The sequence below is a fragment of the Martes martes genome (assembly GCF_963455335.1).
Source record: "Martes martes genome assembly, chromosome: 18".
In the NCBI taxonomy this organism is placed as follows: domain Eukaryota; kingdom Metazoa; phylum Chordata; class Mammalia; order Carnivora; family Mustelidae; genus Martes; species Martes martes.
This window is the reverse complement of record NC_137906.1, coordinates 12,338,743-13,432,761: the sequence shown is the minus strand read 5'-3', so window position 1 is coordinate 13,432,761 and position 1,094,019 is coordinate 12,338,743. Positions and strand designations below refer to the sequence as shown.

The following is a 1,094,019-nucleotide window of genomic DNA, read 5'->3' as shown; positions in this document are numbered from 1 at the left end:
CCCGCACAGAGAGAAAGTTCCCCCAAATAAATAGCAGCGAGGCCCAGAGGACTCGCCGGGGGCGGGATCTCCCTTGCACTCTGAGACCTTCACATCAGGCAGCGTCGTTTTCAAGAAGTCTGGCTTCCTTTATGCACAGTGTAGTCTGGCTTCCTTTAGGCACGGTGTGAAGGGTCAGCCTGCCTTAAAACAACGAAACCGATTAGGGAGCTAATGCACACAGCCAAGTGCAAATTTCTGCAAAAAGCTTGGTGAGTTGTCACAAGGCAAACACAACACCCCTGTAGCCCGCACACATAATCAGAAATAGGACTTCATCTGTGCCTCAGAACGCTGTGCCGCCTTTCAGGCACCCTCCCCACCACAGCTAACCACCTTCCGACCCTTGACAGCATAGATAACTGTGCCTGACCTCTGACCTATGCAGCCCCAAAACTGTGTGAATGGAACCACACCTAGATCCCCTCTGGAGTCTGGTTTCTTACACTCAACACTGTAATTTTGAGATTTAGCAGTGAGATTACATGTAGGTACAGCTCGTTGAAGACGTGCATATCTCTTTTCCTCCCCAACACCTTAGAATTTTTAAGCATTCAGACAAGTTAGAAAAAACTGTAGAGCTAACACCCATATATCCCACCCACCTGATTCTACAATGAGCATTCTGCTTAATTTGATTTATTACATATATATCCATCTAGGTATCCCTTAGCCATCAATCCTTATTTCCGATGACACATTTCCAAGTAAGTTGAAAACATCAGCAGACTTCACCTTTCAATACTGCATTAGGCATCTCATTAACTAGTGGTGGGTTTTGGGATAAAATTTACATACATGCATATCATTAAATGGAGGTTGGCTTGGCCTTTTTTTTTTTAGGTAAAATTTATAGATCTTAACTATGTCATGAGATAAGCTTTGACAAATGCACACACCGTGGAACTTGAGCCCCTATGAAGACAGAACTGTATCTTAATCTACTTTTTCAACCGTAAATTTTACAAAATCTAAGAAGAGGTCAAGTATTTTCAAGAAAAATTTAGCATCTGAGTTCAGGTGCTATATGTGTAAGAGACACCTGGATTTGGAAGACAGTCTATAAAAAAAGAATACAAAATATCTCATTCATATTTTTGGTATTGCTCACGTGTTGAAATAACAGTATTCTAGATAAGTTCAATTAAATAAAAGATATATTAAAATTAATCTCACCTGCTTTTTTAACGTTGCTACTAGGAAATTTAAAATTTAAGGCCAAAAAAGTATTTCTTTTTTTTTTTTAAAGATTTTATTTATTTATTTGACAGAGAGAAATCGTAAGTAGGCAGAGGTAGGCAGAGAGAGAGAGGAGGAAGCAGGCTCCCCTCTGAGCAGAGAGCCCGACGTGGGGCTCGATCCCAGGACCCTGGGATCATGACCTGAGCCGAAGGCAGAGGCCTTAACCCACTGAGCCACCCAGGCGCCCCCAAAGAAGTATTTCTAAGGAAACCTGCTCTGAGTGTCCAGGGCTCTTGGAATGGGGACACTGGCCCAAGGGCCCCTCCCTATGTGACATTTACTAGAGGGACAACCTACCTAGACCTCCCCTGACCTGAGCCCCCCAAAGCTCAAGTGTCTTCTGAACTACTGATAGGAGAAGACATTCCCCGACCCTCTACCTTTTCAAAAAAAGCTTCTCATCTCTTTTGGACTGGTACTTTTATAAAATATAATAAAAGGAATTACTAGCAAATGACAGTAAATAAAAAAGACACTCAAGATACAAACTTGCCGTTCATGCTCGGGTATCGCGGCAAGGTCGAAATGGTATAAAAGAGTTTCTAAACACTCAGTTTCGATTTCTGTTGCACACAAGGACTGGGGCTCACGAGCCAGATTTTGTACAGCGCTGCCCTAGAGAAAAGTCAACCTGGCACACCACGTCTGCCCCACAGAGCCCCGCCAGCCTCATAAGGAGGTCGGAAAACATTTGTCAACCCCCGGTCTTTGGAAATGTGGGCATAAAGCAGCAGCTTGAAAGAGGGGACTTTCTGAGCAAATAGGACAACCATCTCCCATGGGTGGAGAGGGTAACACAGGGAAGGGAAGGAAGCATAATGATCCAAAAAAACCTCTAATGAGTATCCTCTAAGAGATTCCAGCAGAAATCACACCCGAAAAATAAGAACAGATTGCTATGGAATGGGCTGCCTGAACAGAGGGAAAGTTTATGTAAGTACGAAGAGTGACTGTCAAAATACAAGATGAGGGAAATACGGTACAATAGCGGGGCGGGGAGATGCCCACCAGTGGGATCCCCTAGGCTGGAGAATAAACCAAATGAAACCCACAGAGAGAGGAAGAGTGTTGGGCCCCCGGGTGGCTCAGTCGTTAAGCGTCTGCCTTCAGCTCAGGTCATGGGATCCCAGGGTCCTGGGATCGAGTCCCGCATGGGGGTGGGTGTCCCTGTTCCGTGGGGAGTCTGCTTCTCCCTCTGTCTCTGCCCCACCCCTGCAGGTCCTCTTGCGTTCATGCTCTCTCAAATGAATAAATAAGATCTTTTAAAAAAATAAAATTAAAATTAAACCAAACTATAAAAGAAATGAAAAGTGTGAGAGACGAGTTGAGATGTTACGTGATCAAGTTAAAAAGACCGAGGCCTGGGGAAGGAGCGTTCCAGGCAGGGAAAGAGAGAAAGAAAGAGCTAATCACAAAACGGTATCAGGCGTGTGTGTCAGAGCTGAGGAGGGGAGATCTCCACAGTGAGGGGGTCCGGCGAGAGCCCCCATGGAAGGTGAAGAAATATCGGCATCTGGATTCTGTCTCATGACATTTCAGGGAAGAAAAGAAAAAAGCCGATAATGAGAAGATTCTAAAATCTTCTAGAAAGCGGGGGTGGGGGTGGGGGTGTGATGCATGGCAATACCAAGGATCAGGTGGGACTCTGGGTTCTCATCAGCAGCACTGGATTATCTTCTAGCAACAAGATAATGAAGTAATGCTCCAGCGTTCTCGGGGAGATTTACTTTAAATGTGGAGTTCTGTATTCAACCAAATAATCAATCAAATGTGCGAACAAAATAAACACATTCTTAGACATGCGGGGATTTTGGAAATTTACTTCGCAAGCACTTCTCAGGGAAAAAAAAAATGACTTGAGAATGAGCCACAGCAAAATGAAAAGGCAGTTCCCGAGACAGGAAGCCACGCGCTCTGCGAGCGAGTGAAGCAAGTCCGTGAGAACAGTAAGACAGGCAGTCGCCAAGCAGCCAACCTCAGAAAAAAGTCAGGGTGTGTCTGACCTCTCCGTACAGACCCCAGCTACCAACACATGAAAAATCGTGCGGTTTCTGGATTGGATTAGGTTTGATGGCACCTCAAGCTGAAAGCCTGATTTGGTCCAAAACGATCACCCCCTAAGGTGTCGAGCTAGGAAAAGAGTGAACAGGGCCAAACGGGGAGGTTTTGCTTTTCCCCGGTTGCCCTTCTCCCCTGGAAAATGCGCATTTCCATATTCACGTGATACTTTCATCATAAAATACATCCGCAAGGAGCTGGGGAGGGGAGACCCTGAAGAGCAAAACCCAGTGAGAAGACTGGTTGGGGAGTCACTGCACCCCTGCCCTCAAGTTGGTGTGACCTGCGCATGTGGGGCCACGGGATCACTGATGTCACCCACCGTGTGTTCAGAGAGAACCGCTCTTTTTTTTTTTTTTAAAGATTTTATTTATTTATTGGACAGAGAGAGATAGATCACAAGTAGGCAGAGAGGCAGGCAGGAGAGAGGAGGAAGCGGGCTCCCCACTGAGCAGAGAGCCCGATGTGGGGCTAGATCCCTGGACCCTGAGATCATGACCTGAGCTGAAGGCAGAGGCTTAACCCGCTGAGCCACCCAGGCGCCCCGAGAACCGCTCTTTTAGCTGGAAGTCATCTTGTCTTCCTCCTGGGCCTCTCCTCTGTATCAGCAGGCCCAATCCCAGTTTTAGCTCTCTCTGCCTTAAAATGCCCGAGACCCAGGTCTGTCTCCTCCGTCCAGGTGTTGAGAGAACTTCAGGGGACCCCGTCTTCCTAAAGCTGGGGCGACTGAGAAAGGGAAGGGGCATCTCACCTTAGTGTGCACAGCTGCCCGTGCTCCTTCCCCATCTGAGCAGAGGTGGGATTGCTGGGGGTGATTCCAGGAGGGGGGTGCTTTCAGAGAGCAGGGGGTAAATGCTAAATGGGAGGGGCGGTGGGGGGACTCCAGCTGGAGCCACAGGTGCCCCCAGAGTGCGCTCCCCTGGAGGCTGGAGGCTGCCTGGGGTGGGTGTGCACCACAGAGTTTCCCTTGATGGGGTCACCCCAAACTGACATCCCAGGAACAGGCCGTAAACAACGGGGTCCCCTGCCGTCGCTACACTGTGGATGCGGTTCGTTAAATTCATCCCATTCCCCTAATTGTCCGCTCTGTCTGCTACGCCCCCCCTTTCTCAGCATCTTCCCCAGTAGGTCTCAATCTGTCCACCAACACTCCCACCTTCGATCCTCCTCCCCGCCGAACAATTTAGCCATCTACAGCAGGTTAAGAGCCGCCAGGAGATCAGGAGGGAACACGGGAGGCTGGTGTTACCTAGAGCCTCGGACCGGTCACAGTGCTGTGTTCTGAGACATTTCTGTATTGCACCGAGCACAAAATGGAATGAGAGCAGGAACCCAGGGGATGGTGAGGGCCTCACTCTTAAACGACCCCTCCCTGGCTGGTGCTCCCCCCCTTCCCTCCACCTCTCCCCCACCCCAGAGAGCAATCTCATCGAGCAGTGACTGTCTTCAACTCCAAGAAAATCACGCCTTATCGCTGAAACAGTCGCACGCTTGGGACAGCAAAAAGGCATTTCACAAACTATTGATCTGAGAATTAATATATTGCTTTTCTCCCAGATGCCACACCTCACTGCCGTTGTATATATTAACACCCCCCAGAACAGCATCGAGAGCAAACCACCTTCCAGGCCTTTAATTACGTTTTACGTATTTAGTACTTTTATGCTGTGCTTGCTCTCTGCTCCTCTGAGCTCATTCCTCTTCATTTCAGACTGCTCCCGTGCTATCTCCCTGCGCAGACATGAATCAGATCTGTGGGTCCACACTGCCCCACACCGATGGAAAAACAACCCACTGAGAGATCCATTTACTTTCCCGTATGCCGAACCCCTTCAATGACCCTTGACTTGTTTTTGTTGTTGTTTTAATTCCAGCATGGGTTAAATCCAGGAGGAAAATGTTCCCGTCTGGAGGCCAGTAATACACATGCAACAGTTTCCAATTGTTGGAGCTGTGAAATACGGTGATAGCTGTCTGTGTATCTCATGGGGGAAAAGATACCTTGAAATTCGCTCTGCCACAGTATTGATGGGGAGGCATGACTGCAAAAAAAAGGGAGGGCGGCAAAATGACAGTGGGCTCGTGATTGTACCAGATCTGCGGCGAAAGTAGGACTCTCTAAGCCCAGAAGGGTGGCCTCGTGATGGGCCACGAAGTGCCATGTTGTGCAGTAGGCAAATGTTGGGAAAACGAAGACTCAGCCCCGTCACCACAGACCACCAGGCTTTGTCCATTTTTTTCCTTTTCCGGGGGGGACAGACAATACTCTCGGAAACTTGACCATTTTCTTTCTCAGTTAACCAACATTAGGGTAATTGGCACATCACATCCATTCTACAGTGTAGCGTGTGTGCTTGTGGCCCCGCATAAATAATGAGTAATCGTGGTAATGACCAGAAACGCATGTGAGCTATCGCAGCGCCCGGGTAATGGATGCTTTGTTTGTCTTCGGGGACTGAATTACCAGCATGTAACTGATTAGGCTCTAAAACGCTCTGGGTTACCTGAGGCTTGAAAGGTGCTTCATCAAGTGGAGTCCGTTCCCCTCCACGTGGACCGTAAGAGGGGCCCGGTATTTGCTTTCGGTCCCCCCTGTTTAAAAATGGAAAATATGTAGCCCTGCTCATCCATCACCCTGCCTGCCAGTGGCTTTTCCCCCTCCCTCTGCTTTTATAGAAAGCAACTGGAAACACCCAAGTAATACAAATGGCTGAGTTATGTCTGTTTTTAGCACACTATGTTTGAGCACCAAAGTCAGGGCTCATTAAAAATACGAATGCAGTGGCTTATAGAATTGCCCACTTTAAACACAGTCGTCTACACACCAGTGGTTCTCAAACTGCTTTATAGTAGGTCTGGGTTTTTATGAGGCATCTCGCAGTATCTGTGTGCATAACACACTTCAGTATATCTCCCCAAGGTTCGGCTGAGCACAGCATTCGCCAGGTCGCTCCAGCCGATGAAGAGGTAAGCAGCCCCCCATGACTGATGTGAAAAGCACCTGTCGCTTTGTCAATGTCGATGCCCGCGTGTGACCGTTATGGGGTGACTAGTTGGAAGAATCAGGTGTCTTTCTAGGCAGGTGCTTCTTTAATCCTTTCAAGCTTAAGCCTGCGAGTATTTTACGTTCTTGAAAATTAAGTGAATTGTTATCTACCTTGAACTCAAACGTGGGCAGAGCGGAAGATTTGGGTGTCTGACCTTTCATTTTCTTAATCAAAGACTTGCGTCCGTTGGAAACGTTTGCATTGAAATGGGTGAGTTCAGGGTGTCAGAACACAGAGAAACTTGGCGACTTCAAATCCAGGATTGGTGCGGGAAACAAGTCAGAGAGAAGGGAACTTTCCAGGGAGCAAGGAAGGGAGCGGGGGAATGAACAACATGGTTCAAAACGCTGAGCCGAGAGATAAACACACCAGACTATGACACGAGACACCGTCGAGGTAGAAAGGTTTCACTGGGCTTATTGTTTGAGACACCCACGTGGGTGTTGCCAAGAGGGATCACACACACCCCAAAATCAAACCAAGCCAAACAAGAACCACCAAACAACTAAACGCACCCTTGTGTGTGTACACGTGCACACACACACACACACACACGTGCCTGTTATGTATTCCATATTTACGCTACTCTTTTCCAGCACTGACTTTCATTTTAGGGGATGCCAAGATTAAACTGTAATGTGCTACTGGTCCACCCAGTAGTAATGGACTTGACCAATGCATGAAATGTATCAATATCCTACTAGTAACTATGGAGATTGATCGGGCCTGCCTAGGTTACTGAGGGTCCAGCTGGTTCATTTAGAGCGTGATATTCCAGCCCTTCAGGACACGTCCCTCCCACCCCAGCAGCAGCACCGGCATATGTGATGATCAGAGGAGATTATCTGTAAACACTATCCTCTAGACTACAAAACTAGTTTCAGCTACAATTATATCACAATCAGTAACAATCATTATTTGCTCGGTGTTTGGTTTTAAAACTGTGACCTGTTATAGAAAGAATGAATTTCAATTTTAAAGGTATTATTCAATTTCGGGAAAATATTTCACACGTGAACGAAAATGTGTAGATAATGAGATGATATTACGGCTCGTGACTCGTCCCATTTCCCTGTTTTAAATTTTAACCATAAATGACAACTCTGAGCGGCTGCAGAATGGCAGAAATGAAGTAATTCAAGTTGTTTGGTTCTTTATAATCACTGTACTGTTGTTGTTCATTAGAAATCTGCTGTTTCAAGATGAGAGTGTGCAGCGCCTGGGGGGTTGGAGACAGGAACCCGTCTCAAATGAGCGTCTAACAATTCTGAACCCTTAAGAACTTCTAAATTTTAAATAGCTTTATTGAGATATAGTTTGTGAACCATAAAGTTCACCTATTTAAAGGGTACAATTCCATGGTTTTTGGTATTGGTCTCTAAAGAGTTGTGTGGTCATACCGTAGCCTAATTTGACAACTTTCTTAGCCACCCCAAACCCTGTACCCACTGGCAGTCATTCTCACCACTCCCCTCCCCCCCAACCATTAATCTATTTCTATAGATTGAACTATTCTGAACATTTTCTACAAGCAGAATTATGCACTACGCGGACTTTCGTATCTGGCTTTTTTCATTCAGCAAAAGGTTTCCAAGGTTCCTTCATGACGTGGCAGGAATCAGTATTTTATTCTTCATGCTGCCAAGTAACACTCACTTCTCTAAATGCACCCCATTTTGTTGGTATCTTTATCAGCTGACGGACATAGAGGTGGTTTCCACTTTCAGGCAACTACAAGTAAGGCTATGAACATTTACGTACAAATTTTTGTGTTCACATCCACTTCCTCTCCCTTGAGTAGGCCCCCAAGAGTAGGACTTCAGGGTCACACTGAACTAGAACACACTGAGGAAACGCCAAAGTGTTTCCCAAAGCAGCTGCACCATTTACATCCCCGCCAACAGTGTATGCGCATTCTGATTTTTCCTTTTCTTGCCAACACTTGTCTGTCTCCTCTATTACAACCATTCTAATGGGTGTGAAGCGGCATCTCATTGTGGGTCTTATCTTATTGTGCGTTTCCCTAATGACTAAGGATAATTTTTATTTTGATTTAATTTATAATGACTTTGAGGTGTTTATTGGCCATTTTGCATATCTTCTTTAGAGATGCATCTGTTCAAATTCTTCAACCATTGAAAACATGGGGTTGACTTTTTTATTATTGAGTTTAAGTGTTCTTTATGTACTGTGGATTCAAGTCCCTTATCAGACTTGTGACTTTTAAAATACTCTCCCTCATCCTGTGGGTTCTTTTCACTTTCCTGATGATATTGTTTGCAGGAATAATTTTAATTTGGATGTGGTCCACTTGCCACTTTGTGCATTGATGAAATATGAAAAAATAAGTGACTAACCCAAATTACTCCTATGTTTTCTTCTAAGACGGTCATAATTTCAGTCCTTACATTTAGGTCTGTGATCCACTTTGATGTAATATTTGTGTATGGAGTGAGGTAGGGGGTCTAAATTCATTTTTATGCAGGTGAACTTCTATTTGTCCCAGCACCCTCACTGAAAATACAGTCCTTTCCTCACTGACTTGTCTTGACCCCTTTATTGAGAATCAATCGTCTGTAAGTGAGGATTTATCCTTGAAGTCTCAATTTTATTCCATTATGTATATGTCCATCCTTAAGCTAGTACCACCTTATCTTGATTACTGTAGCTTTGTAGTAAGCTTTGAAATCAGGTGGTGTGGGTACTTCAGCTTTGTTCTTCATTTTCAAGATTGTCTTGGCTATTCTCGGCCCCTTAAATTTCCGTATGCATTTTAGAGTCGGCTTGTCGATTTTTGCACAACAGCCAGAGGAGTTTTTGATAGAATTGTGTTAGATCTATAGATCAATTTGAGGCGGATGAACATGGGATGTCTTCCCACTTATTTAGATCTTTAATTTCTTTCACTGATATTTTTCCAAACACACCCCCCACCAAGTGTGGAGCCCAACTCGGGGCTCGATCCCAGGACCCTGAGATCACGACCTGAGCTGAAGTCAAGCGTCGGCCGTCTTATTGACTGAGCTGTCCAGGTGTCCCTGTTAAATTTATTCTTAAGTATTTTATTGCTTTTGATGTCATTGTAAGTGAATAGTTTTCTTAATTTTTTCCCTAATATTGTACATGGTTTTCTTAATTTTGTTTTCATATTATTTTAAGTGGATAGAAATACGATCGATCTCTGTACATTGATCTTGTATCTCTCCATCTTGCTGCAATTGTTTATTAGCATTAATAGTGCTTTAGTGAATTCCTTGGGATTTTCCATATACAGGATCATGCCACCTGCAAACAGAGATTGTTTTACTACTACTACTACTACTACTACTACTTCTTTTTTTTAAGATTTTATTTATTTATTTGATAGACAGAGATCACAAGTAGGCAGAGAGGCAGGCAGAGAGAGAGGAGGAAACAGGCTCCCCGCTGAGCAGAGAGCCCGATGCGGATCTCAATCCCAGGACCCTGGGATCACGACCTGGGCCGAAGGCAGAGGCTTCAACCCACTGAGCCACCCAGGCGCCCTACTACTACTTCTTTCTTCTTCTTCCTTCTCCGAATCTGAATGCCTTTTCTTTTTCTTGTCCAATTGCCTTGGCCAAGTGTTCCAGCAGAAGTGCTGAAACAAGCATCTTTGTCTTGTTCCCATGCCAACATACTCTCGAACGGAGCACACTGTGTAGCTGAGCTGGCATGGGTTGGGGGTGGACTGTAGAACCGAATTAACTCCCCTGTAAATTTCAAGCAGCAAGAATGTGCTGATCTGAGGCTCACCTATACACATGGTTATGAAAACCCAACAGTGACCACATCAACTGTTCAGCACTTAGACCCATCGAAGATGGTTTTCAAGGAGTAATTTATCACTGGCATCATTGTGTAAAGTTGCTGGAGCAATTAGCGGGTCTTATTATTATTTTAAAATTCTCTGCAGACAGTATTTTTTTTGCTACTTGCACCCAAGGCAGAGGACTCCCACTACCTCCGCCCCTGGTGCACTGACGCCTACCCTACTTTCCTGGCGGTCTCTGAGCCCTCCGTTGACGCAGACTCTGAGGCTCACGCCACATCAACCAGGGGCGTGGACCACAGCGCCCACTGCTGCCTCCCTCCCCACCCTGTGCCCAGAAGTCCCTTCGCACACGCCTGCAGATGGGACCGAGAGGGTCTGGGACACACCGAGTGGCACTCTCTGCTCTTCAACGCTGCTGTTGGGGCCACAGTCAGGGAGGAGAGGGCAGGGTGACGATGCCACAGATGCTGTGGGGTTGAGTGCCGCACACCCTGGGGTGGAGCAAGGGCGTGTGACCATGACAGGGCTCTGCTGTGACGCATCACGTGACTCCAGGCCCATGCCGGCCTCTCTTTCAGTTTCTGTTCCATTAAAAGGAATAGTGGTGCAGGTTTGACTTGCCACCACCTCGGCCTGCTCAGAGTGGAAAGTTTTGTTAATGTGGCTTTGTTACGGAGCCTTTGGGAGGAATGGGGTGCTATGAATAAGAAAGGGGGAGAAATGGCTTGCTGATTTCATTCCTGCCTTCTAGGGGCTTGCTTTCAAGGGCTTGTCAAAAAAATGTATGTAAACTGTGTCTTTTTTTTACATGGACGGGGGAAACATGGAGAGAGCATGGCTTCTCTACATGCACTCACTAATTGAGATTAGGTTTTCTAATAGACGTGCATGCTCCCTAAAGACCCTATAAAGGGGGAGGAGGCTGCGGGTGCCCCACTCCAGTCCCCTGATGCTTGCCACTTCTGGCGACAAAGGCCCCACCCTCGCCAGCTGCAGCCACCTGGCATCCCCACCTGGAGGCCTTCTGTGGCTCACACGAGCAGCTTTCAGCACATGGCAGGTGCGGTCGGGGGATGATCGCCCCAAAGTCACACACCTGTGTAGCAGCGTAACTCTGAGGTGTGCTACACTTGTCTCCCGGGGCTCCCCCGCAGGACCAGCTCCAGCCAGGGTCCAACTGCCCACCACGGTAACTGGATCAATGGAAAGTCTTTGCTCAATGCCTTCATTCCCTGTCCCACCTCCTTATTCTCTCACCTGGGTGTTCTGGGACCACCGCTCACGTAAGCCACTTACCCTCCAATCTTGTTTCAGGGTCTGCTTCTGCCGTCTCCCACCCCAGACAGAATAAAAGGTACAGGAGAGGGCTGAGAGACGGTCTCTGGGGAATCAGGAGTGGCCAGGGCCACCTCTCTTTTTTATTTTTCTTGACAGCGGATCATCTAGCCTAGTTAAGGGTCAGCAGACCACAGCCTGGGGGGCGAAATCCGACCCACAGTCTGTTTTCGTGCAGCCTGGAGCTCCAAATGTTGTTACTTTGTTTTGTTTTGTTACATCTCATGACATAGGGATGTTTACTCTCAGAGAATCTCAGTTCCTTCGTTTTCCCCTCCAGGGTTGAGATAGAATTGCCATGTAACACTGTGTTACTTGTAGGTACATAACACCATGATTTGGTGTACATACATGTTGTGAAATGCTCCCCATGTAAGTTTGGTTAACATCCATCACTACTCATAGCTAACAAGTCTTTGTTCCTGATGAGGCCTCCGAAGATTGATTTTCTTAACAATGTTTGAATATACAACACAGTATTTTTAGATCTCCGTTGTCAGGGTTCCCACCATTCTTAACATGTGACAACCTGCCAAAAATTGCCACGAAATTGTGTATTTTAAAATATATTCCTGAAAGAAATGAACTCTTTTAACGCACGGTGTAATACAATCGTGCCTTTCCCACGTTTGATTAGAAGGCTTACTTGAAAAAGATGTTGATTCGTTACGCAGGAAGGCGGTGTGTGTCAATGGGCAGCAGTAGGTGGAAATCGTCCTCCTTCTAACAGGTCGTGGGTTTCATCTGGAGGTGTCCCAAGTCCGCATGGGAAGCCTTTTGGGAATGTGCAGTCTGGGTCATGGGACCTTGAACTGAGAAACTGGTAGGTTTGTTTCTGGGAAGCTCCTTTCGGTATCTGCAAACTGGGGCTAATAATTCCTACCTCGCTGGTTTGTTGTGAGAAGCCTGGGAGGTTGGTGAGTAAATATGTGATCGGATCTGCTTCCTCTCCTGCCCCCCACGCTTGCCTTTAAGAGGAGGGTGGAGCCAGGGAGAGCTTTGTGTGGCTTTTTTAAAGTTTCCAGCGTCTTTGGTGAGTGTCAGACAAGTGTCAGATGAAAGGCAGTCTAGAGATACAAAGTGTTGCTCTGATTACAATAACGCTTTGTGCTCGAAGTGATATCAGTAACAGGAATAACAATGATGTGAGGGAGAAAAGTATTGTAGCCCAGGTGAAGGGGTCTACCTGTGCTGCCAGAATTGTGGGCTCAGGGACCAGAAAAACAGAGCTGCACAAGGCTGGGGGACCATGGGCATCGACTCCGAGAAATTAAGTCTACCCCCCCTTAGGAATGGGGGATTTAGAAGGGTAATGATCTCTGTTCTCCTTGGATGGGTGACTTGCCTAACCCTTCACCTACTCTTCTGCCTCCCCTTCCTCCCACCAAAGAGGTGGCAGTCTTTCCTCCTGCCTGGGCGCCATCCTACCGTCAGCTCCCTTCCACCTGGACCCCTCCCAACCCTCTCCAAGGCCCAACTCCCCTGCACATCCAGCTCATCCAAGGGTCAGGATTGCATCTGACAGCGAATGCACTTTGCCGTGTGCCCTCCCCATGCCGAGCACTTTGACATAGGACCTCGACCTCACGATAACTTCATATCGTGGTTTGGGTTTCCCTGGCAGCCGGCATCGAGACAAGGATCTTGGTGCAAGTGGTTTATGATGGAGGTAATCCCAGGGAACATGGTAGGGCAAGGGGAAACAAGGCTGGGAGGCTGAGAGCACAGGCAGCTTGGTGAACAAGTCACCCCGGGAGACAGAAGAGCCCTGCCCCCCTCCCCTGGGGGGTCCTGGGTACCACTTGGAATAGCACCGGCGTGATCACACCTGGGAGCACAGGAGCCATTCTTTATCTACCAGCTCTTTTGAGTATCTGGAAAACACCTCCTAGGCACAAAAATGCAGATACAGCAAAGGAGAACCAGTGGGTGCTCGCTAAAATAGGTTCCAAAGGAGGATGTTGGCTGTGCCAACACGCTTGGAGTATGCCAGTGCCTATTTTGAAGATGAGGATTATGATGCTGACTGAAGCATTTCCGGCGTTAGCCCCTGGCCCGACTCAGGGCGGAACTGGAGATTCCCACTGTCCCGTTGAGGTGTCTCCCCTCCTCACCCCATGCCCAGCACCAAGAGGAATCCAGTTGTGCTGAAAAGAGCATGGATTACATTCACGACCCAACCACCCACCCTTGGGCCCCAGGGCCTTTGCACTTCCATCCTTGGACTCCCGCCAGACCCAGCACAGGCCTTCCCTGTTTTCAGTTGAGCTGGAAGCACATTCACGTGAACTGGCTCCCACTTGCGATGTGCGGGTGGCGAGTAAGGAAGGAAAAGAAGGTCCAGATATGGATGAAGTCCCGATGCCTCCCAGCGGAAGGGTCCCTGAGCCTCCGTATCTGAGGGAGAAGGTATATCAAAGGTCAAAAGCTGACATGAATTTCATTCCTAAGTCCACACATATCATGGGGTGTCTAACTTTTTTTTTTTTAAGATTATTTATTTATTTGACAGACAGAGATCACAAGCAGGCAGAGAGGCAGGCAGAGAGAGAGGAAGGGAAGCAGGCTCCCTGCTGAGCAGAGAGCCCGATGCAGGGCTCGATCCCAGGACCCTGGGATCATGACCTGAGCCAGAGGCAGAGGCTTTAACCCACTGAGCCACCCAGGCACCCTGGGGTGTCCAACTTAACCCCCTCACGTGCACTTCTTAAAGCCCCCTCCCTCCCGTCCCCAGGGCCCAGCTGTTCCTGAGGCCCTAATGGGCCAAACTCACCCTGCGCCCCAACTCCTTCCCAAGCCCTGGCTCTCAGGCCCCTTTCCCACCCTTCCAGCCTGTCCTGTAAGTCAGAGCCCAGCAAGCAAGAATCCCTTCTCTTTAGGACCTGGAAAACAGACACAGTGACAAAAGATTTTTATCAGCGGGAGAGGAGAGAGAACACTTCTTAAAGTCTGGGTCCCCTCAGTTGTATGTGTTGATATCAACGCATCTGGCTGACCTTCATCTCTGGTTCCTGGGAGGGGTGGCGGAACTCTCACGATTTCCCAATCAGACAGAGGAGTGTCTGTCATTCATGGCGGGGGGGGGGGGGCTCTCGGACCACACCTGAGTTTATGCTAATAAGCTGGTGTAGACGGGGGCCCAGGCACACAAGAAGGACTAACTGACATGGGCCCCCTGACTTGGAGCCCCAACCCTGGTGGCATCAGCCCCAATCTCTGGGCTGGGTTGAGTTCAGTCACGTGACCAGTGATTTAATCAACCGTGCCTGCATAATGAAACCCCAGTAAAAACTCCAGACACCAAAACTCAGCAGGCTTCGGGTTGATAATCAGACATCTGTGTGTGGGGAACGGGAAGCATCTGAGGACACAGACGCTTGCCTTTTGGGATCTTCTTCCCTGTCCTTGCCCGACGGGTCTCTTTGTTCAGCCGGCCCTAATTTGTAATCTTCACAAAGAACAGTAGAAGTCAGCACAGTGCTTTCTTGAGTCCTAGGAGCTGTTCTTATGAATTATGGAACCTGAGGGAGCAGCCGGGGGCTGTGAATCCGTAGCCAGATGGTCAGGAGTGCAGGTGGCCTGGGGACTTCCGAGCTTTGCATCGAGCGTCTGAAGTGAGGACCGTCTTCGCTGTGAAATCTGACCTAACTCCTCGCCATTGGCGTCAGCATCTCATGGCAGTGAAGATAATATAATATAGATGAAAATTTGTCATTCTGTTTGGAGGACAGTCACTTTTCAGGTTTAACTAATTCATTGCGCTGGGACCTAGATGTCCCCCCACCCCCTTAGAGCTTAGAATTCTGTCCTTGTGTTTTGCGTTCCATGTTTTTGACCAAAGATGAGGATAAGGGTGAAAAATTGTCATCTGGGCGTAGAAAAACCAGGGCACGATGAACTGGCAGGTCTGGAATGTAAAGTCCTGTCTAGGTTCCCTTTGAAGAGGATATGCGCAGTCAGGGTCAGAGGCCACGTTCATGAAGAATCCCAGCCTCCCTCCACAGTTCGTGCGACTTCGAGGCTCTGCATAGGCACTTCCACAAGAGCCAACAAATTAATGACTCATAAGACCCTTTTATGGCCTTGGAAGTGGCAAAGAACCGAAAGAGAAGACCCAGTTTGTTGGATTCAGAGTTACTGGGATCAAGCTGGATTTGGTGTCTGTTGTTTACTCATTTGTTTCCAAAAATAAATTTCGGGAGGACAGACAATTAACAATAAAAGATGCTCCAGTGTACTTGAAACTGTTGGAGAACCAGGTAAAAAGGCCATAAAATATAAAATTGATTGTGGCGGAGGGTTTTTCTAATGCCAAGGACAACAGCAGTAGAGAGAAGCACCACCTGTGCACCATTGATCTTGGCTGGCTCATGCCTCCCCTCCAGTTTTCCAGGGCAAAAGTCCCCCAACAGGTAGTCATGAAAGAGAAATGCTCAATTTGCATCTATAGCCTGGAATTTGAGGTCTTTGGGAGAATAGTCCCTTGAGTCACACAATCCAAATATATATTGAGCATGAGTTGTGTCTGGCCCACCTTGAGCCACTTTTGCTGGGAGCCTTTTCTCCGAGGCTTCAAGTGCTTCACAGCCCCTCCAGCAGATCTGCGGAGTCTGAGCACCGTGATGTCCTATAAACCAGGGGCGAAGCCGTCCGTCTTCCACCCACCACCCCCGTGATCTTGGGCAGCTCAGTTCTCTCATTTCTAAAAATGCAGATACGAATAACTACTTATGGTAGGTCAAATAGTATCCTCAACCCCACCCCCCACCCCCGAATTCAGGTCCACCGGAACCTCAGAATGTGGCCTTATTTGGAAGCAGGGTCTTTGCAGATGTCATCAGTTAAGGGTGTTGAGATGAGATCATCCTGGATTTGGGGTGGGCCCTAAATGATGGGCGATCTTCTAAGAAGAGGAGAGCACACCCAGAGGTCACACGACAATGGAAACGGAAATTGCAGTGATGTGTCTAGAAGCCAGGGAGCATCAAGAATTTCTGGCACCCACCAGGAGCGAAGGGAGAAGGGCATGGAGTAGATTGAACAGAACCTGTGGAAGGAACCAAGCCCACCAACACCTTGATCTCCGGCTCATGGCCACCAGAACTGGGAGAGAACCTGTTCTGTTGTTTTCAGCCCCGTCCGCACTTGAGGTCATCTGTTACAGCAGCCAGATGTTGTTGGTTGTTGCTGGCTGGCACTCAGCAACATATCAGCCTCCCGATTTACCCACGGAGAGCCAACATCTTCGTGTAGGCGCTCCCTTGGAGCCCTAGTTTGGGTCTTCTCCTTTGAGTTTCTCATTTATTTTGTATGTACTGCAGACATTGTTGGTTTCCTGCCCGTGTGCCCTTGGCACACTGACTCACCCCTGGTTTATAAGCGCGGCAACCATAACTCTTTCGGAGAGCTCTCTCTGGCTTTGGGGACCTGCTTGGTTTGCGTGTGGGACAGAGAGCAAGCTCCCCGGGGATGCCCTTCAACCAGTGATGGATGAGAGTCGGTGAACAAATCCCCAGCTCCTCACGCCCGAGCTGGGGTGGCTGTGAGGTGTGAGCCACAGTCTCCTACCACCCCTAGCAGGACGGAGCCTGCTGGGGTGGCCACGTCAGTGAGCTGCTCGGTGACACGCACAGCACTGGCCTTCTTCCTGGATTGGTTTCCTGTGGCTTCTAGAACAAATGACCACAAGCTGTGTGGCTTAAAACAACAGACGCCATTCCCTCGAAGTTCTGGAGGCCAGATGTCGGAAACCAGTAACCTGGGCTGAAATCAAGAGTCAGTGGGGCCATGTTCCCTCCAGAGGCTCTAGGGGAGAAATCTGTTTCTGGCCTTTAACAGAGCCTGGTGGTTGTAGGCAATCCTTGGCATTCCTTGGCTTATGGGCACATCACTCTGAATTTTGTGTCACTACACGGTCTTCTACTGTGTAGTCAAATCTCCCTTGGCCTCCTTCATATACATGGGACTGTACTGAGGGCCCAGCCAATCCAGAACAGTCTCCCTACCTCAAGATCCTTAGCTGAAACACGTCTGCAGAAAGTCCCTTTTTGCCATCAAGGTAACAGCCACAGGTTTCAGGGATTAGAATTTGGAGATCTTTCGTGGGGGTGAACATTACTGAGCTCACACCACCTCCCTTCCCAGAATCAATCTCCTCATAAACTTCTCACACTCACCTCCTAATCTTAGGGTCTAACACTATTATTTCATAAGGAATGAGACTCACTCTTTCAAGGGATGATTTACAAATGTGATGGACTCACATTTCACTAACAGTGACACTGGCAGGAGTCTGAACAATGTTCTTAAGTTCTTTGAAGGTTGTTTATTCACTCAGAACCATAATCCCAAGGTGGAGGGAATGCTTGGCTCAAACAGGCTTTTGGGGAACTATAATCCCAGAAAAGGAAATCAGGAAGTCTCATGGAGAGACTCTCACTGCCACTTAAAACATTCTTTAGCTTCTGTCTCTGTGGTTTGTAATGTGATGTATGTCACGGGAGAGAAGTTTGGGTGGGAAGGTCATAGGCCAGAGAGAGCCCAAACCCTCAGCTGTACATCATCCCCTGCAGCGCACTGTGGAGAGTAAGAAGGAGGAATGGTGAGCTCCTCTTGCCGGACCCTGGCTCATGGGGCGGAGGGGGCGAGGTTGAGAACACCCCCAACTCCCCATGGCTCTTTCCTCTACGCAGACATTGAGATCAAGGCTCTGTGGTTGACGTTGTCAACTTCCATTGGCGGGACTGAAAGTCACTGTACTGTTTCTGGAGATACCTGTTTTTTTGTTCACTCAACTGTTCGTTCGTTCGTCCGTTCATTCATTTTCTCTTCTGTTGGGCAAATATCCAGCGGCTGCCTGTTACGTACCAGGCAGTAGAAGGGCTCCTTCCGGTCAGCAGGAGGGAGACTTAGGGATGACTTTCCCGAGGAAGTGATACTTCATTGGAGACTCCGAGGACGAGGAGGAATGAGCCGGCTCGACAAAGCAGAGACAAGAGTCTCCTGATGGAAGGAGAAAGGAGCAGAGAAGACCCAGCACCTCAAGGGGGGGACACAGGGTACAGGTGTCTGGAGGGGAATGACCGGAGATCGGACATGGAGAGAGGCAGGGGTCCGGCACGGGGCCCTGCTGAAGAGAGCTTGTATTCACTCAAAACACAGTGGAATGCCATCGAAGGCCCGGAGGCAATGTTGGGAACTGAGAGGTGTTTTTAACGACGTCGCTTGCTCTGGCTACTGTGTACAGAAGGTACCAGAAAGCGGGGAGGGTGGAAACAAGGAGGCAGGTTAGGCTGCTCCAGAGACCGGGGCGGGCTGGGGTGGGGCCTGGATGGAGGGCACTCTGCCTCCACGCTCTTCTGCGGGCGGAACCGGGTCACTCGCAAATTCAGGTGCTCGAAGTCCTGGCCCCAGCACCTCTGCGGGTGACTGCATTTGGAGATGGGGTCTATGGAGAGGTGGTTAAGGTAAAATGAGGTCACAAGCGTGGGCCCCAATCCGCTCTGATTGGAGGAGGAGGTCAGGACGCTGACAGGCATGGGGGACCACCAGGCGGGGACACAGGAGAAGACGGCCGTCTGCACACCAAGGAGAGAGGCCTCAGAAAGAAACCAACCTGCCAACAATACGTGGATCTCAGGCCTCAGCCTCCAGAACTGTGAGAAAATAAATTTCTGTTGCTTCAGCTGCTGGTCTGTGTTACTTTGTTAAGGTGACTCCCCAAACTCACACATGCCATTAAGCTAAAACCCAACGGCCAAGGGGTCCAGGCTGTCTTCCCCGTCCGCCTTCTCCAAATGCCTTTGCCTCCCCTCTGTGCACAGCTGTCTCCCGGGTGTGTGGCTGCAGTTCCCACGGGCTGCCCACTCATCCACATACAAATGTCATCTCCTGGGGGGCCCCACCTGTTGGTCTTCTGTCCTTTGCAGAATGGATCCCAGAGTTTTATGCATCAATTAGGTAACTCACTCCAAAATTCTGAACTGTCCCTTTGGCTGCCCCAAGCCTCTTACACTTTTATAGCAATGCTCCAACCAAATGAATGTCACTTCTACATTACAGAGACAGACCAAATTAGCATTTAGCAGAGAAAGGGGTTTCTTTTTCTTCTTCTTCTTCTTCTTCTTCTTTTTTTTTTTTTGCAAATCATATAACTCTAAATTACCTTCAATTTCCTAAATGGAATCTGGCTCGTGATTCACTCTGGTATGGAGTAGTCTGTAATGAGATTATATTATGTTTGGGGGAAAACATTCAAATGACCAAGATAATTAATTTTGCATAACAACCAACATATAGCAAGATCCAAAGCCGTAACTCAAAGCCTGCAACCTGCTAGGGCCCCTCGGGGTGAAAATGTTTCTTTCAAAATACAGCAACAAAGACACTTCCTGGGACCCGTGAAATGCAGAGCGTTTAAAGCTGGAAATGTTGGGTTCTTTCTGTTCCGGCCACAATGCTCGTATTTTCTCAGTAGCTGTCATTTACCGTGGATCTCTCCTGGGCTTTGGGAAGATGAAAGAAGTCCTCGTGCCCAAAAGAGTATCTTGGAGGCGTTTTGCTGGGAAGGATCTTTTGAGAACCGATTCCAAGCATTCAAAATGTTTGGTGGTGTTTCAGGGCCCAGCTTATGGTAGGCAGGAGTGGGTGTGTGTGTGCGCGCATGTGTGTGCACACGCATATATGTGTACACACACAGCCCGCTCATCTTGTAAATAAAAGAATAAGATCAAACCCTCTTCAGTTCTTTGAATCCTCATTGCCAGGTGGCATTATCTGTATGATATTAGGCTTGTCTGAACATCTGGGAAGGCTTTGACTCCGAAGCAGTTTTCCGATCCTAATTCATTGTTAAAATCACCTTAGAAAGAGCCAGGACCTGGCAGGCTGGCCCCCTCCATCCTCGTATCTCTTGGCTGCATCTGATTCTTTTTTTTTTTTTTTTAAGATTTTATTTATTTATTCGACAGACAGAGATCACAAGTAGGCAGAGAGGCAAGCAGAGAGAGGAAGGGAAGCAGGCTCCCTGCTGAGCAGAAAGCCTGATGCAGGGTCCCAGGACCCTGGGATCATGACCTAGGCTGAAGGCAGAGGCTTTAACCGACTGAGCCACCCAGGCACCCCGAGAACCTACATCCTTGCTCAAGATCTGCTTCTGACAGCCTGCATGGTCTCAGTAATAAATTCCTGCCCTCAAATGCTTGCATATAAACGTGCACAGTGACACCATCCACGGCAGCCAAGAGAGGGGAACACCACCAATGTCCATCAGTGGGTGAGCGGACAACGTGGCATATGTCCACGCAGCGGAACACTACTTAGCCATAAAAAGAGAAGGAAGCCCTGAAAACAGGAAGCTAACTGACAGGAGCCGGACACAAAAAGTCACATGCTGTAGGATTCCTTTTACATGAAATATTCAGCCTAGGTAAATCCAAAGGGTCAGAACGCAGATGGGTGGACACCCAGGATGGCAGAAAGAGGGAATGGGGAATGACTGCTTAACGGGACAGGATTTCCTTTCGGGGTAAGAAAAAGGTTTAGGTACCAGGTAGATGTGGTGGTTTCATGCCATCGTGAATTCACTCATGCCATCGTGAGCTGTACTCTTTAAAATGTTAGCTTCACATTCCAAGAATTTCACCTCAGTTTTAAAAAATGAGATGTCCCTGCTATCACCATCCTCCCTCCCCAGTTCCAGATCTTGGGGTCTTTATCTGCGAAAATTAGGACGTTGGACCCCAAACAGAGACTACGTGGGCTGGCCCTGGGTTTGGCTCTGACCAAGATGCAACAGAGGGGATACTATGTAACTTCTGTCACTGCTAGATCCGAGGACATCTGCAGCTTTCATGGAACCCTCCCGCTCAGAATACAGACACCACACGGTGAGGAAGCCCAGGCTACGTGAGGGGCTGTGGCAGAGCTCGGCGACACTGACTGCTGGCCGTGAGAGGGAGCAATCTTGCTGTTTCAACCCAGTCGTGCCTTCGGATGAGGCAGCCCTGGCTAACCTCACATAGAGGTTTTGTTTGGATACAGGGACAGCTACAGCTGTGGATACGGGCACACAGAGAAACATCTGCAGCCACCTGTATCTACAGCTTTCTCTGCATCTAGCTAGGTAGTTCTATGGACGTCTATTTCTATTATCTATAGATTTATGAATGGACTCACACAACCGTGGAGGCAGGCCAGCAGACTTCCATCCCAGGGAAAATATTATAGCTCCAGTCCTGAGAAAATTGACTGGCAGAGCTCTCTAATCTTCAGTCTTTTGTCCGGGTAGCCTTCAGCTGATTAGGTGAGGCCCAACCACACCACGGAGGGTCATCTGTTTTACTCAAAGGCTACTGCTTTAAATGTGAATCTCATCTAAAAGAGTACCTTCACAGCAACATTTGGACCGGTGTTTGACCACATACCTAGATATCGGGACCTAGCCGGGTTGACACATAAAGGTAACCCACCCAGGGGGTGCAGTGAACTGACAGTGGGAGAGTCCCTTCTAGCATTCAGTCTCAAATTTCCCTTCCATCCAGGCTCTGCCCTTTGGTCCCCTTCCATTTCCAGAGTTGCAAGCCTGAGGCACAGGAACTGGAGTGTCTAGCGTCTGGTGGTGCCTGGTCCCCAGAATGGCCCTCGCCCCTTGAGGACAGGAGCGGGAAGCCCAGCCCCTCTCCTCGGGCTGAGACAACCCAGAGGCCTGATTGAGTCTCTGGTACTCCCCATGGGGTCAGGCAGAAAAGCCCTGCGTGACACTTCTCCCACCATCTCAGCCTTGCTGCGTTCCCCTTGCTCTCCAGCCATCCCTCCTCCTCCCTGAGCTGAGGGCTCGAATACCCATCTTAGGATCTGCTTCTGGGAAACCCAACTTAAGAGAGACTGCTGTGTGAGGGGGCAGCCAGGCTGGATGCAGTTGCGTGCATTTGTTGAAGCAAACGTTTACTGAGCACCTGCTTTGTGCAAGCATTATTTTTAGACACCAGAGACAGAACGATACAGCGGATGGACAGAAATTCCTCTACTGGATGGTTGGGGGCGGGAGGGAGGTGACCGTGGGGCTGACATCCTTCCACCTGGCCAGAACAAGGAGGTTTTCATCGCTCCTACTTTGTCATTGCCAGTCCCATCTTCTACCCACAAGGCCTTGGTAGACGCTGGAGAACCTCAGCTTCACTCTGATTTGTGCAAAGTATCTCCCCATTGCCACTGGTCTCTTGTCCTTATAAGCAGAATAATGTACTTGTCTCCTGCAACCACCAGCACGATGCAGGCCTCATCCTTTACAGAGTAGGACAGAGCCACAAACCCCCCAGCTCCTCACACCTCTCCAGAGGGCGGAGCTGTGGCCTCCCGGTGGGCCCACGACTGTCTTCCCCCCATCACACCTTCTTCCTGCCGCCTCCGCCCCTGCCCCAGCCAAGCCACAGCAGGATCAAACCACAGACGGCTTCCCCCGACGTGAGCCATGCCACCGCCCCCTCCCACCCCACTGCCCCACTCGGCGACTGCCGGCTTCACAGACTCCCCGTAAAGGTGCGCTGGTGTTTGGTGACGGATATGGAAATTCAATAAAAGGCAAGTTAATTAAAACAGAACAAGCTGTTGCCTGGGGCAGCAAAATGTAACTGCTTATTATGTGAATGAATGTGAAGATACAGGGGAGTATAATTTTCTGTCTCCCCCTGTGTTTCTTGGAGCCTGTTTGGCAAAGACAGAGCATGAGTCTGCCAGCTGGGGACGGATGGTTCCAGCCTCAGATGTGTGTCAGATGTGGGGGTGTGGGTGTGTGTGCGTGCGCACATGTATGTGGTTGGCCCTGGGTACGGGGTTTGCATAGGACGGGAACTCACAGACAGTGAGCTCCCGGGCAAGGCATCAATCGCGTCTGGAGCTTGGTGGTAACCCCAAGGCACAAGCAGCACCTCTCGCTCCCTAAGGGCACCTGTTGCTAATTGTTGCAACAGTTCTCAGAAATAGGTGTCCTGTTATGGCCTGATTGTGTCTCCCTCCCAGGAGCCTGCCTCCCCCCCTCCCCCATGCAGCCCCCAATTCATATGCTGGAGTCCCAACCCCCAGGACCTCAGCCTGGGCCATATTTGGAGACCAGGGCTTTAAAGAGGTAATCAGGTTAAAATGAGGGCCTGTGGTGGGGCCCTCGTCCAATCTCACCAGCATCCTTGGGCGTGGACTCACGCGGAGGAAAGAACAAATAAGGACAGAGGGAGGTAGAGGCCATCTATAATCCGGCCAGAGGGACCTCGGAAGAAACCAACCCTGCAGACACCCAAATCTCGGACTCCCAGCCCTCAGAACTTGGAGAAAATAAATTTCCGTTGTCTACGCCACTGAGTCTGCAGTATCTGGGTACAACACGTCTAGCAAAATTAGGTACACCTGACCACCTGTTATCGCTCGGGGGTCTTCAGGTGGGCTGAGCTCACCTGTGTCAGGGGCTGGCTGGCAGCGGGTCCTCGGTGGCTTCGGCTGGGGCGGCAGTCATGTCACTGTGCTCCTCCTCATCTGGTAAGGTCCTGCAGGGAGCCTAGGCTTGCTGTCGTGGCGTTGTCCGGGGGTGGGGGTGGTGGTTGGGAGGTGCTGGAGAGAGAGACAGGGAGAGACGGAGAGAAGGAACAGGTCTCTCCAGGGCCAGGCTCCCTACCTGCCTCCCGTCTCTTCTGCTGCATGCTGTAGGCCAAAGAAAACCACGTGATCCGCGTTGCACCAAGGTTGGGGGGAGGTGAGGGAGCGAGAAACAGCCCAGACCTCTCCGAAGGGGGTGGCATGCATTCTGGGAGGGGTGAAGGAATGGGGTCATCTGTGCCGCCCACCCAGGGAATTCCCAAATGTTTTATTTTGAATGTCAAAATCTGCACTTCAAGCCTGGGGAATTGGGAGGAGGTTAAGAGGGACAGAAAAACACTCAGAAATAAAGACATAGGGGGCGCCTGGGCCACTCAGTGGGTTAAGCCTCTGCCTTCTGCTCAGGTCATGATCTCTGGGTTCTGGGATGGAGCCCCGTGTGGGGCTCTCTGCTCAGCAGGGAGCCTGCTTTCCCCTCTCTCTCTGCCTGCCTCTCTGCCTACTTGTGATCTCTCTCTCTCTCTGTCAAATAAATAAATAAATAAAATCTTTTTTAAAAAAAAGGAAAGAAAGAAAGACTAGGAATCCCTGCCCGCAGCTATCAATCAAGGAAGATAAGGCTCTCTGACATTAAGTCCAGTGGAAAAATCAGAAGCAATCCACAAAACTGGAGTGACACGATGTTTAAGGTTTAGGCTACACCTTTTACACACACGGTAACTGACAAAGCTGGTGGGCATCCCTGATCTGAGTCTCACAGAAGAACCCCTCAATCTCCGCTGCGGGAGTCAAGAGATCAGGCCCCTGTTCAGAAAGCCCTCTTCTGGGTACCCAGCCTGCTACTGTTTCTGAAGGACTCCTGACGTCCCCGCCCCCTTTGCCCTTCCCACTCTAGCCACTGTGTTTGGCTCTGGGGACTTCATTGTTTGCTAGAATCCACACTGCCTGAGGGCAGGGGGCTTGCTTCCCCAGATGCCACCAAGTCTCCCCCCTCCCCCAGCACACACCCCAGGGGCCTCTCCTAGGAAAAGGGGGAGAATAAGAAATATTTGGGGCAGCCTCCGAAATAAATGGGAGATTTATTTACAAGGAAATAAAAAGGTTTGCATTTCTAATAGGCTAGGAACCATTAAGCTGCTGCCATCGCCAGCTTGCTTGCCAGTGATGTGAGAGAGACAGATGGTAAAACTGTGACCAGCTTTTGCAACTAAAACAAACACCCTCCCCACCTCCCCCATCCCCAAGCCCTTTGTGGCACCAAGGGACTTGGTCTCTCTCTAGGGGGTCCTAAAGCTAACAATGGTTTGGTTTATGGCTTTGTTTGAACCCGGCTTTGTCCAGCAGGATGTTTCGCAACAGCTCAGAAATATGTGAGTACATTCCTTGAACACGTATAATTTAGTTCCAATTGCTGCTTGCTGGTGCAAACTGCAAATGAGGATAAACAAGATTCATACTTAGTTTCAAGCACGTTGCAATATGAGCAAAATTAACATTAGTAAATAAGACCCTTCTGAAAAAGGACGGGCTTGGTAGGAACTGCTCTGTACCCTGAAAAAACTAATTCTGAGGCTGAAAAGACCCAGTCATCAAGACGAGAAGAGCAATTTTCGGGACGTGGATGTGGCAGGGAGTCGGGGCCGGGGGCCGGGGCCGTGCTCGCTCACGAGTCAGATACAATGCAATGCAATTTATTTTTCTCCAGCATCTTCACACGCAAGTTTAGCAAAATGCTCTACAGCTAATTACCGACTTTCTATGCAAATACGAGCAGAGTATGTGGCACACAATTCATCAAACGGAGGCTCTCAGAAGGCACCAGAGGAAGAGCCAGCGAGGATGGGGAGCTGCACGCAGGCCAGGGGGAGGTGGGCGGTGAGACTAACGGGGAGTGGGGAGTGGAGAGGTCGCGGGAAGGAGGGCGTTGTGCCTGGAGCATTCCTGGGGTCTGGCGACAAACAGGCCCGAGTGACCCGAGGGGGGGACCAGGAATCAGGCCTTGGAGGAGCATAGGGGATTGGTAGGGAGGGAGAAAGGGATGTTGGTCCAGTTTGGGGATGGGTGGGTCGCTCGGGCAGCTCTGGGGCAGGAGGGTAGGTGTTTCACTCGAGATTGCGAGGTAGACAATAAGCCATAAAGGTTGGTGGTGGCAGTCAGCGGTACATGCGTGTGTCACGCTGAAGACGGGAGGTGGGTGGGTGTGGGTGTCCTGCGGGGTGACCAGCATTGAGGGTGTTACAGGGAAAGAGGATGACGGCATGCCGCAGAGGCCTCCTGGAGGGGTCAGATAGTCGGGGTTCCGGGACGAGTTTCGAGGGACGCCCAAGAGTCAAACCCACACCTCCTCTTCATGCTCCAGAGATCAGAGGAGGAGGAGGAAGGCTGAGATGTGGACTTACAGCCGATAATGTTCAAAGCATCCATCAAGGGGACACGGTGGGATCCCGAAGTCACCCCGTGCTGGGTGAGGACAGCACATGGAGCTCGGCCCTTTAGGAAGGGTCATGCACCCTGGAGAGGTAGGCCAGTGGGGTCCCTGCATGGACCACCACAGAGCCGCCCCGGGAAGAGGGGTTCCTGCTTCAAACCCCAAGCTTCTCACAATGAAAGCAGCGTCCAGCGTCCAGAGCAAGCCTGAACCATGGCCCCTGAAGTGAACTCACTGAAAACAAAAGTAGAAGTTAAGGTGTAAAACCCCAATGTGCGGGGCACCTGGGTGGCTCAGTGGGTTAAAGCCTCTGCCTTCAGCTCGGGTCATGGTCCCAGGGTCCTGGGATCGAGCCCTGCATTGGGCTCTCTGCCCAGCAGGGAGCCTGCTTCCTCCTCTTTCTGCCTGCCTCTCTGCCTACTTGTGATCTCTGTCTGTCAAATAAATAAATAAAATCTTTAAAAAAAACAAAAACAAAAACAAAAACAAAATAAACCCCAATGTGCCCAGAGCATTCTGGAAATAACAGATCAGTCAGATCAGCTGTTGGCATCTGATAGATCAAAAATTTGAAAAAAAAAAAAAAAAAAGAAAGAAAAGAAAAAGAAAACAAATCAAACAAAAACCCAATGAACTGACATATTTTCCCTAAGCATCTTCCGTTTTTTTGGGTTTTTTTGTTGTTTTTTGTTTTTTTGTTTTTAAGATTCCATGGTCAGGCCCACACAGTTCCGACTTCTGTAATCTTAGCCCATTTTCATTCTGGAAAATATGAAGAGGCTTGGAGATTCACAATGCAAGCCCAGGGGGTGTCGTTTGCTGACTGGTGGATTGGCAGCCCCCCCCACCCCCACCAGGACAGCCATATCAAAGGCCCTGGATTCTGAGATGGCCGAGAGCCCGCCGAGCCAGAGCCCCTCGAGAGTCAAGGCCAGACTTAGATAACCTCCTCGGGGTAATGCTTTTCACCTTCATAAGGAGAAGAATTACGATGCTTTTCCCCCGTGTCCTCAGCTGATGGCCGGAGAAGAGAGATAATATTTACTATTTTGTCCTTACAAAACGCAGACAGTGGTGCCGACCATATATTTGAAAAGCAGAGACTTGGTATCTTGAGCCGGGGAGAGGGGGTGGGGAGGGGGGGTGGGGGTTGGGGATGATGTCGTCGGGCCAGGAAAAGTGGGAGATAGCACTTTACTTATTTACCTCCGACACTGGAAACTTCTCCTGGAAGAACTCAGTGTCAGGGACACACGACGACGGGCAGGGACCACGCCGTTGCTCGCTCTGCGGAGAAGCACTCCGATGTACTGAAGAGGCGTAAGTCGGGAGAGCTGGAAGCTAAGGACGAGCCATCAGCCCCCATTGTTTCTCTGCTGAGTTGAGTCCGAAATGACAGCTTTGTCTGCAGGCTACAAAGCGGGCGTTCAGAGAGACTCAGAAGTGGTCTTTCTTTCCTACGTCGCTGAGCTGAAGACTGTCACTTCTCATTTGGTGTTCCGAGAGCTCGCCTCCCCTCCTCCTCGTTAGCCGAGGCTGCCCCTCTCCCCAAGGAAAGGAGTGCCCAGATTGCAAGGCGGAGGGGTTCTTCCTAACTGGGGGAGGGGGCCTTTGGGCAATGGGACCATCACACCTGCCGGTGTGGCTGGAGACAAGGTGACCGGAGCACGCCGGAGTGAGCAGCCTTTCCTTCTCCGGAAAAACCCCTTGACCTTTTCATCCTAATGCAACGGCATGAAAATCCCTGAAGCCGCCAAGAAGAACCAGGAGGCCCGTCTGCTCTCACCACTTCAGGTCACCCCTGGGGTAATAAAGATGCTTCCGTTTCCATTGCGAGGAAGAGTGGCTCAGACCCAGCCCTTCTGTCCTCCGAGGAATTCTCTGGGCTGATCCCTGGCAGGGCCCCTCTGGAACAGGTGTATGCTTTCAGCAGCAGCGTTTTGCTGGGAGCTCAGGAAACCTGCATCCCACTTACTGGCATTGATGGATAACCCTATCGGTTGGGGGAAAGTGCTCTGGTCATGCTCTGCTGATGTGTTAGGAAAGAATTGACTGCATAACATTTACTTTCCAGAGCAGGACTGGGAGCAGAGAAGGTCCCAGGGTGTTGGGCGGCGGGGCACCAAGGGGCGTTTCTTCTCCTGGTCTCGTGGTTCCCAGCTTGACTTGCCATTTAGGGCCTGGACATCAGGAAAACACTCAGGGGGTCCAGAGGGATTTCTCCGTGTGGGTAGCTATGCCAGGGCCAGGAACCGGGGCGAGGTCGTCAGGCTGGGGTAGTCTTAGCGGCTTCCCGTAGAGGCAGCGGTCCTCAGGGCCGGATCCACTAGGATCTCTTGGAATCTCATCTCCTAGGCTTTCCGGCCCTCCCACTCTGCACAGAGATGGGCTACCATGAGCCAGTTCGAGGCCTGGGGAAGGCAGTGACCATCAGTGGCTGCAGACCGCATGCTTGAAACACAGAAGGCCCACCTGTCTGATGCCCTGAGACCCCTCCCTGAGCTTTCTGGTCTCCACCTGCTCTGAGCCTCAGCAGCGTCCACCCCAGGCAGCGAGTCCCCAGGGGAGACATGGGAGCCTGCAGGCTGGTGGGGTTCAAGCTCCGGCAAGCCGCTTAGCCCCGGTCTCTGCCTCTGTGCAGTGGGAGTGCCCTCGGGAGCTTGGTGCTGGTGCCCAGGAGACTTCGCAGGAGCCGGGAGTCCGGGGGAAATTTTGGGGACCTGGAGGAAGAAGGAGTGATGGGAGCTGATGATGCCTGTCCTCTCCCCTTCTAGCTCTTGAGCTAGGAGCCCAGGATGTCCATGGTGGGGATGGAAGCATGTTGGAAGAGTTCCAGGAGGCTGCCAGTGCATGGCCAGGGTCTGTGCTCCCCGCCTGCATCACGAGACCCCTTGGAGGCGGCCGGGTCAGGCCCAATTCAGGAAAGCCCATGCTTTCTGGGTCCACCAGAGGGCCATTTACTAAATCCCTGCGACCGGCAAATTGTGTCCTTGCTTGGAAAAATGGCTCCCTGGTGTCTTTCGGGGCCCACCGCTGTTTATTAACCTGTTGGAGGGCCAATCAGTCATAGCTTTCAGGAACAGAAATACAGCCCGTTTTGGCTTTTCTTGTCTATTGTCTTAGACAAGAACATGGGAATGAGTCGCAGATCTCCTGTGACCTCCCCCATTGTGGGAGTTATTGATTGATGAATGGATGTATATAGTCACTCGTTTATTCATGTGATTATAATATGAACATTTCCACATAGTTACAATGCCTGTTATTAATATGTGTAAATGAATTGCTTCATTCTTTCAAGAAGTTTTTTATTGAGTACGTACTATGTGCCCGGCCTGTGTGAGGCTCTGGGAGAATGGTGGTGAAGGAAAACCTGACATGGCCCCAAGTTCACAGCACTTACAATCCAGTGGGACACTAGATGAGAGTCAAATAATCATCAGAAATGAATGTAGAATTGCAAATTGTGTTCGAGGGAAGTCACACACCACTCTCATAGCCTGGTGTCAGAGGATTTGACTTGGTCAAGGAGCTGTGGTGGCTTTTTGAGGAACTGACCCTTGAAGGATGAGATGGGGTCAGTTAGGTAGGTGAAAAGGGGGGAAGAGTGATTTGGGCAGAGAAGACAGCATTTGCAAAGGCCCTGTGGCAGGAGGACATGGGGCAAACATGAGGTCAGAGTGAAGAGGGATGGGGCTACACAGGCGTGAAAGGGCCAAGTGGAGAAGTTTATCTCTATCCCAAGAGCGCTGGGGACCAGTGGGATATAAAGAAGGATATAAAGGGGTAATGCAGTCAGATTTGCCTTTTAGAACCATCCCTCTGGCTAGCCGTGGTGGGCTCTGTAATGTGCTGTCCCTTTCAATCTGCAGAGATAAAGGCCTGCTCCACCGTGTGCCAGGAGGGCCGCTGGCAGAACACCCTCAGCATGTGGCCCCTTCATGGATGATGTCTACAGGAGAGGGCACTGGCCCCAGTCACAGCCCTTCCCAGGAGGGCCAGCGTCTGGTGCCAGGTCAACCCCAGGACAGCTCCAAGAGGTCGTCTCATCTCCAGAGTTCCCACTGGGGCTGTCAGAGGCCCTTCTTGAGGCTGGATTGGAGCTCAATAGCACCCCCTCCCTAATCCTGCAGCCCCCTCCCCTGCCACGGGTGACGTCTCTAACCCCACACCCAGCTGGTGCTCCAGCAGGTGCGTGACCCTCTCTGAGCCTGCGTCCTGGGGCACCCAGGATCATCGGTGACAGACTGGGTAAGCCGTGTGCATCTCATCATCGCTCAGCTCCAACGATACACTCAAATGTTCCAAAAGAAGCCCACACTTAAAATATTGGTAAGGATATTTTAGAAAGTGAAGCTTTAAAAAAAAAATCTGTTGCTGCAAAAGGAAGAAGGGTAGGGCTCCCCACCTCCACGGGGCTGAGGAAGGGAGGCCTGTCATGTGGCTGCTGGGCCTCACTTCCTGCACCCTGCTGGGCTTCTGTGCACCACAGCTCAGGAGTTTGCTCGCCCCTGGAGTGCCAGGCTTCCTGCAGGAAGCCCGCTGGGGTGCACTGCCTGCTGCCCGCCATGCCCACTGTGCCGCTGTTCCCCGACTCTGGTTGTCCACCTGCAGCCCAGCTGCCCTGCCTCCCAGAGCCCCCAGAATGGGAAGTAAGGGGGCAACCGGAGCATGCTTCTGTTAATCTCCTATTTCCATAACCTTCACACTGTGTGCAAGACGGGGATCGTTGCAAATAAAACATGAGAGAATGAACACTGTTCCAAGCTGGGTACCCACATACATTTTTTGGTCCCAAAAGCCCAAGGACAGACTCGTGTGCGTGTGTGTGTAACTGTCACTAAACGTACATTATCTCCCTGTTGGAAGAATTCAGAATTCTACTAGAACATTTGGAAGATAAAGGCCAAAAAAAAGAAAAAAGAAAAAGAAAGAAAAAGAGAAAAATCCAAAAAAAACACCACCGAAAAAACCAGACATCCAACCACAACCAACTCTTATCTTTGGAACAGAATAAGGTTAAAAAAAGATTAAAATAATCACAAAGGTATGATTTAATCTTTACAGTCTTATAAATATTAATATGAAAAAGACTTTATATTGGGAAATGTTATTATACAGCATAATGTTAATTTTATGAAAATCAATTCATTCAGCACTCATACATTTTTTACTTCTCTCCTTGGCTTTTGCTGACGATTTGAGTATCACCGTCCTGCTGAATGTTTCCGACTTCGACAATGAGCGCCTGGCAATGGGGCGTAGCACGGGATTTTGACACCACAATTATCTCTCCGATAATACCCTGTGATTCCGGCACAGGTAGAAATCGGATGGAACCGAGGCGGGACGAGCGCCGCTGAGCAGCAAGCTGGATGTTTTTAATTAGAACCGAGATCTGATTTCTATCACAGCCTTCGGAAACGCAAAGGCCTCAGCCCCCGAGCCGAGGGGGAGAACGCCCCCCAGTGTGAAGGGCCTGGAGGGCGGCAGGGATGGTGGTCGGCGGGGGTCTGCTCCGGGCAGGTACAGTGTCCGCCCCGGTGTTTCTCATCCCCTCGAATCCCCCCAGCAACCCTGGACGGCAGGCTTGCGATTGCCCCCATTGCACAGATCAGAGAGACTGGGGCCCTCGAGGGTGATTAAGGCACCTCACTAGGGAGTGGCTGGTGTGAGCTGCAGACCCAGGTCCCCTTCGCTGCACGCCGGCTCCCCGCGGACCAGGACCTCAGTTACGATTCTTGATGCACCAGACAACATGACATCCTGTTCCAATTTCCACGAGATGGGTGACCAAGTGAAGTTCTTTGGGAAAAAAAAAGTAGCCCCATGACAGCATCGAGGGAATGGGGGTGAAATCAAACCTGAGGTCACATTTGGAAACAATCTCAGCTCGTGGGGACGCGGCCAGACGCCTGGCGGCGGGGCTGACGGGCAATCCTGCGGGAGCGGGCCAGGAGGTAGCTGCCGGGGCCATCCCGCCTTTTTCTAATTTGTGAGCCGAGAGCCGGCAGCGCAGCCTTGTTAGAGAGCTCACACGGGATGGAAATGGGACAAGTCGGTGTCTGAGTCGACGCCAGCTCCTCTGTAAAGGTCTCAAGAACAATCAAGCTGAATTAATTTCCAAGAGACCCCGTGACAGATTCTTGATTATGAGCCCCAATTAAGGAAACCTTGGTTTCCTCTTTGTTTAATGTCAGGGAGTGAGGAGACCGTCGGGCAGATGGCTCCCGGGTGCCGAGGGGGAAGCGTTGCGGCCTCGTTTGAACGGCGCACCCGCGCCGCGGCAGACCCTTTCATGCTCTCCAAAGAGGAAGCCGAGAAATCCGTGCCTCTCCGTCGATGCCCAAGGAGGGAAACTCGGTAATGGCCAGATGAAGGGCTTCTGCTCATCCCCGGAGCCCACAGAGGCGGAAAGCAGGGAATTGAAAGATTCTGTCTTGGGCTAGATAAATGTGTCCCAGGGGGAAACGGGCCAGCAGAACCAGAAAATCCAGAGAAAGGGCTTCCCTTGGGCCCGAAACAGGTGTTTCCGGGGTGATGGGGCTGGGACGACACTTGCACTGTGAGAAGGGGAATCGGTGTTCGAGGGGCCTGTAAGATTGGAGGAAGGGGAATGAGATGGGTAGAATGGCGGGGCTGGGCCTGGATGGGGTGCCCGTGTGCGTGGGAACCGGGGAGGAGTCCGGCTGCAAGTGTAGGTGCTGGGGCGACAGTCCAGGCACAGAACCCAGATTCCCAAGGGTAGAGGCCCATCTGCAAGACTGGGCTGGAGACACTGATGTGGGGCAGGGAGGGTCGGAAACCTGACCGGGGGTGCAGCCTGTCAGCACAGGGCACTCAGTCTAATGGGAGGGGGAGGTGTCCCAGCTAGCATGCTGAGGCCTGGGGCCCTAAGGCCTAGGGAGGGACAGGTGGGGTTCTGAACCCAGGACACCTGGGGGTCTTTGCAGTGAGGGCATTCCTGTTGACAGCCCATCCCGGGTACAGACGTTCTTCTGGGATGAGGAGAATGTTCGGAAGCTGGAGAGAGGTGGTGATTGCCCACCATCGTGGAGGCATGGAATGCCGCCAAATTGTACACTTAAAATGGTTAATCATATGTCAAGTGGATTTCACCTCGATGGAAATAATAATAAACCCGGGATGCAGAATTCTCCCAGGTATAGAGCCAGACAAAGATGCCGGATCTTTCGGGTGTTTCGTGTCCAGATACCCTAGCTTCTCTGCCTCCCCGAACCATAACGTCTGACCTTTGTAGGACTCACCTGGTCCCTCCTCCCTTTGGGAATAAAGAATATTTATAGATTTGTGATATTGCTCCTAGGCAAGGCTTGCCAAAGTTCACCCCATTCTCTTCTATACTGTTTGCAAAGTAGGCAGAGAGCAGGCCTTTGTATAGTAGGGGTCTTGGAGCCCAACAGTCTGTGTTTAGAGGACCTGGTTGGGGTCCATCAAGGCTTCCTGGATTGCACTCCAGAAAGTCAATGAGGAAATGTCATCGGGAAGACAGAAGCTCTGTCCACCCAAGTTTTAAAACGGGGTCAGCATGCCCACTGTGGTTACCGGATCAGAAAGGCCCGAGTGGTCCCTGCAGAGGCCAACACGCAGGTGCAGTGACCACGGGCTGGGGCCTGGGACCTAGGACCCGGAATCAACAGCAGCTCCACCGTTTGCCTCCAAGCAGAGGACACAACCACAACAGAGCCCAGACCCTCCCCTTATTCTGGACATTGCATCCAGTGGGGATCAAATAAGGAGGAAGAGATTTTTTAACCACTTTCCAGCTCTTGGGGTCTCACTGCAATGAAATCATCAAAGCCTGGTTTAGATAGAGGGTCACCTCCATGTGGGACAGATCGCAAAATAAAGTCCAAAACGTGGGTGTCCCTGAAAGACCTGGCTAGGTCCGCAGATCACCATATCTAAGGACTAACCTCGGGAGTAGAAAGTCACCCCCATTTCACTACAAAAGGCCAATCCCTCAGAAGATCTGTCCTTTCACCTGGGTGGCTCAGTGGGTTAAGCCTCTGCCTTCGGCTCAGGTCATGATCTCAGGATCCTGGGATCAAGCCCCGCATCAGGATCCTGGGATCAAGCCCCACATCGGGCTCTCTGCTCAGCAGGGAGCCTGCTTCCCTCCCCTCTCTCTGCCTGCCTCTCTGCCTACTTGTGCTCTCTCTGGCAAATCAATCAATAAATAAAATCTTAAAAAAAAAAAAAAAAAGATCTGCCCTTTCCTCCCCCCGCCCCACACCTCCAAGGAGAAAACAATCATAACATAGTCTTTCTAACTGTGTTGTGAAAAAGAGAGAAAAAGAGTTCCTAGCCAAGGCGGGAAAGTCTTACAAAAGAGAAAAGCGAATTGCTCTCCACGCAAAGTTCTCACCGCAGGACAGACATTAATTAGGTGTCTGAATGGGACAAGGTCAGTCTTTGGTTTCCCAAATCCAAGATGCTCTCTTTGCCAGAAGCGGTTTTTCCGGAGTGTTTTCAGTTCTCTGGCCTGAAGCCCCTGCACTGCTCCTGCAGGTTCCAGGGTGCATGCCAGGCTGGGGTCCCAGGCTGGAAACCCTCCTGAGCACCCCATAGGAGTGGAGGGACCTGGGGAGACAGTAGGCCAATGACCTGTGGGTCTCAGTACCTGAGAGCATCACACTGAGGCTTCCTTTGGCCTCAAGATCTCAGCAAGGAAGTAGGAGGAACATCATTGTGCCCCTTCAGCAGAGGGAAGCACGAGGAACTCTGCAAAGCTCTGGGGTGGTTGAAACCTTGCATTCTGGGGCCAGAGTTCTGCCCAAAAGCACCTTCGGACTTTATAATCCATAAACACCTTCCAGCAGGCTTTGTAACTATTGTAACATGAAAATGCTACATTAGTTTCTGAGGCAAAATGATTTGCTCATAGAGTTCATACACACCTGAACTTTGCCTTCCCGTGTCATTAAACCCAAAACACTCTTCTGGAAGGATGTGGAAACGGGGGAGGTGAAGTGGGGGGCTGTCAGGTCCTTCGGTCATGAAAGGTTGGAGGCCCAGCCTGTGGGCGGGCGAGGGTCGGCTGGCCATGCTTGTGACTCCAGAATTTTCTGTGACCGCCTGGATCACAGCTGTAATTGAATGCACAGATTGTAAGCACACCTCTTCTGCCTGCCTTCCCTGAAGAAGGCACAATCTCTGAGGGTAGGGGTTGTGTTCCCTTGGATCTTCCCAGTACTGGTTGTGGTGCTGGGCACAGGGTAGGTATAAGATACGTATTTATGGATTGAAAGACAGAGGTCAGTTTGAGGCTAGATAATAAGCTTTCCTTTTCGAGAGTCACAAAACAGCACTCGTTAAGACAAGAGATAAGGTACAGTGTTCGTTTCTGCTTTTTGCTGTTTGTATTGCAGGACTTCTCAGAACCTTTGATATGCGGATGTGCTTTGTGACTCTCCACGTGTTGGCTGTATTGTGTTGTGCTCCCCAAGAGGCAGCAGCAGCGTTCCCTCAAAGCCCCTGGCTTGTGGAATCACTTTCTGCGATGTTCATTAACATCCCGATGGACCAGCATTCCAGGGGACGCACTTTGCATTGGACGGTGGTCAGCAATCAGCAGGGAGACACCCCAGTTGTACTAAGAGGACATGGAGGAGGTGGGAGGGGTGCTTGGAGGGTGCTGCCCACGGGACCCTGAATTCCAGGTGATATCTGAGTCAGCTCCAGACAGGGCACGCTGCCAGGAGGGGACACCAGACCCAGGCGACCTCCCCGGGCAAACCCGTCCTGGGAAACCCGTCCCTCCTCCATTTCACCCATAGACGTCTCTGTTTTGAACGCAGAATCAATTCATCTCCAATCACAAAAATAACAAGCGGAAGCTCCCTGAGAGGAGGGCCCGTCCCTGTGTCTGTCCTCAGACGTCCTCTCCTGAGTTCGACAAGAATTTGTTGGCAAATGACGTGATAAATTGTTATTGCAAAGACAGTACGTGTCACTGTTACACCACTTCTGGGCCTTCTCTTCTGGGACTGGTCAGTGTGAATAAAAATGTCTTGTGGGAACTCTTGAAAAAGAAGACCTGGTTTCCAGGTTCCCAGGCCTCACTGCATGACAGCCTCCCAGATGGGGGTGCTGGAGGAGCCCCGGGTCCAAGAGCCTGAGAGCTCTGAGTTCAAGACCAAGCTCTGGTGTTTATCAGGATGGGGGCTGGGACGGGGAGACCTTGGTTGGGCTCTCGGGGAGAAAGGGGAGCTGAGACGCACAGAACGGGAGGAGCCAACCTAGGGAAGGTTGGGGGTATCTTAGTTTGGCTTCCCCTATCAGCAGAACATGAGACAGAGATTAAGGGACCAGAAGTTTTTTTGGGAGGGGGTCCTGGGGAAGCGAGACAGGGAAGGGGAGCCAAGGAAATGAGGGTCACATCCAGATTTATGCCCAACCTGGAGGATCGTGGAGCTGGGTTGTTTGACCGCCAACCTCTCCTCGTCTGCATTTAGGGTTTGGTGGGGGTGATCTTAGTGGCCAGCCCTCAGGCCTTCCACGTTGGCAGCACATGGTGACCAGAGCAGAGCCTTGGGATAGATGGGTCCTGGCAGCTGGAGGTGGGGAGCCCGTGTGCACCGGTGAGGAAAGAACAAGGGGATTTAAGTAGGGGGGTGATAGCATCTGCCACGGGAGGCAAGAGTGCTCCGTGCCACAGTGCCTGCCGAAGCAAAAGCCCTAAAGGAAAGCGCTCCCCGTGTTCCAGGTGAGTGTGGCCGGAACACCATGACGGGTGGGGAGGCGGGGAGGAGGTAAGGCAGTGTAAATGTTTTCATCTGGCTCTAAAAACCAACAGTCCAACTAACAAAACCCCCTGAAGTCTTGACCTGTGGTGTTCGCCAATTCCCATGGTGCAAACAGTCACACCATGGCTGTGACTTCACCTCCCAAGGTGAACCCCACATGCAGAGTTGGAAACAGAGGCACGTGTTTGATTCTCCCAAGCCCACCGAAGCCAGCTCGAGAGCACGAAGTACGGAGGAGAGATAAGGAGGTTGGACAGGATGATGGAAAGTCATCTGAGGGGCTTTAGGCAGAGGACAGAAAAGATGATCTAATTTATGTCTGTCAATGAGCCGTGAGGCTGGGAAGGTGACCTGAACCGCAGCATGAAGACCGGTCCGCTTAGGACCTTGGCGGTGGGCGTCTGCGCACACCCTGGTTCCGAGAATCTCGGTTGCCGAGAGAAGATATGGAAAAATCCATCGTCAGACCTTCTCATGCTGGGCTGAGACCTGTTCTTGCATTTAGATAACATTAAAGGTCTTCCATAAATTAGCAAAACACAAGGGACTGCGGAAAAGCTGGTGCGCCCTATCCCCAAGGGCAGCGTGCTCCTTTCCCAAAGGGTCCCCCTCACCCCAGGAAGTAGAAGGCTTAACGCAAGCTTTGCTGACTTTTGTCAGTTTCAGTTAGACCTTTAATACTCCTTGAATATATTTTTCTGTAAGTAAGAGAATCATGGCAGAGAAATGAAGCTATCTGTCACATAAACGCCCGCCTAGAAGGAGTGGGAGTGTAATAATGGGGGGGGGGGCGGTTGTCAGGCTACAAGAATACCTGTACAAATGAAAATTGATTTTCTTGAGAATTCTTCGCCTGGTGAAATAAATTAAATCTGCATTTACTTCTATTTGTTTAAAAACCTCTTTGTTAAAATAAGTGCAGCAGTATAGAGACATAATCTAATAAATTAAAGGAGGATAAATTTTACCTAATAACGTTCTGCCCAGAGAATATGTACAGAGGGAACCCACCAGAGGAAGGCTCACGGAAGCCACTTAAATGTCTGGGCTAATTCTATTTGTAATGGTAAAACTGACAAACAGATATGTTCGGGCCTCTTCAAGCTTGTTTTATTTTACTTTTTTCCAAATCAGGTTTATTATTATTTTAATTGGGGAAAAAATAATCTACTGAGTTTCCACTTAGCCTGGAGAAATACAGATTTAACTAGGTCTTAAAATTTAATGGAGCACCACGAGGAACAATCTTTAATGAGAGGAAAGTACATTATCAGCATCACATGAAAACACATGGGATGAAGCCCCATCCTCCACCCCAAGCACATCATCCTGCCTCTCGGATTTTCTCTGTCTCTCCCAATGTAAGGGAAATTTAAAAAGCAGTGAGTGTTTCTGGAATGTCACCAAGGACCTAGTGCTTGCTGCTGAGTATACCCTGGGGGTCTGGGGGGAATGATCAGGCAGCGTCGCTAACAGGCAGCACTTATGAACACTCTAGTGTCCTTGTTGGGAACACTTGAGGGACATGTTGGGAAAATGAAGTTGTTGTCCCTGTAGCTACTTGAAGCTATTTGGGAATAAAGGACAACCCATGAAGGGCAGTCAACTCTGCGTTCAGAATTCTTTTCTTAAAGTCGATGTTTGTCACTACGAACTTCCCTCTTAGAACAGCTTTTCCTGCATCCCCTACATTTTGATATGTTGTATTTCCACTTTCATTTGTCTCAAGATGCTTTTAAATTTCCCTTTCTAGTCTTCTTTGACCCATTGGTTGTTCGGGGGCATGTCATTTGATTTCCACGTACTGGTGAGTTTTCTGATTTTCTTCTTGTACTTGATTACTAGTTTCATTATCATTGTGGTTAGAAAAGATGTTTGATATGACTTCAGTCTTCTTTTTTTTTAAAGTTTTTATTTATTTATTAGAGAGTGTGAGTGAGCAAGAGAGCATAAGCAGGGGGAGAAGAAGAGGGAGAGGGAGATACAGACTCCCTGCTGAGCAGGGAGCCTGATGTGGGGCTGGGTCCCCAGACTCTGGAATCATGACCTGAGCTGAAGGCAGATGCTTAACCGACTGAGCCACCCAGGTGCCCCATGACTTCAGTCTTCTTTATTGTGTTAAGATTTCTTCTGTGGCCTGATGTGATCTTTCCTGGAGACTGCTCCATGTACACTTGAGAAGAATGTTACTCTGCTCAGCTGGATGGAATGTTCTATCCATGTCTGTTAGGTCCATCTGGCCTGACATATCATGGAAGTCCGATGTTTCCTTACCGATTTTCTGCCTGGGTGATCTATTCATTGTTGAATGTGGAGTATTGAAGCCCCCTGTTACTGTCTTGCTGAATATTTCTTCCGTCGGGTCTGTTAATATTTGCTTAATATATTTAGGTGTTCCAATGCTCAGTGCATATGTATTCAAACTTTTGACTAAGTGCACCAAAGAGGGGGAATTATACTTGGATGCTACTGTAATGCCAGGCCCTGGGCATATACTTCATCGAATCCTTAAACAAGGATGCTCCCATTTTCCAAAGAGAAAACTGAGGCTTAGAACAGAAAATCATGACCAGCAAACGTGACTCCAAAGACCATGTTCCCATGTGACGTTTTCATCTCATTGTTGGAAGAGTCCGCTGAAGAAAGCCATGTGTCTCTTTTTCCACCCATAGGGTTTTTTGGTTGTTGTTTTAAAAGACGATGAAACTGAACAGTTCTGTTTCCACCAACCAGGGGTGGTTACTTCCCAATCCCGATTTTTAACTTCCACTTTTCTGGATTCCCTTTGAGCCGTGAATAGATATGGGAAGTCTATGTGCTCTTGACTTTCAAATCAAGCCACAGTCAGACTGTTGAGCTAGAAACTTACCGCTGCCTAGTAGCTTCAGAGGGACTTGAAGTTCTCGACTTTTTGAAACTGAGAACTGACGATGACCCATGTGGAGCTGATGGCCTCCTGCAGAGGAAACCAAGTGGCTTAGATGCAGCAGGGGTCCTCCTTCCTCTGGCTCTGCTTCTTGCACGTCTCCTGTGACCCCCTGTGTCTTCCCTGCTCCCAGGACTGACCACATTGATTCGACTTTCCAAACCCTTGCTGAGTGCCTACCCCAGTCTGGGGCTCAGCCATACAGCAGTGAGGGCGAGACCAGAAGCCCACTACCAAGAGCTGCAATTCAGAGGGGCTGGTCGAGAAAAACCACAGCGTGTGGTGACATGAGACGGATACCCCAGGACCAGAGGAAGTGGCTTCAGAAAGGGGTGAGGTGATCGGGAGGCACTCGGGACAGCTAGGCCAGCAGGAGGGCAAAGGCACAGATTTGAGGAGCTGAGTGGTCTCGTTCTGTTGTTCCGTGGGGCTGGAGGCATGGGAGGGAAGGCATCAGCGGAACCGCAGACACGTTTTCTAGGCCAGTCTCAGGAAATTGGTTAATCTTCAGCCAGAGGTTGAAGCAGACTGGCTAAGAATGTCAAGCTTCGGAGAACCTTGCTTGGGTTCGCATTTTATTTTATTTTATTTTTTACAGATTTTATTTGTTTGTCAGAGAGAGCACAAGCAGGGCGAGCAGCAGGCAGAGGGAAAAGCAGACTTCCCGCTGAGCAGAGAGCCCGATGAGGGACTCTGATCCCAGGACACCAGGATCATGACCTGAGCCGAAGGCGGACGCTTCACCGACTGAGCCACCTGGGCATCTCTGGGTTTGCGTTTTGGAGAGACTTTACCAAAGTGCCTCTTTCCAAACAGGGGTCACTTATTAAGGAGCAAGCCTGTGGGGCACCTGGCAGGGGCTCCAGGTGCGCAAGCTCAGAACACGTTCCTTCCTCTCTGTCCCTCACCTCTGCAACCACCAGTCAGTGAATGAGGAATCCGGCAACTTCCATCGGAAACAAATCCCAGTCCACACCTGCTTCTCTCCATCCCAATCTCCACCCCTGCCAAGTCTGAACCTCTAGTCATCTCTGGCGGCATCCTCCTCCTCCTGGTCTACCGGGCTTCAGGTTCCCCCATCCATTTCCTCCAGTGCAGCCTATGAACCTCCTCATAGGCAACCCTGTCACTTTGCTCCCTGTGGACAATCCTACGTGACCTCCTGCTGCTCTGAGGACACAGCCCAAGCCCTTTCCCTGGCGCACAGGGTCCCATGTGTTCTGGCTTCTGTCCTCCTTGCCGCCTGTGTTTGCCCTGTCCCTCCTCCAAGCCCTCCCATCTGGCCATACTGGAGGCCTTCACTCCCCCAGGGGCTGTGGTTCTGGCTGCCTTGCCTGTGCTGCCCTCTGCCTGGGGCGCTCTGTCCCCAGCCACCCTCCACACCGCCCTCTTTCACCTGGCCGTCTTCTCTCTGTCCTCTGATTTTCAGTGTGGATTAGGCTCCCTCTCGCAAGGCCAGACTGGCTCGCAACCAGCTAGGATGCGGGAAGGGGGTGCTGCATGACGCCAAGGCACGGTCGGACGAGGTCATGCAGGCCTCCGTCCTGGAACGCTCACTGTTTGGACGCACGTCCCAGATGCTCCCTAGGGGGAACTCAAGGGCTGTGTTGTCAGGAAGCCCGAGCTGCAAGGAGAGCCCAGCCTTCAAGACATTCCAGCCCATGGGCCAGACATAATGAAAGAAGCCTCCAGATGTTCAGGCCCTCAGCCATCTGAGTCGCCTGTCACCTTCCCAGAGATGGGCCATCCCTGCTGTACCCTGTCCAGTTTCCATGACCCACAGAGCGTGCAAAATGATGGTTGTGCTATGTCCTTATGTTTGGGGTGGTTTGTTAACACAGCAATAAATAAATACCTCGAACAATTGGCTACCACATACCCGTTCACCGTCTCCTCTTCCTTGCTGGAAGAATCCTGGTTTTGTTTGGAGTGGCTGTGTGCCCACCTAAGTACTGGCTCTTGCAGCCTGTCTTGTGGCTGGGGTGGCCATGTGATACCGTCGAGTGTTCTGAGAAAGCTTTTTCCTTTCCTGCTCAGAAGGAACAACGTGGCCTGTGCTCCCATTCTCTCCCTTTCCTGCCTAGATAGAGAGCGAGATGGCTGGAGCTACAGCAGTCATTTTGTGATCCTGGGGGAAAGGCCAAGAGATTTACCGAGATGTGGGTTTTGACATTGTTGAGCAGCTGAACCAACACTGACAGCCACCTCCCTGGGCCTTCTTGTTAGACGGGAAAAAGGACCTCACTTTGGTTTGAGTCTCTCTAGCCAGGATTTCTCTCCTGGCGGTGGAGGCTTTCCTGACTGGTTCCGTGCTCCTCATCTGTGCTAAGACTCTTCTACCCTCAGAGCTCATCTCCCCAATGGATGTAAGCTCTGAGCAGGCAGGGATCACCTCTGTCCCCTTCGCCATCGTGTCCACCAAGCCCCACATCTGGCACGTTGGAGGAGGTGCTTATATGTGTGTCGAATGACGTTGACTCGACGCAGGACTGATAATTCCGAGAGGGTTAGAAGCAGAGCCTCAGAGACGTTTTCAGCCTGACAATTTCATGGGTGAGGGAGGGCTGGGGCAGGGTCTCTGACCCCCACTCCGGGACCTCCTGTTCCAAGGTCGCAGGAAGCCTCACTCAGGTCAGTTGGAGGAAAGGCTCCTCGCTGCAGACCTGTGCTGGAAGCTTCCTCTCCGCACTTCTTCCCTCTGGTATTAACAAATGTTAATTTGCTGCAATGATCATTGGCCTTTCCAGTGCCCTTTACACTGCTATAATTTTGTGACTTCACTGAAAACACCAACCTTGTAATTTTACTTGACCTTACAGAAAAATCCTTGGAGGATATGTTCTAAGTCAGGGGAATGTCCAGATATATATAGATATATCTACATATATCTATATCTATATATTTTTTTGCTGGTGGGGTTTATTCCACTTTACATAAAGATTTAGGTCATGTGTGTGAAAACTCATACTTATTTTAAAGTGGGATAAACGTGCCACTGGTTTTCGTATCTGTCTCGCCCCACTGCCCCTTTTTCCGATGCTTTCTGCTCACAAATGGCCAGCTACACCATTGGCCATGCATTTAGGCTAAGTGACCTTTTGTGTAGTTTTGATTCTAAAACATCCAGCAAAAATCTGCTCTTTGAGTTCTTTTGAACACGTGGGGAATCCTCTAAAATGTGCCCAAGCTCACTTACAGGCTTTCTCCAGTCCTGGACGGTGACGCAGGCTGTGCCCATGTTCTTCCTGCCAGTTTTCCAGAAGGACACCTCATTCCCACTTGGGACCAACGGTTGCCTGAGATGCGAAGGAACTTGGTCTTTGGGACTCGCTTGCCCGACTATGGAGTCCAGCTCTGCCCCTCACGGCAGGGCAGTTTTCCGAGCCTTTCCATGCCTCGTTAGTTCCATCGGGAACCCGGGGGTCTAGACCGTCTGGAGGATTAGCTTCGCTGGGACAGGAGGGCTTCAATGAGAGGCACCTGTCGCACCCTGGGTGTGGGGCACAGGGGGTGAGGGCTGTCCCTTCCTGCTCCCGCCTGGCCGATGGCTATGTCTGGAGCAAACCCAGAGTGGGGAGTACAGGTAGTCAGGGTCATGAACTGTCACAGGTGTCTTGGGGTGGGGGCACAGCAGGAGCCGCAGGTGTGGGCGTGGGTGCCGGGCTTCTGTCCAAGACTGGATTCAAGGAGGCAGCAGAACCACCCATCCTGGCCTCCCATAAAAGATAACAAGAAGGAGACAGAGCACGGGATGCAGGAGAAGCAACACAAACAAAGCCAGTTAATATATCCTGGCTTAAAGCCCTTCCCCGAATGCTGGAGTTGAATTTCATCTCACAACGCTGTGCCTAACAAGCATTTTGAGGTCAGGCAGCCCCTGAGAGCTGCAGAACTTTTCAGACACAGGCAGCTCGGTCTGTGTGGTTGCGAGGAGGGATGAGCCTTTGAATTCCATTCTCCGAGCCGGACGACGTTGACCAGCTGGAAACAGGTGTGTGCCAATCAGCGGCTTTTTCAAGACTTCCCACTTCTGTCCTCTGTGGCCTCGTGATCCAGGGCCACATGCTGGGCTGAGGGGTCGAGCAGACTGCTGAGTGCCTGGGGCCCCAGCTGCCATGGAGCCGGGCGCCCCCGACAGGTGACAGGATCCCTCTCTGGGGAGGAATGTTGGCCTTCGGGGAGGAAGAGTGGGCAAGTGTGCATAGAGGCCTGCAATTTTAATAGAAAAATCCCAGACTTGAGTTGGTTTGTGTAATCTGGAAAAAGCCACAAGAATTGAAAAACAGGCCAATTCTGAAGTCAGCACCTTTGGCCCTGAAGAGGCTGGGATGAGACCCTCCACTCCAGTCCTCAGCCCAAACCAGACGCAGGCCCCAGGAGAGGCCGCAGTGTCTCTTTCCAGCCGGGGGTTGGCGTGGAGGCTTTTTGCTACACTCCAGAAGCATGGGCAGCATCCTCGTGTCTCACTATCAGCCACACGACTCAAATCCTCATTTAAAGAAACCTGTTTGAATGAAACTTAACCGCTGTCTCACTCTAACCACAAAACCCAGAGCCACAGAAGCTTCTAGAACAGATATTTAAAAAATATATATATATGTATACACACACACACACACACACATATATATATATATATATATAAAATTTATTTATTTATTTATTTGAGAGAGGGAACACAAGCAGGGGGAGGGGGGCAGAAGGAGAAGCAGGCTCCCCGCTGAGAAGAGAGCCCAATGTGGGACTCGATCCCAGGACCTGAGATCATAACCTGAGCCAAAGGCAGACACTTAACAGACTAAGCCACCTAGGCCTCCCAACGTGGTTGTGTTCTGATAAAGCTTTACTTACGGATATTGGAGTCTGGATTTCATATATTTTTCACATGTAACATATCAGTCTGCTTCTGATTTTCCCTCCAGCCATTTAAAAATGCAAAACCGGGGCGCCTGGGTGGCTCAGTGGGTTAAAGCCTCTGCCTTTGGCTCAGGTCATGATCTCAGGGTCCTGGGATTGAGCCCCTCATCAGGCTCTCTGCCGAGCGGGGAGCCTGCTTCCCTCCCTCTCTCTGCCTGCCTCTCTGCCTACTTGTGATCTCTCTCTCTGTCAAATAAATAAAATCTTTAAAATAAATAAATAAATAATTAAAAAATTTTTAAAAATGCAAAACCATGCTTAGCTCATCAGCTACAGAAACACAGGTGGCAGGCTGGATCTGGTCTGAGAGCTACAGTTTTGCCAGCCTCCATTCTAATAGTTAACATGGGTGAAAATCTTAGGATCTTGACAAAGATTTTCTCGTCAGGATGCGAAATGCACTCACCGCAGAAGTAAGAACTGTGTAAATTGGACTTCACCAAAATTAAAAGTTTCTGCTCGTTACAAGACAGCGTGAAGATCGTGCATCATTAAAAGACATCATTTAGATCAGGCACAGACTGGAAAAAATATTGCCAGCGCATCTATCTGGCAAAAGATTTGTACCTGAAACGTGTAGAGGAATCCTACAAGTTAACAAAAAAGAGCCCGATTTTAAAAACGAACAAAAGACTTGCTTGGTCCCCCCACAAAAAAAGATCGAGGAATGGGGGGTAAATATATCAGAGCTTCTCAGGATTTTCGTTCATCGGGGAAATGCACATCACGGTCACAGTGGGCAGGACGGCACAGACACAAGACGGGACCCGTCCCGAATGTTGGCAGAGAAAAGAAGATGGGGGTCCCCAGTGTTGCTGGTTGAAAGCGAAATGCCACAACCCTTTTGCAGAACCATTTATTAGAAATTCCATCACCTACCTACCATGGGACTCAGCACTTCCTCTGCGGTGTTTACCCACGAGAAATGAAGATGTCTGTCTGTCAAACGACGTGACCAAGAATGTGTAGAGCAGCCTTATTCGTAATAGCCCAGAGCTGACAACAGCCAGAATGGACATCAGTAGGAGAACGGATAAACGGTGGGATAGTTATGCCACAGAACACTAGGCAGGAGCAAAGAAACACGTACCACTAAAGTGTGCCACATCGTGGCTGATTTTGTTTTGTTAAAGTCTTAATTTTTGAGAGCAGTTTGAGGTCCAATTTTTTAAAAGATTTTATTTATTTATTCGAGAGGGAGAGAGGGCACACATAATTTGGGGGAGTGACAGAGGGAGAAGCAGACCCCCCGGCTGAGCTGGGAGCTTCATGCGGGGCTTGATCCTGAGACCCTGAGATCATGACCTGAGCCAAAGGCAGACATTTAACCGACTGAGCTACCCAGGCACCCCAGATTGGCACTTTTTTCTTTTTTTAAAGCAAGGACACACCTGCACTGACATCTAATCACCTTGGGGTTCACTTTCCATGTTGTACATTCTATGGGCTCGGACAAATGTATAAGGACAAGCATCCACCATGATAATATTGTATACAGTAGGTTCACTGCCCTAAATAAAGATCCTTCATGCTTCTTCTATTCATTCATTCTTTCCCCCAACCCTTGGCAACCCCCAACCTTTTTACCAACTCCATAGTTTTGTCTTTTCCAGAAGGTCATAGAATCGGAACCCTGAGTATGGAGGCTTGCATGTCAGTTTCCTCCACGTCTTTCCATGGCTTCATAGCTCGTTTTTTCTTGAAGATGAGTAATACCTCATGGTCTGGACAGACCACTGTTCATTTACCCAGTCACCCACTGAAGGACATCTTGATTCCTTCCAGGTTTTGGCGATGTGAATAAAACTGCTATAAATTCACTGTGCACCTTTCGTGAGGACCTAAGTTTCCAGCTCCTTTGGGTAAATACCAAGGAGTGTCATTCCCGGTTGGTACGTTAAGAGCATGTTTCGTTTCATAAACAACCGCCAAACTGCCTTCTAAAGTGACTGCTCTATTTTACATTTACCCCAGCGGAGAACGGCAGTCCCTGGACAGTTCCAACCGCATCCTTGTCAGATGTCGGCCATGCATCGTGGTTTTGGATGATTCTTGAAAACAATTACACTGAGCAGAATAAGCAGGACACAAAAAGGTATATACTATGTAAGCCCATCGATGGGAAACCCAAGGACAAAGGACATCATCTATGATGACAGAAACCGGAGAAGCCTTGCCTGGGTGCCAAGGGAGGAGAGTGACAGGAAAGGGGATAGGAGGGAACACGCCAAGCTGATGGAAATACCCTCAACTTCGCTGTCATTGCAGCGACCGCTAGCCACAGGACACTGACTTGAGTTGTGGCTAGTGCCACTGAGGGACCGAATTTCTTGTTTTATTTCATTTTAAATTAATTTGAATTTAAAAACGGAAGCAGTACAAGACATTCTTCTCTTAAATACAACTCTATTGCTTCGTAGGTCATCATTTCACATCCCCTGTTAAAAAGTTAGCATTCGAATTGAGATGGGCTGAAAGCATAAAATACACAAGTTTTGAAGATTTGTTACCCCCCAAATTATAATTTTAATCTTAATTATCATTCTTTTGGCTTAGACCCCCCCAAAATTATTGATAATAAATGACAATTTTTAAAAAGCACTGGGCTGAAATTACAGTATTAAAATTATTTTCACTTGTTTCTTTGTACTTTTCCTAATGTGATGACTAGAAAATTTGAAATTGCACGTGTAATTGCTGCTGGAGGGAGCTGGTCTCTTTCTCATTTTGGGTGGTGGTTCACTGAGTGTAAGCAATTGACAAAACTCGTTGAACTGAGCACCTAAGTTCTGTGCATTTAATTGTGTGTTAATTATAGTTCAATTAAAAAATGACACCACATGACCTGTACTCGACTAATTTATGGCATTAGAAATCAGGTGAGTGGAAGGCTGGTAATGGGAGGGAAATGAGGAGATTTCTAAGGGGCGGGAATGTTCTTTTTCTTGGTGAGGACACTGATTATACAGGTAAGCCCAGTTTGTGAAAATTCACTGAACTTCATGTCTGAAGACAGAAAATCTATCTTTAATACACAGTTTTTAAAAACCCTGTTTGATACTTAAGTCTTAAGTCTTTAAAATTGAGCTCAGCTCTACGGTATGCCCAAGGAGTTTGGTCTTTGGATTTTAAAAGGCAAACTCATGCAGGACAAGTGGCTAATTAGTTCCCGGCGGTCCTGGGAGACACGGTGTTTTACAACCAGGAAGGTTTCCTGGTCCCAGGACTGGTGTCCCTAAGCTCTCATCTCTCCCGGTGGAAGACTTGCCCTATTTGAAAGAGAGAAGACTACGACCACACTACTTGCAGAGCAAATGTTGCCTGAGAACAGCTCCCTGCATTGCGTGCACCCAACCTTCTACCAGACTTCGCCTTCAAAGAAAACTCCAGCACCAGAAGAACCCATTCTATCTGCTGCAGGCAGGCCTGGAGCCTGGTGGACCCGAGGGACATGGACCCCCCAAAGGTGATGGGGTGGAGATGGCATGTGACTGAGGGTAGAATTTAATCACTTCCACTGTGTGTCCTCTCCAGAGTGACCATAGTGCTGGGCTGCCTCAGGCAGGAAGGCCAGACACCCGCTGGGGCTCTTGGCACAGGGGTGCACACACAGCTCGCCCAGAGTGGCAACAGGGGAGTGGACTCATATCTCAGGGTGTGGGAGTGGCCAACTCCAGCCCTGTCCCTGTCTTTGGGAGGGCCAGAGCTGCAGACACAGTGGTAGCAGGTGGAGGGAATGGATGTGACTTTGGACCTGTGGCCACGGGCACCATGACTGGCTTTGCCGCTACCCATGCAAATCTGTGCAGGCTACTCAATTTCTCTCAATCTCCACTTTCTCTCCTGATGAAGGAAATCATAATGGCCACTTGCAGGATTATTCAGGAGTAAAGTTAAACGGGTAAGGTATGCCAAGTGCTTGGTGAAGGGTATAGTTGGTTTTGGGGTGCAGTTGTCTTCAGCAGGACCCCAGCCAGTGAGTGGACAAAGAACAGAACTGAGCCTCCAACCAGCTGGTCAAGGCCACAGCCAAGGAGGACACAACCCACAGAATCACAGCCAGGCTTTAAAACCAGCAGAAAGCCAGGGGGCTCATCAGAAAATGGGGCAGAGTCAACTGTTGATGGGGCCTGGCTTAGGTTGTGTTCTCCAGAAGCTGATCCTTGGGGGAGATTCACGTGAAAGTGAGGATCTTCTGATGCAAAGTGATTCCAGAAAAAACCGATAGGAGAGTAGGATGTGGGACCAGCAAGGCAAGGAGGCCAATGAGGGTAAAAAGACAAACACCATCTCACAGAGAAGCACTGTGGCAGCCAAGACCATGTCCAAGGATCCTCCCTTCTTGTGTATGTGGCCCCTTGGTAATCCCAGCGACCTGGACTAGAACAGACCTGTCTGACAGTAGGATATTGTGGAGAAGACCCAGTGTGACTCCTGAGGCTAGGTCATAGGAGACACTGTGTTTCTCTCTTGCTCTCTGGTATCGCTGCTCTGGGGGAGGCCAGCCGCCATGCTGTGAGGACACCCGAGCCATCTGTGGGGAAGCCCACGTGGAGGAACTGAGGCCACCAACCACCAGCCAGCACCAACTTGCTGGCCATGTGAGGGCACCATCTTAGAAGCAGAGTCTCCGGCCCCACTCGAGCCCCCAGATGAACGTCTGGACAATGTCTCAATTGTGACCTCCCAAGAGACTGAGGAGGAGCGCCCAGCGAAGCCACATCCCATCCTGTGACTCACAGACACCGAGATAAAGAAATGTTAGTTGTTAGTTTAAGTCACAAAACTCACGAGTTAATCTGTTTACACAGCAATAAAGACCTGATAAATTCATTTTGCCTCGGCGGCACAGGGGATCTCTGGAGACAGCCATATTTCCCAACCCATCAGTCGCTGGAGAAGAGATTCTGGGGGTGCGTTGAAGACAAAAGACCCCGAGGCACAGCTGGGTCCCTGTGCGGGCAGGGGAGTGGGCTCCAGCACCCAGAAGGCGGTCTCCCACAAAGATATCCATTTGCTGGCTGTTGGGGTTGAAAGCAGGCTAGAGGGTTGTGTGCGTATCAGGGCTAAGGGATCTGAGGGAACGTGAGTGGAGCCCCAACAGCGTTGGCCCCAGGGGCAAATCTAGCAGGTTTGTGGGTGTGGGCGTGGGGAGGGTGCCCATGATTAGGACCCTGATCTCGCTGACTGGGGGGTAGGTGGCACCAAGCTCAGTGGTTAAGAACCTGGGTTTGAACCTGGGCACATGGATCTCTCTGAGCCTCCAACAGCTCATCCATAACGTGGGGGCAATAACACATCCTCGTTCACAGGGTTGTGTGATGATTTAGTGGGGTCCCTCGGGCTTCTTGTTAGCCCACAGTAAGCACTTGGGATGTTAGCGATTACAGGGTATGATGACAATTCCTATGAAGGCAACGAATGAGCAAGCAAGAGGCATGGGTACCATTGAGGGGTCAACAACCTGGAGCAGAGCCGGGGACGCCTGTACCCCCAGAAAACAATACCTTAATCCAGTTATTGGGGAGTCTGCAGAAGAGCGGGGTTTTACCTGCCTCTCTTGCTCCTGGCTCCCACTGAAAGTCTCCCACCCAACTCTCATGGGGACAAGGCAGGGCTGGGACCAGCAAATGAGGAATGGGAAAAGGGGAGAAAGTCTCCCCAGCTGGTGTTTCATTACTGCCCGGGTACCTTGGGAGCCCGTTTCCAAGCCTCTGCACTTGCCGCTTCTTACACTTGACCCAGTGGTTTCCCTCCAGCCTGCTGCTACAGACGGGGCATGCAGGACTGTCTGCCAGGCATTACTGTCACCAGTAAATACCATGGAGGTGCTGGTTCTTGCCGAAATCTGCCTAACTGGGGAGACTAGAACCAGAGACTAGAATCTTCCATTTGCTCAACGCCTTGGGACACCCCTGATTTCACATCCTCCCTGGTCGCCCTCTTGGTGGCATTGATTTCCAAAGTATGTGCATACATTTCTAGAACCGTGGTTCTTGGGAGCTGGAATGGACTCGGGAGCCCAGACGTAACACATCACCTTCTGTCAGAGACCCGTGTCGTGACTGCCTCCACGGAACATACTCTATGGATCTCCATCTAATAGTGACTGATGCAGCTTCTGGGTCTTTCTCTGATGAGTCCAAGCTGTCTGCCAAGGGGGAGAGACAGGACAGGAGGGAAGCATTATTATTCCAAAGCACAGTCATTAGATTAATAGTAAGCTCAAAGCAACACTGTCAGCGTGGGGAGAATCAATAAAGGAACAGGGGTAAGGCTGTCTTCAGATAAGAGAGCTGCTTCTCAGACAGGTGTCCTATTTACCGATCACGTGTGTTCAGTCCATCCCTCGTCGCTTCTCCCCTTGAGCTCTCCTGGGCGAGCCGATTATCATCTTTAAGACTACGTGTCGGCAACATAAACCACCACCACCATCATTCTTTATCTCTGCCTCATCTTCCTCAACGTGCCCACCAGGAAAATTAGACCAAAAACCCCTGTTGCTTTGTGCCGGAGCAAAGACATTTTTTTCATGACTTTTCTGAAAGAAATTTGTATCTTGACACCATTGATCTTTCCCTGTAATTTGAGAAAGTAGAACCTTGAAGGCCATAAGTAGACAGCAAACTTTAGAAATAATTTCCCCAGATGGATTTCCCCTGTGCCCTTCTACCCACAAACATTTAGTTTTCCCAAGTCATAGCTTCTCAGCAAGTGACTTTATTTTGATGGCTTTAATTTTTATGTTCCAGATTTATTATTCAGAATGGGAGGAGGGGGAGAGGAGAGGACGGCCGATTTTCTCTGGAGGGTATCTCTTTTGAAATGGAAGGAAATGCTTGCCTCGTTCTGGATCAGCCAGAGCTAAGGGTGGGGGTGACAGGGATGTGGGCAGGGCGGTGGCTGACAGCTGGAGGAACGGACCGTGGTATGACATTGGGGCCGGACAAGGGAAGAAGATTGATGGATGCAGTGTCCAGGGTCGAAGTGCCACATGACAGGTGGCCAGCCTTGCAAGACACTTTCAGCCTTCACACCCACCCCTGCATCCTAGACCACACCCTCTCCGTTTAGAAGGAGCTCCAGAATTCTCCCCCTGCTCCCTGACCACCGGCTCTCAACCACATACTTCACCCTGCCCACCATCTTGTTTTGAATTCTCCCAGCATCTGAGCTCATTGATCATCTATGGCTTATTTTTCTGTTTCTGACCTCACCTCACCCTTTGGACTTGACGCTTTGATAGAGTGGCGCTTTTTGTCTTAAGCCATTATTGACTGAGATCAACTTCCCTCCTGGTTCACTTGAGCCACTGCTCTCGCTCTCCTCCCCCATGGGATTCTCCTGCTTTTCCTTGTACCAAGAATGGGACTTAAATGGAGAAGCCCCAGCGGGATTTTGGAATAGACTACCACCACTCTAGAACGTTCTGTCTCCTCTCCTGTCTCTTGATAATTTCACGTTTGCAAATGTAGCACTTGGGAAACCATTTTCCCCACACCCCTTTGGTGTATTGGGAGTAGTTCCTGTTCAGACAGTTTGAGACCTGCCCTCCCTCCCTATTTTTTTGGAAAGTTCCAGAGCAGAACTCTGCACTTTCCATGAAAAGCCTATTAAAATGTATTTGTTGATGAGAACTGTAAGGCCCATCACCAAACATGCCGAGTCAAGATCATACGTAAAACTTAGGTTCATAGCTCATCAATTTGTAGCTATTTCTCTTCCCTTTAAAACATTAAGATCGAATTCCTTATAATACTGGGTATCATCTAAATGCTCAACCGTAGAGGATTGGGAAGATATGCCCCAGTCCTGCTAACCAACTCTGTTTGCAACGACTATTTAGTGACTCAAAGAAAGGATGCTGAGGGAAAAAGGTGGGGTGAAGACATGTCTTCCCTGTAAAGCCCCTTCCACTGTGTCCAGCAGCCTCAGGGCTGGGGACATCGATCTGGTCCTGCTGGGCAGTGTCCAACAGTGCAGCAGGAAATCACCTGAGGGGCAGGGATCACACAGGGAAAGGCTGCTCCTTTGAGCCAAGGGCTTAAGGTGGGAAAAATCCTGCGTGCGCATGGATGGGGGTGGGGAGGAGGATGGGGGAGGACAGAGGGGTGGGGGAGGACGGCAGTCTTACCATCACTGCACTGAGATGCAGCCACGGTAAATCTCTTCAGGAGATGGTGTTCAAGGCTTATCTCTATTCTTTCGTACCTATCTCGATTTTTTTAAAATGTGATTTATACTGAGGGACAGAATAAATTGAATCACGGCATGCTTACAATTTACAAGGCTGATTTTGCGAACAGTTCAGTCGCACATTCTCCCATGTTCGAAGCACGTGCGTGCGTGCATACACACACACACACACACTTACCCCCATAGACATTCGGGGAGCTGCCCTGGACTGACGGTTGCCAGATTAAATTGAAGGGTTCAGATAAACAACAATTTTTTCTGGGTATAAATATTCTTATTTGTTCTATCTGGCAACTCTGCCTCGACCCCTGATTTATGAGAAGAAAGGCTTACATTAGGATTTACTACTTCCCAGGAGAGAGGGAGAGGGAGAGGGAGAGATGGAGAGAGACGGAGGGAGAGAGAGGGAGAGAGTGGGAGAGATTATCGCTTCCTCTCTCCCCTGAGCACAAAGCCCTGCAGCCCTGCCTTTCTCCGATCATAAAGTTTCTCAGCCAATTTGCTTTCCCACCTCTCCGGAATTTTTCCCTTTTTGAGGGAACTCACTCTCACTGTCTCCTATTTGCCTGGATTTACATATAATGAACCTCCTCGCTGTCTCCCTAGCAACGGGGCCTCTCACCAGCAACTTCCCCAAACAGCCTCAGACAGAAACCCCACAGAACACTGTTCTAGAAGCGGCTGGCACCGCTTCCCACCCAACACCTTTCAAACAACATTTAAACAAGGTTTTAGAAACTTGTGTTTTTCCATCGCGTATGAACTCCTTTTTCATTTTCGGGGGGGGGGTGGGGAAGGCCCATGGACGTTTTTCTTGTACTGAGTAGGAGGCTGCTTTTCATTCACCTCTGGGTCTCAGTGACCTGCGATGGAGAGAAGTTTCCAGACTGTGCTGAATAGTCACACAAGCCTGGAGCTAAGGAGGACTGAGGGATTCTGGGAGTGATGACGTCCACATGTAGGGACCAGGAAGACAAAGACCCCTTTGTTGAGTTCCTCATACATCTTGTACTTTGAAATATTTTTGTTTACTAAGTTGCATGTATTAAGAAATTATGAAGTCATTGAATATATTATTATTGTTAATCAAAGACATACAACAAGCAACGGGCATTTCCACTCTTCCAAGCCAACCAGTGTTTCCCAGGGAGTGGAGAGGACTCCGTTCGAGGGCAAAGATGCACTGTATTTTCTTTAAGCTCAGTGGTCCGTGCTCGGTAAATGTGCGGGTGACGGTCATGGAAATACAGAAGCAAAACTAAACACTCCCTTACTGCCTGCACGAATGGAGGGCAGAGCCGAAGGCGGGGCGGAAGACGTCAGTGATTCAACAAGAGAGAGGCTCTGGAAGAGGGACGGGGTCATCTGGGGGGACTTGAAACAATTCCACTGACCAGCACACAATTTTGGGACAATGGAGCCATTATGTTCTCAGTCCTGACGTCCAACAGCCTGCGGGCAAATATCAGCTCTGCTGCTGCTTAAGTGTGTAGTCCTGACCTCGACAAGCCTCAGTTTCCCCACCTGGGAAATGGGGCCGATGACAGTAACAACTTGCACCATTTGGGATGTGTGTGGAAGGGAAGAATGCAAAGTTCAACTCCCACTGAGACAGAATCTTGTTCATCTCCATTCCTGGGCAGTGTGGGCTTCAGCATAACCCAACAACAACATGGCTGTCAAGCAGCCCTGGAACTAGAAATGTCCGCAGGGAGAGGCCAGGGTCCCCTCCAGATACCCTCACGGAAGAGTGAGTGGGCTTTTTTCATGGAGCCCCTCAGGGTTCATGGACAGATTTGGATGATGTGACCACAGGTGAGCCCCTCTGGGGCCAGGATGTGAATCCATTGGTCAGACAGGGCTGGAGGCATCCACCCCCTTCCCCGGAGCAGAAATGGGGTTATCCCCAAGGAACACGTCGGCACGGAGATCAGGATCCTCGTGGGAGAGCCGTGAGGATTCAAGCAGGTAGAACCCGCACAGTGGCAGGTACACAGTGGGTGCTCAGTAATTGTTAGCTATTTGTGGGCTGCTTTTCTTTTCCCGATGGAATCAGGGTAACCAGCAGCCTTGCCAAAAAAAAAAAAAAAAAAGTATTCCACTGGAAATGTTTATGTGCATATTCCTTTACCATCAGTATCGCCATCAACACCCTCATCTGCTGAGTGCCTACTGTGTGCGGACACTGTTGCAGATGCTTTCGGTACCGAGATCTAATCCCAGCAACAAGCTGAGACTTGACCTACTTCAAGGGCATCCTCCCCCTCGTGCCTTCCTGTGCGTAACCCTGATTTTGCTCCGTGGCAAGGCACTGCATTTCTAAAACAACTAATAACCTTCATGAAAACAGACCAAACCCACTTCTCGTTTGAGGTGTGATCATCTAAAACTGCGAGGCAGTTGAAAATGGGAGAACTACGTCCTGCAGACTGAGATGACACATATAGGCAATGCCCCTGAGGTTGCTCCTTCCCCTGCCTCCAGGACGGGTCACGTGACACACTCCGGCCAATGAGGTGGGAGGAGACACCTGCCGAGACTTCCACGGGTGTGGGGGGCGGGTTGAGGGGGACATTGCCTTCTTGGCACAGGTGCCACCTGTTCTTCCTGGCGTTTCCCTCTCCTTCGTCCTGCTGCCCCCGGAACAGAAGGCTGTGGGGGAGCAACCACCTTGTGGTTGTGGGGGTGGAAATCCCCCACTAAGAATGATGGAGCAGCCGCAAGGGCTGACTAGTCCTGGCCCACCTCCTGCTCCAAGACGTCTTATCCTCTGTTGAGGGGGAGGGAAAGGCACTCTCTTTGCTGACCTTGGGTTTCTGCTGCAAGCGAACACAGCTGCTCACAACTAATCCCTAGATAATAATTATCTAGGGATATTAATAATAAGAGATATTAATAATAACTCACTTTACAGATGAAGAAACCTAGGGAGGTGAGCACTTTAAATCAAGTCTGGAATTCAAACAGGCTCCCCAACCAGTGCTCCCACCTTGAAAAGGGAGGAAATTCTGGCACGTGCAACATTATGGATGAACCTTGCGGACGTGACGCTCAGTGACATAAGGCAGACACAGAAGGACAGATACTGTAGGATCCCACGTCCATGGGGTCCCTGGAGTCGTCCCATTCCTAGAGACAGTGCATGGTGGGAGCCAGGGGTGAGGGGAGGGCGTGTGGGGAGTGGGGGTTTGGGGACAGAGTCTCAGTTTGGAGAAGCTGAGAAACTTCCAGAGATGGATGGTGGGGACGGCTGCCTAGCAGTGTGAATACACTTTATGCCCATGAACAGGACATTTAAAAATGGCAACATGGTAAAATGTATGCCATGTATATTTCACCACAACAGAAAAAAATTCCATGTGGGAAAATCTTACTAAAACAAAACAAACAGAAATACAAAACAAAACAACAAAACAACCAATGCTCCCTCCGACACCTGCCTTTTAAAAACTACTAGCATTTTGGGTCGCTTGGGTGGCTCAGTCGGTTAATTGTCTCCCATCAGGTCAGGTCATGATCTCAGGGTCCTGGGATCGAGTCCTGCATCACGGTCCCCGCCTGCTTCTCCCTCTGTCTGCTGTTCCCCCTGCTTGTATGCTGTATTTCTCTCTGACAAATAAAATCTCTTAAGAAAAGTATGAGCATTTTGTGCTTCTTTCCAGAGATTCTGAGCTCCTGTACCCCCCTACACCTCCGCCCCAGGTCCTTTGGGTTCTGGTGGGCATCCAGGATGATGAAATGGCTTCTGCGGTTGGGACTGACACCACTCTGCCTATAGCAAGGATGAGGGACAGGCAAGACCCATGCTCACAACCCTGGAGACAGAGGCTGAATTTCCAGTGTCTCTGGAGGTGAGACAAACCTCAGCGAAGGAGACACGCGGCCATGTCAGACCGAGAGGACCAGGGATAACATTTCTCCAGGAAGGAAACATTTCCAGAGTGCATACATTAACATTCAAGGCTCTCTGAGAATATTCAAAGTGTCACGGAGGTCCTGATTTGGGGAGAGGCTCTCCCTTTCCCTAAGTGAAAATGTCACTGCTCTGCTTCCGGAACAAGGCTCTCAGCTCTCAGCTCCTCTACCCCAGAATCACTGAGGCATCCTAATTAGTTTAAAGGGTTTATACATCTTTCCTTCCCGATATTTATTCACCGTCTCTCTGGATATTTCAGTGTGTGAAAGTTTAAGCTGTGAGTCACTGATTTCCTTCCTGGGGGGCACATACAGAAGAGTTAAAAAATGTCCATCCTGCCTTCCGGTGCTTAAAGCAAATCTCTCAAGCCCGAGGGCATGTAGGGAAAGAGATCAGGGTGCATTCAGGCCAGCGGTTCCCAGTCCTGGCAGCCCCTTAAGATATCTTGGGGACCTCTGACACATGAAGCTGTCCGGCCACACCCCAGATGGATGAAATGAGCAGCTGTCAGGTGGGAGCTGGGCCACGGCATTTTTTTCAGTTGCCCCGCTGATTCCAATGTGCAGCCAACTATGAAAAACCGTGCTTTGGGATCCTTGCTGCCCCATGTGGGGTCCGTGGACCGGCAGCGTCAGCATCCCACGGGAGCTCGCTGGAAGAACGATCTCAGGGACCCCCTCCAGGCATCCTGAATCACCCACCGGGATCACCCAAATCAGAATCTACAAGTTAATCAAGTCCTCAGTTGACCCACGTGCCCACTCCTTTGGGAAGATTCAGGAGGAATGCCCTCGGGGGAATCTTGATTATGGCTGCCGATTTCAAGCCTCATTGCCCTCAACTCTAGTTAACTGCTCCCCGACGTCTCCCACCTTTGGGGAGACGTGGGCCATGATACCGGCCATCCCAGGGGTAGGGTGGTGCCTGAGTGTCCACTCTGACTTCCTCACCATGGCATGACCCAGAAGGGTCCATCGCATACAGAGCTGTGTGAGCCTTCTAGTACCAAGTGCTGCCTCTAGGGCAAGCTAATGCCAAGATAATAATGATTAGGAATAACAGCTCCATATATTGGGGACCTACTCCGTGGTGCTTCATTCGATCCCGCTGGCAATCTTCACTCTATATGGAAGTCGATATTATTGTTTTGACTTATAGATGGGGTAACGGAAGCTCAGGGAAGAAAGACGCCTGTGCAACAAGTTCATGCCACTGGGATTGCAGTGGGTGGTAACTGGCAAGTTCCCCGTCTCCCCACTGTGCTTAGGAGCCTAATGGTAGGAGGTGGGAATGAACGAGGGAAGGCAATGGCCAAGGACGCGAAGGGAGGAAGGAGGAGCAGGGACAGCACAGAGCAGCGAACCCAGATGAAGTAGAAAAAACTGTTTGTCTGGACTCCCGGGACTCCCGTTACAAGGAACTAGAAACCTAATACCACCGACAGAATTGCAAAGAAGGATTTGTTGACTCACCTGAAATGTCTAGGAGCAGCAGGGGGGACTCAAGACATGGCATCTTTCGGGGCACCTGGGTGGCTCAGTGGGTTAAAGCCTCTGCCTTCGGCTCAGGTCATGATCCCAGGGTCCTGGGATCGAGCCCCGCATCGGGCTCTCTACTCAGCAGGGAGCCTGCTTCCCTTCCTCTCTCTCTGCCTGCCTCTCTGCCTAATTGTGATCTCTGTCTGTTAAATAAATATACAAAATCTTAAAAAAAAAAAAAAAGACACGGCATCTTTCTCTCTTTCTCTCCATCTCTCAGATCTGCTTTCCTCTGCACCACGTTGCTCCCAGGTAGGCTCTGCCTTGTGGAAAAAGTGTTGTCTAGCACTGTCCGTCCTGCACTTAACTGCTTTGCCACTTGCGACTTAACTTCCCAATCACTACCTAGACCCTTAGGATTGACACTGTTGGCTGGACCCTGGTGATCTGCCCCTCCCTGCAGACAGCCGGTGAGAGCTGCGGGACGGTTCTCCCAAGGAGATCAGAGCACTGTTGCTGGAAGTGGGGAGAGAGCAGGGCCCGCGGGAATCACTAGCTCCTCTGGATATCCATATCTGCCCCTCTAGCTCTGTCCTCCACCTTCCTCTCTGCTCCGAGGCTGATTTCTTTTTTTTTTTTTTTTAAGATTTTATTTATTTGACAGAGAGAAATCAGAGCTAGGCAGAGAGGCAGGCAGAGAGAGAGGAAGAAGCAGGCTCCCCACTGAGCAGAGCGCCCGATGCGGGGCTCAATCCCAGGACCCTGAGATCATGACCCGAGCCGAAGGCAGAGGCTTAAACCACTGAGCCACCCAGGCACCCCTGATTTCTATGGGCTATATTGCCAGGTCTCCCTTCTCCTCTGCTCTCTCTCTCTCTCTCTTTTTAATGGCTTTCTTAATGTATAATTTGCATGCCCCAAACTCCATCCGTTGCAGGTGTACAAATTCAATGATTCTTAGTAAATTTATAGCATCATGAAACCATCACCACCCAATCCTGTTTCAGAACATTTCCACAATACCCCCCAAATTTACTCCAGCCTGTTTGCTGTGGCTCCAGGAAAAACCCAGAATTTGCCTTTTCCGGAGATTTCATATAATGGAATCATACAATATATAGCCTTCTAGGTCTGGCATCTTTTGTGTGATATTTTTGAGGTTTATCGCTGTTGCAGCATATGTCTGTATCTTGTTCCTTTTTATGCCGCGTGGTAGTCCGTTGGGTAGATACGCTGCATTTGGTCCGTCTGTCCACCAGTTGGTGGACAATTTGGGCTATGAGCCGTTTGGACTATTTATGAATAAAGCCGTCGTGAACATTCGTGTACAAGTCTTTGTGTGGACATGTGTTCTCAGTTCTCTTGGGCAGATTCTGAGAAGAGGGATTGCCGCCTCCTACAGTAAGTTTATGTTAAAATTTTTAAGTAAGTGTCAAACTGTTTTCCAAAGCTACTGTATCATTTTACATTTTCACTGGTGGCAAATGAACGGAAGTTTCAATTTTTCTACACCTTTGCCTCTACTTGGGATTGTCTGATTTAAAACAAAAAAATTGTAGCTACTTATTAGGTATAAATAGTGGTATCTCATTATGGTTTTAATTTGGGTTTCCCTAGCGACTAATAATGTCGAGTGCCTTTTCATGCGCTTATTAATCATTTGTATGTCACCTTTGGTGAAATGTCATTTAAGTCTCCTGCTCATTTTTAATTTGGTTAAATTGTCTTCTTATTATTGAGTTGCAAGTGTTCTTTGTATTTTCTGAATATAGTTTTTCTTCATCAGATATATGATTGGCAAATATTTTCTCCCAGACAGTGGCTTGTCTTTCATTTTCTTAACGGTGTCCTTTGAAGTGCAAGGGTTTTTAATTTTAATGATGTCCCATTTATCAATTGGCTCATGCTTTTGGTGTCTTGTCTCAGAACTCTCTGTCTGACACAAAGTCTTAAAGATTCTCTCCTAGGAGTTCTAGAAGTTTTTTAATTGTAATTCTCACATTTAGGTCTATGGTCCATTTTGAGTTCATTTTTAGATATAACGTAAGGGCCCAAGCTCTTTTATTTTTACTTTATTTGATTATTTATTTGTTGTTGGATATGAATGTCCAATCACTACAACACCATTTTTGAAGAGACTATCCTTTTCCCTACTGAATTGTCTTGGCATCTTTGCAAAAAAAAACAGTTGACCGTAAATGGAAGGGTTTATTTCTGAAGTATCATTTCTGTTCCATTGGTCAACATCCCAACAATTCTTCCAATACCACATTGTCTTGATGACTGTAGCTTTGAAATTGGGTCGTGTAAGCACCCTGGCTTGGTTTTTCTTTTTGCAAAATTGTTTCGGCAATTGTAGGTCTTTGGGGTTTCCATGTACATTTTAGGATCAGCTTGTCAGCCTCTGCTGGGATTTTAACTGGCACTGCTCTGAATCCACAGATCAACTCGGGAAGATTGACATCCTAACTGTGATAAATCTTCCATTCCAAGGCCAGCACACGGGTCTCCATTTATTCACATCTCGGTAAGGCTTTATAGTTTTTAGTGTACAGATCTTACATTTTTTTTGTTGTTAGATTCATTCCAAGCTATTTTATTCCTTTTGATGCTATTGCAAATGAACTTCAGAAAAATTTCATTCTGGAATTATTCATTGCTGGGATAGAAAGATACAATCTATTTTTGTAAGTGGATCTTTTACCCTGAAAAATGTTACATTTACTCTTCTTAGGAGGATTTGTGTGTGTGTATATGTGTGGATTCCTTAGGATTTTCTCCATATAGAATGATGCCATCTGTGAATGGAAAGTTTTTCTTCTTCTTCTTCTTCTTTTGTAATCTGAGTGTTCTCAATGTTTCTTTCTTTTGACTCCTTTCACTGGCTAGAATCTTTGGTTTTATGCCGAACACAAGTAGGGAGAATGGACATCTTTGCCTCATTTCTGGTCAGTGCAGAAAGCATTCTAGTCTTTCACCAGACGGTGTGATGGTAATGGTGATTTTTTTATGCTTCAACAGGTTGAGGGGATTCCCTAACATTCGTATTTTGTTGATGGTTTTCTCGTGAATGGGTGTTAGATTTCGTCAACTGCTTTCTCTGTGTCTATTGGGATGATATGCCATCTGAGTGTGCCATCTGTTTCCTGCTAGGACCTTGCCTGATAAAAATGCTTACAGCAAGATGAAATGTGAATGATGAAGTTCCCTATCCCTCCGTCAATGGATCATCAAGCTGAATTGGGGCCTCTTCTCCCAGCCTTTGGGCTTCAACAGATCTGAGTTTAAAATATGTCCACAAATTATTCAATACTCCCGGTGTCGAAGATGAAGCCTATTCCCCCTCCTTGGGCACGGACTGGACTTAGTGACTCCCTTCTGATTAATAGAATATGGGAGAAGTGCTGGTGCATTGTTTCTGATTCTACTTCATAAAGGGCATTGTGACCTCTGCATTGTTCCCTCTCCTGGCTCAGTCCCTCCAGAGGATGTCGGCTGCTGTGTTGTCAGAGCACTCAAGCAGCCCTACGGAGCTGAGGGGTGGGGACTTTGGGAAGGGGAGCCTCAAACCTTCAGATGACTGAAGCCCCAACCAACAACACCTGACCGCAAACTCATGAGACACCCGGAACCCGAACTACCTAGCTAAGTCCCTTGCAAATTCCTGAGCCACCGGAACGGAAAGGCAATAAATTATTATTATTTTTACCTACAGGGTGCTGGGGTGATTTGCTCTGTAGCAATTGAAAGTATAAGAGACATTTCCACCTTCTCTCAGGTTACATTAAACTCTATAATGATGAATAATGGGCTGAAGGAAAAAGGTCTCTAGACCTGGGGTCTGTGTAGGTGTTAGGTCCCATAAGGGTTAGGAATCCCTCTGAGAAGGGCTTGGGTGAGCAATATACGTGAAAATGTCTTAGAGGTGGTGTTAGGGTCCATGATCAAAGGAGCGAGACTGATACAAAGCGAAGGTCAAGCAAAGCTTTATTTTGCACCAGGCATCAAGAATCAAACCGACCGGTCTGGGCCACCTCTTACAGACTAACTTTTATAGGGCAAAGGCCATGTGGTTGAGCCTGGACACACACAGGTGGCCAATGAGATTGTAACACACAGAGAAAGTTGCATAGACATGCTAGGTCACACGCAAGGGTGGCCAATTGAATTACAATTTACCCTATAGTAGTTATTCGAACTAGCCTATCTACCTTGGTCAGAATTGGTGCCCAAAAGGTGCCCAAAAGACAGGGCCCATATTCTTTAGGGAGATAGTGATTGGATGTCTCCACCTGGCCTGACCTGCCCTTGTATTTGGGCTCTGTTATGTGGGACTGGTCGACCATATTTTGCTAGTTTTCCGGACTTGCTTTTAAGTAAGTCCTGGGGGCGGGGCAGGGTCAGTTTAAGTTTTACTGCATAAACAACAAAATCACTGTTTAACCGAGATGAAATTGCTCTGGCTAAATAGGCCCTTACAGTAGCAAATACGGCGTAGAATGTTAGTCCTAGGAGTCTCATGGTGATTTCCGAAATTCCACTCAGTGTCCTCTAGCGTCCTGTCCATCCTGCATGTCAGGTCTTTGATCATTTGTGTTCTTCTAGGAAAGGGACACAAGGTCATGGCCTCTCGGGGCTGCCATGCTGACCAGGGACCTGATGCTGACACACGAGCCCGCCCACATTCAGCTCCCACCCATTGCTCTTTCCACAGTGCCAGATAGGAGGGACCCACACACTCTGAATTTTGATCATCTGTGGGTGGGTGATCCGTTTTCTAATTACATTCTCCACCCGGCCCCTTCTGCTGGAAGTTTCACCCAGGAGGGAAGATCTAAAACACTGTGTCAGAGGTTATAAAAGCATTTACACAGCAAGTGAGGTCTTGCTTAATAATCGGCAATAAAAAAAAAAAAGAAGAAGAAAAAGAAAAAGGAGACAAAGAAGGAGACAAGGAATTATCTGCCTCAGGCTGTGATCCTGCACTGTAGCCATTTGTGTAAAGTGAAACGTGAGCCCTTGTTTTCTGATGAGCAGAAGGTCACCATTCATCTCCATTTGCACAACTGAGGACTTTCTCAGCTTCCTTCCAAGTGGGAGGAAAAGTTGGTTTTCTGTCCTGAGAGACAAGACACTCTTCTCAAGCAGCCTTGTGCCTTTGTCAGAATGTTCTGGATGTAAGCGACAGAACCCAGAACCCAACCCTAAGTAGCTTGAGCAAAACGGGTAACTTTCTTATCCAACTGAGCCAGAAAAGCAGGCAAGAATGTAGCTGAGGACGCGGAATCGAATGCCATCTTTTTTTGTTTCCTTTTTTCTTAAATTAATGGCCTTTACTCTCTCCTGACAAACCTATGGCCAGCAGCTGTCCCCAAACCTGACCTCCTGTTGTAAGGACCTATTTAGCCAGAGCGCTTCCATCAGTTAAATGATAACTTTGTTGTCAAAGCCTTAAACTGTCCCTGCCCTCCTTCCCCCAGGGGACTTACTTAAAAACAAGTCCCAGAAACCAGTCCCAGGTAACAAAGCCCGGAATACAAGGGTGGATCAGGCCAGGTGGAGACATCCCATCAGTGGGGGGATGCATACTGTCTCCCTAGTTACCAAGGAGTATGCGCCCCGCCCTTTGGGCACCTTTTGGGCGCCAATTCTGACCAAGGTGATAGGCTGGTTCAAATGTCTACTATAGGGTAAATTGTAATTCAATTGGTCACTTATGTGTGACCTAGCAGGACTGTGCAGCTTTCTCTGTGTGTTACAATCTCATTGGCCACCTGTGCGTGGCCAGGCCCAACCACGTGGCCTTTGCCCTTAAAAGTTAGCCTGTGGAACAGAGAGAGGTCGCCCTCTCTGTAAGAGGCGCGGCCCTGGCCAGTCAGTTTGATTCTTGATGGTCGGTGCGAAATAAAGCTTTGCTGGACCTTCGCTTTGGATCAGTCTCGCTCCTTTAATCACGGACCCATTATTGGGGGACCTAACGCTGTCTCGTACTTCCAGCTCCGTGCCTCATGTCACCATTGAGAATTGTGTCAGGGCTCACACACTAAGTGTGGAACCACTTTCCTCTTCGCTCTCCAGCCATTCTGTTCCTTCCCACCCCATGGCCTTTGCCCACATTGTGTCCACTGGGCAGATGTTCCTTCCTCTTTCTTGGTTCTCGTCCACGCTTAAGAGCTAGTGTGCAGGTTTTCAAATAAGCTCACAGATTCTTTAACATTCCTCCTTCCCAAATGGAGCCCAATTTTCCCTCGTTTTAATGAATATGGGAGAAGGGGCATTGTTGTCTCTTGGGTTGCCTGCTCTGGGAGAAGCCAGATGGCATGTTGTGAGGACACCCTCACGCAGCCTCTGCTTGAGTCTACACAGTGAGGAATGGAGGCTGCTGGTTAACAGCCAACAAGTGAGTTTGGAAGCGGATCCCATGCCCCGGCTGAGCCCTCAGGTGATGTCACCCCAACCAATCGCTTGTCTACAACCTCACGAGAGACTCAGCCAGAGTCACCCCAGCGAAGCCACGCATGAATCCCTGATCCACAGAAATGGAGAAGATTAAACATTTATTGTTCTGAAGCACAAGGTTCCATGCTAATTTGTTTCATAGCAACTGCCAACTGATATGGTCATTCCTACATTATTCTCTTTCATAACCCCTCTGACATTTACATTTAGATAATTAGCTGGGGAACTCACTGTTTAAAAATGCCTATTGTGGTCCTTGCCGTGACCTTGGAGCCTGAAGCCGGGTAAGTGCCGATGGGGGTCACAGCTTGCATCCAGCTGGTGGTAGTTCAAGTCTGCTGGGGGGCATCAGTGGGCCAAGCAAAACAGACAGCCAAGGTCCATCGTTTTCAATAACCCCTCCTTTATGAGACAAAATTATTCCCTGTAATAATCACACAACAACTATTATTTTCTGGAATCCTTCTTTAGTTTTCAGACAAACAGTAACAACTGAAAACACATTTTTATTTTCAAGATATTGTTGGAATTCAGTGAAATGAATGTGCTGTTGAAACACAGGAATGCCCAATGCCTTGGGGCTGGAGACTTGAATCGTTTCTTGAGCAAGTCCCAACCATCTCGGGCCTTGGCAAATTTCCTCTTTAAATGAGTCTGTGCTGCTGTGTTCCCGAGTGTCGGGGCCAACCGTGTAACCGGGAACTTTCCATATCACCCTCCACGTGCACCGTGATGCTGATTCTAGGACAAGTAAGTCACAAATGTGCCCATCTGAAGCTAGACTGTTCCATGGGAACAGCAGTAAATGTCTAGAAAGAGGCCGATGGGAGGATTTGGGGAGGCCACAGGCAGAACTGTCAACACAGGGTGATAATAAAAATCACATGGACTTTTAGTTGGTTTTAGTATAGTTTTAAATTCTCTACAGACAGTGTGCTTTTGTTGAAGACTCCTGGGATGGGTGGCTCCCACCCTTGGTAGGGCGCTCCTGCAAGGACCAAGGAAGGACTTATCCGGCGATGAGCTAGGAGCAAGATGCCATGTGGGGCAAGTTTTTCCAAACATATAGGGGACCGGCGTTGGCGACCTAGGTCATCGTTGCTGTCCATGCTCCAAGGACTGTGTCCTGGGTGGTGATAGCTTCCTCGAGGGTGCTGGCCCATCACGGTCTTCAGCTGCTGACCTTTCTGCAAATGCATTGCCGTGACTGGGTGCGGGGATCCTCCAGCACAGCCCCTCCCAGAGTAGAGTGCAGACTTACGAACAACGCTTTGGGTGTTACCAGGTTATAGCTCCATTTCCCATACAGAGTCTTTAAAACACATTTAAATATTTCAAATCGTTTCTAAATTTTTTAGAATTCATAAATTTGGAACAGTAACAAGATCATAAAAGAAAAAGCCTTCTACCGACCAGTAGGAAACAGAACTGACTTATTTATATGTTTATCATTTATTTTCATTTCCCACCTGGATAGTCCCTGGAGATTTGATTTCTCGTTTCCTGCAGAATCTAAAGACAGAAAGCAGAAGTCGGTGTTAAATAATCTTTACCTCTACACCTGTTCGAACTACCTGCAAGACACTAGTCATTTGTCCTTATGCACAAACATCAATCCAGGGAACATGAAATTTTAACTATCAATAAATATTCCAACATCCGCACACACAGAGCATCTAATTCCAGCATCAAAATGCAGATAGGCATGAATAGATATTTGGATTTATGACGAAAAGGAATCTTGTCTGGAAGCCCCTCCCGGGTAGATCTGGGACTGGTGTAAAATATCTGGGATGATGTCTGTTTCTCTCTATTTCCATCAAGTTGGTCCTGTAATCCTGTTTAATTAATAATAAACATTGCACACCCCCCCCTTCCATTTAAATTATGTTTGGAATGAGATGGCAGGGTGCTTCTTACAAAAATGCCTTGAAAAATAAACCGTGTCAGACATGAGTGATTTATTATCACTCAGAATGCTGGCAGGGGAAGTCTCGGAAGAGGACAAAATTGACGCTGCTTCCTGCCCGCATTTCTCCGATGGGGGCGGTCCAGTGTGGTTTCCTCCTGGGTCCACGCATGCGTGGTGAAGGAGCTCCCACACACGCTGCTCCCCTCCACTGTCCCATGCGTCCTCGCTCCCCTCTGCCCAAAATCTTTCAGGCCTTTGGAGGCCAGACCCGCCATTATGCCCCAGAACAGCTGGGTCCTCGGGGCACACTCCCCGCTGTGCCCACCAGCCACCATCCAGTTGCCAGAATCAACCCTCAGGAGAACAGAGATCTCATTGTCTGCAAGACCGTCGATGAGTCCCATTACACTGTGAGGTGTTCACTGTTTGGTGATCCTCCAAAGCATGGTTCTTGGACAAGATTCTGCCCAAATCACAGGGTAGCTGTGCTCTCGATAACTTGCTCTGTTAGGAGTATGGGCAATTATTTATTGAGCACATACTAAGTCCATCCCAAGAATGACCTCACTTTGTCTTCATGACTGGTATTCACAGCATACCCATTTTACAGGTAAGAAAACCAAGATGCCTGGCAAGCAAGCAGCTGAGCTTGGAGAGACCCCGAGATGATGCCCCCAGAGTCCAGACTCAACCCTTTCAAGGTATTATTGATTATGAATAATAATAGCTAGGGTTCTATGAACACTGAATGCCAAGAGATGTGCTGAGCCCTCCGTAAATACTGCTTCCTTAATTGTTTCCCACTTTCGACGGTTGAGGGAACTGATGTTCGGAGAGTGAAGTCGGTTGTCTTAAGTAAGTCCTAGCGCTGCCAGGGGCACTCCCATCTTCCCAGCTCTAGCCCCTTGTGTTGTTCTGCTTTATGGAAATAGAGGATGGGGACAGTGTGGGATCGGTCCCAGGCAGGAGGTCCCCCAAGAGCCACCCTTGGGAACTGGGTTTCAGTTTTCTTAAATCTGGTTCCTGCTCCCTTTGCTGGGCTGTAGCTCCTCCAACTGAAAGAGCCAAATAACGAAGTGAGAACATTCCTGAGGCACTGCGGCCTTCCCCCGCCCACCAGATTGTTTAAAATGAGGAAGAAAAGCGAGGCTCTATTAGATGTCGGAGAGAATGTGGGGGTGGGGTGGGGGGAAGAAACTCCCATACCCTGTTGGTTGAGGCTAGTCGATCCGGCCTTTCTGGGAGCAGCTTGGACGTCTGCAGTAGTGTTGACGGTGCATGGAATCACCAGCCAGAAATTCCTCTCTCGTGTGTGCACCCCAGGAGGCGTGAGAAGGAAGCTTGTCATTTGTAAAAAGGAAACAGCCTATATGCCCACAACAAGGGAAAGATGAATGGAAAGGGAAAGATGAGGGATTTGTACACTGGACTCCTATAAGCGAGAGTAATGAGTGAACTAGGTGCTTATATAGATCACCGTGAATAATCATCAGAAACACAATGTTGAGTGACGGACAAGCAAGTTGGGGGAACTGTGAGCAGCCCAAAGAACAGAATTGCACACTATTCACGGATAGGTGTACATGATGGCCCGGAGCCCCCCGTGCCCTGTTCAACAGAGATGAAGAGGCAGTGGGGTTGGACACCCTGAACTCGATCTATAATGTTTTGTTCATTTCATATATTTTCAAAGCCCCGAAAGACAGAAAATGTTGGCATTTCTTGGTTGAGGTGGTGGACGCCTGGGAAGTCCTTTTGTTAGTCTCTGAGCTCTTCTGCGTTTCAACCCTTGAAAAAAATGAAAGATCAACATGGAAGTGTGTACCAGATCCGTATGAACCCCTTCTTCCACCAATAGGGGAATGTGTTGTGGTGGGTCCGGTGCCAGAGACTGAGCCACTCTCCCAAAACAAGTACATTTCTTGCTGACGTGCCCTCCCCAGGAACAGTGAGCACAGAAAACAGAGAGCTGGTTGGCTTTACAGTTACAGCCAGGAGATCTTAAAAAAAAAAAAAAAAGTCTGGACATGGTAGATGATATTGATTCATACATACGCAGAGACCCAAATCGGGATGGGAGGGTAAAAAGCAAATCAATCAATACATGCATTTCTTCTGCTCCCGACCTTAGATAATGTGTGCTGATTGAAGGCCTTGTCACTTATTCATAAAACCCAGTGTTAAATATTAATAATTTGTCAGATGGCTTGGCCCTCTCCCCCAGGGCACTCTGGGGACTCCCCAGCCCCACTCTGCGCCCCTCCTCCACCTCCTTGGGACACGCGAACAGATTTAGATAAGAAGTCATCAGGACCCGCGCTCTCTCCGCCAGCATGATTGTGGACAGGACAATTACGGAAACAGAATTCATTGTTCGAACAGGCTGAGCTCATAATATCAGTGTGGACTTAGAAAAATCATTTCTTGGCCAAGAATTAAAAATAGCTTCCTCCCACCGCCCCCCCAACCCCCACTTCTCTCTTTCTCTCTCTTGCCAGATTTAGAATCTGAGAAACCTTGATAGGTCACCTCCTAGTTAGAATTCCTCTGGTACCTCCTATTTGCAACACGCTTGAAAATCATTTTCTTTTAAAACACCCATTCTTTATACCATTCCTGCGAGAGAGTTCTAAGTTATTAGCTTAGTTTTCAATGCAAGGGGGTGGAAGCCAAGAGGCAAGGGACCCACCCGCCCGAGGAGCCTCAGGGACTAATTTGGTGATTCCACAACTCAGGACTTTGTCCCCAAATTTGAGCACTCAGTGGGAGAGGAATCCCAGCTGTTTCTCCTCAGCGGCCTCCTTTCGTCTGTCCTCGAAGGGTTCTCCGCCATCTTGGAATTAAAGAAGAAAAAATTCAACAAGGACCCTCGTGGCAGCTTTTTCTGACAGATGTGGAAACTGGAGCCCATGGAGGGTGCCCAGTGGGGAGCAGAAGTTGGGCGCCCCCACCCCCTGCCTGGTGTCCTTGCCACTCTGTCGCCTGCATCACCCCACCCCAACCGAACAGGTTGACAAGTGCTCCCCCCCACATTCATGTCCACCCAGGACCCCAGAAGGTCATCTTATTTGGAAATAGGGTCTTTGCGGATGTGATTATTTAAGACGCAGTCACATTGGGTTAGGGTGAGCCCTAAACCCATCGACTAGGGTCCGTGAGAACAAAGAAGGAAGGCCATGTGCGAGGTTGGGGGGGGCAGAGATCGGAGTGACCTGTCCTCAAGCCAGGCAACGCCCACAATGGGCAGGAACCACCAGGAGCTGGCAAAGGCAGGAAGGGCCCTCCCCCAGAAGCTGTTGAGGACGTGTCCCCACCCACACCCCGGTTTCAGACATCTGGCCTCTAGAACTACGACCGAATACGTTTCTGGGGTTTCAAGCCCCCCCAGTTTGTGGTGCTCTGTTCTGGAAGCCCCAGGACCTTTATCCACTTGGATCCGACTCTCCCTCCATGGACCTCTGTCTCCCAGGGGACTTTTTGTCCTTAGCTCTGCTGTCGGCACAGGTGAGCAAACCCACATCAGTCTCTTCCCTTGGAAAAGCATATTTACCAAGTCCGGGGCTACCTGGCGCCCATTCGCTATTTTAAAAAATAAAAATTCTCAGCAACAAATACTTCTTCCTGAGCAGGGACTAGAGCTGGAATGAATGTGTCCCCAAAATAAAAAGTTGGTTTTTTTTTGTTTTGTTTTGTTTTTTACTTTGCCTTTTTTTCTTTCTGCCTGCCTACCTGACGTCCTTCTTCTCTTTCTCCCTCCCCTCCCCTCCTTTCTTTCTTCTTCTTTCTCTCTCTCTGCCTCCTCTTTTCCCTCCTTGAACACCATCTCCAACCTGCAGGAGCTATGTGATTCTGGAAACCAAGCCGGCCGGGTTTGGGAAAGCTACCCGAGTACTTCTTCCAAGCCCACATATATCTCCCCGGGGCGGGGGAGGGGGGGCGGGGATCATTCCTGACATCCTACTGATTCAAAATCTCTGAGGGACAAAATTATACTTAATTGAAACTTTCCAAATATTAAGAGACCACACACTCTGAGTGGCCAGAGTTTCTGCTATCCTCTTTGCCTCTGTCCCCAGACTGAGTCCCCGGCTCGCCTCTCTCAAGCCCACAGGCTACTAACACCACCTTATGGCCTCAGAGCAAAGTACATATGGGTGACTTGGGATGAAGGCAACAACACGTTTAGGCACAGCGAGGTCAAGCTCTTTTCTTGTTCTGTCTTTTTATCTCCCTCTGCACTTGGGAGCTTTGAAACGGCATTCGTGGTACAGAGGGAAGCATGTGCCAAAAGAATTCTCTAGTGCCCCCTCAGACCTTTTGAGAAACAAGCATTTTGAATGTAATAATAATGTCACTGCCATAAAGAATTATATTACAATTAAGCTGATATGAGCGGCCCCAGACCTCAATGATCACACTGCCTTTGTTTGGAACTACAGCTAAAGGAATACATTGGCATTTTTCTTCCAAGACAGTGCTTGTCCTGCTCAGCTAATCAGCACTATTTGCCTCATTCCTGTAAGATTGTTCTAGAAGTCTGTGCAATTTCACCGATGTCATTCCTCTTGCTTGAAGCATTACTACCGGGGTGCCGTGGAAATCCTTACGCCCATTAGGAGCAATGGATGAGGCAATCGTACAACTCAGAAATCATAAGAGCAAATAATAATTACAGCAGGGAAGAAATATCATACCCACCTATACTAATGCGCGTAACTGTCAAACAGAGATCTTTAAGATGAGGAACCACACGGCCCCTGGGAGGAAAGTGAGAAAGAAAATGCCAGTACAATTTATTCTGAGAACGATCTCTCACGGGAGGGACCCCATTCCACTTGGTAATCCTTTCCTAAGAAAGTTGTTGCAAACCGAGGGGGAAGGATCTGGGCTAACTCCGCGTGAGGTCAGGTGGCAGTGGCCACTGGGGTTAGGGTTCCAACACGGGAGTCCCGGTGCACACCCGCTGTGCAGCAGAGTCAGGGGACGGGGATAGAGAAAGTGAAAGGAGATGCCTGGTCCGGGAAGGGGCTGAATGTTTCGTGCCACCAAGGGTAGAAATCAGAGCTGGCTTGAGAAGGAAAAGAATACTAATGCTCAGAGACTGATTTCAGTGGGAGAGCCGGGACTGTATATTTGAGCTGAGGAAACAGACCCAGAGGACGCACTGTCCTTCTGAGGTCACTCAGCTCCCCCTGGCAGCCTTCTCGTGTGGGCTCCTGTATTCACCATCTCATCCCGGGGTGGGTTGGGTGCCTGAGGCAATCTGAACAATTAAGGCAAAAACTAAGTATTTTCTCAAATGAATTTTATGTCACCTAGAATTATTGCTGGGTCTTCTTTAACGCTGTACAGAGGCTGCCCAGTAACCCGATGCTAAAAATGTGTTTTAGGGAGGAGGGAAGTGAGAATGAAAAGAGGGAGGGGCAGGGAACAGGAGCGGGGACCCGGGGGGGCGAGGTTGGCTCACATCAGGGAGCACCCAGCATAGCACTTTTGAACAAACTTCCACTTGACTCCGTTCGACGCCTTTTTCTTACAGGGGAGTATTTATTCCCCAAACCCAGTGCATTCTTGAGGTTCTGTTCCTCTTAAATACCCCAACACCTACCCCACCTGCAAGGGGGACCAGGGCATCTCCTCGCTGGCCTCCCTCTGCCTACCCTCCACTCCACACTGTGAACACATCAGCGACCAAGCCCTTGTGGGGCAACCTGACACCTCCAGACTGCCTGCCTCACTTTACCCCCGCCGCGGCAGCTCCCAGCTGCTTCTGAGCATTGACTCAGTTGACAGCAACCAAGCCAGTATTGACTCTCCCACCATCCACCCTCCAGCCACAAAGAATTGTCTGAGGCTGGCACCAACCCCGTGTACCTCTCCCTGGCCACTCCCTTCGCCATCCGAGGAGCCCCCCTTAGGATCCCTACAAGCCAGAGCCTTGTCCTGACAGTCTTTTCTCTAACTTCCAGACCCGACCATGCCTGGTCTCACAGCCTCGATGCCCCCCTGCCCAAGTCATGCCCTTGTCAGACGTCTGTCCATCCCTCAGGATGCACCCCCCGCACCCCTCCTCTGCAAGGCCCTCCACCCCTCTGAGACCTGCAGCCGGGGGCTGGGCCTCTAGGCTCCTAGGGCTCCTGGGATCCAGCTAGCTGAGTAGCACCAGGCTCTTCTGAGGGGCCGTTCTAGCTCCAGAGCTCCCTGCAGGGAGAATGAGGTGGGGGGAGGGGGGCTCGTTACAGCTCAACTTTCCCCTTTGCCCGCTCCCCTTCTTTTGCTGCCCCCCCACAGTACCCCTCAGTGGGCATCCTGCTGCCGAAGCTGGGCCCGCCTCTCTCGGAAATGTCATGGGCTGCAGTTGAGGCCACTGTCGCAGTTGCAGGGCGGGGGAGGGGCAGCAGGTGCAAGCTGGCGAAGGGTTGACAGCACCAGTAACCGACCGAGGAACAGAGCGCAGAACCCACGTCCAACCCGAGGCCCGAGCACCGTCTTCCCTGCTGCCAGGGAGATGCAAGCCGCCCTCTGGGGCTGTGGATGGAGCCCCGGGATGGCGACAGGACCGTGTTCGCTGCTTGTCTTCCCTGAGCAATTATGCAGTTCCTGTGAACTTGATTCACTCCTTCCCCTTACAGCTGCTCTAACCGTGCCTTTCATTCTCTGCGTTCTGATGCTTTGGCGTCTTGGGGCCTTGACCCGGAGAGACTGCCCCTCCCAGGGCTATCGAGTTCCTAATTCCTAGCGATAACACACCACTCGCCCAAGAGCACACCTTTTGAACGCAAGCTGTCGGGCCCAGAGCCCCTGCTCCAACCCTCTCCTCTATGGGGCTCTCACACTCTGGGCCACTATACTCCTGCTCCTATCACCAGAGCTGGGTACCAGCCACCTGGGGACAGCCCCTATGCCGCAGAACCCACTGGCATTATTCAGACTTGCCAGTCCTCAGCCTGGTCATCCTGCTGATCCTCAAGGGGTGAGCAGACGTCTGACTGTGCCCATTAGACCAGGCAGGCGATGACTTGCACAGATCAGCTGTCCCAGGAAGGCATGCGGCCTGGGGCACAGATTTCTTCAGAAGAAGCAGTCCCTGGCCGGCCTCAGCCCTGGCAGCAGCGGGAGCGATGGGTTCCTCCCTGAACCTGGCAGGGCACAAGGCGGGGCACACAGCGGGGCACGGAATCTGTCCCAGCCCCCACCTCCTCCTCACTGAGACCGCTCTCCAATCCGTAAACCACCATGATTAAAACGTTTCCGGGTTTATTTTGTTTTACTAAGTCTTGTTTGTATTCATTGTGTATCCTCAACGTATTATTTCCCCACTTGCTGATATTATGGGGTGTATTAATTGCAGTCGAGAAGGAAAACATTAGTGTGGAGGGTGCACACACACACACGCTCGAGTGAGCCCACTTAGTGTCAAAAGATCAGGTTATTGGTGTTTTCAATGCTTGGTGTTATGCAAAAACACTTGCTGGATTGTTCTACGGGTGGTGGAGTTTTAGTAATCTTTTTTTTTTTTTTAAGATTTTTATTTATTTATTTGACAGACAGAGATCACAAGCAGGCAGAGAGGCAGGCAGACAGAGAGGGGGAAGCAGGCTCCCCGCTGAGCGGAGAGCCCCATGCGGGTCTTGATCCTAGGACCACAATCTGAGCCAAAGGCACAGGTTTTAACCCGCTGAGCCACGCAGGCACCTGGAGAGTTTTAGTAATCTTTGGGAATTGCTTGGCGTTTTTAAACAGCCTGGAATGCATTATGATATCTTCCCGTTTAAAACAATGGAATAGGGGCGCCTGGGTGGCTCAGTGGGTTAAAGCCTCTGCCTTTGGCTCCGGTCATGATCCCAGGGTCCTGGGATGGAGCCCCGCATCGGGCTCTCTGCTCAGCAAGGAGCCTGCTTCCTCCTCTCTCTCTCTGCCTGCCCCTCTGCCTACTTGGGATCTCTATCTGTCAAATAAATAAATAAAATCTTAAAAAAAAATAATGGAATACAGTCTCTCATTATCCAAAACACTGCTCTGTGACCTTTGAAGGGGTGATTGGTTTTTCACTCAGCAATCGGGCATGTAGAGCTTGACTCCATCCTCTTGAACGGCTGCATCATATTCCATAATAAGGTATTCAAAATGTCCCCAGCTACTCTCTATTGAAGAAAACTTTGTTTCCATTTCCCCCATTAGAAACAGCCCTGTAACATTCTGGAGTGGTTGCACCCCGCCCCCCCCCCCCAAACAATGCTGTAGGCATCCTTCATTTTCCCTACATCCTTGTACATGTCTGTCATGCATGGTTGGTTTTACTTGTGTAGGATAAACTCCCAAAAGTGAGGTTGCTTGCTCCACGGTCATGCAGTTAAAATTTTAATAGATAGGGTAAGGTTAATTCCTATAAAGCTTACAGAAATGCACGCTTCTGCACAAGGTACCAGAGCACCAGACTTCCCATGTTCTTGCAAGCTTTGGAAACTAGTGCACTTTTAATCATGTATTAATCGAATCACTGCAAAATGTTATCTCGTGATCAATTTAATTTGCATTTCTTTAATGGGTTGTAAGTTTGAGTGATTTTTCTCAAGCTAGATGGACAATTTTGATTGCCTCTTCAGTGAATTGTCTGTTTCTGGATGACTTTTCTCTCAAGTCTTAGTTTCCTCACGGTAAAATGGGGGAAACAATGATATCTGTTTCCTGGAAGCTGTGAAGGCTTACTGAGTTTATAATGCACGTGAAGAGCTTGAGAAGATGTCTTGCAACAGGGAAAGTACCGTTGTTATCATTGTCCCCACCCCCACCCCCGGCCCCCTTCACGCGGGGTGCCAAGCCCCAGGGGCTGTTTGCACTATTTTGCTCTGTACACACTGGGTCGGGTCTGGGAAGGAAGGAGGCCAGGTTAAGACAAGAGTTTAGCCATATCATGGACTGATCAAAGCAGCAGTGGGACCTAGAATAGACAATGGAAATGCCAGGAGCTAAGCTTGGAGAACTGAAACCGGGAGCAACACCGGCAGGGGACTTTTGGGGGTAAAGAAAAATGGGGCTGATCGTGAGCAGTGAGCATGGGAATAAAACACATGAAGCAGCTGCCATGTTCCAAGTACTCTGCCTCCACAACATCTGAGTGAGATAGGACCAACTGATTATCCCCAACCTGAGATTCAGAGGGGTTGAGTGACTTGCCCAAGGTCACACAGCATGTGAATGGCAAGGCAGACACATGAACCCAAGATTGTCTGACCCCTGGGTCCTGAATTCTCCTCCATCCCAAGTTAAGAGACAGAACCGACAGGTTTCTAAGAGACCCCGCCTGTAGGTAGAGGGACCCCTAGCCACAGGGGTCTCCCCCGCCAAAACCTAAACCATTGCCTTTTCTTGATTTCTTTGCTAGAATGTTAGGAAGGAAATCGAAAGCTCCCCAAGTCATTGTGCAGTTTTGGCATTTCTAGATCAAGCCGGAGATGCATTTGTTACCACACTAATTAGAGCAGAAATTAACTGAAATGCTGAGTTTTAGTAGAGAGCGATGCGGCTGCAGGTGTCAGTAATTAGCGAAGAATAAGCCATTTGATGTTTGTAGACACAGCCTTACCAACTTTCCATTCAAAATAAACTTTGTGGGCATATTGTTTTGAACAGCTTTTGCTAATGCATGTGTCTATCTCGACGTCGTAATTCAGCATAAATATTTTAAATAAATCAATAACGTCGTCCTCCTGTGGCAGTGCACAAATGAAATTTCCAAAAACGAAGGAAGAATAAAATATTTTGTAGTGAGAGAGGCAGAAACGTGCAAGACAGCCACACAGAAATTACAGTTTTCTTGCTTTCTTCTTCTTTTTTTTTTTCTTCCTCTTTCTTTTAGTTTCTTGGGGTATAAATAATTCACTTTCAATATCCTGTCCTGAGCAGGGATGGAGCAAATAAAATAAATAGAATGCCAGTGGATATCTGCGGGCTTTGGAAATGGCATTAGAAATCCCACTTAAACCAGACTTTCACCAGTTAGTCCGGAATTTCACTGCTCAGCGACAACCTGAGTTCCTAGCGGGGAAGGGTTGAAGAGGCAGCGTCTGTAGAGACAGAGGTAGCTTTCCCTTAGAAAGTGGAATCTATCCCTTTATCATGCCAGACGAGTTGGCCAGCTAGGACCTGTGAGACTGTGTTTTCGGCAGGTGGGAACAGGAGCCTGGAAATTCTTTTCCTTGTGAACAATAGGCATCGACCTTAGTCCAACATGGCACACACCTCCCCATGGGAAATTGGGTCCAGGTTTCTCACTCTTGCCCAGGGATGATGCCTGGCTTTTCCCAACACTTGGCTGGGTTCTAGAACATTCTCTGCTTGTAGCTCCTCTGTCTATGAATCATGCATCTGCGTATACACAGATCTTGAATTAGCCAGGTGGGATTCTCCAACTGTGGCAAGATGAGGGGGCCCTGTCTTTCCCCAGCCAGCCTGATGGGCCTTGTTCCAGAAGCTCCCCAGACCACCTGGGGAAGTGGTCCAACAGATATCCTCTGACAAGTAAGCATCCTTAAGAATAATAGTACAGTGGGTCCAAACATATCAAATATGATTAAATCCACAAATTCCAGGTACTTAAAAAAAGAAAACATCCTTTGTTGACCACCTTCGAGGGATGCTAGGCTACCAAGTCATTATTTTGGAAATTGATCCATAAAAGAAGAAAAAAAAATCAAACATTTATCCTGACTTTTCTCTAGCAACTACATCTCAGGCCAGGTGACCAAATGGTGGGTGAAGGAAGGGTTCTCACTGTTCTAGCTGATTAATGAAAAGGAATGTAGAATTCACCTAGAACCATTTGGCAGCCTGTAACATGTTCATGGAACTAAGCAACGACCATTAAAAGCCATAAAGGCATCCCTCCCTGCAAAACGCAAATCAAGCATTCTGTGCCCCCACTGGAAGGACGCAACACTGTGTAATGAAACATTCCTCCCCAAAAAACAAAACCTGAAACTCATCAAGACTCTAGACCCAAACACTAATTTGCAGAAGATATAGGGGACAAAGGAACGTGTTAAATGACACCACAGAGATGCAACCCTCGAAATCTAGACAGAGGGCAAACTCCATTGGACAGATGATCCCATTTCTTCATCAAATAATGAGATTAAGGAATTATTTAACTACATAATAGCAAGGAAAGGGAGGAGTTAGATTAAAGGCTATATAAGGGAGGGCAACTGGCCACACTATGGGTCTTCCTTAGCTCCCGAATCACATTTAAACACGGCAAAAGGAAAAAAAAATCCACAAGACAGAGAACCTTGATCGTTGGCTGGGATTTGGTGGTATTAAGGAATAATTGTGACTCCTTTTAGCTATTGTGACTACTTGTAGCTGTGATAATGGCCTCATGCTTATGTTTTTGAAGATGCATACTGAACTGTTTACAGATTCAATGACAGAATGTCTGGGATTTGCCTCCAAAGAACCCAGGACCCACCGGGAATGGGTAGAGGAGTGCACGCAACAGAACCGGCCTTGGATTGAAACCCACTCCACTTCCTGGGTTGGTGGACCTGTTCTTTCTGTGTCGTGCAATATGGCGGCCACCAGCCCCCTGTGGTTACCAAGTGCTTTAGATGCGCCTAACACCTGCTCGGGTTCATTTAAAAGTGCCTTTCTCAGCACTGTAGTGTGAAGGAGCCTGAACTCAAGGACTACCAAATAATGAGGTGAGAGATCTGAGCGAGGTCCTAACCACACTTCCCAGGCTGCAGGACTTTGGGAAAGTTGCAGGATCTTCTCTGTCTCCCGTCTGTCCACTGATACACCGGGACCTTCACTCCAAGCTCCTGCTACTATGTCTCACCCACTCACCTGGGGCTGCCCACGAGAACACAGGAGACAGGGTAAGTAGAGGCCTTTTGAGAACACCAAAACATCCATGAGTCTGAGGATGTTACACATTCATTTATCCAACCCACTGTAGAAAGGTGACATGCTCGGTGTGAAAGACTGGTGGGGGCCAGGGAGAGCTGGGCGATTCATCATTTCATCAACCACCGCCCCCCCCCCCAAGGGTAAATCTCTTTCTCAGTGAATTTCCCAGGGAGAGTTCAGGGCTGTGGTCCAGCTGCAAATCCATTCCTTTGCTTTGACTCTGGACCAGTTTCTGGGTTGGCATCAAATTCAGTCTCCCAGACTTCATCCTGGGCGTCCCCCCAATCTTCCTTCTCTTGCCAACAGGAAACTGGGATCACCCAGGGATGCATCTAGCCTGCCTGTGTCTTGGGAGCTGCCAGGCCCAAGGGGTGCCGGTGGGCATCTCCATGGACACGGCTGGGCACGTCGCTGTCGCTGGCTACCTGGCATCTCACCCTGGAAGCCGTACCCAGTGAGCTGTGACACCACCTCAGACCGGAGAGCAGGTCGGCTTAGAAACACATCATGAGCAGGTCACACACCGGAGAAGCAGTGGGTGGACACAGGGCTCCCCAGGTCCGGCGCTAGAGGGAACGGCTTCTAGAACTCTCCTGGAACACTCAGGCTACTGTTACTGCTGATCCTCGCCCCCCTCAACATACTTAAAAAAAAAAAAGATTTTATTTATTTGACAGACAGAGATCACAAGCAGGCAGAGAGGCAGACAGAGAGAGGGGGGAAGCAGGCTCCCCGCTGAGCAGAGAGCCCCATGCGGGCCTTGATCCCAGGACCCTGAGATCATGACCTGAGCCGAAGGCAGAGGCTTAACCCACTGAGCCACCCAGGCGCCCCATACACACTTAAAAAAAATTTTGTTTAAGGTCCATTTCCAGAAATACAAGATTGTTTGTGGGACACATCTCTCGTTACACAAAGTTTATTTTTAAAAATGATTATTATTAGAGATCGAAATACTTGTGTTTGTTACTTTACCCAACCTAATCCCTTACAGCTCAACACAGAAGGATTTTTGTTTATTTTAAACCAGCTAACACACACACACACACACACACACACACCCCGCTTAACCCACCACATGAAGCTCCTGCTGGAGTCAAATCCACAGAGACGCAAAGTAGCAAATGGGCCCCGGGGACTGGGCAAGGCGGGTGTGGGGGTGAGTGTTTAATGCGTGTGGAGTTTCGGGTCTGGATGATGAAAAAGCCCAAAGATGGATGGCAGGATGGGTGCACAGCCACAGGAAGGCACTTAATGCCACAAAACGGTACACTTAGAAATGATTAAGACAGCAGAGCTTGGCCACACGTGCTGAGTTTGACTGCAAGGGGACTGGGCGAAGTTGTGACAAATGCAGACGTTGCGATGGCTGAGGGGAAGAGAAACATCCCCCGGGGGACTGTGCAAGTGAACTGGGCTAGTCTATAAAGACCCTAGAATGTGCCCAGCACCGAGTCGTTCTCAGGAAATGTGGGCTATTCGTACTGAAGGCGATCTTATTGAAATCACCCACGGGGACCTGCTTGGACTCTGCTGCCCCCTGCCAGCTGCATGTCCCATGGAGTCGGGTGGGGGGGGGGCGACAGTTCTAGCCTTCCCAGATTGGGGGAGGGGGACGGTACGGACCCGGATGGAGGGAGCCTTTCCTTTTCTCTTGTGTTCTCAGCACTCTTGGTTGCTCTTGGGGTGGGGAGGTCAGCATCTCCTCCCACGGTTTCTGTTACCCTCAAGAAGCCCAGCTCAAAAGACAGCTCTTTGCTATGTGCCAGGGCCACAGGGGGCGGTGGTTAATAGGTAATGAAATAGCACAGACCTGAAACTATAAACAACAAGCTTTCGTTTCTCACATTTCTGGAAGTCCCCGATCAGGGTGCCAGCAGGTCTGGTGTCTGGTGAGGGCCTGTTCCCCAGTTCCTAGCTGGCCGTGCTGGCTGTGACCTCCTTGGTAGAAGGGACCAGGCAGCTCTCTGGGGTCCTGTCCCTAAAGGCACCGATCCCATTCCTGAGAGCTCCCCCCATGACATACCCACCTTCCCAAGGCCCCACCCCCTAATGTCCTCTCCCTGAGCGTTGGGCTCCCAACAGAGGAATTTGGGGAGGACACCAACATTTGGGAGTAACGTTCACCTCTACAATGGGGTCTTCCCTTTCTGGACTGTTCCTTCAGATCCCGTAGATCTGGAGACTTCCTCCTTTCTTCTGCCCTTCAGGGGGGGTGTTAGCATACCCCATCACCTCGGGGAAGCGAGGGTCCAACTGCGATGTGTGCACAAAGCCCCTGAACATCCGTGCAAAACGATTGGCTCAGCAGGTGTGGTTTTCTAGAAAGTTCCAGCTAATGCTGTTGGGGCTTGGATGGCCCTTCAAGCAGCAAGTCCGAGAATCTTCAAACGCCCCTGGCAAGGACCTGGGGACTCGTGCTTGCTGGGGAAGAGACAAAGGTGGGCTCTGAGCCCCGACACTGCCCAAATGCTGGTCACTGCTACTGGTCAGCGGAGAGGCCTCACCAGCCATGGGAGCGCCAGACAGAGCTCACTTTCCAGCAAGAGCGGATGTCGTTCTCCAGCCGAGTGGTTCAGGAAGAGGCAGGACCAGTGAGGGGCTCTCCTCAGATCCCACCCAACCCGGACTGCCTAGGGCATCAATAGAGCTCCAGGGAGTGCCCGGGTCAGCGGAAAGTTCCAGATGCATCTCAACAAAGACCTGCGTGCTTGCTCTGGGGAATGTTCCCTCCTGACAAGGTAGAAACACGACTTGACCTCCCTCTGCTCCCCTAAGAATCTAACTAGAACTCCTTGGGGCTCCCATGGGCATGCTTGCACACACACACACACACACACACACACACTCCCACACACACCCCCCTTGCTCCCAGGAGGCTGGGGTGAGTTATTTGCTGAGGTGATTGTGCCCCTATGCTTTCCTGCTGGCCAACATTTCGTGCCCCTTTCCGCATACTCACCCCCGGGCCCTCTGAAGAATTCTCTGGAATTCGCCTGAGCATTAGGCCAGGGCTCCATCTGTCCCCGGAGCAGAGATCCTGCTTCTCTGACATGGAGGGCAGACTCCCCAGAAAGTGGCCGTGGAGCAGACACCCCCCTGTACCCCCTCATGTCCCCCCCCACCACCACAGCCCAGAGCCTGTTCCAGAACAAAGGGTTACCTTGCCAAGTAGTTAGTGGAAATTAAAGAACTGTGCGCTCTTGTGATCTCATCACAGACAGGCCAGGTTCAGAGCTGTCCCTGATATGTGCAGTCGTGGGTCCTTATGTTTCGTGAACGCCGACACCTGTGTGTGTTCTCTTCCACGGTGCATGTACTTAATGGCATAATGGTGGTTCAGTACCAGAAGTTTCCTTAGGTGTTTTCCATAGTCTTTCCTGCCCGTGGCCTCAAAGGACTTTAAGGATGACTGTGTTTCATGGGAAATCTGTCCCTGTTGTGATACCCTCCTGGAGGACACGGGGATACACCGGCTCCCCTGGGGGATTGGCTGCATCCCAGCGAGGCAGCTGTGGACTCGGTTATCCGTGGAAAGCCCGCCAAGCCATCTGAAGACCCTGTCCACTTGACTCCAGTGGGCGGGAAACAAGGGCGGTGCCTGGCTCTCAGAGGTCGCCCCTCTGCTTTCCTCCAGCCTCGTCTCTCTGGCTGGCATCCAGAGCCCCAGCCTGAGCAGGACAGAGGTGAGGACTGGGGGCATCGAGAAGGCACATCAGGCCCCAGCCTTCTGGACAAGACCTAAGTAAAGCTGGGCACTTTGCTGCGGCTCCCGGGCTCTGGACACAAAGGAGGGTCTGATCCCCACCTCTTCAGGCCACAGCCGAGAGAGCATCGCTTGACCCCACACATCGTCCTGCCAGGATTCCACGGCCCATGGGGCCAGGCGGGAGCAAGGCTTGCAGGGGATCTGGAGGGAGTAGGCATCCCCGCCAGAAAGAAATCCCCCCAGAAAGCTTGCTCGTGGAGATTTACTCATCATGCAATAAGCCCTGAAATCCCACGAAACAAGTGACAGACAAGGTGGCCGCATCTGCAGGAGAAGAGCCTGAGGCTGCTGGCTCCAGGTTCCTGCTGTGCCTGGCCCGGATGGCTCTGGGCCCACCGGAGCCAGTCAGGGACACTCGGAGGGGAAGGAGGGCGGGAGACCCTGCACATAGGGCCCAGAGACCTCCTTAGGCCACACAGCCATTAGGGGCCTGGTGCTGAGGTCAGATCTGGATGGTAAATCCAGCCACCACTCTTCCCTGTGACAGGCGAGAGTCCTACCCCAGGTCCTGTGGCTGTGACCTTATTTGGAGACAGAGTGATGGCAGAGGTGATCAGGTGAAGATGTGGTCATTAGGCAGCCCCGGATCCAGCAGGACCTAAAAGGGAAATCTGGACTCACACAGAGGGGAGGCAGCACCAAAAGGCAGGGGGGATGCTGTGTGAAGGTCAGATCCACAAGCCAAAGGACATTTGCAGCTGCCCAAGGCTGGGAGGGGCCTGCAAGGCTCCCCTCCACAGGTTTCGGCCGGGGGCGGGTGGTGGAGCGTGGCCCTGCCCACATCGGGATCCTGGACTTCCGGTCTCCAGCATGCTGTCCTAAGCCACTGAGTTTGCAATACTTCGTGTCAGGGTGTCCACGGAAAACCGGGACCGTGGTAAGGAGAGGATAACGCCGACTCCGAAGTTGCAAGCCGTTGGGGGTGGGGGATGGGCTTAGCCCCGGCAGTTCTGTTTCCCTGGGGCTCAGGGGGGCCCTTCTCCAAACCAGATGAATACGAGCTTGACCTTAGCGCGGCACTGCTTCGATTTTATTTCATGATATTTTATTTTGCTGGCTGGGAGTGGGAGAAGGGCAGGGAGCTCAGAAACCCTGAATGTAAATGTATGTAAAATTTGAAATGCAATTTACACTGTTGAGCCAAGAGCCCCGGAATGTTCAACCTCGTCCTCTCTCTCTCTCTCTCTCTCACACACACACACACACACACACAGCACACAGGGATTGCACCACTGCAGAAGAACTTGGCTGTGGCTGCCAGCCCACGCTCCGGAGGAAGGTAGGGGGCAGGACCAGGCAGGTGGCTCTGACTGCTCTCAGAGCTCTTATCAAAGGCAGGACGGGGCTGCAGACCCACTCTCTCTCTTTTCCCGAGTTTGCGTTCCCTCTCCGAGCTCATGCACCCCCTCACCCCTCCCCACTTCCTAACAGACCCAACTTGCAGAAATTCCTGGCTCCCGTATATACCTCCAGCAGCATACTAATTAAATGTTTCAAATGGTTCTTATCCATGGTTAAGTGAAGATAAAATTTTAATGATTTAATTAGCAAGCTCAAGGAAAAAAAAATCATAATGAAGAAAGGTGTTTGCAACTGTCCTGGGCTTTGAGCATTTCTCATAATGCTGTGTTTGAGTTGAGGGAGGCTGGGCCTGGTATGTTCATTGCTGACTGCCCTGGAGCGGAGGCCCCACTTCTCCCCCACGGCTCTAGGGAGCAGGGCTGGCTTTCATCTGTGTCTGAGGGGCTGCGCCCAGGGGACCTGGGAAGGGGCGCCCTGGAACGGTTTGCTAGTCAGGCTCCCTGGGCCATCCAGTGGAGGCAACTGATGCCACTTTCCAAAAGCTACTCTAGAACCTGGTCGCTTTTCACACATTTCTTGTGACTTCTTTTCCATTCTCCTTTCGGCAAGCAGCTCTCTTAGTTCCAGTGTGGGGAACTGATTTACTTCCAGCCACATGAATGATCAGAGTTTGCTAAAGGAAACCTCGCCTTGCGTTGGGATAGGATGGGTTTGGATGGAAAAATTAACTGCCTCGTTTTACGATTTTTAGTGTTCCCACTTCGGTGGCTCCCATCTTTCAAGGTGGGATACTTTTCTTTATGCAAAGAAGCCAGCAGTGAGAGCCCCCACCGGAGAAGGACCTCGTTCCAGGAGGCGCCACCCTGCCCTGCCCACTCCAGCTCCCACCAGGCGTATCCTTTCTACTCCCGTGTGGGCTCCACAGATGGCCTGAATGTCTCTGTAGCGTTCACGGAGCAGAGGCATCGTGTCCCAAAAAGCCAGCAGACGACATCTCCCTGGCCGGCTCTGGCAGAGGAAACAGGGGGTGCCCAGCTGCTTCCGGAACTTTCTGGAAATGGAGCACCTGGAGCTCACTGCTGGCACTGACTAGATAAGGAACAAGTGTGCCCTGTCCTTCCTTGATCAGATGATGGCTGCATGTGTTGGGGCTCCTGTTCCACCTGCCCTAAGTTGAAGTCCCACTGTTCATGTCATGTGCATGGGGAAGGCAGGGACCCGGTGCTTCCAGGAACTCCCCTGGTCTGGGCCGAGGTCTTTATAGGGAGGAGATTCGCCTGACAGGTTCACCTGAAATGGCTATGTAATCCAGCCTCTTTCAATCTGCACTTTTCCTCCCTGACCTCACCATTGGTATTAATCATGGCTTTTTTTTTTTTTTCCAATTTTCTGTGTTCTGCTGCTTTGAGATCTTGGGGTCTTGCTGACCCTCCAGGGACTGTCCCTCCAACTAGCTAATTCCTAGAGATAACAAAAAGCTCCCCTGTGAATATATATGTCTTTCAAATGCAGACCAACCAACCCAGAGGCCTGCACCCCAACCCCCTCCTCCATAGGGCTCTCATGCTCCAGGCCACTGTCCCCCTGTCCTAATCCTCCAGGGCCAGAGAGACCAGACAACGAGGGACAGTGCCTATACCTGGAGTCCACTGATACGATTCAAACTAGCTTGTTCGAAACCTGCCCACCCTTCCTTGCTCGTTCCTCCCACAGAAGCCACAGCAAAGGATTTGACCATGTTTTCCTCCTGCTCCCTCTGCCTCTGGACAGATCCTGGTGCTCCCTGGTGTGTCCTTGAGTGACATGCAGCCTCTTGTTTCTGTATATATGAGAATAAAGACGTCTTCCCTCATGGGGGTCCTTTCCATGTCTGTGTCTCCCCACAGCGATGACAACAGATCCCAAGAACTTCGAATCCGGACCTCCTCCTAGCATCAGACTTTGGGAAGCCCAGCCCCGAATCGGTTTAGAGCGGCAAATGGCCACACCCAGAAACATCCAGACCCTCTTCCACTCTTCTTCCCACAAGGCTGATCTGTAGGGGCGACATCATTGGACGAAGCTGTCTTTGGCTTTCCGTTGGGCTCAACCTGGCAGGGTAGGGGGGTGGTGGCCCAGAAGGAGTTCAGAGAGACAGAAGGGGTCATGGCCCGTGTCTGTTGTTGATTTCCCCTGGCTTGCCCCTTGCGTGGTGGCCGGGGGCTAGTGGTGTCCCTCGAGAGAAGTTACAGGTCATCTAAAAGTGGTGCTCTCCATGGGGCTGTCTCCTCCGTGCCCTGTTGGGGCTGGATGTGGGGGCAGCTGACTGTCACTAGCCCTGAGACACCTCATTCCCCAGTGGGCCCCCAGCAACTCCTCACGGTTTCGTTGACGGTCTTTCCAAAACCCTCCCTGAGTCATCTTGACTCAAGGGTGCCATCTTTGCTGGGAAGGTCCCTGTTACCCCGTTCCTCACAACCAGGTGCAAGACTTTGGGGTTCCACAGACGGACAAGGAGGGCGTGCACCTTCTTTTGTGTGTGCTTCCCCCCCCCACCCCCACTGCCCCCTTCCTTCCTTTCGGAGAGGAGGGCCCAGGGATGCAATATTTCTGCCAAAAACTCTTTCCCTGTCATGAATATGTTAACAAATGCTGTCAAATAATGGTTGCGGCCGATGAAATTCGCTGCTGGCACAGGCTGTCCGCTGCCAGACAAGGCTGCGTCTACTGCACAGGAACCCAGCCAAGAGATCCTGGCATAGGAGGTCACCAAGGCCTGCTGCAGGGCCTTCCCACCCCAACAGCAGTGACAACGCCTCCTGTGTAAACAACCCCTTCACAGACCGCTTCTAAATTCCTTCTTGCAAAGGAGGCAGCAGAGATGCCAAGGGGGACAGTAGGCATTTGCCCGGGGCTCTGAGGCAAGGGGAGATGGGGAGCAGAGGGAGGAGGGCTGGGTAGGGCAGCCAGGTGCAGGGAGAGGGGAGGAGGCAGGACAAGCTTGAAGCACGTGCAAGAGAAGCTGTGGACCCCAGAACCATCCAGAGGAAGCAGAACCATCAACTCGAGGGAAATAGTGGGCTCAAGGCCAGGGGCGGTGCTGAAGGGTCTCGGGGGCTCTGTGCTATCACCTGCATGTAGAGATGCGACTGGTGTGGCTGCTGTGTGCGGTGTAGACGAGCCAGAACACGTGCACCGGGGAGCACTGAGCCAGTCACGGGAAGGGAGTGTATCAGTCAGCTCTAGCAGAGAGAAGCTGCATAACAAACCAGCCCAAAACTCAGTGGCTTAAAACAGCAATTCATTATGCTCACGGCCCCGAAGGTCAGCAGAGGGTTGGAGGACCTAGACTGGCCTTGGCTGGAGGGGCTCTGATCCGCACCTCTCATCATCCCTCTGAGACAGTGGTCAAGCAGGGATTTTTCTTTTTGTGACAATGGCTGAAGGTAACAGAGCAGATGCAGATATACTCTCTCTCTCTCTTTTTTAAAATTTTATTTATTTATTTGACAGAGAGAGACATGGCAAGAGAGGGAACACAAGCAGGGGAGTGGGAGAGAGAGAGAAGCAGGCCTCCCACGGAGCAGGGAGCCCAATGCGGGGCTCGATTCCAGGACCCAGAGATCATGACCTGAGCCGGAGGAAGATGCTTAACCAGTGAGCCACCCGGGCACCCCAGACACACATCTCTTGAAGCCCACTCTGGGAGCTGCACACCTCACACCTTCCTGTTGCTTCTTGCACCAAGCAAATCCCACAGGGGAACCTGCAGTCAGCATCTGGGAAATTCTCTCCTTGAATGGAAAGAACAGCCAAGTCATGAGGCAAGGGGACTGGATATGCAGGGAGGGGAGGGGCTGGGCCAGTGGTGGCCACATGGGAGAGAGGTGGCTGCAAAGTAGGAGTCTTGGTGTCTCTGGAATTTAGGAGGTGGGGGAAAACTTCATATCTAAACCTTCAGACTTTTCTAGAAGAGGTTTGGTTTTTTTTTTTTAAGATTTTATTTATTTATTTGACAGACAGAGATCACAAGTAGGCAGAGAGGCCGGCAGAGAGAGAGAGAGGAAGAAGCAGGCTCCCTGCTGAGCAGAGAGCCCGATGCGGGACTCGATCCCACAACCCTGGGCCATGACCTGAGCTGAAGGCAGAGGCTTTAACCCACTGAGCCACCCAGGCGCCCTAGAAGAGGTTTTTAAATCCTCGTCAAGTTTAGTAAACTTTCATAGGACTCCGAGTGTCCACCTAAAATAGCTTGTACCCCCAGTGGGCATTTTCCCAGAAAGCAAGTTCTCTTTCTCAGCATTGTCTCTGCAATGTCTGTCCGACCTTGCAGGTGTTTTCCAAACACTGGAGTGGCTTGGGTCATCCATAAGTCCAAAAGCCAGGAGGTCACAGTGAAACTCTTCGCCCAGCCCCATGCTGGGGACAACACAATCATGCCAGAATCCTGATGTATCCCCCAAAATGCAACCCTAGTAGTCCCCCATGTCCCCATGGCTGTGTCCAGTAGCGTCACATAGATGAAAACAAGTCATCGGATAACTGACTAAAAAGAATTCCAATATCGGATCTTTTTTCTCTTTGAACATTAAAGTAGATACCAGTAACACCCTTCTTACAAAAAGAAACACTGAAAAAAATCAATAGACAAGTTTCCTAATGGGAAACTTCCAGCAAATAAAATTCCTCCTCTTGTTCCATTTATCAGGCGTAGAGAGGGCTTCCTGGGTGTGTTCGGAGCTCACGATCAGCCGCACACGCCCTGCAGTAAGTTGTGCCGAGGGGTGTTCTCCAGACGTCTCAGGGAGCAGGCACCGGATTCAAGAGATGACCTCCTGTTTTCTGAGCAGCATTTGGAGGATTTTCACATGGCTTCCAGCCCCACGGTCAGAAATGGAGTGGGAGAAATGAGTCAATAAATCAAGAGTCATGCACAACATTTTAGTCCACTCCCCTTCAACCTGTGTGTGCACACCCCGTTCGGACACAGAGACAGGTCCTTAAACACCACTTCCACGGGGCAAAACACTTAGGATCCTCCTCTTGAGAAAGGATGATTGGATGGAGCAGACCGGAAGTTTCTCAGGGCAAACCTCCTTGGGCCATTAAGTGCTTCATCCATGGGACCCAGGGGTTCCCTGCATCTCTGCGGGAGCCCCACCTTTCTCCTTTCCATGTCAGAGCCATCGTACCCCTGGATGGGCAGGCAGGTGGAGCCGCGGGGGGTTCCCAGCAGCCGAGATGCCTCGTCAGCCCTTCGTGTGACACAGTGACACAGTCTTGTCGCCAGGGCTGCTGGCCCGCTGACACAAAATGGCAAGGGGGCTGCTGAGAGAGTGGGAGATGTCCTCTGCATTCCTGGAGCTTTGCCTCCAGACCGTTCATCCTGTGGACAGACCCCAGCGAGGGATGCCTTGGGCTGAGCCTGCGTTCCAGGTCCTGTGAATGGCAGGTTTGCTGAAGGCAAGAGGGGAGCAGACTTCTGTGTTTCCTCTTGCGATGCAACCCCTGGCCAGGAGGCTCCTTCCCTGAGCAAAGTGGAAATGTGTCCCGTGGCCCTGTCACACACACGGGAGGACACCGAGAAAGCCCACCCCGTACTGTGGCTCCCATGGACGCCATGGTCAAAATGCAGGGACAAACAAAAGAAGGACCTTTTCAAGCATAACGTTGGCTAGAGGTGATTTTTAGCTCACAGGACCTTGGAATTTACTCCCCAGTTAACGCAACTCTACAGCACCAGGCAAAGACCTCTCCGGTGATACCAGGTCTAGGGAGTGTGGGGCCACCTTGTGACACCAATGTCCACACCCCACTGCTCCCACCTCCCTACCCCCAGCCCCACCTGTGGACGAGCACTGGAGGGTCTCTGAGAAGAACACGCAAAGACCTCAGGTGTCAGCAGTGGCTGCCGAGGTAGCCAGAGGGTTTGGTGGGACAGCGACTTGGTGGGATTTCCACCATTAGCCTGACTCAACTCTCCTATAAGTACCTGGGGCCCCTCACAGAGATAAGGAGAAAAGCATTTGATGATACCTCTGCTGTGGGTCAAATCACACCCTCCAGGAAAGGAAAGTTGAAGTGGTGACCCCCAGTACCTGTGAACATGACCTTAGCTCCATGAAGATGGACATTTGGTTCTCTTGTTCTTTTTTGCAGGGCTAACCCCTACAGTAAGGGTCCTCAGTGAACGTTTGCAGAGTGCATAAGAGAATCTGGATGTGGCCCCCACAGGGACTGTAGAGAAGGGTCGTGGGGCTTCTCAGTATGTCTGGGCGCCATGGGGACAATGAGTCCCTACCTGGTTGATGACAGTCACGGCTTCCCCCAATTCCTTCCAGAACAGTGTGTGAGGACCTGCCTCTGACCCTGCCTCTGCTGTGATGACTGCATCTTTCTGCTCCCTCCCCGCACGGAGCTCTCCCACCAGATGGACCGCTTACCTTTTCAGCGCTTCAGAGGTGAAACTGACGACGGCTGCCACATACGGAACAGGTGCGTCCCCATCCCCCTGTCGGATTCCAGCGGGCCCTCTGCAGGCTCCAGTCTGCTCGGCTCCGGCCCTGGAGACATCCGCCTGCCCCCTCTGAGCTGGGAATCCACCACATCGTGTGAAGTCGAGACAGCAGGGACGGTGTGGGTCGCACTCTGCCTGACTCTGGATGGCATGCCTCCGTTTATTTTCTGTGCCTGGTGCCAAAATGCGAGACATGTGCCATATGCCCACCGATTTCCAAAGACTGTGGGATTCTAGATGCATCGGCGGCATTCACACACTCGGCGAGGTGTGAGCTTTGCCGCCACACGGTGCACACTGGTGTCTGCGCCAGGAGGCTCGGCGCTCCTTCCCGGACACATCAAACACGCGCATATGGTGCTGGAGGTGTCATAATTCCAGACACATAGCATATGTCCTTGGAGCAGACAAGGCACTAAATTAATTCTAAACACCGGTTGTAAGTTTCTTACCGAAATGCTCCCTTCACCGTATAAATAGCTTTTGTGTTCCACATTTCCTACGGCGGGCTCCATGGAAGCCCAGACATGCGATTCTGGCTTTATTTTTACAGGCTGAGCGGTCTTCAAATAGCCCCATCTGCATAAAGGGAAATTGGGGGGAAATGATGAAGTGCAAAGCAAAGAAACGAGGAGTTCTCTTCTCTTGTCTCAGTAGGAGGACTTAGGGTCTCTGAAGGATGCTGGTCCGAATCCTCCAAGGAGGGACCTTGTCCTGGTTCTTACATTCTCTTCTCCAGGATAGGCCATGTTCCCTCTGACACCTGGAGTCTGGGCTTCTTGGCCCCAGTCCTACCTCTGCTTCTCTGCTGAACTGAAGGTTTACTCCAAATCAAGAATGACCCCTAGGTAACCTCGGGAGCCCCAAACAAACTAGAATCCTGGCCAGAGGCCAAAATGACATGGAAATTACTTTCTGGGTGAGTAAGTTTGGGGAGCTGGGGACCACAGAGGAACAAGGGCTCAGTCTGAGTCTTGAGCCTTGACCCTCCTTGGCCCTCCTTGCTCTTGCCCTGCACTCCCATCCCTTCCTTCCCTCCCATCCCCTTTCCTCTTCTCCCCTCTCCCCACCTCCTGTTCCAGCTTCTAGTTCTGTTCCCCTTCCCCAAGATAAGACCAGTCAGGGCCATAGCCGGTCCATGTGATTATTTTATGGATGTTAGAAAAGTGTGCTCTCCTGAGTGTACACAACTCTGTGGGCACTCCCCTTTGTAAGTGGACAATGCCCTTTGCAAAGGAAAAGTCTCCCCTTCCTCTAAGCAGGTACAGCTTTGTGATGAGCATAGAGCTCAATGAATGGAGGACAGGATGAATTTTGGCTCCCACTTTCCTTCTCGGCTGGGTGCCTTTGTACAGTGCACAACCTATACAACAGTCCCAGGCAGCCTGGGGAACATACTCCTACCTCCTCTGTCTGGAATAGATACTTCCTACTTGCTACTGGCCTTTGTGGCCTTTGTCTCAAAAAACAAACACACACAAAAAAGTCAGCAACAGTATCTCCCATTTCACACAATCTTCTTACAATGACAGTTCTTTCATCTATAGTGGGTCTATCCCCTTGAATGTAGGTGGTTATGACTGTGGCAGAGTGATGCTATGTGACTTCCAAGGCCAGGTTATAAAAGATGATAAAGTTTCCACTTGGTTCTCTTGGGATGCTTCCAGGCCACAAGGAAGCCAACCCGCTCGTGCTGAGAGAACACAGGGAGAAGCCCCAGGTCTGCATTCCATCTGACAGTGTAGCTGAGTTCCCAGCCAACAGCCAGCACCATCTGCCAGAAGGGAGGGAAGGTGCCTCCAGGTGATCCCAATCCCAGCTGTGCCCAGACTTCTAGCCTCCCAAAAGTTGGGGTGTTTTTATTACACAGTAGTCGTAACTGGGACAACCTTCTAAACTCAGCTCTCTGCTCCCTCCTTCAAGAAGCCCTCCAGGATGCCTAGTTGGGTGAAATCCTCTAGCTTCTACACCCTGGTCCCTTGCCTCAGGCTACTCGATCTCAGCCCTTACACCGTGGATCAGTGGATCTGTTCACTTAGTCCCCCTCCCCTCTGTGAGCCACGTGTTCCATTCCCATGTCACAGGCAAGGATATCAAAGCTTTCAAGGCCAAGGGACACTGCTCAGGTCAATAGCTGAAGTGGCTGTGAAAAATGTAGAAATGCATGAAAGAAAATACACGAGTGTTTCTCCAGGTGCCAGGCTCCTGGGCGCTCCAACTTGGACCAGTGAGACTCTTCACAAGGATGCCTGACAGGTGAATGAAGCCCGCGGCACTTCCTGAGCTCAGCATCCCTCACGTGAGGTCAACTGTCATCCCCCAGAACTGTCGGGGACCCCCGAAAACAAAAGAGCAAGAACAAAGGTTTCCAGCCAAGCAGCAGCACATCGGTCACGTGGCTCAGACGCGTGGTTGCGGTGGCCGGAATGTTCAGAGTTCTTGGGGCAGCTGGCTCCGAGTTGAGACCAGAACTCTGTGGGCAGCACCAGGTAGGAAGCAACGGGGAGGTGCGTGTGACCAATGTTTTTGCTGGTGGAGACCTGCGGGGTCCCGTGAGCCAGCACTCTGTTTCCAGGTTCCCCTGGGTCCCAGGCTGAGAAATTGGGGGCAATGACCTCACTTGGCGGCCTGGGAGCTGGTGCAGTTTCCTCACTGGCCAGATGTAGAGCTGGTCTCGGAGGAGTAGGGCCGGGCAGAACCACCCCTCGTACAATGAAACCTTTTTTTCCCATAACACATCCCTTTTATACATTGACTTTGAACATCACGAGTGGCTTGCATTTTTAAGAAACCACACAATACAGTAATACACTGTAAAAACTTGTTTCAAACAGAACATAGAATACAAAGTTAAAGAAGTGCTCTCTTCATTCCCCCCTCCCCACTTTCTCTCTACAGAGGAACCTCTGTTAATACTTAACCCTCTTCCCTTCTAGTCTCTTGTGCATGGATTTGCATATGGAAACACACAGCCTGACTGTATACATTCTGATACAAGGGTTTTCGTAAGTGCAATTGCACGGTTTGAGTTATACTGTGACTTGCTTTGCACTGAATTTTCTACTCATTGTCTTGTTTTTGTGTATGTGTTTTTTTGTGTTTTTTTGTTTTTTTTCCCCCATGTCTGCTCACTTAGCTAGAATGCTCCTTCTTCTCGCAGCTGCCTGGCTTTCCAGAGTGCCACTGTGTCATGGTTTATTTACCCAAGTCCTCCTTGGAAGCAATTTGGACTGCTTCCTGTTTTCACTATTACTCGTGCTCCAAATCAACATCTTTCCGGTTACTTACTCCTTGGTATATTTGCGCAAATGCTTCTAGCAAACAGGTTGAATTGACATTGTTAAGTTAAAGTTTGTGTGCATGTAAATGTTCCACGATACCGTCAAAGGGCCCTCCTCGAGTGCTGTGCTAACACTTCCTCCCGGAGCGGCCGGGAGCGGCGGGGGTACACAGCCTCACCAGCCTTACCTGCTATCAAACCTCTTACTCTTTGCCAATGTAATAGGCACAAATTATATCACCGTGACTGCAATTTGCATTTCCCTATTTAACTCCTTAGGCTGAGCATATTTTCATATGTTTATCGGCCAATCATGTCTCATCTATAAAAGTGCCTATTCATATCTGTATTATTTAGGATGCTTTGGGGAGCAAGGAACAGAAAAACATGACTCGACTGGCTTGGCCAATAAGGAATTTATCTCCTTGTGTTGAAGAACCGCAGATGGGGGCGCTGGGGTCTCCGTCGGTGAAGCGTCTGCCTTCCGCTCAGGTCATGATCCCGGGATCCTGGGATCGAGTCCGGTGTTGGGCTCCCTGCTCAGCGGGGAGCCTGCTTCTCCCTCTGCCTCTGCCCCGCCCCCACCCCTGCTCATATTCTCTCACTCGCTCTCTCTCTTTCTCAAATAAATAAATAAAATCTTTTAAAAAAAGAAGTTGAGGACAAGTACCATGGTGCAGCTGTTGTGGAAAAACAGTGTCTGCTCCTTAAAAAGAGAAACAGGATGGCCAGATGACTCAGCGATGCCACTTATGGGTATTTACCCAAAAGAATCAAAAGCAAGGACTCAGAGAATTAATTGCACACCCACGTCAATAGCGACAGTAACCCTAAGAGCCAAAAGATGGAAGCGACCCAAGCGTCCATTAGAGGATGAACAAATGAAGATAATGTTGTCCATCCACACGACGGAATATCACTCAGCCCGAAAAAGGAAGTCGTGACACCTGCTAGCACATGGATGAATCTTGAAAACGTGGTCCAACAAGCCGGTCACAAAAAGATAAGTATTGGAGACAGAGAGGAGACGGTGAGGGAAGGGGGAGCTGGGGAGCGAGTGGGGGTCAGTGTGTAACGGGGACAGAATCTCCATGCGGGGAGATGGAAATATTCTGGAGACGGACACCGGGGATGGTGGCACACCAGTGTGAAGGTATTTAACTCAACTGCCACTGAACTACACACTTAAAATGGCCACTAGGGTAAATTTTAGGTTACATGCACTTAACCGCAATTAAAACCAATTTTTCACGTTAAAAAAAGAGGGCAGATTATAAGTAGCTCCAAGGTTGGTGAACTGAGCAGCACAGTCGTATCAAGGAGGGGCTAGTTCTCTCCATTTCTCTGCTCTGCTATCTTCAGGGAAATCCCATCCTCGGCCAGCTCCCCTCCAGGTCCCAGTCATCTACAGTGGCCTCAGGCCTCGCATGTCCGCCTCAATGCCCCAGAGCAGGAAAGGGGGGCTTCTGTTTCAGTGTCTCTTTTTAAGGTTGAGGAAAACCTTTCCTAGAAGCTGCATTCCCACCCCTCCCAGCAGGTGGGACTGATGGCATCATTGCCCATGACCCGTTCTATCTGCGGGCCATGGGCAAGGAGAATGACCAACTGTGATGGGCCTTGAGGAGTCCAGGGCATTGGGCAGGTTGAGGTGGCCCAGAGCATCTCGGGACCCCCTAGGGAGGGGGAGAGAGGACTGGTTGCCACAGCAGGCAACCAACACAGTTCGTGACAATGTTTGCTGCTTGTTATTCCAGTGGGTCGTTTGTTCTTTTTGATTTGTAGGAGCTCTTTATATATTATGGAAAGTAATCTTTTAACATAACTGTTTACATTTTTCCTAGTCCATTGCTTTTCTGAGTGTCTTTTATTTACATTAAGGCCAGAATTCAGCTGGAAGTATGCTTTTTCTCCCTCTCTCTTCTTGACTTCATAAATAATACAGATGCTTTTCTCTTGCCGAGAAACAAAACTGGAGGCAGCTGAAGGTGAGTGAAGTCATCCTTATTGGCTTGCAGGCTTTAAAGGCAAAGGATGTCTCCAACTGGAGGCAGCTTCCTGGCAGTCATCTGGGAGGCTGCAGGTGGCGTGGTGCTCCGTGTCACCTGCTGCCACGAGAGAATAGTGAAGTGACCCAGCCATTGCAGACACACGAGGAGGGGTGGCCCAGGAAAAGCAACGGCCCCATCTGACATCCACATGCGTCTGAGATTGTGTTTCCACGGGGGATCCACTTGGGGGGTTCTGTTGATGGGGCTCATCGGAAGACAAAGTTGATGCCTGGAGTGGTGGTCACAAGCATGCATAAGCATCTCAAACCATAGGTGTTTCCAGGAGCCATGCGGGGCTGGGGCTGGCATGAAGGGCACAGATAATGCCTTTACAGTGACCACAATGCCTGACTATCCCCCTTCCTGGGGCTCCCAGACTCCGCACACCCAGGGGGAGCAGAGAAATATACCTGACAGGTGCATGGAGAATGAGGGGGGTGCTTCCATCTATCATAGGTCTCACCCAATTTGTTGAGAGCTCAGGGGAGCAAGGAGGGGCAGTATTTGACGGGGATTCCCTCTGCAACCCCAGAACCCCCTCATCGGCTATCTGTGGACATGCAGGCTAGAGTGACTACCAAGAGCTCATGTGTGTGTCATGATTCCCATGTTCCAGATCCTGTTCTCCAGGCTTTGCAGGGGTAATGACCCTATGAAGTTAGAATGACCATTGTCCACACTGTACAGGTGAGGAAACTGAGGTGGAGGAGGCTAAGTAGCCACCAAGGCAATGCTGTTGCTTTCGCCCCAAGCCCCAGCATTCTCTGCCCATTTGTGGAAATCAGAGCCCTTTTGCCAAAACCCAAGTCAGGTCTTTAGTGTCCTGGCCCCTCCTGACTGGCCATTTATCTTCTTCAGGTCAGGTCAGAGCATCTGTTTACTGAAGTGAGGACGGTGACAACCAGCCTTTGAAAGGGAAGGTCCCAAGAGAAGGGGTGTAGAAAAAGGAGAGAAGGGACAATGCTCTGTGGGAGCTCAGGTCAGCTCCGAGGCTGAGAGGTGATGCTCAGAGTCACAGAGGACGAAGAATGGGCAAGCCTGGGGAGGGAGCAGAGATGGGCATGGGGGGGCAGTAGGATGCCTTCATCTTGAGGTCAGAGAGCTGCAGGAAGGGGCCCCCACGGGGAGAGCAGCAGAGGGCCACTGAGATCCTGTGCGGTTCCAGGCCAATCTCCCACCCTCTCTGGGTCCCACAGCCTCGTCTGTAAAAATGAGAGGTTCCTTCCAGGCTGGGTGTGAGGAGTACATGAGAGGATGTGCTTAAAGCTCCCAGCCCTGGTCTGAGCACCTGCCTGCAGGAAATGTCCTCTCCTCTCCCCGAGCCCGTGCATCTGGTCCACGTCTTCGGTCTTCTTCTTCCTTCCCAGTCCACCCCACCCTCTGTCTGATATCACTGCTGGTCCCACGTCCAGCAGCAGGGGAGGAGGAAGGGGTGAACGTGTTGTTAATTCTATAATCTTCAAGGAGCCATAGCTCATGTTTGGTGAGAAAGAAGCAGGAATTATCGGCTCACTCGGGTCTGTGCTTCCAAATGTTCCTGATGCTTCTCTCTTCCGCTGACCCCTCCCTGATCATGAATAATCGAGAGCCTGATCATGGTCAAATTGCCTAATGCAGTCACTAAACACAAACATCTGGCCCCATTAAAAGCAAAAGCGGTTCCCAGAGGCACCACGCCCAAGGAGGATATTACCAAGGGAGGGTGGCAGCCGACACAGATTTCCTCTGCAGCCACATCCCAGCTTACACCAGTCATCCCCAAATGGCCCAGGAGGGGAGAGCAGAGGAGCTTATGGGGCCTCAGGCCATTAATCTCACTCAGGACCCTAATGCTGGAGCACATTTATGGCCCAATCAGTCCTTGTGCCTTGTCTCCTTGGCGTCTCTGCTTTGTTAACACTCAGCGTCCATATTTCCTGGTGACAAACTAGGTCATATCTATGGCAAAGGGTACTCTGAAATCATACTGTGTCATGCTTATGAAATGAAACATACAGTGACCTTAGACTGGGGATCCGTTCTTAATTCAGATGGAAAGGTCAAGAGCAGAGGAGGGGACAGTGAAAGTCCCCACCCCCAGATTTCCCGGACATACTTCCTGAGCCTACGCGGTGCCCTGGGACCGGCCAGGGCCCGTGGTCAGAGCTGGGCTGGCATGGGTCGCCTCCAGGCAGGAGCGTTTCAGAGCTGGTGCAAGTTGTGCTCGCTCTCTCCTCTGTGCTGTGGAACTGGTGGGGGGCGGGGAGCCGCGTGTTGGTGGTCAAGGCACGCAGGAGAGCAGCCGGTGTGACCAAGGCACTGAGTGGAAGTCTGGTTTAAAATATAGTGTTTTAATAGACAATTTGAGGCACAGCAGGACCAGGAGACCAGGAGATGACTGCCATTGGAAATATAGTCTTACTCACAGCTCCAGGAGGAGGGGGTCTGGGGTGCCACGCAGGGAAGCAGCAGGGCCAGTGGCACCGTGGGCGAGAGCCCTCCCGTGGTTTCCCCAGGAAAGAGCGGGCAAGGGGGTGAGCAGGCTCAGGGCTGGCTAGTCTGAGTAATTCTAGCAGCTCTAGGAATTGGGGGCTGTTCTGGTTGTCTGGTCCCCAAGCGATTAGGGCAAGGGGACAGTGGCCCAGAGCAGGAGAGCCCCGTGGAGGAGGGGGTTGGGGTGCAGGCTCTGGGTCGGTTGGTCTGCCCTGGAGACCTGTGCTCCTGGGTGAGTGGTTTAGGACCCTCGGGAACGAGCTCGCCTTGGGAGGGGCAGTCCCTCCAGGGTGGGCGAGGGCCCAGGTGTGAAAGCATCAGAAGACAGGAGAAAAAGGGCATGGTTGATACAAAGACAGCCAGTCAGGAGGTGGGGGAACTCACTCTGGGCTTTGTGGAAGGGAAATTAACCTTTGTTATGTGAAGCCGTAGAGATCTGGATTGATTTACTAAGGCAGCACACTGCTGTAGGAACACAAGGAACGGCTTGGGCACATGGATGTTGAGCTGAGTCTCAGCACCAATATGGCATCTGTAAAGTCCATCCATCCATCCATCCGTCCATCTGTCCATGTATCAACCAGTGATCTTTGCACACCAGCTGTGGGTTGGGCCCAGTGCACTCATGGATCTCTTGCTCTTACAAACAAGTGAGACACGTCCAAAGTAAGGGCAGTAGCAGGTAAGACTGCCATGCAGAGGCCAGATCTGCTGTGGGTAAAGAGAGGAGGGAGCAAGACCCTACCAGAGGAATCAGGGAGGGCTTCCCAGAAGAAGTGACATTTGAGTCAGGTCTCGTTGGAGTTATGTAAGAGTTCCCCTGCAGAGACGACGGTCATGGATGTTCTAGGTGGTCTAGGAAGGGCACAGAAAAAGGTATATCCAAGCTTTGCAATGAGTACAGTGAGGCAAAACCAAACCAAACCAAAACAAAGGACAACAACAATAACCCCCCCCCCCCATAAAACCCAAAACTGAATAACTAAAGTTTTAAAAAATGGGCAAAGTTCCTGAATGGCTATTTTTCCAACAGAGACATACGAATGGCCAACAGGTGTATGAAACGGTGCTTGACATCACGAGTCACCAGGAAAATGCAAATCAAAACCATGATGAGAGACCCCCTCATACCTTAGGAGGGTTGTTCCCCAAAACACAAGCAGTAACTAGTGCTGGGGAGGGTGTGAAGGAGAGGGAAACCCTCATGCTCTGCTAATGAAAATGTACAGCCGTACAGTCATTATGAAAAATGGTCTGGAGCTTCCTTGAAAAACTAAAAATAGAACTACTGTAGGATCTAGCAATCCCGCTTCCGGGTGGATATCCAAGAGGAAATGGAATCAGTATCTTAAAGAGACGCCTGCACCCCCACGTTCAGGGCAGCCAAGATATGGAGAGAATGTGTCCAGCGACAGATAAATGGATAATGAAGACGTAACACAGGCACACGCACACACACACACACACACACACACACAGTGCATTATCATTCAGCCTTGATGAAGAACGAAATCCTGCCATTTATAACAACACGGATGAACTTGGAGGACATCAGCCTGAGTGAAATAAGCTAGTATAGGATGATGGTTACCAGGGGCTCAGGGAGGGGAGGAATGGACAGAAGTTGGGCAAAGGGTACAAACTTTCAGGGGTGTGGTGAATAAATTCTGGACCGTAACAGACAGCACGGGGGCTGCAGCCAAGAGCGTGGCATTGCCTACTTGCAAGTTGCTAAGAGCGTGGACCTTATCCTTGCTTCTTGGCCTTTTGGCTACAATCAGGTGCAGAGAGTGGATCTCACGGGTTCTCACCGCACAGAAGAAATGTAATCCATGTGAGGCGGCAGATGTGTTAAGGTGATTGTGCTGATCCTTTCACAAGGTGTACATTAAGTCATCGCATGGTACACCTTAAAAAAAATCACACGGCACAACCTAATATATACAATTTCTGTTTGCTGTCACACCTCAACACAGCTGGAAAAGAACAGCTCGGAGGGGCGGGAACAGACAGGCTTTGGGAGTGTGGTCAGAGACTCGGCGGGAAGGCCTGGTGAGTAGCCATCAGAGTGTCTCTGTGCTTCCTGCAGCAAAGTCCTCTGAGCCTGGACAGCGGACACCGGGAGCCCCCATGATGAGATGGGCTGTCATGGCCCTTAGTTCTTGGCTCCCTCCTTCAGTGGCCCCTCCGTGAGATCTGCAAGGTTCGCCCAGCCCCCGTTGTCACAGCAGGGGTGGGGGGGGACTCTCTTAAGCTCTTCTGCTCTAAGGCAGGGAAAGTCAATACTTTCTTCCCCTCTGCAGTCATGGCAGACATCACTAAGCAAGTGACAGGCTTTGCATCAGAAGCCAGATTGAACCTCGGAGGTCTTCTTAACATAGAGCTTCAGGCAGCTGCTATCCATGGGTCTAGATTGGCACGCATGTCAAATTGTGTGTCATTTCTATTTTAAGGGGTTAGGGATGTTCTCTTTCTGGAAGTATTTTTATTTAAAGAAGAAGAAGGAGAAGGAGAGGAAGTGGAAAAGGAGGAGGAGGAGGAGGAAGAGGAGGAAGAAGAAGGAGGAAGAGGGAGGAGGAGGAGGGGAGGGGAGAAGAGGCACCTGGGTGGCTCAGTCAGTTAAGGCTCTGCCTTCGGCTCAGGTCATGATCCTGGAGTCCTGGGATCCAGCCCCGCTTCAGGCTCTCTGCTCCGTGGGGAGTCTGCTTCTCCCTCTCCCTCTGCCCCTCTCCCCTCCACTCATGTTCTCTCTCACTCTTTCTCTCAAATAAATAAGTAAAATCTTTAAAAAAGAAGAAGAAGGAGAAGAAGGAGGGATGGGGAGGAGGAAGGGGAGGGGGAAAACTGGCAGTGGGGAAGGCAAAGTGGGTAACCAAAGGAATGAATAGCTAATGGTGGAATTTTAGTCAGCAGAAGTTTTGAGGAAGAGAAGGGAGGTCTGCATGATCCCCTCAAGTCAGACTTGCCCCAACCACTCAGAAGAGTGCTCTGGGTGGGAAACCGAGGACACTGTCTAAGTTCTCACTTCCTTGACTCTGTTGTCACCCAAAATGTTTCCGTCTTCAGTTTTCCAGGCCAAGGTAAACACCACAGAGCCGACAGGAGGCACTTTTGTGGAAATCTCCTCCCACGTTGTCTCCCTTCATGTCCCTCACAATGGCCACCATCGTGCAGGCAAAGAGAAGATGCTCAATAAATGTTAACTGAGTGAATCTAAGTTGTATTGCTACCTACCACCCTCTAGGAAGCCAGAGGCAACGAGGTTCATCCCCATAAAACCCTGACGGGCACGGCCGGCCGGCAACTGATGTTGACTGATGCATGTTTTCCAAAAAGCCACATGGACCATGATTCACGCATCCCCTTGGCCCCTGGGGGACTCCCTCTTGGTCGTGGGCTCTTCCACGTTTGCTCCGAGGGGACAGGCACGGTGGTTTTCGCTGTTCCTCATCCTACTCTTGAACCGGACACACAGAAAGCTCTCCATCCACACTTGTGGGTGAAGGACCAAACTCTTACCAGCACAGTGACCCTGTGCTAGGACTGACCCTGGTCAGGATGCTACGCAGAAACGGCAGCCAAGATCTGGGGTGGGGGGAGTGGGGCTCCATGCCTCCTGTGCAAGGTGTGGATGGATGATCTAGGTAGCTGGGGTCAGTTGGGGGCTCGTGCAGAGGTCAGAGGGCATGCTGCAAGAGCGTGGGGGGGGGGGTTGGGAGGCGCCTGAGTCCCCTTCCCAGAAATGCCTTTGCAGAGTTGTGTTTCGCACAGTACCATTGCTAAATCTCTCCCAGAGAACCAAAGGCTTTCTCAATTGACAACCTCCTTCCTGGGTTGTGAGGACCAGCCCCCGGTCCCTGGGTCAAACCCACACGGTCTAATTTTATCAGAAGCAGCTGGCACCATTGTCATCCTACGCCAGCTTGGGTGATCTGCGCTCACCCTTTCTCTGGAGACTGCACAGATGAAGTCAGAGGTCCCAAATGTTTCCACTGATCCAGGGCAGGGAGGTGGATCACGAAAACATGAGCTCACAGACATTGACCCTGTTGCCACTGATCTGACAGGCAGAGCGCAGTGGCTCTCACTGAATAGTGGGGCTGGGGGCAGGGGTGCAGGGAGCGAGCCCGGGGATCCTCAACTTGGAAAGAGCAGGGTTGGGGGCGCGGCGCCCTCCCTCCCACTTCCATGTGCACACACCCTACCTGCCCGGTCCAGGTGGGCTCAGGGTGAGGGGCTGCAGGGTAAGCGGGCTCAGAGAACCGCTCCTAGTTGAGTCTGGGGGACAAATCCAAAGGGACCGGCATGTGCAGAGGCCTCAGGGTGAGTGAGGGCAGGGCAGCACTGTCTTACCTGAGGTCCCCCCTAAGCAAACCCTGCACCAGAGATTCTGGCAGTGGGGCGGGGTGGGGGTGGCTGTGGTGGTAAGGGTGGACAGAGACACGGCAGTAGAAGGCAACCCTCAAAGTGTGACTTAGGAAGCCAGAGACCACAGAGGCAATGGGAGTGGGACCCCACGGGGAAGTTCTGGGAAATGGTGCCAAGCACCTGCCTCAGATGATCCTGGGCATGGAGTGAGGGGCTGGGGTATTTATACCTCCACGCGGGTAAGAAAGTTGCCTCTGGGGGCAAGGGGAGGTGTTATTGAATCCCAGGTAATCCTGGTCCGCCCTTTCCCAATAGCCCCGGACAGCTCTCTGACAGCAGTGAAATTCTGGCCTTTGGCAATCAGACTGATGTGCCTGGGACAGATGTGGGAGGTCCTGGGCCATGGGGGAGGGGGTCACAGAGAGCCACCCCAAGGGGATCAGGACAGTTGGGGAAGATTTTGGCAGCAGGTGGGGGAGGCCAGCAGGGCCCAGACTATGGAGGTGTGGACAGGAGACTTGGCCTCAGGACTTCATGCTGTGGGCCCGAGGAGCGGTGGAAAAGTCACCCGTCTGAAAGCTCTAATGTCTAACCACGGTGCCGAGAAGGGACTGGAGGGAGCAGGGGAAGTTTGCAGTCGCGGTCAGGGGAGACTTCGTGGCCAGTTGTCATCACCCCCCCACTGGGCTAAGTCTCCAGTTCTGAGCCTGGTGTGACCTCAGACCTTTCTCCTTGTGTGTCTCACAGCAGCTCTGGTCTCCACTGCTGACCCTGGGGGCTGGCCAAGCAAGACATTTCTGGAAACAATTTGCTTGCAAAATTGTATCCACACTTCTTTGCAATGTGCCTTCGTGACTTTGAGGGTCTGACCATCCACAGGTGGGCTGTTTCCCCGCCCCCAAACCCCAGACTTGCTACAGTCAGTACAATGTGGTGGGAGTGACACCGTGTGGACTCTGAGCCAAGACCCCATGAGGGTTTGCATGCCTCTGCTCTCTCTTTTGAAATTCTGCAACCAGCACACCAATGAGCCTGTGATGACTCATTGGATAATGAGAGACATCACCTCTGTATCAGGCATCACTTGCTGCCTAACAAATTACCCCAAACCTAAGCAGCATAAAACAACACACATTTATTACCTCCTGGTTTTCCATGGATCAGGAATCAGGGCTTGGGTGGTGGTGTCTCTGAAGGCCGCACTCATCAGGTCAGCTGGGGCCAAGGTCATAACAAAGTCCTCCTAGGGCCGAATCCACTTCCAGGCTCCACGACCAGGTATCGGTAGGCTTTAGCTCACCCAGGGCTGCCGGCCAGAGGCAGGCCCCACATCCTTGCCGCATGACTTCCCCAGAGGGCATTTTATAGCATTGCTGAGTGCCAAAACGAGAAACAGAGAACAATCAAGATAGAAGTCATAGATTTTTACGACCTCATCTCACAAGGGACATCCTATCACTTTCACTGTATTCTGTTCCGTGGAAGTGCGTCAGTAGGTCAAGCTGAGAACTCCGTCCTCCACGGAGCGTCCTTGGACCTCCCCGTCTTACGGACCTCCTTTTGTCTGACCTCAACCCATCTGGTGCCTATGCTGGCCACCTGGCATTGATCACGTCCCTCGAAGAGCAACTGGCTCTATATTTGGCATGGCCTGGTCTGCCACGCTGGTCTTGGTGGCTCCTTCCTTTCCTTGGGAGATCTTCCCTATGGGGCAATCCAGCTCCCTGTGCCCCATGATGGACACGAGTTCTGCATCCCCCAGATCCCCCAGAATCGTGCCTTCCGTTTTGCAGGAACTTCAGCTTGAGTCGGCTCTCCATTATTACACAGGTGTGAGCTTTTAAAAACTTGAGGATCATAGCAAATACACAGATCGAAAGAAACAATGCAGAGGGATCCTAGATACCGTTCACCTACTTTTCCCCAACGGTATGAACTTGCATAACTATAGGACCATATCACCCCTGGAAATTCACATTGATGTCATCTACCCACTTAATGCAGAGTTCACCAGGTTCACATGCATCTGTTTGTGTGTGTGTGTCTATGCAGGTATTTCGTTCCATACAATTTTATAGTGTGCAGATTGTGTGACCACTGCTGATCACAGTAAACACACAACTGTTCCAACAAAAGGATCTCTTGTGGGGCACCTGGGTGACTCAGTCAGTTAAGCGTCTGCCTTCGGCTCAGGTCATGATCCCAGGATCCCGGGATCGAGTCCCCACATCGGGCTCCCTCCACAGCAGAGAGCCTGCTTCTCCCTCTCCCGCTGCCTGCTGCTCTGCCTACTTGTGCTCTCTCTCTGTCAAATAAATAAATAAAATCTTTTAAAAAACCTCCAAAAAGCCTCAAAACGGATCCCTTATGCTGCCATTTTATATCCAGAGCCCCCTCTCCTTGTCGCCTCCTACCTCCCCCTAAGAACCTCTGGCCACAACTAACTTGTACCCCATCTCTAATTTTATCATTTCAAGAGGGCTATATATTTTTTAAATTATTTTGATTAACAAATAATGTATTATTTTCCCCAGGGGTACAGGTATGTGAATCATCAGGCTTACACATTTCACAGCACTCACCATAGCACATACCCTCCCCAATGTCCATAACTCAACCACTCTCTCCCTACCCCCCCAAACCCCCAGCAACTCTCAGTCTGTTTTGTGAGATTAAGAGTCTCTCATGGGGGCACCTGGGTGGCTCAGTGGGTTAAAGCCTCTGCCTTCGGCTCAGGTCATGGTCTCAGGGTCCTGGGATCGAGCCCCGCATTGGACTTTCTGCTCAGCGGGGAGCCTGCTTCTTCCTCTCTCCCTGCCTGCCTCTCTGACTACTTGTAATCTCTGTCTATCAAATAAATAAATTAAATCTTAAAAAAAAAAGCATCTCTTATGGTTTGTCTCCCTCCTGATCCCATCTTGTTTCATTTTTTTTTTCATTTCCCTACCCTGCCCTGCCTCTCAAATTTGTCATATCAGAGAGATCATATGGTAATTGTCTTTCTCTAACTAACTTATTTTGCTCAGCATAATACCCTCTAGTTCCATCCATATCATTGCAAATGGCAAAATTTTGTTTCTTTTTATGACTGCAAAGTATTCCACTGTGTGTGTGTGTGTATGTGTGTGTATAACATCTTTATCCATTCATCTGTTGACAGACATCTGGTTTTTTCCCATAGTTTGGCTATTGCGGACATTGCTGCTATGAACATTGGGGTGCATGTTCCCCTTCGGATCATTGCATTTGTATCTTTAGGGTAAATACCCAGTAGTGCAATTGCTGGGTTGCAGGGTAGCTCTATTTTCAACTTTTTGAGGAAACTCCATGCTGTTTTCCAGAGTGGCTGCACCAGTTTGCCTGTCGTTTCCTAACTGGTTAATTTTGGCCATTCTGACGGGTGTGAGGTGCTATCTCACTGCAGTTTTGATTTGTATTTCCCTGATGCTGAGTGATGTGGAGCCCTTTTTCATGTGTCTGTTGGCCATCTGGATGTCTTCCTTGCAGAAATGTCTGTTCATGTCTTCTGCCCATTTCTTGATTGGATTATTTGTTCTTTGGGTGTTGAGTTGGATAAGTTCTTTATAGATTTTTGGATACTAGCCCTTTATCCGATATGTCATTTGTGAATATCTTCACCCATTCTGTCAGTTGTCTTTGGTTTTGTTGACTGTTTCCTTTGCTCTGCAAAAGCTTTTAATCTTGATGAAATCCCATAGTTCATTTTTGCCCTTGCTTCCCTTGCCTTTGGCAATGTTTCTAGGAAGAAGCTGTTGAGGCTGAGGTCGAAGAGGTTGCTGCCTGTGTTCTCCTCAAGGATTTTGATGGATTCCTGTCTCACATTGAGGTCTTTTATCCATTTTGAGTCTATTTTTGTGTGTGGTGTAAGGAAATGGCCCAGTTTTGTTTTTCTGCATGTGGCTGTCCAATTTTCCCAACACTATTTGTTGAAGAGACTGTCTATTTTCCGCTGGACATTCTTTCCTGCTTTGTCGAAGATTAGTTGACCATAGAGTTGAGGGTCTATTTCTGGGCTTTCTATTCTGTTCCATTGATCTATGTGTCTGTTTTTGTGCCAGTACCATACTGTCTTGATGATGACAGCTTTGTAATACAGCTTGAAGTCTGGAATTGTGATGCTACCAACTTTGGCTTTCTTTTTCAACATTCCTCTGGCTATTCAGGGTCTTTTTTGGTTCCATATAAATTTTAGGATTATTTGTTCCATTTCTTTGAATAAAATGGATGGTATTTTGATAGGGATTGCATTAAATGTGTAGATTGCTTTAGGTAGCATAGACATTTTCACAATATTTGTTCTTCCAATCCATGAGCATGGAACGTTTTTCCTTTTCTTTGTGTCTTCCTCAATTTCTTTCATGAGTACTTCATAGTTTTCTGAGTACTGATTCTTTGCCTCTTTGGTTAGGTTTATTCCTAGGTATCTTATGGTTTTGGGAACAATTGTAAATGGGATCGACTATTTAATTTCTCTTTCTTCCGTCTTGTTGTTGGTATTTAGTAATGCAACTAATTTCTGTGCATTGATTTTATATCCTGACACTTTACTGAATTCCTGTATGAGTTCCAGCAGTTTGGAGTGGAGTCTTTTGGGTTTTCCACATAAAGTGTCATATCATCTGCAAAGAGTGAGAATTTGACTTCTTTGCAATTTGGATGCCTTTTATTTCTTTTTGTTGTCTGATTGCTGAGGCTAGGACTTCTAGTATTATGTTGAATAGCAGTGGTTATAGTGGTCATCTCTGCCATGTTCCTGACCTTAGGGGAAAAGCTCTCAGGTTTTCCCCTTTAACAATGATATTTGGGGGCACCTGGGTGGCTCAGTGGGTTAAAGCCTCTGCTTTCGGCTCATGTCATGATCTCAGGGTCCTGGGATTGAGCCCCGCCTCACATTGGGCTCTCTGCTCAGCAGAGAACCTGCTTCCCCCCGCCCCCCCTCCCCGTCTACCTCTCTGCCTACTTGTGATCTCTGTGAAATAAATAAATAAAACCTTAAAAAAAAGAATGATATTTGCTGTGGGTTTTTCATAGATGGCTTTTATGATATTAAGATATGTACCATCTATCCCTACCCTGTGGAGAGTTTTGATCAAGAAAGGATGCTGTACTTTGTCAAATACTTTTTCAGCATCTATTGAGAGTATCATATGGTTCTTGTCCTTTCTTTTATTAATGTATTGTATCACATTGGTTGATTTGCAGATGTTGAACCAACCTTGCAGGCCAGGAATAAGTCCCACTTGGTCGTGGTGAATAATCCTTTTTTTTTTTTTTAAAGATTTTATTTATTTATTTGAGAGAGTGGGAGAGAGAGAGCATGAGAAGGGGGAGGGCCATGAATTCTATGCGTTGCTCTGGAGTTCTGCTGTTCTCATTGATCTGTGAACTTGGTCATGGCTGGCTGTTCTTGCTAATCTTCTGGGGGAGGGGCTTGTTGCCGTGACTCTCAAACGTCTTTGCCCAAGGCGGAATTGCACTGCCCTTGCCAGAGGCCAGTGTAAGTAATCTGCTCGGGTTTGCTTTTGGGAGCTTTTGTTCCCTGAGCGCTTTCGGTACTGCTTTGGAGGACAGGAATGAAGACAGCGGCCTCCTAGTCTCCGGCCACATAGGAGCCGAGAGCTCAGCGCCCCACTCCTCAGTGCACCCTCGGAGAGAAGCACTCAGTCCCTTCCATCTCCCTGGTCCCCAGGTGTGCTCAGAGCTCCCCCGGCCGGTGACAGAGCATTTCTATCTCTGGTGCGGTCCCGTTTGGAGTCTCCAAACCCAGCAGATTCCTGCCTCCAGAGGAGGAAGGTGAGTCTCCTTAAATCTGCCACTTGTGGGGTCCCTGCTCTTAGAACACTAGCCCGACTGTGCTGTGGGTCACAGTTTAAGGTAACTCTGAACTGAGAACCCTCTGCTCAGTTCCATCTCTGCCACCACTTTCCCTGCACCCATACCTGGCAGCTCTGCCCCACTCAGACACCCCCATCTTTCTGTGACCCTGTGGGGACCCTGAGGCCCCCAACCCCCACCCCCACCCCTGCTTAGCCTCTGGAGCGAGGTCCCTCAGTGGAGCGGACTTCTACAAGTTCTGACTTTGTGCTCTGCTGCATTGCCGCTTGCTGGGAGCCAGCCCCTCCCCACAAGGTCTATCTTCCCGTCACTTCGGATTCACTTCTCCGCACATCCTACCTCTCGGAAAGTGGTCAGTTTTCTGTTCCTAGAATTGCTGCTCTTCTTCTCTTCTATCTGCTGTTGAGTTTGTAGGTGTTTGGGATGGTTTGATAACTATCTAGCTGAACTCCTGGAACCTGACGCTGTTTCCGTCCGCTACTCCTCCGCCATCTTGCTTCCTCTCTCAAGAGGGCTATATGAACGGAATTGTGTGCCATGTAATCTCTCGATGTTTGGCTTTTATTACTCAGCATCACTCCCTGGAGATCCATCCAAGTTATTGTACGTAGCCAGCATTTGTTCTTTTTTATTGCCAAGTAATATTCCAAGGTAGGAACTTACTATCATTTGTTTAAACAGTCACACTTTGAAGGACATTTGGGTTGTTTCTGGTTTGGGGCTATTATGAATAACTCTGCTATGAACATTCCTGTGTATAGATTTTAGACTGGACTTACTTTTTTTTTTAATATTTTATTTATTTATTTGACAGAGAGCAATCAGAAGTAGGCAGAGAGGCAGGGAGAGAGAGAGGGGGAAACAGGCTCCCTGCTGAGCAGAGACCCCAATGCGGGGCTCAATCCCAGTACCCTGGAATCATGACCTGAGCCAACAGCAGAGATTTAACCCACTGAGCCACTCAGGTGCCACTGAGCCTATGTTTTAATTTCTCTGGGATATATGCTGGGGAGTTGCAGTTGCAGTTGCTGGGTCAAATAGTATGCCTATGTTTATTTTTTTATTTCTTATTTTATAAGAAACTGCTGTACTCTTGTCCAGAGGGGTGCTTGGGCAATTCACTTCCCCACCAGCACAGGAGGAATGGTTGGGTTTCTCCACATCTCCACCAGCAGTGTGTGCTATCCCTGGTTTTTGTGTGAGCCATCTGATGGGTGTGTAGCAATAGGTCCCTGTGGCTTTAATTTGGGATTCCCTCCTGGCTAGTGATGTTGGTTATTTGTTTTGTTTTGTTTTGTTTTTTAATGTTTGTTCATGTCTTTTGCCAATCTTCTAACTGGATTGTTTGATTTTTTTTTTAACTGTCCACTGTTGAGCATATGAATATATGCTAAGTATGCTAGAAATTTATATTTCTAGGTATGAGTCCTCTGTCAGTTTTGTGGTTTGCAAATATTTAATCCCCATCCATATTTCGCCTTTTTGTCCTCTTAACAGGATCTTTCACAGAGTAGAGTTTTTAATTTTGATGAGCTCCACATAACCAAGTTTTCATTTTATTCAACGTGCTTTCCATAAACTCTTTGTCTAGCCCTGTATCCGATTTTCTCCTATTTTTTTTCTAAAAATTGTATCATTGTATTTTCACATTGAAGTGCATGATTTGTTTTGAGATACTTTTTGTATGAAATGTGACACTTAGAGGTTCATTTTGTTGGTGGTGTTATTTATAAGTGTGCCATTATTTCAGCAGTATTTGTTGACTAGGTCACCCCTCCTCCATTGAATCGCTTTCCTATTTTTTTGAAAATCCATCTGGCAATTGTGTGAGTCTATCTCTGGGTTCCCTATTTGTTTTCAGATCCATGGGTTTATTCCCTCTGCCAAAACTACCCTGTTTTGATGACTGTACCTATATAGTAAACATTAATATTGAATAGAGAAAGTTCTCCCAATTTAATGTTTCTTCAAGAACATTTTTAGCTATTGTAGGTCCTATGCTTTTCCAAAGAAATTTCAGAATAAGTTTGTCTGTGAACAATCTTGCTCAGATTTTGAAAGTCATGAGATCAATTCTGGGAGAACTGACATCTTCTACTATGCTGAATCTTTCAATCCATGAGCATGGTACATTTCTCCATTTATTTAGGTCTTTTTCTATTCATTTTATAATATGCAAGATACAGATCCTGTACATGTTTTGTTAGATTTATTCCAAAGTAGGTACCAAAGCTGGTCATCTACTTCGGAGCAATTGTGTTTCTAATTTCGCTTTTCACACATCCATTGTTAATATGCTGGAATGTGATTGATTTTTGTGAGTTATTGTTCTATCAGGTGATTACTGGACTCACTTATTCATTCTAGAAGTTGATTGGAGGCTCCTTAGAATTCTCTATATACACAGTCATATCATTTCTAAAATTTTATTTCTTTTCTCCCAACCTGTGTGTCTTTTATTTCTTTTTCTTTTCTTTTCTGTTTGGGGTTTTTTTTTTTTTTCCTTATTCTACTGGTTAAAACCTCTAGGCACAAAAGTTGTGCTTTCTGTTTCCAATCCTGTGGAGAAAACATTTAGCGCATACTTACTTTCATAAGCATGATGTTAGCTGAAGGTTTTTGGTAGATGCTCTCTATCAAGTTGAGGAACTTTCCCCTGTAGCCCTAATTTTCTGAGAGTTTTTATAACGAACGGGTGTCAGATTTTGCCCTATGTGCTGGGGTCTTATTTTGCATAAATTGGTAAGATCATATGATTTATCTTCCTGAGCCTGTTAATATGGTAGATTACATTAATTTTTGAATATTGACCCAGTCTTGCATCCCAGGAATAAATTCCATTTTGTCATTGTATAATTCTTTCTTTTATATATTATCAGATTCAATTTGCCAAAATTCGTGTTGAGGATTTTTGCATCTAAATTCATGAGAGATATTGGCTTATATATATTTTCTTCTTTCTTGACACTATCTTTTTCTGCTTTTGGGGTCAAGGTGATATTAGCCTCCTAAAATGAGCTGGAAGGTGTTACTTTCTCTTCTATTTCCTAGGAGACACTGCGTAATATTATTGGTTGCTGTAGGGATTCCAATACGTACACAATTTATTACGGCTTGCTGGTGTTGAAACTTTAGCACTTGAGTAAAGTGTAAAAAGCCTTATTTCCACTTAGGTCTTTTTAATCTCCTCATTAATATATGTGTATTATATGTATGTTAATACATCTATCAATATGTGTAAAGCATATATGTTAATACCCACATTAGCAGGTATTGACATGTATGTATTGTGTTAACATGTTACATAACATATATATTAACATATAGCACAAGTATGTGCATGCACACACACGTACAACAAATATGTCAGTCCTATTCTTTCTTCTCCTTTAAGACTCAGAAGATACAAATGTTAATTGTTTTCGTATTGTCTCAAGCTCTCTGAGAATCTGGGATTTTTTGTTCTTCTTGTTTTTTTTCCTCCAGCTTATTCTCTCTGCTGGTGAGGATGCGAAGTCCTAGTGATCTGACCTCAAATTTGCTGATTCTCTTCTCTGTCATCTCCACTCTACTGTTGAAGCCATCCAGGGAGCACTGTTCTTCTTTTCCTGGTTATTGTGTTTTTCACTTTTTAAATTTCCATTTGGTTCTTCCCCCCACCCCCCCATACCTTCTATCTCTTTACTAGGAGTTTCTATTTTTCATTTGTTTCACAAGAATTCGTAATTGCTTTTTTGAAGCCTTTTTATGATGGCTGCTTTTAAATCCTTGGTAATTCCAATCTCTGATTTATCTCTGTTTGGGTGACTGCTGCTTGTCTTTTTCCACCCAGGTAGTGATTTTCCTGGTTCTTGACAAGGAGTGATTTTCTATTCTCTCCTGGGTATTTGGGGTATTAACACTGTGAGACTCTGGATTGTGTTCTATTTTCTTTCTTGAGCAGGCAGTCTCTCTGGGAAGACGTGGAGTGAGGGCTGAATGGGTTGTGTGTTCAGCTTCCCACTGAGCCCCGCGGACACCATCCTGGCAAACGTGGGGAGCTGACCCTCTGCCTCCTTGCAGTTGGGTAAGATGATTCCCTTTGGCTCTGCGGACATCTTCCCGGTGAAACTGGAGAGCAAACCTGCCCCATCTGATTGTCTCTGAGCTCCCTGGCCTGGTTTCACAGATGCAGGGATGGGAAAAGTGGACAGCTGACTCCCACTGCTTCATCGTAACAGGGCAGGGGCAGAAGCCTCCCCGACTCCAGGGGAGGGGAGAGGAGAACTCTTCCTATGCTTCTTTTTTGTGTCATGTCCAGGAGCTTTTAATTGTAAGTGGGAGGAACTGGGAGGGATGGGGAGACTATCTTGTCCAGAGCTAGAAGTTCAGGTATGGCACGATCTGTCTATTCCCTCTCTGTCTGTTTCTTATCTGTACATAGGGGCATAATAATACCCATTCCACCTGCACTACAGAGCTGTTTTTAAGAATTAACTAAGATGCTTATGCAAATGAAAGTACAGGGGGAAAATCTTAGGCTGGTAGGAACTTTCTTTTTATAATGATGGTTATTTCTGAAGCTGGGTCTGGCAATATGGATCTTGAGAAGAGACAGGATAAGGGGTAGGGCTCCTCCCTCTTCATCTATCAATTTAATGTTGGTGAAAACAAACTGGGCAGCCGGAAGCCAGCCTTCTATTGCCTATACCCTGTTTCTTTTGAGTCCGTGGTGACCTTTCTCTTGACAAGCAATAACCCTGGAGAAAGCTAGAGGAAAAACGAAGATTAAGGTCACGGCAAGGATAAAGTAGTAAAGTAGCTTTAAAGAGCCTAATAAACCAGGATAATTGAATGTAGTAAGGATTGTGACTGGGACAAAGAGGGGTGTCTGCAGCACCATTTCCAGGAAAACAATCGTAAAAGGGAAAAATAATGCTGAACTCGGGCGGGGAGAAACAAGCCATAAAAGGGACCAGGGGCAGATAGGGATGGCCCCTCAGAATGGTTAGTAATGGCCTTGCCTTACTTAGGGACACGAGATGGGACCTCCAGTTGGAATGTTGTATTATGAATCAGGAAGGCCTGGGTCTCAGTAGTCATTGGCCCCCATTCCAGGGAGGCAAAACCTTCTGAACTTCCTGCCTTGGAGTCTCGGTTCTGCCACCTTGTGTCTGTGTGACCTTGGGGAAGCTTTTTAACCCTTCCATAAAATGAAACTGGTAAAGGTGCCAACTCCACCAAGTTGTTTGAGGGTCAAAAGTGACAGGGTAGGAATTGTCCAAACTGCCCATCACAGGTGATCGGTGTATAGGGCCGTTCCCTTCCCAACTCCAAGGCCAGCGGTTTGACTTCAGGCTCCAGCTCTTGGAGGCATCTCTTTCAAAACTTATGTGTTCTGCCATCATTTCCTCCATGGAGTGGCTCAGCGTTGGGAAGGGCAGGTCAAGGTGACCTTGCCCTAATCTCCTCTCCAGAATACTCTCCGTCCCTTCTCCTCGCTCCTCTTTCTCCTGTGTCCCTGGGGGTCTCCCCTGAGCTTACCGTGCAGGGGGCTTTGGAGGCCCAGTCCTTGGTTTACCCCTAAAGAAGGGTGTATTCCTAGATCAGAGTGGGGGCTGGGGCCAACCGAGAGCCAGTTCCATCTTCCACCCTCCTGCCCTTATGTCTAGCAGATGCTGGGTTTGATGGAGCTCAAAGTGCCCCAATAAACTAACTCACTGCGCTCAGAAGATGGGTGCTATGTCTGCCCTGTGCAAGGTTGAAGCCCCCACCCAGGGCTACATTGGATCCAGCTCCTACCAGCTGAGAAGAGCCAACTGTTAGATTTCAGGAGTTTTGGAAGCAGGTTGTTAAACACAGACATTATTAAAAATTAGTTTGTAAAAACTTTAAATACATGATATTGAACACAAAGATAATGAATACTCAAAAGTCCTCACTCTTTAATTATTGTGGTGTTTGCTCTGGGGGTTGTTCATGTCTGTCGTATGTTTAGGACATACTGTATAGAAATGCAGTGGCTAAAAAAAAAAAAATGTGGTGGCTTGACATTGGCCATTGGCCATGGTGGGAGTAGAAACACCACAGGAATCAGCAAACACAACAGATCAGAGCTGGATTTATTGCTTGGTTGATTGTTTACATTTAACACAGTGATGGAGAAGAGGTTCACAGTGTAGGTAAAAGTGAAGAGCATGCTGTGCTAAATTAGGAAAAGCACGAAGAGTTAAAGCAATGTTCTGCCTGTATCTGGGGACTCTTTCCGTATTCAGCAAAGATGTCACTCGGGTCATGGATGAAGAAGTGAAGTCTGAGCAGACACCTTTGGTTGTTTTACCTCCGTCTTAACCAAAGTGCAAACGTGCACCACGACCCATGATGGAATTCCTCTCACCGAGCCGGTGGTTAAACGTTAACTGAATGCCGCCGGGTCTAGAACAGCGCCTCACGGAAAGGGCATGTCCAAGAAATACTTTCTGGGTGACTGAAATCAGTGAAAACAAGCCACGAAGGATGCGCGGAGCCATCTCACCCATTTGGGATGCCTTGGTGGTGGTGGCCCTGTGCGTTTTGGGTGCTGTCTCCATCCCTGTCCTCACTCTGTCCCACTTCTGCCCGCGTTCAGCTGTGCTCTGTCCTCCAGAGCTCCTCCAGTGGTGACAGGCTTGCGAATCACCTGCTGGTCCCATGCACAGGCAGGTTCAGCGGTGAGGTTCTAGCCACATCCAGCTACATGGAGCTTTACATGGAAGGTCATGGCCGCCATCTTTGAACTTGTCACGTCCTTTTCCTGCAGTGCTGGTTGCCCTGATGCTCACAGGACTGGCCTCTGTGCATCTTTTGGGTCTCTGCCCAGGACTGAGAACTGTCCACAGAATGAAAGAGCCCTTCCCCGGCACGTCGGTTCCCTGTACAACATCCGTTGTCATCAACCCCTCCTCCAAGAATGTAAGTGCCCATGGGAGTTCTCCTGTCCACCCTGGGCACTTTGTAATAGCAGGTACACAATACATCTTTCTGGGATGATGGTAGTGATGTCGCTGCTACTCAGGGGGTTCGAGTCAGAGCGCTGGATGCTGTTCCAGGAAGGTGCGCGGTGGGGGTGTTTGTCCCTCACCTACCTGGAAGGGAGGACTTTTCTTACACGATGGGCAGTAGAGCCCTCTCTCATCATTTTGGTTCCTCTAGCATCATGACCCCCCACCAAGAGTGCAAGCCTCCAGCCCCAGCAATCACCCCATTTGCTTCCCCCCACCCCTGGTCAGCTCTTCCTGGAGCACAGGGATGGCCATGCAGCGGGCCCCAGGGGAGGCCCTGGGTAAGGGCTGGCTGGCCAGCTGCTGCTTTCTGCACAGTTTCTGTAGAGTTTTGCTTAAACAAGGGGCAAGGGGACGCCACACAGGTAGCATCTGGAGGTACATTCAGGCCAGCCTGGTGCCCCTGGCACTTTTCTCAATTGCCGACGCTCTCTAGAGCTAACCTGGGCTGTGGATTGTGTCACCGACTCAGCCAAGAGATGCCTGGAGTCCTTCAGTTTGGGGGCAGGGGGAGACGAAGTCTCTGGAGTGTCTGGAATTGAGCTCCCTTGTGACTATTCTTTTTAATAAAATTCTATTTAAATTCAATTAATTAACATAGAGTGTATTATTAGTTTCAGAGGTAGAGGTCAGTGATTCATCAGTCTTATCTAACACCCAGTGCTCATTCCATCATGTGTCCTCCTTAATGTCATCACCCAGTGACCCCATCCCCCCACCCCTCTTACTTCCAGCAACCCTCAGTTGGTTTCCTATGATTAAGAGTCTCTTATGGTTTGTCTCCCTCTCTGATTTCATTCTGTTTTATTTTTTCCTCTCTTCCTTTATGTTTCTTAGATTCCACATATAAGTGAAATGAGAAGATAATTGTCTTTCTCTGACTGACTTATTTCGCTTAGCATAATACCCTCTAGTTCCATCCACGTCATTGCAAATGGCAAGATTTCGTTTCTTTGATGGCTGAGGAATATTCGTGTGTGTGTGTGTGTGTGTGTATTTATATATTTATATACACTCCCTTGTGACTACTCTTAACACTAAATCAACACATGGAGTGTCTTTTATTATTTTTACCTTCTACACCCAGAATTTTTATAATATCAGCACACACACCACACAGCTGAGTAGGACATCCCTCCTTGTGTGCCGGGTATCCTTTGAATTCATTTAACCACTCTGACAATCCCACAGAACAGAGTCTCCTCCTGTCCCAACTTGGAGACGAGGCACTCGAGGCACAGAGACGGTAAGTCCCCTGCCCCAGGTTAAACAGCGAACTGGGAGAGTTGTGATCCGGAGGACCAGAAACTCAGCTGCCTAGACAAGAGGTGAGCGCATGATGTCTGTTAAGGACCAGATCATACAGACTTCAGGCCTTGCGGGCCAGGCAGGCTCCGTGCAATCCCTCACTTCTGCCACCAAAGTGTGAAAGCAACCCGGGGACAGTCTGTAAATAATGGAGCATTGTGGCATCATGGTGTTCAGGAAAACAGTACTCAGCTCTCCCCACCCCCAGACATGCGGCCAGTGTGGCCAGTGTTCAAGAGAAGCCACAGGTGTGGATGTGAGGGGTATGTGTGTGTGTGTGTGTGTGCCTGCACGTCTACTATCTCCTCTTTCAAATGTTGGCTCGGATTACTAAAATAAAATCAAAAGTCCTGTGCAGACCAAGGAGAAGGTGTTCAAGGACTGACTCTGCCCCACGGGCTGCTGGTTTACAACCTCTCGGCTCTGGAAACCTACCAAACAACGCCGCATTTATTAAGTAATAATTCATCTGTTTTCCCATATTTTATTTATCAAAGACCTCGGGAACCGTCAAGCCGAACTCCTTATCAGCAGGAACTGACCAGCGGACAAGTGTTACCTCCCAGGGGTGGACGATAAATCCTGGCAAACCAGGAAACCCTGACATTTTAATTAGCTGGGACATTCTTATCAGCAGTGAATCCTGACCATGCCATCTCACATTGTTTGTGAACCCCTAATTGGGAATCTCTGATTTGGTCCCTCGAGGGCCACCTCACGCACACGGGCGGGCTCATCCTCATTATTCTACGGTGGAGGCCGCCTTTGTATTATTCAACAGACCCCACCAGCTCAGCAGGGCATCTTGAGTGGCTGAATCAAAAAGTAAAAACGGGGGTTCTGTTTGCCGCCGCAGCAGAAAAAAAAACCCACATATTTTTTTGGGGGGTGAGAGGCACAGAACAAAGAACTGTTCCAGACCCAAGCAAAGCAGTAGACAGATTTCCTCCTCTCAGGCTCCTGGAGAAACTGGAATGCAGTGGGGACAGGACCACACAGAAGCTTTGTTCCTCTCAAGCACCAGTAACCCCCTGAAAGGCCCCGGCTTACCTGCCGTCTCCATGGAGACTTGGCGGAGGGGTGGGGAAGGGAGGTATCTCTGTTTCTTACAGATTTAGAAAACCCAAGCCTTCAAGAGAACCACAACTTTGATGGGATCCCATGCAAGAATGTCCCCCTGCCCCCGCCCCATCAAATAAAAGCAAATCCAAATTTAGTAAGGGGGGACCTCATTTGAAAGGGTCATTAGTGGAGAAAATGGTGGGCAGGGAACTGTGGCAATGTGGGGAGAGCTCAGGTCTTGGTCTGTAGGCTTTGTGGGATTAGGCAAAAGGGTTTTCTTTCATGGGGAGGAGTGAGCAAGGGTAGGAAGAAGGAGCATGGGCTGGAGATGGCCGGGGTGTGGGTCGGAGAATTCTCACCTGAGACAGGCCTGTTTTGGGGGGGTGGCTGCCGGCAATCCCTGAGGGTGGGCCAAAGGTCAGGCACCCACAGGGCAGAGAGGCTGAACCCAAGTTTGGTTAGCCAGCATTTGCCGCGGTTGACCAGTGGGGACTAATCATTGGTGAAACAAAGAATGGGAATTTGAGGGTCTGTGTCTGGCCTTGACTGAGATAAATAAGGCAGCAGCATCTCGAGTCTTATCTGGGTCATGTGGCGAAGGGTATTTGTTCACTACAAGCTGTCTCCAGACCACAGAATGGGGAGGGACTTCCTAACCCTGGTGTTTTCCAGGAGCGTAGGGCTGAGGTAAAATTCAAGGCCCCCCTTGCCCCCAGCCCCAGCCATGACAGACAGTGGTCTATGGCTTATGGAAATTTTTTGAATTCTACTACCTTTGCCTAGAGCCATCGAACGAATTTTCGGGGCCTCTCCCTTCTGGAAACTTCCCTTCCATCTCCCCCAAAGGAGTGGGTCCCTCAACTCTGGAAGGGTCTGCAGAAGGAAGCAGGGCTGACGCTGAGTGAGGGGCTTATCTCAGGTTCCCCTGGAATTTGGAGGAGGCCCTTCCCAAGGTCCACCCATCCCTGATGCCGTAAAGGGGTTCCGGGGGTATCCTGGACCCGAGGCCTTCACCCCTTTCCGAATCCCTTTTCACCCTTAATTCCAAGCCAGCTCTTTCCCCAGCTGCAGACTCTGACCCTACTTACCAGGTTCTTTTGCTAAACCTGAGAGCTTTTTGATGATCCTAAAAGGCCTGTAAAATATTGCCAAGAGCTGGGTTGCCACAGATATGGAAAGTTCAAACTACTTATCTACAACACTAAAAATAACACTCATTGGCATCATTGTAACCACTAACGGCGCTGTGGGCATGGCTGCATGCCAGGCCCTGTGGGAAGCGCATCGCTACTGTGAACAGACCCTCGGATCCAGGCAGCAACCCCGTGGAGCCAGTCTTACTATTCCCATCGTACAGATGACAGGACTGAGGTTCCGAGGGCCCTAACGGGTCGCAGAGCTGGGATTTCAACCCTGGGCAGCCTGGCCCCAAGGCTGGACTTTCCCAACCAACTCCACGGCCCCAGGGTCTACAGGAAGCACCATCTTGTTTCCCAGAAATGATTATTTTCTACTGGTTGGCAGGTGGAGTGGAGGCGGGACACCTGCTGGGACCTTGGTGAGAGTCTCTGTTGCAGAGGCAAGTGGGTATGTCTGTTTTAGGGAAAACTGGCTGCTGACAGAGGCTGCCGTTACCTCCAAGGCACACTTTCTAGCCCCATGTTGGGAACTGAGGTGCTTTTCCTTTTAAGAGGCTCTCAGAGTAAATGAACTTGAGATTTCATTAAGATAGCTATTGTGTGAGAAAACTGGGCAATCTGGCTGAACAGGTTTTGGGTTGGTTTTGTTTTTCAAAAGAAGTATCTACTTTAAAATGAGAGTAGTATTGGTTACCTCTCTCTCCTAAATGTGGCAGGTGGAGGCAGAGGGTGGGAGGTTGGGGTGGGGGAGGGGAAGCGAGGAAGGGGTAGAGGAGGGGAAGCAGGTGGCTGACCCCTGCGGTGCCGGTGATCTGGGAGTCCGCCCAGGAGACAGAGAAGGGCCAGTGTGGGAACAGAACGCTAGCAGCCTCACCCCCCCTTCCCCCCCCCCGCCCCCGGCCGCCAATTTGGGTTAAATCTCTGTTCCGCCTCCTAATGAGCCTTCAGGGGGCTGTGGTCCCCGTGTGAGTGTTGGTGTCCTCAGATAAAGGCAGGCATCCTAATCGCGTCTGCCCAACGGGCTCTATGAGGATGAATGAAATCATCCACATAAATACATCCTGTCTATAAAGTGATGACTAAGTCAATATTCTTTTTAAAGGAGGCATAATTATCCTCACTGTATGCAGAGGAAACCAGTTGGAATGACCAGACCCACATCCTAAGGCTAGTAAGCAGTGGACTTGCAGTCAGCAGATCTGGACCCAGATTCCAGCAGGCAGGAAGTAATTAGGAACCAGGAGGTAGTATTAATGGTAATGGTGAGTATCGGTGTTGTTACAGGCTGGTGGCTTGGGGTCTGGGACCGGGGCTGACACCTCATTGTGACCGCCCAGCAGTAACAGCTACTAATGAGGACGGGGCTCACAGGATGATTATCGGGAACAATTTGCTCAGAGACCTTGGCCTTGCTGGCTTTATAGTCTGGTGAGGCAGAGGGAGGCAGAGAGCTCTTCCGAGCCCGCAGAATTCCTCTTCAGAGGTGACGTGACACTGTCACCTCAGCCTGAAATTTAACCCCACTGCCCCATGCGCAGGGATACCCAAAAGGAATTGAAAAGATTTTCCAGGGATGCTGTGGGATCACTTCTCTGGATAATGATTACAGGGATTACAGAGAGGCAGTGGGGGCAGTGGCTGCAAGGGAAACTGGCGAGTCAGTCCCTGTCCTTGGCTCGCTGTGCAACTTTGGGCATGTACCTTAGCTTCTCTGAGCGCTGCTCTATTCCTTTTATAAAATGGAGGCGATGATAACCTGCTGCAAAGAGCTGGGGTAAAGATGGAGTGAGATCCTTGTAAGGTACCTGGCACCTAATAAAACCCAGGATAAAATTTAGCCATTATTTGGAAAGATGAGTCCCTCTTGTCTCCCAGGGAGGCTGGAGTCACATCTGTCAGGGGCGGGTGGACTGATTCTGAGGCACTGCAGTCATGTTGTCTTCTCTTCGCACACCATGTGGTGGCCACCTTGAGCCCACTCCTGACCTCTCAGAAGGAAGTGAATAAGGACCTTGCAGGTCTCACCACCCTGGCAGTGCCCCCCACTCTTTACCTGCCCTCGAGGACCCCCCAGACCCTTCCCTTCAGTGTGTCTGAGTTCTATTCTGTCCTGTGGAGGAAACCAAGTTCTTAGCCATGACACTGGCCTTTTCCTTTTCATTAAAAAAAAAAAAAAAATGGTGAGAAATGTTCCCTTCTTGCCTTCCTGCACCGTCTCCTCTTTCTCTCCCTCAATTTCTTAGGAATGAAATCACCCAAGATATAAATAAAATGTTCTAAGTAAAGCTCTCCTCAACTGCAGCATAAGACATATCTGCGTATGTATGTGACTGTCAGCCAAAATAAATTAACCTCCAATGGAAGTCATTCTCATGTAATTAATTATTCTTGTATCAGCTGAAAGAGACAGGTGCACCATTGACGTGCCTTACCCGAATTTCTCAATGAACATCTTAAGAAGGCTGCACTTAAAACACACAAAATGACTAGGACACAGCTATCGCTTTTGTCCTGATACTGTTTCTTGACTTAGAACCTTTATTTCTCAATTACTACAAACGGAAAGCAAAAGAACTCACATGAAAGGCATTTGGAAGTACAGGAGGTGTGTGACGTGCTAATTAAGCCGCAGGAAAGCAGCCTCTGTGTGTCAGCTGATGTTTTCCTTCTCCACCTCAAGAAAGGGGTTTAGGTTGCTTGGGGATTTACAGCAAAACGACCTGTGATGGGGCACGTCTGTTATTGGCGAGAGTTCTTCCTGCATCTTGGAGGTCAAAGCCCTGGCATGTTAAAATATTTGTAGAAGATGAGAAAATAGGATGTACGAGGAGATGGCCAGGTGAATTTGCAACCTGTTGAGTGAAATCATCCAAAGAACGACTGTTAGGGAGTTGGAGTCTGTAGTGGAGTGCCTTCGAGCTCTTTCCTTAGCCTTGTTTTGAACCGTCAAAGGGGGACATGACATGAATCTGAGGATTCTGACTATACTGGGAGACAGAATCAGACCAACCAACTCCAACAGACGAAATGAGGGGCTGATTGAACAAGCCGTTTTCTAAAATAAATGCAAATTCTTACACTGGCGGTTAGAAAAAACACAGGGTACAAAGAATTAACTTAAAAGCAAGCTTCTGATCATAACCCTTTCTGAGTTGTCTGGTTTTAAGGGTGCCTCTTATTTATGAACAGCAAATAACTGTATTTTAAATCCAATTAGATATTTAATAGGTGAGCTTAACCCAATTACATTTATTGTGATGCCTGATATACTGGGGTTTAATTGTGTCATCTCATTTTGTATTTTTCTATTTACCACATTCCCCCCCTTCCCCTTACTTTCTTTTATGGATCAATAAAGTTTTCTTCTTTCCTTTCCTTCTATTGTGTTGGAAATGATAGCTTATGCTTCTGTTTTTTGTTTGTTTGTTTGTTTGTTTTTGCTACCCATACATTTTTTTTGAACAAATATATTTTATATTTTTCTTAAAGCCTAAAATTACATAGTATCTCTGTCCTTCCCTCAGGTGAGAAAAGGGCCTTTCCCCTCCCATTTTCCATGTTACTTCCCTATAGAAGTGCACATCTATCTTTTGTAAACACAAACTAGTCCTGCTAAGATCAGTGGTTAGTAAAATCTATCAAATTACTCAATGATGTCTTTACTCACTCTTGCTGCTTGTGGCCCACTTCTCCACCAGAGTGCACTTTTCTTTTTGCTGAAGTGCATCCATTAGTAGCTTTCTTGTGGAAGGATGGGGCCATCTGTGCGAGTAAACTCTTCCCATCCTTTTATGCATGAAAGTATCTTTGTTCTCACTCTTGTGCAATATCTTCCCGGGGTATATAATTCTAGATTGACAGTTATGCTTCCTCAGCTGTTTTATGTTTGAGAGCATCTAATGCTGCTGATGAGATGTCTGGATTGTCTTTGCTTTATGGGGAGATCAACGTCTTCTCTCCAATAGTGATGAATCTTTTCTATCTTTAAAACTCTGCAGTCACTGAAGTTGTCTGTGTGTCAGTTTGTGTTTATCCTACTTAGCGCAAGATGCGAAATTTCTAATTAAGGATCCAATATCTTCCCACAAAAACAAATTCAGCAAATAGAAAAGCCACCTCTTATTCCTGAACAAGATGGTTCAGCATCATAAAGATATCAAAAATCCCCATAAAAATGTCAGGTTGTCACCCCCCACCCTGTGTTCCCCCAGAGCCAAACAAGATGATTTGAATGTTTAAATGCAGGGAAACCACAAAAAAGGGAAATAAAGGCTAACTACTGTAAACATATTATACGGCTTCTTTGAGTAAGAATGTGGTTATGCTAGGGCATAAGTAGATGGAAAGATCAACACAAGAAAGATCAACACAAAAGCCAGAAACAGACCCAAGGACATAAGAAAACTTAGTCTGTATTAAATGTGAGGTCTCAAATCATTGGGGGAAAAGATAGACTTTTTTTTTTTTTAAAGATTTTATCTATTTATTTATTTGTCAGATTGAAAGAGAGAACACAGGCAGAGAGAGAAGAAGGCTCCCTGTGGAGCAAGGAGCCTGATGCGGAACTCAATCCCAGGACCCTGGGATCATGGCCTGAGCCAAAGGCAGCAGCTTAACCGACTGAGTCCCCAGGCATCCCAAAGATAGACTTTTTAATAAATGGTTTTGTAGTAGGTATTTATACTTGGACAAAATTGAATTCACTCCTCACACCATAAACTAGAATGAATTCAAAATGGATTAGAAAGCTAATGTAAACTGTTTTAAAAAAATTATGGATGAATTCCTTTACAACATGAATATGGAGAAATTCTTTCTAAATGTGATGAAAAACCCAGATGCAATCAATAAAAAGACTGATCATTTGGTTGCATAAAAATATACCCTTGTATGATTAAAAAAGTCAACGCAAGCAAAGTAAAAAACACACACTAAATGAGAAACCATGGAATATAAGTATAATATGTATAAAATATATTATAGACAAATATATGTCCCTGATACTATAAATTCTAATATATGTTGTAATAATATCCCTAATATATAAAATCCTTTTAAAAAGGAGGAGTGAAAGACCACAAACTTGATTGAAAACTGAGCAAAAGGCATAATCAGATAGTTCATAAAAATCAACGTACAAATAGCATTAAAACATGAAACACACAAACATATGAAAAGATACTCGCTTCTTAACGAGAGGAATAGAAATTAAAACTACACCCAGGTGACATCTCTTACCTTTTGTTCTTGGAGAAATTATAGACCTGAATGACACTTTTTCTTGAAGAAGACACAGTGGGATGCAAAATGGCTAACCCTTCCAGAAGAAAATATGGCGCTATCCAACCAACTACAAAGCACTTACCCTTTGACATTCTGATCCCATTCCTAGGGATTTACTCTGAAGACACCTCTGCAAATATGAAACAGCACATGAACAGGCCAGGTATTACAGCCTTGTTTCTCATAGCAAGATATTGGAAACAACCCAAACACCATTCCTAGGAGACTCATTGAAAAAAATATGGTACACCCATGCAGTCAACTGCTGTGAAACAGAGAAAGCAATGCGGAAGATTCTTAAGAACTGATAGAGTATTTTCCAGGATATGTTGTTAAGAGAAAAGAGAAAATTGCAAAAGAGAATTGGGATATGCTAAGGGTGTGTGTGTGTGTGTGTGTACGTGTGTCTGTGTGTGATTTTTTTTTTTTTTCCTGGAAAGGAACACAAGAAAGATAAACAAGTTAAGAGCTTCTAACATTTCTTACAAGGTAGGTCTACAGGAGACAGATTCCTCACTTTGTGTTTGAAAACATATTTCTTCCTGACTTTTGAAGGACAGCTTTCCTGGCTCCGTTTTCTAGGCTAAAGGTCTTTTTCTTTTTATGACACATTAAATATTCCACTCCATTTTCTTCTTGCTTGTGTGGTTTGCGAAGAGAACTCTGATGTGATTTCAATCCTCGTTCTCTGTACATAAGGTGTTTTCTTCCTCTGGCTTCTTTGAAGATTTTCCATTTGTCTTTGATTTTCTGCAGTTTGAATGATAGGCTGAGGTATAGATTTTTTGGTGTTTATCCTTCCCAATGTCTTCTGAGATTCCTGTAAATGTAGTTTTGTGTCTGCTGTTAGTTGTTAAAAACTCTCGGTCATTATTATTTCAAATATTTCTTCTGTTCCTTTCTCCGCCTCTTCTCCTTCTAGTATCCCCCTTACACACATGTTGTACATTTTGTAATTGTCCCACCGGTTTGGGTATTTGTGTCCTCCTCTCCCCACTTTCTTTTCATTCTTCTTTCTATTTGCATCTCAGTTTGGGAAGTTTCTACTGACATTTTTCAAGCTCACTGGTTCTTTCCTCGACCATTGTCCAATCGACCAGCTTGCCCATCAAAAACGTTCATTTCCGTCACAGAGTTTTTGATGTCTAACATTTCCTTCTGATTCCCTATTTGCAATTCTCTCTCTCTGCTTACCCATCTGTTCTGGCATCTTGTCCACTTTTTCCATTAGATCCCTTAGCATATGAGTCATAGTTGTTTTAAATTCCCAGCCTGATAATGTCAACATCTGGGTCATATCCAAGTCTGGTTCTGGTGCTTGGTTTGTGTCTTCAGGCTCTGTTTCCTCTCGCTTTATCGTGTGCCTGTAATATTTGTTGAAAGTCAGCAGGTAACAGGAGCTGAAGTAAGGAGACCTCAGTCGAGCTCTCTGGGATTCTTATATTGGTGGCCCGTGGTTCTTGTCCCTTAGGGACATTGACAGGGTGTTATTGGACAGCAGGTCCTTTCGGTAGGTGCCTCTGCTCATTCCTGCCCCCTCAGGCAATCACCTGGGGCCACTGTTTCTGTATTTCAGCCCACATTCATGAGTAGAGAAGTCCTCCCCAGATGACCCAGGCCTCAGATACATAGAGTCAACTCTCTGTTTGCTTTACCCTGCAAGATTTGACTCCCAAAGAATCTGGGTGTTTTTCAAGGGCGGTTAAGTCTTAAAACATATTTTTATACTTATTATAATTTCATAGAAATCATTATTTCTATGATTTTGGAGATGGAAGGAAGGAAGCATTGTGTGAACTCGTGTTGCCATTTTTATGGAAAGTAACCTCCTCTTCCAGCCTATGGCTTTGAAAAAAACAGCCCATTTCAGAGAGCATGGATTTCCCTGGCTTTCGATTGCTATCTTAATTAGCTTGTAGACAGACATTTGCTTGACTTGCTTGGATAATGATAACAATCCTTTTGGAAGATTATCGACTGTTACTTTAGATTTTTCAATCAAAAACCTTAAATTGCAAAATTACATATTTCAGGCATGTATTAACTTCAGTAACAAAAGTAAAGAGGCCACATAGAATCTTTGAACGTCATTGAACTTCCTGCTCTGATGCACAATTACAGTATTTTTGTGAAATTACAAAGAAAGTAAGAGGACGTGATCTTTCCACTCTTAAAGGCAATTTCTTTTCTTTTCTTTTTTTTTTTTTTCCTCCCCAGCCCAAATTCAGGCGTATAATCCGTGAAGCCACGCAGGGTTTCTGCTACCTGCTCTTCCCAATTGTTGTTCACACTCGGTGCAGGTGATCAGCCAAAATGCGTTTGGGCGAAAATAGCAATTTTGCCCACCCCCAGTCCGCTTTCTTTTCTGTCCCCCATCACCACTCCAATTTGGCCATAATTGTACCGTTCCCATAACAACAGCGAAATAGCTAGAGCTTTGCGGAGGGCTTATAACAGGGTTGTCCACAAAGCCGCTGGCAATGCTGAGCAGACCCTGCGTATCAGCATCTCACAAAAGAGACAGCTATCGGGGTGAACGTTCTTGGCAGCTCCAGACCTAACTTGCTAACTTGCTGCTGATTACCGCCTCTGCGTTCCCGAACCGAGGCCCGCATTTCTCTTCTGTTCCTTACATGCGCTCAGCCCTCCGATTGTCGTTCCCTCGTGGCCTGCCTGGGACATTAAAAGAGGCACACACGCACAGAGAGAGAAACACAACGAAAAACTCCCTCTCAGCATATATGCCAAATGGCAGCAAAAAGCAAAGAATTACATTCTTGAGATCTCAGGGTGTATATGAAATTACATGGTAACAATGCCAGCACCAAGCATGAAAACACCTTTACGGGGATTGCGCTCTTGCTCTCTCTCTCTCTCTCTCTCTCTCTCTATTTTTTTCCTTTCCCTTTTGCTGAGCCTCTGTATGATCTTTAGGGAGCAAATTTGTTGATAAGGATACAAGAGCTGGCCGGATGAGAAGTTCCTTTGTTACGGACTGCAAGGTGTGTCAAGCTAAGTTAGAGGAGTTCTTACCAACAGCTATTTTGATCCCTCAGTAATGAATGAGACAGCTGTTGTGGGGGAACCCGGCGTCGAATCCCGTTTTCTGTCTGAACTGAGGACTGGTACTTTGCAAAAAGACAGTTCCTCTACACTTCCTTTGTAAGTGTGCTGCTAACACGCAGACTGACGTGGGGCAAAATCTGGGGTGTAGGGAGGACGAGAGACGAGGACAGTGGAATAAGAGGTTGTGATTCACATTCATCTGCGGACCCAGACTTAGGGATTGCTCGAGTGACTGTGCCGCACCTGTGGCTGCAGGTGTGAAAGCCACTGGTAAGGACTGCAGGCAGAGCCAAGGGGCTCCCTCTGACAGAAAGAGATCATGGGTTCACCTCCTCTGTTGTCCCTGGGACCTGGGGTGGGCTGGGTGGGTTCTGGGGTAATGTGATACCTAGAAGCCAGAGACCTCCAGGTTGGACCCATCAGAAATGAGTTTTTCAAATGCGTCGCTTGGGAGGAAATTTTCATTTTTACCCTGTCCGGGGACAATGCCAATATTTTGCATTTGCAAGAGCTATTGTCTAATTTTCCAAGCAATTTCTTGTGTTATACTAATGATTTGATTGATCCCACGTGCATTGAAATCTGCTCTGATGTTTGACTTTGTAAAGTGTGGATCACAGACCAGCCGCATTGCCTCCCCTGAGCCAGTGAGAAATGTAGACTCCTGATCCCACCCCAGATGCCTTGGATCCGAATCTGCATTTTAACAAGACACTCAGGTGGTTTAGTGCACATGAGGCATTGGAAACACTGTCCTGGGTTCAGCCTATGCAAGTCTGTTCAGGGTGCTCTCGTATTTGTATTTGCTTGGGAAGGATGAATTTGTCATTTTTAAAGATTTATTTATTTATGGACGCCTTGGTGGTTGGTTAAGCATCTGCCTTTGGCTCAGGTCATGATCCCAGAGTCCTGGGATGGAGTCCCGCATCAGCAGGGAGTCGACTTCTCTCTCTGCCTGCTGCTCTCCCTGCTGGTGCACTCTCTGTCTCTCTCTCTCTGACAAATAAATAAATTCTTTTTAAAAAAGATTTATTTATTTATTTATGCGGGAGAGAAAGAGCAGAAAGAGGGGCAGAGGGAGAAAGAGAGAATTTCTAGCACACTCCCTGCAGAGCATGGAACCCAATGGGGGACTTGATCTCATGACCCTGAGATCATGCCCATCATCGAGCCAGACTTTGGAATTTTTTTTTCATTAACATATAATGTATTATTTTCCCCAGGGGTACAGGTATGTGAATCATCAGGCTTACACATTTCACAGCACTCACCATAGCACATACCCTCCCCAATGTCCATAACCCAACAACATTATCCCAACCCCCTCATCCCCCACCAAGCCTCAGTTGGTTTCATGAGATTGAGTCTCTTATGATTTATCTCCCTCCTGATCCCATCTTATTTCATTTTTTTCCCTTTCTACCCCCACTACCCCCTGCCCTGCCTCTCAAATTCCTCATATCAGAGAGATCATATGATAATGGTATTTCTCTGATTGACTTATTTCGCTTAGCATAATACCCTCTAGTTCCATCCATGTTGTTGCAAATGACAAGAATTCCTTTTTTTTTTTTGATGGCTGCACAGTATTCCATTGTATACATATACCACATATATATACCACATCTTTATCCATTCATCTGTTGATGGACATCTGGTTCTTTCCATAGTATGGGTATTGTGGACATTGCTGCTATAAACATTCGGGTGCACGTACCCTTTTGGATCACTACGTTTGTATCTTTAAGGTAAATACCCAGTAGTGCAATTGCGGGGCCATAGGGTAGCTCTATTTTCAACTTTTCGGGGAACCTCTGTACTGTATTCCAGAGTGTCTGCACCAGTTTGCATTCCCACCAACAGTGTAGGTGGTTTCCCCTTTCTCCGCCAATATCTTTTGTTTCCTGACTTGTTAATTTTAGCCATTCTGACCGGTGTGAGGTGGTATCTCACTGTGGTTTTGATTTGTATTTCCCTGATGCTGAGTGATGTGAAGCACTTTTTCATGTGTCTGTTGGCCATCTGGATGTCTTCTTTGCAGAAATGTCTGTTCATGTCCTCTGCCCATTTCTTGTAAGTATAAGTATACTTACTTTCTGTATAAGTATGGATTATTTGTTCTTTGGGTGTTGAATTGGATAAGTTCTCCGTGGATTTCAGATACTAGCCCTTTATCTGATATGTCATTTGCAAATATCTTCTCCCATTCTGTCAGTTGTCTTTTGGTTTTGTTGCCTGTTTCCTTTGTTGTGCAAAAGCTTTTGATCTTGATGAAGTCCCAATAGCTCGTTTTTTGCCCTTGCTTCCTTTGCCTTTGGCGATGTTCCTAGGAAGAAGTTGCTGTGGCTGAGGTCGAAGAGGTTGCTGCCTGCGTTCTCCTCAAAGATTTTGATGGATTCCTGTCTCACATTGAGGTCTTTTATCCATTTTGAGTCTATTTTTGTGTGTGGTATAAAGAAATGGTCCAGTTTCATTCTTCTGCATGTGGCTGTCCAATTTTCCCAACACTATTTGTTGAAGAGACTATTTTCCATTGGACATTCTTTCCTGCTTTGTCGAAGATTAGTTGACCATAGAGTTGAGGGTCTATTTCTGGGCTTTCTATTCTGTTCCATTGATCTATGTGTCTGTTTTTGTGCCAGTAGCATGCTGTCTTGATGATGACAGCTTTGTAATACAGCTTGAAGTCTGGAATTGCGATGCCACCAACTTTGGCTTTCTTTTTCAACATTCCCCTGGCTATTCAGGGTCTTTTTTGGTTCCATATAAATTTTAGGATTATTTGTTCCATTTCTTTGAATAAAATGGATGGTATTTTGATAGGGATTGCATTAAATGTGTAGATTGCTTTAGGTAGCATAGACATTTTCACAATATTTGTTCTTCCAATCCATGAGCATGGAACATTTTTCTTTGTGTCTTCCTCAATTTCTTTCATGAGTACTTCATAGTTTTCTGAGTACTGATTCTTTGCCTCTTTGGTTAGGTTTATTCCTAGGTATCTTATGGTTTTGGGAGCAATTGTAAATGGGATCAACTATTTAATTTCTCTTTCTTCCATCTTGCTGTTGGTATATAGAAATGCAACTGATTTCTGTGCATTGATTTTATATCCTGACACTTTATTGAATTCCTGTATGAGTTCTAGCAGTTTGGAGTGGAGTCTTTTGGGTTTTCCACATAAAGTGTCATATCATCTGCAAAGAGTGAGAATTTGACTTGTTTGCAATTTGGATGCCTTTTATTTCTTTTTGTTGTCTGATTGCTGAGGCTAGGACTTCTAGTACTATGTTGAATAGCAGTGGTGAAGGTGGACATCCTTGTCATGTTCCTGACCTTAGGGGAAAAGCTCTCAGTTTTTCCCCTTTGAGAATGATATTTGCCATGGGTTTTTCATAGATGGCTTTGATGATATTGAGGTATGTACTGTCTATCCATACACTGTGAAGAGTTTTGATCAAGAAAGGATGTTGTACTTTGTCAAATGCTTTTCAGCATCTATTGAGAGTATCATATGGTTCTTGTTCTTTCTTTTATTAATGTGTTATATCACATTGATTGATTTGCAGATGTTGAAGGAACCTTGTAACCCAGGACTAAATCCCACTTGGTCGTGGTAAATTATCCTTTTAACATACTGTTGGATCCTATTGGCTAGTATTTTGGTGAGAACATTTGCATCAGTGTTCATCAAGGATGTTGGTCTGTAATTATCCTTTTTGGTGGGGTCTTTGTCTGGTTTTGGGATCAAGGTAATGCTGGCCACATAAAATGAGTTTGGAAGTTTTCCTTCCATTTCTATTTTTTGGGACAGTTTCAGAAGAATAGGTATTAATTCTTCTTTAAATGTTTGGTGGAATTCCCCTGGGAAGCCGTCTGGCCAGAGCTCTTGTTTGTTGGGAGATTTTTAATGACTACTTCAATCTCCTTATTGGTTGTGGGTCTGTTCAGGTTTTCTATTTCTTCCTGGTTCAGTTTTGGTAGTCTATAAGTTTCTATGAATGCATCCATTTCTTCCAGATTGTCGGATTTGCTGCCATATAGTTGCTCATAATATGTTCTTATAATTTTTTGTATTTCTTTGGTGTTGGTTGTGATCTCTCTTCTTTCATTCATGATTTTATTAATTTGGGTCCTTTCTCTTTTCTTTTTGATAAGTCTGGCCAGGGATTTATCAATCTTATTAATTCTTTCAAAAAACCAGCTCCTACTTTTGTTGATTTGTTCTACTATTCTTTTGGTTTGTGTTTCATTGATTTCTGCTCTGATCTTTATTATTTCTCTTCTCCTGCTGGGTTTAGTCTTTCTTTGCTGTTCTTTCTCCAGCTCCTGTAGGTGTAGGGTTAGGTTGTGTACTTGAGACCTTTCTTGTTTTTTTAATAAGGCTTGTATTGCTATATAGTTACAAGCTTTGTATCAAGGTATAGTGGTATAGTTACAAGGCTTGTATCACTATATAATTACACACCTTTGCTGTGTCCCACAGATTTTGAACAGTTGTGTTTCCATTTTCATTTGTTTCCAGGAATTTTAAAAATTCTTCTTTAATTTCCTGGTTGACCCATTCATTCTTTAGTAGGATGCTCTTTAGCCTCCATGTATTTGAGTTCCTTCCAACTTTCCTCTTGTAATTGAGTTCTAGCTTCAGAGCATTGTGGTCTGAAAATATGCAGGGAATGATCCCAGTCTTTTGGTACCAGTTGAGACCTGATTTGTGACACAGAATGTGATCTATTCTGGAGAATGTCCCATGTGTGCTAGAGAAGAATGTGCATTCTGTTGTTTTGGAATGAAATGTTCTAAATATATCTGGATGTCCCTCTGGTCCAATGTATCATTTAAAGCCTTTATTTCATTGTTGATCTTTTGCTTGGATGATCTGTCCATTTCAGTGGGGGAGGGGGGTATTAAAGTCCCCTACTATTATTGTATTATTGTTAATGTGTTTCTTTGATTTTGTTATTAATATATATATATATATATATATATATATATATATAATTGGCTGCTCCCATGTTGGGGGCATAGATATTTAAAATTGTTAGCTCCTCCTGTTGGACAGACTCTTTAAGTATGGCATAGTGTCCTTCCTCATCTCTTTTTGATAGTTTTTGGCTTAAAATCTAATTTATCTGATATAAGGATTGCCACTCCAGCTTTCTTTTGATGTCCTTTAACATGGTAAATTGTTTTCTGCCCCCTCACTTTAAATCTGGAGGTGTCTTTGGGTCTAAAATGAGTTTCTTGTGGTGCCTGGGTGGCTCAGGTGGTCATGATGCTGGGGTCCTGGGATTGAGCCTGCATCAGGCTCCCACTCAATGGGAAGCCTGCTTCTCACTCTCCCACTCCCCGGCTTTGTGATCACTGTGTCTCTCTCTGTCAAATAAATAAAATCTTAAGAAATAAATAAATAAAATTAGTTTCTTGTAGACAGCATATCAATGGGTCTTGGTTTTTTTAAATCCATTCTGACACCTGTGTCTTTTAATTGGGGCATTTAGCCCATTTACATCCAGGGTAACTATTGAAAGATGTGAATTTAGTGCCATTGTATTGCCTGTAATGTGACTGTTATTGTATATTATCTCTATTCCTTTCTGGTCTGTTACTTATAGGATCTCTCTTTGCTTAGAGGACTCCTTTCAATATTTCCTGTAGGGCTGGTTTGGTGTTTGCAAATTCTTTTAGTTTTTGTTTGTCCTGGAAGCTTTTTATCTCTCCTTCTATTTTTAATGACAGTCTAGCTGGATATAGTATTCTTGGCTGCATATTTTTCTTGTTTAGTGCTCTGAATATATCCTGCCAGTCCTTTCTGGCCTGCCAGTCTCTGTGGATAGGTCTCCTGCCAATGTAATATTTCTAGCATTGTATGTTATAGACCTCCTGTCCTGAGCTGCCTTCAGGATTTTCTCTTTCTCACTGAGACTTGTAAGTTTTACTATTAAATGATGGGGTGTGGACTTATTTTTATATAAGGGGGTTCTCTGTGCCTCCTGGATTTTGATGCTTGTTCCCTTCACCAAATAGGGAAATTCTCAGCTATAATTTGCTCCAATATACCTTCTGCCCCTCTCTCTCTTTCTTCTTCTTCTGGGATCCCAATTATTCTAATATTGTTTCGTTTTATGGTATCACTTATCTCTCAAATTCTCCCCTTGTAGTCCAGTAGTTGTTTGTCTCTCTTTTGCTCAGCTTCTTTATTTTGCATCTTTTGGTCTTCTATATCACTCATTCTCTCTTCTGCCTCATTTATCCTAGTGGTAAGAGCCTCCATTTTTTATTGCATCTTATTAATAACTTTTTTGATTTCAACTTGATTAGATTTTAATTCTTTTATTTCTCCAGAAGGGGATTTTATTTTTCTAAAGAGTGATTCTCTAATATCTTCCATGCTTTATTCAATCCCAGGTAGCTCCTTGATAATCATCATTCTGAACTTTAGTTCTGAATATTACTGATGTCCATATAGATTAGGTCCCTAGCCATTGGTACTGCCTCTTGTTCTTCTTTTTTGTGGTGAGTTTTTCTGTCTTTTCATTTTATCTAGATAAGAAAAAATGAATGAGAGAACAAAATACTAAAAGGGTAGCAATGACCCCAGAAAAATATACACTAACCAAATCAGAAGAGACCGGAAACCAGGGGGAGAATACAGGGGGAAAAAATAAAAAGATATATATATATATATATAATTTTTTTTTTAGAAATTGTGATTTTTTTATTCAATTTGGGATCCTGATTAGGATAAGAACAGTGCAAATTATGCCTTACAACCATTGCATTAAGTACTATATCATTGTGATATGGCTTCAAATTGATTGTATATAGAGAAAAAAATAACATTGGAATTAAGGCAGTAACCACATGTGCAAACCAAGCACAATACCCTGACACTGTCCTTAGTAAAAAGCTCTTTTGGTTAGGTGATGGTTGATATTGCTGCATGCAGGTCAATCACTGAAGGATATGCTTCATTTATTTAAAAAAAAAAAAAATCCCTCCTATTGGCCCACAATGGCCAGAAGAAGCTTTCAGTAATCTCCACTTGTGTCACTCGCAATCATTGTGCCCAGGGTCTTCTGATACATCTGACTGAAGGTCTGTTTTATTTATTTATTATATATATATATATATATATATATAAATATATATAAAATATTATATTTTATATATATATATTTGTGTGTGTGTGTGTATATATATATATATATATATTAGACTGGTGAATAGAGCAGAGCCACCTGTTTGATTCTGGGTGTATTCTGGTCTCTTAGAAGAAACTACCTCCCAAAATTTTAAGGAAAGAAAAAAAATATGTATACACACACACATACACAAAAATAAGGGTAAACACGATGCAGGGATGGAATATGACTGTAAGGATGAAAATTTAAAAAGACTCTAAAAAAGGAATTGATAAGATAAGTTGGTTGAAAAAAGAAAAAAAAAGAGGAAAGAGTGTGATCAAGCTGGAGACTAGAACAAAGCAAAGCACTAGCTTTAAGGTATATTTTGATCTATTAGAATAAATTGTATCCCAAAATTTTAAAGAAAAAAAAATCCCTATGTATACAAAAAATAAGGTTAAATACAATGAAGGGATAAAATATGACTATAACAATGATAATTTTAAAAAGATTTTTAAAACGATATTGATAGGATAAAATAGTTAAGAAACATTAAAATAGGAAAGAGGAAAAAATTTAAAAATAGAATAAGAAGGGGCGCCTGGGTGGCTCAGTGGGTTAAAGCTTCTGCCTATGGCTCAGGTCATGATCTCAAGGTCTTGGGATCGAGCACTGTGTCAGGCTCTCTGCTCAGCAGGAAGCCTGCTTCCCTTCCTCTCTCTCTGCCTGCCTCTCCACCTGCTTGTGATCTCCATCTGTCAAATGAATAAATAAAAAAAAAACTTAAAAAAATAGAATAAGAAAAAAGTAAAATTTAAAAAATTTAACTTTGAAAGACTAAAGGATCATGGGGAAAAACCTACGAATTCTATGTGATGCTTTCCCCTAGCTCTGGAGTTCTGCAGTTCTCGATCAGTGAGCTTGATCTTGGCTGGATGTTCCTGATGATCTTCTGGGGGAGGGGCCTGTTGCTTTGATTCTCGAATGTCTTTGCCCAAGGCAGAATTGCACTGCCTTCCCAGGGCCCAGTGTAAGTAATCTGCTCAGATTCATTCTCGGGAGCTTTTGTTCCCTGAATGCTTTCTGTAGAGCTTTGGAAGACGGGAGTGAAAATGGCGGCCTCCCGATCTCTGGCCCGTAGGAGCCGAGAGCTTGGGCCCCACTCCTCAGTTTGCCCTCAGAGAAAAGCAGTCAGTTGCTCCCGTCTCCCTGGTCTCTGGCTGCCCTCCATGCTCACCTGGCCTGTGACTGAACGTTTCTATCTCTAGTGCACAGCCCCATTTGGAATCTTCAAACCCAGCAGATTCCTGCTGCGTGTTCCTGTGCCACTCCTCCCAGGGCAGGAAGGTGAGTCTCCCCAGATTTGTCTCTTGTGGGGTCCCTGCTTGAAGAGCAGTGTCCCAATTGCCTCGGATCATGGTGTAAGGTTAGCCCGAGCTGAGGGTCCTGCCTCGGCTCCGTCTCTATAATCGGCTTCCCTGCTCCGATACCTGGGGGCTCTGATATACTCAGACTCTACTGGTCTTTCTGTGACCCCACGAGTCCTGAGACCACACTGCCCCATGAGAGCTGCACCCCCACTTAGCCTCTGGAGCATTGTCCCTCAGTGAAGTGGACTTCTAAAAGTTCCAATTTTGTGCTCTGCTGTTCCACCGCTTGCCCGGAGCTGGCCCCTCCCCCCGCAGTCTATCTTCCCGTCCGTTGCCTCAGATTCAGTCCTCCACACGTCCTACCTTTGAGAAAGTGGTTGATTTTCTGTTCCTAGAATTGCTCTTCTTCTTCTCTTCTATCTGTTGAGTTTGTAGGTGTTCAGAATGGTTTGATAACTATCTAGCTGAACCCCTGGGACCTGATGATATTTAGGTCTCCTACTCTTCCGCCATCTTGCTCCTCCCTCTAGACTTTGGAATTTTAATTTGAAAGCTCATCTTGACTAAGTGTGTGTACGGGTATGTATGTGCACATGTGTGTGTATGCATGTGTGTGTTCTGTTTTCCCTTGAGGCCCTGGTGAGCCCAGCTGGGAAGAACATGAGATTCTGTTGAACATGCCTGAATGGTGCTCGTGACTCAGAACTGACCAGTTGTGGGGCCCCTCACAGACTCTCTCATCTCTTTGAAGCTCAGTTTGTTCAACTCTTCAGTGAGGATAATATCAACCTCACCTAGTCTTTATGAGGATAAAAATAATATATGTAAATCCCCTAGCCCAGTGCCTGGTACATAGTGGGTGTTTAATAAATTGTCATATCATTATCGTTGTCTTCAGTTATGAAGGTGTAACCTAGTACAGTAAAGTGCACAAAGCCTAAGTTTTGGGCTTGGTGAGTGTTTGCACAGGTATCCTGATCAAGGTACAGAGTATCTCTAGCCCACCAGAAAGCCCTGTCCTGTCCTTGTTCTTTCAGAGAAATAAAACATCCAGTCTTTGTCCTTGGGAGTCTTTACCATCTCTTTGGGACAAGAAATCTAAACTATGTGAAACCGTTAGTGAGCAATCATTAGCAAATATATATTTAATACTGTGTTTTGGGCTGGTGTCTTAGTTCATCTGGGCTGTTAGAGCACAAATATCATAGACAGGGCAGCTTAAACCACAAACATTTATTTCTCACAATTCTGGGACTGGGAAGTCCAAGGTCAGGGCATTGGCACTTTCCATGTGTGGTGAGGGCCTGATTCCTGGTTCACAGATGGCCATCTGGCCATGTCCTCCCATGATGGAAAGGGGAAAGGAGCATGTTGGGGCCTCTTTTATAAAGGCATGAGTCCCACATCATGCCACAAAAGTGCTCCCTCTTAATACCGTAACGTTGGGAGCTAAGATTTCAACCTATGGGTTTGGGGGGTGGGGTATCAACATTTAGTTCATTGTGTCTGGGGACTTATAATAAAGGAAAAGGGGTTCTGAGAACCCAGAACTCAGGAAGCTTTGAGGAAGGCTGTGTGAGGTGAGAAAATCTGAACTCTGCCCTCTCAAGATGACTCAGAAATTCTTTCCCTTCGCAAGTGAGGATCCTGAGTGTTAAGTTAGTGAAAGACCTGAGATTAGATTTTTCATCTTGCAGAGTTCTTTTTTTTCTTTTCCTTTTAAATTTATTTTTTATTTTTTTTTAAAGATTTTATTTATTTATTTGACAGAGAGAGCATGAGAGGGGAGAAGGTCGGAGGGAGAAGCGGACTCTTTGCTGAGCAGGGACCCCAATGCGGGACTTGATCCTGTGACTTCGGGAGCATGACCTGAGCCAAGGGCAGTTGCTTAACCAACTGAGCCACCCAGATGCCATCTTTTCCTTAAAAAAAAAAAAAAAAAGATTTTATTTATTCATTTGACAGAGGGAGAGAAAGCACAAGCAGGGGGAGCAGCAAAGGGAGAGGGAGAAGCAGACGCCCTGCTGAATGTTCTGAGCTCAGGGGGTGTGGGACTCGATCCCAGGACTCCGGGATCATGACTTGAGCCAAAGGAAAATGCTTAACTGACTTAAGCCACCCATGTGCCCTTCATCTTGCAGAGTTCTTGTTCCCCACCTTTATTCTCTGTCTGATTTAGGGTGAGGTTGTCTCTAGGCATAGAGGACCATTCTGATTTTTATGACTGCTCTTTGAAGGTCCTTTGTAGGGTTGTCATGAACTCGAGGGGGAGGTAACCTCACAAATGAGTTCAGAGAAAGAGAGTGTGCATTGGACATGCTTCTCAAAGGATGAGAGAACAAAAGGAGACATGGGAACAGAAGAGTGTCCTGGTTCCATCATGCCCAGTCCTGGTGGATCTAGATCTCTATGTATATACAAGTTATGGAACATAATACATTTAGACAACTTGAAATCTTGGTCACCATTAGATGGGACTTGAGTCTTGTGAATTTGTTAAGCCCCAAAGCAGTGTGTGCTGACAAGATAGCATGCCAGACTCTCCAGCATGGCCAACTCCTGACAAAGAGATGATGGCTCAGCTCATGGGGTGATTAGTACAACTTGCCCATGCCCTTCTGGCACAGCATTGCTATTCCTGGGCTGGGCCAGTCAGAGATGCAGAAACTATGGGAACAGGGACATCTGTCTGGAGGAAGAGGAGGAACTGCCCGTTCCTCCAAGCTTCTCAAAGCCAACAAAGACTGATGTTCTGCTGACAGGATGCATTCTGAAGAAATGGCAGCCAATGTTTAGCAAAACATGTGGGTTGAGAAAATATTTCAAAAACAAAAAATGGAAAGGATTGGCTTGGAGCAAAGGTAACAAAGGAGAACCTGATGTGAGATGAAACTAGAGAGGTAGAGGGGCTTGTTCCCCATAAAAAATAATTTTGTTGTTATCTTAAGAATGCTGGGAAGCCATTGGAGAGTTATGAGCAGGTGGTGACATGACCAGGCTTTGGGACAATCACTCTGCAGTGGGACAACTGGACTGAGAGAAGTCAGGATGGTACAGCTAAATAGGAGGCTACTGAAGTGGAATGGAGGTGGCTTAGATGAATATCATGGGGGTGGTAGTAATGGTGGGGGTGCTGGGGGTGGTGATGGTGATAGCAACGGTGATGGTGGAGGTAGTACTGATGGTGACAGTGGTAGAGGTGGTGATGATAATGATCGTGGTGGTGGTAGTGGTGGTGGTGGTGATGGTTGTGATGATGGTGGTGATGGTGATTGTGGTGATGATTGTGATGACAGTGTTGATGCAGTGGTGGTTGTGGTAGTGACAGTGATGACAATGGACGTGATGGTGGTGGTGGTGGTGGTGGAGATGATTATGGAGATGGTGGTGGTGGAAATGATTATGGAGGTGGTGGTAGTGATGATGGTGGTGGTGGTGGTGGTGGTAGCGGTGGAGATGATTATGGAGGTGGTAGTAGTGATGATGGTGGTGGTGGTAGTGGTGATGGTGGTGATGTTGGTGGTGGTGGTGATGGAGATGATTATGGAGGTGGTGGTGGTGAAGAGGATGATGGTGGAAATGGAGAGAAGTGGAAATATGCATAATATTTAGAAAGCAAAATGGACTAGATTTAGTGATTCTTGGAAATCACTTAGATTTGGAGGATGAGGAAAAGGAATAAATCAAATTTATTTTGTAAAGATTCTAGAAATGACCTTAAGCTGCTCTTTGCTTGGTTGAACATGTGTATTTGTTAACCTCCTTTCTCTAGTATGGTTTAACAACGGGCCTCAGATGGTAACAGTCTCCGAAGCAAGTCTCCTTCCCTGACGTGCATGTGTTTGTGATTGCAGTGGGGAACCTGAGGGGGCTGCACATTTTGACAATCCTTTCATCAGGAGGCGGGGCTTGTTTCCCTTCCCCTGTGATGTGGGCTGGCCTAGGACGGCTTCAGCAAACTTGTAGGAGAAGTGATGTGCATAACCTCCCCCCACAGCACCTTGTCTCTTTGCCTAAGGAGTCAAGACCCTGGTAATGGATGCTCCATCTGATGGCCTGGTCCCTGAGGGGTACCATGATGCATTGCCGATTTAAATTATGGGGGACGTAAATCACTCAATTTGAACACTCTTCCCCATGGAAGAGATTAAATCCCAGCTCACGGAGAGATGCATGAGAAGCAAGGGGCAAGAATCTGTCAAGCGCGATCCCTCATCCAAACTCAGCTCCCTGGAACAGAGACTCCTAAGTGACTGTTCAGGATGTGAAAGCATATGCAATCTTAGGAGTGTGTAAAATGAGGAAAATAAATTGGCGATTTCACGTGGTAACTCTTAAAAGGTCTATCTGGTCCAGTTAGGTTGTTTTTGTTAACATTTTCATTATAAAATGGCATTTCTTCCCAGGATCAAAGCTCATTGAAATGATGCCTCCCTAGGAGCAGAGGCACCAACTTTGCATTCTGCTAATTGTGTAACTGATTAAAGCTTGAATGCATCAAAACATCTTTTGGAATCATCAGAGAGGTTTCACCGATAGGGGCTCAAAGCTGAATGTGTCCAAACACGTCTGAAGTCAGGGGAGACAGAGCTGGGGAAATTAACATGGCGTTATGTCATTTCACAGTAATTTAAAAGAATGCAGAATTTGGCTTTCAAAGGATATGCTTTTTCATTTAGGGTAAAATAAGGTGCACTCTCCAGTCAAAATAAGTGGCCCATTCGTGTAAAGTTAATGTATGAAGTACAATTTATCTCCAGGTTGTTGAAGGGAAAGCAATCATTTAAGGGGCACTGCTGTTCCCTGGGAAGGGAGCCTCCAAGACAGTTTTGATCCATTGATGAGCGCTGTCTAATACGCTCCCCAAGGTACAGTTTCCCTAAATCTATTAGACTTTTACAGTCTTCCAGGATGTGCAGTCTGGAGATGCTTCATCACACTGTATTAACTTGACAACGTAATGTACTGCCATCTTTTATTTTCATAGGAAGTACTAGGTTTGACCTTGAAACTCTTAACCACACTTTATAATCTTCGGCCCATCCTGGCATAGAGGGCCCCCTAAGAAAAACACCCTGGCAAGATTTGAGTACATAAAACCTTGGGTTGGAATGACCGAAATGGGGGAGGTTGGAGAGGAGGGGTCCTGGCAGATCTGCCTGGATCCACAGGGGCAAGAGAAATGGGGACTTGAGGAATCATGAAAATTATTAACAGCTACAGTTTACTGGAGTTCTCACCTTGTGGCAGGCACTACACCTCACAGGATCAGCCTCCTTACCCCTTGTGAGATTGGACAGAGGCTCAGAGAGGTTAAGTAACTTACCCACAGTCACCCAGCTAGTAAGTGGCAGAGCATGGAACAAAGTCAGGTCTTTTTTTTTTTTTTACTCAAAAGCAAGAGTCCTAAGCATGATGCAGTGATGCCTCACCCTAAAATAAAATCTCTGCTTTTGAGAAAAGTTAAGTCATCTCAGGATGTATTTGTCCGTTTTTGCCTTTTGCGTGTCATGTCTAACCCTTCCCTTCACTTGTCATAAGCTGATGGCTGGGCATTTCCTTCCTGGGTCCTTCCCTAGGAAGACAAGAGTCCTTCCTGGGGGCCCAGGATGCCTAGGGATGTTAGGTGCATGAGTTTCCAGAAGAGGCAGTTGAAAGGGGCTGGCACAGTAGCTCCAAGCAAACCTCCTAGATGCTGAGCCCATTCACTGAGACCATCGTTCGGTGTCCCTGGACCAGTTGGTCCACATGCAGATGTCAGAGGACGGCTGGAAGTGACTGATCTCTGCAGATATCTAGTAGAATAGCTTAGGATGGCTGAACTGAGGTCCCAGAGGCCAAGTCAGAGGTGAACAGTTCATCAGCCAACGGTGGATGCAGACATTGATCGGCTGGGAGGAGCACTGCCCGGATCTGTGGTGGTTACTCACCTACTCGCAAATTTGCTTCTTCCTGCAAGCCATAAAGGCTTTTAATTATTGAAGAATGATCCCTGCGTCTGGCCAATTTATCAGCCTCTGGCAAGAGTAAAGAGTCAACCGGCTATGAATCCTATATGATTACTAATAAGAACGACATAAAATGACACCAGTGCTGAGGAATGTTCTTGGTTGGGCTCCAGCCGAGGCAGTCCTGGGTTGGATGACCCCAGGTTAAGATAGCTACTGCTTCCTTGGTGGTTCTAAGTGGATGCAGGAGGCAAATTCTCCCAAAAGGAAGGTACTCACGGGGTCGTAGCGGGATTGGGAAGTAGGTTTCTAGTAGGAAGTAGGAAGATGGTTTCTAGTAGGTCCCCAGGTGACCCCCTCTCTATCCCAGGATCATGACCACTCTCTCCATGGAACCAGGCGACCACCAGAGCCTCCTCTATGTACTTCTTCACTCTGGGGCCCAGGCCCAAGCATTCTGCAGAGATCCCCAGTGGGAACTTGGAGCCAGCACGCCTGGGCTCAAGTTACAAGTTACGACAGCTCAAAGATCCATCGGCAAATGAATGGGCAGGCTGACTAGGGGACAGCCATAGAATATGAAAGTATTCATCCATAAAAAAGAACGAAATTCTGATAGATGATGCAAGGGGGTTGGACCTCAGAACGATGCTGAATGAGGCAGATGCCCGAGGTCCCATGTGGTAGGATTCCATGTACAGGAAGTACGCAGAATCGGTAAAGCTCCAGAGACAGAAAGCAGATGGATGGTTACCAAAGGCAGCAGGTGGGAGCAATGAGGAGAAACTGCTTACCGAGGGCTGAGTCTTTTTCCTGGGTGATGAAGATGCTTTGGAGCTAGGTAAAGATGGAATTGTCCCAACCTAGTGAACACACTAAATGCCGCTGAATTATTTATTTTAATATGGTTACTTTATGTCCCGTGAATATCACTCCAATAAAAAAATAATAATAAATGCAAAAACAAATCAGATCACCTTGCAACCCAGAAGAGGCCAGTGAGATCCCCTTGGTTCACGTCCATGGCTGGGCTGAGTTCTAGGAGAGCCACTGCATTTCCACGAGAAGTTCAGAGAGCCGGCTTGCCTCGCTCGGATGCCTAATTCTCCCTCTCTTGAACACAGATGTGTCATCTAGAACCCCAGAGCCGTCCTGTGGTGATGGGGCTTCCAGCGGGAGGGAAAAACCTCAGGACCGTGGAAAGGCTGACCCTGTCTCCCCATGGCAGCTGCCAAGTCCACCCTTGTAACAGCCCACCTCTCACCTTTTTGTCATTGAGAAGAATCAATTCTTATTTGCTCAAATCATCCTAAGAAACAACAGAAGCCCTCATCTGTGCAGAGATCACTGTGGGACCTTCAAGAGGCTGGAAACGAGGCGGGAGATGGATCTATGCGCAAATAATCCAGCATTGCATGGTGACCACCACGTGTGAGCAAGGTCAGAGATGCAGAAAAGGCACCTGCACCAGTCCTCCAGGTAACATGGTTGTTCAGGCAGGGGAGGGGCTGGGGGTCCTGTCTGGGCACAGCCAGTCTCGAGAGAAAAGACCTGGTAAGGCCCGTGTAGGAAGCTAATCCCCAGCTCAGTTTTGCTACAGTGCAACATGAATCTGATAAAGGGAAAAAAAATGGTAACGGACATATCTGCAATCTTCCAACCACCCTCCATGCTGGCCTTGCCATGCTATCCAGGGCGGGGAAGGGACAGGACTGGGACAGAAGGCCGGAGAAGCCGCTTTGCTCCCCTTGAGGAAAGACGGGGGTGGGTTGCGTGAGAAGGGAACAAGGGAGAGGCATTAAGGAATTAATGAAGGAGAGAAGAAAATGAGATAAGCAGCTCCCATAAGAACCAGAGCATTGAGGGGAGAGGTATGGAAAGTGGGTTTTTAGGACATCCCTCTGTGTGTGAAGGCCTTCCGTGAGAAATTGTCAGTAAAGGCTATCATTAACGTTCAGTGCTTTTGGGGGTTGGGTTTTCTGTTGGTCGCAATGCCAGCTGTGGGAGTTTCAGTCTCCTCTAAGGCAGGAAAAAGAACACTGGGTTTCCTTTGGGCGACAGTGAGGAATAAGGTACACCTGGGGATGGAAGAGACATGTAGATGGCTGGACAGAGGGTCTCTGCATGGAAAATCCCTGGGCTCTGGGACTTTACCCTGAAGGCAGGGGGAGGTTTTGGATGGGCAAATTATGTGGCTTCCCTAAAGCTCAATTACATCTATGAAGTGGAAATCATGGTGATACCCGTCCTGTACATCTGTGTCGTGGATATCACACAAAACCACACACAGGAATAGACTAACAGATTTCCTGACACAGAGTAGCCTCCTCATTCACCATCACTGAATCTGGATCTTCCTTTATGCCCCCAGACTGATCTGCCCCATGTCCCATTCAAGGACCAACCGTCTCTCTAGAGCTGTTCTAAACTTTGCACCAGAGCACTGCAGCGAGGTGAGCTTTGTGATAATTTCATGGTTCGTAGCGAACTTCACTCCTTGATCCAGAGGAGAGGGCGAGGTGCGTGTTTCTGTGGACAGAAGAGAAATCCACACGCTGTCTGCTTCATTATGAAGCTCTGGTCCTTGAGCTGGCCTTAATCTTCACTACAGCCCTATCACATAGCTCCTTTATACCTGCTCTTTATGGATGAAGAAACAGCCCAGAGAGGCAAAGTGCTCTGCCTGAGGCCACACAGCTAGGAAGCAGGAGGTCCAAGACTTGAACCCAGACCATTTGCCACTAGTCTGAGCTCTTGAATCCAAAGACATGTGTCTTTCTCAGGAAAGCCAAGAAATCCTGGTGGAGGAGTGAAAATCCAAAGTTGGTTAAACATAGCCATAAACCTACCTTAAAAGGCCAGATGACTAAAGTCTCTGTGGTTAGCATTAAAAAAAAAGTGGGGGGAGAATTTGTAAGTTTCTCACCCTCATAACCCATTCTGTTCCAATAAATTAACTGTACTCAGGTTTGCTGAGAGGCGGGGAGCTGCCCCAGATCAGAAGGCTCCATGCACACACTCTTTCTCTTGCAGAATCATTCCTAGAGGGGATTCCTGCAGCTAAAGGACACCAAGTGTGACCACTGCAAAGTACAAACAGGATTAAAAGGAAAACATCTGTGTTTTGCAAGGCTGCACTAACTCAAGGCAAACAAGCTGTGCATATGCCCAAATGCTCAGTGACTTTTGCTGTGGAGAGGGCTGGTGACCCTCTGGGCTGGGCGTTGATTAGAAGAGATGCCACAATACGCAGGCATCCCCGTACCTGAGTTCTTTGGGTGGCCTGGGGCACAAAGCCACATGTGTGATCCCATCATGTCAGAGTGACTTGGAGACCCTCCTTTTGTGGTGGTGTTATTGTTCTAGTCAGTGCGTCATTATACACATCCCTCCTGGGAATGAAGTCTTCGGAGTTTCAGAATAACTCCACATATGTGCTACTATTTTATTAATGCTTCTCAGATGCCATGCAGGGCTCTGAACTTCAAACACAGCTAGCCAGGATTTGATCCTCAAAAGAGACGAGGAGTCTCCATCAAGATGCCCACATGCCTAAAGCTATTTGCTGGATCCAAAAAAAAAAAAAAAAAAAATCTCATTGGCGGGGGTGGGAAGGAAGAAAACTTAATTACCAGTGAATGAAGCAACTCTCAGAACATATGGTTTCAGGTTGTGCCAAGATTTGGGGCCAATTTATTACTTTATTATTATTGTTGTTGTTAATCTTGACTTGAAAGATGTATAAAGCCACTCAGTAAGTCCCATTCTCGAAGACATGGAAGCTGGAGAGTCCCTGAAAGGCAGAGCTGAACGGCAGATCACAGATCAGAGCAAAAGCATTTTTGTCATACATCAGCATTAAAGGGTAAAGGATGTTCCATAATGGCTCCCCCCCCCCCAACAAAGAAACAGCACTTTCCTTTGTTTGGGAAACCCACTTTGATGTCCGCAAGAATAATTTGCTTTTTTGCTTCTGATTTTGTTCTTCTCCTTTGGCAACTGTACTCAGCCCACATCTGAACCAATATTTGGAAGGGATGTTGCTCTCTGTTTATACTTCCATGTTTCAGGGAAGACGTCATGGCTGAAGGAGATGCAGTTTGAGAAAAGGTCTGTTCTCTGTTCTCCGCAAGCCAAGGAAAACATGTTTTTAAAATCTTGCTAACACGTTCGCCTTGGCATCTTTAAAACTCATTTTTCTCCACTTTTTTGTGTCTCTCCAGCTTGGCTGTCGGTGAGCTGTGTGGTCTGATGGGTGACCAGAGGCAGAGATAAGCATGGTGGCCTCATCACCAACTGGCAGAGGACGTCAGTTACAAGATCACTGCCCTCCTCCAAAGGAAGGAGGCGGCTTGAGTGGGACAAGGTGCCATCTGTGTCTGTGGACACTGTCTCGAGATGGACTACATGTGAGATCAGACATTCAACTGCAAATTGTTAGAATTGACCAGAAAGTAGAGAAACACAGCAGTGCGTCCCCCACCACCCCCGCCAACCCACCCCAGGCCTGGTGGGCTGAGTTTCAGGGCTGACGAATGGACTCAGGGCTTTATGAATGACCCTCTTCCTTGGTCAACACACAGGTGACCCCTGTGTCCTCTAAATGGTGCAGGCCAGACATTGTTTCCACGTCCTAATAGTTCCTTCCCTTTTATAAATGGCCAAATCGAAGCACATTAGTGCTCCCAGGGGGCCAACTCTTTCAAAGCCTCCTGTACAATGGGCCTTGAGGCCCCTGCCTCTTTCCTAAATGGGCCTCACTGCAAATCCCAGGGCACTTCCTCATCCTTAGGCATCTGGGGGCTCTGCCACACATCCTTGCTAAGGCCACCGCAGAACAGCTGAATATCTTATTAGTCACTGTGCCTGTCCGTGCAGTCTGCACCTGACTGTCATCTTTCCTGTTGTGATACCCTTTTCCCTTAAAGGAGCCATCAGTGATGGTGCATTCTAGTCTGTTCAAAAACAAGGTCTCAGGCAGGGTCCCTGTTAAGCTGGAGAACGTTATCCCTTTTGGGAACAGGTCTTTGAAAGTTTGTGCAGATTTGGTAAAAGGCAAACAATCCAAGGAAGGCCTTGCTTTTGTGAAAGCCCCTTCTCTATCCCCAACTCCCTTGCAGCTAACCCCAGGGAAGATATCTTAAAAAGAAAATGTGGGCCTACCTGTCTCCAAAGGTTGCTTTTTCATATGGCACTATTTTCTAAGAGTACGATTCTTAGTCTTTGGTTTTAGAACTTGGATGAATTCATTTATTCCTTCAGCAGATGTTCATTTAATTCCTACCATGTCAGGCACTAGGCAAGTCACTGGATTCAGCTCTGAGCAGTGAGACACCCACCTTGTCCTTGGAGAACAAAAACCTAGTGAGGGGTTCATTCATTCATTCATTCATTCAGTATTGTTTATAGGTGCCTATTTTGTGCCTGGCGTTGTTCTAGACACTGGGATACACAGCAGTGGACAAAACAAAGGAAAACCATCCTGGTGGGAGATGGACATTTTTCAAATAATCACATAATGTATGTAATTATAAAATACAATGAGCACGGCAAAAAAGTCTTCTTAAAAACACCATCCCTGGGATTCTATACCCAGCTAAACTATCATTCAGCAGTCAAGGCAAAACAGGTATTTTTCAGATGTACAACAAATAGAAGACTTTACTATCAATAGATACTCAATGTCAGTGGGAAGTGGACAAGGAAGAAAGGCCTGAGAAATGAGAAACAGACAGCACAAAAATTCATTAAATTCACTGGCAAATGCAATGAACTAGTAGTGCTTATGTTAAAAATGCTACTTTTTGTTTTAAGAGTAAAAAAAATACAATCAATGAAAATGAGCAATATAGAAAACCAAGTTAAAGGAGGAATAATATTACAAAGTAACAGAAACAGGCTTTTTAATCAAACAACTAAAACAGACAAGCCTCTAGCAAGATTTTAAAACAGAGTCTTTCCACATTACTCAGAGAGAGGTCCATACAGTGTTGTTCTATGTTCCTGTCGTAACTTAAAAGGAAACTTTCACAATGTTCCTTGCAGCAGAAACCTACCTAGGTGGCACCAACCTTGACTTCCAAAGGGAACAGTCCATCTACAAAAGGAAAAGTGACAGCATCTCTGTCATGAATCTGATGAGAAGCTGAGAGAAGCTTCTGCTGGCAGCTCGCGCCGTTGTTGCCATTGAAAACCCAGCTGATGTCAGGGTCATGTGGTCCAGGAACCCTGGCCAGCAAGCTGTGCTGAAATTTGCTGCTCCTCCTGGAGCCACTCCCGTTGCTGGCCACTTCACTCCTGGAACATTCACTAACCAAATCCAGGCAGCCTTCTAGGAGCCCAGCCTTCTGGTGGTTGCAGATCCCGGGGCTGACCACCAGCCTCTCACAGAGATGTGTTATGTTAACGTGGCCACTGTTGCTCTGCGTAACACAGACTCTCCCCTGTGCTGTGGGGACATCGCCATCCCTTGTAACAACAAGAGAGCTCACTCAGCGGGTCTGATGTGGTGGGCGCTGACCCCGGGGAAGTTCTGAGCATGCGAGGCACCATTTCCTGGGAATACCCATGGGAGGTCGTGCCTGATCTCTACTTCTAGAGAGATCCTAAAGAGATAGAAAAGGGAAAGCTGGCCGCTGCTGAAAAGGCTGTGATCAAGGAGGAGTTTCAGGGTGAGTGGACTGCCCCAGGTCCTGCGTTCACTGCCACTGAACCTGAAGTTGCAGACTTGTCTGAGGGTGTGCAGGTGTGCTCTGTGCCTATTCAGCGGCTCCCCACTGAAGACTGGAGCCCTCAGCCTGCTGCTGGAGATGGGTCGGCGGCTCCCACTGCTCAGGCCACTGAGTGGGTAGGAGAACCACTGAGTTGTCCTGAGCTGTTCTTCCACAAAGGCAAACAAGATGCAAAGAAAGCTGATGGAAAAGAAACAGTTTCTTAAAAAGGGGACGGAAAAAAAATAACAGTGATAGGAATAGAAACAAACATACAGTTGAGGTATGTTTTAATGAGGGAAATAAAATAATAAAATAAAATAAAATAAAATAAAATAAAATAAAATAAAATAAAATTTGGGCACTTGGGTGCTCAGTCAGCTAAGCATCTGACTCTTGATCTCAGCTCAGGTCTTGATCTCAGGGTTGTGAGTCCAAACCTCAAATACTACAAGTATTTAGACCAATTGGGAACATATCAAACATGAGAAAACTTGATGGAGAAAAGTACAAAGCATGGCCAGAGGTGGGTTTTGTTTTGTATTAATGCAAGGGTAAATCATATACAAGCTTAGGAACGTTCAGTGTAATAAAGATACTGGTTCTCCTTCAATTAATTCATAAACTGAATTTCATCCCAACAGGGTTTCTCAAGGAAATTTCCAAGTGGTGGTTTCAGATGGGGACTGGAGCTCCAGCTGTCAAACCCACATTGGAAGCAAAAAGAAGAGGAAAGACATGGAACGGAAGGGCATGTCCCAGTCTGATGCTCTTTAGTCCCACTTAGGGGGAAAATACAGACATGGCCCCATCTGGGAATAAGACAGCTGAGTACATGTATCCTTTCATGTTTTCTGCATAAGGTGGGGTCTGTTACTGAGGAGGGAGGAAGGGCATTTGTGAAGCAACCAACAGGCTTTGCCGCGCAACGTAAATGTCTATCTTTAGGAAAATGGATAAGTTGCAATTATGTTGACAATGGAGTACTACATAGTGGTTAAAATGAAGCAAGGATCAGATGGCTGAGCTTCAACCCAAAAATCTCTTACCTGAAAAAGAAAGTTGCAAAGTGACTCAAACTATATGATACCATTTATATAAAGTTTAAAAGGCTGCAAAACAACACTGTGTATCTTTTATGGCTCCATGAGATACTTATGTTGGGAAGATATAGAAATAGGAATGGGAATGAAAAACACTAAATTCAGGGTGGTGGTTACCTCTGGAGAGGGAGGGTGGGCCATGGGGTCGGAGACAGATACGACAAGAATTTCAGTTCCACCTATGATGTTTTATTTCTTCAAAACTGAGGGAAAAAAGATTTGAAGCAAAATACTGTTAAAGTTAAATCATCAGTACATAGAATGTAAGTTATCATTCCCTGTACAGTTCTGTATGTTTGACATTTTTCATAGTTTATGAGCTAGAAGGAGAGAGGGCAGAAAGAAAGTTATATGAAGATGTAACTAATGAGGTGTAACTTACATACAGTGAATTCACACATCTCAAGTGTACAACTTGATAAATCTTTACAAAGCAAATAAATCCAGAGCATGATCTGGAAGCCAGTGCTGAAGAAAGTTCTCTTAAGTCCCCTCTCAATGATCGCCCCATAAATTGCGTTTGTTTTTGACTTTCGGATGAAGGAATCATGCAACATCCCACAGCGTATTCTCTTTAATGGCTGGCTTCATTGTCTCAGCGTGACGTCTGGGAGGATCATCCAGAGGGGCTGTCTTCTAAATGGCCTTAGTGCCGATCCAGGTGGAAGGCAGGAGCTCCACGCTCCATGTGAGGAAGAACATCTCTCACTTCCTGAGCCCTGCAAAGCAGTGGTGAGGGAGATCTAAATTCTGGATCCTGGACCCACGCCTGTTGAGGGAGCTGGTGTCCTGCTGACAGCTGTAGGTGGATTTGACAGTGCTCCCAAACTCCCTCCTGACCCTCAGTTTCCCATTTCCCTCGTCTGATGTCTGCTTTAAATAGGGTAACAACCAAGTGTCAGGGACTGTGGAGGAGCTTGGGACAGCCTGCGCATCTCAGCCCTCAGGCAGTTCACCAGGGGTGCAAAATAATTAAACCTGTAAAGGGAGAATGTGGGCATTATTTTTAGCCATATGTCCAAGGTTCGCCTTTCTTCGGTGCCCCTGTTCCAGTCCCTCACTTGCTGCCAGTGTTTTAAAAAGTTAACTCCTCCACATTGTATGTGTGAAAAACGTTAACTTACGGAGGAAGACGCCAAGGTATGCTATGCTGGAGGTGCGTGCTGGTGGGTCCTGCAGCTCGTGCTCTGCAGTTTCTTGACACACGCTCTGTTTCCTGGGTGTTGAGAGTGTTGGCAAGCTGAGCCCCCTCTCCCTGCTCCCTGGTGTGTGGGAGGCTGCAAGGTGGACCGCTGTTCCGGGGGCAGCCTGCCTGCCCGCCCAGTGCTCCTCCTGACTGCTCACAATTCCCTGGAATCCATCACTGAAAGTGACGGACCAATGGAAGTCTCAAGCTCAAACTACCAAAAACAAAACAAAACAAAACAAACAAACAAACAAAAAAACCCAACCCCATAACTAACAAACAAACAAAAACAAAGCAGAAAAAACGAAGGGTGGTGTGAAACGTGCACACACCTTACGCAGACCACAGGTGAATTTGACGTCTATTTTAAACGAGTCATTCTCACTTCCCTATTACCACTTTGTTTTGTCTGCAGCAGGGAGGCTCATCAGAATTATGTATACTCTCCATGGTCTCCCTGGAAAGATGGATTGCCGAAGATGGCAGTCTGAATTTGACTGCCGGACCCACTGCCCACGCGCAAAGACCCCATTCCCAACCGACCTAAAGAACCTACATCATAACGGTTTTGTTTTGGGGCAAACAAGAGGACAGCACTAATTATCCAGGTAAAACAAGACATGTGGAACTCAGAAAACGCTCCTGGAGATGAGGCCATTAATAGTCACGCCTGAGAGTGGGAAACGCAGAACCGTGAGGTTGACCTGAAGGAAAAGGGCAGTTGGGTTGCCTTAGTGAAGTTGATTCACTAGCCGGGCAAGGGCGATACCAAGGATCTTTCCACAAAGAAGCAAAAACGTGGTAGAGTTCAATCCCTGTTCAGTTTCACCCGAACTGGACGGTGTCTCTGGGCTTGTGATTCCCCTTTTGACTTGAGAAGGAAGAAAGAATCATGACTCTGGAGAAAGGAAGGAAGGAAGAGCAGCAAGGTGGTGATGAGATGCCAACTGAATTATAGAGAGTCTGTCCAGAAAGGCAGGGAGGCGGTGTACTTGAGAATTCAGCCAAGGAGAACAGTGGAAACCAATAAATTATTTTGGCTGCCGAGAATAAAAACCTGTTGGTGGAAAAGGCGAGGAACCAGTCACTGGGAAGGAAAGGAAGGGAGTGTCGAGTGAGATTTCGATTTGGTGCCAGCTCCTCTGAAGTTGTAAGAGACAGCTGGTACAGTGGCTGCTGTCCTCTGCCTCCATCAGCAGCTCCCTGGGGCCGCGCCGTGCAACGCAGCGTCTCCCTTTTGCCACTAGGAGCGAGAGGAGAAATGTTCCTCTTTAAAACCCGAGCCACTTGTACATTTATCAAATCTCGCATCTTCCTATGTGTGCCCACACCAGGGATCAGCAAACAACAAAATGCCATAAATACCTTAAGAAAAAGAAAACCCAAACCAAAAAGCACCTCCGAGGGATATAAGCACTCTTGCAGAGTCCTCTCTGAGCCCAAGTCCACGGACTTTCAATCTTGTCGAAATCACTGCTAATTAATACCTTTTCACTTCCTGCTGAAAGAAAAACAATTTACAATTAAGTCAGGCAGCCCACGCAAAATCACTCTCACACCTTCTATGTATGTTTTGAAACGTGCTCTCACATTTCATGATCCGTTTACTTTACAAGATGGGTAAACGGCACACAATTATGGCGATAATGTGGCTGAGGTGTTTGATTTTTATCTCTTCGCAGTAAATTGTGGTTGTTCAAGCCTTCACGGTAATGTTTGCATCCCTCTCTCAATTTCTTCCAATCACTTGACAATAAATATGAGGGTGTTTTTTTTTTTTAAGAATGTTGGCTTATTATAATCGTATCACCTATTCAAATAGCACCATAATTTAAGAATTTCTTGGTAGGCACGACTCAACTAAATTAATTACACTAACAAAGATATTCTGGGGTCTCTGCGTCTGAAAATATAGTATTAAGTATGTTAGCTCTGTTGTGTGTCGTTTTTCTCTGCATAGGCAAAAAGACTCTGTCTGGATAATTGAGCAGGCAATTTTGCTTTTGAACGATACTATCAAAGGACACAAGGATTTAATTTCAGATTTTTTTTTTTTTTATTAGAAGACTACATTCCACATGTAATTCTCAGCACTGGATCGGGGCTGGCTGGCTTCAGAAATTCATGAGCAGCTAGAAGGAACGTCCCAAATTAAAGCCAGGGCTATGGGGAGAGCTGGGTCATGGAGGGCTTCAGGTATCTTAGACCTGGCCTCTTTATCGCTCATTCCCTCTGAAATATCCTTAGTCTACCTTTGCCAGAGGCATTCTCAGACGTGAGTAAAGGGAGCCCGATAGGTTGTTTGTAGAGGTCCAAAAGGATTAAGATTTGAAGGTGATAGCCCTGTTAGGATAATCTCCCTCAACACTCACTCAACAGTTGAGGGTCATATCCTTATTAAATACCTTTTGCCTGTTGGCTCTCTCCTGGGGGCAGTCTCAAACCGTTCTTGAAAATGGTGTCTTAAGAAACTAGGTAATCTTACCTTTGTAGAGTGCAGTAGGAAACCATGGTAATGTCACAGTGAGCCTTCCACTACAGTGACATGGGTGGCCTCCCATTAATTAGGTTAGGGAAATGCAGAATTAAATTGCCATCTGGGAGAGTAAAATGACATACCCACCCTTTTTCTTTCATGCCTCCTGAATTTTCAATGCACTGAACATGGTCACAGCCAAAGCCATCCTTCAAGATTCTCTGACATTTTAAGATGTATGGGGTTGATTTTAATCTAAAGCCCTTCTCCCCAGTCCCCACACCAGCACACCAAGTCTACTGAGAGACGCAAACCTAAATGGTCATTTATATGACAATAATGACAACTAAACTCTGCCAATTCCACTCTGCATTTTACAAAGTGGCTTTGCAAATATCAGCCCATTTGTTTGTGAACTCAAGATTCCTTGCACTTGGCAGTGGTGGTGGTGGGTGGGTGGAACCATGTGGGGTTTGATTTTTTTTTTTTTAATTGTAATAGGAATCAAAGCAAAGGGAGATGTGATCATTCTGCTCTGTAGCTCTCCCTCTGCCCATCTCTCTCCGTCTCCATGAACTCCAGATCTGTGCTGAGCTCCGTGGACCCTCATTACATTTTACTTGGGTGCTATTCTTTAAGGGCCGTCCATGGCCGTTCATAAGGCCCCCCTAGAATGGCAGGAGGTGACCATTTCCTGCTTCTCTGGGGATCACCCATTCTGAAATGTGACTCTTCCCTTCTTCTCTAATCTTTAGGACTGATGGGGGAGCAGGTTTGTGCTGCAAAGCCAGCACAGCTGTTTTGTGACTCATGGGAATATCATATTTAGCATGTTTTCCCCAGTGAAATGTATTTATTTAGATGACACATAATACTGTTTAAAAGCCAACGCTCCTTTGCTCTTACACTCAGCCTTATGGAAGAAAACAGAGGAGTGAAAGAGGCAGAATGAGCTCATTTGAGAGAGCCAGCTGGTCAGAGAGTTCTCTTGGGCCGTTCATGCAATGAGCTCACACTGGAAATCTAAACAACAGGGAAATTGACACTGGGCACTGAACTACAGGGCACAAGAAATAGGAAGTAGCTTTGTAGCCAGCTCAGCCTAAGTATCTGTGGTTCACAAATCTTGCCACTGGGGCTGGAAGATCACTGATTGCGCACAAGCATTCTGGAGAGAAAAACACAGCCATCTACCACTTGAGTTGATAGGGCATCTCGGGAAGTGATGGCAGCATTATGGCTTTTATCCTCTCTGTAGGTCAGCCTCTGGAAGGTAACAAGACCATTAGCACTTGAACAAGCCAGATGGCCCACTCAGCAGATAACAGGCTCCCCGCCCCGTCCCCCCCCCCCGCCCCCAACTAGCTTTGACCCAGTCCCCTAGTTCAGCTGTTTCCAGACTTGGCAACACTGTGCCTTACTCAGCTAGAGCTCAGAACCTCCCCCAAATATAAGGAATGGGGGGCAGAATGTAGAAATGACATTAATGTGTAAGTGGCAGACAGCCTTCCTTTCCCCTTTTTTTTTTTTTTTTTTTTTTTTTTAAAGATTTTATTTATTTATTTGTCAGAGAGAGTGAGCACAGGCAGACAGAGAGGCAGGCAGAGGCAGAGGGAGAAGCAGGCTCCCTGCTGAGCAAGGAGCCCGATGTGGGACTCGATCCCAGGACACTGGGATCATGACCTGAGCCGAAGGCAGCCGCTCAACCAACTGAGCCACCCAGGCGTCCCTCCTTTCCCCTTTTTTATTGTTCTTGATGATGTCTGGAGCACAGTGATTTTGCTGAAGCAGTATGCTGAGGGCACTCTCCAAGGGCTCCCATTTTATTAAGTATATCACCTTGAACTTGCTCACATTTGATCTCATTTCCTTCCTGCCTGCCCACCTGTATGGTCTTAAGATCTTCCTGTTTCTCTGTCAACAATTTCCCATCCCTTGTCCTTTTATCTGTTAACCCTGAGCTTTCTCTGTGCCCACCCCCCACCTCCTTCAGCTCTTGCAAAAGAATATTAAATGAAACTGGCTGGCACTGATCTTTCAGGAGTATTGCTCTTTGCACCTCCCTTTGGAGGAAAGTCTGTGTCCCCTCATTACTACCATTTGCTCCTTGATCCCTATCATTCCCCACCTGTGTCAAAACAGTCCTCATCTCAATTGGTCAGTGGCTCAATTATTTCAAAAGGTCTTTAGTGAGTAAAATTCTTTGAAGTCTTGAAAGTTTAAGCACATGTTTTTCAAACCTTTTGTAGGAGTGAACCCCTTAGTTACCCACTGTTGTCCACCGCTAGACACACAGAAGGGTATGAATGTGTAGATCAAGACCAGAGAAGGTACCCAATCAACAAATACCTGGTTATGAATAACAATAAGGAACCCAGGGAACACTGCAACACAGAAAACATCTCTTTCCTGCCTGGCTCGTCTGTCAGTCCTTACAGAATCGGTCTCGGATAAAGGCTAAATGCCTTTAGGCATTTAGGCTAAAAGTCTCCCCTTCCAACTCAGTCCCCAATGCAGGTCCCAGTTTCCAGCTTCTGGCTTCCTGCACAGTCAAAACCAGGGAAACTACTATTCTTTGTTCTGTGTTGGAGGGCAGGGGAGAGGATCACAGTTTTCTGTGGATACAATGATAAAGATGGTGATGACAGTGATGAAGATGATGGTGGTGACGGTGATGGTGGTAGTGATAATGATGATGAAGATAATGATGATGGTGGTGATGGTGATGATGTGATAATTGTGGTGGTGATGGTGGTGATGGTGGTGATGATGGTGCAGGGGGTGATGGTGGTGATGGTGGTGGTGATGATGGTGATGGTGGTAGTGATGGTGGTGATAATGACAATGAAGATGATGATGGTAGTGATGGTGGTAATGATGGTGATAATAGTGGTAGTGATGGTGATGATGGTGATGGTGATGGTGGTGGTGATGGTGGTGATGATGGTGGAGGTGGTGATGGTGATAACAGTAGCCGTTGATAGCACCAACGCACCATCCTAGCAGTTTGCATGTGTTAACTCATTCAATCCTCAGGACATCCTGATGAGTATAATGAGTATTATTATCATAATCAATCTCATTTTACAGAGGAAGAAACTGGGGCCCAGAGCCATTGAATAACTTGCTTGAGGCAACATAGTGAGTAAAGTCAGAGCTAAGATTTAGACCCAGACCGTCTGCCTGAAAAGCTCATGCCCTCAGCCACTGCACCGAAGGTCCAGATGCTTTAGAGTTTTTGAGGCAGTAAATCTAGAAGCAAATGAACTTGCATCACTATTATATAGAACTATCATTAATTATGCTCGGCAACCCCTTAAGCAGTGAGGAAGGGATGGGACATGAGGGGGTCAGAGAACCCCACCATACCACACCTTTTCTCAAAAGGAATCTTATGTAGAAAATAAATACAAGCAGAGCTGTTTTGGGAAAACAGGGGAGGGGGCCTGGAGTCTTAATTCCTGACCTCTTTGAAGACCCTCCAAAGTGGCCCTAGGGTGCTGTGGAACTCAGTTGGACAGTTCTTTGGTTCCAGGAATGATGCATAATACCGGTCACCATTTATTACCTACCTGCTTGCTACCTGCCAGGTGCTTTCCTTATCAGTTTTAATCCCCAACACTGCCTTAAAAGTGAGGAGTGATTATCCTCATTTTACAGGCTCAGGCAAGTTTTCAAGCAGTCCAAGTTTCCTTAGGCTAGTTGGGGGCAGAATGCTGGGGTTGGAGCCAGGACAGCATGGCTGGGAAAACCTCCTCTCTCCCAGATAGATGGGCTGGCTGCTTGCTCAGTGTTATGCAGTGAATGAGAGCCATCCGTTTCCCTTGGTGCCCATGCTGACTCAACTTCTCGGGCCTTGGAGGACTCCAGGGCAGCCGTCTGGTGTGATGGCTCTGGGCGGTACCTACGTGGTTGCTTCTGCTCCCTTTCCTTCCTTGCCCTGTCCACGGGTTCCTCTTCTCTCTCTTCTTTCTTTCAGCTGGGTCCAGGCTGAGAGCTGACTCATCTGTGCTGTAATTCCTCAGGCCCCGGTGGGGCGCTCTTACGGACAGGGTCACATCTGTGAGCCGGCATCCTCTCCAGCACGGCAGCCATTTGCACTGACAGGTCCCACACTCCTGCCAACCGACCATCCCGATTTCATCCTTGAGCTCCCACAGCTCTGTCAGGCGGATGCCATCTGTCTGCAGCGATTTATCTGCCCTCGCTTCTTTCCAGTCTGGCTTAGAACATCTCCGTATTGACCATGGTTTGATCTAGTACCTGTCTGCGGTAGAAGCCATTCGAACCGCCTCTGTAGACCGAGGCTAGAAGTCCATTCAATCTGTTAACTGATTTCTTTTCATCCTTTCCCCCGTAGAGAACATCTATGAGTCCTACCATCCTTTTTCAAACGTGGAGTGAGCCACTGGGTTGGTGGCTTGCGCTCTCCTGGCAGGATGCTGACCTTGTCTTTGATCAGGGAGTTGTGTTGCTTAGTGACTGAAGTATCAGCTTCAGAGCCAGACTGACCTGTGAGAACGCCCTGTTTCCACCAGTGCCCATCTGGGGAGCTGGCTGGACCACTACCACTTTCTCATCCTTTAGGCGACTGCTCCCCCCACGCTTCATTCTGGTGCATGTGCCAGGGTCGCCGATCGCAGGACACTATTCCCTTGGCCACAGTGATTGGTCCAGCGATGGGTCAGCCAGAATCCTTTCCTGAAATTTTTCTAAGAGAGCCTGGGAGGAGGTATTTCTACTCAGACAGACAATCCAGATCTATTAAGGCCCTTCCTCCCTTCTCCAGTAGAAAAAAATCTACTTGAAGCAGGTGAGAGAGACGGCAATAAGCACAGAGAACGAGAGTCAAGGGGTGGGGAGGAATCAGGAAAGATGGCAGAAATAGGAGGTTGGCACCCCTAGAAACCAGTTTCTGTGGTCTTCAGAGCTAGAGTGGCACCATGCCTTTCCAGTTACGGGACAAGGAGTCCTTTATCCCTTGAGCTAATGTGTTGGAGTCCTGTTAATTATAACCAACGTGTCCAGATTAATCTAGCTCCCCAAATGAGTTTCCTACGAATCTCTGGAAATCTTCTTCTTTAATATCATCAAAAGCCTCTTTTCAAGGGATTGCTTTGAAAGTCTTTTGCAAACTACATAACAAAATCTGGGGGGCCAAATTGTGTCTGGCTCTGTTCAGAGGATTCTCTATTGCTGTTCGGAAGCTCCTCCTCCTCTCCTTCTCTTTCTCCTCCCCCTCCCTCTCCCCTCCCCCTCCCCTCCTCCTCCACCTCCTCCTCCCCCTTCTTCTCCTTCTCCTTCTCTTTCTTCCTTTCAGTGATCAAAACTTCTTACAGAGCACTTTTGTACCTCATCAAATGCCGTCAGCCACTTTTTGAGATAAGAATCTATTCATTCCGTCCACGAACCTACTATGCGCCCATCTCTGTTCTTGGCACTGGGAATACACTGGGGGAAAAGACAAAGCCCCCACCTTCATGAACTTATATTCCAGTGGGAGAGACAAACAAACAAGTGAGTAAATACACAATATAATTTCAGGTGGAAGTAAGTTCTAAGAAGAACAAAGTAGATCAACCCAAAGAGTGGCGGGGGGGGGGTGGGTCAGGTGCCACTTTAGACAAGGTGTTGCTATGTGATCATAGAAGGCCTTTCTGCAGAGCTGACATTAAGCCAGCAACCTTAAATCAACTCATGGAATAAGCCAATGGGAATAGCATTCCAGGGCAAGTCCAAAGACCCTGAAGCAGGAATAAAACTGGCATAATGTAAGAGAGCAAGGCCAACTGGATAGCATGAAAGTGAGGGGCAGGTCTGGGCATCTATTAGCTCAGACAGTATCTTTGTGTTAATTAGAAAAAGGTATGTCTTCTAGGTAGACTAATTACCACCAGCCATCATTGTTCAGGCCACAACCTGGACAACTGTACCTGGGAGTCCTGAAGAAAGTCTTAGGAGATAAGGTCAGAGAGAAACTGGAACCGGCTCATGTAAGAAGAACATTGATTGGATTTTACTCCAGTGAGAAATATTACATGAGCCACATATGTAATTTAAAATTTTCCAACAGGCACATTTTAAAAAGTAAGAGAAACAGGTGGAATTATTTTAATAATATGTTATTTAACCAATATATTCAGAATATTAACATGTGAACATGCAATCAATATAAAAATTAATGAGATGTTTGTCGTTAGTTTTATCATACTATTTTTTCCCCAAAGTCTGGTATATATCTTACATTATAGCACAACTAAGGTGCCGAGTTTTTATCTGAAATACTTGATCAGTATTTGGATTTCATAAGTTTACAGTGGAAGAAGTAGATTTACATATCCAGGTTGTCCAAACATACTTAGAAGTTTTCTAATAATTGAATTTGGCATCAGCCTTTAAATTAAATTTTTAAATTTAAATGAAATCAAATTAGAATGGATTTCCTCAGTTCAGGAACCACATTGCAAATGCTCAACAGCCACATGGGCTCACAGCTCCTGAATTAGACAGGGCAGGGCTAAGTGTTGTGGGAGTGACTGTAGGGCTGAGAGCACAGATTAGTCCACAGATCTTTAAGAAGGAGAGTTCTGGAAGCTGTGTGGAGAGTAGACTGGTAAAGGGGAGGCCATTCTAATAGTTCAGGCGGGAAATGATAGTGACGTGTAGGGATGCTAGGATGGCAAGACAGGGCTGATCGGGAGCTGTTCCAAGCTGTAGACTCCCAGACTTTGTGGGAAGAAAACAAGAATGACTCCAGAGCCCAGGGAGACTTTCGGGGACACTAATGGTGCTTAAACTTCAAGACTCCAACGTGGGCTCCTCTCCAAGGCTTGGATTTTTGTGATGTGTGTGATATTTGTCAATTTTTTCAAATGTGTTAATTTGTGGTGAGTTTTTACTCATTCTAAATAAATATTCACTTTCATTCTTTCTCCTTTTTAAATGTTTTATTTATTTATTGACAGAAAGAGAGAGCATACAAGCAGGGGGAGCAGGAGAGGGAGAAGCAGGCTCCCGGCTGCTACCTCCATGTTTCTCTGTAATGCTGCACTTTTCATCCGGTAAGCTTTGTTAAGACAGTGCTCTGGTTTTCATAGACTTACTGATTCTTTTTCATGCTACCTTCATGTTTGCTAGAGCACACTTTTGACCATATTGTCCTTCTAGAGGGAGCAGATAAGCAGATGAGCTAATTCTTGGGTATGTGCTTTTCCCCCCAAACCCAGCAGACAATGAATTTGTGGTCTCTCCCTGATAGCTAAAATGTCGATTTGCAGCCAGATGCCTTGGCTCAGTCATGATTTTGCCTAACTCACTGTGTGACTCTGGGCACATCGCTAACCCTCTCTGAGTCTCATCAGTTCAACATGGACCATCACACCTACTACAGGGTAGTTACGAGGATTAAATGAGACACTCCATGGAAAAATATCAGCCATTTGCCTCATGGACAGTAAGTGTTCAGTCATTAATTGCTATTATTATTATTTTGTCTATTTCTTTTGGTGCCTTTCCTCCATGACTTCCTGCTCCATTGTCTGTTAGTCAAGGCCAGGGTCCTAATGCACCTGCAACAGGAAAGAGTCAGTCAGCCCATCACCCTCTGCAAGGATTTGGTCATTGCAGCAGGTTAACCAAGCAGTCAAAGTTCACGTCCTCAGCAGTGGGCCCACTTGATGCTGTGTGTCCTGACACAAGGCACCAACAAAGCCCTATCAGCCTCATTCTTGTCCAAGGGCTGAACATGAATGTGAGCAGGAGGAAACACTCAGCAGATGCACAAACTGAGGCATTGGAAAGGACCATTGGCCTGGACTCTTGCAAAACATTCAGTGTCATGAAAATCAAGCCAGCAAAACAAGGCGGGGCACACTCTGAGTGGAGCACTGAGGGACAGAGCAAACACACAGCTCAGGCTTGCCGTGATGTGTCCCAGGGCAGGTAAGAGAAAACAAAACAAAGCGGCTGCAAAACCCATTCAGGGAACAGGTAGGGAAGTGTATCGACACCGGAGGTCATGTGAATTCTCCTGGGTGGGAGGTCGGCATCAGAATCCTTGTCAGTGCAACACGGACATGGATACCTCTTGTATGCACCACTCTGAATGGTGAGGATTCGGTGAGAGGTTCTATGTAAACAAAAAAAATAGGAGAATGTCCTTATTTTGAGGAGAGGCCTGAGGAATGAATCCAAGGTGACGGGGATGTTCAGAGAGGAGAAAGAGAAGGAGAAGGGGGAGAGAAAGAGACAGGGAATAGCACACCGTTCATCCTGGTAAATCTAGCGGAAAGGTACGTGCGTGTTCATTGTACCATTCCTTCAACTTTTCCGTAAGTTTCAAATTAAAAAAAAAAAATGACACTGACCTTCAAAGCCACTTGACCTTTACGTTCTGTTCCATAAGACGTTGGGCCCACTTGTGCCTGGCAATGAAAGGTTTCCATCAAGTGTGGATTAAATTTGGCTCATTGTAAATGCTGGGTGATGTTTCTCTCCAAACATTGTTGTCTCCAGCCAGGGCACGGCCGGGTGGGTGGTGAGTGCAGCAAAGCGGTCTTGTCACGTGGGATGGAGTTGCCACACGCCGGGATTCCCAGGCATGTCCTTCCTCGGAGAAGTGTCTATGCACCACTGCTGCGTTCCTCTCTCTCTCCAGGCAGCTTTGCTTCCTCCATCCGCCCTCCCCCTCCCTCTGGCATAGATTTTGGCCGAAAAGCCCGTCTCATCGATTGTCCACCTGCCACCAGTTCTCCCAGATGCCAGCTATGTTAAGATCTACACTCACTGCCAAGGATCCAGACGAGCCATCTTCTTATTTAGGCTCCTGGCATTGGGATATATAATCTGGCTTTGTCTGTCTCAGCCGACCTAACCTCTCATTCGATCGGTCAGGTTCTGCCTACTTCATTTATTTTATTTTATTTTTTAAAAGATTTATTTGAGAGAGTGTGCATGCACATAGCACCCAGGGGCAGGAAGGACAGGGGGAGAGAATGAATCCCACGCAAACTGCACTCAGCACAGAGCCCGACGTGGGGCTTGATCCTGGGACCCTGAGATCCCCAAGACCCTGAGATCATGACCTGAGCTGAAATCAAGAGTTGGACGCTTAATCAACTGAGCCACCCAGCTTCCCCTATTCCATTTATTTATTTATTATTTTAAAGAAGGCTACAGGCTTTCCTCTTGGCCTGCACCACGGAAGCCTCATCAATATCACTTGCTGGCTTTCTCGAATTTTACGTTTGGAAAATCTAGTGAAACAAATGGCAGACCTTGGTAAACTCCCATAAAGGAACCAGTTGTAGTTGAGCTGTGATAGCAGAAGAGTCCTTCGTATTAGAATTCATTGTGTGTCTTCTATGCTAGGCTGTAAGTTCGTTGAGGACAGGGACTGTGTCCTGTTCTCTGGGCCTCCAACTGTGTCTGTGTTTAGTGGGAACTCAACACATGTGTCAGGTAAAAGAAACATTCCTACCGCTTTGATCACTCAGAAGCAACAAGCCAGTCACCCTTCGACAGCAGAACGTTAACAACTTGTGAAGGCCTCCCTCCCCTTTTATGTCTTCAATGTCATTGTCATGCAATGAAAGTGTTTGCAGGGGATTCCCTGGGCTTAAGGGAAAGGAGGGAAGGTTCAGTACAACCTATATTTATTGACCGGTAGTCAAGCCCTCTTGCTTTCATTCAACGAACTCTATTGGGAGCTGCGTTCCCAAAGCAGCACTGGGCACCAAGGATAAAAGACCGAAGGACCACTGGTTGTCCTTAAGGAACCCCCAGTATCTTAGGGGAGGATGACAAAATACACAGGTCCCAATCAGATGAAGCAGAGAAAAGTAATTGTCTCGGAAAGAAACAGGAAGATATTTCTCCAGAGTCCCACTTTGAAATGATCAGGAAAGCTCTCCGGATAAGAAATTTGCAAAGTGGGGCACCTGGGTGGCTCAGTCGTTAAGCGGTCTGCCTTTGGCTCAGGTCATGATCCCAGCATCCTGGGATGGAGCCCCGTATCATCGCATCATCGGGCTCCCTGCACAGCAGGAAGCCTGCTTCTCCCTCTCCCACTCCCCCCCTGCTGTGTTCCCTTTTTCACTGTGTCTCTATCAAACAAATAAATAAAATCTTTAAGAAAAAAGAAGAAATTTGCAAAGTAAGAGGAACAGCAATATGTGTAGAGCTTGCTCGAATCACCGAACATTTTAGTTGTAGGTTCTCACCTATATGAAACATGCTCCTTTTTTCCTAGAAGAGGAAACTCAGGCTCCAGGAGGGAAAGTGGCCTGGCTTGGATCCTGCAGCGGGCGGGGGTGGGTGGGGAGGCCAAGCCAGGACCTTCAGGCCCTGCTTTTCCTCTGAGGAATGGGTGTGAGACGCTGGCTGCACAGAGGGCTCATCTGTTCACCTGCACGCAGACTCCACGGGCCTGGGGTCACTCTGTTTCTAAAGCTCCTTTGGTGATACTAAAGAGGACAACTGTGTATTCATCATACCTTTTATTCTGTGTTTCTGATGCTTCACCGTCTTGGGGTCTTGCTGGCCCTGGAGGAGCTGGCCTCCCAAGGTTAACCAATCCTTAGAGAAGTGCCCCTTTCATGTGCAAACCAATCAGCCCAGAGCCCACTCCCTAATCCTCTCCTCCATGGCCTGGGGCGGGGGGACAGCTAAGGATACCCGTTATGTCCCCCAAGCACAATGAAATTATTCAAACTAGCCATACTAAGCCTGATGCCCCTGCCTTGACCATTCCTTCTTGAGAAAACAATAGTGAAGGCCTTTGGGCACATTTCTCCTTCCAGCCGCTGCCTCCTGGCAGACCCTGGGGCTCGCCATCGTGACCTGTGTGGCAGGGAGGGTGCCCCTCCTTGTGGAACTGTGAGTAGCAAACTATCTTTTCAATGCCAATCATCTCTTGATCTGTTGGCCTTCTGTACCTAAATTATAATAAAACCTATATTTAAAAACAATGACCTTGGGGCGCCTGGGTAGCTCAGTGGGTTAAAGCCTCTGCCTTCAGCTCAGGTCATGATCCCAGGGTCCTGGGATAGAGCCCTGCATCGGGCTCTCTGCTCAGCAGGGAGCCTGCTTCCCTTCCTCCCTCTCTGCCTGACTCTCTTTCTACTTGTGATCTCTGTCTGATAACTAAATAAATAAAATCTTAAAAAAAATAAATAAAAACAGTGACCTTAGCGATGAAACCAATGAGGACTTTGCAGATCTCCAGGAATTTGGGATCACCCCCATTGAGAGGTCTGTTTTTTCTTTTCCCCTTAAACAGAGTGGTTTCCCTATTATCTGGTTTACATAATGGGACTTTTTTTTTTAAAGATTTTATTTATTTATTTGACAGAGAGAGAGCAAGCAGGTGGAGTGGCAGGCAGAGAGAGAGAGGGAGAAGCAGGCTTCTCTCTAAACAGCAATCCTCACATGGGGTTCGACCCCAGGATCCCGGGATCATGACCTGAGCCAAAGGCAGACACTCGATAAATTGAGCCACCCAGAGCCCCCATAATGGACCTTTTAAACATAATTCAGATGATGGCACTCTCTGGGTTAGAACATGGCTATGACTGCCCAAACCTGAAGTTCCTATCATGGCCTTGAAGGCCCTCCTCCCACTCCCGGCTGACCGCACCTCTACCACACTGGCCTCTTTGCTACTCAGGAACCCTGCGGGGTTTTTCCAGCTGCCTGCAACACTTTTCCCTAGATAATCCCCACGCTCAACCCCTCCTTCCCTTCCCCCTCCCTCCTTGTCTTAGGTCTTTGCCGAAATGTCACCTTCTCCATGGGGATATACTGCCTTCTCTGTTCTGTCTTTTCTTTTTCCCATCGCACTTTTTATCCTTGAATATGTGGTGTAATTATTTATTGTGCTTATTGTCTTGTCTCTTCTCTCCTCCCCTCCCCACCCTACTGTGTATCAGCTCCACAAGTAAGGAACTTTGGTTCGCTGATGTATTCCAAGGACCCAGAAAAGCGCACGGCACAGAGAAGGCATTAAATTATTATTTGTTGAGTGGATAAATCTCCTCTCCAGAATTGTTAGACAAAATTTCCTAAAAAAGAGGTTGGGGACTGCTCAGTAGCTCAGCGGGTTAAGTGCCTGCCTTGGGCTCAGGTCATGATCCCAGGATCCTGGGATTGAGTCCCACATTTGGCTCCCTGCTCAGTGGGGAGCCTGCTTCTCCCCCTGCCTGCTGCTCCCCCTGCTTGTGCGCTCTCTCTCTCTGGCAAATAAATGAATAAAATATATTTTTTAAAAAAAAGAGTTTGCGGGGTGCTTGGCTGACTCCAGTCAGGAGAGCATGTAACTCCTGATCTCAGGATCGTGAGTTCAAGCCCACATTGAGGGTAGAGCCTACTTTAAAAAAAGAGAGGAGTTTGCAAGTGGCTTGCCTAAATCTCTTTGACCATTTTCATGTCAAGGGTGGGTGGGGTCTTCAGGATGTCCGCCGTAAAATTGTCAAGGAGGGGTCTCCCAGCAAGACCGTGAGAATGGTCAAGTGAATGTCACTTCTGGGCGAAATGGTGAATTACGGTAAGTAGTGTGGTCATCCAGCACCAAAGGAAAGGAAAGATTCTGGGAGAAAACATCATTATTTTGATACAGAAACAGAGCTTGATGACATCTCTTTTAGGGAGTCAACACAAACAAAAGGAAACACATGGAAATAATATTTCAGGTTTTCAAAGAGCCCTGGATGAGACTCTGCACCAAAATCTATTTTTAAACCTTCAGCTGGCACAGTGTGGAGTGGGCAGGGAGGGGGTTCCTTAATGGATGAGACTATGTCTTCGGGGCAGAGGAAGAAAGAGCAGAGATGAACAGACAGCTGTGGCCCGAACAGTGTCAACCATAGGGACCCTGGCAAGGAGCCCCGGAAATGGTCCCTTGTGGTGTTTTTGCAAACGATGTGACAGAAAATGTGCCCAGTGAAACCAGGGACTCAGCACGTGACCTTGGACCTTCCTGGGTGTTGAGACGCCAGGCCAATGGAGACAAACGGAAGGAGGTCTTCAGGGCTGAGTGCGTGGGCAGGCCAGTGGCATGCTAGCCTCGCTGGGGCTGTCTCTGGTCATGCACCCAGGGAAAAAGAACTTGGAGCTGTCGGCCGCCACCCAAGAAGAGGGCCGAAGAGGCACCATGCCCTAGTTCTGGAACACGTCAGCCAAGATGAGGACGGAGTACTGGATCCTATGGGGTCATGAAAGATAGTTTATCATCCCACCACATTAGGAAATTCCTCATCCTCCAGTGTTCTCTCCCCACGCCCTCCACCCTGGCCAGGGCTGGTCCTCCCTCTTAACCTTCCCTGCTCTCCCTTTGTGATTCCTTGCCTCTGAAAAGGGTGTTGCCCTCTGCAGAGAGGGCCCAGGATCCTGTAAGTTCTTAATACCTTTTCAATTTCAACTCAAACTCCTCCCTCGCGATGGAACCTCCAGGGACAGAAGGGGCTCTGCCATCGCTGCTCAGACTTAAAAGCTCCTTCTCTGAAATGTGTTGAGGTCATCTGCTTAAAGCTGGCCTCCTGTACCGTGAGTTCCTCAAAAATGAGAAGTGGGCCATATACAGTAGGTGCTCAGTAACTATTTATGCGATGCACGAGTGGAGAGATACTGTGTGTATCTCAAGACAGATGCATGGAGAGGAGGAATGTCCCGAGCCACGCTGGCCCCAGGGGAGGGAAGAGCATGGTGGGGAGGCAGCTCCCCAGCATGGAAAAGGGACAGCTCCCAAGGATGCAAGTACCACCTAGAAACCCTTGAAAGTTGTCAAGGCAGTGAACAGGGTCACAGAATACTGGACCATGAGGACACCGGGGAGAGGAGGCAACCCTCCATGTTTCAGAAACACTTTGAAACATTTATTTCTCACAAAAAAAGGGAAGCAGCCTTATATCTTTCTGTTAACAAAGCATTGCATTTAAAAAATATATAAAATCAACTTTGTTTTGGGGGACATTTACATACAATTAAACACTGTGACTGCATAGTTCCAGGAGCTTTGACAAATGTACATGCCCCCTAACTATCCTCACTGTCATGATGTGGAATGTGTCTGTCGCACCAGAAAAGCTCCCATGTGCCCCTTTGGAGTCCATCACTCCCATCCCCCACCCCAGGCAACAAATCTGCTTTCTTTTGCTGTAGATTGGTTTGCTTGTTCTAGAGCCTCTCAGGGACATGGCCGTGTCTGGCTTCTTTCTCTCATCATCGTGTTTTTGAGATCCATCCCCGCTGTTGCAGGTGTCAGTAGCGGGGTCATTTTTTTTTCCGTCAATTCATAGTATTTCACTGTGGGACTGTGGTACAGTTTATTTATTTACCTACTGAGAATATTCTTCCAGTTTGTTGCTTCCAGTTTGGGTCTGTTGTGGATAAAATCGCCATAAACATTTAAGTAGAAGTCTTTTTGCAGGTAAGGCACAGTGCAGACAGAGTGGTTACCAAATAAAATAGAAGGGACAGAATCTCAGATTTGGAAGGGTAGTTGATAGGAGTCTTAATTGTTACTGAGTCCAGCCCTCTGTCTGCTGCTTTCTCTCCTGCATCACATCCCTGAAACCTGGCTGCTTGGTCTTTACTTACCCCCACGGACAGGGAACTCACTCCCTATCAAATAAGCTTATTTAGTGGGGGTAAGCTCAAAATTCTAGAAAGTTCTCTCTTCACTGAATTTCTCCTGACCACTGAATAGGGCCCACCCACCCGCCCCAGTGCCAAAATGCAGTCTACTAACATGTGCGCAGAGTCAGGTGTGTAAAAATAGCCACCACTTCACCTGAAATGTTTCCCATTTTAGTCTACAGATCCTTGGTTGTGCCAACGATTTCACTAGATTTATGGCTCTAGCTTGTGGCTGTCACTCTTAACCTGGGCCACTCATTACTGAACACATCACTCCCACTGTGTTCAAGTCAGCCCAACACTGGCCAGCTCATCCTGCTCTCTGTACAACCATGTTGACCCTGCCTTAGCCTGGGACCCCAAGCACACGTGGCTGACTCCCACAGAGTGACAGGCAGCCAGAGAGCAGCCTGGAGCCTTTTCTCACATGTGTTCCTATTAAACCATCCCCCCCACCCCCCGCCCCGATCCTGTGCCTCCCACAGTGGGTAGCAGATTTATGGAAATAGTACAGACTTGAAAATACAAATAGTTTCAAAAATGATTCAGACAACTTCATGGTTGAGAGACCCATAATGGCTTATTATGGCAAACTGGGATGTTCTGTTGCTTATCTCTTGCTTTTCCAGCCGACATCAGGACACATAATGGAACTGGACTGGATGGTTTCTGAGGCCTCTTCTAGTTCTCAAATTCTGTGATTCTTTGTCCTCCCACCAAATGGCCTTTGGTGCCACTGGTGGTCCCAGAATGAAATCAATGGGGCCAAGAGGATGGCTCCATTGTATGTTTTCTGAGAAAAGAAGGTAAACAAAAGAGAAAGAAAGGCGAGAATGTAGGGAGAAGCAGAAATTCTAAAAATTCCCAACGTCGCTGAGTGTGAGTTTGTGGAAAGGCTGCTCGTTCCTCGTGTGGGAGGGAGAGAGCTGCTCGTCCTGCCTCCGTGTTAAAGCACAGCTTATTTTATTTTGTTTATTTTTGAAGATTGTATTTATTTATTTGACAGAGAGAGACACAGCGAGAGAAGGAACACAAGCAGGCAGGGGCAGAGGGAGAGGGAGAAGCAGGCTTCCCGCCGAGCGGGGAGCCTGATGCGGGGCTCGATCCCAGGACCCCGGGATCATGACCCAAGCCGAAGGCAGATGCTTAATGACTGAACCACCCAGGTGCCCCAAAGCACAACTTATTTTAATTTACCTCTTGTTTCTTCTAAAATGATATGTATTCATCTTAGACTTCTTAGAAGCTAAGGAAAAATTTAATGAAAAAAACACCAATGACCGTCTAAAGAATGAACAAATACCCTTAATATTTTGGTGCATTTTCTTCCAGTTCTCTTTTTAATGTTTGTTTAGCTATCTTTCTGTCCATCCCTCCAGTATATACCCGTGTATTCCAGATTTTGTAAAATAAAAATGGCACAGATAATTTTCCCTATTTAACGTGGTCTCGACCATTTTCCTATGTCATTGTTCTTTGAAAAATATAAGTTTCATGATTTCGAGTATTCCACAAAGTAGATAAGCCATAATGTACAATAATTCTTACTCTTAGACATTTGAATTCTGTCTGATTTTTTCCTATTACAAACAATGCAGAGATAAGCATTCTGGCACACAAAGCTTCCCATTTTCTGTCATTTTAAAGATATTTCTACTGGAGTATAATCTGGGAGCAAAGCATACGAACTTTCTTAAGGTTCTTCATATATGAGAATCACCAAGTTACTTCCCACAATCCCTACGTGATTCTGAAGTCATGCTCATCTCTCAGCCAAGAACTTTTCAGAATGACAGAGCAGATAAAATCAGTTTCACTTCCGAATGGAATATACTCAGAAGAGTCAAAGATAAAAGCTATACAGAAAACCCCAAATTTCCCACTAAGGATCCTAAGCCTCATAAGAGAGGAATTCTTTCCTCTCTCTCTCTGTCTCTCTCTCTCTTTTTTTTTTTTTTTGCACAGAACTCCTTGGGTGAGGAACACAGCCACCGCTGGGCCCCAGGAGCCCAGGGACAGAGGGGAAGAGGGACAGTGGGCTCCCTGGGAGGAAGGGCAGGGGCTGGCAGTCCCCAAAGTTTCCTCCTTTAAACACCTGTGTCTGGAAACACCTTCTGGGCACAGAGCACAGAGCGCAGTTGGCCGGCCCAACCCCTTTTCAGACAATGACATACATCCCCATCCCCGTAGGAAGGGGAGGAGCTTGATCTCCACACCACGTGGTTACTCAAAGGCCCTGTGAAAGATTTCCATTTGGCATCTGTGTAGCAGCATCCTTTTAACAAGAGCAAGGACCGGGAGGTGGGTGGTGGTGCTCTGGAGGCAGGGGCACTGGGCTGGGGAGGCCAGGCTGGGACGCTTAACCAGCAGGAATTCCAGGACTAGAGGCTGGAAGTCCAAATTATGGTGTTGGCAAGCAGGTTCCTTCTGCAGCCCCTCTCCCTGGCTAGCAGGTGGTCAACCTCTTGCTGTCCCTTCGCATGGTGGTCCTTCTTCGTGTGCACCCCTGGTGTCTCTTCATGCTTCCAAATTCCCATTTCTTACCATGACACTGGTCAGATTGGGTTAAGGCTTACCCTAATGACCTCATTTTAACGGAATTACCTTTTTAAATACAATCCCATTCTGAGGTACTGTTAGGACTTTGACAAATGAATTTGACGGAGGAATGTAATTCCATCCATAATGTGCCCCTAGTTGAAGGAATGGTTCATGGGGAGGGCTCTGTATTTGTAATCTGATTCCAGAGGCTCCCAAGGCAGGTCTAGGAGAAAAGTACCTGCAAAATCCCCTTCCTCCAAGAATCTCATGGAGCCCCCAGGAATGATCTCTGGCAGACTGTGTTTTCCAAAATGTCTACAACAATACCTGTTTTGCGTGCTTTTCTACAATGGGAACTTGCTTCCTCTGCATCAAGAGGTAGAGTCTGCTTACGCCTCTCAAATCTCGGCTGGCCTTAGGGACTTGCTTTCCACCAACAGACTGCGCTGCAAGTGATGACTTCCAAGGCTACCGCAGAAGGGGCCATACAGCTTCACAAAAACTGTCTTTCAGACACTCCTTTGGGGAACCCAGCCGCCATGTTGGGAGGAAGCCCAAACCACATGTGTGCAGTCTGGCTAATAGTCCCAGTCTGGACAGCCTGCAAGCAATCCCAGCTCAGGGGCCAGACCTTGAGTGGAAAGTTCTAGGGGATCCCAGTCCTTAGCCATTTCCCTGCCGTGCCCTCACTGAATTCCTGACCCTCCAGTGAGCAAAGTGATTGTTTCACATCCCATTTTGGGGTGAAACTGAGCCAAAAGAGAGACTGTGGCTTATTCAAACATATTCAGCTGATGGATGGTAGAACTAGATTAAAATCCAGCCCTCACTGTGTTCCATCCAGAGCTCCTTCAACCATGTACCCTGCTCATACGTGTTAATTGTCTGTTGTGCACCACAACTCTGTTGGGCCCTGAGGAGACACCGGGGACAACTGCATACGGCTCCAGAGTGCAGAATGAGGGTGGGTGGAGGACATTGCAGAAAGGCTGGCTATAATTTTGTGCAAGCGAAACAGTGGGAACTAGAGCTTGCCCCATGTGGAATGATCCCGAAGATGGACACCAAGGGGCTGAGTGTCTCAGGCGGATGATGGGACTGAAGGGGTGTTCATATCAGCCCCGAATCATCCGTTCAACTTCCTGCCTTGTTCCCAAAGGGATGTAGGATCTTTCTTTCACTTGACTTAGAACTTCCTCTTTTAAACAAAACGCTCTTTAAGATCCTGTTCTCGTGGTGCTGACTATACAGTATTTATCTTGCTTACTCCAAGGGCAGGAGACCGTGTCAGGAGACACGGGTTCAAATCCCAGCTCTACCTGTTTGTTACGGGTTGGATAGCCCCAGGGAAGTGATTTAAGCTTCCTGAGCCTTAGTGAAGTGCACAAACATAGCTCCTGTCTCACAGGGGTTGTTGTGAGGATTAAATAAAGTACTTACGTGAAAACCAGGTGTAGAGATGTCTATTGAATCTGTTGCTAAAGTCTGTCCCTTTCTCCAAAGTAATATATGTAACCGTCCGCCCTCTGCTCTCAAAGGCTGCCAGTTCTCTTCCTCTCTCTATCCCTAAAATAGCCAGGTCCTCTTTGAGGAGAGTGATAGGAGAGAGAGAAAGAAGAAAGTATGAGCTACATCTTCCCATCTTTGCCTCACCACTCACCAATGAAGCTGTACCCCTCGCCCAACCCCGTGACCTCCCTTGGCAGAGGACTGGAGAGCCCTGCCCTCTCCAAGGCCAAGGCTTCCCTTCACAAGATGTCCCCAGGGGTCTCTTCCACTAATTCTGTTCCTCCGTCAGTGTTCACTTGCTTAAGAAACCAAATGGTCATTTTTCTGGCTGCCCGAGCAGGAAAACAGGTGTCATTATCCTCCACACTCTCCTCTCTTTTCTATGGACCCCACTTCCTAAATAGCTCCTTATTCTGCCTCTTCTCTCCCATTCAACCGTCCCCGTCATTCCCTATCTAAATGGTCACAAAGGTCTCCTCTCAGGGCTCCTGGCTTCTGACTGCCCAGGCTTAATCCAGTCCATCGCCTGAATAATGTTGCTAAATCACATCTGATTATGAAACTCCACTGTTTAAAAACCTTCAGCGGGACTCCGTCATTCTCATGTTCAAGTTCCCACTCTGAGCTTCCTCACATGGCGTTCCCTCTGCTTGGAAGCCTGCCTTCTCCTCCAGGCTGTTGATTCAACTCCTGTTTATCCTTTGGAATTTTTGTTTAGATTTTACTTCCCTGGAAAACTTTCCCCGATTCCCCACGGCTGTGAGATCCTTCTCACAAGTTCCCTCACGTGCTTTTCTTATCATCCGATTACTGGAGTTGTTTATTTCCCTCTTGCCTAGCTAGCCCTGGGGCTGGCACAAATCAGGACATTAATAAATAGTTGTTGAAGCTTAAGAAGGGAAAGAATTACTTTCCACCCATTGTTCTCAAATGTTCTCAGCAAGCATGAGAGTCACCTGGTGGGCTTCTTAAACTGGCGTGCTAGTCTCTGCTCCCAAGAGATTCTGTTGGGAGTTTCTGCTTCTTTCTGTCTTTTGGGGTGATGTCCCAGAATTTGGACTTTTAACCAGGTGCTGCTGCTGCTGCTGCTGGTCTGGGACACACAGGATGAACTTGGGCTTTGTACACTTGAAAGCAGTCTGCAAAGTGAGGGATGATTATTTTTAGAGAGGGCTGGCAGAAGTTTTTGGAGGCTTGGTACATTTCTGGTACCTCTCTTCTTCATGGCTTCCTTAAGATGAACATTTCACGAGAGTTTTGCTTCTTAAAAAGTTCTCAGAAAGCAGAGTGGGCTCTAAGGTAGCCAAAGCCCACGCCCCATGAGGGATCAAAAGCTGCACCTGGTGGCTCCTTAGTCTGTTGCCAAGCGACAGAACAAAGGTGAGGGTGGGATGGGATTAGCAGCTGGCAGAGAGTTTAGAATGAGTTACCAAGGCATGAAGAGAGGGTAGACCTCCCATCAGGAGAAGACTGTGGAAACCAGATGCAAGGAATCCCCACGACCCTTGCCTTGATTTGCACGTGGAAGGGCACGCCATCCCCTTGGGGACAAGTTCATGCTGCAACTTGTCCTCTAATAGGACTGGGGAATATTTTTCTCAGAAGAACTACTGAGAATCAGTAAGGGACATTTCTTAATGAGTTATGGGTAAAGAAATGACTTAGGCTTATCACCATTTGATTTTTAAAAAGAAGCTCTATTTGTTTTTGATCATAAAATACAAGGCACATTTGAAAATTTAAGAGGTACAGAGAAGCATGCAATTCCATATCCCCTGAAGGGCATTAAAGTTTGGCAGGCATCCTTGCAGAAAAAAATAAAATTAACATAAAGGGGAATTATTCTATGTATACTTCTCTATAATTTTATAAGAAAAAACGTAACTGAATACAGTAGACATTTCTGGATCCATACTTCTAACTCTACTTCATTAACACTCATAGGAGGTTTTATTGTGCGGATGTACCATATTGTACTTAACCTTCCTGGATGGGCATTTAGATTGCTTTCTGTTTCCTGCTGTTACTGGCAATCCTGCAATGGACAACCTCGGACCTACACCTCTGTGCGTTTGTGAGACAGAATGGCTAGATCAAAGACAATGTGTATTTAAAGTTTAGCTATGAATTGCAGGTTTCTCTTCAGAAAGGTTGTGAATGTGTATTTCCACCAATAGTATGACTGTCCATTTCCACATGCCCTCACCAACACTTGCACTCATTAGTGCTTTAACATTTTTTATAAGCTCTGTTACTTTAATTTTTCATTTGTTGGATCAATTTCTTTGGGCACTCCTCAAACACATTTTTTTTTCCCCGACTTGCCTGTTTAGTTCTTTGGCCCTCTCTCTGTAGGGATTATTCATCTATTTTTCTTATTGATTTACAAAAGCTATTTATATGTAGATAGATTAATACTTTCTCCAGTTTGTTGCTTGTTTCTCTTAAAAAAATTTTTTTACAGTGCTATATGGATGTTCTTGGTTTTTAGTTTATATACAGTTGAGTCTGTTGGTCTTCTATGAAGTTGCATATTTTCCTTTTCAAATAAAAAATAAAATCAAAATTCTGTCTTTTTTTCTCTAAGGAAAAAAGAGACAGAATGAAACAAAAGAAAAGACAGAGAGGAAGAGAACAGGAAAGAGAGCTGTTTTTAGGAGATATGGAGTAATTCTCAAATTGTAATTTACTTGGAGAACTCATTAAAATGTAGATTCTGATTCAGCAGGTCCTGCAAGGGCCTGAGATGTTGTGTTTTGAATCAGCTCCCAGGTAAGGCTGATGGCCAGTGGACCACACCTAGAGTAGCAAGGCTTTAGGTTATGGCAATGGGGAAGACACTGGTGACTTCAGTTACAGTTCCAACTCCACTAAAATGATCATGTGTTTGAAAACTCCTTTCTTTCTCTCTCTTTAATTAAACAGGGGAAATCCTAACTTTTTGCTCTGGAAAGCAGGAGATACCTGCAACTCATTTTTAAAAAGAAAAGTAAGTCAGCTCTTAAGGAGTAAAATCCCTCCATCTCTTGGTCTTTTAGAATATGTGGCTAAAGATTTTAATTTTATTAATTTTTTAATATTTGTGTCTATAGATTTTTAAAGGTAAGTATACAAGGATGAAGTGTTTTCTTCTTCTTCTTCTTCTTCTTCTTCTTCTTCTTCTTCTTCTTCTTCTTTTAAAGATTTTATTTATTTATTTAACAGACAGAGATCACAAGTAGGCAGAGAGGCAGGCAGAAAGAGAGGGGGAAGCAGGCTCCCTGCCGAGCAGAGAGCCTGGTGAGGGGCTCGATCCCAGGACCCTGGGATCATGACCTGAGCTGAAGGCAGAGGCTTAACCCACTGAGCAACCCAGGCACCCCTGAAGTGTTCTCTTCTTGAGACCTTTTTGGGCTGGATGAAATTAAATGGGGAGATTAATTGGCTGTTTTAGGCAGAAATATTCCAGCTCTGTGCTGACTAGTCCTCTTCTGAGCATTATAAAGGGGTTTCTGTGTATTACTTTTTTTCAGAAAGAATAGCCACAGTCTAAACACATCCCTGAAGACAGTAATCTAATGAGTCATTTAAAAGTCATGTAATAGTCTGGTGGGGGAAAAAAAAAATCTTAGACTAGCACTCAGGAGAGCTAGATTCCTACTCTGGCTCTAACATGGTTACTTTGTGTATGTTAAACTTCTGTAGCTTTCGAGCCTTCAGCTGTAAAATGAGGCAAAGTTAGAGCCTCACTGACCCAGGATGATACTGAAATAAAAAATCGGAGGACCTTTTGGAGTAGCAGAGAAATCAATATTCCTCTTACTACCTATGGTATACTGGCTTAGGCTTTCCAATTTCCAAACAAGTTTCCACAAAACTGTCTCTGAACTGCAAAGTAAATTGCAGCAAAAGAGGCTCTGGATATTTTTTGAGTGTCCTGAACTCAAGAAGTTGCCTGTGCCATATTCATGCCTATGCTGTAAGGGCATATGGGCACGGCTTGCTACTTACAAGGAAAATAATGGGCATATGTTTCTATTTGAAAGGAAAAGGTTAAATATGGACCAGACTTCACTGGTGGGCAGAACAAGGGTAGTTTGGGACAGCACTGCCAAGTTGGTAGGAGGAACAGGAAACTAGCATTTATTGAGTGTGAATTATCTCATTCCCTTGCGACAACCCTGTGAGATGGGAATTATTTCTAACTTTTTACGGGAACTTAGAGTTAGCCATTTGCCCAGATTTCACAACTAGAAAGACTAGGACCTCAAAGCCCTCAGCTCCACTCATAACCCTCCCCCTCCCCCACCCCATTTCTGAGCAAAACAGCTTCACCTCTTTTAGCCTTAGTGTCCCCAGCTGTACTAGGGACAGCACCTCTCACACGGGGGTGGGGGGTAGGATTAGTGTCATGATGTTCTCGCCCAGGGATGGCCCACAGTACGGGCTCAGCGCCCAGTAGGTATTATTTCTCTGGTAGGCTCTCATACAGGCCCTGAGGTTAGAAAGGATCCAGGGCTGTTGCAATGGAAAATAAAAGTGGACACGCCCCCCCCCTCCCAGTCTCATCCACCTGTCCTCAGGGACGACATGCCCCAAGGCGTATCTGTGCTGTATCTGGCAGTGCCCACTAGTGCTTCCTTACGTTCTCAGAGAACAGCCACCTTTTGGGCTGCTTCTCACTTTTCTGGCCCTCCTTGCATGGCTTGGGAAGGCGCAAAGCCCTGGGAACGGATCTTGGTCAGAATCCACCTCCACTAGTTGGCTATGGTTCTCAAGCCTCAGTTTCCCCATCTTTCCTTCACATGGTCATTGCTGAGACTTAATAAGGGTTGGGTAGTGCTCGATAGGTGCTCTGGCAGCGGGAGCTAGTTCCCTCACATGAACCTGGAAGACAGAGACCCGGCTTTTCTCTCCCTCGACTGGGGCAATGAACGGACAATCACAGGGAACCTGCACCCAGTGCTTCTTGGAGATCCAGCACCAAGCCATGCGCACGCCCTGTCCCGCTGCCATCACCACTTACATGATCTCAATCATCACATGCCCCCAGGCTCCTCCAGGCCAACTGCCAACAGCATCAGACTGTGTGTCACCTTCCAGGCCTCCTCCCACAAAAACACTGGCCTCCCAGCCTCCGCAGCTCATAGTTCACCCCATAAACCCTGCTAATGCTTACCACATGCGGCTGAGCTTGAGCGCCCCGCCCCACGCCTCTACTCGGGGCTCCCCTGGCCTGGCGCTAGGAGACCCTTGCTCCCAAGGCGCCCTTCCCCGCTAGAAGAACTTCACCCGAGGGCACCCTTCCCGCTAGCAGACCTTGCCCCTAAGGGACCCTTTCCCTAAGACACCCTCTCCCTAAGAGATCCTTCCTCCAAGGGCCCCTTCCCCTAGGAGACGCTTCCCAGAGACCGCCCCCCCCCCTTGGCGGGAAGCGGCCGGCGCTGTGGTCCCCGCAGGCCACACATGACCTTGGACGCCTCTCCAAAGCCAGCGTCCACTGCTGGCAACAGGCGGCGGGTCTACACCCAGTGGTGCCTTTTGTTGCTAAGAATTGGAAACCCGATCGCGCTTGTTTCTCCTTTGCAATCCCAGTAACTTGGCGCTTAACCGCTCGAACACCCACCCTCTGGCCGGAGCGGACGGATCCCGGGGCAGGGGCGGGGAGAGGAGGGCCGGCTAGAGGAGGACCGGCTGGAGGCTCCGGGAGGGGCGCGCCCACCTGCACCCGCCAGAGGCTCCGCGGCCCGGCCCACCTGCTCCTCTGCCGCACGTGCGCCAGCCCTCCTGCGAGACCGCACGCCCGGAGTCGGGCAGGGCCCGCGCTGCCCCCGCCCCCGCCCCCACCCGTGCGGCCCGCGCAGCCCCCGCCGGAGCTGTCCGCCCAGCGCGTGCCGAGACGGCGCCGGCCTGCAGTACGCTCCGCGCGTCCCTAGGGGGCGCAGCCGGCGCGGAAAGCCGCCGAGGCGAGCCCGAGGCCCGGCGCGAAATTCCAGGCGGGCGGGCGCGGCGAGTTTGAAAACAGGCGAGGGCGTGGAGGCGGGGCGCGAGGCCCGCGAGCCGCCTCCCTGCGGCCAATCAGCGGCGGCGGCGGGCGCGGGCGGGCGGCGCGTGCGGCCGGGCTGTGAATGGGGCGCGGCGGCGGCGGAGGGCGAGCGCCGGCGCGCGGGCGGGCGCACTTTCTCCTCAGCGCCGGGCGGGGGCGGCGGCGGCGGCGACGTCTCCTCCTCCTCAGCGCCCGCCGGACCCTCCGGGAGACGCGGTGCGGCCCGGGCGCTCCGGCTGCGGGGGCGCTGGAGCGGCGTGACAAGAATTTCGCCCGCTGACAACTTCTCCTCCGCCGCGCCCCTCCGCCGCCCCCCGGCCCCCGCACCTGGCCGCTCAGCCGGCGGCCACCGCCCGCCCGTCCCGCTCGCGGGGCCCGAGGCCGGGCGCGGGCGGCGGCGGCGGCGGCTCCTCCTCAGCATGGCCCGGGGCGGCGGCGGCGCGGCGGGCCCGGGGCGGCCGCGGGGGTCCTCGCCCGGCCCCGAGCGGCGGCAGCGGCCCCGGGGAGCCCGCGCGGCGCCCGAGAGCCCCGGCCGGGACGCGGGGGAGCGCGGCGGGCGGCCGGCGACAAAGTTGAGCGCGGGCCGGAGGCGTGGATGGTGGGCGCTCCTGGCGCTGCAGCTGCACTTGCTCCGGGCGCTGGCTCAAGGTAGGCGCGGGGTCGGGGCGCGGGGCCGGAGCCGGGGTCGGGGCAGGGGCGCGGGGCCGGGGAGAGCCAGAGCCGTCGGGGCCGCGAGGCGGGCGGCGGAGCTTGACGCAGCGGGCCGGGCGGCTGCGGGAGCGCTCGCCCGCCAGACGCTCCCTGCGGGGCTCTGTCGCCGGCGGGAGCGGAGCCGTGCGGCCCCAGCCGCCCAAGTTGGGAGCCGGCCACTGGTCGGAGCCCGGCGCCCCCCCGCGGGCGGCGGGCCGGCATCTCCGCGGGACCTGGGGGCGCGTGGTGGGAGCCTCCGTGCGGTCCTGCCCAGGTCACGATCCCGCACGACCGGCTGCCCGAGCCCGGGACGGGGGAGAGGGGTGCAGACAGCCGCGAGCAAAACTTTGGGTGCGGGTGGCTTTGCCCCCTTTCTTGGCTGTCGGCGAGAGCGCAGCGGGGCGGGGCGGGGGTCTCTAACCCGGAGCCTAGCTCGCGGCGGCGCCGCCGAGGACCGCTGCACGGGGAGCTTCCCCCCTCGGCCCGGGTCCTGTTAAAAACCCGTTGGCGGGTAGCATCCTTCTCCGCTTAAGTTGGCTGGTCTGGAAAGGGTGAAGCTGGAAGCAGATAACAAAAATGCAGGCAGGAGTAGGTTCCTCCTCCGAGGAAGGTCTTTAACTCGGGTTAGCGTACCCCTGCTGTTGCTGGCAGCTGGAGCAAAGCTGGCTTGGGTGTTCCTTAGCGGCGTGGGTGGTGGTGGGGGATACTGCTGTCCCTGGAAGGAGCCGGCGCTCTAAACTTCAATTAGCTGTGCGCGGTGTCCAGTGGCGGCGAGGGACGTGAAGGGACGTGTAACAGTTGGGATGTGTTCACGTCTGCAAGGTAGGAACTCACAACTGGCCCCGGGTAGTGCAAACACTCACTCACGGGTCTCTTGTTCTTGCTGACCTAACGTTATCTCAACCCGGCTCTTCCCCGCCCCCTCCCCGAGGCTCTCCTAACACCTGCTTTCAGGTTTTGCAGCGTGAAAACAAATCGCCGTATTTCTGGTTAACTCTTCCATTACTAGGAAAATTTTCATTTCTCTCTCTCTCTCTCTCTCTCTCTCTGTGTCTGTGTGTGTGTGTGTGAGTGTATGTGCGCGCACACTTCTTTTTGCCTAATGATTGACTTCGGTAGAAAAGCGTTTATTAAGTCATTTTGTAAAATGGGATCTGTAGATTGCTAAAGAAGCCAGGTTCAGATGAAGAAATCTAAATCACTTAGGGCTGACTTTTAAAATGCAGATGGTGTTTATTATTTTCCCTTTTTTAATGCAGTGACTTGCACTTTGCAATAAGCCCTGCACATTCGTACATTTGGTGATTTGTGCCCAAGTTCACATGGGGGTCGTGGTGGGGGGGGGGCAAATCTGGTGGCCTTGTTTTAAAGTATATTACAAGGATTTCAAGTTATTGGTTGCACTCTGAAGGCTGTATAATGTGTCGCATTTTTACAGCTGTAATGCTGATGAAAATACGTAATTAAAATGCACTAAGGCAACAGTTAAACTTTGTTAGGAAGGAATATTTTATTCCTTGTTACAAGTGAAAACATTGGTACCTGTTTTACATTTATATGGTTTATGAAAGTGTACAGGTCTTTTAGTGTAAAATTTCAAATGGGTTGTCACAAATTTTAAATTCATTGACAGGCTTCTGTTCTCTGTGCTCTGTGAAATGTGTAATATATCCATCATTTTTTATATCATATTGAAAATTCATATTACTGGAGAGATGTCACCATTTGACAAAAGCTCATGTATCTTGAAAATGAAAATTCTGGTGCTGCTATAGAGATTTCTGATGGGATGATGAGTTGGTCATATGCAAGGGAATATATTCTCTTGAATCTTATCAGATAAAATGTAACATTCTAAATGGAATGCTTAACACCAAGCTGGAACTAGTCATAAGTACTGTATCATTGTGTCGCTAGGTGAAGCATTTCCTAATTTTTCCTTGTTTTTCTTCTAATGGTATTTCATGTGGTTAGGCTTAGTCATGATATTTTGGGAGAAAAGTGCAACATTGAGTAGTAAAAGTTACATATACTTACCTCTCTTAAGTTACCCATTTGGCCATTATGAGAAATAACAAGGTTCAGATCTTCCAAATATAACTTAAGTATGCCTTGGGGTTTCTTTCTACATGTAATGAGAATTTCCGAGTTATACTCTGCTTATTGGTGTGTGTGTGTGTCTGTCTGTGTCTGTAACGCTTCTAGACTCTTAAAGACTTAAGTCTTTAATTCTGAAAGGCAGGTGGCAATGCATGCTTTCTTATATTGTCCACCAAGGAGCCAGATCTGAGTTTATTTAAGTAAGTCCCAACATGGGGCTTGAACTCATGACCCTGACGTCAAGAGTTGCATGAACCATAGACTGAGCCAGCCAGGTGTCCCCAGACCTGAATGTTTTGGGAGATGCCTTCTGAAGTGAAGGATGGCTGGGTCATAAGTATCATATATGTTTAGTCTGTGGTGCTCTAGTTGTTGTTGTTGTTGTTTAGATTTTATTTACTTATTTCAGAGAGAGAGAAGATGAGAGAGAGCGTGAGAGGGAGGTAGGGTCAGAGGAAGAAAAACGGACTCCTTGCAGAGCAGGGAGCCTGATGAGGAACTCTATCCTGGGACTCCAGGATCATGACCTGAGCCGAAGGCAGTGGCCCAACCAACTGAACCACCCAGGTGCACGTGTGGTGCCCTAGTTTTACTGCTATATCTTTGACTGGCTTATTGATTCTGGTAATGTTTAGTATGGCCTCCTATGTTCATTATAGCCTCTTCAGGCTGAGAGGGGTAGAAATGCTCTTCTTAGTTATTGCTTTGGGGTTGCTCATCGTTCTTAGTTTCTCTTTTGGAGTTATTGCCAGTCACTTAGATTGATGGTTCTCGAACTTTTGTGTGTATCAGAGTTTCCTGGGGAATTTGATGATCCTGTAGAACACAGCTTGCTTTCCAGTTGATTTTGATACATACTAGGGTTTGAGAGCACTGAGTTAGATTGCTTTATGTCTTTCCTCATTCCAGTAGCCTGCTGCTTTCCTGGAGCCTCTCTAGCGCATGTTTCTCTACCTTGGGTACGCATTGGCGTCATGGGGTTGCTTTAAACCATACTGAAGCCTGGATCTCATTTCCAGAATTTGAGGTTTGACCTAGGTGTCAGATTTTAAGAACTCCTTAGGGGATCCCAATGTTCAGGCAGGTTTGAAAACCATTGTTTTAACCCTTTAAGTGAGAAATTGCATGTGATGCAATTTCCCCTTTAACCTTGTTGCTGGCCTTGTCATTTTGTAGCACTCCACTGCCCCCCAAATTCCAGTGACCTTTATGCACCTTGAACTTTTCACTTAAACTTGTTTCATGTCTGTGATCTCAAACTTTGAAGTTTCTCCCTGATTTACTCAGCTTTTAATCACTTATTCTGTTTATTCCACTGTTGGGCTCCTACTTTGTGCTAGTGTGAGGGATGCATCAGAAGCACCAGTGAACTTGAAAAATAGAATCATCTGGGCTCCACCTCTGATCTAGAGGGTCTCTGGAACATGAATTTGTGCATTTACAAAAGCTCCCCAGGTGATGCTTCTATGTTTGTGCTCTGGTTTTATCCTTGTTGGTCAATCCTGTAATCTCCCTCAGTTCTCTGTCATTGTGTTAGTCTGACTTTACGTGGTCTGGATGCTTACCCGGACTCCTACCTGGACTACTTACTTTCCTCAGGTCAGTTCCCAGCCTTGGGTAAGCTCTGCTAATTAGGCTTCTCTGCCACTGGTTTGGTGAAGAAGTCACAAAACTGTGCTAATTGGGTTTACTGCAAATCTAGCTTCCTCTTGGGGCCCTATGCTTTTATTACCCCAGAAACATTTGGTTTCACCTTTTACTCTTGGACCCGCTTTCTCACTGCTTTGTGGTTTGAGTTTCATCTGAAACTTGAGTTCCAGACTACCTGCTCTACTGGAGAGTCTTCACAGAGAGTGCTACCCTAAGTGCTCAGGTACTCACTGATTACATTTTATTAGGCCACTGTATGTTTAACAGATGGCAACTGGCCACTCGGTTGGTAACTGTCTTGTAAATCCAGTAATAAGCAATTATCACCCTCTATGAAGCCTTATGTATAGCCACCTGTAGCTAACCTTTATTAGGCCTTCTTATGTGCCAAACACTAAGTGCTTTATAAGTAGGCTCATTTATTCTTCACAACAACCCCTGAGAGGTAGGTAGCATTTTGTACTCATTTTACCTGTGGGGAAACTGAGGCACTGAGATGGTAACTAATTGGCCTGAGGTCCCGAGACTAGTAGTGATGGAGCCAAAATGGAAAACAGGGCTTAATCCACAGTCTGTTTGTAGCCAGTAGGCTGGAGTGCCTTCCGTGTAGCCCGGAGCTTTCTATGGGGAGGGAGAGCAATCAGATCAGTACCAAGGGAATTGGTGGTTGGTGTTTTCTAAATACTGTATTGTTGTTACTGGACCCCAAATTTCAGGTTCCCATATTTATTGTTGTCATTATTAAATTCTTTTGGATAATTTGGAAGAGAGAAGAGGAAATATGCATAGCCCCTTCCATATACCCATTCCTCTCCCATAATAAAATGACTATTGCCATTTTGGAGTTTTTCTTCACAAAGAATTTTTTTTTTCATACTGTAATTTTCAAATTCCAACTGAGAATAGGTTATGGCAGTCTGTTGGCAGATATGAATGCCACAGAATTGACCACTGGGAGTGTACCAACCATTTCTTTGAGGAACAGTTGGAAAATTCTTTTATCTGCATTCAAGTACATGCATTTAAGTCCTTTAAATGCAAATAAAGAGGTGGGGTTTGTAAGGTACAGAATTTTTGTTAGTTTGCTTCAGCATGCCTTTTATCTAATATGGTTAAGTTTAGCTATATACTGGGATTATACCTAACTAGGAAGTTTCCCTTAAATGTTCCCTACCTCTTAAATATTGGGCAAAACAAAAGGGAACTCTGATAAGTTAGATGGGTAATTAAGTGGAATCTAGTAAGATGTCTTTAAATTCTACCTACCAGTTGCCTTTATATTCTACTCTTTAGTGCCCTTTCGTGTTTTCTGTTTCAAAACATGAACTTGGGGCCATCCTCTAGGTGTCCCCTAGATCAGAGGTCAGTAATGTTAGTTGACTAAATCTACAGAGTAGAACAGACCCACAGTGAGTAGGGAAACAGAGAAACTGGTTTTGACTAGGTCACAACTTAAATTTCCGCAAGAAATAATAAAAGGTGCATTTTTTAAAGAAAATTTTTATTTTAAAGTAATTTCTATACCCAGTATTGGACTTGAACTTACAACCTCGAGATAAAGAGTTGCATGGTCTTCCAAATGAGTCAGCCAGGTGTCCCTAAAAGCTGTAGTTTTAAGAGTAGACCCTTGAAGTCCAAATCCATGGAAGATGAGTAAAGCTGAGGGTAAGGAATAAAAATGAGGTTGAAAGGTATAATATAAGGAGGAGTTAAAGTAGAATTTTTTTTTAAAAAGTGAAGATGTTTCACTTTTTATTTGGTTAAATATTTTTGCTGAGTGATGATACATTTCTGCCTAATGTAACTGAGCATTTTAATTTGTATATTTGTATATTTTTTACTATAATTAGGCTCCAACATACCTATAAGTTATTTTCCTAAATTTTCCCCTATATTTGTAAATCTCTTAATAAAAAAGGCATAAACATTTGTACCCATGATCCTGACCAATATATTTTGTCAACTGGGACAGAGAATATGGTACCTCCTGCCATCTTTTTGTATTAGCATATAGAAATTAGTCCCAAGTTTTTCAGTGAATCTCTGAAATGCAAAAATCTGTCAGAGTTGGACATGTACTTTCCTGCCACTTATTGATCCCATATCTGAGACTGGTTCTGGAGATATATATTTTTAGTCTTAGAGATTCATTGTATTAACACTATTCTTGCTATATCCAAATATAAAAGTGAATAAACGATATTACGGGAGCACTGCTTTAGGAAGCACTTGTTATTTATATATTTGCTATTCTGGTATTTAGGTGGTCTGGCCTCTTGACAGGCAGCTCTAAAGCCTTAGCCTGCCCCCTGCCCCCACAGTCTTTTGTGGGAATGAGAATACTTTTGCAAAGCTTTCCTAGAAACATGGATGTGGTGAATGGAAAAGGTGATGGGCTAAGTGTCAGTAGACTTGGTTTTTATTTCACTCTAACTAACTTGCAATATGAACAAATCTTTTAGCTTCTCTGGGTCTGTTTTCTCACCTGTGAAAGGAAGGGGTTAGACTAGATCATTAAAATTGTTCTGCTCTGATTCTCTGACTTTCTGTATGTTGTCATATCCTTTCTGCCCTTTACTTGACTCTAGCGTGTGTCCTATCTGGGGATTCTGTAACTCCATATGTCTTAGCTCTTGGAACCTAATTCTCTTCATTTCACTTTTTCCAGGGTATTTACAATATCAAAGACAACTAAGATGCAGTAGAGAATTTCTTTGCTGTCTAGCACATGATGTATTTACTCTAGCCTGAAAATGGTTCATGTTCAAAACTTTAGGTTCTGTAAAATGAATTAGTGCCATAATTTATCAGTGTAAGCCCACAGTTTGGAGAAATAAATTTCCTTAAAAATATGAAATGCTTATTTATTTAAATGGCTGGAAGAAGAAAGGGCAAGAGTAATTGAAATCTACTGGAGGTAATTAATGCAGAGAGAAGTTTAAAAAGATATGAAATAGTGATGGGTGTGAGAATGTTTATATTTATAGGACAGTGACCATCAGTAATTTAAAGAGGTTGGTAGATGGTGTTTGTTGATGTTTCTGTGCTCAACCTAATGTTATGTTGGTTAATTGTATTCCTTAGGGACTTAGAGTAAATCAAAAGGCCCTCAAAATTAACACAAGAACTATTTTTCACTCTAACAGGCTTAGAGGCACTCTGTTGATATACAATGTCTAGTGAAGATAAGAGCTATCAGTTAAATAATCCAATTTCTTGACAACACGTGTCAGTCAAGTAAATCTATTAATTTACTGATCTTTGGAGATTAGCTTGTGGAACATGGGCAAGACTATAGTTTCTGCACTGTTTTTGGCTTTGCTAGGTATCCATTTAACAGACAAGGCCAGCCTTTAGAAATATGGGCTGTAGAGAATGGGCTAGACTGGTGGGCCCATATTATTACGTAGATAAAATTAACATTTGGTGCAATGTTCTGTTGCCTCTTCTCTCTTTCAGAACTCTCCTCTGTATTCTAGACATGATTCCTTATCATGAGAGGTTTGGAAGCTGTCAGATACATAAGCCTGATTTTTACAAAGATGAATGATCTTTCCAAGAAAAAAAACATTATAGGGAGGCAACCAAAGAATGGCTGTGTCTACTTAAAGAGGAGTGCCAGTAGTTGCCTTTATGTATTTGTGTATGTATTTGTTTATATAATGCACAGTGGTGGGGAAGTAGAGAGACGGGGGAGAGAGAATCTTAAACAGAGGTTCTTCATCTAGTGCGGAGCCCAGCGTGGGCTCCAACTCACAACCCTGATGTCATGACCTGAGCCGAAATCAGGAGTTGGATGCTCAACCAACTGAACCACCCTGGTGCCCCAGTAACTACTGGCCTTTATTAAGAGTAATCAGTGGTGGGAATTTTAGCAACTCAAGTAGACGACTAGTAAGGAAAAAGAATTCGGGTAAGGAGGGAGTTTTACAGCTTTTATCGCATAGGTATAACCTATCCTACTTAGGTAAGGGTGATCATCTCCAGAAGTTGTAGTTTCTGTGGGTTCTTTGGTGCGACTCTTAATTTATTTAGTGTATTTGTGGTTTATTCATGAAAGAGGGACTATTTCCAAAGTGAAGGTCGGTTCTGTTTGCCTTCTCCCTATGTGTTACATGGAGTGGAAAAAAGAATAGGAGATTTTCATTTTGTGGACCAAGCCCTTATATACAATGAGTGTCAGTGTTGATTTAATACATGAACCACCAGATGGCAACAGAAAAAGTGTTTATAGAGGATATAATCTGTAGTTTTCACAGCTAATTTTTTTCCTTCTATGGTTACAGTACTTGTAAGTATACTTATGTAATACATAAAATATTTGACTATGAGCAAGATGAGTTTATAGTACCTGACAATGCAAATCACAACCAGCAGATAGAATATTGGTAAAGTATTACTAGAAAAAGACAATTTCTTTATACAAACACATGTATAAACTGTTGCCAGAGAGAGTGGGTTTCCAAATATACAACTTCATGATTTATATCATTGTGCAGTTATGCTTTTACTTCTAATTTTTTTGTTCAGTAGTTAGATTTATGGTAAGCTGTGATGATTTGCAGATCATAAAAGGAAACATGGCTCTTACCCTATAGCATTTTATGTAACACCTTTTAAAGGAGATACATGAGTTTACAAATATTGAACATATTTATGTATTATCTGGCCAAAGGCATTTTTACTTTATGTCAAATTTGTTTTATTTTTGCCTTGTAGGCATTCCCCCATTTCTAAGTGTGTCTTCTTGGCTCTTCTAAGGTTTTTTTCTTCCCTTTTTCTTAGCTAACACTCTTGGCTGCAAGCTAGAAACTCAGTCTGAACTACTTAAGAAAAAAAAGGATTTCATTGGAGGCATCCTGGGGTATCACAGTGTAACAAGAAGAATACCTTGAAACTTGGCAAATTTAGGATTCAGCTCTATCTTAGGAAAAACTAGAGCCAAGTGTTCAAAACCTCTCAGGTATTGTCCTCTCTGTCATCCTCTCTCAGGTTGCTTCTATTACTGTGGTGTCATTCTTGACTGTCACTGAAAATTGGCTTTATCTCTGTGACTCAAACCCAGCTATCATCAATCTTTACATTTCTAATGCTTCAGAACCTGAAGTAAAAGATTGGCCTAAAGATTTGGTCTGGAGTCCAAAATCTGTGAAAGGGTCAGATGGCTGTTTTAAAAGCATAATCTCAACAAGGGGAGAAAGCATTTTGGTTGCAAAACTGAGAGTAGATTAGGAAAAACCAGAATGCATGACTCTAGGTAAGTTAGGTGAGGTGAGGTGAGAGAAGGTAGTAGTTTGGACTGGGCTAGGTTGGTAGTGTTGGAGATGGACAGATGTAGATGTTGTGGAGACAGATTTAGGACGCCCCTCCCTCCCCCAAAAAAGACAGGATTTGGTAAGGTAATAGTTTGGATATGGAAGGAGGATGAGAATATGTCATGCGTGATGTTCAGGTTTCTGACTTGCATGACGAGTTGGTTAGTGCTATCATTTGCTGAGGTTGGACCACTTCAGTTTGGGCAGTATGGTTGTGATTTTTTCGGTTTTTGATATGTTAATGTGAGGTACTTTGGGGCATCCAAACAGCTGTTAGGAAGTATCAGATACCCATTTTTCAGTCAAAGGTGAGGTCTGGGCTTTTGCTATAAATATTTGTGGAGAAGGTATAGTCTATCGTTTAAGAGGATGGGATTGGCCTAAAATGGCCTGAGTCATTTGCTAGCTGTGCTCCCTGAGGTTGGCTTAGTCATCTTTTAGTATTTCTCATCCGTGAAGTAGGTATAGTATTTGCACCTGTGTCATAGAGCTGCTGTGAGGATCAGTTGGTATGGTTGCAGGTAAGGTGTTTAGCACCTTAGCAAGTACATAGCATACATCCTGTCTGTGTTAGGTGGTGGTCTTATTCTTTATGCTTTTGTGGACAGGAATTGTGCCTCGTTCACCTATTCTTTTCCCATAGTACCAGATAGTAGTGAGCCACTGTAGGGCAGAGTGGGGAGTGTGAACAGTTGACATGACTGGAGCATAGTGCTGTTAATCTGGCTGTGACTTGATAAACTGAAGGAGGAAGAGATTGGAGTGATGGGAGTGAGGTAGATAAAGATGGTGGTAATACTGGAGTAAGTATTTTAACTGGGGTGATAGTAGGGTGGCAAAATTGCAATAGTCAGTATCGCTGCGGGGAGGTGAGTAAGATGAGAACAAAGAAGGGACCATTGGATTTGTTGATTAGGTGGGAAATGTTTACCTTTTTGAGTATAATTCCAAAAGAGTTCTAGGACTATAAAGCAGATTGAAGTTGGTTATAGAATGAATGAGTAGTGAGAAAATGGAGTCAACAGGTGTGGTTTTTGTTGAAATTATCAAGGAAAAAGAACTATGAAGGCATTTGAAATGTATAGTGACAAAATGATCTTAAAATGCCTTGGGAATATTTTTTTTTTTTTTAAAGATTTTATTTATTTGACAGAGAGAAATCAGAGCTAGGCAGACAGAGAGAAGGGGAAGCAGGCTCCTGCTGAGCAGAGAGCCCGATGCGGGGCTCGATCCCAGGACCCTGAGATCATGACCAGAGCTGAAGGCAGAGGCTTAAACCCCTGAGCCACCCAGGCGCCCCTGCCTTGGGAATATTTATACCAATTTGGAAACTATTCTCAAGGTTGAAAAAACAGTTGGCTGTTGTCATCTGGCAAAATGGTAAGTAATCATCACAATTCCCTGAAGTGATCATTTTAGTTTCATATTTTGTGACTGTTGCAGGTTTCTAGTAACATTGCCACCAGAGCTGATACAGAGGACTTCTACCTGCTACAAACACTTGGAAACTGTGGAAAATTATGGTTTTTAAAAGTAAACTCAGTAGCTCTTTGAAAAAGAGCATCAGTGCATGGGGTGGAGGGAGAGGGCTCTCAGGTAGAAGGAGAGGGAGAAGCAGACTCCCTGCTGAGCTGGGAGCCAGATGTGGGGCTTGATCCCAGGACCCTGAGATTATGACCTGGCTAAAGGCAGACACTTAACCAACTGAGCCACCCAGGTGCCGCCAAATTACTGATTCTTAAGGTCTGAAGAAATTGCTTGGAATGAAGTTCTGAAGGGTGAAGAGACAGAAAATGAGTCCTTGAGACTCATTCATGACCTGTAGTATGAAAGTCTAGTACTACCTTCTGTGAGCTTCTAGGAAGAGGAAATAGTTGGAGTGGTGGAGGGCACTATCTGAAGATATAATGGCTGAAAATTTTCCATAATAAATGCAGGGCCTAAGTTCTGAGTTCCAAGAAGTGCAGTAGACCCCATGCAGGCTAAATAAAAATAAATTAGACACACTGTAGTTGAAATATTAGAAACAAGACAAAAGCAACCTGAGGGAAGCTGTTGTCCAGACTGGCAGGGATTTTGTTTGAGTCCATATAAGGTAATGTTCAGGAGTAAGTGAAATAAAGCCTTTGTAGATAAAGACAAAGATCCCTCATAGACTTGCTGGAGGAACTATTAAAAGGTGTTCTTCAAGAAGAAAGAAACTGAAACCAGAGGAAGGAGTGAGATGCAAATAGCAAAGTGTGAAGTGTTTGGAAGCAGTTTCTCAAATTTACTCCCATGAAAAGCCTTGTGGTTTGGGAAAAGTGAGCATTAGCAGTTTCCACTGATGTGGGGTGGACAGATCAGCTTAAGAGAGAGGGACACGAGGGCACCTGGGTGGCTCAGTGGGTTAAAGCCTCTGCTTTCGGCTCAGGTCATGATCCCAGGGTCCTGGGATCGAGCCCTGCATCGGGCTCTCTGCTCAGCGGGGAGCCTGCTTCCCTTCCCCTCTCTCTGCCTGCCTCTCTGCCTACTTGTGATCTCTGTCTGTCAAATAAATAAATAAAATCTTTAAAAAAAAAAAAAGAGAGGGACGCGGAGTTCGTTCATTTAGTGCTTACTGAGGGCTTTCAGGGAGCAAGGCACTGTGTAAAGCAATAAAGGTACTGCTTTAACCTTTGGTAAAACATGATCAAATGATAGTGGTATCATTTGATAAAATGATATCAGTGATACATCATTTGATAAAATCAAATGATAAAAAATGTATCATTTATAAATGATAAAACATAGTTCCTTCTCATGGAGCTTATTGCTTATTAAGGTGGAGACACACTGACAAAATAAAATATAGTTGATTGTGAAGAGCCTTTCAGCTGGACAGATGATTCGGAACCTGAGAGATGAGCTTCAACAGGATCTTAGCAGGGGTACAAGTAGGCAGGCCATGTTAGAGTCTAGGGATTCAGAAACCCGAGCGAGGAATTTAGTGTCTAGATAATGACAGAATTTTGCCAGACAGAAGGACCAACATCAAGACTTTTGTGTTTAGCCAACATATTCCAAAATGGCGTTCCTTACATTCCAAATGGGGATCTTAGCTGTGAAAAAAATTGGACTTGGATCTTAGCTGGGAGCTAGATTAAATGAACAAAGATAAACTCCTTTTTTTTTTCCTTAAAGATTTTGAGAGGAGGAGAGAGAGAGCCCGTGAGTGCGCATGCACACAAGCAGAGAGAGTGAGAGAGGGAGAAGTAGGCTCCCTGCTGCTGTGGGGCTCTATCCTAGGTTCCTGGTATCATGACCTGAGCTGAAGGCAGCCCTTTAACCAACTGAGCCACCCGGGTGCCCCAAGGATAAAGTACTTTTAATAACATTTGAAGAAGAGCATACATATGGAGGAACATTGTTAAGATATAAAGAAGTTCAGTGGATCAGAATTAATTGCAGGTGAGAATGTAGACATTTGTGATTTGTGGCAAGATGTTATTATTGGCTGATTGTTTTAAATAAACTCCTGGACTTTGAAAACGACTTAAATCTAGTATCACAGAATATTATAGTTGGAAAGGCAGAGGTCATCTGTTTCTCTCACTACTGTTCTCTGTGGTATCAAAAATGAAACCTAAGTTGTGGTGTGCTTCTGTGTTGATGGAGATGTAGTGAGTGAAAATTTATAATTTAGCATTTCATTACCTTCAAACGCAGCTTAAGGTTTTTTTTTTCTTTTTTTAAACTGCAATTTCTTTGTTTTAAAAGTTGTTCTTTCTTGGGTAAATAAACTGAATTTCATCATAGATGATATTGACAATAAATATGTTTGTAAAAAAAATAATAATACAAAACCAAGCCAAAACAAACAAAACCCCAGCCAAACCTCATATTCCCCGTGACTTCTCCCTAATCAGCTAGTAAGGAAACATCAGAGAACTGTTCTCTCGCTCCCCAACTTCAGGGAACAGGTTGGCTTGGTTGGAGTCCTCTGCCTGTATGTGTTAGCAGCGGGTGACCCTGACCAAAATGATGAGGATCTGATTTTTCTGTCCTCTTTTCTAGTGACTGATGCAGTGTAGGAGGAAAAACTGTATTGTGTTGGTTTTAAGTATGTTGTAGAAGTGGATCTAATTGACGTGGAAAAATGTTCAGAATACATTAGGTGAAAAATGAAAATATAGCATGCTTTGTACAGTGTAATAGCTTGTCTTTACCGAGCGCTTCTCATGTACGGGGCCCTGTGATAGTACCTTTTTCTGCAGGACCTTCTAACCTTGTTATAGCCCTATTCTGTAGATGAAGAAACTGGTGTGCAGACAGGTTAAGGTCACTACTTAGTAAGTGGTAGAACTGAGTTTTGAATGCAGCTTTGGCTGACCGCGGAGCCCCTGCTCTTAGTCCTTGTACTGTGCTGCCCCTCTGCATGTGACCTGAACACATATGGGAAGTTTCCCTGATACGGGGCTGTTTGTACATACATGAACAGGAAAGGGGCTGGCAGCACACTGAGATGTGAATATTAATAGCAGCTGTCTCTTGGTTTTCTTTGTTTCTTTGTTTTATTTTTCTCTATCTTCTGACTGTCAATAAGGGGGCTTAGATTGCTTGAAATAATATGAAATCTTACAGAAAAGTATAATAGGTTTAAAAAGTAATGGGGATGTAATATCAAGGCAGAAACAGGCAACTGTTTTATAATCTGTGCAGCCAGTATGAATGGATAGACCAAACTTTCTAGAAAGTGTTTATCTCTGTGTTATGGGAAAATTTTCTGAATGTTCTGATTTTCAAAACTAAGCATTTATAACTTTTTAAAAAATTATAAAAACAATTATTATTTACCATAATGTGGTATTAGTGGATTTTAGGAGGACTATAGTATTAAAGTAGTTTAGTGGTTCATGCTGAGTTTCAATTAATGGGGATCTGAGATTTTGGCATGTTGAACTTAAATTACAGTTTTGGGCCCTATTTTGTTCATTTATTTGAAAACATATGCAGTATCTTAAATTACAGACTCCCTGGAAGAACAGAAACTTCTTTGAAAGATGGATGGATAAACACATTTGTACCATCGATTTCTGGTTAGTGCTGCTCAATCTTTGTTTTATGACTCTGGTGTCAAATTCTCCCAATAACAACTGCAATATCAAATCAATAAATTGAAGTTTTTATGGTATTATGCACAAAAAACTTGAAGCATCTAATTGTAAATGAAAATTAGAAGTAATTTTAAATTGAAATATTTTACATAAATTAAGAACTTAATATGTTCATGTTAGATACACAGTAAATGGTAAATGAGAGTGTTAGGTATGAGTGTGGTGTGGCAGGCAACATTTAGGGTGACACCTGGCTTACAAAAATGTGCCATTTTCTGGGAATGGTCCTGGTCCACAGCGGGGGCCTCTGTTGGCCATTTCTTTGCTGTGTCATCTCTCGAATTGTTTTCATGATGCTCTGTGAATGTCTGCAGCCTCAGAGCTGCTCTGGTTCTTGTCTGTCCTGAAGTGTGGACATTCTGCTTTTCTTCATGTTTCTCAGTATATCCTCCTTTTTTGCTTAAGCTACTCAGAGTTGCTTTTCTGGGGCAGGGGTGCTTAATAATAAGCGTTGCCAATAATTTTGTATCACATAAATATAAAATTATAGCGGTCCTAAAAGTAAATGCTTGAAGGCAAGCAAAGGAATATACATTGATTCTGAATTAGGCATATTTCTACCTGAATTTCAACCAATTCCGGTCTTCATGTGTTTTGACTTTGTTTTCATCTTTCTTATTTTCAGACTAATTAGGGAGTGGAAATTCTTTTTCCTAACTTTGCTTTAGATGCTTCTGTGCTTCATTTTCCTTCCACATTTCTGCAGCTCTGCTTGATTCTGTAGCTGTGTTCCCTGGACCTGCCAGGAGTGGGCTTGCCTCCGCTCATTCCTTTCTGTCTGAGGGTTTTCGAGCAGCCTGTTTCTTCCGTGTCTCACCAAGGTTTCCTACCCGCAGTCTCTCCTCCCATGTTCACAGGAGTTGGTTTCTTCTTTCTGTGTGTGCCAGCAGGTTTGGTCCATGTTTAGGATGTGAGCAGTGGTAATACGTACTCTTCATAGGTGAAAACATCTAGAAAGCATGCATGACTAAAATAGGTGTGCCTTTGTTGTCTGTACGTCTTTTAATTTTATTCAGCCTTGGAAGGCAGGGAGAGGTGTAAGGTATCTTCCATTATAGGATTTTAGCTTTTACAATTATTGTATTATGTGGTGCTTATTTCTTGTGAAAAATTACATGAGTGGGTTAAAAAGTTACACCATGCCAAAGTATATGTACTGAGAAGGCTCTTTTCTGATCCTCAGCCTCCTGCTCCCCTCTGCTTGAGACCATCAATGTTCCCAGTTTGAATATTCTTTCAATGATATTTTTTGTATGTGCAACCATGTGTATCTTTTCTCCCAGCCCTTGACTTGATGCAAAAGGGAGCATACTATATTACTTTGGAGACCAGCCTCAGCACACTTGTCTTTTTTCACTTAACATTGTATCTTAGGGATACAATTTCATATTAGCACACGTAGCTATCTCATTTTTAAATACATAGAGAATGTGCTTTTAAGCCATTGGCTACGGTGTATTGGCATTTCAACATGATAGTGTCATGAGTTTAAGAGCTGGGTTAAAATCCTGACTCTGCCATTTATGAGCTGTGTGACCTTGCACAAGTTACATAACCTGTCTGTGTTTCATTTGCTCCTTTATAAAGTGAAAAGTTAGTATCTCTTCACAAGGTTTTTGTAAGGATTAGAAGAGATAATGTATGTAAAGCATTTAGCACAGTGTCTTGCTTAACAAATCATAGCTATTATTGTGCTCATTAACTTATCAACTGAGATGAACCCCTAGTGTGTTTCTCCTTCCTCAACTAAAATAAAATATACAGAAGGCATTACATATTTCTTGACATTTTAACTTACCTTGTTGTCCATCCTTTTCTTCCAATCCATTGTATTTTTTCCCTCTTCCCTCTCCAACCTTTCCTCAACAAATAATGTTGTGTATTTCTTTTAGTTTTTGCGGTATCTTAGTTTGTTGATGACTTTACTGACCTATCATATTATCTCTGTCATTGCATTAGGTACCATCAGTTGTGGTTTATTATAAAACCTCACAGAGAAGGAATATTTTTGTTGATGATACTCCAGAGTGAATTTAATGTCAGCAATCGAAATTTTTCAAGTCACTAGGCAGAATGATTCTTTTTGTGACTGGGATTTCAGCTGGTATAGAACTGAGATTTGGATACAGATGGCAACTGGCAGAGAGTAATAAATGTAGGGCTGAGAGGCCACAGAAGCACTTCAATGGTGTGGGCCTGTCTGCGGTTGGACCTAGGAGGCCAGTCCTGAGTGGGGGGAGAGTGTGCATGGGGAGGGTGGGAATACAGCAACCCCATTGTTCACTAAAAACTGTCAGGATAATGATAAGTCAGAGGCAGTGGGGCCTCATGGGGAAAGCTATGCAGGGTGTAGTGTGTACAAAATAGAAAAATACGGTGTCTGTAAACTAGATGAGCTGCCTTACTGAGCTATTTTAATGTTCTGCTCCAGGGTACAAGAAGTCAAACTGGGAATCCCCCCACCCTTTTCACAGGGGTTGCATGCATCTCACTTGACAGGGGTCTGTCAAGCTGTCATGCTTGGAGGAGTCAGGATTGCTCACCTAGAAATATGCGTAGGGCCCTTCTAAGGGAGTTGAGTGTCTGTAAGAGCATCTTGGGGTTTAGATCTAGTGAGCTGAAGGTATTCACATCAGTGTGATTCCATCTATACCCACCAGCTGGTGTGATCTAAGCAAGCCAGCTTATATTTTAGAGGTTTCTTTTGTGCCCTCTTCAAGAGTGGTTTTTGGCTTCTTGGCCCTGATACATTTTCACTATGTGGATGATGCGTATTTGTACTGTTTGATATTCTTAATGTTCTTGTTCCTTTTGAGTGTCTGTCATTGTATGCCACAGTGATGAGCAAGGATTGGTTATATTCCCAGGTAATGGCCTGCATGTCCCTAGTCTGCCTGTTGCCAACTCAAATCTCCTTTTTGCTGTAGAACTGTAATCATTGAAGGAAATACATAGAAATGAAGCACTAAAATACATTTGAAATATTCTGTTCAAGAATTTCACTTTTTGGGTACTGTTTCTTTATATTAAAAATCTGATTTTCTCTTCCATTTGCCTAAATCTAACATATTCTTAATAATCATTTCTTCCCCCATTTACTTTTGTGAAAATTTGAACATTTAAAAAGATGATGGTTTGACTGTGTACCAAAGGCTTTCTGAGAAAGGGAGAAAATGAATTTCTCTTTGCTTCATAGAATTGCCCAGAAGTGGTGGGAGGATTATGGTGTGGCAGAATCGTAATTCTTCAGCCCTTTTGAAACAGTTCTTCCAGACTCCTTTCTCCTTTCCCCATTCTGTTCTGATGTGTGGGGTTTAAGACTCCAGGTGATTCTGCTTTGCACACAAGTTCCCCCCCTTCCTCCCCAGCCCCCTTACATGTGTGTACACACCCAAAGAGTGAGACATTCTAGACACCTGATTCTAATTTCCAAATGTTTGCCCTCCTTTGCGGTTTTAACCTTCTTCTGTTCCCCCCCCCCCCAATCCCTTGTTATTATTTTACACATAATACCTTGAAGTCTGGAGAAAGCTACAAGTAAACTAAAAATGTTTTTATATTATATAGAATAAGAACTCCTGTTCCTGTAAATCACTGCATAGAGTTCAGAATTGTATATTTCAGCGTCACAGTTCTTCCTTTAAAAAAGTAGTTTCATTTAACATTGGTTGATTTTTCTCTTGGTTGGTATACGAAAACCCTGAAGATAGAGGACCCATTTTGACCCATTTTTGTTCTTTACAAGTAAGTCGTCAGAAATCAGATCTGTGGTGCCAGTTCAGTCTTTGTAGATTTTAGTCAAATATCTTGTATATCTTGAGCAGTTGCTCTGTTTAAACAGTAATTGTTACAGCCATCTCAGAATAAGTCCAGTTTGAGGTACGGAATTTGTTCAGTTTCTCATCTGTGTGAAGAAAGGAAGTAGGACCTTTTGTATATCTTTTGCTGCTTATAAAATAAGACCAAACTGTGTATATAATATTAAACTTGACAAAAATTGTTTGAAGTGATTTTGCTAGATCTCAGGAATCAGAGAAATGAGTATGTTTGTACTATCAAGGAAGGTGTGGCTTAAAAATATCAGCTAAGGCTAAGCAGTCTTTAAACCTGTACTTGATAAAAATTGAATGTAGCCTGTAGACTCTGACAGAGGATCATGAAATTCTTGAAGTACTGTATTTTTCTTCTGAAATTTAACCTTTGCTAATGTAATACAGAATTAAGTGATACCTTGCCATTTAAAAACTTTATATTTTAGGGCATGTGAACTGAAGGCTCTTGAAATGAAAACCTAGTGTATTTAAGTCTGTTTATTGTATGTGAAAAGAAAATCTTTTTTGAAACTTATTCTTTAAAAAAATCCAGAATGATGTTACTATGAATTAGTTTGAAGGTTTGTTTTTTTTTTTAAAGAAGTCTCAAAATCAAAGTAAAGAGGAATTAGAAAGTCATTGATTTTCCTGGATCACTTAATGTGAGTTTATTTCAGAGTACGCAAGGTTTCTTGGAGTGCAGTAATGATGAGGAACTCCTGGGTGGCCAGGCCTGTGGGCAGTGAGCTTTAGCCTGTCCTGCCACCTCTGGTTCTGGGGGTTCAGCCAAGGAGTGTGATTGAGGTGTGTCTATCAGAACCTGCAAGAAGAACTCAAGGCATTTACGTGATTGATACTGAATAGTATAATGGTCAATTCACATGAAAAACAAGCCATGGCTTTTCTTTTTTTCTCAGTGTTATTGAGAAATAATTGACATCACTGTGTAAATTAAGGATGTGTAGCATGATGGTTTGATTGACATATATGTGCAATGACTGTGCCAGTAGGTTCAGCCAACATCCATCATCTCATAGAGATATGATACAAAGAAAGAAGAAACAAAATTTTTTCTTCTTGAAAAATGTAAACTCTTAGGATTTGCTCTTAATGATTGTCCTGTATCACAGAGCAGTGTTAACTACAGTCATCACATTGTATGTTACATCTCAGGTACCTATTTATCTTTTTCTTTCTTTTTAAAGATTTTATTTATTTATTTGACAGAGAGAGAGATCACAAGTAGGCAGGGAGGCAGGCAGAGAGAAGCGGGGGAAGCAGGCTCCCTGCAGAGCAGAGAGCCTGATGCGGGGCTCAATCCCAGGACCCTAAGATAATGACCTGAGCCGAAGGCAGAGGCTTTAACCCACTGAGCCACCCAGGTGCCCCTATCTTTTTTAATGATATATAATTAGACACTGCACATTACAGAGAATCATCACGAGAGTCCATTTTCCGTCCATCACTATACAGTTGACCTCCTTCACCATTTCACCCAACCTCCTTCCCCTCTAGTAACTGCTAGTCTGTTCTTTATATCTATGACTTTATTTTGTTTGTGCTTTTTTTTTTAAGATTCCACATACAACTAAAATCATATGGTATATGTCTTTCTCTGACTTATTTTGCTTAGCATCATCTCTTCAGTTCATCTGTGTTGTTGTAGATGGCAATATTTCATTCTTCTATGGCTGTAGTCAGCGGACATTTAGGTTTTTCCCGTATTCTGGGTGTTGTAAATAATGATGCAATAAACATAGGGGTCCCTGTGTGTTTTTGAAGTAACATTTTTGTATTGGAAGTAAATGCCCAGAATTGGAATAGCTGGGTCATGTTCCATTCTTGAGGACTTTCTATAATGTTTTCCATAGTGGCTGTGCCAATTCTCAATCCCACCAACAATGTGTTAGGGTCTCCTTTTCTCTACATCCTCTCCAACACTTGTTATTTCTTGTCTTTTTGATGATAGCCAGTCTCACAGGTCAAGTTGATATCTCATTGTGATTTTGATTTGCATTTCCCCGGTAATTAGTGATGTTGAACATCTTTTCATGTGCCTGTTGGCCATCTTGGTGTTCTTTGGAAAAATGTCGATTCAGGTCCTTGGCCCATCTTTTAATGGTAGCTTTTGTTGTTGTTGAATTGTAGGAGTTCTTTATATTTTTTTAATATTATCCTCTTATCAGTGATATGGTTTGCAAGTATCTTCTCTCAGTAGATTACATTTTTGTTACGATGATAGTTTTCTTTGCTGCACAGAAGCTTTTTAGGTTGATGTAGTCCTGTTTATTTTTGTGTTTCCCTGTGTAGTCAGATCCACAAAGATGTCAGTTAGAATGATGTTAAGAAGATTACTGCCTGTGTTTTCTTCTGGGAGTTTTACAGTTTCAGGTCTTACATCCATTTTGAGTTAATATGTACATGGTACAAGATAGTGGTCCTGTTTCATTTTTTACATGTGGCTGTCCAATGTTCCCAGCACTATTTATTGAAGGAATCTGTCTTTTCTCTATTGTATGTTCTTGTTTCCTTTGTGGTAGATTAATTGTCCATATATGTGTGGATTTATTTCTGGACTCTCAATTCTGTTACATTGATCTATGTGTGTGCTTCCTCCGCCCCCCTCCCCCAATACCATACTTTTGAAATTACTATAGCTTTGTAATATGGTTTGAAATCAGGGAGCACAGTACTTCTTCAGCTTTGTTTTTCTTTCTCAAGGTTGCTTTGGCTGTTCAGGATCTTTTGTGGTTTTGTACAAATTTTAGAGTTATTTGTCCTAGTTGTAGGAAGTGTGCCATTAGAATTTTGATAGGGATTGTATTGAATCTGTAGATTGCTTTGGTAGTATGGACATTTTAACAATATTCTTTCAAACCATGATCATGGTATATCTTTCCATTTATTTTTGTCTTGTTCAATTTCTGTCAGTGTCTTAAAGTTTTTAGTGTACAGGTCTTTCACCTTCTTGGTTATAAATGTTTGTTGGTGTTTTGTTCTTTTTGATGCAGTTGTAAATGGGATTGTTTTCTCGATTTGTTCTTCTGATGCTTTTGTTACTAGTGTATAGAAACACTGCAGATTTCTGTATATTGGACTTGTTTCCTGCAAATTTACTGAATTCATTTGTTCTAACAGGTGTGTGTGTGTGTGTGTGTGTGTGTGTGTGTGTGTGTGGTTTCTTTAAGGTTTTCTATATGTAGTATTATGTCAGTTGCAAATAATGACAGTATTACTTCTTCCTTTTCAATTTGAATACCTTTTATTTCTTTTTCTAGCCTAATTGTTGAGGCTAGGTCTTCCAGTACTGTGTTGAATAAAACTGCCTTGTCCGGTTCTTGTTCTTACAGGAAAAGCTGTTAGCTTTTAACTACTGAGGCTGATGTGAGCTGTAGGATTGTCCTGTATGGCCTTTATTATGTTGAGGTACATGCCCTCTGTACCCAGTTTGTTGAGAGTTTTTATCCTAAATGGATGTTGCATTTTGTGTAGTGCTTTTTTTCTTCTTCTGCGTCTATTGAGATGATCATATGATTTACCTTTCATTTTGTTACTGTATCCTGTTGATTGACTTGTGGTTGTTGAACCATCCTTGCATCCCTTAAATCTCACTGGATTGTGGTGTATGATCCTGTTAATGTATTAATGTTTGGTGTGTATATGTTCATGGGAGCCTCTTACAATTGTATTTCTATGGTATCATTTGTAATGTCTTCTTTTTCATTTATAGTTTTGTTCATTTGGGTCCTCTCTTTTCTTGGTTAGTCTAGCTAAGGATTTGTCAATTTTGTTATCTTTTTCAAGGAACCAGTAATTTGGTTCATTTTTTTCCCCTCCTTTATTTCTGCTATAATCTTTATTTCCTTTCTTCCAACTTTGGGTTTAATTTGTTCTTTTGTTTTTCAGGCATACAGTTAGATTGTTTTTTTTGAGGTATTTCTTTTTAATGTAGGCACTTAATTGCTCTGAATTTCCCCCTTAGAACAGCTTTTGCTACATCCTGTATGCTCTGGTATGTTTCTTTTTCTTTTTCTTTTTTTTTTAAGATTTTATTTATTTATTTGACAGAGATTACAAGTAGGCAGAGAGGCAGGCTGAGAGAGAGAGAGGTGGGGGGGGGGGAAGCAGGCTCCCCGCTGAGCAGATAGCCCGATGTGGGGCTCGATCCTAGGACCCTGGGATCATGACCTGAGCCGAATGCAGAGGCTTTAACCCACTGAGCCACCCAGGTGCCCCTCCTTTTTGATTTGTTTCAAACTTTATTTCCCTTTTTAATTTTTCCTTTGATCCACTGATTGTTTGGAGAGTATTGTTTAATTTCTGCATGTTCTTAAATTTACAGTTTTTCTCTTGTTAATGATTTTTAGTTTTATGCCATTGTGGTCAGAGTAGATACTTGGTGTGATTTAAGTGTTCTTGAATTTGCTGGGAGCTGCATTGTGGCCTAACATATGGTCTGTCCTAGAAAATGTGTTTCATGTTTGCTTGAGAAGAATGTGTATTCTGCTTCTGTTGGATAGAATATTCTGTAAATGTCTGTTATGTCTATTTGGTCTGTAGTGTTCAAATCTGCTGTCCCCTCATTGATTCCCTAGATGATATATCCATTGTTGAGACTGGGGTATTAAAACCCTCAACTATTACTGTGTTACTATTTATTCTTTTAGCTCTGTTAGGTTTTGCTTTATATATTTAGGTGCTCTGATGTTGGGCACAAATACTTAAAATTAATATATCTTGATAGATCCTTTTATCATTATGCATTCACCTTCTTTGTTTTTACCGGTTTTAAAGTGTATTTTGTCTGATATAAATATGTGTACTTTCTTGCTTTTATTGGATTACTATTTGCTTGAATCGAGTTCTTCCATTCCTTCACTCTGTGTGTGTCTTTAAGGCTTAAGTGAGTCTCTTGTAGCCAACATATCATTGACTCTTAATTTATTTAGCCATTCTGTGTCATTTGCTTGGAGAATTTAATTGTTGTTTAGAGTAATTATTGATAGGTAATGACTTACTATTGCTATTTATTCACTGTTTTCTGGTAGTTTTGTAGATCCATTGTTCCTTGTTTCTTCAACTGCTTTTTTATGTTTTGATTTCTTCTGATATCACTATGCTTTGACTTATTATATTCTGTTGTATAATTGCTATAGATTTTTCTCTTGTGGTTACCGTGAGGTTTACATAAAATATCCTCTAATTATAACCTCTTTCAAGCTGATGACAACTTCAGTAATATTTCAAAACTATACTTTTACTTCTCCCTTTCATATTTTAGGTTATTACTGTTAGATCTTACATATTTTTATCCTGTGTAAGTATTAACACATTGCTGTAATTATGGTAAGTTTTGCTACATTCATTTTAATTTTTAAATTAGAGTTGTAAGTGAATTATGCACAATCATTGCCAAATTGCACATTCTAACTTTGACTATATATTTATCATTACCAGTGAGTTTTACACTACTTTTTTTTTTTTATGTTCTTATGATGTTGGTTAGCATCCTTTTTCTTCCACCCAACTCCTTTTAGCATTTCTTGTAAGAGATATCTAGTGGCAGTGAACTCCCTTAGTTTGTATTTGTTTGGGAAAGTCTTTATCCCTCCTTTTTTGAAGGACAGTTTTCCCAGGTATAATACACTTGGTTCATAGTTACTTTCTTTCATATTTTGAATATGTCATCCTATTTTCTCTTGACCTAATATTTCTTTCTTTCTTTTTTTTTGTTTGCAAGTACATTATTATTATTATTATTTATTTCTTTTCAGCATAACAGAATATTTCTGTTGAGAAATCTGCCAAATGACTTATGGGGGTGGGGGGCCTTTTGTATCTAACTTCTTTACTTATGCTACTTTTAAAATTCTTTAATTTGACTTTTAAAAATTGTATGTCTATGTAGCTCTTTTTGGGCTCAACCTCTTTGGGTTCCTTTGGACCCCATGGATCTGGGTGTCTTTTTCTCACTAGGTTCAGGAAGTTTTCAGCCACTATCACTTTAAAAATACTGTCTATGCTTTTCTTTTTTCCTTTTGGAATTTCCATAATGTGAATATTGTTTATTTTCATTGTGTCTCATTCTTTTCATTCTTTTTAATTCTAAGTCTCAGGGTTTCTTCACTCCTTTTCATTCTTTTTGCCTTTTTTTCTTCTCTAAGTAGGTAATTTCTAATGTTCTAGCTTCCAGGTCACCGATTTTTTTCTTCAGTATGTTTAATCTGCTTTTGAAACCCTCTGTTGAATTACTCATTTGTACTATATTTTTTCACCTCTAGGTTTACTCTTCCATGTTTTTTTTTTTTTTGATGGTGCCTATTGCTTTATTATTTTGTTCGTTTTCCTGACTTCCTCTAGTTGTTTCTGTGTTCCTTTAGTTTATTAAACTTTTTTAAAAAAGGATTTTATTTATTCTTTTGTCAGAGAGCAAGAGAGCACAAGCATGGGGAGTGGCAGGCACAGGGAGAAGCAGGCTCCCCACTGAGCAAGGAGCCCCATTTGGGACTCAACCCCAGGACCCTGGGATCATGATGTGAGCTGAAGGTAGATGCTTAACCAACTGAGCCTTCCAGGCATCCCTTCATTAAACTTTTTAAAGCGGGTTATTTTGAATTCTTTTTCTGATAGTTCATAGGTTTCCATTTTTTTAAATGTTACTAGAGCTTATGTTATTGGAGCTTGTTGTGTCATATTTACTTGGTACTTCCTGATCCTTGATTCCTTATGTTGGTATCTGCTCGTTTGAATAATCAGGTTGCTTTTCCAGTCTTTACAGGTTTGCTTAGGCAGAGACTGATCTTCATCAGTCAGCTCAGTTTGGGTTTCTGCACCTCTTGGTAATGTCCTTTTGCAGGTGGGGTCTGCTATTGTCTATTTTTGAGTGACGACTTGAGGTTGGAGATAGGTTTTGTACCCTTTTCTGAGAACAGCTAGATAGGACTGCTGGCTTGAACACTACTAAAGTGATACTTGAAGATGGGTCCTGTGGCTGCCTGGATTCTCTGGTCAGGCATACTGAGAAGGTTAAGGATGATACTATATTCACTCATAGTTTGGGCTATGGGAAGCAGGACAGGACCCAGAGCATATATGACTTGTTGCTTGGAGACCTGAATCTGGCCAGAGTGTACACTAAATTCCCTGGACATGTGAGGCCATCAGAGGGGAGAAAGCCACAGGCAGTGCTCTTTGTGCAAGTGCCACTATAAGCAGGGCTTTTGGATGGGCTGTGTAGTTTCCCATGCACCCTGGTTATGTTTGCTGGTGGGCAGGCTGGAGGCTATATTCAAAAATGATTGAGGTTATGAATTAGTTTTCCTGTCTGGGCACAGTAGGAGAAGCAGCTCTGAAGCCAGCAAAGCTCTTTGTTGTCTCAACTCAAGCTGACCCACACCCTAAGTTTCCTGGCTGAACAGGCCCACTGGTTTTGCTCTGCAGACTATCAGCTCTACCTGCTCTTCTCTTGACTTGAGTGCCACTGGTCTGCATGACTTTCGGGTGTTCCCACAAGTCCATCTTGTCAGATATGGCCAGGAGACACTCTCAGCTGTGGATGGGACTATGACTCAGCTCCTTATTTGGCTGGTGGCAGACTGGGGCAGACTGGCTCTAGGGCTGGCCAAACTCCTTGTTTGAGGATCTGAATCAAGCCAGTCTGTATACCCTGCAGAGTTCCCTGGGCAGTTCCACTGACATAATTCTACAGATGAACAAAGCCTGCTGGTTGGGATTACTTTTCTTAGGTACTGTGGGTATGGACTCGGTCCGCCAAGATCCATGTGTTGATTGTTGCTTTTCCTTTCCCACCCCTCTTTTTACTGTCTCTTTTCCAGTGGCTGAGCCCTGCAGATTCCCTTGCAGTCCCCATTGAGGTCAGACTAGTGGCTTCAGCATAGCTACTCACACTGCTTGGGGGGGGGGACGTGACAGGTTCTGTGCCCTCCCCACCATTATCTTTTCCCATTGGAGGATCTAGAGGCTCAGGGCAGACCTCTTTGGAGGCCTGGTGCTTTGCTGGCTTGGGGATGGGCAATGTGGTCAGTTTATAGCTGTTTCTCTTACTCTTCTGGTGCAGTCTGCTGTCTACTCTCTGCTGCAGGGGCGTGCTTCACATTAACCCTGGTGTTCTAGGATTTCTAATTGCTGTTCTCATTCTTGAATAGTTGTTCTTGTTGTGAGAGGGAGTGAAGTCAGGAACAACCCATGTTGCCATGTGGGTCTCATCAACTTCCCTCCCTACCTCCCTCTGTCTCTTTCTTAAAATGTAAACATATTGTAAAGATCTTATGGTATTTGAAGTTGCTTTCCAAAAAAATACTCACTGGGGTGCATGGGTGGCTCAGTCAGTTAAGCGTCTGCTTTCAGCTCAGGTCATGATCCCGGAGTCCCGGGATGGAGCCCATGTCAGGTTCCCTGCTCAGCAGAAGGACTGCTTCTTTCCCTCTCCCTCTGTTCCTCCCCCTGCTTGGGCTTTCTTGCTTACTTGCTTACTTGCTCACTCACTCTCTCAAATAAATAAAATCTAAAAAAAAAAAAAAGATTTTATATATAAAAAAATGCTTCTCTTTTTCTTTTAGTCATGTTGTGACTACAGTTATTGTTTAGGCTAAGACTAATAAAATAAATGTGGAGTTGTTTTTGCAGACTTTGTAAACATATCTACAGGTCAAGCTATATAAGAATACATAGGGGGAGGTCTTGCTGACACCCTTATCCCTCCAGCCTTTTTGTCCCGTCCCCTGTCTCAGGTGAACATTTTTATTAGCTTCTCTCTTTTTAAAAATTTAACTGAGGCAAATTTCACATACTGTAAAAATAGCCATTTTATTTATTTTTTTCAAAGATTTTATTTATTTGACAGTGAGAGAGTGCGTGCAGAACAGCAGGCAGAGGGAGAGGAGAAGCAGAAGGAGGCTTCCTGCTGAGCAGAGAGCTGGATGTGGAGCTCAGTCCCATGGACCCTGAGATCATGACCTGAGCAGAAGGCAGTTGCTTAACCAACTGAGCCACCGCAGTGCCCCGAAGATAGCCATTTTAAAGTGAACCGTTCAGTGGCATTCAGTACATTTTTTCAGTGTTACACAATGATTGCTTCTATGCAGTTCCAAAACATTTTTATTACCTCCAAAGGAAACCCTGTACCCATTAAGTGCTCATGCTTTCTTCTCCCCTTCCCCTTCTAGTTCCAGGCAACCACCAGTCAGCATTCTGTTTGTATGGATTTGCCTGTTGTGGATAGTTCATTGAAATAGAATTATAGGGGCACCTAGGTGGCTCAGTAGTTAAGTGTCTGAATTTGCTTCAGGTCATGATCCCAGGGTCCTGGGATCCAGGCCTTTGTTGGGCTTCCTGCTCAGTGGGGAGTCTGCTTCTCCCTCTCCCTCTGCATGCCACTCCCCTGCTTGTGCTCTCTCTCTGTCGAATAAATAAATAACATCTTAAAAAAAGAAATAGAATCATACAATAGGAGAATAGGAGACCTTTTGTGTTTGGCTTATTCCACTTAATGATGTTTTTTAGGTCCATCCATGTCCTGTGTATCAGCACTTCATTTTTTTTAATGGCTAAATATTCCATTATATAAATATACCGCAGTTCTTTTTATCCACTCTTCCATTGATGGGTATTTGCATTGTTTCTACCTCTTGGTTATTGCAAACACTGCAGATGTGAAAATGTGTGTATGTATTTGTATGAGTACTTGTGTTCATTTATTTGGGAATATGTGCCTAGGAGTAGAATTACTGGATCACATAAATATATGTTAAAATTTTGAGTATTTGCCAAACTTTTCTACAGTGGGTGATCCATTTTACTTTCCCACCAGCAATGTATAAGGATTTTAATTTTTTTGAGAAATTTAATTTTTTTATATCCTTGTCAACACCTGTTATTTTCCTTTTTTAAAAAATTAGTTTTAGGGCGCCTGGGTGGCTCAGTTGGTTGGGCAGCTCCTTCAGCTCAGGTCATGATCCTGGAGTCCTGGGGTCAAATCCTACATTGGGCTCCCAGCTCTGTGGGGAATCTACTTCTACCTCTGACCTTCTCCCCTCTCATGCTCTCTCTCACTGTCTCTCTCAAATAAATAAAATCTTAAAAAAAATAAAAAAATTAATTTTAGTCATACTAAGATACGAAGTAATAAAAATAAAAAATTAATTTTAGTCCTACTAGGATACAAAGTAGTATATTTTTTAAAAAAGATTTTATTTATTTATTTGGCAGAGTTCACAAGTAGGCAGAGAGGCAGGTAGAGAGAGAGAGGGAGAAGCGGCTCCCTGCTGAGCTGGGAGCCTGATGTGAGGCTCGATCCCAGGACCCTAAGATTATGACCTGAGCCTAAGGCAGAGGCTTAACCCACTGAGACACCCAGGGGCCCCTACGAGGTAGTATTTTATTGTGGTTTTGATTTGCATTTTCCTAATGGATAATGATGTTGCACACCTTTTCATATGATCATTGGGCATTTGTGTATCTTTGGAGAAATGTCTCTTCTTACTTCATCCATCCCTAAATTGCACTGTCTTTTTGTTGATTTGTAAGAATTCTTTATGTATTTTGGATACTAAGGCCTTTTCAGATACGTGGTTTGAATATTGTTTTTTCCATTCTGTTGTTTGTTTATTTACTTTTCCTGTATTGTTTTTGCAAAAAAGCGAGTATACAAATATATTTTCATTTTCTCTGTCATGTACAAAAGGCAGCATATTATACAGTTTCCTGTAATTTGATTTTTTCCAACCCAATAATATAATTTGGAAGTCTCTTCATATTGGTTCATAGGGATTCCCTTCCTCCCATCCTCCTTCCCCTTTGTTTGCACGGTACAGCTATACCGAGTTCATTCAACCAACCTCCAGGTTATTTGGGTTATTTTTAGTCTTTTACTATTACAGATAGTCCATATTGAATAATCTTACATTGTGGGTATTTTCACACTTGTGTTGGTTTATCTGTGTGATAGATTTTTCGAAGTGAGATTACTGCAGCAAACGCCTATAATCTTAAATATGATCTCTTTCAAAGTAGAAACTCACTTATTCTTACCTGGACTACTTCTTTTGTGCTACCATTACATTTTAACTTCCTTTATTCCTGTAAGAGCTGCTGTATAGTGTCAGAGTTATGGTTCCCCAAGAGCAGAGGCTGCCCCAGAGATGGGTCCTCATGAGTGTTTTGCAGGAGATGATTGTTATACTTCATATAAATCGATCTATTATTTTCAAGTGAAAGTCTAAACATTTAAGTGAATATCCACTTTGGGTTTTGATCCTTGGTCATAGAACACATTAAGAAGCACTTGCACCAAACTGAGGAAGGTGTCTCTCTTCCTTGCCACAACCAACTCTCTCAGCAACACTCAACTTGTTCTTATGCTTTCCTTTTATAAATGAGAGTAGTTGCAAAGATTGACTCCAAATGCATGTGAAAGTCCACCATTGTTATTGTTTATAATTTCCCTTTATTCTGTTACCTTATTGTCTGTGTTTACATTCCTTTCCCTCTTTGAACAGTCAACTCTGATGCATTTTTCTTCATGAAATCTTCCCTAATTCACCCAAACTATAATAGGGCCCCCATCTCTCATACCATTTGCTTGCAACTTCACTACAGTACTCACAGGTTTCACATAGTGTTGTTATTATGTGTACATAGACTCTTCTAGTGTACTGTACAGACCCCTTGAAACCAGGGAGTATTTTTCGCAGAGCCTTGAACTTATTTCATGCTCAGTTAGTTATAGCTGAATGTTTTGTGTCAATTAAGGTGTAAGGTTTTGTGCTGTTTCTTGCTCTTTCTTGTCACCCTGTAAGTGTAGATGTTCTTCAGGGTTTTCTCTCTGGCCTTTTCTTCCTTGTGATTTCATCTACTCTCTGTCAGCAGTCATTCCTAAACAGATGACTTCATCTGTATCTCTTCACTCCAGTCCCTGCTCTGAGCTTGGGGTGTGATTCATCCTACCAGCACCCCAAATACAGTGTCCCTCAAGTCAGAATTGTCATTGCATCATTCAGTGCTCTATCTGGCCTGTAGTAAATAAGCATTTGTATTCATGGAATAAGTGTATACATGAAAACATTTTTCTTTTCCTCACTACTGAAAAACGTTACTCAGACCCTGCTTTGCCTACCTGTCTCATTACTTGCTTGGCCCCATTGTTTCTGTACGGAAATTTTGCATATATATCCCCTGTTTTTCTTCTGTATCCACCTGAGTGTGTCCTCCCCCCATTACTGTGTGAACTACCGCACGAACTATATAGCTTCTATGGGAGCTACAATGACGAACAGGTTTTTCAATGGATATCTGAGGTCTACCCTTAGAAATCTTACTTAGCTCTCTAAAGCCGAGCAAGTTGAGCCTAACATTAAAAGCTCTCCAGCCTCTTGACATCTCTGAACACCTTTCCAGCCTGTTTCCAAGTCTTCTGTAACCTAGTCTGGTTTCAGCCAGTACTTTCCATCTCTTGGTGTCCCCATCATCTACTGAGTCACTTGAGCTGGAAATCTGAGACTGTTACTTCCTTGACTCCTTTCCCTTCTCCTGCCACAGACAGTTAGTCAGATTGCAATCCTCTGGATTTTACTCCTTTAAATATTTTTCAAATCTGTTCTCATTCTAACTGAACTTTGTGCCCATATTTTTGGTCACATCCATCCCCTGTACAGCTTCCAAAACCTTAATCTCACCATGAATCTCTGCTAATAATGGCTCTTCCTGCAGCATTCAGGGATCTTCTCATAAACTGAGCCTTGTTTCCCTCTACAGTGCAGTCTCTTCTTGGGTTTCACTTGGCACTCCTGAAGTACTACTGACTTGCTGGTAGTTCCATTTTGTTGCTCCCTTCTCCAGAACACACTATACTGTTTTTGCCTCCTTGCCTTTGTTTTGCAGGTTCCTTTCGCCCTGAATACTGCTGTCTAGCCTCTTTCCTGTCCCACCTTTGGCCAGGCAAACTTCAGGTCGTTTGTTGACTCTCACCTCAGACATCGCTGCCTTTTTGTAGCCTTTTCTGATTTCTCTGTCCTCCACACTGTTTCCATAGTACCCTGTGCATCTCCCTATCTTTGTAACTTCCTCATTATAGTTGATTATAATAGTGTCTTAAGCTAGTCTGAGAACTTCAAAGATTATTTTATACATTGATAAAATCCTTGCACCTGGCACAGTGCCCAGTACATAACAGGAACCCAATAAATGCTTGTGGAATGAATGAGTACATTGTATAATTCTTCTTTCTCATTTATGCCTGTGCTTATTGAATTTCCAGAGCTTGCTGTAAAATATAGGAAGAAAATATATGGTAAATATGGTCTAGCATTTGGGTGGATCATAATATATCCAGAGACTTTAGAGAAAAATCCACTTCCAAGCTCATTTAGACTGTTGATCAAGTTCACTTTCTTGCGTTTGCAGAACTGATGTCCCATTTCCTTGTTGGCTGCAGCTGGGGCTACTCTGCTTCTAGAGGCCAGTTGCCTTCCTTCTTATGTAGCCCCTCTACAAACCAACGGCACATCAGGTTCTTTTCATACTTGGAAAATCTCTGACTGCTTGTGCTGTCAGTCAGAGAAACTATGTGCTTATAAGGGCTGGTGTGTCTAGATCAGGCCCATCAGGATAATAACCCTATCTGAAGGTCACATGTGCTATAAGATGCAACATGACCACAGGAGTGATGTCATTATATCCACAGGTTCTAGAGCTTGGGGTGGGACACTTAAAATTCTGCCCACTGCTGTGTTCACAGTTGAGTGATGTTTTGACAGGTTTGGTAAGGTTTCTGCTTTAGCCAGTAAGGTATCTCTTTCTTTACCTTTAAGGTCAGGGTTTATGCGATCTGTTTCCATTTCTTCAAGTCCCTTGGTCTCTTATTCCTGTACATATGACAAGGATTTTAATCATGTTATGTATCTCGTAATGTAGAAATAAGCTTGAAAGAAATGAGTTTGTGGGTTGTTAGTCCTCATAATGAAATCTGGTATGTATTGTTCTAGGGAAACATGATTCATTTGAAATCACTGAGCAGATTGTTTTGATTGTAAGCAGAACTTTTTTAAAGTAAACTTTTTATCAAAACACATACAGAAAGTACATAAATATTATATATTTGATACATTTTCACAAATGGAACATCATGCATGCAATTAATAGAAAAACCTATTAGAATGATTACCAGTACCCCAGAAGCCTTATTCTGTGGCTCCTTTGAAATCAGAGTTTTGTTTGCCCATTACTTTCATAAACTTTTAGTCTATTTAATCCTTTTTAAAAAAATGCTTTTATTTTAATTTAAGATGCAGGTAGTCCTTAAAATTTTTGGAGCATCTGATAAGAGTAGTTAGGAGGTAGCTCTTAGGGTTTGCTGCAGAGGATGAGATATAGTGATCAAAGGTGTTGCAGGGCTAGATTCTTTATCTTCTCAGTAATAGGAAATAAACTCCCAATTTTCTAACCTTTAGTTAGAAAAATGTTTTTTTGCTCTCAAAGCAGTAATAAGCTCTTTTGTTGTTAAACAGAAACTAGAAAACTCTTCTTTAGGAAAGTCATCCTAATGGGGTCAGTTTGAGGTGGTTGTTGGTTTTTATATTTTAAGACCAGAATTTCTAGTTGTGCTCTTGTATAATTTTATTAAACCTGTGTCAGAAAAAAGGAAAGGACAATATTTCAGAGTTGATATGTTTGAAATTTCTTATGGTTGAACATTAGAAAGGAAATTTTTTGCAGGCTTAATTTTTCTGTTTTAAACAGAGGGCAAGGTTTCCATGTTGAACTTAACCTTTTTTTTTTTTAAGATTTTATTTACTCATTTACTTATTTATTTAGTTATTTATTTGATTTTAGTTGGGGGGAGAGAGAGCACCTGAGTATGCAGGTGTGAGCAGGGGGAAGGGTGGTGGGGGGAAAGAGAATCTCAAGCAGATTCTGCACTGAGCCAGTGAGGGTCTGATCTCATGATCCTAATTTAATGATTTGAGCTGGAACCAAGAGTTGGACACTAAGCCACGTAGGCACTCTCAAACTTTCCTTTTTTAACAGAGAACAAGCTTTAGGACACTGTTCCACTCACACGTAATATGGTAGACTCTGCTGGAATACCTGTTTGTTATGTGTCTCTGGAACTGTGTTTATCACCATCGTTACCATAAAAAAAAAAAAAAAGCCTAGACTGTTGGTCTGGATGGTTTCTTAAATTTCTCTACCCTATTACTTTTTGGAGTAATGTGATACCTGAGTTTCACAGGCCCATTTTAAAACACAGATTCTGGGGGTGCCTGGGTGCCTTAGTGGGTTAAAGGTCTGCTTTCAGTTCAGGTCATGATCCCAGGGTCCTGGGGTCAAGCCCTGCATCAGGCTCCCTGCTCAGTGGCAGGGAGTCTGCCTTTCCCTCTCCCCCCAGCTCATGCTCTATCCTTGATTCACTCGCTTATAAAAAAATCTTAAAAATAACCCCACAGATTCTGACATAGTGCTCTAATGGATGAGTTGTAGACCTTCAAGCAATAGGCCATATCCTAAACATTGATATGCAAGGATTCATGATCTGAACATCTGTAGCCTATTTTTTCTAATTACATGTATTACAGTAATCCTGATCTTTTTATATAGTGTCCTAATTTTTATATGTAGCCTCTTAACTTATTACTCTGTGTTTCTTTAGCCTCGTGGATTATTGCATACATTCATACAAGACATAAGTAATTTTACTTTTTATTTTCATTGATATTCAAGAAATAACTTTTAAAGAAGAATATGGGTACATTGTAAAATGAGAATTTAGGCATTGTGCTTAGAAATTTTATTTTATTTTTTTTTTTGTAGTAGGCATGTGAAGAAGCTTTTTAGATGTAGTCTTGGTTCCCATGAACCAAAGTGGTTTTAATTATAGATGATAGAATATAAAAGTAACTCCATCATAGAAACTGTCCTAAGGGATTCGAGTGTATATCTACAAAATAAACCAGCTTCTTGTGAAAAATTAATGTTGCTAAATCAGGTAGTTTTATATCTGCAAAAAAGGACTTAGAACAATTGGTGAATAATGTTCTTATAAATAATCCTTAGACCCTTTATTTTCTCTATGAACTTTTGCTCAACTAATTTTTCATGAACAGGAAAATCTTAAGGTTGTTATAATCAAAGCACCAGGCTTTGTGAAACCATGACATAGGTGCATGGAGCAAATCTCCATTTACAAGACCTAAGAAAGAGCATGTCACTTGGCTTTGCCCATATACACTCTCATGGGGGAATGAGCCAATCAGAGAAAAAGGTAGAATTCTACTAGGGGGGAGTGGGGGTGGTGTGTGTGTGTGTGTGTGTGTGTGTGTGTGTGTGTATGGTGTAGAATATCTCTTTAATAAGGTGGTTTGTGTTTTTTACATCCTAATGGCTTTGGTTTTACAAAAATTGTACTTTTTCATTAAAAATTGTATAGAAAAGCATAAAGTATAAATCAACAGAGATCTTCCTCCCCAGATGTAACCATTGTTAACCTTTTGATGGACTAGTTTACAGAAATCTCTGTGCCTGTGTTATGTATGTGGAAGGGTACACACTGATTAAGGTGGGATCAAATTGTATGCTGTTTTGTAATCGTTCACTCAACCATCTGTCAGTTTTCAAATCTGTAAATATAGACTTGTACTATTTTCAATGGATATTTACTCTTCTACTGTTAGTCATATTTTCCTTAACTCTTATAGATGTGGGAGTCATTTTAGTTCTTCATTTTAGATGATGATATGATGAATATGGTTAAGGATACATGTTTTCCTGTTTGTCTGATAGTCCCCTCAGTTAGCATAAATACCTTGGAGTAGGATTGCCGGTCACAGAGTACATCTGTTTTGTTTCATATCACAGGTGGTGTTAACTGTACCTTTGCTAGGTCCTCAGTCTGTACCTTCTCCCCAGCACTGCTGTCAGTTTTTTTTATTATTATTGCATATCAGAAATATTCAAACTGATAGCCTTCCCCCCCACTTTATCTTTCCTTCATTCATTTTTTATTGCTTTAATTTATTGTGATAAAACATAAGCAATGGTAGATGGTGCATCCGTCACTCAGGTTCAGTAATTTCAACTCATGGTTAATCTTGTTTGATGTACATTGTACCTATTTCCCTTCCTCCCATTTATTGTGAAGCAAATTCCAGACATATTCTCATTTAATCTGTGTTAAGTTATTTAGTATCTCATTTTATTTATATCTCTTCACTTATTACTGACAGTGAGTATCCTTCTATGGAAGTGGTTATACATCTTAATTCAGTAGTGAATTAGTTGGTTTTCTTTCTCTGGTTTTATACCAATTACATTGTGTGGTTTAGCACTTAGGTTTGATAATCTTAAGATAGAGATGTAAAGATAAGGTTCAGTTCCAAGAAAGTAACTAGAGTTTGTGCTGGTCATACAACATCTGCAGCATTTGGTTCTGGGTGTGACGTTGACAAATGAGGATATCCTGAAGAGTGACCAGTGTGGTGAAATTAGGGAATAGTGTCATACAGGGAATGGTTGAAGGAGCTGGGTGGGGATCTTTAGTTTGGAGAAAACAAAACAGAGAAGAGAGTGGTGAAGGGTGACAACTGTATATATGAAGATGTGTCATGTGGGGGAGCTTCGGGGATAAAAAAGAAGCTGCTAATTAGGTAGCAATAAATTATATCTCCTCTCTGGCTCCTCATACTTTTCCTGATTTTGTTTATATACTGCTGATGAAAGCAAGTGATTTGTTATGTGGTGCGAATGATGCTTTTGGGTTTCTGGGAAACCCTGAGATGATCTGTGTCGGGTTTTGCTCCACACATCCATTTCTTCAAACTAGGACTTAACTTTGATATTTAAATTGATTTTGCTGTATAAGAAAATACTCTTCAGTTAAAAAAATATGTTTTTCTAGCTAGAAAGCTGCTCAGTATAGGCCCACAATCCCATTCCCATAGTTTCAAAATAAAAAAAAAAGTTCGGAAATATTTTTCATAACTCATTTGGAGGCAAAACTTGACCTGAACAGATGTCTTTATTTATTCCACTTGGTGTGAATATTCATACAATTCTTTGCAGAAATAGTAATGTGTTTGATTACAGTGTGTTTTCCCATACCCCAGGGGATGTTATGTAATGTTGTATTATTACCCTTCTAAAATCCAAAGAAGTCTGAATTTTAAAAAGCTTCTAGCCCAAAGGGTTTTTGTACCTATAATTATTTTTTTCTATGTTGAATGATACACTGTGTATTTTGATACCTGATGAGTATGCATATGTAAAAAGAGGACAGTAGTTTACACTTGTTTGTTCTTTTGGAGATTGTGAAATTAGGTTAATATGTAGAACATATTCAAATTAGGGTTGTCCCCAAATAGCATGTTATTAGCATGGTATTATTTCATACAGGTTTAACATTCTTCTGAAAATGGGAAGAACAATGTGGCAATACAGAGTTGAAATACTATGACTGTTGAATAGAGATGCCTTCTAGAGGCAAATGGCAAGATATATTTAAATTTTTTCACTTCATCCAATCTTATTAGTGCATTATGGTGTTACATTGAGTAATTTGAAATGAAGTAATATATCATGAAACAGAATTAGGCCTGTTTTAAGTCTACATTTATGACCTTTTTGAATTTGCTTTTAGGCATAGATATCGAAGTTGCTTATAAACAGTGGTGATGATTTCATTTTAGATCATGCTGACATCTTCGTTCAAGTGATCTAAATTGCTGGTGTTGTAAGCCATGCCCCAAACTTTACATAGAAGGGTAGCATGGTTTAATAACATATTTATAGAAAGAAAAAAACTTGGTTTAAGAACAGCAGGAAAGTATATTATGTGAAAGTCTCCTTCCCTCGCAATCATTCTACCCAAAGATAACTATTAAATTTTTTGTGTATTTTTCTAATAATTTAATTCATATCAGTAATATACACATTTAAAAAAAATTGTACTAATAGGAACATACCCTCTCTCGTCTATTGCTTTTTCTTGTATGTGTCTTAGAGGTCTTTCTGTAAGTGTTACGCAGAGTTCTGCTTTCTTTTTGGTCACTATGTAGTATTCCATATATACCATAACTTTCATAACCAATCCTTGATTATATTATAGGCTGTTTTTCTTTTTGGTTATTAAAAATGATCATGCAGGGCGCCTGGTTGACTCAGTTGGATAAGCCACTGCCTTCTGCTCAGGTCATGATTCCAGGGTCCTGTGATTGAGTCCTACATTGGGCTCCCTGCTTGTTGGAGAGCCTGCTTCTCCCTCTCCCTCTGCCTGCCTCTCTGCCTACTTGTACTCTCTCTCTATCTCTCTGTCAAATAAATAAATAAAATCTTAAAAAAAAAAACAAACCTCGGGGTGCCTGGGTGGCTCAGTGGGTTAAAAGCCTCTGCCTTCAGCTCAGATCATGGTCTCAGGGTCCTGGGATCGATCCCCACATTGGACTCTCTGCTTAGCAGGGAGCCTGCTTCCTCCTCTCTCTGCCTGCCTTTCTGCCTACTTGTGATCTCTGTCAAATAAATAAATAAAATCTTTAAAAAAAAAAACACCTCAAAAATGATCATGCAGTAGACATTTTTGTATGTGTAGCTTGACATATTCTTTTTTTTTTTTTTTTAAGATTTTATTTATTTACTTGACAGACAAGCAAGGGGAGTGTGAGAGGGAGAAGCAGGCTCCCCGCTGAGCAGGAAACCCGATGCGGGGCTTGATTCCAGGACCCTGGGATCATGACCTGAGCCGAAGGCAGACACTTAACGGCTGAGCCACCCAGGCGCCCCAGCTTGACATATTCTTGCGTGAAAATCCTACAGGTGGATTTCTAGCCTGGTGATGCTGGATTTGCACAGCTAACCACTGTTGATGGTGTTGAATTACCCACACAAAAGGTCTTACCAGTGTTATCTTGTTACTGACTGTGTTTATGAATGCTGTTTATTCCCTCTCTTGCTGATGCTTGGCATTAAAGTAGGTATGTTTTTAAATACAATGAACATTAAGGTTTTTTTTTTTTAAATGTAAAGTCTTGTTTTGTTAATGATAAATTTAAATTTGAAAAATAATTTGTCTATGAGCCATATTTCATTTTGTAGGCAGTGGTTGGTATTCCTATAGGCTCAGGTTCTCTGCTCCCACACTTTTGGCATCCCCTTCATGAGGTACTCTTCTTGTGACTTTGAGGAGGAACAGATTATTTCCCTTTTCATTTTGATCTCCTTGGGAGGAAAAGAAACCCTTATTTATATACTTTTTTATTGAACAGGTATGTTGAGATATAATTCATTTATTAAAAATGTAAAATTCAAATACTTTTGGTATATTCAGAGTTATGCAACCATTAACATAATGAATTTTAGAACATTTTCATTACCCCCAAAAGAAATCTCACAGTCCTTAGCTATAGTTCCTCCATCAGTTTAACCCCTAATCTAATCTAATTAGTGGTTTATTAGATTAGCCATTAATCTACTTTCTGTCTCTATAGGTTTGCTTATTCTGGGCATTTCATATAAATGGATTTCTACCATTTGTGGTCCTTTTGCATGTGGCGTCTTTCACTTAGCATCATGTGTTTAAGTTTATCCACCTTGTAGCATGAATCAGTCCTTCATTCTTTTTTTATGGTTGTATTGTATTTCTTTGTAAGGATATATCACATTTGTGTTTGTTTATTCTTTTTGGTGGTTACGAATAATGTGGTTGTATACAACTTTTTATATGAATGTAGGTTATTATTTCTCTTTGGTATATACATGGAGGTGGAATTGTTGGGTCATATGAGAACTCTGTTTTCAAAGTGGCTGCATCATTTTATATTCCCACCAACAGTTTATAGTGAGAGTACAAATTTCTCCACGTCTTTGCCAACACTTGTTTTCTTTTAAAAAATTAAAAATTATAGCCATCCTAATAGCTGTGAAGTAGTATCTCATTATAGTTTTGACTTGCATTTCCTTGATTGCTAATAACATTGAGCATCTTTCTATGTGTGCATTGGCATTTTGCATATCTTTGGGAAAATATTTATTCAGATCCTTTCCCATTTTTATTTTTAAAGTGTAATAGTTTTTTATATATACTAGATATAACTGTCTTATCAGGTATGTAATTTCTGGATATTTTCTCTTGTTCTGTGGGTTAGTTTTACACTTTCTTGTTGCTGTTCTTTGAAGTACAAACGTTTTTAATTTTGATGAACCCTAGTTTTTCTTTCTTGCTTGCTTGAACTTTTGGTGTCCTGTCTGAACATACTTTTAGGTGACAGATTTGCCTGATCCATTAGATTGGCTATAGGCAACAAGTTTACCATCTCAACCACTTATTCCTTGAAGGTGATCTCAGGTGCAGCTTATTTACCAACAAACTTTTAGATATTTTACTTGGAAATATGTTTAAAGGTATTGTCATAAAATCTAGTTTTTAAAATAAAATACGACTTTGCAACATGTTTTTGCATATTTATTGTAAAACACTTGTTATTACTCACATTTTAGGTACTAAAAATATACTTTCAAAATTTCAGAATATAGCTTTCTTGTGCCTTATTTTGAAGTAACAATACACTGATTTTTTACACTAAGAAGATGATTAATTTATTACAGGCTAAAAAATGCTTTATCCAAACTATTACTATATTAAAAGTTAACATCTCAAAAATTTTTGCTACTAACTGATAACTGAGTTGTTTTTTTTTTTAACTGAGTTTTTTTTGAGATTTAAACTGATTTATTTTTGGTCATACACGGTTAAATATTTCTTTATTATTGTAGTTTTAAATCTCTTCAATTTATGGCTTACTGATAAGTATGACTAGAGCTGTACAAATTAATCCTAGCAGGGCTCCATCCTTTAATGTCAGTGCTGTAAATTGTTCTCACATTATTCCTGTTATTCTCATGTTATATCTTATGTAGATATAAATTTTTACTTTGTGGGTGGTTCAGTAGGATTCAAGAACTTAAAAATTGCCCTCCTTCACATTTCTAATAAGTGAAGTCAGAGTAATTATAAAGGAATGATAATGGAATCTGTTATCTGTTTAGAAAAACAAATTTTATTGCCATTTATAATACATGTAAATGACTGCTGTTTATTTTAGAAAGAATTATTATATTTCTAGGCCCTAGAAAGACTGTGCATTTTGTAATTAAATTAATGTTAGTAGAGGTTGGAACAGTTTCTAGGAATGTCATAATGTGCTGTAGGGGACAGTAGTACTTTTAAAGGTTCTGACATGCAGCCAGTAAGGTGTTTCTATTAACTCCCCCCACCCCGAGAGTAGATACAAGAAGTATTTTTGGTAAATCTGCCAAGTTTTTTTTTTAAATTTTTTATTTATTTTCAGCATAACAGTATTCATTGTTTTTTCACCACACCCAGTGCTCCATGCAATCCGTGCCCTCCCTAATACCCACCACCTGGTTCGCCCAACCTCCCACCCCCCGCCCCTTCAAAACCCTCAGGTTGTTTTTCAGAGTCCGTAGTCTCTCATGTTTCACCTCCCCTTCCAATTTCCCTCAACTCCCTTCTCCTCTCCATCTACCCTTGTCCTCTATATTATTTGTTATGCTCCACCAATAAGTGAAACCATATGATACTTGACTCTCTCTGTTTGACTTATTTCACTCAGCATAATCTCTTCCAGTTGCGTCCATGTTGCTACAAAAGTTGGGTATTCGTCCTTTCTGATGGAGGCATAATACTCCATAGTGTATATGGACCACATCTTCCTTATCCATTCATCCGTCGAAGGGCATCTTGGTTCTTTCCACAGTTTGGCGACCGTGGCCATTGCTGCTATAAACATTGGGGTACAGATGGCCCTTCTTTTCACTACATCTGTATCTTTGGGGTAAATACCCAGCAGTGCAATTGCAGGGTCATAGGGAAGCTCTATTTTTAATTTCCTGAGGAATCTCCACACTGTTCAGAATCCTGGAGGAGAACATAGGCAGTAACCTCTTTGACATCAGCCACAGCAACTTCTTTCAAGATATGTCTCCAAAGGCGAAGGAAACAAAAGCGAAAATGAACTTTTGGGACTTCATCAAGATCAAAAGCTTCTGCACAGCAAAAGAAACAGTCAACAAAACAAAGAGGCAACCCACAGAATGGGAGAAGGTATTTGCAAATGACAGCACAGACAAAAGGTTGATATCCAGGATCTATAAAGAACTCCTCAAACTCAACACACACAAAACAGACAATCATATTAAAAAATGGGCAGAAGATATGAACAGACACATCTCCAATGAAGACATACAAATGGCTACCAGACACATGAAAAAATGTTCATCATCACTAGCCATCAGGGAGATTCAAATCAAAACCACATTGAAATACCACCTTACACCAGTTAGAATGGCTAAAATTAGCAAGACAGGAAACAACGTGTGTTGGAGAGGATGTGGAGAAAGGGGAACCCTCTTACACTGTTGGTGGGAATGCAAACTGGTGCAGCCACTTTGGAGAACAGTGTGGAGATTCCTCAGGAAATCTGCCAAGTTTTTTTATATGATTCTCATTATATCACTGAAGGTACCTAAGTAATATCAGCATTCTAAGTTAAATAGTTACTCAGCTTACTACTTTGACATTACCACTGATGAGAATTGAAAGCTAAGTCGAGCCTGGGGAATGGGTTTCATTGTCTGGAAAAGGCTCTTAGATTTCTCCTTTTTAGTATACTACAATCTTTTGTTAGGGTATTGCCAAGAAAGGAGGAGACTGCTTACTTCAGGCTGTGTCTTTGACTTTGGAATTCTCACAGGTACATTGTGAATGAGTTCAGATCTCTTATTTTTTATTTTTCAAAAAGATTTTATTTATCTATTAGAGGGAGAGAGATAGTGTGAGATAGCAAGAGAGCACGCAAGCAGGGAGAAGAGGGAGAAGCTGGCTCCCCACTGGATAGGGAGCCCAATGTGGGGCTTGATTCTAGGACCCTGGGATCATGATATGAACCGAAGGCAGAAGCTTAACCGACTGAGCCACCAGGCACCCTAGATCTCTTAATAAATTGGAAACTAGTATGTTTCCTGTGGTTCTGTTGCTCTGGAGGTTCCCGATTCCTATTGCAGGCCAGAATACACAGAGCTGATGGGACCAGTTATTGACAAAATTATGATGTTCAAAAACCTACTTGTTCGGATATCTGGAATTTCTTACTTCTAGGGAGTCAACTGGCTTCTGGAGAGTTGTATGAAAGGAACATTTCACTTTCTGAGAAGATGTTCGTTACAGTTCATAATTGTATGTTACCCTTTAATGAGGTCAAAGAAACATCTTTGCTGCAACTATGGAATGCTTAGTTTTGTTCCACCTGCCTCTGGTTGGGCTCCTACATGTTTTCGTGTGTTTCATTATCTCTGATTTCTGGTTAGGTGGTGACTATTTCCTTCCATACTCTGCCTGGATTCCAGGGTCATCTCTAGCTCTTAAACCGGAACTTCGTCATGTTAATGAACACCTTTGTTTCTGTTACTTAATCTGTCCTGCCTATCCCTAATGCCTCATCTGCTCTTGTGGCCACATTGCTCAGTACTTTTGTGTGAATTAGAACAACTTTGAAGACTGTTATTTGTATCGGTCAGGGTTCAGTTCTGTAGAAAACAGTATCTAATTCTTCCTACTTTAAACAGAAAGGGATTTAGCACAGGGAACTAAATGTCTTGCTGAATTGTTGAGTGAGGGGTTTAAAGGCATTCTGTAGCCTGACCGCCAAAAGCAATTCCCACATCCACCCAGTAGAACTGGGCTGCCAAGGGAGCTGATGTTCCAGCCTGATCAGGAAGCTCCCTGCTGAAGTGGCTACTGCTCATCAGCTCCTGACCCCACAGTCCTGCTGTCCTGCCTGTCATCCACATGAGTGTCATGGATATGTCACACTGTTTCTCTCCCCGCTTAATCCAGATTTAGTCGTAACTCAGTTGGATCATACAAATTTATCTTTTGTATGATTCACATTTATCATGATCTGGTTGATACAGCTTGAGTCCAGTCCAGAACATCAGTAGCGAGAGCACTGGGAAATGTGGTTTTTCACTTACCCATCTCTGTGGTTTGCTAGTAGAAGGCTGGAGTAATTTGAGTCAGGCTGTGGTGTTCTCCACAAATGTATGGTTTCCCTCTAATTTGGTTCTTTGAAATTTCCCTCAAAAAGCAGCTTTAGAGGGAAACCAAGTGTACTTTGACTTGTCCTTGTGAGAGTGATTCTTCTGTTCACGAACGTGGCAACTCCTATTCCACTTCACCCTGCTCTGTTTGAGCAGATGACTGGAGCCCGAGCTTGAGAGGCGAGAGAAGCTGTTAATTGGGTGTGAACTCTGCTTAATCATTCTTTTGGCCTTATCTCCTGTTACTTTCAAATTGTGGGAAGTAGCTACAACACCACCGTGTGGAATGTAGGAGTGAGGAGGTGAGCGTCAGCGAAGTGTCTGGGGACACAGAGACTCTTGGACCTGGGGCCTGAGAGCTGCAGACAGTAGGAGGAGAGAAATAAAAATGTTCTGGCAATTTAGAAACAACCTCTTGTGAGCATTTGACACCTTGTAGTTACTCTTTCCTTCTTGAAAACCTTTCTTCAGTGAGTCCAGGAAATGTTATTCTCTTGTCTCACTGATAGAAGCCTTTCTCTGTTTGCTTTGTTGATTCCTCTCCTTGCCTCAGGTCTCAGTCCCTCTTTTTTTCTCTTTGTGGGCAGTCTCGTCCTTAGTTATTTCTAGCCTCAGCCTTTCCCAGAAATCTAGACTTGCGCTTCCAGTGGCCTACATTGATGTCCTTGTAGGTGTCTAATACATCTAAAACCAAACTCTTTTATTTTATCTATTTATTTATTTATTTTTTAATAAAGCCAAACTCTTGTTTTCTTCCTCCCCATTTACCCCTCACCCAGTGTACCCCATCTTACTAAAATGTGTTACAATTTTCCCGTAACTCAGGCCCAGAACCTGAGCTGTCCTCAGTCTTCTCTTTCACTTCTCACATTCACTTCATTAACAGATTCTGTTGGTTCTGCCTTCCAACTAAGTTCTGAAACTGTCACTTGTAATCATCCTTACTGTTGCCATCCTAGGCCACCATCATCACTTTAAGTGGTTATCCTCACTTTACTCTTCTGTACCCAATAGCCAGAGTGAGTCCATCCTGCCCACTTAGCATGTAAATCCCATTGCACCCAGAATATAAATTTCAGGTTCTTATGATAGCCTGCGAGGTTTTCTGTGTATAGTCCTGGCTGTCATTCTGACCTTACCTCCTGTCTCTGTCTGGCTTACTAAACTTGTTCCACATTGGTCTCCCCAACAAACTTACTGGGATAGATACATAATAGTACATTTCTATTTTTCTGATTCCCACTAGAGTATGTTTCATTCTCAGGAACTTAATTTCACTCCCTGCTTTATGCTTCCTTTGGCACGTGGGTGCTCACATGTTTGCTCATTGGAAGGTGGGGCAGTAAAATTTTTTAAAGGTCTTAGTGGAAGATTGAAGATTAAACTGTTTTTTGGGGAGGGGCAGTTTGCACGAAATCTTAAAATATGTGATTGATTACAGTAAGAGAAAGTAAGCATTTAAGAATGATACAAATATGGAACTTTCAAATTAGTAGAAAAAATGGAATCAATAGCAACTTGAACAAAACAGAAGGAGTTAGGAAAGGGAAGGTGGAAACAGTTTAAAAGAGCAAAGTAAGATAAAAGAAATAAGAGTGAGCCAGAGACTTTCCTTTCTGCCAAGGTGAAGCAGTTCACCCCTCCCAGGTCTACCCTCTTCTGCTCAAAATTCCAGGAGGAAACCCAACAGACACGTATAGGAAGACCCTGAAAGGTGGAAAGGTGGTGGACAGTCTAGGAACCTGGGGACTTTAGAAATGACAACAGGGTGGGTTCTTTAGTTTTCCATATTGTCTCCAATGCATCCTGGCCAGCATACTGCAGAAGCCTCCAACCCTGAACAGCCAACAAAAGAAAAAACTCTTCTTGGAGGGATGGATGGTCTAAGGAAATTTTTGGAGGGAGGGAAAGGATGGTCTAAGGAAATTTTGTGTCAGTACTCACCCTGCTCAAGCCAAAGATCAAGAGAACCTCTCCTCCGGCACACAGTTTTAGTAGGGTTGAGCTGGGAGTTGACTCTACCACCTCCAGTGACACACATGCCTTTTGGTTGGTCATTGTCCAGCAGAAGTGGAGAGTATAGGACATTTGCACTAACGAATGGCCCTAAATAATTATATGAAAAGAGGAAAGGTTTAAAATCAGTAACCCACTCTTTTAACCTCAAGAAATAGAAAAAGCCAAAGCAGGAGAAGGAAGGAAATTGAAACTAAGGAAACAATGAAAAAAAATCAATGAAATAAATTGTTCTTTGAAAAGTAAAATTGGTAACTTCCAGCGAGACTGGCAGAGATAAAAAGGGAGAAAACACATATCAGAAGGATCTGTAGTTTTATTTACTGTTATTAAATGAATAATAAGGGAATGATACAGCTTTGCCCTCATAAATTTGACCACTTAGAGGAACAGAATCAATTCTTAAAAACTAACACCCACCAAAACTGCATTAAGGTGAAATAACCTGAATTAGTGGTGTAGCCATTAGATAAATTGAATTCTTCATTAAAAGGATCCTGAGAAATCTTCAGGCCCATATGGTTTCATTGGAAGAATCAAGAGAATACTTAGTACTATTTTATGTAATCTCTTCCAGAAAATAGAAGTAGAGGGAAAACACACAAATTCATTTTATGAGGCTAGTATTACCTTAATAGCAAAATCAGGTAAAAGATTCTGGAGGTCAGTATCTTTCATGAACTTTGAGGCCATGATCTTCAACAAATGTTAGCAAATTGAATCCATTTGTAATGAAAATTCAGATATATGTATTAACTCCATATGTACATATATATTATATATGTATATGTATACACAAATTTTAACATGGGCAAGCGGGATTTATTTCAGGCATCCAGATCTGGTTCAACACTTAAAAATAGTCTATCATATCTTCAGGCTGAAGAAGAAGAATCATGTGACTTATAATTTGACCCAGAAAAAGCATTTGACAAAATCCAACATTCATAATGATTTAAAAACTCCAAAAACTAGGAAAAGAGAACTTCCTCAACTAGATAACATCTACCAGATGCCCCAGCTAAGACCATACTTAATAGTGAAAGGTGGAATGCTTTCCTTATAAGGTTGGGAAGAAGGCCAGGATGTATACTCTTAATGATTGCTATTCAAATAGTACTGGAAGTTCTAGCCACTGCAATAAAGCAAGAAAAAGAATTAAACAAGATATCTTTTACTAGGAGATTACATTATTATTTAAATAGAAAATCCTGAGTAATTTTAGGAAAAAACTTGAACAATGAGCTCAACATAGTTGCATACAAGATAAATACACAAAAATCAACCACGTTTTTAATTACTAACAAAGAACATGTGAAAACTGAAATTAAAACCAATACTATTGATAAGTGTTCCAAAAATATGAATTTTTTAGGTATAAAGTAGTATAGGATTTTTGCACTGAAAATTATAAAATGCTGATGAAATCAATGAGCTGGATAAATGTTGACACATACTGTGTACATATATTAGGTTAAATGTAAATATGTTCTTCCTAAATTGACAGAGATTTTATGCAGTTTCTGTAAAAGTCTTTTTTTTTTTTTTTTTGTAGACATGGCAAGGTTTTCAAAAATTTGTAGGCATAGGCCTCAGAATAATAGTTTTGAAAAAAGAACAAAGTGGGTGGAAACATTCTGATATTAAAGTTTTTCCTGTATTTACAGTAATCAGCGTAGTGTGGTATTGGCAGAGGGATAGTCACATAGATCAATGGAATGAGAACCTATGAACTCACAGAAATATATTCAACTAGTTTCTGATAAAGGTTCAGAAGCAGTTCAGTGAAGGAAGGATAGCCTTGTTAGCAGATGATAGAGCAATTTGACATCCATAGACAAAATGGTGAAACTTGATCTGAAATTTATACCTTACATAAAATTAACTAAAAATAATACTTAAGTGCAAAATTATGAAAGTGAAAGGAAAAAAAAGTCATTAGGACACAGGATGAGATAGTTCTTAGTGTTGAGACCAAAAGCACAGTCCACAAAAGGAAAAATTGATCACTTGGAACCCACTTAAAAACTTGTGCTCTTGGTAAGACGATGTAAAAATCATGAAAAGAGAAGCTACAGACTGGTAGAGAACATTTGTGACCAACACATCTGCCAAAAGACTGTATATATCTATCTATATCTATCTATCTTTCTATCTATCTATATCTGCCAAGACTGTATATATCTGTATCTCTATATCTATCTATCTATCTATCACCTATCTATCTACCAATATTCAGTAGTAAGAGAAATCAGTTAGAAAATGGGCAAAAGACATCAACAGACATTTCATTAGAGAGGACATATAAATGGCAAATAATCACAGAAAAAGACATTGAACATTATTAGCCATTAGAGAAATTAAAACTACCAGAAAAAACCACTGCTGAAGGTAAAATTAAAAAAATTGACACCACCAAACACTGGGAAGCATGCAGAGAAACAGCATTACATCTGTGCTGCTGGTAGGAACCATCAGTGTGGAAGATGGTTTGGCAGTTTCCTATAAAACTAAGTGTGCAATTGCCGTAGGATCCAGGAGTTGGCACTTCTATATATTTATCACAGACAAATGAAAATTGTCGCATAAAAACTTGTACAGGAATGTTTATAGAGGCTTTATCTGTTTACCCCCATACTTGACAGGCGGGGATACTCACCACTATACTAACAAGGAATGTGACGCCCACACTGGAGACAAACCATTCCTTCATTGGGTGAAGATGAAACCATAGTGCACCTATATCCTTGTGGCTACTCAAAAAGGAGCAAAATAGGAGTGCCTGGGTGGCTCAGTGGGTTAAAGCCGCTGCTTTCGGCTCCGGTCGTGGTCTCAGGGTCCTGGGATCGAGCCCCGCGTCGGGCTCTCTGCTTGGCGGGGAGCCTGCTTTCCTTCCTCTCTCTCTCTGCCTGCCTCTCTGCCTACTTGTGATCTCTTTCTCTGTCAAATAAATAAATAAAAATACTAAAAAAAAGAGGAGCAAAATATTGATAACCCATGATGTAGATAAATCTCTACATTGAATTTAAAAAATTATACATGGAACACTACATCAAAAACTAATGTACTCTTTGGTGACTAACATAACATAATAAAATAAAAAAATAAAATTATACTGAAAGGTTACATACTGTGTGAGTCTATTTATTAATAAATGATGAACTTTTAGAAATGGAGAACTTGTTACTGGTTTAAGAGGGGGATGAAGGTGTGAAGGATGTGGCTACAAAAGGCAACATGAAAGGATTCTTGTGATGGAAATGTTCTGTATCTCAACTGTGTAATATCCTGGCCATGGTATTGTATCTGATTACTCAAGATATTGCCATTGTAGAAAAGTTGATCATGAGTGAACGGGTGCTTCTTTGTATTTCTTACAACTGCATGTGAATCTACAATTATAATACATTTTAAAAATGTGAATGGACTAGATTCTATCAGAAAACAGGATTAGAAATTGATTTAATACAATAGATTATAAGCAACACTTCAAATCCAGTTGTTAAAGATGAAACTAGATATGAGCAAGAAGATTTGGCACAAGGACTAAAAGTAGAATGACAATATTGATACCAGAGTAGTTGAAACTTAGGCTGAAAGCACTCAACATTATTACAGGGAACCTTATGAAGTGGTAAAAGCTTGCATTTATGAAGAGGATATGGCAGTGAGGATGGGTAGACACCAGATCACTCTCTGAACACATAAAAGAACTAGAAACGCATGTAAATTGTAATAAATTTAGGTCAAAACAATCAAAAGATCATCACCTACCAAAGCCTATATAGAGCACAATGAAAACCATATGTGAGGGAAAAATCTATAGAACTAAATGTCTTCAATATTAAAGTAACAAAAAATTTCTCCAAACCTGCATATCCGATTGAAAAGTTTTTTTAGCAATTGAAAATTTTTTTTTTAGAAATTGTTAAGATACACATACCATAAATTTTACCATCTTGACCATTGTTTAGTGTATTGTTTAGTAGTGTTAATTCACATTGCACAATCAATTTCTAGAACTCCTTTTATCTTCCTTTTCCCCTGGCAACCACCATTTACTTTTCTATGAACTTGAATACTCTATGTACCTCATTTAAGTGTGATCACCTTATTATATCTGCCTTATTTCATTTAGTATAATGTTCTCAAGTTTTATCAGTGTATCATATTTCAGAATTTTTTTTAAGATTTTATTTATTTATTTGACAGAGAGAGAGAGAGAGATCATAAGTAGGCAGAGAGGCAGGCAGAGAGGGGGAAGCAAGCTTCCTGCTGAGCAGAGAGCCTGATGCAGGGCTTGATGCCAGGACCGTGAGATCATGACCCGAGCCAAAGGCAGAGGCTTAACCCACTCAGCCACCCAGGCACCCCTTACTTGTGATTCTTAATCAAATTTCACTTTCCAGGTAAATTACCATTACTTGAGATCGGAAGTCTTCTCGTGAATTGGGGGATCTTTAAATATTACCCTTCCTGAGAATCCACCAGGCTCTGAAAAACCCATATTTCAGAATTTTTTAAAAAGATTTTATCTGAGGAGATAGTGAGAAAGCATGAACGGAGGTGGGGAAGGAAGAGAGAGAGGGAATAGGAGAAGCAGATTCCCCACTGAACAGGGAACCTGATACCCACAGCCAGGACCCTGGGATCATGATCTGAACTGAAGGCAGACGCTTAATGACTGAGCCACCCAGGCACCCCATGGCCTGTACTGCTATAAACTTCCCTCTTAGAACACTTTTTCTGCATCCCAATGATTTTGGACTATTGTGTTTTCATTTTCATTTGTTTCCATGTACTTTTTTCTTCTATTTCTTGATAGCTGATTTCATTGTTTACTAACATATTATTTAGCCTTCATGTATTTGTGATCTTTCCAGATTTTGTGTCATGGTTGACTTGTGGTTTCATAGCATTGTGGTCAGAAAAGATGCATGGTATGACTTCGATCTTCTTGAATTTGTTCAGTCTTGTTTTGTGGCCTAATATGTGATCTGTCCTTGAAATGTTTCACATGCACTTGAAATGAATGTGTATTCTACTGTTTAAGGATGGAATATTCTGAACGTATCTGTTAAATCCATCTCTTCCACTGTGTTATTCAAAACCATTGTTTTCTTGTTGATTTTCTGTTCAGATGACCTGTCCATTGATATAAGTGGGGTGTTAAAATCCCCTACTACTCTATTATTATCAGTTAGTTCCTTAATATTTGTTATTAACTGTTCTGCGTATTTGAGTTCAGACTGTTAGATCTTCTTGTTGGATTTATTAAATTTATATTTTTATATATATCTTTTGACTTTTATTACAGCTTTTGCTTTAAAGTCTATTTTGTCCACTGTGAGTTTTGCTACTCTGGCTTTATTTTGACATCCATTTGTATGATAAATATTTCTCCATCCTCTCCTTTTTTTAAAAAAATATTTATTTATTTGACACAGAGAGAGAGAGAGAGAGATCACAAGTAGGCAGAGAGGCAGGCAGAGAGGGGGAAGCAGGCTCCCTACTGAGCAGAGAGTCCGATGTGGGGCTAGATCCCAGGACCCTGAGATCATGACCTGAGCCGAAGGCAGAGGCTTTAACCCACTGAGCCACCCAGGTGCCCTCCATCCTCTCACTTTTAATCTGTAGTTGTCTTTAAGTCTAAAATGAGTCTTTTGTAGGCAGCCTATAGATGGGTCTCTTTTTTTTTTAATCTATTCTGTCGTCATATGTCTTTTGATTAGAACATTTACTCCACTTACATTCAAAGTAATTATTGATAAGTATTGTCATTTTATTTTGTGATTATTTCTGCAGACCTTTTCTGATTATTTCTTGTCTTCATTTCATGGTTTGCTGATTTTCTTTAGTGTTATATTTGAGTTTCTTTCTCTTTATTCTTAGCATATTTATTAGTGATTTTTGATGGATGGTTACCATTAGGTTTGTTCATAGGATCTGCTGCATATAGCAGTCCATATTAAGTTGTTTGTTTAAATTTGAACCCATTCTTTATTTCTCTCCTCCTGTTTGAGGTATATGTTATGTTTTACATCTTTTTTATTTTGTGAGTTCTTTGACTGATTTTTTTACATAAATATTCATTTTTACTGCTTTTGTGTTTCCTACTCACTTACTGTTATTTCTGGTCTCTCCTTGCCACTCAGAGAGTCTCCTTTAATAGTTCTTGGAGGGCTGGTTTAGTGGTCATGAATTCTGTTAGTTTTTCTGGGGGAGACTTTTTATTTCTCCTTCTATTCTAAATGATTGCCTTGCTGCACAGAATATTGGCTGCAGTTTCCCATTTAGCACCCTGAATATACTGTGCCATTCTCTCTGGCTTTGAAAGTTTCCACTGAAGAATTCCCTGATAGCCTTATGAGGTTTCCCTTGTATGTTACTGTCTTCTTTTGTCTTGCTACTTTAAGATTTTATTTGTTTATTTGATGGACAGAGATCACAAGTAGGCAGAGAGGCAGGCAGAGAAAGAGGGGAAGGTAAGCAGACTTCCTGCTGAGCAGAGAGCCCAATGCGGGATTTGATCCCAGGACCCTGGGACCATGACCTGAGCCGAAGGCAGAAGGCTTAACCCACTGAGCCACCCAGGTGCCCCTGTCTTGCTACTTTAACATTTTTTTCTGTATTGCTACATTTTGCCAGTTTAATTACAATATGTCTTAGTGTGGATCTGCTTTTGTTGATTTTGCTGGAGATCTCTGTGCCTCCTGGATTTGTATTTCTGTTTCCTCCCCAGATTAGGGAAGTTTTCAGCTATTATTTCTTCAAATAAATTTTTTTGCCCCCTTTTCTCTTCTCCTGGAATTCCTATAATATAAATGTTATGAGGTTGGTGCAGTCACAGAGTTCCTTAAGTCTTCATTTTGCATATATATTTCTTTGTTCCTGTTCAGTTTGATTGCCTTCCATTACTCTGTCTTCTAGGTCATGAATTCATTGCTCTGCTTTTTCTAGCCTGCTGTTCATTGCATCAGGTGTGTTTCTAATCTTCATCTCTGATTTTTTAAAAATCTCTGATGGGTTCTTTTTTTAATTTCCTTGTTAAGAGTCTCACTGATGTCTTTGACTCTTTTCTCAAGTCCAGTGAATATCCTTATGATCATTGCTTTAAATACTCCATTAGGCATGTTACTTATATGTGTTTTGCTTAGATCTCTGGCCATGGCCTTCCTCTTCCTTCATTTGGAATAAATTTCTCTGTCTTCTCATTTTGTTTGAGTCACAGTGTCTGTTTCTCTGTGTTAGATAAGTCACCTATGGCTCCTGGTCCTTGAGGGTAATGGCTTTATAAAAAAGAGGTTCTGTAGTGCCTTGCCATGTAGTGTTTCCTGTTCCCCAGGGCCTGGGGTTCCTAAGAGTGTCTCCAATATGTGCTATGTGTCCTCAGCTATTTTGTCCTGTCTACTTTATCCTTTAGGCCAGTTGGCTATAGAGGCTTCCTTTACCTGTTGTGGTTAGTGTTTTGTCCCTGGCCTGAATGTGGCAAGTTTTAACTAGGTATGCCCTGGTCTGCTTGTGTAAAAAGATCTGCTGTCACTGCCAATGAAACTAAGGTTCTGCAAAACTCCCAGGTCAGGAGATGTGTTGTGAGCAGAGGTTTGGGCTGTTCTTCTGGGAGAAGGGGCCTGCCATGCTGGGACTGAGGCAAGCATGTCTAGGAAGGGCGGTTTTATAGGTGTATGGAGGCAGGGGCTTGTGTAAGCAAGTTAGATAGCAAGTGTAGGAGTTATGCTGGTTCCTGTAGGTGACCCTGTGGTTATGCTGAGGGTTGGGGAGGGAGGAGATGCCAGCTAGTTCCTTTGTTCCTGGAAGTCTCTTTGTGAATGCTATCTCTCTGGGATATGCTCCAAGATGAGCAAATAACCTCCCAACTGTGTGCCCCAGGTACTCTTCAGATTGCTGTTTTCAGTTTGTATGTCAGTGGACTATTTGCCTGTCTTCTCTCCAAGAGCAGTTCAGCGTGTCATGGCTCTATCCAAGCCAAGTCCACTGACCTTTAGAACTCCATGTGCTGAGCCCAGCTTGTTATCAGAAGTCACAAAATTTGGCCCCTCCACTCTCCAAGCCAGTTGCTCTGGGGATTCTTTTTCCCCCTGTGCACCAGGGAGATCTTTTTAAACCAAGATTGGAAACTCAAAAGTTATGAAATAAATGACAGCACATTTGGTGATATGAAATCTTAACATTTTCACTATAAAATATAAAAATAAATATATTTGCATAGTTTTTTGCAATTCAGGTAATAAAGGAATAGTAGATATTTATAAATTGACATTAAGAAAACTGATTAAAGAAAAGTGGGTAAATCTGATTAATCAAGTAATAAAAAAGCAAATATATATGGTCACTAACATGCAAAGTTGCTAAAACTTACTAGTAGTCACTAGTCAGAAGAAAAATACAAAATAAAGTGATAATGAGGCCAAGCAAATTAAAAAGCTACTCTGTTGGTTGTGGTGAAGATAGGGAGAAAAGGTAGTAACATAATTTGACACTGCTCTTTGGGAAAGCAATCTAACAACATCAATTACAAAAATTTTCCATACAGTGTGCATACATACTAATATGTATCACATGCACACATGATACCCTTTGACTTCAATTTCACTTTTGTGACTCTATCTTGGAATAAACTGCCAACATGTGAAGCAATGGCCAGAGAATATTTTATTGTGCCATTGCTTGCAGAGACAATAGAAAACAAAGGTAATGACCATTAACTAAGGTATGCTTGAAAAAGTTATGATAAGTGCAGACCATCTTCAGCTATGAAATAGAAGCAATAGAGCCATGTCAGGTGTCTGGGGGGAAATTTCAAGAGGTGTTGAGTATGAAGATCAAATTGCAGAAGGGTGTATATATTCTGATTCTGTTCTTAAGCAAACAATAATAAAACTTCTATATTTGTATTTATATGATTATATGATGGAGAAAAATATAGAGGGATATGTATTAAGTGAAGGGACAGAAGGAAGGAAAAGGAGAGACAACCAAAACCTCACCCAGTGGTCTGTGTAATATCACCATACTTATTCATTTTTAGACAATGTATAGAGTTCCTATACATTATATGTAAGTTGTTTACAAAGTATACATGTATAATAACTTCCAAAAAGTGAACTTGAAAACAGACCCACATAGTGCTTTTCTTATGCACACCCTCTTTTAGATCATAGTTGTTCCCTGAAGGTAACCATACTCTTGAATGGCTAGGCTTAGCCACTTTGTTCATGTAGCTCTCTTCTGTGACCAAATACAAAGTCTGTCAGGACACTGTCAGATGCTCCCCAGTTCATGTTCTAAACTTCTCTTTGTGATGCTTTCTTCAGCTCACCTGTGAGGTTATTCAGGCCCCTGTGCTTTTCTGGCATTGTTTTTGTGACTCTGACAGTTTTCCATATTGTGTTTTACATGTTTGTCATTATGCCATTATACCCAAGGGTATCTTATAAACTCATATTTATAATGTTTACTTACAGTCATGTTCATCAACAGGAACTAGATGGTCGCAAACAAAAAAAAGAATTAAAAATTTATGGGTAATGTATGTAATCATATTGGCCTTAGGATCCAGTTTTTTTCTACGTTTTATTTTACTTGTATGATATCTGAGAAACTTGATTTACCTTAGTAGTGGTAGTAGTTAATAGCTTTTAAAAATAGCTTCTCTTGCAACTTCAAGATGTGTTTTAGTTATATTGACATAGAAGCCTCAACTCTATGGTCAAATAATCTTTGACAAAACAGGAAAAAATATCCAGTGGAAAAAAGACAGTCTCTTCAATAAATGGTGCTGGGAAAACTGGACAGCTATATGTAGAAAAATGAAACTTGACCATTCTCTTACACCGTACACAAAGATAAACTCGAAATGGATAAAAGACCTCAACGTGAGACAGGAATCCATCAGAATCCTCGAGGAGAACATAGGGAGTAACCTCTTTGATATCAGCCACAGCAACTTCTTTCAAGATATGTCTCCAAAGGCGAAGGAAACAAAGGCAAAGATGAACTTCTGGGACTTCATCAAGATAAAAAGCTTCTGCACAGCAAAAGAAACAGTCATCAAAACAAAGAGGCAACCCACGGAATGGGAGAAGATATTTGCAAATGACAGTACAGATAAAAGGTTGATATCCAGGATCTATAAAGAACTCCTCAAACTCAACACACACAAAACAGATAATCATATTAAAAAATGGGCAGAAGATATGAACAGACACTTCTCCAAGGAAGACATACAAATGGCTACCAGACACATGAAAAAATGTTCATCATCACTAGCCATCAGGGAGATTCAAATCAAAACCACATTGAGATACCACCTTACACCAGTTAGAATGGCCAAAATTAGCAAGACAGGAAACAACGTGTGTTGGAGAGGATGTGGAGAAAGGGGAACCCTCTTCCACTGTTGGTGGGAATGCAAACTGGTGCAGCCACTTTGGAGAACAGTGTGGAGATTCCTCAGGAAATTAAAAATAGATCTTCCCTATGACCCTGCAATTGCACTGCTGGGTATTTACCCCAAAGATACAGATGTAGTGAAAAGAAGGGCCATCTGTACCCCAATGTTTATAGCAGCAATGGCCACGGTCGCCAAACTGTGGAAAGAACCAAGATGCCCTTCAACGGATGAATGGATAAGGAAGATGTGGTCCATATACACTATGGAGTATTATGCCTCCATCAGAAAGGACGAATACCCAACTTTTGTAGCAACATGGACAGGACTGGAAGAGATTATGCTGAGTGAAATAAGTCAAACAGAGAAAGTCAAGTATCATATGGTTTCACTTATTGGTGGAGCATAACAAATAATATAGAGGACAAGGGTAGATGGAGAGGAGAAGGGAGTTGAGGGAAATTGGAAGGGGAGGTGAACCATGAGAGACTATGGACTCTGAAAAACAACCTGAGGGTTTTGAAGGGGCGGGGTGGGAGGGTGGGGGAACCAGGTGGTGGGTATTAGGGAGGGCACGGATTGCATGGAGCACTGGGTGTGGTGAAAAAACAATGAATACTGTTACGCTGAAAATAAATAAAAAATTAAAAAAAAAAAGAAGCTTAAAAAAACTATAGGAAGTTTATTTCCAAGCTGAATAAAAATGTGACAGCTGCTCATTATTATCATAAGTAGAAAAAGTCCCCAAATTTGCAAGAAACAGTAAAACTACATGAGGAGTTCAGGATAGATGGATATTATATCTTCATTTTTTTTGTTGCTGGACTGAATATAACGCTGAAAGCATGTTGCAGTCAGATGTCCCTGAGCCCGCTCTGGTTTATAATTTAATTCAGCACAAATGTGTTGCAAGCATGCTTGGTACTGTAGTTCTGTGAGAGTGAACATAAAAAATGCAACAGTCTCTCAGAAGACAAGGATCACTGACATGATCACTGCAAGTCATACATATCCTTTTATAACAGTATCAAGAGAAATTTTATCTCAGGGTTTATACAAGTAGAAACTAAGCTGATTATGAAGGGTAGTAGTTTCAGGGACTTCTATATATAAAACATTGAGGTTTGTACCCCTGTGCTTACGACTTGTGCTTCATTGACAGATTTTATTTTATTTTATTTTATTACTTTTAAAGATTTTATTTATTGCAGAGAGAAAGTGAGAGAGTATGAGAAGTGGGAAGGATCAGAGGGAGAAGCCAACTTCCCGCTGAGCAGGGATCCTGACTCAGGACTTGATCCTGGATCTCTGGGATCATGACCTGAACTGAAGGCAGACACTTACTTAACTGACTGAGCCACTGAGGTGCCCCTATTTTATTATTTCTTAAAGATTTTATTTATTTGACAGTGCGCAAGAGTGCACAATTGGGAGTTGGGGGGTGGGGCAGGTACTGTGGTAGAACACAGGGAGAGGGAGAAGCAGACTCCCTGCTGGGCAGGGAGCAGGCTATTCCAGGACCCTGGGATCACGACCTGAGACCAAGGCAGATGCTTAAGTAACTGAGCCACCCAGGTGCCCCTCATTACAGATTTTAAAATAAATATATTACAAAAAACTATGGGAGCCTTGAAGTTCCGTTGCTGCACTTTGGAGCTTTGTTGAACATGATTTGGTAACATTACACTGTGGTATGTGGACAAAATGTCGTTAGAAACAGCATTTAGGGTTTGGAGGATTTTATTTTCCAGGTTTTATTGGTTGTATAGTAAAAAAGTTGATGCTGATAAAAGCTATTTTCTGGTTTCTTTAGGGTCTGGCTTGTTCCAGATTGACCATATTTCCACAGCTTAAATATCTTAATTTCAAAAGAGAACACTGATTGGAAAAAGTTTTGGGATATAACATATGTTAAAAAAAAGTGAATTAAATACTGAGCTAACCTTTTAATTCAACATAAATATAATATGAAAAAAAATTAAAGTAGCTGTCTTTTTTTAAAAATGAGATCAGGTTTCCTGAAAAATAATTTTGTAAAATCCTATTTAATGATATAAACACATTAAGTATATTTTACTTACTCCTACAACAAGAGGTATGATTTGCATATTTTTTTAAGTTGCAGAGAATTAACACTGTTCAATAACATGTGCTGTCATTTTTCCAGAAATTTTTCTTACTCTGAAAATAGAGGAGTATGGTAACCTCACAGGTCACTTAACAGGACCTGTGATATATTCACAGAAACCCAAATTCCAGAATGGGTTCTTAAAAAGATCTTTCGGCCTGGACTATTTACTCTGGTTGTGCCTTTCCTTTTAGTGTTTCCCTGGAGTATCTCCTCCTCAGTCATAAATGACCTTGTAGTGTGAAATTTGAGATTTTTTTCACATTAGTTAGCTTTTGACAGTATTATTGGATATCTTTGTTGGATCTAGTTTGGACTGCTGTGCTATCAGTGTCCAGCCATTATCAGCCTGCTAGAATTGCACTCATCACAGACTATAATTTTGAATTCTTGTTTTCTCTCCTCTTTTTTTTTTTTTAAGATTTTATTGATTTATTTGACAGACAGAGATCACAAGTAGGCAGAGAGGCAGGCAGAGAGAGGAGGAAGCAGGCTCCCTGCTGAGCAGAGAGTCCGATGCGGGACTCGATCCCAGGATTCTGGGATCATGACCTGAGCTGAAGGCAGAGGCTTTAACCCACTGAGCCACCCAGGTGCCCCGTGTTCAGTGTTTCTGATGTTTGTATTCCTGGATAATCTGTATTTAGTTTGGGTGTAATTTTTAAGATTTACACTGAATTTTTCTAAACTGCTACTTTATCTCATCCTCTTCTTAAAATCTTTCACGGGATCCCTATTATCTTCAGGATAAAATTCAAACTTTTAAGCTTGCAGGACTGCTGCTCACAATAAAGTTGGTGGTGTCAGCTTAAGGAGTTGAGTTCCAACAGTTTGTCCAAGCTCTGGGGCTGCTGGTGGTGGTGGGTGTGTCTCCAGTTCACTTAGAGACGTCGTATGGGCTAGCAGAGACTTGATGTAAGGCTGTTCATCTGGCTTCTGCTTTCTTTTTAACTCTATGCTTTCTTCTCTCTTTCAACACCATAGAAGTGTGTCTATTGTCCTGTTATCTGAAACTACTTGAGGTTCTCCAGATGTGCTCTATTCTATGGTGCCTTTCTTATAATAATAATTGGAGCCAACATTTGTTAAACACTAATGCCAAACACTTCATTGCATTATCTTATGTAGTCCTTACTAAATGAGGGTAGGTCTCTTATTGCCCTCATTAAACACACCTGAGGAAGTGTTCAGTGGTTCATCCAGGATAACATAGCTGTAAAGTGGCGGAGTCAGGATTTGAACCCAGGCTATGATGATTGGACTCAGTTTCTTTCTTTTATTTTTTGAAATATAATTGACATGTAACTTTACATTGGTTGTAGGTGTACAAAATGACATGTATACATTGAGAAATGATCAGCACTTTAAGTCTAGTTACCACTACACGTAGTTTCTTTTCTTACGATGGGAACTTTTCAGATCTGTTCTTTTAGGAACTTTCAAATGTACAATACATTATTATTAGCTGTAATCAACATGCTATATAGCATACCCTCAGGGCTTATGTATTTATCACTGGAAGTTTGTCTCTTTTGACCATCTTCACCCATTTCATTCACCCCCTACCCTTGGCAACCACCAGTCTGTTCTCAGAGATAAGTTGGGTTTACTTTTTAGATTCCTCAAATACGTGAGATTATATGGTGTTTGTCTTTTTCTGACTTACTTCACTTAACATAATGCCCTCAAGTTCCATCTGTGTTGTCACAAATGGCAAGATTTTATTCTTTATGTCTGAATAATATTTGATTGTGTATATACCACATTTTCTTTCTCCATCATCCACTGATGGACACTTAGACTGTTTCTGTGTCTTGGCTATTATAAATAATGCTGCTGTGAGCATGGGGATACAGATCTCTTTTTGACTTAATGGAGGAGTATTCTTGGAAGACAGACTGAGAGGTTAGAACTATCAGCAAAGAGAGAATGGGAAGGTAGTGGTACCGGTTGGAAACCTGGAGACTCTTCCTAAAGACACTGCTCCTACTGTCTCTGCCAAAAGTACTTGATGAAGCAGGAGCAAAATAACTTTTTCTCTGCTTTGTGATGAATCATTCAAGTCTACACCCTAACCATTGTGTCCAAATAGTCTCACCAAGGTGGTTTCCTATCCAGAAGACCTAGATATTTCCAACTTCCCTTTAGTTTCATTTCTGCCAAATTCTTAAGGCCAGGGGCTAATCCACTAGAACAGTATTACCCTGTAGCTTGGTTTTTAATTATGTTCTGAATTTAGTTTATATTCCTAAATGGTCTTATAAGTTTTTTTTTTCTCCCCATGCCCTCAGAGGAAGTTATGTGCTTCTGAACCTCTTGGGTACGATTTTAGTAAATTAAGAATTCAGCACACTGAATGATACCCCTGTGGCTTGAAAGAGTTAATACAAGCTTCTTAAGTATCTTAATAATTCCCAGGGAATAATTCATGCATTAGAATGTAGCTTAGTATCTAGTCACTTATACATTATGGAATTTTTTTCCCCTTTGGAAAGTAGATTTGAACCTTTGAAAAACAAATGAGGATGGAGCTTAAATTAAAAAATCCTGTTTTGTAAAAAAATGTAAACATGAAACATTTAGGTGAGAGAAGGGGTATTGTTATAATAGTGAAAATGAAGCCAGTTCAAATCCCAGTTCAGCCCTGTACTTTTATGAGACCTTGGTAGATTAACACTCTCTGTATTTTTCTCATCTCTGAAGTGGGGATAATGCTTACATCAGAGACAGCATGGAACAGTGGGTTCAACACTTAGTGCACCTGGGTTATACCCTAAAATTGGGTCAATTCCTGGTTTCACTACTTGGTAGCTATGTGACCTTATGCTTAATTAAACCCTGATTTGTAAGAACTCAGTAGTGAAACATTTTTTTAATTATTTACCCATATCATCTTTTGGAGCAGATCAAATGAAGTAGGGGATAAAAAGTAACAAGTACTGTGTCTAGGACGTAGTAGCAAACGCTGAGTAGAGGATAGCTTTTGCTTTATTACTCATTACAGAAGGTTTATCTGTAGAGTTCCAGTTTTAAGTTGCAGATGTAATAAGCCACTTATCATATAAAATATTGTGACACTCTTTACCTCATTTCTTATGTTGTTAGGCTCTGTCCTATCTCTGGAAGTTACCCTCACAGTTTTATACATGTCAGCAGAGAGTTGATATGGCTGGCTTGCTCTTCCTGCTCCTTTTTACCACCTAGGCAGTAGTATCTTGGAAGTGAACTCTAGTTCTGGCATTTTGCTTATTTCCCTTCTATAGTGTCTTTTCTTCCTACTTTTCCTGCCTTCTTCCTCTGTCTTCCATTGCCTTCAACTGCCCTATGGTTGCAGTAAAAACAAACAAACAAACAAAACAAAAACACATATACACACAAAAACCCTACAAGAAAATCATGTATGTAAATGTATGACTTTGGGATTATGAGGACTGTGGTTTTGTGACAAGAGCAGGGTCTTACCCTTATTATACTATGGCTCCTTATTACCTAATGGGAAAGTCATTCTTGGGAATCCTTCATCTGAAAAAGAGGTCACCTCTTCAGGCTGGAAAGTGGAATAGGTTGGGGAGAGAGTGGTAGGAAGAACTCTGGTTTATAAGATGGAATTCTCCTTGGCTCTTGGACCTGAGGGTGAGTGACTAGGATGTCCAGAAAGGAGTTGCCCTTCTGTTTCTCTAGTAGGGACCAGCTATGTGGAGGCACATGGAGGACTAAGAGTGAGGAATATGGGCGAGTAGTCGGTGGGTTACACCTGCCTTTTGGGACCAGGACCACATGTACATTGAGATAGCATCCTGGGTTGGCAGATCTGAGAGGTTTACTGCTTGGGCATTGTTGGACTATTAATGAAGTAGTAACAGGAGGATGAAGTTCTGTTTGGGGCCTTCATATATCCCATCTTTATGCATATTTTTATGAAGTACAATAATGAATGTTCGTGCTGTCGGTGGAGTGTGGGTGAGGGGCCCTAATAACAGCAAGTTTGGTTTGGGAGGGGTAACTTAGTTTGAGTCACTTAGTATAAGATGGATCAGAGGGAAAGAGTAAGAGACCCCTCATACCAGCAAAGGACATAATCTAAAAGCAATAAAGGGGTGAATATGCCACAAAGGAAAAAAATCACTTGGCAGTTAGCTAAAAAATTTTTTTTGTCAGTGTCTGTCTGAACATTATCTATTGAAGAGGGTGATGTATTGGAGATGGTATCCTAGGGCAGGCATATTTTCATAGTGGAGTGGATACAACATGATATCACAAATGTCTGAAACCAATAAATAACTTCCTCTGTCGGGATTCCAATCTCCTGAGTGCTCTTTTGATATTACTTGTTCTCCAGTGTAATTCACCTATGAAGACAGATCACAGTGATCAGAAGTATTCAGTGTTCAGGGGTACCCGAGTTGCTCAGTCAGTTGTGTCTGACTTTGGCTCAGGTCATGATTGGGGTCCTGGGATTAAGCCCCATGTCAGTCTCCGTGCTCAGCGGGGAGTCTTCTTGTCTTTCTTCCTCTGTCTCTCTCCCCTGCACATGCTCTCTCTCTCAAATACAATCTTAAAAAAAAGAAAGTATTCAGTGTTCAGTCTTTTTGGCAGTTTTTCATTTTCTCGTAAATGACTAGTAATATTGATAAATATCCTTCTGCATTATATAATTGATTGCCTTTAAGTTTGTTTGGCCTGTTTGTTTGAGGTGCTTTTTCTGAGTCTGATCAACTCTAGAATCATGAAGAGGTCTCTGGACCATAATACTGAGGATCTTATCCTGGACTGCTGCTGTGTATGGCATTTGGCTGTGGCCAGCTAGCCTTTTCCTAGTAAGGTTGCAGCTTTTACTTTTTTCTTCTTCTTCTTCTTCTTCTTTCTTCTTTCTTCTTTCTTCCTTCTTCCTTCTTCCTTCTTCCTTCTTCTTTCTTCTTCTTCTTCTTCTTTTTTCTTCTTCTCCTCCTCCTCCTCCTCCTCCTCCTTCTTTTTTAAGCTTTTATTTATTTTTCAGAGGGCGGGGGAGATAGAGAAAGCTCAAACAAGGGGAGAAGAAGGCTCCCCACTAAGCATGGGACCCAATATGGAACTCTCATGACCTGAGCCGAAGGCAGACGCTTAACCGACTGAGTCACCCAGGTGTCCCTCAGCTTTTACTTCTTTGGTTGCCAAATATGTCATGTTGATTTTGCTACATTTTATAATGCTAAACTTTATACCTGTTTATTTGCTTTTGTAATTAATCATGCATCTGAAAGTTGGCTTAAAACTTTAAAAAATTAGACAATTATAATAATCAGTTTTCCCCCATTAAAAGTGAAAAAACAGAATTTGAGAAATTTGGCTTCAGATGGTTTTTACTGTGGGCTTGATGTTAAAAGAGAATGATGATAGAGTAAACACAATTAGTGACATCTGGTTGCTGCAAGGATCAATAATGTCTGATGCATAGATATCTATTTTGTGCTAATATACCTAAGTTTCAGTGGATAAAACTAGAAGAATAAAAACAAATTTGAAAGCAGCTTGGTTACTGCCTAAATGGCAGTTATTCTAAATGTCTGCTGCCATCATTTTTTAATGGGGTAGCCTTGTACTTTCATGGATTGGTTAATCTTAAAAACCAGATGGTAGTTGTAGCAAAATTTCATAAAGATTTTATGTCCTGTGTTTTGCTATCAGCAAAAAGCATAAGAATTTATTAACTAGGAAAGTTAAACATTACCCTATCTCAATGAGAAAACAAGCATATAAGTAAGAATAAAAATTGATGAATCATTTTATTTACCTAATAATACACTGTCATTACTCAAAAGGAATGCAAGGGGGAAAATTAGGAAAAAATGGACCTTAGCACCATTGTCTTCTACAAAGAGAAAAAATGGAGAAGAGGCAGGAAAAACAGTGCAAAGTAACATAATTATAAATTCAGGTGGGTTAGTAATTACAATAAGTCTAAGGAGAGTAGATGATTCAGTTAAAAGACCAAGTTTCTCGGGGTGCCTGGGTGGCTCAGTCGGTTAAGTGTCTGCCTTCGGCTCAGGTCGTGATCCCAGGGTCCTGGGATCAAGCCCCGCATCGGGCTCCCTGCTCAGCAGGAAGCCTGCTTCTCCCTCTCCCACTCTCCCTGCTTCTGTTCCCTCTCTCACTGTGTCTCTCTCTGCCAAATAAATAAAATCGTAAAAAAAAAAAGACCAAGTTTCTCAGAATGGATGAAAAAACCCAAATTGAAGGAGATGCTAGGTTTACAAGAAGCATATCTAAAACATAAGGATAAAGAAAGAAAAGAAATGGAAAATTATTTTTCAGGTTTATTCTAATCAAGAGAAACCTGGTATAAATATATTGATAAGAGACAAAAGAGACATTAAAGTAAAATACATTAGTAGAGATGAAGAAAATCTCTACAAAATGGTAAAATGTTTAGTTCAACAGCTATAAAAACTAGGTACCTGGTGACATAGGTGTGAATTATATAAGCAAAATCTACAGAGACAGAGGGAAATAGCCAAATCACACTCCTGTGGGAACTTAACACACCCTTCTGAATAATTGATAGACCTAAAAGACATTAAATTCTGAAGGATGTAGGTGATTTAAAGAGCATGAATAACAACTTTGACCTAACAGAGATACACAGAACATTACTTAAACGCTTCATGTATAACCCATTTTTTAAAAGCATATATGGAACATTTGCCATTGATTATGTATGGACTGAAAAGCAAGTCTCAACAAATGTTTGAGATCCCATAGAGTATGTTCCCTAACTATGGTGGAATTATTCAAAGAATCAATAATCAAAAGTTAACAGGAAAATATCCATATGTCTAAAAATTAAGAAATATACTTGCAAATGTCTTATAAATTAATAGTTATATGAAAGTACCAGAAGGATGAAAAATTGTCATTTAAAAACCAAAAAAAGTCACTGTGCTGCTTAACGTAGTAACTAAAGAGTGTTATCATTACATTGTATTTTTCTTAATGTTCAAGTATTTGATACTTCTATATTCTAGAGAGCTCTAGTATTTTTGAAAATTTTCTTTTCCCTGGAGGCTAGTGATCATCTAAGTTGGATTAGGAAGGTAAGTGTCTGAGCTAAAACCTCATTCCTGCTTGGAATGTGGTGTGTTATGACCAGGAAGTCCGTGGATTTATTAGAAATAGAATATTTATATGCTGGTTTTAGTTCACGGTCTGTGGCCCCTCTTTATTTACCTAGAGCCGGAAGACCAGCTGAGCCTGTAGTGACGTTGGTCACTTAAGAGAATTTGAGGCCCCGATAGGTTGAAGTAGATTATTTTTACTTCTCTATTTAAATAATGGTAACAGAGGCACCTTTAGGCTCTCACACATGTACAGGTTTGGGATTTAACCACCCTTTCTCATTTCTATTTCTGAGGAAAAGAAAGGAGACTTTGTCCATTACTACTGATTGTTGGCGATCTAGAGAAATTTACTCCCCTGCCCTCCCTGTTCCCTTTCTCTTTCCTTTTCAGAAAGATTCAGGCAGGGGCGCCTGGGTGGCTCAGTAGGTTGAAGCCTCTGCCTTCAGCTCAGATCATGGTCTCAGGGTCCTGGGATCAAGCCCCGCATCGGGCTCTCTGCTCAGCGGGGAACCTGCTTCCTCCTCTCTCTCTGCCTGCCTCTCTGCCTACTTGTAATCTCTGTCTATCAAATAAATAAATAAAATCTTAAAAAAAAAAAGATTCAGGCATTACCAGCTTCGTAAGGAAATGAGTTCAGGCCTGCTGTTTGAAAGAGTGAGACTCTAAAGCAGAACAGACACCAGGTTGAAGAAATAATTTGTCATGTCATGGATGCAGGAACACGCTGTATATGGGAAGAGTTTGCTGGAGTAGAAAGGCTCTGTCTTGAGGAAAGACAAAGCGTAGAAAGGCATATTAAATGTCAGGTAGATGTGTGCTTCTGGTGATCAAATCTCATTGGTTGATTAGTTTTTGTTTGTTTGTTTTTAATTTCCACGCTATCCCAATTTGTAGTTTCTTTTTTGAGTAGAGGCTGGATATGTAAGTGATGTATATGATGGCATGGAAAAACTCAACTCTTAAGTAGATTGTATCCTTTTTTACTCCTCTTACAGTGCCTTACTTAATCCTGGTTCATACTTAGAAGTTATAATGAATACCTTTAATTTTGGCATTATTTTTGAAACTTGATGGCATTTAGAATAAAAGTTCATATAAAATTAGCCCATATTTGGATTTATAAAATATATGGACAAGGACTCCTGTCTTTTTAAATAACTACAACTTACAAAATATTAAAACACAGAATAACTGTGATAAAAGTTATTTTCATACTTCTTGTTATTAACCCATATTATATGTTTCTTCTCTGTAAAATTTTAAAAAATGTGTTGCTTTTACTAGTTGTGCCCTGTGTATAGTTTCCTTAAAGGTTCATCCCACAAATGTTTCTTTCTGAATGCCCAGCGGGGCTGCCCACCACTCCTAGACTTACAGATGATGATACTTCCACTCTGTCATGAACAGAAACTACAATAATTAGATTAATGTACACAGACCATGAGAATCGTAGCCATTGGGGGTCGTGTTTGTCATTGTTGGGCAAAGGACCTTCAGAGGGGATTCCATACAAATGGTGAACAGGAGCAGTCTGACGTACTTGGGCATGTCCATTATCTCAGCCGGCTTGCAGTCCGCTTTCCATGGGGCACTTCATGTGGTCCTTGCCATGATTTCTAAGCCTGGAGCTGGGAAACCAGACCTAAGTGAGGTTGGCCAACTTTCCCAGGAAACACGTTTCATGGTTGAACTGGATTCTAAAGCAACATTTTAGGCCACTGTCCATTTCACTAAGATTTAGATTATTTTTTAAGGCAGGCAAAAAACCAGGGCTGTGGACAAATCAGGATAATGACTTTATTTTAGGCCTTATGTTTATGTCTGGAAAGTTAAACATAAAGGAAAAGGTTGTTTTTGAAATGCTGCTTTTCATTGGTATTTAAGATCATTCTAGAAATTAATTTTCTGTGAAAAATGTTGATAAAAGAAGCATCATAAAAGTTAAATTTAACAGTCTTCATATTTCATTTGCAAGCACATTTTTAGTCATTTAATGCTTTAACAGCTTCTGAAAAAAATTAAGTCAGATGATCAGTCTATACTTTTTTCATGTATATCAAAGTCACACATTTATTAAATCACATACAGTTAATTACATTTCATTGGGAATTCATATTGACTTTATAAGTCTAGAGTAGACTGTTTAAATTGCCCTGCTAGCTAAGGCCTTAACCCTTGTCCTTATTAAAAACATATCCCGAAGGATAAGAGCAAAATATGATTGACTATGCTGTGCTTAAATAGCTCAAAATGAAATAAAATGAAGCAAAGTTAAATAGGAAAACTGCTGGGCTAAACTATGTTAAAGAATTCTCGCTGCTGTGCTTAAAAATAATCCACCAGACAACACTTACTGTACAGATCTTCCTTGAGTTATGGTGGGGTTAATTCCCAAAAAGGCCATGTAGGTTGAAAATATCATTAAGTCAAAAATGTATTGAATACACCTACCAAACATCCCAGCTCAGCCTCACCTACCTCAGTTGTTCTCAGAACACTTGAGTTAGCCCATAGTGGGGCAAAATCATCTAACACAAAGCCAGTTTCATCATAAAGGGCTGAATATCATGTCATTAACTGGATATTGTGCTGAAAGTGAAAAATGGCTGTGTGGGTGCAGGATGGTTGAAAGTGCATTGGTTATGCTCATCATGGCATTGCTGACTGGGTGCCAGGGCTCACTGCTGCCCAACTATCAGGAGAGTATGACACTGCTATTGTTAGCTGGGAAAAGAGCAAAATAGAAAATTTGAAGTATAGCTTCTACTGAACGAGTATGGCTTTTGCATGTAAAAGTTGAAAAATCCTAAGTTGAGCCATCATTAGGTCAGGAACCAGCTGTATGTGAAAGTGGTCTACTTTCTAGCCATATTATTATAAACAGGTATTCATTTATTTTCTCCTTTTCTTTGATTAAACTAGGATGGACCTATCTGGGCACATCTGTTTCTTTTTCAGTCATATTGGGTGATAATTTCACTAATATATTAACATGCAGCAAGGTTTTTTTTTTTAACATATAATGTATTATTTGTTTCAGGGGTACAGGTCTGTATATCATCAATCTTAGACAATTCACTGTGCTCACCATAGCACATACCCTCCCCAGTGTCCATCACCTAGCCACCCTATCCCTCCCACCCCCCTTCACTCCAGCGACCCTCAATTTGTTTCCTGAGATTAAAAGTCTCTTATGGTTTATCTCCCTTTCTGGTTTCATCTTGCTTCATCCCTCCCTTCCCCTATGATCCTCTGTCTTGTTTCTCAAATTCCTGCTATCTGTGAGATCATATGATAATTGTCTTTCTCTGATTGACTTATTTTGCTCAGCATAATACCCTCTAGTTCCATCCACATTGTTGCAAATGGCAAGATTTCTTTTTTTTTTTTTGATGGTGCAGCAAGGTTTTATTTTTTTTTTAAAGTAACTGAAGATTTCAAAGTAACTCCTATCTAAAACTTGATCATGAATATTCTCCAAAATTAGGACTAAAAGTCGGCTAAAATATAAAAGAGATGTCATTCACATAGATAATGGAATTACTTTTAAAATACAGACCTCTGGGGGGCGCCTGGGTGGCTCAGTGGGTTAAAGCCTCTGCCTTCGGCTCGGGTCATGATTCCAGGGTCCTGGGATCGAGCCCCACATCGGGCTCTCTGCACAGTGGGGAGCCTGCTTCCTCCTCTCTCTCTGCCTGCCTCTCTGCCTACTTGTGATCTCTGTCTGTCAAATAAATAAATAATAAAAAAAAAATACAGACCTCTGTTGTTGCAAATATACTATTTGCCCTTTGTAAAGTCTCAAAACACCCCCTGTTTCTAGTCAGTCTTCTCTTCTGTTCTCTGTATCCATTCTTCCCCATTATTCTCTCTCCCCAGGTGTCTTTCAAGGAAAGTGGAAGCTGTAATGGGCACACCCTCAATTTCCTACCCACCTGTCCAAAAGTTTATTCATTTAGGCAACCATCCTTACTATTTATATTTTAATGAAATTTCAGAAACTATCCCAGGAATTAAATTTATCTATCATGCCCAGATTAATTATCCATTACATCTATTTTATGCTTTCCATATTCTTACCTTCCCAGGTTGGGAGGTCAGGGCATAGACCTTTGCAGCATATCCCCAGACTCGTCCTCTAGAGGGTATTTAACTAGTAATTAATTCTCCTTATGGCTGGTTCTGCAGAGTTAGAAATCACACAATTGTCCCGGCATTCATGACATTCCTTCACCCTGCCATCCTGTCCCCTTACCATGAGGCCTGCACTGTGGGAGTGGGACACAACATAGCTCTTACTGACTGTGGCTCCTGATGAAGAACACTGCTGAAAGAGGGGATTAATGACCTTGTAGAATAAGGCTGCCCATGTCGGTTTCATTAGGTTGTACGAATGTTTGTGGTCTGTGAGGATCTTCCAGGGGTTCACAGTAGGTCTGTCTATAAGTTGGAAATGGAGACAACATTGCCTTCCTCCAGTCATCTGTACCTCTGAAATTGTTTAGTCTTTTTTTTTGGTGAAATACAGCACAAATAATGTGCATAAAGCAGATGTACATTTCAACCAACTGTAAAATAAACACCTGTGTGATCATCGCATAGATCAAGAAGTGGGATACTGCTGGCTCCCACAGGCCCTGGAGTATGTTACTGTTACTATAAAGATCAAGGGAGGTATTCCATGAACTTATCCTCAAATTCCTATATTTTGATTTAATTCTGGTTGTAAATTAGGAGGCTGAGGTTTATTTAGAATATCTGAGATTTACTCCTTCATTGTTTTCACCTGTCTTTGGATTTTAGTTTCTTGTTTCTCATGTTTAGTTTTCTGTGTGGATTCTGAAGGTGGTTTTCTTTGGCCAAACAAGTAGGTGTAGAGTTGCATGTTTGCTGAAATTGTTAAAATGTAATATAACTAAATGAAACTGGTTTCACTTTTTGAAAACCTCACATTGTTCTGAGATTCAGTATCCTGATGCTAATTTTAATGTCAGTAATTTGCCATACTTTTATACACATGATGTCTTTTAGCATTTCCTTTGAAAATCTGAGCTCATCAGAAAAATACCTGCTTTGTCCACATTAATCTTTTTAAGTAGCTCTCTAATTTATTTCTCCTTGAAATCATGTCTTTATATCCGAATTTAATCCTTGAGAGACTCTGGACACTCCTGTTGATGTACACATTCATACTCATGGTTGTAGAAAATGTGACATTTTGTTTTTGTGTGTTTTTCTCTTGCTTTGCCTTTTTATCAGGCTTTTTCCTCCTCTGTTTTTCTGGCCTCTGTCTCCATCCATCTTTCTGTTCCCCCTTCCATTCTTTTTCTTACTCTAAGTTGCCCATGTTACAGAAACAAACCAACAGAACCAAGTTTCTAAACTAATGGTGCAAGTGCTCAGATTCTCTAGATATCATACAGCTGTGACCTGAGGGATGGAAGAGAAAGGCAAATAGACCCCAATGAGTAAAGGGCTAGGAGCATGTTTTAGGATGCCCTGATAGGTGCACATACTATTCTGTGACCCCTGAGCGTATCTTCTGCAGTGACCGTCTCTTCTTAAACAAAGATTAACCATGAGTTTTTTCTGCAATTGGATTTATGATTTGAGATTAAGCATATCTTTTCTTCCCCATTCATGGTGTCTGAGTTATGTTCAGGTATATTTCTCAATTACATTTGTTCTATTTATTTTTTAAAAATATTTTATTTATTTATTTGACAGAGTTCACAAGTAGGCAGAGAGAGAGAAGGAGAAGCAGGCTCCCTGCTGAGCAGAGAGCCCGACTCGGGGCTCGATCCCAGGACCCTGAGTTCATTACCTGAGCCAAAGGCAGAGGCTTAACCCACTGAGCCACCTAGGCGCCCCATCTATTTGCTTTAAAAAGCTGTATAGTAACAAAAACAGCATAGTACGCTAAAACTTTAAGCTATTAATGATATTCATAGACTGGTGTGTAAGCTGTTCCCATTCATCTCTGGATGAAGTAGAAGTGATGATTTTTGACAGTTTGTTTCATAGTCAGTTACTTTAATGAGGGAGGATAGCCGGAACAATTAGTTAATCTAGTCATTAAAATGTTCTTTCAAGCTTACAGCATAAGTTAAGGTATGACTCATAAAAAAAGTTTTTCTTTAAAAGCCATCTCAAAATAGAATTAAGTGCTGTCTGGAATTACTATGCACCTAGAATTTTCTGTAGGATTGAAGGTGGTAGCAGCTCTGAGCATTGATATTGATTTTGAAAATTAAACCAATTGGCAGTTATCCCCTGGAGGACTTGGTTTCTGAGACCTTTATATGTACTTGCACTACAGTAAATAAAAATTCATTCTATATGGTGCCAGAATGTAATGGATTTTAGGGATTTAATAAAAGCTTTAAATACTTTAACTATTAAGTGTTTCTTTTCAGTTGCAAATAAGGATTAAATAATGATTGTTATAAATAAGCATATGGAACACTCATTTCTAAGGCCTGGTTTAGAAGGTTAGTGCAGCTTTCCCCCAGAAACCTCTAAATTAAAGCCTGGTTTTCAGACCAATCCTCAGAGGTCCAGAGTTACAAAAGGGTTTCCTGAGGTATGACTTTGCGGGTAAGGAATACAGGTGTGGGTATGTGTGTCAAGGGTAGACTTTGTTCCTCTCACCTTTCCAGCTCTTCTCTTCTCTTATTTGCCTCTGTATAATAGCGTAAGATTTTAAGAGTGAGTGGTGGCATCTATAGCTTTCTGTCTAGAATGGTTTTTCTTCTATTTTCTGGTTCTTCTTGCAAACCCCATCTTCATCGCACACAGTGTGCCTGTGCGTGAGTGCAGCAGTTTGGTGGAAACTGATGCTTGTTGTGCCCGTCCCGTTTCCCCCAGCATGGAGCTTATGGTGGGGACACCCTTAGCTCAAGGGTGGGCATGTGAACGACCAGGTCATTTGGTGTCCCATTTGGTACTCTTACACAGGAGTACCAAGAAGACTGCCTTTTTCTCTTGGATTGCTACTTGTCTCTGGGCTACCAGGTGGCCTTCTTCCTGGCTCTGGGGCAGAGCAGCTGGGAAGAATGCAGTCCATAGAGGAAGCACAGCCAAGGGGCAAGGAGCCGGGCTGCCACTCTAGGAATCTGGTTCTCACAAAGGTAGAGGCCTTCCACCCCAGGGTTACTCACTTGCGTGGTGAGGACATGCTTGCTTGCCTGTTCTGTGGTGGTTTTCCATGCAGAATTAGTAAGTATGAATGATGCCTTAAGGAAGGTAACACATTAGGAACGATCGTGTTAGGCCACTGTGACTAAATCACAGAGTCTAGGCTTTTAGTTTGTGATTTTAAAATTCATGATTTTTTTTTTTTTTTTTTGGCTTGCCTGTGCTGAGTTCATTTTGCGTCTGGCCAGGAAAACATTCAAATAAAACATTTTGAATGCTTTCTCTAAAATGTCTGTTCTCAGAACAGGATTACTATGTGGTCTCTCAGTGCTGCTGACAGTATAGTCCAGGGGATTGGGGGGCTCGCTGTTGGGAATAATGTGAGAACGCCAAAGCAGATGCGCCAATTCCAGAGCCGGGCCTGCCCTCACTTTTGAGTTTACAACCTTACTTTCAAGAGTTGAGCAATTTCAAGACAGTATCTTTTGGCTTTGTGAAACTCTTTGGGGGATGCTACTATTTAGGGCATTCTGGAGATAACTCTAAAAAGGAATAATACTCAGTAATTAAGCCTTGGAGGGAGGAATTCATGCTGTAACCATGACCCTTAGGGTCTTAGGACAAATTGAGGAAGGCTCTTTGGTTGGTTGAGTGAATTTTGAGACTTTCGCCTTGCCCCTGGGGGTTTTGTCCTCATTTATAGCAATAAGACACTTTCATGAAGAAATTTTATAAGCAAAGTATAACACTTTCTCCATTTTATGTCTGGTTCTGCCCTTCTGCTGTTTGTTGTCTTTGCAAGCTACATGACATCAGGGGCATGAGGAAATGTGTTCTTTCCTCTTTCATGGCCTTCAGCATTCCTGGATGGGAGGGAGCACTCTTTCTTTAACATTCATCCACTTCTGTTAGTTTATTTCTTTAGTGTTAGGATGTAAACTTTAGGAGGACAGGGGGTCAAGTTAGTTTTGTTCACTGTTGTATTTTTCTCTTGTCCCTGTGGATTATCTGCCTTAAGGAGGTGCTCCGTGTACAATGTGTCGAATGAGTGAACAAAGCTCCTGGGTTATCTAAATTGCAGTGACATCTGGGGTTGATTCTTATTAGACCAATGCAGAAGACAACAGATATTTTAAAGCAAGTAGACTTCACAGGAACACTGTTATGCAAATACGTACCTCTGGGGTAGCCTATTCAAACGCTAGGCCTGTAATGTTAGCGGATTGTGTGTGTGTGTGTGTGCGCGCGCGCGTGCATGTTGGAGCAAATTAGAGAGTGTATGTGGAAGATTTTCTTTCTTGCATGTTTTAAAACATGTCAAGAACATGTGACAAGCTTGTGCTGGGTTGATTGCTTTCAAGTTTTGTAACCTTGGCCCAGTGCTATGCCCGCATTCCCAACCACCTGGCCTACCTCATTCTGGAGCGGTGGGAGAGAAGCTCTTATGCTGTCAGTCCCCTGCATTGGCAGTCCTCCTTCCCCAGAAGAAGGGAAGACTGTATTCTTAGCAAATTGTGAGCTTACTCGGGATGGGGAGAGGTGTTGATTTGGGAAATTTCCATACTGGAAATGGTTCTGCCTATGTGTTACATGGTGTATTTAACACGGAGGAGCAACTCAATGCATTCAAATAGCAAGGACTCCAGTTGGTATGTATAACATGTGCTGAAGAATCAAAATGTCGAGTTGACAGTCAAATCTGCCATCATTCCACTTTGGTCGAATTTTAAAGTGATGTTTTAAGAAATTTAAGATGATCAGGAGACAGTCTTTTTTTTTTTTTTTTTTTTAAAGATTTTCTTGAAAGAACATGCACAAGCAGGGGGAGGGGTAGAGGCAGATGGAGAGAGAATCTCAAGCAGACTCCACGCTGAGTGCAGAGCCTGATGTGGGGCTCCATCCCCCCACGCTGAGCTGAAATCAAGAGTCAGACATTTAACTGACTGAGACCCCAGGTGCCCAATCAAAAGATAATCTTAAAGTCCAGAAAAAAAAATATGATCGGATATCTCTGACACTGCAGTTTCTATATTAAAATGATTTAATTTAAAATCTTCAATTGAATTAGTACTAATTTTCTAAACATTTGCGGTAAGAATACTTATTTGTCTTGTAGTACCTTGTAGTACCTTGTAGTACCTTGTAGTGTTACTTCTTTGATTCTACTTTATGTCCCACCTACTGGTGGGTTTTCTTGTTTGTATTTTAATTTCCTAGTCTTCTGTCTTCCTTCTTTGGGTTACTTTCTTATCTTTTCTTCCTCTCCTGCACCTTCTCTGTTCACCCTTGGCCTGATTTTGATTCGCTCTATTTAAATCTACAAATTGATCATCTCTTATTTGTTTAATTATTTGTAAATGTCTATAAGCAGTTTCAAATAGGATAAGAGCCAACTGTGCTTCTTGACAAACTACCCTGTAGTTGCCTCCTCTTTAGAACTGTTGTCTAGAATTCTCCTTTGATCATGCAAAGTATATATGGTCTTTATTGCATATTTATTAGAGAAAAAACAGAGCATTATAATTGTTTCTTGACCCATATGGGTGAGCAGGTTTCTAATCTCAATCAATTTCAAAATAACCAGTGAACTTTACAGGGTGATTATTTAACATGCTGTCTTGGTGACAGCTAACAAAAGTGAGCTATATGCACAACTTGGCATTTTAAAAAACCTGTCTTAGGTATTACAGATCTATACAATGGAGCAGGTGAATTTTTCAGTGGCAGTCCTCATTTTTTCTACATTGAGTTATGTCTTGGTACCACATTTTATTGCAGACCTCTCAGACCTAAAGGATTTAAGGTTTATTATTGAAATTTTAGAGCAGGAAGGAAAGGAAAGAAAAATAATTTTCCTGAGTGAAGGGACCTAGTTCTTGTAATAGCATTTTGATCTGAGGACTGTACTGTGATAAATAACTCTTACTGTAGAATCTGGATAAAATTAACCCTGGGATAACCTTATATATCCCTGAGGCGCTAGGTGGGTGATTATGACTTTGTGTAATCTGTTTTTACACAGTGTAGTACACAAATATGTGTGTGAATTGGGTACAGTTGCAACATTTCTTTACCTTTTCTTGACTGTCTTTTTGAAGACTCCTTTTGGAGAAGATTTATCTAAGACCCACCTGAATCTTTTCTTATTTGAGTAGGATTTTGGTGATGGTGTTTGAATATAAATATGCGGCAGCAGGAAATTTATACAATACTAAATTTATAATTATTCTTGGGTTTACTGTATCTAAAAATTCCCTTTTTCATATTTTTCTGATATCTTTATAAGTTCCTTTGAGATATTAAAGTTTAAAAGTGTTTTTTTAAAGTATAATTTACTTTTGTTCTTCTCCGACTTCTGAAGGAATACCTAAGACTTAAAATCCATTAATTTTAAGAAAATAAAAAGTTTGCATTTATTTTGTAAGCTAACACTGTGCAATAGGAAATAATATTGAAACATATAATTAAGGAAAATAATATTTATTGAGAATTGTATGACTATAAACCCAGCTTTCTTCCTGGAAGACATTTCCATTTATCATCTAAAAGGTACTTCTGGGGACTATTTGTAATACTTTCCTTTCATAGTTTTCCAGGCTTATTTTAGTAGACTCCTAAGAAAAACTTGGATAATTTTAGGAAATAAACATTTGTAACTCCTCGTTTAAATTTTTTTATTCATTTAAATTATTTTAATTTTGAGATAATTGTAGATCCATCTATTGCTGTAAGAAATAATACAGAGAGATCCCTCCCCCCTTTTAAAAAGATTTTATTTATTTATTTGACAGACAGAGATCACAAGTAGGCAGAGAGGCAGGCAGAGAGACTGGGGAAGCAGGCTCCCTGCTGAGCAGAGAGTCTGATGCAGGGCTCCATCCCATGAGCTGAAGGCAGAGGCTTTAACCCACTGAGCCACCCAGGCGCCCCCCACACCCCCTTTTTTAAAAACTAGTTTCTCCTAATGGTAACATCTTGCCACCTATAGAGAGCAGTGTCATATCTAGGATACTGATGTTGATACAGTCAAGATACAGAACATTTCCATTGAAAGGATTCTTCTTGTTACCCCTCTGTAGCCACACCTGCTTTCCTCATGCTGCCCTCAACACCACTCCCGGCAACCCCTAAAATTTCTTCATTTCTATAATTTTTATCATTTTAAGAATTAAATAAAGGGAGTCATATGCAATGTAGTCTTCGGGATTTCCTTTTTTCCCCACTTAGCATAATTCTCCTGAGTTTTATCCAGGTTGTTGTGTATACCAATAGCTAGTTTCTTTTAATTGTTGAGTGTAGTCCATGCTATTGATGTGCCAGTTTGCTTAATGATTTACCCATCAAGGACATTTGGGTTATTTCTATGTTTTGGCTCTTCCACGTAAAACTGCTGTAAACTTTTGCATACAGGTTATTTTGCAAATTGACAAAAATGGGCTTATGGGCATAAATGTTGGTTGTCTGTTAGTTGACTGTTTAATGTTTGAGAAGCTTTTTCTGAGGTGGCTGTGCCATTTTGCATTGTCACACATATTGTATGAATGATGCAGTTTCTCTACATCCTCATCAGCATTTAGTGTTGTCATGTTAGCCATTTTGCTAAGCGTGTAGTGATACTTCATTTGGATTTTGACATTTACCTAATGTTGCACATTTTTTCATTTGCTTATCTGTCATCTGGAGGTCCTCAATGGGGAGATGTCTCTTTATGTCTCCTACCATTTTCTAGTAAGATTGTTTTTCACTACTGGCTTTTGAGAGTTTTTAATGTATTTTAGATACTAGTGCTTTGTCAGCCACGTGGTTTACAAATATTTCCTCTCATTGTGGAGACTCTTTTCATTCTTGTAACAGGATCTTCTGTAGAGCAAAAGTTCAATTTTGGTGAAATTGAATTAATCAGTTTTCCTTTTATGGCTCATGCTTTTGATGTCAAATCTAAGAACTTGTTGCCTAGCTATAGATCCTGAAGATTTTCTCCTATATTTTTTTCTTCTATAAGTTTTATAGTTTTCTGTTTCACATTTCAAGTCCATGATCGATTTAGAGTAATTTTTGTGTATAGTTGAGGTTCATTTTTCTACCTGTGGATGTCCAATTGCTTCAGCACCATTTGTTGAAATGCATTTTTCCCCCTTCTGTTCAGTTGCTTTGTACCTTGTCAGAAGTCAGTCAGGTACATTTGAAGGCTGTTTTGGGTTTTCTATTTTGCTTCATTGATCTATGTATCTATTACCCAATATTATACAGTCTTTGGTAACTATAGTTATATAATAAGTTTTAAAATCAGGTATTGATTTAAAATTGATAAACGGTTTTCTTCAAAATTGTTTTAGCTATTTTTGTTACTTTGTATTTCCATATAAACTTTAGAATACTGTCTCTATATCTACAGAACACCTTCTGGAGATTTTGTTAGGAATTGCCTTAAATCCTTAGATCAGTTTTGGGATAATTGATACCTATACTGTGTTGTCTTTCAATTCATGAACATGGTGTGTCTCTCTGTTTGTTTTACTCTTCTTTGATTTCTTTTGTCAGCATTTTTTGTTGTTGTCATATAAGGCCTGTACAAAGGCCTGTAAATTAAGTATTTAATTTTTTAAAAAGTATTTAATTTTTCTTGGGACAGTTACAAATAGTATTTTTAATTTTTGTGTCCATGTGTTCATTGCTGGCATATAAAAGTTTTGTATATTTATCTTATTTCCTGTGACCTTGCTGATAGAAGACCACATTGCTGCACTGGAAATCAAAGCCAGTGCACTTGAAGAAGGCAGAAAATGAATGGAATAACTTATGTAGGAGTAGATTGCTAGAGAATGGTGGTGATGGAAATGCCTCTTGATTTTAAAGATCTTGAAGGCTTTAAATGTGTCATTCATTTTCAGTTGGGATATGTCACTTTTCATCAGGTATTTTTTAAAGACCTGGAGCTAGCGTTCTCTCCAGGAAGCCCTGGTTTCTTTTAGAGGAACAAGATGTTCAGAAACCAAGATCTGGGTGCTATTGCAAGAGGAGGCCATTGCTTTAAAATTTTTTTCATGGTCAGAGCGAGGAAATTAAAATAATTGAGTTCACATTGATACTTTGAAGTTAGCAGATTTTTTTCTCCCTTCTTTCACTTTATATTTTTATCCTTTTTTTCCTTTTTCCTGTCCTTTTTCTTATACTGAAAATACTGGTTTGCTTAACCTACAATATACATTCATGTTTTAAAATGACACAATATTAAAACTACTAAAGTTTAAGATTTTTTTGCAGGTTTTTTTTGTTTTTGTTTTTAAAGGAGTACTTTCAATATATACTACTAAGGATGTACAGAGTACTGAGGGTAAATGTTTCTTCAAACAATTCTCTACGTAGGTATTTTACCTATTTGATGCAAATCTTCACTTATTTCCATTTCCTTACATCTGCATTTTTCATTTTTTTAGTTCTTTATATGTGTATATGTGTATATATCTATGTATACATGGACACTGATATGTGTGTGTATATAATATACATATGTATACACATACATACGTTTTTAGGTTCAAAAGTCAAAATTAAGTAAAAAGTTTTTAGAGAGCCCTCACTTCCATCTCTAACCCTCCTTTTAAATTTTTTTTTGTAAAAATAAGTAAATGTTAAAAAAAGCAAATGTTTTTTTTCTTATACAAAAGGCAGTATTCTATATTCTCTGTTCTCCATCTTGCTTTTTTAATTTCGCAGTATATCCTGGAGATTACTCTGTAAGAATATATAGAGAGATCTTCCTCCTTTTTATAGCTGCATAAGTACTGTGTAATTTTGTGTGTGTAATTTTATTAGATGTTTTGGAATTGTACTTTTTATCAATCATGTTCGTGATTTTTCAGTTTCTTTTCAACCTTGCCAGGAGAGTGGCATTTTGCCAGATAGGTGAGAAGAGGTGTCTCACTGTGGTTTTAATTTACATTTCTCTTACGAGTATAGCTGAGCATCTTAAAATGTCTAAGTGCTTTCTCTTCCGTCAACTGTTGGTTCATGTCTTTTGCCTATTTGTCTATCAGGTTTTTGGTACTTATTGTCTGGAAGGGAACATTATCTCCTCAGGAGATGAATTGTTACATCCCAGTTTGCCGTTTGTCTTAATGATTTGCTTTTTGGGTGGACAAGTTTTTTAAAATGGATCTTTTTTATAGTTGTAGTTTCATATGCTCTAGATCATTATGCAGATGTTCTACATAGATGGGGTAAAAAAAGTTAGGAATTACTTTCATGTTTGCATTCTCTAGCTGCTCCCCTTTTTGGGCTATATTTCAAATCAACTCTTGCTAACAGTGCGTTATTCTGGGTCCTATGTTGATTAATTTTCTCACCATATACCACAAAAATCACAGAATGCCACTACTGGCTTTTTGTCTATCCTAAACTTGTCATTTGTAAAACGGTTGCTTGGTGATGTTAATTATTTTTGTAGAACTGCATTCATGCTCCTTTTTTCTTTGTAATTAATTTTCATAGTCTGTGTTCCTTGGGTCTCTAGCTAGACTAGAGGTTTTCATTCTTTTTCTGCAAAGGGCCAAAAGTAAATATTTTAGACTCTGCAGGCCATATAATCTTTGTCACAATTATTTACCTTTGTTGTGGGAACATAAAAGCAGCCTTAGACATGATGTAAATGAATGGACATGGCTGTATTCCAGTAAAAGATTACTTACAAAAAAAAGGCAAATTGGGGAGAGAGAGAAGAGTGGGCAGATATGGGTCATGGGGCACAGTCTGCCAATCCCTGGTCTAGACCATTATATTTTAACTCCCCTTTGACTAGTTTAACTGCCTACTTCCTTGTTGTTCTTTTGAGTAAATTTAATATCACTCCCCTTAAGTATAAACTTGGATAATTGAATCATGTTTCTCCTGGGAAATCAGTATATTGTTTGGATGATAATGATGATGATTAGATTTTATTTACTTTTAATGTACACTATTATTACAGCACAAAATAGGAAAATGTTTTTTTCCTAGAAAATTAGAATAACTAGAACATGGTAAATTCCTATTAATTGGATACTGCTGCTGAAATATTCCTTTTGAGGATGAACGTTGCAGAAAGACTTAAACAGTGATACTATCACATCATCAGATCTCTCGTCACTCTCTAAGTGATAATTGTAAGAGAAAATGATCTGCAGCCAGGAGTCCTGTCACATTATTACAAATATATTATTGTCCCCATCTAAAAGTAAACTTAAAATAAGGGTATCTCTGGAATGCCTGGGCAGCTCAGTTGGTTGAGCGTCTGCCTTCAGCTCAGGTCATGATCCCAAGATCCTGGAATCGAGTCCTGCATCGGGCTCCCTTCTCAGTGGGAAGCCTGCTGCTCCCACTGAGCCTTGTGCTCTCTCTCTTTCTGACAAATAAATAAATAAAATCTTTAAAATCTTTTAAAAAGTTCAAAAAAATAAGGACATCTGTGAGTTAAAAAAAATCTGAAACAGATAAAATATGTTAAATTTAGTTAAATATTCCTGAGTCACTTATGTAAGATTGATCATATTTAGGCATTACAAAGAGAAGAAGGTGTTCCTAAGCTTCTCCTTTCCTGAAAGAGCATTCTGTGTATGTGCTCTTGACATCAAAGTTATCAGTCTTCCTGTTAGGCTACTGTTTAATTGAACATCTAAAAATCACCCATTGCCCTGTTCACTTTTGTAGGAAGCATTTCCATTCCAAACTTTTTTTTTTTAAGATTTTATTTTTTTTTAAAGATTTTATTTATTTATTTGACAGACAGAGATCACAAGTAGGCAGAGAGGCAGGCAGAGAGAGAGGAGGAAGCAGGCTCCCTGCTGAGCAGAGAGCCCGGTGCGGGGCTCGATCCCAGCACCCTGGGATCATGACCGGAGCCAAAAGCAGAGGCTTTAACCCACTGACCCACCCAGGCGCCCCTAAGATTTTATTTTTTTATTTGACAGAGATCACAAGTAGGCAGAGAGGCAGGCAGGGAGAGAGAGAGGGAGGCAGGCTCCCCGCTGAGCAGAGAGCCCGACTTGGGGCTTGATCCCAGGATCCTGAGATCATGACCTGAGCTGAAGACAGAGGCTTAACCCACTGAGCCACCCAGGCGCCCTTCCATTCCAAATTTTATCAGCAGGATTTCACATCTGAAATCTCTACTACCATATTTCCATCCAGTTTTGGTGGTATTAAAAAACAGTATAGGTTAGGGGCACCTGGGAGGCTCAGTGGGTTAAAGCCTCTGCCTCCGGCTCAGGTCATGATCCCAGAGTTCTGGGATCGAGCCCCACATCGGGCTCTCTGCTCAGCGGGGAGCCTGCTTCCTCCTCTCTCTCTGCCTGCCTCTCTGCCTACTTGTGATCTCTGTCAAATAAATAAAATCTTTAAAAAAAAAACAGTATAGGTTAGAGGGCATTGAGTGAAATTGATAATTTGAGATTTAAAGTTGGCATGAAAAAGTTTGGATTATGGGATGGTGGAGCTGGAGCTCTGACCAGTAAAGATAGTAGCAGACATCAGCCCTGGGAACTCTTGAGGACTTGCAAAGTCTGTTATTTGAATCCAAAGCATGTGCCATTTGGGCCTTTACATACTTACTTTCCCTTTTATTCACTGTTTTCATTTGGGGAAGTGAAAAGCAGCCTGATAGGACCTGGTATCTAGTTTATGTCTTAACACTTTATTTCAAACTTTTCTGCGTTGTTATGAGAACTGAATGAGCAATTAATGTAAAACACTTAGGACAGTGCTTGACACATAAGAGCTGAATAAAAGCCATTAAACATAAAATCTGATTGCTATTAAATAATATAAATATTGTTCCCTGTTTTACATATGAGTCGAGTCTGTGTAATTCTGTGAAATTGTGTGTTGTCTCAGATTGTTACACCTCATTGTTCTATGCTGCTTCCTGCTGCCTCATTTAATAATGTAAATAAAGTTTTATTGAAACACAGTGATGCTCATTTGTTTAAGTATTGTCTGTGGCTGTTTTCTTTTGACAGTGGCAGAGCTGAATAGATGTGATGGAGATTTATGATCTGCAAGACTGAAAATATTTACTATCTGGGTGTTAGAGGGAAAGCTTGCTAAACCTTGGTATATAGGGTCTTCTGGCCCAGAGGAAAAGGAGATAAAAAGTTCTCAATTATGGAACAGCTTTCTTGAGACCAGTATTTAGTCTTGATCTCTCTTATGCCTCATACTGAAGCAAATGATTTCATACAAGAGAAGATAGCATCAGATGTTTTTTCAGGTCTTCATTTATGCTCGTACCAAAGAACTGGTGGTGAAGAATTGTAAATTAAAAAAACATTACAGATTTCAGTACACTGTGCATAACCTAGAGATTTGAAGTTGCTTCTCTCATAATAAATGAAAAACTAAACGCTTAAAATTTGTGGTATATTTCTTTTCACTTAAAAATGCCTGTAGCCTCATTGGCTCACAGTACCAGCTCATCCGTGGGACACAGCATGTTACTACCAAGTGAACAGGACTTTTAAAACCAATCTTTGTTTTAAAATGTATCATTAACATTATTTGAATCACTCAGACTCAGAATTGTCATAAACAGAATGAACACAGACCTAAGATAAAATTTGAATTTAGATCTGACTTTAAACTGAATTATGTGTATGATTTTAGAGAGTATGGTTTTGCTGGTGTGGTAATGTGTCAACAGTGAATCTGCTCTATGCATACGTGGCTTTTCAGAGCAGTCTCCTTTCTGGCAGGGGAATATCAGACAAGTGGTGTTTTTTAGACAGCTAGGCAGATGGCTCTTTTTCTTCAGTATGGGGTATGCCAACCAAAAGAGACAGCTACACGAATGTTAACCCCTGAGGGAATGAGAAAACAATTGCTGTCAGTTGTTCTTTATATGCCTGTAGCTTGACTTCAGAGTGATGTGGAAAGTAATCTTGTCTTTTAAGAAAAATAGGCATTAAATGCACAAGTGCAGCCTACGCTCTCAGTTCTCACTAAAATGATGGTGTAATTACTTAAACTCTTAGGTCCGACATTTCTGAGATAATGTGGTGCGGACTACTTGGGCCTGATATACCGCTTCCCAGTTCCCATTAAAAAAATCCATGAAGGTGACAAACATGGGCATTTTCATTATAAAGTAAATGTCATGTGCCAGGATCAGAGTAGAAGCTTCTGAATGTTGGTTGTGACTAGTTTTGGCCTATAGAACACATGTTGTACTTCTGAACTAGAACAAGAGAGTAGGACACAGTAGGACACAGTTGAAAAATTGATTGACTCATCGTGCCTACCTTCAGGATGCACAGGGATTATACTGACTGGCAAATTTGCAGACTTTTGAGCCAGTCAGACCAGTGTTCCTAACCTGCCCCTTTCTCTGTCTCCACTGGTTATTTTCTATTTATTTTCACTTGAAAACTCACTCCCCAAATGTCACCCAGCAGCAGGAGTGAGGGGAAGATGGTTGAGGGTACACTACATTCCCGAATGCATGCAATTTAAAGAAATGCTTTGTAAATAGGAAGGGCCATGGGTGCCTGTGTTTCGTATATTATATATGGTGTATGTGACAGCTGACAGGAGTACCAATGAGAGCAGGAAGAGTGATACTCTGTCCACATGCTTACAGAGATGGAATACATGTCACACACTACCAGTCAAGCTTGAGAGTGGGACACGTCTCATTTCAAAGTTTCAGTCTGAGAGGGAGAACTTGCCAGCGTTTACTGGGCATTGAGGAGACTAAGGATGTATTATGCAAGAACATAAGATCTCGATAGAACTCTTGCTCAACAGACATAGAAGATGCCTTGCATGTGGCTTTTGGAAAGATTCTAAAATATAAAGAATTACTTTGAAGACATAGTGCATCTCTCTGCAAAGGATTACTTGTAAGCAAATTTACTATGAATTTATAATTAGTGTAAATCTTGTGTCTTAAAAAAAATCATGGCTTCGAGTAAAAAGGAAACCAGAGAACCCTGAGGAGCAGGATGAGAGGACAATAGAGGTGTTGAAACTGGTTGAAATAAAAGAATTCAAGGAAACCAAACTTGTAATAAAATTTAAAGTTTAAGACAATCAAAAGAAGACTTGATACTTGAAAAAATCGAAGAGTAATGTGGATGACAAACTTGAGAATACGTCCAGAATGCAGGGGGAAAAAGTGACAAAGATATGTGTGAAAAGTGGATGTGGATGACTGATAACAGGTCTTCAGTTCAACAGGTGTTCCAGAGCAGGGAAACCAGAGCAGTAATCAGGGAAATCATGATTGAACTTTCCTGTGCCAGGGAAGAGTGTTAGTAAATATCAGAAGGGTCTCCTGAGAACCAGTCAGAAGTAATGAGAAAAGGTTTCTACTTAGATCTATCCTGGAAAAATATTTGAGTTGTAAGGATAAAACAAGCCCAGGAGATAAAGCAGGTTACCTACAAAGGAACACAAATTAGGTTTGTCTCAGTATCTTGTCTATTAAATGTCAGAAGTCTGTGGCCTGGTAACCATATTTAGCTAAGTTCATACAGAATAAAATGGCTGTTTCAGGTGTGAAACAACAGCATTCATATTTCATCCCTTAAAAAGCTACTTAGATAAATGTTTATCCATGGAGGAGGCTACTCTTGGATTTTAGCTTATTTCTCAACTTTAAGGAAGAGTGTGAAGCCACATAGCCTCCTGACCTTTTGGCAGGTGAGGATGCATTTATACAATATCTGATTATTGGTGGTTAGCAATACAGGCTCTCAGGCTAGTCCAGATCTGCCGATCAGTAAGTTGGGTCATCCAAAGGAAAATGGATCCCAGCCTACAGTTAGAGCATTAAAAACCCACCAACCAAATGTAAAACTAAAAATAACCCGACTATATTTCTTTTACAGAAGCTACATTCTTAAACTGGTAAATGCAAACAAAGAGAACGTAGAAGTTCTATTATTACAAGACAATGCATTAAAACGGGGCAGAAGTAATCATAAAGAGGAAAGGTATAAGCCACGGTAAAATAATTTTTATGGGATAGGTTACATTATAGTAAACATTACTGGAAGACACAAAGAAAAGCAGAGTAATGATACATACTACTGTGTTTCTTTTAGAGAGATTAAGTTAGATAAGAATGGTAGAGGTTATGAATACTCTGATCGTTAATGCTACTCTACGAGATACACATATAGAGCCTTGCCCTGCAAAAAGAGACAATGTCTTCTTAGGGCCCCAGGGAAATTCTTTTCTAGATTATAAATCTAAACTTCCAACAAACTGAGAATAGTACAAAATACATTGACCACAATGAAATTTCAAGAATATACATGAAAAAAATATTTTTAAAAGATTTTATTTATTCATTTGACAGGCAGTGAGAGAGGAAATATAAGCCAGAGGAGAGGGAGAAGCATGCCTCCTGCTGAGCAGCAAGCCGGATGAGGGCTCCATCCCAGGACCCCGGGATCATGACCTGAGCTGAAGGCAGATGCTTAACAACTTAGCCACCCAGGCGCCCTGTACATGAAAATTTAAAAAAAAACAAAACACTCAGATTCTTGAGTGCCCCCTCATCTCCTAAGTAACTTTTGATTGCATCAAAGAGGAAAACAAAACTAACAAAATGTCTAGAAGTTCCTAGAAAAAATTATGGGAAGTGCATATTAACACAGAGATGTGATTAAAGCAGGACATGGAGGAAAGTAATGTATTCAGATCTCTTTGCAAAAGTAAATAAAAAGCACTTCAACTCAGATGTTAAAAAAGAAAATGTGTATAAAGTTAATAAACATAAAAATACAAGAGGGTGCCTGGGTGACTATTGAAAGTCTGCTTTTGGCTCCGGTCATGATCCCAGGGTCCTTGGTTTGAGCGCCTGTGGCAGGGAGCCTGCTTCTCCCTCTCCCTATGCCTGCTGTCCCCCCTACTTGTACTTGAGCTCTCTCTCTATCAAATAGATAAATCTTAAAAAAAAAAAAAAAGTTTGTGAAAACAGAATACTAGTATACTTGATAAATTTAAGTGTTATTTCTTTGGAGAAAAAAATCTAGTATAATAGGTTAGACTTTAGATAGCCTAATGGAGACAAAATGAAACATGAAAAATTAGGAATTAAAAGGCTACTTAGGAAAAAATGTATTTCGTGTGACTATACAGTTGACCCTTAATGTGGGATGAGGGGGTGCCAATCATATTTAACTTTTGACTCCCTGTAGTCAGTAGCCTGTGGTTTACCAGAAACCTTATTTATAACCCATTCTGTATGTTACATTGTATTTTTACAAAAAAGCTAGAGAAAAGGAAATGTTAAAATCATAAGAGAAAATACATAATGCTGTATTTATGGAAAAAAATCCTGATATAAGTAGATCTGCCCAGTTCAAACCTGTGTTGTTCAGGCATCAACATATAGTCATAAGTATGAAACTCAAATGGACACTTTTCCAGGAAAATATAAGTTACTCAAATTGACTTGAATAGAGAAAACCCATAAAGATTTGCAATATTAATAGCAGAAAGTGAGGGCTAGAGTGCTAGCAATGCCCCTCAGCATACATATACTCACTTCTGTTGCTAAATTATTCCAAACAGATCATAACTGTGGTACTTATTCTTCCTGAATGTAGAGAGATGAGAAACTTTTTTTTTTTTTTAACTTTTTACCACCTTCTTGGTTGTCTTTCAGTTATCCATTTTTCCTAAAAAGATTCCTCATTTTGTCAGGAATCCATTCCATCCTTAGCTCTGTGGGGTGGGCTATGATTAGTCTAAGAGCCAATTAATGGGAAGGAAATGGTCCCAGTGCCATCTGTTGAACAGACTATTCAATGCAAAATGGAAAAGAAAAGTCCCACTTTTTAACAAGTGGGTCAGTTGTATACCCACATGCAAAAAGATGAATCTGGGACCCTGACTCACACATACACTAAAATCAACTCCATATGTATCACAGAACTAAATATAAGAGTTCAAAACACAAAACTCTTAGAACACATAGGGCCAGGCAAATACTTCCTTAGAGGTGACATGAAAACCACAAGAGATAAAAGAGAAATTTGATAAATCGAACTTTATCAAAATTGAAACTTTTGTGCTTCAGAACACACCCAGTTACCTCTTACTACCATTTTGAAAGTAGAAGGAAAGCCAATCTGATGACAAATCTACGACCTTGAGAGGACAGAGCAGAGGGCAAAAACCCAAGGTTTTGAGATCACTGGGCCCCGAACTAAAGAATCTTAAAACTAGCTACACCTCTGTAGTGATAATTACGCGAATGGTTAGTTTCCTTTTTTGTGGAAATGGGAGTTAGAGTTTGTTATGTTCAGTTGAATGGATCTTAAGGGATATACACTGAAATAAAACAAGCTAGTCTTAGAAGATAGCACATGATGTATGATATAAGACAGCAGACTCTGTAGACTGTATTGGCAGAATTGCAAATTATAAAGATAGATTTTATTTCAAAATAAAGAATTACCTAAATTCTGACTTTTTAGAAATTTGCTTTTATTTTTTGGTTATTTTCCCAAATGCAGGATTTTGATAATGAAACTTAAACTTTAGAAACTAGAATCCAATTAATTTAAAAATAATAGCAAGCGGAATTTTGCTCAGTACTGAGAATAATATAATTGAAATTATGAACAAATCAATGGTGGAAAACTGTATGGTTTAAGTAGGCGCCAGGAAGTTACTTGATAAAATTTAGTATCCTTGTTTTAAAAGGAAAACTTAGAAGGATTAAAGAGTGTGTTCCATCTAAATGTCATCAAAGATATGTCTCAAATTAACAGTCAACATCATTTATTAGAGTGTAACTCTATAAACACTGATTTAAATATCCCAAATAAGGTTATTAAGGCCATTTAAAAATTTCTTTTTAGAAGCGTGACACAGTATTAATTTGATACTGAAAAATAAACAGTGAAGGCAGAAAGGAAGCAAAATTATTGCAATTCAAAGATATTACATGGTTAGAAAAACCAAAAAGGTCAACTGATGAACTGTTAGAAGCAATTTCCTGGGGTGCTCATTTACAAATGAAGTGTACGAAGTGTTCAGTGCTTTGAAAACATCAAGTTCTTCCCCACCTGAGGTCCTTTACATATGGTGTTCTCTCTGCTCAGACCAATTCCTAACCATCCTCTCCCCACACCTTACCACACACACACCTGGTCAAACTCACTCAACCTTCAAATCTCTGATTAAGTAACACTTCAGAGAGCTTTGAGTTTTCAAAATTGGCTCCCTTGTACTCACACCAGTTCAGATTCTGCTTTTCTCACATAGCACTTACTTATAATCCCATATGACATGGTTTTTGTTATAGCTTGTCACTCCCTTTAGAGAACAGAGACTGTCAATTTAGTTCACCATTTCCTATCTAGATAATACCTGCCACATAATAGACATTATGTATATATTTCTTGGTGAAAGAATAAATGTGTAATAATAAGTTTTATGAGTAGCATACATGTAACATGTTGAGTGATGCTATATAGCCATTTTCCCAACAGCGCCTGTGAAAACCCTCAACATTATCATAGAGGCCAATCTGGTTCCTCATTCTAATAAAGTTAATATGAAGTTCATTTGCAGGCATAAGGCATACCTTGGAGATGTGGGTTCAGTTCCAGACTACTGAAATAAATTAAATATTGCAATAAAGTAATTCAAATGGATTTTTTGGTTTCCTAGTCCATGTAAATGTTATGCTTACCCTAAGTTGTAGTTTATTAAGTGTATAGTAGCATTCTGCTTAAAAAATATACGTACTTTAAAAATACTGCTAAAAATGCTAATCAAGATGGGAGCTTTCAGGGAGTCCTAATCTTTGTTGCTGGTGGAGGGTCTTGCCTCAATATTGGTAGCTGCAGACTGATCAGGGCTGCTGGCAGTTGGGGTAGCCAAGCCACATTCTTAAAATAAGCAATGATGTTTTCTGCACTGACGGGGTCTTCCCTTCAGGAGGGATTTCTCTGGAGCTTTTGATGCTGTTGGGTAGCATTTACCCACAGGAGAACATCTTTCAGTGTGCGAGTCAGTCCTCTCAGACCCCACTGCTGCTTTATTAACTCAGTGGATGTCATCCTCTGTATCCTCGGTGGTCACTTCAACAGTGGTCACAGCATCTGCACCAGGAGCGGATCCCATCTCAACAAACCACTTTCATTGCTCCTCCAGAAGATGCAGCTCCTCGTCCGTTAAAATGTGAGATGGCAGCGGTTCAGTGCCACCTTCAGCCTCCACTTCTGATTCTAGTTCTCTTGCCATTTCGCCACATCAGCAGTGACTTCCTCCACAGAGTCCCAAACCCTCAAAGTCATCTATGGGGGTTGGAATCAATGTCTGTCAAAGTCCTGTCACTATTGATGTTTTGACCTCTTCCTATGAATCATGGGTGTTCTTAGTGGCATCTAGAATGATGAATCCTTTCTGGAAAGTTTTCAATGGACGTTTCCCAGAACCATCAGAGGAATCACTGTCTATGGCAGCGGGAGCCTTACAGAGTATGTTTGTTAAATAAGAAGACATGAAGGTTGCAATGCCTTGTTGATCCGTGGGCTGCAGAATGGATGTTGTGTCAGACATGAAAACGACATCTCTCTTGCTGCCCATCTCCATCAGAGCTCTCGGGTGGCCAGATGCTTTGTCAGCAAGCAGTAATATTTTGAAAGGAATCTCTTTTTCTGAGCAATAGGTCTCGACAGTGGGGTTAAAATGTTTAATAAACCATGTTGTAAATAGACATCCAGGCTTTGTTGCTGCATCTACAGAGGCCAAGCAGAGTCGATTTAGCATAATTCTTAAGGGCCTGAAGATTTTCCGGATGGTACATGAGCACAGCTGTATTAGCTGTTACCAGCTGTATTAGCCCCTAACAGGAGTGTCAGCTTGTCCTTGGAAGCTCTGAAGCCAGGTGTTGAACTTCTCTCCAGGTACGGAGGTTCTGAAACTCCTGTAAGGCATCTCCTTCTCTCCGGTTGTTTCATCTACACCAAGAATCTGCTGTTGAGTGCAGCCACCTTCAGTAATGATCTCAGCTAGATCTTCTGGCTAATTTGCTGCTGTTTCTATACCAGCATTTACCCCATGTTCATTTTGTACTTTTATGTTATGGAGAAGGCTTCTTTCTTTAAGCCTCCTGAACCAGCCTCTGCTAGCTTCAAACTTGCATTCTGCAGTGTCCTCACCTCTCTCAGCCTTCACGGAATTGAGGAGAGTTAAGGCCTTGCTCTGGATAAGGCTTTGGCTTAAAGGGAATATGTGGCTAGTTTGATCTTTTACCCAGACCACTAAAACTATCTCCATATCAGCAATAAGTCTGTTTCACTTTCTTTTTTTTTTAAATTTATTTATTTGACAGACAGAGATCACAAGTAAGGAGAGAGGCAGGCAGAGAGAGAGGGGGAAGCAGGCTCCCCGCTGAGCAGAGAGCCCCATGTGGGGCTCGATCCCAGGACCCTGAGACCATGACCTGAGCCGAAGGCAGAGGCTTTAACTCACTGAGCCACCCAGGCGCCCCAGTCTGTTTCACTTTCTTATCATTCATGTGTTCACTGAACTTTTAATTCCTTCAAGAAGTTTTCTTTTGCATTTACTACTTGGCTGTTTGGTGCAAGAGGTCCGTTTTTTGGCCTGTCTCAGCTTTTGACATACCCTCCTCACTGAGTTTAATCACTTGTAGCTTTCAGTTTAAAATGAGAGACTTGACTCTTACTTGAAAACTTAGGGGATCTTGTAGAGTTATTAATTGACCTAATTTCAATATTATTATGTCTCAGGAAATAGGAAGGCTCCCCAAAAAGAGAGAGAGATGGGAGAATAGCTGGTCACTGGAGCAGTCAGAACACAAAAAACATTTATTCAGTGTCTTAAATGGATGTGGTTTGTGGTACCTCACCTCCCAAGTTACAGTATTAACATCAAAGATCACTGACTACAGATCACCATAGCAAATATAATTATAGTGAAAAAAGTTTGAAACATTGTGGCAATTACCCAGATGTGACTCAGAGACACAAAGTAAGCAAATGCTATTGGAAAAACCGTACTCAATACAGGGTTCTCACAAACCTTCAATTTGTTTAAAAAAAACAAAACAAAACAAAACCTTCCAAGTGCAATCAAGCAAGGTTTGCCTATAAATATTTGTGAGTTGTGAAGAAAATTTTAGAAAATGAACAATGAGGGCAGGCTTGCCTTTGCTCATAAGACGCCCAAGATAAAGTTGTAATCTTTATTGTAATACTGCCTCAGGAATAGGAATAGGAATAGGAATAGGATAGGAATAGAATAGGAAATAGGAAAATGAAATACAGTCTAGAAGTAAACCCAAGCATATGTATAGATGAAATACAGTCTAGAAGGAAAATGAAATACAGTCTAGAAGTAAACCCAAGCATATGTAGAGATTTAATATATGTCTAATATTTTTTATTTTAAATTAGTGGAAAAAAGATAGGAGATAACTACTCTTTAAGATGGCCTTCAGTGATCCTTGCCTCCTAGCTTTTTAACCCTTTTAGCCCCTTCTCCTAATTGGATAGGGCTGATTTATGTAACTTAAAGGATATTATGAAAATGGTAGTGTGCACCTTCCCAGGTTGGCTTATTAAAGACATGGCAACTTCTGTCTTGTGCTCCGTTGGATCATTTGGTCTGGGGGAAGCCAACTACTCCAGCATAAGGACACTCATGCATCCCTACGGAGGGGTTCATGTGGGGAGGAACAGACGCCTTAGTCAACAGCTAACATCAGCCTACCAGCCATGAGTGTGTACCATCTTGGAAGCAGCTCTCTCAACCCCAGTCAAGTCTTCAGATGATTGCAGATGAGGGTGACCTCTTGCCTTGAACCTCATGAGGATTATCAAACCAGAACCATAAAGCTAAGCTGCTCTGTAATTCCAGATCTACCTGAACACTGTGAGATAATGTTCATTGTTGTTTTAAGCCACTAAGTTTCAGGGTAATTTGTTATACAGCAGTAGGTAACTGATCATATGGATTGTTAAATAAATAGTGTTGGGATAACTAGCCAGCTGGCATTATTTGGGGAGAAGAAAAGTTGGATTCTTCTTATATATACTCCTTTTATCAAGGATATTCCAGATAGACCAAAGATTTAAATACAAAATGGAACCATTAATGTATTTAGAAGGAAATAAAGCTGAATATTTTCATACTTTTGGGTAGAAAAGGACTTCCTAATTATGAATATGAACTCTCCAAACCATAAAGTAAAATCAAGAACTTCTTTATGACAAGGAAATGATATGTGTAAGGAAGAAAGAAAAACTGCAAATTAGGAAAACATGTTAGTGACCTGTATTATAAAGAACTCTTGAAAATCACTATTAGTAAGACTCTTTATAGATGGGATGGCTGAGGACATGAACAGGCAATTCACAAAATAGAACTACTGATAAAGGAATGAGTAATAGTTACCCAAGAAATATAATTAAGAACAAGGTAAAATATGATCTTTCATATCAGATTGGCAGAGGTTAAAAAGTCTGTGATGTTAGAGAGATTTCTGAATCTGCAGCAAGGTTAGAAAACATGGGCAGTAATGTAGATTTGTCTCCTCTTCTGGAGGGCAGTCTGACAACGTGTCTCAAAGTGCAGTTTCAAAGTGATTACTCACTGTGACTTTAGCTATTCTACTTGTATAAACGTATTCTGTGATACAGAAAGATGTATATATTATGATGAACTCAATGAGAATCTTTGGGCTAGTCAAATTTCCACTGCTTCCCACCCCCCATTTCCCACCTCTTTTGTTTCTATTTCCCTTTTCAGAAATTCCTGTTGGACCCTCCTGGATCTGTTCTTTACTTTTCAACATTATGATGTTATTTTTTTAAGTCTTTGTTTCTTCTCTACATTAATAATTCCCCTAGCTTTTAATTTTTTTTAAAATTTTTAACTTTTAAGCAATCTGTATACCCAACGTGGCGCTCAGACTCATAGCCCCAAGTTCAAGAGTCGTGTGCTTTACCAAGTTGGTAGAGCCAACCAAGTGCCCACAGTAATTTCCTTAACTTTAACTTCTGTGTTTCCTACTCTTTTCTGCCATGGTTATTCTCACACTTAACTCCACTTCAGAAGTTTTGTTTGACCAATTACTTTTAACTTCTAAAAGTGCCTTATTGTTCCTGGGGCACTTGGTTAGCTCATTCCATTAAGTGGCTGCCTTCGGCTTGGGTTGTAATCCCAGGGTCCTGGGATCAAGCCCCCAGTTAGGCTCCCTGCTCAGCGGGGAATCTGCTTCTCCCTCTGTCCCCCCCGCCCCCCGCCGCCATTCCTGTGTTCTCTATCTCTCAAGTAAATAAATAAAATCTTTTTAAAAAAACCATAAAAATAAAAATACCTTATTGTTTCTGATAAATTCTTTTTTCACAGGTCTGTTCTGTAATGGGTATAATAGCTCTTGAATCTTGCTGAGGATAATACTGATTAGAATTTCTTTCTTTTTTTTTTTTTTTTTAAACTTCAGATTCCTTGATTGCTTTTCTTTCAGGGGTAATTTTTGGTATTTTTTTTTTTAATCTTCTTTCCTCTCTCATGTTGGTAGATGGTCTCCAAGACCTGATGATCCTTGGCTAACTGTTCATGGTTATGAATGAGGATTAGATTAATTAGCAAGTTTCATCTTAAGGTATATAGGTCTGTTTTCCCAGGTTTCTCTTCCCTTGAAAGGGAGGGTTTTCTACACCTTCCATGTAGAGTGTGGAGCACATTGCATGACAGCTTTCCCTGTTAGGTTCTGCCTGGGTGGGAAGTGGGCAGGCGGGTTGGGTTAGGAAGGACTTTATTTTGTTCTGAAGTGCTTCAGTAGTCTTGTATTCCCAGGCAAAGTTGCTACTTCCTCTCCCTTCCTCCTCACCCCTATCCCTATCTTATGCAGAACTTTGGAGCTGTCTTCTCTCAAGCTGTAACATCTGGGAGCTTTCCCCAGATAAATCATCCACTTTGGGTCGTATGTGGAATGCTTACTGGTCCGGCTGTTTCAGACTGTATTTTTTAATCAACCTACTGAACCAGTCTTTCTTGTCTGTGTTTGTTGACTCTGAGCTGGAAGCTTCTCTTGGATGCCTTGAGAATTGCTCTCATTCTTCTGTTTGGGACCACAATTACCATTGCTCTGACTTCTAGGAGTCCCTTATATTTTTGATCCCTCATTTTTTATGATTTCTAGGCAACCATAAAATATTTGATCTGCTGATGACACCATTTTTTGTGTTCTAGGATTCTTCGATTTTACTTCAATACAAAAGTCTTTTATCTCAGTTCACAAGGCCTTTGGTGGGATAAGAAGTAGACACGTGTACTCAGATGACCTGTTCTTACCTTGTGTGTTATTTCCATGAAGTTTTCTTCTGCTTACTGTCTTAACTGTTTACTCAGGGGTTAGGAATGTGCACATATCCTTGTTTTACACTTGAGGAAATGCTGAAATCATAGTTAGGATTCAGATCCAGACTCCAAAAATCCATCCTTATAACCCCTAACCCCATCACTATCTTTTTTGGTTATTAGTTTGATGCCTCTCTTTTATGCTATTTGCTTACCTCAAAGTTTTGTATTCCTTGCATTTCTTTTCACATCTCTTGGTAAGAAACTATGACTGAGTGTATTTCCTAAGCTCAAGAGAGAATTTCTCCTTACCTGTTGACAAATGGAGGTTCAAATACGGGAGCTTGACTTCAGATCACTTTTCTGAGGAAGGCAAGAGGCATGTTGTAGGGCAGGGCATTCCCTTGGCTGGCCTGTTGGGTGAATCAGATTGCTCCACTTACTTTGTCTCTTTGTGGACTCAGCTGTCTTCTCTGTTAGGACCCCTCTGTCAGACTTCTGTGCCCACAGCCACCCACCCCTTTCCTGGAGCAAACACCTGAGTCAGGCATTTGAAGTAGGAGGACTAACTCAGTTCTTCTAGTCTCTAGTTAATGACTTGGCTAATTATCTGTGGTCAGCTCCCTCTTCTAGCCTGCACTGCACTGATAATGGGATTATTCTGAGGTTCTGCTGGACAAACTTTTCAACTGTTACAGGTTCCCTGTATTTCTTTAGATTTGCCATCATTGTGTCCTGTCGTTTTATATTTTTTCCAGAAATTCATTCATCTCTTTCACAGATGCTAGTGTGATGGGTATTAGGAAAGAATAGTAAACAAAAGGAGAAACAGAGCCTATCATGTTGGAATTTATAGTCTCATGGAGGAGAGAGGGACTCATAAGTACATGTTATCTGTGGAAAAACTGGTTTACACTGTGGGGACATACAAAAGGGCTGAGTTACTGGGAGAGGGATTTTCCCGGAATTCTACTTGGACTAAGTGACAGTTGGCCTGAGACATGGAGGAAGAGAAGAAGTAGTAGATGAGGGCACAGGATGTGAAAAGACCTTATAGATGAAGGGGAATGTAGTCCACTGCTGTTATTCCTGAATATTTACTGCTGCTACTTGGATTTATTTTTATTGTATATTTCTTCTCTCACTTTTTAGAGTTTTGAAAGGAGAAAAGGTTTGGTAAACTGTCTTGAGCTAAGAAGCTTCAAAGAATAATCTGGGAAACATACAAAAAACAAAAAAGGATCAAACTTACATATCATAAATTGGAAAGCAATAAATATACTAATACCAAAAACATTATCATTGGGAGATGGATATGACCTTTTTTATACTTGTATATTTTCAGTTTTTTATGAGTGTGGATTGCTTTTATAATCAAAAAAAATTCTTAAACTTTATTTTGTGGTTTGGCTTATATGTAAAAGATGCAGAGTGTGTTAATAGGTGAAGAGGAGTATACATTACGATTTTATAAAGATGTTAATATGTACTTGATGAAAATGACATACCACTAGTAGCAAAACCAACAAATGCAGTAGAAGAAAAATACTTAAGATTTCTTACCAGTGTCTCATGGTAGAGTTGTTTTAAAGCTGTTAAGTAGTTCATAATCGGGAAAGATTTTAAATCTTTGTATCCTACAAATAGTGTTTTAAGAATCACAGAAAAACTGAGTTTTGGAGACCTTGACATTGAAGTGTCTGCAGAATAGCTTGTGTGTTTGAGAAGCCGGCAATTTAATTTAGCCAACTTTGGTATTTTATCAGGTGGAATTGTATTCAGCAAGTAACCTAAACCCAGACAAACAATTGCTTAAATAATTTACAGGAAGCAATGTTTACATTTAATTTTAACTTTTCAAAGCTTAGGACATGAATGGTAGTTTTTTAATGTGCCATAAAGGACCCAGTCTTTGTCTTCCTGATTAACCATCCTCTTATGGCTTCTGACTTCATGATAATGAGGTGGCTGTTGCAACTCTAGAAATTAATATTGTGATCTAGACAGGCAGAGGGAGGAAGGATATTCCAGTTGAGTTTGTCCCTTTTTATCAGAAGAAATACCATTCGCAGAAACCTTACCCATTAGACTTTTCTTTACGTATCATTGGCTAGAAGTGTGTCACAGAACCATCTTCAACTACAAGGAAACTGAGAAATGAAGCTTTTGTTTTTAAAAGAGAGCTCATTGCTCTTTCAAGCAAAAGCAGGGTTCTGTGAATAAGGGACAGGGTGTGCATTGGTTGGCCATCTTGCTGTGTCAGCCTCAAGAGTTACTTGCTTATAGATGGTAATGGAAGTCAAGAGTGTGATTAAGATTGTTCAGAGGAGTATACGGAATAAGAAAATCAGTGAAAGAACCCTGAGGAACTTTAGTTTTGAAGGAACAGAGGAATACGTATTCTCAAAGGGCACTAAGGAATGACCATGAGCGGATGATGAGAGGGCAGTTACCTGGAGAACATAGTGTTACACAAGCCCAGGGAGACGGAAGAAGACAGAATTTACATAGCCCTACGTGCTGCCAAGTCAAGTATGCCAAGCACCAAGGTGTGAACTTGAGGTTTAGCGAAAGGAAGCCATTGGTGGTCCTGGAGAAAAGTTATTTTCAATGGTGGCCATGAGCTATGGAGTGAAAGAGGGATAAAGCAGTGACAGTGATAGCAAATGACTCTCAGAGGCAAACCGATTCTAACCTGAGGGACAGGGAAAGGAGAGGAGTGATTGGGGCGGGGAGATGTGGGTGTGGGAAAGGTTATACTAGAGCATGGGTGAACTTTGAAGGTGTTTGAGAAAGGAGATTATAGAAAGATTGCATTTCCCAAGGGAGGTGGAAGGTGTGGAGATCCAGAGCCCAGGCGGAAAGATAAGGTTGGAGGAAGGATTGATGTGTGGATACAGAGGGACTTTTGTAGCTTGGCAACAATGAATAGGAGTGGTGACCTTTGTCTTCTGTCTTCCCTGGGAAATGAGAAGGGCATCATCTTCTGTGTTGGAGAGAGCTGGCAGGCCTGTGGTCTGGAGAGGATGGACAAGATCATTGATAACATTGTAAAGAGTTTGGGAGAGTGAAAGGCGGGGAGTTGGGCTGCATTAAGAGCCTGGTCCATGGTTCAAGAACCTGCCTTGAATGGAGTTCAGTCCCACCAGTCTGCTCAGGGCCATTATCTTACATTGAAAGAATTTAAAAAATTTTGGTTGACATTTTTGAGTGGTACCTAAGAACATTTTAGAAGTATTGAACCATAATTTTATACAAAAAGCAGTTAAGACATGTTTTTAATAGTTTTGTCTCTAAGACAAAGTATAATAATGACTGACATTTGTTAAGGACGTGCTCTGACACAGACAAAAAGCTAAGCATATTCTCTGTGTTAGTTTTGCGGTCTTTATGAGAAAGACCTATGAGGCAGGAATTATTGTTTGGTCTCCATTTTTAAAGATGGCAGAACCTAGGTTCAAATAATTTTAAATAGCCTGCTCTAGATCATATTTGAACTGCATCTCTTGACTCCAGAGTGGTCTTAAATACTATTTTGTAGATTGAATCATTTGAAATTGCCTGTGATAAGGTAGTAACAATGTATGGTTCCTCCTAATATACTTAACAAAATATTTGCCAAGGTCAGTGGACTGCTTTGTGTTAGGACTTACCCTAGGTATTTTAATTGCCATAATCTGTTGTAGCATTTAAAAATATTTATAGTCTTAATTATCCTGATTTTTAAAATTATCACAATATATCACATTAATGCTATTTTTTTAATAACATTGTTTCCCTTAAATTTGAGTATATTTTGATAGTGATGTTAACTTTGCCTGACTATACTGACAAATCAGAATGGAGGTGGGGAGCTTCTGGGAACATTGGCAAAAATAAAGAAGAAAACAGACATTACAAATCTACTTTCTCACAACATGAATAAAACATAAAAATGAACTAAACTGTGATAGTTGTTAGCCTGCTTGTTTAATCTTCTTTTTAATACCTATGCCTGTCTAATCATTGTAAGCCAAACCATAAAATAAACAACTTCTTTTAAAAACACTTTTCTTCTGATTATAAAAACAATCCATAGTCATAGAAAAGTTGAAAATCAAGTATATATAAAATCAAATATATACATATATTTGTATTCTTCACAATATCTGATTCAGTGAATGGTAGTCACTAGAGAAATGTGGATTCATTTTTAATTCAGTAGGTTTCTGACTTGCTATGTATTTGTTGACTCATAATCAACCTGATCCTCTTCCATTTCTTCAGCTTGTTTTGGGTGAAGGGCAGGAATTTTTCACTTCATCTCCGACTTGTGAACACCCACAGGTATCAGTCAGCGGTACTAATTAAAAGTAAATCACACACTCTCTCACTTCACTGATAAAATATTAGTTCTTAAGAATATTAGTTCTAATATTCACATACTTCAGTTAAAAACTCCCAGTTAAAATCTGAACTAAGAAATTGGAATTTTTTTTTCCCTGGATTAAAGTCTTTATTAAGAGGATACAAGTTACACCTATGGTAGTGTTTGGTTATTTACAAAGCTTGGGGAGGACATATGGCCAACTGTTTTTGGCCTCTGTGTAGTCAGATTGCATGCATATTTGAAACACTTAAAAAGTGTTAGGCTAATTGTACACTCTATGTTGAAGACCTAATCTTAAACTGTATAGTCTGGTATTTTCATGTAACTTTTAGTTCAGGTTCAAGAATTCTTTTAAAAAAGGCACTGACAATTAATTATGTGACCTAGAAAAATAATTTCCCCTAAGTTAATTGCACAAATTACTGTAGCCCTAAAAGGTTAATGATTATCAAACATCTTTGATGCATAGACCCTATTAAGTGCCAGTATCATTTGAATAAATAACTAGACTAGTCCTTCTTGGACAAATGGTCTTGTCCAGAGGACAGCAGTACACACGGCCCTTTTTTTATGTTTTAGAGGGACATTTTTAAAACCCCTCAGTGGAACAACTTAAATAGATTAATCTTAGGAGCCACAGTAGATTCTTATATTTCAAAATATAAGATAATAGAACAGTTCCTATTTCAAAAAGCTACTATGATCATTTATTATACACACTGTACTTTATAGAACTAAAGTTTATAAATAGATTTCATTTTTGTATTTTATACAAACTTAGCTTAGGCCTTAAATAATTAGAATTAATGCACAGTTATCACTGTGCATATCTGATATGAAACTTCTTTTATAGCTATTCATAGAAGAAAATTTTAATATTTTAATATTTACTATTAAATAACTAACATTAACATTACTATTAAAGTTTAGCATTTAAAAAGAAAAAAAAATATATATATTTTAAACTTTGTCTTTTAATCTTTTTATACTTTTCAGTGTTTTGTAGTCAACAGCAGGTTCCAAAAGAGTTAACTAGAATAGTGCTTATTTTCAATAGCCATATATCCTGAAGAATTGTGTGAAGAATACTAATTTCTCTAGGAGATGGTTTCTCAAAAAGGATTCCATGGTTCAATAAATATGGGAAAGACTACATGCTATGTGCTTTTAGAAGTGTCACAATTTACATTAACATACTGAAAGATCTGAGAAAATCTAGAGTGAACAAATAAATCAATTTAACATTGTCTCATCTAGTGTTTCCCAAAAATACTTGATGACAGAAATTCTTGTTTCATATAATACTTATGAACATCCTAAGCACTCGCTGTGACCTTGTGTTCCATAACCACTTTGGGACATACTATTATAAGCTATAGTTCTCCTTCCCAGATCTTGAACCCCAACATTCAAATGTAGCAGATAGTTTATCTGCTATACTTACACATACACATGTAGATAAGCCCACCTGTATAAACAAATAGACACATTTATAAGGGTAGATGCACACATGTGGATAAATGTACACATATGCACATGTATTTAATCCATATGATATCTGCAATGTATAGCAGGTAGTCAAATCAGAAAATACTTGTTGAGTAAATGGATGAAAAAATCTTACCAGTCCATGGCATATTCCCAACTGCCTTCTTCATGATGCAGAAAACCACACCACAGCCTCAACAAGGTGTGCAATTCACAAGTATGTAGATGGATATGATCTTTTTAGGGACACCTGATATGTTATAGACAGACTGCCACCAATTTTTCACACCTTTTCAGTATTGAGTGTGTCAAAAGGAAAGGCCCTGGATTTTGGGCCAGGACATCTATGTTTAGGCCTACATTCTACCATTTTCCATCCATGTGATTTTAGACAAGTTACTGATTTTCTCTAAGCTTCAGTTTTTCTCATCGATGAAGGAAAATAATACTTACCTTGTAGTATTATTGGAATATAATTTAATACATGGAATGTATTAAAACTTTAATTACTTGGAAATAATGCTGTGAATGCTTATCCCGATATGGCATAACACTCTATTAAAAAAATGTGGTTAACCTAACATTTTTATTTCACGTATATGTTGGATAAGAAAATCTTAATTTATTTTTGAAGATAATTTTTTTTAAAGATTTTATTTATTTATTTGACAGACAAAGATCACAAGTAGGCAGAGAGGCAGGCAGAGAGAGAGGAGGAAGCAGGCTCCCTGCTGAGCAGAGAGTCTGATGCAGGGCTCCATCCCAGGACCCTGAGATCATGACCTGAGCCGGAGGCAGAAGCTTTAACCCACTGAGCCACCGAGGCACCCCTCGAAGACAATTTTAAACTATGAACATAAAAATATATTTTTCTGATTAGTGGAGAATAATGAATGGACTTTTCCATTCTTGTTTAAAAACTTAAAACCTGGGGTGCCTGGGTGGCTCAGTCGTTAAGCCTCTGCCTTCAGCTCAAGTCATGATCCCAGGGTTCTGGGATCGAGCCCTGCATCCAGCTCCCTGCTCGGCAGAAGGCCTGCTTCTCCCTCTCCCACTCCCCCTGCTTGTATTTCCTTTCTCACTCTGTCTCTCCGTCAAATAAATAAATAAAATCTTAAAAAAAAAACCAAAAACAAACCTAAAACCTTCCTTGAAAGCTTCTGAAAACTAAAAACTCCTCAAGAGTAGTATCATTATGCTTTTAGCCTGAGATCCTTTTCTTTTTTTTTTTTTAAATATTTTTTTTAAAGATTTATTTATTTATTTGACAGAGAGAGATCACAGTAGACAGAGGCAGGCAGAGAGAGAGAGAGGGAAGCAGGCTCCCTGCTGAGCAGAGAGCCCAATGCGGGACTCGATCCCAGGACCCTGAGATCATGACCTGAGCCGAAGGCAGCGGCTTAACCCACTGAGCCACCCAGGCACCCCGACTGAGATCCTTTTCACTTGTTCTCTCTGCCTGGAATGTTGTTCTATACATGGTTATGGGCTGCTTTGCCTTTCTTCCTTGACCACCTAAAAACTGTCCCTGTAGGTATCTCTTTATCCCTCTGCCCTGCTTTACTTTTTCTTCATAATTCTTGATCACTATTAAACATTTATTCTATATATTTTTATAAGGTGAAATAAAGGTCACACTATGGATATTAGTAAGGTATTTCAATATTCTGTAATTCTGAATTTTAACAAAATTTTCTTTGAAACAAATATGTGTTTGGTTGTATAGTTTTTCATACCTATTATTTTAGCACCTTAGAACTAATCCAACTGTTACTTAGTAGTGATACTTCTGTAAAATTCTCCAGTAGAATTTATATCAAAATACATGTCTTCTGTCTTCCCTTTCTGCATGGATATCTCTGTCTCTTCATGAAGGAAGTGATGGAAAAAATGTTACATATTTTCACTAGCCAGTAATATTAAATAAATAATGGGAAAATATTTCTCCTGACACATTGAGTTGGTAACAATAGGAAATAATAGAGCTACTTATTTTAAAATTATATTGATAACTTCCAAAAATACTCTGTGGTAGGAATAACACTCCTTTTATGCATTAGCATCCAGTCAAATTTTGATAATAACATTTTATCATGTAAAGTTACTGATATTTGAACATGTGGAACATTTAGTTTTCCATTGTATCTCTTAGAAATGTATTGTGTTTTTTGTGGTGATACTTTTAGAGCTATGCAGAGTATTATTTTGGGTATCAGGAATTTCTTAACACTTTGGGTAGAAATTTTTTCCTTTTTAAAGGGTTAGGGTTAAGGTTTTGTAAGAACATGATTTAGCTTTATATAGCTTCATGACAGACCTCTGCAATATTTTTAAAACATCCTCACCTTTTAAAAATACTTTGTTGAGGGGGGTGGTGGTGCCTAGGTGGCTCAGTCAGTTAAGTATCAACTCTTGATTTTGGCTTAGGTCATGATCTCGAGGTCGTGAGATCAAGCTCTGTGTTGGGCTGATTCTGTGTTGGGCATGGAGGCTGCTTCGGATTCTGTCTCTCCCTCTCCCTTTGCCACCGCTGACCTCCCTTCTCCCAGCTGCCACCCCTTGCATGTAGACCCTTTCTTTTTCTCAAAAAAAAAAAAAAAATTCTTGTTCAATGTTCTAAGAGTCATCTAGATGGAGTGTCTAATTTTTCTTAGGCCCTTCATGATGTTCAGATTCTTCTGCTTGTTCTCTGTTGAGGTATTTTTCTTTTTCTCCAGAGGTAAACTCTTTTGAACGTCTATAAGTATGTTCCTTCAGGAGCTATGTCCAGTCTGCTCATTCACTATTTGCAAGGAAACGCTTCTTTCCTAATGAAAATTAAACTCAGACCTTCCAGTTTGGTTTTCATGGCTTAGAGTCAGTCCTAGGGACTCCATTTCTTCTGGGCTTTCTGTTAATTACAACTGCTACCACCATGTTTATCTTTTGGGAGAAATTGTGTTGGTCCCTTTTGACACTTTGACCCAAAAGGAAACACCATATCTCATAATTGAGACAAGGCTGTAGTGTTCAAAGACATTTTAAGGACATCTTTACTGAATATTACATAGTAATGAAGGGATGAACACCCAGAGAGAACTCCAAGTCATGAATTTAGGCCTTCCAACTTGAGAGCTAAGGCATATTCACCTTCAGTTATTTCACACTCCTGATTGGACATAAGTGCCTCTTTGCATTTAAGAAAAAGTTTTCCAGTTGAACGTGTATTTTCTCTGCGGTGACAGATAACAGAGAGTTGTCCCTTTTAGGCACATGTCTCCTTCTCCATGTTGGGCCAGCTTTGGCCAGTGTGCATGGTGCCCAGCATGATTTCCACTGCCAGTCATGCTTGCAACCTGGGCACCTTTGTGTGGAGCTCATGCATATGTTGTGGCCCCACATTGGGGTCATTTAGGTTTTTCCATCTGTCCTTTTGCCTTCACAAGACACAGACCACGTTTAACCAACCCCTCCACCAACCAAGATTGCTTGCTTTTAGAGCATCTATTCAAAGCAGTAATCTACTGCTCTAAGTCATGTACTCAAAGCAGGTATGGGTCACTTGTCTTGTCCTACCTCCCCGCAGGGGTTCACTCTCATGGTGCATGTTTCATATCTGAAGCCCTCTCCTTTTTGGCAGTTAGCACTAGAAACAACCTCAACTTTCTGCTAAGACTGTCTCCTAACCAAAATAGAATAGAATCTAACACCCGAGAACGCCATGCAAGAGCTGCGTATGCTAGTCACTGTGGAATTTTTATCCTACATCAGGTCTCGGTATTTTGAAGGTAAATGTTGGTTTTCCCTTTTGTGTTTGCAAAAGTATGTTAACTTAGACTGCTACAGTAAAATACTATAGACTGGGTGTCTTAAACAGCAACATTTATTAACTCATACTTCAGGAGGCTCGATCGAGGATCAAGGAGCTAGAAGGTTCAGTGTCTGATTAAGGCCCTCTTCCTGGTTTGCAGACTGCCATCTTCTTACATATTTACTTACTTATTAAAAGATTTATTTATTTGAGAGAGCAGGAGAGGGAGGGAGCATGTATTTGCATGCATGAGTTGGGGGAGGAAGGGCAGTGGGAGAGGCAGAAGCAGGCTCTCCACTGAGCAGGGAGCCTGATGTGGGGCTTGATCCCAGGGACTGGGATCATGACCTGGGCAGAAGGCAGATGCTTAATCGACTGAGCCACCCAGGCACCCCGCAGCCTGCCATCTTCTTGATGCATCCCCACATGGTGGAGAGAGAGATCATCTCTTCTGTGTCTCCTCTTATAAGGGCACTAATCACATTCATTAGGGCTCCACCCTCATGAGCTAATTATCTCCCAAAGGCCTCACCTCCAAATACCATCACCTGGGGGAATAGAGGTTCAGTATATGAATTTTAGGGGGACAGAAACTTGTCATCCATAGCAAGAACTATATTGCTTAATAAAGCTTGATAAAGTCCATGCATTTTTATTATGTGCTGCAAACTAGTCTGAGAATTTTGCATATTGGAATTGAGTCCTTATAACAATGCTGCATAATAGCTAGTATCATAATACTTAATCTTACGTGCAGATAAGGAAACTGTCATATGGGAAACAGATTAACTTCCACAGGGTTGCCTAGCTGTTAAGTGGGAGAGCCATATTCAAACCTAAGCTGTTTGACCCCGTAGCTCACAGTATAAACCACTGTGTTCCTACAAATATATATTGCCCTAGGTTGATTCTGTATTTATACTTATAGAAGGGCTTGGGACTGGAAACCTGGAGACTCTGGCTGTGTGACTAGACCACATTTGTGACTCTGGCAGGGTAGCTTCTTTGATCCTCAGTTATTTCAGGTATAAAACAGGGAAGTTGTACAATGTTCATTAAATTCTCTTCTCATTCTAAATGCTTTGGTTGTGGTATTATTTTTATTTTTGATTGTACTATGTTCTTATATAGGCTCTAAGCTTCAGTGGTCTCTACCAGCTACAGAGTCCCATCTCTCAAGTGCTATGTGACTGAAGAAAGGAAGAAGAATGTTATTAAACCTCATTTTAAAAAAATGGTTTGAGTTTTTCAACTATGAAATGTGGGCTTTCTTTTTATAATACCCATCACACAGGTAATAGTTGAATGGTAGGTGTAGTTTGAAACGTGTTTTTTAGACTTTAATGGAGGTAAGATGTTGAAAATTACTTCTTATTAATTTTTTAAAATTTCAAATAATTTTATACATGCTATATGTACGTGTACATCTATCATATATATATATTATGTAATATTTTATGAAACATGAAACCTCAGTTTAAATGAGGGATTTCTATCATATTCATTTGACAGACGGTTTTTGAATACCTTCTATGTGTCAGGCACCTTGCTTGAAGATAGAGTATAGAGAGTATAAAGAGAAGATAACTTGCCCAAATGGAGTTTACATTCCAGTAATGAAGGCAGCCGATCAGTAAGTACACAAATCAGTGGATAAAATCAACAGAAGGTGTGATACCTCCTGGGCAAGAAATAGCAAGAAACAGCTGTGTTAGAGAATCACTGCTGAGACAGAGATAGGGTCAACTTACAAATAGGGATATTTGGGAGGCTTCTCAGAAGCAGTGGGTTTAACCAAAAGCTGACAGAGGAATAAGAAGGATCCAGCTCTGGGAGGACTGTGGACGAGGTACAGGAAGGGATGGGAGGGAGGAATAGCATTCTTGCACAGTTTGAAAGATGGAATAGTGGCTACCAAAGTTGCCCAGGTCCTAATCCCTGGAACCTGTTGAGTGTTACCTTTAGTAGTGAAAGGAACTGCATATGTGGCTGAGGGTGTTGAAATGGTGAGATTATCCTTAAGTACAAATGCCCTTAGAAGAGGGAGAGAGAGAATTGACTTGAGAAGAGAAGAAGGCCACGTGACCGAAAACAGAAGCAGAGTTGGAGAAGATGGTACACCCCTCACTTCAAAGATGAATGAAAGGGTGATGAACCAAAGAATGTAGATCTGAATGCTGGAAAAGGCAAGGAAATGGATTCTCCCCTTGAGGTTCTAGAGGGAGTGCAGCTCTGCCCACACTTTAACTTTACCCCTCTTATACTTGTGTTTTGGATTTCTGGCCTCCAGAACTGTTAAGAGAACAAATTTCTGTCATTTTAAACTATACATTTGTGGTAATTTGTTATAGCAAAAATGGAAGAGTAATACAGATTTTGGTACCAGAAGTGGGGTGCTACTGTAACACATACCTAAAAATGTGGAAGGGACCTTGGAAATGGTCACTGACTAGAGGATTGAATTTTGTGGTGCATGACTGGGAAAAAACCTTGAATGGACTGCCTTGAATGGACTTTTGGTAGAAATATGGAGGTTCAAGGCTCTGATGCTAAGGTCTCAGAAGGAAATGAATTTTAAAAAAAAAATTTATGGGGCTCCTGGGTGGCTCAGTGGGTTAAAGCCTCTGCCTTCGGCTCAGGTCATGATCCCAGAGTCCTGGGATTGAGCCCCGCATCGGTCTCTCTGCTCAGCAGGGAGCCTGCTTCCCTTCCTCTCTCTCTGCCTGCCTTTCTGCCTACTTGTGATCTCTGTCAAATAAATAAATAAAATCTTAAAAAAATTTTTTTTACTTTATTTATTTTCAGTGTTCCCAAATTCATTGTTTATGTACCACACCCAGTGCTCCATACAATACGTGTCCTCCGTAATATTCACCACCAGGCTCACCCAACCGCCCAGCCCCTCCCCTCCAAACCCCTCAGTTTGTTTCTCAGAGTTCACAGTCTCTCATGGTTTGTCTCCTCCGATTTCCCCCAATTCCCTTCTCCTCTCCATCTCCCAATGTCTTCCTCTTATTCCTTATGCTCCACAAGTAAGTGAAACCATATGATAATTGAATCTCTCTGCTTGACTTATTTCACTCAGTATAATCTCCTCCAGTCCCATCCATGTTGATACAAAAGTTGGGTATTAGACAGGCATCACAATTCCAGACTTCAAGCTCTATTACAAAACTGTCATCATCAAGACAGTATGGTACTGGCCCAAAAACAGACACATAGATCAATGGAACAGCATAGAGAGCCCAGAAATAGACCCTCAACTCTGTGGTCAACTAATCTTCGACAAAGCAGGAAAGAATGTCCAATGGAAAAAAGACAGACTCTTCAACAAATGGTGTTGGGAAAATTGGACAGCCACATGCAGAAAAATGAAACTGTACCATTTTCTTACACCACACACGAAAATAGACTCAAAATGGTTGAAGGACCTCAATGTGAGAAAGGAATCCATCAAAATCCTTGAGGAGAACACAGGCAGCAACCTCTTCCTAGGAACATCACCAAAGGCAAAGGAAGCAAGGGCAAAAATGAACTATTTGGACTTCATCAAGATCAAAAGCTTTTGCACAGCAAAGGAAACAGTTAACAAAACCAAAAGACAACTGACAGAATGGGAGAAGATATTTGCAAATGACATATCAGATAAAGGGCTAGTATCCAAAATCTATAAAGAACTTATCAAACTCAACACCCAAAGAACAAATAATCCAATCAAGAAATGGGCAGAGGACATGAACAGACATTTCTGCAAAGAAGACATCCAGATGGCCAACAGACACATGAAAAAGTGCTCCACATCACTTGGCATCGGGGAAATACAAATCAAAACCACAATGAGATACTACCTCACACCAGTCAGAATGGCTAAAATTAACAAGTCAGGAAATGACAGATGCTGGCGAGGATGCGGAGAAAGGGGAACCCTCCTACACTGTTGGTGGGAATGCAAGCTGGTGCAACCACTCTGGAAAACAGCATGGAGGTTCCTCAAAAAGTTGAAAATAGAGCTACCCTATGAGCCAGCAATTGCACTTCTGGGTATTTACCCTAAAGATACAAATGTAGGGATCCTAAGGGGCACGTGCACCCGAATGTTTATAGCAGCAATGTCCACAATAGGTAGGAAAAGAATAAATGAAACAAGATGGGATTGGGAGGGAGACAAACTGTAAGAGACTCTTAATCTCACAAAACAAACTGGTTGCCAGGGGAGGGAGAGGGTGGTGGGGTTATGGACATTGGGGACATTGGGGTGGGTATGTGCTGTGGTAAGTGCTGTGAAGTGTGTAAACCTGGCGATTCACAGACCTGTACCCCTGGGGCTAATAATACATTATATGTTCATAAAAAAATTTAAAAAATTATAAAAAAAAGTTGGGTATTCATCCTTTCTGATGGAGGCATAATACTCCATTGTATATATGGACCATATCTTCTGTATCCGTTCGTCTGTTGAAGGGCATCTTGGCCCTTTCCACAGTTTGGTGACTGTGGCCATTGCTGCTGTGAACATTGGGGTACAGATTTTGGCCCTTCTTTTCACTACATCTGTATCTTTGGGGTAAATACCCAGTAGTGCAATTGCAAGGTCATAATGTAGTTCTATTTTTAATTTCTTAAGGAATCTCCACACTGTTTTCCAAAGTGGCTGCACCAACTTGCATTCCCACCAACAGTATAAGAGGAACTTGTTATTGGAAACTGGGGGAAGCAGATTTTTAATAAATTTGCAGAAAGTTTAGTTGAATTATGTTCTGTGGTTTTATGGAAAGCAGAAAGTACAAGTGATGAATTTGAATACCTGAGGACATTTTTAAGTCAGGTGTTGAAGGTACTGTTCATGTCTTCTTTTTTCTTTTATTTTTTGCTCAAGTATAATTAACATACAATGTTACATTAGTTTCCAGTGTACAATACAGTGATTCAGCCATTCTGTACATTTCTCAGTGCTCATTAAGATAAGTATACTCTTAATCTCCTTTATCTATTTCACACATTCCTGCTGCCTACCTCCCCTCTGGTAACCACCAGTTTGTTCTCTGTATTTAGGAGCCTGTTTTGTTTCTTAAATTCTACATGAGTGAAATATAGTATTTGTCTTTCTCTGACTTATTTCACTTAGCATTATGCCCTTTAGGTTCATCTGTGTTGTTGCAAATGGAAGATTTCATTCTTTTATGTGGCTGAGTAATATTCCATTGTGTGTGTGTGTGTGTATATATGATATATATGTATGTATGTATATATATGATATATATGTATGTATGTACATATATATGTGTGTGTGTGTGTATTTATATACCAAATTTTCTTTATCCATTTACTTGTCAATGAACACTTGGGCTGCTTCCATACATTGGCTATTATAAATAATGCTGCAGTAAATATGGGGTGTATGCATCTTTTGGAATTAGTGTTTTTGTTTCTTTGGGTAAATACCCAGTAGTGTGATTGCTGGATCATAAGGTGATTTCTGTTTTTAATTTTTTTTTTAATTTTTATTTTTTCTAGAGAGAGCAAGCGGGGCAGGGGGAGGTAAGGGCAGAGGTAGAGGAGGAGAGAGAATCCTCAAGCAGAGTTCCTGCCCAGTGCAGAGCCTGACATGGGGCTCAGTCCCAATACCCTGAGATCAAGACCTGAGCCTAAAGCAAGAGCCAGATGCTTAATGGACTGAGCCACTTAGGTACCAGCTTTTAAATTTTTTGAGGAGCTTCCATGCTGTTTTCCACAGTGGCTGCACAAATTTTCATTCCCACCAGTGGTGCAGGAGGGTTCCTTTTTCTCCACAAACATCAACACTTGTTATTTTTCGTGTTTTTTATTTTAGCCATTTTGACAGGTATAGAGTTGTATCTCATTGTGGTTTTAATCTGTATTTTCCTGAGGCTTGATAATGCTGAGCATCTTTTCATTTGTCTTTTGACCATCCGTCTGTCTGGAAAAATGTTTATTTAGGTCCTCTGCCCATTTTTAATTGGATTATTATTTTTCTGTGTTGAGTTGTGTAAGTTCTGTATATATCATGGATATTAACCCTTTATCGGCTATGTCATTTACAAACATTCTCCCATTCAGTAGGTTGTCTTTTTGTTTTGCTGATGGTTTCCTTCACTGTGTGAAAGCTTTTTATTTTGGTGTAATTTAATTTTGCTTTTATTTAACTTGCTGCAGGAGACATATCTAGAAAAATGTTTTTATAGCTGATGTCAAAGAAATTACTGCCTGTGTGTTTTTCCAGGAATTTTATGGTTTCAGGTGTCATATTTAGGTTTTTAGTCCATTTTTTAGTTTATTTATATGTGTGGTATAAAAAAGTGGTCCAGTTTCATTCTTTTGCATTTGGCAGTGCAGTTTTCCCAACACCTTTTAAGAGACCATCTTTTCCCCACTGGATATTCTTGCCTCCTTTGTTTTAGATTAATTGACCAAAAACTTAGGTTTATTTCTGGACTCTGTTGTGTTCATTTGATCTGTGTGTTGATTTTTGTGCCGGTGCCATATTGTTCTGATTACTACAGCTTTGTAGTGTATCTTGAAATCTGGCGTTGTGATACCTCCAGCTTTGTTGTTCTTTCTCAGGATTGCTTTGGCTATTCCAGGTCTTTTGTTGTACCACACAAATTTTAGGATTATTTGTCCTAGTTCTGTGAAAAATGTTGTTGGTATTCTGACAAGGATTGCATTAAATCTGTAGATTGTTCTGGTTAGTATGGACATTTTAACAATATTTGTTTCCCAATCCATGAGCATGGAATATCTTGCCATTTTTTGTGTTGTCTTCAGTTTCTTTCATCACTTTCTTACAGTTTTCAGAGTACAGGTCTTTTACCTTCTTGGTTAATTCCAAGGTATTTGATTCTTTTTTGTGCAATTGTAAATAGGATTGTTTTCTTAATTTCTCTTTCTGCTACTTCATTATTAGTGTACAGAAATGCAAAAGATTCCTGTACATTAATATGTATCCTGTGACTTTATTAAATTCATCTATCAGTTCTAGCAGTTGTTTTGGTGGAGACTTTTAGGTTTTCTCTGTAGAGTACCTTGTCATCTGCAAATAGTGAAAGTTTTACTTCTTTACAATTTGGATCCCTTTTGTTTCTTTTTGTTGGCTGATTGCTGTGACTAGCACTTCCAATCCTATGTTGAACAAAACTGGTGAAGGAGGACATCCTTGTCTTGTTCCTGACCTTAGAGGGAAGGCTCTCAGTTTTTCCTCATTGAGTATGATGTTAGCTGTGGGTTTTTCATGTATGGCCTTTATTCTGTTGAGCTATGTTGCCTGTAAACCTACTTTGTTGAGGGTTTTTATTGTGAATGGATGGTATACTTAGTCAAATGCTTTCTCTGCATCTACTGAAATGATCATATGGTTTTTATCCTTTCTCTTGCTAATGTGCGGTATGACATTGATTGATTTGTGAATATTGAACCACCCTTGCATCCTGGGAATAAATCTCACTTGATTGTGGTGAATGATTTTTTTTAAGGTATTGTTGGATTTGGTTTTCTAATAATTTGTTGAGGATTTTTGCATCCATGTTCATCAGGGATATTAGCCTCTAGTCCTGTGTGTGTGTGTGTGTGTGTGTGTGTGTGTGTGTAGTGTTTTTTTCTGGTTTTGGTATCAGGGTAATGCTGGCCTTGTAAAATGAATTAGGAGGTTTTCCCTTTCCTTCCTATTTTTGGGAATAGTTTGAGAAGACCTAGAAGACTAGGTATTAACTCTTTAAACGTTTGGTTGAATTCACCTATGAAGCCATCTGGTCCTGCACTTTTATTTCTAATTGTTGGTTATGGTAAAATGCAGGAAGAAATTCTGCCTGTGGAGCACAGCCTCAGTGCATGCCTGAGAGGCCCAGTGTGCCTTTTCTGACAGCCTGCATACAGAACATACTTTGAATAGCAAGGTTGTAGAGAATCGTGTTTATTTTTTTAAGTGTTAAACATATGTCATATGTACAAGAGTTTGTATTTGCTCCTCAGCTTTCAAAATGTTTACTACTGACAGTGACTTAACTGATCTAATTAAAATTGTCTAAGTCAGTATATAAGAAGTGTGTATTCTCTTATTATTTTAGAAACTTTATTTGACATGTCTCCTATACTGAGTTAAACAGTGTTCCCCTAAATTCATGTTTACCTGGAACTTGTAAATGTGACCATACCTGGACATAAGGTCTTTGCAGCTCTAATCAAGTTGAGATAAGGTCATACATGATCAGGTGGTCCCTTATCCAATGACTGGTGTCCTTATATGGATGAGGGGAATTTGGACACTGTGACAAACAGGGAGCATGCCATGTGAAGGCAGAAGCAGAGGTCGAAGTTATTCTGCCACCAGCTAAGGAGCACCGAGGATTGTTGGCAGCCACCAGAAGGTAGGAGAGAGGGATGGAACGGATTGTTCTTCTGAGATCCCAAGAAGGAACCAACCCTGCTGACCTCTTGATCTTGGGAGTTCAGTTCCCCAGAACTATGAGAGAATAAATTTCTGTTGTATTAAGCCACCCAGTTTGTGGTGTTTTGTTATGGCTGCCCTAGGAAATAAATACATCTTCTAGCAAGTAAAAAATAGATAATGGACTCTAGCAAATTAAAAAAAAAATGGAAAAATGTCACTTTTTCATAGCATCAGTGTTTACTATGGCTGCTTTCCAAATTTGGAGTTCTGGAAGTTTAAATTAACTACCATAGCTCCTTGGTAATGCCTAACCTTTTGCTCCAGGTAAGATTTAGAGTGGAGTAAAAACATCTTGAACAAAGAATCAACATTAATATCAAACTGAGAAGGGACAAGAAAGAACGAGAAGGAAGGTTGCATAAAGTGGTGCCAGGTCTTCTGTGATTTGTTTCTTTACTTGTAATTTTTGCCCTGGGCTGGCAGGGAAATAATAGATGGACTCTACAGAAGTCAACTCTTAAAAATGATTTTTCTATCATTCTTTTCCTCTGTCCTATCAACCCCACATGACCTTTTTTTTTCCCTTGTGCAGGACTTAGAAATGCACTTTGAATGTAAGCAGTTGCTTATAGCAATGCCAGAAGTAAAAGGATGCCTTATTTTGTGGAATAGAATTGTCTCTGGAAATTTTGCTTCAAAGAACATTCAGAAGTTATTTTTTCCTTCTAGTTTTTCTACTGTAAAATAAAAGATTTTTTCCTGCAAAAAATAACTGAACCCAGAATGTATTTTAAAAATTATTTAAATGTGGATAAATGTACCCTATTAGCAAATGATAGAAATATTTTTAAAAAAGTATTTATGATATATTCACAATAGCAAAATATACTATAAAGTTAAAAAAACACAAATCCTTTAAAGAGGTATAAAAAGAGACATACATAAATGCACTGATGTTCCACATTTACAACAGAAAATATCAATATGATAGCAATGGTTCTTGTTCCTACTTTATTTCATAAATTCAGTTCCAGTCAATAACTGAATACTTTAACATTTTTCAGCACAGACAATTTAAACTTTGCAAAAGATAGAATAGTTTAATGAACCCCATGTGCCCATCACCCAGCTTTGATAGTTACCAGCATTTTGGCAATCTTGTTTTAGTGCCAGGAATTTAAGGAGAGAATGTGTTGTTTTATATTCCTGGAAAATTTTACAATTTTATTTATTTGAGAACAGATGTGCAAGTGGGTGGGGTAGGGGTGGGAGAGGAGCAGAGGTAGAGCGACAAGCCGACTCTGCCCTGAGCATGGAGCTCCATGCGGGGCTTGATCTCATGACTCTTACATCATTACCTGACCAAAACCAAGAGTTAAACACTTAAGCTACTGAGCCACCCAGGGGCTCCTTCTTGGAGAATTTTAAAACAGGTCCAGAGATTGTTATGCCATTTTTACCTGTAATTATTTTACCTGCAATCTCTAACTTAGTAACTTATTTTTCAAAGGCATTAACTACTAGTCCATTATTATACCTAAATAATATGTCATCTAATTTTCCATCTGTATTCAGATTTCTCAGGTTGTCTCTAAAAAAGCTTTTTATAATTTTACTTGGATCTGGGTGTAAACACAGTCCTTACACTAGGATTTTTAAGTTCCTAAGCCTCTTTTATAATGGCCTCCCCATTTTTATTTTATGCAGTTGATTTGTTGGGTGTGTGTATGTTTAAGTGTGTGTGTTCCAGTGGTGTGAACCTGATACCTCTCTTCTTCCACTTGAGGCTTTAGCATCTACTGATGATTATTGCCCCAAATCATTATTTCCTTGGGGGTTGAAAAACAGTACATTTCTAATTATGTCATTCCTTATATTTTAACTAGATAGAATTCTTTATAGATCTTATCCCTCATCAGCTATATAGGTACCCTGAAATAGTTTATACTAGAAAGACAGGATAAATGCTTGATTTTTTTTTTTTTCTTTCATCAATTTTCAGAGTAATGAGCTGATGTCTGTTTGGCTATCTGCTGTTGCATAAAAAATTACCTCAAAACTCAGGGGGCATAAAACAATTGTTTTATTATACGTCATGACTTGATAGGTCAGGCATTTTGGAAGGCTTGACTGGCAGTTTTGTTTTCTGTGGAGGAAGATGTTCAGCTGGTGGATGGGCGGGTCTGGAAGGTCTAAGATGGCTGCACTCACATGTCTGGCATCTTGATAAGGATAGGTAGAAGGGTAGACTCACCTGGAACTGTTGATCAGAGAGTCTGTACATGTCCGCTCAGGCATGGTAGGTCAGAACAGTTGGACTTCTTCCGTGGCAGCTCAGAATTCCTGGAGAAGGAAAGAATTTGCAGCCATCTTTAATCTGCCATGATGTCCTAGCAGATTCTACTGAGGAGCAATGATTTAAAAAAATTTAATATCATTATTGATTCATGAACTTTTATATATTTGAGGTCTTTAATCTGTTTTACTAGTTTTATTGATACTCAAATTGTCACATTATTGGCCAATTGGGGCCCCTTTAAGTTAGATCTTGTGACCTTTTGATACAACTTCATTATTATTTTTGTGATTAAAAATATGTATAGATGTACAGTTGTTGGGCAGTATTGCCAATATTTCCAAATTGTCATTCCAAAGAGAAACTCTGTAGCCATTTAAGCAATAATTCCCCATTCCCTCCTCCACAAACCTCTGTGAATTTGCCTATTCTAGATATTTTATATAAGTGGAATCATACACTATTTGTCCTTTTGCGAGTGGCTTATTTCAGTGATCATAATGTTTTCAAGGTTCATTTTAAATAAGATCATGTCAAGGTTCATCTGTATTGTAGAGTATATCAGAATTTCATTCCTTTTTAGCCTGAAATTCCATTGTATGTATATACTATATTTTGTGTATGCCCGTTCTGTTAAGGGACACTTGGGTTATTTATACCTTTTGACTATTGTGAATGATGCTGTGATGAGCATTAGCGTACAAATATGAGCTCCTGTTTTTAATTTTTGAAGTATACACCTAGGAGTGAAATTGCTTGTTCATAAGGTAATTTTATGTTTAGTTTTACAAAGAATTGCCAAACTGTTCTTCACAGAAGCTACACCATTTTACATTCCTACTAACAGTGTATGATGGTTCCAGTTTCTCTGCATCCTTGCTGACACTTCTTTTTTTCCAGTTTGGACACCTTTTATTTATTTTTCTTTTCTAAGTTCTCAGGCTAGAACTTTCAGGAAAGTGTTGTATAACTGGGCATACTTGTCTTATTACTGATCTTAAGGGGAAAGCTCTCAGTCTTTCACCCTTGAAAATGATGATAGCTGTGGGTTTTTTTTGTAAACGTGCTTCATCATTCTGTGGAACTTGCCTTTTATGCCTACTTTTTTTGGGTAGTATTTTTACCATGAAGGGATATTGGATTTTACCTAATGCTTTTTCTTGTCAGTTGTGATCATGTGGTTTTATTCTTTTGTTCTATTAATGTGGTGTTATATTGATTGATTTTCTTAGCTTGAAACACTCTTACATTCCTGGGTAAATCCAATTTGGTCATGATATGTAATGATGCTTAATATGCTCTTAGGTTTGGTTTGTTAGTATGAGACCCCCATTCTTTTTTGATAGTTTTGTTACTTCCTAGAATAATAAGTTGTCTTAGTTTCACCTTGCATATTTCATGACCTAGCCCTGGAATCAGTGATTTCTGAAAATAATCCTGTTCCTTTTAGTGGAAACAGTATTTAGAAGCCATAGTTAGGGTTATTGCTTTTTGGTGTTTGCCGTGGTCAGAGCTAGGAATACATACAAATACACACATATCTGTGAAATCATATACACATGCACACATATATATTCATAGCAATATGATAATACACTATACATTTATTTTAAATTAAGTGGAAAACTGAGGCTCCGAATTCAAATGAAAGATTAGTAGGGATGCTTTGATTTTGTATTGGTATCCCTTTCCTCTTTGGCTGCAAGTCCGGCTTCCTTAAGATACTACTCATTTGATTCATCCTCTGATATAAGAATAATAGTTTAAAAATAACAGTACCAGTATTTCTATTTACAAAAGGTCTATATAATGGTATTTAACATTTCTTTGCAGTTCTTTGCCTCCCTCACCATCTTAGGCTATATCCCTGTGGAGAGGGGTATTGAGTATTTTACGGTAACTTGTAATGGTTTTCTCTGCGTGGTTATACTCTCAACTTGATGTATAGTTCAGTTCATTTTCTGTTTCAGGAATTGCCTTTCCTTCGTTTTTATTTAATTTTTGGAAATTATATGCTCTTACATAGTTTCAATGTCTCCATTTTAAGACAGAATATATAGAAAGAGATCAATCCATGTCCCTTTTTATTTTTTTAGTTGTTTCCTTATTCCCTCAAAAATACTGACTATGAACACTGTACTGCCTTTTGCATTTTCACTTAACAATAAGCAAAACAATATGTATATGATATGGAGATCTTTCTCCATAGTAGTTTGTGGAGATTGTCCTTATGCCTTTTGTAACTGTACAGTACTAATCCAAGAGGTGTTCTTTACATGTGGTTTGACAGACTTCCTAAAATTCACATAGTAGAGACCCTTGAATAGCCACAGAAGAAAGATGGTACCTTACTAGTTTTCAACACTGGTTATAAAATTTATTATTTAAAAGCATGTTTTTGGTATAGGGATAGAAAATAGATCAGTGGAAGAGGACAGAGAACCAGAAAAATACTCACATAAATGTGGGAACTTCATGCATAATAGAAATAGCATCACAGTGTCACTGGGAGCAAGAATGATCTGTTTTATAAATTATGGCAAGACACTTGGCCATTGATATTAATAAAGATAAAGAATTATATCCCTAACATACATTAGGGTCAGAAGTAAATATCCCATGGTTAAGATGTCAGTAAGAAAAGCAAATTTCTGAAATATATATATTTTAAAGATTTTATTTTAGAGAAAGTGTGAGTGGTGGGAGGGGCAAAGGGAAAGGGAGAGACAGAGAATCCCAAGCTGCCTCTGTGCCAAGTATGGGCCTTGAGATCATGACCTGAGCCGAAATCAAGGGTCAGATGCTTAACAGCTGAGCCACCCAGGAGTCCCAAACTGCCAATATTTCTTGAAGTAAATGCAAAAGGATATGTATTTTTTGATACCTGGGTGGAGAAACTTATCTCGAATAAGAAGCACAACTCATAAAGGAAAAGGTAAATATATTTGTATACACTAAAATAAAAACCTTGTGTATGACCAAAACATAGCATACATATTTGAAAGGCAGACCACATAGCAGACTTGTAACAAATGTAACTGCTAGATTTGTGTTTAAAATGGTTGATGGACCACTCATAAATCTGTAAGAAAAAGAGAAATGATTCAGAATCAAAGTAGGAACAGAGTATGACTAGTCTGTTTACATAAAAAGAAATCCAAATATCCAATACATAGATAAAAATAAGTTCATTCTTACTCATAAAAGGTGATATGCAATTTGAAACAGCATCCATCAGGTAGTGAAAAGTGAACTCTCTGTCAATACCAAATGTTGGTACAGAAGATGTGGGCAAACAGGGACTCTGGTGTATTATTGTGATGGGTATCTGCCATAGAGAAACTTTTGCACTTGATCCATAGAAGTTTATTCAGAAATACTTATTGCAGAACAGTTTTTTTTTAAGATTTTATTTATTTATTTGACAGAGATCACAAGTGGGCAGAGAGGCAGGCAGAGAGAGAGGAGAAAGCAGGCTCTCCACGGAGCAGAGAGCCCGATGTGGGGCTCGATCCCAGGACTCTGGGATCATGACCTGAGCCGAAGGCAGAGGCTTTAACCCACTGAGCCACCCAGGCGCCCCTGCAGCACAGTTTTAAGAGTGAAAAACAGGTAAACATTGAAATTATGCATCAGAAGAGAGTAGATAGATAAACTGTGACTTATTCATACCTCAAAATACCATATAGCAGTTCAAATGAATGGACTATATTTGTCTCTAGCGTCATGATTTAAGTTTCAGACTAAGGGTCATATGGAGAAGATGTGGACCCATAGAATCTTAGGCACATGGCTGGTAGAAATGTTGATTGTTTTATAAATTTGGAAAAAAAGTTTGATATTATATCACAGAACTGAAAATCCATATACTTTACAATTTAGCCCTTTGAATGCCAGTTATATATCTAAGAGAAGAAACTCTTGCCATGTGTATCAGGACATATATGTGATGTTCTTTTTTTTTTTTTAATGTGATGTTCTTGATAGCATTGTTTAATAGCAAAAATTTTGCAAACAACCCAAATGTTTATTGAAAGGAAAGTAGCTGAATAAACTCTGCATATTCATATAGTGGAATTCTATATAACAATCATACAATATGCAATGATATGGATAACTTTTTAAATAACTCCTTATTTATTTTTCTTCCACACAACTTTATTTTTTTTAAGTTTTTATTTATTTATTTGACAGACAAATCACAAGTAGGCAGAGAGGCAGGCAGAGCGAGAGAAAGGGGGAAGCAGGCTCCCCGCTGAGCAGAGAGATTGATCCGGGGCTTGATCCCAGGATCTTGAAATCATGACCTGAGCTGAAGGCAGAGGCTTAATCCACTGAACCAGCCAGGCATCCCAAGGAGAAGAAGGCTTCTCATGGAAGAGGGAGCCTGATGCAGGGCTCGATCCCAGGACCCTGGGATCATGACCTGAGCTGAAGGCAGTCGCTTAACAACTGAGCCACCCAGGCGCCCCCACACAACTTTATTGAAGTATGTCTTACATATCCTAAAACTCACCTGTTTCAAGAATATAGTTTAATGATTTTTAGTAACTTTATTGAATGGTATAGCCATTACCATAAATCTGCTTTAGAACATTTTCATTCACATCTCTCTTCCTGCACTAAAGTCCCTCCTGCCCATTTCTAGTTAATTCCAGTCTCCACCCTCCACTATCTCCAGGCAACCAGAATCTACTTTTTGCCCAAAACTTCAACATTTTATGTAAGTGGAATCATATAATATAGGGTCTCTATGTCTAACTTCCTTCACCTCAAATAATGTTTGAGGTTCAGCCTTGACATAGCACATGTGTTTAGTTTTTTCCCTTTTATTCTGAATAGTTCATTACGTAGAGAAAGCACATTTGATGTATCCATCATTTGATGTATATTTAGATTGTTTCTAGTTTGGGGCTATTATGGATAAAACTGCTTTGAATATTAGTGTGCAAATGTTTATATGGAACCTCTGTGTTCATTTCTTTCTTTAGGAGTAGAATTGCTGGATTGTGTAGTAGTTCTATTTTTTAAGTTTTTGAGATACAAACTGTATTCCAAAGTGGCTGCACATTTTATAGTTCTACCAGCAATGTTTTTTGTTATTTTGGTTTTTTCTTCATCCTTACCAACATTTGTTAATGTCTGACTTATTTATTATAGTCATTCTAAAGAGTGTAAAGTGATACTGCAGTTATAATTTGCATTCTCTTAAATACTAATGATGTTGAGCATCTTTCTGTGCATTTATAAGCTATTCCTATATCTTACTTGGTGATATGTTGTTCATATCTTTTGTCCCTCATTTAATTTGGTCATATTTCTTACTTTTACTGAGCTAAAAGAGTTGCCGTACAAGTCCTTTATCTAATATCTGCTTTGCAAACATTGTTCTCCAGTCTGTAGCTTGTCTTTTCATTTGCTTAATGGTGTCTTTGAAGTGGAAATTTAAAATTTTTATGAGGTTCAGTTTCAGTTTTTTCCTCTATGAAACATGCTTTTGGTGTCCTATCTAAGAAATATTGCAAGGCAATTCATTAGGGAATATAGAGTATGTTCAATAAATGAACCTGAGACAACTGGATATATACACACAAAAAGATGATTTTAGTCCTCCTCACACCACACAAAAAGATTAACTCAAAATGATCACAGACTTCAAGGTTCTAAAACTTTTATAAGAAACACAGGAGAAAAGTTTTCAAGACTTTGTAAATTGCCTTGCCAAATTTGTTAGAAATCGAGGGACTATAAATACAAGGATTTGTTTTTAGAGTTTCAATTTTGTTCCACCTATGATTGTCTGTCTTTTATTGCCAATATCACACTATCATAATAACTTGAGTTTTATAAGTTTGAAATTGAGATAAATTCTTGCAAACTTGTTCCTTTCCACATTGTTTTGGCTAGGGGTGCCTGGGTGTGTCGGTTGGTTAAGCATCTGTCTTTGGCTCACGTCATGATCTCTTAGTCCTGGGATTCAGCATGGTGTTGGGCTCCCTGCTCAGCGAGGAGTCCGTGTCTCCCTCTCCCTCTGTCCCTCTCTCCTCTTGTGCTCTCTCACTCTTGCTCACTCTCTTGCTCTCAAATAAATAAAATCTTTTAAAGAATTGTTTTGGCTATTTTAAATGTTTTGCATTTTAATATAAATTTTAGGATCTTTCTTCCAATTTCTGTGAAAAAGGCTGCTGGAATTTTGATAAGGATTTCATTGAACCTATAAACCTACGTAGGGAGTATTGCCATTTTAACAAAATGGAGTCTTCTAATCCATGACCATTAAATGTCTTTTCATTTTTAAAAGATCTTTAATTTTCCTCAAAAACATTTTATAATTTTTAGAGTGTGAGTCTTGCACCTTTAAAATTTATTCATAAGTACTTCATTCTTTTTAATGCTATTATGAATGACATTATGCCCTTAAAATTTCATTTTTAGGTTGTTTCTTGCTCATATATAGAAGTACAGTTGGTTTTGTATGCTGATCTTGTGTTGTTTGTATTTATCCTACAACATTGATGTTAATAGGTTTTTGTTCTTTGGTTTGCGTGCGTGTGTGTGTGTGTGTGTTCCTGAAGATTTTCTGTTTAGAGGATCATGCCATCTGCAAAAAGAAAGATAGTTTTATTATTTCCTTCACAAACTAAATGCTACTTATTTATTTCTTTTGAGCAAGTAGGGCTTCTAGTACTATATTAAATAGAATTGATGAGAGCAGACATCTTTGTCTTGTTCCTTATCTTACAGGGAAAGAGTTCCATGTTTCATTATATGTATGGTATTTGCTATAGGTTTTTCACAAATACTCTTTATCAGGTTGAAGAAGTTGCTTTCTACTCCAGGTTTAAGAATTTTTACTATGAATGGGTATTGGGTTTTGCCAAAGCACATTCTGCATTTTTCATGTGCTTTTTGCCCTTTATTCTATTAATATGGCATGTTATGTTAATTGATTTTCAGCTGTTAAACCGACCTTGTATTCCTGGGGTATTTCCTATTTTATCATGGTTTATAATACTTTTTATATGTTGTATTTGGTTTGATAATGTTCTATTCAGGGTTTTTTGTTTTGTTTTGTTTTTTGCATCCATATTTGTGAGGGATATTGGTTTGTAGTGGTCTTCTTCTGATGTCTTCTTTGGTGTCAGGGGGATAAGACCTCGTAGGATGAATTGGGAAGTGTCTATTTTCTTCTACTTTCTAAAAGAGTGTTTAAATAGAGTATTAGTATTATTTCTCCTTTAAATATTTTATAAAATTCATCAGTGAAGCTGTCTAGACTTAGACTTTTTTTTGTGGGAAGACATTAAATTGCTTATTCAATGTCTGTGCTTGTTAAAGATGTGTATAGGTTTTCTATTTCTTCTAGCCAGTGTTCAATGTCTGTGCTTGTTAAAGATGTGTATAGGTTTTCTATTTCTTCTTGAGCCAGTACTGGCAATTTGTGACTTTTCTAGGAATTTGTCCATTTCATCTCAGTAGTTGAATTCATTGGCACAAAGTTGTTCATAGTATTTCCTCATAATCCTTTTAATTTCTAATGGTCAGAGGTAATATCTTTCCTGTTTTGGTGGTCTGTTTTTCCTTTTTCTTGCTAAAGGTTTGTCTACTTAAGGGTTTGTCAGTTTTGTTAGTATTTTTAAAGGACCTATACTTGGTACTTTAGGTTTATTTTATAGAAAATTCATTTATTTCCTCTTCTATTTTTCTGTTTCATGTTTCTTTATTTCCTCTCTCATCTTTATTTTTTCTTTATGATTACCTTCCATGTTTTCCTTTTCTTTTTCTACATTTGTAAGGTAAACATTTAGATTAAGATCTTTCTTCTTTACTAACATAGGCATTTATGCAGTAAATTTCTTCCTTCTACCTATTGCATTAGGTGTGTTCCATATATTCTGACCGTTTCCCCAGAAATACAATTATACTGTTTTTTATATTTACCAATGTAATTTCCTTTCCTGGTGTTCTTTATTTCTTCATGTGGACTTGAGTTGCCATTTAGTTTCATTTTATTTCAGATTGGAGGAATCCCTTTAGTATTTCTTGTAGAGCAGGTCTGCTAGTCACACATTCTCTCAGTTTTTCTTTTCTTTTTCTTTTTTTTTTTTTAATATTTATTTATTTATTTATTTGACAGATTGAGAGAGAGAGACAGTGAGAGAGGGAGCACAAGCAGGGGGAGTGGGAGAGGGAGAAGCAGGCCTCCTGCTGAGCAGGGAGCCTGATGTGGGCCTTGATCCTAGGACCCTGGGATCATGAACTGAGCCAAAGGCAGACGCTTAATGACTGAGCCACCCAGGTGCCCATCTCTCAGGTTTTCTTTTTGACATTATGAACTTAAATTTTTGAAGGATAATTTTGTTGGATATGTAATTCTTGGTTAATAGCCTTTTTCTTTCACCATTTTGAATAGATCACCTTACTGTCTTAAAGTCTTCATGGTTTCTACTGAGAAGTAGGCTTTTAATCTTACTGAGGATCCCTTGTAGTAGATGAGTCTTTTTTTCCTGCTGTTTTTAAGATTCTTTATGTTTCAGCAGTTTGTTGTCTAGTTGTAGATCTTTTTGAGTTATCCTCTTTGGAGTTCATTGAACTTCTGGATTTGTAATTTAATGTTTTTCATCAAACATGACTTTTTGGCCATCATTTGTTACACTGTTTTTGAATTCTGATATTTCCTTTTGATTTTATTTTATTTATTTTCATCTCACTGCTTATATTTCTGCATATTCTGTACACTTTCCCTATTAGATCCTTTAACATATTAGTCATAGTTACTTTAATTTTCTGGACCGATAATTTCTAAAATCTGCTGTATATGAATCTGGTTCTGATGCTTGCTTCGTTCCTTCAGACTTTGTTTTCTTGCCTTTTTAGTATGCTTTATAGTTTTTGATGAAAGCTGGACATATTATCTGGGTAATAGGATCTGCAGTAAGTAGGCATTTAGTGTGAGGTTTTATGTTTGTCTGGCTTGGAGTTAGGTTTAGTGTTTGCTGTAACTACTGTAGGTGTTAGAAGCTTTAGTTTCCTCGCATATCCTTGCACCCCCACCCCCATTATTTTATTAATTTATGATGCTGCCCTAGGAACTGCTTCCTAAATAGAGTCTGTATTTTGCAGGTTTTTTTTTTTCTTTTTAAACTGTAATCACTATTGTTTTCTTGGAGCCCTGTAGGTATGGTGTTAAGGTATTGCGGGAAAGAAGCATTCTATAATATTACTATCAAGTCTCAAGGTATTTATTTATTATTTACTTATTTATTTTAATGGACTTACATCTGTAGGATATGATCTTCAGACACCTCCATAACATTGCTTTCTTCACTTACGTGTGGCAAGAATGCTGGAAGGGACTGAGTTTTTGTTTATTTGTTTGTTTTAAAGATTTTATTTATTTATTTGACAGAGATCACAAGTAGGCAGAGAGGCAGGCAGAGAGAGAGAGAGAGAGGAAAGCAGGCTCCCCGCCGAGCAGAGAACCCGACGCGGGGCTCGATCCCAGGACCCTGGGATCATGACCCGAGCCAAAGGCAGAGGCTTTAACCCACTGAGCCACCCAGGTGCCCCAGGGACTGAGTTTTTAATTATTTTTCTTGAAGTTCAGTTTCCTTCTGGTCAAATAGTTTTCCTTGAAGGCAGGTCTTTGTTTTGGGGAACAGAATGCTCTTGGCATATTTCAAATGGTTACTTTCCTCCTGGGTGTATTTAGGAATTATTACTTTTCTTTTCCTCCTGCCAGCTGAATGTTGCAACTTTTCTTCAGTCCTCATTGGGAGTACCTGGTAGGGCTCCAGGAGTAAAACTCATGAAAATGTAGGAACCCCCGAAGACTGGGCCTCCTCTCATGCTAATCTGTGCTCAGTCTTAAGCAATTAGTCGATTATCATTGGAGTTAGTGGTTTAACTTAAGTCAGCTACTGGCTTTTAGTGGCTTTCCTCTTAGTAAGCCGTGATTCTTTGTCTCTAGTTTTTGGCCCAGCTGTTTGCCCTGTGATTTCAGTTATCTGATGTGTCTTACATTTGTTCGTTTTTAGTTTTTTTTTTTTTTTTCCCCAGCACTTTTCTGTTGAGAGAATGTAAGTGATGGCTTCCAAGTTCTTTATATGTTAGAGTAGAAAACTGCAATGGCATTATTTCCTCAAATATACTCTTTGCCAATTTTTTCTTTCTTTTTCTGGGACTCCCAGTGTGCATATCTTTGTATATGTGGTGATGTTCTAGAGATCTCAGAAGTTTTATTTTCCTTCACTCTTCCTGTGTTCTTCAAACTGGATAACCCAAATTGATATATCTTCAAATTTGTTGATTCTTTATTCAGCCAGTTCATATATGCTGTTGAGCTCCTGTAGTGAATACTTCCTTTCAGTTATAGTTTTCAACTGCCGAGTTTCTGTTTGGTTCCTTTTTATAAAGTCTTTCTCTTTATTAACCTTCATTATTTTGTGAGACATTGTTTTTGTACTTTCCTTTATTTTTTTATTTTATTATTATTTTTTAAAAAGATTTATTTATATGAGAGAGAGTGCTTACACAGAGGATGAGGGAGAAGCAGACTCCCTGCTGACCAGGGAGCCTGATGTAGGACTCAATCCCAAGACTCTGGGATCATGACCTGAGCTGATGGCAGAAGCTTAACCAACTGAGCCACCTAGACGCCCTACTTTCCTTTAATTCTGTAGACATGATTTCCTTTAGTTCTTTGAAAATACTTATGATAGGTTATTTATAGCTTTTGTTTAGTAAGTCCAAAGTGTGTGCTTTCTTCAGGACAGTTTCTGTTCTTTTTCTTGTGTATACTTGTGTATACTTTCCTGCTTCATTGCTTGTCTTATAATTTTTTGGTCAAACTGGAAATTTTAAATGATATGTAAACTTTAGAAATCAGAATTCCTCACATCCCCAGTATGTCTTGTTATGTTGCTCTTTTTTTGTATAGTGACTTTTTTGGACTAATCATCTAAAGTCTCTTTTGTTTGGTGTGTGTAGCCGCAAAAGTCTCTGCCTAGTTTGATTAATGTCAACTGATGATTAGAGAAAGATTTCCCTTTACCAGTAAGTCTTCAAGCCTTTTGTGAGTGGTGCTGTGTGCTGAGTGGCTCTCACACTTTCAACACTCAGGTACTTTTTGTGCCTGCCTTCACTTTCTATAGTGTAGGGCCTCAGAGTCATCCTGAAGTAAGAGACTTGGGCCCTCCTCAGCATTTTTTTCTGGGCATGAACAGAGCCCTACATATATGTGTGTGGAGCCCTAGGTCCCCAAGGATTTCTGTGATACATTCAAAAATTTCTGTGGACACTTTTTTTATTTTTTAAGATTTTATTTATTTATTTGACAGAGAGAGTGAGAGAGAGCACAAGCAGGCAGAGCAGCAGAGGGAGAGGGAGAAGCAGACTCCCTGCTGGGTAGTGAGCCTGACTCAGGGCTCCATCCCAGGACCTTGGGATCATGACCTGAGCTGAAGGCAGTTGCTTAACCAGCTAAGCCACCCAGGCACCCCTCTGTGGACATCTTATTCCATAGATCTTCCTTTTAAATTTTTGGCTAGGCTCTTGCCTGCCCAACTGGTATGACAGTTCTAGTAGTGGTAATGTTAATCAATTGCAGCTAATTGTCTCTGACAGATACCCTGGGGATGAGGGCTTTTCTAACTTAGTGAGCTCTGAGTGACATCAAATAATAATGCTTTCTGGGCTTTTCTAGGGAGCTGAGATAGGTCAAATAGTGACAGTGTTCTGGAGATGGTGGTTTTAAGGAGATCCAAACCTGAAGGCTGCAGAGCTACAGGTTTTTGTCAGTTACTGTGTTTGGGAGGCTGCTGGTTTGTGGGCTTGCTTGTTTTTAAAGCTACTGCAGAGCTCAGGAGTGGAAGATACAGTAGACCATACTGAAATGTCATAAACTCAGCTGTTCTAACCAAGTTTCAATAGTTTTTCTAGGATAACGCTAGATTTTCATAAGCCTTTAGTTAATTTCTAAAATTTTGAGAAGTTGATTTTCACAACTGTGCTGGCATTTTCATTGTTTTTATTGATGAGAGCATTTACACACTTCCTCATTTCACCATTCTGGTAGTTCTGTGCCTCTGCCCCCAGTATGGATGAAATTTTTTTTAATTTTATTTTTTTTTCAGTGTTCCAAGATTCATTGCTTCTGCACCACCCAGTATGGATGAATTTTAATAGCAAGTGAAAACAGTAACTCCCTGAAGATTATGTATACCATTTACAAGTTTTATAAACTTAGAAACAACTAAAAGAACACATACATATATAACTACATTATGTATGTATATGTATTTATATGTGGGGAGTGTGTGTATATATACATATATGTATATATATAATACAAAATACATGAACATATAACTGTTTAAAGTATAGGATTCCAGATAGTTGTCATCTTAAGTAGGGGGAGACCTAAGGATTGGATTGAGGATACATGAGGATATGTATAATATACATATAATATATATTATGATTAAGGCCCAGTTCTATTTTGGAGTAGTGTGTTCTTTTTTTTTTTTTTTTTTTTTTTTTTTTAAGATTTTATTTATTTACTTGACAGAGATCACAAGTAGGAAGAGAGGCAGGCAGAGAGAGAGAGGAGGAAGCAGGCTCCCTGCTGTGCAGAGAGCCCGATGCGGGGCTCGATCCCAGGACCCTGGGATCATGACCTGGACTGAAGGCAGAGGCTTTAACCCACTGAGCCACCCAGGCACCCCAGTGTGTTCATTTTTTAATTGCATCATTGAAAACGTATATATAAGCAGACAATATTTTAGGGTTGTGGTTGCCTCTGCATTAACATGTGACACGGGAATCAGTTACACAATGGAGTTTTATAAAGGAGCTTTTACCTCAGCTTTAAAAGCCATTTTTATGGCTAGAGGAATTACTTAGGGGTTATATCTCTATCCAACCTCAGTTGGTCTAACTCATATCAGGACAAGACAGATGATTACGAAAGAAGTGATAGACATTAATGCCTTTCTGAGATGAGTAGTTTTCTAATACTGATCCTCCCTAGGTCCCTGCCACCTTTTGCATTCTTGTAACCCTCTGCTTCATAATGTGCTCTGATCAGTTTAGTAAAAGTACAGGAACTGTCAGTGGAGCCCAATAAATACCCAGATAATGCTGTCCTTACTGAATTTTGTACTTAAAGCATGATGTTCATGACTTGTGCAAGTGTTGAAAGTTTTTTTAGAATTATCATGTGAAGATTTGGGGGCAATACCCAGAACTGCATTGAATAGGAGTCGAGCATAATATCATGGAGGCACGGGGCACCTGGGTGGCTCAGTGGGTTAAGCCTCTGCCTTCGGCTCGCGTCATGATCCCAGGGTCCTGGGATCGAGCCCCACATCAGGCTCTCTGCTCAGCAGGGAGCCTGCTTCTCCCTTCCTATCTGCCTGCCTCTCTGCCTACTTGTGATTTCTCTCTCTGTCAAATAAAAAATTAAAATAATTAAAAAAAATATCATGGAGGCAGGATCAGAATAGAAAGGGAACTAAGAAAATGGAAATTTAAACAATTATAGTTTTCCCATTTTAAAGAATGTTTTAAAAATTTCATTTTATTTTACTTCCAGTATATTTAGCATACAGTGTTACATTAGTTTCAGGTGTAGAATACAGTGATTGAACAATATCATGCATCACCCGGTGCTCATCATGACATGATAATCCCTATCACCTATTTCACCCATTTTCCCACCTCTCTCCCCCTGGAAACCATCAGTTCTGTATAGTTAAGAGTCTGTTTCTTGGTTTCTCTCTTTCTCTCTCTTTAGCTTTGCTCATTTTCTTTCTTGTTTCTTAAATTATACATACAAGTGAAATCATACAATATTTATATTTCTCTGCCTTATTTTGCTTAGCATTATACTCTCTAGCTCCATCCAAGTCATTGCAAATTTCAAGACTCCAATTTGTGTGTGTGTGTGTGTGTGTATGTACACCCCAGAGATGTGTACACACACACACACATACACACACACACGCATACACACACACCACAGATTGTTTATCCATTCATCAGTTGATGGATGCTTGGATGCTTGGATTCTTGGATTGCTTCCATATCTTGGCTATAGTAAATAATGCTGCTGTAAACATAGGGGTGTATGTATCCCTTTAAAGTAGTGTTTCTGTATTTTGGGGGTAAATACCCAGTATTGCGATTATTGTATTATAGGGTAGTTCTATTTTTAACTTTTGAGGAACTTCCATATAGTTGTCCAGAGTGGGTGCACTAGCTTGCATTCCCACCAGTAACGCAAGAGGGTTCCTTTTTCTCCACATCCTCGCTAACATCTGTTGTCTCTTGTGTATTTTATTTAAGCCACTCACTGTGGCTTTGATTTGCAGTTCCTTGATGATGAGTGATATTAATCATCTTTTCATATGTCTGTTGGCTGTCTGTGTGTGTTTTTTTTTTGGGAAATGTCTGTTCATGTCTTCTGCCCATTTTTAATTAGATTATTTGTTTTTTGGGGTGCTGTGTTGTGTAAGTTCTTTACATATTTTGGATACTAACCTTTTATCAGATATTTCATTTGCTAATATCTTCTCCCACTTAATAAGTTGCCTTTTAGTTTTGTTGATTGTTTACTTGGCTCTGCAGAAATTTTTTATTTTGATGTAGTCCCAATAGTGTATTTTTTTTGTTTCCCTTGCCTTAGGAGACATATCTAGAAAAACGTTGCTTTGGCCAACGTCAAAGAAATTACAGCTTGTGTTCTCTTAGGATTTTTATCAGGTCTCACATTTAGGTCTTTAATCTGTTTTGAGCTTATTTTTGTGTATGATGTAATAAAGTGGTCCACTTTCATTCTTTTGCATGCTGCTGTCCAGTTTTCCCAACACCATTTGTTGAAGACACGGTCTTTTTCCCATTGGATATTCTTTCCTGCTTTGTTGAAACTTAATTGACCATATAATTGTGGGTTTATTTCTGGGTTTTCTATTCTGTGTTCCCTTGATCTATGTGTCTGTTTTTGTGCCAGTACCATACTGTTTTGATTACAAAAGAAGGGAATTATAGGCCAATATCTCTGATGAACATAGATGCAAAAATCCTCAACAAAATACTAATAATCTGAATCCAATAATACACTAAAAAAATCATTCACCATGATCATGTGAGATTTATTCCCAGGATGCAAGGGTGGTTCAATATTCACAAATCAATCAATGTCATACCTCACATTAACAAGAGAAAGGATAAAAACCATATGATCATTTCAGTAGATGCAGAGAAAGCATTTGACTAAGTACACCATCCATTCACGATAAAAACCCTCAACAAGGTAGGTTTAGAGGCAACTTAGCTCAACAGAGTAGAGGCCATACATGAAAAACCCACAGCTAACATCATACTCAATGAGGAAAAACTGAGAGCCTTCCCCCTAAGGTCAGGAATAAGACGAGGATGTCCTCCTTCACCAGTTTTATTCAACCATAGGACTGGAAGTACTAGTCACAGCAATCAGACAACGAAAAAATAAAAGGCATCCAAATTGTAAAGAAAAAGTAAAACTTTTACTATTTGCAGATGACAAGGTACTCTACAGAGAAAACCCAAAAGACTCCACCAAAACAACTGCTAGAACTGATAGATGAATTTAATAAAGTCACAGGATACATTATTAATGTACAGAAATCTTTTGCATTTCTGTACACTAATAATGAAGTAGCAAAAAGAGAAATTAAGAAAACAATCCTATTTACAATTGTACAAAAATAATAACGTACCCATGAGATGTCACAAGACTTGTAGTCTGAAAACTATAGAACATTGATGAAAGTAACTGAAGACAACAGAAAGAATATTGTTAAAATGTCTGTACTATCCCAAACAAGCTACAGATTTAATGCAATTCCTATAAAAATACCAGTAACATTTTTTACAAAACAGAACAAAGAAATTCTAAAACTTGTGTGGAACCACAAAGGAACATGGATAACCAAAGCAATTTTGAAAACAAGAAGCAAAACTGGAGATAGCAAATTCTAGGCTTCAAGTTATTTTACAAAGGTATAGTGAAGAATGAGTGTGTTTTAACAGAAGTGTCAACATATGCAGCCTGTCAACATATGCAGCCTTGAGAATGGCAGCACTGCATTGGCAAATTTTTTACTGAAAAACATTCATCGAAGCAGTATTGGTAGGGTAACAGTATTCGCAAAAGTTTTCCTATGTGGAATCCATAGAAAAAGGTAATTTTGTGGTTTGTTAGGGAAAATAGCAAGGCGACTCATGGCGACAATAGCCCAAACCAACCACAGTTCACTGGTTGTGAAGACCTAAGTTTGATTTCTGGATTTACTTCTTACTTATTCTTTGGGTAGTTGCCCTGTTTAAACAATAGGGATAATACTTCTTATTTGTAATGATCTTATATCTACTAATGTTTGACTCTAAAAATTACCCCTTATTTTCTCAAATACTTAAAATATAAAATAACATTTAAATATTGGTCAACATGAGAGTAAATGCCATTTGTACAAATGCATATAACCTTTCAGTTTTTATCATTATTTATCTACACTTGAAGGCCAGTGCATGGCATTTGCTAGGAGTTTATATTCATACTCTCATGTATTTGTGTGAATATCTTTACTGCTTTCTTCAAGTGGGATGTATGAGCACCAACTATATGTGTACCTTGTGCTAGTCATTGTAGGTGATATAAAAGAATCAGAAAACTTACGGAACTCAATCTGGCTTGTGAGGTATGGCTTTTACGCAAATCATGAATGATAAAATGGTGTCATTTATGGAAAACAATGTGCAGAAAATAAATGCAAAAAGACCTTAAAGAGGAGACTGCTCCATGTGGCTTAGTGTCTGGTACTCAGTAGGGTATTCGGGGGATATGTATAAGATCTAATTGAGATTCTTAGGAAAGGCGTTAATGAGGTCTGAAGAATTGAATGATCAGGCATACAGGATGGTGAAGTTTGGCTATTCAGAGAGTAATGGGAGAGGCACTTCAATAGTTTTTATTGTGTCTTCCCGAGAAATTCACTTGGAAGCACAATATTCATTTCTGAGGAGGCATAGACTAAGTTTCAGAAAGGAAATTCTCCTAGATACTATTATAAAGCTTGAGTATTTCTATTATGATTTTATTACTTCCCATCTGTGGTAGATGTTTTATTGAAATTATTTGGATGTTATCATCAAGCTGTGACAATGATGCTTTAAAGGTCATACTCAAAACACAATTAAATTTGCCAAGTGAAATAAGAATATGCATTGTGAAAAGCAAATAATTTGAAGTAGTTCCTTTTTTTTTTAACGTAGGCCATTTTATGATGACATTTTGAGGTGTTTAAATCACAATGTTTTTCTTTTTGATTGCAATTTTCCCTTCACTATTTGTGTAGGTTAAAAATAGAAGCCAATGTGTTTAAAGTTTGAGTCTATTAGTTAATAGAAACTTATTCTGAAGTCAACAGTAGATTGTATTATAACTCTGTGGAAATTTACTTAAATTATTTAGCTCCTATGTAAATGGCTTCTGATTGATAGAGATTTAATTATGCATACTTTGGTTTATTATAAATCACATAAACCAACATTTCTGTACCTCTCTTTGTCGTTAATTTACTCATTGGGAGATCTCTAAGTTTCCTTTGGTTTAAAATTTTGTGATTTTATTTTACTCCCCCCTCCCCCACCCCCCACAAAAGTAATGAATGATTGTTTCTTTCAAATGTTCGGAAATTAATACTAGAAAAATTTTAGTTACTACTGCCCATCTCAGATTATTTTATTATTGTGACTGTTTGACAGTGTTTTCTGTTTGATTTGTGGTATAGACTCAAAAGTCACTGAAAAAAACAGGTGTTTTGGTTCTAATTTAAAGAGTGCTTGTTTAGATAATGACTTAAGCAAGTAAAAATTCCTTTGGAGCTGGGAAGAAAATGACAGATGATACCTAGATGTCTGCATAAAGAGTTAAAAAAAAAACCCACAAGAATAATAAGAAATGGAGATAGAACACTGTATCAGGTTTTTGGTGTAAAATAGCCCAGTGGTTACTATCTATTTAAATAGTCTGTTACTATTGTCCGTTTCCATACTGATTGCTCACTTTCGTGCAGTCACGAAAGGGTGGGAGCACTGCACATCTGTCTGGGTACTGGAGTAGCATATCCCACATTGCATTAAAGCAGTACAATGTGTATCTGTGTGTGTATGTATCTATATCTGCCTGTCGTTCTCAGGTAACCAAGAATTGATAGCATTAGTATTAATGGAGTTTGTTGTCTTTTCTTTGAATACCTAAACAGTATATTCATTTGCCCTTACCTTGACATTAGTTTAGGGGTGCAAGAATACTTATTGGAAAAGTTGTTTGAGATGTTTAGAATTATTATATACTTCTGAACTGGATTTGAAAGCTCCTCTGGGCCAAAAGCCAGTTGACTCTTGTCAGTGCTTTTACATGACTGAGGTCAATTACTTCAGAGATTGAACAACTGCAGCCTTGGTAAATGGTTCACTTCTGTCCAGTGGTACAATATAGGATCCTTTTAAATGCTGCTGTAATTGGTATTTTAATAAATGTGTTTTGATTGGACAAGAATGTAAAAGCTATTTTGGAGTATTTTCAAATGCATGGAGTTAAAAATACTGTAACTTGTTAATTTTGCGTTCTGTAATGTACATAGTAAGATTGAGGTTTCAATGTTTATATTAAGTAAATGAAAATATTCAAATGAACTTTTTACATAAGAGGATTTGCCAAATGTAGAAAGATTCTGAGCAGAAACAGTTGGATTTAAAAATTGAACTAGTTGCCAGAGGGCTTGGGTTCTGATTATGGCTTCTCTACAAGCACCATTTGTGACTTTAGCAACTCTCAATTTTCCCATTGTTAAAGATTAATTCCAGGATTGGCCTAGTCCAGTTTCCTCATTTGTAAAACCTTCCTTAGTCCTGGGTACTTTCTGAAAGAAGTACATGTAGCTTATTGATAGCTCTGTCAAATACCCTGCTTTTATAGGAGCCTGAAGTTTGAAGGGTGAGGTAGATTAATTGGGAATAAAACTTGGACATGCCCTGTCCAGAAATCCTAGAGCCTTATTGCTCGACAAAACAGCAAGGTTTTATGCTATAAGTGCACAGCTTTGAAACAAGTAGCCACTGGGCTGAACACTGGTTTCAGTGTTTATCCTGAACGTCCTACATCAAACCACCTTTACAGGTGTGTGACCACCCCATTCTCCACAATCTCTATACCTCCTTAGTCTCATACTTGACTGTTTTACCTGCCTTTTGCCTTTGAAAGCTTGCGAGTTTATCCCATGCTGGAGTAATATGTAGACAGAGAAGGATTTTGAGAGGAGAGTGGTATCATGCGATACGCCTTTAAAAAAAATTTACTTGATTTCTGGACATTGACTTTGTATCCTGCTACATTACTGAATTGCTGTATGAGTTCTAGTAGTTTGGGGGTGGAGTCTTTCGAGTTTTCCATATAAAGAATCATGTCATCTGCAAAGAGAGAGAGTTTGACTTCTTCCTTGCCAATTTGGATACCTTTTATTTCTCTTTGTTGTCTGATTGCTGTTGCTAGGACTTCTAATACTATGTTGAACAAGAGTGGTGAGAGTGGGCATCCTTGTCGTGTTCCTGATCTCAATGGGAAGGCTGCAAGCTTTTTCCCATTGAGGATGATATTTGCTGTGGGTTTTTCATAGATAGATTTGATGAAGTTCAGGAATGTTCCCTCTATCCCTATACTTTGAAGCGTTTTAATCAGGAACGGATGCTGGATTTTGTCAAAAGCTTTTTCTGCATCAATTGAGAGGATCATGTGGTTCTTCTCTCTTCTCTTATTGATTTGTTCTATCACATTGATTGATTTGCGAATGTTGAACCATCCTTGTAACCCAGGGATGAATCCCACCTGGTCATGGTGGATAATCTTTTTAATGTGCTGTTGGATCCTGTTTGCTAGGATCTTGTTGAGAATCTTAGCATCCATATTCATCAGTGATACCGGTCTGAAATTCTCCTTTTTGGTAGGGTCTTTGCCTGGTTTGGGGATCAGGGTAATGCTGGCTTCATAAAAAGAGTCTGGAAGTTTTCCTAATGCTTCAATTTTTTGAAACAGCTTCAGGAGAATAGGTATTATTTCTTCTTTGAAAGTTTGATAGAATTCCCCAGGGAATCCGTCAGGTCCTGGGCTCTTGTTTTTCGGGAGGTTTTTGATCACTGCTTCAATCTCGTTACTAGATATCGGTCTATTCAGGTTGTCAATTTCTTCCTGGTTCAATTTTGGGAGTTTATAGTTTTCCAGGAATGCATCCATTTCATTTAGGTTGCTTAGCTTATTGGCATATAACTGTTGATAATAGCTTCTGATGATTGTTTCTACTTCCTTGGTGTTAGTTGTGATCTCTCCCTTTTCATTCATAATTTTATTAATTTGGGCTTTCTCTCTTTTCTTTTGGATTAGTGTGGCCAATGGTTTATCGATCTTATTGATTCTTTCAAAAAACCAGCTTCTAGTTTTGTTGATACGTTCTACTGTATCTCTGGTTTCTACCTCGTTGATCTCTGCTCTAATCTTGATTATTTCCCTTCTTATGTGTGGAGTTGGTTTGATTTGTTGTTGATTCTCTAGTTCTTTAAGGTGTAGAGACAGCTGGTGTATTCTGGATTTTTCAATTTTTTTGTCAATGTCCAGAAATCAGTGGCTTTCTTATACACTAACAATGAAAATACAGAAAGGCAAATTAGAGAATCAATTCCATTTACTATAGCACCAAAAACCATAAGATACCTCGGAATAAACCTAACCAAAGAGGTTAAAGATCTGTACTCGAGGAACTACAGAACACTCCTAAAAGAAATTGAAGAAGACACAAAAAGATGGAAGACCATTCCATGCTCTTGGATCGGAAGAATAAACATCGTTAAAATGTCTATACTGCCCAGAGCAATCTATACTTTTAATGCCATTCCGATCAAAATTCCACCAGTATTTTTCAAAGAGCTGGAGCAAATAATACTAAAATTTGTATGGAATCAGAAGAGACCCCGAACTGCTAAGGAAATGTTGAAAAACAAAAATAAAACTGGTGGCATCACGTTACCTGATTTCAAGCTTTACTACAAAGCTGTGATCACCAAGACAGCATGGTACTGGCATAAAAACAGACACATGGACCAGTGGAACAGAGTAGAGAGCCCAGATATGGACCCTCAACTCTATGGTCAAATAATCTTCGACAAAACAGGAAAAAATATCCAGTGGAAAAAAGACAGTCTCTTCAATAAATGGTGCTGGGAAAACTGGACAGCTATATGTAGAAGAATGAAACTTGACCATTCTCTTACACCGTACACAAAGATAAACTCGAAATGGATAAAAGACCTCAACGTGAGACAGGAATCCATCAGAATCCTTGAGGAGAACATAGGGAGTAACCTCTTTGATATCAGCCACAGCAACTTCTTTCAAGATATGTCTCCAAAGGCAAAGGAAACAAAGGCAAAGATGAACTTTTGGGACTTCATCAAGATCAAAAGCTTCTGCATAGCAAAAGAAACAGTCATCAAAACAAAGAGGCAACCCACGGAATGGGAGAAGATATTTGCAAATGACAGTACAGATAAAAGGTTGATATCCAGGATCTATAAAGAACTCCTCAAACTCAACACACACAAAACAGATAATCATATTAAAAAATGGGCAGAAGATATGAACAGACACTTCTCCAAGGAAGACATACAAATGGCTACCAGACACATGAAAAAATGTTCATCATCACTAGCCATCAGGGAGATTCAAATCAAAACCACATTGAGATACCACCTTACACCAGTTAGAATGACCAAAATTAGCAAGACAGGAAACAACGTGTGTTGGAGAGGATGTGGAGAAAGGGGAACCCTCTTCCACTGTTGGTGGGAATGCAAACTGGTGCAGCCACTTTGGAGAACAGTGTGGAGATTCCTCAGGAAATTAAAAATAGATCTTCCCTATGACCCTGCAATTGCACTGCTGGGTATTTACCCCAAAGATACAGATGTAGTGAAAAGAAGGGCCATCTGTACCCCAATGTTTATAGCAGCAATGGCCACGGTCGCCAAACTGTGGAAAGAACCAAGATGCCCTTCAACGGATGAATGGATAAGGAAGATGTGGTCCATATACACTATGGAGTATTATGCCTCCATCAGAAAGGACGAATACCCAACTTTTGTAGCAACATGGACAGGACTGGAAGAGATTATGCTGAGTGAAATAAGTCAAACAGAGAAAGTCAAGTATCATATGGTTTCACTTATTGGTGGAGCATAACAAATAATATAGAGGACAAGGGTAGATGGAGAGGAGAAGGGAGTTGAGGGAAATTGGAAGGGGAGGTGAACCATGAGAGACTATGGACTCTGAAAAACAACCTGAGGGTTTTGAAGGGGCGGGGTGGGAGGGTGGGGGAACCAGGTGGTGGGTATTAGGGAGGGCACAGATTGCATGGAGCACTGGGTGTGGCGAAAAAACAATGAATACTGTTATGCTGAAAATAAATAAAAAATTTAATTTAAAAAAAATTTACTTGAGCAGTATAGTGCAGGGTTGATAGAACAGGGTCAAGAATAGTGGCTTAGTAACTGACCCTATAAGAAAGTTACAGTCAGTACTCTTGATTGTATTTCATTTCTTTCTTCCCCATTATAGTTTTGTTTAGTTTTCTTAAAAAAAACCCTTTTGAGTAAGTTAACCAAGTGGTTGGTTCAGGTGATTTTTTTTTTTTTTGCCCCCATTTAAAAGCTGATGCATTGAAATATGAGCTTGGCATAGAACTTGGATATGTGTGTTACACTGGAATCTTTGTGTTAAAAATGTATATATACAGATATATATATACACACACACATACACACACACACATATACATACATACACTATATATAAATGCAATATACATAAAATCTGTGGGAGCACTTTTCAGATATCCTAGGCAATATAAATAACAGATTTGTACCTAAGTAGCAAATGTGTTTCACATGTTTGTCTATGGAATTACCAGTCGAGTCTGAAGGAAACTTGCTGGATTCTTTTTTTCCTCCCCTACTGTATTGGTGGGTTATTGTCAAGATGAGGTACTCTGGGCGCAGACCGATCTTGTTTACATTTTACCTCTCTTTCTTCACCTTTGGGCCAATTTAGTAATCCACCCGAGTTTTGATTTCTCCATGCGTCATTTTGCGGATTGAATGAAACATCATATGGAAAGCCTTTAGCTTTACCATGCACACAAGGGTGCAAAACAAGGATAGAGACCAGACTTCCAGTTTTTGGATGTGTTTCAGAAGAAGGAATATCTAAGAGGAAGTATCACTCTCTGATCCTTTCTTAAAGACTTCGTGTGTAAGCCACACACAATGTCCACAATAAGTGGACACATACACAAGAGTTATATTTATGTATGTATACAAGCATGGATATACACACAGAATGAATTTAGAAAGTCAATTGATGAATCAATGAAGTTTCCAGTTTGTAAAATAAGCATGAGCAGTACATTTATAATGTAAGAAGTCCTCTTTTATACTAAAATGGAAAAGCAGAAAATATCTATTCTGATTTTTACCTCTTTGTAGACAAGGTTGAGTAAATTGCAGAGTGGTTGAGGCACAGAGAATTGGTAACCCATGGAATCAAGAACCCTAGAGGAAAGGGCAGAGATTATTTTTTTCACCCACAATAGCTCTGCTTCTCTGTAATGGATGGGAAAAAACAAATTCCCCAAAACACACAGTGAACTGAGACAATGACTACTGGTCTGCTCTAATGATGCTTGGGGTCAAACAAGACCCTACATGGTAGCTTCTGTTTGCCCTGGAGTTCACAACCTACTCAGAATTCACTGGGCTTCCTGGAACTTCATATTAAAAATTTGATAGATCACAGCAGGATTTTCAAACAAATGGCCATTACCAAACATGTGTTCTTTCAGTGACTGATAGAAAACAAAGCTTCTGTGAGGGCTCTTGCGCAGGGCCGGGCTTCCAGAGTTTGCATCATGTGAGGTGGTACTTTTTGTGGCCAGTGCATGGTTGGCTGGCATCAGCAATGTGCTTAAATATCTGCAGTGAAAAGATACAAATGAAAGAACACAAAGAAGAAGGAAAAACAAACATAGCAACAGCATCCTTACATTCAGAAATATGTTTATCTCAGTGTGTCACTTGGGGCACCCAGTCCTCTTATCTAATAAATTTATTTTCTGGAAATCAGCTTTATGTGAGAGACATATATTATTTACCTGCATTATAAAACCCCAAGGTGGGTGTTATAACTTGAAAATAAAGATTCTTCATTTAGCAAACATTCCTAGCTGCATATTAAATGTTGGGCACTATTCTAGGTGTTCAGTACACAAGGATAAGTAAGAATTGCTCCTTCTCTTCAGGAAGTTCCCACTTTTGTGGCAGAAACAGATGTGTAAACAAATTCTTTAATGACTACTTATTGCCTGACTGCTGTATTTTTTTGTACTTTGTACTCAGCTCTGGAGAAAGATGCAGATGTAGTCCTGTTGCCAGCCGACACCATGGTATTATGAGGTAGTACAGGCAGAAGCTGGGAAGCACTGACAGGGCTGAAGAATCAGGTGAAGACCAGTGTACTGTCATGACCTGGAGAATGCCATAGTTCACTCTTTTTACTTTGTTTTACTTTTTTAAAAAGAGAGAGAGGGTACGTGTCCATGTGTAGGGTGGGAGGGTGAAGAGGGAAAGAGAGAGAATCCCAAGCAGATTGCACACACAGTGTGGAGCCCAGTGTGGGGCTCAGTCCCACGACCCTGAGATCATGACCAGAGTTGAAATCATCAGTTGGACGCTCAACTGACTGCACCATTCAGACGCCCCCAGTGTTCACTCTTTACTTTGGGCTCGCATAATCCACTTATGATTAAAATGTTGCTTTCCTCGATTTTATATTATTACTTAACAATCCTCTTTATAGTCTTTAACCATAGACTGTGGCTTTATTGATTTTTTAAAAAATTTACATTCTGGTTATTATTTCTGAAGGAGTCATGAGGAAATTCCATACAGCATCCCATTTGATAAATTACTGAAAAAATATTTAATATATGTGAGTATTTCATTTATCTTCTTATTCCAGGAGGTTTTAGCCAGTTACTCTTTGCCTTTTGTATGTTGAATTGATCATTCTTTTGAAGCATCTGTTTATATAAACTTATTGATTTGACCTGTACTTGAATTAACTGTTTACAGTTGATATGTTGGGCAATACCGTAGATTACTTATTAATTAGAAGTCGTTTTATATTAATACAAATTCTGAATTCTGCTTTTAGAACTTTGTTTGCTTTTCCATACTCAACTATATTCACTTTTGGTAGTAATACATGATAGAACGGCAGTGCCATTTATTTACCGAAGGCTTTGCAATATTTATTTAGCAGCCTCCAGTTTTGCAATAATTAAGTGATGCTGATGTACAGTTCCCATTGCATTTTAAAGACCTAGCTAGTTAATTAGCTTAAGTGGTTCTGTCGGCCCTATTGACAGTTGGAGGCACATAGTGCTGGCTTGTCAGGCTGCTAAAATGAAACCTCTAAGAATGACATTACGGGGGTTAGCTTCTTTCCCTCCCCACTCTTGAAATACGAGTTGGCTTTCTTTTTCATGACATAAAAACAAAACCAGATAATGTAAATGGACACTTCTGTGTCTGATTAACATGGCTTTTTATTCAATATGGATTAGTGTTTTTCCACTCCTTTGCCTTGCTCAAGATTCACCAATCTTCATCATCTTTCATCCCACCTTTCCCTCATGATGGTCTCTTCTAAGGTTTTATTATGTTTTTGTTTTGGATGCCGTCAGGGCCATTTCAAGAGTGCTCTTCATTACTCTGAGAATGAATTGCAGTCTGATCACATATTTGCTCCTGCCTCTATCATCTCATTGCCTGTGCAGTCAGGGAATCTTGTTTCTGCGTCTTATCCCTCGGTTGCCTTGTGGATGGGCTTTGAGGTGTTGCCATTTCTTGTTTCCATCAAACTTTATATAGTTACGGAATTGTTCTGGAAGCATACATTTAGTGTAGTTGATTTGGCTCTGGAATCAGGCCCTCTGGCAGGACAGGGGTCAAGGAAGTGGAAGTGGAGAAAAGAGGAGTCCTGAGTGTCATCATCCCGAAAGACTGAGAACCATGTGCTGTGTGCACATAGGCTGGCTGGAGGGAAATGGAAGGTGTAGTTTGAGTTTTGACATTGTTACATTTATGTTGGTGAGACATGTTCTGGAAATCCTCTGCAGAGTTGAAGTGAATGAAGATCTATGTTTTATGGGATATGGGCTTGGGAGTCACAGCATAGAACTATGCATGAGAGCAGCCACTGTTTATTGAATGCCTATTAACAACTGTGATGGGACTTGGTGAATATGCTTTCTGTGCCTTCGTTTCCTGATCTGTAAAATGGGTATAATAGCAGGATTCTTGTGAAGAGTAAATGAGTTAATATGTCTAAAGTCCTTAACAGTATCTGACATGTAATAACTAATATTTAAATGTTGTCACCATTATCATGACAATTTAATCCAACATCCCTTTGGAAATTATTATACACATTTTATAGAAGAGGAAGTTCCAGAAACCTAACTACTCATCAGAAGTGACATAACTAGTAAGTGACAGAGTCAGAATTTGAACTATGCTTATTTCTTTCCTTCCTTTGCGACGACAAACTCTTCAACAAGGCCTGTGTGGTGTTAAGGGAAGTCAGAGGATGAGATGCCTGACACAGATGTTGTTTTGAATGTTAAATGGACAGGGCCCTTTTAAGACACGGGAAGAAGAGCTTTTTAATAACAAGTATAACAGAAAATCTCACAGAAGGATGAGGATAAAGCTTGGCTTTTGAGAGCTGCTAGGGAAGAACAAGGGGAAAAGGGAGAAGATCACTGTAAGACACAGCAGAGTTAGAATGAGAGGACAAGAGGATGATCATGTAGTTTCCACATTGAGGGATAAGAGAGCTTCAAAATGTACCTGTTGGGCAGTGTTGTCAAGTGATGCATGCAGGTCAAGCAGAATGAGACTTGAGGAAAGACAGTCCAAGTCTCTCCTTGGTGTTAACAGATTAAATTTATTTCCCTATCAAGCTAAAACAATTACAGTCCTAAGAAACAGAAACATGATCCAGTGATCCAGTGATATAAATCAATTGGGAGCTAAAATTTGGATTCCCCCCTTTTGCAGTTCATATATTTTATCAATAGAACATTCTCATATGTCATTTGTCAGCTTAGAGATCCACTCATTTATCTCACACAGCTGTGATGCTTCTCAGCAAATCTGAATGCAGTAAATACACTACCAGGAAAAGATGAACAGTGTGTTAACGTTAACGTGGAAAAGCTCCCTTTTCATGCAGTGTTTTCTATTATTCACACCAGTTCTTCTCATTTTTCCTCCGTTTGTGTGTGTGTGTGTGTGTGTGTGTGTGTTCTTTCCACAGTTAAAAAAGACTGAGCTGATGTGACTAGAACGTGAGAGTAACATACAGTGAATTCTGGAGTTAACTTGTTTAATGTCTGTGAGGGCTTGACATGGTCTGGAACTTGGTTGACTAAGTATGAACCTATTGTCTTGGATAATAATGCTTCAATAAAAGTACTTTGAATGAGGAATGAAGGAAGTCTCCATGGGGTTTCATGTTGATAAAAGCTACAAATAATTAATCTGACACAATGTAATGATATACATAATTAGTGTATTGTTTCAAAGTTAACCAAAAGCAGAAAACAGACTAGGTAAATTACCATTAAATAGATTTTCTTTTGTATAATAAAGTCAGGTGTTCGGCAATTCAAATTGTCTGTGCGCATGGGTGGGAGGATTATGGAGCTAAGCTCAGGACCCTGGACAGAAATTGTCCCATTTCTGCCCATGCCTCCCCCTCCACCCCCACAACCTGTGACCCAGCCTGATTGAGCTCCCTGGGATTCCTTGTTGGTAGATTTTCACTCTTCATCAAGTACTGGAAGATGGCACACTATGAACACCCATAATCTAGGAACGCACTAAATTTAGGATGGCCTCCACCCTCTTTAATAAGAATTACATTTCATCTTACTGAAATCAGAGCATAGATATAAATTGGGATAGTGTAGTGGTGAAGTTTCTAATTAATTTAGAGTAATGAGATTCTTGGTGTACATAATATTGTTGTAGGAAATATATAAATTGAGAACTTACCATATATAAGATATTTTATGGGATGCAAATGTGTGTAAGTCATAGTTCCTATCTGGGGCAGTTTATAGTTTAAAGCATTTTTTTTTTTAGATATATTTCACATAGCATAAAATTCACCATTTTAAAGTGTACAGGTTAGTGATTTTTAGCCTTCTCACAAGGTTATGCAAACATTCCCACCATCTAATTCAGAATATGGTCATCACTTCAGAAGGAAATTCCAAAATGATTAGAAAGGAGTCCCCATTATCTCTTCCCTACAGCCCCTGGCAACCACTAATCCTTACTTTCTGTTTTTATGAATTTATCTCTTTTTATGATATGCTATTTTATATAAATGGAATTAAAAATATGTGACTCTTTGATGGCCTTTCCCCACCTCTTTTCCCCCTTAGGATAATGTTTGCGGGGTTCATCAATGCTGTATTGGGATCAGTACTTTCCCCCTTCTCAGTGCTAACTAATATTCCATGGTATGACTGTGTCACATTTTATTTATTCATCAGTTGATGGACATTTGAACTGTTTCTACTTTTGGACTACTACAAATAATACTATCATATTGCTGTGAGCATTCATGTATAAGTTTTTGTGTGAAGTCATGTTTTTGTTTCTCTTGGTTATAGATCAAGCAGTGGAATGGCCGAGTCACATAGTAATCTGCGTTTAACTTCTTAAGGTTATGTAGAACTTGACTATTTAGGAAGTGCTTTATAGCCCTTATATTTTGTATTCATCACAGTAACTGACTGAGAAAGGAAACAAGATCTGGAAGGTTAGATGGCCTCAAGGAAAACTTCCATGTGCTGCAGAAATAGATAAAAATGAGGTTCCTGGATGCATCAGTTGATTCAGGGCAGAACTGTAGCCTCAGTATATGTTGGCGAGGAAAGGTCAATAGAATGTGTGGTAATCCTGTAGTGGGAGACTGTATTGCAGGTGTGTTGTGTGCAGCACCTTTGTGTATGTGTAAGCAGGGGCCGACTTAAAACCATAAAACATGACGTGAGTGGAAAAACCCGAGTCGCAGAGTGATAGATACAGTAAAAGATCATCTACGTAAGTCAAGAAAACCATCAAGTAATGCTGTGTATTGCCGTGTACTTGCAAAAGTATAAAAATGGATGTGAAGGACACACGCCCATCCATGTGCTGGTTGCTCTGTACCCCAACTACTGGACTTCAGAATCGCCGCCATTTCTCCTTGTTGTCTATTTAGCAAATTATTTCTTTTGTGAGACTGTCGATTTCTTTAGAATAAAAAAAACCATATTAACCATGTTTTCCTTACTGTTTTATCTCCATTGTCTGATACAATATCCTAGCATATAAGTGGGAAAACATAGTTTTGAATGGTGAGGCAAATGAATACTAGGCTGCTTAAACGATTTTGGGACAAGGTAGGGCAAGACTAAATAAATTAGCTGTTCTCTCCCTCTCAGTGTGTTGTCTCTTCCATACCTTCATATTCTGCTAGTGTTATCATAATACGAGGCTTGCAATTACAAGAGCAGTTCTGTGTGACATGACATGCTAATAAAGCAGATGGTGTGTGCAAATAAGCAAGATAAAAGATATCTTTGCTGCAAAAGTCATTGCTGTCTCCTTTAAAGTATGGAGTATTTTATGATAGTAGATTTTATCTTCGTTGTCAAGGTAATGATTATGGATCCTATAAATCTTTATGGCTTTGTTGTATCAAGTGTCAAATTACACAGCTAAGGTAGTTGTAGAAAGAAAAGTATCTATGATCAGATTTGGAAGTAATATTACTAAAATTTTCACCTTTCAGGAGGGTGTAGGTCTTCACTTCTTTGTGTTATAGAGGAGAAGAACTCTGTTTCCCCTTGGGGTCTCTTCCTCATTTGTCTTGATGGGCTTCTCCTCATGGGAGAAAGAATGGCAAATAGTAAACTTTGGAACCTGATACTAACATGGGTGAAAGTACTGTGTCTCCACGTGGCCTCTGTTCTGTTTCTCACTGAGTGCTTCACAGGTAGACAGGGCTTTCCTTCACTTCTTGCCTTTTGCCTTCATGCAATAATTAACAGGGGAGATGGGATCCAGGCAGCACCAGCTTGATCTGTATGGTTTCTGGTTCTATGTTCCAGCCTTTCTGTGGGTGGGTAAATTGGTGAAGCCTTGCTCAGAACCTGCTCAGGAGGCAGGACATAGGAACCCCATTTTGACTTGAGGCCCAAGCTATATCCTTTAACAGAGCTTACCAGAACCTATTGGGAGTGTTGTATGTTACCCACTCTCTACTGAAGCTCACGTTTTAATGACCCATCTGCTTTAATCCCAGTCATTTATTTGTGGTTATGCTTAGTTGTTTAGAACTAGGAGAGGTAGTAGAAGTAAAACATTTCCTATGCACTCCTTTTTCTCCCCTGCTAGTGGTGATACTCCTGATTTTTACCGGTCTTGACAATTGTTGAAACTTGTTTCTTTATAATTATGTCTTGCAGAATCTTCAGCCAGCATCTTAGCAGTATGGGAGTGTACCCAGCTTTTTAGAAGAAATTTGACCTATGGGAACCTGTAAAAGCAGTTAAAATCCTAAGGGATTCTGTCAGAGCACATTTTGGTAGTTGTTTTTATAGGTGGTGAAGTCATTTATTTTCACATATGAAAGTACCACAACAGTCTGCCTTCCTTCAAACAGATACCCATTCAGCATCAGATATTATATTTAATTGATATTATATTTAATTGATATTAAATATATATAAATATAATATATAAAATAGATATTATATTTAATTGAATCTCAGATGCCACTAATTAAAAAGATACACTGTTATTTTATGTCTCACTAAGAAAAGGGCTCTCAACTAATTGTAAGATGTCATTGGTTATAAGATACAACCAATCTCACAGATGTTAAATATGAAGGGAAAGAACTACGAAACAAATGAGTTATAGATGAGTGGTTCTTCATTTGTGGAATAACTCAGTAGAGACAGGGAGGCAGGTTGGTGTGGTGAGCTAGACATTTGGAGATTGAGGCTTTAGTTGTGGCTGTAGGGTAAAATATATACCATTTCCCTTTAAAACTATATTAACTGGGCGCCTGGGTGGCTCAGTGGGTTAAAGCCTCTGCCTTCAGCTCAGGTCATGATTCCAGGGTCCTGGGATCGAGCCCCACATCGGGCTCTCTGCTCAGCAGGGAGCCTGCTTCCTTCCTCTCTCTCTGCCTCTCTGCCTACTGTGATCTTTGTCTGTCAAATAAATAAATAAATAAATAAATAAATAAATAAAATCTTTAAAAAAAACAAAAAAACTATATTAACTGATAGAATCTGGAGTACCTCCTTGTCTTTGCCCACATATCCAGCATATTCTCATGACACTTTCTCTTCTTTCTGCTTCATGCAGTTGGATGTTCTTTTAGTTTCTCCAGCTGAGCAAGCTTCTTTCAGCCCCATATCCTCTGCATATGCTATTTTCTTTCCCCGAATCCCATTTTGCTTCTTTCTGTGGCCAGGTGCTACTAACTCTTAAAGCATATACTTAAATATGACTTTCTCTGACCCTCCAGGCTAGGTTTGATTGCTTTAGTGGACTAAGGCAAATATAAGTGTATGTACTCACTACTGCTTATATCTCTCTTTAGTGACACTTGTCACAATTGTAATCAAATATTTACTTATGCAAATATTTATTTGTTGCCTCTCTGCCTATCATGACAGTCTGTTTCATGCTGTATCCACTGTGTGTATTATGGTCCTGGTGGGTAGTCTATACTGAATAGACTTCCGTTGAGTGACTAGAATAGTAATGTCCAGCAGTGACATATACCGGTGAGATATGGCAAGTCAAGGTCTAAAAGTTGCCTCTTGGATTTTGCAAGTGGAAGTCATTAGATATTTTAGAAGGCATAGTTTTAGTAGGGTGGTAGGGACAGAAATGAGATTGAAAAATAGGCTAGAATGAAAAGAAATACATAAATACTTGCTGTAAAACACCAGAACACTTCAAAATGATTTCTCTGATGATAGCACCTTTTCTTGAGTTTTACTAATTTGGTAGATGCTGTCAGACTGCTCCATATTACAATAGGATAGAGAATAAATCCCAAGGCATACTGTAGTTTCTTTTTTTCATGATTGTGAATGGAATGGAATATTCACTTTAGTACAGATAATCACAAGCAGGCAGTTCAGAGCATTCTGGTCCAGAAAGAGCAAAGAGTAACCCAGACATTCTTGATCCCCTCTGCTTAGCGCTAAGCCAAAAGTGCAGTCATTAAAAAGAAACCAGACTATCAGTTGCATCAAAAAATATGTATGCTTCCATTTCTATGCTCAAGGGGATTTGAAATAGAACCTTAATAGAACCAACGCTCCACATAAGAATGAAAGAATGTGAAAGTTCTTACATTAGCGGAAGTGGCCTTGTGAAGACGTTCATTGTGAAGACCTTCTGGAGTGTGTTCGGAGAGCTGCTCTGGGCAGTGCTGTACATAGTCTTGGTTTGTTATACTTAGGAAAATTAATCATAGTAACGAGTACACACACCACTTTGGGACAGCTTACTGTTGTAAACACTTGATGTATGCTAACTCAGTTCCTCCTCACAACAAATCCTGTGAGGAAGCTGTCCTTGTTCTTTTTTTTTTTTTTACTGATCAGGAAACTGAAGCCCAGAGAGCTTAAGTAACTTGCCCAGGGTGGCAGACTTGGCATTCATGTGCAGGTCTCCTGGCTTCAGGATCCACATTTTTACCTACTGTAATGTACCACACCCACATGGGAACTTGATTATCAAGTCAGTACTTAGGATTGGCTACCATTCTCTCTTCTGCCTATGTTCTCACCCCTGAAGCTCGAGCACCTGTTCCTTTTTCACCTCCAGTCTGACTTTCTAGAGAAACACCCAGGAGAGGCTTCCGCTCTCTCCTACCAGGGCAGCCTGCAGGGGAGTTGCTGTATTGGAACGGATGAGGCTTTCCAGGACACCCCCCTCAGCTCTGTAGCATTCTTTTGTGATAGGGACTTCATTGTGGATTCGGTTGGTTTTTGAAAGCTGGTCAGGAATCCTCATCATCCTTCAATGTCGATCACATGGGAAAATACACTCCTAGTTCCAACAGCTGATTTACACGTACACTTTTGGGACATAATCTGTCTTTAGGTTGATAACTACCTGTGTATGAATTAAGTACTGAAGTTCCCAGTGTTGAAGAAATATGCTACGCTATTAAAAGGGAATTAACAGCTTTCTGTAAAGAACAAAACTAAGCTCAATTTGGCCTGGTATTAATCCCTGCCTAGAAGTTCTACAATCAAAAGGGGGAAATGTGGAAAAGCAAAGATAAATAAGTAAAACTGGAAAATATGCAAAGCTGTTCGAGATGTACCAATGACTCAGAAGTAGATAATGATGAGAAACGCATCCAGCCTCTGTGGTTGTTAACGTGCCACCAAAGCGTTGGGTTTTTGAAGTATTTCTCTGGCACTCAACCCTCTTTGTCAGTGGCACTCTGGAGCGCCTTCCATAGTTATTGCATAGAAAAGAATGCCCTAGAGTGAAAACAGAATACTACTTAATATTCAATTTGATGTCCTTTAAATTTAAAAGTGTTAGAAATAATATGATAGTAGAACCAACAGTATTGTCATATTAGCATTAAAATTTTCCTGTTAATTTTTTGGGTTGGTGAATTTCAAAGTGTTGTTTAACCTATAAGATTTTAAAAGGTTAAGGTGAAATAGCATTTATTTCGCACAGTTTGATGGATTGGCAGCAGCAGGGAAGACTTTACAGCTCAGATGGTTTCAACACCCTCCTGATCTTCTTTCTGTATTTTTCCTTTCTCATTAATTTTTCTTTCAGAGCAGTAATCAAATCATTTTACTGTATGTAGAGAGATGCTCAAGTAGTTAGGTGTTAATGAATGACTTCTGTGCATTTTATATGTCTGTGCTTCTTCTTTATCATAGATCTTAATAGCCTTAACAGCCTACTGGGGAGAGGTAAGGGGACGTTTTGCTTAATTTGGGGGCATACATTGTCTTTTTTTTTAAAAGATTTTCTTTATTTATTTGACAGACAGAGATCACAAGTAGGCAGAGAGGCAGGCAGAGAGAGAGGAAGGGAAGCAGGCTCCCTGCCGAGCAGAAAGCCCGATGCGGGGCTCAATCCCAGGGCCCTGGGATCATGACCTGAGCCAAAAGCAGAGGCTTTAACCCACTGAGCCACCCAGGCGCTCCCATACATTGTTTTTTATAGAGCTTGTATGTGGCTCAGCAGCAAGTAGGATTATAATAAGTTGTTGTTTAAAAGAAACTGAATATTTTCTCATTGTATTTGTTTTAACATAAGGAGAATTTTTCTGGAAGAATTTATCACATCTCAGAACAACTGTTTTTAAAGCGTAAGACTGGGATTGTTTAATGGCATTAAGTGGTAGTCGAAAGGAGAAAGGGTATATTAAAGCCTTTTATCAGTGATTTTTTTTTTTTTTTACAAAAGTTTTCTTGTCAGTACACCCACCTCTAATTATTTCAATGTTAAATTTAGTTTGTTACTAAATAATCATCATGTTCACAATTACTCAGTCTTCTAAACTGCATTTCAAATTTTTTGTTACTTTCTGATAGAAAATGTTTTGACTTAAATATTTTATGAATATGTTAAAAATTTTGTGTTTTCGATATTTAAATATATAAAGTTTAATTTTCAGCACTGACTACCTTACGTAAACTGGTTGAATGGTGAAATGAAATCAAAAGAGAATGGACATTTTCTACATTGTTTTTTAAGTATTTGAAATTAAAGAACACCACTAGGCGGTGAGGTGCCTTTTTGTTCTTGGTTGGGTTGATACTCTTGTGGACTTGGCAATGGTTGTTACACTACAAGACTTACCTTTCTTCCTCTAATTTAGAGATGACATTTAGAGCACTGCGGGTTTATGAGAATCTGCTCTTAACCTCAAATAGTAGAGCTGCTCCTTCTTGATTTCTGAGTACTTGAGATTGTTTTGGAAAGTGGGCAAAGTTCTTCTTAAGATGAGCTATCAATTCTGTCAACTTAAGATCCCTAGAGTGCCGGAGCCTCTCCTGTGGAATCTAAGTGCTACTTCCTTACTTCCACAGAGCTGACCTAGTTTTTTATGACTAGCCCCCCAAAAAGCTAGATAGCCTAGGTTCTGGTTTGCATCTACATTGGATAGTACACGAATGGTGTTTAAATTGAAACCTACTAAGTTTTAATGAAATTTGCATTGTGCTGAATCTATAAAATAAGAGACTGATGTGAAAAAGAAATAACCTGATTTTGGGAAAGAATTCTTGAAAATGGGAAGCATTGTAGCTCAATGGGGGAATTAAATAGACTGGATGGTGCCTGAAATCAAAGAATAAATCAGAAAGCATGAAGCCTGATTAATAACAGCAGTAACAATAGGATATAATGAAATAATTATTGATATACTTATAATGAGATTTCTGAATTTCAAAATAAAAAGAAAACTCCACAAGTATCTGATCACAGTAGAACATGTTCCCTTCAAGTAGAAGAAGCTCAGACCCTGGAATTCTATACCTAGCTAAACTATTGTTAGGTGGTTAGAGGATCAGTATTTTCACACATGCTATTGTTCTATGAATCCTTTCAGAAAAAATTAAAATATTGCAGGCAGTGACAAAATCAAAGGTGAAACCCCTACACACTATAATAGAAAAGAACTCAAATCTTATATGCAACCAGTGGAACTTGAATTGGATCTAAATAATTGTTACTATATTGTGAAGCTAAGTCGATTCCTTGAACGAAGAATACTGTAGAACGTAAACAGTTTTTCTTTCCTTACTAACACCTTTACAAAAGTTTAAAAAAAAGTATATATATTAATTTTTTACTATATATAATATCTATCTATGAATTTTCTGTTTCTTTCTGTAGCTCTGAGTTAACATGCATTTCTAATTAATTGAAAGCTCTACTCTGGCAAAACCTGGGGCCTGAGGATTAAAGGTGGGAGTAAAGTGGGCATATTTAAGGTGTGAGAAATGGTGCAAATATGATAGACTAGTCATTCAGGGAAACATACCAGAAACAATTGATCTGATTTTCAAAACTAATCATAAAAATAGGTAGCATTCATTAAGTATTCTAGGGTTCTGTGCTAAATATTTTATTTTTATCTCATTTATCCTGCATATTATCAGAGATATTAATGGGCAGGCCAATTTTGTATACTTGTGAAAGTCTAATAAGCATTCATTAATATTATAGATTAATTTCAAAGAATTATTATTATTATTATTATTATTGCTGTTTCCCTTTTCTCTTAAATTGAAATGTCTAGGTAGTAATCATAATAAAGAGTCAAAGGAAACTATTATAGATCCAGCATGTAAAGAGAAAAGAATAATTTGGTTGCTGAAACCTGTCATCCTTTTCCCAAGAAAATTTAAGCACAAATGATTCCAATAATTTACATTTTTTATGGCCAATATAGTTGGCTTGGTTTCTGTCAGATGCTAGAGAAGAATAAAATTTTTATTGAGGAAGCAGGACCTGAGCTTTCTGTCTTTGAAAGAGGAGAATATGCAGTTAATTTTCATGATTCCTATCAAAAGAACAATGAACTTTTGAGCAGATTGGCCGCTGAGCAAAGGGAGTGCAGAGCAGAGCTAATTGAATCTTCAACAGGGAGAATTTCTTGAGATAAGCTGGTTTCTATGATTCCATAAGATGGATTTTTTTGGGGGGCAGTGAGAACATAAAAATAATAAATTCAGGAATGAAAAGTCAATCAATAAAGACCCTGAATTGTGTTTTAATGATGGAGTCAATTGCTTTTTATTTTGCGTTTTTATTTCCCACACAGAGAATTCTAAATGCAAAAGAAGTATATTTCTAGGTAGTAATGTATTATAGGACCCAGTAAATTAAACTGGGTTTAGTTTGCTTTTGATATCTGAATGGATTAGGAAAATTCCTTTTGGGCAACCAGGGACCAGGAGATCAGATAGATACTGTATCAATTTATTTGTTATGAAAATTATAATTCAATCTTGTAAAAGTGTTCTAGTGTTAGGTTCTTGCTAAATAGTAGAGTAAAAGTAGGTAAAACCATTATACATTCTGAACAATAAATGGTTCTTGGCAAATATGTATTAATTTTGGGGATGTTATAATTCATTGTGAAAAAAAATTGTAAAAAGATGAAATATTTTATGTTAACATTTGAACCTAGCTATGTCACCCTCAAGTATAAGGGATTTATGAGCTTAGACTTGTGTAGGATACTTAGGAAATCTCTTCATGCTGATGAAACAGGAGACTTCAGTATTATTGAGGAAAGAAAAAAAAGATTTGTGGGGATATATCTCAATAATACTGCATCAAAACTTAATCATTTTTTCTGCCAATAATCTGGCTGATGTGCAGTTGAATTTACTTGTCTAAAAATTCCCCTTCAAAAACAAAATACATTTATCTGTAACACATTTTATTCTCAGAAAAATAAAACCTGAAATATTTAAGATGGGCAGCAAAATGTTTTTAATTTTTTGAAAGTAGCCACATCTGATTAAAGCCATTTCTAACTAAATCAAGTTTTTACTTATTAATGTGTTTATTACAGCAAATGTATGGAAAAAGTATTCAAACCTTGAGGTCTTTATTTTTCCATTCTTGACGGTCATAAAATTGTCAGCTCTTTTGCAAGTGATAGAAAAGTTGTAGGAAATACTGAACTAAAAATTATCTTCTCTTTTTTCCCCATAAGCTGCTGCTCAGCAGCTGAGTGATCTCAGGGAGGCAGGCCTGTGTTACCCTCCTGTGGCAATGATTTACACTTTACTGAGAGCAGATTTATGGCCCTTATCTGTTGAAGACTTTTATGAATGACTGGCGTAAATCACGAACTGAATGACTATTTTTCCCTTTGAGCATAAATCTATGATTGGGAGATTGATTTCTGAGAAACTCTTTGGTAACCCATTTAAATTATCATCTTCTACCAATTTTCTGTATTTTGGCATAAACTGAATAAGTAAAATATGGCTTAATAACAGGGTGATAGATTTGTTTTTCTTCTGTTAGGTAGTTCTGGAATTCACCTGGACCCCTTCTGTAACTCGATAAATAACTCAGTTAATAGAGTAGAAAACAAATTTATACAGTGGAAATCCCATTGATGGAAATAACTGAAGCAACTGTATCTACCTTTTAGGCAGGAAAGGGAAAATGAAATATGTGTTTACTTTTAAAGGTACTTATGATAAAATGTGCCATTAATTGGGGAAAATAAGAAGATGGAAAAGCCAGTACTGTGTCTAGGACATTAGCAGACTGCATTGGAAATCCCAAGATCTTTTGCACACTGTTTCTTGAGGCTTTCTTTCAAGAAGACCCGTCTTTCTAAAAACAGCATGGAAGAGGTAGGAGCGCACCTAGAATGGAAAGCTAGATTCAAGTGGTTTAAAAAACAGTCTTATGGACAGTGCTGTTCTTCCTCTCACAAAAAATTTTGATCTACAAATGACAGCTTTTAGGTAGAGTTACAAAATTCATGAAATTATATAATTTTCTTCTCAGATAAATGGTCCTTTCCTTCTTTTCCTCTTGTTCTATGCAATTGTACAACTTACAGTGTGGAAGAAAAGGTTTGTCAGGAGATAAGCAGTTGATCCGGGCTAGATTTAAATGGAACTTTAAAAAAGGACAGTGTTGGTCTATACTGATTGCTTAATAAGTATTTGCTCAAGGGCAGAAGTAAGGAAAGCAGCCTACTGGGGAGGGACGACAGACAGCACAAGAGGGCTCTACATGCAGCGATAGGGTGAAAAGATGAAGGTGGTCCCCTGGGTTAGTGGGATAAGGGTCAGGTTCAGACTGTGGCTCTGGACCTGGGCACTGTGGTCCCAATCCGAGCAGCATCACTTATTATCTGTATGCTCCAGGCAAGTTACCTTCTCTGTGTCTCATTTTCCTAATCTCTCAATGATAATAGTAAGAGAACCTACCTCCTAAATTTGTTAGGAGCATTAGCTGAGTTTACTATGAAGATGGATTAAAGTCCTTAAGACAGTAGCTGGCACATGACTTTCAGCAAATGTCAGCAAGCATGACACTGACTAGAAGGCCTCAGCCATTCTCAGCACCTGTCTCTAGTTAGTCACTGCCTTTGGTCAGCTCTACATTTAAATATTTCTTAAAGATGGTTCCTCCATGCTGAAGGCCCTGGCTTTAGTTTAGAGATTCCTAACTTGAATACAGTTGCTTCTTTTAGTAAAATTTTCCTTAAGTCCACCCTGCCCACTACAACTAGGTATTTTTCTTATGTGCACATCTTGTCCTACCACTCTCTTTAAATCAAACTTTCCATGGCTCCCTGTCATCCTTAAGGAATTTGTAATTAATCTTCAGCATTAAGGGCATTTAGCCTCCTTCAGAATTTAGCCCATGCTTGCCTTCCCAACCTCACCTCCTGACATATTTTGTGAACATCATGTCATTTAATTCTTACTACAGCCTTCCAGAGGACATGCAGCAGTCCTTGCTTTGCAGGGCAAAGCAGGACCATGACAACGATGATTCAGGCTCGACTATCCAAAGTGATCTTAATAACCAATGGGAAAGAATGTAGTAGTTCCAGACCTTCAAAAATTTTTGTTAAAATGTTAAAAACTCCCTTGCTGTTGTTATAAATGTGTAGGTAAATGAACTAATACTGATTTAGTACACTGTAGTGTAAAATATTAGAAACGTTGGCAGTTAAAAATTTGTCAGGAACAGTGTGAACACTTTTTCTTCTTCATCTTGTCATGTAACATATAATATGGAGCACCTTTGCTATGCCTTAGTGAATTTTCATACACCTTTCTAGGTTTGGTTCAACTTTCAGCATTTTAATCCTTTTTGCACTTGGTGTTATGAAATACCTCTAACTCTAGGTTCCTTTAATGTGAAGGTTTTTTTGTTTTTGTTTTGTTTTGTTTTGTTTTGTTTTGTTTTTTTGCTGGCATCACTTCCTCTGGATATCTTCATCCTTTTGCTCATTTATGCTGATAAATGAGTTGACTGCACTACGTCCCTGTGGCTGCACATCCAGTGTTTCAAACGGTGATGGTGTTAACAGTCCCATGGTCAGCTGTTGCTTCGGTAAACCCCATTTTGGTTTGATTCAAAATTCACTTCCTGTTTTACCACTGTTTGTTCTTTAATTCCTGTTTGGGTGAGTATTCTCTTTGGATTACCCATTTTTGAAAGATGTTGAGTGGATTTATCACTGGGAGAGACAGGGAGGCAACGTGGCTGCACGCTTTGCTCTCTGTGCATGAACTAACAGAGGCACAAGGACCAGTCGCCCACAGGCTTTGTAAGAAGGGATGCGCTTGGTCCTGGATCACGATACACATCTGTTACTTAGGTGGTGATTTATGGACTGAAGAGCTAGTGGTGAAGTTTGTCTCTTCATGTAATCATTCATGGTTATATGCCATAGTAAGTGACATTTGAACCTTGTTAGAGGGCACGCTGTTATTTACCTAAACTGTGGTAACTGAAATGCAGATATCTCAGAACTATGGAAATCAAGGACAGCCTGCATATTATAACCATTATACAAAGAAACTGAGTCTCAGGAGCCTAACAACATCACATAGCTAAAAAAGTGTTAGAGACCCATTAACTTTTTGACTGTCTCTGACCTCTAATGTTGTAGGGAGACACAACCTCTCTCTTGATGTTTTTGTTAAAATATGATGGGGTCTGAATTACTAATGGATTGTTTTTTTAAAAAAAAAATCAGTGTGTCTGATCTGGTCTGTAGCCCTGTAAGATCCTGTCTCTTTGTAACTGGGCTGATTGTGTAATATTGCCAGGGCTTGCATGAAAAATGGATTATTGCAAAAATCTTCTGGAATCTCAGGACACACCTGACTTTATAAGGGTTTCATAGAATGAATCAAGACTCCTCAGTCTTAGAATGAAGGAGGGACTGACCCAGAACAAAACAAAAATTCCTGAGAAGGAAAGGAACGTCCCAGCAGCCAAACGGAGAAAAGTGGCTAAATAGTTAGTGGTGGAGATACTGGTTAGGACTGGAGATAAGCAGAGTGTGTAGGGATATTAAGTGACCTGACCTTCAGCTTCTGGGATTCAAGGATGGCTTCCAGGGTCTCTGCTCCATTCATTGGGGGCAGGTAGTAGGAATCCATGTTAAATAGTTCAATCTGAGTGATTCTGATTCTGAGTTGGCAGTCTAGCTTCTAAAACTGAGGAGGCCTGATTTGGAGCGTCTGAAGTTGTTCAGGGTAGAGCAGAGCTGTGGTAAGGAGATGGACTGACAGGGTTATTACTAAGGCTTGGAAAGATGAAGGCTGAGAAAACTATGATTAAAGAAAAAATAAGAGGCATTATTTAGTGTCTCTAATATGCTGGGCCTTGTGCATGGCTTTTACTTATTAATTATGTAATTCTCATTAAAACCTTGTTAGTGGTTGTTAGAGTGAGACCCAGAAAAATTGAGTAACTTTTCTAAGGTTACAGAACTACTAAGTCGTGAGGCTCAGATTTCCTTTTTAAACCCAGACTCCTTTGAAAGATTTTGTTTATTTACTTTAGAGAGAGGAGAGAGGGAGAGAGAGAAAGAGAGTGAGTGCAAGTGAGAGTTGGGGAAAGGGCAAAGGGAGAGGGAGAATCCTAGGAAGACTCTGAGCTGAGTGAGGAGCCCAATGCAGGGCTTTATCTCACGACCCTAAGGTCATGACCTGAGCTGAAATCAAGAGTTGGATGCTGAGCCACCTGAGCCATCCAAGTGCCCCCAGACTCCTTTAATATATCACATAGCTCTTAAGTAAGTAGCACCAGACTGAAACATTATTAAAAGAAAGTAAGGGGGTTGCCTGGGTGGCTCAGTCTGTTAAGCATCTGCCTTTGGCTCAGGTCATGATCCCAGGGTCTTGGGATTGAGCCCCGCATCGGGCTCTGCTCAGTGGGGAGCCTGCTTGTCCCTCTTCCTCTGCCACTCCCCTGCTTGTACTCTTTCTATATGTCAAATAAATAAATAGAATCTTAAAAAAGATTTACAGAATGTTTTTCTTATCATTGATCTTGAACTAAGCCTCTTATATGGATCTCAGAATGCACTTTCCTGTAGAAATATATTTGAACATGTGATTTGGTACCTGCATCATACTACAAAAGCCCTATTTCATATGCATATCTATATGTACCCGTGTCTCTATATCTCCTCATATGTATCTTTTTGTACTATTTAAAATGCATATAATTTTTGTGTAAAATACTGCATTTTGAGTCCCAACTCGGGAATCCTGGCATCTGCTCCTTACCTTGAGGGCAGCCCTTCCTGTTAGCCACACTACAGATAATTAAGAGCTCTAGTAAGTTACTAATGTTTACATCTGTGCATTAATGGCAGTCTGTCTGTGTTTCTACTTGGTACTCTACACTCCATTTCTCTGACCATATACATGTTCTTAGTAAATTATTTTTGTGTATTAGGACTGTGTCTTAATCAGTAATTAAGGTTCTTTTGCTATCAAGTAGCAGAAACAGACTGTACTGAAAGAGTCACCAGCTCTAAGGTAAGGTGAGTGTGTCACAGAATCGCCAGGCCCGGAAGGGCTGGTACTGGGGCTCTCTTACATACTCAGACACTTCTCTGCCTCTTCTCTGTCACTACCTTTGCCTCTCTGGCTTTGACGCCACTTGAAACAAGCTTTTCTTTGTCTGCCTCATTCTTCTCTTTCCATCAACTGGCGTGTTCTAGATCTCTGAGCATATAGTCCTGCATGACTGCCTCCTGGCTCATGGCTTTATATCTCTTCAGTTGCAGTGATGAGCAGATTCTAACGACAGTCTCTGAGACTTGATTCCAGAATCCAAAGACAGAATGACTTCAGTTAGGTAGGCCTCTGTCACTAGGTGGGCCTCTGTCCCTGGTTAGGCCTCTGTCCCTGGTTAGGCATCCATCACTAGTATGGTTTTCTGTGACCTGGGGAGCTGACTCCTGCCCTCCCCTCATGCTGCTGGGATTCAGTTCTCTATTGGAACCAGAGCAGAGGGTGAATGGGAACTGCCTGCTCATGTCTGTTATCACTAGTTGTATTTGGCTTTTTTGCTTCTGGCTTTCTATGTTTTACCACTTTAAGGAAAAAAATATCACCACACATTCTGTGTTTTCAATTAAAATTTCATATTTAAAGTATTCCTAATGATCAGTAGCTCCCAAAGAACTGTAAAACAAAGAAGGACCAGGAGTAGACTTTGAAAACTCTGGAAGATATTTTCAAACAAATGTATCTGTTTTACTTAACCAGAATCCTAATAGCTGGCTGATTTTTGAGGTGAGTAATCTGAAGACACAAACATCAGTACGGACTCTGAGTGAAACTATGACTTTTAGTCATATTCTTTGCTGCTTCATTGCAGTGAAAAATATCAAAGGTGAATTCCAAACCAATTTTTCAGTATTGTACTTGTAAAGGCAGTTCATGAAGTGGTGAATGGAAGAATCAAACTTTTATGGTAATCTTTTATTATAATCTATTTCCACTTCAGTCTGAGAAGCAGCATGGCCCAGTGGACTAAGAGGAGGATAGGGAATTTGGAGCTCTGAGATATAATCTATTTTGCAACTGACTAGTTTTGTGACCTTGGGAAAGCATATTAACCTCTGTCTCCTTCCTCATATGTAGAATGGGATCTACCAGATAGAAATATAGGTACCTTCTGATTTGCACAAACTGAATAATAAGAAAGATTTTATACAAATCAGGAGTGATTTTTTTTAATACCAGAAGCCTGTGGTCTATAAAAAGATTCTCCCTAGCATTTCTTTAACACTCAACCTCTTCTCAATCTTTTAAACTGTGACTTTAAATAAATTTAAATTTATACATACCAGTTTAAAAAAACACACCCATTGGATAGAATGAGAAAAAAAAAATAGTCTCATGAAATTAGGACAAGAGCTCAGCAAATTTATGTGAAATACTCCAAGAATAGTGTTTTTGCAGACTACAGCAAACAAAGACTGTGTCCATACCTTAGATTTCAGAGTTAATTTTTTCTAGTATGGAATGACATCAGTGCCAGTTTTGCCATATATTTGCTATCTTGTTGACATCGGTATCATCTGATTGGTCTTGGCATTTTGATGCTGGTGCTGAGTCGACATTCACGCTGGCACCATGTCATCTTGACCCAGTCAGAAATGACTGTAGGCACTTACAGTTCCTGCTGCTGCTGGAATTTTGATGTAGCAGTGTTGAAGGTTTGATTTGTACTCTGGAAATCTTACGCCTACTTGGGAATTAATTCCCCAGAGGGTGAAATATACCCTAAAAGCTAACATGTAAACAAGCTCAAAGGATTAAAGTAATAGGAAGCAATAGTAGTTTTTTGTATATTTATGTCGAATTTGCATAACAGTCTTTGTTATTTGAAAAGTATATTACTGTAGGAAAGAAATATGTTCTGTTGGATTTTACACAGAGAAACCCTTGAAGCACAGAGATCAAGTGACTAGAGACACAGACAACTACCTGAATCTGGCGAGGAACCCAGGCTTCATTCATAATGTGCTATTACTAACTTGCAAATGCTCATTTACAGGAAAGAGTGACTAGAATTTTTGAGTTCTTTTATACTGGTATTTAGATTTCTATTCAAGTTAAGCTAGTTTTCCATTCATTTTACAGGGAGATTTTCCCAGAGTTTCATCTTGGTTGCAAAACATATTCCCAGAGATGCCAGTGAGCATAACTCATGCTGACCAGTTGACTCCAAGTGTGACAGCACTGTATTCAACAAGTCCAAGTGAAACCAGGTGGAGGCTAGAGAATATGCGTGCTTTTGCCTAAATGATCTGGTTTTGCTGTTCAAGTCCTCAATTTCAGTTGGCCTCCAATGAATGTTAAACCAAAGATGAATTTTGTGGAGTTTTGGAGTACAACAAATGTTTTGACATTGCAATTACTGGTTTATAGCCACAGTTCAAAAGGTGTGTGCAAATTGATGTTTGATTTCATCATTTCAGTACTTGGGAGGTCAGGTAGGTTGGATTAGATTTGTGTTCCTACTTGCCTCTGAGAAAGGTGAGCCCAGTTCTCAGATTATCGTATTCAGTTAATAAATTCTCTTCTTCCTCTTCTCTTCCCCTCCTCCCTTTCCCCTTCCACCCCTTCCCCCTCCCCTTCTCTTTCCCTTCTTCCCTTCCTCCTCCCCTTCCTTCTTCCCCCTCTGGGCTTCTACCTCCTCCCTCCCTCCCTCCCCCTTCGTCCCCATTTCTTCCTTCCTCCTCCCCTTCCACCCCTCCCCCTCCCTTCCCCTTCTCCTCGATCTGTATCTCCAATCTCTTTTTCTCTCTCCTTTCCTTATTTACTTTCCTTCTTCTTTGCATTTATATTATATAGAAAAAAAATTCCAGCACAATGACTGAGTGAATTGCAACATTAAAGACTGCTTGGCTAAGAAACTATTAATCTTTGTATGTCAGCCTTTAGGGACTAGTAATAAATACAAACATGTTAGAAATCTTTTGGCCATTCCAGCTGAATTGACTCAGAAAATTTTTAAGAGCAGTAGTCAGTGCTTAGCAGAAAAGAACCAAACTATTGTAAATTTGAGAAACTCTCATTTTTAACATGGCTCTTATACATCACAAGCTTGACAGCCTTACAGATTACATGCCTCCTGCAGCTGACTTCAAAAATTTGTGTTTTAAACACAATTTTACATTAAAACTTTTCTGTGAACTTAATGATTTATTAGTAAGTTTATCTTTTGTTGAAAAGTCAGGTTACTTTGCATATAAATACTACAATGCTTTATTGAAATGTTAAGAAGAATTGTTATCCCACATATTGGACTACTTAAAGCAGTGTTCCTTTTAAGCAGTCAATTGAAGGAAGTTCAATGAAGAATTAATAACAGAAAAGAGGCAGAAACTTTAGCTATGGATCCATCTTACAAGCTGTTTTTTCTTTCTCTTTGAAAACCCAGATTTAGAAAGTGTGCTTACTGTGCTACTCACTTTACCAGGTTAGAGAGCCAGTGTGATGAGAGATTAGGAAACAGTGTTTTCAAAGACTCATTTAATGCAGATGAATATGTTAATTTGACTTTTCTTTCATTAGGGACCTGTGAGAGAATTTTTACTTTGTTCCCCTTGATTTTTGTGTATGAGGTAGAATTCTTTTTCAAGTCCTCTCTTGGTTATTGTTGTTGAGGGTGATTATCCTAAATATTCTACCTTGCACTTACCCTGAAGAAGTATGCTGAACCACAAGTGCCACCCACTTCTCTCCAATAAGATGGGGTGCCATGACTATAGCTACCATTTGTTGAAGATAGAATATGTTTCTTCCTTTTAATCCTCACAACTCCGTAAGTATCATCCCCATTTCATGTATGAGGTCAACTCTGGCTCAAAGATGCCAAGGGCTCATCCAAGGTCATTTTTCCAGTTAAGTGACCAAGATGGGATTCCAGCCCAAGTCAGCTGGATCAAACACAGATGGTTTTAACTCTGCTTCTCTAGATCCCTTCCCCATGTTGCATTGAGTTCCTGCCATCAGCAACTCAAACCTTTTTGCTTTCAGAGTTGTGAATTGCATAAGCACTGCACATCCTGGTGGAGCCTTCCTTTGCTTCCCTGTTGATCCCCAGCACACTTGGACATGGATTACAAGAGATCCATTTAGTTGCAATGTTTATTTTATCTTTTTTTCTCTTTTCCCTTTTCTTTCCCTCTTTTTCTCTTTTCTTTTCTTCTTTCTTTCTTCCTTTTTTCAGAGTGGTGGGGAGGGGAAGAGGGAGAGAGAGAATCCTAAGTACACTCTAGGCCCAGGGCAGACCCTGCCTTGGGGCTAAATCTCACAACCTTGAGATCATGACCTGAGCTAAAATCAAGAGTATATGCTTAACTGACTGAGCCACCCAGACACCCCAGCAATGTTTATTTTAAGTCTTCCTGTTTCACAAGTGATTTTTCTGGAGGAAAGATGATGGGCTTAAATTCTAGATCAGTTTTTGAGGGACTTTTCCTAATTGTCCAGTCCCCATCTGGATCTCATTAATAAGACATCAAGTTATATCCCAGAGAGTAAAGTACCAAATTATATAATTCTTATTCTGATCAGTTTATTGTAATATATTGAGCTTCAAATCAATTAAAGATTTCTAACTTAAAGTCGGTTTATTTTTGTGATCCTTAATACTTTTACACAGGCCTCTTTGCATGATTATCAATGTAAATCCTTTCTTTTTCTCACTGTTTATGTTATGGAAGATAACGACTGGGAAAAAAGCAAACTATTACTAAGCATTAAAACAGATTATATTAGAAATCCTCTTCGATGTTATTTCCAAACCCACATATTTTGATATGTGACTTTAATAAGGGGGCTACTGTTTAAAGAGGGACTAAGGGGTGATTAATCTGTGGGCTATTTTACATGTCCCTCCCCCAGCCCCACCTTAGTCCACTGTCTGACTTGTCCCACCCCCTTTGTCTGTGTCTGCTTCCTGGGGATCCTCTCTGGGGACCTCATCCTTTCTCATGGATTTATGGTGACTACTCCTAGACTTCACTTTCTGGCCCTTCCTCTACCCTCTGCCCTATGATCACTTGTCAGCCACAAGATTATATAAAGGAACCAACAAAGATTTTTCTCTTCCCTAAAAATATTTAAAAAGGCAGGACTATTGTTCTCAACAAAATGGTAGCTTTGGAAATTAGGTATAAATTATGTTTAAGGTTGTAAATGAGCTTAGCATCATGCGGCTTACGTGGTAAATTATTCTAAAGAGTTAAGTTTCATAATGGTTTCAAATAATTATATCATTTTGTTTTCCATATAATATGGATTTTAATTGTAACACTAATGAGCACTGAGGACATATTTTACATTCAATCATATAAAGTTATTTGATGAATTGAAGTAAGGTGACATTTGATGGATTTAGTGGAAGTTTAGATCCAATTTGCATTTCAGTGGTATTTTATGGCTGACTTTAGAAAACTTTTTAGATAGGATTTCTTGGTAAATTAAAGGATTTAGGGAGATGATTATGAAATAATTGATTAAAAAGTGTGCAATATCAGTTTTCATTGAATTTAAGCTTGTACGGGTTCAATTTAAAACCTAATTCAATACATTTTAGATTTTATATTTCCCTGAACCTCTTTTGGAGTATTAATTTTGTCATGCTTGTCATTCTACTCTAATGATGATTTAATGTTTGCAAACCTGAATAAATGTGTATGCAAGGAGTTTTGTGTTTTTGATCAATGAAGATTGAAATTTGGTAACTGAGATGATAAAAAAAGAAAAATTTTAAATAGAAAATGAAAATAATGATTAAACTTTAGAAAGTACTTTTATTAATGTTCTTGGCTATGAACCATGTAATATTTTTCTCTTCTTTTTATCATGTACTATTTAGAAGGTGATTGAACCTTAAAAGAAGTAATTACTACTAAATTGTGAAGAATATTTAAATTAGAACAGAAACTTTGTGTTCACTTTCTCCCTCTTTCCTTAAAACCTATGATCTAGAGTTATAAATAAAAGCCAGAAAGATGCTAGCCTACTTTAAAAAAAAAACAAAAAACAAAACTCATCTACTTTCTCCAGGAAACTGTGTAGACCATATAGTGTTTTCTAATGAAAGTACATCTTTACTTCATTATTATTTCTTGAATAAAAATGTAGCAGTTAGAATGTTTAATAGATTAGTCACACCAAAAAAAGAAAAATTCTGGGTTTAGGTATCTAGGGGTCAGGCAGCCCCTCTTCAACAATCCAGGAGAGACCTGTCTGGTTTAACATTGCTTTGCTTTTCTGAAGATCTCATGACACTAAAAGACAACTAATACAGTCCTTAAAAATTAATACAGGATGTCTGATTGTAGTCCTTCACCTTTATTGATCACTGCCCTTCAAGGGGGAAGGAAGATATTCCAGTGCAAACAGTAGGTCTGAAAACCTAACAGAGTGATAAGTAATAAATTAGTTGATTCTTGGGGGGAAAAAGAAATCAAAAAACTTCTAACGTTATTTCCCAGAACTGAGGTTTAGAGGTAGGAAAAAAAAGTGAATGTTATTATTTTCAAGGCTGAAATTTGACTTTTTAAGTAGAGTGATTTAGTGATTAAATAACACAAATGTTCTATAGTATATGAAAAGCAAAAGTTTTTAACGTGGAAATTTATGGAACTTATAAGGCCCTATTATTAGATGTCATCAGTTAAAATTGATAAAACTAAGGAGAACAAACAATTATCCAGATAGCTTTGTAGAATATATGGCTGCACTGAAGCTTCAACTTTTGTAGTATTGGAGCTTACTGGTGAAGAGAGCACAAAGTGACATCCCTGAAAGAGATAATGTGACAAGAGTGAGAATCCTCCTTCTGTATGTGAGAGACGGACCATCTCTTTTACATTATCTCATTTGATTGTCTTAACCCCAAGACTTTGTGAGGGCAGGCATGGTTATTCTGCATTTTACAGATGACAGAATGGACTTAGAACAATTATGTTATCTAAGGCTGTAGGGTTTATATTTGCAACTGACCTCCCCAGAGCTGCTGAGATCCTCCCTCCCTCCCTTCCCACCCCTGACAGTGCTGTTAAAACACCACGTTGTATGGTCTTTTGATAATCTTTTATTTATGATATTTAACACTAAGCCAAAATTAGCAACTGAGACCTATCTGGCTTTGTTAGTTTATATTCCCAATGAATATGACTTCTTCAAAAAAGCATGTAACAAGGGTTATCATTTTATAGTTATGTCATCTGTTTTCCAGCTAATTTCAACACCTTCATTTAAAGACAGAGAAGACTGTGCCATGTATGCCAAATAATTTGTCTTTAAGCCATAGTGTACTCTAGGTCCTACAATTTCTGTATGAGACAGGCCTTGAAAACGTTGGCATAATGTAGACTGCTGCAGAGACACTGCCAGCTTCAGGAAATGTCCACTGTGAAGGCCTCTTGCCCATGTGTCAGTGCCACTGATGGTGTGAACACAGGGTGGGCAGGAGTCTCGCCCTGGAGCAGGCTGTGTCTGGGTTCACTCCTGGCCTGTCACTTAGTTGGCATGGGTCCTCATCTTCACTGCCCACCCTCATCTTTGAGTCTTTACTTCTCCACTTAAGTTTGTAATCTCTCTCTCTATAGACTCGTCTCCTCTCACATCGAGGAACCACCCCCCCCATACATCCCAGTCCTGAGAGTTTATTCTTCACTAATTCCCTCATTGTCAACATTCTTGTTTCTCCTTTTCCTCCTCTTTTCTCCTTGTTTCATCCTTGTTTTCTCTTTTGTTGAGCATTTTGAAGGTATAGGGCATGGCAGTTTTTAGTTGAACCTCAACTGGTTAGACACTATATACTTAACTCATTTTAGAAGATAAATGACTGTAAATGTTCCCTCCTATGAGTGAACTTTCTTTCTCAAAAACTGGTAAAGTGGACGTTTCCCCAGCCATCCTGGCACATGAGAAGCATGCAAGCCGCAGATCTACCTGTTCCACTGGAGACCACTGCTGGATTCCTGACAGCCCTGTGGAGAAATAGAGAGTCAAGAATAATAGAAGATTGGGGGTGTGGTTAACCTTTCCTAACACTGACTTAGTGGACAGTAATCAGTTATATAGAAGATAGGTAAGCTAAACCCAAAATTCCACATGTGAATACTCGTACTGAATCTACACAAACACTGAGTCAGTGTTGCTGGAATGTCCTGTATCTTCCTTGTTAATACTTTCCAATGGGGTAAAAAAGAAATGTTTTTTCTTCTTCTTTTTAATTTGCTTATTAATGATCTGATACACTGTTGGATGAGATATCATGAGATATCATAGTTTGCTTTATAAAACGGGAAAGAACCATTTTCATACATTATTTAGTTTTATTACAATGACTTAAAGCCATCATCTTTGTGAGAGGAAGACCGTCAGATGGCCAGCACAGCTTTAACTACACACAGGAAGACCTCCTTTCTTACCAGAGGGCCCTTTTGTTGTGCTAGAAGCTTCTGAGGTGGAACAGAATAAGACATTAATTAAATTAGCTCCCATACTAACCTTACTGGTCTATTTTTTTTTTTTAAGTTACAGGTCTACTGAGGTATTTTTAACATATAATACACTGAAAATATTTTAAGTATACACTTTGGTAAGTTTTGATATGTATACATCAGGAAATCATCACCACAGCCAAGATAGTAAGCATGTATAAATCTCCCCTGAAATTACATTGAGCAGAGTTGTAGTTCCTCTGTCAGGTTCTTTGCACATGCCCCTATCATCAGACAATCACCTAATCTACTACAGATTAGTTTGCTTTTTCTGGAGGTTTTTTTTTTTTTTTTTTTAAGATTTTGTTTATTCATTTGAGAGAGAGAATGATAGAGAGATAGAGAGAGCTAGAGAGCGTGAGAGGAGAGAGGACAGCAGGAGAAGCAGACTCCCCACTGAGCAGGGAGCCTGATGCAGGACTCGATCCTGGGACTCCAGGATCATGACCTGAGCCGAAGGCAGTCTGCCCAACCAACTGAGCCACCCAGGTGCCCCAGCATTTTCTGGAGTTTTATATAAAGATGGGCTCCTGGGCGGCTTGCCCAATTAAGCATTGGACTCTCAATTTTGGTTCAGATCATGATCTCAGGTTCGTGAGATCAAGCCCCGTGTCTGGTTCTGTGCTGTGTGGAGCCTGCTTAAAGATTCTCTCTGCCTTTCCCTCTTTCCCAATCCCCCGCACCTGAAACAAACAAAAAAAGGTATACAGCATGTCTTCTATTTTATGTCTGGTATAGTTATTTTGAGATTTATCCATGTTATTATGTGTATTGTTCATTCATTTTTATTGCTGTGTAAGCATTCCATCATGTAAATATACCACAATTTGTTTATCCATTTATCTGTTGATGTATATTTGGACAACTTCCAAGTTTGGGCTCTTAGAAATAAAGCTGGCATGAACATTTGGGTGACAGTGTTTACCTGGACATAGGTTTCCTTGTGAGCAAAGCATAGTACTGGAGTGGTGGGGTCTTATGATAGGCACCTGTTTTAAGAAACTGTTTCCAAAGTGGTTACATCATGTTCTCTGGGACAGTTCTAGTTTCTCCATATTCATGCCAACATTTGGTATGGCCAGTCTTTCTAATTTTAGCATTTGTGAAGAAGTGTGTAGAGGTATCTCTTTACGGTTTTGGTGTTCACTTCCCTGATGACTAATGATGTTGAGTATCCTTTCATGTGCTTATTTGCCGTATGTTTCTTCTTTGGTGAGGTGTCTGTTCAGATCTTTTCTTTGTTTTACATTGGGTGGTTTTCTTTGTTGAATCTTGAGATTTTATTTCTTTATTTCTTTGGGAAGAAGTTTACCAGGTGTATACTTTTCACGGGTGTTGTCCCAGTCTGTGACTTGCTTTCTCATGCTCTTCAGTGTCTTTTGAAGAATAGAAAAGTTTTTAATTTTGGTGAAGTCCAGTTTTCCAATTAATCTTTTGAATATTGTGCTTTTGGTGTCATAGCTGAGAAAAATTGTCTAACCTGAGCTCACAAATATTTCCTCCTAATTTTTTTCCTAAAAAGTTTTATAGTTTTAGGTTTAACATCTATGCCTATGGCCCGTTTTGAATTAAGTTTAGTGTACAGTGTGAGGTATGGATCCAATTTTTTTTCTATTTTTTATTTAATAGTTCCAGCATCAATTGTCCATGTGTGTTTTGGTCTAATTTTGGACTCCCTGTTTTGTTCCATTGATCTATTTGTCTCTCCTTACACCAGTACTGCAATACCTGCACAGTAGCTTTATAATAACTCTTGAAGTCAGGAGTGAATAAACATGAGCTCTCCAACTTTGTTGTTCAGGTGTTTGGGCTATTCCATACGAATTTTAGAACCAACTTGTCCATTTCTACCAGAATGTCTGCTGGGATTTTGTTTGGGATTACACTGAATTTATAGGTCAGTTTAGGGAGAATTGACGTCTTAACAATATTAAGTCTCTCAAACCATAAGCAGAATGTCTCAGTGTCTGAAATTTAAAACTATTATGTGGCTTTAAAATATAAGCCATTTAGGATTACTGATCAAGAAAGAAAGCGAAAGGGATACTCAGGGTGCCTCACAGTTAGATAAGCAGGATAGTGGGGATTAGTCTTTCTGCTTGATTCACCCGATCAAAATTCTCATCTAATATGAGATGTCTAAATATGAGATGTCTTATCCAAAATAGGAACCGTGAGTCCCCCACAAGCATCTTTGTCTCACAGATGCTAGTCGACCATGAATATGTATACTCACCTAGTCTGTTGACACCATACCAGATGAAGGGCATTTTGTGTGAAGTTAGGATGGAATTAAGCCACAGATCCAAGAATATCCAAATCTTCCCCTAATGAACTACCCTTTCTTGGGTGTTTTCTGTAGGAAAGACACAGGAACACAAGCAACAAAAATTAAGCCATTAATAATAGGAACAACATAATTCTGCTTGTGAAGGAAAGAGAGGTCAGGGTACCACAGATATTTGGATAGCCATGTCTTATAGAATATAGCCTTTCATGTTGGGACTGTACATTTTTCTGAAGGAGTGTCAATTATAGTAATGAGGCTAAGCTTTGACTTATATAAAGACAACAGATGGAATGGTGCCCAGGTCATTGCAAATTACCAATTCTTCAAGGACAAGTGGAAACATATTTGTCATTGACAGTGGGCCTATTCTGTTCTCTAATGTGGAGAATAGATCTTTTTGAACTAGGATAGTGGCATGGTTGAGGGCGCTGAAGTCAGACTGCCTAGGTTCAGATGGCCACTCTGCCTTTGCAGAGTGTAGACTAAATTGCTCTGAGCCTCTTTTCTTTAAGGATACAGAAAATTGTCACGGACAGATTAAAAACAAATGGTTGGGCTCACTGAATTTGGTACAGCTTGTGTTTTGGGGATAATAATTTGTTTTCACTTTTTATCTTTCATATTTTATGTTCTCGCTAACCACTAACCACCTGTGAAAATGTGGTCGGTGTGTTCGGTGACCTACTCTTGCTTTGCTTCCTGTCAGTTCATTGTTCTGCCCTTTCGCCTTCCCTCTCACATCCCTTCTGACCTTATGATCTTCTCTCTCACGCCAGCCTGCCTTTTCCATTTCCAAAGCAGTTTCTTCCCAGAAGCTTGCCCTCATGCACCATGAGTGACTCTGAGACTAAAGGAGTGATGGGCAATGTGTTTGCTTACAAAGCAACACAAGCAATCTTTCTACATCCAACCTATAAAAACCAAAGCCAGATGCTCTTTTCTACTCTGAAGTAAAGAGAAAAGTTTTAGGGTTATATCCTTAACATGTAATTTAGAGAGTTCAAAATATTTTATGTCTTAAATAGCAATGCAGGGAGTATTTAATAAGCATTGACAAAAAATATTAACCATGTGGTAGATAGTATTCTGCCAATTAACGATTTATTTTATTTAGCTGCAGAATGAACTATGTCAGTATGAGAGCTAACAGTACTGATTTCTGACAATTTTAGAATAGGAATAGGAAAAATACTCAACAGAGATAATGGTTGCTTGAAAACTGCTTATGTCAAATATATTAAAATTTGAAATAGTTGAAGGCTAAAATCCAAATTCAGGAGTAATTAACCAAAATAGTTGACAGATGTCAGCCATGCTAATAAAATTTGTATACCCTGAATATTTTCCAGCTTGTAATTAACTGTGCAGATGATGTGATCTGATTTTTGTCACTAACTGCTTATTAATGAAGGGGATGATGACTAGTTACAAAATCCGTAGTGCTAGCTGAATACCAAGTTTAAATATTTCTCATACAGCTGGCATAAATAAGGGTTACAGAAGCCTTGATACTGGTTTGATTTGAACTTACTTTCTTCATCTGTGATTGCCAAGGGGAAACTGAATTTGCTAAATTCAGCCCTGAGTGACCTTGAAGATAGTAAATCTGTTTTCATTTGATGGTCAGCAAGCATAATAGCTTTTATTTTTAGATTCTTTGTTATAAATTTATATCATCAGGCTAGTGAGATCACCATTAGAGGTTCCATAATAAAGTGCCAAAAGGTAATTTTGAGTTCAGTGAAAGCTAAGCAGAATACGATCTGCCAATATCACTTGAAGACTTGAATGCAGAATACTGTTAACAGAAATGACATGATAACAAAAGAGCATTATTCATTATCATCTTATAATGTGGCATTTAATATAAAAGAGAAATACTATTCATATGGCTGATGAACTTCTAAGCATAAACTTCCTGGAGAAGAAGACCAGGGAGGCTGGAACAGGAAGGGCAGTGGGTCAGATTACAGATGGTTCTGGAGAGTTAAGGAAGAACCAGAACGTGCAGGGTCCAGAAATCCAGGTGTCTTTGGTGCTACAAGAGCAAAGAGAACCCTTGGAGGGGTTAAAGAAAGGAGGTAATGTGATCACATTTCAGTTTTGTTAAGAATCTCTATGGCTACAACTGGAACTTGGATTGAAAAGAGAGTGCATGTGGGTTGGGGAAAGGGAGCAGCTACAGTTGTTTTGGCAATAAGCATGGAAGCTGGACAAGAAACAGAAAGATTCCAGAGATACCACTGTGCAGCCTTCCTCCAGTGCCAACTCTCTCTTTAACATACTGTTGCTCTCTTACCTCTTCAGGTAAGAGGTAAGAGATACCCCATTGCTATTCTCCTGTTTGCTTCCCGCCCCCTCCAACCCCCAAGGACAAGTTCTTTTACTTCCTTTCTCATTTATGATGGATACTTTCAGACCTCAGTTCTTTGTTGTCTTTCATGGGTGGCCTTTCCAGTAGAGTGGTCTTATAGTATTTATGTTTGTCTGCCAGATTAAACTGTATTTGAATTCAGTCCCTAAGAAATAACTGTTTGACATCCCCACTTGGATGTCTCCCAAACATCTAGCTTCACATGTCCTTATTTTTAATGTCACTTTGATTTTACTTTCTCCAAACTGGTTTCTTTACCTCCTCCTCCCCTTTTCTTTCTTTTTTTTTTTTTTTTTAAAGGTTTTATTTATTTATTTGACAGACAGATCACAAGTAGGCAGAGAGGCAGGCAGAAAGAGAAGGGAGGAAGCAGGCTCCCCGCTGAGCAGAGAGTCTGATGCGGGGCTCGATCCCAGGACGCTGGGATCATGACCTGAGCCGAAGGCAGCGGCTCTAACCCACTGAGCCACCCAGGCGTCCCTCCCCTTTTCTTTCTTAACTCATTTTTGTATCCCTGAGTTTAGGATAATAGATATTTGTTCAATGAGTGGCTGATTCAAGGTATAATTATAATAGTAGGTAGTTCTAAGAAGAGGAAAGACTCTTCCCTTACACCTTCCAAGAACAAGAAAATTCCATTCCTTTTATGAGAAAACTGTAGTATGTTGAAGTTTTTTAAAAAATGGGTCACCCACCACTGGACATACTCCTTATTGTCCACTGCTTGTTCTCTTTAGAGAATCCCATGTCTGTGCTTCCCTCCCTAGCTATGTATAGCTCTGCTCCCAGTCAGGTGTTAGATTGCTATCATTGATTAATATTCTGTTTTTGATAGGCCAATATGCAGGGAGTTACCTTTGTCTAAGCAGTGATCCCTGTTTCCTCATATGACTCAGCTGCAGAGGCTGGAACTTGTTACTGTGGATGGTGATGAAGGTCCTTTGTCTTCTCTGATACCACTCCTGGAGGTTGGGGGAGCAGCGCCTCCATTTGCCTATGCAAGGATGGCAGTCAAGGCAGCCCGGGTGGCTTTTGCTTACAGATAGGAAGTTTTGTTTTTCCCCTGGTGTTTGGAGTGGAGTGGTCATTGTCTAAAGTTTTCTGTCTGTTAGGTTGTGCCCTTCTTAGTCCTTTGGTTAGAAAACAAGTTTTCCTTGGAGAGTTTTTTGGTCTTTTTTTTTTTTTTTTAAAGATTTTATTTATTTATTTGACAGAGAGAGACACAGTGAGAGAGGGAACACAAGCAGGGGGAGTAGGAGAGAGAGAAGAAGGCTTCCCGCCCAGCAGGGAACTGCATGCGGGGCTCCATGTGGGGTCTCAAGGGGAGCCTCACGCAGGGCCTCATGCGGGGCTCACACAGGGCTTCACGGGGGGGGGGGGGGGGGCTCAATCCCAGGACTCTGGGATCCAATTTGAGCCAAAGGCAGACGCTTAACAACTGAGCCACCCAGGTGCCCTTTTTTGGGTCTACTTTGATTGGTTTTTCTAGGTTGCCATCTTCTCCAGCATTGAATCTGGGATGAACCCAAGTGAAAACCCAAGCAACATACTGCCCTGTTATTCTTTGGATCCTGAGGTCCAGTCTGACTTCCTTCTCTGCCTTTCAGAGTCTTTTAATAATTGTTTTATATGTAATGTTAAAAGTGTTTAGCTGTACTTGGAGGGAGAATGGAGAGACATAATTCTCCTTGGTTTGGAGCTGGAAATCAGGAAGCTCTCTTTAATGATTTTATATTTTTCAAATAAAGTTTGGCCATTAAATAAAATAAGAATAAACTCTTTCTTTAGGAGAATATAATATTCATCCAGTTTAACTTATATTTGTTTTATGTATATTTGCATATATTGCAGGAAATCTTAGGATTGTAAAATTTCCATCAGCCCTTCTCATACAACAAAATTAAAATTACTTTATCAATGCTTTATGTGACTTATATTTAAAGTAGGATCTTAAAAAGAATTATGAGTGAGAGCAACCAACTTACTTGAAGAAACTTTCTCAAATTAAATATATTGGATTTATCAAGTCTCTGCTTTTAATTTTCTCTGGTAGATTCCTTACAATGTATTGTAAAATAGCATTTGTAGAACAAGTTAACAATTTGAAGCAATACCTGTTTTCAAACAAGATTAAACTGTAGTTGAATTCAATCCCTAAGAAATAACTAATATCGAATCAGTGGCACTACACAGAGTCAAGCTAATATCCCAGGGTATTGCTTTAGCTACAAGTGTTTGCAGATGTTAAACTGTACTGTTAAGTGGGTTTGCTTTTGAGATTATTGCTTTACCATGAATTTATTCTCTTCAAAATCTTTTTCAGACTTTGCAGTTACATGGCTCATCTTTTTAGACACCATGTAATCAATAGAATAGCTTTCAAGAAAAAAGTTGAAAAAAAAAAGATGAATTCCATGAAGGGAAAATTAATGAACCAGTTTGAAATGTGAATGAGTCTAGGTGTGCAGCGGATTTTAGATACTCCCTCCCCTTTTTTCGTGCAAGTGAAAAGCTATAGAGCTCTAAACTTGAAATCTTATTAAAATCTTTGAGGATACAGATAGATTAAATCTCATTTAAAAAGTCTTCTCCACCTAACAGGTTTATAACTCAGTATTATTTATATCTGTTTTAATATAATAAATATTATACATTAAACTACAATTAGAGATTTTTTGTGTCTAGTATTTTCTTCCTTTAATTATAAAAATGAAATAACTTAATTATAACAATTGAAGCAATTAACATATCATAAAGGAAAAGTTAATTATTTTTCCCAGCCTTCTCTCCTCCATCCTTTCTCCCTCTCCCCAGCTAATGTTAACATTGTAGAGTTTATCTTTCCGTGCCTTTCTCCATGCCCAAATAAGTGCAAACACATACTTACATGTATTCTATACATTTCACGTTTATTGGACCCCACTAACTATAATTACATGTTTCACAGTGGGGTCATTCTCTCTCTCTTTAAATCACCTTTTTCCTCTCATTCTTCCAGGACAATAGATATAAATCAAAGTTATGTAAAATTAACCATAGTGTAGAGTATCTGAAGTGTGGATGTGTCCATTTACTCAGTCATTCCTGTTGATGGACATTTGGGTAGTTTCCTGTGAGAGTTTGTATTGCTTGTTGCTCTAGGAACAGTTGTTTGGGATTATAAACAGCAAGGAGATGAACATCTTTTCTTGTGTGTCTTTGGTTTTATACAGCAGTACTTTTATTCCCAAAGGGTGGATTTCTGCTAATGAGACTTTCAGGTCAAAGGAAAGATGTATAGACTTAATTTTGTATAAATATTGTATCTTCTTCCAAATGTTTACTGCAATTGTAGTCCTAATAGGGTCATATGAAATTGCACATATTCTCACATCCTTAACAGCTCTAGATATTCTCAGTCTTTTAAATTTTTACTAATGTGATGGGTAAAAAACAGTACATTTTTTTGCTGTGGCGCTCTCTGATTTTTGGTAGAGTTAAACATCTTTTGATGTTTATTGGCCACTTCAATTTGATTATTGGCCTGTTTCTCCTTCTACTTGTCTTTTTCTAATGAGTTTGTGGGAGTGCTTTCTAAGTCAGGGGTATTTACTCTTTGATGATCATTTTTTTTAAGCAGTTTTTTTTACTGGTCTATACATATTTGGAGTGGTTTGTGATTTTTTTGTTATAGAATAAATAATACATGAAGTAATAATAATAATGCTATCACTATTAGGTGTCTTTATATCTTCATGGGTTTCTTACCATCCTTAGTTCTATGGCCATTCTCCTAAATTCTCATATTGTGAATGTCACTGTCTTATTTTTTATACAGAGATCTTTAATTCATCTGGAATTTACTTTTATAATGGTGGGACAGAGGGGCCAAGCTTTGCCTTTTTCCTGATAGCTAGCCATTTATTATGCTAATGCCATTTAGTAAATAAACCATCCTTTCCCTTCTGAATTTAAATGCCATCAGTGTTCTTTTAAAATATTTAAATGATTACATTTCTTCTCCAGCTTAACCCATTTTCAGTAAGGTAATGACTTTTTAAAAGCAGGATTTAGTAAATTGGAAAGGTTATTTCTCTGCTCTCAAATGTCAAATGCTACCTGATACTCTTTACTGTTGCTGACTAAAAGTGCAAGTACAAGAAGGATTATTGCTGTGAACAAATTCACTGATCAGGATGTAACTTAACAATTTTAAGACCCTGGGTGAAAAAATGGGAAAATTTGGGATATTCATTCAGTGCTCCTACAAAAGCAGTAACATGTAAGCACGGTGAAGAAAGTCATTTATTAAATATAGAAAAATTTTTTTCTATTCAAACATATGCAGAGGAATTAAGTTCACAGAGGCCTTCCTTTTCCTCAGTGGCATGAGCTACGTAGGGATGGCACTCCAAGAAATGCTGTGTTACAGTTGCAGTCAGGGCACCTCGCATGCAGAGACCTGTAGGCCACCTGAAGGTCTACTTCACAGTTTTATTTTGGGTTCATCCTTACAGTAAGCCCTACAGCAGGAGATCAAATCCAGACATCTTATTTTCATGCATTTTGGAAATATGTCCTTGGCTTGGTGATCCATCATGATACTTTACAAAATCTTTTTGCTGGGGAACGCTCAGTGGGTTTATGCACCATCATACAAATGATGATGTAACTGAGGCCAGAGGATGCAAGAGCACTTGGCTCTGGGGGTCCCAAATAGACCAGGTTTGGCCCCACACTGCTGTCAGTATCCAAAGGCAGAGCGAGGATGGGACACCTGGGTGGCTCAGTTGGTTGGGCAGCTGTCTTCAGCTCAGGTCGTGATTCCGGGGTCCTGGGATCGAGTCCCACATCGGGCTCCTTGCTCGGCAGGGAGCCTGCTTCTCTTGCTGCCCCTGCCTGCCTCTCTGCCTGCTTGTGTGTACTCTCTCTCTCTCTGGCAAATTAAAAAAAAAAAAAATCTTCAAAGGCAGAGCGAGGAGTGATGGCGAAACAATTTATTTCAGTGATGCCAATTCTGGAAGATAGTGGATTAATGTCTCAGAGCCTGCCAAGGACTGAAAATGTGTCTCAGTTTACATAAGGCAAATGTGGAGTAAAGGTTGGTGGGTACAAGCAGGTGAGCAGGAAAGGTCAGGTATATCATTGTCTCAGCCTCACTCACTTGGGGGTCTTGCTGGTACCAGGCAGTCCTTGTTGTTTGAGGGGTAGTTTCGGTTTCTTCTTAGGATGCTTTGCCCGCTGGGTCTTTTGCCTGAGTTAAAGATAAGCTGGTGAGAAGAACTTAATGAGTTAGAAAGTATAGTCTAAGGTCAGAATGGAGGTGGTTGAAATCCTCTTTCAGTGAAGGAGAGACAAAGGGGACTCCTGCATCTCTAACCAGGAAGAAGAATTTTATCAATTACAGGTTTGAGAAAATTTGGCTATATATTGCAATACAGTAATGATAGATCATCTTTATAATTAGAAATAGGATCTTGCAGTACAAGGCATCCTTACTGCTATACTATCTGACGGTAAGGGCATAAGCATATAAAATATGCTGTATCTTAGGTTAGAGTAGTATGTGGCTATTAAATAATGTGTTTCTGATGAATATTTAGAGTCGGTAAATATTCTGAAATTATTATATTTCATCACAAAACAGTATCTACACTGGATATCCAGCATGTAAACTCAAAAGATACCAAGCAGCAAAGGGACTTGTGTGACTCATTTGGTCATTCATTAATTCCTCTTTTACTGAGTGTCAGCTGTGCTGTAGGCATTCCATGAGGCATGGCAAACAATGATGAAGGGCAGAGTCTTTTCTTTCTGGGAGTTTGCAAGCTAGTGAACCCGTAAGTTGTATCATCACAACACTGTTCCTCACCAATTACGTGAGTGCTCTGGAAGCAAAGAGCAAAGTGCAGGCACGCACAAATCAGCCTGGGTGCATGGGATCTGTAGGACTTCTTGGAGGTGGTGACGTTCGAGTTGAGTTCAAAAGGAAGAAAAAAGAATTAACCAGGCAAAAAGAAGATGATTGGAGGAAGGGAAGCTTTCAGGTAAGAGTATTAGTACATGAGGACACCGAAGATCCAGCTGACTGTAATGTTAGGATAAATTCTAAGTTGTGTATAATTGTATCAGGTGCATATATGTGCATATTTTCCTGTTTATCAATGTGAGAGATGATGTGTAGATTCTTTTTTTTTTTTAAGAGATTCTTGATAATGAGGTCTTGAAAATCCCCCAACCCCACACTAAAGAGATTAGATTTTATCCTAAAGGAGGACACGATGCAGGAGGGTGCTCTTCTCAGATACGCTGTTGAGAACACTTTCTCTGGAGATCTAGCAAAGGATGGATGAGATGGTGTTAAGTCCAGACTCGTGAAAACTGGTAGGATAGAGGCGTAATTATCCCAGTGAGAACTGTAAAGTGTGTTTAGAGATTTCAGGGAATAGCAGACTTGGGATAAGAAGAAAGGAAAGGAAGCTAGGATGATACGTAGATATCTGGTTTGGAATGAGTGGATACGTGGGGATTTGAGCCATGAAAACAAGGAGTGGGGAGTGAATTTGGGAATGGGAAGATACTGAGTTTAATTTTGGACTTAAACATTTTGAGGCCCTTGGGGAGAAATGATGGTACTTATCGGGCAGCTGAATAGATGTGACCTTGGCACGTGAGAGAGTTGAAGATTGAGATGTTGTCAGCGTGTAGGGTGGTGATTTTAATCCTGGGGCTGCAGAGATGGAATAACAGCATGGAAAGAGAACAGGGCTGAGTATGAAGGCAGAGCACCCTGGGAGGGTGACAGAGATGGAACAGCCGGAAAGTAGGAAGGAAATAGGAAGAGAGCAGCCAGAAGAGAGACTCTCCAAAAGGAAGCAGTCCTCACCGCGGTGAGGTGGCACAGAAATTTCACGTCAGCTCAGTTCATCAGGGCCTCTGTTGGACTCAGCAGCAAAGAGGTTATGAGTGGGGTAGGCCAGAGCAGGTTCCTCAAGTGGCACTGATAAACGGCTGTTTATAGGGATTGCACAGAGAGTGGCAAGTGAAGAGGTGACAAGCGTACTATTACTCTGTCTTGGTGGGTTGGCTATTAACAAAAGTAGACGGTACAGCATCTAGGAGGAGATGATGCAGGACTGAGGGGGGTGTGTGTGTGTAAGATGAACAAGATTTGAGCAGTGTCCTAAATTCAGGGATTAGAGAGTAAAAATAAAGGTGATGGGGTGGGTAATTGATGTGAGGTCCCTAAAGAGATGAGGGAACATGGAGTTCTGTAAAAAAAAAAAAAAACAAAACAAAACAAAAAAAACAGGGACCACTTTCTGACAGAGTCTACGGGGCGGGGGGGAGCAAAGGACGGGATATAAGTGTGGGCACATTTGGGTCAGAGGCAGAGAAGGCAGGAGTAAGAACAAGGATAGCCGCGTTTTCCTTTGTGAATTGGGGGGTGCCTTCTGAGGAAGGAGAGAGAAGAGATGGAGAGCTAGAGGACTCAGGACACGGGGAGGGGAGCCACATAGCACACACACCCCTGCGTGCGGCTGCCGCCGTGGCTCCTGCCAGTGATGCAGCCACATGGAAGTGGAATAAAGTGGATGTAATCCAACTTCCGTGGTCTTTCATTATGTAAAATGTTTTGACACTGAGAATTTATGTTTAACGTGGGACTGAACAATTTACTGAAATTTAAGCTGAAGTAAATATTTAATGAACAACACACGTACAAAATTAAATAGTTCCTTAAGCCTCTGGGAGACCTGCTCTGCTTCAAGATACTAACATTTTTTTCCTTTCGACTGACCGTTTGAAAGCCACCTTTATTCAGATAATCAAACCAGTGCAGTAAGGGAGGGACTTTGTGAGGTACAGAAAGGTGTTGTTCTGGGCACTGCCAAGAAAATGGGCTCCAGATGGGAGTGTGCTAACATAGTACACAGATTTCTCTGCTTATGAGCTCTGGCTGTTATATTGATTTTTTTTTTTTGTATCTAGGAAAAATAATTTGTTCAAAACTCATTAGAGTGAATAAACTTGTATCTTAGAGCCAGGAACAGAGGACTAAATTTTTTATTGAGTTAAATTGTGTAAGTTTATCAAGGGCTATTGAAGCTGACCTACATGATTAAGAATAATCAAGTCACAGACATTTTTGTGTCTTATACGTTCAACATATTTGAGGCTCTTGCCATGTCACCTTTCTTTTGAACAGGTAGCATTTCATCTAAACTTTTCAGAACAAGAATACTGTAAGGGCTCTGGGAGGATGTGGACATCTCAAATTCTTAGATGCTGGCTTTATTGCCTTTGCTAGGCATCTAGTTTCTTTCTGTCCCTCTCTAGAAGCAGGTGACTGATATTGGATATTGGTAGGTTGGGAGGGATGTACTTAACACACGAACAGCATGGATTTATTCATTTTGAATGCTAGGGACATTCTTATCTGTAAGCATCCCTGGAATGAAGTTAATCCTGTGATTGTTGTATCAAAAAAAAAGGCAAAAAATTACTTTGAAAGTGCATTAATTAAAACCTTTACTACTAAAGTGTCACATTAAGAAAACTCTCAGGTTTGTGTTTACTTGCTTCATGACAAACATCATAATGCAGTCTTGCAAATATCTGGAAAAGGAAAATATTTTCCATCCTGCTATGTTATCTTATAGAAAAACTTCCCACAATACTGTCCTGTATATGTTGACATTTAGAATTCAAAGAGATACACAGTTACGTGACACTGGACATTTCTCTTGCTTCCACCGCCACCTCGTTTTTACTCTTTCTGAAAGTCTTGTAATGTTATTTAATAATCAGATTCCTCTTGCTGCTATGATATCCCTTCCTTCCCCCCCCGCCTTTATGTTTTCTGATGTTTTTTCCCAACTCAGAGCATACTTCATTGGAAGTCCCTAATGATGTCAGTTAACCCATTTCATCTTAATCAACCATGAGAAAACCACATGTGACCTTTTCTTTTTCCTTTTTGTAATTTTTAAGGCCATGCATTGCTGCCTCGGCTCCATCCTGACACCATGGGAGAACTGATCCTGCAGCCACAGACTCTCTGTCCTCATCCTGCCACTGGTGTCTGGAATCAGAGCAGAACTTAGACCCCCATGTCCCACCGTGATGAAGCCCCTATACCAGTGCCTGAACAGGGCAAATACCTTGATACAGCGTCAGATGCCTTTCCTAATGCTTACGATAGTGGCTCTGAAACTTGACTTTGGCTGAGGGGCGTTGCTGGCATGTAAAGAATGCAGACCCTTAGTCCCTACAACCAGAGGTCCTGATTCAGTCTGTGGTTGGATGAAAAATGACCCTCCATCCCCAAATATCCAACATCACATCCCCAGATCTGTGAATATTCCCTTATTTGGAAAAAGGGTCTTTGCAGATGTGGTTAAATCGAGGATCTGAAGATAAGGAGATTGCTTGGGTTATCTGGATGGGCTCTGATATCACTACAAATGTCCTTGTAAGAGAGACACACAGGGGAGAAGACAGACTGAGGAGGAGGAGGCATGTGGCCATGTGCAAAGGAATGCTGACAAGCGGCCAGAAGCTGGAAGAGGCAAGGAAAAAAATTTCCTTGGAGCCTGCAGAGTTGGGCAGCCCCGTCAACGCCTCGACTTCAGAATTCTGACCTCTGGAAATCTAAAAGAGTAAATTTTTTGTTGTCTTTATTTCTTTCTAAAGATTTTATTTATTTATTTGTCAGTGAGAAAACACACAAGCAGGGTAAGCAACAGGCAGAGGCAGAGGGAAGAAGCAGGATCCCAGCTGAGCAAGGAGCCTGATATGGGACTCGATCCCAGGACCCTGGGATCACAACCTGAGCTGAAGGCAGATGCTTAGCCGACTGAGCCATCCAGGTGCCCAGGAATGTGTGTTTTTGACAAGCACCTGGGTTATTCTGATGCAAGTGCTCTCCTCACTACACTGGACATATGTTGGCTTAGAAGGAGAGGCTACCTGTTTGTGCTCTTTGACCTGCAGCCAGTGTGAGATGACAGCTGGCATCTCAAGTTGATACTTGGACAGCATTTTTTACTCGACTGAGAGACACTGTTCTTTAGTTCTCCCAGAACTGTGATTCAGGTTTGTTGGGTTAACTGCTGATCTGAGTTAGTCTAGGTCTATAAAGTAATATTATTCATTACCCCATTTTGCTACAAATCATGGCTATGAGGTGGGAGAGGAGAAAAGTAGGGAAATTTTAGAAAGTATAGGTTATATGGTTTTTTAATGTGGAGAGCTTTGTCATTTTCATTAAAATGCTAACTTTTTCATTATAATTTACTATTCATGGTAAATAACAACTGTTTTCTTCTTTCTTAAAGAAACCTGGACCCAAGGTTGATCAGTTGCAATTTACTTATACATGTCTTATTCTACAACATTTTTGAGGCACTGTGCAATAAGAATGTATAAATACAGTATACATAAAAGAAAACCAAGTTCCAAGATAAAATTGATAGATCATAAAATCCTACTCAGTTTCTAGAGTTTCATCTTTATCATTCATTTCAGTGTTAAATGTTGCTTTTCTTTGAAGTTTCCCCTTTAAAAATGAACTTTTATTTTTGTTAATAAATATATTTAAATTTGTTCACGTCTCCTTATATTTACTTGCACACGTGTGTGCGTGTGTGTGTGCATTAAATTCTGTGCAGTTTTATTACAGATGGAGATTTGTTTCCACAGTCAAGTTACAGAATAGCTGTGTTGCTCCAAGGGTCTCTCCTGTGGTGCTTTCATGACCATCCCCACCCTGGTTCCCAGTCAGTGGCAGTGACTGGTTTGTTTTCAGTTCCTCAGATTTGTCATTTCAAAAATGTCACACTATGTAACTTTTTAGGATTTGTTTTTTCACTTAGCATAACTTCCTTGGACATCATCTTAGTTATATTTACACTTGATCTTAGCCAAAAGGCTGAGAAGCGACCATCTTAGTTATACTTATCAGCCGTTCCATTCGTTCTTATCGCTGAGGGGGATTCCACGATCTCTGCCGCAGTTTGTGCAACCATTTGCCCATCGAGGGACATGTGATTTATTTCCAGTTTTTGGCTATTGCCAGTAATGCTGCTGTGAACATTTATGTGCAGGTTTCTCTGGCATAAATGCCCAGGAGTGCAATTGCTGGGTTGTATAGTAATTGCATGTTCGGTTTTATAAGACGCTGTCAAATTCTTTTTCAGAGTGGCTGTATAATTTTAATATTTCACCAGCAATTTATGAATGGCACCATTTCTCTGCATCCTTGCCAGTATTGGGCATTCTCCTCATTTTCAAGTTTAGACATTTGTGATAGCTCTTTGTGATTTCACATTGCTCTAATGGCTGTTGATTTGAACATCTTTTGATCTCTGTTCATGTTGTCTGCCCATTGTAAGGTTGAATTTTTTGGTTGAGTTTTGAGAGTTCTCTAGTTGGAGAACATTTTTTCCTGGTCTGTGGATTTTTGTATCCTCTTAACAGGATCTTCAGGGAGCCAAGGTTTTTAATTCTGATGAAGTCCAGTTTATCAGTTTTTCTTTCATGGATTCTGCTTTTTAAGAATCAAGTCTAAGAACTTGTTGCCTACCATTAGTTCCTGAAGATTTTCTCCAGTTCAAACAGTTTTAGAGTCCTAAGCTTTATTTTTAAGTCTGTGATTCCCTCTGAGTTAGATTTGTATAACATTGGAGACTTAAGTGGAGATACTTTTTTTTTTTTTAAAGAAAAACAAAACCAAACCAAACCATGGATATCCAAATGCTCCAGCTCCATGTGTTGAAAAGGCTATTCTTGAATTCATTGAATTATTTTTGCATCTTGTCAAAAATAAACAAGAATATTTGGATGTGTGTATTTCTGGGTTCTCTGTTCCATCCATCTATGTGTCTTTATGCCAATGCCTCCTGGTCCTGATTAATGGAGGCCGTATAATATTAGGTAGAGTGATTGTTTTTCACATTGTTCTTCTCTGTCAGGATTGTTGTAGCTATTCTAGGTTTTTACCTTTACATAGGAATTTTTGAGAACTCTTGTCTATGTCTGCAGTGTCTATATTTGTACTTGGATTTTGATAGAAATCTTATTAAACCAATATATCAGTGTATGGGGGGAAGATTGACATTCTTTAAGGAAAGGTTTGCTAGTCATAAATTCTTTCAGTTTTCCTTTGTCTCAGAATGTTTTTATTCTCTCTTCATTCCTCAAGGATGATTTTATTGATATAGAAGTTATAGTTGACGGTTTTTTCTTTCAGCACTTGAAGAATGTGTTACTTCCTTGTGGCCTCCATAGTTTTTGCTGAGAAATCTGTCATTTGAATTGTTATTCCTCTTTAAGTAAGATATTGTTTGTCTCTCCCTGATTTCAGGGTTGTTTTTTCTTTCTTTAGTTTTTCATTAATTTGTCTTGGTGTGGATTTTTGGGGGGTTTATTGTATTTGTGATTGATTCAGTTTCTTGAATCTGTAGATTTATGTCTTTTGCTAAATTTGGGAAATACTATTTCTTCAAATATTCTTTCAACCCACTAGCTTCTCCTCTCTCTTGGGACTCCAGTGATACAAATTTTGGAAGGTACAGGTTTCCAGTTATGGAATGAATAAGTCATGGGAATAAAAGGCACAGCATGGGGAATATAGTCAATGATATTTTAATAGTGTTTTATGGGGACAGATGGTAGCTACGCTTGTGGGGAGCAGAGCATAATGTTTGGAGAAGTCAGATCACTATGTTGTATACCCAAAACTAATGCAATATTGTGTGTCAATTATACTCAAATAAAAAATTAAAAATTAAATACAGTTCTAATCAGAAAGTTCTATCGTATGTGTTAGAGTGTTGGAATCAATTGATAATATTTTCTCATTCAGTTTTGATTTTCTTGGTTTTGGATATGATATATGGTTTTTAATTATGTCTTGGATATTTTGGCTATCAAGTATTTGTTCCTACTTATACCTTTTATTTTCACTCACAGTCACCATGTTTAGGTTCAGCACTTTGGTACTGATCTACTTTTGTTAGTGGTTCCAATGACATCTTAATTTTTAGAGCCTTTGTTTTGCTCTTTTGAGCTATTTTTGTTGTTGTTTGTTTGTTTATCTTCTTCTGGTGCCTACAGGCCTTGCAGCAATTTCTGCTGCTGTCTCCTGAATGTGCAGAAGGTGCTTTTCTGTTTTGGGCTGCTTGGTGACTTTGAATGGAAGAAGGGACCCTCAGATATGGTGGGGAAGAGGAATGCGGTTTCTGCCACTTGTCTGTGAGGTTCTTAATTGAACCCCCTTTTTGGTATCACTGATGGGATTCTTATTGATTAAGGGGAGAAATGAGCTTACCTAGCTGCCTCCTTTGCTGGTTTAGAGGTGAAGAAACACCAAGCCTGGGCTGTTTTCTTCTTATAGGTCAGGGTTCATAAGACACCTACCATTTTGTTTTGCCTGAAATCTTGGCATCCCTGACTGATTCACTTCTTTTTTCTGGCTTTCAGAAGTCTTACAGGATGAGGATATAACTCTCTCAATTGATTCTTGTGCCCTTTCCCAATCTCTTCCATGCATACCATATACATTTTTTTTCCTTCCCTCCCTTCATCCTCCAAATTTTATAAGTTTTGGTCGAATCAGAACTTGGTGCTTACGTTTTATGACTGTTGATTATTGGTGCATACTATATCCATGTGGATATTTCTTTTCTTCATGGGTTTCTGTTTTATTTGGTTTTCTATGTACATTTTATTAGCTTATCCCTAAACTTTGTGAAGCTGAGCTTAATATAGCCAAACATACCAGTTGGCTTATCATTTCCTTTTTTTTTTCTTTCCTTTTTTTTTTCCTTTGAAGTTGTTCCTCTAAGAGCTAGCTTCAGTCTGAGGTAATTGCTCCATGGGCCTTCCCCAGAGCTCCCAATGTGGAATGCATGTCACCACGTTCTGCCTCCCTCCTTTGCCGGTCTCCTTTGCTGTCTCTCTGTCGCCTATTTCCATCCTTGTTTGTTGGTACACACCCTCTGGGAGTTTCCTAAGAGTGCACATGTGAGAAGGAAGTTTTTATGCACTTCACATCTTTGAAAATGCCTTTATTTTACTCTCACACTTATCTAGGTATGAAATTCTTGGTTGAAATTCATTTTCCTTCAGAATTTTCAAAGTTTTATTCATTGCATTACAGCCTCGACTGATTTCTTTCCTGTGAAGTAAAATGGCATTCTAATGCTTGTATTCAATGTACAGAAATGTGACTACTTTTAGATAGTTCTCTTTGATGATTTGAAACTTTGGGTCGATAGCTCTTGATGTGTTGTAGCTCTGGGATGGGGCTTTGTGGGCATCTTTGATCTGGGAACTGTTTTTTTGTCCTGGGCAAATGTCTCATCGTCTTTCCTCTTGTGTTTCCTTTCTTGCTATGTGGTACTCTGCTAGAAAATAAGTTGCACAACTAGAGGGATTTTTGTCTCTTTTGTTTGTTGTTTTATCCTGAGTGCCTAGTACACTGTCTTTATAGAGTAAGTACTCTATGCAATGAATATTTGTTGAATGAAGGAATAAATGACTTCTTCCATTTTGGAGTATGTCTCTTGGGTTTATCTTCTAATTGTCTGTCTTATTCTCTTGTACAGCTCTCTTACCTTTTGTTTTGTACACAGGGAGATCACCTCAGTGGATCTTACCACTTTCCTGGTGTTTTGTCTGCTAGTATATTATTTCTACAGTAGTATTATTATTATCTCCCTTTTTTCCTTCGTAATTCTTTTTTATAAAGTACTGTTTTGGTCAGAGTCCTGGAAGAAACAGAATAATCTAATAGGTATACAGTCTATCAGGAATTGGCTTTTATATATATGAGTATGAGGTAGAGATCAAGAATAATTTTTTCCATTGGGGGGGGCCTGGGTGGCTCAAGTGACTCTTGATTTCAGCCTAGATCTTGACCTCAGTGTCATGAGTTTAAGTCCCACACAGGGTTCCATGCTGGGTGTGGAGCTTACTTTAAAAAAAAAAAAAAGTATTTTTTCCATATATGTGTCTGGACACATCATTAATATGATAATCATTTCTCTTAGGCACTGCAGTGTCTTATTTGTCATAAATTAAGTGACTGTGTTTATGTAAGACTCTATTTGCCTAAGCAAGTAGAGATTATGTTTTATTGTTATCTTTTGTTTATTCTTATGCCGTTACCATACTAGTTTTTTAAATTCAATTTAGTTAACATATAGCTAACATATAGTTTCTGGGGTAGAGTTTAGTGATTCATCAGTTGCATATACTACCCAGTACTCATAATATCAAATGCCCTCCTTTTTCTTTTTTTTTCTTTCTTTTTTTTTTTTTTTAAGATTTTATTTATTTATTTGACAGATGGAGACCACAAGTATGCAGAGTGGCAGGCAGAGACAGAGAGGAGGAAGCAGGCTCCCTGCTGAGCAGAGAGCCCGATGTGGGGCTTGATCCCAGGACCCTGAGATCATGAGCTGAGCCGAAGGCAGAGGCTTTAACCCACTGAGCCACCCAGGCGCCCCCAAATGCCCTCCTTAATGCCCATTATCCAGTTACCTCGTCCTCCCAACAACCTCCCCTCCAGCAACCCTCATTTTGTGCCCTATTGTTAAGACTCCGTTGTGGTTTCCTCCATCTCTGTTTTTATTTTGTTTTGTTTTTCCTTTCCTTCCCTACGTTCATCTGTTTGGTTTCTTAAATTCCACATATGAGTGAAATCATATGACATTTGTCTTTCTCTGACTGACATTATTTTGCTTAGCATAATACCCTCTAGTTTCATCCATGTTGTTGCAAATGGTAAGATTTCATTCTTTTTGATGGCTCAATAATACCCCATAGGGTTTGTGTGTACACACACACACACACACACGCATCACATCTTCTTTATCCATTCATGTGTTGAAGGACTTCTTGGCTCTTTCCATAATTTGGCTGTTGTGGACATTGCACTATATAACCATTGGGGTGCATGTGCCACTTCAAATCAGTTTTTGTATCCTTCAGATAAATGCCTAGTGGTGCAGTTGCTGGGTCATAGGGTAGCTCTATTTTTAACTTTTTGAGGACCCTCCATACTGTTTTCTGGAGTGGCTGCACCACCTTGCATTTCCACCACCAGCACAAGAGGGTTCCCCCTTCTCTGTATCCTAGCCAACATCTGTTGTTTCCAGAATTGTTAATTTCAGCCATTTTAACCAGTGTGAGATGGTATCTCATTGTAGTTTTGATGTGTAGTTCCCTGATGTTGAGTGATGTTGAGCATTTTTCATGTGTCTGTAAGCCATTTGTATGCCTTACTTGGAGAAATGCCTGTTTCATGTCTTTGGCCCATTTCTTGACTGGATTTTTTTTGGGGGGGGGGTGTTAAGTTTGATAAGTTCTCTATAGATTTTGGATACTAGTCCTTTACTTAGTATGTCATTTGCAAATATCTCCTCCCATTCTGTAGGTTACCTTTTAGATTACAATACTATTTTAATGACTGTAGTTTTATAAGTAGACTTTAAATTTGGTAATGAAAGTCTCTAAATTTGTTCTCTTCAACATTGTCATTATTGACTTTTTTTGTATTTCTTTGTAAGTTTGTAGAATCAATGTCAAATCACAGATACATGCAAACATGTAAAAGTACTCTGCTAAGATTCTGAATTGCATTAAGTCTGTAGGTCAGCTTGAGGACAACTGACATCATTACAATTATGTATCTTTTAATGCATGACTTCAGTGTATTCTATTTTAAATTTTGCATTTTCTTAAAGATTTTATTTATTTATTTGACAGAGAGAAAGGTCACAAGCAGGCAGAGAGGCAGGCAGAGAGAGAGGGGGAAGTAGGCTCCCCACTGATCAGAGAGCCCAATGCGGAGCTTGAGGCAGAGGCTTAACACACTGAGCCACCCAGGTGCCCCAAATTTTGCAGTTTTAAAGAACAAATCACATGAGGTTCTTGTCTGTTCATGCCCTGAAGTATCTTGTCCATTTAGTAGGAATTTGGTATTAAATTTGTAGCAAATTCTTACACCCCTTTTTGCATAAGATATGCTTTCAGTTATGAAGTTTTTATATATTTTATCACTTTGAAATGTGTCTGGTTCCAAATGATTTGAACCTCATGAATCTTCCCTGTGTTTTTTTTTTTTATTTTATTTTAAACTTTATCTGAAGTTGACGTATTCAGGACAGGACCGGATGTAGCTGCTCCCCAGTGCCATCAAGAACTCAGGCTCTTCCTGTCTTTCTGCTTCTGCTTCCTTACAGTGTTGATTTTTGTCCCTATGCTTGCTGCCTCTTAGTTGTGGCAACACTTGTCTATTCCAGGCAGGAAGTAGGGAGAAGGTCCAGGAGATGAAGGGAGATGCCTGCAGAATGTATTTGTTCACTCTCTGTTCTAAAACTGAGAAAGCAGATGCTTTCCCAAGTTCTCACCCCACAGCTCAGTGTTTCCAGAGCTAAGAACTGTTGTTGGGCAGAACTCAGTCCCACAGACTGTCTGGAACTGTCACTAATCAAGGCCAGCGAGGTCACCAAAATGATCAGTTTGTTTAAAGCGGTTGTAAGTCCTGTCCTTAGCCTAGGGTAAGGGCCTCCTCTCCCTCTCTACTGCTACTTGAAAGTTCTTTATTTTTTTAAAGATTTTATTTATTTATTTGAGAGAGGGAGAGAGAGAGAGAGCACAAACCAGAGAGTGGGTAGAGGAAGAAACAGACTCCCTGCTGGGTAGGGAACCCCTTGCAGGACTTGATCCCAGGACCCCGGATCATGACTTGAGTGGAAGGCAGATGCCTAACCTACTGAGTCACCCAGAACTGACTGGGGTTCTTATAGCAGAAAAAGAGAAGAGAGAAGTATTGTGTAGATAAGAGAAGGTGTTCGTCACTTTTATTTAGTTTTCTCAAATAATTAACATATTATTAGAACTCTGCCTGCTTCTGCGTAGCAAAGAAAGTGATTTTAATTTCAAGTATTTTTGCTTTTTTGTTCAACATTTTAAAATCTAACTGATTTGGGGATAAGTGTTTATATTAGTCTTTTTTTTTTAATCTACTAAGATCTATTTTAAGAAGGTAAATGGCATTCCTATTTCCATAAACTGCTTTTTCCTGGAGAGTTTAGGCATAATGGCATTTATCTTTTTAATGGGAAAATGCTTTCTAAGTTTTCATCTGCCAAATGGTAGAATGGGGACAAGTGTAGTGCCTGTGGGTCACATACTGTGACCTGGTTGCCATATTATAGTTTGGTGTGATTGAGTTATGCTTTTCATAAGAAGAGTCTGGGAAAGTTGGAAATTGGTAAATTAAATCACTTTATCTGAGAAAGCTTAGTGAATTACTACTTTTCAGAAACTCTGCTTCAAAATCTGAATCAGTAAATATCTTTACTATAGGCTGTAGGTGTTTATGTCATTGAAAAACTGAAGTTGTTTTTTGTGTATCTGTTATTTGATGCAGTTCAGCTTTTATAAATGATTTTTTTTTTTTTCAGTCTTTGGAAGAAATTTGGAAAAGTGCTTTTAGGGGAGAGCAGGAGTTTGGTAGTTCATACTATTTCAGTATGTCAAATCAGTTGATGTATACAAAATCTCATTCACTCAATTTCCAAATATAAGGACTTGAATCTTGCCATTCCCCCCCATGTTTATCTTTATTTTATAGGTTATATTATCTTGCCTAATGTCCCAATCTGAGAATAATTAAGAATACAGCTGACTCTTGAACACTATGGGGGTAAGGGGTGCCAACCCCTGCACAGTAAAAATCTGCATGCTACTAATGATTCCCTCAAAACCTAACTATGTACTATAGCCTACACTTGACCAGTACACTTGACCTACATTTGACTGGTAAGCTTACCAGTAACAGAAACAATCAGTTAACTCCTGTTTTGTATGTTATATGTATTATATATGGTATTCTTACACTAAAATAAGCTAGAGAAAAGAAAATCCTCTTAAAATCATAAAAAAGGGAAAATACACTTACAAGTACTGTATTGTATTTATTGAAAAACAACAACAACAAACAGGTGTAAGTGAACCCTGTAGTTCAAACCTGTGTTGTTCAAGGGTCAACTATGTTTGTGGTGTCAAGTAGCTTTGACTGAATGAATAAATCAGTTAAAAGAACTAATATCAGGGCAAAACCCAGCCCAATTATTATAAACTGGAGAATGAATGAATCTTAAAATTATTTAACGTCTAGAAACCAGTTCTAGTTACCTGTATTTCCTCATTGCTCTGTTCCTTACCATTTGGCATTTTTAACATTCATTCATTCATTTACTTAGAAAAGGAGAGGGGCAGAGGGAGAGGGACAAAGAGTGTCTTAAGCAGGCTCCACTCCCAGCATGGAACCAACTTGGGGCTTGATCTCAGCAACCCTGACTCATGACCTGTGCTGAAATTAGGAGTTAGAGGCTTAACTGACTGAACCACCAAGGCACCTCTGGCATTTTTAAATAAGAAATCGTAGACTAGATTCTTGACTGAAGAGCAGCCTTTTTATCTTTGATAGAGAAATGTTTCTTTTTACATTCTAAATAATACATCAATGTTCAAGACCAAATCACAGCCAATTTGAAACATACATATCTGATGTGGAAGTTTCATAGGATATTATATACATACATAGGACTTAACTGGATTGTGCACATTTTAATGTTTTTACCAGTCATGCGTGATGGTTGGTGTATTGTAGAAATCAGTTTGGAGAACAATCTAGGTAAGAAATGTTCAGACTCTGTGACCCAGAGGTTGCCCAGGGTAGCCTTCCTGTTGTTGGATCTTTGCTTTTCTCTAGCTTTTTTTTGATTCTTGCTCATTTTTGAGGGTTGTTTTCCAACCATTGTGACAGTTTTGTGAGCAACATGGTCTCATTCCCATGAATTCCTTGTCTACTTAATACGTCTAAAATTGAACTCTGTTATTTAAAACCATCACCCTGAGCGATATAACAAGCTCATGAAGTTTTAGCCAACATCCACATCTCCCTGAGAAGCCCTGTGATTTCACTAGCCAGAATGTCTTTGTGCAAGAGTCAGAGTAGGGGAAAAGGGGAAAATGATGTGGAGAAAAAAACCTAAATGGCCAGAGAACAGAGCACCAGCTGCTGTGGAATGGCATGAGGGCTGAATTCAAGTTTTAAGTTCTGAATTAGAATCCTTCTGGTACTTAGCAGTTGTGTGACTGGTCATCACTGAACTGTTCCCAGGTTTGGTTTTATTTTATTTTATTTTATTATTTTATTTTAATTTGACAGAGAACAAGTAGGGTGGAGTGGCAGGCAGAAGGAGAAGAAGACTTAGGCCTCCCACTGAGCAAGGAGCCCGATGTGGGGCTCCATCCCAGTACCCCGGGATCACTACCCAATCCAAAGGCAGATGCTTAACTGACAAAGCCACCCAAAGCACTCTATGAGGTTTCTTTTTTTTTCTTTTTTTGCCTCAGAGTTTTCCCTATCCTTCTTCTGTCCCATCTTTTCAATGGATAATGATAATGACAATTATCATTATCATTGATGATAATAATTGATAATGATAATGATACCTTATACTTGACAGAGAAACAGAAGCCATTAGATTAAAAATTCCTTCAATATCCTAGTTCTAGTAATGAACTGAGCTACATACATTTTCAGTATTTCCTCTTTTTGTTAAATATTTAAAATCAGTTATCTCCACTTGGATTTGGAATTCAATCCTGTTTTATCCTCCTAAAAAATGTGTATTATCAATTTATCTTTTAATTTTTTCCTTTCTTAAAATTCAAATTGCTCATGACCCTAAACAATTCTATCAGCATTTGAATGTACTCAAGACTCTTCTATATTAAAAAAGAACCGTAACCTTCCCCGACCCTATATCTACCTAGCTATTGCCTTCTTTCTCTCTCTTCCCACTTAAAACAAACTTCTGGAAAGAGTTGTCTGTATTTGCTGCCTCAACTCAAACTTGGCTTCTGCTTCCATAATTCTACCAAAATTGCCCTGGATAGGTGATCAGTGGCCTCAGGGAAACCAGGCCCAAAGGATGTTCTTCAGTTCACATCTCACTTGACTTCTCAGTAGGATTCTTCACTAATGGTCTCTCAGTCCTTTTGAAATAGTTACAATAAGCCTTCTTTGTTAATTTCTTCCTGAAAGACCCCTGCTTTTTCTCTTGATATTTTTTAGGGGGCTGAATATCATTATCTACCAGTCGTGCAGTGTCCTCCCCAAAGCTAGTCCTAGCTCTGTTCTGTTCCCAGTCAATAGTCTTCTAACCTTTTTCATGAACATGGCTTAGATAGCCCTCTACTGTGTTATATATTGATGATTCAAATTTATCTGGGCTCTCAAGTTCTCTATCAAACCATCAACTCTCACTTGGGTGTTTCGAGGGCACCCCAGACTTAACATGTACTAGGCCAAGCTCTTCTATCTGGTCAAGCACTCCATAACTTAGGAGTCATCCTTAATGCCTCATCCATGTGATCCCCACATTTCATGGGTTTTCCTCCCAAATGTCTTTCCCACCTGTCCTCTCTCTGTTTCCGCTGCTGCCTAGGCCCTTCCTGTCTGTTTGCCATTCATTGCCAACAGGATTTCTGAAACACAAAAATAATATCATCCTACACTACCTGCTTGTTCTTTAGTGCCTTCCCTTTGCTGTTAGATAAAGGCCAGAATTCTTAATATGGACTGTGTGGTCTGCATTTTACCTCTCTGTTCTCCTTTCCTCTGATGTGTGAATGAGTGCCTTGCTCCCTCCTACTAGGGGACTTTACACTTGTTTCTTATTCTTCCCTCACCTAACTTTCCTCCTCCAGATGTTAGCACAGGCATCATTTCCTTAGGGAGGTTGTTCCTGACTCTGTGGAGACTGGGTGAGGACTTGTAGGCTTTCCTTGTCCTTCGTAGTCCTTTGTATACATGTAACTTTACATTTAATTTCATGATAATTTGATTAATGTCTTATTTCCCATGACATCAAGGACCATGTTTTTTTGTTTGTTTGTTTGTTTTTGTTTTGTTTTTTTTTCCTGCAGCATTTTAACCTTGGTGCTGCAAAATGCTTAGTATTTGCTTGGGACTGACATATTCTGAATGAACAAATAAACAAGGAAAGAATGAATTAATGACATCAGATAGATTGGGATTTGAGCCCTGGCTCTGATACTTGTTATTTGACCTTGAGCAAGCTTTTACAGAGGTCAGTTTCTGTAAAAGCCTTTCTTCCTCATCTGTTGAATGGGGATGGTAGGGGTGTCTGGATGGCTCAGTGGGTTAAGCGTTGGACTCTTGATTTTGACTCTCAGGTCGTGATCTCAGGGTTGTGAGATGGAGGCTGCCCAGTGGGGAGTCTGCTTAAGATTCTCTCTCCTTCTCTTTAGGAGGAAGGATGAATGAAAATTTCATAGTACAGTGCCAGCCCATGATAAGTGCCAATTCATCATCAGACAATCATGATTGTTACTATAGGAGTGTTTGTAACTTCAAGTTTTCTAAAGTAAGTGAGTTTTCTGTGCATGTTTAAGCTACTGCAACTTCAAGGAAAAAAATGATGGACTTAGGCTTTGTGAGTCTTCATTCTGCTTGTCTCTCTTGTAATGTAATCTTGTAATGCCCTTAAGTTTGTGCATGTGAGTGTCTGATTTTGACACATTGCTTCCATAACAGGCTGTATGAGGAGGATCTAGTATAACGGTAACCTTGGCACCTGAACTGGCTTGTTGGACACATTGCAGGCATGTGGGCTCCATCTTTCTCCTTTAATCCCACTCCAGACACCTGTAAGGAGCCATGTCTCCCATCTTTGGGGCTTTAGAACCCAGAGGGCCAAGCAGATGTAAAATATTCTTACTCTTAATCATTCCTTTTCTGACGGTTTTAATCTGAAAACAATCAGCCTCCTTTAAGATGCTTTAATTATGACTTAACCAGGCATTTAAATATTTTATGTACTTATTTCTGAGTACTGTTACACTGGCACATCTTTCTCTGAGTGACATACAAATGTTCATTTCAAGTTTATAAAGTCGTGTTTTGGGATGGAGGAACTTTTGCTTTCTATTGTTAGCAAGATAGTAAAGTTGAAACTTGGCATGACTTTCCATTCTCTCTTTTTTTTAATAAAAGCTATACTTTAATTAATTAACTAACTAGTTAATTAATTTTGAGAGAGAGAAAGAGAGCACAAGCAGGAGGAGGGGCGGAGTGGCAGAGGAGAGGGAGAGAGAGAGAATCTTAAGCAGGCTCCATGCTTAGTGCAGAGCCTAGTGTGGGGCTTGATCTCATGACTCTGATAACATGACCTGAGCCACAATCAGGAGTTAGACACTTAACTGACTGAGCCACCCATGAACACCTAGAAAAGCTATTCTTTTAAAGCCAACATTTATAATACAGGACCATAAATATTTTCTTAATACAATGCATTGTGGGGCACCTGGGTGGCTCAGTGGGTTGAGGCCTCTGCCTTCAGCTCGGGTCATGATCTCAGGGTCCTGGGATCGAACCCCACGTCGGGCTCTCTGCTCAGTGGGGAGCCTGCTTCCTCCTCTCTCTCTGCCTGCCTCTCTGTCTACTGTGGTCTCTGTCTGTCAAATAAATGAATAAATAAAAATCTTAAAAAAATACAGTGCATTGTATGTTTAACATTTCATATATAAAGAAAGTACCTTGGCTGAAGTACATTTCAGTTTTATGAATTATTTCCCAGTTCAATGTTTTTATAGCAGATTTTTACAAAATACATCATGACTTTATGTATTAGTTTTTATCTGGAGAAAAATGTACATGTATGTAATTTTACTTTATAATTTGCCATTAAATTATAGTTTACACTGAGTATTTAAAAAAATAATATACCGAGTGGCTCAAGCTAACGTTTTTGCTAGCCAGTAGTACACCTGAGGAAAACCCCTGAAAAGGGAGTGCACACACTCTTATAGGAATCAAGAATCAGAAATTTGAGTGTGATGAAACTAATTCTATGAGAGAGGCTGCTGTTGGAGAGCTTCCCAATGCAAATTGCAGTTAAGTCTCCACTCAAGAGTGATTATTGGAATTCTGAGGACAAATCCTCAGAACTTTTTGATTTATGATATGGGCCAGCTTCTGGGGTAAAGCAGAGGCTCTCATGTCTAATTTGTCACCTGTGACAATCAATGGCATTCTCTAGAAGTTCTCATAACTCTTTCCAACATTTGTGTAACATGTACAAAGTCAACGATGAATAAAACTATTTAAACCAAAAAATGAAGATTTTTGGAGAAATGGGCATAGAAAACATAGTGAAAACCTCAGCATAATTTGAGATTTCAGCAATTGAAGACAAAAGTTGAGAAGATGTATTTCTAGTAGAGATATTCTGATGTCCTTAACCATTGGTTTTTCTTGTTATTTGATACCTATGAAAGCTTTTCTTTCTTTTTTTTCCATGTCTTTATGTCCCTCTAATTGCTGAGTTTTGTATAGTGTTGTGTTATTGGTAAGATCGAGCCTGCCAAGTACTATAAACACAGTCTTCCTGATTTAATTACTTTTTGGAGGGTGGGAAAGTCCCATAAAGGTAGGTGGATTTGGGACGCCTGGGTGGCTCAGTTGGTTGAGCATCTGCCTTCAGCTCCAGTTGTGGTCCCAGGGTCCTGGGATTGGGTCCCACATCGGGCTTCTTGCTCAGTGAGGAGCCTACTTCTCCCTCTCCCTCTGCCGGCAGCTCCCCCTGCCTGTTCTCTCTCTCTCTCTGTGTCAAATGAATTAAAAAAAAATCGGTTTTTTTTGGTTGTTGTTTTTTGTTTTTTTGTTTTTTTTTTAAATGTGGGTGGATCTGTCTTCTCTTATCTGCTTATCTGAACATTCAGGCAGACTTGGAAGGCCTGGAAGGAGTGTCTGATGAGCCAGCTTAGAGTATTATATTGGTGTTTACTAAAGGATTTTACAGCTTATGGGTAGAGCATTTCAGGGAGTCAACGCTGAGTTATCCATTGGTCTAAAATCCTAACCAACTGTAGGGACACAGAGGAGGATTTAACCATATCTGAGACGTGTTCAGGTGACCAGATCCTTTCTGAATAGAAGGTGCTGTAGTAATTTTCCATCACACTGTTTTTCTGGACTGATGTAAGGGACAGACATGAACCCTTTATTTATTTATTTAACATATAATACATTATTTATTTCATGGGTTCAAGTCTGTGATTCATCAGTCTTACATAATTCACAGCCCTCACCATAGCACATTCACTCCCCAGTGTCCATTACCCAACCACCCTAACCCTGACACCCCCCTCCTCTCCAGCAACCCTCAGTTTGTTTCCTAAGATTAAGAGTCAGTTATGGTTTGTCTCCCTCTCTGGCTTCATCTTGTTTCATTTTTTCCTCGCTTCCCCTATGATCCTCTACCTTGTTTCTCAAATTCCACATATCAGTGAGAGCATATGATAATTCTTTCTCTGATTGATTTATTTTCCTTAGCATAATACCGTCTAGTTTCATGCACGTCATTGCAAATGGCAAGATTTCATTTTTGATGGCTGAATAATATTCCTGAGTGTGTGTGTGTGTGTGTGTGTGTGTGTGTGTGTGTACATACCACATCTTTTTTATCCATTCAACTGTTTTTTTTCTTTTTTTTTTTAATTTCTTTTCAGCATAACAGTATTCATTGTTTTTGCACCACACCCAGTGCTCCATGCAATATGTGCCCTCCTTAATACCCACCACCTGGTTCCCCCAACCTCCCACTCCCCGCCCCTTCAAAACCCTCAGGTTGTTTTTCTGAGTCCATAGTCTCTCATGGTTCACCTCCCCTTCCAATTACCCTCAACTCCCTTCTCCTCTCCATCTCCCCATGTCCTCCGTGTTATTTGTTATGCTCCGCAAATAAGTGAAACCATATGATAATTGACTCTCTCTGATGGACATCTAGGCTATTTCCATAGTTTAGCTATTGTGGACATTTCTTCTATAAACACTGGGGTGCAAGTTCTGCTTCAGATCACTACATTTGTATCTTTGGGGTAAATACCCAGTAGTGCAATTGCTGGGTTGAGGGTAGCTCTATTTTCAACTTTTTGAGGAACCTCCATGCTGTTTTCCAAAGTGGCTGCACCAGCTTAGGGTTGATTCCCACCAATGGTGTAAGAGGGTTCCCCTTTCTCCGCATCCTTGTCAACACCTGTTGGTTCCTGACATGTTAATTTTAGCCATTCTGACCATGTGAGGTGGTATCTCATTGTGGTTTTGATTTGTATTTCCCTGATGCCAACTAATACTGAGCATTTTTTCATGTATCTGTTGGCCACTTGTATGTCTTCTTTGGAGAAATATCTGTTTAAGTCTTCTGCCCACTTCTTGATTGGATTTTTTGTTCTTTGGGTGTTGACTTGGATAAGTTCTTTATAGATTTTGCATACTAGCCCTTTATCTGATAAGATTTTCACAGATATCTTCTGTCCATTCTGTCCATCATCTTTTGGTTTTTTCGAATGTTTCCTTTGCTGTGCAAAAGCTTTTTATCTTGATGAAGTCCCAATAGTTCATTTTTGCCTTTGTTTCCTTTGACTTTGGAGACATGTCTAGGAAGAAGTTGCTGTGGTTGAGGTCGAAGAGGTTGCTGCCTGTGTTCTTCTCAAGGATTTTGATGGATTCCTATCTCACATTTAGGTCTTTTATCCATTTTGAGTCTTTTTTGTGTGTGTATGGTGTAAGGAAATGGTCCAGTTTCATTCTTCTGCATGTGGTTGTCCAATTTTCTCAACACCATTTGTCGAAGAGACTATCTTTTTTCTATTAGATATTCTTTCCTGCTTCGTCAAAGATTAGTAGACCATAGAGTCAAGGGTCCATTTTTGGGCTCTCTCTTTTGTTCCATTGATCTATGTGTCTGTTTTTGTGCCAGTACCATACTGTCTTGATGATTACAGCTTCGTAATAGAGCTTGAAGTCTGGAATTTTGATGCCCCCAGCATCAGTTTTCTTTTTCAACAATCCTTTGGCCATTTGGGTCTTTTCTGGTTCCATACAAATTTTAGGATTATTTGTTCCATTTCCATGAAAAAAAGTTGATGGTATTTTGATAGGGATTACATTAAATGTGTAGATTGCTTTAGGTAGCATAGACATTTTCACAATATTTATTCTTTCAATCCAAGAGCACGGAATGTTTTTCCATTTCTTTGTGTCTTCCTCAATTTCTTTTATGAGTATTCTGTAGTTTTCTGAGTATAGATTCTTTGCCTCTTTGGTTAGATTTATTCCTAGGTTATTATGGTTTTGGGTGCAGTCGTAAATGGGATCAACTCCTTAATTTCGCCTCTTCTGAATGACACACTGAACCAGATGGACTTTACAGATATATTCAGAAAATTCCATCCCTAAACAACAGAATACACATTCTTCTCTAGTGCCCATGGAACATTCTCCAGACTAGATCACATCCCGAGTCACAAATCAGGTCCCAACCAGTACCATAAGATTGAGATCATTCCCTGCATATTTTCAAATCACAGTGCTTTGAAACTAGAACTCGATCACAAGAGGAAAGTTGAGAAGAACTCATATACATGGAGGCTAAGGTGCAGCCTACTAAGGAATGAATGGGTCAACCAGGAAATTAAAGAGGAATTAAAAAAAATTCATGGAAACAAATAAAAATGAAAACACAACTGTTCAAAAATCTTTGGGATGCAGCAGAGCTGGTCCTAAGAGGAAAGTGTATAGCTATACAAGCCTTTCTCAATAAACAAGAAAGTTCTCAAATACACAACCTCATCCACACTTAAAGGAGCTTGAGGAAGAACAGCAAATAAAGCCTAAACTGAGCAGGAGAAGAGAAATAATATCAGAGCAGAAATCAATGAAATAGAAACCAAAAGAACAGTAGAATAGATCAATGAAACTAGGAGCTGGTTCTTTGAAAGAGTTAATAAAATTGATAAACCCTTGGCCAGACTTATTAAAAAGAAAAGAGAAAGGACCCAAATAAATAAAATCTGAATGAAAGAGGAGAGATCACAACCAACACTAAAGAAATACAAACAATTTTAAGAACATATTATGAGTAACTATATGCCAGCAGATTAGGCAATCTGGAAGAAATGGTTGCATTTCTAGAGAGGAAGAAACAGAAAACCTGAACAGACCCATAACCAGCAAGTAAATTGAAGCAATAATCAAAAATCTCCCGACAAACATCTGGCCCAGGGCCAGATGGATCCCCAGGGGAATTTTACCAAACATTTAAAGAAGAATTAATACCTATTCTTCTGAAACTGTTTCAAAAAATAGTTTTATGAGGCCAGCATTACCCTGATCCCCAAACCAGAAAAAGACCCCATCAAAAAGGAGAATTACAGACCAATACCCCTGATGAACATGGTGCTAAAATTCTCACCAAATTACTAGCCAATAGGATCCAACAGTACATTGAAAGGATTATTCACCACAACCAAGTGAGTTTTAATCCTAGGCTGCAAGTTTGGTTCATCATCCACAAATCAGTCAATTTGATACAATACATGAATAAATTGATACAATATATTAATAAAAAGAAAGGATAAGAACCATGTGATCCTCTCAATCATTGCAGAAGGTGTATTTGACAAAGTACAACATCTTTCTTCCTTTTCTTAATTAAAACTCTTTGCTGTGTAGGAATAGAGGGAATACACCTCAGTATCATAAAAGCCTTCTATGAAAAGCCCACAGCGAATATCATTTTCAGTGGGAAAAACTGAGAGCTATTCCCCTAAGGTCAGGAATGGGATGGGATGTCCACTCTCACCACTGCTGTTCAACGAAGTACTAGAAGTCCTAGCCTCAGCAATCAGGAAAAAAAAAAAAAAAAAAGAAAGAAAGAAAAGGCATCTGAGTCAGCAAAGAAGTCAAAATCACTCTTTGCAGGTGATATGATACTTTATATGGAAAACCCAAGAGACTCCACCCCAAAACTGCTAGAACTCATACAGGAATTCAGTAAAGCGGCAAGATATAAAATCAGTGCACAGAAATCAGTTGCATTTCTATACACCAATGACATGAACCCTTTGAATGCTACTTCAGGAAGTGGTGGTTTTCTCTCTTCAAATGGACAACTCTGAGAAGATGAGATTTTGTTACTGCCTCTGCCTTGGCTTCTAGTCTTAAGACTGGGACCACTAGGCACACTGGCACATTAAACTCATGGGAAACTTTCTAACTTTGGTTCTTAGGATAGGAAGAGCCTTAGTGCCTTCGGGCAGATTCTTAGCTTTATATGCTAGTTCTGGGGCTGTGTTCTGCATGATATGGATGCATATATTGACCTTAGAGTGAGGCCCTGGGTGCTGCTTCCCCAAAGATTAATAGGAAACACAGCAACATCAAATCACTCTTTCTCTGTGATATTGGAGAAATTCCAGGTGCTTACCCGGAGAACATTATTCTATCACAGACAGGGTTCTTACCTACTTTATGTTCTAACTTTAAGTATCTAGTTGGGTTGGGTCTTAGCATTTGGGTTCTTTAACTTGGGCTGTGAGCTCAGCCTTGCACTTTTTTGGGGCAGGTTTTCTCATCTTCATCCACTCTTATCTTAGAATGAGAATATCTGTTTTTTGAGCCATGTTACATATCCACAGATCATATGAAATTGCTTGTCATTTTTACTTATCACTTAAAATAATTGATTCCTTTCTTATGTGGCTTTTGCTAATAATGGCAGAGCTATCCAAATGCTTATGATAATCTGTCAAGAGGATTGCCCAAAGCTCCTCATCCCCCTCTCCAAAGCAGAGTTGAATTGAACAACATAAAAGGAATTTTCATACTTAAGGATTTTGACTAATGATTTACTATGTGTTAGATAGATAACAAATAGCTGGAGGCATTGAGTTCTTAAAATCAGAAATACTTATACACCATCCATAGTAAACATCTAGTTCTTTTTTATTAGTATCTTTTTTCTAGTTCTTTTGATAAATATGCTGTAAAAATCTCTCTCTCTTTATACACACACCATCTTAAGGAAAGACACCAAAATATTGATAAATGTGGCTATACCTGGGTGGTAGAATTTGGGATCCTTTCTACTTTGCTCTATGCTTCTTGGGGAACACATTTTATGATCAATAAAATATTTTTTCTATAACAAGCACATATTTTTATAATAGAAAAAGTGCTCTTAAAATTTGCTGTTAATTAAAGACAGTAAAATTTGTATATTGACCAAAATTTGAATTGGAACTAAATTCCACTTATATTTCTTATGAAGAAGAAAATATATTTTTTTACTCCTGTAATTAAGATCCCTACTGGTGGTGTTTGAGAATTGTCCATTGTACTTTTGATACATGTGAAAATTGCACCTGGCAGAATAACTATCTAATAGGTTTTTGGAAAAATGGACTAGATATTCCTTTACCTGAGTGAGTTTGTCTGCTTTCAGCTCATTTTCATAGTAAATTCTTTTAAATTTGGTACCTGTTGCTAAATTACAACAGAAATCATAGTCCATCTTTGCAACTGTCAAGATTGCTTAAGCACAAGTTTTGTTGAAACCTTAAAGAATTTGTCTTATAAACAATTTCTTCATTAGTGATTTCATTCTACATTTTTTGGACTTCTGATTTGAGGTAGGATTACAAATAAGCTTAATTTTAAGTGTTTTAAATTGGACAGTATTTAATTAAAACTAATTCTCCAAATGAAAATTTATTTCTTGCCCATAGCCTAATAAGTCCTTATTTATTAACTTTTGCATTGAACAGTGCTTGGAGAAATCTGAAAATGCATCACAAACTTACCAGAGATCTTGCTTTTATATAATTTTTAAGCTTTTTGAGTTTCTAATTGTCATACGTAGGTGACATAAACATTATTGTTACTGTATTTCTTGAATGAGGATTTAAGCAATTCTCCACCTCAGACATTTATAACGTAATATATCCAAGAAATGAATAGCTGTCTCAGTATTTTTGGATGGAAGAAATAATGCATAGAGAAATCAGTCTGTTCAGGTTGTGAAAAAGTTCAGATATGTATGTTCAGCATTCTTTTATTCCTTTTTCATGTGAGACATTCTTTTCCAAGAGAAGCATATTTTCTTTTACTTGTGAAACACAGTTCTCTTGTGCCCAATACTGTGTTTTCTGAAAGGTTATAAATACAAGTCCCCTGATACAATTTTGGGAGCTAACTTTACACAATTTGGGCTTTTCCCTGGTTACATGAAATTACAAAATACTCATTAGCAATACATTGTTAGTTTTAAGGATTGTTTTTTTGATCATGTGATAATACACAGGCTTGTTTTAAATTTGGAATTTTTTATCAATTAATTGATTTCATCAGAAGTTCTTTGATAGAGTAGAACTGATGATGTGCAGTCAGTAGCATTAGGTACTGTGTATTTCAGTATTTTTAAGTATTTATGGAGAGCTTATCTAGTTCATTGTGATTTGGTTTTTCCAGCCAGGGCTTATTTCTAGCTTGGTTTTCCAAAGTAAGGTTTTGTTTTGTTTTGTTTTGTGAGTGAATGCCATGGTTTTCCTTATCCATTGACCTTTCTAAGGATTTTGTATTCTCCATTTAATGCCTAATTATTTAAGGATTCTCTGAGCAGTTTGCTTGAAGTCTGTTTTTCCCTCTTAGCCATTGACAGCAAAACACATCTGCCTGAGTGAGGCCCCTTTGATCTTCAGAGAGCTTTATCTAAAGGGAGATTAAAAAGAAGTCTGTCAGGCATTTTCCCAAAGAAATTGAAAATGCTTCCTAAGATTTCAGATCAGGTGAAGCTGCTTCCCTGAATTAAGACATAGGAAAATAGCTATGTTGTTCAGCGGTTTAATCATAGGTTAAAGATTTCAGAGATTTGCCTTACTTGGTTTGAGGGAATATTTTATTTCAGCACAGACATAAATTTCATGCAAAAATATTGATGGCCAGAGCAACTTCTGTCCATTAATTTTACCATTTTTTTTTTTTTAAGTGTCTCTGGAGAAGAAATGAATGAGGTTCTGTTCGTTTTCAGTTCTTTTCGGGCCTAGCGTCATGGGAAGAATTTTTAACTGCTCTCTTCTGAATCTACAGTTTAAAGATTTCAGACATGCATATGATACAGTTTTTGAATATAGGTTGAGGTTGGGTGTGGTGAAGTCTGGAGCGGACAGCCACAAAAGAATCCTTGAGATGTCTTTGGTGCAAAATGGTGGTTTCATTAAAGCAAGGGGACAGGACTTGTGGGCAGAAAGAGCTGCTGTGCCAGCGTTGTGGGGGTGTCTGATTATATATTTGGGAGTTGGGTGAGATAAAGAAAAGGGTAGGTTTTCAAAAGAACTTTCATATGCTGAAGAAGACCTACAAGATACTGAAGGCCTTGCCATTGTCAAGTTAAAGTTGATTTTCCCTCTAGCAAGGCCTTAATATTAAGACACTTGGGAGCTTCCTGGATGAACTTTACGCTCTTCCTGCCTTAAGTATTTGTTAGTGGGTAGAGATTATGAGGACATTTAATTTTATCTACATTTCCTTCTGGAAGTTAGGTTATTGATGAGAATGCTTTTTTCCTGGGGCACCTGGGTGGTTCATTTGGTTGAGCATCTGCCTTTGGCTCAGGTCATGATCTCAGGATCCTGGGATCCAGCCTAGTATCTGGCTCTGGGCTCAGTGGGGAGTCTGCTTCTCTCTCTGACCTTGCTCCCTCCTATGCTTTTCCTCTCTCTCACTTTCTCTCTTTCAAATAAATATATAACATCTTAAAAAAAAAAAAAGAATGCTTTTTTCCTGTCAATCACTAAGACGTTTGTAAATTGAGGGAGACTCCTCAGGACTATAATCTCTAAATTACCCATTTGTTTTTCCTTCCCTTAGCTTTAGGGCAGCCAGGAGTGCTGGATAAATGTCCTACATATCCCACCTTGAGTGTGGTGGGGCGGGGGCAGACTCTGTGGAGTGTCAGCTTGTGCTTTGTCCTCAGCTTGCCTTCGGCTCCCTCATCACATATGCTGACCCCCTCCCTCCTTTTACACACACACACACACACACACACACACACACACACACACTGCTGATTTTGTGCCAGGCTCCGGATTTGTACTCTTTACCAGGAACAAACCTCACAGGTATAGGATCTGGTATGCTGTAGACTTCAGAGAAAGTTCACGTACAATCCTTAAAACACTGTATGCAATTATTTAAAGATTTCTCGAAGTACTTCACTTTTAGTAAAGAAATACAAAATCTAGGGGCACCTGGGTGGCTCAGTGGGGTAAAGCCTCTGCCTTCGGCTCAGGTCATGATCCCAGGGTCCTGGGATCAAGCCCCGCATCGGGCTCTCTGCTCAGCAGGGAGCCTGCTTCCCCCTGTCTCTCTGCCTGCCTCTCTGCCTACTTGTGATCTCTGTCTGTCAAATAAATAAATAAAATCTTAAAAAAAAAAAAAGAAATACAAAATCTATACTCAAACTAAATTGAATTTCTGATTTACTGTTAATTTTAATCTTTCAATAACTTAGAGCTAAGAACAGCTAATGGAATTAATTTATAACATAGAATACATCTGTAAAAAGTCTGCTTTGAAACTTTACAGTCCATGAGAAAACCTTGAGGAGAAAGAAAAACCTGTAACAGGGTATGATGGAAACTCTTTATTGAAGTTGGGGGTGTGGAAGGAGAGGAAGCAATAAGAAAGTCTAACATAGGGTTACAGTTTGATTTCTGAAATGAATGGTTGAAAGGACACAGAAAATAAGGACCTGACAGAAGAATCAAGCTTTCTAAATTTCTTTTCAGAAATTCCAGGCTTTTTATGAAATTTTGAGAAAATGACTTAGCCTTATGTTTCTCCATTTTGAGCTGCTTGGAAGAAAATATCATATAAATGCTAATTTCTGCTATAATCATTTATCCACCTTGTATTATGTGCTTAAAGAGTTAGAGAATTCAGAAGCTGTTTAATATACAAGGCATTGCCTATAAAATACTCCCTTATCACATAAATAGTTTGCTGTATTTGATAAGCAACTACCTCTCTTTCCTCCCCCTCATTTTCACGCCCCAAGTAATCGCTGAGTTGACCAGGAAGACCCTGTCAACATCTGGCAATTATTATATCTGTTTGAGGACTATTGGAATATGGGACTTGAGTTGCTGTTAGTTGATAACATTTTGATGTCCTTCATTTCATTAATTAGTTTAGGAAAACTATTTGGATCTCATATATAAGTACTTGGTAATTACTTAAGTCATGAGAAGACTGAGAGAGGTCCAAGTGTCCTATTAATTCCTTTGAGTCTGAAAATTTTCTCGTAATTGGTTTGGCAAGAAGAATAAGTGAGATTAGTTGCTAATGAGGAGATAAATATGTAATTTTAGCATGATGTAAAGCTGTGATTGTCAGTAAGTGGTATTAGGAATCTAGATTATTTTTATTAAACCTTGTTTCTTTCTGTAAAATCATTATCAACTCCTGATATTGTAAATTGGGTTATTTCACACCATTATTTTTAATATGTGTTAATCCTCAAACTACAGGTACTTAAAACCTTGTTAATTAAGGAGTCATTAATAAAGTTAGCAATATGAGCAGTCAGTTTATAGTCTTCAGCTAATTCAGATGAAATTCAATTTGGCATATTTACGTTGTGTTTTCAATTTTGCCTAAGCACTTAAAAGAAGTTAAGAGTAAGAAATGCTGTCAGTTTACACAGGCAAGCCCTGTGTTCAAGTGGACTGGTAACAGTGTAAAGAGAGATAAAATGCTTCTTTTAGTAGCCAAGAACAAAATAAGCCTTGTATGGTTTGACTTTCTTATAGTCCATTTGGCTTTCTGTTCTTAATGTACAGCTCGCCTGGTTCTGCTAGTTTGAAGCACTCTCTGGGACTTCGTTCGTTAAACCTCAATTGCAAAGTGCAGTTTCTTTGCAACAAATATTGAAGTATTTTGCATTTGATTTGAAAAGGCTCATTTTCCTCTTTAAAAAAAAAATCAAACTCTTCAAATCATTGATAACTACAATCACTATTACCTGAAGCATACATCGTAGTAGTCCTGAGTCAGGTTTTCACTTTAGTAATCTTCATATCCTCCTTCTGTGTTTTTGCTTATGCAGAAGAAGTGGTATTGTTCCAGTGTGTCTGAGTACTTCCTCATCCTTTATCTCTGGCTCCCACCCCACTATGTTTTGGGTTAGTAAATCTATAGTTCTATTCATTTTTGTTGGCAAGAAGGATTATAAATATTATTTTGCATCTCTTGTTTCTAGATATCCTCAGAACTCCATTTTTAGCCATAATGTTGTGGGTTTTTTTTTTTTTTTAATAATTTTGAAGCAGCTCTTGCTGCAGGCAGAGGGATTATAAAGAACAGTTTGGTTTCTACATGTTATACATTTTGCACAAATTTTATTTGTGGATCTGGCACATGCCCATTGTGTTGCTAGACAGTGTAAAGGAAATGAAAATTTTTAGTGATTTTTTTTCCTGAGGAGATGCACTATCTAATTAGAGTGACGAGGCTGATAAGTTAGGAAACAATACAAGACTAATATGTATGTTTTAAAAGAACAAATATATACAACTATTATTGTTAAATCTTCACAGAATATTTTGTAACCAGTAATTACTGGTTCTGTACTTAGTTAAAAATGTTTACTTCCCCATTATGAAGCCTTGAAATAAATGGGATAGTACTGTTTGAATTTTTTTAGAGATTTATTTATTTACTTTAGAGAGAAGGAAAGGGAAAGGGAGAGGGAGAGAGAGTCTTAAGCAGACTCTACGCTATGTGTGTGTAGACCAACGCAGGGCTTGATCTCAGAACCCTGAGATCATGACCTGAGCTGAAACCAAGAGTCGAAGACTTAACTGACTGCGCCACCCAGGTGCCCTTACCATTTGAATTTTAAAGGAAATGAATTACTATGTGATTAAAGTTCATATAACACCAGAAAGCTTTCAAAATTTCGAACTTTGGACCTAAATTACTGACGGTCTATTTAAAGAAACTGAGGCCAGCAACTTGCTTAAGTTACAAGCTAGAGAACAGTAGGGCAAGCATTAGAACACAGGACGACAGCCACGTGCATTGGGGGTGCTGGCAGGGCTTAGGGAGGAAACACTTGTGACCATGACTGATGGAAGAAAATGAAGGAAAGTCCCCTTCCCTCCCTCCTTCTCTTTTTCCCCTTTTTTCTCTTGCTACTCTTCTTTCTCCATCATCATCTTCATCATCATTACCCCTTTTATTTGTATGGCTCCTTCTGGCTCACAAAATACTTTCATGTACACCAAGATACTGGAGCATCACAGCAACCTTGTGAAGTAGATCAAGATTGACTCTGATCTAAGATGGAAAAAAAATACACCTGCAAATCAGTGAAACAGTTTGCTAAAGTAACTGAAGCAAAACCTCAAACCCAAATTTCATACTCTAGGCCTTTTACACCATCTCTCAGAAAGCTGATTCTATTCCAAATCCTTCCCCCAAACCAGCAGAATCAATTAGAAGAATATGCAGAAAATGAGTGAAATTGTGTGTGAATGCTTATCGTAATTGTGTGGCTTGCACCTCTTAAAATGCTTTACAAATTTACTTCTTCAAAAATCCTTGTAGGTTTGTGTTGTGTGCATTATTAGTAGGTACGTAACATAAACAGAACTCTAGGCTGGCTTGAAGAATAGCTTTGTGGAGTTTTAAACCTCCGAGGGACTGCCCCTCTCTAGATGGGACTCCTGCATAAAGTGAGATGATAGCAGTCCTAAAATGACCTCCATAAAAGCCTTTTGAATTCTACTCTATGCTTCCATATGCTTATTCATTACTACGTTTCCCCTACAGCGTCAGGTACTAATATATCTTGAATTACTACTTACATTTTTTTCCTTTCCAGTTGCCTATATTCTATTTCCAACTTGTTCCTTAACATAGAGCCCTAGCTCCTAAAGTAAGACAGTGGACACGACAGTGTTCAAGAAGTGTGGTAGAAACTAGGTGATCATTTTAGACCATTATCTTGCTTTTACTTTGCTTAGGCTATTTTTCCAAAGTCATAGATATTCCTGGCTACCACAGCAGTAAAGGGTAGTGGAAGAGATTTGGGCTTTCAAGTCAGAATAGTTTGGGTTACAAGATGCCCTCCACTATTTGCTAGCTGGGTGCCCTGAGGCAAATGCTTTGACATCTTTGGGCCTTGACTTTTTTTACCTATAATATGAGGTAGGTGCCTGTTATGTGGGATTGTATGATGGTCGTCTGCCTGTCCACTTGACTTCTCCATGAGATGTTTTAAAGACACTTCCTGCTCATCGTACTCATTACTAACCTCCGTCTCTCCCTGACACCACCCCTTTCAAAAGGTGTTCTCTAGTTTGGTTAATGGCACCATCCTTCATCTAGATAAAAGAACTGTTTCGCCATGTTTACCTCCTCTATTTCTCCCTCACCTGCTTTTCTCCACCTGTAATGACATCATATTCATTCACAGGACTGCCATCTCTCATCTGGGTCATTGTAGCGACATCGTAACTGGTTTCCTTGTTTTTACTTTGGTTACCCTGCAGTCCATCCTGTATGCAGCAACCAGGATAACATTTTTTTTCTTAAAGATTTTATTTATTTGAGAGAGAGATAGCGACAGAGATAGAGCACAAGTGGGGAGGAGAGGGAGAAGCAGGCTCCCCTCCAAGTAGGGAGCCTGACACAGGGCCCGATCCCATCACAACCTGAGCCTAAGGCAGACGCTGAACTGACTGCACCACCCAGATGTCCCCGGGACAATATTTTTAAAACAAATTTAATCATGGCATTCTCTAGCTTAAGACTCTTCAGTTATTTCCCATTGTCCCTTCTGTAGCACATGGCCTATAACAAGGTCCATCATCATCTGGGACCTGCACTGTCCCTCTTGATCTTTAGCTGTTGGCTGCTTTCTGTTGTGTTTCAGCCATGGCTTGTTCTCTTACTGTGCCTGGAATTACTGCTCCCTGCTCCCTGCCACCCTTCCCAATCCTGTGCCATTAACTGCCCCACCCACTCTCCGTGGAAAACTTATTACTCATTCTAGAGTCCTTTGGGAAGACTTCCTCAATGTTGCTTCTCTTTATGGATCTGTCAAATCATACAGACTTATTACAACAGCCCTTCCAGAGGAGGGTGCCCTCCCTTCAGAACACTTGTCTCTCACTCAGTGTAAGGTCACTTGGTTTGGCAGAAACCAAATGTGGCACAGTAGATGCTTGGCATACTCATGTTCTTCTCCCTGCATTTAATTTTCATCTGCAAAATTTATTTTATTAATGTTTTATTAGAAAGTAGTTACTTTTCTTTAATTGTTTGATTTTTTTTAAAAGGATTTCCTTTTAAGTATTACTTGTTACATTATGACCATTCCTTCCTGCTCCACCTATCCCTCCCCCCACCCTACCAGGTAAAATTTATGGGGGATTTGGACTAAAAGTCCAGAAATTGATTTTTCAAGTCCAGCTTGTATATACATTTTAAAGAATGAAGTATATTATACTCACACATGATGGTCTTCATGTACAAATATATGATTTCATAGTGGTTCTGCAGTGTTTAAAAAATTACCTTAGTTCTTCTGTTGTTTCCTATGGCACTATGAGGTATTAATTATTCATTGTTCTATATGATTTCTACACAAAAACATTAATTAACTCAAACATTTTGACTTTTCCTTTAAAATTCTACTGTAATTTATTATCTTCAGTTTTGTTTTGGAACCTGTTTAAATATCCTGCTTATTATCTTTTGTTAATTAAAACTTCTTCTATTTATCATGGAAAAGGCTCTGTATATTTTTAAGCCTGTGTTTTGAAAACCAGTTTAAACCTTATTTCAAAACAATGTTCATCACTTGTGGATGAAGTGACTAATTTTATTTATATTCTGTCTCGTTCATCAAAGCTTTTGAAGTGCTTCCTCAAATGTATAATATGCATATGGAAGTTGTTCCTATATTTTCTTCTGTTGATCAGTTTCCACCTTTTATGGCTTTCTTTGATGTCATTGATCTGAACATTACACAGAATTCCATGATCCAAAGCAATGTGTCATTTCCATGTAGACCATCTTTTCAGTTACTGTTACCTGTGAACATCCAACACTATAAGGCTGTATTTTCAAACATTGGTCAGTAGTGATTTCAATATTAATGTTTTTTAAAACAGACATGACATTTTTCCCCCTAAGTTATCATTGTTGTTGAAATCTATATTCCGCTTCTCTGCCAAATTATACAGCTTAGTAAAATCCTTCAAGATTTTATTACCAAAGCCTTGGGATCATATAGGACATTACCATTTTTTTAAAATTTTACTTTATGTGTGATTATTATTATTATTATTATTATTTTTACTGTGCCATTATCTCTTGATTTTTTAAATGGTGGGTTTATTTTCTATATTGAAATCTAGCATTTTTATATAGCTAAATTTGTCAGTCTCTTTGTAGTCAGCGTTTCAAACCTCTAGTTCTTTGTCTCCAACCATTTTCTGCAACTGCAATGTAGTTTATATGACCTCAACCAAGCACTGACTCTGGTTGAGTTTAAAAGCAAAATCCCAGGCCCCTTCCTGTGAATGGAATTCAGGCCTAGTCCAACTGGCATCCTCTTTGTTTCAATAATTAAGGACATCCTCTTTGTTTCACCTATTAAGAGGTGGATGTATGACTAGGACTTTAGGCAGTGGATGGAGAAGCAACTTCACTTTAGATCACAAGGCCTACAGGTGAAGGACTGAGACCCCATAGGCGTGATGGAAGCCATCACATTGGGGCCCCCAAATGTGGGGTGAAGATCATGTGGAAACCTGTGGCACAGGCTGTGAAAGAATTCACCTGAGGCAGAAGAAAGGAGAGAGAAGTTTATTGAATACATCTGCAAGGGAGCAGAGGGCAGGACAGAAAGCAGAGACTGTCCACCAGGAGGCAGTGGGTGGGGGCTGTTTTTAAAGGGGGAATGTGAGGAGGTATGACGACATATGGCCTTTTCCCTTTTTTGGTAACTGTGCCCAGTTATAAGTAGTCCATTGTTAAGTTTGAGTCTGTGGATATTTGGGGGTGGGTCACCTGATGGGCCTGTGCTCAGCTGGGGATCACTCTGGGCTCTTTCAACATTGCATTGCTCAGACCTGTTTGCCTAAAAGCTGCCTTTACTAAAACTCCTTGGAATTTTGGTTAGAATTCTTTTTATTTTATAAACTTGTCTTATAAATTTTGAAGTTTTGGCATCTTTTTATGTTGTTAGGTTTTTCTGTGTATACCAGAACATGGCAAATCTCTATATATCAAGTATTTTTATGTCCCTAATTTTTTGAGTTAGATTCTCCACATTTCTTGGTAATGTACTATTAGGCATTTAATATTATTGCTGTTGTCAATGAGGTCTTCACTCATTTCCTATTTTTTTTTTTAAATTTGGAGAAAATATTTAAACACATACAAATGTAATTGTTAGAAAGAGAATCCAGGATTGGCATATTTACATCTTCTCTTTAAATAAAATTCAAATACAGTTGAATATCCAGTTACCATGAATTGTGCATTTGTATCTTTGTTTTCATTTGTGTGGGGACCGACCTTCCTTCCTGTCTTTAAAATTTGTTTTAATTTAAATTCAGTTAATTAACATATAATGTGTTATTTGTTTTAGAGGTAGAAGTTAGTGATTCATCAATCTTATATAATACCCAGTGCTCATTTTGTCACGTGCCCTCCTTAATGTCCATCGCCCAGTTCTTGAACAGTGTTGCTAGAAATATATCAATTCTATTAGGCTTTTCAAGGACTCAAAGTTTTGTTGAACTTCTGTTGAATCTATGTTAATTAATTTCTTTTATTATTTTCTTTATTCTACCTGATTTAGGCTTATTCTATTTTTCCTTTCCTGATTCTTAAATTAGATACTTAGTTCATTGCTTTCAGCCTTTTTTTTTTTTTTTTTAAGATTTTATTTGTTTATTTGAGAGACAGCAAGAGTGAGAGAGCACTAGCAGGGGTAGAAGCAGGGGGGTAGGGAGAAGCAGTCTCTGCACTGAGCAGGGAGCCCCATGCAGAGCTCAGTCCCAGGACACCAGGATCATGACCTGAGCCTAAGGCAGCTGCTTAACTGACTGAACCACTCAGGCATCCCAAGTCTATCTTTTTAAATTTTTAAATAATTTAAGCACTTATATTTATAGATTTTTTGTCACTTTTGTTGCTTCTTGGGAGTTCCAGTACATGTTATTTTCATTATTTATGTGTAAGTATTTTAACGTTTTAATTATTTTTTGTTTAATCAATGAGTTATTTAGACATGTGTTTCTAAATGAACATTTCCTTATTTTTTGAAATACTGATTTCTAATATGATATTCATAGAATTTGAGGTATATTAAGTGGATTGTTTAACATTTTTTAAGACTTGCTTTATGGCCCAGTATATGGTCACTTTTTGTAAATGTTTCAGATTTGCATAAGAGTATCTATTCTCCAGCTGTTGGATACAGGTTCCAAAAATATCTGTTAATCAGCTTAATTATATTGTACATATCTTCAATATCTTTAATGATTGATTTTAGTCTGATAATTTGGCAGTTACTGAGAGAGATATGTTAAATATTCCACTAAATCATGTCTCTGTAAATTTCTCCAAGTTCTTTCAATTTTTCCTTTACAAATTTTGAAGCTATGTTATTAGGTGGGAAGAATAATGTCTTCCTCCTTCCTACCCCCCCACCCACTAAAAAAAAAGATGTTCATATCCTCATTTCCAGAACATGTGAATATGTTCACTTACGTGGTAAAGGGGAATTAAGGTAACAGAAGGAATGAAAGTTGCTAATCATGTGATCTTAAAATATGGAGATTATCCTGGATTTTCTGGGTAGGCCCACCCATTGTAATCACAGTGGTCTTGATTGTGGAATACAGAGGTAGAAAAATCAAAGGGGTGTGATGTGAGAAGTACTCCATCTACTGTTGCTGACTTGAAGATGGAAGGGATCATGAGTCAAAAACTGCAGGCAGCTTCTAGAAACTGGAAAAGTCAAGGAAATTGATTCTTTCCCCTAGGGCCTCCAGAAGGGAGGATTGCCCATTTCAGCCCAGTGAGACTTGCATCAGATTTCTGGTTAGTCCTTCCCTGCTGTATCTTTTTTCCTTCATTACCATCTGTCTTCCAATATGCTTATGTTTTGTGTCTCTTTTTTAAACTTTTTAAAAACTTAAATTCAGTTAATTAATATTTAATGCACAATTGGTCTCAGAGGTATGGGCCTGTGACTCATCAGTCTTCTGTTATACCCAGTGCTCATTACATCACATGCCCTCTATCATCCAGTTACCATGTAGCAATCCTCAGTTTAAAAGTCTTTTATGGTTTGTCTCCCTCTCTGGTTTCATTCTGTTTTACTTTTTCCTCTTTTCCCCTATGATCCTCTGCCTTGTTTCTTAAATTCAACATATCCTTGAGATCATATGATAATTGTCTTTTTCTGACTGACTTGTTTTACTTGGCCTAATCCCTTTTAGTTCCATTGCTGTCATTGCAAATGGCAAGATTTTATTTTTTGATGGCTGTGTAATATTCCATTGTATATATATACCACATCTTCTTTATCCACTCATCTGTCAGTGGACATCTCTGCCCTATCTGTAGTTTGGCTGTTGTGGACATTGCTGCTATAAACATTGGGGTACACATGCCCCTTTGGATCACTGCATTTCCATCTTTGGAGTAAATATGTAATAGTGCAATTGCTGGGTCATAGGGTAACTCTATTTGCAACTTTTTGAGGAACCTCCATGCTGTTTTCCAGAGTGGCTGCACCAACTTGTATTCCCACCAACAGTGTAAGAGGGTTCCCCTTTTCTGCCTCCTCACCAACACCTTCATATCCTGACTTGTACTTTTAGAGATTCTGACTGTTGTGAGGTGGTATCTCGTTGTAGTTTTGATTTGTATTTCCCTGATGCTGAGGGATGTTGAGAGTTTTTCATGTGTCTGTTAGCCATTTGTATGTCTTACTTGGATAAATGCCTGTTTCATGTCTTTGGCCCATTTCTTGACTGGATTTTTTTTTGGGGGGGTGTTAAGTTTTTCCCATAGAGAATGATATTTGCTGTGAGCTTTTCATAGAGAGCTTTTATGATATTGAGGTATCTATCCCTATACTGCGAAAAGTTTTAATCAAGAAAGGTAGTGGTTGTACTTTGTGAAATGCTTTTTCTGTATCTGTTGAATCATGTAGTTCTTGTCTTTTATTTATGTAGTGTATCACATTGATTGATTTGTGGATGTTGAACCAAGCTGGCAGTAAATCCCTTGGTTGTGGTGAATAATTCTCTAGTAATCATCATGTTTGTAGATAATGAATTTTTTACAGTTTGACTGTAATTTTTAATTAGAGAACTCAGAATAATATACTTATGATTATACATATATTAAGAATTATGTTTACCAAGGTATTTCTGACATTCTACACTCTAAGGACCACTAAATGATTTTAATTCTTGTCATTTCTTTTCCACATTCTTATTTTCTAGTATATTTAGTTCTCATTTTTTTGTAAACCCCAGATGCAATATCATTATTACTGTTGTTGTTTTATATGGTTATAGTTGTTTGGAATTAATCATGTTCACTACTTTCTTGACCCAGCTTTTGTCTTGCATTTCAGAGCGTCCTTCTGGGTTTTTGTTGTTTTTGACTAACAGTTACTTTCTGTCTGCAACATAAAGTAGTCTTTTTTCTCTGGGTTTCTTCTATTGCCATTGAAAGTTCTCTGTGAATTGAATTTTCTTACTAAGATGGTCTGTTTGTCTTTGGTGTTTTGTAGTTTTATTATAATATGTCTAGGTGTGGATTCATCATAATTATCTTGATTATATTGGGATTCATTGTACTTCCCACATCTGAGGATTTATGTCTGTCATCAACTCCGGAATATTTGCAATTGCTGTTTCTTCCCTCTATCATTTTCTTCTGGGGTGCTGTTATATGTATCTTAATGCTGGTTGTCTTATGTTGCCTTCTAGGTAACTTACTCTTCCCATCTCCTGGTTCTCAAGTTCTTTCCTAGAAGCTGTATCTAATTTTCTATTTAGGTGATTCTACTTTATTTTTATTTATTTTATTTTTAGAAAATGTATTCTTTGTAAAATATGCTTGGTCATATTTTCATTGTTTCTTGGTCCTTTCTTGTGGCTTTAATTACCTTTTATTTTTAAGAACATACCAAACACCGTACCTCATGTTCTGTATCTTAACATTATGTCTTAAGTTGTTTTTTCTTTTTGAGTCTGATTGTTATGTTTACTTTTCCTGTTGACCCTTCCTATGGTGTTTTCTTCCCTTACATGTTATCATTTTTATTGTGAGTTCATGTATCTGAAGATTTTAACTGTAAAAATTCTGTGAGGGCTCTGTCAAGGGAGCCATTCTCTAGAGATGATTATGTTTTTTCTGTTAAATGTTTGAAATGGCTGCTAGTATGGGACTACTTCAAGTTAACTGGTCTGTTTGGACTGTTTCAGACCCCACAGATAGGGTAAAATGAAATATGAATAATTTGTGAAGATCAGTTTGTGATTAAAATTCACAGATTTTATTTTCCTGCCTTTGTCTAGAATCAAGACCAAAAAGGGCAAGTTGCCTTTTCTGTCTGCTTTGTGATTTATTTTATTATTATTATTAGTTTTTTTTTAGGTTATCTTTTTACCTAAAGTAGGGACCTTTAGTTGCTCTGTCTTGATTATAATTTCCCACTTTATATAGACCCAAGGTCTTATCTTCTGTTTTTTGTGCAGTTGTTGAAAACAGAATCTCTCCATTCTGGCATCACCATCTTAAGCCATTTGTGTTTGTGCTTTTTTTTTTTTTTTTAAGATTTATTTATTTCAGAGAGTGTACATGCACATGCATAGGGGGAGGGGCAGAAGGAGAGAATCTTCAAGCAGACTCCGCACTATGCATAGAGCTGGCTGTCAGGCATGATCCCAGGACCCTGAGATCATAACCTCAGCCGAAATCAGGAGTCGGCCACTTAGCCGACTGAGCCATCCAGGTGCCCCTGGGCTCCATCTTTATGTTGTGTGGTTATTTACTCTGTCCTTTGAAAGGAGTTCCCTTTCATTTTTGCAGCTGAGCTGTGCACCTGAACGGAGTTTGAAATATTTGTCTTTGTGTATTTTATTACGAGGAAAGCTTTTGGAGGATCTAGATTAGTTTGTTGTTTTAGTTTCTATTTTTTTGGTAATGTACATGTTTTTAGAAGGTGAGCATTTATTAACAGTGTCCACTATTCCTTTATGAATGTGTAGTTTTAAAAAATACATAAATAGTATTCTATGTTTGTTCTTAAACGCTGTTTTACTTACTTTATTTTTAGATTTACCCATGTAAATATATATGGGCATAACATATAACTTTTAACTGTTACATGAAATTCTATCTTATGAATAAATAATGATGTGTTATTCATTATCAGTGAAAATTTAGGGTGGTTTTTTTCCCACTTTTTTGCTATTATTAAAAAAATATTCTTTGTGCTATTTTTGGAGAATTTCTCTAAGGCATACAATTCAGAGTGGAATTGAAATCCGTTAAGGTCTGCCATTCTATAGTTTGGTCAGTCTGATCTCTTCATCTGTCATGGGAAAAAAATGTTGAAGATCACTGGAGATTAAAATACACTTCAGAGTAAACTCATGACCAAATGCAGTGTGTTGCTCTTGGTTGGATCCTGAATAAAAGAAACCAGCTGTAGTTTTTTTAGACATTTGTAGAAATTTGAATATGGACTGAGGGTGAGTTGAAAGGAAAGAATTATTGTTAATTTTGTTATCTGTGACAGTAGTGTGATTATATAGAAAAATATCCTTATTTCTAGAAGGTGTATGCTGAGTGTGCAGAGGCCCTATCCTGATATCTGGCATTTACCTGGAAATAATCCAGGAAAATATTGATAAGACAAACATACCAAAATGTTCATATTAAACTTGGATGTTGGGTAGACAGGTAATTGTTAGACTTTTTTTTGGTCCTTTTCTTTATATCTTAAACTTTCACCATAGTTCAGAAAGACAAAAAAATTATTTGCTCTTCATTCTGTAATTGGGGTTGACAGACTATAGTTTGAGGGCCATATCTGGCCTTTTGCATGTTCTCGTAAATAAAGTTTTATTGGAACACAGTCAAACTTATTTATGTATTTTTGTGTGGCTGCTTTTGTGCTACATTGGCAGAGTTGAGTAGTTTTGACTGAGACCATTTGAGCTGTGCAGCCATAGTACTATTTGGTCAGTTACAGAAAAAGTTTGCTCTGTATACTTACCCCGATTTATTTTTCTTTGCTGCCTTTAACTCTCCACCCTTCCTTCTCCCCTTAACATATACTTATTTATTTGTTGTTTGGTTCTGGTTACTAGAATACAAATAAAAAGAGTTGATGTTTTCACCAAAATAATACCAAGTACATATTAAAAGCGCAGTAAATATTTGTTGAATAATAGATGAGTTAGCAACATGTGAAAATCTAGTTTCCCTACATCCTTGTTAGCACCTAATAGAAGATTCATAAATTTTTCTGATAAAGTGAGTGAAATGGTATTTGATTATTGTTTTCATTTGCATGTCTTTTGTTAGTAAGGGTAAGATTTTGCATGTCTTTTCTGTGTTCTCTCTTTATTGATTATGTATATTTTATCTTATGTGAATTGCTTGCTAATCCTTTACCTCTTTTTCTGTTTGGCTGCCTTCAGTAATGCTTTGAATATGGAGTTGAAGCTGCTGTTCTCCAGAAGGTATTTGCATTTGCTTTTGCCAGTTGCCCAGGGCCCCAACTACCTGAAGGCTGCATTTAAAAATTGTTGGCTTAAGGCTGTTTTTGGACTTGCTGATGGTATAGCTGTAATCTGGGCTGCAGGCATGTGCGAAGCCCCCTGGTGGTTATAAATTCTTAAGGATGAGCATCCCCTTCTATTCCAGTAAAAGACTTAGTTCTTTGCTTTTCTTTTGTACACAGGAATTTGTTTCTCACTCACCTTTACACTGTGATCAAAGGACTTTGGGATTCCAGCTTAGTTCGAAAGTCTCTTTTGAGCTTCCCACTCTGTAGAGACCATAGATGTCACTGCCTGTTTCTGATACTCTAGGCCACTGGAATTCAGAGATGGTGAAAACTCGCTGCGCCTAAGTCCAGCTTCCACTTTTCCTCCTGCTGATTTCTTACGCTCTTGCCTGGTCAGAAACACATTTTAGAATACTTTTCTTTGAAATATTTTACCTGGTTTTAATTGTTTTCACTAGATATGTAGTTTAGGGTGTCTGATCTATCATTTGTCTGTAAGATGAAACCACTATCTTTCAAACTCCAGTAATAGATGTTTTATTACTGGAGCTTTACAATATGTTTAGTAGAACCTGTCCTTTCACCGAACTGTTGTGTGGTTTATTGTTCCCATAGATGTTTTGACACATTCTTTACATGCTTTAATTGTTCATCCTTTCTTATACTACACGTTCTCTCTGCCAAATCTGTTGACTTATTTTTTGTCACACGAAATTAAAAATTTTGATGTCATTGAATTCATCATGTGTTTTAAGTTTTGTGTTTTTTTGAAGAAGGAGTCCTTACTCAGGGTTATTAAGTACTTTCCTATAGCTTCTATTAATATTTATAGAGTTTCAGTTTGAATATATTGATCTTCAGTTTATCTAGATTATTTTTTGTGGGCTTTAACCATTCATTTTCCTGAAAGGATAACTGATTGATTGCTGATCCTTTCTCAGTGTATCAGTTAGGTCCTGGCAGAAAGCAGGTTGTGCAAGCAAACAGGGATCATTTGAGAAGAGTTTAATAAAGGGACTCTCACAAATGTGTGGCAGTTGAGGGAAATGGAAAGGAACTCTGTCAGGCTATGAAGTAGGTAACAACTGCCTTTTCCACTGTGAGGCTCTAAGCCATAAGGGCTTGAAAGAGGAATGTAGATGTCGGGAGGGGTGAGTGGAAAGGCCATCTGATAGGAGCTCTGGCATTTTGTCCAGCGAGGTCGTGAGCCCAGTGGCAACCATATAGAAAGTGGCGACAGTATAGAAAGGGGGTGGGGGTTTGGGAGTGGGCGGGGCTCAGGGGCCAAAACAAGTCCCTTGACCTAATTCTTTACCCTGGTTCCCCATTGGATGAAACTAACTAGAAGTCACAGGAGCCCACTATGTAGTCCCAACATGTCAGTGTCCTGGGGTACAGAGCAGGGAGCAGAAGAGTGTAGAGAGGTATGTGACAGTATTCAGAGTGTCCATTGATTGAAAATTGTACCTCCTTTACTTCTCGAACTCTGTGAGCTGTACCTGGAGAATATTGCGGTTACTATGAGCAGATGTACTGGGCTTGAATGCAGATTCTGCAGAGCACTAGTTGTGGGACCTTAGACAAGTTACTTAGCCTTTCTGTGTCTTAGTCTTCTCAGTTGTGAAGTGGGGTAATGAAAGTACCTAGTTTAACGGATTGTTGTGGGAATTAAATGTATGTAACAAACTTAGAGCATTTATGACATTTGAGTGCCAAGTGAAGCTTAGCTCTGATGAAGACCGAGGCAACGATGATGTTGATGGTTTTGTGGCTTCTTAATTCTTTCTTTACTAATAACACACCAATTAAGATAGTGCTGTGTTGCTTTTGTATTGTTTTGTGTACCTCATATTCTTTTTCAAGGTTTTTTGAAACATTTTCTTATATATTGTTTATTTTATGTGAGTTTTGGGATTAGCTTGTTGAGTTCCTGAAAAATCATGTTGGAATTTTGGTAGGGATAGGGATTGCATTTATCAATGAATTTGTTAAAAACGGACACCTTTACAATATTGAGTCTCACCATTCTTGAACAAAGTGTATCTTTTTATTTTCCAGGTTTCTTTTATGTTGTTCAGTAAAGTTTTATAGTTGTCTTCATAAACATCTGAAACATTTCTTTTAGTTTTATACCCACTTTAGTGTTTATGTTGCCTTTTTCTGTTAGATTCCTAAATTGACTATTTTGGAGGTGTAAGAAAGCTATTGATTTTTGTGTTGACCTTGTATGTGGCCCACTTGCCAAAATTTCTTATTTTTTTCTGTTGATTACTTCTGATTTTGTAGGTGAATAATCATATTGTTTGTGAGTTATGGTAATCTTGCTCTTTCCTATATTTATAGCTATGAATTTTTGCTTTATTGCAATACCCAATGAGTAGGTAGTGGGTTTGTAGCAAGTAGAGTGTATCTCCTTGTTTTACTCTTCCTTTTAATGAATGCTTGTAATATTTTACCAATAAATGTAAATTTTTCTCTGAATTGCTGGTATATATCCTTTATTTGTTTTTGCTAAGTGTTTTTGTTAATAATTGGAGTTGAATCTTATCAAATGATATTTCAGCCTCTACTTGATAATTTTATGATTTTTTTTGTCCTCCTTCAATACATTAATATAGTAAAATCATTGGCACTTCTTTTCTTTTCCCTTTTTTGTCGTTGACTACTTATATATGCCTTGGATAAACTCCACACAGTCACAACATGTGGGTGGCTTTTATACTTCAAAATCAGACGTTGTTTAAAAATGTTACTTCCATGTTCTTAATCCTAAGTGCTATTCCCATCTAAGTTTATGTTCTTATCCTGTTGATGAGTACAGTTATGTTGGTCTTATAAAATATATTAGGTAACTTTTTTTTTAATCTTTTTTTTTTTGTCCTAAGGCAATTTTATGTTATGGAAGGAATTATCTATTCCCTGAAGATTTAGTAAACTTCCAAAAACCATGTGAACTTAGTGCTTTTTCTTTTCTTTTCTTTTTTTTTTTTTTAGAGTTAAAACATTACCTGTCATTTTAATTTTGTTTGTGATTATTTGGTCTGTTCTTGTTTTTATTTTATGAAGTTTTCAGTACATTTTTCTAATATTTTATCTATTCTGCCTAGATTTTAAAATTAAAATTTTATGGTAGAAAATAATCTTTTTCAAACCTGAAGTTATTTCCCCCTTTCCATTTCTACTGTCATTCATTTGAGCTTTCTTTCTTTATTTTTTTTTTTTAAGATTTTATTTATTTATTTGACAGACAGAGATTACAAGTAGACAGAGAGGCAGGCAGAGAGAGAGGGAGGGAAGCAGGCTCCCTGCTGAGCAGAGAGCCCGATGCGGGACTCAATCCCAGGACCCTGAGATCATGACCTGAGCCGAAGGCAGTGGCTTAACCCACTGAGCCACCCAGGCACCCGAACTTTCTTTTTTCTTAACTAGACTTACAAAACTTTGCCAGTTTTCTTAATCATTTTAAAGCACCTAGATTTCAAATGTCCTGGTATTTTATTTTGTTTCTTAATTCTTTTTTATTTTGTATTTAAAGATTTATTCTGCTTTCTTCTTTGAATTTATTCGTGAGGGTTTTTTTTTTTTTATTTTCTGAGTTAAGAACTTTGCTACTTTTCAGTATCTTATGTTTTCTAGTAAATATATCTTTTTTTTTTCTAGTAAATAGGAATTTTTTCTGACCCCGCTCAGGCTATTTCTCAGTCTTCTTTCTGTAAGCTTTATTATTATATGTAAAGGACATGCGAGTTTTTCCTTTTTCCCCCTTTATTCCCAAACACATTTATATATAAGGTTTTATAGCTACATAGATAAATATTGAGATAGCACTTTTTGTAACTATGTTTTAACTTTAACCCATTTCTTTCATTTAAAAAGATTAACATGATTTATCTTTTTTTGAATTTGTGAGTATATTCTTTTGTTCTAATATTTAGTAATTTTTATAAACATTGCACATGTGTTTGATAAGAATATACATTATACTCTGCTTTTCTTAATGGTCGTATCCTATATGAGCTTGTATTTATCTTACACGTGTATTAAAACTATTGTATTAAGTCCATAAAGGTTATACTTGAATTGCAAATGTTGTGTGAGCTATCTTTATGTAAAGGGCCCGATAATAAATATTTTAGGTTTTGTGAGCCAGATGTTATCCATCATAACTACTCACCTCTGCCGTTGATCTTGAAAACAGCCTCAGACAACAGGTAGAGTGCAGCTGTGTTCTAGGAAAACTGTGTAAGAACATGTGGCAGGCCAGGATTGGCCCGCTGCTCTCAGTTTACCAACCCCTGGTCTACTGTAAGGATTATGAAACTCTGAAGTTTAGATATTATCTATATGTAATATCATTTGTGTCCACTTTTTGGTAGTAATTTGTTGAAAACTTTCACAACTTTACACGTTGTTTTTGGTATTCTTGTGTTTTCTCTCTTGAATCAGTTGGAAAGTCCTTATTTTTCTAAAGCATTATACTTATTGCATGTATTCTCAACAAGGACGACATTATGAAAATTGGTATGGGTTCCAGAGGAGGCAAAAACAGATGAACAAACAAAAAACCTTGGAAATTACAATGCCTATGGCCCTCCAAAGCTGAGTCCTACCCAACAAAATCTCACTTCTTAGCATTTAATTTCAAGGGCAGGATATTGATTAGGAAAGTCCCCTTAGGGGGATGGTAATGAGAAAACCGTAAAGTATTCAGATTTCGTACTGTTCCTGAATGTAATGTCCTTTAAAATTTTTATACTATCTGTTTCTGAGGTTATACAATTTTGCTTACTCCTATTGTTGCATATTATGTTTTCTCTAATTGTTCTAAATCAGACAAGCTAAAAGCATGTATTCCCTGCCCTCTTCAAAGACATTCAGCTCTCTCAGCTCTTTTCCAGATTCATCTATTTTTATCTTTTATCTTTCTCTATTTTGTTTATAGTTGTTTGCTTTCTGATATCTTTAAATGATTAATTTGTTGACTACTTCCCATCTCCTCAATTTTATGCTCTTTTTTTTTCTGATTATAAGTCTGGCTTTATTTCTTTTTTTTTAATTTTTAATTTTTAAAATTTATTTTCAGTGTACCAGAATTCATTGTTTATGCACCACACCCAGTGCTCCATGCAATATGTGTCCTCCATAATACCCCCCCAGCAGGCTCCCCAACCTCCCACCCCCCGCCCCTTCAAAACCCTCAGATTATTTATCAGAGTCCGTAGTCTCTCTTGATTCATCTCCCCCTCCAATTTCCCCCAACTCCCTTTCCCTCTCCATCTCCCCATATCCTCCATGTTAATTTCTTATGCTCCGCAAATAAGTGAAACCATATGATAATTGACTCTCTCTACTTGACTTATTTCACTCAGCATAATCTCTTCCAGTCCCATCCATGTTGCTACAAAAGTTGGGTATTCATCCTTTCTGATGGAGGCATAATACTCCATAGTGTATAGGATCACATCTTCCTTATCCATTCGTCCGTTGAAGGGCATCTTGGTTCTTTCCACAGTTTGGCAGCTGTGGCCATTGCTGCTATGAACTTTGGGGTACAGATGGCCCTTCTTTTCACTACATCTGTATTTTGGGGGTAAATACCCAGTAGTGCAATTGCAGGGTCATAGGGAAGCTCTACTTTTAATTTCTTAAGGAATCTCCTCATTGTTTTCCAAAGCGGCTGCACCAAGTTGCATTCCCACCAACAGTGTAAGAGGGTACCCCTTTCTTCACATCCTCTCCAACACATGTTGTTTACTGTCTTATTAATTTTGGCCATTCTAACTGGTGTAAGGTGATATCTCAATGTGGTTTTGATTTGAATCTCCCTGATGGCTAGTGATGATGAACATTTTTTCATGTGTCTGATAGCCATTTGTATGTCTTCATTGGAGAAGTGTCTGTTCATGTCTTCTCCCCATTTTTTGACATGATTATCTGTTTTGTGTGTGTTGAGTTTGAGAAGCTCTTTATGGATCCTGGGTATCAGCCTTTTGTCTGTACTGTCATTTGTGAATATCTTCTCCCATTCTGTGGGTTGCCTCTTTGTTTTGTTGACTATTTCCTTTGCTGTGCAGAAGCTTTTGATCTTAATGAAGTCCCAAAAATTCATTTTTGCTTTTGTTTTCTTTGCCTTTGGAGACATATCTTGAAAGAAGTTGCTGTGGGTGATATCGAAGACGTTACTGCCTATGTTCTCCTCTAGAATTCTGATGGAGTCCTGCCTCACGTTGAGGTCTTTTATCCATTTTGAGTTTATCTTTGTGTGTGGTGTAAGAGAATGGTCGAGTTCCATTCTTCTTCATATAGCTGTCCAATTTTACCAGCACCATTTATTGAAGAGACTGTCTTTTTTCCACTGCGTATTTTTTCCTGCTTTGTCGAAGATTATTTGACCATTAAGTTGAGGGTCTATATCTGGGCTCTCTACTCTGTTCCATTGGTCTATGTGTCTGTTTTTATGCCAGTACCATGCTGTCTTGGTGATCACAGCTTTGAAGTAAAGCTTGAAATCAGACAACGTGATGCCCCCAGTTTTGTTTTTCTTTTTCAACACTTCCTTAGCAATTCGGGGTCTCTTCTGATTCCATACAAATTTTAGGATTGGTTGTTCCAGCTCTTTGAAAAATGCCAGTGGAATTTTGATCAGAATGGCATTGAAAGTATAGATTGCTCTAGGCAGTATAGACATTTTAACAATGTTTATTTTTCCAATCCATGAGCATGGAATGCTTTTCCATCTTTTTGTGTCTTCTTCGATTTCTTTCATGAGTGTTCTGTAGTTCCTCGAGTACAGATCCTTTACCTCTTTGGTTAGGTTTATTCCCAGGTACCTTATGGTTCTTGGTGCTATATAGTAAATGGAATCGATTCTCTAATTTCCCTTTCTGTATTTTAATTGTTAGTGTATAAGAAAGCAACTGATTTCTGTACATTGACTTTGTATCCTGCCACATTACTGAATTGCTGTATGAGTTCTAGTAGTTTGGGGGTGGAGTCTTTTGGGATTTCCATATAAAGTATAAGTCATCTGCGAAGAGAGAGAGTTTGACTTCTTCATTGCCAATTTGAATACCTTTTATTTCTCTTTGTTGTCTGATTGCTGTTGCTAGGACTTCTAATACTATGTTGAACAAGAGTGGTGAGAATGGGCATCCTTGTGGTGTTCCTGACCTCAACAGGAAGGCTGTGAGCTTTTTCCCATTGAGGATGATATTTGGTGTTGGTTTTTCATTGATAGACTTTATGAAGTTGAGGGATGTTCCCTCTATCCCTATACTTTGAAGAGTTTTAATCAGGAACGGATGCTGGATTTTGTCAAATGCTTTTCGGCATCAATTGAGAGGACCATGTGGTTCTTCTCTCTTCTCTTATTGATTTGTTCTATCACATTGAATGATTTGTGAATGTTGAACCATCCATGTAACCCAGGGATGAATCCCACCTGGTCATGGTGGATAATCTTTTTAATGTGCTGTTGGATCCTATTAGCTGGGATCTTGTTGAGAATCTTAGCATCCATATTCATCAGGGATATTGGTCTGAAATTCTCCTTTTTGGTGGGGTCTTTGATTGGTTTGGGGATCAGGGTAATGTTGGCTTCATAAAAAGAGTCTGGAAGTTTTCCTAATGCTTCAATTTTTTTGAAACAGCTTCAGGAGAATAGGTGTTATTTCTTTGAAAGTTTGGTAGAATTCCCCAGGGAATCCATCAGGTCCTGGGCTCTTGTTTTTTGGGAGGTTTTTGATCACTGCTTCAATCTCATTACTAGATATCGGTCTATTCAGGTTGTCAATTTCTTCCTGGTTCAATTTTGGAAGTTTATAGTTTTCCAGGAATGCATCCATTTCATCTAGGTTGCTTAACTTATTGGCATATAACTGTTGATGATAATTTCTGATGATTGTTTCTATTTCCTTGGTGTTAGGTGTGATCTCTCCCTTTTCATTCATAATTTTATTAATCTGGGCTTGCTCTCTTTTCTTTTGGATTAGTTTGGCCAATGGTTTATTGATCTTCTTGATTCTTTTAAAAAACCAGCTTCTAGTTTCATTGATACGTTCTACTGTATCTCTAGTTTCTATCTCATTGATCTCTGCTTTACTCTCGATTATTTCCCCTCTTGTGTGTGGAGTTGCTTAATTTTTTGTTGATCCTCCAGTTCTTTAAGGTGTAGAGACAGCTGGTGTATTCTGGATTTTTCAATTTTTTTGAGGGAGACTTGGATGGCAATGTATTTCCCCCTTAGGACCGCCTTTGCGTATCCCATAGGTTTTAGACCGAAGTGTCCCCATTCTCATTGGTTTCCATGAATTGTTTAAGTTGTTCTTTGATTTCCTGGTTGATCCAAGCATTCTTAAGCAAGGTGGTCTTTAGGTGTTCGAATTCCTTCCAAACTTTTCCTTGTGGTTGAGCTCCAGTTTCAAAGCATTGTGATCTGAGAATATGCAGGGAATAATCTCAATCTTTTGGTATCATTTGAGCCCTGATTTGTGAGCCTGTATGTGGTCTATTCTGGAGAAGGTTCCATGTGAACTTGAGAAAAATGAATATTCTCTTGTGTTATGGTGGAATGTTCTGTATTCCATCTGGTCCAATGTGTCATTCAATGCTCTTGTTTCTTTATTGATTTTCTGCTTGGATGATCTGTCTATTACTGAGAGTGGCATGTTAAGATCTCCTACTATTAATGTATTCATATTAATATGACTCTTTATCTTGATTAACAGTTTCCTTATGTAATTGGCTGCTCCCATATTGGGGCCATAAATATTTACAATTGTTAGATCTTCTTGATGGATAGTCCCTTTAAGAATTATGTAGTGTCCTGGGGCACCTGGGTGGCGAAATCGTTAAGTGTCTGCCTTCGACTGAGGTCATGATCCCGGGGTGCCGGGATCGAGCCCCACATCGGGCTCTCTGCTCAGCAGGAGGCCTGCTTCTCCCTCTCTCACTCCCTCTGCTTCTGTTCCCTCTCTCTCACTGTCTCTCTGACAAATAAATAAATAAAATCTTTAAGAAAAAAAAAAAGAATTATGTAGTGTCCTTCTGTATCTCTGACTACAGTCTTTAGTTTAAAATCTAATTCATCTGATATGAGAATCTCTACCCCAGCCTTCTTTTGAGGCCCATTGGCATGAAAGATGCTTCTCCATCCCTTTACTTTCAGTCTGGATGTATCCTTAGGTTCAAAATGGGTCTCTTGTAGACAACATATGGATGGGTCCTGTTATTTTATCCAGTCTGCAACCCTGAGCCATTTTATGGGTGCATTTAGGCCAGTCACGTTGAGAGTGATTATTGAGAGAGATGTTTTTAATGAAATCGTGTTACCTGTGAAGTCTTTGTTTCTATAGATTGTCTCCATATATTTCTGTTCAATGATATTCTTGGGTTTTTCCCTCTTTTATAGAACCCCCCCTTAATATTTCTTGCAGTGTCGGCTTGCTGGTCACATACTCTTTTAAACCTTGCCGGTCTTGGAAGCTCTTAATCCCTCCATCCATTTTGAATGTCAGTCTTGCTGGATAAAGTATTCTTGGTTGCATATTCTTCTCATTTATTGCTCTGAATACATCTTGCCAGCCCTTTCTGGCTTGCCAGGTTTCTGTGGACAGGTCTGATGTTATTCTGATGGGCTTTCCTCTGTACGTAAGAGATTTCTTCCCTCTAGCTGCTTTCAAGAGCTCCTGTCTAAAATTATGATTCATCATTTTCACAATCAGGTGTCTCGAGGTCTTTCTAGATTCTATGATCTTGGGGGAGACCTTTCTGCCTCTAGTACACGAATGCTGGTTCCATTCGCCAGATTGGGAAAATTTTCATGGAGAATTTGTTCAACTATATCTTCTAGTTTTCTTTCTTTCTCCTCCCCCTCAGGGATTCCAATAATTCTGACGTTGGAATGTTTCATGGCATCATTTATTTCCCTAATTCTGTTTTCATGGCTTCTAAGCTGTTTATTCCAGGCTTCCTTCTGATCCTTTTTCTCTGTTTGTCCTCCAGATCACTAATTCTATCTTCTGCCTCAGTTATCCTAGCTTTTAGAGAATTTAGATTAGATTGGAACTCATTGAGAGCATTGTTAACATCATCCCTGGTGGCTTTCACTTCTGCCCTAATCAATTCCATTTTGTCATCAAAGGCTTTCTCCAACCTAGCTATTGCCTGGATAATTGTTGGCCTGAATTCCCTTTCCGACATGCTGTCTATGTCCATATCCAATAGCTCTGATGGAGAGGGCCCAGTCTCTGAGTATTTCTTCTGTTGGGCATTCCTCCTCCTAGTCATTTTGGTGAGAGATGGCTGAATGGATGTGTAGCTGAATGTATCAATCATGGTGCAGGCAAGGTGCATCCTGGAATGCTTCTGTCCACTGGCATTTTCTGCCCCCACAGAGATCCAGAAGTGTATAATTCTAACCTCAGGCTGATTTCATGGGTGATCAGAGTTCTTTGGTAGGTAATCAGCTTACTTTAGGGGACAGGTTGAAACAGCGCCTCTTACTTCTCCACCATCTTCTCTCCTCCTCAAACAGGCATTATTTTCTAACCAATCCCACGTCAAAAGGTTCTGGTCTGGATGCACCCACAGTGGCGGCTGCCTGCGCTCACGGACCTGAGGACTGTGCCCTCTGGAGAAGAAAGAGAGATGGGGCAGGGGAAGGAGGAAAAGGAGGAGGATAACAGAAAGAAGTGGAAGGAAAGAAAAGGAAGCGAGGAAGAGGAGGAGGAGGAGGATGCTGCCCCAAGGCTGCCGAGAGCCTGCCTCTTTTTTCTTATCTTTTTTCTCTTTTCTGGAGTGTAACATCCTTACTCTCATTATTTTCTAAAGATTTTATAATTGCTTCTGTAGCTGCTTTGACAAGTGATTTCATTTTTGATGAGAATTGAAATTTTTTTCTCTTATTTGGCTATTTTTGTCACGAATTTCAGTTTTTATTACATTATCTTCAGGGAATCTGATCCCTATAATTTGTCCTTTTGAATTAAGGATTAGTTTATGGCATAATATATAATCATGTTTTGTAAGTGTTGTATGATCGTGAGATGATTTTTGAAGCCCATTACTGTGGTCATGAGTTAGGATGCTTTAGGTAGTAGAAAAACAACTGAAAATGGCTTAAGCAGAAAGGAAATTTATTATGTACAAAACAAGAAGCCTTGTAGTAGAGTAATTCTAGGGATTGATGACTGGGGGCCTCAGCAACATCATCAAAAACCTGCATTTCACCCTTGTTTTCCATTCTCACCTTCTTAGCCTGCCAGCTAGGACTTGGGCTCCTATACAGGCTCTCTCCAAGGTGTCAGGATGGCTCGCGCAGAAAATGACCAGAGGCTAACAAGAGTAAATGTCCCATTTAAGGGCCTGTGTGTGTAAGACCTTCTCAGGAGTTTCTTGGAGATCCACCAAGCCCTTTCAGACACCAGGATTGTGTCACAGGCCCATTACTAAACCAGTCACTGTGAAGGAGACTACTGTGGGTAGCAACTGCAGTAACCATTTGCTGCTTTAGGGTAAGTTGGGGTTGGCATATTTGACAGTAGCCTTTACTGAAGAACACAAGCCTTGGGCAGAATGATCTAAATTAAGGGTCTGAGAGTAAGTTAAAGCCTGGGCACAGCAGAGGGTGCAGAGATGGTAGTTGGGCAGGAAGCCAGTATTATTGTCCACACAGTGGAATACTTTATCAGCTAGGACATCAAATAATCTACACACTTAATTTGAAATATTTATTTCTTCAGGTGTAACTTAACAAGCAACATTTTAGCTATAAATAATTGAGTTTATCATGAAAGTTTGGTATAATTTTCGTCTTTAATAGTTGCTGCCTCACTGAGAATGGATGTAAAATCCTTTATTGCTATTAGTGTATTAGATATATATTTTTGCCATTTTCTTTCTAATTCAGAATCTTAAGATTTTGGGAAGAAATTGTGTGTGTGTGTGCATGCACACGTGTTTTAACATTCATCCAGCACTGAGTACTGTATTTCCAGAAACTAATTATTAGTAATAAGGAAAGGTGCATATCTTGAGATAGATTGAGGTGCAAGTCAAGATAGGATTAGCTACCTAGTTTGTTTTTATTCAAGAATTTTTTTTCCTGCCTATTTGTAATCCAAGGAAAGTTTCTAATGTGAAAGGTAAAGTAGATTTATTTTAAGGCAACATATAAAAATAATAGCCTAACAGCACTGTGTGAATACAGATGAGATGGTCTTATTAAAATTTGGTCACAAAGTACATATGGTAATGCAGCAGGATTCATGCCAACTAATTACTAGCTCAAGTTTGTTGTAAAATTCTGAATTAATGGGAATTGTAGTGTCACTAAATGAGTCCTGTCATGAAGAAATGATATTGCCAGTGACATAAAATAGTCAAAGGCCAATACATTTGGATAGCTAATTCTCAGGGTGAACTTTTTTTTTTTTTTTTAACCTGCCTTGTGCTTACTGGTGGTTTGTTTATTTTCTCTCTTTTTTGTTGAGAGAATACGCGAAAATGATATATTGTCACTTGCCTTCATGCTGGAATTATTTCTCTTGATATTTAGACATAGGTACCAATTAAATGAAAAGAAGTCTGTCTTAAGTAAAATTATTACTACTCGTATAGTGTATCTTGTAACACTTTAATCTTGTGACTGCTAGTTTTCTTACTTTGCATCCAGGTAATTTAATATGAATGATGGATTATTAAATTCTTTTCATAGAAAATAGGCATATTTTAAGTTAATAGCCCTTATCACTGATACCAATTAGCAGAAGAGAAATGAATTCCCAGGATTTATATTTCTTAACAGGTCTTTTAGGATTGTTTTGTTACTCTTGGGGAAAGGGTATGAAATTTGGCATAGGGATCACATCTGGCATAGAACAAATATATTCATTAATTCAACAAATATTTATTGAGCGCCTGTGATTGCCAGCCATTCATGTGTTCTATACATCATTTTAAAGATTGCCATTCCTTTTCTTATGATACTCCTTTAGAGACCTTAGGTTAAGCATTTACTATATGGAATGCCATGGCTTCCTCCACATAACTCTCTATCAGGAATGGCATTCAGTGTGAACACATGAAACAGAACTACATGCCGAGACACCCACTGCTTGAAATGGCTCATGAAGGGAAAACACTGCATGAGACCACACCCCTGACCCCAGAGGCCTGTCAACCCCACACCCCCCCATTCTTATAGGACGTTTCGGGGAGTCCCAGTCCCACGTGTGGGCAGGAAGCTTCCTTTAGGCCTTGATGAAGCATACTCCCTCTCATCTCTTAAGGCATTTCTAGAAGACTAGGAGAGTAGTAGGTTCTCTCTGTCCAGCATTCCCACAGCAAATTTGCTTCTGCTTGGCATTTATTCCTGAGGGGCCCAAAATTGCAGTTGTGAAATAGCCACCATCAACAGATAGATCCCTTTCCCCACACCTTTGCTCTAGCCCTCATGTAACCTCACTTTATAGATGACAGGAGAAGAAGGACAGGGGTCTTGTTTGGATTGCCTGATGTAAGTGCGCATTTGATGGGGGTTCGAAGCCTCAGGTGAGCAGGATGTCCACGCCTCCCGCGTTTTTTTTTTTTTTTTAAGATTTTATTTATTTATTTGACAGAGATCACAAGTAGGCAGAGAGGCAGGCAGAGAGAGAGGAGGAAGCAGGCTCCCTGCTGAGCAGAGAGCCCTATGCCGGGCTCAATCTCAGGACCCTGGGATCACGACCTGAGCCGAAGGCAGAGGCTTTAACCCACTGAGCCACCCATGCGCTCCATCCTCCTGGGTTGTTAAGGGGTTCGCTCTGGCTGCTATTCAGATGTCTCTCATATTGACAACATAGAGTGAGACCACAGCTAGAGAGGTCAGCCTGTCTTCCTAGCCTGATGCCTTCACAGGGAGGACTGCAAATAGACCCCTGCTTGGTGACTGTGAAGACTAGAATTTCTGAGGAGTCGTCTGAAGCTTAGAATGGCAGCCCCTTCTGGGCACTAGAATCACCTGGGGGAACATTTAAGTCTACCGTTACTCAGACAGACTGCCTCCCCCAGCCAATTACATCAGCGCCTGTGGAGGTGGAACCCAGGCATCAGTATTTTGTAAAGATCCCAAACAATTTCAGTGTGCAACCCAGGGTAAGAACCACTGGTTGAGAGCTTTGAACAATGCAGTTGTTGCCGTTTTATGGTAGATGTGATAGAAATATGTTGTTGAATTGCCTATAAAATGAATTAAAGATTAAAGCATTTCTTTCCCCCCATTCATAAACGCTTGTGATAGCAGTCTTAACTTTTATAGAATTACCTAATTTTGCCTGATGAGATTTACTTAGAAAAAGAAATAAACATACAACTCTATCTCTCCTGAAGTCTTTTCACAGCTACTAATTAAGGCAGTACACACATTCTTAGCTGAGGTAGAACTTTAGATATTGTCTCTTTGCTCCACTGAATGTAACATGAGTGTTATGGCTTTTTAAATGAATAGCAATAAATCCAACATTGTTTGCAAGCCAGATGCTTTTTCTCATATGCCAACAATTATGTAATCAAAGTACAAAGTTGCCACTTAAAGAGTCCTTGCTCTTGAACAGAATTTAAGAATTAGAAATAGTAATTAGCATAGATAAAAATATCTTATTGACCACCATTTAGTTGATTCAGTGAATACAGGTGCTCTTACGAAACTGGTATTTAAAAATCCTCTGTCCGTATGGAACACGTTACTTTTGTTCAGCTTACATTGACTTCCTGTTGCTTTCTGGATATAGTGCAGGGTGTTCATTTCATTTGCAAAAGCCTGATGTGATTTGGGCATTTGGCAGGATAAAACTTAAATTTCCTCAAATGCATGCTTTTTAAAACATGAGAAAAAAAATAATAACCACATAATTAAATCCTCAACATTTCCGGAAGTCTTTTCTGTTCATCTCAAACTTTCTCCTCTGCGGAAATTGTTTGTTGTGTGTGGAGGCAGATTTGTGAGTTAAAGAATAATGTCCCTAATTAAAAAGCTGGTGGCTGACAGATGTGTCTGTGAGATTGGGATGACCTTACTAAAGGCATGTGTGGACAGTTCTTCATCAGCGCTCCTCCTCCTCCTTTACACGGTGGACTGGATCCAGGATTGCACAGTTCATGCTTAACAAGTGCCCTGTTGCTTTCTGGTTGACTGATGTTTTGTTTGTTACATAACATCTTGACATCCTATTAAGACTGTAATTATAAAACAAAGTCCCAACTCATTGACAATAATGGCAAACAGAAAGATGCAGCTGTTTAGCGTGCTCTTCTTGATTGAACACAGAACTTAATTTGGTCTTTAATTGACTAATGATTAAAATTTTTATATTTAAGATGATCTGAGAAAAACTGGGAATTTGATATTAAATGTAGTTTATGCATGTATTGTGTTTTAAGATATTTTCACATGTCTGTCTACTTTTCGTCTATTTATCCATCCTTGCCATTACTTGAGAGCTAAAACTCTGTTTTCAATCTTCAAGACCAGAGCTCAGTCCACTGAGTTATTTCATTAATCAGATTTTAGTGATGCTTATGGATTCTGTACTCAAAAAAAGAACTGAAAGTATTACTTTTTTTAAAAAAGATTTTTATTTATTTATTTATTTGACAGATCACAAGTAGGCAGAGAGGCTGGGAGAGAGAGAGGAGGAAGCAGGCTCCCTGCTGAGCAGAGAGGCCCGTGTGGGGCTCGATCCCAGGACCCTGGGATCATGACCTGAGCCGAAGGAAGAGGCTTTAACCCACTGAGCCACCCAGGCTTCCCTGAAAGTATTACTTTATGTGTAGTGTGCTATTCTCACTACAAAGTATTGTTTTCTTGATTTCTGATTTATACATATTTACAAGGTAGTACCTACACTGATAAAATACTCATAATTAAGCAAGAAACTTGATTTTCTTGGGCTATTCCTTTATTTAGCTAACTAAAGAAAAGGAGAGTTATGGAAGGAATTTTATGGATCCTCTCTTCATGAGGCAGGGCTTTTGCAATGCTAAGGCTTTTCAGTTTCAATTTCTCTCTTGCAAGGTTAAAAGAATCATTTTTGTGTTAGCTCACCAATACTGCGTTTGATCATCCTTTCTCACTTATGACATAGCCTCTGTGACTTACAGAACATTGGATTTGCTGTAGTAGATCAGTCTGAATTTGTCTGTACATGGAATGACCAGACTGAATTGGCACCGAAGTTCCATTACAAATCCTTCATCCAGACTTCCAGTTTGAATTGGAAATATCAATTCAAGCAGCTCACAAGTCATCAAATGTTTCAATGGGTTGTTGTAGCCAGAGCAGGCAAAAAGAAAAAGTTCTGGTACAGACTGTTCATTGGAAGAGTGCAGTTTTGTATTATGCTTAAGTGGGTTTTGAAAAATTAGGTTTTTTTCTTTAGTAAACTGTCATCCAGTTTATTTAGAAGACCAATATGTTCCAGGAACCTAAGAGAACGCAAATGAACACCTCCTTCTCCCTATAACATTTAAAATAGCTATTTAAAATCCCTCTTATATTACATAGGGAGGACTTAATGCTTTTTAAACTTGGATCAGTCTGTTTTACTTTATATATAATTTTAATGAGTTTTGTTATATGTTATTCTATTGCAGTCAAGATTAAAGATAGGAATTTGGAGGGAGGTGATGAGTAGTGCTAGATGGAGCGGTTAGAAATGAGAGGGGCATCATACCTGGAGAAGAAGAAGGGATTATACTAGTTTGGGGACATTTAAGGTGGTGGTAAGGATCTCTCAATTAGTAATAACTCTGAGGGTAGCATAACATTATGTTATTGTAAGAAAACTCATGTTAGAAATTACAAATTTTTGAAAAAGTGTTATGTTTTATATACTCTGTCAAAGAAATCACGGACTGTATTGGGAAAATCACCAGTTATTAAAACTTTAACCGAATTTTTAAAATAAACACAAACATTTGTAAAGTGCACCTGTTTGAATCACCTCATTCTCTGATTATGCTGCATAGTTCAGAGATTACTGTATGTACTTTATTTGGTAAACTTTTATCGTGTTCAAGAAGTGATATGGGGACTTCTCCACTTCTTGGTCCCCTGGCTTCCTGTCTGTCTGTCTGCAACCTAACTTTGAGTTCTAGGCCATTATATTTTATGGGCTAGTGTTTAGCACTGTCCTTCTCTCCTCTAGGACCTGAGACCTACTGTAACTCAAACATGTTTATGGGAAAAGAGAGAATAATATTAGTAAATTTGGGGAAACACCCCAAGGGCCAGTGGGACAAGAACACTTTTCATCTTAAGAGGAAAACTTGGGGACTCATCCAGGAGTGTCTTTTGGGCACAGTTTATTCCCTGTTGGACTGTATACATTTTATTCTTCTCTGTTAAGTTTAGGAATGAACCTAGTCTCAATGGTGAGACTGCCTGTTAGAAGCTGGACTGATGCCCACAGATCTCATCTTCTGCCTACTCACAAATGATATCTTTCAATGAAGAATACTCTGCTGTCTGTATTTGAGAACTCTTTGAATGGGAAAAAGGAGCTTCCCCAGATTTTAAATTTGTAATAAAGGCATTTAAAAACATTCTGTCTTTCTAAAGTGCTCCTACTCCAGGGTATTCCCTATCTTGGCTAACGAGGAGGGATGTCGCCTCCATCTCAAGCTTGAAGCTTTAGCACAGTCTCTCTGCTTTTCTTAGTATCCACAGCCTGCTGATGATACCACATTATGATTCAAAACTGTTCTCTCAGTGAGACTTCCCTCTTGTTTATGGTTGGCTTAGTTCAAGCCTACAGCTGGAGCATGTAACAGTTCTGCCTTCTCCACAAGGTAGACAAGATTATTCTCTTTAAAAACAGTGGTGGTGATGTCATGCTTCTCACGAGATCTCCATTGACTTTGGCTGCATCACTGGTTAGCTTGGCTTCCTCCGCTGTCTTCCACATGCCCCGCTTTGTGTCCCATCACAGGTCTGTGCCTTCACACATGCTGTTCGCAGAGCTTGGAGGCACTTAAAATGCGGAAGCCATGGAGATGATATGCCAACTCTCTCCCGAGTTCATATCTTATCCTGTCGTAGATCTGTTTACCTACGTTTCTCAAAATTTCAATTCATAAATTCCAAAGAAAATTTATATATAATTAGAGTGTATTTATCATACGGTTTGTCACTGTAAAATCAAATAGGGTTTTAATCGTAAAATAACATTATTGATGACCTTTTCTCAAGGAAGAGAGATGACATACCATAGTGGTTAAGAGCTTGGATGCCGGGAAGCACAATGCTTTGTCTTGAACTCCTGCTTTCCATTGAGTCAGTAGCTGTGTGACATACCTCTCCACCAGCCGTGCCCCTTATCCCTAAATTGACCATAACATGGGACCTGTCTCACAGTGAAGAAGTTAGCATATCTACATCTCTGAGGATAATGTCCGGTGATGTCATATGCTCTCTGTATTAGCTGTTGTTACTGTCCTCACCATTATCAGTTCTAGCCCCCAAGTTGTGTGTGTATACAATTACATATAATGTTATATGCTATATATATTATAAAGTCTCTACAGCCTTGTCAGGGTATCAGGCTCTGTCTTAACATTGTATCATCAGCATTATGTAAGGAGGTTCTCTGTACCTACTTTATCTTCTTTGGCTTCCTATTTGTAAAATAGAGGGACAATCATATTCTGCATTTGCAAATGAGTTGTTTGGAACATTTGTATGGTGAAGGTGAAAATTTAAAGCTGAGGATTCAGGCCAAGTATAATGCATTGGCTCATGCTTAATAAATTTCAGAATAATGAATTTTCACATGTTGAATTTCCCTGTTTTATGAAGAATGTCTAGATTCTGAATATTTTGCTTCTCAATTCAGTTTCATTTGTTACATTGTGAAAGCATAAAGAATGGGCCATTGGTTAATTCATTTAATGTAGTGAAAGTATACAAATTCAAGCTAAATTTGGCTAATTTCTTCTATAGGCAGAAGATAAAAGTCCTTTAACTCCCACAGTTAGGTTAGTAATGCATGAACAGACTCGTCTTTAGAGGTCACCTGATTTAATTGTGGCTGTGAACCAACCAAACAATCCGAGTCCCCACATTCCTATTTCTACCCCTGTGCATTTTCAGCACAGAGTGATTAAATAATTATTCTTGGTCATGTCATTTTTCCATATGAAAAATGTTGACAACAAATACAAGAGTTAAAATCCTTCTAGATAGGAATGTTTATTAATGGACAAGACCAGGCTTATTCCGGAGTCTTGACTTGAATCTATAGCTTAGCTAGGAAGAGAGACCCTAAAAATATGCTCCAGCAAGGATGTTAACTCTACATGAGCCTGATGGCTACTCTTGTCTTTTTTAGATTATTTTGTCCCGAACTTAGGATTCCACAGTGCTGCAAATATGAACTAGAAAAGTACACAAGGGGCCTGTGCCTCCATGGGAATAAATACAGTATTAGTGAGGCATGTCAAGCTACTTGCTCTTTTTTATGTTTTATTTTTTGATAGATGATGTTTATCACTCTTGTAGCTCTCTGCTGCAAACATCATTGCACCTTTATTAGGAATGTGTTATGGTTTTCCAGTCACTGCTCTTCTGGAGCGACTCTCTAAAGCAGTAGGTATGAGATGGTTTTGCAAATGACAATATCATACCACATATGATCTTGTCTGAACCCGTACCACACACATCCTCACAGAAATAGCGTTTAATTACGGCACTGTCCTTCCTGATATCAGACATCATATGGCGCCTGTTAAGATTATATTGTTTGTAGTAAGATGGGGTAACAGTGGTTTAAAGTCAAAGAAATAAAATCACATACCTTGGTAACCCCCTTAGATGCCATTTTGGCTGTGGAGCGCTTTGCTTTTGTTTCCTCTCTTTACTCTCACAATAAAAATGCAAACAATAATTTGACAGACAAACACTGTCAAACACTGTAACCCCATCTAATCCCCTCACTGCACATCTTAATCCCTGATGGACTTCTCTCAGATATATGGGCTGTGAGGTTAGGGAGTTTCTGGATGTGACACTTTTCCCAGAGTCTCCCAGTGACAGATGCAGTGACCTTATCATGCAGACAGCTCTATCCTGTTTGACAGTCCGGCCATCTGGCTTATATCGATCATAATTGATTTAAAGAAACCAGCCCTCAAAAGTTGGCCATTTAAAACCCTAAGGCTAAGTTGGACTACATTTAATTTGAAGTTTTAAACCTTTATTCTTGAAACTTGTTTTGAATTGATCTGTAAAATTAATCCTAGTTTCTTGTCTGTGTGAGGTTTGGGGGTAAAAAAAGAAAACAACTCATGGCTTGCCTCGAAAATATCAGCTTTTATGTGGAATATTTTATACTCTAACGACCATATACGAATGTGTACTCATAGTTGGAATGTAGGTCTCCTGTTAGAATTTGCAGGAGTTGAAAACTTAGGTGTAGTAACTATTAGTCCTGGCCTCCTTGTTTTCCAGCTTGCCTGATTTGAGTGTGTTACTCTCGGAGTCTCTAGACTCTGCCCTGGGGTGATGATAGTATGTGTTTCATCGCATGGCTGGGAGAATTAAGTAGAATACGTCAGGTGCTTAATGTGCCGCCCAGAACATTGTGCAGAGAAATAAAGATTGTTTTACTACCGGCTACTGTTCTGTACGCTGCTGATAGCTGTTGCTGCTTCCTCTCTTGAACTTTCCTCTCATGGCTCCCTAACACCTCCCCTCACCTTGTTCTCCAGTTTCACTGACACGGCGGCTCTCTCTTTCACCTGCTTCTTCACTTGTCCACCTCTTCAGCATTGGAAGCTCTTGGAATTTGACGAGTGGGCTTGATCTTACTTGACTTTATGTTCTCTGAGGATAATCTCGTGCACGGCCAGGATTTCTGCGCTCACTTGTATGCTGATGGCTTCTTTGTGGTTATCTCCAACCCAGATCTCTCTTTCGGGCTTCTGAAAGGCACTTATTCTCCTGCTACATGGGGAATTAAGGGACCTGGTGCCATACAGGCAGGTAAAGATCAGTTGGGAAATGAATACCATCGATTCAGAGCCAGCTTTCATTGGTTAATTGATAAGAGTATGTGGAAATCCAACATTTAGTTAAAATGTAGGTTTTTATACTTTCTGTTTTTTAAAACCTGATATTGGCATGTCACACTGTAATACAAATACATTTTGGTCAAGGGTTCCCTTTCTGCAACTCCTGGTTATGACGATGCTTCTAGAACTCTTTTTTTGGAAAATCTAGTTTTCTGAATTGTTGAGATTGTACCCAGCTCAGCACTAAATGGTTTCTTTAAGATGGACATCTTTCCAGAGTTATTTTATGCTCTAATTTAATTTTATAATTAACAGTGATAATGCACATTACTAATTTGCATGGTATCTTGTTAGGCTACTTGCTCTTTTTTACATCTTATGTTTTATTTTTTGGTAGATGATGGTTATCACTCTTGTAGCTCTCTGCTGTGGACATCAGTGCACCTTTATTATGAGACTATTATGGCTTTCCAGTCATTTGAATAGGGCACTGACTTGTTTTGTTAAAATGGAATTTATTAACCAATCATTCCTTAATGCTTTAGCCTTTTATTTCTTTTTTCTTTTTGTTTTCTTTTTCCATTTATTTATTTATTTTAAAAGATTTTATTTATTTATTTGGCAGAGATCACAAGTAGGCAGAGAGGCAGGCAGAGAGAGATGGGGAAGCAGACTCCCTGCTGAGCAGAGAGTCCGATGTGGGGCTCCATCCCAGGGCCTGAGATCATGACCTGAGCTGAAGGCAGAGGCTTTAACCCACTGAGCCACCCAGGCACCCCATCTTTTTCTTTTTTTAAATTGTGAGGTGTGTACCACATGAAGAAAACTATATAAAATGTGTGTTATGGTTTAAAAAACAATATAAAAGGAACAACTAAGTATCCAGCTTCTGGATTAAGAAAACATTATCATTTTTTTATTAGCCTCCCATGTGCTCCTCCTCTATTGTTTCCTTCTCCCTCAACCTCAGAGGTAAGCCCATAACGTTTCCTAGCTCTTCCTTACAGGTTAACCACCACATTGTTATTTTGCATAAAATAATCTGTTGTTTTGAAAAATTGAGTGACTTATAAATAAACGTAGCTGTGCAAGAGAAGGGCAGCATTGCCACTGTAGGCTCCCTAAAATTAGAGAGACTGAACTGAACCCCTGGGTCATGGCTGGGCTTCATTATCCCTCGGAGTTTACAAAGCCCCTTCTGGGAATGGTGGACAAGGTCACGAACAAGTCCTGGGAAGCTTAGGGCTTACTGTAGTCAGGATAGGGCTGTTGTGTGGGTCTTGTGTTGGATGCCTGGCAGAAATATGGAAGGGAGATGAACGCTACTCTGTTTTCTGTTTCTGCATTCCCTGTACCATCCCCAGCTTTCCAAAGTAGACCACGGTAGCCATTGCAGGGTAAAAGGAATGTCCTCAGTGGATAAAGGCATCAAAGTAGGACTGGGAGTTGGTGTTGGGGTGGGGGAGAGTAGAAACACTATCAGCTTGTGGTTAGGATGAGCCCAGTACGTATGAGACTGGGTCAGGTTCAACCTGAGCATTTTGTGCTTAGGTAGAAAAGACCGTTAAAAGCAGTGTTGTTGCAGGGAGGGGTTTGTGCTAACAGTCCTCACATGTCTATCTCTTGAGTCACGTTGCTGAAATTTGGAACGTTTCCCTCTTTAATTGTATAGCACTGATCCTGGGATTATTCTTCACTGTGTTCTGAGGATGCTATTTTCTTACTTCTGCTGCATCTCATGTGTCCTGTATCCCACAGTTCCTTCTTTCTTACTATTTTTTTGTTTTGGTGGAGCACCACCTCTGGTATCTTTTGAGTGAAAACTATATGGGAGATGCATTTATTGAGATCTTCCATATCTAAAAATTATTCTACCCTAATTTTTAGAATGATAGCTTAGAGAATTCTTGGTTGAAAATCACTTCTGTTCGTAATTTGAAGGTACCGCGCTATTGTCTTGCTTCCAGTATTGTTAAGAATTAAAAAGCCATTCTGCTTCCTAATTCTTTGATGTGATCTTACAGTTTTTCTTTGCTATTTGTGAGAATTTCTCTTTGCCCCCAGTGTTTTGAAGTTTTACAATAATATGCCTAGGTGGAGATCAATTTTCTTCCATTGTGCTGGTGCTCAGTAGGTCCTTTATAACCCAGAAGCTGATTTCTTTCAGTTTTGAGTTTTCCAGAATAATTTCTTTATGATACTGTCCCCTTCATTTTTTTCCCCTGTCTGTCCTTTCTGGGATTCCTTTCATTTGGAGGTTGTGCCTCCTAGACTGGCCTGGCTCCACCCTGCCCTGCCCTGCCCTGCCCTTTTTTCTTTCCCTCTTTTCTTTTCCTTTCCTTTCCTTTCCTTTCCTTTCCTTTCCTTTCCTTTCGCATTTCTTTGACCTTTTGCTCTACTTTCTGGAGACTTCTTTAACTTCATCCTCCAACTCTTTGCTTTTTTTCCTTATCATTTTGTTAATTTTTAAGAGTTCTTTTCTCATTCTTTTCCTTTTCATAGAACCCTGTTCTTATTTTTTTTTAACCCTGTTCTTATTTTAATAGCTGCAATATCTTTACCATATCTCTGAAAATGATAATGAGTTCTTTTTGAAGTTTCCCTCTCTCTTTATAATCTTTGTTTTCCCTGCACTGCTTTTGTTTGCCTTATGATTGTTTTGATTTCTAACTTCTCTATTGAAGTCTTTATGCAGATGGCCATTAATGCCACATATGTGCTTGCAGTATAAGCTAGCGGGCTAACATAAACTGTGGACTGAAAGTGCTGAACCCGTGGTTGGGACATATCATTGAAGGGTGATCTGCTTGAGCTCTTTTTTGGGTCACATTTCATGGTTAGTATTTTTAGAGAACTCCTCCTGGATTGATGGGATTCCCTAGAGATTTCTTCAATTCCTTACCTGACTTTTAGTTGTTGATTTTCTTCCTTTTTCTCTTCTCTCACTTGCTGTCCAGTTTGCAATGGGCTAGAGAATTGGAGAAAAATCTTGATTAGGATTGTTTGAAATTAGAACAATTAGATTCTGAGTGACAGCTTAATGGACTGGCCTGTGCATAAAATGCTTTAAATGTGTGGAATTTTTGGCATCTGTTTCGGTGACCCAGAAACATGTTTTTATTTATTTTGTGTTCTTGGGTGTATTCTGGAAACCTGATGTATTCATGTAACAGAATTCTAAATAGATGAACTGTTAATGCAGATCATTCTGGAGCAATTTGTTTTGTTTTGTTTCTCATAGCCTTTCAGCTGATCCAGTACATGTACTTATCTACTGGAGTATAGAATGATTTATTCATTAATTTGTTCTCTAATCTTACCAGTTACTGACTTAAACAGTACTGGTCCATAATGATCATAATCTTCCTTTGATTTTTTTTTTTTTTGAAGTAGAGCCGTCCTTTTAACTTCTTTACTGTTTTTATAGGAAATCCACAAGCTCTCAAAAGCAATGGGAGACAGAAATAATTCTTACTTTTCATGTTCTTCAAGGTTCATATCATGAGTTCCTGTTGATTTATAGACATCTGGAAATTTAGAGTATTCTGCAGCCATTTTAGCTTCTTCTTACTCTTGCTGCTTGTTTTGACTTCCCATACCAGAGGTATTTCTTGATAACTGCTTTTTATTACAGTTGAAATTCTAGTGATAGACAAACCTTTAACAAAAATTCCATTTATACATAAGCTCACTGTCATTTAGTTACTCTGATTAAACATATGAATGTTATAATTAGGGTTTATTTAGTCATTGCCATTAAAACAAACCTATGAGATGAAAATGCAGTGTACACAAGTATCATTCATTGAGGATTGCTTCTTCAGAGAGTTTAAACAGTCATTGTTTTAATTAAAATTTTTTACAAAATGTTTTCCTAAGATTTATTTTTAATAACACTTCTAACACTTAAAGCATGATCACATATGCAAAATGTGTACACTTTTAAAACTGCATATTTTACGTAAGCAAACCACTTCTATTTCTTGACAAATGAAGGGACTTTTGTTAGAATCAGCTCCAGGGGCGCCTGGGTGGCTCAGTGGGTTAAGCCGCTGCCTTCGGCTCAGGTCGTGATCTCAGGGTCCTGGGATCGAGTCCCGCATTGGGCTCTCTGCTCAGCCGGGAGCTTGCTTCCCTTTCTCTCTCTCTCTGCCTGCCTCTCTGCCTACTTGTGATCTCTCTCTGTCAAATAAATAAATAAAATCTTTAAAAAAAAAAAAAAATCAGCTCCAGCTTCTGATTTTCTGAATGACCTTGAGGACATTGTTTACTTGTTATATGTAACACTTCTCCTGGCTATAAAACTAAGAGGAAGATGTTAATCCCGATCCTACCAAACCATTGCAGTATTGCAGGGATTAATGAACTTGTGTTTGTAAAATATTTTCTTCTTTGTAAAATTGAAATTACCTAAATAGATGATATTATCATTAATATTATATATTATGTTCAGGACAGTGGACGAGATAATAATGCCATTGTATCATCTAATGTTTTAGATGTCTTTTAATTAAATTACATGGAGATACTGGTGTGCTTTCTGCAGTCTTGTCCTTTCCTGCAAATAGCAAGTGAATATTAACATGATATTTAAATCGTACATATTTACAGGGTTCTTAAGGATTTAGCAGTTCCAGAGAAAAAGAGGAAGTAAAAAAAATATTCATTAAGAGTGAGGAATTCCAGCAATCATATTTGGGAGAATTGGGTTATCAGTTTTTTGTTTTTGTTTTTTTAAAGATTTTATTTATTTACTTGACAGACAGATCACAAGTAGGCAGAGAGGCAGGCAGAGAGAGAGGAGGAAGCAGGCTCCCCATTGAGCAGGGAGCCCGATGTGGGGCTCAATCCCAGGACCTTGAGATCGTGACCTGAGCCGAAGGCAGAGGCTTAACCCATTGAGCCACCCAGGCGCCCCTGGATTATCAGTTTTATGATGTTGATAATATTTCATAGTATTCATTTTCAGCCACTGATGATTGAGTCTTGACAAACATAGTATACAGCAGAGAACAATCTATAAATGAAATTTAGAAAAATGACTACATTTACAATAGCATTGAAAAGAGTGAAATCAGGGGTGCCTGGGTAGTTCAGTTGGCCAGTGGCTGCCTTTGGCTCAGGTCATGATTTCCAGGTCCTGGGATCAGAACTCCATATTGGGCTTCCTGCTCAGCAAGGAGTCCGCTTCTGTCTCTGTGCCCCTCCCCACAGCTCATTCTATCTCTGTCTCTCTCTCTCCCTCCCAAATAAATAATTAAAATCTGAAAAAAAAAAAGTGAAATCTTAAGAATAAAAATAGAGTGCAAGACTGGTACACTGAAAATTACAAAACATTGTTAAAAGAAATCGAAGAAGATCTAAATAAACAAAAGATAAGAAATGTTTATAGATTGGAAGACTTAAAATTATTAAAATGGCATTATTCCCCAAATTGATGTTAAACCAATTCATATAAATATCCCCTCTGAATCTTTGTGTTGTTGTTGCTGCAGAATTCAACCAGCTGATCCTAAAATCACATAGAAATACAAGGGACCCAGAATCACCAAACAATATTGAAAAACAAAATCAAAGCTGGAGGATCCATATTTCTCACTTTGAAACACTCCAGAGCTACAGTCATCAAGATGGTATGGTACTAGTATAAAAGAAGGTCTAGATCAAGGGAATAGAATTCAAAGTCTAGAAATAAACCCTTACATTTATAGTCACTTTTTTTTTTTAAGATTTTATTTATTTATTTGACAGAGATCACAAGTAGGTAGAGAGGCCGGTAGAGAGAAAGGGGGCAAGCAGGCTCACTGCTGAGGAGAGAGCCCAATTCGGGGCTTGATCCCAAGACCCTGATACCATGACCTGAACCAAAGGCAGAGGCTTAACCCACTGAGCCACCCAGGTGCCCCTATAGTCACTTGATTTTGAAACAAAGTGCCTGGACAATTGAGAAAAGAATAGTGTTCGTAGCCAATTGTGCTGGGACAACTGGATATGCATGTGAAGGGAATGTCTGGGCCTTACCTCACCCCTGCACAAAAATTAACTCAATTTTTTTTATAGCTAAACCTATAAAATTCTTGGAAGGAAACATAGGAGTCAATTTTGAGACCTTGGGTTAGATAATAGTTTTTAAGCATTATGCTAAAAGCACGGTTTTTTCATTCAGTGAATATTTGTTGAGTATCTTTTATGTGCCTTGCATAATAGTTTAAATAAATAAAAATAAAATATGTGAAGTTTCAAGTGGTGATACACAACTCTAGATTTTGGGGGGCTTTTTAAAATATGATAAGTCTCTTTGGCTATTAGAGTAATTTTCCTTAGAATATTCAGATTGTATATACTTGAAAATAAGTAGAAATTTTCCTTTTTTCTGGACTTCCTATGGATTGTTTTTAAGTATAACCTGTTATTTCTCTTTTGCCTTACTAACTAAACCTTTTTGATTTTTACTGGTTGCTCTAGGGTTTACAATACACAGATTTATTGTCTGTGTTTAAATAACAATATATTCTTTCATGTGAAAGATAATACACTGATCATTTCGCCATTCTTGGCCTTCGTGCTTTTACCATCTCTTATCTTTATTTTATGTTACAAGTGTTAGAGCAGTGTGTGTTTTTGCTTTAACTCTAAATTGTCTTTTAAATAAATTGAAAAAGGTGAAAAAATCGATTTATGTTCATCCATGTTTACCACTGAGGATGCTTTATATTCCTTTCTGTAGGTACAGGTTTGCATCTTGTAACATTGTCCTTTTGCCTGAAGACCGTTTTTAAGTTTTTCTGGCAGTTTAGGTCTTTCAAAAACAATTTCTATAAGCATTTCTTTCGTTGAAAACCAGTTTGGGTTCTGTTTTTAAATGACATTTCAGTGGGTATAGAATTCCAAAGTGATGGTTTTATTTTCTCCTGAACGATTAGGAACTGCTTCCATTGTCTTCTGACTTGTATTGTTTCTGATGAAAAGTCAGTAAACCTCTTATCTATTCCTGTGTATAATTTATCTTGTTTTTCCCTTCTGGCCACTTGTAAGCATTTGGATTTGTCACTTGTCTTTAAGGAGTTTCATTATGATGTGACTTGGTGTGTTCTCTTGGTTTTTATTCTGTTTGGGTTTTATCAGCCTTTGAAATATATGGGCTTATATTTTTAACTAATTTGCTAAAATTTTAATGTTATGTTTGCATATCATTCTCCTTCCAGAGCTCCAATGACAGGTATAGTGTATTTGATTTCTCTGTTTACCCAGATTATTTCTTTCAGGCTTCTCTCCATGCTTCAGTCTGTACAGTTTCTATTGCCCTGTCTTCAGATTTACTGATCTTTTCTTCTCCTGTGTTTATGTACTTTTAAGCAAATCCAGTGATGTTTTATGTCATTTCATTTTTCAATTCTAGATGTTCCCCCCATATTTCCATCTATATTCATTATGTTTCTTGTTTGTCTTTAAATCCTCAAATGTGTTTATGCATTCATTTGAAATCCTTGTCTATTAATTCCATCATCTGCCATTGCTGCATCTGTTTATATTGTTTGATTTTTCTCCTGATTAAGAGTTGCATTTTCTTTCAAAAAGTAAGTCTCTATTCTTTCAGCAAATTACATTACATGTCTATAACCCTTACCTTGTTGAGTTGTCTTTTGTGTCCTGTTGGTGGGCAAAACTTTACTTGTTGTTTACTTGGATGAATATTTACAGTGGCATTTGTTTAGCTTAATTATTTTATTTTATTTTTTAAGTAGGCTTCATGCCCAGTATGGATCCTAGCACGGGGCTTGAACTCATGACCCTGAGATCAAGACCTAAGCTGAGATCAAGAGTTGGACACCTGACTGAGCCACACAGGCACACCTTTTTACCTTAATTCTAATGCATGGTCTTCGGGTCTCTGGTGAGTGCCCCAGGTACTGAAGGAGGTTCCTGTGGGGATCTGGTATCTTCTAGCTGGGTGCAGTCCAGTCATCCTTCTTGACTTTTGCATTGTTTCTTAGAATCTCATCATATACATGTACGGCTTTCTATTCAGACAGAGAGTCAAGGGGATTCATTTGTAGATTTCTGGACTTCTCTATAGAACTCCTCCTTTTTAGTATTCTGTCCTACCAGCTCCTCTCCTCACTGTGTTCTCAGCAGAGCTGATCTGTCTCCAGGTGACTTCCCCTAGACTGCACCCTTCTCTGCTCTTACCATAAGAGTCTCCATTTGATGTCACAAGGCAGACTCACATAGGACAGGTATTCTCTGCCATTGGCCTGTGTAGGATTTCTATAAGAAGAGGAAAGGGGCGCAGAGAGTCCCAGAATACATGTAGGAAATGAGAATTTAGAGGCTAAATTTTAGAGAATAGAATGAGTTAGATCAGTGGTTCTCAACTCAGGCTACATGTGAGGATCAGGACCTCTAGTGGGAGGGATCCCATAGTTTTCCAAGCTCCCCATGTGACTTTGAGGTACAGCTGAGAAGAATTGCTGCTCTAGAGCTGACCGGGTCTCACTTATAATCTTGTTCCTCTAGGTTCTAAGAGACAACTTTACCAGAAGTAGATCTCTTAGGGTTTGGTTTGTTTGTTTGTTTTGTTTTGTTTTTACTGCAGCTTAATTCACCCTTGCAAGCTACTGTGTGCTTCTAGTTACCATGGATGGCCAGGGAAGAACAAGTCCCAAGTGATGAGAAAGCCAGTGTTTCTCAGGCAGTTTAAGATTTCATAGGGAAGCAGTGGCTGAATACTCAAATTGTAATTGATATGCACAGAAAATTCTGTTGCCAGAATAAGTGTCATTTATAATGTCTTCACTGCTCAAATGGTAGTGTTTGATGCATGGCAGATGGAGGATTACATGAAGAATGGAAGGATAATGTAAGGCTAGCTTTGGGGGAAGGAATGTCTTTGTTTTTCTTTTCTGACATTCTTTTCAGGTATCCCAGTGCTTGTTTTTCTCCACCATGAGGATAGTTTCCTGATATGTAATGATAATCACCTTTAGCAGTGCACACATTAAGTGTCATTGGTGTTAAAAGGGAGACATGTAATATTTTACATTTATTTTTAGGCACATTTCCCATGCATGGTAAGCATGTGCACCATGGTAAATGTATCACTTTTTTCACTCATTTAGTATTCATTTATTTAGCATGTACTATGTGCCAGTTAAGTTCTAGATGCTTGGGAGACATCAGTGAACCAAATGGAGAAAAAACTCCTTCCCTTTTTGAGCTTTTACTTCATAGCAACATTCAGAGGGGACAAAGGCTAAATAATAAACAAAACTAAATTATGCAGTATGGCATAAGGCAAGGAATGCTGTGAGGAAAAAAAAGAGCAGGGGATAAGTGATGGTGTGAGTGGCCTGCAGTTTTCAGGGTAGTGGTTGAAGAGTATACCATGAGGGTGGTGACATTTGAGCAAAGACTTGAGAGGAGTGAGGGCATGCAACTCAGTTTCTCAGGAAAGTGTGTTCTGGTGAGTGCAAAGATTGGCAGAAGAATGGTCAGCAGGTTCCCAGGAGTAGCTGGCAGTCCATGGGCTGTAGACAGCTGTGGTCCATAAAAGAAAAGTCAGCTGGAGAGATAACAGGGGCCTGGCCATCAGTGCCTGTGTAGGGATTTTGATTTTTTACTTTGCATCAGATAGGAAGCCATCAAAACAAGAAGTAACAGGACCAACAGGAAAGGGCCATGGGGGCTGCTGTGTTTAGGAGATCCATGCTGAGGCTGAAAGCTGGGGCCCAGGGTCCAGGCTAGTGAAGAAGAAGGGATGGGGCAGGTTGACAGGGACATCTCTGAGGGTAGAGCCCACTGACTTCTGTGATGGAGTCCGGATCTGAGAAAGAGGAGTAGAGAGTGACTCCAGGCCATGCTCACTTCTACTGAATTTCACCATAGGCGGCATCTGTTAATTTATTACGGTGATTGGAAATTTTATTTCTTTTGCTTGTTGGGTATTTATAACATAATTTACTATATTCTGAAAATCATACTGTATTTAGATTATTCTTCTCATTTGCAGAGTGATAATATCTTTATGTGTTCAAGATTTCACATTTGATTTCAGGGATAAAGATTTTAAATAAAACTGTAGTTCAAAAGTAATTTCAGTTCCTCCAAGTTAAATTATTTAAAATTCAATAAGTAGATTATTTGGGTCATTTTACCTCACTTAGTGCTTTACATTAAAATTTTCCTGTTTAATGAATGCTTAACTAATTAAAATTTGCTAATCAAATTGTCAGACTCTGTTAAATGGCTTGTTGAAATGTTTATTTAGCAGTTATTCCTGACTTTTTAACATTGTGCAATGCCCTGTAATCCAGTTTGTTTCCCGGTAATTGTGATACATGGCAATAGATAAAAATTATTTTTAAAAAATTATTTATTAAAAAATTAAAAATTCTTATCTTTAAAAAATTATTTTTAAAAAATTCTGTAAGTGAGCTCATTGTAGACAATTCGTAAAATATAAAAACTTTAAAGAAGCAAAAAATAGAAAATCAGCCATAATTTTACCTTTCCAAGACAACTACTCTTAATGGTATTATTTCCTTTCAATCTTTATTTCTGTGCTTATTTGTATGAATAGTTGACATTTGGGGTAAATATAATTTTATGATTTCCCCTTATCCCCTACTTCCCACTTATGTGAAAGCTTTTCTTCCTGCTTTGTTAGAAATGTATCATGTCATCCTAAGAGCTGAGTGATGTAATGAGATTTAATATTTGTTCACCTATTAGAAATTTTGGTTATTTACCTCTGAAAAATTATATATAGCATTGCATTAAAATAATGGTGCATAAAAATCTTTCTGGTACTTTAGGTTATTTTCTTAGGGTACAGTCCCAGAAGTTAAGTGACTAGTTTGGAGAGTAGAAACATTTTGATGGTCTTTATACATATTACGGTGTTGCTTTCCAGTAATTATGCTAATAAAAATAATAGTAGTTAGCATGACTGAGCTCTCAGTAGTGCCAAGCACTACTCTTAGTGCTTCTGATGTTTCCTCTCGCTAAATCTTCCCCAAAACCCTACATGGTGGGGCATGTGCTTTATTCCTGCTTTACTGCTAGAAAAACTGAGCCCAGAGAAAGATGATAAAGGCAGAGCCAGGATTCACGTGATCTGTCTCCTTCTGCATCTGCTTAGCTGTGCTGCTTTGCAGGACATGAAAGCACCTTATTGGTTCAATCCCAGGTAGCTACTATTGTAAAGTTCCCATTGAAAAATCTCATTAATTTTTCTAATACATGGTTTCTTGTTTGGGTTTACTTGTCTTGGTATATTAATGAAAAGTTATTTAAATACATATTAGCGCTTTGTATTTCTTATTTTGTGCATTGTCTTTTCATGTTCTGAAATTGTTATTAATTTGCTGTGAACTCTTTATACATTAAGGAAATTAGCTATATTGTGTCAAATTTGTTACAGATGTTTTGTCCAGGTTTGTGGTTTGCTTTTTATTGTAATATTTTGATTTTCAAATTTTGAGTTTGGTAGAAAATACGGTCAAAGTAGATTAATTTTGTTTCTTTTATGATTTCTCCTTTTGCTTTGAAATGTAGAAGCATCATCCAGAAAGTTGATATTTATATCTACATTTTCCCTTAATCATGAGATTTTGTTTGAATTGTGTTAAGCTTATAAATCAATTTGGGAATAACTGACATTTAAAAAATAGTCTTGCCATACACAGCAAATCTCTTTATTCAAATCTTTGTCACTTTTAGTGCCTCTTAATGAAGACTTAAGAGTCATGTGGCTAAAAGAGTTATGACAAACAATATAAAGAAAATATTAGTGTTTTAGAAATGAAAAAGGAAGAGCAGGACAAGAGAGGTTATCTGTTTCAGAGCAAATGTCTACAGATTCACTGATGGAGACTGTATTTTTTTTTTTTTAAAGATTTTATTTATTTGTCAGAGAGAGAGTGAGGACAGGCAGACAGAGAGGCAGAGGGAGAAGCAGGCTCCCTGCGGAGCAAGGAGCCCGATGTGGGACTAGATCCCAGGACGCCGGGACCATGACCCGAGCCGAAGGCAGCGGCTCAACCAACTGAGCCACCCAGGCATCCCGAGACTGTATGTTTTTACTCTAATTTCAAAGAATGATTTTTTTTTTCCTGCAAGAGATTTATTATAGGCATTTCTGCATCTCATAAATTGAATATAGTGCATAATTTTCTGTTGTGTCTTGGGTTTGTTTTTATGTGTTAATTTGTATATTCTGTTAATGAAAGAAGGGAAAATGTGTAGTTAAAACTTGTAAATATATTTGTTGGAAATTTACATATCCATCAGATTAACTTTAGTTTCCCTTCACTAAGAAGTGCATGGGGCTTAAACAAGTGAGAGGTTTATTTCTCTCTTGAATTTTTAAAAAATTTTATTTATTTATTTGACACAGAGAGAGAGACAGTGAGAGGGAACACAAGCAGGGGGAGTAGGAGAGGGAGAAGCAGGCGTCCCGCCGGGCAGGGAGCCTGATGTCATACTCCATCCCAGGACCCTGGGATCATGACCTGAGCTGAAAGCAGGCAGACACTTAACTGACTGAGCCACCCAGGTGCCCCTGCTCTCTTAAATTTTAAGAGGCAGGTTGTCCTGGGCTGGTGTGGTGGGTCCATCATCACTAGAACTCAGGCTCCAATGTGACTCATTGCTTTACCTTCTGCAGTGCTTCTTCATGGTCCTAGGTGGGTGCTGTTGTTCAACTGCCGTGTATCTCCGCATGCAGGAAGGAGGGGAGCTGAGGAACACAGGACAAATAATATAAGCTCAGTTTTCTTTAAAGGTTTCTGAAAGTTGCTTTGCAATACTTAACACTGCATCTTGTTGGCCAGAACTCTAGGCCCGTGGGACAAGATTCAATGTCTTGTGCCCAGCTGAGAATCAGGAGTTGTATGAGTAAGGAGAAATGGGAGAATGGATACTGAACTAGTTAATAAGCCATCTCTGCTCCACCTCATTTTTATTTATTTAGGTTTGTGTCTGTGTCTGTCTCTGTCACAGTCTCTCTCTCTAACATTTATGTGTAATTAAAGGAAAGGCAACATTTCTAATATTAATTAGAAAAAATAATTCCTTATGCTCTGTAACCCCTGAATGCAAAGTTTTTATGATGAGACATTATTGGACTTGGGAAGTACCTTTGACACTATTACCCTTGACGTCACCCAGTGTATTCTGTGGGCAGAGGGTTTGGGTGAGAGAAGGAGAGGCTGGACTTGTCTGGGAGGAGACCAGACTTGAAGGAGCGGTGACTTCTCATTCTGCTCTGTTGTGAAAGTGCACATGTCTTGGACTGAGAGTTCACTCTTAAACTCTTGGGACCATCCTGAGAAATAGTCCCATAGGAGGAAAGACTTTTGTATTTTAGGAAAAGAACATTCTGTACTGTGTCTAAATTGAATTTAGAAAGAGAGGTATCTCTGACAGGCAAAATTCTGGAGGACAAATATTGCATCCTTATGAATTGCTTGGCACAGATCCATGTCTATAAGGCCCTTAATAAAAGTTTCGAAGGGCAGCAATATGATAATGGCAGGACAGAAACTATGTTTAACTCATAGTTTCAACTCTACTTGTAACTTCATGAATGATTGCATTTTAAAGTACATATTGTGTAGTTAAATGCTAGGTAATTTATGCTCAAAGTTGTGCTTTTTGATAAAATTGTGTCCTTGGGACGCCTGGGTGGCTCAGTGGTTTAAGCCGCTGCCTTCAGCTCGGGTCATGATCTCAGGGTCCTGGGATCGAGTCCCGCATGGGGCTCTCTGCTCGGCAGAGAACCTGCTTCCCTCTCACTCTCTCTGCCTGCCTCTCTGCCTACTTGTGATCTCTCTCTGTCAAATAAATAAATAAAATCTTTAAAAAAAATTAAAAAAAAAAAAGAAAAGGGAAACAGGTATAAAAAAAAAAATTGTGTCCTCTATAACCTAGAATGTATTCTTAAAATGCTCAGACTTTTCTTGGCTTCCAAGACTTTGAACGGAAATAACAGGTGACTTTCTTGTTTCCATATTTGGATGTCATTTCAGATCATGTAAGGGTTAGCCGAAGAAAACCATTGATGTAATTTTGATTTGTACATTTTACACTGTTTTTCAACTCACTTGATTTTATAGATTGCTTGATTTTCCAAATTATAAGTTATAGTTGACCCTAAAACAACATAGGTTTGAAATGTGTGGGTCCACTTATATGTGAATTTTTTTTGATAGAGCACAATACTATAAATGTATTTTCTATTTTTCTTTTTGATTTTCTTAAAAACACTTTTTTTCTCTATCTTTATTGTGGGAATACAGTATGTAATACATACACAAAATATGTGTTAACTAGCTGTTTATGTTATTGGTAAGGCTTCTGGTCAGTCGTAGGCTATCAGTAGTTAAGCTCTGGGGGAGTCAAAAGGTATACATGGATTTTTGACAACATGGGGGTTGACACCCCTAACCCCTGCATTGTTCAAGGATCGACTGTAGTTGAATTACAAATGCATCAGTATTATAGTCTCAAAGATGTAAATCACTTTATTTTGACCATTTTGAAAATTGAAAAAAAGCTAATGAAAAATTCACTGTATGTGAGATTTAGCTGAAATTTTTCATTTTTGATCTTTGAAAATGTTCATGTAGTATAATTAGAAGGGCTTTCTGCACATGTAATTATTTCATTATTAATTATTATTTTATACTTATAATTCATCCAATGAGAACTCAAGTATTAAGTCTTTAATGCAAAACTTGAGAAAATGTAAGAAAATTTTAGAACTCCTTTGTTCTTTTAACTCGAAGATACTTTCTTGTTTTGGTCCACTTTCAAAGAAGGGACATACATTTATTTATATACCTATATAATGTATATATTATAATATGCAGATTGTACGTATGTATTTTACATATTATGTAATACATACTACATATACTGTACATTATGTATTGTACATATGTACTATGTTTGAACATACATGCATCTCTATACAGTCTGTTGCAGATGCACACACACACATAAGCTGTGAGTGCCACACCGTGCTGCTTGATGACGTCTTTTATATGCTTTTAACACAAAATTTTTGTGTTTCAAACTTATTTTCCATAAGCTAATAATTGAATACAATAAGCAATGTTTAGGCATTTTGCACTTCAAGAAATAAAGGAATAGTTGGCAAACCTTTTATGAAAATACTCTAACTTCTAAATGCAGTATTTTTAGAGCTTCTGTGACCTCTTAAGGAATTCATTTTCTAATGTACTACTAACAATACTTTCGCAAAGTGTTCTAAAAATATATTAATTAGGGTGTAATAGCCTTTCAAATGAGTTATTATGGGTTTGTATAAACGATAATTTGAAAAAGTTCACAAAGTCTGGTGTGAAGAACTATGGTTATTGTCTGACAATTAACAATTTGAAATATATCTAGTTTTACACATTTTTTACGTTAAAAAGAAAGTGATACAAAATCAGTCAAAGAAAAGTACTTTCTTAAGAATTCATTAACTGTAATAGACTTCATTACCTGTAATTTGGGGACGTGGGTAAAGCACTGACTGAAAGAGCTGTGAACTGCCATGTTGGGTCACATCAGCCTGCTGGTAGCTCTCCGAGGTTGTGTTTCAGGGGTGCCTGGGTGGCTCAGTGGGTTAAAGCCTTTGCCTTAGGCTCAGGTCCTGATCCCAGGGATTGAGCCCCACATTGGGCTCTCTGCTTGCCAGGGAGCCTGCTTCCCATCTCTCTCTCTGCCTGCCTCTCTGCCTACTTGTGATCTCTGGCTGTCAAATAAATGAATAAATAAATCTTTAAAAAATGTAAAAAAAAAGAAAGAAACCAGGGGTTTTGGGGCTGGGGGAGGGGTATGCTTGCCTTTGTTTATGTTCTCTGAGAGGATTAGGGTTAAGAGGGAGCAGCCCTGATTTTCCTTGGTGACGTGTATCGTAGACATCATTTGTAAGTGAATGAGGAGTCCTAGTGAGCCTCCTTAGATTTCTGGCAGGAGCTCACTGTGAAGCCTCTGAAGGCGTGGCAGCAGTTGCTCTGACCTTCAGGTCAGGAAACCAGGTCTCTGGGTCTGCCCTTGGAGCGCCCCATACTAAAGTCACATTCAACATTGCACAAAACTCTCGACTCTTGGAGTTGTAGAGCACCAATGTTTTTAACCTGGTGTTATGTGGGCCTCATATCCTCTTCATTATTTTAGCTTCTTTTGTTTGATTTACTTCATCTCCTCTTGAGCTGAACCTGTGCGGAGTTTCATGACCAAATGCATCATGTTCCTTAGAGGAGGAAGTCAAGTAATGGTCTGTGTTTCAAACCCTCTTCCTGATGAGCCTCATCACTTCTGCATGCTTTCTGCAGAAACTTATTGAGCCTGTTTCATGAAGAGATGGCCCATGACCACTTAGGGAGCCACGAATATGTCACCTTTCGTGACTCATAGCTCAGGGCCTGTCATCCCTGGAGCAGATTGAGTTATTAAGTGTGTAACCCGTAAGTTGTCGGTGTTGATACCCACCACTCTTCTGATAAGGTTCTCAGCATTTTTATGATACATGGTCTATTAGCTTTGAATTTTACCACCACCAAATGCTTTCTTTTCTTAGCACATCTGGAGAATTCCTTGTACATTTCTTCTCCTAGGTCATCATTAAATAAGACCATTTTTTCTGGCACCTGACACTATAGCTGAAATTGCTCTTTTCAGAAAACAAACTCCGTTATTATGCTACCTTAAGCCAGGACTAAAAGTTTTTTCTTAGTCTGAAGGTAATTCATTTTGTATTTTGTTTATTGGTTCATTTTTTGTGCCCCTTTTTGGTGGAAAAGCCTACCAGGGTGTTTAAAGAACCAATTTGGTTCCTTAAATTAAGTTAAAGATTTAGGCCATTTTTTGTCAAAAAATCATTTATCTTTCCAAGGGTTTCAGTAAGATATTATGATATTTGTGTTGATATTTATAGTATTGTTTTTGCCTAGAAGATAGGCTAAGTTCATATAGTATACCCACTATTGATATGAGTCAGGAAAATACATTTTTTTTTCTCGTATTTAAGGAGAATAAAACTGTCGACTCTCCAGAACATACAGGAAGAAGGAAGGATTAGGTAGGAAGGTAGGAGATAAGAAATGTGAGCGCTTGTGGAAAGAGTTTAAAAATTCGCTCGTGTTCTGAAGAGGGAAAGGCTTCTGCCTGTCTTTCAGAAGGTCTGAATCCAAAGGCCAAGAAATAGGGCAAAGTAAGTGGAATAGTACTTAAGGTGCTTAGTTAAATGGAAAATCCATTTCTTCTGGGTGAATAACTTATTTTGTGCTTTCCTTTCTGGAAAAAAAAATCAGTAGTACATATTAGAAATTCTTAAAAGTGAGAGCCTTTTATGCAGTGATTTATACATCTTGGAATTTATTGTAGGGAATAATACCAGTTATAGCCAACATCTCTGTATTGCATGCCATGTTTTAGGTACTGTTGTAAGTATTTTATATATTTTAACTTAGCTACCTCCTTATAATCCTGTGGGGGTAGTACTGTGCTGTTCCTCTTTTTGGTGAGGGAGAGGGCAGCCTAAGTAACTTCTGTAGTATCACAAAGCTAGTGAATGGTGCAGCCAGAATTTTATTTTGGCTCTGTTATATCCAGAGATGTGTTGGAAAAAATGAGTGAAATATTTAAAAAATTGAATCTACTTATATTTCTACAAGTAGAAGTTACTGTTAAGAGGAGAATCATATGATTTTGTGAGGACATTAAAAGGTATCTCGTAGAAGACAACTTCCATAATGCTAAACCTGAGAAGAGTGTAATACCCTTTTAATAAAAGGGGTATTAATGCACATATACTGGAATGCAAAATTGTATGAATCAGAAAAACACCTAACAGAATAATAATGGTATTGATTACTCAGGATGTTGGGATTGTTGGTGATTTTATGTGTGTGTTTCTATTTTCCAAACATTTTTTCATTGAGCATGTGATTCTGGGTTTGGCAAAAAAGTTATTTAAATTACTTTAATTAGATTTAAAGCTTTACTTATGTTTTTGTCATTATGCTAGTTAGGTATGTAAAGATAGTAGATATCAAGATATCACAGTCTCTTCTGGAGCCCTCCTGTGGGTATTAAATTATGTCTGACCTGTCTTCTAGAACAGTGATCTTGTGAATGACATGGTTTCAGGACTTTGACCAATTCATGGTGTCCTTCTGTGTTCCTCCAGAACATCTGGATAAATGCTGCCTGGTTCCACTGATTTCTCTGTGTGTAGTTTGTCAAGAGTTAGGAACATTCTGTGCTGTTTAGGTAGCCATTGGATGGTTATTGCATTAGTACAGTATTTTTTTTTAAGAGATTTCCTTTTTTTTTTTTTTAAGATTTCATTCATTTGTGAGAGAGCGAGCGAGCAGGAATGCCCATAAGCTGAGGGAGGGGCAGAGGGAGAGGGAGAAGCAGACTCCTGGCTGAGCAGGGACCCCAACGGGCTGTCCGATGACCCTGAGATTATGACCTGAGCCGAAGGCAGATGCTTAACTGACTGAGCCACCCAGACACCCCAGCACTGGTATAGTATTAATAGGAACATAGTTGTGCAGATAGCCTGTGTGGTATTTAACTTTGCCATGTATTGTACAGACTGTACCCCTAACCCTGTTAAAGAAAACTGATTGGAACATAACAGGATGTTTTGCCTGAATTTGGAGATTTTAGTGTAAGTTTCTTGCCGTGTTTCAAAAGCAGTTGAAGCAAATAGCCTAGCATATAATATAGTTCTGATATATTTGACCCACTTAGTTTAAAATTCGGTTTGGCTATGAGAATTGCTCCAAGGTTTCCTTAAAAACTAAAATATTAAGGGTGCTCTTTACTGTTACCCCTGTTCAAGTGGGCATGTTGATTGTTTGCCTAACCAACGTACCAGCAGTTAAAGAACCATTTATGTTTGGATAGCATGTCTGAAATGGCCTTCTGGCTTGTGTACTTTCTTATTTGACATTGTGCTGCCCTGGTTGTTAGATTTGTTTCTTGTTGCTACCATAACAAATTAGCACAAATAAACAACACTTATTTATTATTTCACAGTTCTGTAGATCAGAAGTCTAGATACGACATTGGTCAACTACTTCCTCTGCTTAGAGTCTCACAAGGCCCAAATCAAGGTGCCAGCAGGGCCAAGTCCTTTTTTGGAAGCTCTGAAGATGAACCTGCTTCCAAGCTAATTCACATTGTCTGACTTCAGTTCCTTGAGGTTGTTGGGGTAAAGCCATTTCCTTGCTGGCTTTCAGTGGGGGCTGAGCTTTGCTCCTAGAGGCTGCCCCCTTTCCTTCTCATGTTTCCCATGTGGCTCTCTCCAGAAACAGTAGCTTGAGTCCCATTCAAGGGACTGTCTGCTTTAAGATTAAATTAGGCTCACCCATATAATCCAGGATAATCTCCCCATTATTCTACAAAATCCTTTTCAGTTTGTAAAGTAATATATTCAAAGGTTTCAGGGGTTAGGGCACGACTGTAGTTTGGGTGCTGCTCTTTTTAACAGTGTTTGTTGTTCTCTTATAAACCTGTTGCTTCTATATATTAACTACTGTGTTCTTCCCAGTAACGGGCACCCAGAAATTAAGAGAATCAGTCCTGACACAAGAGTTGGTAAAAACTCATAAAGGATTTGTGTTAAATACTTATGTTGGTATTTTAGGACTTTTAAAGGAAAGTAGAATTGGTAGAGGTGGAAAATTAGGCTTTATATAGACGGAAGCACTGGAATGGGTCCTTTCAGGCTGTTTTGGGTTTTGATATTGTAAGGATTGAGGAGTTAATACAAGGTGGAAAGAGCTTGATCACCTGAACAAATACAATGTAGGACTGGGCATGGTGTGTTTGTGTGGCAGCAAAAGGGCTCCCTTGACTTAATTAAGAAGTAGCAGGAAGTAATACATACACATAGTAGAAGGTTTGGACAGTCATGCAATGGAATTTAGGTATCATTTCCAAAATGGGAGACCACTTTGTTGTGGAGTGAGAAAATAAAGTGAGGAAACTAGTGTAAAAATTAGTGTTGTAACAATATGCTGGGTGGACTGAAGGTGGGCAAGGTGGAGTAAGGATGGATGGTCAGGTGCTGCTGTCATCGGGGCATGGGGTACCCAATCTGGACCATCATCACCAAGCACCTTCTTACTTTGGTCATCTTAAATATCAATGTCGTGAGTTGTACAGTTTTAAAGCAGAGGGGAATTCGTTAATTCCTTCATTGATGGTGCTTTTGGTTTTATTGCATACAGTAAATTTCTCTCTCTGTCCCTCTTTTTGGTAAGGCTGTGATGTCAGTAAGAGTGATGAACTTTTCTCCTGTGTCAGACTTGTAATGCTTCACATACTTTTCCAGTAGCCGTCTTCAGAACACATTCAGAATAGAAAGAATTGCTTTTTCTATTTGAATATGAAGAGCTGAAATTCAGAAATCTGAAGTTATTTTATCAAGATCATTCAGCATGTCAGTGTCAGAAGAAGCAAAATTCGGAGCTTTAATTCTGATCCAGTGCCCTCTCCCCGCAGCTATTCTTAGAGATAAGTTGAGAATCTTCAGACTGCACAGCTTAAACTAAGCTGAATAATCTTCCTGCTAAATAAATACATGTATATATTTACTAGTTTTTCAGGAGATAACTTATCTGTGAGGCATACAGTACATACTTTGGCCTTGTTTGGGTGCAGGGACTTGAGCATCTTGCTTCCCCAGTGCTTGTTATGGGGTATGGCTGCAGAAGGAGTCATGATAGGCTTATTAAATCAGTGATTGATGATTGGGATTACCTGGGCTGACCTTTGAAGGCTGCTGCTTTCTGATCCTCTTCTAAACTGCCAGAGGCCTGAGGGCGAGTTGACACCCTGGAGCAACCCCACCTGGATCACCGATGTCTGGGGTTGAAGGCTTGAAGGCTCACAGCGCCCTTTGTAAAACACAGTCTTGTTTTAAAATAATTTTTTTTTCATTAATTCTGTTTGGGGAGATGGAGATTCACAAGTTTTCACATCAGAAAGTGTAAATAGCCCTTTCTAAGGAGATCTGATTAGTTTGTTAAATTCAGACTAGCATTTTAGACATGACTTCACTAAAGGTTACTGGCACTCTTTGGCTCTAAAATTTCATTTCAAAGTAAGAGGTCCCTAAGGCCTAGTTTGACTTATTTAATTATACCATACAGAACGCCGGTAATAGTTTTATAAAAACCCTCTTCAAGGCAAATTTGTAATTTAATACAAAGTGGTAAATTGGTATACCTTTAACATTTGTATCATGAGACAGGTGATGTAGATCAGGATTAAGTAAAGGGAAAAAATTTATGGTATCATATTTGAACTAGAAATGACAATATTTGTATAGTTTTGAGAAAACCTGAAGATCTGAAAAACAGCATATGCAGCTGACCTGAATGACGTAATTTTAACGAGCCAGCAAATACTGCAGAAGCATCTGTGAATCATAAGTGAAACTGCATATTTTCTTCCTAGTGAACAGTTTCTGTGTTTCTATATGCAGTGAAGTGTGTTAAGTACCGGATCCTGGAGGATGTCAGCTGTGCCATCACAGGGCTTCTAACCTAGTAGGGGAGGAGACCTAGGGCAGAGATTTATGAGGTAGCTCTCTGTGGGCCCAGACTCCACAGCACACAGGAAGTTACCAACAAGTGTTGGATTAGTGAATGCAAGTGGCCCTTTTTCTTATCTTGTCTGTCTGATGAACAGCTGCTAGTCTTTTGAGGTTATCTAAGATGTGAAAGAGGCCTGGAGAGAAATCTTCTTTGACCTTTCACTGTGTTTATCCCTGATAGTATGAAGCTCTCACAGCACTTACCATACCCCAAAGGATGTAATGCACCAGAATTAGTACAGAATGGGCAGGCCTGGGGCACCCAGCCTCCCAGAGCAGGAGGACAACTTGTTAAGTGTCAGAAATCAGAAGACAGGAGTTAGTTCTGCTCCAGTGACTGTAACAGGTGTGCCCCCCCATCCCCCCCCTCTCATGTTCTTCGCTTTAGCAGGTACCTAATCAATGTTCAGGAATAGTGTAGGGAGAGCATTCTAGTTCAAAGGAAACTTTTTTTTTTCTTTAACTGTGCTTGCTGTTGTTATCGTAAATTACTGCATTTCTAATATCTTCTTTTACTTTTTTTGCATTCCCTTGCAAAAGTCCACTTCCCTTTCACTAGGTTTGTCTGATGATAGGCTTGTGAGTTTCTGCAGTAAAGCTCATTCATTTGCACAGCTGAGAATCATACCATTGTCTTGTGTCCCCCTCTTTAGGAAACATGTCCTTCTCCCTTTTACCAGTTGATGGCCTCCAAATTTTCTGTCACCTGTGACTCGCTTATCTATACAAGATGAATTTATTTATTCACTTGTTCATTAGGTATTTAGTGAACAACTAGTAGGAGCCAGGAATTATTTTAGGTGTGGGAATAAGCTGTTTTATCATTCAGACATGGTGCCTGTCCTTACAGATAGAACAGTCTGATAAAGAAGACAGATGACTGAACCATTAATTAGAGGGTAATGTGATGGAACTGTCATAGGGGACAGATAGAAGACTGAGGGAGTTTAGGAAAAGAGATAAAAAGTTATAATGGAAACCTTTGAAATCAGAAAGCTCTGAGAACATGTAACCTATCCGTGTCAGTTAAACAACAACAACAACCAAAAAGCCCTTAAAGTTTCCAAATTGCAATCTGTTATGGGTATATATTGTCAAAAGAGACTTGAATAGACTTTTGACTTAATAAATATGAAAAGCAAACATTAATTTTTTTATATATTTAAAGAAAGAAATAGAAGGAAGAAATCAGGAAGATGCTTGTATTTGGCTACTGAAAAGGCATACCTTATAGCCTTTTCCTGTTTTCTCTTTATTTTTTTGTATTTTTAAAGTAAGCTCTGTCCTCATTTTGGGGCTTGAACTCACAACCCTGAGATCAAGGGTTGCATACTCTACCATCTGAGCCAGCCAGGTGACCCTGGTTCTGGTCCATTGCAGACTGATAAATGATGATTCAGCACATGATTAGTGTGTAACTCACACCACATGGAACCCAAACTGATATATACTCTGATCATATTCACTGACGTGTCACAGCAAAGTCAAATTGCCACAAAGTGTGTCACAGCAAAGTCAAATTGCCATAAAGTTTCTAAGTGTTAGTCTTAATTTCTGTTCTGACAGTGTGCAGACTGGCACCAGAGCTAGGTCACATTTCTCAGCAGCAGGTCTGCAGTGTAACTGGATGATTAATTTCATCTATACTCTAACAGATAATTTAAGTCTCTTTGTTCTAATGTTGTCATCACCAAGCAGTCTTACAGTTGTGCATTTGGTTTTCTACTCACTTTCATGGCCACAATTTTGCAGTGATCGTGTGTCTAGGCCCCCCTGTCAGCTAACAACTTGATATCTGTACCAGTTCATCTCCTCTGAGTCTGGATTCTCATCTCTGCACTGTGATTCCATCAGAGGGATTGAAATCCTGCAGTGCCTGACCTGAGTCTCTATGATCAACACATCAGCTTTGTTGACAACATTGACTCATTCATTAAATAAGTATTGCCTGAGAAGATGACATTTGAGCAAAGACCTGCAGGAAGGAAGGGAGTGAACTAAGTGGAGATGTGAGGGAAGGACTTTGAAGAAGGAAGGAACAGCAAAAACCATAGCTCTGAGATATGAGGGGTGGGGTCAAGGTACCACATCATGTAGGGCCTTCTAGAGCATTTTAAAGACCTTGGCTAATAATTATTTGGAGTAAGTTGGCAAATCATTGTTGAGCTTCGAGTAGAGGAAAAATGACAAGATCCTACTTACATTGTAATAATTGCTCTAATTGTCATGGTGAGAACAGTGTGAAAGGACAAGGATGGAAAGGGGAAGATCAGTCAGGTGATTTAAATGATCTACAAGAAAGATACTGAGGTCATTGGACCAGATGGTAGCAGTAGAAATGGTGGTAGGAGGTGTTTGGATCTATTTCAAAGGTCGTGCCATCAAGCTCTGCCGACAAATTAGATGCGGAGTGTGTTTGTGTGCTCGTCTACACATGTCCATGTACAAATGTGCCCGTAAAAGAAGAAAAACAGAGCCAAGGATGACCTTAGCATTTTTGAACTGAGAAGTTATGTTTCTGCCCACTGAAATGGGGAAATTGAGAGCAGCAGGTTGAAGGGTGACATGTTCACTGTGAGACCCTCTTAGGTAACCAGGTAGAGTTGTCAGAAGGGCAGCTGAAAGTACAAATCTGTGTTCTGCTCTGGAAAGGTCCAAGTTAGGGATGTGAATAGGGGCTCATCAGAATAACAGTAGGCTTAATGCCACGGGAGTGGGTGTGGCCACAAAGGAGGTCTGGGAAGATAAACCAGAGAAGAGGTCTTTTGAATTGAACACTGGACTCTCCGATATTTAGAGATTTGGGTGATAAAGAGGAAACAAGCAGTCTGGGCAGAGCAAGTAGAGTGGCAGGAGGAACGCAGAGGATGGTGTCCTGGGAGCCACAGGAAAGGAGGTCAGCTCTGCGAACTGCTGCTGAGTCCAGTGAGGGAAGCTGACACTCGAATATTGGGTTCAGCCTTATTGGTGACCTTAGAAGAACTGTTTTGATGAAGTGATCTTGATTGGTGTGGGTTCAAGAAGCAGTGGGAAGAAAGAAATTGGAGATTTCCAAGGAGCAGTTTGTTGTAAAGGGGAGTAGAGAAAAGCAGTAGCAGCTGGAGGAGGGAGTGACAGGCTTTCAAGAGAGGCTTTGAAAATTTTAATGGGGGAATGTTTGTAGGCCCAGGAAGAAAAATCCAGGGGAGAGAGAGAAATCAACAATAGGGAGAGAGAGAGAGTAGAATTGTTGGAATTATGTTTTTGATCTAGTGTACAAAGGCGGGTTTTGGCCTTGGATGGAAGCATGGCCCGTTTATAGTCCCAGGAGAGAGGACAGAATATACAGGTGTGGGGGCAGGCAGGTGGGTAGAGGTGGTGGGTGCTTATGCAGGGGCTCTTCTGATGGCATTTATTTTCTCAGAGAAACAGAAACAAGCTGAAAATGAGATCTGAGGAAAGAGGTACATAATTTTCATCTAGAGGCATGGGAGAGGGGACAGAGCAGACAGTGGGATTGCCAGGCAGCACAAGGTCCTGTTTGAGGTTTGTGATCATGAATTTAAAGGGAGCCCAGTCAGTATGATTGTGTGTCTTTCTCCAAATACAGTCAGCTGCCTGGGAGCAGAAATGGAGTTCACACATAAAAGAGAGCAAATTATTCTTATAAAGTAGGGTAGGCATCTCCCTATGGATTCCAGCTACCAGGAGTGGGTTCTGGGCATATCAGGTCATTTTTCTTCTGCCTCTGCCCTTCTTTCATCTAGTGAATTTGTGTTGGGCAGCTTGCTCATTTGTACTCAAGAAAAAACCTCTTCACTCTGTTTGTTTAGACCCCATGTCTTCCTTTTCTTCTGAGAGCTTGATAGCATCGTGCCTCCACTCTCTGAGTATGGTCTATAACTGTGGCTGGTTGCTGAGAGAGTAGAATTAACTCAGTAGTGTCCCCCGTACCAGCAACCTGGAAAATGCTTTTATGGCTGCTGTATGTACAATGTCTTTCTGATTGCAAAGACCTCTGTTCTTGAAATGGGTCAGGATTAATCCTTGTCACCTCTCTTTTCTCTTAAAGTCACATGCCTGATAAAGGGATGGCTTCTGGAACAGGTAGTGCAGAGTTGGTCTTCCAGTGCCTTCCCCTACATGCCCTATTATTTCCTGTCTCAGTTGCTTTGTGGCTGACTTCTCCCTGGAGTTCCCTAACTCCCTATTCTCTGGCCAGTAAAAAAACTATCACATTTAATGTAATAATTTTTCCTATGTAATTTTATTCACTTAAATAAAATTTAAGTTTTACCAAGGACTTAAAACGGGGTTGGGATAGAGATTAATGAGACAGTAATATATCCCTGTTCTCAAATAACTCACATTTCAGCCTTTATAGGATTTGTTATTTTTACCACTCAATTTTACATTGTAGGGCTTATCACGGACTTTTTTTTTTTTAATTTAAAAAAAAAATTTTTTTTTAAGATTTTATTTATTTATTTGACAGAGAGATCACAAGTAGGCAGAGAGGCAGGCAGAGAAAGAGGGGGAAGCAGGCTCCCAGCTGAGCAGAGAGCCGGATGTGGGGCTCGATCCCAGGACCCTGAGATCATGACCTGAGCGGAAGGCAGAGGCTTTAACCCACTGAGCCACCCAGGCGCCCCTATCACGGACTTTTGTTATGATATCTATTTCACTGTAAACTGGCAATATTTTTCATCTATTAGAGAAAATTTTTAAAGTCATTGTTTTGCCCTATGATTTGATATAACTTCCATTTAATAACAATTGTTTTTAGATTGAGATTTTATCAGCCTCTTTTTTATACCTTGTATTTTCCCTGGATTCCGTAATGTGAGTTTATGTATTCTCTATATATTTGGATTTTTTTCATTGTCTGCAGATAGTTACTTGGTGGAATTTTTATTTTTAGTTGCTATACTTTCCTCCATCACTTTGCTCAGGAATGCTGGATGAAACGGTTGCTTTCATTTCTCTTTTTCACCATCATGATTGTTTCCTGCAGTCCCATTTATTTTTGTCAGGTTTTCCTTCATGCCATCAATCTGTCTCATTTGTGTACTGGTTCTGTTTCTTTTTCTTTTTTTCATGGCTACACAGAGCCATGGATGGTCTTTTATTTGCTTGATTTTCATTCTTGATGCATATACAAACCACTGGAGTATGCATTTTTGAATCCCATATATGTCTTCCAGATTTAGCTTTATATTATTATGGAGATATTTGTCATTTGGGCAGATCTGAAAGTCTTTATTCTTGAGACTTTTCTCTGCTTACCTTTTTTAATGTTTCACATGGAAGGTTGTCAGTTAAATTGCTATAGATCTATCTTCAGTTTTAGTATTCTATAATTACTTAAATGCTACTTTTAATAGCACACCTTTGGTCTGGTATTGATGTTGCTAGTGGTCATTGACTCTGTTATTTTGCTGTTTATAGTGAATCTGTGTCTTCATTTTTTTTTTTTAAGGTTTAGGTTTTATTTATTTATTTGAGAGAGAGTGAGAGTGAGAGGGATCATGGAGAGGGAGAAGCAATATCACCACTGAACAGGGAGTCTGATTCGGGGCTCCATCCCAGGACCCTGGGATCATGACCTGAGCTGAAGGCAGAGGCTTAAACGACTGAGCCACTCAGATGCCCCTGAGTGTACGTCTTTAGGCAATTATATTTCTTTTTCACAGAAATTTGTTACATATACATTTCTGTTATTGTGTCTGTTATTTATTAAATGCCCATAATGTGTTAGGCACATACATAAGGGAATACCATAGTGAATATGGTGCCCCTGTAAGAATTACATTCAGCTGTGGGAGACAGACAATAAACAAGTAAATACAACACATTATAGAACGATAGTGTGCGAAGACAGGGCTGAAGACATGGGGCTTGGTGAGGGAAGACCTTTTGGGAGAGGTGCCGTTCAAGCAGAGAGCTGTTTGATGTGATACAGTGAAGGGTGTTATAGGGAAGGGAGCAGCAGTGGGGAGGCTCTGCAGCAGAACTAGTGTGGAGTGTCTACAGGGCAGTGGGAAGTTTGGGGGCTGGATGGTAGTCAGCCATTGTGTGGGTGGAATAAGGTGAGGTTGGAGATGCAGCAGGGGCAACCAAGGGCCTACCAGGGCACAGGGAAGGGTTTGAATTTTATTTATTTATTTATTATTATTATTTTTAGATTTTTATTTATTTATTTGACAGAGATTACAATTAGGCAGAGAAGCAGGCAGAGAGAGGGGGGGAAGCAGGCTCCCTACTGAGCAGAGAGCCCGTTACAGGGCTCGATCCCAGGACCCTGGGATCGTGACCTGAGCCGAAGGTAGAGGCTTTAACCCACTAAGCCACCCAAGCGCCCCTTGAACTTTATTTTAAGTGGAGGATTGATCCTTAAGGTGGAGGATTTTTAGTAGAGAAGAGTTGTGAGCTTGTTTGCTAAAAAACCAAAAACCAAAACACACAAAAACAGGAATACTCCCTTTCATTACCACAAGAGAAATATATGAGTTAGCAGTGGGTGTTATTATAACACAGTGTGTCCTATCCATAGATTGTGTTTGCATTTCCGTTTCCATCCCAACAGCACCTCTGTCTGCTTTCTGCTCTGGGGTCCACGTGCTGCGTCTTGTTGCCCTTTGTCTGTTAGTCTTCTCCCTGTCTTCACCTCGGTACTCCCTAGCATGACTGAGACAGCCTGCGTCTGTCCAGTGTTCCCTCATATCCAGACTCAGGCTGGGATGTCGGCAGAAACAGCACAGAATCGATAGTGTTCTTAGCACTCTCATCAGGAGGCATGTGGTTTTGACCTGTTCCACCACTGGCAGTGTTAGCCGTGATCACCTGGTCACCAGTTCTCCCTTTGTGACTGATAAGTATTTGAGAGAAGATGCCTCAAGACAGCACCAGTGTTCTGTGCCCCATCAAGTTCGCCCACCAACATGATGAGCATCCACTGATGACCCCCGCGTCAATCAGCCACTGCTGTGGCGGTTGCCAAATGGTGATTTTTTTTTTTTAATTCCATCATTGCTTCCACATTTATTAGCAGGCATTCTGCTGTAAGGAAGAACTCCTTGTCTCCCACTTACTTAGGTGTTTATTTATATCTATTACCGCCATTATTTAATTTGATGCTCAAACTACCCAAGATTCAGTTCATGTAAACCCCTTCAAGTAGGGTCCTGTGACTTTTTGACATGCTCCCATCCTTCTGAGTACTTCCTTACTTCCTGGAGCAAATACACTTTCCAGGCTCATCTTGTGTTTATGCTGGAATCAACTATTCATTCAGAAGCCCTGGTTCCCTTTTAGCGGAAGACAGAATTTAGAAACCAAGACTTAGGCACTGGTGTACTTGTTGCATGTAGGAGTCTAGATTTCTAGGAAGTTATGGCTGCAAACAATTCTAGGATTCATCATTGAAAAGATGACATTTCAAGTGATACTGAGTGAGGTTGCTTTTGTGACATTCATGAACCATGTTCAGCTCTTTGTGTGTGAGTGAGGCAGAGGTGGAGCACTGGGTATAATTGATACTGGGTTTTCCAGGTGTCTGTGATAAATGGACGGGGACAGGGAGTTAGGGGTGCTTGTAAGAGCATGACTGTAGTGATGGGCCATGGAATCTTAACTGGATAGTGGTTGGGGTAGGATATGGACAGAGGAATGACCAGTCAAGATGCTTTTCTGGTGGACAGTGGATTTGAGGTCTTGATGGAAGCCCGTTCTTGTTTGGGGTGCAGCAGCAGGACTGCCTGTGACAGAGTTCCCATTGTATAATGTAAAGGCCTTGATAATTGAGCAGGTGAGCCAGGAATATAGCAGGATACTTAAGACAGATTTGGTCAAGGTCACTAGAGTTTCATGATGGAAAAAGGTGACCAAGTAGGGTTGGAGGAAAAGTTCTTAAGAAACAATAACAGAAAGAACTGAGAGAGCATGATGGACGGGTCTTCTGTGTGCCTCTTGCATGATGAGAGAAACCGTGTAAGGGAGGAAAGAGTGCCTCAGTGCTACAGTTTCCACCAGTGAGGGGAAAGGGTGCCCAGGAGATATGTAACTGGTTTTAGCAAGAAGCAGGTAGGGTGGAGTGGTCTGGTAAGAAGAATAGGATGAATATGTTGCCTTACATGATGGAAGGACTTCGCAGATGTGATTACCATAAGCTTCTTGAGATAGGGAGATTATTCTGGGTCATCTGGGTGGGCCAAATCCCATCACCAAGGTGCCTCTAAGAAGGAGGCAGGGAGGTTAGAGAGTACAATGTGCTGGTAGTAGTGGAGCCAGAGGGACTGAAGAAGCCACTGGCTTTGAAGGTGGAAGAAGGGACCTGGAATCAGGGAATACAAGAGGCCTCTAGAAGGGCAGGGAAATGGAAACCGCCCTTTTGGCAGCTCTGTCTTAGCCTGGTGAAGCCCATTTTGGACTTCTGACCTCCATGATTGTGGGGTAGTAAATTTATGTTGTTTTAAGCCACTGAGTTTGTGGCGATTTGTTATAGCAGTGATAGGAAAATAATCCAAATGGTTTAAGGTTAATTCTTCAAGTTTACAGAAAGCTTGGAATGAGGGGGAAGATCTGGAGCCAGCTGTGGCATACCATCTTCAAGGCAGTTGTAGAGGGGGTGTGGGAGACCTACAGAGGGTTTCAGGGCACAGCCCAATTTCAGGGACAGAAAGAAGGGATTGAGCTCTTTGGAGTGGAGAAGAATTTGATCATGTAGGGACATGGCCAGTGGTCTATTCCTTAAGGCATAGTGAGTGGCAGGGTATGGAGGTCAGGAGAATTTAAATCCACTCACTGCATGCAGAGAGTTCTGTGTGGTTAAGAATCTGCATAATGTTTGATAACCTCAGGTGCTGAAAGTCCTTGATGGCTGAAGTTTACAATAAAACAAACAAAACACAGTAATTTAAGGCATCATGGGATTGTTCCTGGGAATGGTGGGCAATCACTTCTCCCAGCTGTGTTGTGGCGAGTGTGTCAAGGCCTAGGACCAGCAGCTTGCCTTCCTTCTTCCAAGGGCTTCCTCTGGTCTAACCTGAGGTCTTCCCCTTACACACCTGGAGGGCACCTTAGCAGCTAGAGTGATCCGTGAAGATATTTTTCCAGAGCCATAGCATAGTGAAATAGCCTCAGCTCAGCTCTCTCCTGCCCAACCACTCAGGAACTCAATTACACCTAAAATACAGAGCAAAACTCACCTTTGTAACAATTATCTTCATTTATTCCTCTGAATTTAAAAGAAATGTGTGCATTATGGAGGTTATAATAACATATAAAGATGAAAACAACTTACTTGCTCACATAATGAGCATTCCTTTTTGGCATACTGCTTTACTGTTTATCTGATGTAGTTTTATATAGTTGAAATCATGCTATACATAACAATTCTGTGTCCTGCTTTTTTAAACATATGCCATATAGCCATTTTCCCTTCTTTGGAACATTACTTATAAGTAACCATTTTTTTTTTAATTTACTTATTTGAGAGAGTTTCAGAAAACACAAACAGTTGGTTGGGGGGAGAGGGAGAAGCAGACTTCCTGCTGAGCAGAGAGCCCAATGCGGGGCTCAGTCCCAGGACCCTGAGATCATGATCTGAGCTGAAGGCAGATGCTTAACTGACTGAGCCACCCAGGTGCCCCATAAGCAACCATTTAATGTAAAAAAATAGTATTCCATCATATACATAAGTCAAGATACAACATCATATAGTTTCAGATTTCTGAGTTTTTACTATTATGTAATGAACACTTTTGTGGATAAAATTCTGTACCCAAGACTACCCTTTGGGGTAGAGCTCTAAGAATGTAATAACTAGATAAAAGAATAAGAACTTGTAAGGACATCTTAAAAAGTATTGTTAAAGTGTGTTCCCCAAACCCAGCACCAATTTATACTTGCACTAGTGATTTATATGTAAGTGTCCATTATGTCAGCTCAAAATGACAATGACTTTATTTACAAACATTTTAAAATGATACAATAAACCAAAGAGTCTTAGAAATGACACATTTCAGCTTGCCTAAGAGCAGGAGTTAGACATTTCTGGTGCAAGAACTGTTTTTGTGGTATCTCACAGATGTTCATTACCTTCCTGCTTAAGCACTTCCAGTGAAAGTTCCTGGATTTTATGTTTTTCTCAGTGGCTAATCCTTATTAAAATTTTAGGGCTTTCCAAGCTACTGAAGGAAAAGTGTCTTTTTATCATACTATTCATCTGTGTGATAACCTATAGAGGACATTTACCGAAACTGGTTCTTGGAATGCCTGTTAGCCATGAGAGAAATAAGTAAACCAAGTTGGGAAGGAGAAGAAGGGACTAGAATTTGGAAGATTCATTCATATTTTATAGAGGAGAAGTACATGGGTGGAATGAACAATGGAGGGAAAAGCATATTCCTGTTTGTGATATTACTGACAGTCATACTTACTTTCAAATAACTACGCATATAAGGAAAATCCTCACATTCAAGATTACCTTGAATATGAAGTTATCATATGTACATGACTGAGAAATAAAAATGTAGCCGGGATAGCTAAATTCAAACCTGGAATATTAGCCTTTGTTTACTTCATGAGGAATAATTTTAGTGAGTCTATGAAATTATGAATAGATTTATGTGATCACATATTTTCCTGAAAGAATTGTTTGCCTTTGTTTCTCTCTCTATAAAAACATAGACAACTATCTAGAAGGTCAGATCTAAATATTATTAAAATTCATTCCTCCCCCCAAAATCCTTATTGTACTGTTGATTATCCCTGTTGAATTTTTATTGGTTTAGAAATGATATGGCTGGTGCTTGGAATTATGCTGTTAGAATGTTCTACCAAAATAGCTCTGCTTCATGTACCAGTGAATGAATCATTCATTTAAGAGTGTAACAAGATCTGACTAATGTGAACTCTAGTCTGGATACTGGATCTGTTCCCGACTGTCAGGCCAAAGGACTGACCTGCGAACTGCGACATGGGGCTTTCACTTGGTGTTAAATGTGGATCTTTTGGTAAGTCCGTTTTTTTTTTTTTTTTTCACTTGAATAATTCAGGGGCACATTTTGGATTGATCTTAATCTCTGCCCTGTATTAGTAGTTTGTGGAAGTCCTTTATTTACCCTGAATTTTGCATTGAATTGTTCATGATTTTTTTTTTTTTTTTTTTTTTTTTTTTACTTCAGTTACTTATGGGTTGGGATAAGTGTGGCAGAAATTTGGTCTTTATTTGAATAATGGATGTTTGGAAGGCCACATTGAGGATAAATTTAACTTTTACTTTCTTAAAATTAAGGAAAAAAATTGAGTTTAAACTACCTGCAATTTGAGCAGTTAATTTGTCTTTTGGATTTTTTCATAGAGTCCCAAATTTTCCTAGCCAGAGTCTAGCCAGAAGGAATGTAGGTTGGTTAGAATGTAGGTAGTATATAAGGAATTAATTTGTGTCACTAAGTGCATCCCAGATAGTCAAATATAAGTGGTCTTAATATATTCATTATTTGGTATCGTCCATACTATTTTCTTCCCCATTAGTGTAGATAATTCACCTAAACCCCTTACTTGTTTTTGTTGCTTCCACCTGGGTGCTGACATTTGTAGAAGTGATATGTGGGAGAGTTTATTTTTGAAAAAGAAATCATTTTAGTTTATTACTTATGCTTACCTGAACAGTATAAAGTGTTGCACATTAGTATTTTAAAAATACAAGGAATTCATAGGAAATACTTTGCAGTTCGGGTAGAATAAGCTGTCCAGAAATTAAGTAGGCTTTTGTTTTAAGCTTGATTCATTTATTTGTACTGAAGTAGCACATTCAGTGACACCCCATTTATCTGGTCATTTTCCAGAATAAGATGGAATTTTCCAGGTAACTGATCATAAATTAGTTTTCCAGGTAACTGAATCTTACACCTTCAAGGACTAAAATCTTTTAAATCTAACCATTTTTGATGGAAATCTTTATAAAATATATTATACAGCTTATACCTTCTTACATTTGTCCATTTTCTTAATCAGAGGATACTCAATGTAATTTAGCCTTTTTTTCTGATGACTTGGGACCACTATTTTTAACATGAAGTAGCTGAGTGTTATCCTTCCTTTTAAGTTTTTTTCTTCGTGGTCAGATTATTAATAAGCTGCCGTTTCTCCTGCTGTTGTAGCTACCTCTGGTAACTCCTCTTGCACCCTCTCTGGTTTTGCTTTTTGTTCTTCAGGGCTTATGAAACTGAAGTTCTTAGGAATTACTGTTTATGGTAAATCAGAATCCAGGAGGATCATCAGAGTGAGGGTCCAGGGAAGCAAGGGAGGTGCCAGAGTGCTGTTTTCCTCCATTGGCTGTGTCTGGTATTCATGTTTCCCCAGACTACTTTGTTCTGAAAGGTTGGTTGCTGAGAGATCACTGACTCATGGCACGTTAGGCTTTACCTGGTACATTCACCTTCCCTCCCATGTGAGTAAACTGAGCCTTAAGAGAGCTTTCTGGAAATCTCCCCGATGTATACAAACTAAGTCATGACATACCTTGGGTTTAGGACTTGGTCTCCTGTCTCCAAGCCCAGTGCTTTTCTGCTGTAACTACAATGTTTAACTCCAGGCAGTAATTATGAACATTGTCATCAGTCTTGGTAGGTACAAAAAAAAAAAAAAAAAAAGAAAGAAAGAAAAAAAGTAAAGAAAAGAAAAAAGAAAATAGTCTGTGTTCTTTCTCATTGGGTCTCTTGTTACTCATCCTTTTACCTAGCCTGTAGACTGGAGAATCATCCTGAAGTTCTCCACACTCTCCATTCTTTTTTTTTTTTTTTTTTTTTTTTTTTTTATATTAACATTTTATTAAAAAAAATTTAACTACTATTCTTTAACAAAATAGAATATCACAGAAATATTTTTTTTTTTTTTTTTTGTCAGTAGAGTTGGCTCCTTCTTTTTTTTTTTTTTTTTTTTTTTTTTTTTTTTTAATTTTTTTTATTTTAATAAACATATAATGTATTTTTATCCCCAGGGGTACAGGTCTGTGAATCGTCTGGTTTACACATTTCACAGCACTCATCATAGCACATACCCTCCCCAATGTCCATTTCCCCACCACCCTCTCCCATCCCCCTTCCCCCCCGCAACCCTCAGTCTGTTTCTTGAGATTGAGTCTTTTATGGTTTGTCTCCCTCCCAATCCCATCTTTTCATTTTTTCTTTTCCTACCTCCCCCCAAACCCCCCCACCTTGCATCTCCACTTCCTCATATCAAAGAGATCATATGATAGTTATATTTCTCCGATTGACTTATTTCGCTAAGCATGATACCCTCTAGTTCCATCCACGTCGTCGCAAATGGCAAGATTTCATGTCTTTTGATGGCTGCATAGTATTCCATTGTGTATATATACCACATCTTCTTTATCCATTCATCTGTTGATGGACATCTAGGCGCTTTCCACAGTTTGGCTATTGTGGACATTGCTGCTATAAACATTCGGGTGCACGTGCCCCTTCGGAGCACCACGTTTGTATCTTTAGGATATATACCCAGGAGTGCAATTGCTGGGTCGTAGGGTAGCTCTATTTTCAGTTTTTTGAGGAACCTCCACACTGTTTTCCAGAGTGGTTGCACCAGCTTGCATTCCCACCAACAGTGTAGGAGGGTTCCCCTCTCTCCGCATCCTCGCCAGCATCTGTCATTTCTTGACTTGTTAATTTTAGCCATTCTGACTGGTGTGAGGTGGTATCTCATTGTGGTTTTGATTTGTATTTCCCTGATGCCGAGTGATGTGGAGCATTTTTTCATGTGTCTGTTGGCCATCTGGATGTCTTCCTTGCAGAAATGTCTGTTCATGTCCTCTGCCCATTTCTTGACTGGATTATTTGTTCTTTGGGTATTGAGTTTGATAAGCTCTTTATAGATTTTGGATACGAGCCCTTTATCTGATATGTCGTTTGCAAATATCTTCTCCCATTCTGTCAGTTGTCTTTTGGTTTTGTTAACTGTTTCCTTTGCTGTGCAAAAGCTTTTGATCTTGATGAAATCCCAATAGTTCATTTTTGCCCTTGCTTCTGTTGCCTTTGGCGATGTTCCTAGGAAGAAGTTGCTGCGGTGGAGGTCAAAGAGGTTGCTGCCTGCATTGTCCTCAAGGATTTTGATAGATTCCTTTCGCACATTGAGGTCCTTCATCCACTTTGAGTCTATTTTCGTGTGTGGTGTAAGGAAATAGTCCAATTTCATTTTTCTGCATGTGGCTGTCCAATTTTCCCAGCACCATTTGTTGAAGAGGCTGTCTTTTTTCCATTGGATATTCTTTCCTGCTTTGTCGAAGATTAGTTGACCATAGAGTTGAGGGTCTATTTCTGGGCTCTCTATTCTGTTCCATTGGTCTATATGTCTGTTTTTGTGCCAGTACCATACTGTCTTGATGATGACAGCTTTGTAATAGAGCTTGAAGTCTGGAATTGTGATACCACCGACTTTGGCTTTCTTTTTCAATATTCCTTTGGCTATTCGAGGTCTTTTCTGGTTCCATATAAATTTTAGGATTATTTGTTCTATTTCTTTAAAAAAAATGGATGGGATTTTGATAGGGATTGCATTAAATGTGTAGATTGCTTTAGGTAAAATAGACATTTTCACAATATTTGTTCTTCCAATCCATGAGCATGGAATATTTTTCCATTTCTTTGTGTCTTCCTCAATTTCTTTCATGAGTACTTTATAGTTTTCTGAGTATAGATTCTTTACCTCTTTGGTTAGATTTATTCCTAGGTATCTTATGGTTTTGGGTACGATTGTAAATGGGACTGACTCCTCAATTTCTCTTTCTTCTGTCTTGTTGTTAGTGTAAAGAAATGCGACTGATTTCTGTGCATTGACTTTATATCCTGACACTTTACTGAATTCCTGTATAAGTTCTAGCAGTTTTGGAGTGGAGCCTTTTGGGTTTTCCACATATAGTATCATATCATCTGCAAAGAGTGATAGTTTGACTTCTTCTTTGCCGATTTGGATGCCTTTAATTTCTTTTTGTTGTCTGATTGCTGAGGCTAGGACTTCTAGTACTATATTGAACAGCAGTGGTGATAACGGACATCCCTGCCGTGTTCCTGACCTTAGCGGAAAAGCTTTCAGTTTTTCTCCATTGAGAATGATATTTGCGGTGGGTTTTTCATAGATGGCTTTGATAATGTTGAGGTATGTGCCTTCTATCCCTACACTTTGAAGAGTTTTAATCAGGAAGGGATGCTGCACTTTGTCAAACGCTTTTTCAGCATCTATTGAGAGTATCATATGGTTCTTACTCTTTCTTTTATTAATGTATTGTATCACATTGATGGATTTGCGGATGTTGAACCAACCTTGCAGCCCTGGAATAAATCCCACTTGGTCGTGGTGAATAATCCTTTTAATGTACTGTTGGATCCTATTGGCCAGTATTTTGGTGAGAATTTTCGCATCTGTGTTCATCAAGGATATTGGTCTGTAATTCTCTTTTTTGGTGGGATCCTTGTCTGGTTTTGGGATCAAGGTGATGCTGGCCTCATAGAATGAGTTTGGAAGTTTTCCTTCCATTTCTATTTTTTGGAACAGTTTCAGGAGAATAGGAATTAATTCTTCTTTAAATGTTTGGTAGAATTCCCCTGGGAAGCCGTCTGGTCCTGGACTTTTGTTTGTTTGGAGATTTTTGATGACTGTTTCAATCTCCTTACTGGTTATGGGTCTGTTCAGGTTATCTATTTCTTCCTGGTTCAGTTGTGGTAGTTTATACATCTCTAGAAATGTATCCATTTCTTCCAGGTTGTCAAATTTGTTGCCATAGAGTTGCTCGTAGTATGTTCTTATAATTGTTTGTATTTCTTTGGTGTTGGTTGTGATCTCTCCTCTTTCATTCATGATTTTATTTATTTGCGTCCTTTCTCTTTTCTTTTTGATAAGTCTGGCCAGGGGCTTATCAATCTTATTAATTCTTTCAAAGAACCAGCTCCTAGTTTTGTTGATTTGTTCTATTGTTTTTTTAGTTTCTATTTCATTGATTTCTGCTCTGATCTTTATGATTTCTCTTCTCCTGCTGGGTTTAGGCTTTCTTTGTTGTTCTCTCTCCAGCTCCTTTAGGTGTAGGGTTAGGTTGTGTATTTGAGACCTTTCTTGTTTCTTGAGAAAGGCTTGCACTGCTATATATTTTCCTCTCAGGACTGCCTTTGTTGTGTCCCACAGATTTTGAACTGTTGTGTTTTCATTATCATTTGTTTCCATGAATTTTTTCAATTCTTCTTTAATTTCCTGGTTGACCCATTCATTTTTTAGAAGGATGCTGTTTAGTCTCCATGTATTTGCGTTCTTTCCAAATTTCCTCTTGTGATTGAGTTCGAGCTTCAGAGCATTGTGGTCTGAAAATATGCAGGGAATGATCTCGATCTTTTGGTACCGATTGAGACCTGATTTATGACCCAGGATGTGGTCTATTCTGGAGAATGTTCCATGTGCACTAGAGAAGAATGTATATTCTGTTGCTTTGGGATGGAATGTTCTGAATATATCTGTGATGTCCATCTGGTCCAGTGTGTCATTTAAGGCCTTTATTTCCTTGTTGATCTTTTGCTTAGATGATCTGTCCATTTCAGTGAGGGGAGTGTTAAAGTCCCCTGCTATTATTGTATTACTGTCGATGTATTTCTTTGATTTTGTTATTAATTGGTTTATATAGTTGGCTGCTCCCATGTTAGGGGCATAGATATTTAAGATTGTTAGATCTTCTTGTTGGACAGACCCTTTGAGTATGATATAGTGTCCTTCCTCATCTCTTATTATAGTCTTTGGCTTAAAATCTAATTGATCTGATATAAGGATTGCCACCCCAGCTTTCTTCTGATGTCCATTAGCATGGTACATTGTTTTCCACCCCCTCACTTTAAATCTGGAGGTGTCTTCGGGTCTAAAATGAGTTTCTTGTAGGCAGCATATGGATGGGTTTTGTTTTTTTATCCATTCTGATACCCTGTGTCTTTTGATTGGGGCATTTAGCCCCTTAACATTCAGGGTAACTATTGAGAGATATGAATTGAGTGCCATTGTATTGCCTGTAAGATGATTGTTACTGTATATTGTTTCTGTTTCTTTCTGATCTACTACTTTTAGGGTCTCTCTTTGCTTAGAGGACCCCTTTCAATATTTCCTGTAGAGCTGGTTTGGTGTTTGCAAATTCTTTCAGCTTTTGTTTGTCCTGGAAGCTCTTTATCTCTCCTTCTATTTTCAATGATAGCCTAGCCGGATATAGTATTCTTGGCTGCATGTTTTTCTCGTTTAGTGCTCTGAATATATCATGCCAGTTCTTTCTGGCCTGCCAGGTCTCTGTGGATAGGTCCGCTGCCAATCTAATGTTTTTACCCTTGTATGTTACAGACTTCTTTTCCCGGGCTGCTTTCAGGATTTTCTCTTTGTCGCTAAGACTTGTAAATTTTACTATCAGGTGACGAGGTGTGGACCTATTTTTATTGATTTTGAGGGGCGTTCTTAGCATCTCCTGGATTTTGATGTTTGTTCCCTTTGCCATATTAGGGAAATTCTCTCCAATAATTGTCTCCAATATACCTTCTGCTCCCCTCTCTCTTTCTTCTTCTTCTGGAATCCCAATTATTCTAATGTTGTGTCGTCTTATGGTGTCACTTATCTCTCGAATCCTCTCCTCGTGTTCCAGTAGTTGTTTGTCTCTCTTTTGCTCAGCTTCTTTATTCTCTGTCATTTGGTCTTCTATGTCACTAATTCTTTCTTCTGCCTCATTTATCCTGGCAGTGAGAGCTTCCATTTTTGATTGCACCTCATGAATAGCTTTTTTGATTTCAACTTGGTTAGATTTTAGTTCTTTTATTTCTCCAGAAAGGGCTTTTATCTCTCCGGAGAGGGTTTCTCTAATATCTTCTATGCCTTTTTCGAGCCCGGCTAGAACCTTGAGAATTGTCATTCTGAACTCTAGATCTGTCATGCTACCTATGTCTGTATTGATTAGGTCTCCAGCCTTCGGTACGGCCTCTTGTTCTTTTTTTTGAGGTGAGTTTTTCCGCCTTGTCATTTTGTCCAGGTAGGATTTGCTTTCTCCTGCTGTGGAATTCCGCTGTTCTTGGTGACTGAAGTTGGTTTTGGATGGTTTCTTGTTGATCTTCTGGGGGAGGGGCCTGTTGTAGTGATTCTCAAGTGTCTTTGCCGCAGGCGGAATTGCACCGCCCTTGCCAGGGGCCGGGCTAAGTAATCCGCTCGGGTTCGCTTTCGGGAGCTTTTGTTCCCTGAGCGCTTTCCGTAGAGTTCCGGAGGACGGGAATGAAGATGGCGGCCTCCCAATCTCTCGGCCCAGAGGAGCCGAGAGCTTGGGGTTCCGCTCCTCAGTGCGCTCTCAGAGCAAAGCGCCCAATAGCCCCGCCTCCCTGGCTTGCGGTCGCGCCTCGAGGAAAGCAGTCAATTGTTGGAGCTGGAGAAAAGCGCCGGGTCGCTTTTGTCTCCGTGGCCTCCGGCCGCGCTCCGAGCCCACCCAGCCTGCGACCGGCACAAGGTAACCCCGGGCTTAGAGCTCACTCCTCGGCTTTGTCGCTATAGCCGGCTTCCCCGCTCTAATACCTGCGAGCTCTGCGGCACTCAGATACCCCCAGTCCTTCTGTGACCCCGCGGGTCCTGGGGTTATGCTGACCCTGCCTGGGTTTCCCCCCAGTTTAGCCTCTGGAGCGATGTCTCCCAGTGGAGCCGACTTTTAAAAGTCCCGATTTTGTGCTCAGTCGCTCCGCCGCTTGCCGGGTGCCGGCCCCTCCCCCCGGGGTCTATCTTCCCGTCGCTTTGGATTCACTTCTCCGCAGGTCCTACCTTTCAGAAAGTGATCGATTTTCTGTTTCTGGGATTGTTGCTCTTCTTCTCTTCGATTTCCCGTTGGATTTATAGGTGTTCACAATGGTTAGATAAGCTATCTAGCTGATCTCCTGCTACCCGATGTCGTCTCAGCCTGCTACTTCTCCGCCATCTTGACTCCTCCCCACACTCTCCATTCTAAAAATTGTTAAAACCTTGCCTGGTTTACAGCCTCAATACCTCTAGAAACTTCCCTCCTCTCCATCTCTATTATATGGCCCTGGTTTAATCCTTTGTCATCTCGTGCCTTTTTTCCTTCCTTGTTCTACTCCTTGCCTCTGGGGTAATCATTCTCAAAAGCATCATCCCCTTGGCCAATATAAGCACTCAATAAATGGAGAAAATATGGAGATAAAGAGGGATATGGAAAGATTATAACAAACATGGGCACCTGAGGCAAAGAATTCATACCAGTGGGTAGAAAAATAAAAACACCCAAATACAGATGGAAAATAGTTGAATTATGCATGTATAGGTCTGAAAGGAAATGATTCAAGTGTTACAGCAAGCCCAAACCACATGATAAAGGTAGAGTAGGACATAGTGAAAACCCTGAATACAATATGGTAGCTAACTGCCACTGCTCTCTTACCACATACTTGAAAATGAGCATTGCTTCTGATGAGACTGATTAGAATTCCATTTCAAAGTCCAGACAGGGCTGAAGGATGTGAAGTCTACTAAGTAAAATGACCAGTTGAATAAGACCCATTGGTAAAGACTTAAGGAAACAGAATTAATGTGAGTTGAAATGGAGAGGTTAAGGGATAGCTTATATGTGACTTTAGTATGTGAATTTTACTGTTCTGAGGGTGATGTCAAAATAAATTCCGTGTATCCTCAGACAGTAAGGGATTATATTGTAAGCAATGCTTTAAATATTTTTGCTTTTTATCAATTTAATACATGTACTCTAGAAATAAAGCCAATTAACATGTAAGTTTATAATGAAAAATAGCAGTACCAGGTACTCTGCTTATCCTGAAATGTGGAAATTGATGTTATGGGAATTTTTTATTTTTGGTATTAGTTCATTGATTAGTTCATCTTCTGCCTTTTAAAAAATTTTTTATTTATTTTTTAAATTTCTTTTCAGTGTTCCAGAATTCATTGTTTATTACCACACCCAGTGTTCCATGCAATACATGCCCTCCATAATACCCACCACCAGGCTCACCCAACCTCCCACCCCTCGCCCCTCCAAAACCATCAGATTGTTTTTCAGAGTCCATAGTCTCTCATGGTTGGTCTCCCCCTCCAATTTCCCCCAACTCCCTTCTCCTCTCCATCTCCCCATGTCCTCCGTGTTATTTCTTATGCTCCACAAATAAGTGAAACCATATGATAATGGACTCTTTCTGCTTGACTTATTTCACTCAGCATAATCTCCTCCAGTCCCATCCATGTTGCTACAAAAGTTGGGTATTCATCCTTTCTGATGGAGGCGTAATACTCCATAGTGTATATGGACCACATCTTCCTTACCCATTCGTCCATTGAAGGGCATCTTGGTTCTTTCCATAGTTTGGCGACTATGGCCATTGCTGCTATAAACATTGGGGTACAGATGGCCCTTCTCTTCACTACATTTGTATTTTTGGGGTAAATACGCAGTAGTGCAATTGCAGGGTCATAGGGAAGCTCTATTTTTAATTTCTTAAGGAATCTCCACATTGTTTTCCAAAGTGGTTGTATCAATTTTCGTTCCCATTAACAGTGTAAGAGGGTTCCCCTTTCTCCATCCACATCCTCTCCAACACACGTTGTTTCCTGTCTTGCTAATTTTGGCCATTCTAACAGGTGTAAGGTGGTATCTCAGTGTGGTTTTGATTTGATGGCTAGTAATGATGAACATTTTTTCATGTGTCTGGTAGCCATTTGTATGTCTTCACTGGAGAAGTGTCTGTTCATGTCTTCTGCCCATTTTTTGACATGATTATCTGTTTTGTGTGTGTTGAGTCTGAGGAGTTCTTTATAGACCCTGGATATCAGCCCTTTGTCTGTATTGTCATTTGCGAATATCTTCTCTCATTCTGTGGGTTGTCTCTTTGTTTTGTTGACTGTTTCCTTTGTCTTTTTGTCTTTGGTCTCTTTTTTAGAGCTCTTTCTAGTTTCCTATTGAGCTTGCTGTGATCCTCCTATTTTAGTCTATTTTTTTCTCCTATTGTCCATCTTTTTGGCTTCCCCCATCCAGTGTTTCACAGTATTTCTTTCTTAGCTATTTTAGGATATTATTTTTTTTCTTCCTTCATTGCTGCTCCTTCTTACATCTTTTTTTTTTTTAATTGGGGTAAAATTGGCATATGACATTATATGAGTTTCAGGTGTACAGCATTATAATTCAACATCTGTATGCACTACAAATTCATCACCATTAGAAGTATGGTTTCCATCTATCAGCATACAGTTGACCTCCGTCACCCATTTCACCCACCCCAATCCCCTTACCCTCTAGTAACAATCAATTTATTCTCTGTATCTATGTGTTTTTATATTGCTTTTTTTTTGTTTTTCAGATTGTACACATGAATGAAATCTGATGGTATTTTCTCTGTCTTATTTTATTTAGCATAATATCTTCAAGGTCCATCCATATTGTTGCAAATGGCAAGACTTTATTCTTCTTTATGATGTGTGTGTGTGTGTGTGTGTATGTGTGTGTGTGTGTATCTTCTTTATCCATTCATGTATTGATGGATACTTAGGTTGTTTCCACATTTTGGCTATTGTAAGTAGTACAGTGAACATAGGGGTGCACATTTATCTTTTTGAGTTCATGTTTTCATATTCTTTGCATAAATACACAGAAATGGGATAGCTGGATCATGTAGTGGTAATCTATTCTTAATATTTTGAGGAATCTCCACACTGTTTTCCAAAGTGGCTGCACCAATTTACATTCCCACCAACAGTGTATGACAGTTCCCTTTTCTCCAGATCCCCTCTGATACTTGTTATTTCTTGTCTTTTTAATAATAGCCATCCTAACAGGTACGAAGTGGTATCTCAATGTGGTTTTGATTTGCACTTCCCTAATAATTAGTGATGTTGAACATCTTTTCATGTGCCTATTAACCATCTGTATGTCTTCATTTGAAAAATGTTCAGATCTGATTCCCATTTTAATGTCAGCTTCTTTGATTTTTTTTTAAAGATTTTATTTATTAGAGAGAAAGAGAGAGAGAGAGATCACAAGTAGGCAGAGCAGCAGGCAGAGAGAGAGGGGGAAGCAGACTCCCTGCTGAGCAGAGAGCCTGATGCTGGGACTTGATCCCAGGACCCTGAGATCATGACCTGGGCTGAAGGCAGAGACTTAACCCACTGAGCCACCCAGGCACCCAGCTTCTTTGATTTTTATTATTGAATTGTATGAGTTCTGTATACATTTTGCTTTTTAGCCTGTTATTAGATATATGACTTGAAAATATCTTCTCCCATTCAGTAGGTTGTCTTTTTGTTTTTATGATGGCTTGCTTCACTGTGAGGAAGCTTTTTGGTTTGATATAGTCCCATTTGTTTATTTTTGCATATGGTGTAAGATAGTGGCCTAATTTCATTATTTTGCATGTGGTTGTCCAGTTTTTCTAGCACCATTTATTGAAGAGACTGTCCTTTGCCCATTGTATATTCTTGGCTCCTTTGTCATAAATTAATTATTCCTATATGTGTGGGTTTACTTCTGGACTCTCAGTTCTGTTCCACTGATCTGTATGTTTGTTTTTATGCCAATATCATAATGTTTTTATTTTTGTAGCTTTGTAGAATAGTTTGAAATCAAGAAGATGGTACTTCTGGATTTGTGTTTTGTTCTTTTTCCCCCAAGATTGCTTTGGCTATTTGGGATCTTTTGTGGTTCCATACAAATTTTAGAATAACTCTATTTCTGTGAAAAAATGCCTTTGAGATTTTGATAGGATTTACATCAAATGTATAGATTGCTTTGGCTAGTAAAGACATTTTAACAATGTTAATTCTTCCTGTTCATGAGCATGGAATATCTCCACTTACTTGTGTCTTCTTCAGTTTCTTTCATTGCTGTCTTAGAGTTTTCAGTGTCTTTCATTTCCTTGGTTAAATTTATTCATAGGTATAATACCCTTTTTGATGCAATTATAAATGGGATTGTTTTCTTAAATTTTCTTTGTTATTAGTGTGTAGAAACAGCATGGATTTTTGCATATTGATTCTGTATTCTGCAACTTTAATGAATGTGCTTATTAGTTCTAACAGTTTTTGGCAGATTCATTAGTGTTTTCTATATGTAGTATTATGTCATCTACAAATAGTGGCAATTTTTCTTCTTCCTTTCTGATTCAGATGCTATTTATCATTTTTCTTATCTTATTGCTATGGCTAGGACTTCCAATGTTGTGTTGAATAAAAGTGGTAAGAGTGAGTATTCTTGTCTTCTTCCTAATCTTAGAGGAAAAGATTTCATTTTTTCATTACTAAATACAGTGTTAGCTAAGGGTTTGTCATATATGGCCTTTTTTATGTTGAAATACTTTCCCTCTATACCCACTTTGTTGAGAGTTTTTATCATTAATGGATATTGAATTATTTTACATCCTCTTTTTTTACATTTGTTTGTTTTGGTCTTTGTCCTTTATGTTGGAAGCTGTCCTCCAATGTCTGTAGGTCATAAACTCTTTGCACATAGATGGATGTCAAATGCCTTTTTTCCCCCAGAGTGATCTATCTTATTTCATTAGAGTTCTCTAGCTGTTAGTTTATGTAGTTCTCATATATTAAATTTTCCATTTTTAACTAGCAAAACTAGAAAGCTATTTAAATTAAGCATAAGAAAAGACTTAAATTCTAGGGATATTAGATATTGCATTGGATTAGCATAGGAGGCTTAATAACTTCTGAAAGCTTTTTGTTTTGATTTTTAAATATTAATGTTATCTGTTTGCAATGTATGTGGTGTGGTAGATTTTGTTGGGGGAATCAGGAGTAGAATTCTTGCCTTGTTTTGAGTGGGATGGTTTGTTTTCAGGAGCTTTACAATTCTCCTTCTCCAAAGTTCACTATAATTCAGAGGTTAAACTGGGTTTAGGCTGATGAATTACAATATACGCTTCTTATTCTGGTAGAATTGCTAGCTACTTGTGGTTGAGAACTCCTTCTAAGTGATACTTCATTACTGTGACCCTTAATTATGATAAGATAATGGGTCATTTTCCTCATTCTTAATACTTTGTTGTTGAGAAATTATTTCATAAAAAATAATTTAAATGTTTTAAGGACACCCGAGTGGCTCAGTTGGTTAAGCATTTGCCTTCAGCTCAGGTCATAATCTCAGGGTCCTGGGATGGAGCCCTGCATTGGGCTCCCTGCTCAGCAGCAAGTCTGTTTCTCCATCTCACTCTCTCTCTGTGATCTCTCTCTCACTGTGTGTAAAATAAATATATAAAATCTTCAAAAAAAATAAAAATAGGGATGCATGGGTGGCTCAGTCAGTTAAGCATCTGCCTTAGGCTCCGGTCATGATCCCATGGTACTGGGATTGAGTCCTCCATCAGGCTCCTTGCTCAGCGGGAAGCCTGCTTCTCCCTCTGCCTGCCGCTCCCCCTGCTTGTATGCTTGCTTGCTCTTGCTCTCTTTGACAAACAAATAAGTAAAATCTTTCACAAAAATAACTTAAATGTTTTAAACCAATGTAAAAAAAAGGCAGGTATCACAAAGAAAGTTCAGTGTTTTCATAGAAGGAGTAGTAATAGATATTTTCTCAAAATCGTTTTACTAATAGATACTCACTTGTAAAGAGAAAAATGCATTATGGTTTAAATTAATAAAATGCACCAATTTATTTCAGAACTATCAAAGCTAATAAAATAAAAAAACTTGGACATTATTTTTCATTAGTATGACTGTGTGAAGTGTGGGTAGTTCTTTTATTACATTAAAACAAACTGGTAGCCTATAAAGAATCCTTTGCTTATCTGTTTATTTTAAAAGTAAAATGTATATTATTCTAATTGTATACAGTGTTGAATGTTTCATTTATGAATTTATGACTCTCATTCTTAACTTTAACAGCATTTGATGACCTTATTTTTTGTGGCTATTGTGTAGAAAGGATGCTGGCCTAAGAGCGGAGAAAAGAAGACTGTTTTCTAGGTTGAGTTATACTACTCAGTTAGCTATGTAATATTCCTTTATTATATGACAAAATACTTCTATATAGGAATTTCTTTTTAAAGAAATACATGTGTAATTAGGTAAGGCAAATGATATGTGTGTGTGTGGGTGTGTGTCATGGTGGAAAATTCAGACATTATCAAACTGTATAAAATGAAATTCTGCCCCCACCTCCAATGAAAACAAAACAGATTACAAGCAAACAGAAATTTCCAGTGACAGAGCTCAAAATTGCTAATGGTTTCTGTACATCCTTGCAGAAACTTTTCATGCCTGGGTCAGTATATGTACATAAATCACAGTACAGATACTATTTAGCAACTTACTTTTTCCCCCTTACATGTTGGAAATGACTTTATGTAAACATATTTCTGGACATATTTCTAGCCAAAGTCTGGTAGCTGTAATTTACAAATTAATAAGAAATTTAATTTTTACTTCTTTTTTTTTTTAAATCTTAATTTCCCTCCTGCATGTTTGAATTATATTAGAAGAATGATTTTTAAAAATCTGCATGGAAAAATGTCTGAAATTAAATAAAACTAACGTTAACAATGCACATACTGGGTGGTGAATTTGAAGTGACTTTTTCCTTTGTGCTTTTACATATATTTCATATTTTTAACAATTGATATTTTATTATGGAAAATCAATTTTAATAAAAAATACCATGCTATTATGAAATAATTATCAATCAGCAGTTGTTTAATTGAATTATAAACCCATATTCTTTATTGACTATTAAATCACACCTCATTAAAAATATTTTATCATTATTTTTCCTAGTCTCTTTATTTTTTAATTGAAGCATAATTTATATATAATAAATGCAGAGATTATAACTATACCATTTGATGAGGTTTTTATCCACTGCACTTAAGATGTAAAACATTTCAATAATCTCATAAAAGTCCCTCAAATCCTGTTTAAATCAACCCCTCCTCTCCACCCAGGCCACCGCTGATCTGGCATCTATCCTCTGGATTAGTTGTTTCTTTCCGAGCATCATATAAATGGAATCGCACTCCAGGGACTTTTCTGTGTCTGTTTCATTAAACATATCAGTATTTGTGTATCTTTGTCACAATTAAAAAAAAAGCCTTCTATTCATCTTTTTCTTAATATTTAAGTAACTGGTCCAAAGTCATGCAGCTAGGAAGGGCCAGAAACAGGGTTTGCTTCAGGTTTGGGTCAGCCCAAAGCTCTTTTCCCTGACCCCGTATGTGTGGCTTTAACAGGGCTTGTGATAGGAAATAAGGTCAGAAAGGGGGGTAGTCTCTGGTTGGTAGTACCTGGGATGTTATGCTAAGGAATTGGTGCTCTATTCCTCGTGACGTGAGTTCTCCACAACAGCACTGTTATGCCTTGGGATTGAGAAGTACAGCAAACCGCAAGTTCATCATAAGAAAAAAAAAAAAAAAAGAGAGAGACAAGTTCCAGTTTTGCTTTAGCTGAGTATTCATTAAGTCGCTCCTGGGAGTCAGATGTTCTTCTAAGTCTTCTAAGTTCTTCTGAGTCCTGGCTGTGGGGTGGTCTGACTGGACCTTTGAGTCCGGGGGTTTGACTTGAGATCTTGGCGTTGTTAGGTGTTTCTCCATTGAGCAGGTCAGTTTCCCTGGAGAAGGTTCTGTCTCCTGTCTGGAGGGTGATAGCTTAGCTGCCATTATCCGAGAAACTGAGTTCTTCTTAGTTTCTCTTCAGGAAGGTAGGTGGCCACCACTGTCCTGGAGTTAGTTCTCTGAGCCCAGGTGTCCTGTGTTACCCTCTGCAGAAAGTACATCTCAGTGCTTGTCCTGAGAGCCTGAGGACAGGTTGTGCTTAGTGGGGAAGTACATGCCGTTGCTCGCTGTGCCTCCCCTGGTTTTGTCCTTCGCACTCCTCTGGGAGGTAGGTCAGCCCCCACTGCCGAAATCCACTGGGGATTTTGCATCCTAAATCATGTCTGCTGTTAGATACCCTTTTGCCAGTTTTGGATTCTGGCATCTTTTGTTGACTATAACATTTTCTATCTATCCGTCTTACATTCTCTCCTCTGTTCCCTTTACCTTTAAAAGAAAATCCCTTCACTGTCATTTCAGTGAGGTTTCCAAAAATATATATATATACATGCTTTCATTCTGTCGTCTTTATCTTGGAAGTCCTATTTGTTTGTTGATTAAATCATTCTAAGAATAGATATCCTTTCATCGGTTTTGTCTCTTAATAAGTTTCCATCTATTAATTCTGAGGTAAGTTCAGAAGTACTGAATTTCTGTATTTTCGGAAGATCAATGTAATTTTGATTCCAAGCATCTTCCTGTTACCCTGTCAGCAACTTATCCTTATTCATTCTTAAGGTACATCCCCTTTACTTGGAAAGGGGGATGCTGTCACACTGTGAGCTACCTTGGATGTCACCAAGGAATTGGTATTTCATTCCTTTTGTGTGGGAATTGATTAGGTCCACATGGCCCTGTTGTATCTGCCAACCCAACAGCTTCTGTGGTAGGTTAGGACACAGGAATTTAAGACACTCCTCAGCCCAGAATGTCATGGACTTGGAGGTAGGGTGGTGGGGGGAGCTCTTTAGTCCTATTGAGAGGAAATCACTTTGGTGGCTAATGTTTTCAGGAACTAAAGATGGGGGGAAAAAGAAACCCCAAACACATTTGTACTGCTGGCACAATTTTATAGTTGCAGGCACCAAGATGCAGAATGGGGTCTCCTCGAGAGGTGCTTTTGTTGCATTCCTTTTCCTGCTTTTTGTCCTGTCTCCCAAATTGGTATCATCTTCCTTCTGACTTTTCAACCTAGTCACTAAATGGTGTGGTTCAGCTCATAAGGTATGACTTCTGGTTTTGTTGTTTGTGGGTTGAAAAGTCCCTACCGCCATTTAGGGGTACAAGAAGATCCACAGGAGAGGTTTTCCAGTAGTTCCTTCCTCTGCTTATGGCACCAGTTTCCAAATGGTTCAGTGTTTCCTTCCACAGGTCGGGCTTGTTGGGGACCCTGTAGCTAGGACATCCTCTTACTTACCGAGATGTTGCAGCATGGCTGAAAAGACCACGCTTCATTTTAGGCAATTCCTTCAAAGACTTGGTGGTGTATGTCTGGTTTAAAATTTTATTTGTATATTTCTATGGGATTTAATGGGAAAGTGAAAGAGGAGCTGTGGGGTTTTGCCCTTGCCACCTGTGTGCCCAGGAGGGGGCTTCTTGCAAGACCTTTAAGCTGGACAGGCTGAGTTTCTGCTGCCCCATTAGAGGATCCATGTGAAAGGTCTTTATGGTCTGGAGACTGTGGGCTGGAGCTCAGCAGAGACTGATTTTTTGCCTGGCCCCCCTGCATACTCATCTAGAGCAGGATGATGCTAGATGTAGATGAAGAAGGCACCTCTTATTGGTCTTTGAACCCCCGGCAACTGGCATAATTCATGGAATGTATGGGTGCCCAGTAACAATTATAGACTGATTAAATGAAGCAGTTATCACCATGGTGATCATCTACACTGAGGTGAGTCATGGACATGAGTAAGGTTACAAAAATTATTGGGTACATTGCCCTGGCCAGCTCATCAGCTCGGTGCATGCAGTATCCAAACTGATGAGTAAAGAGTGTCCACTCTAGGATGGAAAACTGCTGCTGGAGCTTGGTTTAGCATCAGGGTAGCCAGTGCTGGTTGGAGAGCACAAGCCTTATCTGATGGGGGCAGTTGCTGTTCAGCCACAGCCGGTAGACACGATAACAGAGCTCTCAATTTATCAGATTTAAGCAAAACTCTAAATCATAACACGAAATATCTTGATTTTGTTTTTAACTTAAATTTGTAATACTTTGAGGAAACAGTGAAATAGAGATTTGGGTCAGATTTGGTGTGTGGGCCTTCACATTGTGGTTTCTAGCTAATCAAATGGAAGAGGGGCTAGGCTGCTGGGAACCTTCATAGGAGGGGCAGGTAGATGAAGAAGAATCCTTTAACAGGCTTGAAAAAGAGAAATTAAAGAGCTAGAGAGGAGCAGTGAACTTGAATCTAAAGAAGGGAAGACTTGCAAGAAATCTGGGGGAGGCTGATGGAGATCTGCTGCGATGTGTATGTATGGTGTGGAGACATCATGTAATTAGAGAACACAGTGAGTCCATCTTGAATACAGAGGATTCATGTTAGCGTTGTGCAGCTGGCTTTGGTCTGGCCCAAGTACCCAGGTCCAGACTGTGACTTAGGCATCAATGGAATCAAACTTGTTTTTGAAGTTATTTCCTTAAAGCTTTGCAAAAAAGAGTCCAAGTTCATATAAATTAATTTGACATTTTGAAAACCATTACTCATGTATCGGTAATATAATACTTTAAAAGAGTATTTAAAATATTTCAAGGAATTTACATGAAACTGTCAAGGAAACCACTCTCTTTATATCTTCACCGTGGAAGGATGGGCCTTTATCTTGTCTGTCTGAGGAGAATTATGATGGTAGATCCTATTCCAGAAGGTTTTATTTTATTGGAGGGAAGCCCAGTTAAAGTCTCAGTATTAATTTTCTGTCATGTTATCTACCAAAGAACAGATTTCAAAAGTCTCTCAAACATTTGTCATAATTATTTCTATTTGCTAAACTTGATCAATGTTTTTCAAGTGACATATGCATCTCAAGTCAAAACTGAACAAAGTATATCCTTGAGTATAACAAAGTACATCCTCTCTAATGTATTGGACTAATAGAAGATGTTTTCATTTGTTGAAATGAAAAGTTTAATTAGTTGTAAATTAATCAGTGCTTTGTGCGAGTTAGAAATTATCTAGTCGGTCAAACAAAACCCATTGACTCTGTTCCTTCCATGCACTTCCATGTGCTCAAAGTTACACAGATTGATCTGCTATTACCCTAGTGCCGCAGTGGGTGTTAGTGGGCGTCATCTACGCCACACACTGACCACTCTGTGGTTCAGGCCTCCGTGTCTTTACTCACCCACGTGCCCCAGCCTGTGAGCATCCCATCCACTCTGTCTCTTTCCCGAGATCTCATGTTTCAGGGACAGTTGAAAATGTCAGTCATGTTAGAGCTGTCCTTAACTCTTGCTTATTGTTATTCCCATACGCCTTTGTATGTGCCATGGATACAGCACTTATCAAGTGTGTGTGTGTGTGTGTGTGTGTGTGTGTGTGTGTGTGTGTATGGAGAGAGCGAGCGGGTGATTGGCAGGGAGAGGGAAAGAGAATCTCAAGCAGACTCTGCTGAGCATGGCGCCTGATGCCAGGCTCAGTCTCAGGACACAGGACCCTGAAGTCACAACCTGAGCCAAAACCCAGTCAGGCACTTAACCTACAGCACCACCTAGGCGCCCCTCAAGTGATATTTTGGGATTTACTTTTTTCTTTAGCAAGATTGCACACTTCATATGATATATGTGTATGATTAATTTCTGCATCTGGTCATGTATCTGACATAGGGGAGCTTTTCAACAAATGATTGTTGACATAGATTGAATCTGTTCCACAGTACAGATAACACTCTAGTGTATGACTCAGGAAAATAAACTATTAACCCACTGTGTTATTGGGCATTTAGCTTAAAAGTCTGATGAACTGAATGTCCTTATATATTGTTACTATATCATTCAAACAAAGGAACAAAAATTAAGAATCTTCAAGGGAAGAAGGGCTAGTAGATATATACTTAAGCCTTCATAAACTAAATGTCCAACATGATCTTATACTTTAAAATAGTTCACATTCTTTTAAAAATTTAATTGTTAGATAAGTACTCAGGGATACTGCCAAACTCTAGAAATTTCGTTCACAATGAGAGTTTTTAAAATAATCTGTGATATGGGGCACCTGGGTGGCTCAGTGGTTTAAGCCGCTGCCTTCGGCTCAGGTCATGATCTCAGGGTCCTGGGATCGAGTCCCGCATCGGGCTCTCTGCTCTGCAGGGAGCCTGCTTCACTCTCACTCTCTCTGCCTGCCTCTCTGCCTACTTGTGATCTATCTCTGTCAAATAAATAAATAAAATCTTTTAAAAAAATAAAATAAAATAATCTGTGATAAATTTCTATTATGTCAAAGCCTGATAGTACATAATTTAAATGTTCCATGAGTAAAAACATTGTCCATAAATCTGATTGTGAAAGTCTCACATAAAACAGCTTAGAACATTATTTTTACACCCAATAAGAATGGTGGAAGGGTGATCCAGTGTTACCAAAATATCCTGTTCAACCTCTGCTTTGTAGAGATCATGAGCATGCCCCTGCTTTGTGCAGGCCTTTGTTATCTGGTAAGGGCTGAGATGGGAACGTTTGTTGGTCTGCCCAGTTCATGCTATCATGCCTGGCATATGGTAGGTTAGCATTTCACAACTTGTCCATGCTGTATTACTTGATTAAAATAGCATTGATATTGTAGTCAATAAAAATATCAAAAGAAAAATATTTAAAATATGAAAACAGAAGATATTTTAATCTCTAAAAATCCTTGCAGTAGTTATTGGTGATGTGATATTGTCTCTCTTTAAACCTCTCTTGAAAGTTATGTGGTAGGCTTAGTTTTTTTTATTATTATTATTACTGAAGCATAATGGACATACAGTGTTACATTAGTTTTGGGTGTGCAGGAGTTTGATTTGACAATTCTATACTTTACTCAGTGCTCACCACGGTTAAGTGTAGTCACAACCTGTCACCATACAACGTTATTGCAGTATTATTGTCTATATTCTGTATGCTGTACTTTTCATCCCCGTGACTTACTTAGTTTATAACTGGAAGTTTGTGCCTCTTAAATTCCCTTCACCTAGACCACTCATCAGCTTCTCTCCTGGCAATCACTGGTTTGTTCTCTGTGTTTAAAAGGCTGTTTTATTCTGTGTTTACTAGAAGTGTCTTCGGAGAAGGCAAAGAGCTCCAAAAGGGGCCTTTTTAAAGAGCAAATGGAGAAAGAAAAAACATCAAAGACAAAGGAAGACTTCTAAGAAGGAAAGTGAAAAAGGATTTACCTTTGCATCAGAAGCTTCCCCGAAAAGGGGACCAGAAGTAAGGGGATAGGCAGCCCTTACCAAGAGCATCCTCCGTCCCCTCAGAGCTTGTCTCACTCCAGGTCCCAGGAGCCTCCTTGGGGGAGAAGAGCTTTTGTGGGAATTTGTGTTTGATGCTGCTGCTCTCCCTCTCGTGTCCGGGGCAAGCTTGAGAGTGATTCTTATTTGTCTTTCCAAGTTTCCTGCCAACATGTGTTGAGCTATGTCACCAAGCTAACTGGGGTTATTTCTCATTTTTATTTTTAAAAATGGATAAAATAATGTTTCTACCACGAGCAAGAAAAATTGAAATAGCACCATAGAGGAGTTATCGTTGAGATGGTGTTTGTGATAGGATTTGACCTTTTGAAGAAGTAGGTCCCATTCTCCTTGGCCTCCCTGTTCTACTCTGTTTAGTTTTTATGAACACATTCCTTATCTGTTGTGCTTGTGAGAGTAAAGCCACAGGGTCCGACTCCTACCCTGTTGGACAGCTGTTCTTACAAAAAAGACGGAGCTTTCAAGTATGAAAGCAGCCCAGGCACGGTGGGCTGGGCAGGTCGGGTGGGAGGTGACCCCTTTCTCATGGCCTGCACTTGACTAGATGGCCCCTTCCAGCGGCCACTTCTGATAGCAGGGAATCGAGAGAACACTAACCACACAAAAGCAAGTCTTAAGACCTCTAAGACCATTTGCTTATTCTGAGAAAAGCTTTGGAATGACATTCAGTATGTTTCTGAGACTGTGGCATGCAGGCTTATAGACATGGGCAGGAGCTAGAAGAACGTCGTTTTTATAATGCATTTTAAATCCTGTTGATGTTCACATGGTTTGAATTTCATTTTTGGTTTATTCTGTTCAAAAAGATCTTTTTTTTTTTTCCCAGAGCATTTAATGAATGTTAGTTTCTAAATTACTTCATTTCACTTCATATTCATTTATTGGTTACCTGATAGTATAAATACCAACAGCAACCTGAATTATACAAACTGTTGGTTTTTATCATTAAGAAGGACTTCATTTTATTTTTGAGAAATGACCACTTATTTCTGCATAGATGGTTATCACTAGCCATCTCTGCTCCTTTCAACATGTTTAATTCCTCCCTCAACCGTAACAATTGTATAGTTTTTGTATTTGAATTATTTTGCTCATAAATTATGTTACCCTTGGCTAAAGGCTTTTCTCTTTTAGTAAATGCTTTTGACTATCTGGCCTTTATAGCATCAATTTCATTTTTAAATGCCTATGGAGACATGCTTGACTGCTTATAAATTTTCTAGTATAGTTCTGTAAGAATTCTTCACTTTCCAAGGACCATATGTATCCGTCTTGGTTTCCAACAGTTTATAACTGCCAGAATAATTCAAAAGACATTTTTTTTCTTTTGTAACTTAATTTAGAGCAGAGCGCATTTTGTCAGCCAAGGCGGTGTAGGAAGTGACATGGATCAAGTGGCATTAGACCTCCAGCAGCCTTAAAGGCAGAGCAGGGTGCCCACAGAGCGCTGCCTGAGGAGTCTCAGTTTTTAAAATTTCAGTTTATTTCATACTTAGGCTACATATCCACTGAGGGTGGGTGAGGGGATTTCTGCCCGGTGCAGTCCTAGGCAGACAATGCTGAGGAGCCATACCTTACGGAGTGGACAGGAAGTGCAGTCCCACAATGGACCTGGAATATTCTGTGGGTGGCAGGACTGAAACCACATATTACAGACATCATCCAAACAAGGCTAACTTCAGGGGGGAATTTTAACTGATCGGTAATAGCTTTTTGCTAGAGACATTTCCAAATTATGCAGAATGAAAACAATCACTGGTGTCAAAGCTATTAGGGATGGGGAAAAAATTAAACAGGAAAGCAGAGAATTGATGAAGGGGTTTGGAAAATTGCAGCGGTGTGCCACACAAACAGTTTGGCAGAGTGCCAGGTGGCCTAGCGTTAACAATCAATTTTAGGCCAACATGACTGAAAATTTGGGGGAAAAGAAAAGATGAATGTGGAGTTGATTCTAGCAAGGTAGGGCTGCAGCTGCTTGCTGCTAGAACTCTCAGTTCTCTATACTCTTCATCCTTCAAGGCTTAATTCAAATCCTAGTTCTTAGTGTATATTTTTCCCCACTCATGTATGAATGTCTCAAGGAAGGACGAGGGGCCATTTCTGTGTCCTGTGTACCTAGCACATGCTCACAGCACCACGTGATTATTTAGTGACTGAACCAAACCAGCCGGCAGCCCTCTCCCATGGTGCCCAGGGGCCTGCAGCCCCTTTGGATGCTCAGCATTTCATGACCCGGCTTGGGGTACTGCTTCTGATGGCGGCCGGTGAAGCAAGATGGCACTTCTGAGAACTTCTGTCCCTGTTCTGCTCATCTTGATGAGGCCAGTATTAGTATACTAATACTAGATTAGTATAGTCTAGTTATTTAAAGAATTTAACAACTCTTCATAAAGTCTTCACATAATTAGACACACTTTTGGTCTTTGCAATGTAGAGCAGTGGTTCTCCAACGTGAGAGTGCATCAGAACTGCCTGGAGCGTTTGCCAATACCCAGACCTTGGTTCCGTAGATCCGGCATGGGGAGCGAGAGTCTGCATATCTAACAAGTCCCCAGGACATGTGAGACTGTTGCCCTGGGGACCACACTTTGACCAGCACTGATGTCCAGAAAAGACAATGGAAACAGGTTAGAAATATATGCATTTAAAGCTCCATGATGCTACCTAAGAAACATTTGACTTTATGTAAGGTACTCAACCCCCCTAGTCCTCTGTTTCCTTCTTGTGGAAAATGAAGGTCATAATTGATTTAGTCATGTGGTATCAGATGAGATTGTATGATAGAGCCATTAAAAAAGTAAGGCTCTGTAAAAATATTGTCTTACAGTCTCTTCAACATTATGAACCATGAATGCTTACTTTGTATTAGATGTACCCAGGGTACTGGGCAAGGGAGTGGAGGGCAGGACCTGGAAAGAAAAGAACAGCATAAGTGTGGCAGATGCCCGTGCCAGAGGTGTGAAAGGGACATTTCCAATTCAGGGAAGGACAGGCTGCAGTGGGCTGCTTGGGTGGCCTCGACCCACAGTGTATTGAATAAAGACCATCATTTCACAAGAAGAAATGGTCATTCTTTGAGGAAGAACTGTCTTACTGCCGAGGTAGTATCCTGAAATGTAGAAATCTGTAATGTTAGTGCATTTGAGCAAAGTTTATCCTTCCACTGGCCTCAATCTCAGGTTACATACCTGTTAGAGTTTGGTAAAATGAAAAGTACAAATTATTCATTTGCCAGCATTTAAAACTCATCATCTCAGTAAGATAAAATTATAAATACCAGCAAGAAACAAAAAAGTAATTTTCTTAGTCTGTTTAGGCTGCTATGAACTACCATAGATCAGGTAGTTTATAAACAACAGACACATATTTCTGACAGTTCTAGAGGCTGGGAGGTCCACGATCAAGGCACTGGCAGATTTGGTGTCTGATGAGGGTCCCCTTTTTAGGTTCATGGATGGTCATCTTTTTACTGTGACCTCACATGTGAAAGGGTCAGGGGAGTTCTCTGGTGTTGTTTTTATAAATAAGGGCACTAAACCTCCCCCCTCATGACCTAACCACCCTCCCCAGCTCCTGTCTCCTAATACTGTCACATTGGGGGTCAGTTTTCAACATATGGATTTGGGGGATGGGCACTTTTAATTGAACCAAATGAGATTGGTGAGGAAAATCTCTGAGAATCTCAACTTAAAAATGTAGAGTATATATAGTTAACACACAGCTGAGCAGCACTAGCATTTTTCTTTTAAGGCATGCAACCTTGTCCTTTCTTGAGTTTTAGATATTTTTATTATGGTTTAATCCTAAGGTTTTAGAGTTAAACTTAATAGTAGGCTTAGAAATTAATATTGAAAGTAAAGTATTAACATTTTATTCTACTTTAAGTGATTTAATAGCCCAATATTTGAGATTAGATAAAAATTATAATTTACCAGTAATAATTTTTATTGATTTAAATAGAAAATGTGGAATAATTTTATAGGTCAGGGCGATTTATCTGGTAAATAAATTATTTTTGACAATAAAATTGGATTTTAAATGTATCTTGGGCAAAGACTATATCTGGGTAATAGATTGAGCTGTCGATTACAAAGTATAATTGTATATATCAACTACCATTATGAGTAATATAATCCATTTATATAAAAGCTTTACTGTAATTTTAGTAGTTTTTGTTATGTATTTTTCAACCAGTGAATACTAAAAGGCCAGTTACTACCATATGAGTTCAGTTTAGATTTTTGACATTAAAAAAAGGATCCTCATTCTTGAAAAGATTGAGAATCCCTGACCAAGTTCATAATATTAAGTATAATAGTATTACCTAGTCCCTTCATCTTGATTGGCTCTTTGCATCATCTTGTAACACACCTTACAAGTGTGATTGTTATTCTGGTAACTTGTTACTCACAAGTGTGATTGATATTCTGATTGGCTAGAATAATAGTAGCTTCTGTAAAGGAAGCAAGGATAGGAAACTATAAACATTAACTGGTTTGAAGATGTGAGCATATTTCATCACTCTCAAGTCACGGATACACCTTAGCCTTGGAAGGTGGCTTTTTACTTCCCTACTTTGTTCTCTGCCTGGCGACCTCCTTCTCAGAACCTTCCCTCATCATGTCCACTCACATGTCCTTGTTGAAGAATGTATTACAAAGTACAGCCAAAGTCTTCCACCATCGTTTTTTGTTTTATCCTTTTAAAGGTAACTTGTTTCTTTCTTTCTTTTTTTTTTCTTAAAGACTTTATTTATTTATTTGACAGACAGAGACCACAAGTAGGCAGAGGAGCAGGCAGAGAGAGAGAGAGGAGGAAGCAGGCTCCCTGCCGAGCAGAGAGCCCGATGTGGGGCTCGATCCCAGGACCCTGGGATCATGACCTGAGCCGAAGGCAAAGGCTTTAACCCACTGAGCCAGCCAAGCACCCCTCCTTTATTTTATTTTATTTAAAGGTTTTATTTATTTGACACACATGCAGAGAGACACACACAGCAAGAGAGGGAACACAAGTAGGGGGAGTGGGAGAAGCAGCAGGCTTTCCACTGAGCAGGGAGCCCGATGTGGGGCTCGATCCCACGACCCTGGGATCATGACCTGAGCTGAAGGCAGAGGCTTTAACCCACTGAGCCACCCAGGCGCCCCTAAAGGTAACTTGTTTCTGAAGTACCACTGTAAGCCCAAAAATTTGCCCTCAGATTCTTTAAAAAATTTTAGTGTGGGACAGTTACAAACCCTGCACTATGTACTATCAATTTCCCACAATTAAATAAGTGTGAATTAACATTGAAATGGATCAGTTGAATGGAGATCCAGGTAGTATAGTGTGTGATCACGCTGGCAAAAATCAGTTCAGAAAAGGTGGTTTATTTAATAAATATCATTGATATAACTGACCATACTTCTGGAGGAAAATAATTTTAGGCACTCTTCTTACCCTATGTACAAAAATCAGTTTCAGATAAGTTATTCTAAATATTCTAAATATGCAAGTCATAGAAACAGAATTCAAGTTCAGGTTTGACTCACTCCAAAGCCACATGCTACATTTTAACTGTTAGATGTCATTGTGTTACATTTCCTAAAGGAGAGACATTCTGTTGCTCAACATTTGACTGTTTCCATTTTTTTGTCATTATAAATAATGCTGTGATGAATATATAAATTGATAAGTGGAGCCATGATTATTAATTTGCTTAGAGCAAATTCTTAGAAGTGAAATAGCTGGGTCAAAGGATACTCACATTTTGAAGACTTTGGAAGTGAATTTCAAAATCGCTTTTCAGAAAGGCTGCGTGGATTGAATAATTTTATTTTTTTGGTGAATTCAATAACTTACTATTTTTCTGTTCAAGATGGATCCTCATTTGCTAGAAGTATTGTACCCCTATTTTCTTTATATATTGGCCAGTTTCTAATGAACTCTGGACTTTTGTGAAATATGGAGTTGGTATTTTATATCCTTTTTATCATCTGTTACAAATTAACATAATAATAATCTCATGAAGAAAATATTACTTCTCTGAGCCCACATGTCTCCTTCTATAGCATTATTCAAAGGGCTCTGTTAAGATCCAGTCATAGCAGTAAGTTTCTGTTTTCCATAGTATCCTTGTAGCCAAGGTGCTGAGGCTAGAAGCCCTCTGCCCTCACAGTCTCTGAATTCTTCTCTCCACAAACCTTGTGACCACATGATTTCTGTTGCTCTCCATTATCTAGTCAGTAGAAGTGCGTTATATTTCCAAGTTGTATAAAAGCATGGACTGTTTTAAGACTCTGGTGTTTTGTTATCTTTCATGCATATAGTTCTTTTTGATAGAATCAAGAATTTACTGGATAAAATGTGATTTCTGTGAATTCTTGTCTTCCTGTGAGGAAGCATTCTCTTTATGGAGGTCACCACCTTGTTGATACAGTATTCTTTATTTTTCTTCCACATACTTTTTGAACGTTCATCCTCAACCAACAAGAGACAGAGTTGAAACAATGACATTTCATGACGTATTTGATGTGCATAGAATTCCTTGTGAGTTGAATTTTACTTAAAATTTTTAAATAATATATTGTGCTAAGTGTTATCCCTTGTGGTGAAGGAAAATAAAGTTCTTTTCAAAGCAGGGAGTTTTATGTCCTACAGTATTCTTTGTGAAATGGGGGGAGGTGCATCGTCAATCATAGTGCACTCCAGAATGAATTTAGGGCGGCTGTATCCTGTGATCAGTTACCTGGTCTCTGGGCAGTGGGGGGTGGGGGTGGGGGTTTGGGTTTTACTTTTAAGCACAGACTTAACCTACTATACTACAAGGTGAAAAGTACAGGCATTGTCGAAGTTGGCCGTGAATAATAACACGGTCGATCTTTCTGTAAACTGTTTTATTAATGCACACTAAGGCATTGTTTTTTATTATTGTCCTTCTCTTCATTGCAGACCAATTAATATGCAAAGAGAGATTGGAATCATGACTTATTTTTCTTTGCATAGGCCAGTTAAATTTAGCCAGGATGGAAAAAATTCTACTTCAGTACATGTAACACTAAAACAGAACAATGAAGCTTCATTTGTAGTCTCCTGAAATCTGCATCTAAAAATATATATTTAGATATATAAAAAATATGATGTTAAACAGCACAGTTATCAGGATGATGATATTTGTGAAGTCAGTGTGAATTTTTAGCTTTACATATAAATATATGCATGCATATATATCTCAATATATTTATGTATATATGTATCTCAGCATATATGTCTACATATTGAGATAACACAGATTATAAATGATTTATTAGAAAGGCTGCAAGTTTTTGGTATCTTGCAATGTTTAAATAAACCCACAATATATCAGCGCCTGGGATTTTTTTTAAACCTTTATATTTTATTTCTTTGCATTTTCTTTCTTTTTCTAATGTACTCTTCAGATGAATTTGTATATTCAAAATCAGTGTTCTGTGGCATCACGCATGTTACTAGGGATTAAGTTAGAGTAGTCCGGAGGAAGACTTGGTTAGAGCACCTGTCTCACATCCCTCCACCCACAGAACCTCTCCTTAGTTATTGCTGGATACTTACTATTATGCCTTCCTTGATTTTACTGGAATAGTGTTAATTAGAATACCTCTTTGCCTATCTATGACATGATAGTTTGGTTTTCATCCTTATGTTTGATGGACAGCTACTAAAGGTGAACTTCTAGAACACGTAGAACAAGTTGGAGATTCTCTTGTACTGATTATATCCACTTGACAGATAGATCTGTTCAGGAACTTTCTATAGTCATTAAAATGTAAAGTAAAATTTGAAAGACTCTATGTGATATTATTAATGTTACTGTGGCAGGTGATGGCTTAAGAAAGAAAAGATTGCTTGTAAGAACTCTTGTCATATTTCCTTCTATTTTCATGTTTTTTTTTTTAAGATTTTATTTATTTATTTATTTGTTTGACAGAAAGAGGGAGAGAGATAGCGAGAGCAGAAACACAAGCAGGGGGAATGGGAGAGGGAGAAGCAGGCTTCCAGCAGAGCAGGGAGTCCGATGTAGGGCTCGATTCCAGGACTCTGGGATCATGACCTGAGCTGAAGGCAGACGCTTATTCACTGAGCCACTCTGGCACCCCTCTATTTTCATGTTTTGGTATTTCTAAGAAATGTTGTACTCTATAAAACATAGGTTTTTATAATTTAATAGTTTTTATAATTTTTTGAACAATATTGCTCAAAAGCCTAGTTGAAATGAACATAGGCTTATTTTAAACCTTCATTTACCAGTCATGATTATTAAAAGTAGTAAAGGTTAAAGTAAATTATACAAGTGTTGGATAAACTCAACCAGCTTTTAAGAATTTTAATTTAGCATAGTAGGAGAAACGACAACCTATTTAATAGCCTTGCCTACTTTTAAATCATACAAACTAAATTTATTTTTTTGTTTAAAGAAGCTCTTTCCTTTTTGTTCTTTTGTATTTTATTTATTATAGCGGTTGCTGGCTAGGAGTAGATGTTTTTAAGAGTTACAACCGGGGGGGGCACATCTGTGTTGATGATGCAATATTTATTAATATAGGTCATATTACTTTACTATATCAGCACCTGATGGGTATGTGAATTATTTAAAATGAGCATCTGTGTACTATTTTATGATATTTGAAATAAAATGAATTTTTAATATCCATATGTAATACAATCTGCCAAGATTATCCTGGTAAAAGTTTTCAAATCCAAATGGGAAGTCAGCTGCAGTGTTTCTCCATCACTTTATAGGTCAAGCAAGCCTAAAGTTGGACACAACCTTCACTGAAGTTTTCTTGCTTCAAAATGGGATAATTATGTATATATTTATACACCATTATGCTAATAATTTTCAAGTCAGTTAAACTTCCAGCTTGCTTGCATGCCTTCTCTGTCCTTTTTTCTGGAATTAATGCTATCCAAAAATAAAACCAGAAGCATTGATTTAGCTGACCTCACTTTCCCCCTAAATTTAGAAGTTTTATATAACAAACAACTTTAAAAGTTTTCGTCCAGAAAGTTTTTCTTAATGGAATTATTTAGACCAAAAATAAATTGTGAGTTTTGTTATCAAGCTTTAAAAATCATTTAATCTAACTGGAAGGAAAAACAAACAAACAAACAACTGACCATTGGTTTCAGTTTGGTACAACTCGGTTAAGATGGGATTTTCCGGTGAGCTGAAATCAAGTCCCGGGGCCTCGGGATCTCTCTGTTGGGTGAATGCTCGTGGGACCGTTCCACTCTCCAGAGGCTGCCGGATTTTTACCTGCCTCTTCTCCCCTCATATCATAGCTGACACAGTCTGAAAGGAAGGCAGAATTTGCCAGTGTGTTAATTCATGATACATATTTTTCTCTTTACAAATAATTATGTTCATTTTGGTGGATCTCATTTCAGAGAGCTCCTTTCTGTTGAGTGGATGGCAAGCAAGGTTTCTGAGCTGGACTGACCACAGAGTAGGATCTTAACCTTATTCATGGCTGTGAATCATATGAAGCTGTTTATCTTAGCTGTCATGCAGTTTGCTAATTAGGTCAGTCCAGGGGTTAAGGGAAATGAAAGACTGAAATAATGATTGCATTCTCAGAACAAAGCCCAGTCATTTTGTTCTGTCTCATAAACCCAGAAAGGGAAGATTGGTTTAGACCTTGCTGTAGCATTCATCATCTTCCTCACTGTGTCTGAAGATTGTGCAGCAGGTATTTAAATACGTACCTTAAGAGTGATAAGGTACACATTTAGATTATACTTCTTTTTAAAACATTTTTTATCCTCAAACTAAAACCTGTTAATTGTAGAACATTTGGAAGACACGGAAAAATATAAAAGAGGAAAATTTAAAAGTACTCATGATCCTACCATCTAGAAGTATAATTATTTAATGGATTTCCTTCTGGCCTTTTCTATTCATACATTTTATTTCACAAAACTTAATTATTGCTCTCTATTGTGGAACTGTAGCTGATATTTTCTGAGTGCTTATTTCATAGAAGGCAGCGAGTTAAGAGCTTTACATGTGGCATCTATTACATGTTCACTGCAGTCCATGAGACTTTTATGTTCCAGTGATGAATCTGAGACTTAAATTAGAAACTTGTGACTTCTAGTCTGGACGAGAGAGCATGGATCTCTTTCTCCCTCCTCCTCTCTACTAAGTACAACTGTAAACCCTAGGAATAATGCAGGAGACAAAGAAAGAGGACTCTGAAAGGTTGGGGCCTTTGCACTGGAGGAACCATACAGTGACAGGGCCTGTCACATTCCCCTCGCCAGGAGGAGCCAGCCAGACCTGATATTTCTTGACCCCTAAACTGGCAACAGAAGGCAGCTCAGGTGGGCCCCTCTCCTTCCTTGGATCAGACAGGAGCAAGCCTGGCACCAGTAGCAAGAGAGAGTAGTAGGAGCCCTTCCACCATTTATCCACCAGGGTACATGATCTCCTTCCCTGCTGGGCCTGAGACACCTCTTCTCACTGAGAGACACCCGAGCATCTGGCAGTTCCTGCTACAGGATACCACCACCAGAAGTGGCCCAGTCCTTTCCTGCCTAGATACACTTGGTGGCCAGGAAGCACAGATAAGGGGGGACCCTGTCACAATAAGTACTAGGCCAGGGAAGCCTCTTCCATCATGTGGGCCTGATCTGAGAGACATGGGGCAGCCAGGCTTGGGAAAACTCCTTCCACACCAGCAGGACCCTAGGGAGTCCCACCAGCACCAGATAAATAAAGCAGACCAAAAGAACACTGTAAAGGCCATGAAAATTAGGCTGTTTTTGGAACTATAGCCCGCAAAAGTAGGCCAGGACCTTGATGTTGAACCTAGACAGGGTAATGGCCTAAACAGAAAATCACCAAGAATAGAGAAGAGCCGAACAACCCAGTCACCAACAGGGCTTAACTAGCATTTCTAAGACACACCATGCAACAGTAGCAGAGTTCACAGGACACTTGCTAAGGTGAAGCCTGTCCTAGGCTGTAGAGCAGACTTCAGCACTTTTAAAGCAGTTGAAGTCATGCAGGGTGTGTTCTCTGACACACTGCACATGAGCAATCAGTAAGAGAAAGACAGCAGGAAAACTCCAGACTGGTAAAAATGAGATCACACACTTGCAAATAATACATGGGTCAGAGAGATCTTAAAGGAAATACAAAATACTAGAACCAAATGGAAATGAAAGCACAACGTATTAAAGTATGGGCAGTGCAGCTAACATAGTTCAGAAAGGGAAATTTATAGTACTAAATTAGACATAAAAATTGATGAAAGTTCTCAAATCAATAATCTAAATTCCTACCTCCAGAAATTTGGAAAAGAAGAGCAAAGAAACCCAAACAAACAAAAACCCCAAAGTAAGCAGAAGGAAGGAAAGAGTAAAAAGCCGAAGCCAATGAAATTGAAAATAGGAAAAAATAATGAAAATCAAGGAAGCAAAAAGCTGCTTCTTTGTAAAAAAATCAATAAAGTTGATAAGCCTCTAGCAAGACTAAGAAGGACAGAGACAGTACACAAATCATTTAATATCAGGAATGAAATGCGATAACACTACAGATCCTGAAGCCCTTAAAAGGATAATAAGGAGCATTATTATTCCTCTGTATTTGCCATCTGAGAAGAAAAGGACAATTTGTCTAGAGCTACAAACCACCACAACTCAAACAAGATGCAGTTGATGATCTGAGGCATTTTCTAACCATCGAGGAAATGGATGGGGGGAAAGGGCTGTGGTTACAGAGGAGCCATACCAGGGACCTTTGTCATGATGGGCACATGAGCTGACACAGGTGCAGAAATTGTGTAGAGTCACACACGTACATTCGTGAGTAAAGCCAGACTGGGAAATCTGAGTAAGAACAGTGGACTATGTCCATGTAAGTCCTGGTCCCGATATCCTGCTATAGTTTTGCAGAATGTTACTCACTCTTGCAGGAAACTGAGGAAAGGTACTCGGAATCTCTGTTATTTCTTACAACTGCTTGTGAAAATGCAATGATCTCTATAAGATTTTCAATGGAGGGATCTTAGAGTAGTTCACAGGAATTGTGGCGAGAGCTCTGGGCTTCTGAGACTGGGACCTGGTACGTAGGCTCTATGTCCATTTCCATTTCTTTCTTTCTCTTTCTTTCTTTCTTTCTTTCTTTCTTTCTTTCTTATTTATTTGAGAGAGCGAGAGAGTGAGAGCAAGCGAGCATGGGAGCATGAGAAGGGGGAGGGCCAGAGGGAGAAGCAAACTCCCTGCTGATCAGGGAGCCTGATGTGGGACCTGATCCCAGGACTCCAGGATTATGACCTGAGCTGAAGGCAGTCGCTTAACCAACTGAGCCACCCAGGCACCCTCTATTTCCATTTCTTACTAAATTTTGGGTTCTGTTGCCGATGAGCATTCTCCACAATGGGGTCATTGGTGGCCTTCAAGATCTTTGCCTAACAGCCTTTCAGTAAGATGGGAAGGGAACCTCTCCGAGATTTGTTTGAAAAAAGTTCAGGAGGACTGAAGTTAGCCGGGCTTGGGTCACATGCCCAGCCCTTTTCCAGTCATTGCGCAAGGGGCTGTGCTTGGCACGGCATGAGTCTTGTGGACAGGAAGCCTGAGACTGTGCCTGTATGAAGGGATTGGTGGAGAGTGCATGAGAGCTGACCGGGACATGGCCAACAGGGTGACCACTGGGATCCAGGAGCTGCCCCCACAGCCTGTTTCTCTTGTTACCAGGACAGAACATCTAAATGAGAGTTAAATCGTGAATGTAAAAATGACTCCAGACTAGACTTAATTGTTACAGCTTTTGAGTTTAGTAGAATTTTTCTCTTTTGTTAATCACAAGCTTATCAGAATTAGAGACTATCAGAATGTTTTCAAAAGTAGCATTTGAAGAAGACATAATATTTATGAACTTTTAATATAAATTTTTATTGGGCAAATATGATTGTACCACAAATCCAGTCACTTTTTTCTTTTCCTTTTTTTTTTAAGATTTGTTTATTTATTTCAGAGAGAGAAAGAGTGTGAGTGTATGGGGAGGGCCAGAGGAAGAGACTCCTCAAGCAGACTCCCCAGTGAACCCAGAGCCTGACACGGAGCTCAGTCCCACGACCCTGGGATCATGATCTGAGCCGAAACCAAGAGTCAGACACTTAACCGACTGAGCCACCCAGGTGCTCCTCACATAGTCACTTTTTTCTATCACACCTGAGGTCACATAGCAAAGTCTGAAGGCAGGCTTGTGAATAATGGATATGAGAAGCAGTGGCTGGATGCTTTCAATCTTCCTATAACATACAGGATGCATGTTTTAAGAATGGAAGAATGCAAATAGGAGACTCACATGTCCTCTCCAGCTGAAAGTATTTTCCTCGAAGCTTTTAGTTTGTGACTCAGGTGGTGAACCTAGCTATGGTATATGAGTGATTATGATTATTACAAAAGTCAGACGGGCACTTGGAAATAAAATCCTGAATGGCACAGGATTATGACTCTTGCAAGGACCTGGTAATTCAGTAGTTTGCCACTGTGCACTCTGATTTCAGAGCTCATCAGCATAGGATGTCCCCGTCTGAGCAGCGCAGCTGTGTCCTTTGGAAATGGTAGTGACCATGACCACCCACCCTGTTGTCCAGCATGACTTACATGAAGACCCGTGTGAATTTGGCTTGGGTCCATTTTCAGGAAACAGTGTTTTCTTTACCAATGAATTTCTATGTTACTTCTGCTAGAAAACAGAACAAACAAACCCAAAAAATGCATGGTTTAATGTTTTCTTGAGTGAGCCCCACTCAGTGCCCAGACAGAGTCATTACATCCTCAGATGTAACTGTTCATTTATACTCCTCTCTGATTCGTCCCTAAGTGCCCTCCAGTAACTTCTGCTTTTTGCCTGCAGCCCTGTTGTAAAAGCAGTGTCCATTCAAGTCCCTTGCATATCTGTTTACAGTTCCTAAACTGTTATCGTAATCATAAATATTTGAACTTCTAGGTAATCCTGCAAAGTACAGACAAAGATGATACCATGCTTTTTCCTTTAAAAACCTGCCTGAACAGAAGCCAGCACAGGTTAGTCTAGTGTCATCAACGTAGACTATAGACTTCCTAAGGGCAGGGATCTGTTCTGTTCACCATGCTAGCCCTAGCTCCCAGTGTAGTGCCTGACGTTCCATAAATATTTCAAGATCATTGATGTTGAATAAGCCTAAAAAGTACTGAGCTCCTCAGAACTTGGAAGAACACAGAAAAGCTTGTGTTGGCAGAGAGAGAAATACACAGCCCCAGGAGACCAGAATATAGCTCAAAGCAACCTGTCACAAGCACATTTCTTTGAAGTCTGGTGTTTTATCTTAAAAACCCAAATAAATTTTGAATCCTACTTCATATTAGGGATGTTTATTTTATTGCAAAATTATTTTAAATGTTATTTATCCTAAAATAATATGTTTCTGGGAGACGTGCTGTATGTATCCTGAAGACCCCTAACATACATATCTCTAGGGTACTTGTTTCACTTTGGAGAAATACGGATGTCCAATTAATTACATCCTATTGAAGCATTATCAATATGCAGATGGACCAAATTTACGCCTATTCTACCTTTTCCTTACCCCTGAACTCATCACCTCAGTTCATGGCAACGCTACCTTTCCAGCTGTTTGGGCACAAAAACTGTTGCATCATCCTCGATCCATCATCCTTGTTTCTTTCGCTCACAGTTTACATCCAGTTAGTTAGGAAATATTGTTGTTTCTACCTTAAGAATGTATCCTGAATTTGATCACTTGTGGCCACCCCTTCTGCTACCAGACTCGCACCCTCATCTCTGTTAAATTAGTGCAACAAGGGAGCTCTTGGGCTGAAGTGGCTTTAGTGCCCCAGCAGTCTACAGAACGACTAAAATCTATGCCTGCGAATGCCCCAAGGTTACAGAATCAGAAGGCTCAAGATGACCGGTCACAACAAGAAGTCAGCTAGCCTTAAAGCTGTAGGCAGTTTACTTTCCTTGCTTCCTTCCACACTTGCTCCTTCTCCCAGCCTCTGGGGCGGAGGGGCCCTAACCACTCCCCGGTTGTTGCTGCCCCACTCCAATCAAGTTCTGTTGAAATAAACTTTTAAAGTGTTTGGTATGCCTCAGGATAGCTTTAGCCATCTTTCACCCGGTTTGTGCTTGTAACTGGTGTCTGTGTCTCCACACGGCAGCACGAACACACACGGCAGGCTGTGGTAGTGCCCTGCGAGGCCGGTCTAACCAGAGTGAAGGCCTTTGCTGGAACCTCCCCTCCTTCATCTCGGTCCCAGACACTCTGGCCACCAGGGTGCCTGACTCGCCTCTGCTTTAGGGCTCTGAGTGTGCCGTTCCCTCTGTCAGACCTGCTCTTGGCCCAGAAATCCAGATGACTAGCTCTTGTACCTCGTTTGGGGTTTTACTCAAAAGTCATTCTTGCTGTGGGGTCATCTCCATTCATTCCACGTGAATCTTTACACCTAACACCAGCCACACTCCCCTTTCCCACTTTATTATTTATCCCTTGACACTTACCGTATCTAACATACACTCTCTTTTACATTTTGAAGGCATTTATTATCTCCTCTCCCAATGCCCTTTCTCTCAAAAAATGTGTCTCTAGATGATGAGCTTGAGAGAGGTATAGAATGGCACCAAATACATACCAGGCAGTCTGGGGAAGCTTTGGGGATGTTTAGGGATGTTTATCCAGAGTTTTATTAGAATGCTCTTTGAACTGTCCCTCACTGTCTTCTTGGGCTCAGAACCCTAACCCTTACCACCAAAGTCTAAAGCCTGCTTCTTGTCTTTAGGACGTTCCACCAACTTTGCACCAACTTTCAAGCCACCCTCCTGATTGTCCATGGCTGCTGCTTTCTTCAGGCATCAGGGACAGAGCTGCTCATGGAGGAAAGAAAGATACTGTCTCCTTTCTGGTTACTTATTTATTCCTGCACATCCCAGTGCCTTTCTCCTTATTAGAAATTGTAATTGTGGTTGTAGAACTGGGAAGTCCTAGAGACCATAAACATCCTGGTGGCCACAGGGTATCCCCTGGGCAAACGACTCCTAAAGAGACTTGCTACTCAGGGTTGAGTTGTGTCTGTTTTCCTTCAGTGGGAGTTTCTGGCCAGGCATGATGCCTGGTATATAGTAAGTGCTCGGTAAACCATTTTTGAATCAAGACTGGACCCCCAAATTTGAATTTGGTTACTTGACTTAGTGTTTCTCTCTATGGCTTCCTTGTGGCCTTTACATTTTTACATGCTGAAGCTGAAGGAGACCTTGCCAGAGGCCAGGCTACGAAGAGCACAGGTTTCCTTCCAGAATGTGCTATCTCTAACAAGCCAGCTAAATAAGTTTTTGTGAATGTGTATTCAAACAGGATTCACTATTGGGCTGGCCTTGCATTTAGAACATGTTTTTACAAGGAACCTGTAAGTTGTGAATATTTCACTTTCTTTTCATGGTTTTCTTTCTAAATTCGCTTTTGCTTCCATTTTCTTGTTAAAATGGATTGAGAAAGATTAATTTAACAGAAGTACCAGTGGGGAAAATACAGAGAAAATGTGCAACCATAATAAATATTTTAGGTGTCTGTTATTCAACAACCCACAGCTATGTTTACATAGTAGATCTAGGACAGAATGCAATATCATATCACCACAAGATGCTACCTCGGCACCAGTGTTCACCTGGGGAATATCATGTGGATGTTTGGGAACTCCCATGATGCCCTCGTGAAAAATGATTCCATGTACAAGGCAGACCCTGTCTCAGAGGATTTAGACCATATTGTAAAGTTTCCAGAAATAACTTGCCATTATCAGCTTTGACTCCTAGCTTTAGAATAACATTTTCTGTTTATTCAAGTAAGACCTGTTCATCGTAGAAAATAATTTGGCCTATTCCTGTGTGGGTTTTAAAGACAGAAAGCAGCATGCTGGCTTTCAGTTCCAACCAAGTAGAGTAGCATAGACACGGACGCCCTCACCCCAAATTAACTTCTGAGAAAGTGTGAAAACTCTAGTGCTGAGAACTCACCACAGAAACATGAGGACCCATGCGAAGACTGAAGGCTTCTGGAATTTGGGCATCGCTGGGAAGTGGGGAGGCAGCCAGGGGTGTCATGAGAGTCTGGAAGAAAGTTTTTTATTTAAATTGTGGTGAAATATATGTAACACAAAATTTACCATTTTAACTATTTTCAGTATATGGTTCAGTGGTGCTAAGTACATTTACACGAAGTTGTGCTCTTGCCTTTCTCACTACTTTGGGCTTTATTTCCAGCTGGACAAGCCTTTTTCTGTGTGAAGACCTACGCTGAAGTATGTTTGGAGGAAGTATTTAAATAAGCAGGCCAGTAAGCGCCCAGGCAGCTCCAATGGACAAGGGAAGTAAGGAGGATCAGGTCCCCTAAGAAAGTTTATTGATGCTGTCAAATGACCAAAAAAAAAAAATCCAATTTAGTAAGAAGTTTGATGTCCTTTATTCAAGGGAAAACAGTCAACGGATTGTTTACAAGGATCTTCACAAACAGTGGAACCTGTTCCTGAGGGATTTGGGGGCATTTTGTAGAGCATTAGGAGCAACAGAGCTGAAGCAGGGCCTTAGAGGCTAGGAGGTCCGGGATTTCCTGGGAACGCTAGCAAGTCCCCTTTTCTGGAGTAAGGGGAGCTAGCCAAAGCATTGCTGGTTGATTGTGATTGGTGTGTTGTTAGGTTTCCTTGGCAGGTGTTTCCTGTAGTTCAAGGCTGGGTTAGGATTTGACTTGTGCTATGGATGGGGCCACGAAGGTGGCCTCCATTTTGTGGGTCCTGATATGAGAATTAGCTTTATCAGTTTCTTTAAAAAAAGTCAAGGACCAAAGAGAAGAGACCACAGGCCCAGTAACTTGGGACTAAAGTTCCAGACATTTTCTGAAGGATTGAGTGGAGGGGAAACCAAAGATACTTGGCTGCAGGGCCACTGCACTCACAAAATACAGGGGTACGGGCTTTTATGCCAGCAGGAAGGTATTTGTTCTGTCTAATCAAAAATAGGGAAGGGGATGTGATAGAGGGAAAAGACAGAAAGGACTACATTAAATGGAAAATATGAAAAGAGTGGCCAGCACCAAATGTGGTAGTAATTACAACCCTGTTACTAGGCTATCCTTTATCAAGGGAAAGTCTCAGACCTGATGGAAAAAAATAAGATGCAGAAGTGAGTTATCTGCAAGAAACACACTTCAAAAGAAAGACAGTAGAAGGCTGAGAATAAAAGGATAAAAAAGAGATCCTATACAAACAGGAACCCAGGGAAAGTAGTGGTACCTTAAAGGAAGTATAAGGGAGAGCGAGGGATGTTCTATACTGATAAAAGGAGCATCAGAACACGGCGTACTCCTCAAAAATATGGTCCCTAACAATTCAGCTTGAAAATATACCACCAACAATAGAACTGCAGAGAGGGAGAGAGAGAAAATCAACAATTGTGTTGGGAGAGTTTCAGCACTCTTCTCTCAGAAACCTAAACCCTGCTGTGAAAAAATAAGCAGGCACGGAGAAGAGCTGGACAACATAGTCAGAAGCATTAGCTATTAAAAATAGCCTAAAACTGGACACTCAACAGAGTGTGATTGTGGGGGCTCATAGGGAATGGTTATAGAGAGCAAACCATTATTGTGCCATCCAAGAAGCCTGGAGGGTCCCCACGAATGGGAGTGATACACTTTAGGGTCCTTCAGTATGGCACCATAGGGCAAGAAATTACCAAAAAATGACAGCCCCCCATAAAATCCCTGTGGTTATAAATTAAATATCCTATTTCTAAATAGCCTTAGGGTTATAAAGGAAAAAAGGAAATAAAAAATGAAATTGTGATCTATTGAGAACTGAAATGTCCCAACTGTGGGATAGAGTCCAGGCAGCACTTAAAGAGGTTTTAGAGTCTTAAATTTGTCAGCAAACAAGAAAGACTAAAAAGTGAGCCAGGCAATGATCCCACAACTTGGTAAAAAAGGATGACAAAACAAAGTCCAAAGAAACAAGAGGGAAGAAAATAAAGATAAGTATTAAAAGCAAATAAAGTACAGAATAATCACACTAAATTGATACAGACGTTTAAGAAAATTAAGAGCTGGTGCTTTGAAAGCTAAGATCTCCGACACACTGAACAAGAAGGAAAAAAGTAATAAAAAAATTAGGAAATAACCATAAACCCAAGACACTTTCAAATGATAAAAGAATATTGGAACAAATGTTATATACTAATAAATTTGGAGAAGAAAACTAAATAAAATGAGTATGTTTTCAGAAAAAATGCAAAATGTCAAAATTGCCACGAGAAGAAATAGATAACAAGATTAGATCAATAAATGATCAGACCAATACACAGACATGTAGTCTGCTTCCCAAAATCTCCAGAGAGAATTTTATAGGTGACTTCTGGCAAACTTTTAAGAAACAATCATTTATTATGTTTTACAAGTCTTTCCAGAAAATAGAAGGTAGGTGGAACGATGCCCAACCCCTAACGTTACTGAAGCCACAAATCACAAAATCTGTGAATGCGGTACTACATGTTAAGAGAATGAAGGAAAAATAAGATTATCTCAAACAGCGTAGGAAAAGCACTTGATAAAGCTCAACAGCTATTTGTGATTTTTAAAGACACACACAGGTTACATATTAGGAAGGGAAGGGGTCTTCTTTAAGCTTTCATACCAAAACCTGTATCAAAGTCTAACTTAATGGAGAAATTTTGGATAATTTCTTCTATCACTAGGAACAAAACAAATATACTGCTGTCAGTCACAGTCTAGTGCAGGAAACAAAACATTTTAGGTTTTTAAGTGGAAAGAGATGTAGTGGATTAAGTACTTAGGTTGTTGGAAAGGCTTAGAGGAGCAGGTTTGGGGGAGCAGGCTTGGGGGTAGATTTCAAGGTTACCCCACAGTAGTTATAGTCCAGAGGACAGAAGTTGCTGCTGCTGCCGCCACTTTCATTACCATTTGCTTTTTATCCCTGCAAGCAAATAATCAGATACCCAAATGCAGACTCAGGTCCCACAAACACATTGCCCCAAGCTTCCTTTCCAGCATCCACTGGAACAGGGGCTTGCCTCCCTCTTCTAAATCTTTTGGAGAGTGACCCTCAAGTGACAGATTCCAAGTTTCTTCCACAACCTTGGTTATAAGAAAGCCTGAGAAATGAAGCTTTTGGATTTCAGACCTATCTAGATAGAGATAGAGTGGAATGGAATTTGAGAGATTGAGTCACATTCTCTCACTATCTCTGCTGCTGCTTGACCAACCAAGCATTGATATCCTGAGGAATGCTATCCAGAAAGAAAAAGAAATAAAAGCTTAGTATTGGAAGGAATAGATAAAATTATCATTATTTATGGACAATAAGGTCATCTTAATTAACAGCATGTAATAAATGCTTTATTAGAACTAATAAGTTCGGTGACATTGGGGGTATATCTGCTCAGTCTATAAGAATCAATATAATTTCTCCATATTAGAAATATCCAATTAAAAATGTAATAAAACATAAGCTATCACTCATAATAGCAACAGAAACTATATAGTATCTATGAAATAATCAAGAATGCATAATGCCACTTGAGAGAAAAAAATCTTAATTTTAATAAAAGACAAGATTATGGGAGTAATAGATTTTTTATTCTCTTGCGTATAGTATTAAGAAGACATGACTTCTTTTTAAATTAATCTTTAAATTCAGTTAAATCTCTCCGAAAATTTAATTGGCTGTTTTTGAAGAACTTGATAAACTTCAGCAAAAGGAGAAAATTGATGAATTTAATTAAGTTTTGAATATGCCATGAATGCATCCAGAGACAGATGGCCAGGTGACAGAAAGGGAGATGATGTATGCAATGTCCGAAACCTGTAAGAGATTATTAGTGGGTCGATGTCTAGAACTGCAAGAAACTCCTTCAGAATGGTATGAAGGAGATAGAAGGTCTACTAGAAGAAGGAGGAGGATATAGGAACTTCTGTTTCACTGAAGAGTAAACCAGAAGGCTAGCCAACATACAAAGAAGTCATCAAACTCATTACGCTCATTAGAGTAATGAGAGTGGAGGCAATGGTGTGATAATCACTATTAAACTAGTAATAATTAGAAAGCTGACAAATGAGTTTAGGAATTCTCATGCAGTGATAGTGGGAATGTAGACTTCGGCTGTAACAGAGAACAGTCTGGAAGTTCTTGATCGAATTAGGAACACAGACTGGTTCAATTTATTCTCCTGGGTTTATGTCCCAAGGACATCGTCAGTAATTGAATAATGTATGTGGACAAGGTGTTTGTGGCAATCTTTGTTAGTTCTAGAGGCAGGAAGTTTGGGTGCCCTTCTAGGAGAGCAGCTGGGTAGGATGTGGTGGCTACACGCATGGAGCAATTGGAAGCAACTGCAGCTACTGTGCACAGAGGGCAAGGTGTGAGGTCTCACAAAACAGAGCAGTGTGGGGGCAGGGAGAGGAAGTTGCTGAATCAGATGAGTAGCATAACATCACCATTCATTTGAATTAAAAGTACATGCCGTGAAACAGTTTGCAGTTTTTAAGAGCACAGTCAAATAAAAAAAACTCCCACAAAACTCAGGAGATTGTTTTAGGGTTTTTTTTTTTTTTTTTTTTAAGATTTTATTTGAGAGAGGAGAGCAAGAGATTGAGGGAACAAGTGGTGGGAGGGGCAGAGGGAGAAGCAGGCTCTCTTCTGAGCAGGGAGCCCCACATAAGACTCGATCCCAGGACCCTGGGATCATGACTTGAGCGGAAGGAAAATGCTTAACCGACTGAGCCACCCAAGTGTCCCGTTGGAGGATTTTTTAAAAGCAGTGTGATGAACATCTTTGGATGTATCTATTGGGTCACATTTTGTGTTATCTGCTTAGAGAGCGCAGCTCTTTGGTTTGCTGACTGTGTGGCCTCAAGCAAGATGTTGATCCCTCTGTGCCTGACTTGCCCCTGGGCTCTGAGAATTAGATGGCTTGAACTTATAACAGGATCTGAAGATTGTCGAGCACGTCATTAGTGCTCAGTGAGTGGCAGCTGTCACTTTAGCATTTTTCCTGTAAATAGAACATGGGGTAAACCTACGTACAAACTTTTTTTTTTTTTAATTTTTAAAGATTCATGGATATGGTGGGAGAGTAGACTCCCCACTGAGCACAGAACCCAACACTGGGCTCAATCCCATGACCCCAAGACCATGACCTGAGCCAAAACCAAGGGTAGGACACTCACCTGACTGGGCCACCCAGGCACCTCTGGTACAAACCACATTTAAAATCTATCATTGGTTTGTTCATTCACTAAATATTTATTGAATGCCCACTGTGTGTCTTAGCATTTAGGTAAATGAGGCAAAAATCCTTGCCCTGGTGGAACTAAACTGCTGCCCTAAAAAAAAAGTGAATCAGTGAAGTATGTAAGATGGTTAGTTTTCATGGTACTTTGGTTCAAATGTGCTCAGTGTCTGAGTCATTCACTTCTTTTCATTCTACATATTCTCAAGAGAGTGGTCAATAAGAGATGTGTTGTCTGAACCAGGGCCACTAATGATAAGGTATAGATCAGCTCATTTACTGTATTAATCTTTGTTAGTCAGCTGCTTGAGATGACTCTCATATGCCATCCCTAATTTCTGTCCAGATGAAAATGTTTTCCCTCTCTTTGCTCCCACGACTCGGTACCTCTGTTAGAGCAGTAAACACCACATTATTTTTCTATGCGCATATTTCAGATTCTTCTGATCAGGGACTGTGGATGGTTCATCTGTCAATGCCTAAAATGGTCAACGTTCAGGGAGTTTTTTCTGGTTGAATTTTGACCTTTTCTTCTGGTATCCTTTGGGCTTCTTTCTGGTAAATATTGTGTGACCCTCGAGTGTATCCATTACCACATTCCCAAAGACCTCAGAAATGATTTGTACCAGTGGTTTATGGTAAAAAGCAGACCGTTGGCAGACAGAGCTTTTATAATTAATGAATTCTACCTTTGGTGACCTACCTTTAGCAGACTCCCTGACATGAAGTCTTTTTTTCCTGTATTGACCTCAACTTGGATTATATGTGATGGATATTGTTGGTCAACAGATCCCTTCAAACACCATTCAGATTCCAACAAGTTTTGCTCTGACTTAGGAGCATGTACATTTGGTGTTGTTAATAAATAGAAAATATTTTCCCAAAGGAATTAGACAAATTGATTTAGTATCTTTTTTCTTTATACAAATAAACATTTATTTTTAGCTTAGCTGCTCTAATTTATCACTGAATATTTAGTGCGACATGTTTTTTTCTGTACATCATTACCAGTGGTTCTTTGGACCTTAATTTTCTCACTTGAAAAATTAATGAGTTTGTATTTTTTGTATTTATTTACTCATTTAAAATTTATAGTTTGCTTAGTTTTAAAATGCATTTAAAACCGATGAAAATGATACAAAGGCACAAAAAACAAACACATCAGAAGTGAGAAAAACAAGAAAAACAAAAGTAGGCTCACATGCTAGAACCGGGTGTGTGGCAGATAAGGAGTCTGGGTCTTTTGCTGTGAAGATGCCTGAGTTTAGTGGTAGTGCTACGCGGCGGCCCATGGGACATGGGAATCCCAGCCCGGGCTTCCCAAGGCTCAGCAGGAAAAGCAAATTCTTTGTTGCAGAGAAGCACAGCCATTCATGAGGCCAGGACCAGTGGATATTGTTCTTGAGAAGTTTGATGCGGTGGACACTGTGGTTTAATGAGCAGTGTCCTGGTTATAAAGCCTTAGGAAGGGTCCCGGAGGGCTACCTGTCCATATAGGTGGCGAGGTGGCCCTGCCGTGAGAGCCAGGATCATAAGCGAAGGCCCTTCTCTTGATGCTGGTGTGGCGATCCTGTTCCGGTTAGGCCCTGTGTCTGTACCCGGGCATCGCTGGCTTCTGCTTTGCACTTACTGAAGGAAATGTTCACTTCTTCATCCTGTGTCACAGACTGCGTACTTTCAGGGGAAGAACTTGACTTAAACTAGTTAGGGTCTGTTCTCTGTGACATGCAGCTAACACTTGGTTTACTATTTTACTGGGAACTGTGTCCCTTGGGGTGTCTCGTGTGAGATACCACTGTCTTCCTATGCTGTTACCTTGCTGAGGCTCAGAGTGTCTTTAACTTTGGCCTTTGGACCATCTTCTCTCCTTGTCACTCTTTTCCTCACAATCCTGAGTCCTGCACAACAGCTCCATTATTTGAGAGGTGCAGGGACAGAAACCATTGGCGCTCCTGTCTCGTGTAGTGCCAGCTCCCGTTTGGAGGTTGCTTCCTCCCTGTCTTTTTTCAGTTATCACTTAACTAATGGTTCCCTTTCCCCAGACTACTGTCTTCCTCTCACTGGTGTTGAGGATTCCCATTTAATCCCTTGCTCTTGTGAGACTCTCTCAAATCCTGTCTCATCTAGAGATACTGCTTGTTTCCTAATGATAGTTTTGTTTATAACAACATGATCATTAACTTCTATCATAGTCAACAGATGACATTGGCCTGGTCATGTCCCCCAGCATGGCGTGCCGAGGCAGGCAAGAGTCGGTGTGATTTCCTGCACCAATGGGTCCCCAAAGGCTTTGTGCCACAACGTGCTTTATTTTAACACAAATTAATGTTCTTTATTTTGTTCAGTGATTTTTGTCAATACATAAATGCTCAGAATTCATTTTGCATGCTTACTTTTCATGCATGCTTCTTTAATCTATGGTGATTTATGTGTTTACCATCTGTGTTAAGAATTTCCCTGTCAGAGTATGTACTGAGACATTTGTACTCACAGTACATAAATTTGTTTTATGTTTTCCCAGGGAGCTGTTATTTTATATTTTTCTCAAATATATGTATTTAATGAAATTAGAATCTTCCCATTGGAATGCTTGTTTTAAATATTCCAGTTAGGTGTCCTATGTTGTTTGATTTAGAGTTGGATTACTGAAGTTCATTATTTACTTAAGTGTAACAGCAGGAATACCTGTCTCTCTCTATATATATATATCAACTTATTTTGGATGTTTTACATTATCAACCTGCAAAATCTTGTTCGTGATGTTACTGGTGTTATCCCAGGCTATCTTCGCTGTTCATAAAATAGCTTTTTGTTTTAGAGTTTGTTATCAAGGAAATCCCAAGTACACATCTTTACCATTAGCTCATCTAAAACCCTCTTTAAAATAATCAACTCTGAGACCTGTGAGCTCATCGAGTTTAGCATTCTTGGTAATCGAAGAATTAGAATCGGATTTTTAACGTGAACAAGCAGTTCTGGTGTGAGTTAGGAGGGAGAATCTGTAAAGTAACCTGTTTTCTTAATGTTGAGCTAAATCTTCTGTCTGTATTTTTAAGCTAATTGGTAAACCCTTAAAAACCCTGCCTCGCCCTTAAAAAGCCCTCATTCTCTTCTTATTCGCTTATTCCTTTCTCTTATTTAAATTACTCACTTGCTATCCTAATAGGAAAATCTTCAAAATCTCCTTGTCGAACCTCTATGTACACAGGATTAATTGGCTAACTACCAGTGCCTAACATCAAAGAAAGGGCACTGACTTGTTAACTTCAAATTTCAGATAAGCAAGAAGTGACAATTTTTTTTAAATTCAATTCAACACATATCTGTTGGGTATTTACTATCAGAATACTAAAGATGATAGGAAAACTAGTAAATCAGAGTTCCTAATTTCAAGTAATTTACATCCTTTTTTAAATGACTTTGATAGAACTTTAATTTGTTTAATGGTATTTCATGAATTTTTGTAAAAGTAAGGTGTTTTAATTTATGACAATACTAGGCAAAAATGCCTCATGGGAGAGGATGTGGAGCCTCTTAGGGATTAGGATCTTCTAGACCCTCAGGGCCAGACTATCAGATCATTTTCATAATGGGTATGAAAACCTGGGCTTGGCATAGGTGTTGTGTCTGACTGGACTGATGGCTGGCTCCTCGTGTGTCCCAGAGAGACAACCATCACTGAATGGCCATTGGGGAGACCACTGGAAGGTGCCAGAAAGTGCACGGATTAAATAAGCCAAACACCTGAAAGGGCCTCGCAAATTGCCTCACAGTGTATGAGCTCAATAAATGGTAGCTTCTGTTACCTATTTTTACTTCTTATTCTTATTCTTAAACTTCCTTTAGAAAAGGTGGAAACTCAACACACACAAAACAGACAATCATATAAAAAAATGGGCAGAAGACATGAACAGACACTTCTCCAGTGAAGACATACAAATGGCTATCAGATACATGAAAAAATGTTCATCATCACTAGCCATCAGGGAGATTCAAATTAAAACCACATTGAGATACCACCTTACACCAGTTAGAATGGCCAAAATTAGCAAGACGGGAAACAACGCGTGTTGGAGAGGATGTGGATGGAGAAAGGGGAACCCTCTTAAACTGTTGGTGGGAATGCAAGTTGGTGTAGCCACTTTGGAGAACAGTGTGGAGATTCCTCAAGAAATTAAAAATAAAGCTTCCCTATGACCCTGCAATTGCACTGTTGGGTATTTACCCCAAAGATACAGATGTAGTGAAAAGAAGGGCCATCTGTACCCCAATGTTTATAGCAGCAATGGCCATGGTCGCCAAACTGTGGAAAGAACCAAGATGCCCTTCGACGGATGAATGGATAAGGAAGATGTGGTCCATATACACTATGGAGTATTATGCCTCCATCAGAAAGGACGAATACCCAACTTTTGTAGCAACATGGACAGGACTGGAAGAGATTATGCTGAGTGAAATAAGTCAAGTAGAGAGAGTCAATTATCATATGGTTTCACTTATCTGTGGAGCATAACAAATAACATGGAGGACAAGGGTAGATGGAGAGGAGAAGGGAGTTGAGGGAAATTGGAAGGGGAGGTGAACCATGAGAGACTATGGACTCTGAAAAACAACCTGAGGGTTTTGAAGGGGCAGGGGTGTGGGAGGGTGGGGGAACCAGGTGGTGGGTATTAGGGAGGGCACAGATTGCATGGAGCACTGGGTGTGGTGCAAAAACGATGAATACTGTTATGCTGAAAAGAAATAAAAAAAAAAAAAAAAAAAAAGGGTGGAAAGCCATTCATCTGTAGCTCTTTATCCAGTGCCTGCTTTGTGATGGGCATGGTGGTTGGTATGGGGGATTTAACTGTGAGCTAGACAGTGCCCCCTTAGAGATTCTAGTTACGCGGGCCATTCAGGCAAGCACACAGCTTAAGCAGCATGTAAGTGTGATAGGGGTGAAGTATGGGGTGTAGTTGGGGGTGTTCCCCTGGACTAGGGGTACAGGACAGTGTCCCGTTGAAAGGTGGGTAGAAGCTGATGAGAGCAGGAGCTGGGGCGGGCAGTGTTCTGGCAGAAGCAGCATCCTGTGTGGCCCCCGAAATGAGGGAAAGGGCAAAGCACCTGGAGCTTGTGTGTACAGCCTGGGTGTGAGGTCTGGTAGGCCTTGCTGGGACGGTGCCTTGAGCTTGCTCTGAGGCAGTCTGGGCTTTATCCCAGAGCAGTGTGGGAGCTGTAGATCAGTTTTAAATATTGCCAGGATCTGACAAAATCCTTAACTTAGAAAGTTGTCTGTGGTCTCAGCTGAGAATGGGCTGGCTTGGTGGAGGAGAAGCTGTGGAACCAGGTCTGGAATTGTGCAAGGGGCTGGCGCTGAGCAGCTGTTGGTTGGGAGGGCTGGAAAGGCACAGATGACCCAGAGGTGTGGACAGTGGGCAGAATCATGAGCCAGAGGGACTGAGCAGAGAGCCGGTCTCTGCTGGGCCAGTCCTGGAGTACCGTATGCTCTTCATCAACAGGAAATGGGGAGGATCTCTTTACTCATGGGCCCAGGGAAGAGCAGGTGTCAGAGAGCCAAGTCCCAGGACAGGAGATGCAGCTGCCCACTGCGGAACAGCTGTGGTACTGGGAGGACACACTGGCAGTGTGTTTTCAGTCACACCCGGCACCTGGTTAGAGAGTTTCCTCCAAAGCCAGCCTTTGAAGAGAAAGAACAATAATTAAATGATCCTCTCCCCAGGGGTTAGGTGTGTTATCCAGATTGCCTCAAGGCCAAAGCTAACTAAACAGTGGAAGGCTTTCTGGGAACTGGGCTATGCCCCTCTGCTGTGGCCAGGTGCCACAGTGATTTCTGGTCTATTCTCTGGCTTAGGGAGAGCCCTGGAAGCCTCTGTGGTCCTTCGGCTTTCCGTGCTCTCACTCTAGCGCTCACTCAGACAGATAGGAGAAGGAAGAGGAGGAGGAAGCAAGGAAGGAAGGAAGGAAACCTGACTGTGTAATGAGGCCAAACCTGAATACTATATTTTTTATCTTTTTTTTTTTTCTGATAGCTTCATCAATTCTGTGTGCATGTACTGATTACTTATTAAAGAAAGAGCTATATATTAGGTGTCATTCTTTGCAGAGCTGGTATTTTTGCTTTGGTTATGAAGACAGGGCAGGAATCCTAACAGTTTACTTTGATGACGTGGATAGACTCACTTCCCAGCTGAGGCCCAGCTTTCCTTGCAGAGCAAACTAGTTAGTCCCTGGAGGACCCAGTATGTGAATTGGCATTTCTGTTGCTGTTTACTGATTCCAGAACCTAGGTTCAAGGTAGTCAGTGGGGTCTGTGTTCTTGTTGCTGAGAGAGTATAAACTCAGGAAGGATCCCCAGCTTCCTTCCCATGCCCCCCACTCTGGTGAGTGCTGTGTGCAGGGTGTCTGCCGTTGCACATGGAGACCTTCACTCCCACTCTACGACCCCCTCCATACTCTGACATTCTGTGCAGCTCAAGGAGAGTAGAAAGTCATGGGTGCAGCGCGGCACCTCCTGGAGGGAGAAACTCAGAGGGAAAACATTGCATTTAAAAGTATGAGGTATACCAAGTGCTAAATCAAATCAAGGAACAGTGATAAGAGGTAAAAGTAAAAAAAAATCTACTGGAACGAGGACGTTAGAGTTCTAGGATTAAGAAAAGAAGTAACTAACAGGCTCACGGATTAACGGTGTAAAAGACACTTTGTGTGAATTCCAGTCATCTGAGTATGAGCTGTCCCACTGGAGCCACTGGTATCTCCCAAGTGCAGGGGAGTAATTCTCTCAGTTTCTCCTTCCAGCCCCTTCAAGTTGTCGAGTTATTATTGCTTTACACTCATGAGGAGCCGAAGAAACCTCCTTTGCTTCTCAGAAGACAGGCCCCAAGTTTGAACTGATATCCGTGTTAGTCGGCTTCGTCACCATAGAAGAATACCACACACCAGGGGCAGGGCTGGCTCAAACACCAGACGTGTATTTCTCACAGTTCTGGAGGCTGGAAGCCCAGGATCAGGGGGCTGGCCCACTTACTTCCCGGTGAGAGCTCTCTTCCTGGCTTGCAGACGTGTTGCACATGGCGGGGAAAGAGAGAGGAGGGAGGACGCTCTGGTGTCTCTTCCTGTAAGGGCATTAATTCCTTTGTGAGGAACCCACTCTCACGACTCCGCCTAATCCCAATTATCTCTCAAAGCCTCAGCTCCAAATACCGTCTCTGGGGGTTAAGGCTTCAGCATGTGAATTTTGGGAGGACAGAAACATTCAGTCCAGAACAACATCTCATTTGGTATTTTTATTTAAGCTAAAAGAATACATTTATACATTTTCTGGAGGAAAAAGAAATAAAAACTACATGGCTATAAATAGGGGTTTCAGCAGGCTTTGATTTTTTTCAAGATCAAGTAACATAAGTCTAGAGGTAAACAATAAAATTCCATTAAGTAGGAGCTTCAAAGGGACCATCTTACTAAAGGCCGTAAATCTGTTTGGAGAAAGTTTTGGGGATCAACTTATTAATAGCATTCGAGCCCATCAAGTTTTCTTTGTTCTTTTAAAGTTACGGGAATGAATTAAAAACAAGCTTCCCAGTCTATCATGTATCATTGAAACCCAAAACACAATAGCATTTGTCTTGTTACAAACCAGGAGGCTGTAAATCTATTATTTATTTTTTATTAAAGGTGCCGGCTCCGGAGCGAGGCCCGTGAATGGCCAAGAGAAATAGGAGATGAAGCCTTTCATCTCTGCCCAGTCTTTCCCCGTGTGACCCGAGTCAGCAGTGATTCAGTGTTGCTGCTACTGTTAGGACTGTGTGTGTTTACCTGCACTATGTTTGAGCTAAAGAGAAAAGGGAAGTGGAAAAGGAAAATGACAAATCTGACTTTACGTTTTAGAACAGAGTTAAAATTGTAATTAGAGAAAGCCCCACAATCATTTCTAGCTTGAAACACAGTTTTCCATCAAACCACTTGTGCCTTGGATCTCTTATGGATCATTACACATAATGTAGAATGATAAAGCTGTGCTATTTAGACGGCTTTTTTATGGACGTCACCCTCAAGTAGGGCCCCTGCGGTCACCACGTTTACAGGGTTGAGAGCGGCCTGGCCCAGGTGAGGGCTCCTGAAGTGACACCAGACACCGCAGTCTGACTTCAAACCAGGAGGGGCCTGGGGAACAGGGTTGGCTGCCTGTGACTCCTCAGGGAAAGCCCGTGCCTTCGTCTGGGGGCTGGGGCGTGAGCCAGGAAAGCCTGGGCAGGCAGTCCCATTGTGCAGCCAGATGGCAGCGGTGACAGCTGGAGATCCCTGATACCTTCCTGTGGGGTCTTTTAGGGAACTGATCCAGTTCATGGGTGCTGTGCCCTCCGTGATCCTGCAAACGACTGCCTTACTTGAGAATTTTAGTCGCATTACAGTAAAGCTGCTGGTATTTTTAACTTGCTAGAAATATAACCTAAAACAGGTGGTAATGAAGTCTACCACTTTCTGCAGTGGAGAAGACCTAACTTATTTACACCTGTGGCATGTAGCACGGTTACGTGTGGGGCGGTGTGCAGCCTGTTAAGCCAATGTGCATAAACTAAACGGAGTGTTGTTTTATTGTCCCGGAAACTAGAGTTTCTGCATTTTGTTCTTGATCTTCCTTGGTTTAGGTGGAAGGTTTGTGAATTATACAGAGGTTGGCTGTCCTTTGCTGGGACTGCCGAAAGCTGCCCATGGGGAGTAGTGGTTTGATTCCCTGCTGGCTGCAGGCCTTTGACTCCACCACCGAGGGCGGCCTCTCATCATCTTTCCTCTGCGCCTTTTCGGTCTCCTGACATGACTCCTGGGTATGGTCCACCTCGCAGACACCAGCCCGCGCGTGAATCCCCCTGGAGCCTGGCCATGCTGGAGAGTTTCCCCTGCCTCTGAGCCCACCCTAAATTAAACATGTGCTTCTCCATCTAGATCCCAGACCTAGTGCCATACCACCACTGTCCCCACTGCGCATTTCCTTTCTTTACACTTCTCTACAAGTCCTCCCTTGCCAGTAGTGATGATGATAGCTAATAACATTGCTCCAAGGTCAGTCCTTTTACTTAACACCATTTGGAAGGAGGTGCCCAGTCCAACATCCCAGCCCTGGCAGGTTGTAGCCACAGGCTACACAGTTCAGCCAGGTTGGTGTCACCCCTCAACCACCTTGGACTTGGCGTGCTTCTGGGATCTGTGTGCTTGAGGAGTGGGCTCTTTCATGCCTTCCTGGCCCCAGTGCAACCTTCTGTCCTGTCCTTAGTAGAACTTTCCCTTCCTCCATGAAACCACCATGGAACGCTTTCATGTTTCTGCTGTTTATGGAGCCCTGTGTGTCAGGAGCTGTGCTAAGTTCTCTGTTAAGTTAAATTGGAGCGACATAAACTGAGAACTTAATACTTCAGCACTCCTGTGAAGAAAGCATCCTCTCTTCTAGAAATGGGGGAACAGACTTGCACTCAGTTTTTGTTTGGTTATATGGTCCCCAACCATGTTCTAAGCGTCTTTTTTTTTTTTTTAAGGTTTTATTTAATTTGACAGACAGAGATCACAGGTAGGCAGAGAGGCAGGCAGAGAGAGAGGAAGAGAAGCAGGCTCGCCGCTGAGCAGAGAGCCCGACGTGGGACTCGATCCCAGGAACCTGGGATCGTGACCCGAGCTGAAGGCAGAGGCTTTAACCCACTGAGCCACCCAGGCACCCCATGTTCTAAGCTTCTTGAGGGCAGAGTCAGAATTTCCTCATTTCCTCTATCTTCAGGCAATTCCTACTCTGTTCACACACCAAGGAGGCAGGCATCGAAGTGTGAAGGAAATCCGAAGCTGTCAGGACCGATCAGAGGAAGAAACGTTTATGAGAGGCGGCCTCTAGCTTGTGACACTGAGGAGGCACCCAGGGGTCTCTCCCTACCTCCCCTCCCCTCTTCCGCATGCACCTCAGGTATTTTCCCTGTTATTTTCTCAGAAAAAGGGGGCTTCGTGAAAGTAATGGACTTGGTGCCGGTGTCTTGTCTCCACGCAGCTCTGTGGTCGGTGGCTTTGTTACTTGGGATCTCTGGGTGCCATAGAGGGAAACTCCCCCTCCCAGGGGAGGACTGTGGTGGGTAGTAAGGGACTTGCATGGTAATGGATGCACATCTAGGAGTTCACAACCCTGTGGCAGACTTGTGTCCCAAGGTCTTCCCTTCTGTGACTTGAGCCCAGGCCTAAAGGACAATGGGGGTGGGAGCAGGGCTAGAGGGGATTACGTAAAAGCATTTTGATAAAGAAACCAAACTGGAGACTGAGGACAGATTGGTGTAAACATTTTTCAGGCCTCTGGTTGCGTCTTGCATTTCGGCCCTGGCTGTAGCCAAGTGGGCCGTATATCAGCAGGACCTTGTTTACAGCTCTCAGACTAATGAAGATTATCATTTATGCTTGAGAGTATGTAAATTTGGCAGTTCTTGCTCTAAAATAACATTCTCCATCTTTCCGGGAGTAAACTGCTTTCTTAGTAAACAAATTTTCAGTTTATTATGTTACCATTTAGAAACTTTCTTACTCTGATGCCAAATTGCTCTTAAAGGTGACTGATTCATAAGGAGTATTTTATTTACCTTGAAATCAGATTCTGTTTAGAACAGTATTAAAACACAAGGAGAATCAGCAATCCATCACTGGAACTGCACGAGGAGCTAAAACACTGGAGTCCACACCTGTGTTTATGTTTGGGAGAGGTTGTTCCTATGTCTCTATTTCCGTATCATTCATGGAGCAGCTATTACGTGCAAAGACCCTCTACCTGGGGGTCTCTTGAGATACAGAAATGAATAACATACTAGTCTCCTGCTGCTGAAAAGGAGAATAAAACAAGTATTGAATAAAAGGCAGAGAGTCCAACATGCCCTCTGAGAGGCTGGCATGCAGAGGAAGGCTCGGGGGAAGAGCGCCCGTAGAGCCGGTGTGGAGACAGGCAGCGTCTCTGACAGCGGGTTGATTCAGCGGTAGTTAGGAGGTGGGGGGCATTTGCGGTGGAGGGAATATTACCAGCAGAGGAAAGCCTGGTGGCCTGGGGGCCAGTCTTGTTGGAGTGAAGGTTACGTGCCCACAGCTTACGGCTAGAACCCTGGTGTGGGGTCAGATACCCTGCTCCTCACCTTCCCAGGAGGGGCCAATGCTAACCTGAGATGGTTGATGATGGAGAAGTTTCTAAAGTTTGTACAGCCAGGAAAGTTAGTTGATTTGAATAATTTTTCTAAATCATGTTTTTACTGACCTCATTTGGGATATTGTGAGTGAAAAGGTTTCTGTGCTTAATTAAGTTTGGGAAATAAACAGGTCTTTAATGTAAGATTTCTTAGAGCCTTTGAGATGCTTTGTGACTTTTTGGAGGGGGATACGTTATGTGCCATTTCAAACGTGTTTGACCACAGAACCCGAGTGGGACACAAACCAGGCACACATTATTGGAGTTCTTTGGCCTCCTCTTTCTTTCTGGGATGCTGCCTGCCCAGCACTCCCTGCCCAGTTTAACATGTAGCCTCAGCCCTGCCTGGCTCCTCAGTCTGGGCACAGTTCTGATTTAGTGGCCTCTCTATATCTGGACTTGGATAAAATGCCACACCCACAGTGTTGCCAGATCAGCACCCAAGGGCCTGGGGGTCTAGGGAGTCTTAGCTCTTCAAGAGATGAATTTCCATTGGTGGGAATCGGGAGGGAGCCAGGCTGGTAGATTTCCTATCTTTTCTTTTGTGGATTCCTCCAAGGTGTGCTTGCTTCTGAGAACCTTCCAGAGATGTCTTGTGTGCCTGGACATGTCTAGCAAGTGAGCTGATGCACCTTTGAGTCTGTGTCATGGCAGCATCTGGGATGACCCATTACTTCACATCTCTCCTTACCTTGAGTCTGTGTTCTTACACATCTTCCTGCCTAGCTTACACTTCCCAAGTTAAGTGTTAGCATGTAGTCCTTGCCTCAGGCTCTGCCTTCTGGAGGACCTGGACAAAGTCAAAATCCCTTTTTCATTGATGAGTGTCTCCCAGGGCTCACTCTAGGTAGGAGTGGTCTGATGGATACATGGGCTAGACAGGGAGGGTTCCTGAGGACCAAGGATGACTGGCTTCCCAATAGTCCAGACAAACAATAGGGAGAATGAGAAGGAGAGAAAATGCCCAGTAGGTAGCTGATGAGGTACATCAGAACTGGGACTAGAGGAGCCAGAGGTGAAGATTCCAGGGGAGGTCTCCTACAGGTGGCTGAAAGGATGGTAGTGTAGACTGCAGGGATTGGAGGGTAAGGAGACAAAGATGAGCACTGGGAACATGTTGGCACAGGAAGAGAGGAGGAGCAGCTCGGGCTAGAACGAGGACCAAAGACAGAAGCAGCAGTGGTGCCCTGAGCACAGGAGCAGGTGGCAGAGGGAAGGGGTGGTATTAAGCACATGGTCACTGGTAAGTTCTGGGTGGGACAGTGGGTACTGCACTGGTGGCACTAAGATTTGAAGGTTGGTGGTGGAGGGAGGGAGGGTGGGAGCTAGAAGTTACATCAGGGGTGAGAAAAGGGTTGGGGGGATGAGAAAAGAAAAACCCAACAGTACAACAGGTTTAGCCCCTTTTACCTCTAAAGACGGGCTCTAAGTTTTCTCCGTGGGGAAATAACTCATTTCTTCCACCTTCCAACACTGGTGGCAGAGGGATTACAAGGAAGACTCAGATTTCAGGGCCTCTGCCATTCCCGTGTTGCCAAAGGAGACAGACGTTATGGCTTTTTGTTGAGTACGCACATGGGGCTCCAGACTGGATGGGGGTCGGGTGGGGGGGTGGTTAGAGAACTGAATTGCTGTGCTTTACAGAGTGAGGCATCTGACTTCCAGGGATGGACTGGCCTGGGAGGGCAGAGAGGCAGAGAGGTGTGTGACTGTTAGGGAGAGAGGGAGGAGCCACTGCTCATTTGTCCTAACTTTCAGTGTGGCCACGCACAGATGAGTGTCTTTGGCAGGAGGAAGTGAAGAGGAAGAATTTAAATCATGCCAAGAAAAGGGGGCCAGGGGGCTAATTTCTACTGGGTCAGCATGGACTGGCAGAAGAACGGAGCCCTGGGGTCCACAGCTGTGAGCTGAGCAAGTATGGCTGGCTGATGTGGCCCTGAGAACACATCTCTGGTGATTAGCAGCAAAATTGAAGAGGGCTCTGGACTTCCCACAGTATGCAGAAAAGGACAACAGCAGCAATTTTATTTCTCTGTCCAAGGACAGAGTAACCTTAACTGTCATCTGGATGTCATGGGGGATTTCTTAATGTTACTGCAGACAAGGGGGAAAGCACTCCACGGAGACAGAGATTTCTGCCACTTCTGCAGAGGTGACATGCTGGAGGAGTGTGAGAGAGCCAATGTGATAAGGACTCCATAAGAGATTTCTTTTTAAAGCAAGGAGGGTCCATATAGGGTTAGCGAGCACCGTGGCAAAGCAGTCAGCATAATTGCTGGCCTGAGGTGGAGGGGGAGGAGGAGAGGGCAGTGGGCACAGTACAGAGGTTTGGGGATTGGCATGGTGGGCATGGACCGAGGGTAGGTCAGGGAGGAATGCTTGGGCATATGTGAAATCTTGTTGAAAGGACTGGTTATGGGTCCAGACACAATAGCCAAGTCCTAACACAGTGGGAAGAATTGAAAATGTGGCAGTCAGACTGTTGCCAAAGACAGAAGCACAGGACTGGAGGAAGAAGGTGGCAGGGATCAGCAGTCAGAGGGTTGGAGGGTTTGAGACTTTGAGCATTTGCTGCTGACATTAGTCAGGGTTCTCCAGAAAGACAGAACCAACAGCATGTATCTGAGACAGAGGGAGATTGATTAAAAGTATTGGCTCACATGATTGTGGAGGCTGAGAAGTCCCAGGAAGCAAGCTGGAGACCCAGGAAAGGTGGTGTAGTTAGTTTGAAGGCCTGAGAGCCCAAGGGCTGATGATGCAGATTCTAGCCCGAATCTGAGGGCCAGGCTGGAGAACCAGGACCCCTGAGGACAGGAGAAGATCAGTGCCCCAGCTCCTCAGTCACACAGAGGAAAGGCAACCCAACTTTCCTCTGCCTTTCTGTTCAATCAGGCCTTCAGTGGGTCGCATGATCTCCACCCATGATGAGAAGGGCCTCTGCTTTACTCAGTCTATCAATTCAAACGCCAATCTCTTCCTAAAACACTCTCACAGGCATATCCAGAAATAATGTTTATCCAGCTATCTGGACATTCTTTGGCGCAGTCTCGTTACACATAAAATGAACCATCACAGTGTTCCATGACCTGTGTTGGCTTGTTACCTAGCTTCCCATGTTTCATCAGATCTCCTTATCCGTGTCGTAAGCTCCTCTAGGGCAGGGACCCTGTCTTCTCCTTTGTGTTCTCGGTAACTGACACAATACTTTCCATGTACTAAATGTTCAATAAAAGTGTGTTGGATGGTTCATTGATCCAATAAACTTATGTCTGTGCCAATACAGAATTGCTCTTGAAGAACTATGGGTAAATCAATTCTTTGTAAATTGAATCTTATTTCACATGTACCAGGGACATTCAGCACTTTTTAAAGGGACCCCAGGTGAATCTTTTGGGAACCCAAGAGTCCTTTACTCTGTTTTTCACATTTTACAGAAAAGGAAGCTGTTACAGAGGAATTAAGTGACTTGTCACCATCTGATTTGTTGATCAAATATAAGGTTTCTTAAAGAGAAGTATTCCTGTTATTTTAGGTGGAGAGTGACTTGGTGAAGAGCCCGGCTATAGGGTTTATAATATCAGATCAATAACATCATACTTTTAACAGTATGTATTTTAGTCTGCAGATATTCGTAGATTTGTGTAAATCAGAGCATTATTTCAGCAATATATTAATGACTACAGTCTATACTGAATAGTTTTGCAGGCTATATAGCAGGTTGGGAAATGAAAACCAAAAACCAAAGAACTACAAACAGAAAAAGCTTCTGGCTAAGAAAATCACTTCTAAAAGATCCTGGCTGGAAGCATTTAGTTTTTCTTGTGTGACTTGTGTGAGGGTGATGAATGTGCTGGACGGGTGCTGGGTATCGGGGTCCTGAGGGTGTGTTCCCAGCTTCATTGTAGAGGTGATGGAAATCTCTTTAGTCAGTGGCTTCATGTTAAGTTGAAGAAAGATGTTGAAAAGATTTAGTGAAACCTTTTGGACACCTCACTGATTGAATTATTCATTTCAAATTGATCAGGTTTTATCAACATCTGTATGGGCTGATTTAGTTTCTTCTTGCTGCATTCTAGAATAAAGTAATTTGTTAGATGTGAGAAACTTGAGAAAAAAAGCAGAGCTACTTTGGATTACTATCTTTGGATGATCCAAATAAAAGAGTAAAAATGTGCGTTTGATTTGCTCTCCTTTTTCTCCATAGTTGTTTTCACATGGCTTCTGCTTGTCAAAAATGATTTTGAAGTTGTCATTTACTACGAGAGACACTTCCTTTGGGTTTGGGATTTTAGTTTCTTGACATGAGACATTGAATCAGATGTGAGGGGCAGGAGTTAATTTGTACTGATATTAGCTCAGAGCTGTTGTGCAGTTCTTGCCACTCTGGGGGGGAGTAGACATTATTACCCCCCTTTTATAGATGTGCGGACTGAGACCCACAGGGACAACAAAACTCGATTGCACAGGTGTGTGTGTGTGTCCTTTGCCATAAGTGCTCAGACTCATCCTGCTCATCAGCACTGTCTCCGTAGCCTGAATGTCTTCCTTCCATTTTTACATTTATTATTAGTGTTGGTTGCTGTGACCACTACTTTTTGTAGATACTGTGATATATGGGGCACCTGGATGGTTCAGTCGGTTCAGTGTCTGACTCTTGATTTCCGCTCGGCTCAGAATCTTGAAGTCCTAAAATTGAGCCCCGTATAGGGCTCCATGCTCAGCAGGGAATCTGCTTCTCCCTTTCCCTCTGCCCCTGCCCCTGCTCTTGCTCTCTCGCAAATAAATAAATAAATATTTGAAGGCACTGTGATTATTACTTACATAATAATGCCTGGAGCTCCTGGGTGGCTCAGATGGTTAAGCGTCTGCCTTCATCTCAGGTCCTGGGATCCGGCTCCATGTTGGGCTCCCAGCTCAGCGGGGAGTCTGCTTCTCCCTCTCCCTCAGCCTCTCCCTGAGCTTGTGCTCTCTCTGCCTCTCTCTCTCTCTCTCTCAAATAAATAAATAAAATCTTTAAAAAATAATGTCTTATAGTAATAATACTAAATAAATAATCCTAAAATAATACTTTTTGAACACTGTGAAATGTGTGGATAAATGGAATCTTTAGGTTATCCAAACTCTCAGTATTGGTGCTCATCCCAGTCCCCACTTAACCAGAATTGTGTGCTGCTTGAACTTGTTCTGTGGCTCTGTGCTAGGATATACAGAAAAGTGGTAACAAGTGGAATGTTGGCCTTCATGTCCGTGTAAATACAACTGTGTCGGGGCCAGAGGGTGAACGTGGAGGGTTTGTAAAGCTGAAAGCTGAAATTGAAATGGGTCACTTAGAGCAGGTGGCTTCCTGCTGTGCCCCAGACCTTTGGGGGTGCCTGTCCAGTTTCTGTACCTGTTTTGGGCACATGTAGGTAGAAGTTGAACTTCAGTGGTTTTGAAATAGTAGCATACGTAGTCTTTCATGAATTCGAGTTGGTGTGAAGGAAAGAAAGAGAATTTTTGCCGCCTTCTCTGGTTCCATGTCCTTTGCCTTCCTCTTGATTAAAGTGTGAACGGATAATGCCGCAGTTGAAATACAGGAGGGCAGGTTATGGACAAACTGGAAAATCAAACTCTGTGGAATAAAGGCTCATTATTTTAAAATCACATAACAAATTTAATTAGGTAAACTCTACCAAAGAATGAATTGGCAATGTAGAATATGCTGTGTGGCTCCTAAAAAATGAATACTTAATAAGTTTGAAATCACTAAATCATAGTAATTTCTTGCTTTATGCAGCAGAGTTCTATTAATTACAATCAGAAGTCAACATATTTTAGGGAAGATTGCTAGTTTCAGCTAACTGTATGTGATCTGTTTCTGCTCTTTGCAGGAGTCCCCAACCTTAGCTGCACACTAAAATCACAAGGGAGACTTGGGCAATACTGACGCCGGGGCCTTATTCCCGGACATGCAGATTTAACTGGCCTGGGGGAGAGCCTGGCCAGCAGTGTTTTTTAAAGCTCCCCTGGGGGTTCTCAATGTGCATCCGAGTTAAGAACCACTGTTTATATTATAATCATTCTTTGATTATATTTGGTTATGTCTTTATAGATGGAGCTCTGCAGTTTAGCATTTTGACTTTAGAGCTGTACTCTTCTGAGGCGGGCAGCTCAGATCAACTTACAGGCAATTTAAAGTGCTGACCTTTATCTCTCAAGTTTTTATGTTTAGACGGCAGTTGCTGTAAGGATTACCCTTTTCCTTTGGCAGCATCATAATACTGAGTGCCAGGACCCAAGTTTTTGAAACCTCCCAGTAGACCCTTTTTAAACTGTTCTGAGCCTGCAGGGTATGGCAGGACCTAGCTGTTAATTCAGTACTTTCACCTGATTGACGTGGGGAGGATCACTGGCCACCTAAGGGAGGCCTTCCCATTATTAATTCCTTTCTGCATGTCCTTTGTATGTCTGCCCAGAGGCCTTGGCATTGGGTACGTTGTGAAAGTCATTAAATTAAAGAAATATCTTATACTGGCTGTTCACACTGACACTCAGAAAAACAATCACAGTAATGGCGGGGGCTTTCTCCTTTGAACGAATACACCCTGAGGGCTTTTGGTGTATTTCTTGATAGAATTTGCAGTGGGCCTTCTGTGCACTGATGGGTGGAAAAGCGCTGATGGTCATGTTGGGGTCACCGCTGTTGGAATTGTCCCAAATCTTGTAACTCACTTGGGTGTGTGTGTGCAAGTGTGTGTGTGCATGTGCCTGTACACATGGACGTACTAGGGTGTGTGTGTGTATGCCTATGTGTACACACATGACATGCTAGGATGCACATATGCCAGTTTTTATTGGATTTCAAACATGAGGCTTATTTTTAAAATGCTTGCAAAATTTGTCCAAAGAGAGGAAAACATTTAAATTGGTGATTCTCAAATTTTTGTAGGTATATCAGGATCAGATATAGTCAGCCTCAGATAGGGTCTAACGTTTGAGAGGCAAAGATTTAAACAAATTTCCCCCAAAAGCTACTTTTGTTAGATACCCTGATACAGATTACAAACAAGGCTATTGATGGTTCCATACAAAAACAAATGAATATATTTTTAACATTTGTGGAAATCATAGTTTTGAAGCTCGGAACGCCTGTGTATCACTATCTGCTCTATTTTTGGAAGTAATGGAGGAAGTATTTCAACCTGATTACTGCCTGTGGAGTGAGGAATTTCTTAGTATTTGACTGACCGCCTGCTGGCACTTTATTTCCTTAGAGCTCCTCAAGTCATTATAAGAATCACCCAACAGTTTGAAATGAAAATGATGTCTTACTATAAAATGTCAGCTATCTATGGTAAAAAGATTACACGCCATTTAAAAATATAATTGCCATTCCCCTCTCCCCCTTACATCTAAACATTTCAGAAGAACAGAATCCTTGCAGAATGAGAAGGAGCACTCGGGGTTCAAGCCTTGCAGATTTGAGAAACTGCATCTATTTTAAGTCTTTTAATAGTCCAGATAATTATAACTCCACCTACTATCCTTTTCTTTCGTCTACCTCCTGGTCATTTTAATGATGCAGTTTGTGTATTGCTGCTGTTGAATTCAGCCTGGTGAAGGTTACTTATTTATTTTTCCCTGAGCTGGGTTTTATCCTCTGTTTACTTATCTTGGTGTTCCCTTTCGTTCCTGAACTGCCACCAGACGTTCCTTCACATGGCCATTGTGTAATGCACAGTGGGCAGAAGGAGCTTGGGGACTCCTGCTGTGGGAGTCCTCTGGGTAAATGTCACCTCTTTAGACAAAGAGGAACTTGGCCGAATCACGCATCCAGAAAAAGCTTAGATTGCCACATCTTACATGTTTTATCTGACAGTTTGAAAATCTCTGTTTGCTGTATGGTTTTGAAGAGCTAAACTGATTTGGTGTAGGGTTTTTAATGCATTGCTTGTTAATATTCTTGGGGTGAAGGTGGAAAGGAGCCAGTTGGGGATGAGTAATCTGGAGTCCATGCCCTCCTGCCCCACTTTGTCCACAGGCTTTCTTAGAGCTGGGACATGAATCTAGGAGAAGAGAGCTCCTCTGTGAAAAACGTTGTTGACTCCCATGCAAATTAGTGTTGCTGCTGGAGCTTAATGGGGGTGCAGAAGAGAGCCTGCCTCCATCACTTGTGGGGGAAAGTATTGGAGTTATCATCTGTGACAACAAGCTGGGGTTTAGGTACTGTTTTAAGAAGTCTTACTCATTTTTAGGCTTATTTGTTGACCTTAAGGACATTCTTAGGCAGTAATGCTGCTTCTCTCAGCACTCAGGGTTTCCATCAGGGGCCCTGGCCTTCGCTGATTTCTATGCACGCCTGCTGACCCTGACCTCCCTTTCTAGTTATAGGTATTGGTGTCGGTGTAGACCACTTCCCCGTGGGCTATCTCTTCCCACCTTTCCTCAAATTTTGTTTTAGTTGGAGACCTTGGTGTCTCTAAAGGTACTTTAGCTCCTCTTTGTATAATTCTGCTTATTTGGAATGTGATTACTATGAAGAAAACTTGGGGAGCACCTTTTCATGATGTTTTCCATCCCATTCCCAAATTGCATCGGTTAGCCTTGTCTAAGGACCTGATCCAAAAGAGGGTATCCCTCGCTACTGGGGAGAGCCTTTTAGCTTTCAAGAATGTATGTATAAACTTAAGGCAACTGTCCTTCCTTACTTCTCTTGTCATCTCTCCTGTGCCCCTTCCAGTCTCCCTGCTCTTCCTCCTGCTCATTGGCCGCAGCTGACACCCATACACAGAAGGCCAGCTCTTTTCAAGAGCACGCATGGCACAGTGGGCAAGAGAATAAACTTTGCAGTTAGGTTCCCTGGGCCCAAGTCTGGCTCTGCCACTTCCCAGCTGTGTAACTCTGGGCAAATTCCTTGACCCTCCTGTGCCTCACTTTCCTCATCTGTAAGAGAGTAAAAATAATAGTACTCACCGTGTGTAGCACAAATAGCTATTATTATTTCCTAAGTATACTATTTTAACAGCTATATTGAGATAGAATTTATAGCCATAAAATCCATCTGTTTTAAAGTGTCAACTCTAGATTCTTAATATGTTTAGAGTTGTGCTGACATCTCCAATACTCTAATTTTAGAATATCCCCAAATCATCCTCATACCTACTAGTGGCCCATCCCCACCGAGACTTCCCTTTCTGCCAGGTAACCACCCATCTACTTTGTGTGCAGTTGCCTCTTCTGGATGTTCATATCGATGCAGTCACACAATGCATGGTCGTGACTGGCTGCTTCCATTCCACATGTTTCTAAGGATCAACCATGTTGCAGCATGGATGGGTCATGTATGTATTACTTCCTTTTGATTGTTGGATCATATTTCATCGCATAGATATATACGCCATGTGTTGTTTATCCAGCCGTCACTTGACAGACCTCTGGGCTGCTTCCGGATTTTGGCTCTTAGCCATGGACATTCACGTACAAATTTTTGTGTGGACATAACCCACACATTTCATTTCTCTTGGACATATACCCAGGAGTGGAATTAATGGGTCCTGTGGTAACTCTGTTTTAACATTTTGAAGAACTAGCAGACTGTTTCCACCTTATATTCCCACCAGCAACACATGAGGGTTTCAATTCCCCCATATCTTTGCCAGCACCTGCTAGTGTCTTTTTGATGATAGCCCTTCATGTGGTGGTTTGAGATGGGTTATCTCATGGTAATATTGATTTTTCTAGTGACAGATGATGTTGAACATTTTTCATGTGCTTATTAGCCTAAATATACTATTGACTGTATGAAAACTGGCTTGCTGGTTTAGAGATAATGAGATATAAGAAATATCAGTGTCTGCTTTTATAAAGTTTACAACCATGACAAGAGTGAAGATAGTTTGAGTCAAGCATACTTAAAGAGTCCTATCTGCATCTCATTAACAGTAAGAAAATGTTAGCTCTAGATAAAGCTAAGTCATCATTAGTATCTAGAGCTTAATCATTTTCTAATAGGTTTATGTGTAGAGAGATAATTTTGTTTGGTTTCATCTCTACTTGCTTTTGTGTTTTAATTTTTATAAATTAAATTGGTAACATGGAAAATGGCTTGGTTGCCACACTATAAGTTCCAGTTTGTTCTCAGCAACTCTCAGATGATTGAAATAAAATGTGGCCATTTTTCTCACTTTTTTAAAGTTTTTTTTTTCTTTTTTTCCCCCCTGTCTTACCTGAATTATGTAAGCTATTCAGCTGCTCACTTAACAGTGGTTTTTCTGTAGTATTGGTGGGTTTATGTAATTTTTGCTTGTAGGAAATTATATATATTCATTTTTATACCTCAGTTTACCTTGTTGAATGTTACCTGCATGAAATCTGTGGCTGTGGCACTGATTATCTCTGAGGGCTTTTCTAATAGTGCTTATCTGTGCGTTAGTCACAGGTTAAGAGACGTATTTAGTGCACATTTTCTGGTTTTTGAAAGAGAAACATGAATCATTCCCTCTGATATAAAACTCACCAACACTAATGTTAGTATTTTGTCATGAAATTATGTTTCTATTCATTTTTAGTTTACATTCTGAACCAGAGGGCCAGTGGGCAGAGTGCATGGTCATGGAATTAATTAGGCAAAGAGGTTTGAACTTCATACTACCACTTACTGTTTCCGTGGTCTTAAACAAGGTGTCTAATCTCTTTCTCAGTTTTTTCATTTGTATAATGGGCATAAAAACATGACCTCTATCTGATGCAGTTGTTGCGGGGATACCTGATATTTTGTTTATTAAAACATTTCTTCCCGGGTATACAGTACATGCTCAGTAATTGTTAGATAGTAGCACTAGTAGTCCAAATAGGAATGTTGCTTCCTCCATCTGATTGGGAGATAAGATGCACCCAAAGAGTTAAATGGTACCTGGAGGATTGAAAGCTCAAGAACAGATAGCAAACTAGTTAGCATGATCGTACAGGAGCTTGGGTTTTAAAGTGCCAGTGACCGCCAGAGTGGACAGCAGGTACTGCCTTATAAAGTGGTGTGAGGAAGGTGTGTCTCCATTATGAAGGGTGGATAGATGGATGCCTTAAGGCCTTTTAACTGAGGTAAAGTTTCTACACAGTGAAATTCACAGATGTTAAATGTACAACTCAATGAGTTTTGACAAATGTATACATTCACGCAGCTACCACCTCAGTCTGGATGGAGAACGTTTCTCTCACTCCAGCAGATCCCCTCACGCGTGCCTGTTCCAATCAGTCTCCGTCCCTGTAGGCAACCGTTTTTCTGATTTCTTTCCACATAGATTAATTTTGCCTGCACTCAAATTTCATATAAAGGGAGTCATGTAAACGTGGGTGGTTTTGTCTGGCCTCTTTCACCCAGCATGATGCCTGAAATTCCTCCATGGTGTTGAGTTTACCAGTTTCTTCATTTTTATTGATGTACCTCTCTGTTGTTTTCAGTTTAGGGTATTATAAATAATGCTACTGTGACTCTTCATGTAAATTTATTTGAGTGAATGTGTACTTTCTTCAGGAAATATCTCTTGAAGAATTATCTGGGTCTGGGACTTCTGGGTCATTGGGTAGATGTTTGTTTAATTTTGTAAGAAGTTGCCAAACCTTTCCCCCAAGTGGTTGTGCCATTTGTACAGTCTAACCAGGAACAGAGGAGAGCTTCTGTGGCAACACACATTTGCCTACATTTAGTGTTGTCTGTTTTTTCCCACTGAGCCATGTAGTCAGTAGTGGCAAATGATGTTAAGCACTTCCAATGTGCTTATTAGCTGTTGGCGTATTTTCCTCTGTGAAGTCCACGTTCAGGCCTTTGGCTCCTTTTACTTATGTGTTAACTTCCATGTTAATCTTTGAGTTGTGGGCATTTTTATATAATTTGGATACTAGTTTTTTCAAGATATATGTAACCAGAATATTTTCTTCCACTTTGTGGCTTTCATATTCATTCCTTAACAATACACTTCACAGTGCAATTGTTTTAATTAAACACTTTTTAAGATACTCGTACATCCAGAGGAGTTATTAGAATACAGAGAGATCCCATGTACCTCTGTGCCCTTTACTCAGTTTTCCCCAATGGAAATATCCGGAACAATGATTGCAACCAGGTAACTGACATCCATGCAGTCAGCACAGAGAATCCCTTATGTTGTTGCCCTTCCAATGTTCCCCACCCCCTTACCCCCCACCCCCATTTCTGGCCCTTGCAACCACTAGTCTTTTCTCTGTTTCTGTGATTTTGTCATTTCAGCAATGCTATATAAAAGGAATCCTATTGTATGTGACCTTTGGGATTAGATCTTTTTCACTCAGCAGAATTCTGTGGAGATTCATCTGGGTTGTTGTGTGTATCAGTAGTTTGCTCTTTTGTATTACCTAGTGGTGTACTATGGTTTGGACGTGCTGTAGTGTGTACAGGGACATCTGGGTTCTATCTGGTTTCTGCCTGTTATGACTAAAGTTGCTATTAACATCTTTTTTTATGTAAACGCAGGTCTTCATTTCTTTGGGGTAAATGTCTAAGAGTGCAATTGCTGGGTTTGTACAATAGATACATGTTTAGTTTTATCAGAAATTGCCAAACTGTTTGCTAGAATGATTGTAGTTCTTCATGCATCACCAGCAGTGTATGAGTAATCCAGTTTTGTTTTTGCTTTCACATCATCAACCTTTGGTGTTGTCACTATTATTTTAATTTAGCCATTCTGATAGATATGTGCTGATAACTTTATTAGGGCTTTAATTTGCATTTCTATAATGATTGATGATGTTGAACATTTTTTCATGTATATATTTGTCATCCATAGGTCCTCTTCAGTGAAATATCTGTTTATATCTTTTAGCCACTTTCTATTTAGATTATTTGTTTTGTGTGATTGACTTTTGAGGGTTCTTTATGTATTTTAGATACTAGTCCTTTTTTAGATATGTGGTTTGGACATATTTTCTCCTAATCAGTGCTCGTCTTTTTAATCTCTTCTCAGAGGATTTTAGAGAACAGAAGTTTTAAATTTTGGTAAGATTCAACTTGTTGTTGTTTTTAAAGATTTTTTTTTTTTTTTTATTTCTTTATTTGACAGAGGGAGAGATCACAAGTAGGCAGAGAGGCAGGCAGAGAGAGAGGGGGAAGCAGGCTCTCCCCTGAGCAGAGAGCCCGATGCGGGACTCGATCCCAGGACCCTGGGATCATGACCTGAGCCGAAGGCAGAGGCATTAATCCTCTGAGCCACCCAGGCGCCCCTCAACTTGTTGTTGTTTTTAATGCACTGTACTTTTGGTGTCAGGTCTGAGACTCTTTGCCTAGCTATAGATTTTAACGATTTTCTCTAATATTTTTTCTAACAGTTTTCTGGTTTTAACCCATGATCGATTTGAGCTAATTTTTTTATGAAATAAGAAGGTTAGGTAGAGGTTCTCTATTTTTTTTTTTTTAATCTTCTGGATACATGGTTTCTCTGTCTTTGCTCTTTTTTAATATTTACTTATTTATTTGGGAGAGAGAGAGTACATGATTGGGTGAGGCAGAGGGAGAGGGAGAAAGAATCTCAAGTAGACTCTGTGTTACGTGCAGAGCCAGACACAGGGCTTGATCTCATGACCCTGAGATCACAACCAGAACTGAAACCAGGAGTCAGACACTTAACCAACTGTGCCTCCCAGGCACCCCTATCTTTCTTCTGTTGAATTTGTCCTTCACCTTTGTAAAAGATCAGTTGGCTGTACTTGTGTTGGGCTTTTTCTAGGTTCTCTATTCATTTCTTTGATTTAAAATTCTGTCTCTGCCAATACCATACTCTCTCTCTCTTTCTTTTCTTTCTCTTCCCTCTCTCTTTTCTTGTCCTCCCTTCCTCCCTCCCTTCCTTCCTCCCTTCCTTTGTCATTCTAGCTGGATTGTAGCATGCTACGATTTCTTTAGTTGAAAACTTCACACATAACCACTGGCTGAGGTCAGGCTATATGTAACAATTGATTTCATTTTTAAAGTCACTTAAATTTTTACCAAAATCAAACAGAATTGGAAGGCTGATAAAGGAAAATTAAAAAACAAAACAAACTCAGAAGTCTCCTGCTCCGCTCCTCCCTAAATTATTCTTCGTTGAATTCTAGTTCTTCATTTATAAAATTTTATCCTTTTTCCCCCTTTTTTGGCTTTTTGTTATGAAGAGGAGGACTTGATATCCTTATATGGTCCAACATTCATGCTTTCCCTTCTGTTTTCCAAATATATCAAAATTTTTAGTTAAAGCAGTGTAAAATGTTTAATTTTGTTTAATATTTTGTAATTATATTTCCTTTCTTCAAAATATTTTGCTTTCTGAAATTAATAATTACTTAATTTCTCCTCACTTATTTATTTGTCTATGTCCTTATTACTAATTATTTTCAGACTTCCAACTCCTGAGATTATGATTTTCCCACCCAGCCCAATGTATCCTCTTTTCTTTATTCTTAAAGACTCCTGACCCCGCTGTGCTCTAGGTATTCCATATAGGTGTGCTCCTGGCCCTTCTCATTGCTCCTGTCTCATTTCCTAAATTCCATCTCTTTCTCATCCTTAATATATACTCTAATTTTAGTAGAGTATATCTTTTAGTAGTTTCATGAGAAAGCGTGCATGAGAAATATTTTGAGACCCTGAAAGTGTTAATAGGTATTAATATGAAAATATATAATATGTATCTTTTCATGCTTAATTGATCATTTGAATTCTGGGATGCAAATATTTATTCAAAATTTGAGGCTATGCTCCATTGACTTCTAGCTTTGACCATGTTGTTGGGAAGTCAGATGACATTTATATGTACCATCTTTTAATGTGAACTCGTTATTTGTGATTTGGAGATTGTAGTATCTTTTCTTTATCCTCAGTGCTCTGAAATTTCATAGCAGTATAACCTGATATGGGGATTTTTGAAATTCATTATGCTATACATTCAGTAGGCTTTTTAATTTGGATACTTATGTCTCTCAGTTAAGAGAATATTTTGTGTATCAATATTTTAATAATTTCCTCTTTATTTTACTCTTTTCTTTTTCTGGAATTCTGTCACACAGTGGTTAGAATTTCTGGATGGATTGATACTCAAATTTCTTATCTCCTATTAGTACCATATTGTCTTGATTACTATAGCTATATAATAAATCTTGAAATCAGGAAGATTGATACATCTCATTTTCTTCTTTACTTTCTTTTTTAAGATTTATTAAAATTCATTGAAAGAGACAGAGCACAAGCAGGGGGAGAGGCAGAGGCAGAGAGGGGAGAAGCTGACTTTCCACTGAGCTAGGAGCCAGATGTGGGGCCCAAGTGCAGGACCTGGAGATCATGATCTGACCCGAAGGCAGATGCTTAACCATCTCAGACACTCAGGAACTCCTCTGTTCATTTTCAAAATTGTTTTAAATATTCTCGTTGCTTTGCCTTTGTATTAATTTTAGAATAATCTTGTGTGTATCTACAAAGAATGTTGCTGGTGTATTTACAAAAATTCCATTAACCCTGCATATCTGTTTGCATAGAATTGACATCTTCACTATGTTGAGTCTTCAAATCTATGGGCATGGTATATCTTTAAATATTTTTTTAGGTCTTCTTTGATTTCTGTGATCAGCATTTTATAATGTTCAGAATAAAGATCATGATAAGTTTTTTAAAGTTTATACCTAAGCATTTCATTTTATTTGGAGTAATTGTAAATGGTACTGTTGTTTAATTTTGGTTTCTACTTAGTCACTGGTAGTTTATAGAAATGTAATTGATTTGTGTGTTGATCTTGTATCCTGCAGTTCTTGTGGAATTCACTTATTAATTCTAGAAGGGATATGTGTATCTGTGTGTGTGTGTGTGTGTGTGCACGCACGTGTGTGCACGCATGCCTGTAGCTTCTTTGGGATTTTCTACAGACATAATCATGTCATCTATAAATAGGGACAATTTCATTTTTCCCTTCTAATATGTATATCTTTTATTTATTTTCTTCCTTGTTTCAGTGGCTAGACCTTGACTAGGATTGATGAGAGCAGACATTCTTGACTGGTTATCAAGTTTAGGGGAAATGTATTCAGTCTTTTAACTGTTCAGTAAGATGTTATTAGATGTAGGTTTTTGGTAGATTTTCTTTATAAAGAAAGTGCTCTCTATTCCCAATTTGATGAGAGTGTTTTTTTTTCTTAACTTTATGAATGGGTGTTGGATTTTGTTGAATGTTTTTTCTGCTGCAGTTTATAGATCACAGATTTTTTTAAACTCATTGATATGGTAAATTATGCTGATTGATTTTTCAAATTTTGAACCAGCCTTGCATACCTGGAATACATTCCACTCAATCTTGGCATATAATTCTTTTAATACATTACTGTATTTGACTTGCTAATATTTTGTTGAAGATTTTTGTGTCTAAGATCAGTAGAGTTATTGGTATATAATTGACTTTTTTGTATTGTCTTTGCCAAGATTTGATATCAGGGAAAAACTAGGCTCAAAAATGAGTTGGGAAACATTTCTTTCTCTTCTGGTTTTTGGGCAAGAATATGTAAAGTCGATGTTAATTCTTTAAATGTTTGATAGAATTCTTTAGTGAAACCATCTGGGTCTGGAGATTTTTCTCAGAAGCTTTTTAATTACAAATTCACTTTCCTTAATTGGTTACAGTACTCTTTGGGCTGTAGATTTCATTTTGGCTGAATTTTTGTAGTTTATAGTTTCTCAGGAATTAGTTCACATCTTCTAAGTCTCAAATTAATGAGTTTAAAGCTACTCATTGTATTCTTAGTGACCGCAAGATCTGTAGTGATATCCCCTATTTCATTGCTCTTATTGATGGTTTATTTCTTCACTATTTCTTTCAATCTTTTTAGAGCTTTACACTTCTTTTTCCTTGAAAAAGCAGGCTTTTGATCCATTAATTTTCTGTTTTACTTCTCTCGTCCTATCTTTTTTTTTTTTTTTTTAAGAGAGACCATGAGTGGGGTTGGTGAGAGGGAGAAAGAGAATCTTAAGCAGGCTCAATGCTCAGCATGAAGCCTGATGCAGGGCTCAGTTCCAACACCCTGAGCTCATGACATGAGCTGAAGTCAAGAGTGGGATGCTTAACCTATTGAGCCACCCAGGCACCCCTAAAAACTGAGCTCTTAAGTAAAATTAGAATTTTGGAAATTTTATATATGCCACCCTGAGCTGGACAATTCCCATTATTTAGGGATTTTTTGATGAGATATGGAGCTATATTAACATGGTATTTTCTATATTGCATAACAAAGTATGTCAACATTTTGAAGAGCTACATAAGTTAGCAAACCAACAAAGTCATGCAAACATAAGAAATCCACTCAAAGTGTGAGATAGGCCAAAAGTTTTTAATGTAGGAAGGCACCAGAATTTCACTGTTAGAGGTACAGATCCCACATGGCAACTAATCTTTATGAAACTTGCTACTCCTTCAGTTTTAGTGCAGTATCAAGAATATTCACAGTTATCTGAAAAGGCTATTAAAATACTTCTCCCTTTTCCAGCTACATGTTTGTGAGAGGTGGGACTTTTTTCATGTCCTTCAGCAGAAACAGCATACTTGCAAGAGATTAAATGCAAAAGCATGTATGAGAATCTAGTCATCTTTTATTAAGCCAAACATTAAATAAATTTGGGGAAAAAAAGTGCCATTCTTTTCAATAATTTTTTTTAATTTGAGAAAATTATTTTTTCAAAGCTTGTTATAGTATGATAACTTTGTTACTCTTTTTAATTAATTAATAAATATTTCCAAAGTTCTTAGTTTTACATTCTTATATATAATAGAAAGATATAACTCACATAAACAAGAATTTGGGGTGTAAAGGGGTCTTGAGACCAGAAAGTCTGCTTACTGTTGCTGTAAAGGAGGTTGGTTTTATGATTTTGTTGATTGGGAAACCCAAGCATAGGAAGCAGGGTTACCAAGTTCAGGAGCTAGAAGTGGTTAGCGCCGAGATCTGTACCTGGGCGGTCTGGCTCCAGGGTCCTTGCAGTAGTTGCCACCATACACCAGTACTTCTCAGTGGGGAGACTTTACGGTTTGTAACTTGGCCAAGATCAATAGGCCATATCTGATGGAGCATTGATATCCATAAGAAGTTCCTTCCCCATGTAATTTTCTTGGTCTAAAGTTAAATCTTTACCATTGGGGTACCCTTTGAGTCCCACTTTTGATGTCAATACATACGTGGCATAAATTCACAGTAAGCACCTAAGCAAGGCAAGGTAAATCACCTGTGAATTTCTTTCCATGGACTTTTCTGCCTTTTATTTAATCAGAGTTGGACTTTCAGGATTATTTGAAAGAAATACTGTACCATGTTCAAGAAGAATATTTGTTATCTCTGAAAACTCTTCTTGTATTGTTTGGTCCTACTTTTTTGCTACAAACCATAGAATGACAATTTAGTGCATTTCTACTTTGAAATAAAATATTGGAGAGCTGGAAGCTTATTTCAGTTTGGAGAAGTAGGGGAATTGCTTTTATCCCACTGCCTCTTCTTATTATTAATTTATATGCTGAAATATATTAGCACGGTGCAGGATCAAACCAGTACATAAATACAACCATTTATGTTTCTACCATAAGCTTCACTGTAGATTAATCTCACTGAAAGCTTGAATGGTTTCTTAGGGGGAAATATAGGAAGGGTAGGTTTACCCCATGAGTTCTCTTAAATATGCTGTTAATTCGCATTGATTTCAGAGAAAACAGAGATAATCAGTTTGACTTCCCCCTGACTGAATGTATCATCCAGCTGTTTGCAGCACTGCTTAATGGAAACCTGAGGGCCCCTCCTGCTTTCTGGGTTTTCGTGTGCACAGATCCAGATGCCAAGAGAAGACTGCTGACACTACTCAGAGAAAATCCCACACTTCTTGTCAAACTTTTGAATCCAAAATGGTGACTTTATGGTGAGATCTGGGAATATGTACCTGGAGCTTTGTTCTGCTTTCTCCCCTCTGATTATAGTGCCCTCAAAAAGACAAAGGGATAAGAGCCTCGGGAGAGGGGTGAGGTGTACTTACGTGATGTGCTCATGTTCCCCCAAGTCAGCCCCTGATTGAGCTTAGCAGTCACTGCCACTCCACACCAGGCCATCCCTCTCCCTCAGAGGCTGCCCCAGGGAGGCCAGGATGCTCCTAAGCCCTGCTCACCTTTCATGGGCCAGACATACACACGTAAACGCACGTGCGCGCGCGCACACACACACACACACACATACACTCACACAGGCTTGCACAAGCCCACTTCTTAATTGGGGTGGAGGTGTGCCGTAATCTAAAAAAATTCTCATTTGTCATCAAGGATGGAATGGTTCTTTAACAAGCCTTCAGATGCCTTTGAAAGCCGTGGTGCAGCATAGGCAGTGCTGAGATGGACCCAGGCCCTCACATTTCTGTGAGCTCTCAGAGCCTCGGCCCCTGGGAAGCCTGAATCTAGCTGCCCCGGGCTCTTTGGGCACTGATGCCCCCTCAGCTCCTTCCCTGGCTGACTTGTAGACACTTCGGCGATGGGGGTTTTGGGCCATGCCATTGAGGGTCCCACAGGCAGCAGCTTCCTGCCTCTGTCCTCTTGCTTCTTGGTATTGCTCTCGGCTGGGTAACCAGCATCACACTCACTGGACTGTGGCTCCTCGGGGCAGGGACCAGCTGTCTGAGACTCTCAGGAAACGCTTGAGCCAGGGACCATGGGACATTAGCAACCATGTGCTCCAGGCCATGCCTCTCCTGGGCTGGGCCCTGTGGGTGTGAGGAGGGCATGAAGGGTCTTCTGGCTCTCGGAGGGCAGAGTGGCGACTGGCCTTGCCGTGAAACTTGCAGTCCCCCACTAAGACACGCTCGAGAGTATACATGTGGGAAACCCACTATGTTTTGTAGTCCTCACTTCAGTTTTTTAAAATTATGTTTAAAATGTATGTATTTGTTTAATTGCAGCTACCTTCTGTGCTGAGATTTCTGATACTCATTTATTTTATAAAGCAGAGGTGGAAGTATGTAAAGTGACATATAGAGAGGTTGGCTGATTTTTTTTTTTTTAGACCCACAGAATATGATGGGTCTATCACTAGAAAATATTTATAAATATTTCTGATAAGCTAGGAGAATGAAGCCTGAGAACTCACTTTGGTGATAGAGCTGCCTCCTCCTTCATTTCACCTGTAAACAGCAAGGGCTTCTGTAGGTGGTCCCAGAAAGCACAGTTTGCATCAGCTTGTCCTAAAGCATATGGAGGACTCGGTCCAGAGAGAATTATCTTCTGGGATCATCTCACGTCATTGAAGGGTCACCTTTCCATACTTGCATATTTAACTGTAGTAGAACATACCTGATCATATTTACATTTTTACCTCAGAAATACACTTGAAATGCACAACTATTGCCTTTAAAAAGATGAATATTACTATTATGAGAAAGCACAACACACTGTGAGATTGAAGCCCCGGCTTCAGTAGGTGTGCCTAATGACCTGCCAGCAGCAGGGATTTGAAGGACTATATTTACCAGAAAAGGATCTTCTACCTGTATTTTTCAGAAAAGGTGTTCACAAATGATGCATTATGCCCTGTGCTTTTGTTTCTCACTGGGATTTGAAAAATAAAACTTTCTGGTAGCTGTGAATTCATAAGCTTGGGGCATGAAAATGTTTGAATTTGATATAAAAGAAGTTTTGAAAGGAAGATTAGTGGTTTAAACCAAAAGATTATTCGCCTTGGGAAATTCAGCTGTCGAAAAAGCCGAGTTCAGTAATAAAAGGTCCTGCTCCAGCTGATTGCTCCATTCACGCTGCGATTCCCAATCCTTCCCGCCGGACCCTTGCCTGATTGACAGCGCTGATTACCAAGGCCTAATAGCACTCATCGTCACTTTACCAGAACCTGTGGGGTTCGTCTGCATTAGACACCCCTCATCTGTGGTGCACTTGGCTCCTCTGCTGTGTGGGTGAAATAATAATTACTCATATTCATTATCACTTTAAGTGGAGGAGAAAGGTGAGGTCCTAGAACCGATCACGATTATGCGGGCCTACCTCTCTCATTGGCAGAGTCACAGATGAGTTGACATTGGACTCTCTTGGCAACCAGCGTTTGATTCCTATTCATTCTGCCATGAGAGAGTTTCTGGTAGCAGACCCATGGTTTTCCATGATGGAGCAGATAATTAAAACCCATGGCAAGCTCAGCCTTCTTCAGGGTAGGAAAACCTGGGGCCACAGGACAGGGTTCTGCTTTACAGCTGCCTATTCCTCGCTTTCCCCCAGAAGTAAATGATCTTTGCTGTGGCAAATGGGTTGTGGTCCCCTTGTAGATGAGCAGAAGATTATCTCCATGTCAGACGGGTAAAGTTAAATCCATTTACATTATATCAAAACCTTGAAAGTCCATTTGGGAACGTGACTTCTACATCATAAAATTATGATGTTATCTCGAGAGAGCATTACATGCATTCCCCTCCTTTGGCTGGCCCTGAAGTCTGTGTTATCCAGACAGATGAGACTCTCTTGTTCATAACTGATTTCTATTCTATTTAAAAGTATTTAGAAATGGAAATTTCAGTGTTTTTCATAGTAATTCATCCCAGGGTCTTACAGTGTTCATTGTTAAGGACAAAGAAGCTGACTTAAGAGGGAGAACTATTAGTCATTATTTGGGAGAACACACATGCGCACACATACACACACACACACATACGTAAGTACACATGCACACAAACCCCTCCACAAGCACCAGGTAGACCACCGACTTTTCCCCAGGTCCAAGTTTGATGATCCTATTTTAGAGGTAACTGAATCATTTTTGTCTTTATGGATCTTTTCAGACTTTTCTCTGTTCCGTTGAAAGTATATAAGGATCACATGCTTTTGTCAGGGTCTCTGCAGACCTGAATACCAATTCTTCTGTCTCTTTTATTGGTCACCAAAGCTTTTGAGCTCTGTTGCCTTGATGCCCTCTGAATTTCATGATCTGCATGTGTTTCAGTGGTAAATAGTTCTGGGCTCAGAGCAATAACCCTGTTATTCTGCACACTGATCTGTGTCGTGTAATGACTGTCGCCTACACACATAAGATCCCTGAGCATGGACGCATTTGCCTCCCTTCTTCCTACCATAAATATTAGTGTCTGCACTAATCACACTTATGTGATCATTTGGATCACAAGATATTTGCTTGCCAGCTGTATGAAACTATTCTTTAAGAAGATTTCTTTTCCTGCTTGTTCCGAATATGCAGCATAATTTGTACAGAGTATAGACGTGTTTACTAAACTATGAATTCTAGGAAAAATTGAATTATGGTATCATTTACATTTAAAACAGTCATATATTAAATCGATACTCTGTTGATTGTAAAACCAAATTCACATCCTTGAGTGTCTATTTTGAAGCCTTTTTTCTTTTAAAAGATGTATTTTCTATGACTCATTTTTGTAGGACATGGGAGCCATATGAAGTGGTTAAATACGGTACACATGGCAGGGCACTAATGAAGCCCCGAGCTCAGTCAGCCTCAAGGTTTCAAAGCTGTAGTCATCACACTTCAGCCTTATGAGGCCATGAGAGCGGACACTTTGAACTGAAGTATGTAGCAAAGAGGGACCCTGGACAGGCTGTCACTGCTGGTGGGCAGCCTGGGGATCTCCTTGCAGCATAACTCAGAGAGGGTGGTGTGCCGCAGCACCTTGCGACGGGACGAGGATCAACTGCTTTCCTGTCTCTCAGTCACAAATTTCGGTCACATTGCCGGACACTTTGCCACCTCTAGTCCTGCATCACATCTAGCCTGTATCCTCTTATGGGACAGCAACTGTGCCTTATTCTCATTGTATTCCCAGTGCTAATAACAAAATGTGTGTGTGTGTGTGTGTGTGTTGAACAGAAAATCATGCAAGTCAGAGACCTAAGAATCTTTCTTGATACCTCTCTCCCTCAGTCCCATATTCAGTCCATCACTAATTTTCTTTTTTGCTACGTAAACACTGTTTTAAAACTACCCATTTCTCTCCATCTCCACCACTACAACCACTACTGTTACCTTGGCCCAACCCCCCATCACCTTTGAGAGCATTTGCTGGGTCACCACAATGGCCCTAAGTGGTCTATTCCCACCACTCTGGCCCCTCTTAATTCCTTCTCCATAGTGTGGCCAGATGAGCTTTTAACAGCACAGCCCCTTCAAAGGCTGTCTGCTGTCCTTCTGTAATAAAGGCTAATCATCATTATCATCATAATACTGGCATTACTTTGACCAAGGCCAGTGAATAGGGTGGTCATACAATTTATCATTCACACAAGGACACTTTTGAATGTGAAGTGGTGCCATTGAAAATCCTACAGGAATGACATGGAAACAAGGATCTTTGCCTTGCCTGCAACAGCCTGTAAGAAGGACCTAGACCTTGTTCACCCTGCTTCCATTTGCTCTGTCTTCTATGCGCCTATAGATCTGCTTGTTTTTCAGTGTTTTTTACTTCCCAGGGTTACTCACCATGTTTGCTACCATCACAGGGCCTTTTGCACATGATATTACTTGAGTTTTTGAATTCTACTGCTCTTTAACTTCTGTATAACATCCCATTGACTAGGCTAAATCTTTTTTTATAGGCTCTTACCACATTCATGAGTGCAATTTAACATTAGTTACCTGAATGAATAAGTAATAAATGAATGAGTAAGAGATTGGCAATATTCTATTACCCATGTACCAGTAATAGAATGTGGTGATCAGCACAATGGCAAAATAAACTCTGTACAATTGGCCCTTGAACAACATGGGCTTGAACTGTGTAGACCCACTTATACATGGGTTGTTTTTTTTATAGTACAATACTATAAATGTATTTTCCATATGATTTTCTTAACATCTTTTCTCTAGTTTACTATATTATACAGTATATAATACATACAATATACAAAATATGTGTTAATCAACTTTCTTTTATTGATAAGGCTTCTGGTCAACATATGCTATTAGTAGTTAAGTTTTGGGGGAGTCAAAGTTGTATGTGGATTTTTGACTGTGGGGATTGGTGCCCCTAACCCCTGTGTTGTTCAAGGGTCAACTGTATTTAAGTAATACATATTGGGGTGCCTGGGTTCAGTTCGTTGAGCATCTGCTTCTTGATTTCGGCTTTGTTCGTGATGTCAGCGTCATGCGATCGAGCTCCAAGTTGGGCTGCACATTCAGTTTGGAGTCTGCTTGAGTTTCTTTCCCTCTACCCCTTCCCCCACTCACACATGCACATTCTCTCTCTCTCTCTCTCTCCTCTCAAATAAGCAAACCTTAAAAAATTAAATTGTATATGTTAAGTACAAAAAAACCCAGTTATATGTACTACAGTTTAATGTAAAAATACCATCTTAGTTTTAACACTGTTAATATGCTATTTGATGCTTAATTTGTTAAAAATACAGTAATTTAAAAGCCCAGTTTAATAATTCCACAAAATTATCCAAACTTGAAGTTAAAATGCGGGTTCTTGAGATTTCCTTAAGGAGACACCCATGGCATTTAGAGTCATTATGTATACTATTTAGGGATTCCGTAACAGATTATCTGAATTTAAATGGTGATTTCACCACTTACTGACTGGGTGGCCTTGAGCAAGTTAGTTTCCTTGGGTCTCCCTTTACCCATCTGTAAAAGGTATAAAATAGTGACATCTCTCTAATGGGACTTTTGTGAAAATTGAATAAGGTAGTGCATACAAGGCGCTTAGCACAGTTTCCAGCACATAATAAATGCTCAGTGACTACCAACTATAACTGTTATCTGTGTTGTTGTTATTCTTTTTATTTGTTCAGCAAATATTTTATTCAGTATCCACTTTGCCTCTGGCGTTGTTCTAGGTGCTGGGATTCAGAAGTAGTCAAGAAGAGGGCATGGAGTGTGTTGGGATAACCCATAATTTTGAGATCTTGTAGGTGTCGTGACTGAAACAGATGTCATGGTTTGTTGGGGCATGTTGGTGGGGAGAGGTTTTGTCAGCTGGAAGGATGAGAACGAGTCAGCTCATACAGAACAAGAGGTGTGTGGGGGTGGGAAGGAACACACAGGAAGGCCCCACATAGGAAGAGGCTCAACCTGGTTTTAGAGTTAAAGAGTGTTCATGTGTGAGTAGAGAGGGTCTGGGGCCTGAGGGAGGCAGGTGTGTCAGGGGATTGTATTCGTAAAGTAAGAAGCTAGAATTCTGTTTATTTTAGTGTTGAAGAAAGAGAAACCCCATGTCCTAATCAGGGTCATGTAGAAAATTAGTGATGGGCCCAGAACTAGAAGCTAAGTGTCCTATGTTCATATTTATGTATTTTTAACTATTGAAGTGTACATAGAGAAATTGCACAAATCTTACACAGAAGAATATTCCATGAATTTTCATAAAGTTAAGTGCCCCGTGTAATCACATTGAGAAGTAGGTCCTGGCCTGCTTGCTGTAAGCCATGCTGCTACACCCCTACACCATCCCTATCCCCCAGAGGTGACATTTCTCCTGACCTCTAAGAGCACAGTTTAGTTTTGCCTGGTTTTGAACTTTTCTGAACCTTGGGAGGGAAGCATATGCTGTAACTTCTTTTTGTCTGGCTTCTTTCATTCCATATGTGTCTGAGATTCAGTGGTGGATGGGGGGGTGTGTGTGGCAATAGTTGTTGCATTCCCATTGCTGTGTAGGATTTTAGTATATCAATACACACAGGTTTCCAGTTTTACAGCCTGGCGAAATGCCCTAAAGAGACAAGGGGTATGTGTGAGCAGGAGAAAGAGAGAGATGGAAGCTGGATGGCGATTCCTGTCATTTATGTATGCATGTTAATCTTGCTTATCCTAGTTACTTTTTTTTTTAACCAACTGAAGGTTATATATGAAGAAATTTCTTTTAGAGCTTCCATGTGGACCCTTGGTTGTTACTTTGAAAATATAATGCCTAGTTAAAACCAAGGCTTGCATGACCAGAGACTGCCCCGTACACCCCTTTGTTAAATGGATATTAATCATAAATGGAAATATTTCGGATGAACTTGTCTGATGTTTTCCAGCGATGCTGATCATTGAGCTTTCGGCCTTCTGAAATATCATCTAGGGTATTACATGTTTCTAAGGGGTCAAGGAATATTGGCTACTTAATTGGGCCAAATAGCCGTCATTTATACTTCTTTAAAAGTAGGTCTGTTTAAATAAGTGATTGATTAATTGGATGAATCCCATTTTCATGTGTACTTCATTCACTTTCTTTCTCTCTTTTTAATATTTCAGAAGATGTTGTGCCGTATTTTAAAACAGAGCCGGGCCTACCACAGATTCACCTGGAAGGCAACCGCCTTGTTCTCACCTGCCTTGCTGAAGGGAGCTGGCCTTTAGAGTTCAAGTGGATGCACAATGACCGTGAGCTCACCACCTACACCAGCGAATATAAGTAATTGACTGCTTGAAAATCAGATTCCGTTTCAAGTTGATGTGTTCAGAATATTTGCCTTATTGGCCATAATAGCACAAAGGGTGAAAATATTTTATTGAATTTCTAATGCATTAAGATTAAAGGAATAGAATTAATTAGAATGTGATTTAATATTCTGATCTACATTGTATTTACACCTAGGAAGTCTATCATTATATTTGTAAAAGGAAGCCTGTTAGTGAAATTACTAGACTAAAAAAAGCTATAGTTACAGAGGAATGCAAATAACAGCTTTAGCATGATAAATTTGCTGTCTTGTGGCAACAGCCCCACCCACCAGTATTGCTCCTATTTAAGGAGCATGAATGTTTAAACAGAGATCTTTAAATCTGTAGCTTCTGGAGCTCTGAGCAGTCAACAGAAAATTTACCTGGCTAACTTTTAAAGTCAGGATGGGAGTAGATGAAGCTGTGGGGGAGGGACATGAGCAGAGCCTCTCATTCCAGCAGCAAAAAAGGAGGTTGCGCCAGGTGTGGGGTGCAGGAGTGAGCATGATGCTGGGGGCAGAGAACAAGCACTGAGGTCGAGGAAGGCCGAGATGAGGTCACATGCAAGCTGTGGCTTCTCCCAGGGCCAACAGTACCAGCTTCTAAACCTCCTGGTCTCCCGGCAGGGCTCAGGTCTTTCAGGTTTAAACCTATTTAGTTTCCGTTTCTATGGGAAGGTTATTGTAACAGATGCTGTAGTTCTGAGTAGGACAGAGAGTTAGTGACTACATAAAAAGTCCCAGAGGTCCCCATATCAGCAATGTCATGCTCTTATTTAATGGAAATAAGAGAATTGGTTGTCCAGAGGTATTTTAAATAGAGTAATGGGCTTCTCAACATGGCTCGGGGGTGGGGGGACATAGCCCATCACTCACTCACTTTGAAAGTCAGAAGTTAGGGGCATCAGGATGGCTCAGTCAGAAGATCACGTGACTCTTGATCTCAGGGTTGATCTCTACACCCACGTTGGGTGTAGAGATAACTTCATAAATAAGCCTTAAAAAATTTTAAAAAACAGTGGTTGTAATATGATGGCCCGTGAACCACATCCAGTCTGCCCACTATATGGTATGTGTGTATTTAAAAAATCAGTTGAAAATATATACGGATATACACACGGATATCTCTCTTAATTGCTTGCCAGCATTTAACACTTGTAAGATTTCATATAAAAATCTACTTTCTGGTCCCTCTTAATCAGTCAGAAGGCCTGGCCACCTGGCTCTGCTGACCCACACAGAAGAACTGTGCTTTTGCTCAGTTCCCTTATCTACTTGCTCTTTGTAGACTAGAAGTTTGTACCTCCTTTTTCACTATTAGGCCTATACTGTCAGAGTATCTGCTGTTGTAGGAATAATTAATCATAATAGTTCAGAGCATGTTGACATCACCAGACCCAGGTTTGAATCCCAGCTTACCACCAGTTAGCATCAGCAATGTGACCTCAGGCAAACCAGGAATACCTACAAAATGGGGATGATCATACCTCATTTGTGGTGTTGTGAACATTAAAGGGCTCTAACGCAGGTAAAATGGTGTATTTATCTGCTAATAAATCCAAGTTGACATTGTATATTAGTATAATGAGGTGTTAGGGATTTGTTTTTGTAGGAGGGGCATAAGAAAGGAAAAGACAAGCAAGCTTACAAAGGAGAACCATGTGTGAGTAATGGGCTTTAGCAGCAGGTGCCTTGAATTCAGATATTTCTATTCAACTCCTGTGTGTTATTTTGGACAAGTGCCCTAACCAGTTTGATCTTGATTTTCTCATCTGTAAAATGGGTGTAATAGAAGCCACCGAAGAGAGTTCTCATAAAAATGAAATGACATAATGCTTTGTATGCTCCAGGGAGAAAGGAATGAAGTTGCAGAAGACTCCAGATTGTCCTTCCCTATAAAAAGTAGTAATATGGATGATCTATAATGATGGTCTTCAAATTGGGGAACATGGCCTTGGATAGTGGCAAAGGAATTGCTTTCTAGATATTCAGTTTCCATGTGTCTTTGCTGATGTTGAGCTGACTGCAAACATGCCTCTGTGTAGGCACTATGGTTCTCTTTTCCTGCCCTCTTTGTGCTTTCTCCCAGTTCACAGAAGGAAGGCTCACTTTCCCTGAGTCTTCCTGTGGAATTGCTTCTCCAGGGTGTAAGACAAGCGCATAGTTCAGAATTTCCGGCTTGAACAAAATGTTGGGCTCTTTTAAACAACCCCAGAAGAACTTCTTTCCTTTTACATATTCTCTTTAGGGGAAAGTAGGACACTAGAAATGGGATATTTTGATCAGTTTTGGGTTTTTAAAAATTCAGATATGTTGTGTAGATGAGCAGCAGGAGCTATACCAGTTTTAACAACCCCCCCTCCTTTCCATTCTCCAGCTGCTGTCAGAGAACATATTGTGTAAGGTAGACCCACGGCAGGCAGGGGCATCTTGTTTTATCTAGGTGGCAAACCTACAGCCGTGCCCTGGGGCTTGTCCCCTTACACAGAGTAGGACGAGAGTATTCAGGATTTGTCAGAAAGAAGAATGAAGTTGAGAAATATTTTTTTTTTTTTTAGAAGTTTTTTTTTTTTCTTTTTTCTTTTCTTTTTTTTTTTTTTTTTTTTAATTTATTTATTTGACAGACAGAGAGCACAAGTAGGCAGAGAGGCAGGCAGAGACAGAGAGGGGGAAGCAGGCCCTCCGCCGAAGCAGAGAGCCCGATGCGGGACTCGATCCCAGGACCCTAGGGATCATGACCTGAGCCGAAGGCAGGGGCTTTAACCCACTGAGCCACCCAGGCGTCCCGAGAAATATTCTTTTATGAAGCACAGTCTGTCTGCATTTTCCCCTCCTCTGAGATAAGAGCATGGTGAGGCCTCAATTGGAGATCTTAGGAAGAACGAGGTAAAAAGTGCTGTTTACTTTGATCGGATCCATGTTCTATCTTGATATAGAAGGAACATGCACAAGAGGAAAGATAGGGCTTTGTATTTTCTCAAACATTTATTCAGAGGACACCCTCATTAACTTTGGCAAAAAAGATTATTTAATATTCTCAATCTGTACCCTTTTTTTTTATTGCTTTCCTGTGTTTTGCTTGCTGCTGTGCTTCAACCTCTTCTCTACTTGTTTATTTGCTTTTCCTGTGTACTCATTGGATTTAAATGAACACCTAAATGACCACAAATATGTGGTCAATACCTTCTCTTTGTTGTTAATTTCTATCCAATTCTGTTTATTCTAGTGTTAAATAACTTCCCAGTCAATGAAATTTAAAATAATTGAAAAAACAAAAACAAAAACTCAGCCACTTTACTGTCATTAACAGACATTTTCTTTCTAAATTTCTTTTTTTTTAAATTTTTTTATTTCTTTTCAGCGTAACAGTATTCATTGTTTTTGCACCACACCCAGTGCTCCATGCAATCCGTGCCCTCCCTAATACCCACCACCTGGTCCCCCCAACCTCCCACCCCCCGCCCCTTCAAAACCCTCAGGTTGTTTTTCAGAGTCCACAGTCTCTCATGTTTCACCTCCCCTTCCAATTTCCCTCAACTCCCTTCTCCTCTCCATCTTTCTAAATTTCTAATGCCTAATAATTGTATTTTGAAATTAACACATATATGTTGTTTTGATTAACTGTAATAATTGCAATGAACATGTAATACAGAAGACTTTTTATAAGCACTTAGGATTTTTTTATCAAAGGACTTCCTTTTTAAGTTGCCATTTATATGTATATTTTTATTTCAAATTAAGTATGTTGGATAATCAATAAGTATCTTTCAGGCATGAAAATAGGTTAGAGCTTTACACTGTGACAGTATCGTAGCCAATGAGGTTTATCCAAGGCGCGATTATTGCTAATTGAAAATAGGTTAGGATAAAATTCTATGGGGTAAATAGATTTACAACTCAAGTTCAAAGAGTAAAAAATAAAAAAAGAACAGTATGAAGGTTCTATCTGTTAAAGAGTCCATTATTAAAAAATGGATAATGTGGATTTCAGAATCATTGTTTAGATTCCACTGGATACATGTAAAACAGCAGTGTAACAGTTTTGTTTTAAAATGCTACATCAGGGTCTCCTGGGTGGCTCAGTCGGTTAAGCATCTGCTTTCGGCTCAGGTCATGATCCCAGGGTCCTGTAATCGATTTTGGCATGGGCTCCTTGCTCAGCGGGGATGCTGCTTCTCCCTCTGCCTGCCATTCCCCTGGCTTGTGCACGCTCTCTCTTTCTCTCAGACAAATCAATAAAATCTTAAAAAAAAAAAAAATGCTAGATCAGGGGTGCCTGCATGACTCAACTCAGTTAAGTCTCTGATTCTTGGTTTCAGCTCAGGTCCTAATCTCAGGGTCCTGGAATCAGGGAATCCTCTTGTGAATTCTCTCTGGTTCTCTCTCTCTCTCTCTCTCTCTCTGTCTTTCTCTATCACACACACACACATAAATAAATAACACATAAATAAATCTTTAAAAAATTGCTGAATCATACACCATGCCATTATTATACATGCAACTACTCAGATTTACAATGAAACAGTTTTGGTGTTCACTTTAAAATACACAAAGAGGTGGGGATTTTTTTGCATTGCTCTTTGCATTAGCAGATTTACCTATTAATTTGGCGCACTCTGGATAATCCACAGGAAGGCAAAGCATTGTGGGTCTTTGAAGCAAGATTGCATGGGCGGCTCATTATATATGGATCATTAAAATGAGATACATGCTTCATTCCCATTTCACTAGAAACTTAGAAGAATTGGATTATTCTAAAGCAAGAATGGTTTGGGGTAGATGTGATAAATTATATTCTGTTCACTGAGGGCTTCAGACACTCAGATGGGTTATCAAGGATCCATTGTATTTTGTCATCATTTTTTTAGACATAAAACCTGTCCCAAAAATCTCATGCTATTTTTTCAAATTACTCTTTCATCTACTTCCTTCCAATAAGCACTTTCAGCTGTCATATGTTAACCTTCAGGAGACCATTCGCAGTCTCAAATTGAAAAACATGGCTACTTTATGAAAATGGTAGCTGTTTTCTCACTGAAATTGAGTCCCTCTCCCCCTACCCCCACTTTGTGTCAATAGGAAATAATAATCCTATAAAGGGCACATAATATAAACTCAGCTTCTCTAGCTTTGACCAAAAATAACATTTTCTTTGCTGCTTGTGTTGCAAACTGCACAATGAATTTCAGTGAGTTTCAGATGATTTTCATATTGATGCTTGTATCCACATTTAGGCAGGGGTGACTGTATTGGCAAAATTCTAGTAGTTCAGCAATTAAACCAAGTTTTCATAGCTGTCATAGGCAAATTTTTTTTCTAGAAAATATTTATTTTCAATTATTTTCTACTTTGAGATAAATAATTATATTCAATATGAATAGATAGATATCTAAGCCAATAATTTCTTAGTGGTAGGCATGATATTCATTGTTATAAACAGGAGGGATAATTGGATACTGTAAACTGCAAAAAATCTTATCTCCTTAGGTGACCTATCTCTGTGGTTCACTTTCTGTGACAGTATCAATAATAGAAGTTTGATAGATGATGTTGATTTTTTTTATTCCAGTAAGAAAATAGGAATGGTTAAGGAAGAAAGTAACTTTTTTGTATGTCTTATAAAAAGATTAAAAAATTCACAATATCAATAAAAATTATTAGAGACCTGGGAATAACCTTTATAAGAACCTACATGAAGTAGAAAACTTCATTAAGAGGTATGAAAGAGAGTCCCAGATAGGAAATCTAAAGAGCCATGAAACCAGACAAAGTATATGAAACAGTTGTGTTTAAGACATTGGACATCAGGCAGCCAAAGGTGGTGATGCCTGAGAAACAGAAAATCAGTGGGCCCTCTGATTGTCCCAGCTTAATGCTGTGTGAGAATTTCCAGGCTATGGCCCACACACAGGGGTGCACATGTGTCTGGAGGACTCCTGAGTTGGAGAGATTGGAGAATCCAGGGAGATCAAGGCAGAGTACCAGAGAAAGAGGACTAGATATCTGCAGAGGTTTATTGTTGAGTATTAGACAGAATTTTCATCAGCACATTCACGTGAGGAGATTCCCCAAGGCCCAGGAAAAGACTTCCCAGAAGTGATGGTAGTTCTTTCCATGCTCACCATGCAGGGCTGGGTGGGGGGCCTGTTCTCACCAGCCATACCAAAAAACCTTACAATTTATGGGGTTATTGAGTAGAGGATACAGAATGATCTTAGGTCTGTAATGAGAATATTAACCCTTGACCAAATGCAGCTCTGATCCTGCCTGAGATTTTATAAACAAGACTGGAAAGGGATCAGGTGACTTTCAAGTATTTTTCAAGCATCAGAGAGCAAAACTTGAGAATATTTATAGAAATACAACAGTATCCAGCACCAAGCAGGGTAAAATTCACAATGTCTAGAATTGAATCAGAGGTTATCAGGCACATAAAGAGAAAGGAAAGCATGATCCATAAGGAGGAGAAAATTCAGTCTATTAATCTCTTAAGCCAAAGCTGACACAGGTATTAGAAGTAGCAGGGAAAGATATTGAAAATTATAAATGTATTCCCTGTGATCAAAGCTAAATACATACATGAAAGATATTAAAAGGCAGACATCAAACTTCTGAGGACAAAACCTGTAATGTCTGAGATGAAAAACACATTGGATGGGTATTAGCAGATTAGACATAGCAGAAGAAAATGTTAGTAAACTTAAAGGTGTAGCAACAGAACTACCCACAATGAAAGGCAGTTAGAAAAAATAAAAGGGAAACAAACACAGTGAAATGAGGACTAATAAGTTACAGGACAACTTCGGCTAGCCTAATGTATGTGTGATTGGAATCCCAAGGGAGGCAGGGTCAGAAATATTTGAAGGAATAATATTGAAAATGTTTTACAGTTGATGATGAAAACTGTAAACCCACCAAGGCAGGAAGCTCAGCAGATGCCAGGACTGGATTTGCCGGCCAGAGCAGTAAGGAAAACCAACACAAAAGAAATAAAAAGGCATCTTAAGTGAAAGACAGAAAAATGTCTTTTTTTGAGGGTGACACGATCACCTATGTAGAAAATGCAGCACTATCTATTAAAAGGCTGCTAAAACTAGTAAGTGGACTTAGCAATGTTACAGGATACAAGAACAGTATTTAAAAATCTTAAGACGCTGAGCCGAAGCATCTCATTATGCTTTATTGCTAAGTTATGGGAAAGACTCCTCCACTTGTTTTTGTTTGGTTTGGTTTTTAACCTGCTCTGCCCCCTACTCACCAAAAGGAAAGGTCTGCTGAATTGAGAACTCTTTTGTTAGGTGACATGTAACCAGTTGCTTTCTTCATCACCCCCCTGAACTGAGTGTGACCCCTGCCTGCATCTTCCCACAAAGGGCTTAGTTCCCCAAGTTGTTTGGCTTCAGTTTTCTTGACTTGGTTTATCATCACTCTTCTGTTGGCTAACTCTCCATTGGCCCTGTCCTCTAGGAACTGTGCAGCTCACCACAATAACAGTTATATTTTTGGCTCATATGAACTAGTCTTGAACATTTTGGCTAAAATAAGTAGAATCCCTTGTAGTCCCACACTGCTTAAGGCTCTGGGTCCTTTTATCTTTTTCTTAACATGTTTCAGTCTGGATTTTTCATTTCAGTATTTTGTTTGTAAAGAAAGCTGTGGACTGATCCCACTTTTGATTATGCTTTTTTAATTTCATGTAGGAAATTTATAAAAATAAAATTGAAAGCCTAATTATTTATCATCACATCTCCAAAAGAAGAATCAAAGTAGTTCCAGAAAGGGTATAAATGACTTACAGGGTTTTTTTTTTTCCCCCCCATAACCATTTTTTTTCACTTTGAATGTAAGATTGGGCTCTGGGCCAAGATATGGAAGTTTATTATAGGACTTGGTTGTTTATTTTCATGCAAAACAGATGTTTTTATACCAGCATAAAAAGTTGAAGTTGTAGGGGATAGTCTTACCTGGAGTGGCATGAAATGGATCTAAGACCCCCATTCAAAGAAAAAAAAAATAAAAAAAAAAAGCTTTACATCTAATTTTAACAGGCATGAAAATTCTCTCTTGGATTGAATTATGTTGCCTGACCTGAGAGGGAGAAATGCAGATGTGCCTTCATTATTCAGAACCAGCATAGGTCTCTGTCGACCTGTGTCCTTAGTCATAGTATCTCACTGTTGCTAGAAGATCTGCTCCACAGTAACCTGTCTGCACCCAGGCAGTATTTTGTCAGACATTTTCTCAAATTTTAGTGTTTCGTGTTCAAGAAAACTCCTAACGGGTTCATTTATCACAGTTTTTGAGGGACTGTTGATTGCCTAATGATTCTTAGTGCTTTACCAGGAAACCACAACTTTTAGAAGAGAGATGACTCGAAGAGGCATTATTTGGGTTTTTCTGTGACCATCGTGAGTGCTTGATAGCTTCAGAAGCTTTTCCAGCTGAAATTATTTTGGCTGTGTCCTGTAGTGTAGACATTTGGGGAATTCTAGGACCAGCCACAGAAACAAACTTTCATAGTGAAATGGAACAGGAAGCTGTTGCATGGACATTGGGTTGCTCTTAGAGTCAGTCACCAGGCAGGCTGGAGATGGGGCAGTAGCAGAGTGAGGTGAGCCCACTAGAGCCAAATCAGCCTGAGAGCCAGTCCTGTGAGAGTCCTGCTGCTAGTTCAGCTGGAGCCGGGGTGCTGTTGTTGGAGCTGCTGTCCTAACTGGCAGTGGATGCTGCACTGCTCCCCTGAGGCCCAGACTCCGCTGCGCCCTGGCACCACTCCTGTTAGATGAGTCCTTTAGCCCTGTTCCTGTGCATCACCAGCCTGAGACCCCAAAATCCAGAGTACGTGTGGCCAGTGGTCATGCATCATCTCCTACCTGTGTCCAGGGGTCTGCCTCCACGGAGACTCCGAGTGGAAATTCTTCAAACACAGGAAAATGGCGTAGATCCCAGGCAGACGAAAAATGTCAAATGTTCACTCCAGGCAGGGCTAGTCACGTAGTTGTTTGTGGCCTGGAATTGAGCTCGAGCCGCCTGCTAGAGAACCTCTGGGGTGGTTCTCATGGCCCATCTCGAGAGGCATTTCAGAACTGAGGTATTCTCCTACTTAGCAGGAACGGACATTTAAACCCTTGGTTTTGCTGTGATTTTGTGTTTGGTTTTCTTTAATTTGCTGTTCCTGATAATGAACTAGCCCTGGTAAATGTTCTGTTGGTCTAGTAGAATTCTGCCTTTCTACAGTGAGTACAAACATTCCCTGCTGTGTTTATTTGAAAAAGGAGCAGGCATTTTCTATACTTTAGTGGCATATGGTGCTAAGATTTTATCATACTTTCTTATAAAGAGCCAGGAAACTTTCTCTGCTTAAAAATGTGTGTTTATAAACAATAGGCTTGCAGTGAATATTCCCATCTGTTAGGTGAACATAATTTGTGTAGGAATTCCTGTAATAGGTGGAGTACTTTGCAACTTTTTAGTATATTTTTTCCCTGGCGAGACATTAGACTAAAGAGATGGTACAAAACAGCATATGCCTAATATTCAATTTTGTATCTGCTCCTCCCTGTGGTTTGAAAACACTGCTATTTTTGTGCATTAGTACATAGGATCACTATAGAAATTCATAAGAATTTAAAATCTATTTAGGATACTGCAAAAAAGAAAGAGAAAATGGAATGGATAACAATTATTTAAATATGGAAATGTTGCAATGATGAAACTATGCATGTAGTTGTTCAAATATGTACTCCTATAACTTGTGTTATTTCGTTTCCAAAAACTTTTGTCAACTTCATTGTAACTTAATCTCAAAACTCCTCCTTATTTATAATCATGGTATCTGACAGTTAAAGCTGCTCATCTTTCTAGCCTTGATTTGTAATTTAAATAAATGGCATTGACTCTCTGTGTTCAGTTTGATATTATTCTTATTATCCACACTAATTAATTTTTTGAAATGAGCCATTGCCCAGAATGAAATAAAATTTTGAAGATTAAAATTCAGTAATATTTTTCATAAAAGATTTTATTAATCTTGTCATGGGAATATCAAGATGGTTATCAGAGGGAAAACATACTTTGATTAATATTTGCTTAGTGCTGAATTACCTAGATTGTCCAAATGTTTTATTCACTTAAAAATTATGCCTTTAAGTTCCTTTTTCAGGTTGACTAATTGGACATACTTGAGTAAAAAGATGAGCAATCAGTTGAATGTAAGCAATTTCAAGCTATGCTTAGGAACTGAGCCAAGAAAGCGTACCGTTCATGGTGCTTTTTACCTCATTTTTAAAAGTTTCTCTGATTATCCTTTGTGAGAAGTATTCTTAAATTGAAGGTAACTATTAACAGAACATCTTTATAATAAAGGATAGGATTGCTGAGTTTTCTCTTTTTTTGGGAAATTGGCTACCATACGATTGGATGTTAGCTCTCTTTTTCTTTCTTGTGGTAGGCAACTTCCTTTTTGTAAAAGTGTCCAGGACTCAGCCTTATTCTTGATTTGTTTTTGAACATGGCCTAGAAACCAATTAATGAATTCTCTTAGGTCTTGTGAAAGGTTTGGGCTCTGGAGATATAACACTCTCTTGAAGTGGTCCTTGGCTATAAATTGTACTTGCTTATGGATTTCAAAATATCCTAAGTTGTAAAACTAACAGTAAACCGAAAGCAGGGCTTTTATGGAATCTGTACCTTCTAACTACTTTTTTTCCTTCTATAAAATGTTATTGAAGTTTTTAGAAAGGCATTGATTTGAAGGATGTGATTACTTACAGTCATATAGCATTAAAAAATACCAATGAAGTCACCTTTCAGTTACCCACAACATTTTTAAAGTTAATGTCAGTCCACATGCGGAGAAGGAAGCGAGGGAAGTGTGTGAATTGTTTTGGCAGGGGAGGGGGTCTATAACTGTGAGCACAGAGGGGAATTGTGTCACCATGTCACTGCTCTCTTTGCCTCTATGACACCTGTATCTCATCCTGAAAGTGTTATTTGAATTTTTAGGTAGAGTAACATGACACATTATATAAAGTTTATTGCCAGTTCTAGAAATGACTTCTAGAGATTCTGAGAGGATTATAAACACCTTTGGTTGAAAGGTCTAGTTTAAGTGTAATGACCTATAGCTATTTTACATTTGTCATTTCTTCAACAACTTGTGAGTGTTGTCTACTACATGCATGGCAGTGTGCTAGGCACCAGGAGCAAGTGATGTACAAGGCAGATTTAGAACCTAGCTTGGGGTATTACTTACTGACGGCCTTGCTGGGGAGACAGACATCGATGACGTAATCTCACAAATAAATGGCGGTTGGTGAGTATGTCGACCAGAGAAAGATTGCACAGACAATAGTTTACCAAAAATAAAATATTTGTTGAGCACTTGCAAAATGAGATGCCAGAGCTGCTCTAGATATAGAAGCATTAACACTTCTTTTTTGTATTTGGCAGGTATATTATCCCGTCTTTACAGAGGCTTGATGCTGGGTTTTACCGCTGTGTGGTGCGAAACAGGATGGGGGCTCTCTTGCAGAGAAGATCAGAAGTTCAAGTCGCATGTATGTATGCATTGGAAAAGTCTCCAAATGATAAATAACAGAAACAAAATATCTGTGGGGAATGCTGATCAAAATCACTTTTAACCATTGTAGGAATCGAGATTCTGTCTTGGATTCTCTTTGGAACAGAATAATTGCTAAAGGTTTTGGGAGATAAGTAAACTGGCAGTGAGGCTGGTCCAATGGTGGTGATGGGGCTAATGAGGTCAGTGCCCTTCCTGGCCATCCAGCAGTCAGGGGCTCTGTCAGGCCCTGTGGAGGACAGAAAACAAAGTATTAACAAGATGCCTTCTGCTTTATGATTAGCTGCTCTTAGCGTTTCTGATACTCAGATTCAAATGTTTTTCAAATAACAAATTAAACCAAGTTAGGTAAAAATTTGTCAGTTCATAATTAGTTCTTTCCAGTGATTTGTTTAATAATCCTTCAGCTACACAATAAAAAGTAGATGGATAGTAATGTCCTAGATGGCACTATTGTTAGTGACTTGATGAGGTCTCTGTGGGGCAGACCCATTTTGGAGTAAAAGTAACTGAGGGAGATACCAGAGTGCAGGAAGTTTGTGTCTGATGTTGTATCTGGAAGGAACTGGAGACAGGCTGGCCAACGCAAAGCACTTAATACTTTTGTAGTCCAAAATCTGTGAAGGGTCAGATCTATTTAAAATGGCCTGTCTGCTTTATTATGTTTTGAATTTGCTACCAAAATGTCTTGTCATTGAAAAGAAAGCAGTGTTTATGAAGCTTTAAGTTACATGTTACTATGTTACGACAGATTTCAGAGAACTCTAGGGAGTTCCTAAACTGAGCTGTTAACCAATAACTAGAATGTTTTCTTATTTGTTTTTTTGACCACAGGTAAGGCCTATAGTTTTCAGCATTACTAGATCAAATAAAGTAAATGCTCACTACTCTACTATTCTGTAATTACTAGTGACTGAGTGAGGTGCTGGTCCTGTATACATTTAGTTATGTTTTTAATTAGGAAGGCTCAACTTTTCTGAATTGTTGTGAAGTTACTCAGCTAAATTTTTCTGCAGAATAACTGAGAACTTCTATTCAATTGAATAATTGAAAACATAATTAATACATACAAAGTTTAGATCAGTACCCCAAACACATTTGAATAAGTTAACAGCTTGGAATTTATTATCATTTATTAAATGCTATATGTAATATTATTTGGGGCTTTTTTTTTTTTTTGGTCAATTATTTGTACCCTTGTTTCTATCATTTATCTCTGGCTCTTTGATGTTCTCTTCTTTCTCTTTTCTCCTCCTTTTTGATAACAAGTTTCACTTTGAAAATGACCGTGACTATTTTCCTAATCTGTTTCATTAGTTTGTTTCATCTCTTTCCTAGAATATTAAATGCTGCTTATTACATAGGAAATAATTTCCTTTGAATAAAAACATGCATGGATAAGAGATTTTCTATGGACTATTCCAAATTTATATACATTGAAAGGAATACACATATGCCACGTGTGTGTATACGCATATATCTGTATCTAAGCATAATGTAGACATTTTTCAGAAGTTTCAAATGTTACTAATTTAAAAATTGGCCTCTTATATCTACATTCTAATGACTGGGGTTTTTTCTGTGACACCCATTTTTAAAAAGATACTGTTTACTGGTAACACAGGGACTGGAACGAAGCCTGCTTGCCCCAGATTAAAGGAAACCGAACTGGGCAGTGGTGGCTGCCTGGGCGGAACCAGCCTGAGAGACGGGGGAGCTGAGGGGAGCTGCGGGGCGAGCTGCCGGCGCATCATTCCCATCTCTGCGGCAGTGGGACGCTTTCCCACAGTTTATTCCAATATTAAAATCAGTTGCAAACGTTTCATTGTAGTGTTGCCGCGACACAAAGACCATGAAGTTCTGCTGATTAATGCATTTTGTGGGCACTTTGGAGGCACATGGCTCTGCCTCATGCTTCGCTTCACCCCCAGATCTGCACTCATCAGCATTACTGCTCAATCTCTCTTGTCTTATTGCTTAATTATAGCAACGTCGGTGACTTTGCTGTAATGTATAGTTATTTCCATCTTTGACCCTTCTCCCTCCCCAAAAAAAAAAGAGTTTTCTGGAACTTAAAGGGTCTGATTTTTCTCTGCAGATATGGGAAATTTCATGGATACAGACCAGAGGAAAACAGTGTCTCAAGGACACGCAGTAGTTCTCAACTTACCACCCATCACCAGCTGCCCAAGACCGCAAGTGACCTGGTTCAGAGAAGGGCACAAGATCATTCCCAGCAACAGAATGTAAGTTGCTCCAAACTTTAAAACACAACTCATTCCATTTGTTGGCACCATTGACCTATTATTTAATGCATTTCACTATATCGGTTAAGCCTTGAAAAAAATAATAACCTGGTCTGGTAGTCTTCCCCCAGTCCTTCTAAGCAGCTTTTTGGAAAACTTGGCTTGGAAATGTTTAAGCAGTTTAAAGCAATCGTCGTGTCATGTTCCTCTTAGGGATGCTGCGTGTCCAGAATAAAGCATCCTTACTTAGTCGTTACGGTCTGTTTTTCCCTTTCTTGAACGCACTTTTTGAGGTGTCATTGTCATCCCTGAGTTGTGTTTAGCTCCAAGTACTAATTTAATGAGTGCTGGTATTTACTTATAGAGCTGTGGGGTTTTTCCCCCTCTTTTTACTGAGCCATGTTTGATACTACTTTCTCTGACAATAAAACAGTAATTACCGCTTATTTCTCTTTATCCTTTTATCCTACCATGACAGTTTTATTTCCCTTCGTCTAATTAGTGGTTCGCCCATCTATTGCAGAAGAGTTGCTTTGTGATTAGTTAAGCATTATTTCAAGGTGTTCCTGCCTATCCCACATTCAAGGTATTTATCTAATGCCAAACAGATTTTCTTCATTTAGAGCTTTAAGTGATTAAAAAGAACATTTGGTATATATTTCATAACTGGGCATTCTGCAATATAATTTAAAGATATAAATATAAACATTTCAGGGATGAACATTTCTGAAAGAATCATGAAATGCTTATAAGCGTGGGCTAAAAGTCAAATACTTACGCTGTCAGATGGTTGCACTCATACAAAAATTCATGAGAAGAAAATGCTTTTGTTTTGTTCTGTTTTTCTAAAACAGATATGTATATAAAATAGTTTGCTGGAAAGGTTTTAAATGTAACTCTGAAAGTCACTGTGAGGTGTCAACTTGCTTTCTCCCCTACCTGCCCATCCATGGGGCCCCTTCTCTAAACCAGGCTCCATGGCTCTTCTGCCTGGGCCTCTGAACCTGCTTGACGCCAGACCATTCTTAGCCTTATTGAATACATGTTTCTAGTCTCGTTATCGGAACAGGAAAAATATTGAAGTGTATAAAGGCCACATTTAAAAATTTAGTAAAAATACTAATTACAGTAGAAAGTGAGATAACTGCTTTCCTTTTTATTTTATTAAGAGTTGCTTGGGTGTCCACGTTTATATTGATTCCAATGATAATAAATGCCTTTCAAGGTCGGTGAAACAAAGAACAGGGATCAATTTTTCATTCTTTTAGAAGGCTGTTAGGCTGAACAAAAGGCAGCTGAGGTACACTCTTGCAAAATATTCTGGAAGTTTCTAGCATTGAGCACAGTGTGGCTGGGCCAATTTGGGATGAATGCTAGGGAAGGGTGGGTGCTAGGGAGGGTGGGTAGATTGAACTAAGCTTCCTCTCCAAAGTCGGTGCTTCTAAGTAATGTCAGTGGGAGCACAGTCCGTGGTGGAAGGATTAGTCTAACTCAGCAGCAAGTAGCTGTACAGCCCGTCACTTGTTGACTTGCTGTCTAGCTAGATTCACAAGGCAGCATTTATTCAAGAAGTATGGAAGGAGATAGAATGAAATAACAGCTCTTAATTTTATAAGCTTTTCTTTTTCTACTTGCAGATTCTTGTTAAAACTGTTCAATTCCTGGCTAGCCGCTAATGTAAAGATGCTAAGTAGGCTTTAACTTAGTGTCCCATCAAACAAATGATCTGCGAAGCTATTGATAAATCTCCAATCTCAGTAGAATAATATGCCGGTGATCTTTTTTTTTTTTTTTTCCTTTGGAGATGAGATGAGATGAGGCTGGTTATGGATATTTCCACATTTGCAAGGCCTTTTGTTTCATACTTTCCACCTCATCATCACCCCCATATTTATTAAGTCCCTGCTGTGCAAGATGTCATAAATCAGTGCCCGTGTGATTTTCTTCCTAAGTTTATACATCATTCAAAGATAGATTGCTTTACACTTCTAAGAAAGTTTGGCTTTGGATAGCAGTTGGGAGGGCATTTCTGCATGGCCCCTGCCCAGACGGTTGGCAGACAGGAGTCAGATGGTGTTAGATCTGTTCTGCACCACCAGAGGTGTCCTTTAAAAACTGAAATGTTTGGCTGAAAGTGTTTCACTATAGGGAAACAGGTCAAGCTTCTATACCTGTCGGTTCCCTAACATGGCTGTGGAGATGATCCTTTTCCACGAGGAGAAGGAACCTCATCTTGCCAGCCCTACCTCCTTACTTTTTTTTTTTTTTAAGATTTTATTTATTTATATGAGAGAGAGAGAGCATGAGGGGGAGGAGCAGACTAAGAGGGACAAACAGGCTCCTCCCTGAGCCCCAAGCCCTGTGCAGGGCTTGATCTCAGGACCCTGAGATCATGACTTGATCTGAAACCAAGAGTCGGATACTTCATGACTAAGCCACCCAGGTGCCTCACCACTGTGACCTTCAGAATGTGAGCTTTTGGCTTACAATTAAATGATGTTTTTTTCATTTTCAAGGGAAATATAATTCTAATGTTTCCTAACTTGAAAAGTCAGTTGAATTGCCTGTTAATAATTTTAACAGCAGCTGTTATTGAGTACCTACTTTAAACACATCCTCCCTGATCCTCACAGCTGTCTTCTGAAGAAGTATAATTAGTTGTGCTTCTAGAGATCAGACCGAGGATTGGAGATGTTAACCAGCCCACCCAAGGACACACCGCTGACCAATGGCAGAGCTAGGGTTCCACCCCAGGCCTGTCTGGCTCTGAGTCTCATGCTGTCTTCTGCATCACACTAATTCTTCTTTTCACTTTATTTTGCCAAACCTTCTTGGTGCTTTTGATATCTCTTTCCCTATACTTCTTATTTTCCTATTTCTCCCTTTTTAGAACACCAACCTTCAAATTGAAATACTACAGGTTGCCGTGAGCCACAGGCACACACAGACACATTGTTCACCTACCTCTGAGCCTGCCTGCAAGTGTATTATGTATTCGATGTATCGGGTCTGTAAGTCCCTAGCTTCAGAAGTTTTTAACAAAAGAGAAGGCAAACATGGTTATCCAGTTAAGGCATGGGCTTTATGAAATTCAAAGGCCTCGTGGGAGGTAAGGCGGAAATGATGCATGTGTAGCACAGGGTGGGGGGCAGCAGGACAGAGAGGGCAGCTGCTGTGTGCAAAACCCAGCACCCGATCCCCGACAGCCTCTTTGTTCTTGAGCTACACACTTGTGGAAGGAGGAGGTTTAAATTGTGCAGCAAAAGGAGCAGCAGAAATCCATCACCATCCTAGAAAAGTAGCTGAAGTGAATGTCCCCATGGTGGGTGTGAGTTGCTGCACATTCACGTCAGAATGAAGGTAAAGGAAAAACTCACGAAGTTCTGATTGCACTTTGGGCTTTTCCCCCCATTCTTTTGCTGAGTACTTATCGAGGGCATGCCACATCCCAGGTGCTGTGCCAGGCACCGAATATGCAGCAGGAAACAAAAGAAAGTCCTTGTCCTCAGGAACCCTGTCTCCAAGTAGAAGGAAATAGATGACATGCCAGCTGGTGATAACAGTGAGGAGAAAATGAAGCAGGGGCGGAGTGGGGAACGCAAGGGTCAGCTGGGTTACTGTAGATGTAAAGTCAGAGAAGGTCTCTCCCCTAACCACCTCTTTGAGCAGAGACAGGAACAAGTCCGGGGAGGAGGCCTGGGGGTGAACTAGTGAAAAGAGCACTGGAGGTAAGGGAACGGCATATGTGTTGGAGGAACAGCCAGGCCGGAGCGAGGGAGAGGGCTGGAGAGGAGGTTCCTGAGCTGGCTGGACCCGATTCCTAGATGCCGGTGACTTAGCCAGAGTGAGGACTTCGGCATTTGCTCTGAGGATCCGAGCAGAGCAGCAGTGTGATCTCCCTCGTGATCCTTCTGTTAGGAATTCTGTGAGGAATGGACTATAGGGCAGCAGAATCCGAAACGAGGAGGCCAGGTAGGGGTTTGCTGCAGTAGCTCAGGTGACTCAGGTTTGGGGAGGGCTGGTGAGAAGTGGCCGATACTGATATATTCTGAACGTAGACTGCGTAGGATTTCCTGCTGGATTAGCTGTGGGGTATGAGGGAAGGAGAGGAGCCATGGACAACTCTAAGAATTTTGGCCTTCACAGCTGATAGGATGGACTTACCACTTCCTGAACAGGAGAGATGATTTGCGGGCCAAGCAAGTCATCTATATTTGGGGTGGGTGTCTAAAATTGTTTTTGTACATGTTTGAAATGCATAGTAGATGGTCACGAGGATCCAGTCATGAGATAGTTGTTTATATCAGACCCAAGGTCAGCAAAGAGGTTTAGCTAAACTTGGGCGTTGTTAGTATGTTCGTGATTTTTAGACCTCTTTAATGCTCTGTATGAAACACCTAAGTCAGTAAGCGAAGCCCAAAGAGTTCATCGTATCAGCTGAGATGCTCTTGGTCAGAGGTCACAGAGGATGAGTGTGACCAAGCTAAACAACCATGAACTGGAGTACTTGAAGAATTTCAGAACCAAGCCAGTAGAAGGACGGGGAGAAGGTGGGACCAGGGATGCATACGGGGACTGTGCTCAAGGCCAAGGCTCAGGGAGCCAGTCAGCACTTTAATGGCTTCCCAGGAATGTGAGGTCCAATCACCTGGAACTTGTAACTATGTCACGTAACAGGGCAGATGGGGAAGAAGGTTGCAGAAGCAGGAGGAGACTCGTAAGCTGGGAAGGTGGGACAGAGGAGGAAAGGTGAAGTCTTAAGACGAGCGTAGGTGTGTTCAGTGCCGGGCGCCCCCCGTGGCCGCTGCCCGCAGTGCTCACTCTTCTCACCTTCAGATGTGAGCAGCTGAGAGTCACGACCCCGCGTGGCATGTTAGGTCATTTCCTCCAGGAGTTTGTGTCCCCTGGGTATTGGCCATCGAAAACATCCTTGTTCTGAGAACTCTGTCTTGCGCAGCAGATACACACTCCTGGAATGGCTGAGTGTGTGAAGAAATGTGAAGAGAAGTCAGTAATATTTGTAAACTTCCTCACCAAAAGTGGGAGGAACATAGCCTTGAGGAAAAATGCTATTGATGAAGGAGAAATCTATCTTAGGAAAGGCAAACAATACTTCAAAAGAAATGAGACTAAGTTATACTCGGAATTTTGAATAGGTAATTATAGGTTTTATTTATCTAAGAAGATGAAAAAAAATGCATGTTTGTTTTTCTGATTTACTGAATCCAAATAGTTAGTTTGCTATCTTTGCATGTCAAAGGTGAGGATAGCCTTGTCTTATAAATATTGTTTAATTTGATAATAAAATTGTTCTGTTATTTTGGTTTTGATATATGTTCTTTGTTTCCTTTTATTTCTCAGAATGTGAAATGTGAATGTTGATGTCGTGCAATATTTCTCCCACCTCCAGGAGGTAATTTATGTCGGCAGTTATCAGATTAGGACGCAAAAACTTGTTTTGTACTGTGCCATTCTCTGGCTTAATTGCAGGTTCTTGTGCTCAGACTGCGTGCGGCAGCCTACCTGACGGGAATGCGGAAGCACGGCGTACTTGCCTGTGTTTGTCGGGGAATGCGAAGTTTATAGATTAAATATTTCAACCTCCAGTCAGCTTTTTGCAGGATGACTTGCCAGGGAAGATGTGAATTGTGAAGTATGGGCAGTAAACAGCATCCCAGGCGACGTGGAAACAGCCTGACTCGTAATTGTCCATGCTTAAATACTCGAATGTCCATTAACTTATTACCATTTCATTTCAATCGCTTCAAGAAAGATTTGTTTAAATTAGCGCTTGTAGTGGAAGTCACAACTTAATGCTTGAATGAAGTAGATCTGGTTGTAATAATATTTTTATAGTTAACTGGGCTTTCAAAATAATATGCTTTTAAAAATTTTATATTATATTTTATAGGCATTTTGTGAATGTTTATAGAGTACGTCTATACATGTGAATTGAGCCCTATTTGCTATAAGTGAAAAAGACTAGGAGATGTGGGCTCCAGACCTGCTTCCATCATTAAGTCCGACCTTGGGCAAATTACTTTCTCTGCTTTGCTTCCATTTTCTCATGTCAAAGTGGGGAAGGTGTGCTAAATGACCACTGAAGTCCTTTCTGGTGTTCATACTCAGCCATGCTCATGGAAGGGCAGGCCTGTTCTGCCTCTCCCTCTCCTCATGCATTCAGTAGATATTTACTGAGTGCTAATTTTTTGCCAGGCACTGTTCTCGCTGCCAGGGGCAGAAAGGGGAATGAGGCATTGAAGGTCCCGCCATCAGTGATGGCCTCATGTGGGAACAGGTTAATAAACAGGTTACTCTCAGGGGAGGACAAGCACCGTGAGGGAATGAACGGGGACTGGGATGGGAGAGCTGAGCGGGAGAGGGAGGGATCTGGCTGCTGCTCTACACTGGGTGGCCCAGGACAGCCTCTCTGGGCAGGCGACATTTAAACAACCACATTACTGAGGTATAATTTACATACAACACGAACAGATTTTCAGCACACAAATTGATGAATTCTAGCAAATATGTGACAAATGTCAGCCCCTTCCCAGTCAAGTTCCCTGGTGTACTTAGCACTCATATGCCCTCTCCAGCCCTGCCCACTAATCTAATTTTTATTACCATAGGGTAGTTTGTATATTCCAGAATTTCTTATAAATGGGATCATAGAATATGAAATCTTTTGTTTGGCTTATTTCATTCAAGATAATTTCTGTGATACTCTCAGGACGGTGTTTAGTACGAGTAATTATTCATATTTCTGAGTGCCGACATTGTTTTAAGTGTTTTCCATGGAATGATTCGTGAGATCCTCCCAGCAGCCCAATGAGTCGTCCCGCTATTGTCCCCACTTTACTGATGGCTGCTAAGGTAGGGAGAGGGCAGCAGCTGGCCAATGTCCTAGACCCCACTTGCCCTGCTGTGCTGACTGTTTTCTCAGCTTCTGTCTGTAGGGCGAGGAGCCTGCCCTGCATGGAGCTGGAGGACAAGTGTTCTTGGCAGAGAGGGCAAATACTTGCAAACCCAGGAAACAGTTGCTTCTGTTTGCTCAGCTGGAGGGGCTGTTGTGCGGTTGGGGTGTGGAAAAGAGGCAGAAGGGAGTACAAGGGACACGGGACCTGAAGGCAACAGAGTCTGTGAAGGAATCTGGATTTATTCCATCTACCGTAAGAAGTCTTTGCGGAGTTTGTGTTTTTTTGGAAAATGTTTTGAGATTGTGGTAAAATACATGTCACATAAACTTTACCATCCTAACCCTGGTTCAGTGTACAGTTCAGTGGCATTAAGTGCATTCCCTTTGCTGTGTAGCTGTCCTCACCAGCCATGTCCAGAACCTTTTCTTGTTCCCACACTGAGGCTCTGCCCCCACTAAGTAACAACTCCCCACTCGGCCCTCCCCACCCCAGCATCCACTCTTCTGCCTTCTATCCCTGATTTTGACGTCTCCAGGGTTCCTCACGCAAGTGGAACCATGCAGTATTTGTCCTGTTCCCTCATCTTTAATTAAACTTTGTATTTTGAGTTGATCGTGTATTCAAATAGAGTTGTAAGAAATAATACAGGCAGAGCCCATACACCCTTTAACCAGTTTCCCCAAGGGGTGACATCCTTGCCACACTGTCGCACCATATCACAATTAGGATATTGACATTGATAGGGTCAAAACAGGACACATTCCCATCACCAGAGGTCCCTCCAGTCTTATTTATGGCCACGCCCCTTTCCTCCAGCCCTCACACCCACCCTCTCCATTTCTATAATTTCATCACTTAGACCATGTTATGTAAGTAGAATCATGCAGTCTGTTATAGACTCATCATACGATGAGTTTCTTCACTCATCGTAATCCTCTGATTCATTCAGGTCATTGCCTGCGTTGGTGGTTGGCTCCTTCTCACTGTGTAGTGTTGCATGGTGTGGGACATACCACAGCCTGTGTAGCTGGCGGTGAAGGACATTTGGGTTGTATCCGGTTTTCCACCATTTCGAATAAAGCTGCTATAAACAGTTGTGTACAGGTTTTTGTGGAAACAGAAGTTTTTGTTTTTCTGGGATAAACACTGGGGAATGCAGATGCTGGGCCACATGGTAGCTGCATGTTTAGTTTCTGTAAGGAAATGCCCAGCTGTTTTCGAGAGCAGACGTACTATGCTACACGCCCCCCAGCAATGTCTGGGCGATCGCGTTTCTCAGCCCCTTCTCTCGCACTTTGTGCTTGCACTGTTTTTTGTTTTAGCCATCCTGATAGGTGTGTGATTATAACTCATGGTGTTTTTAATGTGCATTTCCCTAATGACTGATGATGTTGAATATCGTTTAATGTGTTGATTTTAGAAGGAACCAAATAGGAAAAATACTAAACCTCTTGAAGTGAAAAATATAATTATTTATCTAAAAAGTCAAGTGAATCAGTGAGAGAGCAGACACTATGCAGCTAAAGTGGGAAATATTGTCCGGGTGGGTGTGAGGAAGAATAAAGAATAAAGCACAGAGATTAAAAAAAAAAAAGATGGAAAATATGGAAGACAGGCTAAGAGATAAAGAGGATAGAATAATCACTCGAGCTCTAAGAAGAGGGGGAAAGAATGGGAGGAGATAATGTTCAGAGATAATCGTCCTAGTATTTCCTAAAATGATGGATCCTCAGAGTCAAAAGGCAGATTAAGCTCCAAGTAGGACAAATGAAAATATATCCAAATCTAGACATATTATAATGTCACCGTTGAACTTCAAAGACAAGAAATCTTAACAGCAACCATACGTGTAATTCCCGTTGCCTCAAAGGCACAGCCATTAGATCTCCGTGGGCAGCGATAGTAGAGAAGATAACGGACTAACAGCTTCAAAATTCCAAGGGATGTAACTGTAATTGTGGAAACCCATATCCTGCTAATCTAGTGTCCAAACCGAGGGAGGCCTGAGGATGTTTTCGGACAAGACTGGGAACGTATTTTTCTGAGAGCTCCCCTGAGAGACCCACCAACAGTGGGCTTGAGGAGAAAGGAAGTAGAATGTTAGAAATGTTGGTCTTCATTTGATTTTTTTTTTCCTGTTAGGAAATGTTTAGTAATTGTGGTTTTACTATGTTTAAATAAAAGATAAGGAAGGTGGAGGGAGCAGGTGGAGATAGTTCTTTGGACATATTTTTACTGGGAATGGCTGCAGAGAAAGGGCGAGTGTCCACATGGGCTACCTGAGATCAAGGGGGTGGTTTTTCTGTTGAGGTGGGAAATACCAGAGAATGCTTGTATGCTCGCAGAAGCAGTTCTCCATGAGGAAAGGACAATGTGAAGGGTCTAGGGAGCGTGAGGATAGCTAGAGGAGCAAAATCCAGGAAGGGCAAGAGGCCAGGTGGCCTGGGCACACACAGAAGCAGCATGAGAGGGAGGGCCTGGCATGGTGGGGTCCACGGGCTTACACCTGTACATGGGGGGCCTTCAGCAGGGAGCCTTTGAGAGAGTCAAGGGCAGCTTCCACTGTCACAACAGAAGCCTAATGGGGGTGTGAATGCATGTTGTGTGGCAGATGTTCTTAGGAGAAATTGAGGGCTTGTAGGGTTTTCTTTCCTCTGTGAGTATTGAGAGGAGGTATGAGTTCAGAGTGGAGTGTGGCACACCATGAGAGGGAAGGTGCTGAATCATCCGGGGACTCAAAGCAAATGGAGAAACATGCTAGGCTCGTGGGACCGCCTGAGTGCACATGCATGGTTGCGGCTTGTGCTGCTGGAGCTCTTCCGGAAGCTTTACAGGTTCTGCTGCAGTTGTAGGGAAGGCAACTAATTGGGTTCAGAGAAGGTGAAGTTTGCCTGTCGCATGGGAGTGAAAAACAAGGACATCGAGGGTGTTTGCAAGGGGGCGATGGCTCTCAGTGGACTCGGAGTCATCTGAGGGAGGAAGTGTGGGGTGGTCATACATGGTGGCATGGAGTCAGAAGACCGCGGGAGTCCGTGAAGGAAGAGGAACGACTGAGTGGGGAAATGAGGGGAAATGCTGCGCTGGGCCCCACGGATCCACTCATCCTCACCTTGGCCACTCCTTCCAGTCCCAGACAGCAGGTGTCTCCTCCCATCGGAACGGAGAGAGTGAGTGTTACAATGCAGAATGCTGGCCCAAGTTAAATTTTTGTAGGGTGAACCTTGACCCTTACGGAAGCCGAGAATGGGTCTATGTGGGGGAGAGGGAGCAGACCAGCAGAGAAGATGCCACACCACCCCAGCTGAACTGTCCAGCAACAGGTGGCTTCAGGCCTCCTCTCTGAAGTCATCCTGCGAGTCAAGCACAGCTGCAAAGCTTGAGGCCAGTGGGCTCCCGCCCTCCTTTGTGCTCTCTCCTCTCTCCCTTCTCCCTGTTTACAGTGACCTCACGCACCTGCAGCGGGCCCACAGAGATGCTGCTGCGGAGACTCTGTTCCCCAGGAGACCCGGGGTGTGATGTCTGGGATCTGAGATGGGACTTGAGAATGAACTCTCATAGGGGTTGGCAAGGCTGAGAGGGTGACCCTGCATGTGGGGCTGGGATGGCACGGGAGAAAGTATCAGCAGAGGTGAGAGGGTTAGTCACCAAGGTCCCAGCAGGGGTGCTCAGCCACCTGGGATGACAACAGCAAGAGGAGTCCTGGTGATGTAGTTTTGAATAGTAGTGTTTTGTTGGGGTCTGGATCCAAAGGCCAAGAAAGAATTCTTGAGACGTCTTTGGTGCAAAAAGGTGATTTCATTAAAGGTCAGGACAGGAGAAAGAGCTGCTGCCCCGGGGTTGTGAGGAATGGCCGATTATATACTTGGGGGTTGGGGGAGGTAGGGAAAAAGGGAGGTGTCCAAAGGACTTTGATATGCTAAAGAAGACTTTTTTTTTAAAGATTTTATTCATTTATCAGAGACAGCAAGAAGGGAGCGCACATGCCGTGGAAAGGGGCAGAGGCAGGGGGAGAAGCAGCACCCTTAAAGAAGACTCTGGGGATCCTGGAAGCCTTACTGTTATCAAGCTAAGGCTGTTTTCCCCTCTAGCAGAGTATCAACATTAAGGCAGTTGGGGTTTGCTAGAAGAATGTTGTGCTCTGCCTGGCTCAATTATTCGTCAATGGGCTGCAGGTTATAAGGACATTTAATTTTGTCTTCATTTCTTTTCTGCCTCTGTTTCCCACATCACTAGGGAGACGCAGAGCCAGGAGATTGCTTCTGCAGCAGGTGGTGGGAGTAAGTCGAAGCCCATCAAGGGGTTCTGGAGAGTAAAGGGAGCTCTGACCCCACCGCAGTGGCTTCAGAGGAGCTGGGGTTTGGAAGGAGAGGTGACGGTTTTGGGGGTGCCACTGATGGCCCTTGCTCTGGTGGACTAGGCTCTGGGAAGCCCTGCTCTTCTGGGTGGGTCCTCCAGTGTATGGCACTTCGGAATCTCTCTGCTACAGACAGAAAATTCGTGTCTTCCTCCGTTCCCCCAGTTCCTTTGTTGAAATCCTAACCCCCAATGTGATGGTGTTAGGAGGTGGGGCCTTCGGAAGGTGCTTAGGTCATGAGGGTGGACTCCTCGTGAGTGGGATTACTGCCCTCGTGGAGGAGACCTTCGAGAGCTCCCTCCCCACTTCTGCCACATAAGGACTCAGCCAAAAGGTGGCCACAGACAAGAAAGAGGCTCAGTCCAGACACCCAGTCTGTCAGTGCCTTGAGCTTGGATCTCCAGCCTCTAGCACTGTGAGAGAAACGTTTCTTGTGTACCGGTCACCCCGTCTGTGCAATTTATAGCAGCCAGGTGGATGAAGACACCCACGTAGGCGGAGTCCACCCTGTGATGGATTGTGTCACCTCTCAGTGCCTCTCCTGTACTTGGGAGCAGGCAGACGGTCTCTGTCCTGAGTAGTCCTGAGATTTAACAAGAAGTAATGAATGAGAAGTAATTTATTAACTAATGTTTGAGGAGGTGAAAGAGGATACATGCTGTATTTCCTCCCACCCCATGGTGTCCTCATGCTTCCTTACTGATGTCCTGTGTACATGTGGCTCTGTGCATGGCTATGTGTGTCGATGTCTGGGGACCTAGTGCTAACTGGCAGGAAGGGACCCATGGGTAGAGAATGTGCTGGGGCTGTGGGTACCACTGTGCCCCAGTCTGCCTTTGCTCCTGTACGTGTCCTATGGGCTTTTCCAAGTGCTGGTTTCTGACACCTAGGAAGTTCCTGTTGTTGTTCTGACCACATCCAGGAGGAGTCCCATTGTCTGAGCTGGTATGAGGGCGCGCAGATCAGTGTCCGTGGACATAGGGAAGAGAGAGAGATGGGAAACACGACATTGCTTCAGTGAATGGCCTCCGGAATGCTGACTACATTTCCATCTTTCAGGCAGACCTCACTGTGCACTGTGGGAGGAGAGCCAAGATTGCCCAAGAAGTTCATGTTTCCTTTTAGATCGTTAGGCATTTTGACACTATTACATGGAAGGTCACCCTTAAACATCCGATCAGGTTCTGGGCTGTGGCTGGTGGTCGCCGACACTGACAATGGGACCTGCACTATCAGTGACGCAGACAGACTTGGTGAAGGTCGTTAAAGCATCTTCTACGTACTAGGGTTTGTTGGGCATGTGTGGGCAGCTTCCATCATCCTCCTGCTTTGGAATCAGGCTACCTCATAGCCAGGGAGCCACTCCAGAGCACAGTGAGTAGCCGAAGGGCAGGGGTGGGGAACTTAGAATTACTTGGTTCCATTTGAGTTGGCAGTGTAGTATTTAATGACAAGACTTTAATATTCTGTGTACCAATTTTTCATTTGAAAATAAAATACCACTTCATTTTACATGAGCAGATCTAGTGACAATAATGCATTTCTTTACAAATATTAGCCTATTATACATCTTGAGTCAGTTGCACATAATTGCATTTCACCAACTTTACATAATACTTTAATTAAAACTAGGATAATTAAAATACAGTTTTAATGAACAATAAATTCTGAAGTTGTCAAGCCTAGAATGTGTTATGTGAATCATACCTTGCTCTCTTTTTAGCTGCTAAATCGGTATCCACATTACATTTTGCAATGGCAATGATTTGAGCAGGAGGCATTCTTTAAATGCCTTTAATAAATAATAGATTTCTTTGTGGCTATCATATATCTATCTGTCCCCCTTGCATACAGTCGATTGTCTGTCTGTCCCCCTTGCATACAGTCGATTGTTTGCTACTAGTTATAAACCCTAGAAGCAAGGAAAAGTTTTTCTTTGAGATCTAATTAACATATAGCATTCTATTAGTTTTATGTGAACAGTGTAATGATTTAATATATGTATTGCGAAATGATCACCACAATAAAGCTAGTTAACATCCATCGCCACACAGAGTTACAACATTTTTCTTCTATTGAGAACTTCTAAGATTTACTCTGTTGGCAACTTTCAAATATATGATATGGTAATCTTTTTTTTTCCCCCAGAGAGAGAAGGAGAGACAGAGTGAGAGAGCAGTGAGCACAAGCAGGGATGGGGGGAAAGGGAAGGGAAAATCTCGAGCAGACTCCACGCTTATCATGGTGCCTGATATGGGGCTTGACCTCACGACCCTGAGATCTTGATCTGAGCCGAAATCAAGAGTCAAACTCTGAACCAACTGCGCTACCCAGGTGCCCCTACAATACTATATTCTCAACTACGGTCACCATGTACGTTATATGCCCAGAACCTACTTATCTTACAACTGGAAGTTTATACCTTTTGGCCCCCTTCACCCCTTTTTCCCCCTACCTCCACCTCTGGTAATCACCAAATTGTTTCCTTTCTATGAATTCAGATGGTTTTTTTTTTTTTTTTAAGATTCCATGTGTAAGTGAGCTCATACTATATTTGTCTTTTTGTGTCTCACTTACTTCAAGTAGCATGATGTCCCCTGGGTTCATCCATGTTATCACAAGGGACAGGATTTCTTTCTTCATTAAGGTTGAATGATACTCCATCACATATGCGTGTGTGTGCGTGTGTGTGTGTGTAAGTATACACCACATCTGCTTCATCCATTCATCTGTCGATGGACACTTAGTTTGTTTCCATGTTTTGGCTGTGGTGAACGTTGCTGCAGTGAACACGGGCTGCACACATCTCTTTGAGACAGTGATTTCATTTCCTTCAGATCTATACCCCGCAGTGGAATCACAGGATTGTGCACTAGTTCAGCTTTTCATTTTTGGAAAACCTCCAAACTGCCTTCCACAGAGGCTACACCAGTTTACATTTCCACCAGCGGTGCACCAGTCTTCCCTTTCTCCACATCCTCGCCAACACCTGTTACCTCCTGATAATACCCACCCTAACAGGCATGAGGTGAGATCTCGCTGTGGTTTTGATTTGCATTTCCCTGATGATCAGTGATGTTGAACACCTTTTCATGTAACTGTTGGCCATTTGAATATCTTCTTTGGAAAAATGCATATTCGGCTCCTTTGCCTGATTTTTTTTTAATTTTTTAATTTTAATAAACATATAATGTATTTTTATCCCCAGGGGTACGGGTCTGTGAATCGCCAACCTTTGCCTGATTTTAATTGGATTGTTTCTTTGTTTTTGAAGGCTCGGCAACTTAGCAACGTGCTTGGCCATCCCAAATAGTGAGTGTTTATTAGATGAATGGATAAGTATTTCCTGAATGAATAAGTAGTAGTACTTGACCCATTCTGGGGAGATAGTGTGGGACAGTGTACATTAAATTAAGACTCAGAAAACTACGGTCCTGGTCTCAGCTCCATCACTTAGGAGCTACGTGACCTTGACCAAGTCCTTTAACTATTCCCAGCCAAGGTAATATAGTGGGACATCTCAAACGGAGAGTAGTAGCTACCCTACCAAGCTCTTGGAATTACTACAGGGAACATGCATTTGTTGGGTAAAATTATAGATGTGAAAACGCTTTCTAACCTGTAAATGTAATGTACCGCTGTTGGTCTCTATCATTTCCGCCTCTGCTCAGTATACTCTACATACATACGAATGTGCACTAGTATTGAAAATCCACCATATATCAAGTCCTCTGGAACTGTGAATCTTTAGGTCATTTCCATAATGAATCTCCAGTCCTCAGTCAAGTGGCACCTCGTGGTACAGAACACAAGTCCTGCCCCCTCGGCTTCCCCCAGTTATAATGTCCTTGGGAGATTGAAGCAGGTCTCGGTATTGGCTCGGTAATTAGGGAAGCATTGCTGCCTGTGCGCCTAATGTGTAGTTCATTACACAGTCAAATGTAAGTGACTTTTATTAGCTTCTCTTTTGGATTATCAGGGCCACTGGTTATCTCTCCCAAATACAGGCCACTGATTCATTCACTTGTCTCTTCATTTAACAAGTACCCAATTGCACTGGCATCATCCATGAAAGTTACTCCTGAAGCACCAAATTCTCTAGAAAGGAAATATGCTTTGGACTCTGGCCAAGGGGATACTGCTATAGTTAATAAGTCAAGAAGACTTTGTAACACTGTTTCCTTTGTAATCCACACATGGGGCCTGGCCCCTGAGGGCAGCTTCTACTGATGCTCCAGGATGCATGTGTCTTGTATATCCAAGGAGAGCCAGTGCTCAGAGTGCAGTTCAGTTTATACGGGCACCTTGGGGGCTCTGTGTCATGGCAAGCCAGGTCTCATCTGGGCTTGCCTCAGAGTCCTTGGGCAGAAATCTTGGCTACCAAAGTGAAGTTCTCTCACACAAGAGAGGAAGGGAATGAGCATCAGGAAGGAAGGGTTGTGGTCAGAGCTCAGGGAAAGTCACCTGATGTGTGACTTGTGGTGTGTGTGCACTTCAGGGCTAGGACCACGAGGAGGCTGTGACATTCAGAGACTGAGGCACTGGGGGAATGGGGCGGGTCAAGAAAGACAAACAGATTAGTGGTGGGCCAGCTTGACGGCAGGAGGTGCTGTTAGAGTTGGCAGCCTGTGTCCACAGGTGGGAAGAGAAGCATTTCCAGGGATGGGCCAGGGGGCGGGGTGGGGGTGTACAGTACAGCCTGCAGAGTCCGTGAGATCATGTTTTCGAAGGGATCAAGGAGCACGAACTTTGAGTTGCAGACCCCACACAAATGGAGATTGGGCAAGGGACAGAGTAGGCTTTAGAAAGCACATGACATTTAAGTAAGAAGGGCTAACTGTGAGAATCGGCTGGATTCTTTAATCATTTTCTGATTCTGGGCAGACCTAACTTAATAATTGAGCAACTCAGCTCCATCACCTGTGACGTGGGGTGAAAGCAGTGTTGTGACTGTCTGATGTGACACACACTGCTAGTGTGTCGGCTGGGGCTCTGCTGTGCCACGGGCCAAGTGGGCTGGCCTCTGGGTGTGGGTGCTGTGCAGCCCCTGTGGATGCTGTGGAGACTCGTGCGTTTCCTCCTCTTTCCACAAGGCTGCTCTGAATCTTCACAGCACCCGAGGAAAGGAAGCAGAGCAAGTCTTACCACACCAGTTTTGTGGATGACTGCATGGGGGAAGAAAGTGGCTCTGTGATTTAAGGTCAAATACTATGTAAGTGATAGAGCCAGGGATGGAGTTCAGCGCCTGAATGATGCCTTCCTGGTCATTTTGGGGAACGTTTATGACGCTCAGCTTGCCCACACGGGATTTGGGAAGGGGAAAAGGGTAGTGTGCTGGGCATTTGGCACCCCGTCTCTGGCCCCACGAAGCTGCATGTGGTGTGGTGCCCAGTGGCAGGCCTGCAGCTTCTGAAGGCGCCTTTTCTGCTCAGTAAGATGCAGGTGATAATAGAATTGACCTCGCAGCACTTTCATTTTTGTTTGTGATAATCAAATATGGTAACGGATAGAAGAGCCTATTGTGAGCTGCAGAGTATCCTGTCTGTGTGACCTGGACTCCTTTTCTCATGCGGGCTCATTCCTCGCTGTAATCAGATCTGACTAGAGCCTAGTTAGATTGAATTGCTTGAGCATTTGCATCCAGAGGACAGTCCCGAATGTCAAAGCTGTCACTCATCCACTTGGTCTGCCCACCAGTCAGCAGGTGTGAGGCTCTGGGGATAAAGAGATCAATAACACAAGCCTGACTCTGAAGGGCTCACAAGCTAGTGAGGGGATTGTAGCTACTTCATAGTTCATCCGGCCTAGCCTCTTTGTTTTCTTAAATAATAGCTTTATTGAGCTGTAATTCACCTATCGTAAATTCTTTTTAAAGAATACACCATTTTAAAGTGTATAATTCAGTGATCTTTAGTATATTCTGAGTTAGACAATCATTTCCACTCTCTAACAGAGCATTTCCACCATCCCAGAAGAGAACCCCAGACCCCCTAGCCGTCCCACCCCAGCCCTCCGGCCCTGGCCGTGATCAGTCTTCTTTCTATCTTTGTGTATTTGTCTGTTCTGGGCATTTCATATAAAAGGAATCATACACTATGTGACCTTCTGACACTTTGTGGTCTTTATTCAGTGATTTTTTTTAATTCTTCCCCCCCCCCCTTATTGATCATCATTAAATATTTCAATGGGTCTTTTTTTGGTACCTCTCCTGAGCTAAATTTTACCTGGGTAAAGAAAAGATGTCCTTCATTTCTTTAACAAACATTTGTCTGGTGTCTCCTTTGTGTCGGGCACTCTGGCAGGCACACATACGATACCACACAGCTCCCCGTTCTCACAGGATTTACAGTAGTAAGGGGAAGCAGACCAAAAAATAGGCAAATGAACAAACACATAAAGAGAATCGGGTGATGAGGGAAGCCTATCCCAGGATATAATATTTAGAACAGAATTAAAGGAAAGAAGCTCGCAATGTGAAGAAATGGGGCTGGACATTCTGGGTATGGCATTGCCGAGAAACTGAAGTCAGGAAGCGCCCAGTGGGGGTGTAAGACCTGGAGGGAAGCTGGCACGGTCATCGTGCTGTGGGAGGGGAAAATAGTCCCAGATGAGGTCAGCGAGGCCTGGTTATGCACACATGGCAGAGGGTTGGGGTTTTGTATTTTAAATCATTTTTTAAAAGATTTTTATTTTATTTGAGAGAGAGAGTGAGAGCATGAGGGGGGTGAGGGGCAGATGGAGAAGCAGACTCCCTGCTGAGCAAGGAGCCCAATTCTGGGCTAGATCCCAGAACTCCGGGATCATGACCTGAGCCGAAGGCAGACGCTTAACTGACTGAGCCACCCAGGCGCTCCAGAGGGTTGGGGTTTTATTCCAAGTGTGGTAGAAAGACATGGAGGATGCCTTGATCTGATTTGCTTTCAGAAAATCCGGATGCTTTGTGAAGAATGGATAGTAAGGAGCAAGAGTAGAACCAGAAGACTTAGGAGGCTCTTGCAAACATCCTGACAAGAGGAGCTTACATAGCCTGAAATAAGATGGGAAAGAGGAAATGGGGAAAACAGAACAAATTAATCGGTTAAAGCAGAATCAATAGTTATGATATGAATAAATAATAACAAATTAAGGACAACTAAATAGAATCGATAGGACTTACAGATGGAGCGGGTGTATAGGGGAGCCAGACTTCTTTGTTTCTGATTTGACTCCTTCAGTAGATGTCTACTGAAATAATGGTAATGGGGTAAGGATGGGCTTGGGGTATGTTTAGTTTGAGAGGCTTGTGAGAAATCTTGGTGGAGACATCAACAAAGCATGTGGGTGTACACAAGTCTGGAGCTCCAGCGGGGGATCTGGGCTGGGGTATGAAATCGGGAGCCATCCATATGTGGGTAGTGTACTTGTGGGATTCAACCACGGGGGTGGATGAGCCTTTCTAGGGAGAGAGATTTTTTTTTAATTAATTAATTTATTTTAATAAACATATAATGTATTTTTATCCCCAGGGGTACAGGTCTGTGAAACGCCAGGTTTACACATTTCACAGCACTCATCATAGCACAAACCCTCCCCAATGTCCATATCCCCACCACCCTCTCCCGTCCCCCCTCCCCCCAGCATCCCTCAGTCTGTTTTTTGAGATTGAGTCTTTTATGGTTTGTCTCCCTCCCAATCCCATCTTTTCATTTTTTCTTTTCCTACCTCCCCCCAGCCCCCCCACATTGCATCTCCACTTCCTTGTATCAAAGAGATCATATGATAGTTGTCTTTCTCCGATTGACTTATTTTGCTAAGCATGATACCCTCTAGTTCCATCCACGTCATCGCAAATGGCAAGATTTCATTTCTTTTGATGGCTGCATAGTATTCCATTGTGTATATATACCACGTCTTCTTTATCCATTCATCTGTGGATGGACATCTAGGTTCTTTCCATAGTTTGGCTATTGTGGACATTGCTGCTATAAACATTCGGGTGCACGTGCCCCTTCGGAGCACCACATTTGTATCTTTAGGGTAAATACCCAGTAGTGCAATTGCTGGGTCATAGGGTAGCTCTATTTTCAGTTTTTTGAGGAACCTCCACACTGTTTTCCAGAGTGGTTGCACCAGCTTGCATTCCCACCAACAGTGTAGGAGGGTTCCCCTCTCTTCTAGGGAGAGAGATTTTTGACAGAAAAGAAGAGAAGCAAGCTGAGGAACTCCAACATTTAGCGAAGGATCAAGAAATAAGATGCCCATGAGAAGAAAGAGACAGCAGGAAAGGGAGGAGCCGCCAGGAGGGCTGCATGCCGTGGAATCGCCAGGAGAATTTTTCACTTGAGTCCAGCCCACACGTGGTCTTGAAGTCAAGTAGAAACGAAGAGGAAGAAGAGATCAGCAAAGCACAGGAGGGAGAGGTCGTGACGAAGGGCCAAGGGAAAGCCCTGTGCTCTGTAGCTCTCGCCACCTTTTTGGTAAAACCTGCACATAATGGGCTCAGCTGTGCCGCCTGGCCGGGAAGAGATCCAGTTTCACTCTCCGCCATAGCCACAGATCAAGAGGCCCTCTGGAAAAAAATGTGTTGTGGACAGATTAGAAAGTTTGGGATCGAACAGCCATAACAGCACTAGTTCATGCTTCACCCAGGACAATTTTTCTTCGTGTTTTTGTGCTTCGTCTTTATCACCTGACAGAATTGCACTGTTTTACCTTGGAAAGTTCTACATGGGGAGAAATCCTTAGCACTCATTCATCTTTGAGAGTGTGAACCTTTCCTTCTTCAGTCTAGATGTGCCCGTTCAGTATTGGACAAGGTAAATCGTTCTATCCAAGAGATCAATTTTGTCCTTCAGTCATGTGCGCAATGTGCATACTGTACTTCTATAATCAGAGTCTGTGGTTTATGCATGAAGCGGTTCTGTGAATGGCCCAGGCTGAGTTGTTTCAGGCATTTAGAAATTACCTACGTGAAGTCTACCTGTGCTCAGTTATTTTCACACGTACCTGTCATCCCGTGAAATCACTGCTAAACCATGAGTACTTACTCTGAAGATCCATATGGCCATTTACTTCCCTGCTTTGTTGAGCTTAGTATTCTGTCGGAAACCTGTGTTGTGCCAAGTTCTTCAAATAATTCATTTACTGTCAATAATTTTATTAATCTTTTCTTATTCTCAAACTTGATATGGACAAAGAAATCATAATATGGCTGGAAGCTGCTATCTGTGGGTTAATATTCTTAAACTACATTTAGATAAAATGAAGAATTTTGTCTATGGAATGAATGTCCAGCAGTACTTGTGTTAATTAAAGTCGGAGAGAGGGAAGCGGCTGGCAGCCCGCCACTGGCTTATCTCCGGTCCTTAGTTGTGACTATGATGTCTGGCTCTTGGCTAACAGACTCTGACCGAATTTAAATACATTGTAAATGCCCTGGATAAAATTTAGTCATTTCTTTGATCTAATGAAGTAAGGAATTGTGGCGATCATGGAATTTTTGAAAAGCATCTAATGGTTAAGATAGAAAAATACTGTTTCTAAATATTTACTGGAAAATGCCCTGGTCTTAGTATTTCCTATGATCTTACTGTTCTTAGTATCTTTAAAGAGGATAATACATACAGCTTGCAAAGAAGCAATACAAAGTCATGGCTAAGAGTGAACTCTGAAATCAGACTGCCTGAGTTCAAACCCTGATCGCCATTTCATAGTTGTGTGACTTTGGGCAAGTTACCCAACCTCTCTGTTACCCTAGTTTCCTCTTCTGTGATGCTGGTATTCCTGATAATGTTTATCTCATCAGAGGGAAAGGATCACTTGCATAGAGCCTGTGAAATCAGAGGGCTTGGACCAGCACCTGGATCACAGAAGGACATCATAACGGTAGTAAGTCTCGTTACTCATTATTATTTTTAGGAATCTGAATGATTCAAATTGAGGAAGAGGCAATGGTTATATCATCCTCTTGGTGTTAGATCTCTTCAAGTAAATAGGTCTTACGGGGTGGGTTATAGTTAAGTTGTGCAGAATTTGAAGATATGATCAGAACATGTCCCACTGCTCTTCGGGGCTACATCCTCTTTGGTAACCAGAAGCAGAGGAATGTTTCTTAGTAGGAGACCTGGAGCAGTGTCCCTTCTTCCTATTCCTTTCTATGCCTTGTGCTTTAGTCCCGAAATGAGTAAGCCATTTGTCTGTTTCAAGACCCTATTTAACAAGCTGGAGAAGGTACTAGGAGTCAGACAGTGCCACCAAGGACTGCCGTGGAACTTCAGAAACTCACAGATCTCAGGGTCAGGCGAATGGCTCATTTATCGAGAGCACAAGTGTTTAGTGTCCTTGAAACATGTCTCCCGAGTGTAATGTAATATTTGCATACACACACATGTGGGTCTGTACCTGCTTGCATACATGCGTACACACACACCTATATGTGCATGCGCATGTAAATCTACAAATGTGTAATGTGAGTGCACATACACACACATGTCTACACACAGACACCTTGGTACACACATGCGTATATAAACACAGTGTGCACATATGCACACACACATGCCTGTGCACATACACACCAATACGTGTGCACACACAAACATAAATAACATAATATATGCGTATACACATGCATATGCATGCATGCTTAGATATGTGTGTATTTGTATATGCACACATGTATCAGACAGCTAGTACACGTATTTGATTTCATTTTGGACTTTGAAAGAATGCATAGATTATTTTGTCTTAAATTAGTCAATGTACTCAGACTAAACAGAGTCAAATGTTTCCATATTTTAAAATCTGTAGTGGTAAGAGGTTTTGACTCTTTATCCATATTTAAAGTGAGTAGAATCATGGTACAGATTTTGGAGTAAGATTTGCAATGATAACAAAACATCCTTGGGCACCTGGGGGGCTCATTTGGTTAAGCAGCTGCCTTTGGCTCAGGTCATGATCCTAGAGTCCTGGGATCGAGTCCCACATCGGGCTCTCTGCTCAGCAGGGAGTTTGCTTCTCCCACTGACATATCTCTCTCTCTCTCTCTCTCTCTCAAATAAATAACTAAATAAAATCTTTATAACATCCTGGATCTGAGAAAGGAACATCCATGTTTCTGTCTTCAAGTGGGGTAATTTTGGGGGAATATCATAAAAACCAAAGCTTATTTCATGCATATTGTTTCTTCTTTAAGTTCTCAACTAGATAAAATATTTAGGGAACTTGAATATTTATGCTTGAGACATGTCTTGATTTGGGTCTCCTCATAGTTTTGTTTACTTTTTATGAAGTTGTTCTGTGAGAGCTTTGTGCTGTAACTGAGAGATTTGTACAAGAAAATATTCGATCAGGTGAGGAAACAGAGATACTTTTTATACCATGTGGCTAACAAGGGAGCGTGTGTGACATGTAGGTGACCAGCTTGTCCCTGTCTGCCCAGTACTGCCCCAGCTTAGGGCTCAGATTTGCTAATGTTTACCTTGGCAGACCAGGTGGCTGGCCACTCTGCTTGTTTATGGCTCCCGTAGGGGTAAACGTTGCCATATTCCAGTGACACATTTTCCCTACTGGTGTCAAAGGCTCTGCATCTCTGAGGAAGCATGGAAACATTAGCTAACTATCCTGTAAATGCCAAGCAAGGCAGAAATGTGTTGTGGACAGAATTTATTTGCAAAGCATTTTTCTACCTAATATATCAGCATCACTCTAGGAAGAGCTTGATAGACTCCTATAGAATGGAGGCATTGTAGATTTGGGAAAATCAGCTGTAGGATCTTCCCTGGCCCCAGGATCTCATCTTGGCTTCTCAGAGTGGCTGGTGACTAGTCATGCCTTTTACAAGCTTTCTAGTGAATTTTCCTTGTGAACAATACTCATGCTTGTTGAAACACACCTGTTGAAATGAGCTCTGCGAGTGTTTCCCGCATGCTCACAGGGAGGCATTTTTCTTTCTTGGTGGAATGCCTGACAAAAACACACATGCCTTGAAGGAGATGTAAAATACAAGGCAAGTCAGAAGGGTGCCACCAAGCTGTGTCACTGGGATACTCTTAGTCACAGCATTGTTATAATGAGAAACGCCAGGCCGTTAATTGCCCCCACAGCTCAGGGCAGCTCCAGCTAAAATGCAATTGTGCTGTGAGAAAGTGTAGTGAGAAAATCGAGTATGTGTACTCTGTTCTCCCTGCACACTTTACTGTGGTCATCTTAAAGCCTTTGCTGTTGTGCTTATAAATTTGGAAACCAGAAGTGGAATGATTCAGCTTTTGGTGTGCTTATATTTCTTTCTAGGGAAACTTTTTGTCCCTCTGGTTGTGGAAGTAGATGAAACCCGCATGAGCTCTAACAACTTGGCATCTCGCTGTGGCTCTCAGACAAAAGAGCGCTGCCTCCAGGAAACCCAAATTGTACTTTTCTATCTTCATACTTAACAGTGACTTTAAAGAACAGTCTACCATTTTCAGGAAGAGTATATATGAACCAAATTAACGCAGAATGATTAAGACCTTTATAAGTTTGAGTGGGTTCTTTTGACTAACTCAGAAATCTTTGAGTATACATGAAAGTAGAGAAATAAATTAATGATATTAAGTCTCTGCAAGAGTGGACTTTCTCTCTGTTGTTTTCTCCAAACCTATAAAAACGTGTGGACAGGCCCTTCATCTGTGAAGTAGGTTTCAGGCGTGAATTCCCTGTGCCTTCCTGGCTCATGCCCCCGTGCAGGAAGACCCACCACGCACCCCAAACAGCAGCAGTCTCATCTCCACCTTGTAGCGATGCCTTGGCCCCTTTTCCATCACACTTGATAACTAATAGCCTGACCTATGGAAAACTTCGAGCAGGTTCTGCAAGCTCTCTTTGACATAAGGGATAATTCCTATGAACGTATACATCATTTAAAATAATGAATACCACGCTTTTATTCCTCTTCCTACTACTACTACCTTAATTCAAGCTAGGTTGGAATTCTTTGAGGGTGGGGACGTATTTTTGTTCACCTTTGCATCACCTGCGTGCAACACAGTGCACCACACATACTGGCACTCAAGAAGTAGTGATCGGTTTGATGAACGTATGAGTGAGAAGGAGTGAAGGAATGAACTTTGTCTTGTGCCTGATATCGTGGGAGTTCATCTCTTACTTTTTTCCTCCCTCTCTCTTTTCTTCGGGAGAGACATAATGCTACAACAAAAGGCAGCGAGAAGTGGTGTTTTGAGTTTACCCTGGGATGTGGCGTGGGACCCTGGTCTCTGACACTGCGGCCTGCTGAGAGCTCCCCTTGCTCAGAGTTGGAGAGAAAAGGGATCAACGGTCAATTCACGTTGGAAACATTGAGTGCCATTTGCCTTGTTTTTTTCTCTCTCTGTTAACAGATTTACATTGATTTTTAGTGATAAAGGCAGTCTCTGAGTTGGCTTCATTAACGAAAAGCCCGAGAAACTTAGAACACTCTATGCCGCGTTCCTTGGAGTCCTCCAGTGCCGCACCTTCGAGTCCCTGTCAGTCGGGAATTCTCTTCCTCCACTTTGTTCAGGTGGTCAGCTTTTCTACTCCGACTCCTGCAGAAACTCTCAGCTGATCTCTAGGTCCCCAGCTTTGTCCTTTGTCCCCGACTCCCACCTGTCCAGCCTCTACCCTGAAGGCTAAACAGATCTTCCTGCAAGTCACACACGGCCCCCTCCTCTAAAGACCATCAGCGGTTTCCCATGGCTTCAGGCGGAAGTCTGAGCTGTGGTCCTCCTCATCTGGCCCCAGCCTTCCTCTGGCCTCCTACATCTCCCCCTTATACTTAACGCCCCAGCCACACCAAACACTCCATGCCCCCCCCCCCCCCATGGGCTCTCCTTTGTCTTGGGACCATTCTGCATGCTCTTCGCTGCCTCCAGTGCCATTCCTCTGACTGGTTTTACTTTGGCTTCAGGTTTCATCTCCCCTATCACTTTCTCTAAGGATATTTCTCAGGCTGTTTTCCTCAGCCTAGCTGCTCTTGGAGACCAGGTTCAGAGTGATTTGTGTGGTCCCCTGTCACCTGTACCTCCATTGTGGCACCCGTCTGCGATGTGAGGGAACAGTCTGCTTGTTGGTTTCTCTCTGCATTGTGACCTTCTTGAAGAGGAACACCATGTTTCAGTTGCCCGTGTGTTCTCAAACCTTAAATTAGTTCCTGGGGCATAGCAAGTAATTGGTATTTATTTGAAAGAATTGTTTGATTTATGCCTACTATGAATTTTCTTTTCATACTGTGTGTCTGTTAAAGTACATTTGTGGAAATTAAGAAATCAAAGAGCGAGAACGCACATTAACAGTGTCGTGTAGGGGTATGCTGACTTTCGCCTTTCCTGTCTCAGGTCTTGAAGGAGGGAAATGAGGGATAAATGCTCACATTTCCTCTTATGTATGTCTGCTGAGTCACTAGGGAGGTTTGCAGGTACAGTCATTTCACACTCTTCACACTCTTTTTGAACTTGGAATTGGAGTGGGTTTTTAATTTACTTTTCTTTTTAAGGACTTGTGCTTTGTTAGTTTGCGTGTACTTATAGTCTGGGAAATTGTGTGGTAGGGATTTGTTTTTCCATTAAGTGCTCCCCAAAGAAAAATAAATGATAAAAGAAATAAAAATCCCAATGAATTATGACACATGCAATTCCTTGTGCCTATCTCTGCACCCTGCCAGGTTATTCTGACCTAATGTAGGTAAATTCTCATTTGAGAAATACATACCCATGAAGGTTATATAGTTGTTCAAATGTAGTTTTGTTATATTATCAAAAATGCATCTTTGGGACTCTGCAGCTTCTATTTATTCCATTATTAAAATGATAACACATTTATTTTTTATATGAGTAATTTATAGAACATTTTGGCCTAGAATGATTTTTTTAAAGCTATTTTTGAAAAATTGGGGCTAAATGAAAAACCATAAGTAGCTGACTCGTGAGGACTGGTAGTTCTGGTTACCACTGATAGTGTAATGGGAACATGCCCTACATTAACTCTGGGGGTTTCACATCAGTAAAAGGACTCACAGGTTTAATGCTCCAGCAAGCCATAATCCATTATGCTCATCCTCGCTCTGTTCAGTTAAGAGGGAGAGGCACATTGCATTGAGATTTTACCAGCCAACACAAGCAAATGTCACTTACTTTATTTTATATAAACTAGTTTATTTTAGAAAAGCACTTCTGTGGAATTAAGATTATAATATGAAAATATCAAGAGAAAAAATAAATATGTATTTTTACTATTATAACTCATATCTGTCTTTGTTTCTCCTTCAACATTTCTATATTTCTATGAGTATTAAACCACTGTCACCTTAGACTCATTACTTTGTAATCTGTCATCTTCTGCAACCCAGCTATACTGTCGATGCCCTGTTTCACCTAAAGCCACCAGTGGTTTCCCAGTCATATTGGTTCTGTGATGGACTCTTCCTTTTTCAGTTTCCTACCCGCAGTTCGTTAACTGTCATTCCTACAGATTTTACTACTGGGTGGGGGTGCGGAGGGACTTTAATTATGAAATGTGTATGGATGCAGAAAAATGCATAAAACCTATGTGTAGAGGGTGATACATGATTATCGGGTGAACACCCGTGTGACCACTTCTGATTCCAACACTGAACATGACCTGTCATGGGGCTCCTTTCTAAGCACCCTCCAGTTGTCCTCCAGAAGACTTGACCTCTATACTGCCCTTTAGAGTTTAACCACTTACATCTTTTTTAAACAAATGGAATCACATAGAATGTATTCTTTCGTATCTTGCTTCTTTTTTTCTTATTAAAGATTTTTATTTATTTGACACAGAGAGAGAGAGAGCACAAGCAGGCAGAGCCGCAGACAGAGGGAGAGGGAGAGGCAGATTCCCCACTGAGCAGGGAGCCTGATGTGGGACTCAATCCCAGGACCATGGAATCATGACCTGAGCCCAAGGCAGACGCTTAACCGACTGAGCCATGCAGGCACCCCTTGTATCTTGCATCTTAATTCAACATTATGTGTCTGAGATTTGTCCACGTTGTCCTTTGTAACTGTGTTTTTTGTTCATTGATGTATGGTTTTCCATTGTATGAATGTCATTATTTATCCTTCTGTTGTGAATGACCGTTAGTCTTGTTTGTTTTTATGGTTAGAATGAACAGTCCTGCTGTGAGTACTCAGGCGCATACTTCCTGATGCACCGGCCCCTAATATTCCTGTCTTCAACCACACTAGATCTTGCAAACAGTTTTCAAAGTGGTTGAACCAGTTTACATTCCCACCATCATCACAGGAGTTAAGAGCTCCAACTCTTTGTCCATACGTGGAATTGTTACATTTTTAAATATTCGCCATTCCAGTGGCTATATAGTCACCCTTCACAGTGGTTCTGATTGTGGTTTTCCTGATTACTTAATGAGGTTAAATATGTTTTCATATGTTGCATTTCGTCTGGTGAAGTGCTTGTTTAAGTCTTCAGATCTTTTGCCCATTCCCTGTATTAGGTTATCTATCTTTTCTCATTGATTTGTGGAAGTTCTTTAGAGACATTGGGCACAAGTCCACATCTCTGTGGCTTGTCTTTTTGCTCCTCTTCGGGTGTCTATTGATGAGAAGAACTTACTTATACTATAGTTGTATTCAACAGCCTTGTCCTTCATGGTTAATGCCTTTTTAGTTCTGTTTAAGATATCATTGCCTGTCCTATGGCATGATGGTATTCTCTTAAGTTATTTTCTGAAAGCCTTATGGCTTTGCCTTTCACAGTTGAGTCCCTAATCTACATGCTGTTGATTTTTGTCGTGAGGGAAAACCCTGTCTATTCTTCCTTTTCCTTCTTCTAGGTCCCCCTTTTTTTTCCCCCCACACCCACAATCGTTTTATGTTCTTATTATCTTCTGACTGGTTGTTGCCTTATTATCTTCCTGCCCTTGTCTTCCAGTTCATGGTCCATGTTACTTTACTTGGTAGATTTTCCTAAATGTCACTCTGATAATTGTATATGAATTAAAAAACCCCCATAGTGTCACTTACTTCATTCATGATTAAATTTTGTCTATTTTTCTGATATTCAGAGCTACTCAAAAATCTGCTGTTATTTATAGTTTCACCAAGAAGAGATAACATCTCATCAGGGAAGATGAGCTGGCTTGTACAGCGATTCATCACCATGTCTAGAATCAGTCCTCAGCTCTGCACATCCCAAAGTGCTGTGTTTATTTTTTTTTTTTAATTTTTACTTTTTTTCTGAACCCTTGGAGTTGATCCTACTCAGAAGAGAGAGAGTAATGTAAGAGCCAAACACCCATTTACAGTGAGGAATAGCACATTCCAACAACCATTATATTCATATCTGTTCTCCAGGCCACCCTCTCTCCAGTATCACAGTATCTAGGAAGCCACGTTGGTATTACAAAATTGCTTTCTGTGCAGACAAAAGGAGCTAGGACATTTTAACAAATATTTATGCTGAGCCACAGTGAGGCTAGACACTTTGTTCTGTCTTTACAGCAGTCTACCTGGGTTTTTTATATGCATCCAAATCAATCTCTTTTTCTCTCTTGGGTTGGGCCGGAGAAACACAGCCAAATCTTTGGTCTTTCAAACTCGTTTTTTCAGGCTGCCTGATGACCGGCCCTGCTCCCCAACCTCACTAATTATACTCCTCCATCAGGAAGAGCAGAGTACAGCTGAATGAACTTCTACCACCGCAATTCTGAAAGTAGCCTTTTCTTCTGAGATATTGTATGTCTCATTGTTTCTTCAGCTCCTGCCCCCAGCCCTCGGGCACTCTCTCCACCCAGGGACATCTGTTTCACTTGAGCATGTGAGCGTGTCCCGGCTTATGTCTTTTTAATCCTACTACAGAAAGTATTGTGCTTTACGCAGAATAGGCGACTTGTTATTTTTTTGAAACACATCTCATTTCTCACTTCTTTACCTTTGGTTAATTATGTCATTGCTTTGTCTCAGTTACACTGTTCCTGGGCCCATTAAATCTGTAACTTATAAAAAATCTTATTTGATGACATATAATAAACTTTTCCAGTTTATTCCTCCTTCTCTAGAAAATGCCTTACGTCATGTATCCTACTGAAGGGCAGAACCGGTGGGCCAAGTTTGAACCACATGACTCTTCCTCTGAAGTAGCAATTAATGCATTGGCTGGTCATTGACTAATTATAATCTTCAAAGAAAGCTGTGCTTAGAAATCCAGACACCATAAAGCCCATGGAATTGTTTCTTGGAAAAACCAAAGCCATGTATCATTTGGAGTCACAGAGTTACAGAGGGGGTACAATTCGTTGAGGAAGCCATTCTGCCAAGGGGGATATGGTATAGGGCCTACCAGGAGAAGGGAAATGAGAGGTGTGAGGCCCAAAGAGAGATGGAGACAGAATGCCACCTCCGTCGCCTATGGCTCAGCACCTCTGTTCCAGTGCCCATCCTCTTGAATATGACTGTGCCTCATTCCCATGGGATCTGTGTCCTCATGCTATGTACAGGGCATGAAGAACAAGTCTCTCTCCCAACTTCTTCCTCCCTGAGTCTTTTCTACCCAGAAGTAACATCTTTTTTTCTTAACTTTAAAAAGGTAGAAAACTCACCCTCTTTGGGGTACAGTTCAGTGAAGTTTGACAAACACATGCCATTCTTAATCCACACTCCAATTAAGGCATAAAATACTTCCCTCATCCCCAAAATTCTCTTTGCTTTGCACTCTCCCCAGTCTTTGGTCCTAGGACTTCTTTACCTTCCCACCTTATTTTCTTTCCTTAGGCAATCTCACATAAGTCCATAGTTCACCTCCCAAGTATAGTATTTCCAGATGACTCACAAATTTATTTCTCTAGCCCAAGCCACTTCTTTGGCCTTCAGACCTCTGTATTCAATGCCCTCTTCATGGCATTTTCCTAGATCTTCCAAGGCACATTGATCCTGTTTTCCCTCTGTCCTGCTTCACTTCACAAAGGTCCTGACTCTGCTCCAGTACTCCTTTCTTCATATAGATGACACCACCATCCAGCAGTTGTCCGAGCCAGAATGGGGAATTGTCCTTGATGCTCCTTTTTCTCCACCACTACATCGGGTCAATCACCAGGTCCTTTTTATTGTACCACCCAATATCCCACAAACCCACTCCCATCTCTGTGTCCACCTCTGTCACCATCTCTGCCCCAGCTGCTGCATCTCTTGTACATTTCTGCCAGAGTATTATAACTTCTCTCCCTCTGTCTGCTTTGGTTTTCTCAATCCATTCTTCCTATTGTGGACAGAATGATTTGTTAATCGTGAACACGGTGCCAATCCCTTGCTTAAAATCCATTAGTATCTTAGTCTGAGTAACCAAAACCCTAATGTAACCTATAAGGTCTAATAATGGTTCCTTACTTCCTCATGTGGTCTAATTTATTGGCTTCATCTCTGTGTCTGAAACTCAGCCATGCCACTTTGTATAATGGTCAGACTCGCAGTATCTAGGGTCAGACTGCATGAATTTGAATCTTAGTTTTTGTTTTTGTTTTTGCTTACTCTAGCTATGATTTGGACAAATTCTTGAGCTTACATATTCGGGTTCTCTTTTTTGAAATTGAATTATTAGTGTCTACTTTATAGGAGTGTGTGTGAATTAAATGTGATGAACCGTGTAAAGTGGTAACATAGTGCCTGACATTAAGTAAGCCTCCAGTAGATGTTAGCTTATTTCCTTGAATGAACCATGTTCTTCATGACCCAGGGAATTCTTACTGGTTCGTCCCTCTGCCCAGGATACTCCCATCATTTCACCTGGTTAATATGGACTTATCCTTCTGCTCTAGGAATACCTTCCATCCTTGTTGGGCCACGCAGAGCCAGTTCATGTCTTTTGTAGATCAGTTAATGCCTATTAATTATTTTTAGGTGTTCATTCTACTGCTGGCTTATGTGATAAATTATATGGTCACCCTCCCATGCTCAGTTCAAAAGTGACTTTTTCTAGGGAACTTCTCCAGTTCCACCAAGTCAGGTGTCTTGCTATTTGTTCTCATAACACATCCCCCATCTTTCTCTGCTGTAGTTATTACCAGGTCCTTGTGTAACTCTTTTCTTGAGGTTTGTTTCTCCCCTTAGGTTGTAAGGTCTCTGCGGATGAGAACTGGCTGGTCTGGCATTGTCACTGATTCCACAGCTTTGTTCTTGTTTGCTGTCAGTGCTCCCTAAATATCATTAGAGGAAAGAAGAAGCACTAAGCTAGGAATCTGATCTGGCCTTTCGTCCTATTTCTCCCATTAAATGTCAAGTCACGTCCCCTTTCTGGGCCTCAGTTTCTACCTGAAAAATGACAAAATTGTACTTGATGTTCTCTAAAGCTCCTTTGACTCTACATTACATGAGTGTGGACACATCAAAGAAATCTCTTACCTATTTTCTAATATTTAGAATCATGAATTCTAAGAAATACATGGAATCAGTTTAATCCCCCCCCAAATAGAATAATATCCCTGTATTACCCAGTGAATGTAGCCCTGACTGTTATCCCTTCTCTTGTTATAGGACTCCTAATGTATAAACTGATGTTATCCTTTTTTTCCTCAATATATATGAGAAGAATATAGAGTCTGTATGATTTTATGATCGTTGCTGTACCTGTTAACAAGTTGAAAACTGAGCTAATAGAAGAAAAAAAAAACCTAGTTAAGATTATTTAAAAGAAGTTTGTCTTTCTCTAGATAGGTAGCCAATTAAAGACATTTTTGGTTTTGCTGTTGTCATTCAAAAAAATAATCCTTAAGGAGAGAGTGTCCTGAAAAATACAAAGCATTTTTATGGAGCTTTGTAATGAAATTAAGTAGAAAATACGAGCAGGAAATGAAATCTATAACACTAGTGGGAAATCTTGAAACCATTTTATAAGGTTTTTTCCCCCTTAATTTAATTGGGTCACACAGCATGTCTGTGAGGTTGGGAAGGTTTTGTTTGTTTGTTTGCTTGCTTGTTGTTTGTACTTAATAATGTTAGGAAATCTGCTAAACCTGACTGTTCCCTTTCCAACTGTTAAATGCATACATAGCAGTTACTTACACCTAAATGGAGAAAGATCCTAGAAATTAAGAAATAGCTACTCTGGAGTCATTTTGGCTTCTGGGAGGGCTTAACAATGCTTTGGGATATAAAATTTCCTGAGGTCTTTGATAAATTTTCTTGGTGACTCTGAAGAATGGTGGGTCATGGTGCTGTGACTATCTGTGTAAATTGAAGGATTGTAGGATTGAGGGGCAGAGAATTGTGAAGAGGAGATCTGTGACTTCCATTGAGAATGGAAACATCTCCCTAAATGGCTTCCACACTGGTCCTGTTTCCATAGTACTGGGTTATATTGAACGCCTACCATGCATTATTCTTATATGACTAGTCATTCTTGTACTCCGCACCACCCTCAACACCTTGAAGTGCCTTTCGTTTCTTGGCCTTATTGTATGTAGGCCAGTATGAAAAACTTAATTTATCTAAATTCATCCTTCTGCTGAGAACTCTTGAGACAAAAACTGAGGCATCATTGAAAGAGAGAGGATATACAGATGAAGAAGATGGTGAACTGGAAACCAGTGCCTGGAAAGGTCCAGAAGTAATCTCATCCATAGACTCAAGGACTGGCTCCATGAAGGAGATGATATGGAGGAGAGTGAGAGGACTTGAGAGAGCTTGGAGCATTCAGGGACACTCTCGTGCCCCAACAGACCCCAGCCCAAGGACCTGCTTTGGACTACCTGCATTGGGTTGGGCTTAAAAGCTCAAACTAACTTCCAAAACTGTTTAATTTTTTTTTTCTAAGTGCATCTTTCAATATATTTTTGTAGTATTCCAAGTGATTTCCTTTTCATTTTCTTTTTTCTCTCATTTTTAGAGGATAAACTTTTTTTTTTTTAATTTTTAACTTCTTTTGGCTGTGGGACATTCAGGTTGGTAGCGAAAAAATTCTTACAATACTAAGATACCTTTTTGTAGCATTTGACCAATTTGAAAGGCAGTGGTTCCTAAATTTCAATGATATATCAAGCTTTACAGAAAATGAGTTCCAAAGGGAATTGATTTTTATCTGCAATACTTTCATCCTACAGACAGGATATTGACTACATTTGATAGAATGGAAGTGTGAAACTAGAAAGAAGCATTGCAATAATAAATCCTCTGGGAGATGTTCATGATCAACAGGATCATTCACTGGATGGAAATATCTGAGGGCTGGACAGTGTCAATAGAGAAGATGACATGACAGCATTAGCCTTCTGGAAGAGTCTTCTCCCTCGAGTCATATGGTTTTTGTTAACAGGTTCTTCTTTTCAGAATCCTGTCCTTTTTCCTTATTCATTAGGTCATATAAGAATCTTAAAAATCCTAGTAACTTATAATCAGAAATTTTAAAGTGTCAAAATATTGGCAGAACTCAGCCCTGCTGGTGTGTTGCTATATGAATTGATCCACAACCATTGTGAAACGCCTTGGTATAGTCTTAAATTATTTTGAATTTTATGCTTTCCTAATGCATTCGGTAGTTTTGTCCTACTGTGGGAAGGTAAAAGGTCTGTCGTCAACATAAGCTTTTTTTCATGAGCTTCTCTTCCCTGCTGTGTTGTGTAGTTGGTTGCTGGCCTGGTCACTTCCTTATGTGGCTAACCATAGTTTTCAGCTATGTGTAGGAAAACATGTCTCAAATGTTGATTTCATTTGAGAATTATATAATAAAACTCAGTTCTAAGTATCTCTTCTTGAATATTGATATTGATAAAATGATTATAAATTATTCTTGGAAATAAGAACATAGGAGCTTTTATCTCATTAAAACTCATATAATTTTATAGAGAATAAGGGATTATTTTCAAAGAGTTGTAATAGGTGATAACAGGGAGATTTCTTTGATCACAGAGTTTCTAAGAACTTTTGAAGTTTGGAAATCTGTTCAAGCAAAAAGAGAATGAGGAATTATCTCTGGATAGCACAGACTGATCCTATGTGGATTGAAGGACTATCAATGTGCATGTGGAAATAGTGAGCTAAGAGATAGATCATAAAAAATAAGGGAGAGACAGCATCAGAAGTTGACTAGAAGGTGAGGGGATAGTGGGAAATGAAATCAGATCACATGAGGCTTAAAGATGGAGGCAGATAAGAAGAAGGTAGAGTGGACTGAACAGAGCTGTGAAGCTAGGATGACAGCTGCCTCAGCTCTAAGTCCAGCGGTATGAGGCTATGGGAAGTCCAGAGAGGTTTGCAAGCACAGGAGGGTCAACGGGGGAGAACCAGGTTCCAAGTGGAGCAAGACGAGGAAGGAAACATTCAGAGAAGAGGTGGACCAACCAAGCGGGCGTTTTGCGGGGGTTCAACTGTGAGTCCCTTAGGCACACTGAGAGTGGTTAAAGACTGTGGAACCAAAGAGGGATGCAGTGAAGCAGGAGATGTGCAGAGATATCTAGGGATTTGAGTGTAAGAAATGAGAGAAAAATTGAGATTCTGGGGCTTTACCCATCAACAGGGATGAAGGCAGTGTTGTGCTGTTAAATGTTTAGTAGCTGGCTTTTGGAGAGGAAAAATCCTAATTGATAGCATTTGCCAATTTCCATGGTGTTAGTACTCCCACCAAAACAGATTTCAACTACCAACATGGCATCATCTCATATGGATTTGGATAGAAAAGCACAGAATTGGCACATGTGAGCCAATAGAAGCTGGCTTCAGCAACACTGGATAAAGGACATACTTGGATTAATGTTTTTGGGAAAAGACAGATAATTGGCCAAAAATGTGAGTGATAGAGTGTAGGGAGTGTTTGGTATTCCTTTTGACTTCTGTGAATAGAGATACCGTGACCTCAGGCCTCTTAGCTTGGGCCATATAAAAAACAGACCTGGGATGGATTTGACCCACAGGCCATACTTTGCCAGTTAAACTTTATCATGCCTATGAAACATCTCCACTTGGAAATCTAATAGATCCCTCAAATTCTAGCCTGTTAAGGTATTAATATCCAAAATATATATGTTTTTAAAAACTCCTACAACTCAACCATTAAAAAAAACCCAATTAAGAAATGGATAAAGTATTTGAATAGATATATCCCCAAAGAAGATTTTAAAAATGGCCAAAAGCATATTAAAAGATGCTCAGCATCATTAGTCATCTGGGAAATGCAAATCAGAACCACAAAGAGATACCCACTTCACACCCACTAGGATGGCTATTATAAAAACAAAATCAGGAAATAACAAATCTTGTTGAAGATATGGAGAAATTGGAGCCCTCATGTATTGCTGATGAGAATGTGAAATAGTGCAGCTGGTGTGGAAAAGTTTCGTGTTTCCTCAGTATATTAAACAAAATTAGCACATGGTCCAGCAGTTTTACTCCTAAGTATATACCCCAACGAACTGACAGCAGAGACTTAAACAGATATTTGCACGCTCATTCATGGTGGTGTCATTCATAATAGCCAAAAGGCGGAAACAACTCAGGTGCCCACCAGCAGATGAATAATGAAGATAATGCAATCTATACATACAGTGGAGAATTAGTCAACTATAAAAAGGAACATTTGAAAAATGCTATGACTTGAGTGAACCTTGAAAGTATGCTAGGTGGAAAAAAAGCCAAATGCAAAAGGGCAAATACCGTCTGCTTCCAATTATAGAAGGTACCTAGAACGGGCCAATTCATGGAGTCAGAAAGGAGAGTGGAAGTTACAAGGGCTGGGAGAGGAAGGGATTGGAGGGTTTGTTTAATAGGCACAGAAATTCCATTTGGGATGTTGAAAAAGATGTAGAAATAGCGATGGTTGCACAACATTGTGAATATACTCAGTGCTATTAAATTGTACATTTAAGTGGTTAAAATGATAAATTTTATGTTACGTATTTTTTACTACAGTTTTAAAGAAAGCAATTCAGTGGAGGAAAAATAAACTTTTCAGCATATGGTGCTGGAGAAACTGGACATCAGAAGACAAAAACCATGAACCTTAACCTAAAACTCACACCTTATGCAAAAAAATAAATAAATAAACTAAGAGTGCAGTTTAGATCTGGATATAACATGTAAGCCTGTGGAAGTCTTTAGAAAGAGCATAGTAGAAAATCTTCAGGACCTAGGAATTAGTGAAGATTTTTTAGACATGGCACCAAAAACATGATTCATAAATGAGAAAAGTAAATAAATTGGGTTTCATCAAAACTGGAAACTTGTTGTGAAGGCAGTGGAATAAGAAACTATAGATTGGGAGGATGTATGGGCAAGCCACACATCTTTTGAAAGATTTATAATAATTTTATCAATAATATCAATACACTTATTGTATGACCCAGTGATCACAGTTCTTGGCAGTTATTCCAGAGAAGTGAAGAACTAGGATCATACAAAAACATGCACACAAACATTAATAACAGCTTTATTTGTAATAGCCAAATTTAGAAACTCATTTGTAATTAGCCAAAAATTAGAAACAACCCAGATGTTCTTCAGTGAATGAATGATTAAACCAACTGTGGTCTATCCTTACTGTGGAACACTACTCAGCAACAAAGAGAAATGAACTTATTATTACAACCTGTGCGGATCTCAGGGTCATTGTGTTACGTGAGAAATACCCAGTCGCAAAAGTTTATATGCTGTATGATTTCTCGCAGATAACATTCTCAAAAGGACAGTTATGGAGGTAGAGAAGTGGTTGCCAGGAGTTGGGAGATAGAGGTGGGCTCAGGAGGGCAGCACGGGAAGTGGGAGGGATGTGAATAGAGAGGGGTGGCACGAGGGATCTCTGTGGTGACAGAATGGTTCTGTGTCTTGCTTGTGGTGGTTTTGCACAAATTATGTACATGCTACACTGGCGTAAAACTATATGCACGTGCGGATGAGTCCCTCTGGGACTGGGGAGATCTAAATAAGGTCTGGGGGATTGTACCAGCACCTGTACAGATTTTGATCATTATACTGTGGCTTGGTATTTTATCTTTAGGGGAAATTGGGTGGAGGGTACATTAAACCTCTCTGTACCATATTGGCATTTTTCTGTGAATCTGCTACTATGTGAAATCTAGGGTTTTAAAATATAGTTGTATAGTTTTAATTATCATGAAGTGCATATTTGCAGAAGCAATGTCCAGAAAAGGATCACTGTGACATCTGAAAAGCCCTAGGTTTGCCCTTTTGCCCCCTTAAAACAGCAGCTCTCTTGACTTCTGTGTATAGTAACCTCTCTGTGATTGTCATTTTTGCCACATAAGTGCTATAGTTCAGTTTTTGGACTTTTTGTAAATGAAATCTTACTGTATGTATTCTTCTGCATCTGACCTCTTTCACTCAATGTTAACTTTTATGAAATTCATACTTGTTCTAGAAAGCAAACATTCATTTTTATTGCTGTTTAATATTCCATGGTATGCATGCACGACAGTGTGTTTATCCATTCTAGCATTAATAGACTTTGGAATTGTTTCCTCATCAGACTACGACAAACGGTGCTGCTAAGACTGTACTTATACATGTCCCCTGGTCACCTGAGCACATGTTTTTGTTGGGTTTTGCCAAGAATGGAATTGCGGCAAGCACGTCATAAAGTCATAAAGGCAAGCACGTCTTCAAATTTATGAGAAAATGCCTATTTTCAGTTTCTCCATTACACTTAATTGCCTTTTTTTTAAGATTTTATTTATTTATTTGACAGATCACAAGTAGGCAGAGAGGCAGGCAGAGAGAAAGGAGGAAACAGGCTCCCTGCTGAGCAGAGAGCCCGATGCCGGGCTCGATTCCAGGACGCTGGGATCAGGACCTGAGCCGAAGACAGAGGCTTAACCCACTGAGCCACCCAGGCGCCCCTTAATTGCCTTTTATACTTATTTACAATATTTATTTTATGTCTTCCATTATTAGGATATAAGCTCCTAACGTATTGCTTCATTTTGTTTTGTTTTGTTTTGTTTTTTCCATTCCGTGTCTCTGGTATTTATAAGGGAGGGACATAGTAGACACTTAAAGATTGTTTGTTGAAGCCATGGATGTTATGTCCAAAGGAAAGCTTTTCTTCACTGATTAACCCTCCCTTCATTTGGATTAGGATTGAAATGGATTGAGTCCAGAATGTTTTTTTTTTTTTCTGGACCCCTAGAGACCAGACATGTTTTGGAATCCAGAGTTTTCTGTTTTTCATCGTTTGGAAGGGTAATACAGTCCATACACTGTGTGCTACCTGATACCATGGGTGTGGGTTCTAGGAGCATCCCGTGATCAAACATATCAGTGCCTCTGTGGTGGAATGGTGAATCACTGAATGAAATAAGAAACACTCAAAATAACCTTATATCAGTTAAAGCAGCTTTTGATTAATGGAATTGTAAAGGACCTACATTCAGATCACTGGGTGAAGATTTTGATGCTAAAAATATACTAGATCAAAATTTACAAAAGTGTCTTACCTTTCCTTACAACTCTGGGAGATGATGGGCAGCATAGATATGATCATGCTCACTTCACAGATGAGATAATTGAGTCACTAGGAAATAAGGATCTTACCCCAAGTTTTACTAAACAGCAGAGCTAAAAAGCAAACCGTGTCTTGTGATTCTAATACTTTTTCAACAGTGCCACAGCTGCTTCTCATTGATGAAAGTGGCATTTTTTCTGATTCGTAAATTAACATTTCCAGAGGAGAGAAAGCTGCTTCATAATGAAGCTGTCATAAATCATGCACAGTTGTCCTGAGATTTAAAACACAGCTAATGCCAGTGCTCCCACCGAGGCACATGTATGTGCTGAACCGTCCGGGTCAGCATTCATTTGTCTGTTGTGGTGAAGACTCTGACCTTCCATGCACGGGGATGTCTGCCTTCAGCTGGCGCCACCCTCCCCTTCCTGCATTTTCTTTGTTGAGAATTCTTTTCCCACATCAGCTCTGTAGTGCCACCCATTACACAGCCTCTCTCCTCTCTCGAAACAGAGGAGGATCTGAAATAAGGCATCTGGATTGATAAATTAAATAGCGGTTTTTACCGGGAGTGATTTTCAGGCAGGGTATTACCTGGTAAGGCATTGACATTGAGTGAATTGATTGAATATAGATTATAGACTTCTTATGAATTACATTTATTTTTATTTGCCCATCTCCTCCAGTAGAAGTAAGCTGTATCTGTCTTTTTATTATTTTATTTATTTATTTATTATTTTATTTATCTGTCTTTTTATTATTTTGTTCTCTACTGCTTTCCCAATACCTATAACAGGACCCAGCACATACTCTGTGCTTGTTTAATAAGTTACTGATTGTATATGCCTTTTATCTTTAAGAGATATATGCCTTTAAGCTCTGTTTAAAAACAATTTTAGACTGGAAGAAGTAGATAGATTTCTGTGGGGAGTTAAGTAGGTTTTGGCATGCCCTATAAGAGCACTCAATTACTACCCTTATTTTTTATGTAATCATTTATTAAAATGTAGTTAGCTTCATGAGAATAAGAAGCTCATCTGTGCCTGGTACATAATAGGCATTCGGGAAGTATTTATTAACTTCAGGTTCTGCCAAGGTGGAGTTGCCCCATTGCTCCCCAGTTCTTCCCTTAGAACTAAAACTTCCTGGATACAACACAGCAAACAAGCATAGGACATCTGGGAAAAACAGAAATAAAAGGCCTGCCTGGGGACTTTGGCATTTAAGGATCAAGGTGTTGGCAAGTTCCCCCAGTTTTCTTATTACTGCCCATGCGTCCTAGACAAAGACCTATAGATAACATTCATGTGAACCAGCAAAACACACACACACACACTCACACACACACACAAACTCCAAAAAAAACCTCTTCCTGCTAGCCAAAATACTCAGAGAAAGGTGGCCTATTTTCTCTTGGTAGCATCTGTGCTACGCTAGCCAACGAATAGGGAAAAAATGCCTCTCCCTCGCCCACTACCACATCATGTGAAAGTCAGTGTCCTATCCCTATTCCACTCTATCAATATAGGCAAGTACTCTGAGATGCCCATTGGGTGGTGTTGGCAGGACTTAGCATGGAACTGATCCTCCATCTTCTGCCCAGTGAAAATAGTTGGTGTTGTGATTCTTCCAGCAGGGTACTGTCATTGGGCTTTCCAACAGCTGAGCATCACCCCAACTCAATAGCCACGAGACCTAAGGAGCTGGTGAGAAATGGGCTAGTTACCATTGGGCCTCACACCCCACATTTGTTTCAGCTGGGCCCAATGGAACAGGAACTTCAGCTCTACTGTGCAGCAACAAAGTAGTCAGCCTTTCCCCCCCTCTTCCTGGTGGTTGTGGGGCCCACAGCAGAGCTGATCTTTGCTCTCACTCCAAGGTAATGAGGTAGTGGGAGTCAGTGCCCTTGCTTTTGGTAGGGTCTGTTAGAGGAGCCTGGTACAAAGCTGTACATAAACATCGATCTGGCCCTTATGCTACACATCAACCAAGGGGATCCCTGCAAGAAAGAGAAGATTACATAGGATCAAGACTTATTACATGCCTCCAAAATGTCTAGGTTATAACCAAAGATGACTTATCATACTAAGAACCAGGAAAATCACAACGTTTATAAGAAAAACCAGTACAGAAAGAAATACAGAAATACAGAAAGAAATCAGATGTTGGCATTATGTGGAAAGATTTTATTTCTATTTTATTTTTTAGAGAGGGGGAGGAGCAGGGGGACAGGGAAAGAAAGATTCTTAAGCAGGCTCCATGCCCAGCATGGAGCCCGACATAGGGCTCAGTCTCACAACCTTGAGATTATCTGAGCTGAAATTAAGAGTCAGACACTTAACCAACTGAACCACACAGGCACCTCTATCTGGAAAAGATTTTAAAGCAGCCAGTCATAAAAGTACTTCAAAAAGCAATTAATAATTCTCTTCATAGAAATAAAAAAAAGAAAAGAAAAGCTCAGCAAAGAAGTGTAACCAAAAAAAAGGGGGGGGGGAATTAAAGAACTGAAAAATACAGTAACCAAAATAAAAACTCACTGGATTGGCTCGTTAACAGAGAAAAGATAGACTTGCGGGGAAAAAGAGAGAGACCCATAAGGATCTGTAGGACAGTAACATTCACATCATCAGGACCCACCCAAAGGAGAAGAAAAGGAAGGTTGAGCCCAAAGTATTTGAAGATGTAATGTCCGAAAACTGGGCAAAAAAACATAAACCAACAAATTCAAGAAGTTGAACAACCCCAAATCAGATAAATGCAGAGAAATTCACACCAAGAGAATTAAACTTCTGAACACCAAAGAAAAGGGAAAGGTCTTGAAGTCAGAGTGAAATGACACATTACTTGTAGGGGAACATGAATTTTAATGACAGCCATCATCTGAATCCATGGAGGCTAGAAGGAAGTGGAAGAACATTTTACATTTACAAATACTGAAAGAAAAAAACTGTCAATGGCAAATTTTATATCTTGTGAAAACTTCTTTCAGGAATGAAAGGGAAATCAAGACATACTCAGGTGATGGAAAACTAAGAGAATTTGTTGTTAGCAAACTTATCCTTAAGGAATAGCTAAAGGAAATTTTCTAAACAGAAAAAATAAGGTAACAGAAGAAAACTTGAAACTTCAGAAAGAGGAACATTGGAATGCATAAAAATAGGGGTAAACATATTAGATTTTCCTATTTTCCTTGAATTTCTTAAATTGTATCTGATGTTTGAGGCAAAAATTATAACAACATCTGCTATGGTGCTTAGTACATGTAGACAAAATATTAAAATGATATTTAAAATGATTTAAAAAGTGGAGAAAGTAAAGAGACCTTAGCAAAAGTAAGGTCTTCAAACTTCATTTGGAGTGGTAAATTATATATGTATATTGTAATACCTACATCAACCACTAAGAAAACTATACTAAACAAGATACTGGAAAACACTAGAAAGAAAGAACTATGTATTCCAGAAAATGTTTACATAACCCACAGGGAGATAAGAAAAGAGAAATAGAGTAACAAGAATCACATTAAGCAGAAAACAAACAAACAATAAAATGGCAAATTCAAGCCCTAACATATGAATAATTATAGTAAATGTAAATGATAGAAACATGCCAAATCAACAATGATAGAACAACAAAATCAACCAACAGAACTTAACATATAGAGAACACCTCACCCAACAAAAACAAAGTAAATGTTTTCAAGTATGCGGAACATTCACAAGGATGGACATTATCCTGGGCCATAAAACAAACCTGAACAAATGAAAAGAATTGACATCATATAGAAATATTCTTTGGAATATGGAATCAAAGTAAAAGTCAGTAACAAAAAGACAACAGGAAAATCCCCTGAACATGGGGAAATTAATCAACATACTTCTAAATTGTCTTTGGGTCAAAAAGAAAACAAAGGAACTTTTTAAAAAATGCAGAGTAGTGAATGATAATGAAATTCAAAATGTCAGAATTTTTGTGATGCTGGTAAAGCAGGGCTGAGAGGAAAATTTATATCCTAAAATGCTTACATTAGAAAAAAGGAAGAATCTCAATAAACTATAAACTGCCACCTCAGGGAACTAGGTAAAGAAGAACAAAATACACCCAAAGGAAATGGAGGGGAATTTTAAAGGTCACAGTAGAAACCAGTGAAATTGAAAACAAAAATAGGAAAAAAATTGATACTAAAGAATGCTGGTTCTAATTGCACTATGAAGTATTTACCCAAAGGATGCAAAAATACAGATTCAAAATACATGCATCCTGATATTTATAGCAGCATTATTCAACAATTGCCAAACTATGGAAAGAACACAGGTGGCAATCAACTGATGAATGGATAAAGAAGTGTTATATATAAAAAATGGAATATTACTTGGCCATCAAAAAGAATGAAATCTTGCCATTTGCAGCAACATGGATGGAGCTAGAGTGTATTATATTAAGTGAAATATGTCAGAGAAAGACACCTACCATGTTTTCACTCACATGTGGAATTTAAGAAACAAAACAGATGAACATAAGGTGGGGGGGGAAAGAGAGAGAATAGAAAGCAAACCATAAGTAACTCTTAAGGATAGAGAACAAAGTGAGGGTTGATGGAGGGAGGTGGGTGGGGGGTAGGCTAGATGGGTGGTGGGTATTAAGGAGGGCACTTGTGATGAGCACTGGGTGTTGTATGTAAGTGATGAATCACTGAATTCTACTCCTAAAACTGATATTACACTATATGTTAACTAACTAAAATTTAAATAAAAAATTGAAAAAGACAAAAAAAAGAAAGCTTATTCTTTGAAAAGAACAGTACGGTGGACAAAAGTATAGCAAGACTTAGAAAGAAGGAAGTAAAGATACAAATCACCAATATGAGAAATGAAAAGGGAATCACTATAGTCCTTGAAAAAAAACCCGAGAGGAATAATATGAATAACTCTGCACATATACATTTGGTCACCTAAGTGACATGAACTATTCCTCAAAAAGGAAAAACCACCAAAACTCAACCAAGATGAAGAAGAGAACCTGAATTGTCTCATAACCAATAAGGAAACTGAATTTGCTATGAAAAATTGCCTGCAGTTTCCAGTGTCATCGCATTTGAAGTGAGCTTCCAGAGAAGTTTACCCAATTTTACCAGCCTTTTAAAGAATTCCAGTTTTGGGGCATCTGGGTGGCTCAGTGGGTTGAGCTTCTACCTTTGGCTCAGGTCATGGTCTCAGGGGCCTGGGATTGAGCCCTGCATTGGGCTCTCTGCTCAGCAGAGAGCCTGCTTCCTCCTTTCTCTCTGCCTGCCTCTCTGCCTACTTGTGAACTCTCTCTCTGTTAAATAAATAAATAAAATCTTTAAAAAAAATAAAGAATGCCAGTTTCACACACTCTCTTCCAAAGCAATGGAGAGGAGAAAACTTACCTTGACACCCAAACCAGATAAAGGCAGTTAAAAAAAAAATCTATAGACCAATATTTCTCACACCTTTAGTCATAAAAATCAAGAAAATATTAGCAAATCCATTTCAACAATGTGGAAAACAAGTTACATATCATGATTAAGTAGGATTTACTTCAGTTATCTATCAAAGGTTGATTCAACATTGAAAGTCAGTTCATGTAACCCATTATATCAGCAGTCTAAAAGAGGGAAAAAACATGATCAAATCAGTTTATGCAGAAAAAACGTTTGACAAAATTCAACGTTTATTTTGGTAAGGACTCCCAGCAAACTAGGAATGAAGGGGGAACTTCCTCAAATTGATAAAAAGCATCAGGAAAAAAAAAACAAAAAACCCTACTATTATAACTCAAATACCTTGCTGGCAGAAAGGTAAGATGGTACAACAACTGTGGGAGTAGATTGACTTTTTTTTTTTATATAAAATTTAAAATGCTGTTACATACAACACATGAAATGCAGTCTTGGACTATTTTATAAGATTTGAAGATTCAATTCATGGCTAGACACCACGTGCCGACCCTGGGATAGGTAGAAGATAGAACTCTTTGTTACTTAGAGCTCCACAGGAGAAGGCCAGGCCCCGGTAGAGCCATGCAGGGAGTTGCAAGCTGGAGCTCTGAGGGGCAGATACTGTGTCAAGCAGGATGACATTATCTAGGTTTCTTGGGCTCCTTGGCGATTGGCTAATTTGAATAATTTCAGTAGCCTGCAGGGTCTGGAGGCTGTCCCTGGTTGCTGGTGCCTGGCCCCAAAGTAATGAGGGCTTGTGCCCAGTGGTCCTGGAACATGAGAGCCATGTCAGGGAAGTGGTTGGGTGTGGACTTACCCAATGCTCAAGAGGGACTGACTGGTCTCTAGTCAGGGCATCCAAACTTGATCAAGATAGCATTTAGAACAAACAATTTCAGGGGCGCCTGGGTGGCTCAGTGGGTTAAAGCCGCTGCCTTTGGCTCAGGTCATGATCCCAGCGTCCTGGGATCGAGCCCCGCATCAGGCTCTCTGCTCAGCAGGGAGCCTGCTTCCTCCTCTCTCTCTGCCTGCCTCTCTGCCTACTTGTGATCTGTCTGTCAAATAAATAAATAAAATCTTAAAAAAAAAAAAGAACAAACAATTTCATGTGGATATTTTTTTCCATAGAAATGAAAACTCATGTTCACATAAAAATCAGTACATGAATATTCATAGCATTTTCTACTCATAATCACTGAAAACTGAAACAAACAAACAAACAAAAAAACAAACCCAGTGTCCCCTGACTGGGTAATGTTAATTAAGCTTCGGGATACAACGCAGCAATAGAAAGGAATGAACACCTTGGGAGAATCTTCAAGGAATTAAGGTGATGAAAAGATTCAACCCCAGAAGTCACATCCTATATAAATCTGCTTATGTGCCATTATTGAAATGATGAAGTTCAAGGGATGGAGGACAGATTAGAGGTCACCAGGGATCAGCGAGGCAGGTGCCAGTGACTGTGAAGGGTGCCACAGGAGGTCCTTGGGGGAGGGGGTGCTCTGTATCTGCACCAGCGGATTGTTCCTTACTGCTGCAGTGGAATCTGCATTGATCTAAAAAATCTGATGTTTTAAAGTGCTTATTGAGTGGATGAAGGAAGGAATGCTCGTGGGATGGAGCCTCAAGCTAAGCATTGAACTTAATTTGTATGAAGTCACTTGGGAAGAGGCATTGGAAGGTACAGGAAGGACTTTGCCTCTTCTAGATGCCTTCCCCTCCCCCCCCCAAAAAAAAGGCAGGGGGGGAATGGGGTCTTACTTCCCTATGGCTTCTCAGGATGTGTGGAAAAAAGAAAAATAATTAAAGTTTCTGGATTCAGGTTGCTTTGAATACACTATGGGAAGCACTTTGTTTTTTCTGTGAGCTCAGCACAGTGATAAACGGAGTATAGAGCCACTAATAGCCCAGAGTAAGGGAACGAGAGTGGATCCGTGATACGTTCCAAGATTCTTAGAAAGGTTTTACTCCAAAGGTTAGAATATTTCCAAAAGGAAAACTACTCTGGAAACTGTTTTTAACTACATTCAAGGCAGCCCGAGCATTAAGCGCTTTAGGACGATCAGTGCTGAGTGTGGTAATGTTGCGGCTGCTTCCGAACTCCTTTCTCAGTGCTGTGTCCACCAAATTAATTGCGTTATTGCTGTTTATAGCAACTGAGGCTTTCTGCATGTTTCTTTCGAGCATTCCAAGCCTTTCTAAAATCCTGGAGAGCAATGGAGCGTGCAGGAGGTGCTTGGTACAGGCTGGCGGGTTGCGGATCCGACCCAGGTTCTCATTCGGGCTCTGGCACTTCCTGGCTGTGTGACCTGGGGCACGGTGAGACCCCAGCAGGAGTAACTGCGTCTATACTGAAGGGTGTCATGGAGAAGAAATGACACCAGTGCTGGGTGGCCAGCACTTCCTGATGGCTCCACAGATGCCAGTGCTGCTGCTGCTCTCCTCCGATGAGAAGCAGGAGCGGGACCCATGGCACAAGGGCATCAAGAGAGAGTTACTCTCTGCTTCTGACTCATCCTGTGACTTCCACGAAGTCACGTACTCTGCAGCCCTTAGTTTCTTCATCTAGAATCTTCCTCTGTGGGAGTAAACCATGTGCAGAGTATCTTCCAGCTTTCATGTGTGTGGATTCTGAGTCGAACTTGTTCCAGGCGAAACGATAGAGTCGCATAGCAGTCGGGAGTGTGGGCTTGAGTCTTTGAGGTCTCGGTGTGAGCCCTGCCTCTGTGCGTGCTGTGTGTCAGGCCCGGCAGCTGGTTGGCTTTGTCAGCAGTTCTGTGATTCTGTTCTTGCCAACCTGGTGCACCTGCGCACGCCTAGCCGAGTCCCGGCTGCCCTTCGTCAGGTCAGCACAGCTGGCCAAGGCCAGTCGGCACCCTCCACCAGATTTGTGTTGCTGTGAACACACCACCTATTCATTCACACATCGTCTATGGCTGATTTCCAGCAACACGGGCAGGGGTGGGTAGTTGGGACAGAGACCATGTGCCTGCGAACCTGAAACTTTTTACTGTCTGGTTCTTTACAGAGAACTTTTGTTGGCCAAGCCCTTCTCTGTGAAAATTATGTTAATCCTTCCCTTTGGTTTCCTAGCTTCCCTTCCATCTGTAGAAAGGTGGAAGGGGCAAGATTGTTGACTGACATCACTGAGCCACTAGTCCCTGGCTCCCTTCCTCTAAGTATATGAGAAAATGGACTATTTTCAAAAGTCTCTTAAACATCTTTGTTGTTGTTATTGCTTACAACCCAGTGCGGTTCCATTCTTTTACAGTCTGTGAAACTTTGCACAAATTACTTCTTCAGTTCTCAGCTTCCTTCTCTGTTTCTCACTTTTAATAAAAACCAGGATTAAATTAGTGATAGCCAAAAAGCTTTTGCTCAGTTCTTTTCAGAGAGTAAGCAAATAATTGGAAGTTATTATTTTTACTTTTGATGAATCCATACATAATTTTAAAATACTTTGTGTCTGTGTCTACACAAGCCCATATTTTGCCAAATTAAATACCTTTTGCAAGAATCATGTTTTATTTAGAAATGTTTTGACAGCCAGAACATATGTTTCTACTGCAAACAAAAATATTTCCAGTTTAGAAATGCTTGTTCTGATCATCTGTGTGGAAATGAATGTTTTGTATTTGAGCTGTTAAGCTACAAAATATATTTGCTAAATGCTCTAGCAAATATATTTGTCCATTTCTTAGAGTATTGCCTTGGAGAAGTACCCAGTGACAATTATGCTCTTAGGAGAGGTTTACAGTTTATAACCCAGAGCAGATCTAACCTTTTGAACAAATAGGGGGTGGCAGCTGGGACAGACAGCTTGGTGGCCGTCAGTGCGGGAATCCACATTGCTCCTCCTGGCTCTCACATTATGCCCAGCACTAGCTGGATGGGCCTCCACGTGGTGATTACCACACATCCAGTATGAACTGACATGCTGTACTTCCATCTCAAGCACCAGACAATACGGACCTTTTTTTTTACCATAACAATTTTTTTTCCTCTGAGGGCCATGAATAAATAGAATTTTTTGTTTGTTTGCCAAAATTGTAATAATTCACTTGTGGCTTATTGTTAATTTTCAGTGACAGTGGCAAGAGTTCACCCTCTTGTAATCCTCATTTGGCTTCTCGTTCACATTTTACATGTAGTCAATGAAAAAATAAGCCCACTGGATAGCCTGTGTCTTTTGCTGGCATTTAGGATAAAGAGAAACCTAATAAATCATGCATTGAGTGGCCCTACCAATACTGAATTATGAGATCACGGTATAACTTTTACAGATAAATCACCAAGCCAGTGTCACACAGTCAATCTTGTTTGAAAAGTAGGGGAGCATTTCTTCTTTTTAAGATTCCACGTTAGTTCTAACCCCTATAACATTATACCAATATTTTTTCAACTTGATTATACTCTCTGCTGCAAGGTCAAGATAAACTTTACATTAATAAAAGCCATATGACTTGTCTTTTGAGTTCCAAGAAAATTTAATTTAAAAGTGGTACTTTGCATTTATATAACACCTTTCATAATGTGTGGTCTCAAAACACTTTGGAAATAAAATACGTTAATATGTTAGCCTGGATTTACAAGCAATTCACTGGGCTAATGTTCCCTTACAAGACTATGACCCACCCAAAATACTCAAATATTTTGTGTTTGTCCTTGTCAGGTGATTTTCTTCTTCAAGGAAAATTATTTGAAAGAAATTTTCCTCAAGTTATGATAAAAAAGGTACTTGTCTCTCATTTTTTATTGTTTAGCAAGAAGCCCACTGATTTATTTCAGACAATTACACCAATGTTTCATACCTAGAATTACCTTTCAACACGAATAAAATCAAATGCATATGAAAACCAATTAGAAATTTCTGAATGTCAGACTTTTGAGAGAAAGAAATGGCTCAGATTTTCCTTCACTTGTACAGTTGTCACAAACCAGAATAAACATGCCATAGAAGAAGAATGTCTAATGATATGAAGAGATCTGGCTGTTCCCCGAAGCGCGAGGCACAGACTGAATTTCGGACTAGGATGGACAACTTCCCTACCTCCGCTGGGGAAATTTACAAACACCAGTTCCATGGAGCGGCCACATGTTGGAAATGGTTCAGAAAACAGGATACCCTCTCCTCTCCTCAGGGACCTATATAAGGAGGCAGTGGTATTCACAATAAAAAGTAGAAGACAAATGTTCTCTGGTGGTATGATATTTTAAAAAGAACTAAAAAGATTATTATCTGACATGATCCATGGGAACCAATCTTATTGATTCTCCTGTCCTGACCTTGGTTGTGCAGCACCAACACAGGTGCACGTCCGTCGCTCCTCGGTCTGGTTTCAGTTGTGCTTAGCATGCCTGCAAGTCGGAGGAGAGAACAACAGGGGCTCGTAGCACTTGTTCTGGCCTTAATGAAGAAGCACATCTTAAACTAATAGGGTATCGTATGGCAACTACACTTCAGTAAAGAATGAAGCAGCTTTGGATACACTTACGTAGGATACGTTCTAAGATACTTCAAGTGAGAAAGGCAAAGGGTAAAAAATGCGCACAAATGCCTCCATTTGAATAAAAAATGACTAAGGTGTGTGTGCATTTGTGCTCTGGAAAAATATAGAAGATGCTACTAGCGGGGTTGCCTGTGAGGAGAGTGTGGGGCTTGGGGACACCAGTGGCAGGAAGGCGCTTTACCGCCACTTCTGGGAATGTTTTGGCTTCTGTATTGTGAGCACATACTAACTTTTGGGGAAAAAATGAATGAAAAAAAAATGAGTGCTGGGTGGGGAGGAAGTGAATGCCACAGAGACAGCTTTTCAAGAACTTTGGCATTGAAGGGAAGCAGAAAGTAAGGAGGGATCAGGGAGTTCCTAACTCTTGTAGGCTGGAAGGATGCACGAAGGTGACAGGGAGACGGGCAGATATGACAGGTGGGAGAAAGGGAAAAGGGAAACTGGAAAGGAGGAATGTAGCTTTAGCAAGCAAGATTAACCTTGAGAAGGAGAGAGGGGCTGGAGGAGTAAGCAGTGGTGTGGATGCTTTGGGGACCCGTGAGCTCTGAGGAGAGGGACCAGGAAAGAGAGGGTGGAGAGTAGGGGGCATGCAGGTTGCTGTCTCATTCCTACAACAGTGGCTCATGGCAAACGTTCTGCAGGTGGAATGCAGGACCTCGGTCTCAAGGGATGGGGGAGGTGTGGGTAAGGAGACCGGTGGCATCCTCGGCACATTCTCCTGAAGGGGAGTATCTTCAACAATTTTAGGGTAATGTGTTCACTTAATGATGGTTAAGTTTCATGAAAAGAGAAGCAGCAGCAGGGCAGGAGGCCTGGGAAGGGATCGCAGGGGTGCCCATTTCATAGCGTGCCTCCCTCTGTCCCCTCTCCTGCTAGACCTCATCCATGGGCTCATTCCCTGGAGATCAGAACCTAGCTCTGTCCTTGTGCCAATACTGTGCCAGGTCTGGGGACACAGCAATGAGCAAATGAGACATGGTCCCTGCTCTTAAGTTGCTTATAGCAGAGTGGAAAAGACAGTCATTAAGCAGGGAACCAAAAATAACGGTGCCATTGCATGTGTGATAAACATGGAGAGAAGAATACAGGGGACCCTAAGATAATATAGCATCTAATCTATGACCTCTTGTAGGCTATGCAGAATCAGGTGGGAATGTTGTACTTAATAGTGTCGGTAAAGAAACAGGGCCCTCTGCTGAGACAGAGAAGCTGTGGCAGAGCGGGGCTTGGGAAGTCTGGGAGAAGTCGATAGCCGTTGTGCGAGAGAAACAATATGGAGTTGACCAAAGCGATGCCCATTTGGAGCTGGAGAACATGAAGATGCCAAGACATTCTTAGCACTGAGCAGACTCAGGACGATAGAGGGTGCTGGGTGCTCTTAGTGGTGTATTAGTCTGGGTTCTCCAGAGAAACTGCCAATAGGATACATAGAGCTGGTTAGGAGGAGATTCATTAGGAGGGACTGGTCCACACCACAATGTCCCATGTGCATCCTGAAGGCCCAGGAAACTGGTAGTGTAATTTCCCATTGCAGTCCTAAAGGTCAGAGAGCCAGGAGTGTGGAAGCCAGAGAGCAGAAGACAGGTGTCCCAGCTCAAGCTGAAAGAGTGAATTCACTCTGATTCCACCTTTTTGTCCTTTTGGGGCCCCAGGAGATTGGGGAGGGCAGATCTTCTTCACTCAGTCTACCAGTTCACTTGCTAACCTCTTCCAGAAACACCCTCACAGACACCCAGAAATGTTTGACCATCCATGTGGGCGTCTCTTAGCCCAGGGTCCTCTCACGAGGTACATGTATATTAAATCACTGTGACACACACTTTAAATATCTTATGGATTCCTATGTCAATTATACCTCAATAAAACTGTAAAAAGTATCAAAGAAGTAAATATCAGTTTATTGACTTATTCATATACACAACATGTTCAGTGTTTATTATATGCCCCACAGCAGCTAGGCCGCAGGGACACTCTTAAGAAGTTGACGGATGGGGCACCTGGGTGCTCAGATGGTTACGTGTCTGCCTTAAGCTCAGGTCATGATCCCAGGGTCCTGGGATCAAGCCCTATGTCAGGCTCCCCTCTCAGTGGGGATTCTGCTTCTCCCTCTCCCTCTGCCTCTCTCCCTGCTTGTGCTCTCTCTGTCTGTCTCTCTCTCAAATGAATTAAAAAAAAAAAAAAAAAGTTGACGGACAAGCTCCTTGTCTGCCACATTCACCCGGACCTTGCTTTTCCATTCCCCTCCTCCCACCTTTCCTTCCTGTTTTTCTTCCTTTCTTTCATTTATTCATAATCAATATTTATTAACTTCCTAGAATGTGCCAGGCACTCAGAGTATAGTTGTGAGCAAGATGCATATGATTTCGACTCTAATTTTATTTATAATTGGGGAGACAAACATTAAAGAACTAATTGTATAAATACTACTGTAATTATAATTCCTATTCAAAGACCCCAAGTAACTTCTGACTTTTTTTTTTCCTAAAGAATTCTTTCTGGGGGCACCTATGTAGCTCATTCGATTAAGCGACCGACTCTTAATCTCAGCTCAGGGTTGTGCATTCAAGCCCCAGGCTGGGCACCAGTCTGGGAATGGAGTCTACATTAAACACACACACACACACACACACACATATGTATGTGTGTGTGTATATATGTATATGTGTATGTAGGGGTGTGTGTGTGTGTGTGTGTGTGTGTGTGTGTGTGTGTGTGTGTATATATATATATATCTTATAGACTATTTAGAAAATACTGGAGTATACCAAGAAAATGTAATCTAAGATCACCCACCCACCCAAAATAACTGCTGTTAACATTTTGATATATTCTTTGTTTCTCTGTGTGCATGCGTAGGCACCCCCATGTGTGTGCATCTGGGGCCATGCTGTATGTTGTCTTGATGTTTCCTTTAAGTGACCATTAAATAGTGAGAATTTCTCATATTATTAAATACTCTTAAAAAACATCTTGTAGGTTTGCTGAATACTGTTTTAGTTATGTATCATAAATTATTTGTTCTCTATTTGGGCTCATTCCAGTATGTCCTGTTGATTTTTGTGTATGTGTTGGTGTTTGTATTGCTTTGCCTTACCAGATATGGTGATGAAAGTGTAAATTTTTGTCACATTTCTGATTATTAGTCTGACTTATAATCTAGAACTGGGACTAAGTGGCTGAAATGATGTTGATATTTTGGACCCTCTCAGTTAGATGGAACCAGTGGGTGGCCACTCCTGGCAAGGGGGACAGCAGCTGACTTCTAGCAGACTTTCCGGGATGCATGGAGGAAGGCTGACAAGTAGTGAAATTTGAAATGATAGTTACAGACGCGGGGATCTCCAAGGATCACGGGCGCTTCTTCACGCTGGTCTGGAAAGGGTGTGCACAATTTCCTGGGAACAGTTACAGAGGGAAAATTAGGAAATTGGGAAAGTGAGCGGTTCAGTTGATGCTCTGAAATACTCTCAGGAAAATAATCCTCAGATCTTGGTGCGATTGGTGTCCTGGGAAACTTAAAAAATGCAGGTTTCTAGGCCATATCTCTTGAGATTCTGATCCGAGAGCTTGGGCCCAGGGATCTACATTTTCACAAGTGGCCTTGATAATTCATATCACCAGGCACATTTGTGAAACAGTCACTAGAACAACAGTACTCTTCCTAGTAACCTGCAAGTCTTGCCGTGAATCATTTCTTTTATGAAATGAAAAGCGGACACGTGTACAAGCACAGCCCCCACAGTGATAGGCATTTCAGTGCTCTGGTATTTCTCTGTGCATCGTCTTATTGATCAAGCCGACTCTGAAACTGTTTTGGTACATAAATACTTTGCCCAAGAAAGCAGGCACAGAGGTGGCTCTGTGGGGACTGCACTGTGACAGGCAGAGTCACTCTAATATGCAGCTTTTCCGTAGTGCTGTGGAGCTCACGCTTTCCTGATCACTACAGATATTTTTGGCACATAATCTTCGAGTTGTTGTGGGACCACTCTCTTCCAAAGCCGTGGGATCTCTTCTGGCTGCTTCACACAGCAAATTCAGGAGGTATTTCCCTTGAAGAACTTGCATCATAAACACACTTGTGGGAAGAAAGGAAATTGATTCTGGCTTTATAGTAGGGTTTAATTATTCCTCTTCAAGGCTAGTAAAGTTATATAAAACACATGCTTCTTGTGATATGTTACATAAATACTGAAGAGTATTAGTAAGCAGAAAAAAATCTCCCATAACCCTATTTTCTGTAAGCAATTACATTTTGTCATGTGTCTGCTTTCTTTTATGTATGTTTTTATTTATTGAGATCCTATTTGATAAACTGTTTTGTAAACATTTTCAAACTGAGATTATATCCTAGATATTTTCATTTGTCTAGAACTTTGTAAAAAATCATTTTAATGGCTGAGTTAGAGTTTGCTGTACTTAGATGGGAGGTGCCATACTTTGACGTGAGTATCCTTACAAAATCAGAAATATAAAACGTGGGGAAACGCATTGCCAATGCATTAAACATTTCAACTAAATGTATTTAATTGAGATTCATATCATATAAACATTTCCTATTTCCTTTGTAAAATTTGTTTATTAATCTGAGTAATATAAATGCCTGGACATAGAGAAGAAAATACGAGCCAGTAGGCAGTATATGTAGTGGGGGACCCTGAAGGTGATTGACACTAACACCCAGTAGACACCACTGCCATTGCCTTCTTGTGGTTCTTCAGTGACAGCCCTGTTATCAAAGCTAATGGACATTTTCCACTTTTTACATTATTTTGCCTTTTGCAGCATTAGAACTGTTATGACTTTCAGCTTTCTGACACATCTTTTTTGCCTTTTCAACATTACTCTTTTATTTGTCTTCCTTGAACTGTTCCTCTCAATTACTTTTTTACCTTGTCACTAAGATGTTGGTGTCCTGGTGCATTCTGTATCTGACCTTCTTTTTTTCCATTCTGAGCGGTCTCCCTGGGTTCCTTCTTCTTACTCTCAGGTCTTTAATGGCCTCCTAGAGACAACGGTCTCAGCTTACATGCTCCGCTCTTCTCTCTGCCTCGGAACTCGCAGATAACACGTGCCATTCATTGTGGTGGTCCTGGTTCAAATCCATGCTCCTCTCTCTGACCCCTAACAAGCCTTCTTGCCCCAGACTCCTTGTCACACACTCTCTCCCTCTGCAGAACATATGGGTTGCTGGGCCTGTCTCCTTTGGGGGATAGAGCGCACTGACAGTGAGTGATCAGTGGTTGATCGAAGGACCAACCAGTGGTGATGAAAATTCCTCCCTCATGAATTCCTACATAATTCTTATTTTCTGTCCCCAGGACTGGGTGATGGTGCTCTGAAATATGTAGTCCAACTTTCTAGAGTATGCTTTTCTCTCTTCCTTTGCATCACCATCTGTATTTAAGGTTATTCACAATTCTTTCTAGTACTTCCTAGGTGCTAACTTGTAAAACAAGATTAAGAAAATTAAAGAATGAAAGGAATAACATATTTAATTATTTTATAACATTCTCTAATGTATTAAATAGTTTATTGAATTTAGATACTAAAATGTAATTATAAAAAGTGATCCAGTATAAAGGAGCAGCATCTTGTTGTTTCTAACACCCTAGGGTGTCAATCTCAGCAGCCAGGAGACTTCTAGTACTTACTGTTGTGATCCCTAAAAAAAAATATAAGCAACGTGACCTGTATATATAGAACAGTGGTGTTGAGCAAAGCTGTAGTGTAGGAAAAGTTTGAAGACTTTGGAGGGATATACCCATTGCAATGTTAAAGATATCCTTTATTTTCTTGATTTTCTTTCTCTAGCTATCTCTGACCAACTCTTAGAGTGAAGCTAGGTGGGATGAAAGAAGGGAATGTCAACCATTCCTTGTTAGGTTTTTTTCTGTTACCTTTAGAAAATAACAATAATGATTTTGTACAAGGCGATTTTAAAATTATGTGACTTCTAATTATAAGAAAAGCCACAATACTGAAATTTGTGTAGTGCTAATTATTCATCCCTTTCTCTCCTGCTGTAATTCACAGTGTGTCTCTAGGATGTCAGTGGCTGATTTGGAACTTCTGCCTCTGCTTTTTCTCAGCAATTAGGTTTTGTCTTCAACTAATGGAATTGAGCAATACTAGGCTAATGATATGGAGAACTTCTCTTCCATTTTGCTGCATTAAACATTGACATGAAACCTTTAAAAATGTCTCCTGGGGCACCTGCGTGGCTCAGCTGATTAAGCGTCTAACTCTTGATTTTGGCTCAGGTTATGATCTCTAGGGTTGTAAAATTGAGCTCTACGTTGGGCTCCACGCTGGGTGTGGAGCCTGCTTGGAATTCTCTCTCTTCCTTTGCCTAACACTGCTTGCATGCATGCTCTCTCCAAAAAAAAAAAAAAAAAAAGTCTCCTGCTTTTTTCTTCCTAAGGCCATATGATATTAAGACACTTTGATTCCTCCCTTTTTCTGTAACTATCATTGGCTTCTTATTCTTTGCCCTGGACCGTTCTTTTACCATCCCCACCTCTCCGTCATTATCTTCTGCCCTAAGCTAAGCAGATGAGGCACATCCCTCCCAACCCCCTGAACTTGGTGTAGAGTTAATAATTTATTCATTTCTTCTTCCTGCTTCGCTCCTGTGTAGGTTTTTCTGTTGTTATCGTTCCTCTGGCATTTCTGTGTACTAATGATCCTTGAATGTTATTTTGCTGATCATTAATCTGTGGAAGAGAAGGAAAAACTGTTAAAAGAATCTTCCCAATTCATGTCTCTGGAGAGACGGAGTGGACCTACTTTTCTCTACCCCTCCCTTCAAAGGACAGCTCAAGTCCCTGAACATTTTGTATGAAAAACATGAGGAGACTGAATCGTGGAGAGGAGGAGGTAGACTGCCTAGGGACCTTGAGACTCAATGAATGACACAGTGGTGGATTCCTTAATATTATTATTTTACTCATATTTATTAGACTGGGTGCCAGAGAAGCCAAAAACCAAGATGCCAGCGGGCACACAGGGAAAAAAAAAAGCCTCCAAGAAACGTGCCCTTTCTAGCTAAGGGACCATAAAAAGGGAACAGCCTATCAAGACAGAAAGCTTTTAGACAATAACCACCTTACTGCAGTAAACACTACAGAAAACACTGTGGGCACACTCACAAACCCCACCAGCAAAGACCAAATGGGGATCCTAGACTTCCAGTCTTGCCAGGCTATTATGAGGTTCTTATTCCCCACACCTGTCCAGAGTAGTAAAAAAGAAGTTGTGTGTATAGCCAAGGCTTATATCCCTCTGGATAGTAATGAGTCCCCTCCCTGGCCTCAGAGGAAACCACACAGTGAGCCTGGCCTTCTACTCAGACCTGGTGCTATCAAGGCGCCCTTCTCCTCTCACTAGGAGGCCAATAGACTTTCATTTCCCCCAGTGGTAAAAAGGATCCCTTTCCCGACAATGTCAGTAGAAGGAAAATCGGGAACAGTGATAGACTGCCCTCCACTTCTCCGGAGAGATATCAGCAAAAACCTAGTTTGGAGCGTGAACCCCCACCCCAACCCAGCACTAATGAGGAGCCCTCCACCACCACTCCTGGATGTTAGTACAGACCAAGTAGGAATCTTAGATTTCCACCCACACCTGGTAGTAGTGAGGGGGAGGACTATACTTCCTCCACCAAATTAGTGTCAAAAGAGGCTGGCTAAGATAGAAGATTTAGGTATCATCCAGAATCTCATAGCATGCTATCCAAAATACCCAAGTTTTAATTGAGAAATCATTCACATAACAAGAACCAGGAATATCTCAATGTGGATGACAAAAGATAATCAACAGACACCAACATGACACAGATTTCAGAAATATCTGACCACATTTTAAGGCAACAATCATAAAAGTGTTTTAATAAGCAACTTCAAGCATGCTGGAAATAAAGAGGGAGGGGGAATTATGTCCTGTGAAATAAATCAAAAGTCTCAGCAAAGAAATAGATAAAGCAATACAAAACAAACATTTTAGAACTTAAAAATATGGTAACTTAAATAAAAATGTCTTTCAGTGGATAGGCTTAACAGCAGAAAGAAGAGGACAAAGAAAAGAATCTCTGAATTTTAAGATAAAATTAGAAAATTGATAAAAACAGAAACTACTTAATTTAAAAAAAAACATAGAAAATAGACTAAAACAAAAACAAATACAAAACGAGCATCTGAGACTTATGGGACCATGACCAAAAAAAAAAAAAAAAAAAAAAAATTAACATTGTGTCATCCAAGTCACAAAAGGAGAGAAGGAAGAGAGTGGGGTTAAAAAAGTATTTAAATAAATAATGGCTGAAAGGTGTCAATTTTGGCACAACACGCAAACCTACAGTTTAATAATCTGAGTGAATTCCAAATAGCATAAGTCCAAAGAAATGTATACCAAGAAACATAGTAGTTAAACTTCTGAAACTAAAGACAAAGTCTTGAAAGCAGCCAAGAAGAATAGCACCTATATTTTGTTTCCTATAAGGAAACAAAAAAATTCTAATGTCATCAGATTTCTCATTAGAAACTACAGAGAGGGCACCTGGGTGGCTTGGTATTTAAGCATCTGCCTTCAGCTCAGGTCATGATTCCAGGGTCCTGGGATCGAATCCCACATTGGACTCCCTGCTCAGCTGGGAGCCTGCTTCCCCCCTCTCCCATTCCCCCTGCTTGTGTTCCCTCTCTCGCTGTGTCTCTCTCTGTCAAATAAATAAATAAAATCTTAAAAAAAAAAAACAAACTATGGAGAGCATAAGAAGGTGGCAGAACATTTTTCAAGTACTGAAAAGAAAAGAACTGTCAACCGCTAATTCCATAACTAGTAAAACTATCTTTCAGGAATGAAGGGAAAATTAAGCCATTTTCAGATGAATGAAAAGAGTATGTATTGTTATAATAATTACCCTTAAAGAACAGCTAAAGTAAGCACTCTAAAAAACAGTAATGATAAAGGAAATAAAAAAGTGGGGGGAATCTTAGAACATCAGGAAGGGGGGAAAAAAAACAACAAAATGCATAAATAAGATACTTACCTTTTCCGTATAAATGTTCTTTTCTTTTTCCTTTTAAAGTATAGTTGACACAAAATGTTACATTAGTTTCAGGTATACAATATAATAATTCAGCAGCTACCATCTGTCCTCATACATAGCTATTACAGTATCATTGGTCATATTCTCCGTGCTGTGCCTTATTCATTCCATAACTGAAGCCTTTATCTCCCACTCCCCTCCCACCCCCATCACTTTGTTCTGTGTATTAACACGGTTGATTCTGCCTTTTGTTTGTTTATTCATTTTTTTTAGATTCCATGTATGACTGAAATCATATGGTATTTCTTTCTTTCTCAGTCTGTCTTATCTCACTTAGCATATACCCTCTAGGTCCAGCCATGTTGTCTCAAATGACAGTATTTCATCCTTTTTTATGCCTGTGTAATCCAGTGTGTGCATGCACATGCATGGGTGTGTGTGTGCGTAACACCTTCCTTATCCACTTGTTTATCAGTGGACACTTATATCTTGCTTATATCTTATATCTTGCTCTTGTATCTTGGCTGTTATAAATAATGCTGCAATAAACATAGGGGTGTATGTTTTTTTTTCAAATTAGTATTTCTAGTTTTCTTTGGGTAAATACCCAGGAGTGGAATTATTGGATCATATGGTATTTCTATTGTTAATTTTTTGAGGACTCTCCATACTTATTTTCAGAGTGACTGTATCAATTTGCATTCCTACCAACAGTGTATGAGAGTTCCTTTTTCTCCACATCCTGGCCAACACTTACTATTTCTTGTCTTTTTTATGTTTTCCATCTAAGAGGTATAAAGTGATATCTCAGTGTGGTTTTTAATTTGCATTTTCCTGATGGTTAGTGATAATGAGCATCTCTTCATGTGTCTGTTGGCCATCTATATGTCTTCCTTGGAAAAATATCTATTCAGGTCCACTGCTCATTTTTTAAAAGTATGTTTTCCTTTTTGGTGTTGAGTTGTGCAAGTCCTTTATATAGTCTGAATTTGAGCCCCTTACTGGATATATCTTACCCAATTTAGTAGGTTGCCTTTTGCTTTAGATTTCCTTTGCTGTACAAAAGCTTTCTATTTTGATGTAGTGCCAGTAGTTTATTTTTGCTTTTGTTTTCCTTGCTTTAGGATGACATATTTGGAAAAATGTTGCAGTGGCTCATATCAGAGAAATTACAGCCTGTATTCTCTTCTAGGATTTTTTACAGTTTCAGGTCTCATGTTTAGGTCTTTAATCCACTTTGAGTTTATTTTTGTGTAAAGTGTTAAAAAGTGGCCCAGTTTCATGTTTTTACATGTAGCTGTCCAGTTTTTCCAGCACCATTTAGTGAAGAGACTATCTTTTTCCCATTGTATATTGTTGCACCCTTTGTCATAGACTGACTGTATAATCATGGGTTTATTTCTGGGTGCTCTATTCTGTTCCATTTATCTATGCATCCATTTTCATGCCAGTACCGTACTGTTTGGATTTTTATAGCTTATTAGTATATCTTGAAATCTGGGATTGTGATACCTCCAGCTTTGTTGTTCTTTCTCAAGATTGCTTTGGCTATTCAGGGTCTTTGTGGTTCCATACAAACTTTAGTATTATTTGTTCTGGTTTTGTGAAAAATGCTGTTGGTATTTTGATAGGGCTTGCATTGAATCGTAGTAAGTGATGCCATTTTCTTAATTTCTCTTTCAGCTACTTTGTTATTAATATATAGAAATGTTCCTGATTTCTGAATATTAACTTTGTATCCTGCAACTTTACGGATTTCATTTATTCTAGTAGTTTTTTTTTTGTGGAGTCCTTGGGTTTTTCTATGTATAATACAATGTCCTCTGCAAATGGTGACAGTTTAACTTCTTCTTTACCAATATGGATGCCTTTTCTTTCTTTTTTCTTATCTGATTGCTCTGGCTAGGATTTCCAGTACTAGTATTCCAGTTGAATAAAAGTGGCAATAGTGGACTTCCTTATCTTGTTCCTCATCTTAGAGGAAAAGCTGTTGGGGTTTTTGTTGTTGTTATTTGTTTTACAGTGGGGTATGATGTTAGCAGTGCATTTTTCACATGGATTTTATTGTGTTGAGGTATATTCTCTCTAACCTCACTTTATTGAGAGTTTTTTCATGAGTAAATGTTGAATTTTGTCAAATGCTTTTTCTGCATCTGTTGAGATGATCTTATGTTTTTTATCCTTCAATTTGTTGATGTGATGTATCACATTGATTTGCAAACATTGAACCATCCTTTCATTCCCTAGAATAAATCCCACTTGATCATGGTGAATGATCTTTCTGATGTGTTGTATGTGGCTTGCTAATATTTTGTTGAGGATTTCTTCGACTGTGTTCATCAGGGATCTGGCCAGTAAGATTCTTTTTTGTGGGTTTTTTGTTGTTGTTTGGGTTTTTGTTTTGTTTTTGATATGATTTTGGTATCAGGATAATGCTAGCCTTGTAGAATATATTTGGAAGTTTTCTTTCCTCTTAATATTTCTTGGAATAGTTTGAGGATACTTGTGAATTTTCTAAATTATGTTTTATAGTTGAAGCAAAAAGTATAACACTGCAAAATGCTTATTGGAAATGTAGAGGAAATATTGATGATAATCTTATTATACATGGGGTAGGATAAGGAATCTAAAGTGAGCTAAGGTTTCTGTACTTCACTCAAATTGGTAAAATGTTGACACTAGCACACCATGATAAGTTATGTTATTAAAATGTAATACTTAGGGGCGCCTGGGTGGCTCAGCGGGTTAAAGCCTCTGCCTTCGGCTCAGGTCATGATCCCAGGGTCCTGGGATCGAGCCCCACATCGGGATCTCTACTCGGAGATCCTTCCTCCTCTCTTTCTCTGCCTGCCTCTCTGCCTACTTGTGATTTCTGTCTGTCAAATAAATAAATAAATAAAATCTTAAAAAAAAATAAAATGTAATACTTAGAACAACCACTAAAACACTATGTAAAGAGATACACTCAGAAACACCAGATACATCAAAATAGAATTCTTGATATATTCAAGTAACATTTTGGGGGGGGATGCAAAAAAGAAATCAGAGAAATTAAAAAAAAAAACACAGAGAAAACAAGCAGCAGACAAAAATATAAATGAGAGACTTAAACCCCAAAATATCCATAATTGCAATAAGTATAAATGGTTAAGATATACCAGTGAAAAGACAGAGATTGGTAGGCTCGTTAAAAAAAAAAATCATGACCCAACTGTATGCTGTCTACAATAAACTAATTTCAAAATATTTGTACATTGAAAGTAAAAGGACCTAAAAGTCCATGCACATGTAAATTAAAAGAATTCAGGACTGGATAGATTAATATCAGTTAAAATAGAGTTTAGAGCAAAGAAGGGATGTAACAAAAATGGGCCAGTCTACCAGGATGACATGTCAATTCCAAAGATGTATAAAGATTGAGTTGCAATACATGAAATAAATGTAATGGAGTGGAAGGAGAAATCACAATCCACACTTACATTGGGAGACTTAATAACCCTCTCTCAATATTAGATAGAACAACTAGTCAGGAAATCAGCAAAGATTTGAATAACTTAGCCATGCTATCAACCAACAGGATCTAATTGGTATTTATAGGACACGTCACTCAGTAACAGCTGAGTATACGTTCTTTTCAGCTCGCATTAAACATATACTAAGACAGTCATGGTCCTTACCCAAAAAGAAACTTTAATGTAGTTAAAATAACTGAAATCATAGAGTATGTTCTCTCACCACAGTGGAGTCAAATTAGACGTTAATAACAGAAAGCTAGTGAGAAAATGTCCAAAGACCTGGAAACAACACATTTCAAAATACCACAAGTCAAAGAAGCCACAAAGGGGTGCCTGGGTGGCTCAGTCGGTTAAGCATCTGTCTGCCTTCAGCTCAGGTCATGATCTCAGGGTCCTGGGATCGAGCCCTGCATTGGGCTCTCTGCTCAGTGGAGAACCTGCTACCCCCTCTCCCTCTGCCTGCTGCTTTGCCTACCTATGATCTCTCTCCATATATAAAATCTTTTTTTTAAAAAAAAGGAGCCACAAAATAAATACTTTCAATGAAAATTAAAACACAACATATTATAATTGGTAGGATACACCTAAAGCAGATGAAGCGGGAAACTTAGTGGTACTAAATTCTTACATCAGAAAAGAACAAAAGTTTAAAATCCATCAAGGCTCTAACATTAAGATGCTAGAAAAATAAGAACAAAGTAAACCTAATGTAAGCAGAAAGAAGGAAAAGAACAAAGATGAGAAGGAAAACAATGAAGTTGAAAACAAAAAATAGAGAATATCAGTGTAAAAAAGGCTAATTAAAAAAATCAGTAATACAGGGGGCGCCTGGGTGGCTCAGTGGGTTAAAGCCTCTGCCTTCAGCTCAGTACATGATCCTAGGGTCCTGGGATTGAGTCCCACATCGGACCCTCTGCTTGGCAGGGAGCCTGCTTCCTCCTCTCTCTCTCTGCCTGCCTCTCTGACTACTTGTGATCTCTGTCAAATAAATAAATTTTTAAAAAAATCAATAAGACAGAAAAACCTGTAATAAAACTGACACACAGAAAAGAAAGAGGACACAAATTCCTGGTATCTGAGCTGAAACAGGTGATGGCACTACAGACCCTGCAGGCATTGAACAGAAAATAAGGGAATACTGTGAGTAATCCTACATGCAAAATCTGACAAGTTAGAGGAAATAAGTCAATTTCCCAACAAGCACAAACTGCCACAACTTACTCAATGTGAACTAGACAATTTGAAAAGCCCTATAAATAGTAAGGAAATTGATTTCAAAATTTTAAGCCTTCCTAAAAAGACATCTGCAGGACCACATAGTTTCACAGGAGAGTTGTACCAAACTTTAAAATAAAAACAAAACAACCAACTTCCTCCAACCCCAGCAATTCTACCCAATCTCTTCCAGAAAATAGAAGAGGGTGAAATACTTCTCAATTAATTTTATGAATCAGCAGTAGTATTTTGATACCCAAAACAGAAAAGAACACACATAAGTTCACACATACAAAAGAAAATTACAGACCAGTGTTCCTCATAAGTACAAATAAGAAAGCCTTAACAAATTGTTAGCAAATAAAATTCAGCAGTATATCTAAAAGAATTATACATTGTGATCATGTAGGATTTATGCCAGTTATGCAAGGCTGGTTCAGTATTCAAAAATCAGTCAATGCAGTAAACCATGCTCACAGCCTAAAGAAGAAAAGTCATATGATCATATCAATTGATGCAGAAAGTTTGATAAAAGTCATACCCATTCCTTAAAAAAAAAAAAAAAATCAACCTAGGACTAGAGAGAACTTCCTCAACTTAATAAGTAGCATGTACAAAACTATGGTTCACATCATATTCAGTGGTGCTATACTGAGTGTGCACCCCCCCATACTTGGTGACAAGGCAAGGATGTCCACTCTCACCATGTCCCTTCAACACAGTACTGGGATCTCTAGCCAGCTCCATAGTGAGGGCTGAGCGGGGGGTAACTAAAGGCATACAGATAGGAAAAGAAGAAAAATAACTTTGTATTTGCTGTTGATATGATGGTCAACCTTGAAGATTTCAAGGATTCTTTTTTTTTTTTAAGATTGATTTGATTTATTTATTTATTTATTTATTTGTCAGAAAGAGAGCACAAGTAGGCAGAGTGTCAGGCAGAGGCAAAGAGAGAAGCAGGCTCCCCACTGAGCAGGGAGCCCAATGCGGGACTCAATCCCAGGACTCTGGGATCATGACCTGAGCCAAAGGCAGCGGCTTAACTGACTGAGCCACCCAGGCATCCTGATTTCAAGGATTCTTTTAAAAAAATAACAATAATAATCTATATTAAAAAAAAAAAAAAAGCAAACCTTCCTGGGGAAAAAAAACCAACTCCAAGGTCATAAGATACAAGATCAGCATAAAAAAATCAACCACATTTCTATATAGTAATGGTGAACATATGGAAATTGAAATACAAATACAGTTGCTAAAAAGAAATAATTCAGTGTACAGCTAAGAAAATACGTTCAGGGCCTGATGCTGAAAACTATGAAGTACTGATGAGAAAAATCAAAATCTGAATATTTGGGGAGAGGTGCTATGTTCATGGATTGACAGAAGTCAGTTTTCCCCAAACTGATGTATAGGTAGGTTTAATACAGTTCCTTTCAAAATTCTAGCAAGATCATTTTGTAGGTACAGAAAAGATGGTTATAAAACTTATGTGGTAAAGCAAAGGAGTTGAAACGATGTTGAAAAAGAAGGATAAAGTGGGAGAAATCACTCTACCCAATTTGAATTCTTACTAGATGACTAAAGTAAGAAAAGCCCTGTGGTATTGGCATAGGGATAGATACATAGATCAATGGGACAGAACAGAGAGCCCAGAAATAGAGCCACACAGGTATAGCCAACTGATTTTTGACAAAGGTACAAAGCAATTCAATGAAGGAGGAATAATGGTCTTTTCAGCAAGTGGTGCTAGAATGATTGAACATCCATAGGCAAAAAAATAAACCTTGACCTAAACCCTATTCCTCATACAAAAATGAACTCAAAATGTGTTGGATTAAATGTTAAATGTAAAAAGACTGAACTTTCAGAAGAAGACATAAGAGAAAATCTGTGGGGTTAAGAGTTGGTGAAGAGTGCTTAGGCATGCCACCAAAGGCATGGTCCATAAAAGAAAAAAGCATTAAATTGGAATTCTTCAAATCTTAAAACTTTAGCTCTGCTAAAGAGCTATCGACTTCAATAAAGTATTTGCCAGCCACGTATTTGAAAAAGCATGTCCAGACCATAGAACTATCAAAACTGCAGTAAAAAACCCAGTTCTAAAATGGGCAAGCCACCTGAGGGGACATTCCATGAAAGTGGACAGGGGAATGCAAATAAGCACATGAAAACATACTCAACACTCCTGACAGAGAAATACACATTAAAACCACGATGAGACATCACCATGTAGCTTTTAGAACCACTGAAATAGAAAGTAGTAACCGATAGCAAATGCCTGTGAGAATCTGGAGAACCTGCATCGATCAGACATTCCTAGGGGGCAAGGTAAAATGGTCTGGCCTTGCTGGAAAATAGTTCGACAGTTTCTTTAAAAACAAACAAATAAAAAACAGAACATACCCTGATTCTAAGACAACAGTTCATCCCAGAGACGTGAAAACCTATGTCCGCACAAAATGGGCCCCCACTTGTTCACTGAAGTGTTGTTCATAGTGGCCAGAAGCTGGCAATAGGCTGTACGTTCTCAAGTGGATGATGAGTAAACAAAGGGTAGGGCATCCTTCCCACAGAATGCTGCTCGGTGTCATAAAGGAATGAACTGTTACCAGCAAGGCTCCTTGGCGAGAGCTCAGGGAGTTATCCTGAATGGAAAGAGGCCTCAAACATTCTCAAACTGCTGTGTTTTTAGAACATTCCTGAAATGACAGAATGACATACCTGAAGAACCAGTTAGTGATGTCGGGTGAGAGGAGGGGGTGAGTGGGTCCTCCCAGGGAGGTGTTTGTGGTGACAGAGGAGTTCTGCACCCTGACTGGAGGGGTGAGGCCAGCTGCACATGTGTTAAAGAGCAGCCCTTGTCCCCACGTCAGCTTCCTGGTGTCTCATTGCACTGCATTCAAGATGTGTCCGGAGAGTCCGATGAAGGGTACATGGAGTTTCTCTGTACTAGTTTTCCAACTTCCTGTCAATCTAAAATTATTTCAAAATAAAATGTTTTGGGTTTACAAGTATTTTTTTTTCAAGGTTTTTTTTTTTTTTTAAGATTTTACTTATTTAACAGAGGGAGAGAGAGATCACAAGCAGGCAGAGCAGCAGGCAGAGAGAGAGTGGGGGAAGCAGGCTCCCCGCTGAGCAGAGAGCCTGATGGGGGGCTTGATCCCAGGACCCTGAGATCATGACCTGAGCTGAAGGCAGAGGTTTAACCCACTGAGCCACCCAGGTGCCCTAATGTTTTGGGTTTAAAAAGCAGTCTTCTTAGATGTTGTTTGGGTCAGAATTGTCCCATTTTCCAGGCGGCTTGCTTCGGTTGCGGTCTCATCCTGTGAAGTTTTGTGTGTCTGTTGGTTTGCATCAGCAGATGGTTCCTTGTTTTTTAAAGTAAAATTCTTACCTTGAAATTTGGCTTCTGCAAAACTCTTCTAGCTACTTTGCAGGAGGAACTAAACTTCTAAAATCAAAGGAGACTCTGGCTCACCAGCATGTACAAAGGTTAGAAATTACAGATTTTCGCCTCTGGTGCTTATCACCTAGGACCTCAGTGACGGGCTCTGGTGCAAGTTCAAGGGAGCAGAGCGTGTTGTGCTGGTGCCCCAAGACTTACATAGTCTCTTCATTTTTGTATTTTTTTTTACATTGGATAAATTATTTTTAAATTATTAGATATGTTATTTGACTGTAGAAGAAGAGATTTTATTAAAACTCTGAGCATTTCTTATTTAACTTTAGATAATGCTTAGCACATATTTTCTATTTTCAATCCCTTTAGGACAGATAGAGAATGGATATTTGTGCCTTTTTTCAGTGACGGATTCTGTGATACTTATAGCCCCTGGTATGCTATAATTAGTTTTTCTCTTGTTTCCCTGTTGGCATCTTGTTTTCCTACCTGGGTTTCTTGTAAGAGGGGTCATGTGAAATACCTCCGTGTCCTTCAGGATGACCAGCCTGATGTGGGATAGCACATGGAGGACACACTGGAACTTGTTTGTCCACTGTTTCTTCAATTCACGCCATTTTAAGGAGACCAGAAAAAAATATCCATTGCTCAAATAAAATTGTTTTTTATTGAAGTTCACATGTTAGAATGATTAAGGACAGAGCTCTGGTTGGAGTTGTTTCCAGTTTTGATATGAGAACAGGCTGTCTCAGTGCTTTGCAGTAGTTGTCTAGTTCCTAGGTTTTCTTGAACAGTCTTCCCTCACTTCCTGTGTTCTATCACGTGTTAGAACAGCAGCCGCTGAGGCGGAGAGGTGGGAGTGCGTGTGGGCTGTGCTAGCGCTTGAACAGGAGGGGTCGCGGTTCCGGGAGGAGGCCACAGGGAGTCCGCTGGGTCAGCAGTCTCAGGAGCCAACCTCCATCTGCATCTTGGAAAATGTCTTGGGAGTGTGGGCACTGGCCTTTGATTATTTCTGTTTTCAGGTTGCCTTACGCTGTTATCCAGCGAACCAAATGCTGTATCATCAATAACCACCTGGCTGATACCTTTATTACTGCGGCTTCATGGAGTAATATAGAGATTTTTCTCTAAAATATCAAGCGCATTTGAAAGCCATTTTTTTACATTCATGTCATTTTCAAACTTTAAAATTAAATTTTACTTCCAGAGAGCTCTCAGGAGGTGCTTTTGTGAATTCATCAACCATAATTTGATAGCAATTTTTATTATTGTTCAGAAAGTAGAAAAGCTTTGTGTCCAAAAGTTCAAATTATGTAATTTAAGAAAGTTGATATACTGTCTCTTTTATCACAGGAAATGGTATCATTTGACATTTTTAAACAACATAGTAGTATTTCTAAACACTTTTGCAACTTTTCTTTTTTTTCCCCTTTAAAATGAAAAAAATCTTGGGGCACCTGGGTGACTTGTTGGACATCCAGCTCTTGATTTCGGCTCAGGTCATGATCTCAGGGTTGTGGGACCAAGCCCTGCATCAGGTCCCCACTCAGTGGGGAGTCTACTTCTCCCTTGCCTTCTGCCCCTCCCCCCACTCACTTGCTTGCTCTCTCTAAAATAAACAAGTAAATTTTTAAAAAATAAATAAGGTGAAATTACTCTCCATTACCTTAGGAGACTATGCTCTCCATCATGTTTGCTGTTAAGGACTTATTTATTTTGTCATTAAATATTTGTTTAGTTCTGCACTTATACTTCAAGGGTACATCAGAGAGTAGACAAATAAGGTATCTGAACTCATTAGGTTTACGTGGGGGAGACAGGCAGTTAACAAACAAATGAATAGACAAGATAATTCCAGATTGCTAGAAATTATATGAAGGAAACAGATTCATGTAACGCGGGTGGTGGGTCATTTGGTGGATGGTCAAGGAAGGCTGCTCCTTGCGCAGGTGACTCTTGCGCTGATTCCTGAAGTTTAAGAATGAGCCAGTAAATACGTGGGGTTTGAGCATTCCAGGCCTTAGAGGTACCCGGCACACTCAGAGACCCCAAAGCAGAAAAGTTAAGTTTATTGGAGAAGCAAGAGGAAGTGAGTGGATGGGAATATGGTAAGTCAGGGGGAGAAGCCCAGCAATAGGGATGGAGAGAGGCAGGGACCAGAACCCTTGGGGCCCTCTGGACCATTTTTGTCCTTTGGAATTTCATTCTGAGCATCCATTGAGCAGGATGCAGCTTGATCCTCTGTGCAATTGGCTGCTGTGGGAAGCAGAGGTCTGGGAAGAGACTGGCATGGCTGACCCTTCAGGAGAGTTCTCTCAGGTGGCTGTCCTATGTGGGCAAGTGACTTAAGTCTCTCTAAAGCTCAGTTCCCTCATTTGTAATTGAGAGTAATGTCAGTATCTACATAAGAAGGCTGTTGGGAGGTTTCTGTGAGACAATGTGAAAAGCTTCTGTTTGGAGCAAAGGAAGTGCTCGATGTCATGAACCATAGTTGTCACCCATTGTTGTAAAGATAATAAGGTTTCACTGGCTTCATGACATACACAACAGTGGGCATGTAGACGGGCATGTAGACACATGTAGTGTACAGCGGTTCTGTTGTTAGAAACACACACACAGGGCGGCTGGGTGGCTCAGTGGGTTAAAGCCTCTGCCTTCAACTCAGGTCATGATCCCAGGGTCCTGGAATCGAGTCCCACATTGGGCTCTCTGCTCAGCAGTGAGTCTGCTTCCCTTCCTCTCTCTCTGCCTGCCTCTCTGCCTACCTGTGATCTCTGTCTGTCAAATTAAATAAAATCTTTAAAAAAAAAAAAAAAAGAAACACATACACATACACACTCAGGGGGTATACCTGGACATGAAAATTTGTTCTGGAGGAAAGGCTCAGAAAAGGTTACATAAAGAGTTGAGTCTAAATGTGTCTGACTGTCCACTGAGTGGCTCTGTGAGGGCCCTGGCATCTCACAGCATCTGCCCCACAGACCCTTTGGTCACACCACTCAGTTCCCTGCTTTGGGTTAGAGCATTTCCAAAAGCCTCTGCAAAGGTACAAACCCATTGTCTTGTTAGCCCCAAACCCATCTGGAGGGGAGAGATACAACCAAGGAGACGTCTTTGTGGCCGTGTGGCTGGGGCCAACCGGCAGCCCTGTGTGGCCATGGCCCGAGTTGGCCTGCAGGAGGTGGTGGAGGGTGCGGGGAACCTCTTGGCAAGCCGGCAGGTGTGAGCGCACCCCTGAGACCAATATCTCCTTCAGAGCTGCGTGCATCTGGTCGACAAACAGACCAATGATGAAGACATAATCTTCCTCTGTTAGAATAAGGAAGATAGTGATGTCTCACTTCAGCGTCCTTTGGGAACTGAGGCTCCATGTAAAGGACAGTTGTGGTTGTTTGTCTTTCTGTGCCTGAAGAAATCCTGGCGGAGAAAAAAAAGTGGGGGGGGTGGTTTCCAAAGAGTTTAAAGTAAGAAAGTGTTTGGGAAGGAAAGGCATAGAGGAGAGCACACTTTCTCTGCCTCTCCTCAGGAGTTTCCGTGTTGGTTGCTTTCATGATCTTAGATTTCCCCCACTTTTTTCTCCCCAACACCATCTTTTACCATTGAATTAGGCTTGGTCTAGACTTTTCGTAGTTTTAACAGAAAGCCCAGAAACTTATCTTTTCAAACCTATGTCAACTCTATTAGAATAAGAGTCGGTCAGTCACCAGATACCTTTCCCAGCTTTCTGTTGCAGTATCGGATCCTTAAGCCACAGAATCTGAACTAGAGCTTTCGTCTGAAGAATACACTAGCCTGGAAAGTGAAACCACTCCACAGTTTAATATTTAACTCATTCTTGTGTAATATTGCTTGTAAGACAACACAGTCACAACCTGGCACTTGTTAATGAGTCCTCTACCTAGTAATCACTGGGATCGAGAACATGAATGGGCACCAGGAATCAGCAAAGTGGGTTTTGCACAGCCAAGATAGGCATCACAGTAATTCATGGCTTGATTTAAAAGGGAGAGCTCCCCAGACCCTAATTCAAAGGCTGTTTCATCTTGGTCCACAAACACATTTGAAATATCAGATCAGAAACAGTGAGAGGACAGGGTACAGACAGCAGCCAGGAGTGAGCCAACAGCCCCACGGCAGCAGAGGGGATGGAAGAATGCAAAACATGGAGCGGGATCACAGAGCATTGGACGTTTGAAGCCATGTCGTGAAGGTGTGAATAATCCTGCAGATACGGTGCGGCAGACACAGCCTGGACTTCAGATCTGAGGGGGTTTAAAAACCCCGGAACTCCAAACAGCCCAGGATCAGGAGGCAGAGGCCTTGCTGGATCCCTCTGTGACCAGACAGTTGCTTAAAATCTCTGGGCCTCAGTTTCCTTGTGAAATATGAAGGATAATAATTAGTGTTATTGAAATGAAATGAAATAATATTTAGGAAAAGGGCTCTGGCTCGATAAAAGCACAATGTGAATGTTAGCTTTTTGAACCCCTTTCCTGCTTTTTAATGGCCTGTTTAATTAGCGACTAGTCATTCACCTTCGCTGAGACTGTTTCCTCCCAAATTGAGAATAAGAACTATACTATTTGCCCATTTCATACCAGTAAGATGATGCCCTTGAAGTGCCATGTGTTCTGTACGTATCATGTAAGTAGATGGTATCATTAGCTCTACACTATAGGGCAACACACAAATTGTGAAAATGGTCCAGAGACATCAAGAAAAGGTTAAACGTCATCAAATACCCTTTATTTAAGAAGGAAGAGAACTGCAGTGTAATTAATTTAGAAAATTTTCTTTAAATAATGATTCTAAAACAAGTTTCCAGACTTTAAGCATTGAGCATTAAATGCCTGAGAAATTTGCTCTTGTAGGATATCTTATTTCTCAGTTGTGCCAGAATGAGTTTTGTATATGAGTCTCAAACAGAGAGAGGTTCTAATTAAGTGCAAATTACAATGAAATTAATAAATGACACCATTTTTTAGACTTTAACATGGGCTCTGAGAGAGTGCAGTGTGGGCTTAGATTGATTATAATTCTGATCTTTCAAGTTGTGAATCAATATTATATACATTAAAACTCAATTAAATAAAAAATAAGTGAAGAATCAAATAGAAAGAATGCTCATCTCTGAGTTGGTTCAACCTCTCAAATGATGACTTAAAATCTGTTAGATGCTAAGACTGTAATTGTCCTTATTGTTCACTACATTCCAAAATAATTGCACATGTAATTAGTATCAGTTAATGATACATATTAAACTACACTACTCACAAATACACTAGATTGTCATAAATTGTCCAAATACAATTGCAGACTTAAGGTTTTATTTCACTTTTTGCAGATGAACTGCAGACTATAAGTGGATGAATTATTTAATATTACCAGAAATTTTATTAAATTAAAAACTATTTGATTCAGCATTTTCTGATCCATACCTACTGGAAGAACACGGATCAGGTGGGCTTCCCTCCTCAGGTGGTACCAGCCAAGACTGAGTGAGAAGCCTACTAGCACCTGATGGCCCAGAGGAGCTTTCTTAGTCCACACAGCCAGGTATCCCCTACCTTGCAACCAGTGACAAGGGTAGCCTAGGGAAGCACCTTCTGTCTCCATAGACAACAATAGTAGGGATAGAGCAGGAGCCTGAGCAGGCCCCATAGAACAGATGAGACCTGAATAGCTCTACAAAATAAATTCTCACTGAGGCTACAGACACAGAAGTCAGCTAGACCCTATACATGAAACTAGCCTTGCCCGCCAAAATGAAGTATTTAAATAGGATCAGGTCAGCATAATATCCAAAATGTCAAGGATGCAATTGAAAATCACTCACCATACCTAGAACCAGGAAAAACCCAACTGGAATGAGAAACCAATCGACTGAAGCCAACATTGCAATGAATCCCACATTGGAATGACCTGACGAGGATTTTAAAGCAGCCCTCTTAAAAGTGCCTCAACAGCAATTTATTAATTCTTTTCAAAGAAATGACAGAATAAAAAATCTCAGCAAAGAAGAAGAAATTTTAAAAAAAAAAGAATCAAGTAAGAATTAGTGAATTGAAGCTTCCGATAATCAGAATAAGAAGCTGGGTGGATGAGCTCAGCAGTAGAGTAGAGATGACAAGGATAGAATATAGTGAATATGAGGACAGATCAATAGAATTTACTCAGTCTGAACCATAAAGAAAAAATAGACTTAAAAAGACAAAACAACAACAAAAAACAAAGAACAGAGCCTCCAGGATCTGCTAACTAACATTCAAGTCGTTGGCATGCCAGAAGGAAAGGGGCAGGAGAGTGGAGCTGGAAAAGCCTTCAAGGAAATGATGGCTGCAAACTTGCCAGATTGGAAAAAAAAAAAAAAAAAAAAAAAAACTACAAACCTGCAGATTCAAGAAGCTGAGTGGATCCCAAAGAAGATAAAGATCAATGAAATCAATTCAAAGATGTATCATACTTAAGCTTATAAAAAGTAAAGAAAAATTACAACTCTTCAGGCTGACAAAAAGGAGTTGGCAATTTGCGAATTCTGTATCTGTGTCTGGCAAAAATGTCCTTCAGGAATGAAGGCGGCAACTCAGAGACCCTGTTGTTACAACACCTGTGCTTGAAGTGTGATTGACGGAGGCCCTCCCAACAGAAAGGAAATGACCAAAGAAGATCTGAGACCATGGAAAGGAAAGAAGAACAGAGAGGTAGGATGAAAGTAAACGGTACAGACTCCTCCTATGAGTTTCTTATATTTGGAATTTGAAAAAAATTATAATACCATGTGAAGTGGTGCTAAGTGTATGGAGAGGGGGTACTTAAGACATTTATATTCAGACAGCAGGGAAGGGAACAGGCTCTCCATACTTAATCTGGAGTAGTAGGGTGTTCATACAAGTTACTTATTCTACTGTAATAATTAGAGCACTGCTAAAAAAAAAAAAAAACTACATAAAATGAGATACTAAAAGCCACTATAAGTAGATTAAGATGGAATCCTAGAAATCATTCAACAACCCACAGTAAGGTAACAGAAGAGAAAGGAAGAATGAGAAACAGCGTGAATAAAAGTCTCAATATGCCAATTAAGTGACAGAGATTGGCAGAGAGGATGTCAAGACTATGTAACTACAAAAGCCACTTCGATGTAATGATGTATATATAGGTTGAAAATAGGAGGTGGAAAGTTGTGTCATACAAGCACTAATTTAAGAAAAAACAGGGCTGGCTATGTTACTATCCACCGAGGTAGACTTCAGAGCAAAGACCATTACAAAAAGAAGAACTGGCCATTACTTAAGGACGAAAGGATGACTCCACCATGAAGACACAGGCATCCTCACTGTGCGTGCTGCGAACATCACAACTTCAAAGCACAGGAAACAGTAGCTAAACTGAGACAGAGGCACAGCCCCAGTTCTATTTGGGGTCTCTCACCAATTGACAGAAGTAATTGATGGCAAGGACAGGAAGAACTAAACAACACAACACCATCAACCAACAAGATCTAACTGACATTTTTAGAACAACTCTACACAATACACATTCTTTTAAAGTACCCATGGGACATTTCCAAAATAGAACCTATCCTAGCTCGTAAAACCAAACCTCAGTATAAGTTTAAAAGAATTGGAATCATACAAAGTATGTTCCATGAATGTAATAGAACCAACCTAGAAGCGAATGACAGAAAGATAACAGGAGAATCTCTAAGCGTGTGGATATTAAACAGCATACTTTTAAGTAATTCATGGATCAGAGGTAATGAAAGGAAATAAAAGAAATACATAGAACTGAATGAAATGAGGTAGAAAAGACCAAAATTGTGGGATGCAGCTAAAGACATGCTAGGAGGAAAATTTTGTAGCATAATATTTATACTAGGAAAGAGGAAGGGCACCCGGGTGGCTCAGTCAGTTGAGTGTCTGACTCTTGGCTTTGGAAGCTCAGGTCATGATCTCAGGGCTGTGAGATTGAGTTCTGAGCTGAGCTCCATGCTCAGTGTGGAGTCTACTGGAGATTCTCTTTCTCCCTCTTCCTTTACCTCTCCCCCTGCTCTCTCTCTTTCTGCCCTGCTAAGTTAATAAGTAAATCTTAAAAAAAAAGAAAGAAAGAAAGAAAAGAAAAGAGGGAAGATCTCAAATCAATAATTTAAGAGTCTTCCTGAAGGCCAGAAGAAGGAAAAAAGACAGAAGACATAAATTAATAATATTAGGAATGAATAGGAGATATCACTACAGTTCTTACAGCTAGTGAAAAGAACAAAACTACAGACAAGTCAGGCTCATAAATGTGTTTAGATTAATTGGATCAAGTACTCAAAAGTTACAAAGTACCCAAACTCAAGCTATGTGAGATAGATAATGTGAATAGTACCACAGCCACTGAAGAAATTTCATTTGTAATTAACTTCCTCTTCCCCAATCTCCAAGCCCAGATCTTTTCATTGGAGATATTTACCAAACATTTAAAGGATGAAAACACAATAGTTTTACACAATCTCATCCAGTAAATACAGAAGTAGGTAACGCTTCCCAATTGGTTTTATGAGGCCAATCAAAACGCACAAAAGTAGAAATTATCAACAGATGTGTCTAATGAATATAGATGCAAAAATCCTTCACACAACATTGGCAAACTGAATCCAGCAAAGTATAAAAAGAACTCTACACCACAAATAAGTAGATTTTATTCCAGGTATGCAGGGCTGGTTCAGTATTTGAACATTGATCTATGTAATCCATCATATCAAAAGGCTAAAGGGGAACTCTTATGGGCATATCTATTGACACAGAGAAAGCATTTATCTTTCATGATAAAAATTCTCAGCAGCCATGTTAGGGGAAGTAACTTCCAGTATAGTTCTTTGCAACTTTTTATGACTCTATAATTATTTCAAATTCAGAGTTCTTAAAATAACAAATAATATTTGAATGCGCAAAAATCAAATAACAGTAAGGCTTTGAGAGTGTAAGCTCCCGAATTTCGGAGACGGTCCTGCAGTGATTTGCTCTCACCTCCACTGGTGTCCCCTTATGAAGCCAAAGACCCTGTGTTGTCAGTTCTGCTGGAATCAGACTTCATGGAATCCGGAATTTCTCAAGGAAGTAGGGACAGGGTTGGAGAGTGCACTGTGTTCTCCCCGAGGAAGGGCAAGAAGCGGGAAGAGGAGATACGTCCCATAAGAAAAGAAACTCTGAGCTGGGAGCTTATGGAAATGTGCTCTGCACCATTTTCCTAAGACTTAGGAACAGGAAGCAGAGCAACATCGTGGACTGCCTGCCGTTCTGTCACCTCTTCCTCGTATGACAGTTACCCCCTGATTTTCTCCTAATTATGTGTCCTAAATCTTGCTAAGAGGATTTAAATGAAAAGAGGGCTCTGGTTTGGTGGGCTTGATGGAGGAAGGGGAGGTCAGGAGCCACATCCTATGCCGAAGCTGCTGTCAGAGACAGGAACCCCCTGAACGGTGAATGGCTGAGCTGAAGAAACAGAGCAGCTTCTGTCTCCTGGCACTGCAGCCCAGAAATGTGGCTCTCCCGGGGAGTCCACCTGGGCCACAGCCATGGGGACAAAGCTTTTCACCAGCAGAAGCCATGGGGTTCTCCCGCTTCCTGCAGGGATACCCCTAGGGGGTGAGCACACAGGAGCCCCCTGGCCTGGATGGCCTCCGACCTTGGTTTCTGTCTGTGGGTTCTTACAGAGCGGGGAGCTCTTCACCGAGGCACTGAGAACACTCCGTAGCGCACCACCCAATGCCGGACAGACAGGGGTGCGCCTAAAGGGCTGTAATGCCTTTAACAGCGCCCTGACACCCCCACGGCACCCAGACATGTGCACCGGGAAAGCAGGAGACCCCCACATCTGGTCCCAGGCCCTGGGAGACACGGATTGTCACATACCCACAGCCCATTCTTTGGGTCACGCCCAACCCTGGAACAGATGGGCTTCTGGCTCCCAAGGCCACATACTCATTCCCCTTCTGGCCTTTTCTCCTCCACTCTCAGGAAATATGTATTTCCCCAAGGCAGAGAGGAGAAGCAGCCTGAGTACTTAGTATTTATAAACTCCTTTCACCTTGAAATTGCTTTACAAATTTTAAACTTCACATTACTCTTCGGGAGAAGAAAGAGGTAACATATAATATTCAATTTCACACTTGGGAAACAGAAACAGTAAGGTTAAGTCACTTTTGCAAGGCCAGAGAGCATATCCATTAGGAAGGAATTTGTAACTATATAATTCTGTTCTTGGGCCTTTTTCAAGTGTGTTCTAAAATAAAAAAACTTCTGAACTCAAAATTTAGCTTTGTCCCTGTTGAGGAATAAATTAAGAGTTTGAAGTGAGAAAGTAAATAATGTGCTGACGTATCGACATAAATTTATATGATTACCATAGAAATCAGAGGGTACTTTCCTGAAGTACTGGAATAAAAATCTTTATGTCTTAAATATAAGCCCTTGAAAAATAAGATAGTTGTTGCTAAAAATGAACTTATAAGGGCTACTCCAATGTCTTGCTGATTTAACAAGCACAGAAGTTGAAGGACAGCACTTCAGTTTTCTTTATTCACACATTAATAACAAAATGAGAGACATCAGTGAAAGAATTGGATCTGTTTTGTTGACCTAATGATAATGTAACTTTTCATTATAAAACCTGAATTTCTAGCTGTACTGTATGAAGGTTGAGTACTGTAAGAAGACAGTTCATGCTTTTAGAAAGTAAAACACAGCATATTAAGTCGTCATTCTATTGCACTGTCAGCTTATTATGTCTGAGCAGAATTTGTTTGTGTGCTGAGAGGTGAGGTCAAGAGAAAACTTCTTATGCGGTTGTGTTTACGTCTTCTGAGGTGAGGGTCCTCGTACTGCTCTCTGTCAGCCGTGGTGACAAATGGACACAGACGCAGCGTTCAAACACTGTCTGATAGTTTCCCAGCAAAGCTCCGGAGAGGTGCTCCCGCCTCCTGGCGTGCTGTCTTCCTCGAGGGGATCCAGGGACACGGGCTCAGGCCACTCTGCGGTGCCCTCCCCTCTGGCTTCCCTGTGAGAGCCTGGCCTGGAGGCCTCAGCAGCATCCCTGCCAGTATTCCTGGGAAGGGTGCTGTCCTGTGGCCACACCTACCTGCTGGAGGGCTTGGACCTACTGTTTCTGCCTGAGGGGCACTTCCCCAGGTGGAAATGTGTATTTTAGAAACAAACAAACAAACAACCAAACGGATTTTGGTGGACAGCCAGCCCAGCTGCCATGGGAGCTTTCTTCAGCTGCATTTGCTTATGATTTCCTCCACAGCCACATTCTTTTCTCCCAAATATGGGTGTAAACAAGTACTTTGAAGGGAAAGATCGAGAAAGTTGAATTCACTTTCAGTTGGTCAAGGAATTGGTTTTTCTGATTAGAGTTCAGTCAAGAAGGAAAACTTGCTGGGGGGGTTCTGAACAGTTCACGAAAACTACTTCTTTTTACTGGAGAGGTTAAATAATGTCGGGTGAAGGAAATGTTGGATGCCACTCCTGGGAGTTTTACAAGCTGAGAGCCTGGCCTCAGCAACTCTGGCATTAAGACCTCAGCATCTAACGGTGGTGTTGTGTGACCAAGGGCAGAGCAGGTCCGCAGATGTGCTGTTTTGAAAATAATCCTCTGGTCTTTCTCCTTGAAATTAGAAGACGACTTGGGTTTTGACCAATTTCATACTTTAAAAAAGTTTTCCAATTATAATGACAGAAGAGTCTGTAATTAAGGATCTCTTCAAGCAACCATTAATACTATCAATAACATTACTGTAATTTCAAAATTGCAGTTTATTTCTTGCCTTCCACTCTCAATATAAATAACCAGTAGAGATACGGGGGCCCCAGAAACAGAGAGGGAAGCTGCACTGAGGAGGTCATCGATGCCCTCTGCTCCCAGTGACTTGGCCTGAAGCCGACCAACTTCACAGTTCCCCAAACCAAGACCACTGGAGGGAAGAAAATTGCGAGTACCAGCCTGAGCGCATACGGTCTTCTTCTCCCTCTAAGCCTGGCCATGAATGACATCTGATTTGAAACCACAATTTACTACTGTAATAAAGTTTCTAAAATTACTGCAGAACGAATTCAATTGTATTGAACAGTCAATTGATTCTGGGCTAAAACATGCTTACATCACAAAATAATGACTAGTTTCAGAGAAATAAGGTTGTATTCAGACACTGATATCTCAGAGCAAGAGGGACACTATTAAAATTCTTTAGAGGAAAAGAAATTACTGATCTAAGTATGCTTGAAGCCACATCACCTTCCACCATCCCAGCACCCCAGTATCCCAGTGAGACAAAGCAGGAATTCCCACCTCAGAGAGTCTCAGGATCTGAGAAGTTCTTGGCCAAGAACATTTTAACCTAGTTACCAGCCACCAGTTTGTAAAGATCTTCATACTACTTCAGGCAAAAAGTGACGGCCACCTAATTGACAGAAACTTTCTTTTTTAAGGATTGGATTTAGAGGGATGCTTACTAAAATCCATTAACTCTGATCAGTTAATGAAGAACAAAGTTAAGGCTTTTGAATATTAAGATAGATGGTAGATGCAAACAACGAAATTGGCAGTAGTAATTCAGCGATAGGCATTTCTTACTTACACGAAATGGATTGTTTTTGTTTTTGTTTTATAGCCTTATGGCAAGATCTGAGGCCCAACTGTCACTTCTTTGCATGTTTTCACTTAAGGGAATACGTGAATTCTTTGTTTTGTGTTTTGTTAGTAAGTTTTCTAGAATATTTGTTTTTATTGGTTTTAATCCATTGCATTGCAGTTGTTTCTGATTTTATTCTTTGTTATTGAATCATTTCTAAGATTACAAATGAAATTTTGAAAGATTTACACACTTAATGCTTTAAAAACTTAAACACTGTGGGCTCTCCCATGCACTCAGGAGCTAGGGGAAGTCACAACTCACCACCGAGCCAGCAGACCTCCCGCTCCCACAGTTCTAGTGAACAGTCCACCTCCGGGCCCAGCTCCTCCCTTCACCCAACACCTTGTCACTAACCCCCTCTTCCCTATGTAGTCCAGATGGGTATAAATCACAACAAAAGGTTTTTGCTCACCCACTTTGCTAGATATATTGGAAAGAAATGCCATTCATTACACGCTAATCAAACTGTAATTGCCTGTCTCCGTGATAAATAGATCATGAATAAGGTAGGTCTCTGAAGTGACACTCTCAGGAATGTGCGTTTCAGTCTCTACAGCCATGACATGCTTGTGACAAGAAAGCAGGCTTGCTGTTAGACAACAATGTTTCCGTCTATTGAAGGGCATTGAATCTTAAAATTTTCACTGCCATCATAAATAGGCCTTGGAGAAAGTATCCCTCCCTGATTGTTTACATGGCAGATAGAGGAGCAAGTTACTTTTAGTTTTAAAAAGCAACCTTGTTGCCATATTGATTTAATCAGAGTTCTATTTGTTTGTGTCTGCTGATGTAATGTGTAATCAGAATCCCTAAATAGGAAGCAGCTTCATTCCAGTGCTCTGTATTCTGGAAGGGAAGTTGTGATGTTGGGTTTACCATGATCTTTAACTACCTGCTTGTCACCACCAGACGTTGAAGCTCTCTGCGTTATTTCTCTGCTCTCACGAGGCTGCTTCTGCCCTGCCCAACCTTGTGTTTTTCCCAGGGACAGTGGTTAAACCGGAATCATGAAGAATAAAGCATATTAACCAAAGTCCATACTTTATTCGGAATTTCTTAGTTTTACTTAATGTCCCTCTTCTGTCCCAGGATCCCCTCCAAGGACCCCATAGTTACACTTGGTCAGCTTATCTCCTTAAGCTCCTCCAATCTGTGATAGTTTCTCTGACTTGCTTATTTTTTATGACCTTGATGATTTGGGGGTAATGCTGGTCATATATTTATGTAAAATGTCCCTTAACTTGGGTTTTTCTGATATTTTTTCTCATGGTTAGACAGGAGTTATAAGTGTGTGGGAAGAGGACCACAGAAGTAACATGCTATTCTCATCGTGTTATATCAAGGTCATGCCCTGTCAACACAACATGACTCTTCACTGCTGAGCTGACCTTGACGACCTGGCTCAAGTGTGTGTTTGGTTTCTCCACTGTGGTGTTCTTTTTAACTACTTCTACCTAGTTTATTCTGTCTGTACCACAAAGATTACTTCAGGATTCACCACCTTCTACATATATTCCTTTGAATCTGATCAGTTTTGTGGATTATTAGACCATAGATGACTTATTGGAAACAAGACTTATTTATTGAGAACTGAGTTAGGAAGGAAGGTGGGAAGTACTTGCCCAGCTCTTAGCTGAGTGACCCACACTGTGATTCAACATATCAAAATTACTGTCTTTCTCTTACATCTGGGGAGAACCTCAGAACTCCTCTAAGAATTGCTTTGTAGTCAAAGGTGGAGGAGGACCTTGTACTACCGAGGTGAGGTGAGGGGAGAGACTACATAGTTGTGAGTTAGCAAACTCCAGTGGCTAATCTAGGAGTGCAAATATATATTTGAGAGGGAGCCAGAGTTTCAAGAAAAAATACTCTGGATCTGTCACTTTGCTGACCTGCCTTTGCCAACTGCCAGGATACATGACATGTAGCCCTGTCTTCTATAGAGGTTGACCTTCCTGGACTCCTGTTCCTTAGAACTCTGAGCTTTTACTTCTTAGCCTATGGTGTTCCCTCTTATTTTTATCTGACAGTTTACCCTATATTAACTTTCAGTCAAAGACCATGTCTTCAGAGCTAAGCACTTGTGAATGTGTTCGGAAAGCTCTGTCTTTGGCTTCTACCATGTGTCCCATTGTGTTACCACTAGTGGGTCCATCTGCCTGTGCCATAAGGACGGAGTGGTATGCGTCCTGAGCACCAGTCTAGTGCCTAGAACAGAGCAGATCTTCTAAAAAGAAACAGCAACAGAAGCCCTTATAACTCATAGGAGAAATGCAGTATAAAACAACCTCAAATTTCTATAAAAAGGATAACAATCAAGAATGAATTTGTTCATGTCAACAAGATACATTAAAAAACTTGTATTTAAAAATTATGCAGGACAGCAACTTGAGGAAGAATATAGGATCTCTGTAGACCTCATGACCTTAGCCTTTCAGATTAGCTACTGTCAGTGTAGGATTCCACTTGATAACTTAGTTTAATCTCTGTGGGCAGCACTGTCCTGCTGGGATAGCAGGCATCAAACACAGCATCAAACTATTTTGGGATATTAGCGGAAGTTTGGATGTAAGGTCCAGTGAAATTAAGTGTCTTTATCTTCGTAAATCACATAATAATTTTGTTTTCAATTTAGAGGCAAAGTTAGCAGTCATGTATTCGGGTGTGAAATTGCTTATTAGCCCAAAGGAAAATAGGCTTTCACAAAGGAACATACGGTTTAATTGTGTGATGTTGAAGGTATTCACTCTAGTAGTGCTGTCTTCAGATATTCATAATAGTCTAGATCAGTGGTTCAGGGGCAGGGGAGGATTTTATCCCTTAGGAGACACTTGATAACATCTGGGAATGTTTTTGGTTGTCACAAATGGGTGGAGGGATGCTATTGACATCTTGTGGGTGAAGGCCAGGTGAAGGGTAAAGGTCAGGTGAAGGGTGAATGATGCTGCTGAGCATTCTACAATGCGCACACAGCCAGCCACAGCAAAGAACAGTCCGACCCAAAATGTCAACAGTGCCAAGATTGAGAAACACATAATTGGTTATGTTGTCTCTAGTTTTTGTCTGGTGCACCTTTCCCTAGACCCTGAGACTTATTTATATTTAGTTTTATCTGAAAGATGTTAGATAACCCCAGAGAATGTCTGTGACCCTAGGTCAACCTAAGAATGAAACTACTAGAATGTACTAGAATGACTGCTACAACCGTGGTTTCCACTTAGTCTGTTTGAATATGAAGCCCTGTATGATAAAGGGCTGATATCCAAGATCTATAAAGAACTTCTCAAACTCAACCCAAAAAAACCACAAATAATCAAGTCAAAAAATGAGCAGAAGACATGAACAGACTTCTCCAAGCAAGACATACAAATGGCTAACAGACACATGAAAAAAATGTTCATCATCATTAGCCATCAGGGAAATACAAACCGAAACCACAATGAGATACCACCTTACACCAGTTAAAATGGCAAAAATTGACAAGGTAAGAAACAAAAAATGTTGGAGAGGATAGGAACCCTCTTACACTATTGATGGGAATGCAAGTTGGCACAGCCACTTTGGAAAACAGTGTGGAGGTTCCTCAAAAAAGTTAAAAATAGAGCTACCCTATGACCCAGCAACTGTACTATTGGGCATTTATGCCAAAGATACAGATGTAGTGAAAAGAAGGACCACATGTACCCCAATGTTCATAGCAGCAATGTCCACAATAGCCAAACTGTGGAAAGAGCTGAAATGCCCTTCAGCAGATGAATGGATAAGGAAGCTGTGGTCCATATATACAATGGAATATTACTCAGCCATCAGAAAGCATGAATACCCAACATTTGCATACATCAACATGGATGGAACTAGAGATTATGGTAAGTGAAATAAGTTAAGCAGAAAAAGTCAATTATCATATGGTTTCACTTATTTGTGGAACATAAGGAATAGCATGGAGGACATTAGGAGAAGGAAAGGAAGAATGAAGGGGGGGAATAAAAGAGGATATGAACCATGAGAGACTATGGACTCTGGGAAACAAACTGAGGGTTTTAGAGGGGAAGGGGGTGGAGGAATGGGTTAGTCCAGAGATGAGTATTAAGGAGGGCACAGATTGCATGGAGCACTGGGTGTTATACACAAACAATGAATCATGGAACACTACATCAAAAACTAATGGTGTTATGGAGCATAACAAGTAACACGGAGGACATAGGGAGATGGAGAGGAGAAGGGAGTTGAGGGAAATTGGAAGGGGAGATGAACCATGAGAGACCGTGGACTCTGAAAAACAATCTGAGGGTTTTGAAGGGCGGTGGGGGGGGGTAGGAGGTTGGGGGATCCAGGTGGTGGGTATTATGGAGGGCACATATTGCATGGAGCACTGGGTGTGGTGCATAAACAATGAATTCTGTTACACTGAAAAGAAATTAAATTAAAAAATTAAAAAAAAAACCTAATGGTGTATTGTATGGTGACTAACATAAAATTAAAAAAAGAATATGAAGACCTTTTTTTAATGACCAAAAATTCCAAGGAGTCTCATAATTATTGACCCCTTATTATTTGACAACTGAGAAAATGCATAATGGTGCTAGTGCATATGCATACACACACATACATTGACTCTAGATTTAGTGCAGCATTTACAGTAATTTGTATTTTGTTAATCAGAACATTTGGAAAAAAAATAATACTTGGTGCCTGTGTGAGACCCACTGTTTATTCAGTCTATAGGTAGTGCTTAGATGCAGATGCATATGGATTTGATGGCCCCTGGAAGGAAATCTGCCCTTACAAGGAAAAATGGCATATAGCTTGGAAATGGGAATAATTAATGAGTATTCCTTTGAGACATAGGTGACCTAGAGAATACTCACATCTGTAGCTAAAGAAATGGTCAGTCTGGGATATAGAAGGGATATCTTATCTCCACACACAGTGACTGCTTATTAAATGTCTGTGAATGAAGGTGGAGGCTCTCCCCTACTTTTCATGCCTTGCCGCCTGTCATTTAAGGACTCTGGCAGCTAAGGCATCAGGCTGCTTTCTTTAGCCCTAGTCAGAGTAAGAGCTCGGGAGAGAAGCCAGTGCATAGAGAAGACTATTGCCAAGACTCTGAATCTTTTGGGACCATCTGTGTCCACTTTTTCAAAGAGCAGATTGTAAAATGACAGGGGTGTAGGACATGGAGGGTAATAGAGATGTGAACAAGAAGACTCTAGGAAGGAAGAGAGGGGACTGGTGCCAGTGGGAAGAGCCCATCAGAAGATTAAGTGTCCTGGCAGCAGGACTGAGAGGCTGTGGTGACAAATGGCCTTTTTCTCTGGGAAGGAAGCCAGTGACATGTGAGAGTTGTGACTTGGGTTCCAGATCTTAGATCATTTTTCTTTACTCACAAAATTAAGGCCCATATTCCTTCCAGGAAACTAGCTAGAGCAAACAGATCAAGAGGCAGCCAAGTGGAAGAGCCTCAGATGTGGTAAGAGGGTGGAGGGAGCAAGAGGATGTATAATCAGCTATTTGGCAACTGTACCCACCATACTCTGGCCTTGAAGATTTTGCTTTGGCTCCCAAACTAGAGGCATTTTCATGGCTCTGCCTTCAGTCTTTGAAATACAGCATCAGGCTTAAGGTCCCAGATGGACCTCAGGATAGCTTTTATTTTGATAATTTTGCTTCTCAGTTTAATACTCTCTGCTTTTCCATTGAGCAGTGTATCAGTTAGCTATCGCTGTGTAACAAACCACTTCCAACTTAGTGGTTTCAAAGAGTAACTTTTTGTTAGTTCTCATGAGTCTGTGTGTTGGCTAGGTTGTTCTGCTTATCTGGGCTCCTTAATGCATCCATGGTCATGGAAAACAAGATGCCTGGGAATGGCTGATTAAGGATGGCCTCAGATGGAGTCATTTCTCTTCCACATGTTTCCCATATCTTTCCATAAGGCTCACACAGGCATGTTTTCACAGTAGTAGGTCCAGGAGAGAAAGCAGAAATTCACAAGTGCTTTTTCAAGCTGCCACTTGTGTAACATTTGCTACTGAACCAATGTGAAGCAAGTCACATGACCAAGTCCAGCATCAATAGAGAAGGACATTACTCCCGAAAGTGGATACAGGGAGGCAGATATGTACCAGAACTGGTGAAATACTAAGAAAGCCAGTGGATACCTACTAGCTGTCAGAATGACTTTTCTCCTGTATATTCTTTTACTTTTGGTATTACTGCTTTGGAGAAAAACACAGTATGTATTTTAAGCTACTTGGTGGTTGAAATCTACCTCAGTAGACATCTCGAGTAGGCATTTTAAGTAGATAATGTTTCTCTCTCTTAACCCATTGTCTATAATTGTTCTGTCACTTACATGATGATGACACAAACCCCAGGAATACAAACACCACTCTTATACAGCACGTTCAGAAAACTAAAAGAAGCATTGAGATTTATGAAGAAACAGAATGAAATCCCCACAGAGAAAAGCCTCCTGCTAATTTTGTTTTTAAGAGAAAATGATGAAGGAGGGAGTGTTCATTCCAGTTGGCTTTCCAGTTTTTAAGAGTAGTGGTACAGAATGGTGAACTGGGAAACCCCAGCTGTTGGTGTGTTTTGTCAGTAGGGTGTGGGAAAACTGCCTGTTTTCAAATTGTGATCAAATGGATGAAGAATTTATAAACATATATGAATATAAAAATACACTTTTGCACTTTGTCAGGAGAGAGCTGACATATTATTTGGAGCTATTTAGATAGAATAAAGTGGAACTTTCTAAAAATCCAAAGTAAAGACAGGAAGTTTTTTTAAAACTTTACACAATAAGTTTCTGCTTTATAACATTCATATTTACTCATTTCCCTCAGTCCCCTCTCAGTCCTGTCTAGTCACATATTTTTTTCAGTGCTAATAACTATACGTTTATATTCTTATTAGCAACGCATTTCTCTGCTTTCTCCATGTGAGGTGTTCTGAGACTGAGAGGCAAACACTAATTAATCCTTACAATATGTCTTCTTTATTTGTTCAGTTGAGGTGCTGAAGTGCCTATGAATTTAGTGGCAGAGAGGATGTGAATCTTTCAATTCAGGATTCCATAGATGCCACAATAAGCATTATAAGGCAGAGCCTGTGAACCAGCTCAAGGTTTAACCCTCAGTGGACTGTTGGGGTGCCAACTGGATCTCTTTTACGTGCTAGTCAACATTTCTTCAAGTGACCACCCTAGGTGTGGAGATTGAGTATCTTGATTAGAAGTCATCCACAGGTCTGGGGGAGGGAGGCGGCAACCCAGTTTGTAGGATGTAATCTTGTGAGCTATGGGCTTGCATTTTGGTTGTTTGTCTACACGTTGGCAAGTGACCCCATCCCTGAGGCTCTGTATTTTTTTCCCCAATTAAATAGAACAGACATTAGGCAGTTCAATGATAAACATAAAGCACTTTGATAAGTTTGTTGAAAAGCAAGTGTTCTATCACTATGACTGCCTACCTTTGCAATGTGTTTGGTCTTTAAAGGATCTTCCAGAGGCATCTTGATTCTTTAAATAGGCCTCTTGAGTAAAATTCAGTTTCCCAGTAGATACTTTCTCTGAAGAACTTGAACAAGATGGCATGAAAATAGTTACTACATTGGGAGGCCTTCTGAATGTGTTCAGTTAGATGGTGGCACACAATAAATTATTTGTTGTATTTCATTCAACAGAGACTGTCTCATGAGTTATTTTTCACCATTGATATGTGGAGACCACCAGTAATAGAAGCATCCTCGTTGCTTTAAATGGACTCATTTGGTCCTCTCTTCAGAGCCGCACATTCTAAGTTTCCCCACTCTGGGGGTCAGAGCACTGATGGGTGAGTGGCTATGGAGCTGTGGCAGGTGTCCTGGCTGCCTCCTAGCACCCCACCCCATTTTGATCATGTAGTTAGTATCTGCATCACCCCCTAGTCCCTGACTGTCCAAGGCTATGTCTCTCTTCTTTGGCTCTTGCTTCCTTAGCCTTTGGTACAGTGACTAGCAATAAAGTGATGAGTACACATTTATGAAATAGGGGAATGAATGGTATATCATGGGTGATTGGAAGAGGCTCTCTGGGTGGTGTTTCAGAAGGCTATTGTCTCGGCCATCTCTGCGTGTTTATCCCAGTCCTCACACCCTACAATGACTGTTCTCAGGACAGATGGCTCTCAAATTTGAATGCAAATCAGATCACCTAGGACACCTGGTCTGGAGTCCCATCCCCTAACTCTGACTTGGTATCTCTGAGGAGTGGGACCCAAGAGTTTAATTTTAATATTTCAGATCATCTACCCTGAGAATGCATGTCAGGAACTGTTGATGCAGACCTGCTGCGTGCCCTGGTTGTGCCTGTACTGAAAGCTCCTTTCCTTTTGCCCAAGTTCCCAAGAAGATGAAGGCTCATAAAACCTTCATCCTCATGATCCATAACCAGAATTAGGGAACGATACCTCTCTTCACTTACCTATAGGATCATGTTGATATTTGCTTATCCTTGTTTTAAAATTTACTTCTGTCATTAGACTCTTCCCCTCTGGAGCAGAGGCCTAACACACAGTTGGTCCTCAGTAAGGAACTGGGGGAGGGATGCCTGAATTCTGTGACCTGCTTAAGAATAAATCAACATTGGCGTTAACTAGATGAAAAAGAATGTTAAGTTTGTCCTTACACACATCTATCCAAATTAATAAAAGGTCATGAAATCTGCGTTCTGACTTTGATTCACTATAGATGATGTTTAAAATGATACTCAAAAAGAGATTCATTTTAGAATTTGTAATGGAGCTGTTCTGTGTTAAGTTAGTAATTCAGTAGGAGGTTAAACATTTCAGTTAAATATATTATCTGAGATCAGTTACCATTTGCAGCTTAAATAATGTTTCCTTTCCAAAACTTTATCAAATGAAGTAACCGTTAATTAAACACTAGCTCTTTTCAGTTCCTAGCATGACACTCAGAGAAATTTGCCATTGTCCCCACTCCTAGCTCCAGAGCTCTGGCTAACAGATTTTTTCCTGGCCAGTGATGAGAGGGAGATCCCCCTGAAGTCAGAACAAATATGAAACACTGGCTTCAAAATCCATTCTTTCAAAAAAGCCAGAATTTGGTTAAAATCATTTATTGACTGATTTATGCCTCAAGGTATTATTGGAAATAATAAAGCAATCAACTGGCAATTAGTAGAGTTTAACAGCTGAGCATGTTCAGGAAAAGAAAGGAAGAGACCCCTACAAAAACACTCTCATCTAGGGTGACCATCAGTATTCCCAAAGAGCAGCGTCAGACCCTTAGCATTCTCAGGTAGAAATACACTTTACTAAAATAATTCAACCAGTCAATAAATAAGTAAACAAGCAAATAAGAGTAACAAGCCCCATAGTGGGGGAAACCAATACCCAGAGTTGCAACAGTGTATTTTCTAAAATATCCAGTTTCTGAAAGAAGATCTTGAAAGCAGTAAGAGAGAAGAATGGCTGTTACTTGCCAGGGAACCCCAATAAGATTAACAGTTGACTTCTCACCAGAAATAACAGAGGCCAGAAAGCAGTGGGATAACCTACAACCTGCTCAGAGGAAAGAGCTGTCAACCATGAACTCTGTACCTTACAAAGATATTTTTGAAAAATGAAGATAAAGATGTTCCCAGATAAAAATTGAAGTTGTTGCTGTCAGATCCTCCTTATGAGAAGCACAAAAGAAACTTTTTCAGAAGCTGAAAGCATGATTCTAGATGGTAATTTGAAACTACATGTTCTCACTGTTAAAGATCCATCAGATAATTGAGGTCACAGGGCAGACCTCCACCTCAGAAGCTGGGGAGACAGGTAAATGCAGAGAATCACAGATGAGGTCAGCTACCTCAACAGAAGCCACTGAGCCACTAAATGATGAGGACACTGAAGTGGTGGTTTTATGAATCACTGGAGGCTGAGTGTGGTCTAGCTTGAGATTTAAAATTCTTGGAAGCTCAGTCTTAGGGGGCTCCCACATTTTTGTGGGGTTTATCTCCTGGAATCTTCCCAGATTCTTACTATAAAAATGGAAGAAAAACTCCCTCTTGTTCCAGGCAGGGAAGAGAAAAAGCAACCATTTTGAAATACACCCAGAGCATTCTCCCTACAAAGTCCAGTTCTGTAAGAAAAAAGAACTCACCAGAACCTTATCTAATGTTGGAGCAGAGCAATTCGCCAGCTCCAGCCTCCTGTAGCCTTCTTGTCTCATGTAAGGAAGGAGAAAAATGGTCTAGATATACTTCTTAAGGTCTCAGCCCACTAAAAAACTGAGACTTCATCATAAGATTATAGATACTCTCCCTTCCAAACACCTACCACCACATCAGCAGGGGTCCCATGTAATTACAGTGGATGGCGACTGAAACTGCTGCAAGACACAGGCTCTACTTAAGGAGATTTTAGGATCCTGAAGACAACAAGAAGGGGAGGACAACATCAAGGCAACTTGTTTCTGACAGTACAGAGACAGCAGATGTTAAATGGTCCAGCTGCTAGCCAGCCAAACAAAACCTCACACTAAATGCCTCCTCACATCAGTTTCTACTACCCATCCATCATCCCTGGCTTTCAAAAAACATGACAAGGCATGCTAAATAAAAAAGCAAGAGAAGTCAGTCTGAAGAGTCAAATCAGGCATCAGAACCAGACTCAGGTACGATACAGATTTTGGAATTATCAGAGAATTTAAAATAACTGTGATTGGTATTTCAAGGGCCCTAATGAAAAACAGTACAGCAGAAGACAGTTCATCAGAGGGATGGAAACTCCAAAAAAGAATCAAAGGGAATGCCAGGAAAAACAACAACAATGACAAAAACACTGTTACAGAACGGTCTTTGGTAGGCTCATGAGTAGCCTGGACATGGATGAGGAATGAATCTGTGAACTTGAATATGTGACCATGGGAACTTCTCAAACTGAAATGTAAGGAGAAAAAAATGAAACAGAATGTCCAAGAACTATTGGACGGTTAACAAAAAGTGTAACATATGATAATAAGAATAATAAGAACATCAAAAGGAGAAGAGAAGAAATATTTGAAGTAACAATAGCTGACAATTCTCTAAAATTAATTACAAACACCAAACTGCTTTTCTAGGAAACTCATAGAACACCCATTAGGATAAATTCCAAAAAGTCTGCTACTATGCAAATCATATTCAAATCATAGAAAACCAGACAAGGAGACAATATTGGGGGTGGGGGGAACCCAGAGTGGGGAGAATGCATTGCTTAGAAACAGGAATAAAAAATACATTAGAAGTCTTTCTGGTAATCATTCAAGCAAGGAGAGAGTAGAGTGTAATATTTAAAGCATTAAATTAAAAAATATAAAACAGCAACCTAGAATTCCATATCCAGTAAAAATTATCCTTCGAGAGTGACTTTCTCAAACAAAAGACAAAAGATTTTCTCAAACAAAAACTGAAGAATTTATTGCAAGTAGACCTGTCTTGAAAAAAATATTAAAAGAAGCTTTTCAGAGGGAAGTAATATAGGTCAGAAACCCTAATCTACATAAAGAATGGAAGAACATTATAGAGGGAATAAATTAATGTAAAATAAAATATTTTTTGCATTCTTGATTTAAAAGGTCAGTATCTTAGAATAGTTATTTTATAATTGCATTTTTATAAAGTTCAAAATATAGGCAAAACTAAATTATGATGTATAGAGATGAACACATAGGTGGTAATGGATCAAGAAATGCATCGGCAGGGGGGTGGGGGGGGGGTGCCTGGGTGACTCACTTGTTAAGCGTCTGCCTTTGGCTCAGGTCATGATCCCAGGGTCCTGGGATCGAGCCCCACATCGGGCTCCCTGCTCAGTGGGAAGCCTGCTTCTCCCTCTCCCGCTCCCCCTGCTTGTGTTCCCTCTCTCACTGTGTCTCTCTCTGTCAAATGAATAAATAAAATCTTTTTTAAAAAATTGCATCAGGGTATTTGTGAGTTTTTTTTTGTTTGAGTTGTTTGTTTTGGTGTGAAGAGGGGTAATTCTTTCAGGGGCACCAGGCAGGAATGTTGCCAAGGTTCTAAATTTTGATGTGGGTCATAATTATGTAAATACATTTTATATATTCTTTTATATGTGTGTTATTTTCTCTGTTTACTTTTTTAAGATTTTATTTATTTATCATTTTTATTTGAAAGAGGTGTGAGCAGGGGGAGGGGCCAGGGGAGGGGCCCAGGCAGAGGAGAGGGAAAGAAGCTCAAGCAGACTCCATGCCCAGTGCAGAGTCCCATGTGGGGCTCAATCTCACAACTCTGAGATCACAACCTGAGCCAAAACCTAGAGTCAGACACTTAACTGACTGAGCCACCCACACACCCTTTTTATTTCACAATTAAAAATTTTTTTCATATAATTAGCTTGCCTTTTTAAGTAGCAGTAACCATATAGAAAACATCACAGAAAGAAATTCTCCAAACAATGTAATATTTGGAACAAGTATACCAACAGGTGTATAAGACCTGTGTAAAATCTAAATTTTATAAAATTTTATAAAATTTTATAAAATCTCGACTGTGTGACCCCATTTCCTGAATGGGAAATCTCAGCATTGTGAGGATCCTGTTTCTGTCCAAATTAATCGATAGATTGATTTAATGCAATTTCAGCCAAGCTCCTGGAAGATACATTTGGCACTTTGATACAACAATATTCAAGTTCTGAAGATGCTAAGTTAGAAATAATAAGACAAAAATTTGAAAAAAAAATAAAGACTCTTGATTTAAGAACAACAAAAGTGGAATATCAAAGCAATGATTATAGAAATGACTTTTCAAAAAATATTGACACAGATGGCCAACTGCTTAGAAAATGATGTTAAATAAATTTGGGGAGATGCAGATATGCTCACAAACAGGGTATTGTAGAAGATCTGCCACTAGCTGGCAAATACATGGGAAAAGGCATCTCACTGGCAGTTTATCGTTTTTGCTTTTAATTAAGACAGCATTTAGAAAATACTGATCAAGTAATTAGTGTTTGGTGTGTACTTCTAAGGGTGGAGTATCATGTTTGCTGTGCTATTTTCTGGAGGGATACATGGGAATATTTACTGATGGCATTTAAAATTAGGTAACATTTGAGAATTCTATTTTTAGGAATTTATGATGAAAAGTGCTCACACTATGTATTTTGTTTACTAAGACATAATGCCGGGTACCACAACTGAAGTGGGTAGGGAATGAAGCTAGGTACATGTGGGGAAAATAAGAAGACAAATACTAAAGAGGCACATAAGACAAACATAAAAGAACAAAAGGAAATGCTCGCCCTTGTTCAAAGAGGTAGCGCTAAGGTAAGAGCCCTTTCACTGGAGCATTTAGCCTGGCGTGAGTGTGAGAACTCACGTGTGCTGGGGACGGCCATCAGGAAGCTTGCCCTGGAGAAGTAGTTAACACTGGAACACCAAAAAGTAGTAGGAGTCAGGGAGAGGAGGCTGGAGCAGTGGCATGTGTGAAGGCCGGTGGTAGAACAGGCAGGAAGGAACAAGGGGACGGAGCAGAGAGGACACAGAGGAGGGGCTCCTGACATCCCTGGGAAGGCAGGCAGGGCCGTCCTGCCCCAGGCTTTTTATGCGTCCAAGGTTCCAACCACGAAACTGATAGGAAAAATAATGTTTCAGAGAAGGCAATGATTCAATATTATATTATATAATTTTAATGATATTAGCATATGGTCATTATTATATTGTATATGATAAATACTGTGATTATATTGTATAGTGTTCAGTAACTATAATCAATGTTATATGACATTTAATAATACAATGATACAATATTTAATGATATGAAATGATAAAAGCAGGCGCAGTTTAATCTCAGTTTTGAGAAAGAAAATTGTGTGTATATACATGGAAAAGCTGAGAGAAACTTCTAGTGGCTGTGCCAGAGTTTTCTGTGTGCTGGGGTGAAGGGTGTTTTTATGTTCTCCTTTTCTTCCTAAATCTTCTAAAATGGATAGGTATTACTGTTCACTTAGAAAAATATGTATTATGTCAGAAAAATACATTCAGTTTTATCTTGAAACAGTTACATGAATAGTCTGTATATATTATAATGGGTTTATGATATGATACTGACAAATACTTGTTAGATGGTGTAGCGTCTGGCCTAAAGCTCGCTCTGCCCCTTTGAGGTCTCCTTCAATGTCCACTTTCCATTAAGGACCCTTAAGCTTCGACGTTTATATTGAAATATATTATTCAATCATACGGATCTGAGAGAGAAACTGAAATCAGCGAGCCTCAGGCAGTTGCTTTAGAAATTCTAATACATGTTCAGTTTCTTCATGCTTCATGTATTGAACTGTAAAAATTCTGGTTTTGTTACCATAGGAAAATCATAGGGTGAATTAAATCTCATTTCTGTTTTATTTGACTGGGAGCAAAAACAAATCTCAAAATTCAAAAGTACTTGGTGCAACCATATAATTACTATACATAAACTCAGAATCTCAACAACACTTTGCTTTTATTTTCAATATTGTTCACAGCATCACTGTGGTTCAGGGATATCTGTTTCATCATATCTAGACATATTTTTTCTGTTCTACAGAAATTCTGTAACAATAGTGATATTCCAGTTTAGGATAAATTTGAGGAGAGCGGGGAATAGAGACACAGCCCCTATGTAGATGGAAACATGTCAGTAATTGAAATGTTTTGATAGATCATAGTCTCACTCCTCCGCTCCTCCAGAATGTAATCAGATGGTCTAATGGATAGACTAATGGACAGACTAGCGCATTCACTAGAGAAGGAGAACACCACCTCTTAATCTGAAATAAGAAAAGAAAGCAAGATTCTGATTAATGACAGACAGGTGGCCCTGCTACTTAGTCTAGCTCCTTCCCCTGCACCAGCTTGCTCACAGTTAAACTCTGGGGTGGTAAGAAGAAAAGTATCTTGGGGCACCTGGGTGGCTCAGTCAGTTAAGCAGCTGCCTTCGGCTCAGGTCATGATCTCAGGGTCCTGGGATCCAGTCCTGCATCTGGCTCCCTGCTCGGCAGGGCTTCTAGTTTTTCCTCTGCTTCTGCCCCTCCCCCTGCTTGTGTGCTCTCTCGTTCTCTCTCTCTCTCAAATGAATAAATAGAATCTTAGGGGAAAAAAAGAAGAAGAAGAAGAAAAGCACCCTGTGTCCTTTCTTCCTCCTGTAAGGTGCCAGGAGCAGTGGCCTGGGCTCCTCTGTGGCTGATGTGCTTGCTGGGCTGCAGGTCCAGTCTGTCATATGCCAGCAGTGGTAACATGCCCTACAGCTCCCCAGGCTGGAGACCTCTTGGTAGAAAAAGCAGCAATAAACATTAATTTGGACCAAGTCAGAACTAAAAAGAAGAAACAAAAATGTAAACAAAAACCTTGCCTCTCCCAGCTGGGTGTACCTACGTACCTTGGGGTTTTTGTTTGTTTGTTTTTAATTTAATTTTTTTCAGTGTGCCAAAATTCATTATTTGTGCACCACACACAGTCCTCCATGCAATACGTGCCCTCCATAATACCCACCACCAGGCTCACCCACCCCCCACCAAAACCCTCAGTTTGTTTCTCAGAGTCCACAGTCTTTCGTGGTCTGTCTCCTCCTCCAATTTCCCCTAACACATTTCTCCTCTCCATCTCCCAGTGTCCTCTGTGTTATTCCTTATGCTCCACAAGTAAGTGAAACCATATGATAATTGACTCTCTCTGTTGACTTATTTCACTCAGCATAATGTCCTCCAGTCCCGTCCATGTTGATACAAAAGTTGGGTATTCATCCTTTCTGATGGAAGCATAATACTCCATAGTATATATGGACCTTATCTTCTTTATCCATTCGTCCATTGAAGGGCATCTTGGCTCTTTCCACAGTCTGGCAACTGTGGCCATTGCTGCGATGAACATTGGGGTACAGATGGCCCTTCTTTTCACTACATCTATATCTTTGGGATAAATACCCAGTAGTGCAATTGCAGGGTCATAGGGTAGCTCTATTTTTAATAACTTAAGGAATCTCCACACTGTTCTCCAAAGTGGCTGCACCAACTTGCAACCCTAGCAACAGTGTGAGAAGGTTCCCCTTTCTCCACATACTCTCCAACACTTCTTGTTTACTGTCTTGTTGATTTTGGCCAATCTAACTGATGTAAAGTGGTATCTCAATGTGGTTTTGATTTGAATCTCCCTGATGGCTAGTGATGATGAACATTTTTTCATATGTCTGATAGCCATTTGTATGTCTTCATTGGAGAAGTGTCTGTTCATGTCTTCTGCCCACTTTTTGACGTGATTATCTGTTTTGTGTGTGTTGAATTTGAGGAGTTCTTTATAGATCCTAGATATCAGCCCTTTGTCTGTAGTGTCATTTGCGAATATCTCCTCCCATTCCATGGGTTGCCTCTTTGTTTTGTTGACTGTTTCCTTTGCTCTACAGAAGCTTTGATCTTGATGAAGTCCCAAAAGTTCATTTTCACTTTTATTTCCTTTGCCTTGGGAGACATGTCTCAAAAGAAGTTGCTGTGGCTCATGTTGAAGAGGTTACTGCCTATGTTCTCCTCTATGATTCTGATAGATTCCTGTCTCACGTTGAGGTCTTTTATCCATTTTGAGTTTATCTTTGTGTACGGTGTAAGAGAATGGTTGAGTTTCATTCTTCTATACATAGCTGTCCAATTTTCCCAGCACCATTTATTAAAGAGACTGTCTTTTTTCCACTGTATATTTTTTTCCTGCTTTGTCAAAGATTATTGATCATAAAGTTGAGGGTCCATATCTGGGCTCTCTACTGTGTTTCACTGGTCTATGTTTCTGTTTTTGTGCCAATACCATGCTGTCTTGGTGATCACAGATTTGTAGTAAAGCTTGAAATCAGGCAACGTGGTGCCCCACTTTTGTTTTTCTTTTTCAGCATTTCCTTAACAATTTGGAGTCTCTTCTGCTTCCATCAGATTTTAGGATTAGTTGTTCCAGCTCTTTGAAAAATGCCAGTGGAATTTTGATCAGGATGGCATTGAAAGTATAGATTGCTCTAAGCAGTATAGACATTTTAACAATGTTTATTCTTCCCATCCATGAGCATGGAATGCTCTTCCATCTTTTTGTGTCTCCTTCAGTTTCTTTCATGAGTGTTCTGTAGTTCCTCGAGTACAGATCCTTTACCTCTTTGATTAGGTTTATTCCCAGGTACCTTATGGTTCTTGGTGCTATAGTAAATGGAATTGATTTTCTAATTTCCCTTTCTATGTTTTCATTGTTAGTGTATAAGAAAGCAACTGATTTCTGTGCATTGATTTTTATCCTGCCACATTACTGAATTGTTGTATGAGTTCTAGTAGTTTGGGGGTGGAGTCTTTTGGGTTTTCCATATAAAGTATCATGTCATCTGCAAAGAGAGAGAGTTTGACTTTTTCTTTGCCAGTTTGACTACCTTTTATTTCTTTTTGTTGTCTGATTGCTGTTGCTAGGACTTCTAGTACTATGTTGAACAACAGTGGTGAAAGTGGACAATCCTTGTCATGTTCCTGATCTCAAAGGGAAGGGTGACAGCTTTTCCCCATTGAACCAATGTACTCTGGTTTAACATGAGTTGCTGCTAGCACCCAGGCATTTTTTTTTCACACTTTTTAATACAAAACTCACACAGCCTTTTACAGACTATGGTAAGATGCGTGTTTAGGGACCAAGACAAGATTTATTTGTCCAGCGCAAAACTGACCTAATTTATGGAACAAAATTTGCAAAAATATTTTACTCTAAGAAGATATGGCTATTTTGACATGCTTCAATTAAAAGCACTTAATAGTATCAGTTTATCATTGCTAAGAAGGACTAGAGATTTAGTAAGCTCTCACAGGGCTCTCTAAAGGGAGGCACTTGATATAAGCAAAAAAAAAAAAAAAAGTGAGTAGATGGACAGCAAGAAATGGGAAAGGTGTTAATTGTGTTTCAGACAAGTGAGAAGTCAGGCAGACCATTTCATTTTGACATCCACTTTCATGGGCCAAATCAACAAGCGTAAAAGTATTTAAATGTGTAGCTTATAGGTAATGCTCTCTGTAGGTAAATACTAGTGAAAGAAAAAATATTTGGCAGAGTCAAATGGGATAAACAATTCCTGTTTTTACCACCTGTTCCCATCTTTCTCTTCTGCACCTTTCTCTGCTTAAATGATGTGCAGATGCCTCAGGGTGATGACTTTAGAACGGAGGGCGCAGATGTCAAGACCAGGCTTCTTTGTGTAAAAATATATACCTACATGTGCAGAAGCTTTCGTTTCTGAGGATTGACCTTTTCTTCTAGAAGGGACTTGCATCCCCAGCAGGATTGGATCCCCCTTGCGGCTGCTATCCCCGGGAAAGCCTTGGGAACCCCTTCCCACCTGGGTCCCTAGCACTCCCGTCAGTCCCTGCCTGGCTGACAGCGCTTCTGACATTATAGAACATTGAGGCCCCCCCTGACATGAAACTTAAATTTCAGCTGGTGGTTTTCATGTGCATTTCAGCCTTCTGAAGGTCTGAAATTTCTCAAGGAATCAAATAAGAGGCTATAAAACTAGGATGATGCCCTCTTTACTTTCTGTCCCATAAACCTTGAAGTCAGTGCCTGCGTTCATAACTCATTCCTGCGCCACAATTGCTCACCTCAGGATGCTGCGTGTAGCAAACAGAACACGAGGGCAGGACCAGATAGTTGGCTGTAAAAAAGGAGAGTCTGGGGGGCAGGGAAGTGGGCGGACTGTGAATGCAGTTAAATTATCTAAGCCTAAAGGCAACTTAGTCATTGGTAACTGTCCAGCATGGACTGTTGTCATAGGACTGAGTCTCATCCAGTGAGGCTTCTCTGACAGCCATATAGACTTTCTCCCAAAAGATCCTTTTCCTCAAAAGAAATGATTCAACACTTCATTGATGACAGTGCAGAGCTCTGATCAGACACACAGCTGACACAGGTTCTGGGAGGGGGTCTGAGGCAGGACATTTATTGGGGGTCCTGGGGCCGCCTTCCTCAGTGATGGGCACACATGGGCTGCAGCAGCCCTCCTGGTCTTTCCTCTGATGATGACTCCCTCCTGAAAGCCCCGGGAAAATTGTTTCCTACCTCCATTTCTTTCCTTGGTTGTAAAATTTGTGTGGTTAAATGCAATTTTAAAAAACATCAGGAATGACGGGTGAGAGACTAAGACAGTATTTCATGTGAGGTATATTTCCAGTGAGCAGAGGGTAAAATGAACTCTCCACCAGTGGAAAAAGCATTTCTTTTGCCTTCTATGATTTACATTTCCTTACAACCTTTTGGTAGAGGTTAACTAATAGACACTTCCTATGTTGTTGCCTATATGAATGAACATAGACTGCAATTTTTGTTTTCATCTTGCCCAGCCTGATGGTTGAGCCTGAAACTGACTTTGTTAACTTTTCTTCCCTAAGCTTTTATCCACTGTTATTAGAAACTGCAATCTGTGTAATGAATTTATTAGATCAATTATTTTTATCTTAATGCATGTTTAAAACTTCAAAGACCCTTTTCTTTTGGTTTTCTTTCCTTGAAATGGTTTCCTGAACATCACTGCTTCTGGGCCTCCACTTTGATACATAATTACTATTCTGCAAGAGCTCTCTGTACTTCTAATGTCATCTGACCTTAGGATTTTAATAGAATTAAATGCAAACAACATGAGAAAACAAGGGTCATAGGGAAACTTTACTTGTTAGTGAACATTGGGAGAAGTTTGAAAGTCTTGGTCAAAGTGCAGTTCTGTGTTTAAGAAATCAAAAGTATATCAGGAGATGGCTTCAGAAACAGCATTTATAGAAATTGCTTTTTGGGGGGAGTTTGATTTTAGAATTCATCTGGGTCTGTATGGGATTCATTTCTTTCTTTGCATTTTTATTGTTATAAATCAAGAGACTCATCTTCCAAGGCAAAAAGCCTTATGATTGGAAACAATATGTGAAAAACTCTTGATTTGTTACTTGTAAATAAGTAATGAGTCTTGTCAACCTTTACAAGAAAAAAGGTAAGCAGTTTAGCCAGCAAAATCAGATTTACTCCGGAATAGTAGAAGAACCACAGTACAGGGCACACAGACTGTGGTGAGCCTCAAGCAAGTCTGGAGAACAAAGCACAGGAGGGTTGGAAACAAGGAGAACGGGCGTGGGAGGGGTTGTTCTGAACAAACGTTCTTGGGAGGCGAGTGAGTGTTCCAGGTTGGGGCGGCATCTCCTTGGCCAGGTGGTGGCGTCTTGTCAGCTGGGTCGTTGTGAGCCAGGAGAAAATCCTCCTGCCTGAGTAAGTGAGGTAGGCTGCCATGGAGTGAGTGGTCTGTGTGGGACATCCCTCCCTTCAGTGCTTCCCCATTCTGTTTTGCATGCATTTGTTTTCACAGTCTAGTATCTTAATTCTCCCTCTGAAATTCCAGTGAGATTTGTAATAAATATACAGTAAGTATTTGCATATTTTTTCTATCTAGTTATTATCTCAGTTTTAAATTCCAACTTTTCCTAAATACTGTTCCCCACCTTAAAGATAGTTTAGTTCTCTAACTAAATAAAAGGACATCCACTGAACTGCCACATGGTCTTTTAATTCTATTGCTGTCAGATCGATAAGATGTCTGGGGTGATGATCAAAAATTGAGAGAAATGAGGGTTGGGGCCCTATTTCCAGGTACCGTCATTCCTAAGCTAGATTTCATAACTGGTTTATAACTTAACTATATCTGGAAAAGTATAATTTCAATAGTAATTTCACAGTAATTTCCTTACAGTTTTTATAACCTGAATTTATGGAAATAAAAAGTATAAACTGTCATTTTATGAGCTTGATTTCTGAATCCTCTTAGAAACTTCAGATATTCAAGCCATATTTCATTATCATAATAAATCACTGATGATTAAAAAAAGAGCAGAAACATCACCAGTATTAGAGAAACAAGTAATGAAAATATCCTAAACTAGAGTGAATGCCACTTAACCTTCATAGAAAAAGGAGAAAAATGCAGAGCAGAAGGCTTTTGTAGAAGAGAAGCCAGGAGTAAAGCTGGTGGAATTGCAGCCACCCCAAGACAGGAAAGTTCCTGCAGATTACTGCCCTTGGCTCTGGACCCTTCCACTAAAAAGCTTGAGGCACTGGAGCTCTCGGATGTTCTGTAGGCTGTTTGTCACAGGAAAGTGCCAAGGGGCCTGACTGTGGTGGAGTTTTTCTCACCAATGAGATGTTTGTGATGACACCCCAAGGTTCGTGAAGTGGCTTTTGTGGGCTGAATATGGCTGTGATTTGCAAATAACACATTCTAAAAGGCACACCTTGAAGTAGCTAGAACTGGATGCTTTGGTAATGACCGTCCTTTTTTCGTCTTTGTACTACACTTAATATAACGTGGCGGGAAGAATTCAACATCACCCAATAAAATTCTGAAAAAAAGTAAAGTGCAAAAAAAAAAAAAATCTGATGAGGCAAATCTTTCTAAAAGAAAACTTGATATTTCTAGTATTCCCCTTGGCTTTCCATTCAAGACTTCTGCCCAAAGTGTAAGCATAAACGACTAGACCATATGGAAATTGGTTGTAAAAGATGTTTTAAATTAGCCAGTCCTTCCAAGAGTCTTGGAGCATCACATACATTGATGTTGTGGTGGCTAATGAAGTTGCCTCTTGGAGAGTTTTTATTCAACCAAACTGAAATTCTTTCTCTGAGAAATTCTTATTACTTTTTAATACAATTGTCTTGGTTCATACCCCAGGGATATATTTAAGTTATAATTGAATATTGCATTTTTAAGAAGGTTCCTTAATTTATTGCTTCTTTCAGCAAATTTCGCTTGGTGTTGTTCTGTCAGAATAATTTAATTTTACATCAGCTAATTTAGCTCATATTAATATTTCCCCTGAAATTCAGCTAGCTTGGCAAGCTGTTTTAGGTGGTGAGAAAGAAAACTCTTTTATAGGAAGCATTAAAATGTTAAATTATTGTGGAGTGAAATCATTTTATCAGTCCTGGGAGGCAGTCCATAACTAATTCCATTGTATCCTTCCAAGAAAAGTCAACTTTTATTGAAAAAGCCAGTTCTCTTTTTCCACTTCGTCTCTTTCTCTGTTTTCCATAATGCCATCCTTCCCTCCCGTCTCCTCCTGCCCCTCCAAGTCCTCCCAGGACTGCTGACTGTGCTAACAGCTCGACCTGGTTTCTGAGTCACAACAACAACAAAGTCCCTCGTCAGTGGTTACAACGTTCAGTGAATAATTCAGACATGATGAAAGAAAGCCTCATTTGACAAGATAGTACCTGTTTCAGTGAACAGCAAGTGTGCAAACAAGGCGGCGTTAGTTGGGGGAATACAGGAGTTCAAAGGGTTTGGTGATTTTGAAAGTGAATTACAGCTTGGGGAGCTTCACCAGCCTCCTTTCTACTGTTGGGTTGTGACTGGAGCTTCTTGCATTGCTGATTACATTGCATTTGGAGGATGTTTTATCTAATTTCTGATAAGGCTTTGTTTTATAAAGTGGGCTTGCTTCTGTGGAAATAAACCAAGAGCAAAGGAGAACAAACAGAAGCTATTGATTCCTAGTTTGCTCTGGCAATAGTTGGATCTCGCCAGGGAGCCTTGCTTCGGGTGGATATGCAAAGGCAGGCCTGGGAAGGGCAAAAGCTCAGCAGGGAGAGCAGGAGAGGCTGGGAGTCAGCTTGGAGGCTGGTGGTAGCCTGGGGAAGCTGGAGGCAGGGGCTAGAAGGGGGCATCCCAGGGGATTGCTTTGGGGAACATATTTGGCTTTCTCTGGTTGGTCCTGAGCTGGAAAAGATTTGGGGGAACAAAAGTAGAGAAGTCAGTGGTCATTGCCCAAGTCCCAAGCGTTCTGGGCCATTGGTACAGAGAACGTGTTTGCCTTCCTGACTTGTCACGTGGGTCGGAGTTCTCTTGGGTATGCGTGGCTTGGCCAGGGTCTTCAGCACATTCCGTCTCTTATTTTGTACTGAGAAATATATCTAGCAAAGTGCAAACTGAATATATATCAGTGCGAAATTTTAAATTAAGAAGGACAATGGGGTATTTTTTAAATTTACTTTTCAATTTGTTCATAGTAAAATTCACTCTTTTTGAAGGATGTAGAGTCTAGGGACCACTGTCACAATTACCATACAGAACTTCACCTCCAGAAGGTCAACCCCTTCCCTCCCTCTTGATCCCAAGCAACCATGAACTTGTTTCCTGACCTTATAGTTTTGCCTTTTCCAGAATGGCATGTAAATGGATACATACAGAATGGAGCTGTTGGATTGGGCTTCTTTCCCGTAGCACAACGCACAGGCACATCCTTACTATTGTATGTATGTCAGTAGCTCATACCTTTTTTTTGAAAACCAGACATCAGTCTTTATTTGTATTTTGCCAGTTTTTCTTCTCAGGTCCTTTTCCTGGTCTAGGTTCCACCTAGGACATCCTATTGCGTTTCATCCTCCTGTCTCCTTAGTCCCTTCTGCTGTGACAGTTTCCCTGCCTTCCCCTGTACCGCATGCCCTTGGCACTCCTGAAGAGTCTGGTCAGCTATTCTGTGGAATGTTCCTCCCCTTGGGTTTGTCTGATGTTTCCTCTTGATTAGATCAGTGTTATGGGTTTTGGGGAAAAATACCATAGATGTGCCCTTCTCGTGCCGTCCTATCTAGGGGTACAGTTCAACATGACTTACTCCTGGTGGCGGGAAGTCGGACCACTTGGTGAAGGTAGGCTTGACAAGCTTCCCCGTGGCGCACTTGCTGTTTGTTCCCACGTTTCATTCCTGGGAGATTTTTTTCTCATACCAACCAAATATGTGATGTTTTTCCACACCAGCTCCCTGGTTCTCTGGCACCAACTCCCAGAGGTAGCACAGACCCCACAGGACTGCCTCTCCTGCAGAAGGCAGCCACAAATGGGGTGCTCAGGCACCTACATTTCTGCCTAACCTATTACAACCTCAGAGGTTCTCATGACCCCCCCTCCAGGTTTGATAATTCCCTACAATGAACCAAGAAAGTGCTTTATTTATCACAGTCGGAAGCATGCAACCCAGGAACAGCCAGCGGAAGAGTCCTAGGGCAAGGTGTGGGAGGGGGTAAGCTACCAAGTTGCCAAGCCCTCTCTGGGCATGTCACCCTCCGAGCACCCACCTATGCTCGCCAACCTATACACACCCCTCAGTTTAGGCATGTTTATGGCAGATCCATTACTTGGACTTGATTGATGAATTCATTGGTCATTGGTGATTAACTCAGGCTCCGATCCATTTTCCCTCTCCAGAGGTTGGAGGATTTGAGGGGCAAGTTGTAAGTTTTTGATCAGTGCTCTGCACTCTGAAGCAAGATAGGAGCCCTCCAAGGATTGTATTCTTACAGACAAAGATACTCGTATCACCCTTATCACTTAGAAAATCCCAAGGGTTTTAAAAAATCTCTGCCAGGACCCCAGACAAAGACCAGATGTGGATTTCGCATTATGCCGCAGTTCCTTAGAAGCAAACCACTGGTCCAGCCCACACTCAGGCAGAGGCGCGTTGAGCTCCACAGTGGATGGGAGACTGTCCAGTACTGTGTGGGCATGTGTTAGTCAACATACTGTATTCTGGGGGAGGTGCTTCGAGGCCAGGCAAACATCTGTTTCTCCTTCAACTTGCATCCCACCAGTTTTAGCGTCCATCTGCGGGTCGCGCCTGTTGCGGTCCTTATGATTATGTCCTGTTTGCTTTTTTTCTTCTGCATCTACTCTCTGGAGTTCTTCTGTACTGCAGATTTGTCCCTTTCCTCATCTGTTTCTATTCAGTCATTTCTTATATGGACACGTGGACAGTTATGTTATTCCTTGAGTTTTAGTCTGTTTTTAATTTGTACCTCAAATTCTTCCAGCTTTGACCTTGGAGCTTTTCTAGGTTGGCTCCTGTATCCATTTGATTTTTTTTTCTTAGCACTTCCTCACTCTCTGGCACCAGCAGATGCTCCGGGCTTCTTTTATAAATGACATGCACCAGCCCCAGAATAAGATCCCTGGTTTCTTTTATTGGAAAATGGGTTAGAAATGAAGATCTGGGTGCTGGGTGCTTGTTGCTGCTGGACTGCCACATTCCAAGGCCTCTCCATAGACAGAGCTTGCAATTATATGTGTGTATCCTGGCCCATGTAAACCTGCAAGTCTATTTCCCTAGCTGTCTGTGTATATTTTAAAATAACTGTGAGTTCCTGCCGGCATCTCTGACCGTAATGCGGGACCGTGGGTCCACTCCATTTTCCTGTGCTTCCTATTTGTCATTTCTTTCTCTGCCAGTGAGAAGCCTAACTCCCATTACCTACAATTTACTCACTTCTTTAACCCTTTAGTACATGTACACTGTTTCAGAATTGCTAACTCATGTGACTGTGAGAAACAGAGAGACCACCTGAGCCGTGTCTCTCTGGAGCCCCTTTCTTGATTAGCTTTGCCGTGCTGTCTTATGGAGCTGCTCTGGGGACTCACCCCCCAGCCCCGCCCGCGAGGATCTGGGGCACATGTGTGCTTGGGTCATTAGTCATTCATTTACCTCCCTCTGCATCCATCCTGCCTTCTCCCAGTATCCCAGCTGGCGTTTATTTGTCTTTAGCTTGTAAACAATGAAGTTCACTCTGTAGTGACCCTTTCTTTCTTTCCTTTTTTTTTACGTTTTTATTTCAATTCTAGTTAACATACAGTGTTCTGTTAGCTTCAGGGGTACAATATAGTAATTCAACACTTCCATACAAGCGTGCTCCCTACTCCCATCCCCTATTTATCCAACCTGCCACTCCTCTTCCCTCCACGGTGAACCTTTCAGTGAGACCCAGAGGAGCATAGAGTTGCGTGTCCATCACTACCGTCCAGAATGGTCCCATCACCCTTGAAACCCCTGCAGTCCTTCCCTCCAGCGCCCAGCAACCGCTGCTCTGCTTCTGATCATAGTTTTGCCTTTTTTGGGGTGTCATGCAGATGGGATCTTCAGGTCTTTTGCCTAGCAAAGTGCATTTAAAATTTATTCATTCTCTTATGTGAATCAACAGCGCATTCCTTTTAATGCTGAGTAGTATTCCATTGTCTGAATGTATCACAATTTGTTTATATACTCATCTTGTTGAAGGATGTTTTGTTTGTTGGGGTGGTGATGAATAAGGCTGCTCCAAATGAATAAATAAATAAAGCTGCTACAAACATTTGCTTGCATAATCTTTTGTAAACTTACATTTTTAATTCACGTGGAACATAGGAGTGGGTCAGATATTGTACACTTAATTTTAATGTAAGTGTTTGCAAAATTTTTGTTTATCTAAAACGTAGAATGAATAGCACTCTCCCTTATTGAACTTTCTGATTGTCAAATTACATATGGCTTTTTAAAGTTAACTGATTTTTTTCCCCTTAATTTCTTTGGAAAATCCAGAAGTTATTGTATTTATCAAGCAGATTTTTCTTTTGATCCATACTTAGTGATCTCTTTAGTTATTAGGTGGCAGCTCATCTAAATGAATGAATTCATGTGCCATCTTTTCTTGCCTTAAAAAACTAGACCTAATCCTTATATAGGGATGATGCGGGTGGAGGAGAGGAACGAGGGAGAAAGATGGGGAAAGAGAGAGGAGACAAAAGCAGACACCGAATAGGATGTTGGGGAAGAGCAGAGAGGACATAGGCATGACTCAGGAGTTTTGATGATACAGGCTGATAAGGCTAGAATTGCGCACGGCTGCAGTGGCTGGGCCAGTCGTGGAGATGGGAACATTCAGGCTATGACATCATGCAGTACTGGAACATTGAAGTTGAATAATCTGAAAATTAATAACAAAATCATAAGAATAATATTTAAGAACAAGTGTGAAGTTTTTGTATTGGCTTTGATTTTTGAATAGCAGAACATGGAGCTTTTCACTTCTTGCTCAGTGGTTTAAACCTAGCCCTAGGCCAGGAATAAGCAAATACTGTTTTCATTTGACAAGTCTTTAGCTGCTATTTGAAATGCTTTTTTGTGGTGAACGATGGTCACAAAATACCAGTAGATGAATGTGAACCTGAGCATGTCTTTGTGGGGTTGTGTTATTTTCAACCACAACTTGGCCACAGATTGTTTAAAGAGATTGAAACTTTTTTTAGACAGAGTGAGTTGGGAATGAGTACATGCTAGCCTCTTAATTGTGTTTTGGGGAATATTTCTCTGCAATTAAAATCTAAATGTTTCTAAAACCGTTGTTCACCTTAGATCAGTGTTTAATGGATGCAGTACTGCCTCCTACGGGATGTTTGTGGGCCCGTTTCTGGTGGTGGGCCCGTTTCTGGTGGTCCCAGTGAGGACAGTCATCAAGAGGACAGGAGCCAGGTGAGACCACGTGCAGGGCCAGGACGGTCCTGCACATTGAAGATGGCTCCCTGCCCTCCTGTGTCTTCCACATGTCCCCTTGATGTTTACGTAAACTCTATTCATCACAGGACCTATTAGTATTCCATTTTTTAAATAAACATATAGCACTTTTGTAGTGTTTTAACATGTATTGAAATTCTTCAAATGCAATTACTGCGCAAATTAAGGGAAAATTGTACTTTGTTTTGTTGGAAACGTTACCAGGAGCCACTCACAATTTTAGCAATGCCCTATGGAGTGGGAGCTGCCAGTAAACACACCTGTATCCATCTTCCTTTCTGACTGCACCCTGCAACTATGTAACAGACGGGGTTTGGGTTTCATTGTAACAGACTTAGAACCAAATGTTTTTTAATTAGTGCACCCACAAGCATGAACTATGACGATATCACGCTTTAAAGATTTAAAAGAATCTGTACCAATGAAAGTTTTTAAGATGTCATTTATTGTCATCCTCTCTATTTTAATTTTTGTAACACGTTCCCATAAAATAAGTTATAAAATCATATAACTCAGTGGTTGATTTGGGGGGTTGCCTGCTGTTTTTCAGTCTTCTCCTGAGACTGCCCCCCCCCCGTAGTCTACAGTGTCATTTTGTCACAGCCTCTCAGTTCTTCCTTTGTAAGTCTCAGAGACCCCATCTGATCTGTGGCCTGGCATGTGACAGGGATTTGAGATATGAGATATAGATATAGATATAGATATAGATATAGATGTACAAATATAAGATATACAATCTTATATACAAATCTTAATATATACAAATATATATACATATATATTTGTATATATTTTTTATTTGAGAGAGAGCTAGCACAAACGGGGAAAGAACAGAGGGAGAGGGGGAAGGAGAGAGGCAATTAGATTCCCCACTGAGCACGGAACCCAACTTGGGGCTCAACTTTGGGGCTCCAGGCGGGACAGGATCAATCCTGGGGATTGATCCCAGGACCCTGAGATCATGACCTGAGCTGAAGGGAGACACTTAACCAACTGAGCCACCCAGGATCCCGTGGATGTGAGCTATATTTTCTGGGATCCTTTGTCAGTAGCCTATCCCATGTCAACATGGCAAATTGTTTTAATACTGCATTTAAAAACAACCCTCATTATTCCTGAGAACACCATATATTTCTTCACTTAAGTAATGTGTCATTTGTCTGGGAGTTTTATTTCAATAAGTATCATTTCCTCTTTCTCTTATCATTTGCAAATAAGCTTAGTCTCTTATTACTTAGCCTAACCTTGGTATTTGCAATAGTTTAAGAGTTTAAATTTTTTCTTGGCATGTAACTTACATATAATAAAGTACACGGGGCACCTGGGTGGCACAGTTGGTTAAGCATCCAACTCTTGATTTTGGCTCAGGTCATGATCTTAAGATCATGAAATTGGGCCCTGCCCCAGGCTCTGTGCTGGGCATAGGGCTGCTTGAATTTGTCTCTCTCCATTTTCCCTCGGCCCCTCCAAATCCACCTCCCTGTTCATGCTCTCTCTCTCTTAAAAATTTTTTGAAAAGATTACTAAAGTACACAAATTTTAAGTATACAGCTCGTTGAATTTTTTTAACATTTTATTATGAACATTTTCAAATGTAGGAAGAATTATAAAGTGAACACCCTTATATCCTCTGCCTAGATTCTACAATTAACATTTTGTTCTGTTTGCTTTATCACACGTCTATCCACCAACCCATACCTCTGTTTTTCTACCAGTCCCTCTTAGTGTTTGATGCATTTCAGAGTAATTTGCAGACATTAGTACAATTTACCCCTGAACACTTCACCACACATACTATTTTTTTAAGATTTTATTTATTTATTTGACAGAGATCACAAGTAGGCAGAGAGGCAGGCAGAGAGAGAAGGGGAAGCAGCCTCCCTGCTGAGCAGAGAGCCCGATGCGGGGCTTGATCCCAGGACCCTGAGATCATGACCTGAGCTGAAAGCAGAGGCTTTAACCCACTGAGCCACCCAGGTGCCCCAAGGATGTGTCACCACACATACTAGTAATCGGAGTTCAGTTTTGTTTACTTTTTTAAAGGTAAAATTTGCACACAATGAAATGCATAAATAGTAAGTATACTTGCTTACTTGAGCCACTTTTACAAATGCATCCGTGTTTGCACAGCAAGCCCAACCCCAGGGAAAATCACCAACCCCCTGAACGGTTTCTTGGTGCCCCTTCCCATCAAACATGTTCCAACCACCAAGGGAGAGTGCTCTTCTAGACTTTGTGGTCATCGGTTAGCTTAGCTCTGGTCTGGGATTCACGGGTGACCATGAAATCCATGAAGGGGAACCTGGAGCCAAAAATATTTTTGTAACGCTTCTTACATGTTGCTTGCCCTTTTCCATCTCATTCCCTGATGAGTGTCACATGGGATTTCCCTCTTCTAAAGTCATGTTTTGTGTGGTAGTGTTCATGCTGGTAGGGTCCTTATTTCAGTGAGGATAATGAGCTAAGGGAGGAAGAGATACATAAAACATGATCTAAGGCACTATTTTCAATCCTCCTGGACAAAATAACCCCCTCCTTTTTATAGCAGATATTTAATGGAGCTTCCTTACTGTCCTGGAATGAAATTCATAGATTTAAAAAAAATCCCCCACATGTAATTTCAGAAAATCAGTATAATGTCCTCGCCTTGATAGTAAGGAGAAATAAAAGAAAGCAATTCATAATGAATATGTATTTTAATATGTAAATTGAATGCAGAAGCAGATAAGAGGATCCAGCTGTCTTCTATTAGGCTAAACATTAAAGAGATTTTCTAAAATGTAAAACAGTACCATTCTTTTAATTTGTTTTAAAAATATAATTATCTTTCATAATATATATATATGTGTTAATATGTAAGGTTTGATATTACCATTTTGATGAATCAACAAATATTTTTAAGTATCTCAGTTTAAAATTTAATATGACAAATAGAAATAGTTACCAACATAAATCAGAGCTTTTGGGAGTTCTCAGAATTATAATTTTAGGGCTGCATGACAACACTCAGACCAAAATATCTGAGAAGCATTGGTTTAGCCTGTACTAGAACTTCACACAAATGGAATCTTGTATACTGTTCATGCTTTGTATGTGCTCAAGGTTTATTTTACCCAACATAGTGGTTTTGAGATTCATCCATGCTGTTTGGTATACCAGCAGGTTTTTTTCCTTTTTATTGGTAAATAATACTCTATTGTATGAAGACATCACAGCCAATGAATTCTTTTTTTTTTTTTTTTAAGATTTTGTTTATGTATGTTGCAGAGAGAAACACAGTGAGAGAGGGAACACAAGCAGGGGAGCGGGAGAGGGAGAAGCAGGCTCCCCGCAGAGCAGGGAGCCCAACATGGGACTTGATCCCAGTACCCTGGGATCATGACCTGAGCTGAAGGCAGATGCCTAATGACTGAGCCACCCAGACACCCCACAGCCAATAAATTCATATATATATATATATATATATATATATATATATATATATATATACTTATAATCTCCATGAAAACCCTATGCAGTTGGGAAACATGAACTATTTCCATGATGACTGCCCCCCTAAAGGTAGCTGTTATTCTCACATCTCATATGAACAGAAAATAAGGAGTGCACTCTTTATGTCTCTTTCCTTAGCCCAACGCATGCCTACTGATTGTACGAAGGCTGCCTGCTCAGTTTCTTCTTTCTAACAGTGCTTGCTCTGCTCTCCGCCTCCTGTACTTCTACTCTTTTGTCTCCCCATACTTCCACGGAATGGTTTTTAAACTCCTATTTTATGCGTGCAGACATATTCATTAGAAAGAGCTACAAGCATCCACCAACCTTATTATGCCTCTAGCGTAGTCTAGCTTATGCATTTATAGATTGAAACGCACGGTCATTATACATCGTTTCCTTCCCCCCACCCCGTTCTATTGCTGTTTGGGTATTATATTGATTTTTTGAAATTATATGTGAAGGCTGGTTATTTTTATCTATGAATTTCATCTCAGAAGAGTGAAGTAGGTGGGCATTATTAAATATTTGTTGTTAAAAAGGAGTGGGCTTTGGGTCCAGCAGGATTGAGAATACTTCTTGGACCTTGGTTTAAATTATTTATTTCCTTCTTAGCCCATCATCCCCACTGAAATACAGAACCTAATAGCAGTAACCTCACTGTGAAGAATTAATCATTTTCTTCATCAGAACTTGTTTTTAATAAGTCCACCAACCATTTATTTTAAAATGGCATTTTTCCAAGAGATGACATTGCTGGCCAGTTGGCCAAGATTTGCTGTGATGTATAGAAACGTCATGTTTGAGGATTGGCATCTTGAATTCAGTGTAAAATTCTAATAATAATTGATTTTTAGAGGGCATTATTCTTGTTGTGTATGATTTTATTTATCTCCTTGGTATCTGATTTGCATTAGTTAATGTAAAATAAGAAAACTGGTTATCCGTTTTTTCTCAGTCTGAACATTTTCTGAATTCATGCCTTAGGAAGTTCTTTTATTCCAGGAAAATGATCCAGCCACTACGAATTGCAAAGTGTGTTATCTTATTTTTCACTTTGGGAAATAAGAATGGTGGCTACAAGTGAGGTCTCTGAAGTCAGGGCAGGTTGGTTTTTATTCTCATTTTTATTTTGATTTAGTCACACCTCTGCCTCAGTTTTCTTATCCATCAGGTGGTGGTAACTGTGCCTACCAAATAGGGTTGTCGCAATTATTTAGTGGAATAATATAATGTGGACACTTAGAATATTGCCCGGGTTTTAGTAAGTGATCAATAAACAATAGCTTTTGCTTGTTATTGTTTTTTATCACAAATAGTAATTGATGGTGAAATTAGGGATTGTTTTGCTCTGATGAATTTTTTTGGAATTAGATTTCTTGGTAGACAACCAGTATATATTGAGCCTATGATGTGTAGACAGTTGGGAATGAAAGGCACGAAGGGATAATATTTACTCCCTGGAGCAAGCTCAGTTGATTGCCTCTAGAATAACACACCCAAAGGTGGTTGTATTTAAATGCCAACAAAGAAAAGTGGCAGTACCCAGTGGAAGGCTGAGTTCCAGTGGCCGCTGCTTGGATTTGGAAAGTAGGAGCGTATTAGCAATCCTTGCAGGAAAAGCCAGAGGAATTCGGAATAGGAAGGAAGTAGAAACAGTATATCCATTTTGGGAAGTTTGGAGAATGGAATGGAATGGGCATCAGGGAGGTCCCTTGGCAAGCCCAGGAGAGGGGAAGACAGGGGCCGTACAGGCTGGAGGGACGGCCGTGGAGGTGCTGCAGAGAAAGGAAAGGCCCACTGGGGGGGTCAAGAGACCCTCCAAGGCTGGGAATCCCACGGATGCTCTGGAGCTGGCTTCAGGGAGGTGACAGAGGGCGGAGCGAAGCCGGTTTGAAATAACTGCTGAGGAGAATGAGAACGAAAGCAGCCCAGAGAGATGTTTTTTTAAAAGCGCAAGGGGGTGCTGGAGAGCATTGGGACAAGACCCATGAGGGTGAGGGTATGGTAAGTTTTCCTCCTATTTATTTCCCATTATTTTCTTTGTAAGTGCTCATTTTAACACAAAGTGAAATCCGTGATAGCTAATGCTTCCTGGATGCAGGCACCATTCTTGTCTAAAGACTTGAGCTCCTTTCGTCTGCCAGCAACCCTAAGAGACAGGCAGTCCCCTGCTTGTCACTTCACAGGTGAGGAAACAGAGCCACCAAGATGCAGGGTCACAGGCCCAGGATCCAGGGTTAGGTGGAGGAGATGGGGCCCCAACCAAGCAATCAGAGGCCTGACCCTTGGTCTAAACTATAATGTGCTGCCTCATAAAACAAAGTAAGACAAGAAAACAACTTTGGAATTCTCTAGAAGGAAACAAAAATACACAGTGAGACAAAAAGTTGACAGTTTTCCTCCTTGGAGGTCATCATTGTCTTGGGATGGCTTCTTTTCGAAGCAAGGAGAGATGATTTCTGAATGCTTACTTGGGGCCAGTTACTATTCGTGTCATTTATATGACTCTCCCCTTCCAGCCCTCACACAGGCAAAGGGTCAGCCCTGCTGCTCCCACCCTTCTTCATGCCTGAGAAGACCAGAGAACAGTCATCTGCCTGGGGCCACAGAGCAGGGAAGAGGCAGAAGCCTGGTGGGGTCCTGGTTCCTGCCTGAATATGTCCCATTCATTCTTGGTTGCAGGTTGGGGGGTAGATCTGTTCTCTTTACTGTGGCCATGGCCCCATGGTAGCAATGATCCCTGTCCTCTGGCAGTTTCTCCTGAGACACTATGCTGCACAAGTGGCGGCATAGATGTACGCTACAGAAGTAGAGAGTAGGGGCACCTGGGGGGCTTAGTTGGTTAAGTGTCTGGCTCTTGATTTCGGCTCAGGTACTAGTCTCAGGGTTGTGAGATTGAGCCCCGTGTCAGGCTCTGCGCTCAGCCGGGAGACTGCTTAAGGATTCTCTCTCCCTCTTCCTCTGGCCCTCCCTGCACTCAAGTTCTCTCTCTCTCTCTCTTTAAAACAAATAAATCTGAAAGAAAGAAAGGAAGGAAGGAAGGAAAGAAAGAAAACAGAGGGTAAAGGCCCCCCCATATTTGAGAAGAATATCAGAATGGACACATAGAGCAGATTTAGCTTGCCAATGAAATATTTCATTATCATCCTGATCCTTAAATTTTAAGGAAGTGAAATAAAATGTCAGTAACCTCAAAGACAGCATTGCATTAAACAGGCAAGTCTTTGTCATTAAACTTCTCGGTGGTCCTTGGCCCAGCAGCCTTCTCAGAGGTGGTCCAATAATTTGATTAGCGCACGCAGGTGTGGGTCATGCATTTGGAATGTCTAGAACTGCTTCTTGAAAACTCCAGGGCCACGGGATGTCTGCAGCAAAGTATATGCATGTCTGTTCTCACATCCTGACAGAGACTTTCACACCCTGCCTCGTGTGCAGCGTCAAGCTCTGGTCCACCGCTATAGGGGTCCTGAAGGCATGACTAGAAATAGTCCCCAGCGCTCACAGTCTCTGAAACCCTTGTGCCCATCCTTCCGAAGCCTCTTCTCCCTCTTTCCTTCCACCCTCTCCCACCACCCAGATTTTCATGGGTCCGCTCTTCCCTTCCCCCTCCCTTAGATCCTGTTTGGTGCACCTGCTGTGGGAGCACCGCAGAATGAAGCACTTCCCTGGGGGACAGTCAGACTCCCGGAGCCTCTGTTCTGTCATGTCCACAATTTGTCTGTGTGCTGAGTGACCTCTGTGGCATGGCTGCGGTGGTGCTGCTCGCTGTTGGTGCCCTGTCTGCGGCTTCCACTGAGTTCCAGAGAGTAGAGCTCTTTAAATGAAACCTTTTATTTTGAAATCATTGTAGAAGCTCATGGACCTGTAAGAAAGAATCCAGAGAGATCCCATGTCCCCTCTCCCGGGTTTCCCATGATGGTGATATCGTGTGGAAGTGTGCCGCAGTCTCACCACTGGGATATTGCCACTGATAGAACTCACCAACCTTATTCTGGTTTCCCCAGCTTTACCTGTACTCGTTGTGTGCGTGTGTTTAGATCTGTGTGAATCCATCCCCTGTAAGTTTGTGTATCTCCACCGTGGTCAAGGTTCAGTCAGTGCCGTGCCACAGCAGCCCTCCCATGGCCCCCTCGGAGCCACCTCGCCGGCCCTGACTCCACTTCATCTCCCTCATCCTCCAACAACCAGTCCTTCCCCCGTTTCTGTTATTACGTCATTTCAGGGTTACATAAACAGCCTCATACGGCGTGTACGTAACCTTTTGATACTGGTTTTGAGATCAGACCTCAGCTTAAGTCCCTTGAAGTCCGTCCATGCTGTTTCACGTATCAATAGTTCATTCATTTTTTTTTTTTTTTTGCTAAGTAGTAGTCCAGGGTGTGAATGCACCACGGTGTGTTTAATCATTCAGCCACAGACCAACCCCTGGGTTATTTATAGCTCTGGGCTATGATGAGTAAAGCTGCTGTGAGCATTTGTATATAACTTTGGAATGAACATAAGCTTTCACTTATCAGTGGTAAATAACCAAGAGTGCAGTTGCTGTATTTTTCATAACTGTATGTCAGGTTTTATAAGAAGTTGCCAAACTGCTGTCCAGAGTGCCTGTACCATTTTACGTCCCCACCAGCAACGTCTGAGCGGTCCAGGTTCCCTGCGTCCTTGCCGGCATGTGGTGTTGTCACTGAATTTTAGCCATCCTGAAGGTGAGCACTGCTCTCTCATCATGGTTTTAACTTGCATTTCCCTAATGGCTAATGATGTGGATATCTTTTCACGTGCTTATATGGCATCTACCGTTCCCTTCATATATGTCTTTGTATCGTTTGCCCATTTTCTTTTTAAAGATTTATTTATTTGTTTTAGAGAGAGCACGAGCAGGAAGAAGGGGAGGGAGAGAGAAACTCCAGCAGACTCCTCCCTGAGCTCAGAGCCCAGTGCGGGACTCAGTCTGACAACCCTGAGATCACGACCTGAGCTGAAACCAAGAGTCAGACCCTTAACCGACTGAGCCACTCAGGCCCTCCTCATTTGCCCATTTTCAAATTGATTTTTTTTGTTGTTCTTTTAGAATTTTAAGGGTTCTTTATATATTCTAGATAGTAGTCCTTTTTTGGATAGGTGGGTTGTAGGTATTTCCTCCCAGTGTGTATCTTGTCTTTTTATCCTCCTAAATGGACTCTTTCGCAGAGCGGAGGTTTTAAATTTTGATGAAGTCTCATTTGTCAGTTTTTTTTTTTCTTTTTTTGGATCATGCTATTAGAGTCAAGTCTAAGAACTCTTCACTAAGTGTTAGGTCCCAAAGAATTTTTCCTGTGTCTTTTTCTTCAAGTTTTATAAGTTTGCGTATTACATTTAAGTCCATGATCCATTTGAGTTAATTTTGTATAGATGTGAGGTTAATTTTCTTTTTTCTTATGAGTATAGGTTAATTTTCTTTTTTCTTATGAGTATCCAAATGTTAAAAACACTATCCTTCCTCTATTTAATTACCTTTGTGCCTTTGTCAAAAATCAGTTGTGCATATTTCTATATTTCTGGTTTGTCTTTTCTGTTTCTTGGATCTGTGTGTCTCCCCATCTGCCAATACCATACTGTCTTGATTGCAGTAACTTTATATTCTCTTAACATAGGGTAGAGTGATTCCTCTTATTTCAGTATTCTTTGTCAAAATTGTTTTTAGCTATTCTAGTGCCTTTGGCTTTCCATATAAGTTTTAAAATAGTCTGTGTATATCTACAAATATTTTGCTGGAATTTTGATCAGAATTGCACTAACCCTACAGACCTCTTTAGAACTAACCAATATCTTTCCCATGTGGCATCTTCTTTTCCAAGAAATGGTGTGTCTCTCCATCTATTTAGCTCTTCTCTGATCTCTTTCATCAACATTCTGTAATTTTTAGCATACAGAGTCTGTAGATGTTAAGTTTATAGTTGAGTTTTTCATTTAATTTGGAGTGAGTATAAATCATACTGTGTTTTTAATTGTCATTTCCATGTTTGTTGTTGGTGTACGGAAATGGAACTGTAATTGATTTTTGTGTGTGTTTGTCTTGTATGCTGTAACTTTGCTTAACTTATTTATTGGTTCCAGAAGGTTTTTCTTTTTAGACTCCTTGGGATTTTCTACAGAGAAAATCTGGTCATTGGCAACAAGAGATGATTTCACTTTTCCCTTTCCAATCTGTATGCCTTTTATTCCTTCTTCTTTGCTCACTGTGGTGGTTAGAATTTCCACTGCTGCCCTGAATAACAGTGGTCAGAGCAGACATCCTTCCCTTACGCCCAACCTTAAGGATAAACATTGTCTTTTGCCCTTGAGTATCAAGTCCGATGTAAGTTTGTGGTAGATATTCTTTATTAGGTTGAGATAATTCTACTCTATACTAACTGACTGGGAGTTTTTATCAGGCATATTGGATTTTGTCAAATGGTTTTTCTGTATCAATTGATATTGTGTGATTTTTCTTTTTTAGCCTGTCTGTAGGATGGATTACACGAACTGATTTTCAGATGTTGAACCAGCCTAGCACACCCAGTATAAGTCCTACGTGGTCATAATGTATGTAATTCTTTTACACATTCTTGGATTCCATTCACTAATATTTTATCGAGGATTTTTGTATCAGAGATTATGAGGGATACTTACCATAATTTTCTGTTTGTGCCATCATTGGTTTTGGTATCAGGGTAATACGGGCATCATAAAATTAGTTTGGTGTGTTCTTTTTTTTAATCTTCTTAATGAGGTTGTATAAAATTGGTTATTAATTCATCTTTCAGTATTTAGTAAAATTCTCCAGTGAAACCATCTGGACTGGTTGCTTCCTTTTTGGGAGTTTTATTGTTTTTGTTTGTTTATTTTGTGTTTGTTTTTGTTTTTGTTTTTGCCCGCCCCCTTTTTTTTTTTTTTTTACAAATTTAATTTCTTTAACAGCATAGGACTACTCTATTTCCTCTTGGTTGAATTTTGGCTATTTGTGACTCAAAGAATTGGTTCATTTCATTTGCATTGGCAAATTAATGACAATGACAGTTTCATTTTCAGAGCCCTGGTGATGCTAGTTCAGTCTGCTGAGCTTGTCTGATGTCTGTGGGTCTGATGCTTTCTAATAGGGCAGAAAGAGTTCTTGTAGGCTGGACTGCCCAGTACCTCTGGCTTTGGAGAACGTTGTCACGCTTGACAGAAAGTACAGAACTTCTGATACTGGCTCCTTGTTTTGGTTGTATTCCTCTGCCTGTTGGGGGTGGAAAACACTTCCCAGGTTCGTGCCACCTGGCTATGTGAGCATGGTCTCAAATCTGTGAGAACAAAGGGGCTCTCCAGCATGAATACTTGTGGAGAGATCTCCTTGGTCATGGCTGCCAGCCACTGGCAATCTCTTGGTGAAGAAAGGAATCTTAGCCTGGTATGGAAGGAAGGCCCTTTGACTGCTTTTTCTTAGTGTGCTCCTGACTGATGGGCCCCTGGCCTGTTTGTAGGAGCTGCCTGGCTCACCTTTGGTTGTCGATGGGACTTCTGTCCTATTCAGGTGAGGGAGCAGCCTGTCTTGACTGCCTTCCGTTGCCACATTGGGGGTTGGGCAACACCAGGCTGGGATCAGTATCTTTTGTTGGTTGGGGTGGTGATAAGTGTCCCATGCTTTCTTCCTCCCTCCTGGGGTCTCTGACCAGTTGGCCTTCTGGTTCAGCGTCAGCATTTATCTTTGCTCGTGCATCTCAGGGTCACCTGAGTGCATTTTCTGGTCTGAGCTGGATTCATCCATGGGGTTGTGGTCAGCTGAAAGTCAGGCGGGTGGCTCTGTTGAAGCAGCCTGGCTTAGCCACACTTGTGGGGATGACTGGCCGTGGGTTGATTGAGGATGGCCTCGTCTAAGGCAGCAGTCTTCTTCCTGCTGTGGTCTCTGACCCTTCAGCAGGCCGGCCTGCCCTTGTCTACGTGGCAATTGCAGTGTTGCGGGAGAGCAGACCTTGGCTTGGAACTGGCACCCTGCCCCGTCGCTGCACCGTGTCAGCTGAAACAGGTCACAGGACCAGCCCAGATCCCAGGGAAGGGGAGAAAGGTCCCATCTCCCCATGGGAGGCACTCAAAAATCACTGCAAAGAGTGTAGATCTGGGGTGGAGTGGGGAATGAAGAATGGAAGCCGTTCTTGTAATAAATTTACCTCGTCCTCCCTGTCACCCACAGGAGTGATTGAGTTAGTCTCTTGGGTTCTGAATCCCTTTAACCTGCCTGGGGACTGCTTACAGAAACTGCCATCTGTGGCATTTCCCTTTGCTTCATGGAAGGATTTGGTTTTTAAATAAATCCAGTTTAAGCCATCCACCATGGAAAGCAATATGCTTTACCTTCTCAGAAATTGGTGACTTTGCCAGATTATTTCTTGAGTTTTCTGTATTTTCCAAGTTTTCTAAGAAAAGAGTGCATTGATTTTATAATCTAAAAAATAGTTTATAAAACTTGGAAGTGTTTTTCCAGGATTCATGATCTTCTGAATTCTATTCTTTGCCTGAGCTTTTAAAGTTATTTTGTGATATTCATATCTGGGTAACTGACCCTCAGAGTCTGACAAACCATGATGGGCCACTAAATGAGATTAAATTGTCCAACTCATGCTTTCTTCTCTGAGGGAGGCCTTTTGCCTCGGTGATAATTCCTCTCTGGAGGGTCCCCCCATTGAGGACTTACAAAGGTTGGACAGTGCCCAGACGCTGGTTGGCAGGGTCAGCTCTGCGGGCAGCCCTGTTCCTGCTCTTCCACTCCTGCTCCTGGAGGAAATCCCTTCACGAATGTTCAGTCTCAGTTATTTTGGAATTACCTGGGTCGCTGCTCTGCATGTGCTGGTTTTCAGTAAATATGGGTCAAATTAGAGGCTTAGAAATAGTCCTGGGTGTTTGTTCTTATGAGCTCCTAATAGTCTCTCTTCACTGTTTTTGCCTTTTTTAGGCCTCCTTGAATTCTATTACATTGACCCCTGTGCCAGTTTGTAGGTCAAAAGCAACTGGATGTTGGCAGTTGCGTGAGGTTGTCTCGTGCTCTGCATTTTACCTGAAGCGGCTTGTGGCTTCGCTTGGGTGGCTTTCCCAACCTTCCAAGGAAGCCTTTCCTCACTGTCTGCAGGCAGGCTCTTCCGAGGCCTGACCTCTTTCCGTCCTTGACATGTGCACTTCTGTCCCGACCGTGCAGGCTGATGCTTTTAAAGTAGTTTTCAGGCTTCCATAACATTTTTATTCTCTTCATTTTTTTCCTGTTTAATTCCTATGCTCAGTCATTATTACCTCTTTAAATGAAATCATCATTTGATTAATGTCTTTGATTCTCCTTCTCCTACAACTTAACGGCTTGTGACCGGTCTTCATGCTGACTCACAAAGCTTGTTCCCCTTTGCCATCCTGGTCAGCTGTCATCCATTCCCTACTCCGTGGCCTCCCTAGTGTCCTTCATTCAGCACCTGCCACGCATCAGGCCACATGCCAGGCCCTCAGGTCATGAACATCATAGGAAACAGACCATGTGTGCTCAGTGTTTGTTGAATGAATACACGAGAGTGAGTAGGTGAAGGAAAGCTGTTGGCTTTGGAGGAGCTTTCTGTCCTCGGGGGAGATGAACTTAGAAGCAGACAGCTTCAATCCAGTGTGCAGAGGACAATGATAGCCGTTCACACAAGGTGCTCTGGAAACGCAGAGGAGACTTGTTTCTCCTACATACCATACCCACATCGTGCTTCTCAATTACATCCTGAAAAGATCTCCTGTCAGGCTTGTGTTTGGATAATGTAAGGCCTCTGTTTCTTCACCTGAACAAATCTATCTCATTTGACATTTCTCGCCCCACGTCAAGACCCAGGTCCAGCGGAGCGTTGCGTGACCCTTCTCCGCCCTCCTCCACCTGTTGCAGAGCTGCGGCAAGACTTGGATGGAAGTGATAGGGGACCGGGTGTAAACCACCTAGCTCGGGGCATGGATTTTGAGCATGCAGTCACCATGTATGAGAGCGGTTGATCAAAAAGCGAGTATACTAACAGCCCACAGTAATGAACTTGAGCAGCAACCACTGGAAAAAAAAGAAAAGGAAGTACTTCACTAATGTATTTTTTTTTTCTAGAAGAATTAAAGCAGAGACCTTAATCATGTACCTGTAAGATGGTTTCCTGGACAAGGATGACTCTGAAAAGGACATGCAACAGAAATTGACCGTGGCTTTGTTATAGAGACCTGAGAATGTCATGCAGTAGTCTTGCATAACCATATAGTGAAACTTCTCAAAGTCTCCATGGTAACACGCAGAGAGCTGTATCTCTGAGAGCTGTGTATACCTGCATGAACGCCGATCCCACAGGAGAACTATCTGTTCCCCACTCCCCACTTGTTCATTTTCATCTCTGCACTCCCCAGTGCCTCACACACCTGCCTCCTCATCACTAATAATGATGATATTTTTGTCTCAAATCCATTTCATAGCTCACCCTTTCTAATGTTACTCTCTATACCCTTGGCACTGATGTAAGACTAGATAAAGGTGTCACCATAGGGCCCCAAACTTTGTATCATGATAAAAACACTTGACACATAAAATGAATGTTTTAACTGCAGACCGAAGTGAAACACAAGTTTGATCTTCAAGTGACTTTTGTCCCATCGTTTATATTCAGATGGCTGTGCGCTAATTTGCCTTTATTAGTATGCTGCTTAATAGATATCCCTAAGTCTTTGTACAAATAGTCTAATGTTTGAGGAAGCCTCTACGGCTGTCGGAGTGTTTACTTCTGTAATCCAACTTGATCCTCACCTGGTGTGGCCGTCAGGACAGAGTGGGCTTGTCACTTACAGGCAGGGGAACATCCTCTGGTGTGGATTTGCAGATCCACGGTGGAACAGGAACCAGAACCGAGGCTCGTGTTCTTGTGCTGACGCCACCACAGCAGACTTGGCAAGAACCGGAGCCCTCTCTCTGCCACCTGTTTCCTCTCATAGCTCCTGGTGTCATGTGCTGCCCCGAGCCCAGAGCGAGCATGCCAAGGTTTTTGATGGACCTTCACGTTACAGCTTTTCATACCATCCTATGATGTGTGTTTATGAATTATTTTGCACTGATTTTCTGAAGCTTAGGGACTTTGCAGAAGTCCTTAAAGGATTGCTCCTTTAAGGAGATTATGAAAGGAGGTGCAGTCCCCCAGCTCAGCCGAGATCTAGACTGTACCAGCACTGGCTTCCTGCTGAGAAATGGTCTGCAGGGGATGATAGACATTGTTTGGTAGCCAGCGCTTGCTGACATGAGTAGCTGCAAGTCTTTCTTGAGATCGTTCTCTCATTTTCCTTTCAGGCAAAGGAAATGTTTTTGGTCTATGTTCAGAGAAATCAAATGGTGCCAAGCATTTTCTGTGACATTATGACCGCCATCTTGGGGACAACCACCCCTGTTCGAGATGAAAGACATTTCTAACCTTAAGCAAATTTTTGTTTTCCCTATTAAGAAAGAAGGTTAATCTGAAGCCAGGATTTTCTGAACTCACGTTAGTCCATATTTTAATAGCATTTTCCTGAAGAAAAATCTGTCAGCATGAGGAAGCAAGGTGATACTCTATGTTAGAACAAGGCTTCCTGGCTTAGATGTTAAAAATAATTCTTTTGTTAAGTGCTTTGGACTTTGAACAAAAGCGTCCTTGAGAAACTCCATTTAGCTGGCCAGGTTAAAGTTCATGTTCTTTATCTTGTTATAGCTGACGAATATAGTCAGAGTATATTTCTGTTCCACCTAACAGTTCTTTTTTCACACCCGAAGAGATGGCTCGCGTGCATCTGTCTTTGTGCATCGAAAACATGAGTGTGTATTTCGTGTTTCATTATGGTCTAGTACACCCCATACGTTTCTAGCAGGCACAAGTATATTTAGATCAAACATGAATCTAACAAGATCCATAAACTAGAATATATTTAAGCTTGACAGAACAGACTTGATGGAATGGCTGGCTTCAAACACAAGCGGGAATGAAATGATGAGCTCATAATTATTTAATGTAAACTGAGTAAGGTTGAAGGGCCCTGTGGGGTCGATTATTTCAAGGGCTTCAGTGATTACACCTCAAGAACCGCCTCTCCAGGCAGATGCTGCTCAGGTGGGAGGCTAGCTGGCAGCGCCGTAAAACCCTGGAATGGTTTGAGACTAAAGAATCTGTTAGTTTTGTACGTTTAACATCCTTGACACTTAATAGGATTTGGGATTCCACGACAGCCCCCGCTTCATTGCATGACACTTTAATTGAATGCCTTGGAGTAAAATGAAATTAACAAAGACAGTATTAAATTATGGATGTTCCTTTTTTTATCGTTTGGCTAAGAATGCTGCAGAGTTTTTCTCTAATTATATTATTTTGAATTGATTGATATAAAAAATAAACACACTACCTTTAAGACTAGGTGTACCATCTGGTCCCAGAAATTTGAACTAGCACGAGTGTGGAGTTGGCATTCGCCACGGTGTCTCCCCGGGGCTTGGGAGAGAGCTCCATCAGGGCCAGCGTAGTTTTCAAAAGACGTGCAGTAAACTCACATCCACGAGTGGGGAAGGGCCAGGCAGACCCATCTTCAGTGCTGTAACCACCGGAGTTACAAGTGACTCTCCAGACAGAAAGGAGACACTGACTAACACTTGGTTTTTGCTCAGGAAGCCACGCTCCTTTAGTGCGGCAAAAACAAGCGTCCCATAGATGTTTGAGTCAAGGCCAGAGTCAGGCAAGTCCACCCTGGTTCTATGTAAACATCGATGAGTGGAAGCCAGTTTTCATATTGGGATACTGACGATCTTGATACGCATCTCTTTTCCTTTAATGCCACTTAAAAGTTAGGATCTTCTAACCGAATGAAGATCTGGGGAGAAAATGATATAGTTATTTAACTAAGGCCAGTCTGCTTCGAAAATGTGAAAACAAAAGAAATTGTAGGGAAACATTACAAATTAAATAATTATTTTCTTAACAGAATATTGGTGTAAATGCTTCACGAAGTAATTGTCTACTGGAGGGAAAGGGGGTAGAAAACAGAATACATTTGGGAAATTACTCAGCACATGCAGGCATTTAGCTTGAAAAATACAATCGCTGGTGATTATAAGCACCCTTCCAAGCTCTGTGTCTGAAGAGCCTAAGGAAGGAATAGACAGTCTCTCAAAAATGTCCCGAAGCACCACGGATTTTCAGAGGCCACCCCCCACGGTTGGTGTCCCCCCACCCCCACCGCCATGACTCACATCTCCGTCCTATCAAAAGGACCACGTGCTTATCTTGTTCCCCATGCAGAGTGGTAGGCAAATATTGAGTAAATGCCGCCATATGGATCTCAGATAAACACGGTTTCCATGAATTGCCTCCTTTTATTCAGTCACGGATCCCGTCATCTGGTGTTGTCAGATAATACGGCTATGGTCATGGATGTAACACACACGTGTGACCACATGCCGAACAGGAAAAGCGAGGGTCACGGTGGAGCACTCTGAGGCCAGATTGTTTCCCTCATTTTGTTCCACTTTTCTTTCTCTGGGGTTAATCGATCTGTTGGTTTCACTGTCTCCCCCCACCCCACACCCCCCGCCACCCAGCTTCCTTCACTCCTTCCAGAACCCAGCATTTATAAGGTTTACAGAAGCACGTCCAGGCTGACCTGGGGCTCAGTCCTCTCAAAGAGCTACCGTCTTCGTGGAAAGTCAGCAACTGGTGTTGACCACCGTTGCAGGATCAAGCAGTGTCCCTAGCACAGAGGAACCATGGTAACTCCTGACACGGACCACCTGTTTTGTGGGCACTACTTAGCACTCTTTCCCTCCTTTCCCACCTAAATGCACACCAGATCATGTTGGGTCCAGGAGCTTAAATTCTGGCGTAGTGACAGTCATCTATGTGGAACAAAAAGCAAGGAGAGAAGATCTAGTGAGTGCCCTTAGAAGCCTCTCCATGCAAGAGGGTGCAGATAAAGATGCAAAGGATACCACTGGACATCTTGTGAGCAGTGAAGCTATTCCCGTGTCCTAGTGGGTGCACCGAAGCCCTGTGCCGTCTCTTTGCCCTGATAACAAATGAACTTTATATGATAAATGCTCTTTATTGTCTTTATCTTTCTGATGGGATGCACACTTGCATCCAGGATAGAGGGAGAAAGGGGGTAGGCTTACCTCTTTAAGAAGATTTTATTGAATATGCGTAAGTAGTTGCTTCCCTACAGTTCGTCGTACCCTACAGATCCCTTTGGCTCTTCTTATCCTCCTCCGAAAACACACCAGCTTGTGTAAAATTTGTCCCTGGAACTCCACGTCATCGTTTTAAAACAATAAAAACAGAAGTAGCAGTAGGTTTTAAGCCGTGTTCTCTCCTTTGCTCAAGCCAAGTTACTAGTCCTTTCCTGGACACTTCAGTTGTGTCCCATGAGAACATTGCCTTTGTCCTCAGGTGGCGAATAAGAGCTGTGACTTCTCTTAACAATATGCTCATTGTCATTAAAATTCTCATCCCGGAAAAAACTCACTATTGAAATCAGTTTCTAAATCCCATAAAGAAAACTTTTCTGCATGTAGTGAGGGCCTTAATCTCTTTTCCTTTTTTGCCCACTTAATTTGAATTTTCTGGCATTGTTGGAATGCTAATTATACTTGACAAAATTCTGTTTTCTAAATATCTGCATCTAAATTCTGATTAACTCTGGAAAGTACAAAGAAAATATTTCTTTCATTTGCAGAAAGGCAAGGATTGCAAAGCACAACAACAAAGTAAAGATGATCTCACTGAAGACATATTTGTGTTTCCTATTTCACTGCTTTGAAGAGCTTCTTCTTAGCCTAGTCATGAACCAATATAAACAGAAGAAATGAGTACTTTTAGAAACGAGTTTTAAAAACATTGGTTTTTCTAAGGCGTTGGTGCAAAACCTCTTCTGGTTCCCCTGATTTCTGTATCTCTAGGATTCCCAAAGTACCTTTTTATATTAGCAAGATTTGTTCCTCTAGGTGAGGATTCTTTTTTTTTTTTTTTTTTTTTGGCCAGCCCCATCCACAGTTGTCCTTTCTTTATATGAGGTTGGCTGGTTCTCCATAAACCAGTTAACTCAGAGATGCACTCTTAAAACTCCAGTGAAGTTGACCCACTTGGCAGAAATGTAACCCGTCTGCTCTCTCTGCTCTCCCTTAGATGTTTAGATGCTTCAGGAAGTGCTGCATAAAAGCATTTCTAAACCTAAGAGGTCATTTCGTTGGGGGCCCTCCTGCCTCAGGACTTGAGTTTTGCTGCTGCCATTGTCAGGGGCGGACAGATAGAAGCCGCTCTCGGAAGTCAGCAGAGGCAGCAGCCGAAGGAGAGCTCAACACCTTCGGGGCCAGCAGGAAGACTGTGGGGGTAAGGCTCTGGGCTGAGCTTGAGAATGATCCCCAGGTGCCTGCCAAGGCACCGGCCCTCTCTTGGGAGTGGGGGTCCTGGTGGGTGGTCTCAAAGCAGGGCCACTGGTCCACCCTCCCTCTGCTTCCATGGGAAGCAGGAAGCCACCTGTGGGGCCTGCTGGCTCCAGGAGAGACCTCCCCAGATGCCAGCATCTGCAGCACCATACCGTGCCTCTCGGGAAGTGAGGGACTTACAGGGTCCTTGGAACCACAGCGGGATGCCCCCGTGTCTGTGCCTGTCAGAGAAGCGTCTCCACCACCTGCACCAGTGCCTGCAGTTGCCGTGTGAAACCCGGAGTCTGCAGATGTGGTCTTGAGCTTTCTAGCTTCTGCCAAGCGGCCTGGTCTGGCACAGGGGGATGGGCTGGAGTCGAACGGCCGTCTGTGATACCGGCCACCCGATCTGCATGTAAAATGTGGTCGGCTCCTGTAGGCAGATACGCCATATTTTTAGAATGTTTTCCATTAGAATTCTGCATGCTGCCCTGTTTTCATGTCATTATTTCTATACCGTTAGCTTATTCGTATGCTGTACTGAGCAGCACTCTCTGAATGCCCGTCAGAAAGGACGCGGCATCTCCCAGTACAAGATGACGAGGTAGCGTCTTCAGGCTGCTTGGGCCTCCTCGCCGGTCCTGGGAACAAGAGCTAGAGGCTGGAATGGCAGTGTTCCTGGAGCACAGTCAGCTCCTGGGGCACATTGTCAGGGCCAAGAGACCCAACAGCTGGCTAGGGGAAGGAATTCCTCCCCCTCTCCTCCCGCCTCTCAGTGTCTCCGTAGCAGGACTCACAGACAGGACTGAGCAATTTGCTGGTGGCAAAGCAGTCTGCAGAGCTCCAGCCCCGCACCCAGGGTAGGGGACTGTCCCAGGGTGGGTTTGGGGCTGGGAGATCATCGGTGACCGGTCCACACAGAGGCAAGGCAAAAAGAGGCCTTTTGCCTTGGTGGAAAGACTTGAAAGTGATTGCCTCTCAAAGTGGGCCTGGGGACCTAGAGAGAGGTGGGACAGGGGACTGCTGTGACCAGAGAGAGACGGAAGTATGGGGAGATTAGCTAGAGTTTTCACAGTGGTCAGAGGAGCTCTGCTTTGGAGCCTATGCTCAGTTTGAATCACAGCCCTAGCACTCACTAGCTGTGTGGCCTTGGACAAGTTACTTAGCCTTTCTGAGCCTTGGTCTCTAATAACAGTGCCTAATTTCCGGCATGTTATGAGGATTACTTCATGTTTGTGTGGCTGAGCAGTGTCTGATATCTGCTAAATATAACGAAAGTGCTGGCTTGACTGCTGCGGGCTGAGCTGGTGGACAAAAGCAAAATTTAGGTGAGCAGGAGCACCAAGTTGCTAGGATCAGCCTACCTAATAGAACTACAGCTCGTGAAATGAGTGTCTGGCAGCAGAGTTAACCCCTGGGAACTGATTTGAATGAGACAGATGTCAGAGTTTCAGTTACTATGAGGGAATTATGGCAGAAACCATGTTCTGTGGACCAAGGCATGGTATAGACACAAGGAAAGACTTGGTGGCAGCTGTTGTTCAAAGGCCCCTGCGGGCCCACTGGTCATGAGCCCAAAGCAGTACAGTGTTCCAGATCCTACTAGATAATGGATTAAAGCTGCTGATGTGATTCCTGCTTGGTCTTCATCCCTTCAAGACCCAGTCTGAGACTGAATGGGATGATGCCAACAGCTCCTGGGTGGGTGGTTTGGGGAGACTGGGGAGGCAGGGACTCACACCTGGTGCCCTCTCAGCTGCCGGAAGCCTCCAATTCCCTGTCTCTGAAGGGGGGATCCATTCTGAAAGAGACCTTACTCTAGGTGACCAGGGCAAGATGTGTTCCAGAGATGTATTCGATTCCTGATCTTCTGGCCAAACAAGGAGCAAAGCTCCCAGATCCCTGAAGTAAACCTCTTAGAACTGCCAGGCTCCAGACTGTCCTGGACCCCTACTTTAAAGATATTTTTTTTTTTTTTTGACAGACTGAGATCACAAGTAGGCAGAGAGGCAGGTAGAGAGAGAGAGAGAGAGAAGAGGAAGCAGGCTCCCCGCTGAGCAGAGAGCCCGATGCTGGGCTCCATCCCAGGACCCTGGGATCATGACCGGAGCCGAAGGCAGAGGCTTTAACCCACTGAGCCACCAAGGCACCCCTGGACCCCTACTTTATGCTGATAATGGCCAGATCCTGACTCTGAGGGAGAGAGCCTCACAGGTCTGACCCACAGAGCGCCTGAGCATCTGCCTGTATGTGTCACTCCCTCTGTCCCTTCTTGCATTCCTCCTCCATTTTTCTTACTCTTTTCTAGTGAACATTAAAGGCTTAATTTTTTCATTCGCCTTACTTACTAAGACATATGTTCTCTAAGGTGTGCTGTGTCTTATACATCTTTATATTCAGTGTTTCTCTGCCAAGTAAGCCCAGCAAAGAGCTGACCCTTGTTTGTTGGTTAATAAATGAGTTATACAAACCAGCCTTTTATGCTCTTACTCTTTCCCACTGTCCAATGGAATTCCCCTTTCTTCTCTCTTCCATCCACCCATCCACCCACCTACCTATCAAGCCATCTATCCATCCACCCAGACACAAATCTAACTACCCACCCACCCACCTGCCAATCCATCTGTCCATCCGTCTCTGTGTCCATCCTTCCGTCCATCCATCCAACCATCCTGTTTTTTTCCTCTATGCATCTTACTCTGAGCTTGTTTACTGAACATCAGAGCCCTTGCTGGCTCCTACTTAGATTCTGATACACTGTAACCTCTTCTAGCACACATTCCAGCCCAGCTTTAGACAGAGAAAGTTCAGTGAATGCATTTAGGTATAGCTTTGAAACAATGAAATATTAACATTGTACTAACTCAAGCCTTTCATACATGGGAAAGAAAAAACTTCAGGATCATACACAGAATTGTGTGGGAGATCGTGGAGTGTGGGAGATCGTGGAAGAAAGGTCAAAGGCTGGAATCCTACGGACAGGATGATGAAAAAATTCATTCTATTAAGAAGAGTAATGTCCTGTTATGAGAAACTCTACCCAGCATCCTTTTTTTAAAAAGTTATAGTAACGTGTAAGGTGTATAGGTTTAATACTGTGGTTATTTCTATAAAAGAAAATTTCTAAATTTGTAGGGCAGCCCTTGCCTATTGTAAGATCCTATAAATGATTCCCTTATTTAGCTTTGAATCTTGTCATCTTATATTCCTCTTTGAAAAGATGTGATCATTATTAATAGATTAACCAGCCACACAGATGTATCTTCTAATAGAAAAGCTGTGTATTTGAAGATCTTCATGCCCCTCAAAGAGAGAAGCCTCCCCAGCCGTTGACATGACGAGCGCTGCCTCTTTCCACACACAATGATGGTCACTTTTAGCTTATGAAAGGCTTCCTTGTGCCTTACACAGTCTCCAGGTTCCTTTCTGCGTGCGAACTTCTAAGTAGACCCTTGAGCCTCTGCCCTTCACAGCTTTCGCTCCCTCCTTGTCTCTTTGCTCTATAGCTATTGTCAGCAACTAAGCAATCTTGTTTTTTCTTCGGATTTAGGAAGCTATAAGCTGCATCTTTTTTAACCTCCCAATCCTCTGCCACTTACTGAGCTGTTGGAAGTGAGATCTAAAGTAGAAATGGGTGCCAGCATTCAGAATGCCAGTTCCTTAATGGCTGTGCAGTGTGGTCATCCGGTCACCCTGGGGTCACAGAAGAGGAACGGGCTGAGCCCAGAGGGTGCAGGGGTGGGGGCGGCATTCTTGCTCAGCTGCAGTCACCTTGGAAACCAGAATTCTATCTGCCTGAGCCTGATTAGGACCCCTCCCTGTGAAGTCTTAAAAGGGATGTCCCGGAATAGGGCCCTCCTTGCCCTGCTCTCAGGAGACCAAGAAAATCCTCCTCTCCGGAAGCCTCTAGCTCTGAAGGTACCCTCCAGCCTCTGGAGGGGGGTCCCCAGACTTAGCACAAGCCCAGCTGTCCTAGTTTTAATAAACATGTTATCTTTTTTACCATTTTATTTCATCACGATAAATGCGTTCTTTGATCCCCACCCCTTATGGAAAGTATGTTCCGTCAGTATGTTCTCTATATAAACATGTTATCTTTATAAAATCTAATATGTTCCTTGAGCTCATTTTATATTTTATAATTTTACCTCCTTTAAAAAAGATAAATTACTTCGGTTTTACAAAACCAGATTTAAAGGAACATGTCACAAATGCCCACCCACCCGGCTTGCAGTTTGAAGGCATAAAGTGTTGCCTGTGTGAGATGTCCTGGCCTCATGCCGCAGACGTGATCCTGAATTTCCTACTTAACATTCCCATTTTGGCTGCCACTTCTTTCATTTTTTGGTAATTTTTTAAATAAAAGAAAGATGTTAATATACCAATTATATCTGAGTAAGGCCAGAAAACTTGGAAGGAAAGGAAAGTTAAAGAAAGGGAAGAAAGAAAGAAAGAAAGAAATGAATGCAGGAAAATAACGTGTAGCAAGCGGGCAAGCTCTGGGGCACACCCCACTCTGCTCCAAGCCGTGGGCCTCATCGCCACTCCTCCATGCGGCAGGCCCAGAAGACATCAGCTTTAGACCCTCTGCCTGTTGTCTTACATGAATTCTTAGGCACTAAATTTGTCCTTTAAGGGAAGGTGAATGGGCTGATTATAAAAAATTCTGGTAGAATTGTCTTGCTGTCATCATTACTATTACGCTACGAGGTGAACTCTGTGCCCGAAGCTTTGCATGGGCCAGCTCATGCCCTTCCTGCAGCGGTCCCGGGAGGCATCTGCTGGGGCCCTGATGAGGTCGGGCAGCTTGTCCAAGGTTAGTAGCACAGCAAACGGCCTCCTGAGCCTCTCAGCCAGACCCAAACGTCCTCACAGAGGAGATGGACTTTATTAGTGAGGACTTGGCCTCCTCGGTTCCATGTCATGCTTCCACGGGACAACGTGCTGTGCTGTGATTTTTTTTTTTTTTCTGTACAGGAATATTGGATATGATGTCTTGTCAACTGACATCACCTGGCATGCCAGGCCAGAGGAGCCTGGGATGTCAGTGCACTCCCCAGGCTCTTCCTGGTGGAGAGGCCGGTCAAGTCTCACAGATCCTCTTGTGAGTTTATGACGGAGAGGGAAGTGTAAGGGCCTAGACACAGACACAGAGTGCGTAGACCTCCTTCAGAAATGGAGCCCAAGAGGGGCCTCGGTGTCCTTAACAAGCAACAAGGGGCGGATTGGCTGCACTCAAGGCAAGTCTTCTTTTACCCGTCCCTGGGGCGCCTGGTTGTTAAGTATGTCTTTCAGCTGGCGTTATCTCCTTTCTAGTATTTATCACAAAAAGTTAAATTACAGTAAATTGAAAAGTGACACAGATGTGTTGTAACCCATCACAGTAGATTGAGAGCTGAGACTTGATGTGAAATGTCCCCTTCTGAAGTGTGAGCTCTGGGAAGTGGCAGGTGTTCTCTCCACAGCGCATGGTTACAGGATAGTCTCAGGAGTGGGTTTGTACCCATTTGTATTCTTTCTTGAGTCAAGTAGTAAAATCTGTGAAATTGACTGATTACAGTCAGAATAATATCAGCGAGAACGATAAATCTAGCTTCAGCTCTCATAAAATGTGTTTCTGGGAAGGTAATGACTCATGATCAGATGCACGCACAGACATCATGATAGCGCGAAGAAATTCATAACCTTTGGCTTTCAACACCACTGACTGCTCTGTGGGCCCGGGCAGCCTGCCTGGGGGGCCGGTAATGTGGAGCACAACCATTTGTGCTGTCTGTCTTTCCCTCTCTGGATTTGCTTAGAGGTCTTAAGTTCTGCTTCCTGTGACATGTCAGGGAGGAAGAAAAAATGATGAAAGGGAGAGAAAATACTTCTGCAATCAGTATAGGTTAATAAAGGGAAGACGAATGAGGTCTTTAAGCATGAGAGAATGGGATGCCCACAGCTGACCAGATAAAATGGAAGAGACATCAAATAGAGAGGTTTCTTTGGCAGTGAAAAAGCCTTTCTTACTCAGGAAGTTACTAGGAGATAGAAGTGGGTCTCAGAGCAAGCCTTTGAGGCCACTTTCCTGTTTGCATATTGGTGTCCTTCGTCCTTCGCTGAAAGCAGAGCTCCCTGGAGACAGGGGTGCGCCTTCCCGCCTCCTGCCCAGCACAGTGCCGGTCCCATTCATCCTGGCCTTCTTGCTCTGTGACCCCCAGCACCCCGCCCGGAGCATTCCTGGCAGCCCCACCTGCAGCAGACATCCTGGACGCAACCACTTCTGACGGCCTCCCCACGGCCACTGAGGTCACAGCACCTGGACCACTGTGTGCCCCACTGGATTCGCTTTGAGGACAGTGGTGGTGGTCACCATTTCTGTTTGCCTTCCTCTGGTTATTCATCATGCTGCGTGGTTTTCAAATGTGCAATATTCCATTTTAATCTTTTAATGAATTTTGTGTTTGTTTTATACGTTCTTGCCAGTTTGCCTTCTGATTTTCTTGGGTTTTTTTTTTTTTTTTAGATAAACTAAAATTACAAACATTATGCAGTCAAGTTCATTATAAATCTCTTTGTTATGTTACACAGTTTTCACATTTTTTAGCAGTCAGACACTTACTAAATTTTATTTTTGTATTATGATGTTTAATTCTTAAAATTTAATATCTTTAAACATATATGCACATCATTTTAAATGTACAGAACTGTGCTCATATACATGTTCTTCCTTTCGTCTTTCCCCCCTTTTCCTTGCTGCTTCCTTCCCTGCTTCTCCTCTTTTTGTCCAACCCGTGTTGGTAGCTGATACCGTATCTTCTCTCTTTTGTTTGTATTTGGTCTAGTCATGTAGTCCCATGTAGATATGTGCGCACATACACACACAGCTTTCATTGCCACCATTTGTAAAAATTGGATTGCATTTAAATGCTTTTCTATATCTTTTCACACTCAGCAATACATACAAAAAAATCATTGAACTCAGCTTGTATTGCTCCAGTTCAGTCTTTTACTTATTTTTTATTTTTTCATAGAGGGAGAGAGGTGGGGGAGGGGCAGAGGGCAAGAAGGGCGGAATTTTAAGCAGACTCCTCGCTAAGCCTGGAGCCCAACGCAGGGCTCGATCTCATGACCCTGAGATCAAGACCTGAGCCAAAATCAAGAGTCCACCGACTGAGCCACCCAGGCGCCCCTCCAATTCAGTCTTTTAAACGGTTGTGCAAGGTCCCGCGTGTGTATGTCCCAATGCATGAAGCCTTCTTCAGTAATTTCTTTTCTTGTGGGAATTTTATGTTGCTTTATGTCATGAGGGAAGGATCTAATTACTTCTCCTTGCTGAATGGCTGGCTAGTATTTCCCTGATGTTTGTTGAAGCGTCTCATCTCGCTGTCCTGTTGACCCGCAGCTCTTCCTTCGCTGCACAGTAATCGTGAGTGTGTCATGTCTGTTTGGAGGCTCTCTGCAGAGATGTCAGCTTTTCGTGGTTTTGTTCACTTTCATGGGAAAACACTTTTTTATTCTGGAATAATTTTAGAGTGATAGCAGAGCCATACGAGATCTCGGTACCCCCTTCACCCAGCTTCCCCTAACGTTAACAGCTTACCTGGCTCCAGGGCCTTTACCAAATCTGAGAAACCCACTGAGAAACGAGGCTGCTGACTGCACTGCAGACTCCGTGCAGCTTGTCCGAACCTTTCTCCTCACGCCCTGTGCTGGGTTCGGGCTCCAGCCCCAGACCCTGCGTGCCATTTGTCCTCGTGTCTCTTTGGTCTCCCCCAACCTGTGACACTTGTCTTTTCTTGTCTCTCCTGAACTGTACACTCTTGACGAGGAATACTGGCCCGTTGTTTCATTAAATTTCTTCCAATTTGGGCTTAGCTGGTGTTTTCTCACGTTAATCTGTGTAGTAGAAAAGGAGGTAGGGTCCCAGAGGGTGAACTTCTCACCTCAGCGATCAGGGCCTCAGGGATTACTGCTGACGTCAGCCCTGGTCGCTTGTACAGGTGATGTTGGCAGACTGCGTCCCCTGTAAAACTCCTGCTTCTTCTTTCCCAAGATGTGTTCTTAGTCTGGCCACGTGCACACTCCACCCATGGAGAGAAAGTGAGGACATGATTTAAAACCACCACAAATAATAAATATTTGGGGTAGATACTTTGAGGTTATACAAATATCCTTTTTTCCCTTAAAGTTCTGCTCACTAATTTTACCATTCATTACGCGGCTCTTGTCTGCATCAGCTTTCCACGGCTTTCTCACAGTCAATTTTCTACTTTCCCCATTCCTTCCACATCTACTAATCTAAATCCTCCTGTGAGGAAAATTTATCCTTCCTCCTTCAATCATCCATTATTCAATCATTACTTACAATGGTATGGGTTTAATGTCATTCTATAACTGATAGGACCTTGATTCTTCCTTTAAAAACAATTTGCGGTCTTGTAATACTTTTTCATTCTTCTTATAAACTTAAAAAATATTTATTTCCCATTTTCGGAAAGTTCAACTGGAGTGTTCCTTAGACCTTTGGTAAACTTTTCAAATAAATCTAGAAAGAAATTATATCATTACGGTCCAGAATTTATCTTACCTGGAAGAGTGACACAGCTTTCTATGTCCCCACTCGTTCCCTGAGACCTCTTCTGACTTCTCCACGCTGAAGGCACGTGACTGTGTTAGCGATCCTTCATTCTAGACTGACAGATGAGCCTCTGTAACTCTCTGGGTTTACTTGTTCTGCTGGATGGCAGATTTGGAGCTCTCTGCTTTCGTATCTGTTTAGACATTTGCCTTACTGACGACACTGCTCTATCATGGGTGCTCGATTCATGTTTTTTTCTAACTTTATTCTACACTTTTCTTTTTTCCTTTTCTGGGTTAAGCTTTGGTTTCATGTCTCTGTGAGATGGAACAGTACACTTTCCCCAGAGTGATGTAGCTAGTTAGGTTTTCGCACGGGCTTCATTAGAACCTTCAAGTACGTACAATAAGAACCAGGCTTTTTTTTTGGTTAGATTACAGTAGGGGTGTGGATTTCTTACTTGATCTTCAGACTCTTATGAGCAGGCTTCAGAATGGTGGGTTTCCTGCTTTATAGTCTGGTGAACTGAAGGAAAGGGAGCAATTCTGTTTTCTTATTTCTAAAAAAAATAAAATAAAATAAAATAAAATAAAAAAATCTGGCCCTATCACCTCTTAGCCAATTTGGTATTTGAGTAATGATGTATACATATCTTTATTTCTGTTATTCATTGGTGAAAATGCCTAACCATATCGATGGGCTCTTGACTACTAATTATCTTTTGTTTTTGTAAAGCAAAGTGCTATTTCCTCCACATAGCAGATGGTTCGTAATGTACCACAGTGTTCAGAGTTATCAATATCCCTCCTACACAGCTTATTCCTGCATCAAAAGAGGAAAGTCCTTTGTGCCCTTTGAGATATCTTACCCACCTGCAGAGGCGTGCTGGAAGCCCGGGTATAAGCAGGCTGGCCTCACCTTTCCTTGACTCTGTGGACTTGTTCCTGTCCTAAGACTGGGTTCTGGTTAAGCTAACTCACTTTAACTTCTCTTCTTGTCAACCCCTTTGTTCCTCCTGCCCTAACTGAAATGTCCCAAACTCAAATAGTTGTACAGTGAAATGCAGTTTTTAGCAAATTCCTTTATTTTACTAATACATCCCAAAGCACAGTTGAGCTAGCTGTACTAAGCTGAGAATTTAGGAGCAAAGGAAGACATGAATGCAGACAATAACATAAGACACATCCCTTTTTCATTTAGGAGGCATTCTGGTGTAATTAGCTATTTCATATAATGGGATTTTTTTTTTAAATAGCCAAAAGTAATATTTTATCACCATAACTTTCTTTTTCTTTGTGGTAGCTTTAATGAAAACTTTTCTAATATGTCTCTACCTTTCTTTGGAGCATAGCGCATATAATTTATTCTCTTTTCAATATCACTGGAAGGTTATAATTAAAAACATAAATTCCTGTTTCATGACCCTGAGAGTCTACTGAATTGTTCAATCCTTTTTTTTCTTAAATTCACCGACTGGCCTCAGCTGTGTATTTTTGCATTCTTATAGCTACATTCATGTACTTTATTTATGTCCATTGTTGGTTGTCACTGTGCTGACAGTACCCTTGTCCATTTCATCCTCCCTCCTTGGCCCTGAGGGTCTCTATTCAAGCTTGACCAAAGCAGGAAGTGGGCTTCACATTGATAAGGTCTGGGAGGTTCCGGATGACATGGCCCTCTTACCTCCTTGGCTTCTTGGACATCCTGGACCCCACCAAGCCTATTCCATCTTGGGGCCTTGCACTTGGTGCTCTCTGTCTGGATCGTATAACCTTGGCTTCACACGGAACATCCTGTTTTATTCTGTTATCACCCTCTGGCATTTGCCTCTCCTTGCTCTGGGAGGACAAAACAGCTTGGTTTTCATTTCCAAACCATTCTATCTCATAGAATGAGTTAGGAGTGTTCCTTCTTTTGCTTTTCTCTGGCATGGTTTTTTGGTTTTGTTTTTCTTTTGTTCTTATTCTAAAGTAATCCTACATTATACATTCACAGAAAGTTGCAAAAATCCTGTTTTCTTCAGAGAGGCTCGTGTATCTTTCATCCAGTGGTGATATTTGCATAACCACAGTGCAGTTTCAGAACTGAGGGATTGATATTGGTCCCACGTGTGTGTCTAGTTCCGTGTCCTGTTATCACATGGGCAGGTCTGTGTGCCCACCACTGCAGTCCAGACACAGAGCTGCCCCACAACCTTCCAGGTCTCCCAGATGCCTCTCCCTCCCCTACAGCACCCCTGGCAGCAACCGCTAACATGTTTTCCATCTCTGTAAGTTTGTCATTTCAAGAACAATGATGTAAGTGGAGTCCTACAGTGTGACCTTCTGAGACTGGCTTTCTTCACTCAGTGTAGTACCCTTGAGATCCATCCAAATTGCGTGTATCCGCAGATAGCCCGCCGTCATTGCTTCAGTAGTGTTCTCCAGTGTGGCAGTGGCAAAGTTCGCCTAACCCTTCACCTGTGGGGGGACACTTGAGTTGTTCCGAGGTTTGGGCTATTCCAAATAAAGCTGCCGTGAACATTTGCCTATAGGCTCCTGTGTGAATGTGAGTTTTCCTTATATATGGGATAAATGTCCAGGAGTACAACTGCTGGGTCAAATGGTAAGTATATGTTTAACTTTTTCAAGAAACAGCCAATTTTCCGGCATGACTCTACCATCTTATGTTCTCACCAGCAGTGAAGGAAGGATGTAGTTTCTCCACATAACTGTTTTTAATTTTAGCTGTTTTAGTAGTCATGTAGTGATAGCTCATCGTGGTCTTGATTTGCATTTCCTTTATGGCTAGTGATGTTGAGCAGCTTTTCTTGGGCTCATTCGCCATCCATCTATCCTCTTCAGTGAAACGTCTCTTCATGTCCTTCACCTGTTTTCTAATTGGATTTTTTTTTTTTTGCCACTATTGACTTTGGAGAGTCTTTATATCTTCTAGATGTATGTTCTTAGATTTGTGGTTTGCAAATATTTTCTCCCAATCTGTAATATGTCTGTTCCTTCACAGGGTTTTTCATAGAAGTTTTTATTTTGTTCGTCTAGTTTTTTTTTTTTTTTTTCATTTACGGGTTGTGCTTTTGAAGTACACCAACCTGTAGGTCGCAAAGAATATCCCTTGAATTTCTTCCAGAAGTTTTATAGTTTTATATTTTACATAGACATCTTGGATCTGTTATGAGTCCATTTTTGGATGAGGTGTATGAGGGTGAGGTCCAGGTTAACTTTTTTTTTTCCCTCATGAATGTCCAGTTGCTATAACACCATTTGCTGCAAAGATGCTTGTTGCTCCGTTGAACTGCATGTTCATCCTGGTCAAAAACCAAGTGGACAGACTTCTATGGGTGTGTTTCTAGATTCTGTATTCTATTCTATTGATCTCTATGTCTGATTATCTACCGATACCATACTATTTCATGAATTTTAGAAAAATCTTCCCTATAACTCCAAAAAAAAAAAAATAGTTCTGGGAGTTTGATAGGAATCACATTATCTGTTTGGGAAAAAATGGTATCTTTGTTGTTTTTCAGTTTGTGAAATCAATGTCTTTCCATATATTTAGAGGTTTTTTTTCTTCCTCCAATGTTTTTGTAGTTTTTCACATGTAAGTCCTAGTCATGCTTGTCAGAGCTTCACATAAATATAATTTTCACATCTGTTGAGTGATTGTGAGTGATATTCTATCTTTAATTTTTGTTTTCACATGTTTGTTGCCATTACACGAAACACAGTTGGTTTTTGTGTGCTTATAATCTTGTATCTTGAAACCTTCCTTCCTGATTTATGATGCTGAAATCGTGCCCTTTTAGGATCCCGGGAAATTCTTTAGTTGAATCCTGAGGCCTTGTGATGTGGCCTAGCCTCTGATCATTTCCTGCCTGTGTGATAATAGCATGTTCAAGGCTTATCTTGTACATTTCCTGGCAAAGACCCATCATCAACCATTTCTCCACAAGGAACTGGTTTCTTCATGTGGAAATGGCATTTAGAGACCACATCTGGCCTCAGGAATTGGAACTATCAGTTTTAGCCACTGCGAGAGACTGTCTGACTCCACAATTCTCTGCTGGAATGTGACGACTAATTAAACCCCTTGATATTCTCTTATCTAATAGGAAATGCCCTAGTAAGGGTTTAACAATCATTTGTAAGATGAGTGAGATGAGTGAAGGAATGAAGGAATGAGTGAAACACATTTTGTGCTAGTCTCCGATCGTTGCCAAACAAAAAAAGAAATATAATATGGCCCACCTAAGAGGGAAATTGTCAGAGCAGTTCTCACTACCAGTCTTTCAAAGAATTCCGAAACTCCTGTGAACCACACAACTTCTCTTTCTACCCTCTCTCCTTCCTCCCAGTGACCTCCCCACCAGCCTGGCCTCTTTGCTCTCCCTCTCCCTTTCTGGATCCACTCCAGACTTTGTTTCTCTCCTTGGGGTGAATTCCCAAGACTCTCCCTTCTCTAGACTCTGCTGCCACCCCAGATTGCTTGGTAAGACCCTGCAGGGAAGGAAGAGACAGATTGCAAATGCCCTTGATTGAAAGTCTCGCCACAAATAAGCACACGGATGCCAACACCCAGTCAGAGAAAGCTCAGTGCCCATCCTGCGGTGTGATGTGGGACATGCATTGTTGAGTATTGGTAGTGTCTGGCCCCATGCTTAGCACATGCACGCACTTCCAACTGATTTTTTAATACACAAGATGGCTCTGGGAGCTAGGCAGATCTCTCGTTTCAGAGATGAAGAAACGGAGCCCAGAGAACTAACGTTTTTAAGGCTTTTCTGTGGCCGCTGTAACAAATTTCCACAAACCCAGTGACTATTTTCTTGCCAGGGTCTATTTTCAGGGTCTATTTTCTTGCCATGCTAGAGGTCAGAAGTCTGACATGAGTCTGATGGTGTGTAGAGGGCTGCGTTCCTCTGGAGGGTCTGGGGAAGAACCTGCTTCTTGCCTTTCCAGCTCTAAGTGTTCTTAGACCCGTAGCCCCTCATCCACCTTCAAGCCCACAGAGTTGCACCCTCAGATCTCTTTCTGGCTCTAGCTGTCCTGACTGCTTTCCCTTTTAGGGACCCCTGTGATAATTTGGACCCACCGAGATCACCCAGTATCATCTTCCCATTTCAGAATCCTTAATCACATCTGCAGAGTGCCTCTGCCATGTGAGGTCATATATTTACTGGCTTTGGGGGTTAGCACATGGCCAGCCCTGGGGCCACTATTCTGTAGACTCAAAGGGAGCACCTATGCTACACATGGGGTCTGGGAGTTGGGCCGCACCTTTTCCTGCCTGTCCACCCTGCAAGGCTGGCCTTTCCTTCAGGGACTCCCAGGGGGTTTACCTTTGGGTAACTCTGGCAAAGAGTGGGCTGTGGTCTTTCACTTTGTTCAGACCTAGTGCCTGGTTCATTGTAATCATTTGGGGCCAGGGTGTGGGTTTGCTTGGGGCAAACCTAAAATGCCTGTTGAGAAATGTGGCCAAGGACCAAGAACAAATCCATCAGCACCTAAGGAACAACAGCGCAGTTCTCCATGAAGACAAACGGAGGCAATTACGTTTTATGTTAGTGTTATGTTTGTCATGGAAATGAACTGCATGATCGTTAACAATGGCAGGAAGTGGAGACAGTTGGGAAAAGCGGCTGTTACCCTTTTTTTCTATTTTTATCCATTTTCCTCATTTTGTCTTCATGTGGGGTGTCTAGGCACTATGAGTGATGTTACCTAAATACGCACACTGCCTGTACCTCACAGGTGTATTGTCATGGTTAATAATGTTTTCAATATACTTAGACTTTCCCAAAATGATCCTCTTTAAATTATTTACAGCTGTATTTTGGGCATATCACCATTTACCCTGGCAAATCTGAATTTGCCTGCCTATTTTCTCATTTTAGACACATCCTAACGTCCAAATCAAATGGTTTTATAAAGCTTTTCCTGGAAAAGTCTGAAGTGGGTAGTTCTTGAGAAAAAAGGATTGTCTGTCTCCAAAGGAAATGATCACTAATCTTCATAGCCGACCCCAAGCCTCTAATCTCTGCCTCTTGTTAGCAGGAGCAATGGCTGGACCTCGTGGGGAAGTTAATTCCTACCAGAATGACCAAAGAGGCCTGGCTTGTGGGTTCTGGCAGGATAGGAGGGGAACCCCTCACCTCCTGCTTATTCACCTCGGAGGCATGGGGCTCCCCTCACAAGCTCTGGCCTATTGTGGAGGAGTGGTCCTCCTGGTAGATGTCAACACTTGGGACTTTGACAAAGCCAAGTGCATCACCAGCTCCATGATCACTGGCTCATGCTGGGCACTGCCTTAGTTAATGGGGAGCCTGACCTGAGTCCTAGAGAAGTGGGCAAGAGAGACAGAAAGGGACAGATGGAGACAGGGAGAGATGGAGACAGAGGAAAGAGGAAGAGAGATGAGAGGGAGGGAGAGGCATGCACCCAGGCCGAAAAACTCTTGAACAGCAGGACAAAGGTTTGTGTCAAATACAATTCCTGGCCTTGTGCCCCACCAGGTATTGGGAGACAGAAGGTGGCTAGACTCAGGTGAGGGAACTTGGGAGAATTTAGGGTGGGTGGGGTGAAGGGGACTGGGTTAGAATCTTGATTCCTCTGCTTTATTTGGGAAAGTTCCTTCTCCTATAATAGTATCTGTTTCCTATCTGTAAAGTAGGGGTAACAACAGTAACTCAACATTTTGGAGTTGGGGGCATATGCCAGGCATGTCGCTAATCAGTCTTTATGTTATCTCGTTTGTTTCTCATGCCAGTGCTAAGCAATGGATGCCTTTGTTATCACCACTGACAGACAAGCAGCCTCTCAGTGCCCACAGCTGGCGGGGGGTGGGGTGGGGGTTGGTAGAGGAGGGTCCCCTGTAGTGATCTCTCCATCCACTTCTTGGTCACAACCACTGGGTACTGGGAGAACCAGCTGTGGTGCTGTGCTCAGAGCACTGAGCACATGCCACGCCCCTGGAACGTGCTCAGAGAAGTCTGCCTCTTACCACTCTGTGGGGCAGGCAGAGCAGCTTGGCAGAGGAGGATGGCTGAAAGGGGCTTCTTGCTCCTTCTGTGGAACTGCACGTAGCCCCAGGTAGTGGGATGAACGGGGGGAGCCAGGGGGCCTGTTCTCAGAGAGATACATCGAAGACAGGCAGGCTCACCCCTGCTGAAATGGAACGCGGAGGGACCTGTCAGAACTCAGGGGAAGAAAACACAGCTGTCCATCTCCCAGCTGTGGCTAACAGTTCTGTTGGATCCGCTGATCCGAACCTTTGGAGTAACTCCCAGTGCGAGGTAAATAATGCAAGGTCTTCTGGGCCCTTAGCCCAGCCCACAGTCCCGGAGGATATTTTCATTTCGCACTAATAAGGGATGTGGTAACCCTTGCTGAGGGTTTAGTTTAGGAGCCCAGTGTTTTAAATACCTCTCAGCCTTATTTATAAATTAGTTGCTCTGTTGACTGTTTTGCCATTGCCCTGCGTTTGTTTGCCAGGCTATGTGTGTGAGCCCGGAAGGCTTGTGGGTTGTATGGTGGAGCCTTCGGTTTATACACTTAGGCCACAGCTCATACTGGTGGTTTCCAGAAGCAAAGAGTTACAGGAACGTCAGGTATTCTTGTAGATTTATTGTCATCTTCACTGCTGGCAGAGTTCTGTCCTGGAGCACGGGGCTCTCGCCCCACAGTCGGGGGAGCGTGTGTTTCCCTGAAGCACGTGCAGGGCCGCCGCCATGGAGCAGCAGCTGTAATCCTTGAGGCGTTGTGACTGTGCCACAGCCACGTGTGCTCTGCAGGCACAGCTTTGTCCCTGAGTCATCAAAGACCGTTTAACAAAGAGCAGAAGCTCTTTGTCATAATTACCTTCCTTTAAAGAGGAACTTTTGCCATGACTGACTTGCAAGGGAGAGAACATTCCAGAAGCATTCTGTCCCCCAGAGATCTACCAGCATTCCTCACTATTGTTTGCTCTTCAAGAAGCACTCTCTTTCATGGCTGCTACTCCTCGTGCTTGATCCTGTCCCAACGACATGACCCCACACAGGCGCTACCATGCAGAGCCAGGGTCAAGTGGTCTGCCCACTGCCCCTTCCTCTGCAGGAGGGAGAAAGCCTCCATGTGCCATGTGCGGAAGGAAGGGAGATTCGGAGAGAAACTGTATGACTTGTCTGGATGTTTGAATCGCCAGCCTCAGCCTTCCCGACATAGCCCACTAGGCGGGGATGGCTGCCTTGGGAACGACTGGTGGTCACACTGGCGCACACATGCCGGCCGGGGGCCTTCGCTGGGCGGGGTTCTCGTGTCCACAGGCTTGGCGGCACCTCGCTCTACAGGCCGTCAGTTCAGGGAAGAGTGTCTCAGTTGGCCATGGCAATACACATTTAATTCTGGGCTGACATATGTATTGCTTTTATGATGCCATATATAAAGTGAATTTTTTCAGATCTGTCCACTCTTTGGAGAGGCTCTCAGGAGAGCCCCCTCTGGGAGGATTTCGTTGGGGCCTATCTGGGTTCTAGAAGTCTTCCTGTCATCCTTTTTAACGGTTTCTAGTTTGAGTAGATTTTACGGTCTGGGTCAGAGCCAACGTTTAAGGACCTGACTACACATCCTACACATTGTGCTGAGCCTTTTTTCTTTTTCTACTTGTTTTGTTTTGGTAGGGGAAAAAAATGAATGTGGCTGGGAATTTTTATGCCTGAACTTCAGCTCTGTTTGAACCTTCCTCGGTCAACTTTCTTTTTCCACATGTGACCAGGCCAGAATTTGGGCGTGGCCTCTTATTCGTGCCCAGAACTGGAACCATTAGCCTAAAATAACAAAAGACCCTGGGTAAAATATACATTGATTAAAATCCTTTTTAAAAGTAATTAGAAAAACAATTTTTTTTAAAAACAAAATGAGTAAACTAGAAAAGTAAATAAGTAAAAGTAGCTAGAAAACTTAAGAAGCACTGCTGTAAAGAAATACATTTCTCCTGAGCGAAAATCCCTGATGGAATAAACCCTTCAGTGGTGTATTGGGTTACCCTGAAATTTCTTTCCCTCTTTCCTGTCTCTTCTGCTGTGTAGTATCTTTCCAAGAGGAAAAGGATGCATTCTGTTACTGACATATCAACATGTGTTGAGAAGAGGCCAGGGATTTTTCCAGCGTTAAAGTCGAATATCATAGGTGTCGCTGTTGGAGTGGGAGATGGGGGGGTGGGTACTGGGAAAGGAGGCTTTTCTGGGCCTTTTTGCTGAAGCATCCCTCTGGCCCCTGTGCACATGGCTTCAGGTCATACTAGCTTCAGATGACTTGATGATATTAAGCTGGTGACTCAGTGACTTGGCCATGTTTGTATGGCCACCTGTTCAGTAAAACTCTAAAAAGTATCTGGTATTTAGTCCTAGAAGGAGGATGGTTGACTACATTTGTTATCTGACCACCTGCCATCCACATGCACCGCATCTGTGATCCGGCGGACACTGAGTGGAGACTTCGTGCCAGCCCCACTCCCAGCACTGCCTCATTTGCACACGAAGGCCCTTGTGATGAGTACTGTCACCCCTGTTTCATAGATGACAAAACCAAGTAGTGAGCTTGAGGGAACGAACCAGAGCCAGACCTCATTCCAGGCCTCTTGACCTATCCAGGTCATACTTATCTGGGCATTTCCAGGACCTCTCTATGTCAACACAGAGTACTGTACTTCCCTCGGCCTGGGTCTACCTGTGGACTTACTACCCATTGTCTGTAATCATCTTGTACTGGCAGAATGAGGGGGTGCTTCCTCTGTAGACCATTTGAGATTTTAATTTGAAGGCAGACCATGTTTTACCTCAACCCACCAGGAAGCAGTCTTGGAGAAGATGAATGAGCTTTGAGCTCTGGTGTCCCTTCTGTTTTTACTCAGAGACAGACATCGTGCACTCAGGAGGGTGTCTCTCTTTGTTTCTCTTTACGGTACACGGAAGTTCCCTCTCTGCCGCTGCTAGGCGAGCCAACCCCGATGCCCACCCAGTGCCTGTGCTCCTGGCGAGCAGTCTGGGAAGCCCCAGGCCAGGCCCTTCCTCCCTTTTTGGAGGAGAGGTAGATGCTTTGTCCTTTGGGGCAGGACAAGTCAGAGCCCTTGACCAGAGTTTCAGGTGGGAGGTGAGACATGCAGGTGGGAGGCTCGGCAGAGCTGAGGATGGTACTTCCTTCTGTGTCACCTCCAGAAGCAACCCTCCTGCTCCTGAGCTGCTACATGTGTTCTTGGTTAGAGAGCCTGGCCTGTCTCTAATATGACATCTCATCCGCATTGTACTAAGAAGCTGTCATCGGGAAGATAGATGTGGTCAGACCTCCACATTTTCAGCTGTCTCTTTGGCTTCTCTGCTCCTCCTTTAAAATTCTGTAAAATATGTATTTGGGACTTTGCAGACCTATCATTCTCTTTTTCTGTCTTTTGGATGTGTTCTCCCCATTGAGCTACGTCCTCGTGTTCAGGAACCGTATTTCCCCATGACTTTCCCTGGACAGTGTCGCACACACCACCAGTGTTTGGTACAGTCTCACTGAATGGTCAGGTGACCCCCTTTCTTCCCTGGGTTCCTCCAAAAATGATCAATCACAGGAACTATGCCAATATGAATATGTGCATATTTGTCATGCTCTGTGCTTAAATACTGACGGCAACTGTGTCTAAGACAGAACATGTGTGTATTGAACAGGCTTCAAATCCAAACAGTTTTAAGGGAGTTATCATTTAGAACTCCTATCCTCTAATGTACCCCCACTTGTGTCTGTAATTAACGGTTCACAGCTGATGTAGAATAGATTGAATTTATATAAATTTAATTATATTTCCCCATATACTTGCCCTAATGAAATTAACCATACGTCCTATAGGAAAGAGTCCCTGCATGAATTAAATTGAAGTGTTTGGCAAGGCATGGACCACACTGGCAACTAAGCTGGTGGAAAGCTTGAACGGCCCCTCCCTCTCCCTTCCCACTCTTAAGGGAAAGTCAATAAAGTGTTTCCTGTTACTTCTTGTAGTTCATAAAAGCACTGAATCTAAGCTCCATGGGACCTGGGCTGTGTGCACCTGGTTTGGGTTCATATGGCCTCTGTTCTGAGGTAGGCCTGGGGATGTGACTACATAAGGAAGATGGTTAGTAGATTGTCTTCCCACAGCAGTCTGGGCAAATGTCTACCCTCACTTTCCTTCCCCGTCCTGGGCAGCTCCGAGGGGAGGGGCAAGTAGGGCAGCCACCAAACTGGTGCTGCCGTAATTAACATGTCAGGGCCGCAGGTTGGAAAGCCGGTGTTCTGTATGGCATTAAGAAATCGAGGACCCCTGACACTGGCAAGCAGGGCAGGAAGCTCACTTGTAGATATGCCCACTGCTTGCCATCCCCACCCATCCCCATGCAGCCAGTGCCTGAACCCTTGGGTCTAGGTGTCCAGGGGCATTTTCCCCTCATAGGTGATTTTGATCAGACCTGATGGTCAAAGACTCCAGGGATTGCCTCTAAGGTTTTAACTTCCCTGAAATAGAGAATTCTCATTTTGCCAATTCCCTCAAGAAAATGTTGGGAGAACCAAGTGCAGAGCCCAAAAGCACTTGGAATGTGCCCTTCCAAATGAGTCCTCCTCTGAACCGCTGCATTACTCAGGACAGCCGATTTCTCTCTGAGAACCGTCCCTGTGCTTACGGTCAGCAGCCAGCAACCCTTCAACTTGCTCCTCATGAGTCTGGCAATCTGCTTTCCCAAGCTTTAGTGAGCTCAACTTTTACATTTCTGTATTATTTTCTTTATTACTATCCGATGGAATTAGAAGGTTTCATTTTCAAATGTAGAATTAAAATGGGGGAAGACTAAGGAAATAATTTCATATAAAACCATACACACATTTTTTTTAATAAAGTGAAAATAAAGTAAAAATCTCCTTGGCTTAATGCTATAATTTTCCTGTAAAGTCAATGTAAGTTTTAAATTAGTACTTTGGAATTATGTGATTAAAAAAGCCAAGTAGTCTGTATAACGGGCAAAGCACTAAACACATGCCTTGCATTCATTCTGAAAGTTGTTCTCCTGGTTCAAAAGTGATTTATTGTGGAAAGATATTTTAAAATACAGAAATCAAAAGACAATTAGTTATAATCTTACCACTCAAAGTTAAGTACTATTAACATTTATATATACACGTACAGAGAGAAACACACAGGATTATTTTCTATGCACCGAGGACACACTCTTCTTTCTTTGAACCCCAAGTGGGTGCTCCTGCCCATGCTGTTTTGTATCTGTGTCAGAATTCATTTGACTTCTAGAAACAGAAACCCTAACTTCAATAAGTTTAAATGTGAATGAAGTATATCACCCCATGAAACAGGAAGCCAGAGAGGATGGACTGCGGGCTGGTTGGGTCATTGACTCGGTCAGGTTATCAAGGCAAAGGACTTAGCTACTTTCTTTTCTCTCTGTCCTGCCACCAACGTCATCAGCTTCATGCTAAGGTTGTTCCCTTCGTGGCCATACAGTTGCCACCGCGAACATCTGGACAGCACGCTTCTTCATTCACGTCTGGTGGAGGACGTGGAAATCCTGCCCTTCTGTCTGGTGAGAAGAACTTGGGCGTGACTGCCTTAGAGCAAGGACAGTCACCATATACCTACCCCAGGCCAACCGGCTCAAGCCCGGGTTCCTCTGTCAGTCCCTGGCAAGAGGGATTGGATCACCACGGCTGGTTTAGACTGATTAGGGTCAATTATCCAAACCAGAGGCCTACTGTAAAATGGTGGGGACGTGGAATAGATGTGGGAAGTCAGCCCCCAGCTCAGTAACCTGATGTTTCCCCAGAATGTTTTATGGACACATAGGAGATTTACAGTAAAGGATCACTTAGCTTACTTTCTCATCATCACCTTCACGCTATTGTCTAACGTGCTCTGACTTTCAAAATTCTGTCCCTCCTGCTTTTGTCTACACACGCTTTCCCCAGCATTGCAAGGGTGGCTGGCAACCTCCAAGTGTGGGACCTCCTGCCTGGTCTCCAGCAGGGGTGAGAGCTCACCCCCAAGTGTGCCCCTCCCCTTTGTCCAGCCAGGCAGCCTGGGTCCCATGCCACTTCCTCAGGTCTTACATGTGGTGCCCGTACCTGAACTGGCCTCTGATGACCAAGATCCAAACCTGGTGCTAGGATGGGCCAGCTTCCTGGCATACATGGCGGCCTGGGCCGGGCGTGGGCACAGCAGAATCATTGGGGTCTGTTAGGGAGGAAGACTCAGAATGAATGCGTGGTAAATGACCTGCTTCAGTGTCTTTAAAAATTGCTCTGTTCTTAAGCATTATAACTGTGATCTGAATTATCTGAAATTAAGAAGAATGTCTTCAGATGGTTCAATTTTCATTTTAGGGCGCCTGGGTGGCTCAGTGGGTTAAAGCCTCTGCCTTCAGCTCAGGTCACGATCCCAGGGTCCTGGGATCGAGTCCCACATCGGGCTCTCTGCCCAGCCATGAGCCTGCTTCCCTTCCTCTCTCTCTGCCTACCTGTGATCTCTGTCTGTCAAATTAAATAAAATCTTTAAAAAAAAAATTTTTTTCATTTTAAAAACTGAGTTTCTTTTGTAGAAATGCTCTGCTCAGAAAGAGTTGGATGAGAAAAAAGAATAAAGTCTTCTGGGGAACTGAACCTCATTAATCTAGTGTTCTCTAAAGTTTTGGCATTTTTGTGCTGTCTTTTTTGGCATAGATAAGTTTTTCTTCATAAGTTTTGACTTAAAATGGTCTAGAAATTAAAACCTAGGAGGGCAAAAAATGAACTTAAAGATACAAATTATAATAGATGTAAACTTTAATATTTTTATTCCTTATGTACTTTTTATTTTCAATACCCTTGGGACAATGTCATAAATAATATAGAGAATTAATAGGCATTTTTGAAGAATAATTCTGAGAGATACTAGGCATATTTGAAATTACTACAGCAAAAATTAGATGTTAGGGGAAAAAGTTATGGCATATTCAGTTTTTTAAATTGTACTATTAAATGTGTAACTTAGGTATAATAAATATTCATATTTAATTTTAGGTGCCAGGGTAACATATACTAAAATAAAATGGAACAATTTCTATGGCTCTATAAAGGAATCTATAAAGGAGTCATAAATAATTATAGTAAAACTTCTTTGAGAGATTTTTATGGGACTAAAAATTGAAAACTTATTAATAGGGAAATTTTCGTAAGTGAGAAAGGAGGTAGGTTAGTCACAGAGACCTCAAACTGCGATATATCCTATGGAACCCTGAATAAGCAGTAACTTCGTAAGATAATCTTGTATAATGTGCAAAAGTGGAGAGTGTCTAAAGGGACTTTCCAAAAAGTAGCAGGAAGAAAAAGATTATTATTATAGTAAAATTCATGATAGCTCAAGCAGTTTGCATGTTTGTTTGTTTTTTTAAATGTTACAAGAACAGAGATATTACCTGAATTTGGAAGGGCTGCAACTGTTTAGGATTTAAAATGAACAAATAGGGGCACCTGGGTGGCTCAGTGGGTTAAAGCCTCTGCCTTCAGCTCAGGTTATGATCCCAGGGTCCTGGGATCGAGCCCCACGTCGGGCTCTCTTCTCACTGGGGAGCCTGCTTCCTCCTCTCTCTCTGCCTGCTTCTCTGCCTACTTGTGATCTCTGTCAAATAAATAAATAAAATCTTTAAAATAAAATAAAATAAACAAATAAATGTATTCCCTGTAGAGTAACAACCTGTGGTCAGCAACACAGCTCACTCCAGATCCCGGGTGCTTCTGGCGTTTGGATAAGAGCTGGGACAAAAGGGCTCTTGGGTGCTCAGAATGTGTGTCTTTCTTGCAACGCCCAGTCCACCCTTTGTATTTTTTTGCTTTGTTAACAAATTCTGCAAATTATAGCAAGAGCAAAGGACTACTAGGACACTTATTTTCATTGAAAGCTGCTTGGATTTATGGAAGTTATATCTTTGTTACTTTTCTTCCTCTTCTTTTAAATAAGTACTCTGGTGAGTCCGTGTGTGATCTGCCCAGCAGAGCACTAGTCCACGTGTGGGAAGACAGGTCCTCCCTCTGGTATTGTCATGTTGCTCTGTTACCTTGAACAAATAACTTAACCTCTATGATCTTCACTTTCCTCATTTCTAAGAGAAGGTGGTGGGTCAAATGTGTCTCTGAGGTTCCTTTTTGCAGCAGGACTGGGGCATACGAGAGGGTCTCAATGATGATGGGCTAGACTGTACTCTGGAACGTGGGGAGGGGGCCCGGGTGAAGAATGTGCAGTCTTAGCGTTAGTGGTTATGGGAAAATCAAGTTGAAGGGGTCAGCACTGCCCATTGGCAACTTTTCTTCAACCCACTAGTTGAGAAATAGAGGTACAGAGGCTCTAATGAGGCTCCTTGGGAGGTGAAGGAAATTGCAGTGAATCCTTTTGCCTCCAGTCCAGGTTTGGGGTGATTCAGCCCTGCATTTGCAAGGTTTGTGACCATTGTGCGATCAAACAGCCCTACTTGAAGGGAAAAGACCAACTCTTCTGGAATTTCTTCTAACTTGTTACACATTCCCAGAGGAAGCTTTGAGTTTCAACAGACCTTAGATTTATCTGTTCCAAAATGTTGTCTTCCTCACAGCCAAGGGTCAGAGGGTTCAGACCCTCCCCGAAGGAGTGTGAACTGGGCCAGAGAAGACTTAGCCAACACCATATTCCTGAGGTCTGCCTGTATGTTTGTTTTTTTATCCTTCTAGCTTTTCTACATCTTGGACATTCCTTTCTAGTTGGCCTGATAAATTAATTTGCCTTACGAACAAGAAGTCCCATGGAGTGGTTTTGACACTGTCTCTTGTCTGACACAGAGCCATCACGCTGGAGAACCAACTGGTGATCCTCGCTGCGACCGCGGGTGACGCCGGGGCTTACTACGCACAGGCCGTCAACGAGCGGAACGGGGAGAACAAGACCAGCCCGCTCATTCATTTGAGTGTCGCAAGTGAGTTTTGAAATTTCGAATGGTAATTCTGAAAGCGAAAAAAATCTTGATTTAATTAATATATGTCTCATGGGACATTTTGCGGTAAATCCCTCTCTGAGATAGTGGTGATGGTTTAAGATCGATCCAGTGCCAATAGTTGCTTTCTTTGAAGTGGTATGCAGAAAATGGAGCACAACAGATGATTCTGACTGTGAGCTCTTATCTGATTGGGGATTTAAAATATTTTTGCTTTTGCGGACTATTACTGCGTACTGTTTTGAACAACAAAAAAATCCTGATTTATAAGGAATTGTATCTGTGAACCTTCTTTGGGACTAGATTAAGCACAGGTTATATAAGTTTAATTTAAAAATAAGATCTTTGAGAAAATACGTATATGGTAAGTTGTTTTAAAATTAGCAGTATTTCTTTTTCGAATTTTTATCGTTTTTTTTTTTTTTTTTTTTTTTTTTTTAGAGATAGAGAGCAGGAGGCAGAAGGAGAGGGAGAGAGAGAATCTTGAGCAGGCTCCACACCCAACGTAGAGCCTCACACAGGCCTTGATCTCACGACCCTGAGATCATGACCTGAGCCGAGCAAAAGTCAGATGCTTACCTGACTGCACCACTCAGGTGCCCCAAATTAGCAATATTTCTTAATTTTAATCAGCTGACCACTTTTTTCCTACCTGATTTAACTGAATAATGAAGAGAACACAAATTACAGTTACACCTTTAGTTTATTTAAGGAAATTTTAGTTTGAGGAAACTAAGTTTGAGAAAACTTAGTTTAAACATTTGGCCTTAAAAAGAAGGCTCTAAAAAGTCTACTAGCTAGAGCTGATTGCTGCAGCAGGGGGAAATGGCCAGAAGCAAAAGCTCTGAGCTACAGGAGATTAAAATGTGCATCTCTCAGGGCAGGTCGCCAGATGTTGGCAGCGTGAAGTTTCTTGGGATGAAATGCAATGACACTGTTCCTAAGAGCATACAGTTGGGAAATGGTTGTAAATTTCAAAACTTGATGATCACATCAAGCAAAAACGAATTAAACGGATTTGTCTGTGTAGTAGTAGATGTTGTCTCTTTAGGAAACACCTCGAAGGGACAGCTTTTCCCTACAGGTAGTTTAGGAAGTCTCGTGTCATACATAGGATTGGATCACAGTGTTTGCTCCTTGTGCTCCCTGAGGGATATGATTACATGAAGTTGAGTAGGACTGACTGGGTGAATGTCTGTAGCAAACATGGGGTAGGAGCCCACAGCGTTAATCGAGTGTGCTGCCACAGGCCTATCACCTTCCTGGTAGGTGCTCCTCAATGGCCGTCATCCTGCCATCAGCACCTCATTCCTCAGAGCTGAATCCTGGTCTCAAGACCACAAACTAGGTGCAGACTGGGCTGTCACTGTGGCCTTTTTAATGCCTTGGAGAGTTATGTGGGTTGACTGGATGTGGGCTTCACAAAACACAGGCCATGATGTGCTATTTAAAGGACCCTTTGAATCATAATAGAAACAAATGTGACTTATCAAGATTTTTTTCAATATTGATAATAAAGGATGGAAATTATATTATCAAATAGATTGATCACTTTAGTGATTTCTGAGTTTTACAGTTAGAGCCATTTATTCTGGTTAGAAAATTGATTTAGCACTCAATTGTAATATACATACCAGGATAATAATTGGTCAGATTGGGAGAATTCTGGGTCAGAAACAAGGAAATTGACCTTAGCCAGTTGGAAGAGGGGGAAAAAATTCCACAAATCATCTGGTTACCATGATGCTACCATCACAGAGTTGTGGAATAGTCTGTACCTGTAGTTTCCCCCATGCCCATTCTAGAAGGGCCAGTAGGAAATAAAACTAATACAGTGAATTTGCAAGTCGCCATCCTAATGCAATACCATGGCGTTAGGTAATTGGAATATGTAAATTCTTTTTCAATAATTTCAGTTTCTACTCCAACTAAGAAGTATATTGGAAACAGCTCATGAATATTATAATTAACTGCCTTGCATTTTGTTCCCTTGTATATTTTTATCTTTTCATTGGCACCAGGTAAAATGTGTGGACTGTGAGATAGAAAGAGGTTGATGATGTGGATGGACTTATTGTAAATCTTGGGAGAAAACCTGCATATTGTTTCCTTATATATCCTTTGCTTTTTATTTGGGACCAAGTAACGTGCGAGGAATCAGAGGGTTGAGGAAACAGCCTTATTTTGATTCTCAGGATAACATTCTGTTGACATATTGGATTTAGCTAAAAGTTAAATGGCACTCTATTATGCATTTTCTCACTGAAAATTCTACTTTGAAACCTCTAAAGACGAGAAATATTAATAAATCTGTAGATACCCCCAGAATTGTATGTGTAAGGGCTGCTCCTTTCTGGATCGCAGCAAATGCTTTCAGCAGCAGAACCCGCTCTCAGGTCCATGGCCAGCACCGGGTGAGGCCAGGGAAGGGGGACGTGCAACACCTCTGGGCTTATCATGGGGTTAGGTGTCCTCAAGACCCATCCGTGCTCGTGGTGCGACATGCTGTGTGCTGCAGACTTAGATATCTTGGTTTTTTGTTTTTTTTTTCTGATGGAGGCTTTGTAAAAACACCAACCAAGAATGATGAAATTTCTTAAAAACTTGCCAGCCAGCATTTTTGAAGAATCAAAAGGTATTATCGCCAATTATCATTTAATGAAGATAAATTTTTCTTCCGCAGCAGGAGACTAAAATAAGGAAGGTTTATGTAGGGAATACGATTGAGGTGGTCAGCTACTGGAAATTAAATTCCTGGTGGATTGTACTATAATTAATTTAAAATTGTAGAGCACCAGGCGGCCCCACCTCTTGTTTCCTGTCATAATAATAAGCCATTCCTCCTGCAGGACAGCCTAGTGTCGAAGTGGAAGAGCACCCAGGGGCCAGCCTTGTCTCAAAATGTCTAAATGAGTGATGCCCTAACACCCAGCTAACAGGAGGAAATAATGTATCTTCCCAAACAGTGGTGTACTATAGAGTTCAAAACCTCACCCCCTTTTCAGTCTCTAAATGTCTTGGCTACATTGGAAGCTTATGGGAAGCAAAAATAAAGGATTGAAATAAAAATAAACAAATGTTTTAAAAAGCATGGCAATTAGAAGGGAAATGCAGCCTCTCCCCCACGCTGCCCGCTATTCCGTGCATGTTTAGGAGGTGGTGTTACTGTCTCTTCCCATTTCGCCCCCCTTTGTGGGGCTCAGAAGACAAATTGCAGCGTGTTCTGCACAGACACTTCCTGTCCAGAAGGAGAGGCCATCTCCGAGCTATCCATTCTCCTGCTCCCCAGCGAAAGCCGCTGCCATCTCAGGGCTGGATTCACTTTGAAGTTCTAATGTGACGTGCAGCCAGCAGATGTTAAGGACGTAGGTGGGACTGTGGAAGCGTCCTGCATGAATTTTTCATAGCCGGCTCCCGCAGCTCAGGTGCGCGCCAGAAAAAGAATGGGCTGAGCTCACCCGAGAGTAGACGTTTCTATTCTGAGGTCAGACCCAGGCAAGCTTTATAAACCTGTCAACCTGCTTTCAGTTTTCACTTTGAAGATTTTACATTGAGTGAACTTTGGTGGATCAGATCTTCTGAACTGAATTAATACGTGAATAAGAGTTTCTTCTTAAAATCAGAAAAAAGGGTAGAGTCGGGAGATGAGAAGAATTCTGCACGATGATGAGTCCATCATTGTGCAGACGCCACTGTGCACGCCTTGACACGTCCTCGGTCTGACCCAATGTGTGAGATGGCCGGGGTAATGAGAGCCTCTGGCGGGGAGGAGGGTTGAAAAGGAAGCGGTGCCCATCTCCTTCCCGTGTTTCCACCTCTCTCGTTTTAATGCCTCCTCTTCAAACCACATCCGCAGATAGGATATCATTTCAGCCGATCCTCCTTCAGGCTGACAAACCCTTGCTTTTCATTCTGAAGACCACTTAACATTCTTTTGTCCTCTATAATGCTAATTTAACTGCAGACCTCATATATGTGTAGGAGTTGAAAGTGGATTCCTGAGAATAATGTCTAGGAACAGTCGTCTGAGAGAACCACCTGGTAAAACATGGCTTTTGTGCGCCCAGATAAAATTCTCTCGCATTTTCTTTGTGCCTTAAATATTTCTGGGAGAGGGCAAGGCGGAAGCCTTTCAAGTGTACCCCGACATGGGTTGATTCCCAAAGCAATAGGAACGGTTGGCAATATTACTGGAAGCCTGTCCAGAGACAGGGTCCACACCACAAATGATGAATTTAGAATACAGCTACAGCTTCATACACTGGACGGAACTTCACTGCCAGAATTTTCAGAAACATAAATAGAAAGTGTACTTTATGGTAGAGTAATGAGTTAATTAATCATTTAGGATGTATCGAACCTTCTAAGGGGACTGTGTAATGAAGCATAAGACATTCTCTGGTCCCGGCATCCTGGAGCTGGTCGTGAGCAGAACGGAGTGTACCCTGGGGTCCCTAAAGCAATTCTGTAGGCACTCCATCGGTAAATAAGCCTTGTGCATTCACCCCTCATACATGCATACTCAGTTATTTATAAATTAGAAGCACGTAACTATCATACAAAAGCGATGACGGTAAAATAAATGCTATCTTAAGTATCTTGCTCATCAGGAACGTCTTACTAATCTCAAAAATAAAACAAGTTATTCTACCAGCAGAAGTGGGCTTATTCAGGAATAACAGACAACCTAATTCAGGACAAGCAAACTATGGCAAAACCATAGGCAAGTTCAAGAAACAAAACAGGAGTGTTATTTTTGGAGAGCAAGGAAGAAGTTGCAAGGGAATTTGAACAAAAGTCTGTTGGAGAAAAGCAAGAGTTCGTGGTGATGACAGTTCCTGATCGGCTGAGTTGCAGGAGTGGTTCCTTTATTTTTGTTTTGTTCTGTTATTTAAAGACTATTTATTTATTTGAGAGAGAGAGAGAGTGAGTGTGAGCAGCAGAAGGGCGGGGGGGGGGGTGGCGAGGAGAGACAGAATCCCAACCAGACTCCCCTCTGAGCGCAGAGCCCCATGCAGGGCTCAGTCTCACTACCCTGAGATCATGACCTGAGCTGAAACCAGGAGTTGGACGCTCAACTGACCGAGCCTCCCAGGCACAGGCATGGTTGACGTCTTAGAGGAGATGCATTACATGTCTTTCCCTGTTGGGGCCTGGAGTTGAGGATTCTTTCCTGGTGACCATTCTGCTTGGGTCTGTAATTGACAGTTCCTCCTGTAATCAAGGGCAAGCATGGGCTCTCCGCTTCCAGCCCTCCCTTCCCACCCCCCGAGCCCACTTTAGTGGGGTTCCCCTTTATTAACTTTCAGATTCATTTGGTCTTTAGCTCCTAGTGTCTCATGGCACAACAAACACTTTGTGAGTGGTCTTCCTGATAATAGTTTAGTTTTTTGGACAAATTCTTGTGACATATGTTTCAGGAGAACTATTTATCTGGTCCCGTTGCCTACGAAGAACCCACACAGACAGCGCAGACCTGCATGCCGGTGTCTGTCGTCCTCATTCGTGCTCCCCTTGGAGCACCTTGACTCTGAACTTCTTCCCACAGTCACTTTTATCTGCGTATCTGTTCTGTGAGAGTTAGTTTAGTTAAAATCAAATACAGTTGATCCCCGAAGAGCACAGGTTTGAACTGCAGGGGTCCTCTTCTATGCACAATTTTTCCAAAATACAGTACAGTTCTGTAAATGTATTTTCTCTTCCGTATGATTTTCATAATAACATTTTCTTCTCTAGCTTACTTTATTGTAAGAATATAGTATATAATACATTTAACCCACAAAATGTATGTTAACTGACTTTTATGTAATCAGCAACAGTAGACTATTAGGAGTTAAGTTCTGGGGGAGTTATACACAGATTTTTAGCTGTGTGAGGTGTCAGCAACCCAAACCCCATGTTGTTCAAGGGTCCACTCCACACAAGGACGCCTATCCATGGCAAGTTCTGAGAGCCCACAGATACAAACACACGTCTATGCACCTTCTTGAAAATGAACACGTTTAGCTCTCCCCCGGAGGTCATGTACATTACACTGTGTGACATGAGGCCATCCCCCCCAGAGACATGTTTTGTGTAATAAATGGTATTAGTGAAGATCAGTTTTCTTCTTACGGCTCTGGTTTAAAAACAGAGATAAAAATGCCTGTTCTCACATTTGTTTCTGAACCACAGATGTATGTTTATATGGATTAGTGACAGGTTTAGAGTCAAGTAGAACTGGTGATTCCCAGCCAGACTTCAGCTTGAAAGAAAAAATAAAAATAAAAAGCAAAGATGAGGAAGGCAATAATAAGCCCATAATTCTCTCCACAGTCCACGTAACAAAATTGCATTATCTGTTCCCTACCCCTGTCATCGCCCATCGTCTTTTCCCACGCTACCGATCTTTTCCCTTTCTGGCCGATTTCAGCCCAGTCTCCCCCTTGGTAAATGTTAGGGAATCAGGTTCAACTGTGAATTGTAATGTGCTCTGAACCTTTGAATGAATCAGGGATAGCCCCGTATCCCCAGTCTCCCAAAGCAGCCGTCTTCACACCAGGCACGGCAGACCTCTCAGGGGACACATGGATTTCTGCAGGGCAAGCAGGCCCAGAGACCTTTCAGGGAGTCTATTTCCAGGTGCTTTCTTGGGTTCTTCCTAAAACCAGGTGTGTGTGCTGAATCCCAGGGGCTCTCTGCCCCAGTTCCCTCTCTCACAGGATGCAAGTCACACACATTCTGAACCTTTAATACAGGCCTCGTGTGAGGGCATAAATGGCCAGGCACCAAACGAAGGGAGAATCCTAAACATCAGTGTCAGAGTTGTGGAAGTGAAGAGCTCTAATAGCTGGGGAATAAATCATTTTATAAATTAGGTGTTTTCACTTTCTTGCTGTCCACAAAATGAGGCAGGACCCACACACATTGTCAGTTGACATTTTATTACAAATAATTTGGGAAGATTGCTAACACAGTACAGCACCAACTTGTAGGACAGGAAGACGTTCCCAGCCCTTTTGCAGTTTGAGGGGTGACGTGACTCACTCTAGTCACTGAAATGTAAGTAGAATGAAGTGTGTCACCTCCAGGCCAGGAATGTAAGAGGCAGCAAGCCACCTTCGTGCTCCCCATTCCCTGTGGCTGGGCCACGTTTGGAGATGGCGGGGCCACAGGCTGGAAGCTGCCCAGATATCCGAATCAGCATGTGGACAGAACAGCCTGTAGAGTCACCGGATGGAGTGGGGAGCGTTACAGAGTGGGGAATAAGCCTGTGTGTTCTGAGCACCGTGACTCCAGGCTTTGTTCATGATTGGAACAAAAAGGAGTCTCTCCTAACTAATAAGTTGCTGTGTGTAACTCAGAAGGGACTAAAAGAATTCAGAGATATCCTTGAATAAAATTCCTCCCATCTTCATGTGCTTTTCTACATGAACATAATTTCACAGGAGATGTATCTACAAAAAGGAAGTAGGGTAAGAATCAGGGTAAACCTCTGTCCATTTCACGGAGAGATACATTTTCAATGATTTTTTTTCTTTTATAGGCAGTATTCATCAAAATCGGTTATATGTTTGTTTTGATTAATTGAATACAAATAATAATTGTAACAGTAACTCAATCCAAGAGAACTTTTTTTAACCCCAGAGCCATATGGTTGCTGGGAAATTTTAATTTATATGCATACCTTATCAAAGGGTGTGATAGGGTGATCAATAAAATACTCTGAATCACTAAATGTAATAAATTATGACAAAATTCCTTGGGAGGTGTGGAATGAAAATGCAGGTTCAAGAAGAAAAAGCAGTGAGGACAGATTTCTGGCCACTAAACACTAGAGCTCATTCATTTGTTTTTCTCAGTGTGTGATAATGTGTATCCGATGCTTAGACCCACTCAGTCAGGTATCTGGATTCCTTTGGACACACGTAAAAGAGTACCGCAACCTTCTCTATTATTAAAATACACCAGCATAGTCAAATATTAAAATACACGAGAAATTCCGTTCTCTGCAGTCCTTGAAATCGGTCTTAAAAAACACGAGGTGTTAACGTGGCTCACGTCAGCTGTGAAAGAGCACAGAGTTTTGCAGAATTCTTCTAGGTGATGTAAGAGCAGAAACTCTTCTGAGCTATATGCAGATTTGATGATAATTTGTAAATAAGTGTACTATTCAGGGAGTCCCCGAGGGAGAGGCCGAAGTAGGGCCCTGATGAGCCTTGAGCTCTGGATTGGCATTTTGTGGACATTTTCCCCGCTAAATCCCACAACAGCCTGTGAGTCCGTGACCAACACCATTGCAAAGCTGAGGGTACCGAGGCCCCAAGAAGTTAGTTCGTCAACCAAAATCACAAGAATAGTGAGTGGGGAGTTAGGGATTCAAGACAGAGCTTCTTTGAGCCTGCAGCCCCCTAGGTTTTCCTGTGAAAAGGGAACAGCGTATATTTTGGATGCTGTATGGGCTTTGGTGTCAACTTGTGCCCAAGTGAGGGAAGCCGAGGAGAAGGCAGAGCTCAGGGGAAGTAGCCCTCCTGTTGTATTGGAGATTTGGTCAGGGGCTTTTCCATACCCAAGTCTCAGAGGGGCTTGGTTTTGACTTAAAAAGGGAGGCTTTTCCAATGCCATACCCACTCCCAAAAAGCATTCGGTCTCGGTAAAGCCTGCATACCGTTCACGCACACAGCCCAGAGACTTGCACCTTTTTGCAACCACGGAGGGACAGTTGGGTGGCTGTGATGAGACCCCACTCGCTCACCAGAGCCCACATGGGCCAAAGGGTGTGGTGGGAGAGGTGAGAGTCAGCACTGACGGGTGGTGCAGCGGTAACTTACAGTTCCTAACAGCACGCTTGCCGTCCCCCATCATGCAGTGCGTACCCTGCGGGATACAGAGTAAGACGTGGTCTGTCCCGGCGACGTGCACACCCATCCTCATGTTCCCACCCCTTCCTGGGAACCTGCCGTGGCAGATTCTGCCGGGGAGTGAGCCACATCCCGGAATGATGGGCCAAGTGGATTCAGTAAACAAAGCATCCATATTCCTTTGCTTCTCCCAATATGGGATGATTTCTTTAGGGCAGAAAGGGTTATCGGGTAGTGACTTGCCTAAACAGATTTTAAAACTCCCCCAAAGTCCATCTTTAATATTTTTCAAAACTACCTCTCCTCCTACCCCCTTGTGAAATACACCAATTGAAAATATTATATTCAGACACCTAAACACAAAGTCTTCTGACCATGGCAGTCTAGGGCTATGACTAGACGTTGCTCTGATAATTTTGTCCTTGGCTCTGGGATCTCACTTCTTCACCTTAGCCAGCAAACAGCCACATGCCCGCATTCAGGTGACCGAGAACTTAGCATCCTGTCATTGCAGGCACTTAATAATTAAACAGAACATTCCGGAACTTGTCATGGCTTGGGAGGGACTCAACACTGCAACTCACTCATGCGATAAGAACCTTGCCAGCCCAGATCCCTTCGGATGCCATGTTCACCGAAGCACTCTGTCTGCTCTTGCTGTCACTATAATTCATATGAAAAGATAAGCGATTTTTAGAGGGCACAAGCAAGGGAGATGGAAAATTGAATTTTCCTTGCAATCATTTCATCGTCTCTAACATACATCCATCGCACATCTCGTCTGGGGAGATCCTAAGCGAAGTCGTGGTTATCAGCCGAGATGAGGCCACAGAACCAGTTGTTAGTTGTAAATAGAGTTTTCTGTGAAAAGCTGTGTTTACTCAGTGGTTGGCTAGAGTCGACGACCATGCTTAGTCCCATGGTGTTCGAGCTTTCACTCTTTTCTGGATGAAATAACCGCACTCTCTTCTTCCTGGTGTCTCCTTTCCTTTTTTGAATGGGTTCAGTGTTCTGAAGGCACTAATCAGGAAACACCTGTTCAGTTTGTCTTCCTTCAGAACTTCTGAGGTTTGCAAGCTCCACATTGTCCAACCTGGGCTAGACTGTCTTCATAGCTCATCCTTCAGGAAAAGGAGAATATGTGATTTTCTGATATGGAGGGAACACGGAGAGTGGAACCAATGTCTTTAATAATGGCCAGGGACGTGGAGGGCAGGCCTGATAGCCCAGGTGCTAACACTGGTTTCGAGCAGTCAGGTAAGGATGGGAAGACGTGATCTGGCCTGACGTGGGATGAAAGTGTGTGAAAGCGGTTGTTGTAGTTTGGGCCACTATAGCAAAATGCTACAGACAACAGACATTTCCGTCTCACTGTTCCGGGGGCTGGAGAGGGCCAACACGTCAGGTTCCGGTGAGAATCCTCTTCTGGGCTGTAGACTTCTCACTGTACCCTCACACAGCGGGAAGGGCCCCTTTTATAAGGGCACTGATCTCCTTCACAGGGCTCCATCCCCGTGACCTGATTATCCCCCGAAGTCCCCACCTCCTGATGCCCTCACCTCCTGTGTCCACTTCAGGGATTAGGATTTCAACCTTGGAACTTTGGGGGGGCACGAAAATTGCAGGGTATTGCGGTAGGCGAAGCAGTCATCATTTGCTGAGTGTCTGCTCTGTGTCCAGTGTGTAACTACTATACGCAATCTCAGCCCTCGTTTTTTAAAAAAAAGCCCTAAGGGGTCAGTATTATCCCCATGTTACAAACGAGGAAGCAAATGGAGGGAATAAACAGCAACACAAAGCCACACAGTTAACTACATGTTTTACTTTCAACCCCAGTCTGTCTTCTCCCAAAGAGATTTTCACCATTTTATTGGTTGAGATTATTTATATTACAGATCATTTTCGGCTTTTAAGCTCATGTTGAAAGTTCTTACTCCGGTTGCTGCTTTTCTGTTCGCAGCCTAACAACTGGTCACCTTCTGGTAACAGTCCTGTTCTTCCTTTACAGCTTTGTCATAATGTTTTATCGCTGATCACCGTAAATGATGTTCTTTCGGCTCTTATAGAAGGCAATTATAGCACATAATTAAAATTGTAGATCTTTACAGTGTGCTTGTGAATATTAAATCAAGCCTTAAGAAAATCAAGCATAAAGCATCTGTTAAAGTAAAAGGTCACTCAGCAGCTCTGAAGACCATTACCAAACCCAGAGAGCCGGACTCCCCGCTTTTCCACAACACTTTTCTCTGAGGTGTAAAAGCCGATGGAATTTATATCAGAAATAATAGGAACCAGAAATTTGTCTTAAGATGTAGACCCAGTCTGTGTGTTCTGCTTAGCGAGTTCTTAGCAATAGCCCCACCTGTGATTCTTTGTTCTTTCAGGGAATCACCCAGCCTGTACCCTCTCACCTTTTACGACCTCTAGGAAGACCCTCCTCGGCACAAAGCCGGTTCCTACCCTCAGAGCCTAGTGTAGTTCTGTCTTGTTGCTGTAGGGGTTGTAGGGGCTACAAGACATGTGACTGCTGGTTGTCAATGTAACTTGCTGTTTGCCCGGGGTATTTGGAAGTGTAGCTTTTTCAGGCGGAATCCCAAAGTTTCCACAGATTAGGAAAACGTGAGGTGAGAATTTTCCGGTCCACCCTGGCTGCACACCTGAATGACCGTCTGGGAAGTCTGAAGGCTGTCACCGTTGTGCGATTTTCCTGGGGAGAAAGATTCAGACACCAACCCAGAGAGGCAGTAGCTCCTAGTGGAACTCCCGGAAGAATAGCCGTTTTTCTGTTTGGTCCCCAGCGTGGACTCAGGAGTCAGCGTCGGAGCTGGAGACAGAGGAAGCCAGCAGTGGCGACCCGCCGGCCGGCCCCCGGGGGTTAGTTAGTTGTTTGCTTGTGTAACTGGAATGGACGTGGGGGCTGTAGCCCTCACGCTGTGGCGGGCCCCACGCTGTGCTGCCGCCTTCACTTTCCTGGGCAGACCGTAGTGCACTCCGATCTATTTCCCCATCAGGATGTCACTCTGAGGCTGTATTAATGCAGACAGGGTTGAATTACACCACAGTTTGCTCTCCAGTGGGAAGCTTTCCAGCACAAATGTGCTTCAGGATTCAGACTTCTCCCTTTCCATTCCTTAAGTCTTTGGGAAGCACCTTTGTCAGAATGACTTACGCGTGAGACCATACGCAGAAGTGGACCTTTGGTTCTCAGTTCATTTCAGAAAGTTGAAGTGGATTCACACTTTTTTAGCCTACACAGGAAAACTTCTCCTGAAATGAGAAAAGAGCCTCAGAAAAAAAATTATGCAAAAATGTTGCTATCATAAAGAAATATGAAATGAACAGGCAGTGTTCGGAGCATTTTAGTTATCATATTCACAAAATCATGACTGTAAGCATGTTCTTGATAAAAATCCAGGAACTTCTAGTTGCAACCTGTGCTGGCCTGAGATTAGCTGGATCATATCCCCCTCGTAAGTTTGTATGCAACAGACGGGTAGTAAGCCGTTATGCCCCCACCGGCTTCGGTTCTGATTGCCAGTCAGTGTAGATTTTGACTATCAGTACAGCCTGGACGAATACTCAAGAACGCATAAAAAAAAAAAGTAAGCTTGTCATCGTTGTGGAAACACATTGTGTACTCGGCCTAGGGCCCCGGAGTTGCCCAGCGCCACTCCTCTGTACCCTACTGTCCATCTCTGCAGAACAGGCAGCTGGGCAGGCTGCGCTGGGATTTCCTTCTGCCTTTATGGTCTGCGTACCTCATTTTTGTTCACAGCAGATAATCCCTCCTTTTATAAATTCAGATTTCATTTCTGCTCTTTCATTCAGAAAACAGAAATGCATCTCAGATGTGCCGGCCGTCTGCTTGATGCTGAGGAGACTGGGTATGACACACGTTCTTGCCACTCACGAGCTCGAGCTTTGCTGAGGAGAGGCAGGCCACGAGTGAATGGCAGGGATGGGACGTGTGGAGCTCCCAGTGGAGTGTGCAGAGGTGGGAGTGTTGTGGAAGCGCAGGCCGGGGAGCGTAAATTCTGCTCCCAGGTTGGAAAAGCATCCTTAGCAGAACTCTGTCACCTTTTCGTTCATTTATGGAGAGATGCACTCCTGGTGACACGATGAGGGCAAGGAGTTTTGGGGTCGAACAACACTCTGTTCAGCTAAGGATGGTTGCAACCGCGTCCTGTTGTCTGCTCCACGTTTTCCTTACCAGTGTTCCCAGCAAGACTGCGTTCCCCACACGCTCGTTCCAGTAAGTGTCCCATCTCGATCTCTTACCAGCATGGACGTTTCATGAGGCTTTTTGTTTCCATTCCCCCAAAGCAGCAAGAGGCACGCGTGACAAGCAGTGGGGCCTCGTGAGGGCTCATTCAGTGAAGGAGTGAGAGTGCTTAGAACCCAGCGCACTGCCTTCCCAACTCTGCTGCTCAGCCCTGGGCAGCGTGCCTCTCCGTGCGCCCACTCCGTCCTGATCCTCCCCCAACTCCAACTCCACCTCCTCGAGAGCCTGCTCACCAGCTCTGTCCTGCTCCTTCTGCCAGCTCCTTCTCTTTTGGTGTTCATAGCTCCTTCTGGTTCTCCTGACCCCCAAATGTGAGGATTCTCCATTGTTTTTAGGCCTCAGGTGCACTATTTCATTTTGCTTTTCTGCTCTTTTGTTTTCATCCTGGAGAATGCCTTCGTTCTTGTGACTTCATGTATCACTTGGATCAGGTGTTCTCTCCAGACCTCAGGGCCAGGCTGAGCATTCAGTCTTCAAGTGGAAAGTTGCATGAAACAGTGTAAGTCCTCGATGGCTGTGACATTCTGATTATCTCCTAATTGTTCAACTTATTGGTCTGATTTAGTCAGACGCCCTGAAATGGAACAGCAGGTCCCCAAGCCTCGCCTCAGTTACTGACTTCTTTCTTCTTGTGCTGTGGCTACTTGGCCTACTGGTGGCCGGCTTCCCTCTGTGTGGCACTGTCACTCATGCATCAGGCCATGCTTCTCCTGCTCTGATGCAGTGCTCGGGACACTGTGCCCTGAGAATGACATCCACTGTTGCTTGCCGCACGATTTCACTTGGAGATTAAGTTAGCCTGTCTCCTTAGGCTTCCTGTGCAGAGCAGGCTGTTCTCCTAACGTCCCTAGGGAGTCCTCTCACTGCCTTTCCATATTTCCACCTCTTCCTTGTCCCTGAACATTTCGCCTGAATCCCTGCTTCTTTCAGAACACATATCCATCTGTCCGTTGGTCCATTTATCCTTCCGTCCATCCATCCATCCTTTAATCTGCTCACTCAACATACGTTTACTAAGGACTTAGTGAGTGCCAACACTGTGCCGGGCGTTGACATCGAGGTAGACTGGTTTCTGCCATCCCAGCTTATGTTGGCGGGATAGGAAGGCCAACAAGCATGTTTAATATGATACGGGATGTCCTAAGTTAGGGAGTAGTCATTTTCCCGTTTATCCTAAGTGTCTGCCACTTCCATTTCCAGTCCTTTGCCTGCTGTAAAAGATTGGGCCGGTAAATATAAAGATAGGCAAGATTGTATGTTGAAGAAACACTTCGGGGGGAAGAGCTCTAATAGATCTTATTTATATGGCCATTGGTGTAGACTTACATAGAGAAAATGGGGGACATTTTTAAGAGATGGATTGTGTGAGAAGTAGAACCAGTCAGTAGAATTAACAGCCCTCGGGCCATGGGCTCATTATTCTCCTGAGCAGGGCCCTTCTGTGGGCAAAACTGCCAGAGCCCAGAAAGAACGCCAGCACCCACGCTCCGTGAGCCCAGTGTGTCAGACTGTAATTCAGAAGATGAGTTGCTTTACAAATGGACTATTAATAAAAGTTCTTCATCTTTAAGCCATTCAATATGTGATTTGTAAAAATTGATTTCCTTATACCTTATGTTTAAGTTATATATATAACTTATAGACATATACATAAAATAACTTGGATGGAGAAGTTAAAAGTACAACATTGGGCACTAGAGCTGCCAAAACAGGATCCCACCGGCTGGGGTTCTAAACCGTGGACGTTTATTTTCTTACAGTTCTGGAGGCTAGAAGCCTGAGAACAAGGTGCTAACAGAGCTGACCTCTTCTGCTGGCTTGCTGATGGAGGTTTTCACTCTGTGCCCTCACACGGCTTTTCCTCTGTGCACGTGGAGAGCAGCAGGGAGAGAGCTGATGACTTTTCCTCTTCTTAGAAGGACACCAGTCCCATCAAATTAGGGCCCCATCCCTATGACCTCCTGCCTCTTTAATTACCTCGTTAGAAGCTCTTTCTCCAAATATATACTGGGGACTAGGGTTTCCACATACGACTTTCAGGGGGACACAGTTCAGTGCCTATCAATTACCCCATCCTTGTTGTGGCTTCTTTCCCAAAGTACAGCCTCCCTCTAGAGGATGTGTCCCCTTCATCCATCCATGGGCTCTGTTCCATTTAGTCCACCCAAGCTAGTCCACATGAGCTAGTATTTCTACATTGAGACAAACTCTTCAGTTTTAAATAAAACCTGACGGGTTGGCCGTGCCGGGCCCACATTCCCAGTTTGGACGGTCTGCAGTTGGGAGCATTGTCTGGGGTCTGAGGCTTCTGTTTTCCTGGGGAGTGCAGTGTTTGTTTGGGGAAAATATTCATTGTGGATTTCAAATTGTTGCAGATTTATCTTATGTTTTTTTAGAGGGAGAGAGCAGGGTGGAAGGGCACATGGGGAGCAGCAGAGAGAGAATCTTAAACAGGCATCACACCCAGTGTGGAGCCCAGTGTGGGGCTTGATCTCACAACCCCGAGACCATGACCTGACCTGAAATCAAGAGTCAGACGCTTAATCAACTGAGCCACCCCAAAATTGAAAATAATGTAGCCACCCCTAAATTGTTGCAGATTTAAAGCATTATAAGAGGCAGGTGTTTTAGAGTAGAAAAAATGAAGTCTCTTCTTGTTCTTGAGAGAGAAGCACAGGTCACTATGGAAATCCCAGCATGGGGCACCCACACAGGTCTGGGGGACTGGGAAGGTTTTCCCTGAGGAACTGGTATTTGACTGTTGAGTAACATTGAGTAAGAACCGTTAGATGAAGAGCTGGGGAGGACGGCCACCCCGATGAAGGGAACAGCCATGGAAACTTCTCTGTTCACAGACTTTAGACGTACCCACTTCCCAGATAAGAACAAAGCCCGGCCCTAGCAGAGGGCCCAAACAACCATTGGGAAATGGGAACAATGCTTTAGCAGCCAGGGGACTCCGCCAAACACTGAAGATCTGGTGACCTGGATCCACATCCCCCTCAAGACAACAGTTAGCTTGAGCTGAGTGGATGTGACTCACTTTCCACGGCACGTCTGCTCCTTGGCCACGGCCCCAACTCTCTCGAGCTGTGTCCCTAATAAGGAGACCAGCCAGTCATGAGTTATTATAATGTCCATGCTGCTGTTTTTCTTATAGTAGAGAACTCTTGCTCTCCCCAGTCTCTGTCCAAAATAGGGCAATAAAAGTTAGACAAGGAGGTGGAGAGCCTCTCACACTGCCCGATGCAGTTATTTCGGCCGCCTCTCTGCTTGGTGCCTGCAGGCAGGAGTTTGGGTGAAGGCATGTCAGTGGTGCCCACCATGAACAGCCGGTGTCCTCTAGATCAGGGATCTCTGATCAGGGCTGTCACTGCAGGGAGCTTCCGTGAGGGGGGCTCTACCAAACTTGGCTTCCACGACGGACACACATCCTGTCTCCTGGACAGTGGTGCCCGAGGAAGCGCCTCCCACTGCAAGGTCCTCTCCCACCTCCCTTCACAGCCCAGGGCCCCCCTCGTCTCTCCTGGTGCATTGCTCTGGATTGTCCAGCCCTCCACCTGCCAGACCAAGGACAATTCCAAAGACAGGCCAGTGCTGAGAAAGTGGGTGACTTTCACAATGGGGTAAGAAATCCTCTTTAAGGTCAGGTGGCCTACAGTTCCCAGCTTTTAGCAAAATTGAAAGAGGGCCTCATCAAGTTGTCAGCCAATAGATCATTAAAAATAATGTTTGATGAGAAATTACTGTGTAATTTGGGGCCTAGTCATTGGAATGATGTCAAGGAATTAACACTGTTCTAACAAAACTCCTTCCATTCCCATATGCTTATGTATGAAAATAAGTTTTCTCACTGCATACATTTATAAAAACAAAAAATAGAAATAAAATTGATGCTGAATGCTTTCTGATTTTAGCTGGAAGTAATATTCATACATGAATACATGAACTAATTTTTTAAATAGGATCATTTGTCCACAAGAGAGGTATTTCCAATAAAAGTATACTTTTCCATGTTCAATATTTGTCAAAATTGGTAATGATGAATGTTGGTTTGATTATTATTACTAATTTTTATAATGGATGACCAACCAGAACTTTTTAACATTTAGAGTTTTGGGGTCATGGATTTAAAAAAAAAAAAAAAAGAAAGAAATATCTATTCTTTCTTGTGTAGAGAAGTGTGATAAAAGACTTTCAAACATAACATATATGACAGTAAATAAAATTGTATGCATGGATTGAGAAAAAGAAATGATGTAAAATTTCCAGGTATTAAAACGGAGATTTTGGGATAAATGATAGTGGAATGAAACCAAAATCATATCTAGATCTCTTTGGATACATTTGAAAGAGTGATCTAAAGTTTCATTCAAAATATACTAGAATTAAATGTAAGTATTTAAGTGTAAAGTTTATGTGAGGGGGATATAGGTTTTCAAAATTCTTTTATGGACTAAGTGGGTAAAAGTACCTGATGTGAGTTTTATGACTGATTTACAAATGAAAGGTGAAGTGCGGAAGGGGATAGGAGAACCTCCAAAGGGTACTGCCAGGGGCGCCAGGACTGTGCGAAAACCAGAAGGTCAGACAGAGGACAAACCTCACAACATTTACAAACATGCCAGGCCAATATATTAAACAATAATCATACGAAAAGTGACAAAGGAGAATAAAAGTATCTTAAGTATATGACAGTTTCTTAACCCTAAGTGCCCACGAAAAATCACCTGGGCGGGTTCAGGACTTTTCTTGAAGGCACCCCCGAGATCTTATTGTATCGCCAGGGCTGTGAGTTATTTGGTTCAAATCAAAGTATGGTCCTTGGACCAGAGATGAAAGCATCATCTTGGGATCTTGTTAGAAATGCAGAATTTTGAGCTGCACCTCAGTCCTACTGAGTGGGATTCTGCATCTGAAATAGATACTTAGGTGATTCATATGCACATTCAGGTTTGAGGAAGCCAGGAGTTCTACCAAGTTCCGGGGGGGTGGGGGGGGTGCTGCTGCTGCTGGTACAGGAGCAGAGTTCTAGAGCAGAGCTGCTGAGAGGGTGGTCCAGGGCCCTGCAGCATCAGGCTCACCTGGACATTTGGTAGACATGCAAATTCTCAGGCTCCCACCCCACACCTACTGACCGGGGTCTCTGGGAGTAGGATCCAAGAATCTGGATTTTAACAAACTCTCAGGTGATTCTGGGACTCACTAAAATTGAGGAAGGACTGCTCTAGAGAGAAACAGGGACCAGCTCTGCGCCTCAGGTCAATTAAGGGAGATGGCTAAGAGCTGAATGCCTGGAGGCCCAGCCTAATGATAGAGTTGCTGCTAAACTTCATCGCAAGCTCCATCTGTCTCCCACCCGCAGGCCCCTGTTCTGCCAGGAGCCCTGGCTGTCGGGCCGATTTTATGCAGGTGCAACCCGATAGCACCTTACATCTTCCCTCATGCCACTTGCACACATGGCCCTTGGAAACATGGCCCCTGGCTGTGTGCTGGGGATTCAGAAGGCTGACTACCAGATCTGAGAGGGCTGTCCATTAGGTCTGGGTGCGAACTCCCCCAGTGCCTCGCTTCCTCTGAACCGGCAGATCTGATGGGGCCAAGAGGCCTCCGTGTTGCGAGGGACACCATGCGTGTCTGCAGCACACCCCAGGAGAAGAGTTGCGGTTTGGGGCTCCAGACTAGAGCAGGCCCATTCCTTCTGCTGCAGAGCACTACTCATCATTCGAGAAGGACAGACATCTCGCTCTAATGAGTTTCTGGGCCCTCATAGACACTGAGCACTGAGTGACCAGTTCTGAACTGCCCGTTTTAAGCCAGGTATCATGAGGCCCTCCGAGTCCTGAGGATAGTCAGGCGGAAATGGCCCATTCGTGGCCAGGTGGTAGGGAGCAGAGAGAGAAGGCAGTAATGACTTGAAAGTAATGACTCCCCTGGTGTGTACCTCTTCAGCACCGACACCTCTTCCCCATCTCATGACTACAGCCTCCATGGGAAAGGGTCCTCACAGCTGACAAAGGAGTGAAAGCCCTGGGACTGATTCCCAGGTGGGTCAGGACACGTGCTGGCCCCAGCTGAAATGTGCTTGGTAGTTCCTGGCCGTGAAGATAGCCGTGAGGACACTGGGAAGTGGAATCCTCCCAGTGGGCAGAGCTGCAGGCACACTCACCCTCCCAACCCCGACCTAGTCCTGGGGTTGTGCTTCCTGTCCCTAAACCCTGGGCTGTGCCCTCTTGGAGCTCCTGCATCGTGGGAGATAGTGCCTCTAGTGGGGGGCACATCAGGCTTCCCTGGACCAACAGACAAGGTCAGAGATTGAGGAACTGGCACCAATGACCAAGAGGAGCCTGAGCCATTGCCACACAACAGAGGCAGGGAGGAATCTGAACCCGGGTGACTCTCTGGTACGTCCCCGCTGCTTCCACACCCAACAATCAGAGGCAGTGGGCAGCTGTGCTCCTGGGTTGAGTCAACTAAACGCTGTGACAAAGCTCTGGGTGTGCTCCGCCAGACAAACCGCCAGCCCAGCTGAAGTCCCGGCCTGTTCGGCTGTTCCTGCCATCCTACGCCACTGGAACTTGCCTCCCTCACAGTGCTCAACCCAGGGGCAGACAGACTGTCTGAATCTGTCTAGCAGAGACCATGTGGTGTCACCACAGGGGCAGCCAGGAAATTGTGTTTGTGGAGGCCCAGCAGAAACCAAACGTGTCTCATTGGAGAAGGATTCTCAGAAGAACATAGGTCAACGATGGAAAGGAAGGTGGCCCAATTCATAGTCCTCTTTGGTGACGATGCATCTAGCCCCTACGTACACCCCTCAGTCCCTTCGGACTTAGGAAGTAATGAATCTTGTGAGCAGCCTTCAGGTACTTCATGACCAAGGAACTTTGCAGCTCAGGGCAGCCATGCCTTCCCCGTATCCCTGACTTCCTCCATGCTGGGCTTCAGCCAGGCTAACAGGCTTGTAGGTCAGTCCTCCTGGTAGCATGGAGCCCGTTGCTAACGAACCCTGAAGGGAAAACCAGAGCCATTTCCCTCAACTTTCTGTTGACTTCTGTTTACTTCAGAATTCTGCATCGCACGGGCCCATGTTGCTTTGTGTTCTGGGCCAAGCTGAATATTCTGGTTTCAGATTGTCTTCTTTATGACTGCAGGCGGGATATGATTTATTAACTTTGTCTCAAGCTATTTAAGAAAAGAGCTTTTATTGTGAAGAAGAAATTGTTAAAACCCTATCACCTGCAAGTAGGACTTGGCTCTTTCTTCTCTGAATTAACTAAAATCAACCTGTTTTCAATTGATGATATTCCTTCATTAGTTTTAATTCATTTTTAAGCACATCTGATTTTTTTTATTCATAATGCTTTTGATGAAAATTAATTAGTTTCTTTAAACACTGAAACAATATTATCATGGGCTCTCAGACGCTGTTCTACGAAAGGTCCCTGTTATAAAGCCAGCCTCAGGGTCCAGAGTGTGTGTCTTTTTCAGAGATATCCCACTATAGGGCGAAGCTCTATAGGCATTTGGCTGCTGGCGATCTGGGCCTCAGTTTTCTCATCTGTAAAATGAGGACTGCAACCAGGTGAGCCCTATCTAAACTTTTGTTTTATGGGCCCAACAAAATTAAATTTTTATAAAATACATGAAGAATATATGCAAAGATTATATAAATGTTACGCTGATTAAACATTTTCATAGCCCAATGTAGAATGGCAGTCAAAATTGTAAGTTGTAAAAGCCTAAGAAAAAGCACAGATGGGTGGGAGATGAGAGGAGAACAGTAGATTCAGCCAGGTATCATCAGGTTCACCCCAAACTAGTGACTAAGACCTAGGGGAGCCCCAAGATGTGCTGATCTGGAGGGATCCCTGGATGTGCTGTCCTGGTTCTCAGGGAACAGTCAATCTTGAAGTCTACACCTTGGCTGATCAACCCCCAGAGAGCCAGCTTCGGGCAACTTAATCTCTTCTGCAACAGGCAACTGTGAAACCAAATGTCGCTAAGCCAAAGAAAAATCCACTTCCTTAACTATAATTTCAATAATGAAGAATTTCGAGAAAGAGAGGGGGAAAAAAAGTACCACTTAATGCAGCTCTTCAGGCTGCCTTTGACATCACTGTTTGCCTAAGGCCTGGGAGACAAAAGTCAAATCTATTTACCTACCATGTTCCTGACTTGGTCTGATGAAGCAGGAGCCTTAATTTTAATAAAATGTCTGATCCTGTATTCAAAATCCATTATGAGTAGAACCTCCTGAATTAATCCATTCATTACTTACCAAATAAATGTTGTTGCTTTAAGTAAAGGGCTTTTAACACAATACTTAATTAGTCAGAATTATGCTTCAGCAGAACGTCTCTTAACACACAAGTTATGGGGCTCAGTGGCCTCGCCCAGGGAGGTGAGGCAGAAAAGGGGGGGTCCCGAGAGCCAGGGTGGCTTGAGAGCAGTGACCCAAAACGTGCTATGGACGTGCCCAGCTGGGGATAGCAGAGTGAGGGGAGCAGAGTTGGGAGACAAAGCTACATCAGGCTGGAGGGTGGGAGGAGAAGAAAAGAATCTTCTGAGACTGCCAAGTATACAGCCAAGCCCAGCAGCAGAATGGAGGCTGGAGCTGGTCAGACTTGAAAACAGATCGCAAAACCACCCTCTGAAACACCCTGCTCTTGATTTTGTGTCCTTGAAGCTGTCCATTTCCCTCCAGTGTCCTTGAAGCTGTGCGTCTCCCTCCAGCATCCCAGATCACGTTCTCTCAGACACATGGTTTTTTCTTTAATAAATGCAGCCGAGTCAATTAAAAAGAAATTCCATTTGCAGTGAATATTTATTTAACGCTGAACAGGTTGTTTGCTATACGAGCCCCAAAATAATACAAATAAAATAACATATTAGAGTGGATAGAGAAAATTACTGGATACATTTAGAAAGTGACTGGATCATCAGTATAAGCAGATTGAAATTGTGGTTTCTGGAATAAGTTCAGTAGAAATACTTTATTTGAACTGCTGTCCTATATACAACCTTACAGAAATCTAATTTAATAATTTTAGACCATATTCCCAATTACTTAAAGAAGAAGGGTGGGTTTGTATTTCTTGATAACAGATTTGCATTTCTGTTTGAAGTAAATGAGAGTAACTCGCACATAGCAGGAGGAGAGAGAGCCGTAGAAATTTTGTTAACTTTAAGTTTAGGTTGCTGATAAATGTCACTCTCATTTTCATGAGCTGAATAATAAAAGAGCTCACAGGGGGACCCACACCCAACCACAGGCATGTGTGCGTGCACGCGCGCGCACACACACACACACACACACACGCACGCAGGAAAAGAAAAATGTGCCGGCACGTCCCTTTGGGTTTGTAGTTAATATACTGCTTAAAGGGATCTCAATAAAGATTTCCTATAAATTATGTTTATTGCGTATAAATAAGTAGAGCATAAGGTAAGAATTCTAAATGCGTTAAGGGAATTCTGCCCTCTGATTTTGAAAAGAGGACATTTCTTTAAGGAATTGGATTATCTGCGATGGGTCTTTTCTGAACATAATGTAGAGTGCCCATCTCCCCACAGAGCTGACGTTTGGATACCCTTTCCCCAAGTCCCCGCTTTCTGCTTGCCTCCCTGATTCTTTGAGAAGTAGCCAGCCATCCCTCTATAAAGTCCCTCCAAATCTGTTGTGTGTTGACCCATCCTAGGGACATTGCTGCTCCTGTTCAAGCCTGACACACCCCAACCACTTCCCTGACCCCGTCTTCTCCAGAGGTTGGCTCTGCCTTGTCCTTTGTCCCCTCACCTGCCTCTGCACATCTGTAGGCATACTCAGTGTCTTCTCCTGGACGTCGTGTCCGAACCCCTGGTTGCCGTCAAACACCCTCAGACTCCCTCTCCTGGACCTTCACCCTCCGTGCTCCTCTGGGGTCTGGTCCCCACTGGCACTGCCACCAACAGGTCAGAAGTGACCTGCTCATCTCCAGATGGTGGGCTCCATGCTGGTCTCTTCAGCGCCCCCTGTTCCAGCTTTGTGAACTCGCAGGCAGCTCTTGCTTAGGATTTCTCTTGGATTCTGTCTTTTGCACCTCTTCCCCATTACCAGGCAAAGACCCTACCAAAAAGGAGAATTTCAGACCGATATCACTGATGAATATGGATGCTAAGATTCTCAACAAGATCCTAGCAAACAGGATCCAACAGCACATTAAAAAGATTATCCACCATGACCAGGTAGGATTCATCCCTGGGTTACAAGGATGGTTCAACATTCGCAAATCAATCAATGTGATAGAACAAATCAATAAGAGAAGAGAGAAGAACCACATGATCCTCTCCATTGATGCAGAAAAAGCTTTTGACAAAATCCAGCATCCGTTCCTGATTAAAACGCTTCAAAGTATAGGGATAGAGGGAACATTCCTGAACTTCATCAAATCTATCTATGAAAAACCCACAGCAAATGGGAAAATGCTTGCAGCCTTCCCATTGAGATCAGGAACACGACAAGGATGCCCACTCTCACCACTCTTGTTCAACATAGTATTAGAAGTCCTAGCAACAGCAATCAGACAACAAAGAGAAATAAAAGGTATCCAGATTGGCAAGGAAGAAGTCAAACTCTCTCTCTTCGCAGATGACATGATTCTTTATATGGAAAACCCGAAAGACTCCACTTCCAAACTACTAGAACTCATATAGCAATTCAGTAATGTAGCAGGATACAAAGTCAATGTCCAGAAATCAGTGGCTTTCTTATACACTAACAATGAAAATACAGAAAGGCAAATTAGAGAATCGATTCCATTTACTATAGCACCAAAAACCATAAGATACCTCGGAATAAACCTAACCAAAGAGGTTAAAGATCTGTACTCGAGGAACTACAGAACACTCCTAAAAGAAATTGAAGAAGACACAAAAAGATGGAAGACCATTCCATGCTCTTGGATGGGAAGAATAAACATCGTTAAAATGTCTATACTGCCCAGAGCAATCTATACTTTTAATGCCATTCCAATCAAAATTCCACCAGTATTTTTCAAAGAGCTGGAGCAAATAATACTAAAATTTGTATGGAATCAGAAGAGACCCCGAATTGCTAAGGAAATGTTGAAAAACAAAAATAAAACTGGTGGCATCACGTTACCTGATTTCAAGCTTTACTACAAAGCTGTGATCACCAAGACAGCATGGTACTGGCATAAAAACAGACACATGGACCAGTGGAACAGAGTAGAGAGCCCAGATATGGACCCTCAACTCTATGGTCAAATAATCTTTGACAAAACAGGAAAAAATATCCAGTGGAAAAAAGACAGTCTCTTCAATAAATGGTGCTGGGAAAACTGGACAGCTATATGTAGAAGAATGAAACTTGACCATTCTCTTACACCGTACACAAAGATAAACTCGAAATGGATAAAAGACCTCAACGTGAGACAGGAATCCATCAGAATCCTCGAGGAGAACATAGGGAGTAACCTCTTTGATATCAGCCACAGCAACTTCTTTCAAGATATGTCTCCAAAGGCGAAGGAAACAAAGGCAAAGATGAACTTCTGGGACTTCATCAAGATAAAAAGCTTCTGCACAGCAAAAGAAACAGTCATCAAAACAAAGAGGCAACCCACGGAATGGGAGAAGATATTTGCAAATGACAGTACAGATAAAAGGTTGATATCCAGGATCTATAAAGAACTCCTCAAACTCAACACACACAAAACAGATAATCATATTAAAAAATGGGCAGAAGATATGAACAGACACTTCTCCAAGGAAGACATACAAATGGCTACCAGACACATGAAAAAATGTTCATCATCACTAGCCATCAGGGAGATTCAAATCAAAACCACATTGAGATACCACCTTACACCAGTTAGAATGGCCAAAATTAGCAAGACAGGAAACAACGTGTGTTGGAGAGGATGTGGAGAAAGGGGAACCCTCTTCCACTGTTGGTGGGAATGCAAACTGGTGCAGCCACTTTGGAGAACAGTGTGGAGATTCCTCAGGAAATTAAAAATAGATCTTCCCTATGACCCTGCAATTGCACTGCTGGGTATTTACCCCAAAGATACAGATGTAGTGAAAAGAAGGGCCATCTGTACCCCAATGTTTATAGCAGCAATGGCCACGGTCGCCAAACTGTGGAAAGAACCAAGATGCCCTTCAACGGATGAATGGATAAGGAAGATGTGGTCCATATACACTATGGAGTATTATGCCTCCATCAGAAAGGACGAATACCCAACTTTTGTAGCAACATGGACAGGACTGGAAGAGATTATGCTGAGTGAAATAAGTCAAACAGAGAAAGTCAAGTATCATATGGTTTCACTTATTGGTGGAGCATAACAAATAATATAGAGGACAAGGGTAGATGGAGAGGAGAAGGGAGTTGAGGGAAATTGGAAGGGGAGGTGAACCATGAGAGACTATGGACTCTGAAAAACAACCTGAGGGTTTTGAAGGGGCAGGGTGGGAGGGTGGGGGAACCAGGTGGTGGGTATTAGGGAGGGCACAGATTGCATGGAGCACTGGGTGTGGTGAAAAAACAATGAATACTGTTACGCTGAAAATAAATAAAAAATTTAAAAAAAAAATAAAAAAATAAAAATAAAAAAAAAAAAGGTCCTGCTGGGGGAGCTGTCCTTGCCTTACAGCCCTTTCCTATTAGTGTGGGTCACTGGGGCCTGGAGCCCGCAGTCTGCTCTTGTGATGGTGCATTCCGCTGCTGGGCTCTTACACAGCCTTCTCAGACCAGCGTCTGTATGATGCCAGGCCTCATTTCTTGCCCAGTACTGTCTCACTAACACTGAGACCTCTTACAACTGGAAATCAGAGGATCATCTTAAATTCCTCACCTAGTTCCATTAAGCTCACAAACTCTGTCGGTTCTATTTCTGAAATAGTAGTAATTTCATGTAGCATTTTCCAGGGCCTATAACATGCTACGCTGAGGGATGTATTTTACAGAGGAACCCGCAGATGTAGGGCTAGTCAAGGCCACGAGATGAGTAAGTGGTAGAGGTGGGATTTGAACCTGGTTGAAACAGCAAAGCCCAATATTTCAGCCTCGCAGGTGCTTCGCGGTTCCTGCTGTGTCCCGATTGTCGTGCCTACGCTCTCATCGTCTCCACCCTGGAGTGGGGCTCCGGGCACTCTCACTTCTCTTCTTCACAGAAGAAGTTATGGAAGCCATCTATCTCCTTGCATGTTTTTAATAACTTTCATGAGTGCAAATAGTTGCAAGGGATATTATTATGAATATTGACATTTAAAAGTAAAACTGTCACTTGATTCTTCAGAATGGATCTACTGGAATAGCTAATTCCTATCGTGATTTGATATCGCCATCTATTTCCAGAGTATGTGAAAAATGTTTTCTTGGACAGTTGGAGGGGCACTGGGGCGTAATTGACTTCTGCTCCCTCCACCCCCATGGAATTTGATCCCAATAGAATGTTCTTTAATGCTTCAAAAATTGTCATTGATCACCCTATCGCACTTCCTTGCAAAGAATATTAGATCAGAATACCATTAAGTATATTATTACAGATTTCATAAATAATTATTAAACAAATTTTAATGGAAGCATATCTCTTAATGAGACAGGTTCAAGGATATTTATGTTTTGGTACCTTAATGACAGGAACTCAAACTGGTTCTTTGGTTTGGGGGCCCAGAAGGGTTTTGTTTGACGTGGTAAGTCTTGACAATTCAGGGTAGAAAGACGTTAGCCTTTCCTTTTCAAGTGGCAGGGCGGTGTTGAAGGGGAAGGTGGAGGGAGAGCCCGAAGCTCAGGCTTCTCAGGCAGATGGTTTTAGGGGAAAATACGTATACAAGTCGAAGGTCTGGAAGTTGGTTCTCTTAAAACTGGCTGTGCTTACAACATTCCTTGCGTCAATTTACCCCCAGTCAGAGGTGCCCTGGTCTGAAGACCACACTCGGGGCTGTCGCAGTGGCCTCCTCCATTAGGTGCCCAAGCCCAGGCAGTGGTGTTCACTTTCTGTGCCACTTCCCTTCTTCCGAACTTAAAGTCTTCGCTCCTTGCCTGGTATTTAAGACTCTTCGCACTTGTCCCAGCCTACGTATAGAATTTCAGGTTTTCCAGATTTTTCCTCCCCTCCCCAAATTAATGCACCCCTCTCCCGCTCTGCTCTTCTTCAAAAAAAAGTCCCCTGGTGTGGAATGCCCTCATTCTCTTTACTTCTACCCTCAACATTTCCAAGATGGCTCACACATCCCCTCTCTTGTGAAATCATATCTGGTCCTAAGCACATTTGTACCTCTGTCCTAATGCCTCCAGCGTGGAGGTCCGAGCACCCACCTCGCCTTGTCAAGGCCTGAGCTCCCTTCTAGACCATCACCTCCCTTCCAACATAGGGTCCCTAGGTTAAGCACAATGCCCAGAGTCCCGCTTGGAAGGGAATTGTTAGTTTCAGATGCCAAGAAATTAAACCTCTTGAATATTTGTAAGAAAATTGACTTATTATTCTTTAAGAAGATCATTTTCCTGAGGAAAATCTGTTTAAACGGTTTGATATTGTATTCATTGATTGAGAGGGTAATTTTTTGACTTGAGAGAATCTGGCAGGAAAATATTATGAATGTGGATGATCTCTTGAGCCTTAAACTGACTGGTAAATTTCAGTTTAAAACAGGAAGTAGAATTCATTTTGACGAATGATTCTGACAGGGCATACATTTTGATAATAAATTGGAATGTTGCTGATAGCAACTGTCATCTATAGTATAATGCACAGTCCTTTGGGTAGTGGGATCATTGGTTTCTTTTCTTGTTACTGTACCTATCTTTGTAACTTTCAAAAATCATAAGCAAATCTTTCTTAAAAAGCTGTGTGGAGGGTCCCATAGGAAGTGTATACTAGAGAAGCAGACAGACCTTTAATTATGAAGGCAGTGTTTGGCACCACAATAACATATGAGCTTTACAAAAAGAGAATTCAGAAGTTAGGAATAATAATATGTATTTTCACAAGTTGAAATTACCAATAATTCACAAGTTGGGTAGGAACAGGAGGCATAGCACAGTTTCTTCGATGTTGCCTAGCAAGTTAAAATGTGGAAGGCAAGGGTGCCTGGGTGGCTCAGTTGGTTAGGTGTCTGCCTTTGATCAGGTCACAATCCCAGGGTCCTGGGATTGAGCCCCAGGTAGGGCTCTCTGCTTGCCGGGGAGCCTGCTTCTCCTTCTCCCACGGCGTGCACTCTCTCTCTCTCTCTGTCAAATAAATAAAATCTTTAAAAATATATGGAAGCTGTATCCTTCTATAATTGTGTTACTGTCTTCCAAACTGCTCGTCCTATAACCAAAGCCAATAAGCAGGTGTGGCCCATTGGGGTGAGGAACACCAGCCCTGGGGACAGGCCACCTGCCTGAGTTTGGCCACACCGCCAGCAGGCGCATGGCCCTGCCTGGGCTTCTGAGCACACCCTCTGCTTAGCTCCTCATCTGTCTCCTGCTAGGGATAGTGACACCCACCTCACAGGAGTGTGTGGAGTGTTCGTTAAGTCCATGTGAGGTATGTAACAGGGCCTGCCATGTAGTAAAGTCATTCCTATGTTAATTATTATTATATAATTATTATTCTTGTAGAATTATTAAGTACAATGGTACTTATCTTACTATTGTCTTGTTTTAATTATTGTATATTATTATTTTTATTACTAATAAAAATAAGACACTTCAGAAATTTTCCAAAAATTGTCTGATGGGCCTACTAAAAAGAAAGAAGTGTGCATTATTAGTAGCTCACAATTGGAGTAAAAATTATCATTTTATTAAAATGCATTTAAAGCTTGTTAAGAGCAGACAAAGATGCTATCTACCATGAATAATAAGCTTTTAGGAGACAGTGTCTTTCTTGAAGACATGATACAGTCTTTTTAAGAAATTGAATTATTTGGGTGATATTAACATTTTAATGAAGGAATTATCCTTTTTCCATATTTCTTAAGAAACTGATATTTAATTTCAGCTTCATGTAACTAATGTTATAAGTATTTAACATATTTAGAATCTCAGTTAAAGCTAATTTATGCTTCATTTTTCTATAAAGATAGAAGCATAATATTCTTCTTTGTATCATGTGTGTATCACTCTCGCTCTGTCATCAGTGTTTCCTTTATGAGCTATATTTGGAAAATACCAATCCCAAGGAAATAATAATTGAGATAAGTAATATCTTTGATGTGAAAACTTGCCAATCATACACTTCTGTGAAGAAGTGTATTTTTAAGAAGAGCCTCATTCGCCAAGTGACAGTTGCGGGCACTGGGGCATATGGACGTGATTTACGGGAAGTCTTGTCCTCATAGGTGGCCATGGTGGACATGGGAGAGGTGGCCTTTGGAGAAGGACTGAACGTCAAAGCTAAAGGGCTGAATTGCTTCAGACACCCCCTAGCGGGAGAAAAATAAGATTTAAAGCATTGTTATTAAAGAATCAGGCTATAAGTAAAGCAGTTCATTCTCATACGGCTGGCAGATTTTGACAAATAAGAGAAAAATGTGTCCCTAATAGGAAATATGTGTTTGAGGTATATTTTAAACTACTTAATGCTGCTGGGGCGTTGAGAGCTTGCTTGTGGAACCGAAGTGGAGTTAATCGGGGTGAACAAAAGGAGAAGGAAGGGTTGCTTCGGACCAGAGCTCTGCTTTTCCTAGAGCATTTTTTGGACAACCAAATAAGATTTCCTAGTTCCTCTTATTCATGATAAGTGATGTACAAGAGTGGGGTCTACTCCTGCTCTTTCCTGGGATTATTTAAGTCATTTTGAATTGTCAATTACAAAAATGATTCAGGCCAGCATCCTGTAAAAGCATGAAAATGCCCAGCCCAAGTGATGAGGGTAGAACGTCCCTGAAGGACAGCCCGCGTGTTTGGAAGCTGCGGTTTCCTTGCTGTGGGTACAGGGCTCACCCCTGGACACACATCAGTTGTATCAGTCTTGTAAAAGGCAAGAGAGATACCGCTTGTTTTGTTTCTTGAAATTTACCTTAAAGCCATGCTATTTAAGAAAAGAAAAACATGTCTCTTTTGTCTTTAAATACTATGTACCATTGTCACAGTAGTCACCGACCCCAGAGTCCTTCGGAGGGAATGACCTCACGTGAGGGCCGAAGATTAGCTTGCAGTGCCACTAACTAGTTCTGTCCTCCTGTGCGGCAGCGTGGAGAAGCGGGCATGTGCCCTTTGGAGGATGCCCTGTGCTTGTATTGATTTTGCTGGTGGGAATGACGGAAAGCAATCTGTTGTTCAGACTAATCTGGGAAACATTTTTTTTTAAAGATTTTATTTATGTATTTGACAGGCAGAGATCACAAGTAGGCAGAGAAGCAGGCAGAGAGAGAGGGGGAAGCAGGCTCCCTGCTGAGCAGAGAGCCCAAGGTGGGGCTCGATCCCAGGACCCTGAGATCATGACTTGAGCCAAAGGCAGAGGCTTAATCCACTGAGCCACCCAGGCGCCCCTAATCTGGGAAACATTTGCAGTCCTGAGTGTAGATTCTGGAGTTTTTTGCTCATTTATTCAACAGTTCTGGAGGGCATTTAGCAGGTGTCGGCTGCTGGGGATATAGTAATAGAAACGACTGTCCTCAGGGACCTCACAACCTATTATGTTTCACAGACTTTGTGTTTTTTATTTTTTATCAAGTGATTTTCATATTGAAAGCTTTGCTAGAAAAATTTTCTAATTAGATTTTGTATATGTACCTGTAAATATATGTATTTTTTTATTTTTTTAAATAATAAACCTTTTAAATTTCTTAGTTTGAGAATAGAGATTATAACTCCAAGGAATAAAATACTTGAGAGTGATAGAGCAAACTTCTCTTTCTTGGAAAACTCATAGGAGCCCAATGTGGTGCCCGGTTTTGGTGGAGGAGCAGGGCTTGGGAATCATCTGACCTCTGCTCGGATCTCAACTCCTCCTCCCAGACCTGTAAATGTGGGAAGGTTACCACAGCTCTTCAAGCCTGAGATGCCCCATCTGCAAAATGTGAATAATAAACATAACAATCCACACCTTACAGAATATGTGTGCAAATTAAATCAGATTATATAAGTAGGGCCCCTAGAACACAGTAGACGTTCAGTAAGTGTGAATTATGTCCCCCTCTCTTCTCCTATACTTATTACCAGTCCCTATTATTAACTGTTGAGGATGATTGGATATCCTAGGGTAAGATGGTGACCACATCTCAGAATACAGACAATGACAGTGGAATATAATTTAAGAAATATTTTGCTCATGAAATTTTAAAAAGAGCCATGTAACTTTGAGTGCCTGTATTTATTAGAAAACATAGAAACAGCTATTTGGTTTTATTTTGCAGTATATTCTTCTGAAAATACAGGAAGAATATGAGGGGTTAGGTCAGAGGGCAGACTAAGAATCTACCATAGTCATTCCCTCTCACTCCAAATAATAGAATAAAAAAAGAAGACAGGTAGATGATTGATAGGTAGATCGATCCATAGCACAGATAGGACATAGAGGGATATATTATTACGAGGAATTCCTAGAGGGCAAAAGTAAGTGGGAGTGCCTGAGAGGAAGTCTACAGACAGCGGGAGAAGCACTAGGGGCAGAAGACAGGGAGAGTAGGGTGGGACCCGGTGCCCGTGCAGGGAGACTGAGCTCTACCAGCTCCATCCACAGGATTCAGCATACACCTTACTTCCTCATCCCATCCCCTTTGGGCCCCAGATGCATTTGCCTGCAGGTAAGAGCTGTGCATACTGGGGTGAGTGTTAAAGAATGGTTGGTTCCGCCATACACGAGGAGGAAAGGCAATCATCTAGGTGAGCATCCTGGTCAGCAGCACACCCATCCCTTCTCCCACAGCAGGATTCTCACATGGAATCTCCAGGACAAAGATGCGCATAACATTCAGAGTCACTGGGCAGCTGAGAAGCCCCAGGAAAGAGAGACACAAACCCAGCAAAGAATACTCATTCGAGCAGGCGCTGAAGAGAGCAAGTGGAAAAGACCTACAGAGAAGACGCAGGTTATTGTTTTGGGAGAGATACAAGAAAAGATTTCATCAGTAAAAACTGCACATCCTGGAAAGTGGAGACGTAGTGTGAGACAAAAATGCAAGAGATGGAGGAAACCAGTGGAACAAGCTTAGGAACCCCTCCTAGCATGTGCCACAGATAGACTGTGAGATATGATATATGTGGGGAGAAGCGAATGGGCATATTTCTATAAGCAGCATTTATTCAGTAACAGATGTTTCATGTCAGGGGAAGGTGAAGGAAGTGCTACGCAAAGTGATATTAAGGAATTTCCATAATCGAAGCAAAGCAAATTAAAGTGTTCACTGGGTGCCAGTAGAAACAGCAACAAAGAAACCTCCCAACACAGTATTCTGAAAGAGCCCTGAAAGAAAAAACAGAATACTTCTAGTAGAGATTCTGAGGGAAAATAGCTTTGCATGTAAAACTTTATACCATAGTCTTTCAAGTGACAAAGACATTTGTAGACAGTCGTGGTCTCAGAAATTTGCCACCTACTCATTGTGAAAGAATCGATAAAGGATATACTCCAGGAGCAAGAAAACTATATACAAATGAAGTAAAAATGAATAAAGAATTTGTTTATCCTATTATTAAATCTAAATAATGTTTCGTATAGACTATCAGCACAAAACAAAATTCCAAGAATCATCAACAATGAGAGATATTGATGATCTGGGGAGAAGAGAGGGAGGGAGTGCTGGAGAAATGAATAAAAAGTATACACATTTTCTTTTCTTGTTCAGAAGGACACACCTACTGATTAAGTCTAGCCATAAGGAAAAAGTACATCCAAGTAAATGTTAAAATGTTAAGGATAGCCACTAGAAGAATAGAAACTGAATGGATAGCTTCCAAAAACTGGAGGGAAAAAAAATGGAATGAATCACATCAATCCCAGAAAGGATTGGAAAAAACATGAAGAACCATGGGAAATAAATATATGAAACAAGATATCAGGACCCCTACAAACACATGAATAGTCTCAGTAAATGTAACTAATTCAAACTCGCCTTAATGAAAGATAAAACCTTTCAGACTGGGTTTTTAATAAGCAGTTGATTATGTGTGATTTCCAAGAAATATTTCTCACCTCATGTAGGAAGGTCAAAGTAAACAGATGCAAAGACTTACGAGACAAATGTTAACCATAATCAATGTGATTTAACAGTATTATATTAGATATTAGAGAAATTAGTACTTCAGATGGTATTAAAAAGGACAAAGGATGGGGCGTCTGGGTGGCTCAGTCGTATAAGTGTCCAACTCTTGGTTTCAGCTCAGGTCATGATCTCTGGGACTTGAGAGCCAGCTCCACATTGCAGTCCATGCTTAACGTGGACTGTGCTTGAGACTCACTCTCTCCCTCCTCCTCTGCCCCTTCCCTCTCTTGCCCATGCTCTTTAAAGTAAGTAAATCATAAACACACACACACACACCCAAAGATATTTCCTGCTGAGAAGGGATCTGCCAAGACACTATGACACTCATAATTAATATGGTGGGTTGTACACCTGAGAATGGAAGGATGGTTTAGAATTACACTATGAAAAAATTCAACTCCCATTCATTGTTTAAGTTAATCAGCCACTGGGAGTAGAAGAAAAGCATATTAACCAAACAGAGAGTATCTAACAAAAATCTACTGGAAACAACTTAGTCATAAATTATTAGAAGCCTTGAGTTTAAAGACTGGATCTGGGCAAGAGTGTCGGCTATTACATTATCCTGAGCACAGTAAATGAAATAATAGGGGTGGGGGACTAGAGAGAGGGGCAGAAAGACAGGAAAGAAAAGAGTTATAGATACTATAAAGAGGCCAGAGTATCATTGTATCAGGCAGTGTGATTGCTGACACAGAAAATCTAAGATAATCTATTGGGGATTAGGATTTATGAGAGGGTCCTGAAAGATGCTTGGTTACAAGATCAACATGGAAAATATTAACATTCATCAAATATTCATCAAATATTAATATTCATCAGGAATAACTATTTAGAAAGACATAATAGAAAGGTAATAAAAATTAAAACATGCCATCACTATAGTAAGCTAAACTTTTAAATATTTTTTTAATAAACCCAACAAGAAATACATAAGAATCTGTAGAACTTCACTGGAGATTTTGAAAGAAGGAACAAATGGGGTGGTAGAAAATGTTAGAGGATGGAAAACTCAATTATGTGAAGATATCGACTCTCCTCAGATTAATCTATAAATTCAGTACAATAATGAGACTTACCAAGTTTATTGAAGAATGAATGTGGAAGCCTTTAATAAACCCTCATTCATCCATATGATGAGATACAACAGATCAGTTCTAGGTAATGAAGTAGATTTGTATATATGAGTATGGCTCCAATTCCAAAACTCTTTCTGTGGAAAAAAGAAAGTCATAGAACAGTGCATATAGTATGATTAATTTACCTCTCTCTCTCTCTCTCTCTCTCTCTCTCTCTCTCTGTCTTTTTAAGTAGGCACCACACCCAGCCTGGAGCCCAACGCAGGGACTGATCTCAAGACACTGAGATCAAGAGTCAGATGCTTAACCAACTGAGCCACACAGTCACCCCCGATTGGTTTATTTTTAAAAACACAAGAGTCCTTTATACATTTTATTAGTACATGCATATACAGATAAATGAATTGGGAAAGATCCAGAAAAGAATCACGTCAAACTGTTGACCATGGCTTTCTCTGAAGAGGGAGGTTGAGGACAGAATGGAGAAAAATCTCAAAGGGATTTGAAACTCCGGAGTTTGCTTTCTACATAAAGCGCAGAGTTTTTGGATGTGCTTATTTAGCAGGAGGACTTGGGGGAAATGCATCTAGGCCATCTTCCTGGAAGCACAAGTCCCCAGCACAAGCTACACAAAGGCTACGGAAAGAGAAAGAATTTCCCTGTTACCAAAGGTAATAAATTTGTCACATTGGGGCAGGAATGTACAAATGTACTGTTTGGTTATCTAGTTTAACAGCTATCCCCCGTATTTAGTTGTTTAGAACATCATCTCTTTTTTGGCTCATGATTTTATGGTTCATGAGTTGGTGCAGGATTTAGCTGGGAGGTTCTTCTCTGCCCCACCTGTTGTCAGCTGGGGGGTTGGGCCAGCTGTGTCCTTTTAAGGTAGCTTTTCTTTGGGATGTCTCATTCTCTGGGGCCTTACTTATGGTGGCTTCAGGGTAGTGGCATTCGTATGTGGTGTAATCCACTTATCAGTTAGGTTGCTTTGGACAGGAGGCAGCAGAAAACCTCAACTCAAAATTGTTTTTAACTGTAAGGAGATTTGTAATCACCAAGTCCAAAGGCAGAATAGGTCCTGGAGTGGCTCATGGTGTCATCAGGGCCCCAGATTCTTCTTGCTTCTCTGCTCTATCATCTTCGGCCTCCTCAGCATTGGCTTCATCTCAGATCAAGGTGACGGCTGGTAGTAGTTGGGGTTTCATGCCTCCTCATCAGGAGATGAAGCCACACCATGAAAATTCCTTCCCTTTTGCCTTATTAGATCAACGGCAATCACAGCCACCAGGGGAGAGTCAAATGGTCATTGGCTTAGACCGGTTTTTAGGGATTGAATTAATACTGATGAGTCAACCACAGTATCCTTGACACCTCTGTCATTACACCATACTTATCTGAATAAATTCCAAATAAATCAAATTCGCAAATGTAAACAAAAACACTGAATCCTTAGAAAATAATGGTATATGGAAGACCTTTTTAAGAAACAAACATGTAAAGCAGTGCAACAACTGGGAAAATACTTTATCCCATCAAAATTTACAACCTCCGTGTAATGAGGAGTCCTATAAGCAAAATTAAGTGACAAGAGACAGACCGGAATGATTACTTGCAACACAGTTGATATACAAAGACTTAATATTCTAGAAGTAATTGCCTTGGAAAAAAAAGTAACTCAAGGACAAAAATGGGCAAAGGATGTGACAAGGCAGTTGATAAAAGGTGAATATATATTTCCACTAAGCTTATGCAACGATGGACAAGGTCACTCTTCACCTAGGAAATACAAGTTAAGATAGAGTAGAAATTTCACTCATTAAATTTTGAACATTTAAGAAGTTTGGTGATATCCAATATCCAGTTTGATAATACCTAGGGTTGGGCAGGGTTTAGGATAATGGAATTTTCAAAACGCTGGAAATTGATGTGTAGATTAAGGCAATCATTTTGATAAGCCATCAGCTCCTGCCGTAATGAAGACTAGTTTCCCATGCTCTGTACCTCTTGGGTTCACTGCTCTGAGAACTACTTGGCATGTGACCGCAAGGCCATATGTGGAAGGCTCTTTTGCACTGATGTCAACTGGAAATAGTCCTCACGGCCCTGAGTAGGAGCTAGCTAGGCAACCGAGTGTCCAGCGCGCAGTGTTTTAGGTGAAGTTCAGTGCGACACCGCACATCCAGATGGGGAAAGGTTCCTGATCCTTGCTCAAGTGATAGCCATTTTGTTTGAACAAAATGCACCCATTTCCTTTGAAGTCTGTGTAAGATGAGAGCATCTCCGGGCGTCCTTGCTCCGGCGCTTGCATCAGGTGCGTGCCGAAGGAGGGTAATCACCACAGAGACAGTTTGGGGTTTAGGGAGTGCTTGTGTGCTTCAGCTGAAGAGGTTTCGTTGACCCCCCTGCTGCTCGGGTACCACCCAAAAGAAACGGAATGAGTAATTTGAACACAAATGGGAGAAAGGAAGACTCATTTTCATACCACAGAGCACTTGAATGTCTCCACCAGAAGGGCTGTCTGGTAACTTGGTGCTCGTGCCGCACCCTGTCTGGGGCTACACTTCTTTATAAGATGCCTTCGTGCGCCTGAAGTGATTCACAGAGATTGATTTGTAAAACATTCTGAATCAATTAAGGCTTTAATCAGCAAAGTAGCAAACTTCACATGGCTTGTGGACTAATTTTACCGTCTCCCATCAATGTGAACCTAAGCTGAGAAAAGAAGACAATTAGGAGGATGCAATTATCTGTCCTGATTACTGAATTAGGAGTTTGTGTTTATCTGTCCCGCTGTAAAGGTGGGGATCTTCCGTGGAAAACAATCCCAGCAGCTGGTGTGGGGCGGGAGCCTCCTGGCTCCAGGGCCCCTCTCCACAGGGCCCCTGAGAGCGAGGGCGAGGCCTTAGCTGGCTGCTCTGAGTGACCAAGCACAGAACAAAGGCTCGGGGGAATTATTTTGTATAAACGTTCATGAGAGCAAGTTTCCAAAAAGCTCCGTGCCGATGGCGGTGGGAGTTTCCTGCACAGACATCTCATTTGAATTACTGCGTCTGCAGATCCATCCACTTGCACGATGATCAGGAAATTGGTTTCCTTTATTTAGACCAGCTCCCCGCCCCCCGCAACCGGCTGCCTGTCAGAGCCACACGGGAGCTTTGGAAAGTCCCAGAACCTTCCGAGAGCCATTTCGTCAGACCGTCAGGGGAAGGGGAAGATGCCAGGCGTGGGCACCTTGTTAGGCTTCAGGGTGCAGCCAGGATGGAGAAGTCTCGGTTGAGGGAGCTTCTCCAGGCCAGAGCCGTCCGTCTGCCTGGTTACGACACGGTGACCACGTCTTTGTGGGATAGGATTATTTTTGACAGTTAGTTCTTTTCAATAAAGCTGTGTTAAGTGTGTGTAACTGAAGATAACTTCTGCAACCTTATCAGATTTTTTGTTTCGTAGTTACATGTTTCATGTTTCCAAATCACAAAGATCCCTTCCTCAGGTAGTGCTTCCTAGTTCTTGATTTGGAAAAGGTCGTCATCTGAATTATTTGTTCGGCAATACCAGTGAATACTACGTGAGTGGCATTCCTTATATGTACCAGAAATGTCCACCTTTTTCTGACAGAACTGGAGTTTGAATTATGGGCTGTGTATCTGAGGCATCTTCCCTTAGCTCCATATTCCAGAGCTACTAGAATATTCTACTCGGCAAAATGATGCAAACATGTCAGGAGGAATGCCGAGAGCAGGTGTTGTCCCCGGAGTGCCTCACTTCTCATGTAAATGGACTTACCAGATATTTTTCTCTGAGAGGAGTTCTGGACGAAACTTCTTCCCACTCCTCACCATTTCCACTGCTGGCTTAGCGCCCTTTTCAGCACCTGATTGCCTGGCAAGTCCTTTCTTGAAAAAACTGTGGTAAAATATCCATACCATAAAGTGTATCATTTTAATCATTTTTGCTTATACAATTCAGTGACATTAAGCACATTCACATTGTTGTGCAGCCATCACTGTCCCATCTCCAGAACTTTCCTTATTTTCCCGAACAGAGGCTCGGGGCCGTCACAAACAAACAAATGCCTGTCACCCACTCCCTGCACTCCCTGTGACTTCGAATCAGCTTTCTGTCTCTGAGTTTGATGACCAGGCACCTCATAGAAGCGGGATGATCCAGAATTTGTCCTTTGATGGCTGACCACTTACCTGCTGTCCTCAAGGTTCGTCCATGTTGGAGCAGGTGTTAGAACGTCCTTCCTCTCCAAGGCTGAGGACTGTTCGATTTGTGCATACGCGAACCACATTTTGTTTCTCCATCCATCCACCCGTGGACACTCAGGGCGTTCCCACCTTTCAGCTCCTGGGAATCCTGCTGCCACGCGCACGGTTGCACAGACACCTGTCCAGAGCCTGGCTCTCAGGTCTTTTCGTTGTGTGCCACCAGGTGGATCGCTGGATCCTGTGGTCATTCTGTGTTTCGCTTTCTGAGGACCCACCACCCTGCCTTCCCTAACGGCCCCATTCCCACCAACAATAGGGAATTTGACTTCTCCACGTCCTTGCCTACACTTAATTTCTGCTTCCTTTTTAACCACAGTGGGCATTCTAATGCGTATGAAGTAGTTGACTGACGTGGTGTTTTTTTTTTTTTCTTTTCAGTGTACCTTTTTGTTGTTGTTGATTAAGTTTCTCGTTTTACTGCCAGTGTAGTTAGCATGCAGTATTATATTAGATCAGGTGTACAACATAGTGATTCCACACTGGTATACATTGCTCAGTACTCATCGTGGTAAGGGTACTTTTAACCCCCGTCACCTACTTCACCCAGCCTCCCACCCACTCCCCTTTGGTCACCATCCATTTGTTCCTAGAGTTGAGAGTCTGTTTCTTGGTTTCTCTCTTTTTTCTTTGTCCATTTGTTCTGTTGCTTAAATTCCACATTTGAGTGAAATCATATGGTATTTGTCTTTCTTTGACTGACTTATTTCACTCAGTATAATATACTCTAGCTCCATCCACGATGTTGCAAATGGCAAGATTTCATTCCTTTTATGGCTGAGTAATATTCGTGTGTGTGTGTGTGTGTGTGTGTGTGTGTGTGTGTTTGTGTGTAACCCTTGACTAGGAAGAAGACTCCAATTATTCTGAGCTGGGGAGCATTTCCAGCCTCAAGCTCAGCCAAGCCTTCTGTGACACCTGCAGTCTACAAGGCCTGCCTCTTTTCTGGGTTCTACAGTATAAATTGCCTCACTTTTTAAAGGTAACTTAAACAAGGGTGCCTGGGTGGCTCAGTCAGTTAAATGTCTGACTCTTGACTCTTGATTTTTGGCTCAGATCACGATCCCAGGGTTGTGGGATCAAGTCCTACAGTCAGGCTCCATGCTATTCATGGGGCCTACTTAGGATTCTCTTTCTCTCTCCCCCTCTGCCCCTCCCCTATCTAAAAAAATAATAATTAAACAAGTTTTTTAAATAAAGGTATCTTAAACAGGCACTTGAGTTGTACCTTCCCACCATTTTTTTCTTCTTCCAAAAATTTGTTGTATCTCTTCTTCTGGCTTGCTTTGTACTTATAGGCCAATAATTTAAAAAATCTTTTACATCATTTTAGTAGGGTTTTGGGAGGGAGAGAAAGTAAATATATGTTAACAACAGTTATAGTTTGTGGAGCCCAGTAAATAGGCCAAGTTCTCCTTTCAGTCTAAGTTCTCAATCTGTTGCAGAACATGACAAATGGGTAGAGCGGATAGGAGGTTAAAATACTATCTTTATAAATGGTAAAGCAGAGTTTGAAAATGTGGTTAAGATCTGCAGGGAAGTGGGTTTCTCTAACACTAGAGCAAGTGTTGAACTTAGCACTTGGTGTTAGTTGGCCTTAGCACATGTGCTGCCCCCAAGGAGTGTAGAGGACCAAAGCAGGTTTATGTCCTGGGGAGAGCCTGCGTAGGAAAGAGAAAGAGTGAGAAGCTAAGCTAAACATGTTGCTTATTTATTTTTCCCACATTCACGAATTAGGTAAAGTTCCACCTCTTTCTGCAGTGAGGGAGATAATGAGTAAAGGAGAGAAAGAGACAGAGACAGTGAAATCAGGAATGGATTTCTCTCCACAAAAAAAGAAAACAGAAGTGGATAAGACATATTTTGTCCAGTAGGAATCCTCCATATTCAACAGACTATCCTTTGTTCCCTCTTCAGCTTGATCTCAGCTATTGGCATCTTGGGGTTGCTAGCCATGACCACATTCTCCATACATTTGTGCAGCTTCCCACTACTTCCCAGTGCCCTTTGACCTCAGGCCCCATTTCCTCCCACATGTTTTATTGACGAGACTAGAAAGAAGACTATGTCTTGGCCCCTGGTGTTGGGGGTACAGCATGTTCAAGGAAGCCATATTGGAGTCCCTAAAAAGTGGACAGGAGAAGGGGAGGTAAGAGGGTGGCAAAAGCCAAGGTTTGGTGAGATGTGCAGATCTTCCTGGAAAAGTGAGGGTGGAATTAGCTTAAAAGGGTGAGCCAACTCCATAGGGAAAGAGAGCATAGAAGGGCATTTCATCTATCTCCCTTTGGAGGAATGTTGGAATGTGGTAGAAATAGGACCACAGACTCCCTTTTTTTTTTTTAAGATTTATTTATTTATTTACTTGACAGACATCACAAGTAGGCAGAGGAAGAGGAGGAAGCAGGCTCCCTGCCAAGCAGAGAGCCCGACACGGGGCTTGATCCCAGGGCCCCGGGACCATGACCTGAGCCAAAGGCAGAGGCTTCAACCTACTGAACCACCCAGGCACCCCCCCCTTTTCTTTTTAAATAAGACCTGGACATTTACAAAATCTTGTGCCTGCAGGAAGAAAAGATAGGACAGCAGCCATCTAGACCCAGGTGACTGCTTCACCTCTGTTCTTAGCATACCAGTTTTGTGGGTTTTCTTCTACATAACTCAAGAATAACCCAGGATCCCAAGAAACCACTTACATCTTTCCAGAAATTATTTTGGGATTCATAGCAAGGGGAAGCCTTTGTTTTTTGTTTTTGAAGGAATTTACTTATTTATTTATTTGAGAGAGAAAGAGAATGAGAGGAAGAGAGAGATCATGAGTGAGGTGAGGGGCAGAAGGAGAGAGAGAAGCAAGCTCTCCGCTGAGCAAGGCACCAGATGCAGGCCTCGATCCCGGGACTCCAGGATCATGACCTGAGCTGAAGGCAGATGCTTGAACTGACTGAGCCACCCAGGCACCCCAGAAGGGAAGCCCTTGTAGTCAAAAGTAAACTACAAAATTTTAAACAAGCTTTAAATATGCATTTGAAAAGCAAAGAGAACAACAGTGAACAAGGCAGCTTGCATATCTGAAAGGAGATTCTGATGCACATTTGAAAAGAAAGGGAGCCACAAGAATAGATCAGAAGACAAAGAGAATAGAAGATTATGATTATATTATGCTAGTTTATTTTTTAGATATTTTAGAATATATGACATACAGCCCTTTTGATTATTGGGAGGCTGATTTCCATCATGTAGAAAAACCAAATCAGAGCTTTTCTTAGATCTCAAACCACTTTGAAAGGTTGATTCATTCAGGTCTTCATTAATTCAGCAAGTATTGATTGAACATCTCTCACTACTTTGGCATGTTTCAGGCTCTGGAAATTCTGTGGTGAGCAGAACAGAGGAGACCCTGCCTTAGTGAGGTCCCATTCCAGAAGGGAAGACAGATGACAAGAAGTCAACAAGCACCTAACTTCAGTCATTCCAGAGAGTGATGCATACTTTGAATGATGAGGATGGAAGCAGAGATGAAGTACAGAGGCCTCAGGAGGGAAGGGAATTGTTAGGTTAAGGAGAGAAGCCAGAGTAGCTGAGTTGTGGCTACAAGGGGGAGTGTAGTCGGGGATGATGAATGCTACACTGGGTCTCCAAACCAGAACACCTACTCAACATTTCATACAATTCAAGGGAGGCAGTGGGCTCCCCCCACCCAGAATCCGTGGGCCACAGATTAATTCAAGGGAGAGACTAAACGTTGGTTTTGGTACCTGCAGAAGCCAAGCTGGTTAGATTGGGAGTATATACCATTGTTCCATGTGCATGTTTTAAGGGCAGCAACAATGGAGAAGCAGTGGGGGAAAAAGCTGAAGAATTTGAACTTGATCCCACCAGTTGTGGAGCTGGATCACCAAGACAACACATGTCCCCCAAGTGGGGTGACCTGGCTGTGGGTTTCCTACAGGGATTCAGACTGGAGGGACACCACAAGGGTCACCTCCTTCCTCTGTCCTAAAGAGTGATGGGCGAGGCACTAGGGGAGTGTAGACAGGCCAGTGTATGTGGGTGTGGATTTTCATTCCTGGGGCTGATGGGAAAGCCATAGTACTCCAAGTGATGATGCAGAACAAAGGCAAACTAAGGTTCAAGCAAACACAGAAAAAGCGTGTTTAGTGATTTTACTTTGTAGGATTCAAATGAAACAAGGATTGGCCTTGGCCAGTCTGGCTGAGGAGATGAGTTCAAAGTACCTGAAGAATAGAAGGCCTTCAACCCAGGAGAGAAAAAATGGACTCCTCGTTGAGAGCATATTTTCCACAAGCACATTAAGAAAAGGGAATTTGATTATTTAGGTGTTAGAGATATATAAAAATGCAGCTCCCTTTGATACATTTTTATTTTAAAGATTTATTTATTTATTTGAGAGAGAGAGCATATGCACCCACAACCTGGGGGAGGGGGAGAGGGAGTGGGAGAGAGAATCTTAAGCAGACTCCATGCTGAGTGTGGAGCCTGACACGGGGCTCAATCTCACGACCCTGAGGTCATGACCTGAGCTGCAATCAAGAGTCAACCGACTGAGCCACCCAGGTGCCCCTGATTAAAACATTTTTAAAAACTTAAAATACACATTTTGATCTCTAGATTATTTTTCACCTTTGAGATAATGTTTTTTTTATTTTCATCATAATTTCCTTTAGAAATAATAGTATGTTTTATTTCTTAGCTATCTTCCATTGGCAATGTGTGGTTTACCACTGCTTTAACGTGCTCTTTTCTTTCTTTCACAGAAGAGATAAATATTTTTTGGCAGACCATTACTTATCCTTTACATCTTTCTAGAGATGATCAGAGTTCACAGATTACATGAAACTTCTCATAATAAAACCCCATTTCATATCTCAAGAGTAATTTTGGTTCAAATGTTGAGCAGAATGTGAATCCTGGCATATTTTGCTGCCATCATAAAGGACTGCCCGTGGGTGACATGTAAATTCAGAAGAAATGCCCAATCTGGTGAGTCATAGGTCAGCCTTATAAATTGGGAGGAAATATAATCAAGTAACTTGACATTACCCACCAGGGGTGTTACCATTTATTGTTTATTAACCAACAATAAGCAAAGCTGTCACCAATCACTGATTCTGAAAAATGTGCTGCTTAGTTTACTGCAGTGACTGACTGGTACCATTAGAGCAGAGGTTTGTCTCAGGGAAGTGCAGCGATTATTAAATACCATCAGGCAGACCCTTGATATAATGAGATTAAAACCGTTCGTACAAAGGAACTAGACTTTATTAAAAAAGAAATAGGAAAAGAAAGCTACCTTATCAAAGTTGGCTTTACAGACTGGGTGACATCTGGTTAATAAATTTGCTATTTTTGTTGGAAACATAACTTGCATTATTATTAGGTTAAAAATTGTGAAAGTCTTCATAACCAGATAATGTAATATGATCTTCTACTATGGTCAAACCCTATTCTTTCATCTACGCTTTTCTTCCACAAGTATCTACCCATGTTTTAATTCTGCATTCTATCATGATGAAAAGTCTAGACTTACATGCTAATATCAGACATTAGCATGAATGTAAACCAACACTCCTGTTGAAGATATTTCTTCAGAAAATAAGGGCACCTCTTGTGCACATAAGCTATATGTACAATGGCATATACCTTCTTGTCCGTAACAAAAGTTAAATTGCAAATACCCTGTTAATTTGCACGTATAGGCATGTGTTCAAGAGCAGCTATTTATAAAAAGGAGTTTCCTTTGGCATCATTTTAGCTTCAAGACAAATACAGTGCTTGCCTTTGCTGCCTAGTATTCTGAGATGAGTAATGGACATGTACAAGATCACTGCTCTATATAAGAAAGTATAAATTATTGTGTTACCTTGTTGAAAGGCAATAATATAAAAGGGAAATAAGTTGATTGACATCTCTCATTCAGGAAAAACAAAGCTAATTCTGGTCATTCTGTGTGGGGCATTCTACTTGGCTACAGAAGACTGTCATTTGAAGATTTCTTTTAAAAATGTAAGTGGAAACAAGCACAGTGTGCAGATGGGCATTGCTATATTTTTACTTCTCCAAGTTCTCAGTTGGGAGCAAACCCCAGAGGGAAGTGTGGTGGCTAGGAGTCAGGGCCACCTTCCAGCTTTCTGAAGTCAACCCAAATGACCCAACCTTCTGCCTCCCTTTCTCATACCTATTCTTCCTCTTCTCTCCCTGCACACCCAGCACTCAGCTTCCACAGGCCAGGTGGATTTTCCTTGCAAGTAAGAAAATGAAGACACACTATTTTTAACTCTTCGAAATTTTAAAATTTTGAGACCTTACCCGGAATGGAACATTGGCTCTCTGGTAGTCACCTAGGCATGGCAATATCACGCTGCCAAGCAAAAGGGAGGAGGCCTACAGTGTACAGTTAAATTAAAAGCCAATATAACACACTGCCTGCAACCTTTAACAAATCACATATGGGTTCCCTTTGTTCCCACAGAGTAGAAAAAGAAAGTGCTGTTTAAGTAATTTTATTCAAAAGAAACGCCATTTGATACTTATTGTTCCCTGAGTATTTGAATGTAAACATCTTGGGGATTTATTTTAGATCATCTATCTAAGTGTAATGTAAAAGGTTCTGTATAAATGCAGGACTATCCTTGTATCATTAGAAGTAAAAATGATCAGAATAGTAAAAATCATTTAAATGTGCATTATTCTTTAATACCAAGTCTTTGTCAGCACTCAGAAAAGTTTATGTAAACCTACATAATGCTTCACTTTTTAAAACTCCATCAAGATATTATGATCTAGGGACCAGAGTTTCCATGAGTTTCTGATATATTAAAATTAACTCTCTCATTCTGATAAATCAAATAGTTGCTACTTCTCATTATTTATTTTTAATTCTCTGGCCCTTTTAACTAAGGCAGCTGACCTTATTGTGTGCCAATAGATGGTTATCAGGAATAAAACAAGTGCTCAATATGGGTATAACTGTTGCATTGAACAAGCAGAATTTAAGAAGGATATAATCATTTTTAGATCAATAACTTTAATTCTGTTCTCCAAATATAATTTTAAAACACTGTCCTTAGACTAGTCTTTCCCTGACTCCTTGGGGGAAATCTCCAGCAGGTGCCATTTACTTATTTTTAAAAGAAAGTAAACTTAATTTTAAGTAATTTCAGATTTACAGAAGAGGTGCAAAGTTAGTAGAGAGAGTTTTTATACACTTCATCCAGTTTCCCATATCACATTAACATTTTATATAACCATAATACATTTATCAAAACTAAGAAATTAACATTGGTACATCACCATTACCTAAAACATAATTTAATCAGATTTCATTTATTTTTCCACTTACATTCTTTTTCTGTTGCAGTGTCCACTCCAGGCTATTACGTTGTACTCAGTTTTTATGTCTACTTTGTCTCTTCCAATCTGTGATAGTTTCTCATTCCTCCCTTGTTTTTCATGACCTTGATATTTTGGAACTGTACTGTTCAGGTATTTGTAGAGATTATTTGATTGACAGTGAATTGTGTCTGTAGATCAGGTTGGAAAGAATTTGACATCTTCACGACATTGAACTTCCACTCCATGATTATGGTATACCTTTCAATTTATTTAGGTCTTTAATTTCTTTCATCAGTGTTTATAGATTTTAGCATGCAGATCCTGCACGTGTTTTGTTAAATTTGTATCCAAGTATTTCCTGTCTTTTTTTATTTGTTTGTTTTTGGTGCTAGTATAAATAGTGGATTCTCCCCTTTCCCTCCAAATTCACCTTGTACATTGCTGATATACAGGAATACAGTTGACTTTCATATACTGACCTTGTATCCTGCCATCTTGCTAAACTCACTTATTCTCAGAACTTTTCCATAGATCCTTTAAGAGTTTCCACACAGATATTTGTGAATGGAGACAGTTTGATCTCTTCCTTTCCAGTCTGTATTACTTCCTTTCCTTGCCTTGTTTTACTAGTTAGGACTGAATAGGATGTTGAATAGGAGTGGTGAAAGAAGACATTCTTTCCTTGATTCTGATCTTCAGGATCTTAAGGGAAAAGCCCTCAGTCTTTAATTATTAAGTATGATATCAGCTGCAGGGTTTTTTGTGGATATCCTATGTTTGGTTAATAAAGTTGCCTCTTTTCCTCATTTGCTGAGAGTTTTCATCATGAATGAATGTTGAATTTAATCCAATTCTTTTTTTGTATCTACTGAGATGTTTATATGGTTTTTCTTAGTATGTTCATATGGTAACTAACATTGATTAGTTTTTTAATATTGAACTCATCGTCCAATGTTGGGATGAACTCCACTTGGTAATAATGTATTATTCTTTTGTACACTTTCATATATTTTTATTCAATTTTCTAATATTTTATTGAAAATATTTATATCTATATTCACGGTAACTCTTTATCTGTAGTTTTCTGTGCTTGTAATGTAGTTATCTAATTTTAATATTAGAATAATCCTAGCCTCATAAAATGAGTTGAGAAGTATTCCATTCTCTTCTATTTTCTATAGGAGATTATGTAGGAGAGTTGGCGTGTTTAGAAGATTTCACCACTGACACTATCTGAGTCTGGAATTTTACATTGTTTCATTTTGCTTTTAAAATTTACAACTGTTTGGCACCTGGGTGGCTCAGTCATTAAGCAGCTGCCTTCGACTCAGGTCATGATCCCAGAATTGGGATTGAGCCCTACATCGGACTCCCTGCTTGGTGGGAAGCCTGCTTCTCCCTCTCCCACTCCCCCTGCTTGTGTTCCCTCTCTCACTAATAAATAAAATCTTCAAAAAAATTTACAACTACAAATATAATTTTGTTAATAGATAGAAGACTATTCAGGTGTTCTTTTTTTTTTTTTTCTTGAGTGAGTTTTGGTGGTTTGTTTCTTTCAAGGAATTGGTCTTTAAAAATTCTAAATTGCCAAATTTATTGGCATAGAATTGTTTGTGGTATTTCTTTATTATCCTTTAAGTATAGAATATCAACACTGATGTTTCCTCTTTCATTCAATATTTGTAATTTGTGTCTTCTCTTTTTTTCTCAATCAGCTTGGCTAGAAGTTTATCACTTTTATTGATATTTTCAAAAAAAACAGGTTTAGTTTCATTGATTATATACAGCTTTTCTGAAAACTTTTGTCATGGCTGCTATAGAGTTTACAATATACATTTTCAAATAATTTGAGTCAAACTTCAAATAATAGTATACTACTTCACATATAGTATAATCTTAAAACAGAATATTCCCAATTCCTCCTTCTCATCTGTTTTACTATTATTATCATATATTTAATTTTAAATATGCTATCAACATACAATATATTGTTGCTATTACAGCTTTATATGGTCAGTAGTATTTTAGATAACTTAAAAATAAGAAAATGCACCTTATTTTATTTTACCGTCATTTATTTCTTTGCTGATGCTCTTTACTTCTTTGTGTATATCAAAGTTCCTGATCTGTATCATATTATGCCTGAAGAATGTTCTCTACTGTTTCTTGTATCACAGGTCTCCTGGCAATAAATTCCCTGAGTTTTGGAGGTGGGGGTTGTTTGTTTGTTTGTTTTTCATTAAAAGGTCTTTGTTTCTTCTTCACTTTTGGAGGAGAGTTTCACTGGGTATAGAATTCTATACTGACTTACTTTTCTTTCAAAATTTCATGTAACTCCATTGTTGTCTTGCTTTTCTGGTTTCTGACAAGAAGTTTTCTGTGTTTCTTATCTTGGTCCTCTATATGCAATGTCTTTTCCCTTTTCTTCAAGATTTTTTGTCTTTTGTTTTCAGCAGTTTGAATATGATATCTAGAGGTTTTGTATTCTCTTTATGCTCTTTGATGTTCTCTGAGCTTCTTGGATCTATAGTTTGGAGCCTGTCACTAATTTTGGAAAATGCGTGGCCGTTATTCAACTGTTTCTTCTCTTTTCCTTCTGTCTTTATTATTTAAATTTTGTGTGTGTTAGACTGCTTATATTCTCCCACAATTCTTGCATGCTTTCTTCTGCTTTATTCACCTTTTTTTCCCCTCTCTTTAAATTTCCATTTTGGTGATTGCTATTCTATTGATCACTCTTAAAGTTCAGTAGTCTTTTCTTTCAGAGGTACTCCTGAGCATTCTTCATTACCATAATGTTTTTTTTTTATTTCTATCATTTCCATTTAATTCTTCTGGTTTTCATTTCTGTGTAAAGCTACTTATTTGATCTTGTATGTTATCTGCCTTTTCCATTAGAGCTTTTAACATATTAACCATAGTTAATTTAAATTCCTTAGTTCCAACATCAACATCCTATCTTAAGTCTTATTGTGATGATTGTTTTATCTCTTCATGGAATGTTCTGTCTTTTTCATATGCCTCATACTTTTTGTTGAAAGCCATTGTCTAAGATGATAGATACTTAACTAAATATTTTTTTATGCTCAGAAATATGCATGCCTTTTCTTCTGCTAGTGCTTTAGTATGAGGGTGTGTTAATTCAGTCCGGGATTGGGCTGGGTTTAAAGCTTGCCATTGTTATGGTTGCCCTCCTTCCACTGGAGGCTTCAAATTCCTCTAGCAATATCTTGTGTTTACAGTGTGGGCTCATTTTCCAGAGGGTTTTTCTGTTTCCCTTGTCTGCCCCCACTTTCTTGGAGTCCCCCGATTTGTCTTTGGGGATTCTCTTTGCACGTTTCCACAGAAGAACCTGTGTCTTGCAGAGTCCCCAGCTGTATTCCTCAGCTATTTTTACTCACTGGTTTTTAGTGTGTGGGGTACCAGGGCAGAGGTGTTCTGTGTTCTGATTAAGCCTCACTCTTGGGCAGACCCTGTGAATGTAGGCGTGGAGGTGTGCCCCTTAGAAGTTGTTGCTGCTATTCCGCTACCTGTCCTGCTGGCCTACCATACATTGTAGTCTTCCCCCTGGGGTAGAGCTGCCCCTTCACCTCCCACCCCCACTTCCCTGCCCTGCCTTACTAGGATTACTTAGTGGGATTCCCACAGTGCCCTGAGGCTACAGTTTTGTTGCTCTTTCTCCTGCCTATCAAGGCTTTTGTTCCTTTGGGGATTTAGGAGAGAGAGTGTGGGCAGCGATGGCTGCCATTCCCCTTCCCAGCTGCAGCAGGTTTCCTGCAGTGCCTTAAGGCCATGTGTTGTTCTTCCCCCTACCGATTATGGCTTTTGTTCTTCAGGGCACAGAAGAGAGAAGTCAGGGCAAAGTTTCAATAGTGGTGCTGTTCCCCAGCCCCAGCCAGCACCATGGAGGGAGCTTTCTTAGGATCCCCATTGACCTTCCCTGTGAACACCTGGTCGGATTCCTGGAGGAAAACCCTACACTAGGCCGTTAGCCCCTTTCTGTCCATGACCCCTGGGACAGTGTACACTTGCGCTAGCCCTGTTGGCCTTAGGCAGTTTGTTAGAACTTTTAGCAGAATCTTCCTCTGTGCCTGAGTCCTATTGAGTGGCATTCTAAACAAGCAAATGCTTGGGTCCTGTTTCTCCACGGAGGTGCCTGTCTCTTTCCAGATTTGGGGTTGTTTGCCCTGCCACTTCTGTTCTCTGGAAGGTTTAAGAGAAGTTGTTGGTTTGCACTTTGGCCAGTGTCTTGCTTGTTGTGAGGGGCAGGGATGCTCTTTCCGAGTGTCTACATGCAGGAGCTGGAGCCAGAAATTCACTACATCTGGTTCCTACCATTTCCCTTTCAAGTCACTCAGAACAATAAATAGCCCTTTGCTTACTTTAATACTCCAGATAATCTGCAGTTCAGAAGCTAGACTGTCTGGTAAAATGTACAGGAAATGCTGTTGAGCTAGTCGATCCTCCTCCCCTTTCAGGCTTGTGTTGAACTGGGTGCCATGGGAGAGGGGACCGTGATCAGCTTCTCCTTCGTGTCTCCAGCTGTTTCTGCTTTGTCCTCCAGGCTAGCTGGGGGTTTTACTGAACCCTCACAGTGTGGAGATTTAGGGCTAGGGCAGGAAAGATTGGTTAGAGGTTGGGGTGGGGAGGAGTATAAAGAAAGGACGCAGGGAGGTTCTTACTTGACGGGTACGTTCTTGAACTGGCATAGGTGTTTCAGGTGACATTCTCCTGTGAAAGCCCCAAGGATACTCCTGAGACTCACTCATGCCAAGGGATCTTCACCTAGGATCCCTTACTCTGGAAGAATGCATTTCCTCCACCTATGGGTCCTTGTGTCCCCTTCTAAGCCCCTAGAGATCAGGTGCGATGCTTCCCTTCTCTCTCTCCAGATATTTCTCTTGCAGTAGCTCTTATGTCATCCCCAGGGAACCACCACAGTGGCCCTGCTGCCACAGGAGGGAGGAGGACAACATTCTAAATGGCAGCTCCCTGCTGCAGGAACGGCAGCCAGGCTCTGGGCCTTGATATGCCAGTCTACCGGGGACACGTGGATGCTCTCCCAGTCATCTCCCAGAGACTCTGTCACTTGACTTGATGTGGACTGGGGTAAGGGTCGGACTGCCAGCATTATGACAATTTTCTCCCCCATTTTTCTTCTAATCTCTAGCTTTTTGGTGCCATTTTCACCAATCTCCTTTTGGTTGGGAATGTGTGATCAGCTAAAAATTGCGAAACACATTTTTAACACCCAGGGTTGTGGTCCTCTTTTGAGGATCTTGCACAGTGGGATGTGGATGTGGAAGGAATCATGACTTAAGTGTCCTGGGCTCTCAACAAGACAGGAGGAATCCAATGTAAACATCTTCTTACCAGTGCTTGTTCTATTTAAGTGAATAGATGTTTTCAGGAACCGGTCACAGAAGAGTGCTTTTTACCTGGGTGTTATTTTTAGGATTTTAAGATGTCGAAACAGTGAGATGACCACAGAGAGCTCATAACATCATTTCAAGTTTAAGATATTGAAGATTACATTTGATATTTTAGATTTCAAGACTCAAAGTGCAATGCTATAATATATCTTAAATGGCCAAAGGACAGATTTTTTTGAAGGTTCATGGATACTTATTGTCTTTTCTTTTGTCATAGTGACTCTTTTAACCAAGATAAGTGACCATGCTTCCATGTGACATCTTTTTAGCAAGGCGGGATATAGACGTTGAGCTGATTCATCAAACTTTAGCATTTTAAAAAAGATTTATTTGAGAGAGAGAGAGAGTTGGAGGGGGCAGAGGGAGAGAATCCCCAAGTAGACTCCCCACCAAGTGCAGAGCCCAACATGGGGTTCAGTCCCAGGACCCATGAGATCATGACCTGAGCTGAAACCAAAAGTCAGATGCTGAACAAACTGAGCCACCCAGATTTCCAAACATTAACATTTTAATACAGCTCTATCATACTTTAGTCAGTGTCCCTAAAATAATTTTTGTGGAGTTGAAATATATTGTAATATTAATGGGGATTTTCTTTTTAAATGAATTCTGTATTTTTTTCATAAAGCAAAGACTTTTTTGATTAAGTAAATAGCTTCTCTCCCACTATCCCTTCCGTCCCTTATGTAGAAATCTTAATTCTTAGATTCAGGGGCAGCATGTTCATAGCATAAAGGACACAGTTAAAGGATCCAGCTTTAGAATCAGAGACATCTGGGGCACCTGGGTGGCTCAGTGGATTAGAATCAGAGACATCTGGATTCAAGTTCTGGCCAGAAGCAGACCACTAATCAATCACAGTGGCCACCAGATCCATCAGAATGAGTGGCTGACTAATCATGATGGCCAATCTGACCTGTCTGAGCCCCTAAGCCCTGGGCCACTTTGGCCCGCAGCTACCGGCATCAGCCTTTCTTCCGTACTCCCGGTGCACTGAGCGGCCATCCTCTCTCGGCCTCAGTTTCTTCTCTGGGTGGGGGTGATAATCTCTGTCGTGTGGAGCTGTCAAGAGGACTGCCTGTGGTACAGTGCTTCCTGGCTCACAGGAGGCCCTCAGCAGACACTTGCTGCTGTCATGACAGGGTCAGGTGTCACGCGGCGCAGAGAAAGACAAACTGTGAGCTCCTTTGCTGCCTCACGATTCCACGTGCCTACTCTTGAAGTCACACCTTTCTGGGGTTGGTTAATCGATAGAGATGTGAACTATATCTAAAGGAAACATTTCTCTATTTTCCAGCTAAAAATCTTTAGGCAATTTCCTCCTTTTAAATCTTTACTACGGAAGTATAAAACAATGAGAGAATGGAGAAAAATTATGGGAGAGAAATCCAAAGTCACCCACAATTCTGTCCTATCAAGTTAACCGCTGTCAACTTTCGAAGTTTATCCTTCCGTACTTCTTCCTGTAAAAACAGAAATGTTTATGAGAATGGGAACATATAAAACACAATATATTGAAACCTCCCTTTCAGTTTAGTTCCTGTATCACAAACGTGTCCGTGTCAGTAAATAACATCATCATAGAATGCCATTATACGGACTTCCCAAATTAAATAAATTTAATTTATTTAAATTTAAATAAATAAATAAACCATCGGTTTATTTAACTGATATTTAATTTATTTATTAAATAAATCAACCATCAGGCCATCAGTGGACTTCCAGTGAACTGCTTTAGATGTTTACCTTTTCATTCATACATGGTTACTTTCTGAGAATGCATTCCTAGATGTGGATCTGCTGGACAGAGAGAATGTGCATTTAAAGAATGAAGCAGATCACTTGGGAAAGCTGGTTCCAAATTACAGTCCCCTTAAAGCATAGGTGGCATCCCTATCTCCACATTTGGAAGCTTTAGAATAAAATAAAATCTTTCTATGTTCTTTGATAAGTAAGAGAATTTTCTCCCTAAAATTAATTAGTACCTTTAAAAAGCTTCTTCAAGTTTGAAGTAAACAAAGCAAGTCCTTTCATCACAGCAATGATGAGGACTGCATTTTCCAGAATCTTGGGGTCCCAGGTGGCCTGCACCCAGTGAGGCCTAAAGTCAGAGGGTTGAGAGGAAGAGTATTTTGAGTGCTTCCAGCTGCTTTTCCTTTTCCATAGTCCTGGAAGATCCATTATTTTTCTCCTAACTTCAGGGCTGCCCTGTGACATTTAAGTTTTCTTTTAATGAAACTGTAACACACATATAGAAAAGTATAAAAATCTTCGCTGAATGAATTATTACAAAGTAAACACACCTGTGTAATTGCCACCCAGGTTAAGGTCAGAAAAATATTTTTATTAACATTTTCTAATATAGGTAATCCTAATGAAAAATGTAAAAAATGTCCTGACAGTTTCTTGGACTACAACATTTATATCAGGCAGTAATTTTTCTTTGGGAGAATGTGCCCACTGGTCTCTCCTCTTCTCTTCTGCAGGAGTAATGAATTCTCAGTATTCTCTGTGTAATAAATTGCCTGGTTTTTTGGAGTATCCACAGTGCTGAAAAAGCTTTCAGTAGTTCTAGGCTTTGACAGTGAAACCAAACCAAGAAACTGGAAGGGTGAACGTGGTGGTTTGCAGTAATGTGTGACTCAGAGTACATTGCTGCACACAAGTGGTCAAAACCCAGGGATGCAGGGTTTGGCACCTGTCGTAACATGGTGCTGACCTCGAGGGGACTAGATGATGCTTGGGGGACCGTAGCAAACCATGTGCTTTGCATCAGGAGACCTGGCAGGGAGTTCGAAGTGCCCGTAAGGTGATCCAGTGCAGCGTTTGCCTGCGGACATAGGCCTGGTTGGAATGTAGGGGCCATAGACCCCCTCCAATTCCTGGAGGCATGCCCCTCCCCAGGGGCCAGGCTGTGCCCGGGAATTCTGGCGGAGAAGATTCGTGGTGGGCCTCATCTCCCAGCGGCCGGCTCCAGCTCTGCTCAGAGGCCCGTCCTGCAGCCTCACTTACCATTCCGTGCGTGTTCAGGATGGACACCTGGTTTAATCTTGTTGTTCAGTCAATAGCTTTTGCATTATCTTTCTTTTTTGTGGTTAATGTACCATTTTTCTTCTCTTTTTTCCCCTACACAAACACCGCCATGCCTGAACTGCTTCCCCTGCTTGTAGAAAAGTTATAGCCTAGTCTGTAGTGAACAGTACTCTGATTAAAGTGATTAAAACTATATACAGCATGCATAATTAACCTTTGCGCGGCTGTCACTGCGAGCTGATGCATGGAGCTGATACTGTATCTGTCTGTGGCAGCCGGCGTATGCTACATGACCATTTTTTTTTCCTGCAGAATTTTAATCACTTGAGATAAAGAGCCAGGAGAGAGAGATCAAGGCCGTATTAATCCTCTCAATGGCTTTATAATTTCCCTTCTATTCTGCTGCTGGTAATCAAGAAAAATAATGCTGCCTTAATCCTAGATGCCAAGGTCAATCATCTCTGCGCCCTTTGATAGTAAGGATGTCATTATGGAAAGATTTTTAATGAACGTAATTCTTGCTGTGCTCTGCAGGGAGAAGGGTATGTCCCATGACTTCAGGATGGTCAGGCATGCCTCAGTGTCTGGCAGGACTGATTTTAAAATATTAGCTCTATTAGAAAGAAGTTCCTAACAGCTGGTGCGGGCTGCAGACCAGCTACACGTAGTAGCCACAAGAGACGGAGGAAGGCGGGAGGGAGCTGCAGCAGTGGCCAGCAGGTGAGGAGGGCCTGACCCTGGGATTAGCACTTAGGCCACGGCAGTGGGAACGTGGCCCAACGTGAACTTGATGCCTCCCTGGAGGGCTGCCAAGATCAAAATACAAGTGTGGCGATGCCCAGATGCGTGGTCACATTTTAAAACAATGCCCTGGGGTTTTGTTTTGTTTTGTTTTGTTTTAAGAACACACAGACAGGTGAAAAACAAAAATCCTTTAGCTCAGAAGCACCTGAGCCAACTCCCAGATGGCTGCTTGTGCTTCTTCCACCCACTTCCTCTCATGTTGGGTTTTCCCCAAAACATGTTCTTTTGGTCGAGGGGACGTGGCAGGAGCCACACAGCCACACAGCCACACAGAAAGTCACAAGGCGGGCGGGCTGAGAGCAAGCTTGGCCAGCGGTGGCTCTGAGCTGCGGCAGGGGAGGGCAGGAGCGTTCGGAAATCCCATGCATCCAGGGTCACCGATCCTGGGGAAAATGGGGCTGGAGTCGGTGCCCAGCGCAGGCTTCAGATCCACACATGGTTATAGGATGGTTAGGGGGCACAGGTAACCAGGTGGCTGTTCACCCTCAGGATCAGAAGAGGAACTTCACCCGTAGGGGCCATGGTTTCAGAAGAATCCAGAGGGGTTACTGTATATAAATGGTTTGTATTCATGTGTCTTTAAACATGTGTTAGGTTGGCCTTCTCCTGAGAGGTCCATGTGCAGTCTCCCTCCATGTTAGGGTCGGGCGGGGATTAGCAGGTGAGGGGCAGCAGACTGCTCCAGGTGGCCGGGACAGTGCAGGAAGGTTGACCTGGGGATGCTGGGAGTAAAGGTCAAGGCCAGTGTTCCCCGGGAGACCCACTTTCTCCTGGAGGCATCCTTCTCTCAGGGCTTGGATCTTTCCTCTCTCCTTTGTAATCTGGCCCCAAATACTGATTCTGTCCTTCTAGAATTTGTGCTTGAATCCATTTGGATTCTACTCGTTGAGAATTTATGACCATCTAGCCTAGCCTGGAATGAAATTTACCCTTGCACTGTGAGAGATGTATACACAGAGCTAATTTAGAAGGTAAATAGCATCATAGGGGGCACGTTCTGCCTACTTACATGAACAAACTATTTTTAAGGACTCAGCTACCACTGATGTCACTATTTACAAGTGAACCTTTTTTTTTTTTTCTGTTCTTTTTTTTCTTTTTACTAAAGCAAGCTTGGCAGGGTCTCTCCTTGGAACCAACCACTTGGTCCGCAATTCATTTGAGCAGTTAAAATGAATGAAACTGAATTTTTAAAAAATGTTCTATAATTTAGACTTTTCTGCTTCCTCGGAACTACTGTACTATATCAATGCAGAAAACAATTTAGTCATGCATACCTGAGAGATGGTTCTGGCTTTCGTTCCCTTCAAATGTAATTTCTGAAACGGAACATTGGCCCCATTTCCACAGATTGGTACATGTGTTGGCTGGGAGGGCCACACAGATGGGACCCTCATAAGAAATTGGAACGTAGGAACTGTCAATCTGAGTTAACTGGCATCCAAAGGCTTTTCCATGGGGTCCTCCAGAGCCTGGGGTTCCGGGGAGGTGCCAAGAGGCCCTCCAAGGGTTAAGCAGATGAGCTGGTTGGCTGGTGGGTAGGTTCCAGGAGTGCCCCCCATGCACACTTATCCAGGATGGCTCCCACTTTCCTGTTTTCCACACTGAAGTTTTTCCTAAGATTTCTTTTGGGGGAAAAATGATTCTTGAAAGTTGAACAGCTTGTACAGCCCTTTTTGTATAGTCCTTTGCTCTGTCTCAAATGAACTTACAAAGGAACATTGGTCTCCTCGGTAAGAGGTTGTATCTGAAAGACCTTGGGCTGTCACAGGATGTCTTCCGTGTGTGCGTGTGTGTGTGTGTGTGTGTGTGTGTGTGTGTGTGTGTGTGAAGCTCTTTGTCATTTGAGACTGCCTCACTGCAAAACTGACTTCCAGAAATTCACCCTGAAGGGTAACCTCGGAACCAGATACATGAGCCAGGGGAGGAGCTCGATGACCCCAGAGTATTAAGGCCTTTCATGTCCCTTCTAAGAAATGAAGACTTTACCGTGAAGACAGAACCAGAAACCTAAGAGTTCTTCTGCAGATCTCGTTCCCATGGTGTATCCAGTCAGTGGTCACTGTGCCCAGTGACAGGAGACCATGGGGCTCGAATCCCGTCCTCCTCTGCTCCCGCAGCTGCCCCACACCTATTGGTCCTCCCAGATGCAGTACCGTCATCATTCTGCTGCCACCTGCCTCCTCCCTTTACTCAAGCTCCACGCGGGCTCCAAAATCCTACCTTTAAAACACAGGTGCGCTCAGGTCACCCCCTGCTTACAGGTAATCCTTCGTTGTTTGCCCTCACCGGAGACGACATCGCACCTCCGAATAAGCATGTAAGGCTGCCCACAGGGTACAGTCTCCTGAGGGACTGCTGCATTTACTGCTTTTGGATGGCTCTGCATATTTCAGTCCTGGACTTGGGCTCCTTGAGGGCCCCTTGCATTTGAATTCCACATGCTTAACACTTACAGGGTGTTCAGTATGTTTGAACTGAATCCACTGGACAGTTTCCTTTGTTGTTGTCACTGCTGTTTATCGACATAACTGTGTGTCCTCCTCACAACAACCTTAAGCAGAAGGCATAGTTAATTCCACTTCCTAGATGAGGAAACTTAGTCTCTAGGGAGATTCAGCGCCTTGCCGGACCTTGTTGTTATTTAACATCCTTCCAGCACGCAGTCTGTGAGCACCTACTGTGTGCCAGGCCTGTGCTCAGTGCTGAGAACGTGGATACTGGAGGCTGAGGACAGTCCCTCCCTCAGGAGGCTCACAGGTGGGTGGGGGCAGACACCTCCCTCAGAAGGAGAAGTCTGGCAGGAGGGGAGGTCCGGCAAGGGCAGGAGCACACAGGAACTTCCCCCACCTCACATGGACCAACATGCTTGCCCCCTACCCCCATAAGTCATTCCAGATTAGCAGCGGGGGATTCTTTTTTTTTTTTTTAAGATTTTTATTTATTTATTTGACAGACAGAGATCACAGGTAGGCAGAGAGGCCAGCAGAGAGAGAAGAAGGGAAGTAGGCTCCCTGCTAAGCAGAAAGCCCGATGTGGGGCTCGATCCAGGACCCGGGGATCAGGACCTGAGCTGAAGGCAGAGGCTTAACCCACTGAGCCACCCAGGCATCCCCGCAGCGGGGGCTTCTTATGCCCCTCTCCGCACCACTGGGCCGTGTCCCTCCAGGTAGACAAACTGGAAAGGGGATAGGGTGGGAAGGAAGGTGATCTCCCCTGACCACCCAGGCCCAGGGTGCTGCTCTTGTCCTGGTGGGAGGGGCGGGTCAGGATTACCTGCGCCCAAACCTGCCCACACGTGAGGCTGCCGCCTCTGGATTGGAACACAGTGTGTGCCACACAAGGAACTTGAATGAGGGTGGCCTCACATGCTGGGTCGTGACAGCCTGGAGTGGCTGGTTATGAGGGACAGCTGTCAGTGGACCAGCAGCTACTCAGGGCTGGCTGCCTTGTGAATGGATGTAGGTGAGCTGGCTAACACCTGGGGGATGGGGCCCTGAGGACAGCAGCTCATGGGCTGACTGTTCGAGACTTGGGGCTAGAACTTAACATGCGGTCCTCACACTTTGTCGAGAAGGCCCTGCAGACCTCGGACAATTGTCCTCTTTACACAGGTTGTTCATTAGACATAAGCTCTCCAGCCGTGTGTCTCTGAGAACCTAGGATTCTTCCTAGTGTCAGGTCAGCCGGTTTGGCCCCAGGGCCAGGCGTCCTGGCTGCCACTCCCAGCCCCTCACCCTTTCCTCCTGATGGTGTGCCTGTCTTCCCCCCCTAAGCTGGTGAGTGCTAGGGCATCATTATCACATCTTTCAGTAAATGGGATAGATGCTGCTTAATTACTGGGTTGACCCCTGGCCCACTTCATTTCCCGTTAAACCACAGTGCCAGCCTTCATTAGGTGTGCAGTTCCACTGAGGCCTCTCCTCTCTCTCATTTCCTCCCAGAGTCCCTCATAAATACAATGACAGTAACAAATGCTAACATCTATTAAGCTCTTTCTGAAGAGAGGGCACGGGAGTGCATTTTGCATGTTGTTTCCTTTTGAATGTTCCCACTTAGACCCTGAGCTGAGTTAGGAGCTTTTAATGTTCCAGAGGCATCCCCTGAGACAAGGATTTCAGAGCAAGGAGTTCATTTAAGAGGCAGTCCTAGGACGGGAGTGACATGTGACACAGAGAAGGCAAGGCAGCCCCTTGGAGGTTTATTCTCTGGTGGTACCGGAAAGACCAGAGCTCAGTGCACAGCGCAGACCGCATCCTTGACCCAGCTCAGAGCCGAGGGAGGGAGCCCACCTCTAGGCAGTCACTGTCTGACAGCGGGGTAGGGTAGAGGTGGGAGGTCTGGCCTCTGGGGATGAAGGCAGAGCAGGCCCAGAGGCCAGAGAGAGCTGTCCAGCGTCCTGATCCAAGTGCTGGCCCAGGGAGGGCGGCGGGTGTGCACCATTTGCGGAGGCGGGGTGGGTGGGTGTGGGCAGGCGCCACTGTCTGCGGGAGGTCATCGTGTTATTTTCATTTGACCAGTAATAAAACTGAGTCTTAGTGGACTAAGTAACTTGCTGCAGGAACACTTGTGAGTCATTCATGTTCTTCCCGCTGTGGGAACGTCCCTCCTTCCAGCCGGTCCACATATTTGACTTGAGATTCAGTTCAATAGTTGCTCTGTGAGCTTGGTACCTGCCTCTGTTCGGGTTGCATGTCTTTGGCACCTGCCCCTCCCCCACAAGTGGCGCTTGGGGTACAAAGCAAAATCGCTTCTGTGAAGTAGATTTCAGCCTGGTCTGAAGGGAAACCACTGAGGATGGGCAAATATGTTTGCCGGAGCGATGCATTTGTAATCCAAACTTTGAGTAATAAATAGACAAGGCTCTTAATCTGAGTGATTTCACACACGAGGTTTAATTCTTACCCACAGAGCCCACTGCGGGGGCGCGGGGCCACACGGTGACTCCAGGATCGGGCAGCCTCTATCTTGTGTCTCCCTTATCCCAAGCACACCCCTACCTGTGGCAGGTCACAAGAGTGACCGGACACTCCTTGGGCTTTCGATAATTCAGTCCTGAAATGATGATGCCCTCTCTGTTTCCATTACATTGCCCACGCCTTGTCACGTGGTCCCAACGATTCACAAGGAGGCTGAGGAGGGCAGCCCCAAGTGCCCAGAAAGGGCTTCAGGGCAAGGACCCCTAGGCACCAGTGAGCACCAGAACAGTCCTCCCCACTCAGAGAAGTAATGATAATTAAACAATCATGATCAAGGCCCGCCTAGGGCATTTCCTAGGGGTTTCCAAAAGGCTAGAAGAATTTTGCCATGGGCTGTAAATGTCAGTTGCTCATTAATTCGTCAGAAATGCCCAGAGCCAAGGTTGCTATTACTAATAAGATGTATTTGTTTGGTTATTTAACAAATCAAGAAAGCATGTTGTCATCCCCCCCCCCCCACCGGTCCTGAGGACTCTTTATGCAGATGAACACTCTCCATATTGTACATCATATTAGTTATAACACCTTTTCTTTTCTCTTTCTCCAAGTTATGGCTGGGGATAAATCTCCTTGGCATGAAATATCATCATGGGGTAGCAATCAACAGTTGTTCACACAGCTGTTTTGAAACCTAAACAACTAAAAAAATGCATTTGAATACTCCCTTCTTCCCCCCAGCAACTGATGTGAGGTCTGTTGCTGGTGTAGGAACCTGCAAATTTTCACCTACACTTGGCGATCTCTTTCTTTGCTCTGTCGGGTTGTTCTACGGGGGGAAAAAGTGACAATTAAATGATGTAGGTCTTACCACATTAACACGAAAGCTGTACAAATACTTTCCAAAGGGTATTTAAAAGAAATAGATGATTCAGCCAAAAGGAGTCCAGCAGATTAGGGAGGCCTTGGATGTGCTCTCTTGAAATGGATGCTTGAAGTTTGATTCTCTTTTCATCAGAAAATAACAGACGCTGTGCCTTCTGCCTGACTTGCACAGATCCCAGCTGATAAAGGAGGAAGTCCTACCTCTACAGCTGTTCCCAGGTTGTCCTCACAGGGCTCTTTGTTGTGAAAACTGTGGAGATAATTCTTGTTCCGAATGAGAATGACCCATCCCTTAATCCCATGCTGCAGTTCTAACACTGCCCCATCCCACAGCCCCGCCTCTACTGCTACAGCACGGGGCACGTACTGCACCCGGCCTCTGGAGGGCTTACGCCAATATACACCCGGGTGTAGAGTGGGTTGACAGAGGCTTTTGAAAGCCCAGAGAGAAATGTATCGAATAAATCAATGGTGCCGCATTAACAGACTGCTACTGTGTTCACTGTTCACAGAATGTAATTCCTTGATAACGGCATTTTGTACAGTGTATCATCGCAAAACAATAGCAGTATCACCACAGTAGAAACAACGTTGATAAATTATACAGGAACAGGATCTTAGAATTCTAGTGGAGATCTAATTTGGGGTTATCAGGACTTGCAGAGCAGTAGATTTCAATTTTGCATTGTACAGAGGAACAAAAATTCCCGGGAGGAAGAATACATGTATCGTGAGAAGCGGTGTTTTCCCCCGTAAGTTACTGGTGCACGACTGGCAGGGTTCGCACCTCTTTTGACTCATTCTCTTCTCATTCTATTCTATATAAGCCATGTTCATGTTAGGGTTGTTTGTTTTTGGTTTTTTTTTTTTCATTTTATCTAAAAATGATTCTATGCATACTTCTGAAAATTGCCACAACTTTAAGAAGTTTGAATTTGATTGAAATTTGATTTCTCGCTCTCTCTTTTATTTAGAGAGGGAGAGAGTGGGGAGGGGGCAGAGGGAGCAAGAGAGAGAATCCCAAGCAGGCTCCATGCACAGAGCCTCCCACCACCCTGAGATCATGACCTGAGCCAAAGTCAAGAGTCGAACGCTTAGCCAGTTGAGCTACCCAGGGGCCCTGTGCTACCACTAATTTTTAAGGGAGACATGTTGATATACTTTAAGGATCCTGACAAAATCTCCCAGAGCCCTTGTTGTCCTCTGGGCCTTGAATTTTTTTTTAAAAAGCCCACAAACCGCTCTTGGTTCCTTGAAGTCTTCTAAGAATGGAGACAGAAAGTAAAGTCTAATCATTGCCTCCAAAATCCAGCGGAATGATATAATGATATAAGCTGAATGATATAAGAGTGTTTCATTGAATTTCTGCAAACTTCTTACTAGGAGAACAGGCGCCTCCTGTCCACAAGGCCCTCACTTTGGCGACAATGGCAGTGAGTCTTAAAGGATGGTGATTCTCCCCATCCTGGCCCTGGGCCTCCAGGACCAGGCATCTCCCTGGATTCTCAGGATGCTGGAGACAGCATGGGTTACACAAAGACTGAGAGATGGCTGAGCTCCTTTAAAGCATCCATGGCCACTTCTGAGCTCACTGTGGTGGTGTCCAAAGGTGACAGATCCCACAGCAGTGCCACCAGCAACCTGCCAGACTCTTCCCACAAGAAGATAGGGTGCTGTTGCAGAGAGAGCTTAGCTCCTGCTGGCCTGTCTACCAAGACCTGCCCGCCAGCCTCTTTCCAGTTTTGTAAGCTCCTGAGAACCTTCCAGGCAACCTCCCCCACCTTCTTCCTGGCTTGTGCTAAGTTAGCCTGAGGAGTTTTCTATCATTTACCAAGAATCCCTGACTGATTGGGTAGTCTGTGTTGGTTTGACATTTCCTGAGCGCTCAAAGCAGAAAGAGGCTTGGAAGATAGCTTCCTCCCTCATTCTGAGACCACGCCCAGACCTGCCTCTCACTCAGATTCCCAGAGACCACTGGCCGCTGACCTGGGACCAGAATTCTGTGCCTTGGTTTCTTTTCACTGTGGAAGTTCCAATCAGGATGAAGAGCCATTCTGTAGACCCGGGCCATCCAGCGTGATAGCCATTGGCCACGTGTGGTTGCTGAGCCGTCAGAATGTGGCTCGTCCACGCTGCCGTCTGCTGCTAGTGCATGGTGCATTTGTGTTTTGAAGAGTTAGTTCCAAAAGAAAGTTTTGGTGTCAATCACATGTTTAAATGATAATAGTTTAGATATGCTGGGTGAGATAAAATGTATTTGTAAGCTTTTTACCTCTTTTAATTTTTTCATCGTGTCCACCAGTAGATTTAAAGTTATGTGTGTGACTTAGATTAAATTTCTGTTGAATAAAGCTGCTGAATTAAAAAAATCAGAAGGGAAGATAACACCGAGCCTCTCCAGGTAGCCTGGGGTCTGGGGTTATTTTTTTTTAAAGATTTTATTTATTTATTTGACAGAGATCACAAGTAGGCAGAGAGGCAGGCAGAGAGCGGGAGAGGAGGAAGCAGGCTTCCACTAAGCAGAGAGCCCGATGTGGGGCTCGATCCCAGGACCCTGGATCATGACCTGAGCGGAAGGCAGAAGCTTCAACCCACTGGGCCACCCAGGTGCCCCCGGGTCTGGGGTTATTGTGTCTGAGTCTTATATCTGTTGTTTTTTGCTGTGGTAACAGATAATCTGCAGATGTTCAGGCAGTGAACGTGTATTTCTCACTGTGGGTCTTCCGGTCGGCTGGGGCTCTGTTGGGCTTGGCCAGGCTTGGCTCAACTCAGCCAGTACTTCTTATGTGGGGACCCAGGCTCTGGTGGAGCAGCCATTCTCTGGGTCATGTGCTCTTCCCTGTAGAAACTCCAGAGGGTGAGCAGAAACACACGATGCCTCCTAAAGCCTCTGCTGGGGATTACTGGCCAGCTGTCGCTTCAGCTCCTATTCCCATTGTCCAAGTGGGCCAAGTGCCCAAGGCCAGAGTAGACGTGGCAGGGCTGGAGCCCCTGCCTGCTGGGGAAACCACATGGGCGGGGACCTGAGGAGTGGTGTTGAGCACAGGACCGAGCCTGCCACACTCTGCCCTCTCGTGGACAGGCGTTCACTCTCCTCCCACGTGGAAATACACTCATCCTGGCCTCAAGACAGCCTACGTGTAGTATAAATTTATAGTGTCGGCGTCAAGATCCACAGCATGTCCATATACAACTCCTCTAGACCCACCTTCTCATGAACCAAAGGGCAAGTTAATTGCTTCCTCCCCTCCTTTCCCACCCCCCACTCCCATATTTATGTTAAAACAAGGTTCAGACTAGCTCAATAGCACTCCCATTTAGAAAGAGGAAGGGAGGAAGCCCCAGAGCCATCCGTGTGAGTCCTCATAGCCTGTGGGGGAAATACTTTGAGGTCCCTGAGAGATGCAGAGAGCGGGGACTGGTCCTCGAAGAGGCCCCTGGGAGAACCCAGTCTACTGTTTACCTCTAGGAAGGTGCTCAGAAATAGGTCCGAACAGATTTCTTAGCCTGTTTCCTACCCACAGAAAAGATGGAAGCTAAGGGTGATTTTAGATCTCAGATGGTCACAGTCAATTTTAATTCATGCTCAAGTATGTTTCACGCTTCATGAAACCACTTCCTTGGTCTCCAGCCATGGCTGCCAGTGGCTTCATGTGCCTGCAGCGCTCACAGTCCTTTCCAGCCCAGGGGCTTCTCTCCAGACTCAAGCACAAGTATTTGCAGTTCCTGGTGCGTCCAAGAGACCAAATTCTGGGTGCCTTTCCCTAGAGCATTCTGTGCAACGGAGCAGTTTCTTCAGGGCCACACTAAGCTAATTGGACATTCCAGCAAAGCCGGTAACAGCCATGCCTTCAATCCGACCTTCGCCAGGAGGTGGTGCCTTGATCACCACCCTTGGTTTGCTGAGAAATAGTACAATTTTCAAATACTGCAAGTCCTGGAATTTGGGGATTTTCTACACTCCCTTTCAGTGGTTGCAAAGCATTGAAATTATTTTTTGTAGGGGGAAGGTCATTTCTTTCCTACATGGGCTGTAAAGGCATCCTATAACAATGAACTCACACAGGTAACGTTCTGCCTCGAAACAGGTTTAGCGGGTACATTTTCTGCCTTCTAAGTTATCACAGGTGATATTTTGAGCCAAACGTTTCAGCGCTGCATACCTTGGGTTGCCATTTTTCCGACTTCCCATAAGAGTCCTCTGGCTTCCCATCACCTAGACCAAAACTGATGGGCTTTGGGTTATGGCAGCCCCTATTTCCATGGACCAGTTTCTGCACCAGTCAGCTCTTGCTGCGGTAACTTCACAGCCCCCAGATCACTGTGGCATTCAACGACCAATGTTTATTGTTCACTTAAGGATCCTGTGAGTCAGCTGGAGCTCCGTTGAGCTTGGCTGTGCTCGCCATGCATTCTCATGCCAAGATGGGCTGAATGAGCAGCCGCCATCTGGGCTGTACTCTGCTCGTGGTGGGGGGCAGGAGCTCCAGAGGGCAAGTGGAAACACACTGCCTCAGAAGGCCTCTGCTGGGAACTGGCACGCTGTCGCCTCCTCCCACGAGGTACATGGCAAGCCCAGAGTTAATGGGGTGGGAGTGCCCTTTACCTTCTGGGGAGTCACAATAAGGGGATTTCAAACAAGTGGTACCGTGTCTTCTAGCTATAGACTCCGTAAAGGACCCTGGTGGTGAATCAGCCAGAACCCCTGGGTTGCATTTTTGGAGAGGCAGAATCTAGATAGGATACAAGTCACGGGACTGGGGGACCTCCTGCCTCGGCTGGTCACCCAGTTGTGCATCCCGATCCATGCAACAGAAGGAACCTTCTGAGGAGTTATGAACCCTGAGTTCTGGCCTCAGCTGAGCCACCCCTTCCATGTACCTTAGGCCTACAACTTCTCCTCTGTGGATCTCAAATTCTTCTCAACTGTTAGCAAAGGGTTGGATTAAACGGCATCTTGGGTTGTTTTTGAGGACGATGCTTTCTCTGCCAAACCACTTTACATGGCAGGGACACCTGCTGCACCATTAAGAGCTTGGGCTGGGGCGCCTGGGTGGCTCAGTTGGTTAAGCATCTGCCTTCAGCTCATATCAGCCTTCAGTCATAATCCTGGAGTCCTGGGATCGAGTCCCACATTGGGCTCTCTGCTTGGCAGGAGTCTGCTTCTCCCTCTGACCCTCCTCTTCTCATGCTCTTGCTCTCTCATTCTCTCTCTCAAATAAATTAATAAAATCTTAAAAAAAAAAAAAAAAAAGCTTGGGCTGTAGCAGGAAGAATATAGGTTTAGGAATCAGGCTGATTTGAGTTTTAATCTCATACTGCCATTTACCAGATGTGGAACATGGGCCATCTTGAACTCTCTGGGTGTGTTCCCTTGCCTAGGAAACAAACATAATGGAACCTGGCCTCCGGGGCTATTGTTCGAATTCTCTTGTACAGTTCCCATTGTGAGAAAAGTTTTAATTGCAAAGAATCCAAATCCAACCCTCCTTATTGAGCTTTGGCCCCAGTTCCACCTGTGTTGAGGGACAGCAAAGCAAAGCAGTTAGGAGCGTGGGCATCCGACACCCAGGCCCGGCTCTGCCAGGTCCCCAGTTGGGTGGCTGTGAGAAGGAAGGCCTCAGGACACCTAGCTGTCCCTGAGCTCCCCCGACGTGTACCCCACGGTCTTTCCATGAGAACGAATGTGCCGACGCCTGCCAGTGCTAGTTGGCTGTTAGGAAGATTGCTGTCTCTGCCTCAGAAGGCAGCTCTGCAAGTGCCTTCTGTGCCCTCCCGAGATCCTTCAGGCCGGACAGCCTCCGTCCCTCAACATCCCCCAGGTGTCAGCTTCCTGCACTCTCGCCAGCCTAACTCTCCTCTTGCAAACCTGCCTCAGCAGGTCTGGTAGAGGAGAAGGAACAGAGCATGCGTTCCAAGCTGGAGCTCATGCCCACAGGGGTGGTCACACTCTGGACATCTCCGGACATCTCCACAGACACTCAGAATGTGCCCACAGCTCTCACCTGTTGCCCCCTGGCTGGGGCCTTGCCCTGCCCTCTCCTGAAGGTGGTGACCTCATGACCCCACTTGCTTATCCCGACCCTCAACTCATCTGACCCTGCCTCCTGGGCCACCCAGTCACCAGCTGATATTTTTTACCCAACTTTGATTTCCTGGGCTGGTATTAAGGATTTTACAGGCTTACCTTCAATGGACTTCTTAATCCTTATGTCGTAAACCACTTAGTCATTCATTTTCCATTACGGTGCATCTCTTACTCGTCTAATGATCTGGAATGGTTAACCTATTGAGTGGGTCCCTGAAAGATGTAATCGAATCAAATGGGGAGAGAAAATTTCACAACCCTCATGGTTTCTTGCTCTTTTTAAGCGGAGAGCAAGGGGAAAATGTATAATTTTTCTGAAATTTATGAAGTGGTCACTTATTCCTTTCCTTATTTTAAAGTCGGGGTTAATAACTCAACATTTTATCCCCATACGTCAAGTCAACTAAGATTTCTTTAAAAAATCTCTATCTTCAGATAGCAAGAAAACCATGTTAGCACTCTAGATAAATTGCCGATTCCCGCAATGCTTCTGTAAGACTGAGCCATCTTTTGGGAAGTGTGGTCTACTCTAGGAACACGGGGTTTACACCAGCAGGGGCACCCGGGGCAGAGCTGCTCTAAGCACCACCTGTGGCCCGCGGCCGTGTGCCTGGCATTTTCCTCTCTGGGCCTCTCTAAGCTTGACTGATGGTGATCCTGGCTGGTTTCGTCATGGCTACCACTGCAGCAATGGCTAAGGTACGAGAATAAATTCACTGAAAGACAAGGAAAGTTCCGAAGCAATGTCTCCCAAGGTCCCCCACTCTAAATATGGCTTGGAGGGTTTTAAGTACTTCTGCTTGGAGCTGTTCATGCTTTCCATCATTGGAGTCGGACCAGTTTTAGAAAATATGTACCATAAATAATCTTCAGAACATTTTAATATACTGCCGATAGTATTAAAAGTCAAAGCTTTCATAAAATTTAATTTACTTCTCCATGTAACTTAAATCAGGAGCAGTTTTAAAATGTGCCCGACTCCTGCTAAATTAATAGCTTCCCTTTAGCCTTCTGGGCTTGGGGGCTTCATAGTCTGCACCTGGAAGCTTGGTGACTGACTGCGGGGACGCTATGATTCTGTGTCTGTCTGTCGGGAAACCTCCTTAGAGCCTCTGCAGAGCATTAACACTGGGCCTCCAGCGGGTGGGGTGTGCGGCCTCCACCCCACAGAGCCTTAACAGAGTGTCCGGGAAAAAAATTCCCCAGATGGACCCAGTCACAGAAAGGAATTCTGTGCCTTCCTTTGCTTTGCGAGGCCTCAGGGTCTCCTGGAGACTCATGGGAGCATCTTCCTGGACACCTGTAGGGCCAGGGCATTGAATGTGCCAAAACCAGACGTGCTTCACTATATGTGCGGTACGTACCGAAACGAAGGCAGAATGATGTTATCCTTCTTGCATACCTGTCCATCGTCAACATATCCCTGACAGTGCATGTTTGCTTGTTCATTCCTCTAAGTCTTTTGTCGTTTTTACTTTGAATATGGTGTAAGTTTCTACTATAGGTTAAGAAGAATAACACAAAATACCCAAAGGGTGTGGGACAAATCATATGGTAGTGGAAGGAGATCGTGATAAAAAGTAGGTCAGGAGCTTGGTACCCATAGATTTGATTAGATAATCACTACAAGAATTGATTCATATGTTTGGTTATGGGGCACAATTGGGCTAATCCCTCACTTTTATATGTGATTTATGGTTAATCAGGCCCTTTCACCTATGTAGCCAACACTGTAGGCTGCCTGACCCAACGTGCAGTCCCGAGGCCCTTCCGGCGGGGCAGGACCATATGACAGAGTTCTCACTTATGAGAATTTAGTGGGAGTCCGCTAGGTAGGACTTCCAGGAAAGTGTTCTGCTTAGAATAAAGAGAGGAAGACATGGCTAGCACCACTTTGCCATTCTCCCATTTTCCTGCCTGGAACAAGTTATGTAAAAATGGGGAGAGTGCAGCCATCTTGCTACTGTGAAGCAGTGATCATGAGGGCAGATGCTAGCTCCCTGAAGGTCCCAGGCACACTTGCTCCCTCTCCCGCCCCCTCCCCAGTCTTAGAGTTCCTTGTGTTTGAAGTTGCATAAAGTGGATTTTAGATCACCGATCGGAGACCTTCCTTCTTTTCTAATACAAGTGCTGTACCTATTTCTCTAAGCACTGATTTAGGTGCATCCCAAATTTTTAATATGTTGGGTTTTCATTTTCATTCATGACAAAATATTTTCTAATATCCTTTGTAATTTCTCCTTTGACCCACGGGTTGTTTGTGTGATGTTAAACTCTAACTATTTGGGGATTTTTCCAGATAGCTTTCTGTATTGACCTCTGATTTAATTCTCTTGTGGTCAGAGAATGTACTTTGCATGATTTCAATCCTTTTACACTTATTGAGATTTGTTTTATGACCCAGAATATATTGGCAAGTGTTCTATGTGCACTTAAAAAGAATTCGTATTTTACTGTTGTTGGATGTAATGTTTTGTAACTGTCAGGTCAAGTTAGTTACAAAGCTGTCCTAGTCTCATGTTTTACTAAACCTGTTTGATTTTTAAAAGAATTTTTTAAATGAGAAACAAAAGCCTTTTGTATTTGCTAACATATTTACCATTTTTGGTGCTTTTTATTCCCCTGTGGACATCCTCTTCTTACTGCTGGTGATAGAGTCTATCCAGTGCCTAGTGTGGTGGGAGCTGTGGCCTTGTTGAGCTCTTGGTGCTGTGCTGCTGCTCCTCTTCTCCTTTCAATGTCCTCCACCTCGAAATCCCCGGCCTTGGTGGTTTCCCACCTTGTACAGACCCTAGATGCTCAGCCCAGCACTCAGCAGAGCCCGGAGGGGCCGCCCTCACAGATCCCTCAGGCTCTGTGTACACTGGCTCCTCCGTGGGTTCTGCTCCCACCGGCTTTGACTTCCTGGCTCCCAAGATGCTGAACTCTGTCTTGTGGGATCTGTTTGGGTTCCCTCCTGCTGGACTGGAAACTGATCTGAGGCAGTGAGCTGGGGCGCCCGTTCGTTTTCTTTCTCTCAGGAATCACTGTTCTATGCGGCCTGTGGTCCAGCGTCTAAAAATCATTGTTTCATATATTTTGTCCGGTTTTCTGGTTAAGGTGGGGGAATAAATCGGAAGCCTCTTTTCTTTCATGGCTAAAAGCAAAATGCCTCTCCATCTGCTTTTAAAATAAAGAATGTTTAATTATAGTAAAATATACATAAGGAAGTTTATCTTTTTAACCATGTTAAGTGCACAGTTCAGTAGTACTAAGTGCATTCACACTGTGCAACTGCCCCCCTCCATCCATCCCTAGAAGTCTTTGTCTACCCACCTGAGACCCTGGCCCCGTGAAACATGCACTCCCCACCTGGCCTCCCCCAGCCCCTGACGCCTCCATCTGCGTTCATTCTTTTTTTTTTTTTTTAAAGATTTAATTTATTTATTTGACAGACAGAGATTGCAAGTAGGTAGAGAGGCAGGCAGAGAGAGAGAGGTGGGGGAAGCAGGCTCCCTGCCGAGCAGAGAGCCCGATGCGGGGCTCGATCCCAAGATCTTGGGATCATGACCTGAGCTGAAGGCAGAGGCCTAACCCACTGAGCCACCCAGGTGCCCCCTGCATTCGTTCTTGATGACTCTGACACCTCTGGGCACCTCGCAGGAGTGGAAGCATGTAAGAGTTGTGCTCTGTCTGGCCGATTTCTCGCAGCACCAGGTCCTCAAGGTTCATCCTTTCACGTGTCAGAACCCTTCCTTCTAAGTATGTGGGGACCACGCTCATCCCTCAGCTGTCCATGAACAGTCGAGTTGTTTCCACCTTTCAGAAAAATGCTCTCGTCCCTGCACTTTACATGTTCCACAAATGTGCTTCAGATGCCGGCGCCCATGTGGCCACGCTGTCCGATGTGTGTTTGCAGGTGTGTGTGCGTGAGCGTTCCTGTATAGCACCGCGGGAGAAGATCGGACGCAGGGAACTGGCCACGTTTGCTCACCTCCCCTCGCCTCGCCCTTCTCAGCAACTTTTTCCTTCCTTCCCTTTCTCTCTTTCTCACCTTCTCCTCTCCCTGCTTTCTCCTCCTTCCTTCCCTGCGCTTTGCTCTTCCTTTCCTGTCTGCTCCCCTTTGCTCTCTGCCCCGTGCACCAGCGCTGTGATTACCGTGTGCGTGGACAGCGTGCCAACCATGGGCATCGGTGAAGAGCCGGACGTGTGCAGCGTGCCCACTGTGGGCGTGTTGGTGAGCCAACAGTGGGTGTGCGTGGACAGCATGGTGACCGTGGTTGTGGATGGCGAGCTGACTGTGGGTGTGCATGGACAGCGTGCCAACCGTGGGATCAGGCAGCGAGCCAGGTGTGGGCTGCTTGCTGACTGAGTATGGGCAGTGTGGCAACTGTGGCGTGGACACTGAGTCAACCATGGGCATGCGTGGACAGGGAGTGGACCATGGGCATGGTGGGTGGGCGTGGGCGGTGAACCAACTGTGGACATGGTGGGTGGGTGTGGGCGGTGAGTTGACCGTGGGCGGCGGGCTGAGCTTGGATGGCCGGCGCTTGGCAGCACGCATGTACAGTCAGTCCTGGCACGTCTGTGGCTGGGGCAGGACCTGGGATGGCTGGAGGAGCATGGCTCCAGTCCCTCTGTTATTCTTGGAGCTGGGCTGTTTCTGGCTGGGGACGACCCTGGAAGGCCTGGTGGTCTGGCTGCCAAGCGCAGCCTTAGGAGCCGGGCACTGTGGGGCTCACCTGGGTGCCAGAGCTTCTTCAGGTAGAAGGAGTGGTGGAACTGGGAAAACCTTACACTTTTTCCTCCTGTGTTTTTTCATTCCCATGTCTTTGCCCAAGGATTCTGTTTAACCAGCTTCTAAAACTTCAGAGTAAAATGTGAAAGGTTATATATGCATGTAATTGTGAAAACAAGACAATGATAATTAAGTCAATTATTTTTCGTGCACTTTGCCCATTTTTGATTGGTTTTAGACATTATGTATTGCAAATAAGTTTTCTAACTTTATCATTCGTCTTTTGCTTTTTACATCCTATTCTCTTTAAGAAAATAAGACTTCTGAAACAAAAGAGCAGGTAGGCGCTCAGTAATTCTGACTGATAAGTCATCTGAATTCATAAAAAGTTTGAATGACTAATTTAGAATTTTAGTTTTATTGTGTTCGAGGCATCTTGTCACCCTTGATCGTCAAACTAAGTCTTAGCAATTAGAGCTCTTTGGGAACATGTTTTAATAAATAGATTTTATTTCCATGAACATTTTTCATTTATAAGTGCAAAGAAGTTCTACACTCTCTAACATCTTGTTTATATTGTTGATTTGCTGAGAAAAATTTATCTTTGTACAAATGTAGATTTTTTAGCCTAATCCCTGAATGAATTATCATAAATTCTGCATTAATGGTTTTCCAATTACGCAGGAAGGTAGAACAATTTGTATATACCTCATTTTATTTTTATAATAGCACAATTCTAGGTTTCTTTTTGGTTCCGGTTTTAATTATGAGAAATTTATTAAAATATCATCTTTCCTGTAATCTCCCCAGATTTGCTGGCATCGTCAGGTAGAAATCAGTGCATGAGAATGGTCTAGGAGACAGAGGCAATCCCCCTCCTTGGCCTGGCGAGCCAGCCTTACTTTTGATATCATACACTCAGTCCCCTACAGGGGTGTTCTGCCGCAAAACGTCCACTGGGGTGTTTCCAGGGCATGTCTGTTCATGCCCTCCTCTGTTGAAGGATCTTGAATACCTCACCATCACCTATAGGTCACAACTTGTTTGAGCTCAGAAGAACCTGTGTGCAAGTCTTCTATTTCCCCATCCCACGTGACTTGCAGAGAATTACCCACCCTTTGTGTGCATCAGTCTCCCTGTTGGTGTGATGGGAGCAGCCGTGACTCCTTGGACAACTGGGGAGACTGAGCACCAAGGCAGGTAAAGCCCACAGCTCAGCTTGTGGTCTGGGGTAAGCTCTCCAGGTAGGGAGCTGCTACTTCTACGCCCTCCAGGCTGGTGAGACCCTCTCCCTTCCTACCATAGGCCAAGGTCTGAACGCCCTGCTGTGTTGTGTCTGTGTTTGTGCCACCCTGCTTCTGCCCTGATGCCTTTGTCCACTGTCGATGTCCTCAGGTGTCACTGCAGGCTGACACTCCTCCAGAGGCCGTTCCTGACCCTGAGCACCCTGCTCCCCCCAGGTCTCTGCCAGGCTCAGCTGCAGGAATTGTCTGAGCAAATTCAAAGTCTCCCCTTGGGTTTTAGTTCTCTTGCTCACATTCTGCCTGACCACATGAACTGAAAAGTATTTGAGTGGATTCTTCCTAAACATTTTTAACTGTGAAATATTTCAGACATGTAAGAAGCTGTAATTTGGTACCAGTGTACTCCACCAACATGTTACAAATACGAGCACTTTAAATGAGGTATTTTTACTGAAAAACAAACCTCTCTCATCCCTTCTCCTCTCTTTCCTGAGAAAACAGTAACCTGAATTTGGGGTGACTCCTAATCCGGGGTTTCCTATTTTATGACACATTTTCATGTCTATAATTCTATAGACTATCACTTGTGATTTTTAATTTACATAAATATTTCCATTTTATAAAGCAGTTACCCTCAAATATTTATCATGCACAATTGACTTAATGGAGTCTAAAATTAGGCAACACTTTCTGAATATAAATGGACTCTCCCAATTTCCACAGCAATCAACCTCTCTTCTAGGTTTCCTATCTTCGTGGTCTTCTGTGTTGGTTCTATCCTGTTTTTAATCCCCAGGTTAGTTATAATAATGTACAAAATTACTTCTCACACTTAGTGTTTAGATACATTTGCCAACATGGTTTACTCCTCACGGCTTCTCACACCCCAGCCTCCCTCTCCCACAAGTACCTCCTCCAGAAGTCAATTCCTGTGGATAGCCTGAAAATATCTTTAGTTCAGCTCACTCATGTTCTTCCTCTTTTATTTTGGGAAATTTCAACCTGCAGAAGTCTAAGACAAGTCAAGTATGTATCTTATACCCTGCACCGAGATTCACTGATTCTTAGCATCTAGGTACTTCTGCTTTCTCTGTGTCTCTGTATGTCTCTCTCTGTGTGTTGGTCTCTGTGTTTCTGTCTATCTGTCTGTCCGTCCCCCTGTCCCCCCCTCCACTTTTTTTTAGACTGAAGCATCTGAGAATTTGTCATAGACCACCCCCCACCCTAAATACTCCAGCATGTATGGACTATGAACGAGGATTCTCCTCCATAACCACAGTAGAATTATCACTCTTTAAAACTGAGCATTGATTTAGCGTTATTATCTAACATATAGTCCACATCTAAATGTCCCTAACTATAACAATAAAGAGCACCAGAGATTGTTTTCAGCTCTGGTGTCCAGTTAAGCATCACATGTTAGTCTCTGTGTTAGTTCTGTATTAGTTCTCACGTCCCTCTGTCTCTCTCCCCATAATCTGCGAGGTCCTTCGCCCTTTGTCTCGACAGGGACACTTTCGGAAAGCCCAGACCAGCTGTTTTGTAGAATGTTCTTCAATCTTGAATGTGTCCGACTGTTTCCTCTGTACTAGCTTCAGGTTAGACATCCTGGCAATACTGTGCCCATCTCAGTGCCCCACACCAGAGCGACTGGGTGTCACTTTTCTCATTATTGATGATTTTTGGTCGAGTGATGATTTGATTACATGGAGGCCAGCAGATTTCTCCAAACATGAAGGTGTACTCCCCCTCTGTAATTAGTTAGAAATCTGTGCGGTGATACTTTGACACTGTGTAACTGCTGTGTCGCCCAGTAGTCTATGCGGTGGCTCAGCATTCCTGGAAGACTCTTGGCGTCAGTCAGATATGACCGTGACAGCTGGGCACCACCACAACCATGCTCAGAACCTCCACCATCTGTCTGTGTTTGTTGGGTTAGCACTCTTCTGCAAAGAACTGCTCTTACGTCTCCAGACCTCCACTTTTAAAATCCTTTAGAAGGGGCCTGTGGGTTCTTTTATTAATACAATATGTTATAATATAATCCTTCAGTTACTCACTTTGAGACTCAAACTGCTCCATGTTTGGCCAGGGGAGGGGAAGAGTCCATTCAGAGTGTCTGCTCTATCTTTTCAATATGCTCTTATCTGATTGTGAGCATTTCTTGCTTTGAATTTTCCCTGCCATCAGCTATTGTTCTAAGAAGCCATGGTTCCTTTGGAGTGTGGTCTTTAGAACCCAAGATCTGGGAATCTGGATACTAGGTGTGCTCATTACTACTGAGGTATTATTGCTTCTAGACTCTCACTGGACAGAACGAGAAGATGTATATATAGATAGATATGTATATGTTATTATATATGATATGTAATAACTACATCATGTATATCTTTTCAAGTGTGTATTGTGTATGTCTGTGTTACATATATATATATACACACACATATATACACACACATATATGTATATGTGTATATATATGTAAGCAGTTCTTGTTTTAATAGTCAATGCTGTGACTTCAAAGTTCCAGTTCAGTATCGATATCCTAGGATTTTTTCTTCCCTTCCCCCACTTCATACTTGTATCTCCCTTCTCCAAAAATGAGAACACCAAATCCCAAAGGCATTAATTTATTTATTCATTTTCTCAATCCTGTAGTTCACACTAAATTGTTGTGGAATTGCCATACTAATACAACCACCTACACCAAAGTCACTAAGCACAATTCAAGATTTCTTTCTTGTGGTTTTTTTTGTTTGTTTGTTTGTTTGTCCTGTTTTTGTGCTTATGAGGAGATACCCTCTGGAGAATTACAATCAGATATTGAGTTCTAAGCTTTCTTGGATTTTTTTTTCTTCTGTATATTGTGTTATCTATTTGGTTATTGTTATCTTGGTGTATTGTTATCTATTTAGGTTCATTCATTTTGGTATGAATCAATTGTAGGAAAATTTTTCTGTCCCTATTGATTTAATAATATATTTTTGGAAATATAAATCAGCATAGTTCAAAAGTCAAAAGCATACAAAAAGACACACTTAGAGAAGCCCTGCCCCTTCTCTATCTGTACCTTGCACCCCATTCTCAACCATTCCCTGTACACAGGCAGGTTCCTAAGTTCCTGGTATATCCTTTCTATCATAGACGTGTCTTTTTGCAAAAATAAGCATGTACCAGAGAATGGGAGAAAATATTTGCAAGTCATATGTCTGGTAAGGTCTATTGTCTAGAACATATAAAGAATTCTTACAACTGAACAATAAAAAAACAATCTAAGGTAAAAACAAAGGATTTTAATAAACAGTTCTCAAAGAAGATAGACAAATGGTCAGTAAGCAAATGAGAAAATATTTGATCTCATTAGTCATTAGGGACAAGTGAATGAAACCACTATGAGATACCACTTCACATCTACTAGGATGATGATTAGGATTTTTTTAAAAATGGAAAATGACCAGAGAAATTGGAATGCTTCTATCTGCTTGCGGGAATGAACAGTGGTGCAGCTGTATAGACAACACTTACAGCTCCTCAAAAATTTCAATATAGAGTTAACTATATGCCCCAGCAATTCTGCTCCTAGGTAGAGACCCCAGAGGAGAGAAAGTGTGCATTCACCCAACACTGGCACATGAATGTTTTCAGTAGCATTATTCATAGTAGCCAAAAGGTGGAAATAACCCCGATGTCCACTGCAGATGGTCGAAGAAATAAGATGTGGTCTGTCCACACAATGAAATACTATTGGGCCACAGAAAAGAGGGAAATACCACTACATGGCACAAAGTGGGTAAACCTGGAAAACATCAGGCTGCATGAAAGAAACCAGACAAAAAGGTCCACGTACTGTGTGATCCCTTGATATGAGATGTGCAGAATCAGGAAACCCATAGAGACAGAAAGTCAGTTAGCAGTTTCCGGGGTTTGGGGGCAGTGGGGAGTGAGCACTGGAAGGTGCGGTGTTTCTTCTGGGGTAGTCAGGTGTTCTGGAATGAGGTAGTGTTGATGGGGGCCAGACCTTGTGGATATGATAAAAGCCACTTAGCTGGACATTTGAAGGGTGACTTCTATGGCATATGAATTAGATCAATAAAAATATAAGCATTTCTTTTCTTAGATACTCATCACCACCTTGTTTCCTGTTGTTTTGCTTTCAATTAACTGTCCTGGACATCGGTTCACAGAGGTCTCCCCTGTTCCTTTCTTCCAGCATTACACACTCTCTGCACCATGGTTCATCCTACCAGTCTCCTGTATACGGACACTTAAACGGTCTCCAGTATTTTTCGATCATAAGTAATGCCTCAGTGCATACTTGTTGCCCACGCCTGCATGCTGCTGGAGGTGATCTTACCCTGGATCCTGAATAATAGTCTGGATGCTCATAAATTCTCGGTTCATCATTTACTCTCTTTCAACCCCTTGATGCTGTTACTCTATTTTCTTCTAGCCACTTTATTTTTCTGATAAGAAATCTGCCAGTTCAATTATGCTTTTGCGGGTCATCCTTCTCTATGGTTGTGTTTGCTGTCTGCAGTTTCACAACACGGTTTATGTCCTACTTCACAGTCACCGTGTTTCTGAAGTCCGAGGAATCACATCTTAGCAGTTCCAAAATTCTTAACTTTTTTCCTTTTTCTGAAAACTACTTTTCTGTCTTTGGTTGTCTCCCTTTCTAGAACTCCTAGGTAAATGTATATTGGATCTCCTTCTTTCCCCTTGCTTTCTCTTACCCTCCTTTTCCTAGTTTCTATCTCTTTATCTGTCTTTGCTACATTCTGGAAAACTTCCTTGATCTCTCCTCCATTTAACTTTATTTTCATGTTAGCTCTGTCTCATCTGATGTTTAACCTCACCTATGAATTTTTTATTCCAATGACTACATTTTTTCATTTGTGGAATTTCTATTTGCTACTTTCAAAATCTACCTTTTTTCTTTCACATCATTCTATTTTTTGTTAGAATTTCCAATTTTCATTTGTTCTTCATAACTTCAAACTTCCTTAATTTACAGGGTCTCTCAGATTACTCCATTATCTCAAATTCAGGGATATGAAGGCCTGCTTTTTAATATACTGGCTCTTCCTAGTGGTGGCTGCGTTTTGTCTGCGCATGAGCTGATTCTCATTAGCAATCAGTTCTCACATTCGTGGATGGTACGTGTGTTGCTCTGGAATGGTTTTGTGTTTCTTTGGGCCATTGCCCCCACGGTTTTGTTTTTTTTTTTTTTAAGATTTTATTTATTTATTTGACAGAGAGAGAGATCACAAATAGGCAGAGAGGCAGGCAGAGAGAGAGAGGAGGAAGCAGACTCCCCGCTGAGCAGAGAGCCCGATGTGGGGCTCGATCCCAGGACCCTGAGATCCTGACCTGAGCCGAAGGCAGAGGCTTTAACCCACTGAGCCACCCAGGCGCCCCTGCCCCCATGGTTTTATTGTTCTGAAACTGGTTTAAATGAATTTTTCGGGTTAAGGACTCCTACAGAACACAGGTGGTACTTCTTTGTCCTTTTGACCTGTGTTATTTTCTGGCACATACTACTTGCCCTTCTTTTTCTACCAAGCTTAGCTCTAAATTTTAAATCTCTTTCCTATATTTCACCTTGATTTTTATGTGCTTGTACCAGGATAGCTAAAATCAGAAATGTAAATAGATTATTTTTCTACCGTGCTAAAAATATGTAGAACATAACCACTGTAACTATTTCAAGTGTACAACTCAGTGGCACTAACTGCTTTCCTATGTGCAACCATCACCAATATCCATTTCCAGAATGTTTTCATTACATCAGACAGACTCTGTTATGTATTAATATTAATAACCACCCATTCTCTACTCCCCTGCCACCCCTCATGGCCCCTAATCTACCTTCTGTCTCTATGAACCTGCAGATTGCAGATATTTCGTATACGTGAAATCATACACTATTTGTCCTTTTGTGTCTGGCTTATTTCACTTAGCATGACATTTTCAAGGTTCACCCACCCGTGGCACATGGCAGAACTTCATTCCTTTTATGGCTGAACACTAGTCCGTTGTATGCACCCGATCCGGTTTATGCGTTCCCCCTGATGACGTATGTTTGGGTTGTTTCCAGCTCTTGGCTGTGACGAACAGTGCTGCGGTGAGCATTCCTGTGCAGGTATCTGTCTTGGTCCCTGTTTTCAGTCCTTTGGGGTATAGACCTAGGAGTGGTAATTCTATGTTTTTTCTTTAAATATGTGATTAGCAAAATGAAATGGGTCCTAGAGATGTAGCACTCAAGCAGTGGAGGTAGTGAGGGTTTTCTTCCAGCTTGCTTCTACTTTGGGTAACATTTATGATGTTCCAGGTTTAGCCCCACGTTGCCCAGTGCTTGTCACGTGCTGCTCAGCTGTGTGTACCATGTGCGTCTAGTGTGGTTTTCGATAGTACCAAAATTGATTGAATGTGTGTTTCTGTATGTATTGCTTATTTTTATCATTCCTTTGGGTGAGTGTTTGTTTGTTTAGGGTTTGGGGTGATGCCCTAATACTGTACTCGCTCCTACTTTAATACAGCTTCCCGGTCTTTCTCACCGCTCCTCTGACTGCCGCTTAGTTTTCTGTACCTCGAAAAGCATTCACTGAGCACCCACAATGTGCTCGGTTCTGTCTAGCGGTACAGTGAGACGTGGGTCCCAGTCAGTGGGACAGGTGGAGGGACGATGATGGCGCAGTGTGGGGAGGGCTGAGCAGAGCTGGGCGTGGTGCTCACAGAGCTCTGCTCCTAACTCAGAGGGTGCCAGGCGTGTGTCTAAAACACTCGGCACACTGGGCTTCAAGAAACGCTCCTCTGGGCTCCAGCAAGTGATGGCATGTTCATTGCACGAGCACACGTGGCAATAGGAAGGCAGGACTGAAGGGAGACTTGTTCCATCCAGGAGGAGGAGCGCTTGGTCTGGTTAGCCTCCATGAGCCTCGGTGACGTTGGCAGATCCCTTCATGGGCTGCTGGGGGGATGGCCACCCAGGTCCGGTCACCCAGAATGGGTGGGTCATAGGGAAATAGCTGAGTGATTCACAAGGAGCAACCCATTAAAGGGCGTGGTGGCCATGTCAGGATATTCTGATGCCTAGTCTGGCCGACACAAGCAGCCACTACAGTCCCTTTCTGCATGTACTCTGCAGCACTAATCTCACACTCTAATCACACCTTAGCTAACATTGGATTATTGTCCTTTCCTCCACATCACTTTTAATATACTTATTGATGTCTCTTTTGTAAGTGGATACATAAGAAATGTATTTTACCCATGTCTTCCCAAGTATCTAGAGCAGGTGTAAGGGAAGGAAAGCATCCTTTGGGGTCCAGGAGGGAGCAAAATGATTCTGTGGATGCCTTGCAGTGAAGCAGGAATAAGCCACATTGAGAGACGAGGGTTGAAGTCCCCTGCTTCCGTAGATGTTCTTTCTACCGCTGCAGGTTACGTTGGAGTTCTAGGATGGTCCATCAGGAGCAGAACACGAGGCTGCATGTGCATGGTCTTTCTCTGCTCGGCCGGACAGGGGTGGGGAGTAGGTCAGGAAGGCAGCCCGTTTAGCTCTGCTTCTTGGCCCATTTTCTTCTTGGTTGCCCTGAGTTTATTTATTCCTGTAATGCACTTTAGAAACAGATACGGAATTTCTTGTCACAGGTAACAGAAGGGCCCAGGGGCAGGTGGTCTTGAGACATAGCTAGGCCCACATACTTGGCTTCATCAGACTGGGTTTCTTTCCATGTCGGGCTCATCTGCTCTCCAGCTTGACTTCATTCCCAAGCAGAGTCTCAGGTGGTGACCAGACGGCCTCAGTCCTGCCTCTGCCACGGGGCACATGCCCCATCTGCTCCATGGGGAGTGCTGTCAGCCAGTGTGAGGAGCACCCGGGAGAGTAGGGGTGGGGTGGGCGCATCCCAGGGACCACCCCTGATCCTGCCGTTGTGGCCTCTGCTCAGGCTGGCCTGGCCACCTTGCAGCACGAGTCCACGTTCATACTTCAGCGGGTCCCGGCTCTCCCGAACAGGGCAGGCTGGGGAAGGCCTAGAGGGCAGGCGCCACGTGAGTGGTCCCCGCAGTGCCGGGTGTGCTGTCCTCCAGAAAACAAGGGTGTACACACGGATTTGCTCTGTAGGTGCCACACAACATGAGCTTGTATTAGGTCTTAGAATAAACAGATACGCAAGTCCTAGGTACAAGTAGTTCGAAATTTACTACAGAGGAGTTCAACGATTAAAGAATCTTCTCTTAATTTGCAAGATCTATGGCTTTATCTTTTTGTGTACCTTGCTTGCTTAAAGATACCTCTTAATGCATAAATCAGCCCCTTTCCAGTGAAAGTTAAATACAGCACAGCCTTGAAAACATAAATGAGCAGTAGGGATCATTGGGCACTAATGCCCCCGGGGAAGTGACTGTTTTATGTGAGAGGCAGTAGAGGCCAAGGCTAAGGTTCATTTAAAATGTATAAAAGTAATAAAAGCGCTCATGGATTGAAAGACCATCTGAAAGGAGTGTTCACTTTGTTGGTGATGCTGATGTGGGAACATTGTTTCTTCGCGGGGAAAACAATGCAATGCTGTCTGAGCGGCTCCTGCCTCCCGCTGCATCAGCAGACAGTCCCATTATTTTTCGGTGGAATGTGCAGTGCTCTGAACCTCGTTCTCTCTCCGGCGCCCAGAACCACAGTGGAGAGAGAATCGGAACGTTTCAGAGACGAAACAAAACCCGATTATTCTGCTGTGCTGCTGCGTCGCCCCAGCACCGTCCTCTGCTCAGAAGTGCCTCTTGTGAGGCACATTTTTAAACTGTATTATGCCTCCGACGGCTGTCTGTGTGGGAGACTGCGCGTTTAGGGAAAAGGGCCACACGAAGTAGAATGCCGCCAGAAGGGACCAGGTTCTTGTGGCCAGGAAGTCTGTTTCCTTAGCATTCTGGAAGGTGCCTGAGCCTTCTGAGGTCACTGGAGATATTAACTGGCTAGACCATTCTGTTCTGTTGGTGCCACCGTCCTGATGGAAGCCTTCCCAAGCCTCTGCCGTCTGCCCTTTACCCCAGCGGGGCTTTTGTGTCCAAGCGTGGAATCTGGGCACATCCGCATGAGAGGAGTAGAAGTAAGCTGCCTTATCTCCTGGTTGCCCTCCCCTTGTGAGTAGTCCTCAGTGCCACCCTCTGGAGCGCAGGGCCCCTGAAAGGTCAGTCTCTGGCCCCTCTGCCGGAGTAGCCGTTGATTCCTCCTCTTGAATCCATCATGAGCACTTACCCAGAAAAATTGATTATTCGGATCGTTAAATCCCCAATTAGTCCGGATAATCGACGTCCTGTTGTATCCCATAAATGTGACACATGCCATGGGGCACAGTGGGCTTCCTCCTCGGTGCCCCATGGATCCTCCCTCCTAGAGTTCACGTGCACGGCTCTCCTGGCTTTCCGCTCTCCTCCTGTGCTGACTCTGTGCAGCCTCGGCAACACGGCGCCCTTGACTGTATGCCAGCCCCCTGTTCTGTGGCGGCTAGCATGGCCCAGCCAGGAAATTTCCGTGGAGTCTATTTTTCTGCTGGGACAGAAGTTGAAATGACACGTAAATAAAACATGAATCCAGTTGAATGTACGTGTCCTCACACAGCCATCATGGCTGCCTGTGGAAGGGCTGGAGTCAAACCCGTGTTTACCTGGCGCCATGCCTGCACCCTCCATTAAGGAAAGCAGCAGCGGTAGAACTTAGGTGACCTCCTCAAGGCCCACCTGGTAAGTGGGCCAGGCCAGCCAGTTCCTTACTGGACCATTGTTTTGTCCCCAGTTTTCTATCAGGTGTTGGGGAAAAGATGTCACATATATATGAGGATGAGTAGGATACATCTGAAGCAGGTCCCCCATGATGGTGTGTGACACAAATACTCTGGGGCTGGGTGCACATAAAAGACCCAGGGGATGGGATGAAGAATTCATCTGGCTGTGGAGACATTTGAGATGCACCTTGAAGGTTGGGCGGAAGTAGGATTTGGAGATGAGGGAGAACATCCCAGGAGAGGGATGGGGGCGGGGCAGCAAGCTGGGCAAGTGGCCCCATTTACTTGGACCAAGGGCAGGAAGTAAGTGTGCAGGACCAGCCAGGTGAGAGAGGAGCTTGGAGGGACCTGGGAGTGTATTCTGTGTCATCACGGAGGGTTTAGAGACAGGGAGCTCTGTGATGACTGCTGTGTTCTCGGTGGATGGGGCTGGTGTGTAGAGGGGGAGCTGGGGGCTCACCTTCAGAATTGCGTTTCCTCGGACACAGGAAAGGAAGCTGCCCTTGCTTCTTGCGGATTTTGTTTTCGTATGCTAATGTGCATTAGTGTGAACTCTGAGAAGAGGGAGAGTTCCTCTATTTGACCACAAAACTTCTTTTTCCCAAAAGCTGGTGCCCAATAAGCCATCAGTGTTTGTGTGTGGAGAGATAAGCAAGCGGGACACCTGTACCCCACAGGATGTGATCCAGGAACACGGCGTTCTCCAGAAGGAAGGGCAGGGAGGGAAGAAGGAGCCCTTGCCCACACTGAGTGTCGGCGGGGTGAAGACAGAAAGCCCACCCCATACGCAGAGCCCGGAGCGAGGACCCCAGCGGGCCCCAAGGGGCCCAGCAGGCTGGCTGGCCTCTCCTCCAGGTAGGCAGTGAGGGCCTAGGCCTCAAGATGCTCGAGGGCACAGAGAGGAAGGTGAACCTAAGGGGCTTGGCAACTAGAGGGCTGGCAGGGAGCCCTGGCTTCTTCACGTGTACACTGACTTGGCTGAGAGGTACAAGAAGCATGGGCCTCGGCCCTGCACCAGCCGTCCCTATAGATATGGCCTGAGAAGCCTCGGAGGGGAGAGCCCGAGCCAGAAGCGCGCTGTGCCTTCCTGGTCTCTTCTGGTGGCTCTTCCTCCCCACCTCTAAGCCCAAAATCTGATCCAGGGGGATTGTGTCAGTGAAAGGGGTAAAGATGAGGGTGAGGCCGCCCCTCAGGGCATCACCTGGAAGCCCCCTGCCGCCATTCAGGGCCATTTTCCAAGCTCCAGGCCTCTGGCCTCCTCTGGATCGCCCCGTTTCTCTCCCTGCCTCTCGCCTTTCTCCTCTGCCTGGCTCCCAAGCTCATCCTTTATTTCCCCCAGAATGTATCGCTGCTGTCATAGCAGCCTTCGGCTCCCCGAAACCTGCCTGGGTAAGTTCACCCACAGTCACCTCTTCATCTGTTCTTGTCGCCTCTGTGTGTGGTTAAAATAGGGAAACTGATGTGGGGCCAGACCGATGCTGGCCTCTACCCATTTCTCTTTGATTTTCCCTCACGTTTCTCCCTGGTCTTTGGTTTTGTTCATCTCTTGATGTGCTGTGCAAGCCGAGAAAACGGCCTGGGAGGTGACTGGCAGAGGACACGTGTGGTTCATGGCTGCTCTGGGGCTGCAGCCCTGTGCTTGTCCTACGGTACCTCACACCCTTCCTTAGCAGTGCCTGCTTTTCCAGAAGCTGCCTGCTCTCATTATAAAGATAGAAGAGCCCCCTCCAGATGTTGAGGAAAGGTACGGAGCAATTTCAAAGGCCCGGACTGGAGGTGGCTGCACGTTTTGCATTTAGCGAAAGCCCATTTGCAGTTTTTCCTCATATGTGGCTTAAAGCGCGCACATTACACAGTTCATTTATGCCTTTATCATAATTAGGTGCAAGTAAGTTGCTGCTGGAAGCTGCTTGTCTGCGCTACTACAGTGTTTGCCTTTTCTCTGTTCCTGCTTAGTTTCTTACGCTATTTCATCTCATTGTCATCATGTCAGATCTTCTAAATGGTTATAACATTCCCTTTTCTGAGATCGACAGCGGAGGGCGGGCACAGACTATGTCAAAAATTCGGGAAATGAAGAAACGTGCACATATACAGACACACTTGGGAAGACGGCACTGAAGTCACAGCGAGGTTGTGCAGAGATGGGATGACATAAGGTTAGCCACTGAGAGCACTTCCTGCTCCTGGGAACTTAGACATGGTGTGTGTGCAGCCACAGCCCAGACCCAGGCTACGTGCTGCTGCAATGTTCCTGAGCGGTCTGATGGCGGAGGCGGCCTTCGAGGATGGTCCTGCACACGCAGTGTGCTCCCCCAAGTCTGTATCACCTTGATGTTTCACTGGAGGGCAGACTGATGGCGGGAACCTGCAAGGAGCACAGTGACGTGGGCTGACAGACAGCTGCAGCCTGTCGGGTAATTAAAATCTGAATGGAATGATGAGAAAAGTCCATACAGTCTGAATGGTTGATCTACTTGCTTTTTGAGAATTTCAGTGAGACCCCTGCTATCATTTGAACTTTTAAAAAGAAATCATTTCGGAAGTCTCCAAACGTGCGTGTGTTTTGTGGTCTAAGTGCCTGTGGAGCTTGAACCCATCATGCATGGGGGTTGGTGATGGGGATGCCGCGGTCAGGCCTGCTCTGTGTGCCGTCTGTCAGTCCGGTCTGTGAGGCACATGTCTCTCGGAAATCTCACGGTCCCTGGTTACTCACTGTTACAGACCCTCTGCCGAGGTGACCCTTGGAGCCCAGGGGGTCAAGGTTATTTCTCAAATAATGGAATGAACCCTCAGGCAGCGGCAGGGGTGGGATGAGCCTTGTTTCTCCCCGAATCTCGCCATCTCTTCGGCAAAGCCAGTGGTTGTGGCCATGAGGGAAGGATCCTGGTGGAGCAGGGAGTCTTTGTACTTCTCTCTCCCTGCGGCCAATTCCAAGTTATGGAAATTGACGTAAGTGCCCTCAAGAGCTTAGCACTGAGCCACAGGGTGACTCACAGGCCCTCTCACACTATATGCACCTTCTACTTGGAGCACTTCATCAAGAAGCCCGGCGTGGCCAGGTGTGTTTGGGATAACTATCCATTTGGTAGATGTGTAGACACTTACTTTTTTTCTTTATTCTGTAACCGCTGTCTATTCATTTATTTGTCCCTTACTGCCTCCACTAAATGAGAACAGAGCTAAACTCTGAGAAGTCTGCCCTGTTACTTTTTAGCGTTCTGGGAGAAAAAGGGATTATTTGTACTCCTGCTGCCCTTGTCTTTACAGACATTTGAAAGTCGACTGTGTTTTACAGACAAATCAGTCATTTTAAGCAATTCCTAGGTAAGGCTTAACATAGCCTGAAACAATCACTAACAGCCTGGCTCGGGATTATTCATATTTTCCTGTATTACACACTTTGCCTCTGTGTGTGTGTGTGTGTGTGTGTGCATGCACACACATTGTATTTCTAGGAAAAACATTGAACAGCAACTTTCTACTGAATTATTAGGTATTAGAGAAATTTAATAATATTCCTCCCAAATTCTATACACTTTGTATTATCTTCCATCTGATGGAAGAGGAAAAGTTATATAGATGATAGGTAGGAAGGTAAGGCAGATAGACAGACAGACAGATAATGGGTTTTGGCCTCTCCAGCAATTCCTGGTTGGGCACAGACATGCATTTGCCTTGCCAAATTTCTGCCAAGGCCCGAGTACCTGATAGCATTTCTCCGTTTGAGCAACTCCCCTAGGCCCAAAGGCTCACACGCCTAAGGCAGTTCTCCGTCTAAACACACCACCGTCATCCCTTAACAAACCAACTACAACGTAATCAGTTGATTTCTATCAAATGACGCCTGAAGTAGTGTAGAAAACAGGAGGATTCAGTCTGTTGCATGGACCACACATACACAACACTATTTTCAGGCTTATCATTTTGAATCTAATCTGGCACTGAGTGAAAATCAAACACTTGCTAGTGTTAAGTCTGTGATTTCCTTCCGTTGTCTCATGGGCAAGTGTCTCTGTTTCAGCTCACCGCTCATCAGGCGTTCAGCTCACGTTGACTGAGCGTCTGCTTTCTGTGGGAGCCGTGCAGGCCCGCAGGGTGACTCCAGCACCAGGTGTCCAGCTGAGGGGGTTTCTGTCCCAGAGGAGACGGGAAGTGTCCTTAGAGCCCACGTGGAAGGAGGCCGAGACAGGCTTCCTGAGGGAGGGCTGCGGGCGCCCGGGGGTGGGGCAGGCCTTAGCACCTGAACCTGAACCTGCACCTGCGGCAGGCAGCCACGGGCCGTGGGACGGAAGTCAGGGCTCCTGCTGGAGGGCGGCCAGCTGCCTCAGCCAGGCTTACAGGCGCTCCCACGCAACTGACTGTCAAATTAAAAACATGAGTCGTGCCATGTATTTCCAGCTCTGAGGAGGGAGCGGCTGGACACCTGACAGGTGTTCTCCGAGTGACGTTGCTGCTTTCACACAGACACACACACACACATACACACGTGGGAGCACACGCACGCACCACTCTCCCTGTGCTCGGGCTGTATGGGCGCCCTGGGAAGATGGGGGGTGCTCACAGGTTTGGCTCAAACTCCCACTAATGCCCAGACAGCTTCTGCTGCAACTCTGGTTTCTGTTGTTCCCCTCGGCCTCAGGGTTCCATAGGCGTCCCCTTGTGGGCAGAGGCAGGGCAGCGTGTCCTCGGACTGGGGCTGAGACCTGCCACCGCAGGTGCTGCCTTCCCGCCCCAGATGCAGGAGAGGTCAGGGTCCCAGAAGGAGTCCTCACTCCTGCGTGTGCTCCGTGTCCACACCTCAGCGTCTCCGAGTACTGGGGCCACTGGGTGCCTCCGGGAAGGCCGTCGGAGCCACCGCTCTCCAGAGAGCCTGCCTCCTTCTGCCGCCCGATCCGTCCACGTACTGTTCTGCACACGCGGCTTCTCACTGCCTTCTTCCTGTGGACCCGTCCACGTCACTGACAGGGTTATATTTCACCACTTCTCAGATTGATCTGTGGGCCTGGAATTATCTTTCCGTCCATTATTATTACAGCATTCAGTGGGATCCTCATTAGCCCGCTAACTCATGACTATTACTATCATTGCTAATACAATAACTATTAACTAAATATGAATAATTCATGCTATCACTAATATAATTACTGTTATTAACTATATTTCCTCTTCCATAATCTGTCTTTGCTGCCTCATCTCCCTCTACTTCCCTTCACCTTGGCCCTGCCTGTGTTCCCCACAGATCCCAGGAGCCGGGCTTCTCTCCTGGGCCAGAATGAAAGTGTCCTGGCAACCAACCAACACGTAGTTTGGTCTGCAGAGCAGAGGCAAGAGGTAGGGAGAACCGCTGGCTTCGCAGCTCACAGGGTGCACCAGCGTCACCGGGATCGCTCTTGTCTTGACGTGGGACTCTGTCTTTGCTGGGGCCCCAGGGCCCCTCTGATGTTGCAGGGCAGGTGTCAGAAAGGCTGTGCACCCGCCCCCCTGCCCCACCTCCAACGATGGATGACAGCAGGGGCAGGGGCAGACTGGCGGCCTCAGAGGAACCAGAGTCCCTCTCTTACTCCTGGTAAACTGAAAAAGTTTGTGGACAGTGTCCCTAACATCAGGGCGTTGACCAAAATATCACGTTTCATGCTCCATAGATTCTGTTTCTAAGAGCACCAGCACCTAGAGCATTTAGAAAGTCTGATTTAGGGGCACCTCGGTGACTCAGTGGGTGAAGCATCTGTCTTCAGCTCAGGTCACAATTCCAGAGTCCCGGATCGAGGCCCGTGTCGGCTCTCTGCTCAGTAGGGAGCCTGCTTCTCCTTCTCCCTCTGCTCTTTCCCCAGCTCGTGTTCTTTCTCTCGTTCACTCTCAAATAAATAAATAATCCTTTTTTTAAAAGTCTGGTTTATCAACTGTCTGCATGCTGCTGTTCCGGGCCCCCTGGGACAGTTAATGTCTGCTGGCTTGAAGGGATCGACAGTCTGCTTGGGGACAGGTCACGCTGCACACACACCTCACATCTCAGAGTTGCACCTCAGGCGGGTTGCAGTCCTCCAAGGGGAGGAGAGCAAAACAAGAGTGAGAGACGCAGTCAGTGCTGTGACACCAGCGTCAGCACAGGGGGCTCTCGGGTCACAGAGGAGGGGTACCTCACTAGCCTGAGGGAGGGGCCAGGTCTGGGAAAGCTTTACAGAGGAGACAATAATTAGCTGGCTTTTCTGGATGCAGGGGTGCAGCAGGGAGGGCTGGGCGAAAGGACAGTTGCAGCCAGAGGGAACCCTGTGCAGATGGGTGTATCCCAGGAAAGGTGATGACCCCGCCCGATGGCTGCTGGGAGGGGGTCTGGGCTCAGGAGGGGAAGGTCATGCTGTGCGTAACCGAGACTTCCAGACTTCACTCTGCGGGTCACAATAATTCATTAGGGAAGGACTTTAAAACTAGGAGTGTTTGAGGAAGATCGTTCTGGCTACAGTGTGTGGCCAGCTTGAAGGAAGGCTTTCGAGTGTGTTGGATGTGAGGTCACAGGACTTGAGCCAAGAGAGCGGCAGTGAGGGTGGAGGAAGGGACACACTTGAGAGCTTGGGAGAGATGTAGAGGCCACACATATTAGTTTATGGGGATAGAGAGAGGGCAGCATCTCCTGTGACTTTTCTGTTTCTGGCCTGAGTGGCTGCTCCAGTGATGTTCCCAGGGGTCGGGATGGTACAGGAGCAGGTTTGGGGTTGGGGCATGGCAGGATGGGAAGAACAACGAGACAGTGGATTCTGCTTTGATACACTGTTTTAGATCCCAAGATGGAAATTTCCAGAAGGCAAATCGGCACCTAAGCTCCCAGGCTGGGGCTGGAGATGGAGATTTGGGAGACATTACTCGGGTGGCTTTGATGACCCCAGAGAAAATAGCCCAAGAAGAGGGTGGTTGGGAGGGTGTGTGAGGGACGAGCCAATGCTGAATAGTGAAGGAAGAGGACAGATACTAGTGGGAAGCAATAGGTGGTAAGTGTCCAACAGCTGCAGCATGAAGCAGGGGCTCTGGAACCCCCTGTGAAAAGACAGGAAGGCCCTTTGCAGAAGGCAGGCAGGTTTTGTGGTGTCTTGAGTGCCCCACGTGGCAGTCACAGGAACTGCAGGCACAGGTGCACAAGCACTGTCCCTGTCCTCGGAGGAAGGGTTAAGGGAAGGCCGCAGAGACCAAGAAATTTCAGCTCAACTTCCTGTTTCCTGTCACTGAGATATAAGTAAAACAACTTTTTTTTTCCTTATTAGAGGAGTAATAATGTTAACTGTAGAAAATGAGAAAATACAAATAAGCAAAAAGAAGATATCCGTAACTCACAACTCTATAGCCCAGACTCGTGACAGTTAACACTTTCCCACAGTTTCAAGCAAACAGAAAAATTAACATTTTTAAGCAAAACAGGATTATACCACAGATACTATTTTGTGAGCTTTATTACTTAATATTTCATTATTTATACAGTGTTATCTACTACTGTATCCTTTTAAATAGCTGCCTCATTTGCTTTTCAAAGCAAACTTAGCGTATCACCCTAGCTCTCAACCATTGGGCATTTAGATTGTCTCTAGATTTTCACCATTACAGACAGAATGGAGAATATCCTTTTAGTTCCATCTGTGCGAACATCAAAATTATCTCTTTACAATAAATTCCTAGAAGCAGAGCTGTTATGTTGAAGGCTATTGTAGTCAAGCCTTTGAGTTACAAGAAATAGACACCCATACAGATTTGCTAGCTCCAGTGTAAAAATGGGAGCAGGGGGCTCATAGGAACAATAGGAAATGGGGGGGGTTGTCTCGTGTAACTTGAGAACAAGATCCCCCCAGGGTGAGAAGCCAGAAATACGAACTCCCTGAACCCAGAGCTCTGTTCCAGCTATGCAGGAGGTCTCGTGGCTCTGTCCTCTCCTTCGCCAGCCTTTTCTGCTTCCTTTTGCCACCTGACTCAATTTTATATCACAACCACACAGCTCTGGTGGCTGATAGTCATGTCTGTCCCTTAGGTAAAGTGATGGGCAGATCCTGACAGCCATGAGTCCTGGCCAATTAACTTTGGGGGTTGAGAGAAGAGTTTCGGTCAGTTGTAGGTTAGTGGGAGCTGACTGTGGGCATCTCCTCCCAAATCCGCACTCCATGACAACACATTTGCAGCTGAAGATCTGCCGTGGCTGGCATGCTTGGACCTCGGAAATCGGAGAATAGTACGCATCTGGCCTGGTTGTTCCGTGTTTATCAGAAAACCACTGGGTGTCACATGGAATACAATTGTCAGACTCCCTGAGAAAAAGGCATGGCCAGTGACTGACATCTTTAGAATGTTTTCGACAGGGGCACCTGGGGGGCACAGTCGGTTAAGCTTCCAGCTCTTGGTTTCGGCTCAGGTCCTGATCTCAGGATCAGGAGATCGAGCCCCAAGCTCAGCACAGAATCTGCTTAAGACTCCCTCTCCCTCTGCCCCCCCCCACCCTAGAATAGATTTTTTAAAAAATCTTTTAAAAAGAATAAAAGAGGCTTTTGACAATTTAATTCCATGAAAACACCATAGATATTACTTTATTCTATCAGTTCATGCAGCAGAGAAGAAATTTGGAGGGTTTTGGGGTTTTGGGCTTGGGATTTGGGTTTTGTTTTCTCCTGGTTGATACCATGTTTCATGTATCTGGACTCTAAGTTTTATTGATTTGTCCCCAAAGCTCAGACTTTTTGTCGGGATATGACTATAGTGGCTCTCTCTTTCTTGGTACTCAGTAAGCCCCTTTTATTTGAAGATGCAGATCTTCTTTGTTCACGTCAGGGACTTTTTCCACATTGTTAATTTAATTGATATGTTTCTCTCACAGACTCTATTTTCACCTTCTGGAATTCCTATTGTACTCACACCGGATCTGTTGGCTCAATCTTCCATTTTGCTCATCTTCTCATCATAGCTCATTTAATCTGCTTTCTCTAAATTCTAGGAAAATCTCTCAATTCCAGCCAAATTCACTTATCTGATTTTATGCACTATCCAGTCTGTTCTCTGTGGCATCTGTTGCATTTTTAATTTGGGCAATTTGTATTCTCATCAAAAAAAACATCTTTCCTGATATAAGATCTTTCTGTTTTCATATATCAACCCCTCTCAACGGGGCTTTTATTCAATTCAGATTTTCTGATTCATCTGAATCAATTTGATTTAGAAATTTCCTGAAGTGTTCTTTTTCAAAAAGGGATATGTCTTCATAGTCTTTAAATTAATCGATTTCTATTTTATGGACTTTTTCCGCTATGGGCTTGTTATTAGGACTATTTAGGTATTGTTTTGCCACATTAGGGAACGTGTAGATGGTAGTGAGGCATCTACAGTTCACCCTAATGGGGCGAAGGCGGTTTTTATTTCAGGGCCGTCGGAATTCTTTCCCCCCCCCCCCCCGCTCCTCTCTCACCTGTGCTCACTGCTCTGGGGAAGTTCTCAAAGTTGGGTACCCCAGCCAGCTGTGTCCTGGTAATATGCGTCACCTGGGCGCATGTTAAAAGTGCAGATTCCCAGACCCCACACCAAATTTACTGGAGCAGAATCTCTGGGGACAAGGCCTGGAAATCTGTGCCTTAACAAGCCCTCTGGTGACGCAGATGCCCTGCAAAGATGGGGAGCTGCTTGTCTACTGTCACCTGATTTCTGTCCCTAGCAAGTTCACACCATGAGAGTTTGTGTTCGGCCTCTCATGCCAACACCAGTGCTCTGTCCTGAGGAGGTCACAGTTGGGTCCCTAGCCCCAGCCCCACAGACTGCTCTGATGTGCTCTCTGGAAGAGGCTGTCCAGCAGGGGTCATCCCTTCGGCTCTCCTTCTGCAGAGTGGTGGTGGTGGGGGTTGGGGGGGTTCCAGATTAGAGTGGCTTTGCTCAAACCAGGTGCCTTCATGCCCTCTTGCAAAAATTCTCTTGTGGATGGTGGTTATCCTGGTTTCCAGTATCAATACATTTATTCCCCTATTTTTTTTTAATCCTTTGGACATTTCTGTAGGGATTTAAGAAGTGCAAAATGGGTGAGTTCAAATCACCTAGGGGCAGAACTTTGATTTTTTTTTTTTTTTTTTTTTTTTTTTTTTGTAGTGAGCGCATTTAGGATGATCTAAGGACTGTAACCTCAGAGACTCACAGGGCTGTGGGCAGCTGTGATCCTCAGGTGGGGGTGAGGACAGCCTGCCTGAGGCAGCAAGTGGTGTGGGGATGGGGAAAAGCTGAGTTCCCATGAGTTTCAGAGGACAGGGGCCCAGCCTGATAACCCATGGAATGAGAGGGGCGTGAAAGAGGACGGAGGTGAGGCGGACTATGTTTTCTGCTTTGGCCCCTGGATGATTTCTTGGGAGAGAGGCAAACTGGACTTGGCTTGGGCAGAATGGTGGCTCTGGAGGTGGGAATGGGAAGAGGAAACCATTCTGGACCAGGGGGAATGTAGCCAAGACGACGGGAGGAGCAGGTGCTCGGAGCACAGACAGCTGCCGCCTCACCTGCTCAGGCTCGTCTCGGGCGGTGCTGGTCACAAGCGCGCTCATGTCCCACAGCAAACCAGACGGAGAAACGGTGCCACCCCCGATTCCTTCTGGGCCTCTTACACTCCGTTTTGTTGCTGATGAAAATAGTGTTGAGGACGTTCTCCAGGTTCCCGAAAGTCACGGGGAGAAGCAGCACCATCCTGAGGCTCACAGCCCCTCTGCCATGTCCGTGTTTGAAGCTTTCCCTCCAGCCATCCCTCAGAGAGTTTGGCATGTTAATTTTCAAGTTTACCAAGTGGCACTGAAGATAATAATGAATTTCTTCACCCATTACCCTCCTCCTGCCTGTCGTAATTCCTCCCACTCGGAGTGTTTGTTTTCCGTTCCCGTATGTGTGTGATGGGGGTGACGGGGCCAGCCTTCAGAGGAGCTGGCCCCCTTGTCCGCTGCTTCAGCTCTTGGATCCTCATTCGTGATTACAGCCGCGCTAATTCTCACCCGGCTGCGACTGGGGACGTCCGCTAGAGTCTCAAGTGCTCCTTGACCTGCTACAGCCAGCCTCTTCATCTGCCCCTCGACAGTTAATTGTGTCCACTCGCTTTCCCTCTTTCTCTTTATCCGGTTGTAACTTAAAGTCTGTCTGCTTATGCTGAACATAGAGTAGAACACCCAGGCCAGCCCGCTCTCTGAGGGGCCGGCGGAGCCGAGTCCCAGTGCCCTCGGGCTTCACCACTGCCTGGTTTAGAAACAAAGCCCAGTGCCCTCTTGCCGGGGAGTCGGCAGAGCACAAGCAGGCGGAAACACACCGCATTATCTGCTAAGAACCCTCGACACCTTGGGAACTTTGCATGAACACAACCGGTGCTAAAAACACGGAAAGCAATGAGGAGAAAGTGATAGCCCCACGCTCTCAGTTTGCTCACAGGACAGAGCATGCCCAAGTTTCCCTGGGAAGCTTCCTGCTGGAAGCTTCCATCCACGGCGTGCGCTGAACTGTTTTAATAACCCTTTGTATTTCCACAAGTTCCTAATTAGAGTAGTAAGTCCTACAAACTCTGTGCCCTTTTCGCATCCTCAAGGGAAGGGGGACTGCCGAGTATGTGACCCTGTGGACCCAGAGCCCGTGGGGAGTCTTTGCGGCCACTCCAGGGAGAGGGGTCAGCTCCATCACTGGGCCCCAGAATAAGCCCCTCCTCAAATACGCTGGGATGGAGGGGTGGGGGTGGGGACAGAGTCAGGGTGGAAAGGACAGGGCTGTGGTGTTGAGCAGACCTGTACATGGTCCTTCTTACCAGGAGAGGGCTGCCTCATCCGAACTCCCAGCGCCAAGACTACAGGCCTTCTGGCTCATGGTGAGCAGCAGGAACGGCCTCAAGGTGTGGACACTTAGCCTGGCCCAGAGCAGGTGCCCACAAGTGTGGGTTTGCCGCTACCTTCTGCTCCCAGTGTCCCCTGGGGTTGCTTACAGAGAAATGTCATGAGATGGCTTTGAGTTCGCCCCTAACTTTGAGAACCCCCCTAACACCCAGGGGGTTCTTACAAAGGTCTCTAAGATGCAGTAAGGCGTGGTGGTTAAGCCCGCAGGCTCTGGGTTGTAAGGATCACATTCTCTCAACGGCTCAGCCACTGGGAGACCCAGGCCAAATTGCTCGACTTTCCATGTGTCAGTTTCCTTATGTGTAAAACAGGAACAGTAATCCCTTGTGTTTATCAGAGACAGGAGGCTGAAGCCATGTTTACAGCAGGATTCACAGGAACCTGAACACAAAGAAAAGCCAGCTTGGATCGCCCCGTCACCCTTAGGGCCCCTCAGGCTACCCAATACTGGGTTTCAGGCCACAGATGAATTCCTGATCCGTCCACCGGCAGGCTTCCGTTGGCTCGTGTTTTGCTTGATGGGCTGGTAGGGGCTGACACTCTCTTCTCCCTTAGATTTCACAGTGTGGGTTTGGGGGTTCTCATTGAACCAGGTATGACCTCACATTATCTGTACGTAAAAGGTCACTAATATGTTGGTATTTAAGAACCCTTTTAAAAATATATGACATTCCAGGGGCGCCTGGGTGGCTCAGTGGGTTAAAGCCTCTGCATTCAGCTCGGGTCATGATCCCAGGGTCCTGGGATCGAGCCCCACATCGGGCTCTCTGCTCCGTGGGGAGCCTGCTTCCTCCTCTCTCTGCCTGCCTCTCTGCCTACTTGTGATCTCTGTCTGTAAAATTAAAAATATATATATATATATATATATATATATATATACACACATATATGACATTCCAGAGCCATCACATGACTTATCAAAAGACAATTAGTTTTCGTTCAGTAAATGTTGGGTTCTTTCATTAATATCCTGTTTTTAATCAGATATTACGGGGCATTCAGTTTGTTGAGTACCTACTATATGCCAGACGTGGATTATAATCACCTTACATAGGTTATTTCATTTAGTCCTCACACAGCATAAGCCACTTCTCCTGCAGCTGGTGAGGCAGAACACCAGAACTCGGACTCCTGGGCCCCGGGACCCCAGCCCCGTCCCTGAACAGGGCCTACAGTGCGCCACGGTCCCAGAGCACATGCGGCCCCCACAGCTGCGGGAGAGGACTCGTCTGCCACAGCTGCTACCCGTTAGTCCAGCCTGCTTGTCGGGACCCACCCTAGGCCACCTGGGAGAGTTCAGTAAAAATCACATACTCTAATCTCATAAACAGATTGGATTTGGAGGTGTATTTCTTTGTGTATTTCTTTCTTTCCACTCTACGTCTGTAGAGGGGAAATTGTGGTTGCACCTGAGGTTCTTACGTAAGTTAACAAATGATTATTCCTCGCCCACAACTACAGGACTGACCCATACGAATGAACACATTCTTTGTTTTCTCCTGATTGCTGACAGCGGCCGCTGCGCGTTCTGAGTAGAAGAGTGTTTAGTGACAAAAGCCAGGCGGGTGTTGCAGCGGGGGAAAAATTAGGAAATTGATGAATTATCTTTCCATTTGCACCTTCAGAAATAGGTTAATTGTTTCGGTGACTGGCTCCGTCTTGATTAGGAAGCATTAGTAGCAATTAATGATGGAACTTCAAAAAAGGTATAGGAAAATTAATAGAATTTTCAGTTCACATAAATTATAGTCATTATCTACTGTATCCAGAACCATCGGGGCTGCCAAGCCCGCTGATTAAAGTGCAAGTAGATTTTTGGTCTGAATTCTCTGGATAATTGGACACCTCTTTTCGTTAGGCTTTCAGTATATAATTCCCTGTAGTGAGCTAATAATGTTATTTAGTTTAAAATGCCTCGATTCTTTGACATAATTGAACACCTTTCACAAGTTAATTTTATGACTGTATGCACATTTTACCTACATGGACAAATATTATTTGATTATGGTGATGAAACTTTTTAAATAAAAAAGCAACTGCCAAAAGTGTGGCTTAGCACGGTCCAGGTCTAGAGACACGAAATCAGAACAGGGGTGAGCATCATGAAGGTGACGCCTCCCACCCCAGCTAACAGTGAAGCTTGAATTGGTGGGCACTGGGGACGTGGTCAGGGTCTGGGGGTGAGGAGCCGGGGTTCCAGGAAGATCAGCCTGGGTTCGGCTCTGAGAGGACCGCTATGGCCGTGGAGTTCCTCAGTATTCTCTGTGGGCTTTCCCCTCGGCGGCTCGTGCATGGTCGCACCTTGGACCTTCTCACTGGAGCCAGGCTGGGGTAGCAGTTAAGAGCACAAATTCTAGCCATAGAGCCCTGGGTGGTTTGTATCCCAGCTCTGCCCTGTGAGGCTGAGCAGGTGACCTACCTTGTGAGTCTCAATTTTCTATCAAAATGGGAGCAATAAAAAATACACATAATGACGAACGCAAGATGATTGGCGCAGTGTCCACCCATATGTAACAGATAAGAAACGTTTGCTGTCATTCTTAGAATCTCTGAAAACCTTCTGCTGATGGCATCTGTAATTCTCTTCACAGTTCCCCTCCCATCCACCATCCCTAATTTTGCCCTCTTTGCCTTATGGAAACCTAACTCGTGTCTGCTCGCCCGATCTGTGAGTCTTTTCTTATGCACCGTGATGGCCCCATTGTCATTATTTCCTTGTGCACATCAGTCTCTTGACCTTCCAGCATGCCCACCTTGCAAAGGCTATGCCCATCTTCCCCCTGCTTCCCCTTCTGCAGGGCTGAAGTTCCACAGACGGGTGTTGTCTACACTCTCTGGGGGATGTCAGTGCTGCACAGAGATCTTTGGACTCAGATTCCTCCTGCTGCCTTTTCCCTGCTGGTTGTCCCGGGGCTTGCCTCCTCCCATAGGCCTCACCTGGCAGCTGGTTAGATGAAGAACCTGATTTAGACTGTGTGTGCGCGCAGGGTACCCAGGTGGTGCCCCCCTCTGCCCCTGAAGGTTTGAGAAGCACTGACTTAGAAGATACAAATAAAAAGGTCTTAAAAGTAGGTGTAAAACCCTACATGGTTTTCAGTGCTCTGGAAACGGAAACTACCGATGTCAAACTAAGCTAATTAGTGACTGGGTTGAAATTAACCAGAAAAGGCTCTCTAAGGAAAGTAAAATTTGGACCAGGTTTGGCAAAAGAAAAACGTATTTATAAATGTATGTAAGACCGGTTACTTCTATCATCGTTCAGAGCATCTTTATCTATAACTATTATTTACAAAAGCCTGGTTGTAAGAGAATGATTTCCTCATCTGTTGTACTGAGTTATTTTTGTTATTTTTCTTTGTGTAAATAATAACAAATATTCACAGGATAGTCTTATTTCTGCCCCCTTTCCTCCCTCCAAGCAACCCATTGTTCATCCTTTCAGCACAGTGCTGTTCCCATGTCCGCGTACCGTGGAGCTACCTGGACCGGCCCGGGAGAGCTTTCTCGTCACGCTTTATGCTTGCACAGAACCAGATTCACGTTTCACTTCTCAGATGATGTCTAAGAGTCTTTCACACAACAGTAACCTACACTCACCCGTGAGAGGTCCTAGCCCCAGAAAATAATTACGAAACCCGTGTTAAATTTCTATGCCTCTTCTAAAAACGGACTCCTTCAAGTAACCACCACAGCCTTCCAGCTGAGGTTAGGCTATTGTGTCTTTCCCAAACAGTACTTAAATTTCAAAATAAATATTTGTTTCTTTGAGACACATTGCAAAGACTCAACCAAAGGCAGGTCCCTCTTTGTGGAGGAGTAATTCTGGGGAGAATTCTTGACTTATATTCAGTCGTATGGGGTCACCTCCGGGCTCCTAACACTCCGCTCTGCCTCCCCTTGGTGAGTTTCACCAGGCATCCTGAGGCCCATCGACCTGGCTACCCAGAGAGTGCCTTCCTGCTTTCAGCCCCTTTCCCTCTCTCCCTGTGTGCAGGCTTATGGGGCGTTTGACTGCTTATCGACGAGTTGTCTCAGCGATTGAACAGAGACTAAGTCAAATTTTGGAATAAATAGATGCCATCCTCTTATTGGGAGCTTTGGGAGAGGTTTGGTGGAGGTGCCTGTTGTTTAATGATTTGCCATAATTGCTTTTGGATTTTCTATAAATTCTCTATAAATCTGTTACTCCTGCCGCCTCACAGAAAGCCGAGCACCCACGCAGCCTGCAGACTACAGGAGACTGCTAAGTATGTGAAATGCGCTTAGTGTTCATTTGTTTGAACTGATCGTTTGCACAGTCCAGATTTGCTGAGTAATCATCGACCTTCCACATTTTAAATAGGCCCAACTGACCGGCTTCTTTCTTAATATATTTGAACAACTGCATAAATGGGATTAGGGCTTTATTTTTTATTCACCTGCCGTCCTGTCTGTGTGAACGGACTTCTTATGTTTCCACCAACAATACACTCTGCTCTCAGTAACACTCGTGATAATGCATTTGTAAGTATGTATCTTAAGAGGGATCTTAGCTCTGTTTTTGTACACTTAATTCTTTCTATAACCAGCTTCTGCTTTATACATTCTCTCCATCCCTTGTCATCAACCTTAGATTTATTGTAGGTGTTGATTTTAGACCAAAATATAAATGAGATTCTGTTGACATTTTAAAAAACCTTGCTTCATAGCAGATGGAGTAGAGAACCAGTCGGTTTAAATAGATAACCTTGGGTCACATCAGAAAATGTCTTGTTCTAGCTGAGTACTCTATTCTTGCACTGTGGGACTGACTTTATTCATTTAATGGAAGCTAGGGCAGACAGGAAAAGAAATATTTTCTTCTCTTAAGATTTCCTGATTTGTTTGTACCTATGTTGTGACACCCAAGGGTAATTCTGATATAGCAACTTCAAAAAAAAAAAGAGCGAGAGAGAGGAGAAACAGAGGGGGAAATACCTCTACAGTTGTGATTTCTCATTTTTCACTCTCAAAGCATCTGTGTGTTCTGCCTCATTCTGTGGCCTTGTTTGCTGTGCCCCTCAACAAGGACAAGGACCACCTAATTCCCGGAGATAGAGGGAGAAAGAGTGCACATGATGGATAGGAGGAAGAGAGAGAGAGAGCACCAAGACCAACACTCCTGTCTTACCCGTGTGCTCAGACTGTATGTGGCCCTCTCCTGCAGCCCACTTCTGAGCCTGATTATTTATGCTGCTCAGGGTCAGGGCTCCTTGAGCAGGCTGCTGAACAGCCGAGGAGCAGCAGAGCCCCTGCCCTGGCACAGTGGGAAGTCAGGGCCCCCTTGATGGTAGAGGGTCCAGCCCCTGCCGGCCCCGCCTTTAGGCGAGGTGAGGTAAAGTCCGGGCTCCTTCATCCAGAGGGAAATGCTCCTTTATCCTAACGTCAGAAAGCGGACCGTGGTTCCATTCCTGAACTGATTTTGGGATGCATCCGGCTGAAGGGCTTGGCTGTCCTTCAGGTTGCTCACTCACTGTTTATTGTCTCGGAACATTTACATTCCACCGTTGCTTTGAGACGGTTGTAATAGAAATCCTGCAAGGTTTTCTGTTTCAGAGTTTGCCCTCCTCTCCACGATGAAATAAATGAGAAACTGATGACCCCAAAACACGGCAAGGGAAATGTTCATCAATGTATTTGTGTGAACATTTGTGTTTAGAGTGGGGGTACATAAGAAAATGCTAGGCGATCGACAAAATCTTTCTTCAGTTCTGTGTATAACCACCTTTGAGAATTTTAAGTTTTACGAAATACTAATTATGGAAATGAGAGGTTTTATTTGGCTTTGGATTCCTAATTTGAAAAGCTCTGGCTTTATTTAAGGTATCAGCCTCATATGGAAAAATCAAAAGAGGGTCATCTCTTGGTCCGTGGGTGCCCCTTCTGGCGAGGAGCCAGAGCCTTGAGAAATGTGTTTCTCCCCATGTTGGCCCTCAGCTCTGTCTGTTTTCACAGGGCTGGGGAAGGATATAAAATACAAAGCGTTCTATTTTATGTTGTTCCAATCAAGCAAAGTCTTCAAAATATAACAGCCCTGGGACGTTCACCAGCCACATGGTTTCCTGAGCAGGCTTCTTTATAACCAGACTATGAATTTATCTGGAGTTCCGACGGCCATAATTTCTAGTCTCTGAGTTGAACAGTAGTATCTGTAGCAAGGGAAAATAACTTCAATTTAGTCTGGTTTTCCAAAGATCCTTATTGTATTTTAAGGAGGAGGGCATAGTTGTGACTTTTGAGCTCTGTTCTGCTGAACAGACTGTGACCCCTTTCTCTTTTACTTATCTCCTTTTTAGTTCTCTCTTTCTCTCATGTGCTCAGAGCATTTGTTAAGTTAATTTTCTGTTTTCTCCAGGGACTCGGGATTGAATTCCTTTGTTCTTGGTTTTAGCTATTAAAGACACTATTCTAGTTACAGATTCTGTCTGTGAATCCCATGCTTTGTAAAGAACATCTGATTTTCCGCAGGATGTGAGCTTGGCACTTGGTCACAGGCGTACCCCAGGAGCCAAGCAACGCTACTCTGCAGACATCTGTGTGTACAACTCTTGTCTTGGGAAGAGATGTTGATATTTTAGGAATCGATCTGCAGATCTATTTGGAAAATGTAAGTTAGGTTCGTTCAGTTTGGCAAGCATCTATTAGGCCACTTACGATTTGCCAGAGGCTGTGAGCATAAAGGAGTTTATGGGCATCACACGCCTTTAAGGAGTTCAGAGTAGACGGAGCAGAGAGCTTATACGGACACCCTTGTCTGGAGGAGAGAGGATCTTGTCCTACTTTGCCCCAGAAACCAAGTGTGTGAGCCTGACAAAGATGTGAATGCGATAGTTTACTTAGACATGCTCCCCAGACACACGCGTAAAGGGGTGTGTAACGGAGATGAGGAAGAGCAAGACGCTGATACGGAGAGTGCAGCGCACCCATCGCCTCTGTGAGCACCTGTTCTCAGTACCCAGGAGACCTTGGGGAGAGATCAGAAGCCACTTTAGTGCCACTATACCTTCTTGGTTGAGAACAACTTTCAGGGATATTAATTTACTGGCCTTCTGGCCTATGTATCCACCTCACGCTTGTGGGCCAGTGTCGTGGAATGTCCCTGACAGGCTTTTTGTTTTTCCTTTTTGTGAGGCAAGTGCCTGACTTAAGCCACAACGTCCAGGCACCCGTTTCAGAGATGGCAGTCTTGGCATAAACACTCGGCCAGCCGCGAGACCAGACGTGGACCCAGGCTGCCTCCTGCACCGAGGCTCTTTGTTTAGAGCTCAGAGTTGAATTTGATAACTGACCACTTGGGCCACTTACTTTTTCTCCTCCTGGACTTTAAATGACTGCTTTTATGTTTTTAATGCACCAATAATGAGTGAGCCTGTGAAAAAGTAGGCCCCCACGGGCAACCCCCGCAGAAGCAGACCCCCAGGCCATACACTCTGCCCCCCACCCTCAACTCCCTCTACCTGCCGCCTCCCTGCATGGCCCTGGCGGTGCTGCCTAATTCCCAAGTCTCGTGAGTAATATACCTTCATTTTGTCCAAGCAGCCCCAGTGGTTGTTGCTGAAGGGTGTGCTGTAATCATACTAAGAACCACGAGGCCGTCCACACACAGCACTGGTTACTGATAGGCTGAGACTCCCACAGATGGCCAGCCATAAACCTGACCCTCAAGTGACCTCAGGTGTGAACCCCAGGTGCTAGCAGGGGGCCCTGGGCTTGTCGGTGAGCGGTGAGCAGCAGAGACTGGGCAGGACACGGACACCACTGGCTACAGGATGTTTCCAACACATGTAAACAGCATACCGCGTGCCTTATACTGTGGACAGCACACTTGTATTCAGAATGATCAAAGGCCAAAAACTATAAAACCCTTAAAAGAAAACACAGGGGAAAGCTCCATGACGTTGGATTTGGTGATACTGTCTTGGCTATGACACCAAAAGCACAAGCAACAAAAGAAAAATAGACAGATTGGACCCCATCACAATTTAAAAAGTTCTACATCAAAGGACACCATCAGCAGAGTAAAAAGGGAACCCATGAGATAGGAAGAATATTGGTGCATCCTAGGTCTGCTAAGGGGTTAATATCCAGAATATGTAAAGAACTCCTACGACACAGCAAGAAACGTGCACCCTCAACCTACGACACCGAGAGCATGTGTGAGCCTTGAAGACTAAGTGACATAAACCAGTCACAAAGGGGGAAATTACTGTGTGGTTCCATTTATACAAGGTGCCTCAAATAAAACTCTCACGGGGACAGAAAGTAGATGGTGGGTGCCAGGGACTAGGGGAGGTGGGGGCAGGGGGCAGGGTCAGTGTTTCCTGGGGACAGAGTTTCAGTTTGGGAAGATTTCTGAGAAAGTTCTGGAGATGGCTGGTGGTGATGGTTACAAAACAAAGTGAATTAATGCCATAGGACCATACACTTAAAAATGCTTACCTTTCTCTTAAGTAGATTTAACCACAATAAGGAAAAAAAGTGCACCACACATAAAAAGTGGAAGGATCGTTGTTACTGTGGGCCCGGGAAACTTTCATGGAGGAAGTGACACGTTCCCAGGCCTGGATGCATGGGTGGGATTCGGGGGGAGCAGGTCAGGTGGGGGCACTCAGGTCAGAAGGGGGCAGCTGGATGCCGTGGGGTCTGATGACAGTGAAACTCTGGACTCTGGAGCTGTGAGGGAAACACTGAGGCACAGAAGACCCAGCTGTCTGTGGCATGGCCGAGGGCCCAGAGCAAAATGTTCCCTAGTGACACCATCACTCCTCAGGCCTGTGGCAGCCAGCCTGGCAGAGCTCTCTCGGAGACACCAGAAGGAAAGACTTGTCCCCAGACCTCCACCCGAGTTCACTTAAGAGGTTTTTACTGAGCACCTAATGAAACATCAGGAACTGTCCAAGCCTCCCGGTCTTGCAAGCTCGTTGGGAGACACGGACAAAGAAAACTAACAAGTGCGGTGAGCAGTACATCAGGTGGTGAAGGGCCAGGGGAAAGCTGAGGGCAGGGGGGCCGGCACAAGGCCCTCCAGGCCGCAGAGGCAGATATCACCAGGCAGTGTTGCTTGTGTCCTCAACATGATGGCTTGGTGGTCATTAGAAAAAGTTGAATGTGTTTCTCATCCCTTCCTTACAGTCTAGTAAATGTAATGATCTTCTTCCTACAGATCTAGTCTACAACCTCTAAATATTTTGCATTTCTCTTTTGAACTTTGCAGAAAACTCTTGGCCAGAGAGCTCCTCCAGCTTGGGTGGTGGAGGAGGACGGAGCCTTCGAAGGCCCCTACCAAGGGGTCCTGAGTTTTTCCTCTCGCCCTTGCTCACAGCCTCTGGTGGGCATCAGCTGCCTGGGTGGGCTTGGGCTCCATGCCCAGATTTGCATGTTTGACACATTTACTCAAGGGAATGTCTTCATTAAAGCTAAAAGTGATCTGTTATTGTTCCTAATTACGTTCTCAATAATTTTAGACTGCCATTCAGAAAATTGACCTACTCTCCCTCTTAGCCCTCTAGCCCACCCAGTCTGCCTGTAGTACCAGTTTTTCTGTTGGTTATGGTTCTTGTACTATGAAGTGGTAGATTGTGCCTTTAGGTGTTTAAATGAAACACAGTTTATCAGCTCCTGTCTCTCGAATCAGATATTTGGGTCACTCTACTGTCCAGTCATGGTAAATCCTGCCTTCTGTCTACCAATTTCTGCTCATCCCCAAAGAAATAGGTAAACAAGCCCATTGTAAAGCTGCCTTCTATCACCTTCATTTTTCTCGGCCCAGTACAGAGCTGATGAAAACACATTCTTTGTTACATTCCATTCATTTCCAAATGCACAAGTTTTCAAATACATTATAAACGAGAAGAAAAGAAACTGGGGGATTGTTTGTCATACTGTCATATTATTTTATTTATCGTCTCTTGTCAATAGAAAAGTCCAGAAGTGTAGTGAGATAAAAATGGAAGTACATGCAAAGATAAAATTGTAAATGGCATAGACTGCTGTATTTCCTCCCATTTTTCTTTCCCTCCTCCTGTTGGACAGTAAACAAGAAGGATTGGGTCAGCTGGCGCACGCTCCTCTCAGGAGAGCTGGGAGAGCATTTGTGATGAGGTTTGTCCCCCTCACCCTTCACCAAGCTTGCCGACGGCCCCACGCACCCGCCTCCCACTCCCCACACTGGCGTGACACCATCGCAGTTCGTGACCGGATTCTGGCTGACAAATGATAAGGGACACGGCATCTAGAAGAGTGGGAAAGTTTCCTTGGACACCTCCTCTCACCAAAGATTGTTAACCCAGAAATTAGTACTCTAGCCTCACCTCTTCTGCAGTCAGGTGATGACAAATTAGGTGAACTTGGGGAAAGAGGTGAGAGGAACCTTCTCCTTAGTGAAGGCTTTTTTTTTTTTTTTTTCCTATCAGGAGAGAAATCATGCTGTTTATTTCAGTGATCACAGTACAGCTCCTGTTAACGTTGTCCACGTCCTGCCACGAGAAAATCACCTCATGGGGTCCTAGAGAATGTCCTGGTCTGTGGTGCTGACATACCCTTCACTGGAGCACATTTCAATGAAAAAAATTACTGATTTCTCAGAGTCCTTGGAGATATATATAAATTACATATATAGACTTGGCTGTATGTCAGTCTCTTAAAAATATGCACCTGGGGGTTCAGCATTATGGGATTCGAGCTGCTGAGACACTGGCCCCCCAGGGTGGCGGGAAATCAAACATACCTATTGAGACGCTTGCAGGCAGGAAAGCACTTAATCCCTTTGCCAAGCCATTTTAATAATGCAGAGAAAGATGACAGACTCCAAGTGGTTGCAAAAGCAAGTGATGAACAGAAAAACCACCTGATTTTCTTAAAGCAGAGTATCCTGGAGCAGTTTCACTCCTCCCCCGAAAGAGCACCAGTGTCCCTCACTGTGCATGGGAGAAGGTCAAGAATCACAAGACTGACCAATTAAATGGCCCTCCGTACTGTCAGAAATCAGGTTGAGGATGGCTGGAGCCAGGCTGCTGGCAGACACCGTGCCACGGAAGTGACCAGAGAGCATCCCCAGCTCTGTTCTGTGTGTCTGTGGCCACTGCAGCCCTTGTTGCCGAAGGTCAGCCGTCTCAGCTGCATATAGCTCTGCCTTCTTTAGCTATTGCCCCACAAGGTAAATTCGAAGATTCATCTTCAAAAACCAAGCAGGACAGAGGATGCAAACACAGTGATCCGAAGGGACACCCTAACCCCAGTGTCTATGGCAGCAATGTCCACAACAGCCAAACTGTGGAAAGAGCCCAGATGCCCGTCGACAGGTGAATGAATAAAGAAGATGTGGAATAGACATACAATGGAATATTACACAGCCGCCAAAAAGAATGAAGCCTTGCCTTTTGCAACAACACGGATGGAACTAGAGGGTATGATGCTCAGCGAAATAAGTCAGTCAGAGAAAGACCAATACCGTATTATTTGACTCATACATGGAATCTAAGAAACAACGCAGAAGAGCATGGGAAAAGGAGGAGAAAAAGGAAGCGAGATGAAACCAGAGAGGGAGACAAACCATAAGAGGCTCTTAATCGTGGGAAACACTGCTGGAGGGGAGGGAGTGGAGGGATGGGGTAACTGGGTGGTGGGCATTAAGGAGGGCACGTGATGGAATGAGCACTCGGTGGTACGTAAGATCGATGCATTACCGGCCTCTACCTCTGAACCTAATAATACACTGTATGTTAAGTAATTGAATGTAAATTTAAGAACTTTTTAATGAAAAATTTCTTTAAAAAAAAAACTGAGCAGAAGTAGCCTTGATTTTATATATGGGAATTCCTGTCCACTTGGAACAAAGGAACGGCATAAACTCTAATTTCGGTGGTGTCGGAAGCTCCTTCTCTTCCTCCTCCCCCTCCCTGACCGCTCTTCCTGCAGTACTGTGTGGACGCGGGTGCCCGCCCTTCAGAGGTGCGCTGCAGGGGTTTGTCCCAGTCCTGCCTTCTGTCCTTACTCTTCCTGCTCTCCCCGAGAGGTCTACTTAGAAGCCTCAGGATTTCAGTCACTGCTCCCTCGCTGACCAGCCGATGTCCTCTAGATACCCCACAGGCACCTGAACATGGCACTTTTCTCCAGAAACTCCTTCCTTCTCCTCCATCCTAACACGCCCGTGTCCTTACCCCCAAGCCCGCTCTTTCTTCCAAGTTTTCACCCCTGAGTCGCTCTGCTGCCTGCCCAAACCACACCGGCCAGCAACCTGGAGTACTTCTGTGCACAAATCCAGCTGCCGAGGCCCCTCTGCTCTCTCTCCTTCCTCCCCATGGTGTCCCAGCGTCTCCTACTCAGCACAGTCCCCTCGTCGGGGTCCTTCGGTGACTCCGTTCTTCACTGGACAGAGTCCGTGGCGCACCCAGAAGCACTTCCCCTCGGCTTCCAGAGGAGCCGACACTTTCCCATACACACTGGACGGATTTCCACCTTCTTCGTTTTCTGTTCCTGAAATACCTTTCCTTCCCTCTTCTGCCTGGTGAATGCCTGTCCATCTTTCAAGGACATGGCTCAGGCTTTCCTGATTCCCCTGGAAGAATGGACCTCGCAGTCACACACCCACCCTGTCGTGCGGTGTCCCTGCCTGCTCCTCTCCTAGCCGCTCACAGTCTGTTCGCGTTCCCTCTGTCAGCGGCCGTCTTCCACTACTGACCCATGCCTCCTGGATGACGCTGACCTCGGGCATTAAAACTCGGAATCCCCAGCACCACCGTGGTGCCTAGCCACTGTGCACTTGAAATTCGAGGCAGTTTTATGTTGTTCTTGTCCGTAGATGCTCTGCTCACGATAACCAACCCTGTTCTATGTGGGCAAGGCTTGGTTCTTCATTCAACGAGTCCCTGCAGAAAGGGCTATTATGGCCAAAGCACATTGTTTCATACCAAGATGATTAATGCACACATACTTTCTTATTCCAAAAGGTGGACAGACCTAGGGGCACCTGGGGGGCTCAGTCGGTGAGCGTCTCAGGGTCCTGAGACTGAGCCCTGCGTCAGGCTCCCTGCTCAGTGGGGAGCCTGCTTCTCCCTCTCCCTCTGCCTGCTGCTCTCTCTTTTCATGCTCTTTCTCTCTCTTGCTCAAATACATAAATCTTTTAAAAATATTTTTATAAGTGGACAGACCCGCGGGCACATGGTGACGTGGGGAGCTGAGAGCCACGTGCGGGAGGAGCTGGGGCACCCGCGCCTCTGGCTTGGGCGGGGCCGCCACCATTCTGTCCAGAAAGCTGGTGGTCTGAATCTTAAAAGCTTTTCTGTAACTGCTAATGTCATCTGCTCAACACAAGCAACATGTGTTATTATTATTGGCATTGAAGAAAGATTTAAAAAAAAAAAAAAAGACAAAAGCCGAGGAACGCATTGCTCAACACTGGGAGCCTTCACTGTCTTTTATTCCCTTTGTTTTCAACCCTGTTGTCTCCTTTGTTCCTCCAAATTCGGGGCTGATTCTTTTCGAAGCAGGAAGATTTTGAGGTTTCAAACAGTACTGTAGATTCCATTACCTGCAAGCTTCCTGATGAGATGCTTTGTTTGCAAAACTGGAAACCCTGTAGCTGCAGACACACTAAGCATTGAGGAAGCAGAGCTGCCTCCTGATCTCAGAGCTGTCCTAGAACCATCCTTCCTCCAACAGAGGCGCCTCTCCCGGGACACATCCGCTTGTGTGTGAGAAGGGCCCATGGCTTGCTCGTCTCGCACATGTTTACATGGGAACCGTGCCCGGGTTCTGTACCTCAGGGCCAGTGGGACTCAGCACCCTTTGGTGGAGGGCAGCTTTCGACCTCATTATTTTCTGGCGTGTCCCGGGAAAGAACGAGACAGCGTGCGGGCAGCTGAGCCCATGACCTCAACCCTGCCCGAGCTGCCTGCTGCAAAGCTTTCCTGAGGCGTATTTGCCAGGAGCACCCACCTGTGAATCAGGAAACTCAAGATATTGGTGCTAATAGTGAAAACCAACACATGGGATCTACTGTCTCAGATGGCCTGGAAAATTTCACTCCTTTAGGGCACAGACTCTTTTTTGAAAGAAAGAAGTCTCTGTTTTTTTTAATGAGATGTTGGTATCTGTGGAACAAGGGAGTGTGGGGGAAAGAGGTCTGCTTGGGGCTCCGAGTGCCGCTTTGCCTGTGAACTGTGACTTGGGGCTCCAGGTCTTCTCGGGGCTCGGGGTGTTCATCTTCACGAGCCAGGACACTGGCCCCAAACACCTTCAGGGCCCTGGTGGGGAGGACAGTGCTGTCTCTGTGTCGGGCCCATGTACACACGCATATCTACAGACCCACATACGTGTTTCCTTGCTTGTAACGGCCCTGTGATGTGCTTATCGGTTTACGAACAAAACATATAAGGTTTGGAGAAGTTAGGTGACCTGTTCCCAAGCAATTAGGAGCTGTGGTGGCATTTCCAGGTTGATTGGATTCAAAACTGCTCTCTTTGTAACTGTGCCTTTCACCTTTTAGACTTGTGGGAACCTCATCCTAGGGTAGTTGGGGGCAGGGAGAGAAGCTTGGAGTAGGGTCGGGGGCCAGGCCAGGGGAACCTGATGGAGTCTGTTCCCAGGAACTGGGCCAGCACCCCACATCCCCATGTCCATATGTCCAACAGAAGGGCTAGCGGCCAACAGCGATCATGTCATTACTGCTCGTGCTCAGGGTGGGGCTGTCCTTGCAGCCAAATGCAAGGAAATAGCAGCGAGCAGGGTGGGCACGGTTATGGGGACCACAGCTGGTAGGACAAGAGGAGACCAGCCGTATGTCAGAGGGTGGTAGTGTCCGAGGTAGGCTTCAGGAGCGGTTCTGGGCTCCACCTGGGGTAGGGACTGAGCCGGGTCTCAACAGGCTCAGGACACGGACGCACACAGACCAATGCTGATTGTCATTAGTGTCTGGTGTCCATGCTGGGCACAGCCCCAAGAGTTTGACGTCCCCCCGTAGCTGTCGGGACGGGGCTTGCCCACGGGCTGCAGTGCTTGGTTCCAGGTGGACACAGAGACCCTGGTCAGGGAGAGGCTGTCTGCTTACCACCCCACAGCAGGGAGCTGCTTTCTTTCCTTTCCTTTTCTTTTTAACTCTGAAGAAAGATTTTTTTATTCCTGCCCATATCACTGACCAGGAGTGTGACCTATAGCCAGTGGTTCCCAGCTGGGGACAGCTGAGCTGCACAGGGGACGTTTGTCAGTGCCTAGAGACTTCTATTTTTTACATTACATCCTCAGGTCTTACTTATCTTAGAAATAAAAGTTGGTCCGTTTTGACTACCTTTGACTTTTGCCTCTGTTGTGTTTCTGTGAGCTCCACTGTTAGGGTTTCCTTATCTAAGTGAGATCATACGGTGTTTGTCTTTCTCTGACTCCTCTCGCTTAGCACAATGTCCTCAAAGTTCATCCGTGTTATAGCAAATGGTGAGATTCCCTTCCTTCTTGTGGCTGAATTATATTCCCTAAACTCACCACATTTTCTTTAGTTTTTTATCCGTGGACGCGTACGTTATTTTCATGTCTTGGCTGTTGTGAATGACGCTGCTGTGAACGTGGGGGTGCAGCCATCTCTTGGCGTCAGTGATTTCTTTTCCTTTGGGTCCATGCCCAGAAATCGGATTGCTGGATCATACGGTAGTTGTATTTTTAATTTTTAGCTTTCTGGGGAACGGGCAGAGGTGTTGTTGGAGGCAGGATGGAAGAGTGAACTTTGGGAGCAGAAAGGCAGAAGACCAAGTGTGGGAGGGTACGCCGGAGTCGCTGCTGAGCCGCGCGAGGAGTAGGCGTCCACCCTGCAGCACACATCCCAAACCCCGTTCCTGAACTGCTCCCCACAAGCCTGAACCCACCTGGTCTTTCCCTCTCAGAGTCCACAGCTTCCCTCTCCACAGCTCCTCTTCCACAGACCTCCCCCTAGCCAGCCGTCATCGAACTCTGACTCCTTGAAAAGTGCCCCACACCTTGTTTCCACCCCCACCACCCAGGCCTGTGGTCACCTGCCTGACCTCCCGTGTCCTCTCTTGACCCCCACGGTGGATTCCAGGGTTTGAGTCTTAAAACAGGCTCACATTATGTCATCCCCTGTCCCGTCCTCTTCCCACCTGCCTTTGGGATATCGCCCAGAGTTCTCCCCAAGGCACGAGGCCCTCCCTGAGCCGACCCCTCCCATCCCCGCCCCTTGCCCCACAGCTCCGCTTGCGCTGCGGCCCCCTGCAGCTCCTCCAGCACCCTGAGCCCACCGGGCAGCGAGGCTCTTCCGCACTGCGTCTCCCCCCAGGAATGCCCTGCGCCCAGGCCTCCCCAGGCTGGTTTTCCTCCCCGCTCCCCTCTGCTCCTGCTGGGTTCCAGGCCAGAGTCTGTCTCCCGATGCCTGCTCTTCCCCTAAAGCTGCACAACAGGGTATCTGCCGCTTACCCTCCTTCTTCCGCAGCTCTGTGGCTTTAAGAGTTCAGGGGAACGTTGAACTTTTTTGTCGTTTGAGAGATTTGATGTTCTTTAGATGTACTTTTTAATTACATGCAACCTCGACAGCTTCCCCCTACTCAGCTCTCCAGTGATTAAGGGGTTCGTGGTGGGGGAGATTGACGAGGATTAGGTGCAGTTTCTGGCCTCAGATGCTGTATTCCCAAAACGACTGAGCATCAGCCTTGGGGCCGCCAAAGCCCCCTGCTGCCCATTTGTTGCTGACTTCTGCAGAAAGCCTCTTTTGATTCAGCGTCTTCACCTCCAACCAGCCTGGGAATTGTTCAGGTGGAAAACGACGGTAAAGTCTCCATTAAGGAAATGCTTGGGGCAAGGAGCGTTCTAGTTAATTTAATTTTTGGTTAACTGAGCACCACCAGAGTTTTTACCAGGAGCGGACGGCATTATGTGAAAAGAAGTTGACAAATTTGGGGGGAGACGGTCCTTTATTTAAGCCATTTCTCTGACATTCGAAGTCACGTGACTCTGGGCCTCAGTTTTCTGGGCTGTAAAAGGGGGGCAGTAATAGGTCTCTTATTGTCTTGCCATTAGATTAAATGGGGGAAACGTTTGCAAGTCATTTAGCAATAGGCTTGTTGGCTACACAGGAGGCTTGGTAAAGTGCCTTCTTTTCAGGAGTAATTCTTAATACATTGGCATATAGCATTTAAAAAATCTTGTGTTAATATAGAGCATTGAAGGAGAGGGTACTATTCCTGGTGGAAGTATAGTGACTCATTATTGTGGAATACTTATAAAAAAATAACCGATCATTAAGGATTTTGAGTGCTTTTGTATCTCAGACACTGTGGAATAGCAGAAATAAAGAGGTCGTTTTATTCTTTTTGAAATGCCTAGGTATTCTTCTTTGCATCTCTCTTCTAAAAATTGAATGTAGGGGAAAAAAAACTGGTAGATAAGTCAGCATGGCAGGTTCAGAATGGCAGATAAAGCACCTCTATTACCACCTCTCACTTAAAAAAGAAGTAAAAACCCTCTAAAAAGCAGTAAAGGAAGAAGAGACTGAGGAGCACAATGACAAAAAGAAAGTGACAGAAACGATTCACAGATGGGAGGTGAAACCGGTTTCTGGAGAACTGCTCTCAGATGGCGGAATGGGCCCCGCGGGGGCGACAGTAGTGGCCTGGGGACGCCTGGAGTGTGTCAGGCCATGGCGGGGCTAATGGTGGGCTGGAGCTGGACACAGAGGGAAGACGTAATAGTTTGTCTCTGGAACAATCTACTTCCTGCCTGGGTACTGTATGCAGAGTAGTCAGCGGCTAAATAGGGCAGACAGACAGACGGACACATAGGGAAGGTTCTCCTCCACCAAGGACGAATGGCCCAGAGGGACAATCTCTGCACACTGGGATCCGGGGTCTCTGCAGAATAATAGTCTCCCACACGACCGAAATTCCCAGTTCACTAGCCTAGTGGTCACACGAGAGTCCTCCATGTGCTCATGCAGCTTCAATTGAAATATCATTGTTTTAGAAGAAAGGAGTGCTCAGCGTCCCGTGCTGTCGTGAACACGGCCCCTGCAGTTGGGAGATGTGCACTCTGGGTGCCTGGGTAAAATGGCACTGAAATACCGCGACAGCAGTTTCAGCAGCAGAAGCGCGGCTTTGATCTTGCTGTGGTGGCTCCCAGGAGTCAAGGTCACCTCACCCCCAGATCACAAATGCTCCCGTGAGGAATGATCACAGTTTAATCTGCACCTCTTACCCCTGCTTCTCCAAAAGTGTCCTGTGCCCCGAATCAAATCCAAGGAGTCACTGGACTTGTCCAGCCGACCCCACAGGCGAGGCACCTGGCACATGTCAGCACGTGTGATAGTGAGTTATGGAAATACCGCCTGCTGCTCTATCAATGTGGCCGGAACCCTGGACAGGGTGGCACTGCTCTGTCCCACTTGCCCCACCCCCGAGGGGCTGTACCTTGGCGCTTCCTGTTGTGATGCGTGCACGGTGTCCCGGGGTCAGGATGCCGTCGAGGCCCACCAGCTGGGGGCCTGTCCTCTCCGGGCAGTGACAAGTGCTGAGCACGGGTTTCCTCTTCTGCCACCTGAGCGGTGGCTGAGCGGTGATTAATGCCAAATTAGCACCTTGCTCAGTGACCTTTTAGCATTCACTGCTGCTCTCCTTCACTTCGCATTAACTATTTGCAAATATTAGCTTCTCAGGTCATTTCTTCTCATCAGCAACTTTCACAGATGACAGGCAGGTTGTTAATCTGATTGGCAGTCAGGTTCTGTCCTTTGCCCCATCATGAAAGTGTCAGTGCTCAGGCATCTCCCCAGGAATCCGATAAGCAGCCCAGCGGCCTCTACAATATTCTGAGCAGAGAGCGTCCACAGGAGGCGCTCACAGAGGCCTTTCCGTTCTAGCTTTGGGGGCAGAGGGGCTGGGAATGGCTTGACGCCTCCCCTGGGACTCGTGGAAACTGGTTTCCATCAACGTCATCAACATACAGGCTAAAAATTAATATGGCAGCTCTGTGCACCTCAAGATTTTTTTTTTTTTTTTTTTTTTTTTTTTTTTTGTGATTCACATGGACCTTTAAATCACATCCTACTTAAGCAGTAAAGGCAGAACACAGACAAGGCCAGTCCTCATTTTCCCTGCCGTGGGCCTCACTGCCACAGCTGTCCCCGGCGCTGGGATGGGGGCCCGGCTCTCTAGTGTCAGGTACCAGATGAAGCATTTCGCATTTGCAGAATCTAAATTTATTTTTATTTCCAGTCTCTGCCTTCTACACCCCCTATCGAAATCCCCGCTCTAAAAATGTTTGATCCGTCTTCATTTCCCCTAAATAAACAGCAGTAAAGTGTACTGTGGGTAGTTTAATTTTGATATTACATGTATTTTAGAGAAAAGTGGCAAAGACGTGTCATACTTTTTTCTCCCTTGTCACCAGAAGTACAAGCTAAATTATTTATAGTTTGATACTCACAAAACAGAGGTGGATTCAGGATATTTACTTTTCAGAGAAGAAAAAGGGATTGAAAGTACACGGACAGAACAGAACACTTTGCTGATTGAATGTGTTTGCTCTGGGGAGCCACATTTGCGCCCGAGTGAGAACACCAGCCCCATTCTAACTGCACACGTGCCCGGCAGAGTGCCTGACACATGGAATATTTGTGGAACTGGGCAGACTTGAAAAGAGTAGGTGGACTAGGTAACTCAATAAGTGAAGTCTTAAGGCAATAAAAAAATAAAGTCAGCAAACATTTTGGAAAACGCTCAACACTCGAAAGCACTTATCCCCACGATACGCAGGCGGCAGTGTAAGGCACTGGGTCCCTTGACTCCCAGCCGGAATGTTCACTTACTGACTGTGGATTCCACCCCAGGATCCTGCCGTCTGATGAAGGCCAGTGACAATGACCACACCCAAGGGCTCCCCTCCAAGGGTCGGGGTGGGGTCGTGACATTCAGGTGTCCCATCAGAGTGGCTTGACAAGACTCCCCCATGTGTTATGTTCCGGTCTTGACATCTTCCGTGGTTAGGAGAGTCCCATGAAGTTTTGCTTTCTCTACCACAGGAGAGGTTGGCACCCCCGAAACCATGGCGCCCGTCATTGTGATTCCCCCCGGCAACAGAAGTGTGGTGGCCGGGTCCAGTGAGACCACCTTGGAATGCATCGCCAATGCCAGGTATGCAGCGGGTCCCACCCTGGGGGCACGAATCCATTGAAACTGATGAGATGGCCCTTCAGTGGAAGGCCACATCACACGTGTGCTTGCTGTTCTAGCAGTCATGCTGGTCTCGTTTGTCCAGCGGGACTACACGCACGACACACCTGGGAAAATAGGGCCCGACTTCCCAAGCCTGGGACTGCAGTGCTTGCACTGAATGTACTGCGGTGCTGGTGGAAGGCCCCCATGGATGCACAGGGAAGAAGCACCTTTCTCCTCGGCAGGGCTCGGTGTTCTCAGCCTCATCAGCGGTCGCTCCAGAATTTGGTTCCCATGATCCTGCCTCCCATGTAGCCATGTCCCCTAGCAGTATTTATTTTAAACATTCTTTTCCCGAGCAAATGGAATCATTAGCACTTATGGTCCATCGCTGCCGCAATTAGCTATCCTTGCTCAATAGCCCTTGAGCGGAATGTATTGTCGGTGCGCACCGTGAGGGAGTCGGGCCGCATCTGGATTGATTTTTAAATGTCCATTGTTCAACCCGCCGTGGTTCCTGGTAGAATTAGCTTTGTCAGGCTTGTGCTGAATGCCTGAAATTACGATTATTGCTACCTACGTGATTCACCGTTGTTGTCAATCATGCCCTGCGCCCTCCCAGGCCTGTCGAGGAGCTGCACGTGACCTGGAAGAGGAACGGGGTGAGGGTCGCCGGGGGGCTCCACAGCCATGGGAGACGCCTCACCATCAGCAACCCGACGTCCGCCGACACCGGGATGTACATCTGTGAGGCGACGCTGAGAGGACACGCATTCGACGCAGCCACAGCGCAAGCCTTTCTGGCTATCATAGGTAACGCGGGGCTCGGAGGCGCGCGGCCCCTCATGGAGCTGCCCGGAAACAGCCGCCTCCGGCCGGCTCCCTTTCTAACTCAGAGAAGGAGGGTGACGCGGAGGCTACCTTCCAGAGTCACCCTGCTCTTCTTTCTCCAAGAACATAAGCCCGCTGAACCCGAAGTGCTCATGTTCTGAGTACTTCTAAGAAATGTGATTCTGGATCCTTCTGGCCACAAAGCTCGAGAGGTGGTGTGGTGAGGTCCTTGTCACATATGTCACCTTCTGGTACTGGCCTCTCCAGCATGAAGCTTCCCTGTAGCCCTTACTGGGCGTTTATGGTCGGTTTTCAGAGATTATCCCATTACTGGTATTTTTTGACCCAGAAAAAAAGAAGCTTCGGAATATTATCTTCTGTTAAGTGAAAAGGGGAGAACAGAGCTGCTTCCTAGGACATGTGCCAAGGGCCATTCCTGAGCCAAAGAGAGCAAGATAAAATTCGGCACCCGGGAGTCACTCTGGACACTAGAAAGTGTCAGTGTTCAGGGAGTGGGCGTTGTTCGGTGGCCAAGGAAATCCTCAGGGTATTTGCGGGTTATGGTAAGATCACGGTACATTGTGAGGACAGTGCCTTTGTTTCTCGCGTTCTTCGGCTCCTGTAATACTTTTAGTCCCCTTAGTGGCTGTGGTCACTCTCACTGTGACCTGTCCAGCAGGATAGTGGCCGCTGCAGGTAGGAGGGGCTGAGGCAACGCCTGGGAGGAGAATCTCTGCCTCTTCTCTCCTTCCGGAAGAAGGGAATGAGAACGAGAAAGGTTAGGTCGGCAGAGCCCTGGGGAGCACTGTGGCTCCTTACAGGACATTTGTCACAGCTTTCCACTTTGCCAACTAAGAAAGAAGACAAGCTGTGTTCTCCTGTGAAATTAGCAAGGGTATCAGGAAATGCCGAGTAAAAGGCAGTTTGCCTTGAGTGTGTCACACTCCTTTTGATCAAGAAGAAATGGCTCCGTGGCCTGGAAACGACCCAGCCAAATACACCCAAACCCATCCGTCCCTCCAAATGGAGCGTAAAGACTTTTAAAGCATCAGGAAGGCAGACCTCGAGTCACATGTTGCCGTGAACTCCGCACTAGGGGACCGAGCTGCTTGTCCTGCTGCCTCTCCTCCTGTGTTCCCAATGGAGGGAAACACCGAAGGCCTGTGCCCCGCGATGACATCCTTCTGCCCCCTGTGAGCATAGCATGTTATAGATCGAACCAAATTAACATTCGGCACGTGTCCGTCTCCAGGAGACAGGACTGTATTGTGTTAAAACATCTTAAGGTGATTTAAACAAGAGAAGAAATTTATCTTCCTGTGAACTGGAATGTTTGTTTCCATCATAATTCCCTTTAGAAATATTTAAATCTATCCTATGAACTTTGGTTTCACATTGACAAGTGAATTCCAAGGCAGGCTGTGTGCCGCTCTGTGTTCAGGCTTTGAAAGGGACACAACTCTGTATCTTTAGGAGGTTGATTTACATTCCCTTTTATTTATAAGAATTTGCTTTGGCAGGGAGGATTCTGTGCAGGCGTTGTCCTGGGGAAGCCCTGAGGAGGGCCTCTGTGAATCCAGATTGGTTGGGAGATGGTGGCCCCAGGCGCGGTGCGCTGGGAGGAGGTTCCCAGGGGCACCGTGGGGCCCGGCAGGGAGCTGTCCCCGAAGCAGGCCGGTGCAGGAAGGTGGAAACACTCTGGCTTTCAGGGACTTCCATCAGGACTGACGAAACAAGACAGGACGGGGTGGTTGTTTCCTCTGCCTGTCAACTTCAATAGCGTATTGCCAGATTTCTGAGGTTTACACAGGAATTCGGGCTGCGTCCCACCTGCTGCAAGTCCTGGTGGTGGCCTATGTGACAGGGAGCACCGGCCTCCAGGGGGACCTCTGCTCCGGCCCGTTGCTGCTCCTTAGCTCTTTCTCCCGCCCTGGCCTCCACATGCTCCCCGAGAGCCTCCCCACACCCCGCATGCTGAGGCCGATGCCATGGCCTGCCCACATAGCCCCCAGTCTCCCTGCTTCAACTACTCGCACCACTGTTCCTCACGGCCTTCCTGGGCCACTGGAGCCGCAGTGCCCGCCATGCGGCAGGTTGAAGTGCGGGGTCTGATGGACAGTAGACGGACAGCTAAGCTCCCTCCCTACTGGGACGGGGGTGTGATCTGGAGGTCCTGGCTTCCAGTGCCCCCAGTAGATGAGCTCACTTGGTCATGTGCTCCTTGCAGCTGACCTGTCTCTTCTGGTGGTGTTTCCATCATTTCCCCGATAAACTGTGGGCCACTCGGCTGGGCTGTGGGGACAGACCTGGGCTCAGACCCTCTAGGCACCACTCATGGGTTCGAACAAGTCCCTTTGCCTCTGCTGGCCTCAGTTTCCACATGTGTAAACTGTAGACGGGGTAGGAAATGATCAGGGTTCATACCGTGAGCAGTAAAGGTCGTGCTGGTCACAGAGGCAGGGGGATGGCAGCGTGATGAGGTGTGGGCAGAGGGCCGTTATCCCACCTGTGGCATTGTTTCAGCTCTTTACCGATGGTCACGTGACATGCACTTTTCACCTTAGCTGTCCCTGAAGTCAGGGTGTGTCTCAGGATCCCCGGAAGCATTTTTTCTTTCCTGAGGGTAAATACAGCTGCAAAGTCTCCGATTCAGTGAGACAGCGTGTACATCTTCCTTTCCAGACTGACAGACCGACACTGTCTCCTGTCACTGCCATTCACATGCTTACCCTGCGTCCGTGAGTGTCTGTGTCCCTGCCCTCAGACATGCATCAGTGTGAGTGGCTGCTGTCCAGAGCCATCTCTGTGCCTCTCGGGCTGGTCTGGTGTTTGCAGACACGGATCATTCAGGAATGCCAAAATCGTATCATTAGAATCCCAGATTATTTGTACCATCGGCAGGCTGATACATGCCACAATCAAGGAGTTACAACTGTGCTGGAAGGTTCTCTAGAGCTGAGACCAAGCCACTCTTCACTGTCTGAATCCTAACAGAAAATGCCTCCTCCCTCCTGCTTTCCTTCCTGTCCTCCACTTAACATTTCTTGAGTCTGCATCTCAGACACCGCTCTGGGCATTGGTGACAATGTGGCAAAGAAGGAGCCGTGGGCCCCGGCATCCAAGAGTCTGGTGTGGAAGACAGGCCCGCACGAGGCAGGGATGACTCAGCACAGCAAGCGCGCACAGCGAGAAGGGGCGCCTGAGCTTACGCAGCAGGTGCGGGGGGCAGAGGCCCTCTTGGCGTAAGGCCAGGCCAGAACCCTGCGGCGGGCCTTGCAACCCACCCGCCCTGGTTAGGATAAACTCAAGATGTCTTCTTTCTGGCTCTACATACGGCCTACATTAGAAGCACCCCCATTAATCATCGGTGCCCTGTGACAGCTGGAACTTACCTGTACAGCTGAACATTACTGAGTGAAGTTCAGAAAATAGAGCTGTTACAGAACTGTTTCTAAAACAAGAGAGAAACTTGTATGAAGCAAAGCCCAGTGGCACTTGGGTCATTTGCTCTGAATGCGGGATGGGCAGGCCAGCTGTAATACCCCGGGATGGAGTGGGGTTCAGCGGGCAGGGAGCCACGAGCGTGCTCTTCATGTACTGTCTGTCCTTCCCGGCTCCCTGGCCGTCTCTGCCCTCCTTGCTGCTCTGCCAACCATCTGTGGAGCACATCATGTGTGCAGGACCCTGCTAAAGGGCCAGTGTGGGCAGAAGACGAAGGAGGGTTTGCAGAGCTGGAATGGGACACAGCTCCTCCCTGGAAGGACTTCAAGGTTGTAAGGTCTCCGGTGATCTCCTGTATCTCTCCTTCCAGCGGATGGTTTTTAAGTGTTTCCTTATAAGCTGTGCCAGGCACTACCAGCGCAGAGACAAGGAGGACACAGTTCTTCTCCGAAGAAGTTCCCAGGTGGAGGGGGCACCCTGCCTGAGGAGGTTGGGGGAAACTCTCCGGAAGACTGGCCCTAGGGCTGATCTTGAAGACCGACTTAGGATTTGCCAACAAGACAAGTATCTCTTGTTTGGGAGCCAGAGTGTAAGGGCTGCTCGGGCCCCACAGTCCCAGGGAACGGGCTCAGCCACTTCCTCTCCTGGTGGTCTCATGGGGCCGTCATCGAGCCTTCGACCGCTCTGGGCTCTTTTCTGGGGGCTCTTAGGGAGAAGCCACTTCCTGGCTCACTCAGGGTGGGGAGAAGCTGGTGCACAGGGTTGTAAGACTGAGGTCCTCACCTCCTTTCTGCTGTTGGTTGGGGTCCCGAGGACCCCCTGCTCCCCCTGGCTTAGCCACCTTCTTCTCCAACAAGCCAGGACTTCTCGTGCTGCAGGACTCTGAACTCCCTCCTTCATCTCCCCTTCCAGCGGCAGGGAGGCCACTGCTTTTGGGGGCTCCGGTGATAGGACTGGGCCCACCCAGCTGATCCAACGTCAGGTCTTAGTTTCAAGATTGACAGCCTTAACCACACTGGCAGAGACCATCTTGCCATGTAGCATGACGTGTTCACAGGTCCCAGTGACTAGGGGTGGACACCTTGGGGCCATTCTTCCCACCACACTGGACAGAGACACCATGTGTGGATGATGGTGGCAAGTCAAGGACATCCCCTGGCTTGAGATGGTCATTCTGGAGCAGAAGGAAAGACAGAACAGGGAACATCCTCGGGTCTCATGGTAAGCCCTACTCACGACAGGCCCTGCCACTCAGCTGTGGGGGCTTCGGCAGGAGAGCATGAGGAATCCTTGGGACGCACGGGCCATCCGCCGTAGCTGCCTCCATGAGGTCAGGGTGAGCGCTGTATGGCCCTGGCATTTTGGAAGGTGGGGAATTCAATAGAGGCCTTGCCCTTAGGCTGCCTGGGAGGCATCCCACCTCTTGTTCTGAGACAGGGCCAGTGGAGAATGATCAGTGTGGCTGGCTGTTTCTGAACAGGGATGGGAACGTTTTTCTGATGTCTTCATATTGTTTCGAAAGAGAGAAGTGTTTGTTGCAATCTCTAGCTTTATTTACCGGCTGTACTTGTGATACATTTTTGGAAGTCTGATGTGCACCAGTGTTGGCAGTGTGCCCTTTCTAGAAACGGTGGCTGCCAATTAGCTAAGACACGCATTTGCCCCTTAGAGGTTAAGTGGTTGCAGGAGTCCGTACTAGTTCACAAGCTCCCAGTTCAGCCCATAGTCCTCGCATTGTGGACACGCCTCGCGTGCTCCCACTTTTGTCCTTTGAGCTGACTACGTGTAAAAGTAGCTGGGGATCAAGAGAAGAGGTCTCTTCTGAGCACCTGTTGAATTAAGTCAACAGGAAGGGTCAGCCCTGAGAGACATCCTCACACATATGGTGGGGGAAGAAATACAATTACCGTCAGAAGCTACAGGGGCCTTTCCAGGTCTTGGCAGCTGCATGCCCGCTCTGCTTTGTTCAGCCTCCTGGAAAAGTTTCGGGAACAAGGCAGGAGTATCAGTAAATGAACAAACCTGCTCAGCCCAGGCCATTCCTGGCCTTCCTAGTTGTCAGCCATGCAAGCCTCCCTGATTATTGACTCCAGAGCGGGAGAGAGAGCCCTGGCATGCACTGGCAGGACACCCTTCCAGACTGTGCCCGGGGAGCCTGGTGGCTCTGCAGGCAGGCTGCCGAGTGCGTGGGGTGGGTGAGTTAGTGCCAGGCTCACACGGTAACTGTCTGCGGCAGGGGGTGGGCGGTGGGTGAATGGGAGTGGTTGCAGGCCAGTGGCCTTGACCAGGCCTCTGATGCACCCCATCCCTGGAGCCGTGCCTCTGTTCGGCTTGAGCCAACTTTGGGCCACATATGATGAGTCCCCCACTGTCTCTGACCCCACACTAGGTCCTCCCCTGGCCCCGGGGGGGAAACTGGGTGGCATAGCAGAGGGAGGAGAAGCAGCACTGGACACTGGCCGTTGCACCTAGTGCCTCGAGATGGCCATCTGGTCCTGTAGATGTTGACCATTTCTATATGCATGTGCCTGTTATCAAAGTGTGCTTCCTCTGGGATGAATCCCATGGGACTTGGGCAAAGTGAAAAATGCCAATTCTGAAGGTTACACGTGGTATGATTCCATTCCTGTATCATTCTTGAAGTGACAGAATTACAGGTGGAGAGCAGGTGAATGGCTGCCAGAGGTGAGGGAAAGGATGTTGGGGTGGCCAGGGTCCTGCAAGGGTGGCATGTGAGACCCTTGGAGGACGGGCCCATTCTGCCTCTAGACTATGGGTCCACATGCCCGCTCATTGGTTATGTCGCCTAGGGCTAAGCCCGCACACGTGCATGCGTGCACACACATGCATACAAGGCAGACAGCAGAGGTGAGAGTAGGGTAGGTCAGTATCTCGGGTGTGATGTTGGACTGCAGTTGTGCAAGGTGTCACCGTTGGGGGAAACCGAAGGAAGCCTGGGATCTCTATTATTTCTTACAACTGCGTGGGACTCTCTAATTATCTCAAAATAAAATGTTTAATTTAAAAAAGGAGAACCATAATTAATCACGGACAAATGTTGACTCTGTCACTTGGTCTTTTTTTTTTCCCCCTTTTCACTTATGTCCCTTTCATCAGACCGTGGAGGTGGATATTGACGTTCACATTCACTGATGAATATGGGGCATGACCTGCACATGAGGGCCGCGATAGGACACAGCTCCGGGATGGTCGGAATATAAATTTCGCTGCTGCCATGATTATTGATGAAGGGAATGCGGCTGAATGTGAACATGTGGGTGTGCGGTGAAGACCAGCTTGAAAAGAGACCGTGAATCTTTGTGGTTTGTCTTTCCAAAGCCTGGTCTGCACACACCCAGAACCTAGACGAGGGCTCCATGTCCACCTGGTGAGGGGAAAGCCCCTTCCTCAGGCAGATGGCATGTGCCCGAGGGACCTGGCTCATCGCAGAGGGGGTCCCAGACTCCCATCCCCACAGAGAAACCTTCAGCCTTTTCTTAAGTGTTCATGTCTCCTTTCCCTCTTGTGGGTCCCACCCTGTCTTAAAGACCCAGTCGGTGCAGGAGGCATGCCAAGCCACGCTACCGACTCCCCACACAGTGACAGTGGCAATCAGCCACCCGGGAAGACAGTGCCCAGAGATTAATTATCACACAGAAAGGGAATTCACCAGCCTTTTGTTACCGCAGTAATGAAATCACTGACACCTTCACACCGGCTGAATCTGGCCATGCCACGGTTGAAGTTCTGCTGAGAAAACTGAGAAGAATGTTGCAGTTCACTCTCCAAGGAGAGTCACTGCGAATACACCCGCCACTGTTCTGTTCAATGGGCGAGGGGAGTAGCTGGAGAGACACAAGCCGTGGAGTTTCCTCTGCTCCTGAAGATGGATGAGAGGCCCTTTTTCTTTCTTCTCTTCGCCATTATTTAGCCTTCCACTAAAGTAGTAAATCTATATTTTGGAGAAGAAGAACCACTAAGACTTTAAAAAATATGTTAATGGGCCGCCCGGTCCCCTGACACAGGCCCATGTCCGGCTGTGACGTTTTATTGGACATGCCGCGTGCGTCAGGGTTTGGTTTGGATACGGAAACAAACTAGCCTATAAAACACTGTGCTGTAAATATAAACCTTTATGAACCTCTCGGGACAGTCCTTCTAAAATGTGAATTAAGATATTCCATGATTCAAGCCCATAAACAGAAAAGTAGCCATCACCCTGAGTAGTAATTTGCTTTCTGAAACCTTAGGATATAAACTGCCTTTGGCCTCCACTCACTGAGTTCTGAGTTTGCGTGTACAATGGCAGTGAAAGAACTTTCCAGAAATAGTCTTTAAAAGGAGTTCGAGCTCTTTGAGGCCAGACGGGTCTCCCGAAATACACCTCTTTTGCTTAGGGGCTATTTTGTTTTTTTCTTGTTTAAAGAGCCACCGTATTTTACTGCTGAGCCCGAGAGTCGGATTTTAGCGGAAGTGGAAGATACCGTGGACATCGTGTGTCGAGCCATGGGTGAGTGTGGGACAGCTGCTCCACGGGCTGCTGTGAGGACTGAAGGGGCTGCAGGGGGACCGAAGGGGCACTTTCATCACTGTCGGGACACACATTAAGTGTGATGTTAGTGACAGGGCCTTTGGATCCTGGCAGAACTCAGTTACTGGGCATGTGACCTTGAGGAAGGTGACCTTGACCTAGCTGAGCTGTTGCTTCCTCGCCTACAGAGCGGAGATAAGAATATTCATCCAAGGGAACAACAAGAAGAGCTTCACCCCATCTGTCCCCACAGAGAGGGACAGCCTTGTCCTCTCAACTCCTTTCAAACACTCTGGTTCCACAAGACCATGACTCCCCAAGGCCTGGAGCAGGAGGTGCTCTTCCGTCTGTGGGGCGACGGGCACTGGTGACGACGCGTGCTGTGCAGTAGGAGAGGTGGTTCTAAAGTCTGAACAGGAAGACTTCCTTTTTTTTCTTTTTCTTTTTCTTTTTTTTTTTTTTTTCTGCTTCGGGTTGACTTTTTCTTTGTTATTCTAGTAATCTCACCCCTCACCCCCTGTCTTGGTGACAAGCTGTCCACCGTCACGCAGCATCAACAATTATACGAACCCCCCCTCCTAGAGACAGGCTTTTTAAAGGCAATTTCATTAACAAAGGCTATGTTAGTGCACTAGACACTGTCAGTGAAAAGACCTTTTTTTTTTATGTTTAAACCTGTCCATCTTAAGGGTGGGTATTTCATCCTAAGAGCTTGGAAGGTAAGGATTAGCAATTTTGTAAATATCCAAAACAGCTTCATAGAAGAGATATTATTATCTCAGAATACACATACGAAAACAAGACCTTAGAAAGTGAGGTTAAGTAATGTGCTCAAGGCACAGAACCGGGGAGAGGAGATGAGATACCTCTAAAATCCCAGCCTAGCATCTGGCATATAGGAGCTGCTCATTAAAGACTAGACAACCTGCCAGAGGTCTCATGGCAATGGAGACAGGAATGAAACCCAGAGCCACCAGCTCCCAAAGCAAGGGCTTTGCCCGGGGCACCTGGCTTCTCCCAGAGAGCTGAGGTCTGGGCCTAGAACTCATGCCAGCAATCCACGGGTACGGACATGTCATTGTCCATCTCTGAAAGGGAGTGGGGGTGTGCTCTGAGCAGTGTTGATGGCTCCTGCAGAGATCAGGGTCTGCCACAGGCCACCTTCCTCTACCCACAGTGCTTCCACTTGGAGCCTGTGTCCTGGGGGGGGCTCAGTCCCCAGCCCCTGGGCAGGTCACGGGGGCACTGTTGGCACATCTGCTCTGCGGCCATCCTCTGTTCAGGATCCTGGGGATGGGTGGGGGGAGAGTGATGTGACCTTTACATGGAAATGTCCCCCTCGTGGTGGGTCGCACTGCTCTCTTCCTGGCATGAACACCGTTTTCCAAGGTCAGTGGTGCTCTAGAAGTGGAACTCCACTGTATTTCGAGCGCTCAGACTTTAGAAACCAGAATCTGCAGCACTGCTGGGGGTAAGATTTCTGTTTATGACCCTAAATCACCCCAAAACAGAAAGACTCCTTGTTCCCCATATACTAACAATTATTTTTCAATAAATGACAGTCTTAAGCCCTTCCCTTGACAAGAGAATGCTCTTTTTTGCATGATTTCTACAGGGTAAACTGCTTGTTAAATACAGACGTGTACATATATACTGAGCAGGCCTTTCAACGCTGCCATCAGATAATTTACTGCTTTTTTTTAAATTTTGACAATGAGACTACAGCAGCATGCGAAGTGGTTACTCTTCATGAAAGCTCGATCATGTAATTGCTCTTAGGAGATTTTACATGAATTGGTTATGCTTTTACCTTGAAATGGATTTTTTTAATTTCCTGATTTAATGAAAAGTGACAGGAAACATAATTAAGGCAAAGAACAGAATCTGAGAATACATTATCTTGAAATATTCCACGACATTAACTTTATTTATTAAAGAAGACATCTTACACCTACATGGCATCTGAAATCAAGGGATTTGGGTGCGCTTTTCACCGTGAATCCTGCCAAGATGGGTTTTATTTAAATTAATTTCATAGGTCGGGAAACCGAGGTAAAGAACCAGCCTAGACATTCCTGCGCACTTCCCGTGGGCCCACAGCAAACATACATGCACCCGCCATGCTCAGGACCACATTGTCGCATGTGTTTTGGCGGAGTGTCTGTGCACAGCCTGTCATGTCTACCCAGTTGGTATAGGTGGCTTAGGAGGTCAGAGACATGCCCAGGTGGCAGTGTCCCCTACCACTAGTCACACAAGCTTCTGGGGGAGCTGCCCAGGGAAGGAGCCTGGCATCTCCCAGGTCAGAGGTCATCCCAGGCAGTAAGGCACCGGGGACTAGCGCACGCCTCGTCATGCCCTAGGCTCCACGCGCTGAGCATGGCCATGTCGGGGCCGAGCAACAGAGGTCCTCGCGCTTTCAGGCTGAGCAGAGTCCCTTCATTCACAACCTAGGTTCTGCCCCTGTGAGCCTGCCCTTTGTCCCCTGCATCTTCCCTCTGAAACCCAGCCTCCCCGCCGCCATCCACTGGGCCAGCTGGGTAGCACAGGGCTCTGGTCTCACTGACCGAGGCCTGAATTTTCACTGTAACATCATTAAGATGAAGAATGAGATGAGGAAGGCACAGCCAGCCTCAGTCTGACCCTCTGTCCTCCTGCTCCAAGTGCTGGCCTTGCTCCGAGTGCCTTTAGCTCCTAGGGACAGGGGTGGCACCATCCTTTGACCCCTCCTTGTTACCTACTAGACTCACATTTGTCTGGGAGCCAAGGCAGCTTTTTCCACATCCACAGCTAAATGCCTCTCAGGACCCCTCAGCCTCCCCCCACACGCACCTCGGGTGATTTACCTCCACCGTCCTCCACTGCCATGGACGTCCGCTTAGATCAGTGATGTTCAGCCCCCTCGGCAGGGGACGGCTGAAAAGATGGGATGCCTTCTTCTTATGGTTAGTCCTAATCAGAGTCATTCTAGCCACTGAGCGCTGCCGTGTGCAAGGCACTGGGGACATCTGCGTGCGCTGATGGGGTTAATCTTCCTAGCAACATTTCAAGGTTGCAGTGATCACTTCCTTCCAAATGTGTCTCTGGTCCTGGCGGCCCTTCCCTGAGCCTCGAGTGGCAGAGGCAGGTGCTGCAGGGCAGCAGGGGCCTTCTTCCCGATCCCTGTCTGTTCCCAGGACAGTCATGGTCCCGGCTGGAATCCCTCTCTCTCTCCAGACCAGAGCACAAACCCGCACCGGCTCGGGGGTCCAGAACGATCTGCAGCCCAGCAGATCAGGAGTTCGCCACTGCTCGTCCTCTTGCTGCTTCTCTGTGTCCGTTTCTCTGCACATAACACTGTGCGAGGTGGAGAAAGGGACCCTAGACGAAACATGCCACCAAACTATCACCTTGTAGTGTCTGAAACATGTTCTCCTCAGCTCTCACTTAACGTGCTTGCAGTTGAGTTCTTTCAAATGCCCAATTATTTCCACTCCTGCGTAGGGGTCCCTCTTCCCGCCCTCCAGTGGTACAAGGATGCCACGTCCATCGGCAAGCTCCGGGATCCCCGGTACAAGATGCTGTCAAGCGGAGGCCTGCGTATCCAAAAGCTGCGTCCCGAGGACTCGGGGATCTTCCAGTGCTTTGCCAGTAACGAAGGAGGGGAGATCCAGACCCATACCTACCTGGACGTCACTAGTGAGTCCTCCCCGCCCCGCCCCCGCAGCCAGACCCCCTGCGCTGGGCCCTCCGCCAGAGCTCCCCACTCGGAAAACCGTAGCATCTGTTCTGCGAACGGACAGGGCGTGGGGGCCAGCGGTGACCCACTGTGGAGTGCCACCGCTCCTGCCCATGAAAGCCCATGTGCTAAGCCCCCCAGCAGCAAATACACCCCATCGTCCCTACGCCCTGCCGCCTGACCTGCTCTCGGGAGAGCCTCGTGCTCTCCTGTCTGCTGAGAAGTGAGGGGACAAATATCTCCACTTTTCTGGAATGAACTGGAAGCACTGTTCAGTGAATAGCTCATTCCTAATCTTTTTCTTTTGATCCTTTTCCCATTTTTTTATATTCACATTCTATTTTAGTTTTATCGAACAATTATAGTTCTTCTGTAAGTTTCTTTTATTACTCCATTAGCAGAAATACTTTGGCACCCTGTCTTTGAAAACTAAAATGAAGGTATAGGTTTTCACTGTATCTATGGGTTTTCTTTTTCAGCCCCACAGTTGTAATATTGTTCTTCTAAAATGAAGTCATATTTAGTGGTTATGGAATTATATCTCTTGGAAGCCAAATGCTGATATCCTCAGGTGTGAGAGCCGCTTGAGGAAGCAAATCATGTCCGTATGCAGACGGCTCTCATCTGCCTGAACTTAGGAATTTAAGGACTCTCTGTGTGTGTTTTGGTAAAGTAGGGGTCATTACCTTGAACCTTGTCCAGAGGTCAGATTTAGTCTCTGGTTTAGAGCATAGGAAACCAGTATCACTTCAAATGATGGCAATAATATTGGTACTTATGCCAGAAACTGAGTTTCGATCAATTAGAATTATTTAAAGTATATCTTACAAGTCGGCCAGGCAGCTGTGGGGCACAGATGAGCATACTTTTTTTTCTAATTTATTTTAATTCCAGTATAGTTAACACAGTGTTATATTAGTTCATGCATTTAACGAACATCTACACAGCATCTGTGTCAGGCACTGGGTCTTTGGGGCTTGGGGACAGAGCTCCGAGGAAGACACACAAAGTTCTCACACCTCCAGGACAGAGATCAGGAAGTGGGGAGACAGACGGCAGAGGAGGGGTAATTTAGCCAGGGATGAGGGATGGGAAACGAGCGGACAGGTGGGGCCTGGGGTGACCAGGGAGGCCTCTCTGAGGGTGGTCAGGTTGCGTTCCTTGTGATGCTGCCGGAGCTGAGGCCCAAATGTGCAAAGTTTTGGGGGACATGGGTGTCACGGGATGGGGGAGGCTGCAGGTGATTTCCAGACACAAGCTTGGGGAGGTGTGTGTGCAGGGTGCAAGGAGACAGTGGGGACGCAGTGTGGTGAGGAGCCAGGGGTCCTGCTAGGAGGTAGGTGAGAGGGACAAGCAGGGCGAAGGCCCAGGAGCCCGAGGGAAGGTTCTACCAGCTTGTGGCAGGGTGTCCTTCACGACTTCCACGGGGCACCGACGGCCGGGTGTAGAACGGCCAATGCAGGGAAGAGCGGAAGGCTTAGGATCCGGGAGGAGGCCACTGTACTGTCGACTTGGGGGCCCCAGCCGGGGAGGGAAGCAGGGGTCTCTGGGATTTGCTTTGGAGGTGGCATCCATAGGGCGTAGGTGGTTTGTGGTAGAAGGAGAGGTGGCAGCAGTGCTTCGGTCCCAAGTTTCATCCACTGGTCCTGGGAAGCTCAGGGGCCTCATGGGATTGGGGACACACAGATCAGAGTAGAAAAAGTCGCTGAATCTCGCTAAAGCCAGCCTGAGCTACCCACCACTGTCTCGGTCTGATTGGGGGCTCTCAGGAGCTGGAGGCCCATGCCGACCCCCAAGGACAAGAAGACGCCCCCAGCACTTGGGCCCCGACACTTCCTGGAAATCCCTCACTGACGTGCTTCAAATCTGGTTATTTTGTCTTTGGGTAATATTTAATATTCAAAAATCCAGTTTTTCTATTTTTCCAAAAGTACTAAATGCAAGCTTGTTAGATTTACCTGAATAATTGTCCCCCTCGTTAACATCCACCTGAAGCAGCCACTCCCGGCTCCTGCGCTCGCCCACTTGCGTGTCCATTCAGCCACGAGACTAGAGTTCTCTTCAGGTTGTAAACACAGGCAGTTCCTGGGGGACAAATAAGGGAAGGTTATAGTCACTCCTGAAAGGTTTTCCTCCTTTATTGCTACAGTTATCTCTGTGATTAGTCCCATAAAAGCCCATATGGGCCACCCCAGCAGGCAGGTCTGAGCGCGTCTGGGGGACAGTGCACTGAGTATCTCCCTGTTGACTCCCGCTTAGATGTCGCCCCGGCGTTTACTCAGCTTCCGGTGGACACCACGGTCACCGATGGGATGACGGCCATCCTGAGGTGTGAGGTGTCCGGAGCCCCCAAGCCCGCCATCACATGGAGGAGAGGTAGGTCACCAGTGCAGCCTGGCCCACACGGGGATGAGCCCATCGGCCCAAGCCACGTGTGTTTTCTTTCCCGCCCTCCTTCGTCCATTCAGTGAAGACCGGCAGCCATCTGTGGGGCACCCGCCCGGCATCAGACACCCGGGCCACCAGCGTGAGCTGGACAGGCAGGGCCCCTGGGAGCTTCATGGAGCTTACCTCCATGAGAGGAAACAGCCATGTTTTAAAACATGGGAATATCCCTGTTTTCTGCCTCAGCCCTTCATAGAGCTCCTTAGGCTTATGAAGGGATTCCCCCAAAATACCAGGGAGTGGATTCGGAGACGTGCCACCAGGACCCAGTGTCCCCATTTGTGAAACGAAGGTTCTGTTAAAAATTAAGAATAATATCCTTGCTCTTGTAAGAAAGAAGGGTGCCGAGGTGGCACACCTGAAACTGATAGGATACGTAAGCCGATGAGACCTCGTTTCACAAAAGGCAGAGAAACCAAAGCCTGGGTGACACCCAGGTCCTTCTCAGTGTCCCTTAGCAGAGTGGCCTCGGAGGGATGAAGCTTCACTGAAATAGGAAACCGAGAGAGAAAGACGCTTCTGGCTCATTTGACACACGTGATGCTCTTGGTGTCACCTGTTTTCAGTCCCCGTGAGGAGGGGCTTCATGCCTCCGGCTTGCGCTCTAGTTCCAGCTCCTTCCACAGGCACGTGTGTCACTAAATGAACCACACACGTGGTCTGTCCTTAATAAATATGTGCTGACACGTGTGGGTTCACGTAAAGGCCTCGTCACACCCTCAGACCATGGCTCTCAAACATGAACGCCTGAGGAGCTCCAGGCCAGCAAGCTGGCAAGAGGGCATTCTTTTATCTTACACATACTTTTCTCTCCCGATTCAGAATATAATGATAACTTTACACAGAAAATCTTCAAGCGCATACAGATATAAGGGAAACTCAGAATCAGTCAGCCAGAGATAATGACCGCATACATGGTTCATAATTTATTTAACCAAGTTTCTCAATTTCGAAGATTTTTTTGGTCTCCATTATCCTAAATTATGTTAAAGGGAACGGCTTCGATTACTGTTGTACGTATAGTTTTTCACTTCATTATGACTGTTTCAAGTCATTTCCTTGGTCTTGGTGTTAACACTCCTGCTTTCTCGACTTTTCTTCAGGAAAACATATTTTGGCCAGTGGCTCCGTGCGGATTCCTAGGTTCATGCTTCTGGAGTCTGGGGGTCTGCAGATCGCCCCTGTCTTCCTCCAGGATGCCGGCAGCTACACCTGCTACGCAGCCAACACAGAGGGGTCCCTGAACGCATCTGCAGCCCTGACCGTTTGGAGTAAGGACCACAGGCCATGTGGAACCTTCTGTTAATCACGGCTTAATCGCCATGTCAGCTGTGCTTAGGGATGTCAATATGCCCTTGGAGTCTCTAATTGAATCATAAGAGAATGATTATTTTTACAACTAATTTATAGAAATCTGTTGAGTAATTAATTTTTCAGTTTCTGAAAGCATAATTAGAAACTGTATTCAAAGATTTAATGGAGATGTTTCAGGAGAAAGAAAAGAGGGACTTTTTACAGTCAGTGGCAGAGAGGGTATTAGCCCAAATGAGCCGAAATGACAAAACCGGTGGGGTGGTTAATTTTGGAAGCTTCACGTAAAGAAACCGAATCAAGAGTTAATGTTTTAGAGAAAGTATGGTTTTTTCTATAATATCATTATAACCAACTCAAACACTCCTAGTATATTAAATATGAGTGTTTTCTATGTTAGGAGTGAACTGGAGAAAGATCTTTGTTATTTCTCCAACTTTTGTTTCTTTATCGAGAACACCGTTTCCTGAAATGAAGAATAGATCGTTTTCCAGACGTAAGGATTCATTACTGAGTATTTCTGCCCCCTGCCAAAACTTTTAGCTTCACTTGCTGGCGTACTTTTTCCTCTTTGCTTCATCTATAAGTATGTCACTAAAATTAATAATAATAAATAAAAATCGTTATTAAAAAAATCAAAAGACAGGGCTCACGATTTTTATAAAGTTTATCTATAGGAAGAGAAAAACTTTTAATTTGCATCAGTGATGAATTTGTTAAAACACTATCCTGAAAGAGAAACTGAATTACCATGCTTTATTTCATGTCTGTTTTGCTCTCTATGATACAGTTTGTGTGCACTTTAATCAATGACCTTACTGATTTATTGGGTATTCTAAAAACACCAGGAGTTTTAGAAAGGAATGAATTTAACCCCTCCCCGATATTGTCGGGTACCCCCCCCAAAAAAGATTTTTGTCTTATTTCTTGGCCCACTGTGTCCACCCACTTCCGACTGGTCACATATTTAACAACTTGTGAAGAGTTGATGTCTGCATGTCTGTAGGTCACTCACCAGAAAGTTCTATGGATCTGCTAAGATTCAGATTCTAACAGCACTAGAGCAATAGGTACGCTCATGCAGCCTGCCTCCCCCTTCCGCAGACAGTAAAGCTCGCATGTTTTCCTGGACATTCAGCCACAAACAGTCAGGCTGGGGGCCAACCTCGTCTTATGACTCCCACATTTCAGGCTCTGTTGGTGGGACCAGAGCAGTGTTCACCTCAGAGGGATGCAGCGAGGGGACCCCCAGCACAGGGCTTTTGCTGGGGCCTTGGCTGTGGCCCCACCTTGACCCGTACCCGGTGTTGGGCGAACCACCACGCCTCTGAGCTCCACCTTCTAGTCCGAAAACCTGGGAGTGGTGCTCTCACAGCCCTCCCAAGGTTGTTGTGAGATTAAGTACAACGATATAAATGGAAGCACTTTGCAAAGTCATGAAGTGCTGCGCAGACAGCAGAAATGACCAGAATGTTAATGATCTTGGGAAAGAACCAAGATTCTCACCTAAACTGCAGAACCTCATAAACCTCGGCACATGCTCGTCATTCTCGATGTCTCCTGGAGGGTTTAGAGGTTTGGGAGTGGCCCTTATGGGGAGGAACGCCCCACGACCAACCGCGGCTACGGCCTGGGAAGGCTCGCTTTCAATTCCCTGAGTGCTTCCCAGCGCTTCCATTTACGCTCACTTTGCCAAGATGAGAGAAAACTTGGAGGTTTTGTTGTCAGATGACCAATTCATTCCCCCCTCCCCCCGAGGGAGGAAACTCTGGAGCATGTAATTTTGTCTGAGCTGTGACTTATGTCTTCACAGATCGCACGTCCATCGTTAACCCTCCAGAGGACCGCGTGGTGATTAAGGGGACTACGGCCACGCTGCACTGCGGAGCCACTCACGACCCCCGGATCGCCCTCCGGTCAGTTCCGTCACTTACGATATCTGAGGCTCGTTCATGTCCTGGGAGCTTAGGAACTGACGAGGAGATGGGAAGGGAGAATTTGGGAAGCTTTGATTTCAGCCACAGATCCCTGATTACAGCATCTCACAGTCTTGGGCTCCATCATTAATCACACAAATCCCATTTTCTACTTCAGCCTTATGTATTATTTACAGTGAGCTATGTTCCACTTCATGACTTCGGTACAGCTTTTCATGATTTTTCTGCCAAGGTTAATACACTATCTGTAAAACGTACTTGTCAGAGGCTGATACTTAATGAGAGAAAAATCTGGAGGGATCGAATAGGATTTCAGTGGTGTTTACGCTGGGCCGTACAATACTCACAGGAGCAAGGGAGACCCACACCCAGAAGAAAGGCAACCACAGTCCCCTCGTGCATATAGGGAAGTACTTGTAAAGATGGGACTGTGTGCCTCGAAGATCCACTAAATGCATCGGAATATCTGGTCTTTGTCTGAGTTTGGACGGGACGGTAGCAATGAAACATGTGACTTTCCAGGTAAATGTGTGACAGGAGATACAGGTGACCATGGGTGGTAAGCTTCTTCCCAAAGAGCTGCCAATTTCAGAGTAGTTTTTAATTTTCAGAATCAGCCTGGAAAATAAATCTAGGAAGAAAGATAAAGTCCTCCTAGAATTGTCTCTCTGGCCTTAGCCCGGAAGGCATGCACTTAGCCAAATGGATAGAATCGAGATGCATTCCTCCTTTCTGGAACGTCTCACTCTGGGCAGAGGGAGGTGGTGGCTGCCACATACATTATTAACTGGATTCAGAGACTGAGCTGCTTTCTCACTCTTCTTGGGCAGGTGTTTGGCAAATCATGAATTTCCGTGCCTCCACCTGGCTCTCTGGAGTTCCCCAGAGCTCAGAAGCCAAGTTTGGTTTAGTTATGAGAGTGTCAGATGCAAAACCAACAAGCAGAAACTAACAGGTTCAGGATTACCTAGGGAATCCATGGAGGTCGTCTTCGCGAGAGCTGTCATTCCCAGAAAAGAACCCGCTCATCTCTAAGTGGTTTGGGCAGAGGATTCCAGAGAGAAAGGACAGATAAGCTGGTTTTCTGCTACTCTGTGAGCTTACATGGAATCCCTCTGGATCCATGTGGGTTTCTCAGAGCTTTTATGTGTGATTAAACAACAAAATTGGAGCCTCCTTCCTGAAGAGGACTTCAATCGCTCACTCTTGGGGCACCCCTCGTGCCCGGTTTCTCTGCCCCAAGAGCATGGGCCCTAAGGGACAATCGCAGCTGGACGTTGTATCCCCGAGTGAGCAGTTTATTCATTTCCTTCAGGGGAGACCAGGTCTGTTCTGTTTCATGGTAGTTGCAGATAAGCAGTTTATTACTGTCTTTGCTCTGTGCGTATTAAACCTTTAAAGAACTGGGTACATTTTGTAAGTCCAGGCAAATTATTTTGGAAAGGAAAGCCAGCACTTTGATCCCATCCAGCGGTGAGTAGTGGCTCCTGTCCACTGACAGCCAGTTGCTGAGCACACTCTTAATTGCTCCTACATTCAAAAAGAAAAATGTGTGAAAGTGGTCATAAATAAAGAATTAAATGAAAAAGAAATGCAGTTTTAAGGAAACTCTGCCAGAATGGTTGGATCTTAAGAAAACACGTTTATGGGGCATGATCTGTCTTTTTTCTAGAAGTTGGGTGGTTCCCCTCTGAAGAGTTTTTGAACAGTCATTGCTTCCTCTCCGGTCAACAACCCCCTCTACCAGGCGCATTCCTGGGTGGGAAGGTGAAGTAGATTTAGGAAATGACAAGTGTGATCAGGACACGACAGACTTCCATCTCTAAACCCAAAGACCAGATCAGTCCTCACTGACCCATTTTTGACCTCAGCATCTGTTGTTGTATTGTGACCAAGATAGCTGGTTGCTTTTCTTTTTTCTTTCTTTTGGATCTATTCCCATGTCTTAAAATTCACCCATTTAAGGAGCACAGTGCCGTGGCTTCTGGTCTACTCACAAGGTGATCAGTTGCCTGTGGCCCAGATCCTAACTCTAGGCTCTTGGCTGGATCCTAACTGGAGATCTTTTCTAACTCGTGACTCCATGCTTGGCCTACAGCTACATCTGGAAGAAGGACAACACAGTCATCACCCCATCTAGCAGTTCCAGGATTGTGGTAGAGAAGGACGGGTCCCTCCTCATTAGCCAGACGTGGTCGGGTGACATTGGAGACTACACCTGTGAAATCGTGTCCGAAGGAGGGAACGACTCCAGGACGGCCCGGCTAGAGGTGATGTGAGTGTTGCTACCGCGTAGCCTAAGTGCCTTGCCTCCCCGTTATCTGCAGGATTACGTGCCGCTGTCCTGACTCCCAGTGACTGTCACTTAACACACGTGGTGCCATAGTGGGTCCCAAGCCAGCAGTCAGAGGCCATGGCCTTACATTGGGGTTTCACCGGATCCTCAAAATTAAAACATTGCGCTCTTGGTTTAGAAAGTTGATACTTGGTTTTCATCCTCCTCCTCTCTGTTTCCCTCATTTCCCCCATTGGTACCGTATCGTGGTGGGCCCTGTTCATCGCACCATGTGTGAGGAACACTCAGTCTGCTTTATGGCATGATGCTCGTCAGCACTTGCCATCGGCGAGGAATGTCAGGGTCAGCCTGGCGAGACAAGACCATTCCAGGAGAGCTGGCTGCCTCTCTGCGGGCAAAGACACACTCTCCACGAAGTCTCTGGAAATCCTGAGAATGGCAAGAGGCTGACCTGGACTTCCTGGGGGTCCCTGGGGCCTGGGTGGGAAACCACCACCCTCCTCTATCCCTGGGCCCTCTTTAGTACCGCTGCTCTCTGTTCACAGGCAGGGGCTAAGGAACCTGCTGACAAATTCCCTTTCTCTGACATATTTATTTTTTAAAAAATGGTATCCTCCCAGACAGTCCCTGAGCACACATCCAACAGTGACTCCGAAGATACAGCAGCCGTGTGAGACCAGTGTCCTAGGGCAGCCAGCTCTGGGGGTGAGGCCAGCAGCCAACAGGGGCCCTGCTGGCCCCAAAGGAAAGGTCTCTGCCCCTCCATCTGGGAAGGCCAGACAAAAGCCACTCCCGAACACACGGTGTGAATGGTTTGATTATAGGGCCAGTTTCATTTGTCTTTGGATCCCTAGACTCTGGCCGAGGGGATGAGAATGAGAAAGAAAAACGCAGGCTACATGCTATGCACAGCTTCTCATGTCTGTTGCACGTGTCTGAGCAAGCGAGCGGACGGGCCACTTTGTGCTAGCGTCTCTTTGTGGAATTTGATGGATTAATGATGTGTAGCAACAAATCCAGAAAAGCCTTATGTTGTGCCTCTAGTACCTGGAAAAGCCCCTTCTACCTCCTCATTGGCCTCTGTAGGATGACCCCTTGCTCTCGTGTAGGTAGACGTTAGTCCTTTGTTAGGGTGCAGTGGGTGCCCTGCAGCCCCAGGGGACGTACGGGGGCTTGGTGCCGCAGCCACAGGCCAGTGTGCTGGGGGCCGCTGTCCAGACGGCTGACCGAATGTGTGTGGACGTGCCAGGTCTGTGTGCCCCAGCTCTAGCCTCTGCACCTGCTGACCCTGGGCTCTCTGCCCTCCACGCTCACCTAGCCCTCGCCTGGAGCCTTAGCCTCCTGCTGCCTCCATGGTGGGGCCTCTGTCTTCTGCCATCCCCCATGAAGGGCTCATGCCTCCTCTAGGGCTCAGCCAGGGGGTCACCCCTGAGTCGGGACACCGGATGTCTCACAGCCTCCTGGCCCTTGCGTGGACCTTCTGCCGGAGCCCTGGTTGTCCGGGGGCAGGGTGTGAATTTTCACCGTTCCTTTCCTACTGAAGCAGACACACCTGGATGGCACGGCTTTGGACTCTGAGTGCCTGGAAGTGCACTGGGACCCCAGCAAGGCTCCATAAATATACATTGGCTGGTAGATGTGCCCATGAATGGATAAATGTTGTAGGTTACCGGCCACTGGCTGGTCCTCCTTCTGACTGGCTCTTCCCTCTGAGACTCACACACCCCAGGCTGTTCCTCCTAAGCACACAGGCACGGATCCCACTATGGAGAGCTCAGGCCCCCACTCCCAAACCCCTGCTCGGCTGTGGCCCTGTGTCTTTCTTCCTCCTGTCTTTCCTCCTTACGTCATGTTGAGGATCTTTTCTTTTTCATATTTTGATATTGAGTATATTGGAGTATATGACCAGCAAATTCACATAATCCACTGTGCTATTCCCATTTTTAATACTACCTTTGAGAACTCTTAGATCATCCATCATTGGTATCAAATAAATAAGTGTTAGCATTTCGTAAAGACTCTGTCAGCAGAAGCCAAATTGCTTGCTTCCAATACAGTGCATGCTTTTTATTCCACACAGTTTTTATGTTCTACTGATTTACATATCTTCCCTTCTATTTGCTTATTTGATTTCCTCTGAGTAAAATGCATTTTTCAGCAAATGTTGCTGTATCTATAAAATAATGGGCTTTCTGTAATGGTAAAACACCTCATCTCTAAATATAGAAATATTTGCAGATTTGTGATTCAAACCAATTTAGGTACAACGGGTTGCAGAGCTGATTTGGAAGCCCGTGGCTCCTTGTGAATTGTGAGTGTAATAAACACTCCACTCTTGCAAATCTGAATGAATTGAGGAAGCTGTAGGTTACAGCGTGGTCTATCTTTAGATCCAAATAGGTCTTAACTCTACGACATCAGTAATGACAACAGTAATGATAATAGTCATAAGTCACGATTGCAGGGTGTTTTGTGCTTCTCAGAGAACTTTCAAATCAAGCTCCGTAACATTTCTGTGATTTACTGAGATGACAAAAAAAAAAAAAAAGGAAAAAATCTCATATTGCAGAAGTGACTGAGAGGTACTTATGGCTAAATAGTGTCCTTCAAAAGAGGCTGAAAGCCTGCTTCCCCTACCTCCCCACTTGAGTTAAAAGCTACTTTGTTAAATATAGAAATTAGGGGCATCAGAAGTGGGCTTTGCAGAAGCAGACCGTCCGCTGGCTTGCTTTTGGCATGTCTGTGGCGAGTTTCAGCGCCCTCCTCTGTGCCAGCCTGGCCAGATATGTGTTGCCTCACCCCTAGGACAGTGCTGAAGAAGGCACAGTCCTGGCAGGACCACAGGGGCCAGCAGGTCCTCAGGGGGTGCTGCCCACAAGCCGGGCGGGACTGAACACCCCGCTTCCTGACTTTGGGCAAGTTAGCCACCACGTCTCAGCCTTGGTTTTCCCTACCGTGAGCTGGACGCATTGTCATGGCCGTATAGGGCTGTTGTGAGGTTTGACCGAACCAGCGTTTGTAGAAGCCTGGCCTGGAAGCCAGTTTCAGGTGGGTGCTGATAAATCACAACTCCTCTTTCTCCCTCACCATCTCACAAGAAGGGCTGTGACTCCTTCAGCAAGGGCAGCCTCCCCACACCCGGGGCCGGGAAGTTTCCCCTGTATCTTGCTTTCTCTTTGACCACACTCTGTGACCTTCAGACCCACTACGTATGTCTCTCTGCTGCTGAGCCCTCTGTGCCTGGAACAGTGCCAGGTATAAATGTCCCATAAACATCAGACTGAGCCTCAACTCCCTCCATGAGGTTGAGCTGGGCTTGTGTAATTGTTATCACAGAGGAAGGCTAATTTATGAGGGGGTCTGCCTTCATGGCCTCCCTGAGAGGAGAGGCTCCCACAAATCCCCACGGTCCCACGTTGTGCCCTGTAAGTTAACCATATGCAGGCCGTCATGAGATGCCGGTCACTGATTGGGTGGCCGTGTCTTCCCTGCTAGTTCGCAGGTGCCTCACAGAAAGGAGCTAGGTTGGGATGGCCCCATACCCCAAAGCATCTTGCTATATTGAACACACCCAGGGGACCAGGCTCCTAGGGTTTTATGGATTGAGTAATTATTAATCATTTAAAGACCAATTAGCTTTGCATCTTTCCTTCTGAGATCAGAGACTAATTCTTAGGAGCCTGGAGTACAGAGAAAAACCTAATTTATGGAGCTGACTTGACGATCAGTCCCTGAGGCAGTGGGAGAGGTTTCTCTCAATAAAGCAACATCTGACAAAGCCATAATAAGGAGTGAACAATTTAATACTGCTTCTCAAGGGCTCTCAGGCCCCCATCATCTTCATTCTCTGGGTGAGGTCGGAGAAGATGGATTTGACCAGGGTCATCATTTGTGCATTAAAGGGGCAGCACTTCCACCTGGAAAAATACTCAGTTGACCCTGTTCCGCACAGCGAGTTCCCCCATGGCCACAATTTTGCCAATGGCTTCAAGTCTTTTTCAAAGCTGTTTTCCCCTAACACACTTGGCTTAATCTCCTTCCCGTACGGTCTTGGTTTCTTGTTCATCTCCAATAGTCTTGTGATATAATTTGCTTGATGGTGACTCCCCCCCAGCTCTCTTTAAATTACAACGTGACTCAGCACCAACTTCACTCCCATTGCTCCCAGATCCCCTTTCATTTGTCACCCTGTCTGCATATCACTGTCTGTGAGTCACTCTCCTGATCATTTATCTCCTTTCAAAGTTGGCAGAGAAATGCTGAGACACAATCTATTCCTATTAGATAAGATTCTCTGAAATGGATTCAGAATATATTAAAGCCTCCTTTATCGGTTATTGATGGGTCAGTCAAGTATTGCACAAAGCTTAATTTTCTTGATAACCAAAACTTACCGTTTAAAGAAACAGTTTACATTTTCAATGATATTAAAAAGTTCTTTGCATTGAGAAGCAGGTAGTACTGAACACAAGAGATACTATAAAAGGGGTTTTCCTATAGGACAGAGGCTGGAACTAGAAAAAACCTAAATTTCCTTCCGACTCTCAAGTGTATGTAAAAGGTTACACTGCTCATTGGGCCGCCATATTGGGCGTGACCTTGAGCCCACGAAGAAGACTCTGTAAGGGCAGTGATGGATGGAGGCTCATTGTTTCTTGATGCATCACATCATATCCTTGGGCACCACTGGGCTTGTGGCTCCCTGTTCCTACATTAAATGTCTCAGGTCTACTTTGTCTTCACAGTTCCAAAGTCTTTTCAATCTCCCCTCCATCTCAGGCCCCTGGCTGCCATGTTGCTGTTCAGGGTGCCCCCTTCTAGAAGGCCCTAGGGCCTTCTGGTTCATTGGTGGCTTTTGATCAGTGAGGAGGAGGGAAGTCAGAAACCACTCTTACTAGAATCATGGGATGAATGAGAATCAGCCGGCTCTGAGGGGCATGGAGGGACTGCGCACAAGCACCCTCCAGGGACAAGTGCTTGGGTCCTTTTCTCTCACTCCCAGAGTGGCTGTGACTGGCCCACAGTCTATGGAACACTCCCTTCCCCCAGAAAAAGCTGTCTGGTCACCTGTCAGATTGGGCATTTCTTAGCTCTCATTTTAGGCTGAGAGAAGCATGATCTGAAATTGAGTGGAAGACCCCCGTATTTTCCCAGGTGCGGGAAAGATGTCCTTTCAAGATTTAGAAGTGGATCCAGCGTGGCCCACACAAGGCCACAGGACAGGGTGTACAGAGACGCAGTAGTTTCTCTGGGCCCGCAAGCTGACACTCCTGTTGTCCAATAGAAGCCTGTTCCCCTACTGGCCTGGGTCCAGGTTATCTAAACTCTAGGTCCAGAAGGGCCACTCTGCCAGGCTTGTCCCCAGCATGCTGTGCACCCCTCTACCGTCTCCTCTCAGAGCCTGGATGCCTGGCTCCCTTCTCAACCTCTCACCCAGCTTTTGTCTCAGAATCTGTCCTCTCTCCTGACCAATACACAGATGTCATGTGATGTTTTATCCAGTCCCTGGGACAGTTTCCAGTGAGCTATCCTTGGGGTCCCGGTTCCAGCCCTGGAAAGTCGATGTCACAGAGCTAGCCCAGAAATTTTAAACACATGTGTCTCTTACTTGTCTTCCTCTGTGACCCAGTGTAAACGCTGCGTTCCCACCACTGCCCCCCAAACCACCCCCAGTCCAAGCCTTGCCATCAGGCCATTCTCCTTCCTTATCCTTTCTGCCTAAGGGAGCCTCCTCTCCATCTCCACTCACCCATACCCCTCCAGCCATGTGACCCCCCCCATAAGCTGACCCTTGATGCAGCCCTGCCCTGCATTCCTGCCCAACCTTATCTTCAGAACCAACCTGTGGCTCCTGACCTGAGGTGTCCCAGTCTGCGTATGGACCTCATGCCCCTCCTTACGTAGCTTGTCAGCTCTGAGAGAGCAGGAAAGTAGCAGCCTCTCCCTTGGGATCCAGGGAAAGAGGATAAGAAGGGAGGAGAGAATTTTCTTACCCTAGAGAAAGGCAGATCCATAATCAGACAGGATACAGTGGGGTTCTGGCCCCTGTAGGGCTTCAAGATGTTTGGTGAGTGGAAAAACCTATAAATTGCAATGAGAATCAAGAGGTAGAAGTGATTGGTTCTGCTCAAGAATGAGTCGAAGGTGAGAGGGAGACCAAGCCTCGGAGGCTGAGTTTCTGATTGGCGTGCCCCTCCAGTCAATGGGACAGCATGTGCACCTGCACACATCTCACGCAATGGCTCTGCTCAGGGAGCTGCTGGAAGTTTGGCGCTCTCAGGAGGGCACCCAGTGTGGGGGGGGGGGGGCTAAAGAGTGTGGGAGGGGATTGCAGCGGATGTGGGAGCTAGCTCACGGCATGACCCTGTACAGAGGCAGCCAGCAGGCCCTTCAGGAGGGTCGCGTGTCATGGCTTTTGGGAGAGCTGGTGTCAGTTGAGCTGAGGCTGGTCTGTGGCAATGAGGGACTAGTGTTCTGGGCATTTCTCAGGTGCAGTAGGTCAGACATAGTGACTACTTAGATGCGTGTGACGACAATGAACATGGGAGCGGGGATGGGTGTGTAACCACTGACTGAGAGAAGGACGAGCAAACTAACACTCTGGCTTTGGCGGGAGGAATAAGTCATGAGCAGTGTCAGCCTCCAGAAATCGTTCCTCTGAAATGTGTCCTTGGACTTGCCTCCTGCCCACTGTGAGATCCTCTTGGGACCTCCCAGCGCCTCTTTCCATCACCCCGGTCCTTCCAGGCTCTTACAGTTCCTGCATCTGCTTCCAAGCCTTGGGGCTGCATGTACATCTCTCCTCCCAACTTGGAAGTGATGTGGGGGGGGTGGCCCTCGGACCAGTGCGTGGCAGTGTCCCAAGTGAACAGGCTGGGACACCAACTATCCCAGTCAGCCTTCCTGGTTAGTGTTCATCATGTGAGAAAACTTCGTACTTTAGGGGAAGTCTTTACAGTGTGATCCTGATCCCCTCGAGTCAGCACACACCCCACAGGTGAAGGGCACCGGCACCGTTTCTCGCTTCAGACACCAGCCACAGTTCCACGGCCCCCAGGCCACCTGTGACCTCTGACCAACTCACTAGCGTTCAGAGCTTCCCACGACCCCAGCAGGGTGGATGACTGCCTAGAACAAGTCACAGAACTCTGTCAAGTGCCCTACTTAGGATATTCGTCTTATTATAATAGATAAAATCAGATCCAGACATATGAAGAGAGGCAACGGCAGGGTCTGGGAGGGTCCCCGACACGCAGCTTCCACATCTTCGGGAGGCGTCATCCTCCCGGCACACGGATGTCTGATGACGGACCAGGAAGCTCAACCAAGCTTGGTGTCCAGGGATTTTACTGGGATGTCCTAGTCGCTGGCCACATGACTGAGCGCGGTCCCCAGCTCCCACCCCTCCACTTCCAGGAGATCACAAGGTCTGGCTGATCTCATTGGCTCAAATACCCAACCCTCTAACCACATGGTTGGTCTTTCCAGCACAGCGAGTCCCCTCCTGGAACTCTGCAGGGGCCGCCCTGAGTGCCGTTGTTGGCATAAACTCAGGTGTGGCCCGACGGGGGCCCCACGAAGAGCTAAGACTGTCCCTCAGGAACTTCCAGGGGTTTAGAATTCTACCTCGGGAACCTGGGGCGAAGACCAGACCAACACTTGACAATACCACAGTCTTATTCGGGCTTATTTATCCAAGTTTATTTCAGTTTGTTGTCACGTGGGACTATTTCAACAACTTTGGTCTAGGTTTCAGAACAAACTGATCTCAATAGGAAATGGGGTGTGGGAGAAGATTAGGTATTTTACGCTGGCATTCCCTTCAGATTCGCCTACACTGGGTGTTTAAGGGAGTCAGTTACTGGAGAACTCAAAGAGAAATAACAAACAGGTCCCTCTCTGATTTAAAACCAACTCACAATTAAAGAGAAAACAAGCCAACGTCTCAGGTTCACGTTGCTTCTTTATTGTACTAATTTAGAGTTTCAGTCTACCCTGGAAATATTAGTCTGTTTATTAACAGTGTGCCTGGGTTAGAGAGAGCTGTGTTGCTTAGGTCGCTACAAGCATCTAACGACTTAATAAATTTCACAGTGTAATGAGTACGTTTTTAAAATTAAAAATATCAAGCATAATTATGGCTCTTTGTACTAACCTATGTGGGCCAGCAGTAATTGATGCCTAAGAGAGACCAAAACCTAGCTAGTGGGTGAATCAGGTCCACGTGGCACCCCTCTCCCAGCACCGCCTGGAGACATTTCTAGAAGAAGCCGTTCCCAATGGTGGCCACAGAACAGGGTGCTGCCCCCGATCTGTGAGATAGAGAGGGAAAGCCCCAGCCTGGGGCCTCTTAGGATCATCTGGCAGTGGACCCTTGGTGGCAGAAACCATGCAGCTGCATTTTGAAGCTTTGTCACCGGTAAATCCCCATAAACACTTGGCGGTATTCATTTGCTCTCATTGTGTTTCCATTCTAGAGCCCTGCTGATGTGTTAGTCCCCGTTTCCAGGGCATTTATTAGTTACAGTTTTCTCCACATTCCCCTGAGTCCTTCCCCCAAACCCTGTTTGTTACCCAGCAGAAGATGGAATGAGCACAGCCCCATGCCGTCGATAGGGAGCCCTCCGGGAATTCACGCGGGCACTTCAGCTAGGGACCCTACGTGCTAGCGTCCGAAACTCTCGTGCTCAGTCTTACTTCCTAGCCTTTTCGTGTTGATGGCTTCCTGCATTTCCATTAATAGCTTCAAGTTGTAAGAGCTAATTGCAGACCGAGTTTTCTCAATTAAATATCGTACTGTATAGATACTGGTCCTCCCCACCCGACTAAAGTTGGAGTCGTCAGGTGCATAATTTCCACAGGAAGGATCAGATCAAATTTCTGGTAGAAAAAACAAGACTGTGAACGAGGAAGGGTTTTCGGGGGTGGTGGGGGAGGAGCGTTTGGGTTTGGGGCATATTTTATGTTCTCCATCTTCCGAACATTGCCCACCAGGACTATGCAGCGTAAAGACCAGGCTAAACGCGGACTCTGATGTGTGCTCTTCTCTTTTTGTTCCTTTGTGCCCAAGTGAACTGCCTCACTCACCTCAGAACCTGCTGGCCAACCTGAACTCTTCCCACAGCCACACGGTGATGCTGTCTTGGGTTCGACCGTTTAATGGAAACAGCCCGGTGCTTTATTACATCGTGGAACTGTCTGAGAACAGTAAGTAGCGAAGCCGAGTCATCGCCGTGGACAGCAGTCAGATTGCTCTCTGCGCACGTGACACCCTCCACCTTTACTTCGGGCTCAGACCCCGAACGACTGGTCAAATGCTACGGATGCTTTGCAGAGTTCCAGTGAAAACCCCAGCTCTGGCTTCGGGGGAGATAGAAGGTGACCTGGGCTCTCGGGAGGGATGAGAAGGAAGCCGGGGTCTTCCCGTGAGAGCCCGGATCTGGAGGCCGAGGCCCCACAGGGAGGCTGCGCACAAACCCATTCAGCACCGTCCCCCGGTGAACTCGGGCTTGGGGAACAGTCTGCCTCCACCTGGGGCTGGCTGGGAGCCAAGCACAATACTAGTTGGTGTCTTTGCATGTTTCCTCTGGTGCAGACAAGGGCTAAGTATTCCTGGGGCTGTACCTTCTCCACCTGGTGGCCCCAGTCAGCATGTTCTGGCTTTGCTTCAGCCCCGCTGGTCCTTCCCTCCTCCCCACGGGCCATGTGACAGGCTCCCCAGCATCTCTCCTCCCTGCCACCTGCAATCTCTTCTTAGGAAGTCGTGGGCATTCCTGTGATTTCAAGGGACCTCTTTTCCCTGAAAAGAGATCTTGGTCTCCAGCATCCTTGCCCAGACCTCTGGAGTCAGGCACAGAGCGTCGCCCCTCCCCATCTCTGGTGGCCTCGTGCTTCCGTGTGAATTCTTCAGACTGTGATTTCAAGTCCTTTTAACCCTGGCGGTCTTCACCACGTTAGTGTGGGCATTCAGGTCTCGGATCCAGCGCCACGGCACCCTTGGGGAGGCCTGTGTTGCTCAAGCTGGCAGGCCAAGAACAGCCCTCGGCTCCTTTCTCCTTTGCCCGGCCCCACGCCCACGTCCCCAGCTCACCCATGCTGCTGGCCTGTGTCCTAGGACGAGCTGGGCCCTGCTCCCCTCTCCAGCTCTGCAGGCCCCGTTCCCTCTCACCGAGACAGCCTCTAACTTGTCCCCCTGCTTCTACTCTTCTTCTCTTCCAAAGCGTTCTGCCACAAGCAGAAAGATCTTAAAACATGAAGGACATGTCCTCCCTGGATACACCCTGCAGGGCTTACAATGAAACCCACAGTCCTTGGTGCCTGCATGGTGGCACCTGCCGCCGCCACCCTCCCTTTATCATGTTATCTCCCCCTCCTAGGTCCTCCCCCATGGGGGAGTGAGCCAGACCACAGGGAGCTGTGCTTCTGGGACATCCGTGTTACGGGCCCATGGGTTGTCGTCTCAGGATATTATGATAAACGGGTTCCTATTCCAGGACAGCTAGGAATGCGCCCTCTCGGGGTCCCATCACCTGAGTCAGGCTGGCAGAAGTGCATGAGCATGGTGGGCCCTGCTCACTTCCGAGGGTGAAGGCATCCCACAGCTCTGCCCTTTCTCACGCCGACCCAGCCACGTGTCCCATAATGAGTAACTTCACCTTCTCTCCTAACGATCTTTCACACTTGCCCCTCGTCTCCTACAAGAGATCCTCCTTCTGATCCCCATATGCTCACACTGCAGCAGGCCCTGTCTGATGCTCATGTCCCCGCAGAGGCTGCTGACTTGCAGGGACGGTCGCTGGCCGGGGTCACAGGGCCAGTGGGAGGTGACGGCAGGTTCCCCCCAGGGCCATCTGCCTCCACAGCTTGTGCTCTTAACGAGCGTCGGGCAGCTACAGAGAAGGTCCGTGGAGCAGAGTCTCCTCCTGGCACTTCTGCCGTGGCTCTGAGACGAGTACGGACCCAGGATGGTACACGGAGGTTTCCGTCTGTGCGGAGGTGAAAGGGACCCACTCCAAGAATCTGCCTTCACTGAAGGGCGGCAGCTCCCAAGATGGTTCCCTGAGGGAGATCCCAGGAGCAAGATGTGAGTCCCATTGCTTGGGTTTCTCAGTTTACACCCTTGGCTGTGATGGCTTGGGTTGTGAGCCCCGTCTAAGAGCCAGGCGTACCCAAGGTCCTGGTCCCCATTTCCCGGGGAACCCCTGACAGCCCACCTGTTCTCTCTCCTCAAACTGGGGGTTGGGGTGTGAATGGAACCCGGTCTGCATGCCGCCGTCCATCGTGGCTTCAGCTCCACAGCTCTGGTCAAAAGGGGACGGCATCAGCAGTATTTATTAAAATAACCTTCCTGAGATGATGAGGGTTTCCTGAGGCTGCCGCGCTCATGCGGCCTGTGAGAACCTTCTGTGTAGAGATGGCAGAGGCAGGAGCAGAAGTGTTGCCCTCGGGGTTCAGACAAACACGACCCCACTGGCCATCTGCGTCCTTGAGACCAGGACCAGGCTCGTCAGTCTCTGTCTCCTCGGCCCTGACACCTGGTGGGCACCTGGCAAGTGAACCAAAACAAATCTCTCTCTGGTCAAGTCCCTTGGTGACACCCTTGGACTACAGTCCTAGACCTCCCTTAAGACCAGTGCTCCACTCTCCTCAGGTTACCAAAACAAGACATCGTTTCAAAACACCATACCTGCTGTTTCTCGGCAGATGGCATGTGTGCTGGGTTCTTCCAGGAAGCAGACTTCCTGTGCCCTCACGCCTTCCACCCGTGCGTCCGCTCACCCAACACTAAATCCCGACCAGGCATCGGCTTCACCCCCCGCACTCTGCCGGCTGCTGGGCTGCAGGGCCGAGGTGATCCATCTCTGCTCATTAACAGCAGGGAGAAGGTCACACTCATCACCACATCCTGCCACATAACGAGCTCCCATGGGAGGACTCCCTTGTGCTGTGAGACCCTGGTATAAGAGGGACCAGCTGGGAGGTGAAACAGAGAACCTTCGAAGGGGACAGGGTTATCGCATGGGCCAGGCAGAGGACGGGGCAGCATCAGCAAAGGCCCCAAAGCATGAGCCTCGAGCCTGGCGAGAATAGCCAGCTTCGACAGACAACGGGGAATGGGCTGGGACATTGCCACGTGCCGTGAAAGTGTCGTCCTGGGAAAATTCTCCCTCGCTCTTCGTGTCCTAGCTCAATTACGGCTTTCCTCCGTACTGACCTTGACCCACAGCCCCATCATGCCCAGGCAGGCTTCCTCTTTCCCTCCTTGGGGTCTCTGTACCATTATGTATATTATCCCTCGAGTACTTGGCACTGTGTATGATAATTACTGGTCTACATGTGTGTCTTCCAGGGAGACTGTGAACCGCATAAGGGCGGGCCAAGCCCGATTCTCCCTGTACCTGTGACAGCCGGCAGAGAGCCTGGCACACACGGGTCCTCTCTGTGGTGGTTCAGTCGCTTCACATGCCTGCAAAAGGGTCTAAGAATATCATTAGTCCCTCATTAGCGTCTGGCTCTCTCGACTGGAGCTTTCTGGAGCTGGCTCCAACTCCCATCTGGTTTTCCTAGAGAGACTGTGATATAGAAGAGTCCAAAGTAATCTACACTATTACTATTACTGCTCAAAATATTATTACATGAAGAACCTAGAGTGGAAAGATGTGCTTATCTGTGTGCTGATTCCGGTTTCTACTGTGCAAAATACTTCTGTGGACTTTGCCGAAACAGTTCACAGCCTTGCCGGTTGCATAGTGGGCCTTGTTCCTGCCATAGCAAACCGGAAGACCCGCACTGTCCCCTGCGCCAAGGATCTGGTTTTTATTTTTACTAGGAAGCAATGCCCTTAAGAAACAGCTGAACATGCTGGCTAATTATGGCCAGAAAGAACAGCTTAGCAGCAATACACTAAAATGGAAATTGTATCTGGCCTACGTTCTGCACCATGCCAGCAGACAATTCTAAATAACTCCATCCACCCGGCTACTCGGGACACTCTCTGCAGCCAGTTCCTCCTGACAGGCTGATCAGTATGCCATTCTCCTGGAAACCGTGGCTCCTGCAAGGGCCAAACTGGCATGGTTCCATGGCGGGGGCAGGCCCTTCGCAACACCTGCCCTCGCCACACGCCAGCCATTACCAGAGGGACTCTCCAGAGCTTTCATGAAGCAGAACTTTGCAGCTTCCGCTGAGCCTTTGTCTGTGCACTTGCCTAGAGTCAAAACCCTCCACGGAGAGCACGCTGGGCCTCGCGGGCACCCAGAGGACTGCCTGTCTGTGGGGCGTGATCATTCTCCTCACTGAGTGGGGGTTCAAAGAGGGCAGCAGTGTCTGATGGCCTGGCCTGGCAGGTGCCTGGCAGGGTTGAGAGCACACGGGGTCCGCAGGCAAGGGGACCCTGGGGGTCCTGGGTTAAGACAGCCTGATAGCAAGGATGCAGGGAACTGGTCGAGAATTCTGGTGAACAGCTAGAGCATTTGGCCCAGTCTCTGAAGTGCTTGTTGAGTTGGATCAAGAATAATCTTTCTTTGAGATGATTATGATAACAAGGCAGGAGACTGCCAGAAGAAACTGTGAGGGCTTTGAAGTGGACTCAGAGACAGATCAAACCCACATTACCGGGCATCTCATCCGGCAGCCTTCGGGGCTGGCTGCCTCTAGATGCCCACACTTTCCATTGCTTTCAAGCTGGTCCACAGCTCCATGGCTCAGACAGAACTGAAGGGTATTGCAAATAATTCTCATACATAGAAATGCAAATAAATCATGTCTGGGTTATAAGTGGGTCTTGCAGTAACCGGTTATCACTCTGTAGACATTAACCGGGTTTGCATCTATCTGCGAATTCATTTGGAGTGTGCACTTCGAATTCCCTTTCCATCCTGTCGGAGCACCTTACTGGTTCCTTCCTGAATTAATGAGATGCCTAAAATCTTTAGCATGTGTTCGTTTTGTATTTGGATGAGAGCCGCAATTTTACCTTTAAAAAAAAAAATGTATCCTTTCAGACGCGTGAGGTGGCCTCATACAGTATCAGAATCACACGTACTCATCGAATGAGCTTTCACGATAACCCTGATGTTTGGGCGAGGGGAACCTTGTTTTAATCTAATCCTCAAACTGAGCCCTTTGCATGTGTTCCCTGAGCCGCACTAAGGCATTTATTCCGCTGCTGAAATAGAAGAGTTGAGGTCTTTCTCCAGCTGGAAAGATTGTATCTTTCCTATGAATTTTTTTACACCGTAGCGCACGTCTCCCCGTGAGCAGTCGCAGGGAACAAGCACCTTTATGCAGAGCCCAGGGCTTCGTTCTTCTCTTCGCTTTTTTAAATAGATACGGGTGTTCACAGTTGTAGTTTCGCCGTCACATCTTACAATACTTGAATTTAATTAAAATATAAGGTAACTTTGTAATTGTTACTATTAAAGTTAGGCATGCACACTAATAGAAATCTAGAGCTTACTTGAAGCAACAGCGACTGACAGCAATCACGACAGTCCCTTGTGAGGTGAAAGCCAGCCCCTCCGTCCCATGTCCTCCAGGAATTAATGCCCGACGCCCTCTATCTTCCAATTCTCCTCCCCTCCTGACTCTCCGCTTCATGAAAATCCCTCCTCCTCCTCATCTCCCAGCCCTGCCCTCCTCTTTTCTCCGCAGAGACCAGAGCCTCCTCATCCTGAAGGGCAGATGCAGGGAGCGGTCATGGTCCTCCCCAACAGCTGTGCAGCCTGTGCCCTTGATCTCCTGCCACCCAGAGCAACTTGTTCCCTTGACTGGACTCCCGCCTCCTTCTTGCTTCCTAGCCCTTCTCCCGATCCTCTGGCCATTCCTTATGACTTGTCTGGAGACCTCCTTTTCTCTTCTCCCCTACAATATCGACATTCCTTACTTTCCTGGCTCAGCCCATGGGTCTTCACCTCCTCTGTGCCCCCCGCTAGTGGCCCCGTGCCACCACGGCTCACCTGTTGCCAGTGGGCTGTTCCCTAAAACGTGTTTGTGACCTAGACCTCGGCCCTGGACCCCAGATTCACGTGACCACATGTCACCCAGACATCCTCGCCCAGCTGTCTGTCGCATGGGCTCAGCAAACTCAAACTGTCAGAACTCGTCATGTTTCCCCCGAAGTTGCTCCTTCTCAAGTTAAACAAACATCGTTTTGACTCTGTGCTCCACAAATAGTAAGGTTTACCTCATAAACGTTTCTCCAACCCATTGCCCTCTCTGTTCTTGCAGCCTCTGTCCCTAACTAGTTTTCACCCGATCAGATAAGCCATTCCAGTTCACTTCCTCAAGTGTGCCCTCCCCAGGGCCATCAGCGGGAGCCCTCAAAATGCACATGTGCCCAAGTGAGGTCCCCGCTAGAAACCCTTCAGAGGCCCCTCAGAGAAGGGGCTGCAGCGGGGCTGGCTATATACTCTGCTCCCCCAGAGTACACGGGGCTCGGCATGACCTGGAGAGTGGTCCCTAGCCCATCTTCTGGCCACACAACCAGCCGTGATTCCACCAGAGACATTTCACTGCTTAAAGAATAGATTCTAGGCTGATGATCATGATACATAGTGCTCTTCGTCATCCAGCTGCCACCTGCCTCTCCAGACTTACCTCCAGCCACTCACTGCTTTGCCTGTTCGCTTTAGCAACAAGGCACGGCTCGTGGATCCCTGCACCCGCCGAATATCCACGGCTGCGGGATCTCTAGTCGGCTCCTTATAGCATCTCCTCTAAGCAGTGTCCCCTGTCTTCCCTTCCAGGGAACACTGTTCCCAGGTCTTGCTCTTGGAGGGAGGGGGTGCTGTCCCAGGTCTCCTGGGAGGGGGCACTGTCCTAGATCCTCTTGGGGGGAGGCACTCTCTCCAGGTCTTCCCCTCTGGGGGGCACTATCCTAGATCTTCTCTGGTGGGGGGGCACTGTCTCCAGGGCTCCTGCTCTGGGGGGTGCTGTCCCAGGTCTGCTCTGGGGTGGGGGGTTGCTGTCCCAGGTCTCCTGCTCTGGGATGGGGAGCACCATCCGAGGTCTCCTGCTCTGGGATGGGGAGCACCATCCCAGGTCTCCTGCTCTGGGACGGGGAGCACCATCCCAGGTCTCCTGCTCTGGGACGGGGAGCACCATCCCAGGTCTCCTGCTCTGGGATGGGGAGCACCATCCCAGGTCTCCTGCTCCAGTGGCGCTGAATTACCCTAGGGGCAGACCAGGTCCCGAGGGCACAGCGAAGGCAGGGCACCAACAAATGAAAATACCTAGAAGGAAACTTGTAAGAATATTTTTCCTCCTCCCAAGCTTGCAAAGATACTCTCCTATGTCTGTGTTGGGAGGATTTTTACTTTGCATTTCTTTGATTAGTGGTCTTGCTAAACACATTTTTCCAAGTTCCTTGGCTTTCTGTACTTCCTCTCTATGATCTGTCAGTTTCTTTTCCTCTGCTTTTGTATCAGAGCCTTAGGGTTTTCTCTGTCATGTATGACACGTATTCTTTCAGTTTGCTTTTTACTCTTAATTTTTATGTATTACTTTCTGACATACGGAAGTATTTGATTTTTACGTATTTAAGTCTATTGATATTTTTCTCTGTGATTTCTTTCATTACTTGTATATTTGGTTGGATAGTTCAACACAAGCATAAAATACAGGTTCTTGTAAGTTTTTCTCTTATTTTTAAAGCTTTACTTTTTCATACATTTAACTCTTAAATTCATCTGGAATTTAGATGGAAATCCCAACATGTGATTTTTATTTTTTTCCAAATGACATTCATTTTCCTGACAAAATTTCCTGACTATTCCATTTATTTATGGATTTTTCCCCTTTTTTATGCATGAAGAGGACCTATTTCTATAAAGGTCTATTTGGGGTTTATTTGGACCCATTCATTAATAGCCTGTTTTTCTGCCTGGTCTCTATTTTAATTGTTTTAGTTCTGAAATGTGTTTTAATAACCGATAAAGCAATTTCCTTCATCTTTAAAGAATTTTGCTGTCTTGGGGCGCCTGGGTGGCTCAGGGGGTTAAAGCCTCTGCCTTTGGCTCAGGTCATGATCCCAGGGTCCTGGGATCGAGCACCGCATCAGGCTCTCTGCTCAGCAGGGAGCCTGCTTGCCTCTCTCCCTCTGCCTGCCTCTCTGCCTACTTGTGATCTCTCTCTCTCTCTGTGTCAAATAAATAAAAATCTTTAAAAAAAATTTTTTTGCTAGTTCTTGTCACCTGTTTATTCTTCTGAAAAAAAAATTGGAATTATTTTGTCAGCTTTCAAAAATAGTTCCATTGACTTTTTAGTCATGCTAAACCTATCATGAGTTTTATGAAAGCTGACTTCTTGGAAATTCTGTCTTTCCACCTAGAAAATAACCTGTTTCTCCATTTCATTAGCTCATTTTTTATATCATGTAGGGAAGCTTGCTGGCTTACCCCACAGGCTGTACACTTCTGTGTGAAAGTTGTGCCAAGATTCTGCTCTATTGCTACTGGGAATAGGATTTTCTCTCTATTCCATCTTGGAGGTAGCTCACCATTGTTGGGATACTGCAATAGTCCTGATGTTCGAGTGTTTGTCTTCTGTCTAGCCACTTTCCATATTTTCTTATTATTCTAATGATTTTCCAGTTGATCCTCTTAAGTTTTCAAGGTAGACAGTCATATCTACTCTAAATAATAAGGACTTGTTGTTTCCTTTTTTCTTTTTTAATCTTACAGGGTTGGCCAGAATAATTTAAAAGAATAATCAGCACAGTAGCGAGTCTCTTATTCATCCTCTGATCTCAGTGGAACATCTGCCAGAGGTTTACTGTTACGTATGATACTGATCTTCTGTTGTATACTGGTAAATCATTTGCATATCATGAAATGCAGAGATCTTAAGTGAGTTTTTACAAATACACATACGCCACATAGCTCCTACCTCAAGTAAGGTACAAAATGTTTCCACCTGCTGGGAGGCTCCCCTGTGGCCCTTCTCAGTCGGTCCTCCTCCTGCAAGGACCAGCACTCAGCAGGCCTCGTTCTCCTTGCAGCCTGTTCCTGCTCATGTAAATGAACAGGATCTTGATTTGAAACAGTTCTTCATGATCTAGTACATTCTTCCCATTCGCGGTTCTTATGATTTTTAAAATATCTTTATGGAAATTTCTTCTGTCGAGCCAATTATTCCTAAAATAGCAATATTCCATGTAACAATACCCTACAACTTCCTCTTATGAACATCCTCGGCTCCATAGCCCTGAGGTGAATTCCTGAGGTCTTGCCCTCCACAGTTCAAAGGTGACACGCCGAGAGCCTTGGTCCCCGTCATGATGCCAGGTTCCTGAGCCTCACACTCCAAATTAATGTATTTTCCCTTCACTTGGAAAGGAACACTATCTTCCACAAGTTAATACCATATTCATTTCTAGGCCGGAGGCATCAGCACGGTGGGCATCTCACCGAGACAATGCCTGTCTCTCTCGGGCGACTTAGCAGCTTTTTTTTCAAACTCTGCCGTCCAGCATGTCACTTTTCCCTTTGGCCTCCAGGAAACCCAAAGCAGTCGGAACTGAGTGCTTAGCTCGACTACCTCCCAAGGGGCTCTGTACTGTCTTCTCCTCCTTAATGATTTTGGGTTTATTTTTTATTTTGGGGTTTACTTTTCATTTTCATTTTGTATCCAATATTGTATGTATTTTCACTCCAGATGTTGAAATGTTTTTTAAAAGCTTCCCTCTCTCTCTCTCTGTGCACACATACACACTCGCAAATGCACGCGCAGAGACCAAGGGAGGCCAGACCACAGTCCTAATCCCCAGAGGGCCATACAGGGTCACTGAGCGATGCCGCAAGAACCAACTTGAACCCGGCAGATGGACCCGGCGGAGTGTGTGGGCAGCTCTGTCCTGGTGTGAGGGACAGAGGCAGCCGGAGCAAGTGGGAAGGTTGCTTATTCTGAATTGGTTATTGAAGCCCCTGGAAGGAAGGGCACCGAAGACCCTTGGGAGGCCAGGGGCTGGGCCTGGGATCTGCGAGCCCACTAAGGGGCGTTGTCTTGGGCGGGTCATCAGCTAACCTGGCTGGAGCATGCCAAGTCCCAGGGAATGTTTTGGGCTCCAGGGGGCACTTTACCCAGGCCTGTGTCTTCTTGGACACAGGACAGTGCCATGGCCTCAGCTTTCTCGAGCGGGCACCTTCTGTCAGCGGTTGGCCTATGACCAGCTTCTGGGGGGCACTCTCCAGGGCTTAGAATCTTCGGGGAGGCAGGAGGGCTCCCTTGTCCTTCACAGGGATAATCTCTAAGCCGTGCAGCTCAGCTCCTTTTTCCTGCGGTCCCAGAGTCCTCTAAGCCAGCGCCCAGCAGCTACCTCGCACCCCGCTCCCCGTGAGCTCATTTGCTCCCGAGTGCAAGCCACTCCCGCCTGGCTCTGCACCGCGTGTTCGACGTCTTCATCCCTGCTTGTTATTATGTGCTTAAAAGCTGACGGGCTTTGCACTGTTTTGCTTGCCAAAATTGCACAGACTTTGTTCTTTATGCTTCCAATCGTTTTAATGCTCTTTGAAACATAGCTCACGCAGGTATCTACTAATAGCCTCAGAATTGTTAGGAAGTATTTCATGTCTCAGCTCATTTCTCTTGGGGCTTTTGCATATCGAACCTCACATTAATGGTATTTGCTCCTATTTTAAATCTGTGCGGGAAGACAGAGTTGTGTCACCGACACTCATCGTGGTTATCTTGCTGTGCCGTGGGCCCAGAGAGGGGCTGAGGTGGGGAGCTGGGGGTTCTCGCCCTCTCCGCTCCCTGCCCTCCAGGAAGACGTGGCGGGGGGCTGCAGCCCTTGTGGGGGCTCCCCTGTGGCAGAACCTTTCAAGCCTGTCACACATGCTGCTGTGACCGCTAGGTGCCGATGCAGAGAGGGCTGCCTGCTTCCAGCCAGCCAAAGTTCGAGCTCTCCAAGATCGGACCCGTTGCATGGGGCACACCGCTGCCGTCGTGATGTGGCTGCTGCCCACAGCCCCGTTCCCCTCCGGCTCTGGAATTGTCCAATCCCTGTTCCCAACCCCCGACTTCTCTCCACCTCTCTGAAGCAGATGGCTTCTCCCGTTCAGCACCCATGTCCTGTCTGAGAGCACGTGTCCCCTTGCGGCCTAAGCCTCGGGCTCATCTAGGGTCTCACCCACAGTGCATGGGTTCCAGTCCCTTGGATGTGAAGAGCATAATGTTCCAAAGCCCATTCCTGGTGTTGCTTTGGCCACTTTCCCTAGTGGGGCAGGGAGGCTCATTTAGTTCCCAGATGCTCAGTGCTTTCGTTCTCGACCTTGAAGGCCATACTTGGGGCCTCTTCCCTCCGGCCCTGCACACTTTTTGTTGCTCTGATGAGATCTCCAATAGAGAAAGCCCTCCCTAAGTGGGGGGCGCCAAACCATACTTTAACTGTCTGCTCCTTGGGGCCTTGTCTTAGGAGATAGCCCCTGCTGCCTCCACTCCCAGGTCGGGGTGTTCCCTGACACAGGTCTCTCTGGTGGCCTCTGCCGCACCCTGCGGGTTGTGACCATCCATCCCGTGACTCAGGCTTCCTTCCCAGGGCTGCCATGAGCAGGTCCAAGTCACGGAATCCTTCCAAACTTGTGCTTCAGTGCACTTTCTAGATATGTGTGATGGCTCAATGGCGCCTGTCTGTCCCCAGGACCTTGTCGTCTCGTGTCGCAAACATGGCCCTTCCTCCCAGTGTGCCTTCCACCTGCCAAGCAGGGCACTGCAGCGCAACTACGAAGTCAAGGCCTCTCAGGCCTTGTAACACTTTGTTTTGTTTTGTTTTTAATTTATTTACTTATTTATTTATTTTTAATTTTTATTTATTTTTTAAATTTCTTTTCAGTGTTCCAGAATTCGTTGTTTATGCACCACACCCAGTGTTCCATGCAATACATGCCCTCCACAATAACCACCACCAGGCTCACCCAACCTCCCACCCTCTCCCCTCCAAAACCCTCAGTTAGTTCCTCAGAGTCCACAGTCTCTCACGGTCCATCTCCCCCTCCAATTTCCCCCAACTCCCTTCTCCTCTCCATCTCCCAGTGTCTTCCATGTTATTCCTTATGCTCCACAAATAAGCAAAACCATATGATAATTGACTTTCTCTGCTTGACTTATTTCACTCAGCATAATCTCCTCCAGTCCTGTCCATGTTGATACAAAAGTTGGGTGTTCATCCTTTCTGATGGAGACAAAATATTCCATAGTATATATGGACCATATCTTCTGTATCCATTCGTCTGTAACACTTTGTAACCAGAGTCGTCTTTACCCTTTGCAGAACTAGTTATTATCTGTGCTTCTCTTGGAATGTCCTGCTGAGCTTTGAATGAGCCAAGAGACACCGTTCTGTAGTGCCTGCTGCGTGGACAAGGGGTTTGGGGCAGGGACTGACTCTTGGCCTGAGCAGCCAAACCATACAGAGGTGGGAAGGACTGATTGTCTGGGCCTTAAAGGCACATTTCTCTGTTCTCGTGACAATCGGACATTCAGGGCACTTGAATGTTGAGAAGCAAACAGTGATCATCCCACCAAATTAATTTCAGTGACTCAGTGAGCTGGACACTGAAACGTAGGTCAGAGTAGTGTCTGAAAAACTTGAAGATAATTGCAGAGAGTGCCTGAGAAGTCATGAAAATGGTTTTTTAAAAGCAGTACAATGTACCTGGGCCTGTTCGGTTTCATTTTTTTTTATATTCTATTTTCCAAGTTTTTGTTAAAGAATACATATGTATTTTTGTGATGTGTTTCATACATATATAGATAATTTTTATATGCATATGAAATTTATATGTAGTTGCATATATAATTAATATATATTTTGTGTGTGTGTGTGTGTGTGTATTTTTTTTCTTTTTTTTAACCCTTCTCTCATCACTTCATGGGCACATGGTGCCGTGGGTGGACTTGGGTTTTGGATGGCTCATGTCCTTTGGGGCTCTCATTGAGGAAAACAATTCAGAACCCCAGGGGTCTCTGTGGAGCCTCGGGCAGGGCCAGTGCCAATGTGGGCCGGAAGCTCCAGGCCCATCTGTCCTTGCGCCTTCCAGAACAGACGCCAGCCTCCGACCATGAGGGCACTCAGCGACTGCTGTTCACGGCTGTGGAAGACATGGCCCCTTGCTATCACTCCTCCACACGGACAGCAGGCTCTCAAATGCTGAGAGATGAAGTGAGCTGCGTCTGGGGCAGTGGGACAGCCCATCGTCATGGGCTCCAGCGTCGGAAACGGTTGCGGTGGCTTGAAACCCGGCTGTGCAGCAGCTCTGAGCCTGCTGTCCATGCCTCCCTGCGTGAACTGTGTGCACTCGCACACCAGGTCCTTTCTCTTCTCCCATGGAGCGCACAGGGCCTCCCAGCGCGGGTCCCACGCTGCTTGCCCCAGCTTGTCCCTCCCTTTCCTGGTCCACTCCAGCATGAACAGACGGGCCTTTTCTTCTCTTCTGGTTTATTTCAGAACAGTTTCAGGTTTGCAGAGTTATTGGGAAGATAGAGAATTTCCAAAAGCCCAGACATGGTTTCCCATCTTGGGAACATCTCCCATCCGTGTGGTGCATTTGTCACAATGAATGAGGCAATATTGACATATTTATTATTAATTAAAGTCCGTGCTTTATTCACATTCACTCAGTTCTGATCCAGGATCCCACCCGGGACACTGCACCGCATTTGCAGTGCTTGGACTCCTCTGGGCGGGACGGTTTCTCAGACGTTCCGTTTTTGACGACCTTGACAGTTTTAAGGAGTGCGGGTCAGGTGCTTTGTAGGATGTCACTAGGTTGGGATTTGGGGATGTTTTTCTAATGATTAGACCAGCATTCTAGCATTCTAAAAGGAAGAATACAAAAGCCAAGTGCCACTCCTGTCCCTTCCAATCAGGGGTACGTGCCATCAGCAGGCCTTACCACTGTTGATGCTGGAGAGGCCTTTAACCATTGGAAAGTGCAACTTAATTTGTGCCCAGGCTTCGATTCTCACCCATCCTGAGTGTGCAGTATCTTCCTGAGAAACCCAGAGCACTTACATTCTAAACAACCAGCATGGGGAAGGAGAGCCTCTCACGAGTGTAGCATGGCTGAGACTCTCAGAAGCTTCGGGCCAAGAGCGTACCTCTGCTTCTGGGTCATCCCTGGGACCAGGCTCTTGACTTGCAGGGGTCAATACTAACTATGACCAGTAATGAGAAGTCGAAAAGAGCAAAGTCGCTTTGACCTGGGAGTTCCTGCCGAGGTGGAAAGACGAGACTGTGATCTGTGATTCCATCCTTCTGTGTCTCCTTTTCTCATATGAACATGGGGGTGATCATAATTGCCACGAGGTTTTGTGAAGGTTACCTGTGTACATATGAAGTCACCCCAGTGCCCAGGACATTGCAGGTACTTTCATGGAACAGATACTGATCGAACCCCTGTTCCACGTCAGGCACGCTTCTAGGTACGAAGGATCTAACAGTGAGTAAAATCAAAACAATGGAGTTTATCTTATGGGTGGCTATTTAAATGGGTGTTATTTTTATGTGTATTATTGTTATTATAACCTAAAACTTATATTTTAAGAGACACAGTACTCAGACTGTTGTAGCCAAAATAACAGTGGAACCAGAATTAAGAAAATAGTAAGTGTGCATCTTAAGTCTTCCACTTAATGCTCTGTAACCCAGGGGAAGTTATTTTAATGCAAGAATGTTAATTCTCATTCATAGTAAAAAATACAAGGCAACACATCAGTGAAATCACATTTTATGTCTACCAAACATGATTTAAGATGGTCACAATGCTCGATGCCGGCGATGTTGCAGTTAAACAGTCCCTTTCTAGAAACTTTTTAGTATAAAAAGTGTGACACATGCACAAAGGTATTCATGCGTTCATTTTTGATACCATCAACACATTACCATATTGTTTTCATCAAATGCCCACCTTCCTTTTTTTTTTTTTTTTGGTTTTGTTTTGCTAAGGTATTTTTTTTAAAGATTTTATTTATTTATTTGACAGAGAGAGAGATCACAAGTAGGCAGAGATGCAGGCAGAGAGAGAGGGGAAAGCAGGCTCCCTGCTGAGCAGAGAGCCCGACGCGGGGCTCAATCCCAGGACCCTGAGACCATGACCCGAGCCAAAGGCAGAGGCTTTAACCCACTGAGCCACCCAGGCACCCCATTTTGCTAAGGTATTTTTAAGGAAATCCCAGACATTATGTCATTTCAACTTTAAGTGATTTTGTACATAGCTCAACTAAATGACATCACATATAGCAAAATTAATGGTAACCCTTAATATCATCTTACACTCAGTCCATATTTATATATCCCAAATTGCTTTTTTTATGTGTTTATTTGAATTCAGTTAGTTAGCATACAGTGTAATATTAGTTTCTGGTGTAGAGTCTAGTGATTCGTCACTTCCATACCATACCCAGTGCTCATGAGGACACGTGCCCTCCTTGATGCCCAGCACCCAGTTACCCCATCCCCCAGCCAAACTCCCCCCCCAGCAACACCCGGTTTGTTCTCTACAGTTAAGAGTATTTCTTGGTCCCTCCCCACAACATGATCGTTTGCTTCATTTCTTAAATCCCACAAAGGAATGAAATCATACGGTATTTATCTTTCTCTGACTGACTGACTTCACTCAGCATTATGCTCTCTAGCTCTGTCTCATTGCAAATGGCAAGATTTCATTCATTTTTATGGCTGAACAAAATTCCCATGCATGTATATACCATTTCTTGTCTATCCATTTATCAGTCAATGGACACTTGGGTTCTTTCCTTAATTTGGCTATTGTAGATAATGCTGCTATAAACATCGGGGTGCAGGTACCCCTTTGAATCTGTGTTTTTGTATCTTTTGGTAAATATCTAGTAGTACATTGACTAGGTTGTAGGGTATTTTTATTTTTAGCTTTTCGAGGAACCTCCATACTATTTTCCAGAATGGTTGTACCAGTTTGCATTCAGCAGTATATGACATTTCCCCTTTCTCCACATCCTCACCAACATTTGTTATTTATCATGTTGTTTATTTTAGCCATTGTGACTAGTGTGATAACTCATTCCAGGTTTGATTTGCATTTCTGTGATGATGAGTGACAATGAGCATCTTTTCATATGTCTGTTGGCCATCTAGATGTCTTCTTTGGAAAAAATGTCTATTCGTGTCTTCTGCTCATTTTTTTAACTGGACTATTTGTTTTTGGGGTGTTGAGTTTTATAAGTTCTTTATATATTTTAGATACTAACCCTTTATAAGATAAGTCATTTGCAAATATCTTCTCCCGTTCTGTTTGTTGCCTTTTAGTTTTGTTGACTGTTTCCTTTGCTGTGCAGAAGTTTTTTGTTTTGATAAAGTCTCAATAGTTAATTTTTGCTTTTGTTTCCCTTGCCTCAGGAGATGTATCTAGAAAGAAGTTGCTATGGCCAATTTCAAAGAGGTTACTGCCTGTGTTCTCCTCTAGGATTTGATGGATTCCTGTCTCACATTTAGGTCTTGCATCCATTTTGAGTCTATTTTCATGTGTGGTGTAAGGATATGGTCCAGTTTCATTCTTCTGCATGTGGCTCTCCAATTTTCCCAATACCTTTTGTTAAAGAGACTGTCTTTTTTCCATTGGACATTCTTTCCTGCTTTGTCGAAGATTAGTTGACCATAGAGTTGAGGGTCCATTTCTGGGCTCTCTCTTCTGTTCCATTGATCTATGTGTCCGTTTTTGTGCCAGGACCATACTGTCTTGATGACAGCTTTGTAACAGAGGTTGAAGTCTGGAATTGTGATGCCACCAGGTTTGCCTTTTTTTTTCAGGATTACTTGGCTATTTGAGGTCTTTTTTGGTTCCCTACAGGTCTTAGGAATGTTTGTTCCAGCTCTGAGAAAAGTACTGTTGGCATTTTGATGTGGATTACATGAAATGTGCAGGTTGCTTTGGGCAGTATAAACATTTTAATACTTGTTCTCCCAATCCATGAGCATGGAATGTCTTTCCATTTCTTTGTGTCCTCTTCAAATGCTTTTTTAAAAATTGACTATTTGTGGTTGATTCTTTTGAATACAAATCCAGATCCAGACAAGGTCCATCCATCGCTTTGGTGGTTCTGTCTCTTGATCGACAAGAGCCCTATGTCCCTTTCCCCTGCTCTTGTCTGGTGAAGAGGCCAGGGTGTCTGGATGTCCCACAATGTCCCATGCTGATTGCTTCCTCATGGTGTCATTTAATTTTTTCCTGCATCTCTTTAATTGCCCAGAGATGGGAAGGAAATTGTATTGGCTTTTGGTTTTGTGTGTTTTCTTGGATCGTGTGTGTGTGTGTCTGTGTGTGTGTGTGTGTCAGTGGTGCCTGGATGTTGCTCGGTACTTCCCACTGCATCTCACAAGTTGATGCTGGAGGCCCAGCTGCTCTTCTGGTGATGTTCGGTCTGCCCCTGAGTCTAGGAAGTGGCGGCCTATAAGGCCAGGGGGACGGTATTTATACCTCCCTGAGTCTTCATTTCCTGACCCACATGAGAGGAAACAATGCCTCCTCCCCAAGGAGATTCGCGTGGTTACGGCTATGAGTGCGCGTCTGGACCACCGGCTACCATGTTGACATTAGGGCTAAGTAATACTTACGGGCCCTCCGGCAATGAACATTTTCTTTGAAAAAGTCTTTTCCTTCCTCAGATACCTTTAATTGAGAACATGGTAAGGTTCTTTTTTATTGAGGTGGGAAAAAAGCTTCCAGTACATTTATGGCGATTGAAAACTGCCCGTTTTTTCACCAATCGACAGAGCAAAGGAGTGATTAACTCCTTGCAGATTCCAGCACTTGAAGCCAAGAGAAAGATTAGTGATGGCCGTGTGGAGCGGAGGTTTGTTTAATAGCCTGACTGGGAAAGACCAAGTTTCCTTCGGCTTCTAGATCAGAGGAGCAAGAGGCATCCCTGAAGGGGAGGAAAAAAGCTGTTGAAACTTTTATGGGATGGGTTCCTTTCTCAAAAGAATCTTCTACATCCCAGCCCCTCAGAGGAGCCTCTCAGAGCCCTCCTTTCTGAGGACCAGGAGGAGCATCTTCTAAAGGGATTTTTGCTTACGGATTGTCAGGGACAGACCTGCCCTTTACATTTTACCAGTTCTCAGCAAGCTTCAAGTTCAGAGGCTTATGAGGGAGCAAATCCTTCCCTAACCACTTTTTTTTTTTCCAGTACAAATCAGAGTGCCCATGAGATGGATCGGGTTCATTTGTATTAGTTTTCAGTTTAATCTCTCTTCCTGCCAGACCTTTTATCTTCTATGAGGGAGAGGGAAGAGAATAAATAAAGAGTTTTATTTGGACGCATCCGGAGAACTGAGCCGAGCCCCCGGATACAGGGCAGATTAATAGGCCCTGTTGCGGAGTTAGACTGGGGCTGGGCCGCAGATCTGCTTGCTGCTCGATGCTGCTCGATAGGGTTCCACACTTGGAGGGGCTGTTTACACTCTGAGCTGAATCTGGGAGGGAGGGAGGGAGAGGGGGCGTGGGGCACTCTCTGCCCTCTCTGTGCTGACACACATGGGCTCCATCAGTGGACTTGGCCACCGTCCTTTTGAGTTTGCCTCTTTCTGACCTTGGACTCTATAGGTAACTGAGCAGGTGAGCCATTTGCTTACAGACACTGAGGTCTGCAGGAAGAGAGGGACGGAGGTAAGTTTTATTGAACACTGCCTCGGTCAGGGTCCCCACAAGAAGCAGGTGACTGTCTTGACTTAGAACATCTAAGCAGAGAGTCTGCAAAGGGAAGATCTGCCCAGGGGTGGGTGGAGAGAGACACCAGGACCCTGGGGCCGGAGCCGGCTGACTCAGGACACAGAGGGAAGGGAGATGCAAAGCCCAGAGAAGGAGGTGGCGTAGACCTTCCCAAATAGAGCAAGAACCTCTGGGGGAAGAATGCGATAGTCTTAGGCCATCTCCCGGTGAGTAAGAAAGAGCCCAGCCCTGCCAGGCAGGTCGTCCAGGGCCCAGATTGGGGCAGGGAGGTGAGGAGGGACAAGGGGTAGTGGGAGGGGGATGGGCCCATCCAGCTCCAGTACCCACCGGGGGCCTGGCTCTGCCCTGGATAAGTCAGCCCGTGTCTCTTACTTTAGACCAATGCCAGTCTCGGGAGTGCTATGTTATTTCCCCATTTTTATTTTCCGCATTGAAAAAAGAAATGTTTTGTTGTAATACACACCATAACATAGAATTTTACCATCTTAGCCACTTTTAAATGTCCAGTTGAGTGGTCGGTACATTCACATCGTGCCACCCATCTCTTATTCTCATCTGGCAAAACTGAAGCTATGGATCCATTCAATGTGACTCCTCGTCTCCCCCCCCCCACAACCCCCACCCTGGCAGCTGCCATTCACCTCTACGTCTGCGGATCTGACCCCTCCAGGGACCTCTCATCAGTGGAATCCTACACTACCCGTCTTCTTGTGACTGCCTTATTTTCAAGGTTTAGCCCTGTTGGAGTGTGTGTCAATTTCTTGTTCAAAGCTGAATAATATTTCATTGCAGGGATGGACCACATTTTGTTCATCTGTCCATCCATCAGTGGACACTTGGGTTCATAACTAATATCTCTTCGAGACCCTCCTTTCAGTTCGTCAGGGTGTATATTTTGACGTAGAATTTCCAGATCATACGGTAGTTCTACCTTTAGTTTCCTGAGGAGCCGCCATACTGGTTTCTGCAGCGGCCGCCCCATTTCACATCCCCACCAGCAGGGCACGAATGTTCCAGCTTCTCTCCCCCCTCGCCCACACATGCCATTTCTGCTTCCTTTATAGTAGCCATCCCAGGGTTGTGATGTGGATCTCCCTGCCGTTTTGACTTGCCCCTCCTTTCCCCTGCTTTATAGAAGAAGCTCAAACAAAAGTGAACAACTGTCAATGGAAACACGTAGTCGGCTGTGACGGCTCTGCACTGGCTGCCTTCTGGAGGGAAGCTGTGTCTCCACTGCTGTGTGACTTGGCAGGAAGAGGCGCTGCTCCCCACCAGCAGTTACAGGGGTGCGAGGGAAGGTTCTTGCGTTGTCCATGTGGACAAATGGCTAGGGGAGCCTGCTTGGCAGACCAGAGCACCATGAGATGTTTAATGCTTCTAGAAGGGTCTCAGACTCCCAAAGCGAAAAGAGAAATCGATGTGAGCAATTCTGTAGTTCCCTGGGGATGCACACGTTGCACTCTAAAGGAAACAGAAAGAGCGGGGGTCCTCATCCAACGTAGATTACCTAGATCACTGAAAATCAAAAGCCAAGAACACTGAAATGCCCAGCTGGTGCTGAGGACTGCATTCCCAGAAAGCCATTTTTGGAGGCAGCTTTATTCGAAATAATTAAAAAGATTCAGCCTTTGTAGCCCAACTGGCATCCTGCTCCAGAGCGGCATAACTTTTTGTCGAGGAATCCGGCTCCCAAACTCCAGCTCCATGGTAGATGGCTGGCTGTGAGAGCCAACGCAAGTTGCCCTCGAGTCTCATTTCATTTCGGAGTGGCTTGTGGCTCTTTCTTGGTGACTCCTAAGGGAGCGGCGTGCGTTCCCAATGAGCTCCCGGCACAGACCTGTGATCCTCATAGTTAGGTCTGTAGGTTTCTGCCGAAGTGGTGGTGATTGTGCGTGTGGAGGGTGCCTGTGGCTGGCGGCAGCGTGGAAATCATGGCTCTCCTCATTCTGACCATCTCCAGTGTGGGGGAGAGGGATTCGGGCACCACTTGCAAGGAAGGGGACAGACGGTTTGATTTCCACAAGAACCCCCTTCCCTCAATTTCACTTCACTGATAACTTGCAAATGCAGCTCAGGCATCATGACGATTCCAAATGAGAAGTGACAGTGGGTGTTCAGAGTCATTGCCAGGTCCTGTTCATTCCAGGGCATCATTCTACGAAATGCTCGGGCCAGAAAGCATGTTTCAACTCTGCACCGAAAGAAAAAAAATAAAATCTCGCAAAGGTGTGGGAGCCCAGCAGAATCCTCTGAAGCCTTGCAGGCGAGAGCCCATTTGGCTGACAGAGTCGCTCTTGCACACCTGCCGGAAAGCTGGGTGCAAAGATATTCTAAACTAGCTGCGAATTTCATTACGTCTGTCTCCAGCCAAAGCCACTGAGGGGTGCGGTGCTGTAATGGGCCGCCACGCAGATGGGTTGCAAAATGCACAGCCCATCTGTCTTTATCATGCTCATTTCCTCTTTTATTAAAATGTTAATGAATATAGTTTTTATTTATCATTTGGTGACATGTGCGGCATCCTTTTCTGGGAGACAAATCTGCAATCTGCCTCACCGTGTGCGCTGACAGGGAACGCAGGAATGAGGAATATTTTGGTTTCGTTCAAACTGCCATATGTGGGTTGAAGGAGAAGCCACTTTGCTTGTTGACAGCAGCATGAGGACGACGGGAGGTCTTGGAGTTCAATGCCAGGCCCAGTGGCTACCAGTGGCTAGCCATGTGGCCACGAGCCTTGGTTTCCACTTCTGGGGAACAGGGATAACCATTCCCTCCGCCCAGGAAACCAAATGAGAGAACTTATGGAAATGTAGTTTGCATTCTCTTATTATTATTCAGATGTGTGCCTGTGTGGTTCTGAATTCCTTTTGCTCATTCTTTCAGACTCTCCATGGAAAGTACATCTGTCAAATGTCAGCCCCGAGATGACAGGCGTCACCGTGCGCGGCCTGACTCCAGCTCGCACCTATCAATTCCGGGTGTGTGCCGTGAATCAAGTGGGCAAAGGCCAGTACAGCGCAGAGACAAGCAGGTGTGTGATCGCGCAGCCGCGGTGCGCTCTTGGGGCAGCTGTGACCCGAAAGCAAGACTGAGCATCCAGTTAACAGAAAGACATTGATAGAAGGAGTCAACCTGCATCCCTTAGTGATATCAGCCACACATGCACAGAAAAGACCAGAAGGAAGAGAGAAAGAGTCACTCGTGTGTTGGACTAGCTGGGTTTTCCTTCAATGCTCAGAGGGAAATGTCTCCAACTTCCCTAATGCTCTGGCCACACCAACACAAGGCATTTCTGAGAGCACAGGCCTTGGTATCCACGAGATGAGGCGCTGACCATGTCTTCACTCCCTCTGTCCTCCCGGGCTGCTGGCAGGACGGGAGCTGGTTCCACCGTCCTGACAAGCAAGCGTCTGGCAGGACTTGGCACGTTCCTGAATGGTCCTGACCTGGGACCGTGGCTTCACCCCATTTCAGTGTGCCCACCCCAACCAACCTGAGCATTGGCGGGGCCCGAATCATAGGAGAGTTGAGATCTAAGTGACTTTTTTCAAAATGTGGGAGTTTGGTTTGAGAAATACTAAAAGAGCTAAGGAAAAACACAATTTGGAAGGCATCTCAGGCTGTGGGCCGGCGGCCTGGCTCGCTCAGGCTTGTAATCCCTTCCCGGAGTGGAGATGCTGTGGGTTATCCAGACAGAATAAGGTCACCTCCTGTGTCTTCTTGCTTGCTGGCTGAACTGATTCTCTATTATGTTGATTTGCTGTACCTATTTCATGCATGTCCTCTGAGTTTGATCAGCTGTGTGCCTTGCTTTGTTCATCGCTTGATTTTGGTAAATAGTTAAGCTCCAGATTCAGCCAGACAGAGAATGCAAATGGGGACCATTTGTCTTGGATGCTAATCTCTCTTTCCCTCACCATATTTTATCTCTAGGTTGATGTTACCTGAAGAGCCGCCCAGTGCTCCCCCAAAGAATATCGTAGCCAGCGGGCGTACCAATCAGTCCATCATGGTCCAGTGGCAGCCACCCCCAGAAACAGAGCACAACGGGGTGCTGCGTGGGTATATCCTCAGGCAAGTACTGGTGTTTGGCCATTTTTAGGTTCTTGTTATAAAGAGTCCAGGGTCTGTTTTGCTGGGGTCACAAACTGAAAGGTCTAGAGGAGCCCAACAGTAATCAAGATACTCAGGCTGGTGTAGGACTCTAGAGAGTGGTGGGGACTCTGGCCAACAAGCAACTGTGGGTGGCCTTGCTGGGGCAGCCTCTGTATATTCAACCATAGCATATCCACGTACGTATCGAAGCTTGCATCTTGGTAGAAGAATGAAGGGGGATATTATGCGTTGGGGTCAAGGTGTGCTATTCATTCCAAATTTTTTCTTTCTGTTTCAGTTTTTTCCAGGGGCATGCATTATTAATAGAATAATTTTTAATTAATAATAATGCAGTTGACACTATCACAATTGACCAGTTGTTACCAGGCTAGCTCTTACATGTTCAGTATTGCCAGGTTTCCTAGCATATTCAAAGAAATTTTTAAAAATCTAGCTTTTTACATGCGATCTCACAGTTTCTAAACGTTGGAAATGAAGTCTGTATGTTTTGAAACATGGGGCAGGCCAAATTCACACCTCCACAGGCCAGATGTGGCCCAAAGCGTGGCCACTTTGCTTTCCCTGCCTTATATGGGGCAGTCAAGCTTCTGAGAATGTTGAGGGGACTCTACAAGAACTTCGCTGGGTGGGAGAGAAGAAATCTGTTTTGTCAAAACTGCTAATCTTGAAATCATGCCAAATGTGATAATTGCAGTGGTTTGTTGATGCAAGTAGTGAACAGGAAAAAGTAAAGCAGTGTTAAAAGGTATTTATGAAATCTCTTCTAACAGACAGTACAGCCACAGACAGACGTATTCGTTCCACGACCTGTACTTTGCGTCCCTCCCCAGCCTTATGGGGCAAGAACCGTGGGTGTCCATCACTACCTTCCTCCCAGTATCAGGCCCGTGCCCTCATGAGCTTGTGATCAGCAAATACTGGGTTAACAGAGGTCGAAAGGGGCTAAATGTAATGTCTTAGAAAAACATAAGAAATTACAAAAGTATAGCTGTTCTAGCTCTGTGCTCTTTGCATATGGAGGACCACTCCTTCCAGTATCTATTGATGTAATCATCCGCTCATGGTTTAACATACCTTTATCCATATGTCTGACATATTAGCCCATCACAACCACTTCAATGCTCTTCTCAAGTCTTCCTCAAGCATGTGAATTATCCTCTAAAGACAAGCTAGATCATTATCTACATGAAGTGGTTTAAAGTTGGCTGTCCCGCAGGGTTCACGGGGACTAGAGGACTGGAATCAGCACTTGGGGCCCCTTTGGTCACTCTGTCCCTTTCAACAAGAAACTCTGAAAGGGCCCCTTTGGGCAGGGGTCACCTGTGGGCTCGGGGCAGTTCCCAGTTCCCTCCCAAAAACACACACAGGCCCAGATCTCCTGTCCATTCCAGCTGTCACTCATGGCCTGTGCTCATCAGGTAATGGAAATAATTTCCTTGCCCTCCCCGCCTGACCGTACACACGCTTGTCATCCCAGCTGCCTCCATTTTGAATGCACAGAGAAGGGTCCTCAGGCTCCAGCTGCCAAGGAAGGACTTTAAAAGTCAACCTGCAGAACCAACCTCGGGGCGAGGACTTTAATAAGAAAATCTCTCTGATGTTACAAGGCCCCATCAGGAACTGCACGTTTCTCTATTTTGCGGGATTACCACCATTAAAAGGATCTTATGTGATGGTGTCAGTGGAGTCGAGTGCTGGGAAAGAGGGCATCTGTATTTGTAGGGGTTTAAATCAAGAAAGTCCTAAAATGAGGGTGTACGACCCAAGGCCTGTGAATAGCAAAGTTTCCAGAAATTAAAGGCCCGTGCCAAAATGCATTTACTTGGAAACATTTCCAAATAATCCGCCGGTCTGCAAATCAGCTCTGTTTGCAACTGTGAGCCCTCCAGGGCTCAAGTGTCTGTGTCAGACATACAGCCGAATCCATGGAGGCACAAAATGGAAATAAATCACCACCGTGGCTCCGGCCGTAAGAAGTGGTTAGGATGTGTGTGCAGTAATAAAATATTTATAATAATGGGCAGGGTGCTTCTTTGAGAGGAGCGTAGGGGTTATGTCCTTTAAAAACATTCTCCTGTTTATTTCCATATAAAAAAATCATCTTGTTCTGCCTGAGATGGTCTCCCGGGCAACGTATCCCACCAGTCAGAGGACAATGCCCTGCACTTTCGTTATTAATTATGACCTTCCCAGACATCCTGTGACTATTACAAAAGCACCTTGAGCCGCAGGTCAGAATGGACCAACCTGCCTGCTACAGAAAGGAGGGCGGCCCGCTTCCAAGACACGGATCCCGTGGCTTGTTCAGCACGATCGAATGAACAGGCGTCTAGGAGAGGCTATGGCTCATGCAGGCTTCAGTGTCTTTCTTAGCATACTACCTGGACGCGAGGCGTTTCCAAACCAGCAGTTATCTGCAGTGGGCTCTGCACTGTCACGGCTCTCCAGCACCCATCGTTTCATCTTATTCTCGTGACAACCCTGTGAAAGGCTATTATGATGATGTCATTTTCAGGAGTTAAAATCCAAGGCTCAGAGACGTGACGTAGAGACCGCGCTCAAGGCCACCCAGCACGTCTGTCTTCTTCCCAACCTGTGCCTTCTGGAGCTGACGTCTGCTTTTCCCTGGAAGGCGTATTGTGTAGTGATGGGTCTGCACTAATGAGCTCTCTGTAAGTGAGAGTGCCCAGTGTGCACCATATTGGTTGTAAGTGGTCCTGGTCACCATTCACACACTGGACCACTCTGGGTGGGGGCCGACCCCTGCCTTCTCCCAAATGGCTGATTGTCTCAGTGCTATTTATTTTGTAGACAGGGAATTTAAGCGGGAATATCTGGCACGTGGCTTTTTCGATGCCAGGCCTCTCTCTCTGTGGGCCTCAGCCTTGAAGACCATGACGTCCTATAGATGAACCTAACACCCTCCCCCCCCCCCCCCCGCGGAAAGCGTGCCTACACCTGCTTGGTGCAGGCAGTTGAGTAGGCGACAGAAGTGGATAGAATCTGAAGCAAAAATGCAGGGTGAGGCATCAGCTTCCCCTTTTGCCCGTCACGGAGGAGCACGGCCGTCCCTGCGCCTCCGGCCCCGTGAGCAGCTGCTGCTCTCAGGCAGGAGGGGGCAGGAGGACGCCTGGAACCTTCTTGCTGTTCCAGTGCTGCCTGCTCTTGCTCCTGTATCTTCCCACCACACGGCCTCACCTGTCCAAACGGTTTGTAGCAAGAGGAGCTGAAAGACTGCCCTCAGAAAATCTGGCTGTTCACGAAGAACCTTTTACTGCCTTCTCCAGACTTCCATACTGTATTTTTACCTGTCATTCTTTTTGGAGAGCTGTTGTCCGTGGAAGGGCCTGAATCTGGGGTGGGGGGGGTTCTTCCTTTTCCTGACAGCAGCAGCCTGGCACGGCCTTCCCCTTTGTGCCCAGGCGCTCCACCCGGGACAGTGCAGGGACCAGAGAGATGCTGCAGCCCTTGGGGGAGCTCCGTGTCAGTGCAGAGCCAGATCCCAATCTGCCATCAAGAGCTCAAGGGCGCCCCCGTCTTCACCCTTGCCCCCTCATCAGATGAAGCCGTGTCTTCCCAAGGCAGGAGCCGCCGCTTGGACAGGATTTGGGGTGTTCCTTGAAGCCTCAGGATGACCAAGGCAGGTCTTCCCAGGACAGGTCCTCCCAGCACACGCCCCGCGCTGGACCCCCGGGAACCAATCCACTTCTACAAACAAAATCAGGAAAAACATTTGCTCTTACCAATAATGCTGCCAAAGTCCTTTCATAGTACACATGGCAGTTTGCTAATTTATACATTTTCTAAGTCCAGGGTCATGTATGTCACTTTATTTTTATTTATTTATTTATTTATTTATATAAACATATAATGTATTTTGGGCCCCACGGGTACAGGTCCGTGAATCGCCAGGTTTACACACTTCACAGCACTCACCATAGCACATACCCTCCCCAATGTCCATAACCCCACTACCCTCTCCCAACCCCCCTCCCTCCAGCAACCCTCAGTTTGTTTTGTGAGATTAAGAGTCTCTTATGGTTTGTGTCTCTCCTGATCCCATCTTGTTTCATTTATTCTTTTTCTACCCCCCAAACCCTCCACATTGCATCTCCACTTCCTCATATCAGGGAGATCATATGATAGTTGTCTTTCTCCGATTGACTTATTTCGCTAAGCATAATACCCTCTAGTTCCATCTACATCGTCACAAATGGCAAGATTTCATTTCTTTTGATGGCTGCATAGTATTCCATCAAAATCCTTGAGGAGAACACAGGCAGCAACCTCTTCGACCTCAGCCGCAGCAACTTCTTCCTAGGAACATCACCAAAGGCCACAGAAGCAAGGGCAAAAATGAACTATTGGGATTTCATCAAGATCAAAAGCTTTTGCACAGCAAAGGAAACAGTTAACAAAACCAAAAGACAACTGACGGAATGGGAGAAGATATTTGCAAATGACATATCAGATAAAGGTCTAGTATCCAAAATCTATAAAGAGCTTAGCAAACTCAACACCCAAGAACAAATAATCCAATCAAGAAATGGGCAGAGGACATGAACAGACATTTCTGGAAAGAAGACATCCAGATGGCCAACAGACACATGAAAAAATGCTCCACATCACTCGGCATCAGAGAAATACAAATCAAAACCACAATGAGATACCACCTCACACCAGTCAGAATGGCTAAAATTAACAAGTCAGGAAATGACAGATGCTGGCAAGGATGTGGAGAAAGGGGAACCCTCCTACACTGTTGGTGGGAATGCAAGCTGGTGCAACCACTGTGGAAAACAGCATGGAGGTTCCTCAAAAAGTTGAAAATAGAGCTACCCTATGATCCAGCAATTGCACTACTGGGTATTTACCCTAAAGATACAAGCGCAGTGGTCCGAAGGGGCACACGCACCCGAATGTTCATAGCAGCCATGTCCATAATAGCCAAACTATGGAAAGAACCTAGATGTCCGTCAACAGATGAATGAATAAAGAAGATGTGGTATATGTATGTCACTTTTTAAAAATAAATACAACTTTAAGTTTATGTCTTTTTGGGTGGGGTGAATTATTCTATTTATTCTACATGTTTTCCTTCCTTAACAGTGAGGTAAAATTGGTCTATAACACTGTATTAGTGTCAGGCGTACACCGTAATAATTCACTTTGTATACACCGCAGAGTGATCACCCTGGTAAGTCTGGCCGCCTCCAGTCACCATACAGTTAACCCCTTCACCCATTTTCTCCGCAAAGCTCCTCTACAAAGCAGCTTGTCCTGTAGCATTGACTAGCATTGGAGAAGTGGGAACACCATGTAGAGCCACTCGCTCTGGCGCTGCGACACTCACGGAACAGATCTAGAACCCAGATGGAAGAGGAGGCCAAGAGGTTTCCCTGCTTCTCCACACATTTCAGAGCTGCGGGAAGAGAGCATCGCTCCCAAATTGTCATTTATGGCTACCCCCCGACAGCAATCATGGTTGGAACTTCTGGTACTAAGTCACTGGGCTCCCCAGACGAGTTACACTTAAAAAGCCATCTCTTTTCCTTACCCGTCACACCGTGGAGATGTCAGTTCCGTTTTGTCCAGAACTTACAATCGCTGGGAGACTCAACGAGGCCTTGTTTTCCGGGGCTGCCCTCTGGCCTCGCTCTCGTCTGCTGACTTCATTTCCCTCCCCCTGCATGGAGCGAGTGCGGGTGTGCCCGCTGCCCGGTTCCAGCTGTTTCTCCCTGCTCCGCTGCAGGTACCGCCTGGCCGGCTTGCCGGGAGAACACCAGCAGCGCAACATCACCAGCCCAGAGGTCAACTACTGCCTGGTGACAGAGCTGATCATCTGGACGCAGTACGAGATCCAGGTGGCCGCCTACAACGGGGCGGGCCTGGGCGTCTTCAGCAGGGCCGTGACCGAATACACCCTCCAGGGAGGTAAGCTGGCTTTCCCGCATGGTTGCCGGTCTTTGCTGGAGAGCGGGACGTGCCGAATTTGCCTGCAGCATGTTAGAAATAAAAGTAAAGTGCCTGCGCCTCTCGGGGTCAGTGAGAAAGGAATCACGTCACCCGGTCTCTGCTCTGACACTGGAGCAGTACTGGAGAAGGGACACAGACGACATTCTAGCTGCTTGCTTCTGGGTGGTAAGGCTGGGAAGGGTCTCCACACACCCATCAGCTGTCCACGCGCTCCCTGAAAGATTCATGCAGTTGCCAGTTTCTAAATGGAACAGTGCTATGTTTCACAGTAAAGATGGCCGTGGAGTCTCAGGCGATACTGTGGACGTTCTCCAAAGAGAGGGGATCATTTAGAATTTTATTTTTAGTAGTAGTGTACTGTGATTATTGGTAAAGGAATTTGCAATTTGGTGCCTTTTTTTTTTTTTTTTTTTTTTTTGGTTTTCAGTTATACAAGCCAAACAATTTACTAAATTGTTAAAAACCCCTCCCAGCACCAACCCTTCCCCAAAATGGCCAGACAGAATGACATAAAGCTGGTGGGTCCTACCTTCATAGGCTCTGCCCCAACCCCATAATTTTAAGGCTGATCCCCACACCACGTTCTGGAGGACCTGGGTCTCAGCCGCAGGAAGGCTGGCGTTCAGAAACATTTCACTCTTGGTACACCCAGCAGAAATGAATGGACCCTGTCTTGGAGCGGCTGTGTGTGCCCTCAGCATCCCGATCCCGGTCGCGGGAAGCAGTTCCCCCACAAAATCAACAACTCCTTTCATTTGGCACTTCTAGCCACTGCTGACTCGCACGTGTGAGTTTATTTGCTTCAGCGTTTTTATTGCCACCAGGCCTTGACCTTTTCAAATGATAAGGTTTCTAACTGCCCCCTTCTCTCCCCAAATCATGCCAGAGACCTAATGTTCCTTGATATTACATACTGTTATCATCACCCCATATCGATTGGCTGTCCGTCATCATCCGTAAGTCCATAAAGCCTCCTCTATAAATGAAGCACAGTCATTTCTGCTTCCACAGGGAAATATGTCACTGGCAGGAATAGTTAAAATGCAAGACAGCCAGGGAGGACCCGCTCATCCGCACGTGAGGCTTGATTACTCATGGGAAAATGGAGACAGCCGAGCACCTGGACAATTAATGTTTGCTTTAATTCGTCTACTTAATAACAATAAATTTGGAAATACTTAAAGTAATGAATATTGCTATTAACAATCCCCTATTGCTGTTAATGATGACTGCTTCATTTTGGTACTGGGATATCCGCGTCCCGTGCTGGGCACAGGGAGGCACAGCTCCATCTCACTGAGAAGGGCTCGTGCCTTAGAGTTTGGCTTTGGCTCTGTTGGCACTGGGGAGCCATTGAAGGTTGAGAGCAGTGAGCGACAGGAGCAAAATGCCATATGAGGAGGATGAACCTGGCGGCGGCTGTGCAAGGGAGCGGAGGCCACAGCAGCCCAGTGGCCACAGCGACTCCAGGCCCAAGGGCAGTGATGTGGCCATGAATGGATGGGTTCCTACAGCTCTGACGCAGGCTATGAGAAGGGCGGGCTGGTATGTTTCTGGTCTGAAACACCAGGGCACAGGCCTAGGCAGAGGTGGCAGGGGGCGGGCTCCCACCTCTGGGTCGGATGATGGAGAGACTGACCGAGGATGCTTCTGCTAGGTGCGAGGATTTGCTTTCCTCCGCTCGGTGACAAATGGCTTCTCTTAGTTCTCTGCCCGAGTATGGTTCATACTGTCCTTCTTTTTTGAAACTCTTGATGAGCTGACATCCCTCGATGATGCCCTGTGTGTAATTTCCCCATCCGTATCTCAGCTTTTGCAGCTGGGTTGTCTTCCTTTGTCTGGGCGTTGGAGGGCTGGTGTTGGAGCCCCGAGCCTGGAGCCCCTGCAGGTCTCAGGGCACCCAGGGGACGTTCTCATAATTCACACCTTCCTCCCTGCTGCTTCTGGCGTGGCCACAGGAAACATGGGCGTCTTTATCCTCCCTCTGGGGGACACAGTCCTCTCCTTTACCCGTGTTTTAGACTCTTCCTATGTGCTCACATGCTCACATCCTGGGGAAAGGACCCTGTGCTTCTCGAATGCAGTGGGTCCTTTCCTGCTGTTTCCAGACGCTTCCGTACACTTCCTCCTCCACCTGTCCCTTGGTCACCTGATAGAGCTTCTCAGGCTTGTGACAGCCTCTGACCCTTCACCAGGAAGCGCCGTCCACCCTGGCCCTCCGCTGAGGGCCATGCCTGAGCCCCAGGGAAAATCAGGGCTGAGATGTTTGTGGAGCACAGCATTGGGATCCTGTCCCTTGGGTGTGGCTGTGGCGCTTGACTCGCGTCAGGAGGGGTACCTGTGCAGGGAGATGGCCCGCCCGAGCTTGCCATGTGCTCCCGCTGTGCAGGTCCAGTCCTGCTCGTCAGGAGAGTCCTGGTCAGCCACCCCACAGCTGAACAAAGGGGAACCAGCTTGTAAATTTTGTCCCACATCCGTGTTCCCACCCAAGACAGAACACACGTAAGAGAGGATTTAGACGCGCAGATGGAAAGAACCGGGGAGTGGAGCTGGTCTGGAGCAGGGGCAGAATAAACCAGGGGACCTGGTCTGGAGCAGGGGCAGAATAAACCAGATAAAAAATGATCCGATTAAAAGGTGAGGCATTAGGAAGAAAAATGGCAACAGCAGGGGCCATGAATAATTTACAGAGATGATGATGGAAAGCACGGGTTTGCGAGCTGTCTTCCCACACACGAGCTCGCTCACATCTGTCCAGAACAGCCCTTTCTGGCTCGCCCATCAAGGCCTGACTCCAGTTACTGCTTATCTGCCTTCAAGAAGCACATCACCTCTGTGAGCCGCAGGTTCCCCGTTGTAAAATTATACCCTGGCAGAGTGTGTGCCCTGGCTGCCTCACAGGCGGGTGTGAGAGAAGACACAGGCAAGGCCTGGAAAGCCCTGAGCACCTACACAAATACCTGGTGGCTGCTGTTTGTCCCCGTTCCTCCTCCCAGGGCAATGCCCGGCATCTGCTTTGTATTTGAATGTCTCCGCAGTGACCGTTGTACCGAGAGAAATGGGGTCAATCTCTCTGCCGATAGGAAAATCTCGAGGGGTGTGAGCACCTAGTGCGTGCCCAGGGTCACGTGACAGGCTACAGCCCTGAGAGTGGGGAAGACACCAGACACACTGTGCAATTCGGGACAGCCTTGCCCGGGAGGGGAGACTAACATTTGTGACAAAAGAGCAAGACCTGCCCACGAAACCAGCCTCTCTCGGGTGTGGTCGCTCCTTGTCTCCAAAAGATCGGCGTGACAAGTGTGCTGCCAAGACTTGCCAGCCGAGAGACTCAGAGGAACCTGCCATCGACATGGAAAGGGCCTTCATTGCCTTTATTGGGATCTACGTGGTGGGACTACAGCACAGGAGTCAGGGTTCCACTGTCTCCAGTGGCTGGAAACGGAGTCCAGCTGCGGGAAGCAGACCCAAAGTAACAGCTGAAACACAATGGAGGGGCGTTTTTATTTTCTCCCATCACGAGTGGGCCTTGGGCTGCACAGGGTCTTAGTGGCAGCTCCATGGTCCCCAGACAGTCGGGCTCCTTCTGTTTGCTTTGCCATCTTTAGTGTTTGCCTTGTGGCTGCAAGCTGGCTACTGGGATACCAGCTATCACGCCCACATTCTAGAAGGAGGAAGGCACAGTGTTACACCATGCAACCAGCTATGCAAGTATGCTCGTCTCGGAAGAACTTTCTTAGAAGTTCCCTCTGCTGCTGACTATGCGTACAATTCACGGGCCGTCTCTGTGCAGGAAAGCCTAGAAAGGTGCTCGTTTGGCTGCATACATTTCTGCCAGTTGCTAAGAAAGGAAGGGGGCACAGACAGCGGAGGGCAGCTACCAGTTTCTGCCTCGCATTCTACAGCGACTCCTGCTGAGGAGTGAAACGCAGAGGATATGCAATTTCTAGACATAAAATCGTGTGACCTCCTGTCTCACAGCCGGCTGCATGCAGAGGGCCTCAGGATCCTTGGAATCATCCACATAAGAATTAGCAGACACGAGCCACATGGCTCCTCGAGCCCTGGGCATTGGGGTCTCAGCTCATGGTCCATTTGGGCACCAGCTCAATGAGCTTGTGGACACTGGAGGGTCCTCTCCATGGGCTTAGGGTGCCCCACGACTGTTAGTGCCTCTTGTTGACAAAGCCTATAGGACTGAGCTGGCCCTTACAGCTGGAAAGAGAATAATTTCAATGCCTGTATATTAGAGGGGAAGAGAATTACTCATAAAATTAATTATTTGTTCAGCCTAATTTGGAAAATTATTGGAACATATATGCACATAATTCTGGAGTCTGTCAGGACACCCTGGGAACAGCAGGAAGCACCCAGGCTTCTGGAAAAATAAAGCTTCCGTCCAGCCTGCCTGATTTTGTCCTCCTCCCTTCAGCCAAGCGGCAAGCCTGATCCATCAGGGGAAATGAGATGTAATTTGTCCTGACTTTAATAAGCTCTTTGGATTTAGCTCCTCTGGAGAAAGCATCGGAACGCCAGGGAGAGCTGGTGCGGCTCCCGCCACCATGAGGTGGTGTGTGACATAGTGGCCAGTCATTCTCAAAGAGAACCCAGGAACGTCCCAGCCTCGGCCTGGGAGACAGAGCCAGGCACGTGCAGGTGGCCCTTGCTGGCACCCCCTGCGGACACGGAGCGGCAGACAAGCGTTGGCCCCAGGGGGGCAGGGGAGGCGCCCACCTGCTGCTGGGCACACAGGTTGGCTCTTGAGTGCATTAACTGCACGGAAGCTCCTGAAAGACAATCAACAAGTCATCTGTTCCTGGAGGTCAACACCATGGCCTATCGATCCCTACTATTTACCTGTCACATGGCCCCTTTTTCTTTTTAATCCCATTTATCATTGAGATCTATTAAAAATGTCTGGTTTGTTGACTTGAGTTCTTCACATTGGCGAACATCTTGGACACGCAGGGGTTCTTTTTTTTTTTTTAGATTTTATTGCGGGGGTTCTTTAATATCAATTTTCTCACCTCCCCCTGACTCTTCACACCCCTCCCCCATCCACCGTTCTGCCATTATCCTGTCCGCCAATCCTATTGAATAGATCTTAGCAGTGCCTCCCTGACTTTTTTTGCTCTAGGCATTTTAAAATGCAACATACTAACTTACAAATCGAGCGGCAAAACTCTAAGACACTGCCAGCCACGTGAAATTTCCAAGGGGGTAAGAGGAAAGGTCCCTCCGGCCACAGGAGCTGCAGCCTAAAACCCGACTCATGTGGGACCCGCTCATCAAACTTCCATCATGATTACCCAAAATGAAATGGAAAATAACTGAAATTGACTGAGGAATTTCTTTCAAGACGCTCTGGAAATCAATATGCTTCAGTTGTGAGTGGAAAAGGCCATAGCATGTAAGTTCTGCATAACGAAACGCCCCGTATAATTACAAGCATTTTCTTACTGCCAGTGTCGACGTCAGCAACTTCCCGATCATTTAGGAGAAGGAGAGCACTGCAGTCATTACAGCAATGAGAGGTCCGAATCCAACACTGACCCCGTGTTTGGTTCCCCAAGTCAGGTTTTGTTAAAAATGGTTCAGCTCCCCACAAGAGCCCGGTGTAGCTGCGCTGTGGCCATGGGGTTCTCAGGAGAGCTTCAGCGTGGAATCCTGCTGGAGCGTAAGTGTGAGAGACGACCCCAGCATCCTAAGATACACCCATGTAGATGAGTGAACTTCCATCCGCTTCTTAACTGTGTTCACAAAGACGCAGATGTTGGTTTTTCTATAAAGGGCCCAAAGATAAATGATACTATAAATCATCATTTTAAGCACACCAAGGTTTTAATTTTTTTTTCTGGTTTTATTTCTTTATCATTTTTCTTCCAGTAACAGGTATTTTTGTGCTGTAATGATTTATTCTGGTTTCAGAACATTACCTTCTAATGAAAGAGAAATACTTCATATTTAAAGAGAGATGGAAAAAACATTTGGTTATCCACATTTCTAAAACATTAGTAAAAGCTCCTAAGTGTTCACTTGGGCTTTGAAAGGTTTTCTAAAGTAAGGATTATAAATGAACACTCTGTTTGCAAGCTCCATTCGCATCTCCTCTTGGGAAATTCTCAATGTGGCATAAATGACATTGCACAAAAGATTTGTTTCTCAATCCTTAAGACTTTCTAGACCTCGGGCTTTGCCTACAGAATAGGATAATGCTGCAGGTTCTCCCAGAATCACCTACAACATTAAGTAAGAACTGTACAAAATGATGTGAGATGTTCCATCAGGAATGGGCTTGATTCAGTCTTCGAGAATTTCCAGGGAAGGAAAGGAAAGGATAGGAAACTAGAATTTGGGAGGAAGCCGCTCTATACGGGTTTCTGTTGTCATCTGCTATGCACATACACACCACGTCTCGCCTTGGTCATCCCCCTGACAGTCGTGAGAGAGAGGCATCACTGCCCCTGTGTCACAGAGAAAAATGGGAGCTCCAAGAGGCAACTAACTTGCCCAAAGTCACGTAGCTGGAAAATGCTGGAATGTGTGCTCTTTTCATTCTGTGTGTTTCAAACATGGACAGAAATCACTTCCAGATTTCCAGTGCAGCTTGAATAGAGAATAGAGAGAAGCAGGATCTCACCTTACTTCCATTCACACGGCAGCTGGGTTTGCAGGAATTTGTGGTCATTTCGGGCGGCAGTCTACAACAGGAAGTTTATTTGACATTGAAACCCAGTACACACACACACAAATACACATACACACAAACACACACAGCTGAAACAACAGAGTCACAGCACAGTAGTCACCCTTACACGGTGTGGTGTTCTTCGATATTTTCTATCCTGTTTCATTCTGTTTCATTCTCCCATGAACGCTGGCTGTGACCACTAAATGGATTTCCCGGTCTGCTAATGCAGTTGTGACCTACAGTTTGAAGAACACTGAATTCAAGCAACACAGGGCACTTGGTTCAGCGGATCTTGCATCCCTCTCAGAAGAGGCTCCCACTGGCCTGTAGGACGCATCAGGGTCCGCCAGGGGGACACCACTGAAGCCCACGATAAAAGACCAGACAAGGGTCTGAGTGGGGGCATGAGCGGGGTGATTGGCCTGGGCGCAGTGCTAAGATCTGGGGGCTGGAGGAGCTTCCAGTACTTGGGTCTGTGCAGATGACCTCGTGAGTGAAGGGAGGCTCCCCAGGGTATGACTTGACCTTCAGCTACCGCTGAAAGACACAAGGAACAATCAAACCAGTCTTAAATTGCTGTGACAAGCATTTTGTTTTGTCCCACAGACTGGTCTTCCCTACAAGCCTGGGAACTCTTCAAGGGTGGGGGCTGTGTCTGATTTTTCTGATTGGTATCTGTGTCCCCAAACCCAAGCACAGTGCCTGACATGAAAATAAACAAGGTGCAAGTAGAGGCCGGACTAAAGACAGATGCTTCTCGTTTCTTCCTCAGTTTCCAAGGCTGTGCCAATTTCATCTCCATATTCAGCATGATGCCCTCCTTTCCCTCCTGCTCCTTTTTGTCTCAGAATCTCAAAGGAAAGGCCAGTGCCCGCCTCCTCTGCCCCCACGCACTGCCCCTCCCTGGCCTAAAAACCAGTCACAAGTGTTTTCTCCTCAGTGCCTGGCCAAAAAAATCGGGGAAAATAAGTTCGGAAAGGGCCATGCAGCTTCTAAAGTTTTAAAGTATTAAAGTGCTTTTTTATTCAGGCCATTAAAAAAAAGATACTTGAGCTTATTTGTCCAAGATTTGTTATGCTAATAATGTGCTAGGAATGTTTAATGCAGTGGGAACATTCAGGTGTATCAAAACCGCGAGAACCATAATAACACAAGAGCTCATCCACAGCCTGTAACGATCTGGAATTAACGATAACACCCGACACACAAATCATAATATATACATCCATGAAGCGATGTGGAGCCAGTAATTCTTCCAAATAACGAGCTGGCTTCTCCCCTCTTTGAAAGGCAGAGACATTTAATTCCTTAGGATCACCTGGAGAACTGGATGCCCATGAATCCCCACTACGCTCCGGATAGACACTGCAATCCTTAATATGTGAAATCATCTACTTTAAGGCTAATGAAAAACAGACGTAAAGACCCGAGTGCCCCTGTGCCACCCGGGGTGGGGGGCCCCTCCAGGACCTGCGGTCCGGCCTGTGTCCATCCCCAGCGCACCGGTCCGAAGTGAAGAGACCGTTTCCCAGGCAAGGTGGGCCCTGAATGGCCCCACGCCAGGCTGCCCCCTGGCGCCCTTGAGGACCACAAGAGATTAACTCTGCAGCAGTGCACAGACTTTCCAGGTTTATATGCAACAGATAAGGCCTGGCTCCTTCACTAGATGAAAACCGTGTGGGGCGGCGAAGCACCGTCATTTCACGCCATGCTCAGTTCAGCTGATGCTGCAGCATCGTTAGGGGGCTGCCCCGCACCGTTAGCCTGGGTTTGCCCCCGTCTGATGGGGGTTAGAAGCGGGGTGCAGAAGGCAAGCACTGTCCTAGCACAGAGGCCTGGACGCCCACGGCCCCTGCCCCGGGAGGCCCCGTGAATTCCCAGTGTCACTCCGTTCACTTTGCCTGACGTGTTGTGAATCTCTACAATGTCAGATAGCCCGGTGGTCCGCACCACTTCCTTTAGATTAACAATGACCATAAACTGATTCTGCCGCTTACGCAGACTGAATCATGAATGAATGGTAATGACAGGCTAGAATTTACTCAAGGGTGTTACACGTAAGCTTTTACAGAATCTGGATAACATTGTTGGAGAACTTGTCTGAGACACACTCTTTCAGCTGCAGAGAACGGTCCAGGAAAGGTGCCCACCTGGAATCATCTCAGATTCTCTGGGTTGTAAATAATAGTACACGTTCCCGGCAGAAAACGGGGGGCAAGAGGCACATGGGCATGGTGAACATGGACCCACGAGAGCTGTGACCACAATCTCAATCTCCCTGTAGAGACCACACTTTTCCAAATCAAGACAGATCACAATCCCATGGAATCAGGTCTTGGCTAGATGCCCTTTAGAGCGCTGAGCTCGGCTCTGGGTCCCTCACCAAGGGAAAAACCAAGACTTCTGGGAGGAGGACAGCCAGTAGAGCGGGCAGTGCTCCCTAAATCCTGCTGTACGGGAGACAGAGAAGCAGGATGCTTGTCTGGCCAGTAGGAGTAAAGCTTAACTGTACATTTTTGTGGTTTTTCAAATAGTCTAATATGTGCGAGGTATAGTTTACCCAGGAGACCGATGAGGGTCACTGGGCAAACGTTGTGGAAGGCGAGGTTTGCGTGGAAAATAAGAAAAAGCCCCTTTACTGGGCACAGCAGAGGTGCAGGGTGACCTCTAGAGCAGGAACACCGTGTCTGAGAAGCTCCGAGACGCTGTGCCCACAGCAGTTGACGGACCGCCTGTCTGGTGCTGCGGGTGAACCCCATGGCCTCGGGGGGCCCTTGCATTTCCTTCTCTGCTCTGCACACCTCGATCTGCACTAGCAGCAGCATGCCTGGTCGGGCTCTGGCCTCTGTGACACTTTCTCAGAGGAAGCATTCTGTATCAGAGCTCTGGCTATCGTAATATCGTAGAACAGGACCATGATGTTGTTGTAGAACATGGACTTAAGTCTGTGTCTGTGCCTTTTAGGCACACGCCCAGGCAATAACTTGCCAACCACATTTGCACCCGGTAATTCCTACTTACACTTAAAGATCTGGCTCAGGACCTGTCTCCTCCATAGAGTCGTCCTGAAGGAAATCTGTGTTGACCTTCCAAGTAGCACTTATGCATGGGATTACGAATGTCTGCTTACCCCGCTAGACGCTAAACTCCCATGAAGGCAGGGACTACAAACCTATATTCACCACATAAGCACCAAGGAAGGACCTGATCTGATCACAGTAGGCCCTGATACACATATGCAAACATGGCACACACACACACACAGATGCATGCACACACACACATTTGTATACACACATGCACACCCACACAGACGTATACACACGCATATGGACTCACACATTGGCATGCCCTCACCAGAGATAAACCTGGCTTCTCTGTGCATAAATGAGAATCTGAAGCCAAAATAACAAGTCTTCCAGCACATTATAATAATCCTTCTATATCCAGCTGGTGTGTTTCTCTGGATCATCAGCTTGTGGGATCACATCACAGTGTTTCCAAGTTCACGAGCTCATTGCCATATCACCCATGGCAGGGAACCAATAGATTGTATCGAAAAAGAGGACTTCAGGTCTATGTAAACATGTTAGTGTGTGTGTATATTAGAACAAAAATACAAACCTTCTCAGTTACCAAAACATACCAAAGAAAAGAGAAAATTAAACAGACCACACAGTGAAGCATACACACATACACGTATGCATAGCAATAAGCGTGTGTATAATTATAATTATAACATGTATGTAACATGTGTGTATGCAATATACAGAACTGAAGCCAAATTTATTGATTCTATCAATAAACATAATGGACTTTAATTAACCTATAAAAATTAAAAAGATTTCCAGATTGGCTGGCAAAGCAAAACCTAACGTGACACCTAGACACGAGATACCCAAAAGGAAGGGACTTAGAAAGACAAAAAGTAAAAAGAGGTAGAAAAGGTATACAGACAAACAGGAATAAAAAAAAAAGCAGGTGACATACTCTTGATTTCTGACCCATAGATCCAAATATAAAACAAAATTTTTAAAAGACAAAGGAGAGCATGTTTTAATGCCAGAAGCCGCAGTTCACCGTGAAGTAACTCCATTCATTTGTGGACCTAGGAACTCAGCAGTGGCCTGCACGAGGCAGAAACTGTATGGGACGCGAAGGGAACAGAGACATTAACGAGAGGAGACATTGATGTGTCTCTCAGCCCCAGGCAGACGTGGACAGAGAGTAAGATCAGCCACAGCATAGAATACCTAAATGACATGATAAACAAGATAGAACTTAGGTATCAACTAAGAATGCTGGCAAGAGAAAATACACCTTGTTCTACAAAGGGATGGGGAGCATTTATGAAAATCGAGCATGTCTTGGGCCACGAAAAATCCCAGACAATTCCAGAGAATGCCAAGATCGTATCAAGGAAGGCAAGTTACAAACTAGTGTTTCACTTTATGAATATTGATGCAAAAATGCCCCCAAAATCATCAAACAAAACTCAACAGCGTGTGAAAAAGTACTAGATCGTCTCCAAGTGGGGTTTAATCCAAGAAAGCAGTTTGGACGTTTGACAATATTCGACACTCCTCCGTAGTAAAAAGGTGTCATAAAATAGGAATTCATACATATTTACTCAGTCTGATAAAGGGCATAGGTGCCTCAGCCCCCGAGGCCATTTTCTCCATTCACTTAATGAGGCGGCACGGCCAGTGCTCCTGCTAACGAGGACCGATCGGCTGCCCACACTCTCCACTTTTGAATATCGCAGGGAGATTGTGCGCCAAAGCAGTGGACAGGAGAAAGCAATCAGAGGCACTAGGGCTGAAGAGGAAGTGCTAAAATTATCCTGCAGACAGTAAGTTCATAAATCATAAATAAATAAAATTAACCTGCAGACAATACAATTTGATATCTGGAAACTCTGAAAGAGCCCCCTGGAGAAACTCTGTCACCGATAAGAGAATTTATCAAACTAGCCCGTTCCAAAATCAACACAGGAAAACAGGAGACGCCATAAACACAAAGAAAAAGAAAACACAGCGAGAAGTTATAATCCGAGAGAAGACACCACTTATAATAGCAGAAAGCATTAGAAAGGAAACAAAAGGAAAGAAATCTGGGGGTGAAATTAATAAGAAATGGCTGACTCCCAACATTCCTGAAAGTCATACAAATAGATACAAACAAATGGAGACTTTCATCGTGTTCTTGGGCGAGAAGACCCACTGTCGCAGTGATTGTGGTGCTCCCAACCTTGATGTAGAAATGTCCCATGGTCTCAATAAAAACAGTATTAGAATGTTTTTTCTCACTAGAGAAGTTCACTTTCAAAGTTCATCCAGAAGAAGATGAACAAGAGAACAAGGGAAACCCTGAGCTGGAAAAGCAGCAAGAATGGACTCGTCCTTTAGGAATGAAAATTACCAATCTCTGTAATTAAAAGGGTGTAGTATTGGTGCAGGAAGGGAAGTTGAATGGAACAGAGTAGGAAATCTAGACATGGACTGTTAGACCTGGAAATTCAGTACACGATAAAAGTGGCATCTTGCATGTCTAATCAAAGACAGACTTTTTTTTTTTTAAGATTTTGTTTATTTGATAGAGATCACAAGTAGGCAGAGAGGCAGGCAGAGGGAGGGGGAAGCAGGCTCCCCGCAGAGCAGAGAGCCTGATGCGGGGCTCGATCCCAGGACCCTGAGGTCATGACCCAAGCCAAAGGCAGAGGCCTAACCCACTGAACCACCCAGGTGCCACAAAGGCAGACTTTTTGATAAATAGCATTGAAGTGAGTGGATTCCTCTGTGGGAAAAGAGGAAGCTGGAGCCATGCCCGACACCATACTCAAGGATGTATTCCAAATGGGTCAGAGAAATCCATATTAAAAACATGGAATATTACTCAGCCATCGGAAAGCACGAATACCCAACATTTGCATCAACATGGTTGGGACTGGAGGAGATTATGCCGAGTGAAATAAGTCAAACAGAGAAAGACAATTATCATATGGCTTCACTTATTTGTGGAGCATAAGGAATATCATGGAGGACATTAGGGGAAGGAAGGGAAAATTGAAGGGGGGAATCAGAGGGGGAGATGAACCATGAGAGACTATGGACTCTGGGAAACAAACGGAGGGTTTCAGAGGTGAGGGGAGTGGGGGATGGGTGAGCCTGGCAATGGATATTAAGGAGGGCACAGATGGCAATGAACACTGGGCGTTATATGCAAACAGTGAATCATTGAACACTATGCCAACAACTAACGATGTACTGTATGGTGACTACATAACATAATTTTAAAAATTATTAAAAAACTAAAATATAAGGGGCGCCTGGGTGGCTCAGTGGGTTAAAGCCTCTGCCTTCGGCTCAGGTCATGATCCCAGGGTCCTGGGATCGAGCCCCACATCGGGCTCTCTGTTTGGTGGGAAGCCTGCTTTCCCCTCTCTCTCTCTGCCTGCCTCTCTGCCTACTTGTGATCTCTGTCTATCAAATAAATAAATAAAATCTTTAAAAAAAACTAAAAAATAAAATAAAAATAAAAACATGAAGTACTAGAGAAAAAACCCCCAGCAAATTCCATTATAACCTGGAAGTGGGGAAAACTTTTCTTTTAAACTCTAGAAGTAATAAATGAAAAGAATTGATGAATTTGACTACATAAAATGTTTAAATAGCTGAAATATTCTGTATACAAAAAAAAAGCAAGGGGGGGAGAAAAACAGCAAATTATATCCCACACAAGTTGTTATTAGCTGTGTATTAAGCTCTACCTTAAGAGTTTCTAAAATAGAGAAGAAAAAAGACCTGTAAGCAAGAGAGAGAAGTCAAGAAATAAGAAAAGAGAATTAACAGAAGTGCAAATGACCCTTAGCCACACAAAAAGATGCTCACTTTCGCCAAAATAAGAAGAGCACAAAGAGAAAGTACACAGAGACACCATTTCTCACCTATCATTTTGGCAAAAATGTGAAAATTTGACCGTATTCCGTGATAAGGCTTGAAATAGGCACGCTCGCTCACTGCTGCTGGGAAGGCAACATGACGCAAACAGGTAGGCCCGGCAGCAGAGGGCAGTGGATGCCGCCTTTCACGGGAGGACGTTCGATGAGGAACGGGTCTGCGTGGTCTCAAAGCATCTCCCGCCAAAATGCATACGACGGATGGGGAAAGGGGTAACTCTATGGAGGGGAAACCTGGCAGCAGGGGTTTCATCCCCAGCAACGGGATGGATCAAAATCGTGCACCAGAGAGAGGACACCTCCAAAGAACGAAGCACCAGCTCTGTGCTCCTCCTGGCTAAGACACATGGCCGGAGCCTAATCGAGAAGAAACACCAGACACAGATCAGGGCTCAGACTACACAGCAGATTAGCCTGGAATACCCCGAAATGCCCAGGCCATGAAAGTCGAGGAATAATTGAGCAACTGCTCCAGGTTGAAGACTGAAGAGACGTGAAATTGAAAGCAGCGCAGGATCTGGCCAGGCTCCTTACTGGAGAAGTGGGAGAAATTGCGGGTTAGGGGCAGTCCTGACATTCTGGGTTCTGTAGCTCCATGTGGTCAGGTGGTGAATGTCCTCGTTTCTAGGAATTACATGCCATGGATTTTGGGAGGCGAGGGGCATACCTTGGTAGCTCACCATCAAACAGTTTCGAAAAAAAGTCTTCATATAATTTCAGATTCTTTGTAAGTTTCACATATTTCAAAATGAAAATTATCTGTCTCATTTTAAAATACTACTAATTCTTTTTCATGCTCTACCCAAAACTGGAGAACTTCTGATGCCGCTAACTGGCAAGACCGTCTATCCCCCCGACCTGTGGGAACTTACTTCAATGAGACACGTGTCAACAAATGGGAAGATGGGGAGGCCTATCCAGGAGACTGTCCAGCGCAGCCCTGGAGGTTCCATGAGAACCAGACCTACCAAAATGCCCATCACCACGGTCATAGCGGGACAAAGCCTGGCTCGTAAACCGTCATACAGCTGTCAGGAAGGAACTCGGGCATTCCTAGAACAGCCCCTGGGGGAACACAAACAGAAATCAGGCTTCTCATCAACTTCAAGCCCATGTATCCATTTGACCTGTTTATGAAACTAAATTAACTTTAAAACATTTAGAAAAGAAATTCTAGGGGCACCCGCATGGCTCAGTCAGTTAAGCATCTTCCTTCAGCTCAGGTCATGATCTCAGGGTGCTGGGATCGAGTCCGAATTTGGGCTCCCTGCTCAGCGGGGAGTCTGCTTCTCCCTGTCACTGTCCTTCTGTGCTTTCCCTCTCTTGCTCTAACAAATACACAAATAAAATCTTAAAAAAAAAAGAAGTTCTAAAAAAATGAAAGGCAATTTAAAAAAAAATGAGTATAAGCGTATTTCAAATTGGTGGCATAACCAAACAAAGCGATTACTTCAAGTCTCTTTAAACCATGATCATTTGACAGTGTGTCCCTAGCAGGATATAATACAAGCATAAAAACAAAAACCGGAGGGGAAAAAAGGGCTAAAACTGTTTTCAGCAGTCACGTGGTGGTGGCAGTGGTGGGTTTCCATTTTAAGGCAAATTGCAAGAGAGTTAGGAGGTAAAGCAAGTATTATGTTGATGTTATTGGGAACTGAGATTTTTGCCAGAGTTGAAACTCTGAATTTGAATTAATAGTATGATGACTTTATCTGAAAAAAACAAAAAGAATTTTTTAAAAATGTCTAGAAATTGGAACCAACCCAGGAGCACTGAGCTTCCAAGGAACCACAAAAATAAACAGGCTTTCTCGGATAAGTAAATGGATGATTCCAGGTCAGGTCTCTGGCAGGTAATGCGTAAGAGAAGCCTGCGAGATCTTGACCTCTGAAAAAACAAAGAAACCATTGAATGCCAGTGAGGGCTTGTCGGAAAGACTCATGCCCACCTAGAGAGGCTCCCACTAGTTAAAGTTGGGAACCTGGGAAAATCAACGCTAGTAATAATTGCAATAAAGTGGAATGCTTCAAATACATTTCAGTCCATGGATTCATAACAGTATTGTTTTTAAGCCTCATTGGTCACCTTTGGAGAACGTAACAGAAACTATTATATGCTGAATTTGTGTAAACCTTCCCAATCATAGCTCTCAAGATCTATAGTGAGATACTTGACCTTGATTGGTGAACGTCGTGGCCTTAGTGTCTGGTTTCATTCTTGAGGTGGCCCTTCTCAGACTGCATGCAGGCTTTTAACCTCTTCAAGTACGTGGAAGTTACCCCTGATGAGAAAGTACTTGTACAAGTAGCTGGTCACATGCTTGAAGATTATTTACTACCTTCTCCCCAGTTAGGAGAAACCTCTTCCTTGCCGTTAAGCAGAATGCAGATAATTCAGCCTCCTTAAATGGCACTTTACGGGTATAATGTTTCCCTAGGTTAACAGCTTTTCCTTTTATTTCCTTGACAGACATAACGTTGAATGTTTTTTTGTTTTTTTGTTTTTTTTTGTGATGAGGTGAACGGACTGGATTCTGAGCAAATGTTTTTCATAGCAAGTATTTCAAAATAATGGGTGTTTCTATGAATCTACACAGGTGCTGTTGTCAGTCTTAATATTTTGCCTTCAGAGCTCAAACAGTGACTCCTTAGAATTATAAAATCCATCCTCTTACCACGAGTGCACAGTTAACTCCATAGCCAAGCTGAGTTTCTGCTTTGACCCTCTTCGGGTCAGGATGCTTCCACGAGGTCTTGGCAGTTCTTTACCGTGTCCACCCGGGTGCTCAGAAATATCAGTTAGTGGGGCACCTGGGTGGCTCCGTCAGCTAAGCGTCTGCCTTCGGTTCAGGTCGTGATCCCAGGGTTCTGGGATTGAGCCCCGCTTCCCAGGTCCCTGCTCAGCAGCGAGTCTGCTTCTCCCTCTCCCTCTGCCCCTGCCCCCACCTACTTCTGTGCTCTCTCTCACTCACTCTGCTCGCTCTCAAATAAATAAATAATATTTTTAAAAAAGAAGGTCAGTTAACTAAGCCACCATTAGTACCAATAACTCATGCTTCCACAAATCTTCATCGAGACACCCGGTCTCCAAAACTGATGATAACAGTGAACAATACGGTTCACACATCCTTGGGAGGGTCTGCTTTCCGACAGTCCATCGGCTTCTATCTGAACTTGAAATAGGAAACGGGGGAGGGGGGGACACCTGGGCTGCTCAGTCAGTTAAGCATCCAACTCTTGATTTCGGCCCAGGTCATGATCTCAGCATCCTGGGATCAAGCCCCAAATCCAGCTCCATGCTCAGCAGGGGAGTCTGCTTGTAGATTCTCTCCCTCTCCCCCTCCCCCTCCTCTCTCTTTAAAATAAATAAATCTTTTTTTTAAAAAAGGAAGAAATAGGAAACAAAGTTCCCATTTTCGAGTGATGCTATCAGAAGACCAACACCTGGCATGTCAGGTGGCCTAGAGACACACTTAGTCCAGATCATTATTTTCCGAAAAGTCTGCATCACGGGCGGATGAATACTGGTAGTTCTAACCTCACCTGACATGTACCATTATCTTCAGTCCCTCAAAAGAACTTCTTTGTCAAAAGGGATGCCTTTCTTTTTTTTTTTTTTTTTTGTCTTTCACAAAACAGCAACAAAAAAAAGGTCTTAGATATTACTAGATTTACCATTCCAATAGCATCATTTAATGAGGAGTCTGAGGCCATAGGCCACTTCTTACTAAGGAGAACCTCTCTGTGAATAAAACAATGGACTTCTTGTATCTGAGGCTTTTCGGATTGAATGTTGCGGTAAAATCTTTATACCATGATGTTGGCTTTGGTATGCAAAACTTATAACTCTGTTCTTTGACGCCTTATTTATTCCCAACACCCATTTAGCGTTTGGCCATTTCATCCTTCCTAGCGTGTCTGGAATGGGGTCTGCTGCGGTGCCCCCATCCCGATCAGTTGCTCTGGGGGGCCTGCCTGCCCTCCCCCAGCGCTGGCACAGGGCCAGCTCAGGGCTCACTGCTGTGAACCGCCCCCACCCAGAACTGCCCATTGCCTCACCCAGGGCCCCTCGCCCCGCTACAGGCCAGTCTGTGGCTAACAGCGCTGCTGTGGGCGTGGGAAAACCCAGTCCTTCGGCCTCAGGTGAGGACACCTAGAAGGGCTCAGCCGAGGCCTTGCCAGCTGCCCTCTTGCAGAGCATCTTCTCCTGAGCTCTCCTGGCCTCCCCACTTCCTTCTGGAGGCATCTCCAGAACCCCCATAGAGCTGATACAGGAAATGCTTCACGAGCAGGAGGCTCAGTCTAACACAGGTGTGCATTTTCACAACATAAGGAACGTTCTCAGCATTTCTTTTGAGAGTGAATCAGAATGTCATGCTTCAATAACCTTCCCACTAAGTTTATCCCTGCATCGTCTGACGTGTCGTCCACACAGCTCCCCACCACGTTCCTCAGAAGGGGTTCCTGTCCTGTCTCCCGTGCCCACCCGCCCCAGGCGTGTCGCCGACGGTTTCTGCGCCGTCCGGCAACGTGAAGGATTCCGCAGCGGCGAGAGGAGTGTTGGCCTTAGCTCTCAGGAGCCGGTCATTGTAACCGGCCTCTTGCCCTCGACCTGATAACAGTTGTAACCAAACTCGTAAAACCCCTTCCTTCCTATTTTGTAGCTGCAGCCAATTTCACACTTCTAGTCTTTTCTGGATAGGATCAGGGCTGGCGTGATCTGCCTGGGATCCTCGCTCACTTCATCCCCTTCCTTTGCCATCAAAGACTGACTTCGGGCTGAAGAAGATGATCTGAGCACGCAGACCTCAGTCTCAGATCATCACCTTGACATTCCCCAGGTAGAAAATTCTTTTACTCTCTGACGTGGTGTACCTGATGGCTCCTTTTATTTTTGAGTTTTTTGAGAGAGAGAAAGTGAGCACAAGCAGCGGGGTTGGAGGGGGGCGCAGAAGGAGAGGGAGAAGCATGCTCCCTGCTGAGCAGAGAGCCTGATGCAGGACTCGATCCTAGGATCAAGATCATGACATGAGCCGAAGGCAGACACTTAACCAACTGAGCCACCCAGGCACCCCTGATGGCTCCCTTTAATCAGAACGTTGTTCATTATATCTCTATAAATACAAAATAGTATCAATAATATAGATATAAATAATTTTAATAAGCATTTATATATTTAAATATAAAGTACCTACAGTGGACTGTGGGCCTCAATGACTTCAGAAATCAACTTTTCAAAAAGTTTGTTTGCATGCATTTTTTAAATTAACATATAAGGCATTATTTGCCCCAGGGGTACAGGTCTGTGAATCATCAGGCTTACACATTTCACAGCACTCACCATAGCACATACCCTCCCCCATGTCCATCACCCAGACACCCTCTCCCTACTCCCCCACCCGCCAGCAACCCTCAGTTTGTTTCATGAGATTAAGAGGGTCCTATGGTTTGTCTCCCTCCCGATCCCATCTTGTTTCATTTTTTTTCCCTCCCTACCCACCACAATCCCCTGCCCTGCCTCTCAAATTCCTCATATTAGAGAGATCATATGATAATTGTCTTTTCCTGATTGACTTATTTCACTCAGCATAATACCTTCTAGTTCCATCCATGTCATTGCAAATGGCAAGATTTCATTTCCCTTGATGGCTACATGGTATTCCATTGTATATATAGACCACATTTTCTTTATCCACTCATCTGTTGATGGACATCTAGGTTCTTTCCATAGTTTGGCTATTGTGAATATTGCTGCTATAAACATTCGGGTGCACATGCCCCTTCCGATCCCTACATTTGTATCTTTAGAGTAAATATCCGGAAGTGCGATTGCTGGGTCATAGGGTAGCTCTATTTTCAACTTTTTGAGAAACCTCCATACTGTTTTCCAAAATGGCTGCACCAGCTTGCGTTTCCACCAACAGTACAGGAGGGTTCCCCTTTCTCCGTGTCCTCGCCAACACCTGTCGTTTCCCGACTTGTTAATTTTGGCTATTCTGACCGGTGTGAGGTGGTATCTCACTGTGGTTTTGATTTGTGTTTCCGTGATGCGGAGTGATGTTGAGCGCTTTCTCATGTGCCTGTTGGCCATTTGGATGTCGTCTTTGCCGAAATGTCTGTTCATGTCTTCTACCCATTTCTTGATTGGATTATTTGTTCTTTGGGTGCTGCATGCATTCTTAAGAAGTTTTGCAGATGAATTTTTTGAGTGAAAAAAATCCAAAAACAAGGGACGCATCCACTAGGCAATATTGACACATTCATTTCTATTTGATTAAAGACCTGAAATTTTGAAAAATTCATGACCTATAAATATTAATTATATACTCTCTGATCCCAAATATTTCAAAAAGTCAATTATTTGAAGCTGTGAAACTCTGTAGTCCTCTTTAATGAGTTGATTTATTCAGGTAGCTTATTATTTTATAACATTTTTGTATTTCTGAAACCCAGGATTCGTGTTGAAATCCATCAGGAATCATATCTTGCTGCATTTACATGACTAGCCAGGAAGAAGGGAAGGGAAGGAGGAAGAGGATTTTTTTTTAAAAAAGAAGATTTTTTAAAAATCCTTCCTATCTTTCCAGGGAACACCTAACACCAGGAAATAACCATAATTGCGCACACCCTCTATGTGTGACTGGGTGAAAATGAACATGGAAGTGAACTTGAGAAGATGGGCTGATGGGGATGTGGGGGAGGACGTTGTGCACTTTGCTGCCCTGGGGCCTCCCTACAGTTGCTCGCGGAAAGTCCATAACAGGGACTGGATTCAGAAAGCGTCTACCAAAGTCATGGCTCGTTTTGTGTTCTTAATAGACTTTAATTTTTAGAGCAGTTTTAACCTCACAGCAAAACTGAGTGGAGGGTGCAAAGATTTCCCGTGTACCCCATACCCCTCTCCACCATGGCTGCCCCACCATCAGCATCCCCCAGGATGCTGGGTGCATGTTACAGTCCGGGAACTCAGCCACACATCACTGGCACCCAGGATCCGTAGTTCACATTGGGGTTCACTCTCAGTGCCGTACGCCCTGTGGCTTTTAACAGAAGTATAATGACATGTGTCCATGATGAAATCATACACAATAGTTTCCCCTAAAAAATCCTCTGTGCTCCGCCTGCCCCTCACCCCCGAAAACCACAGATGCACTACCTCCGTAGTTTTGCTTTTTCCAGGATATCCTATAGTTGGAATCACAAAGCATAGAGCCTTTTTACTTTGGCTCCTCTCACTCAGCAATACGTGATACGTGGGTAAGGTTTTCTTTTTTTTTTTTTTTAAGATTTTATTTATTTGACAGACAGAGATCACAAGTAGGCAGAGAGGCGGGCAGAGAGAGAGGAGGAAGCAGGCTCCCCACTGAGCAGAGAGCCCGATGCGGGGCTCGATCCCAGGACCCTGGGATCATGACCTGAGCTGAAGGCAGAGGCTTAACCCACTGAGCCACCCAGGCGCCCCCGTGGGTAAGGTTTTCAAATGTAATTTAACAGTTGTAAATTTTCCGGTGGCTGTGAACAACAGTTGACGACAAGAAAGAATTGACGGACATGAGCAACTCTGGTGCTGGTATAACCCAGCAGACAGGGCCTCCCTCCCCTTGGTGCCTCCTACGTGCCCATCCCAAGAAATCCCACCTCTGGCCATTGCTTTATCCCGGCCACAGGCTGGCCTGTAACGGATCAATTCCTGTTTCTAAAACTGCTCATGTGGTTTCTCTCTCCACGTGCCACAGCTGGAAGGTGCCCTTGGGTGCTGGGTGCTGGCTGCTTATGACAGAGCTCCTCGTCCTTGGCTGGGAGAATCAAGACAGGATTTAAGCTGTGTTGAATTTAAGACTGAGAGCATCCTAGGATCAGTGCAGGGGGAACCATCTAGAAAAAAAAATGGATTAAAAAAAATTTTTTTTTTTTAGCAAAGAAAACCACAAAAGAGCATAACACCACCTGTCACTTTACCAGACCACTTCAAGGCCTGCAGTTAGGGACAAGGAAAGAACTGCACTTTAAATGCTAATTATCTAGGGAGAAAAATGTCCCTGGAGGCCTTATTCGGAGCAGCGGGAGGCCCCCCTCCCTGCTTCCCTGAGCTCTCCTGTGAAGACTGCAGAGAAGTCCCACCTGGGAGCGAGGCCCCTGCCTTTCCTTACAAGAGGAGGGTTCCACGGCCTGCAGTAATTAAGGCCATTCAGCCTCTGTAGGGAACACTGCGGAGAAGGATTTCCTGGCTGTAGCTCTTTCTCTAGGGAATTTTTAATTCCATCATCCTTGTATTGGTGAGTCATTTCTGATGACAATAATTAGGGCGCCAAGAAGCCGAAGGATGGCTGGGACAGCTGGTGATTTTTGTGGACAAAGCCCCAGGTGGGCGAGAGAAAGGAATGTCGGGCTCTAGAACCTGCTTCCTGGGACTTTGGGAAGGAACGCACATCTAGCCCCATGAACTTGGGTGCAGGGGTGCGGCAGGCAAAGCCCTGCTGGCCTCCTGACTTTCCATGACCCGAGGGAATGAGAAGGGAGGACAAAACTGCCTTCTTGACGGGGGCAGCCCAGCTCCCCAGGGTTTTGCTGAGATGTGGGCGTGTGAAGAACCGCACTGACGCGACGTGAGGCTGAACAGGCCGACCCAGGCAAGCAGCAGCCCCTCCGCGTGCCCATTATGGTGCCAGAAAGAAATGCAGAGCTGCTAGACGTCTCCTTAGAGCCTTAGGAGATCATCGCTCAATTTAATTTATGCAAAAATGCCAAGTTTTTAAAAGCGTTAGATCAGCGTGGTGTTGTCTAGGGACTATCACGGCGTTGGATGGGAACGTTTTATGGAATTCTAGAGTCAATAACTGGGCCCACGAGACCCCAGAAGGAAGCCCGCAAAGAGCGATGCATTCCTCGGATCCCGCGAGCACAGCATCTGAGAGAAGAAGCCAAACTCTTTGGAGTGTCCTCCCAGTTGCCCCCGGGACTTCCCTTCCCTCTCCCTGAGACAGTTGGAGGTTTATGACAAGCAGCCTTTTCTTAGATGTCAAGGTGCTGTGGGCCTGGAACCTCAGTGGGCCTGGACGGGTGGCTCCTCAATGCACTGGCAGCTGGGCTGGGCTGGCGGCGGGGGGTGGGGGGGCCATGGATCCATGCACATGTCAGGGCCTCTGCAGGGAAAGCTATAAGGCTGGGCTGCCCTGGCACTGCAGGGTGCTGTCAGGGTCCTGGCCTTCTTATGGGGCTTCTCAGGGTGCTCCCAGAGAGGCTGGGCCTGGAGTGTAGAAGCTTTGGGCTCAGTAAGGCCTGGGTGGTATTCCGCTGGTTGGAGGACCCGTGGGGCCTCTGTGCAAGGGGCCCAGACCCAGACATCGCCTCTCAGGGGCAGAAAAACATCAAAGAGCTTGAAGCGCTTTTTTAGAAGTCAGATTCCCTGTGATATAGTTTACAGAAAACGAAACAAATTCCCCCTTTTTGGTGTATGGTTGGACAGCGTTTGATAAACGCACGCCAGCCACAGCCCCAACCGCAATGGAGTTGGGCCATCTCTGTCACCCCCAAAATCCCCTGCGCTGTCTCTCTGTGCTCCCAAGGGGTCATTTTTTTCAGTGTGTATTTTTTCTGTTCTTTTATTTGTAATCTCTTTGTGTCTTCACCTTTAAAGTGAGATCCTTTTAGACACCACACAGCTGGGCCTCGCTTCTCATCCGATAGCCTGTCTTCTGTTGGTATGTGTCCTGTTTACATGCTACGCGACTTGAAAAATGAGGTTAAAATCTATCGTCTTGCCAGTTGTTTTCTATTTGATCCCTCTCCTGTGTTCTCCTTTTCCATTCCTTCTGCCTGCCTGCTTCAGGATTAATTCGGTATTCTTATATTTACATTGTTTCCCCCACTTTTGCCTTATCTTAGATCCCTTTTCCGGACTCGTTTAGTGGTTGCTCTGGGGTTAACAATATACCTCCTCGTTGAACCCCAGTTGATCTTAAAGTTTGACCCGTGGACGATGGATGAGCCTGGTCAGTGTCTCCAGGGCCTCTCCCCATCTCTCAGGCGTCGGGACCCCTCATCTCACTCGCACTCACGCTGCAAGTCCCAGTGGAATGCTACTTTGGTTGCTTCCACAGTCAGCCATATTTGAGAGTGAGTCAAAAATGAGAAATATATTCTACCTACCATCATCTTAACCATTTCTGGAAATCACCCACTTCCCTGCATAGATCATCAGCCTCGGTGTCCGTCTGCTAGCACAAGCCTCCAGTGTTTTTCACAGCACAGGTGTGCCGGGAATGAATTCTCTCCGTGTTTGTCTTCCCGAAAATGTCTTTATGACGCTTTTCCAGAACAAGAACTCTGGGACCGTAGATTTTTCCCGTCAGTACTTGAAACATATCACTCTACTGCTCCTGGCTCACTTGGCTTCCGATGAGAAGGCCCTTGTGATTCCCTCCTTTGTGTCTCCGCAGTATTGAACTTGTCTGGGCATCCGCAGCCTACACACACACTCTGTCCTCCCCTGCCGGCCCCCACTGAGCCTCTAGCACTTCGTTAGGAATTTGAGCTGAGTTTTCCTTACCCAGTTATGCGGCATCCCCCTGTCTTCTCTCCTGCTCCGTCCCAGGTGAGCCGGCTCTCCCACGCTCTCTCCTCCAAGAGGCCCGTCTTTTCTCAACATTCAGTGGCCCGGCTGACCTCGGCTTTCCTGTGGGCTCAAGAGAAGTTCAGGTTTTCTAGTTGTTAGTTCAGCTTCCTCTTGTTCTTGGATGTCACGTTCTTCCCAGCATTCTAGATCCTAGGCACTATGATCCCCTGGCCTTATTTTTTTTTTTTTAATCTACAAAATGCGGAATGGGGAAGTGGACCTTTTGCTTGGCGACATGCAGAGGCAGGGGACAGAGGAATATCTCAGCGGGAGTCCGCAGCAGCTGGGAAGAGAGCATGACTTAAAGTGTACTCTTGAGGGGCTTGGGGAAATTTTTTGCTTTTTTCACTTTTCACTTCTTTTATGCTTTTTTCACTTCTGCCTAACAAGATGGGAATAATGGGAGGCTTGGTCATTTTTAGCAGGACCATGCTCTGTCCCCATGTGCTCTGTGCCAGGAGACTCTGTGTCATCTTTGTTTCTTTACCTGGAGCCCAAGGATCCGTTTGGCTTCTGTGTGTTATTTTTGAAACAAGGCCCAAGAGAACCAAGACCTTCTTTGACAGAAAGTTGGATCATAGCCCATGGGATGGTCCCCTCCTTCAAAGCCACAGAGGTCCCCAACAGCCAGCCACATCACATCGCTGCCTTTTTCAAAACACTTTGGATTCCCCATGGTGTGCCGTGTATGTTGTCAACCACTGTGTTTGGCACAAGGCAGTACCCAAGGCGACTTCCCACGCCCAGCTGCCCCTGTGTTTCCTGTGTCTAGCCTGCGCACTGTGTTCTCACGGTACAAGAGGGTTTCGTAACACCAGACCTTGCTCACTGCATCTTCCCAATGGAGAAGGCCTTTCCCTCTGCAGACATCTGCCCTTTCTTCCAGACCTAGTTCAGATACCTCCTCATGGCAGCCTTCCGTGCTTTCCTGGGGCAGAGTCAGCTGCTCTGTCCTGGGCATCCCCTGCCCCAGAGAGCTGTGTGCTTATTTCTGTTGCATCATGAGTATCTCCCCGAGATTGTGACTTCTGGAAGACAGGCCATTTGGCAAGTGTGTAACTGGTCAATAACAGAAAGACAAAATGGTGGTCCCTGTAACAGACAAAGAGAAATTTAGCCTCCAAATGAATGAACAATCCATATGGGAGAGGGTGCTTTTTTTTTTTTTTTTTTTTTTTTTTTTCCATATGAAGGATTAATGGTCTTGAAACATACTGGTACCTGCTGGGGGAGGGGGTCTCTCAATGAGACCTTGCCTAGATCTCAAACCCTGAGTAACTGAGAAATGAACCAGAGAAAGCTCTCCTTAGCTATTTATCTGGGGATTCCTGGGAAATCCTCACCCGTGGAATGAGGTGATCCGGTCCACTTTTCCACCAATGCCTTAAAGAATTCTCCCGCAGAAAATGAAAAATCGCCCCAGTTCCTTTTCTTTGTAATGCCACTATTAGCTTCCAGAAACATTTATCACACTTCCCTGTTCTCAATGCTGTAATGGCCTGTGAAGCATGAGTGGCAGCTAAGAGTTTCTTTCTCCTCTCTCCTCCCTACTGGGCCTCCTACTGTTTGTTTTGCCGTCTTCCACGACTGCCTTGGAACAGTGCCTACTGCACCCCCACAGAACGTGCAGACGGAAGCTGTGAATTCCACAACCATCCAGTTCCTCTGGAACCCTCCGCCTCAGCAGTTCATCAACGGCATCAACCAGGGATACAAGGTACTCCGTTCAGCCCTGGGTGGCCGTCCTGGTCTGTCACAGTCCTGTGACCCATGAGAAGGCTGCCCACTTCTTATTTCGTGGAGAACCCACCACATAAAGTTACCAAGTGTGTTAGCTTTGGTGGTCGGGTGGGGGTGTCACCATTTATCCAAGGTCTTCTCTGCTCTATGGGTTCAGAAGCTCAAATTATTAGTTTTTAAGTGGGTGGTCATACGTAACAGAGTGACTTCTTTTGAGAAAAGCTATCCATTTTTAAATTAGCAGTGGAAAACCTATCTGGGTTGATTGGAATCAGTATTTGTGCAAACCACATCTTCCTGGAGAGGAGACCTCTCCCAGGAACACCAACTTAGAACAAAGGGCGCTCGATGCAAGGGAATGAGACTTCTAGCAAATGAAGATATTTACTCTCTCCCCATCTCCACTTCAGGAAAAGTTCGTTCAGTGAATTCAGGGCACCTACCTGGTCTGAATTAGAGACACAGATTCCCTGTGTCCGACCTCCCTCTGTCCTTAGCTACCAGAACCTATTACCTTCATAGATGTATTTGGATGCAGTTTCCAAAGGTGTAGTCCGTCTTGCCTTCTAGATCAGCTCCTGGTTGGACTTGGGATCCCGTCCTGATTTTAGCTGCAGCATAATCACTAGTGGTCTGCCGAAGCAGGTAAACTCAGGGAAGATCTTTGTGGAGAAAGGACTCCATGTGTTCTGCTTGAAATCTTGGTAATTTCAGATTCAAAGAGTATTATTTCCTTAGACACATGGTTCAATTTTTTTTTCCTCCCATTTAGATTCCACTTACAAAAACACTTTTTTGTTTTCACTAGAAAGGCAGAGGTAGCTAGGAATTTGCCCTGCCTTTTCTTTTCCTTTTCAATTCCCCAAAGGAATCTACACTCAGAAGCTTTAGTCTGAAAGAAAATCATATTGATCAACCAAGATGATTTTGCCTCCTTGACTTTCCTGTCAAGTCTTATTGGCAAGACCAGAGCATTCATTCGATGGCTCAGTGTGGGTTTGATCTATACAAATACACTTTGTGTCCTGCAGCATGTCAACCTTCAAACCTAATTAACCCTGGAAATGTTTGGTGTCAAAGGAATTAAAAGTCATGCTCATACATAATGTTGCCCAAACGTTAAAACGACTTCCCTTGGAATGTGTACATGTGCTATATTTCTTTAAAATTGGACTCGACCTCCTAAAATTCTTCTCAGAAAACTAGTGTGATAGAAATCATAAATAATTAAGATTCGTTCCTATTGAATCAGGGATTTGTCTTTGAGGCAGAGTAGATGCCTACCCGGGAAAAAAAAAATCTGTGTTCATGTTTCGTTGATATTTGTGTTTATGTTTATTTATACTGATTAAGTCGAATAAAGATGGTGTTGTCTTTATTGCTTAGTGTTAAAAAAACATTACACTCTGGAACATATTTAAGTGAAGGTTTAAGGAGTGTCTATTATCCAACGTGGGTTAAAGTTAGATATTTTGTTTTTACATACATGTATAAAATATATGTATATGTACATACCTGTGTTCAGTTATCTGTGAGATATCTTCAACTCCAGATTTTTTAGCAGCATTATAAAATGTAGGCTTTATGGAGTTTCTTAGCCGTGACTTTGCTTTCTTTGATGATACATTAATTACAAACTAAAAAATCCTGATAACAGACTCGAGAGTGAAGATGTGCAGTTCAAAAGCGTCTCTTTCTCCACGTGTCCCATCACAGCTTCTTGCTTGGCCAGCTGAGGTCCCTGAGGCCACCACTGTGGTCACCATTGCACCAGATTTCCACGGAGTCCACCATGGGTATATAACAAACCTGAAGAAGTTCACAGCGTACTTCACCTCCGTTCTGTGTTTTACCACTCCAGGGGACGGGCCTCCAAGCACACCTCAGCTCGTCTGGACTCACGAAGACAGTGAGTACCGCTCCACTGTGTGTCTTCTCAACAGTCACAAGTCAGGCATCAGGGAGGTCCCCACCACCGTCCTATCCCACGTCAGGCCGAGGCTGAGGGGGTCATCAGAACCTCCATGTCCTCAGAGAGTTTGCAGTCCGCATGCCTGAGGGAGATCAATCAGTGGGAAGTATTGGTGATGAGCGATGGAAGGTGGTCCCTGGAACTGGAAGCCAGGATAGCAGAAAGAGCTCAGAGGACCAGAGAAGGTGGTCCACCTGTGGTCTTGCTGGACTTCTCTTCCCCCAGATTTCAACTTCCAGTCCCCTTCCCTTCTTCTTCTTTTTTTTCTTTTGTTCCAGTATTTTTTTAATTTAAATTTTAATTAGTTAACATATAATGTATTATTGGTTTCAGAGGTAGAGGTCAGTGATTCATCAATCTTATACAACATCCAGTGCTCATTATGTCACATGCCTCCCCTCCTTAATGCCTGTCACCCAGTCAACCCATCCCCCCATCCCCCTCCTCTCCAGCAAACCTTAGTTTGTTTCATATGATCAAGACTCTCCTATGGTCTATCTCCCTTGCTGATTTCATCTTGGTTTTTTTTTCTTCTCTTCCCTCATGATCCTCTGTTTTGTTTCTTAAATTCCACATATGAGTGAGATCCTATGATCATTGTCTTTCTCTGATTGACTTAGTTAGCTTAGCATAATACCATCTAGTTCCATCCATGTCATTGCAAATGGCAAGATCTCAGTTTTTTGATGGCTGAATAGCAGTTCATTGTGTGTAAGTGTGTGTGTGTGTGTGTGTGTGTGTGTGTGTACACACACCAGATCTTCTTTATCCATTCATTTGTCGATGAACATCTGGACTCTTTCCATAATTTGGCTATTATAGATATTGCTGCTATGAACACTGGGGTGCAGGTGCCCCTTCAGATCACTCCACTTGTATCTTTGGGGTATATCCTTAGTAGCGCAATTGCTGGGTCATAGGGTAGCTCTATTTTCAACTTTTTGAGAAATCAGTCTGTTCAAGTTGTGAAAAAGTTCAGATGTATATGTTCAACATTCCCTTATTCCTTTATTCCTGCCAGGATTCCTGGATTGGTTTTCTGCCAGTCTAATGTTTCTACTCTTGTAGGTTACAGACATCTCATTGTGAGCTGCTTTCAGATTTTCTCTTTGTCTCTGAAATTTGTAAGGCTCACTACTATATTGTCAAGGTGTTGACCTATTTTTATTGATTTTGAAGGGGTTCTCTGTGCCTCCTGGACTCGAATGCCTGTTTCCTTCCCCAGATTAGGAAAGTTATCTGCTATAATTTGCTCCAATATATCATCTGCTCCCCTTTCCTCTTCTTCTAGGATCTTAATTATTCTAATATTGTTTCATCTTATGGTATCACTTATCTCTCGAATTCTCCTCTCACAGTCCAGTAGTTGTTTATCTCTCTTTTGCTCAGCTTCTTTATTCTCCATCATTCGGTCTTCTATATCACTAATTCTCTCTTCTGCCTCATCTGTCCTAGCAGTTAGAGCTTCCATTTTTTTTATTGCACCTCATTAAGAACCTTTTGATTTTGACTTGACTAGATTTTAGTTCTTTTATTTCTCCAGAAATGGATTCTCTAGTGTCTTCTATGCTTTTTTCCAGCCTAACTAGTATCTTTGTAATCATTATTCTGAACTCTAGTTCCAACATCTTACTTAATGTCCATACTGATTAGGTCCTTGGCAGTCAGTACTGCCTCTTGTTCTCTTCTTTGAGGTGAGTTTTTCTATCTTGTAATTCTGTCCAGAGAAGAACAGATAAACAAGAGAACAAAATACTAAAATGGCAATAATGACCTCAGAAATGTACACTAAACAAATCAGAAGAGACCTGAAACCAAAAGAGAGAGAGAGAGAGAGGAGAATAATGATCAAACAGGTAAACAGAACACAGCAATACACTGAGTCCTATGAGTAATTTTGGAGTATTTGTTAGAAAACTATATCCCAAAATTATAAATAAAACTAAATACATAAAATAAAACGAAATATATTGAAAGGATACAATATAAGTATAAAAATGAAATTTAAAAGACAAAAAAAGAAGGAATATAAATAGACAGGTGAAGAGAACAGAACAATATACTGTATCCTGAGTGTATTTTGGTCTCTTTGTTAGAAGAAAGTACATCCCAAAACTGTAAGGAAAGAAAAACTTTTATATATATAAAAATAAAATTAAATACAATGAAAGGGTAGACTGTAAGTATAAAAATGAAAATTAAAAATGCTTTTTAAAAAAGAGTTGATAAAATAAGAAATTGGTTGAGAAAGGAAAGAGAAAAAAAATAAAATTATCAGACGAAAAAATTGTGGGGAAAAAACCATGAATTCTATGTACTGTTTTTCCTTAGCACTGGAGTTTTATGGTTCTCCTTGACTAGTAAACTTGGTCTTGGCTGGATGTTCTTGCTGGTCTCCTGTTGCATTGACTCTCAGGTGTCTTTGCCCCTTGTGAATGGCGTCACCATTGCCAGGGATCAGGCTATTGCATTGACTCTCAGGTGTCTTTGCCCCTTGTGAATGGCATCACCATTGCCAGGGATCAGGCTAAGTAGCTCGGGTTTGTTCTATGTGGTTTTTGTTCCCTGAAGCCTCTCCATGCCATTCTTGAGGATGAGAATGAACTGGCAGCCTCCCAGTCTCCATCCCTGGAGCCGACAGCTCGGGGCCCCACTCCTCAGTGAGCCATCAGGGAAAAGCAGTCAGTCCATCCCATCGCCCTGGTCTCTGGACGCACTCCATGCTCACCTGACCTGTGACTGAGCATTTCTATCTCAGGCACATGATCATGCTTTGAGTCTCCACACCCTGAAGACTCCTGTGGCACCTACCCACACTGCTTCTCCCCGGGAATGGGGGTGGGGGGTCTTGCTGCGGTCCTGCCGCTTACTGGGCCCCTGCTTGGAGAGCAATCACGGTTCCAGTATGAGGCAACCCCGAGCTGAGAGCCCCACTCCTGGGCTCACTGACTGCAGGTGGCTTCCCCGCTCTGATGCCTGGGAGCTCTGCCGTAGTCAGGCACCCCGGCGTTCCTATGACCCCAGGGATCCTGAGACCACACTGTCCTACCTAGGATTCTACCCCACTTTGCTGCCTGAGTGCCTTTCAGGCAGGGCCATCTCTCACCAGAGCAGACTTCTAAAAGTTCTGATTTTGTGCTCTCCTGCTCTATCGCTTTCCGGTGCCAGTTGATGGAGGCTCCCTCCCACCGTGGCTTATCTTCCGATATATCGCCTTGGATTCACTTCTCCGCACCTCCCACTTGCAGAGTCGCTTTTCTATTTGTAGAACTGCAACTGTTCTTTCTTTCATCTCCGCTTGTGTTCACAGGTGTTCGGAGTGATTTGATAGCTTTCTAGCTGGATTCCTGGGACCAGACAAAACTAAGGCCTCCTACTCCTCCAACATCTTGCCAGATCCCCTTACCTTCTTCTCGAATGCCCTATCAGGCCTCCCAGCTGCACCTTCCCTCACCCTCCCTGGGGCATCTCAACCCAGCAGCCCCTCTGAGCACCTTCACTTGGCACTGTCCCCATCTGCTCACTTCAGACCAGCTCCTCCTCTGTCCTCGGGGCCAGCTGACACCTGTGGAAAACATCATCTAGTGAAGCTCTCTGAGGAAATGACCACAGATGTGTGCCAAGACTTGAATATGGGAAGGCTCATTGCAGTTATTTGTAATTGGGAAAAAAAGAAAGAAAAACATGCAAGTGTTCCAAAGGGGTGTAGTTTTAAAAATTATGGAATGACAATATACTAAATATTTTGTCATTATTAAAAAGTTTTTTGAAGAAATGGTCATAATCTACTGTTAGGTAAAAAAAAATAATATGCAAAACTATAGGAGATCCAAATTTTATAAAAACACACTCGTATGACACACAGTTGTTAGCTCTACGTGGTGTGATCATGCATGTTTTCTACATTCTTGTTTGGATTTTGCCACATATTCTTGTTTCTACAGTGGGTACATACTCTCTTTATCTCTTTATATTGAAATTAATATATGTCTGAGAAAAAGTCACTGGGGCTGCCACTTGTCTGTCCTCCAGCTTCTTCCTGTCCCAGCCATGGGGCTATGGGAGTAGCTGGCCTCCTGTGCCACCGGGGGCATCATGGCCCAGCCTTGCCCTGCTCCCTGAGGCCTCGGCTTCACTGTACTCACAGAGGCAGCATTTACAGAGGTCAAGGCCATCTGAGATGAGCTTCCTCCCCGTCTGTTCCCATCTCAGCGTCCCTCTGTTTTCACCCCAGTTCCTCTCTCTCAGAGGATGAAGACTGGCTAGTTGTCAGCCCACAAATATGCCCAGATCTCCCTCATCCAAAAGTGGCAACTCTGTACTCGCCCCGACCCACTGAGCTCCTGGTGAACTCACTTCCTTCTCAGGGAAGCTATTTCTTAGACCCCTAACCTCTTGCACCCCCGATGACCCCTAGCAGCCACTCTCACCCCAGCCCTGGACTATGACCTCCTTACCAAGCATTCAGTTTTGTCAGCTGCTGCCACTGCATCGAGTGACACAATCTTGTGATTTTCCTTTCAGCAAGTTGTTGGTACAGTGGATTGATTTTCAAATGTTGAAGTGGCCTTGCACACTTGAAGGAAATCCCCTTGGTCCTAGTGTGTAATTATTGCTCATGTCGTTGGCTTTAGTTTGCTAATACTTTGTGGGTGATGTTTTGCATTCGGGTTTCATGGGATATATTGGTCTGCAGTTTTATTTTCCTGGACTTTCTGTCTGTCTGGGGTAGTGTCAGGGTAACACTGGTCTCCTAAAGTAGGTTTGGAAGTGTTCCCCTTCTCTTTCCTTCCTTCCTTCCTTCCTTCCTTCCTTCCTTCCTTCCTTCCTTCCTTTTTCTGAAAGATTTATTTATTTAGTTGAGAGAGTGCATGAGTGGGAAGAGGGCAGAGGGAGAGGGAGAATCCCAAGCAGACTCCCCGCTGGGCACAGAGAGAGCTCAACGCAGGGCTCAGTCTCACAACCCTGACATCATGACCTGAGCTGAAACCAAGAGTCAGATGCTTAACCAACAGAGCCACCCAGGTGCTCCAGCCCCTGTTTGGCTTTCTAGAAGACATTGTGTAAAATTAGTGTCCATCCGTCTTTAAAATGTTTAGTGGCATTTTCCAATGAAATCCTCTGGGCCTGGCTATTTCTTTTGGGAGAGCATTTTAATTATAAATTCAGTGTCTCCAGTGGTTATTGTACTATTCCATTGTCTGCTTCCTCTCGGTCGAACATTGGCAGATTGTGATTTTTCAAGGAACCGATCCTCTAAGTTGTCGTGTCTGTGCGTGTAATGCTGCTGGCAGGATTCCCTTCGTATTCTCCCATGGCTGCAGAATATGTCATCATCTTCCTTGTTTCATCCCTGATATTGCTGATCTCTTTTTCTATTTCTGTCATTCTTCCTAGAGATTTGTCAATTTTATTGTTTTGGTTTTTGTTGTTGTTGTTGTTGTTTTTTGAAGAACCAGCTTCTTATTTCATTGAGTTTCCTCCACTGTTTTCCCGTCTTCACTTTCATTGATATCTGCTGCTAATATTTCCTTCCTTCTGCTTGCTTTGGGTTTATTTTTTGGTCTTCCTTTTTTCATTTCTTGAGGTAGGTACTTAAACTATTGATTTGAGGCCTGTCCTCATTTCTTTCATAAACAGTTAATGCCATAAATTTTCCTCTCCACACTGCTTTAGCTGCATCCCACATATTTTGATATATTGTGTCTCATTTTCACTCAGTTCTATGTGCTTTTATTCCCTCCGAGACTTCCTGTTTGGCCCATGCTTTATTTAGAAGCGTGCCATTTAGTTCCCGTGGGTGTGGAGATTTTCCAGTTGTCTTTCTGCTGTGGATTTCTTGCCTAATTCCATAATGGTCAGAGAGCACCACTGTAAAACTTCAATTCCTTTAAGTTTCTGGAAGTTTGCTTTATGGCCCAGCACATCCTCAGTCTTGATGAGTGTTTCATGAGCGCTTGAGAAGAATAATGTGTATTCTGCTGTGAGATCTGTTTTTCGATTATAAATTTGTATACACTGCCCCCAACCAGAGTTTAGGATTAAAGGAGGTTGATCAAGTTCAGCTTTTCCATTTAAAAAAAAAAATGTATGCCTGTCTCATCAAGTCTTATTCCTACTGTGATTGTATTGTAGTTAAATGTTAATTGATCGGTCCATTCATCCGTCTTCCCAATGCAGAAACGAGCATGCACACTTATATTCAGGTTGTCTGTGGACATGTACGAGGCAGCCAGCTGGGTGTTGAAAGGGTTGCAAAGATAAGCGAGCAGAGCCTCTGCCTTTAGAGATTCTCACCTAGTCAGATGTGAGGGACGTGGCTGAGGCCAGTGCCACCGAGAAGGGAGGTCGAGGGATGTGGCTGCCGCCGCCCAGTGAAAAGCAGCTGGTTGAGGAGCATCAGGGACCAGGTAAGTCTTGTAGACAAGGTGGCAACTGAGCTGGTCTTAACAGATGAGCCGAGAAGAGCTGAGGGCGTTGCAGGTGGGAGAAACCGCATCTGTGGCAGCAAGGAGAGAATGCGAAGTTGAGAGAACATGAGCAAGGTATTTGGTGTAGCCGTGGCGCAGCACGTGGGGGGAGGGGAGGGGACAAGCCCCAGAAAACCAGAGTCAGAAGAGTCTCAACTGCTATGTTCAGGCACTTGGACAGACCCACAGAAGGTTCTCCACGAGGGGTGTGCTTTGACTCAATCCGTGTTTCAGAAGTTCTGTCTGCGGGTTTTGTGCGGAGGCACTGGAGCTCAAGGTGAAGGAAGCCAGGAAGAAGGCATGAGATGAAGAGAGCCCACATCTACGCCGTGGAGACAGCGGCGAGGGGGATGGATCCTGAGCACATGTCATGGGGACTTTGGGGGTTCTCTGATAGAGGGGTAGAAGGGATTATCCAGGATGACTCAATGTGCTTTGGTTTATATGACTACGGGGGCAATGAGGCCACCAAAGCAGGAAACGGGTCTTGGGTGGGTGAAGACACTGCACCAACTTGGGGTGTGCCTGGTGTGTGGTGACTAAGGGGCATCTGGGCCCCTGTGTCTGAGTGGGTTTGGGAATCCTGGCAATTCCCAACTGCGATCTTACTTTCCAGGAAAGGGTTAGGGAAGGTAACTGAGTAGTCTAACCCCAGATGGAAATATCTGAAATCCATTCCACCTCAGGGTGTCCGAGCTACAAGGTCCCCAGCAGGTAAAGCCCCCTGAGCAGATGAAGTCGCTGTAGGGATCCGGTGGGCCAAGGTGTGCGACAAGGGGGTTTGGGCCCAGTCATGTGGGACTGAGGTTGCAGGGGGGCATGCAGGGGGCCCGCATGGGGTCTCAGAGGAGGAAGGAGCCTGGTGTGGACATAGGGTACTTTCTGCACTCATCTGTAGGAAGACTCAACCCACCTCCCTTCCGTGTGTAGATAGGGTGCGGAGGGCACTGCTGGGGGACAAATGTTGGAAGCTTCCCCCTTACACCTCTGCATTACGTGGACGTTTTCATCTAGTTCACTTACCAAAGCAGAGGCCGGGGCAACACCTCTGCTCGAGCCACAGCCATGTCCGACTGCGTCGTATCAGACTTCACTTTCCAGAGGACGTTGATTAAAAAGACAAAGTGCCAGAAGAAGGTAACTCCTTCCAAAGAAAAGAAAGAAGAGTTCTGGCTGAATTCTTTGGTCAAAGACGGAAACCCAGTTGTTGCCAGCTAAGCAAGCAGACAGACACTCTGGGGACACCCCCCATTCAGCTCCGTGGCCAGGAAGCAGAACCTTAAGGGAATTTTCGCCCACCATTCGTGGGTAAAAAGAGCAACTGGACATTTCTTTCTTGGGAATTGAGAGAACTAGAACTGATATCCCCTCTTTAGAATTTTTCTAACAGAGTCACCAGTTTTCGGTAGCTGGGGAGCCTGCTGATGCTGTTCAGAGCATGGACAGTGTCATGGCAAGGTTGGGGGTTGCGGCTGGCTTGGCCCAACCCCATGTGCTCTCCAGCTGAGGGCACCTCCCTTGGCTCCGCATCCCGCGGGCCTCCTTTTCTGAAGCTCCGACGCGATCAGAACCCCGGGCGGGGCAAGGGGGTGGTGGGGGAGGCGGGCAACACAGTACAGGGGAAACAGAATATAAATTTTAAGGCTAGACATTGCCAGCTGGTTCCAGCAGAGCTAGGGGACAGCAGATTTGGGCAGGAATCCAAGAAGCAGAAACACTGAGAATATAAAAGGAGCAAAAAGCTTTCTTTGCCGCTCTATCGATCGAAAAAAGAACAAGTCCGTTCAAAAATCCGTCAGAATGTCTTTCTGGAAACTCAGACCTGGAGAAAGATGAGTGGGATTCACCAGCAGTTCTATGTCTCCCCCGCCCCGAGAGTGGCCTTTATCGGGGTTGGAGCTTCGCCATAAAACGTCTTCCGGAAGTTTCACCCAGATGAGTGTGTTTGCTGAGGCTGTTTCCATCTGTTTTCTTTTTTTTAAATTAGATGTATTAGGAGGCTTTGTCCAGGTGCCAGGTGAGAAGCCAGTACTGAACCCACTATCTGTGTGAGCCAGCCCCACAGCAGCCAGAATGGGGGGATGCCCCAGCTCCACTCTCGGGCAGGAAAACCAGCACCCTTGTCTTCATGCTGTCCGATTTGAAGCTTGAAATACTGCATCGTGGTTTGGTTAAAAAGATCTCTGTGTAGCACGTTCAGGGCAGAGCAGGGGAGGCATGAGGCGGGGCAGCTCTGGAGGGGCCAGGGCCGGGGCATGTGCCTCTTCCGTGTGTGCTGAGCTGGTGGGTCCCTTGGCTCCTCTCCATTCTCCTCTGTTCCTCCTTTGTCTCTGGTTCTGCCCGTCAAGCCTCCCCTCCTTCCTCCCTGACTCAGTCAAGTGTGGCTTCCAGAGTTGGGCACAGGGAAGGGGAGGCATAGGGGGGCAGAGTGAACTTGAACCAGTGGCCCCACCAGCTGCAGGAGACAACCAACCGACCGACCCACGCCCAGGCCCCTCAGCAGTGGAGCCCATCTCTGACCCCTTACCTTGCCCCATCCCTGTTCCCTCCCAGACTCCAGCCTCCTGTAAAGCGTTTCCTCTCTCTCTGCCCCCCATGCCCACCCCCACAGAAGCTGGGAAGGAAGCCTCCCTATGAGAGGGCCACATGCAGGGGCTCCAGGTCCTCATTGACCAGGCCTGGCCTTCCTTGCATGCTACAGCTGCAAAGAGGGCGAGGGGTCCGGGCAGGAGGCTGGTCAGGGCCCCTGGCGATGAACGTCCATGACCTTGGACTGCTCACCTCACATTGGGCCTCTTGGACTTTTTCTCTGGGTGCTTTTCAAAGTGGCAGATAGTTCCTCTGAAAAATGACGTGGTGTTGGAGTGGTAAGACAGCTAGGAACTAAAAGTAGCAGCTACCCGTCCGGGGACAGGTCTCCAACCCAGCAGCTCCTCGTTTTAATGGATGACGTGGAGCCTCTGCCCTCCATGCCACGGAGAACAGCTGTGCTCAAAGAAACTCCTGGCAAAGGAGCGCACGTTGCTGGAACTTTTGCACAGTGCCCGACCCTGTGGGGCTCCTCAGGGGAAGGGGGTTGGGGCTAGGGAGCCTAGAGCTCTGGGTTGGGTCTGGGGGCGTCACCCTGCTTCCAGCAGTGGGTGGCCCTGGCTGCACAGAGCAGAGACCCCACACCAGCCAGATGCTCGCTGCAAGGCGTGTCCAGGGATGCTGGGTGCCAGCCGCCGCTTTTCAGAGCCCAGCCAGCCTGCTTGTTCTCATTAGAGTAGATCAAGGAGAAGGAGAATGGGTGTGTGCAAACCTCCTGCTGCCGGTCTGGTTCCCAGCATGGCTGGGATGCGGCTGATGAAACAATTTATGTGCCCGGGATGCCTTCTACACCTTGAATTCCCTCCCCTCTTCTTGGTTCTTACTGGCATTTCCTTCAAGTCCCGCCTGCGGGCCCCAGCCTGGGCTCCCGCTCCCCTTCCCTGGTTGGAACTTTCCACACACATTTGACCCAATGAGAAGGGGGCTCTGGTGCTAACAGGTGACTTTATTTTTGATTGCTAGAACCAGGAGCTGTGGGACATCTGAGTTTCACGGAGATCCTGGACACATCCCTCAAGGTCAGCTGGCAGGAGCCCCTGGAGAGAAACGGCATCATCACAGGTTAGTATCCCCATCTCAGAAGAAGGAAAAACAAGCTCGTCCCAACAAGGGAGACGGGCATCGCTGTACACAGCCCAGCTGGCGGGGGCACAGGCGGCAGCGGCCTCTCCGGGACGCGGCCCCGTCCACCTAGCCGTCGACTCAGGGCTCAGTCAGCACACCAGGCAGCATGTCTCCGGGACCCCACCTGCAGGGGGTCGTGGCCCTGGAAAGCCCAGAGTCTTGTCTTAACAAACCTCTCAAGTTTGGCATTTCCTGGCACATCCCCCTATACACACTGCCCCCCACGGTTCTCTTAGCGATGCGGCGAATTTCGTGCCCATATCATGACCCACTGGCAGAGAGGCCGAGGGGTGCAGATGCTGCGCTGAGACACTGCCGATCGGGCAGCGGCCAGTCCCTCCCTGCCTGAACCGGGGCCCCACAGCGGAGCCGGGTGTCCTGGCTCTGGCACCCCTTGTCCTCTGCCCAGCACCCTGGGACCCGAGGTGAGGTCAGCCTGCTGGGTGTCCGGACAGACTCCTCTTGGGCTGCAGGTGTTTCTTGTGGGGCTCTGATGACTTTTTCAAACAGAAGAGCTTTAACCTGAATTTAAATCTTGACTTGAAAAAAAAAAAAAAATTCTGGATGGCTTCAGCCTCAGGAAGGTGGGAGCCTCACCTTACCTCCCAGAGCCTCCATTTCTTCATGGGGTTACAGGGACAAGGCACCAGGGTCACGGCCGCCAACAGCCCCGTCCATTTCGTGAGCGTTACTTGAAATGTCGAGCCAGCCGCTCATGTTCCCACAGCTCCGCCACTGGGTCTGGGACACGCGGTCTGTGGCGGGCGCCCTCTGGGACTCTGCCCGCAGCACCACCTGTCACATCCAGGGCTTTCGCCTCCGCTCTCTGAGCCTGGACCCTGAGGTTTCAAGGGGACCTAGCTCCTCAGCGAGGCTCATTCATCCTACTTGTGAGTCTGCTAGGACCCTGGGCCACGTTCCTTGTCCCTCACCCAGCCACCCACAGAAGCCTGTGGAAGCCCACGCACACTAGCAGGTGCACAGGAGAGACCAGCAGTGACATGTGTACCCTGGGCCCAGCCTCGGGGCTCAGGGCTACCCCCGCCACACTGTGTCAGGACAGCAACAGTGGCAGCCCTGGGCACTCCCACATGCCAGCACCTTAGCCTCACAGGATCCTGTTCAAACAGCCACATCAAGCCCCTCCTACAAACCGCATCTGAGACCGTGGGTGGTGCTGTCCCCGGGTTGCACGGCCAGCAGAGGACCGGGCCAGCACAGGGATGCGAGTGCACCGGCGGTGGGGTTCGAAACGTGCTCCTAACCCCAGACCAGAGAAAGTCTGCCAACTTCCTGGGGTCACAGCCTCTCACCAAGTCTCTCAAAGCACCCGGGGCCAAAAGAAGCCCCGGACAGCTGTTTCTGAGGTCACTGGGTAAAGACAACTGATTCATATGCTAACAACTTAACAGCTGTTTGAAATGAAATGAAAGAGAAAAACATCTGTATTTCCTTCTTCAAGCAGATAGGATGCGTGTTCCTGATGTTGGGGTCAGGCTCTGCCCACCTTCTTGAACGTGGGGTCAGAGTGGACCCCACCACCTTAATTGCCTTCATTTCCCACATCGGTCTTCACTCTGTTTCTGCTTCTGTATCACAGAAACCACCAGAAACTCAGCCACACAAAGACAGGATGTGTGCCCAGACGGGTACATAGCACACCCTGACCCTGACCTTGAGAACAGCTCAAGCTCCAGCTCTCTGTCATCCCCTGGGGACATTCCCTGGGGGAATGTCTCCCCCCCCACACCCCTGGTGATGCGGGAGGTGTCCAGCATCACGGTGTCCCTGCGCTGTTTCTAGGGCTCTGGGTGGTGTCTGGGTGCTGGAGGGCAGAGCCTGGGGACTGCATTCCTCTCCTAAATGCCTCTTTTCTCTCCCATTAGTCAGGAAACCTCTTGGTGCCAACCCCTCCTGCTTCTTATCCACAGAACAGCATAGTCACCTGTGCTCAGCCAGAGCCCCCACAGACCCCAGAGGGCACCTCTGCTCTGAAGCCGCCCGTCCCCCAGCTTTTCAGCAGAGTACATGTATGGGTCTGGTCTGGCCCCAGAGCTGATGCTGTGACATACCTACAGCCAGCAACAACAGAACTCCGGGGCAGGGGAGAAGCAGCTATGGGAACTGGACCACAGGAGCCAGGACGTGCATTCTGCCTCCAGCCCAGGATGGCCAGTGTGCATGTGCCTGTCACAGAGGCCCCCGCCGCAGCCCCAGAGCCGGACACAGTGGGGGATGGGCAGAGAAGGGAGCCCTTGTAGTTTGACTTTGCTTTAAGCCATCTGGAGGGAGAACAAAGCAGGCCGGGCAGTGCTAGGGAAAACAAAAGAGCAAAACACCAGAAACGCGTAGAGGGAGGCTGCCCTTGGAAGCAGAGAGTCTCCGGCAGACCTCTCAGGGACTGGGGGTCCTGTGTCTGGAATGAGGCTCACACTCACCATCCGTCTCAGAGCCGGAGCGTCCCTGTGGGCTTCACCACAGCCGAGCCGCAGCCACCTGGTAAGGGCTCCCGGGTGGACGTCGGCACGTGGGGACTGACTTCCTTCGATACGCGTGTGGGCCTTCGTGAACACAGCGCACACCTCGGTCCTGGTGTAAAGCTTCGGGGAAGCCACGGGCGCACGCCACCCCCCGAGCAGAGCCGGCGCTTCCCGGCCGAGCGCTGGTTGCCAATATTCCAATTTATGATCCTCCGTTCTCACCAGCTAATAGGGCTTAATGAACTCATTTCGTATTTTATTTAAACAAATCCGTGTCGTTACAAGCAGAGCCTCTAGTCTACGTGGAGCTTGGCCTTCTGATGGCTGCCCACTGGGGTCCTCCTCCCTCCTAGTGGCACACGTGCCCCGTCTCACTCCGTCTGGCCTGTGCTGTCTCCTTTCCCACTTGTACTATGAACTGTGCCCAGGGTCCCAGGATCTCTGGGGAAGGCTGCAGAGGAAGAGGCCTATGGGAGCTGAACCCAACGGCGGTTCTTCCTGCACCTCACTGCTTGTCCCTCCAGCCACCTGCCCAGCGACCCCTGCCCTCGGCTGGGCCTCCACTCTGCCCCCGCAGACAGGTCTGCACTCCCCACGGACGGGACTCCGGGCAGGGCGTGCCAGCAGCACCACACAGTCTATCCCAGGCTCCAGACCGAGTATCTCCCCCATGAGCGGAAGAAAAGCCCAGCCTGTGGGCAAACCCAGCCTCGGAACACCATGCACTGGGCTGCCAGAGCCTCCTCGTTGATGCGGCTGCTGTTGGAGCCACTGCAGGGCGGATGACAGAGGCCGCGCGTGGTCTTCCACACGGGGACCTTGGTGGTCCAGACACTGGGAGAAGCCTTCCTTATCAGCCACAATGCACAATGAGCAGCCTCGGGCCCAAAAGAGAGGGCAGCCCCGAGCAGGGGCGGCCGGAGGGCCGAGCAAATTGCCCATCGCACTTATTGTGAATTCCAGCATCTTCCACTCTCCCTGCGTAAACTCTGATTTATGAGGGCCAGGATGCAGACAGACAGCTTGTGATTGGATGTACTGCTCTCCTGTAGAGAATTTACTTCAGATCAACAGAAAATTATTTCTGAAGCTCCTGTGGTCGTTAGTCTCGGTTAGGCAGCATTCAGAGCAGGTAGGACACCCGCCCGCCAAAGGCACCGGGCGCCGGCTGGGGCAGCCCCTCCACCTTCTCTGGCCATTCCCGAGCCGCCATGCACCACCGCCCTGCTGAGGAGCAGTGCAGGAACCCGAGCACCCCTCCACCCCCACGTGCCCCGCTCTGCCCATAGTGTGTGGCAAGCTGTCTGGGCCGTGCTCTCTTGCCAGCACTGGGGTGGGGGGGTGGGGGGGCTTTGCTTGTGTCGTTTGGTCTCATCTGCATCCACGATGCCACCCTACCCCCAAGCCTGACGTCACAGACCCCAGCAGCGCTGCCCTCCCGAGGATGCTGGAAGCTCCGGGCTTGGAGTCCAGGTTGCCATGACGAGCCACATGCTGTGTTTTCGTAAATGTTGATCAAGAACAGCTTCTAAACAAGTTAACTGCCTGGCAGACAAGCTTGGAACATAAATCCCTCTCTTCCTGGATGTTCAGGAAAGACTCTGAGGGTCAGATCGTTCAGTGATGTATCGGGAGTGACCCACCAAGGTCAGGGGGGTGGTCAGGCACGTTTACGCACATCCGCGCTTCAGAGGGAAGCCCGTGCACGGACGGAGGCTCTGTAGGGAAGCTGGGAGCTCGGGCTGACCCTAGGAACCCCTGCCAGTTTCCAATAAGCTCGTGAACCCTTCTGCTGTGAGGACCAAATGAACTAATGGAGGGGACGTGCTTGGAACGCCAAGAACATTGGGAACACTCTGGGTGCTTGAAGATCCTGAGACTCATTGCCCAGAAGGCATGATTTGTCATTGTACCATTAGATCCAAAATCCCGAATTAACAATGAAAAGAACTGATTGGTCTGGTGCACTGAGGAGGGCGGAGGCTGGACATGGGGCGTGGGGAGTGTGAGGAGGGAGAGTCTGAGGTCTGGAGGAAGCAGGGCAGTGGGCGGTCTGGGGGAGCCCACGGCCCAGGTGGGCTGCGCCGAGCACAGGGGCCTGTGCTGGGACCAGAAGGTAACGGGAGATGCACATGCAGGGCAGGGGCCATGGCCGGTGCCCCTCTGCTGCTCTCCCAGATGTCCCGTCAGCACCACCCAGCCTTCACGCCAGGTGTCCGCACATGAGTCTCCAGGCTGTGGGACTGCAGGCAGGCAGCGGCTTCTAACGTTCATTTTTTTTAAGGGGGGGGAGTTGTTTTTTTGTTTTTTTCAAAATATTAAAGTCCCGAGATGCTCTCTAAATTCTTGTTTACCTGCAAGCACAAGTTTCTAACTATATTTATTGCTTTCATCAGAATGAACTTTAAGACGCCTCTTGGTGCTTCAGTATCCCTGAGTTTATTGACTGGAAAGAAGGAAGAGCAAGCATTTTCAGCAGGCCCCCTTGTCTCTGCACCCACGAGCGCCTTCCATCACTGTCTCCCGCTTGAGGAGATGCTCTGCCAGGCCTCCAACCACATAAACTCCCCTCCACGGGGGCTGCTTCAGGATATTGCTGGGGCGTTCTTCTCTGAGCCTGAAGTCACGGTGGAATCCCGGGCTGGATAAACTGTGGTCACGAGGCCCCTCTGGACTGAACAGAGAGCAGGGGAGAATCAGATTTCGCCAGGAAAACAGGAGGTTCAGAGAGTGGGGACGCAGCAGCACTCAGGCACTCCGGCAGAGCGGGACTTTTTAGGGAAAGCACTTTGTGTGGCAGAGAGCGTCCATCAATCATTTCAGGAGGGAAAAAGTGGCAGTGTTTCTGCGAATTAGTGGCAAGCCAGGAGCAGGTTCCTGATTTAGAGTAGTGTGTAATGAAAATACCAGCGTATAAAAATGGAAATATTGATGAAACGCACCCACAGTTTGACACGAGATGAAATCAGGCACCACAGACTGGCAGCCATCACTCATCTTTCCTCAAGCCAGCTCGGGCACTGGGGGCCGGGCTCCCGCTGTCCGCTGGGTGGCAGGGGGACGGGGACCCCGTGGATGGAGGAGGGGCCTGGCCGGGAGTCTCGTGTGGGTGGGGCAGCGGGTTCCCGCCCCGGCTTCAGCACACCTGCCGGGCTCTCCTGCCGGTTCAGATCCTCAGTGACAACAGCAGCCCCTGGACGGCCCAGCTAACTCTGTGTTCTCGCTCCCCAGGCTACCAGGTTTCCTGGGAGGTGTACGGTCGGAACGGCTCCCGGCTCACCCACTCCCTCAGTAACACGACTCATGAATACAAAATCAAAGGACTGTCATCGCTCACCACCTACACCATCGATGTGGCCGCTGTCACCGCTGCGGGGACTGGCCTGGCCACCTCATCCACCATTTCTTCTGGAGTGCCCCCAGGTCAGTAAAACCCTGCGGCCACGTCTCTAAGGGCATGGTGCTCCGAGATTGCTGGTGCTCTGGGTGGATGGCAACCCTATGCGCGGGCCTAGGGTCCTTCCGAAGAGGGACGTCCGCTTCCTGAGGGGCCAGTGGGGTGGCGAGTGGATCGTGACCCAAAGTGGGCCTTGTCGTCCAGCGTCTGCAGTTGGGGTGCGGACTAGAGGGAGCGTGCCCCAGGGAGTGAGCTGGCCCCGTGGTCCTGACCTCCAGGGAGACCATCGGTCAGGGTCCATGGACAGGGAGATGCAGGCATCCTCCCAAGCGAGCAGGAGGAGGCATGGGTATTAAAACAAAGAATAGGGAGCATAAAGCTTTGTTCACTCAGTGAAACCATGGTGATTTGGTTTGTGATAAGAGAAGGAAGTAGGAGGAGGTGGGAGAGAAGGGAAGGTCTTCCAGATGGAGGCAACAGTCCCCACTGGGGGAGGGGGAGGGTGCTCCACTGGCCGCTCTGCAGTGTGGGCGCCAGTGATCCCTGCTGTCCTGTCCTTTTGGAAATTCAGATTACCTTCCTCAACGCGCAGCACACTCATTTCAGCCTCAGAGCTCTGCACTCAACTCTTTTCTCTCGGATTTTAAGTTTGTGTTCGAAATGAAAGTGTTTTTCCTGGGAATTCACAAATGCGAGGGAATGTGAGGAAGCCTTGTGGGGCTCTCAGTTCAGTTCTGCAATTAAAGCTGTGGGCCTCTTGCTCTTTAAAAGATGTCAGTTTGCCTCATGCGGGTCAGTCTTCGAAGACGAGGCCCTGAAGCTCCCTCCAAAATCAGCACTCCCTCCTAGAGTGACCTGCGCCTCCGGACCTGCGTTCAGAGCCCGCTGTTCTCTTGCACGGGATGCAATGCAAATAAAACACATACAGTAAAGCAGGAAACCCATGCAGGAATGAGTGTGTCCTCCTCCCAGGGACCGTGTCTGGAGAGAGCCCGACAGCCCTCCGAGTTGTGGGGGAGCACCGAGGAGGAGGCGCCGTACTTCCTCCCCCCTGCATAGGGCAAGCTCAGAGGACACTTTATAGAGGCCCTTAGCCACCTGCTCCGCCCACCGAAGAGCAGCGGTTGCGCCCTCTACCACAGCAGCACCCCAGGGGCTTCTAAAGCAGCTTATGGCGGGGGTGGGGTGCAGACCAGAGAATTTGCCTCTGCCGTAAGCCCCTCCGTGCCGAGTACACCCTCATGAGCTCAGGGGATAGAAGCAGTGGAGAGGCTGCCGCTTCCCCGAGAGGTCGGGTCACCTGGAGCTGGAGAAGGACCCCAGGCATCCCCTCACGATGACCATCCCTCTGGGGGACTGTGTTCCACCAGCTGTGCTGGAAGTCCACAACCGTTCATGTCTAGAGCACCGTGGAGAGAGTCCAGCGAGAGGAGACATACAAAGACAAGAGTCAGTTGTCCTTCGATGTCCACATTTTCTGCTTCAGATTCATTACATGAGATGCAAAAAGGCCCCTTGCGCCAGTGCCCAACGGATCACTGAAACAGTTCGATCGTCCCCGTGCGAGTCTGGGTTTCCAGCCCCTCAGGACCAGGGACTGGACCAGGAGGCGCCCCTCAGACGCTGTGCATGCAGCATGCCGCCCCTGCCCCCTGCACGGCGTCCCTCTCTCCTTCCTTGCATCCCAGAGTCTTTCATCAGAATAGCTTGTGTTGCCTGGTAAGACGGGAACCTCATTTCAGACTGGGGCATCTCACGTGTGAGTGGGGCAGGCTCTTTGGGGTTGGGGGCATCCTGGCCGGAGGTCTCTATTCAATGAGTAGGCTGCAGCCCCAGGTAACCTCCCAGGATGGGAGCCCATCAGAACCCCCCCCTCACCCACTTAGTTGCCAGAGCAACTGAGCTCAGGCAGAGTGGGGAGAGCTCTGCACTTAAACCTGAACGCGGTTGTCTTGGAAACCACACCCAGGGCCTAGGGCTCAGGACCTGCACACCCAGCAGCCCCATGCAGCACCTGCTGTCTCCCGCCCGCCCCACTCTGTGTGCCCGGCATCACGGTCATCAGCAAGGGGAGGGTGGACGTTTGGTTGTGTTCTTTTCAGAGCCTGGAAGCATCACATCCTTTCATCCTTCCTTCCTTCAATGAGTATCTGTTAATTACCTGCCACGCACAGAGATGAGTTAAGTCCTGACCCTCAGGACGGATAATCCAGAGACCACATGAATATGTGTCCTCATCCCACCTCCGAGGCGTGGGGCCTGGTGTGTGGTACCCAGAGCATAAGGATCGTGTGGTGGTCATGTCCCCAAGGAAGCAGTGTTTCTCATGTGGTTTTGAAAACAAACCCAGGCATTTTGAAACCATTTACTGATTGACACGTTTGGTGCATTTCTTAAGCTGTGGGAACTTGCAGCTCCCCGTCTTTTCTCTCCTTTGTCTCTAGAGCTCCCTGGCGCCCCGTCTAATCTGGTCATTTCCAACATCAGCCCCCGCTCAGCCACGCTTCAGTTCCGACCGGGCTACGACGGGAAGACCTCCATCTCCAGGTGGATCGTGGAGGGTCAGGTATGCTCTCGCGGGAGAGGGACCGCAGGGTTTCCAGACAGTCATTCACGGCCCTGCGCGTGGGAGTCAGGGGACTGATGGGTCTACAGAATGGCTGGTCGGGGCCACAGTGCCTCCCAGGGCGGGGGCTTGGAGGACGAGAGCCAGAGACTGGAGACGATGGGGGCAAGATGTAGAAAGGTAAGAGGGACAGGACATTAGACTGAGGTCTGAATGGACCGTAGAAGGAGTGATAACAGGGCTTCACGTTTGAGCTTCGGTTCCAACTAGGTCCCCACGTTGGATAGCATAGCTGATTTTTTTTCCTTTGAATTCCATGTAACAATAAGCTACCAAATGTACAAATAAGATTATTCTTTTGGTACAACTTGTCTATCGCGTGAGGGAACGTGTCCGCAACGTGTAGAGAGCGGGTTTGTTCCCAAGCATTATTCCAGGCGGTACATGGAAAGGAGGAATTTCCTTCTTAGGAGAAAGGAACACACATCACAATCGAGGACCAGCAGAGAGGCCCGAGGACTGGAGCCAGGGTGGGGAAGGGTGGGAGGCACTGGGCTCGAGGAGCCCCGGGCGCAGATCCCACAGGGTCCCGGACACGGGGTTCCCCGGGGCTGGGGGCGCCACACAAGCCGCAGTTCCAGTTCCCACAAGAGAAGGAGATAAAAAGCTGAGGAGACAAACTGTGGAAGGAGAAAGTGTCACAGCAGTTCTCTCCTCCGGTAAAATCCCAGGGACTTTCATCGCTGTGCTTGTATTCTGTTGTAAGACAACTCACTCTTGGAAAATGGCCGTAACTCAGGGAACCAAGTCCACATGCATCCACAAAACTTCCATTAAGCAACAATTTCTGAAAACAGATGTGGGAATCTGAAAGTGAGAATCAGCTGGTCAGGGCGCATCGACAGAAGGGCCTGAACAACCCGTTTCCTCAGGAAATAATTAACAGCACGTCCCTACCTCACACCGAGCTGAGAACAGAAGTCCCCAGTGAATGAAAACCAAAATGAGAACAACGAACTTTAAAACGCAGAGAGGAAAATACAGGAGAAAAATCACTTTATCTCATGAGACCAATTCTAGCTCATCTGGTTAGGTAGTTTAACTTCTTTATACGTATATAGGTACACATGGACCTAATTTTATTTCTATATACACATTTATACATTATACCCCCCCCCAGCTTCATTGAGAAATAGTCAACATACATCTATCGCTAAGTTTAAGGTGTACGGCCTGATGATTTGATTTGGCTTCCTGGTTTTAAAGCACATCTCAGACCGCACATCGATTCGCCACGAAATTTTCAGGCTGTGTCTCTGTGTATATGTGCACCTAATACTGCGGACGAAATTTCACAGACATGGTGTTGAGCAAACAAAACCAGACTCAGGTTTTCAAGTAGACAGTGTTTGATTCCATTTATATAAAGTTCCAAAACAAGAAAAAGTAATGTTTGGTGTTGGGGTCCCGTCTTGGAGAGGGTGACTGAAGGGCCCGGCACACTGGGAGTGTCGCCTCTCAGTCAGGATGTGGGTGACATCTGAGTGCGCACCCTGTGGTCGGGGTACTTGACTGTATGTCTGTATTTCCTTCAATAAAAACTTTACGTTAAAATACAGATACTTTCAAAATTATAATGCCCTTATCACACCTGATATGATTCATTAAATTTTCCTTAGTATCAGAGGTGTCTGAGGGGCTCAGTCGATTAAGCGTCTGCCTTAGGCTCGGGTCATGATCCCAGAGTCCTTTCCAGGGGACAGAGAAAAGAAGCATCATGAGTTCATGCTGGTATTTCCAGTCAAACTTAAGATTACTCTAACTTTGAATTTATGGTTGAAATACCTTTTTTCTAAAATTGTGTTTTTAGAAATATTAACATCATTACTTATGTTCTTTCTCCTACTCTTGTACAAAGACTTTCACAGTGATAATTTCAGTGGTACACCTCACAATAAGACTGCCGAATGCGGTGTATTTGTCCTTGGGCTGTGTTGTGCTATGGACGTACAGACAAAATACGGGACTCTAAATTATTTTCTCTGTGTGGTTAGATCAGCAACTTCATACAAAACTAGGTCCATTCATTTCAGGGTTGGGTTTTGTTTTGTTCTTTTGCTTTCATTTTTTAATGACTGCTTCCTTGAAAAATCATTTTACTTTAAGAAGTTGTTAAAATATTTGAAATTTACTTTATTTTCCACCATGTAACTCATTCACATGAGCTCAAAGTCAAAACCGTGGAAAAAGTCTATCTAGAGACATTCATGTTCCTCTTTCCCCTTTTACCCTGTGGTCTCTGTCCCCCAAAAGTCCCATGTTAGATTTTTGGTTTATCCTTCCTTGTTTTGGACAACATAAACAAATACACACACTTGTGTTCCTTGCTTCTCACTCCATTGGCCTGACAGCGGGTCCTGAGGACCCCTGCGCATCCCGCAGGCAGGTCTTCCTTGTCCCTTCCTGCAGACACAGTCCTCCCCATGCCCACGTGCCAGGGCACCCCCTGCAGTGCACACCCCTTGTCTTCCTGCTGTCATGAAGGACGAAACCCTAAGTGGCTCAAACAGCACTCATGCACTGACCCACACTTCTGTAGGTCACAGGGCCAACACAGGTTTCCTGGGCTACAATCAGGGTGTCGCTGGCCTTGTTCATTCATGTGTTGTCAGAATTCACCCCTTATGGTTCTAGAACCCAGCTGCCCATCACCATCCCCAGCATCCATGGCCACCATGTTCCTAGGCCTGTGACCGTGCTTCCTGCACCCCCTGAGCCACCAGTGACGGGCCCAGTCCTTCTCGACCTTCGACTCCTCCTCCTCCTCCTGTCTGTGACTACCCTCCTGCCTATCTCCGCCACTGGCAGGGAATCGTGAACAGGCCAGACCCACCCAGATAATCCAGAATAATTTCCCTATTTCAAAGCACTTAACCGTAATCCTATCTACAAAGTCAGGTAACTAGTACTCAAGGGCCCTAGGAATTAGGGTGTGGAGCTCCCGGGTGGGCGCATTATTCTGCCTGAAAAGTTGTGTTCGGCCTTGAATCTTGAATCTTTCAGATGGATTCCTAGGAGTGGGATCACTAGATCAGACAATGAATATGTCAATTCTCTAGACGTTAACAGATCCCTCTCCTGTAGGTGGAAACATGCTGCATTCCCATCAGCAATATATATGAATTTCTGCCATGCCAAAAAAAAAAAAAAAGAAGAAGTCAGATTTATCATTTCTTGCATGCTTTTAGGTTGTCAGCGGCAGAAAGGTTTTCCCCAACCTCGAGTTAGGAGGGAATTCACCTGACTTCTACCACCACTGTCTTTTTTGCCATTTAGCTCCCCAACCATTTGGAATTCGACCTCATATATGGACTGAGGTATGAATCCATTTTTGTAATTTTGCAAATAGTTATGTGATTATCCCAAAGCCATTTAATAAAAAGTCCCATTTTTTTTCCCTCTTCCTGATTTATAATGTTAAATTCCCATAGGTACTTGGGTTTATTTCTGAACTTTTTGTTCTGTTCTATTAGACTGGTTACTCATGCACCAGTGCCACATTTTTTAATTATGGAGGCTTTAAAATGTGTTTTTTGTATCTGGTAAGGTGTTCCTGACCCTCACCACCACACACGAGTACCCTCCGCCCTTGCCGTGCGTAGGATTTGTCTGGCTACTCTTGACGTCCTAGGATGGTGAGTCTTCTATCCAGGAACATGACACGTATACCCTTTCTATTTGCTTAAATCTACTTTTGTCAGCTGTTTTCTTCTTGACAAAAGCACTGAGCTATCTATCTATCTATACCATTACTTCGTTCTGAAAAAATACAGGAAAAGTCAGGGACCATCAGCATGGCTCAGAAACTTGTAGAAGGAATGTGGGCTTTGCCTCAAGCAGACCTGTGTGCCCTTTGCCTTGCCCCCCTCTTTCCCTGCTCTGCAATCCTGGGCATATTTCTTAAGTTCTTTGTGAGCCTTAATCTCCTCATCTGTGAAATGGGGTCAGTAGTACTATTTGCAAGATCACCATGAAGGTTAATTAATGTGTATATAATTTTAATTACATTTTCTGCCATTCTGCTGGCATATAGGATCACAATTGATTTTTAAATATTTTTCTTATTTTAATGACTGGCACTGAGCTGCCTCTCGGCCTTATGGGACGGGTTGTAGCCAGAAAACTCTTGAGAATTCTCTTCTTATTTTATTAATTCTACCCCAGTTTTCTACAAAGAAGTCCTATTGCCTGTTAATCATGACCGTTTTTCTCTTCTTTTGAAATCCTCTGTTTTTGTTCTTTTAATGTATTTATTCTGTAATCTTGATGGGAGGGTGAGGTCCTCCCGTAGTGTACTGAACAGAAACAGTGACAGAACAGTGGTTGTTTCATTACTAACTTTCGAGAAATTCTGTTAAGGCTTTATCATCAATTATGACACTTACAACATTTATGGTATGTTTTTTGTTTTTATACCTAGGCTATATCAGGTTAAGACAACTCTTTTCTAATCCTGCTTGCTAGGAGTTGTGGGGGTTTTGTTGTTTTAGGATTTGAAAAAATCATTGATGTTTATTTTTATCAAAGTATTACTTTGTGTTTGTTGAGTCGTTCATGGTGTTTCTTCCATCATCTGTTGGTAAGATGATGTATGTTGATACTCTAGCGTCCAACCATTGCAGTGTTCCTAGTATAAACAGAGCTTGATCATGATGGCTCTTTTGTTTGCTTTAGTTTACAGCTGAAATTGTTGTTTTCATGTTTGTAAGTGAACTTGGACTTTTCTGGTTGTTGGTTTGGCTTTTAAGATCAATAGTTTATTTTCGCATTAGTTTTCATAAGCAAAGATTTGATTGCCCTCCAGGCAGGGTAAGAGGTGGGGCTGCTGACACAGAACTTGGACACAGACCAGGAGCCTCAAGGGCATCTTCCGAAGACGCTCTGGGTTTCCCAATCCTGGCTGAGCTTTAGCGAGTGGGATGGGGTGGGACATTGTCCTGTGGGTGGGAACTTCCGGGTGGCACAGTGAATTAAAGAGCCACAGTTCCTGGTGTGCTGGTCCCACCGTAGGGACTCTGGTCGCTGGGTCTCTGAGCAGGGCATAGGGTTCTGGCAACTCCATGATTTCTCCTGGGGGTTTAAAGGCTCCAGTTCCACAGGGGAGCACGGTCTGGGCAGGCTCCGTGCCTTTCCCCAGGGCTCACGCTCCCCTGGGGCCTGTGTGATAGTGTCCCGGGTGGTGAAGGTCCTCGGTGCGGTGCCTGTAGTGAGTGACACAGACTCCCCAGGTGTGTGCCCCAGACTGCTGTGCTCACCACGACTTGGCTTGCAACCAGTAGTTAAATGTTCTAGCGGGAGTTTGAGATTTCCCTGAAGTTCATGTTGCCTTTTACCTCAAAAGTATTTCAAAATTACAGAAAAGTCGTAAGAATACTATAGAAAGCTCCCTTCACTCAGAGACCCTGTGCAATTTTGGTCAGTTGGCCCACCATGTCCTTGGTGGGAAAAGGATCCAACCCAAGGTGACACACTGCCACTGGGGTTGTCCCAGCTCTCCAGTCTCCTTCAACCTGGATTAGTTCCCTGGCCAGTCCTTGATTTTGTGGGTGATTAATGATTTTGAGGGTGATAGACCATTCGTTTCTTGGAAGACCCCTCCCTTTGACTTGTACATTTCTTTATGAGTAGAGCCAGGTCACCCATTTTTGGTCAGAATGTCACAGAAGTGATGCTGGGCTCTTCCCTCTGTATCCTATTGGGCTGAATAAGACATGGACAGGTCCCGTGACTGGTGGAGTTAATTTTGCTCACATGATTAAAATGGCATCTGCCAGGTAGAGCTGTTTTCCTCTGCTTCACAGTTTGTAAGTCTTCTGTGGGGAGGTACTTTGAGACTCTTGAAAATCTCATTCCCCTTCCCACTCACATCCACTAGTTTTGTCATCCACTGAAATTTCTTGCCTGAAGTAATTAGTACAATGAGGGCGCCAAATAGCAACCTTTCTAATTCAATCATTTCTTCTGTGTTTATTGTTTGGACTTTCCTGCAGGAGATAATTTTTTTCTTCCCATTTATTTATTCATTCATTTGTTGATATCAGTGTAGACGCACGGATCCCTATCTTACATAACAGATTCTAATCCACCGCTATCATTATTTCTGTTGGTGCTCTGACCCTCCTGCCTTTGGTCCTCCCACCTGGTTTTCGTGTTCTCCTCATGTGCCTCCATCACTCTAAGCACACCCTTGCCTTCCGGCACAACAAAGTACTCTAGGCTCCTCTTCTTCTTGCTGCTCTGTTTTCAGCCATTTTTCCAAGGACCCTTGGGTCCTTTCAGTGGAGAGCGGTATTTAGAAACCAAGATCTGGCCACTAGATGTGCTCACTGCCCCTGGATGTCCAGGCCTCCTCCAGTGCACGGAGCTAGGAAATACACACCCTCGGGCACACACCCGTCTCTACCTCGGTCTATTTCTGTATCCGTCTGCATACACTGACAATCACTAGTTCATACCAGCACCTCCGAATATACTTCAGTAGCACCTGTTTGTGCAAGCCGCCCCTTTCCACGTTCATACTAGCCTTTCTTTGGCTCCCACTCACTTTTAATAAACTCACAGTTATTTATTGATTTGCCAAATCCCCCTGTAAGTGGGCAGTCCTCCCACCTGAGGGGGCTGCCACCTGCTTGGACACCTTTGCATAGGCCCCGACCCCACCTTCCCCCACCAGCTGCCCTAAAAATTGTACCATGCAATTTGAAGTCACCAAAATCTTAAGTTAATCATTATGTCTTAATTCTGAGCCAGTCACACTTGTGATTATGTCCCTATTCCAAGTCCACTGTGTTTCTCTCTGTACCCAGAGGCTGTGATTATTATAAGCACCTTCTCCCATTGGCAGTGCTCGCTTAGATTTTGAGGTGGGTTTGACTACAGCTTCACTCCCACTCACATCGGTCTCGAGAGACATCCCTTGCTCCCCAGTGCTCAGGCAGGCATCTGAGAAGACATCCGTCATGCCTATCCAGCACTGCTCTGGCTTTGGGGCAGGAGGCTAAGCTCAAAGTTTATCTTGTCTGCCATATTACTCGAACTGGAAATCCCTTATAGCTATTCTCTCCAAAGTATTTTAAAATTAACTCAGCAAGCCTAAAAATTCTGGTAGTGGTGTAGATAGTTGAAAATCCAAAGAGAATTTTTCATCCTGAAGCTCATTATCTGGATGATTTGTGTTTAAATGTTCCTAGAGAGTAAACAGTCATCTATAAACAGAAACTCTGTTCCAAAGCCCAGAAGGTAAGGATTATAGACTTTTCCCAGGCTCCTTTGGACAGAGTCATGGCCAAGAAGAAGACAGAAGACAAGCCATGGGCATTTCACCACGTGGTGTGCTGGGAGCCCCCAGCTGGTTCTGTCACAGAGCTGGTGCGGCCTTCTCCAGTGACTGCTTGGCCACATGAAAAATGCCCTTTTCCTCAAACTTCTGGACTGACTCCTTCAACAGACTGCGACTCTGGTTTCTGTTGTCCTCGTCCATTCAGTTTGGGTTGAACATGTTGGACCCGTTTTCAATCATACACTTAGTTATCCCAGGGAAATTTCATGATGATATGGCAAAGGTTAGGATGAATATCCATTTTTTTTTCTTTTAGCTGAACCAATCCTGCTTTTCTTTTTGCAACCTGTTCCTGCTAATCTCGAAGACATATTGCAGAGGGGATGCCTTTAAAAATCAGCAAAGGGCGTTTCTTTAAATGCCTTGGCAGACACTCCACTGCTACTTCTCTACAAAGTCCTGGCGGAATGTACCCCTAACCTACCCACATCGCCTGCCAGTGCTCACAGGCCCTCATTCAGGGGAAGAGCAGGTCTGCAGCCCCTCTTCCCACTCCTACTGCCAGGACTCTGGCTGTGAGATCTTTTGGGAAACCCCATCCTTCCCCCTCCTGGGCATTTGCCACCATCCATGGATCACCGTCTGACTCATCTCCCAGGAAAGGCCACAGACAAGTTCCCTGAGGCTACCCGGTGCCCAGATGAAGCAGTGACATGAGGGCAAATGGCCTTGAACCATTGAACCTTGAACCCCAGCTCTGCCACGTCCCAGCTACACAACCACAGGCAAGCCACCCAGCTCAGGCTCTTGGGCTATGAAGCAGGGATAGTCATACCTCCTCTGAGGGGTTGCAAGAGATTTAGAACACTTTGTCATATTTATGATCTAAGATGAGCACGCCTTTGCTTTCTCTAGGCATGAGGTTCTGTACAAATGAAATCCGCTCTGGGCCACAGTAGCTGTGTCCCTGAACTCTGTGTATATGATTCGCCCATGGCAAGTTCCCCCTGTGAAGCCTCCCTTCAGCCTACCAGCTGCTTCTCTGAGAACATCTCAGTGGGTTCCATGGTTGAGTCAGGCTCCAACTTTCCTAAACTCAGAGCAAAAGGGCCCTGGAGACTATCAGTGGGGTAGGCAAAGCCTCTGGAATATTCCTCACCTAATTCTCTTTGTATGGATGCAAGCTGAACCCAGGCTTTCCATGCCATAAGATTCCAGCATTCTCTTGCCCTGCGCCTGGCCACGAGCCAGAGTTCAGAGAGGAGTAAGAGGCCAGAGTACCAGATGGCCGACTCCTCACCAAGGCTGGTGAGGAGTTGCCCATCTGACGACTCGTCACACTGAAAGCAGTGCATGATTTCAGAGTGAGCCTGGGGTGCCGGCAAAATGCAGGAAGAAGGCACCACCCTGGTTTGGGGGTTGGTGGAGGCCCAGGAAGAAGACTATGTCTGCGCCCCATCTCCAGGTGCTGTGAACATCAATTGGGACAGGCAATGGCTGAGCGGCCTTGCAGGTATGAGGATTTGGCTCCTACCAAACACTTCGTGACAAGATTCTGGTATTTTCTTCCCTTTGATCCACTTCTCAATCACATCATCTTTGCAGAAAAGTTTCCTTTAAAATCGGATTGCTTTGAAAGCACACAAGGAAGGTTGTATCACACTCGGCATTCTCTCCAGTGAATTACGGAAGAAAAGACCCTAATCCTTGGAGGAGCGCGTTGCCAGGCCCTATAGTAAGCCGATGCTCAGATGTAGGTTAAAGTTCTAGAAAGCAGCTTTTATAGGCATTTCTGGCTCAGTAATGCTTTGTTTAATTAGTAACCTCAGACTGTAGGTGAGCAAAACCTGTCCTCCTGCATTTTTATGGTGCACATAGACGGGGAGAATGCAAATGTTTTACGTTTTCATTTGCCACTCCTGTTTGCCTTCTCGGTCCCTCCATAAACCCCTGCCGTCTGCAGCCGTTCACTGTGCTCTAACAGCTGAAATAACATCGAGTCTCCTCCAAAGGCTGCTTCAAGCAGGTTTCCTGTAATGAAGGTACTAGTGGTACAGATAACACTGTTTCCATTCCAAAAACGGGAAGGGGAGGAAAAGCCCTCTTACTGATTTTTTGTGCATAATGGCACCATTTTCTTAAAAGGACCTGTTTCAGAGAGCGTCATGGGCTAATAAAATAAAGCGCCAGTCTGCCGACTGCGGTCTCCGTGACTACAGAGCAGTGGGGACGGAGCAGGTCGGGGCACCCCAGACACCCAGGGTGGCCCCCTGTCCACAGTGTTCCTGCAAGAAGTGAGGTGCCGAGCGACATTCTCTACTTCCCAGGGCACTTCCCACCGAGGGACTGGATCTCGGGCTGATGAACAGACGGCCGGGCTTTGTTTTCTTTCCTGGGTGCTGGATGCCCACCTGTGAGCGTGGCCTCTCGCAGTGAACTTCTCCCAGTGGTGAGCCTCGGGGCAGATGTCCAGGTGGACCAGTGTATCTCATTTCTCCTCTTCCAGGTAGAAGCCCATACAGCCTGGGTGTTTCCCTTCATGCCCAGGTTGCCAGGGATTTAAAGCCAAGTGTGAAGCCCGAGAATTCTAGAACCATGGCTCTCCTCCTCTGCTCCCTTCAGCTGGATTTGCCTCCGTTCTGCACTTTCGTCCACTCCCTGTGGCCCAGTCCTGCACCAACCTGGAGCCTCGGGGAAAAGCAGCCATGCCTCTGACGGATAGGGAGACAATCATGTCCCAGCCTTCCAGTGGGGAGCAAACGGTTGTCGGCTTCCAAAGAGGCTGAAGTTATGAAGACTTTGCGTTTTTGAAAGTAGGAAGTGTGCACATTCAGCTCCCGTAAACTGTTGCTCGTAACCATCCACTTGCTTGTATACTATTTTCAGTGATTTCTTGCCCTCTAAGAATCCATCAGAGTGTTAAAGAGTAAATTTGGAAATCTGGACGCCAAGAGATTGGAGGTTTCTTGCAATAAGATACTCATAGCGGAAGCTTTGCCCTTGACCTTTGCAGGATGGGTGGGACCGGCGAGGACCCCTGTGGTCCATTCAGCCCCAGGCAAGGCTGGAAAGGGACAGGCTGAGCAGGCTGAGCAGCAAAGCACAGCGCCAAAAAGCAGGCCCCTAGGGACGTTTGTGCAGAGCTGGCCTTGAGGCCACTGGGTGTGGGAGGGTCCATGGGCTCCGACCGGCTGGCAGAGGGCGAAGACCACACACACTGGGACGTGCGGTGGGAAGAACGGGGCAATGAAAGCTCCAACGTGGGACCCACACATATCAAGCTTTTAATAAATTGAACCTCATAATAAAAATAATAAGGTCAAGGCAAGCGTTTGAGGAAAGGTTGCATTCCTGGGGAGGCTGCAGGGCCACACCCAGAAACACCTGGAAAGTCAAGCCAGTTCAGGGCAGGAGCTGCTCCGGCTCAGAGAGCCAAGGACTGCTGAGTGTCCCTGTGACGGGAGGCCATGCCCCTTGGGAAGAGGCCCAGGCTCCCGGGGAAGGATGCCAGCCCGGCTCGAGCGCCCAGAGTGTCAGCTGAAAGTCAAGCAGGCGGTACTTAGAACTCACTCACACAGAACCCAAATCCCACAGCTTGAAAAATGTCAAGTCCAGCTCTCCCTGGAATGTCCAGGGCTGTGCATGGCAGGGAGCATCCCCAGCGGCACTCTGGGCTCGGAGGCTTCACCTGGCCTGGGGCCGTGGGCCAGCCTGGGCGCAGCTCGCTGACGTTGCCACCTGCTCAGGAGGCAGATGAGCCAGGAGGGCCGGGAGCTCTCGCGCTGCTCCTTCTAGTCACAGAAAGGCTCTTCTCCACTGACTACAGGGTCTCCTGAGAACGTAAGCCTGGTGAGACCGGGACCTCATCTGTCCTGGGCTGGGCACTCCCCTCCGGCCCAAAACAGGGCCTGCAACGTGGAAGAAGAGTGCCCAGAGAAGCGTGTTGCCTGTTGGGGGTGTGGGTCACCGCACAAACTCTAGGAACAGAGTTTCCCATACTTTCAAAACGTTTCCTTTCCTTATTTATCGGTCCACCTGCTCCTGTCACCGCTGACATTAGAAAGGCTTTCCAGTGTGTTCTGTCTCCTGCAGCGACAGAGGCCAGACATTTTTTTGCCTCATCACTTCGAGATCTGCAGGTGGGAACTTCTGATCACTAATTCTCTCTCCCCTTTCCCTCATCGCGGAGGGAGGTGAGGGCCGTCGGTGGCCCTCTTCATCAGTATCTGTCAGCATGTCAACTGTCATGAGCTCTGACTGTGGTGGAATTGCTTTGTCGTAATCGGAAGAAAAAGAGCGACTTTATTTCTGAATAGCCTGTTGAGTATGCAAAGGAGGGCTGTCACCGGCTCTCCGGCTCCTTCAGCGACGACTCTGTCACCTGGATAAGAGGGACAATACCTCTGCCTAAGTGTCCAGGCGCCACGGTGAGAGGCAGCGGCAGCGTACATGCTCGGATTTTTCTAAATGTTTAGTGTCAGCTTGATTGTGCTTAATAACACCCTGACAATGACTCTTCTCTTTTCTTTCTTGACCAGTGTGGGAAATCTATAGAAGATGAACAGTTTGCACTGGACTTGTTCATAAGTCATAATCAGATCCTTCTGTGTCCTCTTACGGAACTTTAAAAAATACCACGGAGTCGAAAATACCATAGGGCAAGGGACAATGCGGGTCGGTCCGAGGGAAACATTTTACCACAAATGTCATTTTCAGGAAATGGAGGTCGACGTATAGCTAAGTCACAACTGTCAAACCGAATTAAGTGTCATAAGAGAAATATTTTCCTATTCTTTTTGAGGACTGCTCAGCATCTCTCATCCTAATTCTCATGTTGGATTTTTAGGTTCACCCATGTTTCGTTTTTCTGGTCGTCGGGTTTTGTATCTGTTCCGCTCAGTCACCCATTCACCTTGCAAACATTTCTTAAGCAACTGCAGTGTTACAGGTCTGGGGGCTCGTGCCCAGTGCCAGATTATAAAGAGCTCCAGAGCCTCCCAGGCTGGGGGACATGGGAGGGACAGCTGACCTGGAGTCTGGCCAATACAGATGACACCTGCTGCTGGAAAGGAGCTCGAAAGCAAGCGGGGGCCTGGCTGGAGTGGCCAAGCAAGGCTCCTGTGGATGCGAGGTGGCCGCGGGGCGAGGTAGGGTGAGCAGGCCTTAGGCAAGACGGAGGGCGCTGGAGCCAGGAGCACAGTGGCATGAAAGGTAGAGTCACAAAGTTGGCGTGTGTCCTACTGTTGTAGAACCTAAACTCTGTTTTTATTCAGGCGGGGTGAGGCCAACAGGTCAGGAGATGAGTCACCGAGAATAGAGTCCTACTCACAGTTTGCAGAGGAGGGCCCGTGGAATTTCACGCGCAGAGGCAGCAGGGCCAGTGGGGAGGCAGCCGGGCCAGTCAGCAGGCAGAGGGAGGCCGCACCGTGGGTGAGAGCCTTCTCTCGGGTTCCCCCGGAAGGAGCAGGCGAGGCAGGGTGAGCAGGCTCAGGATGGCTAGTTGGAGTAATTCCAGTGGCTCTAGGGCATAATGGTTATTTGTGTCGTCCCTGACCCTGGGGGACTGGATGGGGGGACGGTAGCCCAAAGCTCTAGAGCCCCGGGGAGGAGGGTTGCAGTGTGGGCTCTGGGTCGGTGGTCTACATTTGCAAAGTGCATCACAGGCGAGCTGTGGGCTGAGTCCTCCAGGGCCAGCAGAACTCCGGACATCAGGGACACTGGAAAGTGTGGCGGGTGTTTCTACAGGGGAAGGCAGGGCGGCTGCGGAGTGGGTGTGTGAGCAGGCGGGACGGGAGACAGGAAGGCAAGCTGGAGCTCATAGGAACAGCCTGATTAGTTTCTACCCAAGAGTGTCCTTGGGAAAGCTACCCCCGGGGTATCACAGCACAGTGCCATGCATCCGGGTGTCCCCTGCCCTTCACACCTCCCATCCTGTCAGAGTCTCCTGGTGATGTTTAGGGGATGTCATTGCTGTCCTCGCTTCACAGGCAAGGCCGAGGTCCTGGCATCACAAAGCAGGCAGCAGGCAGCAGGTAGCAGGCAGTTCTCCTGGCCCTGTGCCTGGCCTGCCATTGCCCTCGGGCCCCACTCCGAGCACAACGGGCCCAAGTCCTCGCTGGCATTTCGGCATCTTGGGAAGCAGCACAGGGAGGTGTGGGCATTTCCTGTTTGTCCTTGAGATGGGTTGGATCTGATGGGAGAGAAGGGACAGACGCAGAGAAAGCCACTTGCACTTCAGAGATAAGCAGGGGCAGGTGCTGGGGACAGCAGCTCATCATCCCCATGGCAGCTGGGACACTACAGGAGGAAGGGGCCCCCAGCCTCGAGGCAGCCATGCTCACAACCCAGGCTCCCGGACAGGGATTGTCAGGAGTGCACAGAGGGCCTATGGGAGAAACCTCTTTGCGCGAGGGGAGCACTTCATGGAAAAATTGTCCCTAGAAGGATTTTTTGGATAGGGATGCATTTGGGAACTGTGTGTAAAGTGGGGGAGACCTGAAGAGCCCGGGGAGGTGAGACAGGGAGGACTGGGTAACAGGACACAGGTGAGGCCGGGGACAGCCTGGAGTGCGGGGTGGCAGGGAAGACCTTGCCCCCATGCCCAATCCGCCTTTATGGCCGCAGCAGCCGAGGTTCACAGCATTCTGGGGCCTGTACCTGAGGGACACAGCAGGTGTGCTGTGCAGGGTGATTGGCAGGGAGGGGGCTCCTTCCCGGAGGTGCAAGTCAGGGCACCATCAGACTGGCAGCTTTCCAACAGCCGGTCAGGGAGGCAAATCACCAGGCCAGTGACTCACCAGGCCAGCGACTGCCCTATGGATCCTAGAGGCAGTGGTCAGCGGCCTGGACCTTCGGTCTTTTATAAGCAAGTCTCTCTTCTGTGTTTAACTCACTGAGCGAGACTATCAAAGTCATTCAAACAACAGGTCAGGAGCTTCTAAACCAGGGCCGCATCACTGGAGTCAGACCGCTGTGAGAGGCAGTGGGGGCCGCCAGCACGGCGCAGAACGGGGGCACCAAGATGGGGCTTCAGGGTTTCCATCCTTGATGACAGAGGGCTGCGGTATCGTGACCAGATGGCAGGAGCCCGGACAGGAGTGCATCCTGGCAGGGAGAGAACAGGGACACTTGCAGGCCTGTGGGGTCCAAGGCACGCACTCAGAGATGGCCAGAACTTATCTAGTCCACCTGGCGGTCAGTAGGAGTGAAGGCCACATACAAGGGTCCGAGCCATCCGCGGAGGGACAGCAAACGCCAGGAGGAAGGAGAGCGATGCCGAGGGAGACAGAGGAGGAGCGCCAGACCCGCAGGGAGATTTCATTTTGGGGGTCACTGGAGGCAAAGGAGAGGAAACAGCTGGAAGGCCAGAGGCGGCCAGGAGAACCCAATGTTCTTGACGCCCCACATGGTAGAAGACCCAACCGTCATTTCCCAGTCCTCCCGAGTCTGAAGAATGGAGAGGATGTTAAACAATTAGGAAAGAATAAATAAATAACCAGCAAGCCCAGCTGTGAACGAGAGAGAGGCCTGGGGAACATGGCTCGGGTTGTTGCAAAGGACAAATCCTCCTTGGTCAGGTGTGCGGACAATCCCCCCACGACTTGTCGAGGCTGCAGACTGTGCGGCCTTTTGGAGAACCGGCCTTGCTCAGACCTGAGCCCCTTCCTGGTCGTGCATGACCTGCCAGTGGCACCATGCGGAGAGGCCCCGTCTGTCCCCCGTCCTCACTGGGGGGCTTCATTTGGCAGGGGCGCTGGGGACAGCACTCAGAACGAGAGGGGACTCGGGAAGTGTGGAAGTTGCTTGACTCGCAAGTTTTCCTGCTGACACCAGAGTTTCAGCCAGCAGGGTGCACTTGGCTTGGCAGGGTTCCAGGGAATGAATTCTTGGAGAGTCTTTTTTCCCTCTCCTAGCTCTGGATGAAAGGAGAGCCGTCTCCTCCCGCCCGCCCGGCTCCGTCCGCCCTCCTCTCCCAGCACAGATGCGGGTTCCTGTGCTCCCTCTCCGTCTGCGGCTGCCTTTCATGAGATGAGGTTAATGAACATCCTCTGAGTAGCCATTCACCTCGTAGCCGCAGAGGCTTCTGCGGGGTGTTGGAGGTCCTGCCCCGGGGAAGGCTGGCTTCCCCGCGACTCCTTGGAGGCCCTGCTTACAGCAGAGGCTTTCCTAGGACAGACAAATCCAGCTCTGGTGGAAAAACCTACTTGGCAAGGGCAGGGGGTGGTCTGGGACACTCCCCCCCCCCCCCCCCCAGCTATTAAATGAGTACCTGTGTCCAAAAGAGCCCACCCTCCCAGCCAAGCAGATGTGCCTGTGGAGCCCTCAGGGAGGAATGTGGGCAGGGCAGCAAGTCCTGGGGCTTTAAGAAGGACAGCAGCTTCCTAATGGGTCCTAACGACCACCCCCTGATGCGTGGCATTTGAAATGTGTGGCATTTCTGCTTTTGTATTAAGTATTGTAAAGTGCTGTTTGTTAGCTTTAAAAGAAGCAGCAGAAGAAAAAACCCGTCAAAATCCCAGCTTCCCCATGGAGCTCTGATTTGTTTCATCTTTAAAGAGCTCCGCCACACTGTATGTCCAGTGCATCATTAGTGAACAGCCAGTTACTTCTGGAACACTCCATCATGACGGTTTTGAAATCTAACTAGAGAGCCAGAGGAGCCCAGCAAGTGTTAAAAAGACTTCTGTTTCTCACTAAGAAGAATTCTGGTCGCTTTAGATCAAAATGTAAACCTTTTATTATGGAAATGTAAGCACCCCATCCCCCCTTCAGAGGTCCGTAAGTAAAATTACATTTTCGGTAGTCATCTGCTTTTGGAGCTCAATGCAGGACAACCCATTTTCAATATCGATTTTGGAAACCGTGCACGTGTTCCCTCATGTTCCTTCCGTCTATGGAGCCAACAGCCTGGGCCGAAACCCTGGGGGAGATGCCAGGACTACGGAGAGGAATAAGACCCTGAACGTGCCTGGGGGCTCTCACGCGGACAAAAGGGAGAACACACGTGGCAAGACACCTAGGAAGCAAGGCAGAGGGAGTGCTGCATGTCCTGTGGGTGAAATGCTGGACTGGGGGCTGGCAAACTTTTCCTGTAAAGGGCCAGGCAGTTAATACTTCAGGCCTTCGGGCAGATGGTCTCTGTGACAACCACACGGCTCTGCCACGGGAGCATGGAAATAGCCATTGGCGGGCGGTACACAAACCAACGAGTGTGGCCGTGTTCCAATAAAACTTTATTTACAACAACAGGAGGTGGGCCAGATTTGACCCTCAGCCATAGTGCGCTGACTCCCAAGGCTCATCTGTCTTAAGAACTATAACTCTTCATCTTACTGTTCATGATTCGGCCAGGCTCTGTGAAGTTCGATGCAACTGTAGAGGAGATGGAAAGCCGCACGCCCAGAGGTTATGATCGCCGTGCTCTTGTAGCTGGCCTTACTTCTGACTTGGCCACCTTGTTGCCGTGTCCTCCTTCACGGACCCCACGTACTTTGAATCTGGTGTTGTCTGAACCAGTTCTAGACCCTTGCTGGTTCCCTCATCTGTGAGCAAAAGGAATCTTGGACACGCACCAGGTGTTTGTAGGAGAGTCGTGTCTTTAAGGGGCTGTGACAGGTGGGAGGAGCGCTGTGTGTCAGGGACAGGGAAGATGCCCTGACAGCGCAGAGGTAGCAGCCTGGTCGGGGGGTTGGGGGGCGGGTAGGGCGTGGGTCACAGAAGCTTCCCAGAGGCCCAGGTGCTCTGTGGATTCTGGAGGAGTTCACCAGCCACCAGGACGGGAGCAGGAGGGGGAGGCGCCCTCCAGAGAGATGGCAGAATGTTCGCAAGGGACAGGTGTTTAAGGCTGAGTGATGCCTCCGAAGAATGACAGACTGGCTTTGCCGGGAGAAGTGGCAGGAAGAGCCCAGAAGCTGTGCGGGGCCCACCTGGGCTCACCGCTCACTCGGCACACGTTCAAATCCAGGTTTTTTACAAAAGGAGACAGAGTGCTCCGTGAGAAGGCGGGAAGTGTGACCTTGGGGGTCCCCAGCCATCGGTGCCAGCCCTACCTCTGGAGGCAGAACAGCAGCCCTGCCCTCAGCCAGCGGCCACCTTCTCAGGAGGAGGAGGCTGGGGCTGATGGAGGTGAGCAGGGCCCTGGCGCTCCAGAAGGAGAGCCCTCCCTGCTCAGTGGCCCTCCACTGGGGGAACCCCTGCCCCAGGGAGGCTAAGTAGGAGTCCTCCTCCGACGCCCCCCACCCCACGTCCTGGTGGCGGATCTGTGGGCCAGCCTGGCCCAAGACCCAAACGAGCCTGCCCTCCTTTGCAAAGCCCCACCACTGGCCCGGGAAGGAGGCCTTGCCAGTTCTCCACCCATCTTTACAGGCATGTGAGTGGAACAGGTTTGGGACCCAGTGCAGCTGACTGCTGCTGACCCCGCTGAGGCCGCATGCCTAGCCCTGTCAACCACGGCAGCTGTGTGGCCAGGAGCAGGCCATGGCGGGGGAGGGGTGATGGCCACGGGGTCAGGGCAGCCACCTGGCCGGCAGATGGATGCTTCTAGGCCAGGGAGGCAACCAGGCAGGTGGAATGCCATCAGCTAGGGTCCAAGGCCAAGCAGTTGCCACCACCAGCCCTGCTGTTTCTTAGCCTGGGGACATCCCTCTGCCCCAGGAGCTCAAACAAAGCAACCACAGTTGGAGGGGGGAGGCTAGGGCACCTGGAGAGAGGAGGGAAGGGGAGTGGCTTTGCAGAAGCACAGGAGAGCTCCACGGTTGGGCTGGGGATTTGGCCAAAAAGCGGCACCAAGCATGCAGGTTTCCCCCACATGTGGGCAGACACGTAAAGACATGAAGGCACCAAGAGCGTGGGTGCCGCAGTGCCCAATGGCCCTGAGCAGGTACCCATGGCCGGCGCTCGCCTCCATCCCTCTGTGTCCCGAGTACCCCGCTCACCCACGCCCTCTCGGCCTGGGATCTGGTGGTAAATAAAAACACTTGAACGGATTGCCCTGAAACTGAAGTTGGCTCTTCTTCCTTTTTTCTTTCTTTCTCCCTCCCCCCCGCCAAACTTGTCTTCCAAGAACAAACACAGGCGCTCTGGTTCAGTCTCCCAGGGATCCCTTTCACTCAGAGGAGCTCCCTGTCACCTGGGACTCAGAAACCACCAGATCCTCCCGTGAGGCTCTGTCCGCAGGGCCCTCCGCTCAGTACGGGGCAGCTGAATTGTTAGCATTTTGGCTTTAAGGCCTTCATAAATCTTGTTCATGTCTAGAGTGGCGATAACGGAGCAGAGAACGTGGTCCCAGCCCTCCCGCCCCCCTGCTGAGGGTTCAGAAGGCGTTTGTGAGCTATGCGGAGCCGAGACTGGCCCTCCGCCCTTCATCCCACAGACGCGCACTGCATCTCCTGTGGGATGAGCACTGAGCCACACGCAGGGCTCCCACACGAACATCCGTGTGCTGCCCTGACGTCACACCCGCAGGGGGACTCACCTCCATCTGCCCAGCAGCGTTGCATGGACCCAGGCCACGATCAGTGCTGGCCGGTCTTCCCCTGCCGGGCCTCTCCCACTTCACAGGCACGGTGGAGGCAGCAGGTGGCCGCCGTGGGCCCTGGGGGCATGCAGTGCTGTCTGGGGCTGGCCTCGCCCTCCTGTTCTCCAAGACATGCTTCTGTGCCACCTGGATTAAGCCTCGATCTATGTCTGTTTTCTCCCTCTTTCATCTCTGTGTCTCTGAAGTGAGGGTCTGCGGGCTCCGGTGGGGGTCCCAGGGCTGAGGACTGGAGGAGGCTGGCCGCCTTGTCCCCCCGTCACCCGCCAGTGGTGGAAACTGCTTCGTTTTCTGATTTCACTGCCCCCTTCAACTGCCTCGCTGCTTTCTGTCTCCCGGTTGCTCATGGACTCTGATCTCTAGGTCTTTTCTACCAAATGGTTCTGGCCAGTCGTCCCACGTTTTAACACTTCTTTTTAAAATTTATTTGACAGAGAGTGCACAAGCAGAGAAGCCCAATGTTGGGCTCGATCCCAGGACCCCGGGATCAGGACTTGAGCTCAAGGCAGATGCTTAACCCACTGAGCCACCCCGTCCCATTTGCTGTGTGCCACGTGCTCTGCCCTGAGCCGGGCACAGAGCCAACGCTGAGTGCAGACCCTCCACAACCCTCACGTCTACCTGGTTTCGGGGTCATCACCCCCAAGGGAAATGCTATACCATTAAGCAGTGACTCCCAGCTCCCTCCTCCTTCAGCCTCTGGCACCTGCCTTCTGCAGTCTGACTCTGGATTTACCTATTCTGTGAATTTTATGAAGTGGAATCATATAAACGTGGCCTTTAGGGTCTGGCTTCTTTCACTTAGCCTCGTGTTTTCGAGGTTCGCCCATGCCATAGGCTGTAGGTGCCTGCGTCCCGCTGACAAGGACTCCGTGTGCACGCACCGCGGTGTTCCTCTGCGCCTCCCGCCACCGGCCTTCGTGAGGCCTTCCCCTGTAGCCGCTGTGAAGAGAGCCGCCAGGAACAGAAGCGCTGGCGTGCTCCCTGCAGGACCAGCTTTTGGGTCATCCCAGCGTCCAGCTGGGCGCAGAATCACTGGCCCACAGGGTCATCCTCCATCTAACTTTCTGAGGAACTGCCAGACTGTCTGTGCTTTCTGTGCAGGTTGTTCCGAGCTTCGAGTGTGCACTTAGCTTTCTGGAGGAGGTGGGCCTCCCAGCTCTGTGTCCGCTTGGCCTCCTCCATGCCCTCCCGAACCTTTCTCCAGTTTTCCAAGACTTTAAATTCTTAAGCCGTCCTCCAGCCACCTGGCCACTTGCCGAATGATCTCTCCGCAGACTTAATGAGCGCATTTCTGCACTGTCATCCGACATATTTACGGAGCATTAAAAGCAAAGAGGCCTGGGCTGACCCACCTCACCCCCGCTTGTTTGGCCTGAAACCCCCTCTGCGCTCCCAGTCTTCCCTCCACAGGCGTCCGCCGGGTCCTCCAGAGCCACATGGCCTGCACAAGGCCAAGTGTGCCTGGCACAGGGATGCAGAAACCTGCGTGGGAGAATTAGGGCTTTGCTGGCTGGTATGAAGTCATGTTGTCTCCCTTCATGGCTCTCTTGACTTGGCTGCTGGTCTGGCTCCCAGGGCAGAGCCCAGTCCTTCTCTGTGCAAGGCCTGTGCTGGTTCTTTGGTGTGTGTTTGGGACAGAAATGGGCAGGGTGGGAACAGGGAGAGACAGAGTCTGCTTGGTCAATGTGTGGTAGAAATGGCTCTGGACCCTAAGTGGGATCCTGGCCAAGTCTTCTCTCTGGGCCTCTCTTTGAGTCCTCGCCTGTCAACCAGGAGGAAGGACAGGATGGCATGGGTCCTCTCCCATGGATTAGCCCTGGGGGGTGTGTTCCCAGAGACTTCATCCTCTAGGTCCTGACCTTGGCAGGAATAGCAGAAGCCATATCTTGAGGGCTTAGTTGAGGGCGTATGTGCACGATCCAGTTATCTGCCCGTGTGCAGGACACGCGTGGGTCTGCCCAGCCTCACACACACCAGGCAGCCGCATGTCTTGTACACAGCAGTCTCCATGCCCCAACTCATCAATCCCATCTGAGCATCATCTTTCCCATAGGTTGGAGCCATCGGCGATGAGGAGGAGTGGGTCAGCCTCTACGAGGAGGAGAATGAGCCTGATGCCCAGATGTTGGAGATCCCAAACCTCACGCCTTACACTCATTACAGGTGAGAGCAGCAGGTGATAAGCCGCCATAGGAGGAAGGCTAGCAATGCCAACAGTTGGCTTCAGCCCAGAAGAGCAAAACCCGGTTCCGTGCATGTACTTGAGACATTTCCAAGAGGTAATAACAGTCCACTGAACCTTAGGAGCAAGATGCACGGCTGAGTACTATTCCCAGTGTAGACCCGATGCTGGCTCCACAGCGCTCCGGCCATCAGCGCCAGCTGCAGTGGCTCACTCTTCCACTGGGCTCAATACCAAGAGCTATGGGCAGCTGGGAGGTGGGGCTTTTCCCCACAAACTCCACAACCACTTGGGACTATTAACATGCGTGTGTAAAGAAAGCAGTCTTCCCTGGAACGTCCTCTGCTTCCCCCTCCTGGGACACAGGAGTGGCGGGGCTCACTAATCAAGCACTTAACGCGCCGTGTAACCTTTCGCTTCTTGATCCTGAAACCTATCCAGGCAGTAAATCCTTGGCTTTAACAAAGGGTAGCGTGATCACAAGCCGTTAGAGACGTTATAACTTCCCGTAAGATCATTGACCGAGATGAAATTTCCAGTTATCACCAGATGTTGGGTTTGATAATGTCATTGTTCATAAGATCGGGGAGTAAAAGACTAAGAATGACTAATTCAGAGAGTAAAAGGTGACATTACATCTTCGTGAAGAACATTTTCTTTTGGTATAATACCGACATTAGAGCTTTTTCAAACAATGCCTAATGAGAGCTGCTGTTCAGCCTCTGTTCCTTGTGACATCCTCCCTGAGATCAGAGCAGACAGATCAAGGCCCCGTACACTTGTTTTTAGAGAAAAAAACATTTCTCAAACAGTGAGATGCGGGGGCTCCGAGCTTACACTGTGAAGCTGGTACCAGCTGTATCATCACGGCCAAGGTCAGAAACTGTGATTGGAGACCCCCATCCTCTCCCAGCCCCTGTGGTGAATGCGCATGTGTGCTCAGGGCATGTTTCCTGGGGAGAAGTTCACTCCAAGTAATTGTACAAATAAATAGAGGAGAGAGAACCAAAAACATTAACCGAGGCTCTAAAGCACATCCACCCCACCCTCATTCTGTAGGTAAGGAAATGGGGGTAAGTCTGATTTGCCTCAGGTCTCAGTTACCAATGGGGTCCGAGTCCTGGGGTGTGGGTTCTGGGGCCAGTGCTCCTCCCCTGAACCAACAGAAAATGGGGTATAGGCACCTGTGCTCATTGAAACGACACCAGACTCCCAAGGCCATCATTTGGCTCCTCGCCCTCTGATCCCCGGCCTTACCCTAAACACAAGTCAACCAATGGCATCTGCTGACAGATTTCTGGCCATGTAATCCATTCAGTTATGCTTTGCTTGGGAATTTAAAATCTTTGCGTTGGAACAAATTTACCATTCCTTGGAGACTCTAGTGGCAAGGGCCAAATACACAATTTGCATTTTTCATGAAACCCTGTGGAAGGAGGGCATCCTTGGGACAGCCTTCATGACACAGATGCACAGCAGAACATCCACAGCAAAGGTGGTGGGTTTTTGTTCTGTCTTTCCTGCAGAATAACTCTGTCCGCGGCTTTCCGTCTAGGTTTCGCATGAGGCAGGTGAACGTCGTTGGTGCCAGCCCCTTCAGCCAGTCATCCCGGGTCATCCAGACCCTGCAGGCCCCCCCTGATGTGGCCCCCACCAGCGTCACCGTGCGAACGGCCAGTGAGACCAGCCTGCGGCTCCGCTGGGTGGTGAGTTGGGGGCCGGAAGTTGGCTGCAGGGACCGTCGCCTGGAGTATCCAGGTCTGCACATGAGGCCGGAGCTTAGTGGTGTCTCAGTCATGGCTTTGTCCAAGTCAGAGCTAATCTCTCCGTTAAACCAAAAAGTATTGCATTTCACAGTTGGTGTTGGGTTGCAGACCAGCCCAGGCGATCCTGTTAATGAGTAGCATTACTCACTGGCTTCTTGGATTGGAGGAGTAGTCTCTAGGGGAGGGAAGCCAGTGGTGCCACAGGCCGGACCCGTAAGTCCTTAAGCTGGGTGAGCACGGAGCCAACACTCGGTGTTTGTAGGAGAGGCGGCGTGACATTTATTCAGAACCTTTCCCCCACAAAACTAAGCCAAAATGTATTAAAAGAAATTATGTCCAGCCCGAGATACTGACAGGATTTCATTTAATTAACAGAAGAAGAGTTCCAGGGAACAACGTGGTAGAGGTTCTAAGACTATTCCCCCCAGAAAGTATTTTCCATGGACTTGGCCTGCTAAGACCGGTGGACACTTGGGGACCTTGACGGGGTGGTTCTGAGATGTCGGCTCACCACGCGTGTCGTTTGCTTCCAGCCGTTGCCTGATTCCCAGTACAACGGGAACCCCGAGTCGGTGGGCTACAGGATTAAGTACTGGCGCCCCGACCTCCAGGCCCCGGCACTGGCGCAAGTCATCCACGACCGGCTGGAGAGGGAGTTCACCATCGAGGGGCTGGAGGAGTGGACGGAGTACGAGCTGCAGGTGCAGGCGTTCAACGCCATCGGGGCCGGGCCCTGGAGCGAGGCGGTGCGGGGCCGCACGCGGGAGTCAGGTGAGGCAGAGGCTCAGCCCTGACCTGGGTCTCCCTGGAGATGGGGCTCCATGTCCCCTGTCCCCACGTCACATCTCAGTGACTCTGCCCCCCTGTGTCTATGCCGATACTTTGCTAACCCAGTAATTAGGTCAGCGTCGGTGGGAATTTCAGGAAAACGTCATTAGAGTCCAAGCCACTAATTTGAAATTAATCATGGGACTTACCGGGGGCTGGACTCATGGTATTGTCTTTTATATTTAGGTATGACTTTCACCCTTAGTGATAGTAAGCAAGGGTGTATAGCGCTTCTGAGGGAGATCTTTATAACACAAGGCACTCTGGACCTCCTCTTGACAAAGTGGTGTATGGGAGGGGCTAAGACCATCTCCCCGGCACTAACAAGTAGCCCCTCGAAGGTTTGATTGCCTTTGACACAGTAGAGCTTCATTTCAAACTCATGACTGAGTAGGACGGGGGTCCTGTTCGGCAGGGGGCTCTCTTCCTCATAATTCAGGGACCCAGGCTCTGCTGTGCTATTGGCCCAATCCTTGTCTGGGCCCAGCTACCCGAGGAAGAAGAAGGAGCAAAGAGCGGGCACCCCTGGCCCCTAACACCTGTCCAGAAATGGCACGCACCCCTCTGCCCAGAGCCACCAGGCTCGGGGTTACTGCTGGCACCCAGGGAGGAAAGGAAAAGTACGAAGTACTTCGGGTCAGCACTCAGTAGTCTGTGCTGCGGTCTGGTAAGAACCAGTGAGTTCCCCTGATCTGCCAGGCTTTGCAGGCTAACCTGTGGTTTGGGGGACCCCTGCTAGCCTGGTTTGAGTTAGTGGAGTGACAAAGAGGGCTCCAGTCATGTTTAAAGACGCACAGTGACACAGATCAGTTCTTTCCACCTGGTCTGAAATGGCGAGGTTATCTCCTGAAGAGAAGGAAGCGTACCGCTCCCCTTCCAAGAGGACCGATATTTGAAGAGGGGTTTGCCGCAGTAGCTGGGGCTGGCTCAGATGCCTTCCTGGCTTTCTTTCAGGCTGTAGATTTCATTACATTAGAAAGAAAAGATCGAGACACTACACTCAGCTTGTGGCTCTGTGTTCACATGGATTTCTAAAAAGCTCTATTCAGTCTTTGTGACAAAAAGGAAGACTTGAAACATTCTAAGGAGACTGTTCTAACCCCAGCAATAGGCAGAGCAAGAAAACATTTAAAAAAAAAACAAACTTCGCTGTAAGTAACTAGAAAATTATGGACAAAATATCATTGAGATTTAGAATGCATTGATGTCCTCATAAGAAAACCAGAGGAAATCCCCAGAAGTCAGAGGCAGGCAGGGACTGAACCCTTAAGTGCTGAGCTGGTCCTGTGGCCACCGCAGGGGGTTGGCCTGGGATGTGGACATCCATCCTGGCATCTTCAAGACTCTCATCCAGGAATAGAAGGTTCAGCCACAAGTTTCCACAAGGTGGGGAGTTAGAATCAAGGCCTTTGCACACAGACAAAGCTCCTGAATGCTGTGCCCTCGTTGAAAGGAGAGACTGAAAATCTCTGCCCAGGGACAGGAAGTAGACAGGAAGTCCACCTGTCTACCCAGACTCTGAATAGGAAAAAAAAAAAAATGTAACTCTAAGTCCTGTGCCCAACTCAGGTTTGAGTTTTGAATTTACTCCGTCAGGTCCAGAAACTCCTCGAAAAGAAACCAATGGAAAACTTGGTTCCAGATACCAAAAGCACAAGCCACAAAAGAATAACTGAGACTTCATTAACACGAAAACCTCTGTGCTTCAGAGAACACCATAAAGTAAAAAAACAGCAATTAAAAGCAGTCCCCCAATCATTGAAGGTATTTTCAAATCATTCATCTGATAAAGGACCCATATCCAGGATGTCTATAAAAAAAACTCTTACAACTCCACAATGAAAAGACAACCCAGTTAAAAACTGGACGAAGGATCTGAACAGACATTGCTCCAAAGAAGACATACAAATGGTCAGGTAATCACATGAAACAATGTTCAACATTATTCACTGCCAGGGAAATGAAAACCAAAACCACAATGTGATTCTGATTCACACCCCTAAGATGGCTAAAATAAAATTTAAAAAACAAGCTGGACAATAACAGGTGTTAAGTGATATTACAATAAGTATGGTTCAGAGATTGTATACTTTCTACATCATTGGAAGGCGAGGAAGACCATCATCACTGACCAGAAATTCTTCTTACCCCAAGGAAACAGTGATCCACTCCTCCTGAAAGATTATGTGTTATACCCCAATAAATGATTTCACTATCCTCCAAAAACAAAATAAATTTTTTTTGAAAGACAAAACAAAAAATGAAAAAAGAAGAAGAAAGAAACATGGTTCTAGGCTAGACTTTCTGGGCAACCAAAGTAGGAAACATCTCTGGAGAGATACTGCCACAGCCAACTCATCCCAAAGAAAAATCCGCTTTTAAAGATAAAGTCACAACTTTCAAACATACAAGGAAATACTCTGGTTTGAGTAAGAGTAAGATCTTTTTTGTTTTAGGAAAGAAGGAAGAAAGGAAAGGAGGTAGGGAAGAAATAGGGCCTTAATTGCTTTAAAATACATAATAGTATGAAAGAGAATATATAATAAGTATAAAATTACTTATATAAGTTATTTACTTATTTATGTAAGTTTAAAAATATTAAAGACTTCCGGGTGTGAATTGAATAAGTTCTTAGTAATCTTGTGTATAGCGTCATCATTATAGTTAATAATACTGCATTATATACTTGAAAGTTTCCAGGAGAGTAGATCTTAATTGTTCTCACTACAAGAAAGGGACGATAATTTTGTGAATGATGGATGTGTTAGCTAATGTTATGGTGGTAGTCTCTTTGCAGTACACAAGTGTCTCAGATCCACATGTTGTACACATTAATCTTACACAATGTGGTGTATCCATTATATCCTGGTAAGAACTGGAAGAAATATAAAATAAGGCTGTAGTCTTAAATTATGAAAAGAGAGCATTAAAACTTTAGGTAAAGATTCAGATGCCACTTTGGAAGCACTCTTTAAGAAAACAAATAGGACACAGCCACTGAAAATAAAATGCTACCATTAGGTGAAAAGCAGTTTAGACATTGCTAAAGAGAGAATTACCAAACCGGAAGCTAGGTATGAGTAGATAACTTAAAATAGAGTACAAAGACACTGAGGCTGAAAACGTGACAGAGAGGTTAAAAGACATAATGAATGGGATGAGAAGGCCCAACACATAACTAATAAGACTCAGAGGGGAAGGAGGGAGGAGATGAAAATGAGAAAATATAAGCAGATAATAGCCGAGAAGCTTGAGAATTGATACTTTATCAGACTGAAGAAAAGTGAACCCTGCGCAGAATAAATAAAATAAATCCACACCGAAACACGTTATGCTGCAACTGTAGAGCATGAAAACCAAAGAGAAAATCTTGAAAACACTTGGAGGGAAGACATCTTTCCTACAGAAGACAAGACGATTTGAAGCCGACTTCTTAAGAACAGTGGAAGCCAGAGGACAATGGAACAATGGAATCATAATGGAATGAGAATAATCTTGAAGGAGCTGAGGGAAAATAAATGTTAACCTCAAGTGTTACACGCAACTAAATTACTTTTCAAGGATTTTGTTCCAGAAACTGTAAGCTAAATAACACATAAGGATGAATAAAATGTAATAAAAATGGAAAATAATACTGTTTTGTTAGGTTTCCAAAGAACACTCTCAAAAGACAAACCCATGGCAAAATTGCTGAGGTGAGACTATATTTTTGTAGAAATCTGTTCAGCTGCTGCAAAGCTTCCTTTACAGTGGTCAGGAGAATGCTGAGGAGATCACTCTAGGCATCAGCTCACCCCAGATGCTTGCTTCTAGCTCTGTTCCCTTCAGACAGTCTTGTGTCGCCTCCTACGCGATAACCCTGAGGAGACTCTCTTGAATGATATTGTTTGTTTTTGTAGGCATTTCTGTGTTTCAGTTAATATCAAGGTGCGGCTTTGGTATCAAAAAAGAAAAGGCACAATGGGTTCGTTTTTGTCTTGGTTGACAGAAACAACACAGACGTAGTTTCTCACAGGCTGGAACTAGGCCCCCGGAACTAACCGCATCGATTTCATCATTTGCTTGTTGAGAAAGTTTGTGGTCTTGAAATTGTCTTTGCGATGTAAGTTCTGCTTTATGCTCACACATTCTTTCTTATTTTGAGGGTTCTGGCTGTTCAATTAGAAGAGTTTTGGTTCTGCAGATGTTTTCATCACAAATTGAATAATTGGGTTATTGATCTTCATTTCAAGAAGAGATGACTCAGACTTTAGACATTTGTAGTGCGGGAAAAGTGGGCTCCTCAGGACCCCGCTTGGGCTGATCTCTCTGCCAAGAGTACTGGCGCTCAAACATCGGTCCCCCCAACCTGGAGCCTTCTCTGGCACCCCTTCCAATGTTGCTGCTCCTTTGGGGCTTCAGCACCTCCACCTTTGAACAGTGCTTCCAGAACCTCCTACTGGGGCAACCCTTCACCTCTGACCAGCAGACCCCTCCCCATTGCAGCAACGTTGATGTCTTACCTTCCCTGGTCCAGCAGAGGAATCCTAGAACAGATCCTGCCAGGCACCCCTCAGCCCGTGGGGGTGGGTAGGAGAGGGTGCAGGGGTTGCGAGGCCCAGGGGAAGAGTGCAGCTGATGGGGAGGCAAGGAGGGGAGGGAGCCGATGGGGAAAATAGAACTGCAGACGCATGTCTTGTGGAGATGGCCACACAGGGGTCCTCTCATACAGCATAGTCATGGCCGTATGGAAAGCTGGTGTGGGGAGCGCAGGGCAGAACATCTTGAACCACATTGAAATGACGTTTCCCATTTTGAAGTATGCTCTAACTAGCTTTGTGACGTCCTCTGATTTATTATGATATAAGGATAAATGAGGCCCTAAACATCAAAAGACTGAGCCATGAGGAATCCTGGAGAGCCAGCGAATGAAGAAAAGAGAAGGGTTTTAATCAGGATTGTTCTTCATGAAAAGAATCTCTAGCACTATCCCCAGATGCAAGATGGCAGGTTGGAAAGGAAGTCAAATCTACCTCGAAACAGATAATGGAAAAGATTTTTCTTTTCTTACCAAATCTTAAAACCACAGATACTTTGTAACTAAATGTCAGATTGGATCCTGGTGGGACCTGAATCCACTGACACTGAATCCCGAGCATGGCCTTTTTCTGTGGCTCCGTCCTTGGACACCCAGCCAAGCTCCTGGTGCCACATCCAGTCATCCCACTCACCGGGTGGCCTTCCTTCTCTGGGGCAGTGGATGCCCTTCAGGACACGGATGCACATATTGCCACACCCTAGAAAATCAGTGTGATCTGTAGACCCGTGGTGAGGACTGAGCACTCGCCGTGTCACACATGGGCCCGCAGGAAACCATTACGGATTGGAGAGGTGGACGCGTTGTGTTGCTATGACAACAGCCTCTCTCTCTTACAGGCAGGGACAGTTCTTAGAACGCAGCACTGTTGTCCTGGGCACACAGCACCTTTGGAGTTCTCATCTTACTCTAAATAGAGTCTGATAAATTGTCAGCTTGCCTGTTCTTCGAGTGGTCGTGACTCAGTTCACAGTTGAATCAAGGTAGCGGAGTATCCCTTGTTTCTTGAACACAATAAACATGTGTGAACAATGTCCTGGGGTGACTGCCGTGGCAGGAGCCCCCTCAGGCACGGAGAATGTGCATGAGCCCCGCAGGAGCCGCCACCAGAATTCACGGGGGACACAGGGAATTGTGGGTGGCAAACACGTGTCCCTTAGAGGGCTGAGGGAGCTTGAAATTATAAATATTCTTTTTTGTGACACTTAGCCGCTCAGATAAATTACTACTGTTTTGTTGAATGATTGACAAACCATAGGAATGACTCCCGACTGACATATTTGGGAAGAAAAAGTATATCCAGCAGGTGTGGGCTGACCGACATTGTCTCTCTCTAAAAGTATGAGGAAAATCCCTGAACCCTTATGCAAACAGACACCAACAGGTGACTCTTATGTTCTGGGGTCACGCTGACTGGCCTCCACCACCAGCAGCCAGTCTAACCCCTGTGTTCTGAAGGTGGTTGATGTGGTGAGTAGTGGGGATAGGCCCACCGCTGGGCCATGGAGGCCGGGAAATCACCGGGCTTGGGGCTGGAGCCAAGGTCTTTGCCTCCGGGAATCCTCCATGACTCCACTGTCTGGGGACCAGAAGGTGCCAAGCCCTGCCCACCACCACCCCCACCCCCAGGTTCCATGTTCCCTCAGCAGCGTGCCTTCTCGGGCTTTCCTTGGTCTTCTCCTCTCGGCCTCTGTCTGCAGGAGCCAGTGGCTGTGGTGGTGACCTGGCCAAGCTGGAAGATAAGGCGACAGCACCTCGAGGACCTACATGACTCCTGGCGCTTTTTTCTTGAAGACAGTATTAGTTTCCCAGGCCGCTATAACAAAGCACCCCAGACTGAGAGCTTAACACAGCACAGGTTTACTCTCCTGCCATTCTGAAGGCCAGAGGTCAGACACGAAGGCATCAGCAGGGCCCCACTCCTCTGCAGACCCTGGGGAAGGCTCTGCTCCAGGACCCTGTCCCCGCTCCTGCTGGCTTCCGGGCTCGTGGCCGCATCCCTCCAGACTTGCCACAGTGGCCTCCCTGCATACATGTCCGTCTCTTCCTGCGATGCCCTCAGAAGGACACCGGTCATGATGGATTAGCTGCCCTTCGCCAGTATGGCCTCATGTAACTAATGACATCTGCAGTGACCCTAGTTCCAAATGAGTCCCATTCTGACCTGCCAGGGGTGAGGACTTCAGCGTATGGAGGCTGGCGGGGAGGGGGACACAGTTCAACCCATAATGAAGACCAAATCACTTCAGTGAAGAAAATCCAGGAATCAGACATTGGAGAGCAGTGTTGTTGTGCGAACCCTCGTTACTGTGTGTGTTCAAAGCAAATGACTGAGCTGCCTGCAGTCACTTTGCTAGGAGGACAGAGTACTTGTGGGAAGGAAGGGAGGGAGGGAGGGAAGGAGGGCGGGTGGGTCTGTGGATGGAGGGTGGCGAGAGCCCCAGTGAGCGGAGCATCCCTGCTTCTGAGGTGCACTTGAGGGCACGCCCCCTTCTGTTCGCAGAGCCACAGTGGCCCTGCAGAGAAGGGAATGGATGCTGCGAGGGCTGGGGGCTTAGCAGCCTTTCACTCACCCTCCTTCCGCAGGGAAGGGAGGTTATGGTGTCATTGTCTCACTTTCTTCAGAACAGAGAGCCACAGATTGCCTCCTCATTGCAAAGCCGAGTGCTGGGGATGGGCACAGGGGAGAAAAAGGGTAGGTTCGAGGACGGGTGGGCTGCACTTGGCCATTTCACAGATGGGACGGTCAAGGTCCAGAGGAGCAGAGCAGCTTCCCCAGGTCCCATGGCTCGGGATTCTTGTTGAGTTGCTCTCACTCTGCAGCCTGTGAGCTTGTTCCTTCCCTGTGAACACCTCAGTGCCTCTCAGCGTCAGGTGGTTTTGTCACTTATTAGGGATGTGGGCAGGTGACCGCTTGGAGCCTCCATTCCTTCCTCTGCAAAGTGATCCCTCCCACGTTGAATGCCAAGTCCTATCCCATATTACTCTCCATGAAACCCACTGGACTTGCAGGGTTTCATCTCCTGTTCAACCACGGAGGCTCCGGAAGGTGGTGGGAGGTGTGACCTTCAGGCCACAGCCAACAGCTGCCTTGTGCTCAGTGCCTGTCCGTGAACACTGCATCCCCTGACTTTGCTGGGGAACTCTGGGATCTCTCTTTTCTGTCTGAATAAAGTTTAAATGGGTTCCCAAGGAAATTCTCAAAGCAAATTGAGATGATCTGGGATGTAAAGCCTTGCTTTTAAAGCTTGACTCTTGTCCTTACACACTTTCTATCCGAACCATTGCAAACACAGAAGACAAACTGAAGTTTGTTCAGTGACATACCTAAACCGAAGAGAATAAAATCATCCTACACAAACACAGGTCAAGAATTGCATAGGTCATGTCCACAGGCCCACCTCATGAAAAAGCCCTCACTGAAATGTATGGGGGAGGGGGTCCTCCAGCCTTGGTCTCTCCATCTGCAGAATGGAGCTAATAACCCCTGCCTCCCAGGGCTGTTGTGGCTCTTAGAGATGACGGTGGATCCGAGACCCCTAGGACAGGACGTGTACTCAGTGCCTAGGAAATCTTCCCTCCCCTCCCCTTCATGCAGACCACGCTGTCCCCTCCATACCAGCACCTCTGCCCCCTCTCAAAATACCACATTCGGAGAGATCACTGAACTGGTGTGTGAGAGTGAGGATTTCCCATCTGAGATCAAAGTCTGCAGGTCCCACAAGTTAATATAAAATCAGACCAAGCGGATTTTCTTGCTGGGTGGATTCAGGTAAGATTGAGCTCCTAAGTACCCCGGATTTGTGGAATTTGCTGCTAATATTAAAGAGATTTACATTTCTGTTATACCCCTGCAGGCTTAATCTGATCACTCCAAAATGCTCAGAATTCATTGCTCTTTCAAGGACAACTTGATTGGGTAAAAATTGGACCTTTATTTACAGAAGCCTTTGGACTTTGGGTACCAATCTGCTTTACTTGCCTTCACAGTTCCTTCAGCCGCGCCTGAAAACGTGTCCGCTGAGGCTGTCAGCTCCACCCAGATTTTACTGACGTGGGCTTCGGTGCCCGAACAGGACCAGAATGGGCTCATACTGGGCTACAAGGTATGTCAGGGGTAACCATCCCATGCTTAGGCTGTGCAGGTGTGCCCGCATGTCACTCCCCTAGACCAAGGAGCGCAGAGGGATGTTCAGACCTGCAGCACAAGCCTGTGTTGTGATGTTTACATCTGTTGTCTCCTCTAAACTTCATTCCCATCTGGCGATGAGGCCCGGGTACAACCTCCTAACGTAGGCGCAGACAAGGCACGGACGGGAGCCGGCTGCAGTAAACTCGAGCCTCTGCTTCCAGGCTTGTACGACAGGAGTGCCTGCGGTGGCTGGCTCTGAGACTGGCCTGAGATGCAAGGGGGTTCGATTTTGTAAGAAGCGCTTTGCTCCTAGCGCGTGCCAAGTCAGTGTGAGCTACCTGCTCACACATGGCCATGCCAGCACCCTGAGCAGTCCCGGGCGATGGCGGGTGCAGGAGTGGGCGTGCGCCTTCCTGCTTCTCCAGGAGCCCTTGCTGCGTTCAGTCTTACTTGCACTTACCCACGTGTGCTTGTGTTCCATCCCCTCCCCTGAGCAGAGGGATGGATTTTCCCGGATGTGTCCAGCAGCTCCCCTCCACCCTGGTCTGTTACACCCCACTCCACACGGCCTCTGGGCATGGGGACTCCCCGCTTTCCTGGTTTCCATCCCTAGTCTCTGGTTCTCCCCACCTGTTCCCTTGGGCATTCAGGCTGCCTCGGGCCCTGCTGGACATGGCGCTGCCACTAGTCAGGTGCAGTGACCTGGATCCTGGCGAAGAGAACTTGCCCTGTGGCATTCAGGCTCCTCCCTGAGGACTGCCATCTTCCATGGCCTTCTAGGCCCCTGACTGAGGGACCCGGTCAGGAAGGGTGAATGAGGACTTAGGAAACCAGAGGGAGCCGGCAGGGCCATGGAGCAGCGCCTCCCGGGGTGCTGTGTCTGTGTGTGGGGCCCGGGATTCTGGGACTTTACAGCAGCTGTCCTGAGGCAGGAGCCCAATTTCCCAAGAAGCTGGGAAACCAAGCGGGGGGGGGGGGGGGGGCGGTGCTGGCTCCTTCTGTAGGAGGCACACTGTCTGCGTTTGTGACAGAGGCCTGGTGTTCGTGGCCGCGGTTGGCGTGGCGACTGTCGTGTGCCTCGGATCTTGTTAGTCACGGCTCGGGGGCAGCCCACCCAGCCTCGGCCTGGGTCGTGACTCCAGCTCCTCTCCTGCCCCGGAGACCGTCTTCCCCGAGAACACCAGCGTATGGAAACTAGACCCATAAGCCTGGAACACAGCTGCTGTGGAGGAGAATCCGCAGTCAGCTGGTCCTCGCCGTGTGCTGGAGGGAGCCCCTCCTGGCACCCACTCCCCTATGACCGCACGCTTGTACGCTGTGGTTCCAGATCCTGTTCCGGGCCAAAGACCTGGACCCCGAGCCCCGCAGTCACGTCGTGCGAGGGAACCACACGCAGTCGGCGCTGCTGGCCGGGCTCCGCAAGTTCGTGCTGTACGAGCTGCAGGTGCTGGCGTTCACCCGCATCGGCAACGGTGTGCCCAGCTCGCCCCTCGTCCTGGAGCGGACCAAGGATGACGGTACGGTAACGGCGTGCTCCAACAGCCCCAGCGCCCCAGATGCTGGTCATTTGTAACTTAATTTTCAAACCACTTCCACCACCCCCCCCCCACTTTTCTCAGTTGAGAAAAACAAAACAGGATTGTTTTTCAGTCGCTGAGCGTTTATATGGCCAATTTCAGCCCGGAGTGAATTTTTACAGCCTAATTATGAACCTCTGCGAATTTTGGTCGTAAATTGAAAGGGGCCTCACAGTAAAGGCCGGGTTGGGCGGGAGCCGTAAAACCTCCAGCCGCACCGGCTGGCGGTGTCTACACAGATCGGGTTAGGAGCACCACCCCCAGCCCGGGTGCCTCTGTTTCCCTGGTGCCAGCCACTCCCGAGGTCCGCACGCCAAGAGGTCCCTAGAAGTTCGTGCCCCGAGTGCAGCGGGCTCCGTGGGCTCCGCAGGCTCCAGACTCCCTGCACCCGTGCTTCCAGGCCGGGATAACAAGCGCCTCTTGACAGCTCTGTTTTTATGAAAGTCTAAATCATCAGCACATATGTTTTTCCACTTTGCAGATGTCAAACACTTAAAGGTTATCTCTTTTTACATTTTTATTGTTACACGGGCTGTAGCAAATAGTCAGGGAGGGGGTGGTATATATTCTAGGGGAAAATACAGCTCTCCTCGCCACCCCCCCCCCCATACACACACACCTTAGGGATCAGAAGCTTCTCGCTGAAATGCAACAACTCGATTTTCTGGTGCACGTCTGCCGAGGTCATTCAGTTAGCCCCTTGGTGGTTTGTGCTCTCCTGGGAGATGGCAGCAGTGCTGGGCTTGAGTCGAGGAGAGGAAGGAGCTCTGCACACCGTCCTGTCTGGATGCAGAGCCCCGGGGGGTGCGGGGGAGGAGCTGGGGTCTGATGGGGAGGCAGTGGCCTCAAGGATGTTGGCAGAGCTCTGCGAACCCATGGCAGCCTGGGTTACAGGAACGGAAAGTACAAGGGGCCTCCAACCTTGGCCAGTCACAACTGCCTCCTTCTAAAGTAGAGGCTGGAAGTCACAGAATGCTTTTCCTTCTCCCACAGTGCGATTGGAAGCATGCTTTCCACTCCCTCATTTCAGTGTGATCCCAGTGATGGGGCTTGGGGACGGGGCAGGGGACAGAGGCCACATAAGCCTGCTGTTGAAATTCACATATTTTGCAGCTGGTCCTGGCTTCTGAACCCATACCCTCCTTACATTCATGTTACCAAACACAAGGGTCACAGATTTATTTAAACCACAGGTTTAAAATTTTAAATACTGTTCTCTACTTAATAGTGAGAGGCAGAATTCAGTGGAATTCTGGAATGACTGTAACACCCATAATCCTATCGCTGTGTTCCTTGTTCTGAGCTCCTTGCCTCTTATCTGGGAATCTGTTGAGTTCCAACAAGAAGTTCTGGTACTGGCCACTCGCATCCCCCTTTAAGTAAATATATTTACGAGGGCCATGACACTGGTAGGCAATGGCGCCATGCCACACAGAATTATTATACATGTTTGTGCACATCAACTCTTAATTTTCTAAAACGGTGCATAGGGGAATAATCATTCATTGTAAACATGGGGAGGGACTTTAGGCCATCGGATTTATCTAACTCCTGATAGCAGGTGTCAAGCCCCCAAAAGGATTCAGCCCACATTGGCAGAATCTTGACCTTGGGCCTGACACACTTACAGCCTCACGCCCCTTGCACTCACGGGCTCCCAGCACGGTCTGTGAGAACTGCTTCTGGAAGCTGGAAAAGCAGCTGAGCTGGGTTCTAAATGAGGTGTTTTCTCAACACCATTAGGGGGCCACATGGAGCCGGCTAGATTCCAAAAGTCATTCGCGGCCTTGGAGCATCTGGTCCATGAACAGAGTCATCCATGGTCGCGAACACTCCGCCAGCCCACAGAGCCCTATGTAACATTGTAACCTCATCACGTCCCCCGTAGCCCCATATCGACACCTGGCTCACAGGTTTCCTCTCCTCCCTCCAGCCCCGGGCCCACCAGTAAGGCTCGTGTTCCCAGAAGTGAGACTCACATCCGTGCGGATCGTGTGGCAGCCGCCGGAAGAGCCCAATGGCATCGTTCTGGGTAAGGAAGCGGCTATGATTAAAGGGATCATAGCTCAGAGGAAAATAGCAATTACATTGATTTCATCTGTTTTTATTACACGTCAAAGAGGTTGAACCAAAAAAAAAAAAAAAAAAAAAATTGTGCCTGCCGCCACCCGGCACTTTCTGTGAGAAGGAAAGCAGGATACCTCCTCTGTCCTGTGAGCTGTGTGCTGAGGTTCCTTTGAAGGATGAAATTTACATTTTGTTGGCCCAGAACATCTTCCATTTGTTCGGGGTTCACAACAAAACCATCTGTCTTTGGCCCTTCCTTCAGCTCTGAAATAACCAGGCTGTTTCCATGGGCATCTGGGAAGCAGCAGCCTCGTTTCTCATGGGAGCCAGAGACCCGGGCTTCGCTCCCCAGCTCTGGGAAACATCCTTGGCTGCCGGGCCCTCACCTCATCCTTTTAAGAAGTTTCCAGAGTGAATTGCGTGCCTTGGGTCCCCGGGAAATTGTTTACTTTTAACGTTTTGTCCAGGGAGGCCTCTCTGATAGCATTGATGAAAAGCCTTAATTTTTCTTAGTTCCCCAAAGGCGGCAAGTCTTATTTAAAAAAAAAAAAAAAACAGTTCCCTCATTTAGTCACCCTATCAGCATGACAAACTCAGGGCTTCTCCCATGAGCGGTGTCGCATGCGTGGTGGGCCATAAGGAGTGAAGAAGAGGTGCCCATCCTTGGGATGTGAGTGGCTCCCAGCACCGTCAGGGAGAGGCACGAGGACAATGCAAAGTGATAGCTGACCAATGCCCCACGAGCAGGTCCCCGGGGCTGAGGGGCTCGCCACGGACAGGCAGCTTTGGGGCTGGATCTTGCTGGAGGGTGGCCTCTGCAGTCCTGGAGGAAGGGAAGAGGGTCACCCACTCACCAGAGGGAATGCCTCGTGCTTGTGGCAGTGTAGACAGACCCCAGCCTGGAGGTGTGGGCTGGGCCGGGCCGGGGACGGCTGGGGATGGTTGGGCCAGCCATGCAGGGAGTGCCCAGGGGCCCAGACGCGTGACATCAGGCATCTAACAGCCAGGACCCCAGGCTGGGTCTACTCTCCAGACCCAGGCCAGCATCCGATAGGGTGTTTCCCCAGTCCAGACTCACAGCGGACCCCCACGTGTCTTTGCTTATGCGCTGGGTGGTTATAGGAAGTTTATAAACCTTGCACTTACAGACAGGTAGTAAAAATCACCACTCACACCCGCTGGCTTCTGACATTAGGATTCTAAGATTTGGTTTGAAAAGGGGTTTTACTTCATTAAAAAACACTTTTTAAAAAAATCTGTGCTGAGGGCAGTAGGGAGTCACCCCAGGACTTTGAGCAGCAAAGTGACATAATCAGGTTTGTCTTTTAGGTAATAACTACAGAGAGAGGCAAATGTTTCTTGAGTTCTTCCTTCATGAACACAGGGAGGGTGGAGCCTGGGGCGTGCCGACGTCGTCTGCTGCAAGGCTGGGGCCCTGCTCAGTCTGTCCCTTCCTGGTGCCATTCCTGGGGTTGCTGGGTGGGATACTTAGCTAAGAGTATTTCTGAACTGGGTGACCTTCAGAACTACAGGTTCTTGGTACCTTAATACCACAACGAGCCGTGGAGGAAGGTGCCGGTAGAATGTGTGTTTTGGGTCCCGCCAGATGAGACGGGATTGCAGACCCCTGTTAGGCCCCGTGCCTTGTGCTCCAGACCTGGGGCAGGAGATGGTCCACAGAGTGGGCCACAGGCCTCCCAGAGCCCCCTCAGCACCACGCCCGGCTGCTGTCTCTCCTGGACGGAACTGTGCTAAACGTCTGATGATCCAGGGGCGGCCCGACTTTCCACAAGACAGGACACCTGGAGCACAAAATGTGAATTCTGACCTGTCGCAGTACCCAGAGTCTCCAAGAAACAGAGTCTCCCTGGCCTGCTGAGGAGGGAGGCCCTGTCCCCACCCCACCCCAGGCGTGGCAGCCCCTGCCCACCCCCACTGCTCCCGCCACGGCCTCTGCCCTCCACCCGGGCCAGCCCTGTACTGTACTTGCGGGTCCTTTGCCCTTCTGTGACTCTAACGTCACATTTGATGTCATCTCCGTCTGCAAGCTCCCTCCACGCCTGTCCCAGCCTGGTCATGCCCACTGTCATCACGCAAGTCTCGCTGTCCAAAGGTAAAATTTTGTCACTTACCTCAAGGGCATCTCTAACGTTTGTACGTCTGATCGAAAAAACACTGTGAACAGAGAATTCACACCACGATGGGATGGCATTTACATCCTTCAGATTTGGAGCCTTAGAAGGTTGGATATGACCCAGGAGAGACAGGGACATAGGCAAACACACACACACACACACTCATATACTCCCGGAGAATGATCTGGAATGCCTGGGCGAGGGGAGCACGTCTGTCCCTGAATCCCAGAGGCCCTTCCCGTCGGGTCATAAGCCTGAGTTCTCACAGCTATACCCAAGGAGGCATGCACAGGACACTCCTGCCATGTCGTGTTTGATGACAGGACACCCGAGTGTCCATCAGTCAGGCCACAGAAAGGTGTGTTGTGGACTCTTCCCACAGCAGTTAAAGGAATGACCAAGGCCTACATGAGTCAGCATGAGGAAGTCTCACAAGCCCGTTCAGGGGGAGAATACACCCAGCGGGAGAAGGTTCCTGCACATGTAAACCTCCATGAGCGTGATTATCACCATTTGCGGGTCCACACAGTCAGTGTACGTGTGAACTCACGGGCAGGAAAACACCCTGAGCTGAGAAGGGAGGTTGCCTCTGAAGAAGAGGGTCCGGTGGGGCCACAGGACGACCTCAGCTTCTCCTGTCTCATCTTCTTTCTTATATGAAAAAAAAAAGTCCAATTTGGCAAAATGTCTAGATTTATTCAAGTTGGTATGATGAACACTTGGGGGTTCCATCTATATTATTCCCAGTATTTTCTGTATATTGGAAAGATTTATAATAGAAAAGGACTATCATAAGATAAAAATAACAACATTCACTCTAAACTTTAAAAAAACAGAGAATTCAGACATGTAACAGGAAAAAATGAGAATCACCACAATTCCACTGCCCAAAAAATAGTGTTAATATTTTTTTCTGATAATTTTTCTAAAATTTTAAGTACAAAGTATTTCCTACTTAGAAGGGAGCCGCTCCGTCGTATTACAGGTGTGTTGAGTGACGGTGACCCGCACGTGTCCCTCCTGCCCCGTCACCCATGGCCAACCCGCCAGGACCCCCAAGGGATTTTGTGTTTATCTCTTCTTCAGTTTTCTATAAGATATTCCTACAGTTAAACTGAAGCTTAAAAATCTAATATTATGGTTGCCTGTTTTTAGATTTCATTCCAACTCATGTCACGTGTTTGTCTGTGACTTGGCTCTTCTCCTCCCACGTCATGAATCTTTCCTATGTAGACACCCCGCTGTCTGTGTCTGCACACACCCAACCGGGATGTGTGCAGCATCGAAGCGTCCTGGTGCTCGCCCCTGGGTGCACGTGTGGAAGGGTCCCCAGCCCAAGGTGAGCGCGCCCAGCCTCGCGGGTCTGTTGGCTGCTCCCATCCCTGGGCTGCCCTGGGCTTCATCTCGATTCTTATTGTTCCTGTTTCCTTTTCAGTCTCTGATTTCTCCTCTCGCTTGCTGGTTCAACCATGCACTTAGGTTTTCATTTCTTGATACCATATTTATTAGTTTGGGATGTCTTTTTTTTTTTTTTAAGATTGTATTTATTTACTTGACAGAGATCCCAAGTAGGCGGAGAGGCAGGCAGAGAGAGAGGGGGAAGCAGGCTCCCTGCTGAGCAGAGAGCCCGATGCGGGACTCGATCCCAGGACCCTGGGATCATGATCTGAGCCGAAGGCAGAGGCTTTAACCCACTGAGCCACCCAGGTGCCCCCTTAGAGGTGAATCTTTACAGCATTTCTGATGATCTCCTCAGGATGCAGGCCTGGAAGCAGACTAACTAGGAGAAGGTGCTAGAACATTTCCAGAGTTTTTGCCCTACATGTCACACTCTCCCTCCAGAAACGCTATGTCTACATAATAAACTCATGAATCCTGGGTGGCCTCCCCTACTCTCCCCTGGGCTTGAAGCACCACACTCTGGACAGGCCAAGGGCAATGTGGGCAAGGTTGCAGACTCGGCAGCCCAGGCCAATAAATTTAGGCACGGGACTGAGGCTTTCTGTGCCTCAGTTTCCCTATCCCTCAAATGGGAATAACACATTCCCTTGTAGTGTTGACTGAGTTATGCATGAGAACCTTAGGACAACGCCTGCCATGTTGTAAGCATTCAACAAATGTTTGCTCGAATGCATGGCTATTTAGTATTTCACTATGTCTCCTGGACTGGAGAATTCTTTCTTGTCCCCCAAGTCTTCGCCCGGTGCCCGCATCTAGCTGGCCTTCGCAAGCAGAAGTTTCACACGGACAAGATGGGGAGAAGAACCAGGAAGGACAGAAGTTGGATTCAGGCTATAAGGGACATTCAAAACTTTGGATTTGGATCTATAGTCCCTGGGGGTGCCAGGTGGGGGGTGGTCACTAAAAACCAGGTAAAGAGAGGGCAGCATTTAATACTTTGTGCATTCTGACCATGGCAAAGCAAAGAAAAGGTAAAATAGTGCTCTGTCTACCCATAATGCAGAAAAACACCACGTCTAAGTGTCTTCTGTGGTAATGGCCTTTAGTTGTAACGGTAACAAATGTTGTCTGGGCAACCCGTCACCTGGATATTATTACAGCTAGCACATCAAATTGCAGATGCCGTAGGAAGGATGAGAAAACAGTGCCTGAAGATTCAGATCAATGTTCGTGGGAGAGAAAGGGAAACATCTTTTTCGCAAGACTGGCTTCCCACCCAGAGACCTCGAATCAGTGCTCCTGCTCGGGGCGCGTGTATGAACTCCTCCCCAGCCCGGGCTTCTATAATCTATATCAAAACATGCTCTTGCATTTCCAAAAAAGATTAACAGCATGAAACAGCACCAGGCGCCTGCAGGGAAAAACACTTGCTTATTTGCGTAAATATTTTACTGTGGAGAGCTTTTAGCATTTAGAGCCTGCCTTTGGGGGACGCGGCGGGAGCCCCCAGAGCATGGTCACCCTCCCTCCCTCGCTGGCGACTCTGCACTCCCTTAAATGCCGCCAAGCTAACGTGCGACATGTGCTCTTTAAACCCATGCGGGGCTGCCCGCACACACGCCAGACCTCCCCCCACTCCACCTGCCTGCCGAGGGCCTAACATTTACCCTCAGCTTATTACGGAAGGGGGTGCCAAGACTCTGCTGAGAGTTAGGAGCACAAGGGACTGTAATCCCTGTTTGCAAATACAGAGTTTTGATCCACTGTTGCATTTGTCTGCCCCCAGCCCTCACGCGGATAAGCCGTAGAGCCAACAAGCCACACAGTGCCTGGGCTGGGCCTTCCAGAGGCCAGTCTGTGGCCGTGGGCTCTCCCAACAAGTCGTGGGTGCTGGCAGGGCCGTCACCGCTCACAGCCACCCACTGGGGCTACCGAGGGGTCAGCAGCACTGTACCCCACGGGAGGCCTGGGCTTCAGGCCCCCAAGCATCGGGCCCTAGGGACACACCACCGAACAGGCGACTCTCAGATGGGGGCCTTTCGCCCACTCAGGATGCGTGCAACTCAGGAGAGGCCTCCCACCACCCAACGGGCCATGCGCAGCTCCCCTGGAGGGCTCCAGGTGCGGTCCACAGTCACCCCATCTGAGGAGGCAGCTGAGACCCATCCTCCCAGGAGCCACACCCCCCCCCCCAGCAGGCTCCCAGCACAGAAGCATCTTAGAACCTCCTCCTGCATCTCCCACAGCGGGAGGTTCTAGAACTGGTGTTGGGCTTGAAACACGCACCCTTTCCCGATTCTGATTTTCTAGATGAGCGTTTTTTTTCCATCTTCTGGGCATGTTCAGAGCTCGCATGGTTTCCATCTTCGCCTTGGATCAATGCGGCTCATACTTGGCCTTGCCCCCCTGAATGCCTGTGTGATCATAATTCACCCATAACCTTACAAATCAGACTTCACTCGAGCCATGTTTTCCTCCTGGTATTGATTCGGCTTGCCCATTCTTTCCTAACACCCAGCGCAGCCTTCTGCCCTTGCGCCACGGACACCCAGCACGCTTATGTCCCTGATGGCCCTCGAGCTAGTAATTACGTAACTGGCCTTTTCCACCACGACACTATCGCCCGTGATTCCTGACAAATGCAAGAACGGTACTCGGCTGCTTCCTTCTGCCACTTATGCACAGGAAAAGCTCTCCTCTCCTGCCCGTTGAGGCTGTGGCGTTGTAAGGACATTGGAGGTGCTCCGTCTTTATGTTCACCAGGCCGTAGAATGAGGACTGGGGGGCATCACCCTGACTTGAGGGCGGATAAGAGGAACGGACGTAACCCCCAGGTTGAGGGACTTTCTCCCAGTGGCTCATGTAGAAGCTAGAACAAAGGCAGAGGTGACAAGCCGGGTTTCCCGCAGTTGCAAAGGGGCGACGCTGGGCTTTGCTGTTCCGTGTGTTGCTTGAATCAACGCTGTGGCTGCAGGAAGTGGGCCTTGTGGGCTCCGTGCTTTGGTGGCAGAGGAGCCCAGGACAAGCCCGCCGCAAACACCCACTTCCCGCTCTGTGCTGGTCGCGCCTTGGGGGGCAGGTCCACACGGTGGAGTATTCCAGCCAATCCAAACTCACTTTCCTAAAGGACAAGAATGACGCTTTCGAGATGTGGTGAGAAGACACGAATGAAAAGCCTGCACCTGGAGTAAAATTGGTTTTGTTTCCATTTCATAAGTGTAGAAAAATGATAACAAGCAGTCCCTAAGACAGTAACAGTGACCTCGAGGTGGTGGCAGGTGCCGTGTACGCCGTTGGCCCTCAGGGCCCCAGCACTGCCCCCCACGACTTGGCCCACCGTGTCTTGGGGCCAGCAGGGCACTGTGCCTGAAGGCGTTCTCTGCCCCAGGGACGGGCTCCTGGGAAAGTTGCCTGCCAGCAGCACAGGCCCATGACAGCTGGGGGTTGGGTGTCGCCACCATAGCCCCTGCCACACCCCCTCAGTGGGCAGAACCTTGGGGGCCCAGCAGGGCAACTGCTTCCTCGCGCCATCTGTGAGCTTCCTCTGTCTCCTGGGCTCCCCTCCCTAGCAAACTCTTCACCCTGGGCTGTCTTGGAGCCGACTCGGCCCCTCGGGACTCAGGCAACAATATGCACAGAACAGAAAGTGTCTGGTGTGGGCAGAGCCCCCTGGCTCTCTAACCCCTGCCCCTCCACAGCCGGCTCTGTTCTCCTCTCTGGGCCAGCATGGCCAACGGTGACCCACAGCACCTATGGGATATGACCTTCAAGTGGGCCTGGGCCTCGGGCCACCTCCCATCCTGACGCACGCTCTACACCTCCTTGATACCCCGGGCTCCAGTGGCTGAGGGCTCTGATATTGGGGTGGGCAGGGTGGGGGGCCCTCCTCTTGGGTTGTTGTGTTCCTTCCACACCTAGCGGCAGCTCAAACTCCAAACCCTGCTGCAGGGGCCCCGGACCCACCGCCCTGATCCTATTCCTGGTGCAGGTACCCCAAGCCTCCTCCAGACAACCCCGGTTTTTCTGTCTGCTTTCTGAAACAACCCATCCTTTCCAGAGGAACCCTGGCCTCGGAGTTCCTGCCTCTCTGCTGTGCTGACATCGACCCCTGGGCACTGGATTGTGCCCCTCCAACCCCCGTTCCCAGATGCCTTGCCATCCCTCAAAATCTCCTTGCAAATGTCCTGTGGAGTGACCAGATTATTTTCCACTTGTCTCTCTTTTCTTCGGATCATCAGAATTCTACCGTTCTAGAGCAGGAAGGAGCTAGGGAAGCAGCAGGCCCTCCCCACCCCGGGCACAACGGGGCTCCCACGCTGCTCTAATAAGTGGGAGGTGCTAATAAGTGGGGCGAGTTTTTGCTTGATTCACAATGTAGGGCTGAGAGCTTCTCCCTCTTCTCTTCTGGGTCTTACAGCTGGTCGAAGAATTAAGCTGACATAAGGTGAACAGGAGAAAAATTTAATTTTGTATGTACAGGAGCCCCAAAGATCAGAGGCTCAAAAGTCACCAAAGCAGGCTGTTTTTTAATGCCTTTGAGTTAAAGAAATAGTGAATTGGTGAGGAATTGGCAAGACCAGGGGTCTGGGCTTGGGGGGTCGACTGATGAACAGGGTTCTACAGCCACCTTGGCCCTAAACTGCCCTAGGCGGGCGATGAGGCTGCTCTCTTCCTCCTGGTGCATCGAGGGGGACTGACATCCTGTGTTCAGGGGGACAGGGGAGGGTCTGAGTGTCCCTCCGGCGCTGGCCGTTTCTTAAGTAACTTTAATCCAAAATAATCAATAGGCAAAAATGGCATATTTGGTGGTAGCTTACACTAACTGTGCTTCAGGGGCCGGAGGAACGGCCTGCAGGCCGCAGTCTTGGGCCCCGAGGGGCGTGGGGCGCCTCCCAAGGCCTGTGCCTGCAAGGCCGGGCTGTCGGCCCGCTCCAGGTGCTAGGATAGCGTGTGTGCAAGCAGGTGGTCCCTGCATCTCCTTGCTCCCTCAGGCACAGGCGCATGTTCTCACACCATGAAAACAGCACCTGCTCAGTTCCTCCCACCCAGAAATCCCGTGTGCCCGTGCACGGGGCCCAAGCCCCAAACCCACGTACGTAAGCCTGCTTCCGGCACAAAACAAGTCTCTGTCTCTTTGAGGAGGGCTGGTGTCTCTTCATCATGAGGAACGGCATTCAGATGGCCGAACTCGCTGACACCGGGTCCCACGTCATTCTTGAGGTTTTAAAAATGTTATGTTTGCTCATGTTCTTCTAGGTAACATCTGTGTCTGTCAGTGTGGCCTCTGGGCTTCATTGTAAAGGTCAGTTTGTCTTTGCAAAATATCTTGCCTTGCTTTCTTTCTCTAGGTGAGGGAGATGCGTATGTTAATGTCACTGGTCAGTCATTAATGTGCTTTTTGTTCTGGATGCAGACGACCCTCCTCCACCTCCTCCTTGGGGTGGGTGGGGAAGGGGTCGCCACCAAGGCCTCTGGCTGACACCCGTCCTACGTGAGGCTCGCTTCAGCCCCTGTGTATGGACCACATCCCCACGCAGGCAACATGGCCTTGGGACAGCGGCTGCCTTCCCCGCAAGCTTCGATCTGTCCCGTGTGCCACTTTAAATCGGCTGAGCGGGCATCGCTAGTCCCCCCCAGCCTCGCCGCAAATCCTGACAACATAAAAATAATAACACGACTCATAACAGCCGGAGAGAGGCATCCTGAGGTCAGAAGTGCTTTGAGAGCGTTGATTTACATAACTTTTATAGCAGCGGGTGAGTGTCAGAGCCCAAGTTCAGAGTTAATAGCTCAGATAACAGAGCTAAATGCACAGACCAGCAGGCAAAGAAGAGCAATACTGTAAGCAATCAGCCGTGTGTGACTGACAAGCCGGGGCAGGAAGTATGCCGACGTCACCCCATTCCCAGGGTCGAGCCCGTGGGTGCTGTAGGAAGAATTAGGGACTGAGTACCTTGTGGAAATCATGACTGTCAGAGGCGAGGACGTCGTGACACTCGGGTGTGGGGAGGAGAAGGGCCCCAAACAGATGTCGAGACTGGCGAAGGGCCAGACCTGTGGCGGAGTGAATGCCGACCCAGGGATGCTACCGAGGAGAGCCCGGCACGGGGCAGGATGCGGGCCCAGCTCGTGCAGCCTCAAGCAAGGACAAGTGCGTCTTCACGGAGGCCTCAGCGACCCTGTGCTCTCCGCTGCTCCCCAGAAAGACACCCAAGAAGCCGGCAGAGCCGACCTGGCGAGCTGGGGCCTGGGCAGGAAGAGGCGTCTTTAAGCTCATTCCTTACACTCCCGTGTTATTTGTGAGCCATGTGAGTGTAATACAATTCAAGAGTAATGATGAAACATTGCAATAGAACATTTTAATGCTTTCACTAAGGGAAAAAAAAAAAAAGCAGTTTAAGGCTAGGAATTTTCCAAGATGAATGTGAATGCGAATTCCAGGACAGGAAACCCCATTCCGGCCAGAAGGCCACTGGCCAGGGATGCAGTCTGGGCCCCGGAACACGGGCCGCTGTCGGGCAACACGCACGGAAGACCTGCCCTCAGCATTGGCTCTGTGCCTGGCTCAGTGCAGAGCGCACAGCACACAGCAAATTGGACAGGCGTGGTGGGGTCGGGGTGTCCCTCCCATGTCTTGGTCCATCCCCAGCTCCGACAGGACCGAGCGGGAGTCTAACCCATGTCTGTCTGGGTCCCGTCCCTGGCTTCTGCTGCCTCATACTCACTGACCTTCCCCAGAGCTGCCAGACTCAGCAGGTGCATGGGTGAGGCCCAGAGGTCTGGGGATGAAACTCCCTGGAGGCCACGTGACCAAGGACATCCAGAGCGGCAGGCAGAGGAGCTGGTGGGGACGCCGAGTCCTGCAGCCAATAGAGGGTAGAGAACTGCCTGCAGTCCTTCCTTTGTGATCACTTTACAACCTGGAGTGAGGGTGTGTGATGCTCAGCTGGTGCTGGGGCCCAGCACCCCTTCTCTCCTCTCCCTTCCCCTCCACTGGCGGTCGGCGCCCTCCCTGCAGGCCAATCCATGCTGCATGGCCCCCTCACGTGGCCTAACATGCAGAGACCCAGGGGGCATAGCAGAGAACTCCCAGAGCCTGGATCGCACTCCGGGCAGGTGTGCTTTCAGAGCACGTGCTGGTCACGCCCCACATGCTGTCGTCCCCCAGACATACTCCGGTGTGCTGCAATGCATGGTCTCCAGTAGCCAGGACTCTGCAAGGGGACTCTCCCTTTGCGGGAGGATGGGGGCAGATGTTTTCTTTTCACAGGAACAGTATGACTCAGTAGAAAGTGGGGCTGACTCAGGGCTCCCAGCCCAGCTCTGCTGATGACTTCCTGTGTGACCTCAGGCAGACCACTTACCCTCTCTTTGCTTCGTGGCCATGTGAGGATACGTAGGTTTCCTGTCGTGGCTATTGTGAGGGCTCAGGGAGCCAGGAGGTTAGCAGGAGAGCCCCCTGTGGTGGCTACATTGACTGTGGTGTCCTCACCCTCAAGAGGCAAGGTGTTCAGGACTCTCCAAAGGCTTGGGACCAGCATCCCAAGGCACCGGAGCCCCAGACGCCCCCCCACCTACAATGGGGCAAGGGAAAGGTGGGAGGAGTGTGCAGAGAAGCTCGACTCCGCTTCTCTGGGCTGCAGGTCATCACTCCCTAAATGGTAAAGGACAGTCGTCTAGTAGGACACCCTGGCCAGAGGCTAGAGGGCAGCCGGTCATGCTCGGGAGGAGAAGGAACCATAGGGTCCTGCAAACAGCAGGCCTGTGAGTAGCCGTCATTGTGGACCAGGCAGGGTGTGCCCGACCCCTGGTCTGCATGGCAATGGCGGTGACCAACAGTAGTCAGTGGCTTGATGCTGAGTGCATGGAACCATTCCCCCCCAGACTCACAGCTGGCCGGGAGGGGCTTCTCGTGTTGTTGGATGGATGACGAAGTACGGGAGCTGGGAAGACACCCATAGGCTTGGGCGCCAACAGAGCCAAAGAAGGTGCGAGAAGGACAGCGAAGGAGCGGGGACATCTCACCCGGAGAGGCGGGCGGGCAGCGTGGAGTTCCTGGGGCTTGGTCGCTGGGCAACCGTCCCACCCCCGGGAAGCCAGCAGAGCCCGAGCTGGTGGAGGACAGAGTCCAGCTCTGCTAGGCACGTCCCCTGCCCCGGGAGGTCCTTGTGTCACCGGAGCAGGCTGGCTGTCATCCGTGTTGTTGGAGGCCACTGTGCCCCACCAGCTCTGGTGTTAATCAGGGCAGAGCATAGCTGTCAGCGCCGGCAAGGAGTCCACACGTCCTGGATCCCAGGCTGGGGCTGTCAGTCGGTGCTGCTTCTTCAGACGTGGGCAGAGGGGCTCTCGGTACAGCCTGGTTGGGTGGCTTGGTCGTTAGTAACATCTGATTACCCATAATCTCTTGATAATCAAGGAACTTTAGGAGCCCTTCAGAGCCACAGAAGCCCCCCAGAACAGATGACATGCACCCCACTGCCTCCTCCGCAGGAGGGGGATTACATGGAGGGGAGCCCCCCAACTCGGGGGCCGTGCTGGGGTTTCCTGGGTGTGGGCACAGAGGAGGGGCTGACAGCAGGAAACAGAGCTCCCAAAGCTGGGATCTGCGGGCAGACAGAGAGGATGACCAAGAGGAAGGACATGTAACCTTGGGAGAAGGGCGCCCTTGGAGGACCATTCTAGAAGGAGGCACTGCCCTTGGCCCTGTGAGGGGAAGGGCAGGCGGCGGGAGGAGCGAGGAAGGACAGAAAAAGCAGGAGCACTGGGCCTGCCCCTCAGGAGCCCCAGCTGGTTCCCGCCACGTCCTCCCAGCTCCAGCAGCCATGAGGAAGATGAAACTGTTGCCACCTCTTGGGGGCGGGAAAGATGAAGGGGCATGAGGGTCATGGGGGCCCAGCATTCCAAGGCTCCATCTGTCACCGCGGCTGTTCCCCTTCTCTGATGCCGGTGGAGGAGGAAGGACGTTGGGGAAACAAAGCAGAGTTGGGGGGGTGGCAGGAATGTGGGGTCTGTGGGGGGGTTGACATGACTGACACGTGGCCCTCCTGCCCCACCCACAGGGTACCAGATCGCCTACCGCCTGGCCAGCAGCAGCCCCAATACATTCACCACGGTGGAGGTGGGCGCCACTGTGAGACAGTTCACGGCCACCGAGCTGGCCCCGGAGTCTGCGTATATCTTCAGACTGTCAGCCAAGACGAGGCAAGGCTGGGGGGAGCCGCTGGAGGCCACCGTCATCACCACTGAGAAGAGAGGTAAGACACAGGGCCCACGTCCACTGTCATGGGGCTCCGGGGAGGAGAGCTGGGCCCGAACGGGAGTCACGATCTTGCTGGGCCACGGCTTCCCGGGGCAGGACCTGCACCGTAGCATGTCTACACAGCCCGACATTTACTGGACAGGCAGGAACGTCTCTCTCTGCTCTCAGAGAGGTTGTGTAACTGGCCCAGAGTGGGTCTGAGTCACCACGTTTGAGGGCAGCTCCCTGAAGCCAAGCACCAGGTCTCTGATGTTCAGATCCCCGTGCCCTGCTGAGCAGGTGCTCAAAAAACACGTCTCCTACCGAGTCTTCACGGACGCGGCTTCTGTTCCAGGCTCTGGCGCGGTGCTTGTTGTACGTTGTCTTGGTTTATCCTCACCAGAGCCTGGCGAAGGAAGCGCTGTGAGCCCCCGTTCTGCAGAAGAAGTTGAGCCCAGATGGGATCAGCTATTTGACAGGGACACAGCTGTGGGACAGTGACGTGGACACCCTCCCCAGGCCATCTCTTCCCACAGCAGTCTGCTGTGGGTTCCCATCTCAGCGAGCCCCTGACATGCCCTCCAGCCTCGCTCTGTGATCTGCCTCAGCAGGCTCCCTCCCCAGGGCCACCCCAACTCTAGTCCCAGAGTTGGGACTCAGGGAAGAGGACAACAGGAAGGCACTTGCTCGGAGAAATGACCTGTCCCACCTCCCATCTGGGAGTCCCCAAGCACCAGGCTCTGGAGCTGTGTGACTTCAGGCAAGGCCCTTCCCCTGTCTGTGCCCTGGCGCCCACCCAGTGGCCTCTTGGGAAGTACCGAGGGCCAGCACGGACCACAGACCTCCAGGGCAGAGCTGGTGCAGCACCCACACTCAGAGGGTGAGCCTGTGTCCCTGCGGCCTGTGCTATCGCTCTAGGACACGATCTAGAGCAGACAGTCTAAGGGAGGCATGAGTTGAAATGAAGTGCTTGAGAAACAATCCAAAGGGCCGATCTGAAACCTATGAAAGGTAGAAGGTGGAGGAGGCTGTCGGGCATTGAGCTCTCGCCACGTTCTGGCCATGTTCTGGCCACGCTCCAGGCAGCCCACTTCTCTAATTCCCACACAAGCAGGCCAAGCAGGTGGGGAAGCTGATGCCCCACAAGGTGGAAGGGCCCACCAAGGTCCGGCGGCAGCTCAGTGGCCGCCCCGGCTAGAATGCCCGGCTGACCCTTCCAGTGGCCAACAGAGGGATGCTGGCGTCACCTGTCTGTGGCTTTGGATCTTCCAGGGGCCCCGTCTTCCGGGGAAAGACCAAACCCTTCAGCCCACTGTGAGTCCCCCGACCCCAACCACTGAGCCTCAGTCCCCCAAGGACGATGACAACTGCACAGCCCCTCTGATGACGATGGTTACCTCTACTGTTAACTGGAGGATGGAAGCCTGGGAGTCACCAGAGATGCCGGAGCATGAAGCCGATGGAGAGACAGCGTGCACACTCGGGGCCCTGGCTATCAGCACAGACAGTGTCTAACCTATGGCCCCGGCACAGGGTGGCAGCTGGGGGTGGGGGCTAGCCAGACAGAGGACAGGCAGCAGGAGAACCCCCTCCTGCCCAGGTCATCAGGCTCCTCCTTGTCCGGGTCATGCTCGGGGCCCTGAGTGCCTCTCCCAAAGGCTCCTGCCTTCTTCAGAGTGGACGCAGCCCCAAAAGGGAATCCAGCACTTTCTAAGGCACAGGGAAAGACACAAGTTTGCTAATCGCTTGATGTGACTTGATGTGATCCCTGGTCCACGGCGGATCTGCTACTGATGGGGCTGGGGAGACGCACACCCACACCCCAGCCTGCACCCCAACCTGTGCCCCGATCACCCGCACCAGCTGCCTGGGGCCCATAGGGCTTAGGGGCCTTCTGCCAGGGCCCACTGACCCCCCACCCCCCCAGCAGAGCTTTGCCCATTGCCAGATGCCCAGGAATGACGAGGGGACACAGGCCTGTTGCTCCAGGCAAGGAGAACGGGTCAGCCCAAGCGTGTGCTCCCAGAGGAGCACAGACCACATCAGGGGGAAGGGCTCCCCCCACTGTCACCACACAGCCAGCCAGCCGTCACTGCTTTATTACCCACCACACATTCTCAACAGGATCGATAATCTTCATGATAAACAATTAAACAATTATTCCTCCCTCTGTGGACTTTCTCCGCTGCAATCGATGGGGTGAGGAGACGCGTGACAGAAACGATCTCAGCTCAGGAGCCGGGTCCTGGCCCCGTGCCCTGCACCCCCAGTCACCAGCGCTGTGGGCACAGAGCAGCGGTGACAGCCCCCGGGGGAGCTGAGTGGGACTCTGTCCGTGTTTCGGGATCGGTCTGGCTTCCAGGGAAAGGACATCAACAGGAAAGATGCCCTGAGCCCAAGACTGGACAGAGAGGGTGTCTCTCAGAGACTCCCCTGGGGACATGTGGTCGTCGGGGAGCACGTGTGGGCTCACCCTCCCGTCTGTCCGTCTGCTGTCTGAGAGAGAGCAGCGCTCCGGGAGCAAGCCAGGGTCTCCAATCAGATCCCGCTGGGGCGCATCTGAGTCGGCCGTGGACCCAGAGTCTGCTCCCCCTCCTCGGCCCTCTCTGCCCTCTCTGCCCTCTCTGCCCTGGCTCGCAGGGGGCCTTCCGGCTGCGGCAGCCTCTCACGTGTCCCCGCTCTGTTCTCTTTCGGTTGCAGAGCGGCCGGCGCCCCCCAGAGAGCTCCTGGTGCCGCAGGCCGAAGTGACCGCGCGCAGCCTCCGGCTCCAGTGGGTCCCGGGCAGCGACGGGGCCTCCCCCATCCGCTACTTCACCGTGCAGGTTCGAGAGCTGCCCGGGGGCGAGTGGCAGACCTACTCCTCGTCCGTCAGCCATGAGGCCACAGCCTGTGCTGTCGAAAGGTACCCAGGGGCAGGCGGGCCCTCCGCGGGGAGTGGAGCAGGGAGTCTGGGGGCCAGAGACGCACCCGGACAGCTCCCCTCTCTTCTCTAGTGCACGCTCCCTGTACCAGGGACCAGGACTCCCCCTCCTGGAGCTCCTCCGGCCTCTGCCCCGGGTCCATCCTTCCAGGCCCAGCCCTGTGCAGGTGGCGGGCACGCCCCAGGCCCCAGGGAGAGAAGAGGCACAGCTCACGGGGCTGGGGAGCCTGGAAGTGTGGGCTCCAGCCCCCGAGCCCCTGAGAGGCAGAAGTGGGGGGGGTGTGTGGAAGGGGAGTCACGGGCTGAGACTCGCACCTTCTCTTTGTGCTCTTTCGCCTAGTTGGCAAGGCCGGTGGCTCCCACGTCCACTGTCATCCATTAGTGATGGCTGCTCAGGGAAATGGGAGGGGTGTCCCCACCGCACCCTGAGAACCCAGCGTTTATCCAGTTACTGAGGGATCCACCAGGCAAAGGCGGAGGGGAGCGGTACTGGCCACCTCAGCTTGCTCTTGGCAACTACAGCCTCATTTGGGCCCCTTCTCATGTTCCCACGCCCCTCTACAGTAAGAAATGAGGGTACTCCCTCTCTGGGGTGAGGGACCAGCGCTACATAACCGTCTAGGCAAGGGTTCTCCGCAGTGATCTTAGGCCTTGCATCCCGAGCTGGGGGGCCTGGGCTACACAGGCTCACACCACCCTGCAGGAGCCCCTGGGTCTCTCCGGTGGGCAGGCCCATCCAAGGAGCCGGCCGGCACCTTCCCTATCCTTCTCTGGCCCTGACAGTGGTCACTTTCCGTGAAGCTCACATCAGGCTATGCGGGGACCACAAAGGAGCGTGGCCCGTGGGCTCCAAGGATTCCGGTACCCCAGCCAGCCCTGCTCACAGGGATGGGGGAGAAGGCCTAGACCCCATTTCCCAGGCTCGCCAATGTTCCTCTCACCTTCCAGACAGAACACCACATACTCATTGCCCCCTATTCTGGGCCCTGTGCTGGGAAATCGCACCCACATTTCTCATTGAACCCACGTGATGGCCCAGTGGGGGGCACCCTGCCATTCCTCTCAGCTCTGGGAGCCCGAGATCTGCCTCCAGAATGGACGGCAGCGACCAGGCCTCCATCTCAGAAGGCCATGCAAAGCAGTCCCGCTCTGTCCTCCCAGCTTTCTGCCAGGGACCTTCGTACCCTTTAAACAGCAGCCACACCACCCGAGAGGCCTCGCTCTTGGCCCCTCAGAGATCTCCGCTGGCTGCCACCCCCTCCAGAGCCCAGAAAACCCACCCCCGGCACAACCCTGAGCCTCGGGGGGCATGGCCCAGCGTGCCCAGGTGGCTTCATGAACCACACTTGGCCGCACTCTCCTCTGAAAGAGAGGAGAAAACCAAACTCTAGTGGCCTCATCTGTCCCGGGGCCTCCTGAGATCAGACGAGTGTGTGCAGGGGACTTCCCACTGGAAGTTTGCCGAGCGACAGTCTGATCTGGTGTGGAACACGCTGTGGTCAGTCCCCTCCAGGCCCCCGCGCCCATCAGCAGACACACACCGAGGGCCAGGTTCCCGGGAAAGTCACCTGCTGGGCTTCCTACTCTGAGGCGAGGGTTTGCCCTGTGTGCCACCCCCAGACAGCTCGGGGTCCTGGAATGCGGGGGACCAGAAATGGGCCTCATGCTGGGAACTCAGCTTCCTGCTCTCTACGCACCCTCCCCTTGACCTGAGACCGGGGTGGACTCTTCCAGCCATCTGACACGTGTACCTCACCCCTGCTGTGTGCTCCGTGGTTGGGGTGGGGGGTGGGAACAGAGGAGCTGCCACTGGCCTCAAATTCCGAAAGAGCTGAAGAATGGTGAGGTGCTAAACGCGAACAGATCAATGACGCGTCTGACACGTGTCCTAAATGTAACGCGCTAAGTGAGCATAAGTGCTGAATTCAAGGATGGGGGTCGTTTCCCACACGCCAGCGCGTGCCAGACGCCGTGCTGATTGTTACCTGCGTCCTCTCGTTCACGCCTCCTGAATCCCACCCCCGTTCGTCCCTCCCTCCCTCCCTCCCTTCTTCCCTTCCTACCTCCCTTCCTTTACAGATACTCACTGAGCACCTCCTGGGTGCTCGGCCTTGTTCTTTGTGCCCGGGGCATAGCAGTGAAAGAGGCCACCTCGGTCTGTGTCCCTGTGGGGAAGACAGACTGTTGTCAAGGAAGCAAACGATTCCTTACAAATCATGGTGGGGCTGGTGAGGGGATGGACAGGCCTAGAGGACAGCGCTCAGGGCACAGGCCCTTCCTGAAGCCATGTGAGCTGTGGCCAGAGGGTCCTGATGGGAAGAACAGCCAGGATTCAGTGAGCACGCTGCGTGTGTCAGTCTCTTCTAATCGGTTCTCGATGCCATCCACACAACCATCTCACGACCCTGTGCTCCGGTCAGCCCAGGTGAGGCACCTGCGGCTCATTGACCTGCCCAAGGTGATGTGGGTGTCAGTGTGGGGGCAGTTTGGCTCCAGAGTGCTTGATCCTGGCAACCGCCCTGGGCTGCCTTTTAATCTGAGGAGAAGCTAATGCAAATGTGGGGCCTCAGGTGGTTGAGGCAGGAACCAAAGGAGAAAACCATGCGGTTGTCACAAGAATTAGATAAAATAGCTCCTAGGAAGCTAGGAACAGATGGGAAGTTATTTGTTTTAACTTGATAAAGGATAGCTCCCCCAGAAGCTATGAGCAAAGATCATTGTTAAGGGTGGAACTTTGGAAGCGCCCCCAGGACAGCCAGGGCCAAGGCAAGGTCACCTGACACGGCTTCTCCAGCTGGAACCGGGGCACAGAGAGGCCAGGAGAGAGGCCTGCGGTCACGGACCAGCCGTGGCACAGAGAGCTGACGTGGTGGAGGGCTAGAGGGAAGAGCCGACAGAGAACCTTCAGGGGGCTGACAGAGAACCAGTGCAATCCCGTCTTAGGCGGGAGGGCATGTGAAAACACAGAGGAAGATTCTTCAAATCCTGTGTCCACACATGGTCATCGATCTTTGAAAATGCAGAATCCTTCCTCGAGGCCAAGAATTCCCCAGACCCCACTTGCAAACCAGTTGGGAGTAGGGCTGCTATTGGCTAACTCGGGGGGCATGGGAGCCCCCTGGTCTCCTAGAGGACCCATCAGAGCTTCCGGTGTTTCACAGTGCTCGGTTCGAAACCCATGAATTTCCAGGTTGGCCTGGGAGGGGGACAGAGGACTGGCTTGGAGGCAGTGAGGGTCTGCCCACCGGTAGCTGGGGGAGCAGGCAGAGTCCAGAGCCGCCCTGCTCTCCTGGTCCGGGAGATGGACACGGACAGAGCTTTGCCCCAAACAGAGCAGCGGTCCACGGGGCAGGGCGCTGTTCTCTTCATCGGCTCCTTTGGAAGTCACGGCAAGGACAGCCGGAGGAGCCGGCCAGCCAGGGGCCCAAGGAAGACTGCAGCTCATCTACTTAGAAGTCTGTCCGGTGGGGGCACCTGGGTGGCTCAGTGGTTAAAGCCTCTGCCTTCGGCTCAGGTCATGATCTCAGGGTCCTGGGATCGAGCCCCGCATCGGGCTCTCTGCTCAGAGGGGAGCCTGCTTCCTCCCCCCTCTCTCTCTGCCTGCCTCTCTGCCTACTTGTGATCTCTGTCTGTCAAATAAATAAAATCTTTAAAAAAAAAAAAAAAAAAGAAGTCTGTCCGGTGTCCGTGTGGTACAGAGCTCAGCTCAGACCGTCCACACGGACCGGGTCGATGGAGGGAGGCAGGCAGGCCTGCGCGGTGGCTGCGAGCCATGCGCCTGGAACGTTAGGGCCCCTCAAATCCCTGTCAGCAGGCGGGCGGGGGTGTTTCCCCTGTTTCCAACGGACAGTTGACCTTATCTTGGTCTTAGAGGCAGCCTCAAGACAGATCCTCCGCCAGTCCTGGCCAAGCCAGGGACAAGGGACTTTAATGGGGCCGGGCCTCGGTTTTCTCATCCCTGCAATGGGAATCACACTGCCTGGCTGGGCCCTCTGCGGGGACAAGGGGCAGGCGGGCCTCCATGAAGGTGCGCCTGCGGGCAAGGAAGTGGCAAGGCGGGCCCTGGTTTCACGCTCTGAATCGTGCGAGGGCTGCGGTAATTAGCTCCTCCTGAGAAATTCTCGAGTCCCTCAGAGAGCGGTGATTTGCTTTGCAGGAGAGGCTCTAAGTACAGGAAGAACCGGGTGTAAAACAGCTACCCTCGGGCCAGGACGTTCAGCCACTGGGGGCCGGTGGGGAGGATAGTGCCGGCTGCCTGAGGACCCCTCCTAGGCAGGAGCAGGATGGATTCCTGGTCCCCCAGCGAGGGCCTCTTCCTCCAGGCTGCCGGCTCCCTATGGCCAGAGCGTGGGGCAGGACAGGGAAGGGCTCAGGCCCTTACGGCTCATCTGTGTTTCAGGCTGAGACCCTTCACTTCCTACAAACTGCGCCTGAAAGCCACCAATGACATCGGCGACAGTGACTTCAGCGCGGAGACGGACGCGGTGACCACGCTGCAGGACGGTGAGCCAGCTGGGACCCAGGAGGGGGTGCAGACACAGGCCCCCAGCCGGCTGCCGCCTTTGGACCCCAAGACAGGGGCACCCAGGGAGAGAGGCCCCGCTTTTATCCCGAGCCAAGAAGGGGTCGCCCGGGGGAGGGAGGGCGATGACTGGCGAGCAGGAGCATTCAATTAGCAGCAGACCGCTCGGAGCTCCGTACAGCCTGTGGTCGTGAAGCCGACTTCAAGGACTGGCGAGTGGAACGGAGGTTCCTTTGATTGGCTTCCAAACCCCTACAACCCATTAGCATCCTAGAAATTGAATAATTTATAGGGTCATTAAAAATAAATGTGGAAGGGTAGCTGCGTTTTGAGCGGTTTCCCCATTTTCCTCATTCACGAACCGCTCCACAGTTTTGCCCTTTGACGGAAGCCCAGGGAAGTAAAGGAGCTGAGATCCCCCTGAGAGCTCCAGGTGGTTCTTACCCGCCCTCCCCCACCTCAGAGGAGCAGGCCCCAAGAGTCTTGTGAGTTCGGGCGCCGATCCTGCCCGGCCCGCTGGCAGGCCGACTTCTAGGGCGGGAGGGTCGCTCTTGCCTCGAGGATGCTGGGGTTTGGATCTCAGGCTGCAGGCCTGAGCCTTCAGCTCCCCCAACGGCCCTGGGACTCACACCCCATGTTGCCATGTTTCTCCTTTCTAAGCCGGGAGCCTGCCTTCACTAACATGAGGCCTCGGGCGAGCTGGGGACCAGCAGGAGGGGTTCAGGGGGACCCTTCCAGCTTCTGGGCCTCACGCGGAGATCGTGCACACCCAGGGTTCCCGCTGTCGCTGGGACAGGCCCTGCAAGAAACCCTGTGGTTGTCTTTGTGGCTCATCTTCTCGTCTTACATTTAACACAGCTGGGGTTCTATTTGGGAGAAGCACTGATGCTTAAAAGAAAGAGGGAAATGAAGCAAGCTGATTTTGTTGGCGAGTCTTTGAGGAAATCGCGGGCCAGTGAGGAAGATATCACAGACTCCCTTTGCCCTTACACGGCTCGGGCTCCTGCTAAACTGGCCTCTTGTGGGAAAAAAAGGATTTGAGGACCTCTCCAGGTTCCCAAAGGCCCGTCTGCATCCTTTGTTACTGAAATCCTGTCTTTGGCCACACCAACCCTGTCCTCTTCCTCGTCCGAGATCTGCAGTCCTCTTGCGTTGACTGTATTGCGTTTGGGCTGTATTGTCTCCCGAACAACAGATCTGCTGGGACGGACAGACTCCGGGGCTAGGGGAGCCCTGGGCTGGGTGTGTGGATGGCTCACTGATAAACATTTCCTTGTTGTGGTGGCTGAGGTGTGAGACCCCCCTCAATCCAGTGTAAAATCCCGGAAAGCTGGGTAAGGGTCCAGCGTAGACCTCAGGCCAGCAGGAGGCCAGAGAGCACAGGGTAGGGGGCTCCCCAGAAGGCAGGGGGGCTGTAGGTGAGGCTGATGCCGGCATGTCCCAGGTGCTGGGTGCCCCAGCAGGTGTGGAGGAGACTCAGCCGGTGACCAAGAGGCCGGGTCTCGGATGGTCAGGTGGGTGCGGGGTGGGGACAACAGCCTCAGTCATTCCACTCAGTGACTCTCGGTGAGCACCTGATACACGGTCTCAGGACCTTACAGTGAGCAGCCATGAAAAAGCCAACCTAGCATGCCAGCCAGGACCGCACAGGTTCAGTGGGAGCAGAGGTAGGGAAGGCGTGTCTGAGGAAGGGCGCAGGACATTCGAATGGGGCAGGACTGTAGTTTCCAGCATGGAGGGCACAGCCACGGCCACGGGCAGAGCCATGCTGACCGTATCCCTCCAGAGAGCAGAGCCAAGCTGTCACCGCCGCTGCCCCGAAAACAGCGGCCGTCCCTCCACCCCAGAACTCAGCCTCCCTCCCTTAGTGTCTGAAACTAAGAGCACTCAGGCCTGGCTTGGCCCTTTGTCCCATTCAGAGCCTCTCTGATTTAATTACTTCCAATAAATGATCCCTCTCCTCCAGGGAGAGCCCCTGAGAAGATGGGGGACAGCAGGAAGGCTCCCCAGGCAGGGTTCCCAAAATAGCCAAGAGACTTTGTATGTCCTATGTGGGTCTGCTGGGGGGCGGGGGGCGGGAGGGACAAAAGCAGGACATTATCTTGTCACGTCCACCAGGATCCAGTCCCTTTGATCTAGGCAGGAGCGGGCTCCACAAGCAGAGGACATCCACAGGGAAGGGAAGGAGGCGGAGGCAGGGATGCTGGCTTGCGGGCTTCCCCAGCCACCCACACCCGCCCCCGCCCCACCAGCCGGTCCCTGGCCCTGCCTCCTCGCCAGAACCAGGAGGGAGCTGGCTCCGGAACAGCGGCCAAGTACAAGCAGAACCAGCTAATCCTCGCTTTCTCCTTTCTTGGATTCCAGTTCCGGGAGAGCCTCCAAGTTTCATCTCGGTGACACCGCACACCACCTCCTCTGTCCTGATCCAGTGGCGGGTAAGGCCCGGGAAGGGCAGGGTGTTTCCTGAACCTGCATCCAAGGCTGGAACCTGCCCGCCACTGGGCCCCATGTCTGAGGGTCGGTGGCAGGTCACGGGACTCCACATGGTTGGCGTGAGCACTGCAGGGGGGAGCACCACGGACCCCCTGAGCCGCGCTGTAGGAAGGAGCCTGAGCACGGTTTCCTGGGAGGGCCAGCAGGACGGCAGGGCTGGTACGGGGCATCTGGGCTGAATGTCCCAGGCATTTGGGGAAGGATGGCCCAGCAGGCCTCCGTGATACACACAGAACTAGGTGGCATCAGACCAGGCAGTGAAACCATAGGCCAGGGAGTGATCTTTTCTACAGGAATCATCCGCTAACAGACGAAATACCCACAGGGTTACGTGCATCCTCCCTACATGCCCGGTGTTAATCCTCAGTGAACAGTCCCGTCAAGGCACCTTATCCTAGGCAATCGAGTAACGTTGGGGGGCTGTGAACAGTAACATGATGTCAAAAGGACACTCTGCTCTCTCTTGGCCTCATTTCCAATTTGGATACTTTTGTCAACAGCAATGTGCATGGAAGACAAAAAATAAGCAATGTGCATGGAGAACTGCAAGGAGGGCTGCCCCGGCCCTGGGCAAGCCGAGCGAGGGTGCTCACAGGTCTGTGGAGAGGGCTCAACCAGGCCAGGGGGTAGGGTTCAGCAGCCAGGCTGGACCCGGGCCGGACAGAACCAGCACAGCAGAGGGCAGGGCCAAGGGCTGCAATGAGAACGTCGTGGGAGCTCTGGGCAGCCAGGGAAGTTCCTGAGCCCAGAATGGGGCAGCCTTTTGGAGGAGGGCAGTGCCTAGAGCCGGGGCGGTGGGGTCGGAGCGGAGAGCAGGTGCGCTGGTCTGTGTCCACTGTGGCTACACTGGGCTGGTGGTCCGCGGAGGGGTCCGTGCAGCCGAGCAGCTTCTGTCGATGAGATTGTCCAGGAGAGTGCCGACATCACATCCCGACCAGGCGGGCGGGCGAAGATAGTTCGAGGTCAGGAGATGTAGGGGCCCAGGTAATGTTGAAACTTAGAGCAAACTGTGGCTTGGATGTGGCCTTAGAGAGGCAGAGGCTGTGCCCAGCCAGGGGCAGAGGCTGGCAAGAGGGGAGGACTGGAAGGGACTCCCTTGGAAGGGGCTGGACCAGAGGGCATGGGTGGGTAAACCACCCATGTTTGTATCGGGAAACCTCGAGGAGGCCCTCGGGGGGCCTGTCCTACAGGGACTGCCTCTAGGGGTCTTGTAGGCCGGGACAGATCATGCCAGAGACCCCTCCAGGCTAGAACTGGTGCCCAGCAAGGAGCAAGGGGGAGAGAAGTCAGGAGCCCTCCCGGCCTCCTGGGGCTGCTAACGGAGCAGGTTGCTGGGCGGGAAGTCAGGGCAGGAGACAGGGCTGGGATGCATGTGTCGGCCATAAGGGGGCTCGTGGAATTCTCGGGGTGGCTCCTAACTGCTCAAGGTTCCTGCTGTCTCCCCTGGTGGGGCAGCTCGGTGGCTGCGGTGGCTGTTAGTCCACTCGCGGGCAGTTTGACCCCGAGCGAGGAGCACAGGTGGAAACTCCACGCGGGTCACACGAACAGACTTTTCACGGCTGCTCCGGAAGGGACAAGAGCCAGACGTACACAGCCCGGGCTCCAAGCCACACGCAGACTCTCCAGGTACTGATGGAGTGGCTGTGGGCCCCTCCTTCACTCCACTGCCGAGTGACACGTCTCAGAAGTGAGGGAACCTTTACAGGTGATCAGGAGACAGTTCCAGATGTCTTCCAGTGAACGTGGATACTCACTGCCTGGCATTCTGCCTTCTGCAACCTCACCAGAGCGTGGGGAAAGGACGGGGGCTGGCTCCCCCACTGCCTCTGGGTGGCCTCATCCCCTGAACTTGTCTCAGGGCCCCACTGGCTCTACGTCCGTGGACCCCAGTTTGCCAGTGGATGACATGACCCCAGCAGGCCTCTCTGGCTCCCGTTCTTTCTCTGTAAAAATGGGAGGTCGAAGGTGACCTCCAGGGTCTCTGAGGCAAGGCCCGTTAGGTCTCACACCCCTGACTTCCATTAGGGCCTTTGGTGGGAGGTGGGAGATGTTCACAATGGGAATTCAAGGTCCCAAGAGCTTCTGTTTTCCACCCTCTACTAACTTAATCGACCCAAAGGTTGGTTGTCTCTACTGTGCTATTTTACCAGAAATATAGCATTTTCTTTGTACATGTGGCCATTGGCTGGCCGGTAACTAGGTAAGCTCCCTTCCTATAAAAGCAGCTTGGAGGCTTGGGAGGGACCATCACCTCCACACGGTGGCTGTCATCCCCCGCCGTCCCCGCCCCCACGCCCGCGGGGGGCTCCGAGCCCCATGGTTGTGGTTGGACAGCTCTGTGAATGGCGGAGAGCTGTACCAAAGGAACTTGGCATGCGTGTCCATCAGCTGTCCCCGTTCAGAGCCCAGCAGAACAAACTAATTGCAAGGAGCCCAGAGCAGGAGGTGGTCAATATGATGTATTGTAGAAATAAATGCTTGTCAACTGCCAGGCAGTTGAAGTATAATTAAAATTATGAGTAATTTACTAAATCAGCACGAACAGAACAAAGAGACTATGTTTAAATATAGATTTGCATTCCAAATGAAATGTTTCACCTGTAAACCCCTTTTTTTCCAGTAATTTGTTTAAAAATGCGAACACTGCCTGTAATTTCAAGGCTGCTGACCCACTTAAACGTCTCCTCTGTAGAAACTTGTCAGGTTTGATTTTTCCTGGTAGGATAATCAATCCTTGCCTTTCATGGGGTCCAGTGCAATTTGAAATCTGAGGATTTGAGCGTGTGTTCTAGACAGTGGCGGCACTGTGTTCACACCAAGTGCCACTCATAATGGACACCGGCCTTTCTGAGTTGCTCACAACATTGAAACTGGCTGCTCAGAAACTTCCAGTGGCTCATACGGTCTGTCACTCAAGTGGAGGTCCCCCCTGGGGTAGCTAGAGACGTCCCTAAGTGGATTTTCAGGCCATTTTTTAGCAAAACAAAAAACAAAAAACAACAAAAAAAAACTTCTTAGCAATAGATCACATCATGCACATTGGCCCCAGCAGAGCGTGGACTCAGGGCTGTGACAGGTGCCTTCCGCAGAGGAGCATGACCGCCACCCAGACAGAGGGGAGAGGACTGCGGGGCTCTTCAGGACACGTTTGGGGTTTGTTCCTTCTCTCACATGGGCTCCATCCCCTGCAGAGGACCAGATCCTGTGTAAGGTCTGAGCACCCAGAGGGGGACAAGCCAGACTCCAGGACTTACAGAGCTTCTGTTCACTGGGCAGAGCCCTAGGACGTGTTACTGGGAAGACAGTGGAGGGGGAGCTGGGAGGGGGCTTCTGACTGTGTTTTGCAAGGTGAACGCTCCCCCCCCCATGCTCCCAGGTAAATGGCAGAGATGGGCATCTGGGCATCACCCACAGCTGGGCAAAGACTGAGGGGTGTACAGCCCCTGGGACTCAGCACCAGGCGTCGAGGGAAGGCACGTTGGAACCAGGTTTTCTAAGGCTTCCTGTGCTACAGCGTCTCCCAGACAGAGGGCCAGTCCAGGATGAAACCAACCCAAGATGGGGTGATCTTGGATGTCAGAAAATCTAGCTCACAACCACAAGCCCTAAGTGAGTGCCCGCCATGACCAAAGCTTCTCATGGGTGCTGCAGGGAAACAGCAATGAAAAGATATAGCCCTGGACTTACAACCAGTCAGTGTGGAGGCAGAAACGGCGGGCGCAGTGTGGTCAGGACCGAGGGCTGTAGAGCAGGTCTGTGACTGAAAGGGAACCTTCTGTCCAGAGTCACAGAAGGCACTAGACCCCATCGGGCCAGATTTCCACCCGCTATGAGCACAGGGCTGAGCCTGGGTGGGTGAGCCACCAGCCCAAGCCCACACTGCAAGGAGCCAGGACTCAAATCCAGAGCCTGAACATGGCCCATGGCTTCTAGAACTCTCCATGTGTCACACGGAGCTGCCCTACTGATACCTCCCAGGGGGCCCAGAGTCTTTCACGAATGACAGATGTGTTTTCTCCGAACTCTAGAAATAGAAGGTGTGGTTAAACCCAATTCCAAATCCCATGTTGGCAGGTCCCAGAGTCGCCATGGAGCCTACCCTTCCTGTGCCCAGGACTTACTGCAACCTTCATGAGGCCGCCCCCAGGCTACGTGGCCACCTGTGCCCCTCCCCGAGCCCAGAGGGCAGCATTGCGGTGTGTCGCACTGTGTCACGGGTAGCAGCTGTGCCTGTCAGACGCAGGCGTGGCCTCTTCTTCTTGAGCCTCAAAAGCACCCTCTCCTCCTTCACCAGAAGTGTCCGTGAGCCCAGGATCTATGGCCTCGGCCCTTCCCCTCCATCCTCCAGCCCTCAGATGTGCGTGGACACACACGCCATGTGTGGGGTGTTTGCTGCCTGTTGCCTCTTCCAGATGGCAGATGTGCACCAGACAGGGTCTGGGGGAGGGGCGCAGAGCTTCCATGCCCTCCACCCCGGATCTCTGCGTGTTCATGGAGTCGGGAGCTCTCCAAATCCAGTCCTCTTGGGTTGTCCTGGATGCTTCATTGCACAGGCTTGACTGATCAAAGCACCGACCATTGGCCATTGATTGAAACTCCAGCCCCTCTCCTGTCCCCAGAAGTCAGGGATGGGACCCAAAGTCCCAACCCTCTGATCGCAGGGTTGGTTCTCCTGGTGACCAGTCCATATTCTCATTCACATGACAAGTGACGGCTTTGTCACTCTGGACAAACTCATGTGTATAAGGAACGTATTTGGCTCATCTGAATGACGAAATAGATACTCTTCTCCTAAGTCACGGTATTGCAGCGCATCGCCATCTCTGCTTCCGGCTCCCATGAAGTTCTCCCAGGGCTGTGCCCAAGGGACTCTCCCAAGGACCTTTGGATCTTCTCATTGCCTCGGTATTTGTCAAATGTTGGCTAGACCCTAAATTGTTTCTCCAAATATGCTCTGTCTTCATGTTCATCAACTGATAATGTGGAACACAGGCTCCCCGTGTGAATTAGTGATTATGATACCTTGCTCGTGTTCATCCGTCCAAAGTTTGCCGTTACAATTGCAAGCAGCTGTGCTGTTCGTGACCTTCGGGCTTGAAGGTAGTCCTGTTGTCTTTGGGTGTCATTGAAAAGACCCGTAGATACTTTGTTTGGGGGTTTGGCGGGGGGGTTGGGAGGTTTAGCTTGTATTTGCAGGACTCGGGACTCTATATGCACACATTTATGGTGGGTCGATTTCTAAAGGCAAGTGCATTGAAAACCTTGATAAGTAAAACCAAACTATCCTCTGAAAAAGCAACCAGTCATTGGATGAGAGCCCTCCCCACTACAGTGTGACCTCCTCATAACTGCAAGGTCTGAAAACCCTGTGTCCGTGTAAGGTGGCCGCCACCCATACCGGGGATAGGACACCTGCGTATCTTCATGGAGGGCACAGCTCAACCCACCACAAAGGGGTTTTCCTACAACAAAGCTGTAGCCTCTACTGTGGGACCAGGACAGCGTTTACGAAGGTGCTGGTGACACCCATACACAGCAGCCGTGTGGGTGTCACAGGGAATTCGACGTCCATCCCTATCCCTGGACAAGCTTCATGACTCTGCTGTAGCCAGGGGTCCTGGGCGTGCCCTTTGCCCATCTGTCTTGGGCGGTTGGACGGTTCTCGTCCTTATTTGCTGAGTGTTCCAGAGGACACACGGGACCCAGAGCCCCTGGCCCTCCAGACCAGCTCTCTGGCTACCGCAGCTCTCCCCAGATTCATTAATCAACAGGAACTGATGCGAGGGGGGAGAATGTGGGCTGGACACCTTGGTGCGCATCGGTGCGCAACCCAGTGTGGGTTAAGTTCTGAGCCTCAGGGCCCGTCTCCCACCATTCACAGTCCATAGGGTGTCCAAACATTGAGTGAGCACCTACCCTACCCCAAGCCCTTCATACACCAGCTGTCATGGGAGGAACTGTGGGCGTTCTGGCTTAGGTCTGAGTCAGGGCAAGAGTGGGGGTGTCCTGGCATGTGGAGCAGTCACTGGACCCCCCTGTGAATCTGCCACGAGCCTGGGTGGCCGTCAGGGACAGGATGGGGCCAGCTGATGGGTGATGCAGAACCAGCCCACATGCATAGCTCCTCAGAGGTCTGGCTTCACCAGGCAACGGGCAGCTTCTCCGCCCACCTGTGACCTGGCCTGGAGTCCCCTGCCTTAGCCTGGGGCTCCTACAAGTATGGACTGCACATGGGATAAGATGCTCAGTGCCCACGTCCCGGCACCAGGAAACCCGGGCTCTCAGAGCCCGACCCTCTACCTGGGGGGTTCCCTGTGCCCTTCTTCATGAATGTAGCGCCTGCCTTTTTGTGCATAGACAACCAAGGACAACCTGTTGAACTTAGTGACTTCTCCAGCACAGCTGGCTGATTCAGCTTGAAGCAGAGGCTGCTAGGCCCTGCCAGCAGGCTGACCATGCTGTATTTGCAGCCTCCAAGGGATGAGAGCCTGAACGGCCTTCTTCAGGGTTACCGGATCTACTACCGGGAGCTGGAATCCGAGGCATCCTCAGCCACCGTGTCCAAGACGCTCAAAACCCCTTCGGCTTTACGGGCTGAGCTTGCAGGTGAGACACCTACCCCATCCCGGCACAGGTGCCGCACCATACACCCAGGAGAGGGACCCTTGTGCATGTTAGCTCTATGCAAGGCATGGTGGGAAATGCCCTGGACGGCCAGGGGAGAGCCCCTGGGCTTTGGGGGCTTACTCCCAGTGTGGAGATCAGGGGAGGCTTCCCCGGGGAGAAGCCGTTTAAGATAGGTTGTCAGGGAAAAGAGATTTCACCCAGGACACAAGGACAGGTACGACTCACAAGGGCCTGGCAAAGGTAAGTGCTTAGGAGGTGGGAAGAGCCAAGGGGCTCCTGGATGGGGCCTTCTGGTGGGCCAGCCAGGAGCACCTGCCCGCATGAGGCTGGTGGGGTATGTCAGGGAGGGAGGAAAGGAGCCAGGCCCTCCCAGGACACCATGTCACTACCCCATCTGGGGGAGACTGGACAGAGGCCAGTCATAGCCTACTGCTCTGGTGAGGTCCATTCGGGGGGCCCCCCAGCCTCATGGTGTGCACAGCCCTCTCACCCTGAGCCAACCCACCTGCTCCCCCTGGCTTGGATCCAACAGCCATTGAGGCAGCTTCTAGAACTTCTGGAAGGGGCATCTTCCTGTCTCAGAAGGGGGTCAGAGGGCATCCCCCAAACAGTGTCACAGAAGATTCTTCTTGCTGTGTGACATCCTTATGTCACATCAGAATTTGCGACTCCGGGACAGCATCCCTGCTCTGTCCACCTCCCACCACAGTGCAGGCTATGCCTTGGGCCTGCTGGGGTCACGGGGCAGCAGACGGGCAGCGGCTGGGCCCGGCCGATCCCAGGAGTGTGCTGACTGGAACCAGTGGCTCATTTGCCTCCCATGCCTCCTCACCCAGGATGCGGTTGGGTCCATTTACCTGCGCAGGTGCTCGCAGTCTGTGGCTTGCTCGTCCCCATCTGAGGAGGGCTCTCACCTGAGCACAGGCAGGCTGACAACTGTGCCTGCCGCAGGGTGTCTGGAAAAGTTGCCACCCTGGGAGAAACCCAGTTCATGGCTCCTCGAGTCGTGTTTGCACTGTTGTGCCGGAGACTTGTCTGATCCCTGCTGTGGGCCAGGGGCCCTGGCTATCTCAGAAAGCCGGGCGAGGACCCCCAGATTGCTAATGGGGAGTGTGGAGGCGGCAGTGTGGACGGGCAGCGGCTTCCGAGCGCAGCGCCAGCCTGCCCACCGTGTCTGCGGACGTCGTTTGCAGTAACTGTTCCCTGCCTGCTAACTGCCTTTCTGCTTTGCTTACCCCTAATAGCCCAAAGCAGCTTCAAGACCGTGAACAGCAGCTCCACGTTAACGACGTATGAATTAACACGTAAGTGCACGCTGCCTTCAGCAGGAGGCACTGTGACCGCGGGGCAGGCCGGGGCCAGTGCCAATTGGCCTCTCAGTGGACCAAGTGAGAAGCAGCCTGGATTGATGGCTCTAGTTTCTGGAATCCCCCTCCCCAGCGCTGCTTCTCAACACACCAAAACCATCGGGGAGACGGGAAAGGACACTTCCAGAAGCAGAAACTGGGAAGGCGTTTGACAGCTGGTCTTTGAGTTTGGGGGAGTCAGAGGGAGCCAGAGCTCCTGTCTGCTTCCCTTTGACATTTTCCTTTTACTCTATTTAATTGCAGTAAAATATACGCAAAATGTACCATTGTAACCGTTTCTGAACATGCAGTTCGGGAGCATTAAGCACGTTCACACTGCTGTGCGGCCATCACTGCCCGCCTCCGGGGCCCATCCCTCTCCCCGGGCTGAGCCTCCATGACCATGAAACACCCACCCCTCCCCCGCCTGGCCCCCAGTGCCCACCCTGTCCTTTCTGTCTCTGTGTCGGAGTCCTCCGGACTGCAGCAGTGCTTGCCCTGTTGTCTGGCTTCTTCCCCTTCCAGCTTCATCCCTGCTGGGCACAGTTGGGACAGACCATGTCTTCAACACTGAGTAGCACCCCACTGCGTGCACTCACCGGCTTCGGCTGCCCGTTCATCACCCCTTCCCTCTGGCTGCCACCGTGCTTGCTCTCACGCTCCTGGCCCTCACAGGGTTCCATGGTCCCGAGGCAGGGCGAAGGGGCCCCACAGTGTGACTCCCCCTTTGTCCGGGAGCTTCCCTGGACTGGCATGTGGATAAACGAGAGGGGAGGAGGAGGGGCTGGCCCTTCCCGAGGCCCTAAAGTATGTGAGCACCACCCCACCGCACTGCAGGCAGCACCTGGGCAGCTGGCCCTGCCCTCGTGGCCGGGGTGGGAGTCGGGGCAGGGAGACTCAGACGTGCCATTTTCTCCTCCACTCTGCTCCCCTAAACACGGCTCTACGGTCTGTGGTCTGCCCCGCATCCCCACCCAGCCGCCACCCCTCCACCCAGCGCCTCGTCTCCCATGACACCCAGCAGAGGAGCAGCTTAGGGAGTTTTGTGCAGCTCGGGTCCCAGAGATGAGGCTTCCCGGGCTGGACCTCCAGGCTTTGCAATCTGGGTCCGGGTTATGAAGGAGAGGGGCCCCGACTGTGACCATGCCCATGTCCACCCTGGCTTGTCTCCATTGATGCTGAGGAGACGCATGGTCCCCAGGCATGGGGGTAGGGTAAACAGGCCAGGCAGGTGCATGAGCCACAGAAGACAGCACAACTGCAGCCAGGCTGAGAGCAGGAAAGGGTGGTTCCCCGCATGTCCCTGAAGCCAGCAGGGCAAGAACCTGGTGTTCTGATTCACTGAACCTCTGCGGACCTCAGCAGGGGAGATCTGAAGCCTGAGCTAAGTCACCATTCATCCAGGGGTCAGACCCACACATAGGGCCTCAGGAAAACCCAGCAACGATGAAGCGGTATTAACTAGCAGGAGAACCCTCCAGAGTGTTATGGTTCACAGGTCAGCTACTTCCGCCCTGTCGCTCGGCTCGGCCTGTGGAACCCTATATATGTGATTTCACTTGCCCTTGTCTTCCCGGGACGTGGTGGTTAAAAACTCGGAGGGCTTTATGTTGCCAGTGCATTTCCTCCTTAAACACCAGGGTCTTCCTTGTCCGTTCTTTTTTTTTTTTTTTTTTTTTTTTTAATTTGTCAGAGAGAGAGAGAGGAGCGAGAGTGAGCACAAGTAGACAGAGTGGCAGGCAGAGGCAGAGGGAGAAGCAGGCTCCCTGCCGAGCAAGGAGCCCGATGTGGGACTCGATCCCAGGATGCTGGGATCATGACCTGAGCCGAAGGCAGCTGCTTAACCAACTGAGCCACCCAGGCGTCCCATTCCTTGTCCGTTCTTAAGGAGAGATTGTGGGCCACAGGCTGGCCTACATCACATCCTGCCGCCTCCACCCTTCCCTCCGGTAGGAGGCCTGCGGCCGAGCACAGTGGCTACTCATCTGGGCCAGGGAAGGAGAAGGAGGCCGCTCCACAGACCCTCAGGGGACGCCCCCGCTCTGCCCCGTGGCCCTGTGGTGTTGCTCCAAGGCAGAGAGGTGGTCCCGGGCCAGCTGACCCGTCTCCTTCCACCTGTAGGTCTGAAGAGGTACCGGCGCTACGAGGTCATCCTGACGGCCTACAACATCATCGGCGAGAGCCCAGCCAGCGCGCCCGTGGAGGTGTTTGTCGGCGAGGCTGGTAAGCTCGGGGCACCACTGCCCTCCGGGAGGCCTGGCATGGTGTCCTCAGGGGCCGGCTTCATGCCCACGTTGAGGAGCCTGGTGCTGCCACCTGCGCCTCCGGGAGGTTCCAGGTTCTCTCCTGGGAAAGACGGATCTGCCAAGGGCTGGGCTGCCCTGGCAGCCGGAGAGACCCGTGCAGTCTTGCTTTCAGACTCAGGGATTGATTTTACCTCCAGAGCCCTCTTTGTGCTTCCCAGCATGTGCTCCTCGGGGAGGCTGCTGCCTTCATGGGAATCTGGGTGCGTAAGGACCTTGGCCTCTGCCGGAACGTTTGTGCTCAGTGTCCCACAGTTCCTGGTGGGGCCCCAGTGTCGGCTTGGCACACATCGGCCTGACCCCCCGGTAACCGCCCGGTCTCCTGTCTGGGAAAATCACGTGGATCATAGTTTGTACCCCTGTTAGATAAGACGCGGCCCCTGAGTTTGTTTCCAGGGCCGTCCCTTGTGTGGAGGCTTCAGAGACGTCATGTCGTGTTGAGAGCAGACTGGGCTCCCGTCTGACCCAAGGGCACTGCACTCTCTCCCCTCCTCTGCCGGGACTCCTGCTCAGGTCAGCTGGGGCGGTGAGAGCGCCGTGCTTCAGGCCGGGAGCCCCAGGAATTCCCTCTGAGGTCAGAGCCCCGGGCTTGCAGGAGACAGCGGTTGGGCCGCTGGGCCAGCCCACAGAAACCTGTCGGGTGACCTTTCGACATTTGGAGAGGTTACTGTTAGAAACCGAACGACAGCACTGGGGGACTAACTGAGCAGGACTTTTCTAGAACGGTCAAGCAACATTTGCACCAAGTGAGGCCAAGTGAAATGTGATGCCTGGAGCGTGGGCTGTGCTGGTGGCTCTGTACGTCTGTCCCCAGGGGTTAAATGGCGTGGCGAGATGGGGGCTGGGCAGCCAGTGTTCTGGGCAGATGTGCCTCCCCTCAGAGGAGCCTCCCTCCCCAGGCTGAAGCCAGGCAGGAGCACAGGCAGGGAGGGGACAGGACGTGACCAGTGCCATCTAGAAGGTGGGCACTCCAACCCTCTCTGGCACCTGGGCCCACACTGGTCAGCACAGGGGTCTGCCAGCCAGCTGGAACCGCAGCGCCCGACAGCCTGTTGGCGGCCTGCATCGGGGGCCCGGGGCACTGGAGGCAGAGCCTGAGTCATAGGGGCCCAGGCGGACGCTCAGAGAAAAAGACTAGAGCAGGGAGGGAGGCAGGCAGGCATGGGGGGCCGTGTGCACCGGCCAGGTCGCCGAGGGCCTGAAGTCCAGCTCCGTGCTCCATGCCACGCTCCACTCCATCCTCTGCTCTGTGCTCTCCTCCGTGCTCTGAGCCATGCCCCGTGCCGTGCTCCATGCCATGCTCCACGCTCTCCTCTATGCTCCGCTCCGTGCTCTGCCCCGTGATCTCCTCCGTGCTCTGCTCCACACTGGTGGGTTAGCAAGCATCAGGGCAAACGGCAAGCAGCGTGAAGTCAGCCGTCCCCCCGACCCTGAAGCAGAGGGTGTGGCCTGGAGTGCACACCCTATGCACGGCTGTGGCGCAGCCGTCACCCCCGCGGGGACAGAGCCCCGCTTCTCGGAGAGAAGCCCCTGCCATCCAGCTGTCCCTCCTCCCCTGTCCCGCTTCCCGGCCAGCCAGTGGCCTGGAGTTTCCCATCTAGGAATCTGTGTGGAATGTCTCATAACACCTGCGCCCACGAGCGGGGTGCTTTCACCCGACGCGGCAGCACCTTGTCTCATGCCTGGGGAATGTTTCGCCATGTGCACACTCAGATTTCGTCTCTTCCTGTCCGCAGGGGGACACCTGGCTGGTCCCCACCATCCGGGTGCTGTGAGGACAGCCTCTATGGTATTATCCAGCAGTGCTGAGCTAACGCCATGGCAGGCAGGCAGGGGGAGCCACAGAGGTGGTGGGGTGGGGGGCTCCTCCTGCTCCCTGGGGCCTCTCACCTTCTTCCACTCTCCTGGAGGGGCCCCCACTCCAGCCCTTCCCTAGGGCACCTGTCCTCCCGGCACCCGTCCTCCCAGCACCCACCTGCTCCCCGTGCTGTCTCCCCACATCTCGTGTGTCAGCCTCCTGGACTCCATAGCCCCCAGATGGAAAACGGGGAGCCCTACCTGGTGAGCCCGGGCTCCAGGGCTGTCTGACCCCACGTGCACGCTCTGATGAGCCAGCTGTGCTGCTGAGGGCACTCGCCAGAGGTGCTGAGAAGTCCCCTTCAAGCCTCCTGAGTGGTTGTGGGCTCCGTGCACAGAGCACCGCTCAGCCTCCTTGCCCTGCCTCTTCCCCCGACCCCCACCCAGGACCTGAATCCAGGGGCTGCTTCTCCAGAAAGCTCTCTCTGAACCCCCCCCACCCCCCGCCCCGGCACAGGTCCAGCTTTCCTCTTTTGTGCCCTGACTCTCGGGTGCAGTGTGGACACCTCTGCCTTCATTATCAGATGGGACAGTCCTGTCTTCCTTCCCCATGGGACAAGGACCACTCCTCTCACAATGCTCCCCATCCTGAACTGAGGACCAAAGGGGACCTGAATGCCTTTGCTACCTTGCAAATAGAGGTCCCCATGAGGACGAGGCAGGAGAGCAGCTGTGGGAATCCTGTGCACTGGGAAGCACCCAGATGGGCTGAGATAAAGTGGGTGGGCTTCATGTCTCAGAGCAGGTGGGAGTAAGTGGGGGGATGGGGCTAATCAGAGATGTCTCCTCCTGAAGCAAGGAGACACGTGACAGTGGTATCTGCCCTGTGACTGCTGTGACCCCAGTACCCTTCCTCACAAGGCACACATATGTGCCATCGATACCTCCTACAGCACCTGGGCAGGGAAGGGGGTCAGCTGGCCAGGGTGCAGGAGCGCACTCTGGGGAGGCAGGCAGGTGGCAGCGGCAGGGACCAGAGAGGCTGCTAAGTGCTAAGGTCCAGGCTCTGTGCAAGGAGGTTCTTGTAAGCACCACACAGGAAGAACCCCATGTTCATGTCCCTGCAGTTCTGCTCCCTCCCACACAACCTGGGATGGGTGCAGGGAGGGAGGGTGCAGGATACAGAAGGAAATTGTATGCTCACTCCTTCCACCATAATGTGGGTGACAGCCTTCCAGAGAGACCAGCCGAGGACACAGAGCACAGAGGCAGAGCAGCCTGGTGGACACCAGGAGATGGTGTGCTGTGCACCCCAGGGGAGAAGGGCGAGACCTGCCTGCCCATGTCGGATGCAGATAGGAACTGACCAGGACTCTAGGCCTTGAAATACAGGAGTCAGGGATGACCAGGGTCCTGGCCCCGGCAGATGAAATCAGGGAGTCTTTGGTGTTTGGATGGAAGACAGGGAAGCAGACTTCTCAGGGTGCACTGGCTGCTCTGGAGTAAAGTCCACCATTTGTAAGCGGCTCTGCCAATTACTGGCTGTGTGACCATGGGCAAGTCACTTGAACCCTCTGGGCCCCAGCCTTGAGGAATCACAGTGTAGAGGGGAGCAGTGTGAGCTAGAACTAAGGACACTCGGAGCCTCATGCCGACTCTGTCCCTAACTTGTCTGTCCTTCCTATAGGATGAATATGCAGAACATGACCACACAGGGTGGGTCAGTATTTGTGAATGAATGGTTGAGACTCTGGGTGAGTTACTTAATTCCCCTGGCCTCATCTGCAGAGCAAGGTGTTTAGAGTAGGGGGTTTTTGGGTCTAGCCCAAACATACAAGATTTAAGTCTGTTTCACCTCATGGGGACAAGGTAATTTTTAGGAAATTTCTCATTGAGATTGATTTCTGAGTCCAGGCACCGCAAATGGGTAAAAATAATACATCAGTATGGACTCCAGTTTGCCGGAAATAAAAGCCCAGCCCAAACAGGCTTAGGCTGAAAGAATCATATATTAACCCATGTAACAGAAAAGTTGAAGGTCCAGCTTCAGGCATGGCTGGATCCAACACCCTAACAGGCTGGTGTGATGGCCCGTCTTGGCTCCACTGTCCTGTCAGTTTGCTCCTATCTTGGGGAGGCTCCTTGTTACAGTGGCCCTGCTGCGGCAGCAAGAAGGCAGCTTCCCTTCAGTGATGTCTGCAGAGGAAACCCACTCGGTCCCAAGAGCCAGCCTTTAGTGATACACCCTTCTGCAGACCAGATGCAGTGGCCAGCGGCCTGAGGTCCCCAAAGCCAGGCGATGATGTCATCTCTACCTGGGTCCCCGGGCCAGATGGGAGGAAGGATCCCCAGGGGAATGGGTGCTCCCTGCCACAGTCCACATGCATGGATGGCAGAGTGCCAGTGGCCAGAGCTGCTTCAGAGAGGGGTGAGAGACTGTGTGTGGTGTGCCATGGTACATAACTGCTGTCCCAGTTGTCCCCACTGAGATCTCCAAGCCCATCTCTGTGTCCTCAGGGACCTGGGTACTACAGGGCTAGAAAAAGGAGCCCACATCCTGGCCTTCGAGACATGTGCTACTCAAGGATGGGCCCCCACTTTCCGGCGAAGGCTATCCTCCTGCCCTGGGACAAGGACATCAGTCGCTGCCTGTGTTTCCAGGCCTCCCAAGCCGTTCTCCCCTGGAACAGACTCCAACTGTGTCACCTAGAGTCCCTGCTCTTGCTCCCTGTCCTAGGAGGCCCACTTTGGGGCCATGCCTCTGGGGAGTAGCCATCTCCTCCCTCTCTCCATGCAGAGCTGGGGTTCCCTCCTCTCTCCCGGAACACACTGCACACACAGCTTTCTGCACTTGCCGTCTGTGGTCTGTCTGTGCTCAGTGCTCCACAGAGCGGAGAGCCCCTCCTATCCACCCCACTGTCCTTAGGACTCCATGGTTTGCCTGCAATGCTGTGGGGAAGGAGTGGAGGGAGGGACAAGACCAGATTAGACAGGAAGGAGGGAAGCCGGCAGCCCTGCTCAGAAGCATGGACACCGGAGACAAATGAAAGCAGGGAGCGCCATGTGGGGGTGGGGATCCCCAGGGCCAGGGACACACAGGAAGTGCCCGAACAGAGGCTTCACCCCCAGCTCCTGTTTGCCCCGTCACACCTGCCCATTCAAGAAGGACAGGCATCTGGGGACCCCAGAAACCTAAGGGCTTCTGACAAAACAACACAGAAGACCTGACTGGCCCCAAACCAAGCCCAGGGCTTTCTGTTCTGAGCCTTGTTCTGTTTTGGTCAAAAATTGATCGCACCCCGAATGCTTTGTGGGGACCACTGAAGGCAGAGCACCTGTTTCCCGCTCTGATGGTGGGGGCTGTGGAAGCAGAGACCCCCCCCACACACACACACACCCTGCTGCCACGGAAGAGAGATAATAGCCCCCATTCTCACAGAGCAGGGACCCCTCGCCCCATCGACGCCATCTCAGCTGCCCTGTCAGGACCCTGCAGCCCCCCGACTCTACTGTGCAGGCCAAGGCCCCGGGAGCGGGTGGGCTCGTACCGAGTGGTCTTATTTGGGGAGACAGGGGTGTTGTAGAGGCCCTGTGATTTGGGTTTCGATTTCCTGAAGCAACAGGCCCAGGCACCTCTGTCGTAGGTCCCAGTGAAGATTCGGTGAGCCTGAAGAATGACGGGTCCTTGGCCTGGCACCTGGCCCGCGGGGATGCACGAACAGCAGTCGTGCCACCCTCACTCCAGGGGTGAGGCAGGGTGAGCAACCCCCGCCCACCTCTAGTCCTGCTTCCCCTCTGAGCCTCAGCCCAGGTTTAAAGGCAGAATGCGCCCCCTCTCCCAACTCAGACGAGCCCATCCACAGAGCTGAGATGGTCATGGCAGAGGAGAGGAAAACCAGTGTCAACCCCGAGAAAGCTCCGGCCAGACAGGGTGATAGTGGCCAGGAGCAGTTTTGGCCCAGGAAGTGACCGAAGAGGCCAAGTGCTCGGCCTGGGCCTGAGCTGCTGGCCCTGACACACCTGATGTTTGAGCCTGGCCGGGGGCCCAGAGACTGCGGGCTGGCTCCAGGATGAGCCCGCAGAGTCGGGGTCGATGCATGGCCCAGGTGTGATCGGCTGGGAGAGCCATGGGTGCCTGGGGAAAGGCAGGCTGCCATGGAGGGGAGAGGTGCATGCACAGGGGCCTCGTGGGGCAGCAGTCTTGCTCTAGGGCAGGAAACACAGGGTCGGTCTCACCCTTTGACTCTCTGCCCCGAAAAGCTGCCATCACAGAGATCGCCATGCAGGGGAATAGGCAATCCACGGAGGCTTCCCGGCACGATGGGCTCACAAGGTCGGGCTTCACAGCAGTCCTGCCGGGGAAGCTGTCAGTCCCTTTTGCATCTGGCCAAAAGAAGCTCCAAGAGAGGTCCGGCCACCAGGCCCAGGGCTACCTCCTGGCCTGACCATGCTGTCACTGGCCTCAGATAGGTGTTTCTCTGCCAGGGCCCCGAAAGCAAAGTCAGAACCCTGCCAAACTTGGAGCAGCCCCTCTGGCCGTCAGGAGCCCCTTTGCCCTGTGTGGGGCAGGAGAGCAGGAGGACGGGCGTTATGGGGCAGTGGGCTGAGACCAGTCCTGGGGCATTTACTGCTCCAGCCTCTGTTTTCTGTTCTACGAAATGGGATGACCCCTGTGCCCAAGCAGGGCGCACTCCAAGGCCCTCCAGCTGCTGGGGGACAAGCGATGGAAAGAGAAACCCAGATGGTGTCTGGGTGTGGTGGTTGCTCTGAGCGGGGCCATCGGCAGCAGCTCACAGGGGGCTCGGTGGGGGTTTTCAACCAAACCTTCGAGGCTCCCCTTGCTCCCCCTTTTCCACTGCTTCAACAGTGACAAGCCCAGCATTGGCTTTCCCAGGCTGGCCACAACCTCCCCATCCCTGTGCTCCCACAGGCATTAAGCCCAGGCAAAACCTGACTGGAACTTTACCCCCAACTGCCAGCCCCATGGGGTCAGGGCAGCCAGGCCCGTGCAGCCCGTCCGTCCTGAGGCCACAGCATGGTGCCTGCCGGCCGCCGAAGGCCTCCTGTGCTCGCCGGTCTGGCTGCTGTGTCCGCTTTCCTCCATGAGCGCCTCCAGCACCTTCCCGTGAACATGCATGAGGTGACCCATGTGGGCCCGCCTGTTTGCCGAGGCTCTGAGTGCAGCCTGTAGCCGCTTCTGCTCAGGAGAGAGGCCAGGAGGCTCCTCTGTACCTGCCAAGCCCCCAGATGCTCTAAATGCGCCCATTCTCTCTGCCCCACTGGTTCAGGGGATGACCCCCACAGGGAGCACAGGGCGCTTCAGTGGAGAGGGGAGAGGGAAGATGTCCCCTCCTGGCCTCCAGAGGCTTCTCCCGATCTTGCTCCTTGCACGGGGCTCTGGCAGTGGTGGGTGAAGCCAGGTCTGGGATTGCATCTGGAGACTAGTCTGGGGCTAGAAGCATCAGGGGCACCAGAATATCCCCACGGGAGCGGTTTGGGAGAGCAGGCAAGTGGGTCTCACTGCTGTATATGGAATGGGGGGTCAGGGCCAGGCCTTCCCCGGGTGAGACAGGTGGCGCCAGATGCGGGGCTGGGTCCAGATGGTGGAGAACCTTCGCAAACCACCCCCAGGGTTACTGCTGCTGCTCATCTGGGAGAGAGGGACTGGCACAGACGCTGGGCGCAGGGGTTTGCTGACATAAATCAAGCCTCTGTGAGCACTGTTGCAAATCCTTTATAACCTCTCTGATTCTGTCCTTGGGAGAAAATGCTAGAAGCAGACTCCCTGGCTCAAAAGACATGAGTATTTCTTGCTTGGAGAAACTGAAACCCATTGACACACTGTGCCCTGGGAACCAGGATGGGGGTCTTGTGGCCTCTCTGCTTCCACACTGGGCTCCTGCCTCACTTGTTAGGTGACAGTGTATCTTACTAATGTTCTGGCCACTGGCCTGTCGTCCCTACCGTGCTGTTAAATGCCCCGACCGTACACGGCGACGTGTCTTGCGGGGTCTTAATGTCCTGGGGGTGATTTGTGAGAGCTCCGTGTGCATCAGGGACATCACACCCGACCCCCCTTAGGGCCCACGGTTTCCCTGTTCTGTTGTCTGTCTTGGAGTTTCCTGTGGTCAAACCTCTCACTCTACTTCTGGTCCAAGAGCCCAGGAGGTACCCGGCTTGTCCTCCAGATTGTCGTGGGTCCCTCGTTCCCGAGTCTCTGGAGCGCACCTGGAATGCGTTTCGGTGCTGGGTGGACGTGAGCTTCTCAGTGGCTGTTTCTCGCAGCTGCCGCCCCTGTTCCATCTCTGACCAACCGGTCCGGGGCGCGGCCTGGGGTTCTTGCAACTTCGCGCTCATGCCACCAGCCCCTCTCGCTGCTGCGTTATCACCATCCTTCCTGTTTCGCAACACTCTGTCCTGGTTTTTGTTTCCCAGAACTTCTCAGCCGTTTTTAGGAACTTTATAGTCATTTTGGCAAATTCTGCTGGGGATTGGACGGGATGTGTATTATGTTCTGAAGGGACGGAAAAGTGCACCCCGCAGTCATCCCGCTCTCCTGCCCTCCCTCTCCGGACCCCCCCTCACCTCTTCCCCGCGCCTCTTGCTGGAGCTGCACTCGGCTCCGCCCTGCAGGTCACCTGCTGAACTCCGTCCCCGCAGCATCGTCACCGCAAGCCCTGACCCCCCAACAGCTTGTCCTCACTCTACCCACAGCAGCCGGAGCCCGACTGCCACCCCAGGGAAAGGAAGGACTTGACAGGTTCTCCCTGTCAAGGGAGGAGTCAAGAGGGAGTCAGAACTTTCTCCTGCACCTGGTGGGAAGCACCCTGACCTTTGCTCTTTGACCCCAATAACTTTTGCCGAAAAGGGAAAAGAATTAGGCGCTGTTCTACTCGTTGGTTGGTTTAGGGGCCATTTGGGTCACGATGGGCCCGAGTGTCACTTCACAAGACCGCGAGCACCTTGGAATGGTTGGTTGGCTCTTTTTTTAAAGAACAAGAAACTTACTAGGACCTGCGTGTTCTACCTTTCTTGAAAGTCGTAAAGTTTTTTAATTGCGGCTGGCTGGAAAGAGGGAGGAATGGCACCACTTTTCTCGCCGTTTTAGCTCCCCCTAGCGACGCAGGGCCCGGCTCCAGCCTCGGGGCCAGAGAAGGCTCTAGAGCTGGGCTGCTCTGAGCTTGGTGCAAGGCCAGGAATCAAGGGCGCTTTGGCGGCAGCCTCTCCCCGGCATCACGCACTGCGATCTCCAGGTAATTACTAATGGACGCGGGTCCTGACAGAATCAAAACTGTGGGCATCTTCCATAGCAGGTCCCGCCTGTCGTGTGGTGGGCCACGCAGTGTGTATACAGTGTGTAGGTAGAGACACAGGGCTTACAGGCCAGCGATCATGAATGGTGGAGCGGGTGTCCACTGGGACATGACAGCCTGCTGTGGGCCAGGCCGATTGCTGTCTCTGGTCCCAGGTGAGCCGTGGGTGCTCGGAGGCCGTCACCCAGTCTGGAGGTGGCCAGGGGTCCTGGGGCTCCTTCTTGCCCTCGGGGGCCACAGCACACTGTTTGCTCCCTTGATGCACAAAGTCCCGAGTCATTGCCTCAGAGATCAGACTAGAGAGTCCCCACAGAGAGGCAGCCTCCAGTGTCACAGGTCCTGACTCCAACTGGCCCAGTAGATGTTGATAAGGGAGTGGGGAGATTGCCTGTCCCATCCCCAGACCAGAGAGAGCTCTGAGGGATGGCCCTGGCCTTTGCTGAAGCTGATGTCTTCAGCATCCCTGACTCCAGAAACTCCTGTCCTAGGGCCGCGTGGGGAATGAGGTAACGGAGTCAGGCACCTGTGCTGATTCTAAAGCCCCTGCAAGCACATGGGGGACAGGGTGCTGAGGAGGCGAGGGGAGGCCTGAGGCAGGGCTGTACCCAGGATTAAGCCGTCAGTGCAGTCAGACCTGGCCTGGGAGAGGCAAGAGGAAAGGAGGGCAGCTCCCACAGTCTGGTCAGTGCTGGGGTGCCACGAGGGGCACAGACCAAGGGCACAGGTGTGAGCTGGTGCCCTACAGCAGAGACCCATGGAAAGTTCTAGAATCACCACGACTACCCCAGCTTCCACACCCCTGCATGAGTGATCCTTCTCCAACCCGATTTCAACCCCTCAGTGGATCCCCCTTGTTCATAGGGAGATACATAGAATCTCCTGGGATGGGCCCTAGGGCCCTTCCCATCTAGCAGCATCTCCGGCCTCCGCGAGCATCTCCTGGTCCCACAGCTCTGGGCATCCCTCCCCTGCACCACATGCTCCGCAGCAGCGCAGAGTACTGCCTTCCCCAGCAGATGAAATGTTGGTAGATAAATGACATTTCTATTAACCTAATTTCCATCAGCGTAGGAAGGTTATGGGGAATATTCGAATCCTAATGCTTTATTTGGAAAGGATCCCAAACATCACGCCATCCAGAGTCCAAGTTCTGGGCAGATTCTCAGGGCGTTCCCCTGAGCATCGTACTGGGGGTGGATGGAGACCTCACCGCTGAGCGCCCACTCGCTCAGCGGCTGGAGGGGCCCCTGAAGGAGGAAGACCAGGTCCTGCCCTTGAGCAGCGCACACTGGGGGGGAGAGAGAATCCTGGCCTGTGTCCTGTAAGTGGGTGAGGCTGTCTGGAGTCAAGCCGTGCTTGCCAAAGGGCCTTCACACCTTCCAGAGCCCCATGCGGACGGCAGGCCTGCTGGGTGCGTAGACACCGGTTGTCCCCGGGGACGAGGGAGGCATCATTCCCATGTGTGTGAGTCAGCAGCCATGTGGGGACAGGGCGCGTCCATACCCGGCCAGCGGGCTGCTGGCAATCCAGACGCAACTGTGGATTCGGAAGTGCTCCGACCCCACGGTCTCTCCCCAGAGCCTGGCCTCGCCTGTGTCTCTCCTTGTCTCTCCCAGCCAAGCTCTTCCTGAATTTGAGAACCTCCCTCCTTTCATGTGTTGTCTCACCGCTGACTGGGGACGCCGGGCTAATGGGCTAGCTCCATGGGCCCCCGTGCACCCCTGCAGTCACCACCCAGCGCCGCCCCAGTGCCCACGGCTGGTCATGCTTCCTCCGTCCTTCCGCCTGCGTCCCTCCACCCGCCAGTTCTGGAGCTCCTGCCAGACATCACACTCTTTCTTGTAAACGTTGTGTCACTTCATTCAGAACTATCTCCAGCAAAAGATACTCTTTAAATACACACGTACGTGATTACATCAACTATGAAGTCGTTAGCTCACCTGGAAGAATGAACAACTATTTCTTCGCATAATGTAATGTGCAGTCAGCACTCAGACCCCTGTGGGACTGCCGACCCCGTCTTCTGTTCTGTCCTCCACTCATGACTCGCCCCCTTCCGCTGCATCTGCCCTTGGAACTGCCAAGCCCTGAGCTCCTTGTTACCAAATCCAGGGCTGCTTCTTCCTTTGACTCTAGCCAACTCCAGGCCCCGTCTCTGTGGCACGACCCCCAGCTCCCAGGCTCTGCCTCTACTCTCTCCCTGGCGCCATTCACTCCCTCTGTCTGTCTGCTCTCCTGGGATGGTTGCCTCATTCCTGCACCCTTAGGTGCCTCCTGGACCCGCACAATTCCTGAATTTTCTCCCCCATGTGCTCTGGGGGCAATGCCTCCATGCATCTCCAAATTCCAGGCCGACCCTTGGGGGGCAGACTTGACAGACAGACTTGACACCTTGCAGCCCTCATGCCCACAGCCCGCCAGCTGGTCACCATTTGCTGACTCGCAGTCCCCGACATCAAATGCACCGTCACTTGCTCCTTTGTCATGGCCCCCACCCTCCTTCGGATGCCATCTGCTGTCTGCATCCACGCAGCGGTCCCACAGCCGGTCTTCACAGCTGGGGCACCCCCCAGCTTCAGCCCAGCCATTTCCAAGTATGCCTGTGGCTTGTGGGTGTTCAAAGATGAGCTGACACATGGATCGTGGACCCTCACCTCGTCAGGTGCTACATCCTTGCGTTACTGACCCAGAGCAGGGTCCACAAATCAGGCCCATGGGCCAAATCCTGTGCCTGATTTTGTGAATGGAGTTTTATTGAGATGCCCATTCATTTACATACTGTCTGTGACTAATTTGCCAAACAAAGACAGCGTTGAGTCACTGTGACAGAGAACATGCGTCCCTCAAAATTTAAAACGCTACCCGGTCCTTCATGGGAAGCTCCCTGACGCCTGTCCTTGACAATCAGCAAGCCTCCCAGTGACGCAGACCCCAGTGCAAATCCAGCCCCTTCTGGGACGAACAACGTAAGCCCCTTCAGGCTCCGTTTTCTAAGGTGTGGAATGAGAGCAAACATCCTCCCTGTATCGTGAGTTTTGCAAATACAAACTGCATATGACGTGGTTGGTGAATCGGGGACCGTGGTTTGCGCTGCACAGACCACCAGCAGTCCCAGTCCAGTCGTGGCCTGTGGACGTCTTGCTCTGGTGGGAAACTCACTCTACAGGCAAGGAGGAAAACCCCACAACAGGTGCAGGCCTTATGGCTGGCTTGTTTGAGCGGCTTTCATGGCCGTGTCTCTTGCCAGCGAGGGGGGGCCTGGCAGGGACTGGGCTACCAGAGGGCTCCCGACCTCCTCCTTGTCCCTGCTGGGAAGCACCCATGGCAGAAACTCTCCAACCCCCTACACTGCTCCAGACTCCCGTAATTCCTGCAACACACCCACCAGTCTGAAGGCTGGAGCTGTCTTCCTCCACACACTCATTGGTGCCACCCAGAGGTGGGTCCAGGCTGCTTCTGAACACGCGTGGCCATAAAGGAGGGTTATCGCTTGAACACTGTGAGATCCTGCATTTAGCACAGGGGCTACTAAATTCAAGCCAGTCTGTCTGAGCCCAGAGTGTGCAGAGACTGGGCCTCAGCTGGGTACCTTTCCTAGAGGAGCTTATGCTCATTGGCTGTATTGGTTATCGATTGGTTATCAAAGGCTATGTGACAAATGTTCCCTGGGCAGCTGCTTGAAAAAACATGAATGTGCTATACCACCGTGGGGGGGAGCCAGGTGTTCAGGCACAACTGAGCTGTGTCCTCTGCTTTAGGTCTCGCCCAGCGTGGCACGCAGGGCGGCTGTCTCATCTGAAGGCTGGACTGGGGAAGGAGCCGTTTCTAAGCCCACTTGTGCTGGCAGGCCTCTGTTTCGTGGGCTGTTGGACAAAAGCCTCCCTGGGTCCTTGCTATGGCGAGCCTCTGCAGGGGGTGTCTCCCTGCATGGCTGCTGGCTCCCTCGGTGTGGGAAAGGGCAGGACAGAGGGCCAGCCAGATGGGCGCTAGCCGTGGGGAAGCACAGTCTCCTGGAAGCCAATCGTGGGGCTTCCACCTACTGTGTCTGGCACATTCTGCTGGTCAGAAGCACGTGCTCTCAGGAGGGGATCACACAAGGGAGGGTGTGAGTACCAGGAGGCGGGACCATGGAACGTCACCACCATCAGCCATCAGGATGCCGGCATCCAAGGCTGTGGAAGGTAGAGTGTCAAGGACACACCTGGGCTGCTCCTGGCCCACAAAGGAACTGAGAGGAGAGACGGACATTAAAACATGTCAGTGATGTGACTACCGACAGTCCCCACGGGAACACAGCCAAAGCAAGCCCAGGACACTGTCCACACCTGCTGAACAAATGAGCTTGGAGCAAGATCCTGTGTTCAGGCCACCTTACAGAGTGCCTCCTCCTTGCTGGCCGCCAAGTTGCGACCTCTCAAAACTTATTTCATTTCACCTCTGAGACCTGTTCAGTCTGGTATTTTCTCCTGTTTTGCAAAAGAAACTGAGGCTCAGAGATTGAACCGTGTCCCAAGTCCCACAGGCTGAGCCCAGATCCTAAACTCACCACCCAGGCCTTTGCCCATGACCCTCCACCTGCAGCCTCATAGCCTGGAGTCCATGACGCTGACTGTTTTTGAAGACAGTTTTAGGGACCTGCTTCCCGATTTTTCTTGTTAAGCTTCCTGAGAGTTGTGTTAGTTCCCGCTCAGCCCTGAGGGGACTGGAGGAAAGACGGACATATGAACTCAAGTGAGGGGCTCAGGCTGAGTGAGATGGGGCTGGGCTGTAGTGGCTGCTCCAGGAACCCAGAAATGTGCTTGAATCCCCCGCCCTTCCCCGCACACTGTGCTGGACGCCGGGCTGCCTGGCTTCGAGTGCGGTGTGAGTTGAGTCCCGGGGCCAGGCCCTTCTCAGTCTTCCCGTGCAGGAAAGGCAGTGATGAGAGCCCGCCTCCTGGGGTTATGGGGGTGAGGCGAACCCAGACAAAAGGCTTGCACACGCACCCCCGCGCCACCCTCAGCACCATGGTCACACCCCACTGCTGGGTCACCGTGATTCCAGCAGCTACAGACTAGATGAGAGCACACTCTTCAAAAGGCCCTGCAGGCTTCTGGCGAGCAGGGGCTTCCGCTTGAGAAAAGGGTGATCCGTGTCTTTTGTGTTCATTACAGATTTATAAAACACGATCTCCTCACTTTGAATTCTGTTGTAGGCTTTTTTAAACATCACAGTACGATGTCGAACTGAGCACTCGTTTACAGACCCGGAGTTTCTCTGGGCGGCCCTGGCAGCTGCCTGGCCTCCTGCAGGGCCCCGGGCATTGGACTTGACATTGGGTGACAACAGTGACTCTCCTATCTTCCTTCTGGGGACTGTGCCCCTGCCCTAGAAGTGCACGAAGCTTTTGTGTTTCCGGGCTTGGCTCACCTTTTGAGATTCTGCTCCTTTCCCACGGTCCTGCGCTGAGTCATTGTTCCGTCTCCAGTCTTGACTTGCCCCCCACTGAGCTGAAGAACTATGATCTGGTTAAGCCTCCTTTCTGTATTGCAAAGGCCCCAGAGGTTAGATAATTACGCAGAGCCGGAGTCTGTCTCCAGGTATCCCGGCCGAGAGGAACAAATTGTATTGGCAGAGTTTGCTGAGAAGGTAAACTACGTTAGAGAATTCTATTTCCTGTTTGCTTCAACAGGAAATCAGATAGCGTGTTTGGCCAGAAAAATGGTGATGTAGTTAAAGTGAACTGATGAATGTGTAATTTTTTTATTATATAAAACAAATACCTGTCTCGTTATATTGAAATGTTAACAGTGATCCTCAAGGTATCAGTTAAAAAATTGTTCTACCCAAATAATAAATCCCTGGGTTACAGAACGTGAAAGAAACCTAGTATAGCCTAGCATGGCCTAGCATAGTCTAACATGATTTAGCGTGATCTAACATGATCTAGCATGGTCTAACATGGCTTACCGCGATCTAGCATGGCCTAGCATGGTCTAACATGGCCTAGCATAATATAACATAGCCTAGCATGGTCCAGCATAATCTAGCATGATCTAACATGACCTAGCATGGCCTAATATGATCTAGCATGGCCTAGCATGGTCTAATATGATCTAGCATGGCCTAGCATGATCTAACATGATCTGGTGTGGCCTAGCATGACCTAGGATGATCTAGCATGGCCTAGCATGGTCTAGCATAAGCTAAAATGCTAGCACAACCTAGCATGATCTAACCTGACCTAGCATGGTCTAATATTATCTAACATGACCTAGCATGGCGTAGCATGATCTAACATGGTCTAGCATGACCTATCATGGCCTAACATGATCTGACATGATCTAGCATGGCCTACCATGACCTAGCATGACTTAGCATGATCTAGCATGGTCTGACATGGCCTAGCATGGTTCAGCACTGGCAGAAGCCCAGCACGGTCCCACGTGCCACTGGCACCCAGATGACCATCTGTCCGATGTGCCCCCAGCAGATACCCTACCCTGTTGCCTTTCCCGTTCCCAGCCCTTATGTGGCCCTCGCTTCCCTGGCCCATAGTCACATGTTGAACCCTCCCCGCTATTGAAAGACACCCTTTAGCAGGAAAGACCCCGTGTCCCCCAGTCAGAAATGACTTCTCATGGCCCTTTGAACCTGTCCTCCCATTACACACTCTATCATGATTACTGCAATTTCTCTCTCTTGTTACATGTGTTGCTGCATTTTGTGTCCACCCAGCCCTCAGTGCCAAGCCTAGGGCCTGGGGGATACTCAGGAAAATGTCAGCACATTACACTGTGGCGACAACCAGTCAGCTAGTCCCAGTGGCCATTTCTCTCTCACGTTCCCTGTCCTCCTCGGCCAACTGTGTCTCTCCTGCTCCCTGTCGTCTTCTCCCCAAGACAGACTGAGCCCCCGCAGGGGAACTGCTGCTCAGGTGGTAGCGGGGAAAGAGGAGATAGAAGGCCACGGACCTTCTGGAAGCTTCTGCTGGGAGGTGGCCTGGGTCACTCCTGCCCACATGTCCCTACTGCTCCCCTGTCATTGACTACACTAGGGTCAGAGGGGGAGACATGTGGTCCCCTCGGAGGGAGACATCACAGGCCGCAGCACCCTCCCTCGGAGGCAGTGGGTAGTTTGAATGGGTGGGTGAGTCTGCACAGTTAATTCCTGCAGGATGGAACCCTTCCTGACTCTCTCAAGCAGGCAACCACTGTCATCTCTTTTTCTCCATGGTGAGAGCACAGGGACCCTGTCCAGCGGCCGGACCTCGTAGCGGAAGCTCTTAAATGCTGACAAGGGACAGTCTACAGCTCAGGCCTGAGGAGTGACCAGGTCCACTCAAGACCTGGTGGGCACAGAGTTAGGCGACCGTGAGCCAGTGCTTTCCTCTCACCAGCAAGTTAAGACTGAGCCGGGCACGGCCATGTGGTTCCAGCAGCTGCTTGCTGGCCACTCTGGGGCAGCACATCTGCCCGGTGGTCATGTGAGGTGGACAGAGCGCTGCCCTTCCTGCTCTGGGGAGTTTGCATGCAGGGCCTCCCTATGCAGTCACCCAGAACCCCAGAAGATTCCAGAACTCTTCAGGTGCAGGAGCCTGTAAGGGCCCCAGAGTTCCTCCGTTGCTTCCTCTGTGAGCTCGCTCTTTCTGGCGCCTCTGTGGCCAGGGTAGCAGGGACCACCCCACGCCCCCCAGAGGCCCAGCTCCCAGCAGCCCAGCAGGATCATCAGCCCTGACGCGAGGCTTCCCCTTTGCAAGCCAGCTCTCGGGGCTGCTTGTGGGCAGTCTGTGTCTCAGCATGTCCTAGAGACTGCTGTGTGAAAATGCTCTTTAGCCCTGATTTCATGCATGTTAAGAAAGCATCCAGGTCTGATTTCTGTGTTTACCGTACAGCATGGGCGTGAATTGGGGAGAACGCAGGCAAGGGCTCACCGGGCATTCCATCCGCGCCTCCCCATCCCCCTGCACACCCGCAACAAACGACCAACAAGCACTGTATCTGGGATTGTAAATAGCAGAGCCTCCCTAAGTCGGGTCGTCCTGCTGGCACGGAGACTCAAATGCTTTCGGGAGCCAAGGAAATAATGCCTCAAAACTGACATGCTCCGCTCTGTGTTTACACACATTTCTCTCTTCCCTGCTTATGTCGTCATCAAAAAAGTCCTTGTTCCCCACAGCATTTTTATGGCACAAAAGCTCTAGGCTGCGGGAGAGCTGGTGGGCACATCAGAGCAGCTCAGCTTGGGGACAGCAGTGCATGCAGCTTGGCTGCCCTGCACGAGACGGTGGGTGGGTTTTGGCCAGCATGTGACGACACCAGCCAAGATGCACATGGCCCTTGAGTTCTGGGAGCCGCCTCGAGCCCCGTTTCTGTGGACCTCCACATCCAGAGAACAGTCGAAAGCCCGGGCTTTGGGAAGGAGACCCCGGGGTGGGGGCAGGGGGCCACGCACAGAAGGTTCTAACCCACTGCCAGGGTAATGGCCATGCTCAATTTTGCCTTTCACGTTTTAATTGTACAACAGTAATTTTGCGATAGAGTTGCCGATGGCAAACATGCAAAAGACATTAACTTTATTTATGTTTTGGATTATTAATGTGGCTGTTAAAATTCCTCCAGTTAGTTTTGATTGAATTGTTTTTTTGTGTGATTCTGTTGTTTAATGGAGCGGTAAATAAGAATTTCTGATAATGAGGTCGAGCATCTGTCACAACAACCTGGTGTGGGTTATTAACATTTCCATTAACGGCAGGGTGGGCAGCGATAATTCGGGAGCCGCACAGTTAGAACAAAATAAATAGTCGGTGTCAGGCTGAGTGGGTGTTAATTACTATTTTATTCTACACTGGGTGGGGGGGAGCGGGGTGACTCTCGAAGGTCGTTCTCTCCCGAGAGCATGTGTGCGGGGCCATCGCCCTCGGACAGCAGCTGTTGTGTCGTCTCCGTGCATGGCCCGGAAATATTCCTGGACCCACAGGTCGAGGCCCCCAGACAGTTCCTGGGGCTCCGGGGTCCAGCCCAGCACAGACCCACTGGGGCGGCGCACTGGCAGGCAGGACAAGGGAGTAGCTCCCAGGGGGCAGAGAGTGGCCCATCACGCAAGGAATTCAGAAACGGCACAGAGCTTACAGATGCAAAGGAGACAGGCTCTGCATGTGTGCACATGCTCTCTGCACTCTCCCAGCTTCCCAGGGGCCGACGGCCGCAGTGTCCTCCCCACCTCACCAGGTACAGTGTGGCCCTCGGGGCGGGAGGACCAGGTCCTCAGCGTCGGAGCTTTAAGGACCCTCGGGGCAGGGGCAGTGGGAGTAGGGCAGTCTGTGCTCCTGACCCCATTAGGGGGCAGCCCTTCGTCTGTAGCCCAGGGAAAGAGGGCCCCAAGCATAAGATTGCTGGGATGGGCACACAGATGCCTTAGTCTCCCCATGTTCCATCCAAAACGCAGTGCCTCTCTCCACGGCTAACGTGGCAACACAGCCCCGAGGCCTGCAGGACCTGCTGCTCACTCAGCAGCAGACCCCCAGATGCCCTCTGTCGAGCCCCGGTTGGTGCTAAAACTGCAGATCCTCCCGCACGCGTCACACCTTGACATCCCAGCAGCCCTTAGCCCAGCCCACCAGCACCACCCCGCGTCCCACTCCCAAGGCACGCAGACGAGCAGATCATACCCTTGTTTATGAACACTCTGCCAACTGTGTCTCAATAGAATCCGTTTCCTTTGTAATTGTCCAGACTGTATTTTATGCATCTCTAAACGTGATTCTGGGAACGTTTTGCAGGGTTCCCTGGCACAAAAGCTGGACGGCCTGGGCAGGCTCTCAGGCAGCCCCCTCTAGACTTAGGGGCCCTGCACGTGTCAGCAGATGCCTCAGCTTCTGTCCTGTGCTGCTCTCTCCTCAGCCCCGGCCATGGCTCCGCAGAACATCCAGGTGACCCCGCTCACGGCCAGCCAGCTGGAGGTCTCATGGGACCCGCCGCCACTGGAAAGCCAGAACGGGAACATCCAGGGCTACAAGGCAATGCTCTCTCTCGTGGTTTGACTCTTCCTTCCAGGTCACTTATAGGCCAGGATAAGTGGCCTCAATCTCCAGAGCTCCCGAGTGCTTTGCTGGAACCCCAGCCATACTCCGTGTCTTTCCAGCAGACATACAGCTGACCATCCACCCAGAAGGCCACAGGCGATCCTGAGCAGCTGGAACAGGCTTAGCCTGACCTTGCCTTTTGGGCTCAGGGGTGGGGGTCCGGTGCCCTGCACAGCTGGCTTGTGCCCAGCAGCCCCTCCCTCCCAGGCCCAGCCAGGAACCCTTCCAGTTCCTGCACCGGCTCTGGGATCCTCCAATATCTCTGCTGAGAGTAAAACGGAGCAGCCTAAAGAAGAGCAGGTTTTCCAGCCCAGCTCTGCCCTTGGGTTTCTGTTGGATATTTCGTGAGGTCTTGGGGGGGACCCCAAGAAGTTGCGTTTCTCACACGTTCCCTGGGGGTTCCTAGGGAGCCCAGTTTGAGAACCACCGCACTCAACTCAGGATTCCACATTAGCTAAACATTTCAGATATGGGTGAAAAGAAAGGCAGCAGGCCGATGGGTGATAACACAGAGCAGGTTCATCCGGCGGGCAGGAAGCCCCCCACGCCTGTCTGCAAGGCCACATCTGTGCAGAGAACTCAGAAGAACCAGCTAGAACGCCCCAAAGAAAGCAGCCCCGGGCTGTCCCCGGCAAACCCCCCCAGCACCTCCCCTCTGCCGGCCCAGCTCGGTCAGTCATCGGCTTCTGTGGGCCAGCCTGCCCTGACGACTATTGGGCCAATTAAATGTCCATTTAAAAATGATTTTTGTCAGTGTTTAATGAAAATAAATACCTTCCTCCACGGCAGGGCTGTTACAGTGATGAATGAGGTAATGCGAAGTCCTGTGAGCTTGGAGGCAAGATGCTATTTATGTATGTCCAAAATATGTTTTCTAATTTCCTTAATGATAAAGACATTGAACTTGGGTATTGATCTCAAGTTAGTAAGGCCTGGCCAAGTGCAGGATCGGATGCGCGCAGTAGGGAGAGCAGAGGCTGGCCCCCGTCGGGCCGAGTCAGCAGTGCCTGCGGTCAGGGTGCGCGCCCACGTGGGAGGCACTCCCTGGCTCTCTGCAGCCAGCTGCCTTGTGGGCCAGCGGCTCTAACAGCCTGGCTGGGTTTCGGCCCGCGGAGCCAAGGTGGATCCACGAATGGGTGTTGTTTTTGGGCAGCCGGGCTGGCACTGGCACGGGGCGGCGGTCCTCGGCCAGTTGTCCAGGGAAGCGATCCTGGACACCTCGTCCAGCCATTGTACTCAGGCATCTACTCGCCCAGGAGCACATATGAGCTAGGGGAGGGGAAATACATCTGGGAGAAGCACAGGGCCTTCCCCACAGTGCTGAGCCCAACCTGGTTTCTCCCCGGGCTATTTATCATGCCACGAGGATTGAAGACTTACGTGTCGGCCTGCCGTGGGAGCACAGGGCTGAGGCTCGGGTTCTCTGCACAGGCTGGAGCAGGGATGGATACAGTCGGTCTCCTCCTGTCCAGAAGACTGAGGAATGGGGCAGAGGCCATAAACAAAAGGCCCCAGCTCTGGAAGGGGGAAGCTGGAGGAAAGTGCCACTTCCATGTTCAGTTAGGCAACGCTCCAAGTCTGGAAGGACAACTCAGAAACACAAATTACTGGCTTCCCAAACTGTAGTAGCAGCTGAGGGACCCTGCCTGACCCTGACTCAGACCTCCCTCTCCCCTGCTCTCCGCCTTCCCAGCCGCAGCGCAGCCCCACCCAGGGGCTTTGGGCTCAGGCCCACAGTCCTGCCTACTGGGCCTGCCACTTCCCCCACGAGCTCCAAAACGGGGCTGCCACCCCATCCACACGGCCTGCCTCCAACCTCTGGCTCTTTCCAACAGGTTTACTACTGGGAGGCAGACAGCCAGAACGAAACAGAGAAGATGAAGGTCCTGTTCCTGCCGGAGACCGTGCTGAAGCTGAAGAACCTGACCAGCCACACCCAGTACCTGGTCAGCATCTCCGCCTTCAACGCGGCCGGAGACGGGCCGCAGAGCGACCCCCGGCAGGGGCGCACCCATCAGGCGGGTAAGAGCGCAATGTGTTTCCTTCCCCCGGGCTTCCACTGGGCACCCCTCCGCCCCCGAACCTGTAGTCACCCCCGAACCCAGCTGAAACAGCGGGCCCCACTCTCTGTCCCCACCGCTCTCTGCTCTGCCTGAACTGTAGCACGCAGCTGTGTGCTGGGCACTTTCTGGAGAGGCAGGCCTGGGCTCAGTTCATCTCCTTCCCCCAGGGCCTGGCCTCCGCCTGCTGTGTGGCAGCCCCCGGTACCCAGGAGAGGGCTGCGAGTGGTGCGTGTTCTCCCCGTGACCCTCCAGGATCGCGGAGAGCAGGCGGACTCTGCGTCTGCACGCAGGCCTCCATCAGGTTGCCTTAGGGAGCTTCTTACTGGGGTCTTGGCCCCCGCACATCCACACCACTGGGGGACCAGCGCCTGTGCATAGAGCCCAGGCCACAGTATCAGGTGCTCCCTGGGTTTCCAGGCCACAGACCACTGGAAACGGCTCCTGCCACCTTCCAGACTCCTGCTACCAGCCGGGCCCAAGAGCTCTGTGTGGCTGGGGGTCACTCTGCCTGCCGCCCCATCCCCACACACAGAGTGTTTGGAGCCTCATTCTCCCATACCTCTCAGCTTCCCAAGCAGCCTGGAGAACTTAAGAAGTGGTCAGGAATTCACAGGGAATGCGGCTGGTCCTGGGGATCTCTGAGAGGTGCTTTGTGTGTGGGACCCAGGAAATGTAAAGCCAGGAGAGCCAGGGAGACCCGTCCTGCTCAGGGCTCCCGGCAGTCCGTGCGCTCAGCCAGTGAAACCTACCAGGTGCTTCATCTCCTGGAGACGGGGACTCCCGAGCATCACGTGTCCTTCCCATGAGATGACTGACCAACGGCCAAGGGCTGCTTCCTGGGGGCCTTAGCCAGCAGCTGGGAGGGACCGTTTCTGGAATCCAAGCTGGGTCACCTGTTACTCCCCAGGATACCGGGGACCTGTCAGGTCACAGGGTGACTGGCGGGAGCGCAGCCAAGAGGACATGTGCTGATTCCAGGGATCAGTCTGGACCCCAACACGCCCCACAGAACCCAGGCAGGGGGCGGGGAGCAGACTGTCTCTGACCCCATGCCTGGCCCTCCTGGCCCACAGGCAGCTTCTCCCGCCCAGAGTGGCTGGCTGGGCCCCCCCTCCCCAGCCCCAGGGTGGAGCTCCAGAGGGCCCCCCTGCACCCACAGGCGAGGGAGGGCAGGTGGGCGGAGCCTCCAGTGGCCTCAGTTGCTGGAACCGAAGCCAGAAGCCACCCGCCTTTCCTTCTGCGTCTGCCTCTCTTATTCCTCTTTACGCCTCTGTCACTGTCTCTGTCAGGCTCCTTTGCGTTTAAACCCCATCATTTTCTCTGCTCTTCTCGGGAGGGTCCCGGTTTCTGATTAATCCTGGGAAGTTCAGAGACGGTCAATAAATCTTTTCATCCCAGAGCATGGAGACTTACTGAGTTGAAAATAACATCTAATAGCACTTTTATCCTATGCGGAGGCACAGACGTGGATGTAAATGACCAATAAAGGAGCCTGACTGAAAGTCCCTTTATGCTCTCTGTTCCTCCAGCTCCCGGGACCCCCAGCTTTTTGGCGTTCTCAGAAATAACCTCTACCACGCTTAACGTCTCGTGGGGCGAACCGGCAGCAGCCAACGGCGTCCTACAGGGCTACCGAGTGGTCTACGAGCCCTTAGCACCAGTCCAAGGTGAGGCCTGAGGGGAGCGCAGGGACGGCTGGCCTCACTGGGACACGCACGCCACTCCCTAGCCTGATGGTGGGCAGCCTCACCCGCAAGAGGCCTGTGAGCCGTGGCGGGGCTGGAACTAGAAGCCCCGTGCCCTGGGCTCCAGCACAGCCCTCTCCCGACTGACTTACGATGGGACACCTTTGACCTTTCACCCTTTGACCCAAGTTCTCCTGTTTCTGCTGCGTCCCCGTGGGCACCACTTGTTAGGACCACAGGGAGCACAGAGGCCCATCAGCTTCCGTGGGTATCCTAGGGGGGGCGCTGAGCCCCCAGCGTCCTCAGAGGTGTCTCTGCTAACACCCTTCACGCATTCATTTCCTCGAGTCATTATTAAGCACCTGCTGCATGCCAAGTACTGTTCTAGATGCAGGAATCCACAGAGCCGGGGAAGCAGGGGTCCTCACCCAACTGTTTATCAAGATCCTTGCTTCCCTGAGTCCATGAGTCTGTATTCCAGTGAGGAGAGAAGTAACACACCTGCAAACAGTCTGCGATGTGAAGGTGACCAGTGTTGGGAGGACCCAGGCACACCGAGCTCCCAGCCCCAGGCGAAGGCCTTCCCGGGGAAGCTCCACTGCACATGGACCACTCGGGCTGGGGCCCGGGGTCCTGAGGCCAAACCTGAGGAGTGGGGAGGAAGTCATGTGAGAGCAGCGGGCTGGGTCACCAGGGCCATGTCACCAGGGCCAAAGCGGCAGGGCCCAAGAGGGTCTGGCCCACACACACCAGGCCCCTCTCTGGCTACAACTACAGTCTCAACGCCCCGGAATGAAAAGATTTATTGATCAGCTCTGCACTTCCGGGGATCAATCAGCAGAAGCACAGACCCTCCAAGGAGAGCAGAGGAAATATTTGCACACAGAGGAGCCTGAGAGACCCAATGATAAAGGCTTAAAGATGAATTTGAGATGGAAAGAGAAGCTACAGAAGCTTCTGGGGAGAAGGGGTCGTGGCCCAGCACAGAAGCTCAGGCCCGGGAAGACCAGCGATGCGGCAGCACCTGGCAAGGGGCTTGGAGCGGGGGGTCTGGGGGTGAGGAGTGGGGATGGGGGATGCATACGTTTGCGGTAGAGACTGCCCACCGCCTAGGGAGGGGAAGTGAAGGAAGTACACGTGGGCTTGGTCGTTCAGGGGCACAGCCCCGCCCTTGCTGTGTTACTCCCTCTGGCACCGCAGTAATCTCTCACATACCCGTAGCTCCTCCCCACTAACGGCTGATGTGCTCTCGGAGAGCCCCACGGACATTGTTCCTTGCTCGCTGTGTGCCCAGCACCAGGCCAGAGAAGGGAGACCAGCCCAGGGCAGGCTCCCCCTGGTAAGACATACCAGACTGTAACCATTACAGATTATTTAATGTCTAGGAGGAAAAAAATACAACCAACACATCAAATAATATTGGCGCTCCATTTAGGGCCATGATAAAAGTTTCCTTTTAAAATAAGCGCATTTAAGTAAAACAGGGGGTTGATTTGAAGAAAATTTAAGCACAAGATTTTATGTCATCGAATCTAAAATGCCATTATTGACTATAAGATTCATTGTTATTTTATGAAGTGCTAGGAAAGAAGAGATGCTTGCAGTAAACAGCGGCTGGGTACGTTTGCATCGTCACTCCCAAATCAGAGATGCAAAAACATGCAGCGAGAGTCTCACACCGTTGATACACTTTGCTGAATAACCGTAGAGGCCAGGCAGGCATGTGGCTTGGGAATGGCAGAGGGCACAACCCCGGCCCCGCGGGGGCTCAGTCACACCTGTGTGCCTTTCAGACCTGGGTGCCTGTCTGGGGACCAGGTGGCCGGGGCGTGGCGGGGGTCAGGGTCCCAGTGGCACAAGTCAGAAGAAGCCAGGCGTCTGTGCGTGCTCGTAGTGCCTGGACAAAGGGCAGAGAGCCTCTGGACACTGTCCATCCTGTTGCCCAGTACTGTGTACACATATACCCAGGTATGCACACACGTGCACACACGCTCACAGCGTGAGACCACGCTGCAGACACTGTACGCTAGTGCCACGCAAAGGAGAAAGGATCACCAAGATTCACGACCTCCTCACCGAGACAGCGAGTCTGCCCGTGCTCCCCCAGATAAGTAGCTTCTCCAAATCAGGGCAGTAATGGGTTTGCAGAATCTCTAGAAACTCCGTGGCAGGCACCCCTGGACCTGGCGCCCAGCCTGGCTCCCTAAGTCTTGTAAAAGTACTTACTGTCCAAGCAAGACTACGGTCGTTGTCCCCACCTGGTCACAAGCCACGGTGGGCCCTGCTTCTCCGTCCCCCGAGCTCCGCCGTCCCGATGTCCCAGAGTCCCGCTGGCTCTCCATGTGCCTGAACCCACGGCCTCGCCTCACCTTCCAGGGAGACGATCCTGCGTGTGGTTTCCCTGGTGTGGTCAGGGTTGTGGTCCAGCAACCACAGCAACACGGCATCACTCACATGACGCAGCTAGACACTCCGGTCCCTCATGCGCGGCTGACACGTGGCTTCTCGGTGCTCCCTGTAAACACGGCCCCACATGCATGCCCGTGATCGTAGGTGCGATGGCGCAACTTGCTCTACAGACCAGGCCTGTGTGAAGCACCTGCATGCACTCATCCTCGTCCTCCCACAGCTGCATGGTGCAGCGGCCGCTTTTACTCACATCTCCCTAGAACTCAGGCTTCGAGCCCTTGAGATGGCCGCCCGGGGCTACGGGGGGTATTGCGGACACGTAAGGGGTTTGAACTGGGGCAGGCTGGTTCGAGAGCCACCATGATGGGGAAATGTCTGGAACGCCTGCACTTCTGCAAGTAAACATGCATGAAGGCCGTAGAAAGGAGTGTGCCGAGTGGTCATCAAAGCATTTCCCGGCCACCTGTGGCACTTGCCCTTCTCCCTCGAGTGACAACACGTGGAGTCACTTGGAAGCACCATTTCGCCTCTTCCCACAAGTAATAAGACTGTTGGTCACCAGCATCGTCTCTTCTGTGTCAGGAGGGCTGGTTCTGCCCACCTGGATCTTTCTGGCCTCGGGCAGTGAGCGTGATCTGCTCTGAAGTCAGGGCAGGAGGAGAGCTTGGCAGCTCATGCATTTCTCCAGAATCTCAGGGGTCACAGCTTCCTTGGGTCCCCGGGGCGCTCAAGAGCAAACCGTCCAGACTCCCAAACTTGGACCACGTCGGTTGCTGGGGCACATCCCAGACTCTGATTCCTGCTCCGTCGCATGGCTGGTCCAGGCCTGGGGCTGGTGACAGGAAACACCGAAGCTGCCACTGGGCTCCAGGCTTTCCGTGAGTAGGAGCGCCCTCCGTTTCAACTGCGGACCCCATCCTGAAACAGCACTGCCCCCGCTCCAGCCGGGGGTGAGGCCAGCCACGGGCCCCCCACATCCTCCCCCCGTCCTCCAGCTTCCCTGGCCACCAGCCAACGGGCTCTTCCCGAGGAGCAGAGCTCACCAGCCCTGTTCCTTTGTGTCACCCTGGTTGACCCCATGACCTTCTGCAGTGCCCCTGCTCCTCACTAACATCAGTGTCACTGTGGGCCTGCCTGGTCGGATGGCATCTGCCAGAACCCCTGGTTTGGCCAGACCGCGGCCACCAGTCCTGGCAGAGAACACCGGCCAGGAAAGGGCAGAGGCTCGCCTGTGACCTCTCTCTACCCTTAGGCCCTTTGGGGCATTTTGACCTGGGGCTGGCGAGGGGCAAGGGGAACTTCAGTTGTGCATGGGACGGTGTGTGGTATTGTGTAGTGAAAAGGACCAGATGCTCAGGGATGAGGCCAGAGGGGCTGAACAGAAGGCAGTGATGGCGAACACGCAGCTCAGCGTCCCGTGCCTTGCTGAGGTCAGACTGCCCTGCATCTCGGGCAGGCTCGTCCAGCCCTCACTGTCCATACCCAGCTCCGTCTCTCCCGGGGGCAGGCGAGATTGGGGAGGCTCCTCTTGTGGCTGTAGGAAGTCTTCATTGAGTCCCCTCCCCTAGGGCAGCAGCTGGCCAAACTGCTCCGTGTGCAGGGCCCTAGAGTGGGGGTCTCTTGGAGAAACCCAGCCCCTGTTGCCCTCACGTTGGATCCAGATTTCCAACAGGGAATCATGAAAGTAGCAGGTGGGTCTCTGAATAATTTCTGGTTCTTCCCGATGTCCCAGAGATGGAGTGGCCAATGTAGTGAAAACCTCAGTCATCTTTCCTGGAGGGCTAGAGCCCTATGAACTCTGCGGGAATGCCGGCCCTCTTGCGAAGATCGCAGAAGACACGACGTGTGAGTTTATACACGTCTGTGCCATCAAGAATGGGGGAGGCTGTGAAATGGTGATGTCGAGTAGTGGTGGTTCTACCGACTGCTTTTCCTGCCTCCTGGCCCAGGCGCTGGGTGGTGCCTGGGATTCGCGCAGGCAAACTCACCAGCCCGGGCCAAGGCGGCAGAAAGCCCGGCAGCCTCCCCCTGCCAGTGGGCCCCGGGGGTCACTCCATCGAGAAGACGGGCTCGTCTCATCCTGCCTCCCCAGGGCCAGTCCCCTGGTCACGGTGGGGAGCACCAAGCTGTGCAGAGCCTGAGCCGTGTTCTTGGGGAACGGATTTTATGGCAGAGCTACTTTTATGTTTTTTTTAAATGTTTTAAACGGTAGTATTTTATGTGATTGCACCCCAGGGCTTTGTAGTGCAGGGCACGGTTTAAAAATTGACTAAATAAATAAGATTCTGACATCGTTGAAATGCAGGGGAGGTCGGACCAGCTCTACCTCCTAGTGGGATGGAATTCACAAAATCTGCACATGGCTTTGTTTCTGCTCTGGGGAAAAGGAAGGCATTTGTTAATTAAAAAGGGGGGGGAGTGCTATGCAGAATAACTTTATATCCAAGATCCCACCCATTTGCAATGATGGTCATTATGTGTGCAAACTGTCATCCCGAAACCCCTTTCTTGAGCTGTGCAAGGTGAGGGCAGCCTCTCAGGGCAGAAATGGCCCAGAAACCTCAGATTCAGAGGTCATTCAAACATGGTAAGAATCATTCTGAAATAGTCTGGAAGAGACTCATTTAGCTGAATCAATGTTCTGTACAAGGCATGGTGTGAAAACAGTGAACCAGCCGGAAGGTATTGGGATAACTGTAGGACAAGAGACATTGGCTTTGACGACTTTGAAGAGTGAACCCATTTTGTAGTAAAGAACACACTTTGTGGGGCTCTTCTGAGTTCAAGGCTACACAGGGATGAAGGGTGGGGATGGCACCAGTTGTCCACGCAGAGGGCAGGCCCAGCCACAGCCACCCTGGATGGTCCGTTTGCTCTCCTGGCCAGCTCTGCTGGCTAATGTCAGAGCAGGGGCACCCTTTCCTCCTCCCCCAGGGATGCCCCATAGACACGCATGGGGTGAAAGTTCTCAGAAATCCTGACCTAGGAGCTTACAAGACTTTTTTTTGAACACATCATCTTCAAACTTATTTAACCAGAGAGCCCCATTTCTGTCCTGGAAAATGCTGCAATCATATAATTTTCACTATGCGTCTTCCTCCCCAAATGTTAAATCTTGGTTTTCTCATTCCACGGAATACAGCCAACACATTCACTTCATTTATGTCAGCGACCTGTTGTCTGTCTGTCCTCCTAGTTCGAATCAGGGCTTCGATATTTGGTGTGATGGTCTTTCTTCATCCTTGCTTCCAAGTCCAAGGACCAAGTTCTCACTCGTGGCTGGGCGCCTTTAGGCCACAGGTTGGCCAACCCAGTCGGGCTGGAGACCGCTCTTAGGGGAAGCCCATCTTCTTCCGTGCTCTCTTCTCCGGAGTTGGGAAGCTCCGGGTCGCTGACACAGCGACACAGAGCCTGTGCGGCTCAGGGTCCATGGGGAGGGGAACCTGACCCGGGAATGGGAAGACGGGGGGGTGGGGAGCCTCCCCGGCACGAGGTGGGACTCATGGGCCCCCTCCCTGCATCGCCCCATGAGGCTGGCTCTTCCCTTTGCCAGCACCACTTATCAGACTTGAACACTAATTACACTTATCTGTGCTGAAAATTGGCCATTACCACCACTTAAACTCCTCCTAATTGTAAGAAATCCTTCCTTCGCAAGTTGGGGCCACCATCGCTGTTGTCACGGCAACATAGGTGGTACTCCTGGCCCTTCTGACCCCGGGCCCCTCCTGGCCTTTGCTCTCTCTCTTGGTGGTTGCAGGGGTGAGCAAGGTGGTGACGGTGGACGTGAAGGGGAACTGGCGCCGCTGGCTGAAGGTGCGCGATCTCACCAAGGGAGTCACCTACTTCTTCCGCGTGCAGGCGCGGACCATCGCCTACGGGCCCGAGCTGCAAGCCAACGTCACGGCCGGGCCAGCGGAGGGTAAGTAGAGCTCCGCCCAGGGCCGCGTGTCCACTTCCGTGCCAGATGGGCCTGTCCTCGCAGCAGCCCGAGCGGTGGTGGCCCACCCAGAGCAGCAGAAACAGAGGTCTTTCGGCAGCAGGGTTATCTTCAAAAGCTCGTGCCAGCACCAACCTCTCCAGATGGACTTGTTAAACAGAGATGAGCAAATTCCTAGGTGTCAGACACGTAATGTTCGGGGCTGTTTTCTGGAAAGCTTTGGAAAGAACAAGTGAATTTTTTAAAGGTTTATTTACTTTTGTTAGAGGCAGAGGGAGAGGGAGAAACCCAAGCAGACTCCCCACTGAGCGTGGAGCCCAACTCAGGCCTCGACCTCACGACCCTGAGATCATGACCTGAGCCAAAAGCAAGAGTCGGACGCCCAGCCAGTTGTGCCACCAGGCACCCCCCAAATTAGTGAATTTTGGAAATAAGATAAACAAAAGAAGTGTGAAATGTTCACATCGTGCCAAGAAGCCCCATAGCTTCCTACTTAAACAATTTTGGACTTTGTTTGCATTCTTAGCAAGGCGAGGGTGGCAGGATCTAGGTTCACAGCGGGCCCACCGCGTGCCAGGCGCAGTCCTGGGCCTGTTGCATGGCTTGTCTCTGTTCAAGTCTGGCCCACCACTGGCCTCATGTGAGGCCACTGTAGCCTTCCCACATCTGGGATGAGCAGAGTGTGACCAGGCAAGGCTAAGCCATCTGCCTGGAGAAGTAGACAGAGCCTGGGCAGGGCTGGCCCCACCTGGGGGATGAGGAGCCCCCCGAGTGCCAATCTCCACCCCCCCCCGTCTCTTTTACACTACAGGCTCCCCAGGGTCCCCCAGAGATGTCTTGGTCACCAAGTCAGCCTCCGAACTGACCCTGCAGTGGACCGAGGGGAATGCAGGCAGGACGCCCACCACTGGCTACGTCATCGAGGCCAGGCCCTCAGGTAAGGGGTGGGGCTGGGATACCTGTCAAGCTGGGAGCCTAAGAATCCGAGCCCTCGGCTTCCTCGCAGCCTTTCCCTAACAACACAGACGTGAGGGGAACTCGATGAAATGCTAGACACGTCTCTCCCTCTGCTCCGTCACCTCGCGGGCATGAGAGTCTCCGTGTTTCGCCACAGCACACGTCCTTAGAGGCGTGGTCATCCTCAGAAACAGGGGACACTTGCACACGCTTCCTGCTCGCTGGTGGGATCCAAGAGTGTTTCCGGGGGGCTCGTCTCGGGCTCTGCGTCTTTGCACCCAGTTGAGCCCCGCTCCTTTCTGATCACAGTGAAGCTCACCCCTCACATGCCCCATATTTAGGCTCCTGAAAATGAGGTCTAAGGTCTATTCCCTACCCTGTCCGCCCTAAGGGTTTTCGCTCCCTCCCTCCCAGTCAGCGGTAATAACGCAGCATGGACATTACTGGAAAATCCATTTCTGCTGCGCTGAGCCAGTCATTAGTCCTTGGAGCTAGGGGGTGTCACCAAACACAGAGAACACTGAGCATGTCCACCGTGACCTTCAGAGGGCAGCACATTGAATCGTATCTGAGCATGAAAACCCATGATGCGCCTGGGCTGCCAGCAGAAAGCTCACCGCCCGAGCCCGTCCATGGCACTGGGCATCGCTGTAGTCAGATGGTTCAAGAAGCCGTTGGACTGAGAGGGAAGGTCTGCGGGGTCACATCCGTCCCTGTATCAGACTGTCCGCCAAACTGCTTCTGAGAGATGACTAGTCGCAAGCACCTCCCAGAAAGTTCTAATTAGAATATCTGGTGCCTGAGACCAAAACAGCATCCTTTAAAGGCGATATGAAAAATTCCTTGGCTCAAGCACTTACATGTTCAGTGCGTCCACCCAAGGGGTCCTGGGAGCTTGTGTTGAACAAGGCACTTGGTCTGTTCTGGAAGCAGGGGTCTCGAATCAGTGATGGGCCTTCTGCATCCACTGGGCCCCTCACCAGCCTGTCCCTCTGAAAGTAGGCAGCCCCGAGAGCGGACAGCAGGTCCCCCACTGAGGACATCTGATTCCCGAGCACTTTCTGAGACTTCAAGACCTTCAAACACAGGCCCGGTGAGGTCTGGGCCCAGCCGAGGGCCATGGGAGCCGCACCTACCCCAAGGAAGCAACTCAACGCTTTTCTCCCCGAATCTGGGGAGAGCATTCATTGCAAAGGTTGCTTTGTGAGCTTTCAGGCCCAGCAAGGGGCTCCTGAGAATTCATGAGATCCGTGGACATCACTGAGCCCTCACTGAAATCCAGCTTGTCCTTGCCTCATGAGCACAGGCGTGTTCACTTACTCAGACTGCCGTAGCCCCGGGGCCCACACTGGGCAGCTTCACCCACGTGCGGGTCCTGCCTCCATCTGGAGGCTGGGCGGGCAGGGGCAGGGTGTGGCAGGGGAAGGGGGTCCTCTGAGGCCATGACGGAGTGTCTCTTCCATCCTGTCTCCTGGCTTCGGGGGGTTTGCTCTCAGCCTTGGGCGTTCTTTGCCTTGTGGAGTCCTCACCGCCATCCCTGCCTTCTCCCTGTGCGCCCTTCTATCCCCGTGCCCGGCTGTCTCCTTTTTATGAGGACACCGGTCATAGCGGGTTAGGCACCCCCTCAAGACCTCGTCTTGACTAATTATATCTGCAAAGACCCTATTCCCGAATAAGGTCACATGCTGGGACATTGGGGATCAGACCTTGAGCACGTGAATTTTGAGGGGACACCATTCAATCCCCCCACAGTAGGTAAGAAACCACAGACGTAGCTGAAGAGACTGCGGAATTGGCAGCAACAGAAATCACGCTGCTTCCCATCCTGTCCCAGCCGCGCGGGTGCCTCGCAGCATGGCTTCCCTGTCGTCTGAACACTGCCCAGGCCTCATCACCCAGCGCGGCCCTGGCATCGCGGTGCCCCCCAAAATCCAGACCTGTGCACCTGCCTTCCAGAGAACCACATAGCCCAACAGGTCACCCAACGAAAACCACGCGTGACCCACACGGTCCGCAGTCCAGGGAGACGGGGCTGCTGGGAACTTTCGGTCACCTCTAGGTACTTACAAGCATTAACAGCATAACTGGCTTCCCTTCATGTTTTATGCAACTAAAGCCATTCCGAGAAGGTGTCCCTTCAGAGTCAGCAGGATGCCAATGGGATCTCTGGCCCCAGGAAAAGGTGAGAGGCCTTGCACTAGAGGACACACAGGCACAGCGGACTCCTGCCAACTCCCCTCCTTCTGCCGAGGGCTTCCTCCCTGACTAGAATGTTAGGACCATCCCCCCACCCCCGCCAATACAGTGGCTGTGAGAGGACCACAGTGGGGTCCCTGGGGTGACAGGAATGCTCCGTGTCTGGGCTGTGTCAGCAAGACGATCCCGTTAGCGGACACCCGAGAAAGGACACATGGTTTCTCTTTGCATGATTTCCCGTAACTGCGTGCGGTTCTGTTTACAATTATCTCAAAATGAAAAGCTCAGCTTAAGATTTTAAAGATACATATATATACACGCACATGTATCCCACAATGGTGTCCTAAGGAGACAAGGGCAACAGCACATCTTTGGAAAGGGCATCTCCAGGTCAGAGGTCAGCGTGGGGAATGGACCACGTCAGCAGCCAGACATGGTTGCATGGGCTCAGAATCCTAGCAGAGGAGAGCATATTCTGGCACTTTCTGAGCAAAGGAGAGGTTTTGATTCTCAGGCTTCTCATGGGGTTAGCATAACATCCATCCACCCTAAAGGAGGAAGCAGGTGGCCTGTTGGAAGAAGCACAGCTTTGGGCAGTCTGGACGGTGGTGTGAAGAGCTAACCAGGACACGGGGCTAGGTCTCGCACTGAGCCTCGCTCCCCGAGGTCCTTGGCCGGGTGGACGCCTCCAGAGATCGGCAGGACCCTGAGCTCCGTCAGTTGGTGCCGAGATGAGGAAGCCGGTCCCCAGGGACCAAGATGCAGAAGGAGGCTGACCTGTGAGCCGCCGTCTTGCTCCAGGAGCGCTGAAGGTTTCGCTTCTGCTCTCTTCTGCCCCCAATTTCCCCTTTCGTACCGTGGACCGGACCGGAGCAGCTGCGGGGTTCGCCGTCTCCCCACAGAGGGGTGCCTCCTCCCTCCCGTGACAGAGGCCAGCAGCAACTCAGAGGCAAATGAAATGCTTTTATGGATTGTCAATATTTAAACACCTTGCTGGTGCCTTAGGGCTTTGGATCTCAGCTGTCATCTATTACAGGCCTCATTACACAAAACATTAAACGCTCTATCTTATTTTCTCCACCGAAGCTCTCTGGCAAGACTTTCTCCAGGCAGGGGAGTGGGGATCTGGGAGATGGGTCCAGGTTGTCACGAGGAGCCCTTATTTTTGATAGAGTCCACCTGGCCCCCACGGGTCCCTGCCACCAAGTGTCTGGGGAGCCGGAGCAGCTTGTCTGCTGGGTCTGCCATCTCCCTGCCCAGGCAAGTCTCTGTCTTGCACCAGGGAGTCAGGCAGCTCGTCAGCTTAGTGGCTGGTGCCACGAGGCGCCCAGCGGGCTGGCGCAGGTGGGGCCAGGTGGGGACAGGTGGCAACACAGTCTCTTCCTCTCCTGCACTGTCACAGTAACCCCTGCATATCCTGTGGGGTCGCCCCACTGCCCTCCTGACAGCAGCTAGGAGATTAGTGTCTTGGGCCAGAACACGGACTCTCTCCTTTCTGGGAAGGACGGTCAGTGAGCACACGGAGCCAAGGACAGCCTTGCGAAAGAGGCACGTCTCGGGTTGTGCTACGTTTCCTCTGAGTCGGTGTTGCAAAGTTCCCTAGAAGGCCATGGAAACTGTGCAGTGGGCTTATGCAGACGATTTATTTACACAAATTATCCCAAGGCATTTTATTGTGTAGCTCACGAAACCAAATTTACATATTTACACAATAGACTGGAATGGCACTCAAGGAACTATAAATATATTTTCCTCTCTGAAGCAGCCGTGAAATTCATGTTTAGGATGGACCCGGCGCAGGCAGCGTTTTTCACAAACAGTGTGGTTAGCCCAGAGCGGAGAGCTGGCCCGCCAGAGGACAGGCCCCTGGTCCCAGGCCCTGATGTCACCCCCACCCCCCACACACACACGTCTGCGTCTCCCCGCTCATTTTGTTCATGTTCCATCTTTGGCGCTGGGACTTTTCACTTGAACAAAGAAGAAAATCAGCCTTATTCCAAAGGTTTAAGACTGATGGAAATCCCCAAGTCAGCAAATGTGGCAGGCGGGCGGCAGACAGGCGGCAAGCGGGCAGCTGCCACTGATCCAACCTCCCCGGCCTGGCGCTCGCTCCTGTCCTTACACCTGCCCAGTGCCCGCCTCCTTCTGGGTATAGGTACCCTTTGCTTCTAGACTTTCATCTCGTTTCATCTCCTGCCTTAAACCAGATCAGATAAAAGGTGAGATTTTTTTTCTTCTTTTCTCAAAGGTATTTAGCCTCGTGTTTGAACCCCACTGCTTCAGTTAGATTTCGAATGGAGACTGACCACTGACACAGAGAGAAAAGGCAGTGTTTAAGGAATAAATAGCTGACAGGCCTCCATTTGCTCGGGGCTGCGGGCTGACAGTCACGTTGCTGGTTGCGTGAGTTAGTGGAACCAGAAATCTGGGGCCCGTGAGTGACAGTTTCATTCAGCATGGAGACCCTGTTTAATTGTCCATGAAATCAAACTTTTGTGGGGGCCTGGCGTCTGTCTGAGTACCGGCAGCACACAGCTCGGTTCCACGGGCATTGGAGAGGTAAATTGAGCGGCCCGCCGATGTGCCTGAGCTGGGCTCCGTCTCAATTGAGAAGAGAGGTGTTCATGTTTCCAGGTTTATTAGGACATTATCTGGGAGCAGATGTGCCTCCTGCCGCCGGGCGGAGGGGAGGCGGGGGCCACAGGATGAGAAGGGACACGTTCTGTGGGCTGTAGGCAGGTCAGCTCCGAGGCGGCAAAAGCTATTAGGTGGGAAAGGGGTTCTTTCTTTTTTCTCTTTTTTCTTTTTTTTTTTTTTTAACATTTTATTTCTTTCTTCGAGAGAGAGAGAAAGAGAGCACAAGCAGAGGGAGGGGCAGAGGCAGAGGGAGAAGCAGACTCTCTGCCGAGAAAGGAGCCTGACACCGGACTCGATACCAGGACCCTGGGGTCATGACCTGAGCCGAAGGCAGATGCTTAACCATCTGAGCGACCCAGGTGCCCCCAAAATGTTCTTTCTTTAAGGACCTTTAGTATCTGCCTCTCTGCCTGTTTGGGGCACAGAGAAGGCTGTGAAGGCAGCAAGGACAAAGCAAAGATTCACATTCCTTAAAGAAACACCCGACCGCTGAGGAGCCAGACTGTGTGCGCCTCCCCTGAGGACGGTGGGACTTGGGGTGCATGATCCATGGGATCCCCGTAGGAACACTTGGCAAGGTTCATCTTGTAGCAGTGTCCCACTCACTTACCTTGCTGGTGGGGGGGGGGGTGGTAGCGAGAATCCGGGCAGGTGCTCCCTCAGGCGTCCAGGAACGGGGAGGGAGGACTGGCCCCCCACACAAGCGCGATTTGGGCTCACTCCCCACCCTGGACCCCCCTCCCACAGACATCAGGAGGTGTCCGCCTGAAGGTCAGCCAGGAAATTCAGAGCCCTGTGCCAGCCGGGGACTCGGCACCAGGCACCCGGCAGTCAGGGAAGTGGCTTTGGAAGACACTTCTGGTCTCTTCCGGCCCATCCTGAGTTTCCCAGGAGCGTGATGGAGGAGCTCTCCGAATGGGGAGGGAAAGCCAGGCTGAGCGTCCCGGCACGGGGCAGCCTCGCCTCGGGTCCAGAGACTGGCTGAGTCAGATCCCCAGAGCGGCCTGTAGTCCGTGCAAAGGCGTGCACGCCTCCCACGTGTTGGTTGAGATGGGAATCCGGCGCTGGGGATTATCCCAGTGCGTGGAAAATCAGTTGCACAAACCTCATTATAGCTAATAGTTCTGTAATGTTATTTTCCCCCTAATTTGTAGAGGTACTTTTCTCCATCATTGATTTATTGAGATATTTAACGGCATAATACAAATGAGAAAAGCAATCCGCGGCGGAGACAGAGTGGACGCGTCAACAGCTGGCCGTCTTTCCTTACCCACTCAGGACCACGATGGAAATGTTAGTGTAGACAGATCGCCCGGTGAATTACAAGCGACGGCCAAAATGCCGAATGCGCTAATTTTGGCAAGGAAAAATTAAGTAAAATAAAAACGAGAACATTTTCTTCTGTTAGCTCAGGAGGAAATTCTCGCTATGACTCTCCCTCCCCCAACATTTTTCAGTGGAAACGGATCACTAAATAAATTGTTCTGCATTGAGATTCGCTATCAATATTTTAAAATGTTTTTTTTTTTTGAAAAATGCACGCCATTCCTGGAGCTATGACAGAACACTTAAAATAAAATGTGGCCTTTAGGTGACGGCAGAGGAAGGGGAAATAATTTTTTTTCTTCGGTAGCAGGAAAGCATTACAGAAACATTAATGCAAAAGACACTCGGGGAACCCTCTCCAGAAGAGTTCAGACCTACTCAGAACAGTCTGAGGACACCTCTCACGCTCAGTCCCTTGATTGCAATGGTTTAAGCAACATTCATTTAAAAGAGCCTATGTTTTTTTCCTTTAGTTGCTCGAGTAGCATAAAATAGTCTACTCTTTTATTCTATTTTTTTTTCTAAGATTCTATTTATTTGAGAGAGAGAGGGAGAGGCAGTGTGGGGGCAGAGGGAGAGAGGGAATCTCAAGCAGACTTCACACTGAGTACAGAGACTGACAGGGCTCGACCCCACAACCCTGAGATCATGACCTGAGCCGAAATCAGTAGTTAGATGCTCGACTGACTAAGACGCCCACGCTCCCCTGTCAGTCTTTTTAGAGGAAAAACACTGCACGGTCCAGTCCACATTTAAAGCCCTTAGAATAGTGGCTTACTCATAGTAAGTGCAAATAAAATGTGGTGGGTATTCACTAGAAGCCTGCTTGTGCTAGGTCCTGCAAAGGGCTATGGAGATACGTAGGTGGGTGGATGGCTGGATGGATAGACGGATGGTGGAAGGAAGGAAGGAAGGAAAGAATAAATGGGTGGGCGGATGGATGGTTGGACGGGGAGATGGACGCATGGATGGAGAGATGGATGGACAGATGGGTGGTGGATGGATGGAAGGAAGGAAGGGTAAAGTGGGTGGATGGTTGGTTGGATGGTTGGCTGGATGGGGAGATGGATGGATGGGAAGGTAATCACATCAACAGGTATTTTTTGAACTCTTGAAAACCTCGAGGGCCCAGTGATGCGACGGAGTGCTCAGAAAGCCCACTGGTGGAAGCAAGCATCTCTTGCTGGAGGGTGGGAGTGAGGTCAAGAGGAGTCTGAAAGGGAGGAATGACCTTATTTAGCTGCCTCCACCCCCTGCCCTTGGACTTTTGAATTGCTCATCTGAACAGAAATCTCAGCTGATTCCCCGATGGGTGGAACAAAGCCTGAGCAAAGAGGGAGAACTTCAGTGTCTGTGGAACGATCATGTGCATGGATGGGAGGCAGCAGAGGGGAGGACGGGGCCACGGGGGCTCCCGAGGCACAGGGAGTGGCTTGTGGAGAGAAAATGCACTCTCTGCCCCCGTTACTCCCCGATCATTCTTGTGCAGAACATCCGAACGAACATGTTAGGCAGCCATCATTCCATGTGCAAACCTCAATCCGTTAGGGCCAGAGCGGGGAGACTTGAAGCTATGGCTTGCCATTTTGACATTATTAGTGGTAATGGGTACCTTGGTGAGAAATGAGTGTAACTGTGAATATTTAGAAATAAATAATCATTGCGCTCTCTTTCTGCCTCTACAGAGATTTGTACCTTTAAAATCTCATTCACATCTGTTCCTTCATTAACCTGTGGCTGTAAGGACTTAATCGGTGCAAACTCTAAATCCTATGCAAATATGGACTTGTACACTAGCAATTTTCTTTCTGTGTGCCGTTGGGCTAATCCACTTGAGCATATCTGGTGTTCCAGGCGCGTGATAAGGTCGGTGCCAGATAACCCTCAGCTCCCCGGAAAGCTGTCCATGCGTGAGCACGCATATTCAAGCACGCCTCTCCTCTGCAGATCTCCTGCTCTTTTTAAAAAGATCACATACCTGTGCCTGTAAAAGAAATTATAATTCATAAAGGATCAGCACTTCAAATGAATATTTTGGGCTCGGAGCCCACTTTTTACCAAAGCACTTCCTTCGAGATTGGGTTTATATATACGCGGGCCGTGCACGGTTTCCCTTACGTATCTCACTGTTAAAAGCACTTTACAAATAGAGCCTAGTTTAACCCTCAAAACCGATCTATGATGTAGATGCCTTTGTTGTCACCATTCTGCAGTTGAGGCCCAGAGAGGTTGGGCGCTCCACCTAAGGTCACACAGCTGAGGCATGTTAGGGCCAGGCTTTGCACGCACGCTCTCTAGACTCTAGTCCTCCTTCAGCCACAGTGCTGTGCTCTCTATGAGGTTTTGATGACCGACATCGCTGATCACGTTCCCTTGGCCCTGTTGGGAGATGCCTCAGAGTCTGATCTACCGGCTTCTTCCTGTCTTTCTGCATCTCGACTTTCTGGCTTTAATGTCAACTTTATGAATGTTTTCCCACATGTCAGGGTTTAGATAAAATCAATATGTATGTTTACTGTGGCAAAAAATATGTAAGATAAAATTCACCATTGTGACCCCTTGTAAGTGCGGGGTTCAGTGGCGTTGAGAACATGCACTCTAATGTGCAGACATCACCATCGTCCGTCTCCGGAACTTCTTCATCTTCCCAAACTGAGACTCTGTCCCCATGAACCCATAACCCCTCCCCTCCCCCAGCCCCTGGCCCCGCTGTCCACTCTCTGTGTCTGTGATTTTGATGTGTTTGGGGACCTCCTATAAATGGGGGTCTCACAGCGTTCGTCCTTCTGCGTCCAGCTTCTTTCACGGAGCATCACGTCCTCCAGGCTCATCCGTGTTGGGGCCGGTGCCAGCATTCCCTTCCTTTTTAAGGCTGAATGCTATTCCATGGTGCAGACGGACCACGTTGTTTATCTGTTCATCTGTTGACAGATGCTTGGTTGCTGCCACCTTTTGACTATTGTTAATAATGCCATGAACACGGGTATGCAAGTGTTCAGAATTCAGTATGTGTTTGTCTCATTTGCGCTCATATTCGGTAGCATTGGGGCAGAGATGAAAAAGCGAGCTGGGGTCTGGGCAGGTCAGATGCTGCAGCCAGTCCAACGGACGAACAAAGTGGAGGGCACCTCTCAGGGAGTTTGGTGTGCAGAGGCAGGGCAGAGTCCCGAGGGTGAACAAGGGCAGCCCCTGACCCTCCGTATCTCCGTGCTGGTTGTCCTGAGCGCCTTTCCTCCCAGTGAGCCGGTGACATGTCTGCCCACGACCTCACCGTGCTCACAGCTGGCTGGTAAAGACACTGTCGTGTAGTTTTCTCTGTGGGCCTCTGGTGGGATTGTCATCTCCAGTTAGGACGGGGGTGGCAGGTGCTCCAAAGAACCCAGAACCCTGGCTGGGGTGTGCGGGATGGCAGGCGACTGATGGGCAGTCGGGCCAGGGAGGCGGGATCCTGGGGCTGGGAGGGACCACGACCAGCCAGAAGGGAGCCAGAAATCCTCAACGGAAGATGACCTAAGTCAGAAACCAGAGGGAGGCCTGGAGTCTGATGGGATCCGATTGGATCCGACTGCAGGGAGAACGTTCAGCAACACGCCACTGCCCAGCCTGCAGCTGCAGCAGAGCCTGTGCACGAGGAGAGGGCTGGCCGCACACCCCGCCTCTGGCTCTCACATCATGGGGGCTCCGTTGGTGAGGGCGGCCGGGAGCCCAGGGCGGCACAGGTGCTGCATCAGAAGCAAGAGAAGAGCACCCCTCACTTCTCCCCTTGTGTCATCTCTGCAGATGAAGGCCTCTGGGACGTGTTCGCGAAGGACATCCCCCGAGGCGCCACGTCTTACACCGTCAGCCTGGACAAGCTCAGGCAGGGAGTGACCTACGAGTTCCGGGTGGTGGCCGTGAACCAGGCGGGCTACGGGGAGCCCAGCAGCCCCTCCACAGCCGTGTCAGGTAGGGAGCCCTGTCCAAGCAGGGGACGCTCTGGGTGCAGTTCTTCCCTCAGAGGGGGAGGGGATGGCTGGGAGCCATGGAGCAAAGAAAGAGGACAGCGCCCGGCACCGTGCAGGCACCAGCAGGCATGGGCCCAGCCTGGAGAACACGGTACTGGGGGAGCGGACGCCACCGGGCCCCTGACTGTCCTCACCACGCTGCGTTTAAGCAAGTCTGAATTTCTGTCTAATTTTTTCTAATCAAATACCCAGGCCAGAGTCAGAGCAGTCAGCCTGAGCTAAGCCCTGTGCAGTCTGTCCGTCCATCCTGGGGAAGGCAGCCCCCAGCCCCTCCCGTCAGCCGAAGGCTCCTTACTGGACAACCTTGGGCAAAGTCCTGGCAGCTATGGGGAGGGCTGGGGTGTCTTAGCACCCGACCCAGGTGTGTCTGATCCAGGCCTCCCCTGAGACAGCTGAGGGGCCCATGTGCACCCCAGGCCAGTCACCGCCCTATACAAAGAGCCCCAGGCTCCACTCTGGGTGAAAGAGGCAAGGTTTTTTCCCCAGAGCTCCTGGGGTGCTGACGACAGACTAGCCGCCCTCGCCAGCCCTGTGGCAAGGGGTATAACAGACACGGGGAAATCAGGAAGGGCTTCTCAGAAGAGGGAGCATGTGTCTGGCTGGCGAAGGGTGCACGGGGTGAGGCCCCAGGGGAAGAGAGCAGCGGAGACAAAGTCCTCATGGTGAGTCTTCTGTCCTGCCTGCACCTGGCATTCCTGGGGTTGCCTGGAGGACATACCTGCAGGGACCCCTTCCAACCCAGTGGTGATGGCGCCTGGGGCTCCGCTGTTGATCTGCCAGCAGCCAGAGGGATTGCGGGGAGCAGCGCGGAGGTGATTAGAAAGGGAGCTGGCAACCCACCGCAGGCAGGGGACAGGCTGGGGGTGCAGTTGGGGGGAGTAGGCAGGGAGCAGGTGGGGCACAGGCAAGGGGGCAGGTGAGGCCAGAAACCACATGGGGTGTTCCTGGGACCAAGAGAAACACGTTGTTCTTCCCCATCCTCTAGATTCGTTCAAGATGCTGATTGCTCTTGTTTAAACTGAAAATACCTTCTGTCCCACTTTGTCATGACCTTGGAGGGAGCACGGTATCTGCGGGCAGGCTCAGGCCCACGAGTCCTCGCAGCTTGTGGCAGGGTCTGCCAAGAGGAGCCCCAGTACGCCACGGGCTTCTGTAGCAGAAGACGTAGAAAAATCAAAATCTTCTCATTTCCTTCACTTTCTTATGAAAAATTTAACATGCCCCCCAGAAGAGAGACTAGAATAAGGACACCCTGGGCACCCCTCACCCCAGTCGAGCAAGTCAAGGTTTGCCCCTCTCGGTTCCTGTGTGGAACACCCACGTAAAGCAATTCCAAATGCAGAGTCTTGTGCCGCACACGCATGCAGCCAGGGGCAATGGCTCCTTCCTGCAGGAGAACACGAGCCCCTCGCCCTTCTGTTCATGGAGCCCACGGCCGGGCTGTCCTCTGAAGCCCATTGCACGCCCTTGCCAGCCGCGGCTGCCAGCAGGACAGTGGTCAGCTTCCTCCGTCCTTCAGAGCAGCGGCCCTGACCGCAGATCTGTGGGGTCCTGTCCCAGGGGCCGGGCGTAGGGTCCTGCGGGCACCCAGGCCTTTCTTTTCCACACCCACCTGGGTGGTCTTTTGGAATTTGTTGGCTCATTATACAGAGGAACTAATGTGCAGCCTGAAAACCACTAATATATTTTGGATTCAAAATGCTGCCGTCTCCCAGGACGCCCTGCGCCATTGCATTACCCAAAGGCAGCTCCCCGTCTTGTCCCCAGTGTGCACAGTCTTTAATCAACCGGTGAGAGATTTAACGTAAGGCAGAAGTTTCTTCTGGGGGCTTCAGCAGCTGGGAGGTGGACCGTGGCTTCCTATTCTGTCGGACCTGGTGCCTCCCAGCCAGCTCCCCTGCAGGGGGCGTGTGGAAGGCACCAGCGGGACCCCAGGGCCATCCGGCATCTCCCAAGCAGCAAGTCCCATTTCTCTGTTCTTAGTAAACAGAATAAAACATGAGCAGGAAGGGTGTCCTCCTTCAAAGCAACTTTTAAGTGAAACTATTTGTTTCTCAAAAAATGTTTCCCAAGATGGGGGCCAGCGGTTCTGCTCAGTTTTGCGGGAGGCAGGAAATACAGCACAGCGCAGGCCTTGGGGAGTCCCGTGGTGGCAGAGGCCTGCAGGGAGGGCTCGCGATCAGCAGTGTTCGTGCAGGTGTGGACGGGATCCGGCCTTAGATGGGAGCGAGCAGGAGTCCGCTCATGGGGCTCACGGGCTTGGACTGAGCCCCGAGGCTCATGTGGGCCACACTGAAGACTTTCAGAAAGGGACGATTTGTTTCCATCGAGGAAGATCTCTCTGGTGACAGTGTGCGGCAGAGTGGTTGGGGGGGGATGTCAGGAAGAGGGGAAGCCACCAGGAGGGGCTATGGTTGGCGGCCGTGGTGGAGCGGGTAAGGGGCCCCAGGGGCCATCTGGGAGGGAAGCCTGAGCACTGAGGATCAGAGACATCCAGGCACGCTGGTCCTTCCTCCCTTTCCCCCGGACAACATCCATAAGCAGATAAAATCAGGGGACATGGCGCGAAGCATGGTGTGGACGGGCAAGGACAGGGTGAGCTCTGGGACAGGGCGGCAAGGGTGCCCGAGGGGCCCCAGCCGGTTCCCACAGAGAAGGAGCAGCAGCCCAGGAGCTCGTGTCTGGGAAACCGGCCCATCGGCCGCCCCAGCCCACCCCAGCGCGGGGCAGGGTTCATCTTCCCTCAACTGCCTTCCTCCCCAGCCCTGGGCCGCGAACAGGTGGCAACAGTGTCCATTCCGTGTGACCGTGTGTTCCTGTGCCCCTCAGCTCAAGTGGAAACCCCGTTCTACCAGGAGTGGTGGTTCCTGCTGGTGATGGCACTTTCCAGCCTGATCGTCATCCTGCTGCTGGTGTTTGCCCTGGTCTTGCACGGACAGAACCGGAGATACAGGAGCTGCAGCACAGGTGGGGCGTCTGCCTTCCCCTCCCACCCCCACCCCGCCCCCCACCCCTCCTCTAGAAGGGCCCGTGCACTCAGGAGCCAAAATGTCCACATCTTCTCTGCTTCAACCCGTGATCCGGGCTTTGGGTTTTGTCTGCCTCTGGGTGACCAAGGGCGGGCCTCGAATTTCCTCTGGGAGGCAGCTCTGGGCAGCAAGCAAGCGCCCTTGACCCTTGAGGCCCAGGTTCACATCCAGGCTCCACCCACCAGTGAGCCGTGTGTCTCGGATCCTCCATCTCGTGGGTGGTTGGGACTCCCTGAGTCTGTTCCCTCACCCGCACCATTGCCCAAACACAACAGGATTTTTTAATATGACACAGAGAGCATCAAACAGGTGACTCACCGTACCTCTCAGTATCATGAGCACAGTGAGCCCAGGCGTGTCTCAGAAATGCTGGTGTGGTTCCTGGAGCCACGTGTGGAAACACACAACAGGGTGCAGCCATAGACCAACAGAGCGTGTACCTTACCTTACGTCCCACATTACAGCTCTAAGCCCTCTGACGCCCAGCTCACCTTTGCTTCCCCGGCATAAGCTCCATGCCTGGCATATAGTAGGTGCTTAATAAGTGTTTGTTGCTTCATGAGCCACCCCCAATCAGAGAAATGGACAAATGAATATGGGGCAAAGCTGGAACATGGCAAAACTGGACCCATTTATGGGAAGGTCAGGAACAATGCAAACGAGTGGAAGTTTCTAGAAGACAGAACACTGGTTGTCTGGCAGAGAAGTATCAATAGAGAAGGGCCGTGAGGGAACCCCTCAGGGTTCCGAGAGTGCTCTGCTCTGACTCTCTATGTGGATGGTAGTTCTACACGTAACACACGCCAGCAACCGGAGGCTTAAGATTAGTACACTCCGTGCATTCTGCTCTCCTCAGTTTTTTAAAAACTCTCATAATCATCTGTGAGACCTGTTCTTTGCACCAGCAGACTGTGACTGGGCTCTGGATGGCAGTGTGTTCCCCCCCCCCAACACACACACAGCTGTAGCTGGGCCATGCATGGGACCAGCTCTGTGACATCACCACAGCGGAGGACGGGTCCCATGGCTGGACCCGTCTGTCTTTGCTTCTTAGGAAGTTGGATCCCTGATGGGGTCCTCCCACAGACGAGTGGGCACCTGAGCCCCTAGGGGGCTGAGCGACTGGGTGGAATGGCTCCCCTCGGCCCCTGCCCCCCTGCACCATCCCTCACTGCTCCTGAAGGGTTAAAAGAACCAGGAGCTTCGCCATTTGCTTTCCTAACGTTAAGCAATTCATTCCTCCAAGAAAGGATTTATTTTTTTCTGTATAAATTCACTTCTAACAAGTGTTCGTAAATCAGACTTTATTCCTATGGGATTTACTATGTATGAATGGCATGTCATTTTACTGAGTTAATGCTATTACAGAACCCTGCGTCTGGCGCATAGAAAATCTCCCCGCTTTTCATTCTCCTTCTGCATCTGGAAAACCGGCCTGAAAAGACAGATCTGACCTGCAGCTTCTGATACTCAGCCTCACCCTGGAGTATTAATTTAACATCATAATTGAAGCCTGGGAAAAAAAAAAAAAAAGAAATCCTACTCCTCTACTGGAGTGTCTGCCTTGCTGCCAGGAGCCATGCAGAACCCAGACCTTTGCAATTATGGCCCGGCCCCCTCCCACTTGCTCCCCTCACAACCCTCTTCTCATGGGACTTCCTTTCTGAGAGCGGTTTTCTCCTGCTCACCCTCTCATCAGCCCACATCCCGCTGGCCAGCCTCTCCATCCTCCCTCCGCCTGTGTTCTGTCGGCTTCCTCTGCTGCGCACACCTCAAGCATCTGGGCCCATCCAGGGGCGCTGGGTTCACAGAAGAGAGGGCACCATGGGGTTTTAGGGAATCTGGAGTCCTTCTGGAGGACAGTGGGAGATAAATGGGAGAGATCCCCACATCCAGGAGCTGTGGTCCAGCCGGGGAAGATAGAAGGCAGACAGTAAGGAACAAGCCCGTGTGTCAAAAATGCGCTCCAGCGGGGGCTCTGTGGGCCTCTGGGAGCAGAGGAGGAGGTCTGGAAGATTCTCCCAGTTCCCAGTACAGGGACGGCCCCGAGGACGGAAAGCCATTGGAAACCTTTCAGTCCCTTTGGTTTCTCACAACTACACTGTTATTCATCTGATCTCCTGACATGTTTTAAAATATGTTTCCATACGTATTTATAAATTTATGGGTTTTGAGTGGCTTTTAGTATACCGACAGATGTCTGCAGTCATCACCACAGCCAACTCTAGAACATTTTCACCATCCCAAAGACACCCTGTCCACTACCTCCACGGTCGCCCCTTGTAAATCTACTTTCTCCTGAGATTTTGTTGTTATGTGGTTGTGAGTTTTTTTTATTTTGAAATGTGTTCAATATTTAATTTCCCTGCTTTTTAAAAAAAATATGATGCATTCTGGAAACTCTTTAGTCAGATACTGGTAAGAATATCAGTTCAGCTCTTTGGTGTCGGGCAAAATAAACACGGAAATGCCCCAGCATCATCCTTAGCATGCGGCTTCCTCCCCAGTGCGCCTCCGACTGTCTTGTGAGCCCAAGCCCGGGTCTGGGTTCTGCTTCCGGCCGGAACTCAGTGAACACCCATAGGCTGACCGGCTGGGGCTGGGCTCTTTCCTGGAACCTCTGAACCCATTCTCTCGTTCCTGCTGCAGGTAAGAGCATCTCCAACATGGAGGAGACCGTGACCCTGGACAACGGAGGGTTTGCTGCCTTGGAGCTCAACAGCCGTCATCTCAATGTCAAGAACACCTTCTCGAAGAAGAATGGGACCAGGTAGGGATGCAGTCGCTCTAACCACCCCCTCAGTGTGCCCCATCTGCCCAAAGACCTGAACCAGCCGGGGTGGGGGGCCGGCCACAGACATGCCGCCGTGCCCGCGGTCACCCACCCAACCCCAGCAGGGCAGTGTCGGGAAGGGGGCAGGAAGGGAAGGGGGCAAGAAGCATCCTACCTTCTCTGCAACTACAAAAAGCAGGCAGATCTCAGGCAGGAGGGGACTGAGTTCGGGAACCCCCAGCCCCCGGCTGGCCCTCTAGGGGGCCGGCTGTGCACGTGCGATTAGCGAAGTCCTGCTTCACACACTGTCACGCAACACTGTGGTGGACTGATCGCCAGCAAGGATGTCCTCTCACTGACGTGACGGCGGCCACAGGGCGGGTCAGGAGGCCCCCGGGGAAGGTATCCGCGGCCCAGAGCTACCCTGAGCCTGTATCCGTCCCTCACGGCCCCATTCCTGTCCTAGGTCCCCGCCCCGGCCCAGCCCCGGCGGGCTGCACTACTCAGACGAGGACATCTGCAACAAGTACAACGGAGCCGTGCTGACCGAGAGCGCCAACCTTAAGGAGAAGTCGGTGGATGCTTCGGAATCCGAGGTCAGTGCTTGCAGCCGCCGTCCCCTGCCTCTGTGAGGAGCGCTCTGCCTTCCCGAGGCGCTGCCCCTTGGGTCCCATCTGCGTCTCAAAGCCACAGGAGCCAACAGGGCAGGTGGCAAGTGACTCCCTTTTATAGATGAGGAAAGTCCACGCTTCAGCCCCTTTGGGCCTGAGGTCACAGGTGCTGGGCCAGCTCTCAGATTAATACCTCACCGAAGTGGCTTCTGATCCCAGAGCTCACTTTCCATGTGACTTCAGGAAATAAAGCGTGTTTTCTGGTGGTGACCGTAGAACCTGGCCTATAGACCCCAGCTGGAGGGGTGGGCAGCCTGAGCCTGCAAAACCCACCAAACCTGGGACCCCGACCCTGGCAGCCCTTCCCCTCCCACCTGCCCTGCCTTGTGCTGAAGCAGGACTTAGCCACTACCATTCTGGGACCATGAGAGGCTCTGGGAAGCTCTGACTTGTCCCCATCCTCACTGAGCAGATGGACGTGGGAGATCTTGCCCCCAAGGTGCGTCCCCTGCCCGGGACCCACAGGCCTGCCTATATGTGAGGCCTTCTGGGCCCCTGAGTGTTCATGTGCAGAGCTGAGCTCGCCCGGGGACAAGGCCTCCATCAGCGAGCAGGCAGGGGAGGATGTCATCCAGGGGCAGCGGTGGGAGGCTCCCGCAGGGGCTCAGCCCCCCCACCCCCAGCCCCTGGAGCATGCCCTCCCCCCCACCCCGAGGGTGCGGCCTCCGTGCCTCACATTTAGGAGCAAAACCAGCTATACGGCCGTAGGGAGGTGGTCCTCCATCAGTCCCTAACCTAAGCTCTTTTATTTCTCATATGCCAAGTCTTGAGAGAGAGGAAAATCACCAAGCCATTTGCTGGACACGTAGGCCTGCCCTACCTCTTGGCATTCATACGCTAAATCAATATTTAATCTAAAATAAGTCTCACCTTCATTTGGACCTGAATTCAGGCCTTATTAAGCCCCGAGCCTCAATAAAATGGCTTCTCTTAAATTGTGCTCTGTATATGAAGTCCAGGTGAGACGGGGCACAGGGTGGGTGTCGTGTGACACCGCGCCCGCTTGCTTCGGGCTTTCTGTTTCCGAAGGATGCCGGGCACCCTGTCTGTCCCGTAGCCTCGGGCGTGGGGAAAACAGCAAGCAGCACCACAGAGGTTCGGAAAGGTACATTTGTCTGAAATCAAGGGGCTGTCAAGTGAAATGTGGCAAAAATGAGCTGCCGCTTTGTGATAAGGAAAGAGCAGCTGTTCTGGAGCTGTTCTAGCTGCTTCCATCAAAAGCCACACGTTGGGAAGGAGAGGACGGCCTTCCAGCAGACACCGTCTGTGGCAGTAATTAGACACGCGCTCGCAGGGCTCCTGCCCGGGGTCTGTCCATAATTCCCAGGGGCCATGGCTGTTGAGAGCTTGCCGGCCCCACAGACGGGACTCACAGCCCTCCTGAGTTAGCCCTGCAGGCCGAGCTCGTGACGGGCCAACAGAGGCCAAGCACTACGGAGCACCTGCCATGGGCCAGGCACACTCAGCCCATGCTCACGCCACCCCATGACGTAGACCGATTCTCTCCGTTGGCCAGCCGACTGGACTGAGCATGAGGTCATCTGAGCCCCGCCTCCACCATCCCCTCCAGCTCAGCACCCCCAGGTCAGCAGCCTGGGTTGGATGCATGAATTCTGAACTCTCTGTTGGTGAAAGCATTCTCAAAATGGGTGGATGGGCCGCATTCAGTCTGCAGGGTGTATTGAGATGCAAATTCAGCTGCTTTTTATGGAGGATTGTTAAATGAGCTCGGCATAGACACACATGCATACACACGTGTACATATATGTGCGGATTCCTACATGCAAACACACACAGGCACCGAGGGTGGAGGAGGGAAGGTGATGGGGGTAGGGAGGGAAGAGGGGAGGAGGACAGGGGTCAGAGAGAGGGGCATGGAATTCACACTAAATCCCGCAAGGAGGTTATCGTGATCCTCCTATAATAAGAGGACAAACCCAAAGCTTACGGAAGCTTTTATGTCTTTCCTGGATATGCACTGATGGGGGATGGGGGTAGGGGGCTTGGGAGGCAGATCTGAGTGCCAGGTTCCCAGTTCCATCCCTCCCCGCAGACCTGCTGCACAGAATCAAGTTGTCCTAGCTCTAGGACTGTGGCTGAGCTCAAGCCCTGTGCCAGGAGGAAGGGGTTCCTTTTAAAGTTCCCACAGATGCCGCTCATGGTTCCTACTGGTTTTTGGGTCAAGGCCTCTATCAGACACCCTATGAGAGGTGTAGACACTCTCTCTATGTACGTGCAGAATTTCAGCTAGGATCTGGGGGTCCAGGCCCCTGGAAAGCTCTGACAGTCACCTCCAGCTGAGAATTTCCATGCCTGGCTTCTGTCTGTCCCCCGGGTGCTCAGGTAGATACAGGGAGGCCCATCTTTCTTCCAGAATTCTTCACTTTATCATCTTGCTAGGTCCTATCTTTGAACCTAATGCATTTGGGAGATTTGTAGGCACTAAACGTTCACGGAATCCCAACAGAGGGACCTGGGGACGTTCATCATCTCAGAAGTGCCAGCTCAGATGGTAGAGCTTGGTTCAAGCCACATTTATTAAACAGCTTGATCGAGATGGAATTCACATACCGCACAATTCACCCATTTGGAACATGGGTTATTTAGGAGAGTGTTTGCGATTTCCTCATATTTGTGAATTTCCCAAATGTCATTCTATTATTGATTTTTTAATTTTCTTCCACTATGGCCCAGGAACATGCTTTGTATAATTTCTATCCTTTAAAATTTATTGTGTCTTGTTTTATGGTCTGTGCTGGAAGAATGTTCCATATGCACTTGAAAAGAGCATGTTTTTCTATGAACGTGCAGAGTGCTCCTTACATGTCTGTGGGGTCTGACTGATTCACAGTATTATGGAAGCCACCTAGGTTTTTGATCTTCTGCCGTCCGCTGATGTATTGAAGTCTCCAACTATTATTGTTGAATTATCTATTTCTTACTCCAGTTCAGTCCGTTTAATTTTGGTGCTCTGTCTTTGGGTGGATATATGTTTATGATAGCTATGTCTCCTAGACGGATTGAGCCTTTCATTAATATTAGTGTGTTCCTCTTTGTCTCTGGTAACAATTTTGTCTTCAAGATTATTTTGTCTGATACTACTCAATCACTAGGGTTTTCTTTTGGTTACTGTTGACATGGTGTATCATTGCCATTCTTTTACTTTCAACATGTTTGTATCTTTGAATCTAAAATGTATCTCTTACAGACAGCATGTAGCTGGGTGCCTATCAGTTTTGTTCTGCTAATCTCTGCCTTTTGAATGGATTCTTTAATCCATTCACATTTAATGTAATTATGGCAAAGGTAGAATTTACATCTGTCCTTTGGATGTTTGTCTTTTATAGATCTCACATCTTTAGTCCTCTTCTCCCCCCCCCCCACTTTCTTCTTTTTTAAGTGAAAATTTTCTAGTGTACCATTTTAATTTGCTTGGTTTTGCTTCTACTGTATTTTTTTTCAGTTACTTTTGTTAGTGGTTGCTCTAGTACCAACATTTACTTAAGATTTATACTGGGGGCAACTGGGTGGCTCAGTTGGTTTAGCCTCTGACTCTTGATTTCAGCTTAGGTCATGATCTCAGGTCCTGGGATCGAGCCCCACATCAGGCTCTGTGCTCAACAGGGAGTCTGCTTGAGATTCTTTCCTCTGCCCCCGATCCCCTCATGCACACATACTCCCTCTCTCTCTCTCTCCCTCTCCCTCTCTCTCTCACCCACACACACAGACACACACATAATTAAATCAATCTTTAAAGAAAAGGCTTATACTAAACCTCACTGACATATAGAAACTTTATTCCCATACAGTTCTATGGCCTCTGCCCCTTTCTGTGCTATTATTATACATCTTATGTCTGTATATCTGTACTGTTACAAACTCAAGAATACATTTTTTGTAGTTACTACTTTATAGAACTATATGTCTTTTAAAGAAGTTGAAAGAGGAAGGGAGAGCAAGTCTATTTCTGGAGTTTACCGTGTTTCCTGCTTATGTACTTTTTCTGGTCCTCTTCATTTCTTTTGTGGGTCCAAGTCACCACTGTGTGCCATTACTTCACCTTCTCCTTTGTGCTGTTATTGTTAAATATGTTACATTTCTATACATTATAGCCCCAATAATACAATCATATACATACTGTTTTATGCTATCGCTTTTTAACTCAGGCAAGAGAAGAAAGGAGAAGACATGTGCAATCATACTGTCTTTTATCACCCATGTGTGATCAGCTTTGTTGATACTTTCTGTCTTTTTGTGTGAATTTGGATTTCTGTCTGTATCACTGGTTTGCAACCTGACAGTCTTCCTTCCATATCTCCTGTAAGGCGAGTTGGCTAGCAATGAATTTTCATGTTTCTGTTTATCTCAGAATGTCTTTATTTCACCTTCATTTTTGAAAGTAGTTCTGCTGAACAGAAGAATCTTGGTTGGCAGTTTTTATTCAACACTTTGACTACGTTGTCCCATTGCCTTCTGTCCCCCAGCTTTTTTCTGATTAGAAGCCAACTCTTAACATTACATGAGTTCCCTTGCCCATGATTTCAAGAGTTTATGTCTTTGTGTTTTTGACTCTGAGGTGGGTGGATGTGGACTTGGTTCCATTTATCTTACTGGGTGTTTATGGAACTTTCTGGGTGTGTGAATTAATGCTTTTGATCAAATCTGGAAAGCTTTAAGTCATTTCTTCCCCTGTTTTTTCTGCCTCTTTCTTTCTCCGCTCATCCTGGTGCTGCCGTGACGATCTCACATACTGGTGCTCTATACACTTATCAGATTCTCTCTTCTTCTGTCATCATTCTTTCTTGTACATGTTCATTCTTTCTTCTCTGTGTTTCAGATTGCATAACCTCTGTCGATATCTCCATGTGCCCTGATTCTTTCCTCGACCAGACCCAATGTACCATGGGGCCCCTCTGATGAATTGTTCATCTTGGCTATTGTATTTTTCAATGCCAAAACTTCTCATTTGGCTCTTTTTAAATATTTCTATCCCTATTGATATTCTCTGCTTGGTGCAATAGTGTCATCTTACTTTCATTCTTTAAACATAGCTTCCTTTGGTTCTGTGAATATATCATAATAGTTGCTTTCAGAGTCTTATGTCTGCCAACATTTGGAGCCTTGGAGGCTGCCTGCTTTTTGTCCCATGTATGGCACGCTCTATCCTATTTTGTTTTTTTTTTATTAGTCATTTTAGCTAATATGTTGTGCCAACTCCAAATACTGATAGCCTCCACCCCAAGGACTGTTTTGTTGTTTGCTTATTTGTTTGTTTCTTATTTAGTGACTGGGCTGGACTAGTTCTTTGGAAATCTGGTTCCTCCACAGTGTGGACTCTGATGCCACTCCTGAGAAGGAACAACCTTAGGGATGCATTCAGGCCCCCTGAATACCAGGGATGACGATGGTCTCAGCCAGGCTTTCTCTGTCTCTTTTTTTTACTCCCATTAAGATTCTGAATGGTCCGTCCCTGTTGGTATCACACCCAGCTCTTAATCTCTGCCACTGGCTGGCTGTATTACTTTTCACAATCCCCCCGGGCTCTCTGTTACTCCATAGCTTGCACCAGTTAAAGTACAGCCCTTTTGTAGGGGCAAGATGTTGTCAATCTGAATTTTGCTCTGATCCGAAGAGGGCTCTCCTGAGCTGTCTCTCTTTCCCTGGTCCTCTCTGTTAAACTTCTGGCTGATTGATTGCCTCACTTTTTACAATCATGGAACTACCAGCTTCCTCTTAATTTCTCATCCCAAAGGACCCTGCTGTTTTCAGCAATGCCCTTAGGCATGCTCTGTTCCAAACAAAGCCTTTCCCCTAAGGAGAGCTCCAGAGCTCTCAGTTCTAATGGACTGTCTCTCTCCCCTGTGTCCTCTTCCATGTCACAGCACCAAAGCTGGGGGTGGGGACGGTGGCCCTCCTCTCCCATAGTGACCTACCTACTATGTAAGCAGTGCACTGGGTGGACACGGTAGTCCCTGGGCTTCTGAGCTCACCCCTCCCAGTGTCCATCATCTTCCCTACAAGCTAGCCAAGGTAGGGGCATCTGGGGGTCAGTATTCCCAGCCCACCACAAGTGATGTAGGGCATCCAGCCTACGGGTGAAGACAGGGTGAGCAAGGGAACCCAGTTCTCTCAGCCATACCTGCCTGGGATAGAGCTTCCGTCACACTGAGCTGGGGGTCACGGGTGGGTCGTTGATGCGGGTCACCTTTCAGTGCCTCCGACTCTTGCTATTCTTAGAGAAATTTAGATTTTTCAGGAATAAAACTCTCTCTCCATTTGCTATATGTCCTCACCACTATTTCCAGAGAATTTAAATGCCTGCTTCTAAAATAGCTTTGCTCAGTTAAATCATTCTCCCACCAGGAAGAGAATCTGCTAGCTCCTCTCCAGCCATTCTGGAAACACCTTTTCCATTCATAACTGATGGTCCTGATATTCAGAGGGGAGAAGCACAATCTTCCTAAATCTGGCAATGATGACTTCTGGCCTGGCCCCTTAACCCCAAATTCAGAGAAACAGAGTCAAAGTATGGAACTGTAGACGGAGCCCTCAGAGAGATCAGCAACGGTCCCAGAGAGAATGACCCAGGAGTGGGCACCTATCTCAACTAGGACTGGGTTTAGATTTCAGATCGTAATCCTCTCTACCGGAGGCAGCTTCTAGGTTTGAATCAACTGCACGCTGAGATGTCAGGCATGAAGAGTAAGGCACATTCTGGGCCCTGGGCTTCATCAAGAGTTTAATGCCTTCCCCCTCCTCCCCACCCTCCTCTGCAGAGCCCCAGGAAGGAAGGAGGCAGAAACCCCACGAGGTCCTGGCTAGAAGTTCTCTTCTGTGAAGCTAGTATTTCACTAAGAAGCTAGTGATGCTGTCCCTTTCTCCACGGGGTATCTTTTGACCCATTTGCAGGATTATTGCTTAAAGGGGACATTCTGCAAACGGGCTCACAGGAGCCCCAGGACCTGTCTGATCGGAGCGGCTCTGAGTCAGGCACTCGGTGTCTCAGGACACCTGCTGTGGTTCCTTATCTTTCTCCGGTTGGGAATAAGAGATCTGTCACCGGGTTTTCACACAACTGCATAGCAGGACTACTCTTCAAATCGCATGAGAAAAACTGTTTTCAAAATCCAAATAAACAGTTTTCAAAACCTCTCCTGCTCCAACCAACTTCGACCAACCCCCTCATACCTAATTAATTCCCTAATAATATTTGACTCTTTCATCTTGCATATATAATGCCGAAAGTGTCGAGCTTATCTCTGTTAGCCGTTTGCCAGGCATCTGTGCACCTTTAGAAACTGCCACCACATCCAATCACCTGCTGTCCTTCTCTGGTTTCCTGGGAAACCAACACACATCACTACTTCGTATCGCACAGGAAACTTAAAAAAAAAAAAAAAAAAAAAAGGACCCTGCAGCATTGCCTTTTTGTCGATAATTCTAACTCACTAAAATACATCCCCATTAAAAAAAAATAATAATGTTATAAACAATAAACAGAGCAGGCAGAGGAGGGAGGGTGGCATTTGGATTCGGGGCTCTCTCATGGAGGTGATGCCGAGGGTGGAGCAGGAGCCTGGAGACTGGACTTAACGTGTCATGACCCTCTACTCTCAGGCTCCTGTCTCTCCGGTCTTTCTGCAGGATGGTCTTCTCCTCTCACAGGGGCTCTTGGCCGGGTCTCTGGGCCCTGCCCACTCAGGGCGCACAGCCAGCGCCCAGCTTTGCCACCTAAAAAACTCTGCCCTTCCCCATGCCCTGCAGAGTCCCAGGGATGATTCTGATTGGCTCAGCTTAAATCGCATACATGCCCATGAACCAATCATTGTTTAATGAGGGGCAGGCCATTCAGCCCATGGACAAGGACAGGCAGAGAAGGATCACTTTCTGAAGTTCATTTGGGAAGGTCAAAGCCCAGACACATACACTGGGACATCACTGTGAGTCAGACAACCACGGGACTGTCTCCTGCTGGGGCCTCCTCTCAGCACCCGCATCTGTCACAGACCCCTCTCTCCATTCCATAGGACTTTGAGGTCTGTGCTTGAGAAAACATATAATGATAAAGCTTCTGAGCCTTCTCCGGTGAGACTGTATAGTTCATCACATAAACAGGCATGTGGGGGTGGGACACGTCCCGCATCCGGGCTGGACGTGCCCGTGGAAAGGCTGCCTCCTGCAAGGATGCGGGGGTTCCTTCTAGACCTGCCCTCCTGGCGACTGCGAGCCGGGCTTCTCCATGACCCAACAGCGGCAAGAGGAGTGGGCAGGGGTCACAAGACAGGGGAGAAGCAAGTGTTGGACAGGGCTGCAGCGGACTCCTGCGTGTGGCCATTTCCTCCAGTCAGAGACCTGACCCTTTATACAGCTGTCCTGGAAGGTGTCCAGCGTGTTTCGAAAGAGGTTTCGTTTCTGCCACCTTCGGCTGTGATACCAGCGCTGGGTCAGCCTGTCTCCGTCGCCGGTCGGTATGACCTGGAGAAGGTCACATGCTTGTGTGGGTCTCGGTCCTTTCAGATACAAATTGAGGAGATTGAATCCAGCTGCTCCTTCTCACATTCTTGCTCACGCGTATCCTTAGTGGTTGGGATGGAGGTTCGTGGGGAAGCCTCCGAGCACCAGAGGGTACAGCGTGAAGAGGGTGAAAGTCTTCAACCTTACGTTCGGTTTTCAGCCAACCATGACTCCCTGACCCCAGTTTGTGGGACCTGCAGTCCACATCTTGAGTGTTCTGGGCCTTTCTCAAGAGGGGGCTGCCCCCGACGCATCTCCACGTGAGCTCTTTGCTCCTGAACTTGCAAAACTTACAGCCGAGACGGGTGAAGAAGGGACAAACCCAGCTCAGGGGCCGATAACGTAGCTGCCACCTGATCCTTCAGGTGACCTTTGTCCTTGTTCCTGTCCATCTCGATGTACACCGAGCTTGGCCTCAAAGCCCCTCAAGGTCTCCGGAAAACAGAGGAAGAACAAACCTCAGCTACCGGAGTCACAAGTGTCACATCTCTTATCTGCAACTCCTGAGGCCAGATCCACTGAAGAATTCCGTGTTTTTCGGGTGTGGGAATGCATGAGACATTAGGTCACAGCCCTGGCAGGATTGGGCAGCATCACCGATCAAACCCATTAGCATTCCTGCAGCAAAACCAAACACTGTTCACACTACACATTTTCACATTAGTTCAGCTCGGGGTTAGCTGCCAAACTAGCCCCACGCAGGTCAGGCTTGGGGTGAGTTACAAAAACAGCCTTTGGTTTGCAGAGCACGGTGGGTCTGGGACTGACCGGCGGGGGGTTGTCACACGAAGGAGAGGCTGGAGCGGACAGCCAGTTCCTGGGTGGCTCCCACCGGGCCTGGGACACCGGCAGCATGACTGCTCTCTGAGCCTCTCTCTTCATCCCTAAAATAGGAATAAAAATCCCCAGCTCACAGCCACTGTGCAGTGTCAGAGACTGGACGGGGGTGTCACTCGGTATGCACAGCGGCTGCTAAAATGCAGCTCATCCTGGCTCTGTTCCACCATCACTGTCTGCTGATGGCGGAGCTGGGCGCCGTCCGTGTCCTGGGATGTGTCGGGGAGCCCTTCATCACACCTGCGTTTACGAGAGCTCCGACTCGGGGAGAAGCGGAGGGACCACAGACGTGCTCTGATTGGGTCCAAACATAAACAGTTTACGTCTCACGTCCTGAGGAGTCCCAACTCTGTGACTTATTGTTACTTTCCTGTAAACGTTCCAGCGAGAGCCAGATTTTCAGTCTGTGTCTGGAAAATCCCAGGAGGCTCCAGCTCCCCCTGATGTCCAAAGGGACATCTACCCACTTTACCCGCTCACAGGCACAGCGCCGGCTCCTCGGGTGGAGAACAGCATTGGTCCCTGGGTTGAGCTTCCTGCATGTGGGTGACACAGGCCATGCCCTCCCCATCAGATGGGGGAGAGTGGCTCAGGGCACCAAGGGACCCTCTCTGGCTTTCATGAGTCTCTATATGGATGACATGTAGGATGGAGGCCAGCAGTCGGCTCGCTCCCCCTTCCCTGCCCTCCCTCCAGCCTGGCCACCAATCAGAATCCTCCCAGAGCTTCTAAGAAATGCACAGTCCGGGACCCTGCCCCAGACCCTCTCCATCAAGACAGCAGGAGCCACACCCAGTAATCTTCACTCTCCAAAACTTCCCTGGTGATTCTGAGGCAGGCTTGGGGGACTCCTGACACCCTCTGGGGAGAGGGGAAAGGTCAGAGCTAGGCACAGGAGCCCAGGGAGGAGGCATGCCGGGTGTCAGGGACAGAGCCCTGCCAGGACATCTTGGAATGGGAGAGGCTTTACCCAGCCACCTGCTCCTGTTCCCACACCTTGAACTTGAAAGCCTGGACAGACACATGTTTCTGGACCCATTTTTGGCATATCTGAGGTGTCTGCGGCCTCTGCTCCATCCCGGGTGGGGCAGGGAGGAACCCCCTGTGTTTTCAGGGGTGTGGGCCGTGACAGAGAGCCTGGCCAGACTGCGGGCTGCACCCCGGCAGGTAGCAGGGCTCCCTGGGGTTCAGGAAGCCCCCAGGGCCACAGAGCACCTCTGGGGCAGGGAAAGGACGGGCTTCCACTGTCTTGGGAAAACGGCCTCCATCCACTGTCCCAGCTGGCATTGCTTCCAGTGATTTAAAATTAACCCCCAGAAACCATGAGATAGAGTTTCGCTTCAGGTATAGAGACATAGAGACAATGTGGACTAAATGTTCTTCATGGAAACTTTGGATTTATTCTATAAAAAGAAAGGAAGTGAAGCCCTGGCAGACTGGCCTTCCCAGGGCGGGCTCTTCTGTACCACTGGTGAGGGCTCGGGTCTCTCTGGGACCTGGGGAGGCAGGGGCTGGGTGCATCCTTGAGAGCTCATGGCTCACTAGGGCCTCGTTCCTCAGCAGCCTTCCCCCAGAGGTCTTCATGGAGGTGACAGCGCGTGGAATTTGTGTCCCTTGGAGGACACCCCTTGCTCCTCTCCTTGTGTGCTCAGGGTGGGCTCCCCGTGCTCTGGGCCAGCCTACACCGGAAGCTTGGGCAAGCCGAGGACCCTGGGCCTTTCCGACGCCCCCGCCATGCAGGGCTTCTGCCCTGGAGGGCACAGAGCACCCCCTGGAGGCTATGTTGGCCTGTCCTGGGGCGGAAGAGCAATGTAGAGCCCTCCTGGGACAGGCTCAGATACACAGTGGCTCAGGAGCAGCTGGGATGGCACATGGTCCCTGTGTGAACACCGGGGAGAGGCTGAGCTCAGCAGGGGGCGGGGAGAGAGCTGTCAGTCTGGGGAGGTGCGGGCGCTCCTACTGTGCAGGGTGGGAGTCGGGGGAGGAAGGGGCAGAGCGTGGGAACTGACACAAACCGTTCCACTTTGGGTTGCTAGTCCTGGTCCTGCCTCCTGGCCACTCCCTGCTTCCAGCTCAGCCCTGCTGCATCTGGCCACTCCCCCACAGGCTTCCCCTGGGACTCCCCTCCCCCTGTGGCCACCCATTCCCTCCACGGCTGTGTCCCCCTGCTCCATCATGACTGCCTTCCCTGTTGCCGTCCTCCCCCTGCCTCCAGGCCACCCCACCCCACCCCACCCCCACCCCCCATGGCTGTCCTTCCTCTCCCATGCGCCTGCTCACAGCTCATTGTCCCCCCAGGGCACTGACTCCGAGTCCGAGGACGCACCCCCCCAGCACTCCTTCGTCAACCACTACATGAGCGACCCCACCTACTACAACTCATGGAAGCGGCGGGCCCCGGGCGGCCGTGCCCCGCACAGGTACGAGGCTGTGGCGGGCAGCGAGGCGGGGCCGCACCTGCACACAGTGGTCACCACGCAGAGTGCCGTGTTTGCGCCCACGGGCCCTGGCGCCCGGACTCCACTCACCGGCTTCTCTTCCTTCGTGTGACGGCCCCAGCGGGGCCTCGGCGGACCTCCCAGCCTCCTTTTGTTAAGACAATCAACTCCAATAACTGAGCTCAAGCTTTTGTTTAAAGAGAATTCTGATAAGTGATGATTTTACCTACTTGTGGACACTAGATTTCAATTAGGAAGGTTTTTTTAACGGCTTTTTGTAACATCGCTGCAGGAAGCGGGTTTCTTTGTTTTCTTTTCTTTTTACGAGAAGGTGTATTTCAGCGGTGCAATGGCGGGAAGGCCTCAGACCCCCCAGTCCCCCAGCCCCGGGTGTCTCCATCCCGATGCCTGACTAGGGAGGCTGCGGGGGGAGGAAGAGCGGGGATCCAGGGAGCTGTCTGCCCGCATCCAGGGCGCTCCTTCCTCTTCTCTACCTCCTGTGCCTCCGGAGAACCAGCCGCACGCCAGGGTCCTCATCGGTGACACCGACCAGCTGGGCTCTCGCCGCCTTCTGGGGCCGCAGAGTGAAGTGTGCCCTGGGCTGGGCCCTTTTCCACCCGATGGCATCCACCTCTGAAATATTCTCCCTCCGCAGTTTCTAGGCAAGGAATCAACTTCCAGGTTCCTGGTAAGGGGGCAAGAGATTGCGAGGTGGGGTCCTCAGACCCACCGATGACTCCGTTGGTCTCACCCTGTGTCACTGCAGTGGTGAAACACCGGGGCTTTTTCTTCCTTTCTCTCCTTAAACCCAACGGTGCAGAGCAGGAAACCACCCCCGGGGCCGGAAGCCGCCACGCTGGCCCTCACTTAGCGAGCTAGCTCCCTCCCGAGAACACAGCACACGGCCAACCCCGCTAACCCAGAGAGAACCAGACGGCGCTTGCAGAATAATTGCTTGTTGTGTAAGACGTGTGCATTGTTAACCAGAGTATTTTTTAAATCTTTTTATCTTTTTTTAAAATATGTCACATGAAATGAATGAGTCTCTGCTGTCTCCAGGTGCCTTTTTATTAATTGTTTAGCTTTGTACATGAGAAAGACGACAAGCGTCAGTGTCTCCAAATAAAGCAAAACAGCTCTGAGCAAACGAGGCCCCAGCTTGGCTCCTCCTCGGCAGACCTCCTGCGCAGGTGGGTGCCGGCCTGCCTCCGAGCGCTGCCCCCGGGGTCTGCTTGCTCCGCCCACTGCACACTGCCTTGACCACCAGTGCTGCTGCTGTCCCCGCCCCCGACCCCAGCCCAGCTTCTAGCCTTAAAGGGTTTTCTGGAAACATTTTATTTCTTTCCCCCTTTGCTATTGTTTTGTTTTCGTTTTTAGCTACATGAAAATAGCATGAACTATGTTGAAAAATCGAGAGTCCAAACTGTAGTTGCGGCCCAGCCGTCACATTATTCTTGCAAGAGGGGTCTAATGTGGCCGACCCTCCAGGCCAGAGCCTAGGTCCAGGTGTACGCTGAGAGCCGCTAATGCCAGCCCGAGTGTGCCCAGAGCTCGGGGACGGCCCGGTGTCCCCACCACACCAGAAGGAGTGTGGCCATGACACTGTCCAGCCATTCTGTTGACACCCCTGAGGCCCAGGGGAGTGAGGCAGGTGCCGTTCTCCCAGGTGACCTGCGGTGCCCTGAGGGTGGGGGAGCCCACCTCCGGGCCACGTGGAGAGCTCATGGTGCCTACTCCACTGTCTTCCTTCTACACCTCCACCGCAGCCTCTGCTTTCAGAGAGGCTGCCTGTGGCCCCAGGAGACCAAGGAGAGTTTTGTGCTGGGTGAAAAGCCCCTTTTCAGTTTTTCCGAAAACTAGAGGGTATGCAAAGGTTCCTTTCTCTCTCTCTCAATCCCCTCCTTTTCCTTCCCTCCCTTGCTGCCTTCGTTTTCTGAGTGGAGGCAGAAATATTCTAAACCAAAAATCCTAGACGCTCTGCCCAAAGCCACTTGTGTGTGAGAATCACTGGACAGGACGCCCCTCGGGTCCGGAGCCTCCGCTCCTCTCCGCGCCTCCACCACCGGGAAAGGGGGCAGGAAACCTCGAGGCTGCAAGCGGAACTTCTTGGAAGAACTCAGACAAACCCTGCCTTCCGTGCACTTTGCTCTCTAAGCCATATGGACTTTGCTTTAAATAACGGGGGAAAGTGTTAGGACGTGTTGGAATGAGGACGATTTGGTTTGAGTTGTGTTCTTTGCTTTGCGGGTTTCTGCTGCGACATGACACTTTTTTTTGAGGTTCCTTCTCTTCCCCGAGCTTTCTCTACCTTCCCTGAACTTGCTTTTTGTGGAACTGAGGTGGCACAGGCTGCGGATGGACTGTCAGCATCCACCCTCCAGCTGGGCCCTCGGGAGAGGCTGCACCGGGGGAAGGGAGGTTTCCAGTCCGGTCTCGGCCTCCCCCAGCAGTGCAAGCCTGGACCAGCATCACTTCCCGGCCTCTCACCTTTACGGAGGAAAAACAAAATATCTCACATGAACAAGCAACATTTCTTTAACCAAGACAAGAGGGAAAGTCTGCTGCTGGCCTTCCTCCTTAGTGACGTCATCCAGGTGCTCTCCGGCCCACAGTAGCTGAGCCCCGCCCATGCACGCCCTCGGGTGGGTCCCAGGAGACTGCTCCGACAGGTGAGCAAGAATGAACCTGCTAAGCGGCCAGGAGGGGCCGGGCTCTCTGTTGGAGACACAGGGCTGGGCATGCATGGGGCTGCCCCTCTCCGCTGGGCACCAGATATCCCAGACAGGTGAGCGGCGGGGCAGCTGCAGGCAGTCCCCGCACCTAGCCGGCGTGAACCACATCAGCATGGCCTCACGTACCTCCTCCTGGATAAACCGGCCCACACTGATCCCCTCCTCCCCCAGCCTTCCCCTCCACTGCTCTCACTGTCATACTTTTAAGAAGTACCTGATAAAATGTCGTAGCAGAGGATGGTGTGGCCTAGGGCAACGTGGGGACCCGTGCCCCCATGAGCGCAGGACAAGGCCACACCGCCAGGAGGAAGGGTCGTGCGCACGCTCTGTAAACGTCTTTGGATGCTGGGCTTGTACTTGATCACGACTGGACTGAAGCATGGTGTTTGCGTAATGGATCGTAGCATGGTTTCTAGTTTTTACGAATTCTTGGCACACAGTGTAGTTATTCTCCCAATGAGCAATCCATCCGCGTATCCCAAGCTGGCTGTCCTTAACGCAGCATCCCTGTAGCATGAATAGGGTCGGGAAGGCAGAAACACTGCAGCCATCCGTGAACTGAGCTAGTCCGCGGAGGCACCCCTCATCACCACCCCCAACATCGCCTTCTGGGTTATCCAGAGCTTAGGTCAGTCCTGGAGTTTTCCCGACAACGTTTTCTGGAATTGTGCAGAAAACCAGATCTCATTTTAAAAAAAAGAAAGAAAAGAAAAAAGAAAAAAAAAAACTTGTAGGAAGACAGAGAGGTGCTATGGGTACGATTTTTAATAAAAACATCATTTTGTTCCTTATTCGCTTGTGGTTTTCTTCAAGAATCGATGAAATGACTCATGAATTCTAGGGCTGTAAAGATGAACCCCAGTGCGGGCCTGAACCACACGCACAGCCATTCCAGCCCCCACTTCTGGTGAGACGCAGGTGCGCGCAGACAGCAGGGCTGAGGTCAGAGGGATTAGGCTCTTCTGGAGAGACACATGTGGGGTGGGGGTGAAGGGGCACCTGGCCATGTAGGGCCAACCCCTGCCATGCTCTCCAAAGGTTCCACTGCTCTCTACCAAACTTACCGTTGGTTGGTGGGAATGCGGCCCACAGCAAGGCCTCCCTCCTGAGCCCCCAGAAGAGCCGTCCCTCCCCCACATCCCCACTTGCGTCCAGGGGTAGCTCTCCATCGTGCGTGGTGCGTTTCAGAATCACTGGGAGCGCATGCAAATCCCAGAGCTGCGGGCACATCCGGACCAACAAAGATAGGATCTCTGAGGGCTGGGACAGACATCCTCTTCTCTTTTGAAAAGCAACCCAGGTATAAACAAAAATAGCTGAAATAAAACTATAATTATGTCCAGTAGAAAAAAAAAAAGAAAAAAATGCAACCCAGGTGATTCCTATGTGCAGACAGGCCGTGGGGAGAGGCAGGGCTGCCGGCTGCAGGGAGCACAGGGGTCCAGGTCTCAGGGGCACCGAAGCCTGTCCTTCCAATTTTCCTTCTTGCTCCAGAAGCCAGCTCTGCCATCAACAAGCCAGAGGTAAGAACGTTTTCGTTTTTCTCTTTTCCCCGCCTCCACTGACCACCTAATTTCCACCATCCATAAATAGGACCTTGAAATCTCCACATTTCCCACTGTCCCCAGGATTTGACATTGCACCTGCGCGTCCAAGACAGCGGTTGATTACTGAACACGACCATTTGCCAGGCGGCCTTCTGTATTCTTTGCTTGTGTTAATCCATGAGACTCCCCCAGGCCCTGGGCAGCAGGCACAGTCAGGGCTCCCAGTTTGTAGCTGAGAAACCGCCCGGAGAGGTGCAGCCGCCTGACCCGGCGAAGCCAGCTAGCAAGGGGCAGATCGGGCTCCAAACCTAGGGGACTGGGGGCGCGCAGGGCCAGGGTCCTGAGCTACGGCACTGCCTTTTAGGAGGGGTTTTGCTCTCCCCGAGGGCCCGAGACTCAGGGCCTTCAAGAACCCGGTGCGTGCCGCCGGGCACCTGGCGCCCGGGAGGCACCTGCGCGATTGTGCGCAGGCGCACAGGAGGCGCCCTGTCTGCGCATGCTCACCTCCCGCACACGGAGAAGACGGGCGCGTTCGCTTGCCTGGGCGGCGCAGAGCTCCCTCAGGACGACTGTCCTTGTTGAAAAGGTCGTGGAAGGCCTTTCCAAACGCAGCGTTCGTCGCCAGGAAGAGAAACCCCACCGCCGTGCTGGGTGACAGGTAGGTGGACCGCCCCAGGCGGGAAAAGCGACATGGGTGAGAGCCGCAGCCGGGAGTTCTGGCTGCGCGGAGCCTCGGCCCCTGAGGACAGGAGTGGCGACGGGGGAGGGGGAGGAGCGGAGCGCGGCGGGCTGGGGGCTTCCAGCGCCCCAAGTCCCGCAGAGCCGGGCAACAGAGAGCCCAGAGTGCACCTCCGTGGGCGGGAAGCAGTGGGGACCTGCCGCCCCACGAGCAAGGCTTCCGCGGAAAGGAACTGGGGCTCTGGCTCCTCCTGTCCTTCACCGAGAGCCCGATCCACAGGATAAAGGGGTCCTGGGCACGGCCCTCCACTAAGCGCCTCGAGCGGAGCTGGGCCCCCGGGCCAGACCTGGAAAGGGGAGGTTCGCGCTTTGGCTGCCTCTCCGTGCACACCTGCGCCCCCGTTGTCCCTGCGGTATCGCTTCTCCCCCAGCCCGCACTGTACAGGCCAGCCTCCCAGGTGACAAGTGCCCAGGCTAGGCTGGGGGGAGGGAGTGGCGTACCTGCCCCCTCCTTGCAGCATGGGGGTCCAGCAGCAGAAGAGCAAGCTGGAGGCGCCTCTGCCTCTCTTTAGGGAGATGGCCTTACTTTGGGCCAGTGTGCAAACTGTTCCTGCCAATGGGGCACGCTCGCGACCTTCCCTCCATGAGTTCCATTTGCTTGAGGTTAGCCTGAGACTGTTTACCTACTCGCACCGGAAGAACCCTGCTTCTTGCTCCTGGGGGGCTGGGGGAGGACCCTCGTCACCCTCCGGGGAGCTCTGAGCGGCTGCGGTGCACCAGCTGGAGGGGGCCAGCCTGTGGGGTCAGGAAGGGCCCTCAGGCCTGGGAGTAGTAGCCACTCTGCTCCGTGGGCTCAGGAGAAAGTCTTTGGGGCTGTCTTCAGGGTAACACAAATGGTGGGTCGTTCCAGAAAAGATTTGCAAGCCAAGGCGGGGCCTTGTTTGCAGTAAGCTATGGATGGAAGCCCAAAGTGTGTTTTCTGCAAAATGAGGTATTTGGGGGACAAAAAAGAAATACTCTGTAAAAATCATGAAATGTTTCTAAATGGCCCCGGCCTGGCAGGGTCCCATCTCTGGAGGTCAGGGGACCCTTACCAGCCCTGCCACCACAGCTCACCAGACATCTGCCTGCTGGGGAGAGAAGCCAGAGGGCTTGAGCTGGAGACGCGCTGTCGGCCTTGAGCTGACCGGGTTGGGAAGTGGCCTTGACCCCACGACCTTCACCTTGCCGTGATTTGAGGTGACTCTTCGCAGGCTCTATTCACCCCGGTTCTGACCTCGGGCACCAAGCCCCGCTGCCCCAAAGATAAAAGGCAAAGCACGAAGAAGTTTGGAGGCTGGTGACAAGGCCTCACCGTGTTCCCCAGAAAATGCAATTTCGATGGTGGTTGCCGCGTTGTGATGTTAGCAGTGGGTTTTAGGGGTTTGGTTCTGTCTCGAGGTGGAACTGTTCTCAGGCACTGTTTGGGAAGCACGGAAGCTTTTGCAAACCTTCTGATGAAACAGCCCATTTTCCTAAATTGATCGGTTCGCCAGATGCCTCTTGTTAAATGGTCTGATCGTGTCCACGGCCTCACTTGTACAAGTGCTGCAGGATTTGCCAAAATTTCTTTCCCTTTAATGGTTTAAGCCAATTAACAGCCAGCATGGGCGAAAATTCCAAGCTGTTAATTTTGGGCTCCACGGTCTTAAAATGTCCTGCTTCTCCTCAGATAAGACCATATTCCACAGTCATTGAGCAAACCACTACATTATGAGTTTGAATGTGATCCAGGTTCAACTATTTTAACGAAAAATTCGTATTTCTGAGGCATCCTGAGATGTTTCTGTGGGATACTCCAGCCAGCAGACAGCATAATTGGCCTGATGACTTGGGGTGGGGGGCCCAGGGGGGTCCCCAGAGGGAGCCCAAGAGGAAAATTGCATTTAGCTGGTAGAGGCCCAGAGCCTGCAGCTGAGAGTCCTGTGCTCTCTCTGTCTTAGGGAACATTTTTTTCTAGAATGTTCTTCCATAGGGAACATTTTTTTCAAGAACGTTCAAGGCCTAAAGATTGGGGACTGTCAGCTCCAGAGATGAGGTGTGACAGAGCCAGACAGAGACCCAGATGAGCCACTTAGAAGGTCTCCAAGGGCATCTCTGATCAGGGAGGCCACTCAGTGTCCCAGGGACCCCAATGAGGGGAGGCCTCCTTTGTCATCGACCTCAGCAGTGCCACTCGCCCCCCGCATGGGCCTGGAGACAGGGCCCTTCTGGCCCAGTGCCACCTCTAGCGCAGATGTCCCAGGCCACCTGCGGCAGGAAATCTGTTGTGTCCACACACTGGAACTTACGCAGCTGTTTGAACATGTGAGCTGAAATGACATCTTTGGGCACAGAGCAGTCCTCAGGTTATGCCTTTAGGGGCAAAAAGCAGTGTGCTCTCACTCATGTGTGCTCATGTGTGTGTATATGCACACATACACACACACGTCAGGATGTACAGAGACCAGCTCTGGAAAGACAGATAAGAACTCAGTCACAGTGGTTGCCTCCATCCTGGGCACGGTCTGAAGCTGTCACCGCGCACACAGAGTATCTTTTCAAACAGAAGAGGAAAATGGTACCAGGGCATCCAGGCCGACAGCCCCCCCCTCCCCAGTGCCTGTCTGTTCTGGGCATCCTGGCTGCTGCTCATGGAATTAAAGAGGGTGGGCCGTGACCTAGCCATGTGGTGGTCTTGGGAAGATTGCGGATGCTCTCTGAGTTGTTTACTTTCTGTAACATCACACTAAGCTGTTTTGAGATGTAAGTGAGAAGGAGGTGGGAAAGCTGTCTGCAGGTTCGTGTTGTCACCACCACCATCAGCTCAGGGCACCTCAAGCAAGAAATGGGGCCTCCAGTGGGAGCCTGGCTGCCCAGCCACGTACAGGAGGACCAGAAGAGGAAGGCCATAGCACCTGCTCTGACGAAGAGGTCCAGACTGCCCCACACCAGCCACACCAAGACTTCACCGTCAACCCTCTCCTGCTCATAGGCTTTTAGGTCAGAGTAGCCCCATCCAAATCAAAATCCACTACCCTGGTTCAGCCCCCTTGCCCTGAAACAGGACTATGGTCAACATGTTGTTTTGGAACAATGTAGGCTCTTTAAGCTAAGAAGTTGTAGCTTGGGTCAGTCCCATCTTCCACTTAGAATTCTGTCGTACTAGAAAGTGTCATACATTTTTGAAAATTATTAATGAACTTTTGGAAGTATTTGCATATTTAACTCATGACTTGAAAACACAGGGAGCCAAGCCTTGCTCTCCCCCTGCCCTGTCCCCTCTTTCCCCCTCCCCCATCATGTCCTCTTTGTCCTGGCCTCCTGAGTAGCCTCTACTCACGGCTGTTTTCATCATGCCAAGAACAATCACCACTAAATGTGGTCTCTGAATTTTCTACTGCCTTTGAGTGACTCAGAATCCAGCTTGGGCTAAAACTGGAAACGCACTGGAATCTCAATGAGGCTGCGGAGAATCCTGGTGGCTATTAGCAGAGATGATTGGAAAGTCAGACGATTAATGCCAGAAACACTCAGTTAGATGAAGTCATTGTAATCACAACCCCCGCTGCCCGTATCTGCACTCGGAGAGGTGGTGGTTTTGCCAAATCCACCACCAGCCAATCTGTCTGCCCTCCGTTGACACCCTGCTCCCATCTGGCTGACAGGAAGAGGGACTCATCATTGTGCCGGGCCTTAGGAAAGAGCCAGGGCAGCAGGAGGCAGCTAAACAGAGGATGAGGACATTGCAAGATGTCCTGGATTGAGGGAGCTTGGTGCTTGCCTCTGTCCCCTGGAGGCCCTGCCTTTGTGGGGGTGTCTTCTCAGTTGAAACCCCACAAGGGTCTCCAGAAGCTGGCCCCACAGCAGATGTTGTCACAACCCTGGGGCAGTCTCTAAATTGAAATGCACCTGCATGTTCGTTCCTCCTCTCTGGAGCCGTAGGCTCTCACTGCCCATGAATGTTTCTAAACTGGCCGGCCCATTCCCATTAGGGGTTCACTGAGGTCCTGTGAGGGGGTTTCATATTATCAATTTTTCAAAATGCCCAAAGGAAAGTTATCTCCTTTTCCCTACGTAGGCCGTGCAGGGGTCAGCCCCCCACTGGCAGGTGCTGAGGGGTGGGCTCCAGAGGCCCACTGTCTGGATTCGCACCCAAACCCACCTTTCCTGGCCATGTGGCTGGGTTCTTACGGACACTGAGCTCAGTTTTCCCATCTGTAGAACAGGGACACAGAATACTCAAGAGATGGTCATGATCATCTTACTACCTGATTCTGAAAACAAAACCGAAAGGAAAGCCAAGTACTAGGTACCAGTCACTCAGTCCTGAACAGCTCTCTTCCTGAGCACTAGGCGAGGTCTCAGGCCTTGGGACACCTCAGGGAATGAGTCAAAACACCCCTCCTGTGGAACCAACGTCCAAGTAAGGGGATCCAGATATAAGCAACAGACAACACCCAGAAATTGTTTCGGCTGCTCGGGGTGAGAAGTATAATAGGAGAAGTCGAGTGGGGGTGGGAGTGGTACTGGGGAGGGGGCAGGAGGACTGGTTTCCATCTTGAGTAAGCCCTCGGGGCAGAAATGGCCTTCCACCAAAAACTTGAAGGAGCTGACCATGTTGTTCTTTGAAGAAAGAGGAACGAAATCTGCTGAGTGGATAAGATCTTAAAAATATGGGGTTTATGGGGACAGAGAATGATAAAAAAACATTAGGAAATGCAGAGCACAGTGCGTTGTGCGATTTGGCTTGTACGTCAAACACTCGCCGAGAATCTAAGGGGCAGAGGTGTCCGCCAGCCTCCTGGCAGGTCACCGCTCCTGCTGTGAGAGAGCAGGTCCTGGGAACCCCTCCCAGGTGGGGCCGGTGGGGTCACGGGTCTAGATCAGGGCTGAGCAACCCCTCGTTTACCTCCCGTCTCTACAAATGAGCCTCTTCCAGACATTTCCTAGAAATGAATTCTTCAGTCAAGCAGCCTTCTGAACTGGCTTCTTTCACTGAGTATCACGTTTTCAGGATCCATCCGCGCTGTAGCATGAATCAGCAATTCATCCCTTTTTTTGTTTGTTTCCCGCAATAATACTCCATTGTATGGCTAGACCAGATTTTGTTTATCCGCTCAGCAGCTGACGGACATCAGTCGTTTCTACTTTTTGTCTATTACGAATAACGCCAATGTGAGTATTTGTGTAACAATGTTTGGACACAGGTTTTCATCTCATCAAAGTGCATACATTGAGTGTAGAATTGCGGATCACGGGGCAACTCTAGCATTTTGAGGAGCTGCCAGACCGTTTGCTGACGTGCCTGTGCTGTTCTGCATTCCCGACATCAAAGTGTGAGGGTTCTCTTTTTTCCACATCCTTGTCAATGCTTGTAATCGTATGTCTGTGTCATCCCAGCCACCCCAGTGGGCATAAAGTAGGATATTGTGGTTTTAATATGCATTTCCCTAAAGGCTAATGGTCTGGATCATCTTTCTGTATACATAATAGACATTCATTTTTCTCGTTTTGAGAAGTGATTATCGAAATCCTTTGTCTATTTTTAAATGGAGCCACATATCTTCGTATCATTGAGTTTTAAGAGTTCTTCATATGGGGGCGCCTAGGTGGCTACGACGGTTAAGCCTCTGCCTTTGGCTCAGGTCATGATCTCAGGGTCCTGGGATCGAGCCCCACATCGGGCTCTCTGCTCAGCGGGGAGCCTGCTTCCCGCTCTCTCTCTGCCTGCCTTTCTGCCTACTTGTGATCTCTCTCTCTGTCAAATAAATAAATAAAATCTTAAAAAAAAAAGAAAAGAGTTCTTCATATGTTCTGGATTTAAGTTCCTCATCAGATACATGATTTGTCAGTATTTTCACCCAGTCTGGGGTTGCACTCAAACAGCCAGGATTAATAACACGTTGTTTATAATCATAAAAAATTATAAGTAACGGAAGTTATATAGCAGTGGTTAAATAAACTACATTTATTCATAATATGGAGAAAATTTCCCTTTTTTTCCCCTTAAAGATTTTATTTATTATTTGACAGAGAGAAAGAGAGATCACAAGTAGGCAGAGAGGCAGGCGGGGGCGGGTGGGGTAGGTGAGCAGGCTCCCTGCTGAACAGAGAGCCCGATGGGTCCTGGGATCATGACCTGAGCCGAAGGCAGAGGCCTAACCCACTGAGCCACCCAGGCACCCCAACATTTCCCTTTTTAACAGCAGCTAAAATAAATGGGGACAGTCCCTGTGTAGTGACATGGAGTGATTCTTGAGACGTAACGAATGCACAAAGCATGGAGAGGCTGGGTGGCTCTCAGTTAAACGTCTGACTCTTGATCTCAGCTGAGGTCTTGATCTCAGGGTCATGAGTTTGAGCCCCATTTATAAAATAAAAGGACAAAACAAATTACAGTACTATATATAGCATTTGACTACTTATAAAAGGCAAAACCATCCTTTTCTGTAGGTGTGAGCATGTGTAGGTAAATATTGGGTGGGCGTGGCTATGAAGAAACACGGGAACTGGGAGCTAATTAGCTCTGGGGAAGGATCATAAGGTGGGAGGGTCTGACAAGGGAAGTCAAGTGTTTAAAAAGAAGATACAGAAAAAGAGACTTCTGCTCTGGAAAAATGGAGTGTATGTGCTTTCTTTTCTTTGCCTTTATTTTTTCTTTTTTGCTATTCCTTCCACTAAATACAGATAATATCCTGGACTGGATATTTAGATAAAACAAACGAAAGAAACTGAAAGAAGCTGGCAGACTGGAGAAGGACCTCAGGAGCCAAGGAAAGACATAGTGGTGGACATAGTGGTACTTCTCGGGGTTTTGACCAGATTTTCCATGTTCTGGCCATAGTCTCTGGTTTTTGGCCTCATGTAGCTCCAGCAAGGTGCGGGGAAAGCCAGAACCTGGAACAGGTGCAGGCCAAAAAGCCCTAAGGAAATTCTGTTCTCCATAACCAAAGGTCTAGAAAAAGGCAACCTAGCAAGAGAAACATTTTAGACAATGACTGTTCTACTCCAGCTAAATACCACTGGGAAAAAACAGGGGATCTCCTACCCCCTGCCAGCAAAAACAGAGTTTACACTCCTACCTCACCAGGCTGTGAGAAGATGTCCCAACACCTCTCCCTCCTGCTGCCACCTGGTGGTTTCAGATCAGGCCAAGGGGAAGGCTGAGACTGTGCCAAGATCACACAGGCAGCCTGGACTTCCACCACCACCTAGAGGTAACACAGCGTTCCTCTGCCTCCCCAAGAGGGGCAGGGGTGGTGCCAAGCAGGTATAGTGGACAGTCGGGATTTCTGCCACCACTCAGCAGTAGGACGACCCCCGCTGCCACCCGGTGTCAGTAGAAGGCAGTTGGAGAACAGTAATGAGGTGCCTGTTCCTCTCCCTTCCAAAGTGGTATCAACAGGGAGCCTGAAAGCCCACTCTCACACACCTGTAATGACAAACTCCTCCACACCCAGGAGACCATGGAAGCCAATGGAAGAACCTGGACTCCCGCCCCCACCTGTCAGGAACAAGATACTGTCCTCCTCCCCTGTCAGAGGAGGCCAGGAAAAACACAAGGTTTAAGTAAGATCCAGATCCAAGAACCAGGAAGATCATAAACTGAATGAGAACAGACAGTTAACAGATGCCGATACCAAGATAATGTGGCTGTTAGAATTATCTGACAGATTTTAAAGCAGCCATTATTAAAAAAAAACTTCAGTGAGCAATTGCAAATATGATGAAAAAATTGAAAAATTCAGCAAAGAATAAGGAGATATAAAGAAAAACCAAGTGAACAATACAATAACTGAACTTGTCTTCGTGTAGAGAGGGGAATGAGGAGGATACATGCAAGAATCAGTGAACTTGAAGGTAGAATGATAGAAATTACCCAACCCAAACACGAGAGAGAAAATAGGCTGAAAAACAAAATGAATAGAATCTCAGAGACATTTGAAGCTAAACAAAAAATCTATAATGAAAGATTTGGGTCATTGGAGTCCCAGAAGGAGAAAAGAAAGAGGGGTTGGGATGAAAGAGTATTTAAAGAAATGATGGCTGAAATTTCCCTACATTGGGAAAAGTTATAAATGTAAAAGGTCAGCTGAGTGACCCCAAAAAGATACATGCGAAGAAATCTGTGTCAAGACACATCATAGTCCAACTTCTGAAAACTAAAGACAAAGAAAAATCTTGACACCACTCAGGGAAAAAAAAATGGGACATTAACTCTAGAGAAAAAAATAATTCAAAGTATAGTGTTTTCTTATCAGAAACCACGGGGGCCAGAAAGAAGTGTCACAAAATTTTCCAAGTGCTAAAAGAAGAGAATTGTCACCTACAACCCTATATCCAGCAAAAAGTAACCTTCAGAAACAAAGGGGACATTAAGAACAGTGTCAGATAAAGGGAAACTAGGAGAATTTGTAGCCAGAAGATCTGTAAAAGAATATTGTTAAAGGAAGCCCTTCAGATAAAAAGGAAATGAAACCAGAAAAAAAAAAAAAAAATTGGGACCTTGAGGAAACAAGAAAGAAGTAGAAAGACAAAAACATGGGTAAATATGATGGACTTTTCTTCTGAGTTTTCCAACTTAGGAAGCAAAGGTGATAACACTTTTTAATGTATTCTCATTGTAAGTAGAAGAAATATTTAAGACAATTATTGTATAAATGGGAGGGGTAAGAGATGAAGAGAGACGTAAGTTTCTGTACTTCACCTGAACTCTTGAAATGTTGACACAAACAGACTGTAGTGAGGTATATTCATGGGATGCACGTGACGTGCCCGTGGCTCTTTATGTATGTATATTAATACTTTATATACATAATTCTAGATCAGTGACTGAAAAACTTCAAGAGACACTAAAAATCACTATGGACAAATAAGAAGAAAAACATGTTCATGAAACCCCCAGGAAGGCAGGGAAACAAAAACAGAAAAAAACATGAGACAGGGAGAACACACTGTGAACAAAAAATAAAATGGCAGTGCTAACATTTCAATAGTTACATTAAATGTAAATAATTTAAATAAACCAAGTCTAAGACAAAGGTTGACAGGGAGGGGGGATGACCAAACTATATGTCTTCTATAGTAAAGTTATTTCGAATATAATGATATAAATAAGTTGGAAGTAAAGGAATAGAAAATGTCAATTAAAAAAAAAAAAAGGAATGGCTAATAAAGCAAACTTCAGAGCAAAGAAAATTACCAGAGACAGACATTACATAATGATTAAAGGGTCAGTTAGATGAGAAGATACAGCAATCCTGAATGTGTGTGCACTGAACAACAGAACTAAAATGTGACATACAGAAATTGATATAGAACTGAAAGGGGGGGGGGAAACAGTCTACAGTCACCGTTGTAGACTTCAACACCCTTCTCTCAACAGTTGATAAAACAACTAAACAAGAACTGATAAGGTTACGCAAAAGCTCAACAACAGCATCAACCATTGGGATGAATTGACATTTATAGAAAACCCCATTTGAAGACAGCCACATGCACATTTCTTTCAAGTATTCATGGAACATTATCCAAGAGAGATCATATCCTGGGCCATAAAACAAATTTCAATGTATCCGAGAGCATTGAAATTGTATGGAGTGCATAATCTGAGCACATCGGACTCAAACTGCAAACCCATACTGGAAAAGTAACAGGAAATTCCCCAAATATTTGATATCTAAAAAATAGAATTCTAAATAATCCATGGCGCAAAGGAGTCTCTTGGAAATTTCAAAGGCACATGGCACTGAATTCGAATGAAAATACGTAACAGCTCAAAGAACTCTTGATAGGGGATCTCTAGCTCTGAATATTTACATCAGAGGAGAGGGCATTTTGAAATCAGTAACTGAAGCTTCCACTTCAAGAAACTGGAAAAAGGACAAAAAATAAAATAAAAGCAAAGCAAGGAGAAGGAAATAATAATAAGAGAAGAAGTCAAAGAAATTTTAAAAAATAAAAATCAGTAAAACAAAAAGCTGGATATTTGAAAAAAGTTAAGAAAATGGTCACATCTCCAACAAGACTAAGAATAAAAAAGACACAATTATTATGAATTAGACAGGGAATGTCCTTAACAAATTCTGCAAACGTCAAAAGATAATAAAGGAATACGACAAACACCTCTACAGACATAAATTTGACAACTTAGTTGAAGTGGGTGAATTTCCTGAAAAGGACCAACTACCACAAAGCACTCAGTAGGAAATAGATCATCTGAATAGCCTTGTCGCTATCAGGGAAACTGATTCATAATTTCAAGCATCCTATAAAAAAAATTTCCACACTAAGATGGATTCACTGGAGAGCTCTACCATATATTTAAGGAAAAATTACTGCCGAGTCTATAGAATCCATTCCAGAAAACAGAAGAGGTGAGAGCACTTCCCAGCAAATTTTAGGAGGCAAGTATTAGCCTCATGCTAAAATCAGATGAGCTCAGTTCAAAAAAAAAAAAAAAAAGTCTCATCAATGTAGTGTGTCAATAGAGAGACAAATGTATGGTCCCATTTATACAACAATCTTGAAACTTGTGGTTGCCAGGGTTTGGGATGGCTGGTGGGGAGATGGGACCATTGTGTGTCTCCATTGCCATGGCGGTTCCACAAATCCAGAATACGATAGGGTGCACAGAGCTACACACACACATTGTAACAATGTTAGCCTCCCAGCCTTGCTCTCGTACTAGCATCATGTAGGATGAAAGCATTGGGGGTAACTGGGTGAAGGTATATTGGAACTCTTGTGATAATGTTGCAACTCCCTGTGTATTTGTGACCATTGTAAAATAAGTTTTAAAAATGACAGGGAGGTTGGGGCACCTGGGTGGCTCAGTGGGTTGAAGCCTCTGCCTTCGGCTCAGGTCATGATCTCAGGGTCCTGGGATCGAGTCCTACATCGGGTTCCCTGCTGAGCAGGGGGCCTGCTTCCTCCTCTCTCTCTGCCTGCCTCTCTGCCTACTTGTGATCTCTGTCTGTCAAATAAATAAATAAAATCTTTAAAAAAAAAATGATAGGGAGGTACCCCTACATGCCTATCCAAAGAGCTAAAATTAAAATGACTGACTATAACAAGTGTTGGTAAGGTTTTGGAAGAATTGGAGCCCTCATACACTGCTGGCAGCAAAGTCAGGTGGTACAACCACTTTAGAAAACAGTTTGAGTCTCCCGAAAAGTTAAACACACTCGTGCAATATAATTTAGGTCTTCTGGTTATTTATCTCAAAGGATGAAAGGATATTTATTGGAAACAACCCACATGTCCATCAGCAGGGGAACTAATAAGCCAACCGTGGCACGTTCGTATGGGGGGACACTGCTGAGAATGTGCCAAGCAGAGAACGTCTGGTTTTTATCCTGTGTAAGACTCTAAGATAAACATGAGCAAATCCGTAGCCACCAAAAGCAGGTCCATCACTGGGGGGATGGGCAAGTGAGAGAGAGTTCGTGGGGTGCAGGAGGGAGTGATTAGAGTTTTATGGGGAGCAGATATGTTAGCTGCTTTGATTGTGGGGATGACTCTGTGTGTGTGTCTTTAAATGTCTGTGGTTTTTATATGTCAGTTATATGCCAGTAAATCTGCCAACATTGAAAAAAAGAATATATATTTGTGGATTATCTGTGTATAATGATAAAAACAAAGTTAAAAAAGAATACAGAGTCTTTGGGAAAAATTGATGGTGGATGAGAGCTCAGGTCAGGGGGCGTCCACCTCCCCCTACTTCCGCTCCCACCGCAGCGGGACAGCTGAGGCTGCTGTCCCGTGGTACTCCGGGTGGGTGTGAGTCTCACACTCCTGCTCAACGAAGCCCTCTCTCTAACCCTCCACACCACCCCTCCTCCTGATAGTGGGGTGTGTGGCCACCCCTCCATGCAGACTCCCATCCCTATGTGCCATCGTCATTGGTCTCAAATCTTTGCTGCACCCCCTGTCATTTTCCGGGAGCCGCTCCCAGACAGCTCCCCCTGTGGCCTCCCCCAGTCCCAGCTTCAGACCTCTGAGGCTGAGAGCCTGTCTCTACCACCGTTTCTGCATATCCAGGTCCTGTGCCTGCAGTTGGCAGCAGCTGTGAAATGACACGATGAGGAGGCCACACAGAGGTGTAAAAATCATGTCCTTACCACACAGACCCGTGGCAGTGCCAAAGGGAACACCGCAGGGAGAGAAGGAAAGCAAGCACAGGGACTGTGGGTCCAGATCCTGTCACTCCCTACGGGTCCCCCTGGGTCTGCACAGACGGTAGTGTTCAGCGCTGTATGACCTGCATTTTTAAATTCTGCGGTCCGGCAGGGAGGGCACGCCTTCCTCCTGGGACTCGGGGGTGTGTCCCTGGGGCAGGCTAGTGGCACTGAATGCCCCTAGCTCAGGAACAAGCGCAGCACCTTGAAACCAAAGCACAGATCCTGCCTGGAAGGAGGAGGGTACAACGCCTCCCTCTCTTGTTTGTTGGAAAGGGAAATGAGGCAGGAGATTGCACGGACTGGCACTCTGGGGACAACTCAGGAGCGGCACGCGGATGTAGGTGCAGCTCTCAGGGCCTGCCCAGGCCTCTCCAGCCTGAGGACTTGACCATCTTTCCAAGCCTGTCCATGGGGACTTGGATGCACCCAGCGGCCCACGTCACGCACCTGCTGCTGAGTCTCCCGCCTAAACACAGACTTCCTAGGCCTGTCAGTGTGGGGGCACCGACAGTTCCTGTCTAGATCAGAGGGACTGGGGAAGGGTGGGGATGTACAGTGTCTGTTGTGGAATCTGGGGGGCTGGGGATAGCTGGATGGGGGTGAAGATGGAGGTGGGAGGGCAGTGAATCTCCAGGCCCATCGACACGTGCCTGCTGGGCTCTAGGGCATCCCCTGTCCCCCTTGGGGACACACCTGAGGGTGGTGGCAGAGGCATCCAGGGATCCAGATGGGGCGGAGCGGAGCCTGGTGTCCAAACTTGAATTCTCAGCAGAATGAGGCCTCAGGGAGGGTCAGGAAGGTGTTGGGAGGGCGTCCTGCTCATCCCTATGTGACACACTCAGCGGCATCAGTGAGTGACATGTGAGCTCCGTGGCGGGAGCTGATGTGGAGGCGATAAGGCAGAGTAAAGTGCTGCGTGAAATGCCACACGCTGGGGGCCCTCGGCCACGTCACAGCAGACACAGGGGCCTTCGACGAAGGTGTGAGGAGTCAGCCCTGGCCCTGCAGACGTTAGCTATCACCCTTGTCACTTCAAGTGTTCCAAGGACATGACGCTCGCAGCAGGAAGGAAAGCAGGTGCTGCGGATTAGGGCGATCCCAGTGTGTTGTGGAACAGAGGGACAGAACGTTCTGGAACAAACATGGTGGAAAAGGAAAGAAGAATTTCCAGTTCCTGGAAACAAGGCAGGAAGTGCTCAGGCAGAAGTGAGTGGACCCAGTGTCCCTGTCCATGGAGCGTCCTTGAGAATGACATCTCTATGTAAGGAAAAGCCCATTCATTGCAGCTCAGTCCTACCTCTTGGACTAATTTGCAAATGCAGGCACCAACCAGGGCTAATTTTTCAGGCTGAAAAGTAGCTGAGCCACACAGACAAGTGTGCAGACCACTTCCTCTCCTGCCCCTAAGCGGGAATCTCAACAGGCCAAGAGCGGATGATTTAAATTCCTGCATGGTCTTCTTCCGTTGTGATCAGGGCTTTGGGCTAGTCCACTGTTCTCTGAATTTTTGGCATTGACTATTTTATCCATATCCAAACACAATCTGTACTATAATTCATTCCATGATTTTCTTTACGTCAACCTTTGTTCTTCTGTTTTAACCTAAATCAGTGTAGCTTTATTTAGGAAATAATTAGTATCTTAGAAATTCTAAACCACATGTACTAGCTAGATGTCTTTCTAGTTTACCTGAAAATAGCTCCTATTAACCCCACAAGTGTTTGTGCATGTCGTGGCCCAGCCATCTTGCCCGCTGTGTCAGGACACGGTGGATGGGAAGGTGGAGGAGAGCCCCCGAGTGGCTGAGCGGCAGCGACATGGCAGGAGATCACCAGGAACAGGACTTTTTTCTTCTACAGGATTTTGGAATTTGAACTGGAATGTTTTAAGAAATATGGCAAAATCTCTGCCCCACAGCAAGGGAAGGCATCTTGGGGCCTTCTTCCCTCTGCCGTACTGTACAAACGCCCACCCATCTGCCCGTCAGGGGGTGATGGCAGCAAGCACAGGCCCCACTGTCGTCTCAGCTCTAGAACACCCAGTCTGCCTTATGCCCTGGCTATGGAGGCATCGTCGTAGCCCCATCACCTTCAAACCTAACCCAGCAGTCGAGCCTCCCCTGGATGCAGGGTCCTGAACTGGGCACGGGGCAACGACTGGAATTTCCAGAGTCCTCTTGGATTGGGTGAAACTTGAGTGGGGTCTTGAGAAGTGCATAGGGCTGAACAGAGCTGGCTAAATAGAGAAACTGGAGTCCAGCAGGGTAGATCCGGGCCAGTTCACATACAGCACACCGGGACGGGGAAGGGAGGACACAGAGCCAGCCAGGAACCCAGCTGGCCCATGTGATCACGGCTGGCGATCACCATGAGGACGGAGCAGAAGCCGCCACCACCCACCTAGCAAGGCGAGCACCTTCTCCAGTGTACACGGAGGTGGTTTCTTCATTAAAACGGGTCCATATGAAAGGCACAGTCTAGGCAGCACCCTGTGCGCCGTGGGCAGCGCCTCCCGGGCTCTGCTCCCTCCCTCTGCCCTCTGAGGATTCATGCAAAACAAATTGTGGTGCCACTGCCCACTGTGATCCAAGGAATTTGAGGACCGGGAGATGGTATCAGACACCATCAATCCATATATTGATAATACTGTGTACAGTTTAACCTCAACGTCTCTCGAAATTCCCATTTTAAAAGAAGCAGAAAGGCCAAGACTTCAAGATCAGAAACCAGCCTCAAACTCCATCTCTACTCCCCGTTCACTCACCGGGCTTCTTTGGGCTTTTCCTCCGGGCCAGGCACATTGCTAGGCGCTGGGGAGGGGCGGGCAGACGGAGACAGGGAAAGCACAGCTGCTGCCTTAGGGAGCTCGCAGCTGGTTGAAATTCAGCAGCAAGGCCACGCGAGTCCAGGAAGGAACAGAGTCCAGCCGCAAAGCTGAACAAGGAAGGGAGCTGTCTTGAGTGGTCTGGAATGATGGAGAGCAGACGGTCACACAGAAAGGGAAGAACCACTTCTCGCCCACTAGGATGGCAAACCACCTAGAAGGCTGGCATTACCAAACATTGGTGAGGGAGCGGAGCTGCTGGGACGCCCTCGTCATTGGGGGGTGCAGAAGATGGCACCATCCCATCGAAGAACCGCGTCTCCTATCAAACACACCTTTACTCTTTAACCCAGCGAGTCTTTACCTGGGCATTCCCTGGGGAGAAATGAAAACATACCATGTGCACAAGACTGTTCACGGCAGCCTTGTCCGTCATCCCAGAGTTCATCAACACCAAGTGGATAAATTGGGGATTTGTTCAGAAAGCGGGTAAACAAACTCCAGGCCATGGAGTCCTGCTCACCAATAAGAAGAAAGGAAGTCTGGATACATTGTGATTGATACACGTCTCACAGCGTGCATGCATCTCACAGACATAGAGGCCAGATGCAAAGAGTACATGTAGTGTGATGTTTCCTGTGAAGTCCAGGAACAGGCAAAAGCACAAATCGATGGCGGTAGAAACCGGAAGGTGGTTTTGGGGACGGGAAGCTGGGGAAGGGACCACTGTCTTCCTAAGCGGTGGACCTGTCTGTGCCTTATTTTGCAAGGTGGTGATCATGACACCAAAACTCTTACGATTACGTGTCCCAAAGCAGAATGATGGGAAAAGGTCCTGGAATATTCTATATACAGTAAAGACTATGTAAGGTTTTCAGTCATTGGTAAAGTAAGAAGTGGATGGAAGCAGGAGAGAGAAATCCTATTAGACTATATCCTTAGAATTAAATACTCAGATTTTGTATGCTGTAAAGAGGGAAATGATAGGAGCTTGTATAATACAAAAATTCTCAGAGAAGAAAGAATCAAAACGCCAGGCTAGCCAACCAGGGCCTTTTGGCTCAAGGCACGTTTTTAAAATATCATCACGGCCCATTTGGTTTTGGTCTTGGTGTCTGCAGCAGCCGCTCCGGGGGCAGGTAGCCCATCCTGGTCATCCTGGATTCCATCCTCATCGCGTGTTCTTTTATGTGAAGGAGTCTTACACCCTTTTAACCAACCAAAGGGCAGGTTGCAGCTCACACTTACCTCTTCCATGCGTGTCCTTGACCGGAAGCTACTTAAACCCAAGCTCTCTGTGCAGGCAACATCCTATCCTCCCTCTCAACCCGAGATGGGAATTAATCATCAGCTAATAGGCTTGAAGTCCCTTTTCATATTCATAGGTTCATTTCATACTCTGATGGCTTTGAAAAATATGGTGTGGCTCTTTGCAACCGTGCCAAAATCCAAGATGTGAGCAGTCGCTTGCAAATTGGCGGTCGTTTCTGGAAAATGAAGGCAGGTCACTGTGGAAATGACTAGATCTACCCAACGGTGGTATCCAGAGTAAAACCATCTATCCTTGTGCTGAAGCCGAAATAGCCAGCTGTCCGGGCAGCTAGGATCTGAGTGGTTTCTGTGGGTGAGGAGCCTTCACCGGCGGTGGTCTCTGGGGAAGGGACTCTGAGAGGTCCTGGGCAGGCCTGTCCCGAAATCTCTCTCACCTCCACTGCTCATGACAACTAAATCTCTACCACTGGACAAGAGTTTGGTGGGGACGTTAGGGTCAAGACCACATTTTAATCCCTTTCCCAGCCATCCTTCCTCCCACCTTCTACACAGCGAAAGAACATCAGACAGCCCTGTGTCAGTCTGTACCTGAATTTTCCAGAAGGTTTCTTTCCAACATTTTTCAACGTATTACTACCGCCCAAGCTCCCAAACCTGGTCTCCAGCCTCGGATCTTGCTCAAGTCAGCGGCAGGCCCCATAGGCACCTGGGTTTCCTCACATCTCCAAAAAGATTGGACAGTCCAGGGGATTATCTCCTCTTTGTGCAAGATTTCAACAGTCTTCCCTTAGGTCTGTTCCATGAAACTAAAAACCAATCACTCAGATGTATCTGCGCCTCATGACGTCCCCCCAGCTTAACTCCCAGCAAAGAAACAGTTGGACTAGCGCAGCAGTGGGGGCTCATCTGAGACCCTGGACGCGGTAACAGAGAGTTGTCGGCCTGGCACGCAGCGCTAGCTGTCAGCACGCGGCAGTCGGACCCGCCAGCTTGCCGCCACACTTCAGAATGCTCTGGAAAGAGCCAGCATCACACACGATCTGATTCCCTGTGTTTTTTTCCTTCTCCTTCCTTTGGTAATTCATCTAGTCCTTCCTTGGAGGAACTCCCAAGCCACTTCTCTACCCCAAGCCAGACCTGTTTTCAGTCACATAGGCCGCTCTAGAACTGGGGGTTGAAATGGAACTTTGGAATCAAGCCTCGTCTTTGCAGAGGATGACGAGTGGAAACGGCTCAGAACTGGCCTCTCCAGGACCCTCGCCCGCGGGAAAGCTCCAAGGGGCTGGTGTTGGCAAGCCGGTCCCACAGAGCAGGCAGGGGGATGCCTGGGCTGGGGGGAGCAGTCTTAAAACTCCTTTCATTTTCCATCATCACGTTCCCTTCCTCTTCCTTCTTCCTCGTCATCCTTTTCCATCCGGCTTATCTTTCTCTAACACAGCTTTACTAGACGCCTGATGGTACCCATATGCACCCTACGTACCCTGGAGGGCCAGACACAGACATTAATAAGCGGAGCTGCGTCTAGAGGCACCAATGGAAAAGAACCAGTTCTGCGCGCCCAGGTAACCCACGCCCGGGGGGTCTCCCTGAGGATGGAGCTCACCCGTCGTCCTGGCTTCCCTCAGGCGGAGAAACCACCTGTCTGATCTCCAGCTCCCCAACTGGCAAAAGTCCTTAGATATAGGGAGACATGGGCAGCACCGTTACACCACTAACGTGCGTACCGAACCTGTATTTTTAGGAAGGGCGAGGTGACGGGGAGGAGGAGGCCCACAGGACTCAAGTCTGCAGGTGTCAGTACAGCCATGACGTTATTTTTCATTGTGTTTTCTGTCCCGGTTCCCCACCACCACCTCCACCACGGGGGCCCCTAGAAGCAGGAATTCCACAGGTAAATGGCAGTGACCCAGGAGCCGCCGGCAGTGGAGAGCCCACGTGGCTTACCCTCTCCCGGTCTGGAGCTGGGGGTGAGGAGGTTCCTGGGATCCTGCCCACACGAGGAGCGAGGAGGTTCCTCCTGTGGGCTCGTGCAGCTTTCTGCGACGTGCTTCAGAGGGCAGCTCCTCCTGCAAGAAGTGAGTTGAAGGCACCGCCCTGGGGGCGCGGCGGAGTCCTTCCTCCAGTCCAGGCCAGTCTCTGAGCAGAGAGCACCGAAAACCTCCGCGCTCCTCAGTGAGCTTTCTTGGACGAGTTCCTATGTACCAAGGAGCATCTTAAAGGAAAAGACAGAGTCTGTACTGTCTCAGCATTATTTTTTTAGCCAGAAACCAACCCAAGCCCCCAGTATGGCCAGACTCGGGTGCAGTAGAATGACCCCCGTGAGGCTGTTTCATCCCTAAGGTGTTTTTTTTGTTTTGTTTTTGCACTTGATTTTTAGGTAAAAGATGCCAGATTATAGCAGAATAAATTCATAGCTGAAATTAAAAAAAAAAAAATAAAAAGCCTCTGGGAGCAGCACAGCCTCTGGCTGGTAGCAGCTGAGAGAGCCAGTCACACACACGTCACCCCCACTCACGTGCAGGGATGTCACACCGGCCACTTGAAGTCAGGCACGCGCGAGAATCTACACCATGAAACTGGTGAGCACCAGGAATCCGGGCGTCTGCCCCCAGACAGCCGGCGATGAGCACTCGCCAGCCTGCCAGCGGTACCCCTCCTTCTAGAAGTCTCCTGTTTCCTCTCTGGCCTGGTGATTCCTTAAACCAAGATGATCTTTACGTCCTAGAAAGGCCGATGTTCATAGATGGGATTTGCAGACATAGAGAAGTCAATTCAAGCTCCAGAAACATTTTAAAGACCACAATGAAATAAAAAGTCTTTTTCTTGCGCAGTGGAATTAGTCAGAGGATGTCACAGCTCTTTTAATTCACCTGAATCCCCGTTACTTCAACGACTCCGACTCCAGCTGATGGAGCATTTATGTTAGATGCGGGCTTCCCCTCATAACCGAAAGGAGAGCGTTTCTATAAAAACCTTTCCTAAGCCACAATGGCATACCTTAGTAAGGGATGCAGCTTTTCTCATAAAAGCGAAAATCCTCTTCACGTTTCTTTTGCTTAGTGAAAACAGGCACCGATGTAGATCTTTCCTAAAATCGAGATGGCGTAACGTGAACTTTCGCCAAGCGAGCACCCCCGAGCGCCCAAATGTCTTTCTCGGCACTGGTTCCTCATGCCGACACCAGTAATCAAATGCCGGATGGCTTGGATGGTGCCCTCGATGCTTCCCCGCACCAGATGCCTTGGAGCGTTTCTGGTATCAAACACCGGGAGGGAAGTGGCGGGGAAGGCGTCCATGGAAGCAAGCAGCGCGGACGTCAGGGAGGAGAGGGGCGGCAGCTGGCTCCTTACAGCATCTGGGAATTGGAGTGAGATGGATGGAGGGGCGTTGGGTCCAGGGCCCCAGGCATAAATATTCAGGGTTTTCTTTTCCCCTTTTTATAGACGGTATGAAGCCAGACGAGCCCCATTTGCCTTTTCCCAGTCCTGCACATTATTAGCGTGGCCTAAAAGGCCCAGAGCCCAAATGAATTTAGAACAGGTGTAAAAAAAAATATGAGAGGATTTTACTGGAGCTAAAAATGATGACCCGAGGCCTCGGTCATCGGCTCACTCCGGCCCCTGCAGGCCAGGCGGTGAAGCACAGAGGTGGGTCTAGCTGAGCCGTCCCGTGCAGCTGGCTGGGATTCTGCAAGGGAGCGGCCGTTTGGGGCAGCAGCTCCAGCCCTGACACCTAGGAACGTGCAAATCGTGCAAATCGCTGTGCACCTCTCCCCTCTCCCTCCCCCACCACGCACAGCACGCACCCTGGTGGTAAAGCTGGGGGGGGGGGGGAGGAGACTGCAGGAAGGGTTGGGTGTACCTGAGGCAGCACGTGGGGGGACAGAGCTGCAGAGCCGGAGGGGGAACGCAAGTCCTCAGCTGGGATGATCTATCCAGACCCGGTCCGAGCTGTTAGCAGAAGAGAAACTTTGGGATGTTTTGCTTAATCTCCTTTTATTCCTTCAACGTCTGAGTACTCACTGAGTGCCTCCTACGGGCCTCAAGTTCGATGCCACCTCCCCCCACCACCACCTCCACCACCACTTGGAACACGCTTTTTCCTCTCTTCTCCACGGAAGATCCATCTTCCGCCGCAGGAAATGTGTCTTTCCCGGCGCCCTGTTCTGCCTCCGCCCGACCGTCAGGGAGCGACAGGTGTGCCCCGCAGTGGCCACCCACGGTTTTCTGAATGTTAAAACAGTTTTAAATGTTTCCTGCTGCAGACGCACTCGGTGGCCCTCGTGTACAGGGCGTTGTTTTAGAAACGAAATAAATCTGCATATTTCCAATCTCTGAAACACATCTTGTTCAATGAAGCTTTAAGGGAAGGATGATCTTGCCGTGAATACTGATGCATTTCAGAGCATTTCCCCTGCTGCCCAGGACGGATGACGTGTGGCAGACTTCAGTGACGAGGCCCTCGGCCAGCAACGGCCTGGACAAGTGTGTCTGCAGAAGCGCATTTCTGCTTTAGGGAGGACGTACAGAGAACAACAACTCAAAAAGATCAGACTTCGGTTTCCCAAAAATGATGGCAGAAGTTTCTCGCCATGAGTTACTGGAATGTGGTTCTTTTCATTGCCTGAATTATCTGTCTGTGTGATGATTATTTTTAGTTCTTTTCAAATCCACTTCTACTGAGCTGTAACTCCAGGATAGTAAACCACACGAATCCCACATGCACAGCGGGCACGTCGTTACCTGTGTTCCCACCTGCGTGACCATCACCCACATCAAGATGCAGATGGCTTCCAGCTTCCAGAAGGTTCCCTCATGGTCCTCCCCACCATGTCCTCCACCGCCTGGCCCCCAACCCACTCTCCAGGTTACTACTACTTCGGCACTTAATTGTGGATGAGGCTGGCCTGTGTCTGAACCCTGTGTGGACGTGGTCGTGCTCTGGTCCTGTTCTGTAGCTCTCACTCATCCGTTTTCCTCTGCTCCTCGTGGCGTCTGAGAGAGGCACCCTCATGGCCTGTGGCCGCAGGTCACTCTGCGAATGTACCCCGGGTACCTGCCGTCCTACTGTCCATGAATGGTTGGGAGTGTCCTCTTTGGGACTCTCATGTGAACACTGCTGCAGACAGTCTCGGGGACGTAAGCGCCCATCTCTCCTGGGTACCTGCTCAGGCGGGCGTTTCTTGGATCAGGAGCGTGGGATGCGGTTAGCTTCAGGAGGAACCGCGGAACTGTCTTCCGCGGCCCCTGAGGACCGCTCCATGTTGGCAGCAATGACCTCTGTGCGTCCCAGCTGCTGCTCGTTCCTGCCAACGCTTCCCTGTGCATTTCCCTACGAGGTGACGCTGTCACCACACTCCCGCTCTGTTCCACTTACAGAAATCCTCCCCCACTACTGAGGTCCAACGGGTAGCTCAGCTTTTCCGCAAAGCCGTTTCTTTTTTTCTTTTGATTTGATGTATTTATTTGACAGAAAGAGATCACAAGTACGCTGAGAGGTGGGGGGCGGGGCAGCAGGCTCCCCGCAGAGCAGAGAGCCCGATGTGGGGTTCGATCCCAGGACCCTGAGATCACGACCTGAGCCAAAGGCAGATGCTTACCCCACTGAGCCACCCAGGCGCCCCTGTGAAGCCCTTTCTGATACTGACCCTCATTATGCATTCCTTCTTCGACCCTGTACAGAGAGGCAGACAACCATCACCCCACAGACGGGACCTGGGGTGTCCCCCGCCTCTCCCACACTCATGTCCCAACATCACTTGCTGCACCAGGCAGAGCCGTTACACCTCAGGCGCTTGTGGTGGGAGGAAGGTTTTCTTGATTCTCTTCGTCTGCCCAGTGAGTCCGACACCGCTGACACTGCCGAGCTCCGAGCAAGGGCTCAGGGGCCAGCAAGTCGGCTGACTGGTGGGTTACGAGGTTGCCGGATACTTTTATTTTCAAGATATTATTTATTTGGGAGAGATAGAAGGGCACAAGCAGGGGTAGCAGTAGGCAGAGGGAAAGGGAGAAGCAGGCTCCCCACTGAGCAGGGAGCCCGATGAGGGTCTAGATCCCAGGACCTCGAGATCATGACCTGATCCGAAGGCAGACGCTTAACCAGCTGAGCCACCCAGGTGCCCCCAGATTGTCTTGACCACTTTGCTGCCTCTGCTTTATTTCCTTAAAGTGTGAATCATGTTCTCTAGTCCAGGATTTGGGGGCCTGTAGCCTGGGTGTCATCACCAGCACGTCCTGTGGTGTGGACACAGACCCTCTCGGTAACCCATGTGACGTTGGCCACCACCCCTGCCACCCCCGGGGACCTCCAGGCCGCTGCTTGAGGGCTCTGCTGCTCCGCGAGGGATGGAGCACTCCTCGCATCCACATGCAGCCTGGGCAACCCCGGCCTGCTCCCAGCTGCCCTGAGGACACCCGAGTCCCGGCCGGCCACCCGTCCCTCCCGGCTGCTGGGAGTATTTAATAAGGTCACGTGTGGGGAAACAGTTTGCAAGCCTGAGGGTTACAAATCAAGAGCTAATGCAGATGCTCCCCGTCACTAGGAAAAGCTCACGTGTCGCCTTGTGGCTTTTCAGGAGCAGCTTCAAGCCGAGCGAAGGCCTCGAACTCAGGCCTCTGCTCGCACACCCGTGTGAGCACAAGTGTAGGTGTGTTTATTTATGAAGCGTACTGTGTACGACTGTGAGAACATACTCTGTGCATAATAAACACACTCCCAAGTAGGTGTTTTTTTGAAGGATAAAAGAAAAATACCACGAAGCGCAGCTTTGAAGGCACTTTCTGCGCTGCCCAGGCCCCAGACGGAGCACGCCCGGGCGTCTTTCATGACGAGGCTCACGGGACGGGAAGAGCTTTCCGTCGGCTGCGTGGCCCTGGGAGAGACCCGGTGACTTGACTTGTGAGGCATTCTCCTCTCGCTGTGCATTCTCACCCCGCCAGAACCATCTCTGGGCACCGGCGTGCTGTCCTTCCGGCCGGTCCCGAGACAGACGTGCTGGATGTGGGCGGAGGAGTCCGCGGCACTCGGAGGAGGGACCTGGCCGGCCCAGCCCTGCGCCTGAGTTCTGTCCAGCCCCGGGCCCGCAGCCTGAGCTCGGCCGCCTTTCATCTCCACCCCCCCCTCGTCCGCAGGATGGAGAGAGCGACGCAGGAGCTCTGCGCTTGTCCTCAGGGCTGTAAGAGGTGGTGCCTGCCTCTTACAGGAGCACCAGACTCTCACCCACTCTGAGCCCCTTTATCCTCAGACGTGCGTGTCCCTGACACTGTCCCATCCAGGTTCGCGCAGGTCCCACATGCTCAGGCCCGCTCTGGACTCCGGCCCACATGTGGAGACTCCCGACAGCGCCTTCCTCGTTCCTCTAGCAGACGCCTGTGCCCGGGACGAGCCGGGCTTGGACTCTGTGGACGTCATGCAGCATCTGAAGGAGGAATGACAGCCACCGGGTCCCATCAGGTGCCAGGCAGAGATCATTGGAGGCCTCCCCGCCCGGTGGGTCCTGCACTCAACGTGCTCGAGCTTTTGCATGAAGAGCCAGCTCTCAGCGTCCCGCAGAGCTGCCTCGGTCTCAGAGTCGGTGACCTGGAGAGATTTCAGGTGGCCCGAGCAGCCTGGTCCCAGGGTGGTGGGTGGGCTGAGGAGCAGAGAGTGAGCAGGACACGGAGGTGGTCTGCTGAAGCAGAGGCCGGCATCATCCCTGCCCCTGCAGCGGGACAGACTCTGCCACAACCAAGGATGCAGGAGTGGTGGGGGCAGGGGAGATCCCACTCCTCTGCTCAGACCAGGCAAGAAGGTGGCCATTGAGGCAGGTGACAGGGAGCGCCGTGACCTGTGTGCCTGCACCCAGACAGTCTAGGCCCCTCGTCTGTCCTCAGAGCGAGTCTGTCACCTCGTTCCCTGGGCCGGCCATAACAGCTCATGACAGACTGGGGCCCTGAAACACCAGGGATCTCTTCTCTCGCTGTTCTGGAAGCTGGATGTCCAGCTTCCAGTGTCCCTGGCAATCCTGGGCACTCTGATCTCTGCCTCCGCCGCCACCCAGCCTTACTTCTCTGTGTGACCTCACATGGCCTCCTGGTAAAGACACCAGAGATGGAATTCTGGCCCAGCCAAATCCCATAGGACCTCATCTCGACCAGATCCCATGTGCAAGACCTTATTTGCAAACAAGGCGAAAGTTGCAAGAACCAGGGCGTGGGGTTTCAACCCTCTCTTTGGAGGACACAACCCAACGCACAGCATTGCCTCCTGTTAAATGGGAATATCTTTCGATGAAATGATACATTAAACCACTTCCAGCCATTTGTGCCTCATTGTAAAAGAAGAGGCATAGGGGCTCCTGGGTGGCCCAGTCGGTTAATCGACTGCCTTCGACTCAGGTGTTGGTCTCAGGGTCCTGGGATCAGGCCCCCCATCGGCTTCCTGCTCAGTGGGGAGCCTGCTTCTCCCTCTGCCTGGTGCTCCCCTTGCTTGCGCTCTCTGTCTCTCTGGCAAAGAAATAAATAAAAATCATTTTTAAAAAAAAAAAAAGCTTCTAGTGATCTCTTATGAGGGTTCATTTCACCTTCCAACTGACCTCATTCTGTACGTTTCTCTGATGCTGAGATTATGCAGCCCAAACCCACATGGTAAGCAGCTTCCTGAACTCGGGTCTGGAGACCCCAGACTCCCCGAGGCTCCACCTACCACCCCAGGCCACCCCCACACAGTTCTCTTACAGCACCCATCCACAGTGAGCCCCGCGGAAACGGGGAGAGGAGAGAGTCAGGAACACCATGGATCTGCTTCATTAAACTTGCCAACAGTGAGGTGGGCAAAATGTCTGCAAAAATACAACAGATGAAGTGTTCCTAGACTTCAGTTATGAAGAGCTTTTGTGAATCTGTAAGAACAGCAGGCCCCGCAGGTAAACATTCAAAGGACATTCACAAAACAAGAAACACAAATGTAAGTAAACGTCGGGGAGGACGTTCAACCTCCCTGGTAACCAGAAACGTAACTTTGTAAATGCTGTATTTGACTACCAAGTTGGAACTTTAAAATTATTGGTATATGATTATTATTATATAATAACATGCATATATCATATAACCACTATATAATGTATATTACATATGTTAAGTGCATGTATGACACATGGGAAGAGTCAGAAGCATGAACACCCTTAGTGAAACTGTAAGTTGTTACAAACTCCCTAGAAAATAAGAAAAATAATAATGAAACAAGTAAAAAGGGCTCAGAGGGCTTAAAGCCTCTGCCTTCTGCTCAGGTCATGGTCTCAGGGTCCTGGGATCGAGCCCCGCATTGGGCTCTCTGCTCAGCAGGGAGCCTGCTTCCTTTCCTCTCTCTCTGCCTGCCTCTCTGCCTACTTGTGATCTCTCTGTCAAATACATAAATAAAATCTTAAAAAAAAAATTAAAAGGGCTCAGATCACATTCACTGAAAGAAATTGTCTGAAATTGCCTGCTACTACCAAGAAAATAAACCATGCTCGCGTACAGATTTAGAGTAGTAAGTAAATATGTGGAAAGCAAGCGTCATCATTAGCAGAACAGAGTGGCAGTGTGTGGGAGAGATTCTAAAATGATTCCCACCTTTGACCTGATGAGTCCATGTCAAAAAAAAAAAAAAAATCTGAAAGTCTCTTCCAGTATGGCCATTGGCAATTTGGTACACATTGGCAATGTGTACCAAAATAAATAAATAAATAAAAGATTCTCGAGGAAATTTGCTTCTTGGCACGTTATTCGCAAAATAGAAACCATTAGAAATGAAGCAGGAGCGATATGAACGGTGGCGGGGTCACGGCGCAGTCTCACGCAGGTGTGCTAGCTGTACGCCGAAGAATTTGCGCGGCACAGGAAAATGCCAAAATGATAATGCTGGGCAGAAAACATCAAAACACAGGATTGTGTGGACAATGTTAGCTTATCTCCGTAAACAATGCTCAGAAAGAAAGACTAGGAAGAAACAAAACCACAACCACCTGTCTTTTAGGAATTGGCTTATGATTGATTTTTATAACTCTTGTGAATGTTCAAATATATACATAAACCTAAACAATAATTCACATGAAAATAAATTCATACTTAGTGTTTTTGCTGGAGCTGGTTCTGGAAGGGGAGCGAGGGTGGGGTGCAGGGCTGTGGACAGGTAGCAGACAAGGGCAGGGGTGGCTGGCTTCTGGCTGTGCAGGGACGGTCCCGGATGTGATACGGGCAGGTGGCGAGCTATCAACTCTGCAGTCCTCACCTCTCCCCTCTCCAGCTCTGACTGATGCCCAGGCGGGCCAGGGATCCAGCACGGCCAACCAGTAGCCCCCTCCCCGGGTAGCCTCCCAAAGGCGCCCAGGGGCCCATCTCCCAGACTGAGAGTGGCTCGTTCTTTAACTGGGGTGAACTACACACAACATAAAATTCACTGTTTTAACCATTTTTCGGTGTCCGATTTAGGGACACCGCCACCATCCATTTCTATAGAATTTCATCTCCTAAAACTGAAACTCGGACCCGTTAAACACTCACTGGCCATTCCCCTTCCCAGCCCGGTGTCCTCTCCATCCTGCTCTCTGTCGCTGTGAAGGTGATTCCTCTGGGACCTCACAGACGGGACCTCAGCGAGCGTTATCTTCTGTGTCTTCCTTATTCCATCAGCATCGTGCCCTCAAGGTTCATCCATGTGGTGGTGCGTGTCAGAGTTCCTTCCTTTTTAAGGAAGAGCGATATTCCAGTGTCTGTCCGTTCGTCTGGGTGTCACGTCCTTGTCCGTTCATCCATCAGTGGACACTTGGGGTGCTTCCAACCTTTTTCACGATTGTGCGTGATGCTGCCATGAACATAGGTGAGCAAATAAGTCCCTGCTTTCCGTTCTTTGTGGAGCTGCTGAGTTCTGTGGTCATGTTGTAACTGTCCTGAGGAACCGCCATACTGTTTTTCACAGTGCCCGTATCATTTTATAGTCCTGCCAACGTGCACGAGGGTTCAAACTTCAGTTGTCTATATGTTTGGGTTTCTTTTAAGATTTTATTTATTTATTTGAGAGAGAGAGAGAGAGAGAGAGCAAGGGAACACAAGCAGGGGGAGCAGCAGAGGCAGAGGGAGAAGCAGGCTCCCCGCTGAGCAGAGAGCCCAATGCGGGACTCGATCCCAGGACTTCCGGGATCACGACCTGAGCCCAAGGCAGATGTTTAACCGACTGAGCTACCGAGGTACCCCTATTTTTTTTGTTCGGTTTTGTTTCTGGTTTTGTTTTATAGCCATCCTAACGGCATGAAGTGGTATGTCACGATGAATTCAATTTGTATGAGGGGCTTGGCTTTTCTGAGCGCTTGTCTCCGGCTCATAAAATCCCACAAGGCTTCTTCAGGTGACTGGAATGGAATCGGAGCAGGGGGCGAGGACAGAGGCAGGGAGGCCAGTGAGGAGGCCGAGGTCCAGGTGGGGACTGATGGGATTGCCAGTGGGTCGGACAGGGTGTGTTTAAAAAGAAAGAATCAAGGAAGACTTCTAGGTTTTGTGCCTGAGGCAGTGGGTGGGTGGTTGGACCACTGACAGAAGCGGTGGGGGCGGGGAGGTCAGGAAGAAGAGTTCGATGGGGACGGAGAGTTTTATTTGGCCACGTTGAGTTAGCCGGTGAGTGATACCCTACAGATACAGACACAGGCTGTTCTGGGAAAGGAAAGATTACACCAACCCTAAAAGCAATCAGTATGCCTCCCTCTCACGCCCAAACCACCCCAACCCGGCAGGAGAGACACACAAACATGTGACGACATCCGCCGAGCCTCAGGTCCTTTCCACCCAATCTAGCCCCATGGCTCACAGCACCTGCTCCACAGAGAATTATTTTACCGGTTCTGAGCAGGCAGGCCGGCCCTCGAAGAGCTCAGAAAGACAGAATTCCTTATAAGCATCAGACACCGGGCTCATTCAGCCGCCACTTCATCAATGGCTTTCTCTCCAGCAGGTGGACCCCACCCTCAAGGTCCTTCTCCAGGTGGAGTATCTGCACATAGCGGGGAATGAAATCCCTCAGGCTCTACCGCCAGGGGGATGTCTGGAAGGGTTTGCAAGAAAACCCGCAAGGGAGCGAATGCTGGTCGCAATCCCCGGTCTACCGTGTGCACCGTTGTCGCACACGCTGGCTGGAGCCCGCGGAGTTCCATCATAACAGGTAAGTGAGCTCAGCGCCCCAGTTTCTGTTAACTCTCAGGGTTGGATCATTGTGGAACTATTTTTTTTTTTTTATTATGCGGTAACACTTACATAGAGCGAAATGCGCCTGTGAGAAAACTTGCACTTTGATGAACACATATAGCATTGCGGTCACCACATCAGCAAGACATGGGATATTCCCATCAGCCCAGGGAGCTTCCTTGCGCCCCTTCTGCGTCCGCCGCAAGGCACCCGTGTTCTCGTTTCTGTGACTGCAGCTTGGCCTTGCTGGCCGCTGACTTTCACACAGTGGAATCGCCCAGGATGTGCTTTTTCTGTTGTTCCTTCTTATGACTGAGCGATAGTTCACGGCCTGGGTGTACCACCCTCCGCTTATCCTCTCCCCTGGCGACAGACACTTAAACTGTCTCCAGTTTGGGGCCGAAACCAGTAATACTGCTGTTCTCATTCTTGGGAAAGCCTCTCGTGGACTGTGTCTTCATCTCCCTTGGGTAAATCTCTACAGGCAGGTGCGTCGTGCAGTTTCGGAAAAGACCTCAGAGGTGTCACTTCCCACCCAGTCCCTCTGCCTTCTACACATTCCGCGTTGACACCATTGTAAGAAGATAATCTGAACGTCCGCCTGATGCGTCCAACCCACTCTCTCCAGCCAAGGAGTTTTACAACCTTCGTGTGCACACTGCGCTTGGAATTTAATTAACTGTGTTGAGGAAAGTGACACCAGGACCAGCTTATAGTGGCTGCAACACTGAGGGGTTTATGGCCACATATTAAACCCAGTGCCACGGGGAGACTGGCTTGGAGCCAGACAGATCAGCAGCACAAAGGGTAAAGATGTGTTGAAAATAAAATTTAATTTTCCAGCTGTGGTTATGAGCAAGCCCTATTCCGGCCTCACCGTGGGGTCACAGCCCAACAAATGAGGCAGGCCCCGGGAGCAGCGGACCGAGAAAGGTTTAGCAGCCCCCCATGCGGGCTGGATCCGTAACAAGCACAGCCTTGAAGAAGGATATTAAGTCGACATCCTTTTTTGCATAAGTCCTCATGGTCACAATCAGGGGAATCGTCTAGAACCTATTTGGCTGAATCGCTATGCACAACAGGCCAGGCACAGTGGGAATTAATCCTGTAGTCAACCTGGAGTGAGAATGTCACCACGCGGGCTTGCGGCAGAGCCCGTCCCCGGTCACAACAGCCGTGGGCTCCATACGTGGCCTCCGCAAGCCCAGCTGCTGGACTCAATGGTACCCCGTCCTCAGGCTCTATGACCAGAATGTGTCCATCTTCTGCAGATGTGTCCGCACCCCCTCCACGGCTTCTCGGGCCCCACCGGCTTCTCCCTTCTCCATACCTGCCGTGGCCCACAGTCCTTCACAGAGTGCCTGAGATGCCGGCTCCCCCAGCACCCGATGGCTCCCTCTCCCCATTGCCAGCAGCCCTGTATTAGTGCACACCTTGCCCACCGTGCCCCTCATCCATCTCCACACTGAGACACGTGGAGAACATCACAGGAAGGCGGGAGCAATGCCTCCACCAGCCAAGGAGCCACCGGATCGCCCCCCGGCACCTGCAGGGGAGCGTGACTCTGCCGACACCTTGGTCTCCAGACTGTGAGACAGTATTTCTGATGGTCAGGGCACTCGGCGGGTGGTACCTGGTTATGGCAGCCCCAGCCAGCTCACGCAGAATGGAGATGGAAGACCAGTACATCCGAACATTTAGACGAGACAGATGACTTCTTAGGTAACGATGAACAAGCAAAGTTAACTCAAGAACGTTTAGAGTACCCCATGCCTAAAAGTCATGCAGACCACCGTTATGTCATGTGAAAGTCTCATTTCATTTCACTACATTATTTTATTTCATTATTTTAGGCATTTACATTACACATACTATGGGCCAGACACTTGCCGGGTAAAATATTAACTAATTTAATAGCAGGTTTGCAAGACACGAGACCAATCAATCCAAAAACTCATTTAAAATTCTATACATGAGCAATGAACAATCCAAAAATAAATTAACAATCCCATTTACAATAGCACCCAAAAAGAATTTAAAGCATCAGAATAAACTTAATAAAAGAAGTGAAAAGCATTTACACTTTATACTACAAACCATTGTTGAAAAAAATTAAGGATCTGAATAAATGGAAAGGTATCCCGTATTAATGGAACAAAAGACTTAATATTTTTAAGGTAGCAATTCTCCTCAGAGTGATTTACAGACTCAGCACAATCCCTGTTGAAATTCCTCCTAAATCCCTTTCTTTGAAGAAACTGACAAGATCTTAAAACACGTAGGAATTCAAGGCACACAGAATTGCAAAAACAGTCCTGAAAAAGAGTGAAACTCGAGAACTCACTTGTCCTGATTTCAAAACTCACGACAAAGCTGTGACAATCAGGAAAGCTTGGTGCCAGCGCAGCGTAGACATCAAGAGCAGTGCCGTAGGACTGAGAGTCCAGAAATAAACTCATACGTCTGTGGCAGTTGATTTTTGACAAGGCCGCCAAGACCATTGGATGGGAGAAAAAATAGTCTTTTCAACAAATGGTGCTGAGAATATTGGACACTTACCTTATACCAAAATCAACCCCAAACAGATCAGAAACCTGAGTACAAAAGCTCAATGTATAACATTCTTAGAATAAAACACAATTGTACATTTTCACGACTTTATATTAGGACGGATTCTTAGGTAAGACACCAAAACGCCGAGCAACAAAAGACCAAATAGATACACTGAGGCATCATCAAAACTCAAAACTTGAGCGCCTGGGTGGCTCAGTGGGTTAAGCCTCTGCCTTTGGCTCAGGTCATGATCCCAGGGTCCTGGGATCGAGCCCTGCATTGGCCTCTCTGCTCAGCGGACAGCCTGCTTCCCCTTCTCTCTCTCTGCCTGCCTCTCTGCCTACTTGTGATGTCTGTCTGTCTCTCTCTCTGTCAAATAAATAAATAAAATCTTAAAAAAAAAAAAAAAACTCAAAACTTTTGTGATTCAAAGGACACTGTGGAGAAATTGCGAAGAAAATCCACAGAGTGGGAGGGAAACGAAATTGCTAATCCTATATTGGGCGGGGTCTGTGCTTAGATAGAAATCTAGATCTGATAAGAGACAATATCTAGAACATATAAAGAACTGTTACAACTCAATAATAAGCAAGTGACCCAATTGAAAATAGGCAAAGGATATGGTTGTCTATATATTCTCTATTTTCTTCCCAAAGGAGGTCTACGAGTGTCCAATAAGCACATGAAAAAAATGCTTCACTAGTAATCAGAGAAATGCAAATCAAAGCCACAAGGAGGTAATGTTTTATAGCAGGTAGGAGGACTGTCATCAAGAAGTCAGACAAGTGACAGAGAGGTGGAGGGGGCGGGAACGGAAGGAGGCGGAGCCACTCTGGGAGGCGGCTGGGCCAGTCGTCAAACAGGCGAGGAGTTACCGTAGGACCCAGAAGTCTCACTCCTAGGTACATGCCAACGTGATGGTCAGGAGTATTCATGGCAGCAGGATTTATAGCAGCCAAAGAGTAGGAACGGCTCGAGTGTCTGTTCGCCGGAGAACAGATAAATCAGATACGGCATACCCCAGGAGCTGAGCTGAATTCAGCTGTGTGCATAGGCCTTGAAAGCAGGCCACGCAGCAGAAACCCATCACAAAGGACCACCCGGTGTGTGATTCCTTCCATAGGAAATAATCCGGAATAGGCTTTTTTGGGCAATAAAAACATTCTAAAATTGATGATAGTATTAGATGTGCAACAATGTGAGTATATTTAAAAACCACAGAATGATACAGGGGCTCCTGGGCGGCTCGGTCCGTTGAATGTGCGACTCTTGATTTTGGCTCAGGTCACGATCCCAGGGTCACCAGATCAAGCCCCAAGTCAGGCTCTGGGCTCAGCGGGGAGTCTGCTTGAGTTTCTCTCTCTCCCTCTGTCCCTGCCATTCATGGTCTCCTCCTCTCTCTCTCTCTCTCTCAAATTAATAAATAAATCTTTAGAAAAAATTAAAACCATTGAATTAGACACTTTGAATCAGTGAATTTAGGGGTATGTGAGTTACATCTCAAGATAAAAGTAGTAATTTAATGCTTCAAAAAAGCCCACCATTCTCTGCATTTTAAGGATCGCACAGAGAGGTTGGGGGCATGAACCCCGGCAGCGTGGCCCCAGATCCCGTGTCGTTATTCCTGCATCTGGCAGCACATCTCACACCGCCCACTGCTCACTGACGAAATGCAGCAAGATAGGGAATGAATGAATGAAAAGTGGTCCATTTCCTTCCTTGTATCATATACCAGACAAATGATAGATGGTCTAAAGAGTTCAATATAAAAAACCAAACCAACATCTGGAAAGAAATACAGAGAGACTTTGTTCAAGCATAACAACACAAAACAAATGGCCTCAGAGATTAATGGAATTATACCAACATACAGAAATTGGCTGGGGGAACCCATCAACACAATTAAAAATGTCTTTGCTTTGTCCGCAATTTTGTGCATTGCCTCGATTTTCTGCCATTGGCACAAACTGACCTTCTAATCAGAACATCACATGATTCGATTTTAGAAGTCTGTAGAGATGCCAGGGGGAGAAAAAGACTGAGAGCTGCCCGTATTTTCACAAGGAGGTGAGAACGGTCAAATACAAGTCCCAGCAAAGCAGAAGCAGAACAGTCAGGTGTCGGGACCGGACGAGGGAACAGGCTCTTGGTCACTAATGAGGGAGGTCGGGTTCACTTTCAGTCCTGTGCCGCTGCACGGACCAAAAACTGAGCCGCCACCACCAAGACATTTCACCGGGGTTTCTTTCTCGTTTGATTCCCTGTCGATAATCACTGTCCCTTCTGTCGAGAGAGGTTTTCACTTCTGGCTCATGGCAGGTGTTTTGTCAGAAACCAGAAGAGAACCTCAGAGGCCAGCGGGGTCCCCGTGGACACCAGGGGCAGGTGCTGGCCCCTCAAGGCCGTGGACCTTCAGCCAAACATGCTCGTGTTCCACGTTCGAATCTGGCCGAATGCCATCCTGGATTATTTTCCCGCGTGGTGAAAAGTCCTTAACGACGCACAGAATGACCCAAATTCCTAGAGAGCGAAATTGTCTAAAATGTCACCTGAAATCCAAAAACCCTCCCAGCCCGAAGAGCCAGGCTGCGTCATAGTCTGTTGACGAGAGTTAACGACAACATTCCTGGAGAGCGGCAGGAGCACGGATAATAAAGAAGATTTAGGATTATGTCTGAGCCAAACAACATAATGTGTTTCATGTTAACCAGCTGCATGACGAGCCCAGCCACTCTGTCCGGTATACCCCACCACGTCCTCCAGATCCTCTTCTTTCTCTCGGATGTATGGTCACAGTCCTAACACTGTGGTTTCAGAGTCTAGATATCTGGGGAAGCATCATACAGTGCAGCCACTGTAGGGTTTGCCCGAATGGCGACAAGCTGGGATCAGTCACTGGACCCCTCCTAAGGGAGAGGCATGCATAGAAGTGAGACTATGAAGAGATGGTTGATAAAATACACCCCCCGCCAAGCCTCTTCCCTCCTCCAGAGTGCCCCCAGGGGACCCCACATGGCTTCTTGTAGGGCGGCATTTTCCTAGGATTCCAGCCGTTCATTCCTGGCCCCCGAAGATCAGGACCTCAGACCAGAGCTGACACAAAGATTGGTGCTGAAGTGCGGGTTCCCTGCTTTGCTCTGCATATGCTCCCCCAAGAGGAGCCCCGTGGGACATGTGACGCATTGCAGACTGGCCCCCTGAGAGGCAGCAGGCACTGGAGAGGAGCCTCAGCGGCCATCCTCCCCACGTCTTGTCTGTCGTCTGTCCAGCCCCAAAGGCCTTGGCAGGAGATGCCTCATAGGGATCAGAGCTCCTGCAGGGAAATGTGTTCAGCACATCTCATGCTCTCTGTTCTTCCTCCCAAAACGACCACAAGCATGCAGGGTAGCAGCAACCTGAGGCCGGAGGAGTCATCACCTCAGGGAGGGTTTCCCCAGCGTCAGAATCCTAGCCAGGCTTCTTTGCTTCGCTGTCAGATGGCCGCAGGAATCTGGAAGATGAAATAAACACACACACACACACACACACACACACACACACACACACACACCGGTGGTAATTACTGGCTTTGAGAATTCATGGAGATGTAAGAACACAGCTTGTGAGCTTCAATGCCCTGCATTGGTCAAGGTGCAACTGTTCACACACGCAAGAGGCCACCCCCTACACAGATGACAACCTGGAGCTGGCATCGGGACGCCCGAGGTGTGACCTCTGCCTTGCAGCCTGCTTGTCCCATGGTCCTCTCGAGAGCCGGCGCTTGGGGTTGCTTGTGGCTTGACAACAGGCATCATAGACCTGCTGTCTCTGGCCCAGATTAAGGGAGGCTTCCGCTGTGAGGCGTCGGGCCAACGCCCACTGCCATTCCACCTGCCGACAGCTAAGACCCTAGCCCAGAATATCGTGTTATCTTAACACTCACACATTCTGATGTCAACGGTAAAGAGGTCCTAAGAATCAGCCCGAAGCATGTGCTGATCCTTTAAATATATGCATGCAAATATGGAGAGAGAAAGAATTCATGCGTTGTACAATTCACCAGTTAAAGTGTACAGTTCAGTGGGGTTTGAGTATATTCGGTTTTGCAGTCATCGCAAATCGAATTCCAGAACAGTTTTGTCACCGCCAACGGAGACCCTGCACCTTGGGATTCACCCGCCCCCCAAGTGACCTCCATCTTCCTGCCCCAGGCAAATACTAACTTACTTTCTCTCTGTCGATCTGCATTCTGGGCACTCGAAACAGAGGGCAGCGTACAGTAGGTGATGGTTGCTTTCATTTCGCATATCTTCGAAGGTCGTGGTAGCATGTTTCGGTAATTTGTTCTGTGTTGTTGAAAAGGATCGCACTGCATGGCTAGAGCACAGACTACAGTTCCATCAGTAGGTGGACACCCGGCTCGCTTCCCCTTCGGCGAGATGACCAGTAGTGCTGCCATGTGCTTTTAGGTACGAGGCTTCTGTGTTGTCATTTCTGTTGGGGAGAAACCCAGGAGCAGAAGTTCCAGGCTGAACAATAACTCTGTGTCTAGCGTTTTGAGGAACTGCCCAAGTGCTTTCCAAAGTGGCTGATCCATCCCACATTCCTACCAGCACACACAAGGGTTCCGATGTCTCCCCATCTTTGCCAACACTTTGTGTCATCTTTCTTGCTCACTGCAGCCATCTTGGACGGTGGGACATGGTTGCTTATTGAGGTTTTGATTCCGACTTCCCTACTGGTTATGATGTTAGGCATCTTTTTGTGTGCTTTCTGGCCACTTACATAACTTCTACTGAGCAATATCTGTTCGGATCCTTTGCCCATGTTTTTCAAATCGGGTTATTTTTTAAAAATCAATTATTACTGAGTTGTAAGAGGTTTTATGTTCCTTATCAGTTATAAATCTGCAAACATTTTGTCCTGGTCTATGGGTTGTCTTGTCCCTTTCTTGATGTTTTCATTTAAAGCTCCAAAGAACCCAGGGTCATGAAGGTTTCTTCCTGTGTTTTCTTCTAGTTGTGGTTTTAGCTCTCACACTTGGGTTTACAATCCCTTTGAATTAATACCTGTGGATCATGAGGGGAGGGGGTCCACTTCGTTCCTTGGCATGTGGCTATTTACTTGTTCCAGCATCATTTACTGAAAAGACTATTGTTTCCCACTGAATTGTCTCAGCAGCCTCTTCTAAATCAATCAGACATAAATATAAGGGTTTATTTCTGGACTCTCAATTCCATTCCCTTGATTTGAATGTCACTCCTTATGCCAGTACAACATTATCTCGAGTACTGTAGCATTGTCATAAGCTTTCAAGTGGGAGAGTGTTAGTACTCATTTTTATTCTTTTTCAAGACTGTTTTGGCCATTCTGGGTCCCTCACATATCCATATGAATTTTAGGATGAGTATGTTAATTTTTGCAAAAAGAAAAAAAGGTAGCTGGAACCTTGGTCAGGATTACATTGAATATGTAGACAATTGGGGAAGCATTGTCATTGTAGCCATATGAGTCTTCTAATCCATGAATATGGGATGTCTTTCCATTTCTTTAGCTCTTTGAACTTCTTTTTCAACAATGTTACAACAATGTTACATTAAATGTACTTCTAATTATTTTACTCTTTTGATACTATCATAAAAGGAACTGTTTTCTTAATTTTATTTTAGAATTGTTCATTGCTAGTGTAGAGAAATATGAGTGATTTCTGTGTGTGGATCTTTCATCCTGAAACCTTGCTAACCTCATCATTTGTCCTAATAGTTTTTTTTAATGTATATTTTTTGAAATTTTCTAAATATAAAATCGTATCTCTGCAAATAGAGATGGTTTTACTTCTTCCTTTCAAAACTGGATTTTTTATATCTTTTTGTTCCCTAACTACCCTGGCTGAAGCTTCTAGTACAACATGGCACAAAAGTGGTAAAAGCAGGGCCTAGTGGTCTTTTTATTGATCCTAGTGGGAAATCCTTCAGTTTTTCACCAATAACTATCATAGGTACACGTTTTTCATAGATGCTGTGTCAGGTTGAGGAAGTTCCCTTCTATTCCTAATTTGTTGACTGTATTATGCAGGAGTATCGGGTTTTGTCAAATGCTTTTCCCGTGCTCATTGAGATGATCATATGGCGTATATCCTTTAGTTTCTTAATGTTTTTATTATATTGCTTTGTTTTCATGTATCAAACCAACCTCACTTTCCATCCCAGTTGGTCGTGGCATATCTTTTTCATATGTTGCTGGACTTCGTTTACTAAGACTTTGTTAAGAATTTTTCATCTCTATGCATAAGGGATATTGTGTTGGAGTATTTTCGTTTTTGTGATATCTTTGTCTGGTTTCAGTATCAGGGTAATTCTGGTCTCACAGAATTAGTTAGTAGATGTTCTTCCTCTTCTTATTTTTTGGAAGAGGTTGTTAGGCATTAGTGCTAATTCTTCTTTCGGTGTTTGATGGAATTGACTGGTGAAGTGATTTGGTTGTGGGTTTTTCTTCATGGGAAGTTTTGTTGCTGATTCAAACTGTTTACTTGCTATAAATCTATTCAGATTTTCTATTTTTTCCTGAGATAATTTTGGTGGTTTGTGAATTTCTAGGAATTTGTCTCTCTCATCTGTTTTCTTGGTTATCTCTATAACTGTTCACAAAATTCCCTTATAATCTTTATTTTTGTGAAGTCACTAAGCACGTTTTTCTTTCACTCTTGATGTTAGTAATGTGACTCTTCTGGTTTTTCCTCTTGGTCAGTCTACATAAGGTTTGTCAATTTTGTTGATCTTTTAAAGAACCCATTTGTGTTTTGTTGATATTCTATATTGATTTTCTATTCTCTATTTTATCATATTCTGCACTATTCTTTATGGTTTCCTTCTTTCTATTTGTTTTGGGTTTGCTTACTTTTCTTTTTCTTGTTTGCTAATGTGGACAGGCTGGATTAGTTTGAATCATTCCTCTTCTTTCTTTGTGTTCTACGACTGTAAATTTCCCTTAAGCACTCTTCAGTTGCATTCCTTAAGTTCTGGTATGTTGCATTTTCTTCTCATTCATGTTAAAATACTTTTTGATTCTGTTTGTGATTTCTTCTTTGGCCCTACGTTATTTAGAAGTGTGTTTTTATTTCATGTTTCTGTGAGCTTCCCAAATTTTCTCCTAGAAGGAAGAAAGAAAAGGAAGCTCAGGGCACTGCTGTGCTTTCTGGGGGATTAGGAGTCCTCCCCCCCCTTTTTTTTTAATTTTTTTACTTTAAGCCAGAGCTAGCATCTTCCCCAGAACACTCTCTGCTTGTGCCCCCACAGCTCCCATGTGGGTTTCCAGCTACATCCAGTCCAGGCTGCGACACTGGAGGGAAAAAATGACAAACTCCCCACCACTGGAGGTCCTTTAAATCCTGGTCTTCTTCCCCAGTCTTGCCAGCACTGTTCTCTTCCGAGGGTCCTCTGGTAGCTGCCCCGTGCACACTGCCCAGGTTTTATGATTAGACACAGTGGAAAATACAGGGGAAGTGTTATTCCATCTTACCCAGAACTGGAACCTGAAGTGCATTTTAGAAACCAGAAGGAAAAAAGAAACACAGATTAGCGTGAATCCATTATTTTTACTGGAGAGATCATTAAACCCCTTGTCTGCTGCTGATGGGGTAGCCATGTTTCCTCGTCTACAAAGGATGGCTTCATTACCCTCATCTGAATTGCATGCCCAGGCATATCTTTATCTAATTCTGCTTGATTTGAAAGAATTATTCATATTCATTGAAATTTCCAGCTGCTTCTAGACTAGGTTGAATGAATAAACAAATGACTCTCGGGGACATGCTCACTTTTTCAAGATGGTTCATAACCCAAATACACCAGGATCCTGCTGACCCCACAGCCAAGGTCCTGTGACGGTTATCTCGAACCCACCATCTTAGATACTAGCTTCCATTTTGACAAGAAAGTTGATGGCAGTGCCAACTCCAAAAACGTCCATTAAAAGACACTAGATTGCATCATTAGACGCACACGTATTGATTCCCCCTATTGATTCTTTAAGAGCTGGCCCAGCAAGACACAAGGAGAGGTCAGAGACCAGAGATGCCACAGTCCCCACTTGACGGAAATGCAGAGTTCACGCAGCGGATCCCATTGATTCCATCACCATCAGGAGATCTGGTGCAGGAAGGGAAGTGCTTGCCCGATACCTTTTTCCCAACCTGGTTTAGTTTCAAAAGCTTAAGCTCATTGGGAACATGGAGTTGGAAGAGAGAAGTGAGCCCATGAGGGAAATGTGGAGACAGAGTTTCAGATTAAAAAAAAAAGAACATCTTTTGGGTGTGTGGCATAAAAGCTACAGGGCAGGAAGGGACACTCCAAATTATGCCCTGACCTCAGAGACAGTGGCCACGAGATGTCCCACGGGTGTAGATCCCACCCCAAACCTAGTTCAGAGGCACCAAAGGGGCTTCAGATCTGAAGGGTCCACAGGAGCTGGCAGGGGCTCTGCTCTCAGCTATCTTTGCCCCACCTGCAACTCCACAAAGGCAAGACTTAATTTCTAGAAAAAGCTGCAGTGGGAGAGTGCCATAAAAATGCCTCCTGTGTGCCCACCAGCCAAGTGGAGATAAAATTAAGTTGATTTAAAGACACGGAGGACATAAAACGTTTCTGGCACACCCAAGTTGTGGGCTGCGTTTCCTGTCCATCACCCCCCACCACTGCCACCAGCCAGCCACACACGCACGATAATAAATAGTAAACAGAGACATAACCTTTGCAGAAAGGAGGATTTTCAGCAAATATAGGAGGCTGCCAAAGCCAGGGAGTCTTACTCAGCCAAATGATTACAGCTTGGATTTTATTTCTAAGCATCTTTTCAGCATTATGTTGTCACCTATAATAAGTAGCCTCCTTGCACAAGGGGTAGAAGATCCTAATTGGCCCCGGCGAAGGGATTTTTCATACGTTTCAGGAGGGAAAGGATGAGCAGCATATGCAGTTACACTAATGGTTTCATTTTTTAAGACACTGAGTATTGTTTATGTGCTGCTCTTATTTTATTGTGTGCAGATTAACAATTGTTCATCCCAAGTAGAGGGCCGTGTTGGGGGGGAGCGGAGTGTGCATTTCATTTACTGGCAGTTCCGAGCCTCCATGATTGGTTTTTCTCTCCCCTGCTGAGGTCAATAACCAGCTCCGATATGATTTCTGCTGAATCAGTTTGCTGTGATTTGTCTTGTCCTCCTGCCCCACGTTAATTATATCTCCCAATGAGTGCCGGGCTAAAATACAGAGCTTATTTCAATAGAGGAAAAATGTATTTCTCCTTATTTGATGGCCCTTCATTTTGACTTTCAGCTCCCCCTCTGCCTTTCCAAGGTCTGTAATCAATAGTCACATGGCTCCAGGTCCTTTATCTGGGAGAAATAGGGAGACCTTGGCAGTACTTTCTTTTCAGAGTTCAGAATCCAGAGTTAATGTAGGGATAAAAAGAACTTCATTCTTCTTCCCTCTCCAGTGAAGTGCACTCTCAACCCCTTATTTTAAAATAGTCCTCCCCTCTCGAAATCTGCTGGATTTCTCTCACCTATCTTCTGGGGAATTATATGGTTCATCTTATGGAAAGATAGCTCTGTCCCCAGGTGACCAAAAGTAAAAGCAAAGTTCAAAAAATAACTAAAACAACAACGACGAAAAAAAAACACAACTTATCCCAGGAGAAGTTAATTTGTTGTCCAGTTCAGAACGTGACAAGTTCCCCGATGCCTCCAGCTTCCCAGAACGGAAGGTTCCCCAAACCCGCTGTGTGGCACTTGGGCTCGCGGCCACACACACATGACGACATCCTAGCCTCCCGCCTGGCACAGACTATATTCTCCAGTAATAGCCATTGATATAAAATTAGGGCCAGTAGGGGAGCCTACTGCCAAAAATGCTGATGCTGGGACTACACTATTTGGAAAGAGAATTAAGTTATCATCTCTGTTGATCAAAACGATGGAGAACGGACAGATGAGGTCCACACACGTGAAGATGGCCGTCTTCACCCCATGGCTTCATGTCGCCTTCCCTCTGCGCATGTCTGGGTTCCCATATCCTCTTCTTACAAGGACACCAGTTAGACTGGAGAAGGGCCTGCCGTGATGACCTCAACTTAACTTAATGACCTTTCTCACTGCCCCACCTGTAGATACAGTCCCTTTTGAGACTGTGAAGTATGACTTTGGGGACGGCACAGTTCAGCCCATAAGAGTCCCACCCCTCAAGGCCCTGCTAAAGCCACCTGAATTTACTGTCTCGATTCAGGATGTCAGGATCTTAAATATTTCCTCTCTCAAAGCCACCATGTTGAATTTTCAGTGCAAGAAGAAAGGGCTTCCTTCTAATCAGAGCTGGGATCAGGCTACCAGGCTTGGGCCCGTGATGGAAATGAAGACGCAGGGCAGTGCAGAGAGCAAAGCTACCAGCACGAGGTCGGTCAGCCTGTCCCAGGAACATCAGTTACTTGGGGTCCGTTGTGGGACTGGAACAAGGCTCACACCGGCGGGAATCCTGGACCCTGAGTTCTTGGGGCCTGCAGGTGATCGCTGCTCAGCCTGTCCCTGCTGTCCCTTTATTAACCTGATTTCCTCCCAGGAGCCTCATAACTGTGGGCTGGGGGTCAGGGACCTGTGGGGACACTGTCAGTCCAGTGCAGGGACTCTGCACAATGCTCAGGAAAAGAAGTCGGACGTTTGCTTTGCACTCTTGCTCCCAAACTCATCTACCCATGCAACACCAATTTTATGGGTTGAATTGAGCCTCCTACCCCCTAAAGATGTTGAAGCCCTCACCCCTAGTACTTGGGATGTGATCTTATTTGGAAATAGAGTCTTTGCAGGTGATCAAGTGAAAATGGGGTCATCAGGGCAGGTCATAATCCAATATGACTGGTGTCCTCATCAAAAGGAAAATTTGGACCCAGACATCACACAGGAGAAGGCCACATAAAGACGAAGGCAAAGATTGGGTTGATACCCCTGTAAGCCAAGGAATGCCATGGATTGATGGTGCCCCATCAGAAGTGGATGGGGAGAGGCCCGGAGTAGACCCTCCCTCTCTCAGCCTCAGAAGGACCCCACCCCACAGACACCCTGACCTCAGATTTGTGCCCTCCAGAACTAGGAGACAATATACTTCTATTATTCAAGCCACATCATTTGTGGTGTTTTGTTACAGTGCCCCCAGCAAACTAGAACACACAGAAAAATTGTTTTTAAATTGGATCCTTTCTCCACTCTACTTAAAATTCACCATCACACTTAAGATAAAATCCACTCTCCTTACCAAGGCAGTTGAGCCCATGTAGCCTGGCCTTTGATGACATCTACCCCACTTTATGCCTCTTCCTGAAATGCAGTGCACTCCAGGTTCACTGGACCCCCTTCTTGTCTGCAGACATACCAGATCCTCTTCTACCTCAGGGCCTTTGCACTGGCTTTTCTTCCCCCAAGACTTTTTATCATTTGGGTTTCCATCTCCTCCGAGAGGCCCCCCTGACAGGCACATCTAAGTAACTCCCCAATCCCCCAGGACTGTTCCAGCTCCTATCCTATTTCATTTCTTACACAGAACTAAGCATGGTCTGAGATTATCTTAGGGATAAAAGATCTGAAAGGAAACACACCAGAATGTTACCAATGGTTCTGTCTTGGGTGAGATTACATGTGGCATGATTTAAACTTGCTGCTTTCCAGAGCTTTCACAATTAACTTGTATTATTTTCCGATCAGAAAAGAGACAACGGCTGCTTGAAAACATGGTCTACAATTTCTGGGTGTCTCTGCCTTCAGCACAGTGCTGTTGGCCAACAGAACATTTCCCTTCTAGATGGTTTGCCAGCAGAATCTCCTTCCGGATGATTGTGCTTGATTGTAAAAACACTTGCTTAGAATTCTTTAATTCTGCATCCCTCCAGCGAGAGCAAGGCTGATCTTAGTGAGTTGTCTGTGACCAGTGGGATGAACGAGAAATGATGCTGTGTGACTCCCAAGGTCAGATTTGGACACTTGCTCTGGAGGCTTCTGGAGGAAACCAGGTGCCATGTTAGAAATACAACTCTGAGACCACCAGGCTGGAGAGACCAGCTGCAAGTGCTCCAGCCCCCAGCTCCATCGACCTCCAGCCTGAGGAGGGAGGCTGCTGGGTACTCCATCCTGGACGCCCATCCCCACTCGGTCCTCGGACCGCTGACCATCAGCCACCATCTAGTGACAACAGCATGAGTGAGTCAAGTGAAAACTGCCTGCCAAATCCTCCTCTCCACCTTCTTGTCCCCCAAAACCATGAGCAAAATAGAATGAATTCTGTTTTGCATCCCTAAGTTTTGGGGTAATTTGTTTTTGCAGAAACTGAAACTAGTCCTCCACGGAAAAAATAGTGATCTCCTAGTCTATTCAGAGGGCCTGGTGATGACCGGTGCTGCAGGAACCGCGAGGAGGCACACCCAGGGGTTCCTGGAGCTGCGACATGAAACCCTCCTCTAGGACAAGACCAGCCACCAGGCAGGGCAGGTCCTGCTGGATTCCCTGCCTTGGTCAAGGCTACACACCCCACCCTCCCACACACTTCAGACCTCACACGGGGGCAGGCCCAGCCTCAATCCAGAGGATTTGGGCTGAGTGAGGCAGGAAGGACTTAGGTGACTCTCATGCACCAAGGTGAGACTCAGCATCATGCGTGTGGCTCCTCCAGCCTGACCTTGTTGTGTGACATTTTTGCCATGTTCCATTGGATTCTGAGAACCTGCCAAGGAGTCTTCTGCTAAGTGGCTACCATGGCAGAGTAGAAACCGCAAGGACTTTGGGGTCAGACAGCTCTGAAGACAGTCCAACTCTGCTCTGCTACTTTCCTGGGTGTGCATTTGGCTGCAATTAAGAGAAATGTGAACAACAGGGGTTTTTAAAAGAGTGGATTATTTTACTCACAAAAATGTGGAGCGGACAGTTGCTGGCACTGCTTTAGCTGCTTTAATAATGTCATCAGGGACCCAGGCCGTGTTAAGTCTGAGGCTCATGATTTTCTTTCTTTCTCTCCCTTTCTTCTTTATCTTCCCTCCTTCCTTCCTGCCTCCTTCCCTTCCTGCCTCCTTCCCATCCTGCCTCCCTTCCTTCCTTTAATCTCCTCATGGTCACAAAACAGCTGCAGCAGCACCAGATATCACATCTGCTTACAAGGCAATGAGAAGTATGAGAAGTCCTGTGAGCCACGTTCCCTCATCCCTTCCCCCCCACCCAAAAAAAGCAAAATTCTTTTCAGAGCCACGTGGAGCAGTGTTTCCATTGGGTTTCATGGGTCGGATCTGAATCCCATGGCTCCATCTAACTACAGGAGGGGCTGAGGAATTGAGGAAGCAGCTATGTCATGATTGTCTTAATCGTAAGCCATCACTTGGGGCTGGGAGCATTGCAGCCTTAAACTCAAGTTCCGGTTAGCAAGGAAGAAGGAGATGAGGAGTTTCAGAGACAGTTAGCAGTACCCACCCCAGCCACCTGGCCACTTTCATGTCTTAGTGACTGAACAAGACACCAGAGGCCGTGAGTCTCAGTTATTTATCTGTAGAATGGAACACCCCAACCTCAGCATCCAAAAGGGGCACCTGGCTTACTGAGGATGTCCTGAATGAAGGCATTCCTGGAAGAAAGCCATGCTGCCTTATTGAAATGCATCAAAGAATGTCCAGAGTTACCTGGTGGTGGTTTACATCATGGGAACAGAAGTGCTCCCAGTTCTGACCAGCAATCTGCTTTGGAAGGAAACCATGGCAAATCTGTATGCTGCAGAGAAAATTTCATGCTGCAAGCCACATCCACTGGATGTGGCTGGAGTGGCCGGAGACATCAGAAGGGACTCATTGCAGCCCTGAGAGTGCATCTCCCAGACCTCTGCTCTCTGCATCTCTATGATCCATAGTTGCTGCAGCCAGCACAGGCCACCAGGGCCCGCAGAAATCTCTTGCACTCACTCAGGGCCACTTACACATTCCCTTCCTGGAGTTTTATTTTGTTTTGTTTTTTTACTTTTCTTGTAGGATCATTACCTATATTCCTAGGAAAAGTGCATCAGGACCAATTTCCTTGTTGGAAAACCAGCTCGCATGTTGCCCAGAGCAATGTTACCAAGGTTGTTCTGCTTCCAACCCTAACTCAGATGCATTCTCCCCTCCTTGTTGGATCTTGTTGTCGTTAATCAAGGCGATTTTCTGCCACCAGCCTAAATTGCTACTTGCCGCAGTCTCTTCACCCCACAGAGAAATCCCTTTTACCACCGTCTCCCGAGAGGCTAAGTCCTTGACTCCTAACCAGAATAAAGTGACTCGTTAAACTAGTCCATTGCCTTTCAGAATGAACATAGCTCCATAAGATGGTTTTTCTATGTCTCCTCCTGGAAATCATGCATAAAGAAGGAGAACTTAAAAACCCCATAAACTCCATTTTCGGGGAAACCAGAAAACAGAGATAGTCTGCGGACTTCAGGGTACGTGCGCAGACTGACGACCAGCCGGGACGGAGCAGAACTAACCGGGTGGGATGGGGGAGGCGGGGAGTGAGGGGGGTGCTGGTGGAGGCTGAGGAGCGCACCAGCTAGCCTGCACGTCCTAAGAGGAGGCGTTTGCCCCAAGACATACAGATATGGGCACCAGGCCTGGAACAGTCCTTTTCTCTGGGCCACAGAAGCAAGGAGACAGGTCCATAAAGAACAGAACTGGTGCTTATGAGAAGTAGCCTAACTCTGTCAGGGGAGGAGGAAAACCCATCTGGGCTGATGAATTAATTCCGCCATCCTTCAGGGATTTCCTGCTGACTGTCTTCCCAAATTCTTTCTTTCCTTTTTCCAAGTTAATGGAGTTTCAGTGGCGTTGGGCCCCCCATGTAGAGACTACACCTCCCAGCCTCCCTTTCAGCTTAATGTGGTCATGTGACTATTAGAGGCCAATCAGAGTGTTGTGAGCAGAAGGGACTCTCCCAGCCTCCCTCTCAGCCCCTCATGATCATGTGACTATTAGGGGCCAGTGGAAACTGAGCAGAAGAGAAATGTGCCATGTTTCGCATGAGAGCAAACTGCGATTTTCCCATCTGCCCTTAGCTAGTCTTTCCCAGAGGCGGGAACGCAGGTGCGGTAGCAATGGTGCTTCCAGTGTGTTCGGTGGGAACAGGAGTCTAGGGGACTAGGGAGCAGCAGGAGGAGAGGAACCTGGGTCTGGCGTGACTTCGTGTAGCATGGTGCGCCCGTCTCTGCCAGGACGGAGAACCATGGGGCGTGGTGTGGGAGAGGCGGGTCTGGGTTCCCACGAGCTGTCAGCACCTACGTTCTTAACCCGCAGGCTCTGTTTACGCATAAACCTGCATCCACAAGTGAGGAGCGGCTGTCACGTTAGCAGGAGTGGCACCCGTGAGGGGCTCCCTGGGAATCCTCGCCCCAGCCCTCTGTGTGTCAGCCACTCCCGGCGTGGGAAGCCCGGTGTCCCCGGTCCAGGCCCCTCCCCCCACCACTCACCTCCAATCTCTCTGAAATCCTCCTACCACGCTGTTGCCAGTTAA

General features: G+C 44.8%; 1 protein-coding gene across 2 annotated transcripts; it reads left to right on the top strand.

Moving 5' to 3' along the window:
• The first annotated feature begins 178,538 nt into the window (after positions 1-178,538).
• SDK1 (sidekick cell adhesion molecule 1) lies at positions 178,539-1,043,632 on the top strand. Of its 2 annotated transcripts, none has more exons than XM_080830507.1 (45): positions 178,539-178,752; positions 530,641-530,800; positions 542,280-542,386; positions 544,508-544,655; positions 694,847-694,980; positions 809,811-809,922; positions 810,566-810,756; positions 818,642-818,725; positions 822,230-822,424; positions 824,724-824,840; positions 826,013-826,180; positions 828,034-828,136; positions 830,256-830,432; positions 839,524-839,660; positions 861,038-861,185; positions 862,088-862,228; positions 868,023-868,204; positions 894,111-894,226; positions 895,966-896,158; positions 906,244-906,342; positions 912,117-912,308; positions 914,727-914,848; positions 935,777-935,886; positions 937,461-937,611; positions 938,205-938,442; positions 947,066-947,181; positions 948,535-948,724; positions 950,718-950,816; positions 963,447-963,641; positions 966,326-966,527; positions 970,945-971,048; positions 973,432-973,502; positions 980,031-980,166; positions 981,432-981,491; positions 983,655-983,756; positions 1,002,828-1,002,943; positions 1,004,845-1,005,031; positions 1,006,602-1,006,739; positions 1,012,927-1,013,088; positions 1,013,918-1,014,043; positions 1,024,003-1,024,167; positions 1,027,056-1,027,193; positions 1,029,905-1,030,025; positions 1,030,495-1,030,624; positions 1,042,349-1,043,632. In XM_080830507.1, exons 2-45 carry the CDS (start codon positions 530,757-530,759, stop codon positions 1,042,598-1,042,600), a joined length of 6,219 nt encoding a protein of 2,072 aa, XP_080686633.1. In that variant the 5' UTR covers positions 178,539-178,752; positions 530,641-530,756; the 3' UTR covers positions 1,042,601-1,043,632. The 2 variants fall into 2 exon arrangements, with proteins under 2 accessions (XP_080686633.1, XP_080686634.1); XM_080830508.1 differs by lacking the exon at positions 178,539-178,752 and adding an exon at positions 179,714-179,783.
• Positions 1,043,633-1,094,019: the final 50,387 nt, after the last annotated feature.

Excerpts from the sequence above, each read along its gene's own strand:
- SDK1 (XM_080830507.1), top strand. The coding sequence starts at position 530,757 with ATGCACAATGACCGTGAGCTCACCACCTACACCAGCGAATATAA. Across the intron at positions 1,005,032-1,006,601 it reads GGGGCGCACCCATCAGGCGG|CTCCCGGGACCCCCAGCTTT; the intron begins GTAAGAGCGCAA and ends CTGTTCCTCCAG. Across the intron at positions 1,013,089-1,013,917 it reads CACGGCCGGGCCAGCGGAGG|GCTCCCCAGGGTCCCCCAGA; the intron begins GTAAGTAGAGCT and ends TTTACACTACAG.